At 36.2% G+C, this 1,153,433-nt stretch overlaps 1 protein-coding gene and 1 pseudogene across 1 annotated transcript; both read right to left on the bottom strand.

The window, feature by feature from the left end:
- Positions 1-188,792: 188,792 nt before the first annotated feature.
- On the bottom strand, positions 188,793-1,152,008 carry NEGR1 (neuronal growth regulator 1). Its single transcript, XM_043877871.1, has 7 exons — positions 1,151,321-1,152,008; positions 738,998-739,230; positions 584,198-584,323; positions 511,036-511,167; positions 410,467-410,587; positions 389,495-389,646; positions 188,793-192,599 (listed from the first exon to the last, which is right to left on the bottom strand). The coding sequence occupies exons 1-7, from the start codon at positions 1,151,494-1,151,496 to the stop codon at positions 192,475-192,477; spliced, it is 1,065 nt and encodes a 354-aa protein (XP_043733806.1). The 5' UTR covers positions 1,151,497-1,152,008; the 3' UTR covers positions 188,793-192,474.
- On the bottom strand, positions 1,100,554-1,102,428 carry LOC122677669 (annotated as a pseudogene).
- Positions 1,152,009-1,153,433: the final 1,425 nt, after the last annotated feature.

The following is a 1,153,433-nucleotide window of genomic DNA, read 5'->3' as shown; positions in this document are numbered from 1 at the left end:
ATCAGTCTTTTGTGTTTTTTATTATTCTCTTTATCCAGAATGCTGAACATTACTTTTAAAAAAAAAATCACACAACTTTAAAAATTAATGCCATTTGATTGTTATTTTTTAAAAAATTTATTGAAGTATAGTTGATTACCATGTTGTGTTAGTTTCAGGTGTACGGAGAAGTGAATTGTTATACACACATCCACTCTTTTTTTAGCTTCTTTCCCCATATAGGCCATTACAGAGTACTGATTAGAGTTCCCTGTGTTATGCAGTAGGTCTTTATTGGTTACCTATTCTATATATAGTCATGTGTTTGTGTTAATCCCAATCTTCCAATTTATGCCTCTCCCCCTTACCCTCTGGTAACCATAAGTTTATTTTTTACATTTATAACTCTGTTTCTGTTTTGTAGATAAGTTCATTTATAGCCTTATCTTTTTAGATTCCACATGTGAGCAATATCATATTGTATTTATCATTCTCTGACATACTTCACTGAGTATGAGAATCTCTAGGTCCATCCGTATTGTTTCAAAGCCATTTGATTGGTATTAATTTCATGACCTCCAAACCTCAAATGGATCAGTCCATCCAAAATTCCTTCTACGGATCCTGCATCAGTTTTTATCCACTCTGTTCAAACATTCATACTTTCTGTCTCTCTCCCTCTCAGTAGATAACTTTGTTTCTGACTTAATAAAAAGAACTCATTATATTAGAACTACTTCAAAGTTCTGCCACCTCACCTACAAACTTATTGCATTAAACCATTTCTTCCTTGGTTTCACATCTCTCAGTGAAATTGGAACTATGAATCTTATTTTAAAGATAGTCCTCCATGATTCCATACCCCTTCTCTTTCATCCTTGTTTGCTTATCCAACATGTTCAATTTCTTATGCCAGAGACTTGATTCCACTCTTTGACTCTTCTTTGGTCCTCATTTTTCATATTGGACAATCACTAAGACCTGTCAAAATTACTTCCTAAATATTTTTCGAATTCATCTTCTTTTCTTCATTCTATTGCTTCTGAGTTGCTGCAATAGCCTTTTTATAACCAGCCATTTGGCGTCCCATTGTACCTCAGTCCAATCTGTTCTTCATATCTCAGCCAGAGTGATTTTCCAAATGCCAACATGATCCTGTGATTTACCAGCTTAAAATCTTTCTGTGCTCCACATGCTTTTAAAATAAAGTTCAAAGTCTGTAAGGCAGTTTGCAAGTCTTCTATTACCTTGTAAACATACATGTCTTGTTTTATTTCTCACTAAGGCCTCCCACCTCACCTTGAAAACTAAACTGTGAATCACTGGAGTTTCTACAAATTTGACACTCTTGGTCTTACCCCATGGGCATTGCCCTTGCATAGTTTTGTTTTTCTTTAATCCTGTTCTTTATTCCACTTCAGGTCTCAACTTAGTACTTCCTTTATAGATTTTTAACTTGACTCATCCTGCAAGACTGAGTTAGGTATCTTTTGTGTGTGTGTGTGTGTGTGTGTGTGAACTCAGTCATGCCTGACACTTTGCTGCCTCATGGACTGTAGCCCACCAGGCTCCTCTGTCCATGCAGTTTTCCAACCAAAAATACTGGAATGGGTTGCCATTTCTCTCTCCAGGGATGGTTGGAAACATCTCTGGAATCAAACCCATGTCTCTTGTATCTCCATCATTGACACGCAGGTTTTTTTTTTTTTTACCACTAGCGTCACGTGGGAAGCCCAGATATCCCTCTTCAATTTTTCCATTGCACATTGTATTTTTACCATTTTTAATCCTTATCACACTATATTGCAATTATTTCTTTTTCTGTGCTCTTCCATACTAGACAATGAATACCTGAAATACAGGGTTTGTCTTTTTCACTAGGTTAATGCCCCATGGACTTGGCACAAAGTAGAGGCTCTGTCAACATTTGCTGACAGAAGGAATTCCAGTAGCATAGTGACATGTGCCATTGTATTTCTCTTTACTGGTTGTAGAGCAGCATGGATGATTAGAGCCACCAGTAACCAGGTAGCTGACTTGCAGAAGAAAAAGAAAGTGTGGGCAGCTCATTCATTGAAGCTTGGAAGATGTAGTCATGGCAAATTTTGAATTAACCTTCATCTAAGTATCATCTTTATTTTGGAGAGTTCTGTGGCTTCTGGTATTCCATGGCATTCATCTTTATACATGTATCTTTGTTATGAGCAGTGTAATCTTTTACAGGTATTTGGGAGACGGTTGGGGGATGGGTAGGAGAAAATAATCTCTCATTTTCAGAACCATTTCATGCCAGAAAAATTTTTAACCTCATGCTAAGATATAGAATTTGTTTTTGTGCCACATGGTTAGGCTTCATTCAACAGTGGCATTTTATCAGAAATGTATTGTCACAGATAATTTCCAGAAGGTCATTTGAAATGGATTATTCTATAGAAAAGGAATTTTTAAAACCCAGCTCTGTACTTAAAACTCTTGGATTATAGTAAGAGTGTAGTTGTTCTAATGGGACCACTTAAAATTCTATGTTGCAAATAGTGTTGCAAAAGAGAACCTGTAAGTCTCTCATAATTCTGGGTTGCACTCCTCACTGCTAGTTTGAGTTATGTTTCGGGGAGGGTATTTGACAACTGAGTAGTAATGAGGTTTAGTGTACATTTTATTTAACCTTCCATCAGGTAGCCCAATTAAAATGTTACATCTGAAAAAACACATATTTCGATTTCTGCCCAGGGATGTAATACATTAACTTATGTTTGGACATGCTTTTGCTTCATACCCTTCAATTAATGACATCTCCTAATTTATTCTCTCGGGCAGGTTAGTTCTACTTCTCAAGGCCCAATGATAATAAACCCCAAACCATGAATTTGATCCCATAAAAGATGGTTGGTATTCACTGAACAAAACATGAAAGAGAAGGTTTGCCATTATCTGCAATTTGACTAGCCCTTTTTCAATTGTGGTCAAAAAAAGCAAAAGTGAGAATGGATGGATTTTTTTTTTTTTCCAAAAACATATGTAGTTGTTGTTCAGTCACTTAGTCATGTCTGACTCTTTGCAACCCCATAGACTGCAGCACGCCAGGCTTCCTGTCCTTTACTATCTCCTGGAGTTTGCTCAAACTCATGTCCATTGAGTCAGTGATGCCATCCAACCATCTCATCCTCTGTTGACCCCATCGCCTCCTGCTTTCAGTCTTTCTCAGCATCAGGGTCTTTTTCAGTAAGTCGGCTCTTCACATCAGATGGCCAAAATATTGGAGCTTCAGTTTCAGCATTAGTCCTTCCGATGAATATTCTGTGTCGATTTCCTTTAGGATTGACTGGTTTGATCTCCTTTCTGTCCAAGGGAGTCTCAAGAGTCTTCCCCAGCACCACAGTTCAAAGGCATAAATTCTTCAGTGCTCAGCCTTTTTTATTGTCCAGCTCTCACATTCATACATGACTATTGGAAAAACCATAGCTTTGACTATACAGGCCTTTGTAAGCAAAATAATGTCTCTGCTTTTTAATACACTGTCTAGGTTTGTCATCGCTTTTCTTCCAAGGAGAAAGCATCTTTTAAGTTCATGGCTGCAGTCAGCGTCCACAGTGTTTGTTTTTTTAACATGCAAATATATGTGTATATGATTTTTATAAAATTTGATCTTTATATATGTACGAAAATGTACTCATTTTTTATACACAGCCATTTGTTTTTATGTTTTTTGAATAAATCATGTTTTTTTTATGTCAGTATATAAACAGTTTCATAATACATACAGCCTATATGTCCCACAACTGTTTAATTTGAAATTTTCAAATTAAAAAATTTCAATCCTTCACAAAAAGTGTGAGAATATACTTTATCTAGATTAATCAATTGTAGTTTGCACATTTATCTTCTCTCTTTCATTGTATAAATATGTTATATACAATCATATTTATAAAAATATACATTTTTAAAACTCAGTTGTTTGAAATCTGGTTGCAGACCTCAAGACAGTTCTCCCATAAATACTTCAGGATTTTTTTTTTTCAGGATGTATTTTTAAGCACAAAAATTTTCACTTAATAGCAACAAAGCACAATATAATTATCATACTGTAAATATTTAACATTGTTACAGTATTTCAAATATATAATCTATCTTCAGATTTTCCTAGTTGTCTCAGAATGTTCTTTTTTTGATCCAGGATCCAACCAGAAATTATGCATTGAATTTGGTTGTGTGTCTCTTTTGTTTTCTTTAAATTATTTCCTCTGCCTTTTTTTTTTTTTTTTGATAATTTATAGCATTACTATTTTTGAAGAGTTCAGGCCAGTTCTGTAGAGTGACCTTCAATTTAAATTTGCCTGAATGTTTCTTCATAATTAGTTAATATTACATAGATGGTATGATAAAATATCATTTAAGATATATGATTTAGGGAACTATATTGTGTTACTTTATCCCACTGATGATGTTAATATCCACCAAATTTCTTCATTGTAAAGGCTTTTACTTAGCTTATACTTTAGTTTATTTCCCTAAACCATATTAACCCACATCCCATGACAAACAATGAGGGCATTCAAAAGATCTGGGGAAAATCAACTTGTGAATTTAACATTCATCTCATCTCAGAAATTTGTCCTTAGACGTACCATTCAGTAATCTTATCTTGATATTGTGGTCTTTTGTCATTTTATGGCATACAGTGTCTACTCAAAAATACCTGGAAAATTTCCCTCATCAATCTGACCATTCTTAATCTCTGGTCACATAAGATATTGCTTGTATCTGTATGTATTCTTTCCAATGTTCACTAAAACTAAAGTTGATCACATGAACATTACCATTACATGAATCCTATGTATCAAATGAAAGGAGAGTAAAATAAACCTTAAAAGGTGACAAAATGTATTACAGATTATCCCCAGATGGCCCTTTCCAAAGTTAGAAAAATAAAGGATATTGGAAATCATATTGATAAAGGAAAAGAAAATTTAAAAAAAGGGAACACAGTGCAAGCAATTTGACTCCAAATTGTGAACAGCTCATCTGAATTCCAGTGGGATATTTTTCTTTTGACATTTGAACCAGTCAATTTGGGTTTAAAATTGTGGCTCCTCCCTCTTATCACTGCTTGATTCTGGACATGTTACTTAATTAAACTCCCTAAACCTCATTTTCTCACTTATTAAATGGAGATAATAATACCCCTATTGAATAATTTTATAACAGTTAGAAACATTGGATGCTCCATTTCTAATTTCCAGTAGATATTAAACAAAAGGTATCTATTATTATAACTATTACTAATGAATCTTTTTATGGTCCTTTGTAGGGTACAGACAACATTTACATCAGATGTTCTCTCATTCAATTTTTGAAAGAAAAAAATTACAGATAAGAAGTGGAGGGTCAGCAAGATTAGCAAAATTAGCAATTTGCCAAGTCACATGTTGACAAAACATTAAAACTGGAATACACACCCACATCTTTTGATATGGGAATGTATTTCTTTCACTATGTAATAAACTAAGAGGGAAGGAATAGTGCTATCTTCCTACACAAAGTTAAAATTTTATATTGGAGAGCATAGTTGATTTACAGTGATTATTAGTCTCAGATGTACAGCAAAAATGAACCAGTTATACATATAAATGTATCTATTCTTTTTCATATTCTTTTCCCATTTAGGTTATTACAGAATATTGAGCAGCATTCCCTGTGCTATACAATATTGACTATCTGTTTTAAATATAGCCTTTTTTTTTTTTTTGGCCATGCCTCATGGCTTGCGAGATCTTAGTTCCCCCACCAGGGATCGAACTTGGACCCTGGGAGTGGAAGCACAGAGTCCAAACTGCTGGACTGCCATGGAATTTCTTAGCAGTGTTCTTAAAGTCTCTAAAACAGATGAATAAATAGCATTTGCATAGTTTATGCAAACCTAATATTAATGAAAGGAAAAGTGTCAGCTCCCAATCAAAGCAAATAAACCATTAAACAGAATTGAAAGAAATAATCTTTCTTAGAAACAAAACAAGAATCTCAATATTTCCTCATAGAAGATATTTATACATGAATTTGTGTTGAGGATCAAATCACTGTTCCTTTGTTTTTTTTAAGAGCTACAAGATGGGTTTTAGGAGCATGATTATTATATGTTCTAGCACTGTTTGGCAGGAATTCATGCTTATTATAGAACAAGTTATTCTTTCTAATTGGCTTTGTGGACACTTGTTTATATACAGATGGGTTAATTTACTATGCAAATGATCAATTATATAACTATTTTAAAATGTAAATATGTGCTGGTCTATGCCTATATAAGATGGTTTATGTCTACATGATCTTTTATCTATTGGAAGACAGGTAAATAAATATATATGTAAATAAATCAAATAAATATTTACTGAGCTCCTTCTGCAGACTCTATACTGTGCTAGGCCATAGAGATTAACAGCAACAGGAAGACACAGTGATATTGCACTCAGAGTGGTTTCCGTTTGATAGAGGAAAAAAATGAATAATGAAAATATATCATGTAATCTATAAAAGAGGCTCAACAAAAGCTAGTGTGTATTATAGGTCACAAAAATAACAAACCATTATTTCCAGATTCTAGAGAATGAATTAGGACCCTGATTGCTTTTTTGCAAAGACTGGGAAAAGTCAGTGAGACTTATGCACATCAGAATAGGTTTTTTGACTCTCTGGATCACCACTGGGCTGAGCTATGGCCCTTTGGGTCTCTCCCTGCCTGTAGTTGTCTCAGCGAAGTTGCAGCTGGTGTTTTGTAGCATCAGTAGAAATGACTTCAACTCTAATCCAAGACCTTAGCCCTTCATCCAGGGACTTGTCCCCTGGTGTGGACACAGTAGAGTAGACTAATTGATGGATTGGCACAAGTTTTGGGTCTCCTTTGGGTTGCCTTTCTCATAGAATAGAGTAGGGGTAAAGGTACACCTAGAAAGTTAGACTGATGGTCAGAGGCTATCAAGATGTCTTCTGATACCTGGGCAATGATTATCTCTTCAGCGTGACCCTGATCATCTGCTTTGTTAAGTAGTCAGGATCCTAGGACTCCATATCACAGTTCTTGATAGTTTATGAAGTGTCTTAATGACTTTCTTGAGAAATCTGTATGTAGATCAGGAAGCAACAGTTAGAACTGAACATGGAACAACAGACTGGTTCTAAATAGGAAAAGGAGTACGTCAAGGCTGCATATTGTCACCTGCTTATTTAACTTATATGCAGAGTACATCATGAGAAATGCTGGGCTGGATAAAGCACAAGCTGGAATCAAGAATGCCAGGAGAAATATCAATAATCTCAGATATGCAGATGACACCACCCTTATGGCAGAAAGTGAAGAAAAACTAAAGAGCCTCTTGATGAAAGTGAAAGAGGAGAGTGAAAACGTTGGCTTAAAGCTCAACATTCATAAAACTAAGACCATGGCATCCGGTCCCATCACATCATGGCAAATAGATGGGGAAACAGTGGAAACAGCAGCAGACTTTATGTTTTTGGGCTCCAAAATCACTGCAGATGGTGACTGCAGCCATGAAATTAAAAGATGCTTACTCCTTGGAAGAAAAGTCATGACCAACCTGGACAGCATATTAAAATGCAGAGACATTACTTTGCCAACAAAGGTCCTTCTAGTCAAGGCTGTGGTTTTTCCAGTAGTCATGTATGGATGTGAGAGTTGGACTATAAAGCAAGCTGAGCACTGAAGAATTGATGCTTTTGAACTGTGGTATTGGAGAAGACTCTTTAGAGTCCCTTGGACTGCAAAGAGACCCAACCAGTTCATCCTAAAGGAAATCAGTCCTGAGTATTCATTGGAAGGACTGACGATGAAGCTGAAACTCCAATACTTTGGCCACCTGATGCAAAGAGCTGACTCATTTGAAAAGACCCGAATGCTGGGAAAAATTGAAGGTGGGAGGAGAAGGGGATGACAGAGGATGAGATGGTTGGATGGCATCACCGACTCGATGGACATGAGTTTGAGTAAGGTCTGAGAGCTGGTGATGAACAGGTAGGCCTGGAGTGCTGCAGTCGATGGGGTCTCAGAGTCAGAGACGACTGAGTGACTGAACTGAACTGAACTGAACTGAGTGCATTACTCACCATACAACACCCCTGTGATATAGACAGGTAGATTTTATCCTTCTCTGACAGAATGTGAGGCTGAGAGAACAGCAGATTTACTTAGTTTGTCCAATACCACATATAGAATAAAAACCAAAATAAGAGTAAAACCTAGCTATTCAGGCTCCAAAGTCTTTACTCTTTGCAATCCAACATATCTGCTTCATGCTGTGACACCCCAAATATTATCGTGCCCTGTTCTCTGCTTTCCTCTACTTTTCTACTCCCTTCATCTATATCCTCTTTTTCCTGCTGCTTCTTTTGTCATTCCAGTCTTTATTTCTCATTGTCTTTCTTTTCTTTCATTCCTCTCCCTCCCACTCCTGCCATCCTTTTTATTCTTCTGCTTGAAACTTATAACTAGAATGACAGTAGCTAGCTGAGGGCAGACTTCTGTCATCAAACTGCCCCACTTTGGTGATTTGAATCAGCAGGGCTGTTGATTCCAAATAAGTACATAGAAAGGATTATCATTATTGTAAAATCATAACCCAGGATATGTAGAATATCTGGGTTGGAATGGAACTTCAGTCATTTCTGACTGTTCCACTGAGCTGCTGTTCTCCTGTAGGTATGATATTTTTGCCTGTGAGGGAAAGGGGGTGACAGCTAGGATACTTTCCATAGGAAAAGAGCAAGAAAGAAGTAACATGGGTTTTTGTAAACTGACAGTTCTTGCAAAATAGTTCCCAGGGTTGTCATCTCTCTGCTCCTGTCCATTTCTGGGAGGGCCAGGTCAAAACAAGGCTGACTAGGAACATCTGTGTACGAATCAAAACCAAACTAATGTCACACATGTGACACAGGTGAACAAGAATAACTTTGACTTGTGTTCTGTCATCAGTCTTAGAAAGATTTCCTAGGAAATGGGATACTGAACAGAAAAATCATCCCAAGCACATTTCCATTCTTCATTTCTAACTATGAGGTAATGAACTTTCCATTTTCCCTGTGTATTTTGTTTCTGCCTCTTTAAAGTACTTGTTGAAATTTGTATTTGAAACTATTTTTGGAAATAACTGGAGCATGCAGTCACTTGAGTAATGTGCAGAACAGTAAGTCCCCATTTCTCTAGAGCGCCAGATTTGTCCCTTTTGGAGGCTGAAATTCAACTACCCATCTGTGCATTTGGTCCTCAGAGACCAATCAAAGCCAAAAAAGATGAAAGTCTTTCAGAGTTTTGGGCTTTTGAACATTAGAACCACTGGATCTGGAGTCAGGAAAATTCTGGATTCTGGGTCCAAGATCTGCCTTTGGTACTTTGTGACTTTGGGGAAGAAACACTCGATTTCTCTGTAGTTTTCTTGTCTGAAAAATGAAGAGACTGAATTAAGACAAAACTCTGTGATTTTAAGATATTTTAGGAATAGTCTGTGTTTTCAAAGCCCTGAGATGCCCAAGGAAAATCTAGAGGCCACTGGCTAGATGGAAATCACTTTCTGGTTTATCTCTCATTGATTTTTACAATAACATTGTAATAGAGCAGATGTTTTTGATGTTTAGTGAATGATTGATATAAATTGCCATAATAACATTGCTGTACTGTTTTCATTCCTGGTTCATTAACTGTTATTAAAGATACCACGTGACATATCTTACATGTGCTGTGATGTAATCATCCAGAGGTTGTATTCCTTCCCCCACCAAAGGATCCCCAAGCTGACCATTGGAACAGTGGAGGTGCGAAATTCATTTCCAGATCATCTCTTTAGGAGATCACAAGGTCATTGGCTCTCATCAAGAACATGGATGAGGAAAACAAGATTTCAGAATAGAGCAAGAAAGAAAGAAGCCAATTCCCACTGCTCCCTGAAGTTTAAATAGTTCCCCTGTGGTTTCAAGTTCAGTTCTGTTCTGCTTTTAATTTAAAACCATTCTCTACCAGGCAACTGATTTTTGCTAGTCTCTTGGGTGATTTTCTAAGACAGATTTCACTGTATTCTACCCCTGTGTGTGCACTTAGCTCCCATTAGCGGTAATGGGTGTTATGCATGTATAGCTCCCATTAACAATAATGGAAATTATGCGTGTGCATCCAGAGGAGAGTATGCTCCCCAATGTTGGAATTTTTTTAGGAGCAAAAGTACTCCTTTATGCAGCATTTGGCTTTTGTTTTAGGCTCTCTATTGTGGTGACGATTTGTGCTGCCGAGAATGAACACTGCGTGAAAGACTGCCAGCCTCCCCATGTGCAATCTGTACAGTATTTTTAAAACTCTTGGGTTATCATTTTTTGCGTGACTAAAACAACAGTCAGGCAAAACTTGTTAAAGAAGTAAAACAGATCCAGGTCATTTAATAAAGGATCAGGGAAGGGACTAAGTCTTTTAAAGCCAGGAATTCTGATAAGGTAATGTTAACCTGTTTCAGGATAACAAACATAGAGTAGATTTGAACAGATGGAGAAAATAATTCTTCAAAAATAACTGAATGCTATTTTTGCAGACCATAATAACATTTCTCCAGATGAACATGCTTTAACTCAGAGACAGTTTTTATCATAATACAGTGATGAAAAATGGTAGGCCAAAGGTGATATTACAAAGGGTTGTGAATCATCAGTATATTATTAATAATTTTAGGAAAAATCATGCAAAAAAGGATACTTACTTTTAATATGAAGTCAAGAATATGACTCATCTTCATTTATGATTGGAAAAATGCACTTAACACTTAAAAATGTTTTTGGATTGTCAGAGTGATGGTGTATTTATCTCTTCTGGAAGTGCCCTTTGTTGAATTCCTATATTATTGTTAACTTGTAACAGACACTGATATGTGTCTAGTTTTGGAGATCTCCTGGGCACTGCTTGGAGATGTACAAAGTCAGATCTTGTGTAAGGCTTGGGCAGTGGTGTGAGTGAAAGACACTCAGTGATGTCTGACTCTTCTGACCCCATGGACTGTCCATGGACTATCCATGGAATTCTCCAGGCTGGAATACTGGAGTGGGTAGCTGTTCCCTTCTCCAGGGGATCTTCCCAACCCAGGGATTGAACCCAGGTATCCCACATTGCAGGTGGATTCTTTACCAGCTGAGCCAAAAGGGAAGCCTGGGCTATGGGCGTGAGTTACATAAAATACATTAGAGTGTTTAAGAGCACAAACCTTGGGGAAAGATATACCAAAGTCCAAACGATGATTCTGTCACCTGGGCATTTATTTTACTTCTCTGAGCCCAAGTTTCCTCATTTGTAAAATGAGGATCATAATTCTCATCTTGTTGTGAGGATTAAATGAGATCTAAAATTGCATTAGCTGAGCTGTTATCAACCTATTTAGGGAGAGAAAACTTGACAATGCTAGAAGTCAGCACATTTCTCTAGTCAGATCATCTTAACTAGATTCTAGTTATCTCTAACCTATTTTGTATTCTACATACTAACTTTATTTTTTCACCATTTAACCAAAAATATGCCTATCTTAACCTAGCTTCTAATTAAAAAGTGAAAGTGAAGTCGCTCAGTCATGTCCGACTCTTTGCAACTCCATGGACTGTAGCCCACCAGGCTTCTCCATCCATGGGGTTTTCCAGGCAAGAGTACTGGAGTGGGTTGCCATTTCCTTCTCCAGGAGATCTCCCCACCCAGGGATAGAACCCAGGTCTCCCACATTGCAGGCAGATGCTTTACCCTCTGAGCCACCAGGGAAGCCTGCTTCTAATTTAAGGGGAAGGATAAATCTAACAACATTGTCAGGAAAAGAATACCAAATACACAAACTGCTATTTATTTCCTTTAGTCTTCATGTTAATGAAAGTCAAAAATATAAGCTCTAAACTTTTAAAGAATGTACAGCTACACAGGAACCTACATTTATTTGCTGAGAACGGTAAGGACTCATATTTTCTTTCCCTTGTTGATGCGTCACTGTGATTTTGAATGTGTGAGGAATCTGTAAACAATGAAATTCTTAATAATGCTTATACATACATACTGTTACTACGTTAAATATATTGAAATATTACATAAAAATGTAGATCTTACCCATTTATTTAGTAGATCAACTAGATGATCACTTAGCATGTTACATTGGAAGGAGAAAAAGACTATGCCTGTGACCACATACATGATACCTAATTGTCGGGAGCCGTTATGGGAGGTCCCGCCCGTGACGAGGTCATGAAGAAAATACCGGGCAGGCAAGGCCGTCCGAGACCCCATCCATGACGAGGTCACGAGGAAAATACCTGACAGGCAAGGCCGTCTAGGATAAGGGACCCTCCAGGTTGGCCTCGGCCTCTACCCTACCCTATATTCTGCCCCCTTTTCTGCTGTTGTTCTTGTTTGCCCTGCTGCGGATTCTTGTGTTGCCTGTCGAGAGCTCTCCTGCTCCTCTTTCACTGAGTGAGGACCAACTTAAAACCCTAATTAATAAATCTCCTGGATGCTGGTACCCTATGAAGGGACCAGAGATGAAGGAAATGCTTCAGTTCAAACCCTTTTGCTGGCATTCTGGCTTGTTTGATAAATGTGTGCTCTCATTGCACAAAATGCTCATGATTGTTCTAAACATCCTAAGCACAGTACACTAACAAAAGAAACTATTAAGCACAGGTCCCTCCACGGGGTGAGAAAAGCCCCACAAATATTATAGCCACATATACGCCTAATAGAAAATAGTTTAGATAGAGATTAGCTGGCAACTTCTTGCAGGTAATTAACTTTTAGACTAAGAGCCTGTTTTGTGCCATATCTGCTGTTTTTGAAATCCTTTGCATTTCTGTTCTGTAAAAAATGTAATTCTATCTAGTTCCCTTGGAGATGACACCTAATAGAAAGAAAATAGACTAACCACAAATAAGACAGGGTCGGCTACTGAAGTTGCTTAAAGTTGCACCAGGTGCAAGCCATAAATTGTCAACAGGCCTGAAAGCCAAAAGATATTATACATAGAGATTAACCATTAAAAAGGCCCTAATAGGCACAGAGCCCTTTGGGGGGTGAAGAAGCCTTATTAGAAAATACAAAAAATATTGTTTTAAAAGTGGTTATTAGATCAACATTTGATTGATGTTAATGTGCTGAGGTTGTGCAGTGGACACTATTGTTAATATGGTTAAAGATATAGTAAAATAAGAGTTTAGCCCTAGTGTAAAAACAATAAGATAATTATTAATTTTAACCAAGAGCGCTAAACAGGGGCTGCCTCACCAGAGCCACAAAGTCTTTGTGTGTTAAACTTTTTAGATAAATTTAGCTGAGAATTTCTGCAAAAAGACTGACTTTTATGTTAACAAGATTGTATGTCTATTATGTTACAACTTGCTGTACCATGAGACTGCCAATTTTCTGTTTTCTGCTAACCTCAAGGCCAGAAGATAATGTACAAAAAATCTATGGAAAAAGACTCTCATAAACAAAAATATACAGAGCACACCTGGTTTCGCGAAGGACAAGCTGATATAATGTTAAACTAAGTCTGTATGCTTATCTGCCCCTTAGAAATGTACCAACTTAGGGTATAAAGGCTACGGTGAAAAATAAAGCAACGGCCAGACTCTGCTGCATATTCCTGGTCTGGTCTCTTTCTTTCTCTCTCTCTCTCTCCCTAGCAGGCTTGGCCCTATCAAGGCTGGTCCTACGTGTCTCTCTCTCGCCGATGCCGTTCATCCTGAGGGTTCCCCTGGATCCTGCCGGGGCTGGACCCCGGCACCTAATCTCCATAAAAGTCAATTTCTCCATCTGCAAAATGAAAATAGCATGTATATTCTGTCAGGTTGTTTTGAGGAGCAAATAACATATAATTCATATAAAGCACCTACTGTGGTGCTTAATAATTTTATTTTCTCTCAGCAATGTCTTGAGGATGGAGCGATTAGCCTTAAAATGATTGCAGGTGGTGGATATCAATACCACACATTGTACTTTGGCTCCTGGGGAAATATTGGTATAGGATAAGTAATCATGTTAATAAGGATGGCTGTAGAAGATAATAAAGGATTCTATTTCATTGATTATTCAGATTTTCCCGGGGCCAGCATTGACAGCTGCAATAAGAGCATCTGTTGTTCAGTCAATCAGTTGTATCTGACTCTTTGTGACCCCATGCACGGGAGCACACCAGGCCTCCCTGTCCTGCACTGTCTCCTGGAGTTTGCTCAAACTCAAGTACATTGAGTTGGTGATGCCATCCAACCATCTCATCCTCTGTCATCCCCTTCTCCTCCTGCCCTCAATCTTTCCCAGCATCAGGGTTTTTTCCAATGAGTTGGCTCTTCTCATCAGGTGGCCAAAGTATTGGAGCTTCAGCTTCAGCATCAGTTCTTCCAATGAATATTCAGGGTTGATTTCCTTTAGGATTGACTGATTTGATCTCCTTTCTGTCCAAGGGACTCTGACGTCTTCTCCAGCACCACAGATCGAAAGCATCAATCCTTTGGCACTCAGCCTTCTTTATGGTCCAACTCTCACATCCATATATAACTCCTGGAAAAACCATAGCTTTGACTAGGTGCATCTTTGTTAGCAAAGTGATGTCTCTGCTTTTTTGATACTATCTAGGTTTGTCATAGCTTTTATTCCAAGGAGCAAGTGTCTTTTAATTTTATGGCTGCAATCACTGCCCACAGTGATTTTGGAGCCCAAGAAATTAAAGTCTGTCACTGTTTCCATTTTTTCCCCATCTATTTGCCATGAAATGATGGGACCAGATGCCATGATCAGTTTTTTGAATGGTGAGTTTCAAACCAGCTTTTTAAACCATTCTCCTCTTTCACCTTCATCAAGAGTCTCTAGTTCCTCTTCACTTTCTGCCATTAGGGTGGTGTCATCTGCATATCTGAGGTTATTGATATTTCTTGCAAGAGCATGCCTAGGTTCTTTTCAGAGTAGTCTGCCTGACTCTGAAAGGGTGGAGTTTGTCAGCAAGAGATACCAGGGCAGGAATCCTTTCTATTTTGATCTAGGACAGTTGGTGAATTACAACCTTATTGTGGGCAAGGACTACTTGGTAGAATCCCTAAGTTTTGGAAGGATTCTATGCAAATTGCATTTATTAAATAATGGCTGTGGTTCTGTGTTTTATGACATGGATATCTGTTAATCAGGAATTTTTATTAAGTCTAGATAGTGTGGGCTTTTGCAAAGTTGACAGAATCTGTCTTAAAAGTTAAAAGTAACCTCTAGAGTTTTCTCTTAAGAAATATTCAACTTATGCTTTCATTGTTTGTTTGTCCATTTATTTATTTATTGGGAACACTGACTGTAGTTTGCAGATCCCTAAAGATCAATGAACTTGAGTTTGTTACTTTTGTTTACAGGTCATTGTTTATAAGATCTGTGCATGCTGATTTGCTCAGGTTGAGACAGAGCCTTTTTAAGTAGGAATTGCTATTCCCAACACTCTCTAAACTCTTGTTGTTGTTCAGTCATGCAGTAATGTCCAACTTTTTGTGACTCCATGGACTACAACACGCCAGGCTTCCCTGTCCCTCACCATCTCTATGATCTTACCTAACTATATTTATTGTTGTTTAGTCACTAAGTTGTGTCCAACTCTTTGCAACCCCATGGACTGCAGCACTCCAAGCTCCTCTGTCTTTCACTATCTCCTGGAGTTTACTCAGATTCATGTCCATTGAGTCGGTGATGCTGTCTAACCGTCTCTAGCACTCATTTCTGCTTGTACTTAAATATGTTATATTTTTGTTTATTGTCTGTCTCCATGAGACCAGTGACTTCATCTATGGTTCTTACTGCTCTATCACCATGACCTAGATAATTTTCTGGTATGCAGTAGGTGCTCATACCAGAGCACCACTTCCTGAATGAAGCAGTTGATAAACAGCTGCCTCCTCTTAATAGCTACCTTCACCTGTATAGGTACACTGGGGAAGTGGAGAGGTTTCTATTAAGTTCTGTCTGCAAGACACTGGGAAAACATGGTACTGGGAACTGACTCAGAATGTTAGGCTGAAGAGGCACGTGTGAGCCCTACCTTTTCATGAGCTCTTTGACATGTCAATTGATTTTTCTGAGCCTTGGGTTTTGGATCTGTATGAAGTGGACGATAATAAACCTCACAAAGTTGCAGAAAAAATCAACTGTGATAATACATGCCCTATTGTTTTATGGGCTGCAAATGTTTGTTACTAGCATGGCATCATTAGAAAAAGCAAGACATTTAGCCAAACAGTTGTGCTCTGCCTATAAAAGCGATATGGATTTGGGTCAAATCTCTTTCCTTTTCTAGGTCTCAGTTCCTTCATCTGGCAAAAGAGTTGTTATTAATGATCCTGAACATCCCATCCAGCATGAAAGTCCATGTCACTAAAGACTATATTTTCCTTTTCATGTTCCTTCCTAAGGTTAGGGATTATGTAGGTGTTTCTTCAATTTCTATGAAAATACCATAAAAGAGATTTAACGTCAGGTGTTTGCTTCATTTTCTTTACCACCATTAGGCATTATCCTACTTAGAGTAACAAATTCACCATCTAACAGTTCTCGAGATTTCAGTATCTTTCGCTACGACAGCCTGCAGTGGCTACAAGGAGCACCTTTTCCCACATAGTGACTACTGTTGACGTGAGACTCAGCGCATTTGACAGAGGTGGCTTGCCGTGAAGGCAGAAAGGGTGTCGAGTTATACAGGAGTCCAGCTTTCACATTCACATTATTCTGTCTTTGGAAAACGTGCCTTCCATTCCCCACCAAATGTGAGAAAGAAAACTGCTTTGCTGTGTAGAACATTCTACTTTCAGAGACTCTCTGAGGAGATCATGACAGGCGTGGGCTGGATTTATGGGTGAGCTGTGCTTACCAGGTGGTGTCTTAGGCTGATGAATTCCATGGCTCATGTTAACACGTCGGGGCTCTCTGCACAGTGATACCCGTGCTTTCCTCCAGGAGGCAGGCATTGAGGGCCAGGGAAGCTGCTGCAATGCCCTGAGAGGCTTGATACCATGCAGAGGATGCTGTTATTAGGAAGAGAAACCATCTTTGGGTATCAACTTCTTATTTCCACCTAAGGGATATGGTACTACCTCTATACCTGTTCCAAATCCTAGTTGGAGATGTGTTTTTTTTTTTTTTTTGGCTGCACTAGTTCTTCATTGCGGTGCCTGTGGGCTTTCTCCAGTTGCTGTGAGCGCCGGCTACTCTCCAGTGGTGCCCAGGCTTATCACTGCAGTGGCTTCTCTTAAAGAGCGTGGGTTCTATGGTCCGCGGGCTTCGGTAGTTGTGATGCACGGCCTGTGGGATCCTCATTTCCGGACAAGGGATCAAATCATATCCCCTGCATTGGCAGCATATTCTTAACCACTGGACCACCAGGGAAGTCCCCTCGTTGGAGCTATTGAACACCAATTGGACGTGAAGCTATTGAATTAGCAATGAATATAGATGGAAGCTACCCAGTTGGTGTCTGGATGGGCAGTTACTCACTTAGATTTCAGTGAGATGGATGGAGTGATGGAGAAACTGCAAAGACCAATTCGAATTCAAGTACTTCATATTTTAATTAATTAAGGCTAGCCGTAATCTCATTCCAATTTATAGGTCTAACTCTTTCTCATTTCTCCCCAGAACCTGTTCTTAATTCCAACCAGTCAAATTTTATAGCCTTTAATAAGGTACATTGAATTTCTTCTGTGTTTCTGTGCTCATGTGATCTCTTTGGTCTATAGCAGTCTCTCTCTTATGCCCCCATTCAACTAATTCCTATACTTCTCTTAAGGCACAGATCCAGTGCTGCCTGCCTCTTCGACCTCACATAAATTTCCTTTTTCTGAACTATTACTGTATTTTAACTTCACTTGTTAGATTTAACTCCTTCATAGATTATATGATCCTCTGATATCAGAGCATGTTTTTGAAAAAACTTGTCACGATTTCCAATGAAATGCTAGAAATGCAGTAAGTTCAAACAAATTTTCTTATTTATTGCTTGCCAAGGTCTAAATGATTTTTAACAATTTTAAAAAAATTTTTAATTCAAATGAAAACATCTTTGATCTCCCAAAGCTGTGTCTTTCATTGATTTTGAACTCTGTTGAAAATCTGTGAAGATCCATGTAAAGAGCCTAGTACAGACCCTGGCATACGTTCAGCTTTATTATTGTCAGCTTCACTGGCTTTGTTTCCAAGGGCTCGGTTTGTGTCAACATAGACTGTGCCCCCTGCTTAGTCCCCTCTAAACATACATGCAGGCCCACACATCCTTCTCCAAGGTCTCAAGGAGAAAGGGTGGCCCTACTTCAATATCTTCAGGGTTACTATCTCCCCCCTCCCACTCCCCAGTGTAATACTTCTTTTTGATAGTCAGTATCATTTTTAGCATTTTCTGAATTTATTTTTCTCTTTAATCAATACACTAACCTCTCTCTCCAGAGAATATTCCACAATTCATGGTTGTTTACACTTAATAGTATTACAAATTATTTAACAAGCCTATTATTAATAATAACTTAAGCAATTTTAATGTATTTCTTTTTAAAATAATGGCAAGATCTTTCAATGGTTCTGTTTCATGTACTTTATAGAATGCATTCAAAGTCATTTGGTTAGATATTTTTTCCTGTATGCTTCCTAATCATTCTTAATTAATTTTAGATGTAAACAGAATGAGAAATCTTTTCTGTTTAAAGAAATGTTATTTACCACAAAAGTAGTACATGCAACAGCTGGTTGAAAAGAACCCAAAAGGAGGAATTATGACATTATAAACAGAAAGATTAATTCTCTTTTTCATTAATTTGTTTTGGTTCTTGAAACTAGTTTTCATTTCTCTTGAAGTTAATTGGAGGGTGGGAGGTAGAAGGACTAAGCTCTGTAAAGGGTGTCTGAATACTGGAGTCAGATCCGTTTGGAATTTTGGCTCTGTGTGCATGCTAAGTTGCTTCAGTTGTGTACAGCTCTTTGCGACCCCATGGACTGTAGCCCACCAGGCTCTTCTGTCCATGGGATTTTCCAGGCAAGAATACTGGTGTGGGTTGCCACGCCCTCCTCTGGGAGATATTTCTGACCCGGGGATCAAACTCACATCTCTTATGTAGCCTGCATCGGCAGGAGGGTTTTTTTTTTTTTTAATTGTTGTTGTTGTTTTTACCACTAGTGCCACCTGGGAAGCCCAGCCATTCCCTAACTAGGTGATCTTGAACAATTTAACTTCCCTGGGCCTCAGTTTTCACAAATATAGAATGGGTATAACATGAGTGCAACCTACCTTGTAAGGTTTTAATGTTTTTTAAAATCAAATAATGTTTGCAAAAGATAGCACAATGCCCTGGAATATAGTAAGCACTTACTGCAACCTTGGAGTGATCGCATCAGCTAGAAGAAAACTGCTTATTTCTTAGTTCATCAATCATTTCCTAGGCAGTTGTTTTGACTTGCTATTCTCTGTAGCTTTGAATTCGTTGGAGCCACACTAGCTATAGTACTTTGGAAATTACAGGATTGGGACTTCAATTGTTTTCCCAACGCCTGGAGTGGGGTGTTCCCTATAAAAACTGGGGAGAAATGTGAGCAGGTTTAGCCATAAATAAGATTATGCAAGAGACAATTCATGCTGTTTAGTGTATTCTCGTTTACTTTTTCTGTGTTTATGGTTGAAAACATCCATGTACCTGGGTGCACGTACAGTTAATTCTAAATTTTCATTCATTCAGTTCATAGACATAGCTTTAAGCAGAAGATGGTAACTGTAAGTTATAAAGATAAATGACAGGGGCAGTTCAGTCAAAGAGTCAGGAGGTCTAACATGGACTAACCTTTTATTCATGTATTTATTTATTCATCCAATAATTACTGAGGAACTTCATGTTCTAGGCACTGGTCTAAGTCCTTGGAATATGCATGCTCAGTCACATCAGTCATGTCCAACTCTTTATGACTTCATGGACTATAGCCCACCAGGCTCCTCATCCATGTAATTTTCCAGAAAAAATACTGCAGTGGATTGCCATGCCCTCCTCCAGGGGATCTTCCCTACTCAGGGATCAAACCTGAGTCAAACCTGAGTCTCCTGCAACTCCTGTATTGCAGGTGGATTTTTGTTTTTTTACCACTTGAGTCACCAGGAAGGTCCTTGGGATATATAAGTCAATGAAATGAAGATAGAACGTCCCACTTAAGGTCTGGAAGAATGGGGACACAGTGAAATCCTAAGCAAAGTATGAGAAGATAGATGAGTATTCAGAGGGATCTACCTTAGTCTGGAAGTCATGGAGGTCCCCTTAAAGGGAATATTATTTAAGCTGAATAGGCAATAGCAAGAGGCAATGAAGTTTGTTTCGGGGAGAGAAAATAGCCATGAAAAAGCACAGGGGGCTTGCAAGAGCATGCTGAGAATCAGGGCCTGTTAGGCAAGCTAACATTTTGTCACCCCTTAAAATGGATATTTAAAAACTGTTCATTCAATATTTATTTCTTGGGGCCAGGGAGAAATTGATTTTTCTATTACAAAAAATTATATGCAAAACACATTCACTTAGTAATTCACTTCAGCAGGGTCAAAGCAGAGTCGATATTGTGGAATTATTCAGTGAAATGTTCCCCATTTTCATCTCTTTCTTCAGTTTGTGTGTGTTTTGAATCACAGAGCTTCTTGGGAGGTGTGCTAAAAATGCAAAATTTAGATAATAAAATAAGCTACTCATCTCTGATAAACAGCACTATGCCACATATTATTTGGTTTTGGAAATTCAACTTACAGCCAACTTCTAGTTATTTTGCAGAAATATGTTTTGCAGAAATACTTATTAACTTAGTGTGTCTGGGGAACAAGAAGAATATTTTTATTTACATTTGTGGGAGCTGACTCTTTTTTTAGGAGCAACACCAGCATAAACAAGGAGTTAAAGACCCCAGTTAGCAAGCGAGTATTTCCAACATGCTCCACTGAGGTGAGTACCCCAGTAGGTCCAGCCTCTACTTAAACTCTTGGTGGCTCAGACAGTAAAGAATCTGTGTGCAATGCAGCATACCTGGGTTTGAGCCCTGGGTCGGGAAGATCCTCTGGAAGAGGAAATGGCGATCCACTCTGGTATTCTTGCATAGAAAGTTCCATGGACAGAGGAGTCTGTCAGGCTACAGTCCATGGGGTTGCAAAGAGTCAAACATGACTGAGCAACGGACACTACTTAAATTCTTAAATAAGTTAAGGATGAAACATCGAGTGCAAAGGAGAGTGTGAGACAAGACTGAAAAGGTAAGTGGGGTCCAGTTATAAAGAGCCTCGTATGACATGTGAAGAGTTTGCATTTTGTCTATAAGAAATGTGAAACCAACACAGCAAAATTTTTGGTTTAGAGATTTTTGTGTCAGTGTGAGTCAAAACATTGGAGGGAAGCAAGGCTTGATAAAGGAAGATGCGTCAGTAGACAGTTTGGATAACTGAAGTGAGAAACGATATTACATTGAACTAGGAGGTGTCAGTAGAGTGTAGGGAGTGTCTCAAAACATGAAGCATAGTTACATGAAGTCTTAGAAGAGGCATTATCAGCTGAACCTCTTGGCAGATAACAAAGCATCATCCCCTAGACTAGAGTTCAAGGGCAGGACTCCAGTCCAAGGTCACAGGGCACCAGTGGTAAGAGTGAGACGAGGCTTAATTGGCAACGGTTTGTGAACCTCCCTGATTAAGACAGGGATCCTGGCAATGGACCTGTCATGCCAAGAAGAGACTTTATTATAAGAAAAGGGGTGTGAGAAAAAGAAGAGAGATATACATAGAGAGGAGCAGTTCAGTGAGGATGTGGAATTGTGAGGCTCTTAGTCTGAGGGCCCTAATTGTCACACTTGTATATCAACAGCTACTCAGAAAGAATTTGAGAGACTAGGATGCTAATAGCTGATAATGGCATAATGTTTGACATATTCAGTCTTTGCCTCTTTCCAATTCATTTTCTGCACAGCAACTGGAATTCTTAAACAGAAACCTGATCATTCATTGCTCTGCTTAAAACACACTTCAGTGCCTTTTTGGATAAATACCGAGATCTTTCTTATGGTTTACACAACCCTGACTACTCCTAGCCCTTGTTCAACTTCTGGTTTCACTTTGAGGCATGCTCTCTCACCCTTAAGATTCAACTACCAGCGGTGGGTTTTTTTTGGTTTTTTTTTGTTTAATTCTAAACAACATTCTATTTATTTCAAGCCTCCAGACTTGCTGTGTGCAATGCTTTAAAACCCTCCTCTCCTCCTCATCTACTTTTTAAGTTCTGGTCTAAAAGCGGCTACATCAGAAAGTCCCTATTACAAAAGTCCCCTATTGTATATTCTCACGGCTTTCTCCATTTTCCTTTCATAGCCCTTATGATTGTAATCACATAATCATTTTAGAAATGTTTTACCATGTCTCTCTTCATGAGTAGACTGTAGACTCCTTGCAAAGGGAATCGTGCTTGCTTATCTATTGTAGTATATCTTGTGCCAGCAGAGTGCCTGACATATATAAGTCATCATTAAATATTCGTTGAATTAATAGTTGAATCCTTGGGTTATTTTTAAGTATCCTGGTGTTGCTGTTGTTTAGTCATTAAGTCGTGTCCACTCTTTTGCAATCTCACGGACTGGAGCCCTCCAGGCTCCTCTGTCTGTGGGATTTCTCAGACAAGAATACTGGATTGGGTTGCCATTTCCTCTTCCAGGGGATCTTCCTGACCCAGGGATCGAAGCCACATCTCTCATGTATCCTGCATTGGCAGGTGGATTCTTCATCACTGAGGCACCAGGAAAGCCTCAAGTACCCTGTAGCTATGCCTTAATTCAAAGTATTTTAAAAATTTTATTATTTTTTGAATTAAGGATAATTGCTTTTTTGAGAATTTTGAGAAAATTGAGAATTTTGTTGTTTCTCTGTCAAACATCAACAAGAATCAGCCATAGGTGGACATATGTATCCTCCCTCTTGATCCTCCCTCCCCATCCCACCCCTCGAGGTTATACAGAGCCCCTGTTTGAGTTAACTGAGATGTAGTGATAGAGCTGAAGTCATCAGTAATGGAAACAAGTATCATTGAGTAGGGATATACCTTCCTCCCATCCCTTACATTATACTGTTTAGGCATTTTCCTACTTTATAGCAGAATGTTTCTCTCATCGGGCAAAGAATAAGATAGAAAGGACAGAAATGTACCTGAGGTAGTGTTTTGAGGGAGAAGGGTGGAGGGTAGAAAAGCTAGGTCACCTCTGTTGAAACACTGGAATCCCTAAATATATTCCTAAGCAGAAGGAAGATGTTTGGTAAATATTTTGCTAACATGGATTCTTTTTTTTTTTTTTTGAGATATTAATTGAAAGTTGAGATGTTCATTTTTTTTTCTCCTTGAATTTTTGTCTTTTCTGTCCTCCACTCAAGCAGACAACACATTTCATGCATCCTTGCCACATGAAAAGTCTTTGGCAGGGTTTCCTGGCTTCTGTTTGCCCACTGAGGATAATAAAACTTGAAGAGAGCAGAAATTGGTATCTCTATGTGAAACCAAGAGAGACAGAAGGTTCGCCAAAGGAAAAAGAGCTTTCTCCAGGTCTCAGGGAGGAAAGAAGTCTGCTGGTTCTTGAACAGAGCGGACGCTCATGTCCACCCTGGAACTACCCAAGGCTGTAGCAGGGCTTCAGGGGAAATCTCCAGGTGATAAATCAGTGGGTTAGATGCCAAGCTTAGGGTCCTAGCTTTGTTAAAGAGCCCCTGCTCTGCACGTGGCATGGAAACGACACACTGGTGGACTTGATGGGATCATGTGGCTGCAGCAAAATCTAGCTGTTAGCAAATGTGATCAGAGCTTGTGATCAGTGTTCTAGTGCCCAGACCTGGAGTAAGACATTAGAACCTCAATACAAACTATCTATCTCTCAGGGGTGGGAGAAAGTCTGGAATTACCTGAAGTTGAATTTCTCACAAACACAATGTGACTTGGTTCTCAGAATAGAAATTAGATGATTTACAAACAATAATAAAATGTGGTTTTACTAATTTATCTGATTAAGATTCATACCTGCTCCAAGAAGCAAATGAACCACAATAGCAACAACAAAAGCTATGCTAGTCTTTTCTTCCTATATTGAGGGGATGGTTCATTTTTATTTAAAAATTTTTAAAAATTCTGAGTAAAATGTACAAGGTATTTCAAAGAGCTCAGCATTAACTATCTACTGCACTAACTGATCTCATCAGCAGCAGACAGCTCTTAATGGTACCTTGATGATTAAGACTTAGAAATAAAACTCAAATCTAATCCATTCTGATAGTCACATCGTGCTGCACTTGTCTGTGGGGGCATCCCTCTGATATCTGGAAGAAAAAAAGTAACACTGAGTACCAAACAACAGAGTTGATCTATTTTCAGCAAAGAGTGATTATCTCAGTGAAGCATGTATTACCTTAAATAGAGTGAGGCAGGTACAGTATGTGTTTCCCATTTTAGGAAGAAAATGCAAAGGCAATAGGTCTACTGTAAGAGGATCTTGAGGTTGGGCTGGCAACACCAGCTTTGGTGGAGAATTTATGGCAAACGAAGTGAAATTTGGAAATCAGAATGTGGACTACTTATTTTGTGCTTTGGTACTGAGACAAGATTTCTTTATGGAATCATTTTTGCTTGTGAATTATCATTCATTCCTTTTTCAACAATATTTATTGAAGGTACACTGTGGGCTAGGCTTTGGAGACACAGAAATTAACTTCAGAAAGTGATAGTACATGTGCAAGAATGATTGTGACACAAAGCATGTAATAAGTTTGAAAAAGACGGGAGAACAATACTTCCTTTCCTCTGCTCTTCTCTCTTTTTCCTTTCTCTTCTTTTTTCTTCTCTTCCCTTTACTTTCATTTCCTTTTTTAAAATCAATACTTGCATATATATTGTGTAAAAGTTTTATAAACAAGTAGGAAATACTAGGTTGACAATTTCAGCTTCTGCTGCCAACAATGCGTATGGACACTGAGGAAAAAATTTAGGGCAAAGAAAGTGGGATCTGTGAATTTATAGGGAGTAGTGTTTCCCATAAATTTGAGCAAACTCCAGGAGATGGTGTAAGGACAGGGAAGCCTGACATGCTGCAGTCCAGGGTGTCACACAGAGTCAAACACAACTTAGCAACTGAGCAACAGCAATATTTTCTAAGACAGCCAGATGTAACTTTTTTTGCGTGTAAAAAGCCACTGAAAATGGCTGACATAAGGAAAATTAAAGAAAGCAGTGCCAGTGGTGTGTTGGTGATTCTTCACATTTATGAAATATACTTGTCAGCTACTTAGGAACTTTATGAGACAGTTGTTAAACTGTTGGTAGCTTAAAACCAGCCATGATGGAAGTATTTATATCATCAGTTCAGTTCTGTTGCTCAGTCAAATCCGACTCTTTGTGACCCCATGAACCGCAGCATGCCAGGCCTCCCTGTCCTTCACCAACTCCCGGAATCCACCAAAACCCATATCCATCGAGTCAGTGATACCATACAACCGTCTCATCCTCTGGTGTCCCCTTCTCCTCTTGCCCTCAATCTTTCCCAGAATCAGGGTCTTTTCCAATGAGTCAGCGATTTGCATCAGGTGGCCAAAGTATTGGAGTTTCAGCTTCAACATCGGTCCTTCCAATGAACACCCAGGACTGATCTCCTTTAGGATGGACTGGTTGGATCTCCTTGCAGTCCAAGGGACTCTCAAGAGTCTTCTCCAACACCACAGTTCAAAAGCATCAATTCTATTTTATTATTAAAATATAGCTGATTTATTTATTTATTTATTTATTTATATTTTTATTTTTTTTAATAATAAAATAAATTAAAAAAAAAAAAAGCATCAATTCTTTGGTGCTCAGCTTTCTTTATAGTCCAACTCTCACGTCCATACATGACTACTAGAAAAATCACAGTCTTGACTAGACGGACCTTTGTTGACAAAGTAATGTCTCTGCTTTTTAATATGCTGTCTATGTTGGTTATAACTTTCCTTCCAAGGAGTAAGCATCTTTTAATTTCATAGCTGCAATCACCATCTGCAGTGATTTTGGAGCCCAGAAAAATGTCAGTCACTGTTTCCCCATCTATTTGCCATGAAATGATGGGACTGGATGCCATGATCTTAGTTTTCTGAATGTTGAGCTTTAAGCCAACTTTTTCACTCTCCTCTTTCACTTTCATCTAGAGGCTCTTTGGTTCTTCTTCACTTTCTGCCATAAGGGTTGTGTCATCTGCATATCTGAGGTTATTGATATTTACATCATAGCAAGAAGCAAATGCTACAAATCACAACTTAAACAAACAGCAGTGAATTGCTCTACCAGCCTACCAGTAGAAATGACAACTCCAAGATTTTTCCACTTTCCTAGTGGTCAAAATTATGAGTATTCTGTGTGTGAATTTTTAAAGGAGGCAATATGATAGTTGAGAATACACCAGAGACTGCAGAACTATCCATGGGTACCAGAGTAGCAGGGAACTTATGGAGCTGAAAAGAATAGAGAAGGAGGACATACTGATGATGCCCATGTAGCCCACCCACCGCTTTCTTTGATCATCAGGAATAAGCCAAAGACCATTAGATGAGTGGATAATAGTCATTTGGGGAAGGACAATTTTTCAATCCATATGTTGGCCATTGATAACATTTTCCATGGTGTTTTCTTTTTTTTTTTTTTTTTGGGATTCATGTATCTTTTATTTTTTATTTATTTATTTATTTTTTTGGTGCTAATTTCACATACTTTTTTTTTTAAAATTTTTATTAGTTGGAGGCTAATTACTTCACAACATTTCAGTGGGTTTTGTCATACATTGATATGAATCAGCCTTAGAGTTACACGTATTCTCCATCCCGATCCCCCCTCCCACCTCCCTCTCCACCCGATTCCTCTGGGTCTTCCCAGTGCACCAGGCCCGAGCACTTGTCTCATGCATCCCACCTGGGCTGGTGATCTCTTTCACCATAGATAATATACATGCTCTTCTTTCGAAACATCCCACCCTCACCTTCTCCCACAGAGTTCAAAAGTCTGTTCTGTACTTCTGTGTCTCTTTTTCTGTTTTGCATATAGGGTTATCATTACCATCTTTCTAAATTCCATATATATGTGTTAGTATGCTGTAATGTTCTTTATCTTTCTGGCTTACTTCACTCTCTGTAATGGGCTCCAGTTTCATCCATCTCATTAGAACTGATTCAAATGAATTCTTTTTAATGGCTGAGTAATATTCCTTGGTGTATATGTACCACAGCTTCCTTATCCATTCATCTGCTGATGGGCATCTAGGTTGCTTCCATGTCCTGGCTATTATAAACAGTGCTGCGATGAACATTGGGGTGCACGTGTCTCTTTCAGATCTGGTTTCCTCAGTGTGTATGCCCAGAAGTGGGATTGCTGGGTCATATGGCAGTTCTATTTCCAGTTTTTTAAGAAATCTCCACACTGTTTTCCATAGTGGCTGTGCTAGTTTGCATTCCCACCAACAGTGTAAGAGGGTTCCCTTTTCTCCACACCCTCTCCAGCATTTATTGCTTGTAGACTTTTGGATAGCAGCCATCCTGACTGGCGTGTAATGGTACCTCATTGTGGTTTTGATTTGCATTTCTCTAATAATGAGTGATGTTGAGCATCTTTTCATGTGTTTGTTAGCCATCTGTATGTCTTCTTTGGAGAAATGTCTGTTTAGTTCTTTGGCCCATTTTTGATTGGGTCATTTTCTGTTAAATAAATTTCATACTGCCATTCTGTGAGAAGACATGGTACATAAAGGTACCACTCCTTTCACCCTATTATTTTATAATGTGGACTTGACTTATATAATAGTACCTACATGAGCTCAGACAGTAAAGAATCTGCCTGCAATGCAGGATACCCAGCTTTGATCCCTGGGTGGGGAGATTCCCTGGAGAAGGGAATGGCTATCTACTCCAGTATTCTTACCTGGAAAACCCCATGGACAGAAGAGCCTGGCAGGCTACAGTCCATGGGGTCACAGTCAGACACAACTGAGCAATTAACACTTTCTTTCACTATGTTTTATTTACTTGTTTATATCTATACACTTGCATGTATGCAGACACAGTAATGATCATGTAAATGGAACAGGAAGGCACAAAAACAAAAATAAAAGTCCTAGTTTTCTAGCTTCAGTGTGATGTCTCAGTCTCATCCTGAGACTATTGACTATCTATCTATCACCATATCTACTTTTAGCATGCCACACTTGCCACAAGACTCTAGTTGTTTTTGTCTAGAAATAACAATAAAGATCAAATCAGGGACTCAACACAGAAATTTTAGTATTTTGTACGAGAGTTGGGGATACAGCATGCCGATGAAGCCAACTGAGTTACAGAGCAGAAAATACATTTTTTTAATTTTTAAAGATAAGATAATTTTATGATCTTTTTAAACAAAGTTTCTATATTAGCCCTAATATGAGATTTTTTAAAATCTAATTTCTTCTTTTTCCAGCAGTTTTAAGGTAGCATATTGTCATATCAAGCAACATTTTGTCTCATTTTTTTGTATCATTTTTATAAGTCCTTTCTTATTCTATTATTCCCTTCCTCAAGTACCTTAGAATGTATTACCCTAAACCATTCCCCGTATTAGCATTTTAGAGGATGGACTCTCTGAGAAGTAAAAATATTCTACTTTTTTTTCCTGAGAAATTATAAAGAAGGTACAGGCAGATCCTAATGCTGGGAAAGATCGAAGGTAAAAGGATATGGAGGCGGCAGAGGATGAGAGGGTTAGATAGCATCACTGACTCAGTGGACATGAATTTGAGCAAACTCCAGGCGACAGTGGAGGACAGAAGAGCCTGGTGTGCTACAGTCCACGGGGTTGCAAAGTCAGACACAACTGAGCAACTCAACAACAGCAAAGGCAGACGACATCTAATATTTTAAGTGGAATTGTTAACAGAAGACACCAGCAATAAAGGATGTCTTTGAGATTTTGCCTAAAAATAACCTTTAACTTTTTATTTCTATGGAAACTTCAGTCAGTACACATCTTTTGTATCAGATAGTTTTGGTATTGAGTTACAAATGATATATACAAATAATTATTAGCTCAATGCTATTGTATTGGTCTAAGATTTCAGTTAGAGAATGTCAGATAGTATATCTCAGTAAATGCCAAGAATCATCAGAATGTTTTCAAACTCCAAAGTTTCAAGTGGAACAATTTATGTAAGTAACACTCCCTGGTTCCACAAGACTCAACTGAAATAAACAAGAGCACATTGCATTACAACATATTTAATATTATGTTTAAAATTTTATTTAAATATTCTGTAATTCCTTTACTAATAATTCCAGAAATGTTTGGCCCATTTCTAATAGTTTTCATTTTCACATAAGATAACAACAGAGAGTTCACCATTTTTTAGCAACAGGAAATTTCGATTCAAATATCTGTTCTTTTATATACAGAATATGAATATATGAAAGGAATATATTAATATTTATGTGTGTATATTTATGTACATATCATATATCAATGCATAGTATGCCTATACTCCCAAATTGTTAATTTGTATTAATTGAGTGATTCTCCCAACATAAAGCTCCAATTACCTTATTCTTGTGACTTAGTAAATTTAACTCAAAAAGATACACAAATGTAGAATATAGTTTTGCCAAAATCTTCATGAAGTTGACCAGGCATTGAGCTTTCTGTTTTTGGCCATGATCAGAAATTTGTTCTTAAGATTTTGTGGTTTATTTTAAAGGCTTCACCACCAAAGAGATTCCCAAGAAATTAAATGCTTTCAGGTTGACCTTGTAAAATTATAATCTCTTGTTTTGCATGTCCAATTAGCATCAGACCTTGTTTAGGAGAGATGCTGCCATTTCAGGGCCTTGGGAGGTCTTGCATTCATATGTCCAGGTTCATTCATATGTCATGTCCACAAAAGACTGCTGGCCTTATTTTCAGTCTTTTGAGGCAACTTGCTCTGTTCTTTTGTACCAGTTTTCAGCATATAACTGTTCCCCCTACTCCTTCCTTTTCTATATTCGTGATGCTAGAATTCCTGACGTTTTGTTAACTATAATTCATTTTTAACTGCCTTGTGTAATATATTTTATCTCTGCTAACTATTATCCATTTGATAACCCCTCCTATTCAGTCCAAATAGAAAAATGTTTAGATAGATATGTCTGAGAAATTGACATCTGTAAGTTCATTTCCAGGATGATACATGTCTCCGAAGAGTACTGAATTGTAATGTTGTCAAAATAATTTATCTAAAGAGGATAAGCAATTTATTCTCATGGGCATAATTTTGTTTAGAAGAGATGATTCTCTTGGACAGGCCCAAGTGAGATAAGGAGGATACTGGCAATGTATTTGTTTTCTCTAAGTCTACAAATCTTGGGGAATAATTTTCCTTTATCTTTTCATACATGTTCTTAATAGGTGATTTAGAGTCTCAGTGTGAGATTGCCACTTCTTAATACAAAAGGGGTAGATGTTTATCCCTACAATAGAAAGTGAAATGATGTTTTAAAATAGGGGTTGGCAAATTGCAGACCGTGGGCCAAAATTTTGCCTGCAGGCTGTTTTTGTATGGCCTGTGAGTTAAGCATGGTTTTTACATTTTTAGACTTGTAAATACACACACACACACACATACACACAATACTATGCAACAAGGATCATATTTGGCCTACAAAACCTAAGATATTTACTATCTGGCCTTTTATAGAAAAATCTATAAACCTTCAAGTAGCTGTAATAGAATGATGATTTTTTTTCATAAATCACATAGATAATGTTTTCTTTGTGACAAGTACATGAAATTTTGTGTGTATTAACTCATTGCAATCTCAGAGGAAGCTTAAATGTATTGAGAGTTAAAGTATCATCCTCATTTTGAAGAAAACTAAAGGCAGTTAGGGTCCAGAGACTATACTTATAACCACTATACTATATGCCCTCAGAATCTGATCTGTCTTGTTTGGTTGTTATGAGGGGTGGTATGCGTGTGTGTGTATGTGTATGTGAATCCTTCATACAGATTGATACCAATCTGCAGTTAGTCAAAATAGGATGGTTATGTGATTGGCAGAACACTGTTTAAACATAGGGCAGACTGGACAAGTTTCCTTAGACATGTAAAGGGCAAAGCTACCGCACACAAATTGGCTATACACTGCAGCACTTCAGCTGGATGAGTAAGACCCTCTCACTTTCAAATGCCCATGAAATTGGCTGCCTACTAATACTACTACTTAATCTGGGTGATGACTCTTCAGGACACTCGTCTTGACAACCTTATGCTTGTTTTATACATAGTTGGTCCCTTATGACTGCTCTCTCTAGAGATTTGTGCTATGTGCCTGTCTGCCCAACATTTGAAAATACTGTAATTGTTAGCACTCGCAAAGCATCCCTCAGTGCTATTGTAGGACTGGAGAGATTAAAGGCAAATTCTAGGCTTGCCACCCCCTTTGGCAGGCTTTAGGCTTCAGGCCTGCCTGAAGCATATTCCTGCAATAGCCAGTTTGTTATTCTTTCTGGTAGCTTTTCTTCTCTTACTCTTGGTTTCTCTACCTATAAATTCAGGAAGAGTTTTTGATTTGTTATAGAAAAGAGTTTCTATCTCTATTGCAATTTTCTCCTATGCATAATCTAAGTTCTGGTCTCCTCAATTATTATTTCTTTGTTGATTTAGTTTTACTGCCTTTGGTTTTGCAGGTATCTGTTAAAATCTTTACTTGTCATTATACATTCAGTGCCTTTATAAATTTATTCCATTTATAGATTTATAGCATTATTTCAAGAGGACTTTGGGGAGGAGAGGAGAAGTAAACATATGTATAGACTCTATCATTTTGAACTAGAACCTATCAAAATTTATGTGGCAAGAAAATGCATTGGGGGATAAACTGATAGGTTTCCTTCCACTTCGTGTTTTATTACAGTTCTTCTACTATATTTTGGGAGACTACCCATCAGTCCTGGAATAATGAAAATAAGACTCCAAGAAGCAATTCTTCATTTTAAGTTAAAAAATCCAAAGTGAAAAACAGAAAACACTTGGGCAGATATATTATTTTCTTGTCCTAGATTGTGTAGGACTCCATGCAATGGGAAAGGGAAGAGAAGAGAAGCTATATGGGCTGGCATGATGTTAGCCTCAAGAGAACACCAAGCTCTGTCCATGCCAGACATCTCTGTGACTATTTCTTGCAAGATGTCAGAGACTTGTGCTACTTCTGCATGTCATCTAGTCTCCATTCCAATGAGTGGTGTGCACTGCTTAGATTGAACAGCTATTAGGATTACTTTTGGTCCCCATCGATGAGGATCACCTGTTGACAGTTGTCATCAGGGTGCTTGCTTGCCTTCCAGCAGGGTTGAATCGTTGATTTTGTTTAGACTTTAAATGACGTGGACAATGTGAATGGCCTCACTTTTGTGGCCTACCATATCTTTTAGTCAAAAAGTGGTGTTGTTCTATACACCTGGTGAGGAAATGGTTGAGATGTGTCTATTAGTCAGGAACCTGGCAGGAAATAGTTGAGACACTTAATTGGATAATTTAAGAAGAGTTTAATTACATTTATGAAGGTTTGGACAGATTTAGAAGCACCAATAAAAATAGTACTAAACCCTATGGCTAGTTACAGTAGGGCTTTATCTTTGTAGGGCCTGATGGGTCAAGGTGACAGAGTGGCTCCCAGAACCTAGAAAGGAGAGATTGTTAAAAAAATAAAAATAAAATAAAGAAATTCAGTCTTTTTCAAGCTTATTTGACTAATCTTTTTTCTCATGTAACATCTATTACCATTTTGTGGAACTTTGGAAAATACTGGTATAGATGTATTCCTGCCTAATAAGGTAAACTAAATGACTTTTCCTGACAATATTCCTAGTTTTCGGTTCTATGAAACTTTCAGAATTGAACCTGTCATCGAATAAGTTCAATTAAAAAATAGCCTTAGCTAAACTTTAATTTTCAGAGTTGCTATTCTATACTTTGTAGCTGCTCTTTATTGGAGAATAAGGAACTGTGTCACAGAATTATTCTTAATGAAGCAATTTTCTAATTTCACGTTATCTTCTGCTTTTCATATTACCTATGGTTTGCTAGAAACATGGCTTAGAGGAAAACTTAGAACATATTACTAAACACTTGGCTATTGTAGTGCTTCATATATATCAAGTTCTGAAAATATAAAACAATTTCATAAATATCTTTGAACAACAGTACTGTGTAGTATTAATAGAGAAGAATAATTCATTTTGATTTCACAGGGCATATGTCAGCACATGACTTTATGCAAAATAAATTGTTAAGTTCAAGTGGGAATTGAGGATAAAGATTTTGGCTCTTCTGACTTTTGTGACTAGATTTGAAATAAGGTGGGTAATCAATGGAGGGGTGTGTGTGTGTGTGTGTGTGTGTGTGTGTGTGTGTGTGTGTGAATCAGAGGCTCTTTGGGCAAAAATTCCACCAGTTACTTCTTCCTTAATATCTGAATTTTCTGCACACAGAGAGTTGATTTAAGATCTTTCAATATGTTTCTTTTACTGTCTGTAGTCTAAACAAGAAGTTTTATATTTTGTATTTTTCATTTCATTTTCTAGATATTAAATTACTCCTTTGCTCAGAAAGGTCATTTAAGAGGGACAGCAATATATCACTTCACTGATACTTGTCATGTAAGTAATAAATTTACTGTCCTGGGCATCTGTCAGTTTGAGGAGAATGGATTTTGTTCTTTTCTATTACTATAGAAAGTAGAACATTTATTTACCTACCCTAGTCCACAGTATGTGAAATATCTAAGATTATGTTAACTCTTTAGACCACAGGGGTGCCAGATTACATGGCAGTGATAAGATCAATTCTCTGATACATGGGTTGTGGTGAAGCATTTTCATAGAGAGAAATAATCACTGTTCAAGTGTTGGATAGAGTAATGGTTAAGAGAAATAGTGTAATGATAAATATTTAACAACCACTCTCTGGTAGGAAAGAGGAGTACTGCTAATTTCTATGATGTAAATAATGCCGTCCTGGCCACTTTCAAGTTATGAACTTGAAATCATTGAACTTGGAGTTGGGAACAGATGTGCAGTAGCCCACCATTTTATAGGGGTTCTACCTTGCAGATATTTAAAAAAATAACAAATTCAGGAACAGCAATAGTAGTGTAGTTAATTAGTGAGGAAGCAATGTATTTTTGGCTACTTATTACCTTTGTAATTAATTAGCTTGTATAATTTTGCTGCGCCCAGCGCAGCAGGTAGGGATCGAAGTGGTCAACGCACAGTTTGGAAAAAGGAAACTAGAGAGAGAATTAAAGTTTTCAAGATGGGATTGGGGGACTCAAGACCTCTAGGATCAAGAGCCCTGCTGACACATTGCTTTTATTGAGCTCTTGGTATGCAGAAAGTATCTGGTTTTTAGATAACATATGGTTCCCATGCACCCAGTCAAGTCCCAGAGTTAATGTTCTTCTTTGTACTTTTGTTATCTCCTAGTACCAAGGGCATCAAACAGCCAGGCGTAGCAGTCCTCACATGACCATCGGGAGAACAATCAGAGCGTGCTCCGGCAGCATTCTGAATTTGCTGTGACCCGGTGATCCACGGTCGACGCTATGTTCCTCCTTAGCTCAGCAAGGCATGAGGATCTCAACTAATCAGCCTGATGGACTTTTTGTTTAGATTATACTTAGTTGCTGTATCTCACTTTTATTCTTTTCCCATGATGTTCTTCTCATGGCTTAGCCAGAGAGACAGGAAGCTGACTATTAACCCCTGCGTAATTTGATTTTCACTAATGGTTGTGTTTAACAACCAACTCAGAAAAGTTTAAATATTTAACAATTGACTTCCTAAGCTAGTACAAGGTGTCTCCCATACAACACAGATAAGAGCGTGAAGTTTATCATTAGATAGCTCTGAATTTGATTCCTTGCTCCGTCACTTAAAAACTGGCCATGTGTTTGGAAGTTTACCTTCATCAGCAATTTTCTGGAAGAGTTTGAGTAAGATAGGTATTAGCTCTTCTCTAAATTTTTGGTAGAATTCAGCTGTGAAGCCATCTGGTCCTGGGCTTTTGTTTGCTGGAAGATTTCTGATTACAGTTTCGATTTCCTTGCTTGTGATGGGTCTGTTAAGATCTTCTATTTCTTCCTGGTTCAGTTTTGGAAAGTTATACTTTTCTAAGAATTTGTCCATTTCATCCAAGTTGTCCATTTTATTGGCATAGAGCTGCTGGTAGTAGTCTCTTCTGATCCTTTGTATTTCAGTGTTGTCTGTTGTGATCTCTCCATTTTCATTTCTAATTTTGTTAATTTGGTTCTTCTCCCTTTGTTTCTTAATGAGTCTTGCTAATGGTTTGTCAATTTTGTTTATTTTTTCAAAAAACCAGCTTTTAGCTTTGTTGATTTTTGCTATGGTCTCTTTAGTTTCTTTTGCATTTATTTCTGCCCTAATTTTTAAGATTTCTTTCCTTCTGCTAACTTTGGAGTTCTTCATTTCTTCCTTCTCTAATTGCTTTAGGTGTAGAGTTAGGTTATTTATTTGGCTTTTTTCTTGTTTCTTGATGTAAGCCTGTAATGCTATGAACCTACCCCTTAGCACTGCTTTTACAGTGTCCCATAGGTTTTGGGTTGTTGTGTTTTCATTTTCATTCATTTCTATACATATTTTGATTTCTTTTTTGATTTCTTCTATGATTTGTTGGTTATTCAGAAGCATGTTATTTAGCCTCCATATATTTGAATTTTTAACAATTTTTTTCCTGTAATTGAGATCTAATCTTACTGCACTGTGGTCAGAAAAGATGACTGGAATGATTTCAATTTTTTTGAATTTTCCAAGACCAGATTTATGGCCCAGGATGTGATCTATTCTGGAGAAGGTTCCGTGTGCACTTGAGAAAAAGGTGAAGTTGACTGTTTTGGGGTGAAATGTCCTATAGATATCAATTAGGTCTAGCTGGTCCATTGTGTCATTTAAGGTTTGTGTTTCCTTGTTAATTTTCTGTTTAGTTGATCTATCCATAGTTGTGAGTGGGGTATTAAAGTCTCCCACTATTATTGTGTTACTATTAATTTCCTCTTTCATACTCGTTAGCATTTGCCGTACATATTGCGGTGCTCCTATGTTGGGTGCATATATATTTATAATTGTTATATCTTCTTCTTGGATTGATCCTTTGATCATTATGTAGTGTCCTTCTTTGTCTCTTTTCACATCCTTTATTTGAAAGTCTATTTTATCTGATATGAGTATTGCAACTCCTGCTTTCTTTTGGTCTCCGTTTGCATGAAATATTTTTTTCCAGCTCTTCACTTTTAGTCTGTATGTGTCTCTTGTTTTGAGGTGGGTCTCTTGTAGACAGCATATATAGGGGTCTTGTTTTTGTATCCATTCAGCCAATCTTTGTCTTTTGGTTGGGGCATTCAACCCATTTACATTTAAGGTAATTATTGATAGGTGTGGTCCTGTTGCCATTTACTTTCCATCACCCTAATTCCAAAACCAAAGATGCCACACAAAAAGAAAACTACAGGCCAATATCACTGATGAACATAGATGCAAAAATCCTTAACAAAATTCTAGCAAACAGAATCCAACAACATATTAAAAAAATCATACACCACGACCAAGTGGGCTTTATCCCAGGAATGCAAGGATTCTTTAATATCCACAAATCAATCAATGTAATACACCACATTAACAAATTGAAAGATAAAAACCATATGATTATCTCAATAGATGCAGAGAAAGCCTTTGACAAAATTCAACACCCATTTATGATTAAAACTCTCCAGAAAGCAGGAATAGAAGGAACATACCTCAACATAATAAAAGCTATATATGACAAACCCACAGCAAGTATCACCCTCAATGGTGAAAAATTGAAAGCATTTCTCCTGAAATCAGGAACAAGACAAGGGTGCCCACTCTCACCACTACTACTCAACATAGTGTTGGAAGTTTTGGCCACAGCAATCAGAGCAGAAAAAGAAGTAAAAGGAATCCAGATAGGAAAAGAAGAAGTGAAACTCTCACTGTTTGCAGATGACATGATCCTCTACATAGAAAACCCTAAAGACTCTACCAGAAAATTACTAGAGCTAATCAATGAATATAGTAAAGTTGCAGGATATAAAATTAACACACAAAAATCCCTTGCATTCCTATATACTAACAATGAAAAAACAGAAAGAGAAATTAAGGAAACAATACCATTCACCATTGCAACAAAAAGAATAAAATACTTAGGAGTATATCTACCTAAAGAAACAAAAGTCCTATACATAGAAAACTATAAAACACTGATGAAAGAAATCAAAGAGGACACAAACAGATGGAGAAACATACCGTGTTCATGGATTGGAAGAATCAATATTGTCAAAATGGCTATTCTACCCAAAGCAATCTATAGATTCAATGCAATCCCTATCAAGCTACCAAGGGTATTTTTCACAGAACTAGAACAAATAATTTCACAATTTGTATGGAAATACAAAAAACCTCGAATAGCCAAAGTAATCTTGAGAAAGAAGAATGGAACTGGAGGAATCAAGCTGCCTGATTTCAGACTATACTACAAAGCCACAGTCATCAAGACAGTATGGTACTGGCACAAAGACAGAAATATAGACCAATGGAACAGAATAGAAAGCCCAGAGATAAATCCACGAACCTATGGACAACTTATCTTTGACAAAGGAGGTAAGGATACACAATGGAAAAAAGACAACCTCTTTAACAAGTGGTGCTGGGATAACTGGTCAACCAGTTGTAAAAGAATGAAACTAGAACACTTTCTAATACCATATACAAAAATGAACTCAAAATGGATTAAAGATCTAAATGTAAGACCAGAAACTATAAAACTCCTAGAGGAGAACATAGGCAAAACACTCTCTGACATAAATCACAGCAAGATCCTCTATGACCCACCTCCCAGAATATTGGAAATAAAAGCGAAAATAAACAAATGGGACCTAATTAAACTTAAAAGCTTTTGCACTACAAAGGAAACTATAAGTAAGGTGAAAAGACAGCCCTCAGATTGGGAGAAAATAATAGCAAATGAAGAAACAGACAAAGGATTAATCTCAAAAATATACAAGCAACTCCTGAAGCTCAATTCCAGAAAAATAAATGACCCAATCAAAAAATGGGCCAAAGAACTAAACAGACATTTCTCCAAAGAAGACATACAGATGGCTAACAAACACATGAAAAGATGCTCAACATCACTCATTATTAGAGAAATGCAAATCAAAACCACAATGAGGTACCGTTACATGCCAGTCAGGATGGCTGCTCTCCAAAAGTCTACAAGCAATAAATGCTGGAGAGGGTGTGGAGAAAAGGGAACCCTCTTACACTGTTGGTGGGAATGCAAACTAGTACAGCTGCTATGGAAAACAGTGTGGAGATTTCTTAAAAAACGAAATAGAACTGCCATATGACCCAGCAATCCCACTTCTGGGCATACACACTGAGGAAACCAGATCTGAAAGAGACACATGCACCCCAATGTTCATCGCAGCACTGTTTATAATAGCCAGGTCATGGAAGCAACCTAGATGCCCATCAGCAGATGAATGGATAAGGAAGCTGTGGTACATAAACACCAAGGAATATTACTCAGCCATTAAAAAGAATTCATTTGAATCAGTTCTAATGAGATGGATGAAACTGGAGCCCATTATACAGAGTGAAGTAAGCCAGAAAGATAAAGAACATTACAGCATACTAACACATATATATGGCATTTAGAAAGATGGTAACGATAACCCTATATGCAAAACAGAAAAAGAGACACAGAAGTACAGAACAGACTTTTGAACTCTGTGGGAGAAGGTGAGGGTGGGATGTTTCAAAAGAAGAGCATGTATATTATCTATGGTGAAAGAGATCACCAGCCCGGGTGGGATGCATGAGACAAGTGCTCGGGCCTGGTGCACTGGGAAGACCCAGAGGAATCGGGTGGAGAGGGAGGTGGGAGGGGGGATCGGGATGGAGAATACGTGTAAATCTATGGCTGATTCATGTCAATGTACGACAAAACCCACTGGAAAAATAAATAAATAAATAAAGGAGAAATTGAAAAAAAAAAAAACTGGCCATGTGAAGTTTATATTTCTTTTTAAAGTTTTAGTTTTCTCAAATGAAAGGTGTAGGGAAAGAGCGAATTAGCCAAGGTGGCAGTGATCAGGCTCTTGCCCCACGGCCTCTCATTCTCGCCCCACGTTTTGTAAATACATGGTTATGTGACAGCTGAGATCACTTATAGCACTGCACATGTGGTCTCAATGTACCTGCTTGGCCACAGGTCCCTTTTGATCTATAAACATCTTAAAGCTCCACCTGAAAAACCTTTGAGGATGTGTTGAGGCTGCATTATGGCTGTGTCTTCTGGGTCAGCCACGAGAGGAGAGACTACAGCGTGTCTGCTGCGATGACTGCTCTGCCGGTCAGGAGAGTCTAAATGTGTTTGCAGTTCCTACCACTCCTTGGAGTTTTCTTCCAGCTTCCCTGCTCACGCCTTGCCTACCGTGGGTTCAACAAACAGTGTGAACAGTGAGATACAGCGAGAAAAAAGGTAAGGGTAAAAGTTATATCTATTTTGATTAGCTGTGTATGTGTGTTAGTCACTCAATTGTGTCCGACTCTTTGCGACCCCATCGACTGTAGCCCTCCAGGCTCCTCACTCCATGCAATTCTCCAGGCAAGAATACTGGAATGGGTAGCCATTCCCTTCTCCAGGGGGTCTTTCCAACCCAGGGATCGAAGCTGGATCTCCTACGTTGCAGGCAGATTCTTTACCATCTGAGCTACCAGGGAAGCACTCAATTAGCTATTGTCAGGATTAAATAAATGGGATTTCCCCCTCCTCTGGAGAGTAAGGGATGTATAGCTAAAGATTTCATAAGGTCCTTATTAGAACTGTAATCACAAAGCTTTTTTTTTTTTAACTAAAAGAGAAAGCCATTAAGAGGAATATGCTCGACTCTACATAATGATGCAATTTGCATAATTCAAGGGAAGATAGGCAGGCTTATTTAAGAATTCAGACTATACTGTCATCACGAATGAATATTTTTCCTTGGATTGTCCGTAGTTTGGTTACAAAAGTCATTCCTTCTGCCTTTAGTAGTAAGATTGTAAAGAAAATCGTACTTCTTCGAGAGTTGACCTATGCCTGTGGTGTTTTGTGAGTTGTGTAGGCCAAAGCCTCCTTCTTGGTTCCTCCTTTATAGATTCTGTGGGAAAGTGGTGATACTTTTTCCCATTTGGTGGGATACTTACACAATACTTACACAGTTTGGGTGGCTACTTACACAGATTACCTTAGAAAGGAAGTGGGAGATTTAGGAGACAGGCGTAAATCTGAGGATAGGGAAAAGACTGAGAACTGAGTTTTAGGATCACAAAGGTTAGGAACAGTTTTATATACTGATGAAGTCACTGAATTCAGTAAATATTATGATCTTTAAACATTGTAGTCTTCTTTATTAAGAAATAATTCCACTCAACATTGTTTAATAAAAAAGATTATTTGCTTAAAATTAATAACTTCACAGAGAAGCAAATAGAACATAAAATCAGAAAAAAAAAACTCAAGGAGATATTATGAAAAGTAAATGATTAAACTACTGTAGATCATGGCTTGTCTATACCAAGACTAAAAGCTAATATCTCTTGTTTTGTTTAAGCTGTTTTTAACAAGACAGTCATTACTTACAAAAGATGAGTTTCCAGACCAGATGTGTATAATGAGAACCCTTGAAAGTCATGAAGACTCCACAGAACAAAGCAAATCTATATTTACTTGGATTACCAAAAAGTAAATCAATTACAAATGCCACTACACTAATGTCTTGAATAAAAGATAAGAAAGAACATTCAGTATTATTTCGAAGAGCTTAACAAAATTAATCAGGATTATTAAATTTTTAAGAGAAGGACATTTGCCCTTCAGCTTTCACAATAAAAACCGTCTTTCTCTAAGTTGTTAAACTTGACCATTTTTACATGAGTAGTTGGGAAATGTCAAAATTAAAAAAGTAAATGTGACATATCTGAAACAGTTTAAGGAGAGTTAACTTTAATAATGGGAAAATGTGTACAAAATGCGAAGATAAAATTAAAGGGAAAAGACACCAAATATTCTTTTTAAATATTCTAAACTGAATATGAAACATTGATTAATTAGTAACTAACAACAACAACAAAGACCCGATGAATAATTTTTAATATTTTTTTGTCCATTGGAAGCCATCTTGATGTTGTGACTTTAAACTTTAAAAAATGAAACAAGTTCTGGAATGTGAAAACCAGCTGCTGAAAAATATTAGCAATAAGTTTTCTGACTAGGCAGTTGTTATGAAAGGTGAGGACAAAGAGCTGAAAACACTCTTTAAAAACTTTAATAAGTAAGCAGAATATGTGCCTTGCCAGCTCATTTCCTTAATCTTGTCAGAGAAAAAGCTACTGTGACAGTAAGTGAAATTTTTTGACTACTTTACTATTTTGCAACAGCTATGTTTTCTTTCCAGATTCACCTCATAGAGTATATTAAACAATAGAGTATTTTAAACACATGCAACTTGTATTTTTCCCCAAGAGTTATAATATGCAAAAAGTTTATTGAAATAATTGATGAAGCTTGAGTGTGCCATTTAACTGTCTTTTGAAAACATTTTGGAATGTTTCAGTAAAACAAGTGGGAAATAGCAGCCTTTCTATTTTGAAGTATATAAAAACTATATTTTATCATCTTTTAAAAATTATTTTTAATTGAAGAATAATTACTTTACAGTATTATGTTGGTGTTTTCTTTGTGAATTGAGAGAAAATTCAGATAAAAGTTAACAGAATCTGACTTGAAAATGGCAGAGTTTAGTGATGTTAGTAAAAATTATTCTGATGGTGAGAAGCAAATAACAGCAAAAGTTTTTTTTTTCAGGAGATACAAAATTCATTAAGAGGAAGAGATAAAGTTGAAGTAAAAGTACTGAATAGGTTCTTTGATAATCTAATTAATGAAGACCTGAACTATGGGAACATAATGTGAAAGATGTTTAAGAAGGAGTATTTGCTTACATGAAGATAACACAGTAATCACAATACTTTACATGGATAGCAAACTGGGAAATGATACTGTTGATTCAAAGAAAAGTGGAGATGCTTTGAAATCCTACAGCCCATATAGAAAAGAAACTGAATAGAGTATATCCAAATTTTACAGTAATTCTAAAAAACGTATATAAAGAATGATTTTATTGATAATCTAGAAAAGTCTAATATGTAAAGCTGAAATAATTTTTTGCAACACTAAAACAATGCAATCAGTCATTCTAAACCAAATTGTTGTTGTTCAGTTGCTAATTGTTTGACTCTTTGTGACCCCCATGGACCACAGCACACCAGGCTTCCCTGTCCTTCACTATCTCCCAGAGCTTGCTCAGACTCATGTCCATAGTGTTGATGATGCCATCCAACCATCTCATCCTCTTTTGCCCCCTTTTCCTCCTGCCCTCAATCTTTCGCAGCATCAGGGTCTTTTCCAGTAAGTTGGCTCTTTGCATCAGGTGGCCAAAGTATTGGGAGCTTCAGTATCAGTCCTTCCGATGAAAATTCAGAGTTGATTTCCTTTAGGATTCATATTGTTTAAGCCATTCTCTCTGAAGTATGATATTATAGCAGCTTGAACTTGGGCCACTTTTGTGGCCGTGGTCTATATTAAACCTTCTGTAGCTCTTTTGCTTGGAGAGGAGAGCAGCCTCTGTCAAGAAATGACCTGCCTTTAAGACAATTCCGCCAAAAAACAAAAAAACAAAAAACCATAAAAATGACAACCAATATGATTGAGACATAATCATGTGCCAATTCTAAGGTTAACTGTTTTAGATGTGTCATGTCGATCCACACATACCAAGTCTTCCTGGAGGCAGCCTTCTCTGGCATGGAGGAGGAAAGTTGATTTTGATGCCTTCCTGAATTGATCATTTTGGAGTTGTTCTCCCCAGCGGTGTGTGCTCCTCTTCAAAACTCCCACTTCTGCCAGCACCATTTTTGAACACTTATTATATGCCAGGTGGTGGTCTAGGTGTTCAAAGCACATTAATAAATGAAACAGAACATTGAAAATGGAATTTGACTGGGGGTACATTTGGTAGTTGCTTTCTAAGGTTTTGTTTTTTTTTTTTAGATTTGTTGTTATTTTTAAATCTTTGCCAAGTTTGTAATTTTCCACATTCACATTCTTACTACCTTCATATTAAACTATACATTCATGATAATTCTCATACTGCCTTCTAAACAAAACATTTCTAATCTGAATGTATGATCTACATTTAGTGTAGTCATGGCCATCACTAATTTTTATGTATAAGAGAATAGTTTTTAGGCATGGATATACTTTAAATTTTTAGATTTCATAATCATGTTACACAGATATGTCATGCTCCGGAACCACTGGAGATTTGTTCTACTTAATCATCAATTAATGCTACTTGGAAGCATGCAATGATTCTGTATATTTTATTTTATCTCATGCCCCGTTGCTCACCAGTGGCCATCACTTTCAGGTTAGTGGACTCTCAGCCTTCAGGCAAAACTTAAAAATAAAAACAAAAACAACCCTGTTGGTTTGTACATTGCTCCAGGCTGATACCAGAAATGTCTGGAAAATAGCAATTTTCTTAATTGGGTTGAAAATATATATATTAGCAGACATAACATGGTTATGGTTAATTGCAAATTTATATTGCTGTTAAGGAAAAGTTTTATTCAGATTTTGAGAAAGCAGAACATATATCTAAAAGGAAAGTATTGGGGGCTACAGTGAAATTAATAAGATGGGCATAATTTTGCAGTGAAGATAATCTTGCTTAATTCCTTGTATTGCAGCTGTACATAGGTATAAAAAGTAATTAGAATTTCATATGTGAAGCCTTCTGAGGACTCTCTTCTGGGAGACTGGCTGCAGAGCTATTGATCAGGGGAAATATGTACATATATCGTGTCTTAAATTCAGCAAAAGATTTGACAAAGTGCCTCCATATTATTTTCACTAAGCTGGAAAAATGTGAGTGGAATGAGGTGTATTTGAGTGCATCTGCCCAACTATGCTGAGGTAATTTATTTGACTTATAGATGTTCAGTGATGGTTGTGGAGCTAAATTGAACCGATCTACGTTCATCTATACAGAGTGCCACAGTAGTGTACATTCTAAACCTTGTCCTGTTCAGTATGCTGATCAGATGTGTGAAGATTTCCAAGACCAACTTGTTGACCCATGTGCTTCCTCATAGTTAAATCTCACAAGTCTTTTTCAACCTTCTTGTATCTGCTGCCTCATGTGGCACTGACTACTATTTTTAGAAAATGTATCTTCAACTTCTAAGGTATCATTTTTCTAGTTTCCTGCTCAACTCTTGAGTTTTCCTCTTTCTTCTCTGAGTTCATGCCTGTTCATCTCTTAAATATTCATTCTCGCTCTTCACAACTTTACTACCCTCTGGGTGTTTTCATTCATAGCTCTTGGCTACATACTATTTATAATATGATGACTCTCAAATCTGTATCTTCAGTCTAGACCACTTTCCTGGGGATCAAAACATTATGTTCCTTCCCACTCTTGGCATATTGCCTCTTCTCACTTTAGTTAGTATCTTGAAACTGTTTGGCATGAAATATCTTAACCTCCCTTCTCCCCCCAGTCAAGTTTCTGATAATTGAAAAAAACACTGGCCCTGGACACAGAGCTGTTTTGATTTTTTTTTTTTCCCCAAATTCATCACTTGCTAGTTATACAAATCAGGGCAAAATTTTATCCTATCTGTATTAGTTTTCTATTGTTGCATAACAAATTACCACAAACTCAGTGGCTTCAAACAACTTATATAATACCACTTAACTTTTGTGGGTTTCCCCGGTGGCTCAGACAGTAAAGAATCTGCCTGTAAAAAAAAAAAAAAAAAAGAATCTGCCTGTAATGCAGGAGATCTGGTTTCAGTTCCTGGGGCGGGAAGTTCCCCTGGAGAAGGAAACGGCAACCCACTCCAGTGTTCTTGCCTGGGGAATTTCATGGACAGAGGAGCCTGATAAGCTACAGTCCATGGGGTTGCAAAGGGTCGGACACGACTGAGTGACTAATACTTTTGTGAGTCAGACATCGGGGCATGCCATAGTTGGATACTCTGGTTAAGGTGTCTCTTAAGGCTTTAATCAAGGTTTCAGCAAGGGCTAAGTTCTTATGAGATGCTCAACTGAAGTATCTGTTTCCAAGTTCACATAAAACTGTATATAATTTACTTGTATTTACATGTAAAATGGGATTAGGTATAAAATTTGAATGATTATAAGGGTTAGTAGCTCTTGTGTGTCTGACTCTTGGCAATTCCATGAACTATAACCCTCCAGGCTCCTCTGACCATAGAATTTTCCAGGCAAGAATACTGGAGTGGGTTGTCATTCCCTTCTCCAGGGTATCTTCTTGAGCTAGGGCTCAAACCTGGGTCTCTTGCATTGGAGGCAGATTCTTTACCATCTGAGCCATGAGGGAAGCTCGCGTGCTGTACCTGCATGAGCAATGCTATGTTATGTAAAATACTCTTATGCATTTTTGGCCTTCACATATTAAATAGCATTGGTGTCTCCTATTCATTGTTATTACCAGAAACACCTTCATAATTTTTAAAACACCTTTTATGGGTGATACTGTCCTATTGAAAGTCACTAGATGAGGGACTTAAAATATCATTCCGAAAAGACCCTGATGCTGGGAGGGATTGGGGGCAGGAGGAGAAGGGGACGATAGAGGATGAGATGGGTGGATGGCATCACTGACTCGATGGGCATGAGTTTGAGTAAACTCCGGGAGTTGGTGATGGACAGGGAGGCCTGGCGTGCTGCGATTCACGTGGTTGCAAAGAGTTGGACACGACTGAGGAACTGAACTGAACAAACAAATGTAAGTTTTGTGGCAAAAACTCATCAAAACACTGTACTATTCATTTACATACTCATTCAACAAATTCTTACTGAGCACCTATCTACCTGTGGAAGGCATTCTAGGTGCTATCTTGTGATGCAGTGAACAAGACAGTATCTCACCTTCTCTCAAGGAACTAATATAAACAACAGAAGGAATATTAAGAATAGATATTGATCACTTAATACTCTTCCTTGGTTTGTACCAAGACAAGTCTTTTAAATATGTGGAACTTATCAGTTACCTGAATCCTCTATTCTTTAACTCCTTGTTTGAAGTTCAGTTGAAGTTTATTAGGGAATGTTCTATGGAGAATGGACCTGTCTACTATATAGTAAGTTTTTTCAAAATATAGCCACAAACTTCCTTTTCAAGATTTTCTCCTGATTTTTGCTACATGCATTTTCTTTTCAGATTAAATTGAACCATTGACTGTTCAGTGAATAGGTCTTAAACTCTTTTACTTCTGTGCCTCCCTTTATACTATCATTGTCTAGAATGCGCCACACTGTCCTTAGTTTCGTGTGTCAAAACTGTCTTCCTCAGACTTCCCTGGTGATCCAGGGGTTAAGACTCCATGCATTAACTATAGGGGATACAGGTTTGATCTCTAGTCAGGGAAGTTCCACTTGGCAGTTGGTATAGCCTCCCCCAAAAATTGTCTTCCTCTTTTAAGGTCCTTCCATGAAGCCTTTGTTAAAAAAGATTTATCTATATTCATTTATTTATTTATGGCTGCTCTGAGTCTTCATTGCTCCACACGAGCCTTCTCCAGTTGCAGAGAGTGGGGACTACTTTCTAGTTGTGGTATGTGGTCTTCAATCGCAGTTATGTTACTACTGTTGACAGTATTCTCTTCTCTTGGTTTTGAGCTTGACATAGAGACAGATATCAGGAGGCCAAAAAAAATTTGCTAAAAATAAGAAACAAAAATCTGCCTTGTAGTATGGTTATCTGTACATTTGATTAATCTATCATTCCTACTTTATCCCCCTTTTAAGCACTTTAACAGTTGGATCTCTATTTTACTCATTTGTCAGTTTGCTTCAGAGTCAAGTACAATGTTGTATACTTATTGTTCTATTTATTTCTCAGGAAATAATTGTTAAATGTCTACTACCTGCTAGAAACTATAGGTGCTGAGGTCAAGCACTTTAGTTCTGGAATTAGAGAACCTGAATTCAAATGCTATCCCTTCTACTCACTGGCTGTGACATTGGGCAAGTTTCTCAGAATTTAAAGGTCTTGAGTTCCTTATCTGTAAAACAATGGTGACAATATGATTATGGTGGGGATGATGAGGATGGCTAATGTTCTGTGTACTGGGCCAGAATCAGGATCAAGAACTAATGTCTTTGACATCAAACTTCAACTATAAATTGATTAAATGGAGATAAATGTGCTGGTGCTTTCTGTTGCTCACGGAATGAAATTCAGTTTACTTACAATGGCCTAAAGTCAAGACCTACAAGATCTGACTCCTCCCTACCCATCCATACCATTCTGACCACTCATTTGCTTGCTTTGAGGGGACTATTTTCTGTCTTTCAAGCAAGACGAGTAACTTTCCATATTAGTCTTTCACACTGGCACATGATAGTCTCATTTCCTTGCTGACCTCAACAACACTTTCTCTCAGAAGACTTTACGAACCACTTTATCTAAAGTAGCCCTCGGCTTACCATCTCCCTCATCATCCAGTTATTCTCTCTGACCTTATGTATCTTAATAGATATTTTTTGCTATTATCTTTTTCACTTTTTCAGGGGTCTGATTGTTTTGTATTGGTGGCCTATTTCCCCTACCAGAAGGTAAGCATCATCAAGTTTGAGCCTGCTTGTGTGCTATTTGCTAATCTAGTTACAATGTCTGGCACAGTACTCAACCCAATTAGGTACTCTCAAAATAGACTTGTATGCATAAGTGAAAAAATAAACACTTTATAGGTTATTAAGAATGTTAAATGCAGAGTGTCTGGCAAAAAAAAATAGGTGATAAGTTAATGTTAGCTATTATTATCATTACTAATGGTACCAAGAAATTGTCTCCAATTTTGTACAGTTTGCAGTCTAGAGAGGAAGATACAGGTGTGTAACAAGCCAATTACAGTAATAGTGCTGCATGAATTGGGCTTTTGTGATCTGGGAAAATGTAGATATGCTTAGGAAATATTTGCTGAACTGGTGGTTTTCATTTGAATGGTCTTTAAAAACATGGCCTAAGAATGAGAACAGGATGAAAATGGAGGCTGGAGCCCATGCCAATCCTTGTAAATAGATTGAACATTTTGTTACCTTCACTAGTAACAATATACTTTTGAAGGTAGAGTATTCCAGTGTAGGGAAGGGCTATGTTATGTTTGTTAACTTTATGATCTGCTCTGTCATAATACATATCTTGGTGCAGATCATATTTATGCTTTCATGACCCTTTTCTCTCCTCCCTAGTGCATAAATCAAAGAAGTATTTGTAAGGTGCAGCCCTTCCCAAGGTTTCTTTGACCCCAAATTAAATCTATTCTAAATGAAGGAGCATCCTTGTAGCTTCAGAAGCAGACCTCTAGCCTCCCTCTTCTAACCTGTTTGTTGCTCCTCATTCTCTCATGTAAACATTTTGAGGTGGCCACTTCCCTCTTTATTACTTCCTCTGCCTATGCCCTGTAATCACTCTCCCCAATTTTAAAGTTTATACTTGAATCTTCACAAAATGTTCTGTATCTGCATCTCTTCTCCTTTTACCAACTTTCGGTAATTACAGATTTACTCTTATGAAATACATCTTCTATTAGAAAATCTTGAGAGCACAGTTGTGGAGATTAAGACTGACCTCTCAAATTTTATGACTAGAGCCAAAATGTTTCCATATTGATAAATTATAGATACAGCAATGCAGTTTCTTTTCCCACCAGGATTTTTGTTTGGGCGTGTTAAAACTGCCAAACAGTAAGAGAGAGACAACATGATCATTTTTTCTCGTTGGTTGATTTCCCACATCAGGGATATGCACTAGCAGGGGTTTCAATAAGAACATTAATTTTATTTTAAAATAAGGAAATACACAAACAAGCTCTTAGTGTTATGCAGAAAATATATTACTGTTAGGAATGGCTCTGGTGAGTCATCGCTAAGTACTTTCAGTCTGTTGATTCTGTAGATGCACAAGTTCAAAGATCAAGTAATGCCTATCAAGTTTGAGACACTAATGACAGTTACCCTTCTGATGATACTATCACTGAACTTGTTAAAAGTAGCAAAGAATCTGCCATGAGTCTTTCTGAGGGCATAACAGGACTCTGATAGGAAAACAGGGAAGGGAGACACTGGGCCTGGGCGAATGGATAATGATTGCAATTGACTCAGTTTTAGAAGGAACAAGATCAACAGCAATACTTTGCCTCTTCAGATTATCAGGCAATAGATTGCTGGTGAGTAACATTTTCAGGGAATCTCTGCCCTAGAACTTTAAAAAGAAGGTTGAAATAAAATCCCAGAAAAATTAATGCATGCTGCTAGAAGAAGAGATTTCAGGTGGTAGTGGTCATCATTTAAATAAACAATAAGGATAATAACAATTAGAACAATACATGGGAGGAGACAATACACACATAATGGCAATATAAAAACAGACAACTCCAGAGAAAATGTAGAGCTAATGATGGTAGTCAAGAATTATTTAGCACCTAGTATATGTGTTTATGCTTATATTTTAAAAAGATAATATACAAATAGCAAAGTTAAAGTTTGAAGCAAAAGCAGTCTGACTCTAGGGCTCATGCTTTTAACTACTATATTATATATTACTACATTATACTATATTGCTAAATATAGTATTTTTATTATTATTTCTTTTGCATATTGTTTTATAGCTTTCTGTGAACCTGTACTTCTGTGCATCTATCCTTTACCAGTTTGCAAGCTCCACAAGAAAAGGGAGGGACTGGGTCTGTCCAGTTTACCACTAAGTTCCCAGAAGTGCAGTGCTAGTCACAGTGGTGTCTGAAAGACATTTATTGATTGATCAGTGTCAACAAGCAAAACTGAAACAAATTAGGCACTTCTGGCTTTAAATGCTTAAGGAGGACAGGGGTTTAATACCACTGTGCATCTTTCCTTGGAAAACCTAAAATCTCCTTCATTGTCTACTATTGTGTGCCAAAATTTAAGAAAGCAAGATCGACAAGGACACTTCCAATGGCAAGCAGAAGGTGGTAGACTGAGATGAGAAAAAGGAGAGAAAAATTTTCTCAATCTTTTACTATAATGCCCATCAAGTTTCTTAAAAGACTTGGGATAGAACTATGCATGACAGAAGTTAAATATGAGAAAACACTCCCTGAATCCTAAAAATGTCTCCATCTTAATTAGAATGTTAATCATAAGAGGATGATCAAGTAGACTAAGATATGAAGTATACATTCTTTTGAATCTTAGGTCCCCACACTCTCCTCGTAAAGAGAAAGTGGAACAATGCAGGTTGATTTTTTTTTTTTTTTTTTTTTTTGTCTAAGATGGTACTGCGGGAGATCCAGAAGAAGCATATTATCCCCCAAACCTTTCAAAATCTCACTAATCTTTGGGTATGAATACAGTCAATATAGCAGTACCCAACATTTTCACTCTGTATATTATAACCCTGCTTATTTAACTTATATGTAGAGTACATCATGAGAAATGCTGAGCTGGATGAAACCCAAGCTGGAATCAAGATTGGTGGGAGAAATATCAATAACCTCAGATATGCAGATGACACAACTCTTATGGCAAGCAAAGAAGAACTAAAGAGCCTCTTGATGAAAGTGAAAGAGGAGAGTGAAAAAGTTGGCTTAAAGTTCAACATTCAGAAAACTAAGATCATGGCATCTGTTCCCATCACTTCATGGCAAATAGATGGGGAAACAGTGACTGACTTTATTTTGGGGGGCTCCAAAATCACAGCAGATGGTGACTGCAGTCATGAGATTAAGAGATGCCTACTCCCTGGAAGGAAAGTTATGACCAACCTAGACAGCATATTAAAAAGCAGAGACATCACTTTGCTGACAAAGGTCCATATAATCAAAGCTATGATTTTTCTAGTAGTCATGTATGGATGTGAGAGTTGGACTATAAAGAAAGCTGAGCACTGAAGAACTGATGTTTTTGAACTGTGGTGTTGGAGAAGACTCTTGAGAGTCCCTTGGACTGCAAGGAGATACAACTAGTCATTCCTCAAGGAAATCAGTCCTGAATATTCATTGGAAGGACTGATGCTGAAGCTGAAACTCCAATACTTTGGCCACCTGATGCGAAGAGCTGACTCACCTGAAAAGACCCTGATGCTGGGAAAGACTGAAAGTGGAAGGAGGAGGGGATGATAGAGGATGAGATGGCTGGATGACATCACCAACTCTATGGACATGAGTTTGAGTAAGCTTTGGGAGTTGGTGATGGACAGGGAAGCCTGGGGTGCTTTAGTCATAGGGTTGCAAGGAGTTGGACACGACTGAGTGACTGAACTGAACTGAAGATTTTCACTTCAAAGCTCATGCAAGAGTTCCAGTACTTTCTTTTTTTATTTATTTATTTATTTTATTTTATTTTTTAAAATTTTTAAAAGTTTTTATTAGTTGGAGGCTAATTACTTCACAGCATTGCAGTGGGTTTTGTCATACACTGACATGAATCAGCCATAGAGTTACATGTATTCCCCATCCCGATCCCCCCTCCCATCTCCCTCTCCACCCGATTCCTCTGGGTCTTCCCAGTGCACCAGGCCCGAGCACTTATCTCATGCATCCCACCTGGGCTGGTGATCTGTTTCACTATAGATAATATACATGCTGTTCTTTCGCAACATCCCACCCTCACCTATCCCACAGAGTTCAAAAGTCTGTTCTGTACTTCTGTGTCTCTTTTTCTGTTTTGCATATAGGGTTATCATTACCATCTTTCTAAATTCCATATATATGTGTTAGTATGCTGTAATGTTCTTTATCTTTCTGGCTTACTTCACTCTGTATAATGGGCTCCAGTTTCATCCATCTCATTAGAACTGATTCAAATGAATTCTTTTTAACGGCTGAGTAATATTCCATGGTGTATATGTACCACAGCTTCCTTATCCATTCATCTGCTGATGGGCATCTAGGTTGCTTCCATGTCCTGGCTATTACAAACAGTGCTGTGATGAACATTGGGGTGCACGTGTCTCTTTCAGATCTGGTTTCCTTGGTGTGTATGCCCAGAAGTGGGATTGCTGGGTCATATGGCAGTTCTATTTCCAGTTTTTTTAAGAAATCTCCACACTGTTCTCCATAGCGGCTGTACTAGTTTGCATTCCCACCAACAGTGTAAGAGGGTTCCCTTTTCTCCACACCCTCTCCAGCATTTATTGCTTGTAGACTTTTGGATAGCAGCCATCCTGACTGGCGTGTAATGGTACCTCATTGTGGTTTTGATTTGCATTTCTCTGATAATGAGTGATGTTGAGCATCTTTTCATGTGTTTGTTAGCCATCTGTATGTCTTCTTTGGAGAAATGTCTGTTTAGTTCTTTGGCCCATTTTTTGATTGGGTCATTTACTTTTCTGGAATTGAGCTTCAGGAGTTGCTTGTATATTTTTGAGATTAATCCTTTGTCTGTTTCTTCATTTGCTATTATTTTCTCCCAATCTGAGGGCTGTCTTTTCACCTTACTTATAGTTTCCTTTGTTGTGCAAAAGCTTTTAAGTTTAATTAGGTCCCATTTGTTTATTTTTGCTTTTATTTCCAATATTCTGGGAGGTGGGTCATGAGTTCCAGTACTTTCAAAGTCCCACCATTCTGCAGATATCTTTGGAAATCCAGAAGAGTTTCTTACATAAGTTCATGAATTAATATAGGCTTCTATCGTGCCATTTCATTTGTACTTCTGCTGCATTCACTCAGGACCCTCCTGATTCACCCCAGCTCTGATGCTCTTAATCTTCATGGTGCTATAAAATTTGGCAGTCTCCTGTGAGAGCAAAAAATACATATAGCATACTCAGTTGAAGCTTCCCAGGTAGCTCAGTGGTAAAGAATCCTTCTACTAATGGAGGAGACGCAGGCTCAATCCCTGGGTTGGGAAGATCCCCTGGAGGAGGAAATGACAACCCACTCCAGTATTCTTGCTGGAATACTGGAAATTGCTGGAAATTTCTTGCTGGAAATCCCATGTACAGAGGAGCCTGGTGGGCTACTCTCTAGGGGGTTGTAAAGGTTCAGATACGACTGAGTGGCTGAGAATACCCAATGCTCAGTTGGATAGTTTGAATCCTGAAATGTTAAGCTACTTAGGGAGAGATTCACTTTCTAGTTTCAAACTCATGATCCTGATCCTTTGTCTGTGTGGGGTGTATATTGCCAAAAAGGTAGCCAGATTGGGATGAGATTTCTTTATCAGCTGCCTCACTATATCTTTGCTGTCATCTGATCCTCAAACCCTGTTGTGAAATTGCCATTCCAGATTCCTTCTTCTCTGGGTATGAATTCTTTCCCAAGGTCTTTGCCAGCTTTATGTGCCATCTGGCAATCTTACTTTCTCCCTTTCCAATCTAGTCCAAAAAAACTGTCTATGTCTGTAAATCTGAATTCCTCTCATGTTGTGAGTCAACCCCCACGTAAATCAGTGAAACAAATAATGTGTAGGATGTCATCTAACTCCATAGGACAGACATGTATGACTCTAAGCCTCAGCCTGGCTGTGGCCTCATCATGTAAAATACTGTAATAGGTTTTGTTTCTATGTCCCAAGATATGTCTATCCATAGCCAGACTTTCCTTGGAGGTTATACTCACTTATTCATTGGAATCACTGTTTTGTTTGGACTGAAGAGAAGTGCTGGAAACTGTATTAGGGTTTTCCAGAGAAACAGAATCAATAGGGAATATATATATGTACATAAATATATATTCCAAATATATGCATTTATTATAAGGAATTGGATCATGCAACATGGAACCTGAAAAGTCCCAAGATCTGAAGTTAGTAAGCTGGGGACTCAGGGGAACCAATGGTATAGTTCCAGACCAAATGTAAGCAGCCTCAGGACACAGGAAAAGCAAATGTTTCAGTTTGAATTTAGGAAGAAACTGATGTCCCACCTTGAAAGCAGTCAGTTAGGAAGAGTTCCTTCCCACTCAAAGGTGAGTCAGCCTTTTCATTTTAGTCAGGCCTTCAACTTATTGGATGAAGCCCACCCACAATTAGGGAGGGGAATCTGCTTAACTCAGTCTACAAATGTTTATACTGCTCAGAAGTGCCCTCTCAGACATACCCAAGATAACGTTTGACCAAATATCTTGTCACCCCTAGATGGTCCAGTTACATTGATACCTAAAGTGAACCATCCAAGAGGTCACATGCCCTGATTCCCATTCTCAAAAAATGTGTTTCCCTACTAAATAGCTCTAGGCCCAGATATAAGGTAAACAAGTTCCCCAGAAGCTACAAAAATGGAACCTTGGGCTTTGGGGAGATGTAGAATTGAGCTGTGTCACAGGATCTCTAATATTACAAACCAAAAATAGAAGGGGGAAAAGAAAAACATGAACAAAAAGTCAACTAAAAATTCTAGTCATTAACTACCATCAAGAAAATGGGAATAGTACAGTAATAGACATTTCAGGAAGGCAGCAGCCATGGAAATGAAGATTTCCATAGAATCTAGAGGATTCTAGAGTGGAGCAGTCCTGTCTTCAGGACTGAGAATCCATTTGAGAATGTTAACAAAGTCCTGAGAATTCCCATTAATTCTTTCTTTCGCATCTTGAGAAAGTAAAATTTAGTAGCATATACTTGTGTCTTCCTTTCTCAAACTGGTTGATTGACTATATGAAACCATGGAAATGAACAAGTGTTGATTTTTTTTTTTTTTTTTCCTGAAAGCAGTTGTATTGTTAAGGTCAAAGGATATAAATGACAGAAAATGGGAACTAATAGCTATTCCAGGTGTTTTTGTATTACTTTCACACTTAACCAGGGCCATTTACCGCAACATTTATGCCACTGTGTATGGGTGAACTGAGCCTTCTTTTCTCTTTTATTTATTTATTTATTTATTTTTTCAGTGGCTTTTGTCATACATTGACATGAATCAGCAATAGATTTACACGTATTCCCCATCCCGATCCCCCCCCCACCTCCCTCTCCACCCGATTCCTCTGGGTCTTCCCAGTGCACCAGGCCCGAGCACTTGTCTCATGCATCCCACCTGGGCTGGTGATCTCTTTCACCATAGATAATATACATGCTGTTCTTTTGAAACATCCCACCCTCACCTTCTCCCACAGAGTTCAAAAGTCTGTTCTGTACTTCTGTGTCTCTTTTTCTGTTTTGCATATAGGGTTGTTGTTACCATCTTTCTAAATTCCATATATATGTGTTAGTATGCTGTAATGTTCTTTATCTTTCTGGCTTACTTCACTCTGTATAATGGGCTCCAGTTTCATCCATCTCATTAGAACTGGTTCAAATGAATTCTTTTTAATGGCTGAGTAATATTCCATGGTGTATATGTACCACAGCTTCCTTATCCATTCATCTGCTGATGGGCATCTAGGTTGCTTCCATGTCCTGGCTGATTAAAGATCTAAATGTAAGACCAGAAACTATAAAACTCCTAGAGGAGAACATAGGCAAAGCACTCTCTGACATAAACCACAGCAAGATCCTCTATGACCCACCTCCCAGAATATTGGAAATAAAAGCAAAAATAAACAAATGGGACCTAATGAAACTTAAAAGCTTTTGCACAACAAAGGAAACTATAAGTAAGGTGAAAAGACAGCCCTCAGATTGGGAGAAAATAATAGCAAATGAAGAAACAGACAAAGGATTAATCTCAAAAATATACAAGCAACTCCTGAAGCTCAATTCCAGAAAAGTAAATGACCCAATCAAAAAATGGGCCAAAGAACTAAACAGACATTTCTCCAAAGAAGACATACAGATGGCTAACAAACACATGAAAAGATGCTCAACATCACTCATTATCAGAGAAATGCAAATCAAAACCACAATGAGGTACCATTACACGCCAGTCAGGATGGCTGCTATCCAAAAGTCTACAAGCAATAAATGCTGGAGAGGGTGTGGAGAAAAGGGAACCCTCTTACACTGTTGGTGGGAATGCAAACTAGTACAGCCGCTATGGAGAACAGTGTGGAGATTTCTTAAAAAAACTGGAAATAGAACTGCCATATGACCCAGCAATCCCACTTCTGGGCATACACACCAAGGAAACCAGATCTGAAAGAGACACGTGCACCCCAATGTTCATTGCAGCACTGTTTATAATAGCCTTCTTTTCTCTTGAAGCACCACTGGTTTGCTGGCTTGACTATTTGTAAGGGAAGATGACGTTCTCATTCTAAGCAATGGGATGGAGCAAAGAACAAGCTTTCTCTGAAGGAAGGTTCTTGAAAGCTTTCATGTACTTTTCTTGCATCCCACCAGCCAGAGATTAGTAACTACACTCAACAACAAGGCAGGTACAGAAATGTAGTTTTTCTTCTGATCAGCAAAAGCACACCTTAATATCAGGAGTTTTATTACTATGAAAAGAGAATGGATACTGGAGAAAAGTGATTCTAATATTGATTTTAAAGACCAACAGGGAGTCTGAGACTATTCTCTAGGGAAATGGCATGTTTTCTACAATTAGAATAATTTCTCTCCAGTAGAGTACATTTAATAAATTCTAGAAGAGGAGAACTGAGGGATTACAGAAGAGACTGCAGCTTAGTTCATGCCACCTTTGATCTTTTCACCTCATCCATACTACCATGTCCTTAGGTTACAGAAAATGCACATGGAATATAAAACACTGTAACACCTCAAACTATGGGTAGTTTAGAAGAGACAAACTGATTTCTGATATTAAAAGGAGCAATCAAAAATTCACTTACTGTAGAAGAGAAAAGATAAATTAGAGAAATGGAATAAAACCACTGAAGATGAACAGATGTAAGAAGTGACCTGTCACTGCTATCTAAGCAACTTAAAAAAACCTTTTTAAAAAAATGTACAATGCATAAGACAAAACAAAACTTAGATGAAACAAAAACTCAAGGAAAAAATGATTCTCCACAAGAGATTCATGCTATGAGGAAATTTATATAGTATTATTAAATTAAAATGAGAAATCAGAGAAGATGACAGAAGAGAAAATGAAAATAGAAGGTGGAGGTTGCAAGCTACAGAGAACAAAGTATGGGTCAACATATATTATTTGATACTGTCAAAGATGCTGGACTAAGACTTAGAAAGTATCAGTTATTAATTTTTTATTTTTATCATGATAAATGAATGCATATAATTGAGGGTTAGAATTCTATTTCCATTTCAAATAAGACAAAAATATTTTGGGGTTTATGCATCATATATATTACTGAGGATATTATCGAGGCTATTTTCATAGTTATCCAAACAAAAACAGTTGTTTTTTCTGGTAGATTAAATTTCTTTTTCTTTTAAAAAAAAAATTCCAGTCTGAAGAGACAAATATGGAGTGAGAAAATAGCATGCAGCATTTGACATTTTGAAATTTGTTTTCTACCAATTCCATGCAAAGAATAGCCTCCTGCAATGCTGGTCTGAGATTTGGACCACAAACAAGAGCTCAGCATGGTGAAGTTAATGCCCTGTACAGACTAGACAGTTGGTAATTTGCTTCGTCTTCCTGGTAGCATTTGTTCCACCTTTTAGCTTTCCTGTTGGTTTCCTGGTGATTGTTGCAGAAGTCAGGAAAGACACATATGTATAACTTTGGTAAATGGGTAGTTTAAAATTTTCTCCTTGCATAAACTGTATTTATTTAAACTAAAACTTGGTTTGAAAAGGTATTTGTATTATGGTACATCTGTTTGTCTATATTGCTTTAATTTATGCAGTATATGTTAATTACTTTTTTCATGTGAAAATATTTTGACACTGCTGCTGCTTCTTTCTTTGACTTCTTGAATAAATTTTATCATGCGACTGGCTCTGAATTATATCTGCTGTCAATGTATAAATCCTTCAGTATTGATGTTCAGGTCTCTTGTTCCTGGACTCTTAAAGCATTTTAAGTAAACTTTAGTCAATATCACCACTATCTTTTTAATTTCTTTTTTTTTTTTTTGACCAGACCATGGGGCATGTGGAACTTCTCAGACCAGGGATCACCCCCTGCAGTGGAAGTGCAGTCTTAACCTCTGGACTACCAGGGAAGTCCTAGTCAATATTATTTTTGGTGCTTAATTCTAGATAACACCCTGTCCAGACATTTAAAATATAAATATACACACTTAAACTAATCAAATTTAGATTTATTCCTGTTCCAAGAACAAAACAAGACCTTGAGGTTTGAGCTGAGGCAGGTCATTCAACAAAACTGAATTTACCTGACCCTATCATGTGCTGTATGATGTATTTTATCTATTGCCGAAGCTGAGGTGTTTTTTATATGAAAGGAAGCATCATGTGAATTCAGAGATAACACTTTTAACCTGCTCATAAATCTTAAAATACCTAAGAAATGTACATGAGGAGGAAGATATGTATTTCTAAACTCAGGAAACAGATTTGGGAAGGTTTCATCTCTTCAATCAAATACATTTGCAAGCTTTCCAAAACCAAATGCCATAGTATAGATAGTACCCACCCCTGGAGATGAGTCTCTTTCCTGTCATTGCCCAGTATCACTTTCCTTATTACCACACATTCCTTACTACCCTTCTTTTCTAACAAAGCGTCACTCTGATGGGCTGTTTAAATGATTGAAGAGAAGATAACATGTAGTTCAGAAGGACTCTTGTTGACTAATCACTTTTCTACGCGCTATATCTTTATGGTTTCTTGAGTGGGTATTCCTGAAACATTGCATTAACAGTTGTTATTAAGAAATGTTCACATATACAATGGAAATAGTAAGCTGATGCTTGTTACTGGTTTGATATCTGGCCTATATGAAATTTAGGGGAAAAAAAAGTAGAACTGCTGTGCAGATGTTTTCTCAGGGCATATCGAAGCAGCCTTTGCTATAGCTGTGAGATTTTTTAAAAAGTATTTTCCAAGACATCTATCTCGCACAGACAAGGCCATTTTAAATTGGACTCATTAAATCATTTGTTGTCACAGCCAACAGTTGTGTGGAGGCTAGTTAACACATGAAAAATGAGCCTTTCTAACTTGTTTACTTTATATGGATGCTTCTTTTATTTCAGTTTTTTTTTCCTTTAGGTAACACATTGACTTAGGGGATCTTGTTACAGTACTGCCTGACAAAAATTAAAAATGTGAAGGCTGAAAATACTATAGACATAGCGTCCAAGTTCACATAAAATACCGGTGAAGAAGCTCCCACTGATAGTGATACCTCAGCCTATCTTCTAGTTCAAGGAAAGGAACCAATTAAAACCTCATTTACTTTGTTGAAAAGGTAACACAGAATCACTTGAGAAACATAAAATTCTTGGCAGAGGAAGAAAAAAGTAATGATTCTAAATTCATCTCTGAGTTTTTCCTTCTAGCCCTTATTCTGCCAGTTCAAGGATATTTTCAACAATATAGGCTAAAGTATCTTTGTTCATTCATTCATCCATTCACTCATTCATTCATCAATCTGCTTCTAAATGCCACAGTAAAGGGAAGCGACTCTTTACAAGTTTGTTGGCAGGTAGTGTTTTTCTTTGCTTTCCAGTATAAATTAATCTGATCTTAATTTTAGTTTATAAATATTTTCTTCTTGTTGTAGGTCAATATTTTTGGATTTTTTCATACTATTGCTTTCTTAGCTGTGACCTAGAAAATATGTTCACTTATTTTTGTTTGTTTTATTTTTCATTCAGGAATCCTTTTTATCCTCTTACTTTTATTTCCTAATAGCTTTCACTGAATGTGTTCCCAAGTCTTAAGTGAAGTGAAATGGTATTTTCTGATTATCCCTGTACAATGCTGTATATACTAGAGCTTGCAATAGGAAAATGTTAATAATGAAAAAGAAATTTGGGAATAAGTAGATGAAGAGTTGAATCTCAGTTCCAACAATTTTCCTATATATGAAATGGAGATGAACCTTTGAGGAGTTAGACTTAACATAAAACAAACATACATATAGTTCCTTACATAGCAGACTCTCAATAAATGTCTCATATATTCAAAAAATTTAAAAATACATGTATTCTTTTGGATTGTCAAATGGTATCTAATTTTATGCCCAGTATCTGCCACTGGTTCTTTCAAGTCCTTAGTTTTCTCCTGCTTGATGAGTGATTAGATTCAGCTAATTTTATGAATTTTATGCTAATATTTATATTTTAAAAAGAATTCAAATCAGTTCTCAAGTTTTAGTCAACTTAGGTTTTTGATGTAATTGCTATTGCTTGATAATTGGATCCTTACTGATATTTGAGGCAAAACTCAGTTTTAGTTCCCTTGGACTTCCAAGGTGACTCAGTGGTAAAGAATCTGCCTGCAATGCAGAAGATAGAGGTTTGATCCCTGGGTCAGGAAGATCCCTTGGAGAAGGACATGGCAACCCATTCCATTACTCTTGCCTGGGAAATCCCATGGACAGAGGGGCCTGGCAGGCTATAGTCCATGGGGTCTCAGAGTTGGACATGACTTAGCCACTGAGCTTGCATGCACAGTTCCTTACTGTGATACAGATTTTCTTTTCCAGCTGATTGATAGTAATGTTAAACATGAATCTCACAATAACACTAGTTAGAACATTCCTATAGTCTAATTTATTCATATTCATGTTTCTCTACTCTGTGGTCTCGTGGTCAGTTTGCTTTGAAGAATGATATTGCAGGAAACATATTTAACTAATCCCTCAAGTTATTGTACTTTCTTCAAATTTCCCCTCTAACTCACATATTCTATATTCGATTCAGTTAGCAGTTCCATTTATCCAAAAGTTTATCTTCCCTAACTTTCTAACCTATTTCCTGAATTTCCAAGTTTGAGCTCGGTCTCATCTGTAATCTTGTATTCATTCAGTAAATTTGTACCGAATGCTACCCTGAGTCAGGCATTATTGCACTGACTAAAAAGCAAAGAGGAAAGTTATATACTGTGGAGGGCAGAGAAAGGCCAATAATCATTGTGTAAGAAATTCAATGAAGAATCTGATTTGACATAATGATGAGGACTGTGGAGAAAATACAATGTGGCAATGGTGTAGGAAGTTGGTGGAGTGGTGTTACAGGGGCAGTTACTTCAGCTAAGATGGTCAGGAAAGACTTGTCGGAAGAGGTGAGACCAAATTAATGATAAAAGAAGAATATTACAGGCAGAAAAGCAAGTTAAAAGACCCTGAAATGAGAATGGTCTGGATACTTCTGAGGTATAGAGTGAAAGTTAGTGTGGTTGGATGAGCTGGATAGGGAGAACAAGGTAGGGGCTGATGTTGAAAAGGTAGGTAAAGGTCAGGTCATGCAGGGCCTGGTTGGGTGTGGTAAGATATTTAGATTTTTTTTTTTTTCCCTGTATAGGCAGTGAAAAGACATTCAAGTGTTTTAAGCAGCAGAGTGCATTGACCTGATTTATGCTGTGTAAAGATCATTTGAGCTATTGTATGGAGAATAGACTGGGAATTGTGAGGTTACAAGAGTTGAGACAAGGAGACTGTCTGGGACGGTGTTTTAGCAGTGAAGCGAAGTGAAAGTTGCTCAGCTGTGTCCGACTCTTTGTGACCCCATGGACTATACATGGAATTCTCCAGGCCAGAATACTGGAGTGAGTAGTCTTTCCCTTCTCCAGGGGATCTTCCCAACCCAGGGATCGAGCAGTAGTAGAGGTAAGAAAGAATGATGGCTTTGATTAGGGTTTTCAAGAATGGTGCTAGGAGAAATGGTCCAATCTGGGAGAGATTTGGAGGGCTCTACTGAAAGGACGTGTTGACATGTTGGATGTGAGAAGTGATTAAAAGAGTAGCACCTTATTAGATGTAGTACTTGAAAGATTGAAACCTACATAGCAGTTGTCACACAGTATTTAGTCATCCCTTTATATCACTTTATGCTCTCTTAAAGAGCCTCCCCTTGAAAATAGCAACCCTTCTTGTTTAACTTTGGTTCACCAATACCATTACATTTATATTATTCAGTAAGTAGTTATAGAATGAATGGAAGTCATGGAGCTACATCTAACATTATTCGATTTGACAGAATACTAGCTGCTATGTTAAAAACCATTTACAGGCCCATTGTATGGCATAAGGACAAAGGATACAACATTTTGGCAACATACTTTATAGAATGATATGATTTGCCAGATTCACACAAGCAAATGCACAGTCTAGAAATGAACTGGTGTGTTTACAGGTGAAAAACAAGTATAAAAATACTTATGAATAGATCATAAATATCTTCCTATCTGAATGCTTAAAAGTTCACACATAGATAAGATGCAGGTCCTCTTTAATTACTTAAGAGAAAATATAACTACCTTATTTCTTAAACTTTTGTTTGTGATATTAAAGATACATTTCTATCAATTAGAACACTTTTGGATAAGTTGACCTAAGCCCAAATCCAAATGGTTTCGAAGCTTGAAATGGCTCAGTCAGTTCAGTTCAGTCGCTCAGTCGTGTCCGACTCTTTGCAACCCCATGAATCACAGCACGCCAGGCCCCCCTGTCCATCACCAACTTCCGGAGTTTACCCAAACCCATGCCCATCGAGTCGGTGATGCCATCCAGCCATCTCATCCTCTGTCGTCCCCTTCTTCTCCTGCCCCCAATCCCTCCCAGCATCAGGGTCTTTTCCAATGAGTCAGCTCTTCGCATGGGGTGGCCAAAGTATTGGAGTTTCAGCTTCAGCATCAGTCCTTCCAATGAGCACCCAGGACTAATCTGCTTTAGGATGGACTGGTTGGATCTCCTCGCAGTCCAAGGGACTCTCAAGAGTCTTCTCCAACACCACAGTTCAAAAGCATCAATTTTTCGGCACTCAGCTTTCTTCACAGTCCAACTCTCACATCCATACATGACTACTGGAAAAGCCATAGCCTTGACTAGACAGACCTTTGTTGGCAAAGTAATGGCTAACCAGAACTTAAAGGATGTTACCAGGGTTCCTTTCCCTTATTTTATAGCTATATTCTTTACTGTAGCTTTAGCTTTATTCTCTAATGGTTAAAGGATGGCAGCATTAACTCAAGACCTCACATGCTCTAATTTTAAGAGACAGAGAGAGCTACCAGTGGAACAAATGTCTTAAGCCTGGCTCTCACTGGTTTAAATCTGGATCATGTGCCCAGCTCTGAACCAATCTATGTGGCATAAGAAAAGTTGTTCTTCAAGGGAACTTGGAATACTATTGGGAAGAAAGAAGAGAAAATGGCAGGCTAAAATGTAAAAAATGTCTAGCACATAGAGGAATGTTTTCTGTCAAATTTTAAGCATGTGTATGGATTCAATACATTCTTTAAAAATAAATTATATTTTGAGGTATATTAGACTTTCAGTTTCATAAATGCAAGGACCATCTGTTATTTTTGTGTCCTTGTGGCTTAACAGTGTGCCTTATGTAAAGTAGATATTCATCAACAATTTTTGAATGGGTGAGTAAACATGAGCCATCCCTTAACCTCATAGAAATCATTGCTGGACTTCTCTATTGACTTGTGTGAAAAAGCAAAATAAGAATTTCTATACATATGTATAAAATAGTTTGGAAAAAAGTACTCATACACTACCAAATTAAAGAGGAATTTGTTAGATTCAATTACAGTATCATGAAAAGATCTTTACAAGTTGAGATTTTGGCCTCTATTTTAAAATTTGGATTCTTTTTGATCTCTTTCACCTTTTGGGTATAAAATAAACACCATATTTCCTTCAGCATTTTGGAGAACTGAACTTGATAATTCTGGCAGTGCTATTTTGCTCTTTCAAGACATTCAACAGCAAGCACATATGTGTCTGACTAAATGTCACTATGCTTAGGTTTCTATAATTTGGATTTGGAGGTTGGCAAAGAGAGAAGGAAGGCAGAACTTTTTAGTTTCTTATTAACCTAACCCATGATGTTTCTTTGTTTATTTGATTCTAATGATTCCAACAGGAGTGGAAACCAAAGCTGGAGGATTGGCCTACCACGGATTAATTAATTAGTGGAAGGGCTATTTCTTGAGTGTGATGGTGGGGAATGGGTCAGAAAAGACTAATTAGACAGGCTTCAAGTTCTAGGGAACTGCTAGTAGAACAGGTGAAAATAAACTGGTGATAATTGAGAGGCTAATTATCCTCTACCTAGCAATTGGCCACCAGGTGTTCTGTAGCACATAAAAGAAGAGACTGGCAGAGCAACAGAGGCTGTTTTGTTCAGAGAAATAAGGGTGGGGGGCGATGGGGAGTAGGGAGTGGAACACGCACACAAAACCCCAGAGGATTTTTTAAATCTTTAAAATGATGTCTATTTTTTGGCATAATCTTTCTTGTTTCATTGGGTAGAAAACTGGAGCAAGGATATGTGCTGGTGTGTTGTTTTATTTGTTTTGAAAGAACTAGTGTCCTTTCTAGTCTGTGTACTCATGGAGAATTTCAGTGTTGGGTATACACATACATTTATCCTTGTAATTGAGTTTATGGTAACAATCTACATGGAGCATTTATTAGACAGAAAGTTTATTGGCATTTAGAAAGTCAAGGATTAATAATAGAATGGAAACCAACCAATCTGAATTGTTATGAGCAACTGTTTGTTTTACAACAACCAAACCTCCTCTTATTTATGCTATATTGGAATAATGAGGTCTCAGAATATCTCTAGTGGTGTGAAAGATATTATGAAGGTATCTCTTAACAGATTTTTCAGCTCTCTTTTACTGTCCTAACATGTCATTTTGTGAAAAATCATCACTTAGAAGTTAGTAACTAAACAGGACTGTCTCTGATGTAATATTTTATAGGCAGTATAAAGAGTGAATACAAGGGGTTAATCATTACCATTAAGATAGTATAACGTCCCTTTCATAAATACGTCTGTAAGTCTGAGACGGCATGACAAAAGATAGAAACTATTTTTAAATGGCAAAGGTAAAAATTAGGTTGTCTGGAGAGTTAAGCTTAGACAGACATCTTATCTAATAGCAGCTCTCATTCTGCTGTCCTCGAAGGTGTCCAAGGTTGGAGAAGGCATTGCTTCTTTGGAGCAGGGCACTTTGCTCTGAAGCAAGGACACCTCTCCCCTCAGGCTCTCAGCATTCAGTGTGGGTGGAGCTCCCTATAATGCACTGTTCTGGCCTAGGACAACTATGCTGCAGTTAAATGGCTGTTTTCAGGCCTGGGTTTTTGTTTTTGTTTTTTTTTTTTTCACCCTGCTGTTGCCATTTCCTTCAGTAGGAAGAGCAAATTAAGGGTAAGTTCAGGACTGGATTAGAATCATGGCTAGACCATGTACCAGTGTTGTGACTTTCATTAAAGACCTTAAATTCATAGACTTTTGCTTTTTCTCATCTGTAAAATGGAAGTAATGATTACTACCTTCCAGGGAACTTGTAAGGATTAAATAGAATATAAAATGTCTTTGGTTTCATTAAGTTCTGACTGGCAAAATGAACCTATCATCTAGTGTATAAACACCACAAATGTATTATATAGGGAACTGAAATACAGAGAATGTGATACAAATATTATGGAATAGCTGAAAAGCCAAACAAGGAATGGTTAGGCAACTTGGTGATTAGTATTAATAGCATCAGGAAGCAAATTCCACTCCTCTGCTGAGGGCACCATTACTACAACTCAGGGACCATGTTGGTCTTGGCAAGCCAGAACTCTAGCCAGTACATCTTCATGGGGGACATACTAACAATGAGGCTCTGAAACAGAAGAGAAGCATTCTACTTCTCCCCAGTCCCACCCTCAGTCTTCACCCTTTTCTCCCATCAGTTGAACTAAGCCAGAAGCCCCTAGACCTGCAAGCCAGCCTAAGAAATCCGTTAGCCTGTTGGACACAACTCCCCTGAGATCCACAGACAATAGAAGGTCAAAGAATGGCTCAGACAGTAATAGTCCTAGGACCGGTACCCATAGCATGTTACCTGATACATTGGTACTTAACTGAGATGTCAGTAGATCCATGTCTTTTTCCCCTGGGGTCCAGGAGTCTTGCAGTTCTCTCTATCCTCCCTCATTTCCCTACTCTGACCTTTTAAACGTCCCTTGAAACCTGGTAGAGATCAGAAAAGAGACTTCAGCCTCAGCCCAGGGTCTGCATTCTCTCTAATGCTTCTTCCTTCCTATTCTATGGATGTCTTGGAATCCATCTCTTTTCTGCCCATTTTTTTTTTCTGAGAGAAAATAGTTTATCCTTTAGATGAATGCAGGGAATGAGAATTTTCTTAAGATCTCTCACTTCATTCTCTTCAGGGGAACCTTCCAGCTTTCCAATTCGTCATCCTAAATCCAGGGAACCTGATTTACTTTAAAAGCATACATCCAAACATCATATTAGGTGCTAGAAAACCCTACCATAACATTGATGAATGTAACTCTTCCCAACAATGCCTATGACTGGATTAAAGAAGACTAATTCTTAAATAGTTGCTGAAAAATCAAGAAATGTTATTCTTGACCCCTGGCTATATTTATTGGGGTTCTCAAGGGGCAGAGTAGTAAAGAATCTGCTTGCCAATTCAGGAGACACAAGAGACACGGGTTCAATCCCGGGTTGGAAGACCACCTGGAGTAGGAAATGGCAACCCACTCCAGAACTTGCCTGGAAAATTCCATGGTCAGAGGAGCCTGGTGGGCTGCAATCCATAGCATTGCAAAGATTCAGACATGACTAAGTGTGCACAGGTGCCCCTCTCCCCACCCCCCAACATTTACTATAGAATTCTTAATGGGCTTGTATATCTAATTTACCTAACCTCAGCAAGTTTCAAAAGTGAGAGCATTGTAGGGGGATGAGGAAAATGGGAACAATACAAAAATACACATATCCTTACAGGTAAGCCTGGATTGGGTAAAGAAACAATAAACATCATTTTGAAGTGCCAAAATGAACCAAACTGTATTCCCCAATGGTCTGGATGTTGTGAATATTTATCTTGAATAAAGGAATATTAAATTGTTTTTGGCACCTTCTGGTTAAGGTGGGCATATAACTCCTTAAAGATTTTGAACCCCCCAAAATGGTTAATGATTTGACTTATTAAGAAGTAAGTCTTAGTTGTGTGACTAATTACCTACATCAGGCTACTCTGGCCTTCTTTTATGCTATTCAAATGAGGTTTCAGTTCAGTTCAGTCTCTCAGTCATGTCTGACTCTTTGCAATCCCATGAATCACAGCACGCCAGGCCCCCCTGTCCATCACCAACTCCCGGAGTTTACTCAAACTCATGCCCATCGAGTCGGTGATGCCATCCAGCCATCTCATCCTCTGTCGTCCCCTTCTTCTCCTGCCCCCAATCCCTCCTAGCATCAGGGTCTTTTCCAATGAGTCAGCTCTTCGCATGAGGTGGCCAAAGTATTGGAGTTTCAGCTTCAGCATCAGTCCTTCCAATGAGCACCCAGGACTAATCTGCTTTAGGATGGACTGGTTGGATCTCCTCGCAGTCCAAGGGACTCTCAAGAGTCTTCTCCAACACCACAGTTCAAAAGTACCAGTTTTTCGGCACTCAGCTTTCTTCACAGTCCAACTCTCACATCCATACATGACCACTGGTAAAACCATAGCCTTGACTAGACAGACCTTTGTTGGCAAAATAATGTCTCTGCTTTTTAATATACTATATCTAGGTTGTACTGCATAGCAAAGCCTGCTTTTTTTTCTTTTCTAAAAAATAAGTTGCCCCACATAGACTAATCAAAGGTTCATTACTTTTTAAAAGCTGAATGGAGGACCAGATAGCATTTGTATTATAAAATAGATTACCTTTTCCTTTTTTCTATGTGTAATATGTATGTAAAAATTAGACACTGAAGATCAGAGAAAGACTACAGTCATCTTTTTCTTTTATTGTGGAAGTCCCCATCGAAGAAGTCCCTAGACTTAGAACTAGACATTAGGAGAGGCATCTGAGGGGTAAGGAGTCATGGGGATGAAAGGTTAAAGATAAGAGAACTCTGTGTTGGGATTTTAATCCACTGGGGAAGCTGTCACAGCATAATAAGAAGAATAAGCTGCATAGGGACCATGCAGAATGCAGCTGCTAAACCACAGCCTATGACAATTTAGAAAATTCATCTTTTTTAGCCTCAAAATAAAAGCTTTTCCCACATCAGGACTGTCGGGAGAGTATGTCTTCTGTAAACTCTGCATGAAGACTGATTTAAGATTCCTGAAAGAATACAGCATATTTCATTGGGGATATATTTCTAAATTAGAATAGCTTTTTTTTTTTATAGTGTTTCATCTTGTTAACTCTTCAGTGGTTTAAGTTCTTGATTTTGTATGGCTCATGTATTCCTATTTTTTGAAATGATGCTTAGCCAAAGTCTAAACTATTTGGGAAGAAGAGTCAGCAGTAATTTGATTTAGTCAGCTCCGATAGCCAAAAGGGAAAAATAGGTGAATAAATTAGCTGAGTACTATACTAAAACATCTGGACAGGCCAAATGATCTATCACTCAGAACACCAGCACCTTTCAGAGTAGAGGGAATGGTGAGAGAGAGGGGATTGTGGATTCTAAGCCCAAGTAGTAAACTGTATAAACAATATAAACTTTCAGAAGACTGCCTCATGTTTCCAATAGGTAAGTGTTACTATTGTTGTTTGAAAGAAAAAAAATTATGCTAGTGAGAAAAAATAATTTATTGAGATATTAATTTTTGGTTGTTCTCTCTTGATTTCTTTCTTCATTTCAAATAGATAGCCAGGCCTTTTAAAAACGCAGTTCTTGGGACGTCCCTGGTGGTTCACAGAAGCATTAAGAATCTGCTTTGCAATGCAGGGAACTAAGGTTAAGTATCAGCTTTGCAATGTGAGGAACTAAGATCCCACATGCTGCAGAGCAACTAAGCCTGTATGCTACAACTAAGACCCTATATCGCAAAATAAATCAATATTTAAAATGCAGTACTTTTCCCTTCTCTTTTATTTATTCTAGTTTTATTGAGACATAATTGAAATACATCATTGCATAAAGTGTACAACATAAAGGTTTGACTTACATACGTTGCGGAAGAATCACCACAGTAAGTTTAGTTAACACCCATCATCTCATATAGATATAATAGAAAGAAATGGAAGAAAAAATTTTCTCCTTGTAATGAGAATTATTGGAGCTTCCCTGTGGCTCAGTGGTAAAGAATTCACCTGCCAATGCAAGAGATGTAGATTCGATCCCTGGGTAAGAAGATCCCCTGGAGAAGGTAATGGCAACCCACTCCAATATTCTTGCCTGGGAAGTCCCATGGACAGAGGAGCCTAGTGGGCTGCAGTCCATGTGGTCACAGAGAGACATGACTTAGTTACTAACAGCAACAAATGAGAATTCTTAGGATTAACTCTCTTAACAATTTTCATATATATCACTCACCTGTGTTAACCAAAATCATCATGTTATACATTACATTTATAGTACTTATTTATCTTATAACTGGAAGTTTGTACCTTTGGACCACTTTCCTTCAATTTCTTCTCCCCTCACCTCCACCCCAACCTTTGGTAGCTACAAATCTGCTCTATTTTTCACTGAAATTTTTTCCCCATATATAAGTGAGGTCATACATACAGTATTTGTCTGTCTGACTCATTTCACTTAGCATAATGCACTCAAGCTCCATTTATTTTGTCACAATGGCAGAATTTCCTTATTTTTTTATGGTTGAATAGTACTCTTGGGATTTCTCTGGTGGTCCAGTGGTTAAAACTCCCAAGTTCCCAATTCAGGAAACTCAAGTTTGATTTCTGGCTGGGAAATTAGATCCCATATGCTATAATGAAGACCCGACCCAGGAAAAAAAAAAAAAGGTGGGGGACGGGTAATAATATTCCCTTGAATGTTTTATCCATTCATTCATCCATCAATGGACACTTAGGTTGTTTCTATGTCTGGCCTTTTGTAAGTATTGCTGGATAGCCAGACTATCATGATTATTTACAGAACCTGAGTTAGAAGCTACTTGAAGGCAACTGCTCTGTCTTTTGTGAAAGCCTAAACTCTTTAAAGGGATTACGGAAGGGAGGAGAGGGAAGTGCATGTCTTTAAGAGAACTTAGGAGGGGCAAGTTTTTTGGTGGTAGTGACCAAAATAGCGAGAACTTTTTTGGTGGTAGTGACTCGTTCAGTGCTCATGACAGTGACGTCAAAAGGGGTAAAACCTCAGAGGGGAGGTAATTGTGGTCACCTCTGGAGCACAGGATCCTCCTGTTTCACTTAAGTTTCACACACACTGAGCTCAGCTCAGCCTTCAAATCCCGGGAGACCCTGAGGACTGAGATAGTGTGTGTCTCAACAGTGACCCTTGCTGCCAAATAACCACTTGTTGAAGGACCTTCCTGAGCCACTGATGTGATGTTGCCCAAGACCCTAGAACTTTACAAAATACTTTGAGTGGATGTGAGAGTGGGAACAATAACAAGTGAAATAAAATCCCATCCAGTGTGGTAGGATAAGGGCTTGAGAGATGGATTTAAGTGGACTTAGGGAAATGAATAAATATTGGGCTTCCCTGATGACTCAGCAGGTAAAGAATCCACCTGCAATGCAGAAGACATGGGAGGCATGGGTTCAATCCCTGGGTTAGGAAGATCCCCTGGAGGAGGAAATGGCAACCCACTCCAGCTTTCTTGCCTGGAAAACCCCACAGACAGAGCAGCTATAGTCCATGGGGTTGCAAAGAGTCAGACACGACTGAGCAATCTAAGTACAAGAACAGAGAAATAAATAAAACTTGTTATTTATCATAGTTTACCAGTTAAAATTCAGACCCATCTTATTTGGGTCTGAAAAATGAAAAATTTATCATTATGATAAAGTGATATTGTAGCCTTGCTTCTATCTGCAAACCCACCTCATTCTACCACCCTCCTTCCTTACTGCACTCTAGCCATGCTGATTAGTTCCCAGTCTGCTGTGCTCCTTTGTTATCTGGGGATCTTTGCCATTCAGCTTCCTTTTGCCTTAAAAAATGCTCGTCTAAATATTTACATGATTGGCTTTTCCTCACCTTTTAGGTCTTACCTTAAGTGCCATTTCCCAGGAGAAGTTATCCCTTAGAACCAAATAAAAAGAAACTTCTCTTACACTCACTTCTATGACAAAACAGTTACTCTCAATTACCTTCCTTTATATTCCTTCTTAGGAGTCATCATAAAGCAGATAAATAGAGGGATGGGCAGATAGACAATGTATAAGTAATCTAGGGCTGCCATACCACAGACTGAGTGGCTTAGCAGACATTCATTCTCTCATAGTTTTGGAGGCTGGAAATCCAACATCAAGTTGTTGCCAGGTTTCATCTCTTCTGAGGCTTCTCTTCCTGACTTGCAGATGGCTGCCTTCTTGCTATGTCCCAACATAGTTTTTTTGTTTGTTTTTTTCTGTGCGTCTTTGTCCTAATTTCTTTTCTTATAAGGATACTAGTCATATTGATCCAACTATATAGACTCATTTTGTCTTAACTGCCTTTTTAAAGGCCTCCAAATACAGTCACATTCTAGGGTACCAAGGGTTAGAACTTCAACATGTGAATTTTGAGGGGATACAGTTCAGTTCATAAGAGATAGATGGATAGATAGACTATCACTAGTTTTTCCTTCTGGGGAGAGACACTGGCTTGGCTGTGGGCCTAAGGGAGAGGTTTGGGGTCCTCCTACTTACATTAATCATTACTCTCCCACCTTGAGAGATACCTAGCATCTCTAACTCCTAACCCTTATGATGCTAATGGCATGAATCAACTTTCTTCTTTGAATTTTTTTTGTACCTCACTTTCCCCAAATCCTATTCAGTTACTTGGAGGAGGAAATGGCAACCCACTCTTGTATTCTTGCCTGGAGAATCTCCATGGGCAGAGGAGCCTGGCAGTCTACAGTCCATGGGGTTGCAAAGAGTCGGACATGACTGACTAAGCACATTCAGTTACTAGTCATCTACCTGCTTCTTAACTTCTAAAATATTGTTGATGTGTCTTACTTTATCATTCTGATTTTTTACAGTTTTTCCTTTCTTCACCATAATTTTTGTAGTATTTCATGATTGTATGAAGATAAGTCTACATATTCAGTGCTTCATGTTTAAAATGTGTTATGTTGTTTAGCTTTGTTTAACATGACTTTAAGGCTCTTAACTCTGGTTCCTGAATCTTGGAGAATTCCTTATTATTACTTGTGTGAAAGTTATATTATTAATGATCAATCCATTTATTTTTATAAAATTAACTACATAAGAAATTATGTAATTTATTAAAATTTCTTGGATATTATCCAGAAAATTGTAAATATTGTACCTAACATTGGCTTTAGGTACTGTGGATCTGGTGAAATTTTTATGTATAAACCTGGGTCTATATATAACAAAATTATATCACATCACATAATAACATTTAGATTCATTAAAATGATATTTGGCTCAAAGTAGATGTCAGCTTCGGTTCTCGTTTTGTGCATAGACAAAGCCTGTATGTAGTCCAACCAAATTATCAGTTTTTGTTCTCCAAACATGCCTGCACATTTCAGCCTCTGTGCTTTTGTTTAATGTACTTCCTCCTCTTAGAATGATTCATCCTTATTTGTTAAAGTCTTTTCCTTTTCAAAGCCCGCCTCAAAATCCATCATCCCTGAGGCTGTTATCTAGATATTCTGTCTCTCCTTTGAATTAGTATTTATACTTCTCTTCTGGTCCTTACTTGACTCTAGTCAAGTACTGTGGAAATTTGATTTATCTTTCTTGTTAGTCTATAAGCATCTAGGATACAGAAAAGTGACAGTGAAAGTCACTCAGTTGTGTTTGACTCTGTGCGACTCCATGGACTATACAGTCCATGGAATTCTCCAGGCCAGAATACTGGAGTGGGTAGCTGTTCCCTTCTTCAGGGGAACTTCCCAACCCAGGGATCGAACCCAAGTATCCCGCATTGTAGGCAGATTCTTTACCAGTTGAGCTACAAGGGAAGCCCAAGAATACTGGAGTGGGTAGCCTATCCCTTCTCCAGCGGATCTTCTCAACCCAGGAATCGAACTGGTGTCTCCTGCATTGCAGGTGGATTCTTTACCAACTGAGCTACCAGGGAAGCCCTTGGATACAGAAAAAGTTCTCATCAATTCTTCACGAGTACCTAATGGCACTACTTTACATTTAGTAAGAGCTCAATAAAATCTGTTGATGTAAATTGAACTCCCAAGTCACAAGAACTTGTAGTTGATAAGTGTTGGGAAATATAAACTTATTTACAGCCTTCCTTGGTAATAGCACAGATTCAGTTCCAGACCACCTCAGTAAAATGAATATTACAATAAAACAAGTCACACAAATGTTTTGGTTTCCCATTACATTTAAAAGTTCTGTTTGTACTATACTGTAGTCTGTTAATTGTGCAATAGTATTATGCCTAAAAAAACAATGCACATACCTTAATTTTAAAATACTTTGTTAAAAAAAAATGCTAGCCATCATCTGACAATGCAGCCCTGCTGCAAGTCTTCAATTTGTAAAAAATGCAAATATTTGTAAATTATAATAAAGCGAAGCACAATAAAATGAGATATGCCTGTGAATACTTATCTCTATGAAATAATTAGAAAACTAAATCTGTTGATAATACTATTATGCACCCCCCTGCTAAATTAAAACCCAAACCAAAACATTGTAAATGCAAAATCATACTTCATTTTCATATTACTTGGATAATTTGGTGATTTGTTTTTTGTTTCTTACATTTCTTAAAATAAGGAAAGTGTCTTGAAAACTGGTTGCATAGATTCATAAGCGAAAGTTTTAGAACAAATTGAATAGAGGATTAAAGACTTGTAAGTCTGTTAAGTTCAAAAGACCTAAGGAGTGTCTACAGAAAATGGAGAAGACATCTGTTTAAGAGATATTCCTGCTGAAGCAGAATTAGGAGCAGAGATCAATGGTTTAAGAAGGGAAGAGAGCAGAACTAGGCAGATGATACATCTCGCAGTTTTCCCCCAAGAGGTTTTGAGTATAAAGAAGTGGCACTACCAATGTACTAACAGCCCTTCAGGGAATCATGACGCTTCAGTGCATTGATCTGTGCCACAAAGTAGGATATTCAGAGGAGTGGAGACAGGACAGTCTCAATAATTTCAGAAGAGTTTGGCTTCCTTAAAAACAGCACACATTTCAATGTAACAAATGGTATAATTTTTCAACATTGCACAGCATTATCAAGTGATAACCAATGATTTCTTCATCTTGTTTATTCCATGGCTATGCCATCAGGGACAAAATAAGGCAAATTTCATTTTGGGCACACTATACACCAGACCAAGTAGTGATATGACGTGAGGAAACTGAGAATATAGGAAGATAGAGGAATAGGCATTGATAAAAATTAAGCACAAGGAGTAATAGGCCAGTCCTTTGTCACATTATGTTGCTCAGTCACTAAGTTGTGTCCAACTCTTTGCAGCCTCATGGACTGCAGCATGCCAGCATCCCTATCCTTCATTATCTCCCAGAATTTGCTCAGATTCATGTCCATTGAGGTGATGATGATATCTTGTCACATTATAGATTGTAATAAATATCAGCTCAATAAATGAGTAGTAGGTTAATGCCTCAAATCTGATCAATGATGATAGTATTAATTTATAGTTATCATTGATAGTTATAAGGTGATATGAAAGAAATAACACAAACCAAAATATTTTTTTCTATATCTTGGAAGTTAGCAACTCATGCTCCCTCCATAGATAGCCTGTTAAAACAGGTTATAACATCAAATAAGTCATAATTCCTCATTATGCATAAGGGAGCCTAGTACCTAGGTTGTTGTAACCTTTTGTCCAGTGTCAAAAGCTAATTAGCCTAAAGCTAAAAGTCAGGACTAGAATTCCAGCCTCCTCCTTTTTTGGTTTCACTTTTCATGCTTTTTCTACCTGCTATACTACCAAAAACAAGTCAGGGTTATTGAGCAATAGATGTAACAACTATTCTGATAATTTACCCCAAAATCACTTTGATGCATTAATTTGTCAGGACAATTTATATAATTCTTCAATTATCTGTATGTGTTGTGTTATGTATTTATCTCCAGCTAGAAAGAGTGAATTATAACCATATGCCTTCATTCAGTCACTTAACCAACATTTATTACTTCATTCCTACTATATGTTAGTTTTAGCAAAAATCTATTTTAAGTTTTCATTGATGATATCCTTAATAATAAGTATTTGATTCAAACAAATGCATCCATACAGTTTAAGGAAAAACAAATAGGTTTTATAAAGAGCTTAGCCCTGTTTTGCTTAAGATCTTTTTCATTTGGCACCCAATCTATTTTCTTCTGTATGGCCATAAAAAATTCCTTTACATCAGTCAGTCATTTGTAAACTAATGTCCTTACTTCTAGAACTATTGAGAGTATGGATTAATCATTGCATATCCATTCAGTCTCTTACATGATAAGTATGGTAGCAGAGTCATATTATTACACACAGGTTTACAGGGAAATCTTGCCTTGTTTAGCCACTAAGTCATTTCCAACTCTTGTGACCCCATAGACAGTAGCCTGCCATTCTCCTCTGTCCATGAGATTTTCCAAGCAAGAATACTAGGGTGGGTTGCCATTTCCTTCTCCAGGTAATTTTCCCAACTCAGGGATTGAACCCGTGTCTTCTGCATTGGCAGGTGAATCCTTTACCACTGAGCCCCCAGGGAAGCCCTGCACAGGATTGATCTATTATTATAGATGAGACCCTTTGGTTTTGTAAGAAAAAGTGTACTAAACATATGTTATATAAAAGTGAAGTTACCTTAATAGCTTTTTAACTTCCCTTGTGGGAACTTGGTCGTTGGGCGGTAGTATAGAGCTTTTCAAGAGCATTTGTGGTGGATTTCTTTTTATACTTTCATGATTATTAGGCAAAAGCATGTCAGGAGAATAGTAAAGCCGTGCCTTTTGCTTTCTGAGCGGGTCTCTGTAAGCAATTTAATGTGGTTCACCGAGAGAGGGTATGGTAGCTAGTCCATGTTAAGCCTAAACAAACCGCAGTAGAAATTGAAATGGTTGTTCCTGGCTCAATTCATGCCCCTGGATTAAACTGAAATATTACCCGTGTCATGTAGGGATATTGAAGAGAGTTGTAATTCTGTTGGTTTCAACTAGGTACTGCCAGCAGTAACTGCCATATGAAAAACAGTGAAAATACATCTCCTGAAGAATTATTGGTAAAAGGTGAAACTCCAACAAGGAGTGCAATTCAAAATAGCAATAAAATAAAGAATAAGGAAAATTATTTGATATCTAAAAGAGTAAAATTATGGAAAGCTGTCATCAGTGAAATTACCCTCCTCATAGAATTACAGAATTGCTTAGATTTCTTTTACTGTGTCTGTTGAGTAGGCTGAGTTTGCATTGTTTCCAGAGATACACACATTATATTATTTATTTCCCAAACTGGTAAAATTCCAGCACCATTAATAACTTTTTCCACAGACTGTCTGGTTTTATTTAGTGTGTACATATTAATGCCTTAAATTACATTTCTATAGCATATTCAATGAGCATAATAATACAATCACGGTTGCTTCAATGACCTTGAGACTGAACCTCATTTCTTTGCATGCAGAATTTTAAAAATACAGACAAGGAGGAGGCACAGGGAAGATGCATAAGTAATTGTGGATTCAAAGCATATGTTTATCTCTGGGAGTATTTGCTTCTCAAGTGTTGTTAATATTTAAATATACATTTTCTGAAAGCAGCTATTCTCTGATAATGAGAACTAACCTAAAATTTTTCAACCAACCTGAAATTTTTCTGGCTGCCAATCAGGTAGGCCCCTTTACTATGTCAGCCTCTATAATAATAATTATCAATTTGACAATCCCTTTAATCACCACAGAACTTTGCAAATATTAACCAGGAAATCTCACATGACTCCTCTGAGAAGGAACAGCTGGCTTTTCCTATAGTTGCAAAAAAGAGTGAGGGACAGGACTGAGATAGAAGTTCTAGGGCCAGAAATTACTGAAATCAACATTCTAGTATTAGCAAAGCCAGTTTTGGATTTGGATTTCCTAAAGAGGAGTGGAGTATAGAGACATGAAGATATTAAAGACTATTTAGTTAAGTATTTTCACACTTTGCCTCTGCCATGTATGTTTGTATTTTTCTAATTCATAAAGAATGAGATTATAATAAAAGTAATGTGACCAACAAAAACTCTAAAGTTGTAATCTATTTTTGTTTTTTAATCATCACAACCTAGAGTGAACCCAAAGCTCACTATTGCTCAACCCATCAGAAAATACTTGAAAAACATCTCTTCTATTGAGGACATTCCAAGAAGGAGCAATATAGATTTTATGACTACCAAGTAAACTAAGTATTATCCCTGTTATCCCTCATCTTTTTCTAGCTCTAACTTTACAATAGTAGTTTTAAAGTGAACAGATAAAAATACTTTTTGGATGGTTGGTTTTGTGCCATCTGCTGTTTTAAAAAAAAAATGAGGAAAGTATATTTTTTCAAATTATTTACATTCTACAGAACATATTTATATTGCACATTAAATATTTTATTAAAAATTAAGTCAATATATTTATATTATGAATGTAATATATACTTATGAAACAGTTAAAACTATTAATGAACACTATAAAAACCTACAAATTAAGGTTTGGTTACAATTTACTTAGGGTAGAAGAAAGAAATATTAAAAAAAAACCCAGAAAAACTATCAAGATAAGAATGGAGGAAAAAGACTGAAGAAAAGAGAGACATGACTAACATTCTGGGCAGTTATTAGTGTGCTGTCCTTCCTAGAAAATTAAATCCATAAGCTCACTGAATATTTTAGACCTGGAAGAAATGTGAGGGAGATTATCTTTTAAAATGATGTTGTCATTTAATACTGCATTTCCTGAATTCTGAGACCATGTTTCCCCTCATTTTAGCATTATTGAAATTAAATGCATCTTACAATCAAAAGTATTTTATTTTTGCTGTTGTCAGTATTTTCAAATTTCCAATAGGTACTTATCTTTGGGATTTATAAATGAAAAATCAGAGTTTGGGGAATTTTCAGAAATTCCCTTAACTATGTTATTCTGCCTTTTCTATAACATACTATTTGTATATTTTAAATAATAATCAATTACCATGATAATAAACAGTGAATCATTTTTTTGTATGATAGGATTGTATTGGGATTTTCTTATTTCAAAACAGGAAAATGCATGGTTTATTGGCATTATCAATTAAAATATTTTAATAACCCATAAATCTCTACTTGACATAGACATTTCATAATAAGACATATTTAGAACATGAAGTAATTGTTTACAATATAAAAATTATACCAAATATTTAATATTTAAAAGTTATTATTCTTAAAATGAAATTTTAAAACACAAAGCATTTCTTGCCCACTTGATAATCCTGATTTTTGTTTTGTGATAAATATTCTAGGTGTAAAAATATATTTCTGTTTTGCATTGATGTTGATCTGATTATGTTAAGAGTATGTCCAAAGTAACCTCAATTTTGTCAAGTTTCTTGTTAAGGCATAGGCTGCTTCATATAAAGGGCCTCCCAGTGTAAAGAATCCACCTGCCAATGCAGAAGACTCATGAGAAGCAGGTTTGATCCCTGGGTCAGGAAGATTCCCTGGCGTGGAAACCCACTGCAGTATTCTTGCCTGGAAAATTACATGGACAGAGGATCCTGGTGGGCTACAGTCCATGAGGTCACAATGGACACGATTGAATGGCTGAGCATGCGCACTTCATATACACAATGGAATATTACTCAGCCATTAAAAATTATACATTTGAATCAGTTCTAATCAGGTGGATGAAATTGGAGCCTATTATACAGGGTGAAGTAAGACAGAAAGGAAAACACCAATATAGTATACTAACACATATATATGGAATTTAGAAAGATGGTAATGATGACCCTATATGTGAGACAGAAAAAGAGACACAGATGTATGGAACAGTCTTCTGGACTCTGTGGGAGAAGGCGAGGGTGGGATGATCTGAGAGAATGGCATTGAAACATATATATTATCAAGTGTGAAACAGATCGCCAGTCCAGGTTTGATGCATGAGACAGGGTGCTCATGGCTGGTGCACTGGGATGACCCTGAGGGATGGGATGGGGAGGGGGGTTCAGGATGGGGAACACATGTACACCCATGGCTGATTCATATCAGTGTACGGCAAAAACCACTACAATACTGTAAAGTAATTAGCCTTCAACTAAAATAAATAAATTTTTTAAAAATAAAAAATAAAATTAAAAAGTGAAGATGCATTTTCAGCTTGTCTTGATTCTGCTGTTGAAATCGATATTGCCATTGCTAGTTCATATTTTATATCAGTTTCTCATTTTCACGTTGTAATGTTCTACAAGGATATTTGCAATTGTTGCCTCTTTTTTGTTACGGTAGTTACAAATAAGTGTACCTGTAGCAAATATCCAAGCATTACAAAATGCCAGTGAATATTATGGGGTAGTATTAGAATAGCATAACATTTGGATCTCCTAGCAAGGTCAGCACTGCTGTACAGATTCACATGGTGAAATTGCTGGTTTAAGGATTAGAGATTTGTTTTTTCTTTAAAACCACTCATAAAATTTATATTAATATACTCTGCTTATAAACTTCTTAATAATTATTTTAAAAAATGGCTCATTACGAAAGTTACCTGCAGAAAGGACCACAGACTCACATATAACATGGCAACAACTGCAAGCAAGATGGTTGCATAGTAATGTCTCTCTACTGATTGTTAAGCTTTAATAGGAGAATTATAATACTTTTCTTGTTTTCTCTATTAATTTTCCACAAGATTTCAGATTCAGAGACATATGTAAGTTTCTTGAGGAATTTCCACGTGGAAATGCTACTCTCAGCCAGACAGTAGTGATCACATGGTGGTTGCCTGTGCATTTGTAAACCTCAAAAGAACCAAAGCACCAAAATTTACAGAATGAGTGTCAGCAGCTTAGAAGAAAATTCCAGAAATAACTGTAGAACACTCTTTTAATGCTTACTCTAAACTAAATGGTTGTGGGGTAAAGTAGACAAGGGGATACATCAGAATTGTTTAACAACATTCCTGAACTGAGTTTCAAAAGTAAGATAGTTCGACATAACTGCAAATCCTTGATCTTTTATTTTTTAGGGAAAGATTTTTATTGATCTTTTTCTGTTTATATTTCGCCAAGTATTTTTATTAGATACTGTTTCTGTATTTTATAAAATATCTTTATATCATTTATTGATATGTCTGTGGTGAATTAACTGACCCTTATTTTTCATTTCCCTCTGCATCCATACACATGCCACTGTCTCATCATGGATAGAATATTTTTTCCTTACCTATTGACTTTGGTCTTTGTCATGTGACTTGTTCAGTGATAGATGAGTGGAAGTAACAATGTGATGTTTATAGGCCTTAAGAAACCTTGTGGGTTTCCATTTGCCCCTTTGTGCTCTGTTATCACCATGAGAAGAGCCTCTTTAGCTTGGTTCAGAATGAACATACAGAGAGCAGAGCTACTAGAGGCACTGTCAGCAGGAAGAGTCACCCAGTTCAGCCCAATCAAGATCAGCAAAATCACTCCAGCTGGCTTGCTGACCCATGAAAATTGAATCACTGGTACTTTATGCACTGAGTCATTTTAAAATGTAGTTGTAATGTGCCAACAGTTAACTGATTATGGCTGCCCATTTGGCACAATGGTAAAGAATTGGCTGCCAGTGTAAGAGATGTGAGTTCAGTCTGGGTCAGGAAGATCCCCTGGAGTAGGAAATGGCAACCTACTCCAGTATTCTTGCCTGAAAAATTCTATGGACAGAGGAGCCTGGTGGGTCACAAAGAGTCGGACATGACTGAGTGACTCAGCATGGCACAGCAAGGAGAATTTAGAGGGAATGTAGCTTGCAGAGTTGGAGAATTAAAACTTTTGTTATCACAGTTTCTGGAGTCAGTAAAAGATTCTCAAATTAAGATTGAGTTAATCAAATGTATGAGATTATGTATAACCTGATGATATATAACCAGACCAAACCAGGGAAGTAGACTCAAAACGTTTGTTAAGACCTCTGAAATGGTATCCAGAAAACTTGTAGTGCTGTTGATACCTCATAGGCCTGAAGTACCTGATTAAATAGAAGGAAAGAGAGAGACATGTCTAAAAAATAATTGTAAGTGTGGCTTTTGACTTGCATCAAACATATAGTTTTGAAGAAAGAACCAGTTGGAACTAACAGAAACTGAGCCTAGATGTTTAAAAAGAACTTTGGGTCTTCAAATTTCTTCAAGCAGGAGGCAGCTGAGAAAACTGCTCAACAGTCTAAAAAGAGCATGTTTCCCAAAATGTTCTTCGGAAGTGGACAATGAGAATTATGGACAGGAAAGTAGCTCTCAGGGGATGGGACCAAAGTCTGTGGATAGCAATGGACTGAGGATACACTCCCGAGGATCAAAGCTAAGACCTAAAATACAAATATTCCCCATCACAAAGTAGGGAGACTTGGAGCTTTTGATCAGTCAGATTTTCTAATGGCTATTGGAACAACGGCTGCAGTGTGACGGGCTTGTTCCTGTTTCGCCATTTGTATATTGGGCTCCTTAGGTGGGGAGTGGGAAGAAGAGGAGGGATAACTTGTTTTCTTTTAATTCATAAGTCTCTGGATTAAGAGACACTGATATAGATCTACTTTGAGCTTGATGCTATGATTAGATTAGACTTTTTGGAGTCCTTGGATAAGGGTGCTTGTGGTAGTTTGATTTATTGACCTTGATTTCTCATTTCTTGTAGCATCTGCAACCTTGTCATGCGTCATCTGAGTCTTTCCTTACTCTGACTTTGTGCTTGGCCATGTAAAATTCCCATTTGACCTCTTGTATCTCCTCTTTCACCATGAGAAGAAGTCTTCCCAGGTGTCTTTTCCTTCCATGGGAACCCTAGAATGAACGCAAGAGCAGCAGAGCCATTCCAGCCAGCCAACAGGCCTTCATGAAGGAAGCAGAGCTGCCCAACCGAGGCCATCCTCGATCAGCAGAGCTTCCTCAGTCAGTCTGCAGATCCACAAGAATGAGCAGTTAAAGCAGTGGTTGTCAGGCTTTTTCTTTAAAGGGCCAGTCAGTAAATATGTTAGGTTTTGGGTCATGTCATCTGGTTGTCTATAGTGCAAAAGCAGCCATAAACAATTCATAGCAAATGAGAGAGCTGCATTCTGATAAAACCATTTACGGACAGAAATCCATACAGTTTTTTCTTGTGTGAGATACTATTCTTCTTCTTATTTTTTTCAACTACTTAAAAACATAAAAATCATTCTTAACTTACTGGCTATTAAAAAAAATATTGCAGGTTGGATTTGGCACCAGGGCCAAAAACAGGTCACAGCAAATATTCCTAAAAATCGTTTATAGACATCTTCCTCTTGCCAGAGTTCCATTTCTTATGGTAAGTGTTCAAGTTCATCTTCCTTTTCTACTTTTTTTCTCTGCCAGATCTTAGGCCATTTTATTCCCATCAGTGAACCTCCAGTTACTTGTTATGTAAGACTACTGATATTAATATTTATTCCTTTATTTTTCTTCCATCTTTATTTTATTCTTCATCTCTAATAAGCATAAATCAAATGCTTTCCTTGAGACCTGCTCTCTCAGAAGGCCAAGAACATGGGAAAATGAACATATTTTTCATTTAGCTCAGGTATACATAATTTACTCATGCTGATAGTATTACCTCTTAATGTTATTAGAAAATTCTTGAAAACAATATTGTGAGATAAAACTAAACGTTTTTTAAAAAGTGGCATTTCATAAAGATAAGAATAAACTTGGGCTGAACTTGAGTCCATCCTATCTTAGAGACAGAAAGAAATGACTAACTGATGTGTCATAGTTAAATGCAATCACAACCCAGAATTTTTAAGTGTGATTCAGCACTGCTAGTATTTCCACCTCCATTTCAGTAGATACTGACACTTAAACTGGAGTTTACTGTGACAAATACAGAAAGCACAGTTAGGTTACTAACATCTGCACTCGTTCAAATAAATGTGCTCACCAAAGTCCCTAATTTCCTTTAAAGGGGTAAAGAAGCCTAATAACTGGATTTCATCACTGACAGGGATGGAACTGGGTATCATTTGTCAAGGACAGTTTATAACATATCCTTCAGTACCTAAAGCAGTTTGACATGCTAGTGGTATTTCAGACTGTGGGATACATTTCTAGTCTAAAATCCAAATAAAATGAAGAAGGACAAAGTCAAGCATTCCTTTCATCATTTTCTTTTCTTCTTGACTTCCTTCATAATATTTTAATCTGAAGTTTTTCTGTTTGTTTGTTTTTGCAATTTTCTAGGGCAAAGATATGGATCAGAACATCAACCCTATAATGGCTAAGATTGATTAATTTTGATAGAACTTCAGAGGGAGAGAAAAGAAAGGAAAGGAGAAGGAGAAACAGAGAAAGGGGTAAGGGAGAGGAGATAAAGCCAGAGAGAGAGAGGGAGAGCAGAGGAAAAGGAGAAAGGAAACAGGGAAGAGGGAGGGGTAGGAAGCAAGGAAGAAAGTAGAACCTACATTAGAGAATAAGGGCAATTTTCCCTACAATCTCCCAGACACAGAGGAAATAGGGAGCTGTCACAGTTCCTGCCTAGTAGAAAAGACTTAATTAAAAAATTTAAAACTGCTGAAATTGCTGTTTCAACATTAACAGCACTTTTGAATTTTAAATACAACCCTTTTATCCTTACCTCAGAAAATCTGGAAAAGAGATACAATTTTGAAAGTTCAAACAGGAAAACATCTCAAAGATTGGGGTCTAAAACCTTAAGGGCAGGGGTAGCATAATGATTCATCTTACATCTTAACTTTCACCTATTGATCTACTCGGAGTGATGTGCAGAGAAAAAGTCCAATGCCATTTCTGGGTGTGGTAGACATGAGATTCACCTTTCAGATCACTCTTCAAGAAGGATTTGTTGCCCCAGCTGCTGGATGAGCAGTCAGCTGACAGCTCCCAGCATTCAACTACTTCAGGGGTCGCCTCAGCTGCAGAGAATCACGTTGACCAAAGCCATGTCCTTCTGAAGGCAGCATGCGTCCTGCGGTCAATCATGGTGAGGATACAAAGGTCCAGCCATTTTGACCCATAGCAGAACAACTCTATGATGTCTAAGGCTTGGCAGGCATTCATCAGTCCCATTTCTTCCTCCACCTTCCATGGGGTTGATCCCTAATGAATTTCCTAGATCCTATTCTCTCTCTCTCAGTGTCTCCTTCCAGAGAGTTCAGCTTGCAGACCTTGGTGCAGGGAAATTGATTTGTAATTGATTTGTGATGTCTGCCATGACAAGGATAATCATTGCTGTTGAGGAAGAAAGGTATTCTTTAAGCCTCAAGCCATCAGGGCAGAAGAATTAGTAGTGTTCTGGCCCTGAGAGTAACATCAAAGGGAAGACTGGAATCTTGTGGGAGAAAAAACACCAGAAAGAGTCAATGATTTATTCATAAAGTGTTTATTGATATCAGCTGTATACCAGGTAGAATCCAATAATGCACACAAACAATTAAAATATAATTTAATAGACACTGCCTAGAGCTCCTTAAAGGGGCTGTGGAAGCCTAGAAAGCAAAGCGGACTTTGCTGAAAGAGGTTGGGGAAAAGAAATGACACATATTTTCCTACCATAGGAAGAACACAACAGGGCTCCTCGGATGTCGAAGGTGGAATATACACAGGCAGAGAGGCAGGAAGCATGGAGTGTGCTTGGGGAATGGCAAGTAGTTTAGCATGGTGAAGTGTAGTGTGAGCAGAGCTTGGAAAGTGGATCAGGTGGGGAGGCAGGACATAAGACTAGAACATCTGGTTATTGCAGTTGGGGAGGGTCTACTTTGCCTTGCTTGGGAATTTGGACTTAATCCAGCAGCCAATGGGCACTTTTGGAAAGGAAGCTGATTCTGTTATGTGTTTGCTAATGTCTTGGACAGATGTTAGGCTTTACTTGTGCTGTTCTGGACTCTGATATTGCTGTCCTCTGGATTAATGTACACCTCTGGGGGCCCTTTAAAGAGGGTGTTTCAGGTGTACCTCATTTAGGAAAGGCATTCCTCAGAACAACTAGAGAGAGAATCGCTGTTTCTCTCTGGGCTTCTCTTAGTCTGGGACCTGAATGTTAATGAGGTTTAATATATTTGAAGCTACTACAGCATCCAGGGTATTAGGCAGGGCAGGAAGAGGGACTTTGACCTGAAGAGGCAGACCAGGAAGTGGGAGAGGGACCACAAACTAAAGATGAAATATGTAAAATTATAAAATATGACTCTTGAATCAAATTTCTGAATTAACATCCTTTCTGTTTTCTGGAAGCTTTGGGGAAATTGTGTGTAAAAGAGTGTGTCTGGGCTGGACTAGAGGTATCTCCCTGGTGTGCCAGCAAGTGGAATTAGGAAACACCCTGCTGGAAGTCCTCCAACTGCTCTGGGCAGGCTGTCTCCTTAACTGTAATAGGATGCTCAGGGACACAAACAGATGTCCAGCCACAATCCTGGATTTGTCTGGGTCTCAGGAGCCACATATGAAATCTATAAACTCATCCACAATTAGAGTTCATTACAGATACAGCCGAAAAACCTAGGGAGGGGCTAGATGTTCAGGACAGTGGGAGGGAGAGGGGATGGCTCATGGAGCAGACTCTCAGGAAATATGCATGCAGGAGAATCACCAGGATCCTTGGCAGAAACAACTCATAAGTGTAAGGTAAAGGATAAGCTGACCAGCAGGGCTAAACGTGCAAAGAAGCAGTTGTTCCAGTACTGCAGGAAATTGTACTTGAAATTCTTCTCACAACACTGACTCCTAGAGGAACATATGCTCCTGGAAAGAAGGGGCTAGACAGTAAGATAGACAAGATTATCACTCAAGTAATTTTGCCATGAAACTTCATCAAATAGAACTGGACCTGGAAAGGAGTAGCTATCACTCCCAGCTAGAGAGAAAAATGTAGTCCAGAGACTGGGAGGCAGGGAGTGAAGGAACTCACCAGTGTCATCAGAGAGAAGATAAGGTTTTAATCTATGATAGAGGCTTGACAGTGAAAAGTGAGGGAAATGTAGGTGATAACATTAATAGGATACTGCAGCAGCAAATGTGAAGAATGAGTGAGGTAGAGGACCTAACAGTGCCTCTGTGACTGTTTAGGAAGAAAATGATATGAGAATTTAGTGAGAGATGCCGGTAAAAGATCAGAAGAAGAAAAGTGAGAAAAAGATGAGTTTTATTTGGGGAAAGTTTTTATATGTTGGAGCATGTTGCTTGATTGTCCGATATGGTATCTGGATGGGAAAAACACCCAGCAGTTAGGTAACATGGATTACGAACTTTTAAAAGAAGTGGCAGGTGAAGAATTAATACTGGAGATGGTTAAAAATAGAAGACTGGATTATACCATATTTAAGGAATAATTTGAGGCATGTACAAATAGAAGACTGGATTATACCATATTTAAGGAATAATTTGAGGCATGTACAAAATGCATGGCAAAAAATTTACAGGGGGAAAGAGACGGAGATTCAGGAATATAGTAAGTCTTCTACATATGAACAAGTTCTGTTCTGAGAGTGCTTTCATAAGTCCAACAAAGTTAGCCTAGGTACCCAACTAACACAATTGGCTATATAGTATTATACGGTAATAGGTTTAGAATACTTTTCATACAGATGATACAGAAAAGGCAACCACAAAAAATAAAAGTTTTAAAATCTTATCATACCTTGAAAAGTACAGTAGTACAATACAATAATTGGCATGCAGGAGTTGACATCAAGTGAACAGGCAAGAAGAGTTACTGACTAGACGAGGGAGAGGAAGTGGGAGATGGTAGAGCTGAAGGAATAAGAGACAGAGGCCTGATGTTGATGGAAGGCATATTTGCATCTTTGAAAGTTCTCAACTTGAGCGTTTGTATGTAGGGGACTTACTATAATTATTTTGTGGAAAATTGGGAGATTAGTTAGCCTGAGATACACTATATTAGAAAGAGGAAACGGTAAGGGAGAGGTCACCTCTGTGGGATCAGATGGTCACACAGTAAGACACTGTGGCCTGTGACGCTGTTGACCTGTCATCACACAGCTGGGGAGGTTCTCCCAGGCAGCAGGAGTATAATATGCAACACTGGACAGGTCTGAGTAGTTTGACAAAACATTGTACAGGAGATGTTATCATGTATTCCCATGACTAAGAAATTCCTGCTATTCAGGATCTGCAATTCAACCATTTCTAAAATATCAAGTTTCAGAAATTTTGCAGCAGTTGGGGAACTCAAGTGGCCACCTAGTGAGGACTTTAGTGCTTTATCAAGAACTCTCTCGACATGGTCATCAGGTCTCCAACTACCTAGTACTATTTAGAAAGAGCTGTATGTTGGAGCATGCTGCTTTCCCAAAATTATTCTTTGATTTAGATATATTTCTTGAAGAGAAGAATCAGCTACCTCTCCTTTGTCACCCTTTCCAAATCCTGTCTGGGATATGCCAAGCTTTAGGGGAATACTTAAAAGTTTCAGCTCATGCTTGTGCTCTCTTCACCACCCCCATACCCCACCCGAATCCTCCTTTTCTGGGTGAGCTCCAGGAACCCTAGTTACTCCATACAAAACAATGCCAAAATTGGGTAGAGCACCGAAGAATCACATTCTGCCTCTCTCTAAAGAAGGGTAGATTTTTTTTTTTTTCCTTCAGAACTAAGGAATAAACCAATGCCACATTTTTCTTGTTTTATCATGCACAAACAAGGAGAAAAACAGGATTTACTGAAGAAGAACATGTAAATATTTGTTATTTATAATGTGGAAAACTAAGTTAAACAAGCAAAAACAATTTTGGCTCTTGTAGCCTCTCAGTAACATTCACTTTTCTTGCAAATGATGTTTAACTGAGATCTGGTTTTCAAACTGCACAAAAGCAGAATTAATTAATATTTTCCTTTTTATTATGTCTTTGTTTTCAAACATGAATGAGACATTTGAGTCTATTAAAAACTAAAAATGTAAATGTTATTATTAGCATAGACTAAGCAAAACTGAAACTCTTTTATAAAAGATGCTACTTAAAGATGCAAGAGAGGAAAAAAAAAAAAAAAAAAAAGATGCAAGAGAGTTGCCTGATGAAAATCAATCAAAATAAGTCCAGAAGTATTTCTTCTACTTGAGGGAAAAAAAAAAAATGTAATTGGTAATTACAAAGCTAGAATACAAGAGAATAGCTACTCTAAATAGTTGATTAAAGTTCAGTGAGTTTCTCTGTTGTGTTTTGAAAAAAAAAAAGTGACTATTTAGTAGGTAAAGGAGAAGACCTCCTGAGATAACAAATGGAATTAGGTAAAGACGTTTTCTCATTTATGTCAGAGCGAGGAACAGTCTCATCTCCTAGTCACTTACATTACAAATGATTTTCATTTAAAAATGAACTGAACTTACTATTTGCAAAGATTTCATGTTTTAAATAAGTGTTTTCTTTCCCAGTGATCACTTACTTTTTGTTTTCAGCTCATTAATTGAAGGCACAATGAAATGAATTCTTAGAAATTCTCTGATATCATTTCTTATGATACTTTAAGGCACAACACTCAATTGGCTTTCCTAATATTTCCTTTCATTTGTCCATTTCTCCTACAAATATTTACTGAGCACCCACAATGTTTGAGGTACTATGTTCAGAACTCTAAACAACCCCTGCCCCACCATTATAATTTTGCTTTCTGCAAAGAGTTGAGATTGAAAACATTTTCCTCTCATAATAATGTAAGAATATAACTTCTTTTTATCTCTCTTCATGCTGAAATTTTTTTGGCATAAACATATTTTCACTTTTGACAAAAGAAAATAAGTTTAATTCTCACCACTGATAAATCTAAAGGCAGGTTTTTCAGTTCTTGTCTTAAGTTTGATTATCATTTGCTTTGCCTTGCGGGGTGCTCAGCACTCAAAAGGGTATATTCATGTCTTCCTTTTCTTCTCACTGCCCTTTACACTGTTCTGATTGCTTTCCTTCCTACAACCCTTAGCAAAGAATTCTTATCTGGCTAAATACTAGCAAGTGATTTTACTGGCAAACATTGACCCAGGGTCTAGTTACATATGTTTTAATGTGAAAAAAAATAGACATATATTTCTCCAGCAAAGGTGGGTTAACTGGGTATCAGTAGAGAATTGCAATTTAGGGTCTAAAGCCACAGCAAGCCAGGTGTAAGTACCTGCAGGGCAAAAGAAGGGGAACTCTTTTAAAGAGGCGAAAAAAGGTCGGGAAGACTGTAGTAAACAGAGTCCCTGGCTTTTCATTGGCTGAGTATTTGCCAAGAAATAAGTCTTTTCTTCTTGTTGTTGGCTCTGCTATTGTCCCAGGCTGCGGGAAAGCCCTCTTCTTGTTGCCCAACTGCACTTTGTTGAAATTTCTGTTCATTAATTTCACATGTTAATTTCTTTAGTCTATATATTAGAAATTCACAATAGCCATGGCAGAGATCACCTTAATCATGGCCTTTGGGGGCCACTGCATGCATGTTAAGTCTCTCAGTCGTGTCCGACTCTTTGCGACCCTATAGACTGTAGCCCTCCAGGCTCCTCTGTCCATGGGATTTTCCAGGTAATAATACTGGAGTGTGTTGCCATTTCCTCCTCCAGGGAATCTTTCCAGCCCAAGCGATCGAATCCGCATCTCTGAGACCTCCTGCATTAGCGGGCGGGTTCTTGACTACTAGCGCCACCTTGGGGCCACTAGAGACCACCAAATGCATATATCAGTTTTAACTGAGAGAAAAACTAAATTAATCACGTTTGAAAGGGAAATCAACCAACCATACCAACAAACTAAGTAGCCAATTTTAGGGAGCCTGGAAACTCAACTGTATATGGCATCACAGATAATGAATAGGAGGGACATGAAGAGGGAGTGAATTGGAGAAGATAGCCAGTGCCTTCTTGTAATTAGATTTTGCACAGCAGTAGTAAGAACGCTTTGTTCATTCCTTGATAAAGTTGCAACTGAGCCAGGCTGAAATTTTGTATGAATGGAGGTGTGTGGGAGTGTGCAGTTTCAGTGGACTTTGTAGCAAATTCCTCACCCTCAGTTTCTTTATATCCATTTTCCTCCCATCCTCCCTCCCTCTCTTTCCTTCCTCTTTCCTTCTTCTCATTTACTAATAGGATCATATTATTCCTACTTTATGGAGACGAAAATCTCTCCATCAGGCTCTTTCCAGGTCTTAGATATTAATAATCTTATCCTGAAAATATGTCAAAGAGATGAGTTTGGTGGTTAAAAAGCATGAGTACTAAAAAAAAAAAAAAAGCATGAGTACTAAAATCAATGGACTAGGTTCAAGTCTTCATCGCTTGCTATCTGTGTGGCCTTTTGCAAATTACTTATCCTCTGTAAATCTCAGTTTCCTTCTCTGTAAAATCCAAATAATAGTAGTTACTATAGAGGTTTGTTCTGAGAGTTAAAAATGATAAAAAGTAGCACTGACCATATTATAAGACTTACATGTTATAATATGTTTTTAATGTGTTTTAAACATCTTTGAATGAAGAGCTATGACATGTGGCACATGAGTACTGTAAAAAGCACCTTAGAAATGGAAGCCAGGCATAAGTAGAAAGGGCTTTTCTGCCATTTATTGTTTGCAGGGTGCATGACTTATTTATCACTGTGTTCCACAATATCAAGCACTATTTCTAAAACAATAGTGGGCATTCAGTGTTAGTTCAGTAAATGAGTAAATGAATGAATGGATAATCTAGAGAACGAAAATAAGTTTCATTCTTCTGTTCCAAATCTGATTAATTTGTAGGACCAGAAAGAATTAATAGGGAAATTAGCTTGGCTGCACCAGTCAATCTGCCAGACATGTACAGGGAACAGTTGCATGAGTGCTTACTGATGCACTGACCCCGGCCTTGGCCCTTAATCTAGTAAAGAAGAGAAATAAGAAGTTGGAATTGAGGAGATGGTAGTTCCTTCTGTGTTCACTTGCTCTTAATTAGAAGAGACAAGTAATCTTACCACATTCATCTTGGAAGGATTGGCATCAGAGAAAGTCTATGTTGCTAACAATCTAAAGCCCAATTTTGTAAACCATGAGCAGTTTCTCTCTTAGTTCTTTCATGCTCAGAGAAGCAGATGATCCTTCCACTTTAACTCTTCCCATTATGTTTTTAGCTTGTATTTCATTTAGATACTAGAGCATTCAATTTGCTATTTGACAGGTTTGCTCCATTAAGCTAGATCAGGTTTATCAGCAAAGGTTTTTAAAAATAACAACAGACTCCATTATAGAGACTCTGAGTCACAGTTCTCAGCAAGCCACCAAATATTTGTATTTTTGGAAGGTCCACAGGTGATTTTGAAGTATAGCTTAGTTGAGAACTATTAGTATTTTAAATGATTTTGTTAACTTATATTTGAATTATGGTTTCAGATATTTTCATCTTTAGAGCCTTAGTTTCCACATCTTTAAAATAACATTCTAAAGTTACTGTAATAATCAGAAATAGTACTAAGTATTAATCATTAATATTTGTGTCTTTAAAGAGATAATCTAAGGAAGATATTCTAAGTCTGTAAGAATTTGAGGAATTTGGAAAAATATAATATTAACAATATCAATAGTCTTTTAAATTTATAAAATACTACTAGTTTACACACAATGGTTATGGAATTAGGTACTATGATGGACTTACTTCCTTGGACTAACCAGAAAATAAATTTTGATTTAATTCTCATCACTAAAAATATTCTTATAATCTAATGGTCTATTCTACTTAAGAAAATTTAGTGCACATAATTGGATCAATTTCAATAATTCCAATACCACAGCATCATCATTCAGAACCAAAAAATTGTCATTGGATAGCAGTATAAGCATTGCTTATTGAAGAAAGCTAGGATGCAGCATTCAGACACTCAGGACCTATCAGGGAGGTTGTTTTGATACTTTTTGTTTGGTTCTTTGTTTTTAGTATGAATGAATGTTAAATGCGCCAGCTTCCCAGGTGGCACAGTGGTAAAGAATCCTCCTGCCAATGAAGGATATGCAAGAGATGCTGATTGAATCCTTGGGTCAGGAAGATCCCCTGAAGTAGGAAATGGCAATCACTCCAGTATTCTTGCCTGGAAAATTCCATGGATAGAGGATCCTGGTGGGCTACAGTCCATGTGGTCGCAAACACTTGGACATGACTGAGCAACTGAGCACACGTACTCTTAAGTTCATTTCTAATTTCTTCACGCCTTTGTTTTATTGTTTAGTTGCTAAGTTGTGTCTGACTCTGTGTGATCCCGTGGGCTGCAGTATGCCAGGATCCCTTGTCCTTCACTGTCTCCTGGAGTTTGCTCAGATTCATGTTCATTGAGTCAGTGATGATATCTAACCATCTCATCCTCCGTTGCCGTCTTCTCCTTTTGCCTTCAATCTTTCCTATAGGATCAGGGTCTTTTCCAGTGAGTCAGCTTTTTGCATCAGGTGGCCAAAATATTGGAATTTCAGCTTCAGCATCAGTCCTTCCAATGAATATTCAAGGTTAATTTCCTTTAAAATTGAAGGAGATAAAACTGGTTTTATCTCCTTGCAGACCAAGGAACTCTGAAGAGTTTTTTCCAGCATTACTGTTTGAAAGCATCAATTCTTTGGAGCTCAGCCTTCTTTATGATTCAGCTCTCACATCTGTACATGACTACTGGAAAAAACATAGCTTTGACTATACAGACGTTTGTTGGCAAAGTGATGTCTTTGCTTTTTAATACACTGTCTAGATTTGTCATAGCTTTTCTTCCAAGGAGCAAGCCATCTTTTAACTGCAGTATTTTGGAGCTCAAGAAAATAGAATCTGTCACTGCTTCCACTTTTCCCCCTTCTATTTGTGATGAAGTGATCGGACCAAATGCCATGGTCTTAGATGCCCTTCCAATACTATAGTTTTTTGAATGTTGAGTTTTAACCCAGCCTTTTCACTCTCTTCTTTGATACAAATCAAGAAGCTCTTTAGTTCTTCTTCAGTGTCAGCCATTAGAGTGGTATCATCTGCATAACTGAGGTTGTTGATATTCCTCCTGGCAGTTTTGATTCCAGCTTGTGATTCACCCAGTCTGGACTTTCTCATGATGTATTCTGCATGTAAGCTAAATAAACAGGGTGACAGTATACAACCTTGTTATACTCCTTTCCCAATTTTGAACTAATCAGTTGTTCCATGTCCACTTCTAACTGTTGTTTGTTGACCCATTTGCAGGTTTCTCAGGAGACAGATAAAGGTGGTTTGGTATTTCCACACTGTTTGTTTGTGCAGCTTTTCAACAGTCAAAGGCTTTATCATAATCAATGAAGCAGAAGTAGATGTTTTTTGGAATTCCCTTGCTTTCTATATGACCAAATGAATGTTGGAAATTTGGTCTCTGGTTCCTCTCCTTTTTCTAAACCAAACTTCCACATCTGGAAGTTCTTGGTTCACATACTGTTGAAGCCTAGCTTGAAGGATTTTAAGCATTACCTTGCTAGCGTGTGAAATGAGTGCAACTGTGTGGTAGTTTGAACATTCTTTGGCATTGTCTTTCTTTGGGATTGGAATGAAAACTGACCTTTTCCAGTCCTATGGCCACTGCTGAGTTTTCCAAATTTGCTGGCATACTGAGTGCAGCACTTTCACAGCATCATATTTTAGGACTTGAAATAGCTCAACTGGAATTCTACCTCCACTACCTTTGTAGTAACGCTTTCTAAGGCCCACTTGACTTCACACTCCTGGAAGTATCTGACATAAGAGGTCAGTGAGTATATGTTGAATGAATATTTGTTGTAAGTAAATCCAGCTAAATAAATAGTACATATAATGAATGATCATCATGCTGTTTTCATAAACAGAGTTGACTAATAGTAGAAATACTTGGGGACTTCCCTGGCAGTTCAGTGGTTAAGATTCTTCACTTTCACTGCATGCAGCATGAGGCTCAATCCCTAATTGGGTAACTAGAATCCCACATGCCACACTGCATGGCCAATAAGTAAAATAAATAAATACAAATAGAAATACTCTATTCAAAACTTTCCAAGTGAATTTAGCAGAAGGAGAATTACTGAAATATCTTATATTTTTCTTCAACATTGTTGAATAACACTGCTCGAGTTTTAAAACTCTTAACACATATCATCTGTTTTGATGATATTTGCTGTGTGCTTAGTCACTCAGTCATATCTGACTCTTTGCAACCCCATTGACGGTGGCCTTCCAGGCTCCTCTGTCCATGGGGATTCTCCAGGCAAGAATACTAGAGTGGGTTGCCATGCCCTCCTCTAGAGGATCTTCCCAACCCAGAGATCAAACCCAGGTCTCCCACATTGCAGGCAGATTCTTTACCAGCTGAACTACCAGGGAAGCCCTTTATGATATTTAATGTCACACAAATATGGAAGACCTATTATAATAGAATTTTTTGAGCATGGAAAGATATTCTAAAGTTGTGCCATTCTTTCTTTTTGTAGAATGCTGCCAGCTTTCGGCTCAATAGAAAGAGGGGAAATTGAGTTGATTCCTTATTTTTAGCCTCCATTAGATGATTGTAATTCGTTATTTGCTAGGTTACCTGAGGGTATACTTCATCAAGTGTGATGCATTAGCATGCAGCTGCTTTGTCCAAGTCTCCTGAGATCCAGGCTTTCTCAGCCTACCACTCCTCCCCAAATCTCCCCACTGCCTCCCAAAGAAGTAGTGTGTCAATATTTTGCTCTTATTGATAGCCACACAATTCACGTTTCACTTGTTTCCTTAAACTTTTTTCATTATGTGATTGTATCTGCTGGCTTAGCCCTTTCATGCTAGCCATTTATTTTGCCCCCAAGCATCTGGCCTTTAAAAAAAACCAATGCATCTTGCTGGCTTATTGAATAAGAGATATATTGCTGTGCTTATAGTCAGGAATGACTGTGCTTACACACCAAGGCTTACTAAAGTACCTCAGCTTCCTTAAGACTGTGTTAATTCTCATAATGACCTGACAAATTTCCTAATCATTATATGATTATTTTTCTTATACTGCATTCAAAAATAAGTTAGACTTGATATTGGTTCTAAAACTAAAGACTTTGATACCCCCAAATACTGTAATACACTACTGAGACCGTGAATTTTCAGATGCAAAGTTACCTTGTACAATGATGATGTGATAATCCTTGTAAACAAAGCAAAAACAATACATGTAAAGTATCTCATTTTCAGGAAGATTTGAGTCTGTCTTATATCATATTTTCATCCACAAACTAAAGGTTAATGACTTAGAAAGCATTCTACTACAATGTGAGTTCATTATTTATAAGACAATTATAGATAAAGAGAAAAAGGCAATTTTATGTAGCTAACCTAGAGGACTTGCTTTAAATTCAGACAATGAGTAGAAAATGTGTAATGTTTGATACTTATCAATGCATTTTTTAAATGTTATTTTACCTGGGTATTAGAGATACATTTTTTGATGACTAAAAATTCTAGGTAAAAGTTGTTCTACTTCAAAGGTGGGAATAGAATTCATAACTTTGATGTTATGAAAACATTGACTATAAATTTTTCATATGGTAACATATCCAGGGATTGGTACCAGGCTAAATAGCAACAACACAGGGAGAAACAGATAGGCACACATTAAGCAAACTTTTTAAAAGGGTTGGGCATCAGAGTGAAAGCGCTAAAGGTCAATTAGCTATTAGTAGGATGTGATACCCCAGTAGTACTTTAGTGCCCTAATAAGAGCATACTGTAGCATTTATCACAATACATGGTAGAGATTTATGTACCTATCTTCCCCATTAAAGTGTCAGCTCATTCTGTGGATTGGACTATAATGTCCATTGTTGTATCTGCAGCACCTAATCCAGTGCCTGGCACAGGGCAGGTTTATTTTAATTTTTAAATTAGTGAATTCATTATGTGTTAATAACTTAATTACTAATAAATATAACAAAAACTAAAACATAATAACATTAATGTATAACAGTGTTAAGAGAGAAATAAATTAAGAACCTAACTATTTGGAGATGTGTGAAGCTTGTATTCTGATCAAATCCTTCAAAAGGTTTAACAGTTCCCTTGGTATTTTGCTATAGGGATTTATAAAAGGGCAAGGCTCTTAATCTCAAGGTTTCAAATCCTAAAATCTATTTAGTTGTTTTTAGGATTAACTTTTAAGTAGCTACTTAAAACAATGATGCTACTTTTTATATCAGTCAGGATCAGGTTTGGCTGCCAGTAACCAAGACCTCACCTCCCAGCACCTACCCCGGCCACAAAAGTGCCTGAATGTAAACCACTTTCTGTCATGTAAACTCTGCTATGTGCATAGGAGAGTGCTAAGACACTTCAGTTGTTTCTGATTCTTTGTGACTGTATGGACTGTAGCCCTCCAGAATCCTCTGTCCAAGGGATTCTCCAGGCAAGAATACTGGAGAGTAGGTTACCATGCCCTCCTCCAGGGGATCTTCCTGACCCAAGGATCACACCCAAATCTCTTATGTCTCCTACATTGGCAGGAGGGTTCTATACCAGTAAAACTTACCAACAATTCATCCAAACCTTAGCTCCATTTTCAAGAGACCTAAGTTCTTTCTCTCTTGCTGTTTTACCATTTTAAATATCTTAACTATCATTTAAAGTGACTGACCAAATCAGTGATTATATTTACATTCCAGCAAGCAGGAAGGAAACGAAGCCTAGAAGGGCCCATTCTTTCCTTTAAGGAGACTTCTTGGAATTTGCACACACATTTCTGTGTGTCTCATTGGCTGGGTTCTCTATTAATGAGGGGGAGGCTTAGCTACATATTGAAAGGCAACTAGCTGTTCTTGTGACATGGTAAAGAAAAAACAGAACAAAATGTATGTCTGTGGTTTAAAAAAAAACAAAAAAACATATAAACAATATAGAAGGATAAATGTGCAGAGTTGAAATTTCCCTCTCACTTAATGAAATGTGTCATTGTAGTCTGCTTAAACTTTTTTGAACACCCTCTTTTCATAAATGTTCCTCATTATTATCCTCATTTTTCTAAAGAGGAAAAGAACAAACCTATATTTAATAGTTTTTCTTTCATCCAGAGTACAGATATGTGAATTAGGCTACACCAATTGGAAGCATCCGTGTGATGCTTTGGTTTGGAGCTGAGTTATATGGGGGAGGACATAGAGCTCAGGGCACTCCTTAACTGGAGCAGATTATGGTAGAGACGTCACGATTTTGGAAGCAATAGCTGTGGCCGCAGCTTCCTGTTTCAGCCAGGTCTCCTGCATTGTGGACAGATTCTTTACCAGCTGAACCACAAGGAAAGCCTGAGAATACTGGAGTGGGTAGCCCTTCTCCAGCAGATCTTCCTGACCCAGGAATCGAACCAGGGTCTCCTGCATTACAGGCAGATTCCTTACTAACTGAGCTATGAGGGAAGCCCGGGGTCCCTGACTGGCATTGCAATCACATGTCAGTGTTTTTTCACATGTGATTCTGAGAGCGTGGTTCTGGAGCTGGCAGCCAGGGGCAGCTTTTTGATTCAGTAGTGCCTTGGCTGTGACAGAAGCAATGCTCCATTAGTGGACCGATGCTGTGGTGTGTATCTGAGTCTTTTATGGATCCTCAGCCTAAGGGCAATGTCTTCAGCTTCTGCAGAAATGCTTTCAGCTTGAGAAACTAACATTCTTACAGAATTGAAGCTCCCTGGACTTCTTCCTAATAAGAATCTCCTCTATTTTATATACAACCCACTTACTCCCTGATTAAGATAATCACTACCCTGAATTTGGTATTTATCACTCCTTTGTGTTTACATTTTTTAATCAATGTATATCTCCTTAATTATACAATGCTGTTGTTTAGTTGCCAAGTCTTGTCTGACTCTTTTGCAACCCCATGGGCCAGTTCTCTCTGTCCATGGGATTTCCCAGGCAAGAGTACTGGAGTGGGTTACCATTTCATCCTCCAGGGGATCTTCCTGACTGAGGGATGGAATTTGGGTCTCCTGAATTGGCAGATGGATTCTTTACCACTGAGTCACCAGGGAAGGCCTAATTATATACTACTATATTATTTTATGTGAATATATTTACATATGAATGACAGCATTCTTCAAGTATTCTTCTGTAGCTTTATCCTCCTCACATTATGTTCATGAGATTGATCTGTTAATTCATTCATTTTCACTACTGTGTAGAATTATATAGATCTAACATAATACATTTATCATTCTTCAGTCAATGTAAAAATTAGCTTTTTCTGTTTTAAATAATCCTGTTAAGAGTTTACATTTTGAAAAAAAAAAGCATATGTCCCCTTGTGTTCACAATGACATGGACATGTTTATTTAGGGTGTAAACCTAGGGACAGATTTACTGGGTTAGAGTGGTTCTATCTTTATTAGTTACTGTCACATTTTTCTTCAGAGTGGTGGTATGGATTTACATTTCTACCAATAGTATATAAATGTTGGCTTTTATCCACACTTTTGTCAACACAATATTTTCAGGGTTCTTAATTTTTGCTAATATGGTAGGTGTGAAAATTTTATTTTACTCATAATTGGCATTTTCCTATCACTGAGATAAATCATCTTTTAATAGACTTATTGGCCATTTGAGGTAAACCCTTGGTAAATTATCCATTTTTATCCTTTTCTCATATTTTTATTGAGCTGATGTGTAGGGGTGTTCTTTTTTCTTTATCCTGGGTAATAATGCTTTCTTAGTTATATGTGTTGAGAGTATCTTTTTTTCCCCAAGTCTGAGATTTGCCTTTTCAAATGATCACTTTTGACTAATAGACATTTTAAAAATGGTAACATTATTGAATTTACCAATATCATTTTTGTGGTTTTGTGTCTTGTTTTAAAAAAAGTTTCTCTATCAAAGTCATAAAAATATTCCCCACATTAACCTGTAAAACTTTTGTAATTTTGCCTCTCACATTAAAGTGGTGTATCAATTGGTATATACAGGAAAACAGAACCACTCAGAATGATGTAGAATGAGGAATTTTCTTTAGGGACTTGAACTTCTGTCACTGTGGAATTTGGTAAAATAGTCTTATTTCCATTGGCTCTTCTGCATCTGGTGCTGAGCCTGAAGTCAAAGGGCAGATTGGAATGATAAATGTGAAATGGTCAGAGCAAGAAAACGAACTGTGTGAAACAAACTGGAACCTACCTTAGTTTCTCACCGGACAGCTTTGGCCTCTCCCATTTTTTAAGCCACCAACCTTCTAGCTGAGGATAACCTGCAGGAAGGGCTGGCTGCCACTCTTGTCAAGGAGCTACAATAGCATAGGACCTGGGATGTAGAAAATGTAAAAGAAGATATCCTATTGGAACTCAAGGAACTATGAAACTCAGCTACTCTTCTATGCCAACAGATTTAGCCAGAAGATTGCAAAAATGTGTAGGAGCTGCAAGAGAGCCTGCCTTACATTAACCTTCAGAGTAAGCATGGCTTCTGTTGTCTTCCTCCTGTCACATCTCAAGCAAACTTCTCTGGTGGCCAAACCTAACCACCAAAAATCTATAGGAAAAGAATTCTAGAAAACGTAGCCAAGTTAATGCTACAAAGTCATACACAGAATTTATTGTATGTATTCTATGGAGTAGTAATTAAAATTCACTTTGTTCCATGTGGATAATTCCAGCCCCACTTATCAAATACCCCATTCTATCCTCCTCTGATTTACAATGCCACTTTTGTACCATATTACATTGCACTATATAGTGTGTTCTGGAACATTTGTTTTGTTTCATTGCTGTTTGTTGATTTCTGTGCTACTGCCTTTTTGCATGCCAAGTTGCTTCAGCTGTGTCCGACTCTTTGCGACCCCATGGACTGTAGCTCACCAGGCTCCTCTGTCCACGTTGCCATACCCTCCTTCAGGGGACCACCTTGTTAATATGACTTTATTGTAAGTATTGATATCAATGGTAAAATAAGTCCCACAATCTTGTTTTATTTTCATTAAGAATATTTTGCTTCATCTGACCCTTTGCTCTTATATGAAATGCTAGAATCTCTTTGGCATTTTGACTACACTTGCTTTAAGTTTAGATATTAATTTGACATCCTCATGATATTGAGTTATTATATGTATAAATATGATATAGCTCTAAAAATATCTAGTCTTCTTTCAGTGCTTTCAGTAAAGTTTTATAATTTTTTAAGATCATGCACACATTTATTCCTAAATACTTTTTAATGGGGCTTTCCAGGTGGTGCAGTGGTAAAGAATTCACCTACCAATACAAGAGATGCAGAAGACAAAGGTTCAGTTCCCAGGTTGGGAAGATCCTCTGCAGAAGGAAATGGCAACCCACTCTGGTATTCTTGGCTAGAAAATTCCATAGACAGCAGAATCTGGCGGGCTACCAGTCCATGGGGTCACAAAGGGTCAGACACGACTGAGCATGCACGCCCTTTTTAATGCTGTTGTTGAAATAGTGTCAGTTTTTAAAAATTGTTTATTTAAAATATTTATTCATGACCTATAGAAATCAGTTGATTTTTGCTTAATTAGAAACTTCTCTGAACTTTTATTAAGTCTAATAATTTGCCTGTAGATTTTCTTGTGTTTTCTACAGATACAACTAAATAGTTGAAGTGTTAGTCACTGAGATGTGTCTGACTCTACAACACCGTGAACTGTAGCTCACCGGTCTCCTCTGTCCATGAAATTCTCCAGGCAAGCACACTGGAGTGGGTAGCCATTCCCTCCACCAGGGTATGTTTCTGACCCAGGGACTGAACCCGAGTCTCCCACATTGCAGGCAGATTCTTTTTTTTTTTTTTTTTTTTAACGTTTCTTTTTTTTTTTTTAATTTTTTATTAGTTGGAGGCTAATTACTTCACAACATTTCGGTGGGTTTTGTCATACATTGACACGAATCAGCCATAGATTCACACCCACTCCCCATCCCGATCCCCCCTCCCACCTCCCCCCCCACCCGACTCCCCCGGGTCCTCCCAGTGCACCAGGCCCAAGCACCCGTCTCATGTATCCCACCTGGGCTGGGGATCTGTTTCACCATAGATAGTATACATGCTGTTCTTTTGAAATATCCCACCCTCACATTCTCCCACATAGTTCAATAGTCTGTTCTGTATTTCTGTGTCTCTTTTTCTGTTTTGCATATAGGGTTATCATTACCATCTTTCTAAATGCCATATATATGCGTTAGTATGCTGTAATGTTCTTTATCTTTCTGGCTTACTTCACTCTGTATAAGGGGCTCCAGTTTCATCCATCTCATTAGGACTGGTTCAAATGAATTCTTTTTAATGGCTGAGTAATATTCCATGGTGTATATGTACCACAGCTTCCTTATCCATTCATCTGCTGATGGGCATCTAGGTTGCTTCCATGTCCTGGCTATTATAAACAGTGCTGCGATGAACATTGGGGTGCATGTGTCTCTTTCAGATCTGGTTTCCTCAGTGTGTATGCCCAGAAGTGGGATTGCTGGGTCATATGGCAGTTCTATTTCCAGTTTTTTAAGAAATCTCCACACTGTTTTCCATAGCGGCTACTCCTAGATGAGAACATAGGCAAAACACTCTCCGACATAAATCACAGCAAGATCCTCTATGACCCACCTCCCAGAATATTGGAAATAAAAGCAAAAATAAACAAATGGGACCTAATGAAACTTAAAAGCTTTTGCACTACAAAGGAAACTATAAGTAAGGTGAAAAGACAGCCCTCAGATTGGGAGAAAATAATAGCAAAAGAAGAAACAGACAAAGGATTAATCTCAAAAATATACAAGCAACTCCTGAAGCTCAATTCCAGAAAAATAAATGACCCAATTCAAAAATGGGCCAAAGAACTAAACAGGCATTTCTCCAAAGAAGACATACAGATGGCCAACAAACACATGAAAAGATGCTCAACATCACTCATTATTAGAGAAATGCAAATCAAAACCACAATGAGGTACCATTACACGCCAGTCAGGATGGCTGCTATCCAAAAGTCTACAAGCAATAAATGCTGGAGAGGGTGTGGAGAAAAGGGAACCCTCTTGCAGGCAGATTCTTTACCGTCTGAGACACCAGGGAAGCCTACATATATAACTAACATGTCTGCAAATAAAGGCTGTCTTTGTTCTTTAAATTATTACTCTTATAATAAAAATAAATTATAATAAATACATTTATACTATATGAGATCTATTTCATATAACATATAATATAAAAAAATACTATTCTTATAGTTTTAGATAACCCAGATTTCAGGCATAATGTAAAATAAAAGTTTCTTGATGTTTACATGAAAGTTTGACAAGAGCTGGCTTTGTATTTACACAAGACTCACCTGTTGTCACAACTGACAAATCCTATTTGTAGTCTATCTGTATAATTGCTTAATGTTTTTGTAAAAAATGCTATCTTAATGTAATATAATATTTTGCTTATGCAAGAAAATTTTTTAAAAATCACAGATATTTATACTTTGAACAATTGTCATTTTTGCAGCTATAAAACTTTACATTTATAAAATATATTTTCTCATAATAAATATACTTTTTTGATGAATTTTGTATCACATATGTCTTTGAGATAAGAAACATTTTATAATTTACAATAGTGTTTATTTCTATTACACCTACTGAAAGTATTACATAGACATGGAAATCAGTAATATTTGCTAGTTTGCAAATGTCACATTATTTGCTACTATAAATACTATATATTTTATAAAACCTATATGTTATTTGAAATTTGAACTTTTTAAATTGTTCATGGTTCACATAGTACTTCCTTTTAAGTCTTAAAGCATAGCTTTGAAAATGTGGCATGTTGACCCTCTTTGTATCTAGAGATGCAATTAAAAATAATGGCCCAAATATTCAAGTAATAGCAAGTGTTGGCAATACGACATTGAGGCTATTCATTTGACCTTCTTTTCTGGCTTGCAGGCTTGCGGTTTGTTTTTAAATGGATGGCATGTTAAAGATCTGCAGACATGTCATTTTTTTCCCTGACAATTAGTGAGATATAGAAGGAGAAAACTTTTCTGAAGAAAGATTCCAGCTAGTTCACTACCCGCAGATCAATAACATCGAGTGTTCCAATAATGTAAATATGCTCTAAGACTATCTCTAGGGGTTGGAGAGAGATCAGCTTTGTATAAACAGATGTTTTATTAGATGAGTAGACAATAGATGAAGAAAAAAACATGCTATGGTTCTTCATGGAGTGTTTCTGGAGTTTGGAAATGATTTTCTGATATAATCAACTAAAAGATAAGACACTTTAGTTAAGTATGCTATAATTTGTAACCCTAGAAAAGATTCTAATTTTAAACATCCTCTAATCTCAATTTCCCCACTCCAATATTCTTGCCTGGAAAATTCCAGGGGAAGAGGAGCCTGGTGGGCTACAGTCCATGGGGCCACAGAAAGTCAGACATGACTGAACAACTGAGCACACACACAATCTCAATTTAAAAGTGAAAGAAATTTTCTCTGATCATCCATGTTAAGTGCTCTGCTTTTTAATTTCATTGTATCTTTTCTTTTGTAGAGTTTAATATGTTTTTAATTGGAAAGAAATATGATTTTTTTGGTTTAATTTCTAATCACCTGGATAATTGCTAGCTTTATGAGAGAGAAAATACATCCATCATTCTCATTAATGTAATCCAGAAGCTTGTGTGGTGGTTGCTTAATAAATATAACTAACTATTAATGAATAAATGATGAAGTAAACATATTTCTTGAGAAAGAAATATTATCTAACTGCCTTCAATTGCAACAGCTCAGAATTTGGGGCTAACATAGGTACAAAAGCAATTTCTTGGATGGATATTGGGTATCTCATCAAAAGAAATACTGAGACAAAAATCAGAGCCACTTTAGGAGCCTAGAATGTAGAAATTAATGGACTGTTTCCCAAAGGCACTGTTGTCAAAATAAGTTGAGCATTTTCAGTTTTCGTGTCACTTTGAACTAGATTAAGAATCTAGGGCAAGAATAGGAAAAAAAAAATGCTTTCTTGAGAAATGCAGAGAATCAAAGAGAAATTCATCCTGTCTCTCTCTGTCTCTGCCACCCTCCTTTTTCCTCCTTTCAGTCTTGTATATTTACTCACACTATTGACTTTTTCCCTACTTTAATTATTTCTTTTTTGAATTATTGTTTGCCAAAATTTCCTTTCAACCTGAAAGATTGCTTTTAGTTTTTATTTTAGATCAGGTTTGCCAGTAACAAATTCCCTCAGTTTTGTTTTTGTGGGACTGGTCGTTATTTTAGTTTCATTTTGTAACTATAATTTTGCTAGATCTAGAATTCTTGATTGACTGGTTTTTCCCCAAGTACTTTAAATATACTGTTACACTTCTTTCTAGTTTTAACTGTTTTTGAGGAAGAATGCAGTCTTTAATTATATTGTTATTCCCCTATATATGAGTTATTTTTCTGCTTTCAAGATTTACTTTTGTCGTTATTTTTGAGCAGTTTGACTATAATGTGTCTAGGTATAGATCTTTTTGTGTTTATTATTCTTGGAATTCACTTGGGGTTCACAAGTGAACTGAAACTAGTACTCCTGAAACTAGTACATTATTAAAACAAGTACTCCTGAAATTAGTAAGTTATTAAAGCAAGATGGAAGCATACAAAGTTAACCTACAAAAGTTATTCATTTTCCTATATACCAGCAGTGAAAAAATGGAATTTGCAATTCAAGGCATAGTACTAGTTACATTAGCATCCCCCAAAATAAAACCAGTATAAGTCTAAAAAATGTACAAGATCTATGTACAGAAAAACTATAAAACTCTGATAAAAAAAAACCAAAGGAGAAGTAAATAAATGGAGAGATATTTCATGTTCATGGATAGCAACACTGGTTGAGATGTCAGTTCCTGATCGGATCTAGAGATTCAATGCAACCTCAATCATAATCCTTGTGGGACATTTTATGGATATTTATAAACTCATTTTAAAATTTATGTGGAGAGGTAAAATACCTGAAAGAACCAACAAAAGGTTGAAGAAGAAGAGCACAATTGGAGAACTGATACTATCCCACTCTATAATTGTAAGGGAAAAATCTTTCTCCTTATTCATTTCTCATCAATTCTTCTGATAACATATGTGTGGGAGTCTGACCCACCAAGATATTCTCCAGTTCTTTTAGATACCAACTGACTGTCCTACAGTTAAATTCAATTCTGGTACTACTTAGAGTAAGTAACATATTTCACAGACATCAAAGAAGGAGACCGAGTTCAGTCTCTGGGTTGGGCAGATGACCTGGAGAAGGGAATGGCTACCCACCCACTCCAGTATTGTTGCCTGGAGAATCCCATGGACAGAAGAGCCTGATGGGCTGCAGTCCATGGGGTCACAAAGAGTTGGAGAGGACTGAGCAAGTAATACTTTCACTTTTTTTCCCCCCATAGTTTAAGAACTCTGTCCCACAGTCTCCCCCTCCCCTCACTAACTTCAGATAGCAATTCACAAGTCTAGTTGTTTCTGACTGACCAGATGTAGATCCAGAATTTCCCATAACCCCCTCCCAAGGTTTGAAAATTTGCTAGAATAGTTCATAGAACTCAGAAAGGCAATTTATTTACTATATTACTGGTTTATTTTGAGGGGATGCAGTTCAGGAATAGACATATGAAAGAGACATATAGAATAAATTATATGGGAGGGACATGGACCTTTCATCACATTTTTGGACATGCTACCATTCAAGCTGGTTTTAGAAAAGGCAGAGGAACCAGAGATCAAATTGCCAATATCCGCTGGATCACCGAAAAAGCAAGAGAGTTCCAGAAAAACATCTATTTCTGCTTTATTGACTATGCCAAAGCCTTTGACTGTGTGGATCACAATAAACTGTGGAAAATTCTGAAGGAGATGGGAATACCAGACCACCTGACCTGCCTCTTGAGAAACCTGTATGCAGGTCAGGAAGCAACAGTTAGAACTGGACATGGAACAACAGACTTGTTCCAAATAGGAAAAGGAGTATGTCAAGGCTGTATATTGTCACCCTGCTTATTTAACTTATGCGCAGAGTATATCGTGAGAGATGCTGGGCTGAATAAAGCACAAGCTGGAATCAAGAATGCCAGGAGAAATATCAATAACCTCAGATATGCAGATGACATCACCCTTATGACAGAAAGTGAAGAGGAACTAAAAAGCCTCTTGATGAAAGTGAAAGAGGAGAGTGAAAAAGTTGGCTTAAAGCTTAACATTCAGAAAACTAATTTCATGGGCTCTGGTCCCATCACCTCATGGGAAATAGATGGGGAGACAGTGGAAACAGTGTCAGACTTTATTTTTTGAGGCTCCAAAATCACTGCAGATGGTGACTGCAGTCATGAAATTAAAAGACGCTTACTCCTTGGAAGGAAAGTTATGACCAACCTAGACAGCATATTAAAAAGCAGAGACATTACTTTGCCCACAAAGGTCCATCTGGTCAAGGCTATGGTTTTTCCAGTGGTCATGTATGGATGTGAGAGTTGGACTGTGAAGAAAGCTGAGCGCTGAATAATTGATGCTTTTGAACTGTGGTGTTGGAGAAGACTCTTGAGAGTCCCTTGGACTGCAAGGAGATCCAACCAGTCCATCCTGAAGGAGATCAGTCCTGGGTGTTCATTGGAAGGACTGATGGTGAAGCTGAAACTCCAATACTTTGGCCACCTCATGCGAAGAGCTGACTCATTGGAAAAGACCCTGGTGCTGGGAGGGATTAAGGGCAGGAGGAGAAGGGGACAACAGAAGATGAGATGGCTGGATGGCATCACGGACTCGACGGACATGAGTTTGAGTAAACTCTGGGAGTTGGTGATAGATAGGAGGCCTGGTGTGCTGCGATTCATGGGGTTGCAAAGAGTTGGACACGACTGAGTAACTGAACTGAACCTTTCTGGCACTTCCATTTGTTCAACAGCTTGGAAGTTCTCTGAAAATTGTACTTTAGGAATTTTCTGAACGCTTCATTACATAGGCATGGTTGACTAAACCATTAATTCAACCTCCAGTCTCTCCCTCATCCCTGGACTTCAATTACTTGGGGCTAAAATTTCCAGTCCTCTCATCACATGGTGGTTCCCCAGAAAGCAGCCTCCCATCCATAGAGATTTCACAAAAGTTATCTCATTGATATAAACTCATGTATGGTAAAATGGTCTTATGAATAACAAAATACATTCCTTCCCCTTTTTTGCTCTTATAACTTAGGAAATTTCAGATTTTAGGAGCTCTAGTATAGAAATTCCAGCTGAGCTATTTAACACCCTAAAAATGATGCCATTGAAGTGTTGCACTCAATATGTCAACAAACTTGGAAAACTCAGCAATGGTCCCAGAACTGGAAAACATCAGTTTTCATTACAATCCCAAAGAAAGACAATGCCAAAGAATGTTCAAGTCCCTGTACAATTGTGCTCATTTCACACGCGAGCAAGGTAATCCTCAAAATCCTTCAAGCTAGGCTTCATCAATATGTGAACTGAGAAAGTCCAGCTGTATTATCTGGATTTAGAAAAGGCAGAGAAACCAGAGATCAAATTGACAACATCGCTTGGATCATAGAAAAAGCAAGGGGATTTCAGAAAAAAAAAAAAAAAAACAACTGCTTCCTTGACTATGCCAGAGCCTTTGACTGGGTGGATCACAACAGACTGTGGAAAATTTTTAGAGAGATGGGAGTACCAGAGTACCTGACCTGCTTCTTTAGAAACCTATGTATGAAGGTCAAGAAGCAACAGTTAGAACTGGACATGGAAGAATAGATTGGTTCAAAATTGGGAAAGGAGTATGTCAAGGCTGTATATTGTCACCCTGCTTATTTAACTTATATGCAGCGAAATGCCAGGCTGGATGAAGTACAAGCTGGAATCAAGATTGCCAGGATAAATATCAACAACTTCAGATATGCAGATGACACCAACCTTATGGCAGAAACGAAGAGGAACTAAAGAGCCTCTTGAAGAAGGTGAAAGAGGAGAGTGAAAAAGCTGGCTTGAAACTCAATATTCAAAAAACTAAAATCATAACATTTTGTCCTATCACTTCATGGCAAATAGATGGGGAAAGTGTTTCTACTTTTTTAATTTTCTTGAGCTTCAAAATCACTGTAGACTGTGACTGAAATTAAAAGATGCTTGCTCCTTGGAAGAAAAGCTATGACAAACCTAGACATTGTATTAAAAAGCAGAGATATCACTTTGTTGACAAAGGTCTGTCTAGTCAAAGCTATGGTTTTTCTAGCAGTCACATATGGATGTGAGAGCTGGACCATAAAGAAGGCTGAGTGTTGAAGAATTGATGCTTTAGAATTGATGCTGGAGAAGATACTTGAGAGTCCCTTGGACTGCAAGGAGATCAAATCAGTCAATCCTAAAGGAAATCGACCCGGAATATTCATTGGAAGGACAGACTAAAGCTGAAATTCCAATACTCTTGGCCACTTAATGCAAAGAACTGACTCATTGGGGAAGACTCTGATGCTGTGAAAAGACTGAAGGCAGGAGGAGAAGGGAGCAACAGAGGACAAGATGGTTGGATGGCATCACTGACTCAATGGACATGAATTTGAGCAAACTCCAGAAGATAGTGAAGGGTAGGAAAGCCTGGCATTCTGTAGTCCATGGGTTCACAAAGGATTGGACATGATTTAGTGCCTGAACAACAACACCAAGGACAGAAATGGGAATGAAGGCCAAATATACATTTATTATTATAAATCACAATATTATAAAGATTAACTATAAAACTGCAGTAACTAAGACAGTGTGGTATTGGTGAAAGTACAGATTAATCAATGGAACAGACTAGAGAACCAAGTTGTTGACCAACCCAAATATAGCAAACTGAGTTTTGACAAAGGGACAAAGACAATCAATTGGAGAAAAGATATTCTCTTCAACAAATGTTACTGGAATGATTCAACATCACATACAAATATGAACCCAGACACTTTTCACAAAAATTATTTAAAAATTCATCATAGACCTAAATGTAAAGCACAAAACTAAAACACTCCCAGGAGATAGTATAGGAGAAAATCTAGATGACCTTGTATGGAGGTGATGGCATTTTAGAGAAACCACCAAAAGCATTATCTATAAAAATAATAATTGATAACCTGAACTTCATTAAAATTAAAAGTGTGTGCTTTACAAAAGGATACTATCAGGAGAATGAGGAGATGGGACACAGCATGGGAGAAAATAGCTTCAAAAATATATCTGATAAAGATCTTTTGTACAAAACATGTAAGGAACTCAATAATAAGAAAATTAGAAATTTGACAAAAGACCTGAGCAAACACTTCATCAAAGAAGATATACAAATGGAAAATAAGTGTATGGAAAGATATTCCATACCATATATCATTATTGTGATGAAATAAAATTAATATTTTATGGCAATACAGAAAAATTTAAATGTGAAATTTTCTCTGCCCATTTGGGCCTCCTTCTTCCTCTTTAGTGTCTATTGTGAATCTGCATTAACCTGACCTCCTTAGGAGGTAACGATTCCTTCTTAATTGTAAAAGTTTGCTTTGTACATGGCGATTTGGATTGTGTGAACTGTCAGTACATTGTGTTTTGATGTAAAACCTCTTATGTCATAAACATTTTTAATTGTACTTTGACCTCCGATGGGTGGAACAGTTCTCAGAGCTTTCTGAAAGACTGTCTCCTGTGTTACAGTCCTCAAGTTGACGTCAATAAAATTTTCCTTCATTCCTAGGTTGACTATTGATTAATTTTTCATCAACATGAGACATGCAAATCAAAACAATGAAATACCACTACATGTTGATTAGAAAGGCCAAAATCCAAAGGACAACAATACAAATGCTGACAAGGATTTAGTATTTATCTGAAAGAGATGAAAGTATGTCCACATGCAAAGTCACACATGGATGTTTTTAGCATTTTTATTCATCTTTGGCAAAACAGTAACACCCTCTGTTTATTCTTTAAGTCGTTTTCTCCTAAGATTGCTCAGGATTTGATCTTTATTCAGAAGCCATTTTCTTTATTCTAGTATTGTTTGTCATCTGAAGGCACTGTACAATTTCAAAACTACTAATTCCTGGATCATTTTTGTTTAATGATCCTTCTCTCTTTCCAATCACAGTTTACTGCAAAAAACGAAGTAACCAGGTAGTACTTTCAACATTCTACCATGAAATCTTTTTAGCTAGATCACCTGGTAAATTAGATACATTTTGTACTTTCCACATTAGCGTAAGCAACAACATTACCACACTTTCTACTGTTAATACTAGAGACCTTTGTCCTTTGATTTCCAATAAAAGCTTTATTATCACCTAAGTTCTCACAATAGCCTCCTGAAAACCATCATACATCTGATACAGTTTATTTAAGGCATTTTATATTTTTACTAATACTCTATTCAAAGATCCTTGCCTCTCCATCCAAATACTAAAATTAGTATTTGCTATCTAGTGTCATATAACAAGTTGTTCCATAATTTAACAGCTTAAAAACAGCATCAAATATATAAACATTGCTGTATTTTTCAACCAACATTTACACAGAGATTCAAATTGGATCTCTGAGACAGTGTCATCCTACAACTGAAAGATAATATTTAAATCGCCTCTGAGGCAGCTGGATTAACTTTAGTCAGAGAAATATGTATACAGTGGATTATTTCTAGATATATTTTGTCCAACTCTATTCATAGGAAGCAGGTTAAAGAAATGAGCAAAGTATAATGTGTATGTTTTTAAGCATAGAAGCTATAAATGAAAGAGAGATTTCATAACTGCAAATGAACTTTTTCAAACTGATAAGTTGTCTATTCTGTTAACATGGATATTAAGTGATTTGCTGATTGAATCTTATTTATATTTATATTACTATTCATATTATATTGCTTTCAGCTGAACAGATGAAAGGAAAGTAAGACTATAAGAAATAGTCTGTTGTTCACTAGAAGAAAAAACAGGAGTTCAACATAGCTTTTGTAATTTTGAATTTGGGTGTGATGAGTGAGGGTAACCATGGGACCGGAGGAAAATGAAATCTCTTAGAAATTGCTTGATATTTTTAGTAATATAAATGATATGCAACTAATTTAATTAAACTTAGAATCATAACAGACCCTATTGAAGAGCTAGTGGAATGCTTTTCTTTTGTGTATCTCCTTACTGCTGAAATGTAGTACATTAAAATGAATAAGAACAATAGATAGATTCAACTGATCAAATCTGCAACTCCATCTGATCAAATGAGAAGATTTTAATTAAAACTGGACTTCATTCAAAAAGGACTATTGTAACAAACTATAATTAAGTTGATTTTTCATAGTGCATAGGTCATACATTCATTTTTTAACTTTAATTCTCCTAGTGTTATATTTTTACCTTTAATATTTCTGTTTGTATATTCATAACTAATTATGAATTTTCTATTTTTCCATATGAGGCATTATTCACTTACTTCAGTGATGATCTGTCTAGAGATATTCCATGTTTAAAACTTTTATAGATCTTTCCTTCCTTCATCATTCTCGTTTTTAGTCACACCAATAAATAAGTAACCACTTCTTGCAGAAATTCTGTTATATAACTTTATGCGTAGATATAAAGCAAATGTCAGTGCATTGTATTTCTGTTTTCTTTAATCAAAATTAAAAATGATTAACTAAAAATATAAAAATAGCATAATTGAGAATGAGCAGTACATACACACAACATAATACATGCTGCATATGGAGCTGTTTGAAATACAGAGGACAGTATCTGATATGTATGCATTCACTGCAAGCATTTATGCCTAAGATGTCCCATCACATTCTTATCGAATGACAATGCAGTTGGTTCAAACAAAGACTGATAATTAAAACAGTTTTGTCCAAAGACATACATGAAATAATAATAGCTCTTGGTGACTGGCTAGGTCGAAGGTTAGAACTCCACTATCTCACAAAGGAAACTGCTGTTTATTCTTTCCTTTCGTCTATTCTCATGCTCTTTTTAAAAGCCTGAGGCCAAAGAAAAACCTTTTTATAGCTGTTTTTATTTAATAACTCTGAGTCTTTAATTACTTAAATTTTGAGTCTATAAAATAATATTTATAAAATATATGTATATCATATAATACATGTATGTACTCATTTAATGGTTTTAAGAAAAGAATATTGTCATTTGCTTGGTAATCTCTTATACATGCTCTTAGACACCAATCAGTTTCTTTCAACAATGTTCTGAATTTTGTATTTGTTATTCTCTTCCTTTCCTTTAGTTTTACTATATATTTGTATATTTATACAATACACAATAATGTTTACTTTTTCTTGCCCTTCATATTATAACATAATCATTCTTTGTAAATTTCCTTAAAGCTGACTTCTTTTCCTGCTTAAATTTATGTTTCTAAGATTTATTTATGTTTCAGCATGTAGCAATAGCTTATTGCAGATAGATTCTTTACAGTCTGAGCCACTGGTAAAGAATCTGCCTGCAATGGAGAAGACCCAAGTTTGCTCCCTGGGTTGGAAGGATCCTCCTGGAGAAGGGAAAGGCAACCCGATCCAGTATTCTTGCCTAGAGAATGCCATGGACAGAGGAGCCTGGTGGGCAATAGTCCATGGGGTCACAAAGAGTTGGAAACTACTGAGTGAATAGCACACCTTCATAAAATACTTTTGGGCTTCCTTGGTGTTTCAGACCATAAAGAATCTGCCACAATACAGGAGATCTGGGTTTGATCCTTGGGTCAAGATCACCTGGAAAAAGGAACTGGCAACCCACTCCAGTATTCTTGCCTGGGAAATCTCATGGACAGAGGAGTCGGGTGGGCTACAGTCCATGAAAAGATTCGGACACGACTGAAGCAACTAACACTTACTTACTTACTAATAATTTATTTTCTCTGCTGCATACCCTTCTAGCATGAGTATATCAAAATTTATTGTAATTTTACTCCAATGGGTATTTTGTTTATTTACAATTTTCTTCTATTACAAATAATGTTGCTGTATATTCTTGAACAGTTCCCCTGACACGTGTCCATTAAGTTTCTTTAGGATATACATGTATGTGAAATTGTTGCATTATAGAAAATAATACAACAAAATAAGAATAAAATAATGCTGTATTATTTTCTAAAGTGGCTGCACTTTTTAACTTTTGGATATATGTTGGGTAAGAAATGTCAAATCACTAGAGATTTAATTTCTGTTTTCCTGATTGTTAATAAGGTTGAGTATGTTTTATGTTTATTGACTGTTAAGGTTTCTTCTTCTGTATCATGCCTCTTCAAGTCCCTTTTTTTTATGCTTGTCTTTTTCTTTTCCTCAATGATTTAAAAATAGTATATTCTACATACAATTTTTTATTTTTTATTATCATCTGTCATTTGAATTTTTATTCTCTTCATAGTAATTTTCTTAAAAGTTTTCATTTTCATTTAGCTAAAATTATTCTTTGCCTTACAAACATGTTTTCTTTAAGAAACCCATTTTTACCCCCAAATCAATTTTTTTAATATTGTTTTCTCAAATTTTACTTTTACTTTTCATATTTAGGGCTTTAATTGTGTGAAATTAATTGTTGCTTTTATGTGGGACAGAAGAGAAACTTGTTTTTTTTTCCTTATACACAGATTTACCACAGCACTATTGAATGAATAATCTATTCTTTCCTACTGATGTACAGAAATAATTCTATCATACTCAAGTTTATGTAATTACGAGTTGATTTTTAGTTCTTTGTTGTGTTCAATCAGTAATTTTCTATTCCCGAGTGCAGTAAAATGTTTTAAATACTATAAATTTATAGTAAATCTTAACATGCAGAGAAATAAATATCCCTGTTATCTTTGAGTGTCTGTATCATATTTAGCTATTTATTTTTCATATATAATATAAAATAACTAGTTAAAGTCTATACAAGGAGTTATGAATGTGATTAAAATAGTATTGACTCCTTGGGTTAATGTGAAGAAAATTAATCTGTGTGATATTGAGTCTCCCATTTATGAACACAGCGTGGTTACCATTTAGACATTGCATTTCATATTTTTAAGTATTATAGGTATAGCAGTCCTAAATGTTTATGTACATAATAGAACTTCAAAATTAATGAATCAAAAATTACTAGAACTAAATTACTAGAGCTAAAGCTAAACTAATTTTCCTAGAACTAAAATTACTAAACTAAATTATTTTAGAACTAAACTAAAAATTACTAGAACAAAATACATGAACCAAAAAGTACTAGAAATAATTAGTTTACTAGAACTAAACTAACTAAAGTCCACAGTTATAGTTGAAGATATCAATACCCCTCTCTCAAATTGATACAGCAAATTGATACAAAATATTGTTAAGGATAGAGAAGATTTGAACAACACTTTCTGGTGGCTCAGACGGCAAAGAATCCACCTGCAATGCAGGAGACCTGGGTTCGATCCCTGGGTTGGGAAGATTCCCTGGAGGAGGGCATGGCAACCCACTTCAGCATTCTTGCCTGGAGAATCTCCATGGACAGAGGAGCCTGGTGGGCTACAGTCCATGGGGTGGCAAAGAGTCAGACACAACTGAGTGACTAAGCACAGCACATCAACTAATGTGACATATTTTTCATCTTTATTGGACCATAAAACAAATGTCAATAAATTTTCAAAATATTCAAATCATTCAAATATATTTTCTGACTACAATGAAATTAAATTTAAAATAAATAATAGTAATATCTTTGGAAAATTCCTCCATATTTGAAAATTGAATAACACACATACAATGGGTCAAAATAGAAATAATTTTGAACTGAATAACAATGAAGACAATGTATCTGAATTGGTTGAGATTTCACTGAACAGTCAGTCAGTCAGTTCAGTTGCTCAGTTGTGTCAAACTCTTTGCAACCCCATGAACTACAGCATGCCAGGCCTCCCTGTCCATCACCAACTCCTGGAGTCCACCCAAACCCATGTCCATTGAGTCAGTGATGTCATCCAACCATGTCATCCTCTGTTGTCCCCTTCTCCTCCCACCATCAAACTTTCCCAGCATCAGGGTCTTTTTCAATGAGTCAACTCTTCACATGAGGTGGCCAAAGTATTGGAGTTTCAGCTTCACCATCAGTCCTTCCATGAACACCCAGGACTCTCCTTTAGGATGGACTGGTTGGATCTCCTTGCAGTCCAAGGGACTCTCAAGAGTCTTCTCCAACACCACAGTTCAAAAGCATCAATTCTTTGGCGCTCAGCTTTCTTCACAGTCCAACTCTCAAATCCATACATAACCACTGGAAAAACCATAGCCTTGACTAGACAGACCTTTGTTGGCAAAGTAATGTCTCTGCTTTTTAATATGCCATCTAGGTTGGTCATAACTTTCCTTCCAAGGAGTAAGCATCTTTTAATTTCATGGCTGCAATCACCATCTGCAGTGATTTTGGAGCCCAAAAAATAAAGTTTGACACTGTTTCCACTGTTTCCCCATCTATTTCCCATGAGGTGATGGGACCAGATGCCATGATCTTAGTTTTCTGAATGTTGAGCTTTAAGCCAACTTTTTCACTCTCCTCTTTCACTTTCATCAAGATGCTCTTTAGTTCTTCTTCACTTTCTGCCATTAGGGTGGTGTCATCTGCATATCTGAAATGACTGATATTTCTCCAGGCAATCTTGATTCCAGCTTGTGCTTCCTCCTGTCCAGCATTTCTCACGATGTACTCAGCATATAAGTTAAATAAGTAGGGTGACAATATACAGCCTTGACGTGCTCCTTTTCCTATTTGGAACCAGTCTGTTGTCCCATGTCCAGTTCTAACTGTTGCTTCCTGACCTGCATACAGGTTTCTCAAGAGGCAGGTCAGGCGGTCTGGTATTCCCATCTCCTTCAGAATTTTCCACAGTTTATTGTGATCCACACAGTCAAAGGCTTTGGCATAGTCAATAAAGCAGAAATAGATGTTTTTCTGGAACTCTCTTGCTTTTTCGGTGATCCAGCGGATATTGGCAATTTGATCTCTGGTTCCTCTGCCTTTTCTAAAACCAGCTTGAACATCTGGAAGCTCATGGTTCACATATTGCTGAAGCCTGGCTTGGAGAATTTTAAGCATTACTTTACTAGTGTGTGAGATGAGTGCAATTGTGCAGTAGTTTGAGCATTCTTTGGCATTGCCTTTCTTTGGGATTGCAATGAAAACTGACCTTTTCCAGTCCTGTGGCCACTGCTGAGTTTTCCAAATTGGCTGGCATATTGAGTGCAGCACTTTCACAGCATCATCTTTCAGGATTTGAAATAGCTCAACTGGAATTCCATCACCTCCACTAGCTTTGTTTGTAGTGATGCTTTCTAAGTCCCACTTGACTTCACATTCCAGGATGTTTGGCTCTAGGTGAGTGATCACACCATCGTGATTATCTGGGTCATGAAGATCTTTTTTGTACAGTTCTTCTTTGTATTCTTGCCACCCCTTCTTAATATCTTCTGCTTCTGTTAGGTCCATGCCATTTCTGTCCTTTATCGAACCCATGTTTGCATGAAATGTTCCCTTGCTGTCTCTAGTCTTTCCCATTCTATTGTTTTCTTCTATTTCTTTGCACTGATCACTGAGGAAGGCTTTCTTATCTCTCTGTGCTGTATTTAAGGGTAAATTTACAGCATTAAACCTAAAGCTATAAAAATTGTAGAAGAAAGAAACACAGAACTCTTGTATGCTTGACTTAGGTAAAGATTTCTGAGCCCATGCCACCAAAATTTGATACATAATATATAAAATGACAAATCAGTAAATAGGGCTTCATCCAAATTAAAAATCTGATCTTAAAGACACTGCTTAGAATGTAAAGAAAATTCATAGACTGGGAGAAAATATTTTCAAATCAGATAGCTCATAAGGGACTATATCTAGAATATATAGACTGTATCAAAACTCCAAACTTTCTGGAGATTCCTCAAAAAACCAAAAATAGAACTACTATATTAGCCAGCAATTCTCCACCTGGGCATATATTAAAGAAAATGAAGACACTAATTCAAAAAAATACATGACCTCTGTGTTTATGGCAGTATTATATATAAAAGCCAAGAAATGGCAGCAAACTAAATGTCCACCACAGATGAATGCATATAGACATGTAGCATGCACGCACATGCACATGAACACACACACACACACACACACAGATTGGAATATCATTTAGTCACAAAAAAGAGTGGAAAAGACCTTGATGCTGGGAAAGATTGAAGACAGGAGAAGGGAATGAGATGGTTGGATGGTATCATTGACTCAACGGATATGAGTTTGAGCAAACACTGGGAGATAGTGAAGGACAGGGAAGCCTGGTGTGCTGCAATTCATGGGGTCGCAAAGAGTCAGACACGTCTGAGTGACTGAACAACAACATAAAAAAGAAGGAAATTTTGCCATCTGCAGCAACATGGATGGACCTGGAGGGTAGTATGCTTAGTAAAATAAGTTAGATAGAGTAATTCAAATACTGTAATCACTTATACACAGAAACTAAAAAGTAAAACAAATGAATGAATGTAACAGAACAGAGACTGACTCACAGATATAGGGGATAAATTAGCGGCTACCCGCAAGGTAGGGACTTAACAAGTACAGACTGTAAGGTGTGCTCACTCACTCAGTCATGTTCAATTCTTTGAGACCTTGTGGACTGTACTCTGCCAGGCTCTTCTGTCCAGGGGATTTTCCCGGCAAGAATACTGGAGTGTATTGCCATTTCCTTTGCCAGGGATCTTCCCAACCCATGAACTGAATCCTCAGCTCCTGCATTGCAGGCAGATTCTTAAACACTGAACCAACAGGGAAACACAAGCTACTATGTATAAAATAAGTAAGATATAAGAATATATTGTACAGCAAAAAGAATACAGCCTCTATTTATAATAACTTTAAAGAGTATAATCTATAAAATATTAAATCACTGCTTTGTATACCTGAAACTAATATTATATTGTAAATCAACTATACTTTAATAAAAACCAAAAAACAGCTCCAAAAATATGGACAAAAATTTAAATAGATACTTCAAAGAACATACAGATGAGAAATACAAGGAAACATCATAATCAGTGGTTATATTCCTACACACATTTTAAAATAGCTAATGTGAGGTCTGACCATGTTGATCCTTGGCAAGATTCCCAAGCATCTGGGATATTCATAACTTTACTGCTTGAAGTAACAATTACTGAAAAAATATGTTAATATCTATCATTCTAATCAGGATTTTTTTATGTGTTTTTCTGTTTTATACAATATTATGTTATTTGGTACATTTACATTTAAATTTCTTATGTAATGTTATATTTTTCTTTTCTAATGAATCTTATCTGAAGGCCTATTTTATCTGATATTAATTGCTATATCAGCTTTTAAAAATTGGTGTTTGCAAAAAAAGAAAACTACAGGCCAATATCACTGATGAACATAGATGCAAAAATCCTTAACAAAATTCTAGCAAACAGAATCCAACAACATATTAAAAAAATCATACACCACGACCAAGTGGGCTTTATCCCAGGAATGCAAGGATTCTTTAATATCCGCAAATCAATCAATGTAATACACCACATTAACAAATTGAAAGATAAAAACCATATGATTATCTCAATAGATGCAGAGAAAGCCTTTGACAAAATTCAACACCCATTCATGATTAAAACTCTCCAGAAAGCAGGAATAGAAGGAACATACCTCAACATAATAAAAGCTATATATGACAAACCCACAGCAAGTATCACCCTCAATGGTGAAAAATTGAAAGCATTTCCCCTGAAATCAGGAACAAGACAAGGGTGCCCACTCTCACCACTACTATTCAACATAGTGTTGGAAGTTTTGGCCAAAGCAATCAGAGCAGAAAAAGAAGTAAAAGGAATCCAGATAGGAAAAGAAGAAGTGAAACTCTCACTGTTTGCAGACGACATGATCCTCTACATAGAAAACCCTAAAGACTCTTCCAGAAAATTACTAGAGCTAATCAATGAATATAGTAAAGTTGCAGGATATGAAAGTAACACACAAAAATCCCTTGCATTCCTATATACTAACAATGAAAAAACAGAAAGAGAAATTAAGGAAACAATACCATTCACCATTGCAACAAAAAGAATAAAATACTTAGGAATATATCTACCTAAAGAAACAAAAGACCTATACATAGAAAACTATAAAACACTGATGAAAGAAATCAAAGAGGACACAAACAGATGGAGAAACATACCATGCTCATGGATTGGAAGAATCAATATTGTCAAAATGGCTATTCTACCCAAAGCAATCTATAGATTCAATGCAATCCCTATCAAGCTACCAACGGTATTTTTCACAGAACTAGAACAAATAATTTCACAATTTGTATGGAAATACAAAAAACCTCGAATAGCCAAAGTAATCTTGAGAAAGAAGAATGGAACTGGAGGAATCAACCTGCCTGACTTCAGACTCTACTACAAAGCCACAGTCATCAAGACAGTATGGTACTGGCACAAAGACAGAAATATAGATCAATGGAACAGAATAGAAAGCCCAGAGATAAATCCACGAACCTATGGACACCTTATCTTTGACAAAGGAGGCAAGGATACACAATGGAAAAAAGACAACCTCTTTAACAAGTGGTGCTGGGAAAGCTGGTCAACCACTTGTAAAAGAATGAAACTAGAACACTTTCTAACACCATACACAAAAATAAACTCAAAATGGATTAAAGAGCTAAATGTAAGACCAGAAACTATAAAACTCCTAGAGGAGAACATAGGCAAAACACTCTCCAACATAAATCACAGCAAGATCCTCTATGACCCACCTCCTAGAATATTGGAAATAAAAGCAAAACTAAACAAATGGGACCTAATGAAACTTAAAAGCTTTTGCACTGCAAAGGAAACTATAAGTAAGGTGAAAAGACAGCCCTCAGATTGGGAGAAAATAATAGCAAATGAAACAGAAAAAGGATTAATCTCAAAAATATACAAGCAACTCTTGAAGCTCAATTCCAGAAAAATAAATGACCCAATCAAAAAATGGGCCAAAGAACTAAACAGACATTTCTCCAAAGAAGACATACAGATGGCTAACAAACACATGAAAAGATGCTCAACATCACTCATTATCAGAGAAATGCAAATCAAAACCACAATGAGGTACCATTACACGCCAGTCAGGATGGCTGCTATCCAAAAGTCTACAAGCAATAAATGCTGGAGAGGGTGTGGAGAAAAGGGAACCCTCTTACACTGTTGGTGGGAATGCAAACTAGTACAGCCGCTATGGAAAACAGTGTGGAGATTTCTTAAAAAACTGGAAATAGAACTGCCATATGAACCAGCAATCCCACTTCTGGGCATACACACTGAGGAAACCAGATCTGAAAGAGACACGTGCACCCCAGTGTTCATCGCAGCACTGTTTATAATAGCCAGGACATGGAAGCAACCTAGATGCCCATCAGCAGATGAATGGATAAAGAAGCTGTGCTACATATACACCATGGAATATTACTCAGCCGTTAAAAAGAATTCATTTGAATCAGTCGTAATGAAATGGATGAAACTGGAGCCCATTATACAGAGTGAAGTAAGCCAGAAAGATAAAGAACATTACAGCATACTAACACATATATATGGAATTTAGAAAGATGGTAACGACAACCGTATATGCAAAACAGAAAAAGAGACACAGAAGTACAGAACAGACTTTTGAACTCTGTGGGAGAAGGTGAGGGTGGGATGTTGGGAAAGAACAGCATGTATATTATCTATGGTGAAACAGGTCACCAGCCCAGGTTGGATGCATGAGACAAGTGCTCGAACCTGGTGCACTGGGAAGACCCAGAGGAATCGGGTGGAGAGGGAGGGGGGAGGGGGGATAGGGATGGGGAATACGTGTAAATCTATTGCTGATTCATGTCAATGTATGACAAAACCGACTGAAAAAAATAAATAAATAAATTAAAAAAAAAATAAATAAATAAAAAATAAAAATTGGTGTTTGCTTTGTATTTGTAAACTTTTTCTTTGAGCATGTATATATTCTAGATTTGGGATGTACTTCTTGTAGATAAAATAAAGCAGAATTTTAAAATATGACTATAAAATTCTCATCTTTTTATGTTAACATTTAATCAACTTTCGGTTTTGGTAATCAATGATTTTAACTTCTAACATCTTATTTTACATTTTTCATTGTTCTGTTTCTATATTGTTTCTCCATTCTTGCCTTAAAATGAATTTATATTTTTCTCCTATCAGTTACTTTTCTATACTAGATTTTAAGTTATACATTCATATTTTCCATGATTAGTTTAGAAAATTTTAGCATGTAGAATTAGCTTATTGAAATTGGCATATGATAAATATTTTCATTCTGATTTCAAACAGTACGAGTTTTATAGGACACTTTTAAGTGGCCCAGATGGTAAGGAAACTGCCTTCAATGCAGGAGACCTGCGTTCCATCCCTGGGTCAAGAAGATCGCCTAGAGAAAGGAGTGGCAACCCATTCTAATATTCTTTTTTTTTTTTTTTTATTCCTGGAAGCTGTAAATACATCACATGGCAAAGAGGGATTAAGTCTTCAGATGGAGTTAAGGTTGGTTATTTCATATCAGATGGTTTTTCATACTTTTTGTCATACCATGAACCAGACTATTTTAGATTTGGAAAAAATAATTACCTCTCCAATTGGTTTCAAAATGTTTTGAGGGTCACAGAAGGAAGACTTGATAGACTTTTATTTTAGGATTGGGACTGGGGCAAAGGTTCCTGTGTGCTGGCCTGGATTTCTGTGATTTGAACTTGCTGGTGCCAAAGGAAGGAACAAATGGGCTTTCTTATCATCTTGTCCAGTTTTGGGACATACGGGGAAAAGAGACTGGTGGGGCTTTAAAGTAGTGGGCAGTCAAGCATCAAAAATAGTCAAACTCTGTGTTACAATTTATTCCTGATATTTGACTGATGACTAAAATATGCCGTTTCATTTAATTGAATTTGACCTCCACTAAGTAAGACATTAAGAAGCTTTATGAGGCCTGTAGCCTGAAACTGGTAACAGTGTTGGAAGTTATGTTGAATACTTTGTTCAAGAGCCCAGGATTGTATATTCTAAGAATTGAAATGGGTGTCTGGGTCACTGTCAATCATGCTTGGAATCTCTGGAGGGGATAAGTGATATCTTAGTGAGGCCTTGTACTATGGTCTTAGCACAGGCAGGGACATTTATGACCTTGATCTATATTTTGCATGTATGTGAAATAAGAGATACCTAAAGTCCTTTCTTCCAAAGGCAAATCTTGAATAAGGAATTGTTGCTGTTGTCGACTGGATGAGACTCAGAAGTTGGTAAAATTGTACAAATGAGGCAGACTGTTGGCCAGGGTATCCTATGTTAAGATGGCTGACTGACATTCAGCTGGTTTTGCTGACTCTTGGTTCCTTTCTGGATGTAGAACATGAAGTTAAAGGATAAAAAGCAGCACCTCTCCCACAATCTCGATCTCATGTGCGGTGGCTCTTCTATCCCTCTTATGTAAACTCCCTTTGGTGCTCACTTTTGATACCAAAGAGCTCCTTGGAAGTCTAAAGGGTGAAGAAGAAGTTGACTTCTTCTGTCATTGTGTCATTTGGCAAGGGATTGAGGACAGGACAATACTTTCTCCTCCCACCCTCTCTCTCACTCTTAAAGGTGTGATAAACCTTCCTTCTTGTAGAAGGAAGACTTCTATGTCTCTGCTGAGTTCATGGGGTACTTGTTTCCATGGCCCAGTGCATTATGGGCAGCTGGGTATGAAGCTTCCTGAGGTCCTGAAAGCTGCCATAGACTCAGGTCCTGAAGAGCCTCTGCTTTCAGGAGAACTCAGCGTGCAGCCACTTTAATGGATATGATATATTGCCAGTAACGGCAATTTCTTGTACCAGAAGCCAGTGGGCAACTTATGAGCATCATGGTTGGAATAGGGACTCTAAGAAGAATGAAAGGAGGATGCTAGAGCCCCTAGAATGAAGGAGTCTTTGGGGTACACTAATGGAAGTGTCTATTATATTGTAATTTGGACAGATCCTAGAGCCTTTTGTTGTAGGATGTTCTATTTATAGTGAGCTGATTTGTGTGTAACAGTAAGATCTGTAAATGAGGAATATGTTGTCTCCAGAACCCCAAGCATAAAAGATCTTAACTTTGCTTTAACATCATGGGTACTGAGAAGGTCCATAGCTATTTCTTGATAGTGTCAGAGGTGGAGCAGCTCTAAATTTATCAAATAATTTTCAGAAATTTAACTAAAGTTGGGAGGACTTGTAATATGTATGGAACAATGGCCCATGTTATTTTTTGTGAACTCCTTGGTGAGTATTTATATGTTCTGAATTAATGTATCAAATGAATCTCCTTGGAGAAGGATGTTATCAGTGTGATGACATAACCTGTATTCCTGGAGAAAGTTGGATACAGCTAAGATTGTACCTGCAAAGATTATGTACAATCACAAGGATGTTGAGGTAGCCCATGAGTAACCAGATAAGATACAGTATTGTGTCCCTTAGAAGATGAAAGCAAATTGCATTTGAGGGGTTATTGAAGTAGACACTGGAAATGTTAGCCAAATATTACTGCAAATTATTTGCCACTTGCTGGTTGGATGGGGTCAGTACTTTTGATAATACTGGGTATGAGGGATGCTTAATTGGTGTGACTACAGCATTAACGTTACATTAATCCACTATGAGGTGCCATTCACTCTGCAGGTTTAAAAGCAGGGCTGTTAATAGGGAAACAGTGGCAATACTCACCCCTTCTCTAAGTAGGTTTTTTGTAATGGGTTTCAATCCTTGAAGCCCCTATTTTAATTTATATTGGGCTGTATGAACTATTTTATCTTGGGGAAAGGTCCTTAGGGTCTCATTTTATCAAGCCAATTTTAAGTGCCAAAGACTTAATTTAATTTTAATTTATTGCTCATTGATTCAGAGCAGCCATGACCACTATGGGATACTTTAGAAAATTGGGCACAATGACTATAGGGAATAGAGGCAAAGTAGTTCTAGTGGCTAAGGTAAGGCATACCTGTTTATCCTCTATTTTATGTTCAGTAACTCCCATAATATTGTAGGGGTACCTTGTTTAAATTTAGTGGGGTCTCTAGGAATAACTTTAATTTCAGTCTCCATAATGATGAAGGCCACAAAGTTTTGCCAATTGATTAATTTCAGCAGATATTAAAGTTAATTTAGAACCTGTTATGGGGCAAAATGCAAATTGGCACCCTTTTATCTTTTTCATGCATAAATCCTTTTAGTGAAATTGGGGTTTTCAATTGGGACAGATTTTGAACCTCTGTTTTCATTTTTTTCACCCTATATTCAGGTTTTTTATCTTGCCTTTTTTGATGGCTACTAGTTGTATATATTTCAGCAAGGAGAGGGGTGTCCTCTCTACACTTCTCATATTTCCAGAGAGCCCATGGGGTCACAAAGAGTTGGACATGACTGAGCAACTGAATTGAACTTCCAGAGAGCCTCAAATCAATATTGTTCGAGTTAGGAAACTTCACCAATGTTAAGTCAGTGGCTGTTCCACAGGGATGCTGTGCTCCTTATATCCCTGAGGATCAGGATCTTTATTGAGACAGAAGCATAACTAGTAGGCAGTAACAGTGGTATGCTGTAAGATCCTAGTGAGCCATGTTGGGCTTCCCAGGTGATGCCTGGGAAGAATCCACCTGCCAATGCAGGTGATGCAGATTTGATCCCTGGGTTGGGAAGATTCCTTGGAGTAGGAAATGGCAACCCATTCCAGTATTCTTGCCTGGAAAATCCCTTGGACAGAGGAGCCTGGTAGGCTAAGTTCATGGGATTGCAAAGAGTTGGACATGACTAAGTGACTGAGGACACCACAGCACAGTGAGGCATTTACTTTTAGTAGTATAACCTCAGCATGCTACACTGTAATTGTTCTTCTACATGAGCCATCGTCCAGTGGGCTTACATAGTGCACAGGGCATCAGTCTTTCCCCTGAACATTCTATAGGAAGAAAGTGAAGTCGCTCAGTTGTTTCCAGCTCTTTGTGACCCCATGAACTGTAGCCTACCAGGCTCCTTAGTCCATGAGATTTTCCAGGCAAGAAAACTGGAGTGGGTTGCCATTTCCTTCTCCAGGAGATCTTCCTGACCCAGGAATTGAACCCAGGTCTCCCACATTGTAGGCAGACGCTTTACCATCTGAGCCACCAGGGAAGTCTGAACATTCTATAGAAAGGGACAAATGCCTGGTTGATGAGCTTCCCTGGTGGGGCAGCAGTAAAGAATCCATCTGTTGATGCAGGTTCGATTCCTGGGATGAGATTCCTGGGTTGGTCCTGTCTCTAAGCAAAAACTTCCAAATTAGGTTTGTATAGTGCATTGAGAGTTTGTGTCTTCCCAAAATTCATGTGTTAAAGCCCCAACCCTCATTTGTGACTATATTTAGAAATAAGGCATTTATAGGAGCTAATTAAGATTAAATGAGGTCATGAAGGTGGAGCCCTGATCCCAAAGATTGGTGTCCTTATAAAGAGCTACTGCAGAGCTTACTTTCTCTCTCTCTCTCTCCTCAAGCGAGGACGCAGTGAAAAGATAGCCATCTGCAGTCCAGGAACCAAATTGGCTGGCACATTGATCTTGGACTTCCCATACTCCAGAACTGTGAAAAATAAATTTCTGTTGCTTAAGTCTGTGGCATTTTGTTATGGCAGCTTGATCTAACTGAGCCAATTGGTTAAATCTAAACAGAGGCTTAGTAGGATTTTATAAGTGCAGCGCAAACCAGCACAGCTTCAAGCATAAACTTGCCAGCATCGCTATAAGCAATATAAACACTCACCCCAGATTTAGTTCAGATGTTGAGACTGATGATGCCACATATGCCCCCAAGAAGATGTGAATCAGTTTATCACTTACATGATGAGACTTTCTGAAGAGAGCAGAGTACGCTCTGAGGATGATCTAAAAATGTCCCAAAGGAGCAGAGAAAAAAAAGACTGACTAGGCTTTTATTGTGAATAAGGGCTGGAGCTGCATAGTTTGAACTTCATGCTGATACCAAAGGAGAGCATTATCTGGGCTTTCTTAGCTTACACAGATGTGGGACTTGAAAGCCGTTAACAGACAAACATAAAGAAGAGAGTCAGACTCTTTCTTACTGATGTTTTAATCATCTAATTCTTGCCTTATTTTCTCTTTCTGCTGGTTTGAGCTTTGTTTTTATTTCTCTTGCTTGGGGTTCATGGAGCTTCTAAGGTCTGTATATTTGATGTTTTTGTCAGTTCAGGACCGTCTTGGCCATTATGTCTTCCAGTATTGCTGCTGCCTCATTCTCTCCTCTCATTCTGAAACTCAGTATTGTCACACATTAGACTCTTCACATCTTCTAACCTCCCTTTCACATTTCTAATCATGTTATCCATGCATCGCCCATACTATCTGATGATCACTATTCAAACTCAGTTATATCTACTTTCCTGTAAATATATTGATTTTTTAATGTAACAAATATAGTTTCCTTTTGTAGAAATTTTATTACTTTAAACCTAATTAGTCACCTTTCAAAGTTTCATTGCCAATCTTTGCCTTTCAATACCTTTCATTTATTTAGACTCTGATAATTATAGTATCAGAACTCTTTCTAGGTATTTTGCAATGTGACTTTATCACCTGTCTCTCACTCATAGTACTTTGTCTTCTTTCCACGTTTGACTGTGAACTTATATGTTTTGGAAGTTTATCTGTGAAAATCTTTTGAGTTCTAGGAGGAAAATGGGGTTTCTCTAGAGTACACTAGAATTTGCTTCTTCCAGGAACCTGGGGTATTAATCTAGGGTTACTATATTAAATTCTTCACATGAAATTTTTTTGGTTCATGTAGTATGAATTTTTGTGCCAAATCCACTTTGAGGAAATGTTTTGGGGTTAGGAATTCTCAAATAAGATATTTTCCCCTGACTATTTAGTATCAAAATTCAAGGCAAACAACTTTTCTTACAGTATTCTTGAGTAAGGATTGATTTATTTTAACTTCACTCCTGTAATGAAGTAGCAGACCCACAGGCTTTGTTTACTGTTCTCAAGGCTCCCAGTGGCCTTAAAGATTACAGTTTAAGTTCATCTCATTCATCAAATGACCTCAAGACAAAAGTTGAATAAAGTACTCAGAAAGTTATCTTGGTTATGTTGACTGGAAAAAAGAAAGCATAATATGAGAGATGTGAGTTGTTTATAGTCCTTGGGGCAAGAGACATCCTTGGGGCAAGTCTCTTGGGGCAAGAGAAGGATTATAGCCCAGGAGAGAAAATCTCAGATAACTCTAAGGTACTGATTCCAAAGAGGCAAGGAGAAAAGCAGTATTATATGTTAGTGAAGGGGGCATACCTGGAGTCAAGGACACATTTTCACAGAGGCTTGCTGCTAGTCATGAAGAACAGATATCATCATTAATGATTTTAATGTTTTTCTAGATATGAGAGGATGCAAGAATTTGGGTTCATAAAATCTTCTCCTGAAAATATCTATCTGAAAGATCTGTTCTGCCAGTTTTTCCCAGAGCACAGAGTGCCTCATTCCTGATCTCTACCCTGAACTCCTTTCAGGGTACATTGAAGATCAGTGAATGCAGTGGCTAGTGAGTTAATCCTTATAGAGACAGATGGCAGGTGCCATTTTTAGTTGGCAGTTCCTTCCTTTGCTTCATTTTTGGTACAATTGTACTTAATGCTCTTTTAAGTTTATTTAAGTGAATTTAAGTGAATTTTAAGTGAATTTTTTGATGTTCAGTTGTTTTGAGTGGAATCATCAGTCACTATGCTTCATTTACTTTGCATTTTTATGAGTATTGTTATTATTATTTGCAGTTCTCATAAACAACATCAAGAAGCCGTTTTGAGTGAATGAGCTTTTTATTTTATTTATTTTTTTTTGTGAATGAACTTTTTAAAACCCTGGCTATGTTAATTTGGGCCTTCTTTTTGCTTATAAACTATTCTTTAGGAGGGAGAAGATCTGGTTCTAAGTGTCTGGGAAATGATTCTTACAGAATGCACATGTGGTAGTTAGTTTTTGTTATTTTTAAAAATTCACTTTAACAGTTGATTTTAGACATATTCTACTACATTCTACTACATTAAAAAGTGATGATTGTTTCTTTAAAAATGAAGTACTCTTCACCTTCAGTATTTCATATTTATGGAATTGTTTTTGTTTGAGATGTAAATGGATAATAGGATGTTCTTCTCCTTATCACAGAAGATGCAGTGATATAGAAACTTAATCTCATAGAGTCTATGTACATGTAAAAAAATATATCATATATGGAGGCTATTATGTTGAGAAAAAGCAATAAATATGCCCTCTCCTCTCACATTTATGTCTTTTGTAATGCCCTCATACAACGATGCTGGGCTTGGTCATATCAGAGTTTTGGTCAATGATACAGTTGCCAAAGTGAAGCAGAAAGAGATTTGACATGTATATGGACCTCTGCATGGAGGCTTTTCCTCTTAGAATTCTCCCTTCTGGAACTTAGGATCCATTGTATAAATTAGTCCTAGCTCTCCTGCTGGAGAGAGGTCTTGTGATGAAGCCCAGGAGGATGCAATATCACATGAAGTGCTGACAACAATGACAGTAACTGAGTTGACTGGAGTAGTCAACTCCAAGGACCAAATAAGTAATAAGAAAAGCATCCTTGAACTTTCTAGCCCAACTTGTCTAGTTGAACGCAACCTCGGAGTGACTGCAGTGGACCCATATTGAGCAGAAAAATAATCCAGTCAACTTCAGAAGCATGAAAATCATACATTCCTGTTGTTCTAAGTCATTAACCTTTGAAATGGCTTGTTATTCTAGCAAAAACAGATACAAAACAACATGTAAGATGTTTAATTCAGACCTGTTTACTGGCAAATCTTGGTTTCCCCTATAAAAGTATTACACTAGAAGCCAAAATCAGTATGTATTTCCTTCATTCTATAGCATACTCTTTATTTCCAAAGTACTTGCAAATCTTTATTAAAGTACTCATTTAAGACCTTTCACATGCCATTGCTCTTTCACTGAAACACCTTATTTGGAATGAAATCATTTGGAAGAACTCAAATAATTCTATTATTACTTTGATTTATTTTAAGTGAAATGCTACGTAAATGTTTGCTTTAACTTCTAAGAGCCATTGTTATAGGATTTATAGTCTATATTGATTAATAATTCTAGGCTGTGTTTCATGTCCTTTAATGAAATTTTGACCTTATTTGCTCTTAAAAATATCTCTGCTCTCAAAAGTTGTAATTCTGTTGAATGGTTTCTCAGATGCTTGAGGAGTCATACTGGGCAATATTGGCTGTACTTCACAGTGTGCAACATTATATTGTATGTATGTTTTACTATTGAGTGATTCTATTTTGTAGTCTTGCTAGTACCATCATATAATTAAATTGTAAGCTCATGTGGTACAAAGGTCAGACACATTAAATGTACAAAAGCAAATGCTATGTGTATTTAGGATTCTACTTTTTGGACACACACTGAAATCAGCATAAGAAAAGAAACAAATCATGCATGTTACAGTTGAAATTTCTAGTTTTTGGAATAAGGTCTCACAGTGTGCATGCTAAGTTGCTTCAGTGGTGTCCAACTCCGTGTGACCCTATGGACTGTAGCCAGCCAGACTCCTCTGTCCATGGGATGCTCCCGGCAAGAATAATGGAGTGGATTGCCATTCTCTTCTCCAGGGGATCTTCCCATCCCAAAGACGGAGCCCACACCTCCTATGGTTCTTGCATTGCAGGTGTATTCTTTACTGCTGAGCTCTACCAGGAAGCCCAAGGTTTTGCAGCATACTGTTGTAAAAAAACCTACAGAAATTCTTTTCAAATATGCCTCCATTTACTTGGAATACTCATCGAGAACACACATTCCTATTCTTGCTAGATATTTTTAACCTGGTTATGAATAAGACTGATCACTCTAGTTATTGGTTGCTTTTTTTCTTCTTAACAATTTCTCTTTTAAAATACATGTTGATTTTTGCTTTGTGGCTGCTTTCACAGTTGAAATATACTACAACTTTCTTTCTGATGACCATAAATTTGGAAGATTGTAGCTGGCCTATTCTTTGTATTTTAGTTTTTGATTAAGTGGGCCCAATAATTTCAAACTGTTTCTAAAAGTGTTTTTTAAACTTCAAGGGAACACGTTTGCATTACTAACTCTATTTATTCGATTTTACCCTTTGCCATGAAGATTCAATGGAAATAAAGGATTATTCAGTCTTGGGCAGTACTATTATTTCAGAGACCACCAGGATATTAATATAAATAATTCTTAGTAAAATAGTGTTTCAGTTATTCTTTGAGAACATTCTGGATTATATTTAAATAGGGCAGGTACTAATTTGATAAGATAACTAAATCATTCATCTGTTGCCTTTTAGCAATATAGAATAGCATTTAGATGTTATTTATCCATTTATTTAGAATGTGAGAATTACCTTAGAGTAGATACATATCTTAAAGCTTCATTTCTTTGCCTGATAATTGATATCTTCTATCATTGGTCTTTCTAACTGATGAGTCCATAAAGAGGCTTCCTGATGTTAAATTCTATATCTATATCCATATATGTGTTTATTTGTAAGGAGTGTCCAAAGTTTTTATCAGTTTCTCAGAACTTCATAATTGCAAAAATGTTATGAACTTGATTATTTATCTCAGGCTTTCCAACCGTGGGGCTTCCCTGGTGGCTCAGACGGTAAAGAATCTGCCAGCAATGCAGAATTCGATTCCCGGGTTGGGAAGATCCCCTAGAGAAGGCCATGGCAACACATTCCAGTATTCTTGCCTGGAGAATCCCCATGGACAGAGTCTGGCAGGCTACAGTCCATGGTGTCACAGAGTCAGACATGATTGAGTGACTAAGCGCATCCATCTCAGGCTTTCCCACCTAGATGGGGACACTTTCTCTGATGAAGCATGTAATTTCTTTATATTCTCAGAGTAAGTGTAAATATGTTTCATATTGTTTTCTTTCACAATTTATGGTTTTAGTCCTTAGTATCAATGAGAAAAAAAATCAAATTATAATATTCCAGTCTTTCAAATAATTAAAAATAACTATTTTGATTATTCTTATTTGTACTTAGATAATTTGTAAATGATAAAAACAGAATTGCACAAAGTTGTTCATAATATTTCTTTATGTTTTTAAAACTAAACTACAACATTGTCGTAGTCAAAGCTGCATGATACTGGCACAAAAACAGAAACATAAATCAATGGAACAGAAATGAGAGCTCAGAAATGAATTAATACTTATATGCTTGTTTAATCTATGACAAAGGAAGTGAGTCTATACACTGGGAAAAAGACTGCATCTTCAATAAATGGAGTTGGGAAAACTGGACAGCTACATGCAAAAGAACCAAACTGGTTTACCTTCTCATACCACATGCAAAAATAAACTCAAAATGGTTTTAAGACTTAAATGTAAAACCTGAAGTCATAAGAATCCTAGAAGAATACATGGACTGTAAACTCTTCAACATCCCCCTTAGCAATATTTATCAGGATGTATCTCCTCAGGTAAGTAAAGCAAAAGCAAAAATAAACAAATGGGACTATATCAAACTAAAAAGCTTTTGTGCAGCAAAGGAATCTATCAAAAAATGAAAAGGCCACCTACTGAATGGGAGAACATTTTTACAAACCATGTGTCTGATAAAGGGTTAATATTCAAACTGTACAACAAACTCAGAAAACTAAAACAAACAACCTGATTAAAAAATGAGTAGAGGACCTGAAAAGGCATTTTTCCAAAGAAGACATATTCTGACCAACAGACACATGAAAAAATGCCCAATCTTACTAATTATCAGGGAAATGCAAACCAAAACCACAATGACATATTACTTCACACCTTTCAGAATGACTCTTATCAGGAAGACAACAAATAATAAGTGTTGTTGAGGATGTGAAGGAAAGAGAATCCTGGTGCAATGTTGGTGGGAATGTAAATTGGTACAGCCACTATGGAAAACAGTATGGAGATTCCTCTAAAAATTAAAAATAGAACTACCATATGGTCTAGCAATTCTTCTGGGTATTTTTCCAAACAAAACAAAAACACTAATTTGTAAAGATACGGGCTCACCTATCTTCATAGCAGCACTATTTACAATAGCCAAGATATGGAAACAATCTATGTGTTCATTGATAGATGAATGGATGAAGAAGATGTGTTATTTGTATATGAACACACACACATACATAGGCTTCCATGGTGACTCAGTGTAGAGAAACTGCCTGCCAGTGCAGGGATGCAGGTTTTGACCCCTGGGTCAGGAGGATCCCCTGGAGAAGGAAATGGCAATCTACTCTAGTATTCTTGCCTGGGAAATCTCATGGATAGAGGAGCCTGGTGGGCTACAGCCCACAGGGTCACAAAGAGTCAGACATGATTTAGTGACTAACCAACAGCAACAACACACAGTGGAATATTACTCAGGCATAAAAATGAAATCTTGCCATTTGTGACAACACTGATGAACTTAAAGGTTATTATGCTAGATGAAATGTCAAGCAGAGAAAGACAAGTACTGATGACTTAATTTTTACATGGAATCTAAAAAACAAAACAGAAGAACAAGCAACAAAAGAGAAACAGATTCATAGATACAAAGAAAAGTGGTTTCCAAAGGAAAGAGGGGTGAGAAGGTGATTGAAATAGGTGTGAGCGATTAAGAGGTACAAGATCCCAATTAAAAAATAAATAGTTAACAGAATGAAATGTACAGCCTGGTGAATAGAGTAAATAATACTGCAATATTTTTGTATGGTGACAGATGGTAACTAGACTTACCATGGTGTTCATTTTGTAATGTGTAGGAATATCAAATCATGTTGTGTACCTGGAACTAAATTACATTATTGGTCAATTATACTTCATTTTTAAAATATTTCTTTAGCTTTTTCTATGTCCATAAGATTTGTAGTGATGTTCTTTTTTTGTCTAAGCTCCTAATATTTTTTACTTGATAACTTTTATTTTTCTTAATTATTCTCATCAAGTTTTAATCAATTTTATTAGACTTTTTCAACAAATCAACATTTGGCTTTATCGATCTTTTCTATTTTCTATAAACATTGTTATATTTCTGATGTCTTTAATATTATATTTTTCTATTATCTTTGTGCTTAATTTGTTCTTATTTAAACTTTTTGAGCTAGAGAATTAGATCATTGATTTTTAGGCCTTTTAAAAATTCATTTTAAAAAATAAAAAAAAATGCATTTTAAGGCTACAAATATTCCTATAAGAATAGTTTAATCTATATACTAGAAGCCTTGATCTTTCATATTTTTATTATTATCAGTTATCATACTGTGTGCTTCATTATAAATGAAGTTTAAAAACAGGCATGAGTTATCAATCAGTATTTTAGAAGTCAGAATGATCATTTAACTTTGGGAAAGATGGCATGGTAATGATTGAGAATCATCTGTGTGGCATTTCTGGGGTTCAGTTCAGTTCAGTCTCTCAGTCGTATCTGACTCTGCGATTCCATAGACTGCAGCACACCAGGCCTCTCTGTCCACTGCCAGCTCCCACAGTTTATTCAAACTCATGTCCTTTGAGTCAGTGACACCATCCAACCATTTCATCCTCTGTCATCCCCTTCTCCTCCTGCCTTCAATCTTTCCCAGCATCAGGGTCTTTTCCAATGAGTCAGTCCTTTGCATCAGGTGGCCAAATTATTGAAGTTTCAGCTTCAGCATCAGTCCTTCCAATGATTATTCAGGACTGATTTCCTTTAGGATGGACTGATTGGATCTTCTTGTATTCCAAGGGACTCTCAAGAGTCTTCTCCAACACCACAGTTCAAAACCATCAATTCTTCAGCACTCAGTTTTCTTTATAGTTCAACTCTCACATCCATACATGACTACTGGAAAAACCATAGCCTTGACTAGACAGACCTTTGTTGGTAAAGTAATGTCTCTGCATTTTAATATGCTATCTAGGTTGGTCAGAGCTCTTCTTCCAGGGAGCAAGCGTCTTTTAATTTCATGGCTGTAGTCATCATCTGCAGTGATATTAGAGCCAAAAAAAATAAAGTCTGTCACTGTTTCCACTGTTTCCCCATCTATTTGCCATGAAGTGATGGGACCAGATGCCATGATCTTATTTTTCTGAATGTTGAGTTTTAAGCCATATGCTCTATTTCTTGACCTGATTAATGAGTCTATGGAAATATACACTTTGTAACAATTTCTTGAACTGTGTTCTTATGATTTGCTTATTTTAAAAAATCTGTATTACTTCAATAAAATGTCTTTTAATATTAAAAATAAAATATTACCCTAAGTAACATTTTATGTTGTTAAGACTTTAAAATGCAGTTTTGAAAATATCATTAGCTTTTATTGCAGAAGGAGCTACTATGTAAATAAAAAAATCTTAAATGAATTAAATTCAACACACAAAAAATTAAAGTTATCCAATTTCAAAAAATATCTAATTAAAAAGATCAAAATGATTTCAACTTTCACTCTCCATGAATGCTTATACATGTAGCTTAATGTTCCACTCAAAGAATTTGTCAACTTTTCCATATAGAATGGTTTCATGTGATTAATTTCCAGATAAAGAAATATTAGAAAGTCAAGTAATTAAGCTTTATCTAAGGCAAAATTGGTAATTAAGTATACTTGAAGTTGTCATAGTTTAACTATTTTGGCATTATTCAGAATATTAGTAAAAAATATATTGTTAGTTGCAGAAATATATCAATACCACATTATCATTGGTCTGCCGCATTTTCCCTGTTAGTGTTAGGGCTTAGAGATACATGGTTGCACTTGATCTTTCAGTTATCATGTTTCATTGAATATATGATTTAATGAACAAAGGCTAATAAAAGAGGTTGTGTTTGTTTTGGTAAATGACAAAATATTTTAACTTTCTCATGCTTCCTGACATAGTGTCTTACCATTAATTATAATCTCCAGATTTTATTATGCTTTCCACTCCTTCCCCCAGCAATCTTCTACTTATCCTCTAGCCTTTTCCCTTATATCTCACTTCTTTTTTTTTTTTTTTTTATATCTCACTTCTTCAGCTAACCCCACCTCTGTATTACAGAGTACATTAATCCCCTGTGTGTACACACCCCTAGCAATCTTCACCCTTACTTTCTAATGGGCATTTCACCTGTTTTTATTAGTTCAGTGTGAACTCTCTTCCTGGATTTTGAATTTCCCAAGGACTGAGACCACAGCTGTGTTGCGCACCAGCTCTTATTTTAGTGTCTAGTAAAGTATGTGTGTTTGTCATTGTTTAGTTATTAAACAACATGGCTCATGTCGAACCCTTTGCGATCCCATGGACTGTAGTCTGCCAGGCTCCTAGTGCATGGGATTTCCCAGGCAAGAATACTGGAGTGGGTTGCCATTTCTTTTCCAGGGGATCTTCCTGACCCAGGGATCAAATTTGCATCTCCTGCATTGGCAGATGGATTCTTTACCAGGGAAACTCAGTAGAATATGTATCTCATAGTAAATTTCAGTAAAATTTGTTTTGAATGGATGGATTAAATGTGGATGTCCTAAATAGAATAGTATTATTGTAGATACTGTTTTCTGATTCTGTCAGATTTTGGTTCTTCTGGAGGATCTAGAGAATTTGGAATAGACATTACTGATTTTTTGTTTTGCTTTTTTTATCTTGAAGAGGCTTGAAGCAGCTATTGTAATGTTCAACCATTTTGGGACTTATGAAAATACAAGGAGATCCAACCAGTCCATCCTAAAGGAGATCAGTCCTGGGTGTTCATTGGAAGGACTGATGCTGAAGCTGAAACTCCCATACTTTGGCCATCTGATGCAAAGAACTGACTCATTGGAAAAGACCCTGATGCTGGGAAAGATTGAAGGCAGGAGAAGGGGATGACAGAGGATGAGATGCTTGGATGGCATCGCTGACTTGATGGGCATGAGTTTGAGCAAGTTCCAGGTATTGCTGATGGATAGGGAAGCCTGGCGTGCTGCAGTCCACAGCGTCGCAGAGAGTCAGACATGACTAAGCAACTGAACTGAAAATACACAAGTATTCTTATTATCTTTCTATTTCTTCTATGATATTCAAAACTGGGGGGGGGAGTAACTTCTACTATCTTGGTCATAGAGGGCTAGGAGTAGGAAAAGAAAAAGGAAAAGAAAATGACAGGAAAATTGTTTGCTCACATGGAGAAAATCTTTAGGAAGAGAATCTCAAGCCCTTCCATGGAACCCAGTGTCTCTCTCCTGTAAGATTAAGGTCATTATTTGATGGGAAATATTTGGAACCTTAGTCAACATATTCATTACCTGTACATGATTTGCTTTTGAGCTACAAATGTAAATTTAATATCCTGTTTAAAACAAACAAACAAACAAAAAACAAGGATGATACAGACAGATGCTAAACATTCAGAAAATTTAAGCCTATATTGTTTTAAAATTATTAAAAACATGAAACCATATTAGGATTGTATATACACTCATTATCCTTATCATTCTAACAAATGTGAAAATAGAGTTACTCTTATATTGAGGTATCTTCTTGAACATCAATATTTGCTACGTAGAATTACTAATGGAAATATATTTGTGAACTGTGAAGGAGATGGCTTCAAACCAAGGCTTTTTATTTTTCAGTGTAGCATTATTTATGTCAAAATCCAACACCAGTTTTAACACTTAGTGACTAAGAATATCTACAAAATACTTTTTCTAAATAATCGTTTTCCAAATGATTATTTAAATTATATTCATAAGATTATTTATGGCTGACAGGTAATACAAGGAGGTATTTTAGAGTTAACCCACAAATAATTTAATATCAACAAGATCTTGATTTTATGCAATAATGAAGGGAAATTTTGGCAAAGATGTTATAAAGGAGAAGATAAAAAATCCCTAACATGTTTAATCTTAGAATACACATAGTACTTTTGAATATTGATTTCCATCATAATCTTTCAAAAATAGTAATTGTTATAGACTAGATCTGAGGAAATATCTGAATAATCACCAATATGTGAACAAAAAGAAAGTGAAAGTCGATCAGTCATGTCTGACTATTTGTGACCCCAAGGACTATACAGTCCATGGACTTCTCCAGGCCAGAATCCTGGAGTGGGTAACCTTTCCCTTCTCCAGGGGATCTTCCCAACTCAGGGATTGAACCTAGGTCTCCTGCATTGCAGGTGGATTCTTTACCAGCTGAATCACAAGGGAAGCCCAAGAATACTGGACTGGATAACCTATCGCTTCTCCAGTAGATATTCCTGACCCAGGAATCAAACCAGGGTCTCTGGCATTGCAGGCAAATTCTTTACCAGCTGAACTATCAGGGAAGCCATCATGTGAACAAAAGTTACAGATAATTAATTTTTAAAAAATATTTACCTGGAAATGTTGGAAGTATAGAGACATAATCTGCCAAACCTTGAAATATATGTTGTGACATTATATGTCTTTCTCATAAAATGTCTTAGCTTTTGTTATTGATGTTTGTTTTCCTTTATCAATAGATACTTTCTATGTCTCTTGTCTCTGAGCTGGATGTACAGAGAACACAAAAATGTCTTTTCCAATCTGGGACAGCTTCTCACTATATGTCAGGAAAGGGAAGGAAAAGAAAATATCAACTGAATACTGTACAGGATGTGTTTAAAGAGTTGACAGAAAATCTTGTCTTATATAGACTACATTTCCTATAAAATTAAAATCAAGACTATATCTAGATCTACTTCTTTCAAAATTCTTTATTGAGTGTTTTATAGTGTAACATCTGATTGGAAAAAAGTTATATCCGATTCCTGTAGTATTTCTGAAAGACAATCTCAATCTTTGTTGTTGTTCAGTCCTTCAGTCATGTCCAACTCTTTGTGACTCATGGACTGCATCACGCCAGGCTTCCCTGTCCTTCACCATCTCCCAGTGCTTGCTCAATCTCATTTCCATTGAGTCAGTGATGCCATCCAATCATCTTGTCCTCTGTAGTAGCCTATTCCTGCCTTCAATGTTTCTCAGCATCAGGGTCTTTTCTAAAGAGTCAGCTGTTTGCATCAGGTGGCCAAAGTATTGGAGCTTCAGCATCAGAATTTCTAATGAATATTCAGGTTTGATTTCCTTTAGGATTGACTGGTTTGAGCTCCTTGCAGTTCAACAGACTCTCAGGAATCTTCTCCAACATCACAGTTCAAAAGCATCAATTCTTTGGCACTCAGCTTTCTTTATGGTCCAACTCTTACATCCATACAGGACTATTGGAAAACCATAGCTTTGACTAGACTGACTTTGTTGGCAATGTAATGTCTCTGCTTTTTAATATGCTGCTAGGTTTGTCATAGCTTTTCTTCCAAGGAGCAAGTGTCTTTTAATTTCATGGCTGCAGTCACCATCTGCAGTGATTTTGGAGCCCAAGAAAATAGTGTCTCTCACTGTTTCCTTTGTTTCCCCATCTATTTGCTATGAAGTGATGGGACCAGATGCCATGATCTTAGTTTTTTGAAAGCTGAATTGTAAGCCAGCTTTTTCACTCTTCTCTTTCACATGAACTTCATCAGGAGGCTCTTTAGCTCCTCTTTGCATTCTGCCGTAAGGGTGGTATTGTCTGCATATATGATGTTATTGATATTTCTCCCAACAATCTTGATTCCAGCTTGTGCTTCACCCAGCCTGGCATTCCACATGATGTACTCTGCATCGAAGTTAAATAAGCAGAGTGACAATATGCAGCCTTGGAGTACTCCTTTCCCAATTTTGAACCAATCTGTTGTTCCATGTCTGGTTCAAACTGTTGTTTCTTAACCTGCATACAGGTTTATCAGGAGGCAGGTAAGTACAGTGGTCTGGTATTCCCATCTCTTTAAGAATTTTCCACATTTTGCTGTGATCCACACAGTCAAAGTCTATAGCATAGTCAATGAAGCAGAAGTTGATATTTTTTTGAATTCTCTTGCTTTTTCTATCATGCAGTGGATGTTGGCAATTTGATCCCTGGTTCCTCTACCTTTCTAAATCCAGCTTGAACATCTGGAAGCTCTTGGTTCACATACTGTTGGAGCCTTGCTTGGAGAATTTTGAGCTTTATTTTGCTGGCATGTGAAATGAGTGCAGTGGGTGGTAGTTTGAGCATTCTTTTGGATTGCCTTTCTTTGGGGTTGGAATGAAAACTGACCTTTTCCAGTCCTGTGGCCGCTGCTGAGTTTCCCAAATTTGCTGGTATATTGAGTGCAGACTTTCACAGCATCATCTCTTAGGATTAGGAATAGCTCAACTGAAATTTCATAACCTCCACTAGCTTTGTTTGTAGTGATGCTTCCTAAGGCACACTTGACTTCTCATTCCAAGATGTCTGGTTTTAGGAGAATGATTAGACCATCATGGTCATCTGGGTCATGAAGATCTTTTTTGTATAGTTCTTCTGTGTATTCTTGCCACCTCTTTTTAATATCTTCTGCTTCTGTTAGATTCATGTTGTTTTTGTCCTTTATTGTGCCCATCTTTGCATGAAATGTTCCCTTGATATCTCTAATTTTCTTGAAGAGATCTCTAGTCTTTCCCATTCTGTTGTTTTCCTCTATTTCTTTGCACTGATCACTGAGGAAGGCTTTCTTTTTTTTTTTTTTTTTTTTTTTTTTTTTTTTTTTTTTTTTTTTTTTGAGGAAGGCTTTCTTATCTCTCCTTGCTATTCTTTGGAACTCTGTGTTCAGTTGGATATTTCTTTCCTTTTCTCCTTTGCCTTTGGCTTCTCTTTTTTCAGCTATTTATAAGGCCTCCTCAGATAACAATTTTACCTTTTTTCATTTTTTCCCCTTGGGGATGGGCTTTTCCTTTCCCCTTGGATGTGAGATATCCTTTTCTTGCTAGGTTCCAACATTCTCCTGTCAATGGTTGTTCAGCAACTAGTTGTGGTCTTGCTGTTCTCACAGGAGAAAATGAGTGTACATCCTTCTACTTCATTGTCTTGTGAGGGTGTAATCATAATCTTTTGTATTATACTTTTTATAGGATTTTGTGGAACAGATAGTTTCACTCTGTATCTAGCTAAGTACAAAGACCTTTGCTATATTATGAATACTAATTTTTATAGAAACAAAAAGTGACTTTGATAATTTGCTATGATAAGACAGTGTAATTGGATATGCCCAATTTGACTTCAGATAGGGTATAGTTAGAGAGGTATGAAAGTAGTGAGTATGATGAAGTCCATCTTCTGATGATAATCTTGATTCTAACCATCTAACATGAGCAGAATGCTACCTTAGAACTTGAATATTTCCTATATGAGAAGAAGGTACCATTCAAAATTGCAAAATGTTGCTTTCTCATTTTCAAAATGCATGCTCTTAAAGACTTTCAACATCTTTTATTCTTCTGAATCTGGAAGATAGCCAGAAGTTGGCTGGACGTTATCTTTAAACAAACATATGAATAATGCCAGAAAATGTTAATTAACGTACCTGCCAATACTTGACTCTAAATTTTATTTACCTACTAAAATTTGTATTCAAAACTGCTTTATGTGTTAGTATGCTGTAATGTTCTTTATCTTTCTGGCTTACTTCACTCTGTATAAGGGGCTCCAGTTTCATCCATCTCATTAGGACTGATTCAAATGAATTCTTTTTAACGGCTGAGTAATATTCTATGGTGTATATGTACCACAGCTTCCTTATCCATTCATCTGCTGATGGGCATCTAGGTTGCTTCCATGTCCTGGCTATTATAAACAGCATACTAACACATATATATGGAATTTAGAAAGATGGTAACGATAACCCTATATGCAAAACGGAAAAATAGACACAGAAATACAGAACAGACTTTTGAACTCTGTGGGAGAATGTGAGGGTGGGATATTTCAAAAGAACAGCATGTATACTATTTATGGTAAAATAGATCACCAGCCCAGGTGGGATGCATGAGACAAGTGCTCGGGCCTGGTGCACTGGGAAGACCCAGAGGAATCGGGTGGAGAGGGAGGTGGGAGGGGGATTGGGATGGGGAATACGTGTAAATCTGTGGCTGATTCATATCAATGTATGACAAAAAAAAAAAAAAACTGCTTTATGAGCTATAGTTTAAAATAAGCAATAGCAGCAAAAGCAAAGAAACTGAAGATGGTAAAATTTTAATGTGCCATTTAGAAAATTAGCTTTTAAATAGGATAAACCTCTACATACTCATCACCCAGCTCTAACAATTTTGCCAATTTTGTTTCAGTTATTCTCTCACTGTCTTTTTAAACTGAAATATTTTAAAGAAAATCTCGAAAGACATTATTTTACCTGTAAACAGTTCAATATGCATGTTAAATTGATAAGGACTTTTATTTTTAACATAGCATTCACCAAGGCAAACCATTCAACATCACATTAATCGAAATCTATGCCCCCAACCACTAATGCCGAGGAAGTTGAAGTCAAATGGTTCTATGAAGACCTAAAAGACCTTCTATAACTAACATCAAAAATGTGTCTTTTTCATCATAAAGGATTGGAATGCAAAAGTAGAAAGTCAAGAGATACTTGGAGTAACAGGCAAATTTGGTCATGGAGTACAAAATTAAGCAGGGCAAAGTCTAACAGAGTTTTGCCAAGAGAACACACTAGTCATAGCAAACACTCTATTTCAACAACACAAGAGATGACTCAACAAATGGATATCACCAATGGTCAATACTGAAATCAGATTGATTATATTCTTTGCAGCTGAAGATGGAGAAGCTCTATACAGTCAGCTGCACAAGACCAACAGCTGATTGTGGCTCAGATCATGTGTCCCTTATTGCAAAATTCAGACTTAAATTGAAAAAAGCAGGGAAAACCACTTGGTCTTTCAGATATGAACTAAATCAAATCCCTTATGATTATACAGTAGAAGTGACAAATCTATTCAAAGAATTAGATCTAATGACAGAGTTCCTGAAGAATTATGGAGGGTGGCAGTGAGGAAAAACATCTCAAAGAAAAGAAATGCAAGAAGGCAAAATGGTTGTCTCAGGAGGCCCTACAAATAGCTGAGAAAAGAACAGAAGCATAAGGCAAAAGATAAAGAGAAAGATATAGCCAACTGAATACAGAGTTCTAGAAAATAGTAAGGAGAGATAAGAAAGCCTTCTTAAGTGAACAATGCAAAGAAATAGAGGAAAACAATAGAATGGAAAAGACTAGAGATCTCTTCAAGAAAATTAGAGATACTAAGGGAACATCTCATGCAAAGATGGGCACAATAAAGGACAGAAATGGTATGGACCTAACAGAGGCAGAAGATACTAAGAAGAGGTGGCAAGAATACACAGAACTGTACAAAAAAGATCTTGATGACCCAGAAAACCATGATGGTGTGATCACTCACCTAGAGCCAGACATCCTGGAGAGCAAAGTCAAGTGGAGGCATCACTGCGAACAAAGTTAATGGAGGTGATGGAATTGTATCTAGGCTATTTAAAATGATGCTGTGTAAGTGCTGCACTCAATATGCCAGCAAATTTGGAAAACTCAGAAGTGGCCCCAGGATCGAATAAAGTCAGTTTTCATTCCAATCCCAAAGAAAGGCAATGCCAAAAAATGTTCAAACTACCATACAATTGCACTCATTTCATATGCTAGCAAAGTAATGCTCAAAATCCTTCAAAACGAGTCTTCAACAGTATGTGATCCATATGGATCATAGGAAAAGGGGATTCCAAAAATACTTCTGCTTCATTGATATGCTGAAGTCTTTGACTGTGTGGATCACAACAAACTGTGAAAAAATTTTAGGGAGATGGGAATGCCAGACCACCTTACCTGCCTCCTGAGAAATCTGTATGCAGGTCAAGAAGCAACAGTTAAAACCTTTTGTGGAACAATGGACTGGTTCAAAATTGGGAAAGGATTGTCAAGGTTGTTTATTGTCATGCAAAATGCCAGGCTGGATGACTCACAAGCTGAAATCAAGTTTGCTGGGAGAAATATCAACAACTTCAGATATGCAAATGGTACCACCCTAATTGCAGAAAGCAAAGAGCAACTAAAGAACTTCTTGATGAGGGTGAAAGAGGAGAGTGAAAAAGCTAGTTTAAAACTCAACATTCAAAAAACGAAGATCATGGCATCCGCTCCCTTCACTTCTTGGCAAATAAATGGGGAAACAATGGAAATGGTAACAGACTTTATATTCTTGGGCTCCAAAATCACTGTGAATGGTGACTTTAGCCATGTAATTAAAATGCTTGTTCCTTTGAAAGAAAGCTATGACAAACCTAGAGAACTTTGCTGACATCACTTTGCTGACAAAGGTCTATATAGTCAAAGCTATGGTTTTCCCATTAATTATGTACAAATGTGAGATTTGGACCATAAAGATGTCTGAGCGCAGAATTGATGCTTTCAAACTGTGGTGCTGGAGAAGACTCTTGAGAGTCCCTTGGACCACAAGGAGATCAAACTAGTCAATCCTAAAGGAAATCAGTCCTGAATATTCACTGGAAAGACTGATGCTGAAGCTGAAGCTCCAACACTTTGGTCACTTCTCAGAAAGAGCCACCTCATTTGAAAAGAAGGTGATGCTAAGAAAGATTGAGGGCACGAGGAGATGGAATTGACAGAGGATGAGCTGGTTGGATGGCATCACTGACTCAATAGACATGAGTCTGAGGAATCTCCCAGAGAGTTAAGAACAGGGAAGCCTGGTGTGCTGCAGTCCTTGGGGTCTCAAAAGTTAGACATGACTTAGCAACTCAACAACTTTTTTCAATTTGCATACTTTATGCAATTAAAAAGTAGTTATTTCCCCAAGTTTTAGAAAAAGTACCAAATCTTTTGAAAAAACTTTGTAAGAATAGTGCATTGAACACCTGTCTTCTTTCACTAAGATTTAGCAGTTGTTAAAATGTGGCCATATCTGCTTTGTCTGCTTCTCTCTCTTGCTCAGGAGTACTTGCACGTACTCTAGCACTTTCTTATTTTATCTTTTGAAAGCAGTTGAGAATTACCTGCAGACATCATGATACCTCATCTCTGAATAATTAACCAGAAAAGAAGAAAAGAGAAATCCTTGTTAGTTTCAGTCTTCTGCTGCTTGGGGCACAAGTTCAATCCCTGATCAGGGAACTAAGATCCTTTATGCCATGCATCAGGGCAGCCAAAAAGAAAAAGAAAAGAAACAATTCAGCTGATATCTCCTAAAAACCAAGTATTATCCCACGCAATCACAATACAATGGTCATATACAGAAAAATTTACATTAATGTAATCTGCCTATATACATACAATTTATATTCAGTATCTCTCAATTGCATGAACTCTCCATTATAGCTATTTATTTTATTATACATTAGGAGCCAATCATGGATCATACTTTGCCCTTCACCTCCCTGAATCTAGTATTTTCCCAAGTTCCTTCCCTATCCTCGCCTTTTTTGTCTTTCTTGATCCAGAAGTTTTTAAATAATTCAGGCCAATTTTTTTCACAAAACGACCCTCAATTTATGTTTGCCTCATTAGATTTCAGTTAATATTTTATTTTTTCAGCAGGAATATTACATGGATGCAGTACATCAAGAGATACATGATGTAACTTTGTTCTATTACTGATGATGTTACATTTGCTCATTTGGTTAAGGTTGTGTCCAGCAGATTTATCAATGTAATATATAAATATAATATGTGGAGTGAAACTTCAAGAATTTGTGAATATCCTATTCTTCAACAAATTCTCACTCAGTAGGACCTATCATTTATTATATTATTTTATACCCAATCTATATTCAAAATTTCTCACTTGTCTCATACATGTCTTGTTTTCTTTGAATCATGATGCAGACAAGGTTACACATTTTATTTCATTTTGATGTCTCTTAAATTTCTTTTCTTCTGTAACAGCCCACTTCCTGCTTTCCTCACACTTATTCTCTTTTCATATTTTTTACTGGGTCAGTTGCACTGTAGAGTGATCATTTCCTTGTGTCATATTCAACTTGATCTTCTGTTTCCCATATAAACTGACATACTGGTGAACTGTCAACTGGTCTTGAGGTCTGGAGACTTGATTAAATTCCATTTCTTATTTTTTAAAGGCATATACTTCATAAGTGGTGCTGATAACTTTCTATGTATCTCATAAAGGAGGAATTTTAATTTTTTATTTTCCAATGGTCTGACCAAAAAAACCACAACTCTATCCAGTGTCTAAGGGTTCCCTGCTTGTGTAGAAAATATTATCACTCTTAGGCTTAATTCACTGAGTAAGGAATGGGACAAGTTTGAAATCAATGTATTCTTGCTCATAAGCATCTTACCATAGCCTATGGCCATAAAATAAAGAGAAAACTGCCAGAAAATGTAACTACATATGCAATTTCAAGGTCAAAAGTAGAAAATCCTGAACAACAATGATCTTTGTCCTATTAAAAAATCATATTTCTTTGTCTACATGGCATTCAAAAGAGGGAGAAGACCTTCAAGAGCAGGACAAAAGGAATTCTTCAGTTGAGCATCTGTGTAACAACTAAAGCTGTACCACTTTTATATACATAGATATAATGCATTTAAAAAAAATACAGTCATTAATTTTCAGGACTAAGGGGACAAATGCTATAGGCCCCCAAAATTTTGCCTGAGTGTCTCCAATGTAAGGGGGACACATTTCTTTCTGAAAAGGACATCTGTATTCCCAAATAGTTCTGTTTGAAATGATACAATTCGATCTTATGTTTTCTTCAAACCTGTCTCTAAACTCCATAATGAGGTTCTGCTTATGTTTTCTGTGAAAACTTAGAGTAAGTTCATTTTCTCTTTTATGTGACAATCTGTAACTGATTGAAAAGCATGGCCATAGCTACTCCTACTTTTTAGATCACCCAGGGAAGCCTCACCCAGGGACCTGTCGTGACATGGACTCATACCAATATAGTGACTGGGCTAGTAGCAGTTGGCTAGGCTAAGAAGAATTCGTTTTTATCTAAAGAGGGTAGGCAGCAGGTCTCCTGCTTCAGTCAGTTGTAACCAAAGGGAAAATGTAGGCCTTATACTGCCAGATCTCTTAATTTCCAAGAAAAACAGGAAATCTGATTTGTATGAGAAATCTCTTGCTATGTAAATATTAGTATACATTCTAAAGTTTAAAGCACTGAATATTGTGCAAGCCAAATAAAACACATTTGAATGGTAAATAAAACACATTTGATTCTGCTTGTCAACTGCCAGCAATGAACTCAGTTTTAATAAGCTGACAGATATCCAGACTCCTGGGCTTCTTCCTTTGGAAGAGGTACTGTAATTTACCCATTGCCTTCATGAAGTTGAAACCAGTTATGTTATGGTGCAAAGATCGTAAGACTGTCTCTTCCATTAGTTAAAACTAGATACCACTCTTTCTCTATTTTTAAATCATTGCCTCATTTAAGTGTGGTCTGCAAGAATGGGCCTCCCCAGTGACTTGACAGTAGAGAATCCACCTGCAATGCAGGAGACCTGGGTTCAATCCCTGAGTTCCGTCCCTGGATGGGGAAGATCCCCTGGAGAAGGAAAAGGCAACCCACTCCAGTATTTTGCCTGGAGAATTCTATGTATAGAGGAGTCTGGCGGGCTTCAATCCATGGGGTTGCAGAAGAGTAGGACATGATTTAGCAGCTAACAACCACCACCACAACAGTACTCCGCAGTCGATTTTCTTCCTATTAGGCTAAAACTTTTTCGGTTTTATGGTATCTGGTTTTAAAGTTTACCTGTTCATTATTCTTAGATTCACATGGCAATTGCATGTCTTATTCTGTAAGTAAATATGTTTACGTTTGAAGCAGTAAGAGTTTGTAATAGGTAAAATCTAAACTAATGTTTTTTTTTTTAACTTTAGGAAAAAAGATTGAATGGATCACAGCAATACCACAAAGATAATTGTTACATTAACAGACCATTGGGAAGAAGCAATGCTTCTTTTTCTAAGTTCTTTAAGGAAATGGAATAAATATTTATGTAAGATAGAAGCATGTTGTTTAATTTTATATTCAACAGGATAGACTGAATTATCTTATTTAAGCTAATATCCATTAAACAGTCACTTTGCTAATGGCAACAAATGTGCAAATGTTACTTTTTTTTTTGCAAACAATGAAATACTACCAAAATAGTTATTATCTCATTAGCTAAGATGTCCAGCAGTTTTGTTTTGTGTTAAAAAAAAACTATTTCTAATTTAAGATCACTGTCCTCTGAATGCTAGTGGAAATTCTGAAAAATGAGTCCTTTTATTTTTTACATGGTTTAAAAGCAGTTTGTTTAACATCTTAAATATAGATTAATTTTAATATGGAATTAAAAGTAACATACATTTCAATAACAAAACATGATTGACACGAATTTTTAATAGATTTCTAATAGTCATTACTTTTAAGTACAAGATATATTGAAAAGAAGAAAGTCAAAAGAAAGTAGAGTCCTATGTTTCTATTTCATGTTACAAAGTCCATTTTTATTTCTGATTTTGATTGTTACATATTGAGGTTCTCCTATGTAGAGTGCATAAATATTTATGATTGTTATACCTTCTTCTTGGATTGATCCTTTCTTGGATTGATGATTATATAGTATCCTTCCTTGTCTCTTGTAACAGTATTTATTTTAAAGTCTATTTTGGACTCTGTGGGAGAAGGCGAGGGTGGGATGTTTTGAGAGAACAGCATGTATATTATCTATGGCGAAACAGATCACCAGCCCAGGTGGGATGCATGAGACAAGTGCTCGGGCCTGGTGCACTGGGAAGACCCAGAGGAATCGGGTGGAGAGGGAGGTGGGAGGGGGGATCGGGATGGGGAATACGTGTAACTCTATGGCTGATTCATATCAATGTATGGCAAAACCCACTGCAATGTTGTGAAGTAATTAGCCTCCAACTAATAAAAATAAATGAAAAAAAAAAGTCTATTTTGTCAGATATGAATATTGCTACTCCAGATTTCTTTTGATTTCCATTTACATGAAATATCTTTTTCCATTCCCTCACTTTCAGTCTGTATGTGTCACTAGGTCTGAAGTGGGTCTCTTGTAGACAGCATATGTATGGACGGGTCTTGTCTTTTGGTTGGAACATTTAATTCATTTACATTTAAGGTCATTATCGATAAATATGTTATTATTACCATTTTCTTAATTGTTTTGGGTTTGTTTTAATAGGTCTTTTTCTTCTCTTAAGTTTCCTGCCTAGAGAAGTTCCTTTAGCATTTGTTGTAAAGCTGGTTTGATGGTAGCTGAATTCTCTTCACTTTTGCTTGTCTGTAAAGCTTTTGATTTCTCTGTCAAATCTGAATGAGATTCATGTTGGTTGTAGGCTTTATACCGTATTTTCTTAAACCAATTGTCTATTGTACTTGGGTTGTTTCCCTGTCTTAGACATTGTAATTTTGATTTCTAAAGATCCATTTTAAGACAAAAATTATTCAACACTTTTATTTATAATTAAAGACATAATGAGTAAATTGTCCACTGCTCAAATCAGTCAAAGAAAATTTTCCTGAAGAATAGTTTAATGATTTCCTGGGGTTGAGGGAGAGGGAGGATGCAAAAAGCAGAGTATGTTGGCCATGCCAACACATAGGGCTGTGCTATGAAATAACTAGAAGTTCAAAATGTACCATATGTAAAAGAGCTAGTGGGAAGTTGCTATATAACACAGAAATCTCAACCCGGTGCTCTGTGACAACCTGGAGGCATGGGTTGGGGTAGGGAGTGGGAGGGGAGGTCAAGAGGGAAGGGACATATGTATACTTATGGTTGATTCATGTTGTTGGACGGCAGAACAGAACATTGTAAAGCAATTATTCTCAAATTAATTTTTAAATTCAATTTGCTTTTAATCAGAGGCATTTGTGCAAATTGATAAAATCTCATACGTTTCCAAGCATAATGACCCAGAAGTTAGGGGGCTCTGAAATTTGGGCACTGGCTAAGGTTGTCTCCAGATAAAGGAAAAACAAAAACAAAAATTATAGGTTTCCATCAAGTTCTACAATTCAGTGTTTCTGTGATATATGGAAAAATCCACAATAAGATAGGACAGAAGTTGAGTGTGGGTGTTTAGAAGCTTTTGTATCACTTTGACATTGCTGCTATTTATAAGCACGTGATCAGTAGGTTTGCTTGTTAAATCTAATTATGAAGTAATTATGCTTACTTTCTGTGTATCTTACTGCTGATTTTCACTTCATTTCTGTAATTGATTTTTATTGCATTTCACAAAGTAGTGGTGTACAATGGATTGGGTATTAAAACAAGCAAAACAAAAGATTCTTCATCACAGACAATTTGAGAAGCACTGATCTAACCACCTGGGACCTTGAGTAGTCTGTTACCCTCTGTTCAGAATCTACCCTGAAAGTGTCAGGGGTGGTCCTTCACTGAACTACTGAATGCCTGGCTTCACAAATGCCAGCACTATGGAAAAATGCTAGTTGTTAACTTTAAGTGCATGGTTTCTTCCTAATTTAATTAATGTGCATTAATTTAGGAATGAGGATGAAAATTGCCAAGTGGAATATGGAACAAAATAGATACAGGTTCAATCCAGTCACTATTACTCCTTCCTTAAACTGACATTACTCTGTAATGTCAATAGTACCGCTTCTAGGGTTGCTATGAGGATCAAGGGAGGTAAGTCATGCAAAAATACCTGGCACACAGTAGGTGTTCACCAAGAGGATACAGATTGGCCTTTTACCTTCCTTTTTACTCTCAGTATACCATGTAAAGCTGGAGGTGTTTTTTAATGAATGGCTGAAACTGACTTAAAAAATCCTGATCAAGAATTTTTTACAAATATGTGTTGATCTCTTTATGACATCTTTTTTTTTGGGGGGTGGGGGAGTCCTGTAGTTTCTTACTTTTATAAAACTTTTCTTGAGTGCCAATTGCTCTGACTAAGCAACCAAAGGAAAGATTTGAATCTGTTAGTTTTTATCTCTACCTGCTGAGCCTCATAGAAAAGCTGTGACAGAGATAAAGGGATAATATCATATGCCATTATTATTATCTCTGTCAATGAAATGATTTATAATGATCATGGGGCAAACTGTGTACTAATAATGAAGTCATTCCATACAATTTGTAAAAGCCACATATGGTGATATACCACTTCCTACTGTTTTATGTCTATTTATAACTCAGTTACCTGGTATTACTATTAAGGGAGTTGCTTTGAGATTGAACTGTAACTGAACTAAGCTGGTGACAGAAACAAAATCTGTAAAAATGTTTTTAGCTTATCCTCTCTCTGCAACTCAGTGCCCAGACCTCTCTGATTTGGACAAGTAGTTTGGTTTGTAGATTAAATATGGTATTTCCTTTAATTTTCTACTTATATGTAGAAAGCTTGTTTGTTTGTTTTATATCTGGTGCAATTAGTGACATGGCTGCATTGTTATATTCAGTCAAAGGGTAAATTAGACTCATTTAAGAAGAATATTTTTTATCTGCCTCTATGTAGCTATTTCTGAAGTGGTCATTATGGTGGGTAATGACCACAAAAGTGTTAATGTCTTCACAATACCTCACTTAATTCCTCAGTGACTCATTGAGATCTCAGTTCAGTTCAGTTCAGTCACTCAGTCATGTCCAACTTTTTGCGACCCCATAGACTGCAGCATGCCAGGCCTCCCTGTCCATCACCAGCTTCTGGAGTTTACCCAAACTCATGTCTATTGAGTCAGTGATGCCATCCAACAATCTTATCCTCTGTCATCACCTTTTTCCCTCCTTCAATCTTTCTCAGCATTAGGGTCTTTTCAAATGAGTCAGCTCTTCGCATCAGGTGGCCAAAGTATTGGAGTTTCAGCTTCAGCATCAGTCCTTCCAATGAATATTCAGGATTTATCTCCTTTAGGATGGACTGGTTGGATCTCCCTGCAGTCCAAGGGACTCTCAAGAATCTTCTCCAACACCACAGTTCAAAAGCATCGATTCTTCAGTGCTCAGCTTTCTTTATAGTCCAACTCTCACATCCATGCATGACTACTGGAAAAACCATAGCTTTGACTAGATGGACCTTTGTTGGCAAAGTAATGTCTCTGCTTTTTAATATGCTGTCCAGGTTGGTCATAACTTTCTTTCCAAGGAGTAAGCGTCTTTTAATTTCATGGCTGCAGTCATCATCTGCAGTGATTTTGGAGCCCCAAAAAATAAAGTCAGCCACTGTTGCCACTGTTTCCTCATATTTGCCATGAAGTGATGGAACCAGATGCCATGATCTTAGTTTTCTGAATGTTGAGCTTTAAGCCAACTTTTTCCCTCTCCTCTTTCACTTTCATCAAGAGGCTTTTTAGTTCCTCTTCACTTTCTGCCATAAGGGTGGTATCATCTGCATATCTGACGTTATTGATATTTCTCCTGGCAATCTTGATTCCAGCTTGTGCTTCTTCCAGCCCAGTGTTTCTCATGATGTATTCTGCATATAAGTTAAATAAGCAGGATGACAATATACAGCCTTGACGTACTCCTTTTCCTATTTGGAACTAGTCTGTTGTTCCATGTCCAGTTCTAACTGTTGCTTCCTGACCTGCATATAGGTTTCTCAAAAGTCAGGCCAGGTGGTCTGGTGTTTCCATCTCTTTCAGAATTTTCCACAGTTTATTGTGATCCACATAGTCAAAGGCTTTGGCATAGTCAGTAAAGCAGAAACAGATGTTTTTCTGGAACTCTCTTGCTTTTTCAATGATCCAGCAGATGTTGGCAATTGGATCTCTGGTTCCTCTGCCTTTCCTAAAACCAGCTTGAACATCTGGAAATTCATGGTTTACATATTGTTGAAGCCTGGCTTGGAGAATTTTGAGCATTACTTTACTAGTGTGTGAAATGAGTGCATTGAAAATCTAGGTAGCCATATTTGCAATTTCTTTTGCTTGCATTCTTTTTAGTTTAAGCACTATAATGAACACTGTGTGTGTGCTTAATTGCTCAGTTGTATGACTCTCTGTGACCATTTGGACTGTAACCTGCCAGGCTCTTCTGTCTCTGGAATTTCCCAGGCAAGAATACTGGAGTGCGTTGCCATTTCCTTCTACAGGGGATCTTCCCAACCCAGGCAGCAAACCCACATCTCCTGTGACACCTACATTGCAGAAAGATTCTTTACCCATTGAACCATCAGGGAAATCTTCTGTTAACATATTGCATGTATGTGTGTGTGCATGTGTGTTATGTGATCAGGTTGCTTGATTTTTAACAATAGTTTGATATAAAGATATATATGTATACATAAATATAAAGATATTTACTTTAAGAGTTAGATAATTGATTTTATTTTCTCTAAATTGCCTTTGTTCATAGTTACTTGATATCATATCAGAATATTTGGCATTGAAGCAATTGATAGTACAGTGTTTGAATGACATGGGAATGCACTGATAAAATATTTCTTCGAGAAAACTGGCATTAAAAATGAATGAAACCAATCATTGGTGTCCTACATTTATAGTACTGTTAGGAAATTACTCTGTATTATAAATAATACATTATGTTGCTTTGGCTTCCATAGTTGATTTGAGGGAATGCAACCAACTTTGTTATAAAAGAACACATCATTGAAGACACTACTCTCTAATTAGAAAAACACCTTCATGGAACATTATGGTATTAACAATACCAGCTAAATGATGACAAAATTACTTTTCTTTAAATTAGAATACATTAATAATTTCACGTTGTGGAATTATTTAATATATTACGTAAATGATCTATAATACTTTCAAAGTTTTTGTAGTGTCCCCTAAGAAATAGGGTGTTTAAAAATGGGCAATTTGAATGCAGAGTTCCAAAGAATAGCAAGGAGAGATAAGAAAGCCTTCCTCAGCAATCAGTGCAAAGAAATAAAGGAAAACAACAGAATGGGAAAGACTAGAGATCTCTTCAAGAAAATTAGAGAAATCAGGGGAACATTTCATGCAAAGATGGGCTCGATAAAGGACAGAAATGGTTTTGGCCCAACAGAAGCAGATGATATTAAGGTGGCAAGAAAACACAGAAGAACTGTACAAAAAAGATCTTCATGACCCAGATAATCACAATGGTGTGATCACTCACCTAGAGCCAGACGTCCTGGAATGTGAAGTCAGGTGGACCTTAGGAAGCATCACTATGAACTAAGCTAGTGGAGGTGATGGAATTCCAGTTGAGCTATTTCAAATCCTGAAAGATGATGCTGTGAAAGTGCTGCACTCAATATGTCAGCAAATCTGGAAAACTCAGCAGTGGCCACAGGACTGGAAAAGGTCAGTTTTCATTGCAATCCCAAAGAAAGACAATGCCAAAGAATGCTCAAACTACCGCAAAATTGCACTCATCTCACACACTAGTAAAATAATGCTCAAAATTCTCCAAGCCAGGCTTCAGCAATATGTGAACCGAGAACTTCCAGATGTTCAAGCTGGTTTTAGAAAAGGCAGAGGAATCAGAGATCAAATTGCCAACATCTGCTGGCACATCAAAAAAGGAAGAGAGTTCCAGTAAAACATCTGTTTCTGCTTTACTGACAATGCCAAAGCCTTTGACTATGTGGATCACAATAAACTGTGGAAAATTCTGAAAGAGATAGAAACACCAGACCACCTGGCCTGACTTTTGAGAAACCTGTATGCAGGTCAGGAAGCAACAGTTAGAACTGGACATGGAACAACAGACTAGTTCCAAATAGGAAAAGGAGTACGTCAAGGCTGTATATTGTCATCCTGCTTATTTAACTTATATGCAGAATACATCATGAGAAACACTGGGCTGGAAGAAGCACAAGCTGGAATCAAGATTGCCAGGAGAAATATCAATAACGTCAGATATGCCGATGACACAACCCTTATGGAATAAAGCAAAGAAGATCTAAAGAGCCTCTTGATGAAAGAGAAAGAGGAGAGTGAAAAAGTTGGCTTAAAGCTCAACATTCAGAAAACTAAGATCATGGCATCTGGTTCCATCACCTCATGGCAAATAGATGGGGAAACAGTGGAAACAGTGGCTGACTTTATTTTTTGGGCTCCAAAATCACTGCAGATGGTGATTGCAGCCATGAAATTAAAAGACGCTTACTCCTTGGAAAGAAAGTTATGACCAACCTGGACAGCATATTAAAAAGCAGAGACATTACTTTGCCAACAAAGGTCCATCTAGTCAAGGCTATGGTTTTTCCAGTGGTCATGTATGAATGTGAGAGTTGGACTTGAAGAAAACTGAGCACTGAAGAATCGATGCTTTTGAACTGTGGTGTTGGAGAAGATTCTTGAGAGTCCCTTGGACTGCAGGGAGATCCAACCAGTCCATCCTAAAGGAGATCAATCCTGGGTGTTCATTGGAAGGACTGATGCTGAAGCTGAAACTCCAGTACTTTGGCCACCTCATGTGAAGAGTTGACTCATTGGAAAAGACCCTAATGCTTGGAGGGATTGGGGGCAGGAGGAGAAGGGGAAGACAGAGGATGAGATGGCTGGATGGTATCACTGACTCAATGGACATGAGTTTAACTCCGGGAGTTGGTGATGGACAGGGAGGCCTCACTTGCTGTGATTCATGGGGTCACAAAGAGTTGGAGATGACTGAGCAACTGAACTGAACTGAACTGAACAAGGGGTAATGTTAATGACCTGTATCCATTATTAAAATGAATAAACAAATTTGTTAAATTTGGTAATGTGTTTTAAAATTATAACTTATTTGTTTAAGATGTGTTCTGCCACAAGCAAGGAAATGATCATAATTTGATATTAATAAATGACACTTAAAATCCTGTACACTTTTCTGGCCCAATGTGCAAAGTAATGGTCCAAACCTTTACCTGTGGTACCTTGATAGTGGTACAGGATTCTTTAATCATCTTCATAGCCAGATGGAAGCTAATTCTCATAAGGCTTACAGAATCGAAAGATTATCATCTCCCCAGGGAAAGGGCTCAGGCTTCATGTAGATATGGAAGTGGGCAGTGAGCCTGGGTCTTTCATGCTCTGGTGCAATTTCATTTAGCATTCTTACTCCCGTCAAGGGAAGCTTAACCAAGTAGGTGAGAACCTTCCAACTACAAAATTAATCCACTTCATCCTGGGCCAGTCAACCTAGGCTGAGTGGCTGCAACCAAGCTAGCCCAGAAACTCCGAAAATGGCCAGCTGCTACCATTTTTGAACTGGATGGTCATATTCCTGCTTAAGGCATTTTTAAAATTAACGTTATTTTTTAGAGCAGTTTTAGATTCACGGCAAAACTGAGAAAGTACAGAGAGTTCCTATAAGCCCTATCTTTCCCTGACCCATTCCCTGACTTTCAACTTCTCCCATTATTGAGGTCTTGTGCCACAGTGGTACATTTATTGTAATAAGTGAACCTACATTGATACATGATTATCGCGCAATGTACATAACTTACATTAAGGTTCACTATTGGTGTTGTACGTTCTGTGGATTTGGACAAATGTATGACACATATCCACCATGCAGTATCATATAGGATAGTTTCACTGCCTTAAAGATTCTCTGTATTCTGATAGTTCCTCTGTCCCTCTCCCCTAACCCTGAACAACCACTGATTCTCTTACTATCTCCAGAGCTTTGCCTTTTCCAGAATGTCATATGGTTAGAATCATAGTGTGTAAACTTTTCAGTTTGGCTTCCTTAACTTAGTAATATGCATTTCACCTCCTTCCATATCTTCGAATAGCTTGGTAGCTTATTTCCTTTCAATGATGAATACTATTTCACTGTCTGGATGTACCACAGTTTATTATCCATTCACATACTGAAGAATATCTTGGTTGCTTCCAAGTTTTGGCAATGATGAGTAAAACTGCTGTAATATTCACAGCAGGGTTTTGGGTACACTTGTTTTTAGTTCCTTCAAGTAAACACCAAAGCTCAGTTATAGATGGTATGTTAAAAATATGTTTCATTTCGTATGAAACTTCCAGAAAGTCTTCCAAAGGGTCTGTACTAATACATTCTCATCAGTAATAAATAATAAGAGTTTGTTTTTTCACATTTTTGCTGATATTTGGTTGTCAATGTGTTGCATTTTGGTCATTCTGAAAGTCATGTAGAGGTATATAATTATTTTAATGCTTAAGCATTTTTAAAGGTTAATAATCCCAAAAGTTAAAACTTCCATAAAAGAATGAGCATCTACTAAAAGATTCTGATATCTAGAAAATAAAGTGTTTTATTACAATAAAATATTTTAAATTAAAATATTTTAAAGAAAATTACTATAACTAAAGGGTGGTTGGAAAAATTACTAGAAGAAAAAGAGACTGAAAATTCTAGAAACTTATTATTATCAATATAAATCCTTTGCAAGTATTCCATTCTAGAAAAAAGGCACTTTTGGCTTTTATTCATCTGGTTGTGACCATTTGTTACCTAAATGTGTTTATCAAAAAAGTCACCATATGCAGAGAGTAAACCTTAGAAGGCTTAAGACTAAGCTTTATGACAATAATTCTAGTCTATATGAGCTTTTTTTCCCCCTTAAGATTATTGCAACCATATTGAAAATATAATTTAGCTGTGGAAATTCACAAATGTATTTTTCACAGAAATGGAACAAAATCTTTTAAAATTTTTGTAGAAACACAAAGGACCCCAAATGTCCAACAAAATCTTGAGAAAGAAAAACAGAGCTGAAGGAATCAGGTTCCCTGGCTCAGACTATAGTGCAAAGCTACAGTCATCAAAACAATGTAGTACTGGCACAAAAACAGAAATCTAGATCAATAGAACAGGATAAAAAACGCAGAAGCAAAACCATGCATTATGGTCAATTAATCTATGACAAAGGGAGCAAGAATATACAGTGGAGGGAAGACAGTCTCCTCAATAAGTGGTGCTGGGAAAACCGGAGAACTGCATGTAAAAGAGTGAAATCAGGACATTCTTTAACACCCTACACAAAAATACACACAAAATGAATTAAAGACCTAAATGTTAGACTGGATGCTATAAAATTCCTAGAGGAAAATATAGGTAGGACACTCTGACATAAATTGCAGTAATATCGTTCTGGATCCACCTCTTAGAGTAATGGAAGTAGAAGCAAAAATAAACAAATGGGACCTAACTAAATTTAAAAGCTTTTGCATAGCAAAGGAAACCATAAACAAAATGAAAAGACAGCCTATAGAATGCGAGAAAATATTTACAAACAATGAGACTGACAAGAGATTTGTCTCCAAAACTTACAAACAGCTCATGATACTTAACAGCATGAAAACACTCCAATAAAATAATAGGCAGAAGATCACAAATGGTAAGGAGCTAATTGAACTGCTTATGAAGGTGGGTTACAATAAAATTTCTATAGGTCTTATTTCAAAAGCACTGCACTTGAAGACCTAACTATGCAAATTGTACTAACATGATTGTCATTTTATACCTCATATTCTTATTAATCAAATTTGCCATGTGAAATGAAAATATATTTACTGTTTTAAGGTACTGATATAAATTGAAATTCAGTTCAGGAATAAAAGTTTAAGAAATCTTAATCGGCAACACATAATTATTAATTGACTAGTCCTTTGGCTAGAAATAAAATAAGGAAACTAGCATTTTGAACTTATTTTTTTCATTTGAGGAAAATGTTCTTATTGGGTAAATGCTATTACATTTTATAGCTTTTAAATTATTTCAGCAGGACCATTAATTGCCCTTATGATATAACAGATAGTGTGTACGACTAGCAACAGCTTATTTTGTAATGATCACATGAGAGCACTTTTTCTAAACGTTAATTTCAGTAGATATTGGTTTAATTTATCAGAATTTCCCATTATTTTATTTTTAGGTAAAGCATTAAGTTATTACTAAAACACAATGGTATCTGAATTTCTATGTATTACAGACTGAATGAGCAGACAAAAACAAAATTATATCTCATTCTAGTGAAAATGACAGCAATATTTTCTCTCTAATAGCATCCTGTAGGAGCACCAAACTGATCTGCACTCTGCTCTCTATTTGTATAGTTAATTAATCTAAAAGAAACCTTTATTAACTTGAACTTCTAAAGCCTATTTAATTATTTCAAGATCACTTTTAAGATTGAATATTATCTAGCAGAGAAAAGCAGAAGAAGCTGATGTTGGAATCTAAAATATAATCAATAAGGGCATGTATTAACATATTTCCTACTATGCAAACTCATAGTTCCATAGTTTCTCTCTCTCTCCTACTCTCTCTCACCTCTTTTCTTTCTCTCCTTTCTCTTTATATTAATATATAGATATAGAAGGGATAGAATGGCAGAAAGAGAATGAAACTGGATGCTGTATTATTTTCCTATTGTGGTTGTATCAAATTGTTTTTGTTGTTGTTCAGTTTATGTCTGACTCTTTGTGACCCCCATGGGCAGCAACACACCAGGGCCAAGCACCTCTGTCCTCCACTGTCTCCCAGAGTTTGCTCCAATTCATGTTCATTGAGTCAGTGATGCTGTCTAACCATCCCATCTTCTGTTGACCCCTTCTCCTGCCTTCAATCTTTCCCAGCGTTAGGTCTTTTCCAATGAGCTCTTCCCATTAGGTGGCCAAAGTATTGGAGCTTCAGCTTCAGTGCCAGTCCTTCCAATGAATATTCAAGGTTGATTTCCTTTAGGATTGACTGGTTGAATCTCCTTGCAGTCTAAGGGACTCTCAAGAGCCTTCTCCAGCACCATGATTCAAAAGCATCAATTCTTTGGCATTCAGCATTTATGGTCAAAATCTCACATCTGTGCATGATTAATGGGAAAACCATAGCTTTGACTATAGACTTTCGTCAGCAAAGTGATATCTCTGTTCTTTAATATGCTGCCTAGGTTTGTCATAGCTTTCCTTCCGAGGAGCAAGTATCTTTTAATTTCATGGCTGCACTCATGGTCAGAGTGATTTTGGAGCCCAAGAAAATAAGTTCTGTCACTGCTTCCACTATTTCCCCTTCTATTTGCCATGAAGTGAGGGGACTCAATGCCACAAAGTTTGTTTTTTGAATGTTGAGTTTTAAGCCAGCTTTTTCACTGTCCTTTTTCACCCTCATCAAGAGGCTCCTTAGTTCTTCTTCCCTTTCTGCTATTAGTATCAAATTTTCACCACAGTTTTAGCAGCTTAAAACAATGCAAATTTGTTTTCTTACAGTTCTGGGGCTCAGAAGACCAAAAATTTCTCACTGGGCTAAAATCAACTTATTGGCAGGGTTGCCTTCCTTTCTGGAGTCTCTCGTGGAAAAACCATTTTTTTTTTTTGACTTTTAAAAAAGCACTGAAATGAGACTAAGAAAAGGATTGAACCATTTGAATGATACTTTAATGCAATATCTTGCCTTAAAATTATACTTCTACCAAAGGTCATGATTACACAAGAGTTTGTGAAATTCATAGGTTAGATATTTGTACCATATTTCAAATTTAGAATCTTTTTAGATTTGATTCCTCAATAAAGGTTAAAATACAAGTTCCCCTATCTCAAGTTATTGATACTAGAGTGGAAATTCAGGGACCCTACTGAATCCTATTCTTCCTGCAACCTGAAATCTTCCAAATGAATGTACCTTATTGCTTGTATTCTCTGTACATGTTGACTTGAAAAGTCACACATAATGACAGCATTGCTGAAGTAGTAACCCTATCATTTTTATACAGGTTCAGCCAATAGCTTCCTGATATCAACAATAGATTCAACAGATAGAACAAGTGACTCTCCTAAAATCCTATGACCTCTGTAGAGAGTGAAAGTAATGAACGCATCACTGAAGAGAAATGGTGTAGTAGAAATAGAAGATATTTGCTATTTGTTTGACAGCTCTCAATAATAGGAAATTGATAGATTCAATACCTAAATGAATTAATTGTTGTCTATTAAATATAGTAAATATAAAGAATTATGTATAAGTGACTATTCATGTATAGATTTGATACAGATGGTTCATTCTCTGGTATATTTTAGTGAAGCATATCAGTCAGTCACATTAATGTCCTAGAATTTTTAAGATTTGTGATCTATCATTTTAAAAATAAGATGCAGGAAGATAGTATAGAGTTATGGTTAAAACAACTAACTCTGGATTCAGACCCCCTTGTTTTAAATATAGTTCCACTCATCATTCATGAATAAGTTATTTCATCTGTTTGTGCCTCAGATTCTCCACCTGCCAAATGGGCAAAATAATAGCTCTCAATATGTTATAGGCTTACTGTGAGGAATATATGAGAATTGTGTGCAATTATAGCAGATAGCTTGCCCTTGATAAATGTACAAAATCATTAACTACTATTACTTTATATAAGTTGACCTTATTGTAGATGTTTTCATCTGAAGTTATGTGATAATCAAATTCTTGCTTGAAAAAGAATTATACTTTTTTTGCAATTAAAGAACTCCAAAAAAAGATAATAGATTTGTAAGTCCTCGTTAAGCTAACATAGACTTTTAGCCTTTGCACTTCAAGAAAAAACTAGTCATTGTTTTGATTATTGGAACTGTTATGTAAAAATACTCCAAGAAATCATCAAACAGACATGTTCTAAAATTTTATTAATGAAATATGTGCATTATAAACTTTGAAATTTTCATTTTGTTAAACTTGACTTTAATGTTGAATTTAACTGTCATTTTTTATGGAATAAAAATGTAAAAAGATATTTGCTTATGTAAGTAGTGCTGTCAGTATAATCCTTCTGATGCCAGGTATAAATATTTTTAACACCTAACACTGCATCCAAGAAGGAAGTAAGATTCACTGAGGTAATAAGATTCACTGAGGTAAGATTCACTGAGGTAAGATTCTAGTGAAAACACTTTTTCAAGTAAGTGCATTTCTTGTGCCTAGTCATCACACTAGGAAATCAATGAAAGGGCAACATTTGTGTAGGGATTAGATATCAATATCTGAGTACTTCAGTGGAATGTAGAAATACTTGAAGTGGGCGAAATGGTAATTTTAGTGTGAATTATTCTCAGCTATGGAATGAGTTGTGTATGCATAGTCACTCAGTCATGTTCAACTCTTTGCAACCCCATGGACTCTAGCCTGCCAGGCTCCTCTGTTCATAAAATTCTCCAGGCAAGAATACTGGAGTGGGTTGCCATTTCTGACTCCAGGGGATCTTTCCCTTCCCAGGGATGGAACTTGTGTCTCCTGAGTTGGTAGGATTCTTTACCACTGAACCACACGAGTTATCTGGATACTATTTTTGTGCCCTACGCATTCTTTCCATATCTTTTTGATTAAGTTATAAATCTCACTCTCTCATTTACTGTAATTTTCTTTTATTGTTTTGTCAGTTTATATTTTTATCTCTTTTCTTCATAATATGATAATTATATGAAGGCAAATGTGATTAGTTCCATTGTTGTTAATAATGATTTTCTTAAAACATAGGGTAAATTAGCAGTCAGCAGATGATAAAGTCACAGAACTAATGGAATGTAGTTTGTAAAAGGAGCTCTGGTTTTTAATCTTGGTGTTTGACGATTTTGAATTATGCTGGGTTCCTCAGACTGTTCTCAGTATGGTATATATCAGTGGAGCCTGTTGTTATTGTGAAGAGAAAAAATAAATAAAATAAAGAATGTGGAAGTGAAGCTAAGACATTTTTGTTGTTGTTGTTGTTGTTAACAGTAAACCACTTTACAGAGAGTTACACTGGTCTGAACACCAGGGAAGAAGGGTAAATTATGGAGTTTTCATGATACCTCATGGGGTTGCCCATGAGTTTTTACTACAGGTTCCAAGACCACATAGCATGTTTTTCCTTAAAGTATGGCTATTATTTCTTGTCTTCACAGGCACAAAGTATTGCTTTTATCTGCTATGGTACATTTTAACCTTTGATCTGGAAGAAAAAAATAGGTTCTTTAAATTGTCCATTCTCCTGATGAAATTATGGCTGTCATCCTAAAGTTTATGTTGTCATATGTTGTCATTATTATTGGTCATTTTTAGTGACAAATGAAAAACCTTTCTATGGAAAATTCAGTAGTACTTTGAGTCAAACCAGCAAATATAATTACAGAATACTGAGACTGGAAGAAATATCATTTATATAGTATTGATTATTATAAAAATCAGAGTTGGACTAATTATGCAGTCTTGAGGAGAAAATACTCTTGATGTATGAGACTTTCAAAAAGGCTTACTTTCTGTTACTTATCTGTTATGTTTATTAAATATTTTATTTTTAACTCATTTAACTCATGAAAAAATTTCAGGCCAAAATTTTTATTTTCTTTTAGCCTAACATGTCAAATTTTACCTTGTCTACAGTGATGCTTTTCAATATTAAATAGGACTGCTTGTTCTGTGTCAGAACATGGTGTTTATAAATAATATTCTATCAATATAAAAATAGAAGACTGGCTTAATTTGTTTCATTTCTCCTTGTTCTTCTGAATATCCCTTCAGCTCCTTTCACATAAGCCTAATTATTATCTGTGGTATGTAGTAATCTCAGACTTTGAATCCTCTCTTTAGTTGTACTTTCATTTATTTACTCAACTATGCCTTCAAATGTACACTTCAACTGTAAGTTAGATATCAAATAACATTTACTTTGAATAATGCTGATTTATTGATATTTATAGGTAAAATATTTTTTTTTACATGTATTTCTGCTCTAAAACTGGTATCTTGCATGTTTCGTTGGGTTTTGTTTGGATAAATGTTCACTATAGCTAGGGTGACCATATAATTCGGATAAATTTTCACTGTAGCTTGGGTGACTATATAATTTATTGTTTACAATAAAAACTATGAGATTGAAAGGGGAAACAATAATTAGGTTGGGTCAATAGATATAAAGTGAGACTGTACCAGGAAAGCTATGTCCCATAGATCAAATCTTGTTCCATGGACCAAATCCAGGAACAGTGTTTCTGAACAGCCCACATATTAAGAATGATTTTTAAATTTTTTAATGGTTAGAAAAAAATCAAGAAAATATATTACAAAGCAAAAATTATACAGAGTAATTTGTGTACATAAATAAGGTTTTATTGAAACAGGGTCACATCAAATCATTTATCTATGGCCTATGGCTGCTCTCATACTACAATGGCAAAGTTGAATAGTTACAATGCAGCTTTTTGCCTAGAATGTTTACTGTTTGATTCTTCAGAGAAAAAGTGTACTAACCCTTGATATAGATTAATACTAACCATAGCCTGATTTGTTTCAGTAGGACAGGATCCTTATTTTTTTTTATAGTGCCCATGAAGTGGTATAGCTCAAAGAATGAAAGTGAGAGTTGCTCAGTTGTGTCCCACTCTTTGTGACCTCATGGGGATAAGTCCTTGAAATTCTCTAGGCCAGAATACCAGAGTGGGTATCCTTTGCCTTCTCCAGGGGATCTTCTCAACCCAGAGATAGAACCCAGGTCTCTGGCATTGCAGGCAGGTTCTTTACCAGCTGAGCCACAAGGGAAGCCCAAGAATACTGCAGTGTGTAGATTATCCCTTCTCCACCTGATCTTCCCAACCTAGGAAGTCCGGGGTCGCCTGCATTGCAGGTGGTTTCTTTACCAGTTGAGCTACCAGGGAATCCCTATGTATATTATTATCTGTATTATATACTGATGTTGACAATGATGTTTCTGGTGATATTTTAATCTAATCTGTAGTTTCTTAAAACTGACTTGAAACTCTGCTAGGTCACATTTTTGTCACTATCATAAAGTCTGCCGGGAGATCTTTTATTCCTTCAACAAGATACTTTTGCATGTGCTTTTTCAAGTTGTTAATTTTGATAGGAATTACAAAGTATTTTTGTCAAGAACCATATTTTGTGATTTTCAGTGACATAAAATTATTAGGTGACCATGAAAGCAGTTTTGAATGTTTGTCTGAATACTTTCTAAAGTGTGGGGTAGAGCAGTATTTTAAAATAACCTCATTCTGTCTCTTCAGTACTGAATTAGATGAGTTGCAGGAATTCTACCTCACTGTCCAGTGGGCCAGATAAATTTCTCCTTTAAAGTGAGTCATTTATATGTTGGCTAACTAACAAGACATGTGCTCTAATAGAAGTTGGCACAGTTGGTACATTTGCAGCATTACTGTCTATTAAGTTTACCTGACCTGTGTGGTTGTTGAAATTCTTCACCATCTTTCAGATCAGACTGGATCTGCCAGTTGGCATGTGTAGAATATTTTAAAGAACAACAGTTAAAAAATCATGTAGATCTAGAATTAAATTAATTAGAGAAACGACAAGCACAATAACAACAGATACATGGTCCTTGGGGGCTTCCCAGGTGGCTCAGTGCTAAAGAATCCACTGGCAAGGCAGGACCCTTTGGTTCAATCCCTGGGTCGAGAAGATCCCCTGGAGAAGGAAATGGCAACCCAATCCAGTATTCTTGCCTGGGAAATCCCATGGACAGAGGAGCCTGGAGGTCTATAGTTCATGGTGTTGCAAAGAGTCAGACATGACTGAGCAACTAAACAGCAGCAGAAGCTTAATGTCCTTGTACTTTTCATTCAGGGACTAGATGTCCAAATGTTAACTTTCATGAAATATGGTACAGTTAGCAAATGGTGGTCAGTGTGAACTGGAAGCTTATTAGGAATGAGATCTGAATTAATATTCTCCTGGCACCAAAAATGTGCCATTCATACCTTTTCATTTGTAACACTAATTACATACAATAATTCTAGGTTTTAGTTTTTAAAAGAACCCTTCATGTATAGGGTACTGTAGAACTATTCAGTTCATATGTCAGCCCTAATTAAAACTTACCTCAGAATTCATTAAAATCGGGCTCAACTGTTTACCATCTCTTACAGCAGTGTACTGTGAGATGAAAAACACTGCACCTTCAATTTTTTCCCTTTTCAGTTTTTGTTGTCTAATTAATAGAAACCATTAATTTGAAGGGATGAATTAAAAATGGAATGAATAGTATAGGCTTTGTGTAATTTTCTAAAGGTTTTATGTACCATAATCAATGTTAAAAAAAAATGCTTATTGCAGATGTCCTGAGCTGACAGACTATATATTTAGAATCATTAAGTCTGTGGTAACTAGTAAAAATAAAATGTATAATGAGGATAAAATTAAATGGATGATAGAATTCAAGCTTTAATGAGTCAAAGGAAAAAAAAAAAAAAAAAAAACCCTGACTCTAGTTCCCAAGTTCATGTTAGTCAAAGGAAATAAAACTCTTCACTTTTTCATATTTAGCAAGACAAATTACTGAATTAAGATGCTCTAAAATTTTATCCAAGTTGTAATGTGATAGAAATTTGTTGAAGTGGTTCTAGGAGACATTATAAATATATATATATTAAAGAATACTGACTCTTTTGTTATTCTGAGAAAAATAAAGAGAAAATATAACTCGCTGAGTAGCTGAGAAAGAAAACATGTTTTCCATGAAGGCAGAAGCATGAAAAGTACTGGGTCTTCACATCAATACCAAAGAGGTTTTCCCTGCATTCCAGAAGAATGCAAGGAGCTGTTTACAGACAAAAGCCCCGCTTGTATGGGTGTATATGATTATATTCTTTGCAGCCAAAGATGGAGAAGCTCTATACAGTCAGCAAAAACAAGACCGGGAGCTGACTGTGGCTCAGATCATGAACTCCTTATTGCCAAATTCAGACTTAAACTGAAGAAAGTAGGGAAAACCACTAGACCATTCCAGTCTGACCTAAATCAAATCCCTTATGACTACACAGTGGAAGTGAGAAATAGATTTAAGGGTCTAGATCTGATAGACAGAGAGTCTGATGAACTATGGGCGGAGGTTCATGACATTGTACAGAAGAGAGGGATCAAGACCATCCCCAAGGAAAAGAAATGCAAAAAGTCAAAATGGTTGTCTAAGGAGGCCTTACAAATAGCTGTGAAATGAAGAGAAGTGAAAGTCAAAGGAGAAAAGGAAAGATATTCCCATTTGAATGCAGAGTTCCAAAGAATAGCCAGGAGAGATAAGAAAGCCTCCCTCAGTGATCAATGCAAAGAAATAGAGGAAAACAACAGAATGGGAAAGACTAGAGATCTCTTCAAGAAAATTAGAGATACCAAGGGAACATTTCATGCAAAGATGGTTTCGATAAAGGACAGAAATGGTATGGACCTAACAGAAGCAGAAGATATTAAGAAGAGGTGGCAAGAATACACAGAAGAACTGTACAAAAAAAGATCTTCATGACCCAGATAATCACAATGGTGTGATTACTCACTTAGAGCCAGACATCTGGAATGTGAAGTCAAATGGGCCTTAGAAAGCATCACTATGAACTAAGCTAGTGGAGGTGATGGAATTCCAGTTGAGCTATTTCAAATCCTGAAAGATGATGCCGTGAAAAGTGCTGCACTCAATATGCCAGCAAATCTGGAAAACTCGGCAGTGGCCTCAGGACTGGAAAAGGTCAGTTTTCATTCCAATCCCTAAGAAAGGCAATGCCAAAGAATGCTCAAACTACCGCAAAATTGCACTCATCTCACACACTAGTAAAATAATGCTCAAAATTCTCCAAGCTAGGCTTCAGCAATATGTGAACCGAGAACTTCCAGATGTTCAAGCTGGTTTTAGAAAAGGAAGAGGAACCAGAGATCAAATTGCCAGCATCCACTGGATCATTGAAAAAGCAAGAGAGTTCCAGAAAAACATCTGCTCCTGCTTTACTGACTATTCCAAAGCCTTCGACTGTGTGGATCACAATAAACTGTGGAAAATTCTGAAACAGATGGAAACACCAGACCACCTGGCCTGACTTTTGAGAAACCTATATGCAGGTCAGGAAGCAACAGTTAGAACTGGACATGGGACAACAGACTGGTTCCAAATAGGAAAAGGAGTACATCAAGGCTGTATATTGTCACCCTGCTTATTTAACTTTTATGCACAGTACATCATGAGAAATGCTAGGCTGGAGGAAGCCCAAGCTGGAATCAAGATTGCCAGGAGAAATATCAATAACGTCAGATATGCAGATGACACCACCCTTATGGCAGAAAGTGAAGAGGAACTAAAAAGCCTCTTGATGAAAGTGAAAGAGGAGAGGGAAAAAGTTGGCTTAAAGCTTAACATTCAGAAAACTAAGATCATGACATCCAGTCCCACCACTTCATGGCAAATAGATGGGGAGACAGTGGAAACAGTGTCAGACTTTATTTTTTTTGGCTCCAAAATCACTGCGGATGGTGACTGCAGCCATGAAATTAAAAGATGCTTACTCCTTGGAAGGAAAGTTATGACCAACCTCGACAGCTTATTAAAAAGCAGAGACATTACTTTGCCAACAAAGGTCCGTCTGGTCAAGGCTATGGTTTTTCCAGTGGTCATGTATGAATGTGAGAGTTGGACTGTGAAGAAAACTGAGCTCCAAAAAATTGATGCTTTTGAACTACGGTGTTGGAGAAGACTCTTGAGAGTCCCTTGGACTGCAAGGAGATCCAACCAGTCCATCCTAAAGGAGATCAGTACTGGGTGTTCACTGGAAGGACTGATGCTGAAGCTGAAACTCCAGTACTTTGGCCACCTCATGCGAAGAGTTGACTCATTGGAAAAGACCCTGATGCTGGGAGGGATTGGGGGCAGGAGGAGAAGGTGGAGACAGAGGATGAGATGGCTAGATGGCATCACGGACTCGATGGGCATGAGTTTGAGTAAACTCTGGGAGTTGGTGATGGACAGGGAAGCCTGGCGTGCTGCGATTCGTGGGTTGGCAAAGAGTCAGACACGACTGGGCGACTGAACTGAACTGATATAGTTATAGACTGGGGTGTCTGATACAAACATCATTTATGGCTCATAGTTCTGGAGATTGAAAAGTCTTAAAGTGCTGAGATCTCGCTGCCTTCTGGTTCACAGGCTGTATTTTTCTTGCTGTGTCTTCTCTTATCAGAAGGGGCAAGACAGCTCTCTGTGGTTTCTTTAGTAGGGTATGTACTTGTGTGCTAAGTCATTTTAGTCATACCCGACTCTTTGTGACCCTATGGACTGTAGCCTGCCAGGCTCCTATGTCCATGGGATCCTCCAGGCAATGATACTGGACTGTGTTGCAGTGCCCTCCTCCAGGGGATCTTCCCTACCCAGGGATCAAACCAGCATCTCTTATGCATCTCCTGCATTTGCAGGGGAGTTCTTTACCACTAGCGCTGCATGGGAAGCTCAATGTATCTCCTTTATCAAAGTTCCACTCCCATGATCTAATCACCTCTCAAAGGCCTCACATAATACGATCATACTGGGGATAAGGATTTCAGCTCAATATGAATTGTGAAGGGACAGACTCTTTCAGTCTATAACAAGGTGTCAATAACCTTGAAAGTGATTCACAATGAAATCTAGCCTTAGCTTTACACAGGTTATCTACTAGATATTAAAACTAATGATGATGAAAGTAACATATTAATTAGAGGTGAAAGCTAGAGGTAATTGTCTGTTATTATTTTTCAAGAGCTAAGTTGCTTCAGTTGTGTCTGACTCTTTGCAACCCTATGGACCAAAGCCCGCCTGGTTCCTCTGTCCAGAGGCTTCTCCAGGCAAGAGTACTGGAATGGGCTGCCATTTCCTATTCCAGGGGATCTTCCCATTGCAGGGATCAAACCTGTGTCTCTTAAGTCTCCTTCATTGGCAAGCAGTTCTCTACCATTAGTGCCACCTGGGAAGCCTAGGCAAATGTTACTACTTGTTGATTTGTCCTAGAAGCCCCCATCAAGGAATTTTTAGAGATATTTAGGCTGGTCGTACTTTAATTCCTGCTCACAAGGTAAACACTACTTGCTTTCAGGGTCTCCCAGTAAGCTCATATTTTTATCCCTGTCATGAATTGTAGCTGAACTACTAAAAGGAGCTAGAATCTATAGTGCTCTAATAGGAAAACCTATCTTGGAAATAACACCCTGCAGCCTTTTTCCTCATTCCAAGATTATTCCTGGGACTTCTGCATGAAAAAATTCCACACACTAGTCATTCATACATAAATTAAAAAGATAATTTGACTTAATGAATTTGTACTTTCACCAAAGAATAACTCATACTGTGTTGTAAACATGTTTCTTCTAAGGCTTAAATATTTCATTAGGGACAGTTGATCACAGTGGTATTATGATTTATTAGTTGATTTCTTAAAAATTCATAAGAATGCATTCATACTCTCTTCTACTCCCCTGAGTCTTGAACAACTCCCCGGATTAGTGTGGGTATACAACAATGAAAACTGGCTTTCACAAACTAAGAATATAGTGGGGAAGACAGACAAGAAGGAGATTCAAGGTACATGATTCTAAAACCAAGCCAAAGAAAGGGCCGAATGAGTTTTTTTATTACTTCAAAACTATACTACTTGTGTTGTATTTTTCAGTTTTAAAAATCAAGCTATTACTATTAGAGAAAAAGTTTGCAGAATAGGAATCCTCAGGAACATTACAATGTATTTCACAGAAGTTCTAAGACTTTCTTGTCATCATTGTCTTTCTATCAGGAAACTTTAAAACAAAAGAAAACAAAAAAATTTACCCTCCAAACTGTAACAATCCTTTAAACTGAATAGTTATTGCAGAAATCAGCTGACTGCTTACCAAATTGGTTTCCTTTCTGCTGAGTCCTCAACTAGACTTCATTCCTAAGCCTTGCCTAAAGTTGGGTAGGGCCACATGACTGACATCTGGCTCACTGGCCCATAGATTGTGAATGGAAATGATATATCCTACTTCCAGGCCTGGATCAAGAAATCAAATAAAATGAAGAAAGCACAGAAATTTGGGAGTTTAAAGGGATGGGGAAAAAGCTGCCATTATACTTGCAAAAATAGGAAATTAAATTGAAATAGCTTTGGACAATCTAATGGCCTATGATAGATATCAGATTAAGAATGTGGCCTTCTCACTAAAGTAGAAATCAGACTTCCAAATCTTCTGCAGCCCCAGTGGAGGGCCTGATCTCACATCAACCTGGCTATAGTGATCAGGGATTTTTCAAAGGATGGAGGAAGGAACCAGGGGAAAAATGGATAAAGGAGATGTTCCCAGAAATTAAACTCCAAGCCTCATCAGGCAAAGTGCACCTCCTCATGTGTATGAGTTGTTCAAAATGTCTGCTTTGCAGGGATTCATAAGTTCTTGCCTTTAGCTTCTAAGGCAAGGATTTGTATTAATATTTTGTATTAATTTTTAAAATTAATATCACTAAAAGATACTAGATGTCAAGCTGAATGAAATGACTGGGTAGGACTTTAGGAGAGTAGAAGCTAAAGGCAAAGGAGAAAAGGAAAGATATACCCAACTGAATGCAGAGTTCCATAGAAAAGCAAGGAGAGATAAGATAGCCATCCTCACAGATCAATGCAAAGAAATAGAGGAAAACGATAGAATGGGAAAGACTAGAGATCTCTTCAAGAAAATTAGAGATACCAAGGGAACATTTCATGCAAAGATGGGCACAATAAAGGACAGAAATTGTATGGACCTAACAGAAGCAGATATTAAGACGTGGCAAGATTACACAGAACTATACAAAAAAGATCTTCATAACCCAGATAACCATGATGGTGTGATCACTCATCTAGAGCCAGACATCCTGGAATGTGAAGTCAAGTGGGCCTTAGGAAGCATCACTATGAACAAAGCTAGCGGAGGTGATGGAATTTCAGTTGAACTACTAAAAGATGATGCTGTGAAAGTGCTGCACTCAAAATGCCAGCAAATTTGGAAATCACAGGACTGGAAAAGGTCTGTTTTCATTCCAATCCCAAAGAAAAGCAATGCCAAAGAATGTTCAAACTACCACACAATTGCACTCATCTCACACCCTAGCAAAGTAATTCCACAAATTCTCCAAGCCATGCTTCCACAGAATGTGAACTGTGAATTCCAGATGTTCAGGCTGTATTTAGAAAAGGCAGAAGAGCCAGAGATCAAATTGCCAGCAATCGCTGGATCATAGAAAAAGCAAGAGAATTCCAGAAAAGTATCTATTTCTGCTTTATTGATTACACCAAAGCTTTTGACTGTGTAGATCACAACAAACTGTGGAAAATTCTTCAAGAAATGGGAATACCAGACCACCTTACCTGCTTCCTGGGAAATCTGTATGCAGGTCAAGAAGGATCATTTAGAACAGGAAACAGAACAACAGACTAGTTCCAAATTGGGAAAGGAATATGTCAAGGCTGTATATTGTCACCCTGTTTGTTTAGCTTATATGCAGAGTACATTATATGAAATGCTGGGCTGGATGAAGCACAAGCAGAATCAAGACTGCCAGGAGAAATATCAATAACCTCAGATATGTGAATGACACAACCCTTATGGCAGAAAGTGAGGAAGAACTAAAGAGCCTCTTGATGAAAGTGAAAGAGGAGAGTGAAAAAGCTGGCTTAAAGCTCAATACTCAAAAAACTAAGATCATGGCATCTGGTCCCATCACTTCATGGGAAATAGCTGGGGAAACAGTGGAAACAGTGACAGGCTTTATTTTCTTGGGCTCCAAAATCACTCCAGATGATGACTGCAGCCGTGAAATTAAAAGACACTTGCTCCTTGGAAGAAAAGCTATGACCAACCTAGGCAGCAAATTAAAAAGCAGAGACATTATTACTTTGCCAACAAAGGTCCTTTTAGTCAAAGTTATGGTTTTTCCAGTAGTCATGAATAGATGTGAGAGCTGGACTATAAAGAAAGCTGAGTGCTGAAGAATTGATGCTTTTGAACTGTGGTGTTAGGGAAGACTCTTGAGAGTCCCTTGGACTGAAAGGTGATCCAACCAGTCGATCCTAAAGGAAATAAGTCCTAAATATTCATTGGAAGGACTGGTGCTAAGCTGAAACTGCAATACTTTGGCCACATGATGCGAAGAACTGACTCACTGGAAAAGACCCTGATGCTGGGAAAGAGTGAAGGCAGGAGGAGAAGGGGACAACAGAGAATGAGATGGTTGGATGGCATCACCGACTCAATGGACATGGGTTTGGGTGAACTCCGGGAGTTGGTGAAGGACAGGGAAACCTGGTGTACTGCAGTCCATAGAGTCACAAAGAGTCTGACACAACTGAGCGACTGAACTGAACTGACAAATTCTTGCCGTGGTTACTATTTTCTTTTTCTGAATGGAAAATTTTATGTATTTATTCACTACCTTAGTAAAGTGGGTATGTATATGGTCTGGGAGTTTAAGATGGAAATATGTTGTTTTATATTCATAAGAGCCACATTTGAATTTAATGGACAGCTTTTGTCTTAATATCACTAGAAGATACTAGATGTAAAACTGAATGCAATGACTGTATAGGACTTTAGGAGAGTGGATGAATTAGTTCTATATGTGGGAGCAAAAGGGAAAATGGATATTAGTGACCAACAGAGGAGATTGTGGCAGAGACTGGCTAAGTTTAAAAAATCAGTTTCCCATTTTCCTTTGGTACTGGTTTTTCAACTCAGCTGGAAGTCTGAGTGCTGGCTGATGCAATGTAGATATGATTTATGTCATGTCTAAGCCTATCTCATAAAAACTCCCTGTATACTCCTCCACACTTTCTCTCCTTTGCCTGGAAGCTGGATATTGAATGCTAAGCAGCCAACTAAAATGGACTGGAATGGGTGAATTTAACTCAGATGACCATTATACCTACTACTGTGAGTAAGAATCCCTTAGAAGAAATAGAGTAGATATCAAAGTCAACGAGTCTGAAATGCAGAACTTGGTTGCAGTCTCAAAAAGGACACAAAGATCTCTGCTTGTTTCCAAGGCAATCCATTCAATATCACAGTAATTCAAGTCTATGCCCTGACCACTAATGCTGAAGAGGCTGAAGTTGAACAGTTCTCTGAAGACCTACAAGACCTTCTAGAACTAACACCCCCAAAAGATGTCCTTTTTATAATAGGGAACTGGAATGCAAAAGTAGGAAGCCAAATACCTGGAGTAACAAGCATGTTTGGCCTTGGAGTACAATATGAAGCAGGGCAAATGCTAATAGAGTTTTGCCAAGAGAATGCACTGGTCATAGCATACACCCTCTTCCAACAACACAAGAGAAGACTCTACACATGGACATCACCGAATGGTCAATACCAAAATCTGATTATACTCCTTGCAGCCAAAGATGGAGAAGTTCTATTCAGTCAGCAAAAACAGGACTAGGAACTGACTGTGACTGAAATCATGCACCCTTATTGCCAAATTCAGACTTAAAGAAGTAGAGAAAACCACTAGACCATTCAGATATGACCTAAATCAAATCCCTTATGATTATACAGTGGAAGTGAGAAGTAGACTCAAGGGATTAGATCTGATAGTCAGGGTGCCTGAAGAACTATGGACGGATGTTCATGACATTGTATAGGAGACAGGGATCAAGGCAATCTCCAAGAAAAAGAAATGCAAAAAAGCAAAATGGTTGTCTGAGGAGGCCTTACAAATAGCTGAGAAAAGAAGAGAAGCTAAAGGCATAGGAGGAAAGGAAAGATATACCTAAGTGAATGCAGAGTTCCAAAGAGTAATGAGGAGAGATAAGAAAGCCTTCCTCAGTGATCAGTGCAAAGAAATAGAGGAAAACAATAGAATGGCAAAGACTAGAGATCTTGTCAAGAAAATTAGAGAGACCAAGGGAACATTTCATGCAAAGATGGGCACAATAAAGGACAGAAATTGTATGAACATAACAGAAGCAGAAGATACTAAGAAGAGGTAGCAAGAATACACAGAACTATACAAAAAAGATCTTCATGACCCAGATAACCATGATGGTGTGATCACTCATCTAGAGCCAGACATCCTGGAATGTGAAGTCAAGTGGGCCTTAGGAAGCATCACTACAAACAAAGCTAGTGGAGGTGAAGGAATTCCAGTTGAACTACTTTGGGTCCTAAAAGATGATGCTGTGAAAGTGCTGCGCTCAACATGCCAGCAAATTTGGAAAACAGCACTGGCCACGGAACTGGAAAATATCAGTTTTCATTCCAATCTCAAAGAAAGGCAATGCCAAAGAATGCTCGAACTGCCACACAATTGTACTCATCTTACATGCTGGTATAGTAATGCTCAAAATTCTCCAAGCCAGGCTTCAACAGTAACATTAATTTCAACATTAAATTAATGGAGACTCATTTACTTATTCTGGGTGGAGAATTGGTGGTCAAAATTAAGATGGTGATTTAAGCTACATATCAATAAAAATATTTTGAAAGTGGCAGATTTATAAAATATAAACAGAGAAAAATATTTCAAATACTTGAGAAATAATCATTTGTGTATGTTTTATGGACTCTACTTGCCAACAAAGGTCCATCTAGTCAAAGCTATGGTTTTTCCAGCAGTCATGTATGGATGTGAGAGTTGGACTATAAAGAAAGCTGAGTGCTGAAGAACTGATGCTTTTGAACTGTCGTGTTGGAGAAGACTCTTGAGAGTCCCTTGGACTGCAAGGAGATTCAACCAGTTCATCCTAAAGAAGATTAGTCCTGAGTGTTCATTAGAAGGACTGATGTTGAAGGTGAAACTCCAATACTTTGGCCACCTGATGCGAAGAGCTGACTCATTTGAAAAGACCATGATGCTGAGAAAGATTGAGGGCAGGAGGAGAAAGGTATAACAGAGGATGAGATGGTAGGATGGCATCACTGACTCGATGGGCATGAGTTTGAGTAAACTCTGTGAGTTGGTGATGGACTGGGAGGCCTGGCATGCTGCAGTCCATGGGGTCATAAAGAGTTGGACATGACTAAGCGACTAAACTAAGTAAAGTTGAATGTGGAAGATCGTGTAAGCTTCATCAGCTGGTCCTTGAATACCTCCATGGAAGAAAGTACCTGTCACCTCAGGTGTGCTGTTACATACTTGGCTTTGGCATAAATGAAAAGTAAACTTCAGTTGAGATAAGAGACTGAGATCTTAACTTTTCTCTGTTATATAAGTTGGTGTGGTGGTGGTTTAGTCGCTATGTCGTATCTGACTCTTGCAACCCCATGGACTGTAGTGTGCCAGGCTCCTCTGTCCATGGGATTCTCCAGGCAAGAATACTGGAGTGGGTTGCCATTATATAAGTTAGGGCATCTAAAAAAAGATACCAGTCGAGATAGATAACTTTTAAAAATCCCGCTGAAAATAGTAATTTTTAAGATTAAGAAATCTAGCATAGTGTATTGCTGATTTTAATTGAAATTGTTTGAAAGCCAAGGGAGTTAATTTTATATATTCTGGTGGAAATATTTTGTATGAATTTCTGGAAGCTAAGAGAACATGAGGTGGCAAAGTCGCAATATTATACACAAGGTTGACCATGTATATATTTGCAAATCCTTCAGTGGAGAGAATAATCCCAATTAGAAACATCAAGCCAAATAAAATGAGTCTTTGGCCAGGGTTAAAATTGGTAAGTTTTTAGAGAAAATAGAGGGAAAGTTGGGAAACACATTCTTTCATGAAAAGAATGCCAATATTTGTTAAAGTTCAGCTTTAGAACTGTCACCACCTCAACTTTCAGCTGGAATTCTGGCCTGGAAAGAAATCAGTGTAGACTTTGGGACAGCGGTTCATACCTTGATGTATTGCTCTCACACTCCTTCCAGTTGAAAGGGCCTCTGTTATAGCAGAAAATATGGTGGCTAAGTGGTAAAGAACCTGCCTGCCAATTAAAGAGACACAAGTTCAATTCCTGGGTCAAGATGATCCCCTGGAGAAGGAAATGGCAAACCACTCCAGTATTCTTGCCTGGGAAATCCCATGGACAGAGGAGACTGGTGGGCTGCAGCCATGGGCTCACAAAGAGTTAGACATGGCTTAGCAACTAAACAACAACAACATACATATTCATACTTCTTTTTTAGTAACGTTCACAGCACAGAAGAGTAAATAGTACTGATTCTTATTTCTATAATCCTGAATCTCTGCTATGTACATATATTTATTTAATAAGCATCTATTGAACATCTATTATGTGTCAGACACTGCTTCTAAATATTAGAGATATAGTGAAAAAAACATAAAAATTTCTCTGTCAAAATGAAGCATACTCTGTTGGGAAAGACAAAAAGTAAAAAAAAAGATAAATGAGTAAATTACATAGTGACAGTTACAAGTGCTAAAAGAGAAAATTAAAACAAACTGGGATACAAATAATTATGATGGAAATTACATGTTTATAAAGAGTAAGATTTCTCTGAAAAGGTGAAGCTGAGGAATGGCCTAAAGGAAAGTGTCTTCCCTGGTGGCTCACAGAGTAAAGAACCTACCTGTGATGCAGAAGACCCAGGTTCAATCCCTGGGTTGGAAGGATCCCCTGGAGAAGGAACTGGCAACACACTCCAGTACTCTTGCCTGGAGAATTCCGTGGACAGAGGAACCTGGCAGGCTACAATTCATGGAATCACAGAGTTAGACACGACTGAGTGACTTTCACTTTTCTTTTCTTTTTTTTTTTTCCTACTAAAGAAAAGTATGGATCAATCCATGCTTATCTGCAGCGAAGTTCATTCCAAGTGGAAGGAAGAGCACATGTGGATACTGGAAATGGGAGCATGTTGGGCTATTTGAAAAACCGTATGAAGGCGAGTATGACTGGAGTTGAATGAACATGGGTATGAGTTATAGGGAATTATAGCATAGGGAAAACGAAATATTGGATAACATAGGACTTTGAGATTCATAGCAAAAATTTTGGCTCTACTCAGTGATATGGAGAAATATGAGAGGTATGAGAGGGTTTTTAGCAGATCTGACAGGCTTGCTATGATTCCAATGTTGAAATAGAGTGAAGAAGCCTAGACTAGAATCAGCGTGACCAGTTCAAAGCCTATTATGCAAATCCAGGCAAGCAACAATGTGGCTGAGACCAGGGTAGTGAAGAGAAGTCATCATGTTCTAGATGTATTTTGAAGTTAGAGTTGACAGGACTTAATGATGAATCAGATGTGGAGTCTAAGAGAGAGATGTCAAAGATGACTTGAAATTTTAGGGTTCAAACAGCTGAAAGAATGGAATTCCATTTCCTGAGATGAGGATGACAGCAGGAGGGTCTAGTTTATAGGGAAATATGCAAAGATCAGATTTAACACCTTTAAGTGTGGATGTTTCCTTGACCATTACAAGTGGAGCTGCTGAGTGTGTGGTTGGGTACATCAGTCTTGAGTTTGGTGCTCACTTTTCAGCTAGAGATACAGATATGGAGCAGCATACAGAGATGGCTTAAAGCTGAGAGATTGAATAATATCTCCTAGGGATTGAGTGAAGCAGAAAAAGAAGCTGTTTGAAGAATGTACCCTCATTTGGAAGAAAAGGAGGAATCTGAAAAGGAGTAGCTAAAAAGGAGACAAATAGACACGTGGTTTTATGGAAGCTGAATATTGAAAATACTTTTAAAAATATTTTTTTAAAAAGGAATAAGCAGGCTTCCCTGATAGCTCAGTTGGCAAAGAATCTGCCTGTAATGCAGGACACCCCGGTTCGATTCCTGGGTCGGGAAGATCGCCTGGAGAAGGGATAGGCTACCCACTCCAGTGTTCTTGGGCTTCCCTTGTGGCTCAGCTGGTAAAGAATCCATCTGCCATGTGGGAGACCTGGGTTCGGTACCTGTGTTGGGAAGATTCCCTGGAGAAGGGAAAGGCTACCCACTCAGTATTCTGGCTTGGAGAATTCCATGGACAGTCCATGGGATCACAAAAAGTCGGACACCGACTGAGTGACTTTCACTTTCTTCAAGCGATATACTAACCAGGTCAAGTAAGACAAGGACTGAGAAATTACATTTGGATTTAGCAACATGAAGATCACTTATGACAGAGTTTTACTGAGGTGTAGGAACAGAAACCTCACTACAGTGAATTCAACAGGGATGGGAAGAAAGAAATGGTGGGTGGCAGTGAGTGTCAGATTTGCGTTTGATGTGTATAAGTGGCAATGTTTTGCATTTGATGTATATAAGTGGCAATGTTTTGGCCGTAAATTAAAATGAATTTTACTATTTTGATATACATTGCTCTAAATGAGGAATCAATCTCATATTTATCAAAATTGTATTGCAGTTTACAGTCAGCACAGCATTGCCATATTGCAAGATCAAACTTCAATGTCAGCTCTTCTGGGAAGTCTTTTCTGCCTCCTGCATACAGTTAATTGCTGTGTGTCCAGTGCTCTCCAAACACATCATAAACATATTTGCAGTGTTTGTGTTGTGATGTTATGTTACAAACTTTGTAGAATTTGTGTTCTAATCATTTTGGATCTCTTTCACTCTATTGTGATCCTTCATCCTTATACAGTAACACTGTTTTGGTGAAAGTATGCGCTCACTAAATGTGTGGTGAATAAAAGAATATCACATTTTAAGTTAGAATACTCAGTCCACTTGATGCAAAGAGCCAACTCCTTGGAAAAGACTGATGCTGGGAAAGATTGAGGTCAGGAAGAGAATGGCGGGGGCAGAGGATTGATAGTTGGATGGCATCACTGACTCAGTAGACATGAATTTGATACAGGAGACAGTAAAGGACAGGGAAGCCTGATGTGCTGCAGTTCATGGGGTCCCAAAGAGTCAGACACAACTGAGTGACTGAATAACAATAACTGATTGTTAAGGAATATAGGTAGATACTGGAGCCTTAATCACTTTCCCCAACATTTAAAGCCCATTGCATTAGGAAAATAATGACACCTATTTCTCTGACTATAGCCCCTCATTGTCCCTTTTGTTATTAAATAAAGAACCTACAAAATAATTAGCCATGAATGTGCTATCCAACTAATTACTGTGCTTTTACTTTTTTGTTGTTTTTTTTTTCAGATTGATAATTTTTGACTCTTTTTTTTCTCATTGTAACAGTATTCAAATTATTAATGTAGAAATTTCATAGATAACAGAATCTTGGTAAAGTTTCTTCTCTGGGACAGAAATCTGGAATTCAGTTTATAGGCTTTCTGAAGATTTCCATATCTTCAGAGCTTACCTGTGCTAAAACTAACATTACTATAATTTCAATATAAAAGGGAGACAGGCTGATCTGATTTGGAATACTGGGATGTCTGCAAAGCTACATTCCCAAGGGTGATTAGGTTTGATATTTATTTTTAATATGACTCATTTACAGCCTGTTCACACACATGATCCTGTTTGATGCATTGAATTAAGAGTACAAGAAAAATGCATATTAAAGCTAAAATATTAGGAGTGGGGGAATAGACTGGGAGTTTGGGATTGACATGTACACACTGCATATTTAAAATAGATAACCAACAAGGACCTACTGTGTAGCACAGGGAACTCTACTCAACACTCTGTAATAATATAAATGGGGAAAGAATTTGAAAAAGAGTATATATATATATAAAACTGAACCACTTTGCTATATACCTGTAAATAACACAACATTGTTAATCAACCCTACTCCAATATAAAATAAAAATATTAAAAAAACCCTGAAATATTAAATGTGATAATAAAATATTTTATACTTCTCTACATTTAAAATATGTAATTGTCATGGAAGCCAAACTATTACTAAGAAAACCATTACTTGAACTAAAGGTTCAAGATAAAATGCTAATTCTATTCTAAATAACAGTAGACATATTTTGAGTGAGAGAGATTTTTGCCTATTTGTTTTGATTGTTGTTTTTACTAAGGAAACTTTAAGCAAAGTCATGGCTTGCAAATTTTTCCCATACTAGGGAACATTGAGAAAAGGAAAGTTATCTCTATTTATCTCTATACTGAAGTATCTTATTTATCTATATACACTGTTTTGCCAAGAGAACACACTGGTCATAGCAAACAGCTTCTTCCTGCAAAATGAGAGATGACTCTACACATGGATATCACCAGATAGTCAATACCGAAATGATATTGATTATATTCTTTGCAGCCAAAGGTGGGAAAGCTCTATACAGTCAGCAAAAAAAAAGACCAGGAGATGATTGTGGCTCAGACCATGAACTCCTTTTTGCAAAATTCAGAATTAGGTCATTCTGAAAATGACCTAAAATGAATTAGGTCATTCAGGTATGACCTAAATCAAATACCTTATGATTACACAGTGGAAGTGAAAAATAGATTCAAAGGATTAGATCTGATAGAGTGCCTGCAGAACTATGGACAGAGGTTCAGGACATTGTACAGGAGACAGTGATCGAGACCATCCCTAAGAAAAATAAACTCAAAAAGGCAAAATGGTTGTCATAGGAGGCCTTCCAAATAGCCGAGAAAAGAAGAGAAGCTAAAGGCAAAGGAGGAAAGGAAAGATATACCCGAGTGAATGCAGAGTTCCAAAGAATAGCAAGGAGAGATAAGAAAGCCTTCCTCAGTGATCAGTGCAAAGAAATAGAGGAAAATGATAGAATGTGAAAGACTAGCGATCTCTTCAAAAAAATTAGAGATATCAGGGGAATATTTCATGCAAAGATGGGCTCGATAAAGGACAGAAATGGTATGGACCTAAGAGAAGCAGAAGATATTAAGAAGAGGTGGCAAGATTACACAGAACCATACAAAAAAGATCTTCATGACCCAGATAACCATGATGGTGTGATCACTCAGCTAGAACCAGACATCCTGGAATGTGAAGTCAAGTGGGCCTTAGGAAGCATGACTATGAACAAAATTAGTGGAGGTGATGGAATTCCGGTTGAGCTATTTCAAATCCTAAAAGATGATGCTGTGAAAGGGCTGCACTCAGTATGCCAGCAAATTTGGAAAACTGAGCAGTGGCCACAGGACTGTAAAAGATCAGTTTTCATTCCAATCCCAAAGAAAGGCAATGCCAAAGAATGTTCAAACTTCTACACAGTTGCACTCATCTCATACACTAGCAAAGTAATGCTCAAAATTCTCCAAGCCAGGCTTCAAATTTTATGTTTGAAGTTCAAAGTTTATGAATAGTGAACTATTCAAAGTTCACTATTCAAAGTTTATGAATAGTGAACTTCCAGATGTTCAGGCTGTATTTAGAAAGGGCAGAGGAACCAGAGATAAATTGCCAACATCTGTTAAATCATTAAAAAAGCATGAGAAAACCAGAAAAACATCTATTTCTGCTTTTTTTATTACACCAAAGCCTTTGACTGTGTAGGTCATAACAAACTGTGGAAAATTCTTAAAGAGATTGGAATACCAGACCAACTTACCTGCGTCCTGAGAAATCTGTATGCAGGTCAAGAAGCAACAGTTAGAATCAGACATGGAACAATAGACTAGTTCCAAATTGGGAAAGGAGTATGTCAAGGCTGTATATTGTCACCCTGCTTATTTAACTTACATGAAGAGTACATCATGCACAATGCTGGGCTAGGTGAAACACAAGCTGGAATCAAGATTGCCAAGAGAAATATCAATAACCTCAGATACACAGATGACACCTCCCTTATGGCAGAAAGTGAAGAGGAACTAAAGAGCCTCTTGAAAGAGAAAGAGGAGAGTAAAAAAGCTGGCTTAAAACTCAACATTCTAAAAAAGAAGAACATATCATCCAGTCCTATCACTTCATGGCAAATAGATGGGGAAACAATGGGAACAGTGACAGACTTTATGTTTTTGGGCTCCAAAATCACTACAGATGGTGACTGCAGCCATAAAATTAAAAGATGCTTGCTGCTTGGAAGAAAAGCTATGACCAACCTAGACAGCATATTAAAAGTAGAGATATTTGCCAACAAAGGTCTGTCTAATCAAACTACTGGTTTTCTAGTAGTCATGTATGTATGTAACAGCTGGACTATAAAGAAAGCTGAGCACCAAAGAATTGATGCTTTTGAACTGTGGTGTCAGAGAAGACTCCTGAGAGTCCCTTGGACTGCAAGGAAATCAAACCAGTCGATGCTAAAGGAAATCAGTCCTGAATGTCCCTTGGAAGGACTGATGTTGAAGCTGAAACTCCAATACTTTGGCCACCTGATGTGAAGAACTGACTCATTAGAAAAGACCCTGAGGCTGGGAAAGATTGAGGGCGGGAGGAGAAGGGGATGACTGAGGGTGAGATGGTTGGACGGCATCATCGTCTCAATGGACATGAGTTTGAACAAAGTCCAGGAGATAGTGAAGGAGAGGGAAGCCTTTGGTGCTGCAGTCCATGGGGCTGCAAACAGTCAGACTTGACTGAGGGACTGAACAACAGCAACAACATATCTATCTATACAAATCTATCTCCCCAAATTTAATTTATTATTATTTATGAATTAAGCTTAAAATTCACATCAACTCCACTACTCAAGACTACATCAAATAAAATAGAAAATCTGATAAATTCTTCAATATATTCATTATAATAAGTCAAAGAATTTGGTATAGAAGAATCTAAATATGTAGGAATTTTGAACTATTTTCTTAGATAATAGTTAAAATAGAAAATCTCCACTAAATTAGCTTGACAGCAAATATATATCTTTCACGTACAAGTTTTTACAAACTCATCTGCTTAAAGCATATGTAATGGCTTTTTTCATATATTGGCTAGATAGTATCTAAGCATTCTATCACTTGGAAATGTCTTCTACAAATGAATGTTAGTGAAAGAAAGGGCCCCTCCTCCTGCTTCTAAAATTCAAGTGAAAGGACACAGTTCTTGATTATATAAACTTAGGTTTGGTCAACTGTCCTAGATTTGGATCTTGGGGAAATGAAGCAGATATGAGAATATTTGGGCATTACTCAGAGTAGCAGTAGTAGAGCTGAGACTCCAAAAGAGATGACAGATGTCCATGAAAATGGCATTCTTACCTGTAGAATGACCTTACCTGTGTGCTTGGCTATCTATTCGCTGCATTTTTTTGTTGCATTTCCTGTATTGACGTCATCCTGTTCTCCAGGTTTTCCATCATTCTGAGAGTTATTCAAGAGTGTATGAATTCCTTTTCTGCTCAAACTAGCCAATCTGTTTCTGCTGTTTGCAACCAAGACTGATAGACTATGACATGTGACTATACTGGTATCGCAGACATGAAATATTGAGACTCCTTAAAATAAAGTTTTATTTACATTTGAAAAATGTTTTTCAGTTTTTCTGAAAGCCTTAAATTAAAAGAATTAAATTCACAGGCCTTTGGGGATTTTTTCAAACATCACCAAAATCTTATTCCTGAGAATTATAGAAGATCTGACTCTTTATTTTACTGTGACTATTTACAAAGTGGGAACATATTCAAATTCAGATTTTATTTTATTACTAAGCAATTTCTTATGAGAAATCTCTATTAACTCTCCAAGTCACAGAGCAATGGATGTTTTATCTCTTTCATTATGTGTGATGAAATAGTCATATTTTCTTCAGAAAACAGTATAATACCCAAAATCTATTATAGATGAATGTCAATTAAACTTTTAAAGAAATAAGAGAAATGACAATTGCAAAATACAAAATAGAAATCTTTATTTGCCTCACTGTATTTAGTAATTATAAATGTGGAAACTGAAGTCATATTGCAAAGAAAAGGCATTGTTCACATAGATCTGGGCAGCAGTAAGTACATACACACACACACACACACACACACACACACACACACACACACACACACACACACACACACACACACACACACACACACACACACACACACACACGGTCTTTCTTTGGGAACATTTCCCTATTATTTTTCAGAACAGAAAATACATTGTTAATTTTTCTCTCTCTCTCCCTCCCTCCTCCCTTGCTTCTTACTCCCTCTGTCCTTCTCTTCCTCCTCTTTTCCCTCTTCTTTTTCTTCTCCTTCTTTCTCTTTTCAAATTTAAGGTGAGATTGGCTTCCTAGAGAAAGCATTAGAGAAACAGAGACCTTTTGCCGCAGTTTGGTGGTTGTCTTCTAAACATCCAGATTAACTCTATCAGTTAATTCCTTTTAAAAATCTCTTCAAAGGTTATGTAATCACACTTTCTTGTAGAATGAATGCCTGAAAGATGGGTGTCATGTGAACATTTTGAGTTATCTGACAAAAGTTAAATAAATGTCTTCTTATTCTAAACTAAGTTGATTTTTAACATATCCATAACCAACAGATGCTAGATTCTTGAAATGACGCTAGCCTGAGATACTAGCTGAGTACCTCAATGTAAAAATGGAGGTCATTATATAAATTCTTGTGTTACTTGGTGAAAGATATATTTCACATATTAAACCATAAAAGTTTTATTAATATATTGTTACAATTGAATTATGAGAGAATAGAAATTTGTGAACATACATGCAAGTTTGTCTGTCTACAAATTGGAAATACACATTTCCAGGAAAAAAATTATTCCAAGTTGAAAAAATAAACGCAGTCTTTCTCCTTGTCAACATTTAAAATTATTAGATAGTAAGACTTTTGAAAGCATAATAAACTAGTTACATAGTATCAACAGGAAAAATGTATTTCCAAAAATAAATTTTATTCCAAAAAAGATCTGTTTTTCTCCATATCAGCAATTGAAGCAGGTGCCACCTTCTGATTAATTAAATCACAAGATGTTACTTATGCGAAAATCTTAGCAAATGAAACTTAAACTGTTGTCATTTCTTCTTCGTTTTTTGAATTATCCAGAACACCACATGGCTGGCTTGGAAGCTTATTTTCCAGATCACTGACAGCAATGTGATTTTGTGTTTGTATGTGTGAGTATGTGCTTTGTTTTGCAAGACATCAGCTTGAAGCAGTTTCAAATCTCTGGCAACAATTTCTTAAGGAGTATGTCATAAATGAGCTATTGACCGCATTTTTTGCCAGGTCACTTGTCAAATGTGTAGTAGGGAGATGTCAAGTTTCAGGGCAACTGCAACCTACATTTATGAGACTACTTAGAAAACAATGTAAGAGTTCTATGGATTCTGTTAGGTGCAATCAAGAAAATTGCTCTTTTTATTAGCATATTCCAGTCTGTAAAGAATATTGCTTAAGTCCTTTTTCTAAAATAAGGTCCCCAAATTTTCTCAGGAAATTCCATGTGCTTGGAGTATTTGCTTAAGCACAATTCAAACCTGCAGGAAGTTGAAGTATGCTGCGTTTAGTGTAAAGTTAACTTTTTTGAATGTAAAAAAGTCAAAATTAATGAAGAGACTAACAAATTCAAAGTTCCACTGAGGAACATCATGATGCTTTTAGCAATTCACTTGAAATGAAGGAGGAAAACCACCTCCTTTAGCATTTTAAAGCTTTGAAAGCCTAATGAACCATGTTACCTCCTGTAGCTTCTACCAAACCAAAATTTGCAAGGACTAGGTTCATTAGCAGTAAGTGGAAGCAGACCATTCAGTTCATCAATGGTGTCTTGCAATGTTTTCAACATTACTGTTGTATTTGGTTGAAGAGAAATTTCCATCTTAACTGTTACTTCATTCTCCTTATTTTTCATAAAAATTCCTGTTATTCCAAGAATCAAATGCTCCTCCCTCCAAATGATAAAAAACTTCTTCTTTTAACAAATGTTCAAAATATATTCATTTTTCAGCAAGGTAGATTATTGAAGAATGTCATCCTTGTTATATTTTAATTGTTTATTTCTCCTATATGTCTCAAACAGTTGGGTATTGGTTTGTGATTAAGGAAGAAAATGAGTAATTAGAATATAAAAAATGTAAAATATTAGATATAGATAATGTGGTTTTCTCTGAATCATTACAATAGAGGTTATATTATCAAACCTTAAAATACCGGCAGTTCATTTAATTCATGTGCTTTTTAAAACTTTTGCATCTCATTATTTTAGGGGAAAAGCTGTGTGCATGAAAAACCCAGGCACTACTTAGCAAACACCCTTGCAGTTTACCAGGTTTTTGTTTCTATGGGGACTCCACCTTTCACTGCATTTGAACAATTTTACAAGTTGGTAGCTCAAATGGTAAAGAATATGCCTGTGAGGAAGGAGACCAGGGTTTGATCCTTGGGTTGGGAAGTTTCTCTGGAGGAGGGAATGGCAATCCACTCCAGTATTCTTGCCCGGAGAATTCCATGGACAGAGAGGGCTGGCAGGCTACAGTCCATAGGGTCGCAAAGAGTCAGACACGACTGAGTGACTAACACAATGATAGCAAGGCAAAGTATATCTTGTCAACCAACACATAAATAAGTTCTATTGGTTAAGGTTACAATTTAATTCTTCTCTTTACTCTGGAAGAATCCAGTTTTGCCTCTATAAATGTATTAATTTCAATATTCTTGATCTGTAAATGTTCCTGTTCTTTGGATTGTCCTTTTATCTGGTTGTAACATCTTGAAAGTGATAGTCGCTCAGTCATGTCTGACTCTTTGCAACCCCATGGACTATAGCCTGTCAGGTTCCTCTGTCCATGCCATTCTCCAGGCAAGAATACTGGAGTAGGTTGCATTCCCTTCTCCACATTGTCCTGACCCAGGGATGGAACCCAGATTTCATGCATCCTTCATTAATAAATTGATGTGTTCATTTTACATGTATGTGAAAGCTTTGCTTTCTATTTTTTCAGACTAGAGTGACATTTACAGAATTTGCATTATATTTCTATTTTGACAACAAAATACAAGTGTATTCCTTAGGTTGTATATAGTTTAATTTCTAAAATTAGAATCTTTCTCTCATTCTCCTGCCCCAGCACAAACAGATGTGCATATAATTAGTATTTTGGCATAAATTGGCTCAAACAACATCGCTTAAGATTAAAATCAGTATTCTATTGTGTATTTTAAAAAATGTGTGTATATATTCTACTCACCATTTCTCTAAGAATTCTGTTGATTGCAGATGCCTGAGGAATAGTCAGTGGGTTATTCAAAACTTGGTAGGCTTTTGAAAAATGCTATATAAAAAAGATACATATGCTTATGACAAGAGCTTCCATTTGGTGTGATGGGCCTAATATTATCAAGGGCTATGTGTGCAAAGACAGTTGCACACCCAAATTTTAGATGAGATGTATAATGTGATTCATCTTTAAACCACATAACCTCTGGAGGCTTTGGAAAATAAAAGGATGGCATTAAAGAGAAAAAAATATCTACATGTAAACAAAGTTACTTGTATATAAATATAAATATACATATATTTGTTTGTAAAGCTAGTAATGTGGTCATATTTATTTCTAAGGAGGCTCATGGACATTGAAACAAATTGGGAGTATTCTGCATTGCACATTTGGTTCAAATCTGCCACTTAGTAGAAGCATAACCTTCAGCAAGTAACTTAAAATCTCTGAATCTTGTTTCATCATCAATGAGACAATGATAATGTTTTAAAGTACATTTAATGTCTGCTAAAGTACTTTGCCATGGTAAAATTCAAAATATAGATAGCTATGACACTTCAGGAGTAATTCTAGCTGACACGTCTGTCTCTGAGGTGAGCAGAAATGAGTAGAATTCTTAGACTGAAGGCCTTGGGAGAGTCATGATGGTCTTAGGAGAACTGTGGGAGGAGCTTTTAGGTAGAAAACTGAAAACAATTCCTTCTTTCTTCCTTTCCAGGAAGAATGCAAAGTATTCATTTCATTCATTTGCCAGTTGTTGTTTTCTTTTTCTACTATACATGTCAATTTCTAAAATTTTTCCATAAATCTGGGATTATTAGGAAAAAGTGCATATGAGTATGAAGGTGTATGCTTCTTGGGAAGTTCAGGGTGAGTACACTGACACTCTGGTGCTTGAATCAAATTACATTGTCTTGAATGAATTATTCTTGGATTTTTCTCTTAAAATTTTTAAATTTCTGCCTGCCAGGCAAAAGTAAGTAATTATCTTCCAAGTAGCTGGATGTCATTTTGAAGTATCTGTGTTTTGACCTCTGATATTCAGAGAAAAAAATAGTTCTGCTTCACATGCTAGCTTTTAGAGTCTGAGACTTAATACTTATGTTTCCATTTGATTATTTGCAGAATAGAAATTACAAAGGGAGAAATAATGAGCCAGAGGGAAAATAAGATGTTTATTTGTGCATGTTTTTGGTTTTGAAAAGGGAAAGAGATTTGGTAGATATGGTTTTCCCAGAATGGCAATGACACCCATACTTCAAAATAGCTTAATCATCAAGTGTAAATCATTTTCACAGTTTGTTATTTTATCGACCACATTGTTCCCTTTTATTTGGAAGATGAGTATAAATGGACAGATTTGGAAAAGAGAGATTAAATCATTCATTTGGAGTGGCCCTCGTTTTACACAAATGTTACAGCTGTTACAAACTATGGGCTTTCAGTCAAATCACATTTTGTTTGGAAAGCAAGGTATTTTTACTGAAATCATATCTGAATGCCTTGAAATGGAATATATACTCCTTGTTTTACACCCAGCGATCTCATGAAATTGTACTCTCTGCCTAACTTCTATAGGCATTTCCATTTTCAGATGTTTAGTTTGTAAAACCAACAAGATTTCATCATCAGTCTCTGTTGCTTACCGTGATGCATTTTAGGAGGTTAAAGTTCTAAATAATTGATAATAAAATCTTACCAGAAAATTTCTTCTTCAGGCTAGATGTAGTTCAGCTTGTTAGACCTTTGGGGAATCAGTAACAGAGGGAAAGGCTACAAAGTGGATCATTTTTAAATTGTAGCATCTAACATTTTCATCTTGTGTTGCTTTGGAGTATCTGAAAGATGTGACTATGGTACAGTGGAAGCAACAGAAAATGAAGAAGGGAATAGCAGAAATATGTTTACTATTTCTTCCCTTTTCCCTCAAATTAGTAGAATTTTCAAATGAGTCAAGTACATATTTTAATTGATAAACTGACTTTATATTCACCTATTGGAAACAGTACAACATATTTTACATCAGATTATGAAATATGGATGTTTTACTAAAAGACAGGAAGAGCTTGTTCCAGTCTTTAAAGTAAATACATATTCAAAGGATCTTAAGGCATACCATTTATTCATATTCATATCTATTGAAATACTGTACATCCACATACTTCAATAAATAGTTAAAAACCTGACCTCTTTTTAAATCATTTCTGAATTTCAAAAAACAATTTTTATTGAAAAGATTAAATAGATAACTTTCGGCTGTGTCACAAAGCTAAGCACAATGGATAAATTAACAGTTATTCAGTAAATTTAATCAATATAGATAATTGGCTTTGATAAATTTCTCAGAGTTTTCTGAGTTCACACACTGGGGTATTTATATATATCTTGTCCTGAATTATCTGGTAATTTTCTCAGTTCTCCAGTCTACTTTCTAGATATAGCTTAAATGTTATGATGAAGCATTAATTTTTCAGCTAAGTTTGAACTCCCCAACAGTGGCTTTAAGTTTGATATTCTCTCTCTCTCTCAAATCTTGTGTGTCCCCGCCATAACACAATACTGTAGTTTGGGCAGTACTTTTCATTATATAATTGCTGCATAATAGTAACTCAATGGTGTAACAGGACTTATGTTTCAAATGGGATCATTGTAAATAAAACATAATTACACCAGTTGCAGTTAAAAGAATGCAAGTGAATTAAGTCGACTACCCTAATATTCTGGCTCTTCCCTCCCTCCCATCCTCTCCTTTCTTCTTCCCTCCTTCCTTCTTTTCCTTTCTTGCTTTTTTTCTTTTCCCTTTACTTTTTTCCCCTTTCAGTCTTTTTTCTTTCTTTCTACTCTACTTTCTCAACTGCTCTTTTTCTTTTTTCTTTCTTTGAAAAAAATTCAGGGGCAACAAAAAGAGTCCCACAAATCGAACCTGTAGAAATATAATGCTGAAATGAATAGCTAGAAAAATTCTTACAGATCAAAAGATAAATCAGTTTCATAAAACTGCTATTTTGAAATTGCAACAATCTTGTACAATCAGGACTGATAAAATGGAGTAATCAGACATTTCAAATGTCCATAAATGTAAAATCATCTACTTGAACATTATATGCAATACATTCACACAAAAAAGCAAATACTGTAGCCTTATTTGAACAATATTGAACTCATAAATACTCATGATTTCACTCTGTCCAGGGGCCTAACAACTAGGAATGCTGCTTGATACAGAAAAACATAGTGAATACCTCCTCTATTTAAAAATGTCACTCAAGAAAGTCTCTTCTAACATAAAGGCAAATACATATAGCTACAGAGCTATGACTGTACTTCTGTCACATTCTATGGGAAAAACACCAGACTCCACAAATTCGGAATCATGACAACACTTTGAACTAATTATTTGGTTCATCCATAGTTTATACCTCAATTTACCTCACATTTACCCTACAAACCTTACAAAGAGGAGGTATTTTTACTCTAGGAAAGCGATCACTGTATAATATGCATTCTTGATCTGTTTCTTTCTCCCAAACAATGGTACTGATGGTTAACACTTCTGTGGTAGCACCACTATTTCTAGTAAGTAGATTATTATGGAGTGTGCCACTTTAAAGCTGCAATACACACAAAAAATATTTTGTAGTTTACTCACCAGTTCCACAAAAAGATTTTGAAAAGCAAATCAATAATAATCAAAGTTAAAATGTCATATGTGGTTTTTGTAAAAACCTTTCTTAGTGTATTAGTCAAAATAACATAATAAATTATTACAGTAAATTTAATAGCATTAGGCCATATAATTGTCATTTTGTTGTATATATATGCCTCCTCATTTAGGATTCACATTTCTAATTAAAATAGATTTATGGTGTACTTTGGGACAAAATTTTACTTACATTTTACTTATCTACATTAGCTATCTTAAATGTATACAACCTCTGTGAAATATCTTCTTTCTAACTATATTAGCAGGTGTTGTTATAACTTGCAAAAGGGAACTATTTGCAAAAATTTCTCTAGGGATACTAAAATTGGTAACTTTATCGAACTTGCAAATGGCTTTCAAGGCTATGGTCTGTCTTTAGTGAAGAGTAAAACCATCAAACTATTCTTGTAATATAATACTTGTAGAATAACAGCATTTTCCTTCAAAAATGTAGTTTTCATTCTTTGTGATAGAAATAATTTAATATCCATGATAATTTAGCAATTAATTTAAGATATTCTTCATCATTGATGGCTTGTCTTCATTTGAACACATCTTACATATATCATGTAAAAAATAAAGCATGATAATTTTTTTTTCATTTTAGCTTTGCTTGTTTAAGCAGATATGGCTATAGAGAAAGATTTAACCACAGAATTAGTTATTTCAGGGATTGATCTGCTGCATACTAGGATCGAATATTTGTTATAATATATTTTGGAGCATTTTTGTACAACATGTATGCCAAACTATCAACTGAGTAATGTTTTCAGCTGGAAAATATGCAAAATGCTCCTGTCCACAGGAACACTATATCTAGCATACCAACTTATTTGCCACAGAACCAAATTAATTTTGAATGCTTACCATCTCATTTAATGTTAGGTAATTGGACTTTGTGTCCTTTCTGACAAACCACCTTAAAAATTTTAGCCTATAATAGTGAAAGGAAAAGATGCTGTATTGCCAGACAATTTTGGATGGACTGTGCTATCATTTTAAAGAGAATTATTTCCCAAAGTGGATCTAACATTTAGCTACAACTAAAGAAATCATACGGTGAATTTACCTGTACTGTATTTGTTAAATTGTTTTCATCACAAAGCTGAGCTATCGTGGGGCAAAATTCTCAAAACCTATTGGTAATGAAGGAAGAGATTTTTACAGTTTGATAGCTCCTTTGTTCTTTAGAGACAGGATATAGTTAGTATTAACTTTATCATGGTGTGGTTTATTTTTGCTTTCAAGCTGTAGAATTTGGCAAAAACATTTTATTAGTTGGAGACGAAGAGAAAATTATTTTATGAAGGCACACCCATGCTGAACTTACAGGAAAGAGAAGCAGAGCTGCACAGCCATTTATATTACAAGGATCATTCCTGAAACCTGAATATCATGCGAGCAGAAAAATCTAGATATGTTATATTTTGAAGAAATGATCTGAAGGCAATATTATTTGCTTTTTTATCAAAAAAAGAAAAAAAAAACGCATCTTTGTAAATGTGGGTTGACTCTTATTGAAACAGGGAAATGAATGCTTGTATTGCAGCCTTAAAGAATCACATATTCACTGCAATATTCGTTTTTTTGTAAACTACAGCCTGCAACCTAGCAGACCATGACTGAATGCTTTTGAAAAGTTGTAGATTACAAACATGAAATCACAATTAATATCCTCTAAAAGTAATTTCAGAGCTTTCACGTCTTAAAAAAAGGACAATGTGTACTGCTTCACAAGGTAATGTAGCTAATCAAAAAAAGAGTAGAATTAAAGTATTTACATAATGAGCAATTCTACAGAAGGCGATCATCCCCGTGTAAGCACTGCTGATTATATCCCACGCTGCTTTTAACAAACTGTACCAGATTGGATCCAGCCATCAGCACTTTCAGAGAATCCTTAAAAGCCTTTTATGGGTCTTTATATTTATTGTAGAATGGCATTCTTCAGGTGGAATAAGCTGGTGAAAGAGGACAGTGTCAACACAAGGTGCCAGCAGGAGAAAAGAACGTCAGCGCTCCCGGTAATTCCATACTGGGCTGTACTTGGAGCTGGAAAGAAACGGAGAAGAATAAATCAAAATCTCATTTGTGTCTTTCAAGATCTTAACAATAATCAAAGAGCAGCTGGGTGTTCTGGGGAAAAAACTAGCACTGGAGTCGGATTTTAGATTCACATCTGGTTCTGAGGTATGACAATGTGTGGCCTATTCGACTGACCTCTCTGATCTTCAAGATCAGAACAAAAGAACAAGAACAAAATGGAAATAATATAATCCACCTGGCAGGACTGCAGCGAGAATTTGAGATGAAACACATGCAGCACATTGCATTAGACTGGACGTAAGTACTCAGCAAAATCAGCTAACGTGATTTCTCCTCTATGCATTGTAACTACTTCTCATAGTGGACAATATTCATTTATGTATACATTTTAACTTTGTTTTTATTGAGATATAGTTGAACTATAACAGTGTGTAAGTCTAAGGTGTACAACAGTGTGGATTTGATACACTTGTATATTGCAAATGATCACCACCATAGCGGTAGCTGACACTTCTATCATGTCACATAATAATCATTTTTGGGACTTCTCTGGTGGTCTAGTGGTTAAGAATCCACCTTCCAGTGCAGGAAACATGGATTTGATCCCTGGTCCAGGAAGATCCCACATGCCACAGGATAGCTAAGCCCATGAGCCACAGCTACTGACTCCGTTCTCTGGAGCCCTTGAGCCGCAACTCGTGAAGCCCAGGAGTCCTAGAGCCTGCGCTCCACAGCAAAAGGAGCCACCGCAATGAGAAGCCCACTCAATGCAACAGGAAAGGAGCCCCCGTTCACCCAACTAGAGGAAGCCTATGCACAGCAACTAAGACCCCTGAAGCCAAAAATAAATAAGTAAACAAAATCTTTTTAAAGTACTATCATAAAAATAAAGAATACTGTTAAACAAAAAAAAAAAAAATGATCATTTTGTGGGAACAATTTAGATCTAGCCTCTTAGCAACTTTGAAGGTTATAGCACAGTATTATTGTCTACAGTCACTATGTTGTACATTAGATCTACAGAACTTATTTGTCTACTGATTGTAAGTTTATACCCTTATACAACAATCTCTGCAATTTCCCCAGCTTCCAGACTCTGGTAACACTAGTTTACTCTGTGCTTTTACAAGTTCTGCTTGCTTTATTGGATTCCACATCTAAGTGATATTTTATATATATATATATATGGTTTGGTTTAGTCACTAAGTCATGTCCAACTCTAGCAAGCCCATGGACTGTACCTGCCAGGCTTCTCTGTTCCTAGGGTTTTCCAGGCAAGAATACTGGAGTGGATTGTCATTTCCTTCTCCAGGGGATTTTCCCAACCCAGAGATTGAACCTGGGTCTCCTGCACTGCACGCAGATTGTTTACTGACTGAGATACCAGGGATAGGTACACACACACACACACACACACACATATAATATTATAATTATAATTATTATATTATATATAATTATAAAATTATATTAATATAACATATATAATATATATATATATATAAATACACACACACACATATTTGTGGGTCTTTTTTATTGCCCAGATGCTATACTAAATGCTGAAAAAACAAAGAGATTTTCTCTTCCAAGACCTTTTTTTTTTTTGGTGAGGAAAGATATCAAACAATTATAATACAATCTTAGGAATATTAGAACTGCATGGGCAAACTGCAGTGACACAGAAAACTGTGTATTTAAAATTGCCTGGGCAAGGGGAAGATGATTTAACAGATAGTTTTACCAAAGGGAACCATCATCTGAGTAGAGAAAACAATATTTTCAAAGGCATGAGGAAAGGCAAGATCACGGCATGTATTCTAGTCTCTAAAAGTAGATTAGTGTTGCTGGACTGTGAAGTTTGAGGCCTGGAGTGGAGAAAATTGAAACGGAACTCTAGGCAGATAGAATGAACTTGACTGGATTGAAAAAAAATGTTTAGCTTTTTATACCGAAGGAGAGCTTGAAGAATTTGGAGCTGTTGCATTGTATGACTATATTTATATATTGGAAAAATCACAATCTTATACACAGAAACTCCTGTGGGTACCTGGCTAACAGTTATGTTGAATTTTCACTGAGAGATTGCACCTAGTGATTCACCAAGCTTGGGATACTGTGGGAGTCTACTAAATGGATTCCACTTTGTTTTACAAGAGGACAGTTGCCTCTTTGAATGTGAATTATGTTGTGTTCCAGAAACTGAATGTCTCAGGCATGTTCAGCTATGCTTGAGACTGATTCTCATTTACCGTAAGAAAAATAATAGTAATAATAAAACAACTCCACCAATGTATTTTTAACTACCTCTTCTTAAAGAAACCTGGATTTCAAGTACTGTTTTCTAGTAGGAAATGAATAATGTAATGAAAGAATATTGTTTCACCCCCAAATTCAAAAATTCAAATCTGGAAGCTCTTTTAGTCACACTGAGTTTGAATTGCCAGCAGCTAGTTTTTAATGGAACTTTCACCAATGCCTATATTTTCATGTTACAAGAAGAATAAATTGTGTTGTTTATAACTCTAAGAAATTAGAGGAGATAGAAGATGCCTTGACCCCTGCCAGTGGGGAGTTTTCTTAAAAATACAATTGTTTCCATGTAAGTGAGATTCAAGGGCTAAAACTACTACACTTTAGTAAACATGTAGCAAAATCAACTATTTATGTTTCTCTTTGCATCACAAATGAGTTTTAAACAATGAGAAGATGATGAAGAAAATAAGTCTATTGTTGAACAGATAGCTTTTCAAGTTTTGATATGTAAGAAGTCTAATTTAAAACCATGAAACTACTTAAATTATTTTTTCTTATTCAGAACTTAGAATGACGTTGTATTTTTTAAAACATAAATAAATATTTAATTGGCCTGTTACCTTCTCAGTGACATCTATTTCATAGTTATTGTTGCTGTTTTTTAGGAATCTTGAGTGCAATAAAACCAGTATAATAATAAAGGACTAATAATTAGCAAAGCACATAAAATCATATCATAAATAAGAAACAGATCTTAAAAGCCAAGCACACAAAGCAAAGATAATATTTTTATTATCATGACAAATTAAATAGTACATTAATTGAGTAGAATAAAAAGAACTCTCAAAACTCCTTATTCAACCCTTAAAATGCATTTTGGGGCAATCTTTCCTGAATCCCCTCTCCTTTTTCAACAAGCTGAACAGATTACCCTATTGTGTTATGAGGTCACAATACATATTCCTTTTCATAAAACTATGATATTGCATTACAGATATTTGTATGCATATCTATTTCTTTCACCAGACTATAAACTCTCCTAGGGCATGTTTTGTTTATCTTACTATTTCCAGATACAAAGTCTGGTAAGTTCTGGTACATAGTGGGTACTCAAGAAATATCTATTGAATGAACAATTCAATTAAATAAATAAATAGGTAGGTTAGAGTCTTCCCTGATAGCTCAGTTGGTAAAGAATCTGCTTGCAATGGAGGAGACCCTGGTTCAATTCCTGGGTTGGGAAAATCCACTAGAGAAGGGGTAGGCTACCCACTCCAGTATTCTTGGACTTCCCTTGTGGCTCAGCTGGTAAAGAATCCACCTGCAATGTGGGAGACCTGGATTCGATCCCTGGGTTGGGAAGATCCCCTGGAGAAGGGAAAGGCTAACCTCTCCAGTATTCTGGCCTGGAGAATTCCATGGGTCACAAAGAGTCAGACACAATTGAGTGATTTTTCACTTTCATTTTCAAAAGGAATATATGTCTCTCCTACAAAATAAAATCTTTTTTTGTGAAGCAAGCAAGCCACTTGTCTGTAAGTTAGAGGATTTACCATATACTTTCATTCATTCAGCAAGTATTTATTGAACTAGGTACTAAGGACTGTATTAAGTACTGGAAACACAACATATAATAATGTGGGTAAGGTGGCACAGTGCTAAACATATGCCTGCCAATGCAGGAAACACAGGAGATGCAGATTTGATTCCTGAGTCAGGAAGATCCCCTGGAGTAGTAAATGACAACCCATTCCAATGTTCTAGCCTGGAGAATCCCATGGACAGAAGAGCCTGGGGGTGGGGGGCTCTAATCCATGAGGTCATGTAGAGTTGGACTTGACTGATTACTCATGTACACGTACATATGATTCTTTTATTACTCAATTTCATATATCTCCAAATATGCTCTTTTTATCATATACCTTGCACGTGTGTGTGCTCAGTCAATTCCGCTTAACTCTTTGTGACCCCATGGACTATAGCCCACCAGGCTCCTCTGTCCATGGGGTTCTCTAGGCAGGAGAAAGCTGGCTTACAGCTCAACATTCAAAAAACGAAGATCATGGCATCTAGTCCCATCACTACCTGGCAAATAGATGGGAAAACAATGGAAACAGTGACAGACTTTATTTTCTTTGGCTTCAAAGTCACTGCAGTGACTGCAGCCATGAAATTAAAAGACACTTGCTCCTTGGAAGAAAAGCTGTGACAAACTTAGACAGCATTTTAAAAAGCAGAAACATCACTTTGCCAGCAAAGGTCCATAAAGTCAAAGCTACTGGCTTTCCAGTAGTCATGTACGGATGTGAGAATTGGACCATAAAGAAGGCTGAGTGCCAAAGAAATGATGCTTTTGAACTGTGGTGTTGGAGAAGACTCTTGAGAGTCCCTTGGACTGCAAGGAGATCAAATCAGTCAATCCTTAAGGCGATCAACCCTGAATATTCACTGGAAGGACTGATGCTGAAGCTGAAGTGCCAATACTTTGGCCATCCAATGCGAAGAGCCCATTCACTGGAAAAGACCCTGATGCTGGGAAAGACTGAAGGCAGGAGGAGAAGGGGACGACAGAGGACAAGATGGTTGGATGGCATTACGGACTCAATGGATGTGAGTTTCAGCAAGCTCCAGGAGACAGTAAAGAACAGGGAAGCCTGGCGAGCTGTAGTTCACGGGGTTGCAAAGAGTCGGACAGGATTGAACAACTGAACAACAACAAGGGAGATAGATCATGAGGTAGATGATAGGGGAAAATCACGTATCAAACAAACTTTGTAGCATCATCCTCTTGCAGCAAAAGACAGAGTATAGGTGAACCTGGGTCCCCAGATATGGTCTTGAATTTAGAGACATCCATCTTTGCTCTGTGATGGTCAGATCTGCTGTATGTTCCTGCCATCTTTTTAGTCGCCTTTGAGTATCATACTGCTACCCATCCTAAGTAACATTAGGAGGGGAACGGCATCTGATCACAGGTGTAGTTGGGCTATAGTGAGAGTTTGTTTTCCTTCTGAGTGATATGAGAATCCACAACACAGTTACATGCAGAGGGATTAGCTGAGATTTTTAAAATATAGCCTTGACTGTTCTGTGGACAGTAGATTGTACCAGCATAAGCAAGAGTAGGAACCTAACGTTAGTCCCAGACCTTCACGGGTTTCCATTGCCTGTTGAGAAAAGCCAAAGTTGTATAGCTCAGTATTCAGGGATGTCTAGATATTTGGTTCCAGTCAACTTATCCAGACTCATATACACTCTTAGCTTCAGGCACATGAGATATTTTTCTAAACAGTCTTCCCTGTCACTTGCACATACCATATCCTTAAGCCTAAAAGGCCTTACTTCCTATTCTCCTTAGCCACTTATCAAAGTCCTATTCTTCTGTAAAAATGTAAACTAAACCTCCCCCATAAAGCCCACCTAATCTAATAACAATTTTTAATCTTCTACCTGATTTCATAACTACTTCCATTTTTACTTATGTGTGTGCTCAGTCACTTCAGTTGTGTCTGACTCTTTGCAACCCTATGGATTAGAGCCCACCAGGCTCCTCCATCCATGGGATTCTCCAAGCAAGAATATTGGAGTGGGTTGCCATTCCCTTCTAATGGGAATCTTCCTGACCCAGGGATCGAACTCGCTTCTCTTATGTCTGCTGCAATGGCAGATGTGTTCTTTACCTCTAGCACCACCTGGGAAGCCCTTTACAACAAGGGGGAATGTTCCATAATTTCATTATGCTTATAGACCTGTAGAAAAGAAAGATACACATATATTTCTACATATATATAATTTATTTTTATAATAAAGATATGTGTATCTTTCTCTTCTTTTGGACTATAAGCATAATGAAATTATGGAACATTCCTTCTTGTCATGTGTGCATTTTTATCTTATACCAAATGTGTTTAAAAGGTGTATATTAAATTGAACATGGGGAAATATTCTTAAAAATATGATTTGTCTAATTTAATACAATTTTGATAAAATACCCTATTTTAATAGTTGTTGCTATGATGTCTTACTTTTAAGGCAAAGTGTAGAAGGAAGAAACTCTTCTGTTTTTTTCGTATACCTGTTTAATTGTCTTTGATTTCAAGGAGAAGAATAAGGAAAGAAGATATTTAAATCAAGAAAGAAAAGAGAAAGACAAGGGAAGGAAAAGGAAGAAGAAAAAAGGGTGAAGTTTTAAAATAAAGAGAGAGAATGAGAATACACAGCCCTTGAACAATGTGTTTGATGCTTTCAAGTTTGCCATTTTATTTAAGCAAAAGAAGAGAAAGAAGGAATGAAATGGGGTACATCAAGGATGCTACTTTGGTGTCATTTAATAATCAAAATTTAAAACAAACAATAGAAAAGACTTCCTACTTTCTTAGTAAAGCTAAAGACATTCTAGTTTTAAAATATAATGTGCATAATACATGGACTGTATATCCAGAGGACTTTGGTTCAAAGTCTAGCTCCACCTCTTTCTAACGAGAGTAACTTGGGCATGTTTCTTAGCTGTGCTTAGTTTAGCATCCTCGTTAGCAAATAAGGATTGGTATTGATAGTATCTCAAAAGTGAAGATTAAATGTGTTGATACACTTAAAACATCCAGTACAATATCTAACACAGGTTAAACACTCCCTCAAGTATTATCTAAGCACTATTAATTTGCTCATTCATTTAGCAAGTTGAGCATGTGCTATGTGTGACACATTCTCTGAATCAATGAACAAAACAGAAGTGGCTCCTGTCCCCATAGAGCTTTCTCTTTAGCTTGAGTTGTTTTCCATGGAACAAGGCTGTTTTTCTTCATTCCTCACCTATACTTGGTTAAATCAATGTTTCTCTGGTTTTACAAAGTTGTCCTCCATTTTATCTTACAAAAATATTTATTTTCTTTATTATCTTTACTTCTTTCAGAGGACTTGGATGCCAATTACTGCAAGATAATTGGCTGTTTCTTCTCTTAGCAGGCTCCTTGAAGGCAGAGAGTATGACCTTTTTCCATTTCTTCTTTTTCTCTATCTTTTCTCAAGAGTAACAGTGTGGCACATGTCCTTGGGAGTGGTTTCATGGCTCATCTAATGCTGAGCTTGGTGACAGAAGGGCTTTGAGGCATGAAGCAGAGTGTGTGGGCTATGTGGAGGGTCCATGCCTTTGGGATTTCTCCCAGTTGCCAACAGGAAGATCCAATCTGGGCTTTAATACATATCTTACATCTTGTCTAATTATGATTATCACTCCCAATTACTTACAGCTGCTGCATATTATTTTCAGTCTTGGCAGTTTTCCCTTGTATTGCTCCAGTTTTTATTTTTAGGCAAAAGCAAATGTAACTGTGAAATATTTAGTTTGGTATAATACCAATTACTTGCCTAGGCAATTTCCTTAAATTACTGAAGCTTTAACTAAACTAACTTTGAGTCATATTTTTAAGATTCTTGTTGCAATCTTAGGTAGAGTTATTTAGCTACGTTAACTTTGCTTCCATAAGAAAAATCTGGCCTCAAATTGCATTTTACTGAAACCTTATACTTTAATGGAAAGTGAATGATTTACACCTAAATTAGATTTTAAATAATAGAGAGTGATTCAAAAGAGTGCATATTAGTTTACTGAGAAATTATGCAACACTGATTCAGTCTAAATGTAGTGCAACTCCGTTTCATACTGTGGGAGTAGCTTGCTTGAAAGATAGTTTAATCCTTTCTTTAGCAATATCCACCCCTTAACACCATCAGCAGGTGTCAGGGATAACATATCAGAAGCTCAGATCACACCAAAATTTTTTACACCTGCCTAAATACTGGGTGGCGATTTGGGGATGAGAGGAGCACTGAGATATGCTTTACAACCGGATGTACAACTTTTGATTACAGTGTCTGGATGAATCAGACAAGTCTCAGCATCAGCGACATCATCTAATTATTCCTTTCTGAGATATTTCTCTCTTAAGCCCACACCCTAACAGAGGATGTATTGCTTTAAAGACACAGCACAAACCATGTCTTATCAGGAACCATGCCTTATCTCACACCTATGGAACAGCTATTTCTGTGTAGGGGAGGGCTCTGTTTGTGTCATTACAGCATGTTCCCATACTGGGACCCTCCAAAATCTTCCTTCCTTAGGCTTGGACTTGAGTAATGCTTGAGAAGCATAGCTGTCATGCAGTAGGGCTACCAATGTAGAGATTTTCAGATGTTTTTACTCAACACACCTTTTTTGTGCCATACACTGTTTCCTGAAATACAGAGAAATAAACATAGCATAATGCACTTTTCAAGCAGCTCTCAGTCCTGCAGAGTAAGGCTTAATTTGTGAGTTCTTACCACAGCTAGGGCTTCCCCGATGGCTCAGACAGTGAAGAATCCATCTGCAGTACAAGAGACCCAGTTCCATCCCTGGGTCTGGAAGATCCCCTGGCAAAGGGGAGTGGCTACCCACTCCAATACTCTTGCCTGGAGAATTCCATGGACAGAGAAGCCTGGTGGGCTATAGTGCATGGGGTTGTAAAGAATCAGACATGACTAACACTTTCACTTTCACTTCACCATAGCTATAGCTCCACTCATACTTAGAGGACAGAAAGACTTGGATAACTGACTTTGAGTTCCTGTCAGTCAGCCTTTTTTATTTTCTTTAGAAGGAATCAGGCTAACAAGGGCACATCGGTGCACTTCTTTTTTCAAATAAGAGACCTAAAGTTATAGAGAATCTGTATTTACATACATATCCTAATTGAGCTTCCCTCTAGTCAAGGCTATGGTTTTTCCAGTGATCATGTATGGATGTGAGAGTTGGACTGTGAAGAAAGCTGAGCGCAGAAGAATTGATGCTTTTGAACTGTGGTGTTGGAGAAGACTCTTGAGAGTCCCTTGGACTGCAAGGAGATCCAACCAGTCCATCCTAAAGGAGATCAGTCCTGTGTATTCATTGGAAGGACTGATGCTGAAGCTGAAACTCCAATACTTTGGCCACCTCTTGCTAAGAGTTGACTCATTGGAAAAGACCCTGATGCTGGGAGGGATTGGGGGCAGGAGGAGAAGGGGACAACAGAGGATGAGATGGCTGGATGGCATCACTGACTTGATGGACATGAGTTTGAGTAAACTCTGGGCATTGGTGATGGACAGGGAGGCCTGGCGTGCTGTGATTCATGGGGTCGCAAAGAGTCGGACACGACTGAGCGACTGAACTGACTGACTGACTGAGTAGGAACTGAACTTCCCTTGTAGCTCAATTGGTGAAGAATCTGCCAGCAATGCCGGAGACCCGGGTTTGATTCCTGAGCTAGGTAGATCTCCTGCAGAAGAAAATGGCAACCCACTCCAATATTCTTGCCTGGAGAATCCCATGGACAGAGGAGCCTGGTGGGCTACAGTCCAAGGGGTCCCAAGAGTTGGATATAACTTAGCAACTAAACCACCACCTAACATTTAATTTTTTTTACTTTTTCACTTGGTTAAAAACCAAATGCCTACCTTCTGGAAATTCTGACTTTTTTTTTTTTTTTTTACAAACCAAGCTTTCACAAGCATGAAAATATAAAATAATTATTTTCACAAAAAGTATCTCCATTTTGTGTTGTAAACAATGAGCAGAATGGCTAGAGAAATCACCCGATTCCTTTCTTTTTTCTGACTCGTGGAATTTCCCTGCCAGCTTGTTCTTAGCAACTACTAAGCTATTTCGCTGGCAAACCACTGTTCCCACTGTTCTTGAATCCGTTTTTGCTTACTAAATAGCGATTTTACCAAAGTCCACAGTATACAATCCTGTTTACTCAGCATCAACCTACATTAGTAATTTTAAATATATGTTTGTCTCTGTATTATCTATATTCAGAAATCTGCCTATTTGTAGATACAGTCTTTTTTCCTGCAAATAGACAGATGAAACTCTCCATTTGGGTGAAAGAGAGTAAGTAGCCACCCAAATAGAAATAAATTCTGTCCTCGTTTTTCTGTCTTTCATAGTCATTGAAAAAATATTTCAGCCTGTATTGTTCATCATTATCTTCTAACTATGTTAGATATTTTTATTTTTAGCAAATCATCAGTGATGTACCTGAATCTAAAGTAGCTTCATTTTAAAGTCTGTTGCCAATAGAGGTAATTCTGTATAACCTGAAATGGTTCTTTGAACTTGGTCAAAGTCCAGTTGTTTATTCCACCTTGGTTTGCAAATGGGTTTCTTTATTGTCATTACATAGTCTCTGTGTGTGTGGGAGTGTGTATATGTGTTTTAAAATCTGGTTTTGTTGTGTAAAATACATATGTAAACATAAAATACAAGCTGCCTTGACTCTCGAGTTTAGTTTGGCCCTTTAAAGCATCATCTAGCTGCAGAAAGAAGGTTTTACAGAAATAAAAATAGAAACCCAGCTGTGTTCTTAAGGTCACTAATAGTCACTACCGTCAGCTGAATCATCACTGTGACATTGCTAGCGTGGTAAAAAATGGGTGAAATTGCAAACTGGTAAACATTTTCACAAACTGAAGGAGTTGGTAAGACCAAATATGTGTGGCTATGTGGGTGTGAAATTATTTAAGCTTTTATGTGTTTAAACTTGAAGATTTAATGATTGAATTATCTTATTAAGTTTTTTTTCACCTTTTCTGTTAGGAAGCTTATCCTAAATGGCTTCTTTTCTATTATTCTGTAACATGGTTCTTTCAACATTCAGGATAAAGAATTTCATAAGGTTAGATTACTTTTTCCATTTTTTGGAATCTTCCATGTACCTTCCACTTTTTCTTAGCTTTTCAAATGCAATAAAGACCAGTGATTATCTGGCTGTGTAGTTCTGATTTACTTAAATTGTTCCACTTGTTATGCTCCAGATTGACTTTCAGTTATTCTCAATGATTCTCTAATCATTGCCAGTATATTTTGGCTACTTAAAAAACCTTAATAAAATCCAAATGCCTCTGTATGGAACTCAAAAGCTTCTGTAAACTTCTCCAAAGCTACCTTTCCAGTCCTATTGCTGGCTGCTCTCTGACATGGCAGGCACACTAGGCAGGAAGGTTCTTTATTCGCAGGATGTTGCCCAGGCCTTTGCTTCATTTGCAGATTTGTTCACACTCTGCCTTCATCTGGGATGGGCTTTTGCACCTCTATATGTTGAAATAGTACCCATCTTCCATTGTGCATCTCAAATGCATTTGGCTTACAAAGTTAGAATCTGTTGGAACTCTAGGGAATACTGGGGATCATTTATTTAGTGCAAACCTTCACTTCCATAGATGAAGAGGAGAGGCTGGTAAAGATTGAATGATGTTTTTAAGTTAGAGGCAAAAATAAGACTAGAATTCAAGTATGCTGAATCTCTATGCTTCCATTCCCTTGTGGTATTATTGAATTGCTGAATTACTACCTAACTCTAGCTGGAATTTTCTGCCAGTTCCTCTTTTCTCTCATAGCCATTTGTTTTTACTTATACTTTATCCCCCTTGTGTTCATCTCCTTAAACAGAGACTAAGTTTCTTAAAAACAGTGGTAATATTTAATTTACTTTTTATTATTCCTCAGATTTGATTAAGTGATTGGCACTGTCAAAATATTTATTAAGAGAACTATAGATAAATAATTTTAATTTCTGCAGCTTAATAAGGTTTTACTATGAAGCTCAAGAGCACTATAGGGAAGGTGATATCATCAAGCAATAATGCAGGATTTGGAAACATTGGCTACCATCATAAAGGAAGGTTGGTTCTAGCTTAGAGAAATGAAGAATCATGTATTCTTTGATGTCTTTGAAGACATCATACCTTAAACATACATAAATACACACACATGCACATGCACACACACACAAACTCCAAGAGAACTATTAAAGAATCCCTCTTGTGACTTTTACTTGAATTTCTTAGTAAAGAAATGGAGAACATATTTGTAACCATCAAGCACATGAACTAGCTTTAGCACCTCTGTGCCTCAGTTTCCCCCAGCTGAACAGAGGGGATAAAAGTATCTTCCTTATAGTGTTGCCAACTAGGTAAAGTACTTAACTAGTGCAAATTTAATTGTTAATTAAATGGTAGCTTTTAAGATGCATTGGTATTTATACAAGACATACCAATGTAAGCCTTGACCCAAGAAGAAATACCTAGTTGTTGGAAGGAGGTCATGTGTGCCTCAAAGTCCTGTACATTTGAAACAATAACAATCATACCAACAATACGCTCCTTCTTTAGTACCTCTAAGGGTACAGATCAGAGAATTCACTCAATATACAGACAATGCTTGAGTACCTATAAATACTTATTGAGCACTCTCACTGACTCAATGGACATGAGTTTGAATACGCTCCAGAAGTTGGTGATGGACAGGGAAGCCTGGCGTGCTGCTGTCCACGGGGTCACAAAAAGTTGGACATGACTGAGCGACTGAACTGACTGAACTGAGCACTTACTATGCCCAATGCACTGTTCTGTGTGTTGGGTCACAATCTTCATATATAATTCCTCACAATCTGCTAAGTAGATCACAATACTCTGAACTAACTGTACCCTGGAACCCCCTGGGCTGCAATCCTTCTACTTGGCATCACCTTCTTCTACTTCCTCGCAGTTTTCCAGCCTCTGTTTGACACAACTTTCCTTCTCTTTAAGAACCCAGTTCCAGGGTTACCTCTGTGATAATGTACTTGACCTTTTAACCATTACTTGATTTCTCTCTTGAGATCTCTAAAATTCAAACTCCTCTTTCCTGAACTTGCTCACAGATTTGCCTCATCACCTAGACTGGGTTCCTAAAGGACAAGGATCATGTTTTGTTCATCTCTCTTTACTTCTTTTTTTTTTTTTTTTTTTCCTTCCACAGTGGCTAACAGTGACCTCACCTAATAAGGACTTAATAAATAATTGTTCTTTTTCTCTCCACATGACATAAATTTGCAGTATATTTGTTTCACTCACCTTTTGTGTCTTGCCCTACATCTTCTCATTACCTTTTATTTTAGCTGCTGATATGCAGATGATCCCACCCTAATGGCAGAAGGCCAAGAAGAACTAAAAAGCCCCTTACTGAAGGTGAGAGAGGTGAAAGAAATAGCTGACTTAAAAGTCAACATTCATTTTACTCATTCCATACATCTCCCCCTCCCCCTCCTCCCTTCCTTTCATGCCCATTAGTTTGTTCTCTATGTCTGTTTATCCACTGCTGCCCTGAAATTAAATTTGTCCATGCCATTTTTTAGATTCCATATATATGCATCAGTATCAGTTCAGTTCAGTTCAGTCACTCAGTCGTGGCCGACTCTGCGACCCCATGAATCGCAGCACGGCAGGACTCCCTGTCCATCACCAACTCCCGGAGTTTACTCAAACTCATGCCCATCGAGTTGGTGATGCCATCCAGCCATCTCATCCCTGTCACCCCCTTCTCCTTTTTCCCCCAATCCCTCCCAGCATCAGGGTCTTTTCCAATGAGTCAAGTCTTCTCATGAGGTGGCCAAAGTATTGGAGTTTCAGCTTCAGCATCAGTCCTTCTAATGAACACTCAGGACTTATCTCCTTCAGGATGGACTGGTTGGATCTCCTTGCAGTCCAAGGGACTCTCAAGACTCTGCATCAGCATAAGATATTTCTATTTCTATTTCTGATTTCACTCTATATAATAGGCTCTAGGTTCTTATTGATGTATGACAGAAAACCACAAAATTCTGTAAGGCAATTATCCTTCAAATAAAAAAAATAAAAAGTCAACATTAAAAAAAAACTAAGATCATGGCATCTGGTCCCATAACTTCATGGCAAATGGATGGGGAAAAAATGGAAACAGTGGCAGATTTTATTTTCCTAGGCTCTAAAATCACTGAAGATGGTGACTGCAGCCATGAAATTAAAAGACACTTGCTCTTTGGAAGAAAAGCTATGATAAACCTAGACAGTGTATTAAAAAGCAGAGACATCACTTTGCCAACAAAGGTCCGTATAGTTAAAGCTATGGTTTTTCCAGTAGTCATGTATTGATGTGAGAGTTGGACCATAAAAAAGGCTAAGAACTGAAGAACAGATGCTTTTGAGCTGTGGTGCTGGAGAAGACTCTTGAAAGTCTTTTGAACAGCAAGGAGATCAAACCAGTCAATCCTAAGGGAAATCAGTCCTTAATATTCATTGGAAGGACTGATGCTGAAGCTGAAGCTCCGATACTTTGGTCACCTGATATAAAGAGCCGATTCGTTGGAAAATACCCTGATGCTGAGAATGACTGATGGCAGGAGGAGAAGGGGACGACAGAGGCTGAGATGTTTGGATGGCAGCACTGACTCAATGGCCACGAGACTGAGCAAACTCCGGGAGACAGTGAAAGACAGGGAAGCCTAGTGTGCGGCAGTCCATGGGGTCGCAAAGAGTCAAATACGACTTAGCGACTGAAAGACAATAGCCCTGGCATAATCACTTAAAGCCACCTGCTCATTTTGTCCGTCCCCAGACAAAGATAACACTCTTCTGTGAAGAAGAGAAGAGTAACTTCTATACAGCATACTAATACTGTACTTCATATTCCCCCACAGTGCACGGTGTTTTGCATGTGGTAAATATGCAATAAATTAATTTTGGATAAATAAGTTGATTGAAAGTAATCAATTATCCTATCTCGTTGCTTCCACTTTTCTTAGCTCCTGGTAGTTGAGCTGCACCACTTTTATGAGGTTGGCAATAATTTTATTATTAGGCAAATATCCTGAATAATGAAAAAATAGTCTTAAAATCTTAATTAAGTCTGATTTTTTTTCTCATAGATTTTATCCTAAGAATATTATACCCACTGTTTTTTACACTACCATCATTTTGGTTTCTGTTACACTGGCAACAATGCCTAATGAAAGTTCTGTCTCCCATTGTATTTCTTAAATATTTTAAAGCACTTATGGTATTTATATTTTTATTATGACTTCAACTATTAACTATTCCTCTACCTACAACATCAAAATGCTCTTTTCTCGAGTCTCCAGCTTGTCTTACATTTTCTGCCTAAGTTGATCCAAGTTCTAAAATGGAAAAATGGGATGTATACAATTTCTATGAAAGGAAATTAAGAACAGACTCACAAAAATCACATACTAGGGAATTCTAGTCCAATGGACGGTCCAGCAAAGGATGAACAGAAAAAAAGAAGAACACATTTGCATCGTGATTCAGCAATGAACATATACTGCAAACTGAATTCATATTGATTTTAAAGAATGATTAGTAATTTTCTTTCTCAAAATAAAGAAAAGATACTGATCATAATTTCTCTGGACACTAATCAAGATTTTTTTTAAAGGGGGGGGATCTTTTCCAACTATTACATCAGAACACCTCACTCTGCCTCACTTTTTAGACATTGCAACTTACTATTTGAAAGGATTTTTGACTGAAACTGAAATAAGGCTTCCTGGAACTGTATTGATAAGTTTTGCAGGCTATTAGCTAAGTTTGTATCCACAGTTCCTTTGACCACAAACTAGTTGAAGTCTTGTTATTTTTTAAGACAAAGCCTTTACTTAAGAGATTCTTCAAATTTAGGAGTATTTTCAACTATCCTTAACCTAAATATATACACTTAAACCTCAAACTGGAAAATTAATCTTAGATATGTCAGAAAATGAATAATTTAGGAATAACTAACTTTTAGAAAAGTAATCATATTATTTATTCAACAAATGCTTATTTAGCACCTCCTCTGTGATAGTCATTGTGCTCAGTTGTTGAATATACAAAGATGAACAAGATTTAATCCTAGGCTCTGAGGAATTTAAAGTCAAGTAGAAACAAAATATTCTACTCTAAAAGAATAAGGATAATTTTCACCAAATCAGATTTTTTAGAATCCCAGGGTTAAAAGAACTTAGGGACTCTATTAGCTTTTGTCAACATATAATCAAATCAGAAAATCCAGTTACAGAAAGACATTTTAGGGTTATGCCACTTTAAAGCCAGAAGAATCTGAGGCCTAGAGAGCTACACAGAGAATTAACGCAAGTCTCTAGATACTGAGTTAGGTGTCCTTTCCAGAACATTGCACTGCCCACATTTATTTATTTAGTATCTTGTTCCAGGCTTTTACAACTCTCACTTGATTATTAATATTGAATGTATCAAATGCAACCTTAAAATGTTTCTAAATAAAATATGATAAAATAATTTTATAGTCTAGTAAATTATATAACAGTTACACAGCACTTTAGTTATGTCAACCAATAAGATACAGAATGAGTTTGTTCTACACATGTGTTAACAATGGTACAATTATTTTGAAATATTAAGTGTTTGATCTAATTTCCGAGATCTGTAGTCAACATATGCTTTGTTTGCATCTCTCATTATGTGCTCAACTTAGACTTCTTTTTTTCATCCATCAAGCATGTGAAGTTCATAGTATTTCTTTTCTGCTTTTTTCTTTTGCCTTGAATTAACATATTTTATTGGCAAAAACAAATCACTTGGCCAAATCTAACTTCAAAGTGGGTGCAGTCTTCCCAAACTCTTAGAAGAAAGATACTCAAAATATTTGATTGTCAAAATATTCAAAATATTTGATAATCAAAATATTTCCTAATGATTACAGCAGTGCACCCTTGTGGTCAACAAATATTTGGTTCATTCTTCTTATCCCATGCTAAATATTCCAACTCTTCCTATTAACTGTTATTAGTCAAAAGTGATAAATTTCCCATGCATCCTTCTTTTTTACCCCAGTTTTACTGAGAAATAATTGATATGTATCACTGTATATATTTAAGATATACAGCATGATGGTTTGATTTACATATATTGTAAAATTATCACTATATGTTTCAGCAAACATCCATCTTTTCATACAGATACAATAAAAAGAAAAGGATAAAAGAATGGGGGGGGAACCTTTTCCTTATAATGAGAATTCTTAGGATTGACTCTCAACCACTTTCATACAGAGCATACAGTAGAATTAGCTACAGTCATCATGTTGTACATTATACCCCTAGCACTTATTTATCTTATAACTGACCATCCTTTTCCAATTCCTCTTTTCCTCACTCTCTGCCTCTGGTAACCAGAAGAGTAAGGCCTCTTTTTCTATGAGTTTAGTTTTATTCTTTCTTTTTTTTTTTTTTAAGATTCCACATATAAGTGAGATCATAGTGTTCTTATAGTGACTTATTTCACTTAGCATAATGCCTCCAAGGTCCATCCATGTTGTCACAAATGATAAGACTTACTCATTTTTAAAGTTTGAATGGTGTTTTATATGTATGAATATACACCACAACTTCTTTATTTGAACACTTAGATTGTCCCCATGTCTTGGCTGTTGTAAATGATGCTACTGTGAACATGGGGATGTAGATATCTTTTTGATTTAATGTTCTCATTACTTTGGATTTATTCCCAGAAGTGGAATTTCTGGGTCATATGGTCATCCTATTTTTAAGTTTTGAGGATCTTCCACAGTGACTGTTATTAATTTACAATCCCACTAACAGTTTACAAGGATTTCCTTTTCTCCACATCCATGCTGCTGCTGCTGCTGCTAAGTCACTTCAGTCGTGTCTGACTGTGCAACCTCATAGACGGCAGCCCACCAGGCTCCCCCGTCCCTGGGATTCTCCAGGCAAGAACACTGGAGTGGGTTTGCCATTTCCTTCTCTAATGCATGAAAGTGAAAAGTGAAAGTGAAGTCGCTCAGTCATGTCTAACTCTTCGCGACCCCGTGGACCACAGCCTACCAGGCTCCTCCATCCATGGGATTTTCCAGGCAAGAGGACTGGAGTGGGGTGCCATTGCCGTCTCCACCACATCCACACTAGCATCTGTTATCTCATCTTTTTGATGATGGTCCACCAGGTATAAGGTGATATATCATTGTGGTTCAAATTTACATTTCTCTGATGACTAGTGACATTGAGCATTTTTCATGTTCTTCTTGGCCTTTCAAATATCTTCTTTGGGGAAATGTCTTTTCAGTTCCTTTTTAAAGTGGATTATTTATGAGGTATGCACCACTATTATCATACTGAAGAATCTAACTCTTATATATTTACCATTACCAGCGAGATTTACGCTAACTTTTTGTGTTTTTATGATGTTAATTAATGTTCTTTTACTTCCACTCAAAGAATTCCCTCTAGCATTTCTAGTGAAACAGGTCTAGTGGTAATAAACTCTCTCAGGTTTTGCTTGTTCAGAAAAGTCTTTATCCCTCCTTCATTTATGAAGGACAGCTTCACTGGGTACAGATTTCTTGGCTGACAGTTATTTTCTTTCAATATTTTGAATATGTCATCTCAGTCTCTCCTGGTCTGAAAGTTTCTAAGATATCTGCCAATAATGTTATCCCGTAATATTTTATATAATTTCTTTTCCCTTCTATATAATTTCTCTTTCCTCTTGCTTCTCTTAAAGTCTTTACATTGCCTTTGACTTCTAAAAATTTAATTATACCTAGTGAGCTCAATTTGGGTTCAACATATTAATATTTGGGATACTTTAGGCTTCATGGATCTGGGTCCATTTTTCTTTACAGGTTTGGGAACTTTTCAGCCATCATTGCTTTTAGTATACATTCCTGTCCCTTTCTCTTTCTCTCCTCTTTCTGGATTTCCCATAATGTGAATATTGTTTCTTTTCACTGTGTCTCATAATTCCTGTAGGCTTCCTTCACTATTTTTTCATTCTTTTCCTTCTTTTTGCTCCTTTGAATAATTAATTTCCAATGTCCTATTCCCTAGGCTGCTGATTCTTTCCTCTGCATGGTTGGGTCTACTTTTGACACTTTATATTGAATTCTTCAGTTCAGCTATTTCATCTTTCAACTCTAAGATATCTATTTTTATGTTTGTTTTGATATTTCCTTGTCAAACTTATTTTGTTCATGCATTGTTTTTCTGATTTTGTTCTGCTTTCTGTCTGTGTTTTCTTACAGTTCACTTAACTCCCCTAAGGGTTATTCTGAATACCAAATGGTTTGGATTTTTATTAATTGCTTTTAGTGTTGTCATATTTAGCTGGATTTTTCATGATTCTTGATTTCTTACATTAGTATCTGTGAATCTGAGTAATGGAGTTACTCTTCACACTTTACAGATTTGTTTTGGCAGAGACAATTTTTCACCAATCAACTTTTCTGGGTTTCTAGATATGTCTGCTGGTAATGTCTTTGAACAGGTGGGTTCTACTTTTTGGGTTTATTTTGGGTGAGACAACATGTAGAACTTTGAGGATGGGGGTTGTGGAGTATACCACTGGTTGGGAACATAAGGATAGGATTGCTGGCTTGGTCCCCTACCCAAGAGATGCTGTAGGATGGGCTATGAGGTTGCCTGACTAGATGGTCAGAAGTGGGTACTATATTTAGTAATAGATGGGGCTTTGAATTAGCTCTTCTGTCCTGGCTAGTACAACCTGTGGTTTGGGGAGCCTGATCAGGACTGAGTGCACACTGAATTCCCTGGGCAGTGAGGCCACCTGTTTTGCTCTGCACACGGGGGAAGTCATGGGTTGTGTTATCTGTTCAAGTGTCACTGTACAGAGGATTCTATGTATAGTTGGGTGGACTCTGTAGCTTTGGATTCTGTGTGGACTCTGTGCTCTGGTTAGCTTCTCTAGTCAGGCAGATGGAAAGCTGTCTTCGGTGATGAGCAGGTTATAAGTTATATTTCCTGCCAAGCTCAGCAGGAAAAGCAGTTCTAAAACGAGTAAGCTCTTTGTTGTCTTAACTCGAGCTGAGCTGGCCCCCACCCCCAAGTTCCCTGGCTGGTCAGGGCCACTGGCTTTGCTCTGCAAACTGCTGGCTCTGCCTGCCATTTTCTTGGCTTGAACACTGCCAGGCTACACAATTTTCAGGTGTTTTCGCCAGCCCTTCTGGTCAGGCATAGCCAAATGTCTTGATTCATCAGATTCTTAAAGATACACATAAAATCAGAAAATTATTCAGAACATCTTTGTATAAAATGCAGGGTTTTGGTTTATTTTTTCAAATGAAAGACCAACTTCAGTTTCTTATTTGTTTTGGAGTCAGGACTAGGAGACTTGAAAATCTGAAAAGGGGTTAAAGTAACAGTAGATTACTAGAGAGTAAAACTTCATTTAAAAATGGTTAATGTGTTAATTTGATTTTATTGCAATAACATTTCTCCACCTTCCTAGTATACCAATAGTTAAAGAGTAATTGCTAAAGAAATCAGAAAGACACATTTTAAAAATGCCTGTGTTCTGCTATACACTTTCCATTTCACACTAAATATAATTATGATCACAATTAATGAGAAAATTTAGCATCATTCTAATGGTCAAAATGAATTTCTAAAATTCCCTGTAAGTTTATGTGTAGGACTGAAATAAAGCAACCATAAAGTCATTTCCTTTCCTGTGTGTATTTAGAAACATATCTTATTAGAATAAAGTTTGGGCTACATAATTGCACTTGGGTGTATTTTTTTAATCTTAAACTTAAAAAGACGGATGATTATTTTCTCCATCAAAAAGAGAAAAGATATTAAATGTGAATCTCTCATCGTTACACTTTTTCCTGAAGATAAAGAGATATAAAAAGAACACAACAATCACTGTGCATGTTCCTACTAATCTTACCAGAATCTCCTCCTATATTAAACTATTTCTTGTCTATCCTATTTAAACTGTTCTTCTGATATGCTTCACATTTGACCAAGATGATCCTTTGTTAATGTTTAAGCATTATGGCAGCTACCAGCTGAAAAAGAGTAATAGAACAGCTTTTCCCACATGTGTGAATTAGGAACAAGAAACTCACCAACAATACAAATAGAGTTTTTCATTAAGCAGCATGCCTGTTTATTACAGAGCAACAATAATAAAATTTTTGGATTTCAATTTAACATTGAAAACAAATCCCAATTCCCCAGTCTCTTTGATGCAGCTGGCTGCACTATGCATAATGTCTGATATACAATAGTGGTGTCTATTGTTACAGAACTGGCTTATTTGTGTATTGAAAGCTTCATTCAAATTTGTATGGTTAAGAATGTTCAATGAAATGCACAAATTGGCTAGTTCAATATCTCTCAATTTGTCATAACGGTTTTTATGTGAGTGTTTTCCTTCCTTACAACAACCATAATGCCCTTTTTATTTCATTGGGAACAAGGTGACAGTTCCTGTGAAATTTCACAGTCCAATGCTAGAAACAGGGCCCCCGGGTCAAGCTCAAAGTCACTTAAAGGAGTATGAAAACCATCTCAGACTAGATCTGGGCTTAGCAGCTATAGGAAAAAAAAAAAAAAAAAAACCCATAGAAAGTTTTACTATGTTGTTTTCTGACAATGAAATGAAATATAAAATGGACCTACTATGAAAAGGGTTTTGAAAGTGAAAGGGAGTGATTGGGAAGATGCAAGGTAGCATTGGAAAAGATACTGAAGCTTAAGCAATGTTGGGGGAAGGAGTCATCCATCTAGGGAGACCCCATGATTGAAAACATCAGCATAAAGACAAACATACTCTGTTTGGAGTTCCGAAATACATCTCTTCTTATTGGAAATTTTGAGTCCCTTTCTATCCCTAGGTATGTTCACTAAATTATACGAATCTAGTAATTCCAATTATCCTTTGAATATCCATCCTAAAATGTATTTTACATTGTTGAATTGCATTTCATTTTTAAGTTACAGAAATCTTGAGTCTGTAAATATGGTTTGAACTCTAGGTCACTGAATCATTTAGAAATATATTCAAAAAGCTATTTTAAAACAAGGGAAATGACTAAACCCTAGAAGAAAAAGTTGAATGTCACTATTTAAGTGCTAATTAGAGACATGTTTAATTGCATGATGTTCATTTGAAGATATTACCTTTTCATCACTTCACTGGTAGGTAGAGATCATTGGTCCTTTTCCAGCTGGTTACACATGATGCTGGAAAAACTAGACTCTTCTATTTGACATAGGTAACTAACTATTTTAATTCTTGAGGTGATGTATTTCCAGTGTTAATTACAGACCAGATGAACAATCGCATTATAATTATCAAACATTTGAGCCAGGCATGTAAAGGACTGCCCAGGGTATTAACTTTTAAAAAATATTTTTTCACTTCATTTACTTTTCTTACTACATAATTATGACCCTTCCTTTTCTTTTGCAAAGTAAATTGCTTTTACAAAATTTTTAGTATAAACAATTAAGACCTTCAACAAAATACTGAAGTACTGTGAACTTCAATTTGCTGTCTGTAGGATGGGGTTATTAATATCCATGGGTCATTGTGAGTGTTAGAGGAGATAACTCCTTGTCATATGTAAATCAGTTTATAAAAGCAATTTTGTTCCAGGGCATAATTCTCAGATGTTGATAATTGGGTCTTTAAAGGAAAGAAATCCCTCTTAAATAGGTTGTCATTTGTTAAACAAAGAATCAGACACGACTGAATGACTGAACTGAACTGAACTGAAACAAAGAATGGTATGTCTTCAGGTGACCAACCAACTCAATTCTGGCCATAAGCTGAATTGTAATGCCCCTAAACTAATTTATTCAGGTAAAATAACATTCTTTTCGCTTGGAGGCTCAGTTTTATCTATTAGTAATTGATGTGGTAAGAGATCTGACTTCTACAAGGGTCTTTTATCATTTATTCATGCATACATTTATGATTCATTTAGGAAATATTTGTTTAGTATCCATTTTGCACAGAACTGCCTGGGTGTCACAGGTACCCCCCAATCTTCCAAGATTCCCATCCTCTGGGTGATCAAACACTAATCTTGATACGTCTGTGAAAGGATTTTTGCAGATGTAATTAAAGTCCCAAGTTGGTTGACCAAGTTGGTTGGAGATGATCTGAGTGGGCCTAACCTAGTCTCATGCAGCAGAAAGGAAGTCAGAGACTAAAATCTTGAGGGGGATTTGACTTGCTATTGCTGGCTTGAGGATGGAGGGGCCCATGTGTTAAGAAATACAAGTGATCTTTAGAAGCAGAGGGTAGCCTTTTTCCAACAGCCAACAAGGAAATGAGAACTCAGGAATAAAGTCACAAGGAACTGGATTCTGACAACAACCTGAATAAACCTGAAAGTGGATTCTTCCCTGGAGCATTATAGACACCTTGTATTCAGCCCTTTGAGATTATACATAGCGAACCCAGTTGAGCCATATTATAGTACAGTAGTACAGAACACAACTGTGAGCGAATACATTTATGTTGCTTTTTTAAAAACCACTATATACATGAAGATGGGGGAAAAGTGGAAACAGTGGCAGATTTTATATTGTTGGGTTCCAAAATCACTGTGGATGGTAACCGCAGCCACAAAATTAAAAAACTCTTGCTTCCCTTAAAAAAAAACTATGACAAACCTAGACAGCATAATAAAAAACAGAGATATCACTTTGTCAACAAAGGTCCATCTAGTCAAAGCTATGGTCTTTCTAGTAGTCATGTATGGATGTGAGAGCTGGACCATAAAGAAAGCTGAGCACTGAAGAATTGATGCTTTTGAACTGTGATGCTGCAGAAGACTCTTGAATGTCCTTTGAACAGCAAGGAGAACAAACCAGTCAATCCTAAAGGAAATCAATTCTGAATATTCACTGGACGGACTGATGGTGAAGCTGAAGCTCCAATACTTTGTCCACCTGATCAGAAGAGCTGACTCATTGGAAAAGACCCTGATGCTGGGAAAGACTGAAGGCGGTAGGAGAAGGGCAGCAGAGGGTGAGATGGTTGGATGGCATCATCGACTCAATGGACATGAGGTTGAGCCAACTCTGGGAGAGGGTGAAGGTCAGGGAAGCCTGGTGTGCCGCAGTCCACGGGGCTGCAGAGTTGGACATGACTTGTGACTAAACAGCAACAATATACATGACAATTGTTGCATAACAAGAGAAAAAGGTAGCAATCATTGATCTCCTTACATACTGTGACATATCACATAAACTATTGAAAGCAATGCAAGGGTTAATTAAAGAGGCAAAACGGAAAAACCAAAAGACATATCAAGGTGAAATGACTGAGCATTAAATAAGCGGCACCTTTAATAAGTGCTCTTAGTTCCAAGAAGAGTGTTTCACAGTGGCATGGATTGTTTTGAATTCTTCCTGGAGCAGGGTGCACAAAAAGCATGGAAGTTTTGGCAGGGAAGAATTTCTCTTACAATTTCCAATAAATCTCTCTTTGGACCTATTTGTCTATCTTTCATTCAAGTTTTTGTTTAGATGACATTCTATAATCCGATGTCTGTTCATGTTTCCTACAAAGCTTTCTTCACCTTTGCAAACGATAAAAACAAAGCCTCCAATCAGAGACTCCAGGGGTCAGTACTATTCCATTGAGTTGAAAGGAAATAATCATGAGCCACTTATAAATCCAAGATTACTCCAATTCCATGCTGAGCCCTGAATGAGATAATATGTACATATATGCAATCTCTATTCAGAGTGCAGCAAGAAAGCTTGACCAGAAGCCCTGGGTGCACTTCCCCACACTTTTAAAATATCAAATGCCTTAATCTGAACACTTACCAGTTAATAACTAATCCTAGTAAACACACAACCATGCTCATTTTCTAACTCCTTTGTGGTCAAATAATGAATACGGATGATACAGAAAACAGACACCATGGCAAATTTGGACAAATAGAATTTAGAGACAGTGACAGCTTAGTCAAGCATAATGCTCACAAAACATAAAATAAAAATCAGGACCAAAAACCATCAAATATTCCCCAGAGGCTTATGATTTCATGACAGAGTCTGCCTCTAGAGTTCTTTGGCTTAATGGGACATCCTCTTTTTCCTAGTAGTCACACTCCTATAGCAAAGATGTTTGGACTATAGCAGTCACTATTTACAGTAGCTGTTGGTGCTGCAAGAATAAGTAAGTACATAAGTAAGTGAATAAATGTGTAGAAGATAAAGAGTAGAGTCCTGGGTTCATCTTATCTCCCCAAGGTTGCAATCTAATTGTGTTTCCAGTGGGGGGAAAGGTACACACACACATTTTCATAAACAAACAAACAAACATTTTTTTTACATACTAAAAGTAAAGTCAACATACTTTTTTACTTGTACCATCTCTCCATTTAAACTGCTATTTGCTACTTATCATGCATGAATAGAAGAATATATAGAATGAAGAAAGGGTGGATTTTTGTTGTTCCTGTCATGTAAAGTTCCAGCAAATAAGTTCCACCGAGGAAAGAATAAATGTAGAAATAACCTAAATCTTTTTATGTAGATGAGGTGAAAAAACAGCCTCTTTTAGAATTGCTTCTTTAGATTATAATAGCAATTTATGTTAAAAGTCACTATGACAAATCGGCCCATAATTTATTTTAAGAAGTCAAACTAGCAAGATCAAGTGTACTGTAGGTGGTATTTCATCTTACCATATTAAAACAGTCTTGCCAAATGTAAAAGATAATCTCAACTGCTGTGTTCTGTAAGCAAGCAGAAAATTATGTAAATCTGATTTCCTTACTATGCATTTGCTATCTCTTTAAAGCTTACTAAATCATATCCAGATTTGTAAACACAAAAGCACTGGATCCAAGATACATTTGCTTGTCAAACACTCAGAGTGAAAAAAGGTATTTTGCAGGGTGTAATTGAAAAATTCCTATCTATTTTCAAAAGCTAACAAATCAACGGTTGTGTGAGATTAAAAAAAAATACAAAACATCACCTCTTAACTTATTATGGGCTTAATTGCTTCCTCATAATGGAGTGTGACAATGTGATTGCAATAAAAATAGCACCTGCTTTGAAAATCCCATATCAAAGAGATGCCAGCGGGGAGCAGGAAGCCCACATAGCAGCCATGTTCTTCTTCATCTACTCCTTAGTTTGTTCTGCTTCTTATCTATCTCCTTTAAGCCTATTCAGACTCACTGCCTGAATAACAGATGTTTATTGTTAGCACCCTTAAAATGTCTGCACCTAGATGCTCTGTACTGAGATTTCAAAGACACAGAAGTACATGCAACTAGTTGGGTCCAAACTCAGGGTCCTTATAGTCACAGAAGCCCCTGCGCGGCCAGTCTGCTCTCTGTGTGAGAGAAGTCAAAGACTGTGAGCCAGACTGCACAAGCATCTTGTGTCAATAACCCTGCCAAAAAAAATGGACTGTTCTCATTCTTCAATCGATCTAAAGAAGAAAAATCTTTGATATTAAGGTTAATGGGTTAAGTTCATTCCTATTATGGATTTACATTTATTTGCACTAACATAGCTTAATCTTTTCATAAATATATATCAAATCCTATATTCTTTCACTGGTAATTTCTTACTTCGTGTTTAGAGCAAGGGAAGAGATTCTTTACATTTTCTATGACAAGCTGACCCAGGACTAGGTCAATAGTTGCTAAGTTGTTTCCAACTGTTGCGACCCCAGGGGCTGTGGCCTACCAGACTCCTCTCTTCATGGGATTTCCCAGGTGAGAAATACTAGAGTTGTATTGCCGTTTCCTTCTCTAGGGGATCTTCCTGACCCAGGGACCAAACCTGTCTCTCCTGCATTTCAGGCAGATTCTTTACCATACTGGGCCACCAGGGAAGCCCTCAATAGGTTTAAAGACATTTAAATTACTAGCTATGATTCACTCAGTAGAAATGCATAGTATTCCATGCATCCTTTAAAAATGAGAATAATAAAAACAAACTCCAGTTCCTGGAATACAGTAGATAGTTTAATGTTTGTTGAGTAATTCAGTAAGCAAACAAAGATAAACTGTGGTTCTGTATTAATGAATTGTGTCAACTGTAAAATAAATTAATACTCCATTCTAACTGTAACACTCTAGAATTTTAAGCGATAGACATTCAGTGATGTCAAGAGATTAAAGAAAGTGTTTTGTACTTTTGTATGGTATAAGCCATACAAAGAGAATGGCCAACAAAGACAGTAGGATAAATAATAGTAAGAGATGTGCTTAACGGGAATTATGCAGCCATATATAACACACAGATAGACTGACAATGGGCTTTCTTGTGACTCAGCTGATAAAGATTCCACCTACAATGCAGGAGACCTGGGTTTGGTCCCTGGGTTGGGAAGATCCCCTGGAGACGGGAAAGGTGACCCACTCCAGCATTCTGGCCTAGAGAATTCCATGGACTATATATTCCATGGGGTCACAAAGAGTCAGACAGAATTGAGCAACACACACACAACTCATATATACCAATGACTTAGAGACACACGTAGACACTTATTGAAAGGTCAAAGGGACATGGAGAAATATTATTATGAGTAGAGAGGGGATAGCTACAGCATATACGTTTATAGGCTAATGCTCTGAAAGACTGCAAGTGCCCTCTTGTATATTCACAGCTTAAGATATGAATGGCAACACCAGCTTTTGGTGCTTGCCCTTTTGGCTAGATGACATTAAACTAGGTGCATAATTAACCTGCAAGCTGAAGGTTTTCACACCTGCTGTAAAGGCAGTCTGTGTTCAGTCCCATCCTAAATAACATATGTGCAGTAACAGTGTTCAAACCAAAGCTTCACAGAAATAAGACTTGCCTTTATCCATAAAACAACTGTCAGAGTAAGGCACTGAAAGTAAGCTTTAATAATTTCAAATGCTGAGGCCATATTGTCAGTGAAATACACAGCTAAAGAAGGAATAATTTGCATAGTTGGGTATCTCTGGGACTTGGAAGAAAATAATACCTACTATGTTTAAATATTGTTCTAAAAATGTCACAGATATAAAATTATTTAATCTTCCCAATAGTTTATATTTTTCCCATTTCCTAGATAGGGAAGACTGATCCACATAAGCATTGGAGATCTGTTTTAACATAGTGTGTGTAATTTTTAAGGTCTTTGCTCTTAGCCATTTTACTCACTGCCCCTCAGATATATAAGCCCAAAATATAAAAGTTAAAAATTTCAGAGTGAGCTTTGCCATTAAAAATGAGCAAACAAAACTACCTTCAGAGTTTTTCTAAGAAAAAAAAAAAAAGGATACTTAAAAATCTTTGTCACATACATGCAGTAAAGCCTTTTTAAGACTTCTCTTTACATATCAGTATGAAGTAAGGAAAAACCTTGGTATGACCAACACATAATTTTTTGGTTCTATGATTCAGAGGTAACATCTGGGTAGTTTTAGAATTTTTTTCACAAACCGCATTGACTAGAATGATTGATATTCGCAAGCGTAGCCATGCTATTTCCAATGAACTTAGATTCACTGAACAATCTATGTCTAAAGAAGGAAAAAACTACCACCCAATATTTAAATGAATTATTTTCCAAGTCAGGAATATACATCACTATGTTCCATAGCAGTTTTTATTGTTGTTAAGGTAAATTTAAGACCAAAAAAGAACTTAAAAACATGCAAAGTCTAAATAGCATTTCATTTTCAATTCAAATGCTCAGTGGATTGCGTCCTTATCCTTATTGACAATGAAATCCTTATCAATGAAAGATGGGCTGAGTAAAACTTCTTTCTGTTAGTCACTTGAGCCAAATCACACAGAGCCTGTGGCCTCTGAGACAATCTGTCTAGAAAGCCATCCATGGGAGGTTTTCTCCATCTGTTAGGTCCACTGTGCTGTGCATACCATTTTGCTCTCACTTTGGGAGCTCTCTGGCCACTCCCTGACCTATCCATACTTCATTATCCTTCAGCCAGACAAATGGTAGCAGTTGTAACATCTTAATAGGGATGACATACTAAGGTATGGTTGAAAAGCCTTTCTATTTAAAACACACAAACACACACTGTTTTGTAGTGCTTAAAACTTTCCCAAAATATTCTTCCCATGGAAACTTTGTCTTTTCTTTCAGCTCAAAGTGATTCTGTAAGAGAAATATTGAAGAGACTTACAGAGGACGAGATTGTTGGATGGCATCACTGACTCAATGGACATGAGTTTGAGTAAACTCTGGGAGTTGGCGATGGACAGGGAGGCCCGGTGTGCTGCAGTCCATGGGGTCGCAAAGAGTCGGACATGACTGAGTGACTGAATTGAAGTGAACTGAACTGAACTGATTTTGTTCTCAAGTGAAAAGATCCTCGTGGGTTACACTTACTTATTTATTAAGGATTCACTGGGAGAATAATTTATACTTAACTATTCCACAAAATGTGTTGCATGCTTACAAGGTTCAAGGCCCTTTGCCAGCCCTGGTTTTGGTCTCTCTTCAGGGAATGCTAATTGCCTGGAAGGGCAGGTAAAGCAAAGGCACAAGTAAATGTGATACAAGTGCCAAATCTCACCTCTCCTGAAACTTCAGGGCCACTGTTTATGACCAGTACTGCAGTATCAAGGGGAGACAGTGGCCTTCTGTTCCATTTGGGCAACTCATTTCTGAACAATGAAAATTTTCTATCAATCTTTAGCCATTGGAGCTTCTGATGCATTATTCAAGGTCTTCCCAGGTGGCACTAGTGGTAAAGAACCTGACTGCCAATGCAGATTAGATGTAACAGACGTGGTTTTGATCCCTGGGTTGGGAAGATCCCCTGGAGGAGGGCATGGCAACCCACTCCAGTAGTTCTGCCTGAAGAATCTTATGGACAGAGGAGCTTGGAGGACTATAGTCCATAGGGTTGAACAGAATCAGACTGAAGCAACTTAGCATGCATGGATGCATGCCTGATTCAAAGATATTTTCTTTCTGTTTTTGACTCTATGGTCTCATTTGGACCTCAGCTCCTTTCCTAACCTGGCTCCTTTTCCTGGGTTTTGCCTTAATAACTTCTTCTGCAGCTCTCTGCTCTTTGATCTTGGGTCTCAGCTGGGTGCCTTTTTTTCTTGTTGATATTTAAAATTAAATTTCATGTTTTAGATTTTTTTTCCAATGGAATTGAAAAGTTTGCAGTTAAAGTAGACATGCTGCATTTTCACTTTAAATCTTTTAGATTATCCAGATATGCCAAAGTTTATAGCACAGAATTGCTTATAAAACATCCAAATTTTAACTCAGTAACACAGAAAGTGTATAACTCACACATTTTAATAAACTTTCATGAATGGTGTATTTTGTGCCTTTCTTATAGCTGTGAGTCTTCATATAAGAATAAAATAGGATCACTTTTTTTTTTTTTTTTGTAATCAGGCAATAGGTACATATTCCCTGAATTGTTTGCATGATAAGTCACTTCAGTTGTGTCTGACTCTTTGCAACTCTATCAACTGTAGCCTGCCAGGTTCCTCTGTCCATGGAATTTCCCAGGCAACAATACTGCAGTGGGTTGCCGTTTCCTTCTCCAGGGATCTCCCCCACCCAGGGACTGAACCCACATGTCTTATATCTCCTTCCTTGGAAGATGGGTTCTTTACCATTGATGCTACCTGGCATTGTTTAAATGTACTCAAAACCCACGGATGCTGATTTCAAAGAAAATAAAATGTATGTGAAAACATGATGCAGCTATAAATCATGAATGGAGAAGGAAATGGCAACCCACTCCAGTATTCTTGCCTAGAGAATCCCCTGGACAGAGGAGCCTGGTGGGCTGCCCTCTACGGGGTTGCACAGAGTTGGACATGACTGCAGCGACTTAGCAGCAGCAGCAGCAGCAGCATGAATCATGAATCCAGTTTACTTAATGTTAAAGTACACAAAAATTCAGTTTGAATAAAGTGAACAGTGGCTATAAGCTTCCCCCTTTTTTTTTTAGCGAAACATGCACTAATAAAAGAAGAAATGAAAAATGTCTACCCAAGACCCTGCTATAGGACATTGGTGGTCATTGCTTCTAATATTTCATCCGGTGACTATAAAATGCCAGCTCTAAAACCAGGCTTGCAGTTAGCTTGTCTGGATTAGAAAACTCTCTTGTCTTTTAAATCTTTCAAAGTTTTCTTCAGGTTAAAATCAAATCAGGCATTCTTTTTTACCTAACAACTCGTATTACACCATATCAGAAATAATTTTAGGGATGAAGGCTAATTTGAAGCCCTAAAAACAGAGTTAATCATTTTGAATTGTACTCAGAAAAAATAAAACAGCTTATAGAAATTCCATACTTCTGTTTTGGAGGTATTTTATCTGAAGGGAAGAGGATTGATATTTCTTCTCTTTCACTCATTCACCCATTTATCCAATTAATCATCCATCCATTCATTCATCCTTTCATTCAACAGACATTTGTTAATTACCTACAATTATTCCAGTACAACTTAAGCACTAGGGATTCAGCAGTGAACAAACAAATTTCTTGCTATCAGGGAATTTACATGTGGATAGGGAAAGAGAGAACAATTGTCAGATGGTGGTGACAGTGTTAAGAAGATAGGATAAGGGAATAGAAAGTGAATGGAAGGGAAGGGTGATATTTTATGTATGACCAGGAATTTGGAGATTTTGGACCAGAGATTTGAATAAAGTAACAATATGGGCCATTAAAATATTTGAGGGAAAATTGTATTAAACAGAGGGACCAATTAGCCCTAATGCCCCAAGGTAGGCAGATACTTGGTGTTTTTAAAAACAGCAGTGTCAGAATGGCTGGAGCACAGTAGGAGAGTCCAGTGAGAGGGTGATTGCAAGAGATAAGGTTATAGAATTAGGAAACATATTATACAGGGAACTTTGGATTTTATTTTTAGTGAGATAGGAAACTATTACAGGAGTGACAAGTTCTAAATATATCAGTCAGGCTGTTTGTGGGAGAGAGTAGATTGAGATGAGGCAATGTGGGAAGCTAGAGAGATGAATTAGGAGTCCATAGTAATAGTCCAAGTGAGGCATATGTTTTAGCAGTTGCTTTTAAGAAATCTTCAAAGTGGACACCAATCACTGTGCCTCACACTGCCCAAAATCTTCTCTGTGTAATAAAGAAATATGGCTCCTGGCACCCAGGGTGCATGGCAGACAGAGAGATTGTCTTTCTCTGCAAGCTTAAACACTTGTTGTTACTGGTAATAATCATGGCAGTCTCTATATTCCAAAACAACTTCATAGGCAAATAGAAACCACTGAAAATATGTTTTAGTAAAAATTATTTTCAGTGAAATATCTTTTTAAAAATTGAAGTCATATTGAGGTTGTTGAATCAGTAATGAGACAGTAAGTTAGAAATAAGTCCTGTTTTAATGACTGGTCAAAGAATCAGCCTGCAATGTGAGAGACCTGGATTCTATCCCTGGGGTGAGAAGATCTCCTGCAGAAGGGAAAGTCTACCCACTCCAGTGTTCTGGCCTGGAGAATGCCATGGATTGTATAGTCCATGGGGTTGCAAAGAGTCGGACGTGACTGAGCGAGTTTTACTTTCACTTTTCAGGCAAGTATATAGAGACAGGAAGAATGGTGTTTGCTTAGGGCTGAGAAGGATGGGAGGTACGTATAGGGGGGTGATAGCTAGAGGTACAGGGTTTCTATTATGAGTGCTAAAGATATCCTAAAATTGATTGTGGTGATAGGGGCACAACTCTGTGGACACATTCAGTTGGCTCTTGCACAATATGGGTTTGAATTGTATGGGTGAGCTTATACACAGATTTTTGTTCAATCAGTACTGTATGACGTGTGGTTGGTTGACTCTGGATGCAGAGCCAGGGATTCAAAGGACCAATTATAAATTTCTATTCAAATTTTTAGTTGGGTGGGGATTTGCCATCCTAATCCCTACATTGTTTAAGGACCAACTGTACTAAAAACATAAAACTGTACATTTTTTTAAAGTATAATTATTTTTAATAGTTTATCTAAAAGCTCATATCTCAAATAAAACTGTACACTTTTAATAGGTGAATTGTATGCTATGAGTTATATCTTAATAAAATTGTTGTCCAAAAGATGATGATACAACTGATGGAGTCTCATCTATATAAAACAATGGATACATAATTCATGTTAATTTTTTTAAAAGCTAATGTATCAGTGAGTTAAGAAATTAATGTGATTTTGTGCTAAATTTCTTGAGGATGTTTACAAATTATCTGTCCACTTTGTATTTGGGAATGGTTATGCTCATCTATGTATTTTATATTCTCTTTTTGGGAAAATTGGGGAGAAGGACAAGTCAGACTGAACATGAACTCTTTGGAAAGAAAAAAGTATCATTAACCGTTAGTTGACTACCATTTATCGTTAGGCTTCCCAGGTGGCACAGTGCTAAAGAATCCTCCTGTCAGTGCAGGAGACACAGGATTCAATCCCTGGGTCAGGAAGATCCCCTGGAGTAGGAAATGGCAACCTACTCCAGTATGCTTGCCTGAGAAATTCTATGGAGAGAGGAGCCTGGTGGGCAGGTTATAGTCCATGGGACCGTAAAGAGTTGGACTGAGTAGGCACATACTGTATACATACATACATACTGTATTTATCAGTAATTAACTACCTCAAGGAAATTAACTGCCTGAATTTGTGTTTGTGTTAGATATGCCTAGAAGGTATCCTTAGTGCTCATGGTAAATTTCAGGCAAGGAGTGCTCTCCAAGTCAGGCATTGAGAAAGAGAAGTAGGATTTTTTTTTAAGTCAGGAAAGGCGATCTATAATGAACATATTCTTCCTGAAGCAACACTGCCTTTCAGAGGCTTCTTAAGAATTCTCACTACTGGCAATAAACTTTTATCTAGAGATACTTTCTCATAGGACCTGCATGATCTGATGGACTTGGTTCTTTCATCTACTTCTATTACCAAAAGCTGCCAATCCATGGTTCAAACCAGCTGCCTACCAAATTATGTCTGTTGAGAGTTTCAACAGTAATATTGTAAGATCAATCTAGGTAAGCTGTTTGGATAGATTTGAGGATGCACAAATACAGTTTATAAGCCCCGAGTCAAAGGCTGCTGAGCTGAGTGGTGTACAAATGAAAAAAATAACAGGTGTTCTTAGACCTGTTATTATGCTTAAGTTTTGTACCAAGAATTACTGGATCTAATGCAGAGGTAATTAGAACTGCTTCTTTGAAAAGTACATCTGTACTTACATCCCAACTCCTAGAATATTTCCCTATTGTGAAGCATTTCTATCAGATTATAATGATACTTCAAATGTAAAGAATCCTAGCACCCTTTGTGGTGCTGAAAAATTACTTTGCATATTAATAAACTCGCTAAACAGACATAATTGCTTTCTTATCCCAAAGAAAAGGAGGATGAGGAACTACTTTTAGGGAAATAAACTAAAGGGTTTGTTGTTGTTTTGTTTCATGTTGAAAAAGCACCTAGGCACAATAGTATTTTGTACTGGTTTGGAGCAACAGACAAAACATGGCCCTGGATTAGGGTGCTATGATGAATTGGTTTCAATCCAAGCTCATAATTCTAATTGCCAATGGAGCCTAGACATCTTGTAGAGACTGTCATAAGTGAAATGGGGCCAGGTACTCTTGAGAGAGCATCTTGTCCCCCTGGATGCTATTATGGCTGGAACCTGAATATGCTGATGCAGAATATGGGCAGGTGTCCCTGGCTAGTGATGATGCATGGAAACCTGGGCTGTTTTTGTTATGCCCACAGAAGAGTAGGCTGGAGAGGCAGGAACACAGGTGGATAGGTGCTTACTTATGTATCTAGCTAGACTATGTTTCTTTTTGTCCTGCCCTAACCAGCAAATAGCTAGATGTTCACTATTCATAGCCTCAAATTCACACTAAAAGTAAAGTTCCCCTACAGACTTTCTCAAGTGAACAAATCCCCAATTTCCATTTTCTGGAAACTTTACTCCTGATTCCATTTTCTATCACTGCTTTTATTCTTCTCCAAATCACTTCAATTAATCATGTCTTTCAAGGACTGTACAGGGCTATAATTGATTTTGAGTAGGGCTCTGTATATTAGAAGATCAGCTCATTTTACAGAAGCAAAAAATTGAGAAAGGGTGGTAGGAAAAGTAACTTTGGAGGAAGGAGCGGACGTGTAAAGTATGACTATAATTTATTGGTTGGGTTTTGAGGACTTGAAAGGAATTTCATTATGTTACCTTTTCTCTCAATAAATTGTAAAATCCACTTAATACTCCACTCAACACAGATGCCATATGCTTACCTTACCAAGCTTCATTAAAGGTCCTAAGTAGGACGTTAACTGAGAGAGTCTTACTTCTCCTTGTATATGTCCTCAGCACCTCTGTTCATTCCTTGGAAATTTAGTGTTTCCTGCATTGTTCTGTTCCCTGGTTTGTTAGCCTATTGGGAATTGGTGTCATGTGTCATCTATCACTGTTTCACCTACACTACCCATCACCTTGTCATATCCCAGTAGGTACTAAATATTTTTGAGTGACTGAGTGCCAAAATATATTGCACCTTATTCTACAAGTAAATTAATACATTTTGTTAGCTGATAAACACAACCGCTGATTTACTGTGAAGTGAGAAATACTGAATTATCAGTAAATTCTCATGAGCATTACTGGTCCTGGTGTAATTCTGGACTAATTGCCAACAACCAGAACCTGTGATTAAGCAATAGAGTGGTTGCTATTTGGTGAATATGACTCTATTTGGATTAGAGATCTATTTCTAAAATATATTTATTTCCATCACACAAAAATACAGCTGGTCTCTGATATATGAAAAAAAAATCTATAAAAATTTACATGTTGAGATCAATTCTTACTACTTTTTAAAAATGCAATTGTTACAAGCCTCTTAGATAAGGATTTTATTCAGAAAAGGATACTAAGGAGTCCTTTAGACCCTTACCATTTCAGGGTGGTTTGGGTACCAATAGGAATCAACATGACCTGGAGTTGCTGGGAAGGTAGATCTCAAATCTTACTGTGTCTGAATTTGACTGGCCCTACAATCTCAATCAGCCTAGTTAATGCAGGTAAGCAGCTTAGTGAGGTTTTGAATGTTAGTGCTTCCATATGAGCAGAATCATGGAAACATACTGGTCACCTGGAAACCTACTGGTCACCTATCTTCTGAAATGGGAGAAAGCAGTCAGTTAAGAGATAGCATTTATAGTGTGCTCATTGTGTGGAGAGGTTTAGGTGAGGCTCTTCAGGTCATCACTAATGAATGCTTCTTGGAAGACATGTTTCTAGGTACCTCTAGTCAAATATAGGAGACATAGGTCCAAAATCATTATCATACACATGAGGCCATAATATACTTTTTCCTGGCAAAATGCGCAGCACTGTCTGGAACTGTGGTCAACCACATGACCGATGTGCTGTGTGATCAACAGTTATTCAGAAGTGATGTGAGGATAAGAGCTATTTTGAAATCAGTGTGGCGAAGGACAGAAAAGCATGGGAATAAGGACACACAATCATATATTTACACACAGTCTGGGGTGGTGATTGTATTACTGGCCCCAGTCCTTTAGCCCTCCCAGTACCTATACCCTTTGCCATCTACTTTTCAGAGCCTCCCACTGTGGGTAGTATGTACCCCTGTCTCTCATGACTTTGGTTCAGCTATGAGACTTACTGTAGTCAATGACCTGAGAGAAATGACAATGTGTCAGTTCTGACTCTCAGCATCAAAAAGAACTTAGTGAACTCTGATGAGCACAAGTGCATGAACTGAGGCTGGGGAGATGAGCAGAGGTCAGAGCAATAGTAATAGAACTGGATTTTACTTTTAGTGATCACAGTTCTTTTTTTTTTTTAAAGATTCCCATTCTGCTCAATAGCATAGGTATCTGAATGCATATTATTACCTGTACTAGATTTTTAGCTCCTTGAAGATCAGAATCTATATTATCTATTACTGAATACTTCCATGGAAGCACAAGGTATTTGGTAAATATGCCAAGAGGTAACTCAAATTGTTACATGTGTTAATAAATTACCAAGAACACAAACATAGACAAGCATTTACAAAAAGGACAATCCAATCAGAGAGGAAAAATACTGCAAAATTACAAAAGACTGTTTTATCCTGCCCAAATCTTTTGTACTTTCTGATCCTTGAAGATGGGAATCTAAATTATACAACACTATAGATTCTCCATACTTAGCACATGATTGACATTTGGTAAGTATGTCAAATGGTAACCAAAATGAGTACATGTATGTCAGTATTTTTAAAAATTGCTGACTATTATATCCTATAAAAGAAACTGAATCATTAAAAACTATAGGTGTTCATTTACCATGTTAGGAAACACATTTCCATTATTTACCTTGAAAAAAATCACTTGTATACAAATACATTAGCAAATATTAATTCCTCTTGTTATATGAACATTCAAATATGAAATATTTGAAAATACTTTGTTTGAAATCACTTTTATAAAAAAACTGGATATTATATGCTTCTTTTTATCTTCTCTAAGCAACATGGGAAAAATTTGCTGTTATTAAAAGTTAGACATTTTAACCTCATATGGTACAAACATAGCAGCCTTTTAAAATTGCAGGGGCTGTAAACCAGGGTAATGGGAATTAGCCATGGTTAGAAAAGCTTGAGACAAAAAGGTGAGGCAGTTCCAAGACAACACCAAGAATCCTTCTCCTGGTCATTGTTTTGGTAGAAAGTTATAACTGACTCCTATCTTTTGTCAGACACAGTTGAGGGTTACTGTAAACAGTTATCTTCCTACATGTTAAAGGGTCTGAGCTTTCAGAGAAAATCCTATGTTCCTTTTCCCTGCCTCTGTTCAGGACCCTACTGTGTTCAGGTTAACCTGTCCTCTGTACACTCAAGGTCAGTCAGCGTGGGAGACGGGAGGACAGAGGGCGGAACTGATGACTTCTGCCACCAGGTGGGTATTTGTTTGCCTTGAACTTCCTGGTTGGATCCAGGGACAGGGTCCTGAAAGCTGGCAATTTTACTTTCTGTGTCCTTTCTTTACAGCTCTGTAAATTCCTAAGAGTTATTTATTTATGCATCCAATATTTACTGGGTGTTTATTCACCCTTGAAATCCTTTGTAAGCCTCTTCTTTATGAGGAAGACTTCACCAACCACACAAGATCTCAGAGATCCTTTCCTCCCCACAACTGTCCCAGCCTTTATTTCCTGTATTACTTATTTGGTACTTAAAAAGGCATTGCCTTCAAATGCCTTCTATTTTAAGTTAATATTAAAACCTTTCATTAGATCCACTTTTGTTAATTATATCTATCCAATTGAAATGTTTCTGAGGGGCAGAGACAGTTTCTCATCTATCTTTGTGTGCCCACAGCACTTAATGCAAAATAGCCCTCAGAGTATATTTGTTGATCAAATTCTTGAATGAATAAATGAATGAATGAGAGGCTTCATGAGCATCATTCATTAATTTTTTCATTACATTTTATAGTGCCTGTTCTTGTGAAGCTTGTATTCTCATTGGAAAAAGCTCACTTTTTGTTTTCCTTGGAAATATTTCATCTAATTCTAATGATATTTTTGTAATTGTTGAGAAACATACATTAGTTTATTTTTTTCCAGTGGACTTAGTAATGTTTATTTGATGTTTACAGTTTATAGAAGATGGTAATCTATAGCCAATACTTGATCAACTGATGTACACAGTTTCTAGGTTTTTTCATTAGCACTTTCAACTGTTTTGGAGGATAAAAGTGAATAATTTCAATTTCTGTTGTAAAGAATTGTTGTTGTAAAGTTGATAGAGAGATGAGAAGCCTAGCCCTATTGATTTATGAGATCCTTGAGCATCACCTGGGAACATCATTTATGCATTTGATTCTTGAATCAATAATTATCAGTAACTTGAGAATGTTGTATCATATTTAAAGATTCTCAACATCAGGTGTGGAATATAACATCTTATTCTTTCTCTTGTGTCATTACTAAGTTTAATTATAGGAACATCAACCCCCCAAATCAAAAGTTTTCAACTTCTTACACATTTCAAGATATGGAGATTGCTATAATCAGAGAATGTGAGGACAAATTTCCTATCATTTCTAGGCTTATTTTTCAAAGGTTCTGCTGTACAATTTACTTAATAGTTGCAACTACTCAACTCTGCCGATAGAACTCAAATACTTTAATAGACAACATAAAAATCAATGAGTATGCCTATGTTCCAATAAAATTTTAATTTTACTTGATTTTCAAGTATCATGGGACTTTTGCTTTTTAAAAACCATTTAAAAATCTAAAAACCCTGTTTGGCTTAAGGACCATACAAAAACACGTGACGGGTAGCCTGGCTGCCTATTTATTCATTTACATGTTATCTGTGGCTACTTTTGAGCTACAACTGCAGCAGAATTGAATATTTTTAAGAGAGACCATAAGGCCCACAAGCCAAAACTCTTCACTATCTGGCCCTTCAAAAAAAGTTTGTGGTTCCTGGTTTAGACAGTCATATATTTTCATCAAAAAGCAATGTGCATTCAAATGATATGCTGTGTAAAGTACAATATAAAACACTCTTTTTGCTCAAAAGGAACAAACATCATAACTGAGTAATACTTATGAATTCAAAAAATATGTCTTGAGCAGCTACCGTGTGCTGAACGCTATTTTAAGCATCAGAAATAGTACAACCCAGACGGTAAGTGAAGAGAATCTCTGCCCTTCGTGGAGTCTACATTTTTGCACTGTACACATACAACGCATAAATGTAACATACAGGCAAAATCATTCTCACAAACGCTTCTGGTTTCTGAGAAAAATTAGAAGTGATAGTAGCAGTACCAACATCCCCCTTATAAGGTTATCCAGGCTTGATGCTACCAGCCCGCCCATTTAAACTCTAGCTGGGGTTAATGACTTATCATGAGGAAAAGCTAAAACTTGTCTTCTCAGAAACTACAATACGTCAAGGAGAAAGTACAAACATAAAGTTAAGACACAGGTTAAATATGTATATTTTTTAATTGGCTTAAACTACCAAACCATCTTAAAGCAAAGATTGTAGACAATGGGATGATACAATTAGAGAAATCTGGAATTCTCTATGGAACTCTGGTTCAAAATTGGGAAAGGAGTATGTCAAGGTGGTATATTATTATCACCTTGCTTATTTAACTTACATGCAGACTAAATCATGTGAAATGCAGGCTAGATGAATCATGAGCTAGAATCAAGATTACTGGGACATATATAAACAGCCTCAGATATGCAGATGATTCCAGTCTGATGGAAGAAAGAGAAGGGGAACTAAAAAGCCTCTTGATGAAGGTGAAAGAGAAGAATGGAAAAAGCTGTCTTAAAACTCAACATTCAAAAGCTAAGATCATGGCATCTGGTCCTATCACTTCATAGCAAGTAGAAGGGGAAAAAGTGGAAGGAGTGACAGATTTTATTTTCTTGGGCTCCAAAATCACTGCGAATGGTGACTGCAGTCATAAAATTCAAAGACACTTGCTCCTTGGAAGGAAAGCTATGACAAACTGAGGCAGCATGTTAAAAAGCAGAGACATGACTTTGCTGACAATGGTCCGTATAAGTCAAAGCTATGGTTTTTCCAGTAGTCATGTATAGATGTAAGAGTTGGACCATAATGGAGGCTTAGCACCCAAGAACTGATATTTTCAAACTGTGGTGCTGGAGAAGACTCTTGAGAGTCCCTTGGACTGCAAAGAAATCAAACCAGTCAATGCTAAAGGAAATCAATCCTGCATATTCACTGGAAGGACTGATGCTAAAGCTAAAGCTCCAATACTTTGGCCACCTGATGTGAAGAGCCAACTCACTAGAAAAGACTCTGATGCTGGGAAAGATTGAAGGCAAAAGAAGAGGGCAGCAGAGGATGAGATGGTTAGATGGCATCAGCAACTCAATGGGCATGAATTTGAGCAGACTCCAGGAGATAGTGAAAGACAGGGAAACCTGGCAGGCTGCAGACCATGGGGTTGCTCGCAAAGAGTCAGACACGACTTAGCGACTGAACAACAGTAAAATGGAACTCTGGAAATAAAGATCTCTACATATTGTTGCATTTGAAGTTAGTTGCATTAGTTAGAGATAAAGACATCTGTAACGTTAGTTAGAGATAAAGACATCTTTAAAGTTATGTCTTTAGAGAAGAAGGTTGGATGTATCATAAAAAAACTGAACTAGAAATGATGACTGGACACAGGGTAAATGATCTGCTTGGGGTCTGACACAATGACTCCCGAGTGTTCTGACTTTAGAAAAGTTCTCAAAACAAGAAACTTCAATCTAAACTGAGGAGGTTTGAGAGGAATTCAATTTATGAAACTGGGAAAAGAAGACCTGGAAAATGTATATGGCTTTGTAGAAAAACAGAAAACCCCAATATGCTTATTCTTATGTTCTCTCAAGTGGTTGACTTCTTGAAGTGGATCTGTGGGAGAGCAAATAGGCAAGTCTGATGTAGCAGTCATGGTTATGTGACTTTCTGGACATATGTCCCAAGGACACTGGAATAAAATTTCTATTCGATGTGATTCTGTGGTGCAAATCCTCTGTCATTGAACTTCCTAGATTTCTGTTGTAAGAATTGGAAATGGATGATAAAAGAAGAAAATAGGCCATATCAATCTTTATCTTCAAATTGTCTGTTATATTTCTACATTGTTGTTAGATTATCCTTTGTAAGGTCTTATCAAAGTAGCACTAAAAGGAACGGTATTATTGTTTTAAAATAGCCAAGACCAATAAGAATATCAAATTTGAATCATGTTATTGTAAAGAGTTGTAAGTATAGAAGTCTTTATGTGGCCTTTAGGGCATCTATGACCACATTAGAGGATATTTTTCTCTTTATCAAAGCCATTGCTGTCTCATTTGAGATGAACTCATTGGAAATCATTCCACAGAAAACCGTGAGGAAGAAGAAATAGGAGCCATTTCAAATCAGTTGTGTATCAAATAGATTTGTTTAGTTTGTTTTGAGACAAATGTCTCAGGAAAACAGACCTGGGGAGGTTTTCTGTTGTTTTAGAATGAAAAAGCTATATTTTCTTAAATGTCATCAAATAGAGAGTTGTTTCACCAAATCAGGAGACAAGCCTCTACAATGTGCCCATGATTTTGAGAAAGTAAAACGAATTATTTTTGACAAGATTGACTTTTAAGAATTGCACACAATATTATTAAGAAGGGGACATAATTCAAAACTGACATGGTTTACATGAATTATGTCACTATGACCAATTTAAGTGACTACAAATTTAGTTGAAATACTTAGATTTTAATTAATGATGACAATATTAGGCTCTTGTATGTTCATAATGGAATCTGGTGATTCATATTCCTTTATACTCTCGATATAAACTTATAATTGAAATAGATCAGAAATTTGCATAAATTGTGTAGTGTGATAAATTGTCACAAAGGAAATATATCTATTTATTTCATCCAGATCAGAATGCACTCCTGAGGCTGCCCTGTTCCCCTTATAGTAACTGAGCAAATTTCTAAGAGTAATCACTGTGTTGATTTCCTACTGTGGCAATATTTTAACTTTAAATAAGTGGAATCAAACAACATATACTCTTTTGTGTCTGATATTTTCATTCAGTGTTATGTTTGTAACACTCATGATGTTGTGTGTAGCTGCGGTTCACTTATTCTCATTGCTCATCTTATATATTCATTCTATTGTATAAATATATCACAGAATTTATTCTGCTGATGGACATTTGTGTTGTTTCTAGATTTGGGCTGTTATGAATAATACAACTTTACACATTCTTATATATAACTTTTGGTGAACATATGTCTTCATTTCTGTAGGTATACCTAGATATGGAATTGCTAGGTCATAGGGTAGTAATATGATTTTGTAATTTGATTTTGTCTAACAGTTTTCCCAAATGCCTGTCTGTCCCATTTTTACACTCTAATCCAAGGGTCTAAAAATGCAGTTTGATCCTAGCCAACCACTGTATTTTTTTGTCTTTTTCATTTTAGTCATCTTGATGGGTCTGGAGAGGTTTTAAATTGTAATTTTAATTTACATTTGCCTGATGACTAATGCCATTGAATTTTTTTTTATACATTTATTGACTATTTGGATATGCTCTTTTGTGCATATTCATATTTTTAAACCCATTTCTTTATTTCATAGTCTGCCTTAATCTTAGTGTTTATAGGAACTTTTGATACTTTCAAGATTTAAGTCCTTTCTTGGCTATGTGTATTATAAATACCTCTACAAAACTCTAGTTTGCCATTTTACTTTTTCTGATTGTCTTGCATCATATTATTGAATAGAGAAATTGCCACTTTTTAACATTATCTTCAGTTATTATTTTTCTTTTACTCCCTTGTTATAGTAAAACACACTGTATATCTGAGTTTTATGAAGCCCTGGATAGACAGATCTATTTAATCAACAGCTTCAAGCTTTGTCTGTATTACAAAATCCCATTTAGGAATTTTGTCCCAAAGGTATAATTTAAAAAATCAGGCTGTAAATATGTTTACCTTTTTGATCATCAAATTAATTTCATCCTAGTGTTTAGTTTGAAATTAATTATGTTCATATTTAATATATGATCTTTTTCTATTCAAAATATAAATAAATGTTCAAAAAGACTTGAAGATCATTGAAAATAAAAGTTATGCCAGTCTATTGGTTTTATGACTATGGATATCTCCTACTAAGTCTTTCTGTTATAACCTCTTCAGCCACTATATGTGACTCCTCGAAGCCTGTTATATTTTGTACTATCGTCCTGACTAATGTCCCTGCAGAGCCTGTTCCACTTCTATCTACCCTTTTACCTATTTCCAGAGATATCTTTATACATGTACATTGACATAAAACACTTCTTGGGTCAAAACACTGTATAAAATTCAAGCCCCTTGGTCTAGCACATGAGATCATGAATAAGACTGTCTCTTCTCCAATCACCTGTCTTTACATACAGTTCCTTGAACAGCCACAGGATAGCACCCTTCTGCACTTAGAATGACTGTGTGGTGCTCAGTCACTTGCTTGCCTGGTGACTGAACTGGTGAAGAATCCCACCTGCAGTGAAGGAGACCTGGTTTCAATCCCTGGTTTGGGAAGATCCCCTGGGGAAGGGAAAGGCTACCCACTCCAGTATTCTGGCCTGGAGAATGCCATGGACTGTAGCCTACTAGGCTCCTCTGTCCATGGGGATTTTCCAAGTAAGAATACTGGAGTGGGTTGTCATGCCTTCCTCCAGGGGATCTTCCCAGCACAGGGATCCAGCCCAGGTCTCTCGCATTGCAGGCGGATTCTTTACCGTCTGAATCACCAGGGAAGAATGAATTTACCCCTGTTTTTTTCTACCTGCCAGACTCTGATTCTTTAAACCTCTGTCCCTGTACATCTGAAAAGCCTTTCCCTGACCTTCCTAAACATAACTGTGCTCCTCAAATGTTTGAATATAATCCATACTTATCTTTCTGCTTATACAATCTTTTTCTCTTCCACAGAAACTGGGAAGTTTCAGGCAGAGACAAATATCTTACTCATTTTTGTGTCCATAGTGCCTAGAATGGGCCTAATAAAGTGTCCTGTATAAATTTATTGAGTAAATAAATTTACCATTCTTTCCTGTAAATTTCTTTTCCTTTCCAAAATACTTCAAGAATATCAATAAAATTATATCCCAGAAATTATATCTCCTACAATAAGGAATAATTAAAAAGTAAAGAATACAGCTACATACTTGGCTTCCCTGATAGCTCAGTTGGTAAAGAATCTGCCTGCAATGCAGGAGATCTGGTTCAATTCCTGGGTAGGGAAGATCCCCTAGAGAAGGGATCGGCTATCTATTCCAGTATTCTTGGGCTTCCCTTGTGGCTCAGCTGGTAAAGGAAACACCTGCAATGCAGGAGGCCTGAGTTCGATCTCTGGGTTGGGAAGATACCCTGTAGAAGGGAAAGGCTACCTACTCCAGTGTTCTGTCCTGGAGAATTCCATGGACTGTGTAGTCCTTGGGGTCGCAAAGAGTTGGACAGGACTGAGCCACTTTCACTTTCACTGGAAGAAGAAAGTCTTGAATAAGTTTGCATTTTTGATACTTTCACAGAGCTGAATGATAACCTTATGGTAAAGAATAAAATGACCCAAAAAAGAACAGCATAAACTTTTTTCTTTTGTTCACTTAGCCAAGAGAAGCCTTATTTACTGGTTGTTGAAAGTTACTTAAAAGTGTTAGTATTTGGTTAGTGTTGAAAGATAAGTGTTGAAAGGATAGAAGTGAGGATTAACAAAGTTTAGAAGAAAGAGATGGCTTACAGTACCTCCTGAGGAAAAAAAGGCATTATTCCTTGTGCCCTGTCAGATAAGGGAGGTCCTTGGTAAGAAGTGGCTGAGAGAGATTAGAGAAGCTGATATAACATTCCAGAAGCAGCAAACTCTGAGACCAATGGCAGCGCAAGGTCTCCCAGGGGATGTAGGGCAGGCTTACAGCAAACACAGTCTGACAAAAACACAAAGAAGGTCAAGGCATTCCCCAACTTAGATATTATTTATACAATTGGCTCCAACTGTACCACAGTAAACTTTCTAAATTACACCAGGAAGAGTTTTCTGGAATCTTTGATTACAGTGACAACTGCATAATAGAAGGATATAGGATAGAAATCTCATTACCTCCCATTTTCTCCATTCAAGAGGCTTATAATGTGGTTTGAGGCTATGTCTTTGTCAAATTTATTTGAGTTGTCAAAGAGAATGTGAGATTGTCACAGAGACAGTCTGAAAGTATAATGCTCTCATACTTAGTCTGCCTACTATTCATGGGCAGATGTCATGTTATAATCCACATCACAAGAGATGTAGATGTTAGATACTTCATACAATCAGTAGCTCTTCTCAACTCTACAAACTCTAATCTGATCACAGCAGAATTCACTATTGCTATATCAAGACTGGGAGAGGTATGAAAAAGAATTAATTCAAAAATTTAATCATCTATGTGGACACTTCACTGTTTCACTGTGTAAGCTAGCCTGATGAGGAATTGCTAATGTCAGTTAGTCTGACACTATTTACATTGACTAAACTATATTCAGTGGTAATATGTTTAAAGGTGTGAACAATCATTATTATGGAAAAATAAAGTAAACCTTCATTCAAGGCTGTTACTTGCATTTACTGATTTTTCAAATCTGAGCATCAAAACCACCTCTGAATTTTTAACTTGGAAGACAGGCCTTGTTGGTAGTATTAATTTCAAGTTAGGCTCTATGCAATGACAGAACTATTACTCAATTTTAAGGATTAAATTTAAGAGCTAAGTTTTAAGTTCAACTACTAAAGTATGGGCTATCATCACTCAATTAGCAGCTTCAAGTTTATAGCACAACTCCATGTACATTATATCACCTAATTCTCATAAGCTTTTAGGCAAGCATTATTGTTTCTCCTACTTTACAGATGGTGGAATTGAGGCTGAGCAAGAGCCACTAATGTGCTCAAGATGAGAGTCATTCAGTGGACTCAAGACTCAAGCTCCTATCTCTGAACTCTAAATCTTCAGCCCCATTATTGAACACAGTAGTCTCAGCCTGGACTGTCTTTTTGCTTTGCATTCTTGTTGATTAATATAAACCTGGAATTTAATTGTTTTTAAATGAATAAATTTATATTTGCTGTTTATTTTCAAATTTTTTAGGAACTCATTGGAATTTTATATACATTATTATTTTTTACCAGCAAGATATCTTTCTGTCATGAATTCAGAGCAGAGCAAAATCTATGGCATATCAAGGTAGGATGTGATATATTATTTAAATCATAAATACTGTGCATCAGTGGTCCTCAACATTTAAGGCACAAGGGATGGGTTTTGTAAAAGACAATTTTTTCCACAGACTGTGGTAGGAGGATGGTTTTGGGATGATTCAACTGCAGTACACTTATTGTGCACTTTATTTCTATTATTATTACATTGTGATAATGTGGTAATGTGAGCAATGAGGAGCAGCTGTAAATATAGATGAAGCTTCTTTTGCTCACCCACCACTCACCTCCTGCTCTGCAGTCTGGTTCCTAACAGGCCGTGGACTGGTACCAGTCTGTGGCCCAGGGTTTGGGGACCCCTGCTGTACATAACCAAAATATGAAAAACATTTTCTCAAGAGAGATTATTAATATACAATTCTAAAAGTCGATTTAATATGAGTAATGATTATCTTTGGTTGTTGAAAATGTCAGTGACTCTTATGTTTCTCTATTATCTAGATAATCTCTAATGACTATGTAATATGTATAGTATTAATAAAATATATGTTTTAAAAGAAAGCATGTGACTTCTGCATGGTCTTCGATGTGTTTTAAATCTTTGACCTGATCTAACCTCTAGTGTATTGGCCTTCATAGAAAAATCCAATTCTCATCTCCTCTTCTCCAAATCAGGAGTTACCGTTCATTTCTTAGTCAGTTATAACAACTTAGTATTTGGAAGATGTCCCTTCAAACACTAAAGTAATTCAGATCTCCCTCAGGTAGGTCAGATTGCCTTGATCAAGATGGGACTTTAAAAGCAGAAGTTCTTAAATTGTTCTAGAACTCTTCTAACAAAAGTCTGAGTTTCTTTTCTTTAGGCAAGTGTACAGGGGAAGAAAATGACCTCCAAAGAGAACCATTGTACAACCTTACTATTGATCTTGAGGCCAATACTATGCAGATAGAATAGCCAGTGTTCTGTTGTCCTTAAGCAGATCGTGTGAAAACTATGCTACTAGGTTAATAGAAGCAATCATTTAAAGTTCCTTTGAAAAAGGATATTTTAAATCTGATTATGACCATTAAAAGATTCAATAGTCCTATTCTATATTCTAGTACATAATGTTGAAAAACAGATGAGTTCTAAGTGTGATTTTATTTTTAAACATGTAATCTTCACTAGACTGTGAATTCTTTCAGGGAAGGGTCCATATCTCATATACATTTACACCTACACCCTTTCCCGCAGCATCAGTAGGGGCTCAAAATTATCAGTTGAATAAGGTGAATATTAATTGCATTTGAATATCATAAGACAGTCTTCCATATTATACTGCAAATTGTTGTAATTTTGCTGTGGAGAAAAATAGTAGTCCCTGATACCTGACCTGCCTCTTGAGAAACCTGTATGCAGGTCAGGAAGCAACAGTTAGAACTGGACATGGAACAACAGACTGGTTCCATATAGGAAAAGGAGTATGTCAAGGCTGTATATTGTCACCCTGCTTATTTAACTTATATGCAGAGTACACCATGAGAAACGCTGGGCTGGAAGAAGTACAAGCTGGAATCAAGATTGCCGGGAGAAATATCAATAACCTCAGATATGCAGATGACACCACCCTTATGGCAGAAAGTGAAGAGGAACTAAAAAGCCTCTTGATGAAAGTGAAAGAGGAGAGTGAAAAAGTTGGCTTAAAGCTTAACATTCAGAAAACTAAGATCATGGCATCTGGTCCCATCACCTCATGGGAAATAAATGGGAAGACAGTGGAAACAGTGTCAGACTTTATTTTTTTGGGCTCCAAAATCCCTGCAGATGGTGATTGCAGCCATGAAATTAAAAGACGCTTACTCCTTGGAAGGAAAGTTATGACCAACCTAGATAGCATATTAAAAAGCAGAGACATTACTTTGCCAACAAAGGTCTGTCTGGTCAAGGCTATGGTTTTTCCAGTGGTCATGTATGGATGTGAAAGTTGGACTGTGAAGAAAGCTGAGTGCTGAAAAATTGATGCTTTTGAACTGTGGTGTTGGAGAAGACTCTTGAGAGTCTCTTGGACTGCAAGGAGATCCAACCAGTCCATCTTAAAGGAGACAAGTCCTGGGTGTTCATTGGAAGGACTGATGTTGAAGCTGAAACTCCAATACTTTGGCCATCTCATGCAAAGAGTTGACTCATTGGAAAAGACCCTGATGCAGGAAGGGATTGGAGGCAGGAGGAGAAGGGGACGACAGAGGATGAGATGGCTGGATGGCATCACCGACTCGATGGACATGAGTTTGAGTAAACTCCAGGAGTTGGTGATGGACAGGGAGGCCTGGCACGCTGCGATTCATGGGGTCACAAAGAGTCGGACACAACTGAGCGTCTGAACTGAACTGATACCTGATGAATTGTTCTAGTTTATAAACCAATCCCAATATACGCACACATTCACAAAGGCTCATGATTAGCATGAAACTCTTTATTTTATTCTTTTAAGTACCTATTCAATTGGCTTATTTTCACACCATTAGATTTTCCTACTGCAGAGATGCAAAGATAATCCTCAGTGAAGTCACTACACATGAAACTCCATGAAATGTCTTTAGCTTTTACTTCAACAAGCATTTTTGTTAAAGTAGCAATCCACATTGCTATAAGGTTTGAAAATAATTTCATTTATAACTAAAATGTGACATTTCTCAGTTAATGGTCCAGATAGAAGCAGGGATTTCCACAGGGGCAAGATAAAATAATTGTCACTAGACATACTCAGAGTAGGAGAAAATATTTTTTAAAGGCATGATTCACTGGGGAAACACGGTCTTGTGTTATCATTAAATCCATGCCTCTGTCTCAAAGTTGTTTAGGGTTCACAACTGTCCCTTCAGTACTGATTTTGAAGCCCATTTTGACTGACATGCCCCCATGCCTATTTCCTGACCATCAGATCACATTAACACTGCCTACTATTTATCAAATTATGAAGTTTCAGAGAAATGAAGGTAGTTATTAGTGAGAAAAACTGGCATCTATTCATTTAAAATAACTAAGAAAACTGCATAAAAAGTGATTGCAGGAAATATACAACAAATAATAGTGCTAGTTCCAACAGTGTCACTTGTACTAACAACCTTTATAAAAATACCTATAGCAGATTTATTTCAGTAGCATAAACACTGAAGAGTCCTTTGACTTCCAAGAAGATGAAATAATATGTAGGTCATGAATACATAAGTTTTATTTCTATAACCGAAAGTATTTCACCACTTCAAGAAGTATTTATGAGACAAATTACTGGAATAGTACAGAATTAAATTTGGTTTTATATAGCATCTTTCATACCTCAAGTTTTATATAGCATCTTTCATACCTCTGTACTTTTTGAAAGTACAGAAATGCAGTGACAATTGGAAACTGAAGAAGCCATTATGCATTTAAGGGCAGATGATATAGGCTTGGATTCAGAGACGTGCTTTATGGATTCAGGGAACAGGATATTCTTCCACTCATTCTTTATAAGTTCTGTGTCATCTTTATGTTTTACCTGAACTGCAATCAAGGACATGCAGTGGGGCTTTAGTGCAATAGCTCCTTTAATCATAAAGTAAACTGTCCCTAGGTTGTAGGGACAGGGTTGCATATAATATTATATAGCTTTTATTATAAGACTTGAATTTCTCAAACCACTGACCCTCTAATGAGTAAGCACCCTGACATAGAATACTCTGGAAAATGCCATCCAGTCTCCAGGATATAAATAAACTTAGATTTAATTTCATAGGAAGATGATAGGGACTGGACCAAGTTTTTATTCCAAGATGGTGAAGAAATGGAAAAGTTGGGGACAAATTGGTTTTTCATATGGTGGAATTCAACTTATACCAGGCTGGAGAAAGGTCTGAAAGCAAAAAAAAAAAAAAAACCAAAAACAAACACCTGCAGCTTTTTCAATAAGATGTGGGGAAAAGAAATATAAACAAGTGTTATTGCCCTTCATGATATTTTATGTGGCAGAACAGTTTGTAACTGGAAAGTATTGTTCATGTCAGAGAGAAATTCCCAGGGAAATGAAAAGCTAATAAGGATCAGCATGAAATCTGGAATTGTTCTAAGCAGATTGTTCACTGACAGGGAACATTACTAAATGGAGAGAGCCCCACACTCAGCAGTGAAAAGGTTAGAAATCAGAATTGTTCACAGAAGAAATAACCTCTGCCCTTTTCCTTTACTCTAAATTAAGCCACAATTATGCTTCAAATGTTAGTTTCACATTGACCCACAAAAACTGGTGGCCGACTGCCCCACTATTTTGCTTTTCTTCCCCCCTTCTCTTCAGCCTTTTAATTCATGAGTTCACTTTTTTATATTTTAACTTAAATCTTATTCTGTCGACTTGATTTCTCCATTTCTCAAGGATATTCATAGTCTTAATTTATTCCTGACTACTTTTAACAGCAACTTTTTCTCCGTTAGTATCAAACGACATACTACACATAATTTTCACTAACTTTAAGAATTCCTGTGCATTTTTGTGTTTAAGAAAGCCTTACTAGAAAGGATTTCCTGCTTTCCTTTTCTTTAGAACTTTTGATACTGTGGCTACTGTCATTAATTCTGGATTCAACTTCCTTTCTTCTATTTGATTCAGCTCCCTGTCTCATTATTTGATGGGAAGAGTCTTCAACATCTATAATATCTTCCAAATAGATACTTTTCAAGGTATCATTTCTACTCTCTGACATTTTCTCATGTTTTGACATTCGCTTACATCACTTATTTGAAACACTTTAATTTTTTGCATATGGGTCCTTTACCATTTACCCAAATATCCAGCTTTCCCTCTGGAATCTCTTTTATTTACCTTCCACTCCTACAGTTCAGTTCAGTTCAGTTCAGTCATTCAGTCGTGTCCAATTCTTTGCGACCCCATGAACCGCAGCACGCCAGGCCTCCCTGTCCATCATCAACTCCCAGAGTCCACCCAAACCCATGTCCATTGAGTCAGTGATGCCATCCAACCATCTCATCCTCTGTCATCCCCTTCTCCTCCTGCCCTCAATATTTCCCAGCGTCAGGGTCTTTTCCAATGAGTCAGCTCTTCACATCAGGTGGCCAAAGTATTGGAGTTTCAGCTTCAACATCAGTCTTACCAATGAACATTCAGGAATGATCTCCTTTAGGTTGGACTGGTTGGATCTCCTTGCAGTCCAAGGGACTCTCAAGAGTCTTCTCCAACACCACAGTTCAAAAGCATCAATTCTTCTGTGCTCAGCTTTCTTTATAGTCCAACTCTCACAGTATGGATCCTAAAACTCTAAACTCTAAGCTGCGTAGAAATCACTCAAGAGGAGCATTGAAAGAAAGAAAGAGCATAACATTTATGATCAGAAGACCTAGCTTCAGGTTTTGGCTCTGCCACTTACTGTGCAAGCTTGAATAAATCACTCCTCTCTATTTTCTTGTCTAGAAGATGAAGGTACTCATACCATCTGCCCTTCTTATACCCCAGAGTGAACTGGGGGATCAAAGGTGATAAAAAATGCAGTGAGGCTTTGTAAACCACTGCAGTGCACACTGGATGTGTCATCTTGTTCAGTATCCTTTCAGGGCATCACCCCTATCCTCTCATAGCTTGTGGTTTTAGTAGGGATGGCTCTAGCCTCCTTCAGCCATGCTTAGGAGTAGGCATGCTTCCAGGTTTGGCCAATCAGATCACAGGCCAATTGCATTAGGGATAGGCACAGATGCAAGTTTAGGGGTAGGCACAGATACAATTGAAGCGCCAATACTTTGACCATCTAATGTAAAGAGCCAGTTCATCAGAAAAGACCCTGATGCTGGGAAAGATTGAGGGCAGGAGGAGAAGGATGAGATGGTTGGACGGCATCACCGACTTTGAGTTTAAGAATCACTTGAGTTTAAGCAAACTCCAAGAGATAGTGAAGGACAGGGAAGCCTAGCATGCTACAGCCTATGGGGTCACAAAGAGTCAGACAGGACTTAGTGACTGAACAACAGCACCCACAGAGGCAAGTGAGGCAGTAAGACTATCTGCCAAAAACTTATTATAAGTATCAAATAGTTGGGAGTGACTTATTGAGTGAGTCCAATGATGGCATTCTGAAGTAGCTATCCATTATTTTGTATGATGTAGATTCCATGAACAGTTTTCCATCTTATTGCAAAGACAAGTTTTTCAGTATTTTCTACAAGTCCAGAAGAAACACAGTGTTCATCCCAGAGAATCAATAGGGCTGAGACTGAGAAACTCTGCCCGAGAGCCTAGTATCTATTTCTTGGTCTATAATACATCTTTCCTTTCACTACTGAGTTTCTCAGTAAATATTAATTGAAAGACTAAATGACTGAATAAATACATGTGGGTGAACAGATGGAAAGCTAATATCATTGAGAGCTTGTTCAAGTTTGTCCAGTTAGCTTTTAACAAAGGTGGTACTTGAGTTAAGATCTTCTATCAAGCTGGTGCTTTTATTTGCATTTTCTTTGTTATCTTTTCACATCTCTAAATAATAGTTCTTAATTTATGACTTGTCATTGTCAAATCATAAACTTATTTTCTTATTTTTTTTCTATTTTCTGTGACTCATAAACCCAAACACATGAAACCCAAAGACATACATATAGTATGTGTATGCTTCTCTGATTGATAATGAAGTATTTTGTGTTGCTCCACAGAAGTGCTGTTTGGTTCAGAATTTCAAAATACAGATATTTCTCAGTTTACAATGGGATTATGTTCTGGTAAACCCGTCATAATCTGAAAACATTGTAAATTGAAAATGCGTCCAATGCATCTAACCTATAGAACATCATAGCTTAGCCTAACCTATTTTAAATATGCTTGGAACACTTACATTAGCCTGTGGTTGGGCAAAATCATCTAACACAAAACCTATTTTGTAGTAAAACATTGAATATCTCATATAATTTGTCAAACACAGCACCAAAAGTGAAAAATAGGATGGCTGTATGGATACAGAATGGTTGTCAAGTGTACTGGTTGTTTACCTTTGTGATGGTGTGGCTGACTGTGAGTTGTGGCTCAGCCACTGCCCAGCATCATGAGAGAGTGTGCACTGCATATCCTGAGCCCAGGAAAAATCAAAAGTCAGAATTTGAAGTATGGTTTCTACAGAACGCATATCCCTTTTGCACCATTGTAAAATCAAAGAAATCTTTCAATTGAACCATTGTGTAAGTCAAGGATTGAATGTATGGAGAAAGTTTCCTTAGTTATAAGAAGCACTTTTTCAACAGACATGTACCTTTGTAATTCTTAGAAAATGGCACTAAAAATATCATCATGCAGTGTAGCCAAAACTAAAAATTGGAGCCAAATTAGAAGACTTCTAAGATCTCTTAGACATTTAAAAATATGGTTAAATGCTTATTCAAGTATGGTACAGAAAGATCTATCTTGAGGAACTCTCAGAAAAATCTGAGCGCAAAAGAGAATCATGGCTAGGTTTGAGTAAGGGTGCTTAGTATACGGAAGGCTCTGACTGGCGGCCCTGTTTTGTTGAGAGGGCAGGTAGAGGGCATGTCTTCCTGCATCATGAGGCACCCACAGATGTGCTCCAATGATGAGGGCCTTGACTGTTTTGGAAAATGGTGAAAGTGTTAATTCCTTAGTTGTGTCAGACTCTGTGACTCCATGGACTGTAGCCCACCAGGCTCCTCTATCCATGGTATTCACCAGGCAAAAATACTAGAGTGGGTAGCCACTCCCTTCTCCAGGGAATCTTCCCCACCCAGGGATTGAACCCAGGTCTCTTGCATTGCAGACAGATTCTTTACCATCTGAGCCAAGGTGGTGGATGTGCCTTAATCATTTCTTTTTTCCCACAATGGCTGGCTCACGGCAAGTCTTCCTAACATGTTTGTTGGATAGTTCCTAGACTGCTATTACACAAAACTGCCAAACTTTGAAAGGAATGAGACTTATGGTACTGAGGAATATGGTAAAAAAAGGGTGGTAACGTGTTCTTTGGTGCTGGTTGTAGTTAGTTGTGTATATTATAAGAAATCTGTGGAGAATCTCAGAATTTCCTTTGCCCCTGAAGGTCTTCTGTTCGGGCAACCTCCTCAGAACTAGGTAAAGAAGGATGTTTGGTCACTCTGTCTTGCCTCCCTGACTGGTTTTTATGGGAAGCACTAAGACCTTCTTCTGGTTTCTAAGAATTCTTATACCTCTCACTTCCTTTTTCTCTCTTCATACAGTCACTGAGTCCTGGGATTCTGCATTCACGAAGCCTCACAAATACGTTTTCCCTCCTTCCACTCTCTTGTTCTAAGTCCTCCTGACTTTTCCCCACTGCCTGGATGCCAGAACAATATCTGTAATGTACCACCCCATCACACCACTCTTTGCTCATGGGCTTTCAATGATGCTTCAGTGCCCAAAAGATGAAGTTAAGATCCAAAGAACAGGGTCAGCCTCAAACTTCAATTTCCAGTATTTGGTTCTCAGTTTTTCTCTAATGTGAAGTCTGTTACACAAATGTGTACACTCATGACACCCAAATTCACTTTTAATTTTTTCAGTCATTTATCACATGTTTATAGTCCTTGTAAGATCCAGGAATTGTACTAGGTCCTAGGGAAAACAGACAGGGGCTCTATCCTTACATAGATTGTTGTCTAGCAAGTTTTTGTTTTTTTAATTGCAGATTTAGTGAAAGAATTGGCATTTTATACATGCATACTTGGATCTGACTTTATATATACTGTTTTCTTTAGTTTTCATACAACTATGTGAAAAAGGCCCTCGTTATTTTTCCTATTTAATAAGAAATGTAACTAAGGGTAACTAAAAAAGCTACATCACTACTCAAAATCACACAAAGCACATATATACATATTTTATCTTATGTCTGTCTTACTACAAGCTCATGTCTTTTTCCTTGCACCAAACTGCTACTCCGAGGAGCTCATTTTTCATCCCTAGATGTTGTTAGACTTTTGCCTAAGCTGGATGCAAATCCAACTGGTCCACTAAAGTGCAGATTAATATCTGTCTACTCTATAATGTCTTCCCTGAGAGTCATGTGGTTGGTCTCTCAACTCCCATAAACTCTTATTATCTGTACCAGACCTTTGCCATTAGATTAAAGATTGTCTTGCTTCAGTCTAAATCTAGACATGGTGTAGGCTGTTAGTTACCCTCACTGAGCTGTTTATTTTACAATAGCCTCTATAGTGCTTACATACCATAGTAGGTTTTAATTAAATATATTTTTGATTGTCAAACTGCCTTGTCATGTTCTACATAATTCAAATCAGATTGTCACTTTTCTGCCCAATTTTGATATGGCTTTAACCATACTAGTATGCCATAAGTATCTTGAAAGTGTGGCTATATCTTTATTAACTTTGGTGAACTCAGTTCCTATCATGGGGTCTAGTACGCATGACACAGAATAGGTATTCCTTAAATGGATGAATGACTGAATTAGGGGCTCTGATGTCCCAGGTAACAAGGGACATATTTTCTAGGTCTTTCTCCAAATATTAATCAAATGCAACTTTGACATGAACTTATATTGGATCCAGAACTTGGTCATTTGTTAGCTAAATGACTTTAACTTTTTCTTTAAAGGCTCTCATGCCTCAGTATCTCCCAGTTCCCATCAGTCCCATATGTCTCTGACAAAGTTATCTCTCCTCTGCCTCTTGGATCATGTCATCCCATTTCTCAAAACTCTCCCCTGACACACAAAACTAAACCAAGTTACAAACTGCAAGCTTCAAGTTCTTTATCAGTTCTGGCTATTTTTTTCCTTGTCTTGTTTATCTCTTTTCGTTGCTTTAGGCATCTTCTTCTTTTAAGCAAAAATTAAATTCTCCCCCTTCCATCTTTTAGTTGATATTTTGTTATTATTCCAACTTGCTGATACCTTTTCTTCAAATTACAGCCATTCTTAATTTTAAAAGACGACCTCTGAGTTTTTCTCTTCCATAAAGTCTTCTCTGACCCGCCTCTAAGAAAAGAAAAAAAAAGTCCCTCTTTATATACCAAGTTCACTTCTCAGATCATTCACTAATATGAGATTAGAGTGATCTTATGCCTCAATTTTCTTTTTTTCTCATATGAAGCTGTATAGTGAAATTTTATAGCTCCAGTTTATGTCACTTTCTCACTCCATATATTTCAGAGTTTCTGCTGTCCATCAAATTGTGCTGGCATTTAAAGCCTCTGATGAGCTAGTCCAATTGATCCAATATCATACCAGCCATGCTACTATCCTGGAAAAGTTTTCTTACCTCTATTTCTTTGCTGTTAATAAATCCTTTTTCCAAGAATTCTTCCTTTGCCTCATGTCCGCATATCCAAATCCTGCCAATCCAACAACACACAGGCCAAACCCTTTCATGGGGCTTACCCTAACCACTTCCAGTTAGATGCCCCCCGCCCAACCCAAGCACTAAACTGACTCCCTACTAAACTTATTTCTTTGTACAATTTATCATATTCGTATTGTATATGAATTACTCATGCATGTGTCTTTTTCTACATGCTCCCATGCCTATAATGTCCATACTATTCTCAGGTAGTAATTTCTTTATCCTTTGGACATCAGTTTAATCATCACTTTCTCATAATCCTAAAATCTGAACAGGACAAATACCGGAATTAGTCATTAATAGCGCTATGTACTTGTTCTTGGCACTTGTCACTGTTGAAATTTACTCTCAATTGTATGATTGTTTCATTAATGTCCGCTTCTCTCTTTGCATAAAACAATAAAACATAAAGCAATATATCTTTTGCCCTGTTAATGTATATACTTTGAACCAGGTACAGTATTTAGGTTGTAGCAGTGATTTAATTAGTATTAGTTGACTAAACGAATAAGGGACACATCTTTTATTGCAGGCTGAGATGATGTTTCCTAGCAAGAATAATATATTAAAGTGATTTGTCTATTAAGCAATACCTACAACATTTCTGAGTTGGGCAGCGTCATTGAATGGACCAAGCACAAGTACTGGAACTAGACTGCTTTAGTTCTTTTAAATATCATTCGTGGGACCATTGGCAGCAAGGATTGGGCTAAGGTAAGACCAGAGTCAGGGCACAGAATTTAAGTATGTCCTCACATCTCAGAGAGTAAACTGTTGTTGTTTTGTTGCTAATTCATGTCCAACTCTTTCGTGACCCTATAGACTGCAGCCTGCCACGCTCCTCTGTCCGTGAGATTTCAAAGGCGAGACTACTGGTATGTGTTGCCATTTCCTTCTCCAGGGGATCTCCCCAAGCCATGTCTCCTGCATTGGTAGGCAAGTTCTTTACCATTAGTGCCACCCTGGTGGGTAGGACTTCTCAGTAGATATTAGCTTTATTACCCATTGTTACCAAGTCTAAAGTAGACCTGAGGTGGAGGGCATAGGGTAGGTTTGGATGGCCTGAAGGGAATATGTTGAAGTTACCTGGAGAAAGAAGTCAAAAGGCACTTCAGATAGTTGGAAGAAATATATAGACACCAGGCATAAGGGAAGGAGGGGCAGAAAAATGCCAGAAACAAACTTATTTGCTTACTTCACAATTTGCTTAGGCCTGAACAATTTATACTAACAGTAAAAAAAAAAAATTGGTGTTCTGTTTTTTTTTGCTTAATTCTAGGTGTATAATTTTTCAACACTTGTTCCACATTGTTGCCAAATAATTTTATTTTTTCTTGAGGCTGACTGGTATCTGATCCTGAAGTAAACCTATCTTGACTTTCTCATGGATGATGAACTTTCCACTCATGGCTTTCTTGTCTTGCTGATAGAAAAAGTGCTGCTTTATTTTCAATCAATGGGTGTTCATCTGATGTTATTTATTTACAATATCAAGGGTAAAACATCTTAATGTATAAAAATGTAATCATTATTCTCAAAAAACGGCAGCTATTCAAAGTCTGACTAAATTAATAAAAATATCATATATTTTTTCTGTGAGTCTATCATGTCACAAAGTTTCCCCCCACCAGAATCATGCCTAATGCATACTTTTTAAAAGAAAGATCACTTCTAAATGATTGTTCTTAAGATTTGCATAATTAGCTAAACTAAATTAACATCCTGAACCTGGTCATGATTGCCAAATGTGAAGGCCTTACTTCCATTTTTGTTGAAGAAGTTTGAATTAATTTATTCTCTTATAAAACTTGTATGCATAATCAGTTTCTAATTTGAATAAGCAAACTGGCCCACAAAATTCTGCAAATTACTCTAATAAGTTCTCTTGGTATTTCTCACAGAAGGCTGAACAAATGTTGATAGAGGGACACACTGTTTGCTTATGACTAATCTTCCCATCTGATATAAAAATGTCACAAATGAATTTCAGACACATATCCAATGTCAAATATCCATAAGATAGTCCAGGAAAGAGGTAATCTTCATTTAGGACTGATGAAAGAAGATGGGTTTTTAGTGTGAGAGAAACAGATTATTGGGGTACAGAATGGGGAGAGCATAGAAGTGTGGAGGGAGTGTTGAAGGAGGATTTACATTCAGAAATACTTAAAGATACTGGGGGGATATATAAAGATACTGAGGGTATGGGAAAATTATGGAGGTTTGGATGGACATATACACACTGCTATATTTAAAATGGATAACCAACAAGGACTTACTGTCTAGCAGAGGCAACTCTGCTCAGTGTTATGTGGCAGCCTGGATGGGAGGGGATTTTGACGGAGAATGAATACATGTACATGTATGGCTGAATCCCTTTGCTATCCACTGAAATTATCACAACATTGTTAATCAGCTATACTCCAATACAAAATAAAAAGTTTAAGAGAAATATAAAGATATCATTGAGTCAGCTGAGCCAATGCCATCTTCTCTATAAATGTCCTGTAATAAGCATTATTATAGACTTTATATAACTTATCTCATTTAGTCTTCATAGGCCCGTTAGCCTGTGAGAAATAGGATCTTAAAGAGGTCAAATAACACCCCAAGTTGCCACAGTGGCAGAGCAAGAGGCAAGATGGGCTTTGAAACCTGGGTTGTCTCATTACTGATTTTAGCCACCAAATCATACATGAATTTGACTACATTAAACTATTCTTTTTTAAACTAGCTGTATGAGAACAGTTAGCATTATTAGAGTAATAATTGCATATAAGAACTTTAAATAAAATCCATTTGTAAGTGAAATCATTGACATAATCTAATGCATTGGGGAATGGGATGGGAATACTCAGTGCTATTAATCTGAAACCTGTAACTGTTTCTTAAATCAGAATGGCCTAAATCTGTAGTTAGGTATTCCTTTTATCCTTCTTCAGGATAGGACAACTCTTTTTAAGATCAAGTGAAGATTCAATAGCTGGTATTTGAGAAATTCAACATAACACTTTCAGAAGAAGAGCCTTTCATGAAGTGTGCCAGTTAGAGAACAATGGAGATGCAAAGAGAAAAATCGAGCACTAATAGGTGCTCTTAAGGTAATTCTTTTTTGTAGTGCAAAGCAGGTCTTAGAAAGCAGGGCCTTGCCCAGCAGGACAGCCCCTTACCTGTCTGGTGACTGTGAGCACTGGGCCCAACATAGAAAAGTGAAAGTTAAACTGAAGTCGCTCAGTCATGTTGACTCTTCTGTGGCCCCATGTACTATAGCCTACCAGGCTCCTCTGTCCATGGGATTTTCCAGGCAAAAATACTGGAGTGGGTTGCCATTTCCTTCTCCAGGAGATCTTCCTGACCCAGGGATTGAACCTGGGTCTCCCACATTGTAGGCAGACACTTTACCTTCTGAGCCACCAGGGAAGTCCTAAACATAGAAGATACTTCACATGATTTTTACCACGGGAGTGTAGTGAGAAAGGCTTTTGTATTAAAAGCCAGAAATTACACTCACATTATAGTTAGATGAAACATTAAGCCATGATGAAGACCATAACCCAACAATTCTTTCCTCAGAGAATACAAGGAGCACTTTTCATCTTTTGGGCACAATTTATTTAAGAACAATCAGCTAGTTGATGAACAAAATTTCATTTATCATTGCTAGTCTCAAAAGTCCATTCATGATGGCAAAATTGAGATTTACAAAGATATGTGCACATGTACCTGTTGTTTGTATGCACACATAAGTGTGTGTGTGTTTATAGTAACATTAGATAAAATGTAAGTAATATATAAGGAAGTCAGAGGGAAAGCCATGGTAAGAAAATAAGATGAAGTTGAATGTGTGCATGCTGTGAGGATTTATGTGGTTCATTTGTCCTTTTACTTAATACACAGTTATTGAGTGTCTCTTATGTACTTAACACTCTTCTAGACATTAGGAAATTTGCAGTGAACAATGAAGATAAGAAAATCTGCCCTCATGTAAATTACAGTGCAGTTTGGATGGGAGTGGGAAGGATGGATAAACATAATACCTCTGTAAATTATACACATTATATGTCAAAAGTTGACAAAAGCTATGGAGCAAATTGAAGCAGTGAAAAGGAGACTGGGGAATGATGGGAGAGGGGCATGCCATTTTAACAGAATGGTATTGTAGTGGTTAGGGAGATAACACTATTTTCTAGTTTCTCTTCTCCCAGGAACATGCTAAGATTTCCCCACGCCAGTGAATTTTGACATGATCATGTCACCCACTTTGTCCAATAAAATGTGAACAGAAATTGTACACTGTATTTGAACAGAAATCTTTTTAAAAAGTTCATGGTTCTCCAAGTTTTTGTTCTCCTACTCTATCAATCACTGACTTATTGGTAGAGGTTCCTGAATCCAGGGGTAAGAAGACAGGAAGCAGTGCCCTCTGTTAACACTGATGTTCATGAAATGTGAGCAAGAAACAGTCAGACTTGATGGTTATTTGTCATGGTACTATTACCACCCATCTGAGATGCACAGGTGGTCAGAGTCAATTTTAAATAGTTGCTAGAAACAGTCTGGGCTTGCCTGGTGGCTCAGATGGTAAAGAATCTGCCTGCAATGCAGGAGACCTAGGTTTGATCCCTGGGTTGGGAAGATCCCCTCGAGGAGGGCATGGCGACCCACTCTAGTATTCTTGCCTGGAGAATCCCCACGGACTCTGGCGGGCTATAGGCCATGGATTCCTAAAGAGTTGGACATAACTGAGCAACCAAGCACAGAACCAGGCTGCCAAGTTGTTATCCAGGCTACCAGCAGGCAATGTTAAATGATGGGGTTTAGCAGGGGTCCATAAATCCTGCTAAACCAAATCTGATCTGCCGCCTGTTTTGTAAGACTTTGGAGTTAAGAATAATTTTGGCATTTTGTAAGTAGTTTTAAAAAAATCAAAAGATACATTCTATTTTGTGAACCATAAAATATATAGAATTTGTATTTTAGTGTCGATAAATAAAATTTTGTTGGAACACAGACATACTCATTCATAATGCGTTGTTTATGGCTGCTTTCCTGCCATAACTGCAGAGTTGAGTAGCTGTGATAGGGCTGAATACTTGAACTGAGATTGAAAATCCTAAAATATTACTGGACTCTTTACAGAAAGTCTTTGCTGAACCTTATAACATCACATGGCTCATATTATTGCTCAGAAAATGTAGACTGCTTTTCCTGGGCATAAGACTCCTAATGCATGAAACTTTTTCTAAAGATTCTTTTACAGAATATGAGAAACACAGTTAACAAATTCACTAGGCGAGTTACTTATCTGCATTTCTTTTTGTAGTGAAAGTAAACTCATAGTTCATTAAAAGCAATTCTACATTGAGATGAAATGAGGTAGCTACATATTTTGTACAAGGCTCTGTGCTAGACTCTTGGCCTAACCCTGACAGAATTTATAATCTAATTAGAGAGAAAAGGCTCCAAAGAATACTGAAACTAAATAGATGGAGCTATACTAGATGAATTGTAAAGCCAGGAATCCAAGGGAGAATTGATCACTCAGAAGTGGTGCATGTCTTTATGCAGAAAGTCAGAGTTAGACTCTTCTCTTTCCTGGGCTGCTGTTGCTTTTAAACCCCATCTGCTGTCAAGACATCTGCAAAGGCTCTATGTAGTTAATAAAAGTAGATTAGAGTCAAGTTTTCCTCTTCTGTAAACAGCTTGCTTATCCAGTCTCTTCATAAAAGAAATAAAACAAAACAAAGCAAAGTGAAATAGAATCTCCTATCAAAGTTGACCTAGTATTGTATCATCAAGTCAGGGTTGCAAAACTACCACATGTTACTATTACCAGATCACATATGACTAGTACCACATATTATTCTGATTGTGTTTAAGTATACCTCACAATGATTTAAGAAATATGACAAATTTGTTGGATTAGGAAAGACTGCAATGGCTATGGTAAGTTTAAAAAGGAGAGCAAGATAAACTAAAAATAAAGATTACTAAAGAATATGCACCAAAGGAAAGGGCTAAGGAAAAGATAAAATCCAGAGAATAATGCCTAATCAAATTATAGCTTTATCCTCATTAGTGCCATCCCCATTTTGATTTAACACTGCTGAATTAACTAAACCAATATATTTTTAAAAAGCTGTCAGAAATGGGAAATGAAAGATTAAGTTTTTATTTTAGAGCTTTCTTCATAGTAGAGTGCAGAAAATGAAGAGCACTTCTGTGAACTGATTTGTCTGGAAAAATACACTTTCCAGAATCAAGTAAAAACATCCTACTCCATCTTGTGTATACTGTTAACTAGAGAGCAATTCACACTGCATGGTCTTGGTGTTGAGGAAAGTCTACAAGATGGAATCTAATATAAAATACTAACAAGTGAAACCTGATCTCTAACGGCTGAAACACCAACAAAGGTAGAGCTCTGCAGCAGAAAATGGAGCTTGGCTGTTGATTCACTCTTCAGAAAACCCATGTCAACCCAGAATTCAAGACAAAGCACTTCAGATCCTTCCTTCATTGAGAAAGGACCATTCTGGGAAAGCTTATATGCCATTTGAAACACAGAATTTGTACCATTTATTTCAGTAAAGATCTCAAATTCCTGCATCTCTTGCAATGTGACTACAAATATTGTACATATAATGGAAAAAGAATGAAAAAAAATTTTGATGAGAAGAGTAGCCATAAAAACAAAATATTTTTTGAGTTTTACTCTGGGCCAGTCACTGCAATAGTTTCTGAAGAAACAGCAATGAATAGGACAGGCTCTAACCTCATGGAGCTTTCAATTCTTCCTGGGTGGCTATTGACACCTTCTCTAAGTTATCTGTTTAATCATTTTTGGAACAGAATGGAGCATAAAACTGGTCCCCTGTGTTTGTGGTCAATATTGAAGCAGTTATGATCTGGGTACTGTATCTACTCTAGTCTTCTGTATCTCATTTTAAAAAGTACATGTGCCGATTTACAGAAAAGGCATGATAATCTTTTTGAAAACAATGATGGTACTAGGGCCACAGCCTTTTTAAAACTGAATATTCATAAACTCATTAAGTTATATACAGGACTCAACTTTGAACACTGATCCTACTCATTTCATTACTAGTTCCTTCAAGTCTAGCTTTCTTACTTGTGGGAGGGAGAGCTGCATCAGTGGATAAGTAAACTGGGGTTGTACACTAAAGAGAATATCTACTTAATGGAGATACATTGGAGGACTCTGCTCACATTAATGGCATGACTACAGCTGTGTTTTAGGCCAAATAAATGACCACAGGGCACAGAATGGCTTGGAATAGAAAGAGAGCAATATTAGGAAATTATTCATCATTCATGTGGCAAATAATAGGTACTTGAATGAGGGTGTACATACAAAGGATATTAAGGAAAAAACTATTATCATGACCCACTTTACCAAACTGATATTAGAGATAAGCATTTCAAGTGTTGTCTAATGGTTAATAGTACAGCCTCTAGAGATGGACAGGTTCATGTGCTATTCCTACTTGCTCCACTTCTTAGCTGTATGACCACTTAAGCTCATTGAATTCCAACCTCTTCATATCCAAAATGGTGATAATAATATGTAAGTAACAGGGGCACTGAATAGAGATATGATGACTTGTGTGAAACAGTTAATGGTGCTTAGCACACAGTATGAAGCCTTAGTAAAAGAAGTAATAGTTGTAGTAACAGTACTACTAAAATGCTTATTGCTGCATATAATCAATGTTCAGAATTTAAAGCATATGTTTACTTTTTCTAATTCATTCATTCAACAGACATTTCTTTTTTTTTTAAAAATTAATTAATTAATTTATTTTTTCAGTGGGTTTTGTCATACATTGACACGAACCAGCAATAGATTTACACGTATTCCCCATCCTGATCCCCCCTCCCACCCCCCTCTCCACCTGATTCCTCTGGGTCTTCCCAGTGCACCAGGCCCGAGCACTTGTCTCATGCATCCCACCTGGGCTGGTGACCTGTTTCACCATGGATAATATACATGCTGTTCTTTCGCAACATCCCACCCTTATCTTCTCCCACAGAGTTCAAAAGTCTGTTTTGTACTTCTGTGTCTCTTTTTCTGTTTTGCATATAGGGTTGTCATTACCATCTTTCTAAATTCCATATATATGTGTTAGTATGCTGTAATGTTCTTTATCTTTCTGGCTTACTTCACTCTGTATAATGGGCTCCAGTTTCATCCATCTCATTAGAACTGGTTCAAATGAATTCTTTTTAACAGCTGAGTAATATTCCATGGTGTATATGTTCAACAGACATTTCTTGACCACTGACTTTATGTCAGACCCTTCCTTCTCTGGTCCCTGGGGACACATTTACTTAACCAAAACACTCCCAAATTCCTATCCTCTTGGAGCTTACATTCCAGTGGGAGCAGATAGATTATAGAACAGAAACATTATAAATAATTAACTTATAAATAGAATATGGTATGTGTACTATGAAAACAATAGAGCATGATAAGTGAGATGGAGTGTTCAAGAAAGTGTAGCCAATCTATATACCTGGCCAGAGTTGACCTCAGTGAGCAGGTGGTAATTAAAGAAAGATTTGAAAGGCAAGAGGGAAAGAGTTACATGATATCATGATGTCTGGGAGAATAATGTCACAAGTAGAGGGAATATAAGCCCTGAAGTGGGGCTGTCTGATGTGTAATAAGGACAGCAAGGAAGCCGGTGTACATGGAGCAGAGTAAGCCAAGCGAACTGGTTGGGAGATCACCTGTGAAGATAACTGTGTGGTGAGAACCCACAGCAGCCCAGGGGCCACGTTTCCACCACTGCTTACTAAAGCTGGAGGAGGAGAGTCTAAATCAAGTCTGTGGAGTGGTGTAAAGATTCAGATAACCCTTCACCCAAGATTGTTCAACTCTTGGTGTAAACTGCGGGTTGTTGCCCTTAAGCCAGCTCTTAAACCTGGGAAGCTTTCTCTTATAACTTTAACAGATTTTTATTTTATAGGTCATAAGTCAGATAGTCCTTGTTCATTGTCAACATTTATGTGGCAATGCTACAAAATACGTATTCATAAAGTATTACTTATAAGATTAATAAATAAAAGGAAAATAGATAAAACTGATCTTTGTCTTCTCAGAAGTCATACATTTTGGCACAAAGCTTGAGACTGAATTGTTTCACTAGGTTATTATTGCTATTGTTATTTGTTCAGTCGCTGAGTCATGTCTGACTCTTTGCGACCCCATGGACTATAGCCCACCAGACTCTTCTGTCCACGGGATTCTCTAGGCAAAAACATTGGAGTGGGTTGCCATTTTCTTCTCCAGGGGATCTTCCCAACCTAGGGATTGAACCCGGGTCTCCCACATTGCAGGCAGATTCTTTACCGACTAAGCCACCAGGGAAGCCCCTTCACTAGGTTAGTAAGTTAAATTTAGAACTAAAATATGAATGAATCCTGAGGTACAAGAGAAGTATTTAAGGTACAAGAGAAGTACATTTTAGGTCTGTTAGTTTGCTAAAGAAGGCGTCATGGTATAAAAATGGAAAACAAGGTAATAAATGAATACCCAGAGCATAATCTGCATTGCACTTGTTTTCTGTCATTTGTGGTTGTATTTTAGAGTCAAATTTCAATAATGCTTTGGTAATGGTATGCTAAAGGATGCCTTCATTTTTCACTGTCATATTTTAGAAAGTAAGAGGTTTCTAATATGAAAGGAAATTTTAAATAGTGAACTAATTATTTTAATTTGATAAAATTTTTCTCATTTGCATTTTTGACAATTATTTATGACTACTATGGATAATTAGGGGTTGTGTATTTTCCAAAATACTGTAAACAGCATTACAGACATTAGCTGAACCATTAATTTCAACAGAGTCTGAAACACTTTATACTTTTGACCTTTTATAAAATATTCTGTTTGAAAAAAAAATGCTTGTCAAAATTATAGTTATCTGTCCAATAGATATCTGGCATTGTAAACAAACGCTCGACTTGCATATAGCATGGTAAATCTAAGTATTTGGTAACCATTGATAACTGTCCTCATAAATCATACTTCACTAGTTTTGCACATTTGAAAATGAGTCATATAGTACACTGTAAATAATAAGTTGTTGTTACCTTCTAGTGAAAATCCTGTGCTTTTCAGCAAATTTACTATCACTCCTCTTCATGTATCTAAGGATGAAAAACTTAGTTTCTTGTTCCACAGATGAGAACACAAAATAAATTCCATATATACAAATAGATAATCACTTGCTTTTTCTTTATAATCAAATTAAATGATTTGGGAGGAAAAATGGTGTGTGTATATATATATATATAAAATAAGATGACAATTTTGATGTTTCATTGATTGTTTCCATTTATTATGTTAGCTTAGACCATGGACTATGTCTAACCCTTACTATTAATGCACTTTCTTTTTCATAGATGAGTTTTCCATGTCTGATGAATCCATTAATGTTAAAAGTCTTACTCCCAAAATTGAGCAAACACATTTCCTAAGACTTTATCAATCTTGCCATGGAACAGATGAGCAAAAAGCTGACTTGAATTGATAAAAAGTATCCCAAATCATTAGCTAATAATGATGGAGCCTGTAAAGTACAGAATCTCTGGAGAAAGGAATTGACTTGCCTTATATGAATCATATTTTTATCTGCATTTCAATACTGCTTAAATATGTACTTCATTACAGGGCACAACTGAAATAGAAGGGCACCTGCTAAGTCAGAGCCATAAAACAGATCTACAGCCTGCTGGCATGTGAAATTTCTCTAATTTATATTTTTTATGAAACTACCCTCACATTATGTGGTTGGCAGCATAAATAATAAAGCATGTTACTTAAGCAATTTTACATTTACTGTATTAGTAAGTAAATGCAATGGCCACCCTTATTCTCAAACAATAAAAACTATCCAGCCTTTTCATGAAAGATGATTGCAATTTCCATTGGCCTGTATATGCAATAAAAAACCATAACTCATCAAAATTTTAGCTATTTTCTCTTAAGATAGAAGAGTATTTTGCTTGAACATTGAACGTGATATTAAATATTCATGAAATGAATAGAGTTAAAGTCCTAAGTAAAACTCAAATTCTTTTCAACTAGATTGGAATTCTTTTTTGAACCAGGTAAAAACTGTCACTGACCTGAAGAACTGTTCAAAAACACCATAAAGAGATTGTATAATATGTTCAAAGTGTTATAGTTATTTGGGATTGATTTTTCTGAAAAGCCTATTCCTCCTCTGAAATTGATTCATGATAACAGCCTCCATTTGGGTCAAACAGTATTTAACCGCTTGTAAATTTTAATTAAATGATTTGTCACTTTGAACACATAGTTTGTCATCTTGCAACTAAACGATGTGTCTTTATCAGAAAATGACTCAGGGGGAAGACATTCATCTAATATGTCACTTGGACACCCATTAAGATAATTTGGTTGTTGCATGGGGATAAAGTTGAAGATTTGTAAAATAGAGTGCACCAGTTTTAGTAAGCAGGATCACTTTGTAAACTATGAAAAAAACATAATTTGCTCTGTAATTAAATTCTAATAAGTACTTTATTCTTGGTCATTTTTCATTAGTAGATGTTTAAATTTCTGAGAAGAGAAAATTCTCCAGTTGAATCTAGTATCTACAGCAAAATACAGGCTGCACATGAAAAGCAATAAGCTGAATTAGAATTATCTGAGGGGAAAAGTACTTTCATCAGAAGCATTTACATCCCTGTGGACCCATCTGAGACCTCATCTAAAGCTTGGATAATATGGTCACAGACAGCCTGGGACAGAGTGAAAGGGACGACTGAGGTATTATTGAGGAAATAGCAGAGGTCATGAAATCTTAAGCTAAAGAAGTCTATATTCGGTAGAAAGGAAGGTATTAAAATATATTAATTTTTGTGTCCAAAAGTTATTAAAAAGTTAGCATGTGTATATTTGAGTGCTAAAGTTGAGTATGTGAGGGTCACCAATCCCTGCATATTACAGTGCTCTCAGTCCTTTTTCGCACTGATTCAGTGGTGACTATATGTTGTTAATAATACCCAACAAGGAACAGATATGTCTGTCAAAATTACAAAGTATGTTCATACATAAATTTATTTTTAAAATGAAAAGTCAAGTTTTTTTAGACCTTTTAGATTCTCGGAAGGTCCTGAAGGGCATAATGATATCACAAGCTTGTATGAAATAAAGAGAAATGGACTTTACATGGAATATCTTTTTCCAACTAAAGTCTAAGTTCCTTAAAGTCGAAGACCAAGTATTAAATGTCCATATTTCCCATCAGGATCTGTACAGTCCATGGAATTCTCCAGGCCAGAATACAGGAGTGGGTAGCTGTTCTCTTCTCCAGGGGATCTTCCCAACCCAGGGATCGAATCCAGGTCTCCTACATTGCGGGTGGATTCTTTACCAGCTGAGCCACCAGGGAAGCCCAAGAATACTGGAGTGGATAGCCCATCCCTTCTCTAGCAGATCTTCCCAAACCAGGAATCAAACTGGAGTCTCCTGCATTGCAGGTGGATTCTTTATCAACCAAGCTACCAAGGAAGCCCATATGCTCACAGTGTATCAAAATCATCTGGGAACTTTTAAAAAACCTGGTGTCTAGACCCTATAAATGCATTTTCCATAAGTGGAACTTCCTTTGTTTTGGAGTATGGGACAAAGCATTGGTATTTTTATTTTCTAATGTTTAGCCAGGGTTAAGAAGCAGTGGTTGAGCAGCAGTGCTCAAGTAATGTGTAATGAATGGAACTATCCTCATAAAAGATTGAGAAAGGTCTGTTTCTGTTAGTAGAATTAGTGATCTCATAATCGTGTACATTTAAAATTTAGCACCATCATGAATTCCTCTCTCTTCCTAATATCCTTTAATCTTTCCTCATCCCACCACTATCAACCCACTCAACTGTTTTTTCCTCTTTGATTTCCTTTTTCTCTCTCCTCATTTTGCTTCAGATATTCAGGCACATTACTATTTGCTATAACAAAAGAATTCCTCCAGCTAATGCTGTATTTTCTGTCTCTCACATATCTTTTAATTCTATTCATAAATGTTAGATAAATCTTTATAATTACAACTCTCATCATTATGAGCTTCCCTGGTAACTCAGTTGGTAAAGAATCTACCTGCAATGCAGGAGACCCCGGTTTGATTCCTGGGTCAGGAAGATCCACTGGAAAAGGGATAGGCTACCCACTCCAGTTTTCTTGGGCTTCCCTTGTGGTTCAGCTGGTAAAGAGTCTGCCTGCAATGCAGGAGATCTGGGTTCAATCCCTGGGTTGGGAAGATTGCCTGGAGAAGGGAAAGGCTAACCACTCGAGTATTCTGGCCTAGAGAATTCCATGGATGTCCATGGGGTTGCAAAGAGTCAGACACGACTGACTTTCACTTTCACTATTTTCTCATCATTATGCCACTGTTCAAGTACCTCTGATAACTCCAGCTGAAACCATCAAACCTTACATAGTTTACTAGTTATACTAATGTCATGTAACTATTCCATTGTCCTTATTAGCAAAGATTCTTGACCAATACATAAATGAAATTTCTTGCTCATGATAGTGACTGTCTGGGAATCTTCAACTCTTCAATAAAAAGTATCAATAGTTTATACCCTAAGACTTCTTGAACTCCTCATCTCAAAACCCTCACAGTTCTTTCCTAGCTATGCTCACCAGTCCTAAACTACCATACTGTGATCCTTATACAATCCTAACCAAATCCTACATGGAATGACCTACCTTAGAACAAATGTCAAGTGCTCAGTAAAACTTGACTCTCCCCCTCCCACCCCAGACACTACCAATTTCATGAAATAGTTTCCTCAGTTACCTAGATGAGGCAACAAACTCAACAAACTCAGTCTTTTATCAGAACATTGTGTTAGTGACATTTGGGAAGCCAGGGCCTGATAGCTCCTCAGTCCCAGCAGAACAGCGTCCCAGCATTCCTTCTCAGCCGGGCATTCCAGACCTTGAAGAAACTAAACCCCAGCTATCTTTCTGACCTTATATCTTACTGCTCTTTTACCTTCTTTATGTTCCAGACCATGTGGGCAAACATGCACTCTCTGCAAACATAATCCTTCTTCATGTCTGACTCTTTGTGACTCTATGGACTATAGCCTGCCAGTCTCCTTTGTTCATGAGATTTCCCAGTCTAGAATACTGGAGTGGGTAGCCATTTCCTTCCCCAGTGGATCTTCCTGACCCAGGGATGGAATCTGTGTCACCTGCATTGGCAGGCAAATTCTTTACCATTGCACTGGGAAGCCATGACCCTTCTCATTACCTGCTATTCCTTGATACCAAAAATCCTCCCTCAGTTTAGTTTTCACTAGAACTTTTGTGGAAAGCTTACAACACTTAAACAATTAGGATTAGATAATCTCTATGGTTGCTTTAACTTCTTTTAATTTAAGATCTATCTTTGAGTCTGTGCCAACAGAAATATAAGGAGTGAAAGACAGAAGGGACACTGGCTATTAGAATGGAATGACTTTGATTAATGACAAGATGTCTATGACAAAATCACCTGACAAGCTACTATTTTTCCCCTAATTTATAGATATTTACAAATTTGAGCTTTCACTTTACCTTTCCCTCCACTGTTTGTTGGTGAATTTGCCTAAATGTAGCCTCTGTATCTCAATATATAATCTTTTGATTCTTTACCCTTAAAGATTCTGATTGTGGTATGAAAGATGAAATCCAACTGGTCTAGTAAGCTGTGTATTTCATAAAGATATATTGATTCTTTCTTAGTTTTCCAAGATATTTTACAGATTTGAAAATTGAAAGCAACTGGATTTATCTGCAGCCCTATTATCTTCCTAAGTCATAGAACCTAAATAATCTATAGAAGTTCCTTTGGTTTCTATTTATTTAGAAAGTATAGGGCACCAGAAACCTCTCCTTATATTGTATGGGAGGTGGTGGTAGAAAAAAGTGATTTTTGTTTCATTCTGAATCATGAAAAAAGAATATATATATATATTTTCCAAGTGAGAATTCAGACCCAGGTATCACTTAAACATCCATTCAAAAAAAGAAGTAATTATAATACAAAAAAAGGTAGAAATGAAATAAAAGTGTAAATGTGGAAAACATATTCATGTTTTGAAGTGAAAAATTAAAACAAAGACTAAAATTGTGGTGAGCTTTATTTGGGACAGTGGGAACAGAGAAAACAGATGAGATTTTTCCAGAATTAAATAAGTATATGTGTACCAAGACTGAAAGTGCCTGTTGAGCACCTGACAAGATAAATGAAATTAAATACGTACTCAGACACTGTATAACATTATAATGAACCTGTAAAGGACAATAATAAGGAACCTATCTTAAAAGCTACAGAAATAGAAGATAGATTACCTACAAAGGAGCAACAGTTAGACTGACAACAAGTTTCTCATTAGCAACTAATAGACATCAGAAGATAATGAATGACAGCTTCAAAGAACTGAAGGTAAAACCAAACTTAAACACAAAAAGCCCATCAACTCAAAATTAGACACCCAGTAAAACAACCAGGAGAAAAAGGGTTAATACTAGGCCTGCAACTCTCATTCTCTACTGGGGACCTGGTTGAGTGTGGAAAGTTGGAAGTGAGTGATCTTCAATTATTGTCCTTCCTTATGAACGTGCTAATGAACTTGGCTAGACCTCTCAGCAGGATGACAATGGTGTTTATTACAGGTAGGGACATCATGGGCTCAGTGGACATGAGTTTGAGCAACCTGAAGACAGTGAAGGACAGGGAAGGCCAGTGGGCTGCAGTCAATGGGGTCACAGAGTCAGACACGACTGAGTGCGAACCACAGATCGGGAGTCTTTACTTAGAAAGTGTTTTTTGTAGGATGTACTTGGAATAACTAGATTGCTTATTGTAAGTGAACCTGGGCTTTATGGATTATGGAGCACAACTTGCTGGAGAATAGGGGCAGTCATCTAAGTTTTCCTCTATTTGTATAACTATTAGGGTATAAAACAAAGTACTCCAAATCCGTAATGGATTCTTTTGAGAACAATTTTGCATATATTGTGCAACACTATTCTATCTGAAATGAAAACATATCCTGAAATAGAGAAAGGAACATTTTTGGTAACTGAGTAAGTTGGTTTTGAGTTCCTATAAGAAATGAATGTTTTGCCCGAGCCTATTGCTTGCCCATATCCTTTGAATCATTAATAAAATACAGTGCTGGGTAAGAGCTATATAATGTGTATGAATGTTCTTTGACAATTCAACCCCAGGGGTGAACACAGCTATCATTTAAAAATCCTGAACAAATTTTCAAGCATACCCAGGGTAAGAAAGCTTGCTACCCACAGACTCACACTGAAAGAACAAAAGAATGTACTTTAGCAAAAAGACAAGTTAACTGAGAAGGATGATGGTGTGAAAGAATAGTGGCAAACATAGAAAGTGGTATATTTTAGTAAAGTTAACTGTTGAGAATGAGAACATAATAAAACTAGTTAGTATATGTTCATGCATGTGTGTGTGTATGTGTTTGTGTGATTAAATGGCAAAATAAAAATTAAAAACTGCACTAGGAAGAATGAGAGAGGAGACTAAACCATACTATTTCTTGTCTTGCTTGGGAAAAAATTACTGAATAAATTTGAGCAAATTAGAAAAGCTTAACTCAGCATATTAAAATGTAAGAGGAATCACTAAAAGAATGGAAATATGATATACAAATGTATAACTTCCAACTCAACAGAGAAAAAAATGTAAAAAAAAAAAAAAATAAGAGGTTGCATAAGGAGAAAGAAAGAACACGTAAAATTTAGAAAAACAAATTTCCCCAAATGTATTTTGTATGGGTTCGTAAAAATATAGTTGACAAAAATACCCCACATCAGTCATAATGGCCATCATCAAAAAGTCTACAAACAATAAATGGTAGAGAGGGTAAGGAGTAAAGGGACCTCTCTTGCATTGCTAGTGGGAATGTAAATTAATACAGTCACTATGGAAGATGGTATGGAGATTCCTTTAAAAACTAGGAATAAAACCACCACATGACCCAGCAATCCCACTACTTGGCACATACCCTGAAGAAACCAAAATTGAAAAAGACACATGTACTCTAATATTCATTGCAGAACTATTTATAATAGCTTGAACATGGGAGCAACCTAGATGTCCATCGACAGATGAATGGATAAAGAAGCTGTGGTACATGTATACAATGGAATACTGCTCAGTCATAAAAAGGAATGCATTTGAGTCAGTTCTAATGAGGTGGATAAACCTAGAGCCTATTATACAGAGTGAAGTAAGTAAGAGAGATAAAAATATCGTATACTGACACATGTATATGGAATCTAGAAAGAGGGTACTGATGGATTTATTTTCAGGACAGCAGTGGAGACATAGGCATAGAGAACAGATATATGGACATGGGGTGGGGGAGGAGCAAGAGGGCGAGTTGTATGGAGAGTAACATGGAAACTGACATTACCATATGCAAAATAGACAGCCAATGGGAATTTGCTGTACGGCTAAGGACACTCAAACAGGGGCTCTGTGACAATCTAGCAGGGTGGGATGGGGAGGGAGATGGGAGGGAGGATCGAGAAGGAGGGGACATGGGTGTACCTATGGCTGACTCTCGTAGATGTTTGACAGAACAACAAAAATTCTGCAATTCTCCTTCAATTAAAAAATAAATTAAGTGGCAAAACAAAAAAAAATACAGTTGATAAAGGTACATCCTAAACTCAGGATGAGGGGAGTGCAGGAGAATAGGACAAAGTGAACTTCAAATCTACCACATAAAGAGATCTGAAGCGAATAACAGTAAGCATTAGCTTTATTAAGCCTGATTGGTGTGTACATGGATTTTTATATTAATCCCTATACTTTTCTGAATAATTAATGATTTATGTTTTTAAATAATGAAAGTATATTACTTTTAACTATGGCTATTAATCATTTCATAAATGTGATTTGAAACTCATTGAGTAGATAGGCTCTTCTTCAAAGTAGTTAAGAGAAAGTTTGAAAAATATTCTAAATTTGTGTTATCAAACAAAGTTTTTCCAAATAGGGAATATGAAGAACTCATTACAATCAATCTGAGATTTTTGTGACAAGCATAGAATGTACTTGCTATATTTGTATACTAACAATGTATAATTTTGTGTATCATTTTTGGGTATATAATAAATATTCTGAATGATATTTCCTCATATACACTATTGCTCAAAATTATAGAAGTTAAAACAATGACAACAAACACTATAGCATTACTTTAGTATGTCTGAGTACAACTTTAAAATTTAGATGTAACATTAGAGATTTCAATTATTTGCTTTAGCAGGAGTAAAACATTCTTAACAACATCTTATTTAAAAAATACTATTATTCTTAATTGGGTCTGAAAAATAAATCTTAGGCTAAAATGTAAAATACAAGATGTTATCACCAAACTCAATTAACCATTTACATCCTCCCTTCCTTTCTGATAAACATTTGATATTATCTAATTTATTCAATGTATATTCTAATAATTTAGCATTACATTTTATTCCCACCGTTTTCCTCTAGAGACTATAATATCTTCAATTATTCTTTATTTCCTTCATGTTCACTTGTTCAAGTATTTAGGCTTTAATTTATGAGATTCCATTCAGAATCTCATAGTAATATGCATTTGGTGTTCATAAAACCTGATTTCTCCTTTGAGAATTTTCTTGGAGTTTGGAGCTCTGTTTTTCTCAAGTTCTCTTTAAAATATATTTTTCTTTAAAGAATATTTAAACATCTCAGATATGTCTCACGCTTTATATAATTTCTTATAATTTTTTTCCTTTATCAACCTGGTCTACTTAGAGAACATGTGAATTACTTGTTTTGTTTATACTTGAATGGCAGGGGAAAAAGGAGAAAGACCATACTGGTATTTGATAGCATTAATAGATTGTGGAGTCCATTCTTGTCTCCTCTCTCTTTCCTAAACTGAATTGTAGCTCATGACAAGTAAAAAAACAAAAAAGCAAACAAAAATATAACCACTCATATTTTATTAGGTATGTGGTTAAGGAATTTAACCTCACCCAACAACAGATCTGTCCTTTGCTTCTGGCTTCTGAGAAGAACCTTCAATCCCTTGGATTGGCATGCCTGATAGGAAGCTCTTTGTTTGGCTGGGGGTCTTGGAGTAGCCAGATAGTAACAAAGTGGCATGAAAGCTTTGACCGTCAAAATGCAACTTAGGGTGGGGGCTTTGTTTCACACGGTATCAGCTCCATCTTCTGAAGGGCTGGATCCCTAATGTGGGCAGTCAACTGTGTCTACATGATGGAGTTCTATGAAAGGCTTTGACACCAAGAGCTGGGTAAGTTTCCTCGGTTGATGATACCCAGTGCATATTGTCACAAATCAATACCAGGAAAGTAACTCGGTCTTGATTGCATGGGGAGAGGACAATAGAAGCTCCATGTTTGAAACTTTACTTGGACTCTGCCCTATGGTTTTCCCTTGACTGATTTTAATGTGTATCTTTTAGCTGTAATGAACAGTAATCATGAGTACAACAGCTTTCAGTGAGTTTTGTGAGCCCTTCTAGTGAATTATTAACATTAACACTAAGGGTGGTTTTGGGAACCCACTGAACTAATAATAGGTAAAATATTAATACATATTCTCACATGCAATTATAACTTTCTTTCATCATGGTATGTCAATAATGAATAAGTATTGTTGAGTATCATTTTGATATTTACACTGAGAAGACTACTCTCCATGAGTCAGTTTTAACACTAACCAAAGCTATTGGTGAGCATTTCTTATATTAATAAATTGCTTAACCTATGCAGTTTTAAAGCTTTTTTTTTTTTTAAAAAAGGCTGCCTTGCTTGCTATTGATAATACGAGGTAACTGGCAGATATTTCCAAGACTGCTATGGTGTGTGTTTTAGCAGCAAATTTTGTTGACTTTCACTGAAAATCCATCCTTAGGGCAGAAAATTTGGCAGATGCTTTTGTTCAGCAGGTTTCTTGACAACCACATATGAAAAGCTATTTTTTGCCTTTCACAGGGTCTGGTCAAAGGCTGAGGTTTGCTTTTGGTGACATTACGTTAATTGTCTCCCTAGAGGCTGCCAGAACGCTGAAGGCAAGTTAGCATTTCCTGCCTCCTGACTCCTCTGAGTCCATGCTTCTTGCCTACTCACTGCACTGTTTATGCCTGCAGCATGGCTGGCTGCCACCTCCCTGGTTTGCTGGGATTTCCTCTTTCACCCTTTCTTATGCCTGTCTACTGAATTTATGGGAGAAAGTGTCTAGTTCCTTTAGCCTAGTTAGCTGCAGTTGATGTTAGATGGGCAGGGCAGTGGTTTTAGGAAGAATCAGGCTTAGTAGGAAGTGAAGACCTTGCTTGAAACTCCATGACCCTTCTGCTTGAGGCATTTTGTTTTCCTTTAGTAGATTACAGTGCTTCGGTGCTTTGTTATACTTATTTTCAGTATACATTTTGGGTTTTGATCTCATTTGTCTCACTGAGAGACTGAAGAGATATCTCCCAAATCAGACAACAATATTTCACTCTGGGAAGTGGTTTTAATTTTTACGCACAAGGTTAAAGATCAAAACATCTAGGGAGCCCGAGGACATGAGGATTTTTTATTTTATTTTTTTAAATCACAATGATCTTGTACTTCTCTTGAATCATTTTTATCAGCGTTTTCTCTTCAAATAAGTAGAGGACTGTCTCTGTTGAACTGGGGTGTTTTATCATAGGTTCCTCACAAGAAAAACCTATGCTTTTATTTTTGTCCCACTTTACTTTGTTCTCTAGGAATTGACCTCTCTCGTACTGATTTTTTTTTTTTTTTGCTATTAAAAAGCACTCACTGTAGCAAATTCAAGACATGTGTATGTGTGTGTGCATGTGTATATACATACACACATGTGTGTGTGTATGTGTATATATATATATATACATGGCATAAAAATGCTCTGACCCTTCTAAAGAAGGTAAAGGCTAAGCATATCATTTTCCTAAGTAAAGTCCTTCAAAATTCCCAATAGCAAGGGAAAAATTTCAAATTACTTAGCATGGCATTTAAAGTATCTCATGATCTGATCTCATGAAAAATAGTTCACAAAGATTATTTGTGAATACACTGACACTGTTCACTCTCACATAAAACACTTCTAGTGGTAAATGGATTGAGCCCTTAAAAAGGATTTAATTGCCTTCGCAGTGTCTGTCTCTTTCTCCTTGTCCACAGTAAGTTGATATTTATTGGGAAATTGTACTCTTCTTCCAATCATGGTTTGGATAGGATTAATCTATCACTTGACTTAATATATCAGCATATCTTATTCCTCTGGACATAGTAAATCGTTAATGAACCACTTTGGGTCACAGAGTGAAAGCAGTTCCCAGAATACACGATTTAGGAACAACGAGAAGAAATCACTTTTTTTTTTGCCCCATATTTTTTTTTTTTGGTATTATGTGAGAATGGGAAGTCTGTAACTTGTGTATCATTTTGCTACGATAGAGAGAAGTAGAGTTGCTGATTGTTAGTGGAGATGCCTGATGATGAAGCTGATATCATGAATGATAGAGAGACAAAGGGGAAAATAAATTCTCAGTGATACTTAATGAGCAGCTAGATCAGATCTTCCCTGAAGCCAACCCTCTTATATTTTTTCAAGCTTTATTGTAATATAATTGATATATAACATTGTGTGAGTTTAAGGTGTAGAGTGTATTGATCTGATACACTTACATGTTGCAAAATGATTACCACCATAAATCAAACATTATCTGAAGCTAGTTTCATTTATCATTTCAGTTATATGAATCAGTATGTTTTTTTCATTAAGCCATTTTAGATTTTTTTGTGACACTAAAATACAGCAATTCAGTCCTAAAAACCAATGCTTAAAACATATAAAATGTGAAATTTAATGGTAAAAATTTCTTTTTTAAAAAAATATTTTCCCATATAAACTAGGTAGAGAAGATCATTTCACTTGCTATTGTAAAAATAATCTAGATCAAGGAAACTGACTGGGCTTTTCGAGTTTCCAAATCTTAACTCTACTTATCCTAGGGGCTGATTAGCTGTGCCGGTGGTTGAATCTGCTCTAATAACTTTCATTATGCTTTGTCAGTGGTCCTGGATTAGCTTCCTACTGTCTTTTTCTTGCCTGCTCTTTTCACCTGCTGCATCTCTCTTACTCACTTATGCACTACAGCAAAACTCTGACATGGGATGGAAAAACCAATCAGAAAAACAGCATTCCATTTTAGCTGATTGGATGTAATCCAGATAAACTCACTATCCAGTAGAATTAATCAGTAAAAAAAAAAAAAATTATAAAAGTATGTCTCACTTGCTTGTTTTCTCTTCCAGACAAGCTAAATATTTAACAGAAATCCAGGTGTTATTTACTCACTTTTATTAGGTCCTTTTGACACCCAATCCTACCTTGTGATGGGCAATTAAGGTAAATATATGCTATAGAAGAAAACTTTGCTTCTGGGAAACTATTTTCACACCAATCCCAGTCCAATTGAGTTATGACTTAAAAATCTTTAGTTATAGGTAGTAGATATATTTTTAACTATTTGAATTCTCTGAAAGAATCAGAAACCCTGACTGGTAAGGGATCTTTTTTCCCTGCCAGTATACAATCAATATTATCATTGGTGGTGTTATCTACAGTGGTGTTGCTGCTTAAAGTATCCTAATATCTCTGTGATTGCTTGCATGTACATAAACTACGGGCTTCCCTGAAGGCTCAGATGGTAAAGAGTCTACCTGCAATTGCAGGAGACCTGGGTTCAATCCCTTTGTTGGGAAGATCCTCTGGAGAAGAAAATGGCAATTCATTCCAGTATTCTTGCCTGGAGAATTCCACGGACAAGGAGCCTGGCAGGCTACAGTCAGTCCTTGGCATCACAAAGAGTCGGACATAACTGAGCGACTAAAACACACCAATAAACTACAATACACAATTGTTTAGCATGCTTTGACTATCTGCACTTCCTTTACATGATTTATTTAAAAAATTATACTTCGCTATGAAATTTTCAAGGACAGCTCATGTAACATTTTCATGATTTTGAAACAGTGAAAATTAGGTAATTAGAATGGCTGAAAACAGTGAAGTTAATAGACTACAGTTTAGTCAATGCATATAACTACATATAACTACAGTGGCTATATACCCTAACTCCTATTATTAATAACAGTGTGTGTGTGCGTGTGTGTTACTTGCTCAGTTGTGTCTGACTCTTTGCGGCCCCGTGGACTGTAGCCCATCAGTTTCCTCCGTACATGGGATTTCCCAGGCAAGAATACTGGATGGGTTGCCATATCCTGCTCCATTTAACAATAATAGTATTAACATTAATAACTAATACCTACTGAGTGTTTACTAGGAGTTCCCAGGTGGCTCAGTGGTAAAGAATCTGCCTGCCAATTCAGGAGACATGAGTTTGATCCCTGGGTCAGGAAGAGCTCCTGGAATAGGAAATGGCAACCCACACCAGTATTTTTGCCTGCGAAATCCCATGGACAGAGGAGCCAGGCAGGCTACCATACGTGGGGTCAGAAAGAGTCAGACACAGCTGAGCGACGGAGCAAACACGCACACATGGTGTTTACCATGTCAGGCACTGTTCTGAGTTCTACATAGGGAATGATTCACTTAAACACCAAAGCAATTCTGTTATTCACAATATTACTTTGGCAATATTACAAATGGAAATATTATCCATTTTACAGATGAAAAAAACTGAGGCCACAGAGGTAAAGTAACATGCATAAGGTTTTAAGATAATCAGTATTAAAACTGCAAATCCTCATCTCTTTTACTTTATGCTGTTCTTCCCTTCCTCTTTTTTCTTTTTCCCTTTTTCCTTCTCTCTCTCTTTCTTAAATAGCATGTATTACCTTCTAATAAACTATAAAATTTACTTATATATTTTTTGTCTTCCTCTGCTAGAAGGGGAGCTCCATGAGGCCATGGAATCTGTTTGTTTACTGCTATACCCCAGACTTGGAACAGTGATGGCACACAGCAGATGAGCATGCATATTTGTTGAATGAATGAATCTATAGCACCAGCATTAAAATACAGGGTGTACACATCAGAGTCCTTGTCTTTATCCCCAACACTATGCTGGCTCAGGAGATAAAACAATAACATGTGAATCCTGGCTACATCAGAAACTGTGTTTAGCATATTATATCTCTAATCTCTAATTCTCTCAAAGAACCCTTAAAAGTAGGAATACTTATTCTTAGTTTAGAATTAATGAAATAACATCTCAGAGAGTCAAATAACTGACCTAAAAGTCCTATGACTAATAAAGATTGGAGCTTAAGTCTGATTTGCTTTTTTTTTTTTAACTTCTTTTAGGCTTCTTCTGTTAAACTCTAATTTTTTGTTTTATATAATAACAATGACTAATGCTTACTAAGAGATAAGCATTATTAAAACTGTTTTGCATGCTTATTTCATGTAATAAATGTCATTTCATAACTCCATGAGGTAGACTTTATTATTAAACCTTCATCAAGTAAAGAAATGGATGTAGCATTTGTGTGAGGTCACAAGCTGGTGAATGAGGAAAGCATTTCAGAAAGTCCCAAGCCAGGCCACCATATTCTTCCAATAGAAGTTGCCCCAGAAACTGGTGCAGGGGGTGCCCAGTCAGGGCTGTCACTTGAAAAAAAATGGGATAAAATATGTGATGAATTTAGCATCTATAGACAAATACTTTTGCAAACTGTAATCCTTTCTCTTTACTATAATCATGCTCCATGCAATGATATTTTTGGAACTAAATCATTTGGATAATTGTAACTCTTTCTTGTTTTTGTACACATATATTCAGTATATGTAGATGTCACTTTGTTTTTGCCTTTCCAAAATGTCAAAAATTTAAAAATGAATTGCATCTACCAAGTATCAAAATAAAATAAACCTTTTGAGTTGACTGGTGTTCCTTGGCATGTGATCTTATATGAATAGTCTGTAGATATTTAGATGTTTCTACCAGTGAACATTTTAGTAAACCATCTTTCGACTTCAGTAGCTATAAGTTTACTTTCTATGTCTGTGAGTCTGCTTCTGACTTCACACTGTACTACAAAGCTAGAGTGATCAAAACAGTGTGGTACTGGGAAAAAGAAATCAGAAATATAGACCAATGGAATCAGATAGAAAACCCAGAAATAAACTTATGCCCCATGGCTAATTAATCTATGACAAAGGAGGCAAGACTATGCAATGGTGGAAAGATGGTCTCCTTATTAAATAGTGTGGAGAAAAAAGGATAGCTAAATTAGAACATAAAAGCCTCTTGATGAAAGTGAAAGAGGAGAGTGAAAAAGTTGGCTTAAAGCTCAACATTCAGAAAACTAAGATCATGGCATCTGGTCCCATCACTTCATGGCAAATAGATGGGGAAACAGTGGAAACAGTGACAGACTTTATTTTTTGGGCTCCAAAATCACTGCAGATGGTGATTGTAGCCATGAAATTAAAAGATGCTTATTCCTTGGAAGGAAAGTTATGACCAACCTGGACAGCATATTAAAAAGCAGAGACATTACTTTGCCAACAAAGGTCCATCTAGTCAAGGCTATGGTTTTTCCAGTGGCCATGTATGGATGTGAGAGTTGGACTGTGAAGAAAGCTGGGCATTGAAAAATTGATGCTTTTGAACTGTGGTGTTGGGGAAGACTCTTGAGAGTCCCTTGGACTGCAAGGAGATCCAACCAGTCCATCCTAAAGGAGACAAGTTCTGGGTGTTCATTGGAAGGACTGATGCTGAAGCTGAAACTCCAGTAGTTTGGCCACCTCATGCAAAGAGTTGACTCATTGGAAAAGACCCTGATGCTGGGAGGGGTTGGGGGCAGGAGAAGAAGGGGACGAAAGAGGATGAGATGGATGGGTGGCATTACCGACTCTATGGGCATGAGTTTGAGTAAACTCCAGGAGTTGGTGATGGACAGGGAGGCCTGGCGTGCTGTGGTTCATGGGGTTGCAGAGTCAGACACAACTGAGAGACTGAACTGAACTGAACTGAAATTAGAACATTCTTTAATACCATACACAAAAATAGATTAAAGGTCTAAATGCAAGACTGTATATTATAAAACTCTAAGAGGAAAACAGGCAGGACACTCTTTGACATGTATCATAGAAAGTTCTTTTTGGATCTGTCTCCTGGACTAATGGAAATAAAAGCAAAAATAAACAAATGGGACCTAATTAAACTTAAAAGCTTTTGGACAGCACAAGAAACCATAGAACAAAAAGACAACATATGGAATGGGAGAAAATACCTGGAAATAATGAAACTGACAATGGGTTAATCTCCAAAATACATAAATAACTCATACACAGCTCAATATAAAAAAACAAACAACCTAAACAAAAATGGGCAGAAGACCTAAATAAACATTTTTCCAAAGAAAACATATAGATGGACAAAAGGCCCATAAAAAGGCGCTCAACATTGCTAATTGTTAGAGAAATGAAAATAAAAACTACAGTGAAATATCACCGCACACCAGTCAGAATTACCATCATCAAAAAGTCTACAAATAATAAACGTTGGAGAGGGTGTGAAGAAAAGGGAACCCTCCTGCCCTGTTGATGGGAATGTAAATTGGTACAACCACAATGGAGAACAGTATGGAGTTTCCTTAAAAAACTAAAAATAGAGCTACCATATGATACTGCAATCTTACTTCTGGACATATATCTGGAGAAAAACATAATTCTGAAAGATACATGCATCCCAATATACATAACAGCACTATTTACAATAAAGATATGGAAGCAGTCTAAATGTCCATCTACAGATGAATGGATAAAAAAGATGTGGTAAATATATATGATGGAATTATTACTCAGCCATAAAAAGAATGAAATAATGTAATTTGCAACAACATGCATGGATCTAGAGATTAGACAATGTGAGGTATGTCAGAGAAAGACATATCATATGATATCACTTATATGTGGAATCTAAAAAAATGATGGAAATGGACACGTTGCTTGTATGTTCTTTTTAAATAAAACTTCTTTGTAAACTTTATTGTTAAGAGATGATATAGAATCTTAGGTACTGATTTGCTTGATCCTCCTTTCCCCAATTTTTTCCTCCTAAGTATTTATTTGAGACACTGCTTTTATAAATATAAAATTTTATTTAAACTGTTTGCATTTATTTAAACTGTTGCATTTCATTTGCTTGTCAGGTGAGGTATGGTCTTTAGTCATCTTGTAGGTAAAGTTATATTCATGCCTTTGGTTGAAAATTTGTTAATGTGCCTTTTGTTCCTCTCCTTTATTTTCTGAACTTTATTTGTCTCACTCTTCTGTACCTTTATTTTCTGGATACTTGCCTAATTGTAAAGACCAGAAGCCTAATTTCTGTAGCAAATTATAAACCACTGAGCATTAGAACTAATGTACCATCTCATTTCCAGCACTAGGTCTTTTGATACTGATGAAACACTGGATCAACAGCAATGAAGATTAAACCCCCACTTATTTTCTAAAGCGCCATTAGCTCTTCATACTGATACCTCTATACACTAAATAGCCAAAACCAGAAACAAACCCACACCACAAATAGCTGTTCATCTTCATTGTTGCCAAAGTGGAAACACATTAATATTAAACAACTAGTTTAGGAAACAGTAGGAAGAAGGTATTTTGGGCTGAGTCGCTGAGAAACATCTTGCAAATACAGAATTTTTTTTTTTTTTAACATGAGAGGAAAAAAAAGCACCTGCCACAGCTCATTTTTTTTTTTGTTGTTAAACAAAATGAAAAAAAAAACATTAAGTGGTAGGAAACAGTGAAGAAATATATTTACTTAATTCACAAAGTCTCTTATGATTAAAAAAATCTTTATACTTGTCAAGAAAATAACCACTATTTTGAACAAACTCCACTATCAAATGTTGTGACTGAGAAATTTTTATGTTCTGCCTTTTCATTTAACATTTTCATTTCTTCAGTTTTCCTTGGAATTGGTGCCAGTAGAGGTTTTTGAGATTACGTATTATGAGATAAAAATGTTTTCATCTCTATCATTTTCAAGCCACAAATTGCAAGCCTCTAAACTGGACACAATAAGTAGAAGCTGTGTTTATCAAGATTTTCTCACTACTTACACCACATCTGTGCTTCCCTGAGTCCTTCTGGGTGTAACTGTTATTAATTCATTGATTCATGTAGGCATTAATTCAACAAGTAATTGTCAGCTAATAATTGACTATATGCCATCTGCTCTAGATACTGAGTATAAAGTTGTGGGGGAAAAAGCACTGCTGTGATGAAGTTTACATTCTAGTTGAGGAGGGAAAAGGCAATTAAAGAATGCAAAAATTATTTAATATAAGTGAGTAAAGAAATAAATTAATCAGGGAAGGGAAACTGAGAGTGGTAGGGTGGGATGCAATTAGAAAGAGGGTGGTCAGGGTAACTTTTCAGGGTAGGGCACCTGGTGGTTCAGATGGTAAGGAATGTGCATGCAATGCATGAGACCCAGGTTTGATCTCTGGGTTGGGGTGATCCCCGGGAGAAGGGAATGGCTACCCACTCCAGTATTCTTGCCTGGAGAATTCCATGGACAGAGGAGCCTGGACGGCTACAGTCCACGGGGTTGCAATGAGTCAGAGACAACTGAGTGACTAACACTTTCACTTTCAACATTAACTTTTTAGGGCAGGGCACACCAAGTGGGTGAGCAAAAACCTGAAGTCAGCGAGAGGTCATGTGGATGTCTGGAAGAAGTGCATTCTGGGTAAGGAAGAGCCAGCGTCAAGCCCATGAGATAGAGTCTGCCTGGCATGGACGTTCTAGCACTGTCACAGAGGTCAGTCTGGCTGAAAAACATTGACCAAAGGAGGGAGAATTAGGAAGTGAAGTCAGAGTAATGGCAGAGTGTCAAATCATGTAAGGTTATGTTATAGGGTTTTGAGCTTTTATTCCAAGTGCAAGAGACACCTATGGACAATTTTGAGAAAAAAAAAAAAAATGAGATGACACGGTTTATCATTTAAATGTTGGCATTAAATCTTACTCTCTAGAGATGACTGGACTCCAATGAGGCATTTATTTGTATATACACATATGTAGATCTATGTATATGAATGTATGAAACCTTTAAGGCAGGCATGGCTCATAGGCTTTATCTTCAGTGCCAAATCTCATCTCCTGGTAATGGCTGCCAGGTGTGCTATGATAAGAAAGAGTCTAAGACCATGTTCATGCTCAGAAGGAAGGAGTCCCATGATTGTGAGAGGAGGCAGGGGAGTTTGATGTATGGTATGTTCCATCTCTGTTCAAAGGCAATTGTCATTAATGGATTTTAAATAGCTAACACTCTTTCTTTTGGTTTAAAACACATAACGTAAGTGAAAGTACTCAGCATTTTAATAGTAATTTCCACAATAGCAGTATCTAAAGAGGTCTTTAAATGGCACTTTCACTAAGAATTTCCTTCACCTAGATTTCTATTCCTTAGAACTAAAGAGCAAAAATATATAGGTCATTTTCTATGCTCTGATAAATAACTGGTATGCTCTTGGGGAGTATAAACTTGAAAACCATATGGGATTTTAAGATAAACTGATCAACTATTTTCATATTCTTCTTAATAGGACTTGAATTTTGAGCCTTGACTGAGAACTAGCTTTGCTGACATCAACCCTCCATTCTATTTCAACTTTTCAACTAGGCTTTATGTACACCAATTTTCATGGCATTTTGAGCAATCTTAAAGTACTCCATTTGGGCACATGGATAAAATACCAGCTAGATGCTACCTTCTAATATTATTGGGATACTTTTCCCCTTCACATAATGTTATATTTTTCATCCTCAGGGTCAACTAACTTTATTTATTGCTACTCCCTGTAACCATTAAATATATAAGAATCTCCATATGCATCTGTATAAAATAAAGCTTTGAAATTATTTCTTCAAAATAGAGATCATTTGCATTTAGCAGGCAGTGCAAATTTATCTTTCTGTATAATTCTGCTACATCTTAAAAAGGCAATATCATAAATGAGATTATCCCTTCAGAAAGCAATCTCAGGCTAAAATAAATCAAGATATGGAAACCTTACAAATGGCCTTTAATATATTGGATATTACCAGAAAGTGTGTGCAACTCAAATGTTCTAAGACAACAATTTATTGCTGAATTCTCAATGTAGGTTTTTATTTAAAAAATATATTATCAGTCTCTATCCAATAGTACTAATAATTTCTCATCTTTTCATAGCCAGGCAAATCAGCACAGCATTGTACAAATTGAAATTTCTATCCTCTTTACAAGGATGGAGAAATTGAGGCCTAAAGAAGATGACTGATACTCCAAACGACACAATGAACAGCAAAGACAAGAAACTACATCTAACTAAGAACTCTTTTCATGATAGTACGCTGAACTGAGCCAAACTCTTCTTACATGAAACTCTCTCCAACTTTCATGAGAAATCAAACAAAACACAATAAACTTTTAATATTTGGAGGTGATAACTGGACTTTTTTTTTTTTTTTTTTTTTACCAGTGTAAAGATTGTACAGAGTGTTTACTAACAGGAGATATAAAAATTACTAATTAAATAACTGCCCATAACTGCCCAAGATTGAGGTTATTCCTGTGAGATGCTGCTGCTGCTGCTGTCACTTCAGTCGTGTCCGACTCTGCGACCCCATAGATGGTGGCCCACCAGGCTCCTTCATCCCTCGGATTCTCCAGGCAAGAGTACTGGAGTGGGTTGCCATTTCCTTCTCCACAAACATAGCCTACTAGGCACAAAGCAGGTTTTGCCCTGTTAGTCTCTGGAATCTTTCTATTGCTAATTCAGCTTCTACTTTAGAAAGTTGGTTTTTAATGGAATCTCTTTCTTACGTTGTGTGAGTCCCACATAGACATTTCAGAGCTCAGGGTCTTTTTTTTTTTTTTTTTTCCTGAATGCAAACCAAGTAAGAGTTGGAGATAAAATCATGTATGCTAATTTATGTAAGGTATTTAGCACAGTTCCTGGCAACACTAACAAGTCAACAAATGCCATTAATAATATTAACGATTCTTGGCATTTCCTCATAGTTCAGTTGGTAAAGAATCCACCTGCAATGCAGGAGACCCTGGTTCGATTCCTGGGTCGGGAAGATCCCCTGGAGAAGGGAAGGGCTACTGACTCCAGTATTCTGCCCTGGAGAATTCTATGGATTGCATAGTCCATGGGCTCGCAAAGAGTTGGACACGGCTGAGCAACTTTCACTTTAAATTGTAATTAACAATGCTATTATTCCACTTTTTATTATGTAAAATCGTATAGTCTCTTATATCTTTAGATATTTCTACCCCATGATGCTCTATGCAACAGTCTTGAGATATTGGTCAGGTAAAAGACTATTTTGACTTGATTGTCCAAAACAGCAAAGTAATTTAGGAGTTAGAAAGGCATTTGCCATTTCTACTCCATAAAGAGACAGAAAAATGAAGAAGAAACAGAGTAAGGAGACATTTTTGCACCTCTTATGTGGTTGAAAAATGAAAGATCTATCTTAAAAATATCCAGTCTTTCCCTTATAAGACCACATCACATTTTCAGGAATTAATCCCTAGGAATCTTTGTGAGAGCCCAGCAGAGCAGAATCTGGAATGTTCTTGATGAAATAGTCCTACGTTGTAATGCTTTGTCTAATGCCACAGTAGCTTCTGAAGCTTTACACCCTTCTTGAGAAGGGAATGGCAACCCACTCCAGTACTCTTGCCTGGAAAATCCCACTGACGGAGAAGCCTGTAGGCTATAGTCCATGGGGTCGCAAAGAGTCTACTGAGCAACTTCACTTTCACTTTCTACTTACTAAGGGCTTCCCTGATAGCTCAGCTGGTAAAGAATCCGCCTGCAATGCAGAAGACCCAGGTTCTGATTCCTGGGTTGGGAAGATCCCCTGGAGAAGGGATAGGCTACCCACTTCAGTATTCTGGCCTGGAGAATTCCACGGACTGTACACAAAGAGTCGGACAAGACTGAGTCAAAATCACTTCACTTTTCACTTACTAAGGGACTACTTTCTTTCCTTATATCCTCACTGCTGTCTTCCAGGCTGATGGTTTTATTTTATTTTATTTCAGGCTTATGGTTTTATTATAATTTCTGTAGCTGCTCAAAAGCTCTCTCCTGATATTTATTTTCTTCTCTGAACCCTTTTAGGTTGTAGCCTTTCTGATTATGTTATTCCCAGAGTTTCATGCCTTTTGCTCATTGTTATTTTAAATTACACAAGTCACTTACTTGCTTGTAATCCAGGTCTTTCAAATCCTTTTGAATTTGCACACTCTGTTCCATAGTATTTGCCCTTATTTTTGTAACATTAGCCAAACTGACTAATATAAAAGCTGCCCAGATGATTCAAAATGAAAATAATGAGCTAGCTGAGGAGTAAATAATACTTACAAATGACAAAGTTTTGCTCAAAAACTTTGTTGATGGTGTAAGTAGTTTGTTGATATCCTAGCATCCAGCAAAACAAATAAATAAAAATATAATATTTTGATAAAAATTAGCAAAAAGCAAATGAAATTTTCCTTGAAATTTAAGGGGTTATATTTCCTTATTAATTTTCTTTACAGTGTAATAAATTTTCAGCAATCAAATTCTATTTGAAATATACATTTTCTAAAAACATGCTAATAATGTGGTAAATAGAACAGATTAGCTTACTTGGCATTTTTTTCCAACAACCTTCTGATGTGTTTTCTTGTACTGCAGAAGCTGGAAAGCTAAAAATGACATTCTCTGACTCTGTTGAAATTAGGTTTTAAGACGTGATTTATATTCCAATAATCAAATGTATATGTTCAAGACTTAAATTCAGAACTAATTTAACAGAGGGGGAGGAAGGAGGATGTGAGTCCCTTTTGCTCCTGAGAAACTCAATAGGAATGATGTGGTTCTGGAGTTCACAGTGCTAGCTACTCCCAGCTGACCTCAAAATTCTAATTAAGGCAGGATTTTTTCCAGAGGCAATAGTTTTGTGATGGACTCGCTGAATTCTCCAGCTTCCTGACCTTTGCTAGTGTAGTAGTTTCCTTGGTGGAAAGGTATACAGTGTTCTGGCAGCCAATCCTGGAGGCCAGCCTAGAGCCTATTACTGCAGCCCTCTCAATCTTGTCAACCTAATTCCCTGTAAAAGTCACTTTCAGCTGATGAGTCTAGAGTGCTTTTTACAATAGAACTCTCAGTTATTCAAATCTGAGTTCTTGAAATTAGGATTTGAAGTATTGAATGTTCTTGAATTTTCTCCAAAGTTACCATTTCATTCCTCAAGAGTCCACTTGTTTTCCTAACACTGACATAACTTTCTACCTACACTGTCATTCACTAACTCACAGAAACAGATTCTTTATCAATTATTGGCTGAATTAACTCAATATTTTTATTTTTTTGGCCACTATGCACCATGACTACTTCTATCCCTTCTTCTATTATAAGTGGATTTCCCCTGAATTTAAACAAAAAACCATTCAGATAATCCATCCTAAATTCCTATCTTTGTTTCTTGTAACTAGAAAGATTATATCATTAAACAATTTTTAAAATTACAGAGTGTTTTCAACCACAAAAATCATGAATGTTTCCATGTTCAGTTGCTCAGTCATGTCTGACTCGTTGTGACCCTATGGACTGTAGCCTGTTAAGCTCCTTTGTCCATGGGATTCTCCAGGCTAGAATACTGGAGTGGGTTGCCATGCCCTCCTCCAGGGGATCTTCCCACCCCAGGCATTGAATTTGGTCTGCTGCGTCTTCTGCATTGTAGGTGGATTCTTTATCGCTGAGCCACCGGAAAACCCCACAAAGATCATACTGTATAATAATAATAAAAAAAATAGGTTGTAAAATTTGTAGACAAGTGGATCTAGATGTGAAAACTAGCTCCACCATTTTACTTACTATTAGTAAGACTTGAGAATAGTTATTCAACTTTTTTAAGTTTGTTTCCTGAGATTAAAATGTTTCATAGAGTCCTTACAAATATTAAATGAGAAACATATGCACATGAACATAGCATATGTTTTTCCTATTGAAGAATTACTACTTCTCCATTGTATGTAGCTTTGTTTATAGAAGTATTCAAGATAACTAGGTTCTACAATATAAGCCAAAGGAGGTATTTCCTTTGTCTGTCTCAGGCTACATAAGGAATGGGTCTAGTGACCTAAGTTCAGTGAATCAGGAGCTCCTTCTGAGATTTTAAATCCCCCAGGGAGACTGGAGGTTATTAAAAAGATCAAGGTAGTAGCAGTGCAGCCCTGCCCAGATAGCTTCATGCTGAGTTTCTAATTTCCTAATTCTTGGCTTTCAAGCATTTCGCGCTCCTGGTCTATTCTCAGGCCTGTTAGCCCAGTCTCTTGCTGATGCTGTTAGCTTGTAAAATGTCTGTTCAGTAAATTACCTTTTATTTAAGTTTGTCATAGTTCGTTTCTGTTGTTTCCTATAAAGAATACTGATTGAGAGAGCATTAATTTTCTTTTCCATAAAAGATGAAACTAAGCCACAGAATGATTGTGTTACTAATCCAAGGTCACAAAGCTAATAAGTAGTAAAACTATGATTAAAAGCAGTCTTTCAGAATGCAAAACTCTAGTAAAAGCTGTTTTTCTGCTTAAACAGAGCTGTCTTACTAAATCTGAATTTGTCTAACTGCTTTTATTTCCCTGGAGTATACCCAGGATGCTCTCATTAAAGCCAATTTGAGTTACTTTAAAATAGGAAAGCAGAAAACAAAAGCCCATAAAGTTGTAAAGGAGGAAGATTTCCTATATTGCTTTCAATTCATCATATATTGGCACCAAAATGTGATAAAGCTTAAATGATTGCACTTGCTGGAGAGAAAAAAAAACAGCTCTTCACCTTCAAATAAAGCAATAACCTTGTGTTAATCCATGATTTAAACTGAATCACATTATCACTTAGGTACTAATCTATATAACCCACTTAAAATGTATGACACCTGCTATGCATTGTTCTTTATATTATAAAGTAATCTTAGAAAAGTCAGTGTGATGTCTATTACAAATACTGATAAATTTCTTGTTCTTAAATAATGATATATTATTTTCTAAATGATTCTTTTGTAGAACTTGTGTTTTGTTTACACCAAAATCGTATGATATCCAACCAAAGGTGACAATGGCTATTATGTATATGTTTCAATTTTAAAGTACAAATTTAGAACATTTGCTACCAACTTAACTGAAATTGAAATTTCATTATTCTTATTAAAATAGTGTTCATGACAGTAGGATACAATGAGCATGACCAGTGACATTCTTCAAAAAAACAAAACAAAAACAATGAGATGCATAGCGTGCCCTAGATGAACATTGTTTCTCCAACTTTTCATTGATCTATAAAACAGCATTTATAGATATGTGATGTAACTCTCCATTAGCCTCAACCAGTCTAGGTAATGTAATTTGTAATTCCTCTTGTGTGTGACTGGTTTAGGAAGGGACTTGTGACAGCTCTGACAATGACTGAATCAGCACTTCGCAACGACATGTGAAGGGAAGACAGTCATGGGATTTGGAGGAATATTTCCCCAGTGATGAAAGGAAACACACAAGAAGCAATGGTTCCTTTTCTTCCTTTGGACATGGATATGTTTGCATGGAAAGCTTGTAATTGCAGCAGCCAGCCTGTGATGATAAGGGCCATTAATCCCAACACAGAACAGAATTAACGGAAAGACCTCGAGCCACTGAACTAATTCTAGAGTTGCTTTTTGTTATATGAAATAATGTTTCCTCACTGTTTAAGGAACTTTAACTTGGAATTTTCTTTTGCATACAGCCCAAAGAATCTTAACCAAATGTATAGCAAGTATTTCATGGAAGATCTCAGCACATTGACTGGCTCATAGCAAGTGTTCAACTATTATTCCTTAAATAAAAAATGAATACAAGGAGGTTAATGCTATCTAGTACTTAAAGACATGAGGAAACTTTAATAAATCCATTATTTTTGGGGGGGTTACAGATAATAATAGTGACTACAAGGAAATAATGGATACAAAGTAAGTAGTATGATGGGGAAGAAGACAAGAAAAAGCATATTTTAGAACCTCTAGTGACCACCTTGGGCTTCCCTGGTGGCTCAGAGTTTAAAGCGTCTGCCTCCAATGCCGGAGACCCGGGTTTGATCGATCCCTGGGTTAGGAAGATCCCCTGGAGGAGGAAATGGTAACCCACTCCAGTACTCTTGCCTGGAGAATCCCATGGACTGAGGAGCCTGGTAGGCTGCAGTCCATGGGGTTGCAAAGAGTCAGACACGACTGAAAGACTTCACTTAGTGACCACTTCGGGCCTTGACCCTTTTCTCTTGAAGTGAAAACATGAACTCACAGAAGAGTGTTTTTTTCTCACCCTCTGTCCTAGTGTGGATGTCATTCAATATGTTCATGGCAAAAATCAACCCTCCACATTTCTAGCCTATAGGCACCATACTAGCAAATTTTCATTCCCAAAGGGCTATAGTTTCAGAATGGGAGAAAAAAAAAAAAAAAAAGGACAGCCACCAAATGTATAAAATATAAAATAAAACAGAAGAATGTATTTATTGGTTTTTCCTTCTATTAGCATTCTAGGAGAGAGACACTTGTCTCTTGAAGACTTGTTTAGTTTGTATTTAGAAAAAATACAAACTAAAACGCAAGAAAGAGTTTCAGATGAGGAAGGGAGAGAGAAACTGTGTGCCTCTGAAAGTGTCCCTGAGGCATTTTCCTTCTAATGGAATGTTCTAAACCATTTACAATAGTGTCAGTACCTCTGGAAAATGATCAATTAAACCTTTACTGAAAAAACACAAAGTCTTTTCTCCATCCTCATTATCAACACCTCATAATCAGCCAAGCCTTTGATCTTAAAAGTTTCAAGTATCCATAACAATTCAGGGCCCTGATCTTTCTCCTGTTTATCCAACTCCTTGACTCCTAAATCAGCAATTTTCCCTTCTTTTCTCTAAACAGTATTCTTTTGCCACTTTCTTCCCCATATGCACTTACAGTTTGTACACTTAATTTAATACCAAAATATTTACTGGAAATGAGCAAGACACAAAACTGATTTTGTAAGATAAGAGAATATATGAAGCTTTGACCCCATTTTTGAAGATCTCAGAATCAAGTTTAGGACACAGATACTAAAGTAGTTTGAATATCAAACATACTGTGACAAATAACAAAAATCTTAAAGCAACAAAAATAGAAGTCACTGGCCTCCCACTGTAGTCTAAATGTAAAGTGCCTCACTATGTTTAGGAAAGAATTCACCATCTTTCTTATAAAAATTGTTCTCCATTGTGATGACTGTTTCTACTAGCAGTTTCACAGTTAGGCTCATCACTCATGCTTGAAAGATGGATATTCTTTGCATTTTTCTCAGAATCATGCTCCCCATCTAGCCATTCACCACATTCTGTTCATTTATCTTTTGAAGTGTATCTTTTATCCTTCTGTCCTATGGTCATTACTGCCTCCCTAGTCCAAAATTGGATCACTTCATACCTATATTCCTGAAATTTCCTAGTAGATGTCTATGGACCAGACCCAGGCCTTCCCTCTTCTAAACTATTCTGTGTATTTCAAAGAACCACAGAATTCAAAAAGAGAAAGACACACTACCATCCAATGCAAAAACCTCTACAAATTAATTTAGAAATATAGATGAAAAGCCATCCACTTCCTTAATAGTTACTGATGCAAACATAATTCCTGGAAATATTTATCATTTAATTATATATTATTTTAATTGACAAATAAATGTTATTTATATTGCTAGGTCTATACTGTATTTGCTTTATTTTTCTCCCTTCTATCCTAGTTTTGCTTACTTGTAATATAAAACTCTACTGGCTGTTGAAGAAAGTTGCTTTGTCTCTTTGAGTCCTATTTTTGGAAAATTTATAGATACACACTGTTCCCATAATTGGGCTTGATATAAATTTTAGGCCTCACCATTTTGATTATTCTCCTGTTTGTACTTTATAATTGTCAGCATTATTTAAAATGGGGAAGGGATCCAGAAATAAAGAGACTACTTTGGAATTTCTTTATATAGAGTTTCAGTCATTCTACTTATCTCACCAATTCAAGAATTTTAAAGATCTCGAGTTCTTATTTCTTCAAAGCACAACTACTTGGATCTACTTAACTTTTGAGGCCATTTAGAATCTGTGTTCTCTTTCTAGCCCAACAAATTCATCTTCATTTTTCTACAAAACATCTCCTGCTTTAGCTAAACTGGGATGCTCAAGTTAGCATTCCCTTTCATTCACTCATACGTCCAAACCACTCCTGATTGTTATCTTTTTGCTTGAAATGACTTTTCTCCTCTCGACTCATCTTAATCTTCTCTTCCTTTGAAACTCAGTTCCAACTCTGTAGTGTGAAATCTGGAATCACACACAGAGAAGTTTCGACTCTGCCTTTGGGTCCTGGGAGGAGATCTCTAGGCCTCTGGAATGCCCTGCCTGATGGAAGTATCTTTGTTTGCCTGAGGGCTTTGGCCACTACCAGATAATCTAGAAACATGATGTATGACCTGGACTTTGAGGCCACATTTTTTTCAGTTCTGACCTCTGGAAAAACTGATGATTAAAGGTGGCTTGACCTTTGTGAAGGGCTGGAGACCAAAAGTTAGTCAACGTGGGCAGGGTGTAGTTAAGTCCTAATAAAAGCTCACTTGACCAACACTCAAGTGAGCTTCCCTAGTTGCCAATACTCTGTGTGTGTCCTTGCACATCATGGCCAGAAGAGGTAAAACCATCTGTGCTCTGCAAAGAGAAGATGTCCAGAAACTGTGTATTTGGATCCCTCCTAGATTCTGCACTATGTATTTCTTCTTTTGGCTTATTTTCTGTATACTGTCTCTGTATTAACCATAAGCATAATAGCTTTCAATGAGTACTTGAGTCTCTCTAGTGCATTATCATACCCAAGGATGAAGGTGGGGATCCTTGAATTCATAGCCAGTTGGTTTGAAGTGAAGGTGGTCCTGGGGATCCACAAACTTATGGCTTATGTCTGAAGTGAGGGCAGTTTTGCAGGGACTATTTCCTCAAACTATACAGCTGGTTAAACTCATTGCACAGATCCACTTCTTCCTTGAAGCATCCTCTAAGTCCAGTCTCCCTCACTGATACCCTATTCTTCTAATTATCTACAGTAGTATATACTGAGTATCATTGTTAGTTAGGTAATAAGCAGATATGATAATCAAGGGTTTGGATTTGGGGAACCAATAAAATTTAGTAATCCAGTAACTTCAAAAATAAGGGGGAAGTACAAGAAGGGAAGAAAAAACTATCTATATAATGCTATGTAAAGGTGAAAGAAAAATAAGAGGGTAGTGATGCCAGCAAGATGATATTAGCATTTTCCTAAGGAACAACTGCAATAAAGAAACAGTTCAACAGTTCTATTAACATTTAATGAGCACATGGTAGACACTGAAAATGTGCCACCAACTCTCCAATAATGAATACCTGATAAAAATAACTGATAATATGAAAGTAACTGATAATTATTCCAACATTCTGTTTTTTGATAGAAAATTATTCTAGATGCTGCCTCTGGTTGGTAGTTTACTCCTTTATTATAATTTTTCTTATTTCCTTTTCCTACATAAGATGCCAGTGGTCAATGAGGGGTTCCTGTCCAGTTTAACAGAAAGGGACAATTCTAAGTGATATATCATATTCCAAGATAGACAGAAAGAGTAGTGATGAACGACATATAAGTAAAGCAATATGGAAATAGGGCATCAGAAACCAGAAGGAAGAGTGGACTTAAAGGGCCAGAAATGGGCTCCATGGGCATCTGCAATTAGTTTGGGAATGGTAGTCATGGAAACTTAGAAAAAAGTTCTGAAATCAGAAATGATGATGAGTTGCTTCTTGGTTTGAGTACAACAGTGGGTCGTGAAAGAGGGGGTAGAAAGAATGAAGATACTTATTGCCTAGAAGTGTGATATCCTTTCTTTGTATAACACATCTTTCTTTCCTGGTTTTACTTTTACTTCTTAGAGAACTGTAAGGGGGACAGAATTCACATTTCCTTGGGCTGGGATTATGAGAGACTGTATTCTTTTATTTTCATCCCAATATAATGCCTTTCAGAGAGAAAAACATCTCAAATAGGCATCCTGGAGGGTCCTGAAGGACCCTAAATTGGGACAATTCTGTAAAAACAGAATGTTTGATTATCTGCTCGTTCTGTTCAAATAACACTACAGGTCCTGGCTGAGCTAGGGAGATATGCAGTAGATCAGTAACAAGGCAAGAATTCATTATTTACCTGCTAGAGTCCAATGATAACCTACCAACAGAATAAATGTGTAAATCCCTACTTTATAAGCAGTCACCGCATTCCACTAGACCCTTTTCTAGATAGTTAAACCACCTGCAACTTTGCTAACATCTACCCTCTATACTGGAAAATTGATCAATCAAAACAAGGCATTCAATTTCGATGTGCTTAATTTGGTTTCTATTTGAAGCATTAGCTTTTATGAATTAGATAAGCAGAGCCCAGTGTGTCCAGTTTCAGAATACTATCTATCTCCAAATACTAGAAAGAATTGGGGGAAAAGCTTATTAATGTTGACATTTCCAACAAGAAATGCATATTTAGTTGAAGTGATGTTAGCTAATACTTTACATACTGGGCTGGTAAATATTAATCAATTGGCAGATGGTGCTATTCTTGGGTAAAGAGAAACCATTCTTTCTGAATGAAAGAGACACATTTATTCAGCAAACAACATATATCTTTATGATATTTTTATTCATATAATTTTCTGAAATAATACCATATGCTATCATAAATAAATATGGGAATATCAGGGCTTACCCTGCAGACTGTTTGAAATATATATTTCTCCTTTCAGAAGAAAAACTTATGCTTATTTCATAGTTTAAATTTTTTCCAAATATGCTTTTCTTAAGACAATTTGAGAACCTTTTTGAAACTGAGGGCTTTTAATTTCTTTATTGAGATCAGATGAATAAATTACTTTCACTTAATTGAGGTAAATGATTCCCTAGGCTAGAACTGGTTTGTTGTTTCTCTAAATTTTGGTGGTTTAAGAACTCATAGTTTGTTTTGCTTTAAATATATAATCTCCACTGTTTTAAAAGCTAAATAGAAAAGATGAAGAAAAATACATAATTGTAAAATATACAGATGTAAATACATTCCTCTTATAGAAAGATGAACATAGATCAAACAAAATACCTCAGGTAAAATAAAACACTGTTTTCTATGAATAGAATATCCTTTTCCATTTGTTAATATCTGTTTCTTTCAGAATAGAATGTTAAATTGTATAATTTCTATATTTCATTCAGAATAGGAGCTAAGTGAGATAGAATTCATCTCATATCTTTTTATATTACAGAAATAAATATATGCTGAGTTAACACTTATGAGCTAATAGCCTCCATTGCCCCTAACACAGTATTAAAAACTCAGATGAGTTTAGTAATAATTATTGAAATGAATATTGCTTCTATAATTCTGATCTTGGGCCTGACTAATAAAATGTACAAAGAGAACAACAGGGACTGTCTCACAGCTGAGAGGTAATGGTCATCTAGTATCCCATTTCCTGGGCATGGTTTAGCAGTTCTCTGCATGTGTCATGATGAAGTTCATTGCACTCAAAATCACAGCAATGTAAAACATGTCTTTGTCTCTCTCAAACACTTCCTTTTGGGTTAGGACATATCCTGCAGTAAGATACCGTGATGGACTAGTTGACTTCCCAGGGTCTTTTAATCTATGAAGTGAAAATTAATATCCTTTCATCAGACAAGGCTGGTATCCAATTATCAGTGGAGCAGGTGTTGTGCTTTTCTGCTGGGTATAAAGAAAAGGGATGCATACATCATGCTTCAGGAGGTGTACCAATATAAGCAGGATATTGACACTCTGCTGTGCTGCTATCCTGAAGGTAAACTGCTCGAGTGGGCAGCAACCTCCTACAGTCCCTCCAAATATCAAAAATGAAAAGCACAGCTATGAAAGGTCCAGGTTTGGCTCTGTTCATCAGTATATTATGGGAATGTAACTCATGCAGCTGCTCTGGGTACCTGCTGTCTGCCAGATCCCCTTGCTTCCGTTTCTTCTGCCCACTGGGTATAGCCAGTCATTTCCAAAAGGTAATTTGCAGTCGATGATGCAATCTGCCAAACCCAATCAATGTGCATACTCATGACCACTCATAAGATTATTTGCCTTAATCATGGGAGACCTCGAGGTGATTACTCCACCACAGGGAATATATTCAGTGGAGATAGTCATGGGGGGTGCCCACTATCCAGCTGCCTGCCAGGTCTCTTGACTTCCATTATTTTCCAATTTTGGATGCAGCCAGTTCTAGCCAAAGTCACTTCAAAGGCAAATCCATTTGCTATCAGTAAGAAACCCTCCACTGACAACTGACTTTTGAGGCAGGAGGATAAATACAAAGACCTTGAGGACACTTCAGGATTCAGGCTTTTTTGTTTTCTCTTTCTCTTTTTTAAAATTAATGTTAGTTTTCAGCAAGAGTTTATTCTATGTAGCAAAATAAAATTTCCTTAACAGAATAGTCTTCTAAAAATCAAGTCTTTTGTTGGAATTTATTGGATTTGTGCTACCTTTCCATATGTTTAAATCAGTCTGACTTGTTTTTTGTACTCATAAAATTATTTTTAAAAAGTGAACTGGATCATCATATTTCAACACATACACAGGGATTTTGACTTATAGACCTTGGAAGTATATAATGACTTAGTACAGAGAAGGCAAAGATTTATCACGTGTGTTACTATTCTCCTTTCTCACTTCACACATTATTATATACGTGTAATATAATGTGTATATAATATAATGTATATATTCACACACACACCTATGGCACTATCATAGGCACTAAGAATGGAACAGAAAACAAACAAGACAATGTTCCTGCCTTCATGATGCATGCTTATATTCTAGTGGGGACAGAAACATTGGTTCCCTTATCCAGCCTTATTTCTTCTTGAGCCTGACAGAACCATGGCATCCTTCCCAACATTTGCTCCAGATGGTTACTACCAATCAGTGAGAAGACCCAGGCAGAAAGAGACCTAGTAGTCATCTCTATCTAGTGCAGTGATAGAGAAAAAGCTCAACCACAAAACAAAGTTTACACTTCTTTACACAGAAACACCTGAACCAAAATATTTAAGCCATAATGAATGCTAAATCAACATATGGGCCACTGATTATTTAACCAAAACTTCTTCTCAACACTAAATTTTACTAAACTGCTGAATAATGTGATTCTGTTTATTGACTTAAACTTCAATTTTACAAATATAAAGTGCTTATTTGTTAACAGATTGTAATAAATAACAGAAATGTTCATGAACCAAAAAAAAATAATAATAATATAATGCCAAAACAGTCAATTGTACAAAAAGAAATTTGTACAAATTGTACAAAAAAGAAATTGCACAATTTCTTCTGTACCTATAAATATATTTCAGAAAACTGATCTGTGATTAACTTTTAACTTACCATATCATATATTAATATGGCTACAGCTGTATTATATATATTATTTTCAATGACATATTAGTGATTTTTTAAGTTATTAATCAAGTATAGTTGGTTTATAATGTTGTGTTAGTTTCAAGTATATAGCAAAGTGGTTCAGTTATACATATACATATATTCATTCTTTTTCAGATTCTTTTCCCATATTAGTTATTACAGAATATTGAGTAGAGTTCCCTGTGCTATACAAGATGTCCTTGTTGATTATCTATTTCATATATAGTAGTGAAAGTGAAAGTGATAGTCACTAAGTCATGTCTGACTCTTTGCGACCCCACGGACTGTAGCCTGCCAGGTTCCCCAGGCCATGTATGTTAATCCCAAATTCCTAATTTATCCCTGATAATTCAATGAATAAAATAAACTTTAACCTTATGATGAAGTAAATATTTTCAACAAGATAATGTATTTGCCATCACCTCATGGCAAATAGATGGGGAAACAGTGGAAACAGTGGCTGACTTTATTTTTCTGTGCTCCAAAATCACTGTAGATGGTGACTGCAGCCATGAAATTAAAAGACACTTACTCCTTGGAAGGAAAGTTATGACCAACCTAGACAGCATATTGAAAAGCAGAGACATTACTTTGACAACAAAGGTCCATCTAGTCAAGGCTATGGTTTTTCCAGTGGTCATGTATGGATGTGAGAGTTGGACTATAAAGAAAGCTGAGGGCTCAAGTATTGATGCTTTGAACTGTGGTGTTGGAGAAGACTCTTGAGAGTCCCTTGGACTGCAAGGAGATCCAACCAGTCCATCCTAAAGGAAATCAGCCCTGAATATTCATTGGAAGGATTAATGCTGAAGCTGAAACTCCAATACTTTGGCCACCTGATGCGAAATGCTGACTCATTTGAAAAGACCCTGATGCTGGGAAGGGTTGAGGGCAGGAAGAGAAGGGAACGGCAGAGGATGAGATGATTGGATGGCATCACTGACTCAATGGACATGGGTTTGGGTGAACTCTGGGAGTTGGTGACGGACAGGGAGGCCTGGTGTGCAGTGGTTCATGGGGTCGCAAAGAGTCGGACACGACTGAGTGACTGAACTGAACTGAATGTAATTTGAGGTCTAAATGATACCACTGTCTAGAATATTGCTGCAGATCTCAACTACCAGTTTTCTGGGTTGTCAAATAGATTTGCTCTGAATTGAGAAATATTAAACCTAGGTTTTATCACTCAATTCTGCTTCTAATATCTGCATGACACCAAACAAGTCATTTAGTCTTGAGAAATCTTACCTTATCTATCTATAAAATGGAAATTAGGTGATCTCTATGGGCACTTTACAACTGAAAAAAACAATGCTTCTGTGTTAATATGTCTACTTCTTGGTAATATGTCAAAAAATGCCAGAATATACAACATGAGATTGAAAAGACAACATTCACAAAAATATAAATAGTAAAAAACATCATGAAATGTAAGTAGAGATGAGGAAAAAATATATAGGGACCATTTACATATCTGCCCTCTATAGATTTAATAACAGCTATTGTAAATCACACAAAACCCTTTGTTAGAATAAAACACCTTAATTACTTACTTATATGTTAAAGTTAAATATAAATCAGTATCTTGCCACATGTACGAAGTTCTATCAACTTGTTTTTCCCACTTTCAGAGGGCAAAATACATTGAAATAATAAACAAAAAAGTAAATGTGATTCTATTTAAATTTCAGGGGTTTTTTGTTTGTAAATTTGAAAATATAATTAGATATGACCTATGGTTATTCAGTCAGAAGCCAAATCTTTTGGAAAAGAAAGATACACTTGGACCTGAAGGTTGTAAGGTTGCGTGTACACATAATTCTCTCAAGCCTTGACATGTCTCCTTAGGCACAGTTTTAGTCAGTAAAACTCTCTTGGATTGAAACAAGGTTACAATGCTCTCCAAATCTAGGGCTGACTCCTGGGATTGGCTTGATGACTTTGCCTATCCATGCTACAAAGAACTTTTGGAGTGTGACTTGGGAAGAGGCAGTAAAATGAAGACAAGACATTCTGCGCAGACACCTTAACTGCACTCCATAGCACATTCAGCCTAATAAACTATGCAAAGCTAGGTGATTGGCTAATACAAAAGGAAGCGTAACATTCTATGCTTAAGTGAGGTTAGGAAATCCTGAATTAAACAATTTACTAGGTTTGTTCATTGCAGGCTTTTTTTTTTTTTTTCCCCCAGCATCTCTAGTGTGTTTAATCTATAACCCAAATCTTCAAGACAATGACCTAGTACCCAGAATCTCCAAATCTATTTGGCCAATAGAAACATTTTGTCTCAAAATATGCTGGAGGACTAGTATTTGTGGCCAAGTAGATAAATTTCCTTCTATCTTCAAAAGCCTTTGTTTCACTGTTACACATCACAGGCATTGCATTTAATTGTTCATCAGAGGCTCAACTAAACAAAGTGGAAAGAATTTAGTTTTCAAGAGCTCTGAGACTTCCACAGAAGTTCCACAGAGTTGAAGCATTATTTTTACTTACTGATTCTATGTATATCCCTGTCAGGATATTTTAAAATAAATCATGCTTCTCTGGGTGTGTTGAGATGAGCTGAATCAAAGAGAGAGATATCCTTTTGCTAATGTTCTCATGGTCACAAAATATCAGCATCTGTGTTTCCACCAAGATGATTAGTGAAAGACACACAGAGCCAATATTAAATATAACTTATATGAATAGCCTTGTAGTGTAAATAAACACATAGTAAGGCATATCTTTCTCCTTTTTCATGCAAACTTAAGTTGGACAAGTTCTATATGAGCACTTTAGAAAAAAGAAACTTCAAAGAAAACATCCATTTTAGAGTTTTATATTTTAGTATATACAGTATAATTACATGCTGTAGACATGGGTGGGTAACTTATAAATTGAATTTTGCAGATTTTCTCTCAAAATAGAAATATTTCTTCCATTTTGTAGAATCAAATGTTACATCTTAAAGATAACTGTCAATTATATGAAAATAAATATTTTCTGATAAGAAATGTGTTCTGTTAAAAATATTAAATGTAAAAATAGTTCTTACTGCCCCCTTCATATTTTTTAAGTAAAGCAATATAAAAGTATTTAACATGATGCTTTACTAAAAAATCCACCTGCAATGCAGGAGACCTTGGTTTGATTCCTGGGTCAGGAAGATCTGCTGGAGAAGGGATAGGCTACCCACTCCAGTATTCTTGGGCTTCCCTTGTGGCTCAGCTGGTAAAGAATACACCCGCAATGCGGGAGACCTGGGTTCGATCCCTGGGTTGAAAAGATCCCCTGGAGAAGGGAAAGGCTACCCACTCCAGTATTCTGGTCTAGAGAATTACATGAACTATTTAGTCCATGAGGTCCCAAGGAGCTGGATAAAACAGTGTGACTTTCATTCACTTTCTTTCTTTTATTAAAAAAAGTAAAAATAAAAACATATTATTTGTAATAGCTGGACTGTATTTAAGGAAAAATAATCTCTACTTTTTAGTGTCTATTTTTGCATTGTTTTTAATGGTATTCAGCTGAATGCAGTATATGCAAGGACTGAACAACAGTGACACGAAATTTGTATTTTGTTTGCTCAGAGAAAAACTATTAAGTATTAAGCCAAGTAACACTTGGAAACAAATACTAACAGAAATGTTAAAATTGTGTACATAAAATATGTTACAGGGATAAAACACAAAAGGAACTATGGTTATTAAAAAACTAACAGTTTTGTTGTATATATAGCATGGATAAGAAATACCACAAATACATAGCAAACTAATAAATATGACATTAATTTCTCCGAGAGGAGTTGCATTATCTTATAAGTAGACTTCATGTAATAACTCAAAATATTAAAGTCTGAGATTTGTGTGTGTGTGTGTGTGTGTGTGTAAACGGAGCATGTTTAGTTCACTAGTTTGTTAACTATATTTTCATACCTATTTTCTGTCTGACTGATGCAGAAATCTGTTCCCATCTCTACCTCCCAAAAAGTGAGCTTATATGGAAAAGTACCCAGAGTGGTTTTTATCTTGGCGAATCAGCCATTACTTAGAGTCTGGCTTTTAGTTTTTTAAGACCGGAGATCTATTTTTTCTATATTCTCTGTTAGAATTGGGTGAAGGAAACTTGCTGCATAAATTTAGAAGAAGCTGAAGAATATATGTCATCTAAATGTATATTAAAAACTGTGTTTGATCAGATCTTTCTCCTGAAAGCAAACCAACATTACCACTGATATTTACCTTTATTAAGAACATTAGAGCTTATATCTTTTTTATAAAAATATCTCAAAGCCCTAATAGGGATATATTTTAATCTTAATTTTATAGAAGAAACTGAGGCTCAGAGAAATTATGATCAAACAGGTAGTAAATCACAAAGTCAAATTCAAACTGAGGTCTTAGCTTATTTTGATACAGTGTTTCCTGAGATATGTATGAATCCCTTTTAAAGCAGTAATATGATCTTGTGGACATGAGACTATGTGCATAGATCTGGAATTTTTAAAGCTTGTTCATTATTCACCGTAAACAGAATGTATCTTGCAACATATTTTGATGATTATTATTAGGAAAAGGAAAGGATAATCATTAAAAAAAAAAAGATAAAATTTCAGAATTCTCATAGAATTTGTGAGCCTTTAACAGCATGGGTGAGAATCTCAGTTGAGAAACTGGTGTATTTTTAAGATCACAGGATTTTGAGTCAGATAAAGCCTGACAACAAATGGCTTGCTCACTTCTTAACTCTTCCAACTTCAGTTTCTTCTGTAACTTGGGATGAAAATATACACTCTTAGGGTTGTCATGAAGGTTATCTGAGAAAATATATTATATATTTAAAATTATTTAATACAGTGTCCACCACAGTGTAAATGCTTAATAAATGATAATGACTGTGGTTTGGGTTTTCACCTCAGTGCTGTCCCCACTAAGTTATGCTAACCTTCTTCCTGGTTATCATGATGTTCCTCATCAAATTCAACCCCAGAAGTCCATTGTTCTCTAGGAGGTAAAGCCAGGTGCATTTGTCTGCCAAAAACAACAACAAACTCTTCTGTACAGGACTTAGATGGACAGTAAAGGGTTTTGTTTCAATGATTCCCTTGGAAGCCTACCAATCCCCACCCTACATTCTTTAATTAGACAGGTTAGGATCTACAAACTGTTTATAAGACAGTCAAAGGCCTATAACCCTTCTTTGTTGTAGGTAATGTTTAAGCCTGTGCTCTTTACTCTTGGAAGGCAGACATATTTCTAAGTTTTTGAAGTAGCACTTAATTTTGGTTTATGTGTACTACTTACTATGAAAAATATCTGGATGAAAAATGTGTAAAGTCCTCTAATCCACAGCTCCTATCTGGTGTTACAGGTATGGCTGAGACAGGGAAAGGCAACAGGAAAAGTGCAAAGGGAGAAAATGGGAAAGTGATGTGAAATCTCCCTTAAGAAGGTAAAAGGTATCCTACTTTTATCTACTCCAAGGAGCTTTCTGTCACTCCATCCCAATCTAGCAGGCTTTGAAAGGGTCATTTCTCTCTAGTTAAATGAGCCCAGTGGAAATTTTTACATTTGCATGCACAAGACCCATGGTTATGCAATTTGCCAGAGTGATGGACAAGTTAGATGGACTTGCCAGTCTTGGGAATTTCAATTAGTAGCCTGATCGTATGGGAATTTGTAGAACTGCTTTCTTTCACTTGAGATTAGTTTCAGGGCTTCTGACCTGGGCTAGAGACTTATGTCTGAGCTGAATATTCCTCATTCTAAATTCCTGGGCTCAGTGTAGATATTTCAGAATAAACTGTATTCACAAAAGTGCTAAAAAAAAAAAAAAAAGTGCTATGCATGCACCTTACTGGGAAATAGTCAATTTAACTAAGCTTATAAAGAACACTAAGGCAATTTCACAGCTGATTTAGATCTATAAACCTTTTATACACTTTTTACAGGAAAGTCATCAAATTTAAGAGTTGGTAGCAAACTTTAAGATCATCTGGCCAGTCACTCCATTCTACAGTCTATATTCCCAGGAGAATGGAAGTTCCTTGAGGACAAGAACCACAACTTATTAATCAATATTTTGAATGAGTTGAGACACACCTAAAATCCTAAACTAGTGAAGAACTTGATTTCAGGTTTTTGGTTTTTTTTTTTTTTTTTTTGATAACTAACAATGACCTAATCACTGTGTCATTTTGCCTATTTCTTAGTCTCGAACAAATGAAATATTGAATGCAAATAGATAGTGTGATATGGTGTGCTTCAGTAACCAAGCTATATTTTTCATTTTTCAATTGGCAGTGGGTATGGGCAACAATTTCGTATGTTGCTATTAAGTCTGTAGAAGCAACCTTTGTTCAAGGGGTTAGCACAAATCACACTCTGTTTAATATTACTGTAGGAGACAAGAAGATGATAAAAAATGTCAACAAAAATCAGTAGTACATGAAAAGGACACCTGTGAGTCTTCAGGAGCGACTATAGCACAGAGATGCCACCTAGTGACTGCATTCTTCTGGCTCTAAAAAACACACATTCGTTAGCATGAAGAATGAGATTTGTGTATATTTCAGGTCACCTTTAAGTACATTATAGTACAAAATACCTATTCATAATTATCTCTGCTCTGTCAAATGCAGAAGATAAATAGAGTAATGCTCTTCAAGAAAACAAAAAAAAAAATGTGTAAGATGTTTATACAAGCTTTCTGCTCCTCATGCATGCATATATCCTCATAAATAAATCCCACACACAGAATTATTAACACATAACATGATGAAAAGGATAGTAGACTTTCCTGTCTTCACTATTATATTTTAGTATTATCGCCTAAGATTATTATTGTTTTTAGTTTATCACACTGTGTGAAAGTCGCTCAGTCATGTCCAACTCTTTTTGACTCCATGGATTGTAGTCCATGGAATTCTCTAGGCCAGAATACTGGAGTGGGCAGCATTTCCCTTCTCCAGGTGATCTTCCCAACCCAGGGATCAAACCCAGGTCTCCCACATTGCAAGAAGATTCTTTACCAGCTGAGTCACAAGGGAAGCCCATCACACTGTATAGCACATGACAGATACTTGATAAAGGGCTCTGAATGAGTGAATGAATTAATGAATAGATAACTAAATGAGTCTTAAATAAGAAATTTCAAGAGAGACATTACCTTGCAAAATTGTACAGGAAAGATTATCCTATCTAGATGACCAGGAGTAAGACATATATCTATCTGGATAGGGTATAGTCTCATTTTGAAATCTGAGAGAAATCTGCAAACCAAAGATCTCTGGTGATTCAAGTTGAAGAGAGTGGCAGAAGAAGAAGTAAAACCAGAGACAGGACATAAAAAGGGCAATAAATGAAATATGAGGATGGCTAAGATGTACCCTGATTTCTTCTTGGCAGCGGAAATAATTTCTAATAAAATGTTCTTATTCAAGATTTGGGTCTAGTCAAATTACTGTTATGAATTGTAAAGTGGCTATGTAAGATGCTTCTGTCTTCCTTTCTCTATATCTCTTTTCTCTCCCTCTCTTTCACACACACACACACAATGCTTTTTTAAAGTCATGCCATTAGTAAAAGCACAGGCTCTTATGTTTATATGTATGGTTGCCTCACAATTGTAATGTCCTGCTGAACTGATTGGTGCTACTCTGGTAAAAAATTCTGGACCATAAAGAAGGCAGAGTGCTAAAGAATTGATGCCTTTGAACTGTGATGCTGGAGAAGACTCCTGAGAGTCCCTTGCACAGCAAAGAGATCAAACCAGTCAATCTTAAGGGAAATCAACCCTGAATATTTGTTGGAGGGACTGATGCTGAAGCTGAAACTCTTGTATTTTGGTTATCTGATGAGAACAGCTGACTCATTGGAAAAGTTCCTGATTCTGGGAAAGATTGAGGGCAGAAGGAGAAGAGGGCGACAGAGAATGAGATGGATGGATGACATCACTGATGCAATGAACATGAAGTTGGGCAAACTTTGGGAGATGGGAAGGACAGAGAGGCGTGGCGTGCTTCAGTCTATGGGGTTGCAAAGAGTCAGACACGTCTGGGCAACTGAACAATACAACAACAACACTCTGATAGAATTGAAAGCAATAGTAAATGCAATGAAATTTCAGAATTGGAAAGATTTTGATTGCCTAATTGCATGATCAGAGGTAGCGAGCCCTATAACATCCATGAACCAGTTAGTGGTAGTTTGAAAAACACTAACATTATCTCTCTTCCAAATCCATAAGCCATAAGATGTGATATGAAAGAATGGCATTTATTTTGTTTGTCTGTTTGTTTAGATGAGCAAAAGACAGTTGGAATATTTCAGGAAGAAAACTAATTGATGTATTACTTGAAAAAAATGCCCAAACAGGGGCTTCTCAATCTATAATGGCTCAGATTCGTGATCATTATCAAGGAGCCAATCAGCAGATAATTGGGCTTGTTAGATGGTTATGACAATGGGGTGGGGATATAAATAAAAATTTTAACATTATGTAGGAAAATGCCTTACAAAAAATACTGAATTTTTGGGTCTTTGGGTAAATTATTTAACTTCCCTAAATTTCAAACTCCTTACCTGTAAAATGTTAATATAAATAATTCACATATCACAAGATTATTCTGAGAAGTAGATGCTTGTTGAAAATACATTTTAAAGTTGTAATTCACTTTGAAATATGAGTTATATTTATCGCCATCTTCAAACAAGCACAAAACAGCGTTGTCTATTTGCAAAGTCTCTATTTAGGCTAATTAAGGTAAATAATGGAGAAAAGATCCAAAATCAAATACTATAGCTGATTTGGTGATTAGGCAGAGGCCTGGCATCTGGATCCCTAGATTACTGATTTATGTGCCAATAGAAACATTCTTTTGCCTAATCATATTCATTCAATGTGCATAGCTAATTTTGAAATTTGCATCATTAGACATAAATTATTTAGGATTAAATAGGCAGCTCCTTTTAAAACACAAATAGGAAGGTGCATACTGAAGTTGTCATTAAGACTGTCACACCAGCATGCACTGGTTTAACAGACATACTAATAATAACTGGCTGAAATTTGTTCATTTCAGGCTATAGGCATTGTCCTAGATTCTTAATAGAGTGAGATGCTCTGGGCTAGGAGGCCGGATGGAGGATACAGGTGTTCTACAGGAGCTAAGGGGCTTCCCTGGTGGCTCAGTAGTAAAGAACCCTCCTGTCATTGCAGGGGACGTGGCTTGGATCCCTGGGTCATGAAGATCCCCGGGTCATGAAGATCCCCTGGAGAAGGGAATGGCTACCCACTCCAATGTTCTTGCCTTGGAGAATCCCATGGTCAGAGGAGCCTGGCAGGCTATAATCCATGAGGTCACAAATGAGTTGGACACTGGTTAGTGACAAACAATAGGAGTCAAACAGGCAGTAAAGTGTTGTTTCTCCCAAGGTGATAGAGAAAATCAGAAATTAGAGAGTTTACCTTCCAAGCAATTTTACCCTATTCTGCTAAATGCAAAATCTCCATTAAAACAGTTTTTTTTTTTTCCTTTTCAGTTTCCTTTTAGTATTTCAGAATTAAAGTCATCTTAAAATATATGCATGCATACTTTGGAAGACCTACAGACAAACATTTGCTTGTTGGCGTTTATAGAATTTTGCATCCAAGAACAAAGGAATTGTTTCCTACATGTATTATTGAGAGACTAATCACTTATTGCACCAAAAGTCATTAACTCCAATTGTTTCAAGACTTACTAGTACTTTCGATTCTTTCCTGTATAGATTCTTTCTCTAATTGACCAGAGAGTCAGTTGGGATTTATCTCTGATGTTAAGATCTTTTAGTCTTCTTTTTATGAGTGTGTATGTATATGTACAATATCAGTTCATTAGTTTTATAAAATAATTGTAATGATGCTGACAATAATGTGGTCTGACAAATATAATCTTAATATATACTTTTATCTCTTCTATGAAGAAATGGTTTATTAAAAACTTTTAATATAAAAATCAGTGTTCAAATAATTTTCAAAAATTCAATATTCAAAAAAATTTCAAAAACTCATTACCTGAATATTGGAAAAATCCAAGGAAGTTGGCAGTTTCTGAGGAAAAATATTAGATGCAGAAAAAAGGAGTTATTTGATCACCTGATGTGGGAGGTATAATAATGACCTCCCTCTGATGACTATGGACTTCTCTAGTGGCTTAGTGGTAAAGAATGGTAAAGAATCCATCTGCCATTGCAGGAGACATGAGTTCGATCCCTGGGTCAGGAACATCCCCTGGAGAAGGAAATGGCAATCCACTACAGTATTCTTGTCTGGGAAATCCCATGGACAGAGGAGCCTGGCAGGTTATAGTCTATGAGGTCACAAAGAGCTGGACACAATTTAGGGACTAAACAATAACAGCAACAATGATGACTACATTCTAATTTCTGGAACCTATGAAGTTATTACATTCATGGAAAAGGAGATTTAAGATGGCAGATGGGATTATGGTTGTGAATCAACTGACTTTAAAATAGGGAGATTATTCTGGTTTATCTGAGTAGGTTCAATGTAATTGCGGGAGTCCTTAAATGGCAACCCACTCCAGTATTCTTGCCTGGAGAATCCCAAGGATGGAGGAGCCTGGTAGGCTACAGTCCATGGGGTCGCAACAAGTTGGACACAACTGAGCGACTTCACTTTCACTTTCACTTTATATGTGAGAGTGAGGCAGAAGAGTCAATGTTACAGTGATGTAATATGAGAAACTTGAATGGCCATTGTTGTCTTTGAAGATGGAAGAGGAACATAAGTAATGGTACATGGTCCCTAGAAGCTGGAAAAAGCAAGAAAACAATTCTCCCATAAAGTGTCCAGACTACAATCCTGCTGATATTTTGATTTTAGCTGTGTGTCTGCTCAGTCATGTCCGACTCTTTGCAACTCCATGGGCTGTATCCCTCCATGCTCCTCTGTCCATGGTATTCTCCAGGCAAGAATACTGGAGTGGGTTTTCATTTCCTTCTCCAGGAGATCTTCCCAACCCAGGGATCGAACCTGCATCTCGAGTCTCCTGCATCTCCTGCATTGGCAAGCGGATTATTTACCACCGTGCCACCTGGGAAGCTTCATTTCAAAGTTCTGACCTCCAGAACTATAATATATTTGTGTTGTTTTAAGCTCTTATGTTTGTGATAATTTGTTAAAGCACCAGCAGGAAACTATTATGCTTTGGAAATTATTCATTTATTCATCCAACAATCACAAGGCTTCTAATTGTAAGACACTGCCATATTCATGTCGGAGAAGGCAATGGCACCCCGCTCCAGTACCCTTGCCTGGAAAATCCCATGAATGGAGGAGCCTGGTGGGCTGCAGTCCACGGGGTCGCTAAGAGTCGCACATGACTGAGCAACTTCACTTTCACTTTTCACTGTCCTGCATTGGAGAAGGAAATGGCAACCCACTCCAGTGTTCTTGCCTGGAGAATCCCAGGGATGGCGGAGCCTGGTGGGCTCCTGTCTATGAGGTCACACAGAGTCGGACAGACTGAAGTGACTTAGCAGCAGCAGCCATATTCATGTAACCAGGGTTTGGCCAGTAGTGTGGCCTTTGCAGGCTTCTGTTTTCTTTCTTTCCACTGGTAAACAGGAGGGACTAAATGAAGAATAGATTTTCCCTTTTTTACAGGAATATTGTGAGGAAATTCTACTTTTCATCAGTGTTTGGTTTTCTCCATTTTTTAGCATATATTATGGGAACTCTCTCCTAATATAAATCTGGGGTCTACACTAGACTTGGAATAATTCATGCCTATTCCTTCTGAGATTTAAAATATAAATATAACTTTCAATTCTTCTAAGCATCCATCTTGCTATAATCTTTATTGCATAAACTCACCGATTCATGTACACATTCATGCAATAAATTTTACTGCTCCAATTACTCAGATACTGTAGGTAAAAAGATTAAACAAACACACAAAAGCTGGTCTCCTTCTGTAAAGGTTCTTGTGACCCATAAGTATGAGACACATATCTCCAAATATAATGCAAAGCATTAAGTGCTTTTATGATTATGATAAAACTCCTTAAGTTTTTATAAGTACAGTGTACTAATATGTACTTTGCAAATACTAAACAGGAACTCATATTCATAAGTCTACATTATTTTATGTATATAAAGTAGAAGTGGTTATCATCAGTAATCTTAATACTTTGGCTATGTATCCATTGTTTGATTTAAAGACTTATTAGTACACGAGGTGTTTGACTTTGTGGTATTGATTTGTATGCTTAGTGGTGCTTTAATTTGAACCCAGAGTAAGTAAAAGGACCAATAACCTAAAGTGACATTTTGAGACAGAACTGAATATATATTAAGGAAGAAAAGGTTGAATAAATAGTTAGAGCAGAAAGTGGAGAATACCCTACTCTCTTCATCTTTAAAAAGAAGAGCATCATATTCTAAATTGCATCATAGATTTTCTGCTATAGTTTTATCTGGAAATTAATCAACTAATTATGAATAATTATAATTAATATCTGAATTCATTACACTCAGGCATATTAATTAGAATTTGAAATTTATTCTGAGCGATCTTAAATTCCTTACATGCTAACAATCAGAGAATAATGAAAGCTTGATTGTTTCAAATTAGAAAAAATACCTCATAAACCTTAAAATAAATTTTCAAATAATAGCACAAGTTTGAGAGCTATCTTGCAGTAACTCATCCTCTGCTTGTAGAGACGTGTTTGTACCCAGCCATTTTCCTAAGAGATGGCACCAAACTTGTAACTAGGGACTGTGCTTCCACACACTTTGCTTGATGTGTCCTCACCTCCATTCTTACTTTCCTACTTTCACAGAATTATATTTGCAAAATACCCAGTGATATCATTCCCACTTAAAACATTGAATCCTTTCCCAAATAAGATAGAGTCCAAACCATTTGGTATGATATTTGGGTTATTTTCACTATCTTGGCTGGTGTCTCCACCATCTGTATAAGACATCTGTATGTCTTTGCTTGACCATCTCCTTGCCCTCCAAGTCTAAGCAGTAATCAAACCTTGATAAATTTTCCTTCTAAGCAACTTTTGACTAGATTGCATTCTTTCCTTGTTATCACAGTCGTCCTCTACCAGGCTCTCATCATCTCTCCCCTGATGCTATACAATAACATTTCCTGATGCCAGTTTTGCTCATATCAATTCATCCTTTTCCCTAACCTTCGGAGTTACTAGGAAGTCTAGCAAACTGCCTCACGTCTTAGGTCAAAGAGACCAAACTTCCTGTCTACATCCCAAGTCCCATTATACTCTCTGCTGCTCAATTTGCACTCCAGAAGCTACCAGGAATCTCTCTCGATGACACTGTGCTGTTTTATACATGCCTCTATTCCTCTGCCCAAGCTGAGCTGTCTAGAATGGCTTTCAACTTTACCTCTCTGTTAAAACTAGCAGAAAGCCTTTTCTGACTTCCTTAGGCAGGAACAGAGTTTCTATAGTCCTTTGCACATATATCTGTTAGGGTACATACTGTGTAATGTTAATTTCTTCTTCTTTCCTTCTTCTCATTATTTTGAATGTGAGATTCTTGACAGACAAGCAGTGGGACGATCAATTTTGCATCTCTAATACACAGTAAGGTATCTGACACATTCAGGTGCTCTATTACCATTTTCCGGGGGATTGACAGAAACTTCACAAGCTGGTTTACTTTTCCAACTTCTGCCAGTATCTTCTCTTTTCTTAGCCCTATGGATCACATGTAATTTTGTTGTCCATCCATCCATGGGTAGTCAGATATATGCTATTTTTTAGGCATTGAGATTTTTAAAGTTTTCTGTTTAGTAAATAATGGATAAATTACCCACCCTTTTCTATCATATAATTACTTGATTTTTGAGTATTTTCACCCATCTCTATTCCTGAATGTATTTTACCGAAGCACATTACTATTTTATACTTATGATACTCTATAACCAGTTGGGATACATATAGATTTCTAAACATTCACTCTTTCATCCATTTCATGAGGAAAGATAAGCCCAGAAAGGTGGACATTTTTATTTTCTATCGTATAACTGGATGATGTAATTTAAAACTGGTTTAATATCCTTTCTCAATTACCATAGGAAGTGTTACCATAAAAAGTATTTTTAGGAACCTTTAATATCTGTAGACTGATACAAGAGAGTGAGTTTGGGTAGTAAATTACAGCTGACATTAAAATTTTAGTTTTAATTTTACTATCTACTCTTTAGATAAGTTAAAAAATGTAAAAGTTACTTATGACCTAATGTAAACCAAAAGGTGTTATAAAGTTAGTGACGAAAAAATCTCCTAACTTTTGTATGTAATTTTTGGTTCAAATGTTTTGTTGAGTGTTTTGGTTCAATATTTTCATTGAAACAATTTGGCATACATGAAAACCTGCTAAGTACCAGGCACAGTAGTAGATTATAAAGATATAGAAATCAAATGAGATTTTACCCTCACTTTTCTACATTTTCTTTTCTACACTTTTTTCTACCCCCATTCTTTACCAGCCATGCCTAATCTATGAAGATCCTGTTCATATATATAATGATTTCATCCAGGTAAAATTGTCTGCTTGCTTCTATAGACAGAGATTATGGAATATATTACCTTAGATAATGATTAGTTACACATATGCCTGTCTCCTTAATAGATTACAAGCCCCTTTAAGAGAATAACCTTATGCTCCCAGCATCAGTGTATGATATACAGTTGTTGCTCAACAAACATTTGTTCAATGATGAATAATATCCTTCAGAGGAAGACAGGAAACAGGCTTCCTGGAATAAACTGAATAAAAAGCATTTTTCTTTTAAAACACCCAGAATGTTAACAAAGTTGAAAAATTATTTGCAAAGTAGATATTAGGAATTATTCCATTTAAAGTAGAATTTCTTTATATAATACGGTATCTTCTGGTGAATTTAACTGATTCTATGTACAAAGACTACATTCTGTTTTTCAAAACAAATTCTGTTGTTTAAAGTGAGACACACATAGTTGATCATCAAATATTCGGTATTTTAATTTTGGTTTTTGTCATGTACTTGCTGAATGATCTTGAGTAAAATAATCATCTTCTTTCAGAAATGGAACTAGGCTTGCATGGACTTAAAAATGATCTTAAAATGCTGACAAATACAGTAGACAGTTTTAAACAGTGACGTTTTAATCAAGTGCAACTGAAGGGTCAGAATTGACTTTTTGCTTGTTTCTAGATATGGAAAACTCATATTTTTAAAAGACACTTTCATTTGTCTAAAGATTTATGAATAAAGCCATTTACTATGAAATACAATGGAATGGCCTTAAAATTAATTTACAAAGCAATTTTAATTGATGACTTTTAAAGATTATTTCTAGGGACAAAGGATAAATGTTAGTTGGGACATCTTGTAATGCATTAACAAACCCCAAATTCTGTCTATAGATTAAAAAATGTTGGCAGAATTAACTTTGTGTGTGTGTGTGTGTCTAAGTGAAGCCAAATAAATGCTGGCTTGGTTGGACTTTTCACTTCTGGAATAATCACTTTGATGCTATGTGCTTGTGTCCTAAGTTGCTTCAGTCACGTCCAACTCTTTGCAACCCTGTGGACCACAGCCCACCAGGCTCCCCTGTCCGTGGGGTTCTGCAAGCAAGATTATTGGAGTGGGGGCCATGCTTTCCTCCAGAGGATCTGCCCTATGTTATACGGGTAGTTAAAACCTAGGAGTGTAAAACCTAGATTTTGTGAATTTGATTCTAGGAAAGGAATTTCAGCCTTGATTTGTTGGGCTCAAGGTTACAATAGAGCTCACTTGTGTAATGTTCTCAGACAGACTTCACTAGCAAACAAATAGAAAATTTTAAGCATATTATTTGTCTTATTCAAGGTAGACAGACTTCAGCCTTAATCTCATTTCCATCCTTTAAGAAAAAAAAAGTCAAATATAAATATTAAAATACTATTATTAAATTAATAGTATTATATTAAAATATTAAAAGTGATCACAAAATGTAATTTAAAAAAACTGCATGGAAATGGTTAAATTGCTTTGATAGGGCACAGTAGTTATTGGCCTAATGGTTGTTGTTCAGTCGCTAAGTCATGTCTGACTCTTTGCAAACCCACGGACTGCAGCACACTAGACCTCCCTGTCCCTCACCATCTCTTAGAGTTTGCTCAAAGGTAGGCATTTTTAAACTTGATGGCCATTACTTAGAATAATGTAGGATCCAGCACAGCAATTTCGATAAAAATAAGTTTTCAAATTCACTGCTTATCTCATTCATCACAAAATGTCCCTTACCTTTCAAACTTAAGAGACTCTGAGAGTGATCAAAGAAGAGTTTTCTTTTGTTCTTATTACTTACTATATTTCATGGCCTTTTCTTGAATAATGATGTTAATAATTCAATTTTCATTCCTTTCAATTGAAACAGATTCTGACTTGTCAAGAATATATAAAAATATAAATTATGACTTCAAGACCTTCATTTCTTTATAACTTATGGGTATAAATGATATAAATCCACTTTCTCCAATAATTTTCAATGTGTCTAGTATTGTCATAACTATATCCACTTTATCTTTACTTTAACTCTCTGTCAGTAATATTACAAAATATGAAATCTGTCTGGACTTATTTAACATTCTCTTTTTCCACTTACGTAGAAACAATAAATGGACTAGTTTGAAAAAATCTACTATTTCTTATCTTTGTGAGATTTCATGTACTATTTTTATTTGGATAATGTGTTTTTAAAGCTTTGCTTTAAATGACTGGGACTTTTAACAGTTTGGTGATATTCACAGGGTAAATTATTTTCCCATCTACCTTTAATGATCTTTTGCTTAGAGTTATATATTGTCAAGTTTTTCATCTTCTTTTTTTTTTTTGCACCTTTCAGAACAGACTGCACATACTTTTACAAGGTTTTGTTTATCATTTATACCACTCTTTAAGTCTTGCTATAACTACATGTTCAAATCCCTAACTAAACTGTTCTCTGGAGGCCTTTAGCCAATTCACAAATAATGAAGGATGAGTTTCTTTGAAACTTGTACTTATTTCTCTACCCTTCAATTCAATTCAATGTGTATTTAATATTCTTTCTACAATAATATTTATAATATTCTTTTAAAAAAGCTTATGTTATCTTCTTCAAAGGTTGCAGTGCTAAGGAATTCAATTTTAAACTATTTTTCATGTATTCACGATTTTGGAATATTAATCCTAGCAATGAATAGACCAATTTGGGGTCAATGGACATTTAACCATTTGAATGACTGTTGCTTCAGGCATTCTATAAGCAGTGCAAATAAATATAAGGTCTCAGAGTATTGGAGATTATATAATCTAGTAAAGTAATGCTCAAAATTCTCCAAGGCAGGCTTCAGCAATACGTGAACCGAAAACTTCCAGATGTTCAAGCTGGTTTTAGAAAAGGCAGAGGAACCAGAGATCAAATTGCCAACATCTACTGGATCATTGAAAAAGCAGGAGAGTTCCAGAAAAATATCTATTTCTGCTTTATTGACTATGCCAAAGCCTTTGACTGTGTGGATCACAATAAACTGTGGAAAATTCTTCAAGATATGGGAATACCAGACCACCTGACCTGCCTCATGAGAAACCTGTATGCAGGTCAGGAAGCAATAGTTAGAACTGGACATGGAACAACAGACTGGTTCCAAATAGGGAAAGGAGTACGTAAAGGCTGTATATTGTCACCCTGCTTATTTAACTTATATGCACAGTACATCATGAGAAACGCTAGGCTGGATGAAGCACAAGCTGGAATCAAGATTGCTGGGAGAAATATCAATAACCTCAGATATGCAGATGACATCACCCTTATGGCAGGAAGTGAAGAGGAACTAAAAAGCCTCTTGATGAAAGTGAAAGAGGAGAGTGAAAAAGTTGGCTTAAAGCTTAACATTCAGAAAACTAAGATCATGGCATCTGGTCCCATCATTTCATGGGAAATAGATGGGGAGACAGTGGAAACAGTGTCAGACTTCATTTTTCTGGGCTCCAAAATCACTGCAGATGGTGACTGCAGCCATGAAATTAAAAGATGCTTACTCCTTGGAAGAAACGTTATGACCAACCTAGATAGCATATTAAAAAGCAGAGACATTACTTTGCCAACAGAGGTCCGTCTGGTCAAGGCTATGGGTTTTCCAGTGGTCATGTATGGATGTGAGAGTTGGACTGTGAAGAAAGCTGACCGCCAAAAAATTGATGCTTTTGAACTGTGGTGTTGGAGAAGACTCCTGAGAGTCCCTTGGACTGCAAGGAGATCCAACCAGTCCATCCTAAAGGAGACAAGTCCTGGGTGTTCATTGGAAGGATTGATGCTGAAGCTGAAACTCCAGTACTTTTGCCACCTCATGTGAAGAGTTGACTCATTGGAAAAGACCCTGATGCTGGGAGGGATTGGGGGCAGGAGGAGAAGGGGGAGACAGAGGATGAGATGGCTGGATGGCATCACCAACTCGATGGGCGTGAGTTTGAGTAAACTCCGGGAGTTGGTGATGGACAGGGAGGCCTGGAGTGCTGCGATTCATGGGGTCACAGAGTCGGACATGACTGAGTGACTGAACTGAATCTATCAATGTGTATTTATGCCATAATATGTATATTTTATTCACATATATGCTACACACACACACACACACACACACACATATATAAACATTTTTCCTCAAAATTTACTCAATTTTCATAATAGCTCTATGCAGTGGGTAATATTATTACCCTAACCCATCCCATTTACAAATGAAAAATCTGAGGCAGAGGGAGGTTAAGTAACCTGATTACATTTATATAGCTAAAAGGTAGCAGAGCTAGGATTCAAACCTAGGCAGTTGGTTCCGAAGTCTTGTTCTTAGCTGTTATGCTCCTCATTGTTTGAAGAAATATGAATCTTTGTAGAGGTAAAAGTAATTTTTTTGTTTGCTTTATGATGTGAAGTTTTTGTAAGATTTCCTACTACTGAAAGGCACTTTCTTTCAATGATTTCTTGATAAGATGGCCCACTGAAAAAGAGTATTTTTATACTTATCTTCAATAAAACTTTCTCCAAAACCACAAAGTTAGTGAATACTATGAAATGAATGCCACCAGACACTACTTCTTAAACTACTTTGCATTCTACTCTTTTTTATTTGAATAGATAAGAAAGGTAATATATCCTTTTTTTTTTAATTTTTTTAATTTATTATTTATTTATTTATTTTTTATTAGTTGGAGGCTAATTACTTCACAACATTTCAGTGGGTTTTGTCATACATTGATATGAATCAGCCATAGATTTACACGTATTCCCCATCCTGATCCCCCCCTCCCACCTCCCTCTCCACCTGATTCCTCTGGGTCTTCCCAGTGCACCAGGCCCGAGCACTTGTCTCATGCTTTTAATGTATGAAGTCTTTATTCAATAATTCAGGCAATGCCTAGGAAGGAAAATAAGTACTTATCTAATCTCCACTTCAGTCATCTAGGTGATATAGAAACACAGAAATAATTTAATATCCTCTTTAAAACTGATTGAGAAAAAGAGATCAAAAATTTACTAATAAGATTAGTAACTCTAAGTTCTCATATGAACCTAAGATTATGTAACTCTGTGAAGCCCATAAGTATTAATAGCAATCAGACTTAGTGAGTTTTTTATGTTAAGAGAAAAATCATATTCAAATCACTGAGAATTCTAATTATATTATCATGACCTTCAAACTTAGGAGGCTATTAACTCTATCTGTAAAATGAAAAAATGTTATTAATCATATAACTTAAAACTTGTATGGATCAACTATAAAATAATTTAAAGTAGACTACTCAAGTAAGGTTCAGTTTGAGAGGTTATAAAAATCTATTTTATAATTTGACCAGAAAGTGTTATATTATGAGATTCTTTAAATACATAATCATAGACTTGCTCGAAATTGTTTCATTTGGGGGGTGGGGGTAATTTATAATCATCTAAAGTAATTTTAAGCATTTTTTGATTGATTACAATTTGAGAAAGAATTTTTTTTTTAATTTCTAAAACACTCAGTTTCTCAGATCAGCAAATCCTGTTTTAGACTAAAATTTAGAGCCATTTCTGGAATGAGAGGAGAAACAACTATTTAACCAACTTATACCTCTTTATGGATCGGCAGCATCAACAAATCCTTTAACTCAGCAGTTACAAGAAATCCCTATGAACTTTTCAAAGTTAAATAACTTTAGCAATTCCACTTTTTTCTTTAAATAGCCAGCAGCCAACATTCAAAATGAACAGCTAAATTCCTATATAACAAGATAAAGTTTGTTTCTCATATCAGTAGCTTTTATCTTGATTTCATGTCACCCAGAAATGTTCTCAGCCGAAAACAATGCTTAAAAACACATTTATAACAATAGTCTATCTTTTCAGACTGAGTATTTGTGGTTGAATTGGGAACTATCCGAAAATTAAAGACAACAACTGAAATAATTCCTTGGAGTTGACAGTTTCAAGAGACCAAATCTTCCACTACAATATTCCATGAGTGAAAGTATGTTTCCCCCAGCTATTGTTTCCTTCAGAGGCACTAAATATTGTTCTGTTTCATAATGATTTTATAATAATGAAATACCAGACCAAAGTAAATAGTTTCTTAATAGCTATTTCTTACTTGGAAAGCCTTGTAAACTCTCTACAGCTGTTTGCAAAGATATCACAGAAGCTAATCACCTTGTAACTATTCCACAATGTGACACAGATTTACTGCACAAGCCCTAAAGAATAAAGTAAAAGATGTTAGCCTCAAATCAGGGTCAGATCACAAATCCAAAGGGAGGACAAACCACAGATAGACGAGGACAAGTAACAGACATTAGAGCAGTGCCGCAAGCATGCGGCCCATATTCAACTCAGTTTATTTCTATGACAATGCAGAGGTCTTGTTTAATGGAGAAAGTACCCAGACATACTTTGTGAATGTATGTGGATACTGACCTGGACTTGTGACAGGACTAGAGGTAGTAGGCTCAATAATTTCTACAAAAAGGGAAAAGGAAAGAAAAGAAAAACATTTTGTGTGTTATTTACAAAGAAGACAAACACTCATGAGACAATCAACAGTCATGCAACATATACACAGGTGGTCTTTTATTTGAAGACTTCCCTGACCATGGAAACCATTAAACAAAATCCAGTCTCTGAGGGATACACAGCACCTCATCACTGTCTTTGATCTTTCATTTTGAGCCAACATTTAGGAGTCATTCTCACATTCTAACCTATAGCATCTGGTTTTACTGTGATAAGTTAAGAGCCTGTGCTCAGAGTTCTCAAGCAACAGTTTTCAAGGCTTCCTTCTGGAAAAAATAGCAAAACTTACATGGAGAATGCCTTCTTCTGAGAGAGCTGATGCCAGCTCCTATAATCATTCAATCATGTGTTTCTTCTTAATATGTACTAAAATTAAATCATAGGTAAATCTCAGATATTCTCAAAATGACTTTTTGAAGTAAAGCTGATATTTTACAAGCATATCTATAGAATTTGGCTACTTGGAGAACCCGCTATCTCTGTCTGTGTAAAAAAAAAAAAAAACACATACACACATACCACATACATATACACAAACATGTACATGTTTTGAATGACCTAAAATATATTTGCAAGTCCAAAAGACATTGCTGGCTATAGTTTATGCATAGTTAAAGGGCAACTTTGTCTTTGATGTATAAATATAATTTTCCAGTAACTATCTAACAAATAATAAATACCATGTCATATATATTTATGGCATATATTTAAATCATGTTTTTTTTTTTTTTTTGCCATTCCATGCTGCTAATAGAGTGTTAGTTCCCTGACCAGGGATTGAATCCAGGCCCTTGGCAGTGAGAATGCAGAGTCCTAACCACTGGACATCTAGGGAATTCCCTAAATCAGGTATGTATTTTTATTTAAGATTTACATTTTAACTTATCTTTTAATAGGATTGCTTATTTTTCAAGTGTTAAACGATATTCGCTGAAAAATTCCATGAACAGAGGAACCTGGTGGGCTACAATTCATAGAGTTGAAAAGATTCATACACGACTGAGTGACTGAGCCTAATAAAAATAACAGTAGTCATTCAAATAGCATCACTGACTATCCTAAAGAATATGAACAATTTTTCATGAGCTGGTTTGAGTAATAAAACTTCAGTTTAGCAAGCATTATGAAATGGAGCTTCTAAAACACATTTCTGAGTGTCAATTATTTGAGAGGCAAAGTGTCTGTGTCCCAGTCTACAAAGCTGATTCTCTGAAGAGAGACATTCTCAAGCGGCCAAATAGCAGATGTTGTTGTTATTATTACGTGCCTACTCTTTGCAACTCCGTGGACTGCAGTACTCCAGGCCACCCTGTCCCTCATTATCTCTCAGAGTTTGCCCAAGTTCATGTCAGTGATGCTATCCAACCATCTCATCCTCTGATGTCCTCTTCTCTTTTTCCCTTCAATCTTTCTCAGCCTCAGGGGCTTTTCCAATAAGTTGGCTTTTTGGTTCGCATCAGGTGGCCAAAGTATTGGAGCTTCAGCTTTAGCATCAGTCCTTCCAATGAGTATTCAGAGTTGATTTCTGTTAGGATTGACTGGGTTATCACCTTGCTATCCGAGGGACTCTCGAGTCTTCTCCAGCACCACAATTAACCAGATAACAAGTTACAATTAAAAATTCAATAGTCTAGCCATCCATCTGGCCGTGTGATTTGGTATTGCTGAGAAGTGAAAACTTATTAAGTCAGTTCTGCATAACCTTACTTAAAAATGTAGAAGTTTTTCTATTTTCCTTTTTCAAGGACAGCAATTAATATTTCAATTCTTTCCATGTGTTAAGCAATATTCTAGGAGCTGGGATTACAGTAGCTAATTAAACAGTTAAAAATGCCTGGTCTCATAGAGCCTATGGGTTGTATAATGTAGGGCTTTGAAATATTAAAGTATTCAATCCTTATGTCAAAATTCAATTAATTATAGAACATTAAAATTTGAAATACAAAATCATAGAGAAATACTGCTCTCTTTTAGAAACTATTCTTTTGTTAGGCTGGCATAAACCCTCAAATATTTTTATGCTCTTTTACTTTTAAATTTGAAAAAAAAAAAACTCTTTCAAAAGTAATGAAAACTTACATTAAACTTAGTTTAATGCTATATATTAAATCTAATTAATATATGCTAGGACTGTGTATGAAAATAAAAGGATTTTATAATCAAAAGAAATGAAAGCAAAAAATGACTTGAAAGGTAAAAGCTTAATTGGAATATTTATTCATGGGAAAACTAAATGCAGTAGGACAGTGAACAGAGTTTTGTATGTTCAGTAATTTGGACATTTGAACTTCAATTTCTTCAACTGTTTGGCTTCCATTGTTTTGAATTCCTAATGCTGATTTGAGAGTTCATTGAAAAAGATGGCGTGGCATGCAACTACAACTTCATTTCAGTGCAAGAATGGTAGAAACAAATAGCTATCCCATTGAACCAAGCTCTTCATTGTGCTTGCTTATGTAAAGCAAAATTGCTTATGTAAAGCCACATTGTCTCATAGAAAGGGCTTTTAAAAGAATACAGGAATTTAGTGCATGAAAAATTATGTTGCACACAGGATCCACTTCATAATTTTAGTTTCACAGTCAAAGCAAGCCATTTTTTCCCCACATAAGCAAGGACATAGTAGAATCCCTCCTGAGGTAATTTTATATAAAACAAGAATTGGGACTAGAGAAGTTGGTTAGTTGGAGATTCAGATTATAAAAAGCCAGAGGTCACACAAGGGCATGAAGGGAGAAATCATGGTGAATACAGTCAAAGCACCCAGACTGGAAAAAGCTGTTGCTGAGGGTGTGGGCAATGAATGAATCTCAGCTAGACTCCTTGACCTTGATACAGTTGGGTGAGTTAAATAGGATCAGGTAAAACTGGGATCAGATCTCAAACCTGTTAATATTCAGCTGCATGACGGTGAGCAAGTTAATGAACTTCTCCAATCCCCCAGTGTCCTCATTTATTGAATTAATATAATAGCTCCTACTTTGTAGGTATATTGGTAGGATTAAAGATATTTTATACAAACAACCAAGTGAGAGTGAGTAGCAGCAGTAGTTTTTGTTATTAATTATAGAAGTGAAAGGAAAAATTAGTATTTAAATCAATGAAGAAAAAATAAAGAGTGTTGGGATTTGGGGAGAATTTAACTTTACCAAGTAGAAGGAAAGATGGCAGAACATCATGAATAACTGAAACTATATAGATAACAAAATTCCACCAGAACATGGGCATTAATTTTTTTCCAATTTAAAGGTGAATATACTATGCTGCAGGGTAATTATTTAGGAGTCACACTGACTCCTGGAACAGAACTACAGAATATAAAGCACTTTTAACAGTTCTAACTTAGGTAAGAATAGAAATTTATAGATCAAGATCTTACAATTTTTGTGAAAGACAAATGCACTTTAATTTTTAAATGGGACTTTTATCCCAAATTGTAGCCATATATTATTAACATAAATTTTAAAATTTCCCCCTTATAACTCCAAACAAATTAGAATCATAATATTTTATTACCAGACCCAGGGATTGAACCTGAGTCTCCTATGTTGCAGGCCAGCTCTTTACCATCTGAGCCAGTAGGGAAGTTCCCTTAGAAAATACAGTCTGGGTAATAGTTGAAGCTGACTAGATCCAAATCTACTATAAATTGTATTATATTCTTTAAATATCAATTCAATTTATTTTTAAATTTATTTATTTTAATTGGAAGCTAATTACTTTACAATATTGTGGTGGTTTTTGCCATACATTCACAAGAATCAGCCATATCAATTCAATTTTTTATAACCTACTTTTTTAACAGCTCTTATAACAATGCAATTATTATTAGTAATTATAAGAATAGTTATATTGTTATAATTATAATAATACAATAATTATATTATTAATATTATTACAATACTTTGGCCACCTGATATGAAGAGCTGACTCATTAGAAAGGACACTGGTGCTGGGAAAGACTGAGGCAAAAGGAGAAGAGGGTGGCAGAGGATGAGATGATTAGATAGCATCACTGTCTCAATGGATGTGAATTTGAGCTAACTGAAGGAGATAGCGGAGGACAGAGGAGTCTGGCGTGCTGCAGTCCATGGGGTCACAAAGAGTCAGACACGACTTAGTGACTGAGCAACAACAAAAATTATTATATTAGTTACACTTGATGACATACATTGAACTCATTATATACCAGGTACAGTCCCCTATATGAACTCATTTCCTTCTCCTAACAATGCTGTAAGTTACATACTATTATTAATTCCCTTCCTATAAATGAGATAACGGAACACAGAGAGGTTAACTATCTTGCTGGTAGTCTCAGCCAATAAGGAGTAGTGATGGGAGGGATGCAATGCTAGAATATCTTAGCATTTCTTACCTTCCAGAATAAATAAACTTCCCAGTTTTATTATGTCTATCATTACCTAAATGGGATATTCTACGCAACTGGATAATCTTACAACTCTTCACTAATACTAGCTTTCTCAATATTATAGTCTTTCTATTTTAGGTACCCAATAAATGAATGACTTCTGCAACCAAAAATGAAAGAGAGCAAATTTAATGTTAATTTCTGGAAGCTTCTATAATAGAGGACTTTGCATAGAGAAAAGGGTTTATAACGCATGATTTTCCAATCTTGTTCTCATATTCCAAGCCCATACCAAATATAGTTGTTTGCGTCTGTATAAACTTTGATGCCATAGAAGGACAAATCTCCAAATAGCTTAGAGGAGGTTATCATAACTAGATTACACAATCAAATAAGAATCTTGAACTTGTAAACTCCCGCTCTGCCAGCATAGTAGTTTGACCAGAGACTGCTTAGCTTTCAAGAACTTTGGTTATTTTTATAAGGATCAAATTTGAGCTGTAGTTCTGTCGTCTTAGTAATCAACTTGTAAGCCATGAAATATTCTTCAGGAGGCGCCGAGTGGGCTCTCCTGATGAACAACAGTAAGGTTTTCAGTGCGACTTTCTTATGTGTCTCATTATGTGGAGAATCAGAGTGAGCGCTCCAGGGTTAATGACAGAATATATCATCCTGGGCAATTGCATTTCCTGTAGGGAATGGTCTCAGCAAAGAGATGATTTTAATTGTACATAAAACAGAGGTGAAGAGAAGTTCACAAGACAGACATTTTCAACAGTTATGTGGAAAAATGAGGTGTCATGTAAAACAAGATTTTACTTCGTTAGTAAATGCGATTTTGGCCATGACAGGAGAAAATGCTGTTATATTAAAACAAAGTATTGAGGACATAGAGTGGTGTTATAAGAAGGAGCCATTTGTAATGACCCTTTCTATAGACCCCATTAATTACTGTTTTACAACTCTGCATGCACAATATATTAGAATTATCCAATATCAAACCCCTTCATTCATATGTATTTTGGAAGGTCATATTTGGTTTGGGGGTTGTTATTTTATCTTTTTGTTATTATATAGCCCTAATGTGTATGAGCTATGTTTCAGACTGTTGAGTGATAACATGCTTGTGTGTTGAGACAAGGCATAAATTAATCTTTTTGGTTGTCATGGTTTCATTTGAAAACTCTGACTCCCAATCATTGTGGAGTGGAAGTAATGTCATTTCCACAGTAGAAATGAAGAAGATGCTGCCCTGAACCAGAGTTAATGCTGATGGGAGCCACAGAAGACAGACTGTGACCTACCTGGATATTGAAGTCAGGAAAGGCAACCCTTCTCTTTTACCTTTATGGAAAGGCCCATAAAGAGTATGTCAGGCGTCTTAGGGCACTGGAATACCAGAGACTCTGTGCAAAGAGGTCAATTTAGATATTACACTTTTGCCTCTGGGAAGGAATGCATGACAACTGTTCTGGTTGTCTGAAGACTTAGGTTCCATCCCATCTGCCAACCTTAGGTGTGTGATTCTAACCCAAGCTCTGGCTTTTTACTTTTTTGATATATAATTAAGAAGTTATAATATTGGTTCATATACTTCCCTGAGTTATTTTGGTTCCCATTATATGGTGGTCGTTTAAAAGGTGTTTTAGCACAGTGGTTGATAACAGAGGTTCTGGGGGAAGCCTACCTAGGACCAAATCTTGAATCCAATATTTAAAATGCTATTCCCCCTCAGTAAGTTTGCACATTTAATAAAATGGAGATAACAATAGTGTCTACCATTTAATACTGTAGTGAGGGTAAATATTAGAGATAATGCATACAAATCACTTAACATAGTGACTGCTGGGAAAACAAGTAATTGTGGATCTCTAACAGTTAATCTATTTTTTAAATGAAACAATGGTAAATGACCTTTAAAACCATTAGTGCACTATCAATACTTTATATTATTATAAGTGACTATCATATAATTTAACCTTAAAAGTATTTTTCCCTGAAGAAAATCACATCTTTTAATTAAAAAAAATTTAAAGTATTTTCAAATGCTTAAAAGGGAAAGCCTACATGTTAACATTAGCTGCAGTCAACTACCAAGAATTCTTTGTAAGTTTACAAAGGCACACGATTATTCAGCATTTTTTTTTTCATTTGTTTTCTGAGAGGAAGCTTGTGCCTAGTGGAAGGAATTTGCTACATGCAGCTATTGTTTGCAGACATTTGAGTGTATATGTGTGTGTGGCAAAGTGAAGGAATTTACAGAGATGTAAAAATTAGAGGGTTGCTTTATCTGCATGTGTGTATACCTCTGGGATCCATTTGAAAACAAAGTCCTATGTTCAAAATGAAACAAACAAACAAACAAAAACAAACCCACGTCTGTTAGTCATTCTGGCAAATGTCCTGAGGCAGTAGAAATGTTGCTATACTTAACCTTGGCTAAAACTACCTCTTTGGCTATAAAAATATCCTCTCAGTCGACCTAAAGCCAGTTCTGATATGAGTGAGGAAAACGTTTTCTGTAGTAACAAAGGGGCATTAACAACAAACGGTGCGTTCCCGTGCTTAAAAATATTAATACAATCACTTTCTAGAAATACAGTTGCTCCAACATATTTCTCTAGTGGATGAGGTTTTGAGAGGAGAATTTTGGAAAAATTTTGGCCCATGCTTTGGATTACCATGGATTGACATGGTTGTTTCAGAATTCTTCCAACAAACCACCAGATTTTAGTAATTGTAACATTGACTCCAAAGGCCATTGAAAAACAGTATTAGTGAATATTTCATACAGTAATCTGATGATGAAGACTGTGTAACTTTCATCATTATGTAGACAATCTTTAAAAAGAATCTGATGAGAGTGTGGTGTTATTCCTGAAGCATACCTCTCAATATCAAAGAAGAATAAATGTCTCAGCTTTCAGCAAACACACTTGGTTTTCTCTCTCTTTCAAATCAGAATAAAAATCAGAACAAAAAGGAAATAGAGAGAAGGATACAACAAGGATCCAAAAGAGGAGTATTAACCACTGATATATTTATAAAAGTCCACTGTATTGATATTGCACAAGGAAAAGCGGGGCCTAGACACCTGGTAATTAATATTTGGACTATTCATTGTCTTAAGCCTACAAAATCCCAGTTACTTTCAAGAACTGAATTGCAAGCTGTGTGCTTTTTCCAATTCCCCCCCATATATGACTGGGCAGAGGAATGGCTTTTAGTGACTGCCTTTAGATTTTTGTTGGCACAGGGCTCCCCAAGGAGTTGGCGAATTTCCAGATGCTTTGTCATACCCATCTCATTGCATTAGTACATCACTCACCAGTGTGACACGTTGTATCTAAAGGGTAGCTTGATGAATTGAAATCAACACTATTACTAAAATAGCCGTGTAAAGCATGCCTTTCATATGACTGGAGTCAGAGAGAAACGAACTCAAATCTCCACCGCATACTAGCTACAAGATCTTTCACAAGTTAACGATCATGGGTAAGATGGGTTTTTCATGTTGAATAACTAAGATAAGACACTTAACAAATTATAGTAGGGCAAAACCCAGCTTTGCATCCTTCCTCTCTGATCGAGGGCAAAAATTTCTGATATCATAGAAATAAGATCTTAATCTCTAGTTATTCTTAGACTCTACTTAAACAATATACTTGTGAACAACCAAGTCATAAAGAAAAATTGAAAAGTAGTCATTAAAAGTCAGCTTGAGGATGCTGGTAAATGTCCTTCAAGTGCTGGCTCCACCGAAGACATGTTAAATGAGTCCACCTGTTGGCCAGTGTGAAATGGCCTACAATTGCAAACTCCTTGACAAAGAAGGATGTGATGGGATATCTCTCACAGGCAGTAAAGTGAGTTCACACTTGCATCCAGCTTCTATGAGCCAGGTGAGTTGAAGGACAGGTTCAACATAAACAGGAGGAACAGAATAGGCTGGCAGAATATAAGTTACTATGGCCCTCCCAACACTCTGTTTGAATCCATGTGGCAACAATACAGCTTTTTGGGATTCCAATGCTAGCAGAAAGCCAGGCCTGCCAAGGAGCAGCTATGCTATTGGCTCAGCTTCAGAAAAATACAAAAGGCCAAGGGTAGAGCTTCGAGAGGTGACTACAGAGGCTTTCTTAGAGAAGAGCTGCCTGATATTGCTGCACTGACAAATCAGGTTATTATGAAGTTATTCATATCTTTTCAACACAAATTTTGAGGATATTCTATTTTTCAGACATTATGCTATGTGTGTTGATACAGTGGTGACTAAGACAAAGTCCCTTCTCTGGAAACTATATTGCAAGCAAGACTGGCAATAAATAAACAATAAAATAATTACATAATTTACAGTGTGCTAACAACCCTGGTGCTGGGAGGGATTGGGGGCAGGAGGAGAAGGGGATGACAGAGGATGAGATGGCTGGATGGTATCCCCGACTCGATGCACATGAGTTTGAGTAAACTCTGGGAGCTGGTGATGGACAGGGAGGCCTGGTGTGCTGTGATTCATGGGGTCGCAAAGAGTCGGACACGACTGAGCAACTAAACTGACTGAACAACCCTGGAAAATAAATACAGGGTACTTCAGGAGCATGTAGCAGGGGAATCTATCTTGTAACTATGATATCCACTTAGGGAAAACCTCCCTGAGATCCAATACACTAAACTTCAGTGTCTGTATTTGAATGATGTACTTGTTCAGGTGGGTGACAGACAGCAGAAGGAGATGTCGCATGGGTTCATTGCTGGTGTGAGTCTGCTACCATCAATTTTAGCTACAGCACAGTCTTTGTTGGGCAGTGCTCTTGAGAATATGAGATGCTGAGAGGACATGACATGCTGTGCCTTTGAGTAGCAAGGTCCCAAGTAAATGATTCCACTTAGAAGCAACGGACGTTACAGCCTGAAGAGACCTTAGAGGCTGTTCTGATCCCTCCTGTTCATCTAACATATGGGGAAAACGAGGCCCAGACCAAAACAGAAAGTATACAACAGCGATGGAATTAGAGGCTCAGTGCTTTTACTCCCAATCCAGTGATAATGACGAACACAGAAACCTTCACAGGGCTCTACTCAGCAACATTAGTCTAAAAATGAAAAATCAAAAGGAGTAAAGTCTCTTTAGTAATGTGCCAGGCCAGGTGGTATCATACTTTCACTTCTGTCATTAAAATTTGGTCCTGATCATTCCACGTGGCAAGGAGAACAAGCAAGTGAAGATCAAGGACCCCATAACAATTTTACTTTGTGTGAAAGTCTGACCCAACAAAGTCCAGAGCACATTTAACTTTGGAAAAATTTTTCTTTCTGTCTTAAATTGACTTGGAAAAGTGCAAAGGCATACAGCAGATTTCCTCTGATTCACAATGAGGTTTGTGTCAATAAACCATCATAAATAAAATGATGAAAATATAATAAATAAAACAATGCATTTTTAATTACACTTCATCTATTGGAAACATCAAAGCTTAGCATTGCCTACCTTAAATATGCTCAGAACGCTTAAACTAGCTTACAGTTGAGTGAAACCATCTAACACAAAGCATATTTTATAATAAAAGTATTGAACATCTTATGCAATTAAGTAAATACTGTACTGAAAATGAAAAGCAAAATGGTCACTTGAGCATGGAATTCGTGTAAGGGTAATAGTTGTTTACCCCTGTGACTGTTGCACTGACTGGAAGCTTTGATTTGTTGTCACTGCTCAACATCATACTACACTACATACCACAAATTGCTAGTCCTGGAAAAGATCAAAATTTAAAATTTAAAGTACAATTTCTACTGAACATGTTTTACTTTTGCACCTTTATAAAGTAAAAAAATTAGGGCAAATCATTAGAAGTTTGGGACTGTCTGTATGTGTATATACAATAGAGTATATGGTGTATATACATGTGTATGTATATATACACACACACACACACACACATATAAAGTACATATATATGTATGCACACACAAGTTAAGCTATTAACATTTTATTAGGCTTTCAGCCTTATATGGAGTCAAAGCAGTTGTTTCAGCATTATTTTTGCTCACCATAGCTGTATGTGAGAAAGAGAGTTATAAAGGGAAACTGTCAGAAAACAACATTTTCTATATGTTGCCTGGTCAAATTAAATAACCTCTCATCTTTCCTCAAACTTGTAGGCTCTCCTTTCCCTTTCTGTTCACTAAATGTTCCTGCCACTTGCTGAATGAAATAGTATATGTTTTAAGTGACTATTTCATGTTCATTTGTATAAATTATTTGAATAGTGTATTTTTGCCAAATTAACATACCTTTGCATCAAAAGTGCCTAGAGGCAACGGGTAAGAAAAAAAGAAAACCTGTGCTGGAAGTTGGGAAACCTGAGTTCAGGTAGTGTCATTTCCTAGTGCAGTCATTTTGGAAATGTCATAATTTGTTTGAACTTCATTTCATCACTTAGAAAAATGAGGAAAGTATCTTATAGTGGTAACATTGAGTAAATTACTTTTTTTAGGCTTCAGTTTACCAGCCATGAAATTAAAAGACACTTGCTCCTTGGAAGAAAAGTTATGACCAACCTAGACAGCATATTAAAAAACAGAGACATTACTTTGCCAACAAAGGCCCATCTAGTCAAAGCAATGGTTTTTCCAGTAGTAATGTCTGGATGTGAGAGTTGGACTGTAAAGAAAGCTGAACACTGAAGAATTGATTCTTTTGAACTGTGGTGTTGGAGAAGACTCTTGAGAGTCCCTTGGAATGCAAGGAGATCCAACCAGTCCATCCTAAAGGAGATCAGTCCTGGGTGTTCATTGCAAGGACTGATGTTGAAGCTGAAACTCTAAAACTTTGGCCACCTGATGCAAAGAGCTGACTCATTTGAAAAGACCCTGATGCTGGGAAAGATTGAAGGTGGGAGGAGAGGGGGACGACAGAGAATGAGATGGCTGGATGGCATCACCAACTCAATGGACATGAGTTTCAGTAAACTCCGGGAGTTGGTGATGGACAGGGAGGCCTGGCGTGCTGCAGTCCATGGGGTCGCAAATAGTCAGACACGACTGAGCGACTGAACTGAACTGAACTGAACCATCCAGCTATAGAATGGGGAAAAAAACACTTGCCTTATAAGACGACAGTAAAAATTAAGCAATTTCTGTAAGGATTTTAGCATAGTGCCTGGTATGTAATAGAGATAAAAAAAGTTAGTAATTATTATTAACATAATGTAAATAGACTACATACACATTCTTTTTATGTATTATAATTATGATTCTCGTCTATTTAATGACAGACCAGGATAGAAGATTGTTGGAGAGGTGGGTAGGAAGCAGTCTGAGTAGCTGTGCTTGGTAGTAGCAAATAGTTTATAATTCTATTGAGATCCAACTTACTTTATAGGAATATAGCAAAGTATACTGAAAAGAAGGTAGAGTTGGGAATCTGTCCTGGCTCTGTGATGAACTCTGAAGCCCTGGGCAACTTATCTAAGCTCTGAAGGACTATTTCTTTAATCACATTGTTTAACATAGAGCCGAGAGAGAGAGAGAGAGACAGAGAGGGAGAACATGTCAGTTGCCACAATGTTAGTTGGGATCAGAACCGAGATGAAAAGTCAGTGTTCCTGACTGCCAGGTAAGCTCTCCTGCTTTACCAACTGATTGGCTGCTGATTCCATCTGAAGCATTTCACTCATTGGTTCATGCTCAAAGATTTTTAATTATTGTTAATTAATAATAGCCTATAACACAGCATAGCCAAATGCTATGCTAGATGTCAGAGACACAACAGTATGCAGAGAGAGACAGTGTCTCTGTCTTGATAAAGCCTAGTCTATTATAAGAGGGAGGAATGGTTTATGGAGTGGGTGTCTCATGCTGAATTTACAGAACCTGAGCATAAAACCACAGATCAGGATCTGTTTGTCTGCCTCTGACCAGTCCATAGAAGGAACAAGGGGTATTTTGTTCTTATCAGGAAGAGGCATACTACATACGGCCCTCTGTTTTTTATTAATAGGAGTTTCACTTTGAGTTTTGTTGGCTTCCTTGGCAACGGCCGAAAAGATTTTATGGGAAAATAATCTCTCCTGAACTGTCCCAGCTTAGAAGTGATTAGACTGCTTTGAAAGTTAATGCCCTTTGCTGATTTCAAAGTTTCATATATTCCTTTAAATCTCATTTTTTTTTTTTTTTTTGGATAGTCCACTGCCTTCTGTATCTCTTTCTGTCTCTCTGTCACTATATATCTTACCGTATTTTTTTTTTAATTAAAAAATTTTTTTTAGCCATGCTGTGTGGCATGAGGGATCTTTGTTCTCTGGCCAGAGATTGAACCTGTACCCACTGCATTCTGAGCTTGGAGTCTTAACCACTGGAAATCCCTCTCCCACCATATTCTTGCCTTAACTTTTTTGCCTTTGTCTTTTAACTGTATGTGGGCTGTGACACTTTTGTAGAAATGATTCATCTTGTGATAAATCTCCCCAGATTTCCATTTCCTATAGATTTGATGAGCTACATGAATCAGGACGCCCTAACAGCTGCCTTTATAGGAAGAACCAACCTTGTTGAGAGAAACTTAGGACACTTACAAAGAAGTGAAGCATAATTTGACAGTTGACAAGGATGGAGTCTCTCTCTACAACTCCTCCCTTGTATATACTTCTGCATTTTAGGTCCGAATTAACTATGTGATTTTGGCATCACTTGCTTCATTCTTCCCTGTAAATTAGCAATCTGCCTACAATAAGTCCCTACATGAGAACGAGTTCTGTTCTGAGAGCACGTTCGTAAGTACAAATTGTTCCTAAATCCAGCAGAGTTAGCCTACGTACCCAACTAACACAAATGGCTATGTAGGTCTTTCCTGTAATAGGTTTATGATACTTTTCACAAAATAATACACAAAAGCAAACACAAAATATAAACATTTTTAATCTTATAGTACAATACCTTGAAAAGTACAGTAGTACAGTACAATAGCTGGCATTGAGAAGCTGGCATCGAGTGAAGAGGCAAGAAGAGTTATTGACTGGAGGACGGAGAGGAGATGGGAGATGGTGGAGATGAAGCATCATCAGTAATAGGAGCTGGAGGTTAAAGCTGCACTTTCACTCACATCTGACATTGATGGAAGGCATGTTTGCATCTTTGAGAGTTTGCAACTTGAAGGTTCATATGTAGGGAACTTACTGTATACTGTATCCATGATAGAATTCAACTCAAAGATATTATAATGTTAAGGATTAAATGGCTATATCTGTGAAGAGGAATCTGGTCTGATAAGCATATAAGAGGTATACTACCAAAATGAAATGTAATCTTTTATTTACGATTTCAAAAAATTTTAACACAGCAGCTCTAAGTCACTAGAGTCCCTACCAAATTATTTAACCTGGTTTAGTTGTCATTAGTATAATGATGAACAATACTCATTCACTAAATAAAGGATAAAATAAGATTTTGACCATGAAGAATCAAATCACTTGATATTTTTGTTAATTAATTCATCTATTTATTCAAAAGCTAAGTACCTACTATGTGTGATATATTATGCATTGAGGATACAAAAGTAATTAAGACACACACACTTTCAATTGGGGCAAAATAATTAAAATAAAATTGATATAACATAAACATAAAATGTAAATTGTCACCAAATAAAGAGGTCAAATGTGTTTTCAAAGGTTGTGATTTTAGAAGCATATATGTATTGATTACATGCCAGGCAATAGTCTAAATGCTTTAAACATGTAAATTCATTTATTCATCCCAATAGTCCAGAGAGGTGGATACCATTATAATCCCCGTTACTAAAGAGAAGGAAATTATGCCTAGATAAATTGAGTCACCTGTCTAAGGTGACACAGAAAGGAAGTGGCCTAGCTAAAAACCAGAGTGTCTGGACTCACTAGAGCCTGAGCCCTTAGCAGTTAAGCCTCAGAAGATTTTACAGTTCACAGATGCTGTTGGTTAAAGGGTAGCTCTCCGGACTTAAGGAACACGTGTAATTTGAGTTAAGATCTACATCACCAACTATCAGTTTTCTATATAAAGAAATGCCCTATTTGCTGGTGTCTCTGTAAATCATTTCAAGCTAAGGGCTAATAGGACTACAAATTTAGATAGATCAGAATGAAGTGAAAAACTACAGTGAAGTTGGCAAACTGGTTTGACACACAAATCACTGTTAAAATTGTCTGTATTTTATTTTTTAAAATTTCTATTATGGCCAATAACTGTGTCTACAGCTTCCTTTTCTTCCGGAATGTTTTGATGTTTTGGATGCTTTTATACAGCTAAAGTAAGAGGTGGAAAATCCTTTATGAATAGCTTCTATTCTTCTAATTTAAGTTTCTTTGTTTGAATCTTTCTGTTACTGACAATTCAATGCAACAGTCCTTTTCCTTGTCTGACACTGTCCATCTAATTTATTCATTTGTCAAGAGACAGAGACAATAGATCGGGAAGTATTTGTTTGTGGATAATTAATTGGAAGTGAGGGCACAAGTGTTTTGCAGTTTAGCAAAATAACTGGAGTGGAAAGAGGGTGGACTGTTTCTGCCACTCACAGTCTATTCTGGTCTCTTTCCTATTTGGGAAAAGGCATTCCAAAAACTGGACTACTAGCTCTGCAGCTTTAATATCTCCTGCAGAAGAATCAAAGCAAGAATGATCCACCATAGAAAGAGAAGATAAAGTGAGAGATATTTAGAGATGTACAAAACATTTTAAAGTAAACACAAGAGACTAATGTATAGGATATTCTTCTGCATCAGTGCGATCCAAACAGAAGCGTAGACGGCATGCACATCTTAGACTGCTAGTCCAGCAGGAGAAAGGAGAGGAACAATGAAGAGAACTGCTTTGCTAGTCCTGCTACAGCCAATGGCACCTGTGATGGCCACCTTCAAGATGACTTCCAATGACCCTGATCTTGATACTCACATGTCTGTACCAGAGCTGGTGTGTTTGACCAATAGCCTGAGGCAGAAGTGATAGTATGTCACTTTGCTCTACATCAAAAAAGCCAACACAACTTCTGTCTTGAGTGCTTCACCCACTGCCCACCTTTCTGATTAATAGTTTGGGAAAAGGCCAGCTACAAACAGCTAAAAGGCCATGTGGAAGTGACTGAGGTCTCCTACCAACAACACTCTGAATGCTCTTGAAAAAAAATCCTCTAGACTCATCAAACCTCAGATGACTACAACCTCAGTTGTCAACTGGACTGCTCCCTCATGAAAGACCTGCGCTAGAACCAGCTAGCTAAACCACTCCTGGAATTCTGATCTACAGACACTAAGATAACAAAAGTTTGTTGTTTTAAGCCAATAAGTTAGAGATAATTTATTGTGTAGCAAAATAGCACCAGAACAGTCCCATCAGCTCTCTTCTTGACATGGGGCCAGTTCTGCTGCCTCGTGAGCCTTTCCATAGCTGGTGCATATCTGAGAAGGCACATGCCTGCTTCTCAGGGCATAACACTTCTCTGAGACACTTTCACACTAAATTCACTCCATGCAGCCATCCAATGCAAGGGTTTGTAAAAATGGATTTCCTAGGGGTTGAGCCCCCAAGGTCGAAACTGTGCCCTCCATATTTATCAGCTTTCAGAAAAGAGAAGACAAAATTCTGTCAGGCGTTGGACTCCAATCTGGATTTGACTTCAGCTTCTTGTCACTGTTTCAAAGACATCTTACATTCTTGGATATTCTTGACGTTTGAATCATGTGTCAAGATGTTGTTGATTCTGGTGATGGCAAAGTTTCATCTCATATGCATAGCAGATTGTTAAGACATGCCGAGGCTGTGGTGCTCCTTTCCATTCTGCTGCTCCCAATTTTATTGTCACTTCAGAAATAAACTGCAACATATAAAGGAGCCCTGAGAAGGCGGCTTTAAGAGCCCTGGGGTAGAGCTAAAAGCAGCTCCCTTGATTTTATGTTTGAGCCATCTGGTGCTTACATCAGCTACCACTTGTTTTCAAATATATATTATTTGCGACTTTGTGGAGCTGAATAACATGAGCCCCTTTGGTAGAGCAAATATTGTCAACGTACAGTGATTTAAATAAAAGAAGGAGTTAGTCATTTCATATGAGTCTGTGTGGAGAGAAGTTGATAGCTTCCCCATACAAAGAATAAGAGAATTTTTATACAAGAGAAATGTCTAGAACAGCCGCCTCCTAAACACCAGGAAAATAGACTAAGCATTTTCAGAGAAACCGTCTGTGTCTTGAGTGAAGGCTTGCATTTATTGAGTGTTTGTTTTATCTGAGACATTGTGCTAAATACTACAAATGCTTCATCTAATCTAGAATAAATTAGGCAGTGCTGCGGTAATAAGTAATTTTAAAATCTCAAGGAATTAGAATAATATTTAGTGCCTTGCTACATGCATATCTATATTTCCCTCAGAGATCAGGATAACTGTCATGTTATTTTACTGCTTGGAAAGAACAAATGTTCTCCTTGGTTAGCTTGAGAGGGAAAGAGAACACAGTTTTGGTTCTTCTCTGATTTGATATATAAGCCCCATATATGGTTGCTCAAAATCTCATTGGTTCAAACAAATCACATAATCTTGCCTAAATATTCCCTATGCCTAGAAGTAGAACGGAATCAGATCTAGGTTCTTCTGCTAGAATATTCCTGCTAAAATATTTCTTTTAACAGACACTACATATGTGCAGAAACCAGGACACAGAGGTAAAGTGATTTTTCATGGTCATTTACCTAACAAGTGGTTTGGGCCTATTAAAACTAAAAGTTCATGCTCTTGAGTACTATATATGGAGGAGAAAATTCCTGGCTTACAACAACACTAACTGAAGGGAGGTGGATGGTCATAATGCATCTATTCTGTCTGCATAATATTCTTTCATGGATTCTTTCAGATATTTATTCTGTATCCCCTAAGTGAATGACAACAGGGACCATCTCAGAATTTGACCACCACTGAAAGCTCAAGTTCCTAGTGTAGCGCCAGGCACATAGCAAGTGTTCAGTAAATTTTGGTTGAAATCTATCAAACGGATGTCTTATTTGTGACATGAATTACATAGTACCATATAAACCAGAATCCAGAAAGGACATTTGATTCTGCTTTAGGAATGATAAGGAAGTTTCTAATGATCTACATTTCCTTCCTTATTTATATAGTAACATAGTAAGTTTAAAGTATATTATAAATTGCCCACTCCTCCATAAATTTAGCAGCATTGTAGGATAATCCCTTCAACTGTCAAAGGTCAAATGGTAGAGTGGTCAGTTAGTCTTTGAGGTTTTTTTTTTTTTGGCTTCTCCATCCTTTATCACCAACCATATGCTATTTGGAGCTCTCAAGTTTAGCATATATTCACTTATCCACTTATGATCATTTTCAACTTCTCTTCATTGCCATATTACCTTTTCAATCTTTCACAGATTTTTTTTCTTCATCACTCATGCTACTCCATAAATGGCAAAGTTGAAACTCGCTGGTTCTTGTTGTGTTACGTCCTTAAGACCTTCTTCTTCTCCTAGGTCCTGGAGTGTCCATTTCCTAGAAACACCATTACCTCAAGAGACCTCTCCAGGTTCTAACTCACACCTGCTCCACAGGATCCTGAAGGTGACACTTATTTTTGCCTCTAACCCATTTTTTCTCTGTCTACTGTTGTGGGCCTGACTTTTCTTGAATTCAGCCCTTCATGCAGGAACACTGTGACCACAGGTATAAAACATCCACATGAGATGTATCCTGAGATACATGTCTCCCAAATTCTTACTTCCTTTGCAAAACATTGCATATTCATGGTCAATTACTCCTCTAGCTCCTGAGAATACAGCCTAGACTAGTGTTCACAGGATATCTCCTGACATCCACTTTCAGCTCCTTATCCAAATCACTTAGTAGGAGAGACTGGACCATACTTTTCCATGGATTAGAAAAGCTACTTGTAGTATTGAGAGTAACAATCAGCTTGTGGGCAAAGATTTAGGGAAATTGTTCCCTTTCTAGCATCTTGAAATATAACACCTGGGCAAGCTATGAAGTCAGCCCTACCTACATAATCACCATTTTAAGTGTATAATACATCTCTCTGAATGTAACTTAGAACACCTACATCATGGACATTATGCTGTTGCAGACGCCAGCATCATAAAAAAAATTTACTATACCATAGCATGGGACTCTACATTTTACATCCTAAAGGAGAATTTTTATAGATATTATTTATAAGTACTTAATGAAATAACATTGCAAACTCCATATGGATTGCCAATGGAATTTCTCCTACCTTAAAACAAATGTGTAAGCATTACTCTTTTATCATATGCAAGCTTTATTGTTTCACAATCGGGAAGATCCCCTAGAGAAGATCATGGCAACCCACTCCAATATTCTTGCCTGGAGAATTCTAAGGACAGAGGAGCCTGGCAGGCTATGGGCATAGGGTCTCAAAGAGTCGGACATGACTTAGCATGCATTCTTTCACAGTAATTTTCTTAAAAAAATGTAAACCTTGAAATTTCTGAAAATAAACCAGATTTCATTACAGACAATAATGAAGGAAAAATCAGTTGTGATTTTATTTATTTGAGGGAATTTTAATTGTCTGCTCTATTTCCAGATGAATGAGAACAAGAACTTAAGAGATACATTGCATGAGAGACCACTTGCATACGTGAGTATTTCAAAGGCATATGCAGACTGCCATATACATATATGCACAAACTGAAGTTCACAGTATATAAGTATGTACACAAAGAATATTCAGATATACTATTGTGTAATATAAAGAAAAAAAAAAAAGCTCTAGAAATCAAGAGGTCTGAAGTCTTATCCTTTCCTGTGCTTATTCATGTTTAAAATTCTAGACAAATCCCATTTTTTAATGGGCTATAGAATGAAAAATTTAAATCAGGGCAGAGAACAAGTATGTGAGTTTCCATATTCCCACAATACTAGTCACCACTTAGCGATCAGGGCATTCATTTCTGCTGGCCAGAATGGCAGTCTCAAAATCCTTTTCGGTACTAGGCTCCAGGCAGTTCCTCCAACTGACTTGAATTTACATCAGATACAAAGTTCATTGGTCATCTGGTCAAATGACCTTAAAGCTTCCTTTTGTAGCTAATTTTTAAAAGTATATTTTCTTTCATTCCAAAAGGATTTGCAGCCTGAAAAGAACTCATTTACATTCACGTGCAAAATAAGTGCAAAAATAAGTGCACTTATTTTTGCAAAATAAGTGCAAAAAGTATGAAAATTTCTGTACCTTTAATCACAGATATATATACTTTTTTCCCCCTCTTCCTCTTTCTTCTCCTTTTTATCCTTTTTTCTTCTTCTCAATTCCCTTCCTTCTTCTCTTCTCCCTTCCTCCTCCTCCCGGTTTCCTTCTCCTTCTTCTTAAATTACATTGAATATAAATAGGCAAAAATATATTTTGTTTATATTCTCCAGAAAATTTCACAACTGAAACTTTCCAATTCCTTTACAACATAGAAAATTGGCATTGTCAGGAAAAGATGTTTCTTTGTACTTGACCTAAATACAGAGACATACACTATATTTCTATTCTTGACATTTTATAACACAGATTTCATTTATTTACATTCTATATTTTCTGCAAAAGAATAAAGTTAGCTTGTAAAATATACATATACTTATGCAATTTCCTACTTTTTTCTTTTTTCCATATTATTAAACTTCCACTGAGTATGCACCATCCAGAAATGATATTACATTTTGAACTACATTCCTCCCATAGAACACCTTTCCTACCAGTGTATATCATTGCATCTTATGTTTTATACTTATCCTCTTTTTAAGTGACCAGTCTCATCTGTACATTTTCTTATGTCCTTAAATAATGAGGCTATTTCCAGAATTTCAGAATTAGTAATTAATTGCCTAGGCTGGAATCCATCTGATATCAAAGTATTAGTGCCTGAATTAATTTTCAACTTATAACTGTTTTCATTTACACCTACTTCCTTGGTAGTTATTTAAGGCAATTTCATCTTCAGTCTGTGGCTTGTATGTTAATGTACTTCATTTTAATGAACCCACTTTAAGCTGTAGAAGTAGGCCAGGCACTATCAGCATGTGTCATTAGAGCAGAAATCTGACTCATAGATAAGCCTTTCAGATGAAAAGGTTTAAAAGCAATGGTACAATGGAGATATTTTTAAGTCATAGCTGAGACATAAGTCATCTGAAATATATTGCTGTAACAGTTTCTATCCTTTTCTAGGAATACAGACAAGGATTCACATCTGTTTGTGCATAATTTTTGAAATTTTTACCTGAGAATTTGGTTGTACACAAAGCCAACATGCAAAAAAAAAAAAAAAAAGAAAGTTAATAGCTGATGGCTTTCAAAATAACTTATGTTGTTATATTATTGAACTCAAAATTGAGTGTGTAGATACATCCCAGTGTCTTTATATTATTAACATATTCCTAATAATTACATTTAATTAGGTACAGAATTCCTGTCCTTATTTATTATATTTCCTTTGGTTAGTATCAAATATCTTCATCATAGAACATTTAAAAGATTTAAAAGTAATATTTAATTGTAAATTTGGCTTGCAGAAAAGGACTTATATTGCAACAATCAAATCAGATCCTAAATGAAGGTTCATTGCTCTAATGAATACTTTTGCAAATAAAAATAATTTTGTTGTTTGACTTTTATCTTAAAGCCTTTCAGAAAAACTGGGCCTTAATGAAGTATAAATGAGACACACGTCAATCAAGAGCTAATTGTGGGTCATACTATTTTGCTAATTAGACAATATTAAGTTGCTAATTAGAGACAATATTTTTTAAAAAAATGAAATACTAATATAAAAATCAAACAATCTTATTACTCTCTTAGTATACGTCAACTAGCAGAGGCCATTTAATTATCAGGGGGTGTTCTTCAGCTTCCAAGATACAGAGTTTCTGTTTTAAGGAAGAATGAGTCACTTAATTGTTCAAAAGGTGAAGAGTTTGCAGTCAGAAAATCATCTGTTACATTGGGATTTTTCACTGTCTACATCCTATTATTGCCCCCAAGTTCCAAGAAATTCAGGATAGAGTATTAAATCTCTATTCTGGGACAGTACTTTTTCACAGAGCCCTACGCTCTTCTTTTTCCTGGTAAAAAGATTTAGACAACCTACGAGAAAAGCTTGAGGCTGAATTTCTTAATTCTCTTAATTAGGGGATCACTTTGAGCATCAAGCTCCTGAATTTTTTCTCCTCTGGATTTCATTAGCCAGGTTACAGAACCAAAGATGCCTTGCATGTAGAGCCTGCTAGAAGGTTGAAATGAGAGCAGTTCGGGTATTTAAAGAGGAAGTTTCAGCGCAACAAACCCAGGAAATCAAGATCTCTAAGCTCAAGATCTTTTCAGTTATCACCAGTGAAAAACAAGTACCCCAAAGTACTCAACAGTTTTGCTTTTCTCCATTCCTCCTCTAAGGGCAACTCTTTCAAAGGATTCATTTTCTTCTGATAGATGGGGAGCAGCCACTTGGAACTGAATTTGAGAAAGCATTACTAGCCTTGGAAGTAATGAATTGAGAAGCTGTAGTTATGGCTGCTCTGATCTCCGCTTAGTCCTAAATTAGAGATCACATATATTTTACATCATATCCCAGTTTAAATAGCTAGTCATTCTCAGATGTCTCTAAGCAAATAGGTATTTCTTACATGCCAATCATGACTGATTGGTAGTGGGTATTTGGAGGCTGCAATTAGCTAAGTAGCAAAAAAGATCAAGGCTGATTAGCAATGTCTGCCAGGGGAGAGAAGGGGAACGATGTCTGTGTGTCATGCCACCCTCCCTGCCTTAGACAGAGAAAGAGAATTTTCTTTCTGAGTCTTGGTTCATAATGTTATCTGAAGCATAAGCATAGTATTTTTAGAATGTCTGTGTGTATGTGTAGTCAGTCATTTCCCACCCTTTGCGACCCCCTGGATTATAGCCCCCAGGCTCCTGTCCATAGGATTATACAGACAAGAATCTTGGAATGAGTTGCCATTTCCCTCTTCAGGGGATCTTCCCAACCCAAGGATCCAACTCACATCTCCTGTGGCCTCTGCATTGGCAGGCAGATTCTTCACCACTGAGCCACCTGGGAAGCCCTTTAGAATGTTTACTATTTGAAAAGATATATAGCTAAAGGTGCCATATATATGTTCACTGCCTAAAGGAAGGAGAAAATTAACCTGCTACTCTAAATAGTGACCAGGAATGAAAATTTGATGACTCCAGCTAAGTATACACAAAACACAGAAACAGCCTGTCAATGTTCAAAGTTTAATATTTTGTCAAATTCTATTTCTTTCATAGGTTATTTAAGAAAGTGAAGTTAGCAAAGATTCATTGAAAGAAGATAAATATTCTTTGGTAAGACTGTTTGCACTCTATCTTTGAACAGATAAAAATCTCTTCTAGTGTTCCTTTGTTGCTCTTTGTAACCCTATGGATTGGAAATATCTTCAAGTGTCCTTCACCCTCACTGGGGTATTCATAACACATAGGTTTGAGGAAAAGATCCTTGAGAAATTCTTCCAAGTTTCTGTTTAGGTTTCTATCTGATAATGTTCTTAAATAGCAGCCTGTATATTTAGTAAAAGGTATTTTCTATAGTGTTATATAATGAATAGAGATCATCTTATACTTGATATAACTAGATTATAAAAGATGGTACAAAGTCCTGAACTTGACATACCTATCTAGATAATACTTAAAAAAAATTATTGGAGTATAGTTGCTTTGCAATGTTGTGTTATTTTCTGCTGCAACAGAAAAACAAGGCAAATAAGCTATATATATATATACATATTTCCCCTATTTTTTGGATTTCCTTCTCATTGAAGTCACCACAGAACATTGAATAGAGTTCCCTGTGCTATACAGTAAGTTTTCATTCGTTATCTATTTTAGACATAGTAGTATATATATATTTGTCAATCCCAATTCACCTCGCCCGCTCCTCCCCTCCTGGCGTCTATACGTCTGTTCTCTGCTGCTGCTGCCACTGCTAAGTCGCTTCAGTCGTATCCGACTCTGTGCGACCCCATAGACGGCAGCCCACCAGGCTTCCCTGTCCCTGGGATTCTCCAGGCAAGAGTACTGGAGTGGGTTGCCATTGCCTTCTCTGATACATTTGTTCTCGAGAAAATATTATTTAATGTACTATAAGCTATCAGTTGCTAAACCTCTTCTCTTTAAATGAAAATAAAATAGTTTTTAGGTGAATTCTGAGAGCCAGATTCATCACAACTTAATGCACAAGAGCAGTCTCTACATGGCACTGAAAACGGGTTTCCCTGACAGATTTTAGCATTTGAAGCATAGAACTCATATTTCCATGTAACATGTCTGAAATTCTTATATGTCTGAGACAATGTACTTATTACCCAGTCAAAAGATTGGCTAGACAGAAAGTCGGAAGCGTGTGCTGAAGAGAGAGGTGCACATAGCTCTATCAGTGAATGGAAACAAATTTCTTTACTATGTGAAAAATTGAAACAATATGACCATTATGTCAAATTAAATTTCCTGGCTTACTCGGCAATTTCAGAAGCATTTATCATGATAATGTATGAATCCCGTTGCACATATTGTCTTAGATATATATGCAATTCTAAGAAAAAGAATCTATGTACAACAAGTTACTGTTCTATCCTCTCGGTGACAATGTTTTGAAATGAATTTTTATATATTTTCTACTTACACACACAAGTTAATAAACACATACTCATACTCACACAATTCCACTCAGGGAAGCTGAAACCGAAAGGAAAAGAGAGGGAAACTCGTATTCCCAAAGTGAAAACCATGAAGGGGAGGAGTATATATTCTGTTTTGAAGTGACACATAAATATTCAATTAACCTATTTCTCCTGTCTTTTTTATGACTACATATGGTGACAAATCTTCCTAATAAGAAGGGTCACAGAACAACAGATGTGTAAAATAGAGAACTGAAAATACCTCAACAGATGTATAATTTTTATTTTGCATGAAATGATTAGGAATGTGGAAAGCACATTTGGCAAAGGATGAGAAACCCTTAAATTAGGAAGTCTGTGAGTTGGAATGGCTTTAGAAATATTTTATAGTTGGATTTGAAGAATTCAGGAAAGACTTTCCTCCACTACAGGCACCCACATACTATAAAGCCTAATAGCTTGCAGTTAAAAAATTAGTCCCTTAAGGAAGGTATAGTTTATCTTTCACATATCTTTATGGAAAATGCAAATGCCTTTGGGAAGGCTTATCTGAGCAACACCACCTAGAGAAATGGCGCAAAATAACTGGTTGAGGTAGGAAAGCAGGAGAGTAAATCCTGGGTTGGTATTGGTGAGAGCTTGGAATTGCTGATTTTTGAGTATGGTAAAGCTTGGGAAAGTTGATTCTATTCCAGATAAATGCTGGCTGGAGGTAGTGTGGGAGAGAGGGAATGGCAGGTTCAAATTGCTATGAAAATTACATTAGAGACTTGGGGAAAATAAATCAATGTGAGGAAGAAAGCAAATACTAACAAAATATTTCTAGTGTTTCTAATTGCTTAATTCCATTGGGTAAATAAATTTGTTCATCATTTTTAATAAGGCAAAGTCTTTATTTTGACATACTTTTTAAACTTTTAATTTTAGATGTATAGAGGGGTCATATAACAGAGAGTCCCCATATACTTTTCACCTACCTGCCTCTAAATTTAAAATCGTATGCAATTATCAGATAGTTATTAAATATCAATTATAAATAATAAAATTATCAATCAGTTCTGTTCATTTTCTCAGTCATGTCTGACTCTTTGCGACCAAATGGACTGCAGCATGCCAGGCTTCCCTGTCCATCACCAACTCTGGGAGCCTGCTGAAAATCATGTCCATCAAGTTGGTGATGCCACCCAACCATCTCATCCTCTGTCGTCCCCTTCTCCTCCTACCTTCAATCTTTCCCAGCATCAGGGTCGTTTCAAATGAGTCATTTCTTTGCAACAGGTGTCCAAATTACTGCAGTTTCAGCTTCAGCATCAGTCCTTCCAATGAATATTCAGGACTGATTTCCTTTAGGATTGCCTGGTTTGATCTCCTTGCAGTCCAAGGGATTCTCAAGAGCCTTCTCTGACATCACAGTTCAAAAGCATCAATTCTTCAGTGCTCAACTTTCTTTATAGCGCAACTCTCACATCATACATGATTACTGGAAAAACCATAGCTTTGACTAGATGGACCTTTGCCAGCAAAGTAATGTCCCTGCTTTCTAATATTCTGTCTAAGTTGATCATAACTTTTCTTCCAAGGAGCAAGCATCTTTTAATTTCATGGCTGCAGTCACCATCTTCAGTGACTTTGGAACCCAGGAAAATAAAGTCTGTCAATGTTTCCATTGTTTCCCCACCTATTTGCCATGAAGTGATGGAACCAGATTCCATGATCTTTGTCTTTCGAATGTTGAATTTTAAGCCAACTTTTTCATTCTCCTCTTTCAATTTCATCAAAAGGCTCTTTAGTCTCTTTAGTTCTTCTTCTCTTTCTGCAATAAGGGTGGTGTCCTCTGCATATCTGAGGTTATTGATATTTCTCCTGGAAATCTTGATTCCAGCTTGGGCTTCATCCAGCCCAGCACTGAAAATGATGTACTCTGCATATAAGTTAAATAAGCGGGGTGACAATATTCAACCTTGATGTACACCTTTCCAGATTTGGAACCAGTCTGTTGTTCCATGTCCAGTTCTAACTGTTGCTTCCTGACCTGCATACAGATTTCTCAGGAGGCAGGTCAGGTGGTCTGGTATTCCCATCTCCTTAAGAAATTTCCAGAGTTTGTTGTGATCCACACAGTCAAAGGCTTTGGCATAGTCAATAAAGCAGAAGTGGATGTTTTTCTGGAACTCCCTTGCTTTTTCAATAATCCAGCAGATGTTGGCAGTTTGATCTCTGGTTCCTCTGCCTTTTCTAAATCCAGCTTGAACATCTGGAAGTTCATGGTTTACGTACTGTTGAAGACTGGTTTGGAGATTTTGTAGGAAATAGGAAGTCAAGAAATATCTGGAGTAACAGGAAATTTTGGCCTTGGAGTACAGAATGTCCTTGTGCAGCAGGACAAAGGTTAAAATAATTTTGTCAACAGAATGCCCTGATCATAGCAAACACACTCTTCCAACTACACAAGAGAAGACTCAACACATGGACGTCACCAGATGATCAATATCAAAGTCAGATTGATTATATTCTTTGCAGCCAAAGATGGTAAAGCTCTATATAGTCAGCAAAAAAAAAAAAAAAAAATGACTGGGAGCTGACTGTGACTCAGATCATGAACTCCTTGTTGCCAATTTCAGATTTAAATTGAAGAAAGTAGGGAAAATCACTGGACCATTCAGGTATGACCTAAATCAAATGCCTTACAATTATACGGTGGAAGTAACAATTAGATTGAAGGGATTCGATATGATGGACAGAGTGCCTGAAGAACTGTGGATGGAGGTTCGTGACAATGCACAGGAAGCAGTGATCAAGACCATCCCCAAGAAAAAGAAATGCAAAAAGGTAAAATGGTTGTCTGAGGAGGCCTTACAAATAGCTGTGAAAAGAAGAGAAGCAAAAGGCAAAGGAGAAAAGGAAAGATATACCCATTTGAATGCAGAGTTCCAAAGAATAGCAGGAAGAGATAAGAAAGCCTTCCTCAGCGATCAATGCAAAGAATAGAGGAAAACAATAGAATGGGAAAGGCTAGAAATCTCTTCAAGAAATTAGAGATACCAAGGGAACATTTCATGCAAAGTTGGGTCCAATATAGGACAGAAATGGTATCAACTCAACAGAAGCAGAAGATATTAAGAAGAGATGTCAAGAATACACAGAACTATATAAAAAAAAACCTTCATGACCCAGATAACCATGATAGTGTGATCACTCACCTAGAGACAGACATTCTGGAATACGTAGTCAAGTGGGCCTTAGGAAGCATCACTTTAAACAAAGCTAGTGGAGGTGATGGAATTCCAGTTGAGCTATTTCAAATCCTAAAAGATGATGCTGTGAAAGTGCTGTATTCAATATGCCAGCAAATTTGGAAAGCTCAGGAGTGGCCACAGGACTGGAAAAGGTCAGTTTTCATTCGAATTCCAAAGAAAGGCAATGCCAAAGAATGCTCAAACTACTGCACAATTGCACTCATCTCACACACTAGTAAAGTAATGTTCAAAATTCTCTAAGCCATGCTTCAACAGTACATGAACCATGAACTTCCAGATGTTCAAGCTGGATTTAGAAAAGGCAGAGGAACCAGAGAACAAATTGACAACATTTGCTGGATAATCAAAAATCGAGAGAGTTCCAGAAAAGCATCTATTTCTGCTTTATTGACTACGCCAAAGCCTTTGGCTGTGTGGATCACGACAAACTGTGGAAACTTCTTAAAGAGATGGGAACACTGGACAACCTGACCTGCTTCCTGAGATGTCTGTGTGCAGGTGAAGAAGCAACAGTTAGAACTGGACATGAAACAACAGACTGATTCCAAATTGGGAAAGGAGTATGTCAATGCTGTATTTTGTCACCCTGCTTATTTAATTTACATGCAGAGTACATCATGTGCAATGCTGGGCTGGATGAAGCACAAGCTGGAATCAAGATTGCGTGGAGAAATATCAACAACCTCAGATATGCAGATGACACCACATGTATGGCAGAAAGTGAAGAAGAACTAAAGAGTCTCTTGATGAAAATGAAAGAGGAAAGTGAAAAAGTTGGCTTAAAACTCAGCATTCAGCAAACAAAGATCATGGCATCTGGTCCCATCACTTCATAGCAAATAGATGGAGAAACAATGGAAACAGAGATTTTATTTTCCTGGGCTCCAAAATCACTGCAGATGATGATTGAAGCCACAAAATTAAAAGACACTTGCTCCTTGGAAGAAAAGTTATGATTAACCTAGACAGCATATTAGAAAGCAGGGGCATTACTTTGCCAACAACAGTCTGTCTAGTCAAAGCTATGGTTTTTCCGGTAGTCATGTATGGATGTGAGAGTTGGAATATAAAGAAGGCTGAGTGCCAAAGAATTGATGCTTTGAACTGTGGTGTTGGGAGAAGACTCTTGACAGTCCCTTGGACAGCAAAGAGATCCAATTAGTCCACCCTAAAGGAAATCAGTCCTGAATATTCTTTGTAACAACTGATGCTAAAGGTGAAACTCCAATACTTTGGCCACCTGATGTGAAGAACTGACTCATTCGCAAAGACCCTGATGCTGGGCAAGATTGAAGGTGAGAGGAGAAGGGGACGACAGAGAATTAGATGGTTGGATGGCATCACCAACTCAATGGACATGAGTCTGAGTAAGCTCCAGGAGTTGGTGATTTACAGGTAAGCCTGGCGTGCTGCAGTCTGTAGGGTGGCAATTAGTCAGATTTGACCAAGGGACTGAACTGAACTAAACCTAACTTGCTAGTGTGTGAGATGAGTGCAACTGTATGGTAGTTTGAACCTTCTTTGGCATTGCCTTTCTTTGGGATTGGAATGAAAACTGACCTTTTCCAGTCCTGTGGCCATTGCTGAGTTTTCCAAATTTGCTGACATATTGAGTGCAGCAGTTTGACAGCATCATCTTTAAAGATGTGAAATAGCTAAACTGGAATTCCATCACCTCCACTAGCTTTGTTCATAGTGATTCTATGAACAAAATTATCAATACTTGGATATTAACAATGGTATAATATCATTAAGTAAGCTATAGATTATATCCAGATTTTCCCAGTTTTCCCACTAATATCCTTTTTCTTACAAGATCCAATCCAAGGTGCCCTATTGCATTTTCTTCTCTTGTGTCTTTGGCCTCCTCCAATTGCGATATGCATTTGGTTCTTTTTTTTTTCTTTTTTTAATCTTTACACTCAGACTTACTGATTGATATGTTTTGCAGGATGTTCGTCAATTTAGATTTATATATTTGGGGCAGAATACCACAGAACTGATATGCCCTTCTTTTCCTATCATATTGGGGGAGTATTTTATCAATATGTCTTCTTACTGGTTAACTATAGTTGTTTAATATGACAGGTTCTATGATGTTTCTCCAATGTAAAGTTACTATTTTTCCTTTTTATACTCCATTCTTTTGCTGTAAGTCACTCCAAGGATGGAACCCAGGTCTTCCTCATAACAGGCAGATTCTTTTCCATCTGAGCTACCAGGGATTCCCTTGTAGCAAAGGGGAGAAGAATTAAACTCTACTTCTAAAGGGGGGAGTATCAAAGAATTTGTGGACATATGTTATAATCACCACAGTAATTGGTGGGAAATATTTTGAGGATATACAGATATCTTCTTTCTTTTTTAAAATTTCCCCTTATTTTAACATCCATACCAGCAACAATTACTACTATGGTGCTCTGACAGTGGTATTGTATTTCTCTCATTCTTAAATTTATTAACTGGAATTCTTCTGTAAGGGAGGATTACTCCTTCCCCTTCATTTATGTATTAAATCATTTATTTTATAAGTATGAATAATGGATACTAATTTTATTCTTTTAGTTATAGCTCAGTACTATCAACATTTATTTTGTAGCTCAAAATTATTCCAGTTTTTGTCATGTTATTCAACGTCACTCATCTTTTTAAAAAATTCACTTCCTTATATCTTGGCATCACAAAATGTTCCAGGCTCACCTTGCATTTTACCTGCCCAGTCCTAGAATCAGCCGTTTTTCCAAGGATGCCTGCTCTCTTTTATTGGAGAACGGTAATAGGAACCTAGATCTGGGTGCTATCGATACATGTGCTTGCCACTAAAGTGGTATCACTGCTCTAGGCATCTCAGAAAGCAGTACTAGGGGATATATATCTGTATTTCTTTCTGTATCTATTTCTGTGTGTACTAAAATCAAAATAAGTTCATATTGGTATCTCCAACTCCAACAAACTACCACATAGTTAATTCTAGCATTTTGTTTGTGCTTATTTGTAATTCCTTTCTTAGATAATGTGAAAGCTGACTCTAGTCTAATATTTTTAATTACTTGTTCAACCCTAGTATATGTGTAATATTAGTTTTAGAATTCCTAACCACAATCTCATGAGAAATAAATTTACCAGCTTGAGTCAGTTCATCTTTATCTTTAGCCTGACAGTATCAAATCAAAAGATAATTTTATGAAGTTCCTCAGATCAGCTCCTTTCCTCCTCATGTGTTTCAGTGTGGTTATATGATTCATTTGTTACACAGTTAGATTCATTTGTCATAGTCTGTGTTCTATCTTGGGTTTTCTCAACATCCTGTTTGATTTTCTAAATTTGCATGCAATAAGTTCACTTTTTATGGTATATACTTTTATGGGCTTTGACAAAAACATAGTCATATATCCGCTATCCTAATACCATCCAGAATAGTTCCATCATCACAAAAGTTCCCAGCGAAGTATTCTGAAACCAACAAAAAAATAACACATCAAGTTTTTTATCAAATTCCTAGGATATGTATTTGAAGTTCTTGCCAGGTTGAACTGTTATTGGCTCTGGATAGACCCTACTGTTTGCAGTGGATTTATTACTCAGGAAACACCATCAAATGTGTACACATTTCCATGCGACTATCTTCTATCTCCAAAACAGTACATATTACCATCCTGGCAAAAAAACTTCAGGGATTCCAAATGTTAAGTGTGTGTGTATGTGTGTGTGTATGTGTGTGTGTGTATGTGTGTGTGTGTATGTGTGTGTATATATATACATATATGTCTTTAAAGATTCCCAAGTTCTCTTTAAACCTGCATTTTCAACCTTGGATTCTACCCCTCCCTCTTTGCCAACTCTTTGCAACCTGATGGACTGTGGCCTTCCAGACTCCTCTGTCCATGGAATTAACCAGGCAAGAATACTGGAGTGGGTTGCCACTCAGTGGTATTCTATTAAGTGGTTCTCAAAGTGTTGTCTGGAGACCAATGTATCACTTTCATTTGAAGTCCGGTGTTCACAGTTAACAACTACAGTTACTGTAGAAAGCTATTGTTCTAGTACAAAGAAGATGCAGTGATGATGAAGAGGACAGTGATAATAACTATATTTGGAATCCTTATTTATAAAGAATTTTGTGTGCATATTTGCAAAAGAACTTTTACATGCAATTTTATAAAGAACTTTCATATGTAATTTACAGTGATCCTGAGAGATATTAAGGGAACCTATTATTATAATATTCACTTAAAGGTGAGGCAATTGAGTCTCAGAGATTATCTCCAGGCTAAATAGCTGAGAAATAGCAGAACTAGGACTTAAACCCAGATCTTCTTTTTCAAATTTCTTTCCCTTCCCATTATCTATGTTGAAGCCCTTCACTTCTATCAGTAAGGAGAAGTAATAAAATTAATATTCCCTATACATGATTTTAATATGTTCCAGGCATTGTATAGTTTTCCACCATAGAGCTAATCTAATTTACTGTCGTTCTTTCAATTCTGTAAGGTAAATACAACCAGATGAGAACACTAGGACTTTGAGAGGCAGAACAATTTTCCCAGAGTCACCCATCAGTTATCAATCCCAAGTTGTTTGAGCACGGATTCCAGCTTTTGTCCACTAGACTACATTGGATTTCTGTTGAGATGATTAGAAGTACCTTTAGCTCTCAGACCCAACATTTTGTGTCTCACATTGGACAAGCCAAGACTCTTATAGCTGCTAATCTGAGGATGGATTTGATGCTATATAAAAGAGTGAGCTAGATATTCATTCTCTTCTCTGAAGTAGGAAAGATTCTCCTGACTGCCTTCTAGTCTGATAAAGCCTGGACCTAAGGGGAAAATTCTCAATAGCTTTAAAAAAGAGTGTAGTTTTTGCTAACTGGATAGAACTGAGTTTGAGTTAGGCTCTACTTTACACTAGCTGAATGGAGTTAGACAAGTTATTTAATATCTCTGAACCTCAATTTTATGGTTTGCAAAATAGAGAAACTATGTTATTATGCTGTAGTAAGGCATAAATAACACACCATCCATAAAGTCCTTAACACAGGCTGTCCATCGTCAAAGCCATCAGCTGTGAGAGCAGGCAACTCAATTTCACTAAGCCCTTTCTTGAGAGCCCCCCTTTCTTCATAGTCAGTAAAGTGGTTGAACGAATGTAAGAAGTTTCCCATGAACCCAGTTAAAACAAACTTCTGACACAGGTCAATGTTTGTGTTAATTTTGAGTCAGCATTTATATTCTAGTCCTTCCTACAGCCAGTATGACTATATATCCTGGTTTGCCTGGGACAATCCTTAGATAATATTTAGTAGGAACATTTTTACTCTAAAAAGTTTTCCAAATTAGATGATAAAACATATGGTCACATTACTTAAAAGGGTTTTTTTTTTTTTTTTTAAATTCTATACTCACCAGTTCCAATGTCATTTACTCTCTGGGGATAAACAAAAGAGACTTTCTTAACTGGATAAAATTATGTGCTCAATTGAATTCATAAAATACCAACCTTGAGTCAAATTTGAGTGATAACTCTAAACATTTAGTTTAATGAAAATAGCTATTAAAAACAAACAGTCATTTGATAAAATGTTTAGGATCCCAAATTTTGATATTGTTATTTCTCCAACTTTTGTGTCCAAAGAGCTAAAGGCAACTACAAGTCCTGAAAGCACAGATCACCAGGGTACTGTTTGGCCAATCACGTGGAGTTCTAGAGTTTTCAGATGCACAGATGGCTTAGGTGTCATTTTAGTATCTGTTCTGCCTACATCAAAATGAGGGGAAAAAGTGACAAAGTATTCTTTTTATGTCTTTCTTTCATGAATATGCATAAATATAGCATTCATGAATCACTGAGACGTAGGAGACTGTTAAATTGCATTTTTGCTAGAATTTAAAAAAACATATGATTAACCATACTTTTGACTCTGAGTAATTACACTTCCTTATTTAGAGGTCATTTTTTTGAATCTGTTCCACTACTAGCTTGTGGGCTGAAGTGAAATGAAGGCATAAAGTTACATTAATGATGAATTATTAAAGCTCTTTTTATTCCCTTGTGACTAAAAAGCTTTCTAGTTACAATGTAGGTGCCAAAGATTTGAGTCAGATTATCATGATTAAATCACATAGATTATCTGGCAAAATAATATTAATAAAATATAATACTTTTTAAATAATTATAAGTAATCATCATAACAAACTTTCTCATAGATCTTAGTCTGCTTTATCTTTTCTGTTGTTATGTTGACATCCATTAGAAAGAATGAATTTTCCCTAGAATACAGAGCAATCTTATTTCCTTCTTTTAAAATACTGCATATAAATCTTCAGATTTACCTTGCTATTTTTCTTGGTTCTAGATCAAGGATAGTAAATATATTACAGCACTTACAATTATACCCATTACATACATGAGAATATTAATAGTCTGTTTTTTATTTTCCCATACACACCTCACAGTCGTTTTCCTCTCAAGTGTTCAAGACAGACACTCCTAAGTAAGCAGCAAAAGAATCCACGTGAAATATAAACACCTTCCCTAGTATACTAGTATAGATTTCCTGAGGCACAAGGCAGAATGTGACCTTCGAGTTCTTACCTTTGAAAATTTCTGTAGATAATTATATGATTATTTTGCTCACTTTTTGTTCTGTAGTTGAGGGGTTTCATTCTTCTTCCCTTTAAATTACTTGTATAGGTTTCATGGCACTGATCTGGCCATCTTTTGCTTTTTCATCTTATGCTGTGCTAACAATCTTAAAATCTCAGTGACTCTGACAAGAAGATTTATTTCTTCCTCCTGTGATTTGTTGACTGTAAGTCAATGGCAACTCTAATTCTTCTCCATGTGTCTTCTTCATCTTAGTGCCAGGTTCAAGGAATAGCTCTCACTTGGCTCATGACCTACTCATGGCAGAGGGCCTGGATAGAACTATTAATAGTACTTGGGGCTTCTGTGCATACAGGGGGTACACAAATTCTGCTATTTCATTGGCCAAAGCAAGTCACATAACCACTTGATATCAATGGGAGGGAAACTTGCACATCATTTAGAAATGGTAGAGATGTGTAATCCTATTGTCAGGTGGGAAGAGAATATTTGTAAAAAAAAAAAAATCAGAGAATCTCTTACAGGCATATATTTCTTTGTTTGCTGTTTATTTTTAAAGAGCTATTGCTCTATCAACATATTGGGACAGGAAGAAATAGGACTGCCTTCAATTTAAGTGCAGTAAGAGAAGATTCCAAGTTTCTTGCTGACTCTGGGAGAAACTTAATCTCCTGGAAAGACATATCTATGGCTTTTGCCTAAGAGATGGCAAATAACTTGATCAGTATATGAACCCAAGTTATGGTTGATTTTTTCCCTCAATGTTTTTATGCTGCTTTGCATCTGGACTCTATGAGCTAGATCAAAGAAAGCCCACAGAGCATTTTTTGCAGAATAATGTCCTAAATGCCCACGTAATTTTAATTACAGACCCAGCTTAAATGGATAATTTAAAATATGCTCCAATCACACAGAAGGAGAGTAAATTATCTTCTATTATTTACTGAAAGAGCTAGAAAGTCAAGTAAATGGTTGCTAGGCCTTTTGCTATCGCTCGGAGAAACAGAAAAAATTAAAAAATTGTAAAACCACAAGCCTGGAAGAGCATGAGAGTTTTTTGTTGTTGTTACATTTTTTTAACAGGGGAAAGTTTGAAACAAGCAGAGGCAAAGAATTTTACTGAGAACACTTGTCTTTCTAGTGTAAAGGAGAGAGATGACTTTAATCAATAATTTTTAGCATTTGAGAGCTGGCAGCAGTGGCTGAAAGACGGAAAGGATCACAGAGCTGAGTGAAAGTTTGGGGAACTTGTCCCAGCAGGTTGACATGAGATGACTTGAAAATGATACACTGCTGGTGTCCTTTGTCCTGACTATAGGTGACAGATAGCTTTGATACAAAACAGGCATACTGATCAGAAAAAAACAAAACTCAAAACAACCAAAACCAACCTTCCAATCTATCATTTCAAAGTAAAGAAGTATTTATTCTCGCAGGGGAAAGATGAAGGGCAAAGGCACTCTGTATTTATTAAAAATCTGTACCCTTGTTACACAAAGTTTTGGTATTATCTGGGAGCTTTTAGAAATGTAGAGTTTTAGGCCCCAGCTTAGACCCACTGAGTTAGAATCTACATTTTATCAAGATTCCTAGGTGATTTGCATGAACTTGAAAGTTCAAGAACTGCCCTAGGATGACTGGCTCCTTGCTAGGGCCTATATGTACATCATCCAACACAATTGTCAAACAGTCATAACCTTTGTTTCCAAAATTTAAGAATTAATGAACTTGGTATCAGGTCTCATAAATTCTACAAAATTGTATGGGTACACTCAGTAGCTCAGTTGTATCTGACTCTTTTTGACCCCATAAGACTGTAACCCGCCAGGCTCCTCTGTCCATGGAATTCTCCAGGCAAGAATACTAGAGTGGGTTGCCATTTCCTTCTCCAGGGGATCTTCCCAACCCAAGGATTGAACCTGCATTGTGTGCATCTCCTGGGGCTTTCCAGGTGGCTCAGTGGCAAAGAATCTACCTGCCAATGCAGGAGATGCAGGTTTGATCCCTGGGTGGGGAAGATCACTTGGAGAAGGAAATGGCAACCCACTCCTATATTCTTGCCTGGGAATTTCCATGAACTGAGAACCCTGGCAGGCTACAGTATATGGGGCTGCAAAAAAGCCGGACAGGACTTAGCGACTAAACAATAACAGTAACAAAGCCATATACACAATAACTAATGAATCCACCAGTTTTTATTTCCCCCTCTGTCATCTTCATTTGCTTTCATTTTTTTTCCTCTGACAACAGAGAAAAAGAAAAGTTTTGTTTCTTTAACACTTCAGTTTTCTACAATTCAAAACCCAGTGCCCCCTCTATTTATCTCCCTGTCCTCCCTTAGTGCTCACAGGTAAAAGGATGTACTCTAGACACTGAAGGGAAAAAAAAAAATGAAAAATTTAATCAAATTTCTCTTTTGCAGTAAAATTTTATGAATAACTATGTTTTTTTTTTGATTCCAGAACCAATAATTTTCATAAAACAGCCAAGGCAACAAATAATGTGTGGATATGTTAGGCTATTTATAACTATGTCCCACAAGAATAAAACTGGAACTCGCAGATCATATAATCATTGACTGATAGCTAGAAAGGGATTTAGAGATAATCTTATCCCACAACCTGAAACCATAAGGTGACTTTCCAAGCTCTCCTGCTGCAGGGCTCTGGTTAAAATCTAGGTCTTCTGATTCTCACTGTGGGGTTCATCCATTTCTACTATATAGTATTTATTACTTCTAAGGATATACTAAGAGTACCTGTCAATTAGAAATCATTAGAGAATCAAATAAATCTTGCATAGTATTTTCAGGTGAAGAACCAATACTGAGATTCTCTCCTTGTACCAGTCAACAGTCCATTTATTGAGAAGTAACCAGGTAGAATAAAATACTAGTAAAAAAAACATTCCTTGATGACTCCTGGGAGGAAGCCATGCCCCCACTTCTTTGAGCCTTTGTGTGAATTCCAGCCAGAAACAGGGCTGGATTAGATTCCCACTGAGATACTACTTGATTTAATCCTTGGCTTGGGGTTTCCAGAGAAGGCATATTCAAAAGAAAAGGAAAAAAATATTAAACAGCTGGAGTTTGCGTGCTTGTGCATGCTTCTATGTATACATATAATAGGTTAAGCCTAACTAAGATTTTTAAGATTCAAGCCATTTCTTGTATACAGACTTCTCTCAGCTCTTAGTGGTTTTCAGTAATAAACTATTTGCTTAGCAAGGAAAATAAGTATTTCTCCCTGTGATTGCCAATGTGGTATTGGTGTCTGTGCAGAGCATATTTCCCCATCAAGAACTTAGGTCCTCTAAATAGGACGGAGCAACAAGTATTGGCATTCAGACAAGGAACAGGCCGAGAGTGCCAGTTGACTATTCAGCTTCATCACCAGGTACGTAGAGAGAAAAAAGAGACGGCACATAAGCTTGAGGGAAGCTTATGATGGAAAATGAATATGATGGATGAAGTAGAAGTTGAAGATACTGAAAAAGACAGAATACTACTAGGGGCCATGACAGGGCAGATTAGCTGGAGAAGAGGGGTTCTTGGCAACAGTTTGGGTGTTGTCAAAGACTTGTTATGGGGGATGGATAGAAAGTGGTTTAGGAAATGTCAGGAAAGTGGACTCTGGAAACAACAGTAAACGGCAAGTTTAGAGGGACCAGGAAAACACCTGCACCTGCCTTCTTGCCAGTGAAGAGCCCTGCCTTCAAAACACCTGCAACCCAGTCAGAAGCCAGGTAATCTCCAGTCCTGCCTGCAGAAGGGAACCCCACTTTGTCTTTCCTAAGACTCACCAGTCTACTGCACAGCAAGACTGATCCCAGATGGAGCAAGAGATGTCTATATCCCTTCTTGACTCTTTTTACCCCCTGTAGGTACCATATCACCATATTGCAGGCCATCTGGAAAGATCAGAGTAGCCATGGACTCAACCTCCTATATTTGATGTTATGGGAGGTGGAATGCACAATCATGATCTCCCTGGGCTAAGGAAATGTTTAGTGATGCCTTGTTGTTAATATCCTAAAACTGTGGTTAAGCCCACAACTTTCTCTTTTAAATCAGATTTATAATTATAAATGTAAAATAATCAATCTACTATTACATAAAACCTTTTTAACTGATACTGACACAGAAGTAGATCATACAGTACATGAACAAAGGATTAAGCATTAGGGGTCTAGAAAATGCTTTCTGATTCCTTGAGGACAATATGAGACTAAAATAAAGAAAGGAAAATGTCTCATTTTTGTTTAGAGAAGTGCCGACCAATAAACATTATTTTCTTTGCTTTTTGTTGTGTTTTCTTCACCCTTCTGTCCCTACTTCTGTTATATTCCCCAACTAACAACTTGAGATAAATTTTATCAGGTATTGCAGAGTTCTGTGCAGTTTCAAAATGTATTTTTTATTTAGATTTTGCTATGAATGTAGTAGCTGAATATTAGAAAAATGACTTGAGGTAAGATTGCTCTAAAAATATATTTCCCAGAAAAGACAGAAATGATACAGGAATTGATAAGCATTTGCTATTACCTATACTTTAACCCAATCATCTGTGATTTTTTTTAGTTACTTATGTTTTCAGTAGTGATTGTTTATATGTAGCTGCTTTTCTGCTTTCTTGATGCTCAGAATAAAATTCAGGTGAACTGCAACTGTTCCACCACTGCTTGATTTTCACATAATGGAGACACACAGGAATTCACAGTTTTCTGTGCTATTCATTCTAGATTTCATATTATAATTGATGTCTGTCACTGTTCACTGACAGTAAAGTATATCAGCATATGCAGTGTATATTAATTCAAAGATTCATCAAATGATAGCATTTCCATCCCATCCATTCAATCACACTGTGTATCAAGAGAAAATGCACTTTAAAAAATTATTTTTAATTAGAGGATAATTACTTTACAATATTGTGATGGCTTCAGCCATACATCAACATGAATTGGCCAGGCGTTTTTGTTTGTTGTCAGTTAGATTACTGATTTCTTTGATTGCTTTAGAGAAATCATCTTATTAACCTGTTTATGAGATGAGCAGATTAGAAGCCTCTTCAGGCTTCCTTGACAGGGAATATGCATTCTACAGCTGAGACTTCAAACCCCTCAGTATGCTGAGCTCTACTGGAGAATAATTTCTGCTAAATGTTTAGCCTTTATACCACTGATTCTATTCTTTTACCCATAAATGATTGTCTAGAACCCAAGGAGAAAACTAGGAGAGCAGGAACAAGGCTGGGCTTTCAGGAGTCCCTGAGGAGCTTAGAATCATTCACATATTCCAGGTGAGCAAATTCAGAAATAAGTAATTTGTTCATTGTTAGTCAAATACTTATTGAGGTTACTGAGTGGTGAATCCAGTGCTAGAAATAAGCTTTCCAATGGTAAATTAAAAATATATAAGTAGGAATGTGAATGAACACCCCAAAATAAAAGTGTAAAAATATGGTTTTATGTATGTGTGAGTGTATACAAATATACATAGTATGTTATATATATATTGCATGTATTATATGTCTACATATGTGCACACATCTATGTATATGTACATGTACTATATTTTAGAATTACATTCATATGTGTGTATGTGTTTATGCATATATATGTACATTTTATATATATATACACACATAATGTTTCTTAGAGGCAAGAGGAGTTTGTTATCTCTTGTCAAAGATACTGCATACATTTTAGGATTTGAGATAAATAACTAAATTACTTCACAGAAGAAAGGAACTAAGAAAGAAAAATTAATTGGTGGTGAAAGGGGGGGCTGAAAGAAAAAAAGGAAAGGAGAAAGAGAGAATGTGAGCCAGTACAGCTTGGAAGAAGGAAGAAAAAAAAAATTATATTTGAGTAATTAGCATGTGGTTTAGTGCATTTCAGAGAGGAATACAGAGATTTATTATTGTTTTTGTGGGAATGAATAATTTGATAACTTTCCCACATTCTTAAGACAATTTTCAACAATGATCTAGATGATCATTTCAAGGTTTTTAAAGTCATAATTATTTATTTAAATTCAAAACAAGATAACCCAGTTTTATTGGGGTTGCACATGGTTCCTGCCCTCTCTGAGTGTAGAGTTGCGATAACAAATATCTGGTGTTCAGATTTTATTTGGGTTACTTTGAGAGAGAACTGCAAAGTGTCACATTGGCCAGAGTAGACAGAAAGCATCATTCCATGTGAAGTCTTTGAGGAATTTTCTTCCCAGATGAGCTATAAGCTGGTGACTTGAACCTGTTTCATGTGACCCTCAAATAGTCCAGACACACGTGTTTCTCACCGATGCGGTCATTCCATCCTCCCTGTTCTTGCTTAAGCACAGGCTGTTTCTTCTCCAGCAGTGGTAGTTATAGTGTAGCAACTACTAATTTTTACAAAGCAAGGTTCCAGCTTCGTAACTGCCACTAATTATTTCTGTGACTCTGGACTATTTACTTAATCTCTTCATGCCTTAGTTTTCTGAAAAACTAGGAAAGAAAAAGTTCCTATGCGAGAAAGTTTTAAGGATCAGAAAAAGTGTTTTTAAGCATTTACTATCATTTGGACAATGCTATGTTCTGTTGTTTTCCATCATCTGTTGACACACACAGGAGCTTTCCAAGGGCAGACATGTTTTAAAGAGACTCTGGAAGAGAACATTTTAGTAGTTTTTCTGTCTTTTAAAACAAGAAGCTGCTTCTCATTTGTTATTATTATAGGTTTAGATTAAACAATTTTTTTTTTTTTGGCTGTGCTGCGTGGCATACAGGACTGTGCTTCCCTGACAAGGGAGGGGACCTGGGCCTCCTGCAGTGGGAAGGACGCCCAGAGTCTTAATCACTTGTCTGTCTGGGAAGTCTTTTGGGTTGGATTTTTTATGCAAGATCTTTTCTTTGACAAGTGGCACATAGCTACATTTGTATCTCAATGCTACTGATACTCTCGCAGAACTTGATGTTTATCCTCCCTGCCTAAGACTATGCATAACTCATTGGGGGTTTAAATATACCTTTTTTTCCTACTAGCCTTTATAAATCAACCTGAGTCATGTATGGGTCAGTATGGTTTTACAAGTAATAAAATTACCTACGTTTACAAATTGGAAAGTGACATAAACTACTACCCAGTAGTTATCTTTCAGGTAACAGATACTGTATGAAATCTTTGTATTGTAAATACTTTTCTTACTTGTAAATGCATATGTTCAGTTGTCAAATTATTTTATGTTGCACAGTAAAATTTTTCTTTAATAGGACATATAAACTTTGTTTATGTTGGGTACTTATTATTACTACTTTAAAAAAGTTCTGAATATGACTGTATTTCATATATCTTTTTCTTTTTAATGCATAAAGGCATAATGATTAAATTTTATAGAACAAATCATTGTACTCCCAAGGGAAAACTAGCTAACATGTTCATAAGAGTTAACAAATTGAAAGACTCGAGTTAATAAAGCATTTCCTTTATAGCTAATGGCTTAGTCCAAAGTTTTTGTAATTGTTGTAATAGTTGTCGTGCTTGTGTGGTTTTTGCTTACTGTTTCACATTCATGGAAAAAGACAATTTCCTGATGTCTACTGATTCTTGGTATGTTAGCTAATTGCCAGATTAAACTGATGATGTGTCAAGAAATAAAATTAATTTTCATTTTGAACCTTGAATTAAACAAACTTATTAATGACTGAAGAGTTCATATACCATGTGAAAATTCCTATTAGAAGTGGGATATGTTTTAGCCTAAAATAGCATTTTACTATGAGTTCCTTTTTGGTCATGAATATATTTTGGGACTGACTTGTCTAGAGTTTTCTGAAAGTCAAGATGGATGAACTACCATGTGTTTAGTTACTTCACAAAGCATATTTAGGAAAGAAGCCATCACATTATTTAATCAATATGACTATTCTCATAATTCCCTGGAGCACAAATACATCTATTGTTAATCAGAGTCTGAGTCAGCGTCATGAATTTACCATTTTAAAAAATAAATAGTTGTTTTCTATATGATTAACCAAATTGATTTTGTTATGATTTAGGTCAAACACAATAATTGACCAAAACATACAAGAGTAATAGCAACCAAAACAATAAAAATATTTCAGAATCTGATATTTGAGATGATTATACACAAAGCTGATACTTTCAAAGTACACTTCTTAGAACATTCATTTTTCAAAAGTCAAGGGCATGAAACTGCTACAAACTAAGATGCCTTGCCTCTTATTGCTGTTGAGTCACTAAGTCGTGTCTGACTCCTTTGTGACCCCATGGACTGAAGCGACTGAGCTTGGCACGCCATGGACCCCAGCCCACCAGGCTCCTCTGTCCATGGGATTTCCCAGGATTTCCTAATAGGGAATACTGGAATGGGTTGCCATTTCCTTCTCCATGGGATCTTTGCGACCCAGGATTGAACCCGAGTCTCCTGCTTGGCAGGCAGATTCTTTACCATTGAGCCACCCTGGAAGCCTATGCCTTGCCTACATCGTGGCTAATTCTTGTTCGATCTCCAGTACAAACCTGGAGTGGGGCAGGGCTGACAGACAACTTTTGTACCGCAAATCAATACCATATTTAGTCCACATTTTGGAGCTTTTCAATTTTTCAAACTAATGCTGAGCATCAGCTCTTGTCCCTATATTAGAACACTGATGATTCCGGGTTTATATAGGCTTTATTTAGCTGTTGAGATTTGTTCTTTAGAATTTACAACTCTAACAAGCCATCTAAGCATTTGTGACCTCTCTGATCTCATTCCTTATTCTTAATCACAACTACTAAAAGTGCCCGTTAGGCTTGTGACTTACAGCAAGTCTAAACAAAGGCAGAAAGCAGGCTGTTGAGGTTCTGGGAAATTTTAATTGCTCCTAGGGAAGAGAATAAGTACACAACAGTAATACAAGGCTCTGTTCAGACCAAGACCACTTCACCATCATTGCTATTTCAAAGGGCTTCTTTGTCTGAGGAGAGCACAAGCTCATAACACACAATTATCTTCAGGATTCTGAACAGGAGATAACATGCTAAATACCAGTACCCTGCACATTAATTCCTTTCTCACTATCAAGAAAAGCAAAGCATCTGGTGCTGCTAATTGCTGGGCATTTTATACCACTGCAAACTCTTGCTTAAGCATCGATTTGCAGCATAGGCACCAGACATGTACACTTGAGGTCCAGAGGCTCTCTGTAGCAGACATACATGTTCATTTAAATACATCTATGTGTTCAAGTTTATTTCACAAATGTGTAAGTATATTATTAACCGACTGGGAGTCATTGCTATGGAAACGGCACCAGTGAATAAATGCCGGACTGTACCTCTCATTGTGCTAGATCCGAATACATGAATAGATATGGCACCTTGCTTCTGGTTCGTTATATCTACAAAGGGACCCCTAGAAGGGTAATCAATGAAAACTTGAAAAAGGATGACCATTTAGATTGGTTTGATAATATTATCTTAAAAGTAATTTTTAGTTCCTGGATGACTAGCAAAGAAAGTAGCCCTGGAAGAAACTAGGACTAAAGGAATCTTCCAGAGACTAAGTTCTCATAGCAGAAAAGGGTTTTATAGACAATCCTCATTTGCTGGAAGCGTCTCCTTCCCACATAGAAAGTTACAGAGTGGCTCTACCTCTTGTTTAGGAAATTTGTGGGTTTGCTTAAATGGGTATGAGGTATTGTGTGTTAGGAATAGAAGTAGTATGAGGTTGAAATTAGGAAGTTTACACAACCAGCAAAAAGATGTATAAGGAATAAAATATGAGTTTATCTTTGTATGTCACCTCAGAGGGCAATAAAGAGAGTGCTATCTAGAAATAAACAGCTATCTCTATGGAAGTGAGACCCAAGTAGATTGTAATTACATGAATGGACAGATCTCAGACATCTGGGTGCTCATGCTCCACATCTCCTGAGGGCAATCTGAAATGTTAAAAGATTTAGTCAAGGCTTCTGCAGCTATCTCCTCCAGTCAAATATATCCAGAGGTGTGAGATGCACTATTAAATCAGAAAACTTGTCAGCCCAATCTGCTTTTATCGGCCTCGTCTGTATCTGCCCTATGTCTCACTGTCTCTCCTGGGTAAAGGAGTAGGAGCCACAGCAAAGAGCAAAATCTCCACACACGGGCCTGAGCTACTTTTACTTTAGGTTTCTTCATGATGGACTTCCAGGTAAAAAGGTCAGCTACAATAATCAGAGGAAACTACTTAGTTTATTGAAACTTTCAAAACTAAATATATTCATTTAATTTCACTCCATTTCATGAATGAGGAGAGTGAATTTCACAGACATGGGGTAATTCGCTCAAAGTCACAAATCAAGGAAGTAGCTAACCCAGGAAAAGAAGCAACCTTTTCTAAATCCCAGGCTGGATTTCTGATGTAGACTTTAAGATCTGATTTTGTTGGGGCAGCAATGGGTTGAACTAAAAAACAAACTGTATTTTCCAGGTTTCCTTATAAATAGAGTGGTTGTGCAAAGAAGCACATGTAGAACTTCCGGAAAAGTTCCTCAAAAGATAGCAGATTCAGCCACTCTATTCCCTTCCCTTCTTATTTGGAACATAGTTGCGCTGCTGGAGTGATATCTGCCTTCTTGTGCAAATGAGGTAACAAGAATATACCAGGGAGAGGTAGAAGGATGATAATTTGGTCCCTGTTTACACTGTAGTGCCAACATCATGGGCTAGTTTACTTAACTCTAGACTTTCAGTCACACAAGCAAAACAAGCCGATGACACTATTTATTAGGCATCTCTTACTTGCAATTTAACTTAAAACTAAACTTAATCCCATACATACATGTGCTCACATAACACACTAATTAAAGTTTCTGAGTCTAATGCATGATACTATGAATGCATGTTATCTTAAGTTAGGATTCTGATTACTACTGTACAAATTATGCCTAACAGAGTAGGCATATTCCATTGTACAATTAATCCTATCCTTGAGGCAATGTTTGTAGAGAGAATCAGGTGATGAGGCTTCTGAACTGGGATATGCCATCAACTCTCAGGGAAATGCTGGACTCATTATTGGGCATCAATTTCCCTAACCCAAATATTAGGGATTAGATAAAATAATAAGATGACCTTTTTAGGACTCTTACAGCCTTTATAGCTAGGATTCAACAACTAAATATTTTCCCTTCCCCTTGTCTTAATCTGTGGTTCCATTTTAAGGAAACTATAGGTTAAATGGACTTTTGTGAACCTATCTGGGAAATAGTATTTCTTACCTTGGGAATTTATACATACTGTATACATACTGAATGTATACATACTGAAGTCTTCTCGTCTCCTTTTTGCCTCATTCTTCAGACTACATAGAAATTTCTTCAGAAAGTCATGCTGACCCTTAAGTATCATATGTGTCTGATAACATGTTTATATCTATCACAGATGATATGTTTCTTGAAGACTGGGGATGTGTCTGCCTTACTATCATTGTATCCTAGCAATTAATGCACATCAGGCACAGAGTATATATTTAACAATGAAAAGGTGAATAAATATTGTTTCTGTAGAAAAAGGATATTTTGATTTTTATAAAGTGGACTAATAAAGCAGTACTTTCCAATGAAACTTGGTATATTTTGGTGTAGAGACAGTTTGGCTATAGTGTTTATGATGTACATATACAAAAAATTGAAACATTTTCATAGAACCAGGTTGTAGATAAATTTGCTAAGTATATACAGGTTCTGCCTGGATTAGTCTTAGACTTTTATAGGAATATTGCACAATATCTGATGTGGTTGAACTGAGGTAGGACAACTCATGCACGTGGCTTACAATGGCAACTTTCCTAAAATAAAAGGGGTAGGAAAAGCTCATTTAATTTTTTTTATTTGAGAGTATTTGTTTACTCTTATAAGGTCCCTAAATAATCTGATGTGGAAATAAGCAATAAGATAACTGTCTGGACTTGGACTGAATTGCCTGGGCTATGCCTTCATCTCACTTGCAGAACTGAAAATGAGGGAAATCAGGTTGCCCTTTGAGAGTTAAATTATGAAAGGAACAGATCAGAACAGGTATATGCAAAATTACCTTTTTAAGACAAAAGATTATGCAGCAAATAGAACTTGACAAAAACCTGATTGAATATATTAACACATCTAAACAAAAAATGTATTACTCTAAAGGGAAGGAAGTAGAGATCTAGGATTTGCTCAGTTGCCTGCCTAGGCAAAGGAAAGTCACAGAGGTCATCTGAGATTGGAGGTTGGGGGAAGGGTTTGGAGATGGATGGGATGTCTGTACCGCTCAGAGAAAAGGGAGCAGAGTTGTTGAACTTCATGCATATTTTCTCCCATTGGTAAAATTATCATTTTTTGTGAGATGAATGAAGCAATGTTGATTTTAGACTAATGCCATTTACTATTTGATTTATTTATCTCCCCTTGTTCTGATTCTATGCTCAGCAAACAACCTGCTGATGGTGATTTACTGTCCTGTGTAGGTCTGGCTACAGGGAGAGAATGGTTGATATTACAGACTTTAAGTATTTTGTGTTCTCAGACAGTGGTTCCTCATGAAGAGTTAATAGAATAACTTCTGATTATGATGTGGTTTTTATTTTCTTTTAAGTGGAGGGTAGTTGCTTTACGATGTTATGTTGGTTTCTGCCATACAACAAGGTGAATCAGCCCTAATCTCCTCCATCCCGAGCCTCCTTCCCCCTTCCCATCCCACCCCTGTGGGTGCTACCTGTGTTATATAGCAGCTTCCCACTAGTTATCCCTTTTACACATTGATAATGTATATATGTCATAGCTACTATCTCAATTCATCCTATCATCTCTTTCCTCCACTGTGTCCACAAGTCTGTTCTCTACATCTGCATTTCCATTCCTTCCCTGAAAATAGGTTCATCAGTACTATTTTTCTAGATTCCACATATATGCATTAACATGATATTTGTTTTTCTATTTCTGACTTCACTCTGTGTAAATAGGTCTGAGTTTCATCTACCTCATTACAGCTGACTCAAATTCATTCTTTTCTATGGCTGAGTAATATTCCATTGTATATACATATCATATCTTATTTATCCACTCATCTGTTGATGGACATGATATGACTTCTATTGTAGCTTCATTTTAGGAACAAAGTGAGTTGATCATGCTGATATGAACATTGCAATCCCAGTCAAACTCTTTTGTAAATTTATGAACCAGTGTTCAGGGGTCTACTCAGAATATGTGTCATGGTCTCCTATACTTTTTTAATGAGTCCCTCACAGTCTACTAAATCCTAGGCAGTGAACTAGAAAGACTCTCTACACCTTCAAAACAGAAGTCCAGGATTTAGATTATGGTGAACTAAATAAGCCATTCTCAGGTCTAACCAGACATCCTCTGGAGCTTGTGACTTAATGATATGTGGTCCATGGACTAGTAGCATTAACATCTCTGGAAACTTGAAGAAATTCAGAACCTCAGCCTCTTCTCTAGAATCACTGAATCAGTCTGCATTTTACCAAAGTCCTCAGTATATCTGTGTGCACATACAATTTAAGAAGTGCTACTTTCAAGGATACATCCACCATTTTAATCTATTTCTAGAGGTTACTGGGAGACATTCCTTCAGGGGTATTTCCCATTACCACGTGTTTTTTTGAGAATGGCAAGGATGTAAGGCCACAGTAAAGAATAAAGAATAAGCACTCTTTATTCAGGCCACTTCTTGTAGGATGAGGTAATGTCTCATTCTGAGCAGGCTTGTTTACTAGCAACTGTAAAACACTTGGTTCCTGAAGCTCAGTGTTCTTGTCTTTAAACAGAGGCCACAGCATGTACTAGCATCCATGTAGGTCATCCATGTTGCTCCTCTGGGAATTTGTGGCTCAGAGAATGAATGCAAGCATGCTGACTCTGGCTACTGTTTTTGCTGCAAGGAATAAAGTCTTACATCTCTGACCCAGGAGTCTTGTGTCTTCTGCCAGCGTCCATGATACTGTGGCAAGTTAACATTAGCTTATAAGTAGAGTAAAATTGCAGACCTTTCATAGTTGATGACACAGATTTCTCTGACCACTCCCTGACCCCCATTTTTTTTTAGCACAGTTGCAAAAAAGTGAAGTGCTAAGAGAACTGAATTCTTATCCAAGTTCTACTATTAACTAGGCATGGTTACTAGTTATGCCAAAGAATAGTTATTGCCTCTCGTCTCTAGAATGATTTCTTCATGAATAAAATAAAAGGGGGGGGTGCAGATAAAGTAGTTGATGCTAGTTTGTAGATCATTAGTTCCTCTGGGCAGGGTCCACATCATAATCTTTTTGTGATCAATATCTGCAGTAAGAATCAGCACATTTCTTTGATTATTGATGATATTGATAAATATATGCTCTATTTTGGCCACAAGGACTTGAGAAACAGTTTTTCTCTCTTAACTTCATTAAGTTTACTCCATTGTATTTTCAGTGTATTCATTGTAAGTTCAGTGTATTTTCCTTACCCACTCTAATTCTACATTAAGGGTGGTGTCCATGTTCTGTGCACACATGGTGCCTAACTTGGCAAAAATAATTGATTTTTTACTGGACTGAAAATACATGAATTGTTTAGATTCAGCTTAAGGTTGATAATTTTCAGGTCCCTATTCACTTGGGCTGATGACTTCTTTTGAAATGATGACCTCTTTTGGAGAACAACTATTTGTTCAACATACAATATGAAATTCTTCTGAGTCTAAACCCATAAATATGGTGATCTCCAAGGAATAGACAATAATAGGAGAATTTAGAACACTAGCATAGATTGCCTGCACTACCCCCAACTTCAGAGCCCTGCACTCAACACAGTGCTAATTGGTCTGCAGAGATGGAGGGGATACATTCATGCTAAGGAAGGAGCTGGTTGTATACACAATTTAAACTGATGGAGAGGCTGGTAACATATCCTCCAACATTGAAAAGCCAATCACTTCTGTCTCCAATTAAAACTGTAAAGAAGTAGTTGCAAGGTATCAGCCTCAACAGGAAAGAAGGCAGTGCTCTATCATGGGAAATCTGTGAACCCTGAGGGGACAGACAACCCCATAATGGTATTGTCTTTCCAACTAAATCCAGTATTTCAGATCTCCTTGAGGTAAATGCTGTTTGACAGAGAGAACAAAGATGATAGTAAATAAAAGATTGATGCCATCAGTATTCAAACTCTTTTTACCAAAATCATTTTTTAAGGTAGATAACAAAATTCGCTAGGCTGGAAGCCTACTAAATTTTTGAGCTGTTTGTTTTGCCAAAGAAGCCACACACCTGGTCTACTACTATAGTTTTTAACTCTTAAAGTGAGTTCTCTGTCCTCAGTCTGCATCAGCTAGTCAGCCTGTGAAAAGGAAGTCTGGTTTCTTCTCACTAGCAGTATCAGATCATTGCTACAGATAAGTGGCTGCTGTGGCTTTCCCTTCATCCTCTTCTCAGAAAGAGTATCATTACAGTGTTCTAGTTTACATGCCATATTGGACTTGTGTGTCTCAGAAAACATCTGTTTTAATCTCAAGGTTGTCTGACCACATCATGTCACATTCAGGCTGACAGAGAGGACCATGTATCATTCAGAGATCCGAGACCTCAGCTGGAGTCAGCATACAATGGAAGACTGTTCTTCTACCTTTGATATTAGTAGACGTAGGAAGAAGGGCATGATTGGATATTTGGGTCACAAAGAGATTGATGCTGGTAAAAACTGCTAGTTGTCCCTCATTATCCATTGTATCTTTTTCCTATAAGAAAAGAAAAATATTTTTTTGGGGGGGGTGGGGAGGGGGCAGAACATTCAGTTGTTACTAACAAAGAATACTATACTAAATGAAATAAGCCAGACAGAAACAAACACACAAAAAAATGATATAATCTTATGTATATGTGGAATTGAAAAAATAAAACAACATAGAAGCAGAGAGTAGAATGGAGGTTACTGAGGGCAGGGAGGCGGGGGATATAGGAAGATGCTGGCCAAAGGGTACAAAGTCATAGTTATATAAGGTGAATGTCCAGAGATCTACTGCACAGCATGATGACTGTGGTTAGTAATCCTGTGTCAAACACTGAAAACTTGCTACGAGAGTAGATTTCAGGTTCTCTCCTCACACAAACAAAAAATGGTCACTGTGTGAGATAAAGATCTAATAATTTAGATTGTAGTAATCGTTTTACTATATATATATATATATAAATCATCATTTTATATACCTTATATATTTTTTTATTAAAAATGTAAAAAAAAAAACAAAACACCACTTTTACATCCAAAAACATGTAAGCAGTGTGCACAGACTTGGGTAAGCATTTATAAATGAAAAGAGGGAGTTCTTCTCCTTTCCTCTATCCTTCCTACAGTCTGAAGTACCAACATGATGCTGTGAATTGGAAGGGATACCTCACACCACCAAGTAACTTGGGAATGGATGCTATGAAGCAGAACAAGCAAGGAGTCTATGTCCTGGATATTATGATGCTATTCTAGTCCTGGACTGTCTATTGCAGGCTTCCATGTGAGAGAGAAATAAAATAGTATTTTAAGTCATTATTTTAGGTTTTGTCACTCACAACTGTTTCTAATTCTAACCAGCACAGATGCTTTAGAAACATAATCTAGCAAGTTATTTACAGATTTAAAAATTTTGTGTTAGTTCTTTACAAGTTTCGTGGGATTTTAATACTAACGGACCAAAATTGATGCTAGATTTTAGACTATTGCCCTTCTGATGGAAGGTTTCAACATAATTTTAGGGTGAAGTAGAGGATAGATAAAACAATTTGCTTTTGTTTTGAGACCTTTGTTTCAGGCATTTCAATTTCAAAGGTCATTTTAAATAACAAGTGTCAGGATTTTACTGCTTTAAAGGATCACCTATGACTTTTGGCATGGCTACGCAGCCTATGGCATATGGCTCCAACCATCAACAAGCTATCAACAATACTGGAGAAACAACTAAGCCCCTGTGAAGTAACAAACATAAACAAGACCTAACTGCCTGCCTGTATGATGGTCCTTTAGAATGGGCAAGTTATAAACAATACACACAATGATGATCATGAAGAAATCAATATTAGGTGACTTTTACTCTAGCTCTATTACACACACATACAAACACACATGTATTGCTATAAGAGTTATTGTGGTACATTACAATAGGTTCCAATTTTTTGTTTGTTTTTCATCTAGGTTGTAATTAGCCCAGTTTCCAGCCTGAAAGTATTCTCCATCTAAAGTTGCCACTTTCCTGCACTTTCCTCTATCAAAAGCAACAGTAACAACAAAAATGTAGTGTTTTTTTAAAAAACTGTTAAAAGTTACACCCATCTCTCATTGTGGAGAAGGCAATGGCAACCCACTCCAGTACTCTTGCCTGGAAAATCCCATGGACAGAGGAGCCTGGTGGGCTGCAGTCCATGGGGTCGCTAAGAGTCGGACATGACTGAGTGACTTCACTTTCACTTTTCACTTTCATTCATTGGAGAAGGAAATAGCAATCCACTCCAGTGTTCTTGCCTGGAGAAACGCAGGGACGGGGGAGCCTGGTGGGCTGCCATCTAAGGGGTCACACAGGGTTGGACACAACTAAAGCGACTTAGCAGCAGCAACAGCATCTCACATTGAATTTGACTACTGTAAATGAGGAAAGATAGTAAAGTTGACATTTATATTTGAAGATAATGATTCTGAGTCACCATCAGCAGAATATATGCTTGAAGCTATTCTACTTTTTCCAGTGGCTTGATACTGAGTCTCTAAAGGCCATCATTATCATACCTAGACATAGCTCTGCATTACTTTTTGCCTCTCCTCATTCTCTAATAGAGCTTAGATACTAAATCTGATCTCATACCAGCCATACTGACAAAAGATGCTATATTCTGTCCTAACATGTTTCTTTCTCCATATTTTTACCCTCTAGCTATTAGGAGAGTGTGGTATACACAGGCATTTATATTTACTTGCTGATTAATAGTGGGGCTGGATTTGTGCTGAACTACACCAGGTTCTGAGTACTGAAAAAGTGATGCTTTTGAACTGCAGTGTTGGAGAAGACTCTTGAGATCCAACTGCAAGGAGATCCAACCAGTCCATCCTAAAGGAGATCAGTCCTGGGTGCTCATTGGAAGAACTGATGCTGAAGTTGAAACTCCAATACTTTGGCCACCTCATGCGAAGAGTTGATTCATTGGAAAAGACCCTGATGCTGGGAGAGATTGGGGGCGGGAGGAGAAGGGGACGACAGAGGATGAGATGGCTGGATGGCATCACCGACTCTAAGGACATGAATTTGAGTAAACTCCGGGAGTTGGTGATGGACAGGGAGGCCTGGCATGCTGCAATTCATGGGGTTGCAAAGAGTCAGACACGACTGAGCGGCTGAACTGAACTGAACTGACACCAGGTTTATACCCTAATGAATTACAAGATGGTAAACTGGGACTAGAGATATAGGTTATTAAAAAGTAAAGCAAAACCAAACCAAACATGTAAGGAAAAGCAAATGCAAGTTATCCCAGAGGGCCTAACTCTTCTTTTGTGTGGGACTGGAGAAAGTACAAACTATGCCAAATATTTCACGGAATAGAACAGACATCACTAAATCTGTAAAACTATCTTTATGAGCCTTTTTTCAGGACATGGAAATAATTTTTATTGTTTAGCTGTTAGCTGTTACCATGACATTACTAGTCAAGTGATTCTGCAATCAGAAGACAGGGTGTTATAAATGTATATAGGAAAGTTGTCTACGGGTTACTTCAGGGGTGAGAGTATTTAAATTTATCACAGTATTCAATGATAAAGATTTTGCTCCAAAATATCTTTGGAGAGATTTTTTTTTGCAACATCCTGTATAACTGGAATGAAAAAGAGATTAGACTGAACAATTATAGTATGCATTATTGAATAGGTTAAGAGTGTACTAGAAAAAAGAAAGGTTAGAGAAGTATGTATTAGAAAAAGGTTAAACATCTCATTAAATGGTTCAGTACTAATTATTTTACTATTTGATCAGCATAATAGATCAACGGAGTGAAGTAATTGCTCTTCCTTTAAATAAATTGGCACATTTTATATTATGATTTTCTAGAAACACATGAGGAAGTGATAAATAAGTAGTATACATGTCTGAGGAGTGCCAAAAGTGGCAGAGGGATTGATAGTCAGACCAAACATTGTCTTTATCCTAGCAACTGAGGTGGTTTCACAGGCATGATGAGATATCTAAAGAACCAAAGTATCACTATATTCCAGTTAATACATATTAAATAATTTAAATAAATTATTATAAATAAAAAATTAAAATTTTATTTTAAATAAAAAATAAATATTATTTAGTATTTATATTATTATTATTATTTAGTATTTATATTACTCACATTTTAAAAGCTATCAGAAGAATATGAAAAAAACGTTTTTGGCTGATGACACTTTTATGACAGACTAAAGCAGATAGCCTTAGCTTACAAGGCCATTCACAAGTTAGCATCCATCTCTCTTTCTATCCTCATGTCTGTCTACTTTACCTCTAATTATCCTCTGTGCTTCAGTCATATGGGATTTCTTTTATTCATTCATATTTATCATTCTCTCTCTTAGCTCTGGAAACTGACCATACTGTTTGGTAATTTCTTGTGTCCCTAACTCCCCTTCAAAAAGAGCAGTCTTCAAAAGGTTGAGAATCAATAGGAGTCTTGCTAGCTCACCTTTGTATTTCCAATCAGCACAGGAAGATTAGGCATTTAGCTGGTCAATAGATTAATAAATGAATAAACAGTCAAGCTTTAAAATTATGGCATTACTGGTTAATCTTCTATCCCAAAGTATGCAACTTACAAACTATAGTGTGTGTGTGCGTTAGCTGCTCGGTCGTGTCTGACTCTTTGCAGCACCATGGACTGTAGCCCTCCAGGTTCCTCCATCCATGGGGTTTTCCAGACAAGAATACTGGAGTGGGTTGCCATTTCCTTCTCCAGGGGATCTTCCCAACCCAAGGATCTTGATTTAAATAGGTATCAATGAGGAAACAAACACAAAAAAATAAGATTTTTTTTTTTTTTTTTTTTCTTTTTAGTGGGAGTGCTGACAATGGAAGGGAAATGATTCCACCTACTTCAAAGCAACTTAAAATATGTACTCCTTCTCCCCTGACTCTGGCCAGATTGGAGGAAAGGTAACATTGGATCTGGAACCTATTGTGATGTTAACACAAGACACTGAACTTTTTTATGACAGGGTAATATATTTTTTCCCTCTGGCTTCACAGGATTAAAACATTATAAGATAAGCATTTCCTGAGGACTCACAACTTTGGATTAAAACGTTGCTTAAATGCTACTGTGGGATAAGAAAAATGCATAGTAACAGAGTCCATTTTAAGAGGAAATGCATTACTACAGTGTGGCAAATGTAAACAAGAAATGCTGCATGTGTGGATATAGACATACATGCATGAGCTTGTCATAGACAGAATCCCATTGTATCAGGGTCACTATATGGATTTGGAGATTCTGAATCAAATAATTGCCACTTCACAGTAAAGTTAAGGAAGTTATAGATACAATGAGGGGGGCTGAAGTAAAATAGGAGGAAAAGGAGGGCAATTAATGTAAGAATCCCTATCATGGACCAAGTGCTTTACACATATCTTATTTAATATAAGAAAGAGGAATCCCTCAATATCTTTTGGCTATTGGTTCCAGGACTCCTCACAGATACCAAAAGCCACAGATGCTCAAGTCCCTAATAGAAAATACTATAGTACTTGTGTATGGGGCTTCCCTGGTAGTTCAGCGGTAAAGAATCTGCCTGCCAATGCAAGAGATTTAGGTTTGATCCTTGGGTCAGAAAGATCACCTGGAGAAGGAAATGGCAACCCACTCCAGTATTCTTGCCTGGGAAATCCCATGGACAGAGGAGCCTGGTGGACTACAGCCCATGGAATCTCAAAGAGCAGGACATGACTTAACAACTAAATAAGTACTTGGATATAATCTACATACAACTTCCTGTATACTTTAAATCATCTCTGAAGCACTTGCAATACCTAACACAATGTAAATATTATGCAAACAGTTGCTGGTAGCATGACAACTTCAAGTTTTGCTTTTTTGGAACTTTCTGGAATTTTAAAAAAACACAAATTTTCAATTCATGGTTGGTTGAGTCCATGGATATAGAGCCCATAAATATAGATGGCTGATAGTACTTCCTCCTCCATATAAGCAAGGTATAACTAACTTCATTTTGCAGGGTTAAACTGAAGATCAGAGAGCTTATGTAATTTGCCTAGAATAACACTATTTGCATATGGAGAAGCCAAGTTTTCCTTTATGTCCACTGAGGTAGATAGTGTCACACTGAAACTGCCTTCTACCAGGTCATGAGAGTCAACTGTTATTTTTGAAAGACTTTTGCTAGCAGTTTATTAAACATGGACATTGTTATTATATCAAAAACAGATGTAGTAACTACTGAAAACATTATTTCAAAAGTATTTTAGTACAGTTTTACTATTATCTATGATTTTAAGGTTTTTACCTTATATCTCTAATATAAAAATATTACATCATGGTGTCATTCTGTAGATATTTTTTCCAACCCTGTATTCAGTAACATCCCTTGGTACCTTAAAATCTGCCACAATGAGACCAATGACACCATGGAGATTTGTCAAGTGATCCAAATTAGGGTTTGAGTTATTTTTTGTTGTTGATGGTCTAGACCTAAGAAAAATGATGGATAAATGTTAAAGGATATTTAACATTAAAATGTATGTCATGTCTGTAGCCATTAAATTGTAAATAGTGCAAAAAATATTAACAGAATTTTCTTTTAGGATTCAAAAATTATTACCTATTTTAACAAATGAGTTACTTTTACTGTATTATCATAAATAAAAATACCAACCCATTTCTATGTCAGAATAATACTTAGAATATTATGATAATGCAGCTCCATTTGTTAGATCATGATTAAATTGCAGCCATAGGCTGGCTACATACATGAGATTTTGGCAAAAAATATGAAAGCATTCTATGAGAAGAAATTGATTATATGGGATTTACAATAAAATGCATTCCATAATTTATTACTATTTGTAAATTTTGTGATGTAAATTCATTTCAGCTACCAGTGTGAACTAAATATTTAAATAGTGAAGCCACCAAAGTATTAGGCAATAAGCCTGAATAGAAACATGGGGAAGTTTTTGCAAGGTAACAAATGAAATCTATTGTATAATTATAAGTATGTAAAATAAATACATAAAGATAAGAAGGTTTATGTAGAACTAAAAGGAGTTTTGTGAGTAGGGGAGATGATATACAACTTGTATACAGTATAAAGAGGTAGATATGCGAAACAGAAATGCATAACAAAAGTCTGTTACGCCCTAGAAGAATATCTGTAATGTTTCTTAATTCCAATCATGAATATTTTAGAAAGGAAGGGTAGGAAGTGATGTCACAGAATACAATCTTATGAAGAAGGCTCCTTTGTTACCACCACAGTAAACAAGTTTGTTTTTTAATTTCTGCTCCTAGAATTATAAAACGCAATGTAATATTTCTTTCTCCAATAGCAGATTATTGTATCACCTTATTTTTTCATCATTAATTTCCACTTCCCCTAAATTTTAGCACACATACTGGTGAGTTTAGTACAAAATGTCATCTTTTCAAAGTCAGTAGAAACTCCTTGGGAAAAGCAAAGTTTCTCCAAATCAAAACAAACATAAAAACAAATAAAATATCCTTTGGGTAGTTCATTTTGTGACTAAGAATATTTTTAAAAATATGCCTGTCTTTTCTCAGGAATGTATGAGAAAATCTTCCTGTAAATTTCAAGCACAACCAAGTTGCTTCCCAAATTGGCCATCTGCACTCCAGGGCTAGAGCTGAAAGTGCACAGAATTGCCTGAGTAATTCGATTGCAGGCAGAATCGATGCGAGTGTGAATGCTGGCCTGGTCAAAGGTTGGCCCTTAGGCTGCAACTTAAATCAATTTGGGGTAAGCTAAGTTTGATTACATTTTCGGTGATGAAGCTTTCAAAAGCAATTTTGAGCTTGCCTATTCAGAGGCTGTTTGGTTCTATCTTGAACCTATATTTCTGATTAGAGAAGCATCTATCATCTATCTATCTATCTATCTATCTATCTATCTGTCTATCTATCTTCTCTGGAGATGATTAAGTTCCAAAGTTGAGGAACAATGAGAGAAAAAGAAAAAGGAAAAAAAGAGGAAATGATTCAGAGACTAAACAAAACAAAAAAACAGCAGATGAGAGCCTATCACTAATAATATATGAATCAGTAGTAGTTTATTTTATTTGTTTAAAAATTTATATAAGACTAAGAGGGAGAAAGACTCAGGGAGCTTGCTAACAGGAAAAATAATTATATATGGAAGATTATTATGATAATGATATGTGACAGTCTAATATTTTGCCTTATGAGACTTATTCTTTCAGGTGCTGCTGGCAGGAGGAATGTGGGGAAAATAGAGGTGGTTTGAAGTATGTAGCTAAATGGGTGTAAGAAAGGATGTCAAATATGCACTCCAACAGTCAATGTGCTAGCTTGAGAGAAACAAACCCTTTCAATTTATCATTTTCCAGCAGAGTCACGCCTGCAGAGTTGTTGTGCAACCATAGCTTATGCAACTCTCCCTAGAAACATGTTTACTCAATTAAATAGTTTGATTATAGATCTTATCAACATTTGGGTAAGCATGTTATTACATCATAAACTATAGTGCTCCAAGAAGTTATGATTTCTTTTTTTTAGAAAATATAAATTTCTCCACAGGTATGACCACTCATTCTTAAAACATAGGCTATTATCCTGCCAGTTTTAGGAAAATATGTTGCTACATCTTGTTTTATGAAGTATTTTAGAAAACTTGTAATTCCTCCTAAGTGGACTGAGTGGTGATTCTAATGGTTCTTTGACAAGAATTATGATCTGCCTTACTAATTACGCTGTTCCACATATGCACTAACTGGATTGATTTTAAAAAAAATTGGAAAAAAAATTCTACCTATTGAAAATATCTGGCCATGCCAGAAATGAAATAACATTTGCATACCAGGCAGTCTTGCTTGATTTATTAAAATCTTACTTAAATATATACTGGACAGATACCTAATTTGTGTCTTGGGAGACAAATCCCAATTGAATAATATTTATAAGGAAGGAAATCCAGCCTATGCTGAATAGACACATTCAATGAGGACATGTGATTTCCAGTCCCTTCTTTAGCAGTTTTATGGCTACTAAAACAGAATTTACAGTTCTTTAGAGAAAGGGTGGCCCATTGAAATATCATTGCTTGCACAATTAATTCTTCCTCTTTTTTTCCTTTATCTGGAGCATCAAAAAGAAAGAAAAAAAAAAAAAGCTAATTTACTTTCCTTTTCTTTTTGGTGACTCTATTAATTATGCTTCACATTGCCTGAGGAGAAATGATGTTTCATAATAATAGCACTAGGCACCTCATAATTACCATTTTCTTCACACCTATCCCTGGATCTTATATTTGGGGCCCTATTTACATTTTTCAGATACAGAAATCACAGGCCAGAAGTGGAGGTGGGAGAGCAGCTCAGACGGGCACCATTAGATCAGCCTTCAAATCTAGTCACAGCTTCAGGGAAAACAGGGAAGATATTCTCTAAGACACATCTTAGAAATAACAGGAGAGGAAATCTCTCACAGGACCTCTGTCAGAGAAAGACTAGCAAAGGCTTTACTGAAGGTGGGGCTGCTAATATATTTTCTTTAGGCTGGAAATGTTGGCATGTTCTCATTTTTACAAAGTCTTAATAGCGACAACTCCCATATATACACAGGGTCACATTTTGACCTAAGTTGTTATAGGGTTAGAGCTTTGTGAAATAAAATAGCAAGCAAGGAGGTCTAGTCTCATGCCTTTTCACAGGTTATTGGCCAACAGAATTGAAACTGTGAACATAAAGGAAATTTCCCTGGAGAGTGAAATTCTTTGTACAGATGACAAAATAATTAGACCAGCAGTGCCATTAGCTAAACTTTATGGAAACTCACCAAAGAGCAAAGCACATTAAAGTACAATTTTTTTCTGTCAATAAAAAATAATTTCAAATTCAATGACAAAAAATTGTAGAGAAGGGAAAAATATTGTATTTCTACTTCAAGAAGTAAGCACAACTGTTTTTAACAACAATCCATAAATACTTCTTTTTAAAAACATATAGATTTCTTAGAATCTTAAAGCATTACAGATGAAAGAGAATTTAGAGATTAGATATTCTATTGCCCCATCTTTAAATGATGAAGCTGAGGCCAGAGAATTAAGTGTTTTGCCTAAGAACCCGTCCAAGTAAGGGCCAGACCCTAAATTCTCTGCCTCTTAGGCTAGAACTCCTAATAAAAATTTGTGGTTACAGTTGAAACACTTTTTGATCTTTTTGGTACCTACTTTCCACAAGCCTGCTACATTTCAAGGCTGATCACTGACAGCAAATACCAAAGCTCCCTTCACATTTTGGTGTTTACTGACCCTTTGTCAGCTATAGGGAAGTATATGATGTTTCAGTAGCTTGAGGAGGCAGCTGTCAAACTGCCTCTTAACCTGAGAGGAACAAATCGGTAGAGTAATTTTGTATCAACCTGATCACTTTTTTTTTTTATATCATTACAAATGAACACTTATATGCATGGCTGATTTAATTAATAATTCTAATAAAAAAGATGTTATCATAGCAATATACATAGCACATTAATAAATTAAAAAAAAAAAAAAACTAGTGAAGTGCTTGGATATTCAGTGAGATCAAGTTACAGAGTTATTGAGGTTATATAGATCCAAACTTCTATAGGTTTACTTTTCAATGTTTGGATTATATAATCGAGAGGAAAGAAAAGCAAATTAGCATTTAATGACCACTGGCTCTGGATTAGGTTCTGTATATACCATTTTACATATCCTATCTCAATAAATCATCCCAATAACCCTATAAGGAAAAGTGATTTTCCCTATTTTATAGGTGAGACAGCTGAGGTTCAGAGACTGAGTTTGAGAGAACTGTCCAGCATCCTGCATGGAGGATTCTGGTTTCAACTTAGATCTGTTTGATTCCAAAGTTTTTGGTAGATGGCCTAGAGAGTGGAAAGAACATGGGCACAAGAGTAGAAAAAAGTAAGTTCTAGATCTCCTGTGACAACATACGACTTTGGGTTCTCAGTCACCTTCTTTGGGGCCCAGTCCACTCACATACAAGGTAAAAGGACTAAGTAGACTGGAAGTTTTCAAACCTAATTTTCTTAAATTCTACACCTTTTTGACAGGCCTCTGGGTTACTGTGCAGTGTAATATGAAAGAAAAGAAAAAGATTTTGGAAAGATTTTTCAGATTTATCTCCAAATCAACTAAATGAATTCCAATTTTGTCTTTGTTATATATTACACTCCAGTATTTCTGCCTGAAGAATCCCCGTGGACAGAGGAGCCTGGCAGACTGCAGTCGAAGCGGTCACAAAGAGTCAGGCACAACTGAGCAATTAAGCATACACACATATTAATTGTTTGCATAAGGTTTTAGTTTGGGAAAGGAAAGAGTCCATTGCTTTAAAAAGTTTGAAAAAGTTGACTACCTAATAACCTCAGCTCTGTTAGCATCTGTATTTGGTTCTCATTAGCAGCAATTTGGGGTTTCCCTGATAGCTCAGTGGTAAAGAATCCGCCTGCAATGCAGGAGACCCTGGTTCGATTCCTGGGTTTGGAAGATCCCCTGGACAAGGGATAGGCTACCCACTCCAGTATTTTTGGGCTTCCCGGTGGCTCAAATGGTAAAGAATCTGCCTGCAATGTGGGAGACCTGGGTTCGATCCCTGGGTAGGGAAGATCCCCTGAAGGAGGGCATGTCAGCCCACTCCAATATTCTTACCTGGAGAATTCCCATGGACAGAGGAGCCTGGTGGGCTACAGTCTATGGGGTCACAAAGAGTCAGACACGACTGAGTGACTGAGCACAGCACAGTGAGAGAGTCACTTCCTAGGGAGGTTGATAAGAAGTCTAGGGGTCCCCGAGGAGAGAGAGGTCTGGAATAAATACTCAAGGAGGAAGAAAGGACAAACTTTTTACGTTTTTTCCCTCTACATTCCTTAGGATTATAAAACAATGATGGATCCTGCCTGAGGACAGTCTCTGGGTTAAACCTTCTGGCTAATCCTGTTATCTTAAAATGTAAATTATGGGAGTAGGTCTGGTGAGGTCTTTACAACCTCCAGACATTCTTTGGATTCATTGGAGAGTATATAACTCCATTGCTAGCACTAGCAAGGGGGTACTCTTTCTACCCCTTCTGATGCCTATGTCAGAAGCTTTCTCATCTCCTTTATACTTTAATAAAACTTTATCACACAAAAGCTCTGAGTGATCAAGCCTTGTCTCTGGCCCCAGATTGAATTCTTCTTCTCCAGAGGCCAAGAATCCCATCATCTTTTCGTGGGTTCAGCAACAACTTTTCAACAGCACAAGCAATTTGAGGATCTGGCTCATCACAGCATTCAATGGTTGCTGTAACTACTTCAGTTAGTTAATATACATTTCACTTTGTCCAAACTGTCCATGATACACTGGTGCATGCCCAAAGGTCTTTGATATTTAGCACTCTCCAAAATCACCTGGCATTCTCAAATATGCTCAAGGATATTTTGAACAGGCCAAAGGTCAAGGAACTTTTACTGTTGACTGACAGTTTTGTGGATGTTCTGTACAGGATCAAATGTCCTATAAGCCTTCACAGTGTAGGATACCATCGTTCAAGTGTGGCGATCAATGTCCATTTTGTGTCTAAGCTTCTTGAGAATACACAGGATACAGGTATAAGATAAGAAAGCCTTCCTCAGTGATCAGTGCAAAGAAATAAGAGGAAGACAACAGAATGGGAAAGACTAGAGATCTCTTCAAGAATATGAGAGATACCAAGGGAACATATCATGCAAAGACGGGCACAATAAAGAACAGAAATGGTATGGACCTAACAGAAGCAGAAGATATTAAGAGGTGGCAAGACCACACAGAACTATGCAAAAAGATCTTCACAATCCAGAAAATCACGATGGTGTGATCACTCACCTAGAGCCAGACATCCTGGAATGTGAAGTCAAATGGGCCTTATGAAGCATCACTACGAACAAAGCTAGTGGAGGTGACGGAATTCCAGTTGAGCTATTTCAAATCTTAAAAGATGATGCTATGAAAGTGCTGCACTTAATATGTCAACAAATTTGGAAAACTCAGCAGTGGCCACAGAACTGGAAAAGGTTAGTTTTCATTCTAATCCAAAAGAAAAGCAATGCCAAAGAATGCTCCCACTACCGCATAATCACACTCATCTCACACATTAGCAAAGTAATGCTCAAAATTCTCCAAGCCAGGCTTCAATAGTATGTGAATTGGGAACTTCCAGATGCTCAAACTAGATTTAGAAAAGGCGGAGGAAAAAGAGATCAAACTGCCAAGGTCCACTGGATCATCAAAAAAGCAAAAGAGTTCCAGAAAAACCTCTGCATCTGCTTTATTGACTATGCCAAAGCCTTTTACTGTGTGGATCACAACAAACTGTGGAAGATTCTTAAAGAGGTGGGAATACCAGACCACCTGACCTGCCTCCTGAGAAATCTGTATGCAGGTCAATAAGCAGCAGTTAGAACTGGACATGGAACAACAGACTGGTTCCAAATTGGGAAAGGTGTACGTCAAGGCTGTATATTGTCTCTCTGCTTATTTAACTTATATGGAGGGTACATAATTGAAATGCCAGGCTGGATGAAGCACAAGCTGGAATCAAGATTGCTGGGAGAAATCTCAGTAACCTCAGATATGCAGATGACACCACCCTTATGGAAGAAAGTGAAGAAGAACTAAAGAGCCTCTTGATGAAAGTGAAAGAGGAGAGTGAAAAAGTTGGCTTAAAACTCAACATTCAGAAAATGAAATCATGGCATCCAGTCCCATCACTTCATGGCAAAGAGATGGGGAAACAATGGAAACAGTGACAGATTTTATCTTTTTAGGCTCCAAAATCACTGCAGGTGGTGACTGCAGACATGCAATTAAAAGACGCTTACTCCTTGGAAGAAAAGCTATGACCAACCTAGACAGCATATTAAAAAGCAGAGACATTTTTTTGCCAACAGAGGTCCATCTAGCCAAAGCTATGGTTTTTCCAATAGTCATGTATAGATGTGAGTTGGACTATAAAGAACACTGAGTGCTGAAGATTGATGCTTTTGAACTGTGGTGTTGGAGAAAACTCTTGAAAGTCCCTTGGACTGCAAGGAGATCCAATCTGTCAATCCTAAAGGAAATCAGTCCTGAATATTCTTTGGAAGGACTGATGCTAAAAGTGAAACTCCAATACTTTGGCCACCCGATGCGAAGAACTGACTCATTTGAAAAGACTCTAATGCTGGGAAAGAGTGAAGGCGGGAGGAGAAAGGGATGACAGAGAATGAAATGGTTGGATGGCATCACCAACTCCATGGACATATGTTTGAGTAAGCTCCAGGAGTTGGTGATGGACAGGGAAGCCTGGTGTGCTGCAGTCCATGGGGTTGCAAAGAGTCGGACATGACTGAGCGACTGAATTGAACTGAAAGGTATAAGATCAGGGAGCATAAATTCCTCTGGCTTCACTCATACTCTGGTTCGTTGAATTTGTATATATCCACTACTTGTATGATGATTATGAATGCATGTATATTTCACTTTCGTTGAATTTCATCTAATAGGCCAATTTAGCTATATCAGAATCTACCTATATCCTCAAGCCTAATTTTTTGTCAAATACTTATTACTAGAGCATCCAGGAAAGGGTTGCTATTAACATCATAAAGCTGTGAGGATAAAGCAAGTTTACTCACATAGCATGTTATCTTTAATAACCACCAAGTCTAAATTTATTACTGCCTCTTTCAACCAAAATGAAAACCCTATCTCTTTTAAGTTGCAGGAGGGGAGATCAATTTCAATATAAAATATGAGTCATTCAGATTTGTGGGTTTACCTTTCACATGGAACCAAGGTTCATTATAACAGGCAAAAGTAACAGCTCATACAGTTTCTTAGTGGCATGTGGGGACATTTGAAGCAAGCAGAGAGCTGAAATATTACTTACAAGGGCACAGCTGGTTCCATATTCAACAAATCAGTCAAAAAATAAAGTTTGCCTACATCAGTCAGATCTAAACAGGGAAAACCTCTTATGCTACACACATTCTTACTTGCTCCAATAGTCTCTCCCATTTTCCCTTTGGATAACAGTTACTGACTTTTTTTTTTATTATTTCAAAGAGGAGGTATCATCAAATTAAATAGACTTGGAAGAAATAGTCTCTAAAATGAGAGATTTTTCAGAAAGTTAAATAGTACTTGATCGTAAAAGCATTTAAAATTGGACTTTGTTATTGTCTCCAAAGGGTTGCTAAGAGAGGAAAAGACAGTTTTGATGACTCCTTTGAATATCTGATGTGTAATATTTCAGAGGCAATAACTTTGTTATCTGAGTAAATGCATGTACATGTACATGTGTGCTTCCACGCCCCCCCCCCCCCACACATGCATACAATTAAGGAAGGAGAGAGGTCTCTATAGCAACATTAGGACCTATATTCTAGCAAAATATTTGACACCACACTTTAAGAAACATAGTAAAAAGTGGTTTGGCAATCATATGTTGTAACAACATTTATTTTTATCTGAGACTGTAAGAGAAGATTTTGTTAATATTAAAGCTTGAGTTGTTCCAAACATTTTCACATATCAGGTCTCATGTGAAGACTATTAAACCAAAGCTATGTAAATGTTGGACTATAAAGAAAGCTGAATGCCAAAGAATTGATGCTTTTGAACTGTGGTGTTGGAGAAGACTCTTGAGAGTCCCTTGGACAGCAAGGAGATCAAACCAGTCCATACTAAATGAAATCAGTCCTGAATATTCACTGGAAGGACTGATGCTGAAGCTGAAACTCCAGTACTTTGGCTACCTCATGCGAAGAGCTGACTCATTTGAAAAGATCCTGATGCTGGGAAAGATTGAGGGCAGGAGGAGAAGGGGATGACAGAGGATGAGATGGTTGGATGGCATCACTGACTCAATGGACATGGATTTGGGTAGACTCTGGCAGTTGGTGATGGATAGGGAGGCCTGGCGTGCTGTGGTTCATGGGGTTGCAAAGAGTCAGACGTGACTGAGCGACTGAACTGATGTAAATATGAAGCACATTGTTTATATAGATTTCTTCCTTCTTAACTATCTTTCCTTATTTCCCTTTAGATTGTGAGTCTTTTAATACATGTCCTATAATCAAAGCAGGAAACAAAGTATATACATGTTCTACTTATGAAAATGACTTTTATTGGTTATGAGATTACTAATCCAATGATGATGTACATTTGATAAATTAGACCCATAGATGGCAGGATGGGACCATCATGTTCATATTCTTTAAGGAGCAGACCTAGAGGAAGCATCTCCTTTGGTTGCTCATGTTCAGTGAGCAAAACACACACACACACACACACACACACAATTAAAAGTAATAATAAAATCCCCATAATTCTGAATCCCCAACTTTTTACTTAATAAGGAATTTTGCTGTGAATAGTTGACATGCTGTCATCCATCATTAAGTTTGTTAAAGCACTGTTCCCTGAGGCTGATCTACAGTGATCTGCAGAATATTCTCTTTTTCACTCTCACACTCTTTCTGTCTCTTTCTCTACCTCTCTCTCACAAAGACTTTTTATAATGCAGACATATTTCAGAAACTTCTGGACAGGTAATCTAGAGAATGAGGGATTCATTGTATACTAGCTCTCCTATAGTTTTTTCACTATAAATTTTACTTTCCTCTTACTTGAGGAAATATTTACTCTCCACCTGAAGTAATTCTATTGATGAAATTACTGACATCTCAGCTTAAAATTACAGCTCCTCTTGCAATTACAGTCTAGAGCCTATAGGCCATGGTAAGCTAAAGAATTTAAGTTGACTTCATATTAAATCAAAGCTGTTTATTGCTTCTTGGGGACCAAAGAAAGATGTGAGAAAAGAGGCCAAGAAAATAGAATGAGGGAAGCTTGAAAAAAAGCAAGAAGCCTGTTGAGTATCATTCACCAAAGCCGGGGGTGCTGCATCTTTGCAGGTCGGGGAGTTGTTGATATACACCAGACTGCTGGGCCTATTGATCAGAAAAAGATCTCACAACAGGCCAGCTGCTGAGGCATTAAGGCAGAGAGATCATCAGCTACACCAGGCCAGAGAAAATCTGAAAATCTGTGTTCTTCCTTTTAGAGCCTAGCCTATAGAAACAGTAGTTTATTGCACATGTTTTTACTCATCTTTTCACTCTATGTGGCCTTTATGTGAAATTTTATTTACTCCCATACTGGAAACTACCATGTCCATGCTGGTACTTCCAAATCATATCTCTATTCTAGACTTAAGTACAGCTACCCACTGCACATTGCCTCCAACTGACGATGTCTAAAATTAAACATATTTCTCTCTTTCAATATTCACCTTCTCCCCCGATATAAAAAGGTTAATCCTCCTCTTACATTCTAGCCTGGTTAATGATACCCAAACTAAACTTAGGGAGTTATCTGGATTTTCACAATTCCATTCCTATTGCCTTCAGGTTTGGTCATTAACTCCTCTGTCCTAATTATCTCTGTCATCCCTGTAACTCTTTTTGTGCAATTATCCTTCTTGTAAGTCTAATACGTAGGTTTAGCCCTCCACATTGTCTAAGAAAGTATTTCAGAAATTAAATGTTCATGTCCATCCTTTATTACAGTGATTCAATGGCTCTCCAAAACTAGAAGGATAAAGTCCAAACTCACCTTCAGGCCCTTTCTGTCCTAAGTCTACCACCTTGTCCAGCCTCATCTCTCAACACTCTCCTCTTCCCTTTACTCTAACCGTAGTAAACTACTTTCGTTTCCTCAGATGTATCAGATTGCTTCACGCTGCTTTGCCTTTACATGAGCTGTTCCATACAGGAGTATTTTTCTCCCTCCCATTCTCACACCCAGGCTCAACCCAATCACATCCTTGTCTCAAGGGTTTTCTCTATAAATTGCCCTGAGTCATTAAGACTGAGTGTCTCATTCTTTCATTTGTGACGCTGTACATTGTGCTTATGATCGTTGTTGAATGAACTCTACAAAGTTCTGCCTCTGAAAATATGACAGTGGTGGATAAAATAATATTTTGAAGTTGTAACTTAGTTGTAATTCATACAGTGATATTACCTACTCTAGATGACAGTCCTTTCATGGTCCTCAAAATAGATTAAGAGCCTCTTCTCTGCCCTTGTTCTCTGCTGTTGACTATACTGCACTAGTTATCTGCTTCTGTACCTCTCCTCTTATTCATCTGAGGACTCTTTGAGGATGAAGTTCACATTCTATGAATACTCTTCTTTTCAACGTCTAGCACAGTGCTTCATATATTGTGGGCAGTCTATATATGTGATGGATGACTATTGCTACTGATAAAATGTCAGAGTCTCATAATAGAACAATTGCTTTACTTCTGTCTTTATGCTTTAAATCTAGATGTCTGAACTTCTATGCTGCAAACATCATATTTAATCTGGAATTAGTCCTACAAAGTCTGGTTCACATACTGAGCAAAGGATGAAGTTAAGTTATAGCTAGAGTTGAGACATTATATCAAATTTGGATGCCTTCTCCCTTGATTGCCAATGACAACTTACTACCTAACCCCTCAGTAAAGTACGGGTCAATCAGTCATCAAATAAGCTCAGCCATCTATATATATAGTTTTTGAAAGCAATTGAACTGAGTGTTCTTGGGGGGTGTGCTATAATAACAATGGCTAACATATAATACATGCATCATCCCATTTTATTTTTATCCTGAAGTGGGAGCTATCTAGGAGTCATGCACAGATGCGAGAGTTGGACCATAAAGAAAGCTGAGTGCCGAAGAATTGATGCTTTTGAACTGTGGTGCTGGAGAAGACTCTTGAGAGTCCTTGGACAGCAAGGAGATCAAACCAGTCAATCCTAAAGGAAATCAACCCTGAATACTCATTGGAAGGACTGATGCTAAAGCTGAGGTTCTAGTACTCTGGCCACCTCATGCAAAGAGTCAACTCATTGGAAAAGACCCTGATGGTGGGGAAGATTGAAGGCAGAAGGAGAAGAGGGCAACAGAGGATGAGATGATTGGATGGCATCACTGATTCAGTGGATATGAACTTGGGCAAACTCTGGGAGATGGTGAGGAACAGAGAGGCCTGGCATGCTGCAGTCCATGGGGTCATAAAGAGTGGACATGACTTGGTGACTGAACAACAATGAAGTGGGAGCTATTATTGCCCTTACTTTACAAATGAATTAACTGAAGCTCTGGCATTTACTCAGGGCTTCCCTGGTGGCTTAGATGGTAAAGTGTCTGCCTGCAATGCAGGAGACCCGGGTTCGATCCCTGGGTCAGGAAGATCCCCTGGAGAAGGGAATGGCAACCCACTCCAGCATTCTTGGCTGGAAAATCCCATGGTCGGAGGAGCCTGATAGGTTACAGTCCATGGGGTCTCAAAGAGTCGGACACGACTAAGCGACCACTTTCACTTCACTTTCAGTTTGGTATTTACTCAAGATTATATAACTATATGTGATGAAACTGTGGTTCAAATTATGACCTGCTTGACTCCCATTATGTGTGAAACATAGATACACAAACATTTACACACAAAAAAGTGCTACATTCCTTTTTGGTGGTCTTAGTTATGTTGACTTTTCCTTCTTGATGACCTGGAAAATGTAGGTTATTACACATAAGAAGTAGATTTTAATAGAATTAGGATTTATTCTAAATAGTTTTGGATAGGGACCTGATTCTCAGTGACTCAATATAGTGTTTGCTATGCATAAGCACTATGAAGGGAAACTCACATTTTTTATTAACTCTCTTTGAGCATATTAATATTCATGGATACAAATAATAATAATATGAATTTCTCTATTCATGGCTTGTTCCATATATCATTATTTACACAAATGGCAGGCTCTTTGGAGTCTAATTCCTTTCTCCTAGATTGGAAGATGAGCAGTTTGTTTTTACACACTTCCTTGACTATAAGAAGGGCTAATATTCAATAACAGATTTAAAAAAAAAATTAACAGGTCATGGGCCCAACATTAGATCAACTTAGGACCAACCACTTATCTTGGATCACTTTAGAGGTTGAAGGCTCTCCCATCCACTGACCTTATGAAGATATGACAGGAATTCTTATCAAGGAACAACCAGCTTCACATGAACTTTAAAAAAGCTGTCTTTCTCTACATAGTTTGAAGATTCGTAGTGCCTGTGTTGGAGAACTGTACCATTCCAAGGAGTTTTAAAATCCCGTAAAAATGTGTGTTCAAATGTCTCTGAGTCTCATTTTTAAAAATATTTCTGCCAAACATTAACCTCATTCATCTTTCATAAATTTAAATTTTATATCTGGTGTATATTGCCCATTTCTAACCATTTGTTAAAATAGTTTTTATATATTTAAGAATAGCACCCTAAATTACTACAATTCATTAAAAAAAAAAAGCTAAGAAAGGCAAACATGTTACATGTAGAGGTTTACCTTTCAATAATATGTTGCAAATGATACAATTTATCTCCATACTGGTTTTATGTATATCACAGTGAGAGACAGTGAAACATAGATGTTAAAACCTGGGACTCTGAAACCAGACTGTTGATCAGGTTTCTGCTTTGTCACTTATTAGCCATTTGACTTTGACCAAGCTTTTAATTTCCCTTCATTTTAATTTCCTCATCTGTAAGAAGAGAATTTTAGAATTTACCTTTTTGGTAGTGTGAGAATTAAAAGAACAAATTCATATAAAGATATTGGAACAAATTCATTTAAAGATATTGTCTGATTTACAGTAAGCTCACAATAAGTATTACCATCACTGTAATATTCCTTTATATAGCTGGAGATTATAATACACATTGTACAGCTAAATCTCAGTCTATTCATTCATTTATTAATTGTCTATTCAATCACTGTTTAATTAACTTATTCACTAATAAGTTGTCTCTGTGAATATCAGACATAGTTTAATATTGTCTGTGAAATATTAGACACTGTGCTTAGTGATACTGTTCCTTGGGTTCTCAAGGCAAGAACACTGAAGTGGTTTGCCATTCCCTTCTCCAGTGGACCACATATGAGAAGGCAAAATGATAGGATACTGAAAGAGGAACTCCCTAGGTTGGTAGGTACCCAATATGCTACTGGAGATCAGTGGAGAAATAACTCCAGAAAGAATGAAGGGATGGAGCCAAAGCAAAAACAACACCCAGTTGTGGATGGGACTGGTGATAGAAGCAAGGTCGGATGCTGTAAAGAGCACTATTGCATAGGAACATGGAATTTTAGGGCCATGAATCAAGGCAAATTGGAAGTGGTCAAACAGGAGATGGCAAGAGTGATGTCGACATTCTAGGAATCAGTGAACTAAAATGGACTGGAATGGGTGAATTTAACTCAGATGGCCATTATATCTACTACTGTGGACAGGAATCCCTTAGAAGAAATGGAGTAGCCATCATAGTCAACAAAAGAGTCCGAAATGCAGTACTTGGATGCAATCTCAAAAACGACAGAATGATCTCTGTTTCCAAGGCAAACCATTCAATATCACGGTAATCCAAGCCTATGCTCCAACTAGTAATGCTGAAGAAGCCGAAGTTGAACAGTTTTATGAAGACCTACAAGACCTTTTAGAACTAACACACAAAAAAGATGTCCTTTTCATTATAGGGGACTGGAATTCACAAGTAGGAAGTCGAGAAACACCTGGAGTAACAGGCAAATTTGGCCTTGGTGTACGGAATGAAGCAGGGCAAAGGCTAATAGAATTTTGCCAAGAGAAAGCACTGGTCATAGCAAACACCCTCTTCCAACAACACAAGAGAAGACTCTACACATGGACATCACCAGATGGTCAACACCGAAATCAGATTGTTATATTCTTTGCAGCCAAAGATGGAGAAGCTCTATACAGTCAGCAAAAACAAGACCAGGAGCTGACTGTGGCTCAGATCATGAACTCCTTATTGCCAAATTCAGACTTAAGCTGAAGAAAGTAGGGAAAACCACTAGATCATTCAGGTATGACCTAAATCAAATCCCTTATGACTATACAGTGGAAGTGAGAAATAGATTTAAGGGACTAGAACTGATAGACAAAGAGCCTGATGAAGTTTGGACGGAGGTTCGTGACATTGTACAGGAGACAAGGATCAAGACCATCCCCATGGAAAAGAAATGCAAAAAGGCAAAATGGTTGTCTGAGGAGGCCTTACAAATAGCTGTGAAAAGAGGAGAAGCAAAAGCAAAGGAGAAAAGGAAAGATATTCCCATTTGAATGCAGAATTCCAAAGAATAGCCAGGAGAGATATGAAAGCCTTTCTCAGTGATCCATGCAAAGAAATAGAGGAAAACAACAGAATGGGAAAGACTAGAGATCTCTTCTAAAAAATTAGAGATATCAAGGGAATATTTCAGGCAAAGATGGGTTCGATAAAGGACAGAAATGGTATGGATCTAACAGAAGCAGAAGATATTAAGAGGTGGCAAGAATACACAGAAGAACTGTACAAAAAAGATCTTCATGACCCAGATAATCACAATGGTATGATCACTCACCTAGAGCCAGACATCCTGGAATGTGAAGTCAAGTGGGTCTTAGAAAGCATCACTATGAACAAAGCTAGTGGATGTGATGGAATTCCAGTCGAGCTATTTCAAATCCTGAAAGATGATGCTGTGAAAGTGCTGCACTCAATATGCCAGCAAATTTGGAAAACTCAGCAGTGGCCACAGGACTGGAAAAGGTCAGTTTTCATTCCAATCCCTAAGAAAGGCAGTCCCAAAGAATGCTCAAACTACCACACAATTGCACTCATATCACACGCTAGTAAAGTAATGCTCAAAATTCTCCAAGCCAAGCTTCAGCAATACATAAACCATGAACTTCCAGATGTTCTAGCTGGTTTTAGAAAAGACAGAGGAACCAGAGATCCAGTTGCCAATATTGGCTGGATCATCGAAAAAGCAAGAGAGTTCCAGAAAAACATCTATTTCTGCTTTATTGACTATGCCAAAGCCTTCGACTGGGTGGATCAATAAACTGGAAAATTCTGAAAGAGATGGGAATACTAGACCACCTGACCCACCTCTTGAGAAACCTGTATGCAGGTCAGGAAGCAACAGTTAGAACTGGACATGGAACAACAGACTGGTTCCAAATAGGAAAAGGAGCACGTCAAGGCTGTATATCGTCACCCTGCTTATTTAACTTGTATGCAGAGTAGATCATGAGAAATGCTGGGCTGGAAGAAGCACGAGCTGGAATCAAGATTGCCGGGAGAAATATCAGTAACCTCAGATATGCAGATGACACCACCTTTATGGCAGAAAGTGAAGAGGAATTTCACTTGATGAAAAGCCTCTTGATGAAAGTGAAAGAGGAGAGTGAAAAAGTTGACTTAAAGCTTAACATTCAGAAAACTAAGATCATGGCATCTGGTCCCATCACCTCATGGGAAATAGATGGGGAGACAGTGGAAACAGTGTCAGACTTTATTTTTTTTGGCTCCAAAATCACTGTGGATGGTGACTGCAGCCATGAAATTAAAAGATGCTTACTCCTTGGAAGGAAAGTTATGACCAACATAGACAGCATATTAAAAAGCAGAGACATTACTTTGCCAACAAAGGTCCATCTGGTCAAGGCTATGGTTTTTCCAGTGGTCATGTATGGATGTGAGAGTTGGACTGTGAAGAAAGCTGAGCACCGAAAAATTGATGCTTTTGAACTGTGGTGTTGGAGAAGACTCTTGAGAGTCCCTTGGACTGCAAAGAGATCCAACCAGTCCATCCTAAAGGAGATCAGTCCTGGGTGTTCATTGGAAGGACTGATGCTGAAGCTGAAACTCCAGTACTTTGGCCACCTCATGCGAAGAGTTGACTCATTGGAAAAGACCCTGATTCTCGGAGGGATTAAGGGCAGGAAGAGAAGGGGGCGACAGAGGATGAGATGGCTGGATGGCCTCAGCAACTCGATGGGCATGAGTTTGAGTAAACTCCGGGAGTTGGTGATGGACAGGGAGGCCTGGCGTGCTGTGATTCATGAGGTCACAAAGGGTCGGACACGACTGAGCAACTGAACTAAACTGAACTGTGCTTAGTGATATGGGAGAATTAATCAGATATTGATTCTGTCTTCTCAACAAACATAATTTGGTAGAGAGATACAAACTATACAAAAATAATTATTGTAAAAAATAGAAACTCAGTGCAATAAGAGTTTCAAGTGAGGTCACACAAGAGTTTTGAATATACAGACATTTCTTCAAACTTCTAGGGGTGTGTTCAAAATTATAGACAAAATTTGCATACTATGTCTTTCTTAATGAATTTCAATCAAATTATTCTAGTTATCCTTAGCACTTCTATACACAGAAAGTCAGCAACAAAGGAAGATCATCAGAGTCCATTCTGAAGATCCCACGTTTAGAAGCCTTTTCAGCAGTGCATTATATCCAGTTGACTGTGCTAAGGTTGCCAGAGTAAAACAAACAAATAAATGACATTTGTTTCTAATTTGTTACATTCATTAATGCCTCAGTTTTGAAAATCAGAGTGTGGTTTAGAAATTTAAGTAGCAAAAATTAATGTGTTATTAAGCCTTAAATTTTTCTTTACTTGGTTTAATTCATTTACTCTTTCAGGTTCTTGAATATTTAAACAATTTAAAATATTAATAACATTACAAAAGAAGTATCAATATTTACATTAACTTGGAATTCAAACTGCTCTATAATATTTGCAATGTTATTATTCATAATTACACTAAGTAAATAATCTTCATGGAAGAAACTTAAGCAAGTATATTATACTTTGACTATTTTGTGGCAAGCAATGCTTTTCTTTCAGAGTAGGAGGTACTAAGAAATATTTTATAATATTAAACTGAAATAATAAATGATGTGATGTTTTAAAAGTGTATATAGGACAAATCACCTTAAATTATTATTTTCTATTAACAACCAACTGATATATTTTATTTAACAATAGAGATTCTTAAATCTTGGTAATTCAGAGTTCATAAATCATGAAACTTGTTATTTAATATTTTTAAGTAGTAGGAGCATTATATATCCCATTTCTCATTTCTGCAAAATAGAAACAATCATGTCTGTGACAAACTCATAATATTTGCCTTTTTCAGAGATAGCTTACTATCAAAGGATGACAGCATACATATACATATGTCAGGCTACCATAAAAACATAAACTATCAAAGATAAGAATGGTTTAGATAACTGTACAACTAAAAAGACAGCATATTCTCTGGAGTCTTCTTTGAACATTTTGAGTAAAATTCCACTTCAAAATCAGGAATATTCTATGGTTATAACAACTCTTGAACAACAGCTTCTAAAAAGTACTAAAACTAATTGAAAATGTTAAAATATAATGCTCTCCTTTCCCCTAATCCTTGTGTTTGGTCTTCTTTTTTTTCATTACTGTTCCTTAGGAACTAAGATACATTAGAACTAAAGTACCTATTTAAGTAAAACCTCAAGTTCTTTTTCAAAATACAGTTTTGAGTAAAAACATTACATATATGGATAAAATATTTTGTCCATCATCATTTACTCACTATTACATCATTTATTCACTATTATACCTTGGTCATGGTGAAATTCTATTTCAAAATATCTAGAGAAAGTCAATCAAGAGTAAATTCAGTCCAGATTAATCTATGCTTAAATATAACGCATTTTTGAAAGCAAAACAAAACAAAAACTAAATTCCACCAACCAGCCATCATCAGTCAGAAGACATCTTTAGTGGATCCTATTATTTATGTAACATTCTCCTTCTCTCAGACCAAAAATATTTTTCTAAGCACATATGTAATTCTATAGGGATTATCAAATTCTCCAACATCCAGGTTATTTTGGGGCCAAATTTCCTCTGTGTAAGGAACACGTCACATCAGGCTGAGCTCCCAGACAGGAGCCAGAAGGCCCTGGGAGCACTTTGGTAATTCTGTGTTACTTACGGTTGAGAGGCAGGCTCGCGTTGGTCGTGCCCAGCTTGTTGACAGCCACACAAGTGTAGTTGCCGAAGTGCTCCTGTGTTACATTGGTGACAGTAAGAATGGATCTTGTGCTGAAATTTTGAATGATAATTCCTTGTTGGCCATTGAAGAGCCTAAAAGACAAAATAAACTCTAGGTAAATATGTGTTGCGAATACCATTTTCATTTTTATCTTAGATGGGGTTGTCATGGCAACCCATGGACAGTTTTGCCCATGCTGCTGTTAGCATATAGCATGATAATAGTGTAATTATATTTTCCTTACAGTAGTGGATGCCGGGGAAGGGAAACTGTATGACAGTGGCAGACTCTTCCTATGGGATTATCTGTGCTGGATAACAAACCAGACTTAGATATCCACATGTCCTGCTCATACACTGATTTGCATTTTAGAAAATGAAACACATTACAGCAATGTCATCTCAACTGTTACAGCCAAGGAAAAATAAAAGGGATTAAATATTAAAAATTAAGTAAACGCAAACTCCTGATTTCTAAAAAGTTGACTAGAACATATCTGCGTACTAAGTTGCTTCAGTTGTGTCTGACTCTCTGCCATCCTATGGACTGTAGCCCACCAAGCTCCTCTGTCCATAGGATTCTCCAGAGAAGAATACTGGAGTGGATTGTCATGCCATCCGCCGGGGAATCTTCCTGACTGAGGAATCGAACCCAAGTCTCTCATGTTTCCTGCATTGGCAGGGGCGGGTTCTTTAACACTAGCGCCACCTGGTGAGGCCTAGGCTATTTCAAATGATAATTTTAGATAACTTTCATGAAAGTTAATCCTATGGTTGTGGTAGGATGGTTCTGAGTCCAGACTCAACACTTTACTGCTACTTCGTAGGTACAACCCAAATAGATGACTTGCTAAATCTACAAAAAGAAAAAAAAAAGCTAAATATAATATTGAGGGTAATATTTAAAGTTGAGTCCTATCTTTGGTTGGTTTCCCAGGAGGCTCAGTGGTAAAGAATCTGCTTCCCAAACAGAAGAGGCTGGTTCAAACCCTGGGTCAGGAAGATCCCCTGGAGAAGGAAATAACAGCCCACTCCAGTATTCTTGCCTAGACAAATCCTGTGGACAAAGGAGCCTGGCAGGCTACAGCCCACGGGGTCACAGAGTCGGACATGACTTAGTGATTAGGCAGCAGCAGCAGCAGCCTATCTGTGCCACATTTTAGTAATGTGCCTAATAAAGTCCTTTAACCTTTCTAGACCTCAATATAGGATTCAATCTTACCTGATTCCACCCTGAATGCTCAACTTTCCTTCTCCACACTTACCAGTAGAGGCCCTTACTTTCAGATAGGCTGGCATAGTTCTACCATTTTCAATGCTTCACATGATTGCTTCTGCTTCACTCTTTTCCTGAATCTTTCTCCAGTGGTCACCATCCCCTTTTATCTCTCACAGCCAGATCTCTCCATCCTCATGTAAGCCTGATCTGTGTCCTATCTCTCCTACTCTACTGCTCCCTAAATGACTTTCCTCTCTCTGTATCTCTTTCTCTTACCGTGCATATCACTCTCCAAATTGTTGTAGAATTTATAAAGTCAAAACCACAATATTGCATTGTTCTCTCTAGCAGTTTCTATAAGTTTACCCAAATAAACTGAATTGCTTTAAATTTCTCAAAAGGCAAGGCCATATGGACATACTTTATGTTTGAATTCTACATAGCACGTAATAGTGGTATCTTAGGTGAATAATACATAGTTCATATGTCAATAGGGCTTCCCTGGTGGTTAAGATGGTGAAGAATCTGCCTGCAATGCAGGAGACCTGGGTTTGATCCCTGGGTTGGGAAGATCCCCTGGAGGAGGGAATGGCAAACCACTCCAGTATTCTTGCCAGGAGAACTCCACAGACAGAGGAGCCTGGTGGGCTATATAGACCATGGGGTTGCAGAGAGTTGGACATGACTGTGACTAACACTCTCAACGTATGTCAATGGAGGTTGAATGACATCCCCACAACACAGGGATCACTAAGTCCCCTTCAGTGGCCCCTTTAAGAATGTTTCTCTCTATGAAATCTGCTATAATGAGAAGCCAACCAAATAATAAATTCTCCCTAAATATGAAATTTGCTATAATGAGAAGCCAACCAAATAATAACTTCTCCCTAACTAACCCCAAAATTTATTGTGAAAGAAAGTGCTAATCATAACATGGGCTACAGAAGTCCTTAGCTCAAACGGCTTGTTAATTTTTCTTCTTTAATGTGTTCAAGTCTTAGTATTAAGTATTTCTTTAATCACAAAGATGCTAATAATTGACATTCCCCTGAGAGTTTAGGTTGAACTCCTTTGCATTATATTATGTGACTTGCATCTGAATTTAGATAAAATATACTATAGTTAAATGAAGATTAAAATAAGCAACCATGCTTGATTACTCTGGGAATTACTTATATTTCCTGTCATAGCTGAATTTGGCTTATCCAAAATTCAAATTTTAATCAGATTAATAAAATTTTTAGTTTAATAAGTATTGAAAAAATTTCACTTGACCTATAAACCTAATGACCTCCAATTCTGACACAAGAAAATATGGCATAAAATATCTAGGACATGGAAATTTTAAACATCTATATCATGGGGCTTCCCTAGTAGCTCAGGTGGTAAGGAATCCGCCTGCAATGCAGGTGACCTTGGTTTGATTCCTGGGTTGGGAAGATCCACTGGAGACGGGATAGGCTACCCACTCGAGTATTCTTGGACTTCCCTGGTGGCTTAGCTGGTAAAGAATCTGCCTGCAATGTGAGAGACTTGGGTTCGATCCCTGGGTTGGGAAGATCCCCTGGAGAAGGGAAAGGCTACCCACTCAAGTATTCTGGCTGGAGAATTCCATGGACTATATAGTCCATGGGGTCACAAAGAGTTGGACACAACTAAGCAACTTTACTGAGACTGATACTTCTCAATATAGTATCATATTGCAAATCTATCAATATTTATGATAAAATCCTACAGTGATTCCTACATATTTTTCTGCATCACACCAGTAAATTTACTTTTAGACAATAGTATATGGTATGTATAAAAATCCACAGTTTCATTGTCCTTCATTATAGCAGATTTCAAGCTTTAGCATGATGGCTTAAATCAAATTGTGTGTGCATGCTCAGTCATGTTCAACAATTTGCGGCCCTATGAATTGTAGCCTACCAGGCTCCTCTGTCTATAGGATTCACCATGCAAGAAACTGGAGTGGTTGCCATTTCCTCCTTGAGGGGATCTTCCTGACCCAGGGACTGAACCCACCTTTCCCATATCTTCTGCACTGGCAGGTGGATTCTTTCACAACTGAACCACCCAGGATTAGGGAAGCCCGTGTCTAATAGCTTCCCTGGTGGCTCAGCAGTAAAGAATCTGCCTGCCAATGTAGGAGATACAGGTTTGATCCCTGGATCAAGGAAGATCCCCTGGAAGAAATGGAAACCCACTCCAGTATTCTTGCCTGGGAAATCCCAAGGACAGAAGAGCCTGGAAGGCTACAGTCCTTGGGGTCACAAAAGAGTCGGACATGACTTAGAGACTAAACAACATCAAAATGATAAACACCAATACAGTATACTAACGCATATATATGGAATTTAGAAAGATGGTAACAATAACCCTATATGCAAGACAGAAAAGGAGACACAGATGTATAGAACAGACTTTTGGACTCTGTGGGAGAAGGTGAGGGTGGGATGATCTGAGAGAACAGCATTGAAACATGTATATTATCAAGTGTGAAACAGATCACCAGCCCAGGTTGGATGCATGAGACAAGTGCTCGGGGCTGGTGCACTGGGAAGACCCAGAGAGAAGGGATGGGGAGGGAGATGGGAGGGGGGATCAGGATGGGGAACACATGTAAATCCATGGCTGATTCATATCAATGTATGGCAAAAAACCACTACAATATTGTAAAATAATTAGCCTCCAACTAATAAAAATAATTGGGGGAAAAAATGTTATGGCTGCATCCTCCAGAGGACTCAGCAACTCCTTAGACTACTAACTCCCTTTGGTGTCCCATCTACCAAAACCAAGACTCATTTTGCTGCTGAAGAATTGAGAAGAGATTTGTTCGAGTCTTCATTTGGCTAGACTCTGGAGAGAAAATCCCAAGGGGGTATACTCCGTTACTTCATGGCACTGTTTGCTTATGTTCCTTATGGCTGTTCTTCTGAGCTGGGTTCCAACTCTCTGCCCTTTGATGTATCTGAAGGCAAAGCCCCAGATGTTGCTAAACCATGCAGTGACTCCACACTCTGTGTGTGCAGGCCCATTTTTGGCCCCTAGCCAGCAGTGTTATGTGCGTTCTTAACCAGAGTGGCACATTAGTGGCACTAGCAGTAGCAGCTCCTTCTGCTCTGACCAGCCTGGCAGGTGCTTATGGCCAATAAAAAAGAAAAGCATCTTCCCTGGGGGGATTTTCTTCCCCAAGAGGAAGCTATCTCTGAGATAACTGGAAAAGTCCAAAGCCTACTTTCTTCTATACCGGGGAGTTTTAGAAGTACTGACTGCTCACGCATCATTGAAGAACCAGTCTTTGCCTGGTAGATGACTGGGGAACTCTTTCCAAAGCTGACCTGGAGGGAGAGTGACTTCTGAGATGGGATATATCTCTGGAGCATATATTTCTATGATTTTCCTACAGTTATCTGGAGATAGTGGTAGAGAAAGCTTTCTCAGCTATTTAAATCAATTCTAAAAATTACTATACAAATGAGTTCTATGCTGGGTGATTAGGGTCTAAGCTGAACAACACATTATTACTGAAGCTTTTTCAAAAAGAATCATATATATTCATATGTATATGAATATATCAGTTATTAATACTTATTATTAATAGATACAAAAAATGAACTATGCGTAGAAGTCCCATCACAAGTAACCCTAATGTAATTTCACTGCTTGACTGAAAATAAGAAAAGAGATCTTTATGATGAGTTTTTTAATGAAACAGGCTTCTTCTAATATGTTTAAATATAATTATATTTTCTAGAAAAAGAGTCATTCTTTTTATATCAAACATACATTTGACAAATTGAATTGCTGTTCTGTGTTAAAAAAAAGCCCTTAGTTGGCTTCAAGCATGTGCCATGAGCCTGTTCACAGAATGATCCTGGACCCACTGGATTTTTCATATTTATTCTAGATTTGTTTGAATCCAGACTTCTTTATTTGCATCAGTGATATGAAATCTGAAAGTGGCAACTCAAGAAATAGTTCACAACACAATTTGCAGTGAAACCAGAGAACAACAACAACAACAAAAAACTAGAATGTTGCCTTTTCAGGAGTTCATTCTCTTTTCCTAGATACTTAACCCTTTCAAGTTCTAAGAGAATGGTTCTTATACTTAGCTTATAGAATGAGAGATGTTTTATTATAATCCCTCCACTCAAAAACAAAAAAACCAAACTCTACTACGTTAGGAATTAAATATGACATTCCTTAGCATATGGTGCCTGCTTGGAAATGCCTGAACTTTTTTTTATTGTTTTTGCATTTTTACTATTCATTGGGCCCCGTGGACATAAGATTCTTCTACTACTGTGGACTCTGAGTTCCTCTACCTTATGCTACCTCTAGGAGTTTGTTCCAAACCACTGTGATCTGCATCCCCCCACTGCCAAATTCATATATTGAAATCCTAAGTCCCAAAGACAATGGTATTAGTAGGTGGGTCTTTGGGAGGAACTTAAAAGTGGTGAAGGTAGAACCTTCATGGTTGAGATCAGTACTTCATAAAAGAGACTTCAGAGAAATCCCTACCTGTTTCTGCCATGTGAAGATGCAATGAGAAGTATGACACCCAGAAAGGGATCCTCACCCAATCACGCTGGCACCCTGATCTTGGACTCTCAGCCTCCAGCACTGTGAGATAAATTTCTTTGGTTTATAAGCTACCAAGTCTGTGGTATTTTGTTGTCGCAGCTCAAATGGACTGAGACACATACTGAGGACCACTGCCCTCCTTCTTCTTTCTTCTGTCTTTTGTTAATATCTCATATATCTGTGAACTGAAGGCTATTTGCTTTGCCAGCAGATTCTGGCTTCCCTCAGAGCTCAGTTGGTAAAGAGTCTGCTTGCAATGCAGGAGACTCCAGCTTGATTCCTGGATTGGGAAGAGCCCTTGGAAAAGGGAAAGGCTACCCACTCCAGCATGCTAGCCTGGAGAATTCCATGGACTGTATAGTCCATGGGTTCAGACACAACTGAGTAATGTTCATTTCACTTCACTTCACTTCTGCCAACTCATAACTGACACAGCCTGACCAATTAACTAGTTCTGAATTAGAACAGTTCTTCATATTTTCAGTGTCAGTCAGAAGCAGCACATGGAAAGCATATTAACAACTATGGTACTTCTCTTTTCAGTACATGAAACGTTAAGAAACTTTATAATAATAACCTCTTTTAAACAGTATCTATCTGGGATAGCCAGAAGAACCCAGAGCAACATCACAACAGCAAAACTGGCCATCTAGCCATTAGCACTGATTGTTAAAGTTGCAAAAATAAATGGGACACCTCATTCATTTAAAATATAAATCCAGCCTCACTACAAATTTTGGGACTATAATTTTTATTTGCCTTTCCAGGTCAGGAGTAACAATAGATATTTCTAGAGAAGCAAGCTTTTGTTGAGAAAGATTGAAGGCAGGAGGAGAAGGGGATGACAGATGATGAAATGGTTGGATGGCATCACTGACTAAATGGACATGAGTTTGAGTAAACTCTGAAAGTTGGTGATGGACAGGGAGATCTGGCGTGTTGCAATCCAAGGGGTTGCAAAGAGTTGGACATGACTGAGCGACTGAACTGAACTGAACTGAAGCTTTCAGGTGCAAATAGTCACAGGAAAACTCCATTGTTAGTATAGGAACCATATATGAGTGTGTCAGATAACAACAATTAAATTATTAAAATAACTTGCAAAAAAATAAAAAAAAACAACTTTCAATAGGAATGGGAGAGGTGTTCTTAAATGATAATAGATCTTTTATCAGACTAGAATTACAAAAGAATATGATAATAATACGGCTTCCTTGGTGGCTCAGATGGTAAAGAATCTTCCTGAAATGCAGGAGACCTGGGTTCGATTTCTGGGTTGGGAAGATCCCTTGGAGAAGGGCATGGATACCCCCTCTGTTATTCTTGCCTGGAGAATTCCATGGACATAGGAGCCTGGCTTGCTATAGTCCATGGGGTCATAAAGAGTCAGACATGACTGAGTGACTATACACACACGCACGCACACACACACACACACACACATACCTGATAATAATATATCAAGTTATATAACTGGATAAGATGAATACAGGCTTACTAACTGGTATTTGGGTGATAGCATAGGAAATTTGGAAGGTGGTTGGGGAAAACAAGCAGCCCTGGAATCATAAGAGTTATATTTACAAAGAAAAGGAACATTACTTCCAGAAATTGATTTCAGGCTTGTGGAGTTCCAAGTCATAGTATGAACTAAAAGTACAGTTCAGAAAAACAGCTTTAGAGAAAGTCACGGGTGATGGTAAACACTCTGGTATGGTATTAGTGGAAATAAAAGATTAATTTTGTCATCAAATGACTATTAACTATCTCCTATGCTTGAGGCACTGATTTAGGAACCAAAAAGAAATAGACAAATATAATACTAGTAGCATCTAAAGGGTTTTAGCTACATCTGAAAATCTGAAAATGACACTGAGATGGCATATGGGTCCTTGTACAACACATCTTATAATGACACCTTCAATGTTAAAGTTTCAGCTTAAATATGTATATCTGGCTCTGAATTCATGACTATTTCTGTCTTTTCAGTGTGAGCAGGAATGGTTTATGAATGTGGAAAATAATAGCCATTCTCAACACATTTATGACAGAAGTTAATCTCAGAAACTTCAACATTATACAAAAACTTTTAGTGTTAAGAGTGTGGGAAACTGACATTTAGGCATTTTCAAAAGTATGATCAACAAATCTTCATAGTCATCCTATGAGGTAAGCATTATTAGTCCTATTTTGCAGATGACAAAAAAGAACAATTTAGAAAAAAATAAATAATTTTATTTTCCACCATTTGATAAGTGAAAGTGAAAGTTGCTCAGTCACCTCTGACTCTTTGTGACCCCATGGACTATACAGTCCATGGAATTCTCCAGGCCAGAATCCTGGAGTGGGTAGCCTTTCCATTCTCTAGGGGATCTTCCCAACCCAAGGATCGAACCCAGGTCTACCTAATTGCAGGCGGATTCTTTACCAGCTGAGCCATAAAGGAAGTCCAAGAATACTGGAGTGGGTAGCCTATCCCTTCTCCAGTAGATCTTCCTGACCCAGGAATTGAACCTGCGTCTCCTGCATTGCAGGCAGATTCTTTACCAACTGAGCTATCAGGGAAGCCCATTTGATAAGTTGTAGAACCAAAATTAAAATCTGGGTCTTCTGATTATTGGTATCCTCCCAAAGTAGCAACTGATATTTTGAAACCACCGATGGAAATCAGGATATTGTATTTGAATTTGGAGAGACAAGTCAGAAATCATGGGTTGTTGAAGGAAATCAAGTTAAAACAAGGAATAAAACTAATGGTGCTAAATAACCAAGTTTTCATGTGGCATTCATACCAAGAAAGCCAGGTTCAATCCATGAGGTAAAACAAGTGGGGTAGACAGTCAAACAAAAATGTAGGGTTTGGTTCAGATAGCTGTCCGGTGATTTCTCTGGCAGTTTAGATAAGCTAAAGGCCTCTTAACTATCTATTATGGGCTTAATTATGCACAGCAAGGCCACCCCTTACATCAGGTGTCTTTAGCCTCCAGTGGAGTCAGCCTTTCAGGCTACTCAAGGTCCCAAGATGAGAAGCATGAAATCTGCTTTCACCTCCCTCCTCAGGTCACCTTCCTTCACACACACATACCTCTTGAGTATCAATTATTGCTTGTTTTTTTTTTCCCCTAGCTTCACTAAATATTTTGGTGGTAGTAAATCTCTCCCCATAGTGTACATGCATGCTGTATCAAGACTGACAGAAAAAAAAAAAAAAACCCAGAATCTAGAAGATTAACAAGAAAGCAATATATTTAAGCCCAGAATTGTCTCTAAAGTCTGAATTTTAGTGATGCTCTGAAGTTACTGTGTTCTCTCTGACTTGATCAAATCATCATCATAACATCAAATACATCTCTTTGTAAGTTATATATCTGTGTGGCTTTTGATTGTGTTCCACATTCCCCATTAGAGTATAATTCCATTCAGGCAAGGATCCTGGCTGGTTTTGTTATTCATCATATTCTAAGTATGTAACAGAGTGCTGGGCATTTAATAATTATACAGTAAATGTGTGCTTGACTGAGTGAATTGTTTTTACATTTTTTAGTGTTCATCTATGAAATGGGAAAAATGAAGCCAATTTCAAAGTGTTAATAAAAGAATATTTTCAAACATACAAAATGCAATATTATACACATATATGCACATATATATCAAACACAGTAAGCACTGGATATATGATAGGTGTCATTATTGTTCAATGATAGAGTCTGTTTCTTAGAACAGATACATTTCCTCTCAGATGGCAGAAAAATATTAAATATTGAGCACACAGGAAATTATTTTTAAAGAAAAGATCTAGGAGAGTGACTGAAAGGATCATGGCATCATGATTTCAAGATATGCCAAACTCAGTATCAATTATATGCACATTAACAACCTCATCTAGGCTTTTCACAGATGTGCAGGGTAGATAAAAAAAAAAGTAAAAAGAGGGAGGAGAGGAACTGCTAGAAACCAGAGAGACATGAAAATTTATGTGAACATGCTACTATAGCAACCTATTGGTTTACTGTATTGCTTGGCACTCAAGGCTCAAAAATAATGTATCATTTATTCCCAGGAACAGACTGGAGGATATCATGCATCACTGTCTTAGCCCCAAGGGGTTTCTATCTTTAGTTGCATATTTGAATAAATTAATATTATTATAATATATTAGGACATTTTAATGATTTTAGACTTTATTAGGCTATTTAAAATGTATGTTTTGTTTATTTCATCAATTTTAATGAAATTAATAATTTTAGATCAGAGACCTTTGGGCTGCCTTCCTTGTGACAGTTTGATTTGCACAGGAATGATATTGTCTTTTAACCCTATACCAAATAAACAAAGGCTACAGTGCAGACGTCAATATTTCCCTGACTGCAGTCAGTCTTGCATCCCTGACAGCCTGGCCTGTGTCTAGATTTCTCTTCTCTGCTTCAACTGTTTCTCTAATATCAACGTGCTTATGATTTTAATGTCAAATTTCATCCTACAATATACCAACACAACCACTTTGCAGAGACTGAGTTGACAAGAAGAAATCCTGGGAAATCAGAATTGAGCAACAGAAACTAGCTTCCTTTCTGTAATCACACATTGGGTTTACAGTGTTCCACACTCTAAGGTGATGATACATTTCTATGAATAGTCTCTTATCAATTTGAAGATGTATCAAGACTAGAATGGCTCTACTTTATCATTATGAAAAGGCCACAACTCATTCTCACAACAGAGGTTGTTGCAAACACCCTGTTAGATGTTGTGAGCATGATGGTTAACACTCCAGAACTCTTACTCCCTGGTAGATTATATTAGGAGGAGAGATGGGCAAGTAAAAAGGTTGAGTATGGTTTAAAAGAGTATTTCAGGGAGGCTTCCTGGGTGACTCACTGGTAACAAATCCACCTGGCAGTGCAGGAGACATAGGTTCAAACTCTGATCCAGGAAGACCCCGCATGCCGCAGAGCAACAAAGTCTGTGCACCATGACTCTCGAGCCTCTGTTCTAGAGCCCAGGACTGCAGTTCGTGAGCCCACACGCTGCAACTACTGAAGCCTGCACATCCTAAAGCCCATGTTCTGCAACAAAATAAGCCACTGCAATGAGCAACCTGTGCCTCACAACTAGAGGGTAGCCTAGACTCACCTCAACTAGAGAAAGCCTGGGCAACAAAGAGACACAGAACAGCCAAAAATAAATAAATAAATAAATAATGAATTCTGTAAGAGTTTTGAAAAAGTACTCTGATAGAGGTGAGCAAATGCGAGTACATCTGGAGAGTTTCCTCTTTTAGCACAAAAGTCTCAGGGTAGTTTTCTGAGAGAAGGTGACATCTGAATTAAGACAAAAGGACTAGTGGAAGGCAGAGGTACCTGTCAAAGGTAGCCAGGGTGTGTGTGTGTGTGTGTGTGGCTTATAAGCAGAACAGCCAACATATGAAGAGGCTTGAAAGACAGAGATCCTATCACAGTTTGGTAATTGAATATTTCAGGATGGATAAACCCCTATTCTGAGACAGCAGAATGGCCAGATTCACAGCGAGAGAGGTCCACAGGGGCTCAAACGTGAAGGTCTCCCATGCGTGCTGGACTCTTAGGACTTTATTCTAGGGGCAGTCAGGAATCACTGAAGGATTCCAGGACAAGGTGATAAGGCCAAGTATTCACTTTGGAAATATCACTATGCATTTTAAGAACACAACCAAAACCCTGCTTGCTCGTGGACCGTGTATCCAGTATTAACACCTGCATTCAGTATGCTTCCCAAGCAGACTCGGCACTCAGAATTCTTCCAAATCTCTTTTCCTGTGTTCCTACTGCTACTGCTAAATCACTTCAGTCATGTCCAACTCTGTGCGACCCCATCCCTGGGATTCTCCAGGCAAGAACACTGGAGTGGGTTGCCATTTCCTTCTCCAATGTATAAAAGTGAAAAGTGAAAGTGAAGTCGCTCAGTCATGTCCGACTCTTCGCGACCCCATGGACTGCAGCCTACCAGGCTCCTCCATCCATGAGATTTTCCAGGCAAGAGTACTGGAGTGGGGTGCCATTGCCTTCTCCGTTCCTGTGTTCCTAATCTCAGCTAATAACTTAGCATTCAACTTTGTTATTGAGACAGAAAACTTGGAATTAGCTTCAAATTGTCCTTTTCTTGTATCTAATCAGACACTGAAATACACAAATACTACATTTTCTCTCTCTTGCTTTTAAACTGCACAACAATACCCCAGTTTAAACCATATTTTATATCTTTCCCATCCATTCTTCCCAACTGATTCCAGAAATGTTCTGTGACAATGAATAGTAGATCATTTTACTACTCTTGAAAAGGCCCCAAATGGCTTATGGAATCAAGCCCAAATGTCTTACGATATTTAAGATCCCTCAAGTCTTGCCCTAAGGGTCCTTTCTAAACCTACCTCCTATTACATACACCAGATTTCACGTCCTGTATCCTGAGGCATAACAAACTCTCCACACAATGCTCATATGAATTGACTGTATTCTTTCCTTGCTTATGATTATTTTCAACTCCTTGCAATATTTGGAAATTCTAGTCATTCTTTGTTTTCCAGCACAAAAACTACCTTCCCCACCCTCTGGAAGCATTTGTTAATGCTCTGATTTGAGTTGAATTGACCGTTGCTGTGCACTTTTAAGGAATTGACTTAGGATTCTCTTAGGATTTTCTTGGTACTTACTTCATTTTGGTGATTTTTATGACAGGTCACAAATTGCAAGTCAGGAGATGCAAACTAGAGTTAGTCCACTTTCAACCTTGTTTGACTGGCCCAAAGTTTTCAATATAATATGTCCTTATGTCTTACCCAGACATGTGCTCTCCAGATCCCAATATTTGTTTCAGATATTTACCCTTTATCAACTTGGCCTTGAATGACTAAGTCATCACAGGGGTGATGAAATTGTATTGATAAGACTTTGGTTGTAAAAAGGAGTGAAATATCATCAGAATGAAATTAATATACTAATAAAAATAAGCAAATACATAATAATGAGATAATATTAGAAATTCAAGTTTTTTCAATGTGGGAACTTATTCCTTTTTCAGATTTCACAAATTACCTCACAGATAAGTGCCTGATGCAAAGAAAGAAAATCTCAGGTAGGCAGAGAAGATCATTTTTAATGTGGGGTGGTAATGAAATTTATGGCCTGTCTAGATGATCCAGTACCCTTCTAAATCAAAATATGTAATGACTGACTCATAGTAACAGCCTTGCAAATGAGAGGACAAGAGGGGTGATGGGCAGGGTATGTGTGTGTGTGTGTGTGTGTATCTGGAGAATTATAATTCTAGACCCCTCTGAATAATCAAATTGTGGTATAAAATCTAGAAGAGGGATATCTTGACATGAGAGTCAGGAAATTAGGGGGGTGGTTGTTTTGATTTTAAGGTCACTTTATTGAGGTATAATCAACGTATATAAAATTCTACATATTTTATATATACTACTCAATGAGTTTGGATAACCTCAGTATAAAGTGAAACCATCAATATAAAGGCCATAAATATATTCATCAACCTTCCAAGTTTTCCTTGAAATTAGATTTTTACTTCCCATTCTTCAATTCCCTTCACAAGTCATTTTACCTTTATGAGATTGTATTTTTCTTAGGTATAATCTAGTTAGAATTATGCAAGGAATGAGTAACATAATATGCAGTGATTATATGTGATGTAAGACTTCAAAGTCAGCATATAGGATAAAAGTTGCATGCCATTAAAACTGTTCTTGCATGTGCGTTCAGTCGCTCAGCTATGTCCAACTCTCTGTGACCCCATGGACTGTAGCCCTCCAGGTTCCTCTGTCCATGGAATTCTAAGGCAAGAATGGGTTGTCACTGACAATTCCATAAACTTCCTTATTTTAAATTAACACACTTCACAAGAGTCTCCAAAATGGAAGGCAAGCCCTTCAGGGTGAGTACAGTGATCTCTTAGAGTATGAGAAAAAGATAATAAAATGTCCATTTAAGCTTCATTTATATCTCATCTCCTAAATTTTATCTGTTTTAGCTCATTTAATGTATGCAATACACTAGTTCAGAAATGCATGTACATAATTTACAAATAAGTGTGCATATTTAGGTAATTTTGCCAAGTTTTAAATTTCACTCATAGGGATACGTATTCTAAAACAGTTGTGAAATACTGTTTTACATCATTCTCCATTGTTGAGCACTAGATGAAATAGTTGGTTTTTGTTTTAGAACCATGTTATATTATGTACACATTTTCCACCTGAAAATCTCACTGAGAATAGAGAGATAATCACACTATCAGAGGAAATAGAAATGAAGACTGATCGAAGGAGTAGCAGGAATATGTCTCCCACTGCATGTCTTTCTGAAACATATATTGAGTGGAGTACCGAGTCCATGCCATTTAATTTGTTACTATTATATATTTATCTCTTTCTTTTACCTTTTCTGCCTCTCAAGTAGCACCCAAAGCTTAAAGAGTTGATTCTATCATAAGTGAAATGCAAAAATGTCCTTCTTTTGCTAAATTACCATAAATCAAAATGCTTTGAAAATCATGAAAGTGAAAGTGAAAAGTGAAGTCACTCAGTCGTGTCCGACTCTTTGCGATCCCATGGACTGTAGCCTACCAGGCTCCTCCCTCCATGGGATTCTCCAGGCAAAAATACTGGAGTGGGTTTCTATTTCCTTCTCCAGGGGATCTTCCCGACTCAGGGATCGAACCCAACTCTCCTGCATTGCAGGCAGACACTTTAACCTCTGAGCCACTGGGGAAGTCCTTGAAAATCATAGTGTTATACAAATGTGATGTATGTATTCATAACTTTGACACACACAAATTACATGAAAAACAGCAAAGAAAAAAAGGATCAATGAAGACACAGAGAAATATTTTATCTCACTTTTCTGGTTCCCTTGAAAATAAAAGAAAGGAAGAAGACCCTCCTTCTTATATTCCTTCATCAAAATGAATAACTCAAATGAAATTTTTGGCCTGTCTAGATGATCCAGTAGTAAGTAATCTAGAATAGGAAAAAGGAGAGGAATCCTTTTCCTCTTCATTATGATTTCTCAAGTTCACCTCACCTCTGTAAAGCCAACAGTAAAAAAAAAAAATCATCATTCCCTAAAGTGAAAACCTTACCTGATTGAAAAAGGTCATCATACTTCTGTGTAATGTGAACCCGGCATACTCCACCTGGCTGATTTTAGGCATTTTCCTATCCATTAAGTGGTAAGTGAATACATTGTGTAACATGTGCATGCATGTTTTATGCACATAGATAATAAATCCTTTAAACCAGGCAATAAGGTACTGCTCATCATATTCCCTTTGAAGTAGTGGTGTGAGCTGAACAAATTACAGGATTCTGAAGTGAGAGGTATGCTGACATGGATATTTGTAGTAAAGGATGGCAAAAATTCATAGACTAAATTTGATATCCATTGCTTAAAAAGTCAAAATATTATAAGTTCTCATCATCAAATATATTCAATTGTAGTTACACATTTGCTGTTTAACAGATATATTGATCATTTTAATTTTTTACTGCATATTTGTTTTCCATTCAGGGATGCAATTTTTATTTATCTTATTTGTAACTTTTGTATCTTTATCTTAAATTATGATAGATTATTAGGAAAGAAACCTTGTTGAGAATAAAGAATTCTAAAAACCATAGCCACATGGGACATTGCTTAAAAATAGGCAGTGAATAAAGCATGCATCATTCTAAAACACTGGAGCAGTTAAACTTTTCATACAAAATAAGAAGGCAAGTCTTTCTAAATTTTGGGCCTGGATTTGAGGATCGCTAAAAATCAATAGGAGGTAATCCAAATAAGTAGACAAATAACAAAATTCTTATGTAAGTCAAGATGGTATTATCATCTCCATAAAATGATATAAAATCTGTTTTTGTAACCTATTTAAATCTTAGGCTATTAAAATTTAGTTTATGTTTTTAGTCTTAATCCTAAGTGAATGTACTATTCTCAAGCCATAGATTAACTTAATTTCATATCATCAAAAACATTATTGACTTAACTTAAAGTGTCCTTTCACTACAGATAAGGAGTGTATTTCTTCTTATCAATCTTCTCTGCAAAAACCACCACAATATTGCAAAGTAATTAGCCTCCAACTATAATAAATTAGTTAAAAAAAGTTTAAATTTTTAGTTCTATGTATAATCAAAGTCTGAACTCTATATCTCCCAACACTTAATAGAGTAAAATTTAGCCTACTAGAATTGTTCCTGCCAGGTATGCTGAAAGTGACTATAGTGTTAAAAAAACGACCATTTTATGTGTGCTAAGTCACTTCAATCATGTCCAACTCTTTGAGACCCCATGCACTGTAACCCTCCAGGCTCCTCTGTCCATGGGATTCTCTAGGCAAGAATACTGGAATGAGTTGCTGGGCCCTCCTGCAGTGGATCTTAGCAAATCAGCGATCAAATCCACATCCTTTATGTATCCTGCATTAGCAGGTAGGTTCTTTACCACTAGCACCACTTGGGAAGCCCGGACTACTTTATACAAAGAAATAATATCTTTGTAACAAATATATAACTTTAGTCATTGCTATAATGGCTAATATTTCCAATGTATAAAGGTCAAATGACTAATATTTCCAATGTATAAACAATTACATCATTCATAAGGGAGACAGTGTGACAGACATCTTTGAAGATGGCATCTGATGGTTCTCACCTCTTAATAGTTATGTTCCCCTGTAATCTCTCCCTCTTTGAATAGCGTCACCTTTTGTAACCAATAATATATTGCAGAAATGACAGAGACTTCTCAGACTAGGTCATGAACAGCTTCTATGGTGTCGTCTTGAATCACTAGTTCTGGGGAAAGTCAACTGTCTTGTTATAAAGACGTCAAGCAGCCCTATTTAGAGATCTATTATAGTGATTAATAGACACCTTCTGTCAGTAATGGTTGCTTCCCTGGTGGCTCAGTGGTAAAGAATTCACTTGCCAAGGCAGGAGACTTGGGTTTGATCCCCGGGTTGGGAAGATTCCTTGGAGAAGGAAATGACGACCCATTCCATTATTCTTGCTTGGGAAATCCCACGAACAGAGGAATCTGGTGGGCTGCAGTCCATGGGGTTGCGAGAGAGTTGGACAAGACAGTGACTAAACAACCTGTCAATAAGAGGCACCAGTCTGTGGGGCGTGGGAGTGAGCTGTCTTAGAAGCTGATCCTCCAGCCCTAGTCAAGCCTTCAGAGGACCAGCACCAGGTGGCATTTGACGGGAACCAGTGAGAGACCCTGAGCCATACCCCACTAACTGCTCCTGGATTCCTGACCCAGACATACTGAGAGAACAACAGCTTACTGTTTGAAGTTGCTAAATTTTGGGTTGTTACTTAGCAACAGAAAACTAATAAGGGCAATGTAAACAAACGACAGAACATAGGTTGAGAGGCTGACAAAAGTAAAATGTGTCCTGACAGCATCTTTTATGTGAGTGCTCTTAGACAAGTTAAGTTTCTTATGTTTCAGTTTCATCATCAGTAAACTGAAGATAATAAATCATACCTCACAGAGGTCTGAAAAATAATTAGATAGAATTTAAAGGTCCAGGAAAGTAAGTTATCCTTGGTAATGTTTCCTCCTTGTCTATAAATTATGCTTAATTTTGCAGAGTCTTTGTTTTTTTTTTTTTTTTAAGTTTTCAAGCAGATTGTTAGTGCACAGAAGAGGATTTTACAGGATGTGGTACAACTATAGGCAAAGATAAGATTAGAGATGATCAGGTATTTCCTCCTATTTGTTTGTGTTTATTTGCTCATATTTATCTGAATGAAAATCTGGCTTTGAAAATCTTGACCTAAGCAAGATCAATTTTTATAAACATCTCTTAAAGTACATGGGCTTTCCAGGTGGTGCCAGGGGCAGAGAATCCCCCTGCCTATGCAGGAGCTGCCAGAGACACGAGTTTGATTCCTGGGACAGGAAGATCCCCTAAAGTAGGAAATGCAACCTACCCCAGTATTCTTGCCTGGAAAATTCCATGGACAGAGGAACCTGGTGGGCTATGGGTAGCAGAGAGTTGGGCACAGCTGAGCATGTACGCACAAAAGTATATGAAGAGAGTAAGTTATTTCTGAATATTTTTCTGTAAGCCTCAAGTATAAAAGGAAATAAAACTAAGAAAATAAAACTTCTCCAGATCTTGTAAAAACTCTGCTCTGTTCCAAGAGAGTCTCTGACAGCCTCATGCTCCTGTTAACAACCTCGAGGTCAAGAAAACAACCTGAAAACATGCTGTATATGTTTCTTTTCTGTCTAGTTATCTTGACTCCATTATTTCTGTGTCTTTGACTAAACCAGTTGAGAAAGTATAAGCGAGTGTTTCTATGTGCAGTCTTATTTTGCTAACTGATAAGTTACCTGAAATGCTTTTATCCTGGCATTTAACATTGACACTTCAAATTATTTTTGATAGATCCTGAGGTCCCATGATTATACTATGTGTCACAGTATAGAGGTTAAATCCATGAACTCCGTCTGAATATTTGCAAGACTTCTTGGGTTCAAATTCCAGCTCTGTCATTAACTATAGACTTATGCAAAGTATTTATTATAAATACACTGTGCTTTGATTTCTCTTCAGCAAAAAGTAAGAATAAAAATATTATCTTTCTTATAGGTTTTCTTGTGAAAATAAAATGGGTTAATGTTAAACAGCTAGTGCTTATCACATAGATAGCTTTTCATTTTGATAAAATAAATATTTAAAATATCCTGGACCCTGAAGGTAGCATGGTGGATGCACTTAGTGAGTGTAACAACAATCATTCAACAAGCAGAAGTTTTCTTTCTCTCACTCCCTAAATATATTCAAATTTGCTTTTTTGTAATTTTGAGAAGATAGATTTATATATTCTAGTGGTATTTGAGAATTTGGATATTTCTTCAAATACAACTCTAACAAATGATAAATGTATACTTCATTCTTAAATAAAATATGTATTTGCCTTTGAAAGTGCATTTGATTTTCACAGCTGCTAGATTTTTTTCTGTGAATGAGTGTATTAGGGAAGGGCTCTGATTGGGGAGAATTAATCAACTTTTTTTAGCAGTGGTTCTAAACTCCTTTGAAATGTTATAGTCCATCTCCCCACTTGGGAAAAACAAAAAAACAGTGAAACCACGACTGCAGACACCACTTGGCTCTTTTCTGTCTTTGTATAGGCCAAGCAAGTGGGGTGAGGATTGTTGTAGTCTTCTTGACAATGGTCACTGAATTTAGGAAAGTGGAAGAGAGAGATATAGCACACACAAAAAAAATAGTAGAAATAAAATGGACTTTAACAAAGGAGTTCTCACTTGTGCTACTAAGAATAATCCTGCTCATTAACCTTTCAGAAAGGCATGACACAGTTTCAAAAGTGAATTTGAAAGATATGTAAAATAATTTAAGCCACTTTTTAAAAAGTGTGCTTTGTGGAGAACCAGGGATGGGGGAAGGAGTTACAAGGACATCCTAATGGAAGGGGGGCTCTGAGTAGATAGAACTGGGACTCCATTCACCCCTACTTTCACAGATGTTACTTAGTGGGCTTTCAAATAGGGCTATATTTGAACAAAGGGTTTCATAATTTTCAAAGGATTGAGAACCATGCTTCTAGATGTTCACCAATCATCACAAACTGAAAACTTCTTAACCTGGAAATCTGAGGAAGGTTATATTGCCAGATATATAATCTTGTAGGGTTGGGATGAGGGTGACCACAGATGAGTTTATCTAATTTTAGGTATATAAAAATATAGGGGAGCTTCCAAAAGCCACCAAGATTTCAAATTAATAAAAGCATTAATTAATTAGCAAAAAGAATTAGAAATTAAGTAGCCCAAATTGTAGAAGAGGTTGCATATAAAATAACTGCAAAAAAAATTTTAGTTGAATCCACTATCAGTTATCCAAAACAAATGAGATAGTTATGGGGATACCTTTTATTGTTTTATTGTTAAGGCTGATGTTAAAGGAGAATATTTCCCATAAAACCTCTTTTGATTACAGTTTAAGAAACAAAGTACCTACTCATGTCACATCCATTTTCATCCATGTGGCAACATCTAAGTTCTTATGTGATTTCACCTGTTTTCTGTTCAGATGCTTAGCTGTAATTAGTTACGAGACATGACACTTAATAAACCCCATACGTTTATGTTGAACAGTATGGGATTGCCAATATTTAGCCTTTTTGACTGAAAAAAAAGTGTAAATTTCATATGGTCCAAGCTAACATTTTCTAGAATACATTCCCTCCTTAATTTTGAAGCCATTATATACACATATATATAATAGAGGATATCCTCTCCTCTGTATTACATCTTCCATTACATCTTCCATTTAATCCACAGGGGTCCCATTCTTCTTTGTTGGCTTGATAAGAACAGGTGAAGAGGTCTGAATGAGCCCACTGGTTGAAAGTAAAGAGAAAGTCCTTAAGTCCTGTCTCCTCTTGTTCAACAGCTCTTGCTAAGGCTTTCAGAAGCACCTCAAGGGGACAATCACATAGAGCTGATGTTAGAGTAGCCCTAAAATTCCCTTCGTTAGTCCTTCAACCATGCAATTTATCCCTCTACAGTCCCTTTAGTGATAGAATACCTGAAATGCCATATTCTGTAAAAACAAAATGTTAAAGTGTCTTGAGGGAGCGGGAGGCAGGTAAAAGGGTTAGGCTGATCAAGGAAGCCAGGCAGAGTCAGCAGCTCTGATTGCTTTTGGAGTGCTCTCATGGAAGCTGGGCCCAAGTCCTTTAAGAGCTGGTTTATTTCCTAAGTAAACATGGTTTCCAGAAAGAGCAATGGTGTGCTGGCTCCGAAGGGAGGGGAAGAAATGAAAGGCATCAGTGATGGGGAATTTGCTGGCATTTCTGAGATCACATAAACCAAAGTGGACATTTCTTCTGGATGCTATTAGCTACTCATCCCTCCCACGTGGGCCTCTTTGTGCTCCAGAGAAGGCTGCTAAGAATCATTCAAGCCAGATAAAGGAACTGCTTAAAGTAAATATCTGAAACACAAACCCATTAGCTCAAAGTGCTTGAAACAGAGTAATAATCACAGAGTCCTTACTTCTTCTCCCCTTTGTACCATTCAAAGGCCGGAGGCGGCACACCTGCACCTTCGCATCTTATCAATCCACTGCGTCCGGGGGCCACGGTGCCAGATTTAATTTCCTGAATTGTAGGAGCAACTGAAAAAGAAACAAAGAAAGAAAGAAACGGGCGGGTTAGTTAAAATAATCTTCAACAGAAATATAGCACACATATTTTTATTCCTTCTATATTCAAAGCAATCTTATGCCTGATAGACCAATGCATCACATTTTCAGTGTTTTATGCTTCTCATATGAGACCAGTTATTTTCAGCTTCATTTTTCACGTTGGACAAATAGACAAATGTTCCTAGGGAGTGCAGAGTAAATGCAATACATTTTGGCCTTGCTTCCTATTGGAAAAATGGTATTGTTGAGGGGAACACTTCATCTGTACTCCAGTCAAACTACACTTTAATAATAGCTCTCATTCTCTGAGTGACGGCTGGGAGCCAGTCATGGTGGCTCCGTGCTTTATGTTCATGATTTCCTCACAGTAATGCTCTAAGCTAAACGGTATTATCCTCATTTTGCAAATGTGAGAACTGAAACTCAGAGAGGTTAAATATTTGTCTGAGGTCACACAGCTACTTAGCTGCAGAGTTTGGATTTCATGTCAGGCATGTTGACTCAAAGTCTGAGCTCTTCCTATTCTATGTTTTTCCTTACGCCCTATCATGTTAGTGCTTTTTTAAAATGTGTTTCCTTCTACCTGGAATGCTATTCTTCCCCATTTCCACAGATTCAAGGCCCAAATTTTGGGGTCACCATCTCCTTACTCTTCCTTATTGCTCTGGCAGGAAATAGCTCTCCTTTGTTCAGAATAATTTCTCTAAATCTCTCATAACATACACTTTGTGTCTTGTAATGATGGATACACCAGGCTTCCTTGTCAGCTGCCTAAAGGCAGGATAAATATCTGATTTATCTCTGCTTATTCAGAGGTCAAAGAACAGTGTCTGGCACAAAATGATGCTTAAAAATAGCATAGGAGAAGGGAGTGGCTACTCACTCCAGTATTCTTGCCTGGAGAATTCTGTGGACAGAGGAGACTGGCAGACTTACAGTCCATGGGTTCACAAACAGACAGACACGACTGAGGGACTAACATATACATATGTGTATATATGTTTGTTTGTATGTATGTATATGTAGATATGCACATATATATTGGCTTTATTTTTCTGTGAGAACCCTGAATAATAAATGGAGCCAAAGGATGGAAGATTAGATGGGAACTTGAGGGCAATTTTGAGGACTTGATTTCTACTCTGAATGAGATGGTGAACTACTACACAGGGAGGACATAATCTGGCTTTTCTTTTAAAAGTATCACATCACTCAAGCTGCTGTGTTGAGAAAAGATTATCATGAGGCCAGGATAAAAGCGGCTACAGTGAGTAAGGCAAGTGATGTTCGCAGCTCAGACTACGGTGGTAGCACCTGAGGTAGTGGAAAGTTACTGGCTTTGAGGTATGTTGTGAAGTTGGAGCCAACAGGATTTTTTGAGAGATGTAAAAAAAAAAAAGAGGGTGATTTTGTTTGGCTTAGGTAGAGGTTAGAAATACCCATTGACTGAGATGGGTTCAAAAGTTAAGTAGATGAGTTTAGGAGTTGTACCCATAAGCCATTTTATTTAAAATATTTTCACTGCCTTTAAAATTATCCTATTTTTAAATCCTCCTAAATCTGCTCACTCATTTTTACTTCCCCATTACTGGCAATCACTGATTTTTTACTTTTATTAATAGTTTTGCCTTTTTCAGAATGTTATGTAGTTGGGGTCATATAACATGTTTCATATGTTTCATATTGGCTTGATACTGACTTCTTTCCTTAGTAATATGCTTTATTTAAATTTATTTAAGTTTCCTCCATGTCTTTTCGTTTCATTTTAGCACTGAATAATATTTCACTGTCTGTATGTACCACAGTTTATTTATCCATCCACCTGCTAAAGAATTTCTTGATTGCTTTAAGCATTGGCAATCACATGGAAAGTCACTAAACATCCATTTTTCTGTGTGGATGTAAGTTTTTGACTCCTTTGGGTAAATACCAAGAAGTAAAATTGATAGATTATAGGATAAGAGTATGTTTAGTTTTGTAAGAAACTTACAAACTGCCTTCCAAAGTTTGCATACCTATCAACTATGTATGAGAATTCCTGTTGTTCCATGTTCTCATCAGCATTTGGAGTTAGTGTTTCAGATTTTGTTCATTCTAATAGGTTTGTAGTGGTATCTCTATTTTAATTTGCACTTTACTAATGACATAATGTGAAGTGTATTTTCATGTGCTTGTTTGTCATCTATACATCTTCTTTGGTCCATTTTTTAATTGAATTGTTTATACTATTTATATTGAGTTTTAAGTATTCTTTATATATTATGGATAACAGTCTCTTATCAGATGCATCTTTTGCAAGTATTTTTCTCAGTCTGTGGCTTGTCTTTTCATTATCTTGATAATGTGATTCACAGAGCCAGAAATTCTAATCAATTTATCAACTGTTTTTTTTCCATGAATTATGCCTTTGGTATCTAAAAAGTCATCACCAATTGCAAGGTCATCTAGATTTTTCCTATTTTATTTTTCCCATTTTGTATGCCTCTATTTTTCCATAAATATTTTCTTTTCTACCAGTCTACATTTAGCATAGTACGTATTTCAAATAACACTATGAAAAAAAGTTCAATATAACAGGAACCTGGAATATGCAAATACTAATTCATTCAGACAAAAGACTTGACTAAGTGTGCACCTTGGATATATTTTAAGTTTCTTTAGAAAGCAATAAAAAGGTACAGAGTTTAATGATTTTTCAATATGTAGTGAATATAAAAACTGTAAACACTCTTCCAACAGAACATTGCCTTTCCTTTTAAAAATACCTGAGCAGATTAATCATTTTCTGTTAAGGGTGATTCTTTACTTTGAATTTATAGCACCTCTATTTCTCTGTGGTATTTTTAATTTTAATAGTAAGCTCAATTAGAAAGATATTTGCAAAGAAATATTTTTATAGATGTTTTGCTAATAACTAGGTGAAAAATAATTTTGAGATGTATGAATAAGAAAATGAAAGAATATACATAAGCACATTTATATATACACAAATACAAACACATACATACTCTCTAATTCAACATGAAGAACCATTTAATAAGTTTTAACTTTGTTAGGTAAAGATGCACATCCCCCCTCATCAGGCAATAACAATACAAAAGATATCTACAAATAAAAACTCACTTATTGTCAATTATTATGACACTGTTTTGCTTGTAAGAGATATAGGTAAGATTGTATTTTCACTCTGTTCTCACAGACTTTCATGTATTTCTCTCTCTGTCACACTATGAGGCCATAATCTTTTATGATATCCAACTATTATTGAAGATGAAATAACATATGCAACAGGAGATCCATCACAAGTTTCTATTGAAAACCTAGCTAGTTTAATTACTCCCTTGTCTGTCAAGGGGGCCATGACTCATTACAAACAAAACCATGAAATCCGGAACATGGCCTGAAAACCCAGGCATAATGAACCTAAATAAAAATCTAATTTGTCATTAAAAGCCTTTTATGCAGTACAGTGTGCACATGGTTTAACACTTGGTAAACATACAAGTTAAAGGGACACAATCATGTTGTCTAGAGGGTTCACGGGTGCTGAAATGGATACTAAAAAACAGAAAGATACTAATATGACATATGGAAGCCTAGATAAAGAATGAAATAGGAATTAACACTGTGAGTAAGAAAAGGTCCTCAGAGTGTTTTATGTGTTAGAGAATTAAAGGGCCATGGGGTGTAAGTAATCAATATGGAAAGGGAAGCTCAAATACATTTCATTTTGAGGCTAAAATTATAAGCTTGAACTTAAGAACTGTACTGATTTTTCTTTGGGACATGAATGAACCCTTATGCATATTATTCTGCCTTTTTTGAAAATGACTGTACAAGAGGAAGTAGATCCATCCCTTTATTTATTCTTCATTCCTTCATCAAATCAACAGGTACTTTTTATTGAAGACTACATTAATAAAAAACATAACATCCCTGGTCTCATAAGACTAAGATTCTTGAGTTTGTATGTATGCATACATGTACACAAATGTGCAAACAGTAAATAAATAAACAGTAAGGGAGTGATACAAACTAAGATGGAAATTGAGCAAGATGAAAGAAAAAGGAATGCAAGGTGGGTTATTTTATGTGGTGGAGTTACAGAGCTACTTATTGATAAGGCAGAGAATTTGAGCAGAGAATTAAATGATGTGAGGAAAGAAATCATGTGGTTTTCTATAGAAAATTATTAAAATAAAAGAAGAAAACTCAAAGACCCTGAGGGGAAATCACCAAGGTAGAAACATGCTTAACAGGTTTGAGGAGCGGCAAAACAGTCAATGTGACTTGAGCAGATTAAGTGAGCCGAAGAATCCAGAAGAGAAGGTTGGATAGGCAGCTGGAACTCAAATTCAGAGGGTCTGGTAGCTGATGGTAAAGCCTTTGAAATTTATTCTAAGAAGATGAGGTTGTGGAGATTTTGAGCAGATGTATGACATGAGTTGATTAACATTTTATACAGATTTTTGGCCACTGTGTGGAACATGGTCTGCAGAGAGGCAGAAGAGGAAACTGGCAGAATGGCTAGAAGCCTGTTGTAGTAATCTTTAGGATGATGAGAAAATCATTGGCCAAGCTATAGAAAAGGCAGGAATTGAGAGAAAATTTAATTAAATAGATCATTGGTCACATTGGACTTGAGTCAACTCATTTTAGTTAACTGGCAGTGAGAAGACATGTTTAGTGAAATTCCAAGTTTACACCATTCTGAATCCTATTGCTTTGTATAAATAAGAGTTCTGTGGCCACTGAAATGTCTAATCAAACCCAATAGTTTTCTTTTCTAGAGCATATCTAAGAGACTGTGATGCTCATGTATTCCTTATGAATCTCACAGTATGGAGCTTTTCCAAATGTATGAGACCACAGAATTACAGAGCATTTTATACTGAGTTCTTGAGGGCCAAAAATTATGTAGGGAATATTCTGGATATTTTGGACCATTGGAGAAGGTCTAGTCCACATCTTCTGTTATGTGTATCTCAGAGACTGTGATGCTCATGTATTCCTTGTGAATCTCACAGTATGGAGCGTTCCCAAATTTATGAGACCACAGAATTACAGAGCATTTTATACCGAGTTCTTGAGGGCCAAAAATTTTGTAGGGCATATTCTGGATATTTTAGACCATTGGAGAAGGTCTATTCCACACCTTCTGTTATGTGATACATGACTTTTCAAGTCAGCAGTCATCACTGCTTTAACTTCTGCATGCTCATGAGCTATAAGGGACTAATGAGTTTTATGTATTTATTTGCATCAGAAGGATATGGCCATTTTTTTTTTTTTGCCAGAAATATATATCTCACAACAATTATGGTTAATTACATCTCTAACTGGAGCTATAACAGTGAATTTTATGTGTGCTGGGTAAAGTTGTACAAAGCACTCAGTTTCCCCTGAAATGGTCCATGTTTTAGGAAATCATCTTGGGCTCCTCCTAGAAAAGACAATCAAATGATAAAACCTGAGTAGTTGCTCCCAGAGCTTTTCTTTCCCCATCATATCGTTTTGTTCTGTGAATTTTGGTCCTGGAATAGAAGTAGGAGTAGGAGTGTAAACATGTGCATATACAAGCATTTTTATTTCTGGAACTGTTTTTTCTTTTTTTTTTCTTTCTATGGAGATCTTTTTGTTGTTGTTGCTATTCTAGTCAAATGTAACTTTTAATTACACCACAGCGGCAAAGAAGGTGATTACTTGGATTCCTCGAATTCATGAGTACAGTGACATCCTCTGGATTCCTTTGCAATTCTGAAATTAGGCATCCTACCCTTGTATCAAATTGTATATGGCTATAAATTGAAGCAATTGTATAGGGGACAAAAAATTCAGTTTTGGATGAATGTTATTAGACAAATGCAGGGAACAGCAAAGAACAGATGTTCAGGAAGACCAGCAGTGAAAGGGTCAAGAAGGGATATTTAACACCTGTGTGATTAGATGCTCATAGAAAAGGAGTCTTCCCTTCTCATTTACTCAGTGGGATATTTCCTATCATTGTTTAGCCAGTCATTTCAGGATGAAGATAATTAAAGGTTCTTTACCCAAAACTCCAGGCTCTGCAGGTGCAAGCAACAGAACCTCTGCACTTGGCACCCAACAAGCCTAATCAAGATTCAGGCTTTCTTAGTTACATGATAATAGCCACAGAGACCTTCTTCCCCTCTTGCCATCCTGATCGGGAAGTTTGGTTTTGTACAAAGTCTTACTATAAAAAATGAGTGAATCAGAGAGTTACTTTAATAGCCTTAGTGAAGTGAGTTAGCTACAGTGAAACTTTAGAACTTCAAAGGCGTTTGATCACCACCCTGCCTCCTCAAAATGATGGACAATGATAAAGGTGCCATGATAAATAATTAAAACAATAAAGAAGAATGAGGGGTAGTAATAAGAAGTGAATCATGAAGAAATCCATCCTAGAGGAGCTACATAGGAAAACACTGTGGCAAATAAGCATGTTGACCTTGGTCTAGATTCTGAACTTTGTCAGCTACACTATGGCAAACTTGGTCAAAGGGACAGTTTCTGAGAAAAATAAAATAAGGTTTCTAGCATCTACCAGAGAACACATGATGTAAAAGATGTACTTGCTTAATATACTACTGCTACAAATGAGGATGATGATAGTTGAAGACTTTCTTTCCTGAAGATAAGATGCAACTCAGGGTAGGAAACCTGAAAATCTTTCTAAGGTTTCCATAGATCTCACAGAAATGGATCACAAGGTCAATAAACTCTTTCAATGAAGTACACATGTCCTTATTTCAATGACTAATTTGATTTTAAAGAAAGCTAAGAACTCCATGTTATTACTAAGAGAAAATTTTTAAATATTTATCTAATTGGACTTTTAAAAAATCAAAATACTGTAATATAGATATAGTCTTCATGACTCATGGCATAAAGAATTTTCACATTGAATTACACCTCTGGTAAACTCTCACAGAGAATGAAAATAATCCAATGTATAAGGTATTTCCTGCTTCCTCAAGACCTTAAGCATTTACACAGTGGCAACATACTGTAGTATTAATAAAAAGGCCCACTTTGTCTTCATAAAAGACACCACATTTTGTCAAGCAAAAGTGGTTCTAATATTCACCATCTGAGTTAGTTAACACTTCTAAACTCCAGTTTTTGCATCTGAAAAGTAAATAGTGCCTACTTCATAGGATTGCTCTATAGGCAAACACTTCATGGAACATGCTTATAATGCTCTGTGCTGAGTTAGAAGTCAATAAAACCTGTCTATTATTAAACAGGAATTATTGCAAATGAATAGGGTATCACAGCTGTATTCCCTTTAAGAGCACAGAATTGTGATAAATCAGATATGGATAGAAAGGAAACTGAGTTTTCTTTTTTTAAAATCATTGTCTTGGTACAGCAAGCATGTGATTAATTCAAAGATAAACTTGTACATCAAGTTTACTCTCCACATCAAGTCCATCAATATCTTGTTTGTTTTTTTTTTTTTACTGTAGTTGTTGCTGCTGCTAAGTTGCTTCAGTCGTGTCCGGCTCTGTGCGACCCCATAGATGGCAGCCCATCAGGCTCTGCCGTCCCTGGGATTCTCCAGGTAAGAACACTGGAGTGGGTTGCCATTTCCTTCTCCCAAGGGCAAATTCTTTGTTAACATATATATAGTAGATGTAGTCTCCTATCTCACTGACCAAGAAGTAAGAGGCTTGATTCAACAGTGTGACAGAACATCAAAAGTGCATGGAACACATAGGTGTCCCTTCTAGAAAGATGTGCAATTGTGGCAGTATGTCATGTGTTAGGGCATATACAAGATCAATATACTAATTCAGTTAAGCAAATGATGAGATCATTGTCTCTTTCAAAAGAATGACAATGATAATAATTTTGCATGTAAACTAAACTTCAGTATTTAATATTCATTATGACAGTGTACTAAGCTGTGCTCTCTAATTCCCTTATGTTCACACAGATGTGTAAAAAGTAAAATATTTTATTTAAAAATTCAGAACTAAGATACATGACTGTGTATTAAGTCAGATTTAAGGGGCATTGGTGAAGGTCTAGAACTGGTCCCCTACACTCCCCCAAAAAATCTGTGCATTGTTTGAAATTACAACATAAGGGATTATTTTTCTAAACTCAAGATTTAACTCTATTATAACATTTAATCATTTTAAGGCAGTTAAATATACTTAACTTTTCATTAGTCACATATATTGTGGTGTGAATGATCTGATATAGTGTTGATTATGAATGTGCATCTGTGAGAAGCCATTTAAGGATGGACAGTTATGTTATTTATGACTCATGAAGAAGTAGATAAAAGAACAGGAAAGAAAGGGTTATATAATGAGGAGTTTGCTTGTGATTAGGCAGAATTCATTCATATCATGCTTTGGCAAAGGTCAGCACTACTGAAATTACAGCTTGAAGTAGCTGATCCCTTGTAGTCAGCAATGCTCACTCCAGTGATGCATCCACTGTAAAATATGTCTGAGATTTATTGGGCCACCAGCTGTATCAATAGGAATTAAATGGTTCATTGTTTTCCTAGCTGTTCACCAAACTTTCTTTCTTTAGACTTTATTCATGATTTGCTCTCTTCTCTGTTGTCAGTAATGGTGAGTTATAGCAGTATGTGATTGATTTGGGTACACTGAACAAGTCTGCAAGAATTTTGAAGTGGGATTCTCCAAAGGCATCTTGATTCTTAGCACATATGATCTTGTAACAAAAGTTTCCCATCAGTGCAAATGTTCAAATTTTTAAACATTTGAATATGTTCTTTACATATTGAAGCTATTGTAAGTTTGCTGCTGCTGCTGCTAAGTCGCTTCAGTCAACTGATATAAAAATTACTTTTTAATGAATCCCTCCAAAGAATGATTAGAATAATTGAGATGATTTCTTTAGATTACCTGTAAAATATGAAAATATCCTTGGCATTATTTTTCTGATGGGGAAATTTTTCTAGTTATATTAATCAGTTAAAATAAGTTGTTTACATTTCAATTATGTTTATTGTGATGCTTTAAGTCATGGTACACTTTTAAAGATTAATATTGATCTCTCAAAATGTGAATAAGCTAAACATATATAAATTTAACATTTTTGCAATCAATCAATATAAAAAAAATGATAGCAATAAAGATATAATCTGTAATAGATGGGGATAACATTGATGGAATCTTTCCATAGGCTAATTTTTAATCTGTTGATATTTCTCTCTGGCCTCAGGGCCAGCTTCCTCTGAAAGTACCTTAGTTGACTGAATGGTTTATTATTTCTTCTTGTTTCTGTGGCCTTCAATAATCTTAAAATAGCACCTTTAAAAAGTTGATTAAAATTCAGTTATTAAAATTGTTTAATTCTGAGAAATGAATAATTCATATTGCTAATATATTCTAAGGAATTACTTTCCAAACACACTGTCTTGGAGGGAATGAAAAGAAAACCTTTGAGTAGCTAGAAAAAAGGGAGGGGATTAAAGAAAAAGTGTTAAGATTTACATTACAGAAATCTAGTTGTAAACTACCCATTTTTCCCTGCCTACTGCTCTCAAATGCATGAAGTCTAGCAAGACTACAGGAAATAAGTTAAATTAATGACATTTTCTACACCTATAGGCACAGATTCTCTAGTAAGAAGGGGAACATTAAACTGAATTGCTTCTACCTTTCCATTTACCTTGAGGTGTCAATCAGCTGTACTCTCAGACCTGTATCCTGGAAGCTGTCCTGTTACAGTATTTCTACATGGTTCAAACAGCAAAGCAACAGAAGTCATACTTATGAAATGGACATGCTTTATCCAGACTTGCCATGGACTTTGAACAAGGAGGACAAAAATCCAGCAAGAAGTGATACTAGTTTTAGAATTGAGAGGTAATTTTTCTTCCTATCTGAAAAACACTGTCTTGGACACTTCTATTTATGGATAATGAAAGCTAAATCAGAGCAAACACAGTAGGTAGCTAGGACCAAAAGAAAAAGGAGACATAAAGTGGGAGAGACATTTCACTACAAATATTGTGTCTTAAAGAAATTGAAAGATGTGGGAAGGAGGGATGGTAGAAAAACTGTAATTTTAAGAAACAATAGCAAAGGTTTATTTGAGACTAAGAATGTTTTAAAAGGGGGAAAAAAGTCATCCTTCCTGAAATGATTAAATAAAATGTGGTTTGAGAATACTCTGTTTAACAGCAAAAGTAATTTGACAACTGATGGGTTTGTCAAGAAAGGAGAAGTCTGACTAACAAATAAATTCCATGTCAGCACAACACCAGCACATGAATAAATTATTAACGAAATGTTTAGGCTCTTTCCTCTTCTGCTCAGAAATAAAAATAAATATGTGCAGCTGATACCATCCTTATAATCTCAATCTTATTTAGTGCCCCTTAAGTCAAAATCACTAGATTCCTTGCTCTTTACTGCTCTCATCCTGCGAAACTTATCTATGCATTTGATGAACAGTTACTATTACCAGTTCATCAATGTCATTACAAAACATTTTCAAGTCTTGAGAGACTCAATAATATTGTAGGTTCTTCCTTTAAAATGCATTTTATCACTCTCACTGAAGAACTATGGATGGAGGTTCATAATATTGTACAAGAGGCAGTGATTAAAACCATCCACAAGAAAAGGAAATGCAAAAAGGCAATACGGTTGTCTGAGTATTCCTTAAAAATAGCTGAGAAAAGAGAAGCAAAAGGCAAAGGAGAAAAAGAAAGATATATCCATCTAAATGTAGAGTTCCAAAGAATAGCAAGAAGACATAAGAAAGCCTTCCTCAGTGATCAATGCAAAGAAATGGAGGAAGACAATAAAAAAGACTAGAGATCTCTTCAAGAAAATTAGAGATACCAAGGGAATATTTCATGCAAAGACTGGCTCAATAAAGGACAGAAATGGTATGGACTTAACAGAAGCAGGAGATATTAAGAAAAGGTAGCAAGAATACACAGAACTATACAAAAAAGATCTTAATGACCCAGAAAACCATGATGGTTTGAACACTCACTTAGACCCAGACATCTGGAATGTGAAGTCAAGTGGCCTTAGGAGGCACCACTACAAACAAAGCAAGTGGAGATGGTGGAATTCCAGCTGAGCTATTTCAAATTCTAAAAGATGATGCTGTTAAACTGATGCACTCAATATGACAGCAAATTTGGAAAACTCAGCAGTGGCCACAGGACTGGAAAAGTTAGTTTTTATTCCAATCCCAAAGAAAAGAAAAGCCAAACAATGTTCAACTACCACACAACTGAACTCGTCTCACACACTAGCAAACTAACGCTAAAAATTCTCCGAGCTAGGCTTCAATGGTATGTGAACCAAGAACTCCCAGATGTTCAAGCTGGTTTTAGAAAAGGTAGAGGAACCACAGAACCAATTGCCAACATCCCTTGGATCATTGAAAAAGCAAGAGAATTCCAGAAGAACATCTACTTCTGTTTCATTGACTACACTAAAGCCTTTGACTGTATGGATCACAACAAACTGTGGAAAATTCTTAAAGAGATGGGAATACCAGATCACCTTACCTGCCTCCTGATAAACCTGTATTCAGGTCAAGAAGCAACAGTTAGAACTGGACATGGAACAAAAGACTGGTTCCAAATTGGGAGAGGAGTACATCAAGGATGTATATTGTCACCCTACTTATTTAGCATACATGCAGAGTACATCATGCAAAATGACAGGCTGGATGAAGCACAAGTGGGAATCAAGATTGCTGGGAGAAATATCAATAACCTCAGATATGCAGATGACACCACCCTTACAGGAGAAAGCAAAGAGGAACTAAGAGCCTCTTGATGAAAGTGATAGAGGAGAGTAAAAAAATTGGCTTAAAACTCAACAATCAGAAGACTTAGATCATGGCATCCAGTCCCCTCACTTCATGGCAAATAGCATGGGAAACAGTGACAGACTTTATTTTCTCAGGCTCTGAAATCATTGCAGATGGTGACTGCAGCCATGAAATTAAAAGATGCTTGCTTCTTGGAAAAACTATGACCAACCTAGACAGCATATTAAAAAGCAGAGGTATTATTTTGCAGACAAAGGTCTGTATAGTCTAAGCTATGGTTTTTCAAGTAGTCATGTATGGATGTGAGAGTTGGACTATAAAGAAAGCTTAGCACTGAAGAACTGATGCTTTTAACTGTGGTGTTGGAGAAGACTCTTGAGAGTCCCTGGGACTGCAAGGAGATCAAACCAATAAATCCTAAAGGAAATTAACCCCGAATATTTATTGGGAGGACTGATGCTGAAGCTGAAGCTCCAATACTTTGACCACCTGATGGGAAGAATTGACTCATTAGAAAAGATCCTGATGCTTGGAAAGATAGAAGGCAGGAGGAGAAGGGGACGACGGAAGATGAGAGGTTGGACTGCATCACGGACTGGATGGACATGAGTTTGAGAAAGCTCCAGGAACCAGTGATGGACAGGGAAGGCTGATGTGCTGCAGTCCATAGGGTTGCAAAGAGTCGGACACGACTGAGCGACTGAACTGATCACTCCTCATCAACCATAACTATTAATATCACGGTTAACGTCACACTACTACAAGCTAAGTGTGTTGTTGTTCCAGAATCATGTCCGACTCTTTTTGACCCAATGGATTGAAGCCTACCAGGCTCCTCTTTTCATGAGATTTCCTAGGCAAGAATACTGGAGTGGATTGCCATTTCCTTCTTCAAAAGATCTTCCCAACTCAGGGATTGAATCTGAGTCTCCTGTTTGGCAGGCAGATTCTTTACCGCTGATCCACCAGGGAGGCCAACAACCTAAGTTTACCTCTTGCTGAATATACTGCAAGTATCCCAGCTGGCCCTGTTTCTGCCCTTGCTCTCCCATAGGCCATTCTCTATATAACTTATGTTTTTTTGTCACTTTATCCTTAGTTAGAGGGGCTTCCCACATGGTGCGAGTGGTAAAGAACCCACCTGCCAATGCAGGAGACATAAGATACGTGGGTTTGGTGCCTGGGTCAGGAAGACCCCCTGGAGGAGGACATGGCAACCCACTCCAATTTTTTGCCTGGAAAGTTCTACGGACAGGGGAACCTGGTGGGCTACAGTCCATAGAGTCACAGAGAGTCAGACATGACTGAAGTGACTTAGAATGCAGGCACTCATACTTACTTAGATGAATATTCATATACATATATATAATGTACACTATATTAATCATCAGTTCAGTTCAGTCGCTCAGTCGTGTCCGACTCTTTGCGACCCCATGAATTGCAGCATGCCAGGCCTCCCTGTCAATCACCAACTGCTGGAGTTTACTCAAATTCATGTCCATCGAGTCAGTGATGCCATCCAGCCATCTATATAATAATAAATGCATGTTGGATATATTTATTATATATTGTATACAAATATATTACATTTATTAATATGTAATCAAATTTAATATACTCCTTAGAGTTTTAGATATGATTTGGAACAAAGTATCTGAAATTAAATGGTTAACTTTAGCATTTTATTTATATATACTATATAATATCACATGTAGCATTATATGTGGAGTTCCCAGGTGGTTCAGTGGTAAAGAATCTGCCTGCAATGTAGGAGCTGCAGAATCCATCCCTGGATCAGGAAGATCCCCTGGAGGAGGGCATGGCAATCCACTCTAGTATTTTTGCCTAGAGAATCCCAAGGACAGAGGAGCCTGTTGGTCCATAGTTCATGGGGTCACATTGAGTCGGACACAACTGGAGCAACTTAGCACAAATGTAGCACTGTAACTCTACAGAATACTATATAACTCAGCATTAAAATACTGTACCTGGAAAGCATAGCTCTAGAAAAAATTCGAGCGGTATTTGTCTATGGCTTTCACCAATGTATGGGACTCAGAAAGCCTTCACAGATAGCCTATAGTCTTAAGCCATGTTTCAGTTGCTATTGCCACAATAATACTGTGTAACAGATCACTATTTATCTTGGTGACATATAATAGTCAACATCTATTTCTCACATGTTTACTCTGTCATATCAGTAATGCCCATTAGTCAAAACAGTCACATGGTCAAGCACATCATCAATAGGTCTGGGAAATATTATTGTATCTACATTTGGATTGGGATGGAAGTCAACTTTGCCAAGGAACAACCTAGACTTTTGTAGGTAGAATTTTCTTTTCTTTTTGGCTGTGCTGCATGGCTTATGGGATCTTAGTTCCCCCTCCATCATACTGGGGCTCTCCACAGTGAAAGTCTTAACCACTGGACTGCCAGGGAATTCTGAAGAATTTTCTACAGCCATTTGTGCTCAACGTTTCTTCCATTCTGAAGCCAAAGTGAGTTCTATGGGTCTGCCTTGAATAGGAAAGTTTGTTTTATCTGAGGCATCCAAAACAAATTATAGATTTGAGAGTAAGCTATTGTGAAGAATGTCTGACTGAGGATATACCATAGAGGACAGAGGTACCACGGAAACCAAGAGAACAGTTAATGCTGCCCAAACCAAGTACTGTGGAAAGCTAGCTTGTCAGGAAGGTGTTATTAAAACACCCTGGAAAGGCTGGTGAGGACTCATCTTAGGAAGACTCCACATCTCTTCAGCTACTACAAATGCAATGCATTTGAAAAAGGTGGGAGGTTTTGCTATCTTCATGTATCATCTATTGACTTAATATTTCTTCTTGAGTTATTGTCTGTTCTGTTAATCATTTATTTACTCCATGCTATTGGTCTTGATGAAAGTGAAAGAGGAGAGTGAAAAAGTTGGCTTAAAGCTCAACATTCAGAAAACTAAGATCATGGCATCTGGTCCCATCACCTCATGGGAAATAGATGGGGAGACAGTGGAAACAGTGGCAGACTTTAATTTTTGGGGCTCCAAAATCACTGTGGATGGTGACTGCAGCCATGAAATTAAAAGACGCTTCTTTGGAAGGAACGTTATGACCAACCTAGATAGCATATTAAAAAGCAGAGACGTTATTTTGCCAACAAAGGTCCATCTGGTCAACGCTATGGTTTTTCCAGTAGTCAAGTATGGATGTGAGAGTTGGACTGTGAAGAAAGCTGAGCGCCAAAAAATTGATGCTTTTGAACTGTGGTGTTGGAGAAGACTCTTGAGAGTCCCTTGAACTTCAAGGAGATCCAACCAATCCATCCTACAGGAGATCAGTCCTGGGTGTTCATTGGAAGGACTGATGCTGAAGCTGAAACTCCAATACTTTGGCCACCTCATGCAAAGAGTTGACTCATTGGAAAAGACCCTGATGCTGGGAGGGATTGGGGGCAGGAGGAGAAGGGGATGACAGAGGATGAGATGACTGGATGGCATCACCAACTCAATGGGCATGAGTTTGAGTAAACTCCGGGAGTTGGTGATGGACAGGGAGGCCTGGCGTGCTGTGATTCATGGGGTCGCAAAGAGTCGGACACGACTGAGCAACTGAACTGAACTGATCGGTCAAGAATGGACTTCCCAGCTGGCTCAGTGGTAAAAGGATCCACCTACCAATGGAGGAGACACCAGTTCAGTCCCTGGGGTGGGAAGATCCCCTGGAGAAGGGAATGACAACCCACTGCAGAATTCTTGCCTGGGAAGTTCAATGAACAGAGGAGCCTGCCGGGTTACAGACCATGGAATTGCAAAGAGTCGGACACGACTGAGCACAGCACACGGGTCAAGAACAGATTAAAGTGATTCTTGCCTTAGAGAAGCTCAGGGCTCCAGTGGAATTAAAAATGTCCAATAATGTGTCATAATCTTCTGTGTTTCTTTAAACCCAGTGTAGAGGACATAGTGGACACTTTAAAAATGCTGATTGAATAAATGAATGTGATGCATGATACCTTCTATAAAATACTATAATGCTATGATCTTGCTATAATTTACCCTCCAGGCTTTTTCAATGCAATACAGTTAACTCCAATGAATTAGATTCAGTGTTAATGGGTTTATTATGTTCATGTAATATATAAATGATACTTAAGTACATTTATGTTGTATTGGCAAATATTGACATTAGCACCATTTATTAACAATGTATACTTCTTTTATGAGTGTTTTTTTTTTAATTTAGTCATATTTGAAGGATAATTGCTTTAGAGTAGTGTGTTGTTTATACTTCTTAAGGAATTTTTTAATAAAGAATTTTGTTGAGTCAGGATGTGAAAATAACAGAATTTGGGGCATATTTCACCTAAAATGTAATCTAAAGCTAAAAATGCATCTGAAAAAGTTATGTTTTAGAAATACAGGGCTGTATGTTGGTCAAATAAATGGATATGTTTTCCAAGGAAATAAGTGTTTATTTTGACTAGAAATCTTTGTTGTTAGTTGGTCAGAAATTGCAGGATATGATATAAACTAGAAAGGTGATCTGTATATACTTGGAATATTAGAAGCAATTTATGTGCTTATATATAAAAGAAGCAGAAACAATGTGAGAAGGAATATGCTGTTTCTGTTATCATTTTGGTTAAATGCTTGCTTTAGGATTTCTGCCTGAATTTGATTTCAGCATTATTTTTTAATAAATGGAAATTCATAGTAGGAGGTGAGTATGACTATAATGTAAAAAGAGTAAAGACGTGTCACGACAATGCTCTCCATTGGGTCTGTTATCTTCAGCCTCTTTCCAGTGTGGTCCACTGTGTGCCCCATGACATAACAGTCCATTATGGTTTTATGTCCTCCTTACTGAAGCAGTCCTATGAGGTCGTCTACTAATAGCATCAAATAACTATTTCAGTGTGGTTTTGTGCATGTATTTATACGTGTGTACTAGCTCTGTTTCTTCCAAAATGGAATTAAGCCTGTTTTTGGTAACTAAACCAAATGTTTCCAGGGTGTGTTTTAAATACACTATTCATAAAAACCATCCATGGCTGATTCAGGTCAATGTATGACAAAACCCACTACAATACTGTAAAGTAATTAGCCTGCAACTAATAAAAATAAATGGAAAAAAATAAAAAAAAAACAAAAATGGTAAACAATATACAGACTATACTGGCATTCATTTAGCTATAGAAAATATGTGAAACACTAGGTAGAACAGGTTTTGTCTTCTTACATTTTAATGAGCTTTGGGATTTTCATGCATATTAGTTATGTTGCCTAATTACTCATTATAATTCTAATGTGCATTTTATATTTAATTACAATGCTTATAAAGATTTGGTATGGACAGTAAATCATTATAACTAGCATGTGCATAATGATTATGAACTGAATTTATTAACTTTTATACCAGCACACAGTGTTGGTAACTTTCAGTTTCACCTTGGTGATTAACCACATTGTCTGATTAAACAAATATTTGTGTGGAATTAATTGTAAATGTCAAAACCAGTGTCTACTCTTTTGCCTTTTGCCAATTTTCATCAAATTTTATTTTTAGCTTCTTCTGTAGCTTATTTAATTACTAGACAAGCTAATTTCAAAATATTACTGTATTACTAATTTTCTTAATTATTTAAAAGGTTACAAACTTGTTGAGACATTTCAACAGGAAGCTCAATGTCAGATGATTGCAGGTTTTCTGCTAGTGTAGGCAAAGTTAAGTGTTTTTCTTAGATGTTAGATTATTTATATCCTAAGTATAAAGGGATACAATTAAAAAATTATATCTTATTAAGAATAGCTGGCTTTTATCAACAAGCATTTCTTTTCCCATTTTACACAATGCATTTCCACAAGTAAATGTTAACTTCTTGTCAAATAACTGAGAATTAGAAAGGAAAAAAAAATTCTTTTAAAATTTGCATTCACTTATGGGGAAAAAAGAATAACTAGAAGTTGAATGTGAATTAGACAATAAGTTTGTCAGATGAGGTCTTTAATTATTTTAATCCAGATAGTCTTATTCCTGACCCAGGTACTATTTATCTTCAGCAAACAAAGGAGGGTACAAAAGACAAAGATAATTTAGGATCCTAGCTTATGTTTAGTTACTAGTTATGGGATGGTAGGCAAATATTGCAAAATTTAAAAATTTTAATCCCCACCTGTGTAATACAGGTGTGGTACCATCTATCATACCTCAAAGACTTGTTATAACAATTCAATGAGACACTGTATACAAGGAACAAGGATAAAGAAAGCCTGGCATATAATGAACAGCTGAAAATGTGAGGTGCTTTCACACAAATACTATTGCCATCCTTATTCAAAGTGGTTTTTTATTTTTCAGAGCAATTTAAGCAGCTAACATTCATCTTATGCAAATCCTCCAGTATGATCTATGATTTACTAATCAATGGGATATGTGCACACATACACATATAATTATGTATCCATATACGTATTACATATTTATTTGTATATTATAGGTACAGGATATATGTATATATTTGCATAAATGTTTTATTAAAAACCACTAACTTGCCATTAGTTGATCACTGAGGAAATATACATATATATAATCTCCTATGCCATTCCATTGTTTACCATATACTTGAACTCCTAGTTCAATTTTTGTCTTACTCTGAAGAAAACCATCATCAATAGACTTGTATGAGACTTATTTATGCATGCTATTGGATTATATTATTGAATTTCTATGATATGAGTATCATAGCTTTAATAGTAAAGCCATCATATTTAACTATTACATTACTTTGTACAAATTCTATTAGAAAATTATGTAGAAATATACATACATATATATATATATATAGCTGTACAGGGAGGGGCAGTGACTGCAGGCTGCAGTCCATGGGGTCACAAAGAGACATGACTTAGCAACTGACCAACAACAAAATAGTAATATGGCATATTATTATTATAGAATCACTATCAAAATAGTAATACGATTAGCTAATAATGTTATACTTTGTGGCATAACTGCATAAATCATTTAAATTATTTCTACCAAGATAAAATTCTAAAAATTTTTTTGAAAATTAATGTGCAAAATTATACATTGTTTGTGGTGATTTATAGATACACAGATGACGCCACCCTATGGCAGAAAGTGAAGAAGAACTAAAGAGTCTCTTGATGAAAGTGAAAGACTAGAGTGAAAAAGTTGGTTTAAAACTCAACATTTAGAAAACTAAGATCATGGCATCTGATCCCATCACTTCATGGGAAATAGATGGGGAAACAATGCAAACAGTGACAGACTTTATTTTTGGGGGGTCTAAAATCACTGCAGATGGTGACTGCAGCCATGAAATTAAAAGATGCTTGCTCCTTGGAAGAAAAGCTATGACCAACCTAGATAGCATATTAAAAAGCAGAGACATTACTTTGTCGACAAAGGTCCATCTAGTCAAAGCTATGGTTTTTCCAGTAGTCGTGTATGGGTGTGAGAGTTGGACTGTAAAGAAAGCTGAGCACCAAAGAATTGATGCTTTTGAACTGTGGTGTTGGAGAAGACTCTTGAGAGTCCCTTGGACTGCAAGGAGATCCAATCAGTCCTTCCTAAAGAAAATCAATCCTGAATATTCACTGGAAGGACTGATACTGAAGCTGAAACTCCAATACTTTGGCTACCTAATGCAAAGAACTGACTCACTGGAAAAGACCCTGATACTGGGAAAGACTGAAAGCAGGAGGAGAAGGGGATGACAGAGGATGAGATGGTTGGATGGCATCACCGACGTGATGGACATGAGTTTGAGTAGGTTCCAGGAGTTGATGATGGGCAGGGAAACCGGGCATGCTGCAGTCCATGAGGTTGCAAAGAGTCAGACATGACTGACTGAACTGAACTGTGGTGATTTATATACAGCAGTACAAGAGTAAATTAAAATATTATTGTTTGTTTATCCATTTCTTTGTCCATCCATGCATTTGATCCAACATGTCCAATCCTACTATTGTCATAACCAAACAGTCTGTACCTTTTCCATACTTGGAGCTCCCTGTTATCAGCAGATGCTCGGAAGTCTTTGTCATCTCTTCAGTAATTAACTAGTACCATCTCCTGACAGTCATGGAGCTTATGTTTACACTTTTTAACTTTCAGTGAGTGATTTCAAAGGCCTATTACTTGTACTGGTGGTAAATTTCCTGTTGGTGCAAAATTAAATTTTGTTTGATTATATTGTGGGTAGGGTGGACTGAGTGAGTGAGCAAGTGAAAGTCACTCAGTTGTATTTAACTCTTTTCGAACCCATGGACTATAGAGTCCATGGAAATCTCCAGGCTAGAATACTGGAGTAGGTAGGCTATCCCTCCTCCAGTGGATCTTCCTGACCCAGGAATCGAGCCAGGGTCTCCTGCATTGCAGGTGGATCCTTTACCTGCTGAGCTATCAGGGAAGACCAGGGTGGCCTGGGGAAGTCTGAATCTAAAAGTATGAAAATTGGCTGTTCACTTTAGTAGTCAAGGACTAAACTACAATAGTTTCCACAAAAATGGATAGTCCTGAGGGAAGAAATTAACTGAATTTGAGAGCTGTTCAGAAAGATTCATTTTCATGGAAAGTCAAGAATATAGGAAGGGTTTTAATTTACTATATTTGGCTTCTCTCAACACCCTTGCTCACTCCCACCCAAAGAAGGAATGCCTGGTGTTTGCAAGTATAGGTAAGGAATGGCCATGTACAAAATTGACCATTTCTTTCTCTTTAGTCTGGGACTACTAATTCTCAACAGGACATAAGCATTATGCTCAGTGACTCCATGGAGGAGTTTTAAAAAAGCAGGCAGCCCACGTTGGGCAGCCTGTGGTTTTCTAGTTTTGTCTATAATTGGTAGATAGATACGTTCACTCTTCATGAGTATTACAGTCTGGTGCACTGCACCGGAATCCTTAAGAGACAGACAAGGAGAAGGGTTTAGGGAACAAAATTAGCATTCAGAGATAGAGTTTTTTGGAGGGCCCAGGTTTGGACTTGGAGTTACAGGTACTCTGTGGTTTATTTTTATAGTCCTGTGACTATCTTTTCACAGCTATTTGTAAGGCCTCCTCAGACAACCATTTTGGTTTTTTGCATTTCTTTTTCTTGGGGATGGTCTTAATCCCTGTCTACTGTACAATGTCATGAACCTCCGTCCATAGTTCATCAGGCACTCTGTCTATCAGATCTAGCCCCTTAAATCTATTTCTCACTTCCACTGTATAGTCATATGGGATTTGATTTAGGTCATATTTGAATGGTCTAGTGGTTTCCCCCACTTTCTTCAATTTAAGTCTGAATTTGACAATAAGGAGTTCATGATCTGAGCCACAGTCAGCTCCCGGTCTTGTTATTGATGACTGTATAGAGTTTCTCCATCTTAGGCTACAAAGAATATAATCAATCTGATTTGGGGATTGACCAACTGGTGATGTCCATGTGTAGAGTCTTCTCTTGTGTTGTTGGAAGAGGGTGTTTGCTATGACCAGTGTGTTCCCTTGGCAGAATTCTATTAGCCTTTGCCCTGCTTCATTCTGTACTCCAAGACCAAATTTGCCTGTTACTCCAGGTGTTTCTTAACTTCCTACTTTTGCATTCCAGTCCCCTATAATGAAAAAGACATCTTAGACATCTTTTTGGGGTGTTAGTTCTAGGTCTTGTAGGTATTCAAAGAACCATTCAACTTCAGCTTCTTCAGTGTTACTGGTCAGGGCATACACTTGGATTACCGTGATATCAAATGGTTTGCCTTGGAAATGAACAGAGATCATTCTGTCGTTTTTGAGATTGCATCCAAGTACTGCATTTCAGACTCTTTTGTTGACTATCATGGCTACTCCATTTCTTCTAAGGGAATCCTGCCCACAGTAGTAGATAAAATGGTCATCTGAGTTAAATTCACCCATTCCAGTCCATCTTAGCTCGCTGATTCCTAGAATGTTGATGTTCACTCTTGCCATCTCTTTCTTTTTTTGGGCTCCAAATATACTGCAGATGGTGATTGAAGCCATGAACTTAAAAGACGCTTACTCCTTGGAAGGAAAGTTATGACTAACCTAGACAACATATTTAAAAGCAGAGACATTACTTTGCCAACAAAGGTCTGTCTAGTCAAGGCTATGGTTTTTCCAGTAGTCATGTATGGATGTGAGAGTTGGACTATAAAGAAAGCTGAGCACCAAAGAATTGATGTTTTTGAACTGTGGTGTTGGAGAAGACTCTTGAGAGTCCCTTGGACTGCAAGGAGATCCAACCAGTCCACCCTAAAAGAGATCAGTCCTGGGTGTTCACTGGAAGGACAGATGTTGAAGCTGAAACTTCAATACTTTGGCCACCTGATGTGAAGAGCTGACTCATTTGAAAAGACCCTAATGCTGGGAAAGATTGAGGGCAGGAGGAAAAGGGGATGACAGAAGATGAGATGGTTGGATGACATCACCAACTCAAAGGACAGATGGACAGGGAGGCCTGGCATGCTGTGGTTCATGGGGTCGCAAAGGTTCGACATGACTGAGCAACTGAACTGAACTGAACTGAACTGTCTTTGAACTGCTCTGACCAAGAATGCAGCTTTAAGTCTTAGATGTGAGCCATATAGAATTTTCACATTAGCTTGTGGGTGTTTGTCCTGGCTCTTTGTCCTGGGAAAATGACTTTTATGATATAGGTGATCAGCAAAACTAACAGGAGTGGCCTGAGCAAGCAGATGGGCCATGCCCGATCTTAAGCAAAGAACAGGTGGGCCCAGTGAGTGGTCTCAACAAAACTCTGGAACAATAAGCCAGGCCAAATATGGCAAACATAAGCAGCATGAGGGTGCCTTGCAGGCACCAGCCAAGCTGCCTTTAATGTGTAGGCTGCGAAAGCTTTACTTGGAACTCTACAGGCACACATAGTCTGGTAATGCAGATGCGGTGGGAATCATCCACATTTCTATTGTGTTTCTCAGCCAGGGCTGCAGGATGAAAGCCCAGAACCCTTTAACAGCACAGATCCTGAGCTCCCAAGTAGGTAGAAACTGCTAGTTCAAATGCAGTTTGGTTTCTCTTTTAGGATTTGAATTTGTATCAGGACTCAGAGAAGATTCTGAACGGATTAACCTTAGAAACATGAGGTTTGTCCAAAGGCTCTGAAGAGTCATTTCTCATCATTGTGGTGCCAAGTTTGGTCTGGACTTATTAATGAAACAAGCTCAGGAAATAGCTTTTGATCCCTAAAATTGTGACTTTATTCACAGAAGAGCCTTTGATTTTACTAATAAATGAAAAAAGATTAAGGACCCTTATTATAAGGAGAACATTCCATCTTCTTGGATGGTGGTAAAGAAACAATTCAATAATATTGCTGCAGATTCAAACAATAACAAAGGCAGTTTTTAAACCACCTGGGCAGAAATAAGGAATCAGGTTTGTTCAGAAACTTTGGGAAGAAATGGTAAGATAAAAAACATCTGTTTCAGTCATGACTGAGGTGCAATGGACAAATTAGAACAGAAAAAAAGAATCCAGACTAATTCAATTGCATAAAAGGGAGAAGCTACCAGTAAACAGTTGAAATCTTAGCAGCAGTCCAGATAGATATTAAGGGGAACATGGCATATTAAAAACCTGAAGATGGTAATATATAGGGGAAAAAAGAATACAAGTTTCAACTATATAGGTTTCAACTGCTTCCAATCTGGGTATCTGAACAGGGATATATGCATTAGTTACTTACTAGTTCAAAACAAAACAAGCAACCCTATCCCCCACGGAAAAGAAAACATGAAAATGAAACAAGCTATGGCTTTGGTTGCAGGGTGAATCTAATTTTGGAGGAGAGACAGAGGATGAGAGAGAAGTGTCAAGAACACATTGTAGCAATCAAGGTGGAGGTACAGAAGTGGAGTAACAGTAACAGAGATGCAAGATAAGGAAGGATCGGGGAGAATTATTTAAGAGGTAAAATGAATAGGGCTGGTTATAGGTTGAATATGAGGGAGAGGAAGATGGGGATGTTAAAAATTACTCTCAGGTTTTTGGCTAGCACAACTGGATGGATGATCATGGCAGTGGAAAATAATGTAGTAGTTGATGATAGAAGGTGGCTGTGAATCCTAATTCAATCTGGGAATATACTATTCTGGGATACATTCTTGAGACATACAAGAGTTAATATCAAATGAAGAGATAGGTAGAAATATCTAGAGTCCAGAGGAGAAGGCTAGCCCAGATTATGAATGAGTCACCTACACAAAGGTATTAACTGACGTCATAGGTAGCCATGAGACTGAGGATTGAGAGATTAAAAAAAAAAAAAAAGAAAATCTGGTGTCTCCTATTTTGTTATTATGCACTACAAGAATCCCTCATATTGTCTAAATCATGCTGCTCATGTGGTATCTTGATTACCAATAAATATATTAAGTTTTTGCCCCAGGAGAAATAACATTGCACAAAAGAAGAGAATGTTAAAAAAAAAAAAAAAGCAAACACTCAAAGACAAACTAATGCAAAGATGAAATCATTGGTATCTCAAAAGTGTTCTTAATCTTTCTCAGGTATACACAACAATCTACATTATACAAATATAGATACACTTTTCATACCTTTTAAATATTTTCTGAATAGAAATACTTAGAGGGGTAGTATTAGGGAAAATCTAGAAATAAATATTTTGTTGAAAATATATTACAACAAGTTCTGAGAAAGAATATTGTTGACCTTGTCAAATGATAAAGTAAATAATAGAAGGAATAAAAATTTCAAGACATAAAGAAAATAATTGCTATCTCTGTTTTCAGGGAAATTAATCATCTAAAAGTTTTCTATTAATACATGTATTTCATACCTTCTTAGTCTTTTTTAAATCATTTCACTTTTTAAGTCTTTTCATTTTTATTATCAAAATGGTGGAAATATTTCTTTGAAAGACAAAGATAATTAGGCTTCCATGTGATGAGTAAAACTGTGAAAGATTAGCATTACTATCAGGGTGAGATTTATCATGGAATGGTAGATTGAGAATTAGTACTGAAACTTTACCATCAAAAACAAGTTTCTCCATTTTGAGGGAAGATTTCATAAGACCCTGTCAGATTCCAATGTTTTCTAAGAGACATTTTCAAACAATTTTTTCCAGATATACATTGTATATTTGTATTCAACTTTATAGAATACCTGTACTATTTTCAGCTGACTAAACCATTTGACATTTTTAAAAGATTTGTGAAATACTTTTTATAAATGAATGTTATTCAATGGAAACTTTAGTAACTACCATAAAATATGTGTTCCATTTAGCAAAAGCGAGATGATATTTATAAATGTGCTTGGAGCTCATTAGAGAAATCTTTCCCCATCAGCCCAAAACTACTATTTCTATAATAGTAGTCCAGTTCTTTGAAGTCAGGAAAAGAACTGGAGCTAATGCAGATCCTTACAAGTCTTTATGTGGGGAACAGGAATAGGGTGAATAAGGAAAAATGTATTGTATGAAATGTATGGTGTGAAAAGCACCAACAGATTTGTTCTATGTCTCCTTTCTTATTACAGATAGGGGAAAAAATCAGGTTTAACAATGTTTCCCATAGCCATAATACAGTGTATGAAGCTCCACACAAACTGTTGATGTGAACTGCTTTGATAGACTTTGACTGGCCTCCTATTATATGCATGTCTAAACAATCCAAATATACCAGGATGTTATTAAGTACCACTGAACTTCAAGTTTTCTTAGAAACAAATATTTATTGAATAACCTATATGCCCTATAACTTCAGGGAGTTTACTGATGAATAAAATACATTTCTTTCATGTCAAAGATTTACACTTTCCCTATTGTTTGATTATTTGCCAAATTATATATGGTCACCCAAAAGTAAAATCCTAATATAAAATCAAAGGAGTACTTAGTTTAATCAAGAGGGACTTTAGAGTAAATATCTTTAGGTATGTAAATTGGTATTATGTAATTTGATTTCTATGCATAGCAAGGTAGTGACAATAGAAAAGAAGTCTAAATGTTCACTATTTATAAAAATTATGTAATATATATATATATATAACTTTTATATGCTATGTAATTATAGTCATAATAAAGGTAGAAGAGAAAAGCAGTCCAACTGATGTTATTATAGTTAATTTACAAAGTATATCTTACTCTAGGAGAATAAAAGAAGGAAAAGAAAGGGAAGAAGGTGGACAGGATAACGGGAAAGAGGAAGAAAAGGATGATGCATCTGAGTAATAGGGTTAGTAGAGACGTGCAGAGCTCACTTAACCCATGTTACTGTCTCAAGGCATCATAAACCCAATCTTTCCTCATTCACAGAGTCCCTAGCCAAATACTAATCATAAAAAATGAATATAAATTAAGCATATGCTATATGTCAGAAACAGCAAATTCCTTAAAGACCCTCTTCTTTAAGAACCACGAATGTCTGGTGCTATTTTTATCTTAAAGATGAAAAAGCTGAAGTTAGAGACAAGTTACCATTCCAAGTTCACTTAGCTGACAAATTAGACTTGAATCCAGATCAGTCTCACTTAGAAATGCTCATTATACAGATAAACACAGATTATTCCACATGCAGTTTGGTCTGTTTAACTAATTTCAGCATGAGAGAATATTCTTTTCATCTCAACTAACATACTACCTCTTCTTTGAAGCCCAACTAAATCCTTCCAGACGGACTTTCTCCATCCTTCTGGTGTGTTCTTCTCTAATTGATCACTTGAGACCTGTTAGCATGGCAGACAGTATAATCCTGAAATGGTTTTCAATTCTGTATGAGTCTTTGAGCCATGTTCTCTAGCTTTGATAATACTGTTAACTCACTGGTTAAATGGGAATAAAACCTTCCTCTTCGAATGTTGTAAAAATTAGATCATGAAAATAAAGCATTTAACAAGTGTCACGTTCAAAAAAGAAATTTAAAAACAAGAATTTCCATTTGATGCTTGATTCTCCAAGTAGGACATGAGTTACATGGTGATAAGAACACAGCCATTCTTTATATACTCAAAATTAACCAAAGAATCCAGCACATCTGAGCAGAGAAAGTTAAAATTTGTCCCCATGAAGACAAGGTACATGACAAAAGCTATCATGGACTGAGTATTTATTCTATGCCAGTAACTATTCTTAATGAAAGTGAAAGAAGAGAGTGAAAAAGCTGGCTTAAAACCCAACATTCAGAAAACTAAGATCATGGCATCCAGTCTCCTTACCTCATGGCAAATAGATGGGGAAACAATGGAAACAATGACAGACTTTCTTTTCTTGGGCTTCAAAATCACTGCAGATGCTGACTGCAGCCACAAAATAAAAAGACACTTGCTCCTTGGAAGAAAAGCTATGACAAACCTAGACAGTGTATTAAAAGCCAGAGACATTACTTTACCAACAAATGTCCCTATAGTCTAAACTATGGTTTTTCCAGTAGTCATGTGTGGATGTGAGAGCTGGACCATAAAGAAAGCTGAGGGCCAAAGAATTGATATTTTTGAACTGTGATGTTGGAGAAGACTCTTGAGAATCCCTTGGACTGCAAGCAGATCAAACCAGTCAATCTTAAAGGAAATCAATCCTGAATATTCATTGAGAGGACTGATGCTGAAACTGAAGCTCTAATACTTTGGCCACCTGAAGCAAAGAACTGACTCATTAGAAAAGACCCTGATGCTGGAAAAGATTGAAGGCAGAGGGAGAAGGGGATGACGGAGGATAAAATGGTTTGATGACATCCAGTCCATCCAGTGACTGGATGGACATGAGATTGAGCAAGATTTGGGAGTTGGTGATGCACAGGGAAGCCTGGCATGCTGTAGTCCATGGGGTTGCAAAGAGTTGGACACAACTGAGTGACTGAACTGAACTGAACTGAGGAAGTAATTCTAAGCACTTTTCATGTGCTAACTCCTTTAATTTTCACAATGATTCTATAAGTATTCTTATGATTTACATTTCACAATGGTATCTGGGATCGAGCACTTAAGCTCTACTGTCTTGCTGATGGTAAACCTTTGCATTTACCCTTCCTATTCTTAGAAAGTGCCATTATGAGCATACTGTGGCTTTTCCCATGCTTCACATGTGGCCATAATCCTAGCTGTTACTACTTTCTGGATTCTTTAAGAATCTCTTATTTCCATACATTCAGAATCTTTTACTGAATGATATCTAAGTGTCTACTGAGGGAAATGACTTAGCCGTACACATATTCATTTCACCTGGTACAAGGGGAAGGAATAAAGTAAAGACACAATTGAGGATCAATCTATTCCCCAAACTGACACCTCACACGAAGCATCTGTGCCAAAGAAAACGCACCTTCACTTTCTCAGCCATGTGCGCCGGTGCTCAGAGTACTACAGGAGAAGATGGGCAAGTGCACCATCTTTGCAAAGAAGGTGTCTGTGTATTTGATGATGAGTATATGTGCAGGGGAGGGCTTCCTAGGTGGAGTCCATGGTAAAGAATACATCTGCCAATACAGGAGACATAAGAGATGCATGTTCAATCCCTGGGTGATGAAGATTCCTTGGAGGAAGGCATGGCAATCCACTCTACTATTCTTGTCTGGAAAATCCCATGGACAGAGGAGTGTGGTGGGCTAAGGTCCATAGGGTTGCAAAGAGTCAGAAATGACTGAAGCGACTTGACTCACACAGCATATACATGCAGGGGAAAAGAAACAGGGCTCAAAGCATGTTTCCTATGCCCAGTTAGAGGCTTTGTCAGCTAAGTGAGTTTATGCTTTACAATTTTCATCAGCAATAAAACTTTGCGATTACTGAGCATTTTCACAATTCTTTAAGGTGAAGAATTGGCTTAATAAAGACCTTTTTCAAAACAAAGGTTCATGTTCTTATTTCTTTTGTTGTTCTTGCTGAAGACATCTTGTCAATATTTTCTCAGTATCAATGTTTCTGGTGGTGTGTGGGTTAGAGTGTATGGTGGTCTGGCAGTATGGTAGAAGAGTGTGTGTGTGTGTGTAGGCAATTGGACATTATTGTATTAACATTGTTTTTTTCAGAAAAAATATGGCACTGCTGGTGAAGGGAGAAATCAGAATCACCACCATTACTCACTTGTGTTTGGGCTCCAGGCCCAACAAGTATGTGTCATTAACACACCTGAGGACCAGAGGCGCATGGATGGAGGCATACATTTCATCTAGTGTCTTCATGATGTATTAGTAGAGGAGTGGAGGAATGGGATGGGAGAACACAAAACCAATCAGACTATCCAAAGAGAAAAATCAGGTCACTCATCTTAACCCACATTTCCTCATCTCAGTCCTAAATTTGCTACTCTTTCTGCAAACAAACATCCATGGATTAAGGCAGAACTGCACCGTTCCTTTTCTGGACATCTCAATTCCAGACTTATAATTACCTGCCCTCACAAGTCATATTTTCATTATCACAATTATGGGCCTACTATGTGGCCTTTATTATAGTTCTCCAAGAGCAAGCAATGTTTGTAATGGGAGTGAACTTCTGTTCAGTCGAAAGTTTCCAGTGCAAGAGCAGAGCATGTGTTAAATGCAGTTCAGTGTGGGATTCTCTCTTGGCTGACTTGTGACCACACTGCTATCACAATGAGAGTGAAATCCTTGGCTGTGGAGAGAGCTGTGTGGCATGCGGGATTTGGCTCTGAAGTGACTGTAACCTTCCTAAAACATAGAGCTCCTTTGAAACTGAAATAAAGCTCTTGGCTTCAAGATACATTGCAGAGGAGATGTCTTGGAGTGTCAAAATGAATTATTCCCCTTTACACCCTTCCCCATTCACCCCTAGTGATTCAAGCCAGGAAAACAACATAAATGGAGTATCCTGGCTCCTATTAATGGTAGGAAGTTATTTGCTTAACAAAAGTGACAGAACATGATAAGTAGTTGCTAAATTTTCAGTCTTTGGAATTGAATATTCTCACCAATCTAAATTTCTCCCAGGGAGTCAATCACTTGAAAAATAAACTTCTTCATTAATGATTTATTATTAGAGAATATTATTTCGAGAACTGAATATATAAGAGCTTACATATTCAACCTCAGGTTGGAAAGTTAATAAGTCATTTACTATTTACTAAAAATTAAAAGAGCTTCTGACTACTACACAATGTCTAGTCACTCTAACTTGGAGTGGCCATATATCTGCTTTATTAATGGACTGAAACAAATGGGTGAAAACAGATATTATTATCATTTCTTTTTACATTAGCAATACTTAAGAGAACTGCATACATAGTTAAAAGCTCCATGGATACTTAGGGGGTGAATGGTGGATGACTCCTTACCAATGGATAATTAACCAAAACTTCTTAAACAAAGATATTCCCCCAAAATCTTTGTAGAAAACCAGCTGCTAATTCTGCTGGTGTTGATTTTGCAGAACTCACACAACAAAGTATGTAAATCCTCTAACTCAGATTGTGTTTCTGAGGACACTGCTCATTATGACTGTATAATAAATGGGACGGCACAAGTCACCATTAGCACAGAACAGATTGTTTGGGGAGCAAAGACAGCAGCTGTCACAGCTTGACAGCTTTCTTGTTAGTGAATCAGCTTTACTGACAGCCTATTTGATTGAAAACCACTGTTCACTGACAGTGTGTTATAGCTGATATACATATGTATCTCATGAAAAATGAGACAGTTGCTGAATACCCATGAAAGGTTGAGAAGCTACAGCTCTATGAACCATATTAAAAAAGAATGAATTTCTTCTAAAGCAGGTCTATCAGTATATGAAAACATTTTGCTTATGGAAAAGCAGACACCAATAAAAGAGCATGTGAAAGCATAACAGGTGACCCAGCGGAAGGTTTCCTATGCGTTGTTTAAATCAGTCTTCCTGTCATAGGAATTTTATTTGCAACCAAATGAGGCCAATGGGAAAACACACCTTTGGAAGACACACACTCATTCCACTTCTTAAGTCTTATGACTGTCACAGAAAAATGTTGGGGGTCGGAGGTGTCCCTGCCAAGGTTTGAACTCGAGGTAGAAGAACCGTGAACAGAGCAGGGATGACATCAGTAAGCAGAACCAGTCATCTATAATGCAGGCAAGTGTGGCGTGTGCTACTGAGCACAGGCTTGACAATATATTTCAGTGCTGAGAAGTCTCTGTTTCAGCCATGCAGGGCCTCTGCATGAGTAGAAATATGGAGATAAGAATAGTTCAGATATTCTGGGGTTATTTGGAATGTGACAAGAATGACATCTTCCTGGAACACGAAGCACCAGATTCACTCATTTGGACTTTTCTGTGAGGTTCACTAATTTATGTTCCCCAAGCTCTTACTGAGAATGATCCATATGCTTGGGGCCTTAGGTAGTACGGCGAGTTAATACATTTACCTGAGAGCTTGGTCCAAGTTCCCATTTGTCATCATCACATAATTTGGCAGAGTTGCTGGCCTCTATACAAATGAAAGACAGGATCCGAATAACCAACATGCCTGAGGGTCAGGGGAACAGCGCAGCTACACTCAGACATTGACTGGGGTAGGCTGGCAGGGCTGTGCCTCTCACTGCTGGCAAACCCCACTGCTCTTGGTACAGGTGCTGCTAACGATGAGTGGAATCATGGCCCAAAAATAACTGCTTGAGTCAATGGTCAAGTGTTTAAACCATGAAATAAATCATAAAACTGATCATGTTTAAAAAAGAAGGATCAGTTCAGTTCAGTCGCTCAGTCATGTCCAACTCTTTGCGACCCCATGAACCGCAGCACCCCAGGCCTCCCTGTCCATCACCAACTCCCAGAGTCCACCGAATCCCATGTCCATTGAGTCGGTGATGCCATCCAACCATCTCATCCTCTGTCGTCTCCTTCTCCTGCCCTCAATCTTTCTCAGCATCAGGGTCTTTTCAAATGAGTCAGCTCTTCGCATCAGGTGGCCAAAGTATTGGAGTTTCAGCTTCAACATCAGTCCTTGCAATGAACACCCAAGACTGACCTCCTTTAGGATGGAGTATAATTTGGTTAGTGTGAGAAAGAAAGAGAAGGGAGAGAGCGAGAAAAAACAGAGGGAAAAGGAGCCTTCCCTGGCATTCCAGTGGTTAGGACTCTACACTTTCAAAGCAGGGGGCCATGAGTTCAATTCTGACTGGGGAACTAAAAAAACCCACATGCTTCAGAGCATGGCCAAAAAGTGAAAAAAGAAAAAAAAAAAAGAATGACAAACATCTGTATATAAATGAAATAGTTTTTAAATGGTAGTGAGTCACAAAGCAATTAGGGAATCATGTTTTTTGTTATTGTTTTGTTTAATTTGCCCCTTAATTCAACCATTCCCTAGATACATTAGAACCAATGAAATATACTGTTCTTGCTTGAGTATTTAGCATGTGGTAGGAAATCTATAAATGGTTATTATAGCTTAACATAGGCAATATATAAATATCTGTTCTATAAAAGATGACTGTGTTTCTCCCTCATCTCTTTTTATATTTCTTTTTCTGAGAGCCTGTGGCAGCAAGAGTCCTAAATGGATAGAGTCACTGTTTTATCCAGGATTAGACTTGGGAGGAGCATTGGGATTTTAAGGTGGGGCTAAACTATATATTTATAAGTATAAATATAAAACACCAAAATCAGATTGATTGTATTCTTTGCAGCCAAAGATGGAGAAGCTGTATATAGTCAGCAAAAACAAGACCGGGAGCTGACTGTGGCGCAGATCATGAACTCCTTATTGCCAAATTCAGACTTAAGCTGAAGAAAGTAGGGAAAACCACTAGACCATTCAGGTATGACCTAAGTCAAACCCCTTATGACTATACAGTGGAAGTGAGAAATAGATTTAAGGGACTAGATCTGATAGACAGAGAGCCTGATGAACTATGGATGGAGGTTCGTGACATTGTACAGGAGACAGGGATCAAGACCATCCCCATGGAAAAGAAATGCAAAAAGGTAAAATGGTTGTCTGAGGAGGGCTTACAAATAGCTGTGAAAAGAAGAGAAGCAAAAAGCAAAGGAGAAAAGGAAAGATATTCCCATTTGAATGCAGAGTTCCAAAGAATAGCCAGGAGAGATAAGAAAGCCTTCCTCAGCGACCAATGCAAAGAAATAGAGGAAAACAACAGAATGGGAAAGACTAGAGAGCTCTTCAAGAAAATTAGAGATACCAAGGGAATATTTCATGCAAAGATGGGCTCAATAAAGGACAGAAATGGTATGGACCTAACAGAAGCAGAAGATATTAAGAAGAGGTGGCAAGAATACACAGAAGAACTATACAAAAAAGATCTTCATGACCCAGATAATCACAATGGTGTGATCACTCACCTAGAGCCAGACATCTTGGAATGTGAAGTCAACTGGGCCTTAGAAAGCATCACTATGAACAAAGCTAGTGGATGTGATGGAATTCCAGTTGAGCTATTTCAAATCCTGAAAGATGATGCTGTGAAAGTGCTGCACTCAATATGCCAGCAAATTTGGAAAACTCAGCAGTGGCTACAGGGCTGGAAAAGGTCAGTTTTCATTCCAATCCCTAAGAAAGGCAATCCTAAAGAATGCTCAAACCACCGCACAATTGCACTCATCTCGAATGCTCAAAATTTTCCAAACCAGGTTTCAGCAACACATGAACCATGAACTTCCAGATGTTCAAGCTGGTTTTTGAAAAGACAGAGGAACCAGAGATCAAATTGCCAATATTCGCTGGATCATGGAAAAAGCAAGAGAGTTCCAGAAAAACATCTATTTCTGCTTTATTGACTATGCCAAAGCCTTCGACTGTGTGGATCACAATAAACTGTGGAAAATTCTGAAGGAGATGGGAATACCAGTCCACCTGACTTGCCTCTTGAGAAACCTGTATGCAGGTCAGGAAGCAATAGTTAGAACTGGACATGGAACAATAGACTGGTTCCAAATAGGAAAAGGAGTATGTCAAGGCTGTATATTGTCACCCTGCTTATTTAACTTATATGCAGAGTAGATCATGAGAAATGCTGGGCTGGAAGAAGCACAAGCTGGAATCAAGCTTGCTGGGAGAAATATCAATCACCTCAGATATGCAGATGACATCACCCTTATTGCAGAAAGTGAAGAGGAACTAAAAAGCCTCTTGATGAAAGTGAAAGAGGAGAGTGAAAAAATTGGCTTAAAGCTTAACATTCAGAAAACTAAGATCATGGCATCTGGTCCCATCACCTCATGGGAAATAGATGGGGAGACAGTGGAAACAGTGGCTGACTTTATTTTTTTTGGCTCCAAAATCACTGTGGATGGTGACTGCAGCCATGAAATTAAAAGATGCTTACTCCTTGGAAGGAAAGTTATGACCAACATAGACAGCATATTAAAAAGCAGAGACATTACTTTGCCAGCAAAGGTCCGTCTGGTCAAGGCTATGGGTTTTCCAGTGGTCATGTATGGGTGTGAGAGTTGGCCTGTGAAGAAAGCTGAGCACCAAAAAATTGATGCTTTTGAACTGTGGTGTAGGAGAAGACTCTTGAGAGTCCCTTGGACTGCAAAGAGATCTAACCAGTCCATCCTGAAGGAGATAAATCCTAAGTGTTCATTGGAAGGACTGATGCTGAAATTGAAACTCCAGTACTTTGGCCACCTCATGCGAAGTGCTGACTCATTGGAAAAGACCCTGATGCTGGGAGGGATTGGGGGCAGGAGAAGGGGACGACAGAGGATGAGATGGCTGGATGGCATCACCGACTCGATGGGCATGAGTTTGAGTAAACTCCGGGAGTTTGTGATGGACAGGGAGGCCCGGTGTGCTGTGATTCACGGGGTCGCAAAGAGTTGGACATGACTGAGCAACTGAACTGAACTGACTGAAAAATACATTCTGAAGTGAATAAGAAAGTCAAAAATAAAGAAGGAACACAAAAGAGACCAGATAAAGGAGTAAAACTGTGAAAACTTGGTATTATAAACCCCTTGAAATGGAAATAGTTGCTATTCTCTTTCCGGCAACCAGATCAGCCTAAAGAAGTAGGCAGCTTTTTGTTTAGTAAAACACAAGGTGATGTGAAACACACATACTTCCCAATATTTGCCCTTGCCTTCCCCTACTTGACCTGAAGTTCCTCCATTTCTCTCCATGTCAGCATTTTCAACAAGTCTATAGAATAAAACTGCCAAGGTACTTTTGAGCCAGAAGAGACTTTATGTTTCAGATCACATGGCTTTTGTGTGATGACATTGGTGTTGGTGGTATAGTGATTTTAGGAGTACCTTAGGCTAGAAAAAAAAAAAATGGACCATTGAGAAACTGGTGGTTAAAATTGGGACTTTATTGCAAGCAGCAAAAGTTGCACTGGATGCATATTTCATTGACTTTTCAATTGTATGGGGCTAAACCTCCTTGATAAAATACATCATCCTGTTATGTTATCTCTAAATTCTTAAGACACTACTCTTAGGAAGCAGGAGACGTTGAGGAGAGAATCAATATTTAGGAAAGAAAAGGGAGACTATTGCTCTTCTTAAACCGCTTCTACTCCAATCATGATCCAAGCACCAATGTACATGCATGTGGGTGGTTGCTGCAATTTGTAAAATTTAAGCTTCTTCAAATTCTGGCTCAGAAATATTGTAATTTTCCTAAATCTGATCCAGACTCATTTAGTGGTAAATAGAATGCCTTCAGGACTGGTATTTGATATGATTTGGAATCATAAACAGTCAGTAGAAATCATTAATTAGCTTTCTTCATGGATTTTGCAAAAACTGAATCAAATTTAAATGAACAATAAACAATTGATGACTGATTTTATTACTTACAGAAATTATAATATGTTTCCTGTGGAAAAACATTAATCTGCCACAGGGAAGCAAGCACAGAGTAATGGAGCATTCTTTTCTTGCCCAGTTTCGAGCTTCTTCTATGTGGCAGAAGCATAGAGCTTCATCTCTGTGACAATGGCAGAGATCCTAACAGCCTGGGGAAGCTCCATTTTACCACTGGGAACAAAAGCCAAAACCACTACAATGGCCCTCATCCTCACATATGTCCACCCCTGCGACTCTCTGTCTTCTAGTCTGTGACTGATCTCATTTCTCTCCAGCTGTACTGGTCCTCAGGCTTCCAGATTTTCACTGGGGCTGGAATGCTCTTCCCTTCATACCTACCTGGCCCACCTTCCTTCAAGTTCCTGCTCAAATGTCACTTTCTCAAGGAGGCCTACATGAAAAGTACCATCAAAAACATAATTCCCAACCCTCAATCTCCCTTTGCCTTTTCTACTTTTAAATTTTTTCCATAATGGTATTATTTTCTAATACATAAATTACCTTTGTCATTTTTCTGTTAAAGTCAATTGCTTGTTGTTTGTCTTCTGCTAAAGTGAAAGTTTCATGAAGCCAGGTTCTACTGTATCTACTTTTTAATCTCAAGAATCTAAGACACTGCCTGACATGTAATCAGTGTTGAATACATAGCTGTGGAATAAATAGGTGTGAATTCTTGAGGAAGGTTCTTGAAATATATGCCTCAATTTCTACATCTTTTAAATGGAAATGCTATCTAATGTGGTGAGGATTAAGTGGGAGAGGTATCAAAGTGTTTATCATCAAGATTGGTACAACACTTCTAAAACATAACATCCTTATTATTAACATGAAAAGGATCTCGTACGTCCTCTTGTGTTATTTCCAGTACAAGTGACCCTTTTCCCGGGACTTATTCTGGTGTGTGTTCAGATACTGTAAAAGAGGAATTCTGAAGTACGCTAGAAAGAACTAATTTTTCCCCTTTACGCAACTTCCCTCTTTAGTCATTTTCCCACTGGCTTTTCCTACCAGCTGCTCTCACACCATTTATACATTTAGACAATTCTATATCTCATGCAATTTTGCTACCTTACAGGCTATATTAAGACATCTTCTGATGCATCCTACCCCTCAACCCGAATTAGGAACCGACCCATGTAGTAAGCCAGGTTTGCAGCCCGCCCCTTCAGCATTGCTTTTTTTGTTTCAAGCAGAAATCTTAGATTATGTTCCAGTTTGGGGTTATTTTTAGAGAATCCACACATTTTCTGACTTTTGAAAAATGCAAGCACTCAGAGTGCTTTGCACACAGTATGCACGGAATGCACATCTTTTGAACAGTAGGTAAATCAAACTCTCTGGCATATTTTGAGTATAATATCTCAATATAGTAAATATTCAGGACAGCAGTGTCTCCTCAAAAACTTTAATCCTGGAATGCAGAAAGAGATATAAACATTTAATAATAGTGTCACATACTGGTTGTATTTACATCAGTATAGTTTTAGGAATACGACATATTCTTGAATTAGGTGGCTTTTCTCATTCCCAAAGCAGCAGCCTATAGTAGTCCCTTAATACTTATTTTTATAATTGTGACAAATGGGTGAAATAAATCATTACCTTAGGATGTTTTATGTCTTTTAAATATTCAATAGCACCATTTTTGAAGCCCATGGTAAGATTTAATTTCTTTTAGAGGAAATGACTAAGCTGAAGTGTCTGGACATTTGAAGAATAGACCGGAAGTAAGAGGCTAACATTTATCTCTACATTGTCTGGAGTTCTTTGTCAAATTAGATAGAACAGGAAAAATGGGTATTAAATTTCAATCAGGGTTAATCAGCAGACACACTCTGGGCTGGTGAAAAGTTGAGTAATGATTGGGAAGTTCCATATTTAATCATTGGTTGGCTGCTTTGCCCTGCATAGGTCATGCACTTTTGGCAGGTATTTTTAGATTATAACAATCTTAGGAAAGAAAACTTAGTTTTCAGAATGTTATCCTATTCCTCTAATACCGTTCCCCCTACCTTAGAGAAGTGTAATTAGCATTGACACTTTGTGCCCAAATATGCAGTATTTTGGTCGATGAATACTATAAACTCTTTAAACATCTTCAACTATGTGTGTGTTTACATATGTGTGTGTGTGTATCTATATATATATATGAATGATATAAACTAATTTTTAAGAGGTGAAATAGGAGATAGGTCTCAGGATGAGAAGCTGCAGCCAGTGTCCTGCTGACATTTTGAGATGATTGACCAAAGAACCTAAAAAACTACCCCCATAATAAGCAACCTAAGCCATTTTTATTGTGCATAATTCACTCCTAGATCACCACATGTACTTTGCTTCTAACAAATGCTGTCTCTGCTTCACAGTCTTGGCCTCTCTGCTGAATTCTTTCTTCAAACAAGATAAGGACCAAGATCCTTCTCCTAAGTCATTCTACCTGGAATCAGAGGCATTTAGTTGTCTTTTCTGTTATCTCCTAAGTGTTTAGCGGGCTTCCCAGGTAGCTCAGTGGTAAAAGAATCTGCCTGCCAAGCAGGAAACCCAGGGAGATCCCCTGAAGGAGGGAATGGCAACCCTCTCCAGTATTCTTGCCAGGATAATCCCATGGACAGAGGAGCCTGGCAGGCTACAGCCCACTGGGTCGCAAAGAGTCGGACACTACTAAACAACTGAATACACATGCACTCACACAAGTGTTAAGTGAATCCAAATTGGTAGATTGCTCTGAACTAGCATACTGTCTCTTGGATCAGGAGCATTTCCCAGGAATTTAACTCAAATACAACTCATCTGAACTCTCACTACTTAAGAAAATCTGCAAGAAATACCCAGAAATTAACTGATTTTTTCTGAGAACTATAGAACGTGACAATTAAGACTGATCTTACATAGGACCTAACACATTGGGTTCATCCTGGCTCCTCCAAGTTAGAACATGTACCAGAGAACAAACCTAGTACCTTGTATGAGTACTAGGTATCTGAAAAATAGCTACTCTATACATGCTTAGAAATACATATATTATTTCAAATTAAAGCATAGCTAAGTCTGTTTCTCTTTGACTAGACGCAAAAATCTAAGTCTCAGAGAGAAAATGGAGCAGTGTGCTACATTCATGCTGAGTAGAATCTCCTGGGACTTTACAACAGAAATATAGAAAGAGTGTGAATGAAACCAAAAAAGAACAACTTTTAAACTATTGAATTAATGTTTCTAACTTAAAATATTGTCCCTCCAATATATTAATCTTTCTACTAATTATTATTACAGATACAGACCTTGAGTGAATATGATAAGCAACTAGTTAGCTATGGATATGGTATTTCACTTTAAGGAAAAAACAAACTTCACAGAACATAAAGAAAGTTGAGCACCAAAGAATTAATACTTTAGAATTATTGTGCTAGAGATGACTCCTGAGAGTCCCTTGGACAGCATGGAGGTCAAACCAGTCAATGCTAAAGGAAATCAACCCTAAATATTCTTTGGAAGAATTGAAACTGAAGCTAAAGTTCCAATACTTTGGCCACCTGATGCAAAGAGCCAACTCATTGGAAAAGACACTGATGCTGGGAAAGGTTGAGGGCAAGAGGAGAACAGAGTGACAGAGCATGAGATGGTTGGATGGCATCATTGACTCAATGGACATGAGTTTAAGCAAACTTCAGGAGGTAGTGAAGGACAGGGAAGCCTGGCGTGCTGCAGTCCATAGGGTTGCAAAGAGTCAGGCATGACTTAATAACTGGACAACAACAATCTTCATGTTTAGAATGTGTTGACTCTAGTTATGTCATATTGCTTTATTTAAAAATATATGCCAAAGGAGCTCAATTCCAGAAAAATAAATGACCCAATCAAAAAATGGGCCAGAGAACTAAACAGACATTTCTCCAAAGAAGACATACAGATGGCTAACAAACACATGAAAAGGTGCTCAACATCACTCATTATCAGAGAAATGCAAATCAAAACCACAATGAGGTACCATTACACACCAGTCAGGATGGCTGCTATCCAAAAGTCTACAAGCAATAAATGCTGGAGAGGTTGTGGAGAAAAGGGAACCCTCTTACACTGTTGGTGGGAATGCAAACTAGTACAGCCACTATGGAAAACAGTGTGGAGATTCCTTAAAAAACTGGAAATAGAACTGCCATATGACCCAGCAATCCCATTTCTGGGCATACACACTGAGGAAACCAGATCTGAAAGAGACACGTGCACCCCAATGTTCATCGCAGCACTGTTTATAATAGCCAGGACATGGAAGCAACCTAGATGCCCATCAGCAGATGAATGGATAAGGAAGCTGTGGTACATATACACCATGGAATTTTACTCAGCCGTCAAAAAGAATTCATTTGAACCAGTCCTAATGAGATGGATGAAACTGGAGCCCCTTATACAGAGTGAAGTAAGCCAGAAAGATAAAGAACATTACAGCATACTAACACATATATATGGAATTTAGAAAGATGGTAACGATAACCCTATATGCAAAACAGAAAAAGAGACACAGAAGTACAGAACAGACTTTTGAACTCTGTGGGAGAAGGTGAGGGTGGGATGTTTTAAAAGAACAGCATGTATACTATCTATGGTGAAACAGATCACCAGCCCAGGTGGGATGCATGAGACAAGTGCTCCGGCCTGGTGCACTGGGAAGACCCAGAGGAATCGGGTGGAGAGGGAGATGGGAGGGGGGATCGGGATGGGGAATAAGTGTAAATCTATGGCTGATTCATATCAATGTATGACAAAACCCACTGAAATGTTGTGAAGTAATTAGCCTCCAACTAATAAAAAAATTAAAAAAAAAAAAATATATGCCAAAGGAATAAGCTTCTTACTCTGATAAAAGGAAAACCAACAATTCTCTATATTAAACCACATATATTCAAAACTCTTTTGACTCAAGCCCAGTCATTCTGCATATGCTATATCCCAAGCCCCAAGTCTAAGTTATAGGAAAGTTTCTTTTCTCACCATTTTCTGTCTTTGGGAACAAGTTGGGTCTCCTAATTCATTTGGTGGGGTTTGTAAGTGCTTACTGGCAGATATCATTATTTTCTATCTCAGGGAATGACCAACCTTATAAAACATTCAGAAGTTTGATCAACAAAAGTTTAGTGGAAGCTACAGATTTGCATTGGCCTCATCCTTGGTGTGGAAAGAGAGCCATATATTTTCCCAACATTCTTAATTATGTGATTATTGGTGAAGAAATAGTCATTTGCTCACAATAAACATTTGAGATCACATATAAGTACATGGGTATGGAAGTTCCTCTGGAGAAGGAAATGGCAATCCACTCCAGTATTCTTGCCTGGGAAATCCTATGGACAGTGGAGCCTGGTTGGCTACAGTTCATAGGGTCACAAAAGAGTCGGACACAACTTAGCAACTAAAAAACAATTAGTACTTTGGTTCTGTGCTAATAGATGAACTACCTATGAGCCATTTTCCTCTTTACTTTCTTCTCCCTCCTGACAAACTGCTGTGATCATTCAGCGACTCATGTGTGAGCTTTTGTCCATTTGTTAGTTTCCCTCCATTAGTGATGGATTTATACTTAGTCCTCTGCACTTTCTTCTTTATTCTGCTTTACAGATAAGTTACTACATGCAGTTTTGGGTGAAAGAGAACCAAAGAATAAGAACTGAATGAATGATCTTAGCTTTATTAGCACAATACACTGACTTATGGCTGTCACTTCATACGAACAAAAGTCAAACAGGTGGTTTGTGACAGTTTCTACACTTAAACTGTGCATATGAGCATGTTACTGATATGCCCTCATGGAAGTCAAATTATGCCATGGCTACTTCCAATACTACCCATAAAAGCATAAACAGCAAGGAAAATAGGTAAAATATATATGGGGAAAAGCAATGCAAGACACCTTCAATTTTAATGAAAAATAATATTTAATATATCCTACTCATTTTTCTTGAGCTAGAAAAATATATAGTCAACTAGCACTGTCCCCATTCACAGTTGTTTATAACTTTCTTAAAATAATGCTTTGGGAGCTAAAATACCTTATAAATCATCCTGACCAAGAAACAATTTTGTTCAGAAAATTCAATTTAAAACAAACAAACAAAAAAACCCCAGCAGTTTCTGAATTACCTGACCACAGGGAAGAAGAAGCAATTTAACTATCTAAAAAATGTATATGAAGGGAAACACATTTTTGTTAATATTAGTATGGCTGAGAAAACAAAGAACTTGAGTGTCAGATATGGGAAGGTAAAATCCAGTAATTTTGAAAATGTTAAGAGTGTTCATGTTCATTTGGTCCTGTCTTCTCATTTTAAAGATGAGGAAACTGAGTTTCAGAGAAGTTAAATGATTCATTCAAGGAACAAGCATAGCATTACAATTCTCTGCTTGATGATGTTTTCAGTCCTGTAAAATTGCTCAGAGAGCATTCGACTGGGAATGATGAGGCCTAAATTCTATTTCTGGCTTTTTGAACAAGATGATACCCTAAGCAAGGCACTTAACTGCCCAGTTCCCTCATGCAGAAACTGCATAGTTGGGCTAGAACAACTCCAGAAATCTCTTCCAACTCTGAAGAGCCATGATTCAATGACAGAAATTGCTAGATGGTTTCTCTTTCTTTTAGTTTGTTTTTCCATGAGCCTTTAACGGTGCCCTGACCACAGTTCTTCCTGTCGATTACTCATAGGGCTGGATATAGAAACTTTTACTTGTCTTTTCTAAACACTAGTTAAATGTGTTTTCTCATCATCTCAACTGAAATTGAATATTTCTTTTCTCGTCCACAGTTTCTTAATTTTACCACTTTCCATTTAGCTATTTGGGCTTCGATGGTGGCTCAGATGGTAGTTAATTAGATATATATATAAAGTCCAAGAAGCACGTAAGACATGTTCAATTCTACTTTTAATCAATGGAAATTAAAATTAGATGCTACACTTTACCCTATCCAATGTGAAATTATTAGGAAATGGTAGCTGTATGTGCAGAAACACAAAATTTTCATATTCTGAGAGAATAATTGTAAGATGGTATGGCTTTTTCAGAAGGGAATTTGGCAACAAATATCAGAGGGTTAAAATGAATATCATATGACTGAAGAAATCCAATTAAAAGAATTTATCCTAAAGACATAAAAAATGTACAAAAGAGCAGTGTACAGGGATTATCATCATAGCATTATTAAATTAGCAAATTAAAAAAAACTTATAAAACAAAAAACTCTTTAAAATTTTGGTACACCTATATAAGATCCATTCTTACCATTAAAAACATGTTCATAAAAATTGATTAATCACTTAGGAAAAGGATAAAACTTTAAAATGGGAAGGACACAAAATTATACATACAAAAATGTAGGGAAACATAAAATCCAAAAATTTAACAGTGATTGTTTTTAAATGAATATTCTTTCTCTTCTTATTCTCCTATTTGTAAAATTCAGAAAAGCCAGATATTTACATTTTCCCTGGAAGGGTTTCCTAGCCTAGTCAGCTTGAACACAGTATGAATACTAGTTGAGAACTCAGAAGTCTGTGACTTCTCTCTTATGTCTCCTATAAGTGAGCTGAAGTGAACTTCCCTGACCTTCAGTCTTCACATTTCCGAAATGATGTGATTGGAAAGGATGATTTCTTTTATATTCCTAATATATATTTGTTCTATAAGTTCATTCAATACTCAACTTATGAAAGTGAAAGGAAGCAGCATACTCTTGTAAACAAAGCATGAAACAAAAATAAATACACATAAAAAGATACAATGAGGAGTTGGTGATAATAGAGAATATTTTATTCTTAAATCTGACACTTCAGAGGTCTAAATCTTCCAAAAAAAGTAAATGAATGGATGGATGGCAGAAAAAAAGCTTATTTCTCCCTTCTTCACTTAGTGGTGGAAAGTTCTAAGTGATCGAATCAGCCCATATGGAAATGCTGGGCTGTTCAACAGAACTTTCACTGACCCTTGGAGCAGGAGCCCTGATTGCCGGTTCCTGTCTGGTTTGAACTGGAAGCTGCAGCTCACACTATTTATGGTGTAATGACTCCATACAGATGGGGAAATCAGATCAAGTGGAATCAGAACTTTGGGTTCTAATTAGATCCAGCTGTTCCATGGAAACTGAATCTCTATGCCCTAAAACTAGTAAGCACAAGTTTCACATTTTAAAGAGCATTTTGAACCTGTGAAGATATAAATGCAGAAATAACAAATTTTGAAATCTTGACCATGTCTGTCTTATTATAAACAGATCTTGTATTTTTACTGCCATTAATGAGAACAGGTTGTTTTTCCTACTGTTTGCTTCTGAGAGTAGGCACTACTTTTCTTTTCACCTTTTGATATTTCAAGAAAAGTTTCTACCAATGAGGCCTTATTCTTTGAGTTGTACTGTTCTGACTTTTGATTAAAATAAATATAATGTAATTACACATTCATTAAAATAGAGTTGTGATTTTTGGTGTAAAATGAAAATTAAAAAAAAACAAATTTAGAAGTAAAAATATCAGCTATTCCCAACTCTATGGAGATTCTAATTTTGTTTTCTAATAACTTGAGACACCAGTTTTTTTAATATCTTTATTTTAGAGAATAGAATAGCAATTAGATAACAAATGACTCTGTACTTTGAGGGAAATTGTAGCAGTGTTTTAATAATATATTCTTACCTCAATCTTAAAAATAATTTTCAGAAAGTAATAAACAAACCAAAACTCGTAACTCTGTGGCAAAAATACCTTTTTTTTTTAACTGATGTATGCCACCTGTTAGAATATTGATTGTACCTGGTAAGAATTCAAAAATATTTCTTGAATGAATAAGGAAATTAAATTCAAATATATAATTATTTTTGATTAATGAATTAAATGTGAGATATAAGTGTATTTATCATATCAAAGAATAAACATTGACCTACATGTGGTTATTAAGCTTATACTAAGCTCCACTTTGGAGAAGGAAATGGCAGCCCACTCCAGTATGCTTGCCTGGGAAATCCCGTGCACTGAGGAGCCTGATGGGCTACAGTCCATGAGGTTGCAAAGAGTCAGACACGACTGTGAAACTAAACAACAACAACAACAACAAAAGCTCTAGTTGCTTTCAGAACGTTTGTAAAATGGAGTGGTAATAACAATGAATTTGGGGGAAAAATTATCTGAGTTCAATTCAGATCAGCATATTACTTGTATGACCTTGAGAAAGTTACCAAATCTTCTGAATCCACATTGCTTTTCTGTAGTATATATCATAATACCCAACACACAGATTGCTTTGAGGTCTGAATAAGAAATAAGTAGATTCAATAAATGGTATCATATTAAGTTACTACTCATTTTACATGCCTATCAAATCTCTGCTTTTTTTCTTCACTCTCTTCCTTTGTTTTAACACTTACCATCTCCTCTAATTGAAATACAATTCATTCTATCCAGAAAGCTCAAATGTGTTTTCTCTATGAATTTTTTTCTGACTCCCCCAGTCAGATGGGACTTCTGTATCTTTGTCATAGCATTTGTCACATTCTCTCCTGCACATTTTAAACTTGCAGATGAATCAGTATATCCTGTGCATTACTATATTTAATAACAATAGCAACAATAGTAACAACAGTAATTAATATCAATTGAACATTTACTAGGTGCTGAGCACTGTGCTGAGTGTTTAAGTGTTTTATACTTTATCCTATTTAATCCTCACAATTTTATATAAGGTGCTATTATTATTTATTTCAACTTTCTGTGTTGAAATTTCAGTTACCCAACAAAACCTATAAATTCCCTGAGTGCACCTACTATATTCTAGGAATTATATCAAATGCTTTACACATGTTCTTCTGCTTAAAGAATGTACCTATTTCATGATGTAGGATTTATCCATATTTTGCAAATAGGGAAATTGATCCTCAAAAAAGTTAAATAACATACCCAAGATCACATAACCTGTAAATTAACAGTTAAGATTAAAAATTATGATATATCCAATTCCAACTCTAAAACCCCATCCTTCTTTTACCCAACAAATAGCAGTCTTCTTTCTGCCAAATACTCAATAAATACTTCTTTTGAAAAACTATTTCTTCTCACACATGTGATCATTCATTTTTTTTATTATGTCATAACATAAAACTGTATCTTTCTTTATCCAGTGTTGGGCGTCTTTGGTAAAAAAAAACAAACAGAAAAATTGATTAGTCTTTTCAGTTTATAATCTGAATGAAATGTTTTCAGGTAAATTTCACATTTTTCTCATTTTCTAATATAGGATTCAATAAACTACGGTCAAATCCCAGTCATCTGATTATGTTTATAAATAAAGTTTTATTGAAACATAGCATACCCATCTGTTTATATATTATCTGTGGCTGCTTGAACATTATAATATCAGAGTAGAATAGTTGTTGCAATAGAGACCATAGGATCCACATTGCTAAAAATATTTACTATTGCCCCATTGTAGAAAAAGTTTGCCGGTTTCTGTCCTATGTCATCATGAGGTTTTATCTCACGGTCTTATCTTTAGCGAATTATTTCCTTCTCTATGAACTCAGTATTTTAAACCATTTTGGAAAAAGTAGACATTCATTATCTCATGACTCACTCCCTACCACCTCAAAGTAGATTTAAGGTCTTGGGGCCAAGTCTTAGAATTCAAAGTTCTGTCTTCAGTATTTCAAATGCAATGTATAACCAATATCAATGCTAAAAATAATTTTATTTCATCATTTTTTTCTGTTTTTAAAATCTTAAATATTTTTAAGCTCATAATTTATTGTAATCTCAATAAAGGCTAAAGAATAAAGAGAGAAAATGGTGACTTCCTATAGATAGACAGTCTGTGAATCTGCAACTCTTAATTCTCCTTTTAAGCTGTAGTCTGATTCAACTATAACATTTGTCTGGATATTATGAAGGCATATTGTATACATATATTAATACATAGTTGGACTTTCCCTGTGGCTCAGCAGTTAACAATCCACCTGCAATGCAGGAGAGGCAGGAGATTTGGGTTCGATCCTTGGGTCAGGAAGATTCCCTGGAAGAGGAAATAACAATCCATTCCAGTGTCCCTGCCAGGAAAATCCATGGACAGAGAAGCCTGGCAGGCTACAGTCCATAGCATCACGAATAGCTGGACATGACTCATATACAGTGAATATGAATAACTTTAACATATTTCAGAAGAAACTAAAATTCATATGCAATAAATTTTTTTTTCTGAAACTAAACGGGGTTACATTGAAACTTTAAATGCTTTCCATTTCAGAAATCCCTATCCAACTAGATGTACTAAATAGAAACTCTTTTCCCACTTCATACCCTTTTCTGTACGCCTATTATTTTATAATAGATTGAAGCCTTTTATTTTTAATTTATTATGTATTTTTCATTTGATTGAACAGCCTTACCTGATTGCTATTTGTTATTGTACTGGTCTAGCTGTACTTACATAATAAGTGATTTTATTAAAAGTAGGCATTTATCACTGAAAAGACAATGTCATCCCATGCCAAGAATGTTACTATTGCTTTCTTGATGATCCCAGCTGCTGCTTCTGCTGCTGCTGGCATGATCAGGTGCTGTGCCATGATGTTACATTCTATTCATTATCATGACCATTTCAAGGTAGATATTAATATTTTAATTTGAGTGATGGCAAACTGCAGCTGTGAGATCTTTGGTAAATTGTCCAAGCTCACAGCTAAAACATGGCAAAGTTACATTTAAAACCCATGGCTATAGGCTCCAAAATCTTATTTTTCTCCCATACATGACACCTCAAATAATCCCATTTGTTCCTGGACAGCAGCCATTATATAAATATGGCTATGTATTATTTAGCACTTAAATAAGATGAGCTATCAAGACTTGAAAAGACATGGAGCAAACTTAAATACATATTGCTAAGTGAAGGAAGCCAGTCTGAAAAGACTACATATGGTATGATTTTGACTATAAGACATTCTGGATAAAGCAAAATTATGTCGAGTATAAAAAGATCAGTAGGTTTCAAGGGAAGGGGGAAAAGGGTGAATAAATGGAACATAGGGTATTTTTAAGGCAGTGAAACTATTCTATGTTATACTGTATGTGTAGATACATGACATTACATATTTGTCAAAACCCACAATATGTACAATATCAAACTGTAGACCCTAATGTAAACTATAGATTTAGTTAGTGTTAATGTATCAATATCGGTTCAATTGAAACAAGAGTTCCACTAATGCAAGATGTTAATAATAGAGCAAATTAGTGGTTGGAGAGGTGGACGGAATATATGGGACTACGTTTTCTGCACAATTTCCTCAAAACTAACATTGGCTCTAAAAAACAAATTCTAGGACTCCCAGTTTACAGTTCTGCATATAAGAATCTTGGAAGTATCTACTTGGTCCTAAAAATAAGTAAAAAGCTGAGCAAAGTGAAAAATCAAAAACTCTTCTTGGAACTTAAGAAAGGGGAGGATACAGAGCAAACCACTGCACATAATATTGTCAAGACAGGTGAATACAGGGAAATGTGGCTTAGGTGAGCAGAAACTGATCAGAGAACCCGTGTTGGAGAAAGAAAATCTGAACTGTAGTTGGTGAATTTCTGGAGGCTCCTCCATGGGGAAAGCTCTGAGGGAGAGGACTTAAAGGGACCTCTTTAGTATCATAAGATTTACCTCTAGCTGGTTACCAGATTCCCACAGTAACTGCCTCAGAAAAATGCCTGCATGCTTCCAGCAAGGGAAGGGGAAAAGGAACCATTTTGAAATAGAGGATATACCAAGAGAATCTTTGAAATACAAAAAAACAAGAGAACAAAGACTAAGAAAAACAGAACAGAATCTTGAGAAAAACTGAACAGAATATTCTGCCAGAATATTGTAACATCTTTGTTATAACTACAAAGATGTAACATATGCATAAAGGAAATAGAAAGAGAAAAAAAGAAGGAAACAGACAAAATGTCTGAAGCAATAATAATCAGACTTTCTCAAATGAATGTCAGGCACCAAACCACAGATCCAGGTAACTCAGAGAACACGAAGTATGATAAAAGCAAAGAAACAAAACAAAAACCCATATAAGCATATCATTTTCAAATTATAGAAGACAAAACACAAATAAAAAATACTGAAAGAAGCCAAAGGGGAAAAAACACCTTACCTACAGAGGAATAAACACAAGAATTACAACTGAATTATCCTAAGAAACCACACAAGCCAGAAGTGAGCAGAGTGAAATATTTAAAATGTTAAGAGAAAAAAAAAAAGGCAACCTAAAATTCTGTACTCTGTGAAATTATCCATCAAAAGTAAAGGAGAAATAGGAACTTCCCTGGTAGTTCAATAGTTGGGACCTCAGCTTCCAATGCTGGGAATGCAGTTTTGATCTCTGGTTGGGGAGATAAGATCCAACATGCCTTGTGGACAAAAAACCAAACATAAAACAGAAGCAGTATTTTAACAAATTCAATACAGACTTTAAAATAGTCCACATTAAAAAAAAAATGAGAAATAAAAACTTTCCCAGACCAAAAAAAAAAAAAATAGAAGGAATCCAGAAAGACATTAACACAGGCAAGAAACTCAGATCTATAAAAGGAAAGAAAGAACACCAAGGAAGGAATAAGTGAAAATAAAATAAAAACTGATTTTTGTTTTATTTTATTCTTAAGTGAGCTAAGAGATACCAGTTTGTTCAAAAATATTGCAACGATGTACTTAATTATTTAAGCTTATATATTACATATGTGTGTGTATTTGTAAGTATGTATGATTTATATATAAGCAAAATGAATGCCAACATTGTACAAGGGATGGGAGAGAGGAATTATTATTTTGTTATTATAAGGCATTCACACTATCTGTGAAGTGACATGATTTTTTTTTAAAGTTGACTTGAATTAGCTGAAAATGTGTATTGCAAGCTATAGGACAACCATTAAAAAAAAGTAAGAGAAAAGTGTAACTGAAGTGCTAAGGAAGGAATGAAAAATGGAATCACATAAAATGATCAATTAAAACCACTAAAAGCAGAAAAAGTAGAAGATAAAAATAAGAACAAAGAACAAGGGCAATAAATAGAAAATAATAACAAAATTGACAGATATTAATTCAACTATATCAATGATCACCTTGAATGTCAATGGTCTAAATACACCAATTAAAAGAGATCATCAGAATGGATCATGGAACATTGACTCTTTTACTACTAAGAGAAAGCCACCTTAAATACAAAGGCAAATATAGATTAAAAGTAAATGAATGTAGACAAATATATCATTATCATTTGGCAAATATATCATTATATATTTTGATTAGTGGCAACACTAACCAAAAGAAAGCAGAAGCAAGTGTATAAATTTAGGGAAACTTCAAAGTAAAGAAAGTTATTAGGGATAAAGAAGGATATCACATAATGATAAAGGAGTCAATTACCCAAGAATACATAACAATGTTTTTATGGTTGAGCCTTAAAATGAGACAAAGACAGATAGACCTGTAAGGAGAAATAGATACATCCACTATTGTAGTTGGAAACTTCAACACTTCTATCTCAGAAATGGACAGATCCAGTAGAAAAACAGAAGACAATACTAATAGTTGAACTCAACAATACTATCAATCAACTTCATATAACTGACAGCAGAATATCATCATGACACTATAAAATACTTCATCTAACAACAGCAGAATTCAAAATTTCCTCAAGGCCACATGAAAGATTTACCAGGATATAACACATTCTGTGGCATAAAATGAACCTTAACAAGTTTAACAGAAATCATACAATGTGCACTCTTAGACTACACTGTAATTAAACTAGAAATCAATAATAGAAGTACAACTGAATAATTTCCAGATAGATGGAGATTAAACAACACACTTCTAAATAATATACATGGGTCAAAATATTTCAAGAGAAATTTTAAAATATTTTGAAGTGGAAAAAAAATACAACTTATCAAAATCTGTGGAATGCAGCAAAATCAGTATTTAAAGGAAATGCATAGCAATGAATGTATCTATTAGAAAAGAAGATCTAAAATCAATAACCTAGTCTCCATGCTAGGAAATGAGGAAAAGAAGAGCGAATTGAATCTAAAACTATCAGAATACAGAAAAAATAAGAATTATAGCAGAAATCAATGAAATTACAAATAGGAAACCAGTAGAAAAAAAGCAATGGAACCAAAACTGGCGTTTTCAAAAATATCAATATCACCAATAAACCTCTAGTCAATCTAATAAAAAAGAACACATAAAATACTAATATCAGAAATCAAAGAGCTAATATCACCCTCTCACCATAGAAATTTAAAAGATAATAAAGGAATACTGTGTGCAACTCTATGACTATAAATTTGATAATCCAGAAACAGACCAGTTTCTTGAAAGACACAATCTGACAAAGCTCACATAGAAAGAAGTAAATAATCTGAATAGGCCTATATTTATTAAATCAATTGAATCTACAATTAGTTACATTCCAAAAGAGAATGCAATAGGCCCAAATGGTTTTACTGGTAAATTCTACCAAACATTTAAGGAATGAATTGTACTAATTATCTACAATCGCTTTCAAAGAATGTAAGCAAAGGCAATACTTCCTAACTTATCTTATATGGCCCTAATATCCAAATCAAATGATAACTTTACAAGAAAAACTTTACAGACCAATACTCCTCATGAATGTTGGTATAAAAATCTTCCCCCAAAGCTAGTAATTTAAGTTAAAAAATGTGTACAAAGAATTATACACCATAATCAAGCTGGATTTATTTAAGATAGGCAAGACTGGCTCAACATTCAAAAGTCAGTCAATGTGATCCATGACATCAACAGATTGAGTAAGAAAAGGGAAAGTGAAGTCGCCCAGTTGTGTCCGATTCTTAGCGACCCCATGGACTGTAGCCTACCAGGCTCCTCTGTCCATGGGGTTTTCCAGGCAAGAGTACTGGAGTGGGGTGCCATTGCCTTCTCCCAAGAAAAATCATACAATGATACAAAAGAAGGAAAAAATGTGAACCCACTCAGGTTAAAAGTAAATAAATAAACTCTCAGTAAATGAGAAATAGAAGGGAATTGTTTCAACTTGATAAATACTATCTACAAAAGTCCTACAGCTAACATCATGCTTCAATGTTGAGAAATTTGCAGTTTTTACACCAAGATCAGGCACAAGGCAAAACTGCTCTCTTGCAATACTCCTTTCAACATCACATTAGACTTCCTTGCCAATACAATAAAGCAAGTAAAGGAAATAAAAAGTATACAAGTTGGGAAGAAAGAAATCTTTCTTTCAAAGCTGATGATTATGTAGAAAATCCAAAAGAAACAAATAAGAGGTTGTTGGATAGAATGTTAATATAGAAAAAGCAATTGTTTTCCTTTATACCAACAATGAACAAATAGAATTTGAAATTACAAACCCTATACCATTTACATTAGCACCTCCCCAAATGAAATACCTCAGTATAAATCTAATAAAATATATACAAGATCTAGATGAGGAAAACTACAAAACTCTGATGAATAAACTCAAATAACTATATAAATGGAGAGATATTTCATATTCATGGATAGGAGGACTCAACACTAGAAAGATGTCAGATCTTTTCAACTTTATCTATTAATTCAGTGTAATCCAATAAAAAACCAAACATGCTATTTTATGGATATCAACAATATGATTCTAAAATTTATATGAATAGACAAATGACTCAGAATAGTCATTGTAATAGTGAAACACAAGAATAAAGTTGGAGGACTGATACTACCAGACTTTAAGACATAAGATGACCGTAGTCAATATAGTGGGTATTAGCTAAAGAATAAACAAATAGATCAATGGAACAGAGAGCCAATATTAGACCCCATAACTACAGTCCACTGATCTTTAATAAAGGTACAATGACAGAACAATGAGGCAAAGATAGTCTTTTCAACAAAGAGTACTAGAACAACTGGACATCTACACGCTGAAAGATGACACAGACCTTATACTCTTTCCCAGCATCAGGGTCTTTTCCAGTGAGTCAGTTCTTTGCATTGAGTGGCCAAAGTATTGGAGTGTCAGCCTCAGCATCAGACCTTCCAATGAATATTAAGGACTGATTTCCTTTAGGATTGACTGGTTCGATCTCCTAGCAGTCCACAGGACTCTCAAGAGTTTTCTCCAACATCACAGTTCAAGAGTCTTCTCCCCACTACAGTTCAAAAGCATCAATTCTTCAGCACTCAGCTTTCTTTATAGTCCAACTCTCACATCTATACATGACTACTAGAGAAACCATAGCTTTGACTAGATGGACCTTTGTGGCAAAGTAACGTCTCTGCTTTCATATAGTATGCAAAGTCTTCATGCTGTATGATTTCAATGACATGTCATTTTGGAAAGGGCAAAACTAAGGAGACAATATAGAAACATCAGTGGTTTCCAGGTGTGAGTAGAGATGAGTATATGCAACAGAGGCTTTTTATAACAGTGAAAATATTTGTATGATGTTATAATGATGGATATATGTTATATGTTTGTCCAAACCCACAGAATATATAACACCAAGAGTGAGCCTTAAAGTACATTATGGAGTATGGGTGATTATTATGTGTTAATGTAAAATTCATCCTTGGTAAAAAAAATGTTCTATGCTGGTGGGTAATGTTGATCATGGTGAAGAAATTCATGTATTTCAGGCAGGGGTATATGAGAAATCTCTGTACCTCCCTCTCAATTTTGTTGTAAACGTAAAATTTCTCTAAAAAATAAAGTCCTTGGAAAAATAAAGTATACAAAAGAATAAAATAAATAAACCATAAATACAGTTATGACTTCACTCACAATTATCTCCACTCCTCTGCCCATTATCTGATTTTGAAAGAGCATACTCTGTTACCCTGAACATATTCAGTGGTGTGGAAAGACAGTGCCAGCTATGAGATAGGATGCAAGATTTACTGTGGGTTAATATCAAATAGGTCAAGTGATAGATAATTTCTGAACTCATTCCAACAGAAATGACAAGTGATACTTTTAAGGCAAGTAGATATATTCTAAGCATAAATAAAGTTTTGACATTATGAGGTGCTGCTTTTCAATGAATACATAAATTTGGGAGGGGACTTTCTAACACATGAATTCAATGATAGAATACTATTTTCCCCCTGAAAAAAAATTCAGTAGCTAAATGGTGATGAACAAATACAGCACATTTTATACTGTGAGATTCAGTGCTGAAGTTACAGGAAAATTGCCCATCACAGCTGATCTATATACATTTAAATCTACATGTTTGTCAAATTAATTTTCAGCTCTGTTTCTGGCTACATTCAATTGAAACTCCTCCTATGGAGTCAAAACTACATACTTTTAATTCTGCTCAGCGGAGGATTTATTGGACTTGTGTTCATTTATTCAAGAAGCATTTATGAAGTATCTTCATTTCAGCAGAGTCCAGAACTAATTGCTGAAGTGGGAGGTTAAAAAGAAATTACAGTGATGTTCTAAATCATTAAGAGGCTTACAAAAAGTTGAAGAGCCATCTCAAGCAAAGGGAATGATAGCATGTTATGGCTCTGTGTATTGATGTATCTGATGTAGAAAAATGATCGGGTCAAATGTACTAAACAGGCAGGAATTCCATGAAAATAATACCAGCTATAGTCTAAAGTCCTAAGATAGACTTCAAAGAATAGATTCCTTGACTGAGAATTGTAGAGTACCATTTACACAAATATATTTGCATCCAACCCCTTCATGGATCATGGTGAAAGGGCTTGCATAACTCAGTGAAGCTATGAGCCATGCTGCACAGAGCCACCCAAGATGAGTGGGTCATAATGAAGAGTTCTGGCAACACATGATCCACTGGAGGAATGAACGGCAAAACACTCCAGTATTGCTGTCATGAGAATCCCATGAACATGAACAGTATAGAAAGGTAAAAGATATGACACCAGAAGATGAGCCCCCCAGCTCAGGTACAGATATAAAATAAACATTTTGTACAGGTAACAAACAGAATAGTTGTATCACAAAGCAGTCTTCTCAGTTATCAGGATGTATCTGGTTATATTCTTAGGGAAGGTTTTGACCTGAATTTTCCAAATAATTGCAACATGTCTCTCTAACTCACTTATTAACACACAAAATCGGTGACTCCATATTGGCCCCAAGGTCATGATATTTCAACATGGACGTCTAATAATATTGTTCACTTCAAAAAAATAGCTAGGATTTGTTACATGGAATATAGAAAGATGGAAGAGTATTGAGCAAGGAACCCCATGGGCAACTGTAGCTTGATAAAGGAGATCTGAAACAGCAGTCCACAAAGAATATCTTGAAATAGCTTTACACTCAGACAGTGAATCACAATAGTATAAAGAACTAGTGAATTCTTTAAAAGGCAAACAAAACCTCATGTTTCTTCACAGGAATCATCTCAGGGAATGGACTCGAACAATGGTTCAAAGTGATTTTATCTTGACCTTTGTAAAAACTGTAATAAGTGTTGGGAAAAAAGTCTGAAGATCAAGAATAAAATAGAATTCTTCGCTAAACATCTGTCCTTTGGTGAATCAAATACTCACATTACCTCAAAACATTACATTAATAGGCACTGGTAGCATTAATATGTATACTGATTTATTTATTGTTTAAAACTACTATAAAACCAAGTCATAAGTCATAAAAGATGCCTGAAGTACTGTTACTATATTTAGAAAGAAATATTCAGTTTTGCTCTCATGAGAAATGTTCAACACTGAAGAAACAAATTTAGAAACAAAAAAATCTTTCAGGAAAGATGATTTTAATAATGGCAAAGATAAAAAAAGAAGGTGACATTAGGCCTTCTGGCAAGAGAAGGGAGCAGATAGCAACAAGTAAGGACACAAGCTTACAAAGAGAAGGCTGGAGACACTGGGTGTGAATTTTACATATGCCAGCCTTGATGGTGTGATGTTTCCTGTGACTCCCGTCCTTTAGTAATAAATAATAAGGGGGAAGTTTGTTACAACAAACTATTTGGAATGCTTAACAAGTACTTTCACAATAGAGGAAAGAATTATTGCTTTCAACGTCTGTAGCTAGATTTAGACCTGGATTAATAACTATAACAGCAGAGCTGAAAACCTTATACTTTCTTGTGTAATATAACATTAACCCAGAAACAGATTCATTCACTTGTCCAATGTCCCAGGGCTAGACATTCTCTACTAAATGTCTAATCTTTTCAGTCACAATTCAACTGTCATTTTCTTCCATAGGCCCCTGCACAACCCTATCCAAAGCATAACTGCTTCTTGCTTTTATGCATCATAATATCATATGTGCAGTTGTACTGAACTGCAAGTTCTCTTTATATGTTTTACTTCATTTTAGAGGGTCAGCTCCTTGGAGGCAGGAAGTTTTCATTTATCATCAGACTCATGATATTTAGCATTGTGCTTGATGTATAGAGATTGCCCTACATTTAGGGTTTCTGTTCATTTTTTAAGGGAAAATGAGTATGTGATTAAATTCTTAATTAAATGAACTACTTTCTGGTACCTACTTGCTTTATGATTTATTCATTAATTTGGCAATAATTATCATCTTACATGGGCAGGAATAAGTTACATTTCTTTCTTTTCTTTTTTTTCTTTTTGCACCAAAGAATTCAGAAACCTGCATTTTCAAGTCTCTGCCAAATATTTTTGTAAATGTGCCAGACTTTTCAGTCATTTAATATGGACCATGTTAAAGAGCTGCTGAATTGTTTATTACAGCAAATACTGGCTACTGCACTTCTATCTCATATATATATATATATGATTACTTTTTTGCTGGGTAGAACAATCTTAAGGATTCTAACTATATGTAGGGCTACTTAATAATTAAATAAAATACTAACAATAAACATTTTGAAAATATAAAACAGTTTTCTACAAGGTTATACATTTATTTTATCCATTTTCAAAGAACTCTGGTAAGCTAAAAATCTTTAGAGAACTATGGGTTTATGGATATACTCTACTTTGGTAAGTTACATACTTGTCAGTTATTGTGAAAGTATTGTAGGACACAAAATTATTACTCAAGTGAATTATTCAGCAAAACCAAAATGTGAAGTAAGAAGTCTCACATCTGAAAGTTTAAATTATCATTTTGTATCACAACTGTACAGGTTATAAATCTTCCTTTTTATGTTTATTTTTTTTTAATAGAAGACTTGAACCAGCCTGATGAATGGCAGGTAGTGACTTCATAGAAATGTTACTGAGTCCAAGCTTGCTCTGCTCAACACACAACAGGCTAATGAATCCGAGAGACAAGCTGTTGAGGTAAAAAATATGACTTTACTCTGAAAGCTGGCTCACTGAGAATACGGCAGACTAATGTCTCAAAGTAGCCGTCTTGTCAGTGTCTGTATGCTAGGTTCTTTTATAAAACCACTTGGTGAGGAACTAAAGTAAAAAAGCAGAATAGAGTGGGAGATGTAGTATGGAAGTAAAGTAAAAAGGGTCTTCAATCTTGGAAAACATCTCCAGGAAAGGCAATCCCTTGGAAGGGACGTGTTAATCTCTTCTTTTTTGTAGTCATTCACAGGTGGGCAAGGTCAGATTATCTCCTTGTGAGCTAAACAAAGGCACTATAGTTTAACAGTTAGGCAGAGGGACAAGGTCTTCCGAGACAGGCCATTATGTATGACTGCAATAACAAAAACAATGAAAAGCAAGTCAAAGAAACAGTTCCAACATAGAGTCAGAATTGGCTTCTGCTTGCTACGGAGAGATCACTGGACTTGGTTTTGGAGGGCCTTTATTGGTGTTCAACTGTCTTACTTATGCTAGCGCAAGTTCGTGAGCCTGCCAAAACACTGGAGTTTGGAACACAGAAATGTTTATTGCAGAGCCATGTGAGGAGACCAGTGACTCACGCTGTAAAATACCCACCACTACCAGAAGGGTTTCAGGAAAGACATTTTAAAAGCCAGGTGAGGGAAGGGGATCCAGGTTTGTGACCATCTCGTGCACAATTCTCTGATCGACTGATGGTGAGGTAACAGGTTGGTGTGATTATCCACCACCATTAACATTACCAGTCATGATAATGACACTACCATCTGTGTGATAACAGTGATGGGGTTGTTTGCTCAGCCCTGTCTGACTCTTTGCAACCCCATGAGCTGTAGCCAGCCACACTCTTCTGTCTATGGAATTCTCAAGGCAAGAATACTGGAGTGGGTTGCCATTCCCTTCTCCAGGGGATCTCGCTGACTCACAGATCAAACCCGGCTCTCTTTCATTGCAGGCAGAGTCTTTACTGTGTGAGGCACTTAGGCTCTATAAAACCTGGGCTTATTGATGCTCATGGTCATCAAGTAGTTAATATCTTCTATTTGGTGAGAGGTTTCAACATTTGTAAAACAAGTCAGAAAATATGCATCAAATACTGTTGTCTAGGTACTTCAGAGCTGAGCTAAAGCAGAAGCTATGGGGGAAGGGCCTGTCCTGGGAAGGCCCTATAGGACCCTGCTCATTACTCTTAGTGCCCATTTGACCCGATTCAAGTTCTTCACTTCTTGAATTCAGTTTATAAACAGCCAAAGAAAAAATTTAATCCTCAGCATTTTTGAGTAGGGCAACTATAAACAGGTGGTACAAAGTCACCCATCAAAGTGAACAAATGGGCTTAAAATCCAGTCTGTTTTTCAACAACCAAATCATGAGTCCTAGAGTAGGCTTCATCTGTCCAGAGGAAAGAAGGTATTTTTCTTTCCAAAGTTTCCTTCTGTATACCCAATCTTGTACCATCAAGGCTACAACTGACCAGACAAGGAGCTCTTTTTTCTAATTGATTTATGTTGCCATATAGGCTAGGTGAAACCCAGCTTATAAAAAAAAAAAAAAAACAGAAACTGCAGCTATTGAATCCTACACATAGGGAAAATACTACCCATTTTAAAGACTTCTGGCTTTTTATTTGTTTTTAAAATTGAAGAAGTAGGGAAAACCACTAGACCATTCAGGTATGACCTAAATCAAATCCTTACGATTATAAAGTAGAAGTGACAAATAGATTCACGGGATTAGATCTCTTAAACAGAGTGCCTGAAGAACTATGGACAGAGGTTCATGACATTGTACAGGAGGCAGGGATCAAGACCATCCCCAAGAAAAAGAAATGCAAAAAGGGAAAATAGTTGTCTGTGGAGGCCTTACAAATATCTGTGAATAGAAGAGAAGCAAAAGGCAAAGAAGAGAAAAGATATACCCATTTGAATGCAGAGTTCCAAAGACTAGCAAGGAGAGATAAGAAAGCCTTCCTCAGTGATCAGTGCAAAGAAACGGAGGAAAATAATAGAATGGGAAAGACTAAAGATCTCTTCAAGAAAATTAGAGATACCAAGGGAATATTTCATGCAAAGATGGGCTCAATAAAAGACAGAAATGATATGGACCTAACAGAAGCAGAAGATATTAAGAAGAGGTGGCAAGAATACACAGAAGAACTGTACAAAAAAGATCTTCATGACCCAGATAATCACGATGGTGTGATCACTCACCTAGAGCCAGACATCCTGGAATGTGAAATCAAGTGGACCTTAGGAAGCATCACTTTAAGCAAAGCCCGTGTAGGTGATGGAATTCCAGTTGAGCTATTTCAAATCCTAAAAGATGATGCTGTAAAAGTGCTGCACTCAATATGCCAGCAAATTTGGAAAACTCAGCAGTGGTCACAGGACTGGAAAAGGTCACTGTTCATTCCAATCCCAAAGAAAGGCAATGCCAAAGAATGCTCAAACTACTGCACAATTGCACTCATCTCACACACTAGTAAAGTAATGCTCAAAATTCTCCAAGCTAGGCTTTAACAGTATGTGAACCATGAACTTCTAGATATTCAAGCTGGTTTTAGAAAAGGCAGAGGAATCAGAGATCAAATTGCCAACATCCATTGGATCATCAAAAAAGCAAGAGAATTCCAGAAAAACATCTACTTCTGCTTTACTGACTATACCAAAGTTTTGTCTGTGTGGACCACAACAAACTGTTTAAAATTCTTAAAAAATGGGAATACCAGACCACCTGACTGCCTCTTGAGAATATGTATGCAGGTCAAGAAGCAATGGTTAGAACTGAACACGAACAACAGACTGGTTCCAAATAGGGAAAGGAGTAAGTCAAGGCTGTATATTGTCACCCTGTTTATTTAACTTATATGAAGAGTACATCATGAGAAAAGCTGGGCTGGAAGAAGCACAAGCTGGAATCAAGACTGCCAGGAGAAACATCAATCACCTCAGATATGCAGATGACACCACCCTATGGCAGAAAGCAAAGAAGAACTAAAGAGCCTCTTGATGAAAGTGAAAGAGGAGAGTGAAAATGTTGGCTTAAAACTCAACATTCCGAAAACTAAGATCACAGCATCCGGTCCCATCACTTCATGGCAAATAGATGGGGAAACAGTGGAAACAGTGGCTGACTTTATTTTTTTGGGCTCCAAAATCACTGCGGATGGTGACTGTAGCCAAGAAATTACAAGATGCTTGCACCTTGGAAGAAATGTTATGACCAACCTAGACAGCATATTAAAAAGCAGAGACATTACTTTGCCACAAAGGTCCATCTAGTTAAAGCTATGGTTTTTCCAGTAGTCATGTACAGATGTAAGAGTTGGATTAGAAAGAAAGCTGAGTGCTGAGGAATTGATGCTTTTGAACTGTGGTGTTGGAGAAGACTGTTGAGAGTCCCTTGGACTAAAGGAGAACCAACCAGTCCATTCTAAAGGAAATCAGTTCTGAATTCTTTGGAAGGACTGATGCTGAATCTAAAACTCCAATACTTTGGCCAACTGAAGTGAAGAATTGACTCACTAGAAAAGACCCTTATGCTGGGAAAGATTGAAGGCAGGAGGAGAAAGGGTCGACAGAGGATGAGATGGTTGGATGGCATATGACTCAATGGACATGAGTTTGAGTAAACTCTGGGAGTTGGTGATGACAGGGAGGTCTGGTGTGCTGCAGTCCATGGGGTCCCAAGGAGTCAGATAGGACTGAGCCACTGAACTGAACTTTTTTTTCTTTTTATAATGCATGTTATAGCAACTGGCCTTCCCAGGTGGCGCTAGTGGTAAACAATCCACCTGCCAATGCAGGAGATGCAAGAGATGAGAGTTTGATCCCTGGATCGGGAAGATCCTCTGGAGTAGGGAATGGCAATCTGCTCCAGTATCCTTGCCTGGAAAATTCCACAGACAGAGGAACCTGGCTGGCTACAGGGTCTGCACAGTCAGACACAACTGAGTGACTGAGCACAACAACATAACAATGAGATCAACAAATTATGGACCAACTAATTATGCTATCAACTTACATCATATAATGTAAATAAAACAGTATTCTATACCTAGTGCAAACATTTTTTTTTTCATTCTGTAAACCACTGAATGAATTTTACTAGACATAGTTACACAAAGGATAGATAAGTGAAAACATAATAGAAATTATTAACATTTATTGGCCATCTACCATACCACACCAAAGGCTTCCCTGGTGGCTCAGTTGGTAAAGAATCTGCCTGCAATGCAGGGGACCATCTGCAATGCAAGAGACCCAGGTTTGATCCCTGGGTGGTGAAGATCCCCTGGAGAAGGAAATGGCAACACACTGCAGTTTTCTTGCCTGGGAAATTCCATGGACAGAGGAGCCTGCTGGGTGATATACTGACAGTATACTGACTGGTCACTTCCATTTCAGAATGAATGAAAATGAAGCTGTAACACATGCTACCTTTTATTGTCAAAATAAGAGTCTATGTTATTTCACACTTGATAATATACATGTTTCGATGCTGTTCTCTCAGATCATCCCACCCTCGCCTTCTCCCATAGAGTCCAAGAGTCTGTTCTATACATCTGTGTCTCTTTATCTGTCTTGCATATAGCGCTATTGTTACCATCTTTCTAAATTCCATATATATGCGTTAGTATACTGTATTAGTGTTTATCTTTCTGGCTTACTTCACTCTGTATAATGGGCTCCAGTTTTATCCATCTCATTAGAACTGATTCAAATGTATTCTTTTTAATGGCCAAGTAATATTCTGTTGTGTATATGTACCATAGATTTCTTATCCATTTATCTGCTGATGGGCATCTAGGTTGCTTCCATGTCCTGGCTATTATAAACAGTGCTGCGATGAACATTGGGGTACACCATGGCTGATTCATGTCAATGTATGGTTAAAACCATTACAATACTGTAAAGTAATTAGCCTCCAACTAATAAAAATAAAAGGAAAAAAAAATTCTATGTTAGTTCGAGAACTCCAGTGCATTTTTCTCTTAATGTAAAGTTGACCTCTTTTTTTGTTTTTTTTTTAACTTGCATTTGCCATGTTTCCTATTTACATCCAACATTTTCAAAAACTACTTCTTGTCTTAGATTCCCCCATCCACATTGTAAGTTTATTCTATGCAGAAAATTCTTTTCTTAAAATACAACACTTGGGTTTTGTCTGTTGAGTCAAAGCAAGTGGGATGAAAAAATACAGTCCTACTATATTAGCTGTTCTAGAAGTAGTTCTTTAATTAATTACCTCCATGATTGCCAGAAAGCCCACTTCTGAAATTGGCATATAATGTTTCTGAACTTGGAGAAGACAGATCCTATCCTTGTATTTGTTATTTCATTGCTTTCTACTTTAATCTTATTTTGTCTAATATTTTAATATTCTTATATTTCCTTTTAATTTTCCAATTTGCTACTGCTCCCTTTTCTCACTGTTATTATAATTTTATCAAGCTCTTCATATTTTCATATGTATATATGTTCATAAAATATATCCCATATATATATACGTTGATAAAATATACCCCATTCCCATGGAAATTTAGAAGAGAAGAGAAATATATGCTTGCAAATTTGTTATTTTTCGCTAAAATAAATGATATAAATCAATTAAATTTGCTATTGAATATAATTTACAATGAGACTGTATGAGAATTCACTAATTTTCTTTTTCTCACTAACAATCCAAAACTTGCCTTCTGTTATTTGGCCTCTTAAGGGGAAAAAAAAAGATCATATCTCCCTGGCAAGGTTAAGGTATATTGTACAAAATATTTCTTTGTGTTTCTGACACTCTCTTTCCCTTGATCTGTTTAAGTCGATCATATTATTGCAGCAGAATAGCAACCAGAATAGTAGCCTGCCATTTGGACTTACTTTATCTAGAAAAATGTAAGTTTCTAGGATAGATAACCTTTAATAAGAAGGTATAAACACACATATTCTCTCAAATCTTTCTTTTGAATGACTATCCAAATGTGGAAATGACTTAAATCCAGTAAGATCAGACTAAAGTAAAATAACTGTCAAAAGGTTAGATCAGCAAAAGAAAATTTAATAACAGCATATCAAATATTTACCAAAATTATTTGCAAAGTTAAATCATTCATGAAAATATATTAAACACTTTAAAACAGGCTAACTTTCAAGTGACATACGGGGGATACTTAAGAAGTAAAAGTACAATCTTCTATAATAAAACTAATTTCTCTAAAACTATAGTTTCCTTTACACACAATTTTCACTCATCTTGGCTATTTGGGGACAAAAATGCATATGACTTTAGTTCAGTTTTTAGGTTCAGTGTGCTTCCTACTAACTTTAAATTATAGGGAACTAGTAGGGTTTCTGCAAACACAACAGAGGTATAAGTTAAATAGGGGGTAATGAGCAGGGCTACAATATGCCAGAGAGATTTCTACCAAGTCTGTGCTATATTCATACAATAAGCATGCATTAAATCTTTCAATATGATAAATATGTTATAGATACAGGGATACAACAAGAATTTTGGCTTTCAGGGACTCATATTAAACTTTGCTTGAACACTTACAGTGAGTGATATAGTACCCACTCACAGTACACAGTTCGTTCCAATGTTGGACAGCTTTAAATTTAAAAAAAAAAAAAAAAAAACAAATTTTCCTTTAAATTGAACTCCATTGTTCTTCATTAAATACTCACCCGTTAGTTCTGATTCTTTTTCTTGGAACTACACAGATGTTTATTCTTCTTGTCATTGAGTAGAACTTCATATATTTGGAGAGTAATTATAGCTTTCTAAATCTTTGTTTCTCTGGACAGAATATTCCCAGTTATGTCATTTGCAGCTGATAGACCAGTTGCTCCAGACCACTGAACTTAGTTATCTTCTAAGGTATGCATTTTATTTTCTTTCGAAGTTCTTTGGGGTCCCTCATGCCTACAAGGTAGAGTCCAAATTCTAATACAGAGCTCATTCATTCCTTAAAGTATTAAATGTCTATTTGTCAAATTTTCTGTTGTACATTTGAGAATCAGTGGTAAACTAAAGAGAACCCCTGTCTTCAGGATGTTATCAGTTCAGTCACCAGTTTCATCTCCTCTTTGTTCACATTAAACACTAACACTGTTCCTCAATGTCAATGCATGAATTAATGCCTCAGAGAACCTGATTACCTAAACCTCAGTCAATCAAGTACAATATTTACAATCTAGTTCTAAACAATGGTCTGACCTTTTGTATGATTTTTTTTTTTAATAGGTAAAAAAATCTTTAGGATTTTGAAGACCATTCCTGACAATACTCATTTGCATTAGAGCATTGGTCTGAAACCCAGGGCTTGTTTATGGAAGCTACCTACTAAGAAAGCCTTTTGAAGGGGCCTCTGTTTGTCTACCTTTGATTGCAAAGTGTGGAAAAGAAAATCCACCATGGAAATAGAATAGTCAGTTATTTTAGAAGCCAAAGCATAGGCACTCAATCAGCATTAAAAATGAAATGCAATAACATCCACTCTGGGTCTGTTACTGCAGACCTTTTATTTTGATTGGGGCACAGAATAGGGAGTGTTTATCTTTGGAAATGCCATTGAAGCCTTTCACAGCCATGAGCACTGCTTCCACTGTGAAATATTTCAACCTAAACTGCAATTTTGTTGGGATTTACTACAAATCCTTCATCTAGCAATATACCTACTCAGTAGTAAAAGCTCACTCTCCTTTTGTTCTGTAAATTTATGCCAAAGTATAGTTCTTGTTATTACTTTAGAGGTTTAACATACCAGAAAAAGTTCTACAGACAGGGTTGAAAAACTTTTGCATTTCACCATTTTTTATAGCGTAATTTGGAATCATTTTTAAGTTGCATTGTAAACCACATTCCAATCCAAGATTTATTTTGCTAGTGAAGCCATTCTATTATTTCCCAACTATCAGAGCCTACAGAAAAATGTCTCATGACCTCATATTTAACAAACAAATTTCTAGTATTCTGAAGGCAACTGTCCACAGGTTTTGACAAATATTTGGTAAGGTATCAACATTTCTAATATTATTACAATGTACTTTTCTATAGGGAAATATTAATTATTATGTCTGGTCATAAATGGAAGTCTATAAGGCAAACGAAACTAGAGCAGACTATGCAGAGAAGGCAGGGGGCTTCACCAATATTGTGTTCCCTAAAAGAAAAGATGAAAACCATATACTGAGTACATAGAATGTTACCAAGTGCTGAAATGAAATAATTTATTCCTTGGAAGGTTTAAGGCTAGAATTACAAAGGTTTAGTTTTCAATGTTACTGTTTTCAGTTGAAAGCATATTCAGAATGTTTTGAGTGATGCAATGCAAACTGCCACAGTGACAGAAAAAGCTGGTTTCCAAGACATGATAATGAATTAAGCTCTTTTATGTAGCTATGCAATAAAACTGAAGTCTGTGAAATACACATAAGTGAGAATGTGAATAATAATTGCAGAAACATGGTGCCAGATAGAAAAATCAGTGGTGCAGTTTGATGACATGTAGACAGAGCCCTGAATGGGGTCAGGAGATCTGGATTCTAGCTCAAATTTTATGCCTTGATGTCTTGTGGAGAGCTGTCAAAATGGGAAAAATGCAGTACTAAAGAATTATTAGAAAGATCCTAAAGAAAATCTATCATTACATAATTTTGAGAGGAAGCCAGAACAAGGTGTCCCAACAGTGTACTGCTGAATAAAAGTTTTACTAAAACTCATCCTTTACTTTTGAATCTGTTGTAGCAAAATGATGAAAGGTACAGCCTCCCATATAGGCTCCCCAAACAAACTGGGTTCAAATCCCTCTTTACACTCATTAGTTTTATGACTCTGGGCAAGCTGCTTAACCTCTCCTATAATTAATTTTCACACTTGTAAAATAAGCATCATAGTAGATTGCAAGGCTTAGAACAATATTTGACATGGTTTAGGCACTATATGTTTTCATTGTTATTGTATTATCAATACAAATATCATTAATCTACATGGAAGTATCAATAGATTTTATATAATCCAAGTGTTTATCCCTTATCTTTTTTTGCTTAAGTATCCAACATTTTTTACTTTTTTAAAATTTATTTATTTTTAATATATGCTAGACACTAACAGTTAAAAATCACTATTTTAGTCAGTGCTAGCAAAATATTTCTTTGTGATAAGAAAACCTTGTTTTTTCAATTGAAATATTGTTGATGTACAATATTATATAAGTTACAAGTGTACAATATACTGATTTATAATCTTTGAAGTTTATATTCCATTTAAAATTAAAATATTGGCTATACGCCCTGTGTTATACAATATTTCCTTGTAGCTTATTTTATTTTATATATGATAGTTTGGACCTCTTAAACCCACTACTCCTGTATTGCCCCTTCCTTCTTCCCTTAAGAAAATCTTTTCTAGTGTGTTTCATCTGGACATGTTTGAACAGCTATCAAGGGTATCACAGAAGTTCATTCAGCTGGTAAATTGCCCATTACTCTTTCTCTTCTTTCTCATGGGAGAAGAAAGCATCCTTATTTGATCAAAAAACACTGAAACTGTTTCACTCTCCTTTTATTAGAGAAAGATCCAAGTAATTAAAGCCTGTGCAATCCCCAGAGTAGCAGTGGAAGCAGCCATCGAAAACTAGTATGTTATTTTTTGTGACTCTTGGCTGACAGAAGAGGAAAGAGCCCAGTGCTCTTTAGCGCAATCAAGAGGGTGCAGGATTAAATATGCTAAAGTTAGGGCTCATTGTCAGATAGCTATTCTTTTTTTAATTGATAGAATGTTTGCCTTTGAGAGTTAAATGTCATTAAAGAGGTTACCAGCTCTGGAAATAGCAGTTCCACATTCTCACTAATGGAAAATAAAACTTGACTAAAAGGTCTTATATTCTCTTTCTTCCATGGGGCCTAGAACCCATCATTTACCGAGATCCTGGAAACATGAGTCATCTGGAAGACACCTGGAATTTCCTACAGACTTAGGAAAAGGCCAAAAATAAGTATGCCTTGTTTAGAAGAGTTGGTGTTTTCCCAAGGAAAAGAGGAAAGTTTTCCAGAGAGGGAGATTTGTGATTATAGGTGTGCATATGAGGATGGAAAGCCAGGCCAGGAATGAAGAGAATGTTTCTGAGAGCAGTCTGCTTTTGTGAGACATTTTAGGTCACATATATTGTCTGTGTTGTTCTCATCTAACATAGCATTGCTGATTTTGGGTTTGCTTGTTCTACCGGTTATTTATTGAGAGAAGCTTGTTAAAATCCTCCAGATAATTGTGGATTGCTTCTTAATTGCACTGGTTTTTTTTTCTTTATATATTTAGGTGCTGTTATTGAGTGCATGCAGATTTAAAATTTTGATATACATCTAGTGGTAAAGCCCTTTACTCTTGTGAAATGTTCTTTATTTCTAATAAGGCATTCTATTTTATTTATTAAAATTATTAATTAATTAATTTTTGGTTGCATTGGGTTTTCGTGGCTGTGTGTGGGCTTTTGCCAGTTATGGTGCATGGGATTCTCATTGTGGTAGCTTCTCTTGTTGTGGAGATGGTCTCTAGGGTACTCCTGCTTCGGTAGTTGTGGCATGTGGACTCTAGAACGCAGCCTCAGTTTAGTTGCCCTGTGGCACGTGGGTTCTTCCTGGACCAAGGACTGAACCCACGTTCTCTGCATTGGCAGGTATATACTTAGCCACTGGACCCCTAGGGAAGTCCGAGCCTTCTTATTTTAAAATTTGATTTGTTTTCCATCAGTAAAGTTACACAAGCTTTTATTTTACATCACGTTTCTCGGTTTACTTTTTTATCATTTTGCATTCAATGCTAAAATCTTTATATTTAAGGCAAGTCTAAACAACCTTAGTCTTTTAATCAAAGCATACATTGATTTACTTTTAAGGAAATATTTTAGTATATATCCGCTGTCTTAATATTTGTTTTGTCTATTTAAGTCCCATTTTATCTTCTTTCTTTCTTCCTTTAGAGTATTTGTATTATTTTACTTTTCTTCTATCAAGTTTTTAGTTCAGGATATTTACTCTGTTTTTGGTGGCTTTTCTAGATACTAAAATATACAGCCTTGTATTGTTGCATTCTAATGTAAATGATTACTTTTATCATTTTTACCTAAAAACTAGAACGTATGGCACTTTAGTCTTGTTAATCTGCCATCTTTTGTTTTGTTGCCATCATGCATTTTAATTCTAGGCATTATTTTTAATATTCTAAAATATTATTAATATTTGTACCTTCAATATTCATTTCTATGTACTGTAAATTTACTCTTCCCATCCCTTCATGTATTTCTGTATTACCATCTCTGATCACTTTTCTTTTGTCTCTGAACTTTTTTTTTTAGATTTTTTTTTTAAATGTTCAATTTTGAATAGTATTTTTTTGGTATACAATTCTAGTTTGGTTTTTGTCCAGCATTTACAGTTATTTGACTAAGATCACTTATAGCCCATTTTTTTTAATTGAAAAATTATCTGTTAATCTTATTGATGCCCTTTTGAAGATTATTAACTTTGTTTTTTTGGTCCCCCTGTCTTCAGAAATTTGTCTATGATGTTCTTAGCACAGAAGTCTTTGTATTAGCCACTCTTGTGGTTCATACTTTTTTCAAATTGTGATTTCACAATTTTCATCAGTTTTGAAAAAATCTTAGCAACTAAGTTTATCAAATATTTCTTCTAGTCTGTTATTTCTGTCTTCTCATGAAATTACTATTATTCATGTATAAATGATATTACGTCTACTGTGATTCAAATTCTTCTCTGCACCTCTGTCTTATTTCTCTCTGGGTTTGCTTTGAATATTTGCTATTATCTTCTAATACATTAATATTCTCTTCCTCTATGTTTGGCATGTTATTTAACCCATCTGTTGATTTCTTACTTTATCTTATCTTTAATTTTTAGAATTTCAACTTGATATTTTCCACTGATTAAATAAGCTGAAAAGATGTTCCATCATTTCATCTATTGTTTTGAGATTATCCATCATAATTACCTTATAATCACTGTCTGCTACTTCAGCTTCTGGAATATTTGTGGGTATATATTATCTACTTTTATTTTAGCTTTAGGTTCTTTTAAACTTTATTTTTTATACTGGAGTATAGTTGGTTAACAATGTTGTGATAGTTTCAGGTGAAGAGAAAAGGGACTCAGCCATGCGAATACATGTATCCATCCTCCCTCAAACTCCGCTCCCATTCAAGCTGTCATATAACATCGAGTATATTTCCCTGTGCTATACAGTAGGACCTTGTTGGTTATCCATTTAAAATATATCAATGAGCACATGTGATCCCCAAATCCCTTACTATTCCTTCCCCTCATTCTTCTCCCCTGGCAATTCTGTTATATATTTTTAATCTCTAGAGTTTTACTATCTGTACAATCTTTCATATGCTGTTTTCCTTGAATGCTCTACATTGTATATTAAAAATTACACAGACTTTAGATGTTATCTTCCTCCAGGGGGAAAAAAAATCACCTTTGTCCTAGATAAAATAGGAAAGGGAACTGGTTGTATAATCAAATGTAACTGATCTCAATTAGGTTTGGGTTGAGGTGTTTTAAAACCTCCATATATCTCTAGTTGGCCCTCATTCTATGGCTTTTTGTTCAGTTCAGTTCAGTCACTCAGTTGTGTCTGACTCTTTGCGACCCCATGGACTGAAGCATGCCAAGCTTCCCTGTCCATCACCAATGGAGCCCTTTTGAAGTACAAGATAAAAGTTGGGGCACTTACCAGGGCACTTCCTACTGATAGTTTTGAAATATCAAATCTTTCTCCTTAGTATAGACAGATTTGTGAAAAATTACACCCTGGTTTTTTTTTTTGTTTTTTTTTTTTTGAGGCCTCCTGTTTAGTTTCTTAAATTTTGGTCCTGTTCATCTTGGTGGTGATGGTTTAGTCACTAAGTTGTGCCCAACTTTTGAGACCTATGGACTGTAGCCTGTCAGGCTCCTCTATACAGTGCCATATTGTAGGTGCTTAAGAATATTTTTTATATCCATAAATAAATGAAAGTGAAATACTGATGTCAATAATGCCAATCAGTGTTCTATTCTTCACAATCTCTCAGAACATTTCAATGGGAAGTTTGCTGTGATTACCCAGCAGAGGGATAGAATATTATGTTTTGCCAAACACAGGTTTTAAAATAGTACATGTGGTAAGTGCTTTGACAAAGGCTTATTATTATCACTTTTATTTTTAATACAGGCTTATTCCTCAAGACAAAGCTAAACTGACGCCAGAAAAACAAATCATTGGTATCAGTAAATTATATAATAAAACTATAGATCATTAATGAGCTAGAATGAGGGTATGCTAAATTGGAATTTTTATTGCTCATCACCGCACGATTAATTGAATAGCAAGACATTGTGGGGGTTGAACCTAACAAATGCCACTTAGTAACTGTGTCTACTAGCATGTCAAGGACATCAACTTCTTAGCATACTAATGAATATCTTTGTAAAAAGTTAACCAGGCATTGAGATGCAGACATGAGAATCCAAATACTTTAGCCTCTGTCCACATTTTAACATTCACTATGTTTAATACCTTCACTGTGTCAGGTACTGAGAATATAAATACAACTTGGTTCCTGCCTTTATGGAGCTTGTAATCTATTATGATGTATGGGCCTGTGCTTGCTCAGTTGTTCTGATTCTTTACAATCCCATGGACTGTAACCTGCCAGGCTCCTCTGTCCGTGGAATTTTCCAGGCATGAATACTGGAATGGGTTGCTATTTCCTACTCCAGGGGATCTTCCCAACCCAAGGATCAAACCTTTGTCTATTGTGTTTCTTACACTGAGAAGTGGATTCTTTACAACTGGTACCATTTGAGAAGCCCCATGATCTATTAGGAAAGAAAGCTATATAAACAAATACACTAATAAAGCACTATAGCGTGTAGGATAGTTCACTCATCAGTGTCAGTCTCCTAAAAATTGGGATCATTCTTTTTCATAAGAGAAAACATTATTTCCTGTAAACACTGACGATGAGCTATACGAGAAAGGTGGAAAGACTCAGTGCATTTATAGACTTAATATTTTGTTATAATTATAACGGTATAAAGCAGGTTTTACTTGACTTCTGACAATATGTGAAACAGCCAAATCAGTGCTTACAGTAATTGCACAGAGACAATATCCACAACCCCCACCCCACCCCCCAAAAAAGAAATGCCAGAAGGCAAGGTGCTTGTTGGAGGAGGCTATACAAATAGCTGAGGAAAGAAGAGAAGCAGAAGGCAAGGGAAAATAAAGGAAAGACACACCCAACTGAATGCAGAATTCCAGAGAATAACAAGGAGAGATAAGAAGGCCTTTCTTAAATGAACAATTCAAAGAAACAGAGGAAAACAATAGAGTGAGAAAGACTAGAGGCCTCTTCAAGAAAAATTGGAGATATCAAGGGAAATTTTCATGCAAAGATGGGCAAAATAAAGGAGAGAAACAGCAAGGACCTAACAGAAGCAGAAGAGATTAAGAGGTGGCAAGGATACACAGAAGAATTATATATGAAAAGTCTTAATGACCCAGATAACCATGATAATGTTTAGTCACTCACCTAGAGCCAGACATCCTGTAGTGTGAAGTCAAATGTGCCTTAGGAAGCGTTGCTACGAACAAAGCTAGTGGAAGTAACAGACTTCCCTCTGAACTATTGCAAATCCTAAAAAATAATGATGTGAAAGTGCCACACTCAATATGTCAGCAAATTTGGAAAACTCAATAGTGGCATAGGACTGGAAAAGGTCAGTTTTTCATTCCAATCCCAAAGAAGGTCAATGCCACACAGTGTTCAAACTACTGTACAGTTGTGCTCATTTCACAAGCTAGGAAGGTTTTACTCACAATCCTTCAAGCTAGGCTTCAGCAGTATATGAACCAAGAATTTCCAGATGTACAAGTTGGGTTTTGAAAAAGAGAGACACCAGAGATCAAATTCCCAACATCCTTTGGATCATGGAGAAAGGAAGGAAGTTTCAGAAAAGCATCAGCCTCAGCTTTATTCACTATGCTAAAACCTTTGACTGTATGCATCATAACAAACCATGGGAAATTCTTAAAGACATGGGAGTATGGGAGTATCAGATCATATTACCCATCTCCTGAGAAACCTAATAGTGGGAAAAGGAGCAACAGTTATAAGCAGACATGGAACAACACATTAATTCAAAATTGGGAAAAGAGTATGATAAAGATGTATATTGTCACCCTGTTTATTTAACTTCTATGAAAAGTATATCATGCAAAATACCATGCTGGATGAATCACAGGCTGGAATCAAGATTTCTGGGAGAAATATTAACAACCTCAGATATGCAGATGATACCACACTAATGGCAGAAAGTGAAGAGGAACTAAAGAGCCACTAAATGAGGGTGAAAGAGGAGGGTGAGGAAACTGGCTAAAAAGTCAACATTCGTAAAACTAAGATCATGGCATCTGGTCCCATCACTTCATAGCAAATAGATGGGGAAACAGTGGAAACAGTGACAGACTTTGTTTTGGGGCTCCAAAATCACTGCAGATGGTGACTGTAACCATGAAATTAAAAGACACTTGCTCCTTGAAAGAAAAGTTATGACCAACCTAGATAGCATATTAAAAAGCAGAGACATTACTTTGTCAGCAAAAGTCCATCTAGTCAAAGCTATGGTTTTTCCAGTAGTTATGTATTGATGTGAGAGTTGGACTATAAAGAAAGCTGAGCAATGAAGAACTGATGCTTTTGAACTGTGGTGTTGGAGAAGACTCTTCACAGTCCCTTGGACTATAAGGAGATCCAACCAGTCCATTCTAAAGGAAATCAATCCTGAATATTCACTGGAAGGACTGATCCTGAAGCTGAAACTCCAATACTTTGGCTGCCTGATGTGAAGAACTGACTCATTTGAAAAAACCCTGATACTGGGGAAGATTGAAGGCAGGAGGAGAAGGGGACGGCAGAGGATGAGATGGTTGGATGGCATCACTGACTCAATGGACATGAGTTTGAGTAGACTCCGGGAGTTGGTGATGGACAGGGAGGCTTGATGTGCTGCAGTCCATGGCGTTGCAACAAGTCAGATATGACTGAGCGACTGAACTGAACTGAAAGTGTTAGGAACACATTTTTTGCACCTTACTTGTTATCATTTATATAATTAAATATTAATATCAATGTTATATTGGTCTCAGAATGCCATTGTTGGTACTTAATATGAAAAAACAATCTCTTAACATTTTCTCTCTTAACACCAAAAAAGGAAGTTTTGGAAAATGCATTTGTTTCTCAAAAAGCATTTGCTTATAAGAAATAGCATCATTTGTTTCTTCTGTTTTAAAATGTATGGAGATCTAGACACGCCCTTCAATGTTGTTAATAAAGAATGTTTCCAGAGATTATCTAGATGTATAACTTCTTCTCACCTGTTGGAAACATCCATATAAAATTGACATTCACTACTATTTTAAATAGGTTGAAATACTGTAACTACTGCATTCTCTAATTTTTCTTCTTCAGAAAGATCTTGAAAATTACAAATGATCATTAGATCAATATATCAAATGAGTAGTATAATCTCTAATCAGGATATGTTGGTACTTCTTACACATTTACTATTGAATTCAGTTGAAGTTATTTTTCCAGTTACTCTACTCAACTTTTATTTATCTAAGATGATTAAGTATTTTTTTCTCATACTGTGCATATTTTATATTGCTTTGTATATCTAATGAGTCTGTGCAATGAATCTTTGTATAATTTCATTGGCTCAACCGATCTGCAGATTCTAGAGGCTATAAATGGAGGGCATACACAGAGAGACACATATAAATACACTGATCGCTATAATTTGTAATGTGTATTGTTCAGACTAGCCTGATCAATGAGTTCAAGAGTAGGAATTATAATGATAATCATGAAATGAGAACTAACTTACTGAATAGATAAGATTTCCTTAAATGAACCAAACATATACACACACGGTTCTTTCCATTACATTCTTCAGTGTAACTCAAATGTAAATTTACCAGGTCTTCTCTGATCATGCTACACATGATTTCTCTCAGTCACTTTCCTTCATTCTTATCTTATCTAATGCTTACCTTTTCCTTTTTTTCTTCATAGCACTTATCATCACCTGCCATATTATATGTATGTTTTCATTCAAGAGAATGTAAGGACTTAAAACTTGTCAGTTTTTATCCTTAGTGACACCAGCAGTACTTGTAACATTCTAACATTAAGTACCATTTAAAAACTGAATATAGGCCAGTTATCTTATATATATTACACAGCATTCTGAGATACAATATTCAAAGTATGTACAGTTAAAAATAGGAAACTCAGTTAAGTAACTCTTTTGGTACAGAGTTAGGTATCTTTTAACTCAGGTGTGGTGTGACACCAGACCTATCACCTATTCTGCATATGCATCTTCTGGATTCCACAGGTACCCAGGAGTCCCTTCACAGAAACATCCATGACATTTGAGAATAGTAGAGAGAATAATTCCCATTCACCACTAATGCAGCAACTAAAGATTATTTATAGCTGGTAAGAAAATTAAATATCCTATAACCTCCTTATCACATTTTCTCTAAGCTCCAAGTTCCAATGAGGTACAGTCAATGCAAATATAGTGACTGCACAATGAAATGATTGCTTTATGACAAGGGGAAAAAAAAAAAAAAAAAACAAGGAAGGGAGGGTGACCCTCCATGAAGTAGGGTATTTCTTTTCTATCAGTACTTTTTTTTTTAATCCTCGCTGAGTGCTTTGCTTGGTACAAGTCTCCCAGCCAGCGGTATCTACTGCCTTGCTAACCAAAATTTCCTTTTAATGTAACCAAAAGGGTACATCACAGGACTTTTATGATTATTCCTTTCTTACAAAATACAGCTATCTGATAAAATAGATGAAAAGGTAAAATAATTCTACTCACTAAGTCCCCCTTGTAAATCATGAAAGGAAGAAAGGGAGAAATACATTTAAAAGAATTCTAAGGAAAAGAATATTCCTAGAAAACAGCTGTTAGAATGTAAATTATAAATGCCATGACTGGCAAGTACCAAGCACATTACAATTATAAAGCTCACTTTGCAGATTTTCACTGCTGAGAGTGTAAATAGCAGTTCAAACTTAGGCTCTTCAATCAGAAAGATCACACTCCCCATTATGCAGTGTATGATCATGTGTGAGTCTTAAGCTCTGAGAACATCATCTCCTTCATTTGTAAAATGGAGATAGTAATATCGACTCCCTTAGACTGTTGAGAAGATTAAATGAGATAATATAAGTAAATGCTCAGCTCAGGGCTGGTACATTGTCAGTCCTTCATAATGGCAGTCATTATTCTGCCCCCATGTGTTTGTAGGGCAGCCCTCTGTTTCAATTTCTATCCTCCATAATTCACTGATGGTGACAGGAGCCATTTGTTCCCACAATCTGGTCCCCGGATAGGATAAAATCGTAACTCACCACCACCCAGGCAGCATTATCTTTACTGCATGCTTTTTAATGATTAACAATCAATTACAATATCATCCTTTAAATCCAATCCATAGCACTGTCAAATGATTATGTACTATAATTAAATTAATGATATTGAACTTTAATTTTAGTTGCATGGCTGCTTTTATTTGATGTCTGCTGTACTTTCATTGAGTGAACACTGGGTTCTGGTGTGAAGTTATCATATTTATTTTACAGCCAGAAAAGAGCAAACCCTTTAATTTAAAAAGATAACTGCAAATAGAAATATTTCCACATGAGCCCATTTGGAGTTACGCATTTGCTATTCATTAATTTAGGATTTGACAATTTAACATAAATTAAAATAAAAGCCTGTTTCACGGAGCATGTGTCTCATTCCTCACTGTCTCAGCATGACCACGCTGATTCTAGCATTTAGTAATGTCCTTAAACATAATTTACAAATGAAGAAGTAAGTGGAACTGGAGTAATGCATATATAACTTGCAGCATATCTTCCTACGACATTAAAATCTTGTTAATCTGAGACTCAAGTTGTGAAGGAAGAATCAAAGTTATCAAGCATAAATCAGCATTTGCCTTATAAAATGTAATAGAAAAATGCTAATAAGATTTACTGGTAACAGGAAATTGGATTATAACTTATCTATTTAAGTCAATTTGAAAATCGGCCTCAAAACTAGTGTCCTGATATGGACTGAGCATCAGATTCTATTACATTTTTTTTTCTCAAAGATACACAGTGCAGATACACAGTGATAGATTTATAAAACACAGTAATAAAAGGAAAAGAATAAGCACACCTCTCAAACAATTTATGCAAACAAGTAATACAAAATGTATGCATTATTACATTCATACTATGAGGAAAGAAAGGTAACTGGCTGTTTATGTCTATTTAGAGGTAATCAAAAGGGGATAGAGGTAATTTAAACCACATACTTTTCTTATGTGTATTTGGAACACTGAGAAGCTATGATATATGGTAAAATTAATATTCATATTAAAAGCTATTCTCTTTACTATATTACATTGAAGCTTAGCACCTATTTCATTAGTCAGTTACATAGTGTGGTAAGAATCTGATTTATTTTAAAGCAAAATTGCTATAATGCAAGAACTAATGAAGTGCTTATTCAAAATTTATTTAAAATGCTTAACTTCGGACACATTCTAAGTGACTGATCATCAGCAAATTTAGTAATATCCCCTTACAAACTGCTTGTAAAGTCTGCCAGAGCAAGTCTAGTGAAACACCCATAATAAATAATTCAATTGCATATGAATATTCATTGGAAGGACTGATGTTTGAAGCTGAAACTCCAATATTTTGGCCACCTGATGCAAAGAGATGACTAATTTGAAAACTCTGATGCTGGAAAAGATTGAGAGCAGGAGGAGAAGGGGATGACAGAGGATGAGATGGTTGGATGGCACCACCGACTCAATGGACATGGGTTTGGGTGAACTCTGGGAGATGGTGACAGACAGGGAGGCCTCTCGTGCTGCGGTTCATGGGGTCGCAAAGAGTTGGACACGACTGAGCGACTGAACTGGAATAAGACTCATGTGTGGAAATTTCCTTCCATTTTGAACAGGCCATCAAGAATGTGCCATTTTTGTCTTCGTTATTAAACATTTCATTCAACAGTTATTTATTGGGTGTCAGGCACAGCAATAGGACAGAACAGAAATCAGCCCTCTAGTAGGACAGCAGAAAAGGAAGTCTTCAAGATGGTATGGTCAAACACTCAGAGTTAAGAAACCATGGTGAATTCAGGAAACTGTATGTACCTCTGAATGGGTGGGACATCATACTGTAATAAGAAAAATAAGGAATGGAGAATCTGGAAGGATACTGAGCAAACAGGCAGAGGCTAGATCCAAGAGAAAATAGCTTGCCACATCAATGGACTGACAGGAAAGTCACAGAAGGTTTTAAACAGGATAGTGACAGTATGTGATTTGTGTTTTGTAAAGATTACTCTGAACGTTACACACAGGAGCTTGGAAATCAAACAGACTTGGATTTGAATTTCTGTTGTAATCTTTGCCTATTACTTTGTTTCTGGTATCTCTAATCTATTTGATGCTCTATTTATCTTTCCTTCCATCCACACCATAATGTCTAAATTATAATGATGCTATATTCCCAATTTTTTCCTCTTTAGAACTGTCTTGAGTTTTCTTGTCTTCTTGCTCCTCCGTGTCAGTTCTAGAATGTTTTCCAAGTTTAAAAAATCTGTTAGGATCTTGATTTAATTTATAAATTAATCTGGAAACAATTAACATGTTCAGTATATTTACAATATTGAGTTTTCAGATCAAAACATACAACATACTTCTCTATTCAAGTTTCTTAAATTCATCTTAATAAAGTTTTCAGTTTTTCCATAAAGGTTTACATCTTTTCTATAATATATATATATATATATATGTATATATATTTATATACACTTACAATATTAAATAAATTCATAAAAATAAATAATTTCTGATTCTAGGTAGATTATTCAGTATCACTGCTAAAATCTATTATTATCTAAATAATTTTAATGTAGATTATTTTGGCTTACAATATAAACATGGTATCATTCACAAATAAAAATAGGTTTTTTTTTAAGTTCTTAAATCTTTTTTTCTTTGTCTTTTTGTACTGCTAGTGTAAGAATCTATACTAAAATGTTGAGTATGGGTGCTAATTGTCAAGTCTTTTTCCTGATCTGAGATGGAAAGCATAAAATTTCTCAATATTAAGTAAGATGCTTCAGGTAGAAATTTTGTACATGCCTCATATCAGGCTAACTAAGCCTCCTTCTCTTCATAGTGTACTAATACTGTGTATGATAAATATATGCTGAATTTTATAATTTTTCTTGAATATACTAAAAGTATCTTATTACCATGTTTCCCATATATTTCAATAATACTAAAAAAATTATTAGTCATTGTTTTTGTATTGACTATTGTCTACTTCCTCAATTCTCTGTAACATGTCCTTATGAAATTATACTTTATATCTTTTTGACATTCATATAATATTCTTTATATCATTTTCTTAAATTCTATCTTTTCATATATCAGAATAGTATTCCCTATAATTTCTCCAGAACACTTGTTTTCCAATTCATCAATTCTCTCTTTAGCTACAGCTAACCCATTTTTCTGGTTGTGATTTTTTTTCATTTTGTTTATTCTAATTTTCATATCTGTAAGTTTTTTAAGATTTTCATTCACAATTGCATGTTCTTTATTGATGTTCAAACTTCATTCTTATTTAAATTTATATTTCTGAAATTCAGTATCAAAAGTTTTTGTAAGTTTTGTAAGTTTTGTAAATAATACCTTTCCTTTCTGTGTTGCTGATTTTCATTCATAGCTCATTGTTTCCCTGCAAGTTATGTCATTTTTGGCTCTGAGATTTTCATTTTAATTGGTACTTTCCCTATAGAAACTTTTTAAGGACTGGAATGAAATTGCACAATTTCCTGAGACAATTTTTGTTTTTGTGTTTAATTTTAATTTTCCATTTTTGTTTTTTGAGAGCTTTCTATGGACTCTACTTATTTTGGATCAGAGTAAATTCAATTATCCATTTTTAGTGTAAAACAACCCTGAATACTTATTGGAAGGACTGATGTTAAAGCTGAAATTCAATGCTTTGGCCACCTGATGAGAAGAGCCCACACATTGGAAAAGATCCTAATGCTGGGAAAGATTGAGAGCAGGAGGAGAGTGGGGCAACTGAAGATAAGATGGTTGGATGGCATCACCGACTGATGGACATGAATTTGAGCAAACTACAGGAGTAGGTGAAGGGCAGAAAAGCCTGGTGTGCTGCAGTCCATGGGGTTGCAAAGGGTCAGGCATGGCTTAGAGACCGAACAACAACAAAACGCATTTATGGAAGAGGGGTGTTATTAATGTGAATGTGCCAAAAAAGACCCAGTTTTTGTGTTGAGTCTCTTAACATTGGCAAGTTAAAACCAGATTCCACACCTCCAGGGAGCAGCTGGTCAGGGCTCCTTGCCTGATGGAACAGTATTTTGTGGTACTTTCAGGCTTCCAATTTGTGTTTCTTGTATTAACTCAAGCTTTGCTATGCTAAAAAAGGCATATTGTAATGTTCATATAGTTTCCTTTTAAGAGTACAATTAATCATATTAGCTATTATAATTCATGTTTTCAATTGGTTTTCTTTTTTTGTGTGTGAGAATTCACACGTTAATGTTATGGATTTCTCCTCATTTTATTAAATGTGGAAGAGATTTGCATTCATACTCCCTGCATTTATTTTTATTGGGGTTTACTTATAGCCTTTAACAATATTACTTATGTTTCTTGGAGTATTAAAATTGAATAATTAAGTGTTTTTATTTTCTTTGATATATGTAAGCTAACATTTACCATGCTCTCTCTGTGTGTCCCCTGCTTGTCCAACCACGCTGCTGTCCATTCTTCCATTTACCTCAATGTCTCTGTCAATGTTAGTTATTTAAAGAGTATAATTTGAGCTTCAAACGCCAACCTTTTGGGTTCAATTTCTTTATTTATACAATATAGATTTAAATACAAAACTTTTTTGGAGGAATTTATGAAATCTTGCTTATACCAAGTATTTGGAGTTATATCTAAACTTAGCTAGTTTCAAAAAGTATTGCCACTAATTTGATTCTATTGGTTTTCTATCATTAAACCACTAATGTTAATCTGGCAATTGCAAACTAGACAGGCCTGTGGAGGGCATATATGTTGAGATCTTGCATAGTAATAATACCTTCCTGCTGTTATCACACATTAATGATTGGTCCTCACATAACAACACTATGAGCATTGTTCTATTAGCAGTAGTTATTTAGTATTGAGAGGAGAAATCTGAAGATAGTTTAAATTTTTTTTAACTTTTCTGTAGTTTTTAAAGAAGACTAAATCATTTTATATCTCAGATGACTGAAAAAAGACTTTTAATGGGATAGATCTTGGAATGTGGGCTATATAAAGTTGCATTCTCAGTGCTGCTTTCAATTCTTAAATTGTTTCAATTATTTGTTTGAATATTGCTTCTTTAGATGTTCTTGTCTCATCCTAGAAACACATATAATTGTTAACTTAGATACAGAGTCTTCCAAATCATTCATCTTCTCTTATATATTTTTTATTTCTTTGTCATTTTCATCTATATTTTGGAAAACTTTATCTTTCAGTTTTACCACTGATGCAGCCATCCCTAAATAATATACTGTTTTGTTTAATTATTTTTGAACTTTATATCAACAACTTCATGCTATACATATTTTCTATTTTAAACTTATTATTATAATTTTAGATACATTCAGACTGATTCATGTAGATATACTTATTTTCACTTCTGTATAGATGTCTGTTATATCTCAATTTAGTGTTGATAAACATTTGGGTTTTTAAAATTTGTTGCTACTATAAAAAATTCTCTACAAATATTCTTGTACATATTGTCTGGTTAATTTGTGCACCTATGCAGAAAACATATCTCAGAGAGAAATTACCAGGGCTCAGAGTATGCACATGTTTGACTTCACCAGGTGATATAAAATTGCTTCCCAAAGCAATTATTATTTCAATTTATAGTTTCCTCAACAGTACTCAAGAGTTCCTTTAGTGTTATACTGTCACAAAACATGATATTTTAAGATTTATATTGCTGCTAATTTGTTTATATGGAATAAGTGATTATGATTTTAATTTGCATTTCCATTTTAATAAAAATAAGCTTGCATAATTGCACATCTCTATGTATTTACAATCCACTAGACTTTCAACTTCTGTGAAATGCCTATCTTGTATCTTTTTATATTATAAGATTTTTTGGCTCTTTTCCAATATATGTTCTTTATATTTTCTGTATATCTAATCTTTGTTGGCTTTATGTATTTCAAAACCTTCCTCAGTTTGTGGTTTTTCTTATTGCTCTCTTTCACAAACAGTATTAATTTTAATGTGATATATGTCATGTCTTTTTAGTTTTTATCTTCCTGTTTAGTTTAAGGATGCTGTCCCTACCAAGGTCCAGAAAACAGTCTCTTACATTGTCTTTTAGAAGTTTTTGATGATTTGCCTTTCACAACTACATCCTCAATTTATCTGAAAGCGATTTTATGTGGTGAAGTAAAGTTTCACTCCCTTTTGTCTTTTATTTATGAAAAGTAATTGTTCCAAATCATTTATTAATGATTTGTTTTTACCTTACTGATCTACAAAATCTTCTTTTTGATATATCAGGATTCTATACATGCATGGATCTGTTTTGGGGCTCCCTGTTCTGCCATAGTTATATATTTGTCAACCACTGCACTAACATCTCACTTCTAACTTATCATGTAGTTATACAATACATTTTGACATCGAGTAGTGTATATACCCAATTTGGTTTTTTCTTTTGATGTTTCTTGTACTATCAATATACATTTCAGAAATAGCTTGTCAAATTTAATGAAGAAAACATGTTAAATTTTTTCACTTGATTGCTAATGTATCTCTATTTTGAGAGTAACAACATCTCTAAATATCCCTGGGTATGTTATATCTTTCAATTTAATTAATTCTTTTTTAATCTATTTAAATAATATATTGTATATATTATTATCACTCAGTTGTGTCCAGCTCTTTGTGACCCCATGGACTATGCAGTCCAAGGAATTCTCTAGGCCAGAATACTGGAGTGGGTAGCCTTTCCCTTCCCCTGGGGATCATCCCAACCTGGGATAGAACCCAGGTCTCCCGCATTGCAGGCAGATTCTTAACCAGCTGAGCCACAAGGGAAGCCCTTTGTATACATAGATATGTGCATATATCCATATCCATATCCACATATATCCAATGTAAGTGCATAATACACTTACATTTTGTTGATATTCTAAATATTATTATTTTTCTCAATTGGATTTGCTTTTTTGCTGAAACATAACAATATACCTTAATTTGGTATATTGATTTTATATCTAGTAATCATGACAAACTCTTATTCTATTAATTTAACTATAAATTCTTCTGGTTTTTGTACATGGATAATCACATCATCTTGGAATAATGGCAGTTTTACTTCTCCTTTTTCAAATAATTTTACTCCTAATTTTTTCTTGCTCTTATTATCCTGGCTTGGCTAGGAAAAATAATGAAAGGAATCATTCTTGTCTAAGTGGATTTTAAAGGAAATGTGTTTACATTTCATTCATGTGCATGATACTTGGGTTTTCCTGGTGGCTTGGATGATAAAGAATCAGCCAGCAATGCAGGAGACCTGGGTTTGATCCCTGGGTTGGGAAGATCCCATGGTTGTGTTGGGAGAATGGAATGGCTACCCACTCCAGCATTCTTGCCTGGAGAATTCCATGAACATAGAAGGCTGGTGTACTAGAGTCCACTTGCTCTAGTTTTTTGTTGATGTATTCAGTTCAGTTCAGTTGAATCGCTCAGTCGTTTCTGACTCTTTGCAACCCCATGGATGACTTCCCTGTCCATTGACAATTCCTGGAGCTTGCTCAAACTCATTGAGTCAGTGATACCATTCAATCATCTCATATTCTGTTGCATCCTTCTCCTCCTACCTTCAATCTTTCCCAGCATCAGGGTCTTTTCCAATGAATCAGCTCTTCACATCAGGTGGCCAAAGTATTGTAGGCTCAGCTTCAGCATCAGTCCTTCCAATGAATATTCAGAGTTGATTACCTTTAGGATTGACTGCTTTCATCTCCTTGCTGTCCAAGCCACTCCAGTCTTCTCCAGCACCACAACTCAGAAGTATCAATTCTTCAGCGCTCAGCCCTCTTTATGGTCCAACCCTCACAGCCATACATGACTACTGGAAAAACTATGGCTTTGACTACATGGAACTTTGTCAGCAAAATGATGCCTCTGCTTTTTACTGTGCTGTCTAGTTTTGTCATAGCTTTTCTTCCAGGGAGCAAGCTTTAATTTTGTGGCTGTAGTCACCATCCACAGTGATTTTTAACCCAAAGTACTAAAATCTGCCAGTTTTCACTTTGCCCTATCTATTTGCCATGAAGTGATAGTACTGGATGCCATCACTCAAGTTTTTTTTTTTTTAATGTTGAGTTTTAAGCCAGCTTTATCGCCTTCCTCTTTCAGCTTCATCAAGAGGCTCTTTAGTTCCTCTTCACTTTCTGCCATTAGAGTGGTGTCATCTGCATATCTGACGTTGCCGCTATTTCTCCCTGCAATTTTGATTCTAGTTTATGAGTCATCCAGCCCAGCATTTCACATGAGGTACTCTGCATATAAGTTAAATATGCAGGCAGACAATATACAGCTTTGACATACTCCTTTCCCAATTTTGAACCAGTTCATTTTTCTATGAACAGTTCTAACTGTTGCTTCTTGATCTGCATGTAGATTTCTCAGGAGGCAGATAAGGTGATCTGGTATTACTATCTCTTTATGAATTTTCTGCAGTTTGTTGTGATCCACAAAAAGGCTTTAGCATAGTCAGTAAAACAGAATTAAATGTTCTTCTGGACCTCCCTTGCTTTTTCTATGATCAAACAGATGTTTGCAATTTGATCTCTAGTTCCTCTGCCTTTTCTAAATCCAGCTTGTACATCTAGAAGTTCTCGGTTCCTGTATTGCTGAAGCCTGGGTTGAAGGATTTTGAACATAACCTTACTAGCATGTGAAATGAGCACAAGTGTTAAGATAGTTTAAACACTCTTTAGCATTGCCTTTCTTTGGGATTGAAATGAAAACTGACCTTTTCCCAAATTGTGGCCACTGCTGAGCTTTCCAAATTTGCTGACATAGTGAGTGGAGCACTTTCACAGCATCATCTTTTAGGGTTTTAAATCTTCCAACTGGAATTCTATTACTTACATTTTATTTTATTGTTTGTTTCTCTGCTGATGACTTGCTTTCTCATTTGTGCACTATATTTTTGATTGAAAACTCATGTTAAACAGACCTTATGAAAAAATTTTGAGCTTTGTATTTAAAATATGTTCTACAGAGTGCATTAGTTTTTCTTCTGTCAGACACCTAAGGGGCCAATCTCCATAGAACCACTTTAAACTGAATTTTCTACTTAGCATATCTTAGACTTTACAGGGAATATGAATGTAATCCTAAATCTAGACGAGGGAACATTGCAATTGGGAATTCCTAGAGAATGATTTGCTTTCCTATGGCCACCTGTCCCTCACCCCATCTCCCTGTATCAAGACAGGGATTGGCATAGAACAGTGAGTTTTTGTGTTCTGTTTTATCCGAGTATGTTACCCATTCATTGCCTCACATTTATGGAAGAGGGGTGTTATTAACGTGAGTTTCTGTGCCAAAAAAGACCCAGTTTTTGTGTTGAGTCTCTTAACATTGGCAAGTTAAAACCAGATTCCACACCTCCAGGGAGAAGCTGGTCAGGGCTCCTTGCCTGATGGAATAGTATTTTGTGGTACTTTCAGGCTTCAATTTGTGTTTGTTATATTGACTCAAGCTTTGCTATGCTAAAAAAGGCATATTGTAATGTTCATATAGTTCCTTGCAATTTCTTATGTTCAGTACTGGGAGGGGTTTTTCTCTGTATCTAGTATAGTTTTGATGGTAGGAAATAACAGGTCACCAGCTTTCATGAGCTTTCTCTGCATCACAATTGGTCATTTTTCTAATGTACCTTATTGGTGTTTTTCTTCTCCTTTCATCTCAGCCTATTTTCTATGGTTTGTGATGTTATTTTGTGGAGGAAATACCTTATTTCGTATATGAAGTGTGTTTAGTAAGTTTTCAAACATTTTCTCCCTATTGCTATAGCCAATTATTTAAATAACATATTCATTCAAGTTTTTTTTAAAGTGTGCTCTTTTTTTTCTTATTTTGGAGCATATTTGTATATTTACAGTTCCTCTGAACATCCCATTTCTTACTGTGTAGAGTTCTGATTTGAATTGATGCTTCCTAGCACAGAGGTATGCAATGTAAATATCCCAACCCTGTCTCCCTGATTGGATGCATTTCTTAAGTCAATGTGTAGAACATGTCCATGGTCACAGCTAGCATCTCCTGTCCTGCGTCTAGCAGGATGAATCAATTACAATTTACAGGATCAACCTGAGTTCCTCTCCGACATTTTATCCCTGAGAGTATAATACTTGGAAACTATGGAAAGCTACAGGCCCCATTGTCTGCTTTTAGTACTCTTGTCATCTTTTTATTCCTAAATACAAAATTTTAAATTCTAAAAACATAGCCCATAATGTGCAGTGGGCCAGTGGATGAAGGAAAGCAGGTTGAGAACAAGGGAATAATATTCTGACTACCTTCAAAACTGCAGCCATACACAGAGAGGAGAACTCCAGTTTTGGCTGGAAATTTCTGAGCCAGAGAGTAGAAGCTCAGGGAGGAGACTTAAGTTCTCTGGTTTCTTTCAAGATGGTATAGTTGTTTCTTCCATGAGGCAAAGTGAAGTATACCATTGTGTGTGTGCGTGTGTTCTAACTTTCTGAGCTCTATACTTTGTAGACATGCCTACTCAATACTGGCTTGGGGCCAGAATTAAGTTTTGGAGGTTTTCCGACAGTTGTTCCATCTTCTATGCCTCCAAAAGTTCTATGCCTCCATATGTAAGGGAAGTTCATATCAGAGGTTGATGGCCAGATGCTATTTTGAATTTGGTTGTGTTTTCTGAGCAAAATCATATGAAGCCTCAAAGGCATGATATTTATAATTTTTTTTGGTACCATGACTGACAAAATTTGCAAATATAGATTCAGTAGGCTATGCCTCACTTTGTAGGAAGGAAAGATTCATTATCTCCTTACTCTTCTCAGGAATCTTTTAATCATTTCTTCTGGTTATATTTTTAAAGAATTATATGAGGCAAAAATATTAGTCTGTACAGAAGATTTGAGCTCAAATCTTTGATGATACCAGTCAGAGGGGGCCATTCTTTGTTTAGTCACTAAGTCATGTCTGACTCTTTTGTGACTCCCTGGACTACAGCTCTCCAGGTTCCTCTGTCCATGAGATTTCCCAGACAAGAATCCTGGAGTAGCCATTACCTTCTGCAAGAAGAGGCTAAGCTATGATAACGAATAGACCCAAATATGCAATAAGTCAGTGAAAAGGAAGGTTATTTCTCATTCACCTAATAATTCATAATGTTTCAGATCAATAAAAGGCTATTAGTGAAATGAGATAATGAGGTACGGGTATTTTTTGGTATAAAATCACTCAGAGGCTCAAGAAAATGATAGCTTTCTTCTTGCCAATCTTTAGCTTTCAAGATCACCCTGGTGGTTACTATTCCAACTAGCCAGGAAGGGTAACATGCATAGAACGCCACCTGGGCAGTTGTAGGTCAGGCCTGGAAGCGACCCAGGTCATTTCTGCTCACTTTTCATTCACTGGAACTCAGTCACAGAGCCAGAACGAACCCTTAAACAAGTTAGTCCCTGCAGTCCAAGACTGATGGGGGAGAAAGGTGAGCTGTTCCGGAAGAAGATAAAAATAGGCTTTGATAAACAACTAGAGATTTCTGCCTGATTGGACTATCTTGAAAATCCCATCAGGACATTGAATTCTTAGAGTTATGCAACTTGACTCCCCCAAAGCCACAGATGATCAGATTCAGCTCTTTTTGTTGGGCTGTGCAGAACAGTTCATGGGAGGCTTTAGCAAGGACTGCATCTGCATATGAATTGCACTGAGCTTCAAAGTCCTTTCAACATCCACAGAGAAAAATAGAACAGTTTGCAAAACCAATATGCTCGCAAATGTGAAACAGCATTAACAAACGTAGCATTTGTGAACTTCAGCTAATTACTGGTACACTTCCTCCATCCTGTCATGTAAATGTACACTAGCTGCTTGAACCAAATGCAGAAACTCTTTGAACATCTGCTCTAGGCTACAGAATGCTGATTTGTTTAGGCTAGGTCAAAGTACAATTTATTAAAGAAAAGAATTATATGCATTAAGCTAACATGTCTCACTGTATTATTTAAAATCTAGAAATATTATCCAAATCCCTAGTACTAATTCTGCAACAACTGGGGAGTGTGTATAAGATAGAAATTACCACCAAACTACTTTTTAAGTTTTTTTTTTTTAAGTGTTAGGGTTTTTTTTTTTTTTTTTTTTCCTTTTTATTAGTTGGAGGCTAATTACTTTACAATACTATAGTGTTTTTTGCCATACATTGACATGAATCAGCCATGGATTTACATGTGTTCCCCATCCTGAACCCCCCTCCTACCTCCCTCCCCATCCCATCCCTCTGGGTCATCCCAGTGCACAAGCCCTGAGCACTTTTCTCATGCATCCAACCTGGACTGGCGATCTGTTTCACACTTGATAATATACATGTTTTGATGCTGTTCTCTCATATCATCCCACCCTCGCCTTCTCCCATAGAGTCCAAAAGTCTGTTCTGTACATCTATGTCTCTTTTTCTATCTTGCCTATAGGGTTATCATTACCATCTTTTTAAATTCCATATATATGCGTTAGTATACCATATTGGTGTTTATATTTCTGGCTTACTTCACTCTGTATAACGGGCTCCAGTTTTATTCATCTCATTAGAACTGATTCAAATGTATTCTTTTTAATGGCTGAGTAATATTCCATTGTGTATATGTACCACAGATTTCTTATGCTCCCAGAATATTGGAAATAAAAACAAAAATAAACAAATGGGACCTAATTAAACTTAAAAGCTTTTGCACAACAAAGGAGACTATACGCAAGGTGAAAAGACAGCCTTCAGAATGGGAGAAAATAATAGCAAATGAAGAAACAGACAAAGGATTAATCTCAAAAATACACAAGCAACTCCTGCAGCTCAATTCCAGAAAAATAAATGACCCAATCAAAAAAAATGGGTCAAAGATCTAAATAGACATTTCTCCAAAGAAGACATACAGATGGCTAACAAACACACGAAAAGATGCTCAACATCACTCATTATCAGAGAAATGCAAATCAAAACCTCAATGAGGTACCATTGCACACCAGTCAGAAAGGCTGCTATCCAAAAGTCTACAAGCAATAAACGCTGGAGAGGGTGTGGAGAAAAGGGAACCCTCTTACACTGTTGGTGGGAATGCAAACTAGTACAGCCACTATGGAGAACAGTGTGGAGATTCTTTTTAAGTTTTTGATAAACTGAATGAACTATGACCTCACAGCAATAAGAACTGAATAGTGAATCTTAAGCCTGGAAGATACAGAGTATTCTAAATAGAACTCTATCATCTTTCATTTTACCTATAAAAACTGTAACTGTTTCATGCCTCCTCACAATGGGCATTTTTTGGGGGGGTTATTTTGGGTAGTTTTTGCATTTACCTTTACTAGGTAGAGCAAGCAGACAGGTTGCTGAGACTTCATTACATTCGCTATTAAAATCTCTTCTTTCATACAATACATGAACAAACTTATTTTGAGTGCAGCATCATTCCCAAGGATTATTTATTGTGATTGCTTTATCTATTCACTGAGAATCTTAATAGTCTTGGTTCTTTATTTCAGTGACAGCCATTCTGACAGGTAGCACCTGTGCATATTCTGGTTATTCAAACCATTTTCTCCTTGTCCACAGTGATCTTGCTTCCTTACCCTTCAGATGAGACTATCTTTCTCAAAGTCTCTGGTGTTTACACAGTTTACTGAAAATAATTAAATTTTATTTTTGATTTACATGGAAGCAGGCTGGTATAATGAAATAGCCTCAGACCTAGAATCAGGATTTATTTCAAGATTCCATTTTGAGTAGATCATTCCAACTCTATGACCTAATTTCAAAAGTTACCCAAGCATACATCCATAAGACAAAATAACTTGGGTTTATTTTACAATTACTATCTGGAATTTCATGTGTGCTTGTTTTATATTTATTTTATGTATGTATTAAACCTATAGATCTGCATCACCAGATAATATGTTAGATATTGAGATTAAAAATAATATAATAAACCTTTTTATGCCTTAACTTAGCTCAAGTGTGTGCTAAGTCGTTTCAGTCATGTCTGAGCCTTTGATACCCTGTTGATCATAGCCTGCCAGGCTCCTCTGTCCATGGAATTCTCAAGGCAAGAATACTGGAGTGGATTGCTATGCCCTCCTCCAAGGGATCTTCCTGACCCAGGGATCAGGCTTGTATCTCTTATGTCTCCTGTATCGGCAGGCGGGTTCTTTACCACTGCACCACCTGGGAAGCCCAACTTTCCTCATTGTCTCCACTTAATAGTTGAGAAGCTGACACACACACAGCTTGATGATTTGACCAAGCTTCATAGCAGCAGAGCTGGAATTCAAAGCCAGGGTGAGCAGCTGTAGAGCCTGTCCTCGGAACCACTGTATACTGCCTTAAGCATGAAAGGGGAGTCTCACTCTTTAAAGAGCTCACAGGCCACAGGTGAAAGCTAACATGTGAACCGTTAGGGTAATGTGATGCATGCCATATATTAACACTAATGCATACAATGTAGAAGCTCGTTTGCTTCGGGCTAGTCACACTACTGTTTTAAGAGTATTATGACACAATCCTTAGAGCAAATCTTCAAAGTGGGTATAACTATCCCCCGTTTGTGTGTGTGTGTGTGTGTGTGTGTGTGTGAGTTTTAATGTAAGAAAACTGAGTCTATGAGAGTTTGATTAATTTTCCCGATACTGTATTGGTCTGAGCTGGGATTAGAAATCATATTTGCCTGATTTCACATCCTGTTTTTGTTACCATCTGTCACACTCCACTGCACACACAGCAACCCTAGTTTGAAATTCTCTGAAATTTATTTCTCCATTGTTGTTGTACTTATTCTTTCCATGAAATTACAATTTTAAAGAAATAAATAGGTTGCCCAAATTTGCTAACAATGAAAGAACAAAATCATCATCCTTAATAACTGCTCAAAGAATTCACAAACCAAAACAACAGGATTATTTAGAATGGTTTTACACTGCAGTCAAAAAACTGCAAAGTCAAACAACTTGAAACCTTTGCTTCCTGTCTGCTGGCAGTTGAATCCATGCTGTTCCTAATAAATTTAGATACTTGTGTCAGAGAAAGGAAAGTGAAAGTCACTCAGTCCTGTTTGACTTTGCGACCACATGGACTAGTTCTTGAGGCCAGATTACTGGAGTGCGTAGCTTTTCCCCTTCTCCAGTAGATCTTCCCAATCCAGGAATTGAACGAGGGTCTCCTGCATCACAGGAGGATTTTTTTTACCTGACCTGCCTCCTGAGAAATATCTATGCAGGTCAAGAAGCAACAGTTAGAACAGAACATGGAACAACAGACAGGCTCTGAATCGGGAAGGGAGCACATTAATGCTGTATATTGTTACCCTGCTTATTTAAATCAAATGCAGAGTACATCATGAGAAATGCTGGACTGGAGGAAGCACAAGCTGGAATCAAGATTTCCGGGAGAAATATCAATCACCTCAGATATGCAGATGACACCACCCTTATGGCAGAAAGTGAAGAAGAACTAAAGAGCCTCTTGATGAAAGTGAAAGAGGAGAGTGAAAAAGTTGGCTTAAAGCTCAACATTCAAAAAACTAAGATCATGGCATCTGGTCCCATCACTTCATGGGAAATAGATGGGGAAATACGGAAACAGTGGCAGACTTTATTTTGGGGGGGCTCCAAAATGACTGCAGATGGTGACTTTAGCCATGAAATTAAAAGACACTTGCTCCTTGAAAGAAAAGTTATAACCAACATAGAGAGCACATTAAGAAGCAGAGACATTACTTTGCCAACAAAGGTCCATCTAGTCAAAGCTATGGCTTTTCCAGTAGTCGTGTATGGATGTGAGGGTTGGACTATAAAGAAAGCTGAGCACCAAAGAATTGATGCTTTTGAACTGTGGTATTGGAGAAGATTCTTGAGAGTCCCTTGGACTACCAGGAGATCAAACCAGCACATCCTAAAGGAAATCAATCATGAATATTCATTGGAAGGACTGATGCTGAAGCTAAAATTCCAATACTTTGGCCACCTGATGTGAAGAACTGACTCATTTGAAAAGATCCTGATGCTGGGAAAGATTGAAGGCGGGAGGAGAAGGGGATGACAGAGGATGAAATGGTTGGATGGCATCACTGACTCAATGGACATGAGCTTGAGTAAGCTCTGGGAGTTGGTGATGGACAGGGAAGCCTGGCGTGCTGTAGTCCACTGGGTCGCAGAGAGTCAGACACGACTTAGCAACTGAACTGAACTGAACACAAAGCACGCACACATGTGCAATAGCAGACACAGACAAGAATTCTTGTGAAGTTCAATTATGATGATACAGAAAAGATTCAAGAAGATTAATTCTGTGTTGCTCTCAAGTGTTCAGTTACAAAGAATTCAGTTCCATTAATTACCTTGCTTGATATATATGCTTACTGAGAAAGTTTGCTGATAAAGTTGGACTTAAATACAGGTTTATAAGCTGGATGTTTGTGCAAGGTTTCAAGTTCCAAGATCAGTTTGAAAAATACACTCAGAAGGAGCCACCTTGCAATTCTCAGATTTTGACCCTTGGGCAGCTTACTAGAGCATGGATCTGGATGAGAACACTATTACAGAAGCATAAACACACACAAGTGTGTGACACATATTAATATTTGGTATTTGTTTTTTTGACTTTACCACTTTTCTTCAGTTTGACATGGAATCATTTTCAACCTAAAACATTTTCAACCTGTTAGAAACTGCCTTCTTACTGATAGTTGATGGTCAGTCTCTGACAGTCAACCTCTATTATATCTAATATTTGACATATATCTTTTTTTCTAAAAGGATAAATGCTACTTTAGGAAGAACCAAAAATAAACACAACAAACAGTGATTGTCATTGAGCACAAATGTTTGGTCATGTACTAAAGCAACAAAATCATTCCATCTCTCACTTTTAGGAAAAAAACAACTAGGAATAATAAAAAATTGGACATCTGGTCACTGAAGATGCATTTTGACTTTCTATGAACAACTGGGTCAATGATCACTCATAGACCCTTAACACTAAAGACCCTTTCAAAACCTCAATAAAAGTATTGAAGAATAGATTAGAGTTAAATTGGGTAGCAGATGTATTAAGTAAAAATATCTTTGCACCCTAGTCATTAACTGAATTGTAAGTCTTAGATTTAAAACAAAGGACCAATTATGTTGCCCTCAATAGAAGAAATCATGTATTCCATAGCTGTATGTTTAATAACACAGTTTTGCTTCAAATGAGGGATTATATTAACCATAGAATTAAATCTGTAATTGTTAAACCATGAAAGTCCCAAGGTGAAAAGATTTAATTTGTAGATATTTATGTTGTTCAATTGAGAAAAATCCTTTATTTAAAAATATGTTTTCTGAGTGATTATCATATATTTCTAATATTCTGTGTTCAATATCTATAGGGATTTTCCTTCAAATTTCTTAGCTCTTCACATCTTTCTTAGATGCAGTTGTTGTTCTCAGTGATATCGTTTTCATTCTCTCCTTTGTCCTTGCCATGACCAAACAGAAGTCTTTCAAGTACAACCCATGTATGTAGGAAATAAAAATATTTAAATATGTTTCTTTAATATTCAGATATATCTCTGAATAGTTTTATTACCTTGAAGTTATTCTTCTTTGATTGTGAAGCACTGGATCTATGTTTGCCTATGAAAATTCATGAACTTGCATTGAATCTGGCCCTGCTTCCTCTACATTACCCACCCCTCCCTTCTTTCTGTTTCCCTTTCTGGTCTCCTCCAGCTCATGGCAGCCTGACAGATCAAGCAGAGCCATGCTCCCTAATTCCTATGGAGTTAAGCAAATGCTTTTGCTTTTGTCAGGGAGACCACCCTTTCCTTTATTTACTTTTTTTGGAAAGAAAGAAAGTCTCACAGTCATGTCTGACTCTTTGCAACACCATGGACTATGCAGTCCATGGAATTCTCTAGATCAGAACACTGGAGTGGGTAGCCTTTCCCTTTTCCAGGGGATCTTCCCAACCCAGGGATTTTTTTTTTTTTTTTCGTACCTTTTTTGAGTACCTATCAAGTTCAGTTTTATCCTTCAGACATCATCAAGGCCAAGGCCTCTTGGAAGCTTTCATTGATATCCAAAGGCATCTTTCTGATAGCCTTGACTAGCACATTATGAATGGTTTATCAAAACACTTGCCACAGTTTATTACAACTTCATGTTTCTTTTGTCTTTATCCTCTCCTAGATACTGAACTGACTGAAGACTCATACCCCTGGCCCTAAGACCTTGATAGTGTCATAGTAACCAATAAGTAAATAGGAAAATAAATACATAGATACATGTAGATTTACTCAAGTGCTTCATTACTCTATAAATGTCATATGTACTAGTACTTCATTTAGAAGAAAACAATATGTGTTTTTATGTCCTGAGTTGTTCTAGGTGTTAATTAGCTTATCAAGAAATTTAAAAACAGGAGAGTAGTTTAAATTATAAGCCATGTGAAAGATGAAAAAAAGGGAAAGTTAAGGTAGGGGCACAAAATGGAACAGAAACAAAAGCTTAGGTGATAATTGTGAATACAAATAATGCTCATTTTTCTTCTGGTCCCATGATAGTTAGTATTGTTGTCCAATTCCAACTCTAAATGCTGAGTTTTTCTCTGTATTTAAAGCATATATTTGTCACCTGCCATTTCTTCTAGTTTTATACAGGACATGTATATCTAACTTGCCCAAAGTTTTGGAAAAAACTTTACAAACAGCCTAAGAATTTGGTCATTTCCTCAGAATCCTCTTCCTCTTCTTATCACTCCCTGGTGGCCCCTCATTTCAGGCTTTGATACAATTGTACTAAGTTATACTAATTGGTACATTCTATTCCACATGTTTGGAGCTAGTTATATTGGAAGATAAAGTGCACATTTGCATAAATGAATATGTATCAGATGCAAAATAATGCACAAATATGTGCCTGCGATTTACTGGATAAAGTCTTAGTTCATAGTGCATTCAAAAATACCTTTACCATTTGACCACAGGAAGAATTACTGAATTCTATTTTACTGGATATTATGTGTGCAAAATAATTTCTGATTCCAAATACAATGATCAATATATAAATCTTACTGACATGAGTGAAAACTGAAATAATGTCCACATATCTTTTTACCTTACACTAGTTGACTCTATATTTTTTCTGGTTAATTAACATCTTCTTTTATCCATGTCTTTTTCTTCTTAAAAATCAGGATGCTATTAATAATTTTAATCTCATTGAACTTCAATTTTCTTATCTGTAAAAAATGAAATTAAGCTTTTTTTCTGGGTGAAAGCGCTATATAAGTGGCAATCTATTGAATCCTCGGAAAATTTTGGTTAAAAAAATGGTATCAGAAAAAAGTTAGTCTTATTGTCCCAGGAGAAAAATATATATAATTTTGGAACAAACCTAATATCTCTTTCCTGTATTGTCTAATATAATAATGCACTTTGTTAATGCTAATCTTTAAAAGAGTTCACCTGTCAACTATTTTTTGAGTGCCTCCTATAAACCTGATGCTGCTCTATGTGACAGGAACCTATCATTGTAGAAAGGAAAGGAAAATCCCTTATGACACAGAGCTTACATTCTAGAGTAAATTTATGTAAAGAGAGAGATATATTTTTTCAGTTGTTAACAGTAGGCCAGCCACTGTGATAGGTGCTGTATGTACATCGTATCATCTCATTTAATTTTTACCCAAACCTTGAAAATTGTCTATTATTGCCCCAATTTACAGAATTGGAAATTGAGACTCAGAAAGGTAAAGTGGTTTCCCAAGATCTCAAAGTTCAGTAAATTATATAACAAGGGTTCAAATAAGTTATACCTGACTATAAGGCCTGCATTTCTAAAAGTGTGTGTGTGTGTTTAGTCACTCAGTAATATTTGACTCTTTGGAACACTATGGAGCCTGCCAGGCTCCTCTGTCCATGGGATTTTTTCCAGCAAGAATACTGGAGTGGATTGCCATTTCCTCCTCCAGAGGATCTTCCCCACTGAGGGGTCAAACAGGCCTCTCCCATGTTTCCTGCATTACAGGCAGATTCTTTACCTCTGAGTCACTGGGGAAGCTCTAAAAGAGTTACTCTTAATTGGAAAAGTACATACAAATAAAGTGGAGAATAAACAACTTGTCACAAGATCAGAGAACCCTGCCCTTTTTATCAGCAGTATTCATTTTGAAGGGCTAGGTTTTGCAGGATTTCCTGATGTCTAACATCTGCGATTCTGCTTCCCTATGGAGATCTTGATTAGTCTACGATATAATCTACATTTTCCAGATTCTAGATTTGACTTCCATGAATCAGCTTTACCTATTTTTTAGACCCTGGTCTCTCATTTCCTGTTTATCGAAATTTAATTGAATCCATGGGCTTTATGGATATTCATTTTTCCACTTTTAATTAACAATAAACTTATGGAACTAGTATCCTCTAGGCCACTTCCAGGGTTGGGATGCAAATGCAGATAAAACAGAGAATCTGTCCAAATTGAATCCACTAGCTTCCTTTGGCTTAGCTAATCGACTGGTTCACATTTTTTTCTTTCTTCTTATGTGTATGTGTATCTCTTAAGGTCTATTTATGATAAATGTCATGATTTCTTTTGAGTTTTTTTTTTTCAATTTGATGAGAAATATGCATACATAGTTACATATTTTACATAGTTACATATGTAATACATATGTTGTTGTTTAGTCACTAAGTTGTATCTGACTTTTTGCAATTCCATGGACTCTAGCCCGCCACTCCCCTCTGTCTGTGGGATTTCCCAGGCAAGAATACTGGAGTGGGTTGCCATTTCCTTCTCCAGGGTATGTTCTCGACCCAGGGATTGAACCCACATCTCCTGCATTGGCAGGTGGATTCTTTACCACTGAGCCACATGGGAAGTCCAAGACATAGAAGTATGTACATATATATTTCTTATCCAATTGTGTGTAGATGTGTGTATATACATACATAAGCAAATATAAAAAATGTACATATTCATATATTTATTATAGCTATAGTATAAGTCATGAATATACTATATTCATATACAAATGGATAAAAGAATATACAGAGAAAAACAGGAGAATAATCATCTATAAAATCTTCCTACCCAGAAACAAAGTTATGTATAAAATCTTACAAGTTTAATAAATAACTCAAAATGAACTTATATGTAAGTAAATAAATTTATTCTTTAAATATCTGTAAATAACTCAAAATAAATGTGCTTATTTGATCAACAAACTAGTCCAATCTATACACAATAAGTTAAATATACTAATTATTTCATTAAAGTGTTGTTTAATCAATAGAAATCCACAGGAGAGTGCTATGGGTACAAAGTATGTGGTGAATATTATTTACTGTAGGTATAAGAAATATACATGTGCCTATATGTAATGAATGAGGCAGATGTATTACATAAACACTAACATATTACATATTTCTAAATTACAGGGAACATAAATCTCTTCCTCAAAGTGACTTCTGCATAACTGAATGTACTGGAGCTTATGAAAATTTATTACGTTTCATCTTGAACCTCATTTGGGAACAGGGACAAAGTTTCTCTTCAAGTTATTCACAAAGCTACTGCAATTTTATATGCACAATCAATATTGATTAATAACCATGAAAAGAGGGCTGCCTTGAACCTGGTATAATTCTATCTTCAGGGAATCTTTAGATTATCAGGGGACACAAAGTTTCATGCTGGCTACAGAGCACTGTGCTCAATTTTGGGCTTTGACAAACGGAAGTTTGTTCAGTAGGTTTTGGCTAATTTCCTTTGGGAAATCAGTAAAATCCATGGACGGTGCTCAGTTTCTGACTTCGAAAGGGGTGAATTCACAAAATTAATACTTTTCAAATTTCCTCAAAACCAGAAACATACACACTTACATTCACACACCTACAAGGCTAGATATCACTGGTATACATGTGACACAATTATTCCAAATTAAGGCAAAACTTAGGGCATGACCAGAAATCTGACCAAACATACATAAAATATTTATTCAAGAGATGTAAATTTAACTGATCAGTCAGTATTCAGTTCTTCATGGCACATTTAAGAAAATGTTAGCTATCAAAGGTATAATTTGAGAAGCAACAGTAAACATTGAATGTTTAAATCTATGTAAAAAGTCCTATTTTTGAGTTCATTTTCTTAATATTTTTTAATATTATGTTGGTACCAATATTTCCACTTACGATTATACTTCAACTGAAATCAGTTCTTATAAAACACAGTCTGTATTACAGCTATAATAAACACATCCTTAAGTCTTTTTTTTTTTTTACTTTCCCCTTTTTTCCTTCTGATTTTCCTTCTCAAGTTAAACTTGGTTAACAACGCTTTCTTTTCTGTTTTTAGATGTCTGAAACCCTACAAAAGCCACTGAAGCACCCTTTTGAACTGATGGAATGTCTCGAGGCTATGCTTCAAACTTTCCTCCTCCCATTTTGTGTTGGAAGGCAATCTTCCAGGGGTCTCCTGCATTTCTGCACATCTTGTGAGCAGAGGCCCTGACAGCTTTTGTTCCTGACAATCTTTTCAAGAATGTTTGTATGGCGAATAGTCTTGGAAGATAGAAGTGGTTCTCTCCATGAAGCAAAGGGCAGGTTTGTTTATGGTCCAGTATGATAAAGATAATTTCTCCCTCTGTGGCAAAGGCTGGTTTGCTTGCCGCCATTATATATGAAAAAAATTGAGTTTCTAAGCCCAAGGATACCTCAGCTATGACATAAACCTACTGTGTGTATAGATTTCTCTTAACCTTCATCATATCACCTTGCAGTAATTGGGACTTGGGGAACGGACGTAAGAAAATGACAATACTCTGGCTATTGCTATTTCTGTGAGTAATAAATTGCCCTTTGTCTCTGTCTTCTGTCAGCATTTGTGAAACTGGCAGATCCCTTACAGTTCTTGACATCTGTCTCCCTAATTTCTGTCCTGCTTTATATAAGGATGCTTTTCTCCCCAGAAATCCTTCAGATGATAACTCATTGGTCGGTCTTTCTCTCAATTCAATTTCTCTCCATATTTCTGCATCCTTACCTGAACTGTTTCAGTCTAAAGTACCAACTTGTCCAGCATAAAAAACAAAAACAAACAAGAATCAAATTAAATAATAAGTGACAATGAACTAAAGTCAGAGAGGTAAAAAGCACAGAAACAAAAGTGTGAACACACACACAAGTGGATTATACATGGAGTACAGACCCATGTAGATCCATTTGGTAGCTTGTTTTCAACTGTATCCCCGTGGGAGACCTCACTGTAGACATACACTAATTCTAGGAGTTGAGAGTTGTCAGGCTGGGTGTCTTGCTCGTTTGACAGACTGACTCTGCTTCCTCTTTTCTTAGGACTCACTGCTAAAAGTATTACCTCCTTTCAGTCTTACTTTTCACCTCTTTTTCTCACTCCCCCCAACAATAAAATCTGTAGACTCATATTCAGATAAGCATGGCTAGTGATAAAATAATCAGAAATTTTTATTTGAGTGAATGATATTTATTAACTCTTATTTTAGAGAGTTCCAGAATGGTGAGTAGTAACTCACTGCAACAAGAGTCCTAAGATTCAATGGAAATTGATCATAAATGCATATTTCCAGGCCATATTCCCTAAAGATTTTGATTCAGTAGGCCTGGTAGGACACAGATTTTCCATTTCTAGTAACCTTTTGGGTGACTCTTCTGAAGTTTGTCTCAGAATATTATATAAGAAACTCTGCTCTAGGAACTGCCTCCTTCTGGCATTACGCACATTTGCCCAGTTGTTGTTCAGTCACTCAGTCATGTCCAACTGTTTGCCACTCCATGCCAGGCTTCTCTGTCCCTCACCGTCTCCCAGAGTTTGCTCAAACTCATGTCCATTGAGTAGGTGATGCTATCCAACCATCTCATCCTCTGTCATCCCCTTCTCTTGCATTCAACCTTTCCCAGCATCAGGGTCTTTTTCAATGAGTCAATACCAAATGTATAGCTTAGCCACTGACAAATGTTAGTTGGTGGCAATAATTTGCCCTGGCAATATTCAACTACTGAGTGTGTTTTGATAGATTCTTTTTGACCCATAAAATTGAGATTAAATATATGAAAAATGCTTAATGTTAGCATCTGGGGATGTATTTGGAAAAATTTCTTCTGATCTATGGTACAAATCTATGTATTCATTATTAACATTGGCTGTATAGAGAAAGATTTATAAATGTGAGGAAAAAAATTGGAAGTTGTAGCTTGAAAACACTTCTAGTAAAAAACTATTATCCCCCAAATACTCAATTTGAATAAGTCAAACAATGTGAACAATTTTGAGAGAAAGACTAAGGGAGTATCTTTGAAAAGTAAAAACTATTGCAGTCACTACTGTTGAGATCACAATATATGAAATAAGCTATTAGTGAAAAAATGTCTGTCATCAGTGTTTTGAAATGCATTTAGAGAAAGGGTGTAGCATAATGACATTGATTGTTCTGCAAGTATCACTTAATATTCTAACTTCCTAATAATGATGTTAATATAAAAATTATTTCTTTTCATTTTCTCAATATTGCCCAAGCCAAATAGAATTAAATACTCAAATGATAGGAGCATCATAGTAACAGTTTTTCTCTTTAAGCATAAAACAGCACGCTTCTGGAATTCCACACTTAAATTTAGTCAGAATACATTCCAAGTGAGACCCAGGAGAATGAAGACAACCCCATGAGTCTAGGATGCTTCAGAAATAAGGATACCACAGTTCAGGATTGGGATGATATTGAAAACATTGCCATCTACACTTTAAATTGAATTATTGTAGGATTACTTGGGGCAATTAATGTTACTAAAACAATTCAATCAATATTCTAACAGGCAAACATTTGCACTGCCAATAGGTTCTATTTATCAATAGACTTCCTCTTAAAAAATAGCAACATAAACTTCAGACAGTATTTTCCAGGTGTTTAATCTTCCCTTTGAAATTTTTTAATAAAAGGTGATGGGACTTACAGTTTACGACAATTTTCACTTTTTTCACATCTGGGAATGACACATCATTTTCTGCACTGCATTCATATTCTCCAGCCTGGTCCCTTGTAATTCCATAGATGTCCAAATATTGTCCGTTTTCAAATGGTTTCGCTACATGAGAAAAATTTAAAAAAGTACAGCGTGTTTAATTGTAGCTGCCTGAGGCTTCATTCAAATAAAACAACAATCACAAGTCTTCCTATTAGATATTGCTGACAAAATAATTCCAAATGAAACTGGGGAATTATTAAACCTTTTGTTCTCTTATGTTCAGAGGTAAAGTCAGAGAAAAAAGCAGAAACTGAACAAGGGATACTAAAACAACTGTTTCCCCAGAACAGGATATACATGTGTTCTTTTTAATTGATTGTGGTCTCCTAACCTCCTCACACATCAAATCAAGCTCTGCACATTTCTGTAATTGAGTTCAACAACCTCCTAGCAGTGTAGATGAAATTCAGTAATATGACTTGGTACATATTGACTTTTATATAGTGTAAGCTAGCAACTTGACATCTAACCTAACTAAATGTTACTTTTCTTTTGGGGAAATCTCACACTCATTCACAAGGTTTCAAGCTAGATGGCTTAATAAAGTATGGAGGTGTATTAAAACATTGCCATATTTCAGTGTTCATACTTATTAAGGTTTCAAAGGAAGGTACACTATATATAACCCACTAGTGCGTGCATGCTAAGTTGCTTCAGTTGTGTCCAATTCTGACTCTTTGCAACCCTATGGACTGAAGGCTCCTCTGTCCATGGGATTCTCCAGGCAAGAATACTGGAGCTGGTTGCCATGCTGTCCTCTAGGGGATCTCCCCGACCCAGGGACTGAACCCTCATGTCTCCTGCTTTGGCAGGTGGGTTCTTTACCACCAGCGGCATCTGGGAAGCCCTATAAACCACCTAATAAATCTAAAAAAAAAAAACAAAAAACACTACAAATCTCAAACTGAGTTAAGTGGCTATAATACAAACTGAATTTTCTTAAAAAATATATTTATTTGTTGGGTGTGCCAGGGCTTAGCTTTAGCATGTGGGGATCTAGTTTCCTGACCAGGGATGGAATCTTGGTACCCTGCCTTGGGAGCATGGAGACTTACCCACTGCACCTCCAGGGAAGTTCCCACACTGAATCATTTTTCTTTTACAATATTCCAGGGAAAACATTTTATTTGACTAAAAATGACAGATTAAAAATATAGAACCATAATCACAGGTGAAAGAATATTCCCAAATGAGTGGGATTTGGGGAGAAAAAAAGGCTCCTTTCTGAAATAACAGAATTTTTATTTATTACTTTGAAAGTAAAGAATCACCAGGCAGGAAGGCTCCTGATTATTAGAGACACAACAGGGGAAGAATGGGCCTATGCTATTTTCAGGAGGAGGAACTTCAAATATAATATTTATATCATTTAATTTTTTTTTCCCCTGTAGGTTCCCTCATCCACCAGTTGCTGCACTGTTGCCTTCTAGGTAACTGTGACTTTGCTAATTGAAATCTGCAGTGTTTAGAATATATGATTAAGTCATTTCTCTGTTTATCTGGCCAATCACAACTTGTAGGTAGAGGACAGTTATACTTCTGAGATGACAGTCAGTTAATAAGCTATTGCAGGTATACAGAGGAGAGCTTATAAAAGAAGCAATTGTCTTCAAATTCACATGTTTAAAATCTGATTTTATAATAATTTCTTTGCTCAACCTAGTTCCTTTATCTGACTCCAATTCACTAATGTAATATTGATTTTCTATTGTTTCCTTCTGTTTCTCTTATTTTTCACCTATACAATGAAGATAATCTAGGCTTAAATGTGTCTGTAAAAACTATTGCAATATAGAGAGGACACAATCTTTATTCACATCTAAGAACTTTAAAATATAACAAATTATGAATGGGGATATTAAACAGAAATTAAAGTATGGCGAAAGTTGATATCCTATATCGGAATTAAATAATCTCATTGGGCAGTATAAAATGAAGCCAATCACAAGTGAAAAGGTAAAATATTGTGAAAACTGGTAAAAGCAAACTTTATAAGGGTTAAACCTATTTTCAATAGGAGTGGGATGGAAAGGGAGATGAGAGGGTGGTTTAAGAGGGAGGGGACATCTGTATACCTAAGGCTGATTCATGGTAAAGTTAGACATGCTGCTGCTGCTGCTAAGCCACTTCAGTCGTGTCCGGCTCTGTGCGACCCCATAGACGGCGGCCCACCAGGCTCGGCCATCCCTGGGATTCTCCAGGCAAGAACACTGGAGTGGGATGCCATTTCCTTCTCCAATGTTAGACATAAACCAGCACAATTCTGTAAAGCAATCATCCTTCAATCAAATAATAAATATATTAATTTTTTTTTAAATGACTGGGAATGAGACAGAAAACTTCATAGGACCAAAGAAATAGAAAGGTGCAACAAACTATAATTGTGTAGAACAGCATAAAATTAGTCAATTTGTGTTATAATGTGATTTTATAGTATATTATAGAGTATATAATGTATATTATATACATAGATACATATACATCATAATAATGATATAGCTTTTTAGTAATGAATACTGTTCAAAAAAATGTTACATGGGAAATTCCCTGGTGGTCCCGTGGTTAGTATTCCAACTCCACCTTTCCACTGTAGGGGCATACATCCCATCCCTGGATAGGGAAATAAGATCCCACTAGCTGTGTAGTGTGGCCAAAAAAACAACAAGAAATGCGTATCTGAAAATGTTACATGCATATTTCCATTTTGTGTACTGATAAAATTTTCAGAAGTGTTACCCCTAAAATGCATGTTTTTGATAAATAAATCATTAAATATGATGTGTATTAGTGTATGCTATTGTTTAAAGAAATACATTAGATTTGTATGCCTATGAGGAATAAAATATCATAAAAAAGGGAAAAATAGGTTTCAGAAATATAAAAAGAACTATTTTTTTCTCTCCTAAATGGTTAAATGGCATATTTTGAAAGATTGACAGCAACTAAAGAAATTGTGTGATAAAATTTCACCAATATCAAAACCACTACCTCATTCAACTCTATAGAGAACACCATTTACAGCTATTGAATATTTGTTCGTAGAGTTCACTGTATAATCTATGCATCTAGAGTCAAGGTTCCTTCTCCAACCTCATCAGGGAACAATGTATTTACAACTACCAGAATTATCAAAAGATATGTATGCATTGCATAAATCAATCCCTATAGAGCCAGTGAATGGGTGACACTGCCAATACTAGCTATCGATAAGATGACACTATAAAAAGAAGCATAAATGTATGGCCAACATCATAATTTTCCTCACTAGATTCCTGAGACTTTATCCATACCCTTAATTCCATTTACTATGCGTCAGCTCTTCGCAAAGGTGTGCTCTAAGTATTCTCTGTTTCTATCTTGAACTCATCTTGCTCTTTTCTCAGTCTAATCGAGCCATGCTTGAATTCCAGATTTGAAACTGGGAGTTGTTTTGCCTAGAATTTATACCCTGGAGTATACTGGTTGTCAATAATTTGCTTGGTTGTCTCCTTGGCTTTTGTTATCCTCAGTTTTCCTGAGTCATAATTCTTTACCTTAGTTTTAGACTCAAACTTGTCCTTAGATACTTGTCAGGGTTTCCCTGTGTTTCCATCACTCTCCTAGCAAGGTGAGAGAATTTGGCATAGTACACTGAAATGCAAAGATTAACATTTCAGTTCATGCAATCTAACTCAATTTTTCCCACAAATGGAGGGGAAAGACCAAGGCCGAAGGGATATAGTGACTTGGAATCCTTACCACTGCCAAGATTTCACAATGTTTATGATGTTGACGTACTATCCTAGGGTACTCATTATAAATCTGAAGATGTATTAAAAATGGTGGAGTATTTTTATTTCTTAGGGTACTAATTATAAATATTAGTGAGATATAAACTATTTTGACTTCTTCTGCTTATGGGTTTTACCATTCATCATGAGTGCAAACAACAATTCCTGTTTTGTTATCTCTGTTTTCCTAGCTCTAGCATAGTACTTGAAACAGTATACACTTGGTAAATATTTATTGAATAAGTAAATGCATATATTGATGAAAGAATTAATAAAGTCCTATAAAGGTAGTGCACAAAGAATCTAAAGTAAATGCCCATATTCAAAGAAGTTGTCAGTTTTCTTTTGGTTGAGAGGAAGGGAACGAACTTTAAAGAGTTATCATTTTTACTGACTTCTTGACAGGACAGTGATGGCGGTGGTGAGAACAGACTGTGTAGCTATCATAGATCCTTTTTTAAAATTATAAAGTCTAACAAAAACTTTAAATACACTATTGAAGAAAAAAAGCTAAGTATTGCCTGTAATCTAAACAATAGTTTTCTTTTGTGTTTAATGTCTTCTAGACATGTGTAGACGCTTCTCCAGAAAATAGAGAACTGAAGAAATTCCACAAGCTTTCAGTCATGCCACTATTGCTACCCTCTTCAAAGGGAAAGCTGAAAAATAGGATGCAGCTATGCTTTATAATTTCACTCTCATACTGATTTCTGATAAGAATCTGGCCAGAAAGTGTTCTATATTGGCCACTAAATGATATCTAGATTTGGCTATATGATTCGGAAAAGCATGTGAAAATTATTAGTAACAACATCATATTTCTACAAAGTGCTAATATGTTTGCAAAAAACATTTGAAAAAATAACTCTCTTTTCCCTTCATTTCTAGAACACTGTGTGTGTGCTCCGTTCGATTCTTTCAGTTCAGTTCAGTTCAGTTCAGTCGCTCAGTCGTGTCCCACTCTTTGTGACCCCATGAACCGCAGCACGCCAGGCCTCCCTGTGTATCACCAACTCTCGGAGTTTACTCAAACTCATGTCCATCGAGTAGGTGATGCCATCCATCCATCTCATCCTCTGTGGTCCCCTTCTCCTCCTGCCCCCGATCCCTCCCAGCATCAGGGTCTTTTCCAGTGAGTCAACTCTTCACATGAGGGTCCCTTCATTTCTAGTACACTGTGTGTGTGCTCAGTTCGATTCTTTAGTGGTATCCAGTTCTTTGCTGCCCTATGTGCTATATCCTGCCAGGCTTCTCTGTCCATGGGATTCTCCAGAGAAGAATACTGGAGTGGGTTCCCATGCCCTCCTCCAGGGGATCTTCTGCACCCAGGGATCAAACCCCTGTCTCTTATGTCTGCTGCATTGGCACGTAGGTTCTTTACCACTCAGGCCACCTGGGAAGCCCTTCTAGCACATTATCCTTCACTGATTTTCCTCTCGTCTCTCTAACTTTTTCACTTTTTCAAAATCCTTCAAATCTCCCAAATATTGCTTCTGTCCTATGACCTCCTTTTTTCCTCATTCAGCACATTTTTCAAAATTCAAGGGATCTTGTTTATTAATTTTCATTTCATTATTATCTACATACTGATTAGTATCTGACTGATATATTTAATTTATATCTGTATCCTGAATCTTGGGCACAGTTATTCAGCTGGACATGTCCCTTAGGATGTCTCATATCAAAGATGTCTCGCATCTCAGAATCAAACCACCAAAACTAAACTTATGTTTCCTGCCATACTTGAAACTCCCCCTGAGTTCCAAGTCTCAGTGAGTGATCTGATTATCATCCAGTTGCTCAAGCCACAAATCTTGGCATTAACTTTGACAGCACCTTTTGTCTTAGTTCATAAGCCATCAGTCACTGTGTCCTGTCAATTTTACCTCCTAAATAAATTTTCAAACCTCTCCTAGTAGCCCCTATGTCTCAGTTACTTATCTCTGAATGCAGACACTCAGATGTGCCATTGACTGCATAGTGCTTTGCAGAGTCATTTCAGTCATTTCCCAAAACTCTTGCTCAGAAACAGTCAACCCATTGTTCAAGGCTGCCCTGCAGGAATATTATTTTTTAGGGTCTCACAGCCATTTATTACTACTCTGCAACTGAATTTGAAAACACTCTTTGAATGCTTCACTTACATTTATGATTGTAATCATTTTCTGTCATCCTTGTCTACCAGCATATTTGTGCAAGTATCTCCTCTATGCATTTTACCATATTGAGTGGTTAGGGATGTGGGTTCTAGAACTAGTCTATATGGCTTCAAATGTCAGCTCTGTCATTTACAAGCTCTATGACCTGATACAAGGTATTTGATCAATAGTTTACTCCAATATGATGTGCGAGGATAATAATAGAAACTGCCTCATAGGTATGGTTGTTGTGAGGATTAAGAGGGTTAATGCAAGTAAAGTGTTTAAAACACTGATACATCATAGGAAATATATATATATATACATATACATACATATATATGCACAAACTACTAATATGTAATATTATAATATTATATATACATATTAGCACTCTGCAGAACTATAATGAAAAAAGGAATGGGAAATAGTAAAAATTAAAATTATTAACATAGGAATACAAAATATCTCAAATGAAATATTGATTGAAATTAATTGGAAGTCTAGATACTGAGAAAAAACTTTATTAAACTTTAAAGTATTTATCCAAGCATTTTGAGGTATTTATCTAAACTGAAGCAGATGGAGAAAAGAGTACAGATAACCAAACAAATCTTTAAACCAACAGAGCCTCAGTGATATATGGAAAATATAAATTTCTCTCATATGTGGATAACTGAGCCCCCTAAAGGGGATAGAAAAAATATTTGAAGAAATAAAAGGGGTATTTTTTTTTCCAAATTTGACACATACAATAAAACTTCAGATAAATGAAGTTAATAATCTCCAATCAGGATAAACACAAATAAATTTCACTCAAAAGCACAATATAATTAACTTGCTGAAAACCAAAGAGAAAGAGAAAATTTAAAAAGCATCCAGAGACAAAATAAACATTACATGTCAAGAAACAGAAATAAATATTTGCTGCACTTGTCTGAAGTTCATAAGGCAGAAGACAGTGGAAGACCACAAAAATGAATAAAATTCTAGTATCAGTCCTGTAAGCTTCGATCTGAAGAAGCTAGAAGAACAAATGAAACCTAAATTAAATAGACTTGTGGAAATAATAAAAAGCAGAAATCAGTAAAATTAAAAACAGACAGTCAATAGAGAAAATCAATGAAACCAAAAGTCAGTCTTTTAAAAGATCACTGAAGTGGAAAAAGCTTGGCCAGGCTGATAAAAAATAGAAAGATAACACAAATTATCAATATCAGAGGTGAAAGAGAGGATATTGCTATAGTCATAAGAAAAACTGAATAGCTACTAAACAAATATGAAGAAAAGCTCCCTAACATTTAACTCAAGAATTTAGATTATATGGAAAAATTGCTGGAAAGACACAAATCTCAAAACTGACTTAGAAGAAATAGAAAATCTCAATATTCAATATATATTCAATTATAATAAATTAAAAGTGAAAGTCACTCAGTCATGTCTGACTCTTTGTGACCCCATGGGCTATACAGTCCATGGACTTCTCCAGGCCATTCCCTTTTCCAGGGGATCTTCCCAACCTAGGGATTGAACCCAGGTCTCCCTCATCACAGGCAGAGTTTTTACCAGCTGAGCCACCAGGGGAGGCCTAAGATATTCAATTTATAACTTAAAAGTTTCCACATAGAAAACTCCAGAATCATGTTTAGTAAAAATTTAAAGAGAAATACTGCCAGATTTATTCAAAGTCTTTCTGAAAATGGAGGAGAAGGAGAATTCCCCACATCATTTTGTAAGGCTTACATTACCTCAGTATCAAAATTAATGACAACAAAAGAGAAAAAAACATAAATGTAAGCACAAAAATCTTTTAACAAAATCTTAGTAAACAAACCCAGTGACATATAAAAATAATATTATACCATTATCAAGTATGGTTTATCCCAGAATTGAAAGGGTGGTGATACAACTGAAATGTCAAACAATCTAATTTGCTTTATCAAGAACAACAACAATCTACATTAACTCTAAATGCAGGTAAATCATTGAAAACATTCAACATTCATTCAAGATAATGTTTCAGAAAACTGAGAAATGAAGGAAACTTCTCAACGTGACAAAAACTACTGTGAAAACCTTACATCTAACCTCATACTTAATGATGTAAATGTTAATGTTTTCCCCCTAAAATGAGGGTCAAGGCAAAGTTGTCCACTCTGACCTGAAGCTCATATCTTATATATAAATTAAGTCAACAATCATCATTGACTTTAATGTGAGTCATAAAGTTATAAATATTCTAGGAGAAAACAAGAGAAAAAATATGTTTTGGGCTGAAGTTTCTTAGATATGACACCTAAAGCACAAGATATATAAGAAGATATGGATAAATTGGATTTCATTAAAATTAAACAAAACTTTGCTTTATAAAACATACCATTAATTAAATAGAAAGTCAAGCCATATAACAGGATAAAACTTTCTGAATCATATTGGACAAAGGACTTATATCAAGCATACATAAGGAACTCTCAAAGCTTAATAAAAATATACAACTTAATAAAGAAATGAACAAAAGATTTAAATAGATGTCTTTTTTTTTTAAAGAAAATCAATTATTAAATAGATATGTCAAAAGGTGATAAACATCAGTGCTCAGTCGTTTCAGTCATGTCCAACTCTTTTTGACCCCATGGACTGTAGCCCACCAGGCTCTTCTGTCCATGGGACTTTCCTGGCAAGAACTAGAGAGGGTTGCCATGCCCTCCTCCAGGGGATATCCCCGACTCAGAGACTGAACCTGCATCACCTACTTCTCCTCTGTCGCAGGCAGATTCTTTACCACTGAACCACCAGGGAAGTTCCAATAAACATCATTAATCATTATGAAAGTTAGGAAAATCAAAACCAAAATGAGATTCCATTGTATATGTATTAAGATGGGAAACACATACACACACAAACACACACACCAAACAACACTAATTAGTGCTGGTAGAAAGCAGAGTACTTGGAGCTCATCTATATTACTGGAAGAATGTGAAATGACACAGTCCCTTTGAAAGTTTGTCAGTTTCTTATAAAATTAAGCATGCATTTACCATGTTACCTAACAATTCAATTTTACTCCTAGAGAAATTTACATTTACATTTACACAGAAACCTGTATACAATGTTTATGTTGACTTTATCGGCATTTACTAAAAATGAAACAACCCAATGGTCCTTCAAATAGTGAATGAAGAAACAAATTGTGGTACATCCCTATAATGCAATAACATCTGTCAACAAAATTATAAAAATAATTTTACTGACAGATGTTATTGCATATATATATATATATATATATATATATATATAAAACATGGATTAATCTCAAATACATTTTACTAAATGAAAGAAAATAGACCCAAAAGGCTACATGTATGAGTTCATTTGTATAATATTCCATATAACTGTAGATGTGAAGAATAGATCAGTTTTTGACAGGGGTTGGAGATGGAAAAGCTGGTTGACTATAGAAGAACATCATGAAGGAATTTCTTAGAGTGCTTTAACTTTTTGTATCTTGACTGTGGTGAGAAGTATTTGTTAAAACCCATAGAATTTTATGATACCTGAGAGTGGTTATTTACTTTGTGTAAATTAATAGACAAAGCATATTGATATGTAATATACAGTTACATACTCAATAAAATGACCCAAGTAAAAAAGACAATGCCAAATGTTGGTGATGAATGTGGCCTATAACACAGCTCAGTTCTAAGGAAAACACTGAAATATTCTTTCCCAATCCTTTTAGTCCTATAGGGAAGGGGAGTTTTAGGAGTATCCGTCAGTTCACGGTGAACATATTTTAGAAGTTCTGCAGCAGTGATGTGAATTACAACTCACTCTGCTATCTGTTGCCTTAGGATTTCAGCTGAAGGTTTCTTTTAGCATCCTATTACATTAGCTTTGTGACCTAAGGCCCTTTGTGAATAATACACTCTGTACTCCAGGGTCTGGCTAGAGAATGGAAGTTTGATTTCTATTATCACAAGTTCACATAGAGAAATAACATTCATAAGGGATTACTTGAAGGGAATTCATTTATTTCTTCAGATGTTTAATTTTTTCTTCTTTTCAGAAAAAGCCAGCATATTAGAAGACTGTCCCCTTTCATTATTTTATTACAGTTTCTATTAAAATTTCCTTTCTCAAACTTTGCTTTAGTGTTATCATACCAGTCTTTGAAGGCCATTATAAGAATGACCATATGAAATTTTTCATTATAGTTTTATCAGAAAAGTTACTGAGGTCCTACTGCTGTAACTGATGTGTCCACTTACTGAAGACCCATGGGAGAAATTCACTGTGTATCTTAGTACCAGGAAACGCTCTTACTTTTGACATTGGAATTTGCTTTGATATTATGATACATGATTGTATACATTGTTTTTTCCCCTCTTCCTTCTTTTTTATAGGCCACTACATAATTTAAAACCAAGATAAAGGAAACTATATTTTTGATTTCTCTATACCTAGCATGTTTTGAGGATCATTAAGTAATAATATGTGAACATCACAAATAAGAATATAAAGGTGACGATTTTTGAAAAAAGCTGTATTACACATAAATAAGCATAACTGTATTAAAATAAATAAATTAGATGGTTTTATAATGGATATTACTATAGAACCTTTGGATCTTACTTTGTTACAAGCAAAAATATTTGCTGAGCAGACAGAAAAAAAAGCAGCATGGTGCCTAACAGGAATGTTGCAATAATTATGACACCATCTTGAGGTCATCAGATAACTTTCAAATAATTAATCATGTTGAGGCTTTTAAAAGTCATTTAGCATCTTGAGGAAATAGACATATGACAATAGTTAATTCTAAATGTGTTTGTATCAATACTATAAACCTGCAGTAATCAAAACTGCATGGTATTAGTATAAAAAGACATATGGATCAATGGAACAGAATAGAGAGCCCAGAAATAAACTCACACACCTACAGTCAATTAATCTTTGACAAAGGCTACAAGAACATAACAATGGAGAAAAGACATTCTCTTCAGTAAGTGGTTTTGGGAAAGCTGGACATCTACATGTACGTCAGTCAAGCTAGAACACACCCTCACGACACACAAAAAAATTAACTAACTCCAAATGGCTTAAAGATTAAATATAAGACATGACACGAAAAAATTCCTAGAAGAGAATATAGGCAAACATTCTCTGACATAGAGATTGTCTGACATAGATTCCACCAAGGTTTTCTTAAGTCAGTCTTCCAAGGCAACAGAAATTAAAGCGAAAATAAAGAAAAGGGCCTAAATCAGAATTATAAGCTTTTGTACAGCAAAGGGAATCATAAACCAAATGAAAAGACAGCTTACAAAATGTGAGAAAATATTTGCAAATGAAGCAACCAAGAAGGGCTTAATTTCCAAAGTCTACAAACAGCTCATACAATTCAGCAACAAAACAAACAATCCAACTGAACCATGGACAGAAGACTTAAACAGACATTTCTAAAGGAAACACTAATGACCAATAGGCACTTGAAAAGATGCTCAACATTGCCAAATATTAGAGAAATGCTAATCAAAAGAGAAGACTCTACACAGGACATCACCAGATGGTCAATACCGAAATCAGATTGACTATGTTCTTTGCAGTCAAAGATGGAGAAGCTCTATACAGTCAGCAAAAAGATCAGGGGCTGACTGTGGCTCAGATCATGAAATCCTTATTGCCAAATTCAGACATAAATTGAAGAAAGTAGGGACCATTCAGGTATGACTTACATCAAATTCCTTACGATTATACAGTGGAAGTGACAAATAGATTCAAGGGATTAGGTCTTATAGACAGAGTGCCTGAAGAACTATGGACAGAGGTTTATGACACTGTACAGGAGGCAGGGATCAAGACCATCCCCAAGAAAGAGAAATGTAAAAAAGCAAAATTGCTGTCTGAGAAGGCCTTACAAATAGCTGTGAAAAGAAGAAAAAAGAAAAGTATAAGGAAAGAAGGAAAGATAAACCCATTTGAATACAGAGTTCCAAAGAATAGCAAGGAGAGATAAGAAAGCCTTCCTCAGTGATCAGTGCAAGGACATGGAGGAAAACAATAGAATGAGAAAGACTAGAGATCTCTTCAAGAAAATTAGAGATACCAAGGGAACATATCATACAAAGATGGGCTCAATAAAGGACAGGAATGGTATGGACCTAATAAAAGCAGAAGATATTAAGAAGAGGTGGCAAGAATACAGAGAAGAACTTTACAAAAAATATCTTCACAACACAAATAATCATGATGGTATGATCACTCACCTAGAGACAGACATCCTAGAATGTGAAGTCAAGTGGGCCTTAGGAAGCATCACTATGAACAAAGCTAGTGGAGATGATGAAATTCCAGTTGAACTATTTCAAATCTTAAAAGATGATGCTGTGAAAGTGCTGCACTCAATATGCCAGCAAATTTGGAAAACTCAACAGTGGCCACAGGACTGGAAAAGATCAGTGTTCATTCCAATCCCAAAGAAAGGCAATGCCAAAGAATGCTCAAACTACCGCACAATTGCACTCATCTCACACACTAGTAAAGTAATGCTCAAAATTCTCCAAGCCAGGCTTCAACAATATGTGAACCATGAACTTCCAAATATTCAAGCTGGATTTAGAAAAGGCAGAGGAACCAGAGATCAAATTGCCAACATCTGTTGGATCATCGAAAAAGCAAGAGAGTTCCAGAAAAATGCCTATTTTTGTTTTATTGACTATGCCAAAGCCTTTGACTGTGTGGATCACAACAAACTGTTTAAAATTCTTAAAGAGATGGGAATACCATACCACCTGACCTGCCTCCTGAGAAATCTGTATGCAGGTCAGGAAGAAACAGTTAGAACTGGACATGGAACAACACATTGGTTCTAAATAGGGAAAGGAGTACATCAAGGCTGTATATTGTCACCCTGCTTATTTAACTTATATGCAGAGTACATCATGAGAAATGCTGGGCTTGGAGAAGCACAAGCTGGAATCAAGATCACCAGGAAAAATATCAATAACCTCATATATGCAGATGACACCACCCTTATTGCAGAAAGTGAAGAAGAACTAAAGAACTTCTTGATTGAAAGTGAAAGGAGAGTTAAAAAGTTGGCTTAAAACGTAGATCATCTGGTCCCATTATTTCATGGCAAATAGATGGGGAAAAGGTGGGAGCAGTGACAGAATTTATTTTCCTGGGCTCCAAAATCACTGCAGATGGTGACTACAGCCATGTAATTAAAAGATGCTTGCACCTTGGAAGAAAATTTATGACAGACCTAGATAGCATATTAAAAATCAGAGACATTACTTTGCCAACAAAGGCCTGTATAGTCAAAGCTACGATTTTTCCAGTCGTCATGCATGGATGTGGGAGTTGGACTATAAAGAAAGCTGAGCACTGAAGAATTGATGCTTTTGAACTGTGGTGTTGGAGAAGACTCTTGAGAGTCCCTTGGACTGCAAGGAGATCCAATCAATCCATCCTAAAGGAAATCAGTTCTGAATATTCACTGGAAGGACTGATGCTGAAGCTGAAATTCCAAAACTTTGGCCACCTGATGCAAAGAACTGACTCATTTGAAAAGACTCTGATGCTGGGAAAGATTGAAGGTGGGAGGAGAAAGGGTCAACAGAGGATGAGATGATTGGATGGACTCACTGATTCAATGGACATGAATTTGAGTAAACTCTAGGAATTGGTGATGGACAGGGAGGCCTGGCGTGATGCAGTCCATGGGGTCGCAAAGAGTCGGACATGACTGAGTGAGTGTACTGAAATGAATCAAAATTATAATGAGCTACCACCTTACCTAGGTCTGGATTGGCCATCATTAAAAAGTCTACAAGTAACAAAAGCTGAAGAGAATGTGGAGAAAAAGGAACCCTCCTACTGTGTTGGTGGGAATGTAAGTTGGTATAGGCACTATGGACAACAGTGTAGAAGTTCTTCAGAAAACTAAAATATAGAATTACTATGACCCAGTAATCTTACTCCTGAGCATATATTTGGAGAACATTCTAATTCAAAAAGATATATGCACTCTGTTGTTCATAGCAGTACTACTTAGAAAAGTCAAACATGGAAGTAATCTAAATGTCCATTGACAAATGAATGGGTGAAGAAGATATGGTATATACAAATGGCTACTCAGCCACAAAAAGAATGAAATAATGCCATTTGCAGTGAGATGGATGGATCTAGAGATTATCATACAAACTGAAGTCAGGCAAAGAAAGAGAAATATCATATGATATTACTTCTATGTGGACTCTAAAATATGACACAAATTAACTGATTTATGAAAGAGAAAGAGACTCACAGACATAGATAACGAATTTATGGTTATCAAAATGGAAAGAGGATGTGGAAAGGACATAATGGGAGTTTGGGATTAGTAGTTAAACACTACTATATAAAAACAGGTAAACAACAAGGTCCTACTTTATAGCATGAGGAACTATATTCAATATAACAAACCATAAAGGAAAAGAATATGAAAAATGATATATACATATATATGCATGACTGAACCACTTTCCTGTGCATCAAAAACTAACACAACACTATAAATCCACTATACTTAATAATAATTATAGGAAAAAATAAATAAATATGTTCATATGGATGTCCTTGTTAGAAAAAAAGAAAGATTATATAACAATAATAGGTAAAAATACAATGTGGACTTCAGAGTAGATTTACTGGGTTTCATTTGATCTTGAGTAATGGTTTTAACCTCTCTTGGGTCAGTTTCCCTAGATAAACGAAGAAGACAATAAGTATTTCATAGAGTCATTATGAGCATTGACTAAGAGAAAATGCATAAAGTCCTGTGCAAAATTGCAATAAAATTAAAACAATTTTTTATTGATAAAAATATTAATAAAAATAAGATTAAAATTATGACACATCATTTAATGCCTATGGTGTTTGTATTTAAGAGGTAAGTATTCTATTGTGTGAACTCATAACTTAATTTTTTTCTTCTACCCAAAACTTACAGACTTCCTATTTGGCTGAGTGGTAAAGAATCTGCCTGCCAATGCAAGAGATTCAGGTTCAATCCCTGGGTCAGGAAGATCCCCTGAAGGAGGAAGTGGCAACCCACTCAGTATTCTTGCCGGGAAAATGCCATGGACAGAGGAACCCGGTGGGCTATAGTCAATGGGGTCGCAGAGTCAGACACGACTGCACACACACACACACACACACACACACACACACACACAAACACACACACAATAAGCTTACAGAGCTGAAAAGGCAGTTTAAAGTGGAAGACACAACACATATGCCTATTCCTGTAAGGTAGAGATCATATTGACTCAATACAGCCCAAGCAGATCCTTTCTAACTGCCATCTCACATTTTGGGTTTTGTGACTATTTTTCTGGCCTCTACGTTTGGTGGTCTGAGGCTCATTTTCCCCAGAAAGTAAGAGATTCAGTTTTCAAAGGCAAGTTTAGTCATTGTTTTTCCTTTCAAAATTCAAATCACAAAAAGAGAAGCAAAATAACATATTGTACATGATTCTAGGGAAGAATTACCCCTCCTCCTTCACCCTACCTGCCTCTAACACACACACCTTCTTCAAGAAGGATAAATTATGGAATGAAAGTGCCTGCAAAGGAACAGGCTGTTACTGTTTATATGGCTGTTTGCCGCTAGGTTCTGTTCTGACCAGGCGGAATCTATTACTAGCAATGCATTATTTACTGTCTTTCTGAATGGAGCCATCTGTTATTGGTCTGCACCATGTGAAACCTCTATTATGTTCCATTTGAAAGTATTATAAGTTACCTGAAAGCACTAGTCTATATATACTGTAGCTTAATAAAACTATCTTTTCCAAATAACAACAGTTGCAGTTATAGAAGGTTCAGCTGGGTCTTGAAAAATATTGTTTACATTTCTACTATGCCTATAACTCACTCAATGGCTTTACATGTCTCTGTATATTTGTTGCTTATTTTTGCATCTGAAAAATAGGAATTGCTTTGTTCCTAGTATTACTTTTGTTAAGTAAACCTCAGTCTTGTCTTCTCTCTTATGTAAAACAGCCTAGTGCCTCTGGAGATCTGTAGAGCTAATCCTAATTTTGTGCCATATCTCTCCTGTGTGCCTATATATTTTTCATAATTTTCATTAAGTTAAAAGATTCAATCTACCAGTATTTTTTTAAAGTTGCACCTAATATCTAAAATGCTTTGGTTTCAGAAAGAAATCTAAATACTTCAATAGATGCTTTTTGACTAACATCACAGAATATTATGGACTAAACTGTTAACTCCCAAAATTCGTATGTGGTAGTATTATATTAATCACCTTCTCCACCCAGTGCTTCAGAATGTAGATAAGGTTTTAAAAGAAACTCTGTCAATGAAGTTAAAATGAAATCATTAGAGTGGACCATAAACCAGTATGACTTGTGTCTTTATAAAAAGAGGAGCGGACATTTGGATACAGAGATGTGCAAAGGGATGACAAGTAGCAGACATATAGAAAAGTTGACTCTATAAGCCAAGGAGAGAGGCTTGAAACAGATTTCCTCATGAATCTCAGAAGGAAGAACTTTACCAACATTTTGATCTTGAATTTTTAGCTTCAAAACTGAGAATGTAAACATCTTTTAAGCCGCCCAGTAGGGTATTTTGTTATGGCAGCTTTAATAAACTAATACAAATAGTATATATGTAGTGGTAAATGACAAATCTTGTCTCTTAGAATACATTATTTGTATTTAAAATGCTAGAAATTTGATACATTGCCTTCGACTCTATTGTATTTTTTAACAAATTCCAACTATTTGTTTCCAGTATTTATCTCCAAACATCAAGTAAATTATTGCAAGTTGTATGTAAGAACCAGTCATTTTTTATAATGCATTCACTTTTTCTGTTTACATAACACTTTTAACATGTAAAAGAAACCAAAGTAGCTGTGATCTTTTCATTATTTCATGTTCGTATCATTTATATTTTTCTGTCTCTATTCTTATAACCAATTTTCTTCTCAGTAAATGAAGTATCTCTTTCTATATGCTTAAGAGTCTGCCTATGTGTACCAATCCCTTGATCCCTCCCTCTTACAGAACTTCAGCCAAATTGAAAGGAAAAAACCCACATTTTCTGTAAAAATACTATTTACCTCATTGTTGAAGCTAGTGCTATGAAAAGGAATAAACTAAGAGTTTAAGTTATAAGTTTTATGGAAGAGAATTTGAGAAAATAAAATTGTGCCACTCTCTGCAGAAAGTTTTAAAAAATTCTTTATGTTTTTATCCCTTAACATGTTAAGCCTTCAGTTTCTGCAAAAGCCTTTGGATTAGCCCTTTTTGAACATGAGCCAATACATGAAGCTCAATGAAAAAGTTCTACTCTTAACTCCCTACTCTCTTTACAGGCAGTAATTTAGCAAGTTCTGGCTTATTAACATATATTAATTGTTCATTACATTTGTTACATTATAGAATGAAAGATAGCTGATTGAAAGAAAAATAGAATGAAGTAAAAATGAATGTACAAAGTAATAAATTGCCTAGCCTTTCTAGCGGAGAAGGCAATGGAAACCCACTCCAGTACTCTTGCTTGGAAAATCCTGTGGACTGAGGAGCCTGGTAGGCTGCAGTCCATGGGGTCGCTAAGGATAGGACACGACTGAAGGACTTCACTTTCACTTTTCACTTTCACGCATTGGAGAAGGAAATGGCAACCCACGCCAGGGTTCTTGCCTGTAGAATCCCAGGGACGGGGGAGCCTGATGGGCTGCCGTCTATGGGGTCGCACAGAGTTGGACACGACTGAAGCAACTTAGCAGCAGTAGCCTTTCAAGAGTTTGACCATCAGTGCAATTGCCACCCCCTGCAAGGAGATCCAACCAGTCCATCTAAAAGGAGATCAGTCCTGGGTGTTCACTGGAAGGACTGATGCTGAAGCTGAAACTCCAATACTTTGACCACCTCATGTGAAGAGTTGACTCATTGGAAAAGACCCTGATGCTGGGAGGGATTGGGGGCAGGAGGAGAAGGGACGACAGAGGATGAGATGGCTGGATGGCATCACCAACTCGATGGGCATGGGTTTGGGTAGACTCCAGAAGTTGGTGATGGACAGGGAGTCCTGGCGTGCTGCAATTCATGGGGTCGCAAAGAGTCCAACACAACTGAGTGACTGAACTGAACTTAACTGATACATTTAACATATTGTTAACTTCTTGGTGAATCCGAAACTAATATCTAAAAATAGAGGCAAAACAATTGTTGCCATCAACTTCTGGTGACCTCAAGCTAGCAATGATGGAAAAACCTCCCATCACCATTGCATTCCTATATCTTTCAAATATTTCTGGACAGATTATATAAGCCCCAGTATTCTGAATCTTCAAGACCAAAGTGATAAAGGAAAATAATTTAGAGTACTTAGAATTCAAAATTTTCTAGTTCTATCAAATATAATTTCATACATCCATAAAAGATCATGTGCTCAACATGATGGCTAAATGTCACATAGTGTTCATTCACTACGAAAAAGAAAGCTCAACTGAAAAGGCAGTTGTGATATATGTATATAGTAGAATACAATCATTTTTATTTTGATTATTTGATATTACTAAATGGTGAGAAAAGGAAATAAGAAAATGACAACCATATCGAATGAGAAAAAAATCAGAAATGATATTTAATAACAAAGTTTTTAAACAAATAATTCAACTGTTTCCATTGTACAATATTGTGACCATGTATAGAGAAATATATTGTGATATAAAATAGGTAATGAGGGCTTCTCTGGTGGCTTAGTGGTAAAAATCTACCTGCCACTGTAGGAGACATGGGTTTGATGCCTGATCTGGGAAGATGCTACACGCTGTGGGACAACTAAGTCTGTATACCACAGCTACTGAGCCAGTGTTCTAGAGATCAGGAGCCACAACTCCCGAAGCCCATGTGACATAGAGCCTGTGCTCCACAACAAGAGAAACCATTGTAATGAGAAGCTCGTGCACCACAACTAGAGAGTAGCCGCTGCTCGCAGCAACTAGAGACAAGCCTGCAAGACCCAGCACAGCCAGAAATAAATAAGCATTAAAAAAAACCAGGTGATATAATATACTGATTCAATTTCAAGAGAACAGCATCGAAACATGTATATTACCTAGGGTGAAACAGATCACCAGCCCAGGCTGGATGCATGAGACAAGTGCTCGGGCCTGGTGCACTGGGAAGACCCAGAGGAATCGGGTGGAGAGGGAGGTGGGAGTGGGGATCGGGATGGGGAATACATGTAAATCCATGGCTGATTCATGTCAATGTATGACAAAAACCACTACAATATTGTAATTAGCCTCCAACTAATAAAAGTAAATGGAAAAAAAAAAGTGGTATAATATATTGATACCATGAATGACATCTTTATGCAACAGGAAGGAAAAAAATAAAAAAAACTGTTCAAAACTGTAAGTGCTTGTGTCTATATAAGCTAAATCAGAGAGCAGAAGGCAAATGATTGACGTATATGCATGGCTGAGACGATACAATGGGCATCAAAAGCTTTGCTGGTTATCAACTATGTTCACTGCTGGCTTTCTTGGTACCTAAAATTACTTATCATTATTAATTATTCTTTTAATTGAAGGCATTTTCCCCTAGAAATACTTGTTTAAAATGTAAATACATTAACTGAGAAGCAACACATGTGAACCTATTAGTGCCTATTTTTTTAATAGGCCTAAAGTCAAATCTTGGCTCTACCACTCTGTGAGCCTAAGTTGGACCTCATTTCAACAGCCGTGATTTTTGTCTTTGATAAATACATGATAGGATTCCCTGGTGGCTCAGTGGTAAAGAATCTGTCAACTAATGAAGGATACACAGGTTCAATCCCTGAGTTGGGAAGACCCCCTGGAGAATGAAATGGCAACCCATTCCAGTATTCTTGTCTGGGAAATCCCGTGGACAGAGGAGCCTGGTGAACTGTAGTCTCTGGGTTACTTTGATGTAACTTAGCAACTAAATAACAACAACAAATATGTTATGCCAAAGCCACTATTCAGGAGTAAAGAGAATAATGGACAAAATTAAGTAGAACCAGGTTTTTTCTTATGTGGGCCTGTAGACAGATGCTTTGGTACTTTGCAAACTTCTACTTGCATCATGATTTGCCATGGCAAATCATGGCAAATCATGGCATGTTAACACCATTATTCACAATCCTTGCTTCCTCTGGAATTTTTTCCTACAGATACTTTTACTAGAAACTATGAGGTCAAAAGTCATTTCTCCAGAGAACACATCGGCTAGCATTGCAATATCTTTTCAAATACAATAGTGAAAACAAGTCAGATTAGATAAAATGTTAATTTATTTATAGCATGACAGAGGGAAAATCAGAGATGCAACGTTTGCATGTTTAAACACAAATATCAATCATGCCAGAGATTTGAGAGAGCAAATTTATTTTCAGATTTATGATTTATTTCCAGGTTATGAAAAATATTTAACTCAAAAATCACATATGCTTGACAGTTTTCGTTTGCTGAAGATTTCTGATATTGACACCATTTTTCTGTTTTAAAACTTATAAAAGTTGATTCCCCTGCCCTTTAGTCTTAAATCGTACCCTGGGGAAAACATGTCTAAATCAATGATGGAGGTCACTTGCAGAAATACTCAACTAGTTCTTTAGAATGCTTTTAAAGGAAAATGTAGGTGGCATTCAGTCATTCAGTAAACACATCAATAAAACATTCTGGGACAGTCATTACATTTAAGAAATGGGAATGTGAGACAAGGCAACATAGCTACTGCTGCTATTCCCGCTGGATTTTTAATCTACCAAGGTATGAAAAATGAAAGAAAAAAAGTAAATGCAGAAGATAATGTAAGGTAATTATACATGGTGGACAGAGAATTAAAATAGAGCACACTTTCTGAAATTTGGCACTTCTAATATTTTGGCCTATGTAATTCTTTGTGTGGGAGGGTGCTGTCTTTTACACTGTGGGATGTTTAGGAAATCCTTGACCTCTACCCACTAGATTCCAGTATGGTCTTATACCTATCTCAAAAAATCCCCCACCCATTTCCAAATGCCTCTTGAGGAGATGTATTTTCCCCCCAGTTGAGAATCAATGAAGTAAAGTAATATGATGGAGAGTGATTGCCTTGTCACTGAAAGAGTGACATTTGATGGTCACAAAAGGCCATTTAAGCTGAGTCCTTAATGTCATGGAGGAGTTATCCATGTAAAGACAAGAGAGAGAATGACAGAATCAAAGGGGACAATTAGTGTCATAGCTCCCAGGCAGGAGCGAGAATGGCAGGTTTGAGGGACTGAAAGGAGGCCAATAAAAGAACAGAACCATGAGATGAGAGTGGAGAAAAGAAGTCAGTTCATATATGGGTTTTTGCCAGGTAAGGAGTTTTTCATTTTATTCTAAGTATAATGAGATGCCACTGGAGGAAGTTTTCAACCAAGAAGTAATACTACTTGACTTATGTTTTAAAACAGTCACTCCTGCTTCTGTCTGGAGAATGAATTGAGGCACCGTGAGTAGAAGAAGGAAGACTAATTAGTAGGCAATAAATGTAGAAACTGTGAGATGATGATGGTCTCAATTATCTGCAAATTTAAATTCTCCCTCAGTAAGCATGATCAGCATTTATACATTTTACATATTGATTTTCTTCCTTTCTCCTTCTCTTGTGCATAGGCATCTCTTCTCTTTCCTATGCTTTGCAATATGTTTTCCTATTTTCATAAATATGATAAATCATTATTTTTTCCTCAATCATTTATACAACTTTTTAAAGTTAATTCACTTATTTATTGAATAAAATTGAGTTGAATTAAGGGATTTAAGAAACAGCATATTATCCCTGTCATTAGTTTTCACTGAATATAATGCTTTATATAATAATATATTATGTCCAAATTTTTATTTCCTATAATCAGAAAGATCTTTTAGAATTTTTCTCATATTGTCTATGACAGGAAGGAATAATAGGAGTAAGTGGCCATTAAAGTGGGTAGATGTGTTCTTTTTTTTTAAGCTGTGGGAGTCTTTTTAAAACTGCTTGATTTCTTCAATTATCTATAAAATACAGGAACTATATATTTTGCCTCATGTAGTATGAATTAGAAGAAAAAAATGGCCACGTAATGCATATTTTGTTTTATTTTTAACATTTTTATTCAGATATAGCAGTCATATAATAAACTGCATTCAGTTCAGTTCAGTTACTCAGTTGTGTCTGACACTTTGTGACCCCATGAACCACAGCACGCCAGGCCTCCCTGTCCATCACCAACTCCCGGAGCTTGCTCAAACTCATGTCCATCGAGTTGGTGATGCCATCCAACCATCTCATCCTCTGTCATACCTTTCTCCTCCTGTCTGCAATCTTTCCCAGCACCAGGGTCTTTTCCAATGAAAACTGCCCTCACTGAGAAACAATTTGCAAGTTTTAAGATATAAATTAAAAAAAATTAAAAAATAAAGAAAAATAAGATATAAATGCATGCATTAAACCATTACCTCAGTCAAGATAATGAGTATATCCATTACCTTCAAAAGTGGCCCCATGTACCTTTGTAGTCCTTCCCCCCTGCTCTCCCATGTATGTCCACATCCCAGGAATACTGCGTTTCATGTACACTAGTTTATACTTAGTGTTTTATATGAATAGAATCATACTCTTTCCTGCACAGTTCTTCAAAAAATATGCTGTCTTTCTTATCTTTGCTCTTCTTTTTAAACTGTCCATTTACCTAAATGCTATTAAGATTTTCCTTTCACTGCATTTTAGCCATTTGTTGGTGGTGTTCATTGTTGTAAGGTTTTTTCATCTTCCTTGGGCTTGAATATTATTGAACACTTTTGGTCTCTGAGTGTGATCTAATAGAAAGATATTTGGTCTTTCCCCCCTGTTCCTTGAACAAAGCTCCCAAACCCTTGGAATTTCCCAAGGGATTAAAGGTGCTAGGAATGTCTTTTGTTCCCAGCAATGGAGTGACTTTTGGTATACCCCTTAGATTTCTTTAGGATGGAAGCTGGTCACCAGAAAGACCAAACAATGGTTAAAAAATTGGAACTTTCAGTCTCACCTCTCAACTACCAGAAAGGGAACTAGGATGGAGATTGAGCTAATGGTCAATTGCCAGTGATTTAATCAGCCATGCCTACATAATGAAACTTTCATGAAATACCCTAAATGATGGGGTTCAGAAAGCTTCCAGATCAGTGGACACATCTGTGTTCTGGGAGGGTCGTGTACCTCAACTCCATGGGGTCAAATGCTCCTGTGTTCAGCACCCTTCTGGGTACCTCTTCATCTGGCTGTTCATTTGTATCCTCTATAATAAACCATAACCATAAGTAAAGTTGCCTCCTAAGTTTTGTTAGTTGATCTGAATCTGAGGAGGGGGTCATAGGAATCTCGAACTTATAGCCAGTCATTCAGAAGCACAGGTTTCCTGGGATTTGTAATTGATGCCTGAAGTGGAGGGAAGTCATTCAGGACTGAACCCACTTGTGGGATAAAATGCTAACTTCTGATAGCGTCAGGATTGAGAACTGTCACAGAACTGGTGGTCTTAGAAAGACCACACTTATTTGGTGTCAGAAGGGAAAACATTTCACTGAGTTTATAGTTTGGAAAGCTTTCCATCATGAAGTCCTTAATTTCTTGACATTTTTCCCTCTTTTCTAATACTTATCACTCTTTCCTTTGGGGACCCCACTTACAAAGAGATTAGGCTGTTTGCAGTTATTCCAAAGCCTATTTATCCTATTAATTTTTAAAATTAACTTGGTTTCATTTTGGATGGTTTCTATGACTATATATTAAAGTTTATCAATATTTTGTGCCATCTAGCCTACCTTTATTTGCATCTAGTATATTTGTGTACCATATAGTGTAGTTTCCATTTGTAGAAGTTCATTTAGGGTCTTTTAAAAATATAGAGAAATGGATGGATAAGTAGATAAATATAAAAATACATAGATAGGGATACAGATATATTCTGTGTCTTTAACATTTTAGACATATGAAATACAGGTGTTAAAAACTGTTTAACACTTTGTCTGGTAATTCCAACATCTGTGTCAATTCTGGATCAGTTTTGATTAATTGATTTATCTCCTTCTTATGGGTCACATTTTTTCTAATTCTTTGCATGCCTAGCAATTTTACTATTGGATAGCATTCATTGTTAATTTTACTTTTCTGATTGTTGGATACTTTTGTATTCCTATAAATATTCTTGAGCTTGGATGTATTTTGTAGGTGGGACCAGCACAGTGCTTGGTCTGGGTTTGATTATTCCCCACCACACCAAGGTACAGTTGCCTTTCATCCCTGTTGGTGATTCTTTGTATAGCCTCAGGTAGTTTTCTTCCTGTGTATATGTTAGTGTACAGATACTCAAGGAAGATGCTTGCAGATCTCTAAACCGTTCTCCCTTCATCTTCCTCTCTATCCCTCCCCTTCTTACCTTTCTAGCTCTCTTTGGAATTCTGTCCTGTGGAGATAACCATCGTGTTCTCCCAGGACTTTTGGCTTCAGCTTTGCCCCTCAGTGAGTCCACCAGGCTCTGCTTGAGTCTCACCTCTCTGCACCACAGCCTGGTTCCCTCTCAAAGCAGTAACGAACTGGGCAACTAGACAGCTTTTCTTCTGCATTTTCTTTCTGAGCAATCATCATTCTTAATTCCCGAGTGTCCAATCTCTTCCAAACTTCTCTTTCCCATATTTTGCCAACTTTTTGGTGTATCAGCAGGAGATGAAATCTGATCTCTATTACTTTTTGCCTTGAAATGGAAGTCACAATATTTTCAAACCATCCTTAGATGGCTCACAGTGGATACCAACAAATTATAAAGGCTACATTTTAATATGTGCCAGACTTTACACTTGATCTTCTAGGTATACAAGTATCTATACCAGGTCTTTCATGTACACTGTATTTTCTTTGCATGACCCTCTTCTCACTACTTATTCCATCCATTTCTATTTGATGAGAAGTTTTATGTTACCCACCTGGGATTCCCTGGTGGCTCAGCTAGTAAAGAATCCGCCTGAAATGCAGGAGACGTGGGTTCCATCCCTGGGTTGGGAAGATCCCTTGGAGGAGGGAATGGCTACCCACTCCAGTATTCTGGCCTGGAGAATTCCGTGGACTGTATAGTCCATGGGGTTGCAAAGCGTCAGATATGATTGAGTTACTTTCACTTTCACTTTCTTTATAGTTATAGATTCCTCACTTTAATACTTCTTTGTGTATAGCCTGAGGATTTAAATTCCATCCAAAATGACGAAGTTTAAAGGGATGTGTTAGCTGCAATATTAACCATCAATTAATTCAGTGGCCTTTTTAGTTTTCTACTTGATTTTGTTTTATGAACATGTGGTTGCATCGTAAGTGAAGAAAATATCCTGAACTTAAATATCAATCATTTTCTATTTTAAGTAACTATATCTCAAAATTAAGAACAAACAAAACAGACAAACACAATGCTAGTTATCTCAGAATCTCTGGAGAATTCATTACCAGAGTCCACTATTGCAAATCTCTATAGGCTGGGATTTTATTGTTATTGCTATCATTGTTTTTGAAAATACTCTGAGGGATCTAAACTTGCCATCCTTTCTTCCTTTTTTTTTATATACTTCATAATCCATCTTGGATTATGGCACAGTTTCTAGTACACATTTTGAAGCTTGAATAGGATAATATGATATGTTAAATGAGGTCCGTACTGTTGCTGCTCTTCAAAGATACAAGAATTAACTTTATTTGCTCAGGATCTCTCTGTCTGCTTCTGTTTTTGTCTCTGTCTCTCTCTGTACTTCTGTGTGTGTGTGTATTTATATATATACTTGTTCTTATGTCTGTCAGTAGCATGACTGAAAAATATTAACAAAACTGCTACCTTCAACAAGTGAAGTTGTGCTGAAGGATTGACCAAAGATAGTTTCTCATTACTGATGTTTGGAAAGGACGTTGAATGACAAATTACTGCTGTTGAGTTATTGGAGTTAGTATTTACAAAACTTTGAGAGTGCTTACATGACTCTTAAATTTAAGTACAGCTGTTACTGTCAAATATTATCTACAATGTTTTGGTCTGTGAAATCTAGATTGCCTTTTTTTAACCTTTTGCAAGTAATAAAGTATGGATTTTTTCCCCATAGAGTTCTGGTATGAATAGGAGAAAGAAATTATGAGAGATTTTTCTGATTTTGCTTTGCTCATCCCACTAATACAATGAGTTGTTGCTCTACTGGTTACCATGTCCACCATTCTTTTCTTTCACAGAGACAGAAACTTGGTTTAAACTAGTTAAACAAACAAACAAAAAAAAGTTTTACTGCTTTAGGTAATGAAGAGTTCAAAGTTAAGGGCTAGTATCAAGAACGCAGACATTTGACATCAAAAGTCAGAACACATGGCCACCTAAGAGACTTCCTTCCAAGAAGTGACTTCTATAACCAAAAGAGAAAGAAGAAATACTTGGCATACAAATGTAGCAAATATCTACACAAGACATGATGCCATAAAACTCCTAGAAGAGAGAATAGGCAAAACATTTTCTGATATAAATTGTATCAGTGGTTTCTTAGGTCAGTCTCCCAAGACAACAGAATTAAAAACAAAAATAAACAAGTGGGACCTAATAAAATTTATAAGTTTTTACAGAGCAAAGGGATCATAAAAATACGAAAGACAACTCACAGATGAGAGAAAACATTTGTGAGTGATGCAGCAGACAAAGGCTTAATCTCCAAAATATACAAACAGGTCACACAGCTCAACAACAACACAAAAAACAACCAATCAAAAATGGGCAGACAACCTTAATAGACATTTTCCACAGAAGACATACAGATGGGCAGGAGGCATATGAATAGCTGCTCAATGTCACTAATTATTAGAAAAATGCAAATCAAAACAACAGTGAGATGTTACCTCATACTACTCAGAATGGTCACCATCAAAAATTCTACAAACAACAAATGCCAGAGAGAGCACAGAGAAAAGGGAGCCCTCCTGCATTGTCGATGGGAATATAAACTGGTGTAGCCACTACGGAAAACAGTGTGGAGGTTCTTCAGAAAACTAACAAATAGAATTACCATATGATCCAACAATCTGACTCCTGGGCATCTGCCCAGACAAAACTATAATTCAAAAATATATATGAACCCCTATGTTCATAGCAGCACTATTCACAATTGCCAAAACATAGAAACAACCTAAATATCCATGGACAGATGAATGGATGAAGACGTGCTACATGTAGACAACTGAATATTCCTCAGCCATAAAAATAGCAAGTAATGCCATCTGCAGCAAAATGGATACAAATAGAGATTATCATATAAAGTGAAGTAAATCAGAAGGAGAAAGACAAATATAATATTACATATGTGGAATCTAAAATATGGCACAAATAAACCTATTTATAAAACAAAAACAGATTCACAGATATAGAGGACAGCATTCTGGTAGCCAAGGGAGAGGAAGATGAGGGAAGGAAGGATCTTGGGATTAGCCTATATAAACTATTATATATAGGATAGATAAACCACAAGGTCATACTGTATAGTACAGGGAACGATATTCAATATCCTGAGATAAACATGCTTCAGAAGGTACATAAGCATAAAAAAAAACAGCATGATTAAAAGAACAGTCAGATTTTTGGTCTGTGGTAAAACATTACACCTGGGTTTCCCAGGTGGCACTAGTGGTAAAGAACCCTCCTGCCAATGCAGGAGACACAAGAGATGCAGGTTCAATTTCTGGGAAGAGAAGATCCCCTGGAAGAGGGCATGGTAACCCACTCCAGTATTCTTGCCTGAAGAATTCCATGGACAGAGGCATCTGGAGGGCTACAGTCCATAGGGTGCCAAAGAGTCAGACACAACTGAAGCAAATTAGTATGGCATGGTATAAACCATTACATGTACTAGGCATTCATAAAATGAACTACTCAGGGAAGATTTTGAGAGAAAAGCAAGACTCACGCAGTCTGAAAGAAAGGAGTTGCTTTCATGGAAAGCATTTCCTATTAGTGACAAGGGAAACAGGTTCAGAGGCAAGAATGATTTCATTGCAAATGTGTGGGATCCAGTCCTAAGTCTGTTTTTTGAACAGAATGTTGGTTTATGTTAAATAATAGTGGGAAATGCTCTGAGAGCTGCTGGTGAGGTATGAAGCTTTATCAGTATAAAAAGTTAGGAAGAAACTGCACAAACAAGGGATAAAATTAGAAAGAGGCACTGCTATATTTAAAATATAAATATATTTAAAAGATAACCAACAAGGACTTACTGTATAACATAGGGAACCCTGCTAAATACTCTGCAACAACCTAAATGGGGAAAGAATTTGAAAAAGAATAGATACACGTATATGTATAACTGAATCACTTTGCTGTACACCTTGAAGTAACATTGTTAATCAATTGTACTCCAATATAAAATAAAAATAAAAATAAAAAAAGAGATGCACCAGAGTAGGGCAAAGTGTAACAAAGCAGAGAGCCATGAACCTGAACCATCTGGTATGAGGAGCAGTGTATTGAAACCATGAATCAAGCAGCACTTAAGCTCATGCTTGAATCCCAAAGAGCAGAGTAAAAGTTCTTTGTCTGAGCAGGAAAATCATGACTCAGAGGGTCTAGTGAGATAGGAGACACTGAATGAAGTGGGTTGCTTAGATAGGCAAAGACCCAAGGAGCCAGTGGAAAGCAGAACGTTGCTTCATTTCATTTCAACTCAGCAAATATACAACCAGACTCTAGAAGTAAGATGTGTGCAAAAAACTGGAGATGTAGAGGGATGAAACAACAGAATTGGGGTCCCGGCAGAATGCATTAGAAAGATGAGGTAACAAAAATAGGACTGGCCTTGTTGCTGAGAAAAGTACTGTTGAATTTTTGTTTATTTATTCCTCTTTTAAAACTAGAACTGAATCTTGGATGTATATAAGATGGAGACCACAGACATAACACATTATACAGTTCTATATTCTGATTTTCTATCTTTTCTTACATGCTCTTAACCTACCTTTTAATATTCTTGCAAATTTTTTTTTTTTTTTTTTACCAGAATTAACAATGCTGCTTTCTCTTCCTGATTTTAAAGGAGGCTTTGCTGGCTGTGTGATTTTAGGCAACTTATTCAACCTCTCTGAACTTCATTCTACTCTTCTGTTAAAATGAAAACAAATAATGTTTGCATTTTAGAGTTCTGAAGATTAAATTATATAAAATATATCCCAGTAAATCGCACAAAGCTACATGAAACAGGCTCCTTTATCCAAGTTTTCTTCAGTTCTTCACGACTTTCTTTCTTTTTCCTTTTTCTCACTCCATGTACTGAAAGATGTTGGAGCTAAGAAAAGCAGTAAGTTGAAAAATCAAGTTATTCTTTTCATAGTGATATTCTACCCTGAGAAATTTCTGACAGGAGGAGAAGGATCATGGAGCTGGGAGCCAGGCATTTTCCGTGATACTGATTAAGAGTCAGTATCCTGCCCAATCTTTTTAAAAGAAGAAATGTAAAATCTTTGCAATAGCCTAAAACTTAGTGATCTGGCCTGCTCTGGGTTCTCTCGGGTCTGATTTTCTCACCGTTCTCTCCTGTGTTCCCTCTCCTCCCGCCACAGTGGCCTCCCCACCTCTTTTGTACCGGGGATGTTACACTGGCTGCTGCCCCTGCTGGGCATGGTCCTTCCACCAGTAGCTGTGAGGATAACTTCCTGTTCATCTTCACATCGTTGTTCAAATGTCACCTTCTCAGTGAGGCTACTCTGACACCCATATTTAATTTGCAAAATCATCTTTCCTGTTTCAGCCTTCCAAATCCTTTCTACTGGGCTGAAATTTTTATCCCATCTAATCTAATCATCTAATATATTATGTGATTTATTATTTATTAATTATAGTCCATCTTCCTTACTGAAATAAAAGCTCTACAAAGACAGAAGCTTTTGTCTGTTTTGTTCAATGCCTTATCCTAAGTCCTGGCACATGTTAGGCTCTTAGTAAATACTTACTGACTTAGTAAGGGTTGTATTTTTAAGATAAATATGAAACATATACATTAGTAACTTAATAAAAAGTATTAAGAGATCTAGTTTTAGTGAGAAAATAATTAATTACAGATTTTTGATTGGAAGACAATACTTATGAGAGAGTTCAAAACTAACTTTGAAATGAAATCAGGTAAAAGTCAAAGCGATTTCAAATGAAAAAACCTCTGCTAAATATTTTAATTAAATGGGGAGCAGAAAGAGGAATTTGGCGACAGGTACAAACTCTTAATGCAAAAGAGCATGTAAGGACTCTAAAAAATGGTTTCTACAATAAAGGGAAACAAACAATCCAAAGTGATTTATTAGAAAAATAACTGCATGGGTACAGGATATTACAAATAAATATTATTTTGTCCAGTAAGGGGATAGTGACGATCAGAACATCACAGGGAGGGTAGAAATGTTTATTTCTCATTTTAATCAAAGAAAGAGTTCACAATATCAATAGCACAGAATCAAGAAATAATTTGGAAGAAGAGATAAAATTCAGGAAATCTAAAAATAGATCATTTCTAACTTGCAATTCATGAGATCATAGTAGTGATGACCATGATAAAACACACACACAGAAAAACACAAAATGGTTACAGCAAAACTTATAGCCTTCTTTTTTGAACCAAGTTCTATGAAAGACAAGTTTTCAGTCATGCATATGACACATCTCATTATCATACAGTTTCCTTGTATATATATGGTGGTAGTTTAGTCGCTAAATCATGTCCAGCTCTTGTGACCCCATGGAGGTTCAGAAAACAAGAAAAGAATGTTGTGGGATTTTGTCCTTACATAGCATAGTGACTACAGCAATTTAATGAAGAAAAACCAAGGATATTACTCTTATTAACAAGACAATATAAGTCTGGAAGGTTAAGTGTACATGATGCATTTTCTGTGGTATATTCGATAACGTTTCCTCATTTTTTAAACCAACATATGTCATATTTTGTAGAATAAAACTACAACTCAGAAATCAACTTTGAGTGCTGTCCTTCAGGGAGGTCCCTCTATTCAGAGTGGCACTTTTGCCAAATGGCCATCACTGCATGATTACTACGTGATGGTGCAATTTAGCTCTCCTAATGAACACTTAGGGTGAGGACCACTCACTCTGATACCTCAAATCATACTTTCCTAACCCTTGTGGCATCATTTTTTTTAAAGCAGAGAGAATGTAATGAGATATATTTTAAAAGAAAGTATTGCTAACTAGAGGTAACTCTTTTGGTAAAACAATATAAGAGGAAAGGGATAACGTCCTCGGTACAGACTACAGAGACAAGAGTTCCCTTTCTGTTTGTACAAATTTCACTTAAAAGGCATGTTGCTTCTTTTTTGGCTCCCACCAGTGGAGCAGACAAAATTACTTATGCCTAAAATGATGGGTACTGTTATACTCTACTCCAGGAAAAGATACAAGACTGACATGTTACTTTCATATATGGCATCTCTTTAAGACCAATGCTTTACTAGCACATAACCATTACACAAAGCTGGTATAAAACTGTTGGGATTTAACTTTAACAGATAAGCAAAGGGAAGAGAAAGGGGTGAATAAATAAGTTTGATCACCCATTAGAATTCTAATTATACTTTTACTGGGGAGATATTAATATTAATTGATTTAAATAGAAGCCACCAGTTTTCATGTGACATTGGTGCTTATCAGCAATGATAATGTATTTATATTTTACAAGCAAATATTAATTAAAAATATCTGGATTTTGTATCAGGGACCAAGGCACAGCCAATATGTTAACAATTACTGCTTTTAATTTCTTAGTGCCACATTATTGGGGTCTCATAGGTGGCTTAGTGATAAAAAATTCTTCCTGCCAATGCAGTAGACACAGGAGACATGGGTTTGATCACTGGGTAAGAAGGATCCCCTGGAGGCGGAAATGGTGACCCATTCCAGTATTCTGCCTAGAAAATTCCATGGACAGAGGAGCCTGGCAGGCTACACTCCATGGGGTTGCAAAGAGGTGGACATGACTGAGCACACATGCACCCCACATTACTGAGTGCCTTTTTTTTTTTTTGCTAGCTACCATGATATATACTGGGAATATAAAGCATAATAAAATTGCTTACCTAATTAATATGCTATTATTTTTCTGTAAATGCATATATTGTTTAGTCTTTAGCCTAATACTTGGTAATTTTGAAGAGGAATTGGAAGGGGATCTTTAATGCCATATGTTTTCATCAAAAAGTAAAAATATAACCATCAAATACAGAAGACTGCATTTCCTAGATTTTATTAAAGGTATTGGCATTGGCATTGGTAAAATGCCGTGTCTCGCAAGTTTCCATCAAAGCTTTATGAGAACACAGTGCCTTTAGAAGAAATCAAATTTACCTCTTTGATACTTTGCAAAGATTTGTCAATTTATTATTACTAAAATATGAATTTATAAGAATAATACATAAATACTGAAGAATATGACTTTTCTTTTTATCCCTATTGTGCCAGAAAGCATAGGGCAAATCAGAGACTGAAGCATTGCACAAAATGTGTTTTAGGGGGTGGATAAGAGACCTCAAAACAACTTCCATCAGTAAAAATCCATTTTACAGGAAGTTTTCTTGAATGCGATTTCTCATTTGCAGATCAGCTTGGGAGATAGTAGATTAAGCAGAAGGAACATGTTTCCATATTCTTCGATTTCCTGGATCCTTTTATACGCTAACATGCTTTGTGAAGACAGGAGGGCTCAGTTTTTCTCAACTCAATTTGGTCACAGGACAGTGCTTTTTGTGTCCCCCTATAGATCGTCTATTGGAATTATTCTTCCAAAGAAAGCACTTTGGAAAGCTACAGTGTGCTGATTAATTTCAGTGATTAGATTGAGATTTAAACGGCAAGTGTATCTACATTTTAATACTCCAACATCTGATGTACTGGTTCTTCTTTGGAAGGAAAAACACTGTAGAAATGATAAGAATCAAGGAGGGTTCCAAGGGTGGCGATGCTCGGATTGTATTTGTGCTAACATTTTGCAGATGTGCATTTTAGCATCTGAGAGGCAACATTCCTCCAGTGAGCCTGAATTATTTAGATTAGCCAAATGAAAAGGAACACTTCCTTAGGAATTTTGGTCTATTTTCTAACTGCAGTTTACCCTGTTTGAGATATTCTCTCATTCACCACCATGCCTCCAGTTTGTTAAAATTGTAAATGTCACCTGCCCAGATTGAGTGGAAGTTAGTAAAGTTGATCTGATGTATTATTTATATTCCAGCTTCATATCACACTTTTGGCTGAAGAGCCCAAGGCTCTAAGAACTTTTCAATAAAGCAAAAATGATGGAAGTTAGTATAAGAGTAGAAAACCTAGGATAAAGATAGTACAAATAAGAGAGTTATGGAGCTAAATACTGACAAAGTATTCAGAGTTCATTTATTAAAATGGAAGAATATGAAAACAATAGTAATATAATAACATACCAAAATCAAGTGGCATAGAATTAGATGTGTTTTCTAACTGTATGCATAGTATCAATTTCAAAAGAAGAGAACACATCAATAACAGCCTCTTACAAACAAGAATCTTGAGATGTCATGTGCACCCCCCCAACCCCCATCATGGACAACGTACTTATTCATTTCCAAACACTATGTGGAAAATTCCCAAATTGGAAAATGCTGAATCTTTCAGCATTATTAATATCCAGAAAATCTGGTTAATTTTAATACTTTTTGTATTTTTATGAAAATCACATAAATGAGCCTAGATTTTCTCACATCATTGAGAACAATCAATTCATGATTGGAATCTAGGAAGAGGGGGAATGATGAAGTCTAAACATTGTTTAGGACAATAAGGATGGCCCAGAGTACAGAATGTTTCCCTTGTGGCTCAGCTGGTAAAGAATCCACCTGCAGTGCGGGAGACCTGGGTTCAATCCCTGGATTGGGAAGATCTCCTGGAGAAGCGAAAGGCGACCCACTCCAGTATTCTGGCCTGGAGAATTCCATGGACTGCATAGTTCAGTTCAGTTCAGTTCAGTCACTCAGTGGTGTCCGACTCTTTGCAACCCCATGAACCTCAGCATGCCAGGCCTCCCTGTTCATCACCAATTCCCAGAGCTTACTAAACCTCATTCCATTCAGTCGGTGATGCCATTCAACCATCTCATCCTCTGTCGTCCCCTTCTCCTCCCACCTTCAATCTTTCCCAGCACCGGGGTCTTTTCAAATGAGTCAGCTCTTCACATCAGGTGGCCAAACTATTGGAGTTTCAGCTTCGGTATCAGAATATTCAGGACTGATTTCCTTTAGGATGGATTGGTTGAATCTCCTTGCAGTCCAAGGGACTCTCAAGAGTCTTCTCCAACACCACAGTTCAAAAGGATCAATTCTTTGGTGCTTAGCTTTCTTTATAGTCCAACTCTCACATCCACACATGACTATTGGAAAAACCATAGCTTTAACTAGACGGACCTTTGTTGGCAAAGTAATGTCTCTGCTTTTTAATATGCTGTCTAGGTTGGTCATAACTTTTCTTCTAAGGAGCAAGTGTCTTTTAATTTCATGGCTGTAGTCACCATCTGCAGTGATTTTGGAGCCCCCCAAAATAAAATCTGTCACTTTTTCCACTGTTTCCCTATTTATTTGCCATGAAGTGATGAGACCAGATGCCATAATCTTAGTTTTCTGAATGCTGAGTTTTAAGCCAACTTTTTCACTCTCCTCTTGCAATTTCATCAAGAGGCTCTGTATAGTTCATGGGGTCACAAAGAATTGGACACCAGTGAGTGACTTTCACTTTCAGAGTACAAAATAACTTGGAGAAGGATTTGATCTTCCTCTCAAGTTCAAAATTTTGTTTAAAAAAATTGGATTGGACTTGACTGGGAATTATTAACTAAATGAGCAAAAGATATAAAATGGTTTATTTATAGAATTGGAGCTCTGATTCTAGATGGCCTCCATTCAAGTTATTTCTCTATCTCTTCCTAGTAGGGTGACTTTAGGCAAGCTATTTAACCACTTAATCAATATCCTTATCTTTAAAATGGATGTAATAATAGTATCTACCTCTCAGAATTAGAATATATTAACTTATTTTACATAAGATGCTGGAAATACTGCCTAGCATACAGTAATAACTCAACAAATAATTATTATTATTTTGATTTTATAAGCAACAAGTTCCCCACAGTCTTGCCATCAGTGTCTTTGATAAGTTTAAATGCCTTCTCTTCATGGACATCTCTTCAGTCACCTAAAGTGATTCTTCCCTCCACTTGGGAGTTATAATCATTTTCCTAAGTCCCTACCCTCAGCATCTTTAAGTTTAAACGACATCCTTTCTACCTGGGAAACATTTTTTCCTCTTTAGTTATATCATGCTAACTCTTAAGTTATCTTCACTAGATGTGGCCTATTTCTTGATTTTCAGTTACCATTTACCTTGACATTTTCACATGGATGCCCTATGAACACCTTTAACTCAGCATGAATTTTTCCCATTTCTTGATTCCCTGATTCATCCACTACAATGCTGCCAGATTTAGTATTCACCTTTCAATACACACTTCAAATAGAACCTCCTTTACAAAGCTAAGTGCTCCAGTTAAATTTTATCAGTACTCCACTCTTCATTTGAATTTCATCCTTATTTGTGGTTATTTTTACTATATATCAAATTAATCACCACTAATAAAAGCTGTTGAGGGCTAAAAACTATAATTTTCAAAGTACTTAAAAAATGACAGGGTGAACAAAAAATTTGATATTTAATGAACGGTTGCTAAGTTGGATGGTGAATGTAAAGGGAATCATTACCTTTTAAAATGGTAAATGGTAAATGAAATGGAGTGATTGCATGATTTATACAAAAACATACAGGAACATAGTACAATTACAGTCATTGGAATAAAAAAAAAGAACATAATTTCTAATAAGTATGATAAGAATGGTCAACATAAATATTTATATACACATTTTAACTAATGTATACACATAAAGTTAAACATATAAAATGTTAACACACAAGATTATTTATGCAAATACATAGTGAAATATGTATAATATATAAATATATTTTTGCTTAGTATTTCAGATATGCCATTACCTGTGCTATTTATGTAATGACAGTATTAGAGGGCAACAAATGAAGATGACTCATTCTAGAATAATATCATGTGCTCAAGGTCATTTGAGAAAAATTATTTTTAAATTGTTCCATATGAATCAAAGGGCTAGGAGGAACTGAGAAAGTCATCTGCTTTATACCTATGCCTCAGGGTTGAAAGTTTTTACATTCTGTTGAAATGATTGATTAATATTCAGAAAAAGAGAATATCCATAGAATTTCTGACCATGTGCTGCATAATCTCCTTAGATTGCTACTGTTCCAATATTTTCATCATTCTCAGTGCAAAAGATCAAAATTAGCAGGTGCATTGATCAAAACCAATCTGATTATTTATCTCATTTAAAAAATAAGGGAAAATATCTTTTAATGTTTGAAATTATATCAAATTTTTGGCTATTTCCTGTTATTGCATATAATACTATACATTATAGGATTAGATTTTTCTACTTTTATTTATTTGTTGAAAATATTTTGATGAATTTTATGTCCAAAGCAGAATTTGGGTTTTGACATTTCAAGACCTTGTCAAATTGTATTTATGTGTATGTGTATATATATTTATAAAAAACATTTTTCTTCTTTTTATGCATTAATTCAGAGATTATGAAGATGTAAGCAATACATTTGGCTTTAAAAGTTGATTCACCATTAAATTATCATTCAAAATGTACTTTTTCTTTCTAAGGTTCAGCAGCAACACTGGAGAAAATCATAATGTCGTCAATAACCAGTAACTGGCAAATGGCTTTGTAATTGGAACAGAGCATAGTTTCTACAAAAGTTATATTTCCTATCTGATCCTCTCAGTGCTGTGCAAGTTGTGAAGTCATATGATGTTTGCCTCTAGGACATAGAATGGAATCAGGAAGATCCTCTTAGATATAGTTTCCACAGGAGATTAATTTACAACACAGAATCTCCTCTGTAGTCCGTCCTTTGGGTTAATGACTTCTGCTATCTGGAATAAGAGAACTAAATATTTGCTGAAAAACTTGATGCATTTTTAGACATGCAGGAGAAAAATGTACACATCTATCTGCCTTTTTCATGATTAAGAAATGCAAAATTCTGCAATTCTATTCCAACCAAACTAAAATTGCCAAGTGGTATTTAACATCATGAATGCACATTTTGGATGAGCTCTGTAAGAGAAGTGAGAGAGGAAACTTGAGGATGCAATGCAATAAAGTTGGGTCCTTCCTAAAATTGTTCTTCAATATCTGGATGAGAAGAAATCAGAAACTATTCATGCATGTTTCAAGCAAAAAAAAAAAAAAAAGTGAAAAATCCAGTCTTTCAGCTATAATAAACTCCAAGCAAAAGTAGAGATGCAACCTGAATTTAAAATAAACCCTTTAGATTTTTCAACTTATGAAAAAGGAAATGAAACCAGCTCAACCATATTATATCCCAAAATGTCTGTTAAAATGTGACCTTTTACTCAACTAGCTTTTCAATAATTCTAGAATTACAAATTCTGATCTTGATTTTTATATATATTTCATATTCCAACACTTCTTGGATGGAGGTAAGAAAATAACCTTTGTCCTTGGAGAGGAATGCTAATGCTGGCTGAAGGCCTAGATTTTAGTTTGTTCCATCCCTTAAAATGTAGATAAAGGTGTAGAAATGATATGTTACAGTGACAAATAATGAAATGAAGAATTTAATGAAGTACATTGGAGAATGCTCTCACTATGCAAGTTGGTCATTTATCTTGCCATCATTTTTAAGAATTTTTCGGTATAAACATAACAAATGAAACAGAGAGTAAAACATATTTTATATTTTTTTACATTTTCTTCCTTCAGGCAAAGAAAGGGAATAAAAGGAGCTAATTTTTTTTAAGTGCTGTTTATCATGAAGGTAAAATTTAGATTCAACAGCTTACCATTCATCCATAGGTAACACCCCCTCTTTCTTTCTGACCCATTTATGGGATCTCTCTGATTCAGGTTTATACGCTACCTGGCTGGCAAGGTTTATAGTCCCTTGAGGCAGCCATGCCTCTGCCTCCAAGTGAGAGCTTGCTACTTATATCAGATGACTTTCTATCTATCTGCATAGCCATGGAGGGAGCAGGCCTTGTTGAAGTAATAGTTTTATCATCCATTTTCCTGCTTCTCTCTGGGTTACTATTATCTCATCTATTTTCCCCGGATGTGGACCTCTAGAACACCTGCTGACTTCACTTGCCCTCTATGTGAAGCCTTTTATGAACCTCGATTTTTTTTTTCCAGTTACTGATATTACACAGAATTACATGACATAAGCTCACTGCTTTCATTATTTAATTTAAATTATTACCTGTCTATTTATTATTAGAGACTAAAGAAAGCCCAGGGAGAACTTAACAAAAAACAGTCCAGAAACTAAAAAAAAACACAAAACCCTCTTAAACCATTCTCATTCATTCAAAAGGCTGGCTGTTTCCCTCATATCCTACCTTTGTGCAATTGCACCTTTGTTCCAATGAACTCTAGAAGCATCTCAAATAAAAGTTTATTTTTCTTTCCTAACCTTCCCAAAATCAGGAAATTGATTCATTCACTCAATAAAAAAAGCTATTGGGCACAAATTAAGATCTAGGTGACAGAAGTATCATAGTGAACCACAAAGATAAAAAGCATTACCTTCATAGAGTCAATAGATTTTTGTCTTTTTGCTCCCAAATCTCTATAGAGTAAATCATCATAAAGCACACAATTCAACTTATGTTGCTTCATTGTCCACAGAACTTACTGGTTTTCCGTTTTTACCAAATAAAACATAAAGACCCAAACCCTACCATTTGCCCTAAGCATCCTCATGGTGTACCCCAAATACTCCTTGCATGCTAAAACTTAAACACTCAGATATTTCTTCCTCTCCTATGACCCATGGGGGGCGGGGGTGGATATTACAATCCTCAGATACCTCATGATGCCGGAAATAAATTTGTCCTTTCTCAGTATGCTCTCTCTCATGTATCATTTCCTTGAATTTGATTCATATTTCTCTTAGGGAATTTACATCATTTGTTTCTATAATATAGATATGTATAGCCTTAATCTTCCCAACACATAAACTTTCAAATGTAGTTAATATGGTTTTTCAATTTTTTCAACCATTCTTCACATTTGAGCCTCTAATAGAGCATGAAATATAGATAGTTCTTAATAAACTGTGAATGAATTACTCCCCCATTGCTATGTAATATCTGTATATTCTTTAAGTTTACTTCTCTAAGACCATACATGAAATTTAGATATAGAGATTAAAATAAGTATGATTCAATAGAGTGATATATAAAAGTAAATGGAATTAAAAAACTAGCTTGCATGAAAGACATGAAGCCTAATTTCCCTCAAGAATAACCTACATCCTAGGAACAAGGTTGGGACCTAAGGAAAAAAAAAAAACATGAGCTTATTCATGCAACAAAGATGCTTCCTAGGACAATAATGGAAGAGCTTGTCTGCTGTATACAAGAAAATTAAATAAATGCTTGAGTGACTGACACTTTGATGGAGTAAAGATTTAATTTAAAAAATATATCATTCAACATTGTCTCCAGCAAATCTCAGGGGACCACATCTTTTGTTTCATTTGCAACCAGGAGACAGGCACATTTTAATATTATCCTTGCATTACCTTCATAACAAATGATGGGGATGTTTTAAATAATAAGTCTACAGTCAAGTTAAGCCATTGGACATTTCAGAGTTGACAAGTGAAAATTTATTTTCAGGAATTATTTTGTAAAATTACTGCTTTACTTCAGCATGAGTCAGTGTACTAATTTACTATGTCCCAGTTAGGCACTGAACCGCTTGATTTCATCTTTCACTAAATTTCAGGACATTCATTACTTCTCTAAGGAAAAGACACCAGAATTCTTGTGACCCTTGTGGGTCCTTTCGGCTTCAACAACTGTACTTGCAGAACATGGTGCAAAATTACACTAAGATGAGGGTTCAGAAAATAGCTTAAAACCTTCCTAACGATATGGTGCTCTGTGCACTGATAAGCGTTGCAAAAATAATGCCAATGCCAGTGAATATTACCACATTTGTGTTCCTCATCTTTGGTACTACTCATCAATCTGTTTTTAAGTCATGAGATAGATCCTTCCTCATTTAGCCCCAACACTCCCATTCCTTTCTATTTCAAAAGTAAATGATCTGGGCTTTAATTTTTCCAGGTTCATCTTCCTGGGAAAACTTATTCATCTCTCCAAATATCCGTTCATCCTTCCTGTAAGTATTTGCTGAATACCTACCACATGCATTGATTTTTAATAAAAACTATGGAGGATCAACGAAGAAGGCAATGGCAACCCACTCCAGTACTCTTGCCTGGAAAATACATGAACGGAGGAGCCTGGTAGGCTGCAGTCCGTGGAGTCACTAAGAGTCGGGCACGACTAAGTGACTTCACTTTCACTTTTCACTTTCATGCATTGGAGAAGGCAATGGCAACCCACTCCAGTATTCTTGCCTAGAGAATCCCAGGGACAGAGGAGCCTGGTGGGCTGCCCTCTTGGGGTTGCACAGAGTCGGACACGACTGAAACGACTTAGCAGCAACAGCAGCATGGAGGATCAAAAATAAGTAATGCATAGTTATATTTCTTCAGGAGGGTAAGATGTAGTTGAATGTACTTACAAAATAACTTTTACAGAGATTCATATAGTATATGCAAACTAGGCAATTGCATTCCTCTGGTTTAGTCACTAAGATTTTGATTTGGAAAATTAATAGTTTAGCTGTCATTGATTTCTTAGACTTAAGAACAACTGAAATTTTCATAACCAGATCAATCTTTTTGTTAACAAAGAATTTTAAATTTACCTAATGTGTAATACGAAATTGAACATGCTGAATATCAAAATGTCTTTCAAACATAGTATTATTAAAAATAATGTTCCCTATGTTCCAAATAGAACCTTACTTATAGATTCCCTTTAAAAGGTTTGAATTGTTCTCTCAAGCGCCCTTCTCAGGCTGTAACAACCTCCAACACTATCTTCAATGGGTCATATCTTTCCCAGGTGTTGTTGTCCTTGCAGATCAGCCGACAGCTGCAAGGCTCTGTTGCTTTTCTGAGCCTCTTTCTGCCTAAATACTGGGTATCATGCTTGAGTTTCTCATTTAGCTAATTGGCACTTAGGTCTTATGAATTGAATTGTCCTCCCTCAGTCAGATAATTGAAGCAGTGTACTCTAAGCTCCTCTTCACTCAAGCATCATCTCTACACTGGAAATTGAAGATAAAATAACTCTATCCTTTCTGTCAAGAATTGGCTATATGATCTGCCTTGCAATTAATCAGCCCTCCCTTCTGGTTAATTCTGCTATCCTTTTCCACCGATGGCCTAAATAACTTTAGAATTATTTTAAAAAACTAGTGCTGATACAGTTCTACATCTGGGGAGCCAAAGTTGTCAACTGAGCCTGGGCAGATGACATTTGGACATGATTATTATTAGTTTAAGCCTCAGATATTAACATAAAGAATAAAAGCATGGATCATATAATTATAGACCTTAGGTTCCAAGTCCTAACTCTGTTCTTCAGCCTTAATTTCTCCTTTATAATTATTAAATGGTATAAAGATATAAAGTGCTTGACAAATATACTACATAGTGAGTGTTCCATAAATATTAGCAATATTGGGCCATGTAAATTGAAAACACGTAAGTCAATATCAACACTGTTTATTCCTATTCATGACAGACAGTTTTAGGTTGTGCAACATCTGCTCATCTTTCAGGTCCATTTTTTAAAACAGGGATTAGAAAACTTTTTCAATAAACAGCAAGAGGGTAATTATTTTAGATTTTGTGGGGCATATTGTCTCTATTGCAAACACTCAATTGTGTTGTAATAGCATGAAAGGAGCCAAGAACATTATATTCCAATGAAAATTTATTTACAAATATAGGAGGATGGATTTATTCATGAAGCTAAGCTCTATACAATTTGTGGATTACTATGACTGAACGTTTGTGTCCCCACAAATTCAAATGTTAAAGCTTAATCCCTAATGTGATGGTATCTGCAAGTAAGGCCTTTGATTGACGAAGGTGGAGCTGTCATAAATGGGATTAGTGCCCTTACAAAAGAGACACCATACAAAACCAAAAACACTATCCATGAAACAAATAATTGATAATAATTAAAATTAAAAATGTCTTCTCTGCAAAAGACAATGTCAAGAGAATCAGAAAACGAGTCACAAGTAGGGAGAAAATATTTGCAAAAGAAAAATCTAATAAAGAATTGTTATTGAAAATATACAGAGAATTCTTGAAATTAATAATAAAAACAAAACCAACAACCAAACTAAAAAGTAGGCCAAACACCTGCACAGACACTTCACCAAACAAGATATACAGATAAACATAGGAAAAGATGTCCTACATATACTATCAAGAAAATGCAAGTTGAAACAACAATGAAATACCACTATACCCCTATTACAATGTCCAATATTTGGAATGTTGCCACCACCTAACGCTGATAAGGATGCAGAGTAACACAAACTTTCATATACTGTTGATAGGAATACAAAATGATACAACCATTTTGGAAGACAGATTGGTAGTTTCTTACAAAATTAAAAATATTTTACCATATGATCCAGCAATTGTGTCCCTTGGTATTTACTCAGAAAAGATGAAAACTTGTGTCTGTACCAAAACCTGCATATGGATGCTTATGGCAGCTTTATTCATAATTGCCAAACTTAAAAGCAACAAAGATGTTCCTCACTAGGGGAATAAATAAACTGTGGTACATCCAAACAATGAAATATTATTCAGTGCTATAATGAAATGAGCTATCAAGTCATGAAAAGACATGAAGGCATCTAAAATGCATATTACTGTGTGAAGAAGCCAATCTGAAAAGACCACATATTGAATCACTTCAACTGCAAGAAATGCTGGAAAAGGCAAAAATTATAGCAACAGTGATTGTCAGGGATGCAAGGAGGGTAAATTAATGAGTTGCCAGAACACAGAGAATTTTCAGGCAAGTGAAAATTCTCCCTATGATATTACAATGATAACTATATATCATTATGCATTTGTCTAATTCCATAGAAGGTACAACATCAAGACTGAACCCTAAAGTAAGCTATGGGGTTTGGGTGGTTATGATGTCAATGTAGGTTCATCCTTGGTAACAAATGTATAATATTAATGACCACTATGACAAGTGATGGGGTATATGGGAAAATCTCTGTATCTTTCTCTCAGTTTTGCTGTGAAACTAATACTGCTCTAAAAAAATTAATTATTTAAAAACACTTAAAGAGACCACAGAGAGCTCTTTCTCTCTTTGCTGCCACATGGGAACAAAGCAGAAAGACAACACTAGCTCTCAATTAGATACAGAATCTGCCTGGGCCCTGATCTTGAACTTCCTACCCTCTCAAACTGTAAGAAATAAATGTCTGTTGTTTAAGTAACCCAGCCTATGGTATTTTTGTTATAGTAACCCAAGTGGACAAAGACATTGACTCTGTTCTAAATCACAGGAAGACTTTCACACAAGTCTCCAACCCACATTCTCTCTGGCATATTGTCCCTAGACCCAACTAGTAAAATGACAAACACCTGTCCATGATAAAGTTTTATTAGAGAAATGAGAACATGTAAATTTTTTTTCAAAAGATAATATTAAGTTAAAGAGATTCCATTTATACCAACTGTCCTTTCTTCTCTTTTTGTGTTAAAACATTTACCTGAGAAATTGATAGTAATAGATGATACAAATTATTTTAAAATAATTTTATCTGATTACATAATAAGATGATTCTATTAATACCAACACCACCACTGTTGGTCAAACAACAGAATTTGCATGGGCAAAAAAAATAGTGCACAATTATTTCAATTTTAAAAGAAAACACTTCATTATTACATTCTAGAATTATATTTCAAAATTTTCAAGAATTTTAAGAAATTTTAGTCCAAGCCTTAACCCATGTATGTACTGATACTCTGTCATACCTCATATATTCCAAAAAAGCAAGATGTCCTCTTTGAACATTCCTAATCTCACTAACTCAATGAAAACTTCTTTTATTTTTCAACTCTAAATAGAGAACACTCTTTATATAAAAGTAAATTCTAGAATGTAGACAGCTTTTTGTACAACCTCCAGAATCACACATAAACAGTTGAAAGTCTTATCCATGTAATAGTCTTTTGGTATTTGAAAACTTCTCTTTTCCACAAAATAAAATATAACAAAAGGAAACAAAAAACCATGTTCTCCACTTACCAAGTAGTTTTCCCAATTCTTTTGTTTTCTTTCAATCTCTAACACCTATTTCTTATCCTCACTTTTAATCGATGACTTTCCTTTGTAATTTCATTGATAAAATACAAAGAATCATATGAGAAATAGTATAGACTTTGATCATTACATATACATGCTTATTAGCATTTGTATCTCTATAATCATTATATTGAAAAATTTAATATTTCATTCAAGATGATAAATTAAGATTGTTATTAAAGAAGAGCTATAAAATGTTCATGAATAGGTGACTGAATCTTGAAAACTTCTCCCTATTTACTCCATAAATTCCCGTGGTTTTATTTTTGTTTGAAGAACTTTTCAAAACATTCACATTTATTTACACGGAAGAATAACAGTCAAAAATGAACTAAGTCATCTTGAAAAATTTCAGGGGATAATTATTATACGACAGTCAAGGAATGCTATAAAACAGGGGCCCCAACCTCTGGAATTTAAGCCTGATGATATGAGGTGGAACTGATGTAATAGAAATAAAGTACACAAAAAAATGTGATGCTTGAGTCATCTTGTAACCATCCCCCTACCTTGATCTGTGGAAACTTCGTCTTCCACAAAACCAGCCCCGGAAGTCAAAATGATTGGGGGCTGTTGCTATAAATCCATTTTAATAAAACCTTTGGCAAAAGTTGAGGGCCGAGGAGAAGGGGGCATCAAGAGGACTGGATCATTGGATGGCATCACTGACTCAACAGACATGAGTTTGAGCAAACTCTTGGAGATGCTGAAAGACACGGAAGCCTGGTATGTTGCAGTCCCTGGGGTTGCAGAGCTGAACACAACTTGACAACTGAACAACTAAATTCAAGGAGAGATGATTATACTTTTATGGAAGAGAATCATCTGTTCAGAATAAAGTGTTACTCCTCAGATCAATAGAGAAAGAATAAATTGTTACATAACACCAGGGAAGCTGGTTCACCATATAGAGGAAATCATTGTTGGGACCCTTACCTTATACTATGTATAAATGTTTTGATAGATTAAATGCTTAAATATGACATATAAAATGTGACACATAAAAAGCATACCAGAGTATATTTATGATCTAAAAAACAACAAAAACTATAAAGTAAGAAATTAATGGTTTAGCCATATTGAAATTATGAACTTTAAACAAAAGAAAACTGAGGGAAAATTAAGATACACTTGACAGACTAGGAGCATTATTTTAAAATGTTGGTGATAAACAAGGAATTTTAAATAAAAATGTTTAAGTAAAATTAATGGAGACTGGGAAAAATTATTCAAAATGTCTAAGACAAACAAGGAATCAATATCAATAATATACAAAGAATATCATTAAATCATCAGTTAAAATGACTAAAATTAAAAACTGAGAAGTAGTCGTATCAAAAGAAAATCCTCAAAGTAGAAAATCTGAATAATTAATATAATGTATAAATAGATGCTCAAATTCACTTGTAACCAGATAAATTCAAATAAAATGAGAAATCACATCTGTGAAACTTTGCAAAAATCACAAAGCTTCTTAATGAGAAGTTTTGGAAGGATATTTGGGAATGGAAACTTTAAGTATTGACATTTACATAAATTTAAAGTCTCAGAATAATTCTATATGCTTTATAAGAAAATATTCACACTCATGAATTTATAGTAAACACATTAGAATGAGTGGGATAAGGCAGGAGAGGGAAAGGGGATTGAGAATAAAAGATATAAAATAAAAGTAAATAAAAGAGGTTACACGTGGACCAATGACAATATGTTGTGAAATGGAAAATAACTATTAAATCAGCATTATGTATGCAGTTCTAAAAATTAAATAACAATAACAACAATATAGAGTTTAATTATACTTGAATCAAACTCTAAATGGGCTTTAAATTTACACTTGAATTAAACCTTAAGTGGGCTCCCTCCAGTGGTGGCTCAGATAGTAAAGAATCTGCCTGCAATTCAGTAGACCAGGGTTCAATCCCTGGGTCAGGAAGATCCCCTGGAGAAGGGAATGGCTGGCTACCCACTCCTTTGGCTGGAGAATTCCATGGACAGAGGAGCCTGGTGGGCTACAGTCCATGGCGTTGCAAAGATTGGACATGCCTGTGTGGCTAACAAACTTTAAATATTCCAAGAATTTCAATTGTAAAATGTGAAATTAAGTTTTTTAAAAGAAAGCAAATGACAACAATTTGCAGTAAAAAAAAGTCTGAACTGTTCCCTAACAAATAAGAAACAGATTTATTATGAATTGTAGAACAACATTTTAAAGAACCAGTGTATTCCATGAAAATCCATTATCAAGAGCAGCTTGAAGAAAAAAAGAATGTTACTTTAAATATGTTGTATTTTCTGAATTGACTCAGTCATCTGTGAGCTCAACTCTAGTCATCTGAAAGTAAGTGTTACCAAGAGAGTCCTTGCAAGAGATACGGTTGTACATCCAAATTCAGATGAAAAGGAAGATGCGGTCCTTGATTTCCAACAGTGAATGATTTTAGAGACCAGGGAAGGGATGAAGCAGAGAATTAATGAAGAAACTGAGGATGGGGAAATAGGAAAATATCTGAGTTGACTAAAAGGGGCAATCAAATTAACTTAGCTATTAACAGGAAGGATAGCTAACATCTAAGATTGAAGATTTATCATAATCAAGAAAAAATGATGTCTTTGAGGAAAGAAACGAGTACACTAAAAGTGATTTTACCATGGCAGAGTTGAAGTTCAAACCAAGAGAAACAGGGACACAGCAAGGAAACTGCTGAACCATGACTGCTGTTGGTCATGTATTTGCTTGAAATTTAGCATAACACTTTGTGGCAGGGTTTACATTAACATTTACTTAATGAATACGTAGAGTAATTAAATTCATTGTTTAGGACTACAAGCTAAAGCTTACCTGGAGGAAATAGTGGGATTTCTAACGGAAGATAGAAAACCTAAGCAGACTGCATCAGTTTATCTGAAGTATTCTTTGTCTGAGATTATCTGGTTATACTTGAAAGCTATTAAATATCTTACAATTTATTTTTTTTTAAGCAAAGACGTGCCAATTATCTTTAATTGCTCATTATCTAACTCCTGAGCTGACTAGCATACCAAAAAAAAAAAAAAGGTCCTCTTAACTCTCCCTGGAAGTTAACTTCCAAATTCACAGATAAATCTTTTTTCTCTGCTCAATCAGTTCTGTTACAATATTCACATAATATCACTTTACTTGAAATGTAAATATCTCTCTCTCAATATATATTTACATATAGTTCTGTATTTATATATTATTAACATTTCCAAATGAAATCCATAGATGTTTTCTGCAGTACGAATCTCCTTTTAATTATATAGCAGATTCCCTCTCTAAAATGCCTTTCAGTCTGCCTGGGTATTAGCCATTAAAAATGGAATATTGCTTGTCTCAATTACATAAAAAGCTTATCTGATTCTAAAGGTCACTGAAGTTTCCAACCCTCTTCTGAAAATAAAGGATATAGCTAGCTAGTGTAAATGATTCAGTTACATTACTGGCTTTCAAATGACAATTTAATTGAGTGTAGGAGGGAGTCTATCTTCCTTAAGACTATTTCCTCTAGTGAGTAGTAAAATGCACCAGCTTTTTACCATATAAAGGGGCAATTGACTTAGTGACAAATAGACACACTTGAAGAGAGCTATTCTGATGTCATGTATATAAAACTCATTAAAAAAAAAGTCAATTCTTTTCTTTGTAGATATTAATATTTACCAGAAAGGTTCAGATGCTTTAACTAGGCAGATCAGTCAGTCAATCTTCTTCCATTAAATCCAGCTTAGTATAGCACATAGAATCAATTTAAAACTCATATAAATATGTGTTGAAATCACTTAATGTCATTTCTGAGTGTAAACAGAGGTGTGGGGAAATTTTGTTTCAATATCTTTATGTAATAACAGAAACCATTTAATATAAGAAGTGGGATGAGTTTATTTCTTAATTTTGCAAAATTACTTAAAATTTTTTTTCATTCATACCCCACCCTTAACCCTGAATTTTTACATTTAAGTTTTATTAAGAAAATCTAGGTTACAAAGTTTCAGGGGAAGAAACAGAGAGAGTTGGGGAAATTAAAACTACTTCTGAGCATTTAAGTCCTTTCAAATCCAATTTTATGGGAAACAATAAGTCTGCTAGTATTTTACTTATATTCATTGAAGACTTTGGAAATGCTTTCATGTTGATTATTTCGTCTTGTCATCGAAACAATTCAGTTGGGCAAATGTAAATTTCTTATTCTGATATAAGAAGATTTAATTCTAAAGAGGTTAAGCAGCTTACTCAGTGAGCTTGGCATAAGAGCAGAGCTTTGAGAGAAGACAATTCTTTTTGACTCCCAGTCCAGTGCTCTTTCTATTTTTCTTATTTCACTTTACCGAATTTCTGATAGTATATAATTAACTTTTAAGGAGAGTCATTCTCTCCAATGTTACTGTTAAAGTTTCTTGATAATTGTTTATGTTATTTTACAATGTAATTCCCTTTGGGCAAATGTGAAGCTCATTCCTGATGAAAAATACAAGTAAGTTAGCACTAAATCATTGAGGAAATATATGTATCTTTACTCTCAATCTTTTAATTAAATGTTAGACTGCTATCTTTTGTTGTATATTTTAAAAACTGCCAGTCTCCATGTAAATGGAGAACTGTTACATATTGAGACCTTCTCAATGATGTGTGATATCTATACCCTGGAAAAAAATAGATGAAAAGTTCAAAGACTATGCCCTTTGATTTTGTATGTTTATTTATTTGAGTGGGTTTATTAGTTTTTAGTTGACTAATCCCAATAAAATGCCTTTTTTGCCCTTATAAAGTTTTATTATCATTTTCAGAAAGAATACCCAGGGACTCTTTGGTTCTTACATGATGGTATAATTTAGAGCAAATGAAATGAAAGAAACACAATTTCACTTTGGTAAGAAAAATGGATAGTGCCTTGGAAGCTCTAATGAAGGGAGTGAGTTGTATAAAGGACCATAATATACTTATGATTCACAAAAGAGGAGAAAAAAAAATAATTTAGAGACTAATCAAGGAGAATTATTTGAAGAAAAATAGAATCAAATATTGCACAAGAAGAAAAGAGCCAAACTTGAAGCAAAGTCTCACCAGAAATATTATAAGAAGTTCATATTGCTATTGTCTTTTTTTTTTTTTTGAAAACTGATAAAGAGTTTTACTTAAAAAGGATGTTTTTACTATGTATCAAAATAAACTGATATGACCAACAAGTAACCAAAACCTTGTTTATAACAATAAAATCTGGAATGAAGTACTCTGTTGCAATTTAGAGGGGCATATTTATTTAAAAGATGGACTTCCCTGGTGGCTCTGTGGTAAAGAATCTGCCTGTCAATGCAAGAGACTCAGGTTCAATCTCTGGGTTGGGAAGATTCCCCAGAGAAGGAAATGACAACCCATTCCAGTATTCTTGCCTGGGAAATCCTGTAGACAGACGGGCCTGACAGGCAAAGTCCACAGAGTTGCAAAAAGTTGGACACAACTTAGTGACTGAGCGTGAGCAAGAGATTTAATTAAGAAAACAGTTCTTTCCCTTGAACTATTATGGTGATATCATAATTATTCACTGAATCCTCATTGGCTAATTTCATCTTAAACACTGAATATGATATTATCTCAAGGAAAAAATAATTTATATGGCAAATATATAACAATGGTGTCTCTTACTATTTCATTTAATTTTTCTAAATCTCAGTTTGTGAGTAAAATTGACATGACAACACATCTTTTGGGGGGTTGTTATAAAAACATATAGTACACCTAAAACATTTAGCATAGTATCTGGCATGATGTACATACTAAAGAAAGAAAAGCTATTTACATTTTTAAGCTCTTGTCTTAGATACCTTATCTTTGACTGCTACCTGGGGCATCAAACTTTAGTTCGTATTTTATGTTCCTTGATAAAGTAGGCAGCTCCATCTTGATGCTACCTGGAGTCTCTACCTTTTATTCACATTTCCTATTCTTGGATGAGACTGGTATATTCATCTTGATTCAGTTACTCTGTTTCTTCTTGGGAAGAAACTTTCTGCCTCAGATCTAGCTCCATATCATAGAACCTGATCAGATAATTTCAACTTTACTTTTAAAATTTCTAAAGAACCAATTCAGTCCAATATCTAGAAAAAAACAACTGGCTGTGTTGGAAATTTTTCTCCTCCAGTATTTAAATGCTGTATCTCTTTATTAAGTTAGACCACTGTAAAGTAACAACTGCATTACTCTTTCCTTCCCAAATGACTGCTTTCAGTGGTCTAAGTCATGTACGACTTTTTGCAACCCCATGGACTGCAGCCCTCCAGGCTCTTTTGTCCTCCACTATCTCCCTGAGTTTGCTCAAATTCATGTCTATTGAGTTGGTGATGGTCTCTAACAATCTCATCTTCTGCTACCCTCTTCTCCTTTTGCCTTCAATCTTTCCCAGCATTAGGGTCTTTTCCAATGAGTCAGCTCTTCACATCAGGCAGCCATGTGTTGGAGCTTCTCTTTAACATTTACCAAGGATTAATATAGAAACAGTCATTAGAGCCTTGTGTATTGTTTAGTGTCCTTTATTGACAGACACTACTGACACATGTAAAAATTACTCTGAAACCTCACAAAAGAAATCAATCTCACCTGATGCAATGTTTTGCTCCCATCTTTGGACAAAAAATTTTACATACATCATCGTGTTACTCTTTTTGCCCTGTGTGCTAATAAGCTCAAATTTTAGATTTGAGCTGATATATGTTTTCCCAGAAAGCATATCTATTACTTAATTTCTGTCTTTCATATTTTGTTAAGATAGTTTGGTTTGATTGCCTGTCAAAGTTTTCTTTAGTCCGATCATGATTCTGTGTTTGTGTACACACATGTATGTGAATTTCACATATTTGCATTTTAGGATAATGTAATGAGACAGAATTTGTATGCCCTATTTTTGGAACTTAGCTTGTAACTGGATTCACAAAATCAAAGAAATTTGGAGCAGGAAATACAATAAAGATTCTCCTGTACCTCTATTTTAGGGGTGAGAAAGTTGTGTTCTTAAGTAGTTAAGCGACTTGCCCAAGATGCCATAATAAGGTAACAGGGTTTAAATTTATGACTTTCTTGTTTTTCACTTAGCATAATATCTTGCTCTTAAAAAGATATCCTATCAAATAAGAATACAGTACAATGTTTGGGGTAAACTTGCCATTCCCTGTTTTGTGGTTTTCATTTTCTTGTTCAGCCACATCCCCCAGCACAGTGTAATAATCAATGTGATTAAGAAATTCAGTGATTTCAGGTTTCTCTCCTCTTCAGTAAGAGATGAACTCTTGGCGAAGGTTAGTAATAAGCATCCCAAGATCTGTTATTTTAATCTGCCATTTCAAATTTATTTATACAGTTTACTTATTTCATCTCTGAAGTATAGACATAGTGCTTATGATAGTTTAGATTGCCGTGTAATTTGAACGCATCAAGAAATGTATTTGACTCCTACAATAGTGAGTGAACAACATTTAACACAATGAATCCCTGTTAAGGGCAGAAGAGGCAGTACTGAGGATGCCTCTGAAGATCAATACTATTAAATCACACATTTTCCCATTGTTTGGCTTCCCAGGTCCCAGACAGAGGCCTTATTGATTTTACTTGACAATATTTTTTTCCCCCACTGTTTGCTTCTTGGGCTTTCTCTACCCATTGGATGTTGATCAAACAGCAACTTTTGTCTCACTACGCAGGAGTTATTCAGCCCAGAGATGCTTCTATGCCTGTCAGTCAGTGAAGTTCCACAGGCCTTCTGGGCAAATGTGCCAGCTCCCAGGTCTCTTTCCAAGAAAGAAATCCTGCCTCATTCAAAAGTAGCCACATAAATTGGCTCAGAACTACATTCTTCCTGGAGAAAAGTCCAGAGAAGCTTTTTTTTTTTTTCTATCAATAGTACAATGCAGTCAAAGATGTAATCCTTCCAAATTCTGTAATAAAAATGATTCTTGGTATAGATATGGAGGAAGTTGAAAGTAACATACAAGAACACGATAATGTGAAATTTTAAAACTCAGAGACTGAAGGGAATTTAGTGGTCAACAGGTTCACTGGTTGGCTGAAATCTGGCAAAATAAAAGGAAAAAAAATGAACATATTTGAAGAATTAGTTGAAGAAGAAATGGAGACATAGACCTCTACTGGAATTATATAATACCTGGAAAGCACTAACCATGAAATCAAATCTTGGCCTTTTAAAGATGCAGCTGCAGCTATCTACATTCAGGGTGATACTGAGAAGAAAACCTGTACTAAAAATAGGAGATGGAATCCTTTTATAATGTACAGCGGGGTTCAATAAACTTCTCGTGTAAAAGGATCAGGTAGTAAATATTTTCAGATGCAGAACAAAGGGTCTCTGTTACAACAAGTCAACTGCTTTGCAACATGAAAGAAGCCATAGATGATGTGCCTGCATTCCAATAAAACTTCATTTGCAGAAACAGGGAGCAGAAGAAATTCTCCCCACAGGCTGTAGGGTGTTGATTCTTAATCCACAGTAAATACACAGTTTCAGTTTACTGACTAGATAGACAGAGAAGAGCATTTAATGTAAGACTATCAAATATCTGTTTTTACAGCGGATGATCTTTTATACTAAATGTTCATCCTGTCTTTATCAGCATTAATAAATCATTTTAATGAAATAATGGTGACACCAAATGTGTGTATATATTATATACTGTTGTTTAGTCAATAAAGCGTGTCTGACTATTTTACAACCCCATGGACTATAGTCCACAAGGCTCCTCTGTCCAGGGGATTTCCCAGGCAAGAATACTGGAGTGGGTTGCTATTTCCTTTTCCATATAATATATATATCAAATATATATCATATATAAACATTAAATAAAATGTCATTTACTATCATTTAGCATCACCATTACCTCATTAAAATGTGTGTATATACATTAAATAGCAGTTTATCATTTTAATGTATATATATATATATAATTTATATGTGTGTGTATATATACACAAACACATGAAACAAAATTGTCACTTGGCCTCATTTTTATTATATAAAAATAAGTAGGACATACATTTACAATAAAAGAAAAAAGGTGCTATGTAAAAGTAAATAGTTAAAAATAGGTGTGTATATATGTGCATATATATGCATGTGAATATATATACATATATGTGTTTCTCTCTGTTTCTCTGGAGAACTCTGGATAGTACACTGGTCTTTTAGTAAAATACTATGATATCAATTGTTAGTGAATCCTTTCACTTTCATAAATGCCAGAGTTCACTTAGACAGCCTTCTGGATAAGAGATTATGAAGTCTTTATTCCTGTAATAGGGAGTTTACTCCCTAATAGTGTCTCAATTCAATTTTATGATAGCTGTCATCGTGGTTCCAAAATACTTTGCCCATTTTGAGATGAACTTCTTTCTATAATAATAAGCCCAATAGCCAGAAATTCTAATTTTACTATTAGCATCTCCAAGTAGTCAGTAATTTACATCATATGTCCTCCTTTATTGATAAATTGAGTACGAATTCTAACTCTGAAACACACTACCTGTATTCCTTGGGAAAATTACTAAATGCTAAGTTCCAGTTTCTCTAGCACAAAAATTCAAATAATACTGCCTACAATATCGAGACTATTTTTGAGGTTCAATTAAGTAAATGAATATAAATTGTCTGGCAGATAATAAGTGCTCATAAAGGATACTTTATGTCATTATTGTTGCCAGTGATAATAGGAGAAATCAAGTCATTGTCCAAAGTCATCGGAAGTAATTTTTAGGTTTTATCATTCATTCAAAGATTTTTTTAGGCATCTATCACATGTCAAGCACAATGAAGAATCAGACAGAAGTAGATTTAGCTCTTACAGATCTTATTATACCCTAACAAAGGTAAAAGATGGTGTTGTTTGTATCAACATGAATCTTCAAAAGTTAGCCAAGTCTGTGGGTTTGCTCATCTCTGGAGTCTTTTGCCCATGTCTGAATACTCCCCAAATGATAATATATATCCCTATCAGTATTCATAGAGCTACATATTGCCTTTTCAACATTTACTGTTGGGAATCACTGATTCTAATACTGTCTTCTGCCTGTGGATTGTTCTCAAGATTCCTCCTCTGATTATCTAATGATCATATGTGCATCCTTGCTTGTATTCTGAGGATGGGTTGCTCCTATATTTAGTAGGTCACTAACTCCTTTCCTGAGTAGATTTCAAAATTTGTGAATGTCTGAGAGGTATAAATGAAAAAAAAATAATTTAAAAATAATGAAATTGAAAGGCAGTGCATAAGAAAGCTGATGTTGAAAGACACTCCGAATTGCATATCTTAATCTAAGCATGTTTGATGTTTAGTCTAGACATCATGATTAAAGATGATTATGTCAGGGCCTTAACAAGCGTTAACATGTGTCCTTCTTCTCTTTAGTGGGGTTTGGAGAAATCACATCCTATTCAACCCCCTTACATCTCATTACCCCACCATCTGTAGGAAAAAATCCTAGAGAGGATTCATTTGCATATTGAAGCCAAGTAAAGGTTGAAATCCAATTCTATTACCAAACTACCTGAGATGGAATTTTAATTCCACTTCAACCCTGTTAGATTATACTCTTAGAGTATGCATGGGCTCTACGTACCACAGAAGCAGCATTTGAGAATTTCAACACAAATTTGAGAATCTAAAAATTGCACTAAGCATATCACATAAAAGTTTCATTTTTATATTACAGGCACAAATTATTTAAGTATTTTTCTTATTCACAATGAGCTAGTATACCTATTACTATATAAATCAGATTCAACAAGTGTGTAGACAGAAGCTTTTTTTTTTCTACCCGGAAACTATATCAAATCACTTTCTTCTTTCTTGATTTAACTCTACGTATCCAACATATGCCCTATAACATTTCAAAATTTTGATAGGAACAGTTGGCAATATGTGATAGCCGCAGAGCAAGAACAGAACACCTGGGAAGAGACAGGCTGACTTTTCTGAAGACTGTACCTCCTGTTACAGACCACAGGGGAAAAAAAAGGATGGTGATTCCTTTGAGCAATAAACTTCCAGGTGATATTTCCAGGCTGGTGCCAGTCAGGGCAGCAGATGACTGGGGTGATGAATTGAGCATAAAGCACACACAATTTCAGGGCAAAGCAATGGAACAGAACTAAGAGATATAGCATGCTATAAAAAGAGAAGAATAGAAGCTTTCCTGAAAGAGCTGGTACTGAGGAGCTTTGTGTCCCATGTAAGTGACAGGAACACTCCAGTGAGAAGGTTGAGGAGAAGGAGCTTGGAAGCAGCACACAATACCCACCTGAGGGCTTTCAGCTCCTCATGCACTTTGTATCAGTTCAGCAGAAGCCTCTGTATCATGAGTTTAAGAACAAAACATAAAAGATAAGGGGGTATCACTTTTATGTGTTTGCGTGCTAAGTCACTTCAGTTGTGTCCAACTCTGTGACCCTATGAACTGTAACCCATCAGGCTCCTCTGTCCAAGAGATCCTCCGGGCATGAATACTGGAGTGGGTTGCCATGCCCTCCTTCAGGGGATCTTTCTGACCCAGGGATCAAACCCGAGTCTTTTATGTCTCTTGCATTGGCAGGTGGGTTCTTTAGAAGTGATTCCATCACTTTTTTTTTTTTTTTTAACATATATTGTTGCTGCTATTTGTTTTTTGATCAACTGGGGCTGAAATGTTCTGCAGTTACTACTGCTTATGGTACTTTTAAAATAAGCATTGAAAAGAAATCCTCCTGTGAGTTGGAAGAGACAGCACAGATGAACAAAATTAGCCATGCACTTATAACTGCTTGAATCCATATGATCGGAGCCTTAAGTTTGTTATATTATTCTCTTTCTCTTAAAAATGCACCCCTCTCCTGAACTTTACACAACAGTCCAGCAAACATCCCACTTCTCCTTCCCTCAACACAACAAAATTTCTTGAAAGAGACAAGCTTTCTCTACTTGTTCACCATCTTCCACCTACATCTGCTGTTTAACAAACTCAGTCTGACTCCTGTTCCACAATGTCACTGAAATGGCTTTTTTCAAAGTCAAAAATAATCTCCATATTGCCAATGCAATAGAAACTTTTCTATATCATATCCTACCTCTCGTTACTTTTCAATTCACTAAATCTGTTTCTAATTACCAAAACAATCTCATCTCTGAGATATATCCTCCTAGGTCTTCATCTATCACACTAGCAATTCTAAGTTTCTTTTGCTCTCCTGTTGTCCAAATCCTCAGACATTGGTTGTGGACCTTCTGTGTGTGTTTTCTCTCCCCAGGATAAACTTATTCATAATCATGACTTTAAGTCTCATTCTGGTCCTGGCCTTGTCTTTGGGATCAGGTCTCACAGATCCCATTATTCACTTACATTTCCATTTGAATGCTTGATATGTCTTATAATTTAGCATGGCCAAAATAGAAATCTCATTTTTTTTCTGAAAAATATTTCTCTCCCAGTTTTGAGACAGGAAATAAAGGAGAAGGCCACAACTACTAGATAAATGAATAAGGGATGCAGCTGTTAGGATGTGATAAAAACTGACTAGAACTGACTGAAGCCAAGGTGGTTTCTAGAACAGTCCAGTCACTGACCTTTAGCTCATAATACTTTCATTAGTGTACTAAAAATCACTCCCCCTTATAACATGACAGTTCTGAGAATGACCACAAAAGGTCAAAATGTGGGCACAGGCCCAATCCTTTCCCAAAATAGCAGAAATAGTCCACCCACTCATTAGCATATAACACTACTCAGCCCAATATCCCCATACCCTGGGATCCCTCTCATTTTCTGAGAAGGTTCACATTCTGCTTATGGAGTGCATATCTCTCTAAATAAAACTAATTTTAATGTTTTCTTTTGGCTCTCTCTTGAATTTTTTTCCTGCAGGAAACCAAGGACTTTCACTTGGTGGCCTGTCCCAGGAACTTGTGTGGGTCCCAGGACATGATGAGATCATTTTGTCGTTGCTGTCTTTTCACCCCGCTCTCTTGTAACAGTTAGTCTCATTTCAGTCAACAACAAGCTCATTTTTCACATTGATAAAGCCAGAAAACTAAGAGGCATTCCCCATCTCCCATCTCTCAGTCTTTTGCTTTTACCTTGTGTAATCTGGGATCCACCCATGACTCTTCATATCTACTGCCATCACCCTTGTTAAAGTCAACATCATCTCCCACTTCAACTATGATGGTGGTTTCCTAAATGGTTTCTCTACTATGCTTCAAGCGAACATGAAAGTATTAGTGGCTCAACTAACACTCTTGTGTCCAACTCTTTGGGACCCCATGGACTGTACCCCACTAGGCTCTTCTGTGCATGGGATTCTCTAGGCAAGAATACTGGAGCAACTCATTTCCTACACAGCACCAAAAACATCTTCTAAATACTAAGATCAAATCGTGTCTCTTTTGTACTCCAAAGGTCCCGTGAATTTCTTTGTTATTCGGGAGGCAGCAGGGGGAAGACAACAAAAAAACAAATCTGATCTCAACATGGCCTACAAACCCTAGTTGATCTGATGACCGTTCTCATCTTATCTTCTCCAGCCTCACCTTAAGCCCTCTTTTCTCTTCGCCCTTTTTCAGCTTGTTTCAGGCCCATAAATTTTAGTTTGCCAAACACTCAATTATTTCCTGCCGACAAAACTTTACAAATGCTGTTATCTCAAATCAGAATGCACAGCACTGCTTCACATAGCAGCCTTCCTTCCTTTAACTTCAAGGCTTGGGTTAAAAGATAACTTATTCATTGTCTTGAGTTAACGTGAATTGTAATTGCTTCCGTCTCCACCAATATCTCTTCCAACAAAACTGTAAACTTCTTGAAGGTAGTAGCTGTATTTCATCTTCTTACATCTATTTACTCAACATTTAGCAAACTCTCTGACACTAAGGGCACATTGGTGATTTTTTTAAGAAAATAGATGTAAAATAGTTATTCATAATATAAGCTTTATATAAGGGGTGGGCGGTTACTGAAGAAATTATTTTTTGCAACATATCTAAGATAGACTGAAGGCTTCAGAATCTGAATGTATTTGGACTCTGATGAAATTAAGAGTCTCTCTGTTTTTTTAACACATGAAAGACATCCAAGAAAAATTTATCCTAACAATAAGACTTATTGATTACTATAGACAGCCCAGTCTAGTGGGAATAGTCAGGAGGTGGCTATGAAGAGTTGTTAGCTTTCACATTTTTGCCTGCTGATCACTTTTCAGTGAGCAACTGTGTTTATATACATCTGAAAAATTTTAAAGTGCCAACTAAGACTTTATCTGAAAGGTAAACATTCCTTTATACTTAGCACACTTTAATAAATCAATCTGTAAATTAACTATATGCCTTAGGTTTATATGGTGAATGAATAGCAATGTTCATATGACTTTCCGCAAATCAATGAAATGGCTCCCAACAAACCATCCAGTTTTTACTGAGTCCAACACAAAGTTGAGAGGCCATTTTCTCTTTACAGATGTGTGTTCAAAATCTGCAACTATTCCTTGTCATGTCACAAAAGGAAAAACAGAATATACTTCCATGAAATACTTGGTTGTAATCAAGTCCACTGAGAGTCTTGCTTTGAGAGTTCTCTTCTTTTCTTCAGCTGGTTCTTTTGTCCTGTAATTGAATTGAATTTTCTGCTCGCCCCATTCCTTCCAGACAGCTTCTCATTTGAGGGCTTTGAAGATGTATTGCACTAATATATCGTCAGAATGACAATGCTATGGTGATGCATGGGTGTAATACATCTTCAGAGCTTCAGCACTGTCCAGAAACAATACAGCTCATACTGGATTAAATTCAAATCTAATCCAAAGGGAAACATTAAAATAAAAAAATAGCTAACAATGAAGGTGAAAAAAAAAACCCTAAATAAAAAGTTATTTTAATGAATTCCATATTCTTGTATATTTGATGGCATGTTTTCAAGACTTTAGTATAGCCTATTATGAATTTGTAAATTTATGCAAGAGTATACTCTATAAATATCTGAGGATTACAACAAAACACAGTCTTAGACAAAAAATATACAACAAATCTAGTTTTTTTAAGTCTCAATCTCTCAGGCAAAGTTTACAAGGTTTACATGCAGTAAGTGTTGCATTTTGCTTCTTCTGTCAGTCTGGAAAATTAGTCCCTGAACATTTCATGAGACATTTACATTATGCATTACACTAGGAAGCATTTCATGAATGTTGAGCCTCCTCCCTTAGTACAAAATTCCCTTTGCAATATTTTCATAGAGGGTGAACATACAGCTTCTGATAGAAAATATTCCATAATTTTTGGAAACTTTAATAGGTTGAAATGGGGTTGCATAGTAAACTAGGATTAGAGAATTTATAGACAATAGTAATACAGAAATACAGAGCACCATAATCCATGGTCTCATGGTCACCATATCCTCATTTCCTTAACCTTGCTTTGTTAGGTCAGTAATCACACAGAAATTTCAGAGAGACTTGCTCCTTTACTGTGAAAACAACACCTTGGAAATCTAAAGCCATGTGAAAGATGTGAAAGACTCTTATTTTGTTCTGTAATTTTACAGATTTTTTTTTTCCTACAGCACAGAATGCAACTAAAGAAAACAGATCTACCCCTCCTCCAATACACTGTTTCTTGTCCTACTCTTTCATCACCCTCTATTTATTAGAATCTGAATAAATAATTCAAACTTTTGTTTCTTAAGGTCACCCTGGTTGTTTCTCAGTAAATAATCCTTCTTCTACTTTCTATGTAGGAAACCCTAAACATAAAATAACATCTCACTAGCTTAGAAATGCAATCATTACAATGCATTGATCTGATTTCTTCACAGTATTTATTATTTCTATCATCTGTCCTCAAGTAACTTTTAGGTAAAGATGAATGGTAAAATAAATTTTAATAACGATAGTTAAGAATTTGGCACTCTTAATTTTGTATTCTTTTAAACTTTATCTGTAGCATCTCCTGTGGTATAACCATCATCATCATCACCATCTTCATTTTGCAGATGAAGAAACAGAGACACAGAAAACTTAAGAAATTTGCCCAGGTTAACACACACAATGAATGGTAGAGTAAGCAGGGACTTGAAGCCAAGTAGTGCAAGTACTAACTATGTCCTCTTAAGCACTTTGCTATATTCCTCTTTAAATAAGAGTCTGATAATTACAAAATACTATCAGCTTTTTCTATAACCTCTTTGGGTAATAATCTATTCACAAAGGTTATAAGTGGAAATAATTATTACTCTAACGTTAATTTTAAAACATTGGTTAATATGAGTTTATTAATCATGAAAAGTCTTTGGCCACCTCATGTGAAGAGTTGACTCATTGAAGAAGACCCTGATGCTGGGAGGGATTGGGGGCAGGAGGAGAAGGGGACGTCAGAGGATGAGATGGCTGGATGGCATCACTGACTCGATGGGCATGAATTTGAGTAAACTCCAGGAGTTGGTGATGGACAGGGAGGCCTGGCGTGCTGCGATTCATGGGGTTGCAGAGTCGGACACGACTGAGCGACTGAACTGAACTGAAAATATTATATCATTTAACAGATATTTATTGACTGTCTACTATGTAACTATATTTACCTGAATCATGGGTCTTAAAGAGAGCACACAAAAGTTGAAAGAAATAAAAATTGCTCACCATAGTTTTATTGATCTATCATAACTAAAGTGATCCTAATTTTCTACCAATGATGATTACTGTCAATTTTGGTCAAACTAATAAAATAATATTATTTTTAAACAAGCTGGAGTTTAATTAAGATTCGACAGCAAAATTTTAATTTTGAATAAAGAAAAATGGATACTCTGCTCTTTTACACTAGCAGTCATAACTCCTTTAATAAAAATTTATTACAAACCAACAATATGCTCATCTACAACTGTCATAGACAGAATAGGCCTTGATTTTTTTAAAGTCTTTATTTAATATATTTTTCTTATATATATTTTAATAATAACCCAGGAATAGCACTAAAATTCTAATAGGCCTTGTTTGTATAAAATGTAATCTTGGTGGCTATGATCTTACATTTATGGGAAAGTAAAAAGAAATTGTATCTTCACTGACTGTCAGGGTTCAAATGATCATCACAACCTGGGTTCAAATAAAAATTATGCTCCTTTCCTCATGAATATGGTACATGAAGTTATAATACTTCTTCACATTAAAGCAATTAATAGGTGTGTTAATCTAACATATGTTGTAACAGTACCTGGGACATACTAAGTGCTCAATAAAAATTAAGTATTAGTTAGGCTCATTTTATGCTTTCACAATACCGACTGCTGCTCTTTCATTTCTCATATGATCTATTGTGGTATTTTTAATGACATTTTTACCCATGGAGTCCCACTTTAGAATGAATTAGCATGTAGTTTACAACCAAAGTAAAAGTTGCATTTTCTAAGATGATAACTTTAAATGAGCCCCTAACTTGTTTAGATATAACATGTAATACTTTTCTGTAATACATGTAACATGACATTGAAATCACTTGGGAAAAAAAGATGAGGAAAATCTAATTCCTAAAATATAAACAGTCTAATGCAAATCATTATCCCTATATTCAGACCACTACAGAGACCTAATCTAGAGTGGTATTATTTTGTTTCCCCTAATGTGCCTGCTCTCTCAGAAAATCAAGTTTCATTTAAAAAGAAAAAAAGGATCTTTTATGAAATGCTTTAAAATGCTTGGTGGGTTCCTGTTTTCTACTTTATATGGGTAAGCATTTTCCTCTGAAAATAATGGATTATTTTTATATTGATTCATCATATCATCAGGCTCATTGTTTAGCCTTATATTTGTCTTAAAATACTGAAATCGTTCTTGCCTTCTATATTCAAATAGCAGGCATTAACAGTTCTGAATACAAACAGTTCTGAATAGTCCACTACTAACTGGATGGAAAAGTAGAGGGGACTCTGGAAACAGACAAATGAAAGTTAAAATTATAAAGAAAACTCTCAGAACAAAGAGGCGATTTTAATTGTATATATATAAATTATTGGTGTACAGTCTTATGATAAAAGTTTAACTTGCCATCATTATGTAGATTTATTCATTACACAACTATCCACTATGTAAAGCCATTACAGAAATTCACAAAAGCCCCACATAGAGTGCAACTCTACAATGGAACTACAACCATAGTTTATAACGTGAAGATCTGGTATTGTTGAAATGTCATCACCATAAATTGCTGGTTTTACTGAATTTTTTCTTCCTAATATTAAAGAGCAAAGTGCAATATCAGGATTGTAAACCTGAAAAAAGGCTCTTAAAGAATTATAGTGTTTAGAGGACAGACTGCCACATGCAGCTTCTAAATCATATCATTCTTGGTGATGTTCCAGCACTCAAGCATCTAAAAAAAGTCTTTCTTTTATAAAAGGGGAAGACAGTGGAATCAAGAGCACTAATGTTTAGTGTCTGTGATAACTTGAACTATTATCAGAATTATTTTAAACAATAGATTTCAGCAGTGTTCTTAGCTTTTAGATAAAAATTTTTATTTTTTTCAGTCTATTTTTCATATAATTAGTAATTACCATTTTCTATTTTTTGATTATATTTAATTATCTTTAAAGATGATGAGAAGTTTAATGTGCTAAACTTGCATGCTATGCAGTTTAGTATAAGTATCTCTTTTAAAATATCTAACGCAGGGGTCAGCAATCTTTTTTCTTAAACGCAGAGAATAGATGGTTTAGGCTTTGTGGGCCATGTGGTTTCTATGGTAGTTACTCAACTCTACTGTTGGAGTAAGAAAACAGCCACGAACAACATGTGAGGCTGTGAGTGCGGCTGCGGTCCCAATAACTTCATTTACAGAAACACGCAGTAGGCCAGTTTGCAGGGAGCTTCCCTGGTGGCTTAGTAGTAAAAAATCTACCGGCAAGTGCAGGAGACCCGGATCTGATCCTTGGGTTGATAAGAGTCCCTGGGGAGAGAAATGGCAGCCCACTCCAGTATCCTTGACTGGGAAATCGCATGGACAGAGGAGTTTTGCGGGCTACACTCCTTGGGATCAAAAAAGTCAGATACAAGTTAACGAGTAAATAACAAAAACAGGCCAGTTTGGCCCATAGGTCTTAGGTTACTGAAAAATGTTCATTCTGTTTACCCTGAAACAGCTCTCATAAAATTAAAAAAAAAATCCTAAAAACCTTTTAGTTAGGAAAAATGTATTTTATTCTTGATTAACAGTTTATGTTATTTAACTTATAGCTGACGTAAACCCATAGCATATTTATAGAAAGCATGGAAAATACTACTTACTTTTTATTTTCCAAAGTTTTTATACTTTACTCCATGTGATTTTCAAATATTGTCTTATGGACATTTTAAGACTACTTGATGTTAAATAATGACTGATCTGTTTTTATTAAAATCAATATTCTATCCAAAGTAAAAATATCCTTCAAGAATGAAGGCAAAATCAAGGTATTCTCAGATGAAGGTTATTAAGAGAATTTGTCCCCAATGGACTTACCATCAATAAATAAATAAATAAATAATGTATATAGGAAGTTGTCTAAATAGAAATGAAGGAAATGAATATCAGGAAGGAAGAACAATGGTAAAAGTAGAAAGACAGATAAATACAAAATATTTTCCTTCTCTTTAGTGTTCTAATATGTTTGACAGGTGAAACAAAAACTATGACATTGTCTGATGTGGTTCTCATGATGTGTAGAAAATATTTAAGATAAGTATATTAGAAAAGTGGGAGAGCAAATGGAGGTAAGATTTCTATACTTCACTGGAACTAGTAAAATATGAATACCTTCATATTATGATTTTATATATATATATGATATAGTTCATAGAGAACTACTAAAAAAATTATGTCAAGAGACATACCCCAAAACACTATACCTACAACAATGAGGAATTCTAAAAGTGCTCAAGTTAACACATACAAAGACTAGAAAAAGAAAACAGAGGGGGAAAAAAAAGGAGGGAGGGACAAACAGAAAACAAAAAGAAAAAAGATATTAGACATAAGTCCAAGCAAATCAATAATTAAATGGAAATAAACTAAATATACCAATAAAATATGGAGATTGTCAGAGTGGATAAAAAACTTGACTCATCTATATGATGTCTACAAAAGGCTTACTTAAAATATAATAACATATGTGGACTGAAAATAAAAGAATGGAAAAAATCAATATTGTTGTTAGCAGAATAATAGCAAGATTTTTACAGCCAAAAAAATGAAACAACCAAAATACTCTATAATACATTTATGGTTAAACAAATTGGATACATTCATATAACAAAACACTACTCAGCAACAAAGAGAAACAAACTATTGAGGTATATGCCACAACTCCAATAATAAACCTCAAGAATGAAAAGGCCAGTTTCAAAATGTCACACACAATTATTTCATTTGCATAACTTTCTATAAATGATAAAATTAAAGAGATGAAAAATGGATTAGTTGGGGCTAGGGATAGTGGATGATAAAAGGAGTAGACTTGACTCTAAAAGGATACCATAAAGTAAATCTTTGTGTGAGGGAACAGTTCCGTATGTTGATTGTGATGGTGGTTTCATAAATCAACTCAACTCATATGATAAACCTACATGCACACATTGTACTAAATACCCATTCTTAGTTTTGCTGTCATTCTACAGTTATATCCAATGTAACAATGGGAGGAAGTGGGTTAAGGATAGGTGGAAACCCAATGCACTGTCACAACTTCCCAAGAGCTTATAATTATTTCAAAATAAAAAGTGGGAAAAAAGCATCTCATACTCATTTGGGGCAATTTATTTATATACTCTGAGTTCCATGTTCATCCACACAATGAAGATAATGATACCCATCTCACAGTTCAGTTTTGAGGCTTTAATGAAAGAACTATAGTGAATCCTAAAGGAAATCAAACCTGACTATTCATTGGAAGGACTGATGCTGAAGCTTCAATACTTTGGCCACCTGATGCAAACAGCTGACTCATTGGAAAAGACCCTGATGCTGGAAAAGATTTAAGGTAAAAGGAAAAGTGGACAGCACAGGATGAGATGATTATATAGCATCACCAGTTCAATGAACATGAATTTGAGCAAACTCCAGGAGATAGTGCAGGACAGAGGAGCCTGGCATGCTGTAGTACATGGAGTTGCCAATAGTCGGACACAACTTAGCAACTGAGCAACAACAGCAATGCAAGTAATTCTTAGTTTTCCTAGAGTACATAAAGTAATGAATTCATGGTAGTTGAACCATTGTTTTGCTGTTGAACCATATTAACCAAAATAACTTTGGTGACACTGCTGTTTACATTAATGGAGTTAAAGTTTTGAATGTAATTCAAACATGTTGATGAGGGGTTTCCCATACCTCTGTCAACTATAAATTGGTACTTGCCAAGGGCATTTGCCATCTGCCCCTGTGAGGATTGAATCCTGTGCTGATGCAGCTGTTGACCTTACACATACCCCAAAGGGAGTTCAGGGTAGAGAAATGAGGCAATTTGTGCTCCAGAAAAATTGGTGGAACAGATACTTGTAGGAACTGATTTTGAGTCCAATCCTTGTAGCTCCTCATATCTGGAAAAACATTAAACCCCTTCATAGTGACATCAGCTCCTCATGACTAACACAAAACCTTTTGTAAGATAAGTGCTTGATTGCAGTGAACTCTCCCTTCACCAAAATCTTATATATTGACCTTCCCCTTCCACCTCTTTAGAGAAGTATCTCAGAGCTATCTGAGGTGTTGTCTCCCAGGCTGAACTCCTCATTTTGCCTCAAATAAATCTTAACTGGCTATTCTCACCTTGTGCATCTTTTTTTAACACCACCAAGCAATTATCCAATACCAGCTGGATGTTCTACATTTCAACTCAATTCTGACTCTACCCAGAAAGAGCATTGGATTTCACAGATGAAGAGCTCAGGAAGACAAGACTGCCCTGTCCCCGACCCTCAACAAATGTCAGTAGCAATTTCAGGTTATCACCTGTGCTTGAAACTGAACAGGACTCTGTGGAGCCCTCACTGCTATAAAGCCCCTCTGCATACTCCATTTCTTATTTATAGGAAAAGGTTTTGGTCTCCTAGGTCTTTTCTGGGTTCCAAAAAGCAAATTCATGCAGTTACTAATTAGGTTAGTGAGAGGATGCAGAAGCCTAGGAAAGGTAGTCAAGAAACAATAGTCAGGTGATAAAATCCTAGTTTCTCCTCAAGAACAGGTAGTTTAGATGGTAAAGAACCTGGCTGCAATGCAAGATATCCAGGTTCAATTCCTGCGTCAGAAAGATCCCCTGGAGAAGGTAATGGCTACCCACTCCCGTATTCTTGCCTGGGAAATCCCATGGACAGAGGACCCTGGTGGGCTATAGTCCATGGTGTTGCAAAGAGTAGAACTTGACTGAGCAAGGAATATATATAACAATCCAATATATATCTCAGAAACTAATTCCCACCCTTCCCAGAAAGAGGATGGTGATTACATACTCACCATAAGCACACAGAGCCCAGACTGGTTGGAACCAGAAGACTGATGATTGAGTGTCCTGAAACACCACTTCGTTACCTCACCAGCAACCTATCAGGAGAAAATCAGGCTCCCTACAGCCCTCACTCATTTTTAAATGTTGTCTTTAAAAACCCTTCTCTGAAAACCATCAGGGATTTCAGGTGCTTTTGAGCATGAGCTGTCTATTCTCCTTGCTTGGTGTGCTTCATTAATGCTATCCTTTCCTTCACTGCAACCTGTTGTTAGCAAATTGTCTTTGCTATATAGCAGGTGAGTTATCTCAAGTTCATTCAGTAACATGCTTTGGATCAGGAATCTATAAATTAGAGGTTTCAAAGACTCTGTCTTTGGGTTTGACTAATTTGCTAGAGTAGCTCACAGCTCTCCAAGAAACATTTTTTTCTTTTCTTTTTTTACTAGATTACTGGTTTATTACAAAAGGACATAACTCAGAAACATCCAGATGAAACAGATACATAGGGAAAAGTATGAGGAAAAGATGAGGGGAGAAGCTTCCATGCTCTCTGAATGTACCACTCTTCCTGAATTTCCCCATGTACATGGATCTAGGAACTCTCCAAACTCTGTCCTTTTGCATTTTATCTGCCTGCAATGCAGGAGACCTGGGTCCGACCCCTGGGTTGGGAAGGTCCTCTGGAGAAGGGAATGGCAATCTACTCCAGTATTCTTGTCTGGATAACCCCATAGACAGAGGAGCCTGGCGGGCTACAGTCCATGGGGCTGCAAAGAGTTGGACATGACTGAGTGACTAACACACATGAGGGTATAATTGCACCGGCATGGTTGATTAAATTATTGGCCATTGAGGATTAATTCAACCTCCAGCCTCTCTTCCCACTTCAAAAGTCAGTGTAGTGGGACTGAAAATCCCAACCCTTCAATCACATAGTTGATTCTCCTGACAATAAATCTAAGGTGTGGCCCCCAAATCAGCTTATTAGCATAACAAAAACACCTTTATAGCTTACTCTTCTGATGTGAAATTCCAAGATTTTTAGGAGTTCGGTACCAGAAATGGCATGAAGGTCAAATACATATCTCTTATAAATCATAGTACCATAGAGGTGCAGCCATATTGAAGGCATAAGGAAAATAAAGGGCTGATTCATATTTAGAGATATGTTTATGGGTTTATATCTGGGGGATAGAGGTAATGGAGATATCAGACAGCAAATACTTGCTTGTGTCCCAACCGTGTCATCTCTTCAAATTTTAATTTTTACTTCTAAGAAGTCATGTGGGAACAAGAGCAGAGAGTGGCATCTATTACCTCTGCAGTACTTACAGAGCTCTTACTTTGAGCAGGTTCTGTGCCAAGCCATGGGATACAAAGGCCAATTGACTTTGTTTCTGGACAGGAGTCTCTGTCCCACAGGACCACAGACAAAACCAAAAGCTACAATTCAGAGAATTAGTCCTGCATGAGTGGTGGCATAAGGAACCATGAGACCATGGAGAAAGAAGCACCCAATTTTTCCTGGGCTGCTTAGAAACAGTTAAAAGTTGAAGGAGGAGCAAGTTTGACAATTATATAGTGGGACAAAAGATATTCCTAATAGAAAATAGTAATATGGGAAGTTCCCTGTCAGTCCAGTGATTGGGACTTGGTACTTTCACTGCTATGGTCCAGGATTTAATCCCTGGTCAGAAGATCCCACAAGCTAGCCAAAAAAAAAAAAGTAGTAAAACAAAATTTTAACCTTGACTAATTGGATCAATAGCTTACCTCCATAGCTAAGTTATTCACGTCTTATTTGCTCTTTATTCTTCTATTACTGAGTTTCTGGCTCATTATGTCACTGAATTGCTACGATGATCACCAAACTACCTAACCCAAATATCTGATCTTATTTGACCTGATTGATACTGTTCACCACTCACTGCTCCAGGAAATTTTTCCTCTTTTGGCTTCTTGTAATCATGACTTTCTGATTCTATTCTTACACCTCTGACCACTTGTTTGTGGTTTCCTTTATAAGTGCTCTGTAACAAGGACCTGACAAATACAAAAGGAGAGAAAAAACATAACAGAACAAAGGAACAGTCTTTATCTTGAATTAGGCAATACTCTTACCGCCTATGGAAAATTAGGAGGAGATCATTCTTTCAAAAGGCACTAGTCATATAGAAATTAGAAGAAAAAGAGTTTGAGATACACAGCCCAGCATTTAGCTCAAATTTCAGCTTCAGAGCTAAGAGAATATCTTTACTAGATTATAAACATCACCAGGGTAAAGTAAGAATATCTCTGGAGATTCCAGTTATCAAAGAATAGGAAAGAACTGGGAAACAGAGATTAAGATAAATAGCAATGAGTGAGTGGGAATTTGACAAAGGCTTTCAGAATGCTTCCATATTTGTTATATATAAACTATTATTTTAAAATTTGGCTTCTTAAGTTTCTCTATTTTTTCTGACTGGATCTAGATTTATCAATTCAATAATGTGTGATTAAGAATTTTATTTTGTCTTTCTAGACAAAGGCTTTCAGAATGCTTCCATATTTGTTATATATAAACTATTATTTTAAAATTTGGCTTTTTAAGTTTCTCTATTTTTTCTGACTGGATCTAGATTTATCAATTCAATGATGTGTGATTAAGAATTTTATTTTGTCTTTCTATTCAAAATCAAGTGCCTTGTGTAAACTTGCCTATGTTCTCTCGAAGTTTTAAGTGAGTTTTGCTTCATGGTATTACAGCATTTGAGAGCATTCAAGAACTGTAAAAAGAGATCCCTCAATTTCAGAAGCAGGCTTGGATATCCTGTACCTTCAGATATTCCTGAGACGTTACAACTTTACTTGTTTAATCCCAGGTGGATACAACTAGACTCTAGTCATGAGGAAACAGGGGTCAAACTCAACATGAGAAATATTCTGTTTTTTTTTAAAAAAAAGAAAAGAAAAATGTCAAGGAAGACCAAGAATGACCAAGGAATTAGTCCCCAGGCTAAAGAGGACTAAAGTGATATGATAACTGAATACAACATTTGGATTCTGTACTAAAAGAAAAAGAATTCTCTAAAGGACACTATTTGATCAGTTGACAAAACTGAAATATGGATAGTAATCAGATAAAAGTAAAATGCCAACATTCAAGGTGCAAAAGTTAAAAATTGCATTATGGTTATGCAATAAAATGTTCTTCAGAAATGAACACTGATATAAATAGGGAGAAAAGGGCTTGATGTTTGCAAGGTGTTCTCAAATAATTCAATGAAAAAAGTATTTCTGCATACCCCACACACAGAAAATGTTGACGTGAAGAGGGAAAATGACAGATGAAACAGTAAAGGACAGAGGGTAGACTGCATTATTTCTGTTAACACTTTATTTTTCTTACTGTATTTTTTTAATTTTAGTGAAGTATAGTTGATTTATAATATTGTGCTGAATTCCTGTTGTACAACAAAGTGATTTAGTTGTACATGTATATATACATATATATGTATATATTCTTTTTCATATTCTTTTCCATTATGATTTATCACAGGATATTGAATATAGCTCCCTGTGCTATACAGTAGGATACTGTTTATCCATCTTATATATAATAGTTTACATCTGCTAATCCCAAACATTTTAAATATGAATTTGAAATAAATTTCAACATATAGAAAGAAAAAAAATAGAAAGGAAGAAATACTGACTATAAGTAACTCTAAGGAAGCTCATAAGTCCAGAAACTTTTCAGGAAAGGTATTTTGGGGCTGGTACACTAAGTTGTTTGAACTAACAAGTGGAATGGCAACTTCAATTGTTCAGGCAGTGTCTGTGGTTTAGTTGAATCCACAACCCACTTTTCCACAGATAAGGAGGAAGCTCTGTGGAGCTGCCTTCCAGTCATCAGTCATTTTTCTTTTTAATGATTTTAAAAACAGAATAGACCATAAATGAATTGGTAAGAATTACTAAAAGTACTGGTAGAATAAACAAATCATACATGTACAAAAATTAGTCATTGTTTTTCATATTGACAGGAAATCTATCTATATCTACTTTTAACACTAAACACTATTCACATGGTGATGGTTGTTTGAGACACATTTTCTTTTGTGATACAGAAAAAGGACAGAGGAGAATGTGCAAAATATTGATTACCTTAAATTAAAAAATAGATTAATGAAGTTTATAATTTTGCTTTCAAATATAAATATATAAATTGAAGAAAGGTAATAGAATGATGACATGTTACTTAAAGCAGAAACTCCATGTTGCTGAGCATTGGAATTTAGATTATTAATAAATTACAGTTTGCAATTATTGGAAGCATTTATAAAAATATCAGCTATGTGTAGCTATTCATTAAATAACAGTTAATAGTTATGCTAATTTTACCCATCTGCTCTGTATGGTAGGATCAGAAAAACTATGTACAGTTTAACTTATAACCCAATCTGTCTTCTTTTGGCTTCAAAATGTTATCCATTATCATTATTCTAATAACTTCACTAACCAACATTCATGGTATTTAATTAAACTAAAATATATCCAAGCACTTACAAAAAGAATATGCATAATAATAAGTACCACAAAGAAGAGTTAAATCCAAAATATTAATCTTAAATTGTATGAATGTGGAGATTATGTGCTTCATTCTTAGAAAAATTATATTTTCATATCAGATTTAAATCCGGGAAGATGATTAAGAATCAGCCTTACATTTGCATATCACCTTATACTTTTTAAAGCACATTTATAAGTATTATCTTTTTTGAGTCTCACAACAGCCAGAGATTTTTATCATTCGATTTTTGGAAAGTAGGAGACCAGCTAACTGAGGCTAAGAGATTTGCACTAGGATTTACTGAATTGATGAATAAGGAAGGTGAGATTGGAGCACATGTATTCTAATTGCTAGTCCTGGGATTGTCTCACACTCCATGGAGAGTCCTTCCACTAATTCAGGGCTCACATATCAATTCTATGATTCTTAGCCACTCTAGAGAGGAAAACGTTGGCAGTCAAGAGCACACTCACGCTTCAGAAATATTACAGGGGCCGTAATGCATATTATATAAGCATATATTGCTGTTATATTGATTTTTTCTCACATTAATAGTAATACTAAATGTATGATGTGAGGAAGTCTCATTAGAACTACTGCCTAAATGAGGGAATTGAAAGACACTTAAGGATAAGTGAAATTAAAGAAAGCATTAGCAGATAGAAGAGATGTTCTAATTGTACTTTTTCTACATCTCTATAAAATATGTCTTTCTGATCCCTTTAAAAGAGATTTCTTCATACTAGCCTTGTTCAGGTTATTTCTACCCCAAATACAAAACAAATAAAAATCAGATTTTGTCTATCTGAAATGTGGTGGGGTCCTATTCACGAAAAGTACCACTCTTACTTCCATGGTACATTTAAAGCTATATTATTCAAATATTTAGATTTTATACAAACAGATGACTTGCTTAGAGTTGTTCTGTGAAAATAGACTTGTTTTGATGATGTTTATCCCTAGCTTCCTAAAACTGACAATCTCTTTAGAAGGATGTGCCTTGTATCAAGAGCACAAGACACTAATAAGCATGTTATATCCCTTATCTCACCTAGCTCTGTGATCTTTTACAAGTTACTTCACTCTTAGGTTTTTAGATCCCTCATCAGTCAAAATTTATTGTTAACTGCCAAATCCTTGATTCTGAACTACAGTTTGAAATTAGACTCAGCAACCTCATAATTTGTATAATTTCATTCTCCCCTGATTACCTCAGCAGTTCACACTGGCCTATTAACATGTGAATGCCGACTGAATAAAAGCCTTACACATTTAAATGAAGATATCTCTCTTGTGACATTTTCCATTTGAGCCTTTTGTCTATTGATGTGTGATTATCCAGTATACTACCCTGAAAGTAACCTTGCCTAGGCATCGAGAGACCTAGGTTCTACTCTGGACTGTGACAGAAAATGTTCATTTAACTTTTGTGAACTGCAGACATTTGGGTATAAAAAATAAGTATAAAAATATGCATCCTGTCTACTTCGTGAAAAAGATATGAAAAATTAGTGGTCGCTTAAGTTTTGAACAAGTGAGTTTGCAGAATGATATGAACAGCAGGAACAACACTGATACACTTCTGTTTTACCTGATGGAGAGATGTGCCGCCAAGAAATGGAAGGCTCTGGTTTCCCAGTGGCCAGACAAGTAAGGGTGACATTGGTTCCTTCATTGATGGTCATATCGCTTGAGATGTCATAAATCTTCGGAGGAACTGAAATGGCAAAACATGCAGTGGTCAGAAAAAAATATGTATATATATATATATATCAGTCTGTTGAACTACATATGATTAGCTCCATGTTATGCAAACAAACTGCAGTGGTGAGATGAACTTATGGGTCAGGATCATCACCTAAACAATAGATTCTCTAGATCTTCAAGATTATCCCAGAGGTTTTTTTTTTTTTTTTTTTTTTTTTGGTTTTTGATTGGTTTTCAATTTCTCTAGTATTTAACTATGAAATATATTAGGATAAATTAAATATTTAATAATGAAAGTTTATATGTTGTTTAAATGTTATTGTGAATACTTTGTACTAAGTAAACTAGAATATAGTCATCTGTCTGTTCCATCTACATACTTCACTATAATGATGGTTTTCCAGTTGAAACGATTAAAGAAAAATGGAAATCTAGAAGAAATTTAAAATAGCAGGACAGCTATGCCTATATGCTGATTTATGAACTAAGTGAGGTAAAACATAGAATTAGGATATATGTTTTCAAGTTCACAAAGGCAATTGAGTCCTCAATTTTCTCATCTGCCAAAGAGCAGGACTGGATTTTCTGATCATTTATGTTCTAAGAAACACAGATTCTAAGGGCTGTGAAAGAATGTCCAATACGTATTTCCTCGTCAGCAATGAATGGAAATTGGTTGAAACAAGTCTCTTTATGTTGAGATTTCTTGGAACATGTGTTATGACCTGTTGCTCTGTAGGTCTATGAGAGTGAAAAGGGAAATAACTGTGATGCGTTTTATTTTCCCTGAGGTATCAACCTATGGAAACTTTTATATCAGAGGAGGTGACACAAGTAGTGACCCAGGATAAACTTTGGGAGTGTTGGATAGAAAAATACCTAAATTAACTTCAGGAGTGTCGGTATTCTCTCAAACAGCAAATGATCACATTTAATCCTTAAACAGTATGGATATGTCCTCTGCAGACTAGCTGTCTTATCTCAGCCTGAGTTCTTCATCTGAAAGCTGGAGGTTATATTAGTACAAACCCCATGTAGCTGCTGTGAGAATTAATAAGTTAACATATGTTAAAGGATTTAGAAAAGTTCCTAGAATTGCTGTTAGATATTATTATTATGAGCTTTAAAATACATATTTGGTATTTGAACTTAATTTCACTACTGCTCTTTCCCATGCTTTAAAATTTGTCTCCGAACTTTACCACTTTGATGGTATACATGAGTGCCCTGTACCAGTTTTGGTTTCTACATAAAAATTAAAGTATGTTGAAGCTTCAGGTCAAAGCTAAATAAATGGCAATTCAATATATTGATCACTATTATAAAAACGTACTATTGTATTGGATATTTTCTCATTGTTCCATTCTTAGGGTTTCATTTGGCAAGAGATGTGTTTTCGTAGCTATTTTGAAAACCAGTATCTATAATCTGTCATGGGGATAAATTAAATTGCTCATACTTTGAATATAATCTTTGATTTTTTTAATGGAACCCAAACTCTGCTACAAGAAAATCTGGGAGGATTTGATTACAAACACAATGGATTTGACTATATGTAACTGGTGATATGATTGAGGAAAAGGTTTATTCTTAAGTGATACACTGCTGTAACTGTTTCTAAATGACATACTTTAATTGGCATTTAAAACATATTATGATTAAATTCTTCAGTGAGCTCGTCTCAAGCAAATAAGCAAAAACTAAAAACGATTCCAAACAGAAGACTCTTTTTAGCTTAACTGAAACAGAACAGAAATAAAGATATTAAAATACCTTAGGAAGAAAGTAGAGAAAAATGTGTAAGATTTACTGGTGAACTGAAGATTTAATAAAATTATAGCATTAAACAAAAAATATCCTTTGGATAGACGGATGTAGGTATTGATTTAATATAGTAAACTATGATATACATGGGTATATACACATACATGTGTGTGTATGTATGTGTATATATATATGTATATGTAAATACATATATACCAATGTCTACTATTAAACAAAGAAGAAGTTATGTGATACTTTCCTTCTTTATGTAGCACAGTGGTATCAGTTTAGTCTGACTAGTTTATTTATTTCAAACATAAGACTAATTCAACTTTGGACAGAGGTATAAATATTTAAGAGAAGTTATGGAGTGCCATAAGACATGCATTCTAGCCTCTAAATTAAATGATTTTCTCAAATTTTATCTGATCTTAAAATAGTTTGTTTTCATTTTTACACATGTACTTAAAGTGGTAAACATAAGTAGTGGTAAACTAATATTAAGCACAATATTTGACTTCACAGAAAAACAGCCAAATCCCTTAGCAATAAACTTAGATTTAACATTTAACTATGGGAAATTCTGTGGTGGGTGAATACTATTGAATTCCAGGTGTGACATGTCAGTCCAGTGATTGCAACCACCTCCTGGGGCCTCATAATTCTGGATATGCTATGGTAAAGAAACATCTGGAAAGAGGATGCTAGTAAGAGAAAATCCCTCTGGCAAGGCTCTTCTCCCCCAAATGCATCACCTGTTGGCAACAGATGTTGTGTGTAGAGAGAGCCAATGAAAATCCTCACATGCACTGTAGCTTGTGGAGGCAAAAGCAGGTGTTCCTTTGCTGAACATTCAGTCGTTGCATATTCAGTTCAAGACTTCAAACTTTTACTGAGAATTAGGGAGGGAATTATTCTGGACTCACAGGAAATATAAAAATTTCCTAACATAATCCTTCACCTCAAGAAACTTAAAATTTAAATAGGGAGGCAGATAGATAAGTAGTTAAGAGAAGACAAATATTTACCATGTTTTTCTTTCTCATTTTACATGAGGAACACATGTCTAAACAGGTATGCCTTCAGGGTTCAAAATCATCAGAGATTAATTTTGTGTTCATTTCTTTTAAAGCAAACCATGAAGGATAGTTTATACACAAAGTTATTCATTGTGGTGTTATTTATAATAAAAAAGAACTATTAATAACCTCAACATAAGACAAAGAAATAGAGATATTGGTTAGCTCTGCCTCCAAAATAAGATGTGTTACTGAGGAAGGGTTTGGGATGAATCTAGGGACCATTGGAATAAGATATAAAGGAAGAGAAAGGTGATGTTTCTACTCTGGGTGGCAGGAACAGAAAAGAATGGTGATGTTTCAGACGTCGTAAGACCATCTGGGTTCGGATAACAGTTTGTGTATAAATGGCACATGTGCACATCTAGGAAGAACTCCACTGAACTTTCTAAATGACAAAGCATTATGTCTTGTATGTCCAATAGCATAGAAAAAAGTATAATGAGTTAAAATGACTATTCTAGACATCTACTTCTCTTCTATATATCTCAAAATCCTTCAACATTTTTATTTATAAATGTAACTTAAAAATCAATTGTTTAAAAAAAGCATGTTCAATCAGTTTAATAATTTTAAGTCACTAAATAACTACATCTTAATGAGTATTTCAGGTTGCTGTAGAATTATTAATAGTTAAATACTTATGATCTGAACCATAGCAATAAAGGAGTAAGCTTTCCATTTAAATATACACTTGTTTAACTTTCAGGAAATTATGATTATAACCTTAAAATTGCTATACATTTAAAGGAATCACTATTATACCTTTGAATTAATAACCTACTCTGCCTTTAATTAATCATTCACAGGATTCAATTTCAACTACTGTTTACTGCCCTGTTCTCAACTTCTATTCAGTTGATGCCATGGTGGGAGAAGATGATCTATATATATTTAGATGCATTTATAGGTTTAAATCCATTAAGTGTTAGTTGCTCAGTTGTGTCTGACTCTTTGCAGCTCCATGGACTGTAGCCACCAGGCTCCTCTGTCCATGGAGTTTTCCAGGCAAGAATAAGGTTAGCCATTCTCTTCTCCAGGGGATCTTCCTGACCCAGAGATAGAACCTGGGTATCCTGCATTGAGGGGGATTCTTTACCATCTGAGCCACCAGGGAAGCCCTATTTGATTCATTACAATAATTCAAATCTCTTACTTGTCTCACTTTCATCAAAAATTACGCTATATGACCTGCCCCAACTGCCTTCTCCACTTGAAACCATCTATCAGTGTCCTTAGACAGGGTATAGAGTATCATCAGTAAGGAAAATCTTAGAATACATACCTAAACCAAATGCTAATGATTTCCGCACAACCAAGCCACTTGGGATTATTCCCTACTATTTGAACTATGAGAGGCAATTGAGTTTTTGAGTGTCCTCCTGGTTGCTTTTTAAAACTTTTTTAAACTTGTACATAATTTCTAAACTGTATTAAAAAAAAAAGGTTTTTGTTTGTTTAATGAGCAGCCTTCACAGATTTAACTTACATTTCTTCCAGCAGCTCATCTTGTAGTCTGGAACATGGTCATTAAAATTTTGAGAAGTCAAAATAAGGGTGACAAATCTGTACATCACAGGAATCATATGAGCACACTGTTTTATTTTGTATGAAAAGTCTGTGCAGGGACTGTGGCCAGGACCCTGGTGTGAGGAAGTCAGAATGCAGGAGCCTAGCAGTGTCCATGTGCTCCAGCCTGCTTACTAACAGGATGGAAGCTGGTGGGAAATACTTTTTTAAAGTCCACACAGATGATTTTCAGAAATAATAAACAGAGTTCCCATCTATAGTAAGTTGCATGAGATGTGAGGTTGTGTCACACGTAACAGTGAAAGTCCCTAGAGAATATATTTGATGGTGATCTTGCGTACATATGTGCTAAGTCCTTCAGTCACGTCTGACTCTTTTTGACCCCATGGACTGTAGTGCCACCAGGCTTCTCTGTCCATGTGATTCTCCAGGCAAGAACGCTGGAGTGGGTCGCTATGCCCTCCTCCAGGGGATCTTCCTAATCAGGGATAGAACCCATATCTCTTACGTCTCCTGCATTGGCACACGGGTTCTTTTCCACTAGCACCACCTGGGAAGGCTGATGGCTATCCTAACTTTAAATAAATGCAAGACAAGTGTTATTTGGATCTAGACAGTTGCACTAGCTCACTAGAATCAATTGAATGCTTCATCAAGTTTTTAAGTTGTAAGAGTCCATGAAAGACCACAGTACATACAAATCCATTAGGAGAGCTTCTTTAGGCTACCAGGGCCAAATGGTGAATGAAGTGTGTATTTAATCTGCCCCACAAACACTGAAAGATTGTGGAAAAACATCAGTTGAGTACTTATCATAGCAACAGTCTGGGCACAAAAATCACATGCTCCCAAAGTCAGGGTGTACAAAGCAAAGCAGTGATTTATAAGCAGGTGGACTAGGTGTCTTCCCATTCAATCTCTGAAGCTATAGGCTCATTACTAAAACCCTATACATCTAATCAAATTACGCATACAATCACTAGAACTATTTTCCAAATGGTCAAAGTATTCATCTTAAAGGAAGATAGATTTTTCTGGGTATGTGCTTGTTGAAATAAACAGTTTGCACTCAAAAAATACTGCTCCTTCTCACTCCCCCTCCTCTTATAGTTTCTTCTTTATTCTTTGCAGTTTATTATTGGTATTTATTTCTTTATTTATTACTTGTCTTCTCTTCACAGAACATAAGTAAAGACCTTGGGACCTTGTTTACTTTATTCAACAGCCTATTACAAACATCTAGAAAAGAGCCTGACACATACGGGATACTCAACAATATTTGTTTTGTTGTTTTTATACGCTGAGCTAATATTTCTTTGGCTTCATAATGATGCTTTCCCATATAATTTCATACCATTGCAAGTATGATATAATATATATTCTGAGAATATAGTGAAAATGTAATTATAGTGCCAAGGGTCCTATGTGACTTTTTTCAAGGATTCTCTGAGATCGGGGATTCAATACTTCTTTTAACTTATATAAAAGCATGGTAGTTCCCTACTGTATTGCCTACTAGCGGTTTTGCCATGCAAGCCAAGAAAAATAATTGAACAATAATCATCAATTTATTTTCAACAGAATGAACTGCCACATCTTAAGCAGGAGTATGTATTTTGTTTAGTGCATTTTTTTTTCCACTTGAGAAGCTATGTAAATTTAAGGTCAAAAGTATTTGACTTGAAGCTGTGTACATATTATTTCTGTTTTTTTACCCTCTCCATAGGCTTGGAGTCTGAGTTAGTTCGAATAAACTATATCTCTGAAGATTTTCCAAACTGCTTGAGTCAACAAGCTAGACATAACTATAAATCTTCGGAGAATTGGCTTTTTTTGCACTCCCATATCTGGTAATGGCTGGCAATATCAAAAGAACAGTCTTTCTTTCCCTAGGCTGGCACTTCCCTTTTCAGTCTTGGCCAGCCCCCAGAAAGTGAAAGCAGATCTTCGTTACATAACAAACCTCCTGTAAAAGGTGCTGTTCTCAAACTGAGAGAAGAAATTGTTTCATGATTTTTTACCCCCTAAATTGGCTTGCTGGTGGGTGCTTGATGGCTTCCTGGCCTGCATCTAACTGGCAATATTGTTTTCTCCAGCTCATAGACTACAAACTGACTTTTTATAGTTTGTGACATTTCTGAGATTTCTATGGTTTCTCCTCTCATCCCATCACTGATAGGAGGACAATAATAGCTAAGTGTGACTTGTAAATGCAAACTTGCCAGATTTGTGATTTACCCACTGATGGAATATGCCAGAACTTCTTTGGGGGGCAAAGAACATGTTTGAAAAATAAAAATAAAATGAGTCTTTCAGACTGCAGTTCAAACTGAACCATGTTACTTAACTTAGTGTTTCTCCTTTTTTATCAAACCTATGTATAAAATTTTCTCAATCTACCGTGTCCTTCAGGGGATGAGCTACATAAAATTTTAGAACAGGCAAGTGACCTATTTTAATCCACTCATACATTCATTCAACAAGTATTCATCGAGAACCACTTTGACTTAGGGAGATTAATCTTAGGGAGTCTATGTCTAAAGAGTTAGAAAGATCTAACACTATTAATTATAATATGGAGTAATAAACCCTATAAAGTAGATTCTATACAGCAAGGTGTTTGGGAAACAAGAGTAGTAAATCAAACTCTGCCTGTGGAGTCAGAATTGGAGGGGATACTGATCTTAAGAAAGGCTTTACAAAACAGATGACATTTGAGTGAAAACAGATAACATTTGATGGTTAAAAACAGTGGTGTCCTATGTTTCAGGATGGTCTGGTAAGATTTTTAGAATCCTGGAGAGGGGAGGGCACAACTCACATGATCCTAGGCTGATGGTTTGGAGTGAGCTTCAAACTTTACAGATTTTGGCAACTGATTTACAAGATACCAACAACTTATCTCGATAAGAAGAGATGATGATTTAATAGCTTGCACTCAGATGGGAAGGTGCTGTGAGTAATTTTTCCCCCACTGTGTTATTGGTTCATGTCACAGGGATCAAGATAATCAACAATAAAAAGAAGAAAGTGATCATCTGAAAATGATAAACCCTACAGGATATGGAATTATGGAAAACATCAAAGTGGAAATGTCTTCCTTCTCTCTTTCCTTTCACTCCATCTTTGCTTGACTACCTAATATGTGGGTTATAAGTAAGTAATCTCTAAATTTTAAGACAGATTTTCTTGTTGAGGAAAGCCATCAGTGTTTGCTAGGTAGATTTTCAGTGGCAAATCTCTCTCTCTATATGTATATATATTTAATATGTATATATATATATGATATGTGTAGATAATATATATCAATAATATATTATAATTATCAAATAATTGTTAAACATAATCATAATTATAATTATTATAATAATATATTTACATATTATAGATTATATATACATACATGTATGTAAATACACATATATGCACATATGTTATATTAAGACAGCTTAGCCTACCTGATAATTAAAGGTGATAAAAGAATAAAGAAAGGTCATTGGTTTAGAAAGGATAGGTTTTGTTAGCTTAATATTTAAAGATTTCAGATTTTTCAGTTGAAGGCAAGTACCTCACCTGCTGAATAAACATTTTTAAAGAAGAAAGATAACATTGCTATACAAGATTTTTAATATTTTAGACATAAAGATTTTATTTTTGCTTCATTTTGGCTAGAGGATCAAGAGCTGGCCTCTACACAAGAGTGTTTATACACCAGAGTTCAAATCCCTGCTGTACCTCAGGCTAGCTTCAGCTTCACTTCCTGGGATGGTTCAAAGATATAAAATATTACTTAAAATCAGGACCGTAATAGCAGCTGCTCCCTCAGGCAGCAGCAGCAGGAAGGCTGGAGCACACTCACTGCAGTGCTGTATATCACAGGGAACCTACAATGCCTTTGTAACTCACTCTTCTCCCCAGTAGAAAATAGATTCAAAATACCTAGGAAGAATATCACAACTGAAAAGCCTTACAGCACACAAATGGAGGTATCCATTCCTGAGGAAGATTTCTTAAGAAACCAACTGTATATCTTTAAAATCTTCAGTGATGATGACATTTTATTAAGAATTAATAATGAGCTTTTTTTCCTGGAAACAATTTGGCAGTATACTTTAAGAACTTTAAAGAATCCAACCCAGTGAGCCAATGATTTCTGTTCCAGGAATTTCTGTTAAGGAAAGCAGGTACCTCCCTCCTGTATAGTCGCTATTCACATAAACCTGGTGGCCAGCTTCCTCGCTCTGTTTAAAAATGTGCCAGCAAATGCCCTCTGGAATGGCCCGGGTGAACTTTTCTCGCCTCGTCTTTGGCAGTGAACTATTCTCTACATAAACCAGAGGAATCAGCCCAGCTGTGTCATGCTAGAACCCAGCTGTCTTCTTTGCAAATATTTCCCATAGTGAAAAGCTTGCTTTAGCATTTTTTGAAACGCCAGAGAGTCCAATGTCTATCCTTGGACTCATAGAGTTATATTGAAACACCTGGCTCTGGATTTCATGAGGTAAATCCATTCCAGTTCAATATGAGTTCTTTTTGTGAGGCTCAGGTTTCCATAATTGTGTTTTAGTAGACTTTTATATCTAAAGCCTGTTATGCTGTTTCCTGCATTTGCAGAAAAGATGTGTCTTGTCGGTGCAATCAGAAAAAAAAAAACCAAAAAAGAAAAAAAACGGCTTCTCTGAAGTACTTTGGTTTCTCTGTTGTCTGTACATAATATGTATTTTCCTAATTATAAAGGTGCGTGCTCTGTTACTTCAGTTTGTCTGACTCTAGCGACCCCATGGACCTCCCCTGTCCATGGGATTCTCCAGGCAAGAATACTGGAGTGAGCTACCATTTCCCTCTGCAAACCATGCCTCTTCTGTTTCTTGTATTGGCAGGTGGGTTCTTAACCACTAGCACCAAATTAGAGGTAGTCCACACTTATTTAAACGAATGTGGAAAAAAATAAGAATGAGGAAGAAAAACCGCATATCATCTATTAGGTTGAAACATCTAAAATTTTGCCTTTTGGTAGGTTAAAAAAAAAAGTGCATGTGCACACCGGAAAGCACCAGTCTAAAGAAGGCAGATACCACTCAAAATTTTCTTTTAGAAATGGAAGTGCAGGTTTGTCATACTTTTAGATATGAGCTATTTTATTATTATTTTGTACCACACATTCATCAAAGTAAGTGTGGACTTACCTTAACACGAACTCAAATGGCACCATTCTGGGATTTAGGAAACTTTGCAGCTTACTGAAGACACTTGGTCATCATGTACTGGAAAATTATAATGTAGAAATCTACATGGTCTATGACAATAAACAGTGCCTGCAGGTTTATGTGTATACAAAATCCTCACCATCCACTGCAAGCCTTTTATAGTCTTAATGCAGTCATAGAGTCACAATTTGCTATCAATGCCTTGCATTCTGGCAAGCCTCTAGACTGTTCATTTGACTTGAAAAACTCATTTTCACATTACACTGCTTGATTTCTCATAAAAGCTGTGCATTATCGCACTAATGTGTGGTTGCTCACCTGTCATGGAATAACTATGATGACATCTCCAGAATGACTAGAGTGTCGCCTTAGGAAATATTCTGAGAACAGATCTTATTCAGAAATTTAAATAATAAAATCATGATTCACTTTGATACTTTGCTCCTCCCCAAATTATATACTTTTAAATCATCATGTTTCTTCATCTGCTTTTCTCAAAGAGAATGTTTTATTTGTGCTTATAATGTAACAACCAAATGTTGTGTAATTATATGCCAAGATATCTCAGTGCAGTCCTATGGTTATATGCACAGATTCTCTCTAAAATTGGGTTAAAAGGTAATTTGCTATGTTGCTGGCCCCTAGATCATTAGTCACAGTGGCCTAAGTGCATTCTCTTATAATTCAATATCAAAGAAATTGCTTTTGTAGCATTAACTATATTATATTCAAAATTGTATAAATTATTGAAATACTCTGCCTATTGCCAAGATATAAGACAGTTCACATGGAAAAAGTTCCATTTTAAATTATTCATTGGAAAAAAGTCAGTCTCTTGCCAGAAACTGTTTTATACTGGGGCTAGCTTTTGGGACTTACATTTAAATATGAATCACAAGAACTCTGGAAATTTCAGATACTCATAATTCTTCTGGCTTTGAAACTGTAGTTGTCTCTTTAACTCAATCATTTCCATCAAGTAGAGTAAATATTGTATAATGTCTTGTATCTAGTTGCTATTCTAATGAACATTTTCATCAGTCGTAGGGAAAGTCTTCATATATAATTCCTTATAAATCATGATAAAACAATATAAAAAATCCATATAAATAGTGAAATTTGTTGGCCTACATCACTATTTTTGAGCAGAATATATAAACTGTATAATCAATGAGCTATATATGAATATATACATGCATGTGTATTTGTCATATAGTTGATAAATGTTAGATTGGATTGTGTGTATTTTGTAACATAATTATGTAACTTCGCTAATGATAGAATGTGGTAGTAAAGGGGAAAATCTAATTGTAAGACACACAATTACATTACAAAATACATATAAACATACATATACACATATTCAGTTTATGTATATTTTTCCTACAGATTTCTGGAGAACTCATATGAAGAGAGGAACTATTTCATATATTCTCTGAGTACCCTAAAGGATCATACTTAATACACAGTAACTGTTCAGAAGATATTGAATGTTTTTACCAGTTCTAAATGCCTTGGCTTACCGGGTTGCTCAGTGGTAAAGAATCTATCTGCCAAGGCAGGAGACCTGGGTTCGATTCCTGGGTTGGGAAGATCCCCTGGAGAAGGAAATAGCAACCTACGATAGTATCCTTGCCTGGGAAATCCCATGGACAGAGGAGCCTGGTGGACTACATACAGTTCATGGGGTTGCAAAGAGTTGGACATGACTCATCGACAAAGCATAGCACACAGCAAACATTCCTCATTGTAGAGTAGCTTTTCTGGGTAGGTTGAATAGCATAGTGGATAAAGGGAATTCTATGAATGTATTGAGTGTATATAGAATTCTAGAGTCTTTTGACAGCTGTTAATGATAGTTTAAACAATAGAATGGAGAAGCATGGACAAGAAGCCTTCACTTCCAGGAAGAATACTACCAGTGTTGGTGGGCAGATTCAAGTATGAAGGAAGAATGTTAGAGGAAGGCATGAGGATCTGTGTCTGGGTCTTTCCTTTCCTCAATTTTCAACATCTTGGATGTATATTGATAAAACCATATCAGGGGTTATCGCTTAGTCATAGTCACTGCAATTTAAGAGTGACACATTGATACGTCATTTTCAATTAGAGGTTGGTCAGAATGGTAAAGTGCCCAGACCCTATAAAAAGTGAAAACTGTTAGTCACTCAGACCAGGGATCAAACTGAGGTCTCTTGCATTTCAAGCAGGTTCCTTAACATCTGAGACACCAGGGCAACCCTATAATATTATATTATTATAATTATATTAATTATAATGTATAAATATAATATAATAATTATAAATATAATGCACATAATATTTATGAATTCAATATACATAAATACACATTATATAAATACAATAATATTAATATAATTATAGCAATATTAGGTTGGTGCAAAAGTAATTGCAGTTTTGCACTGTTGAATTTTGCTGTTTTATATTGGAACACATTCTTAAATAAATGTTATGTTACACATCATTTTAATGCCCATTTCTTGCTCTATGTATTTTTTCTAATAACTTATTACTTGCTGCTTGTTTTAAATTTATTTTAGATTACAGAATTGATGTTAGAGAAAAAGGAAATTTGAGTGATTTTCTTATTCAAATTCAAAATGGGTCCTAAAGAAGTGGAGACAACTTGAAACATCAACAACACATTTGGGCCAGGAACTGCCAACAAAGGTACAGTTCAGTGGTGGTTCCAAGAAGTTTTGCAAAATAGACGAGAGCCTTGAATATGAGGAGCACAGTGGTTGGCCATCGAAAGTTGACAACAACCAACTAAGAGTAATCATTAAAGTTGATCCTCTTACAGTTACATGAGAAGTTGCCAATGAACTGAACATCAACCATTCTATGGTCATTTGGCATTTGAAGCAAATTGGAAAGGTGAAAGATCTCAATAAGTGAGTGTCTCATGAGCTGATCAAAAAAGAAAAAAAAAAAAACACGTTGTTTTGATGTGTCTTCTCTTTTTCTACATGACAACAATGAACCATTTATCAATTGTGCTATGAAAAGTGGACAGCTGACACTGGTGATGTCCAGCTTAGTGGTTGGATTGAGAAGAAGCACCAAAGCACTTCTCAAAGCCAGACTTGTAATAAAAAAAGGGTCCTGGTCACTATTTGGTGGTCTGCTGCTGGCCTGATCCACTATATCTTTCTGAATCCCAGAGAAATCATTATATCTGAGAAGTATATTCAGCAAAATGAATGCCCAAATGCATGCCACATAACCAATGCTTCAAAAGTTGAACTAATTGGGCTACAAAGTTTTACCTCAAGTGCCATATTCACTTGACCTCTCACCAAATGACTACCACTTCTTAAAGCATCTCAACAACATTTTGCAAGGAAAATGCTTCTGCAACTGGCAGGATGCAGATAATGCTTTCCAAGTATTCACTGAATCCTGAAGCATGGATTTTTATGCTACAGAAATAAACAAACTTATTTCTTGTTGGCAAAAATGTGTTGATTGTAATGGTTACTATTTTGTTTAATAAATATGTGTTTGAGCCCAGTTAAAATGATTTAAAATTCATGGTCCAAAACAGCAATTATGTTTGCACCAACCATCAGTTCAGTTCAGTTCAGTCACTCAGTTGTGTCTGACTCTTTGCAACCCCATGGACTGCAGCACGCCAGGATTCCCTGTCCATCACCAACTCCTGGAGTTTACTCAGACTCGTGTCCATCGAGTCAGTGACACCATCCAAGCATCTCATCCTCTGTCATCCCCGTCTCATCCTGCCTTCAATCTTTCCCAGCATGAAGGTCTTTTCCAATGAGTCAGCTCTTTGCATCAGGTGGCCAAAGGATCAGAATTTCAGCTTCAGCATCAGTCCTTCCAGTGAATATTAAGGTCTGATTTCCTTTAGGATAGACTGGTTGGATCTCCTTGCAGTCCAAGGAACTCTCAAGAGTCTTCTCCAACACCACATTCCAAAAGCACCAATTCTTCAGCACTCAGCTTTCTTTATAGTAAAACTCTCACATCCATACATGACTACTGGAAAAACCACAGCTTTGACTAGATAGACTTTTGTTGGCAAAGTAATGTTTCTGCTTTTTAATATACTGTCTAGGTTGGTCATAACTTTTCTTCCAAGGAGCAAGCGTCTTTTAATTTCATGGCCACAATCACTATCTGCAGTGATTTTAGAGCCCCCCCCCAACCAAAAATAAAGTCTCTCACTGTTTTCACTGTTTCCCCATCTATTTGCCATGAAGTGATGGGACCAGATGGCATGATCTCTCTTGATTTTTCGATGATCCAATGGTTGTCGGCAATTTGATCTCTGGTTCAAAATGCACCAACCTTAATAACTTATAAAGACACAGCTGTAGGAGCTAGGGATGTTTACATAAAGGTAAGGAATGGAAAGAAGGAAAAAAATTTGACTGGATTTGTGGATTTATTCTAGGTTGTTCTTGTGGACAGAAGAGTGTAACTTTCAGGTCATTACAGTGAAGTATCCTAACCAAGAATGACCTTACAATGAAAGAGAATAGTTATAAGACTATAAACTCCCAGTCACCAAAAGATTCTTAGAGAATATGGAAAATCAGTAGGCGTAGACAAGGGATTACTACATTTGGGTGAATTCTTGTGTCAACATGCTCTAAGGATTTTCAAGTGCTGTGTTCTTTGACTTTATGTTGCACTGTATATGTGTACGTGTGTGCTCAGTCACTTCAGCTGTGTCTGACTCTTTGTGACCCCATGGACTGTAGCCTGCCAGGCTCTTCTGTCCATGGGATTTTCCAGGCAAGAATACTGGAGTAGACTGCCATTCTATCCTCCAGGGGATCATTCCCAACCCAGGGATCAAACCCACATTTCCTGCATCTAGTGGATTGAAGGTGGAATTTTACCTCTGAGCCACTGAGGAAATCTATACATTTGTACATGAAGAAACACATCCAAGTAAAAGACTGTGAACACAGTAAAGAACCTGGGCAAATGATTATTTATTATGTTTCCCCTGAGTGTTTACTTCCCTGGTGGTTCAGATGGTAAAGAGTCTGTGGGCAGTGCAGGAGACCCAGGTTCCATCCCTAGATCGGGAAGATCCCCTGGAGAAGGAAATGGCAACCCGCTCCCGTATTCTTGCCTGGAAAATCCTCCTCCTGGAAGGAGGAGCCTGGCAGGCTACAGTTCATGGGGTCGGACACAACTGAGCAACTTCCCTCACTGAATGTTCACAAGATAATGGGACAAAATAAGTTCTTGTTGAATTCCATGAATGCAAAGAATAGCTGAATAACATCTTTGACTCGATGGACATGAGTTTGAGCAAGCTCCGGGAGTTGGTGATGGACAGGGAAGCCTGGGGTGTTGCAGTCTATGGGATCACAGAGAGTTGGGCATGACTGAGCAAATGAACTGAACTGAAGGAAAAAAAGGAGAGAGAGAGACTATTCTCTGCTATTTGAAAATTCCATTGATCAATTTTATATTTGCCTTTTTCACCATAATACAAAGAATGCATCAAGTGCTTTTACCTAAGCAAATTTTTGTGAGTTTGTGTGCATCACGGCAGTCACAGTGTAAGCATCCGAATCAATGTGTTAGTATAAACAGATGGAAATATGCTTCTTGGTTGATGAGTAACATAAGAGTCCTTCTCATCCTATTTCACCAAACACTTAAGCCCACACACTTTCTGCCCTGGTTTCTCTTTTTTTTGCCACATTTATCTCTGAATTGTTTTTAATCTCCAGAGATGGGATGACCACCTGCCTTTCAAACATATTGCAAAAACAGCAGTGATTATGGCTGATTTTTGCTAGTTCATTATTTTATCAAAGAAAACATGTACCGTGTGACAGCAGAGTCACCAGCTGATGAGAAGATTTATTATGTGTGTAACGTTCTGCTTTTGGTAGGGAGTCAGCAGAACTGTGTTATGGCTGTAATATCAAACTGTTTCTATCAGGCTGAGAGCTGTAATACTCAAATGGTAACTTAAGGAACTGAGTGTGTGCCTGCTACTGAATGGTAGTTTTTAAAAAAGAAAGATTAAAAAAATTTATTAAAGAAAAAGCAAACTTTTGTAGTAAAGAACAGACATATGATCTGTTCCTCTCTGGGTGTAGCAAAGCTGCTAGTTGATCAACAAATCCATGTTCTCGTCTTGGCCCATGACTAGATTCTGTTTCTCAGAATCCTTTGGGTTGCTTAGGACTGAGTTTTAAGCAGCAGAATGTGAGCAGACATGATGTGTGCTACTTCTAGGCTTGCACCCTCAAAAAATTCCCATGGATGATCCTCCATGTAATTTCCCGCTACACAGCTTGATACACATGACCTTGGAAATTGGAGATCACATATTGAAGATGGTAGAAATACAGATTAGAGGAGAACAAGTTTTTAGAGAATGTGGTCTGCCTATAGAAACAAATTATTTCGATGTCCTATGAGTAACAAATAAAAACTATGTCCAGACAGTGTTATAGAAGAGATCAACCTATATCTAAGGAATTCTAATCTCTATACCTTATAACCCACTCAAAAGAAGATTAAAGAAACAAAATGCAAGGAAATAATTATCTTATAAGCCTATTCCTGAAAACAAAAGGAAGAAAATACCACCAATTCATTTTATGAAGCTAATATAACATGATATTAAATATGGACATGAACTGTACAAGAAATGTAATTTCACTTATGAACATAGAACATTTTAAATTAAAATATTGAATCTACCAAGCGAATCCAGAAATGTATACATAAAAAAGCTTGCCTTGTTCCAAGAGAATACTGTTCAAAAATGTATCAACTTAATACTTCACAGAAATAGACTGAAAATGTATACATGATATGTCAGTAGAAATAGAGAACAAATTATATAAGAAAAATAATATAATTTATAACAAAAAAGTTACAAACTAGGAACAGAAACATTCTTGTACAATATGACTGAAAGGGTCTACCAAAAATTCACAAATGATTATCTTTAATTGTGAAGTGCTATAGACATCTTTCATTAAAACTGAAATATGATAAAGAAACTCATTTTTATTATTTCTATTTTACATTATACTGGAGTTCCTAGCCAGTTTAGTAAGATTAGGAAATAAGCTAGAAGTGTAGGTATTGGAAACAAAGACCCAAAAGAGTCACTAACCATATATAATATAATGGCCTTTATAGAATATTCAGAAGAAGTTATATATATTGAAATGGATGAGAATTCAGTTCAACTACAAAAAAATGCTAATTCTTCCCACAATAAATTGCAAATTTGATACAATCATATATTAAAACTTCTACTTTTATTCACATAATTCAATAAGATGAACCTATTATTAATATTGAAAGGTAAAGAATGAAAAGTAGCCAAGATAATCTTGACTAAGAAAAAATAAAGAGAGGAATTTATTCCATCATACTCTCAGGAGAAGTTATAAAACTCTGGCAGAAAAAAACAGACCAGAATGATACTGATACAAGCAAAGCGTATAACATGCACAGAGCACACATAGAAGTTTTGAATATGATAACAGAGATTATAGCTCAGAGAAAAAGAACATGCCATTTAACCAGAGGTACTAGGACAATGGCTACATTAGAAAAAACATAAAACAGATTTTGACCTCATATTATGCACAAAAGTAAGATGGACAGCCTAAATATTAAAGCCTAAATATTAAGATCTAAATATGTAAATCTTTAGAATTATATATATTGAATTTGGAAAGGAGTAAGACATAAAAGACCTCAGACATGCAGATGACAATATCCTTATGTCAGAAAGTGAAGAAGAAGTAAAGAGGCCCTTGATGAAATGAAAGAGGAGAGTGAAAAATTTGGCTTAAATATCAGCATTCAGAAAATGAAGATCATGGCATCTGGGCCCCTCACTTTGTGGCAAATAGATAGATGGGGAAACAATGGAAACAGTGACAGATTTTATTTGAGGGGGGGGGGCTCCAAAATCACTGCTGATGGTGACTGCAGCCACAAAATTAAAAAAACACTTGCTCCTTGGAAGAAAAGATATGACCAACCTAGACAGCCTATTAAAAAACAGAGAAATTACTTTGCTAACAAAGGTCCACCTAATCAAAGCTATGGTTTTTCCAGTAGTCATGTATGGATGTAAGAGTTGGGCTATAAAGAAAGCTGAGCACTGAAGAATTGATGCTATTGAACTGTGGTGTTGGAGAAGACTCTTGAGAGAGTCCATCCTAAAGAAAATCAGTCCTGGGTGTTCACTGGAAGGACTGATGCTGAAGTTGAAACTCCAATCCTCTGGCAACCTGATGCAAAGAACTGACTCACTGGAAAAACCTCTGATGCTAGGAAAGATTGAAGGCAGGAGGAGAACGGGACGACAGAGGATGAGATGGTTGGGTTGCATCACTGACTCAACAGACAGCAGTTTGTGCAAGCTTCAGGAGTTTGTGATGGACAGGAAAGGTTGGCATGCTGCAGTTCACAGAGCTGCAAAGAGTCAGACATGACTGACTGACTGAACCGAACTGAAGACATAAAAACATACCTACTTATGCAAATGTTAGACATCATAAAACATTCAAGCGAAGCCACAAATCTGTAGAAGGTACTATAATGAATGTAAGCACATAAAAAATATTGATATCCTGATACATAAAAATTTTCAACAGTTTAATAAGTAAAAAAAAGAAATTAAAGACAAAGAACAGACTAACAAAATGGATAAAGATACAAAGAGAAAATTCATAAAAGAATAAACTTGAAAGTTTAATTATTTGACAAGAAGTAGAAATTCATTAATAGTTAGGAAGCTTTCAATTGAAACAATATAATTTCAAATCCATAATGCTGATAGAGTTTGAAAAATTAGAAAATACCAAGGTGATGTGAATGTCAGAAATTGAAATATCATACAATGATGAAATCAGTATAAATCTATAAATAATGTGAAAATAGCTAAAACTAAAAATCCACATACATCCATATAATTTCATTTCTAAGCACTGTATATGTGGAACCTAGTTTCTGTAAAGTGTAGTCCTTCATCACCTGGGAGTTTTTTACAAATGCAGAATCTCAGGTGCATTCATGTCTACTAATCAAAAGCTAGAGTTTAATGAGATCTCTAGGTAATTTATAAGTATATTAAAGTTTGAGACTCACTGCCCCAGACAAGAGTACTGGTTCTCAAAAATTGGATGCACATTAGAATCATCTGGGATGTTCTTAAAACACTCCAATGCATGGGTCCTACTACAGAAAACTAAATATATTCAAAAGCTTCCCAGATGATTTCATTGTGCATCCATGGCTGAGAACCTGTTTGTTAGAAAAAAAATCTCACATATGCACAGGGAAGTTTATCAAAGATCAGATAGTTTGAAACAGCAAAAACCTGGATAAATTTTGGATTTATGAACTGTTAGGTTATACGGTAGTAGCCTCAACTGCAGACAAAATATTTAATGGGGTCTTGGTGGCTCAGATGGTAAAGAATCCACTTGCAATGCAGGAGACCCCAGTTCGATTTTCTCCAGGAAGATCCCCTGGAGAAGGGAATGGCAACCCACTCCACTCTTGCCTGGAGATTTCCATGGACAGAGGAGCCTGGAAGTCCATGGATCACAAAGAGTCAGACATGACTAAGAGACTAACACTTTTACTTCACTTTTCTTTTTATGCGTATCAATATCAGCTACAACTTAAAAAAAAAGAGAAAACAGGTTGCATGCAAGAAATAATAATAATCAGTGGTGGAAGAACAGGCAAAGTGATCAATCAACTGAGCAGAATAGAGAGTCAGAAACAGACCCACATAAATAAAGTCAACTGGTCTCTGACAAAGAAGCAAAGATAATACAATGGTGCAATGACAGTCTTTTCAAAAAATTTTCCTGGAATGCCTGGACAATATGAAAAAATGAATCTAAACAAAGACTTTATGCTCTTCACAAAAATTAACTGAAAGGACTTATAAACATAAGTGCAAAATGCAGAACTATAAAACTCCTAGAAGGTAACATAGAAAATCTAGGTGACCTTCCGTACAACAATAACTCTTTAGATGTAACACCAAAGGCATAATCCATGAAAGATACAATTGATAAGGTGGATTTTATTGAAATTAAAAACATCTGTTCTGCAAAAGACCATGTCAAGAGAATCAGAATACATGCCACAGACTGGGAAGATATACGTGTCAAAGACATATCTGATAAAAACTATTACCCAAGATATACAAATAATCCTTAAAATTCAAAAATAAGTAAATAACCTGATTAAAAAAAAATGTACTGAAGACTTTAACAGACACCTCACCAAAGAAGATATGGATAAAAGGTACTCTTTGCTCAGTTGTGTCCAGCTCTTTATGTCCCTATGGACTGTAGCCTGCAGGGTCCTCTGTCTATTATATTTCCCAGTCAAGAATACTGGAGAAGGCTGCCATTTCCTCCTCCAGGGGTTCTTCCTGACACAGGGATCAAACCCACATCTCCTGACTCTCCTGTATTGGCAGGGAATGTCTTTATCACTGAACCATCTGGGAAGCCCCAAAGAAGATAAATAGATGACAATAATCAAGTGAAAATATGTTTCACATTATTATTACTTTTACTGTGACTCCAAAACTGCTCTAAAAAACAAAGTCTTAAAATATAAATTATATGTATTGATCCCACATATTTCAAAAGTGATAAATGTTCAAAAGAAAAAAAGACAACTGGGAGTCAGTATGCAGTATGAACGTATGATGCTATTTTTGAAAATGCTTAAACTATACAGAATATTCTGTAAATTATTATGATTAAGTATATACAATAAAAATGCACAAAAACATTAGGAAGATATACACTAAGAGTAAATACAAAGAGGAATCATGAACGGGGACTAGGAGTGAATGCTTAATTTCATATATTATTTCAACTTTATAAGTGAAGTAAATCAATATTATCAGATGGTTAATTCAATGTATTGGCATATGGAAATTGATACATTTTAGTTCAGTTCAGTTCAGTTCAGTCACTCAGTCATGTCTGACTCTTTGTGACACCATGAACCACAGCACACCAGGCCTCCCTGTCCATCACCAACTGCCAGAGTCTACCCAAACCCATGTCCACTGAGTCGGTGATACCATCCAACCATCTCATTCTCTGTCATCCCCTTCTCCTCCTTCTCTCAATCTTTCCCAGCATCAGGGTCTATTCCAATGAGTCAACTCTCCGCATTGGGTGGCCAAAGTATTGGAGTTTCAGCTTCACCATCAGTCCTTCCAATGAATATTCAGGACCGATTTCCTTTAGGATGGACTGGTTGGCTCTTCTTGCAGTCCAAGGGACTTTCAAGAGTCTTCTCCAACACCACAGTTCAAAAGCATCAATTCTTTGGTGCTCAGCTTTCTTTATGGTCCAACTCTCACATCCAGACATGACTACTGGAAAAACCATAGCCTTGACTGGATAGACCTTTGTGGACATAGTAATGTCTCTGCTTTTTAATATGCTGTCTAGGTTGGGCATAAATTTCCTTCCAAGGAGTAAGCGTCTTTAAATTCATGGCTGCAATCACCAACTACAGTGATTTTGGAGCCCATAAAAATTAAGTCTGTCACTGTTTCCACTGTTTCCCCATCTATTTGCCATGAAGTGATGGGACCAGATGCCATGATTTTAGTTTTCTGAATATTGAGCTTTAGGCCAACTTTTTCACTCTCTTTCACTTTCATCAAGAGGCTCTTTAGTTCTTCGTGTCTTTCTGCCATAAGGGTGGTGTCGTCTGCATATCTGAGCTGATTGATATTTTTCCCAACAATCTTGCTTCCAGCTTGTACTTTCTCCAGCCCAGCATTTCTCATGATGTACTCTGCATATAAGTTAAATAAGCAGGGTGACAATATACAGCCTTGACATACTCCTTTTCCTATTTAGAACCATTCTGTTGTTTCATATACAGTTCTAAGTGTTTCTTCCTGACCTGGATACAGGTTTCTCAAGAGGCAGGTCAGGTGGTCTGGTAATTCCCATCTCTTTAAGAAGCTTCCACAGTTTATTGTGATCCACACAGTCAAAGGATTTAGCATAGTTAATAAAGCAGAAATAGATATTTTTCTGGAACTCTCTTGCTTTTTCAATGATCCATCGGATGTTGGCAATTTGATCTCTGGTTCCTCTGCCTTTTCTAAAACCAGTTTGAACATCTAGAAGTTCACGGTTCATGTATTGCTGAAGCCTGACTTGGAGAATTTTGAGCATTACTTTACTAGGGTGTGAGATGAGTGCAATTGTGCAGTAGTTTGAGTATTCTTTGGGACTGCCTTTCTTTGGGATTGGAATGAAAACTGACCTTTTCCAGTCCTATGGCCACTGCTGAGTTTTTCAAATTTGCTGGCATATTGAGTGCAGCACTTTCACAGCATCATCTTTCAGGATTTGAAATAGCTCAACTGGAATTCCATCACCTCCCCTAACTTTGTTTGTAATCACTAATGTTATGATAAAATTGAGATCCTTAAAACCAGAAAAATTAATATAAACAAATATGTATATATTTATCAGTTCAGTTCTGTTCAGTTCCTCAGTTATGTCTGACTCTGCAACCCAATGAACTGAAGCACACCAGGCTTCCCTGTCCATCACCAACTCCAGGATTTTACTCAAACTCATGTCCATCCAATCAGTGATGTCATCCAACCATCTCATCCTCTGTCGTCCCCTTCTCCTCTTGCCTTCAATCTTTCCCAGCATTAGGGTCTTTTCCAATAAGTCAGTTCTTTGCATCAGGTGGCCAAATCACTGAGTTTCAGCATCAGTCCTTCCAGTGAATATTCATTATTGGTTTCCTTTAGAATTGACAAGTTGGATCTCCTTGCAGTTCAAGGGATTCTCAAGTGTCTTCTCCAACACCACAGATCAAAAGCATCAATTCTTCAGTGTTCAGCTTTCTTTATAGTCCAACTCTTACATCCATAGATGACTACTGGAAAAACCATAGCTTTGATTACATGGACCTTTGTTAGCAAAGTAAAGTCTCTGCTTTTTAATATGTTGTCTAGGTTAGTGATAGCTTTTCTTCCAAGGAGGAAGCGTCTTTTTATTTCATGGCTGCAGTAACCATCTGCAGTGATTTTGGAGTCCAAGAAAATAAAGTCTGTTACTGTTTCCATTCTTTCCCCATTTATTTGCCATGAAGTGATGGGACCAGATGCTATGATCTTAGTTTTCAGCATATGGAGTTTTTTTTTTTTTTTTTTTTTTTAGTTTGAAATTTGCATTTATTCACACTGAGTAAACATAATTGAAAGTATTACTTCCTCCTCTCTTCTCTTATCCCCTTCTGCTGTGTCCCTGGATGCTTTACTAGCTTTATTAGGTCATCTCTAGCTTTTGTTTTATTGTTGGGTTTTTTTTTTTTTAATTTTTATTTATTTATTTATTTATTTTTGGTCATACATTGATATAAATCAGCCATAGATTTACACGTATTCCCCATCCCGATCCCCCCTCCCACCTCCCTCTCCACCCGATTCCTCTGGGTCTTCCCAGTGCACCAGGCCCGAGCACTTGTCTCATGCATCCCACCTGGGCTGGTGATCTGTTTCACCATAGATAGTATATATGCTGTTCTTCTGAAATATCCCACCCTCATATTCTCCCACAGAGTTCAAAAGTCTGTTCTGTATTTCTGTGTCTCTTTTTCTATTTTGCATAAAGGGTTGTCGTTACCATCTTTCTAAATTCCATATATATGTGTTAGTATGCTGTAATGTTCTTTATCTTTCTGGCTTACTTCACTCTGTATAAGGGGCTCCAGTTTCATCCATCTCATTAGGACTGATTCAAATGAATTCTTTTTAACGGCTGAGTAATATTCCATGGTGTATATGTACCACAGCTTCCTTATCCATTCATCTGCTGATGGGCATCTAGGTTGCTTCCATGTCCTGGCTATTATAAACAGTGCTGCGATGAACATTGGGGTGCACGTGTCTCTTTCAGACCTGGTTTCCTCAGTGTGTATGCCCAGAAGTGGGATTGCTGGGTCATATGGCAGTTCTATTTCCAGTTTTTTAAGAAGTCTCCACACTGTTTTCCATAGTGGCTGTACTAGTTTGCATTCCCACCAACAGTGTAAGAGGGTTCCCTTTTCTCCACACCCTCTCCAGCATTTATTGCTTATGGAGTTTTAAGCCAAGATTTTCACTCTCCTCTTTCACTTTCATCAAGAAACTCTTATATTTATTTATATATAAACATAAATAAAATCAATGAAAAAATATTAGTTAACTTTTTTTCATTATATTTCCAATAAATTCTGTGATGTGCATGACCAAACATCAGGGCAATGGATTGACACAGAGATCATTAAAAAGATAAACTTTCTGCAAATTATTGGCCAACTCAAATTCCATGTCCTTCCAGAAGGAAGCAGTGTTCCATTTAATGGTGTACTGTGAAAGAAAGAACAGCTGTAATTTAGACCAGACCATATTCGGAAATCATTTCAAAAGTCTCGGTCAGTCCCAGAGAAATGGTGCATTTCTGCCTGCACATGTTGGCCTAAGATAACCCAATGTTTGATCATGAAAATCTAGCCTTTGCAGTAATGCTGATGCTCACCTAGTTCTCCTGACTGCATTTTAATACAGTTCTCAACTCTAATTGCATTCAGCCAGCCTGAATTCTCATTCAGTCTCTTGCCCTGGCCATCACACACACTCACACAACTCTATGTGAATAGATGACTTCTGTGTGCTACCTACCCTTGTTTCAGGAGGCATTATGGATCCTGGACTGTTTCAGCCTGTGCTGAGTGAGTCCTATTATTTACATCTCTCCTTGGGAGGCGTGGAATGCACTTTTGAGAAGAAGACACTCTTCTAATGTACAGCATTCTCATCAATCATCTTTATTTTCCCCCTTAATTTTGGAGGTAAGGATAAAGATATTGCTCTTTTCAACCCAGCCAAAAACAATTTTGATTTTGTATTTTTCATCATGTTTAGAAAATCTAGAAAATGGAGTGAAATGAAAAGCCAGAAGAGAAGTTTGAGCAATCCAGATGCAGCGTAACCTGGGGTAATCCAGTTGCTTGTTTTAACACAGTGAAGAGTGGCACATAATTAGTTGGAAACTTTTTTCAAAATGAATTCCAAGGTGAAAAATACTTTACTTATTTTATCCATCGGAAAGTTGGTAAATACCTATCATGTACAAGGCACTGTCCTGTTTTAAACAAGGCAGATGTCATACCCCATCACCTCCTAGTCAGCCAGGGACCTTGCAAGTACAAAGACATGCAGCACAAAGGGAGGAAGTAAATTGCTCAGAACCAACTGATAAGATACCAATTAAGTTCTGGAAGAATTGAGGAGTGCTTTTGCTTCGAGTGCTAGGAGAGATGTTTTAAAAGCCCTAGGTTTTATACATGGGCCTGATAATGATTAGTAGGGACTAAAGCGTACTGACCATGGGCCAGTAATTTTTACAAAAGACACTCATATCATTGGCACTCATTAAATATTTGTCAGATGGTGGGGAAAAAAGGTTGATATTACTAATGAGAGGGGACTTTAGACAAGCCAGCATTGTTTGCAGAAAGACAGATGGGAATCCTAAAGGAGAGAAGGAAATATTTCCTGAATACTTAATATGAGTAAAATGTTGTGCTATGTACTTATTATCCATTTCTTAATTTATTTCTTAAAGCCATGTTATGGATTAGAAATTATTAAGCTAATCATTAATTATGCAAATCTGAAAACAATTATTAATCATAAATCTCAGAGCACACAGATAATAAGTGACAAGACTGGGTTTTCCTCAGCGTTTTATATACGAAATCATGCTGCCTGCTACATAAGGATTGAAGTCATGCTAATAGGATTCAAATTTAAAATGTCCTATATTCAGTTTAAGGTCAGGCACTCTGGAGTTAGGCTGCCTAGAAACTCTGCTACTCACTATGTGTATAACATAGTACCAACAATATAAATCCTATTATCTTTGATTTCTTCTTAAAAAATTGGAATAATTATTTAACCTATGCAATACTTTTATAAGAATACATTAGATAATATACTTACAGAACTAGAACATTACCTGGTATAAATTATACATTTGATAAATGTTATCTCTGTAGAACTTAAATTCTTGCATTGAATAGCTGCAGCAGTCATGTTCCGGTTTGTTTGTTTGGTTTTTTTTTTAATTTCAAAATGATTCTGAAAGTTCATATTTCTCTCAATTTATTTGCTTTTATTTCCTTCTCATAACCCTGCTGGGCACTGACTCCTTATCTATGATTAGGTAGCCTGCACCATAAACTTTGTCATACATTTTCTATTTGAGCAGATCATCATGGAATAGTTTTAGAAAAAAAAAAACAACAGGGATTATTTTGTTTAACCAGAATCTCTATAGTATCTAGTTACAGAATGCATTCAGATATAAATTGTTTTCTTTCATTACATATCATTCCTTGTCATAAAAGAAGGAAAAGCATCTCTAATATTGGTCAACTGATGGCCAATGTTAAAGGACACAAAGAGACAAACATTCTCACCTTCCAGACCCAGGAGCTCTCTCTCCATATAAAGTTAACGGAGCACAGCTGGGTGGGAGGGAGTGCTGTAGAGAAGCCAGGCCTCTGAAGCTCTGGCTGGCTTTTGATATCACCACTGACTCCAGCCCATTTACAAGGCAGACCTGAGGAAACTGAATGTGCCCACAATCCAATGTTACACAGAGACTGAAAAACATACAAAAGTAATTATTGTCAGAGAGAACATTCATGGTGACGAATCATCTTCAATGAGAAACAAAAGATGCACAAGGGATCTTTTTAAAAAGAAACTTGTACTAAAGAGTAAGGGAAAGGTTATAAAAAAAAAGAAACATGAGAAGGAAAGCTAAGCCACTGTATGGAAAATACAGGATAAAATAGCATGCAATAAAAGAATAGGCTATATGATAACTAATATTGATTACACATTCACTTTGTGCACAGACACTCTTATAAACACCTCTACATATTAAAGAATTCCACTCTCACAATATTTATGTGAGGCATTACTACTTTCATTTTGTTAATGGGGTTGAGACAAGTTCATTAACTTGCTCAAATCACTTGACTGCTAACTGGGAATCTAGGATTCAAACTGAGCTGATCTGACTCAAACCTAATTGTTGCCTCTAAGGCTATCCAGGAGGAAAAGGAAACAAAGAGTTTTATAAAACAAACCCTTCCCTTAAAGGGAAGCATACTGCATAGAGAAACCTCAGCAGCTCTCAGAGGAGAAAAGTCTTGGTCTTGGTACTCTGCCCTCATAATCCTTTCCAGCCTCCTATTTCATGAGTGTAGCCATGAATGCATTCATGACAGGGATGAAGGCACAACTGCAGCTAATACATGCAGACATTTACCACGATGCAAATTAAATCTGTAGCCTCATGCGTAGACTGTGAGTGTAGGGAGAGCTGTCTTACACTGATCTGTGTTCTTAAGCAGAGCTGTGGTATTTTGTAAGTGCTCAAAAATCCTAGTTGGCTCTACTCCCCATCTCTTTTCTTTATCTCTGTAACAGACAATTCATATCCTTATATTCACTTTTAGTCAAAATTACTTCCTTCCCACATGTAATCCTCTGTGCCCATATGCTCTGCCTTCTTCGTTTTTAACAGAGGTGTCTCTCTGTTCCTGGGCAGACTCAACCCTCCGCTGAGTGCCAAACCTATTCACTTCAACTACTCAAGGGATTAATTTCATTAAGTCTCCTGTCCTCTCCTATATCGTCCTGCATTTCACCTTGTTTGGGTCATTTCTGTAACATGTGTTGAGATTTATGCAATCTTTATAAAAATAGAACAGAAAAACAACCAAAAAAACTCTTAAGCCCTCTTCCCCCTCCAAATACAACATTATTTCTATTGTGCATGCCTGCTAAGTCTCTTCAGTCGTATCTGACTGTTTGTGACCCTATGGACTGTAGCCCACCAGGCTTCTCTGCCCAAGGGATTCTCCAGGCAAGAATACTGAAGTGGGTTGCCATCTCCTCCTCAAGGGGACCTTCCTGACCCAGGAAATTGAACCTGCACACCCATCAGAATGGTGTCCATGCTCATGCTCCCAGTTACCTTACTATCCTCCTCTCTTGATTTCACTCTCATTAGACTTCTGGCAGCATCACTCCTCTACATTACCCTCTCTTTCATTACTCCATGATAACACATATGCTGTTTAATCCAGTGATCAGTTCTCAGTCTTGGTTTTACTTGGTCTGTTACCCAACTTTTGACCTAGTTGCTCATCTCCCTCCTTTTGAAGCCCTTTCTTCACTTTGCTTTCAGCATCTTGTGTTCTGGTTTTTCTCCCTCACTGGTCTCTCTCCCAGTCAGCTCTGCAGGTCGTCCCTATCTCACTGGACCTCTGATGTTAGAGCATCTCAGGGGTAGATCTTTGAGCTTCTCTATCTCCACTGCTCCTTTAGTGATCCCATGAAATTTCACAGTTTTAGTTACCATGTCAAAAGTAGACACCCATGCCTAAAATATGGACACAGATCTCCCCCAGAGCTGAACTGCAGACATAGACATAACTGCCTGCTTGTCATCTACACTTGGTTGGCTAACATACACTCATCCTTAACGTTTCTAATGAGAACTATTGCTATCCTCACTCACACAATCTCTGCTGTCAGCTTTCTTTATCTCAATTAATGATAGCTAGTGTTTCCAATTTGCTCAAACCAGAATCCTTAAAGTCAGCTTAGATTCTCTTTCTCCCATACTACATATCCACTAGCAACAAATCTCTTTGATTTTGCCTTCAGAGCCTCTTGACTGCTCTTCCTGTTACCATTCTTGTCATCTGTAATCAATTCTCAATGTAGATGCCACAGTTATTCTAATAAATCAGATTTCATTGCTAGTCTGCTCAAAACGTCCTAATGGTATTCCATCTGTGGTGCAGTGAATTGTGTTACTAGTCAAAATATAGATTATTCTGGTGAGAGCTCAGAAAGAAAAGAGAAGAGTTATACAGAAGCTTCTATCATCTCAGAGAATACATATATCATCATGAACAAAATACTAGTAGAGATGTGAACATTAAGGATGCTTCTGATAAAGTCTCATCTGGAAATAAGGAACATGTTATTGGAAATTGAAGAAGACAGGCAATGACTAAGAGTAAGATTGGATTGTCAGAAGGTAGAACATGTAAGCTATGATATTGGATATTTAGCAGAGAAGGTTTCTAAGCAAAGTGTTGAGGGCATGGATATGTTCTTCTGAAGCAAGAGATGAAGTGAAAAGGAACAGTTAAGCAAAAAGGAATGAGAAATTAAAGATTTGGAAAATGTTCAGCCTATCTTGAAAAAGCAGAATATCTGTTCTGGAGGGAACACCAAGCATACAGGCCCAGAGGACAAGGCTCTTCCTCCTTTTTCAGAGTCTGAGGCTACATTTTCACAGAGTTAGTCAGGCCACTGGCTCATCTCAAAGAGCCCAAGGGATGAGACAGAAGCCAAGAGCTGGAGTGACACTGCCACCCCAGTGGGACCAGACTGTAGAGTGCACAGAAGATTATTCTCGAAGCCTTAACATACAATAGAATTTGCCTAGATAAATTTTAGATATGCTTGGGTCCTGTTACCCCTTCTCTGTAAGTTCTTCCTTTTGGAGTGAGAATACCTATGCCTGTCTCACTATTGTATTTCAAAAACACACTATTGCTTATATGGTTTCTTAAGTTTTCATAGCTAGAGGGGAATTACGTTTAAGGATGAACCATATCAGAAGTTTCATCAATAATTTAGATAATATTTAGAGGAGACTTCAGATTTGGAACTGATTCTGAAATGAGTTCAGACATTAGGGTAGTTGTGATCAGATGCATGTATTCACATGTGAGAAGGATTTGAATTTGGAGGATGAATGGAAGACAGGTCACTGAAGTCTGTCCCCACAAAATTCATATGTTGGAGCCCTAATCCTCAGTGTAACTGTACTTGGAGATAAAGAGGTAAGGTTACATGAGGTCCTAAGGGTGGGACTATAATCTGACCAAACTGCTGACCTGATCAGTGGAAGAGACACTGGAGCTCCTCTAGAAAGAGACACAGAAGTGCATTGCACAGAGGAAAGACTGTGAGGACACAGCAGGAAAGCAGGTGTACACAAGTCAGAAAGAGCGTTCTCACCAGAAACCAACCCTGATGGTACCTTGATATTGGGTGTCCATCCTCCAGAAGAGTGAGAAAACCAACATCCATGGTTGTTAAACATCCATGAATGTTTAAATCATTCAATGTGTGGTATTTCACTATGGTACCTAGCAAACCATCACATTCAGAGAAAAACGTCAAATCCTTTCAGTCACTGACAATGGCCTTTCTCTCCTCTTTCCATTACTTTTCTAATATCATATATTACTCTTTACCACTCTGCTCCAGCTCCACTAGTTACTAGCTCCTTGCTTTCAGGCATTCCCCTGCTTCAGGGACTATAACTTGCTATCCATGTATCTGGAGTCTTCCTTCAGATATATACAGACTTTTCTCCTGTTCCTCTTTGAAATTTTTGGTCAAATGTCAACTTGTCATTTTTTCCTAATCATTCTATTTACAAGTTTAGCTTTCTACTTTCCTGTTACACATTCTATTTACAAGCTTAACTTTCTGCCTTTCCTCTATAGAACTTATGCTGCTGCTGCTGCTGAGTTACCTCAGTCAAGTCTGACTCTTTCCGACCCCATGGACTGTAGACTACAGGCTCCTCTGTCCATGAATTCTCCAGACAAGAAAACTGGAGTGGGTTGTCATGCCCTCCTCCAGGTGATCTTCCCGACCCAGGGATCGAACTCACATCTCTTACCTCTCCTGCATTGGCAGGTGGGATCTTTACCACTAATACCACCTGGGAAGCCCACAGAACTTATACCTTCTATTAATAACATACTGTATTAATCCTTAAGCATTTTGCTTGTTGTCTTCTGCCTGTAAAACAAAAGTTCCATGTTAACAGGGATTTTTATCAATCTTTGTCTTTGTTCAATCTTCAGATTTTTTCACTTAGTAGATGCTCAATAAGCCTTTATTAAATTAATTGAAATATATTTAGATTTAGATTTTCTTTTCTGATAGAGGATAATTGCATTCATCTTTATATTCCGAATGTCTACAGGGTGAATATAAAATAGTATACTTTATATTTTATTAAATATTAAATAGGGCTTCCCTGGTGGTTCAGATGGTAAAGAATCTGCCTGCAATGCAGGAGACTTGGGTTCAATCCTTGAGGGTCAGGAAGATCCCCTGGAGGAGGGCATGGCAGTCCACTCCAGTATTCTTGCCTGGAGAATCCCATGGACAGAGGAGCCTGGTGGGCTACAGTCTATAGGATCACACATGACTGAAGTGACTTAGCAAAGCAGACACACATATAAAATAGAAATAAAATAAAGTAATAATTCAGACATCAGTCTTGAATAAACGTGTAAACATTTGATGAGTTTAGAGATGGTTTCAGGAATCTAAAATCATAATCCTACCATTTTCATCAATTCTGATATTTATATAAACATATCTATGCAATATTTGGAAATGATTACTAAGAATACAACACTTACTTTAGACTGTGTTTGTGCTTATTTATTCATGTTTATAAACTTGATACTAAATAGCAATCACATGTCCTGTTGCCAATCTTCCCAACCACTGTGAATGTAACAAGGTGAATTAATCAGTAAGAATATGTGTAATATATTTAATATTTCTAAGAGATAAGCTTAGAAATATTAACTTGGTTCCAAATTGGGAAAAGAGGACATCAAGGCTGTATATTGTCATCCTGATTATTTAAGTTTTACAAAGACTTCATCACACAATATGCTGGGCTGGATGTAGCATGAGTTGGAATCAAGATTGCCGGGAGAAATATCAATAACTTCAGATAAGCAGATGATATCACCCTCATGGCAGAAAGCAAAGATGAACTAAAAAGCCTCTTGATGAAAGTGAAAGAGAAGAGTGAAAAAGCTGGCTTAAAACTGAACATTCATAAACAAAGATCATGAATCTAGTCCTATCACTTCATGACAAATAGACAGGGAAACAATGGAAACAGTGAGAGACTTTATTTTCTTGGGCTCCAAAATCACTGCAGATGGTTACTGTAGCCATGAAATTAAAAGACAGTTTTTCCTTGGTACAAGAGCTATGACCAACCTAGACAGCATTTAAAAAGCAGAGACATTACTCTGCCAACAAAGGTCTGTCTAGTTAAAGCGATGGTCCTTCCAGTGGTCATGTACAGATGTGAGAGTTGGACCATAAAGAAAGCTGAGTGCTGAGGAACTGATGCTTTTGAACTGTGGTATTGGAGAAGACTCTTGAGAGTCCCTTGGACTGCAAGGAGATCCAACCTGTCAATCCTAAAGGAAATCAGTCTTGAATATTCATTGGAAGGACTGATGCTGAAGCTGAAATTCCAATCCTTTGACCACCTGATGCAAGGAACTGACTCATTAGAAAAGACCCTGACGCTGGGAGAGATTGAAGGCAGGAGGAGAAGGGGATGACAGAGGATGAAATGGTTGGATGGCATCACTGACTCAACAGACATGAGTTTGAGCAAGCTCTGAGGATTGTTGATGGATAGGAAAGCTTGGCGTGCTGCAGTCCATGGGGTTACAAAGACTGCGACACAACTGAGTGACTGAAAGGAACTGAAATGAAATGAGAGATCAGCTGGCCATGGTCCAGTTGCTGGCCTCACAGCACAATGTAAATAAAGTATATGTTCATATGTAAATACCAACAAATCTAGTTTCATGTGTGTAATCACAGAGATGGCTTTAAATTCCTTATGAATATCACTCTCAATGATAATAACACACTAGCATAGTTTTAGAGATAATTGGAATGTTGTATTTAGCTAGAGATTTCATTGCAAGCTCATTATAGTTTGCAAACAATATTTACAATTTCTCATGTTTCTCTTTGTATAAAATGCTTAACTACTTGTCTGCTGTAATGTATACTAGGAAGAGAACTGAAATCCATTTGCACCTGGTTTATTTAAATGACACATTTTTATTCATTTCCTCAGAGATAGGCATTGGAAAGGCAAACAGAAATTAAGTGGTTAATGAAAAAAATAATGGCTATAGAAAATTTGCTTTTGCAAACCTCTCAAGCTCTCTTTATCAAAATAAAACTGATTGAAAATAATCTCAAAACAATATAAGGCTTTAAATACATTACGTTTTTTGTAGCAATTTTGTATATAAAATATCTGCCATCCATTTACCAAGAAATTCCCATTATATTTCTGAAATTAAGGAATATCCAATTTAATAACCTCAGTTTGAGGACAGACAATAAATAATTAAGGATATGTCATGAAAATTCACATCACAATAAACAAGGTCTTTGTTATCCCCACTCAGAGAGTGTTAGTTCCCTGGCCTAAGCCTTTTAATCAGTCGCTGTTTCAGTCTGGCCAAGAAGAAAATATTCAGTCTGGCCAAGAAGAAAATATTCAGTCTGGCCAAGATGATGTTCAGATTTTTAAGAAAATACATTACAAAACATTCACAAATCTAACTCCTGAAGCTAAGCCCCATCTGAATTTAAAAAATCTTAAAGTTCTTTCTTTCATAAAGTTGGAATCTCTATGATTTAGAGCTTAAAATGGTAAAAAAAAAAGTAAAGCCTTATAGTAATACAGATTTTTAATACTGTAATATAAGAAGTATCAAATGAATGTGTAGATATATGCAATGTAAGAAATAATTACAACTCAAAATTCTTTGGGGAATACCATCCCCCTTCCTCCACCCCCCCCCAAAAAAAAACCCAGCAGATATTTTCCTCGTTGCATATATAGCCTCCTTGTGCCTTGTGTCAGAACCAGAAACTGTTAGAAAATTGCTGTAATAGTAACATAAACAATAGTTCATACTGATGAAGAATTTGTTATTTTTCCAGAACTGTGGTAAGGATTTTATATACATTAGCTGTTTAAATCCTCACAGCAGCCCCATAAGGTGATATTCTTATCATCCCTATTTAACAGACGTTAAGTAAAGAATGAGTGGTTGAATAATCTGCCAAAGTTATGAGACAAGCAAATGACAGAGCTAGGCTCATATTTAGATCCGTTTTGGCACTAAAATCTTTGCTCATGATCACCATTCTTTAATGCCAGTGTACCACACAAATTTAAGTAATACCCAGATACATCTATTTTTGAAATCAATACTCTATGAAAGGTTTTGAAGTTACTAGAAAGCATATAATATTAAATTTTGTGTAATTTTGCACCAAAATATGGCTAATAAAGACCTTTGATTTAAAATGCAAATTTTGAGCATTTATACACAGAAAGACTAAATATTTTCTGGACTGAGTAATAAAATACAACTCAAACAACAATAACAGCAGAATATCTAGTAAAAAGACTGACTAGAAATGGCTGTAAGTAGATGTCACAATGCACAAAGTAGAGATAATAAGAGTAATATCACATTACATATCTAATTATTTAATTAATTCTTTATGAAGATGAACCAAAGTTAATAGAAGTTTTTCATGTTTAACTGCATATAATGCCTTATGTGATTATTTTTTGATGGTACAGATTTAGTCCAAATTTGTGTTTTTTCTTATATTAAAGTCTGAGATAACAAGCTATTTCAAAACATTTGACATTAACATTTCAAACAAGGACAGTTAACTGAGCTTTAGATAAACAGTTAGAAATGAGAGGTGATAAACCAGGTGAGCAGTTTTTCTTAATAATGCCTTTTCCTATTTCCTACCCAAGCAACTTTCACAGTATAGAAACTGATCTGCAACTAAAGAGGAAAGCAGTGGGTACTACAGGAACTCTTGAGATTTCTAAAGAGGTCCTTTTTTTCCATTATGATAAATATAAAAATTTAAGGAGATGAGACAGGTCATATCTTGTTATGCTGTACTCCAAAATATCCTACACTCTGCTTCACACACATAGATTATTCTTTAAAATATTTTAAAAATATTATTTATACACACTAAACAGAAAATATCTGAGGCAGACGATTATAAGAAAAGATGTTGATCTCTAATGTACAAAACTGCAAATGACATACAACTCTTTTTTTAATTTTTATTAGTTGGAGGCTAATTACTTTACAATATTGTAGTGGTTTTTGCCATACATTGATATGGATTTAGATGTATTTCCCATCCTGATCCCCCCTCCTGCCTCCCTCCCCATCCCATCCCTCTGGGTCTTCCCAGTGCACCAGCCCTGAGCACTTGTCTCATGCATCCAACCTGGGCTGGTGATCTGTTTCACCCTTGATAGTATACTTGTTTCAATGCTATTCTCTCAGAACATCCCACCCTCGCCTTCCCCCAGAGAGTCCCAAAGTCTGTTCTGTATATCTGTGTCTCTTTTTCTGTTTTGCATGTAGGGTTATCATTACCATCTTTTAAAATTCCATATATATGTGTTAGTATACTGTATTGGTCTTTATCTTTCTGGCTTACTTCACTCCGTATAACGGGCTCCAGTTTCATCCATCTCATTAGGACTGATTCAAATGAATTACTTTTAATGGCTGAGTAATATTCCATAGTGTATATGTACCACAGCTTCCTTATCCATTCATCTGCTGATGGGCATCTAGGTTGCTTCCATGTCCTGGTTATTATAAACAGTGCTGTGATGAACATTGGGGTGCACGTGTCTCTTTCAGATCTGGTTTCCTCGGTGTGTATGCCCAAAAGTGGGATTGCTGGGTCATATGGCAGTTCTATTTCCAGTTTTTAAAGGAATCTCCACACTGTTCATAGTGGCTGTACTAGTTTGCATTCCCACCAACAGTGTAAGAGGGTTCCCTTTTCTCCACACCCTCTCCAGCATTTATTGCTTGTAGACTTTTGGAGAGCAGCCATCCTGACTGGCGTGTAATGGTACCTCATGTGGTTTTGATTTGCATTTCTCTGATAATGAGTGATGTTGAGCATCTTTTCATGTGTTTGTTAGCCATCTGTATGTCTTCTTTGGAGAAATGTCTGTTTAGTTCTTTGGCCCATTTTTTGATTGGGTCATTTATTTTTCTGGAATTGAGCTGCAGGAGTTGCTTGTATATTTTTGAGATTAATCCTTTGTCTGTTTCTTCATTTGCTATTATTTTCTCCCATTCTGAAGGCTGTTTTTTCACCTTGTGTATAGTCTCCTTTGTTGTGCAAAAGCTTTTAAGTTTAATTAGGTCTCATTTGTTTATTTTTGCTTTTATTTCCAATATTCTGGGAGGTGGGTCATGTCCTGCTATGATTTATGTCAGAGTGTTTTGCCTATGTTCTCCTCTAGGAGTTTTATAGTTTCTGGTCTTACATTTATATCTTTAATCCATTTTGATTTGCAGACAACATGATCCTCTACATGGAAAACCCTAAAGCCTCTACCAGAAATTTACTAGAGCTAATCAATGAATACAGTAATGTTGCAGGATATAAAATTAACACAGAGAAATCCCTTGCATTCCTATACACTAACAATGAGAAAACAGAAAGAGAAATTAAGGAAACAATACCATTCACCATTGCGACAAAAAGAATAAAATACTTAGGAGTAAATCTACCTAGAGAAATGAATGACCTATATATAGAAAACTATAAAACACTGATGAAAGAAATCAAAGAGGACACAAACAGATGGAGAAATGTACTGTGTTCATGGATTGGAAGAATCAATATTGTGAAAATGACTATACTACTCAAAGCAATCTATAGATTCAATGCAATCCCTATCAAGCTACCAACGGTATTCTTCACAGAACTAGAACAAATAATTTCACAATTTGTATGGAAATGCAAAAAACCTCGAATAGCCAAAGCAATTTTGAGAAAGAAGAATGGAACTGGAGGAATCAACCTGCCTGACTTTAGGCTCTACTACAAAGCCACAGTCATCAAGATGGTATGATACTGGCACAAAGACAGAAATATAGATCAATGGAACAAAATAGAAAGCCCAGAGATAAATCCACGTACCTATGGACACCTTATCTTCGACAAAGGAGGCAAGAATATATAATGGAAAAAAGACAACCTCTTTAACAAGTGGTGCTGGGAAAACCAGTCAACTACTTGTAAAAGAATGAAACTAGAACACTTTCTAACACCATAGATATAGAACTTTTTACTGGGAAGAGTAAAACACCAACCTTCACAAACATCATCACTAATTACCATAAAGTTAAAACTCAGAAAAGGGAAAAACACTCTAAAATTACCTAAAATGAGGACTTAAAGCCAAATCAAAGGAGATGAAATACATGTGCCAAGATTTTTCTTTTAAATCAATGCATATTAAATTGGCTCAAAGCAAATAAAAATGACAACAACAATACCTGTCTCTCTGTAGCTTGTTTTCTATATATGGCCATCTGTCACTGGCTAGCAAAACCCTAATACAAGAGCATAGATGTGTCTTTTTGCCATATACATGATTAGATCCTTAACAGCATTGTGATTGAAGAGTATCCCTTTAAAGATCCCCACCTATTGCTTATTAAACATACATATCCATGTGTGTAAAAGCAGAAATGGGACTGACAAGATACGTGATGGATTCACAGGAAAGAAAAATGGCTATGCCTCCATTCATTGCTTGTTTCCAATTTATTGGTATTGCAGAAGCCTGTGGGCCCTCATGGAAAGCCGTGCTTTGTGAGGTTTTGATTAACCTGTATCATCATACTTCTCCAATCATCATTATAAAAGGTGGTTAAGTAAAGGGTCAAAATAGCCTTTGCTCTCATCTTTAGAAATTTATTGCCATGGAAATTCAGCTTGCTATCTCATCTATCTCACTTCTCAAAGAGTGATTTAAGTGCCACCCACATGATGCAACAGTAAACTAAATTGCCATAATTATTCATTCATTCATTCACAAACAATTCTTGTGAATCAACTATTTCTCAGACTCTGTCCTAGGAATTAAGGTTATTAAGATAAATGAAGTATGTATACCCCCAAATCCTTGCAGTGTATTGAATCTAGATAATTAAAGAATACTGATTAAACATCTAAACTTTAAAAATTATTCTCTTTATCCAAGGTATTCATAGAAATAATGAATACAGATAAATAGAAATTTATCAACCATTCCTCTGTGTTTCTAGTGGCATCACTGTTATATGCAGCATATGACTTTCTGCTAAAAGGAAGCTGAAATGTCCAATTTGGTACTGAGAAGTGTGTGTATAGAAGCTCAACACTCTAAAGGACTTCAGTGTGGCTTGGGTTACAGATACAAAAACATAATACGTGCCTTCTCAAAGTTGTTTACTCTTGTGTGATCCTAAAACACTTGTAGTTTGGGGAAAATTGCTTTAAGTAAGTGCACATTTTATTTATTATAAAATAAAGAAGAAACATATTGTTTTGTATGGAGGGAAACTAAAACCATCTCGGACAAATCACTTTTATGAATTAGTTTGTATACAAAGATTTTCCAAAGGGTTTTGTCAGTGAGCTATAATGGTTGATCCAAATGAAGTTGATTATGAGCCATGGGCTGCTTTATGTGAGAGGAAGTAATACATTTTCTTTTTTTTGTTGTTTTTTTTTATTTTTAGTAATACATTTTCATTTATCAACTTAGTAATCTGCACAATTGACAGTTATTAAAACTCTGACTTAATTGGTAATGGCAGACAGAGGAGCAGCTTTTGGGGGACAAAAGAGGACTCCTGCCCTGAGGTTGAGTTTCTTTGTATTTTAGGGTTTAATGACAGTTTTTCTTCTCATTTTCAATTAGAAAAAAATCACATCCAATGATACTGTGATGTTACTTTTTAATCATAGTTTTTCCTCTACACAGAGAATGGAATTAACAGCATGGTGTGCTTCCCCTCCGTGATCTCCAGTCTATGCTTGAGCCACTCAACTTATAGTTAATTTTGCAATTTTCCAGTCAGGTAATCTAATCACTACCATGGATAGAACTGAAACAGTATTAAAGCCATATAAAAAATACAGTATTGAAATGCATTAACGGCTTTTTAATGACTTTACTGAAATTATTATACAAGCAATATTTATAAGACATCAACTTTGTTAACCCTTGTTTATTAAGGTATGTATTTGTCAAACTTGCTTAAAATTCCTAGGCCTAGAGACATGCCTAGGCCTAGATATCAACAAAACTTCCATTGGTATTCTGGTCATTTTTCACAACAGTTACATTAGCAAAAGTCTCTGAAATACCTTAATAGGTATGAACTTAAGGAGTCAGTACAGAAGGTAGATCATATTTATTTATCCCTTAAATCTTTCAGGGAACTGTATTATCTCTGTGAAGAAGTACTAAAGACAAATACTATATTAATGATTACTTACTATCTCCTAGGCACAGTGCCATATGTTGAAAGCAACCTCTAAGGGAATATTATTACCATTAATTAATGAAGGAATTAAAGCTTAGAAAATTCATGTTCCTTATCTCCAATGACAAAGCTGCTTTCCCCACTGACTGAAATATTTCTTTTCAATGGAGGTTCCTTCTTGTCATTCATATCCAGACACTAATATCACCTCCTTGGAGAGGCCTTCCCTGACCACTTTATTAAAAAGTAATTGCATATCCTCAGCCCAAATCAGGGGCTATCTCCTTACTTTATTTATTTACTTTTTCTTTGTAGTACAGTACTTATAATTTGAAATTATACCATTCATTCATTTATTCTTTCACTCTTCCTTTCATTCACTCATTGTATGTTCTTTCTCCCTTCTCCACCCTGTTACTAGAATGTAAGCCTGTGAAAAGACAACTCCTCGCTGACTCAATGGATTTGAATTTGAGCAAATTCTGGGACAAAGGAAAGGACAGGGAGCCTGGAATACTGCAGTCCATAGGATCGCAAAGAGCTGGACATGATTTAGTGACTGAACAACAACAACAATGTATTAATTGTTGCTTTGCTGCATTTTAAACAGCTTTTTAAGTGTTTAGTACTTAGTAGCCGCTAAGTTAATATTTGTTGAATAAATATGTGCATGTATGAATGAAAATAATAGCACTGGAAGGCAAATCCAGGTTTTTTGATTCAATATCCAATGTTCTTGTCACACTGCCTTGAGATATTCTTAATTCAAAAATTCAGATCAAATCTCTTCCTTGCATGTGCATTGGAAACAATTCTTCAGCCCAACGTGGTCCTGGTAAAATCCGTCATCAGTCCTCTCCCTCCTCTTTTCCGACATGTCAGCTTCTCTTTCCATTTAAGTCAGCCAGTGATCTGATCTCCAATAAACTGGATCATGCTTAGAGGTTGTAAAGGGTTTACCATATTCCATCTTGAATTTCGCTACTTTTCCACTATCAATCAACATCCCCCTAATGTCTTTAATTTGCCTTTTACTCAAATTGGGTTTCCAAGTGCATCAGTGAGATTGATTCCTTTCAAACATTCTTAATCCCCTCACCCTGATTGTTTTTCATCACATTCCTCTAGGAAAGTCATAATACCCAGTAAGATCCAAATATTTGCCTAGCTATTTGCCATCTGGTCTGAATTCAAATTCATAACCACAAAATTCAAATGAGAATTTAATGATATGTGTCATCCTATTTCACTTCCTTAGCATCCTGTTTTCCCTGTGCTCAACAATTGCTCACCTTCTTTTCCCTCAGATTTCCAGTATTATTCTCCTCCCTCTACACCTCTCCTCTGACTACTCAAATTATATGCTTTTACTGAAAAATTTGTTTCCTACACATAATTAGGAAATCTTTCCTTTTCTCACACCAAAATCTATTGATTTGCATCTACACTCATACTATATGCCTTCTTGACTATTACCATGAATAAAATATCCCTGATTCTATCAAAGCCCAGCCCTACAAATTGTGCCTCTATTACATCATTTATGGCTTCACAAAAACTTTCTTCTCCAAATCATGTGATTTTTAAATTAATAGTATAATTTCCTAATTTCTAGAGGATCATCTTTTGATACCTGCTATTTTTTTAAAAAAGATAAAAACTGTCTTGACCCCTTCCATCTCTCCCCCATTCCCTTGAGTTTGGAGTAAACCATCTTGAAAAGTTTTCTATAATTGCATTCTCTCCTTAACCCACTCCAATTAGGGTTTTGCTTCCACCACGCTAGCAGAGACTCTACATCTGAAGATGACCAATGGCCTCTATGTACCGTGCTCTCCCGATTTCTCTTCAAGTAAAGAGTCCCTGTGCAGCTGCCAGTGGGGGATGCTGAGCAGACTGCATCCAGCTGTCAGCTTCTACATAGCTGGCATCAGCTGCGGAGACAGGCCTGTTCCAAACAGCTGAGATTCAATGCCTGAGCAAGGTAGGAATATAGAGTCCCAGCCATTTCACTGACATGGGATAATTTTGGTGGTCATTTTAGCTCTCAAATTTCCCCTCCAGTTTGGCCTAAGCTTTTAGCAGTCATCACAGTTTGACATATTCCTCTGCCAAGTCCTGCTTCCTTGTGCCTTTCTCTCACAGGTGTTTTCCCCTAAAAACCATCTTACATTCCAAAGGCAGCATCTGCATGCAGAGAATGTAACTTGTGACAGTCAGTACCAGGAGCAATTGGAGATGGCAGTCTGGAGGGCGGGGTTTGGTGTTTGGAACTGAATAAAATGCCACGTGGCATCGCTAGTACAAGGGGGCACACAAATGGCACCTGGGACAAAGTGGTCGTCTAGCTGAAACTTTCACTTCTGGAAATATGGTGAAGAATAAGGGTATATGGACAGAAGGACATATACTAGCAGATGATATCACTATTGTTGTCAAAATGTATGGAAAAAATAACATGTAAAAATAACAGGGTTTCATAGCTACTACTAAATTCCACAGTTGCTCTATAGTCATACTGCCCAACTCAATAAGCCATTGGCATGTACAATTATTGTGAACTTGAAATCTGGTTAGACCAAACTGAGATGTGCTATATGTACAAAAACCACACCCGATTATAAATACTCATTACAAACAAAATGTAAACTATCTCATTGTTTTTATGCTAATATTTTGGATTTTTTATAATAAAGGCAATGCATTGTGGCTAGTTCCATCTGGGTTCTTTGTTTTACTTTTTCAAATGTGATGAATAAAAATATTTGAAAGTGCCTATGTGGCTCATACTTTATTTCTATTGTACAGCACTGCTCTACAGGGGAAAAAAAAGAGTTGAGATTGAGTTGAAAGATAGATCATCCATCACAAAATGGAAACAACCATCACCAGGTGGAAGTCGAACACTTGGGATGGAGCATGAGCAGGACCAGGAGACATGAGCAAATACTTCAGAACCTCATGGTGTCCGTCACTGTTGTAACAGCTCCCTTCCTCTGCCCACATCAGGGAGAAGTATGACCACTTCATAGAGGGCAAAAAAGTCCCCATTTGGGATATAGAAAGGTTGTCTTTGTATGTGAATGAAAAACATACAGTGACTACACTGCAGACTTTGAATACTTGCGGTACCCTTAAAAGACAGTCTGAGAAAGTTCTCTCCTTTAGTGTAGGTCTCAGGCAGTGCTATATGCTGTCTGCTTCACGTGGAAAGAGAAGTTGCCCTGGAAAGAGGTTAAGAGGTGGCCTATGCAAATAGCCTGGAAGCAAAAGACTGGAATATTATAGACAAGGAGGGATGAAGCAGAGGCACATAGATGGACCTATACAACTGAGCACAAAGTGAGAAAAACTTTGTACCACATCTTAAAATCCGCTAGAGAACATATGCAATGGAAGAGGCACTAGACAACAAAGTAGAGATAATAATCTGGCTAAGTAGATAAAATGAGTCGTGTGCCATTTGCCACACAAGTGCTGGCACAATGGATGTATAAACAAAGTGATCATGAAGGCAAATATGAACATATTACACATGGGTCCAAGAGCATCAGATTCCACTCATCAAAGTTAAATAGCTACAGTTGCTGATGTGACCAACTGCCCACAGTGGAGACCAATGCTGAGCCCTGGATATAGCACTATTTCTTGAGACTTGCCACTTAATGGCAAGTTGACTATGTTGTTTTCCCTGCATCCTGGAAGGACCAGTGATTTGTCATCATGGGACTAGGCATCCATTCTCCATAGAGATTTGCCTTTCATGCTGTGAGGGCCTTAGCCAGCCCCACTATTCAAAGGTTGTCAGTGTATTTGAGCCACTGTCATGGATTCCCACTGGACTTCCCAGGTGCTGCTAGTGCTAAAGAACCCACCTGCCAATGCAGGAGACATAAGAGATGCAGGTTGGATCCCTGGGTTGGGAAGATCCCCTGAGGGAGGACATAGTAACTCACTCCAGTATTCTTTCCTGGAGAATCCTACTGACAGAGAAACCTAATGGGCTATGGTCCACAGGGTCGCAAAGAGTCAGACATGACTGAAACAACTTAGCACACACACACACACATGGAATCCCACTGACCAGGCTTCCCCTTTTACAGCTAAGGAGGTGCATGACTCGGCAGATGGCCACCAGATCCACTGGTTGAACCAGACAGTTCACCCAGACTGCCGACCTTATGATATGTCAGAACAGCCTTCTGAGGAAACAGCTGAAGTGCCAAGTAGGAGGCACTATTCTGAGGAGAGGAGGCACCATCCTCCAGTAATGCAGGACATGAATTGTTCTTTATAATTGTGCTGTGTCACTGAGGGGAAGAATATTTAGGTGCAGGAGTCAAAGGAGGGGAATCCCTTGACCTTAATCTAGCTCTGTGTAGGCATGATAACTCCCCCTTGAGCACTAAAACACTTGCCTCAGATTCAGACTCAAGTATCACAGGTTTAAACAGTAATGGGGGATTCCCTCCAGATTCCAGATTTCTGAGTCATTGCTTTCTCCAGGATCAAACACTTCTTTACAGGATGATAATAGTGAGTACATCCATTCTCTTCTGAAGAAAACCAAATCCCCACTAAATAGGGTACAATCCAGCCCCAAATCTAAACAAAATGACCACAAAATTCATCCTTGATTGAGTATGGTTTGTTCCTGCATATCTGCAATAGCCTTTCTCTCATTCTGGGTAGAAGCAAGTATAACAGGAAATAGAAGTTGAAAGGTAGAGAAACTCTAAATATTTGGGGAATTTTAACTTTTTTCACATAAAGAAGAAATCAAACTGCATTTGTATGATGACCGTTGCTGCCAAAACATATCAGAAACGAACTCAAAGCCTTTTATATATTTTTTTCTCCAGTCTCTGCACACTTCCTTTTTTTTTTCTTTTTACTTCCCTGTGTCTCAAGCCCGAATCTATAAGCTAAGGACAGGTTTCCTAAATTTCAAGAAACTTACAGCCTTGAGCAAGAGTTTGTAGCCAGTGTTTCGTTTCTTCTTCCATATTTCCAGAATCTTTATTTCCTTAGGAAAAGTCTGCACAGATAAAGTGTTGAGAAAACAGTAGCGATGATAGCAGATTTACCACCTGCCCATTTACTGCCTGTAGATTTATGGCCAACTGAGCCTATTTTGCCATCTGGGTCAAAGTCATATTTTCACTGGAAATATTTTGGTAAGTTATTGCTAGCATTTTTTTTACATGCAGGTGGTGATCACACAGGTTTTATGGCACTTTCACAACGGCACATCTGACTGAAGTGCACAGAAGCTGATCTTTTGTGAATGCCTACAGAAGTGATTCGATGAAATGGAATGCACTGTATTCATTACATGTATCAGCATGGGAGGGATTCCTTTAACATGAAATGTAATCTGAGAAAGGTACCAAGTCATGTTCCCTGGTTGTCTCCAGAGATATAGATTTTGGTGCTTAGGGAAAAACAGTTGGCCACTCATGGATGTTGAGGCTACTGTCAGGTATACAAAGAGAATTTCAGAGTTTCTGGTGGGTATCTGTTAATTTTGACATTTTAGCCTTTGTAATTTAATCTTTTAACACTTCTATTGTTGGGAAAAAATGCTGCAGTCTGGTATTTTGCTTTTTGGGAGTTTTTGTTATTTTTAGAGACACATTGTAAGGGCCAGACACAATTATATAAGAGCTGTAGGAGAATGGAAAAAAATGGATTCATAATAAGGAGACCTGGATTCTAATATGAGTTCTATAAACTGAAAGTATTATACTCTCACCTAGCTTGCTCCTTGGAAGCAAAGCTATGACAAACCTAGATATTATATTAAAAAGCAGAGACATCACTTTGCCAACAAAGGTCCATATAGTCAATGCTGTAGTTTTTTTAGTAGTCATGTACATATGTGAGAATTTGACCCTAAAGAAGGCTGAATACAGAATAATTGATGATTTAGAATTTTGATGCTGGAGAAGACTCCTGAGAGTCCCTTGGACAAGACTGAGATCAAACCAATCAGTCCTAAAGGAAACCAATCCTGAATATTCACGGGAAGGACTGATGCTAAAGCTGAAGTGCCAATCCTTTGGCCACCTGATGCAAAGAGCCACCTCATTAGAAAAGACCCTGATGCTGGTAAAGATTGAAGGCAGAAGGAGAAGTGGACAACAGAGGATGAGATAGTTGGGTGGCATCTCTGATTTAATGGGCATGAGATTGAGCAAACTCCAGGAGATAGTGAAGAACAGGGAAGCCTGGCATGTTTCAGTCCATGGGGTTGCAAAGAGCCAGACATGTCTGAGTGACTGAACAACAACAACACTTCTGTGTAACCATCATCTGAAAGAAGATACAGAACATTTCTATCACCCCAGAATATTTCAGTTCAATTCAGTCACTTGGTCATGCCTGATTCTTTGTGACCCCGTGGACTGCAGCATGCCAGGCTTCCTTGTCCAATACCAACTCCCGGAGCTTACTCAAACTCATGTCTGTAGAGTTAGTGATGCCATCTAACCATCTCATTCTCTATCCTCCACTTCTCCTCTTGCCTTCAATCTTTCCCAGCATCAGGGTCTTTTCCAATGAGTCAGTTCTTCGCATCAGGTGGCCACAGTATTGGAGTTTCAGTGTCAACATCAGTCTTTCCAATGAACACCCAGGACTGATCTCCTTTAAGATGGACTGGTTGGATCTCCTTGCAGCCCAAGGAACTCTCAAGAGTCTTCTCCAACACCACAGTTCAAAAGCATCAATTCTTTGGCACTCAGCTTTCTTTATAGTACAACTCTCACACCCATACATGACTACTAGAAAAACCATAGCTTTGACTACATGGACCTTTGTTGGCAAAGTAATGTCTTTGCTTTTTAATATGCTGTCTGGGTTGGTCATATCTTTTCTTCCAAGGAGCAAGCATCTTTTAATTTTGTGGCTGCAGTCACCATCTGCGGTGATTTTGGAGCCCAAGAAAATAAAGTCTGTCACTGTTTCCATTGTATCCCCATCTATTTGCCATGAAGTGATGGAACCGTTTGCCATGATCTTCATTTTCTGAATGTTGAGTTTTAAGCCAACTTTTTCACTCTCCTCTTTCACTTTCATCAAGAGGCTCTTTAGTTCTTCTTCTCTTTCTGCCATAAGGGTGGTGTCATCTGCATATCTGAGGTTATTGATATTTCTCCCAGCAATCTTGATTTCAGCTTGTGCTTCATCCAGCCCTGGGTTTCTCATGATGTACTCTGCATGTAAGTTTAATAAGCAGGGTGACAATATACAGCCTTGACATACTCTTTTCCCTATTTTATACCAGTCTGTTTTTCCATGTCCAGTTCTAACTGTTGCTTCTTTACCTGCATACAGATTTCAGAGAAGGCAGGTCAGATGGTCTGATATTCCCGTCTCTTGACGAATTTTCCACAGTTTGTTGTGGTCCACACAATCAAAGGCTTTCGTATAGTCAATAAAGCAGAAGTAGATGTTTTTCTGGAACTCTCTTGCTTTTTCAATGATCCAAAGGATGTTGACAATTTGATCTCTGGTTCCTTTCCCTTCTCTATATCCAGTTTGAACAACTGGAAGTTCCCGGTTCACATACTGTTGCAGCCAGGCTTGGAGAATTTTGAGGATTACTTGCTGGCATGTGAGATGAGTGCAATTCTGTGGTAGTTTGAGCATTCTTCGGCATTGCCTTTCTTTCTTGCCCATTTCCTGTATACTCCTGACGCTGTCCACACTCATAAGCTGCAACTTTATAACTTATGTTATTATAGATTAGTTTTGAAAATTATTTTTACTTCAGATAAATGGAATCATCTAGTTTCTTTTACTCTGTATAATGTCTCTATATTTTTCCATGCTGCATGAATCATTTGCTTGTTCTGTAATATTGCTGAGTAGTATTCCAATCATAAGTATACAACATCTTGTTTATCTGTTCTCCTGTTTATGGATATTTGGATTATTTTCAATTTTTGACTTTTATGAGTTAGGTTGTTATGGACATTCATGTATATGTCTTTTGTGAACATACATTTTCATTTCTCCTGAGTACATGCTGAGTTGTGGAATTTCTGCCAAGCAGAAATCTTATGTGTGTTTAACTTTGGTTAATCTGTGTGTGTGTGTGTGTGTGTGTGTGTATGAGTGTGTGTGTGTGTTAATGTAATGGTTTATGTATGTTTAACTTCATAAGAAACTGCCAAAACAGCTTTCCAAAATGGTGATACCATATTTTACTCTCAGCAGCAGTTCTATTGGCCCTACATCTTCACCAGCACCTGGTATTATAAGTCTTTTTTAGTCTTTCTAGTGGGTATGAAATAGCATATAATTATTTTGATTTGCATTTTCTAGATGACTGATGCGGCTGAGTTTCTTCTCATTGTAAACCACATAGAACTTAGACATGGCTTAAATCTCCTTCAAAAACAGTCTAATTTTTGTTTCTTCTTCTGTTTTCCCATGGTATTTTATAACTCACCTATGTAGCTTTTAAAACAACATATGCTTTAGTTCTAACTGCAAACATTTTATTTCAAAAGATCTGAATTAAATGCCTAGGAATATAATTCTGATTCACAAATGAACCACTGAATTATGCTCCAGGTATATGACAGTTTTTTTTTTTAACACTATTAACCTATTTATTAGATTATAAAAAGGCAATATACATTGATTAAGATCATAGACCTTAAAATAAAGATGAGATATTGAATCCTAGTTCCCATTTACTGTCTGTGTGCTTTTGGACAAGTTATATAGTTGAAATCACCTTCCTAATATAAAAATTGAGGGTAATTACACTGCTTAACCCAGAGAGTTGTGAAGAGAATCAAATGTGATAACAAATATAAAATGGTTACCATTTTTCCAAATTCATAATTAACACTCAATGCTAGTTAGAGAGAAGGAGAAAACTCTGAAAATATTGTGAAGAAGGAGCTAAAGAAGTCAGAACACCTAATGTTAGTACATTGATATTAATATAGCCCATTTACTACTACTGTTTAAGCTAATCATTTCAGATAATCTTCCAAAAAGTTTTTCTTACTTTGTTTCACCTTTCTTTCACCCACAGAATATTTGTGGGTTGAAACATTGTATCATATCTTGGCATTCTCAATTTTTATGCAGGGTGGATGTACTAAATGTGCTTCTGACAAGCTGTTTACTTTACCAAGGCAAGTTTTCATGAATGACCTCTTATTTTTTTCCCCTAAATTATCTTTTTCTGTCTGATGTTCCAAACTAAAATTGGTTAGTTCTTGTTTCTAGATTATCCCTATGTTCTCTGCAGCACTATCTATAATAGCCAGGAATGGAAGTAACCTAAATGCTGATTGACAGATGAATGGATAAAGAAGATATGGTACAAATGTATAATGGAATATTACTCACCCATGAAAAGGACTGAAACTAGGTCATTTGTAGTGATTTGGATGGACCTAGAGTCTGTCACACAGAGTGAAAACAGTTAACTTTGTTTAAAAATAGGATCTTTAGCGAGATACTGCTTTTAAGCTTATATTTTTCACAGATCAGTTTCTACTATTGGCTTTTCTCCTTTCCTCTTTTGACATATAGGACACTCATTGCGAAATCCATTCTGTATGAATGCTCAGTAAATATTCAATAATTATTAGAAGTGCAAAGAAGCTTTTATTTTCTATTTTATATATTCAAAACTGGAGCAGTGAGGAAAAAGAAATAATTTTCCTTGAGAAACACAATGCCTTTTAGTAGTCAAAGGTGGAAACAGTTCCAACTTTACCTGTGATGGGTAAAGTTTCATAGGCTGCAGAAAATCTTCACAAGGATGACTAGCTTTCCATTTCCCGAGTAAATTAAAGGGTCTACACCCTTTACCAACAGTTATTTTGTCATGCAACCCTGTTAAATCAATGAAGAGGCAGAAAGACTCTATAGATAATCTTCATTATCTATAATGAATGATAATGAAATAATTCTTCATTTTCTGATGCCATAGAGGTTTCCCCATATTTTGTGACTTAGTGTTTTCCTGGTAAATGTCAACATAGAGAGAGAGAAAGAGCAAAGACTAGCACCAATACTTGATGAATCATTCTCATCAGTCTCATATATATCTTTTGTTTTTGTTTACAGTTTATCAAGCTGAAAACACAGAAATCAAGAACAAATGACAACATAGAACTTGTCTCTAAAAGATTTGTCTCCAGAGTTAGACTATTGGAAAATAAAAACAAGTAACACAAAATTTTTACTTTTTATTTTTTCCAAACTATGTTCTTTCTTTGGATCAGAAGTGTTAAGTATCTATACCTAGAGATCAGCATGCATTAAACAAACCAAAACCAGCATTAGATAGTCAAGATTTTTTCTTTATTTACACTGACCCAGATAAAGATACAAATTCTATGCCAATGGAAAATATGCAAAAAAGAAAAGGAGCATAAAACCAAGTTTAAGATCAAGTCAAAACTTCAGCAAATAAATACTCCATTTCTGACAATTTCTAGAAGAATTTAACAATTCCTTTCTAACATATCTAAAATCTCAGATTCATATAAAGGGCAGAATTTACTTTTAAAGTCAGAGGAACATTCAAACTATGAAGTTACACCATTATAAATACCATGTAATATGGACTATAATAAAAATATAAACTAAATATTTTGGAATAATTGGAATGGAATAACTAATTGGTCATTATTACTCTGTATTATAATTCTTCTCTTACTCTGAGCAAGGCTGTGTTTGTGTGTGTTCAATGTGTTTAATTCACTTTTCTGTTTATTGTTAGTACTCAGTAAATGCTTAATGATATTTTTGGTCCTGAATTAGTTCTATTTTTTCACTCCTTCATATGGAAGGCAAGGATAGGAATAGAAGACAAAGAAAAGGGACATAATAAAGAGAAAAGAGCAGTAGTGTTTTGGGTCCCCAAGAGAACACAGAACAACACCCTGTCGCTTTTACATAGGCTCCTGACCTTTTCTTTTTCTCTTACTCCAAAAGATAGGTTTTCTTTCCCTTCCTCTTTCTTTTTTCTTTTCAATTGTTCAACTATACAAACCACACAGCTCCCCACAATTCCACTCTGTCTTTTCACTCTTCTAATGAGTATGTTGGTCATGTCTGTAGGTTACAAGTCCACATTGCTTCATATTTCCCAGTAGCCTATGCCTATTACCATCAGAGGCCAAATTCTTGAGATTCTAACTTTCTAGCAAAGTACACCTGCTGTCCTGCACTCCACAGGAGCTGCTGTTTGTTCTGATTCTGTGTCATTATTTATTGCCTGCAGTGTGAGCCGTGCTCCTTCAAGGAAAAAAGGTTTGGCTTATGTTTTCCTCCCAATCAATGCACAATGAATACTACAGACAGCTGAGCGATGAGATGTGACTGAGGCCTGAAAGTCAAGGGCCTGTGTGTGTGTTTCAAGGCAGGTTCCACTTACAGAGAGGGAGGGGAGAAACATGATCACATTTGAAAATTGTATGACATAAGTCTAGTTTATCCCTCCTTTCTCATCTCACAGTCTATTGCTATTATCTGTAGTCTGAATCCAAATTAACTTGGAAACAAGCCTTCAATGTACTTTGTGATTAGAAAAAAAATTCTTGAGTTTGGAGGATACAGAAGTTTGTTTGGATCTGGTCATTGTGTGAAATAAAACTGAATTCAATTAGAATTAAATCCCCACAGGTTTTTATTGTCATATAATAAGTTCCTTTTTGTTTTCTTTTTTCTAGTGAAAAATTAAACTGAACTATTAATTTCTTTTTAGGTTGAACAGCTACTGGATCCAGCATATCTCTGGCATCACCAAGCAGTAAGTAAGACTCTGTTACATTGCAGCAGTACTCCAAATCTCAGTGCAATAAGCTCATATCAACTTGATGAGGCAGACAGCTACTCTTTTTCAGAGATATCACACTCCAATTATTTCTGGCAAGGGGTTCTGATATATAATCATAGTTGCTGCCTACATTTCTGTGATGCCTCAGCTCTAGATTTCAAATTTCCAAACAATATTTTGGAAACGTTGGTCTCTCGACCTCGTCTACCCCATAATTGGGTGTTCATTTCCACCAAACAGTGATGACAAAAGTGTTATGGCTCAAATGCGTGGGTTTTCCCTAGACTCATATATTGAAATTCTAACCTCCAATGTGAGAGCATTAGGAGGTGGTACTTCCTGGGAGATAATTAGGTCATGAGAGTAGATCACTCAAGAATAGAATTAGTGCCCTTACAAAAAGAGATAGGAGAGAATTTGCTTATTTTCTCTCTAGCTCTCTGCTTTGTTCACATGAGGATATAATGAGAAAGAGGGCTTACCAGGTGGCGCTAGTGGTAAAGAACCTGCCTGCCAATGTAGGAAACATAAGAGATGTGGGTTCGATCCCTGGGTGGGATCCCTGGAGGAGGGCAAGACAACCCACTCCAATATTATTGACTGGAAAATCCTCATGGACAGAGTTTCCTGGCAGGCTACAAATCCATAGGGTTTCAAAGAGTTGGACACAACTGAAGTGATTTCTCATGCATGTACATAATGAGAACATTATGTACATAATGATCTACAAAGAAGAGAGCTCTCACTAGAATCTGACCTTGTTGGAACCCTGATCTCTGACTTCCAGCCTCCAGAGCTACTAGACATATGTTCCTGTGGTTTGTAAGCCACCTAGCCTGTAGTATTCTATTATAGCAACCTGAGCTAAGGAACAAAGATTTCTTTCTTCTTTAACCAGTAGGGAAAAATCTTTGCTTTGTTAACTTCTCTTTCCAAGAAGGGAAATTTCAGTCTAGTTTTGGGATCCAAAGTAAAATGCATATTCCCATTTTTGATATTGCAACAAAATCTTTCCCAAGGCAGTAGGGTCAAAGAAATGTCAGGCTCTGACTTTTATTAGTGGGATCTCTGCTTTCCCTAGTAATCCCACTTATAGCTTATCCAGCATTATACCAAATTTCCTTACTAAATGGGGACTTTTCTTTCAGAAACCTTATTTATTTTTTCCTCTAGTCTAATCTTCTTTAAGGACATCTCTGTGTGTGTTAGTTGCTATGTCATGTCCAACTCTTTGCAACCAAATGGACTGTAGCCTGCCAGGCTCCTCTATCCATGGGATTCTCTGGTTTATACAAATCAACCTCAGTTGTGGGCTAAATTCAAATTCCCTTCACAGGAATATGGACTCCTTTTAGATCATAGCATATAACTGAACATATCTGTCAGGGTCTGCAAACATTTCAAGACACACAAAGCCTTGTGAGGGCATAGTGGAGTGTTATCTAAGTTTTATCTATGATGTATCTATTTATTATTTCATTAATTCATATAACAGACATTTACTGAATATCTATTGGGCATCAGGCATTGCTCTAGACTAAGAACTGAAAAGCTTTTTTCTATAAAGGACCTGATAGTAAATATTGTTGGTGTTGTGGGTCATAAAGTCTGTTGCAACTATTCTATTTTGATAATTATAGCACAAGAACAGCCATAGAGAAACTTAATAGGAGTGGCTATATTCAGTAGGACATAAAGGGGTTTAAGGAACATTTATATGAGAAGGATTGAAATGTCGTTCCATTAGGATACTCCTCTATTCCACATTGATATTCTCTCTGCGCTGCTACTAAGTTACCTCTTAATTGTTATAATTCAGTCATTCACCCTGCACTGTGTGCAGACTTACCATTTATTATGGAAAAACCATTGTATGAGTCAAATTCCTGCCTTTAAAAGGTCACACCATAATTGCAAATCATAGGCAACATTTGAACCCAAGTGTTCTAGAGATATTTTACCTTATTAAATTAGGAAATATTTCTTAAGCCTGACTCCACACTTTTCAAAGCAGCCTTAAACATGAGCCCATTCCATGGACTCATGAAGATAAAACACATAGTAGCCTTCTTTGATTTGATAGGCCATATATAAAAAGATAATGAGAGAGATGGTATTCCATTTTTAGGAAAGTGTTTAAGCTTAGTCAGTGGCTGCTATGATAAGACACTGGAATCATGTTCTCTAGAAGGCTAAACCTTCAAATCACCAGGTTCTCAGTTACCAGCCCTGTCACTAGACTAAAAAGAAAAAAGAAAGAAAGAAAGAGAGGAAGTGACAGTGATTCAGTCATGTCTGAGCAACCCCATGGACTATAGCCTGCCTGTCATACTCCACTTTCCATGGAATTCTCCAGGCAAGAATACTGGAGTAGGTAGCTGTTCCCTCCTCCAGGAGATCTTCCCAACTCAGAAATCAAACCAGGGTCTTCCACATTGCAGGCAGATTCCTTTCCATCTGAGCCACCTGGGAAGCCCTGATGTCACTAGATCAAAGACACTTTCAAAAGATCAAAGGGCTAGTAAGATATGATTTCTACCACTAAGGAGCTTTGGCAAGGGTGGTGGGGGGAGACAATTACAAATAAAGCATTGTTCATGAAAATTCTTCTATCCTGGAGCCTTACATGCTAGTCATCATATTTCTCATCTTCAGATACCTGGCATATTGCTAACCTTATGCTCTGTTTTGAAGTTAAGCATTTAGAGAAGAGATTTATTAAATAATTTTTCACTGAGAACTTACTGGGAGTCAAAATTTTGGGGGCATATGGAGTTTTCTCATGTGAGTGGGACCTCTGGTTTGAAGGGAGTAACATGTGCCCATTAGAATGTGCTTTATATATACTAAAAAAAAGAATGTGTTTTATAAGACATTGAAAAGGGAACGATTCTAAGTTGCTGAACAGGAAATAACAAAAGGAATAGAGGGCTTTAGGAAAATGGGCTGAAATAAATATTTATGATGAATAAAAAAAATGGTAGAGATGAGAGTGAGAAAAATCTATTGAGCACCCTTGCAACTATCACCAGACTGGGTGGATGTGGTAGTAATGGAAAAGGAGAGGAGGACCGAAGCTGAAAGATGGTTCAAAGGAGGCGATGACAGGATGCAATGACAGATTGAACACTAGGTTTGAATGAGAGGGAAGAGTAAAAGAGAGTCTGGAAAAATGGTGATACCAGTGACAGAATCAACACAGCACGGCGAACTGACAGCCAGATGATCAAAGTGACATACCACTTGTGCCATGTGTCTGAAAGCTCTTCATCAGAGATACAAAGCTGAAAGGAAAGTTGTCTCTAGATTATTCTTGCTCAGGCATCTATGGGTAAATGATGAACTTGACAAAAAGAAGTCCTCTAAGGCACTGGCTGATGCGACCCCATGTGTCAAACCAAATTAAAGGCCCACAGGGTGAGGGTCAGCTCTGATGTCTATACAATTTAGAACTGCAAATAGACATCACATTCTCCTTGTGAAGTTTCATCCAGGTCACCTATAAACCATAATAAAACATCAAATAACAATGCTTGGTAGGCCTTCAATAAAGATCTGTTGAACCGGACTGAGGCTACAGGGGTTAAAAACAAGTCAGTGGGGATGAGGTATAACTCTTTTAACACAAGCACCTTGAGCGCAGAGCAGAGAAAGCACAGCTTGAATAAATCACAAGGCCAATGCCCACTTAGGCAAAATGGGCTGGCATCTTTTGAAACTCAGGTGTTAAACACATTGCAATGACTCCTCGGAGAATTTCAATCAAGGAAGCCTATCACATCTGGAATTTGTTTTCTCTTTTTACTCTACCTACATGCTTGGCTTTGAGTAAGTGGTTTTGACTACAAACAACACATTAAAAAAACATGTAGCATTATTGAATAACTGGGCATCTATATATTTGTGAATTCAAAGTGAAACGAACGAGTCATTCCTTTGGGATCTGAGGTCATACTGCCGCATGTGGATAAAACATGTGGTTAAACATGTTCAGAGACATGACACAGAGGGATCGTCTTTTCATGACTTCAACCAGTAAAGAGAAATTTTCTGTTTTCCTTGACATAGGCTACTATTTTTGAGATCATCATAAAGTAGAATTTTTGTTATTTACTATGTATTTATTCACAGGAATATAACTCAAACACTGTAGAAACTTTCTTTTTAACCTGAGAGAAAGACTCTCTGGGTCTGGCAGTGACAAGGCATTGAAACTTTTCTTTGTAATAAGAAAATAAATTAGATCTTGTAAAATTCTGAGTCAGACCCTTTTGTTTTCTGAAGACAAATACCATTAACTGCTATCAATGGTTCCTTCTCTGGAGTTAGAAAGAGAAAATTATACACTGTGAGAGAAAAGAAAATTTATTTCTCCATGGTTGGTCAAGCCTAGAATTCTCTACAGCGAGAATCTTTCTGGAAGAAGCCAGTGTTTTTATGAGCTGGAGGCAATGAGAAGAAAGCAGAGCTGCATACCAAACAAATGGCAAATGCCATTTTGAACTGGTGGTTCTAGCCTGCTGGTACTTGGTGTGATTCCCGGTTCTGCCTATGGCAATATATAAAGCTGGGTTCATCTTTCAGCATTTGACTTGGGCTTACTGCTGCACTATACCTCGTGTTATAAAATGCTGCACCAAATTTATACTGACTTCTCTGCCGAGTAGGTTGAAGAAATTTGGTTCCAAGTACCACTCTTAATATATTTAATTATTTTGACAAATTGTTTTAGAACTTCATGTGCATTTCCCTTTAGATCCATAGCATTCTCACTGCCCCATAAGTATAGCATTTAAACTAGGACATTTCCAATTAGTCTGCATCTTTATGAATAACTTGCCTTGTTCTGCCTAAATTATTCAGCTTAAAGTTGTTTCTGAAATCATAGATTCTTTTTAAATTAATTACACAACAGTGCCAAACACAGGACCCAGCATATGGCAGGCACTTAATAAATGTTTGTTGAATAAATAAATGAGCTTTGCTTCAGTTCTGGATTTTGGCCTATCTTTTTATAATGTTAACCAAATAAACTGGCTTGTGTTGGAATGTGAAGACATTTCCATGGATATTGGAATTTGCTTCAAAAAACTTGCCTTGATTCATGATTTAAAGATTTGAATTGAAAGTAAGGAGAAATTTATATCTAGATCTTCATTAACAGACAATTGCTTAACTTTTTCCCTTCTGAGAGGAACAAGCCCTGGGCATAAAGTCAAAACTGCACAGAAAATACCAGCCCTCATCATTGCTACATTGCTAGTAAAGAGATTTGTTATCTCTGGAACCTTAATAATATGGATACTTACAAAAAATGCTGTTTTAAGACTTTTAGGAGGTAACATGTATGTAATATGTATCCATTGCTGCATAAACTACACTCAAAATTTAGTGGCTTATTTATTTCTGCTCACAAGTTTATAAAACATCTGAGCAGATCTGCTGATTTAGGCTGGACTTGACAGGTCTCATCAAGAGTTTCTCAGGGTCTTTGCCTGGCAGCTGGCTAACTTCTGTCTAGGGTGCTGAGGATAATGGGGCCATGCATTTTCATTAGTGTTTTCTCATGGTGTGGTAGAGGTTTCAAGACAGAGAACAAATCAATGCCCTGAGTCCACTTGAAACCAAAGCTCAGAAATGGCATAAAATGTTACTTCTGCCACATTCCATTGGTCAAAGCAAGTAACAAGGGCGACCAGCCAAGATTCAAGGATTGGGAAAACAGCTCTATCTCTTAAAGCAAAGAGCTACAAAATCACACTGCAAACGGGCAAGGACAGTCAAGAACTGTGGCCATTTTTGCAATCCGCCACAACACAAAAAATTGTTGCCACAGTACCTGCATATATGTGTTTAATCAATGACATTTATTGCTATAATTAACCTACAACCTAAGCTTCCTTGTTAGTCCTTTTCTTTCACTCTCACCTCATCCTTTTATGTGTTCAACTTCATGATTTTGACCAAAGAGGTCGGATGATTATGAAAACCACCTTGCTTATACCCTCTGTCGTTCCCCCAAACTAACCAATTCAAGAAGCAATATAGGGCAATCTCTACCCACAAGGAATGACTCTTGTAGTTTTTTTAATCCTTCATTTTCTGAATCTTCCAATTCACAGTCGAAGCTAAGAGATGTCTAATGCCATAATAATGGTCTCTAGAGTTAGACTACTTTGTTTTGGAACAATGTGACCTTGAGTGGATTAGTTTATCTCTTAATTCTGAAATGGAGTTACTGAGAAGTTTAAATGAGATTTTATACAAATATCTGTACCTGATATATAGTGAGCCTGGAGTGTGTGTGTGGCTGAATGTGTGTTACATTTAATAATTTATTTCAGTAAGGTATAAAATTATGAATCAAGTCTCTCAGATAATTAACAGAAAACAAGGCAAAGTTTCCTTTGGGTGGCTGGCTAGGCTCACATATTTTCTCAACACTGCCTTCAGTTCCTAACCTCTTTATGAAGTTTTATTGTTCACAATGTTCTATTTTCATTTCCTTATAAAACTCTTTACTCTGATGGATTCATAGAAATGTGTTAACTGTACAAATTAGATAGCAATTATATATGTGTGTGTGTGTGTGTGTGTGTGTGTGTGTATGCATTGGTAACACAAGGAACTTTGAGAAATGATTATTTCTCAAGAGTAATGAAATAAATCATTAACCAAGATTATTGTAAGTCAATCCTCAGCATAGGCACAGTTTTGGAAAACGATGCAAGCTCATCAAACATTATTTCTTATAGTGTATATCAAGACTACCTAAGAAAAAAATCAAGACTACTGAGATTCAGTTTTTTTAAAAATGAGGAAAAGTCCTACTTGAAAAAGCTTATTACTCTAATCTAACAATATTGCACTTATATTTTTGCCAACGGTTTAGTATACATTAATATACAACATTTTCATATATAGTACTCCTTGCTGTTGTTAAACAAAGGGCAGGAAAAAAATCTAACCAATGCCTGATTCCTTCTGTGTCATACATTATTACCTACTACTGAGATGGTAATCTGAGGAAAAGATTATGGTAAAATCAGACTCGATGATTAAATCCCCTGCCAAGGAACATAGCTATATTTAGCAACATTTCTAAGAAAGAAAGGAAGGAAGGGAAGGAAAAAAGGAGGGAGAAAAACAGAAATATATGTTGTACCTCATAGTATGCAGCAAAATTTGAATTCTACCAAATGCACCCGTGTATGGGTATGCTAAATAAAGAGCTGCCTGATCCAGGGTTTTCTGTGGTTATGAAACCCCATCCTTTTATTTTCCATCCTCCACCAAAATTAACAACTCTGCTTTGGAACTGCTATGATGAATATCTGATAAAAAGGGTATAAATAATACTAAATTCATTTATAGAAGGACTTATACATGTCTGACACTCACTACTCTGGATATGTCAGCTATATTCTTCTTCTTCTTCACAATAATCTAGCAAAATAGACATTATTCCAATTTTACATAGAGGAAATAGTCACAGTTGGCCAGCTGATAAGAGTAGGACCTAGATTCAAATACAAGTTTCTCTCAGTCAAGATCTCATGCTCTTATTATAAAAATACTTAAACACTGACATTATATTTCTCTTCAGACTCTATTCACTTGAAATTCATTCATTATCATTTTCAGAACATTCCCTCATGTTTGTTGTTCTCCTGTTAACTCTCCGCATTACATTTAATAATTTACATTCTTTAATAATAGGCCCCTGATTAAGCATGGCACTATACTAATCCTATATTTTCCACAGTTTATTGTGATCCACACAATCAAAGGCTTTGGCATAGTCAATAAAGCAGAAATATATGTTTTTATGGAACTCTCTTGCCTTTTCCATGATCCAGCAGATGTTGGCAATTTGATCTCTGGTTCCTCTGTCTTATCTAAAACCAGCTTGAACATCTTGAAGTTCTCGGTTCATGTATTGCTGAAGCCTGGCTTGGAGAATTTTGAGCATTACTTTACTAGTGTGTGAGATGAGTGCAATTGTGCGGTAGTTTGAGCATTCTTTGGCATTGCCTTTCTTTGGATTTGGAATGAAAACTGACCTTTTCCAGTCCTGTGGCCACTGCTCAGTTTTCCAAATTTGCTGTCATTGAGTGCAGTACTTTCACAGAATCATCTTTCAGGATTTGAAATAGCTCAACTGGAATTCCATCACCTCCACTAGCTTTGTTCATAGTGATGCTTTCTAAGGCCCACTTGACTTCACATTCCAGGATGGCTGGCTCTAGGTGAGTGATCACACCATCGGGATTATCTGGGTTGTGAAGATCTCTTTTGTACAGTTCTTCTGTGCATTCTTGCCACCTCTTCTTAATATCTTCTGCTTCTGTTAGGTCTGTATCATTTCTGTCCTTTATTGAGCCCATCTTTGCATGAAATGTTCCCTTGGTATCTTTAATTTTCTTGAAGAGATCTCTAGTCTTTCCCATTCTGTTGTTTTCCTCTATTTCTTTGCATTGATTGCTGAGGAAGGCTTTCTTAAACTGTGGAAAATTCTGAAAGAGATGGGAATAACAGACCACCTGACCTACCTCTTGAGAAACCTATATGCAGATCAGGAAGCAACAGTTAGAACTGGACATGGAACAACATACTGGTTCTAAATAGGAAAAGGAGTACATCAAGGCTGTATATTGTCATCCTGCTTATTTAACTTATATGAAGAGTACATCATGAGAAACGCTGGGCTGGAAGAAGCACAAGCTGGAATCAAGATTGCTGGGAGAAATACCAATAACCTCAGATATGCAGATGACACCACCCTTATGGCAGAAAGTGAAGAGGAACTAAAAAGCCTCTTGATGAAAGTGAAAGAGGAGAGTGAAAAAGTTGGCTCAAAGCTCAACATTCAGAAAACTAAGATCAGGGCATCTGGTCCCATCACTTCATGGGAAATAGATGGGGAAATAGAGGAAACAGTGCCAGACTTTAATTTTTGGGGCTCCAAACTCACTGCAGATTGTGATTGCAGCCATGAAATTAAAAGACACTTGCTCCTTGGAAGGAAAGTTATGACTGACCTGGATGGCATATTGAAAAGCAGAGACATTACTTTGCCAACAAAGGTCCATCTGTCAAGGCTATGGTTATTCCAGTGGTCATGTATGGATGTGAGAGTTGGACTGTGAAGAAAGCTGACCGCCAAAAAATGATGCTTTTGAACTGTGGTGTTGGAGAAGACTCTTGAGAGTGCCTTGAACTGCAAGGAGATCCAACCAGTTCATCCTAAAGGAGATCAGTCCTGCGTGTTCATTGGAAGGACTGATGCTGAAGCTGAAACTCCAATACTTTGGCCACCTCATGTGAAGAGTTGACTCATTGGAAAAGACCCTGATTCTGGGAGAGATTGGGAGAGGAGGAGAAAGGGATGACAGAGGATGAGATGACTAGATGGCATCACCGACTCGATGGACATGAGTTTGAGTAAATTCCGGGAGTTCGTGATGGACAGGCAGGCCCGGCGTGCTGCAATTCATGGGGTCACAAAGAATCAGACACGACTGAGCGACTGAACTGAACTGAACTGAATCCTATATTAATAAACAAAGAGTAGATAGCTGTATATTTCCTACAGGAAATGTTCTTTAAATATTCTTGAATATACAATTACAATCCCCCCTCCTCCCACCACTGGCACAACCTTAATGACCATCCATTTAAAACAGTAAAGCAAGGTTCATGAAATAGATACTGAGCTATTGTTAGTCACTCACAATTGGACACTCATCTAATTATAAAAATACTGAAATATACAATCTAGTTGTTTCATTTCTTTTCTGGATAAATCAGGAGAAAGGACATTTTAAAGTAAGATGAATTTGGATTCTCCCTGTTGTTCTAAGCATATTAATTTCAGAAAAGACCATTACATAAGACAGGATTTATTTTTCGAAACATTTTATAATCCCTGGATAATATCCCATTTGTTCACATGATGCATTTATGGGAAAATATGATCTTATTTTTCCATTTTTGATGCTCTAGTGATTTTTTAAAATCTAAAATAGCATATATTTAATATATGCATTTTGAAAAGTTACCTTTTCAACAATCATAATTACATGCTTTTGAGAAAAATACCTGCTTTACAAGAAAATGAATTCAGGCAACATGAATAACCCAGAGCTTATACACTAAGGGGAAATAGTAACATTCTACCACATAGGTAAAATGCATCATAAATTATTTTTTAAATATAACCTTAGGGCTTCCCATGTGGTTCTAGAAAGAACTGACCTGCCAATGCAGGAGACCCTAGTTCAGCCAGATCCCCTGGAGAAGGAAATGGCAACCCGCTCCAGTATTCTTGCCTGGAGAAGTCCAAGGACAGAGAAGGCTGGTGGGCTACAGTCCATGGGGTGGCAAAGAGTCAGACATGACTGAGCAGCTACACTATAGGAAAGCACATGATTTTATATATTTTGGGAGTCACGTGCTCTTTTGGAAATTAGTTTAACACTATGGATGAACTCTTTTAGCCAAAAACAAACAAACAAAAAAAACAACCCTGTATTTATGAATGTATACAAAATCATTATTTAGGTCAAATAAAGAACTTCTAGTTTTGATGAAAGTAAAATCATTGCTATGTTAGGATCATGAGAATTCCATTGGGAAGCATGTAGGTCATAATAGAAGGTTATATCTAGCTTACTAATGAGATACACAGGAAATATAAAAGCATATTTTGAGTCTTTGGCAGTGAGTGTGAAGTGTTTTGTTTCATTCAGAGCAGTCTTGAACTCTGTTAAACATCTTCATAAATGATCTGCAGTTGGTTGTTAATGACAGTAATTAAATTCTTAGATGAGAGAGGATATTAAGCAATGATACATCATATAATAGTACAAAAGTCTAGAAAAAATGGTTTGAAATTAATCAAATGAGATTTAATCTTGAATTGCAGAGGCCAGTATTTGATTAAAAAATAGATTCAATAAAAGTTGAAGGAAAATTAAAAATTAGTTTCAATAAATAGCTATTTCCAATAGTTAATATAAAGTTGATTTGATAGCCTATAATGGGCTTTAAGAAAATGCAAGCTGTTTTTAAAATAGAAATGATTTAAAAATTTTTCATAGTAGTCATCACTGAAATTTCCAGTGGCGGTATGATCACAATGGGAAAGCTGAAAAGTTGTGGACAACTTGTGCTATAACAGAAGCTTTATGATTATCAGACACCTATGCAATAAAAGGAATAAGGAGTCCCATGAAGAATCCTTGGAAAAGAAGACTGAGAAAGAAGTACAGCTGGATGAAAAGACATCAGATTTGTTGTGATAATTTTCTACAAACTCAGCAAAAGAATCAAACTTTCCTAAACAAGTGATAAAAATTAAAATCATGGAAAACAAATCAAAATAAACAAAAAGATATGGCACTTAGAACAGTTCTAATTCTGATAAAATCGGCTGTTTCTTCATTAGCAGAACTGAACATATCATTTGTAAATATTCCAGAGGATTTTTTTTTCAATCAGGACATTGATACTCTTCTCTCTGATAGAACTTTCACCCTTCTGCCAAGACTCAAGTTATGTTTTTGGACAAAATATATTCACAAAGGGTTCTTCAGAGTACTTCTTCCACAATAGTCTTAGAGCCTTCACATTATTATTCTTTGAAAAAGATACTGAAACTTGAGTTACATAATTACAGCTTAAGAAAATAAGTCCTCTATTTTGAGGTTCTTAGCAGTGACTTTTTTTTTTTCTTACTAGTAATAAAATAATGGCGACATAACATAGCTGCAGGTGATGATGTAAAATAGATACCAAACAAGAATACAATAAGGCTTTTCCATTTTTAGAAATTGTGATTATATACATTATCTCCAGAGCAGATTTCTCTTTTTCTGTAACTATAATTCCTGGAAGTGTTGTCTTACAGAAGGATTATAGAAGTGGGCTCAGTTTGAGTTTCTCTTTCATGCCTGATTTAAGTGAATCAGGAAACACTGCACATTAACATCTGTAAGATTATGCACAGTGAGTAAAATATACTTCAACTGCTGCACACACCATCCATACACTAAAATGTTCAGAATCATCATGTCATTAGACTATGTTGAAAACCACTATTTTTCATATATCCCCAAATAACTCTTACTTAATCTCTAGAAATTTTTTTAAAACATAAAAATATTTCTAATAAGTAAATTCACTCTGTTATTTTGGATTCATTGAAGAAAGAGACTGAGTCATTTTTCAATGACTTTAACATATGTCTGTGGCATTTCAGGTATGAAAACAAAATCTTTATTCTCTTTCTCCATTTTTTTTTATCTTGAAAAATAAATGATCTTATATACCTAGCTTAATTTTTACTTATAAATATAGATATCACTCTATTAAATAAAGGTTATGATATCACAGTAATCATAACCTATAAAATTACAGTGGCTGAATGACCACATTGGGATATTTGGAATGCTACTGATCAGTCTGGGCCACAATAGAATCTGTGATGGTTAGTTTTATGTCTCAAATTGGCTGGGCCACAGTGCCCAGATATTTGGTCAAACATTGTTCTAGATGTTTCCATGACGGTGTTTTGGAATAAGATTAACATTTAAATTGGTTGACTTTGACTAAAACAGATTGCTGTCCATAATGTGGATGGGCCTCCTTTAATCCTTTAAAGGTCTGAATAGAACAAAAGACTAATGTCCCTCAGCAAGAGGGAAATCTATAAGCAGATGGCTTATAGACTTGAACTTAAACAGAAACTTTTTCCTGGATCACCACTTTGCTGGCTTACTCTGCAAATTTGGGGTTGGCCAGCCTCTATACTTGTATGAGCTAGTTCCTTAAAAGAAATCTCTCTGTATATACATCCTATTAGTTCTGTTTCTCTGAAGAACCTTGACTAATACAACATGCATGACCATCAGGTATCCACTCAGAAGAAGGCACAAAAGATCGCAAGAAGAATCTTTGCAAAGAGGATTATATAAAATATAAATGCCTCTCCAGCTTCCATATAAAACTAATGCCTTCAAATATAAATTTATTTTATTAATTTATTTTCAAGAGAAATGGGGTTCCTTATGGGAAAGGGGGCTGCTACTTTCTATGATTTCAGTGTTCAAGAAACTGGCTGTTTAAAGACTATGACCAAAACTCAGGTTGAGTTTACTAGTTCATTGCACACTATAGTGTCAAATCCCAGATTTGAAAGACTGGTACAGAGAAGCGCTTGTCTATGTCTAGCAACAATGATTCCCTCAGTTACTCTCCTATAGACATATTTGTACGTATTTTTGACTTGGAGACAATACAGTATCATACCACTCAGTATAACATAGTAGTCAGGAGTACCCATTCTGGAGTAACAATTTTGTCAAGTTAAGCTAACTCTCCAATTTTAAGGTTCTTTATCTGTAGTTTAACAGTATCTACTTGACAGGGTCAGTATGAGCATCATGTAAATAATACTCTTAATATAGAATGTTTCTCACTTTTAGTCTCCTTACAAGGCAAGAATTGTGTTTTATATACAATCCTAACTAACCATTGCACGGATCATCCAATGTGGTGCTTTACATCTAGTCAATTAGTCAACAACCAAAGATAATAGTAGCTACCAATTATTGTGTGTTCATGATACACCAGAAGGATTTTTTTAGAAGTCTCACAACATTCCTTCAAAGCAGGTCCTGTTATCCCCATTTTAAGATGAGGAAGCTGAGACTCTGATAGCAATAGCTTTGAAGATCATACACAGCTCCTCAACAGTAGAGTCAGCATTTAATTAAGGTCTAACTCAAAGCTATAATCAATTTGTATTGCAACTTGATATCACTGCTTATTGGATGTTTAGTAATAGGCGTTTGTTAGTTTCAAAAATCACATGGGAAGTTGCCATTGATCACAATATTCTGTCCTTTTATTTCCTTTCTATGTTGCTTGATGATCTGGTTCTGTGATACTTTGGAAGCTAAAAGTCTGGCTGTTAAGGTTTGTTATACAGTGGAACAGAGTAAAAGGGAAGATTATAAAAGTATGTTCCCTGGTGATTCTTATAAAGGGAAAAATACACTATCTATTGAGCTTAATTTTTAGATTCATCATGCTTGGACAAGATACAAACTCATTATAGGCCGTATCTATCTTTCCAGGAGGCTGAAGATAAACTGTGTGTGCTCTAAAGATTGTTTCAAACCCCCAGGTCAATGTTTATAACAAAATAAGAAACTATTAAGAAATCTCCCTAAATTTTTTTAAAAAATTGCTTTCCATTATAGCTAATAAATTTATTAATATAAACTTATTAATATAAATTCTGGAGAAATGTTCCCATTTTCATTGGTAAACATCCCTTTCAGCTTTTCATGGAACACTTTCCTGCATGCATTTTGGTTAGAGTAGAAGTGAAGATTTTATGTAAAAGGAAACCTTGTAAATGTTAATCTGGTTCTAAATATTAGTTGTAGTATATAGCAATTTTCTCCATTATCAAAATTATTTCAAATTCAAAATGTTCTATTTCTAAGATGTGCCCAACAATGTTATCATTAAATTAATGTCATTCTATATCTTAACTCAGGAAATCCTGTTATAGAGTCTATAGACAACATTTTTTGGTAACCAAAAGATCTATTACTTTCAGATACAGAATCTTATTACCAAGTTAAATATAAAATCACACTATTATAATTTGTGATATAGAAGATTACAGCACTTTTTCTAAAACCATGATAATATTGCTATTTTTTGAAATGAACTTCTTTAGGCAATATTTCTGCCTTTTTGATTTTGTAAAATTATTTTACATTTTTAAGGGAAAGTAATCATGATGTTGCCTGAAGTGTCACATCAGGTACATCCAAATGGCAAATGAATGCCATTATAGTGCCCATTAGGGAACTCACTTTGATTAAAGAGGACATCCATGCCCAAGGACAGCTGCTGTCATCAGTTTCCAGGCTGAAGTAACATCCTGCTTGTGGCAAGGGGGCAGGGAAGAGCTTGTACTATAGCTTAGAAACACGGGTTCTCCAATCTTCGGAGGGAAAATAGACTTAGGTATGGAAATAGAGCATTAAATGGAAAAGCAAACCAATGAAAACAACAAAAGAACTTGTAATTTGTTTGGGAGAATTTAAGTCCATTTCCCATTAGGTCATGAGAGGACATAAATTGGGATTATTGACTCCTGTGCATGGAAATGGAAGCAAACAGGCTGATTTTAGTAGTTACATACTAAGACAAGCCTACTAGGCAAGGGTTTGCCAAAGGCCAATTTTATATCCTTTTTCTGTTTCAAGAGTTAGAGAGCTTTATCTCAGAACAGAATAGATTCTGAAACTAAAGTCACATCCTGTTATTAAAACAGTCAATAACCATCAGGGTTAGAGAAAACAATTGTAATAATTCTAAAGACCAAAACAGAAGAAAGTAGTGAGACCCATAAACAACACTGAAGTGAAGACTTTTGAATATAAGTTTTAGTTCAGCATTAAAAAAGTTGAAATTGGCCCATTTTTACACCTCTTAGTTTTTCTAATTGAAAAGACAAGCAAGGCACATGAGATGCGTTACCTATTAGGAACAGAATCACTTCATTAATTCAATATTCCAGTGAAACCTTAAGGTCTCTAATTGACAGGAAACGTTAATTTGTGGGCACTATAGCCTGTGTTTATTGTGCTGGGATATTTAACGGCTCTCTCTCTACCTTTGCTTCAGTTTCTTCAGAAAGCCAGACTATCATTCTTTTAATTGAACTGGAGACGGAGGGAAAGAAAGGATGTCAGCCCTCTCTCACTGATGAGTGTCACATCCAATTGCCACCCTTACCAAAGGGAATGAAACTAGGTTAAGGGGACAGGTTCTGTATTTTTAAAAATTACCTGCCATGTATTTTTTCCCCAAATGTCAGGTGGTGGCCTCTATTAGAGGTAGACCATTAATCAAACTAATGAGAACGATGGATGTAACTGTTCCTTAACAAAGACATAATGCCTCAGTGGGAAAGGGGTAGAACAGCAGATTTTTATGATGTAGGCCTTTCCTCATGAACACTTGGGTTTGAGTCACACCACACATGCAAATCAGCACCTCCTGGCCCTTCCAACAGTTTCATGCTCCCTAAAGAAGAAGACTGTTTTACTGAATCAAAATCAGTTCTATCTATGGAGAAGAAAGAAAAAAAGAATCCCATTTGCTTTGCAACGGTAAGGCATTGCAAAACCATTCTCAGTGATCTAAATCTTACTAGTGATCATTCAAGTTTTGAAGATACTGCTAAGGACAGAGGAAGTTGTTTCACGGAAATAGGATCTGATCATGTGTTAACATGGGGACTTGATCTTTCTGCACATCTCTAGACCATTCTGAGTTATTCTGCCTTAATGCTAAGTCTAGAGTAGGAGAAACGGCAAGCAAATGTGGATGCTATGCTTTCAGGACTCAAAAGAAATAAGAGATTCCTCACTACACCTTTCCAACAGCTTATGGCGAGCCTAATGGAAGAAAACAGCAGGGTTGGGAGATGACGGCAGTGAGGAAAGTCAGCATTAACAGGCACTGATTTGCCTTGGTCAAGCCATGAACAAAGACTCCTTTGACCCACTGGCCATCCTGGTGAAAATCCTTGAACATACAGAGGAGAAGACACATGGTAGACCTAAGAAATGGCATTGCTCCAAGAGTTCACATTTGTAGAGAGAAATGGTTTTCAGCTTTTGAGGTTTTGGCAATGCCTATTAAAAAGTTTATTTCAATTTAAAGGTTTACTTAAACTAAAATTATTTCATGTCAATCTGAAGACAAGCTAAATAGAGGTTTCTATTAAAATTAGGAATAATATATAATGAATGAATCTTTTTTCAAAACCAATCAGTGAAATCATTAAACTTTTATGGAAATTAATCTTTATAAATAATGATTCATACAGTTTTAATTGCAGAGTATGCAGTTATAACATATTTCCCATGTTAATTTCTACATAACTATATGGTAAGAGAAAGTAGCTTAATTTTTGTCTTAACTTTTTGATAATTAATTATAGATTTTTATGTCTGGAAAAATCAGATTTCATGGTATAGAAAAACACATTGTACAAAATAGGAAGAAATAATAATCAGGCTGCTGCTGCTGCTACTGCTAAGTCACTTCAGTTGTGTCCGACTCTGTGCGACCCCCTCCCTGGGATTCTCCAGGCAAGAACACTGGAGTGGGTTGTCATTTTCTTCTTCAATGCGTAAAAGCTAGTGAATAGTTAAAATGAAAATGTATTATATTTAGAAAGTAGAATGAAGAGTGGGAGAAAGTGGGAAAAATATAAAGTCCGATGTTGTGGACTCCACAAAGACTTTTTCTGTAACCCAGGGAAAACAAGGACCCCACCTTCTTCACAGGTAACACTAAAATTAATAGTAGTATTAAACTAAGTGTTAATGAAAAATACTATCTCTTGAGCACTTACTCTGTGTTCAATGCAACAACTAAACAGTTGTTCAATGCAATTTTCACAAAAATCCTATATATATGTAATATTATCCCATCTTTAAACAAATGAGAAAACTGAGGCAGAAAGATATTAAGTTAACGCAATTCACACAGTAAAAAAACAGTAGAGCCAGATTCAAACCATGTAGTCTGACCGTGGGCCAGGGCTCTTATTCTCTCTGCTATGGATCTGGGAGTCAGAAATGTTGTTTCCCCCTTCTCTGCTCTAGGGATGTCCTTAGAAGTTGAGTGAATGAAAGGCAAGTGTCCACTGTGAGCGAACCAAAATTCTTCTCATAGTGAAGTGTTTAAATTGGATTGCTTTTCTCACACCAAGTACCATGGAGTACTGCTAGTCACATCTCCCTGAAAGAATAAGAGCTCTTAACTACTTGTACATGATTATCTGTGTTGGTCCTCAGAGCTTAAAACACACTCACACACACACTCACACACACACACACACACACACATGCATGCATACATGGTTATAGAAGTAAAAAGACTGCTGATATGTTTTTCTGGAATGCGTTTTCTGGGACAAGAAAAGTAAGCAAAGAGTAAAGTCAGTCATTGTCCACTTTACACTTTCTTTCATGTCTCTCTTATGTTTGGGTGACATTGCACCCCACAACCCTAAGGAACAATTTTATACATATATCTTTCTTGTATTTCACTTTTCTTTACCACCATCTACCTTCAAATACCTCATCCAATGTTTCTTTCTTAGACTGTACCTTTCTCTCAGAAATAATCTTCTCTTCCTTCTATGCGTATTACACTCCCCTTCACCAGTTTTGCCAAGCAAAGCCCCTTATCCCTCAGTATGGACTTCTAAATCAGTAACACCAAGGTGTGAACATTTTACCACAGTGGGAAATAAGGGCTCAACACCTTTGGTATTGAGATCAACTGGACTCTTCCTGAGAATTTGTTAACTGTAGTGCAAAATAAAGGCCTACACAGCCCTGCTAGGAAACTCTTCTGCTCCATGTATAAATCAGAATTCCTGCTAAGTGAATCTGTATAAATTACTGTTACATGTCATTTATCTTATTTATTTTGGAGTAGAATAATAGGGAATCATTTCTAATACTCATGCATTTGATTTTATAATGCTTTTTTTCATGGTAACATAACAAAGACAGCAATGCAGTAGGAAACAGTGGGTGCAATATCATTCACTAAGATACTCTAATAAAACTGCAGGGCGTAGAGTGAATGTTAACTGGTTTTCTATCTTGGAGTGCCATAGTTGACTATAAAGATTCTAACCTTATCTTATAAAATTTTGTCAGTAAAATAGAATTAAAAATAAGTCCAATCCTAGAGCATTCAAGCCTGAGATTTCTCTGAGTGCTAAAGTCACTTCTGATTCAGAGTTTAGGAGAAGTTGTCTCTTGGACTATATGACATCAGGTTATCCATCCCTGGTGGCTTCAAGATGAGTAGCTATTTCCTGTGGACATTTGAAAGTGCTGAGTCGGGTTGTGTGATTAGAGAAGGGATTTTTCCTAACAGATAGCTTTGGCTATCTACATGACAGCGAAGCAACATTTTGGCAGGAAACAACATGAACACAGCAGGATAACTGGTTTGAACAAAATGTTTTTATGCAATGTGTTACAGGGGAATTGGTTTGCATGTTGACAGTACTGCCCACCATTAAGCCCCAACTTTTTTCCCAACCAAATGAGTTTTTTCCTCTTACTATTTGACTAATATTAATACATAGTATATCTATTTTCTAAACAATCTAATAAACAGTTTTGATGGCTTATATCGAACCAGCTTTTTAAGCATAGCCAGCAAGAGGTATGCTGAGAAATACAGATTTCTTAAAGAGCACTTTATTTTTAATTATCATTTTAATTACATTTAGACAGATACTTCTTGTATCAAGAAATAGACAAAACCCCGTAATTTGTATATTTCTGAATTCATTCAGCAATTTTGCCAGGCTCCAACTATGAGAAAGGTGCTGTTCATCATCACAGCATGTGGATCTTGTTTACTAAAAGAGGTTAGATGCAGGCACATTTAAACACAACGTATATTAGAGAAATATAAGCAAAGTAATATGGTAGCTCAGCAGAAGAAGAGATTACTTCCAGTGGAGAGGAAAAAGAAAATCATTATAGGAAAAGTGGCATTTGAGGTGGATTTAAAAGTAAGCTTTTCTAAAAAAAAAAAAAAAAAAAACTTACTTGTTTATTCATTTTTATATTTATTTAGTGTACTATAAAACTTAATAAGAAAGGAGACTAGATTTAAGCTGTGTGGATTCATTCTCTGGTCCTACTTCTTAACAGTTTTGTGACTTTAGTCAAATCATATAATCATTAACCTTACTTGTAAAATGAAGATGAAATTAGTTCCTTTCTAACAGGGTTCTTGGAAGAATATACATTCTTAGTATGCATGTATCTGCAAAACAGCAGAGGGAAGTAAGTATAAGGTGCAGAAGCTTTGGAATTGGACAATTCTGTATTTGAATCAACTACTGATCACTATTACTAAACTTTTCAACCTCTTTGCAACAAATTTTGCATCTTTTAAATGGGTATAATAATCCTACTTCATTAATTGTTGTAGAGAGCAAATACCAGGCACAGTTTTCATAAAACATAGGCACAGCATCAATGTTAGGTAACGATAATGGTAAGAGGTGACATTAGAAAGAGACAACAGGGCTGGGTTTTGCTGGGCCATGCAATCCAGATAACATTAGCTAGTTCAGTGCTATAGACCAGAGTTCACAACCATCAGCCTTCCATATCCAACAAGAGGTGTGTATTAGAACTACTGACACATATATAGCTGTATTTTGTTTGGTATACACAGTGACTTAAAAATTAGGAAATTCTATATTCTTTCCAGAAAGAAAAAATTCAAAAATAAGCCTGAAATCCAATAGAAAAGCAATCAGCTGGAATTAAGTTCCGTCTGTGACTTATTTGGAGCCTATGTATGTCAGGGTCCCTACCAATCCTTACTGTCTTAATTCTACCCACTTGCCTCATTTTGTTACCCATGCGCCTGCCCTTTCACACACTTGAGTTTGCGACTTTTCTGGACACAACAGGCATAACTGGACAGAGTTGATTTTACTTTAACCAAGTGTTGTTTGTGCAGGTATTTTTCAGGAGGATTGAGCCAGAGTATGACTAGAGATAGCAGAGATTTCATTTGGGGGCATACTGCTAAATTAGGTATTTAAATTTAAGGACATTTTTAATTATCATGAATCATAATAAAAATCTATGTTGACCTTCAGAAATATCTGCAGATCCTAATCAGTGACAATAAACTATGAATCTGAATGACAAGGGTGGAACTGTACCTCATCATGTAATCTCAGAGTTGGCAAACAGTAGGCACTGTGGGTAGCCATTCCCTTCTCCAGAGGATCTGCTCAACCCAGGGATCAAACCTGGGTCTCCTGCATTGCAGGTAGATTCTTTACCATCTGAGCCACCAGGGAAGCCCTGGCATGTCCTCAGTAAATGCTTATTGGGCTTCCCTAATAGCTCAGTTGTGAAAGAATCCACCTGCAATGCAGGAGATTCTTGGGTCAGGAAGATCCCCTGGAGAAGGGATAGGCTAACCACTCCAGTATTCTTGGGCTTCCCTTGTGGCTCAGCTGGTAAAGAATCTGCTTGCAATGTGAGAGACCTGGATTTGATCCCTGGGTTGGGAAGATCCCCTGGAGAAGGGAAAGATTACCCACTCCAGTATTCTGGCCTGAAGAATTTCATGGACTACACATGACTGAGTGACTTTCACTTCACTTCAAATGCTGATTGAATTAAATTATAGAAAATATGAATACATTTTTATAAATTTTTAAATGTTGTCATATTTTCACAGATCTGCTCATAATTTTTCTAAAATTAAAAGGCAATAATTTCAAATAATTTCAAATCTACAACATAATGACTTCTCAGATACAACTGTATGCTTGTTAATTATTCTATGTAAAGTGATGACAAATGGGAATTTAATGTGACTTTGCTGAGTGATAATTCTAAGAATTCCAAGCTATGTTTAGAAGTCCATTAAAAGATATACATTGGTGGTAAAATTTTCATAGAGACAGCTTTGTCATTTAAAATGGAGTAGAATTCCAGCAAATTGTGTCTTTGTCTCCAGAATTTCATGAGCTATACAGTACACTGAGGATTTAATTCATTCAGAGTAGTTGAAAAGAGGCAGATATGAGGAGCTCTCACTAGAGAAAATTTAGGGCTAACTGGACATATCTTGATTTTTTGTTTGTTTGTTTCTTTCCTCTGTGCATCTGAATTTACAGGCATTCTGTTCACAATAGCCAGATCCAAGAAAGGGTCAAGAAACAGGAAGAAAGGAGACAAAGGAAGAAAGCTTTCTGTTATCACAAACCAAAATTTCTCTATAACAGCTATGGAAAGTTATCTGTTCTGCCATTGAGAGGGGATTACATTTATGATGCTGCACCCACTTCTGTTGTTAGCACTGCTGGATATCTATTTTAATATGAATGTGTTTAGTTCACAGCAAAATGGAATAATCATGAGATATGCAAAATGCATTACTAGACTTGAGATGAAACTGATAGTTTTTAGCCCTCAGTGCAAAGGGAAGAATGATTTTCAGATCATGTTGTTGATTCTGTTAGGAATTTGATTTTTACTGGGAATGCTTCCCCTGAAAATATAACATAATATTATATCTGACCACCTTTGTATATTTTCTTATGCTGCTTTGCCCTAATTTTTGTCAAACAGAAAAACTCATATCCACTCATTAAAATCCATCTCAGACCTTCCATCCTCTTTGAAACTTTCCTAATTGCTTCCTTCAAAATTAATACTTTTCACATACTTCTATTTCCACATTTAGCATTCTGAAAAGGTATTACTTCCCCCTGGGAGCTCTAGAATTACTTCCTCTAACCATAAACTCTCATAGTTTAGGTCTAAATTCTTTTGAACAGAGTGAAATAAGTCAGAAAGAGAAAGACAAATACCATATATTGACATATATAGATGGAATCTAGAAAGATGGCGTTGATGATTCTACATACAGGGCAAAGGAGACACAGATGTAAAAAACAGACTTTTGGACTCAGTTGGAGAAGGAGAAGGTGAGATGATTTGAGAGAATAGCATTGAAACATGTACATTACCATATGTAAAACAGCATTGAAACATACACATTACCATATGTATAATAGATAACAAGAGCAAGTTTGATGTATGAAGCAGGGTACCCTAAGCCAGTGTTCTGTGACAACTTGGAAGGATAGGGTGTGGGGGGGTTTCAGGATGGAGGGGACACATATTTCTTATGGCTGATTCATATTGATGTATGGCAAAAATCACCACAATATTCTAATTATCCTCAAATAAAAGTATATGAATTCATTAAAAAACATAAAATTCATTAAAAAAAAGTGTTCTGAATAAAAATGAGTTGCTAAGATTAAGTAATACACTATCTTATGTTTGCACAGTTATATAGTAGATTTACGGGGCTTCCCTCATAGCTCAGTCGGTAAAGAATCTGCTGGCAACACAGGATACCCAGGTTCGATTCCTGGGTTGGGAAGATGCCCTGAAGAAGGAAATGGCAACCCACTCCAGTATTCTTGCCTGGAGAACCCCATGGACGGTGGAGCCTGGCAGGCTACAGTCCATGGGGTCGCAAGAGTTAGACTAAACCACCACCACCATAATGGGTTTACATATAACTATCAAATAATTGTTCTGGCTATGCTTAGAATTTAAAATTTTACTTGCTTTTCAGATAATACAAAATAATTTCCAAGGTAAAAAAAAATCTAAGGTATCAAAAAAAGACTGGTAATATCCAATGTATCTTAGAACCAAGACCTAAGTACTTGTGGGATATAAGCACAAGGTCAGCTATAAGTGTTTGAGTTGACCCTTCCCTTGACCTATGAGTTTTATTGCCTATATTTAAGCTCTTGCATACTCCCTATCATTAAATACTCCCCAGAAACATCAAGTTTAGGCATGTAGAGGTTCTATAAATCACTTTCATTGCCCAAAGTCCCTTTTAAAAAATGTAACTCTGTTGTATATTTCCCCATATGCAGTCTGTCAGGTCAAACTGCAACCACTTCATTTTCTTTTGATAAACTAAAATCCCTGATCTACAGAGTTCCTTGTAAGGAAACATAGCAATTAGAAGGCAAACCAACTTTTATTCAGTCAATATGTATTTGCTGACAAATAACGTTTGTATAATCTCTGGGCTTCCCTGATGGACCTTGAGGCAACTTTACTATTTATCCACTAGTGAGGTTACCTGGAAACCCTTAATAATATTTTTTTTTTCTTTCAAAATGGAATACATACATCTGGAGCCTCTTTCAGTCCTAGGAGAAAAGCTGTTGATTTATAAAGTGTAAATAGCCAACCCAAGTCTGCAGGATGCTGCCATGGCCATTTAAATGGCCATTTAACCTCTAAAAACAAAATAAAAGGCCCTTTATAAGATATGAACATTGATATTTGGAAGATGTTGAAAAATTAATTGAAAAAATGTTTGAGACCTACAATGTATTAAATATGATGCTGTTTTTTTATTATGTTTAATTATCTCATGGCAAATAAACCATAACTTTGTATCTATGCATTTTAAGTCTTGAAAATAATAATAATACTCTCTTAAATTTGCATTATACTTCTCTTTAACGTTGTTGCTCTTGTTTAGTTGCTGAGTCATGTCTAACTCTTTTTCGACCCCATGGGTTGTAGCCTGCTAGGCTCCTTTGTCCATGGGATTCCAGGCAAGAATACTGGAGTGGATTGCCATGCCCTCCTCCAGGGGAGATTCTTTACTGCTGAGCCAATAGGGGAAGCCATCTCTTTAAGGTACTCAAAGCATTTTAGAGGACAAAGGTAATATGTATATCATCAAGAAAAAAATAATTGTTTTAATAGAATAATAGGGCGGCAACAAAGTGAAACTAATTCTGTTAGAAAATGGTTTAATTTGTGTTCCAAGAGACTTGTGTTGGAAATTTTATGCTTAAAGACATAATTAAATATGTGTTAGTTGCTCAGTTGTGTCTGACTCTTTTGGACCCCATAGGACTGTAACCCTTCAGGTTCCTCTCCCACAGAATTCTCCAGGCAAGAATACAGGGATGGGTAGCCATTCCCTTCTCCAAGGAACCATCCCAGAGACCCAGGTATCAAACCTGGGTCTCCTACATTACAGGCAGATTCTTTACTGTCTGAGCCACCAGAGACGAGCAACAATATAATTATGACCCATGATTCCAAAAAGTAAGTACTGTGTTCTAGCCTCCAGCCATACCACAGGACCCCATACCTAATCTCAAAGATGACTTTTTACAATTCTGTGTTTTGGCATTCTGCATTTGCTATACTTCTTTACTTCTTCAGTTTAGTTCAGTAGCTCAGTCATGTCTGACTCTTCACGACCCCCCATGGACTGAAGCATGCCAGGCTTCCCTGTCCATCACCAACTCCCAGAGCTTGCTCAAACTTATGTCCATTGAGTCAGTGATGCCATCCAATCATCTCATCCTCAGTTGTCCCTGTCTCCTCTCTTTACTTCTTAATTTCCACCTTTATAAGTCCCTCTAGATAACAGTAAGGATAGGGTAGAAAAAGATGGATATTTACAAAGTGTCTACATTGAAAGTGGACTGCAGCTTGCCAGGATCCTCTATCCATGAAATTCTCTAGGCAAGAATACTGGGGATCTTCCTGACTCACGGACTGAATCCCGGTTTCCTGCATTGCAGACAGATTCTTTGCCATCTGATTTCCCAGGAAAGCAGATATTAAAAATACTGACATCAAAATAATGAGTAAAATAATGCCTATTTTCAAGGAGTATTTGGTCTAGTGAAAAGACAGTTATCTACCCAATTAAGTGTTCTACCAGTTCTTTATATATATATACATATATATATGTTTATAACGAATCATTCATACAATATTGAGAGATCACAGGGGGAGAACTCTTCTTGGGGAGAGTGTCTCCCTGGGGAGACATCAGGGAAAATTTCATAAAAGAGAAAAGGGCATTCTCCCATGAGGAAGCACAAGATTTCAGATAACTGTAGTACTATTTATTATCCTTTTGGTTTATCCATTTCATCTAATAAACAAATCCTCTAAATCATCTAACAAATCCTCTAAAATGTGCCAGGTATAGTGATTAGCAAGATTTTAATCCTTGTGCAAAAGAACTCACTATCTAATATACCTCACATCATGGAAGCGTTGAGGATGTTCTAACAGTTCTGGGAGTATGCAGGAGAATACAAAGAAAGCTTTTAAAGAGTAAATGAAGCAATAGTGAGATAAACAGAATTTCAGGCTTGTAACAAATATCATCAACCTATCCATTTATCCTTTTGTCCATTTTAACATTCATAAACTGTCTATATGCTAATTGCTTTTTTGAAAATACTCTACAGATCCCCAAGTCCTAGTTCAAATGTTAGCTCCTCTAGGAGAAATTCAGAATCTAGAGGAAATCTTTAATGTAATGTAAATTATTTTACTTTTATCAGTGTTGACACCACTAGGATCTGCTGGCATATGGTTTCCATTATCATGAAATTTTTAAAGGTAGACTAATGAACAGTTTCTATGGTATAATGGAAGAAGCAGGAGTTTTGGAGTCAGAAGAGCTGGATTTGTGCAGTCCCTCCTGTATTGAGCTTGGACAACTATCAGACTTAGTTTCCTCATCTGGAAAATTGAAACAGCAAAGGAGATAGTACAGTTATAATATGTAAGCAGAAAAGTATAATAAAAAGTGGAGGTGGTTAGTGATTATCTCCCTCTAACTTTCTGAGCATAAAAGTCCAATATTGTATTTTATAATATAGAACTCAATTGATGTTAAAGAGAACACAGGTATTGAAAAATGTGCTGTGTTAGAATTCAAAAGAACTGGGTTACAATCTTGGTTCCAAAATTCTCTGTCACTTAATTTTCCTGAGTCAGGTTTCTCATCTGAAAAATATTCTGACTACTGGTTTGATCTTGGTCAGACCCCGCCCCCCTTGGTTTTATGAGAGAATGTATGTAAAATGCCATATACATTATAAACTCTGTAGAAATACATAATATTGTATTTATCTGTTGGCTCTGATAAATTAATTCTATCCAGCTAGATTTCAACAAAATATACATTATTCCTCTATCTGAGGAATATTATAAATTTTATGCTTCCCGATAATTTCTAGAGAATCTTTCCAATAAGAGAATTTTTTTAAAGTCTTGCTTTCTTATTTCATTCCTTGGAATACTAAAGAATCTCACAGGACTCCTGATCCCTTAGAATATCCTGGAGAGCATTGGGTTGGCAGCCTTCCCTTTGACTCTTTAACATCAAATGTTACGATTTGACTTTCACTTTCTTTTATTCAAATTTCCATTTTTCTAAACATATTTTTTCTAGTGTTCTGCTGAAGTGAAGATCATCAGTGGTCACTCTCTGCATCAGCAAGACCACATATTTGACTAGTCAACAGCCTAGAGAGCTATGATCCTTCAGGTCAACATATTTGACTAGTCAACAGCCTAGAGAGCTATGATTGAGATGTCCTTCTCATACACTTACCCAAAACTTGCAATGGAATACACTCTTCCTATTTTTATTCTTCTTCTTTTTTTTAATATTCCTTTTTAAAGCTCAGGACTCTATTGCTCATACTGCAGCTTCCAGTTATTCTTGGGGTAAGTTTTAAAAGGCATGATGGCTTTTACATGAGATTAAACAGGTTGCCTGCAGAGTCACACATTTATGTAGCCATCTCTGAGCTCATCATGTAAAACCTGAACTTCATGGATTTTAATGGGAAATTATTACTGTGGAGACTTGATAATTTATGTTAGTGATGGAGATTCATATTTTAAATTACCAAACTTCTCAGTGATAACTGGGGAAAAGTGAAGGCAAGAAAATGTAAAGGAATTTAGCTGATATCCAATCCCTCCCCCCTTACAGACTACCTGCATTTTTACAACAGGACATTCAAATCACAGCCACTTATGGGAAACAAAGGAAGGAACAGAACACTTTTAAATCCTAATTAGTAAATACCTTATGAATAGTCAGGCAGATGTTTATGCAGTAAGTTATATAACAGAAATAGACTTGCATAAACATAGGAAACACTATTTTATTCCATTTTTAAATGACATAATCTCCTTGTCCTAAATAACAGTGGTATTTAATTAGAAATCAGTTCTCTATTGTTGTCATTGCTATTTTTTTTTAATCACCAGCACTCTTTTCTTTCTAGTCAACTCTTGTGATGCTTGGCTCCTTATAACGTTTACCAGGAACTCTCCTAAGCACTGGCCTAGTTCTCCCTCAGCGTGCTCTGAACTCAGCAGCCAGAGAAAATCGTTTTAAAATGTTAAGTCAGATGTCACTTGGTCAAAACCCTCCACACGCTTCCCAACTCACTCAGAATACAAGCCAAAGGACTCATGGTGGCCTACAAGGCCCTACGTGATTACTCGATACCTTCGGCCCCCCCACTGGATCTCCTGCCTCTCTCTCCCTTACTCATTCTTCTCTAGCAACGTTGGCCTCTCCGCTGCTTTTAGAAGATTCCAAGCACCCTTCTATGTCAGAGCCTATGAACCTGCTACCCTCTTTCTTTAAAAGTGTTATGAGTGGCTCTGTCATGTCCTTAGTGCTTTACACAAACTCTACCTTCTTAGTGACTGGTCCCCTGATCACTCTACCTAAAAAATACCCAGCTCTTCTTCCCCTTCCTGGATGTATTTTTATTTATACAACTTCATTGCATCTAATCCAGAGGTCAGCAGACATTTCTGTAAAGGCAGACACAAGCTACATACTCTTTCTTGCAAATGTTCTACACTGGCGCTATGACACAAAACAGCCAAAGGCAAAACGGGAATGAGAGAGTATAAACTGTGTTCTGAAACTACTGTTTAGTTGATAAGTCATGCCTGGCTCTTTTGCAGCCCCATGGACTGTACCCACGAGGCTCTCTGTCCATGAGATTTCCCAGACTGGAGTGAGTTGTCATTTCCTTCTCAAGGGGGTCTTTCTGACCCAGGGATCAAACCCATGTCCCCTTGCACTGGCAGGTGGATTCTTTACCAATGAGCCACCAAGGAAGCCCTCTGAAACTATTGGGTTGGTCAAAAAGTTCATTCAGAATTTCAATCCAATACTTTATTTACAAAAACAGAAGGTAGAGCCTTTTTGGTTCACAGGTCCTAATTTGCTGACCCTCAATGTAACATATTGAATGCAGATTAATTTTTTCTTGTTTTACCTGTCATCTGTTTCTGACTACATTTTGGATGTAAACTCCATGAAGGTAAAAGTTTGCCCATGACTCTATCACCACTGCCTACAATAGTACCTAGAACCTAGGTGACATTCGATAAACTAATTGCATAAAAGCTTTTTATTTATCCATTTAAATATCAAGGTAATGGCTCACTCAAATGAAGACAGTAGAAGAGAAAGACCTCTCTCCATATCCCTGTTCCCATTTCTCTTGGAAAATAACCCGAGGACCATCTGCCATGCTCACAATGATTAATAAGGGATGCAGAGCTGCCAACAGTCTGTTTCCAGATTCCTACTGCTCTGCAAATTCTTGCAATATGCCTGAGCATTCCCTTCCAAATTCTGCCCCTCCAAGTCATACATGACCCTGTCATCATTATGGGAGCACCAGGAAGCTGATAGCCCTACAGTGTACATACTCATGTGTGACTGGGGGAGAGTGACAGAGACATTTATGGACTATCCAGGAAGGGGGAGTTTGTGAAAGGCAATATACTCTTACTTCTTTCCTTCGAGCACTTACTTCTGAAGTCACTTATTTATGTGACTTCACAAATATCTTAAGAGTTAAGAGGGATTATTGCATAACAAGTATTCTTTATATTACTGTCTCTCTATAGTGATTTCTTCAGCAGCCTATTCACAGTCTTTGTCCAGTAGATCTTACGGACCATCTGATATTCTCCAAGCATGGTGATAGGGCATTTTTTGGAACACTTTATGTTTCTAAATGTAAGATTCAAATTTACTCTGTGGCTATATTAGAATAACTCTTTAACACCAATATCTAAATAAAATAGTTTTTAAAATCACTATATTGCAATTTAAATTGTCACAGAATACAATAAGAGATAATAGACTTTTAATTTACTGTGTGTAATGCAAAGAACTAGACTGATAAAATGAATAAGTGCAAAAAGCAAAGCTATATATATTTTTGATCTGACTCTTATGAAACTACAGAGGGGTAACATTTTAGAGTCGAAAAGTCTTTAGAGATTTAAGTGATACTTCTGCTATTTCTATACAGATTAAGGAACTGTGTCCCCCAAAGGATAAACAGTCTCCCAAATCAAGGAACATCTCTTTTAAAAGTAGGGACCATATGGGCATGAAAAAATTGGAGACTATTTTTATAGAACAGTATATCTATATAATCAAATTAAAGTAGTGTAATTGGACATCCAATGAAACCAAATGGGAAAAGAGGCTGAAAAGAGGATAAATACTAGTTTAGTAGTGTTAGTCACTCAGTCATGCCTGACTGCAATCCCACGGACTGCAGCCCGCCAGGCTCCTCTGTCCATTGAATTCTCCAGGCAAGAATACTGGAGTGGATTGCCATTCTCTTCTCCAGAGGATCTTCCTGACCCAGGGATCGAACCCGGGCCTCCTGTGCTGCAGGGAGATTCATTACTGGTTCAGCTATAGGGAAGACCGTTTGAGCTACAGGGAAGACCACTAGTTTGTTAAATACTAAAAGCTAAGAAGTTACAGTCTTTTGACTATGGTTTATTTTCATCTTACATTAGGAAAATGAATGATTACCTGTAAATTCTAAAATGTTTTATGAAATCTTCATATTGAGAAGCCACAGAACCTGATGTTTCAGATCACTGATTCTGGAGCCAGCAGCTAAACTTTGAATCACAGCTTCAACACCTAATAACTGTATGCCCTTGGGGTAGTCTCCTTAGTCTCTGTGCGACTCAGCTTCTCCTCCTATAAAATGAGGATGATTGTAGTCCTACTTCCTAGAGTCATTGTAAGAACTAAATGTAAAGCACTTAGATAAGTGCCTAGCATACAGTAATCTCTATATGCTATTATTACAATCTAAGGGGGTGGCTTGCACAGCTCATTGGGAATGTTTGGGTTGCTTACAAACCTGTTCCCTCGCATCAGGAACTTTTAAGCTCCCTGCATTGGAGGTACTAGAAGACACTGAAGTGCCTACATGCATTGCAAATGACTGAGACTGGAATCAGATTTCCAGACCCTAGTTGTCCACAGACTTATTCTCTTCCCACGCTGCTCTTTCAACACCAACAAGAGCAGAAGAAATAGATCTGTCTTCATTTTTAAATTTGGCATCATTTTCACAACCCAGTAAGTAATGAGAAAGGAATAACTTTGCTAAGAAAGATGGCTAACCTTTATAAATAAACTGCTTATTTGCAAGCATAAAATGAAATTAATTTTAAATATTACAGAGGAGACATGAGTAAACTACAGTTATTAGGGCATATGCAGTCACATTAATTCAAGTTAGTGAGTAATTATCATTGCTTCCATTTTTCTTTTTAACCATTTAAGAGGTCTGACTCCATAGAGTTGAATTGAATAAACCAAATTTCACGCCACGAAAGGAGAAATCACACATTTAGATAAAGTAGACTCTGCCATAACATCATTTATAAAAATCATACCAGAAATCCTAGGACGTTGTGTAAGTTTTACACAGAGGTGACAATATGAAAAATTATTTATTTATTTAATATAAAAGGCAAAATAAATCTTAATATTTTAATTATGGGTATGTTTTCCTGATTTGCATGAAATTCATAATAATAGCTTATTTTTTTCAATATGAATAACAATCCAAAATTTTAATGTTTATTATATGCAGGTGCTCCTGTAATTATTTTTAAAAAATTATTTTCTTAACTTTTTACCATGTCCCTGCCAAATTTACTATATAAAGAAACTTGAACAAAAAGAGACACATCTAGGAAAGGGCAAAAGAGAGAATAAAACCTAGATGTGCTGACTTTACACTTAACATTCCTAAATCTTTTTATTTATATTGTTCATATTATATATATATTAATATTCTTTATATTAAGTTTCCCTTCCATCCTTATCTCTAATATGCCATTATTCATCCACTTAAAATATTAAAATGATATAATCTCTCACTTTCCCTCACTCATTTTTCCTAGATGTCTTTTACCCAAAACTGTCCTGGTCTAGTGATTTTTACAAACACAACCCTGTCTGCTTCCTGTGTTAGGTCTGAACACTGCCTGTGGTTCCTCTACTCTATTCCTATTAAAAGGTTGGTGGCTTTCTGGTCTATTCTGTGTGATTTGCTTTATATTTTAGATTATATTGCACTGAAATAAATCAGGTGACGTATCTGTGTGCTTCTCAAAGGCGGGACATACCCTTATTCATCTTTAGAGACTCAATAGATAGCACAATGCTGATCACATAATATATCCTCAAAAATTTTATTTGAATACATAGTTGAGTGAAAGAGTATACTTCTTCTTCTTCTTTTTTTCAATTAGAATTCCTATGCATGGTTATTAAGTTCCCAGAGCAGATGGATCTTCCTCAATCAGGAATACTCCCTAAGGGAGGATAACGTTGACTACTCTGGCATTCACCCAAAGTGATGATTATAAGTAATGAACAGGAAGACTGTCCATTATTAATAGGACATTAAAATATCATTTCTTAACATTTATTATGTGCTAATCACTTTATATATGTTACCTTATTCATTCCTCCCCACAACACTTTAAGGTGATATTTCTGTTCATGCTTCTATAGATGAGAAAACTGAGTCAGTAATGTCAATAAATTGCCCAAAGTCACACTACCTCACATATCTCTGAAAAGAAAGTTTGTTTATGTGAACTAAATTATATTCTGTCCCTGGTTTCTGCCTTAGTTATGGTGAGCAGCATGCACTGATGGATTGACCGCATGGTTGCCAGAAAGCTATGGCAGCAAAAGACTTACACAATTCCACAGTAACTCTGATTGACTTTACTCAGGCCAAGGGATGTGCAATTATTAAGACCATGCAGCTTATCCCTCTTGGAGGCTAGGGGCAAGCAGTTATTGGTCACAGATGCACCCTGAAAGGGAGGTATTGTTCTGTTTCCCACTTTATCTCCAGGGTCTGAAGGCTCTAGCACTGGTTAAAGCTTAGACTGAAGAATAACATGTGTATAATTTACTGGCTTTCACTACAATTTGATTACACCCAAAAATTAGAAGGTCATCAGGGGAAAACAAGAAAATAAATTTATCTTGTGACTAAAGTAATTTTTCCTGGTACATTGATGAATGTTGTATAGTAGGCAAAAAAAAAAAAAGACAGATAGAATTTTTTTATATCCTTAATTTATTGACACAAGTACCCTCCAGCTTCCAAAGCACCTTCATCTGACAGAAATTAAACAGAATTTCAAAGAAAAGGGCAACACAAGACAGGAGCTATTTCCAGTGCTGAAATAGAACAGGAACTACAATAAACAGAAAAATCCTTCTGACAAAGCATACAATAAATAAAACATCAAAAGTACAAACAGAAGAACTCAATTAAAGTAGAAAAGTTTTCAGTCTTCCCCTGAAGGACATAAATATTATTATTTATTATTTATATAGTGCTCTAGGTGCACATGGCTTTATATACCAGGCTGAATACAAACAACAAAAAACAGTGTCCTGTAGGGCTTCTGATTTAGGGACACATTGAGAACTGGGGTATTGTATGGACTATTTTATACGAAGAAAAGCAATATATTGAAAACAGTTCAGTAAGTCACTTTTTAGAAGAGAAGACACTTTAATAGGTTTTCCAATGAAGAGAAGTTCAAGGTCAGATCTGATTTGGATGTTTGCGTTACTTGAACAACTAAAAACAAGGTGAACAAAAAATGAAAGAGTAAGAGTGATAAAATATTAGTAATTAGATCTTTCCAGTGGTAGTTCCTGACTCATCATCTCCCTTATTTTCAGCATTAGTTCCCCAGTAAATCAGTCCTGAAATGTTTTTCTAGTCATGCCTGTAGTCTCAATATAGAGCATCTCCAACAAGTCTACAAACACCTAATCCACTGTATCCCTTTGGGTTTAAGATATCTTGAGTGGTTTCTGCTTCTAGTATGGAACAAAGACATATACATCTTAAAACATGTCATGTGAATAATATGGTTATGCTCCACTGTTCTTCTTTTGTGCTGAAAGCATTATTTTTAAAATGCCAACATTTAAAATATAATACAATTTTTTGAACCCAAGTTTGACATACTTTTATTTGCTCTCATATGAATATATATCCAAAAAAAAAGGTGAATAAAGAAGATTTTCCCCTTAAAGAAAGAGATGAAGAGGAGGCAAAGAGGCAAGTTAAATGCCAAGTAGTCTCTTTTGGGTTAAAAAAATCTATTTGAATAATTAAAAAATCTCTAATTGAATACTTTAAAAAATCATGAGAAGAATAGTAAAATGTCTCCTAACTAGACCATTAGCAATTATTAGAAAAAAGAATTTTGGCTTCAGAGGCAGTGTTGGAATTGTTTTTGACATTATCTTCCACAACATATCATATTCATCCATTATAATGTCAGTAAGAACAGGCTAATCAAATAATAATGAAGAGCAGATACTTTCCCAACCATTTAACTCTTTTAATATTTCAATATTCAAAAAACTGATAAAAGGCCATATCTAGCATGAATAATGTAAGCTGTACTTTAAATAATGATACAAATATCTGACCTAACAAGTTTTGTATACTTTAACTAAAATAATGGAGATATTAAACTGTTTCATCAAAATTTTTCTCCAATAGTTTGATCCTTTAAATAATCTATGCTATGTAATAACTCTCACCAATGTTGTTGATAATTTATGGTTTCATCCTGAGAGGCCAAAGTTACTTTTATGTTTAGCTTGTGATTTATGACTGACTTTATGGTCAGTAAATAATACTTATAAAAGAAAATCTAGTGTATTTTAATGACTATTGTATATTTTATAAATAAATATGTTGAGAAGAGATGGGACAATGGAATGCTCTCTGGATGCAGTGTCAGAAGATATATCAAGGTTCTACACTTACAATTACAAATTCGTTAAGTCATTTAACCTTCCCAAACTGTAGTTTCCATCTCTGAAAAATGAGAACATACTTCCTTTTTATTGTTATAATTAAATGAGGCAGGGTAAATGAAAGGTGTTTGTGAGGCACAAAGGTCATACAAATGATAAGTATCAATAATATTTTGCTTCAGAAGGAGGAAATACAAAGAGAGGTACATTTTTGCTACCCTAAAGGAGATTTATATACAAGAATGTATATAAAGCTAAACCAAAACATGTAAACCATTATGTCATATAAAAAGAGTACTTGTTTCAGGCTCAGTCATGTCCAACTCTTTCCGACCCCATGGACCAGAGCCTTCCAGGATCCTCTGTCCATGGTGTTCTCCAGGCAAGAATACTGGAGTAGGTTGCCATTTCCTTTTCCAGGAAATCTTCCCCACATGGAGATTGAACCCCCATCCCCTGCATTAGCAGGCAGATCCTTTACCACTGAGCCACCAGGGAAGCCCATAAAAAGATTATATCAGCATATAAATTCATTATTGTTATTATTATTTTGTACTGAAAATAGTTTAGGATTATTGTCAAATTTGGAAAAAGTTATATTGATTTTCTGTCAATATAATCTGCTTGACTGGCCCTTTGAATTGAACATCATTAAACAATTTGTGATCAATGTCCTCTTTCCAGTGGTACACATGAATTTTACATTATCTTCACCAATGCCATTATTTCATGTCTAAACAACAAGAAATTTAAATCTCTTTCCAATGAGTTTTTTAAATCCACTCCTTCTAACTACTTAATAGAGTATTTTTGGAAGATATTTCTGTGGGTATAACTCAAAATAACTACTAAACACAGAAATAACTGTGAACCACAAAAAATATCCCACAGCACCTCAATCAAGAGAATCCCCAACTCAATTTTCATTTTGTTGGCCACCCCAATGTCTTCTAACACAAAGGAAAGCATAGAAACACACAGTGGTCTTAATCAATTGAGGTAAAATACCTTATCTTCATGGGATTCCCCAGTTGCTCAGCAGTAAAGAATCCACCTACAATGAAGGTGATGTGGGTTCGATTCCTGGGTTGGGAAGGTCCCCTGGAGGAGGAAATGGCAACCCACTCCAGTATTCTTGCCTGGAAAATCCCATGGACAAAAGCCTGGCAGGCTACAGTCCACAGGGTTGCAAAAAAAGAAGGACCCAACTGAGTGACTAAACAACAACCTCATCTTCATAAGTTTTGTATAGATATAAATCTAGATATATGAATACATTACTACAGTCCCTCCCAAGGCCTCTAAAAAGCTCAACTTTCATGAGATTCATGGAAAATCTACTTATGTTGTCAAGAAATGTATTATGTACTTTCTACTACTATCCTAACCATATTCAACTGCTTCTAGTTCACTAAAAGCTATATCCTATTCCTGAAATTCCTTCTTCCCTAGCCTGCCTTCACTTTGCACTCCTCCTGCCTTCTTCCCTACCCTAATATACACACACACATAGTGTCTCTCTGTTTCTCTCTTTCATTCATAAACACACACACGACGATGGCAGCCTTTTTATCTAGTTCACTCCTCCTTAGTTTTCATGTTATAGCATAGACATTATTTCTCTTAGGAATATTCCCGCATCTCCAAAACTCTAGTTAGGAATTCCTCCTGAATGCTCCACATCTTTCGCCTGTTTCTGTGAAAGCAGGATCCTTCCATGTCCTATACATAGATTAATATTCAGTATCAAGTAGAGTTCCTGGATTAAAATACTTGTTATGTAAACATCTGCTGAATGAGTAAATAAGAGAAAGGATTCTAGAAGAAATTAGGTAAACTAGTTATTTAAGTCAGTTGATACAATGGTCAAAACCTTAATTATATATACAGAGAAACTGATAAATATAGGTAAGTATATTTAACTCATAAATTTATATTAATATGTGTAAAAAAATGAATAATTGTAGAATAGTAAAAAGTCCCAGGATAGAGCCTCATGGATTAAAATAAATCTTACTGGAAAACACAGCAGGCAAAAGTGAATATCTTACTACAATTCTGGAAGACAGAAAGGTTGTCGATAAGGGAAAGGCGATTAGTCTCACCTTTATTTAATGTGATGGATACTGACTGCTAGATAATGTTGACAGTGCTATATAAAGGTTTTATTTTCAGGTAATAGAATAGTGTAGAAAAGGTAGCTAAAGAGAGTAGATGTTGGAAATTTGCCTGGTTGATATATTTGTGTCAATAAAGATTAAAACATGATAGAAAAACATATGGAACATATATTCAGGTCATAAAAACAAAATTGCTCTAAAGAATAATTATTTTGATTTCCTTTTTCCTTCATTTTACTTAATAATGAGGAAAATACTATCATTTTTCTGACAATCCGTGATATGTAACAGCAGTCTTAATACATTAATGGATTTCCCAGACTTGTTTGCATAGTTCATATGAAGCATGTATTATAAATTGAGCATCTATTAGCCCTGTGAAACGTATCACCTGCTTTATTTTTAAACATAGGAATGCAATATTGACAAAAATCTGGTAAAAAGCTTACAATTTTCTTTTATTTTTAACTCTAAAAATTGTCATTAATTTTATATAGCAATATTGGACAGATCAAACTTAAAACAATCTCCTAACATTCACCTGTCCCCCTGATTAAGCAAGGTCTCCAGAAATGGTCCCCAAGGACAATATACACATAAAAGTGATTGATTAAGAAAGCAGCCAGGGAAGAGAACTTCTCAATCAGATAAGAATATCCATGGGTAAAATTATACTTAATTGTTAAATATTATAGATTATCTCAAAGATTGGGAACAAAAGATGGCTGTTTAACCACTTCTTTTTTTAATTTGTTAAACTGAAACATAGTTGAATTACAATGTTTCAGGTATACAAAAAAGTTAATACATACATATATGTATATATATATATATATACATATATACACACACACACATAGTAAAGTGAAAGTGAAGTCATTCAGTTGTGTCCGACTCTTTGCGAGCCCATGGACTGTAGCCCACCAGGCTCCTCCGTCCATGGGATTTTCCAGGCATGAATACTGGAGTGGGTTGCCATTTCCTTCTCCAGGGGATCTTCCCGACCTAGGAATTGAACCTGGGTCTCCCGCATTGCGGGCAGACACTTCACCATCTGAGCCACCAGGGAAGCCCATATGTAAATCTTTGAGGAACACACGCAGATTAGGGGAGAATGGCAGGCCTGGAAAGTACATGGACCTTCTGAGCCCTTTCCCCATACCTTGCCCTCTGCATCTCTTCCACCTGGCCGTTCCTGAGTTGAGCATACCAAAATCATTACACACAAGGATCTGCAGAACATGCACAACCATCTTCAGAACAACCATCCGTGAGAAGGAGAAAAAGACGGGAACCTATGAGAAAAGATCTTCTGTAGCTAAATATGTTAAGAACTACAACAAGACAAGTATGCTGGGCAGATCTGTGATAAATTCAAATCCCATACCCCCTGGAAAATAATTATATTACAAGTGTTCCACAGGAATAACAGTTTTGAACCAACATCAGATATCCCAGTCCAGACGTATGCCATCAGGAAGATGAACCCCTAGACTATTTGGCTTTGAAGGTCAGTGGGACTTAACTGCAGGAGCCCCACAGGACCATGGGAAATAGAGACTTCATTCTTAGAGGGCACATACAAAGTCTCATGTCCACAGGCATACAGGGTAAAAGAAATAATTTGATAGAAGCCCAGGCCAGATCTACCTGCTTGTCTTAGAGAATCTTCTGGAGGGGCCAGGGGAGCGCCTGCAGCTCATCCTGGGGACATAGACACTGATGGCAGACATACTAACGAATATTCAACCATATAAACACTGTTGATATTGGTGGCTGACATCCTGGTTCAGTGGCACAAAGACCTGCCCTACACAATAGCCTGTAGGTGACACTGTTGGGACACCTCAGGCCAAACAACTGAGTGGGGACACAGCCTCACCATCAGCAGACAGGCTGCCCGAAGACTAAAGAGCTCACAGGCACTCCTGGGCTCACCCCAGAGACACAGCCCATCCGAACAGGGACCAGAACCATCCGTCCACCAGCAGAGGCACTGGCCACTCCACCCAGAAAGCCTGAGTGAGGAAGCCTCTCCACCAGCTACATCCACCAGGGGACAGACACCAGAAGCAAAAAACCGACAATCCTGAACAGAGACTAGATCCTACCTTGGGATCAGCTGGACCCTGGCCTGGCTTAATAGCAGGCAAATACAACCTTCAGGACACCCACCTTCAAGCCTATACCCAACTGGGTCAGGAGCCAAATATCCACCCCCTCCCTATTCCAGTAATCTGAGAGGAGCTCTGGGATCCCTGGACCCTGCAGCCAGACTTTAGGAACTCTACCTGCCAGTAAACCTGTACTAACCCCAGATACTTTGGGACTTTGGGACCCTAACGCTGCCCACCAATGAACAAGCATTATCCCTTGGCCACCTAGGATTCTGCAATCAGCCACCTCTTGGTCAGGTCCCACTAAGCAGCAGTTAGCAGCATCCACACAAGGCCTAACAGACTGCCCACATAGCTAGCCTGCCACTATAGAAGGACCAACTCAGCCCTCTAAAAGTGAACCCCTAGAGCATAGAGCTTGTGTAAAGAGAGAAGAGTGCACTTCTGGGATGCACGGGATGTCTCCTACAGAGGGCCACTTATGCAAAGCTGAAAAACTTAACTAACCTATCACATACATAAAAATATAAGAACAACTTAGGCAAAATGAGGCATCAGAAGAACATATTATAGGCAAAGGAACAAGATAAAAGTCTAGAAAAAGCACCAAGTAATGTGGAGATAAGCAATCTATCCGAGAAAGAGTTCAGAGTAATGATCATAAAGATGTTCAAAGTACTCAGGAGGAGAATGGGTGTACAGCGCCAGAAGTTAGAAGCTTTTAACAGAGTTAGAGAATATAAAGAACAATCAAACAGAGATGAAGAATAACTGAAATAAAAAATATACTAGAAGGAATCAATAGAAGACTAAATAATTTAGAAGAAGTAATCAGTTAGCTGGAAGATAGAGTTAAGGGAACCACTGCCACTGAACAAAAAAGAAAAAAAAAAAATGAGGACAGTTTGAAGGAGCCTCTGGGACAGCTTCCACCCCACTAATATTTGCATTATAGCTATCTCAGAAGAAGAGAGAAAGAAAGGGCCCAAGAAAATATGTGAATAGATAATAACTGAAAATTTCTTTAACTTAGGAAATGAAATAGCCAAGTCCAGGAAACGCAGAGTTCCATACAGGAGTAACCCAAAGAGGAATACACCAAGACACATTATAATCAAAACAACAAAAATTAAAGATAGAGAACAGTAAAAGCAGCAAGGGAAAAATCAACAAATAACATACAAGGGAACTCCCATAAGGTTATCAGCTGATTTTTCAACAGAAACTCCTCAGGCCAGAAGGGAGTGGCAAAGCATAGTTAAACTGAAGAAAGGGAAAAACCTACAACCAAGAATACTCCATCCAGCAAGGCTCTCATTTAGATTTGAATCTATTGCAAATCTGCTCCCCTATTTGTCTTGTAGTTCTTTATGTCTTTAGCTATAGAAGATCTTTCTAGTAGGTTCCCGTCTTTTTCTCTTTTTCATGGATGGTTGTTCTGAAGATGGTTGTGCATGTTCTGCAGATCCTTGTGTGTAATGATTTTGGTATGCTCAACTCAGGAACGGCCAGGTGGAAGAGATGCAGAGGGCAAGGTATGGGGAAAGGGCTCAGAAGGTCCATGTACTTTCCAGGCCTGCCATTCTCCCCTAATCTGCTTGTGTTCACCTAAAAGCTTTATAGTTTTAAAAGATTAATTTAAATATAAGTAATTAAAGCAGTCCAGGGCTTCCTTTGTAGCTCAGCTGGTAAAGAATCTGCCTACAATGCAGGAGATGCTAGTTTGATTCCTTTGTCAGGAAGATCCCCTGGAGAAGTGACAAGCTACCCACTCCAGTATTCCTGGGCTTCCCTGGTGGCTCAGATGTTAAAGAATCCGGCTGCAATGTAGGAGACCTGGGTTCAATCCCTGGATTGGGAAGATCCCCTGGAGGAGGACAAGGCAACCCACTCCAGTATTCTTGCCTGGAGAATCCCCATGGACAGAAGAACCTGGTGGGCTACAGTCCATGGGGTTACAGAGTTGGACACAACTGAGGGAATAAGCACATCACAAAGTTATGTTCGGGGATTATGCAATTAATAATCAAGGAACATTCAATAGGTTTTTCCCTGAACTTTGGTGAAGGAGCAGATGTTAGTCTGAAAAAAAAAATCACTAACCATTAGAGAAAAAATCTTAAAATTAGAAATAAGTTGAAGACTTTAAAAAGCTAGCTTAAATTAGGTTTGTTGTTTATTTACACTATGTTTAAAGTTTTATCAGGAGGAGGGAGTCATTAAGTATAGCTGTCTCATATTTTTAATTCCAGAAATTGATACTGTACACCATCTTAAGGACTAGGTAATAATTTTACTATTCATTCTGTTCCACTGTGTGAAATTATGTTGGCTTAGAGCTAGGTTGAAAAAAATTAAAACACTATGAATGTGACTATTATCTGAATCTGTAAGTGCCTTTTTATTCATTCAAATCCGTGTGCTCAAATTTGAGTTCATATCACACTCATGAGATGTTTTTTAATGAATGTGCTACCCTGAAAAGGTGAATGTTCAAAACACTGCAGAAGCAAATGTGCCCAAAATGTAATAAACTAACAGATTTTGTATGTGCCTCACCTAAGCAGGGTTTTGAAAATTCACCCTGAGGGCTAGAATATTGTCTTTGTAAGAATCTCAGCTTTCATATGAACACCTGGGGATATGAGAGCTGTGAGAAACAAATCTAATGGAAGTTAAATGCTATTGCAAGGTTGCATTAAATAGAAGAGCTGTACAAAAGTTCTCCTTCGTCTTGGAGTTTTTTTCTCCACCCTATGTCAAGAATATCAAGTACTGTACTATTTATCATCAACGGCTCAGTGACTTGGGAATGCAGGGTATATCTTGTAAAGTGCTGCTTAAGTAGGTTTACAACTGTAGGTGACATGCTAAGCTGAGCCATGGAAAGATATTGTCCAAGGAATGGTCTCAGAAGTGAGTGACCTAATCATTTTAGAAGGGCTTATCTAAATCTTAGATGTCTAAAATTCCAATTGTTCTTCCAACTGTAAGTTGATAAAATATTTCAGGTAGAGATTATGTATGGACTACAATACTTTGGGATAATTTTATCTTCTCGGGGCACCTCTAATGGCACCATTTTAAGTGCCATATATATGCTCAGTTGCTCAGTTATGTCTAACTCTTTGCAACCTCATGGACTCTAGCCCACAAGGCTCCTCCATCCATGGGATTTCCCAGGCAAGAATACTGGAGTGGGTTGCCATTTCCTCCCCCAGGGTATCTTCCTGACCCAAGGATAGAACCCACATCTCCTGCATTGGCAGGTGTGTTCTTTTTCTCTTGAGTCATTGGGGAAACCTTTTAACTAACACTATTGTTTAGTCACTAGGTCATGTCCGACTCTTGTGACCCCATGGGCTGTAGCCCACCAGGCTCCTCTGACCATGGAATTCTCCAGGTAAGAATACTGGAGTGGGTTTCCATTTTCTTCTCCAGGGGATCCTCCCGACCCAGGAATTGAACCCAGGTCTGCATAAGTGACAGATATTAATATATTCTCTTGAATTAATTACTTGTCCTTTTAAACTTTATGGTTTCCCAAGACACAGTTCTGTGGATTATCCTAACAACAGACTAGTATTGTTATGCTATAGACAATAGTGCTAGTCACTAAATATTACTGTGACAATCCAGCTACAAGGGGCCCAGGAAGTACAATAAGCAGAGGCATGTGTTATGACCAGAAGTGATGTGTGTCACTTCCTGTTTGGTTGGAAACCCTGTCAAGCATGCTCTCTTTTCCCTCCAGACAGACGGGCTACTCTGTTTTCAAAATCTCTCATTCTACAATGAGAAAATCTCTTCTATTTACTATGGCAGACACAGAACAAAAAATAAAACTTGGTTATGTTAAGTCACTGAAAATTAAACATCCTATAATATTTCAGTATAATTTATTTAGCCCATTCTGACAGATATAGGCTGTATCCATTTCAAATTTCAGTAACACACTCCTGGCCATGCTGCTGAGAAGAGCAGTTTGTGGAACAAATATAGGCAACAATTTATGTTATCTAAGATTGTAATTGCAAAATAAACCAACATGGCCACAAACATCCATTCTCACTTGTTCCCACATAGTCAATGTTGTTCCTCTTATTCTACTTAATTTGTTCCTTATTCCTCTTCCTGAAAAAACCTTATGAGGTTAGTAGAAGTTGGGCTACCCTTAGGCTTTACCAATGTTTCATACTCAAAGACAACAGAACCTGTATTTTATGTTTCAGACATACTTTTTATTGCTATGCCTCTCAGTTCTTATGCATTCCTAAAGATGTAAAAGAGAAAGGACAAATAGTATGTTTTGAACATTTTGTTTGGTGCGAGAGTCACTTTACCTACATTTATAGAATAATATTTATGCTTGCAAAGTAATTTGAGTTTCAGATTTGAAAATAAATTTAGAAATGATACATTAAATATATAGAGCCCATGGCAAAACATTATATCCAAGGTTTGTTTTGCAATATAGAGCTAAAATATTTGTTGACAAGAAAAAAATAACTGCAGAATTTTTAAAAAGAGAAATTTTATTGTATCATGGGTTAGTAGAAATGTTTTGGAATAAAAACATTAGGTTAAGTTCTTATGGTAAGTCCAAAATAATATTGATTTTGACTCATTCCTAAAAGTTGATTGGCAGAAGGCTAAGAGAAGCTCAACTTTAATCAGCCAAGATGTTAAAGTCTTGGGAGAAAGGCAAGCAGAAGGAGGAACCATTGCAGCCAGAGTCATGGAAAAGAAGGGGGAGAGCTTGATTATAAAGAAGATGAGGATGCTAAAGAGGCTTAGAAGAACCAGATGCTGTTACAAAGGGTTGATTGACGGGGCAAAGTGGATAATAAGGCAAAGTGAAGATTCCTAAAAGTTAAAAAACAAAACAAAACATTATGTTAAATCCTTGATGTACAATTGTCTCACTATGTGACTGCACCAGTTAATTAGTATATATGGCTTATTTTCTTCTCTTTAAAATATAAAAAATGACATATACCTTTACTGATTCATATAGTCAGTCAGTTCAGTAGCTCAGTCGTGTCCAACTCTTTGTGACCCCATGAATAGCAGCATGCCAGGCCTCCCTGTCCATCAACAACTTCCAGAGTTTACTCAAACTCATGTCCATCGGGTCAGTGATGCCATCCAGCCATCTCATCCTCTGTCCTCCCCTTCTCCTCCTGCCCCCAATCCCTCCCAGCATCAGGGTCTTTTCCAATGAGTCAGCTCTTCCCATCAGGTGGCCAAAGTACTGGAGTTTCAGCTTCAGCATCATTTCTTCCAATGAACATGCAGGACTGATCTCCTTTAGGATGGACTGGTTGGATCTCCTTGCAGTCCAAGGGACTCTCAAGAGTCTTCTCCAACACCATGGTTCAAAAGCATCAATTTTTTGATGCTTAGCTTTCTTCACAGTCCAACTCTCACATCCATATATGACCACTGGAAAAACCATAGCCTCGACGGGATGGACCTTTGTTGGCAAAGTAATGTCTCTGCTTTTAAATATGCTATCTAGGTTGGTCATAACTTTCCTTCAAAGGAGTAAGCATCTTTTAATTTCATGGCTGCAGTCACCATCTACAGTGATTTTGGAGCCCCAAAAAACAAAGTCTGACACTGTTTCCACTGTCTCCCCATCTATTTCCCATGAGGTGATGGGACCAGATGCCATGATCTTAGTTTTTGAATGTTGAGTTTTAAGCCAACTTTTCACTCTCCTTTTTCACTTTCATCAAGAGGCTTTTTAGTTCCTCTTCACTTTCTTCCATAAGGGTAGTTATATACAAATAAAGTATATAAAGACTTGGTGTATATCTCAAACAACCTAGTATACACATGAAAATATTATCATAATTTATTGTTGTTTTGTTAATAGTTTTCTATAGTTTTCCCCTCAACTGGCTTATACCCCTGACCTCAACCAATGGAAAAATACAAAGAGGATAGGATGGGTAATATCACTGGGTAGTGATGGGTAGTGAGTCAAACTGTAGTGGGTGTTACTATAATAGTTCATATTCATCATTGCTATGGTTGAAAATGTACATTTAGTTGTGGTTGAATAGTTCACAACAAAACAAAATCTCATCTGTATGACAGAAACTCTGTTGTGTTGGGCTTTGAACATAATCCAAGACACTCAAGACAGTAGCAAAATTAGGCAATTGGAGAAATCAGAGTAAAAAAGGCATTTTTCATGCTTATTTCCTTCAAAGGATGCTCTGATTTTGTTAATTGCCTCAAAGAGTGCTTCGATTTGCTATTTTCTACAAACAGTATTCTAATCTAGTTTATCCTCTGAGTTGCAGCTGTGTTCAAGTATCCTAATAGATTTCATGCATGCTGAACTATTCTCCTACAATTAATTCACTTGGTTCTTCACGTGAATGATTCATACCTATTTAGAACTAAATTGGAAACCATTTCACTATTGCTTATAAAATCATTAAGACAGCTTTTAGATGACATTAATTTGCACTTAGATAATACCTTTCATCTAAGGATCTCAAAGCACTCTGTATGTATGGAAGTACATATGTATGGAAGTACATTTTTTAATGTAGGAAGACAGAAAAATGCAATACCATACTCAGGAATGATATGCAAAGTAGAAAATAAAATTAAAAAAATACCCTTATGTTTGAGTGTAAAACATTTATGCTGCTCATTAATTTTATGCTCTACAACCATCAATTTCTCATTTTCTCTCCTTGTCTACAAGGTTTGTGGGTCTCTGTCTTCTTTAACTACATTCTTGGTGGTCAGTCTTCTTACTTACAAGCCAACATTGTCTGATTCTTCTACCTTATGGTATGTGATCTCCATTATTAACTCTTCCTTTTATTTATGCCAACCTAATTTTATAATTAGACTATTCCAAAAAGTATTGAAAGGATGTGAATTTGCTTTCAATAAACTGGGTTGAAGCTGTCAGATCTGCTTCTTATGTATGTTAGCTTCCTAGAGGTTCAAGTGTCTTCAATTAAAAAATGGTCAACACTAGAAAATGTGGGTTTTTATTCTGTGGCAAAGCAGTATCATAACAACACAAGGAAATGTCCTAAAGATATTGATTTCAAGGAAAACATCTGGTGTCCACAGAAAATTTTTCTTTTCCATATAAAATACATATATTTTTACTAAATCACAAAGAAAAATATGAATAAATTGATATGTCTTTATAAGGACAACCTAGTAAACATTATTTTATAATGAGGTTTGAGAAAAATAAATCCTAGCCGCAATTGTTATTCTCCTCTCTGTTGTGTTTATTTGCTTTAATTGTGCTTACGCAGGTCTCTGATTCAAACAAACAAACAAACAAAAAAAAACTTCTTAAACTAAAACTCATAAGTTAGTTACAGAATAATCCTGCTTCCCTCTGTAAAAGCAGATTTTTAGTTATTCTGTGTCTTTGGAATTTAACCAATTCATGCTGTCAATAGCAACAGTAGCAGTTGATTGCACCAATTGATTTCAACTGGGCTGCTGCAAATCAGTAAGAAGTCTTCAAATAAAATAAAAAAAGGTGTGGCCCAATGCTAGGGATTACAGTTTGGTGAGCAGATGTGGGTTGAATGAAGCCCTACCTTGCTCTTACAACTAGGCATTCTGGAGCAGCTGTAAATTGAACAATTGAGCAATTTGAAAAGTTGCATGTTGCAGTCCTGGTTTAGATCCTAGAGACTTGAAAACATCTGCATATCAGAGCATATAGTTTAATTACTAAAAACACTAAGTACCAAAATTGATGAAGGATTTACCCAAACACCTGGGCTAACTAGGACCCATCTCTGGAATATAACTTTATACATTGTCCCTAGATCTCTTCCTCTTCCAAGCCACAGCACAAAGATGGAAAGATTCAATGAAACTGTATCATTCTGTATCATCATCATGAACTTGTCTTGACCCACCAAGTAAAGAAAGTTTCAGTGTCAAACAGGATATTTTTCTTAGTCTTAATCTTTCCTCTACTTGGCTCTGCTTCTCCCTTGAAGTTGGCACTATCTATGTTCTCAATTTTTTAAACTAGTGAAGATAACACATTCTGGTTTCTTTAGTGGGGGTGAGGGGTATCCTTGAGGATTTAAAAAAACATATTGGCCCTAAAATATAGCAGTTCTTAAATATAAGATAGGAGATTTTCCTTCAAGTCTAGTAGAGTTCTGAGCCACCAGGAAAGTTTTATTACAGTTCTATACTATGATAACTCGGTGATTCTAAGCTAACTAGGGCGTCCCTGGTGGCTCAGATGGTAAAGAATCTACCTGTAATTCAGGATACCTGAGTTCAATCCCAGGGTCAGGAAGAGTTCCTGGAGAAGGGAATGGCTACCCACTCCATATTCTTGCCTGGAGAATCCCATGGACAGAGAAGCCTGGTGAGTTATGGTCCATGGGTTGCAGAGAGTCAGATATGACGGAGCAAATAACACTTTTACTTCAAGATAACAAAATGAGAAACACAAATCAGTTCATTATACAGTGTTAATTAATGATAAAGATTAACATTATTTCAGAAGACAGAGTAAGTGTAGCAGTGGTTAAGAAGGATTTTAGGAGGAAGCAGGATTTGAATTAGACCTTAAAGCACATTTCTATGTGATTTTATTTTCTATTATTTGTAGAGATGACAATTCATTCACTCTTAGCTATCAATCTGAGGATCTGCAGATATGTCTGATAATTACTTGAAAAGACAATAGGAATTAGAAGTGTATTTCAGTTGGAAGGGAAAGCTGTTTGGATTGCCTGAACATAAGTAGTATGTAGGGGAATGAAAGAAACTGAAATTGCTTTCTACAGGTCATGGTATCAATATTAGAGCATTTGGGGCTCATCATGTAATCAATGGGGAATCAGTTCAGTTCAATCGCTCAGTCGTGTCTGATGCTTTGTGACCCCATGGATCGCAGCAGGCCAGGTCTCCCTGTCTATCACCAACTCCCAGAGTTTACTCAAACTCATCTCCATCGGGTCAGTGATGCCATCCAGCCATCTCATCCTCTGTCCTCCCCTTCTCCTCCTGCCCCCAATCCCTCCCAGCATCAGGGTCTTTTCCAATGAGTCAGCTCTTCCCATCAGGTGGCCAAAGTACTGGAGTTTCAGCTTCAGCATCATTTCTTCCAATGAACACGCAGGACTGATCTCCTTTAGGATGGACTGGTTGGATCTTCTTGCAGTCCAAGGGACTCTCAAGAGTGTTCTCCAACACCACAGTTCAAAAGCATCAATTCTTTGGTGCTCAGCTTTCTTCACCGTGCAACTCTCACATCCATACATGACCACTGGAAAAACCATAGCCTTGACTGGATGGACCTTTGTTGGCAAAGTAATGTCTCTGCTTTTAAATATGCTACCTAGGTTGGTCATAACTTTCCTTCCAAGGAGTAAGCGTCTTTTAATTTCATGGCTGCAGTCATCATCTGCAGTGATTTTGGAGCCCCCAAAAATAAAGTCTGACACTATTTCCACTGTTTCCCCATCTGGTCCCCATGAAGTGATGGGACCAGATGCCATGATCTTAGTTTTCTGAATGTTGAGCTTTAAGCCAACCTTTTCACACTTCTCTTTCTCTGTCATCAAGATGCTTTTTAGTTCCTCTTCACTTTATGGCATAACAGTGGTGTCATCTGCATATCTGAGGTTATTGATATTTCTCCTGGCAGTCTTGATTCCAGCTTGTGCTTCTTCCAGCCCAGCTTTTCTCATGATGTACTCTTCATATAAGTTAAATAAGCAGGGTGGCAATATACAACATTGACATACTCCTTTTCCTATTTGGAACCAGTCTATTGTTCCATGTCATGTTCTAACTGTTGCTTCCTGACCTGCATACAGGTTTCTCAAGAGGCAGGTCAGGTGGTCTGGTATTCCCATTTATTTAAGAATATTCCACAGTTTATTGTGATCCACACAGTCAAAGGCTTTGGCATAGTCAATAAAGCAGAAATAGATGTTTTTCTGAAACTCTCTTGCTTTTTCAATGATCCAGCGGATGTTGGCAATTTGATCTCTGGTTCCTCTGCAGTTTCTAAATCCAGCTTGAACATCTGGAAGTTCATGGTTCATGTATTGCTGAAGCCTGGCTTGCAGAATTTTAAGCATTACTTTACTAGCGTGTGAGATGAGTGCAATTGTGCATTAGTTTGAGCATTCTTTGGGATTGCCTTTCTTAGGGATTGGAATGAAAACTGACCTTTTCCAGTCCTGTGGCCACTGCTCAGTTTTCCAAATTTGCTGTCATATTGAGTGCAGCACTTTAACAGCATCATCTTTCTGGATTTGAAATAGCTCAACTGGAATTCCATCACTTCCACTAGCTTTGTTCGTAGTGATGCTTTCTAAGGCCCACTTGATTACACATTCTAGGATATCTGGCTCTAGGTGAGTGATCACACCATCGTGATTATCTGGGTTGTGAAGATCTTTTTTGTACAGTTCTTCTGTGTATTCCTGCCACCTCTTCTTAATATCTTCTGCTTCTATTAGGTCCATACCATTTCTGTCCTTTATTGAGCCCATCTTTGCATGAAATGTTTCCTTGGTATCTCTAATTTTCTTGAAGAGATCTCTAGTCTTTCCTAATGGAGAATAAAGCATTGCTTTTCACTTAAAACACTCTAAAATAGGAGGATGAGCAATTTAATGAGATAAATCAGACCTCTGCTTTAGAACACACATACTACCCACATATTTGGGGCCAGCCTGGAGTGAGGAGAGACCTAGAGAAAGTATATGTTATGAAAAGATTTACTTCAGAGAGGAGATGATGAACTATGGCAGCAATGAGGATGAGGGGAATTCCTTGGTGGCCTAGTGATTAGTATTCTGGGCTTTCACTGCTGTGGTCTGGGTTCAATCCTTAGTCAATGAACTGAGATGCCACAAGCTGTGTGTTGCAGCCACTCCCTTGCTCCTCCAAAACAACAAAAACAAAACAAACTAAAACATAACAACTACCCCCCAAACCAAATCAAAACAACAAACAAAAATACAAAAAAAAAAAAACAAAAAAAACAAACTGAAAAACCCCAAGTGAGGATTAAAGATGAAAGTAACATGAAACTCTTGCAATAATGACTGTTGTGGTTAAGGGGTAGAGTGTGAGGATGGTGAGTGACAAAAGAATCAAAACACTTTCAAATCCATAGCAGTAAAACAGAAGGAGACAAAAGAAAAAAAGAAAAATGTTCATGAGGGTAAGCAATAACAGCAGTTCCTTTGGAGAAAATGCCAACAGGGAACCAGACATAGCCATTTATGGCCTTAGAAGAGACAGTAACTACAATCATTACTACTGACTGTGTTAGTTTGAGAGGATTGCCATAATCAAGAATCACAAGCAAGGTAGATAAAACAACAGAAATTAACTTTCTCACAGTGCTAGAGGACAGAATTCAAAGATCAAGTGTCAGCATTTTTAATTTCCTCTGAGGCCTCCCTCCTTGGCTTGTAGATGCCGCTCTGGTATCTCTGTCTTCACATGGTCTTTCCTCTGTGTTTGTGCCTGTCCTAATCATCTTGTCTTATAAAGATACCAGTCATATGGGACTTCGACTCCATCCTCAGAATTTCACTTAACCTTAATCACCTTTTTAAAGATCCTATCTCCTGATACAGTCACATTCTGAAGTACTGTGCTTAGGACTTCAACATCTAGAATATCTGCAGGCAGGGAATTCACTCTTAATGATCAAGAAAGTAGAACAGACAATAGAGTAGAATTCTCTGTGGTTTTAGTTTGATATTTATAATTTTTACTATAATGCACATTACTTTTATAAAGCAAGAACACTAAAAGTTATTTGGAGATTATTTTTCACCTGGCAGACAGTCCATATCCAATGTAAGCATTCTGTTGAGCCTTGACAGGAATGGCATTATAAGTTTTATATTATAATTTAAGAACTCCAGGAAAAAATCCCATGGCCTGTCATGGCCTGAGTTTCATTTAGACTTTATGTAGTGATGTCATGGCAATACTTTACTGTTTTTGGTCTTCTTAAATTAGAAATGACTTTAAAATCATCCTCTTCTGATAATTTCAAACATTAGAAAAGTCTGCCCTCACTATTTTATTTATTTTCTTTTTTTGGTGGGTGGAGGGTGAAGAAAAAACAATTCTGGTCAATATCATGAGCTAATATATTCTTTAACTTGAAAAGTTTATTAGGACACATAAGTTTATATTTGCTTCCTTCATAAACTTGTTTAACAGAGATGATCCATCTCTGGACAAAGTACTTTTTATATATCTTTCCCAGTAGTAGTTCTTACACTTTGGCATAAATTATAATCTGGAAAGTGTTTTAAAATACAGATTGCAGGACTGGCACCCTGAGTTTCTTATTCATAGTCTGAAGTCAAGCTGAAAATTTCCATTTTAAAATTCTCAGTTATACTGATACTGCTGATCCAGGGACCTCTCAGTAGAAACCTCTGCTCTATAGCAATGTTTATAACTATAAAATCAAATTATGTTACTTTGAAAAAGTATTTTCCATTGTGAAAACATAAAGCTTTAATTAAATAGACTCATTAAAATAACCATTATGAATAATGAGAAATTTCTGGAAATAGTAATGAAATGCATGGCATCTTAGAAGATATGAAATTAATTGAAGTTACCACCAAGAACGAATTCAAAGGATTAATAACACTAAGTCAGTGTATATTTAAAATATTTGTTGCTTGATCATATATCACCTTGGTCTTAGCCACATTACTGTGAGGACAATGAAAAGGAATATAGGATCAATATCATATCTATCAGTGAATTACTCTAGAAAGAGAGATCCCTGGGTCAATGAAATAAATGGTTCTATCACCAGATAGCAATATATGAGATTTAGAACACAATCCTGAAAGCTTCAAGACAGCAACAAGTATAACATAAGCACATCTTATCAGTTAAGTCATCAAATAAATTATAAAAATGTGTGAAGAATGATGAGTGGTGAGCATTACCTCTTTTTCTTGTTGTCCTGGGATAAAGACTAAAGACCAAAGTGAGGATAAAAGATGTTTCTCCCTACCTCCCTCCATTCATTAATATACAATGACAACTAAAAGGAAATAGGCTGTCAGCCTTTACAAGGTCTGGTCTTTAAGAAAAGATAATTGTTTTTAAAGACTAAGGGTGTCTTCAATAAGACAAGACCTACCAGAGGGTCAGCTCAAGCCCAGCTATTTTTAGTGATGGCAATCAACCAGAGGAGACATTTATGGAAATATGGATTTTTCTAATGACCCTTACGCTGACACCATGGGTGGAGAGATAAATGCACCATGATCATTATACAATATACTCCCTTACTCAAGAGTTTAAGATCCCTGAATATGGAAAAAAAAGTTCTAATTTATCAAAAGTTAAAAAGAACTTTTTTCTCTATGACAAATCTTAACATAATTTTCTTGTTCTTTACTAAAGCATTTCACAAAAGTCTTAGAAGTGTCAAATTTTTGACATGGCATTCACAACATTTCTTTGGGCTGTATAATTTTTTTCCTCTATCATAAGACGAAATACTGAATAAAAATTCAGTTTTTTTTTTCAATTAAATTTTTTTTATTTAAAGACAAAGTATATAAAGACTAAAATTCTCTTTTATTTTCAGATGGCCCAATTTAGAAACATTAAAGAGACTAATGTAAATTTCAGCATGGAGTTATTTCTAAAACTTGCTTCAGAAATTGAAGCTTTCATATGAGTTCTACATGAAGATAAAGCTTTTCATCACAGCCAAATATATTAATTTTAGTATGGCTTGTCTTGAAATATTTCAAGATTACCAATATAGATAATAATATAAAATAAATTTCCTTTCCAGTAATATTTTTAGAAGCATATAAGTTCAAACTTCAGTATTTCATAATGGGGGAATATTTAAGGTCTTGTATTTCAAAATACACCCTGACATCAAGGTGGAAAGCTTTGAGGATATGTTTTCATAATAAAAAAATAACAAGTTTCACATACAGAAATCTTATAATCTTTCATCTTTTCATGATAGCTTTCTTAATAAAGCATACTTTTGTTCATATTTCAAAGATGAATGGCTTCGTTATGAAGTACATTTTGTACCATCCTCCTAGGGTTAACAAAATTATTCCTTTAATCCGTTTAAAGGTGTATGTCTAGAGATAAAATTGATAATGTTCCTAATTATTTACCCGAATAAATCCTTTAACAGCATATGCAGCTAGATTTGACAAAACAGATATCCTTTGTTGATTTTTCTCTTTTGCTGTTCTCTATTCAAATTTAAGACCTTTGGTTCTAGATGACTTTTTTTTTTTGGGCAATTATTTATTTTTAGCTCTTTTGAAATGATCTCCAAGCACTTTGATACAGATAGAAAACCTTATAGTTTCAATGAGAATTTTCAAAGTACTGCTTTACCCTCTGGTAAAACATTATTTTGCAGTTTCCTACCAAGATAACCTACTGCCTTCAATTCTGGCTGTATGCCTAAATATTTTTCTTTTTCCTATTCATAAATCCTTCACCGTAAAAAAGGGTAAAAGTTTCGACAGAGGCTCTATGCTTATGGCTGTTAGCATTTTCCTTACAACTTCATATCTTCTTTCCACAATAAAGAATGCATAGCAGTGCAGGGTGGGGAGTTAATATTCAATTATTAATATTGATGCATATTTAGATTTCCAGCCTAAAATTAAACTTCTGGAGTTCTATGAAAATGATAGGTAATATAAAAACAACAGAAAATACTCATAATGGCAAAAAATGGGTGGTATTCTTATAACAAGAATTTTATTTTATGGATTCACCTTTCCTTTGTATCTCACTCATATTTTTTACCTATAAAGGATTCTCAAGAGTTCTATTCAATTAGAATCCTTCCTATAGTGTAACATTTCAAGCTTTAAGAAAATGTTCTTTCTAAAAATTATTTAAATAACAGGATTCCCAAATATGCAGAGGCTTTATAAGAGGCTTTTTTGGGGGCGTGGGGGGGACAATAAGGGTTGGATGCAGAAAGGAATAAGAAAAAAAGAAAGGAGAATGATTAGAAGAACAGATAAGAAGGAGGATAATTGGAAGAGGACAATGCTTCACAGCAAATGTAGCTTTTAATAAGAATATTAAAATAATAAGACTATAGATTCTTCTATATTTATATGCTGATGACATCACCAAAAATTCAGACGTTTGTGTGCAAGTTCCCTACAGTCTTAAATCTCAGTCTAAAATAAATTGCAATTGTTAATTGTTTGGTATGGTTCACCTTAATTAGACCTTTGGATAGATTTCTACATTTACATTTTCCTAATGCCTGGAGAATCCCAGGGACGGGGGAGCCTGGTGGGCTGCCGTCTATGGGGTCGCACAGAGTCAGACACGACTAAAGCGACTTAGGAGCAGCAGCAGCAGCAACTTGTTATTATACACGTGCATTTGAAAACACTGAATACTTAAGTATAAACTTACTAATAAAGATTCTGCAAAGTGCATTTGTTTGCCAAATTTATTTTCATTTATTTACTTAAATTTGAAAAAGTACGTTTTTGCTAGAAAAAATGTATGTGGGAAAGAAAATTGGTGTAAACATTTCTTGAATATGAGTAACAGGTTGATTTTCCTCTATTGAAATAATGTGACAGACCTCAAGTGAGTTTCTGACTGTATTATTTTAGTACTAATGTGATCTTTTTGAAAGTCTTTCCCCCTCACCCAACTGCTTTTTGCTCGTGGTTTTAAGGGTTTGCACTTACTCTTGCTATTTCAGCTATATCTGTGTGCTGTGGAAGGCAGCCAGTTCTTAGAATGGCTGATAAACTAGTTGACCTCTGTAATCTACATTTTAGAGAAATACATTTCAGCTGCAGATGTTTCCAAAGGTAGAAAATCTGTGGAGAAAATTAATCTGTAACCGACAGATGTTTTCATATTAGCACAGCTTGGGAATATTCTCTTCCAAACATGTTGCCTTCCTGTGGAATTCAAGAGCGCTGTTATCTCACTTTCCTAGGCTCTTGGATCCTAAAGCATGGCACCAAGATGGACTGTCATCTAAATAAACAGATGCAAACCATCCTTTGTAGTTAGAGAGTGCAGTTTAAATCTGTTGACACTCACATTTGCTCCTTTCCATTTAATTCAGTTATTTGAATAACTGCCGATAAAATTTTCCTAAGTCCTGTGGAAGGTACAGTGAGTTGCTTATATCAAACCTCAAAGCCAGTATAAATCTTGGCAGAAGATTTCATCCTATTTGGGCATTTTATAGCATCTTAGGGAATCATTTTTCCCCTAAGGGCTTTATTATTAATGGGAACTGACCACGTGCTTTGAGGGAAGAATTGACTTCCTCAATTAGAAGACCTTTCAAGAGAGTTAACAGAGAATTTATTTTTTCATTTAGAGAAGAGAATGTTTCCCATAAGATCACTGAATCTTTCATGGCTGACTTTTCTTGCAAACACAATGTGTAAAAATTTCAGTTCCTTAAAAATTAAATAGACACTGTGAAATTTAATAAGGGACCTATTTTTAGTATTCCTGTTTTCTCACCCCCCACCCCCGCACCCTTCAGATAACAGGTTAGCTATTTCACACACCAAAAATATCGTCATCTCCAGAAAAAAAAAAAAAAAAAAAAGCATCTTGAGTTCTTCCCAAAGAGTCAGTTTCAACCTAGATCTAGAGGAGGTTACAGGAATAATTTTCACTAACATTTTCTATGTGATTATGAATATTTCCTTTGCCTTCAGAAGCTCAATTATTTCATTTGAAACCCATGGTACCTACTTCACCAGGTTATAAAGATTGAAGAAAATTTATGTAAAACACCTAGTGTATGGTAGGTACTTGAACGGATGCTTTGCGACCATTTGTTAAATGCCACAGAGCTTACTTCTGTTGGTGTGTGTTAGTTGCTTAGTCGTGTCTGACTCTTTGCAACCCCATACACCCACCAGGCCTCTCTATCCATGGAATTCTCCAGGCAAGAATGCTGGAGTAGGTTGCCATTTCCTTCTCCAAAAGGAACTATAAAAAGAAAGAAAGTGAAGTTGCTCAGTCGTGTCCGACTCTTTGCAACCCCATGGACTGCAGCCCACCAGGCTCCTCCATCCATGGAATTTTCCAGGCAACAGTACTGGAGTGGGTTGCCATTTCCTTCTCCTTACTTCTGTTTAACTCAATTCAATATATGTGAACTTATGTATAATTTCGGGTTTTTGCTGCTTGGCCCTGGAAACTTCAATCTTTCTGGGCCTCAGTTTCTTCTATGTAGACAACATTATTTCAATAAATGTGAATTATATGTATTAATGCATATCATCAATACCACTACTGTAGGATTTATTCATTACAAAAATATATCTCCTCAATTATATTCCATTTAGAGAATAAAACTGCCACCTTGATTTTATAATGATATACATTAGATGCAGTAATGAAATTATTTCTATAACTTCATCTAGATTGTAATACATGATTTACTACATAATAGTTATATACATTAAATTTCTACTGTCGTTTGATAAACTGTGACATTAGCTAATTTTGGAATTTTTGTTAACTAAATAGAAAAATAAAAGGGCTAATCTTTTTGTTCAACTAGCAGTTATATCACAGATAGCTAATTCAAAAGAGAAATTGCCATTCAATAAACTCCCCAGAAGAGATGTAGTTTGTCTAGCATAGTGATAATTACAGGTTATTTCATTAAAATGTAATTTCAGTGAAACAAAGGAGATATTCCCCTAAAGTTAAAATTTACTTAACTTGATAAACCATACAGAACAAAAACTGTTTGCTATCATTGTTAGAACCAATAAAAAATACTTAAATGAGATAAAGTTTTGAAAAGAATAAACAGAAGAGTTAACAATGGTTTAATTTCAATGATTTTCTTTACACTCCTTGATATTATTACTCTTTTGTGTTCTCAAACATAACACCATTCTGCTTTTATGCTTTAGTCAAATCAGTGAAATGAAACGGCTCAGTTTTCCCGTACCTCCTTACCATATATCTTTCCTAACACTGTCTTTGATCAGCTATGGTTTCCACCACCTTGGCTTATAAGCAGCTAATATCTTCCTTCTTATAACATTGGCTCTTTCTTTTGTTTCAAGAGTTATAATTTGCTTAATTTCTTGGAAGACAGTTGTATGAAAATTGTTAACACATTATTTTACAAGGCATCTATTATTTATTATAACTGGACCACACCTATACCTACACATATGAATTCACCCATGGTCTAAATTCATACCCTAATTGGTCACTGTTTAGTTCAGTCACTCAGTCGTGTCTGACTCTTTGCGATCCCATGGACTGCAGCATGCAAGGCTTTCCTGTCCATCACCAACTCCCGGAGTTTACTCAAACTCATGTCCATCCAGGCGGTGATGCCATCCAACCATCTCACCCTCTGTCGTCCCCTTCTCCTCCCACCTTCAATCTTTCCCAGCATCAGGGTCTTTTCCAATGTGTGAGTTCTTCGCATCAGGTGGCCAAAATATTGGAGTTACAGCTTCAACATCAATCCTTCCAATGAACACCCAGGACTGATCTCCTTTAGGATGGACTGGTTGGATCTTGTTGCAGTCCAAGGGACTCAAGAGTCTTCTCCAACACCACAGTTCAAAAGCATCAATTCTTCTGTGCTCAGCTTTCTTTATAGTCCAACTCTCACATCCATACGTGACTATTGGAAAAACCATAGGCTTGACTAGATGGATCTTTGTTGGCAAAGTAATGTCTCTGCTTTCAATATGCTGTCTAGTTTGGTCATAACTTTCCTTCCAAAGAGAAAGCATCTTTTAATTTCATGGCTGCAGTCACCATCTGCAGTGGTTTTGGAGCCCCCAAAATATACTATGCCACTGTTTCCATTGTTTCCCCATCTATTTGCAATGGTCATATCCATGTTTAAAACCATACAGCTAAAAAATAAATAAATAAAAATAAATAAATAAATAAATAAATAAAAATAATAAATAAATAAAACCATACAGCTGTGGATGGAGGAGAAGCACAGTCTACCCTCAATGTCATGGCCTTTACCAGGAGGTTTAACCAGACATATCAGCAGAAAATTGGATTAAATATTTACCGATCATGGCCCTGCCCACTAGAACAAGGCCCAGTTTGCCCTACAACCAGTTCTTCCCATCAGGAAGCTTGCACAAGCCTCTTATCCTCCCCAATAAAAGGACTGAATTTCTTATTCTGTACCTGTATCTATGGTATGTAAAAATTGGTAGTTGGCATGTGGGGAGCTAAAACTAGACATCACATTCACCACTTTCAAAAAACAAGTACACAAAGTTACATTAAAAAAAATTAAACAAGATATCTAAACTTGAAGAAAAAGTATTTAATGGTTGTTCAGAATGAGACTGGAAGGCATGTCAATAAGCAATCACATCCAATGAATCAAAGCAGTTGTCTGGTTATTGATTTAAATTCACATAAAGAATGGTTGGGCTTGTCCTTGATCTTATTTCTTCTTATAAACATTTTTCTCTATGTGTTTGAACTAGGAACATGAAAGAATCTGTAATAATTTACTGAAAGCCCCATTTGTACAAGCTAAGACCAGTGTCAAGAGATTCCTTAATCTTGTTCATAAAATTCAGAACAGTTTTTGAATCCCTCTGCCGAGGCCAAAATGGAGTTAAACTGTGGAAAGGTGAGTTTGTCTTAGCACAGATACTGGCAGTATTAGTCTAACATCTCCCCACCTGGGTGATTCTAAGGATGTCACAGAATAATGAGCACAGTAAACAATTAGCATCATCGAAGAAACAGCCCTCAAATAGTCTGTGGCATCTGTTTGTCCCCAGCTCTAAAGCTAATAAGAGCCAGGACTCTCCAAGGTACCTTCCTTTTCAGCTTCAAGTCTAATTACACTTCCTGCATTTCAAACCAGTGAGGTACTTATGGCTAGGGAGAACATCACATTATTTTTATAGTAGAACAAATTAAGGAACCCTGCACAAGTGGGCAGAATGCCAGCTTGCAATTCTCCCAGAAGACCTGACTCACAGAGCAATGTTTCCTGCAGATTTCTACTTGTTTCAATTTAAAGATTTTTTATCACAAGGAAAAAAATTTCACATTAGCTCTTTTTTAAGTTTCTGTGGTAAAACACAAATTTAGCAATGTTAAGTATAAGTGAGAGGATCTGAATGAATAAAAAAGAACGTAGTTTATATGTAAAAGCTGAAAAAAGCAATGAAATCTTCAAACTTCCTAGAAAATGGCTCACAAGCCATAAATTAATCATAGTGAACACAATTTTTTAATATGCAGAGAAACACTAGAGAAGTACTCAATATTGTAGGGAAATACTTTTCCTTGATTGTACACATTAGCATTACTATGATTTATCCAAATAGCTGGTAAAATAGTATATGCTCAACTTTAAACTTTTTTATCTGATCTTGGATTACCATGATATTTTTCATAACAAAATATGAGTCTTTATATTCAGCATGAAAACATGTAATGTTTTTTACAGAAATATCTTTATACTATAAAAATGAGTGAAATATAGGAATGCTTTTAATAAGCAGGTAGAAGACTTAGTTGAAAAGATTTATACTTAAATTGCTAATTAAATCTTGCGAAGAAGTTTCTATATCAAAAGACGACAGCTTTTTCACTTATGCACTACTGGGAACTGACTATCAACCATTAATAGTCCTTATGACAAGCCTGAACTCTAATGTTTGCAAGCTTTCAAAGGAGTTGCTAATTATACACAAAGGAGCAAAAGGTGTTGAAAACTTTACCAAAAAGGCTTAGACTAGTCCAGGGAAATTTCCTGAAGTTAAAACTGGCTAAATATGTCCTCTCTTGAGAATTATGATTCTTATTTATGCCTAAAAAGATTGGTAAATGAAAATGTTAGTGTGTACTTTAGTAGTAATAATCTAAGAATGCAAGATTTAGAGTTTATGTTGCATTTTTCTTCCATGGTATTAACAGACGTGTTCCATGAGACTGATAACTGTTTATATAGCGCCTGTCTTTGTGGACTCAGATTACATTGAAATAGCCAGGTGGCGCTAGTGGTAAAGAACATGCCTGCCAATGCAGGAAACATAAAAGAGATGCAGCTTCCATCCTGGGTTGGGAAGATCCCCTCAAAAGAAGGGAATGGCTACCCACCTTCGTATTCTTGCCTGGAGAATCCCACGGACAGAGAAGCCTGGAGAGCTACAGTTCACATGGTCACAAAGAATCAGACACAACTGAAGCAACTTGGTACACATGCAGTCTGAGTAGACTATGTATTTAGTCAAGACTTACGGGGAAAAAATGATGAAAAGAAGGGAGAGGTGGAAGCAGGAATTGGGGATGGGACAAATAAATTAGTAGTCCTTAGTTCTTCATATCTAATCAGATAAGTTATTCATTTTGGGTGGAAGACTCACCCTAATTCTTTAACATCAGTCAGCTTCTGAAATGGTATCAGAGGTCATAAGGCACACTAAACTTTTAAAACCACTCGTCCACTCCCAAACTTGCCTTAAACAGACAAAAATAGCTTTAGTGACGATAAATAAAATATAAAACTGTGTGAGGGGTATTTATAACATTTATATTTGTATACTTACTACGCTTCCCTGGAGAATAGCACAGCAACCCATTCCAGTATTCTTGCCTGGAGAATTCCATGGACAGAAGAGCCTGGCGGGCTGCAGCCCGTGGGATCGCACAGTCAGACAGGACTGACGCTACTGCGCATGCACGCATGCACTCACTGTACTTACTAAGCTTCTGAAACAGGGAAGAGAGTGATGCGAGCAAGTGAGGATGAGAACAGAGAGTAGAGACTGTGTCTACTCCTCTTGTCCCTTGCTTGTTTAGTATGTACACGTGTGTGTGTGTGTGTGTGTGTGTGTGTGTGTGTGCATGGGTTCAGTCACTCGTCGTGTCCAACTCTTCGTGACCCCATGGATTGTAGCCTGCCAAGCTCCTCTGTCCGTGGGATTTGCCAGGCGAGAATACTGGAGCAGCTTGCAACTTCCTCCTCCCCCCAGGGGATCTCTCTCACGCAGTATGGAATCCATGTCTCCCGCATTGGCAGGCAGATTCTTTACCACTGAGCCACCTGGGAAGCTGACTAAAACAAGATGCCACTTGAGGTGCAATATATTGACTTAGTGATCTAAAAGCTTAATACCTTTTTAAAAATTCAAGTACTTTTTTTTTTTTTTTTTGCTCCTTCTTTATTCTTCATCCCACACATGAAGTTTTAATAGAAGCATGTATCTAGCCCATTCCTTGTACTAGGATTTTTTTAAATAACCATTTAAAAAAAAAAAAAAAAAAACTTCTATGGTTCTTGCTTTCCAGTATTGTATTCTACAGCTTCTCTTTTTTACCTCAGGATAAGAAATATATATGTTCTCTTGGAAAACCAGGTGGAAATAAACCGTCTAATGTGGAATCTCTGCAGTCTAACTGCTATAATCCTACTGGGAGTCGTGGTTACCTGCCCTTTGTTGCTGCAATCTTGGTGCAATAGAAAGTACCAAAGCAAGCCAGGGGAGCTCAAATTGTTTGAAAGACCACGTGTATACACACCTTCAGAATCACAAGCACATGTCTGAATAGTCTGACAGTGCCATATCTAGACTCCATTTTGCCACTCTCCCAAAGTAGAAATTAGCCAACTTACTCTATCGTTTCTAATTCTGAATTATCTCTGACCAGAAAAGGAACTAAATTGGACTATAGAGAGCCCAGAACACACGATCTTTAGGTATTCTCTTGAGTTCTACAATTAGTTCCAAAATAAAACATCCTGAATAGTTCATGAACAAGAGAACATGTATTCAAATGGGAATAGAGCCCCTTTGAAAAAAACCTGTAGAAGTAATAATAATGACAATATTTCCATTTATTAAGCAGTTACCCTGTAACAAACACTATAGAAATGCTTTGGGTGCATGATGTCACTGCCCCTTCAAACAACAATGAGATGTATGAATTATCATCCTCAGTTTACACATGAAGAACATAAGACCAAAGAAGTTAAGTAACTGCTTGAATTGAACCAGCACTCAAGGATCTTGATTATGAAAGCTGGCTAACTTCTTAAAGACAAATATCTTTCATGAATAAAACATGAAAAAAAGAGAGAGAGAGAAAGAGAGTGAGGGAGGGAGGGGAAAAGGAGGGCAGAAAGGGGAAAAAAAAGAAAGAGCCTACATCAGGAAAGAGAGCATACATGATTTAGTAAAATATATAAGGAAATCTAAAAATAGTCTTCAGGCATACAGATGGCCTGATTCTGGTATTACCTATCATTTTCCCTCAATAGGACACCTTGGAAGCCGTTGGACAGGAATGACTAAGGTAATGGTATGTTTAGGCTTTAGTTTAGATCCTAATGTGTTTCCTACTTATGTGCCTCAGTTCAAGTTTTATTCATTATTGCCATCAATAATGTATGCTTACTACTTACTAGGTACAGTACTTCATACTTCCCTTTTTATGCAGGATCTTATTTTATTCTAACAACAACACATTTAGGTAATGTTATTTTTCATATTTATTCAGATATAATTTAAATATCACAGAAGTCACCATTTTGCATTACAATTGAATGTTTTTTCAGAATATTCACACCTATCATCATATTTTCATAATTACAAAAATAAACATATTATCCTTTAGCATTAACTCCCTATTCTCCCTCACTCTAGCCCTGGCAACTAGTAATCTATTTTCCAACTTTAGGGATTTGCCTATTTTAAACATTTTATATATATGAAATCCCAGTTTATGTGGTTTTAGTGTCTGGCTTCTTTCACTTAGTAAAATATTTCAAGATTCAACCATATTGTAGTATATCAGTCAGTATTTCCTTGTTTTAGCTAAATAATGTTCCATTCTATGCATTTATCATGTTTGTTTATCTCTTTATCAATTAATGGGCATTTGAGTCATTTACACGTTTTGGCTATTACCAGTGATACTGCTAAAAACATCCATGTATACACTTTTATGCAAACCTATGACTTTAGCTCTTATATCCAGTAGAATTGCTAGGTCATGTGGTAACTGTTTACTTATTTGAGTAATGGCCACTGCCTTATATTTCACACAGCTACACCATTTTACATTTTTACTAGCAATGTATGAGAATTCCAATTTCTCTACATTCTTGATAATATTTGTTATTGTTCATCATTTTTGTTATAGTCATTTTAAATTTTAAATTTTGATATTTGTGTTCTTGATGTCACGTGTAAGGAACTATTACCTAGCCTAAGGTCCTAAAGATTTACTATTATGTTTTGTTGCAATAATTTTATAGTTGTAGCTCTTACCTTTACATTTTTAATTCATTTTGAGTACATTTGGTATATAATCTGAGGTAGGCATCCAACTTCATTCTTTTGCATGTGGATATCCAGTTGTTTCATTATCATTTGTTGGAAAGGCCATTGTTTTCCCCATTGAATTATATTCCCATCCTTATCAAATCAACTGACCATAAGTGTAAGGTTTTAGTTCTATACTCTCAAATTAGATTATTGTATCCATTCCAGAATTGAGAAAATTGAGGAAATAAAGATTGAGTAACTAGCCAATATCAGAATTTAGTAAGCTGGGACTCAGAGTTGGTTGACTTTCAATGCTATGAGTCCAAACATTATGTCCTTAAGCATTGATTCTGATGCCATTTTACAGGTATCATCTGCAATGATCTCCTATTGGACTGATTCTCTTTTCAATATCATAGTTGATAAAATAGTATTTGAGTAAATCTCTGTTCAGATTTTAAGTATAGACATCTCTTTCTGTATTTTATAACTCAAAGTAACACTGCCCTTTTTTTTCTACTTCAAAAACATGAGTAAATGGAAGAACGTGATTTCCCCTGCCCTTCCATCCCCTAACACATATACCTAGTGAAAACTAAACTTAATATAACACAAAGGTCAAATAATCCAGGACAAGAAGGCAATGTTCTACATTGGATTTAAAATCCACAAGAATAGCTCTCTGATGCCAGCTGTGCAGTTAGTTAAGTTACTCGTCCCTTGATAAATCCCTCAACTGCTTTGTCCTAACTATTTTCCCCTGCAAAAGGTGAAGCCTAAAATACTAGTTTAAAATATCTCAAGTCCTTTCTATATTTATAAACCTAGTTTGAGAGGTGTTCTTTAGAGCTAGTAACAAACAAGGCCTGTAACTTTATATTTAATATATATACAAAAGGAAGAGAAACACACATGAATCCTACAGTCTTAAAGGTATTAACTCATATTTTAAAATATAGAGTGGATTTATTGCCTAGTGTGAAAGCTTGCTAATGATATAAAAAATGAAGTAATTCTACAAGTCATAAAAAGTACATAAAAACTTTAGGGTTTAAAAAAAAAATTTTAATCCAAAATTTGATCAAACTCTTTGATACTAGACCCCTAACAAATTTAAAGAATTCCAATCTAGACTAATAGGTTTAACTGCACACTCATCTAATAATCAACACTGAATTTTAAAGAAAGGTGGCACATAGCATATTTGTGAATTCAGAGGAAAAATATTTCTAATTTAGAAATTTGAAGATAATTATTTTGATTCCTTTAGAAACTCAATAAGGATTTTAGCTTACGGAGAGTATTTTTTTGAAGGAACTGATACACTTTAAGTTCTCAAATGTCACTTACTAGCGTATCATCGCTAATAGTGAAGACTCATTAAGTAGTAATGAAAAAGAGCCTGTAAATAGTGCATAATTCATTTTCATTTTCAAATATATGGCTAAAGGCACTCAATGACATTTTTAAGTCAGTCTGATTGTTGTTTTTTATATCAGTCATTAGGGAGGTTAAATGGTCTCTCTCAGTGGTATGGCTGTGAGTTTTTATTTTCTCTCCTTAATACATTTCTATGCCCACTATCTGAAAAGGATAGACATCAAAGTAGTAGATATTTTTTAAAAAATGAGAAAACTCCTATGCAGTTTACATCTGTTTATTTTTTTCCATTTAAAATTTAAATAAATTTTGGAAGCTTAAAACATATCTTGTAAAAATTGAGATCCAAATTTTAGATTCTGTGTGGGTGAAAAACAGAGCAATCTTTTACATATATGTCTAGGATTACCATGGGAAAGGTGTCCTCAAAGGTAAAAATTCATAGAAAGAAGTTCATTTTGCAACCACCTTCAGAAAACTGAGAAACCAAATCTTTGTCTCCTACATTGATATCTGCTACACAGCTGAACAAAGGTATCTGTCATTGTCTTCTGAATTATCTATCTATCTATCTATCTATCTATCTATATATATATATATATATTCAGGAATTCAGAATGTGAACCTTAGACTGAAACCTTGGAAAAGAGGTGAGCTCAGAGAATATCACTAACCTTTGAATTTCAGAGTGAGGAGGATGACCCCAGAAAAAGTATAAAGGGAGACAGGGCAAGGTGGTCTGTATGGGCTGGCCTACAGGTAGGATCAACAAACAGTAGACAGATGTTCTTAAGATACCAGACCAGGGCCAGGTGGTCAGGAAAAGATGATAGGGATTTGACCCTAAAAGATTTCTTGAGCTGGGTATTGTCACAATGGAAAGGAAACAATACTGAGGAAGAAACTATTAAGAAATATACCAAAACCTCCAACTGCTTAAAATGGTTAAAAAAGTTTCACAACTACATTTCAGCTTTCATAGTATCTGAGTATAGTCTCATTTACCAAAATTAAACTAACATTTACTATTTTATTAAATAGAATTTCTTTTATAGAAATACTTTTGATTAGTGTTAGAATGTTTTTAAGGCCATATTATTCATAGTAGGAACCACTTTATTCTGATCCCATCGTATTTCTTCTAATAGCAAGTTTGTATGAAATTTTACATATTTGCCTTTTAGTCTCATCAAGATTTTATCACATGTGAACTACTGTTTTTCTTCATCAAGTGTCCAAAATGTCAGTTTCACTGTTCAATGGTCCACTGTCACTGGTGCTAATTCTCCTCTGGCCCTGCAGTTCTCCCTATGTCCTTGCAATAGAATAGCCATTGGGTACTTCAGGTCTTTCTAAAGGGCTACAGAGAAAACACAGCTAGTGAAGAAAAACAGTTGAGTTATATACAACCAATAAAAAAACTTTGCTGATGCACTGACTGCTTAGGTAGTTTCCCATTTCTGTATTTCCAGACAAACTCTATAATATGCCAATGAGTGTGAAATCCTGTGGAAGTCCTATGAAGGTTCTCTGATGTGATATATGGCCATTTCCTCACACAGTACATAGGAGAGGCTTAAGAACTCTTGCACAGGAAGCTACAGTGGAATTATGCCATAGTTAATCACAGTAATGTGTTTAGAAGTATAATAATCTAGATTTCCCCATTAGTCTCTGTTTAGTATTTGTACAATGCATTCTTTACCCTAATCATGCAAATAAGCATGTTACTTTATTGTTATGAATTAAAATTATTTATTGCATTCACTTTATTATATTGAATTGTCCAATTATTTTTGAGGCAACTTAACAATGTAAAAATCCCTAAGCATATCTATTTAGGTTTTTGAAACAGAAATAGCTCATTTTCTTCTAATAATATTCAAATCATCTTAATTGCCTTCACTGATACATGTAATGTTTTGAATCTTAATAATTAGAGTTATTTAACTTTCAGGGTAGTCATCTATGTACTGGAAAATGAGGGCAGGGCTCCAATTAATGTGGGAAAAGAATATCTGCATGTTTTAATAACTTTTTAGAGGAAACATAAGATTTAAGCTGTAACCACAATTATAGAGGCTAAAGATAGAAAGCACATTTATTTGCTTAACTCATCTCTCAATATGTACAGAATTACTACACACAAAATGTAGGTGTTTTGTTTCATATTAATTTGTCCTGAAAAAGATACATTGAAGGGAAAAGACTTAGAGAAACAAGACTTTAGTAGATTCTAGTTGTATTAAGGCATAAAATAGAGAATAGTGAAAGAAAATATTAATACATAGCCGTCACCATCATTGCACTATCAGTTCAGTTCAGTTACTCAGTGGTGTCCAACTCTTTGAGACCCCATGAACTGCAGCATGCCAGGCCTCCCTGTCCATCACCAATTCCCAGAGTCCACCCAAACCCATGTCCCTCGAGTTAGTGATGCCATCCAACCATCTCATCCTCTGTCGTCCCCTTCTCCTCCTGCCCTCAATCTTTCCCAGCATCAGGGTATATTTCAAGGAGTCGGTTCTTCGCATCAGGTGGCCAAAGTATTGGAGTTTCAGTATCAACATCAGTCTTTCCAATGAACACCCAGGACTGATCTCCTTTAGGATGGACTGGTTGTATCTCCCTGCAGTCCAAGGGACTCTCAAGAGTCTTCTCCAACAGCACAGTTCAAAAGCATCAATTCTTTGGTGATCAGCTTTCTCTATAGTCCAACTCTCACATCCATACATGATACTGGGAAAACCATAGCCTTGACTAGATGGATCATTGTTGGCAAAGTAATATCTCTGCTTTTTAATATGCTGTCTTGGTTGATCATAACTTTCCTTCCAAGGAGTAAGTGTCTTTTAATTTCATGGCTGCAATCACCATGTGCAGTGATTTTGAAGCCCAGAAAAATAAAGTCTGACACTGTTTCCACTGTCTCCCCATCTATTTCCCATGAAGTGATGGGACCAGATGCCATGATCTTAGTTTTCTGAATGTTGAGCTTTAGGCCAACTTTTTCACTCTCCTCTTTCACTTTCATCAAGAGACTCTTTAGTTTTCCTTCACTTTCTGCCATAAGGGTGGTGTCATCTGCATATCTGAGGTTATAGATATTTCTCCCAGAAATTGTGATTCCAGCTTGTGCTTCCTCCAGCCCAGCACTTATGATGCACTCTTCATATAAGTTAAATAAGCAGGGTGACAATATACAGCCTTGACATACTCCTTTTCCTATTTGGAACCAGTCTGTTGTTCCATGTCCAGTTCAAACTGTTGCTCCCTGACCTGCATACAGGTTTCTCAAGAGGCAGATCAGGTGGTCTGGTATGCCCATCTCTTTCAGAATTTTCCACAGTTTATTGTGATCCACACAATCAAAGGGTTTGGCATAGTCAATAAAGCAGAAATAGATGTTATTCTGGAACTCTCTTGCTTTTTCGATGATCCATCGGATGTTGGCAATTTGATCTCTGGTTCCTCTGCCTTTTCTGAAACCAGCTGAACATCTGGAAGTTTACGGTTCATGTATTGCTGAAGCCTGGCATATCACTAGTAGATAAGTAGTGTTAAAGTGTTTAAAAATATCTATTTTATCTTCATATAATATGTAAGTAAATTATTTCAACACAGCTCATGTTTTAAAGTTCAATTTTTTACATTAAAATCATCTGAAGATGACATTAATCTTTGTTTTGTATATTTGTTGAGGTGTCAGTGAAGCAGTCATATGAAATTGTTCAAAACATATTATCAATGCACAAAGTTTGCAAATGAGGTTTGAATTTCAGACATAATGAGTAGAAACAAAATGATCCAAAAATAAGTATCATTTATTTCCATAGGAGCCTATCACCACTACTCCTCTGTTTTTCCTCCTCCTCCTGCTAATAGCAGGTATTATTTGTTAATTACATTAAGACAGATTGGTACTATTATTATTTTTTATTTATTATGCATCTCTCTCCACTGGAATGTAAGCTTGTGACAGCAGCTTCCTGAAGCTATTTTTTATGCTATGAAATCCCTAGCTGCTACACTACATATGCTACAAACCAAGTACTGAAACACTATTATTGAATGAACAACCAATATCATTGATTTCTAGTGTAGGCAACTGGTTACAGAAGATGAAACAATCATCATGCTGGGATTCTGGGATAAAAGTGACCTGCTAACCACAACAGGCACTGTACTATTCGATGAGTGTCATGTCAAAGACCCTTTTCCTAAAAAATGAAATGCAGTGAAGTGTAAGTCACTCAGTCATGTCTGACTGTTCGCTGCTTCATGGACTGTAGCCTGCTAGGCTCCTCTGTCCAGGCAGGAATACTGGAGTGGGTTGCCATTTCCTTCTCCAGGGGATCTTCCCCACCCAGGGATCAAACTCAGGTCTCTTGCATTGCAGGCAGATTCTCTACCATCTGAGCCACCAGGGAAGATGTAAGCTTCTCATGTTTGATTTTTAACCATAACATAACAAAAATGAGGAAAATAGAATAATTACAGTGCTTATTTTTCTTTAAAAATTATAAATATTTATATTGTTAACTTCATGCTCAAAGAAATTAAGAATGAAATGGTCTTCTTTCTCCCACTTCACAGACTTAGATTTGAAAGAGGGCAGCATAGAGGCACACACAAAGTTAAGATTAAAATGGTAATTGCAAGACTGGACATCATTGTTCCAGAGTCCGCTGTTCAAGTACTTATTTATAGATTAAAGAACATAAGTTCCGTAAATGATCAGTGTGCTTTTAAATTTAACAAATTCTAAGAATTCAAAGACAGGCATTTATTCATCCTTTCCCAAAATAATTACTTCTTAAAAATAATTTAATTTCATTTTAATTCACAAAATATTCAGAATCATTCACACTTATATGAAACCAAAATCTATTATAGCTACTTTATATGTTGCAGTTGTGCTCTATGTGATGAATTGCTTGGTCAGATATTGTCAGTTTTTTCTACTTGGAAATTCAGTGTCATTTAGATCCACCCAACTTTTGAGCTAACCACCTAATCTGTTACTTTACCTCAAAGATTAATCTACCACTTAACACAGTTTTCCTTTTCATGCTTTAACCCAATATTTGTAAGGTCATTACTACAATAGCAATAATTTTTAAAATCGTCATTGCTAACTATTATACTAGAAAACATACAAATTGTAAATTAGTTTAACAAATTTCTTTAGTATATAAGTACAATGTGCACAAGATGTTATTGTTAATTCTATAGTACACTTTCAAATATATAGTAAATTATAAAAAGTTACTACTTTTTCTAAATAAGCCCTATTTATATATTTTCATGTATACTTGTGATAATAACTTATTAGCTATGTATTGGAACAGTAAAAACTATTCTAGGCTAGGATATATCAATGAATTATTGAAATGCTATGATTAAGTCTCTTTTATTAATTTCCCATTTTTAGACTTATCTGTCTATGAAATTTCTCTTAAGCAGAGGAATTTTTTTAGATCAAATAAAAATAAAGAAACTTAATCCAAAGTATGTAAGCCTCCAGGAACCCAGTTAAAAGACCAGAAATCTAGGTTAAGTCTTCGTATTACTAGTATTTAAGCACACATTCACCTTTGTACACCAGCACAAACATCTTTTTGACTTTTGATGACACTGTGATGGTATAATTTGTTGTTGCTGTTTAGTTGCTAAGTCATGTCTGACTCTTTGCAACCCTAAGAACTGTGATCGGCCACGCTCTTCTGTCCATGTGATTTCCTAGGCAAGAATGGTGGAGCGGGTTGCCATTTCCTCCTGCAAGGGATCTGATGGTATATTACCATTTTGTAAATGCATGCTTATATCTTTAGTATGTTTACTAAAACAAATACATTTTATTTAGCTTAAAATAATTCTGTTCTCCAGAAAAATTAAAGCAGAAATTTTATTTTCAAAGCTATTTCCTATGCACTTCACTCTATAAAATATTAACCAAACTTGACATAAGATTTGTATATGATGCTAGCAGTTCAACTAAGATATTTAATATGCCAGATATCATTAGTTTTAAATCAGTCAAAGAGTACCATTGTGATCTCAATCTTTCATCTAAAGATGTCCTGGAAGTTCCATGACTAAGGTGATGTTTTAAATCATGTGACAAGAATAATCATCTATGGATTTTGGTATATACTTAAATACATTTACATTAGATGCTTTTTCTCCTTTTTTAAAGGATATTTTATATATAGATATTTATAATAAACATGTTTACATATATCATATATATGTCTATAATAATTAAAATTATTACCTTCCATTAACTAGGCAGATATAGCTTTTATGTATTTAATGTTAGTGTGCAGAAATGGATTTATAGACTTAAAATTTATATCAGTCTTATTCCTTCCCTTAATAACAATTGATTTATTACTTTTCTTCCCTATTTATATGGTACAAGAATTTATAGTGATGACTCCATGTCATCACTTTGTTATTGAAATCCTTTAGTCTATCTTTATCTAGCCAAAATGAAATCCAGTATGAAGCAGTGCCTCAGGGAACGAAAACAATTGTGATGCCATCACTAAGCAGAGCAACTGTATTTATCAGCATTATCTGAAGGGAAAAGAGGTGGCTTGGGCATATTTATTAATAATGTGATCTCAAATAGACACTACTTAATAAAATTAATTTATATTACTGATAAAGATATGTATTGTACATTATCAAACAGTATGATTAGTAACTTTCATTTGCCAATTCTACACAACTGGATAAAATTGTTCGATATTTATGGTATGATCTCCAAAAAATAATCAAATTTGCTTTATGGTACAACATAACACTATCATTCTTAAATGAAAGATAATACAATTGCCCTGGTAAGACACAAAGTCTGATAGAGTTATATAAACTTAATGCAGTAGCAATGTCCCTTAAACTTTTGAACACTGTCATTCATGGTTTATCTCTATGTCTCTTCCAATACAGGACTTGGCAAGATTAGCAGTCTCTTAAGAAAATAAGTAATGTCTGTCTCCATAAAGGTGGCTGGGAACAAATTTAGAGTTTTTCTAAGCCAATCCTTACATAAGTGCCTGCATCTTCAAGCAAACTCTCTAGGGAATAGTCACAATTATAGGAGTTTCTACTTATTTGGTATCTACCCACTCAATCTGGTGTCCAGAAAGAAGTTAAAAATCCGTTTATATAGAAGAACAAGGTTGCATGATCTCACAATCAGTAGTGTGGATTCTATTATATATCATACCTAAGATGGCAACTTGCAAGGGAGTCATTATGACATAGATATTTTATCTCAGTCCATCTCTAATATAGCCTGTGGATGGGTACTAAAGCAGTCACCTTAATTCTTTGTATAATTAGAATGCTCTTGAAGGACTGTAAAGAGTTTTTCTTCTTTAAATAGGGCACTTTTGTATAGTCTAACTGTTTTTCCTCATTTTGTAATTTTGTCTTAAGAAGAAAGATATTTGACCCAATATTTTCACTGAGATATTTGGAAAAGACTCAAAGTATCATTTATGCTATTCTTTGATGCTGTTTTTCAATTCACTTTTTAATGCTTATTTGTATGCAAACACAAAAAAGTTAACCGCTTCTTTAGAAGTTATGTTTAGCTATAGTTAATTTATTTTAAATCCATGATATCTTGATCAATAAATCATTTTTAGTGAATTAAATATAAATTTACATTTCAAATTCTAAGATTAAGTCTTTCATTTATGTTTATATATCATCCATACCAAGGAAATTCACTCTGTATTTGGAAGTTTCCTCTTATCCAGAATCTAACACTTAGAACAATGCAAATATAATCAATAAAACTCAAACTCATGAAGATTATTGAAAGTTAATAAATACTTAATATGAAGCCCATTCGTTACTAATTAATCCTTCAGTCTTGGGATGGGGCAAATAAACTTAAATTTAGCTTCTGAGTTTAGTAATATTTTGGGATTGTCTCTCTGCTCAAGAAACAGTAAGAAGGTTAACAAAAAAGAGAATACATTTAAAATAAGATTCGCTGATAATTGCTTTCCCAATAAATGAATTCATATTTGATAAGAGGTTTAACATATCTTCATAGGAAGGGAAATTTTTTAAGATACACTGTTTTAAAATTAAAGTATAATTGATTTGCAATGTTGTGTTAGTTTCAGGTATATAGTTAAAATACAGTTATAATTTAATAAAATAGCATTTTGGAGGCCCACTAGAAATACATGTCCTATTAACTCTTTCACTGACCAAACACACACACACACACACACAACTAAACAACAAAATATAGTATAAGGTGAAGTATATACTTTAAATCCTTTTTAACTTGGATTTAGGTGTTTCTAGTGCTAAACCTAATCCCTATCTCTTAACTATACTTAAATCTTACCTAGCATTCAGAAGCAATTAGTAAAGAGTCTTTGGAAGTCATTTGGAAACTGGGAAGACTCTCCATCTATTTTTACCTCTAAAATTTTCTTGCTCTTTTGCTACTGCCATCAACCCACCAGTCAACTTCATTCAGCTCTAGGAAAAAAATTACAGATCAATTATTTTCTCTTGGCTCTGTCACAGTCAGTCCTTTAACTCTCTACCTGTACTTGACTTATTTGAAAAAGTTTAAACTGAAAGTGATCAATAATATTTACAAGAGGATTTACTATTTCTAATATGTGCTCAGTCACTCAGTCATGTTTGACTCTTTGCGACCATATGTCCATAAGATTTTCCAGGCAAGCATACTGGAATGGGTTGCCATTTCCTCCTCCAGGGATCTTCCTAACCCATGGATTGAATCCACGTCTCTGGGGTCCACTGCACTGGCAAGCGGAGTCTTTACCACTGAGCCACCTGGGAAGCCACATGACTGAAAAAGAGCACTTTCATAGAGATCTTAAGTAATCTTAGGTCTGCTCTCTGTTTCCATTATTTAATCTCCACAAAAGTTGTCTAGAAGCTACATGGCTCTTACTGACAGCAATTTAATGTGGCAATATAATTGGCCAAAACATTGAATTAACTATTGTTAGAAACATCAAACAATTGATTTGCAACAGATGGAAAGTTGACAGAGAGAGAATCTGAAAAACATACAGGTTTAAGTCCCTATGAAGTAGTCCCTGGGTCTCCTCTATACACTATGCCATTGAATCTTTCCCAGCATAGCTTTCTTCCTAGTTTAATACAAACATTTCCAAAAGTTTAACCACAATTATAAGTCTGAATTATGACAATGTTCAATCAAAACACTGAACTAATTCTAGCAAATGTGTTATAATTGAAGGAACTCCAGACAAAAAGTAAAGCAGAAAGGGCAAGGACTAATAAGTTGAATATTTCACTTGTAATGAGAACTCAGCTTGATGCATAACATCCTCAGAAGGTGGTCAACTCACGTCAGTTGGCTAAAGAAAGGAGGCTCTGAGAAGTCCTCCAACTAGGAAAGAAACAAATTTTAAACTTGGGTCTACTTAACTCCTTCCATTATTATCTCTATGAGCTTTGGAAACTATTCAACTCCAGTGGGTCTAAGTGTCCTTCTCTGTAAACTAAGACAATTGACTTCTAAAACCTCTTGCATGTACAAAGTCTATTCTTTTAAAACCTGTGTAATAAATTGTCACAGTTAATAATCCCTCTGAGAAGCATCTAAATCATTACCTCTCTTGATTCCAAAGTAATGTATGTGCTATTTGTTGTTACCAAAGTAGATACAAAAGAATTTGGGGACTATTTCTTTTCTTAAATCTAAGGAAATGAGCTGGCTTATTTTTCCTTATTTCTTAAACACACATATATTCTTAAAATAGTAGGAAGTTTAACAATGTTGACAAAGGGTAAATCATTTGAAAGCACTCACTCAGGTTTTTAAACATGGATCTCCCAACAGTATTAATTGAAGTTTAAGGACACTTGCTGCTAAGATACTTGGAGAATTCCCTCTGGATTGCTTGTGAGACTTTCGAAACAATTAAGTCTTTGCTACAGTGCTCTGTGGGCACAATCCTAAAGATGAAAGATGCACTGATCAATTTACAGAGAGTACGCTTTGGAGAAGGCATTGCCGCATGCTGCCATATAGCAGGGCATATCTGCAGGAGTCTGTTTTAAATGGCTGGTAGATTTTCTTTCATAAAGTATTGCACAAAACAAGCAAAATAGAACTGGAAATAAAGGGCTGTAGAGAAATTGGGCATGATTTTGAAAATTCAATTATACATTTCTTCAAAGATGTACCCTGGAATAAAACATAGCTTTTTAATGTTCTTTGTGTTTGTTGAATGTTATTGCTTTGTTATTGTTTGGTTAATCTCACAAAACCACTTCTAAATTCAAAAGAAATTTCTTCCATCCTTCTTGCTTTCTTCTGAGTTAGGACAAGATGATAACAGTGGCTGGCACTAGTGAGTTAATTTTATAACCAAAACTGACATTCCACTCAAGTATCCACAATTTAAGAGTAATGAGGTGTCAGTTTTAACTGGAAAGGGGTTTTTATGTGATTTTAGAAGTCTTTTGAATATTTATTTTGTTCCATTTTACACAAATCTGTATAAGATTTATCTTGTTACTCCCAAATGTAAGTCTCTCTAGGCCAGATTGGGGAAATAAATTAGACTTCACAAACACTATGAATACCGAATCAATATATTAATATTGAGGATGCATTGGAAAGATTAACCACAAAAAGACATCAACTATTACATCAGAAATATTAAAAAGGCTTAATCAATGTCATCATTGTAATTATGTATGTGTGTGTTAGTCGCTCAGTCATGTCTGACTCTTTGCAACCCCACAGACTGTAGCCCACCAGGTTCCTCTGTCCATGGGAGTCTCCATGCAAGAATACTGGAGTGGATTGCCATTCCCTTCTCCAGAGGAGCTTCCCAACCCGGGGATCGAAACCTGGTCTCCTGCATTGCAGGCATATTCTTTACCATTTGAGCTACAGGGAAGTCATAAGTACTAATTATGCATAGGCTATAACAAGGGTTACTTAGATATTAGATTCAATTCATGATTAGATACAGAAAAAGGAAATAAACTAAAATAAAAATGAACAGATAGAATAGGATATTGTGTCTTGTATCTTTTAAAAAAAGCTTCTCTCCATATCACTGAGTTCTAAAAGTAACTATGCAAAAGCACACATTATAAATCAGCCAAGTAATATTCAGTGATGACTCATTTATTCAACAAATATTTAACAAGTGTCTATTGGAGACTAGACCACATGCTAGAAACTGATGATAAACTTTAAATAAGACATCCATCTCAACCTTTAAGACACTAAGAATCCAGTGGATAAATAAACAACTAAAATTAAAGTACAAACATATGAACACTAGAAAACTTTAGAAAGGCTCTTAGTCCAAACTGATTTTAGAAGTGTACGAGTAGTGAGATGAAATACTCAGATACCTTTTAGGTGCCAAGAACACTCAAAGACACAGCTGATTACGTTCATTTTACAGATGATTAAACTGGCCCTGATTGATTATATAACTTAAAACTGTCTGCTAACAATGACAATGCTAATTGTGGTAGAGTATGAATTGAAGTCCAGGAATTTGACTTGGAAATCCATTCTATTTCAGTTTTATAGCTCCACCTACCATTCTAGTCAATTAATAAATACAATTACATTCAAAGCTACATTCAATTTATCTGGCAAAATCATGAGATTATAGAGTAGGTTAAGTGACCATGCCTAAGGTTATTCTTAGAGTCTTGACTTTAAGCCAGAATTTCTTGTAGTGCATTAAAAAAAAAAAAATCCAAGTTTAGCATCACCCTAGTAAAAGACATTTCATTCTACTGGTAATCTTTCACTGAATTCTTTCTTCAGATGTAAATACATCAAATATTTTATTCAAAAAATTAAGAAAATATGTTAGTCAATTATACTTAATGTTTTTGATTAAAATATACTTTGATAACTATAAATATATTAGTTTTATCAGTGCTTAGATTGATATAGAAAATAAAGCATTTAGTAATAATTATGCATTGCAACGTTTATTAAAATATGACTAAATGGAAAACAGTCAAAAGAGATCTGGTAAGGAGGCAGATGATATCTACTTAAGACCTGGCTCTCTGCTACCTACTGTGTCTTTGATCTATAGCAAGAACTTCAACTTGCTTGCATTCAACTTTTGTATCTATAAAATGAGAATAGTTATTCCTATTTATTGATCCTCGGGGAATTGTTAATGCAATAAGATAATTGATGCAAGACACTTCTAACTTTAGGCACAAATAAAGTTAAATAGTAGACTCAAAACCTCACAAGAGCAGTCACTGTTCTGGGGACCTCAATACCTGAAAGAATTCAGACCAAGAAATCCAAAATTTCTTAGTCAAGGTGATATGGTTATTTAGTAGCAAAGTTGGAATTAGGATGTTTTTCTCTTAAGTGTACTCTCTTCATACAGTACTAGGGTTTCCCGAAATAAAAAAGTAAACTGGGAGAGACATGAAAAGGCATAGGGCCAAGCAAGTTTGGTAGAAACCAAATTGAATAGTGATAAATGTAAAGCATAAATTTTGCAGTCAGTCTTTAATTTGAGCTTAGCTCTTGTAACTCCTGTTTGTGTTGTTTTGCATAACTTGCCTAACCTACATTAGCTCTCCACCAATTTCCTTCTTCATAGAATAGGTATAATGATAACATTTTATTGCATTTTGGATTGATTAAATATAATAGATATTAAGCATTTAGCATGATATCTGACATACAGTAATCACTCAACTAGCCATAGCTAGTATCTTGGTTGCCTATGTCCACTGAAACAAGTTAGCAGAAACTTCATAGCTTAAAACAACAAAAACTTAATATTACATTTCTGTAGGTTAAAAGTTCAACACTGGGCTTAGGAGCTAAAATCAAAGTGTAGGCAGGATTGCCTTCCAGATCTAGCAGTGAATGTAAATTTTTTTTCCCCCAAATTCTAGAAACTCCTTGTATCTGTTGGTTTATAGTCTCTTCTTTTAATTAAAAGCCAGGTCCGTCTTTCACACATCATGTTGTTCTGACTTGTTTTCTATCTTTCTCTTTCAGTTATATATGTCCTTATGATTAAGTTCAGTTCAGTTCAGTCGCTCAGTTGTGTCCGACTCTTTTCGACCCCATGAATCGCAGCATGCCAGGCCTCCCTGTCCATCACCAGCTCCTGGAGTTTACTCAAACTCATGTCCATCGATTCAGTAATGCCATCCAGCCATCTCACTCTCTGTTGTCCCCTTCTCCTCCGGCCCCCAATCCCTCCCAGCATCAGGGTCTTTTCCAATGAGTCAACTCTTCACATGAGGTGGCCAAAGTATTGGAGTTTCGGCTTCAGCATCAGTCCTTCCAATGAACTCCCAGGACTGATCTCCCTTAGGATGGACTGGTTGGATCTCCTTGCGATTACATTGAACTAAATAGTTATTCCCTAGGTGTTAAGAACTTTAATTATTTCTGCAACCTTAACTCTTTTTTCCCACCAGTTCAGTTCAGTCGCTCAGTCGTGTCTGACTCTTTGCAACTCCATGGACTGTAGCATGCCAGGCTTCCCTGTCCATCATCAACTCCTGGAGCCAACTCAAACTCATGTCCATCATGTCGATGATGCCATCCAACCTTCTCCTCCCACCTTCAATCTTTCCCAGCATCAGGGTTTTCTTCCAATGAATCGGTTCAGAGTTTCAGCTTCAGCATCAGTCCTTCCAAAGAACACCTAGGACTAATCTCCTTTAGGATGGACTGGTTGGATCTCCTTGCAGTCCAAGGGACTCTCAAGAGTCTTCTCCAACACCACAGTTCAAAAGCATCAATTCTTCAGCACTCAGCTTTCTTTGCCATGAAAGATTCCAGCTCTTACCCATGAAAGGTAACATATCCATAGGTTCCAGGAATTAAGACATAGACATCTTTGCAGGCCATTATTCTAGCTACTACAGATGCTACAGTGAAAAAAAATTGCTCCTAGAGAATCATTGTACATTTACCATTCATATATAGGATTCACAGTTTTTAAACTTACATATATACATATATGTGTGTGTGTGTGTGTGTATGCAAGTATATGCATATATATACATGTACACACATATGAAGCTATATTTATAGACATGTATTTACTATTAGATTGAATAGTTTCATGTTCATTGTAATAATTTGCAATCTTACCCTTTAAGATAATTTTCTCTGACATATCTTTAGCACTAATGACAACTGTTTGATTCAGGACAATTTTCTGAAGGAAATCCAAATATAAGTTTGAATAATATTAAAGATACACTCTACACAGTAGAGTGGGTAACCTTTCCCTACTCCAGAGGATCTTCCAAACCCAGGAATCAAACCCAGGTCTCCTCTATTGCAGGCAGATTCTTTTTTTTTTTTTTTTTTTGCAGGCAGATTCTTTACCAGCTGGGCCACAAAGGAAGCCCAAGAATACTGGAGTTGGTAGCCTATCCTTTCTCAAGTAGATCTTCCTAGGAATCGAACTGCGGTCTTCTGCATTGCAGGCGGATTCTTTGCCAACTAAGCTATAGTATTCTAGCCTGGATAATTCCATGGACTACAGTCCATGGGGTTGCAAAGAGTTGGACACCACTGAGTGACTTTCACTTTCACTTTCTACACACTACTTTCAAATATTTCTAGCCTCTCATACATTTAGTAAAATATAGAAATAATCATTTTTTGCATTACATTTTCTATACTTGTTTACAATGGACAAGAAGAGAAGCCAGCATCATGTCACTTTAAACCCATATTTTTGTGTGATATACCCATGCTGTTCTTATTTTTAGATTTCTCAATCTTAGACATTAGATTTTGAAGGAATGAGAAAATATGTTAAAACTGAAAGAAGCCCCAATGCCAAATGACATGCCTTCATCAACTGATTAGAATTTTTTTCTATTCATTTTATCCTGATTTCATTTCCAATTATTTTCTTTCTAATCTTTTATAACAAAGGAAAGGATGGCACATAGACACAAAGGAAAACAAATAGAGCTGCCATTCCTGAAGTGAAGTTAATTTTATAGTCATTAACACATGGCTGCAAACCCTAGTTACACAATGTTTCCTCTGGAAAAAAAAAGAGAAAAAAAAACTGAGAAATAAGTATACCCCTTGGTGTATGCAAGACAAAAGATATTTTTCCCAGCATGTCTCTAATCCCTCAGTGGTATAACTGTGTCTTTGAAGAGTTGATCACAGTACCAACATTCTCTCCATTAACATAACAAATACTAATGTAAAACAAAGACATTCTAATTTCAACAATATGAGAAGATTGTGATATTTCTGGTTTTGAGATCAGAGTTCATGGTTAACCTAGGATTTGATTCTGAGACACCAAACCTGAATGAGAATTAACTCTTTCAGAACCAACACACACTACTACTTGCATCCTATCAGAATATACTGGCAGAGCACCCGTGAAAGACAGGACCCTGAAACTAACACAACATTGTAAACCAGCCATGTTGTTGGTGGTGGTTAGTCATTCACTCATATCCGACTCCGTCACAATACCATGATCTGTAGTTCTCCAGGCTCCTCTGTCCATGGGATTTCCCAGGCAAGAATACTGGAGTAGGTTGCCATTTCTTTCTGCAGAATATATTCCCTACCCAGGGATCAAACCCAGGTCTCCTGCATTGGCAGGTATATTCTTTACCACTGAACCATCAGAGAAGCCCAAACCAACTATAATTCAATATCAAGAATAATCCCACCATAGATATACTCCATCCATCCCTTACTTAGTCAAAATTTAGGTGATTGTTACATTAATGCACAGTCAACTTAATTTCTTTTATTTTTCTTTCTCCCTTATTTCACAGAAGAGGTAAATGAGGCACTACCTGTGCCTGTGAATGAATAAATTAGTTGAAAACACCATTTGCTCCTGAATTTCCAAAGTATGCCAGCAAAGTCATAACATCTCTATAGGCTGCTTCTCAGGAGACATGGATATACAAAAATAATATTCATAAGGAAATCTGATTATTAACAAAAAAAAAAAAAGAAACTAAACCAAGCAGATAGAAACAGGTACATGGTTTCTCATTAATTAGAACTTTTGGAAATTCATGAAAAAAAAAAAAAAAGAATCCATAGAGGTTCAGGATCTCTATATATTAAGCAAACATGTCCTTGTTATACACTGTACCATGTTTTTTATCCCCTTTCCCCCTCCAGCTTCTCAAGACTGCAGGTCATGTACTGATGATAAGCTGCAGGTCTAGGCAATGAATACCAGATGCTCTCCATCACTACCATTTATCTGAACATCCCACTATTCATATGATTTTAAGTTTGTGCTTTTACTTTCCTTTACTGTAAGGTCCCTCCATCTTTTCTATGGAAACTTATGGGTGTTAATTTATTTTTCCCATGATTTTATACAAGCAACCAAGCATGAAAGCACAACAGTACTTGATCCTATGAAAAGACACAGTGCTACTTTAGCATGGACTCAAAAGGACCACAGGAGATGGGAACTACCACGGTCAATGTAGTCTCTGTGTCTCTCCCGTTCACCATTAGTTTCTCTCCTTCTCTTTGTTTTTTACTTATAATATCAAAAAAGTAAGGAAAACCTGTGCCTCCTTTTGTGTAGTTTCACATAGAAAAACCCATGCTGACATAATTTTACTTTGAAATCAGTGCCTATTCGGTTCAGTTCAGTTCAGTCACTCAGTCGTGTCCGACTCTTTGCGACCCCATGAACCGCAGCACGCCAGGCCTCCCTGTCCATCACCAACTCCCGGAGTCCACCCAAACCCATGTCCATCAAGTCAGTGATGCCATCTAACCATCTCATCCTCTGTTGTCCCCTTCTCCTCCTGCCCTCAATCTTTCACAGCATCAGGGTCTTTTCCAATGAGTCAGCTCTTCGCATCAGGTGGCCAAAGTATTGGAGTTTCAGTGTCAACATCATTCCTTCCAATGAACACCCAGGACTGATCTCCTTCAGGATGGGCTGGTGGGATCTCCCTGCAGTCCAAGGGACTCTCAAGAGTCTTCTCCAACACCACAGTTCAAAAGCATCAATTCTTCAGTGCTCAGCTTTCTTCACAGTCCAACTCTCACATCCATACATGACCACTGGAAAAACCATAGCCTTGACTAGACGGACTTTTGTTGGCAAAGTAATATGTCTGCTTTTTAACATGTTATCTAGGTTGGTCATAACTTTCCTTCCAAGGAGTAAGCATCTTTTAATTTCATGGTTGAAATCACCATCTGCAGTGATTTTGGAGCCCAGGAAACAAAGTCAGCCACTGTTTCCACTGTTTCCCCATCATATCAACTATTTAATTTTAATTGACGGATTTATTTGCTCTTGTGTTTTTACTTTGGCTATTGGTAATGTCTACCATTTTGTACATAAAAGACTTTGGCTGCTATTAAGTTTTTTTTTTTTCCTCTAGTTGACATCTAAAGTTTTTCAAATAACATGGCCTACAATTAGTCTGTCTTTATGAAAGTTAGAGGCCAAACAATGAAATCTATTTTTCTAATTGTTGTGTTTGTCAGACTGGGAGATGATTGGTCTAAAATAAAAAGGTTAGCAAGAGTTTCATTAGTTCTAATAAGCAACATGGTTGGGTGTCATTTTAATATATTTAGGTTTGACAAGAAGCCTTTTTGTCAAATTTGAAAAATGGCTGGCTTGGCACATGCAATTTTCTATGTTGTGCTGTCATCATCTCTCCAAAATAAAAGAAATAGAAAAATAGTAAGTTAGAGAAACAGGAGGCTAATAATTATTATAAAGCTGTACAATACATCTGTTAAATATGAAGTTAGAGGGATGAAAAGGAGAAACAGGAGTTGAATCACTCATCTTTTCAACTGAATATAAATGCACCTATAGAGCTCCTGAAAGAATTTCATTACAAATAGTAATACTACTTACAACAGTTTATTGAGTACTGACTCTGTGTCCAGTACTTAACAGATTTCATCTCTTAATTCTTAAAATAAATCTAAGGTTTAAGTATCTCAATCCTGAGTTCACACAGTTCACAAGAGGCAGAGCCAAGACTCATGTTCAGGTCTATCTCAGTCTAATATTTTTCCATGGAATGACATCAAAATTCTGGAGAAGTCATTTTCTCTACAAAGCATAATGACATTAGCTGATTCATCTCAGTTACTGTTATAGCAGACAGGTAGCTAGATATGAGCAGAGAAATGGGGGCAAGGGGTTAGATGGCATGAAATCACACATCTTGTAAACAGTGGGGTCCATTAGCAGACAAACAAAAGCAGGAACCTCCAGATTGATAGGAAACCACACATTTTGGATGGTAAGTGTCCTAGAGGCAGACAAAGAAGGAGGGGGGAAGGCAGGAATCCTCTGTATCTGAATGTAACCTATTGCTAAAAATCTCTCATTACAACAAAATTGGCCTTGCAGGTTAGAAGTACCCATCAAACACTGATGCCATGACACTCCTGATCTAAGCTAAATAAGCACAAAAATCCCTCCTTCCCTTGGGAAGATGAAGCTAGAAATATCAGGGAATATGATCCATCCCCCAAATCCTCCTTCCCTAGGGAATATTCCTCCCTCTATTTGTATCCTCTTCATAACTGGCTTGCCAAGGAAATTCAAGGAAGAGCTACTCACCTGTTTGCCTGCTGTCCTGCTGAGAGCATAAATTTTGCTTAAATAAACCCTCACTTTACTTCCTTAACCTTTTTGTTTTGTCTTTGAATTATTTCTGTGATGAAGAACCTTAAATTCATCAAGAACATCTTGTAAGTATTTATTACTTCATTTTGAACATATTTATTGAGAACTATAATTAAAACACATTGCCTGTCCTCCTGTGGTTTACATTTTAGCCAGAAACACAGAAATATCAACCAATAATGGGTTATGACAGATGAGGGAAAGGGTCAAAGAGGACTCAAGATGGAGTGATTAATTCTGCTTAAAGGGAGGAAAGAGGACTCAAGTTAGAATAAAAATGTAGAGGTGTGAAACACCAAGATTCTTTAAGGGTACAGCAAGATAGTCAGGACTCCCATAGGCTAAGGGTAGACAGCCAGGACTCCCATAGGGTAAGGGTAGAAAGAGAAGAGGGGGCAGAAGAGATTGTTGCATCAGGGGGAACAGGCAGTGAAGGGTTTGCTTGCCATTCTGGCCACACTGCTTCCTAGAAAGAGAGCTTCAAACTCTACTCACTTATTTAGAAGACTGTTTTATAGTATTTAATGTTCTCATAAGTTTAATAAATGTGTAATTTTTAAAATCAAATAAAACATAAGGTTGAGAAGTGGAATATTTCCTGCCATATCAGTAAACAAAGGCTATCATACATAGCCTTTTGTCAGTGACTGCAGTCACCATGGATGCTAAGCTGGCGAGCCCAGAGGAAACTCAGGATGTGAAAACATAGGATACTGGGCCCAGGTAGGTGATATGCATATCAAAGAAATTATTTCACTGAGACCAGACTCTTGCATCTTCCCACACATAGAAAAGCACTACATTCCTTAACTTGGGATATTTGGTTTTCCTTTAATTCACAATAATCTGTTGAAGTTCAGACTACCTGCCATTTGTTGCAAAACTTCAATATAACCTGGCTCCCCTCCTCACCTCCTCAGAGCAGTTCTCTCAGGGTTACTTGGGATATTATTTCCCAGGCCTGAAGTCCTAAAAATTCCCACCAAATAAAACATAACTTTCAATGTTTCAATGCTTAGGTTGTGAATATTTTTTTAGGTCCACAAGGTGAAAAGCACAGTGAGCCTTAACAAAAACAAAGTGCCTTGTATTCTTCCTTACTAACCTTCAGGGTAATAAGCAATGACCAATTTTGGTGGCAAAGTTCAAGATGATATGGAGATCTTTAAAAAGTGCTCATTTATCGTGAAACACTGAAATTATAAAGATTATGTATAGAATCATCAGATCAAAATACAAAAACCCAGAAATATTTTAACCCCAAATAGACAGTTCTTTTCATTAGACAGTGAAAAAAGCAGAGACATTACTTTGCGGACAAAGGTCCATCTAGTCAAAGCTATGGTTTTCCAGTAGTCACGTATGGATGTGACACTTAGACTGGAAAGAAAGCTGAGTGCCAAAGAATTCATGCTTTTGAACTGTGGCGTTGGAGAAGACTCTTGACAGTGCCTTGGACTGCAAGACCAAGTCAGTCAATCCTAAAGGAAATCAGTTCTGAATTGGAAGTGTTAGGTAGTTAGAATAGGAAAAAGGGGTCCAGAATGGCAGTAGCTACAAGACAAGGAAGGGAAAAGAACATGAAAATAGAACAAAGGAAGGTCTGAGGACCAGAGTGAGGACCTCAAGTAGAACAAACAGCACCCCTGGCTTAGCCCAATTTACATAGAGCAGGCAGGAGGCGGGGAGGAGAAAAGACATATAAAAAGAGGAGCCAAAGGGCCGGGGCTCTCTCTCTTCTCTTCACGTCTTTTGGGTCAGCATGCCCTCACACCTGGAGGATGTATTTTCCTTTATTTTCTAAATAAAACTGAGCGGTAACACGGAGCTGTAACGCTGCTCTGTCTGAGAACTGTAACACTGATCTGTCCGAGAGCTGAGACATGATCAGTCTGAGTTGTGACATGCTGAGGGTTTTAACGTCCATTGCTTCAAAGTTTTGTTGTGATGAGACAGAACCAAGGAAATTACACACTCCCCTGACAGAAGGACTGATGCTGAAGCTGAAGCTCCAATACTTTGGCCACCTGATGCAAAGAACTGACTCATTGGAACCCTGATGCAGGAAAAGATTGAAGGTGGGAGGAGAAGGGGATGATAGAGGATCGGATGGTTGGAGAGTATCACCCAGTCAATGAACATGAGTTTTGAGCAAGCTCTGGGAGTTGGTGATGGACAGGAAAGCCTGGCATGCTGCAGTTCATGGGATCGCAAAGAGTTGGACATTACTGAACAACTGAACTGAACTGATTCCAAATGATAGGTCTAGGGTTTCATTCAGTCACATGCAATGTGTTCACTTTGGACTCAGTCAAAAGGATTTCATGAGTATGTATATGATGGGCAATGTTTTAATTATTTGATTGACAAGAGCAGTCCAGAAAACAGAAAAGTTGCAGGTGGATATAACATTTTCTTCTTGGTGTTTCACGTATATGCATATGCCCTCTATAGCTCTTGCTGTGCCAATGTTCTTGGTTTTATGTAGTAGTCATATAGGACTGTGGCTACTCTTGGCAAAGTGCATAGCACTGCACTTGTATCCTATGGCTACACATAAATATCACTTTATAGTGATGAGATGGAATATTAAGTACTGCAGTCAGACAAGGAGAGAACTGAAACATTATGAAGCACATGAAATCAAACTGGTATATTTAGTTTTCTTTGAACAGTAATATAACATTTTAATAACAAGTATTAACAAATAACTCTCATTCTTTCAGAAGGTGATGGGTCGGAAGTCTGGCTCCTTAACTTATTTTGAAGGGACAAAATTGGAGATCATTTTACTTCTGAGATATATAGCCCTTCCACTTAATTAATTTCATATTTTAAGCCTTAAGTATGTTCCAAAAAGTTTCTGTGAATTCAAAAGTTCCAGGCATTCATGCACACTCTCCTTTTGATCTTGATGAGGCCACACCAATTTTTTCAGCCACATGCAAATGCAAAAAGTAAGTCATATCATATTTTGGCAGCAGCCAACGTGGATAACAAACCACACTTCAGAAACCACAGATTCAGTTAGGTTGCCTTTAAGGGAGACCTCACTGCTGTGTACGGCAAAGTTAAAAGAGGAACATATCATACTGTCAAAGACAAGTGGGCTGTGTGAACTGCAAGCTCAAAAGCCTCGCAGTAATCTCAACCACATGCCAAGTCTCAGAAAGTGGGGCAGCGTCTCCTTTGGAGATGGGAAAAGCACTCCAAGGCATGCAAAACCGACAACTCTCTGTGAGAGATGGATGTGCCAGGGAATGTTGTCTGCCTTCAAAGAATTGTTCAAATGCTCGGCAAGGTGTCTTCATTAGCTAAATAAATACCTTTGAGAGCAATTTTTATTCGTCCAGAGCAGAGTTAGAGTAACTATTTCCATGACTCTTTAGGAGGTCAGGCACTTCAAGGGTAGATTTATGTTACTTAGAAAACCACATATAGCTGTTCTGTTAAAATGCTCTTTTTATAACAGAAAGCATGGTATGTCAAACCTAAAAAATTGCATTTTCTCTTTTGTGTTGTAATTCTGATATTTCATTCTTGATCAGTCAAATCCCAATTCACTAATATACTCAAAGCTTGACTCACTTCACTTCATTTCATTGTTTGCTCAGAACAGATTGTATAACAGGTAAGAAGGTCAAGATTATTGATTAAAACCTACAGCAATGAAGTATCTATTAAACCCAAGGTAACTGACAACCATGTGACTCAATCCACATGGAATTTTTCTAGATGGAGTGATTTTGACAGAAATCAGCAACATTATAAGATTGCAACAAAACAAAAATATCACTACATATATTAACATCTAGAAATTAAGATGCTCACATCTACAAGGTAAACATCTCTACTTCCACACACCCTTCTTCCATTTCCATGATAACCACACCAGTTCTCACAATCTCAATCAGGTGTGGACCATCACAACAGTTTTCCAACTGAATTTTCTTTTTCAGGATCTTACACCAAAATTTTGTTCCATTCAAATAGAAAAATTAAAAATCTGTTATTCTGCTTCTATTTCCCTCATTTTACTGAGCCTGTATTGGTCCAAAAAGATAAACCAGTCATTAATGCACCTAGCTATATTATCCCACACATTTCAATGGGAAATCATTATAGTAATGCTAGATATTGTTCAACATGATGATTGCATAAATTCATCAGCTAAACAACAGTGCCTTTTTGTGGTTAAGTTATTGATAGATGTTATCAAGTTCTCCATTGGTTGCCCTTTTCTGGCTTCTTAAAGCAAAACAATCGTAACCTATTTTAGTGTCAGGAACTTTGAGAATGGGATAAAAATGATAGTTATTCTTCCTAGGGGAAAAATATATTAAAAAAAAAAAAAAAACAAATTCCACACACACTGTCATGATTCTAAGGTTAAAGAATCCCTTGATTTACAATTTTATCACCTTGTTTTGGCCAGTTTAATGGCTACTCTTTAGGGTAAAAATGCACCTCAATAAACAAGCAAACGACAACAAATAGTCACACCATATCAGCCAAGGAAGACTGTGGCAGAGTTTGAAGAAATTTGCTATTTAAAAATCTCAAACTGATTTTGTCAATCTCCTCAATCTTTCACCATTTCTTTATCTATGGAAGACTGTTTCCACCTTTGCCAACCACCGAGATGGTGGAGCTGGGTGGATTACTCTAACGTTTCCCTATGATGACACTCATAACGTCTACTTCCTACAGTAGCTTCTTAATCCGAGGAAGCTCCCAACCGTGGCTCCCCAGGGCTCTCTGTTTAAACTCCAGGCAGCTGCTCCTCTCAGCAATGAATGGCTCCAGTCAGCAGCTGAGCACATCAATTACAGCCTCCTACAGCTGCTCCCCAAGAATCCCATTGCTTCTTACATGCTCAGATGACCTTCAACAGCATCTTGATCTCTCAGGAGCTGCACATTTGAGCATTTCTTTGTCAGCAGCACTTCTAAAGGATGTCTTATGGCAATGCCCCTAATCTGAGGAGCTGGTTCTGTTTTCAAACTGCTCATCCCCCTACCCTCACTCCACTTGATGGAACAAGACTATGTGGCATCGTACATCTAACTGCTTCTTCAGCGCTTGCTGGGTCTTGAAGCAGCTTCTCCTTTAGCTCCAAATGGTTTACTGTGCATACTAAGAGTAACTTCCAAGCAGTTTCCTATAGCTAACTATATTCTTGCCTTGTCACTCCTCAAGCCCGTCTCCCCACCAGCTGCCTCATTTCTAAAGTTGACTGTGACTCTCCACAGGAAGAAGACTACTTTCATAGTACTGTGAAATGGAATATTTCTTATCCCTTTCAGTAAACAAGGATGCCACAGTCATCAGGGATTCCAGCCTTCCAAATGTAAATTTTTGAGCCCAGGAAGAACAATAATGGCTATCCAGCATCCATTAGTCACTTGTGATAACAGCTCCTCAGGTAAGCTCCTGAGGAGCTGGGAGGATGAGAGAAAGCACTAGAGGCAGCCATCCACCACACCCACCACTCCTCAAGGAAGTAAGGATGTGAATAATCAGGAAGTAAGATTTGGCCCAGATAGCTGAGATGCATATGGATCGAATGAATTCAGTGAGCCCTGACACTTGCATCTTCCCATACATGAAAGATTGCTAAATTCCTTACTTCTAGATATCTGATTTTCCTTACTTAACAACAATCTTTTGTTGTTTATGGGCCTCCTAGGTGGCGCAAACTACCTGTCCCTTGCTGAAAACTTCTTTATAATGGACTCATCCCCCTACTTCCTCAGAAACAGTTCTCTCAGGAGATGCTGTCTCCTGGGGCTCGAAGTCCTAAAAAATTCCCACCAAATAAACATAACTCAACTTTTAGGTTTTGTGTATTTTTTCAGTCAACAGTACCCTGCATATATACCTGTTCCAGCTCCTATCTAACTTTAGGGCATTTATTTGCCATATGCCTCCTGTCAGTATTGTCCCACTGGTTTGTAAGTTCCTTGAAGGGAAAGGCTAATTTTTGTTTGTGGATCTTTGTTTTGTTTTCCTAACACCTAGAACAATGCTTAGCCAAAGGCAAAATCTTAAAGAATGTGCTTTGGTTGCATTAGACTTAGTGTCCAAAGTCAGGTAACTGGTTTACCAGAGAAGAGTCCCAAATTGCTTTTCATTAGTTTTCCCACAAGGCACAGATGAAGCTGTAAAGATTAAGGCCTGGGATATAGCTGGACAACTCATAGATCCCAGGGTAAATATACTACCACAGCTTTATAGCCTCTCTTTAGGTTATTTTTCTTAAATTTTCAGTCTGTGTAGATAATAAAAGATTACCATTTCTACTCATACCATTGTGTATTTGTAGCTGTAATATTCATTAAGGATACAACTGAAATGTTAATCATAATTACACCCAAAAGCTAATAAAGAGAAGCCCAAGGCTCACATAAATACCAGCATTTAATATTTATACACACTTTTATCTTTTCCTTCCTAATTTATCTTCCATTCTGATGATTAGTTTGAGACCCCAATATATGTGTAATTAATTTTAAAATTTATTTTTAAATTTGCTTTGTATGCTCAGGAATGATATATACATGTGTTGGGTTTATATTAATAATATATATTTTTTCAAGAATGTAAAGAGGTAATTATTATTGTATAAAATGCTTACCTATGTAGATGATAGAGCTTAAAACATGTTTCTTGAGAGCACTTACAGGTAGAAACACTTGACATCTTAGGAAAAAGATTTGTATCAGTCAGGATCCAGTCAGGAAAATAGGAACCAATATGAGTCTTTCACATAAAGGGGGTTTAATACAGGGAATTGTTTACACAAGTAATGAAGGACTAAACAGACAAAGCATATGAAGATGAGCAATTCAGAGACTTGTAACAGGAAGCCACTGATATCCCTGCTTGTAAGCAGGTATCACTACCAGATCCTAGAGGTGGGGACTGTTCATCGGGAGCTAGATCCTCAGCAGAGGACTCTCTGGCATGAGCTGGAGTCAAGGAAAAAGGCATGGGGCGACGAGACAGCAAAATAGTCTGCCTTCTCCCTTTCTTCTGTCTCATTTCTTGCCAGTGTCTTCCACTGGATCAATCCTGCCAGAGAACAAAGAAGCTTGGGAACACACCCATGGAGGCCGGGTTGGTCAGCCAATCCCATGATACAAAACATAACAAAAGAGTTACAAAGAATAGCTTTGAAACCAAATAGGCAAAAATGACTGTTACTGTCATCTTTCCTTTCATATTAGGTAGTATTTTTTTTTCTTAGTACACTTTTTTTTTCCCCTAATTACTGTAACCCAAAACCCTGCATTGGTATAAATTTATTATACCTTTTCATAGATTTTCTTCACAGAAAGGAAGAGTAATTAATTTTACAAATGTTTTACAGAATAACTTCATTGTCTAATTCTTAAATAAAAGTCACTTGAAATCAATGAGAACAATCTCAATTATATCCCAATAGAAAGGATAAAAAGAGGACAGAATCTATCTGTACATTATTAGCTCACTGGAAAAAGAAGGTAAAGTCTTTTGAATATCTACTTGAGTCAGATAATCTGAGAAATTTCTTATATGTCTAATTTATTTTAATTTTCCCAGTCATCCAAAGAGTTGGATATTACTTTTTACTTCTCAGTGAACGAAATTGAGTCTTAAAAAGACGGTGACACTTAGAACCAACTTCATATATTTTGTAAGTATCATAGCTGAACATCATCTGAGGTCAATCCAATGCATAAACCACACTAGACTACTTAGGAGGATATTGGTTTTAACTAGTTTCAAGGGGAGATATAGCCTAAATAATACTGAATGAGAAACATGAGAAGAATTTTGTCTGATTATTGGCTAACTTGTATTCTTAGGGGCCTTCACTCATTCATTCTATCATTTATTAAATATTTATTTTAGCTCAACTTACATGACAGCCCTTATTGTAATTACTGAGTAGGGCTGTCAGAGATAAGATCCCTACATTCATGGAACTTGTTACAACCTGCCACACAATGGATAATTAAAACTTGTATACATCTTTTCTACTAGTCAAGTGGTTCTCAACCTGGGGTGATTTTTTACCCCAGCAAATGTTTGCTAATATCTAGAGATACTTTGGAGTGTCACAACTAGGGCATGCTACTATGTCTTAGGTGTTGAGGCCAGTGTATAGGTCCATTCAGGCTGCCATCAGAAACTATCATAAACAGAGTGGCTTACAAACAGGAAATGATCATTTCTCATAGACTTAAACATCCAAAAGCATGACATTGGCAGATTTGGTGTCTGATGAAACCTCACCTCCTAGATAACTGTCTCTTCACTGTAACCTCATATGGTGGAAAGGGGGAGAGATTTCTTTAGGGTTTCTTTTATAAAAACACTAATCCCATTTTTGAGGGCTTCATGCTTGTGACCTAAGCACCTTCCAAAAAGCCCCTTTCTTAATGCCATAATGTTGGCCCTAGGGTTCAACATATGAATTTGGGCAGGACACAGACATTCAATACATAGCAGTCAGGCAGCCAAGGATGCTCCTAAATGTCTCACAATATACAGAAAATTTCTTTTCCTCTACCACACACACACACACACATTCATTATATGATTCAAAATGTTAACAGTGCCAAGGTTGGGAAACCCTGTTCTAGATAGATATGAAAGTATTTTCTATTTTTGAGTGTATGTGTATTAGATTCCTATTTGCTGCCAAAGCAAATTACCACAGAGTGGTTTAAAACAACACTAATTTATCCCATAATTATAGGTTAGATGTCCAATATAAATCTCTCTTAGTGAAAACTGAGGTGTTGGTAGAATTATTTTTTCCTGGAGTCTCTAATAGGCAATCCATTTCCTTTCATCTTCCAGCCTCCAGAGGGTCCTCATATTTATTTGCTCACAATCCCCTTCCTCTGTCTTTAAAGCCAGAAAGGGTGGTTGAGTATTTCTTATATTCTATCACTGTGACCCACTTCCACAGTCATATCTCCATTTGATTCTCTTCTTCTGCCTCCCTTTTTCACTTTTAAGTACTTATGTGATATCCTTGGGTCCATCTGGATAATCTAAAATAATGTCCCTATTTTAAGGTCAGCTGCTTTGTAATCTTAGTTCTCCTTTGAGTCATGGTCACCTTTGGGGACTGTTATTCTGCTTACACAAAGAAGGATACATGTGCAATTTTTAGCAAAGTTATTTGTACCTAGGAGGTATTGAACTAAAGTGAACTGCCCAAGGGATCTAAAAAAAAAAAAAAAAAATTAAACTGACTTAATCCTAGATGTCTTTTTAAAATAGACTACCTTTAAAAGGTAAGGTCCTAAGTCTAGTAAAAGAGTATACATATGTTAGCTCTGCACTGACAAAAAGTTCTTCCTCAAATCTTCAACATGCTGTTTTAAAACACATCTTCACATTCACTTGCTCAAATCAAAATCTGAAAGAATAAGTGAAATACCCGAGAGGAAATTCTAATAGTGGTATTCTTAACCCTTTAAAATGATAGCCTCTTACTTCTGTTTGGCGTTAGGAACCTTTGCCTACAATGTTAGTAGTGACTTTGTCCCATACAAAGTGTATTTGTATTCTCAAAATAACATTGCTAAGAGAATATATATATATGTGTGTGTATATATATATATATATATAGTAAAATACTGCTATCCAATTTAAATATATTTTCACTGCAACATGCAATCACTATTCTGCATTTGCAAAAACATGGGGATTAGCAGAGGATAAGGATGCTATGACCTGGAATAAAAATAAGCAACCTAAGTCATAAATGCCTAACTAATCCTTTTAATTTAAAAATTTTCCTGTTATGTCAGCATTCTTGGTGTTATGCCCTAAAGATAGCATCAATACATTAAATCACAGCTTAAGCAAAGTGATTAGCATGAAGGCAGGGAGAAAGAAGTACATACACATATACAACGAATACATTTCTGCTGAGTACCTAATATTTGTCAGGAACTGTTCTGGATATTTGGGAGTCAAAAGGGATTAAGACCCAGTCCTCACCCACAAAGAGTAACTGAGGTTCTTATTTGGGCAAATTTAGTGATTGCACGAGCATTTTGCTCATAGAAGTCTATAAAATGTAGAGGGTATGTACATTTTTCTAGAGACCAGGTCTGCAAATTTTAAAATGGGTCAATGACTGCAAAATGCTTAAGAACCATTGGTCTAGATGCAGACTGGCTTCCTCAGTGGCTCAGCAGTAAAGAATCTGCCTGCAATGCAAGAGACACAGGAGATAACTGGTTCAGTCCCTGGGTTGGGAAGAGCCCCTGGAGGAAGAAACGGCAACCCACTCCAGTATTCTTGCTGGAGAGAAGCCTGGCAGGTTACAGTCCTAGGGTGGCAAAGAGGTGGACACGACTGAGCACACATGCACTCTTAATGTGGGTTAGAACATCTGACAGCTTAGTTCAGACACATGAGCCACCTTTTCTGTGTCTATCTTCTGCTCTTACTAGGTGACGAAAGGACTGCTGAAGGAATTGGAGGGAAGTGGTGCAGGTCAGGACACAGAGTGACTTGTGGTACAGGTCAGAGAGGCATCAGATCACAGAGTGACTCGTATTCTGCACATTGAACTTTACCATTAGTCTTAATTGTGTCTCTTTAACTCTTGACACTATACATAATTAATTCTTATTGTTCTGCTACAAATCATATGATAAGCAATATCATTAGCAGATTCAAAATTTCTCCTCTGCTAAATTTTTGTCTTTATCCATCATAAAGGTTACAAGTGTCATTTCATTCAGAATGTAGTTAATAAAAACAGCAAAACCCTAATTGTCTTTGTAGTAATTTCTTGACTATACACATAACTTGGAGAAGAAAACAGTAAATTTATTTCATAGGTCAAATCCTATTGCAATAACTGTCCTAGGAGAACACAAATTATTTCACCAGACTAAGATATTATTTGCAGGGTTTCTCAAAATAAGTGGACTAGCTAAAGCTTGGTAATCTTTTATTTATAGAGAGATTTTCATACTGATGGTGTATACTGCATTGGGATTTGACATGTATTATTTACACAGTTGTTTATTTTTTTTTAGGGAAAAATAAAGATACCAAGATAGGCAACAAATGTAACTGTTCTTAATTATAACACAAAACCAAACAATTAATACCAAAAAAATAAAAATATGATCAGTCTGAGACTTCAGATACTTATCAAACTATGTGCTTCAAGAAGCAGAATGACTATCCATCAATCTCTGAAGGGACTTTCAATGGGCAGCAAATCTTGCTTAAAGGGTTATCTATTTTAAAATAGTTTCAAATTGCATTTTGAACTCTTTATTACCAAAACTGGAAATATGGCTTTACTCAATATCAAAATGAGTGATAAATTTTGTTCCTCTTAAACACACCCCATTCTCAGGTATCCTTTTAGTTAATATTTGCCAAAATGATTTAAAACTTAAAGCTTAGAAGAGAAGGACAAAGCCAGAATTGCTCCCCAACAACGCTGACTGCAAACTGTAAAACTCTTTGCTTTTCTTGTCCCACTTCTACACCCTCCCGAAAAATTATCCAAATCATGAGTAGATCAGAGGTACTGGAGTAGAACCTTCCTTGTTGGCACAATTTACTAGTAACAAAGATGCTAATTTAAATTTTGACACTGTTCCCCTTACTGTTACCAAATCACAAAATTTAGCAGTAGTTTTCATAAAATTCCTTCTATAGAAAAAAGGCATAGTTCAGTCAACAGCATGAAATATCTATCAATATTTATTTTCGCTCTTTCTCATTTCTCTCATTTACTAATGACAACATATTGAAAGTTTATAAGAAAATATTACCAAATTACTCATTTCCTCCATGTAGAATTTTGGATTTTTGCACAGTTTTGATCAATAATGTGATTTTAATACAAGATTTTATATTAAACAATATATATATGTATAAATATAACTATATACTAACTTTTGGTTAGGAATATATGACCACTACACTTAAAGAGATAATTTTTTTTTCAAAGAAAAGTACTATTTATTGAAATCTACCATCTCTTTCTGCTACTGTTTTTACCTCAACTGCAGAAAAGGCATGGCCAATAATTTTTTCTAAAGACTATAAAAGAAAACAAATATTTAGAAGAGATAAAAATGTTTATTCTGGAAGAAGTACCAATATTCAAATAAAAATTTCACTAAAAATTAGTTCAATGAATCTTATTTCTTATGAATCTTAGTAGCTACATCAATAACCTATTCAATATCAATACACTCACAAATAAAATGAAGTTATGATTTTCTGGAAGCTGGCCTGATATGCACTGCCAGGTACCATAGCATTTCTAGCCAGACTGAAATATCTGAAAAGAAAAGTGAAACAGTCTACCTGAAAAGTGCATGAATTTTAAAAGTGTATGCAAGATTTTACTGCTTTCAAAGGTCTAGCTCATATAAAGTCCATATGAGTAGACCTGAGCTTTTCTGTGCGGGTACATTTGAGTGAATATTTTGCTGAAGTCTAGATCACAAATGATGTCTGAAAGATTTGTTTTTCCCAGTTTCACAGATTAGGCATATTTTTTCTAAAATCTTTAGACCCCAAACCATTATCTTTCTGGATATCAATACTACTTAATATCTTATAGTGTGGCATGCTAAATCACCTCAGTTGTGTCCAACTCTTTCGGACCCCAGGGCCTGCAACCCCTCAGGCTCCTCTGTTCATGGGCTTCTTTGGGCAAGAATACTAGAGTGGGTTTGCCATGCCCTCCTCAGGAGATCTTCCCAACCCAGGGATGGAACCATAGTTTCATTATGTTTCCTGCATTGGCAGGCAGGTTCTTTTACCACTAGTGTCACCAGTAGCTACTATTACTACCTTATATATTAACATATTAACAGAGTAAATGTTTCTGTTAGGTAGTTAGAATAGGAAAAAGGAGTCCAGAATGGCGGTGGCTAAAAGATAAGGAAGGGAAAAGCCTGCAAAAATAGAACAAAGGAAGGTCCTAGGACCAAAGTGAGGACCTCAGCTAGAAGAAACTGTACCCCTGGCTAGCCCAATTTACATGGGGCAGGCCCAGGAGAGAGGAGGAAAAACATATAAAGGATGAGCCAAAGGGCCAGGGCTCTCTCTGTTCTTTTGTGTCTTTTGGATTGGCATGCCCTCACACTCGAGGATGTGTTTTCCTTTATTTTCTAAATAAAACTGAGCTGTAACATGGAGCTGTAACACTGATCTGTCTGAGAGCTGAAACACAGTCTGTCCGAGGGTAGTGACACGCCGAGGGCTTTAACATCCATTGCTTCAAATTTTTCTTGTGACAAGACAGACGGAGGGAATTACACACTCCCTTGACATTTCCATTGGACAAAACCCTTGGGAAATATGACAATCCTGTTAACTAATGGGGCATAAGCTCCAAAATGCTTACAAATGATTTTCTTTCTAAATTGAAAATCTGTATATTTTAGACCAACATAAAATATAAAAATGGGGGAAGTTTAGGTAAGGTTCCACTGTTACTAGTAAATCACTGTGGGAAAAATCTATAAGAACTAATACAACTTTATTTATATCATTTTTCTTATAACTGAACTTTGAGCCAGTGATTGGTATTCAGGTATTGACTAGTCTGCATTAATTTAGTGCATTTTGCCTTCCACAGGATCTTTACCATAATGTGAATTGGGGTAACATATTCCCTGGTGGTTCAGTGGTAAAAATCTCATCTGCAATACAGGAGATGTAGAATTCATGGGCTTGATTCATGGTTGGGAAGATCCCCTGGAGGAGGAAAAGGCAACTCACTCCAGTTCATGGGGCAACCTTATGGAGAAAGGAGCCTGGCAGGCTACAGTCCATGAGGTCACAAAGAGTCAGACATGAGTAAGCATGCACGAACGAATTGGGGTAAACAAAAAAATGATTTATGGTAGAATAGGTAGTAATTCCTTACAGAGGGAATGAGAATGAGTATGTACACACCTAACCCTGTAACTGTGATCTCAATTATATGATACCACTCATAACATAATTTTAGAGAGTAAATGATTAATATTTTCTCATAAGCAAATGATATATGTATACATACATATATATTATCACATATAAGGTGGTCTTATAAATTTACCTCTGTTTCAAATTGATGAAATAAAGCTATAGATCCTATATAAAAACTAAGGTCATTTTTTGGAGATTATTTTCCCCATAAAAACAAACAAACAAAAAAACCCCAAAAATGAGCTTGTAAATTCAGAGAACAGGTTGGTGGTTGGGAAGAGAAAGGCAAAACAAGTGACTGGGATTAAAAAGTACAAATTTTCAGTTCTAAAATAAATAAGTCATGGGGATATAATGTTCCACATGTTGACAATTGGAGGAGGTTATGGAAAGGACATGACAACAGGCTGACCCTAGAGCTGGACTTAGGCAATCGGAGACTCTTCTCCCTCTCCCCTGTCAGTTCTGCTCACTGTTTGCACTACTAGCAGCCATTTCAAGGACTCAACCTTAAGAAAGCAATGTGTTTTTTAGGACTGTCTGGACTGAAAACATGCCTGAACTCTCTTAAGGGCTCAATATAAACTTTTAAGATTCTTCCAAGTACGTATAGAGGTCCACTCATCTTATGATCACTCAAGACTAGCCTCATATGTAAGTTTTCTCATTTCTTAAAGCTGCCCCCTACCAACCTCAACTGGTCTCAATCTGAACTGGTCTGCCTCTTTCTCAGGTCTCTTCTTGACCTTTGTGTATGGGTACTAGTTTTGGATTTCACCAGAGGAACTCTAACTGATCTTGCTTCTCTTTCTGTGTTGGGTGCTAAAATTCTTAGAACTAAAATTTTTACCAAGCCCTAAAATATATAAAGAAATCATAGCACAAATTTTATGATTCAACCTCATATATAATTATATATCTTTTGTTTCTGATTTATCCTATTCACCTTGGTGTACTAAATACTTTTTATAAGCCATTTTTAATTCCAATCCAGTGTAAAATAGAGTGCTAATAATAAATAATATTTGAATGTGCTGTCTTTTGACATTACAAAGATTTTCTTTCAACAATGACTAAGCTAGAGGCAAGGATCTAACATGGTCATAGTTAAAGATCTTTGAGTTGAAAGAGGATGGAATTTACAACTAGGATATACATTAGAGAGTATTCTTGTAATAAATTGCTGGTGAAGAAAGAAAAGGGAAGATTGAACAGAGCAAGAATTTGAGCTGTGGTGGATGCTGTTCAGTGACTTCAGCTGCTCTAGAGCCAAAATGGTGCATCAGTTATCTAACTGGACAGAAGACAGAAGTTTTTATAACCCCTGCTTTAATGAGTCATCAGTCATTGCTGCTCCAGGTAGAACTTAATCTTTCCTCTCTATGTTGTTCTTCAGTCTCTAACTCATGTCTGACTTTTTGTGACCCCATGAACTGCCACACGCCAAGCTTCCCTGTCTCTCGCTCCTGGAGTTTGCTCAAGTTCATGACCACTGAGTATGTGACACTGTCCAACCATCTCATTCTCTGCTGCTCCTCTCTCCTTTTGCTTTCAATATTTCCCAGCATCAGGGTCTCTTCCAATGAATCAGCTCTTCAAATCAAGTGGCCAAAGTATTAGAGCTTCAGCATCGGTCCTTCCAATGAATATTCAGAGTTGATTTCTTTAGGATTGACTAATTTGATCTCCTTGCAATCCAAGGGATTCTCAAGAGTCTTCTCCAGCACTGCAATGCAAAAGCATTAGTTCTTTGGCACTCAGCCTTTTTTATGGTCCAACTCTCACACCTGTACATGACTACTAGAAAAATCATAGCTTTGACTATACAGACCTTTGTTGGCAAAGTGATGTCTCTGCATTTTAATATGCTGTCTAGGTTTGTCACAGCTTTCCTTCCAAGGAGCAAATGTCTTTCAATTTCATGGCTGCAGTCACCATCTGCAGTGATTTTGGAGTACAAGAAAATAAAATCTGTCACCATTTCCACTGTTTCCTCATCTATTTGCCAGAAAGTGATGGGACTGGATGCTATGATCTTAGTTTTTTGAATATTGTGTTCTAATCCAATGTTCTCACTCTCCTCTCTCACCCCATCAAGAGGCTCTTTAGTTCCTCTTCAGTTTCTGCCATTAGCATGGTATCATCTGCATATCTGAAGTTGCTGATATTTCTCTCCTCAGTCTTGATTCCAGCTTGTGATTCAACCAGCCAAGCATTTCACATGATTTACTCTGCATATAAATTAAAAATTCAGGGTGACAATATACAGCGTTGTACTCCTTTTCCAATTTCGAACCAGTCAGTTATTCTGTGTCTGGTTCTAAGTGCTGCTTCTTGACCTGCATATAGGTTTCTCAGGAGATGGGTAAGGTGGTCTGGTATTCCCATCTCTTTATTAATTTTTCAATTGATTGTTGTGATCCACACAGTCAAAGGCTTTAGTGTAGACAGAGAAGCAGAAGTAGATTTTTTTTTTCTGGAATTCCCTTGCTTTTTCTATGATCCAACAGATAATGGCAATTTGATCTCTGGTACCTCTGCCTTTTCTAAATCCAGCTTGTACATCTGAAGATTTCAGTTCACATACTGTTGAAGCCAAGATTGAAGGATTTTGAGCATAACATTACTAGCATGTGAAATGTGTGCAATTGTACAACAGTTTGAACATTCTTTGACATTGTCCTTCTTTAGGACTGGAATTAAAACTGACCTTTTCCAGTTCTGTGAGACATTATTTTGCTTACATGTTTGAGTGCTGGTCAAAACTCCTTCTACTCTGCCTAGAGAAAACCTAGAGTATATCTCCCTGAAAGGGCACAGGTTGAATGATAAATGTTCCATATACTCTGTGTGTGTGAATGCGTGTGTGTCTTAAAACAATACACATTTGTTATTTCCATTTCTATCCTAGAATGTTTTAACTGCTCAGAGTCTCACAAGGCAGCAGTCAGGGTGTTGGCTGGAACTGTTGTATATATATTCACGTGTTATACAATATCTTTAGGTGCCTTATTTTGGGCTGTATACAACCTAGATTCTAGATGCTGACTTTAGTAGAAACCATTGTGTTATATGGGTTTCCCTGGTGGCTCAGAAAGTAATGAATCCAACCACAGTGCAAGAGACTTGGGTTTGATCCCTGGGTCAGAAGATCCCCTGGAGGAGGGCATGGCGACCCACTGCTGTATTCTTGCCTGGAGAATTCCACGGACAGAGGAACCAGGCGGACTGCAGTCTATGCGGTGGGAAAGAGTTGGACATGATTGAGCAACTAACACTAACTGTGTTCTATATTTGAATTTTTAAATGTTTGAACATTTAAATTTTATGTTATCATGACAGTATTGTGATAGAGATCTCCCTTCATAATAAGTATTCAAGTCATATCTATTCTATACTCATGAACAATAAAGACTGCTGTTAGTAAATGCTATACCAAATGGTTTGAAATGCTGGACAAATAGGTAACTTGATTTAATCGCATTAAATATGGACAATGAAAAATTTATTTTCTTACTACATCTATCAGCCAATTTCCATCCCTATGAAGCAAAACTCCAATATACCACATTCTTCAAATTCCATGAGTACATACATACATAGATACATACATACATACACACCTCAGTTGGTGAAAGAAAACATGGAGATAACTAAAGCACTAAAGTGAAAGTGTTAGTCACTCAGTTGTGTCTGACTCTATGAGACCCCACCAGGTTCCTCTGTCCATGGGATTCCCCAGGCAAGAATCCATGAGTGGGTTGCCATTACCTTTTCCAGGGGATCTTTCCAACCCAGGGATTGAACCTGGGTCTCCTGCATTGTAGGCAGATTCTTTGCCATCTGAGCCATCAGGGAAGTCCCAGATAAAATATACTTAGTAGAATAAGTACTAGAAGGTGCTACTATGTAAAAATTACTTTGCATAGTTCTCAATACAAGTGTTATACATTGTGTTATGATTTGTTTTTCATTTTTTTAACTTAAATAACTATTTTTCTTTCAAATCAAAAGCAAATAACCACAGTGGATTTTTTCCCCTGTCATTTGTCTTTTTGGTTTGGATTAGGATTGACCTCAAGATTTTCTGATCTGAGTCCACTTTCTTCAAATGAGAAAACTAAAGTTTAGAGAGTCTTTCAAGAGCAATTATACGTTTGGAATCCAGGTTTTCCAACTCCTATTCCAGTGTCTTTTCTCCCCCATTATTCCATTTATTGATATTAAAATCTCTGAGAAAACAATAATACCAACAAATATCCCATGCACAGTCTGTGTTGACAAGATATCCTTTTTATTATCCCCTTTCTAAAATGACTTTTAAAAAATAGCTCCCTTGAGTACATAGCTTCAACAATTAAAGATGAGCTTTGTTTTTACCAGCCAAGGTGTGTTTGACATCAGTGATTAACAAATAGCCTTCTCTTACTTGTTAATATTTCCTTACCTTGGTCACCCAAGGCTTGACAAATTATTAGGCAAAGAGCATACACTTTAAAACTATCCAAATACATCTGAGTATCAGACAACCTAACAAATTTAGAGACTGAAGAAATGTGCACATCAGTTTATTTCTGTTTACAGTGAAGAAATGTAACTTAAGTAGGGTTTGACTTTTTGTGACATTTATTTAGTTCTTGAAATTGACTGACAAGCCTATTAATTTGTTCCTTGAACTTTATTAATGTAATTGGAAAACTGCCCACATGTCAATCAACTTCTAATAAGTAATTAGGTTCATAAATACTGTAAAATTATTAGCTTTTAATTTGACCCATCCACATATGTCAAAACAGTAACACTAATTTTATTCTTCTAGAGGAACAAAATATAGTGATAAAAATTCAGTAAGTGCATTTGTAAAATGCTCCTCCTAAAATAGTGCTCAAAAGTTTACAATGGCCAGCAAAAAATAGTGCTGAAATAAGGCATGTAACAATTTCAATACTACTGAACAATATATGTAATGTAAAATTATGAAGAAATTCTATGAAAATTGAGCATTTGTATTAGCAGGGCATATACATGTATATATATATAAATATAAATTTTGCAACCAGAACATACATATTTATAGTCTGGTCAAAATGTGGGCCTAATATGGGATAAGAGAGAATGAAGAAAAGGAAGGAGAGATTTTTTAGTGTTCAGAAATATATCATTTAAATACACAAGAAGTAAAATATCTATATCTTAAGTGATTCAAATATTACTGTCAAAGTGTACTTTCCCTCATATTATAAATTATTTTTTATAGTGTTTGAACTAGAAACTCAAGTCAAAAGGCACTGAACAAAACAAGAGAACAGGAATAGGTGTGGATAACTGAAGAAATGTGCCTTTGACTTGTAACTTCATGTCATTTTTTGAAACTGGAAAAACCACTGCCCTCTGGAATATCCAGATAATTTTTGGATACAAATTGACTTTGGTGAAAATTTTATTTTCTCATATGCTTTTAAATAAAAAAAAAACACCAAAAAGTCTTCAAAGATCTGTAATAAGAAAAACCACTGAGGAAATTCACTGACTTACCCTTCAGTGTATAATTTTCTTGTTAAAGCTAATTGTTTGATAAGTTTAATCATCACAAAGTTGAACTATTTACTAATAACTGAAGCTGTGCTTGAATCCACTTTTACCCTTATGTGATAAAATAGTAAAGTTGTAGAATAACAATCTTTTCTGAATGTAAGCCATGTAACTTAAATATTTACTGTTGATTTTTGAAGGGTAAACTAAAAAATAATACCAGTAACTTGCTCATTCAGCTTTTCTGATAGGAGTAAAACAGGCATTCACTGGCACTACATTATCATATAATTTGTTATTAGTTTTACTTAGAAATACTGCAATATCATTTTCAGTTCCATAGTATTCTATTTTTATGCACCCAGCACATGATTAATCTATATGGCACAAAGAAACAATGCAAAAGGCAAAAATATACATTTTTAATTTTACTAGCATTTTAATTACATTTTCCATGAAAAGTAATGTGTTGAGGGTAAATATGCTCTTACATTTTAGCATGCAAGCTAAAGAAAATAATTTGCTGATTCTGTTTATATTTGGAGATTGTAAGTTAGCTATGATTTATGATCTACTGGATGTAAATCAAAAATAAAACATTGTGAACCATATTTTTTCAGTTACTCTATATTTAATTAAAGTAATTCTAGAAGGGTGCTTCTCTTCATTGCAACTTGAATCAAAGTAAAAAGAAGCTGAATTGAGACAAAGTGTTGGAAAGCTTGAGGATTACTTTTAAAAAGTTACTATTCATATTGCAAAAAGTTCTAATATTTTAATGTAGCCATCACAGGTTATCAAAAATTTATTGTAATGTATCAATCATGTATTCTCAAAAATTTATTGAAGGGGTGACTCATAGGAAGAAACAAAATGAATCGTATACAAAAGAATCATAATGTGGTGTTAATGGATAATTTTTTACCTCGGTAAGTAGGGATTTGTATGCCTGTAATAGCCATTATACTTAATGGAATCTAAGAACATAAATCCCTGAAAACAGTGACAACATATCTTTCAACATTGTCAGTTACCTCTCAGTCATTCTGATATCTAAATACCAAATATTTCTAAGCATAGACCTCCACAATATAGCAGAATGGAAATGAGTACCTTGCACAGTTAGATGCACCTGCATTGTTCTTGGTGTATGTTGAGTCTGAACAGAACACGTGTACGGGCCATCATCTGTCACGTCTACATTCTGTATCTGGAGGCTGTAGTCCCTTTTATTCAATGTTGAAATTGAAACTCGAGGATCCACTGACCACTTATCACCTCCCGCAAAAATAATACTTGACCGATTGAGCCAGGCACCCTTTGAAGCTCCATCTTCCAAATAACACCTGCAAATTACCAGAGATAGAACATTATTAATCAAAATGAAAATGAGAGACATTATCTTTGTTCTGAGTGTATTTCCATATGCTGAATTATGGCACTGCTGCAAATGCAAACATCAGACATAAACACAGGAGACATGAACACACTGGTACATTTTTCATCCTCAAAACAAATATGAAACAATACCTTCGCACAGTATGTTTAATTTAAATCAAAGCCAGTCAAAATCTTCTTTTATTCAGTCTGGAGGACAAGTAAACTTAAATAAGGTTAAATTAGTTCAAATAACAATTTCAACATTAAAACACATTTCTTTCTTTGAAATTATAAGAAGTAGCATAGGTTCATTAGCTAGCCTGATTTAACCTAATCCATTTCTGTATATACTGTACCAGATGTATAAAACACAAAATGGTACCATATATAAGTTTATTTATTTTTTTGTTTTTTTATGTTTATTTTTAAAATTATCTGCATTTGCAGAGCAGTAGACTTGTACACCGAAACTATAAACTGCATTTTACTAATAATATTCCTGCTGCAATTAAATATAGCAAGGCTAATATAATACTTTTAGTAGTAAATTCTTGCCATCTTTTCAATAAACTGATCAATAGTTTTTCCAGAAAGCACTATTTTATCCAACAATACTTACAGAGCACCTACTATTCAAGGGACATTGCCTTTGCTCTCCAAAACTTTTAGTCTACTAAGGAAGACAACTAATTAAATCAACCAATTACTAATTAAGTCAACCAATGAATAAAGCACAGAAAGAATATTTTTATTAAATCAGATGCAAGACACATGAGAAACAAAAGAGGGGTGCTTGACATAGAAAGGTTGTTGCGAGTATAGAAAATGCCCAAGAGAAGGAGATGAATAGTGGAAGATGTGATGTTCTAGACAGAGGTGCAATATGTGGATAATACCAGGGAAAGGTGAGAGAGGAGAACCAAGCATTTCAAGCAAGTAGAAAGCCTGGAATATAGGCTAGGAGGGATGAGAGATAAAATTGAAAAGGTATACTAGACGTAAGTGATAATAGCAAGCATGATGGCTATTAGTAGATTTTAAGGCTAAATCTGAAGTCATTTATTCAGAGTTGTAATTCTGTAACAAAATTCAAAAATATAGCTTTGCATCCACCAGACATCAGGCATGCCAAGATTTGAAACAGAAGGCTGTGGTCACGTATCAGTGATTTTGCTGAGGCCTGGAATTTTAATTTTATCTTGAAAACACTGTGGTACAAATTAAAGACTGGTTCTCTCAAATGAGTACAAAGCACAGCTACAGAATCAAAATACACAGACAAGGAAATGGTTTGACAGCATCTCTACAGAACACCTTAGGAGATTGAAGGCAGCATTTTGAGAGTGGTACAAAATTGCAAGTTGAAAGCAACAGGGTAGACTACTGCCAACTGTATCAAACTAATCAGTGGGTGAAAAAATAAGAAACAAGATACATTGCTGAATCTACTTTGCAGTCAGCTTCACCATCTACAGAATGCAAACTAGTAGAAGTCATAAAGGTCACTGTTAATTAAAAAGCTTTTCCTGATGTATTTAATGAAGAAAATAAAACCCATTTTAATGACATAATTAAATAATTATAGTGTATTGTCATTCTTAATAATATGCTGAAAGAAGCTACAGGGGAGAGTTTTCATTTCACAAGATCACACGTGTACTGGTATGAGTAGAACATGGGACTACCTCTACAAGGATTGTGATAATTCCAATGTCTACATTTAATATGTGGGTTCACCAAGTGTTTATTGTGTGGCCTTTGCATTTGTGGCCTTCAAACTTTATCATATGTAGTGTTCCTAACAACACTGGGAGGTATAGATTGCTATGCTCAATTCATCATCAGAATATAAATAGAATTTTGGGCTTAAATGACTTGTCCAAGCCACATTGTTAGTGGGTGGCAAAGTTGAATTTGCAATCAAGTCTTGTATCTTCACATTCAATGTCCTTTTCACTGTAATGAAGATCAAAGGCTTTTAAAATAGATTTCAGATATGGGAAGATGATTAGCATGTTGCAGAAATTATTGCAAGTAATTTCTTATTTACTGAATGTGACCAACTGCTTAACCTGTCCTATTCTAAAGGAAGCAGAAAATTAATTATTAATGGATATTTTACCATGAAAGTCTGATTTAGAACACTCCGTCTGGTATTTTCCTTTCCCTAGAGACAGCAGCAGTTTTACCTTTATTTGGGGGTGGGGGTATCAAGAAGACTACAAAAAGTAACTGGTATTTAGATATTAGAGGTTTCATAGAACTGATCAGAGTTATAATTCTTACTCATAGTATAAGCACTGCTCCTCTGCTGTGGCATGTCAGGGATATTCATATAAGAATAAACTCTAACTTCTTCAATGAGAAAAACATGAAAAAAAAAGGATCCTTTATGTCTCCTTGGCTAAGATAATTATAGTACATAAATTTTATTGACTCCAATCCAAAATTTTTCAAAACATATATTAGGAAGACCCTTTAATGAGACTCATGGGAAGAAAGCTGGTGTATCATTTCCTTGGATTTCTGTAGAACTATGTCAGATCACTGAGGTAGAACCTAAATACCTCAAATTGACATATATGGAATTTAACAAATTGGGAACAGCAACACTTAGGCATGACTTTCTATTTTATAAAATTATTAGATATTTACAGAGACTATAAGAAGATGAGATGTTTGGATGTCATCACCAACTCAATGGACATGAGTTTTAATAAGCGCCATGAGTTGGTGATGGACAGGGAAGCCTGGTGTGCTGTGGTCCATGGGGTCGCAAAGAGTCAGACATGACTCAGCAACTGAACTGAACTGAAGGTCAACTATAAGATGATCATGTAAAATGTATTACATAGGCATATACATATATGTCTCCTATCTCGCTCCTCTTTGTTCTCCACATCCACCCTATTTTTTTCCATTTATACAAAGAAATGCTGCTTGATATGTGTATGCTCTATTAAGAAGAAATTCTGGAAAGAAAAAAAGAGTTTAGGGTATGACAGAGGGTAATGGGAGGGCACAAGAAGGACAGAAGTGGTGAAAATTAAGTTTTGTACTCTTTAGGCACCAAACTTTTTTTTTCCCTTTGGTTGAAGAACTCTAGTGATCTAAAGATATAATCTGTTGGAATCCTGACTCATGCAGAATTTATAATTCAGCAAGTAGGATAAATTACATTCATGACTTGCCATCATGAAGATTAGGAAGAGAAAATATAGTAATTAAATGGTTCTTATAATGGATTATTATAATTATCTGAAGGTTTCTGGCTTCTGCCATTGACACCATTCTCCCCACAACAAACAGAATGAACTTCAGAATTTAAACCAAATCACCAACAATTCCTGGAATCAAGGCTGCTTGGAGAAATATCAATAACTTCAGATAGACAAATGACACCATCCTTATGGCAGAAAACAAAGAGAAAGTAAAGAACTTCTTGATGAAAATGGGAGAGGAGAGTGAAAAACCTGGCTTAAAACCCAACATACAAAAAACTAAGATCATGGCATCTGGTCCCATCACTTCATGGCAAATAGATGGGAAAACAATGGGAACAGTGACAGACTTTATTTTCTAGGCTCCAAAATCGCTGCAGATGGTGACTCAGTTCAGTCACTCAGTCATGTCCAACTCTTTGCGACCCCATGGACTGCAGCATGGCCAAGCTTCCCTGTCCATCACCAACCCCCAGAGCTTACTCAAACTCATGTCCATTCAGTTAGTGATGCCATTCAACCATCTCATGCTCTGTCATCCCCTTCTCTTCCTGCCTTCAATCTTTCCCAGCATCAGGGTCTCTTCCAATGAGTCAGTTCTTCATATCAGGTGGTCAGAATGCTGGAGTTTCAGTTTCAGCATCAGTCCTTCCAATGAATATTCAGGACTGACTTCCTTTAGCATGGACTGGTTGGATCTCCTTGTAGTCCAAGAGACTCTCAAAAGTCTTCTTCCAACACTGCAGTTGAAAGGCATTAACTCTTCAGTGGTCAGCTTTCTTTATAGTCCACCTCTCCCATCCATACATGACCACTGGAAAAACCATAGCCTTGACTAGATGGACCTTTGTTGACAAACTAATATCTCTGCTTTTTAATATGCTATCTAGGTAGGTCATAATTTTCCTTCCAAGGAGTAAGCATCCTTTAATTTCATGACTGCAATCACCATCTGCAGTGAGTTTGGAGCCCAGAAAAATAAAGTCAGCAACTGTTTCCACTGTTTCCCAATCTATTTGCCATGAAGTGATGGGACTGGATGCCATGATCTTAGTTTTCTGAATGTTGAGCTTTAAGCCAACTTTTTCACTCTCCTCTTTCACTTTCATCAAGAGGCTCTTTAGTTCTTCTTCACTTTCTGCCATAAGGGTGGTATTATCTGCATATCTGAGGTTATTGATATTTCTCCCAGCAAACTTGATTCCAGCTTGTCCTTCATCCAGCCCAGCGTTTCTCATGATGTACTCTGCATATAAATTAAATAAGCAGGGTGACATATGCAGCATTGACATACTCCTTTTCCTATTTGGAACCAGTCTGTTGTCCCATGTCCAGTTCAAACTGTTGCTCCCTGACCTGCATACAGGTTTCTCAAGAGGCAGGTCAGGTGGTCTGGTATTCCCATCTCTTTCAGAATTTTCCACACTTTGTTGTGATCCACACAGTCAAAGGCTTTGGCATAGTTAATAAAGCAGAAATGCGTGTTTTTCTGGAACTCTCCTGCTTTCTTGATGATCCAGCAGATGTTGGTAATTTGATCTCTGGTTCCTCTGCCTTTTCTAAAACCAGCTTGAATATCTGGAAGTTCACGGTTCACATATTGCTGAAGCCTAGCTTGGAGAATTTTAAGCATCACTTTACTAGCATGTGAGATGAATGCATTTGTGCGGTGATTTGAGCATTCTTTGGGATTGCCTTTCTTAGTGATTGGAGTTAAAACTGACCTTTTCCAGTTCTGTGGCCACTGCTGGGTTTTCCAAATTTGCTGGCATATTGAGTGCAGCACTTTAACAGCATCATCTTTCAGGATTTGAAATAGCTCAACTAGAATTCCATCACCTCCACTAGCTTTGTTCATAGTGATACTTCCTAAGGCCCACTTGACTTCACATTCCAGGATGGCTGGCTCTAGGTGAGTGATCATACCATCATGATTATCTGGCTCGTGAAGATCTTTTTTGTACAGTTCTTCTGTGTATTCTTGCCACCTTTTATTAACATCTCTGCTTCTGTTAGATCCATACCATTTCTGTCCTTTTGAGCCCATCTTTGCATGAAATGTTCCCTTGATATTTCCAATTTTCTTAAAGAGATCTCTAGTCTTTCCCATTATATTGTTTTCCTCTATTTCTTTGCATTGATCGCTAAGGAAGACTTTCTTAGCTCTCCTTGCTATTCTTTGGAACTCTGCATTCAAATGGGTATATCTTTAATTTTCTCCTTTGCTTTTCCCTTCCCTTCTTTTCACAGCTATTTGTAAGGCCTCCTCAGACAGCCATTTTGCTTTTTTGCATTTCTTTTCCTTGGGGATGGTCTTGATTCCTGTCTACTGTACAATGTCAGGAACCTCTGTCCACAGTTCATCAGGCACTCTGTCTATCAGATGTAGTTCCTTAAATCTATTTCTGACTTCCACTGTACAATCATAAGGGATTTGATTTAGGTCATATCTGAATGGTCTAGTGGTTTTCCCCACTTTCTTCAATTTCAGTCTGAATTTGGCAATAAGAGATTCATGATCTGAGCCACAGTCAGCTCCCAGTCTTGCTTTTGCTGACTGTATAGAGCTTCTACATCTTTGGCTGCAAAGAATATAATCAATCTGATTTCAGCATCAACCATCTGGTGATGTCCATGTGTAGAGTCTTCTCTTATGTTGTTGGAAGAGGGTGTTCCCTATGACCAGTGCATTCTCTTGGCAGAACTCTATTAGCCTTTGCCCTGCTTCATACTGTACTCCAAGGCCAAATGTGCCTGTTATTACAGGTGTTTCTTGACTTCCTATTTTTGCATTCCAGTCCCCTATAATGAAAAGGACATCTTTCTGGGGTGTTAGTTCTAGAAGGTTGTAGGTCTTCATAGAAATGTCAACTTCAGCTTCTTCAGCGTTCCTGGTTGGGGCATAGGCTTGGATTACCGTGATATTGAATGGTTTACCTTGGAAACGAACAGAGATCATTCTGTCGTTTTTGAGATTGCATCCAAGTACTGCATTTTGGTCTCTTTTGTTGACTATGATGGCTGCTCCATTTCTTCTAAGAGATTCTTGCCCACAGTGGTAGATATAATGGTCATCTGAGTTAAATTCACCCATTCCAGTCCATCTTAGTTTGCTGATTGCTATAATGTCGATGTTCATGATTGTCATCTCCTGTTTGACCACTTCGAATTTGCCTTGATTCATGGCCCTAACATTCCAGTTTCCTATGCAGTATTGCTCTTTACAGCATTGAACCTTGCTTCTATCACCAGTCCCATCCACAACTGGGTATTGTTTTTGCTTTGGCTCCATCCCTTCATTCTTTCTGGAGTTATTTCTCCACTGGTCTCCAATAGCATATTGGGCACCTACCGACCTGGGGAGTTCATCTTTCATTGTCCTATCTTTTTGCCTTTGCATACTGTTCATGGGCCATACTGTTCATGTTCACGGCCAGAATACTGAAGTGGTTTGCCATTCCCTTCTCCAGTGGACCATTCTGTCAGACCTCTTTACCATGACCCGACCATCTTGGGTGGCCCCACAGGCACAGCTTAGTTTCATTGAGTTAGACAAGGCTGTGGTCCGTGTGATCAGATTGGCTTGTTGTCTGTGATTGTGTTTTCAGTCTGTCTGCTCTCTGATGCCCTATCTCAGTGCCTATCGTCTTACTTGGGTTTCTCTTACCTTGGATATGGGGTATCTCTTCAGGGCTGCTGCAGCAAAGCTCAGCCACTGCCCCTTACCTGGTGGGGTAGCTCCTCTTGGCCGCACCTATTTACTGGGTTATTATTTTCTGTCTCTCCCTGCTAAAAGTAAGATCCAGGAACTGTCCATTTAGCCACTTCTATATATTCTAAGGCCCTATACATAATGGACAATAAATATAAATACTTGTTGAGTGGATGAATGAGGGCAAAAATTAACATACTTTTAGAAGAAGAAATAATATCGTAAAGTGTATCAAAATTTCCAAAGTGCAATCTGGTTCGGCAAGAAAAGTCATGGACATATTAACTGTGACACTAAATAATTAAACAGAGATATTTGTGGCACAAACAATAACTGTTGTAAAACACAGAGGAAGGCCTAAGCAATCAAGTGTTTGGTGGGGAACTAAACTCAGCATTGAGTGAACAGAGTAAAGTGGTTGGTGGGGGTTAGAGGTCGGTTCATAACTACTTGAACTAAAAAAGATCCACAGTGTTTGTCTCTGTACTTGAGGAACCACTTCAGGCCAGTAAATATTCTGCTTAGTATGTACTGGGCACTTTGTTAGGCACTTTACATTCCATATTCTGTTTAATCCTCACATAAATTATGAGCCAGACACTAGTATCTTCATTTTATCTACAAAGACATGAAGATACTGGGAAATTGTAACTAGAACAAAGCCGATCAGCCTGTACTCTTAACCACAGTGATAGACTATTCTATTCATTCTTAGAGTCAGACTGCAGCAAGGGTGATGGGTTCTTCTGTTTCAGACGGAGGGATTAATATGTGAGGGAGAAGTTGGTAAAACAAAGATGATCAAATCATTAATAGGGGAAAGATGAAGCAACAATTCTAAGGTTACAAACTTGGATCATTTTTCATCTCTGGACTTCCAAATAGAACATTTTAACAACTAGTGATCTAAGATCCCTTTGAAGTCTAGACAATGAAATAATATGAATAAAAATGCTTAGCAATGAAGATATCCTTTAATTGCGTATGACATGGATTTTCTTGAGAGTTTTTTCTTTTTTGCTCCACTTAAAAAATCTGCTAAACTACCCACTGTATAGGGACATGAGTGAAGCAGTTCTAAAACTACCCTCCTCAACATAAGCTGTGCTCACACCAAGACAATCATCATGACAAATACTTTTAAATTTTTAGTCAGTCATCTGGATGTTTTATATACACAGTTCCAAACATCTGGTTGTTGAAAAATGTATGGAAAATAACTTTAATAGTTCATTTTGTTCAAGATTGTTTAAACATAAACTTAATATAGTTAATACTTTTCTAATAAAACTGACGTTGCTGCATCTGAACTCTTTTAAGGAATTCCTTTGTAAATGGTATTAGTACGTGTTGTGTTGTGCTGCGCTGCTCAGTCATGTCCAACTCTTTGAGACACTATGGACTGCTTCCTGCCAGGCTCCTTTGTCCATGGGAATTCTCCAGGCAAGAATACTGGAGTGGGTCATTTCCTCCTCCACCGGGGAATCTTCCCAACCTGGAGATTAAACCCCTGTCTCCTGTGTCTCCTTCATTGGCAGGCAGATTCTTTACCATCGTGTCACCCAGTAAACCCATTAGTACACATTAGTCAAGTTCTTATTTGGGGGGGTATAAAGTCCCACTTGGTGAGGTGCTATTCGAACAAAATGATGTTGGAATTATCCTAATAGACTCTGTGACACTATCTCCTGTGTGATTAAATCTGAAAGGTAGACATCAGAGAGCTTAGTAGAAATGAGCATATTTGGGTTATTTACTTTTTTAAGTTGATTAAGAAATTAAGCCTGTGACTGCCAAAGGATGATTTTTTTTTTCCTTTCATATCTCTAATTCCCTGTAACACGTTCCCCAAACATAAGCCTTAGCACTGCTTCCAGCACCCTACACAGCAGGATTTATTCAACTCAATGGAAAAAGACCAGCGTGTCTCAAGACATGTTGATTAATGAAAGCTCCTATTAAAGGTACTAATTAATAAAAGAAAAGTACAATTTCCCTTGGATTCAAAGTTAAATTGTGTGCAAATGATATTCCTGTGAAGGAATTGGCCAGCTACCTTCACAGCTGTCTTCACTGTATCACAAAGTTCTATATTTGACAGAAGAATGTTCAAAAGCACACAGAAAAAATAAAAAATTCAGAAGCTCATAGAACCTCCACGCTAATTTTGCATACAAAAAGAGCTTTGATATCCTGGTTTCAAGCCGAAAATGAGGTAAGGAGAGCAAAGCAGAGATTAAACAGAACAGAACAAATTCTATCTCCTCACCCACTTGCCTTTGTTTTTAAAGTGTTCTCTTATTAACCTATTTCCTGCCAGTTATTCCTTAGATAGTGTAATAGATATGGATATAGGTATGAATAAGCATACAGATATAAATATACACATATATTTATATAAGTATTTGTAAGTCATACAATTACATAATGTGCAATATTCCCTAGAAAATAATATTGTATATAATATTATGATTGATGATATTTTGAGTTAACTTTTAATACTTCTGTGGCAGAAGGTACTCTGGTGCAGAAACACTCATTATCTTTTTGTTTTGGCAGGTGTAGGGCATGTGTGACTTTGTCAAGAGAAATCCACACACAAACACACACACACACACACACACACACACACACACACACAAAAGAGAAATCCACAGAATTAGCAATCTGTCCCAAGATCTTTTTTATTAAGTGAAGCACTCACCCTTACAGATGGTGAAAAGTATATTTTAAAATATATTTAAAGAGATTTCTAAGTGAGAAATATACTTGTGGAGGAAACAATTCAATATTATTGTGTAGACAATAATAATATACTACTACCATTATGCTTACTCCTTGGAAGGAAAGGTATGACCAACCTAGACAGCATATTACAAAGCAGAGACATTACTTTGCCAACAAAGGTCCATCTAGTCAAGGCCATGGTTTTTTCAGTGGTCATGTATGGATGTGAGAGTTGGACGGTGAAGAAAGCTGAGGGCTGAAGAATTGATGCTTTTGAACTGTGGTGTTGGAGAAGACTTGAGAGTCCATTGGACTGCAAGGAGATCCAACCAGTCCATCCTAAAGGAGATCAGTCCTGGGTGTTCATTGGAAGGACTGATGCTGAAGCTGAAACTCCAATACTCCGGCCACCTCACGCGAAGAGTTGACTCATTGGAAAAGACCCTGATGCTGGGAGGGATTGGGGGCAGGAGGAGAAGGGGACGACAGAGGATGAGATGGCTGGATGGCATCACCGACTCGATGGGCATGAGTTTGAGTAGACTCCGGGAATTGGTGATGGACAGGGAGGCCTGGAGTGCTGCCATTCATGGGGTCGCAAAGAGTTGAACACGACTGAGCGGCTGAACTGAACTGAACCATTATGATCTGTCAGATACTGTTCTAAGCACATTATATCTACTTCTCTTTCAATCTTTACAACATCCATTGTGATAGGTATCATCAAGTACTATCATTTCGTCCATTTTTAGAGAGAAGGACATGAGGTACAAATAAGCCATGTAAGTTACTAATGACATGCTTATTGAAATTTGTAATGCATGGCATTACCTTTATTATGACATAATTTTATTTAACCTCCAGGCATAAACATATAATATTAATGACATACATACATTTATTTTTAGAATGGGAATTATGTCATGTTAAGTATATTTTAATTTTTAAATATTATATTTTTACCAAAAAAACACAAATAATATTGATTTCTTATTTTGTGAAAGAAAAACAACTTCCTATATATTTTATTCTAGCACTTCTTTGAAATAATAAAGCTATTTTAAAAATGTCTTGGATAAGAGATTGAAAATATGAGCTACTATCTAATTATAACACCAAATTCTCAAACATACATATTTTTAATATTGTAAGTCAGAGAAAAGAATACTGAAATTAATGAATGTTTAAAAAAAGGTTTTCTTTGTTTTCTCATACATTCTATACCTAATTCCTAAAAGATGTGAACTTTAATAATGATCAAGCAATGGCATAAATGCATACATTTAAGTCTTAATTTAATGCACAATTTAAAGTAAGTCTGCATTTTAAAAAACATATATATATATATTTAAGAACATATATATATACATATATATATACTTGTATATGCAAAACTCAACATTTTAAATGCCTAGGAGATCATCGAATATTGGTTTTGTATTAATCTGTAAATTCCAAACACTGAAATCACTCATTTTAATTTGTAATTAAACCATATTTTCCATAATACTATGAATTGCTTTATCCTTTTTCTCTACATTGTCTCATTAAAGTCAAGCTTCCATGTTAGCCTGTCTGACTATGTTTAGAAGAGGCAATGACAAGGGAGTTTTATATTTAGGATGTTTCAATACATTATTTATAAACCACTCAACATATGAATTAAGATTCATTCAGTAAAATAGGCATGGATAGAGTAATACTGACTAAAGTAAAAAAAAGTCTTAGTGCAACATAATGACTTTTTTGGACTATTACTAAAAATATAATTATGATCAGCTTGTCTTATTAATAATAATAAATTCTATTTTCTGAATGAAATGATGATTAGGTCAAGTGATATGGAAAATACTTTTATATATGATCTCATTTAACACAAAAACATTTTGAGAGGGAGGAAGGTCTTATTACTTCAACATTAAAAGTGGTCATTCATCAAAGTATGATGGATAAAAGAGGCAAAGCATGTAGAAAGGATAAGGCGTTACATATTTGAGAAGTTAAAGACTAGCTTTGTTCAAAGCTGATAGAAGAATCAATAATCAGATTGGGAACTTTTTTTCTTTTGTTTCTACTTTTTAGATTTTGAATTCAACTAAACCAGCTTGCTTTCTCCCACATGGACCTACGTGTGAGATATTTGGGTCTGGAAGGGCTTCAGGAGTTTTGCTAACTGGCAGGTGCTCTGAACCACTGTGGGGAGAATTCGGTCTGCAGAGCTATCTCCCTGGCAGCTGCTTCCTGGATAAGTTGGACTTTCACCTCAGGAGCTATAAAAGGAATGAACACTACATTCAGAATGCAGGCAGGAGGTGTTTAAAATAGCAACATCAGAGAAGGAGAATGCAGTCAGGTCCAGAGAAGTGCCAGAGATAAAGCTCTAGGGTCCAGGCAAATCTTTCTCTACCATCTTCTTAGGGATGGAGCCACATACAGACACCTCACTCTTAAAACAAGGGGGAAAAAAAAAAAAAACACACATGGAACTCTGTACCCAAAGCAATATAAGCAATCCTAGTGCCTTCCACCAAACATCTACTTCTTTCCATTAAACATCTTTGTGTTTAAATCATTTGGAAAGCATTCTATTTGCATATAAATACAGATGATAAAATAAGAAACATAACAAATGGATATACAGAAATGTTACAAACTCAACTGTTTTGTCAAACTAAGTATATGCCACTTTACAGCATCAATAAAAGCAAAAATAATTATTCTGTCTTTGCTTATGTTGACCTTTAAACTTTCTACTGGTCACTGATGGAGTTTTCTTCTTGCCTTTTTTTTTTAATAAAAGATATTCTGTGCACGAATTTTATTTTATGAATAAGAATGAGTACATAGCACAATTAATTAAAACCAGCCTTGCAATCATTAACTAAAGTAGCCATTAATCCATATTTATCTGTCCTCTCGAGAAAATTGACTAAGTCATATTTCAATATGAGGTATGTCTTAAAATACAAATTAGGGAATGTATCTCAGAGGGAAAGTAGTGTAGGTTTTCTTTTTTTAATCTGCTTCCTGCAAACAAATTTAAACTATGTTTTCTCAGAATTTGTTAAAAGTTAAAAATAATCTCAAGTTGGAGTTTTTGTTAGATCACAGGGACACATTATATGTCCATGAGAAGCAGCATAGCAGAGTGATCAATTATAGTTATTGTGTGTGTGTGTGTGTGTGTGTGTGTGTGTGTGTGTGTGTGTGTGTGTCCGGTGCGCATGCTCATTCAAATCTGATTCTTTGTGACCCTATGGACTGAGCAGCCTGTGTGTGTGTGTGTGTTTGTGTGTGTGTGTCCGGTGCGCATGCTCATTCAAATCTGATTCTTTGTGACCCTATGGACTGAGCAGCCTGCCAGGCTCCTCTGTCCATGGAACTTTCCAGGCAAGAATATTGGATTGGGTTGCGATTTCATACTCCAGGGAATCTTTCAGACCCAGGACGGAACTCGTGTCTCTACGTTTCCTGCATTGGCAGGCAGATTCTTTACCAATGTTGGAGTCCAAATGCTAGCTTTCTTGTGTACTAGCAGTGGGACGTAGGGCAAATTAATGTGCCTTAGTTTTCTCATCTATAAATTTGGGTTTTTAGATTTTTTGACAAGATTGTCTAAAATTATTTGACAAGATTGTTAGGATGTTTGTTAAATGTACCTGGTAAGTGTGTAATTAAGGGCAATTATTCATCCATCGCCTTCCTACAGTTAAGTTGATGTTTAAAACAAAACAAGCTACCACCATCCTCAATGACCAAAATCCCTTATGCTGTGAAGTATAATTTAAAAGGAATAAAAAAGAGGCATTCGGAATTTTGGCTTGATAGAGCAAAATGTTACTTATCTACATTGTCATAACCTGGGGCTGGTTCATGAGAAATAATTTTTACATAAATGAAGGTTATACCTTAAAGTACTCCTATTTTACTTCCTTGAACTTCCAAACAAGCTTTTCCTTTTTTTGTATTTCCTCATGTTATAGGCAGAACATGTTAAGAAAAGGAGAGCTTCTGTGTTATTACCTTTTTTAAAAGTTATATTGAAACTTAAAACTTATGTTTTAGATATCAACCCCCTGGTTTATTAGCAATTACTTTGGGCAAGTAAACTCAACTCAAAAGTAACTATTAAAGCGTTACTCACATATTTGCAAAATTGAGATAGCACCACTTATACTAAGTAATTCCTATTTTGGTAAAAGATTAAATGAGACTGTGCACAGGAGATAGATTTATAAAGTTTTAAGGCAAAATATGTATATGAATACTTTGTAATTATTATGAGGTTTTATGAGTTAATTTCCCTCATAACTCTAGGACATGGTTATGCATCTCTGTTTGCAGATTGCATGAGTACAACGATCTTCCCAAACTCAGGATGATGAAGTAAAGGTGAGCAATTGCTTTCTTTTTGCTTTTATGATCCATAAAATGATTTTCTACATTATGTAAAGTATTGCATGCTTTTAAAATGTCAACTAAATTTTTTATCATAAGCTAAGGTCTTTGCAAAAATTATAATTTCTGATTACTATAAACATGGGTATATTAAAATAAAAATGTTAATCCTCACTTTAAATGTGTTAATTCTCACTTTTAAATGCATCCAAGAATCTACATAACAGTGATACCAGTAATTTTAAAAAAATAAAAAAAGAACAAGCTCTATCTTTTAAAAAATGCTAATTGTTTCTCTTTCTCCTCAAACTCATATTTTTAATCCACTTTTGCCATATAATTTGGTCCTAATCTAATTTTAAAAATTAAAATCTATTATTGATACCTTTTATGTAAATTGGCTATAAAAATTCTTGTGACTGTAAGGATCTAAGTAAAAAATATTATGGAGGAATTTATTTTTACAATCATTCAGTTCAGTTCAGTTCAATCACTCAGTCATGTCTGACTCTGTGACCCCATGGACTGCAGCATGCCAGGCCTCCCTGTCCATCACCAACTCTGGAAGCCTACTCAAATTCATATCCTTCGCGTCAGTGATGCCATCCAACCATCTCATCCTCTGTTATCCCCTTCTCCTGCCTTCAATCTTTCCCAGCATCAGGGTCTTTTTCAATGAGTCAGTTCTTTGCATTAGGTGGCCAAAGCATTGGAGTTTCAGCTTCAACATCAGTCCTTCCAATGAATATTTAGGACTGATTTCCTTTAGGATGGACTATTTGGCTCTCCTTGCTAGTCCAAGGGACTCTCAAGAGTCTTCTCCAACACCACAGTTCAAAAGCATCACTTCTTTGGTGCTCAGCTTTCTTTATAGTCCAACTCTCACATCCATACATGACTACTGGAAAAACCATAGCTTTAACTAGACGGACCTTTGTTGGCAAACTAATGTCTGTGCTTTTTAATATGCTGTCTAGGTTGGTCATAACTTTCTTCCAAGGAGCAAGTGTCTTTTAATTTCATGGCTGCAGTCACCATCTGCAGTCATTAATAGTGTACAGTTGAACAAGTTATATGTAATACATTTTGATAAATACTGAATTTTTTTTATTTTACATAATTAATCATGGATATCTTAATGAGTTGGTTTTATCTATAGATACAGAGATAAACTTTCTTACACAAATGAGGATACTATTTACTGTACATGAAAGAGAGTATAGTTTCAATTCTGGGAAATCTTGTTTTCTTAAATAAAACTATGAGATGGAAAGAATCCTGTTATAGTGATGCCACTCCATTTTTTTTAACTCCATCTGAGTGATATGATTATAATAATCTATCATCAAAAACACTACCAAATCGGTATCTTTTATAACTCTATTATACATTCATATAGGTGTTCATGAAGGTGTGTTAAAAGCAAATTGGAAACTGCCAAAATTGTAATAGAATTTAGCAGACTAGAATTATTGTATCAACATTGACACCAGTGTTTTATTTTTACCATATTATTTACATTGGAGTATAGTTGATTAACAATGTCGTGTTAGTTTCAGATGTACAGCAGTGATTCAGTTATACGTGTACATATACACGTTCTTTATTAGATTATCTTCCCATATAGTTTATATAAAATATTGAGTAAAACTTCCTGTGCTAGACAGTAGGTCCTTGTTGACCATCAATTCCATATAAAGTAGTGTGTATATGTCAATCCCAAACTCCTAATTAATCTGCTCCCAACCTTTGCCCTTTGCTATCCATGAGTTTATTTTCAAAGTCTCTGAGTCTATTTCTGCTTTGCAACCAACTCGTCAGTATCACCTTATTAAATTCCACATATAAGTGACATACTATGATATTTGTCTTTGTCTGACTTACTTCACTTACTGTGACAATCTGTAGGTCCACCCGTGTTGCAGCAAATGGCATTATTTCACTTTTATGAGAATAATATTCCATTGTATACACACACAACACATTTTCTTTATCCATTCTTCTTACAATAGACATTTAGGTTGCTTCCATGTCTTGCCTGTTGTAAACAGTGCTGCAGTATACACTGGTGTGCGTGTATCTTTTCAAGTTACTGTTTTATCCAGATATACACCTAGGAGTGGGGTTTCTAGATCACATGGTAACTGTTTTTAGTTTTTCAAGGAACCTCAATACTGTTCTCTATGGTGGTTATACTGATTTACACTTCCAGCAACAATGTAGGAGGGGGCCCCTTTCTCCATACCATCTCCAGCATTTATTGTTTGCAGACTTTTTGATGATGGCCATTCTGACTGGTGTGAGGTGATTCTTCAATGTAGTTTTGATTTGCATTTCTCTAATAATTAGTGATGTTAAGCATCTTTTTCATGGGGTTTTGGCCATCTTTATGTCTTTTTTGTATAAATATCTATTTAGATCTTCTGCTCATTTTTTGATTGGATTGTTTGTATTTTTGATACTGAGTTGCATGAGCTGTTTGTATATATTGAGATTTATCCTTTGTCGGTTGTATTATCTGCAAATATTTTCTCTCAAGCTGTGATCTCTCTGTTTTGTTTATGGTTTCATTTGCAGTACAAAAGCTTATTTAGGTCTTACTTACTGTTTTTATTTTCATTATTGTAAGAAGTGTATCAAAAAATAAACTGCTATGATTTATGTTAAAGAATGTTCTTCCTATGTTTTCTTCTGAGAGTTTTATAGCATCCAGTCATACATTTAGGTCTTTAATTCACTTTGAGTTTATTCTTTGTGTTTGGTGTTAAGAGAACATTCTACTTTCATCATTTTACAAGTAGCTGTCCAGTTTTTCCAGCACCACTTATTGAAAATACTATCTTTCTCTAATGTATGTTGTTCCCTCCTCTGTTGCAGATTAATTGACCAAGGATGTGTGGATTTGATTCTGGACTTTCTATCCTGTTCCATTGCTCTAAGTCTGTCTTTGTACCAGTACCATACTGTTTTATTGTTGCTTTGTAGTGAGACTCCCAGGGACAAGGGAGCCTGGTGGGCTGCCATCTATGGGGTTGCACTTAGCAGCAGCAGTAGAGTCTGAAGTCAGGGAGCCTGATTCTTCCAGCTCCATTCTTCTTTCTCAAGATTGTAGAAAAGAGTGCAGAAATTAGATCGTGTAAAGCTTTATGGCCCATTACATAAGAATTTGCATTTTGTTCCAAAGACAGTGAGGTACCTTATAGCCAAGAAGAGAGTAGGTAGTTCCTAGAGTTAGGATAGTTATGGGTTGAGAGGTGTTTTATAATAAATCTCTTTTTGGAACCTTCCTATACTGTTGGTGGAAACGTCATTTGGCATAGCCACTATGGAAAACAATATGGAGGTTCCTCAGAAAATAAAAACTGAGTTACCTAATGATCAAGCAATCCCACTTCCAGTTATATAAAACTCTAATTTGAAAAGATACATGCATCTCGATGTTCACTGCATCACTACTTACAATAACCCAACACATGGAAGCAAACTAAATGTCCATCAATAGATGAATCAATAAAGGAAATGTGGTACATATACACAATGGAATGTTATGTATGCTCACTCAGTTGTGTTCAACACTTTGTGACCCTGTGGACTACAGCCTGTCAGGCTCCTGTGTCCTTGGAATTCTCCAGGCAAGAATACTAGAGTGGATTGCCATTTCCTCCTCCAGGGGATCTTCCTGACCCAGGGATCGAACCCAAATCTCTTGCATCTCCTGCGTGGGCAGGTGGATTCACTACCACTGTGCCACCTAGGAAGCCCAGTGGAATGTTACTCAGCCATAAAAAAGAATGAAATAATGTCATTTCAGCAACATGCTTGGATCAAGAGAACACCAATATTTTATAGTCTCTTTGTTTCATTTCCTTTAGTTTTTATACTTTGAACTATGCTTCATGATATGATTGTGTATGTTTGAGAGATTTAGCAAAAGATGAGTGCAAAAGCAAGAGGTAGGAATTGGAAAGAATTCTCTTAGATCTATACTCTCTGGCAGGCCAATTTTCGGTAAGAGCACATATGAAAATTTAAGTCAAAAATTTATTTTAAAAAATTATATATTCCTATAAGGGCTTTTAAAGTAATCGTATAGCCTAAGGACATTTATATCATAGTTTGAAACTTTTTGATACTTGGCATGCTATATTTTGTATATTTTCCCACTATTAAACCGTTTAACTACTTATTTAAAGCTATCAGCATAATTTCCTCTAACTTTTCTCCTTTTCAACCCTCAGCTTCTATCTGCCTATGTATAGGAAAAATAGATAACTGAATCTATGTAAGAACTATTAGAATATTAGTTTACAGATTGCCTGTAGTGCCCTGAAGATATTCTTCATGAAGAACATGGACTTGTTGAATAATTGCTTAAACAGTCTCACTTCTTTCTATTTCAAGTGTAGGCTTAAAGTTGCTAGAAATCTGAGGCCAGCTACATTAAAAGTATCTATTTATCAGTAAATTAAAAATAATTAACTAGTCTCTTAAAACCACTGATAAGAATATCTTAATTTGCTAAATGTTCTGAGTGCAATTATTTATTTATTTATTTTTTTTGGTTTACTCAACACTAAAACACACTTGAAAAAATTTAGCCAATACCTATGTATTTTAAATATGTATTGTTAGTCTCTTCAGTTTATTTTCCTTCTCAGAACTCTAAAATACTTTATCTTTTCTCCATGACCAGTTCTTTTATTATTGTTAAATCTTTGCTGCTTCAAGACGTATCTGTGTGCTTCAAAAGCTGTTTTTGTGCATGTGTGTGCTGTGAAAGAAGGGAGGGAAGAGACATATTCATTGTAAAATGCATAAGAAATGAAAATGAATATTTATAATTTCAAGAATAGTAAAGGATAGCCAAATCTGAATATGTAACCAACATATAATTTATATTATTTTCATTTGAGTGCTTTCTTTACAGAAAGTACCAGAACCTCTACAAATATTAATCCTTCTCTTGCTAGAGGATCCATCTAGTAGTATCATCTGATGGACAGCTGACCCTGTTATACCTCAGTGCCTGGCTGGCTCAGGAGAGCAAGTGCCTCCAAGGAATCTAAATTCAAAAAAAAAAAAAAAAAAGGAATCTAAATTCCACTGTGATTTAGGAAAAGCTGAAATTTCAGCCATGGCTTTCTCCTTACGAGATTGCTACATATTTTCCTAACTCCATGACTGTATCATCTCCCAAGGTCAGAACTCTTGTGATATTAGTCACTACTTCCTTGAGTCACTATAAAAATCAAATGTGAAGAGTAAAGAAGAAAGCCATCACTATAATGTTCGCTAAAAACAGATGAACTGAAATATGGGGAAAATATTTATCAATGGTTTCTCTAAGGTAAATTTATGTTGAATTCAGAACAACATGGGGTTGAATCACAGTTATTGATGCTGACGAGCCTTAGGAGTCTGGGGACTGCTTAATTTTTCTAAGCTTTCACATTTCATTCTTTAAAATGGGGATAGTAATATGCAATTGAAGAAGGTATTTTGTGAAGATTAATTGAAATGTCCCATGTGACAAGACTTAAACACCTCACCTTAGATGCCATTTCTTGAAAAACCCTCTGTGACGTCTGCTCCATGCCCCTAGACAGTTTTAAGGGACCTTTCCTAAAGCTTGCATTGCCTCCAGTGCATTAACTATCTTGCTTTATTACCCTGCACTGTAAAATCCCTTGCTTGATTATATCACCCCTGCTAAACTGTCAAAGATCTGACTGACTTATTCACTATGATGACCAGTAACAAGCACAATGTCTATTACTGGTTCTTACCTGTAGAATCCCACAGACAGAGGAGCCTGGCAGGCTACAGTCCATAGGGTTGCACAGAATTGGACACGATTTCTGTGACTTAGCATGCATGCTTGCAGCACTATTACACAGTGTGTAAAAAAGCATATGTGTATGTATCAAATAATATAATAACTGAAATAAGAGACTGTGCAAATGTTCTATAAAAGAGAAGAAATCACATCCTTCTGCATATACCAAAAGGGTACAAATAGTCCAGAGTAGGTTTAGTATTAGTACAAGAAGAAGCACTGGCATTCACCCAATTCCCACTGTACTTTAGAGCTTTTGCTGCTGATTATTCTAAACTGAGACACACACACAAATCTCTGGATTTCCTCTATGGTTTCAAAATGGAATATATCATTTGGAACAAACAGGAATGCCCACTGTCTATCAAGTTTGTTTTGACCTACCTGTGTAGGTAAAAATACAGTGATACTATAGGTAAAAGTATGGTGATACTATATATATCACTTAGTGAGGCCAACTTCTAGCTTTGATGAAAGTAGAACAAACTCCTATTTGTCTCAGAAAAACAAATGGAAGCTACTCACAATCACAGTATTTTTTTTTTTTTTCCTTAAATTTCTGGAACATGAGAAAAATGCTCAAGGGCTGGGTTAAGTAGATAGTAAGGTAAAGGCATAAAGAAAACTAAATAAATGAAAAAATCTTTGGTGAAAAACCTTGCTCATTTGGTCCTGATTTGATCGGAACGATATGATATTTTTAATTGTTGTTCTTACACATATAAAGATATGTTTTTAAATTTTTATTTGATGATCTACAACATAGTCATTATCCATATTTATGTTCTTCCTCCAGTAAGCCTTTCATTTCTCAGAAAAAGATAAATATGTCACTCACGGTCCTTAAATGTATCTGCATTTTTGTGCAAACACACTAGCAATTGCTTTTAGTATAATTTGTAGTTAACATAATAAATATTTGGGGAACATAATTAAATGTAATAAATACACGGTCATGATAAATTAGAGTAGAACATGAAGAAGAATGAAAACTGAGTGCTTTCTAAAATTAGAAATTTAAAGCTTGGGACCCCCTATAATTTTAAGGGTTACTACATTTTAAATTCCTTTTTATTATTTTATCCTCAAAGACTCTGTCTTATTCTTGAAATGGTTTCTATGTAAGACACTTCTTAAGCGTTTACTCTACAATTCTCTACCTTAAGCCATTAATCTCTCACGTAAAGCTGTCAAAATCTTTTATGAAAATCGAACTATACTATATCCACATTTCTTTTCTTTCACAGTGCATTACTTTCAAGCATCCCAGCAAGTTAGTTAAGCACAAACTGCCTTGTAAGAATCATGTTAGGAATACAGCCACGCTGTCCTTACCGCCTCTTCTGTTGCTAACATTTCACAGTTGTCTCTGCAGTCAATATTGACCATACAGGACTATTGTTCCCTGGCTTGCTTGTCTCCTGAGCTCCTTAGTTCACCACAACTCAGTTCTTATTCAAAAGGACTTCATGGATGTCATACCATATTTACACATGAATCTTTTTTCTCTCTAATTGGACTCTAATTATGAGCTTTTGAAAGAAGCTAATATATCTTTCTTTCTGTTTTCTTTAAAATACCAGTTTATCATAAGTATGTTTTCAGGATTTCAAATCAACACTGCACAATTCTTTAAAGGCCTACCTTATATTTTATGTACTTATTACAAAATAAAAAAAAAAAGATGGATTGTAAAACAAATATAGGACTCTATGGAGAGCTAATAGATTTCAAAGTGACATTTTACGGAGTTACATATAGTGAATGGATTTAATTTCCTTTGAAACACACGAGTCCAATAATTAAAGGAAACTATTTTTGGCAAAGTATACTTCTGATTTTTGCCAAACTCCAAATAGTCTTATAAATAATGAGAAACATTTGTCTTTCATCTAGAGCAATGACTGAAAGTCATCATTATCTAACAGATGTTCAGTGACCCATGTGAAATAAGGTGGTCATCCCAATCAGCTATAATGGGCAGGCAGCTATGGCAGGCAAATCACCAATATAACCACCGATTAAATTCCACTTTGTATTTGAACAGAAATCAAGGTGAAACTGAGATATACCTGTCTAATGTTACTGAGAAATAACCACACTTCAAAATGAATTCAAGATTTTTATTTCGAGATAGTCTGAGTCAAGTTCCATTTCAATTTCTTCAATAAAGTAAAAGACAAAACAAAAATTCCTTGCTTAAAATAAGCTTATGATCAGCAATGGAGGATATGCAAAATATTTATACCAGGACAGATGTGATAGAAGTGCTCTAAGACACTTAATGGTTTATAGAACTTTAAGAGAGTTGCAATGATATTTCACTGCATTAGAAGAATTAGGAAAACTACCTAGGGATATAGAAGTTTGAGACAGTTCTTTATAGACAGGAATCTTTTAGAGAGTTAGAAAAGGGGATGAATCCGCATTGTCAACAGAACAGTTCTTGGTGTGAGAGAACAAGAGAAGCACAGGAGAGAAGTACAAAATAGGAAATGAGTTTTAGTGGAGCATGCAATCTGATACGATTGAATAGGAGTGTATGAGAAAAATGGGGAATAAAGTTCCAAAATTCATCTGGAGGTGAATGATAGATGATTTCAGATGCTGACCAGTGAATTTTGGAACAATTTCAGTAGTTAGTAAAGATGTTTTAGAGTAGATAAGGGATATCCTTGAAGGAGTTAGAGAGGAGGACTTATTATTATTATTATTATTATATCATATTAACTGGTTAGTAAGCTAAGTGATTTCATATGTTCTATGCATTATAATTCTCATAATAACCCTCTGAAATATATATTATTATCCCTTTTTATACTGAAAAAATAGGCTTCAGAGCTATTAATAATTTTCCCAAGGGAGGAGAATCAGAAGTATTTTAAATGTTCTACCTTCAGTCATTTAATCTATTTTCCACAGGAAGTTATTAAGCTCCCCACTTGTTTTCAGGGATGCTTTTTGACAAGGGATGCTGAGTTGGAAATATATGGTCCAGAAATTCTAGAAATTCCCAGAACAGCATGGAGACACAGGGATAAACAGATCATAAAGATATACTGTGATGAGTAATATAATGCACATAGGTAAAATGTCCAAAGAGAATTAAAAAAAGGAAAGCATAAATCCTTGTGTAGTCTGAACTGAGATGAGGATTCTTAAGGCAGGCAGAATATTTAGTTAGAAGCTATGATCTTAGCCTGAAGTTGTGACAGTCTTGATTGACTTGTCAATAAAGAAAATTCAAAGGAAAAGATGGATGGGGGTCACAGTTGAGGTAGAAATTTTGGTCTTGACAGAGATGAGAGATCAAGTTAAAAAAAAAAAGAAAAAAAATAGAACAAACTTATGGCATTCTTTCTAACGCTGTGCATTTATATATCTCAAAAAAATACAAATACTATTAAATCTAGGGAAATTAGAATAAAGACTTGGCTTGAGAGCAGAGGTAATAATTTCTTTCTTTAAGATATTGCATTTGAGGCACTGTTGGCATCACCAAGAGGAGATGGTCAATACATAATTATAAATGCAGTAATTGGGAAAGAGGCACACTTAGAGTTTCTTTTTTTTTTTACAATTTATGTGAGTATGATCATGCTGCTGGTAGTGGTGATGGTTTAGCTGCAAAGTCATGTCCAGTTCACGTGGCCCCATGGACTGTAGCCTGCCAGGCTCTGCTGTCCATGGAATTTTCCAATCAATAATACTGGAGTGAGTTGCAATTTCCTTCTCCAGGGGATCTTCCCAACCCAGGGATCAAACTCACGTCTCCTGCATTGAAGGCAGATTCTTTACCCCTGAGCCACCTATGGGAATAGGTGAGGAACTGAAAGGACAGGAACTTGGAGATACTGAATATTGTAGTATTGAGAACAGTAGGAAAAAACATATTCAAACATGAAAGCCAAGGAAAGTTTTACCAAGAAGGGGTATTTTTTGTTTTTTAATTTTCTAACATTATGAAGAAGTCAAAAGACGGACTGAAAAATATATCATGACCTAGATGATCATTTCTCAGTCGCATTACTGAGAGAAGCTTCAGTGAAGAGGTGATGATGCAAAGATGTAAGCCTTCCAGAAGGTTTTATTGGAGAGAAGGAGAATCAACAGAAAACTATAGTTTCATCAGTATTCAATCATATTCTTTTTATAAGAACTAGATGCATGCAAACTGGGAATTTTTAATAGCATTCCCAATCTTCCTCCATTTCAATCTCACTGAATTTTGATGTTCCTAAATATTCATCCTTTAGTTTACTACTTATATACAAAAGGCTTTAATTAGAGGTAAAGCTGACCAAATAGATGATCTTGTGCATCCCTTGAAACCGGAAATCACAAACTCCCCATCTGGCCATTGTCCAACTAGTAGGCATCACTTAATTGCCAGCAATTTTATTTTAAAAAAATGTATTCAAAGTCTGTCTTCAGGCAACTAACATTTTTGTTTTAAAGCTTCTTTAGCATCTAATAAATATTCCTATTCTCAAAGTAATATAATTTCCATATCTTTTATTTCTATCTCATTTAACTAATTTGGATAATTGTAAGTACATGGATTTAGGACCAGCATATGACACTGTTTCATACTCATTTAGGATCTCAAAAGATAATAATGGTTAGATTGTTTGTCTTCTCCTCTTTATATTTTCAATTATTGTGTGCAGAGGGGTATTTTTAATCATTAAATTCTTACATTTCTCCCCATTTCTTACTGAAATAAAACATAGATACTTTATAGTCAGCTATATGGGTATATTTGAAGAACAAAGACAAATCAAGGAGGGAATAACTTACTTTTTTTTAAGAAAAAGGGCTTTCACATAAATTGATTTACTGCATACTGATTATCATGAGTCCAACTTTTCCATCTTCCTGAGACACCATACAATACAGTTCATAAATATAGGCTTTGAAAAGTTTATTTTATCAACAATGTATGACAAAACCCACTGAAATGTTGTGAAGTAATCAGCCTCCAACTAATAAAAAAATAAAAAAATAAAAAAAAAAAGAAAAGTTTATTTTAAAGTTGTTTGGATATAAGCCTAAATAACATGGAAGACTCTTATAAAACCTCACTGACTTAAGCAATTACTGGGATAATTCAAATAGATAATAACTTCAGAACTAAAGAGAATTAAATTGAGGATGAGGGAAGTGTGGGAATAATTATCATTTTTGACGATCTATGCTTTTCTCACTTCCAGAAAGGAAATTGGAGGAACAAAGATATTAGAAACAAAAATCCATATATGCACATTTCTGAAAATACACAGTGCAAGATACAATCAATTCTAATAAAAAGTATTGCAATCTTATGTTTGTCAATCATAGATAGTAGATGATCAAGTGACGATCACAATCTTTTCATCATTAGTGATATTCTTAACACTAATCAAATATTCAAAAGTACTTTATAAAGTTGCTGCTGTTGCTATATTTTACAGAATAAGATGAGTCTTAAGGAAATTAATAGTCCAAAATTAAAAACTAGAAATAGTAAGAGCAGGGATTTGAACTCAAGGTCCAACTGATTCCAAATTCCTCGCCCTTTCCACCAGACTCTCCAGAATAATACAAACTGTAATTTTCTAAAGAATCTTTCAGTTTACCTATATGTCACTGAGCAGCTCTTTTGACCTAATATGTTACAGGAAATTGCCTAAATGTGGCCAGGAAATTAAAAAAAAAAAAAAAAGAACTTTTTGTTAGGCCATGGTCAGATTTTGCCTGGGCCCAAGAGCATAGTAACAAAAGAGGAGGGGCGGGGGTGGGGGTGGTGGCGGGGGAAAAAACTATTGTATTGAAAGTAATTGCTCTTACAGATTAGTGGATAATATCTTGAAAATTAACATTGCTATTTCCTTAGCCTATAGATACAAATGGGAGTGAACTCGGGGCTTTGGAATCATCTGACACAACAGACTGCTAACTCCCTAAAGGCAGCCTTGACCAAAGGTTAAATAGACTCCCCAACAAAACAAAGGAAGAAAGAGTGGAATGGTTCTATTCACTTATACACTTGTATCTTACATAGACTTCCAAACTTTTTGTTTGCTCACTTGTTGTTACTCCAGAAAGCATGTTAAAAAGCAGAAACATTACTTTGCCAACAAAGGTCCATCTAGTCAAAGATATGGTTTTTCCAGTGGTCATGTATGGATGTGAGAGTTGGGCTATAAAGAAAGCTGAGCACTGAAGAATTGATGCTTTTGAACTGTGGTGTTGGAGAAGACTCTTGAGAGTCCCCTGGACAGCAAGGAGATCCAGCCAGTCCATCCTAAAAGAGATCAGTCCTGGGTGTTCACTGGAAGGGCTGATGCTAAAGCTGAAACTCCAACATTCAGGCCACCTGATGAGAAGTGACTCATTTGAAAAGATCCTGATGCTTGGAAAGATTGAAGGTAGGAGGAGAAGGGGACAGCAGAGGATGAGATGGTTGGATGGCATCACTGACTCAATGGACATGAGTTTGAGTAAACTCCGTGAGTTGGTGATGGACAGGAAGTCCTGGCATGCTTCAGTCCATGGGGTCACAAAGAGTCAGAGACGACTGAGCGACTGAGTTGATACTCCAGGGGCCATAAACACAGTCCAGGTCTTTACTCTTCCAAATGAACCAGTAAAGGTCATTTGAGAGTTGCTTTAGATCAGTTGTCTGCTTTAGCAGTTTAGCAATGGAAATTACTAGAATCATGTTTGTTAAACTATCCAAACCTCAGTTAAATGTCAGCAATAGCACACACCATGATACACATCTTTGATGTGAGTCCCTTTTGTTTTTTGTGGCTGAGAGCATGAAATTTAGTTTCTACAGATACATCAGTTTTAGTTAACTGTGCTATTGCCTAGGAAAGAAAGGGCTTATAAAAAAAATCATACTTAGGTATGTTCACCTATTGTCTATACAGGACACTTGCTCTATTTCAATAAATGAAGACGTGCTAAAGACAGCATTAATGTCCATTTCTTTTCATTTGAGTTTACCAGGAAACCAAGTATATCACAAGAATATAAGTACATATTTTAAGAAGGCAGTGCTAACATTGAGTAGTTTGTGCCAACAAATGATATGTCAACAAATTGATCTTTTATTTTCTGATTTATTTCCATACTGAATATGGCTTGAAAATATAAACTTGATTGCCAGCTTCTTGAGAATAAGGGTTTTCTTGCTGCCAATATATTAAAAGAGCCTAGCACAGTGTCTGACATCTACCCAGTGCTCAGCAATTATTGCACAGGTTACTAATTGAATAAATCTTCTTTCAGCATAATTATCAATGACATAAATTACCAATATATCATGGACTTCCCTGGTGGCTCAGTGGCAAAAAGTCTGCCTGCCAGTGCAGGAGACACAGGAGATGCAGGTTTGATCCCTGGGTTGGGAAGATCCCCTGGAGAAGAAAATGGCAATCACTCCAGTATTCTTTCCTAGGAAATCCCATGGACAGAGGAGGCCTGGTGGACTAGCTTCCATGGGGTCCCCAAGAGTAGGGCATAACTTAAAGATTAAACAAAAACAATCCATATATCATATCAAAGTTTATTAAAGGGTCTGAAAAACACATCACCAACCTTAAGTAATAATGGTGAAGGAGCATCCTCTTACAAAATTAAATTTGCAACTTTCAGTTTCTCTTTTAAGCATATTTATGGCTAAAGCTGCAGATTCTCTAAGGGTGGTGAAGAACTCTTTCTATACATCAAAAAAATAATAAGAAATAAGTAACTTGATTAGTAAAAATTTGCTTTAACAGTCAACATAAAAAAGGGAAATCAATGTTTTTTTTTAACACTGATACTTCAAAAGCTATACAGGCTTTGTGAAATTATCTGTCAGTACATGTCAGGTACATCAGCAGGAAATATCCCTGTTTTACCTTCTGTGCATCTTAATGGTCAGCAAAGTTTACTTGGTCTAAATTCTCACTGCAGAGCCTCTGAGATTTGTAGTAACACAGCCTAGGAAAAAGAGCTTGAAAATAAAACCTGAAGACCTGGACTATGGTTTTTATTCTGCTACCAACTGCTTATAAGGACTTGGTCTCTGAAAACCTCATTTGCCTTATCTATGAAGCAAAATAAGCATTTTCCAAAATGGGTTACATGGAACTATTTGTGTACATAAAAACTAATTAAAATAAGCGGGTTTCCTTATCACAGGGACTCTCAGAGCATTTAGTATATTAATATCAATAAGGGCTCTGCCATAGAGGTAATCCATAGGTATTCCAAAACTGATTTGTCTCTGAACATGGTATTCAAGATTAATCTTGTGAATTAGTGTTCCTCAGAGAGCAGAAAGGATGCTAGGCTGAAAGCCATGCCTATATCCTAGTGCATACCTCAGTGAGTTTCGCTTTGTCCACTCCGGCTCATTTTGAGGCTTAGTCTATAGTACAGAAAACTGAACACAAAGTAGCCACAGTACAGGATTAAATTCAAGGGTAAGCAAGATATCATCAGATTATTTGCTCTACTTGGGTAATCTGAGTCTCTAAAACCCAGCTTTATAAGCACTAAAGTTACATAAACCAATTCTTGGTGGAGAATTTCACACAATACAAAAATGGACTGAAACAAATAGATATAAAATCAGAGTTTTATGGGTAAACACAAATCAATACACAGTGATTCATGATCAGTGAAAATAACACTGTTGAAGACATATAGCAAGAGAATGCTTCCTTTTTTTTTTTTTCAGTTAGAGGAATAAAGCCTATACTAATTAATCTCTTTGTAAAACAGTGTATTATATGTGGCCAAATATTTCTCAATAATCACTCAAACAATAATTACAATTTACATGTCAATTGGATTTTGGAAACAATTCAACACACCCACCTATATTCACTGGTACTATAAAATTGTTTAACATAGACCAAATGTTCATATGAATAAAAACTTACTGCTAGCAAATCAATAAGGCCCCCTGCCATTAGAGAACCTACAGAGTATCCTTACCATTTTACCACCATTTGAGGCACTTTTATTTAATTAATTATTCTAAAATTCTACATTGATTATGCAGTTTTGTGCTTAATATCATCAAATAGCTCTTCATTGCCACAGATTCAAGTTCAAAGGCATTATTCTAGAATTAAAGATATTTTATAATATGACCTCTAACTACTTTCTGGGCTCCCCTAGCAGCTCAGTTGCTAAAGAATCTGCCTGAAATGCAGAGACCTGGGTTCAATCCCTGAGTCAGGAAGATACCCTGGAGAAAGAAATGGCAACTCACTCCAGTACTCTTGCCTGGAGAATTCCAGGGACAGAGGAGCCTGGCAGGCTATAGTTCATGGAATCACAAAGAGTGCAAATAACTTTCACTTTTCACTTTCAACTACTTTCCAGATATTTCATCTACAACCTTACAATATGACTGGTAATAGACTTTTTTTTCTGTCTTTCATGAATATTTTTTTTAAATTGAGCCATTAATGATAATTTTTTCTAAAATATCCACATTGTATTTATCATATTTTAGAACCTCATCCATCCTGTAATGTCTATTATAAATTTCTTCTTTCAAGTTCTCCTGTATCATTCTAAATTAATAAGGTTTTCACAGAAGTGCATGCAATTAGTATAGGTCATGAAGGACCTTTTTAACATTTTCTGTTTGTCTACATCTCCTGAGTATAACTGTAGCATTTTCATGACAAAATTGTGAGGTGAAATTCAATGCCTCTAGCCTTCCCTTTTTATTGTATTTTCCCACTTAGGGATATCATTTCCTTTAGCACCTACATCTTCTAACTTTCTAATCCCTCTCCCCAAAATGAGAGATAACAGGTTTCAAGATGTATATTTATTCACATCTGTATGTTAACTTAACCAGACATTTTCACATTTAAGCCTAACTTTTAACTGGAAAATGAAACTTTTGTCTCCCCATAAATCAGTCCAGACAAAAGCTATGAAATAATGGAGATAAAGAAATGACTAAAAGGAGACTTTCTTATAGTCCAGGGAATCACATTACTCCCAAGACTGTCTGATATAACACTGATTCATCACTTTCAAAATTTTGATGAGTAGAGTACTTAGTCTCAAAAGCGTCAGGGGCATCAACTCACAGAATATTAATCTCCCTTTAGTCCTACACTACCACTGCAAGATCTAATTAATCTTTTGGGACCAAGCTTTTTGGTCATAATGTTGTCATCTATATGAAATTTTCCTTAATTCCTCCCAGACAGATTAAATGGATCCTTTATTGATATTATTTCAGTATTTTTTGTCTGCAAAGGACAAATGACTGCTGATTTTTCCCCCTCTGCCTGATCTAATGTGTTTGCATTCATCTGTTATTATGTTTATAACATGACAATTTACACATCTAGTCAAGATCTCTCCCATGAATTCCAGACCTCTGGAACCATCTGATTAAAAAAAAAAAAAAAATGAACTAATCATTCTTCCAAATCCTATATCTCTTCACCCCTTCACTATTTTTCAAGCTAGTAACACAACCCACCAGGTTAAACAATATATATATATTTTTTACTCCTAGTCTATACTGAACTGGGGAATTTCAAATTTCAGTCAAACTTTTACAATATCTTTTTCCACAATGTTCCTTAATGTTTGAAGATACGAGTTAGGTAAGTTATTTTATAAACATGTATGGCAAAGAATTTTAAATACAATATTAACACATGGTCATGCTAAATATAATTTTCTGTGTCTTTGGAGTCTGATCTATTTTTAGTCTAAATAAACCTAATTTGGTCTTTTCTGGTGGCTCAGACAGTAAAGGATCTGACTGCAATATGAGAGACCCAGGCTCAATCCCTGAGTTGGGAAGATCCCTTGGAGTATTCTAGTATTCTTGCCTAGAAAGTCCCATGGACAGAGCAGCCTGTCAGGCTACAGTCCATGGGGTCACAAAGAGTCAGACATGACTGAACAACTAATGCTAACATTAAAACCTAATATTTAAGTTTGTCATCCTCTTCTTAACATTGGTATTTCTTAATGGCTTAATTACCAGTGGTTTATTTTTCAAGTTTTCACAGAGTTTTTAAGACTCATACCTATTTCTTCATATCTGATTCTTATTTTAACTATTTTCATGACAACATCCCATTAAGTGACCTAAGACATTATTTCTGACTGATACTTTGTGAAATGAAAACCTTTACACATAGGAAAACATTTTTTCCCCAATAGTTTCCACAGATAATTTGAGTAAATAAATAAAAACCACAAGGCAGGATATAATCAAAAGATGAAAATTCAGTTCAGATTATATTACATATTTTCTCTATCAGCTATGTCAAAAATTATACATCATAGAAATGATATCAAGGTAAATTCACTTAGATAATCTTTGATCCCCTAAATCTCAAACTAAGAACTTTTATGGGTAGGCACTAAGGCAAATATGTATTCACTCGGAAAGGTGTCAACAGATGATATTAGCATTAGTGTATGGTACACTTTTAGGTCAACAAGATTGACAAACTATCTAAAAAACAGTTTATAGAGTATTTGTCATGTTTATATAAATGTTAACACCTCACACACCTCTTTTAATCAAATTAACTCATTGAAATTTATTGACCACCTACTATGTAAAAGACATGGGGGCTTGACCTATGAAACTTCTTGTGAAATTGTTTCTTGAATAAAAATGTTCTTCTAGTGATCCTACTAAAAATAAGATTACTAGCTTCTTTGTGCTTTGTTTTATATTCTAAGGTCAAAGTTACAAGAAGACATCTGTTAATAAAGTAGGTCCTTATAGGTTTATTGCCACACAAATTTGTATCTGATAAAAAGCAACTACATATAATTTTACAAGGGTGTTACACTGTCTAGAAAATTATCATAGCATAAAATGAAAATGTAAGTTACCTTTATTTCCTATTAAAGTAGAATTTTTAATGGCCAGAACAGGTCTCAAATTAATTATTTTACTATTATAGGGCTTTTATTTCTTGTATCCATCCTAAACTCTGTCCAACATTCCCATGAACATTGGTGGCTCATTAGGACACTTAGAGTTAATCTGCTGGGCTAAACATTTGTTCCATCATTAAGGTCTATTTTTCCCAGACTTAGAAATAAGCAGGAATCTAATTTGGATAATTTTATTGCCTAGGTCATAGTAGTAAATTCAGCTCAGTCTGGAAACAGTTCTTAGAAAATTACCTTTTATTAAATGTACTATGTATTTTGTGGAAAGCAAAAAAAAAAAAAAAAAAAAAAAAAAATCCATTGAGACAAGATTCCTTGAATGCCAGAATACAAAATAAAATTGTGTTCATTTTCCTCAGGCATCATTTAGCATAATATTAACTCCATAGCTTGTATAATTTGATGACTCTTAACTTTCCCATAAACAAATTATGATAATGCCCATATATCAGACTTAGCAGAAACAGAAGAAGATTTTATCATATTGTCACAGTGCCTAAGCAGTTCCTTGGTGATATTTTAGGCTCACTGAGAAGCATCACTCACTTATTGCTATACGCTGGAAATGTGTGTCTTCCCCAAATTCATATGTTGAAATCTAATCCCCCATGTGAAGGCATTAGAAGGTAGGTGCTTTGGGAGGTGAGATTAGAGTGCAGATAAGTGAGACTCAGATCCAGAGAGCTCACTTTCCCCTTCTGCCTTGGGAGGGCACAATAAATAGATGGCTGTCTATGAACTAGCAAGCAAACTAACAAAGACCCTCATGTGACACCAAATCTGGAAGTGCCCTCGTCCTGGATTTCCCAATCTCCAGCACTATGAGAAATGGATCTTTGCTTTTTGTAAGCCATCCAGTCTATGGTATTTTTGTTATAGCAGTCCAAACAGATGAAACAACTTATGAAGTTCATCCATTTGAACTAAACTTAAGTTATGAGTGAGCAGAGGTTATGCTCAAATCCCTAACTGCCCATCATTTAGCACTTTCATTCCCAAAGTTTGTGTCTAATTCCAAATCAAGAATTTTCTCTGCCTATTTCTTGAAGTAGAATGTTTGAATCATCTCTGATACAGGTTTTATTGACCATTGCTTGTCCCTGGCTTGATAACAGAGCTACAAAGTTAATTTCTATGTTTATGGGCAATGTTGTTTGTCTACTATGTAAAATGCTAAGAGGATTTAAATTAGAGGCCTTCCTATGAGAAGTGATTTTGGAGTCAGTAGATAGGGGATTTAGCCCCTAGCACTGTCATTTATTATTTCTAGTCACTTAACATACTTGGAAGTTTGTATGACTAAATGAGATGTTTATAAATAAAAATATTTGGTAAACTGCAAAGAACTTTGCAAAGATAACATCCTTATTAAAAAAAAAAAAAAAAGGTGTATAACAGCAGAGATCTGGAATCAAATAGGCCTCCGTTGGAATTCCATTTTGACATTTACTGCTGGGGTGGTGCTAGTGGTAACCCGCCTGCCAATGCAGGAGACAAAGAGAGACGTGGATTCAATCCCTGGGTCATGACTGGAGGAAGGTATGGCAACCCACTCCAGTATTCTTTCCTGGAAAATCCCCATGGACAGAGGAGCTCCATAGTCCATTGGGTTGCAAAAAGTCTAACACAACTGAAGCAACTTAGCACATACGCATTGATATGTGAGCTGAGAAAAATCACAAACTTATCTGAGCTCCAATTTTTTTCACTTGTAAAACTGGGATAATAAATCTGACAACAGTTTTTATAAGAATTAATAAAATAATCTTAAACTTGAGGGTAATATCTAAATATGCTATTTTTATTAATAGTAATATTTTTATTCATCTTAAGAATCCTTGGGAATGGGGGAAAATGACAGACAAATTCTACTATTGGCAAGTAAAAGTAAGGCTTTCATGAAAAAAAAATCCAATACAATCTTTAAAAGTGATGAATGTCAAAATGTCAGATAAGACAGGAGGAAAAGGATCTATTATTACAACCTATTTCCTAAAGACAATAGTCCAATGCACATTTGCCAACACTAAAGGTCAATACAGTCATGGGCATCATTTAAAAGGTTATAGGAAACAAATCAGAAAACATGATTTCCTTTTGGTTTTACACAGATATGTCAGGGGATGATGGTAAAGGGAAGTGTATAATTATTGTGACAAAAATCCACAGCATTTGCTTTTACATATTCTCCCTTTAAAAATGATTTCTTGCTTTATTAAACTACCATTTTACTTGCTCACATGTAAAATGAGTGGGAATGAACTTTTACAAAGGAAATTAAACCCTCTTGATCTAGCATGGTCAGTGGTCAGATTGTATAAGTGGGGAATTAGCCTGCAATCATTGGTATAATGGTATCACTTTATAATGAAAATCTGTCCTAGCTGGCTCTATTCAATATACTTAAAAATCCTTTAGAAATTAAGATGCACCTATTTCTTAGATAATGATATGCTAAAGCATATCTTATTATTGCATTTACAAATGCTAATTTAGGAGAATAAAAAGTGTTTCCCATTGATTTCCCTCAAAGAATACACCATTAAAAAAAATCTTGGACTTTTACTCCATTCCTTCTAAGTTTTTCATGTATTTTTCTGGAAGTACATCTTTCATTTTTCTTCCTCTCACCTTAAAATCTGGCTACATTAATGACAGTGGTTCTCAAGCCTGGATGGGTATTAGAATCACCTTTGTAGTATTTTAAACACCACCAACAAAAATATTCTAATCATTTAAAATTTTTTTTTAATTCCTATTTTTTTTTTAAGTATAAATAATCATTCCTTGTTCTAAAACCACCAATATCACTCCTCCAAGAAATTGGGAACTAATTTTTGCATATCTTTCCAGAAAGTATATAAATGAGAATATTTTATATCTATTTAAGACTTTTTGTTAACATAAATAAGATCATCCTATACATAATATACTATAAATAGATTGCTTACCTTTACAATATACCTAACATATCTTTCCATAATGCATACATGTAGATATAGCTTCTTTCTTTTCAGTGTTTGAAGAGTCACCCAGAAACTATAGGAAGAGCCCTAGACGATTCATGACCCGGAGTCAGGGGTGTACTAAAGAAAAAGCAGCCACTAGCTCTGAGAGGTCATCAGCATTCATTTTGTTTTACAGAGAGAGGGCAGAACACTGTTAACCTTCATGTCTTTTAGGTGGAATAAATAGATATTTTGCTTATCCAATGCTGATAAATAGCCTTTGAATGCTAAGAATGTAGATACAGCTAAAGCATAAATTCATACAAGTGCAACTGCTACATCAAAGGTTATATGAACCTTCATTTTGCCACATTGCTTTCTGAAATGTCATGTTAATTAATACTCCCACCATCCCTGTGGGATTTTTTATTTTATAAAATAAAATATACATTTTATGACTATTTATATTGAATACACATATTCATTTCTTAAAAGCTCCCAAAGATAACCTTATTGATTAAACATATTTAGAGTCACTTCCTCATTTTTGAACCATACATTTGTTAGACAAGCATGACTTGTAAAAACGTATCACCAGAATTTGTTCTGAAGTAAATATGAACTGAGATCCAAAAAATAATATATTGTGAATCTTTCTGTTAATTTGTACAGCAATGTTGCTCAGGAATTATGGTTCTACATTACATCAGACTCCATTCTACATGAAGAATATTGAACATCAACATTATTAGGGGTGTTACTCTTTTCTAGCCTCAAAACATATCTTGAGTTGAAAGTTCAAGTTGCACAAAGATCATACCTGAAAATGTTTAAGTAAGATCAATCATAATGCCATTATTATTTCCATGCTTATCACCTTCATCTTATACTTGTAGCTGATGGTATTTTCCAAAGATAACAAAAATAGTAGTTTCTTATACCCAACATGTTCTTCTTCTGCATTAAGACCCTGATCAAATAGTGGAATCTAAGTTCCCTTCTCTCAAATCTTGCTGAGCCTTAGTGATTAGCTTACTAACAGAATGTGATAGAATCATGAAACAAGAAATTCAAGGCTAGATCAAAGAAAGCCATATGGGTTCTGCTTTGTTCTTTTGTAGTGCTCACTCTTCAGATTATTCTTCTTAGATTTTTCTTTCTTGGAATTCAGTTGCCAGGGAAAGGCCATTATAGATAACCTGGCCAACAGTTCTACCTAAGCCCAGTATTTGACTCCTACAACAGAGGTACCAAGCATATGAATGAAGAGTTTTCAGTCTTCCAAGTCACTCCCAGATATTCAATTCTTCCCAGATGAGGTCTCAACCATTTCTGAGAAGACACAAGCCAACCCCACTCTGCCCTGCATGAGCTCATGATCCACAGAAATTGTCGGCAAAATTAAGTTGTTACTATTTTATGCCACTATGTTTGGGGTGGTTTGTTACACAGTAATAGATAGCTATGTCACTTACAGAGTGTTTTACATTTGAAAAATAAAAAGAATATTTAACTTTTTCATTTACATATAATCATATGAAAACAAAAGAAAATACTCTCCATAGTATATTTAGTGATTGAGAGTTCATGAAAGAGAGTTCCATGCTCACCCTAAGGAAATACCGGATACAGTGCAGTGGTCAATATTAGTTGTCTATCCATTAGCCCTATATGGTGATCAGTAATTGGTCTAAACCACACAGGGTTCTATTCCTTCGGCTAGTTGTTAGTTTAGCCATGGACTTGTATCCTTTAACTTCTGTACAAGTTCTGGACAATAAAACCAGATTAAGAACCATTTGAGAAGTTCTGGGAAATGATTTCCTTCCCTGATACAGTAATCAAGGGCCACACAGAGAATTATTTCCTGTTCTAATAATCACTGTCTTTGTGCTTAATATTTGCTATATGAAGACTTGAGATTTAATGTTGGAAACAATGCTGGCTGTCTTGTGAATGTAAAGCTAGAGCCAAGGGAAATATAAAAATTCTGAACCAAATCAAATGTATGACAGTATTGATCCACTAAACAAAACCTAGAATCATGTACAGTCAAACCTCCCTATCACTGGATCCCCTAGACACAGGGCCAACTTTACTATGCAATTTTAAAGGAACTTAAGTGCCTGCAGGTTTTTATATCTCAGGGAAGTCTGGGAATTAATTCCCTGCACATACCAAGGGACTACTCTATTTCCAGTCTTAAACAAGACAATATATGTCTATAAAGTTCAATTAGATTTAGGGGGGTTTTGTCACCTGCAGCTTAATGTATTATAAATGCAACACAGGGTTTAGACAAAGTTACCCTCTACAGATGGATACTTAGGCAGTTCTTCATAACTTATGATGTGAATGATATACTGGATTTGTATAACACACATTTTAAATACTTCCTGTGGGTTTCCAAAATGAATTGCAGAACTGCCCCAACCCTCAACAAATTTTTGTTTCTTTTGGAGAAACATTTTAGTCTGAAAGATCCTTTGAAAAAATGCTTTGGAGTCTCCTTCTTAAACTTCTCAAGGATGTTTGATTTTCCTTAAGCTTCTCCTGACTGATTATATATCCTGGACCTAGGATCTCTGCTTTGCATGGAAGTTTGTGAAGATTAAGGTAATATACTTTATTTGCTCATGGAAAAGGGCTAAGGAAAGCCTGAGTTGTTCATCTACCCGTTATTTCTTGCAATTTAGGATTTTACATATTATTTCCCATGTTGGAATATAATGGTTCATTTTTAATTAAGCATGTATGATCTTCCTAATAGAACCCACTAATTTAAACTAGCATTTAGAATGTTACATTTGGGAAATGAATATTGAACTCAAATCCCAATCACCTGAAAAATGTTTGAGAGGCTACTCTTTCTCCTCGCCTTAGGCAATAGCATCATTTGATCCTGGTAACAAAGATAATAAAAATGCCAGTATTCATCCAGCATATTTAAAGAGTAAGAGGTTACAAATGCATCAGTGTTTTTCTGGGCTTGTGTGGTATACCATGTGATAAAATGGCCAATCTAGAAATAATTATATCTTTTGCTTTATTCATTAATTCAGTAACCATGTGCAAAATCTTGATGTAGAATGCTAACATCTACGCCATCATTTGATCAATAACCACCCTAATTCATTCAACTAATATTTCATATTTGTAGAATCTAGAAATAATTTACAGGCTTAAATTTTTAAAATATGGGTTCTTTTTAGTTCTGTATGGCTCAGGAGCGGCCGAGAGGAGATAACCCACATCCAACATCAGGAGCAGTGGCCGTGAGGTGATACCACACGTCCAAGGTAAGGAGCAGTGGCCGCACTTTGATGGAGCAGCCATGAAGAAATACCCCACAACAAAGGTAAGAGAAACCCAAGTAAGACGGTAGGCGCTGAGAGAGGATATCAGAGGGCAGACAGTCTGAAACCAAAATCACAGAAAAGTAGCCAATTTGATCACACGGACCACAGCCTTGTCTAACTCAATGAAACTAAGCCATGCTGTGTGGGGCCAACCAAGATGGACGGGTCATGGTGGAGAGGTCTGACAGAATGTGGTCCACTGGAGAAAGCAAACCACTTCAGTATTCTGGCCTTGAGAACGCCATGAACAGTATGAAGAGGCAAAAAGATAGGACACTGAAAGATGAACTCCCCAGGTCGGTAGGTGCCCAATATGCTGGAGATTGGAGGAGAAATAACTCCAAAAGAATGAAGGGATGGAGCCAAAGCAAAAACAATACCCAGTTGTGGATGTGACTGGTAGTAGAAGTAAGGTCTGATGCTGTAAAGAGCAATATTGCATAGGAACCTGGGATGTTGGGTCCATGCATCAAGGAAAATTGGAAGTGGTCAAACAGGAGATGGCAGAGAGAACGTCAACATTTTAGGAATCAGCGAACTAAGATGAACTAAATGGGTGAATTTAACTCAGATGACCATTATATCTACTACTGTGGGCAAGAATCCCTTAGAAGAAATGGAGCAGCCATCATAGTCAACAAAAGAGTCTGAAATGCATTACTTGGATGCAGTCTCAAAAATGACAGAAACATCTCTGTTTATTTCCAAGGCAAATCATTCAAAATCACGGTAATCCAAGTCTATGCCCTGACCAGTAAGGCTGAAGAAGCTGAAGTTAAACAGTTCTAGAAACACCTACAAGAACTTTTAGAACTAACACCCAAAAAAGATGTTGTTTCCATTATAGGGGACTGGAATGCAAAAGTAGGAAACAAGGAAACAAGTGGAGTAACAGGCACATTTGGCCTTGGAGTACAGAATGAAGCAGGGCAAAGGCTAATAGAGTTTTGCCAAGAGAACGCACTGGATAGCAAACACCCTCTTCCAACAACACAAGAGAAGACTACACATGGACCTCACCAGATGGCCAAAATCAAAATCAAATTGATTATATTCTTTGCAGCCAAAGATGGAGAAGCTCTATACAGTCAGCAAAAACAAGACTGGGAGCTGACTGTGGCTCAGATCATGAACTCCTTATTGCCAAATTCAGACTGAAATTGAAGATAGTAGGGAAAACCACTAGACCATTCAAGCATGACATAAATCAAATTCCTTATGATTATACAGTGGAAGTGAGAAATAGATTTAAGGAACTAGATCTGATAGACAGAGTGCCTGATGAACTATGGACGGAGGTTTGGGACATTGTACAGGAGACAAGGATCAAGACCATCCCCAAGAAAAAGAAATGCAAAAAAGCAAAATTGCTGTCTGATGAGGCCTTACAAATAGCTATGAAAAGAAGAGAAGTGAAGAGCAAAGGAGAAAAGTAAAGATATACCCATTTGAATGCAGAGTTCCAAAGAATAGCAAGGAGAGATAAGGAAGCCTTCCTTAGCGATCAATGCAAAGAAATAGAGGAAAACAATAGAATAGGAAAGACCAGAGACCTCTTCAAGAAAATTAGAAATACCAAGGGACCATTTCATGCAAAGATGGGCTCAATAAAGGACAGAAATGGTAGGAACCTGACAGAAGCAGAATATTAACAGGTGGCAAGAATACACAGAAGAACTGTATACAAAAGAACTTCATGACCCAGATAATCATGATGGTGTAATCACTCACTTAGAGCTAGACATCCTGAAATGTGAAGTCAGGTGGGCCTTAGGAAGCATCACTACAAACAAAGCTAGTGGAGGTGATAGAATTCCAATTGAGCTATTTCAAATCCTAAAAGATGATGCTGTGAAAATGCTGCACTCAATATGCCAGCAAATTTGGAAACCTCAGCAGTGGCCACAGGACTGGAAAAGGTCAGTTTTCATTCCAATCCCAAAGAAAGGCAATGCCAAAGAATACTCAAACTACTGCACAATAGCAGTCATCTCACACACTAGTAAAGTAATGCTCAAAATTCTCCAAGCCAGGCTTCAGCAATATGTGAACCGTGAACTTCAGATGTTCAAGCTGGTTTTAGAAAAGCAGAGGAACCAGAGCTCAAATTGCCAACATCTGCTGGATCATCAAACAACAGGAGAGTTCCAGAAAAACATGCATTTCTGCTTTATTGACTATGCCAAAGCCTTTGACTGTGTAGATCACAATAAACTGTGGAAAATTCTGAAAGAGATGGGAATACCAAACCACCCGACCTGCCTCTTGAGAAACCTGTATGCAGGTCAGGAAGCACAGTTAGAACTGGACATGGACCAACAGACTGGTTCCAAATAGGAAAAGGAGTATGTCAAGGCTGTATATTGTCACCCTGCTTATTTAACTTATATGCAGAGTACATCATGAGAAACACTGGGCTGGAGGAAGCACAAACTGGAATCAAGATTGCCGGGAGAAATATCAATAACCTCAAATATGCAGATGACACCACCCTTATGGTAGAAAGTGAAGAAGAACTAAAGAGCCTCTTGATGAAAGTGGAAGAGGAGAAAGAGAAAGTTGGCTTAAAGCTCAACATTCAGAAAACTAAGATCATGGCATCCAGTCTCATCACTTCATAGGAAATAGATAGGGAAACAGTGGAAACAGTGGCTGACTTTATTTTTCTGAGCTCCAAAATCACTGCGGATGGTGATTGCAGCCATGAAATTAAAAGACGCTTGCTCCTTGGAAGGAAAGTTGTGACCAATCTAGACAGCATATTAAAAACCAGAGACATTACTTTGCCAACAAAGGTCTGTCTAGTCAAGGCTATGGTTTTCCCAGTAGTCATGAGAGTCGGACTGTAAGAAAGCTGAGCACCAAAGAATTGATGCTTTTGAACTGTGGTGTTGGAGAAGACTCTTGAGAGTTCCTTGGACTACAAGGAGATCCAACCAGTCTATTCTGAAGGAGATCAGTCCTGGGTGTTCATTCGAAGGATTGATGTTGAAGCTGAAACTCCAATACTTTGGCCACCTGATGCGAAGAGCTGACTCATTTGAAAAGACCCTGATGGTGGGAAAGACTGAAGGCAGGCGGAGAAGTGGACAACAGAGGATGAAATGGTTGGATGGTATCAGCAACTCAATGGACATGAGTTTGGTTAAACTCCGGGAGTCTGTGGTAGACAGGAACCCTGGCATGCTGCGGTTCATGGGGTCGCACAGTTGGACAGATTGAGCATCTGAACTGAATTGAAGTACAATTCATGATCCTTAGCATTTCATCAAACATAGATCCTTCTAATTTCATTGTAACACAGCTATCTCTTCATATGACAGCTAGCTAATCTGACAAACTTAATTCAGTTTATGGTTTTTAGCTAACACATGTCCTTTGTCCAAAGTATCACCTTTCTTTTAATACGTGCATGAAACACAAAATTTTCCATACCTTGAGAAAAATATGGAATATGCCTTCGTGTTCTTTCAACCAGACTTGAGTAGAGGATTGCTTATGCCTACCATGCATATTTTAGGTATAGTTTCCTGAATAACTGATGGTAGTTGTTTGCAACATTCCTCAAAAGCAGGTTTTAAAATGTCTTACACTTGATTTTCCAAGTGTTTTTTCAAGTAATAAACTTATTACCAACCCATAAAAAAGAATCAAATGGCCTTTTAAAGAGTTAAAGTGTACATAAGATATCACATACTGAGTTTTCAGAGGAACAAAGAAATCGCTTGTAGTATGCTGAAAATCAATGCCTCAAGCACATCAGCAGGCAAGTCAAAAACTCCTGCAGGTGATGACAACCATTGCAGATGGTAACTTTTCCCCTCTGATTTTCTGCTCTGTCGCATAGGAACAGATATTAAAGGAGTTTAAAAGCAATATAGGGTTTGAGACCATATAAAAATGATTGATCAAGCCTAAAAGGGAAAAAAATAAGCAGCTTTTAAAATTCTTTGTAATATTTAACATGCTCACAACGTGGAGGAAGGGTGCAAGTCAATTTTATTATAATTTTATATTCAATAGGCTAAATATGGGCTCCACCAGCTGGGTTGTTAATACAGGTCAAGGGATAATTAGCTGGATTTGTTTCAGTTTTAGAAAACTTAAATGAGCTCTGAGCACGTTCAAGACCCGAAAGAAACAAAGATTTCTTCACTGATGTAATATGTTCTGACAAAAACATGAGAGCAGAGAGTACAGGATTATTACACTAAGATGCACTTATGAAAAAATAATGAATGGAGAACTGATATTATACTTGCAAAATTCAACTAAATGCCACAACTATAAAATAAATGGATTATGATGGTGGGTATGCTGGGTATTCCTACTCATGGTAAGCATGTAGGGAAAGAAAATAGAGAAATTCAACCCAACCATCATCCAAAGGCACCAATAATTTTCTTCTATGGTATTTCAGACAATGGTGCATATGTATATGTCACCACAGGCCTTTGTGGGGAAGGAAAAACTAAGATTGGATTTTTTAAAGAAATATGATATTATTTAACTTGGAAATCTTTTTATGGACAAGTTAAATAACTGGAGATCATACTTTATGATAATTTTTAAACATAAATCAATTATAAATTATAAAACAATCAGAAGATGAATCTATTTTGATTAAACATAAAATAAATTTTAAAAAATTCCATATTATTAAAAACTCTGGTTAAATTTTGTTTAATTCCAAAAGAAAAGAAAATAAAGTAAAATAGAATAAAATAATGCATCCAGGGAATAGGACTAGTCAGTACTTGTCCTTCATTTAAATGTTTTACTTTAAATGCAAATAATCCATAAGTACTATATTACTTCATAAAGTGAATGAAGCAAATATATGATGGTAAATTATATTATCTTCTTAATAAACATATGACTGGAGGATAAGTGGTTGCAAAGTGCTATGCCAAATGCTTATAGTCAGTGTTCTCTAAATTACTTCGTAACTTTGTTTTTTAAAGACTCATGTTCTGAAATGGCAACCCATTTTGTAGTAATGTATGGTGATTAATCACATAGAACACTTGCAATATAGCCAGACCACACCTTTCTGTAACTATGGAGAATAGCATGGTGGAAGCCAAGCAAATTTCTCAGATTGTCATGTTTTAAACAAATATGCCTTAAAGAATATCACTTTCATGCTCAGCCTGCTATCAAATCACTTCAACTATCTGTTTCTCTAACACCTCCAAAACTTTAACAACTTTCCCTCTAGAAGTTAAATTTGTGTAATTATAAGAAAATGTACAAGTAGTGCTGGGAAGATGAAACAGGAAAATGTCACTTAGACTTTCCATTCCAATCCTTCACTGCAGCAAAAACTTCTCAATCAATTCCCTCGATTGGTATGAGACACAATCCTCCAATGATATACATAAATGATGGATTTAAATGGTAAACAATAAATTCTCAAGTTGATATGAAAAATTTGAAAAGTTCCTTGGCATATCAGGTTTTCTGTGGTCAGTGAACGAGTTAAAGCAATAGTACATTCTTTCATAGATGTGTATTTATTTAAATATTTATTGAACACCTACTATGACTGATTTTAGACATTGGGGGTACAACAGTGAATAGAATACCTACATATCTTCTGGAACTGAAAATCAACTCATCAATTCCCAATTTTCATTAGAGGGGGAATAACCCTTAATAAGCTTAACAACACTGTTAGGAAGAGAGATTTACCAAATTTTGCATAGAAAACATTTTACAAAGTATACTGCTAAAAAAGATTAAAAGGTCTAAAAAGTTTTATTATTTTTTCAGAAAAGTAGGTTGCTGCTGCTGCTGCTGCTAAGTCACTTCAGTCGTGACCGACTCTGTGCGATCCCATAGACGGCAGCCCACCAGGCTCCTCCGTCCATGGGATTTTCCAGGCAAGAGTACTGGAGTGGGTTGCCATTGCCTTCTCCGGGAAAGGTAGGTTACCCCTCCATAAATGTGCTCTGATATTTTCTAATTGGAAACAATTAGGTTGCATTATATAAATCTACAAATACTCTCACAATGACAAACTTTTTTTTTGGAATTGGAGTAGGGGGCAAGAGATAAATTGACCAGAGACCCTGTTGTAGGTGGTGATGTTTTTCTCAGGGAAAAATGTTTCCTGAAATACACATGTCATGCTGTTTCAAAATGGTGTATTCTACCATAGGGGAAAGTGGCTTCCTGGTAAAATGTTTTGCATGACCATACTGAGTGAGTGGAGGTCACACATCACAGACAATACTTACAGGTGGTATATGTACATCATCATGTTCTACCAATTGAAATTCCTCAGTCAAACTGTCAAATAGGTCTTCCCTGCACTTCATATAGTGCTTCCTTGCCCTTTCATTAAAAGATTTGGTGAGCTCTGAAAGAAGCATCAGGCAGGACCATGACCAAGCAACAAGCTCAATCACCTTCTCAGTCATGACTGTCCCATGAAGCACATTATTCCTTGCTGCCATACTTTTCTCACTGTATTTCAACACTTACTATTGAAGTGGGGACAAATAGAATAAGAAATGTGAGTATTCCATATGAATTCTTAGATGATTAGGAAGTTCTAGGCCCATGAAACAAGAACAGGACTAAATGACACTAAGGATACACTGCAAGTCAGTTGCCTGCTGGAAGCCCACAGGTGTTTCCTTCTTGAGGAGCAGTGCACCAAAAGTCAGAATAAGCCTCTTTCAAACAAGATGAAGATACTCTTTTGAGCAGCTAGGTAGTTTTCTGCGTCTGCTTTGTCTCATGCATAAAGATATTATGCATTCCATTTTAATTCACTGCATTCATTTGTTCTTTCAACATACATTTGAGTGGCAGTCATTCTATTTAGGTACTGAAAATGCAGCTGAGAATATACACTGGTGATATTTGCTTTTACAAACTGATGGACCATTAAAGAAGCAATCATAACAAGGTACCATGGGCTAGGGTAGGTGCAGCTTAGATTACTATGGGAACCCACAGCTGATTCACAGGGCCTACTTTAGGTTCTTAGAAGGGACAACACAGCAGAAGTGGTATTAAAGGGAACAGACTCTAGAGTATGCCTGCATGGGAACAGAGCCTCTAGCTCCGCCATTGTAGCAAGGTGAAGAGCATTCCCCACAAAGTCAATTTCATTAGAAACCTCAGAATGCAACCTTATTTGGAAATAGAATCTCTGCTGATGTAATTAGCTAAGGATCTTGAGATGATTCTTCCTGTACATGGTGGGGGAGTAGTGGGCACCTAAAACTAATAACTGGTGTCCTTATAAGGAAAGAACACAGAGAAGCACACAGGAAAAGCCCTGTGAAGGAGGGGCAGAGATTGGATGCTGCCTCAAGCCAAGGAATGCTTACAGCTACCAGATCTGGAATAGGCAAGAATGGATTCTTTCCTATAAACCTCAGAGGTAGGTTGGAGCTATCAGTACTTAGACTTTGGACGTTCAGCCTCCAGAACTCTGATATTAATAGAATATTACATTTCTGTTTTTTTTCAAGAAACTCAGTCTGTGGTACTTTGTTATGGCAACCCTAGGAAATGAATACAATCATGCTGTCCTGGTTTGCTCTTGGGCAAGCTATGCAACTTTATTGTCTCTTATTTCCTTCTTTGTACAGTTGAGATATTAATACCAAACTCACAGGGTTGCTATATGAATTATATGAGATTATGCCTGTGAAATATTTAGTGAACAATTTTGTCAGACACAGAATAAATAGTTAATGTTAGTACTTATATCTACTATGAAAATCCTAGGTAGATAATGAAAAGAAAGTGTTAAAAAATATAAAACATTTTGATTATAAATGACCACATCCAAAATGATAATTGTTTTATGTTTGTATTTTTTTCCAGTTATTCATGACATACTTCATGGTCTTTAATATTAAAATATTTACTTTTATTGTCAAATTACAAAATAAATTTGTCAGTCTTCAATCAAAATATGTTCATGCTAAAGAAAAATTCAAACTCTGTCCTTAATGTTGCCCCAATCTTTCATTTTTATCAGAATATTTTCAAATATGTTTGTTAACTCCAAGCCTGCTTCCTTCTATGAATATAGTTTTCCCCTCTTCATGTAGGAATAGCACTGATCCAATAAACCTACTGTAAGGGTGTATATTGTCACCCTGCTTATTTAACTTATATGAAGAGTACATTATGAGAAACGCTGGGCTGGAAGAAGCACAAGCTGGAATCAAGATTGCCGGGAGAAATATCAATAACCTCAGATATGCAGATGACACTACCACCCTTATGGCAGAAAGTGAAGAGGAACTAAAAAGCCTCATGATGAAAGTGAAAGAGGAGAGTGAAAAAGTTGACTTAAAGCTCAACATTCAAAAAACTAAGATCATGGCATATGGTCCCATCACTTCATGGGAAATAGATGGGGAAACAGTGGAAACAGTGTCAGACTTTATGTTTTGGGGCTCTAAAATCACTGCAGATGGTGATTGCAGCCATGAAATTAAAAGACACTTACTCCTTGCAAGGAAAGTTATGACCAACCTAGATAGCACATTAAAAAGCAGAGACATTACTTTACCAACAAAGGTCCGTCTAGTCAAGGCTATGGTTTTTCCAGTGGTCACGTATCGATATGAGAGTTGGACTATAGAGAAAGCTGAGCACCGAAGAATTGATGCTTTTGAACTGTGGTGTTGGAGAAGACTCTTTGAGAGTCCCTTGGACTGCAAGGAGATCCAACCAGTCCATCCTAAAGGAGATCAGTCCTGGATATTCATTGGAAGGACTGATGCTGAAGCTGAAACTCCAATACTCTGGCCACCTCATGCGAAGAGCTGACTCATTGGAAAAGACCCTGATGCTGGGAGGGATTGGGGGTGGGAGAAGGGCATGACAGAGGGTGAGATGGCTGGTTGGCATCACCGACTCGATGGACATGAGTTTGAGTAAGCTCCCGGAGTTGGTGATGCACAGGGAGGCCTGGCGTGCTGTGATTCATAGGGTCGCATAGAGTCGGACACGACTGAGAGACTGAACTGAACTGAAGAGTGTGAAAAGTGAAGTCGCTCAGTCGTGTCCGACTCTTTCCTACCATGCTCCTCCGTCCATGGGATTTTCTAGGCAAGAGTACTGGAGTGCATTGCCATTTCCTTCTCCAGGGGATCATAAGACCCAGGGATGGAACCCGGGTCTCCCGCATTGTAGGCAGATGCTTTACCACCTGTGCCAGCAGGGAAGTCTACTGTAAGAAAGTACTCACATTTCAGTATAATTCTCTTGAGATTATTTTAAGGAAAATAATAGAGTAAATGACAGAAATGAACTATCCACTGCAGAACAATTTATCATGGAGTGTTGCATATCACTGTCTGAGAAAGATTCAGTGTAGTAATCACTTGGAATAGTGATAATGCATAATTGTATGCTAGTCATAAATTAGAGGTGAATGGCAGTTTCAGCTAATGAGTGCCAAATAGCAGTGCAGACACTGTAGTGATTAGAGAAGATGTGGTTATGAATGCATTTATTACTAGTTGTTACAAAGCTTTTCATATTATAAATGGCAGGTATATAAATAGACACCTAGATATTATGTCAGAATACTGTATCTATAAAGTAAGATATAGATATATAAGTGAGATAAATGTAAAACAGAAGAAACTAAAAAATAAATCCTCTGCTTATACACCCTTTATATCACATTAAATTAATTTTATATCACTTTAGGAAAATTTGAGCATACCTAACTTCCACTACATTTTGTTTCTTTCCTTTTACAATTTATATTTTATTTGTGCTGCTTTTCTGATGTATATAAAGGGTCACTCTACATTTGCTGGTGGTATTTGTCTCTCTAGAGAAGATTTCAAAATCTTGCATAACAGCTACAATTTTATTTTCTGCTCCATAGATACTATATATTTAACCAGTCCCTATTTACTATAGGATGCTATGAAATTTCCACTTATTTTGATATAGTAGAAATCAAAGTTAATTTATGAGGTAGAACTAAATACAGATTATATCAGTAATAATATTTCTTCCCAAGTTGGCTTTTCACTTTAAGATATACACTGTACATTTTATTGTTGCCTTTGGTTGGAAAATAGAAATGCAGTAAACACATTTTTAAACTGTAGGATTAATAGTGATGTTTAAGGTTTCCCTCTCCTAAGTCTCATCTTAAGTCTCCTAAGTCTCAAGAGTTATGATAAGATCCATTTTCAGAAATGAGCAAAGAGATGAATACATATAGAATGGTATAGGAAAGGGTACCATTTAAAAATATAAATTATGTAATTTTCCCTCAAATTATAATAAAATGAGAACATGCACAAAGATTTTAATTATTCTTAAAATCATTTTAGCTTGAATTTTTGTTATAGTCCTTACATTGTTTTTTATAAACTGCCTTAATATTAGATTTCTCTGAGTAGGTTTGGTTATTATTTGGACAAAAATAAATAGGCATGTGACAAAGTGAAAATTTGGGTTTACTGAGAAAGCTTTTATTTCTGAGAATTATCTTTATATATTTTCAAGAAATCAATTGTTGGCATAAAAGCTATCACATCTTAATGATTTTCTCCCAAATGCATGTTTGCAGTTCTTTTAATTAAAATAAAATTCAAGTGTATTTTGGTGAATCCAATATTTCTCTGCTCAAAAAAATATTTTTTATATATATATAAAATATATATATATATTTATATTCATAGTAGTACTTCAGGTCTCCAGTCCTACATGTAAAAGACTTGTAAAACACTAAAACAATGAGTAACATGCTGAACAGATTGAGAAATCAATAATTCTTCCAAGACTGGAATAAAGGTGAGGACAGAGAGGAAACTGTTGCCCCCAAGATTAGAGAGACAGATGGGAGAATACTAGGAGTCACAGTTTACCAGAGCTGATATTCGCAAGTGGAAATGACTGCCATGGTTTGAAAACTTCAACTATAACTGATAATTTTCTAGAGGCTTGGTGCAGAAAATTAAAAATTTCATGAGTACCCAGTAATAGAGAGGCCCCCATGCTTTTGTGAGCTGTATCTTCAGGAGCCTAGCCAGAGTCTCATAATAACATTGGGGAGAGGAAAAAAAAAAGCTATTGTAATTCTAATGGGAGCAGAAAAGGAACCATTTTGAAATACACTAGAGCACTCTGGTCTTCCTAAGACATTATGCCCTCGGGAGAAATTGTCTAACCAGAGTCTAACTTCCTGGGATGTTATTAAAGCCTAAGTAATCTGGGGAAGGAAAACACTAAACTCTGCCAGCCTAAGCTTTCCCAAAAGAAAAGGGAAATAATTCCAGCCACTCTGTATCCTTCTATGTGGAAGAGAATAAATATCTAACTCCATACTATTTCAGATATACTGTCCCACATAATTGGAGAGGTGGAGGTGGAGAAGGGAGACATGGAGAAGCACTGGTAAAGTTCAAAGTCCAGAGTCACAGATTCCCTAAAAACCAAGACTTAATTTTTGGACTATAGAACACTCTCCTGTCCCCTCCCCCCCCACACCTGCCTTATCACCACATTACTAAAAGCCAATTTAGAGCACTCCCATTTACCCAGTACATCATATCAGGGTACCAAGAGAAAATTATAAGAAATAATAAGATAAAAAAACCCACAAATATACAATTTGAAGAGACAAAACAATATTCATATTCATGTACAGCAGGAATGCTGGAATTATCAGACAAGGAATCTAAAACAATGATTAATATGCTAAGGACTTTAATGCATAAAATAGACAGCATATAGTAATAGATGCATACCATTAAGGGAGATATGAAAATCTTAAGAAAGAACCAAATGGAAATGGCAGAAAAAAAAAAATGTGACAGAAATAAAGAATGCCTTGATGGGCTCATGAGTGGATTAGCAGACTGGAATGGTGAAAGAAAGAATGTCTGGGCTTGAAGATATTTCAATAGATGCTCCAAAAACTGAAAAGCAAAAGGAACAAAAACTGATAAAACCTGAAAAGAATATCCAAATAACTGTGGGACCAACACAAAGGTTTCTCCAAACTAATGTAAGACACTAAACCCTGTGGTTTTTTGTCACATATCTAGGAAGTTCAGAGAACACCGGGCAAAATAATGCCAAAAAAGGACATCTTAGCATTTCATTTTAAAACTACAGAAAATCAAAAATGAAGGAAAAATTCTGAAAGAAGTCTGTGGGTGGAGGAAGGAGAGGAAGAGCTAACTTTAAAGTGAAGAAAATTACCAGGGGCAAAGAGGGGAATCATATAATGATAAAAGAGTCAATTCTCCAAGAACATAATATAATTCTTAACATGTATCTATCTATCTAATATAATAACTATCTAATATCTATCATATCTAATAACAGAGTGACAAACAACACAAAGCAAAAACTGATAGAAGTTCGAGGAGAAACAGATGGTCCCACTATTGCAGTTGGAGACTTCAACACCCTCTTTCAGAAACTGAAAGTTCTAGAAGGTAGAAAAGCATTCAGGAGGCAGCTGAAATCAACAGTATCATAAATCAACTGGATATAATTAATAGCTATAGACTACTTCCCTAGCAAAAGCAGAACACACATTCTTCACAAGCTTACATGGAACATTTACTAATATATACCACATTCTATACCATAAAGCACACTTTATCACATTTAAAAGAATAGGAACCATACAGAAAAACAATGGCATTAAACTAGAAATTAATAACAAAAAGATAATTGGAAAGTCCCCAAATATGCAGAGATTTTTTTTTTAAATGCTTTTAAGTAGCATATGAGTCAAAAAAAAAAAAAGAAAAGTTTAAAAGTATTTTGAACTAAACTAAAATGAAAATACAACTTATCAAAAATATGTGAGATGAAGTAGAAGCAGTGTGCCTTAAGAGAAATTTAGAATATTGAGTGCATATATTGGAAAAAAAGACATATCTAAAAGCAGTAATCTATATTTTCACCTTTGTTGTTGTTGTTTAGTCTCTAAGCTGTGTCCAACTCTTTCACCTTAGGAAACTAGTAAAAGATCAAGTTAAACACAAAGCAAGAAATGAAATAATACAATTTAGAGCAAAAATAACTGAAAGTCAAAGCAGGGAATTAATAGGAAAGTCAATAAAACTAAAACATGGTTCTTTTAAAAGACCAAGGAAATTCATAAGTATTTATCCAAGCTAACCAAGAAAAGGAGAAAGAAAACAAGCTACTAATATCAGAAATAAAAAAAGTCCAACACTAAAGATCCTATGATCATTAACAGAAAAATTAGGAAATTCTACAAAAAATTCTTTGCTCACAAATTTCATAACGTAGATATCAAATTGACCAATTACTCAAAAGACACAATCTAAAAAAATGTACAAAGGAAGAAACAGACAAATCCTGTATATACCAGTATCTGAATGGACATGTATCTATTAAAAATATGAATCAATAATTAACATTTCCCCAAAATTAAAGCATCAGGCTCAGATGAATTCACCGATGAATTCTAACAAACCTTTAAGGCCTAAGTTATAACATTTCTTTACAATCTCAGAAGATAGAAGTAAAGGCAGTATTTCCTAACTCATTCTATGAGTTATCCTAGTACTAGCATTACACTAATGCTGAAACCAGGCAAAGACACTGAAAGAAAAGAGAGTCCTCATGGGGTGGCAAAAAGTCAGACACAAGTGAGCAACATTCACTTTCACTTTTCAACAGTATCTCTCATGAATATAGAAGCAAAAGTCCTCAACAAAATATTAGCAGATTGAATCCAATGATGCACAAAAATAATTAAACCATGACCAAGTAGGATTTATCCCAGGTATGACAGGCTAGTTTAACAATCAACGATCAATTAATATAATCCAGTACATCCAGAAGTTAAAAAAGAAAAGCCATATGATCTTATCAATAGATGTAGAAAAGATATTTGACAAAATCCCACATACATTCATTATAAAAACTCTTAGCAAAATAGGAATAGAGAACTTCCTCAACAGAAATATAACTACAAAACTCCCTCCAGATAACATCATATTAAATGTGAGAAATACAAAGCTTTCCCCTAGAATCAGAAATAAGACATGGTTGTCCCCTCTTACCACTGTTCTTTCAACATTGTACCAGATGCCCTAACTAATGCAATAAGACAAGAAAATATAAGATATATAGTTTGGGAAAGAAAAAATAAAGTTGCCTTTGCTTGCAGGTGACATGTCATTTAAGTAGAAAATCCAAAAGTATTAATAAAGGAACTCCTAGAACTAATAGATGATGATAGCAAGTTAACAGAATACAAGGTTAATATAAAAATTTAATTTTTTTCCTATATACTAACAATGAACATGTGGAATTTGAAATGAAAAATGTAATACCATTTATATACATGCTTCAAAAAATGAAGTAATGAATGCAAATCCTATGAAATATGTATAAATTCTATATGAGAACTATAAAACTCTGATAAAAGAAAGAAAATAAGAACCAAATCAATGGATAGATATTTCATTTTCATGGATAGGGAGACTCAACATGGTCAAGATGTCAGTTCTTCCAAACTTGTTCTATATTCAATACAATCTCAATCAAAATATCAGAAAATTACTTAGCATATGTGAGAAAGAAAGTGATTCTAAAGTTAACATAGAGAAGCAAAATATCCAGAATAGTCAACATAATATTGAAGGGGAAGCTCAAAATTGAAAGACAGACATTATCTGACTTTATCTTATGTTATAGACATTATCTGTACTAAAGCTACAATAATCAAGAAATTATGGTATTGATAAAAGAATAGAAAAATAATATATCAATGAAATTTTTCACAGAAATAGATACATATATAGTTAGTTGATTTTTAACAAAGGAGCAGAACAATACAATGGAATAAAGATAGTTTTTTGAAAAATCATATTTTACAGACCACTTTCAGTGTTTAGACATAGATCGAGAAACTTCATATTATCTGATTTAATTTTCATCATAATTACATAAGATTGGAACTGGAACCAGGCCAGCCACAGGCGTATTCTCAAGTAGATCACTTCTAGGAAAAACCATTAGTTACTCAGTCCTGTCCAACTCTTTGAGACCCTATGGACTGTAGCCTGCTAGGCTCCTCATTCCATGGAATTCTCCAGGCAAGAATACTGGAGTGGGTAGCCATTCCCTTCTCAAGGGGATCTTAACCCAGGAATCAAATTTGGGTCTCCTGCATTGCAGCCAGATTCTTTACCATCTGAGCCATCAGGGAAGCCCAGGAAAGAATCATATGAAAATATAACACCAAGAAGTTGCTAAGTACTTACTTAGAACATTACTATGGACCCTGATGGTATTTGTACCATATCTGAAGTCTTCGTATTATTTCCATGGTACCTAGAATACTATATTTTATATCTTTTTCTAAGATTAAAATTATTTACCTAATGCCACACACCTATTGAGTGATAAAGTCTATGATTCAAACCCAGGTCCATCTGACTCTGAAACTGATCTTTTCAGCTCTACTGTTTTTGCTCTACTGGAGCAAAACTCTACTTTTGCTCCACTGTTTCCTAGAATTATATTGAATACTTCTCATTGGACTGCATATAGAAGGAAACATTTTTAAATAATCAAAACAAAATCTGGCCCCTCAAAGATGTGTTTTGTATCCTAATTCCTGGAATCTGGTAATATCACCTTATTTGGAAAAAAAAAAAAAAAAAGAAAGTTATTTGCAGATATATTTAAGTTAGAGACTTTGAGATGTGAAGATCCTACTGCATTGTCCAGTGAGTGAAGTGAAAGTCACTCAGTCGTGTCTGACTCTTTGTGACCCCATGGTTTATATAGTCCATGGAATTCTCAAGGCCAGGATATTGGAGTGAGTAGCCTTTTCCTTCTCCAAGGGATCTTCCCAACCCACGGATCGAACCCAGGTCTCCTGCATTGCAGGTGATTCTTTACCAGCTGAGCTACAAGGGAAACTCTTGGATTGTCCAAGTAGGCCGTAAATCCACTGAGGAGTATTAGGATAAGAGACACACGGAGGTATTTCACAGACAGAAGAGGAGGAGATGGAGGCAATGGAGGTAAAGATTGAAGTGATGCTTCCAGAAACCAAGGTATACCTGGAATAACCAAGAGCTAGAAGAGGCGAGGGACAGAATCTCCCCCTTGAGCCTTGAGAGGAAGCATAACCCCATGTTACATTGACTTTGGACTTCTGGTTTCCAAGCTGCAAGAGAATAAATTTGTGTTGTTTTAAGACACTGAGTTTGGAAACTAATACAGATTTTAATTTTAATTCAGACCTCACTGGGATTTTTAATCTAGCATGCAAAAACAGAACAAAGATTTACTTTTAACATGTTTAAAGAATGTTTGAAAGTTATTTGGGAATATAAAATGAATGACTGATGATTATATCTTTTCCTCAGTATTCAGGAAAAAGAACACCAGGAGATGATAAAAATGATGCCAAATGCATGAAATATGAATGAAACAATTTGAAATTTTATTTGAAACTATATGCACAGAACATAAGAATAGGGCATTTCAGACTTTAAGGGTGTCCCAAAGAGACTGAATGGACCTAGTTTTGATGTTTTGCCTATGGCTTCCTGTGCCTGCTACTTTTAACAGGATGATTTCCTTTTCTCTCCATTCTTCCCCTCCTTTTCTTCCCTCTCTTAAGTTTTATTTATTTTTTTTTTCTGAGCAGCTTTTCATGCTGTATTTCCAACTGATTTATTTATTCATGTGCAAAAGAAATTTTACCACAAGAATTTAATGTTTTACAGAATGCAGTCAAGGAAGTAGATTGCTTAGCAAAACCATCATATCTACTCACCTAGAGTTATTTATCTTCTCACTGCAGACACTCACATCACTGCCTCAGTAATCTAGTCTAAAGAATGGCCCATGAACATTAACCACATTAACTCAAGAAATTCATAACTATTGATTCTGACATGCCAATTTTCTCTATAAAATAGTTCAGTATCTGTTTGACATAAAGGAGGCTTGAGATTTTCCTATCTTGATAAGAGTTCAGCCAAATTAGTTAGACCCTGATTAATAACATTTATTCTTATCTGAGTAAATAAAATAAAAAAAAATCATATTTCTACACTTTGAGGATATTAAATGAATCTCTATACAGTTTTAAAACTTCAATTTAAATTTAGGTTTTATTCCTTTGAGCTGTTTATAGATCACTAAATTTAACTATTTTGATAGAAGAATTGTTCAAAATAAAAATATTCCACAAATTGATCATGTATAAAATTATAATTAAACATGATGTTTCCTAGCTTTGCCTAGAGCACTAATGATATAACTATTAAAAATTAATGAAAATAATAGTCATATGTCCAATCAGCTACCAATATTTAAAATTTAAAGGCAAGATATTTCTAAACTTTATAAAATTAATGATTATTTTCATTTTAAAATCAGTGTTATCCAATGAGGTATTAATTCTTTTTACAAATACCTACATCTGAATATATTTAATCAACATCAGAGACTAGCATCTCTTGTTTTTTCCATAAATATGACAGAAAAATACAGGTGATTGATTAGAAGATGTTTAACTTATCATGATGTTCCACCTTGTTTTATTCAAATTCCCACCGAAATTAATGGAAATTTTAAGTAGCTCGATAATAACAAAAGATTTAGAATGAACGTTTTCCTCTTTATGCCAGTGCTTTCTTCACTAATATACTTAAATGTTCATTTTGGCATTCACAGAAAAGACTTCATGCTAATAGGAGTGTAGTGGAAAACTTAACCTTGGGATTGTCTTCAGTCACAGTTCTCACTTTCAGAAAGATTTATCTCTACAATATGCATGCCAAATCACTTACTGAACAAGAATTACAAATGTCAAAGAGGAATTCAGACTTCCCCTAAGAATCACCTAAAGAAGAAGTCCAAATGCATTTCTATGGCAAAGAAGAATATAGTCACCATAATTTCAGGTAGAAAAACAATGTAAATACATTTTCTTAGGTGCATGGGCCTTGATAGTGGCTATGTTCTTTCTGGTCATGTCTTCTCATTTCTTTTTGCTTTCTTATATTTATTTTTGCATTATTCATAGTCCTCTAAAATTGTGTCTAACATACACAGGCTATTTTAGGACCTTAAAAATACTGCAACTTAAAAAGGTACAGATAATTAGAATGAGAAGGATGTGATATTGTGGAATAGGAGCAGTATTACGGAATCAACCTGAATCACTATCACTTCCATTAACTGCTATTTTGACCCATTTTTCATGCAAAATTTGGAAATCAGCCACCTTTTAAAAGTTATCTACACTTACAGGAGCTTCTTCATATTCACAATGGAACCAGCATAGGCATAATCTAGGAACCAACACAGGCATAATCTAGTATTAGATAAATTTCCACAGTCTTCCATAAAATTTATCTCATGAAGAAGAAAATAGGCCTGACTCTGAATCTGAACTATTTTTCACTGTTTTGAACTGAGTCCTAATTGCAGGACCCTCTTCCCTGATAGCTCAGATAGTAAAGAATCTGCCTGCAATGTGGGAGACTGGATTCTATCCCTGGGTTGGGAAGATCCCCTGGAGAAGGGAATGGCAACCCACTCCAGCATTCTTGCCTGGAGAATCCCATAAACAGAGGAGCCTGTGAGCTATGGTTCATCGGATTGCAAAGAGTCAGACACGACTGAGTGACAGACATACACATATTAGCCTTGTGACTGGAGGTAAGTCCCTTCATTTCTCTTGCTTAGTTTCTTTTCTACAAAACAAAGGCTTTAGTTAAGATAGCTCATCTCCAAGACCCCCTCCAGTACAAAATTTTTAATTATTAGATTTCTTTTAGCATGCAACCAAATTTAACTATCATTTTGAGAAGAAAATATCAATAAATTTAATAACTCAATATTTGGAAAGAAAAAGGTACATATTTCCAGTGTCTCCCAAGTTCTGTGCTTGGCATGCAACAGATTCTCGACAAATACCTTCTTAACAAATCAAGTCCCCATTAGTTTACCAGTATTGGGCTCTGTACAGTTAGCAAAAACAATACTGGGAACTGACTGGGCTCAGATCATAAACTCCTTATTGCAAAATTCAGACTTAAATTGAAGAAAGTAGGGAAAACCACTAGATACTTCAGGTATGACCTAAATCAAATCCCTTATGATTATACAGTGAAAGTGATAAATAGATTCAAGGGATTAGATCTTATAGAGTACCTGAAGAATTATGAACAGAGGTTCATAACATTGTACAGGAGGCAGTGATCAAAATCATCCCCAAGAAAAAGAATTGCAAAAAGGCAAAATAGTTGTCTGAGGAGGCCTTACAAATAGCTGAGAAAAGAACAGAAACTAAAGGCAAAGGAGAAAAGGAAAGAAATACCCATTTGAATGCAGAGTTCCAAAGAACAGCAAGGAGAGATAAGAAAGCCTTCCTTAGTGATCTATGCAAAGAAATAGAGGAAAACAATAGAATGGGAAAGACCAGAGATCTCTTCAAGAAAATTAGAGATACCAAGGGAACATTTCATGCAAAGATGGGCTCAATAAAGGACAGAAATGGTAGGGACCTAACAGAGGCAGAATATTAAGAAGAGGTGGCAAGAATACACATAAAAAAGAACTTCATGACCCAGATAATCATGATGGTGTAATCACTCACCTAGAGCAGACATCCTGGAATGGGAAGTAGTCAAGTGGGTCTTAGGAACCACCACCACAAACAAAGTTAGTGGAGGTGATGGAATTCCAGTTAAGCTATTTCAAATCCTAAAAGATGATGTTGTTAAAGTATATCTTATACTCAGTATGTATGGATGTGAGAGTTGGACTATAAAGAAAGTTGAACGCTGAAGAATTGATGCTTTTGAACTGTGGTGTTGGAGAAGACTCTTGAAAGTTCCTTGGACTGCAAAGAGATGCAACCAGTTAATCCTAAAGGAAATTGGTCTTGAATATTAATTGGAAGGACTGATGCTGAAGCTGAAATTCCAATATATGGCCAAATGATACGAAGAAATGACTCATTGGAAAAGACTCTGATGCTGGGAAAGATTGAAGGCATGAGGAGAAGGAGACGACAGAGGATGAGATGGTTGGATGGCACCATTGAACCAATGGACATGAGTTTGAGTAAGCTCTGGGAGTTGGTGATGGACAGGGAAGCCTGGGGTGCTGCAGTCCATGGGGTCACAGAGTCAGACACCTTCTGAACTGAACTCAATATCCAGCAAATTTGGAAAACTCAGCAGTGGCCAAAGGACTGGAAAAGGTCAGTTTTCATTCCAATCTCAAAGAAAGGCAATGCAGAAGAATGTTCCAACTACTGCACAGTTGCACTCATCTCACATGCTAGCAAAGTAATGCTCAAGATTCTCCAAGCTAAGCTTCAACAGTATGTGAACTGAGAACTTCCAGATGTTCAAGTTGGATTCAGAAAAAGTAGAGGAACCAGAGATCAAATTGCCAACATCCCTTGGATCATCAAAAAAGCAACAGAATTCTAGAAAAACATCTTCTTCTGCTCTATTGACAATGCCAAAGCCTTTGACTATGTGGATCACAACAAACTGTGGAATTCTTAGAGATGGGAATACCAGACCACCTTACCTGCCTCCTGAGAAATCTGTATGCAGGTCAAGAAGCAACAGTTAGAACCAGACTGGCAACAATGGATTGGTTCCAAATCGGGAAAGGAGTACATCAAGGCTGTATACTGTCGCCCTGCTGGATGAAGCACAAGCTGGAATCAAGTTTGCAGGGAGAAATATCAATAACCTCAGATATGCAGATGACACCACCCTTATGGCAGAATGCAAAGAGGAACTAAATAGCCTCTTGATGAAAGTGAAAGAGGAGAGTGAAAAATCTGGCTTAAAACTCAGCACTCGAAAAATGAAGACCATGGCATTTGGTCTCATCACTTCATAGCAAATAGATAGGGAAACAATGGAAACAGTGACAGACTTTGTTTTCTTGGACTCCCAAAATCACTGCAGATGGTGACTGCAGCCATGAATATAAAAGATGCCTGCTCCTTGGAAGAAAAGCTATGACCAACCTAGACAGCATATTAAAAAGCAGAGACATTACTTTGCCAACAAAGTCAGTCTAGTCAAGGCTATGGTTTTTCCAGTAGTCATGTATGGATGTGAGAGATGAACCATAAAGAAAGCTGAAAGCCAAAGAATTGATGCTTTTGAACTGTAGTGCTGGAGAAGAGTCTTGAGAATCCCTTGGATAGCAAGGAGATCCAGTCAATCCTAAAGGAAATCAGTTCTGAATTTTCATTGGAAGGACTGATGTGGAAAGTTCTAATACTTTGGCCACCTGATGAGAACTGACTCATTGGAAAAGACCCTGATGCTGGGAAAGATTGAGGCAGGAGGAGAAAGGGGCAATAAAGTATGAGATGGTTGGATGGCATCATTGACTCAATGGACATGAGTTTGTGCTAGTTCCGGTAGTTGGTGATGGACAAGGAAGCCTTGCAAGCTGCAGTCCATGGGGTTGCAAAGATTTGGACATGACTGTTAAACTGAACTGATTGACTGATTGGGCTCTATAATTACATTTTTTCATTTTGAAAATGGAACAGTTTAGATATATGACTCATGCTGCCACTGCTGCTGTTTAGTTACTAAACATTCAGTGACCCTACGGACTGTGGCCTGCCAGGTTCCTCTGTCTGTGGAATTCCCAGGCAAGATACTGGAGTGGGTTGCCATTTCCTTCTCCATGAGATCTTCCCAACCCAAGGATCTAACCTACATCTCCTGATTGGCAGGCAGAATCTTTACTATTGTGCCACCTGGTAAGCCTATATGACTTATAAGCATAAAAACAAAATGAATTAATCTAAAACTCCCAAAAGGGAAAGTGTGTTTTCTTGAGTTTTGTGTTTTTTTTTTCTTCATGTTAAGAACTCACATCACTACATCATAACCTTTAAACAGCTATGAGATTCTACGCAAACATAGGTCATTGATGCAATGCAGAGCCCATAAGCTTATGTAATATGTACATGGACCAAGAGATAAAAGAATAATGAGGCAGGTGCCTTTGACACTTCTCCAAAATTTCAGTTTTATTGTTTTATGATTTACTGGAAGAGTTCCTGTGAATATGCACACTTGGAATACACCGGATCCAACCTGCGAATTTCCATTTCATTTATTTTTAACACCTGATAAGTGAATCTGATTGAGGGAGCCTGGCTGGTCTCCAGCTGTAAGAGCTGGAGGAGTGCTTTTGAGTGATTTCAACTATAGACAATTATTTCTCTTTCAAGTATTCGGGATTTAGTACAGTTTTTTAAAAAGTTACTTTTACAACAAAATGCTTTTGCAGTTTGTAAGTAAAATAAATAGACATTTTACTGTGCAATTTTATTTTTACAACTTGCTTTTGTCTTTGCAATAGGACTTTTGGAGCACAAATCTCTCTTTCCAAACATTTATCTCACTGCCTTTAAAAGCAACAGATATGTTTTGAGTAAAATGTCAGCAGAAAAAAAAAAAAGTCAGTATATTTGTCAATGAATTTAATTGCAGAGTTTGCACATACAAACCCTTTAAAAACAGAAACAACTTTTAATTTAGACAGTGCTGTGCCTTATTGTCTATTTATTTCACCCACTGGAGATTTTTCAAAGCAAATTAAATCTGGAAAATGTATATAATGATTATAGAATGCTATACAGTATAAAGAATAAAACTAGAAAATCCTTGTTTGTTCATGGACTTCAAAGATTGTAAAATATTAGAGATGTTATTTGCTACTGCTGAGATGTAGTCACTCCCTGAAATAAATCTAGGGACCTTCATAATGGTCAAAGAGTATACTTTACAAGTGAATTTTCTAGCTGATTATTTTAAAGACTAAATCTAGACAACCTTCATTTTTTAAAGCTAAGTATATATATATACTTATATATATACTTATATTGTATATTGTATTGTGTGTATACACACACAATACACAATATATTGTGTATTGTATTGTGTGTATATATATATATTGTATTGTGTGTATATATATTGTATTGTGTGTATATATATTGTATTGTGTGTATATATATATATAGTATATTGTATTGTATTGTGTGTGTATATATATATATATATTGTATTGTGTATATATATTGTATTGTGTGTGTATATATATATATACATGATGTATATATATATATATACATACATATATATATATATATTGTATTGTGTGTATATATATATACACATGATGTATATATATATTGTGTATATATATTGTATTGTGTGTATATATATATACATGATGTATATATATATACATTTAATCACATATCATATTGCATGATTTTGCTGTCTTATCATTACCAAAAATTTCATAAGAATATTTTTCTTTCCAAAAACCATAATAGACAAAATACTAGGGAAAATAATGACAAGATAGAAGTCAAAAAAAGGAATCTCAAGGAATAGAACAAAGAGAAAAACAAAAGCAGAAGAAAGAAAACTCTAGCATCCTTAAAAGATACAATTCAATAGCCAATTTCACTATCTACCTGAATAAATTTAATTGCAAATAGTGTCTCCTCAGTTGCCACTGCTGTTGTCTCAGTAAGATGGGGCAGGTATGAGTGATGAGTTACCAACAGCACAATCCAAGTGAGCTGCCTATGCTTATTGGTGGTGAGCATCTTTGAAATTACTAACCCTATATTTTCAAAAGTGTGCTTAACACAGGATGAAATCTTCTTAGAGCCTTTTATATGAACTCTACCATTTAAGAAATAGGAGCTTTTTGTTTCATAATCAAAGGTCTCTTCATAATGGTAAGAGAGATGTTCGGTTCAGTTCAGTCACTCAGTCATGTCCGACTCTTTGCGACCCCATGAATCGCAGCACGCCAGGCCTCCCTGTCCATCACCAACTCCCAGAGTCTACCCAAACCCATGTCCATTTAGTTGGTGATGCCATCCAGGCATCTCATCCTCTGTCATCCCGTTCTCCTCCTGCCCCCAATCCTTCCCAGCATTAGGGTCTTTTCCAATGAGTCAACTCTTCGCATGAGGTGGCCAAAGAATTGGAGTTTCAGCTTTAACATCAGTCCTTCCAATGAACACCCAGGACTGATCTCCTTTAGGATGGACTGGTTGGATCTTCTTGCAGTCCAAAGGATCTCTCAAGAGTCTTCTCCAACACCACAAGAGAGACATAGGTCCTACCAAGCACTGTAACTTGAGTGCTGCCTGAAACATGTGAGATTCAGCAACAAACATCACTTAGTTTAAATATGGAGAGTGTTCTGTCCTCTTTGAGTGAACATGAGTCATATGCAAATTTTCAATAATGTGGTCTGCTCTTTTGATATGCAAAGACCATTTCTTTGAGTCAAGGTCCTAAAGTTTATATCTTCACTTCCTGTATGTATTTCTCAGGTTCTAAAAACATTCCCATGTTTTTTCCCTTGGACCTTGTGATTTCCTATAAGGAGCACTAAAGATAGAATGGAAGTATTGAGCTAAAATTGCCATATAACAACTACCAAACTCAACTCAAGAAGTGGTTTCCACAAATTATAAAACAGAGATGAGAGCTATTCCAACTGTGAAACATTCCAGAAGTTGTGAGAATTAAATAAGATGATCAACCTAAAAGCATCTTGACATTTTCAAATGGGGGCTTGAGATTCTAGACTGAAGGTGCTTATATCTAAAATTTCTCCCACAACAAGTACAATATCAAAGAATAACCCATGAGGACAAAGACAAAAATAGATATGACGATAGATGAGGAAACTTTTTAGATGATGAAAAACTCATGGATGACTGGCCAAAAACTTAGTGTATAAGGCTGAAAACCAAGTTCCTTTTGAGGTTATGACCAAAAAGAAGCAAACCAATCTGAGTCACAGAGCCTTAGGAGGCCTAGAAAATCAGAGGCACCAGCTCATTTACAAAGTGTGAGTGAGAATCAGAGCTGAATAAAAAGATATCTGATTCAAATTTGGCATAACTGAGACAAATTTCTACCATATACTTCCAGGGAAAATACACCAGAGACTCTAAATACAGTGACCCTATGCCCAATAGTGGATAAAACTTCATAATGAATATAGGGGTAAACATTATTTAAACAATGAAATGCATAGCTTCTATCACTGTGCATCTATGTGCATCTATGAGAAAGCTGGAAGACAGGCTCTCATCCCACATCCACACCGCCCACCCCCCCACCCCCCACAACCTCCCCACACACAGGAAGAAGATAGGAAGATTTTCTTTGAAGTAAACTTTGGCTCATATCCCAAAGACATAATCAGGATATACTGATATTTGGAAAAGACCCTGATGCTGGGAAAGACATAAGGCAAAAGGAAAACGGGCGTGACAGAATATGAAATGGTTAGATAGCATCATTGACTCAAAGAATATGAATCTGAGCAAACTCTGGGAGATTATGGACAGAGGAGCCTGGCATGCTGTAAACCCTGGGGTCACAAAGAGTCAGACACTACTTAGGCAACTGAACAAAACAAAAGAAACAACTGGATTATATACACTTAATTCTTCAACAGTGAAGCCTACTAGTCCTACACACATTTCTACCAGTCAGTTGCCTAGAATTTCTTTCATAATTAAACAGAAAGGATCATCGAGCACTTGAGAAAAACAAATGAACTTAACAAAATAAACACTCCAAAAAGAAGTTGATGCAATAAGCAGAACATTCAACAAAAAAAAAAAGAAAGGAAAAAAAATAACACATCACTAATGGTTTCAGAGAAGTGAAAGAGGATACTGCAGCCACAGAGAACAAAGAATAGAATTACTGGATGAAAACAATAAGTACACAAGAAAAAAATAGAACATCTACAATGTTTTTAGAAAGCCTTCAGGTAACTTGAAATATAGGTGTAAAACTATTATGCAAGTATAAATAAAGACTTTTATCAGTTTTTTAAAATATGTAAATGAAAAAGTGTGATCACAGTATATTCTGTAGTTCAGGTATAAACAATCAGTATCAGTTCAGTTCAGTTCAGCCGCTCAGTTGTGTCCAACACTTTGTGACCCCATGGACCACAGCACACCAGGCCTCCCTGTCCATCACCAACTCCTGGAGTTTACCCAAACTCAAGTCCATCGAGTCGGTGATGCCATCAAACCATCTCATCTTCTGTTGTCCCCTTCTCCTCCTGCCGTCAATCTTCCCCAGCATCAGGGTCTTTTCAAATGAGTCAGCTCTTCCCATCAGGTGGCCAAAGAAATGGAATTTCAGCTTCAACATTAGTCGTTCCAATGAATATTCAAGACTGATCTCCTTTAGGATGGGCTGATTGAACCTCCTTACAGTCCGAGGGACTCTCAAGAGTCTTCTCCAACACCACAGTTCAAAAGCATCAATTCTTCGGCCCTCAGCTTTCTTTATAGTCCAACTCTCACATGACTATTGGAAAAACCATAGCCTTGAAGGGACCTGTGTTGGCAAAGTAATGTCTCTGCTTTTTAATATGCTGTCTAGGTTGGTCATAACTTTCCTTCCAAGGAGTATGCGTCTTTTAATTTCATGGCTGCAATCACCATCTGCAGTGAGTTTGGAGCCCCCAAAAATAAAGTCAGCTGCTGTTTCCACTGTTTCCTCATCTATTTGCCATGAAGTGATGGGACCAGATGCCATGATCTTAGTTTTTTGAATGTTGAGCTTTAAGCCAACTTTTTCACTCTCCTCTTTCACTTTCATCAAGAGGATCTTTAATTCTTCTTCACTTTCTGCCATAAGGGTGGTGTCATCTGCATATCTGAGGTGATTGATATTTCTCCCAGCAATCTTGATTCCAGCTTGTGCTTCTTCCAGCCCAGCGTTTCTCATGAAGTACTCTGCATATAAGTTAAATAAGCAGAGTGACAATATACAGCCTTGATGTATTCCTTTTCCTATTTGGAACCAGTCTGTTGTTCCATGTCCAGTTCTAACTGTTGCTTCCTGACCTGCATACAGATTTCTCAAGAGGCAGGTCAGGTGGTCTGGTTTTCCCATCTCTTTCAATCTGTATAGTAATGCTATTCTGGTCAATGATTATTCATATGACTTCAAAATGCAATACAGTTTTAAGAGAGACAAAGGAGTAGGAAAACACATACAAGTGGGGAGGGGACAAGACAGCTTAATTTTCACCTTCCAAATTTATAACTCATTAGAACTGGCTCAAATTGAAAACTTCCCAAATAATAAAACATATATAGATTGAATATTTAGAAAAATGGAAATACATGCTGTAAGATACAACCACAAGAGTTATAAAGAATTGCTCGTGAAGAGCCAGATGTCATAGTGGGAAGCACTGTATTACTCTTTGACGTTTAAACTATAAATCTATATTACTTTGATAAAAATTAAAATCCAATGAAAAACACAAGAAAAATTCAAATGTATATCTTTACTAGGTGACAACTCAGTGTCAATGAAGGCTCTTTTTCTCATGCACAGAATAGTCATTCAATGAACAAAAAGTATTGTTTTTCCATGTGCTAGGATCTATTCTAGCCAATAGAGGAAAATAACAATATCTAAGGAGTATTCCATAAGATGTTATACCTATATTATATCACTTAACTCTTTCAACAATAAGTCAAAATTAATCTGCATATTTTACATATATGCAGATATTGTGGAAAACCCCTACACAAACACATATACATGCATACACAGTTGTACACAAAATGTGGCAAAGCTGCAGTATAAACATATTGAGTCTGCTTTCAAAGACCCTTTATCATAACCAGTCCCCACCTTCAGCCTTTCAGTGTCTTGTTTTCACTTATCAAATGTTTAACTCCAAGCTCTTTAGCATATCATATACTATAATCCAAAGTTCAACTCCAATATCACACATGACAGTTTGATTATAAATAAACTCATGACTCCAACTGCCTAATGTGTTCACCATTTCCTTCTTCATACACTTAGCCCTTTTAATTAGTCTTTACTGAGCATCATAACTCAATGCTCCTGTTTTCCCACGTCATTCCCTCTGCCTAAAATATTCTCCTATCCTACTTTATTCATTTCAGTTCACTACAGTCCCTCAGTCATGTCCGACTCTTTCTGACCCCATGGACTGCAGCACTCCAGGCTTCCCTGTCCATCACCAACTCCAGGAGCTTACTCAAACTCATGTGCATGAAGCTGGTGATGCCATCTAACCATCTCATCCTCTGTCTTCCCCTTCTCCTCCCACCTTCAATCTTTCCCAGTATGATGGCCTTTTCCAATGAGTCAGTTCTTTGCATCAGGTGGCTAAAGTATTGGAGTTTTTGCTTCAGCATCAATCCTTCCCATGAATATTCAGGACTGATTTCTTTAGGATTGACTGGCTGGATCTCCTTGCTGTCCAAGGGACTCTCAAGATTCTTTTCCAACACCACAGTTCAAAATCATCAATTCTTCAGCATTCAGCTTTCTTTATAGTCCAACTCTCACATCCATACTTGACTATTGGAAAAACCATAGCTTTGACTAGACGGACCTTTGTTGGCAAAGTAATGTCTCTGCTTTTTAATATGCTGTCTAAGTTGATCATAGCTTTTCTTCCAAGGAGTAAACATATTTTAATCCTATTTTATTGGCACTCTCCTTTTCATTATTTATAATACAGCCTATGTGTGATCCCCTTCTAGAAGTTTTCTCAAACTCTGAGCCTGAGTTACATGTCCCTCTTCTGTGCTTTCATAAAAACAGTATCTTAATCTCTCTCACCTCTTACACACCAGATGCTTAATACTTTTTCTGAGAGAATTTGTTATATTAATTACTGTACCTCAGGAGCTACTGTGGAAAACAAACAATGCGCTCCACTGTAAACAACTTATAATCTAATAGTAGAGATAGAAAAATTACATGGAGAGCTATAATTGGAGACAAATATTGAGAGTTACTGTGAGAAATGGGCAACATTTTTGAGGGTTTGGGGAGAAGCGATATCTCAGAGTTTATTGCATGAGGAAGCCTTGGTTAGTCTGATAATGTAATCAAAACAGGATGAAATGTCCAGTGAATGAAAGAAGAAGGTCTTAAGCAATGCCAGCAGAAAACAGTCTCTTTTCAGGGAAGAAGTTTAGTTCAATGAATGTGTTGGGTGGAAAGTTTAGTTTCAGAGTTTAGAGAAACTTGAATGGTAGGAATAGGACTTGCTATTTGAAGAAGTGTTTGACACATGTATAGTTGATGGGAATGGAGTTAGTGGTGAAAATGAAACTGATGAAAAAGGTATTTATGAAAGTATCATGACATACAAGTGAAGAGAAACAAAGGAGGGTTATGGAAGACCTATTAGGTGATAGGCTCCACATGGTTTAGTGGGAACTATAATGGAAGTAAGAGGGCGATGTCACTATGGATCTGAGATTTTGAATCTTAGTTTCTGAAGAATGTAGGACTACAAAGAGAGTTAGGTCTTATATCTGGTTTCCCCAACATTTTCCAGTCAGTAGAAAGTAAGATCATCTACTGAGATGTGGGACAGTGAAAGAGGCTAGACGTGTCATGGATCACAGTGAAACATAACGAAACCTGCCATGCAGTTTATATTTATGATGTGAGCTATTTAAGGATTTTACATACACACCTTGATTAGAACCATCCTACTCTCATTGAGAATAATGAATCACATATGTTAGCACTGCATAACATTGTGGAGGTACCAATATTCAATTACCCTGGAATTTGTACATGTAATGAATGATTACTGTCCCATACACAAGTAATTTGTAACATTGCAACTATCTGGGTCTTTCATTTTATAGAAGAAATAAGAATGTCAAGATATACGATTTTAAAAATATAATAGTAAATTAAAATCTAATTTTTAAAAATGAAGTATTTCTTCCTTTAGGCTTTACAAATTCAAACTCGATTCCAGCTATAAATATGGGCTTGCTTGAACCTGAAAACATCCAAGTTCAATTTTAAACCCATGTGAATTTACATGATTCTTGGTTTTCCAAGAAACTTTCAGCATATCACAATGAACCTCTCATTAATCCCCACTGATTCCTGGCTCACAGAGTCAGATTCCTTTCCCCCAACTGGTATTTGGCACAGCACAGAAAACACAGCACCTTGATAGCTCAGGGAAGCCAGTCTAAAATTCTAACATTTTTTAGTTTTAGTTCATTTCTCTCTACACAAAAGAACTTTATTTTTTTTTTTTTTAATTTTGAAATGCCTGTGTCCTGTTTTCTACTTGCTTTCCCAGGTGCATAAAGTTAGCAGCTGTACCTATTATTTCCTTCAAACAACTCCTCAATACTTATTGCATTGCATACAGTAGGGGTTCAATAAATGTGGACTGATTAACATGAAGTAGACTGCACAGTGTTTAGATATATTTAAAATTCCAAGTAGATTCAGATACTCAAACAGAGGGACAAGCAAAGCAAAATTATTTAATTGAATTGGGTTCAATTAGAGAGTGCCTGCCACAAAGATTAATTAAGTAGGATATCAACAAGTACAAATGAAGTATAATTCACAAAAGTCTATTTCTAAGGGGAGAAATCCTTGAAGGGCTAAACATTCAAGATCAAGAAAATACTAAGCCTCCTTCTATCAGCACAGATGGAAAGATAAGTGCATTCAACCTCACATATGCACAATTCACTGAATATTTCTCCTCCAGGAACTCTCTTTGCTGTTTATGTGACTTTGGATCATTGTTGTTCTTATTAATCCAATACATAAAACAAAATCCCTAAATATGCCAGATGGCTTTGATAATTTTAAAATAATAACTGTACTCTTAAAATGATGTTTAATAGTTTAACCATAGAGAAAATAACATGATCATAATCATTTGTTAATCATTAAGATCACTTTGTAATTGAAATCATTTTACTTATTGTAGACAATATGTGCAACAGCTAAGAAATATACTGATTCAAGATTAAACTTCAAATTATTAAAACTATTAATCATTGTAAAACTTAATAGTTAAACAGCAATTTCACATATATACATTGATGAAGATATAAATACTTGTACACAGTGATATATGGAAGATGAAATAATGGAAAACACATTTATTTTTCCATGAGAAAAATCAGATTGATAAGTTATTTTTTTAATCTACTGGCAAAGACAAATAAAATGGGATTTTTAACTGATAGTTTACTCCTTTGGGCCATGTATAAGTGGTTTGGGATTTGTAGAGCAGAGTATAATGCACCACCTTCCAAAAATCTCAGCATCCTCCATAAGGCTGGATTTGAGTTCACTTTGTTGTGCTGCTCAGTCGTGTCTGATTCTTTTCGACCCCACGGACTGAAGCACACCAGGCTTCACTGTCATTCACCATCTCCCGGAGCTTGCTCGAACTCTTGTCCATAGAGTCGGTGATGTCATCCAAGCATCTCCTCCTCTTTTGTCCCCTTCTCTTCCTGCCTTCACTCTTTCACAGCATCAGGGTCTTTTCAAATGAGTTGGCTCTTCACATTTGGTGGCCAAATTATTGGAGCTTCAGCATCAGTCTTTCTAATGAATATTCAGGATTGATTTCCTTTAGGATTGACTGGTTTGATCTCCTTGCAGTACAAAGGACTCTCAAGAGTCTTCTCCAAAACCACAGTTCAAAAGCATCAATTCTTCTGTGCTTAGCCTTCTTAATGGTCCAAAACTCACATCCGTACATGACTACTGGAAAACCATAGCTTGACTATATGGACCTTTGTAGGCAAAGTAATGTATCATCTGCTTCTGTGTGTGTGTGTGTGTGTGTGTATCTGCTTTTTAATATGCTGTCTAGGTTTGTCATAGCTTATCTTCCAAGGAGCAAGCGTCTTTTAATTTCATGGCTGCAGTAACTGATTTTGGAGCCCCAAAATAAAAAGTCTGTCACTGTTTCCATTTTTCCCCATATATCTGCCATGAAGTGATGTGACTGGATGCCATGATTTTAGTTTTTAGAATGTTGATTTTTAAGCCAGCTTTTTCACTCTTTTCTTTCACTTTCATCAAGTTAGCTTTACTTTCATGAGTTAGTTTTACTTTCAGTAAATAGAATCAGATACAATTTACCCCTAACTGCTCTTGTCAAGCCTTTAAGAGTTCAGACAGCTTTGAGGTCAAGTACAGCCTCAGAAAGAAAAGACGTACAAAGAACAAATGACTGTGAGCCTCACACTCAGAGACTGGACAAAGGGATATAAGTATATACAAGCAGTGCACAGGTATTCACAAACAGGAAATCAACTGAGCCCAAGAGTAAGTATGTCTTCAGACAAGAAACACTGGAGTAAAGTTCACTTTTTTCATAATTGATCAGTTTCATTTTTCTATCCATAACTTTAAAATACACTCCACACATTTTTTTCAACTGAAAATGGCTCTTTTTTCAAATGATTTGTGATTTAAAACATTCATGAAATTCTGAGTCACAGAATCACAATGTCAAAGGAATGGCAAGGCTTTCATTAATCCAAGGATGATAAAATGTGTCTCTTTGAAACATTTTGTGCATTACATCCTGTGATATAAATCTAGCCCTGAGTAAAAGCTTTGAGAAGTCAGTTTGCCATTTCAGTTATCTCTTTACCACCTTTGGTTCTCCCCCTTTTTCCCTTTATACAGTTTCCTGCCTACCCATAGCTACCTGATTCCAACTTCTGCTGGTTCTACAACTTAGCCATCACCTACTGTAAGCAATTCCCTCAGCTTCTTCTACTTGACAAAATAGTTATTTTGTTGAAATAACTTTTATTATTCATTTTTTTCCACTTCTAAAACTAACATATGTCTATCATGGAAAATTTGGAAACTACAGAAAAATATTTAAATTTGCATAATGTTATGCCTGATGCTGGGAAAGACTGAAGGCAGGAGCAAATGGGGACAACAGAGGATGAGATGGTTGGATGTCATCTCTGACTCAGTGGACATGGGTTTGAGCAAACTCTAGGTGATAGTGAAGAGCAGGGAAGCCTGGCATTCTGCAGTCCTTAAGGTCGCAAAGAATCAGATCTGACTGAGTGACTGAACACAACAACAATGCAAGGTCTGGAATTAGATTACTTTTGTAAGAGTTCTGAAGGCCTTGGTCAAATAAGTTAACCCCTCTCAGTCTCAGCTGGATGATCCATAAAATTTGGCACATGAAGTCCTCTCTCATAAAGCTGTGGTAAGGAATAATTGAAAGAATCCATGTAAAGTGCATGTAAGAACTCCTGGCATACAGTAAGAGCCAAGTAAATGTCCAATACTATTTTTCAGAGAAATTCTGATATTCTAATAGCAACATAAATATTTTTAATCACAAGGCCTGTATTCTAGGTCTGTTCACTGGTTTCCAACTGTGTAAATGTAAGTATGCTTTCAATAGCATTAATGATATAAAAATAATAGCTAATACATACAGAGTGTTTACTGTGAGTCAAGCATTTTTGTAAGCCCTTTACCTATATGATAACCAAATTAATCCTTGTAACAATCAGAGGTGATAAGTACTATTATTATCCCCAATTTACACATGAGGAATTTGACCCACAGCCAGGCTAATCACCCAGTAAGCAAGCTTGTAAGTGGCAACAGAATACCAGACTTTGAACCAGGCAGTCTGTTTCCAGGATCTGGGTTCTGAATTTTCACATCACTTTTCATTAATCACTGTGAGCTTTAGATTCCTCTTTTATGTAATAAAATAATGATCTCCCTCTTTTAGGTGAAATTATAATCATAATTTCATATTATGATTATAATCAGAATAAAAAATAGCATAAATCATAAGAATTTGTGAAGTATCACATATATTAAAGTGTTTTAAATTTTGTAAACATATGAAGATGGGATCTATTTCCCTTGAACTTTCTCCCTTCATTTTACCTTCAAGTCATGAAAATCTTACCCTGTAATTCTATATAATAAAAATATTCAAAGCGCTGTGGTAAGCACTTTAGTTGTTAATGTTCATTTAATATCCATAGGAGTATAGGGAGAGATTAAATTATTTAACCAAGGTTCAACCATAGATAAATCTCAGAATCAAGATTTAGAGGTGGGCAGCAAACACTGGCGTCTACATAGCTGTATTTTGTTTTACAGTTTCTATGGGAAATGAGGAGAGTATATTCATGCCCTAGATTTTCATGTAATAGCTTTCAAAATGTGTGGATAAATATATTAAATTACACATATATAGTTTTATGGTCTGTAGAAATGGTAACCATATAGTAATGCATAGAAAAGAAGCAAAAGTACTTTATCTCATTGAATCCATTAAGAATTCTATTTATTTTACATCAGTGGCTCCCCAGACTATCTAGGAAATTAGGGTATTTGATAGACTTGTTTATTCAGTCTCTAATTGGTAGACAACTTACATTGCTTCACCTTACTTGGAAGTGCATTATACTTGATGAAATAATTTTCTCCAACCACCAGGGTTTCTCATGTTTGAAATGAGGATAACTTTGCTCATGAGAAGGAAATTGGAAAAGAGAGCATTTGAAATATGCTAGCTGAGAAAATATATAAGAAAATACTGTAAAAGGGAAAGGCAAAATCTTTAGTATACATGAAACTGAAAATGCTTATATATATTTATATTTATTTGTTCTCCAATCTCATCTGGACAGACATAGCTAATTAAATTTGGTTTTGGTGTGTGAGAATTCTACATGTGGTAGAATAATTGTTTTTATCATTTCATAAAGTATATCTTAGCTACTAAAAACATTTAAACCTCTAAATCCAAGATATTTATCACTAGCCTAAAATTGGGCTTTAGGCCTTCACCACAGCTGGTCATTAATCTACCAGATATGTTCTACAGAATAGTGCATTATGAGACTTTAAGAGAAACATTTGTCTTGCCTGAGCAACTGTTTAAAAGTTTTCTTCTCCAGTATCTTGGACTCTACAACTAAGGCATCCTGCCACATGTGGCCTGGTCCTATGGACCCTCCTTCCTCTCTATACCCTTTGGCAACTTTACTGCTTACCTATTTGGTCCTTCTCATAGCTCTCCACATACCTTCTTGTTTTCCTCCCAGAACACATGCCATGAAGTGATTGAAATTTAAGACACAGGCAGAGAGGCTCATGAGCTTATTCATTAAATACAAGTAGTATAGAAAGAAGATTGATGTTTCAAACTAATTCCTAAGTGTCTGGTCTCCCTGTGACACCTATGGGAGATCCTCTCTTGACATCCTGATCTACCATAGGCAGCTTCACCGGGCTGTACCAGACCTGTAGATTTCCAGAGCCCTCTCTCTCAGTGTCTTTGAAGTGTTGCTTTGTAGTAATTCCCCTGACAGAGATTTCTCAGAGTCCTTCTGTCCTTTGACTCTGCCTGAATGCAAACTTCTTGAGAGCAAAAAGGTGATGATACATTTGCAACAGGGAACTGCAGAAATGCAAGATCATTATAACAAACTATAAAAGTAAAAATTTTCTATGTCTACCTTAATGCTGATATTCTGAGAGAGAAACACTTAACTCGAGACCTCAGTGCATTAAAAGCAGGGCTTTGAGTGTTTTGTGAACAAAAGATTTCCAGGAAGCAGCACTGCTTTACTGTCTCTGGAATTAAACTGCTTGAAAAGTTACTATCTTGCTTTTTTAACAAGATGGCCTCATCAGCCACACTAGAATTCCTAAAGAGTTAATGTCCAGTTCTCGCCCAGACCTACTTAATCCTGTATGCTCTATAACACTTACTGAATCTAGATAAAAGAAACAAGATGTAAGAATAGCATCAGTCAGTCAGTTCAGTCGCTCAGTTGTGTCCAACTCTTTGCGACCCCATGAATCACAGCACGCCAGGCCTCCCTGCCCATCACCAACTCCCGGAGTCTACCCAAACCCATGTCCATCGAGTCAGTGATGCCATCCAGCCGTCTCATCCTCTGTTGTCCCCTTCTCCTCCTGCCCCCAGTCCTTCCCAGCATTAGGGTCTTTTCCAAAGAACCCCATAAACAGTATGAAAAGGAATAGCATAGGTGAATAGAATAGGTGAAAGAACTACTCAAGGGTTTCAATCAAGGCCTGGTGGCAGCTTCATGTCTGGCAAACAAAGAGAGGAGATAAAGAGACAGGCAGGAGAGAGAGTGGAAAGCATCAGCTACCAGGGAGAAATACAAACCACTTATACAGTGGAAAGGGTAGGCAAAGGGGGAGGCCGTACAGAAATATGACTAAATAATGTCGACCAAATAGTACACTGCTGAGCAAAAAAAATGAAAGGAGCAGACACAAAATACAGGACACTGACCCTCGCAATCACTACAGCTGGAACATGAATGCACCTAGTGATGTTCAATGATCCAATTTATTTGACTGCACAGGGATAGAGCACGTTGGAGGAGATGGCCTGAAAGCACATCCCCCACAGCATTTCAGCTACCATTGAGCAGGAGGAAAATAAACACCCCATTGCGACAGAAAAGGGAAAATTATATCCGTTCATGCCAGGGGAAAGTCTTTGGAATAGTATGATGAATTGAAGAAATCAGGAGATTTTTATAAAATCTGCTTTATTTTCTGAGTTTCCTTTTATTTCCTTTTCTATACAATTAACTCATTGAAAAGATGTGGGTGTGTGTTAAATCATCAGTTTTGCCATACAGCATTGGAATGAATAGCCCTTCATAAGGGATGTGTTGGGGGCTGTTTTGAACATCATTTAGAAATTCATCACCAGCTCTGAAGTATCTCATGAAGAAAGATACTGTGTCTTGTTCTCAAGACCATTCCAAGGCTATAGGTGAACATGGAGGAAAGAAGCCTCTGGCTCTTGTGACCGCTGTCTTGTTTACACCGAGAAGAGTTTTCCAGGCTGCTGACACACCGTGGCAGTCATACACCTGTCACTTGCATTTTGGGTTACTGAATTCCCTACAAGAGATGGGTCATCCCCGTCAAACACACAAACACAAAGAACAGAGACCGGAGACATCGAATAAAGGAAGAAGAAAAAATAAGGTGTCCTGGGGATGATCTGAAGAGTAAGGAAATGGAAAGAGAGAGCATAGAATTATAAACATTGCAGGTGAGGAAAAATATAAAATGGAAGTATAGAAAGGGAGGAGGGAGCTAAAGCTAAAGAGGGAGCAGAGTGTTGATCTGAATATATGTATAGATTTTACAATAGTCCTCATGCAAAGAAAGTCTATTGCAAACACAGTTGGAGAGGGAGAGGGTGGGATGAATTTGAGAATAGCACGGAAACATATACATTACCATATGTAAAGTAGATAGCAAGAAGGAATTTGCTGTGTTACACAGGGAGTTCAACCCAGTGCTCTGTGACAACCTATAGGGTGGGACAGGGTGGGGCAGGCTGGGAAAAGGGAGGGTTTCAGAAGGGAGGCAGGGGACATATGTATACCTGTGGCTGATTCATGTTGATGTATATGGCAGAGGCCAACACAACACTGTAAAGCAATTACCCTCCAATGAACAACAACAACAACAAAGTTAACAACAACAAAAAAGAGAAATACATGGCCAGAGAAAGGGAAATCAGATAATAAAATGACTATGATAATGTAGTTGAACATACATGATTTGGAATGCAAGAAAATTTACATATCCATGTCTTAATCCCTTATTATCAATGAAATCACATCAGTCATCTCTTTGTGCTAACCTTGCCTGCCCTCTTTGAAGATCTTGGTTTGACTCTCTTGGGGGTAATGTAACATATCAAGGAACTAATCCTGGTATAAATTGATTTGGGAGATTGAAACAGACTATTGAGGGAAAGGAAATGAGATAGAGTTGACAGGAGGGCTGAGAGGAGCTACTCCACATTCAAGGTCAGGAGAGGTGGCCATGAGAAGATACCCCCTCGTCCAAGGTAAGGAGCAGCGGCTGCGCTTTGCTGGAGCAGCCGTGAAGAGATACCCCACGTCCAAGGTAAGAGAAACCCAAGTAAGATGGTAGGTGTTCCGAGAGGGCATCAGAGGGCAGACACACTAAAATCATAATCACAGAAAACTAGCCAATCTGATCACAGGACCACAGTCGTGTCTAACACAATGAAACTAAGCCATGCCATTTGGGGCCACCTAAGACGGATGGGTCATGGTGGAGAGGTCTGCAAGAATGTGGTCACTGGAGAAGGGAATGGCAAACCACTTCAGTATTCTTGCCTTGAGAACCCCATGAACAGTATGAAAAGGCAAAATTATAGGATACTGAAAGAGGAACTCCCCAGCTCAGTAGGTGCCCAATATGCTACTGGAGATCGGTGGAGAAATAACTCCAGAAAGAATGAAGGGATGGAGCCAAAGCAAAAACAACACCCTGCTGTGGATGGGACTGGTGATAGAAGCAAGGTCCGACGCTGTAAAGAGCAATACTGCATAGGAACCTGAAATGTTAGGTCCATGAATCAAGGCAAATTGGAAGTGGTCAAACAGGAGATGACAAGAGTGAATGTCGACATTCTAGGAATCAGCAAACTAAAATGGACTGGAATGGGTGAATTTAACTCAGATGACAATTATATCTACTACTGTGGGCAGGAATCCCTTAGAAGAAATGGAGTAGCCATCATGGTCAACAAGAGCGTCCGAAATGCAGTACTTGGAGGCAATCTCAAAAACGACAGAATGATCTCTGTTCTTTACAAAGGCAAACCATTCAATATCACAGTAATCCAAGTCTATGCCCTGATCAGTAATGCTGAAGAAGCTGAAGTTGAACGGTTCTATGAAGACCTATGGGATCTTTTAGAACTAACACCCAAAAAGGATGTCCTTTTCATTATAGGGGACTGGAATGCAAAAGTAGAAAGTCAAGAAACACCTGGAGTAACAGGAAAAATTTGGCCTTGGAGTACGGAATGAAGCAGGGCAAGAGAATGCACTGGTCATAGCAAACACCTTCTTCCAACAACACAAGAGAAGACTCTACACATGGACATCACCAGAGGTCAACACTGACATCAGATTGATTATATTCTTTGCAGCCAAAGATGGAGAAGCTCTATACAGTCAGCAAAAGCAAGACTGGGAGCTGACTGTGGCTCAGATCATGAACTCCTTATTGCCAAATTCAGACTTAAACTGAAGAGAGTAGGGAAAACCACTAGATCATTCAGGTATGACCTAAATCAAATCCCTTATGACTATACAGTGGAAGTGAGAAATAGATTTAAGGGACTAGATCTTATAGACAGAGAGCCTGATGAACTATGGACGGAGGTTCGTGACACTGTATAGGAGACAGGGATCAAGACCATCCCCAAGGAAAAGAAATGCAAAAAGGCAAAATGGTTCTCTGAGGAGGCCTTACAAATAGCTGTGAAATGAAGAGAGGCAAAAAGCAAAGGATAAAAGGAAAGATATTCCCATTTGAATGCAGAGTTCCAAAGAATAGCCAGGAGAGATAAGAAAGCCTTCCTCAGCAACCAATGCAAAGAAATAGAGGAAAACAACAGAATTGGAAAGACTAGAGAGCTCTTCAAGAAAATCAGAGATATCAAGGGAACATTTCCGGCAAAGATGGGTTCGATAAAGGACTGAAATAGTATGGACCTAACAGAAGCATAAGATATTAAGAAGAGATAGCAAGAATACACAGAAGGACTGTACAAAAGAGATCTTCATGACCCAGATAATCACAATGGTGTGATCACTGACCTAGAGCTAGACATCCTGGAATCTGAAGTCAAGTGGGCCTTAGAAAGCATCACTATGAACAAAGCTAGTGGATGTGATGGAATTCCAGTTGAGCTATTTCAAATCCTGAAATATGATGCTGTGAAAGTGCTGCACTCAATATGCCAGCAAATTTGGAAAACTCAGCAGTGGCCACAGGACTGGAAAAGGTCAGTTTTCATTCCAATCCCTAAGAAAGGCAATGCCAAAGAATGCTCAAACTACCACACAATTGCACTCATCTCACACGCTAGTAAAGTAATGCTCAAAATTCTCCTAGCCAATCTTCAGCAATACGTCAGCCAAGAACTTCCAGATGTTCAAGCTGGTTTTAGAAAAGGCCGAAGAGCCAGAGATCAAATAGCCAATATCCACTGGATCATCGAAAAAGCAAGAGAGTTCCAGAATAACATCTATTTCTGCTTTATTGACTACACCAGAGCCTTCGACTGTGTGGATCACAATAAACTGTGGAAAATTCTGAAAGAGATGGGAATAGCAAACCACCGGACCTGCCTCTTGAGAAACCTGTATGCAGGTCAGGAAGCAACAGTTAGAACTGGACATGGAACAACAGACTGGTTCCAAATAGGAAAAGGAGTATGTCAAGGCTGTATATTGTCACCCTGCTTATTTAACTTATATGCAGAGTACATCATGAGAAACGCTGGGCTGGAAGAAGCACAAGCTGGAATCAAGATTGCCGGGAGAAATATCAATAACCTCACATATGCAGTGACACCACCCTTATGGCAGAGAGTGAAGAGGAACTCAAAAGCCTTTTGATGAAACGAAAGAGGAGAGTGAAAAAGTTGGCTTAAAGCTCAACATTCAGAAAACTAAGATCATGGCATCTGGTCCCATCACCTCATGGGAAATAGATGGGGAGACAGTGGAAACAGTGTCAGACTTCATTTTTTTTTGGCTCCAAAATCACTGCGGATGGTGACTGCAGCCATGAAATTAAAAGGTACTTACTCTTTGGAAGGAAAGTTATGACCAACTTAGATAGCATATTAAAAAGCAGAGACATTACTTTGCCAACAAAGGTCCGTCTGGTCAAGGCTATGGTTTTTCCAGTGGTCATGTATGGATGTGAGAGTTGGACTGTGAAGAAAGCTGAGCACCAAAGAATTGATGCTTTTGAACTGTGGTGTTGGAGAAGACTCTTGAGAGTCCCTTGGACTGCAAGGAGATCCAACCAGTTCATCCTAAAGGAGATCAGTCTTGGTGTTCATTGGAAGGACTGATGTTGAAGCTGGAACTCCAGTACTTTGGCCACCTCATGTGAAGAGTTGACTCATTGGAAAAGACCCTGATGTTGGGAGGGATTGGGGGCAGGAGGAGAAGGGGATGACAGAGGATGAGATGGCTGGATGGCATCACCGACTCGATGGGCATGAGTTTGAGTAAACTCCGGAAGTTGGTGATGGACTGGGAGACCTGGCCTGCTGCGATTAATGGGGTCACAAAGAGTTGGACACAACTGAGCGACTGAACTGAACTGACTGGCACAGCAGAAGTAAACATTAAAAGGGAGGTGAAGTCCCTAAAATACACTGTCATCCTGTGCCCTGTGACTCTTAAGGAGGAGGGACTAAAAATGTGGAATGTAGATTCGTGATGTTGACGCATTGCAATTTATCAGACTAGGTGGGAAAGGTTTTCTTGAGTACTGAGGAAAACACTGGGGAGAAACACAAGACTAAGGAGAGAGAGTATTGTTACAAAGATTTTTTCATCTCAAGCATCCGAATTATTTTGTTTCTCTGGGACTACCAAGGGACATGAACAGAAAAATCTAAATGCTTGGGAGTAGGTGTTGAAAAAGAATGGAAAAGTAGAATGAAAAGATATAAAATGCTGAAGACCTGTTTTACCATCTAAACAAATTTGCCTAAGTCAATCCTGCAGGAATGTACACAGAGGTGATATGAGTCCCAAAGTACATGTAAACCTAAACACATGTTTACCAGCTTTCCTCTCCCACAGATGTTCAATGAGAACAAAATGAATTAGATCAACATTTTAAAAATGCATCCAGTAGCTATTTGCCCAGGGAAAGAAGACAAGTGGCTATTTCAAAAGCTGATGTACCAGGTCAGAATACTCGATATATGATAAAAATTAATGAGCCAGTAAGTGATCCAGCTGCAGATCTGATCAATCTAGCAACTGCAGTTTGTGTTGCCTAAGTAGAGCAAATGAGTAATGGCATTTTATGGCATGAGCTTATATAATTGAAAATGTTATTAATGATTCTAATCCATCTTTAAAAATGACCCAAGTTCATTAAAAAAAATTCCTGCCAGCCTGCTTGTTCTTTAAATTTTGCGAAGATAAAACCTATAGCTGACCATAGATTGAATCAATAAGCACGTTACTGAAATCACTACAAATTATTTCTATCAAATTGCATTGATCAGTATATTTCTAACAAAGTTAAAAAGCAAAAGTCTCCATTTTTCTTTTATAAAATGTAAATTTTATAGGAATAAAGAAGACTTTGGGTTCATTTTCTATCATAGTTTTCGCATTTGTGACTCTCTCAACCAAAGCTCTTTGTCAAGATTTTCTCATTTATATAACATTGCAATGGTAGTTTTCCAATCACTTATCATATGTAAATTCTAATGTAGTTCTAACTCTCTTGGCTGTTTTATCTGCACCTTGTTGATCTCTGATATATGTCTTAAGATGAAATTCTCTAACTTGGACCATATGCAATAAGGATGCATCATTTGATATGAAGTCATTATGTCATTTTACTAGTAAATATTTTTCTTTGTGCACAAAACACTTTTGCTATTAACTATTGAAGTGCAGCAGAAAATTGTCTTCAGCATCTGCAGTGCTGTTTTCCTCACAGAATCCAAATGGTTGAAATACAAAAGTTTCAACAGTTTCATCTACAAACAGCAGGTCGGATTTATGAAAGTTGTTGGTCTTACGTAGAGAAGTTGAATTCCATCTGTGACAGCTATCTGATCCCCTAGAATGCTTTAAGTGTGCTGAAACACCTCAGTAGTTTTATATTCTTCAATAGCATCATTATTTAATATCTGTAAACAAAACACAGCTCTCTCTACAGTATAGCTACCATTTTATTTCGATTTTTGTAAATGGTAGTTATAATTGAGAGTTGCATATTTTGTTACTCTTTCCATAGTCCCAGCCTCTGCTCTCAGTCAGCTTTATAAGGGACATCTTAAGACCTAACGTTAATATCAGTTATGATTTGCTGGGGAAATTGTGGGTCATAGCCATAAAATTCATGCCCATAAATACATTTATATATTTGATTTACATAGTTTTGAATAACAGTATGGGTTCCTGTCATTTATCACTGGAAAAATGATGATAATTTAGTGAAATTATAAAATTTCACTAATTTGTCTCTCTTTTAAAAAAAGTCCTGGGCTACTGAACCCATAATCAAAATTACTGATGCCTTCAAACTGTGGTGCTGGAGAAGACTTTTGAGAGTCCTTTGGACAGAAAGATCAATCCAGTCAATCCTAAAGAAAATCAACTCTGTATATTCATTGGAAGGACTGGTATTGAAGCTAAAGCTCCAATATTTTGGACACCTGATACAAAGAGACAGCTCGTTGGAAAAGGCCCTGATACTAGGAAAGACTGAAGGCAGGAAGAGGGGAGGACAGAGGATGAGATGATTGGATGGCATCACCCACTCAATGGACATGAGTTTGAGCAAATTCCAGAAGATGGTGAAGGACAGGGAAGTCTGGTGTGCTGAAGTCCATGGCATCTCAAAGAGTCAGACACAACTGAGCAACTGAACAGCAGCAACCAAACCCATGGATAATATTACTAAGTTTGAAAAATACATAATATGAATTTTTTCTGGCTACATCTTTAATATCTCCTCATTGTTCAGTAGTTCAGTCATGTCCGAATGAATTAGTATGTCCTAATTTTCATCAAAACACTCAGTTAATTCCTGGGCCTCTGTTCTTGTCTCTCTGCATTTTGTTTCTGAGAGCGCTCAACCCACAAACACTATTTCTTAAGTAATGACTCTCCTATTCTGTATCTCCAAGTTCATATTCATATATATAATTAATGACTAGATAGTCACAGAAATCTCAAATACAGTGTTCAAAACTGAACAATCTTCCCTATACCAATGCTGATCATTTCCTTGTATTCTGTACCTTTGAAAATGATATCCTATAATCCAAGACAGAAACCTAAGTGTTACCTAGATGTCTATATTGTATTTATTCCCTAACCTGTCTCATAGAATACAAGTCCCTTAGCTAAAGTGGTCCTAGATTCTTGTCTGTACAATTGCAGTAAACTCCTAACTGACTTCCTCACCTCCATTCTTCTCTTGAAATCTAACTTCAGGTCTTCTATTACACTTAGCCCAAGTAGCAAATTACCCCTTCCTTAACACCTCTTATATGATAGAGCTTCTATTTTTAGAATCACATATTTTAGCATCATCTGTTCCAATCTCTGCCCTTGCCACTATTTCCTTCCCTTTCTCTATTCCCTCTCACCAAAAACAATTGTTCCCTTTATGGAAGTCACAGAAAATACATTTATTTCATAAATAGGTCACATTTCACACCTCTGTGCATTGGTTAATGTTGCTCCTCAAATCCTTTTAGCTTTTCTCATTTCATGAATATTAATTGGTCCACAGAGCTTCTATCACTCAGCTTCAACTCAGCTGGGAAGACTTTCTTACTCTCTGTACTCTCATGGCAACTTATATTGAATTCTATCAAAATGCATTTCTGTACACTCTCATTTATATTTTCCTGTCAGATTAACTTACTACTTTGTTAGGTATTTGAAAACAAGAACCAAGTATTACCTAATTTTAATTCCAAATGTAACATATTCTAGGCCTTCTTAGAATGTCAGCAAAGACAGAAGTGAGTGTATGTCACCACTAAATACATAATATGTTAGCAACATCAATGGCATAAGCGTAATTTTTGAAGAATGATATTAATATTATTGAGAGGGTAACAGGCAGGAAGGCCAGGGGTCTACAAACAGAGGAATTAGGCTGCAAGTGTTAGATGTTTTTTATCTCGCTCAAATAGCAGGAGGAAACAAACTACAAGTGTTAAATTCTTTTCCCCTTTGCTAAACAAATTTAAAAAGAGGTTTCTTTTAAAATTCTAGGTTGCCATAATGACACCTGGTTACACCTGAACTTAACTTTGCTCAAACCTAGAGCTAACCAATATGTTTTTCTTATGGAAATGTTTGTCTTCAGTTCAGTTCAGTCGCTCCACATGTCAGACTCTGTCACACCGTGGACTGTAGCATGCAGGGCCTCCCTGTCCATCACCAACTCTCACTTACTCAAACTCATGACCATTGAGTTTGTGATGCCATCCAACCATCTAATCCTGTTGCCCCCTTCTCCTCCTGCCTTCAACCTTTCCCAGCATCAGGGTCTTTTCAAATGAGTCAGTTCTTCCATCAAGTGGCCAAATTATTGGAGTTTCAGCTTCAACATCAGTCCTTCCAATGAATATTCAGGAATGATTTCCTTTCAGACGGACTGGTTGGGTCTCCTTGCAGTCCAAGGGACTCTCAAGGGTCTTCTCCAACACCACAGTTCAAAAGCATCAACTCTTTGGTGCTCAGCTTTCTTTATGGTCCAAATCTCACATCCATACATGACTGCTAGAAAAACCATAGCTTTGACGAGACAGACCTTTGTTGGCAAAGTAATGTCTCTGGTTTTTGATATGCTGTCTAGGTTGGTCATAACTTTTCTTCGAAGGAGCAAGCATCTTTTAATTCCATGGCTGCAGTCACCATCTGCAGTGATTTTGGAGCCCAAAAAAATAAAGTCAGCCACTGTTTCCACTGTTTCCCCATCTATTTGCCATGAAGTGATGGGGCCAGATGCCATGATCTTTGTTTTCTGAATGTTGAGCTTTAAGCCAACTTTTTCATTCTCTTTCACTTTCATCAAGGTGCTCTTTAGTTCTTCTTCACTGTCTGCCATAATGGTGGTGTCATCTGCATATGTGAGGTTATTGATATTTCTCCTGGCAATCTTGATTCCAGCTTGTGTTTCATCCAGTCCAGCATTTTGTATGATGTACTCTGCATATAAGTTAAATAAACAGGGTGACAATATACAGCCTTGACGTACTCCTTTCCTGATTTGGAACCAGTCTGTTGTTCTATGTCTAGTTCTAACTGTTGCTTCTTGACCTGCCTACAGATTTCTCAGGAGGCAGGAAAGGTTGTCTGTATTCACATCTCTTTAAGAATTTTCTACAGTTTGTTGTGATCCACACAGTCAAAGGTTTTGACATAGTCAATAAAGCAGAAGTAGATGCTTTTCTGGAACTCTCTTGCTTTTTCAATGATCCAGCGGATGTTGGCAATTTGATCTCTGATTCCTCTGCCTTTTCTAAATCCAGTTTGAACATCTGGAATTTCATGGTTCACGTACTGTTGAAGCCTGGCTTGGAGAATTTTGAGCATTACCTTGCTAGCATGTGAGATGAGTGCAATTGTGCAGTAGTTTGAGCATTCTTTGGCATTGCCTTTCTTTGGGATTGGAATGAAAACTGACCTTTTCCAGTCCTGTGGCCACTGCTGAGTTTTCCAAATTTGCTGGCACATGAGTGCAGCACTTTAACAGCATCATCTTTCAGGATTTGAAATAGCTCAACTGAAAGTTCATAACCTCTACTAGCTTTGTTCATAGTGATGCTTCCTAAGGCCCACTTGACTTCACATTCCAGGATGTCTGGCTCTAGGTGAGTGGTCACACCATCGTGATTATCTGGATCATGAAGATCTTTTTGTATAGTTGTTCTGTGTATTCTTGCCAGGTCTTAATATCTTCTGCTTTTGCTAGGTCCATACTATTTCTGTCCTTTATTGTGCCCATCTTTACATGAAATATTTGTCTTAAGCAATGTTAACAAACTTTGTATTTACCCTAGACCCTGTCTTTAAGTTGGTTCTGCCTAAGACTCAGAATCTACTTGACAAACCAGTATGTTTTACTCATGCAAATGTTCTCTTAAGCTATTTGAGAATGCTAATGAGCCTGTATTTGCTTGGAAAACTGCCTTTCTTCAAGATTCATGTCAATCATTTTATGGCCCAGGACAACTCACCTTATGCCAGTGTTATCTCAAAATGCATGTTATGTGTGAGGGGCCTGGTGCCCGTCTCTGAGTTTTGATGTCTCAAAGTTCCTTTCTCTAGTTAGCAGACTTCAAGTAGCTATATAATATCAAGTTAAAGACTAGCGGGGAGAACTCTTTCTGCCCACTTCTGATGTCTATGTCAGAAACATTCTCTATCACTTTCATACTTTAATCAAATTTTATTACACAAAATCTCTGAGTGATCAAGCCTCATCACTGGCTCCGGATTGAATTCCTCTCCTCTGGAGGCCAAGAATCCCGGCATTCTTCAGAGCTCAGTAACAATATTTCATTATGATTAATACTATTTATAGCATATATATGTGTATATCTTATGTTTGCTATCAGAAACTGAATTATCAGAAATGTTTTCAGTTCAGTTCAGTTGCTCAGTCATGTCCGACTCTTTGCGACCCCATGAATCGCAGCACAGCAGGCCTCCCTGTCCATCACCAGCTCCTGGAGTTTACTCAAACCCATGTCCAACGAGTCGGTGATGCCATCCAGCCATTTCATCCTCTGTCATTCCCTTCTCCTCCTGCCCCCAATCCCTCCCAGCATCAGGGTCTTTTCCAATGAGTCAACTCTTTGCATGAGGTGACCAAAGTACTGGAGTTTCAGCTTCAGCATCAGTCCTTCCAATGAACACCCAGGACTGATGTCCTTTAGGATGGACTGGTTGGATCTCTGTGCAGCCCAAGGGACTCTCAAGAGTAGGAATATATAAAAATATAAAAGGGAAAAATTAGACTTTAAATATAAGTTACTTTAAGACTTCAACCTTGCACCAATAAAATTTCTTAAATATTTGAAAGAATCACTAATGCATACTATCCCTTAAGGTATCCATAATTACCTGTCTAAAACAGCAATATCCAATGAAAATATAATGGGAGTCACATATGTCATTTAAAATTTTCTAGTGGCTACTTTAATAAAACAGTAAAACAAAACCAGGTAAAATTAATTTTAATATATTTTATTTAGTTCAGTATATCAAAAATATCATTTCAGTATGTAATCAATGCAAAATCATGCAAGAGTTATACAAACAGTTTCTCTAATAAATCTTCAACTTCTGATGTGACTTTTATAGTTACTATTGTACATAGTTTATTCTATGAAGAAAACTGCTCAGCAGATCACTTCAAGGCTCAATTTGGCATGGCTTACTTTGGCAGTTCATACTCTTCTCAGTCGAGGATTCAGTCTTCATGTCTTCCTTAGTCATGGACCTAAATAACTTCTAAATTATTAGAATGTTACATATTTCCTTAACTGTCTAAGAGGACTTGGCAGGCAGCAAACTAATTATTTTAAGCAAGGGAACATGATATAATGGGCACAGAAGAGAGAGAGGAGTTATAGGGGGCAATTTCTGGTTCGAGTTGACCACTGATAGGCAATGTAGGTCAGCAATTTACTCTCTCTGTGATTCAATCTAAACATGACTAATCTTGGAAAAAGAATATCTCATTTATTTACTTGACAAAAATTTACTTGTAAAGATAATATGATCTGCAAGACTCAGATCCATGAAAAACCAAATGTTGTGAAAATTAACTTTATACATAAAAATAAAACTAAGTATAGATACTATCTGCTTATTTGAAAATGGAAGATGGATAACACTTAAGAAATGATTTTAATAGTAATAATGATAATGGGAAAGATTGAAGATGGGAGGAGAAAGGGATGACAGAGGATGAGATGGTTGGATGGCATCACCGACTTGATGGACATGAGTTTGAGTATGCTCCTGGAGTTGGTGATGGACAGGGAGGCCTGGCATGCTGCAGTCCATGGGGTCGCAAAGAGTCGGACACAACTGAGTGACTGAACTGAACTGAATAATGATAACAGCCACATGCTAATTATTTTCTGTGTGCCACAAAATGTGATCAATGCATTACCTGACAATCTTCAGAGGTACACTAGAAAGCAGGAATTATTATTATATCCTTTATAAAGATGAATAAACTAAGAGAGAATAAAGAATTTCCTCCATGTCATGAAGTTATCAAGTGGCAGATCTGATACAACTAAAAACTAACTCCAATGCCATGATCTTAACCACAGTTATTATCTATGAAAGATACCCAAAGACATTTAGAGCATTTCCCAAATCTACATTTCTCAACTGTTCTTTTCTATCCGGGCATGTCCAATTTAGCCACTAATATGTCTCATTATAATTTCTCCATTCTTCCTACCACTTACAATGTGAAAAAGTCTTGTCTTTATATCCTCAAGAGCTAACAGAACATTCAGCATGATTCTGTAATTAAAGAAATGTATGAACAAATGAATGAATGAGGCCTACAATTGAAGTGTATCAATTACCTCTAAAAAATGGCAATCTTCAGTCTGCTATTGTATTATTCAAATGAATGAGACAGTACCCATTTCTTCTAGAATTGTGAGCCTAAAAGGCCATAGACATTAAATATGATGTATAAAACTCAAAAAACTCACATGCCTGTATACCTTATTTGTTCTAGGATCTGAACATCCTCTCACTTGTTCAGAGCCAAGAAGTTGAACAGCACAAGATTATTGGTATTACTATAAGACTTTGGTGGGTGGGTAGTGCGTCACTGTTTATTGGCTTCCACTTGGCACACTTGGACGAAAAGACTTAATAAATTCCCCACGTCACACAAACCTAGACCGAGTGTTCATTTCAATGTTCAGTACCTAAAATCATGGGACTGCTCTGTGAATTTCCTGTTATGACAGTGTCAGGGCTCCTTAGAAACAGACAGTATCATGACTCATTTCTTTCACCCTTACCTCGAATTCTATAGCAGCATCAGTAGCAGACACTTAACCCTTCCCGACAGGTGTCAGTACGCCAGGAGTTACAGCAGAAGAATATGGGATTTAAGGAAATCCTAAACTCCCTGGTGGCGCAGATGGTAAAAGCGTCTGCTTGCAATGTGGGAAATCCGGTTTTGATCCCTGGGTCAGGAAGATCCCCTGGGAAAGGAAATGATAATCCACTCCAGTATCCTTGCCTGGAGAATCCCATGGATGGAAGAGCCTCGTAGGCTACAGTTCATGGGGTCACAAAGAGTCAGACACGACTGAGTGACTTCACTTTCACTTAAACTGCCTGTATTACAAAAGTAGCAACTTCCCTACTTAAGGAATTCTCCCAAAATAGATAACATTTTCTAAAAGAAGACTATCTAAAGTCAAACCTAATTCACGATCTCAAATCAAACCTAAGCAATGAATCCCAGGAATGCCTTTACCTGCAGAGAAAACCTTCCAAGGTAGTAACCAAGTCATATCTGGATCAGATTTAAGAGGCTGCATTCATCCATGGTTCAAAAGGCTAAGCATAGACATTAGAAGCTTCAACCGGATAACCATCTTTGGGTAGTCCAGTTCAATTCTGTTTAGTGGTGAACCTGATGGCTTAAAACCTCTGTACAGATTATGAAGGAAATCTGCAAACACAATCTCATGCCTTTTGATTACACAATGAATAACACTGCTTTCTACACATGCCTAGGGAAACACTGTCACAGAAAAATATTTTGGAAAAAATCAGGATACAGGCATATATATTAGAGAAATACTAATAGGCCAAATAAACATGGATGTAAAGAGTAGTTGAAATTCTTACATGTTTAATTTTTTTCCCATTACATCTTCACTGTACTAAATAAACTAGAATTAATTTATTTAGAGTGTATCACTATAGATCTTAGATGCTTTTGATTCTTTTCCTTCATCCTCCTTTATCATTCAGGCCTGAAACATTTTCAAAAAATGCTAAAAAGATACCACTGGTGCTTTCTATGTGTGCATAATTATGGTAAAAAAAAACCAAAACCCTGAACTCATTTTTTTAATGCTACAAGAAATCAACGTTTACTTTTTTTGATTATTTCATGAGTCACCGATTATAACTCAGTCTTAATATTCTAAAATTTTCAAAATAAAATTATTGAATTTTTAAAAACAATTTTTAATGTCATTCATGAAGTTATAAAAAAAAATCTCTTTGCTTTTCCTAGTAGTTTGCTTTGTTAAAAATGTTAAATGATTTGACATTATTTTAGAGAATAAATTTCCTTTATAATTGGAAATATCTATGTATGTAAATCTGTTAACTTTGCAATTGCAAGAAGAGTTGGGGATACCAATTAACTTGATGGAAAAATAATACATTACTCACTGGAAATTGCATTGGAATGACTATTTTCTATATAGTCTTTTGTAGACATTGTCTACCTTTGAATGTATAATAAAATGGAATAACAATGACAACACTATAAAAATATGAGTTTACTTAAAAATCAAGCCAAGATGCTCAAATTTTATAAAATATGATATATATATATATACATATATATGGCCCACTTGCAGTCAAACATAACTGTAAGAAGTCACAAAATTATCTTTGCTGAAAGAACTTAGGATCATGCTATCCTACTACAATAGATCGCCACTAATTTTTCTGTTTGTTTATTTGTGCCTATTATTTCCCCATTCATTATTAGCTTTTTTCTAAACCCCACATCTGATCAATTTCATCATTTCAACAGATGACTTCTCTTTCTACAACTTGGAGAAAAAAAATCAAAGTCACCAAGGTGGATACTTTTACAATCTGTCTTTCTAAGCACTTCAACAATATAATTTTTTGCTCAATTTTCCTTTCAGGGAAACCATCCTTAAAGTCTACTTTCTCAATATATGATCTTGATTTCCTTCCTTCTCATTGTCTTTCATCAATCCTCACCTCTGAGAAATCTTTAATCTTTCATTTTTTACCAAGTACCAGGAACTAAAAAAGGATCAAAAGCCATAACAATAAATAAGATGATCTTTCCTTTCAAAGAGCTCCCTTTCATTGTTCTAAGCACCTCTCACTTTTGACCCATACACTTTGAGTAAAATGTGTTCTAAATGTACTAAAGATCTCTGAAATGATTTCTTTTCCAGTTTTGTTTTTCCCTGATCTGCTTTTAAACATGTTCCTTCCTTTATTTCTATAAAACTTATTTTGAAAAATTCCTTTTCTTTCCAACCACATTCTGCTTACTATAACCCAACAAAAGGAAGTATGCTCCATTTTTTTCCCAATCTGTTTCTAAACAATAGGATTACACAGCATTAATGTCACAGCTATTTGATATCTCTTATCACTAAATATCCAGCCTTCATCCCCATCATCAGCTTCAGTTTCATAACTCAAATGACTTGTTGAATAACTGCCATTATCTATAATTTGACATAGATTAAATCAATGTTCTCATTTTACCCCTAAAATTATATGGGCTGAAGGAGAGCATAATTTGTCAATCCAAGATACTCCTCTTTGACATAAGGATTATTTTAGGCTGCTTATTTTTAAGAAACACCAGACAAAGGAGAAGCTCTGTAAACCTAATAGAGGTTACCCTTTTGTAAATAACATTTACAAGTAGTACTTTCCATGTGTTTTAAGTATTTTGTCAGTTTTATTATTATTATTATTGTACTATTTGCTATCTATTTCAAGTTTGCAGGAAAGCTTGAACATTTGTGGAAAAACACTAAAGCTTTATTTTCCTTTTACAAATCTTCATTTACAGGGGCGTTTTCTTCTGTAATAGGAAAAAGAGAATGACTAAATCACTAGAACCTTACCAATGGAGAAGGTTCCTACCTAAGCATGTATAACAACCTCATACTTGTTCACCATGTTTTTCCCCACAGTTTCCCCAAACTGGTTCCCCATTATCCATATCTTTCACCTCCATATGTTTGGCACTAGTGGTAAAGAATGTACCTGCCAATGCAGGGGACGTGGGTTCAATCCCTGAGTCGGAACGATCCCCTGGAAAAGGAAATGACCACTACTCCAGGATTAATTTTCTTTAATTGAAGGGTAATTGCTTTACAATATTGCGTTAGTTTCTGCCATACATCACCATGAATCAACCATAGGTATACATATGTCCCCTCCCTCTTGAAACAGTCCATGGGGTCACAAGAGTACAATACAATTTAGCAACTAAACAACAATAAAAACAGCATATTTTAAAATTTCTGTCTTTCTCCCATTAACCTATCTTTTACTAAAGGGAGGTCTCAGCCAAAAACCTAGAAAGGTAGAAGGGAAATTACTTTTCCACCTCAACAGTTCTCTCTAGGTCTGTATATGTCAAAAACAAACAAACAAAAAAATTATCCTACTCACCCAGCCTCAAAATTTTGAAGTTCTCCTGATTCCTACCAAGAAACCAGTTAGATAACAAACTTTGTTGTTTTATTTTTGTGTTTATCTTTTGTACTTAGGATCTCAGCACTTCATGCTTAGCTTAATCTAAAATTCTAACTTATCCTGTTTTTTTTTTATACCTCTAATATCTTCTCTCATATTATGAATCTTCTATCTGCTGATAGATTAATAGTCATAGACCATCAATCAGGTGACTACAAGTTCAAAGGCTTCTATCGATCTATGGAGTCAAAATGTGTAATGGAATAAAGTCCAAATTCCTTAAGAGGTTATATCAGGCTCCACACGATCTAGTTTCAAATTGCTTTTCCAAGTCTAAATCCCACAATACCTCCTCATTTTTCCTCCTAAAATGTAGACTGCAGTTAATCACATCTGCATTCCAAACTGTAAATATTTTGTTTAAAGTCAGGTCTCAATTACCGTGCAATGCCCTTCTCATCAAGTGTCCAAGAACAAATCTTATCCATCATTTAAATTCATATCCTTTCCCCATGAAGCATCATTACTTCATGGTGAGTTAATCTACTATTAACACTATTTAAAATTTTTCAGTAGTGCTTATAATTGTATGTCCCATAGTATACATCTTTGGAAAAAGTCCAATGTACTTTTCTCTTGTGAATTTCCTGAGGATAGAAACCACATGATTATTGTTTTTCCCTGAGAATTCATTATAATATCTTGTACACATTAAGGATCCAATGAACGTTCACTGAATTTTTTAAATAACATGGCATCAGAATTCATATATTAATAATTTATACCTATGTTCCTTACATTTTCTTTTTACATGCATAAATTATTTAGTAGCATTCAATAAATGTTTTACATCTATTAGATATTTTGTCATCATAATCTCTAACATTTTGCCAATAATGTTTCAAAATTGACATAAGGTTTGACACTGTACTAACCCTACCTGTAACTGCTATTGCTCTTTGGTCACTAAGTCCTGTCCTACACTTTGTGACCCTACGGACTGTAGCCTGCCAGGGTCCCCTGTCCATGAGATTTCCCAGGCAAGAATACTAGATTGTCATTTCCTTCTCCAGGAATATTCTCTACCTAGGGATCAGTCCCATGTGTCTTCTGCATTGCAGGTGGAATCTTTACCTTGAGCCACCAGGAAAATCCTACCTATAGTCATACCAAGTATAATTAACTCTTTAAGGTTTTGCACTAACATTTCTTAACATGTATAGATTTATTTTTAGTTTCTAAAAGTTAATAATTCTAAAATTAGTTCTTAATTTTCCCTATTCAAGAAGAAACTTTTGAAGGAGTTACAATTGTGAATGGTAAGGCTGAGTCTTGACATAAGGGAAAAACACCAGAACTTTTAAATCAACAACCTGTGTTTTCAATATACTTAAATCCCCTAAATTTTTCTGAACTTTTGTTATGTATGACTAGCATTACTACTATCTCAAAGGTTTTTGTGAAGGTTAAACAAAATTTTGCATATAAAGTGTTTCCATGAATGGTGACATGCAATTCAATAATTGATGTATATTTTTATACATTAATTTTATTTTATTCCCCATCTTTTAGACAGGCTGTTTCAATGAGAATAATTTTACATATACCTGAATAATAATTCAGGTCATAAAAATTAAATTTCAGAGAATACCCTGAAAATCTTTTCTTACCCATTTCTTCTGGTTTTATCATTTAAGTAAAGCCCCCATTTATATAGTGAAATATTATAGTATGCAAGGACAGAAACAAGCAAGAGCTATCACAGTAACTACGAGGTCACTTGTAACTTTGTGAATTATTGTAATTAATAAAGGTCAGTTTTTAAGGGGACGCAATCTCTGTGAAAATTGATCAGATCTTCAGTGATTGAGTTTTCAGTTTCTTATTCCTGTTGCTACTACCCTAGGACAGGCTCTCATCATCTCCAATCTTGGCCATTGACAACTCCTATCTCTTCCCATTATTGTCAGATTTACCTATCTAACCCAAAGTCTTCACCTGACTCTCTACTGCTTAGGAAATTCACATAGCTTCCTACTTTCACCAAAATAAAATCCAAAGTTGCAGGAATAGAATTCAATACCTTTCATAACAGAATTCTAATCTACCATTCCAGTCTTACAATGCTATTGTTTATCTCACACACAGTACACTAAAGCAAAATAAAAGATTTATTTTTGCACTTTTTACATTCATGTTATTTTTTTTTCTCCCTACAATGCTTGTCCTGGCCCCTACTCCTTTTCCTATATAGGTTCTTACTTATATATATTACATATTATGTCTTAAGAATATGTTATATATATAAAATGTATAAATTTACACATAAGTTTATATAAATTATAATCATGTGTGTACATATTATATACAAATACATTTTTATTTAGCATAAACACTGCAATTATAATAATTCAGGTACATGAGTTTCTTTTCCATTAGATCATGAGCCATGTGACGTATATATTTTAGCATAGCATCTGGCCTATATTAAATGATCAATAGTTTTCTTAAATTTGTGAATATGAGATTGAATTAGTTGCCTTCTATTTCATCATCTGTGAAACACACAAACACCAGGCTTTATACTGGTTCTCAGTACTGCCTCATTGATATGTTTCAGTTTCTAAGACGTACATTCTGAGAACCAATTATCTTGACTTCACAGAATTATAGGAATGAAAAAGAATACAATAATGTCCAACCCAGGCTTCAATGAGGCCATCATTACCTAGGAAATATCTTATATTTTAAAGAGTTCAACTTGGAATAGGATTTTATAACTTTCCCCTTTCACTCAACCCTTTCATGTTTATTAATGTCCACTATTAGTTTTTGCAGACAGTCTTGAGATTATTTCTCAAGGTAATTGATGCATTATTGTGTTTTTTCTCCATTTTTTTTCCTGTCTTAAGAAGATAACATAACACCAGAAGATTTTAAGGACGTTAATCACAATATGCAAGGACTTTAACAGATGGCGCTTGGCTTCAGAACTAACGGTAGGTTTAGTCACTAAGTCATGTCAGACACTTGTGACGCCATGGACTGCAGTCTGCCAGGATCCTCTGTCCATGGGATTTCCCAGGTGATAATACTGGAGTGAGTTGCCATTTCCTTCTCCAGGGGATCTTCCTGACCCAAGGAGTGAACTCGGGTCTCCTGCATTGCAGGCAAACTCCACTCACTGAGCCACCAGGGAAACCCTCAGAACTAAAGTTCATCTATTTACAAGCATCTATTTTCATTCAGGTTTATTAATTTTGTCTTCTTAAAAATATTAAAATACACTATTTCTTATTCCCAAGATTCCAAGGTATTTGCATTTTGACCAACATATTTTTTTTTCCTCTTGATCTGCTTGGTCTTGGCTTTCCATCAGTCACTTTTGATCATTGAAATATGTACCTTTCACTTAATTTACAGAATACTAATGACACTTATTGAGCTTTTATAGCATCACTCTTAAGACTTTCCCCTTGATGGGGTATAGTATTTTGATTATTTTGTAATCAGTTAATCTGCTTTAAATTTCACTGTGTTCACTGTTGTCATTTTTTTTTCTCTCAAGACACCTGGACCTCTGTTTTGAGTTGGTCACCATATTGGGAACTGAACATCCATCATCTTATTTATACTAAGATTGATGCTAAATCCAAGGCTCATGAAAGCTAAGCAAAATAATCAAGGGTCTAGGTATACACTCAAATCTGACATCAAATTCTATTTTTAGATCCCTAGCTTACTCTGAAAACTGGAATATCATGGTGATGGCTGTTCTAGAAAAGTCATGATTTGTGACCATTTTAATAAATGTCCTTATTTCTTAATTTTGAACTTTGGGTAAAGGTAATAAGTATGCCCATAATTAAAATGAATTCTATTTATTGAATACTCACTATGTGCTAAGCATATTACTCATATAATCATAATTTTTTTTCATTTTTAAAGACTTTACTGATTTTTTCTACAATATTGCTTCCATTTTATAACTTTGATTTTTTGACCCAGAGGCATCTGTGATATTAGCTCCCCAACCAGAAATCTCCCCTCCTGTACTAGAAGTCAAAGTGTTAACCACTAAACTGCCAGGGAAACCCCATAATTACACTATCTCCATTTTACAGATGAGAAAATAGATTTGGAGGGAAATGTCCAAAAAAACTTTGTGCAGTCTAAGCTTTAATAACTTTGACAGTATAAACAGTTGTTGTTGATTAGTCGCCAAGTCATATCCACCTCTTTTGTGACTTCATGGACAATGGCCTGTCAGGATCCTCTGTCCATGGGATTTCTGAGGCAAGAATACTGGAGTGTGTTGCCATTTCCTTTTCCAGGGGATCTTCCTGACCCAGGGATCTAACCTGTGTTTCCTGCATTGGCAGGTTAATTCTTCACCACTGAGCACCCAGGGAAGCCCTAGTATAAACATTATACCCTACAAAAAACATAATTTGAAAGTTTATTTAAATTTCTTTTGAATGCCTAGTTTTACAAATTTAATAATACGTTAATTTTTCTGTGTTTTCGTCAATTATTTACCACCTATATCAGAGGAATGCATTTCTTTTCAACACGTGTCATGCTCTTAAAAGAAACATTAATTTTTTCTTTAGTCTTATGTCACAGACCCTCCTTCTTTTAAATAGTATACAACAATGAACCAATGAGCGATTCACTAACCTATCCTCAGGTAAGGGTGCTTTGGAGCATCCTTTGTTTATTTTAGTGTATAATTTCCACCATTCAGTCTCTATGCTTAGAGTAACTACTCAAAATAAGCATCACCAGGATCTTACTGAAATGCAGAATCTCAGGCTTCACACTAGACCCATTACATCAGAATCTGCATTTTAGCAAGCTTACCAGGTGATTTGCATACACACAGATATTGAGGAGCACTCATTTAGGCATCAAATTTGATGCATAATTACAGACCCACAACGAGTTAGTATACTGGAGTTGCCACAGAGAAAAAAAGTGCTGAATATTAAAATATAAACATTATCATCAGACACTATCCAAGAAAGGCAAAAGGAAACAAAATGATAGGTGGGCAACTAGGTATTCGTCAAGTCCTTTGAAACTCAGAGGGCACCATAAATACTGCAGGCACTGCTAAACATAGTAGTTACAACGAACCAGCCCATCAGTGGGTCAGGACTTCAGAGAATTGAAGAGAATGAAATGATTACTGACCAAAAGCTATACCAAGAATGCCTCTCTACAGAAGCTAGCCTACAGTGAATATACTCGAGATTTACTTTCAAGTCTCATTCCAAGTAAACTATGCTAAATAGCATGTGAATTTACACCATGAAATTAAAAGACGGTTGCTCCTTGGAAGAAAAGCTATGACCAACCTAGATAGCATATTAAAAAGCAGAGATATTACTTTACTAACAAAGGTCCATCTAGTCAAAGCTATGGTTTTTCCAGTAGTCATGTATGGGTGTGAGTTGGACTATAAAGAAAGTTGAGCGCTGAAGAATTGATGCTTTTGAACTGTGGTGTTGGAGAAGACTCTTGAGAGTCCCTTGGAGTGCAAGGAGATCCAACTAGTCCATCCTAAAGTAAATCAGTTCTGAATATTCACTGGAAGGACTGACATTGAAGCTGAAAGTTCAATACTTTGACCACGTGATGTGAAGAACTGACTCACTGAAAAAGACCTTGATGCTGGAAAAGATTGAAAGCAGGAGGAGAAGGGGATGACAGAGGATGAGATGGTTGGATGGCATCACTGATGCGAAGGACATGAGTTTGAGTAGGCTTTGGGAGTTGGTGATGGACAGGGAAGCCTGGCGTGCTGCAGTCCATGGGGTCACAAAGAGTCAGACACGACTGAGCGACTGAACTGAACTGATAAATTTATATATACATACATACATATATATATATATATATACACACACACACACACATATATATAAAATTGTGGTATTAATCAAATTCCAGCCTTCTGGTGTTTGTTGTTTGTTGACACTGATTCTCAAAGTTTAATACAAGCAGTTCTTTGATCATATGCAAAAATCCTTAAATTGCTTTAGAGAAAAATATCTTTGGCATGGACTTAAACTCATTTCTTTCCTGCCTTTAAATTGTGCTATGATGCAACAGGAGCAGAAAACAACTTGGGAATCTGGGAATGTAGTCACTTTACTAGTTATTATTATTTTAATAAAGTTTCATATCAATGGTAGGAGATTTGTTATAAAATCAGAAAAATAGAAAATTTAAAGTACAGCAAGGTGATAGCTTTTGCCTTTTTTCCGATTACATATTTTTCTCTATAGTTTCCCCCACTGAATTCCTAATAGCCCCCTAATTATAGAGAATGAGTAAAGCATAACTCAGCAATGCTACTTGGAAAAATAAAAAGATAATTCTAATGTCAACTGATTAATAAGAGCTGTTCAATGCCTGGTCCAGGAGAACAACATGATAGAATCTCAAGGAACACATGGTCCAGTGGAGTGATAAATTGATCATTAGAGAACAAGAAAGAATAGCATATAGGTATTTGGTAGAACTTTATTATGTGGCCTATAGACTAAATGTTCAACAACAATTTAAAGAATTGGGTGGAGGAGTGTTGGAATAATACAACCATATTGCATGAGGAAATGATATTTAAAAATTTATTCACATTGCTAATCAATAATGTCATATGGATTGTCTACTCTTAAATGTAAATCAATACTAACTTTCAAAAATGCAGTTCAGCAATTCATTAATTATTCTTTACAAATTGAACTGAAGAGTTGACCACAGATCTTTCACAGTTTCCTTAAATCAATGCAAGGACACATCAAATGTAAAATGCTCCATGCCCCTAAGTTTACTCAAAATAATTGCTGCTAATGGGCTACAATTTAAATAGCACATGAATAAAAACATTTTGAGAGGTTACACCTGTTATTAACCTGTAAAGTGACTTGAAAGTAGCACTTAAAACTAAGCAACAGTCAGATGGACACTTTAAAGGTTAGCAAATCACAACTGGAATACAGATTTATAGAAAAGCTTGAAAGAAATTCAAGTCTGTGTTTAGATAGCGGCTCTTTTACAAACTTTCTGATACAGGAATAACCTAAAATACTTCTTCAAATGATTAAAGTATTTTTTTAGCCTTGATGTCCTTAAACCTGTCTGAAATGTTGAACTTGCAAGTTAGCCTTTACAACTCTGATTCAGCTGTGCCCTGCCTGATGCAATACAGACATTTATGGGATGCTTTGTAAATTTCAACATTTTGTTGTGAAACTCAAGCTGAAGCAATACATCAAGATTCAGCCTTCCAGCAAACATTCAATGTTACTCTCAAGGGATTTGGCAGACTTTAAAGACAGAGTTAAATAAGCAAAGAGGAAATACTGGTGGGAGGGTAACACAAAAAAGAGGAGAAGGATGGCAGCACAAAAGTTAAGACATTAAAATAAAAAGCTACTCTTTGGGTATTTTTAAGAAAAATTGGGAATTTGCAAATCAAAAAAGCCATGAAGGAAAGCATGAAGTTATTGGATGACCAGATTAAATTTTGTTTTTTGATCATATTAATTGAAGTTGGTTACATTAGTAGATTTTCTTTATTGTGTTGGGCTTATGCAAACAACCATGATACAAGAAAATGATACAAAATCTTACACAGGAACATCAATTTGAAGGAATATATACTGCATTACTTTTATAATACTATAACACATAATTTACATTGTTATAGCACTATTTAGTCAACTTAGTACCACAGACTTATAGTTCATTTACAGCAGACATTTTTCATGTAGTAAGGGAGAAATTAATAGATAAGTGACTCAGAAATTAATGGGTAGAAAACAAAAGGTGCACTTTCCTCCCAATTCTTTTATCTTGCATGATCAACATCTCTTATTAGTTGAGGAGGAAACAAGTTTAGAGAAAACAGGTAACTTAGTGTTTTTGCTCTACTAAATATTATAGATGGGGTGGCTTAAGCAACAGAAATTTATTTATCTTAATTCTGAGGTTAGAAAGCCTGAGATCAGGATGCCAGCACAGTTATGTCCTGGTGACAGCTCTCTGGGTTTGCAGACAGTTGTTTTGCTGTGTTTTCACATGACAGAGAGAAAGAGGGAGCAACGTCTCTCTTGCTCTTCTTATAAAGACACTTATCTCATAATAGCTCCACTTTTATAATTTAATTACCTCCCAAAAGTCTCAGTTCCACATATCATCATACTAGGGATTAGTGTTTTAGTGTTTCAACACATGAAGTTCTGGGAGACACAAATATTCAGTCCTATCAACAGAGGTCAGTAAACTTCCCATAACAACCAACTAGTTTAAGTCACAATTTCATTTGTCTCTTTTCTTTTCCCTTTGCCCACTTTACCATGTATGTATGTGTGTGTGTGTGTGTGAGTATACAAAAAAATCAAGAATTAAACTACTAAGGTAAATGTATGTATGACTCTAAGTCATAAATACAAATCCTAATTGATGAGATACTTATTTGGTATTAGGAGCAACTTTCACCTATATAATATTTCTTCTTACAAGTATTAAAGAAAACAGTAAAGTATCAAAGTGTTAATAATTATTTTATTATTTATAAAAAGCAAGCATTCATGTTTTATAATTAAACACATTTAGATTTGTATGTATTTGAAATTTAGAAAAGCTTATTTTTAAAACTTGGATCCAAATTGCTATAAAGAATTTTAGTTGAGTTATACTAAATACATGGTATAAAAGTGTCTTTTTTTTTTTTTTTTTAATAAATATGTGTTAGTCACTCAGTCATGTCTAACTCTTTGCAACCCCATGGACTGTAGCCTGCCAGGCTCCTCTGTCCGTGGAATTCTCCAGGCAAGAATACTGGAGAAGGGAGCCATTCCCTTCTCCAGGGCATCTTCCACACCCATGAATCGAACCCAGGTCTCCTGCACTGCAGGCAAATTAGCATCTGAGCCACCAGGAAGCGGCTAAGTGGTAAGTCAATCATCTGTAAACTGTTTCCAATGACTTCAATATTTGAAAATATTCAGCAACAGACTATCATGCACAGATTTAGGAAAGAATATTCAGCAAAAGGAACCCCTTAGAAAAATAAACTATATAATTTTACCTATATTTTGATTCAATTTATCTTTTAATTCTTCAAAAAGTATTAGTAACCCAAACAGTAATTCTCAAATAAACCTGTCAGTGGCCAACCTTTTCCAATAATATTTCACTCACTTTACAGGACAGATTTTTTAATCAAAAAAGTAAGAAAGATGTAAATTCCTACGAAAAGAAAAATTCATGAGAGGCTACTAGGTGTGCCATTGCCATGTCTGTCATTTAATTGTGGCATTTATTTAATTTCAAACCCTCTTCAGCGTAACTCACATATATTTGAAATAAAATATGCAAATAAATTCAGTCTCTGGAGAAGGGTAAATTCAACCGTGAAGCAGAATAGATTTCCATTTTCCTAATGCACTTTGGCACTTCTCTGTGTCCACTTACATTAGCCTATGAAAGTATTCCAGCTCTGTCAGCCCCCAAGAATGTGTTAAAATGACATGGTAAATTTAGAGTTCTGAGCGTAAATAAGCCTTGTGTTAAAAAAGGCCTTCCAGACCACGTAGTTAAAGCAGAAACATTCCATGCATTTTAAATGCCTATAATCATAATTCTCCACCACAAAATGTAATATATGTTCTATCAGAATAATTATTTCCCTGTATAAGTACCAGTGCCACTAAAGCAATTGACTTGTTCACGTTCTCTCCTGGTCAGTACATAGCCTAATGTTGGTGAGGGTGTTAGGAAGGGAAGAGAATGCTCCATTCAGGTCTATTATATTTGGACATTAAGCACACAGTGATTAGTCCTAACTGTACAATCTGATGAGGAAGAATATTACAATTAATACAGAATAAAAATATTTTCAAAATTTCCACTAAAAAGAATCACACTGTACTGTGTTTAGTCACGTCTGACTCTGCAACCCCAAGAACTGTAGCCCACCGGGTCCCTCTGTCCATGGATTTCTCCAAGCAAGAATACTGGAGTGGGTTGCCATGCCTTCCTCCAGGGGATCTTCATAACTCAGGAATCGAACCTGGGACTCACACATTCCAGGCAGATTCTTTACCATCTGAGCCACCAGGGAAGCCCAAGAATATTGGAGTGGGTCGCCTATCCCTTCTCCAGGGGAACTTCCAGACCCAGGAATTCAACCGAGGTCTCCTGCTTTGCAGGTAGATTCTTTACCACCTGAGAAAGCCGTAAAGAGAATAATACTAGTAACTAAAATAACATGGAGGTGAGTCTCCATTTCTAAGGTACTGGCATGACTTACTGGGGGAAAAACTATTCAAAATAATGTGGTTTGCAAAGACAAGGTTAGACTGTCTTTAGCAAGTTTCTTTGACCCAGTGTCAAATCGTCTCTGCAGCATTCTTACCTTCCTTACGGAGCACAGTGGGGATAAGCACATTGTTAACTGTTTTTTGATGAGAGTGTAAAATGAGAGATCAAGGTCAAAGTTAATGGTACACATTTTTGTTTGTTTTTGTATGTGTCAATAAGTCTATATTTAACTGCATATGTGTTTATGTTAGTGAGGTCTATTTTTTTTTTCTTTTCAGAGGTCAAAAATCTCCATCTAAAATAATTGCTTCTTTTCATGAGAAAAGGAGAGTAAACATTAACATTGGGGCAATTAAAATGAGAAGGGGTCATTTAGATACCTCAATTTATCCTAGAAGGAAACATGCTGATAAGAATTCGCTTGCAATCATAAATGTCTTTGGGCTCATTTTTTAGATTGACTATTTCCTTCATAACTTCTCATATGTTTCTCCCTGTTTAGAGGTGTTTTCTTTCTTTCTTTCTTTTTTTTCTTTTCTTTTTTTTTTTTTTTTTGTTAATTAGTATCTCAGAATGAATGGAGGCATTAAATCCATTTAAAACTTTTTCTGTAAGTCAAAAGGATAAAAACAAAAGAAGTTTTCTTCTTTCTTAGCTAAACTGACCACTTTTCTGGGTCAGGCTCACTGTGAGCTGGGTTGACTGGCAGAAGGGGAAGCCAGGGTGCTCCTGAAGAAGGTCACTTTTCTCCACCAGCTGTGACTTTTTTCTGCCACTGCTATGCTCTTACCCACTGTCCTATGGCCAAATTTGAATAAATGGATATAAGAAGCCAAGTACTGCAGCCAGTACAGAAAGAAGAGAACCAAAACTATAGCTTTATACATAAAACTGAGCTAGGTAAAATCATTTACTCATTTATTTTCTTATACTCAAAAACTAAATGTTTCCAGTCTGGAAATTTAAAGAAAACCTAATTTCACTCCACAAAAATAAACTCTGATGATAAAGGTGAATTTCTATCATTTACTAATTTTAGCTATTTCATTAAGCATATTACTATTTTACCGAAGACTTGACTCTTACAATTTGTTTCTCAAAGAAAATATGTTAAGTGACCCATCATGTATTTGAGGTAATAATGAGGCACATGAGGACTGAGGAAAAGTGAAGGTTAGCATATGGATCCTTATGTAATACTCTAATATTAATTTCATTGAAATTCAAAATTAAAATATTTTTTCTCCATATTTTTTCTTTTTAAAATCATTCTCTTTTTAAATGTAGGGTTTTTGGCTTGGGCACAACCTCAAGATAAAAAATTCATCGTACAATGGTGGTGGTTTAGTCACTAAGTTGGGTCCAACTCTTGCAATCCCATGGACTGTAGCCCACCAGGCTCCTCTGTCCATGGGATTTCCCAAGCAAGAATACTGCAGGGGGTTGCCATTTCCATCTCCAGGGGATCTTCATGACTCAGGGATCAAACCTAAGTCTCCTGCACTGCAGGTGAATTCTTTACTACTAAGCCACCAGGAAAACCCTCATTGGACAAAGTAGCCCACAAAGACCCTACACGACAATCTACAAACATACAAGTAGCATCCTAAAGCTACTAGGGCAAGTAATATTCCATGATACTTTCCATGCATCCTAAGGAGTTATCCAATCAGGACATCCAGGTTTGCCTCCCAGCATGGCTCCGTATTCACTCATGCTGTATTTAACTGGCCATTACAGGCTGAAATAGTACCAGGAATCATGTGTTATTCATATATTTGGCCCCAAACACCTGGCAACACTGACATATTATAGATACTTGTGTTCTCAAAGAATGAATAAAATCCAGGGTAGATATTTGTAACTTTAGCAACATAGCTCAAAATGGAGGTCAGACAGTTATTTTAGGCTAGTTAAATCTGGGAAGTAGAAAAAAAAAAATTCTTAGCTATTAAAAGCACAGACTGGAATGTACAATAAAAACAATTCTAGCTGTCAAAAACTTACATGGAGGAAATGACAGGTAGAGAATACATTGGCAAAAAAGAGACTAAAATAATTTGACTGAAAAGTAAGTCCCCTCTGCCACTGTCCAGCCAGCTTGTCAGTTTAATTTGCAATTGGAGAAAAGGAAGGGAGATGAGTCAAAACAGGTGTTTGTGTTTTTCTCTTTTTAATGGGGGAAAATCAAGTGAAAGCATGGCTCTATCAGCTGTGAAGAGCTGCTGACACCTGTGGTTGCCACATCCCATGCCTGTGAGATAGGTCAGAAGCAGCTAAAGACAGCTGAGAAAATGAGGTGAGGACACAAGCAGGTGAAGCAAGTCACAAGAAAAATGGTGTTGGATAAAAACAGAAGAAAAAGAACAAAAGGTACCCATAAAATGTCCAATTTCAAAATGCCCATTTTTATCTTTGTTTTTCTAATTAGTACAAAATCATACTCTTTCTTTTTCCTCCTTCTGTTCACTAAAGAAAATGTGATGAAAATGGATAAAAATAAATTTTTTGGCCTTATGTGCTGTATACAACTTTACATACCTGCCAGGCTCAACTAAAACACTGCAACATTCCGTGCTTGCTATTTATATTTCTTTTTCCTCCCTCATTTCCCTACCTTCTCACCCACACCAGCTCAGTAAAAATAAAAGATCTATTCTCTGTGAGCAGAAACACGTGGAACTCAAGGGAATTTTGACTTTAGCTACAGCTCCGAGGGGTCATGTGGGCACAGGTATAGGGGGATGGGAGCATTTGCTAGCTGATGGAAGTCTGGAAGAGGACTGGGTAGGTGGGAATGATTTTTTGGTGGGGGGGGGGGGGGAGGGGGGGTGGGGAGTGCATATGCACTTATCATGACCACAGTTAGATTTTAAAGGTAGTTTCAAAGTTACACATAGCAACTCATGATAAAATGTGTCCTAACCTTCATCAGTATCTTCATTTTGTGATAATTTTGTTCTAAAAGAAGACCTAGAAATAGGACTTTAGTGCAACTGACTGTGGAAAATGTAAGAGTGATACCATGAAAATGACTGATTTAGGCTAAAGAATAAAGGAAGACAAGAAAATTAAGTATGTATTTAAAATGAAAATTCCATTCAAGTTCTTGCTTTTTGATTATCAAATATAGCACCCTCTGCATGATTTTGGTCATGACAATGAAGACCAATTTGTGCACCATGGGGGCAGATGAACACTGAGACTCTTCCCAGAAAGAGGGTTGAGGGAGAATATAAGAATTCAATGGATATTACTGGGCTCAGCATGTCTGAGAAATTCATTACTAGCAAGTGCCTGAGTAAGATGCAGTTGGTATTTGAATGTTTCATAAAATCAGTGGGTGAGCTGATATCTTTGGGAAAGGGAAGTTTAGGGTTTGAAAGAACAGCCTTTCAATGTTATACAATAACATTCACATAGGAATAATGACTTAGTAGATGAAACCCTGCCAGATACTAGATAGGGAACTTGGAAGGTTCACAAATATATAAGTTAACCTGCCTAATGGAAATATTTCCTAATACACAGTGAAGTAGATCACAGACAGCAACCATAGAATGAGCAAGATACCAATGAGACACTAGGAATTAACAGGTCATAATACTTGCCCTCAAAAAGCTTATAAAATTCTGTAAAGCAATTATCCTTCAATTAAAAAAAAGTAAATTAAAAAGAAAAAAAATTGCAAAAAAAAAAAAAAAAGCTTATATTCCTAAGAAAAGGCACACAAATAATTTATTAAACTACATCACAGTCACTGAAAATAACAAATAATAGTGTGAAATGGGAACATAATTGAATGGTGTTAAATCTAGTTTTTGACTTTGGGGGTTAGAGAAGCCTTCCAGAACTGGTGATATCTCAGTGGAATTTTGAACAATGAGTTGTAGTTAGCTGCCAATAAGAACAATATGCAGTATGGCACAGAGGCAAGCCAACAAAGATACGTAAAGTGTGCAGGGACCTATCAAAATCTAAGTGGTGAGGGAGCATAAAGTGCTTAAGTGCACAGCAGTGGTTGTGGTGATTGAGATGGAAAGCGGGCATGTGCAAGGCTGCGGAGAGTCTTGTGTTGTGTCAAAGAGCTAGGAGTTACCTTGAAAGCAAGAAAAAGCTCTTTGTTAAAGTACATCCCTCTGGTGTAATATGGATGGTGTATTTTCCAAGCTGTAGACAGGTAGTCCAATTAGAATAAATACAGTACGAGATTAAGGCAGTATTTGAGACTCTAAGGCTTAAATTTCAAGTTTATATATAAAACATGAACATATTGAATAGTCTAGTCTTAAAATCAGCCATAAAAAATAATCCATGAATTTTTTTGGAGAGTCAAGTAATACTCATCTCAGTACTTCTTAGTTTTCATAATTGTTTTTCTACAAAAAAAGTAAACTGTTGAAATCTAAATAGAATTGTAACTGTAAACAATCTCAAACACTCTAATTTACTATTTTTTTGACAAAATATTTTATTAATGCATAATTATTAATGATAGGGACTTCATGGAATATTATACTCTGGTGATTATGAGCACTTCGAGAATGGAAAGACTAGTTTTGATGCCACTGAAGACTTACTCCTAAAAATCTGGTTGTCAGACTGTCATGTTCATGAAAAATTTTTTAAACATTCACTAGTCTGACATTTGACATTTAATTTAAAAAAAAATTCAAGCAGCTGAAAACCTAAGCATTATTAATCTCACATGAATTATGATTAATAGGTAGGTGTTTACCTAAGAAGTCATTTAAGAAAGTGCGTGGGAAGAATAGTAGTTCCAAGAGAAGCTCTATGTTAAAAAAAAAAAAGCAGCTCTATAGTTAAACTTGGGCATTGTAGGGTTTTAAGTGAGTCACAAGCACATTAGCATCTTAAAGGCTCTGAGGAACACCAAAAGGGAAAAGAAACTGTCTTTTTTGCACTGGGCATTTCCAAAGTTTCTTTAGCCATAAAACTTATTTTATTTTAAAGTGATAAGTATCATCTTCATAGTACTATTCCTTATTGAGTGCTTACTTTTTACTAAGAATTTTGCCAGACAAACATTATCTTGGGTAATAATCCTGTTGTTTATGGTTTGTTATGCGTGTGTGTGCTCAGGCGTGTCTGACTCTTTGTGACCCCATGGACTGTAGCCCACCAGGCTCCTCTGTCCATGGGACTGTCCAGGCAAGAAAACTGGAGTTGGTTGCAATTTGATACACCAGGGGATCCTCCCAACCCAGGAATTGAACCCATGTCTTTTGTGTCTCCTTCATACCTCTGCTCAAATGAGGAATCTAAGGCCCATGTAAGGAACTATTTTGAAGTCCCACAACTGGCAGAACAGGGAGTAAACCTAGGACTGTTGAGTTCCACAAGCTATACATTTAGACAAGTCTCACATAATACTATGTTACTTACAAAGAATTTTTGTTCTTTTAACTCACTTGAAAACTGCTTTCTGAGAGAGCTTATGTAACATTTCTTAGTTACATTGTTAATATTTTACTACTAATCTCACTTAAAAATTCAAGTTATTTAATGTTTTTCTAAGTTATAGTCAACATATATTCTTGTATATGTTATAATATATAATGGTTATTTAAATATTTATGAAATCTTTAAAATACTGAACTTTCATTAGGTATATTAAAATATTTATATACCAAGATTTAGTTTAAAATATGTTCAAATAATTCCATACTAATATATTCTTATATACTAACATATTGTATTCTCATTAAACCAGTGTAGCTATTGGGCATTTCAAGGTAGTTTTTCCACTTTATTATGATGCATCCATCAAGTCAGAAACACTGTGTATATGTTCATTGCAAAATAATTTCTAAAAATCATTCACAGCTTTAATATGAGGAGAAATGCAACAATTAAGAGGTCTCTGAAATATGTCAAATGAAGATATTCTTTCATAAAGCAATGCACCACCAAAAGAACAGGCACTTGGTTGTCATTAAAAGTATATTTCAGGATATTTTCCACACTGTTGTTTTCTAAGGATCTATTTTAAGAAACACATTTCTTAAAGACTTCAAGTTTCTTAAAGACTATATTCCATGTAATAACACAGCTAACATCATATTTGTTCCAATTACTGTCAACATCCAGGAAACATATTTTAGAAAGACACACTAATATGAGTTAAACTATAAAATAGAATTTTAAAAAGAAAATTCAATACTTTAGAAAAAAAGAACTCCTTGAATTTGTCATAGAAACCTATATAGAAGAAACACAATGAATGAAAGAACTTATCACAGTTGTGATGCTTTTATAAGCATAAGTGAAATTAGTTACTGTCTTGCTGTGTATATTTTTTTAAATCTAAAGACAAATACATTGATGTAATAAAATTCTACAGTCACAAAAAATGCAGGTTTTGTTGTCTTATGGACTTGCATATCCATTTGCTCTATTCTACCAAATTTATTATGTAGGTAAAATCTTTAAGTCATTTACAACCTTCTCCTTCAGATTTTTACCATTGAGAAAATGTTAATGTTGTTTAGCCTAATTTGCTAGTAGCTCCAGTGTCCATAACCAAAACAGTCACAAAGAATATCAGAGTGAAAACAGGTCCCCAAAATTATCTAGTCAGTTCTAAATATGAATACAGTACTAAGGTGACATTTTGTTTGGTCCAAAGAGAAATGAGAAGAGCAAAAATAGTGCAGTGACTTTTACATAAAGTTAATTTTTTCAATTTAAGATCTTGTCCTTCATTCTGAATTCACGTCATTTTACACTTCTGTGTTTCAATGCCCTTTATTTATTAAAGTTCTTGTTGTATCACTGACAGATTTGAATATAATCTTTGAGGAACAATAACCCAAATGAGACCAGGAGATTAAACTCAATGTAATTTATGTAAAATGCAAAAAAAAAAAAAAAGTGCAGGAAGTAATTAACATTTGTTACCTACCATCCTTAACAACAACAACAAAATAATGTCTAATGAAATCATTTGGAAAAACCTGTGATAGAAATATCATATTCCTATTTTACAAACAGAAACTGAGATTTAGAAAAGTTACTTCTTTCAAGGTGGAACAATCATGAGTAACAGAAACAGATTAGAAATTTAGGTCTGTATGCCTCTGGAGCCTGTGCTCTTCTTTACACTTCTGCTTCCCCAAACAAAAAGGACCAGAAAACCATTAAAGATTTGATAGAATAGTCAATAAGTTGGAAAACTGAAGATCCTGGAGTGCTCACACTCATCATGTCCAACTCTTTGAGACCCTATGGAAACAGCCCACGAGGTTCCTGTGCCCATGAGGATTCTCCACACAAGGATATTGCAGTGGGTTGTCATTCCTTTCTCCAGGGGATCTTCCCAACACATGGACAGAACCTGCATCTCTTGTGTCTCCTGCATTGGCAGGCAGATTCTTCACCACTAGCGCCACCTGGGAAGCCTTGAAGTACCTGGAATTTCTCCCCAAATACTTGGGAATGAAGGTAGAAGAACTGGGCCCAAGATACTTTCCTCTTAATATTGAGATCTGCTTTCAGGCTCAGGGAAAATACTAACCTGTAATCCTGGAAGAAGGTGTTCAACAATTTATAAAAGCCCACCTTCCAAGAGCACTGGTGCTTAGATTAACTCCACCCTTACCTTAGAGCCCAAGTGTTTACTGAATTGCATTTCATATGTAGTCATTACAATGCCACATGGCTTTTAAGCTTTCCAGACATTCTGGTTTGTAACCAGTTAATTACAAACTCAGATTATTTTTGTTTTATACCTGAGCACAGTTATTTATTTGAATTTAGTTTTTTTGGAAGCCTTTGAGGATGATATGCATTTGGATTTATTTATTCTAGATTTTTATAACTCTTATAGTCACTTAAATTTATTCTATGTAATTTGATACAAGATATGTATTGAGTGAATATGGTATACAATGCAGTGTGAATATTTCATGTAAATATAATATACATGTAATACTCATATGCATACGCTTCAAGGAGTTAAAGTATAACACGAGTAGATGAAAAACTAGAATAAAAGTAGACTATGTTAGTTGACATGAAGCAAGCTGAATGTTATAGAAAATCAAAAGAGGGAGAGATTTTGTGACCTTGTTAAGGGCAAGGGCTAAGTTTAACTCTATGTACATTTTTGCAATTTGCAGTATTTATCTTTGATGTGACATTTGCTATTATTTCTTTACAAAATTAATGATAAGATGAGCTTCTTAAAAACAGAGAATATATATTATTACTTTCTGACCTGGCAAACAGCCTAGTAATGTTAGGGGAAGCACACTGATTGAAACCGCCCACCCTGGCCAGGCACCATAGTAACCATTTGCATGAGTTGTTTTATGGCAGGAGATCCTGATAAGGAATACGGAACTAATAGGCCACCACCAGCCGGAAGAGTTCGGGAAAGATCGAGAGGAGACACTACCTGTCCGTCCACTTCCCAGAATCCCTCTCGCTAGCATCCATCTTGGCTGAGCGATGCGTGCGCCACCAGGAAAGACTCTGAATTAGAATGATTGGCCAAAGACCATCCGGAAACTAATCCCATCACCATAAAACCCAAGACTGAGAGCCACGCGGCAGAGCAGTTCTCCTGGGTTCCCTTACCCTCCTGCTCTCCACCCGGGTGCCCTTTCCCAATAAAATCTCTTGCTTTGTCAGCATGTGTCTCCTCGGACAATTCATTTCCGAGTGTTAGACAAGAGCCCAGTTTCGGGCCCTGGAAGGGGTCCCCCTTCCTGCAACAGTAATGTTTACCAACCAGGGATATTTGTTTAATAGATGAATGAAATAAAAATAAATGAATGATCAGTTTGTGTGTGCAAAACTCAAATGAACTTTTAAATGATTCTAACACTTTTGCCATTGGGTAATCCCAGAGCTATCACTCAAGCTGGTTTTATTCTGCAAATTATGAGCTTTTCTTAAGACAGATGTAGTGGGTCTTATAAATCTGTTACAAGCTAATGATTTTCTTTTGCAGAAAATTGATTTTCTTTTAACTGGTCATAGTTGAAGAAAGAATCTTCTGAAATTACTTAAAAAAATTTTTTTAATAGCAAAACAAAAATAATCAGTTCCAATTACACTGATTTAAAGGAAAATGATTCTTTAAAATAGTTTTATGACTAGTCCCGAAGAGGTGAAGTGGTTTTTCTCAAAGTAGCACATGGGAATTTGAAAGAACTTAGTTTTTTTTTTAAATTTCTAAAACTATAATTATCTACAAAGTGTACCACCAGTATGAGAATGAAAACCTCACAACAACAGAGACATTTATTTCACTCTTGGTATCTGAGAGCCTAGAATATTGTCTGCTTCCCTAAATGCACTGAGTAAATATTTCTTAAATTAGTGAAAAAAACTGATGAAGGAATGAGAGGTGTAGAGCCAATGGTGCATTTTTAAAAATATATTCCAGATGAAAAGGGGTTACTATTTTTTAAAATTATGAACAAATAGTTATGAAAAGTTTGCTATGTGCCTGGTACTATTCTGAAAGCTAGAAATAGAGCAGTGAACAAAATACATAACGCCAAGCCTTTACTGAATTTATAGTCTATTGAGAGCAGGGAAAAAAAAATACACAGAGGTTCTCAACTCTGGGTAGAGAGTTTTTAAGCTACCAATGTCTAAAATGTCTCCTCCTACCCCACCAAGAAGATTCATATATATAGAATGTCTCAGGTAATTCTGGTATGTGGGGTAATTCATGATTCTTGATACATCTCAGGTAATTCTGATGGTCAGCTAGGGTAAAGACATCTATAATAAACAGAAATAAAATACAATGCCAAGTAATAAGTGCCATGAGGCAAAACAGAAGTCAAGGGAGAAAAATGCTAAGTGCTGCTAGAAAGCCATGTATGTATTGAAGGAGAACATTTCGGGAACACGGAACACTAAAGAAAGTCAGTATGGCTGGAATGAAGCAGAAAGAAGGATGGTGAATTTCCCCCCGCCCCAAAGGGATAGTCAGGGGCCACAACGAGGATTTTATACTTCATTTAGGTGTAATGAAAGAACAATGGAGGAATCCTAGTGAAGAATAACATTATCTAACATTGATTTCAAAAACATCTGTTAAGCTGCTCTGCAGAGAGTATGCTATAGAAGAGAAAGGGTATAAACAGCAAGACAGGTCAGGAAGTTCAAGAGGTGACAGTGGCTTTGGAGAGGATGGTTGCACTGGAAATAATGAAATATGATTCCATATGTATTTTGATGTTAGAAATGAGTACATCTTCATGTTTGTGATGTGAAGAAAAAGGAGAATAGTCAAGTATGATCCCAGGGTTTTTCGTTCAAGCAATGAAGTGGATAGCAGTATTATGCTTTTAACTCTTGGAACTCCTTCTTATGTATTTTCACCTAACTGAAAAAAAAAAATGGGTCTTAGTGTCTCATAACAGAATGGTAAAACAATCTATTCAAGATTCTCTTTAACATGTATATGTAGTCCTAATCATAAGGACACAGCATATATTCATAAGTATATGCACAGCTATAAAACACTCTAAAGAGCCTTTTCTTGTTCCGTGCTAGAAAACAGTGACAGGAAAAAAAAAAAGACAAAGTCAGTAGTTTGCTCTAAGGCAGCTCTACCATATTCTAGTTTCATCAATATGAAGCTGAAATGCTTTAAGAGTAATAAAAACTAGGAAGAACAAATAAAATGAAAGTATTAAAGACAGACATGAATTCTTGATCAGGTCAGTGAATAAATTTCAAGCCAGTTAGAAGCTTTGAGATAGTAATGGCATGTTTAAATTGTCTGTGTATTAATTCTGAAGTTGCCACTTCTTTTTTGATAAAAAGTGAATAATGGTTGGGCTCCAATACTGTGCCTAATTTGCCATACAATATCACATTTCCTTATTTTGTTCCCTGCATCACTGCAAAGTTGAAGCTATACATTTTAACCTAAAATCATTCACAGTGTCATTGACAGCTTATGTTTCATCACATCTGTTCTGTTTTTAAAAGCATTCCTCACTTAATACTTTTTAACATAATAGTCTTTATGAAAATAACATTAATTACCAATTATTATGTGGCTAATGATGAGCCAAGGGTTTCACATATTCAAGTTATAATAAAAAGCACTAATGCTGAAAAAAAGAGATATTAACATTCCTATTTTTCAGATGAAGAAACTATGGGCCTACATAAATTTTAAAAATTGGCTAGGACACTAAAGTTTCCTATGGATTCTAAGATTTTAATTTCATATACTACATTTTTTAAAGTATTCTTTTTCAAAAAATTTTTAAAAAATAAAGTATCCCTTTGTTTCTGGCAATAAAGCATAACAGATTTTAAGAAAAACAGTCTTGATATAGATCACCTAAAATTATTACATGTGTGGTTGAGATGATAGAAAATTCAGGGAAAGAAAATATTCAGAGGCCAAAATTATAAGAATATCTGGAGAAAGAAAAGTAAATCCTAAAAATTCTCCTAAGAAGCATAGTGTAGATCTCTCAAGCTAATCTGGAAGGCAACAGATAAAACCTGGAACCTAGAAAATGTGGCAGATTGAAAAAATTAAGTTCCCATAATACCAGACTTCTAAAAAGCAATACTGGGTAAGTTAAACAGGAAAACCCCTCTCCCCCTAGGAAAAAACTATAGTAGGCATACTTGCTAAATTGGGCCTTAATAAATTGACCAACAAAAACTATTACACTAGTTAAAAATAAACACAGCCTGGCTTTATGCCATTTACAAGAAAATGCTTAAAACATAAGTACACTGTAAGATAAAGTTAAAGGACAGAAAAAGATGTCAGGCAAATTCTAAACGAACAGACAAAAAATATCTGATATAGTTATTTTAATTTCAAAGTAAATCAAGAGAAAAAATAGTGTAACAAATCAACACACAAAAAAGAGCTAATGAAAGTCACTACAAGCTGATTTAAGGTTCAATTCAGCAGACAGAAAAACTGCTTAAAACTTCTTAATTTTAGATGGACTTGTAAGACAGCTACAAAATATTTAAGCAAAAAATTGACACTGTCTCTAGAATAAAATGACAAATATATCATTATAATGGCAGGTGTTAACAACTCTTTTGGTAATTATCAGATCATGCAGACTAAAAGAAAAAAATAGGAAAGTACACAGAAGATGTGAACAAATTAAGTAATGAGACTGACATGATGGTCATAAATGAACTGGGTTCACAATACTTGAAAGAATACAATTTTCGAAGAACTCTTGAAATGTTTACAAATATTAAATGCATACTAAAAAGCTGAAAATTTCATAATGACTATCCTATGATTACAATAATATTTAGAAATGAAAACTAGAAAGTTTCATTTTTAAGAACCTTATTTGTTGAAAATTTAATAAATTCTAAGAATTTACGAGTGAAAGAAAAATCATAATCATTATTTTAAAAAACTCAATACCACAATTAAATATACTATGTTATCAAAACTTGAGGAACATACATACCCAGCATAGAGAAAAAACTATAAACATAAATTATTTATATTTTGTCAGAAGACTGAAAATTAATGCATGAAGCATTTAAATTTATGCCAGAAAAAGAACAAGAGAACAAAGGAGGTGAAAACACGAAATTGATTTTGAAAACAGCAGAAATAATATGAGTAAACCAAATACAGAAATAATCATAACTTCCAAATAATTAAATGTTGATTCAGAAAATTAAGAAAAATAACAAATATCTAACAACATAAATAATAAGAGAGAAGTAATAAAAACAATAATACAAATGAAAAGGGGAGAACAATTATAGGTGTGATAGAAATTAATTGGCAAAAAAATATGTTGGAAAATGTTAAGTCAATGTATTTAAGAACCTAGGCAAAATGCTAAGTGTTGGAAATATTTACTCAAAAAACTTACTCAATAATTAGAACTTTTATAATATTCATGTAATTATTAAGCAAACAAACCACTGGTTAAAAAAAAAAAAAAATCATTCCCTAAAGACCATCAGGCTCAGGTTTTACTGGAAAATTCTTCCAGTTATTTGAAAAGCTGATAATCTAATGTAAATTCTTTCAAAGACTAGAAGTAAAGAAAAGACTCTATTTTCATTCACTGGTACAACTATGCATTGGATACCAAAACCATGCAAACAAACTCTCAGACTACAAAATTACAACCAAATTTCATAATGCATGCACACATGCATACTAAGTCACTTCAGTCGTGTCCAACTCTTTGCAATACCATGGGCTGTAGCCTGCCAGGCTCCTCTGTCCATGGGATTCTTTTGGCAAGAATACTGGAGTGGGTTGCCATGCCCTTCTCCAGAGAATCTTCCTGGCCTAGGAATTGAAACTGCATCCCTTACATCTCCTGATTGGCAAGTGGATTCTTTATACTACCAGCGCCACCTGGGAAGCCCAAATTTCATAAATATGAAAATAAGTGTTCAAAAGTAAACTGAAACTAACAGTTTGTAAAAAAGAATCATGCCTTCTGACCACATTGTTATTTGAGGATTTGATTATTTTTGATAATAGATTTTTTTCTTTATTTTTAATTGAAGGATACTTGCTTTATATTATTGTGTTGGTTTCTACCAAACATCAACATGAAACAGCCATAGATTTACCGATGTCATCTCGCACTTGAACATCCGTCCCTCCTCCCTCCCCGCTAGGTTGTTACTAAGTCTCATATCCCAGTGGATGACAATACAGTCAATAAAATTCATATCTATTTGTTTAAAACCTTCAAAAACTGAAAAAAAGCTTAAATGTGTAAAGTTTAATAGTATTGTCAGTAATGAAAGGTTAATAGTACTGTCAATAATGAAAAACTGAATTATTTCCTTTATAACTTGACACAAATGTTTGCTACAATCAAATCTTTTTTTAAAATCTAACAAAAATTTTAGCCAGTACAATGTGACAAGAGAAATAAGAAGTATACATTGTTAAAGAAGTATCCAAATTATCATTATTCATAGAGATGAGTATCTACATGGAGGTATCAGAAGAATTTAACAATTTGTAATTAAATTTGATAATTACTTCCCAAGGTTGCTGTTTATAAAAATCAACATAATAGAAAAAATTGCATTTTTACATACTAGTGGTAAATTTTTGAATTATTTAACTTTAAAAAGATAAACAACAAAATTGCAGGGTATCTAAGGATAAATTTGACAAGACAACATTTAAAAATTAACATGTTAAGTGTTTTGAAAAAAGCAAAGATAAGAAATTCACTGAATTTTAAAAATTCTTAAGATATAACAATTTCTAAGGTCTTTGAATTTTATTGTTTTTTAAAGTTACCAAAGACTTGTGATATAGAACAATGGAAAGACTCAAACAGTAAGAATAAAATATTTACATATCCTACTTCTTTCTAAGTCATCACATTTCAGTCCAATGAATGTCCCAAGTAATAAAAACACCTGAAGTATAAAATATGTACGTATCCAAATCATTTTAATTAAAGAGTATTCCATTCTCTCCATTCATTGCATTTCAGTGTCATCTTCGTCATTTCTGTGACAGAAGTTTTTGAAAAGAAACTGACATAACTCCTAACTTCTCTGTTGGATTTTTACTGTCATTGGATTTTTATTTACTGTTAATGGATTTTTACTGTTACCGTGGTGGCAATGGCAGTGGTGGCACTGGAACCTGAGCAGACCCCTTGACACTTTCTGATTCAAATTAAGCCCAAACCCTTTACACAAATAAAATTACCTCATTTTAATTGCTTATGTATCTGTAACCACTTAGCTAAGTGTTTACAGTTTCTCCCCACACCTATTTGCTGGATGAATCCTGAAAGCTAATTTATCAAGGGGGTATTAAAAAGGCTTAGTGCTTTAAAATGCAGATGCAAATTCCCCTATATAGAGAGGCCAATAGGCCTGTTTTTGTGTAAATGAGAGTTTTGCTGCTAAATCTCCCATAATGAGATTAAAAAAATATCTTGTAAATTAAAGCAAGGGATTTTTAAAGTTAATATAATGCTTCCCTGCTAGAATACATTCCATGTTTAAAACATTTTAATGAAAAAAATCTTAACAAACAACACAAGAATAATAATTACTGAAATAACAAATTAAAGAGTTGAGCTACATAAAGGCTTTTGTATTCACTGGGGATCAATAAAAATTAAACTGAAAGAGAAAACACTTTAATAAACTAACAAAATAACATAGTGGGAGTATAAGGGACTAGTAAATGTCATTATATTTTATTATGTTCTTCTATCAAATTATGCCATAGTGCTGCCTTGATACACTATGTCGTTTAAACAAAAGTAATCATAGTCATAGACAATGACAGTGAACTCAACTGCTTAAAACTAGGGTACATATCACTTACTTCATCATATTAAGAAAAACCTTTAAAAGTACCATATAAACTATTTCAAAATAAAATCACCTTTTATAACTCAGCTATTACACAAGTTATTGTCTCTTAACTCATGGAATCACCCTTGAAAAATTTAGAATAAAATGTTTGACTTACACAGGTAATTTCTCATGCACAGTCATCTAGTTACATGACTTATTACTGAAGAACATATTAGAAATTATTTGAGAAAAATTTTATGCACTAAAGATTTTAAGCATCACATCATTCACTTTTTTCTACATCTAAAATAAAAAGTGAAAAGTCTGTAGTGTATATTATACATCTTCTTATGTTTCTGTGTTAGTTGAAGCAAGAGATGTAGCTTTTACTTTTGTTTACTGAATTTTAAAGGGGATTCTTCCTGTTAAACTTGTATGCAGGTCAGGAAGCAACAGTTAGAACTGGACATGGACCAACAGACTGGTTCCAAATAGGAAAAGGAGTACGTCAAGGCTGTATATTGTCACCCTGCTTATTTAACTTATATGCACAGTACATCATGAGAAATGCTGGGCTGGAAGAAGCACAAGCTGGAATCAAGATTGCCGGGAGAAATAGCAATAACCTCGGATATGCAGATGACACCACCCTTATGGCAGAAAGTGAAGAGGAACTAAAAAGCCTCTTGATGAAAGTGAAAGAGGAGAGTGAAAAAGTTGGCTTAAAGCTGAACATTCAGAAAACTAAGATCATGGCATCTGGTCCCATCACCTCATGGGAAATAGATGGGGAGACAGTGGAAACAGTGGCTGACTTTATTTTGGGGGGCTCCAAAATCACTGCAGATGGTGACTGCAGCCATGAAATTAAAAGATGCTTACTCCTTGGAAGGAAAGTTATGACCAACCTAGATAGCATATTCAAAAGAAGAGACATTCCTTTGCCAACAAAGGTCCGTCTAGTCAAGGTTATGGTTTTTCCAGTGGTCACGTATGGATGTGAGAGTTGGACTGTGAAGAAAGCTGAGCACCGAAAAATTGATGCTTTTGAACTGTAGTGTTAGAGAAGACTCTTGAGAGTCCCTTGAACTGCAAGGAGATCCAACCAGTCCATCCTAAAGGAGATCAGTCCTGGGTGTTCATTGGAAGGACTGATGTTGAAGCTGAAACTCCAATACTTTGGCCACCTCATGTGAAGAGTTGACTCATTGGAAAAGACCCTGATGCTGGGAGGGATTGGGGGCAGGAGAAGAAGAGGGGGACAGAGGATGAGATGGCTGGATGGCATCACCGACTCAATGGACATGAGTTTGAGTAAACTCCGGGTGTTGGTGATGGACAGTGAGGCCTGGCGTGCTGCCCTTAATGGGGTCGCAAAGAATCGGACATGACTGAGTGACTGAACTGAACTTCCTGTTACAAATTATGATGAGCTATTAAATAAAATAAATAAAAATCCTTGGTAAACAGTGTCAAAAAAGTTGCAGCATTTTTTAGCATAAATTATATGCTCTAGGAAAAATTATGTATCCACTGTTCCATTTTATTAGGCAATGCAAACAAAATGCTATTTTGCAAAGTTCTTAATGAGCAAATTTCCAAATAATTTTCCTCAGGTTGTTATAATTGTCACATAAAGATGTAAAAAGCCTTTCCCAGAATGTTTGCACAGCCACGTTATACTTAGTCAAGGTTATCACTATATTCAGCTCCGTATTTACTGTCAAAAGAAAGGTTCAATCATTATCATGAAATGTAAGAATGCTTCAAGCTCCCTAAACTTGACAATTGCTAATCTTTGAAACCTTTCTTTACACAAAACTTGACAGCTATAAGCTCACCTCTTGAAAAAGACAATATACATTGATGTATTAGAATGGTACATTCAGATTTCTGAGCATAACATGCACATTAGCATAATATAATTTCTCTTGCCTTTAGGGTAGCCAATCAGATTGCAAATGCACCTATTCATAGAGCTCTTGAAATGATTTGCCACTTGGGAGTTACAGTGAAACAATCAAATTTCACTTTCCCACAGATGATTTATGGTCCAAAAATCAAGAAAGTCTATTAAACTTTTAAGGAACACTTTCTAGTCTACACACCAAAACATGACTCATAAAACATATTGCTAAGTTTTATGTCTCATGTAGTATAACCTTCTCATTGACCCTATCAAAAAAAAAAAAAAAAAAGGCCAGACACTGCTTAAACTCCATGTATTTACAAGTTTAAAAATAGGGAGGTCTATAGAGATACTCAAATGTGCAGATGACACCAACTTTATGGCAGAAATGAAGAGTTCCAGAAAAATATCTATTTCTGCTTTATTGGCTATGCCAAAGCCTTTGACTGTATGGATCAAAATAAACTGGAAAATTCTGAAAGAGATGGGAATACCAGACCATCTGACCTGCTTCTTGAGAAACGTGTATGCAAGACAGGAAGCAACGTTAGAACTGGACAGGGAACAACAAACTGATTCCAAATAGGAAAAGGAGTACATCAATGCTGTATATTGTCACCCTGCTTATTTAACTTATTTTCACAGTACATCATGAGAAATGCTGGGCTGGATGAAGCACAAGCTGGAATAAATATTGCTGGGAGAAATATCAATAACCTCAGATATGCAGATGACACCACCCTTATGGCAGGAAGTGAAGAAGAACTAAAGAGCCTCTTGATGAAAGTGAAAGAGGAGAGTGAAAAAGTTGGCTTAAAGCTCAATTCAAAAAACTAAGATCATGGCATCACTTCATGGCAAATAGATGGGGAGACAATGGAAACAGTGTCAGACTTTATTTTTGGGGGCTCCAAAATCACTGCAGATGGGGATTGCAGCCATGAAATTAGAAGACGCTTACTCCTTGGAAGGAAAGTTATGACCAACCTAGACAGCATATTAACAAGCAGAGACATTACTTTGCCAACAAAGGTCTGTCTAGTCAAGGCTATGGGTTTTCCAGTGATCATGTATGGATGTGAGAGTTGGACTGTAACAAAAGCTGAGTGCCGAAGAATTGATGCTTTTGAACTGTGGTGTTGGAGAAGACTCTTGAGAGTCCCTTGGACTGCAAGGAGATCCAACCAGTCCATCCTAAAGGAGATCAGTCCTGGGTGTTCATTGGAGGTACTGATGCTGACACTGAAACTCCAAATCTTTGGCCACCTGATGCGAAGAGCTGACTTATTTGAAAAGACCCTTGTGCTGGGAAGGATTGAGGGCAGGAGGAGAAGAGGATGACAGAGGATGAGATGGTTGGATGGCATCACCGACACAATGGACATGGGTTTGGTTGGACTCTGGGAGTTGGTGATGGATAGGGAGGCCTGGAATGCTACAGTTCATGGGGTCTCAAAGAGTTGAACATGACTGAGCGACTGAACTGGAACTGGATACAGATACTGGGGGCTTCCCAGGTGGCACTAGTGGTAAAGAATCTGCCTGCAGAAGACTTAACTGTGGGTTTGGTCCCTGGGTCAGGATGATCCTATGGAAGAAGGCATGGCAACCCAGTCTAGTATTCTGGAGAATCCCATGGACTGAGGAGCCTGGTGGGCTACAGTCCATAGAATCACAGAGTTGGACACAACTGAAGCAACTTAGCACACATACAGATACTGAAGTTTATACTGAACCCAAATTATCTCAGAATGTTCTTACCATATTGAAGACCAGGTATTTCCAAAGTGCCTAATTAGTCACATAAAACTTATTCACAAAACGGTTTTTAACTAGCTCCATACTACTGTATCATGGTTTTTAAAGTCCTTATTAAGGAATACAGTAATTTATTGAATGAGTTAGTAAATAACTCTCTAGAGAGAACATCTCTAAGTTTCCAGGCATTGTGCTAATCCCTGGAAATCAAAAGTTAACAAGATATTATCAAACCTCTGAATTCACCATCAATCTCAAACCAGTATATAGCACTAAGACAGAAAAAGTACCTGAGGGAGATAAACAAGCTCAGGTTTAAAATGAGAAAATAAAGCAAAGCTCTAATTTCTGTGATCTACCTAGAATCATACACTGAATTCTGATTTTCATTTAGCAGCATTTAATAATATTACCGATACAAAGAAGGGTAATTTTGTCTTTCTTTGTAGTTTCTACCAAAAACATTTCCAGAAGTGACATAATTCAGATAGTTCGCTGGATCAACTAAAGTGCTACCCCGTTCTACCTGTGAAGTTGTTCTCATTTAACTGATTTATTATTAAGAATTGAAAGATGGGAAGGAAATGAGAATACAACATTTTGTCTGGTTGCTTTAGCAGTCATTTTCCAGCTCTAGTAAATGGATTGTTAATTCAAAAATTGCAAGAGTTTCAATGTTTATTTCCCTTATTAAACCACGAGCTCTTTGAAGGCAAGAACTGTGTCTTATATCCCTAATTACGGCCTGATGCTCAACAAAATGTGTAAAGAAATGAATTAAATAAAATGAAAGGTGCAAAAGAATTGAGCAATCATAAAAATCAAATGTTAAGAATATTAAATAGCATAAATACCTCTAAAATGTTTGGGGACAAAGACAATTGAGTCCAATGACTGGTTAAAGAAGATATCAACCAACTATTTGAATTCATATGCAAAGATTGAATCTTAAAGTTCACAGACAAACACTGAAAAATATAGAATAGACTAGTGAAAAAGAGAAAGGGAACAAAATAAGAAAGACATCTACTTAGAGATGGAAAGAAGAAAAGAGAAAGGAATAGGGGCAACTTCAGCACTGCTTTGTGTGCTGATCAAGATACAAGAAAAAGCAAGTAAGGGGATGGCTAGTTAGCAACTAGAATGGCTGTGTGAGTAGGCAACTCTGGGTCATTAAATCTGTGGCACTCATAGAATGGATCATTAACACTCTATCAAGTATCATGTGCCCATAACAGAGTCATTTTGATGTATTTTTTGACAAATAATTCTGCCTTCTATAAGCTTATTTCATTAGAAAATATGTTTTTTTTTTTTCATAGAAAACAATGTGCCAAGTTAAAAAAAAATCAAATTTTATACTTTGTGCTTCAAAAGATATATGCAACAGAATGGAAGAAAAAGTAGTGTTTGAATAGTATGGGATAATTCTAAAACTGAAACCTATTTCCAGAAATCCTCACAATTGTGCAGAAATTGTGCTTATGCATTATCTAATTAAGGGGATAATAATATCTTAAAGAGAAATAAGTCAGAACATGAAAAAATAGTAACCCAATTCAGTCTTTATGCCTTATCTAATTTGGAAATTGAAGTAGGTCTATGGACAAAAAGTATGTGAAAAAATATATTTGTATTGAAAAATGTAAACCTGTTATAAAAATTGTTACTGATTTCTTTCTCCCATCTAAAATATGTCTTAAGAAATGTTAAAAAGGAGATGAAATGTAGAGAAATGCATAAAGTTTTGCAAACAGGTTGTAAAAAATACGAAGCCAGTCCTCGTATAGCTGCAAAATATGTCAAATCAGCATTCTCTATTGTTCACTTAGCACAAGTGAAAATCCGGATTGCAAAATTCTTACAGGTCAGGTCACAACTAGGAATACTACTGAACTACTATCATCTGTTTAAGGTTTAAGAAACATAGAAAAGTCTATGGGGGAGGCATATTCAAGACAGAATACCACACACCACTATGTGTTGTGTAAGAGTAGCATGAGAAGAAATGCAATTTTATAATTTAGAACTTATAATAGTATATGATGTAAGGTTATACTTACTCATGGAGTAATAAGAGTAAGTCTATCAATTATACAAGTAAGATAAACAACCCTGGCTCTTCCTAAATGTAATAATTATGCTGATAAAAACTAAAGATACTTTTTTTCAAAGAAGAAAACTGAAACCACGTGAGAACACTAACTCAACCAAATGTAATTAGAGTTAATGAAATTGTCACATCATTGGGTTAACACTCCATACCTTGGAAAGAATGACAAATATTTTAACGTTCACTGTAATCATACAACAATAGTGTCTGAGAATTCTACACACTTTCCTGGGAAGGAAGACACTGACCTTCAGACATAGGAAGAACACCAAAAGAAGAAAAGAGACATTTGAGGTAGTACTCTTAAAACAACCATATTTTATGCACTATTTCTTAAAATTGTCTTAAAGTTTTCTATTGCATGCTTGTTTTCTATTGTTTACATGGACCTTTAACCACCCTAAAAGGTTTTCCTATTTAATCACTAGGATAATCAGTTCTTTGAGAAGCAGGAGAAAGAAAAATGGCAGCTTGAGGCTGCCTTGAAATTAAATCTCCGCTGGGCCCTTAAGCCCCTGCCTAGAACAGGTAGTTCACTTCGGTTTGCCATGGTTATTGAAAGACCGCCCCCATAAAAACCATCTTTGATTTAAAGCAGTGGTTTAAAAATTGTTTCAGGAGCTCCCTGGTGGTCCAATGGTTAAGAATCCACCTTGTAATGCAGGGGACATGGTTTGATCCCTGGCCTGGGAACTAAGACCCCACATGCCGAGGAGCAACTAAGACTGAGCACCACAACTCCTGATCCCCTACGCGACAGAGATGCTATGCCGTAACCAGAGTCCATGTGCTGCAATGCAAGAGCCTGCCTGACACAACGAAGGTCCCACAAGCCGCACTTAAGATTCAATACAGCCAAATAAAAATTTTAAAAATCATGTTTCAAGAAATTCAAAGTCTCCATGGAGTTACTTTAAGAGCCACTTGTTATAAGGAAACTGTGGCAGTAAGATGAATTTTAGGCCAAGAAGCCAAACAGAGAGGTGTCCTTTATATTCAACCCTACTTTATTCAGGAGCTATTCCACTTGTAATTGTATTGGATATTGAAATTCAACTTAAGATTTTGCTTGAAAATGAAATGCTTTTCTGCCTTAAACACTGTCATTAGAATTACCTCCTTAAAATCGACTTCCAAAAATGACAAGTTAAGGGCAGGAAAATATATTCACATTGTCACTAGCTTCACAGTTACTGAGTAGCAAAATGGGAAAGACTTAAATCTAAGAGTGTCACAAAGTATTGCCAAATATTATAGACAGGAAGAGGGGAAGAGATTGTAAAACCTGTCCTGTGAAATCTGTCCTTTCAGCTGAGAACATTGAGATCCCGACAGGTACCGGGACCAGTTTACATGAGTCAGAAACCCTGTAGAATACAAAAATAACCAGAAAAGGGCAGATGAGATCTAAAGGGAGGAGGGCTGAGGCTAATGCAAGGATATGGTATGGAAGAACTGCCTCAGCATGTCGTGTTTTCCACCACTGGCAATGTTCAATATGAGAAAAAGGAGCATTGTTCATGAAGTGTCTACCATGTGGTAAACACTTTACACTCATTAAAAAAACAAACAAACAAAAAAAAAACCCTTAATTCAAGGAGATAGATACTACTTTCTCCAATTTTACAGATAAGAAAATGAATTTTTTGATAAACTAACTTACCCAAATTCACAGAGTTAAAAGCATAGCAAAGCTGGAAAACAGAATCAAGTTTGTCTGACTACAAAACACTTGCCTCGTCGCATTAACAAGAAGCATCCTGCTAATAAATCCCATTAATACAGAAAAGACTATTCATTGAGTATGTTTCTATAACTGATTCAATTATTTTAAGATAACTGGCTTTGACAACTTAAAAACCCTTAAAATCCGGATTCTGTGAGTATGGGTTAATCTAGGGCAAGCCAGACTAAGAATTCTAAATAACTGAGATGCAAATAAAGAAGACTGGAAACTTGTGAACAGGGAAAGCAAGAACCACGGAGAACTTAGAGAATAAGGACTACGGTGGGAAGCTGAAAGGAACATTTGCCAACTTTGAAATTATACTTGTTTGTCCTTGCTTATAGTTTCTCTAACCTTGCAATGGCAGAGAGAAAGCTAGCGATAAAGCACTTCAGGTAAATTCTTCAGCTTTTCTGTACTCTCCTCAGCATTAATGAGTCATTTACAGACTCTAAGTTACATACTGTAAAATAGGACACTGGGACACAATTTCATAGTTCACTTTAATCAGTTTCCTTTCAGTTTTCACACATAGAATGATGAGGCCATTTCACACACATAAAGTGTTTTCACAAAATTTTATTATTCACAGAGTAATATTTAGCATCTGAATATATTCTTTTAAAAAAGCATCCTGGTTATTTAAAATCCATCTTCATTAAATAAATTTGAGCAAAAGCAGAGACTATGAAATCTGACCATATGGACTAGAATCTTGGCTTAAACACTTCCTAACTGTATGGCCTTGAAGAGATGACCTAAACACTCTCAGATTCAATTCAATCATTTACAAAATGGTACTACTAATAGAACCTTCCTTATACATTTGTTACAAGTATTAAAAACTTTAATAACTCGAAGTATTTAGACTGGAGCCTGACATAGAAATTGCTATATAAGTGTTAGCTATTATTATTTTAAAAGATATTCTTAAGAATTATATCTGAGTTTCCAGAAATAAAAATGTAATATAAAGTTTCCACAGTTAAACTTTTACCCACAGAATCAAAATTTTATTACAATGTACTAGATAAGTTCAAATAATAATGGGAAGAACATTTCTAAAGGCCCCAAATTAAACTTCAGGCTTTGCCACTATTATAAATTAATATATTTACTTAACTTAAGCAACTATGAAATCTGTTAATATATGTATGGAATATGCCTGGCATGATAAAAAGGACTGTACTATTTCAGTAATCACATATTTTATTGAAGAGCCTTTGGGCTATTTTAATATTCAAATCAGTTGAATATTTAGCAGTAATAATGTAAGATTAATATTTGTACAGGCACTTGCTCCTTTAACAGCAGACATTACAGTCAAGCTATTACCCTGCAATAATGGAAAGATTTTTTAAAGCTCTGTCAAAAGGGAGGCTTTTACAGGTTAGAATTTTATTCTGAAACTATGTATTTCCATAAATGATGCCATTTCTTAAAGTATGAAACATTAATCCTCAACTTTCACACCATTTCATTTTCCAGTAAATTCGTACACCTTGAATTTTAACCACATTAACAGAGGCAGTCAACTTATGATCAATTGTCTAGTTTTAATCATTTAATTGATTCTAAGAAATGCTCCAAATACTTGAGACATCAATAGTATAAGACATTTAACTAGGTATATCAACAAAATTGTTTTAACCATTTTTATATTTTATCCATCTTTTGCCATATGTATATCGCCTAGTAAAAGCACAGATCTACATGATTTCCTTTTCAAATATTTCATAATATCAATATAATACTCCAGGCAGTGTTTTTCAGAGGGATTACTACATGTCCCTGAAGGGGATAAAGCCACTTGGATTCACACTTTAAAATATGCCCTAAAGTGTGCTATAATCATCTAGTAACACAAATCTGCTATGATTTATTGCTTAATTTTATTTTTTTAACTTTAAATAAGAAAAGCAACAAAATAATCTTTTGCTCAAGAATGTAAATCCCAGTTACTTGCATGTGTTTCAGGAAGGAGGGAAAATAACCAAACAACATTATTTTGTTTTTTCCCTTTTTATAATGAAAATAACATTAGCAGTCATGTGGCAGAGGCATCCTGAGCACAGGCAGAATGAAATGATAGAGTTTTTGTCTTTTTCATTTTGTTTTTATATAAAGTTAGCTTCAGAATACTCTTATTTGAAAACATTTGGCCAGTTACAATACATGGCAGTTGTAGCAAAAAGTACACAGGTGCGTTACTTTCTTGTATTACTTTTTTATTTCTTTAGCCCTTGGAAAACACCAGAAGGGGGTTCTATTGTGCATGCAGGTGTGATCACCTACTGTGGAGTATAAATTGTATCTCTTTTTAGATGAGCAGGAAAGGAAAGGGAAGCATGCTGTTGAGTATTTATTTCCTGGATTGTCACTAATTAACTCAGGTCAATTTTGGAAAAATCACAACCTCTATATATCTGTTTTTCTCTTCTGGTAAACATATTACATTTCCTTCTTATCCACAAAACTTTATTTTGTGACACTTTATTAAACAGAATGTCAGACAGACAGAGGAGGCAAGAAGTATTTCTTCATAATGAGCCGGAATGTTCGTGGACGAGTGCTACTACGTCCCTGACTCAAAAGACCTTTCCTGGATCTTACTGTGGAATGACACGAAGGAATCATGGATAGCTGATGACAGTCTATAAATGATTTTCACATCTGGTAATGTGAAAGGACTGAGACATATCCCCCATGATTTCATTGGATTAAGGATCATTTCCCCTGGTTTATAGATATATACAAGGCTCAAGAAGCTTGACTGTGTTTCTTAAAATAGTTAATACATCATGGAGTTCAGACACAAAAGCCTATTCGTTTAGAATTTATGTCTAGAGTTATTTCTACACATCGTGACTTAGAAGTGAGCATGGATGGGTATGAGGCAGGAAGCCAGTGGTACCACTAGGAAAGTAGACTCAGAAAGAAAATATTTAAAGGGTTGACACATTCTATAAAGATAAAAATCACGACCATGAATTGATAAAGTCTATGAACCAGATCTGCTTGGCATGTTATTATTCCATTAAATCTTCACTGTGTGTGTATGCTCAGTTGCTCAGTCTTGTCCAACTCTTTGCAGCCCCATGGACTGTAGCCTGCCAGGCTGCTTTGCCTATGGAATCTTCCAGGCAAGAATACTGGAGTGGTTTGCCATTCCCTACCCCAGGAGCTCTTCCCAACCCAGGGATTGAACCCAAGTCTCTTGGCAGATTCTTTATGAGCTTAGATTCTTTTACAATGCACCTTTACTTACGAGAAAACAGACCAGAAAGTTAAAATAATCTGTGAAAACTCATCTGATCCTTGCTTAGGAGAATTTTTAGCTTTCCCAGTCTTTGCAGGTGGCGCAGTGGTGAAGAGTTCAGCTGCAATGCAGGAGACTCACGAGATGCAGGTTTGATCCCTAGGTTGGGAAGATCCCTGGAGAAGGAAATGGCAACCCTCTCCAGCATACTTCTTGGGAAATCCCATAGAGGAGCTTGGTGGTGGGCTACAGTCCATGGGGCAGCAAAGGACATGACTGAGCGACTAAGACCAGCACGCATCTCTCAGGAGAGTTATGCCCTTGGCCCCACTCATTGTTTTACACTAGTTTCACGGATCACAGATGGGAATTCAGGAATAACTTTAAATGTAAGCAATTGCACATTTATGAATAACTTCAAATGTAAGCCATTGCATCATAGTTGAAAATCTTTAAGGTACATGATTCAAAAGTTGTTTTCCCAAATACTATAAATGTTTGAATCTTTCAAATACCATGAAAAGAATTCACAATTAGTAAACTGGTACTCTGATTTAGTACATTTCAGTGAGCCCAGATGTAAAGCTGTTAGAAATGTATATAGTAAACTTTCTTCCTAGTCTGATTATTTAGATATTCCATATAAAGTATTTATTTATATGGAAGTGAATTTAGTCTTCAAATGCAAGATCTCTACAGAAACGTGTGTGAAGCATTCCCAATAAGCATTTAACACTTCTGAATTTCACAAATTATTATATAGTTCTGTGTCTTCTAATGTTATGGTGTAGCAAAAAATGCACACATAACATATTAGGTCACAGTTAAAAGCTGTATTAAATTACACAAATTGAAAATTAAATATTTATTTAAAAATTGTATCATGTTATGCTATTAGGATATGCAAAAGGAATATATATATGAGTATATATATATATTTCTAAATTGTTTCTCTCAACTTTAAAGCAAAAATTAAAGATTCTGTAAATAAGGCCAAATAATTGCAAATAAGCAGCACACTTAATTCTCTCTTTTGCTTATTAAAAAGACCAGCTATAATTAAGTGTATATTAATTTAAAGTATATAGCACCAAAGTAGAGGAAAACATAGTAAAATGAGAGCTTTCTAAAATGGATGATGTAAGTAATATTTTTTTACTTGCTAAGAAAATTACTAATTTTTCAGACACACATCAGATCTATTTGATGGTACAAAGGTGATGGTAATGCTAGTTTGTGTTCTGGCTACTACAGTGTCTTGCCGTTTCAACGCCTTTATGACAAACAATTTGTATCTGGATATTTATTTTAAATGCGTAGTTTTTAAATCAACTCTGATAAGCATAAAATCCAGGAAACAATGAGACTGACTCAAGCACAAAAGATCTGAATAAAATATGGGCATAGAAAGATATTTAATAGAAAGAAATTCAAAACGTAGTTTAAGACCACCTGATACATTTTCACTTTGGATGACACACATATTATTTCATTTTTATATATACTACAATATGTAACAATATAACACAAAGTGAAATCCCAGGATATAATGTTTACCAGGTTATTTGCTCCCTGAGCCAACTATAATGAACAAAGCACTGGTTTTGGAGTTTGATTCCTACTCAAAGTTGCTGCCACCTGCTGGTAGTATTCCCTTATTATACAAAGGCTAAAAGTTTCTTTTGCTAAATATTTTCTAGCTTTAGTAATTCTTTGCAATTTTCTAAATACTATGTTTTCCCATGTCAGACCTTAGCAAAGGTGTCACATAACCGGTAAGTAGTGCATTAAGGTTTAAAAGGTTTAAAGTATGAATCTAAATGAAGCTGTCAATGCTTTCTAAGTGGCTTCCCTCTTAGAAAAACCTTTAAATAAGTCTGCTGCATCCACTGAATTTCTGTAGTGATAAATAAGGATGAGCTAGCTCTCATGCACTGGCAAGGATAAATACCCATGATGAAGTATTAAATAACAGGTTGCAAAGCATTATATGCATAAATAACATTATTATATTTAATTAAATAACAAATCATAGGTTAATATGTTTAAGCTGAGATTGGAGCTGGATCTATTCCCAGGGGAAGTTTATATCCCTTCCACTAAACCATGATGCTTCAATAAAAAGTAGTCTTCAATGTCAAAGGAACTACTCTGTATGTTAGGAGATTCAGTTCTACATTGGGTTCTGCCTTCCACCAGTTAATGTACAAGAACAGTAAATTTAAAAAAAATATATCATTTATATAATCATCTGAAAATCATTTCTGCTCAAAACACATTGGTGTACAAAGATGAAAGAGATCATCTCTGTCTCCAAAAGCATGTAATCTTTCTAAAATAATCACTTCATTGATGAGCACTGGTGAACTGAAGTAAAGCCTTCAAACATCTTTGTGTTCCAAGAAACATTAGAAAAATACAGGAAAGACATTATTACCAATATTCTGTGATTCAACATATTTTAATAAAATAAAGAGATTCCAATGTAACACCAAACAGAAGGCACTGCCTACCAGTGCAGATATGGCTATGTTCTTGAGGGAGGATAAGGAGAACATTTACATCTAATAATCATGTGAACCAGAGTGTGATATATTCTTTAATATGAATAGAAACAAAACAAATTGTGAGTACTTGAAAGGGAAATTTTCGTTAAGAATGAAGGCAGTAGAATCTGACCTAAACTTTGAAAAATTGTTAGGATCTTATCAGGTAACTACGTAGGGAAAGATCATCTCAGGCAAACAGAACACAATGAAAGAACGCATGGAGGTGAAATAGATTGTGAAAAATTCAGAAAACATCAAGTCATGCAATGTGATTAGAGTCTAGTACATGTTAAGATACTAAACTAAAATACATTTAGTATATGTAGATGATAACAGTGATTGTCTGATGTTGAAGGAATGTGAATATTATGCTAAGGAAGGTAATTTCTTTCCTCTAAATTTGGAGAAGCCATTCAGGTTTCTAAGCAGGTAAGGTACATGGGCCTTTCTTCATTTCGGAGAGAACAATATGTAAGCAAGATAAAGGATGCATTAATGGATATGGCGTGGCTATTGTAGATGTCCAGACAGAAGATCAAGCTAGAAATAACGGGAAAATAAAAGAAACTGAGATATTTATAAGACTATAAAATGAAGAATTCCGTTTCATCAGGCATCAAAAATTTTCCAACATTAATCTATTCTTCATTTAACAATAAGAACCCAGTTAAATGTTCAAGGAAAAAAAGAAAAAAAAACAGAATCCTTTGTGTTCCTGGACACCAGATCAATACTGTGATCAAGAAGACAAAAAGGATTTTGGATTTTCTACTGTGCAGAATCCCTGAAGGATATAAGGCATGATAGAGAAACTCAGCAACTTGATGATATGCTATCAAGTAATAAATACACAAGGACTATCTTTTTGTATTAAGTACAAAACACCAATAGCATGTCAAGAACGTGGAGAGAAGATCTTCAGATACACAGAAATATGGAATTATTTTATGATCAAAGGAGTCACAAGACATTCAGTTTTTACTTATATTAGTAATCATTGGTAATTCTGGTAAATATTTAAGAGGTCCTGATGAAATAAAATGCTGGTTGTAGGCATTTAACTCAGAAAAGATTTCCTATATATCCTGAGGTAAAGAAAGTATTCAATACACACAGCTGCAAAGCATAATTGCTAGACACATAAGCAGATGAAAAAAATAAGATATTAAGACATAAAAAATCTTCCATAATTTTATTTCCTGATAAACTACTGAATATTTTCACACTTAATTGTCTACTACATATAGATTGTATACTACATACTATAACTGTCAAATCCAAAATCATATGTAACTCCTTGCTGGCAAAGACTTTGTCAAAATCTTCCTCTGAATTCCACACTCACACAGCTCACAAAGTGCTGGAGGATAGTTCAAGCCTGATAAACATTTCTTGAATTAGAGAAAGAAAATTCTCAGATGAATCTGAAATAGACAAGAGCATCACAGTAGCCTAGAATCACATAGAATGAACCATTCTACAGAATAGTTCCCTAGGAGGACTGCATTCACAGTGCACAGAGCCAGCACTTAAGCACCACTTAAATAAAAACACCTTCTTGAATGAATTGGCAACAATAGACCTTGAGTATAAAATGGAAATGGAATAGATGCTGATTATGATGAATTTGTCAGCTGCTAACCCTCAGCAGTTAAATTGGCAAGTTCAGTAAGAGCACTGACAAAAAAATCAGAGAACAAGTCCATCAACCCTGAACCTTCTCAAAAGGAAAGCAATTGTGTGGTGTGTGTGTGTGTGTGTGTGTGTGTGTGTGTGTGTGTGTGTGTGTGTGTGTGTGTGTGTGTGTGCATACACATGCAAGAAAGAAGACTAATGATTATTACAAGGTTCATGTGACTAAGTATGTGCAGATTATAATGAATACAAAAGAAAACTCCAATTGAAGTTATGAAAAACAGCACTTTAAATTTGGTGAAGTTGAATCCAACTCAAACAACACCTCGTAACTATTCCCAGGACATTATTTTCAGAATCTTCAACATTCCCCTCACCACTAAAGACCATGAGTTAAGGTAAAAACAAAACAGTCTCATCCCTCTCTGATTGTAACAGTTTAATAATCTGGTTTCTGTTTAGGTTCATTCAAATGTCAACATGCTTCAAGCAGTCAATGGTACATACTTCAGTGTTCTAACTGAAATTTGTTTCAAAAAAGGCATTTTCCTGAGAATACCAATTTCCCTACAGATAACATAGCACCTTTTTAATCAAAAAGTTAAATTAAGCATAAAATAATTGAAAATAAACCATATGCATACCAGGTTAGCTTTGGCCATCAAATCTTTGTTTTCTACTTGTTTGCAAGCAAGAAATTCTACCACTTTCTTGTAATCAATTGAATGCCAATCTTACCACCCCAATCATGTGTCCTTAATTTTCTGTTTATATCCCTTTAGCTACTCTAGAGCACAATTTGCAAGGATTTAGAAGGCTTCTTCACATGTTTAATATTCAGTTAGTATATACCTGTTTTATTTTGCTCTCTTTATTACAAATATTAACGATTTTAATGTTTCTTCTTTTTACATCAGTTTAACCCATGTCTTTTTCTTCTGCTTTTCTTTTGTCCTTGAAAATTGTCAGTCAGTCAGTTCATTTCAGCTGCTCAGTCATATCCGATTCTTTGTGACCCCATGGACTGCAGCATGCCAGGCTTCCCTGTCCTTCACCATCCTCCCAGAGCCTGCTCAAACTCATGTCCATCTAGTCGATGATGCCATCCAACCATCTCATCCTCTGTCGTCCCCTCTTCCTCCTGCCTTCAATTGTTCCCAGCATCAGAGTCTTTTCCAATGAGTCAGTTCTTCACATCGGGTGGTCAAAGTATTGGAACTTCAGCTCCAATTTACAAAATTGTAAATTCCCTTAAAACAGGATGTTTTCCCTCTCAAATTGTTTGCATATTCAAAGACTGAGGACTAAACCATGAATGAAAAGGCACTCTGATGTTCCAAACTGAGATGCTAAGCCATCTTTGTGCTATTGCTTTCAAGCAGCAATCAACTAATGGTTGATGTTGTAGACACTGGGAGAGGGTTTTATGTGTGTGTGTGTGTGTGAAAGAAATGCTTGCAGGTTTATGGGCATGAATCTCTTCACTTCATGTAAGGTGAAAGGGCCTTCAACACTCACAGTGAATGGAGTCTTAGAGCCACAGATACAAAGGAAATATATTGCATTTCCTATATTCCTCAAATAGCAGAAGCTGCTAAAGTGACCAGCTAAGGAATTTCTAACACATCTGGAGGTTGTCAGAACAAAGGGGCATAAGTACATCAATTGAACCATTTGTAGACCATGATGAAGATAAACAAACAAACAAAAAAAAAAAACAGCCTGGGAAAACTTAGAGGTGTTCTAACTTAAGATACTGCTTCTTGGGTCATGGTGAGCCTAAAGGAACTATAGAAAGAGAGACAAAGTCAAAAGCTATGACATTGCTAGTAGTCATGTAAGGATGTGAGAGCTGGACCATAAAGAAGACTGAGTGCTAAAGAACCGATGCTTCCAAATTGTGATGGTGAATCTCTTGAGAATTCTTTGGACTGCAAGGATATCAAACCAAGCAATCCTAATGGATCAACCCCAAATAATCATTGGAAAGACTGGTGCTGAAGTTGAAGCTCCAACACTTTGGCCACTGATGCAAAGAGCCAACTCATTGGAAAAAACCTTGATGCTGGGAAAGATTGAAGGCAGGAGGAGAAGGGAACAATAGAGGATGAAATGGTTAGATAATATCACCGATGCAATGGGCATGAATTTGAGCAAATTCCAGGAGACAAAGAAAGGAAGCCTCGTGTGCGGTAGTCCATGGGGTCGCAAATTGCGCAACACCACTTAAGTGAACAACAAGTCAATTCATAAGAATTCAGCAAGAGAATGTATATCCTGCATAAGAGGGAATATCTGTGGATATTCTCAGTGCAGATATATTCAAGGCAAACATTCAAGAAACTATTAGTTTTGAAGATCTGCCAAGCACAGAGAACACTGATATCAGAACATAACAGCACAAGGCAAAAAGCAATTTCTTTACTTCATATCTCTTCTCAGCCTATCATCTCTCTCATCAATTCTGGAAAGTTCAGAAATCACATAAGCACTAGAGTAGGAAATAGAGAAATCAAAGTCACTTGGAAATACTGTCTCTCCTTCCCAGAACAGACTACAACTTCAAGACACCTCTAAACTAAGGGAATAAGATTTGGAATTGTATCAATTACATTTGCCTAGGAATAGTAGACACATTAGCTCCTAACATGCACATGATTTCTGAATATATATGACCAGGACACTTTTTTTTTTCTTTAAATCATCTTGAGAATTCAAAGGATCTATCCTAAGTATCAGCCAACATGCCTGTTTCATACAGTAGATTCAAACATGAGAAACACAGATGGAGATGAAACTGTTTTTCAAAGCTGCACTCTACAGTTCTACATTTTCAAAGCATATCCAGTTATGTACATATGAATCTGCACTTATTTTGCTTTTGGAAAACCTACTAGATCATGTATCCCTAAGGACAAGTAGTAGCTATCTAGTCCAGTCCATTATCTACCGTGGTTTAGGCAACTACTCGGCAGTCTGCAAGTGAGCACGTGCACATGTGAGCTCAGTCACTGAGTCATGTCAGATTCATTACAGCTATATGGACCGTGGTCTGCCAGGCTCCTCTATTCATGGGATTATCCCGGTAAGAATACTGGAACGGGTTGCCGTGTCCTCCTTCAGGGGATTTTACCAACCTAGAGGTCTAACTGGAGGCTCCTGAGCCTCTTGCACTGTCAGGCAGATTAATTTTACCACCGAGCCATCTGGGAAGCCCCTGCAAGTGAGCACAGGTGTCCCAAATTCACTCTTGTTCTCTCTTCACAATTTTTTTTTCCTCCTGTAATTAGGAATCTCTGGATTATTTCATATTCCCTTTTTTCCTATTCTAGCCTTTTCAGTACATTTGTATATCATTTATTTTTATCAAATCTGTTTAAAATAACTAGCATTGCTTTAGCTTCCCTGACTGAGCCATGACTGATAGACTTACTAACTCTGGCTTACATATTAATTGAATATATTAATATAAATATTGGAGGATAAAGTTGAAATAAATGTACAGCATTTTCTTAAATAATATTAAGTGACTTAAGCATGAATATTAAAGATCAATTTAACTCATACTTAAAAAAAAGTAAAAGTTATGTTAAACATAGAATTTCCTAAAAAAAACTTTATATTCTATAGCAAAATGTAGCATAATTGTGTTGACACTGCTAATAACCATACTATTAGGTATATGCAATTATATAATACTTGAAGACTTTTACCTTTTCAACATTATTTTGACCTCATTCATCATGACACAACTTGAATTAAAATTCTGCAACATTAAAATTTCCTACTCTCTGAAATCTCAAGGGGTCAAAAGTATATATACCAATGACAACTCAAAGGTACATCCTAGTATAAGAAAAAAGTATTATGGGAGAAAATCTTTAACATTACATCAAATAATCTATTTAAAACTAGAAGTAAACAAGTTTGATAAGTCAGTGTCTATCTTCTTATCTACTTGTAGGGCATCTAAATTCACCACATTTCATAAGTTTCACTCCAAATGTGGTATTGGAGAAGACTCTTGAGACTCCCTTGGACTGCAAGGAGATCCAACCAGTCAGTCCTAAAGGAAACAAGTCCTAAATATTAATTGTAAGGACTGATGCTGAAGCTGAAACTCCAATACTTGGGCCACCTGATGTGAAGAACTGACTCATTTGAAAAGACCCTGATGCTGGGAAAGAATGAAGACAGGAGGAGAAGGGGACGACAGAGGATGAGATGGTTGGATGGCATCACTGACTCAATGGACATCAGTTTCAGCAACCTCTGGGAGTTGGTGATGGACAGGGAAGCCTGGCGTGCTGCAGTCCATGGGGTTGCAAACAGTTGGACACGACTGAGCAACTGAACTGATCATTTGACAATAGGTCAAATTCAATATCCAAAACAGGAGATCTTGAAAAGAACAGTGTAGAAGAGATTAAAAAGAAATATAGGTAATTTTATACATCTCTCTACATATTTATGTGATATAAAAATATGTCATATTGTCTTAAAAAAACATGAATCCAGATATATTTTGAAGGAATGTGAGGGAATATTTCATCAGATATTGTGAATTACTTTGGTAAATGAACGAAATGTTCAAATCTGAAAATAAGATACATAAGAAAGAAAAGCATCATAGAAAATACAGTAATCTAAATAGAGCAAATGGAGCCAGAATGATTCAAAGTGTCTTAAGAGAGGAAGAGTGGGAAAAATAACCCTATGTTTCTGATTGTCAAACAAGTCATTCACCACAAAGCTCATTCCCACATATATAATTACCAGACCTAGTCCAAAGAAATATAAATGTCCTGTTACAAATAAAAGGTAAAGTTTGAGAGTAAGTAAATACTGAAATGTATGAAAGTTAATTTGACACTTTAAGGATATAATAATGAAAACTAAATATTTTGAAGATTCAGTAAGAGGAATAAAGCAAAGAGAACAAAGAAAGAACTGAGAAAGTGTACACATTTATAATTTTAAGATTTTTTTTTTTTTTTTAGGAAATTGACTATGCCAAAGCCTTTTGACTGTGTGGATCATAATAAACTGTGGAAAATTCTGAAAGAGATGGGAATACCAGACCACCTGACCTATCTTTTGAGAAACCTGTATGCAGGTCAGGAAACAACAGTTAGAACTGGATATGGAACAACAGACTGGTCCCAAATAGGAAAAGAAGTACATCAAGGCTGTATATTGTCACCCTGCTTATTTAACTTACATGCAGAGCACTTCATGAGAAATGCTTGGCTGGAGGAAGTGCAAGCTGGAATCAAGATTGCTGGGAGAAATATCAATAACCTCAGATATGCAGATGACATCACCCTTATGGCAGAAAGCAAAAAAGAAGTAAAGAACCGCCTGATGAAAGTGAAAGAGGAGAGTGAAAAAGCTGGCTTAAAGCTCAACATTCAGAAAACTAAGATCATGGCATCCAGTCCCATCACTTCATGGCAAATAGATAGGGAAACAGTGGAAACAGTGGATGACTTTATTTTTTTGGACTCCAAAATCACTGCAGATGGTGATTGTTGCCATGAAATTAAAAGATGTGTACCCCTTTGAAGGAAAATTATGACCAACCTAGACATTATATTAAAAACCAGAGACATTACTTTGTCAACAAAGGTTCATCCAGTCAAGGCTATGGTTTTTACAGTGGTCATGTATGGATGTGAGATTTGGACTCTAAAGAAAGCTGAGCACCGAAGAATTGATGCTTTTGAACTGTGGTGTTGGAGAAGACTCTTGAGAGTCCCGTGGACTGCAAAGAGATCCAACCAGTCCATCCTAAAGGAGATCAGTCCTGGGTGTTCATTGGAAGGACTGATGTTGAAGCTGAAAGTCCAATACTTTGGCCACCTGATGTGAAGAGCTGCCTCATTGGAAAAGAAAGACCCTGATGCTGGGAAAGATTGAGGGCAGGAGGAGTGGGGACAACAGAGGAGGAGATGGCTGGATGGCATCACCAACTCAGTGGACATGGGTTTGGGTGGACTCTGGGAGTTGGTGAGGCACAGAGAGTCCTGGTGTGCTGTGGTTCATAGGGTCGCAAAGAGTTGGACAAGACTGAGTGACTGAACTGAACTGATATAAGGAAAAAGAAATTCAGAAAGAGATAATTCTTCAGTTCAGCGACATTGAGTTCAGGTCACTGCAGTCTTTCAAAATAAATTATAGGTTCTAGGTTATAGCCAAAAAAATGACCTGATGCAGCAGGAGTCTATTTTAGAATATATTAAATCAGGCAAATGACTCAATTTAGTAAGCAGTGAATAAAGTAATCTTTATTTGTTTAAAGATTAAACATTAAACATTTAAAGAAAAAAATAAAGAAAAAATTCAAAGTAGAATAGGATATGAGCCTTTTTCCAATGGTAATTGGGTGTTTTTGCAGAACTTTTATGGAGTTCTGTGTATATCATATGTATATTACTCTCTATTTTAACAGGATGAACACAGTTAAAAAATAATAGATTTAGAGAAAGGAAAAATTAATTAAAAAAAATCCCAGAAAGAAAGAAAATAAATTCTAATAAAATACTCAGAATATCTACAATAAGAAAAAAGAAAATTATAACAGGCAAAAATATTGAGATGCTATATTATGGACTAGTTGGGATGGGGTCTGTGACCTATAAACATCTAATTCTTTTTATATCTATCATTTTTGAACTGGCAGAATGGTATAAAGATTGTATAAAAAAATTAAATGCTCTCCCATGCCTACCATAAAAAAAGATCAGATTACTTTAATTTGACCAGTCTTGTATTTTTGGTTTCTGTCCAAGTTCATTTTAAAGATTAGTTTTGTGTTTTCTCTATTTTTTTTTAATGTCAGTATTCTGTTCTTAGCCTTTCAAATATCTACTCAACCATTTTAGTAAGGATTTCAAACACAGAGAGAAAGAATAAGATTTAATATGATGAAATCAGTTCAGTTCAGTCGCTCAGTCTTGTCCAACTCGTTGCGACCCCATGGGCCACAGCACACCAGGCCTCCCTGTCCATCACCAACTCCCAGAGTTTACTAAAACTCATCTCCACTGAGTCAATGATGCCATCCAACCATCACATTCTCTGTCGTCCCCTTTTCCTCCTGCTCTCAATCTTTCCCAGCATCAAAGTGTTTTCAAATGAATCAGCTCTTTGCATCAGGTGGCCAAAGTACTGGAGTTTCAACTTCAACATCAATCCTTCCAATGAACACCCAGGACTGATCTCCTTTAGGATGGACTGCTTGGATCTCCTTGCAGTCCAAGGGACTCTCAAGAGTCTTCTCTTAACACCACAGTTCAAAAGCATTAATTCTTCGGTGCTCAGCTTTCATTACAATACAACTCTCACATCCATACATGGCTACTGGAAAAAGGATAGCTTTGACAAGACGGACTTTTGTTGGCAAAGTAATGTCTCTGCTTTTTAATATGCTGTCTATGTTGGTCATAATTTTCCTTCCTAGGAGTAAGCGTCTTTTAATTTCATGACTGAAGTCATCATCTGCAGTGATTTTGGAGCCCCAAAAAAGAAGGCTGCCACTGTTTCCACTGTTTCCCCATCTATTTGCCATGATGTGATGGAACTGGATGCCATGATCTTAGTTTTCTGAATGTTGAGCTTTAAGCCAGGTTTTTGACTTTCCTCTTTCACTTTCATCAAGAGGCTCTTTAGTTCTTCTTCACTTTCTGCCATAAGAGTGGTGTCATCTGCATATCTGAGGTTATTGGTATTTCTGGTAGAAATCTTGATTCCAGCTTGTGCCTCCACCAGCCCAACGTTTCTCATGATGTACTCTGCATATAAGTTAAATAAGCAGGGTTACAGTATACAGCCTTGACATATTCTTTTCCTGATTTGGAACCAGTCTGTTGTTCCATGTCCAGTTCTAACTGTTGCTTCCTGACCTGTATACAGATTTCTCAGGAATCAGGTCAGGTGGTCTGTTATTCCCATCTCTTTCAGAATTTTCCACAGTTTATTATGATCCACACAGTCAAAGGCTTTGGCAAGTCAATAAAGCAGAAATAGATGTTTTTCTGGAACTCTTTTGATTTTTCAATGATCCAACGGGGGTTGGCAATTTGATCTCTGGTTCCTCTGACTATTCTAACACCAGCTTAAACATTTGGAAGTTCACGGTTCACATATTGCTGAAGCCTGGCTTGGAGAATTTTGAGCATTACTTTGCTAGTGTGTGAGATGAGTGCTATTGTGCAGTATTATGAGCATTCTTTGGCATTGCCTTTCTTTGAGATTGGAATGAAAACTGACCTTTTCCAGTCCTGTGGCCACTGCTATGTTTTCCAGATTTGCTGGTATATTGAGTGGAGCTCCTTCACAGCAGCATCTTTTAGGATTTGAAATAGCTCAACTAGTCTTGTTCATAGTGATGCTTCCTAAGGCCCACTTGACTTCACATTCTAGGATGTATGGCTCTAGATGAGTGATCACACCATCATGATCATCTGTGTCGTGATGATCTTTTTAGTATAGTTCTTCTGTGTATTCTTGTCACCTCTTCTTACTATCTTCTGCTTCTGTTAGGTCCATACCATTTCTGTCCTTTATTGAGCCCATGACTGTGGCACAGCTGTGTGGTTCTGGCCGAGAGGTGATACCATACATCAAAGGTTAGTAGTGGCGGCTATGAGGAGATACCCCACATCCAAGGTAAGATAAACCCTAGTAAGATGATAGCCACTGAGAGAGGGCATCAGAGGGCAGTCAGACTGAAGCCACAATCACAGAAACTAACCAGTCTAATCACATGGAACACAGCCTTGTCTAACTCAATGAAACTAAGCCAGAAAATGTAGGGCCACCCAAGACAGACAGGACTTAGTGGAGTTCTGCAAATGTGGTCCACTGGAGAAGGGAATGGCAAACCACTTTAGTATTCTTGCCTTGAGAACCCCATGAACAGTATGAAAAGGCAGATAGGACACTGAAAGATGAACTCCCCAGGTTGGTAGCTGCCCAATATGCTAGCAGAGAAGTTCAGTTCAGTTCAGTCACTCAGTTGTGTCCAACTCTTTGTGACCCCATGACCGCAGCACGCCAGGCCTCCCTGTCCATTGCCAACTCCCAGAGTCCACCCAAATCCATGTTCATAGAGTTGGTGATGCCATCCAACCATCTCATCCTCTGTCGTCCCCTTCTCCTTCTGTTATCAATCATTCCCAGCATCAAGGTCTTTTCAAATGCATCAGGTGGCCAAAGTATTGGCCAAAGTATTGGCGTTTCAGATTCAACACCAGGCCCTCCAATGAGCACCCAGGACTGATCTCCTTTAGAATGGACTGGTTGGATCTCCTTGCATTCCAAGGGACCCTCAAGAGTCTTCTCCAATACCACAGTTCAAAAGCATCAATTCTTGGGCACTCAGCCTTCTTTATAGTCCAACTCTCACATCCATACATGACTACTGGAAAAACCATAGCCTTAGCTAGACGGATGTTTGTTGGCAAAGTAATGTCTCTGCTTGTTAATATGCTGTCTAGGTTGATCATAATTTTCCTTCCAAGGAGCAAGCATCTTTTAATTTCATGGCTGCAACCACCATCTGCAGCAAAATGTGAACCGTCAACTTCCAGATGCTCAAGCTGGTTTTAGAAAAGGCAGAGGAACCAGAGATCAAATAGCCAACATCTGCTGGATGACTGAAAAAGCAAGAGAGTTCCAGAACAACATCTATTTCTGCTTTATTTACTATGTCTAAGCCTTTGACTGTGTGGATCACAATAAACTGTGGAAAATTCTGAAAGAGATGGGAATACCAGACCACCTGACCTGCTTCTTGAGAAACCTGTATGCAGGTCAGGACGCAACAGTTAGAACTGGACATGGAACAACAGACTGGTTCCAAATAGGAAAAGGAGTACATCAAAGCTGTATATTGTCACCCTGCTTATTTAACTTATATACAGAGTACATCGTGAGAAATGCTTGGCTGGAGGAAGCACAAGCTGGAATCAAGATTATTTGGAGAAATATCAATAACCTCAGATATGCAGATGACACCCTATGGCAGAAATTGAAGAAGAACTAAAGAGCCTCTTGATGAAAGTGAAAGAGGAGAGTGAAAAAGCTGGCTTAAAGCTCAACATTCAGAAAACTAAGATCATGGCATCTGGTCCCACCACATCATGGCAAATAGATGGGGAAACAGTGGCTACTAGAGAAGGGTGGAGAAATAGCTCCAGAAAGAAAGAAGAGACGGAGCCAAAGCAAAGACAAGAGCCTGTTGTGGATATGACTGGTGATAGAAGCAAGGTCTGATGCTGTAAAGAGCAATAATGCTAGAACTTGAAATGTTAGGTCCCTGAATCAAGGAAAATTGGAAGTGGTCAAACAGGAGATGGCAAGAGTGAACGTTGACATTGTAGGAATCAGCGAACTAAAATGGACTGGAATGGGTGAATTTAACTCCGATGACCATTATATCTACTACCATAGGCAAGAATCCCTTAGAAGAAATGGAATAGCCATCATAGTCAACAGAAGAGTTTGAAATGCAGTACTTGGATGCAGTCTCAAATGACAGAATGATCTCTGTTCATTTCCAAGGCAAATCATTCAATATCATGGTAATCCAAGTCTATGCCCCTACCACTAACTGAAAAGCTGAAGTTGAATGGCTCTATGAAGACCTACAAGATGTTCCAGAATTAACACCCCCCAAAAAATTCCTTTTCATTATAGGGGACTGGAATACAAAAGTAGGAAATCAAGAAACACCTGGAATAATAGGCAAATTTGGCCTTGAAGTACAGTATGAAGCAGGGCAAAGGCTAATAGTTTTGCCAAGAGGACACACTGGTAATAGCAAACACCCTCTTCCAACAACACAAGAGAAGACTCTACACATGGACATCACCAGATGGTCAACACCCAAATCAGACTGATTATATTCTTTGCAGCCAAAGATGGAGAAGCTCTATACAGCCAGAAAAAACAAGACTGGAAGCTGATTGTGGCTCAGATCATGAACTCCTTATTGCCAAATTCAGACTTAAATAGAAGATAGTAGGGAAAACTACTAGAGCATTCAGGTATGACCTAAATAAAGACTTAAGATTATACAGTGGAAGTGAGAAATAAATTTAAGAGACTAGATCTGATAGAGTTCCTGATGAACTATGGATGGAGGTCATGACATTATACAGGAGACAGGGATCAAGATCATCCCCAAGAAAAAGAAATGCAAAAAAGCAAAATGGCTGTCTCTGGAGGCCTTACAAATATCTGTGAGAGGAGAAGCAAAAAGCAAAGGAGAAAAAGAAAGATATACCCATTTGAATACAGAGTTTCAAAGAATAGCAAGCAGAGATAAGAAAGCCTTCCTCAGTGATTAGTGCAAAGAAATAGAGGAAAACAATAGAATGGGAAAGACTAGAGATCTCTTCAAGAAAATTAGAAATACCAAGGGAACAGTTCATGCAAAATGGGCTCTATATAATGAGATAAATAAAATTAAATTCCTAGATAACAATATTTATATCTAAGTACCCATTGTAACCCAGTATACATGTCAATCAAAAAGAGGAGGAGAAATAAGAGTTAAAATCTAAAGGAAGGTCATTCAATTATAATTAATGATTATGATAGATGATCCTGTTTGCTAAAAGTGTACCTCATCCATGATTTTTAAATAGCATGTATTGTATGTTAAAGAAATATACACATTTTAACATAAATAAACTAGTAATATCATGCATAATTCAGATACCAATAAATGAAATTTCATAAATTATCAGTAACACACTAGAACTAAAAAAAAAAAAAAAAAAAAAAAAGCTTTTTTTCTGTTACCCAACTGCAGTGGGACAGATATGTCATCTTTAAAGTAAAGTATTAGTCAGAAAGCTAGTTCTCTTCTGCCTTTACCATATTCTTGGACAACTAAACAGCCTTAAATATCCAAAAAAGAACATCCAGAGTAGTCCTTCTCCCAGTACGACCCTTAAACCTTCTGCTCCAAATCATATAGGCTGCACTTTCACTTCAGTAATGTAGCCAGAAAAGTAAATAGAAATGAGCAAGAAATGGTAGGTTGTGCAATTTATTAATGAAATACATAGGACAATGAAATAGAAAATAATTTGGGGGCCCAATTTAGATAGAGTGGTTATTAAGATTTATCTGACAGTTAAATTCAGAATGGGAGATGAAAGTGAACCAATCTCAGGAAGAATGTGAAGACATTTACTCAAGGCTAAGGAAATATTAACAGTAAATGCAAAGATAGAGTTTCATGATCACAGGTGGTAGCGTGGCTTGTTGATCAGAAACTAAATTTTTCCATGGTTCTAAATGAAATGAATCAACCATGTCAAATTGTAGACTGGAAAGTTGTCTGCATATATTTTTGATCTGGATGTAGGGCACCACAGCACAGAGCAGGTAGCCTCAGGCTCATTCCTCTGTGTTCCCACCATCATTGTGCACATGGCTAATGTGTATCTCTTTAACCAAGGAGTAGGCTAAGTATGGACATGTCAGTTCCCCACTAAAAAATGAAGATTTGTGTAAGAACCATCACTTCGTCATCACTAAGCAGGCTAAATATAGATATGTCAATTCCCTGCTAAAAAATGAATCTCTGTGGGTAAGAACCATCTCTTAGTCATCTCTGTATGCTAATTCTTAGTATACTGCACTGCATTCATAAAAACTGAAATGTTGTATTACATTTTATTGCACTCCATAAATTAACTAAAAGTCCAGAATGGTAGAATCTTTCATAACAGCAAGTTTAGCAAGTGCTAAAACTATATATATATAGCTAATGTGGAAGAAAGTGCTTAACATTTTTTGCTTCTGCATTAGGTAAGAAGACTTCTTTTTAAATGGCAAACCACTCCAGTATCCTTGCCTGGAATATCCCATGGACCAAGGAGCCTCGTAGGCTGTAGTCCATGGGGTTGCAAAGAGTCAGGCCCAACTGAGTGACTGGTAGAGATAAATAGTTGAGCATTTTTTCATTGTTAATAGCAAAACATGGCACCCGATATTTGATAAAAATAAATTTAATTTACATCATAATATTTGATTCTGTTAAAGCATTACTGCTGACTTATGGACACAGCAGGAGCAGGAGAGAGTGGGATGAATCGAGAAAGTAGCACTGAAATGTATATATTACCATATGTAAAATAGATAGCTAATGGGAAGCTGCTGCATAACACAGGGAGCTCAACCTGGTGCTCTGTGACAACCTAGAGAGGCGAGATAGGGTGGAACGTGGGAGAGAGGTTCAAGAGGGAGAGAATACGTGTATACCTACAGCTAACTCATGTTATCAGCTTCCCAGGTAGCACTAGTGATAAAGAATTGGCCTGCCAATAGAGGAGACATAAGAGATGTGGGTTTGATCCCTGGGTCAGGAAGATCCCCTGGAGGAGGAAATGGCAACCCACTCCAATATTCTTGCCAGGTTAATCCCATGGACTTATCTGTCCCATGGACTTATCTTTTCATATTCATGCCCTTGGATAGCTCCTCCCCTCATTAAAGACAGCTGTTATCAACTGTCTACCACATAAAAAACTACATGTGACTTCAGAGACTGGGTCACAAAAGACATTCTGACTTCTATCCTGTGTTCTCATGAATTATTTACTCTGGCAGAAGTTAGTGTCTTGAGGACACTCCAGGAGCAGTATGAAAAGGTTCACATAGAAAAGAACTGAAATCTCCTTCCAAGAGCCAGCACCAATTCACCAGCCATGTAAGAGAGCCATATTGGAATCAGATCCTTCAGTCCAATCAAGCCTTCAGATCTCATTTTAAATAATTAAACCTATGATACTATAAATATGTTCAAATTTAAACAATAGGTTGCCTTCATTTGGCATGAAACTTTTTTTCTAGTTAATAAAGAAAATAGAAGAAATCCATCATTTTTTGACACTTGGTTCATAAACCTGAGGAGCTTGTTCATGGATCCTTGTCTTATATTCTGGAGTTATCCTCTCCCTAATCCCCAAATAGGCTAAACTTCTACCCCATTAAACTACCCACAATCCTTAAAATCTCACAGGTACTTTCCAATTTTTGCCTTTGCATATGACATTCTCTATGCATTTTAGGCCCAGTCCTTATGTGAATGGCTAATAGTAACTCATTAATCATTAAATTTTATAGAACAAATAGTTAGTGTTTAATATATAGCAAGAATGGTGAAAAGAGGTCTGAGGCCATAAATTTTGATGAAGCATATTACATTTTTCCATCATGGAAATAAATATACAGTACAATCAAAGTTTCTCTCATGAGAAGACAACTTGATATAAAATGGATGCATTTGTACTTTGGATTTTTTCAACAAAAATCTTCAAGCATTATATTTCCAAACAAAGTAAGACATGCATCTTTTAGACTGACCTTGAAGATTCTATGAACCCTAGAAAGAATCTAGCTTGTTTGTGGTTTGCAGCAAGACTGTCAGTGACTGTATCTCGGAAGGAGAAGGTGATGACGGCAGATGAAATGGTTAGACAGCATCACAGACTCAATGGATATGAATTTGAGCAAACTCCAGGAAATACTGAAGGATAGGGAAGCCTGGAATGCTGCAATCCATGGGGTCACCAAGAGTCAGATACAATTTAGCAACTGAACAGCAACATATCCACAAAATTATTGGCAGTTCTATCACTATGTATTGCTTTTTATAGCAGTGAAGAACACTGGCTATTTTCTAGATCCCCTTTTGAAAATAACAAGGCCCACTGACATGCTTGGAAGGTGAAAAGTTTCTTTGCCAAAGAAAACTTAGCTTGGAAGAAAAGGCCTGGTAACTTGAGCACAGTAGGAGCACCTGTGAGGCTTGGCAACATCCATGGCTTTGCTGCCTTGGTGAAGAAAGGAACCCCGCGCCACACTGAAGCTCACTGCTTTCTGTGTTGGCATATACTGGCGATAAAATACTGCCAGCAAAGCTGAGAGGATTTTTGTCTACTGTCCTAAGAGTTTTCAACTTCTCCAGAGCAAGGGTCTTGAATCACTGCCTTTTAAAGAAATCTGTCAAAAAGGTGAAAAGAGAATACAAAGTTCATCTCACTACACAGAAGTTTGCCAACTTTTCAGAGCATGTGTTCCAAAGCCCTTGATTGAATTTTGAATAAAAAAAAGTTCAAGAGAAAGAAAGTTTATCCTCAGAACAATTTTATAGAGCTTCTTGGTGGCTTGACTGATTTACAGGTATTTCTGGTTGTAAGAATGAATAAACTTTCTCCTGTTTGGACCTGTGACAGCAATCTTAAACCACAAATGACATAAATCACACACTTTTGTCCCACTTAATTTGAAGAGAAATCTGGAGGTTCACAGTTACATGAGCCAAATGCCATAAAAAGAACTCTTTCAGGGTTGATAGTGCCAAATGTTGCCAAATTCTTTCAGGAAAATATATTTAGACCCCTGGAGTCACAAGAGAACTCTCAATTTGCCTAAAACAGCTTTAAAATTAAGCACAGACTGAATTAATTCTGATACTGACATTAAAGAAGCACTGGTCAAATCTGACCCCAACAACTTGGGCACTTGCATTCAAATAAAGGATTTGGGGGAAACTTTGTGGTTTTCATAGAAATTAGCTAACACCTCATGCACAGAACTGAATATGGGGAGCCTGCTTCTTTTTGGTATCACTGGTGGCATTCACAGCATTTCCAATAAAAAGGACAACCTCAAATGATGTCAAAGATCACGTGTACCTATGTTTCATACATACACACGATACACAAATTCTCATTCAAGCAGCAGGAAAATTAATTTTGAGACGGCCTCTTCAATAAATGGTGCTGGGAAGACTGGACAGATACATGTAAAAGAATGAAATTATAACACTTCCTAACACCATACACAAAGATAAACTCAAATTGGATTAAAAACCTAAATGTAAGACCAGAAACTATAAAACTCTTAGAGGAAAACATAGGCAGAACACTCAATGATATAAATCAAAGTAAGATCCTCTATGACCCACTTCCTAGAGTAACGGAAATAAAAACAAAAGTAAACAAGTGGGACCTTATTAAACTTAAAAGCTTTTGCACAGCAAAGGAAATGATAAGCAAGGTGAAAAGACAACCCTCAAAATGGGAAAATAATAGCAAATGAAACAACTGACAAAAGATTAATTTCCAAAATGTAAAAGCAGTTCATACAACTCAATACCAGGAAATCAAACAACCCAAACAAAAAATGAGAAAATGACCTAAACAGACATTTTTCCAAAGAAGACATACAGATGGCTAACAAACAAATGAAAAGATGCTCAACATAGCTCATTATTAGAGAAATGCAAATCAAAACCACAATGAGATATCACTTCACACTGGTCAGAATGGCCATCATCAAAAAGTCTACAAATAATAAGTGCTGGAGAAGGTGTGGAGAAAAGGGAATGCTCTTGCACTGTTGGTGGGAATGTAAACTGATACAGCCACTATGGACGATGGTATGGAGATTCCTTAAAAAACTAAGAATAAAACCACTATATGACCCAGCAATCCCACTCTTAGGCATATACCCTGAGGAAACCAGGGTTGAAAAAGACACATGTATCCCATTGTTCATTGCAGCACTATTTATAATAGCTAGAACATAGAAGCAACCTAGATGTCCATTGACAGATGAATGGATAAAGAATTTGTGGTACATATTCACAATGGAATATTACTCAGCCATAAAAAGGAGCACATTTGAGTCAGTTCTGATGAGGTGTATGAATCTAGAACCTATTATACAGTGAAGTGAGTCAGAAAGAGGTGTATGAATCTAGAACCTATTATACAGTGAAGTGAGTCAGAAAGAGGTGTATGAATCTAGAACCTATTATACAGTGAAGTGAGTCAGAAAGAGAAAGATAAATATCATATTCTAATGCACATATACAGAATCTAGAAAAATGGTTCTGAAGAATTTATTTATAGGGCAACAATGGAGAAACAGACACAGGGAATAGACTTACAGACATGGGAAGAGGGAAGGAGAGGGTGAGATGTATGGAAAGAGTAACATGGAAACTTACATTACTATAGGTAAAATAGATAGCCAATGGGAATTTGCTATATGGCTCAGGAAACTCAAACAGGGTCTCTGTATCAACCTAGAGGGGTGGGATGGGGAGGCAGATGGGAGGGAGGTTCAAAAGGGAAGGGATATGTGTATACCTATGGCTGATTCATGTTGAGGTTTGACAGAAAACAACAAAATTCTGTAAAGCAATTATCCTTCAATAAAAAAAAATTAAAACAATTAATAAACACAACAGGTTACTGACAAAAAGGTAGATGTGTAAATAAATAGAGAATAGGCAGTATTGGAGATTTTTTTTAAAAAGAAAATTAATTTTGAACAGAGTTAATTTTAATTTGTCTGAGTTCTATTTCTTGTTCTTTCTTATAGAATTGGCCCATTCACTTTTGCATAAAAATAACAACATTCTGTGAATTGCCTAACATGGTGTATGGATAAGACATATGCTAACTTTTATGAATAATGTTGTGCTTATGTTATATCTGCATTTTTCCAGTTTAGGGCCTCCACTGGATTCAATAGATTCTTAATGGATTTGGTAACCATACTAATTAAGAGCCATGAATTTCACCTCTTAGGCAGAGCTTGCTTTGAGTTTCCTAGACCAAGTCAGCAGCATTGCCACTCTCTGTATTCCCACCACACTCTGTTCCTACTTTGTGCTGATCAAGTTTTATTGCAATTTTTGTTTTATTTTATGTCACTGGATTGTGATATTATTCAGGACAGGAAATATATATTCAGTATACATATTAATTAGTATGCCCTTACAAATGATAGGTGCTGACAAAATATTTTATGAGTGAATAAATGCAATGAACACAGTTTTTATTTACTTTTTAAAATTATTTTTCTAGGAGCCTATGTTTATAGGAAAAATGACTATATGTGGGAAGATATGTCCTTCTTCATTGTTAGTAAAGGGAATTGATCTCTAACTGGTGAAGGCCAATCATACATGAATGAATTATATGCAAAAGTTTTTCTTTTTCTTTAGTACCAAATAAGCCATCAACTGTAAATTGTAAAAAAAAAAAAAAATACTTTACAGTATATATGGAATTTAGAAAGATGGTAACAATGACCCTATATGTGAGACAGCAAAAGAGACACAGATATAAAGAACAGAATTTTGGACTCTGAGCTAGAAGGTGAGGGTGGGATGATTTGAGAGAATAGCATTGAAATATGTATATTATCATATGTGAAATAGATCACCAGTACAAGTTTGATGCATGAAAAGACGACACTCAAAGCCAGTGCACTGGGACAACCCAGAGGGATGTGATGGGGCAGAGGTAGAAGAGGGGTTCAGGATGGGGGATACATCTACACCCATGTCTGATTCATGTCAACGTATGGCAAAAACCACCACAATATTGTAATTAGCCTCCAATTAAAATAAATATATAAAATTAAAATAAATATATATATATATATATATATACTTTACAGTATATTGAAATCAGAATAGTTTATGCTAGGAAAAATAACAATTAAGCCCATTTAATTTAAATTTAAAACCTATGTAATATGAAAATTTTATAAAATCACCATTTAAGTTTTCACAACACAAAATTGTGCTTGGTTCTAGATCCGATTCAACTGATCCATTTGTAAGACTTAAATGTCAAAAATCAGGGTAAGGTAATTAACATTAAACTCAAAGGCAACATATCACCAGTCAAATTCTAGCTTTAATTCAGTTTAGCTGTTCAGTAATGTCCTACTCTTTGTGACCCCATGGACTGCAGCACACCAGGCTTCCCTGTCCATTACTAACTCCCAGAGATTGCACAAACTCATGTCCATCAAGTCGGTGATGCCATCCAACCATTTCAACCTCTGTCATCCCCTTCTCCTTCTGCCTTTAATTTTTCCCAGTATTAGGGTCTTTTCCAATGAGTCAGTTCTTCACATCAGGTGGACAAAATATTAGAGTTTCAGCTTCAGCATCAGTCCTTCCAATGAATACTCAGTACGCATTTATTTTAGGATTCACTGGTTGCAGACCAAAGGAACTCTCAAGAGTCTTCTCCAACACCACAGTTCAAAAGCATCAATTCTTCAGCTTTTAGCTTTCTTTATAGTCCAAATCTCACATCTATACATGACTACTGGAAAAACAATAGCTTTGAATAGATGGACCTTTGTCAGCAATGTAATGTCTCTGCTTTTCAATAAACTGTCTAGTCTGGTCATAGCTTTTCTTCCAAGAAGCAAACATCTTTTAATTTCATGGCTGCAATCACCACCTGCAGTGATTTTGGAGCCCCCCCAAAATAAAGTCTCTCACTGTTTCCATTGGTTCTCCATTTATCTGACATGAAGTCATGGGACCAAATACCATGATCTTAATTTTCTAAATGTTGAGCTTAAGAAAACTTTTTCACTCTCCTCTTTCACTTTTATCAAGAGCTCTTTAGTTCTTCTTCACTTTCTGCCATAAGGGTGCTGTCATCTGTGTATCTAAAGTTATTGATATTTCTCCAGGCATTCTTGATTACAGCTTGTGTGTCATCCAGCCTGGCATTTCTCATGACATACTCTGCATATAAGTTAAATATACAGCCTTGACGTACTCCTTTCTCTATTTGGAACCAGTCTGCTGTTCTATGTCCAGTTCTAACTGTTGCTCCCTGACCTGCATACAGGTTTCTCAAGAGGCAGGTCAGGTGGTCTGGTATTCCCGTCTCTTTCAGAATTTTCCGCAGTCTGCTGTGACCCACACAGTCAAAGGCTTTGGTGTAGTCAATGATGCAAAAGTAGGTGTTTTTCTGGAACTCTCTTGCTTTTTCAATGATCCAATAGATGTTGGCAATTTGATCTCTCGTTCCTCTGTCTTTTCTAAATCCAGCTTGAACATCTGGAAGTTCACGTACTGTTGAAGCCCGGCTTGGAGAATTTTGAGCATTACTTTGCTAGCGTGTGAGATGAGTGCAATTGTGTGGTAGTTTGAGCATTCTTTGGAATTGCCTTTCTTAGGGATTGGAATGAAAACTGACCATTTCCAGTTCTGTGGCCACTGCTGTGTGTTCCAGATTTGCTGGCATACTGAGTGCAGCACTTTCACAGCATCATCTTTTAGGATTTGAAATAGCTCAACTGGAATTCCATCACCTCCACTAGCTTTGTTCATAGAGATGCTTCCTAAGGCCGACTTGACTTCATATTCCAGGATGTCTGGCTTTCGGTGAGTGATCACACCATGGTGGTTAACTGGGTCATGAAGATCTTTTTTGTATAGTTCTTCTGTTTATTCTTGCCACCTCTTCTTAATATCTTCTGCTTCTGCTTCTGAATAACATTTCTGTCCTTTATTGTGCCCATCTTTGCATGAAATGTTCCCTTGGTATCTCTAATTTTCTTGAAGAGATCTCTAGTCTTTCCCATTCTATTGTTTTCCTCTATTCTTTGCATTGATCACTGAGAAAGGCTTTCTTATGTCTCCCTGCTATTCTTTGAACTCTGCATTCAAGTCGTACTCCTTTGCCTTTAGCTGCTTTTCTTTACTCAGCTATTTGTAGGACCTCGTCAGACAACCATTTTGCCTTTTTGCATTTTTTTTTTTTTCTTGGAAATGGTCTTGATCCCTGCCTCCTGTACAATGTCACAAACCTCAGTCTATAGTTCTTCAGGCACTCGGTCTATCAGATCTAATCCCTTGAATCTATTTCTCACTTACACTGTATAATCATAAGGGATTTGATTTAGGTCATACCTGAATGGTCTAGTGCTTTTCCCTACTATCTTCAATTTAAGTCTGAATTTGGCAACATGGGGTTCATGATCTGAGCCACAATCAGCTTCCAGTCTTGGTTTTGCTGGCAGTATAGCACTTCTCCATCTTTGGCTACAAAGAATATAATCAATCTGCTTTTGGTATTGACAATCTGGCAATGTCCATGTGTAGAGTCTTCTCTTGTGTGGTCGGAAGAGGGCGTTTGCTATGACCTGTGCATCCTCTTGGCAAAACTCTATTATCCCTTGATCTGCTTCAAGGCCAAATTTTCCTGTTACTCCAAGTAGCTCTTGACTTCCTACTTTTGCATTCCAGTTCCCTATAATGAAGAGGACATCTTTTTAGTTGTCCTCTTGTTAGTTCCATAAGCTATTTTAAGTCTTCATAAAACCATTCAATTTCAGCTTATTCAGCATTACTTGTTGGAGCATAGAATTGGATTACTGATACTGAATTGTTTGCCTAGGAAAGGAACAGAGATCATTCTGTCGTTTTTGAGATAGCATTCAAGTACTGCATTTTGGACTCATTTTTTTACTATGATGTTGACTATGAGTTCCATAAAAACATCTATTTCTGCTTTTTGAATATGCCAAATTCTTTGACTGTGTGGATCACAACAAACTGTGGCTTAAAGAGATGGGAATACCAGACCACCTGACCTGCCTCTGGAGAGATCTATATGCAGCTCAAGAAGCAACAGTTAGAACTGGACATGGAGCAATAGACTGGTTGCAAATCAGGAAAGGAGTATGTCAAGGATGTATATTGTCACCTTGTTTATTTAACTTATATGCACAGTACATCATGAGAAATGCCAGATTGGATAAAGCACAAGCTGAAATCAAGATTGCTGGAAGAAATATCAATAACTTCAGATATGCAGATGACACTACCCTAATGGCAGAAAGCAAAAAAGAACTAAAGAGCCTCTTGATGAAAGTGAAAGAAGAGAGTGAAATAGTGCTTAAAACTCAGCATTCAGAAAACTAAGATCATGGCATCCTTTCCCATCACTTCATGGAAAGTAGATGGGTAAACAATGGAAACAGTGACCGACTTTATTTTGGGGGGCTCCAAAATCACTGCATCTGGTGACTGTAGCCATGAAATTAAAAGACACTTGCTCCTTAGAAGAAAAGTTATGACCCACCTAGACAGTATACTAAAAAGGAGAGACATTACTTGTCCGTCTAGTCAAAGCTATGGTTTGTCCAATAGTCATGTGTGGATGTGAGAGTTGGACTATAAAGAAAGCTGAGCACAGAAGAATTGATGCTTTTGAACTGTGGTGTTGGAGAAGACTCTTGAGTGTCCCTTGGGCTGCAAGGAGGTCCAACCAGTCTGTCCTAAAGGATATCAGTCCTGGGTGTTCATTGGAAGGACTGATGTTGAAGCTGAAACTCCAATACTTTGGGCACCTGATGCGAAGGACTGACTCATTTGAGAAGACCCTGATGCTGGGAAAGATTGAAGGCGGGAGGTGAAGGGGACAAAAAAGGATGAGATGGTTGGATATCATCACTGACTCAATGGATATGAGTTTGAGTAAACTCTTGGAGCTGGTGATAGATAGGGAGGCCTGGTGTGCTGTAGTCCATGGGGTCTCAAAGAGTCGGACAGACTAAGCGACTGAACTGAACTGAGTTTCAGTCCATTTTAATTCACTGATTCCTAAAATGCTGATGTTCACTCTTGCCATCTTAGCCATCACTCTTGCCATCCAGTTTGACCACTTCCAATTTCCCTTGATTCATGGACCTATCATTCCAGGTTCCTATGCAATATTGCTCTTTATAGGATCGGACTTTACTTCCATCACCTGTCACATTCAAAACTGGGTGCTGTTTTTGCTTTGGATCCATCTCTTCATTCTTTCTGTAGTTATTTCTCCACTCTTCTCCAGTAGCATATTGGGTACCTACCAACCTGGGGAGTTCTTCTTTCAGTGTCATATCTTTTTGTCTTTTTGTTTTTCTAACCTAGCGCAAAGTAAGTCAGAGATTTTTCATACTGAACCAGAAAACCTTCAGTGAGTAGGAACGTAACTTAGGAATTCCCTTTTGCTGACCAAATGAGTGAGGCATTTGACCCTCTGCATATTCACATCTGTAGCTATTTCATAGCCTTATCCATCTGCTTGTGTTTTTCATTTTTATTTTGGCTTTTTTGAACCTTTCCTGAACTTTCAATCTTAGGAAACAGATTCTTTAGAATAGTTTATTATTTTACTTGCCTGGCTCAGTTGTACAAACTAAGGTGCATGATTTCAAACAATTAAATTTTGAAGTGAATTTTATTTTTCAAAATGCTCCCAAACACATTTAATTAATATCTACAAATATCATGGTTCCCTATTTATATATAACTGTTTTGATGATAGATTTCTTCTGTAAAGTTAGTTTTCCAATCTCTGCTAACCAGATGGTATTCATCATAAACACAATATTCCATTGTTAATATGCTGTGGGATTTCAACCAATGTTTGAATTCCCATCTATGCCATCTAAACAATAAAAATACCATCTTTGAATACATCATCTTCCTTATTCATACATCAAATAAAAACTTCTCCCTAAGATCCATGTTTTTAAAAGCACTCTCTCTACATTAGGTCTGAATTCTAATTCTAATCGCTAATTACCCCTAGAGATCAAAGAAATGGTATTTCATTTGCAAATACATTCAATTTATGAAGGCTATAGTACTCAAGTAATAATATTAACACATATAGTGCTTCTCATCTTCAAAGCCTATCTCTGAATATTAAGTAATTAGCAAGATTACACATTCAATAGGTGACATGTGAACCACAGACTTCTCTATAAAATTATGGTTGTGGCAAACTGTGTACATATTCATTGCACATAATAAATACCACAAATTTGTATCTCTATTAGTCATTATAAATGTCTGCTCAAGTTTACTATTATAAGAATAGTTACTGAAGATAAAGGTGAAGTTTACATTATTTTTGTCTTTAATGATATGCAGGTCTTTTGAACAAGGTGTTTATACTTAGCTTCAATAAACACAAGTAAATCTTTACCCTGCATTGGCATTTTTTCCCTCTTTACTGTGATTCTGTTGACCCATTCTAGAACTCTGCTTTTTAAGCACTTTCCCTTGATTTTTTGGAGATAAAAATGTAATATTAAAAAAAAATTAATGACAAAATGGAGGAAATGAAATATACCTGAATATTCAGATACATACATTATGTCTTGATTTCAACATTCAGAAACACCAAATGCTATTTTTTGACAACTTTATGTGAAAAAAGGGTGGTTTCTATTCTCAAATATGTTAAATGTTTATACTGAGAGAGTCAATTCCTAGGCATGTTGATAAGAAGTCCCTGAGGAGGAGAAACAGGTCTAGTGCTCTCAAGGAGGAGATAGGCGTCTGGAATTCTCAAGGAGGAGGAAAGGACAGACATCTTTTTTTTCTCTACATTCCTTAGTCTTAGTCACATAAAACATGTTTTTCTTTAGCCTGGAACTCATGATTACACAACAAATAACTCTGTTTAAACTCTGTACTGAGGATTATATTACAACAATGTATCCTGCTTGAGGACAGTTTTTCCTTCTTGGAAACCTTCTAGCTCATCTTGTTATCTTAAAATGTAAATTATGGGAGTGGGTCTAGTAAGATCTTTACAACTTGAGACATTCTTTTGATTTATTATAATAACTAAATAAAAAATGTATATAACTCCCTTGTAATACTAACAAGTGGGGACACTCTCTGTCCCCCTTCTGATGTCTATATCAGAAGCTTTCTCTGTTCCTTTTTACACTTTTTTTTTTTTTCCTTTTTACACTTTAATAAAACTCTGAGACAGAAAAGCTCTTGAGTGATCAAGCCTGATCCCTGGTCCTGAAGCTTAATCTTCTTTGGAAATCTTGAATCTGACATCATTCACTGTAAGCTATCAATACCAAATAATGTTAATATATATATATTTTTAATCAATAAGGATGTTTTGGGAAAATATATAGTTTGGACAAAACCTTTTTTGTAAAATAAAATTCACATTATACATGCTATCTGTACAACCCAATTACTTAGCCCGTTGGAAAGCATAAAAAAACAAAAATGGAAGCTCAACATACTGAGAAATATGGCTTCTAATACCAGGTCTGAAAATAACTAGCTCTGTTACTTTGATTATTATTATTATTTTTTAATCTTTCTGGCTTCCAGTTGCATCATTATTAAAATTCCAGAGTTAATCCCATGATATTTTAATTTGAATGTGTATTTTTCTTCATTTCCTATTTATTATTATTACTACATCAGTAAGTCAGTAAGCTCTGTGAAAGATATGAGTATATATTATGTGGGATTTGAGTTCCAAAAGGATAAGTTAAGTATAATGGGTCAATAACACTTCTTAATGTTTTGATTTTAGCTAATAAACTATTCCTCTTGAGGATTAGTCAATTTTTCTCTTGTGAGGGTCTTGCTTGATTCAAAGGAGAGACTGAGTGAAGAGACCTTAATTTTGCACATGCCTGAAATAGAATGAGAAATTTACTATTCATTTATTGAATTTTTTTTTTTTCTTTTTCCAGGCAATTCAAAGGAGGGTTACTTTGTTAATGACCACAAAGAGGATAAAAGGGAGATTCTTGGCTGGGCCTGGATAAGCATATGAGAACAGTTTTTCTTCAAAACTTCTCAGTGTTAGTGATTTTCCAGACACTGTGCTGGAAATTGAAATTAGAATAATCTATCTAGTCAGTGAAGTCCCTGCTGGAATTATAACTTTAGATGTTTATCAAAGTGATAAGAATATCATTAGATTCTCATTGTTACTATTTTAAGAAATATTATCTTCACAGATCTATGTCCTTTGATTACATTTAAAATGTAGAACAGTAGCCACTAATTAATTTTATTGAATCAGTTCCTTTTCATTACACATAACAGTGTTTTAAATAAAAATAGGGTGCAAAAGTTAACTTTTGTTTTGAAGTCTTTTTGAACCCTATTTTCTCTACTTGCTCACTAATATGTCAAATAATTTACCTTCTATTTACTTTGTTTCTGAACCATTTTTTCTGATTCCACACAGGTAAATTGCACAAGTTCTTTCGTGTCCATGAACTACTGTTCCTTTAGTTAACATTCTTTGTCAAGACTCTCTGTCGTTCGAGCCAGCCCTCTCTGCTTTGTGCTAGCATAGCCCTTGATACATTTTCTATCTCAGCAATAGTCACTCTTTAAAGACCCTCCCGCATACACCTCCTCTGCTGAAACTTCCTGAAAAGGGCAGCAGTGCCTTATTAGTTTTCTAAGTATCTGGTAATATTACTGGTACATAAAATTATTTTGGGGATGAAGGATGAATAGATGGATAATATAACGAACTGCAAAACTTGCTTACCATAGTCTAAATTTTAGTATAAAAAGGAAATCCTTGTTATGTTCATGGTTATGAAATTTAGATCATGCATTACTGGGATACATTTAAATTCAACTACATATTTTTAAAAACATTTTAAACAAATGTTTTCTACACCTTAGATTGGCACAAGTAATATTCTGTACTAGTCCGCATAACTGGATTCTACAGAAACATTCAAATGCCCATATTTTCCTTAGGCAATAGTTTCAAATAAGCCCATTTGATGCTAATAGTAAAGAATCAGCCTGTCAACGAAGCAGATGCCAGAACATGAGTCTGAACCCTGGGTCTGGAAGTTCCTCTGGAGTAGGAAATGGCTACTCATGTCAGTATTCTTGCCTGGAGAATTTCAAGGACAGAGGAGCCTGGCAGGCCACAGACCATGGAGTCGCAGAGTCTGACACGACTAAGCATGCACACAAATATGTTATCACAATTCCCTTAGCTTAGGATCTGGCCGAAGATAAAGATTTCTTCATTCTTCACTCTCTACCCCTATGTGTAAAGTCTGCTGGACCTAAGAAATAGGAGTTATCTTCCTCAGTTCTGCACAACTCAAGAGGAGACATCCACAAAACCTGCCCCAACATCCACTGTTAATCAGTTTGGTCTGCTGCAACAATGCCAGGTAGCTTAAACAACAGAAATGCATTTTCTTACAGTTTTGGAGACTGAAAGTCCAAGATCAAGGTGCCAGCAGGATCAGCATCTAGAGGGCTCTCTCCTTGGCTCTCAGAGAGCGGCCTTCTTACTGCGTCCTCACACACCAGAAAGAAAAAGAGTTCTACTACCTCTTCCTCCTCTTATAAGGGCACCAAGCCTATGGAATTAAGACCTCTTAACAACCTCATTTAACCTCAATTATCTGAACTGATCTCCTAAAGTTCCTATCTCCAAATACAATAACATTGGGGATCTTTGGGTTGGCAGCTGGGGCTTCAACATAAATATTAGGGGACACAATCAGTCTGTAACATACACACTCTGATGTTCTCATGCATTTCCTTTTCTGTTATTTCCTGACTTAACTGAATACACCTGAACATAATATACCTAACAAGACACACCTTTTAGTTCAGAGAATACATTTGCCTTTGGGCTTCAGATCTGGGTATTCTTTTCACATGGAAATTTCACCATCCCAATACAAGATGAATTTTTGCATATAATATGACTCATTCTGGTAATTTGGAATGAAATGAAGAAACCATCACAAATGGAGCTAATAAACTTTTTGCATTTGAAAGTGCCAAAAGTAGAGGAACTTGGCGAAGAGTATCACAAGAAAGACTTCCTTTATAATCTCTAACATTATAACGCAAAGCATCCTTGGTTAGATTCTATGATGTCTGGAATGCTATCTGATTATCAGCAAGTTGAAGGGTTTCAGTCTGCCGATTGTGTCAAAGATTTCTGGAAATTCAAGTGGTCTCTGAAGAAACACAGCAGTGAAGTTGGTAATATAGTAGGGAGTTAAAGAAAGATGTAAATAGTTTAGTTGATGTCTAGATTGTTCCATGTGTTCCTTTTAAACAACAAATACTAGGCTCCATGTTATCATTCCAGTATTATCTTGATGAGCTAGGAATCTGCTACAGCTGTCCTTTTAAGTGTTTTGTTATTAGGTAGGCAAATATTTCATTTATGCAAGGTTAGCTTTACACTGCAGTGGCATTGCTCTGGAAAAAAAAATCAATATGTATTTTAAATTACACATATAATTGTTTTGTGTTTTGGTGCCTAATTCCTCTCCTTGAAATCCATGAAAAACATTAAAATGTTCAAATTGTTTCCTTTAATTCCTTTTATGCACTTTTGTGGGAGGAATTAACCTCCACACTCTAAAATGATTGTATGTGTAATATTAAAAATGGAACATCTCATTTCCTTTTTATTTCTGTTGTGGGGATTGTAAACACCAGAGGTATCTAATGAAGACCTTACTTTTACAACATCACAGAATGAAAAAGGCACATCGGAAATACAACTAGAAGCTTGTCTTTCAGATTCGTCCCCAGACCTAGTGAACATATTGATTCCCTCCCCCCCATTTTTCTTGTTGTCTTTATCTTACTTCAAACTTCTAGTGAATTTAATGTGATAAGGTGTCAAAGCAGCTGCATAGAGGCCAGCAGCTAGCTACAACTTGAGTCTGCTTTATTAGAGTCTTTGATTATCTAGTTGTAAGCCTGGGGGTAAGGATTATGTGCATCTAAAGTCAGTAATTTCTGTCTATAATCCAAGTCCACAAAAAATAGTCTAATGACCACTAACACTACAGACCCTCCATCTTTTCTTTTTTTTTACACCCTTTCTCCTGTAGACCATTAATTCTTTGGGGGTTAGGAGCGTAAAAATTTCTTTGCCTCAAAAAAAAAAAAAAAAAAAATTTCTTTGCCTCACCAGGCCCAGTTGTTGCTTATCAGATCCAGACACTCTTTCAAATGAAACCTGATTTACTCATTTCACTTATAAATAATAATTACTTAAAGTTTAAAATATTTCCTTTTGTAGTATTGTTGACTTTATCCAATATACAATTATACACATATGGACAATCTTGCCAACAATTTTTTTTTACAATAATACACAATTTTTAATACATAACTTGAGTACATAATAATATATACAAGTATTAATAGCAAAGCTAAGTAGACTGGTTTCCTCCCTTTTAAATTTCCAGCTTTATAAAGCACACGGAACTCTAATCAATGCTCTGTGGTGACAAAGAGGGGGTAGATGTATATGTGTATAGTGTGTGTTAGTTGCTCAGTCATTTCTGACTTTTTGCAACCCCATGGACTGTAGCCTACCAGCTTTCTCTGTCCATGGGATTCTCCAGGCAAGAATACTAGAGTCAGTTGCCATGCCCCACTTCCCCCACCCGGGGGCATCCCCGACCCACGAATTGAACCCAAGTCTCTCACGTGTCCTGCATTGGCAGGTGGGTTCCCTACGACTCGTGACACCTGGGGAGCCTATAAACATCAGTGTGTGTGTGTGTGTGTGTGTGTGTGTATGTATATATATATATATATGTATATGTATATATATATATATATATATCTGATTCACTTTGCTATACAGAAACTAACACAACATTGCAAAGGAACTAAACTCCAATAAAAATAATAAATAAATAAATAAATAAAATTCTAGCTTTAGTTTATTGAAGATTGAACTATCCATGAATATTCATTCAACAAATGTGTTTCAATAATTATAAATTCAAGTACTTCTAATACATTTGTACGCATGCATGTTAAATCTTAAAACACTTTTTTCCTAATGGATATTTTACAGACATAAATCAAATAGCAAAAATCACATCTGGAGAACAAAACATTCCTGCTTGACTTGCAACTTTTGTTTTACACAACACCAGTGTCCCTTCCATTGACAGGGCCTGAAGCATTTCAGGTTTAAACACTATTTAGACAGAAACTCAGACTTTAAAGATTCCATCTTGCAGTCCTGACAAAGTAATTGGCTGGAAAAATTATAATAAAATTTTCATAAAGTTCACATTCATGAAGTGACAAAAATTGCTTTTAGGAAATTACGATATTAATAATTTACACTCATGTCAATAGCATTTCCAAAATAACTCAAGCTCTCTACCTTGAAAATTATGAATCTACTTTGATTTTTCTCCCACACACAGACAGTTAAACACAACGAGAGACATTGAGATCTAGATACAGATTATTCATTTAAGAAGATAGCTTCTTGTTTAATTAGAGATTTATCATTTTAACTAGCTGTACTATTGCTCTGAATTAGTTTTCGAGGGTTTGCAGAATTAAAGATGGTAAAAATTGATGAACCTTAACTGTATTTCCCCCCGAAGGGTACAAACTTTTATTACATTTCAGATGCAAAACACAATTAGCCTCTAACCTAACCATGTTAATCTCCTTGAGTTAAGCTTATGTGTTTCTGCTTGTCTAGAAACTTTTAATGAAAGATCTATGTCTTTCACAGACAATTTTAATAACCTCTTTATTTGCATCTCTGCCCTTGTTTAGAGGAGTTAATACAATAAGCTCCCAGATTATAGAACACTCTTTTAAAATTGAGGATAAATAAAATTCTGTAATGTTCAGTTGGAGCAGCACTCAGCAGGAAATGGACATCAATAATAAACATTCTTCAAGTTCCAAAAGTTTCCATGTAATTAACTAAGAGGAGTACATTAGTGTCATCTATTGTGTTCCACTCTGTAAATTCGACTCCTGGTATTAAGCAAGACCATTTTGATAAGACTGAATATGAAAAATTCATTTATTTTATTGATAAATATTCCTTTAAAGGTGATTTTTTTCCTCAACAACAAAACTGTTGCAACCTATCCTAACATTTTCTGCAGCAAACTCTCAAATGCTCGCCTACTCCCAAACTATATTTTCTGCTGTGCAAAGGTTGTGGTTGGGTAAATATATCCTGTCTCTAAATGGGAAATAAATGGTCACTTTTGGATTTCCTCACTCTGGGTTAGAATCTATGGCATAGTCACTCCTTACCTCCAATGAAATGTTTGATATCTATTGTGGGCATTCTAGTTTTATCTTGTAGGAAGGATTTAGGTTAGATGAATAAAGAAAGAGAGTAAAAAGAAAATCAACATCCTCCATTTACATGCTAAACTAAAGAGGTAAGAGTTGTTTTCTATGGTCCAAAATTAGCTAAAATATAAGAATACAGTAACCTGATTAACCTCTCTCTGTACTGATAGTTTACCACAATGACATCTGTTTTGTTACCAATGGTGTACAATTACTTCCTCAAAATATAATGGAGAAATTGGGCACTGAAAAATGGGTTTATTTTGGATATTTAATGGGAATTTTCTCCAGAAATACAACACATAGAATTTTGAAATTTAAAATCAATACAATAACATCTTCTGACAAATAGCATCACTTTTTTTTCCCAGTCACTGAACAAGGAAATGCCCATACATAGAGGTTGTGCCTAATTCAACATCCTACACTTAGCACAGTGTCTATCTTATGAAGATGAAGACCATCCATAAAGATTTATTGAATGAAGACTGAATACATGAAAAACATAAATTTCAAAAAAGATTTCAGAAATTTCAGCCTCATCCAAATAATTTATCTACAATTATGTCTACTATTGGTATAAATTTTCTTGCCTCATGGAGATTCTTAATGTTCTACAGTCAACAAAATCATATTCTACAAGGAAGAGCCACATGACTTTGACACCAAATTATGAGCAATGCTGACTTTATTGGGCTCCTTTCTCAGATTATTTCAGGATTCTTATAATGGACTCATTGCCTGCAGTTTCCTCCTCGCTCAATCCTTCAGTTCAGTTCAGTTCAGTCACTCAGTCATGTCCAACTCTTTGTGACCCCATGAATCGCAGCATGCCAGGCCTCCCTGTCCATCACCAACTCCCGGAGTCTACCCAAACCCATGTCCATAGAGTTGGTGATGCCATCCAACCATCTCATCCTCTGTCGTCCCCTTCTCCTCCCGCCTTCAATCTTTCCCAGCATCAGGGTCTTTTCAAATGAGTCAGCTCTTCACATCAGGTGGTCAAAGTATTGGAATTTCAGCTCAATCCTTAACCCTAGGCTATTTCCCCCATTGCTACTTGAGATAATTTTCTGCAACATGGTTTCATTCTTACCTTTCCCTAATAACAGTTTTGAAATAGCTGGGATACCACTGCTTCAGAAATAAAGTCCAAGCTACACAGTGCATTCATGGCAAATAGATGGGGAAACAGTGACAGACTTTAATTTTTTGGGCTCCAAAATCTCTGCAGATGGTGACTGCAGCCATGAAATTAAAGACACTTGTTCCTTGGAAGGAAAGTTATTATCAACCTAGACAGCATATTAAAAAGCAGAGACATCACTTTGCCAACAAACATCTGTCTAGTCAAGGCTGTGGTTTTTCCAGTAGTCACGTATGGATGTAAGAGTTGGACTATAAAGAAAGCTAAGCACCGAAGAATTGATGCTTTTGAACTGTGGTGTTTGAGAAGACTCTTGAGAGTCCCTTGGACTGCAAAGAGATCCAACCAGTTCATCCTAGAGGAAATCAATCCTGAATATTAATTGGAAGGAGTGATGTTGAAGCTGAAACTCCAATACTTTGGCCATCTGATGTGAAGAGCTGACCCATCTGAAAAGACCTTGATGCTGGGAAACATTGAAGGCAGGAGGAGAAGGGGACGACAGAGGATGAGATGGTTGGACAGCATCACCGACTCAATGGACATGAGTTTGAGTGGACTCTGGGAGTTGGTGATGGACAGGGAGGCCTGGCGTGCTGCAGTCCGTGGGGTCACAGAGTCAGACAGACTGAGTGACTGAACTGAAATGAACTGAATACAATACATTATTCAAGATCTTTCCTGAATGGGTCTGAACTTAATTTCTTGAACTACAACTCTAAACAAAATATACTTACAGTCTGCACATAGGAGTGTTATTAAGAATTACAAATTTACCTTTCTCTCAGCCTTAGTTTGGGCTTCCCTGGTGGCTCAGATGATCTAAGTCTACACTCAGGTTTGATCCCTGAGTCAGGAAGATCCCCTGGAGAAGGGAATTGCTATCCACTCCAGTAATCTTGACTGGGAAATCCAATGAACAGAGGAGCCTGACAGGCTACTTGGTTGGCAAAGAGTCAGACACAACTGAACAACTAACACTTTCAGTCTTAGTTTGTTTCCTTTGCCCACAAAATATTCCTCCATTTCCAACCCTCAATATTCAATTGTCAAACTCAGCTCCAATATCACCCACTCTTTGAAGGTTTCCAGAATCATTCAGGCAGAATTATTCACTCCCTATTCTATGATATGATAATATTTACTATGTATTTCTGTGACAAGACTGACCATATTCAATAATAGTATTTGTTAGGTGCTATAACTTGTCCTACATGCATTTATATCTCTCTGTCTTCTGAGAGGAAAAAAGACTCCCCTTATTCATCTTTAAATTCCTAGCTTCTAGAATAGTGTGAAGATGAAGATGAGTTCAATAAATATAAACAGAGCATGAAATAAAGAGGTCACAAAGGACTTTGGGGACACACGCTTTGCCTAGTGACTAGACTGATGGACTCCCAAAAGACATGTACAGCTTCCTGTAGTCTTTTGTTGCCAGTGTCAGAGAAAGAGAGCTCTGCAGGTGTCTCAGTAGCCTCTTGCTGGCAAATCACTTTTGAGTACAAAGTAAATGCAGATAGACTGCTCCTCTAATACCTGGGGCAGAAGCCAACGTGTCAACTGAGCCGACCATAGTGGCCTCTGCCTGTCAAACCTCAAGTGGGTATGTTTTCCCAAGATAGCTTGCATTGAAGGAGAAACTAGGGGCCTGCTCAAGGACTCTTATTAACCAATTTTATTTTATTTTACTTTCCATGACCACTTTATTGTGTAATATGGTATGTTTTATTTATTTTAATTTTTATTGTATATTGGAGTATAGTTGATTAACCTTGTGTTAGTTTCAGGTGAATAACAAAGTGATTCAGTTATATATGTGTATGTATCTACCTTAAAAGGGTGTCCACTTTCAGAGAGAATTTATCTCCAACTCTTTTCTTTATTCATTTGGAAGGACACACATGAGTATGTAAACTGAGTGAAATGATATCAATCAATGGTACTAAAAAATGCGAGGGAAGGCAAAGAAGGAAGTCCGTCCTATATGTTGAACTTTTGAGCCACTAGGGACTTGTCCCAGGTCAAAAGTGATAAATGACAGAGCCTGAATCCAAACCCGTCTCATATATATTAAAGCCACTTTTATTCCCAGCACATTATGAATCTAGGGTGTAGTTTCTATTATAAATGTAACTGTGTAGACTTAAAATGCAGATGAAACATTTTAGGAGCTCATAAAACCATATGACATGCCATCCTAAAATGAGCATCAGGGGTTCTCCAACATGTATTGGGTTGGCCACAAAGTTCATTCAGTTTTTTCTCTAACATGTCATGGAAAAACCCAAACAAACTTTTTTGGCCAACAACTGCATATGTGCGCAAATTGAAACATGACTGTTGGCCCTCAATGCAGTCAGTCAGTCAGTCAGTCAGTTCAGTTACTCAGTCATGTCCAACTCTTTGCAACCCCATGAATCGCAGCACGCCAGGCCTCCCTGTCCATCACCAACTCCCGGAGTTTACTCAAACTCATGTCCGAGTCAGTGATGCCATCCAGCCATCTCATCCTCTGACGTCCCCTTCTCCTCCTGCACCTGATCCCTCCCTCAGGGTCTTTTCCAATGAGTCAACTCTTCCCATGAGGTGGCCAAAGTATTGGAGTTTCAGCTTCAACATCAGTACCTCCAATGAACACCCAGGACTGATCTCCTTTAGGATGAACTGGTTGGATCTCCTTGCAGTCCAAGGGACTCTCAAGAGTCTTCTCCAACATCACAATTCAAAAGCATCAATCCTTCGGCGCTCAGCTTTCTTCACAGTCCAACTCTCACATCCATACATGACCACTGGAATAACCATAGCCTTGACTAGACGGACCTTTGTTGGCAACGTAATGTCTCTGCTTTATAATATGCTATCTAGGTTGGTCATAACTTTCCTTCCAAGGAGTAAACATCTTTTAATTTCATGGCAGCAGTCACCATCTGCAGTGATTTTGGAGCCCAAAAAATTAAAGTCTGACACTGTTTCCACTGTTTCCCCATCTATTTGACATGAAGTGATGGGACCAGATGCCATGATCTTAGTTTTTTGAATGTTGAGCTTTAAGCCAACTTTTTCACTCTCCTCTTTCCCTTTCATCAAGAGGCTTTTTAGTTCCTCTTCACTTTCTGCCATAAGGGTGGTGTCATCTGCATATCTGAGGTTATTGATATTTCTCCCAGCAATCTTGATTCCAGCTTGTGCTTCTTCCAGCCCAGCATTTCTCATGATGTACTCTGCATATAAGTTAAATAAGCAGGGTGACAATATACAGCCTTGACATACTCATTTTCCTATATGGAACCAGTCTGTTGTTTCATGTCCAGTTCTAACTGTTGCTTCCTGACCTGCATATAGGTTTCTCAATGTAGTAACCAGCTATAAAGCCAAGATTTTAGTGTTGATTACATGGCTATGTGCTCCTCCTAAGACTTATAACCAAAAATCTCCCTCTAAGATGCGTTCTGCCATATATTAGATATAATGTAGTTTTTGACAACTACCATCCTATAAAATAATACATAGTGATGAGATGCCTTTATAGACCCAATTTCAGCTTAAAGAACAATTCAAAAGTTTTGTTTATAAATTTTCCTACACTGGATCAAAAAAATATCTAAAAGTTACAAAAAAATTAAAATAAGAAAAAAATCCTCCTTTCTTAAATTTGTTTTACTCAAAACTGTGCTATCCAAGAGGACAAGGCTTTAAGTCGGATGCAGAGAAGTGATGGATAATTAATTAAGTCTGTGTCATTTATTCTGAAGAAAGAGAGTCCTTTATCACAAATTGTATTGCCTTTCCAGGTTCTCAGAAAGAACATTTTCACTTTGCCTTTTTCTCTTCAGTTATTAAAAATAAGCCCTCCAAACACAGAAACTGGACACAGTTACCTAAAGGAAAGAAGCCCTCTAATCCTCTCTCCAGGCATGTAGAGGAGTTAAGGCTCCTTTACCTCTAAGGCTTTGTTAGTGCCCCAATAACTGAAGCAAGATAAACTCTGACTGAACAAGCAATATGTTGACAGTGTTTGTGCAAAAGCTCCTGTGGCTCGGCCAGCTGGGATCAAACCAGAGCGCAGAGGCCCTGAGTGCCATGGCTTCGTTATGCTGGCCCCATTCTTTCATCAGAGGTGTCCGAATACAGTCAATCTTCCCTAGTTTAAATTTCTGCCCAGAATGGGCTTTTAATGGAATTTGTGTTTCTAAAGAATATGCTTTCCAAAAAAGCCTCCAAAATGTACACTGTATCCCTTAATCATCTCAGATGAGAATCATCATTCTTATTTTTACTATTGTCACTAACCCTAATTGCTCCTTCAACACTGCACAGTATTTTTCTATTCTTCATTCTGTATTATTCTTACAGCAATCGTATGAGGCAGAGAAGGTCTGTTTTCTTGTTTTCTTTCAATAAATGAGCAAACTAAGAAACAGAAAGTGTACATCATTCATTCTAGGGTCATGACATTTACTTGCAGTGTCTGAATTATGAATTATCATTAATTTCAGATCTTGTTTATTAATAGTATTGTTATTAGAATGCACATAACTGTAGATCAAATATCAAACATCTGGGGAAATCAAACTATAAGCATCCCAAGATAACCACTATTATTTTATTGATAGTATATATAGGTCTGCATGCATGCTCAAACGTGTCTGACTCTTTGCAACCCCACGGACTGTAGCCAGCCAGGCTTCTCTGTCAGTAGAATTTTTCAGACAAGCATATTGGAAACTGAAAGTGTTAGTTGCTCTGTCTTGTCCAACTCTTTGTGACCCCATGGACTGTAGGCTGCCATGCTCCTCTGTCCATGGAATTTTCTAGGCAAGAATATTAGAGTGGATTGCCATTCCCTTCTCTGGAAGATCTTTCCAACCCAGGGGATTGAACCTGGGTCTCCTGCATTGCCGGTAGATTCTTTACCCCTGTGCCACCTGGGTGGTACAGAACTTGCCTGTCAATGCAGGAGATATAAGAGATATGGGTTCTATCCCTAGGTTGGGAAGATCACCTGGAGAAGTGCATGGCAACCCACCCCAGTATTCTTGCCTGAAGAATCCCATGGATAGAGGAGCCTTCCAGGCCACAGGGTTGCAAAGAGTCAGGCACTACTGAAGCAACTTAGCACATACACAAGCGTGCACACACACACACACACATTATATATATATATATATATATATATATACACACACATATATATGTATATTTTTTATATACATACACAGTAAAAGCAGGCTTATAAATATGTGTAATAATACAAGATTGCAAACTATTTTTTTCATCTTTTATGGGACATCATATTTACATTTTGTGCACTTGACCTATTATTTTCTAAGGATAAATTAGAAGATGTGTAACTTTTGGGTCAAAGAGGGGGCAAAGTTGTAAGGACCCTATTAAGTCTGTTGACCCAGTTAAATCACCCAATTCCTCCTTAAAACTTTATAGTTCCTTGGAAATCATTACCCAACTGCACCAACAGTTTAGTGACTGGCCATAAATACGGTGACTCGGATTTGTTTCATCACAATACCATATCTACCTAACCATTTCCTAGCCACAGATTTTGAAATGAAACACTGGCACTGCTCATCATCTACCCAAACTTCAAACAGACAAAAAGAATCAACCTGCAGAGACTGCTTTGGGAGCTGAACACCTTCTCCATTTTCCTACTCAGAACCATCCCCAAAAGTAGAAGGAAAACCTTGAATTGCAGTAATGGCAGTTAGAAAGACTCTGACCATGGTTCAGCTTTGGCTGAATTAAAAAATAAAACCAAGCATGAAACATTTAGTATAGTTAGAGCATTTAGTATAGTCAAATCAAAGGATGTTCATCTTTCTATTAATATTTATATAAGTGAAATGTCACGAGTAATAATTTCCATTTTGTGCCTAGCAATGCTCTGAGTGTTTTATCTACATTATCTCATGTAATGTACACAACAGCCCCATGAAGTGCTATTTCTAATTGTCATTTTGCCCATAAGCAAAATTAGGCTTAGAGAGATTAAGTGACTTCTCAAGTAACATTAAGTTAAAAAGTGACAGAGCCAGGAATACATATCAAGGCAGCCAGACACCAGAGTCCATACATTTCACCAACTTGCAGCAGAAAATATGTATTTATTTAATTCTCCTTCACTTATAATAAATGTATTCCTTTAAGTATTAGAATATATAGAAAAGTGTACAATGCTTATAAGGTATTTACTACTTGTCAGAAGTTTTTATAATACTTTGTGAGTCACTTTTAAAGCACTACATATTCCAGCTTTACAAATGAGATTCAGGCACAGAGAATAACTTTCCTCAAGGTCTTAACCAAAAAATGGTGGAGATGGGATTCAAATCCAGACAGCTTGGCCTAGATCCAAGGTATTAACTTCTAAACTCAATTACTAAACTGCTTATCATTAACATTCATTTCAATTTAAACATTTTCCATCAGCAAAATAATTGTGTAAAATGAGGTCTGAATACATGGAATGAGTCCGACACCCATGGAGGCTTGCAAACAAGACCAGCTTTTAACTTTTTAGTGTAAAAAGATAAAGAATAATGATTGACTGGATTGATAATGGATTGATTTTTTTCACCTCAAAATTCATGTTGAAGTCCTAACCCCCTGTGTGACTGTATTTGAAGACAGGACCTTTAAGGAGGTAATTAAGGTTAAATAAAGTTATAAGGGTGGGGCCCCTAATCTAATAGGACTGGGTGGCCTTCTAAGAAGAGAGACATCAAGGATATGTATGCACAAAACAAAGGCCATGCAAGATGTAGTGAGCTGATATTTGTCTGCAAGCTGAGAGGCCTCAGAAGAAACCAATCCTGCTGGCACCTTGATTTTGGAGCTTCCAGTCTTCAGAACTGGGAGAAAACATGTTTCTGTTATTTAAATAGTCTTTGTTATGGCAGCCCCAGCTGACTAAGATATTCACCAAAATCTAATATAAATCTGTTAAGTAAAGAACAGGTGGGGGTGGGGGAGAATGTTCTAAAAAGAATTTTAAAATTAGATGGAACGTTAGTGAAACATTTCCAGAGCAGGGGAGGATATGTTTTAGGCCTTCAACACCCTTTGAAAATGTTGCCAAAAATTCCCAATATGATCACACAGGCATTCATTTACCCTACACTTAGTTCATGCTAGATGTTTCACACCTGGTTAGTGCCGTAAAGAACTACCTTTTTAGTTGCAGCAACACTGGTGACAAAATAGCAAGTTCTGCAAACAAGAGAAAGATCAAATTGATTTGTAAACCAAATTATATACCTTTTAATTTTAAGATCCTAACTTAACTCATGAATCTTTCATACTTGGTAATATCCTGTACATTAGAGATTTAAATTTTGTTGTGGTGTAACAGTATCTGTATATGTTCAATTTCCATTACTCTTAATGAGTGTTCTGCTCAAACTGGTTTGTAAAAAGTTGACAGTGTGAAATGCATTCTGATTTTATGTAAAGATGAGATTCATCTTGCCATACCTCAAGCTCCATACAGAAGATAAAATGCATATTTTAACACCATAACCATTTCTTACTACAGGAAAAAATTGACTAGATGTCTCCTCCAATTTTAAGCAGTACAACTTATTCAATTTATAAAACTTTGAAGATAAGGTACCATAATTTACAGATAATTTACTTGCTCTAAATCCTTCTTGAACTGTGGTTTTACACTGAGTGATTTCCCTAATCTGTGCTTGAGTTTGTCAATTTTGTTGTCCACTCCAACAAGAGGCATATCAGTGATGCATAATAATATCAGGTTTGTGGATCTGAATAGACATGACATTCTAGGGAAGAAAAAAAAATCAAACTGTTCTTAAAAGATAGCATTTGAATTAAATTGTTTACAACTTTTATTCTATTTAAGGCATGGGAATAAATAGCTGATATCCTTTTTAAATTTGGTTGAACTGGATATAATACCCATTGATACTGAAGTTTGTATTCATTATAAAATATCTGATGGACACTTTCCTACTAGAAAGTATCAAAGTACAGTTCTTGTTCCTTTACATCTTTTGCAGGGGCTTTGACATTAAGCTGTGAAATGCTTATGGACACGTTTTTCTTTAGCACCATACCACACAAGAAAACTAGCACTACAGAAGAGAATCATGTCTTTTTAGTAATCTCACAAAATACAATTAGTGCTTCACTGACTATAGTTCAGTACACTCTATCATGTCAGTGGATACATAGGTGGGAAAGAGAAGGAAGAAATGGATAGTTTATAAATTTTAGCATGCACAATTCTACTTTAATGCTTTAAAAAGGTTGCATAAGATACCACAACTTCCTGAAGTAAAATACAACTTTATATAATTGGAAGCTATTTTAACAGAAGAGTACCTTTGTAAGTAGGTTGAAAATATTTTACCTGAGTTAATAACTGTTGATAGTTATCATTAGCAATTATATAATAATTTTATCAAATGACTCATCTCCAAATACCACCTCGGAATTATCTTTGAGAAATTGGATAGATAAAAACACATATTGATACTGAAATAATAAATGTAATGTAACATGTTTATTGAAAGTATTATATAAACTTAATAGGAAGAAAATCTAAGGATATATTAAACTAGTAATATATTAGTCAACTAACATCTGGCAAAATTATTATTTTTCTTAGATTAAGCACTGTGTTTTATGGTTAATATCTTGGTTAACAGAGGAATCTTCAGATTGTAATTAACAACTAAATAATTAAGCTAAAATGTCCTTTTATTGTATATCTTTTAAATTAATGACAGTGTCTAAAACTACTGTTTGTTATAAGAAGGAATCTTAAGGTAGTTTACATCATATTGTGTATACCTGTCATCAGTCTACTTCTATTATCTGCCAAATGAAGACCCTCCTCTCTCCATCTGACTCCTGCCATGCACACTATCTCTGCCTTCTTTTCTTTCTCTCTTTATTCGATATGCCTTTCAAGTATTCTGTACTGAAACAGCACTCTAGAGTACAAAAAAATGGTATCCTATTAAAAGAGTTTGTTTTGTATCTGTAATTGAGGTCTACTGTGTGAACACTAAAACTACTGTAGAAAGGAAATTTGAGTACTCCACTGATTCTACTTATTAGAAAACCTGTGGACCCTGATGATCTAGTCATTTCAGAACTGCATGATATGTTACTTGGCAGTCCGTCAGGGTAATTCTCCTTCTTTATGGCATAGCAAAACTCAGAAGATAAAATCAAATATGTGTCTTTATATTTTAGTTCTATTAAAATAGGTTGTATTCATTTTTCACATTGTCATGTGTGACTCTTGTTAGTAATGTAATGATTTACTTATATCATAATTTATAACCCAGGATAATTTTAAGATTATTTTAATTTCATGGAAAATTAAAATTTATTTAGCTTTTAAAATATATGTTGCAAAATTCCATAGACCTTGAAAGCTGATTCTCAGATTACTATTTTTTTTTATAGTGTACAGAGAAAAGTAGATTGGTTGCATTAATTAAATTGGCTTTGAGCTTTATAGAAGTCTCCAGTAACTTCTTTTTAATTATAGCTTAATGCTTCTTTCTTGCACTTGCAAAATTGAAATTTCTCTCCTAATGGCTGTTTCTTGTACTTGTTCTCTCTTTTCCCAAAAGGGAAATAAGATTCTCCTTTGAAGTTATGTCAATATTAGATATCAGTGGTAACTTGGTCAAGAAAGTTTTCACATTTAATATTGTAATTTCCTATGTTTCAGTTTTATAGATTTGTTTAGCAGAAGTTTTGGATATAATTTTATTTTTTTATTTTTTTTTTTTGGATATAATTTTAAAAAGAAAGCTATGTTTATGAAGTAAAAAGTCTGAATATTTATATAAAAACATAAAATATGAGATATTTTACATTAAGCTTTATACCAGTACAACATAAAACCTCAGACTAATGCTAATGTAAGGAAACACTGCTACTAGTAACCCACGATAAAATCAAAGACAAAATATAACTCAAAATACAAACACATTCAACTAAACTTTTAGTTGCTTGATCGTGTTATTTGCTACGTACTAAGGATATTGCCTGCATGCATGTTGAGTTACTTCAGTCACGTCTGACTCTTTGTGACCCCAAGGACTGTAGCCCACCAGCTCCCTCTGTCCGTGGGATTCTCCAGGCAAGAATACTGGAGCAGGTTGTCATGCCCTCCTCCAGAGGATCTTTTCAACCCAGGGATCAAACCCGTATCTCTTACATCTCCTGCGTTGGCAGGTGGGTTCTTTACCACTAGCGCCACCTGGAAGCCCTTAAGCAATCTTAAAAATTAAAATTTCTAAAAGCAAGTTATACATACATATGTGTGTGTGTGTGTGTACCCATATATATACTTGCAATGAAGGTATACAATGTAAAAGTTTATGCCACTTCCAGCTTGTAAAATCCTTCCTTTAATTTTATATAAACTTGTCCAACCTTGGCAGTTTCTAAGAACCTGAATGTCAAAACCCAACTAATAACTGTTTTACATTTATGTAGCCTCCTATGAGTAAGTAGAGCATTGTTTTTAACAACCAGAGCACAGAACCCAGAGTTTTAAAGTTCTTTGAATAAGAGAACTCTCTTATTTAGTACTCTCTTATAATGCTACAACTTTTCTTCTAAAATTTCTATCAAAACCAAATACACATGTCCTTGTATATATTTTCCAACTGAACAACATACTCATTTTAATCACAATACCACTAGAAACAACTAGCCCAATTTAACTCAATACATATACACTTCCCTTTCAATGATCATATTTTAGCTCTCAATGACCTAAGACTGTAAGTCAATGTGTGTATGTGTGCTCAGTCACGGGCAACTCTTTGAGACCCCATGGACTGTAGTTCACCAGGGTCCTCTTCCATGGGATTCCCCAGGCAAGAATACTAGAGGGGGCTGTCATTTCCTATTCCAGGGGATCTTCCTTACCCGGGGATCAAACTCAAGTCTCTTGCATCTCCTGCATTGACACATGGACTCTACCACTGTGCCACCTGTAAAGCCCTATAAATTAATGTAGTTCAGTTTAAAAACAAACAAACAAATAAAAACTGCATTAGGCATTCTTTTGACCCACTTCTCAGCATCTCCATTAGAGACTATTAAATACACCTGCTGCTTATGATGATTCCTGGTAAGGTATTCTTCTTCCTCAACTCAAGACTGGTTGCCAGGAGGGAAGGATGGGGGAGGAATAGTTAGGGAGTTTGAGATCGATATGTACATACTACTATTTAAAATGGACCTCCAACAAAATACAGCATATAGAACTCTGCTCAATGATATGTGGCAGCCTGGATGTGGCAGGGCAGTTTGGGGGAGAAGGGATACAGGTATAGGTATGGCTGAGTCCTTTTGCTGCCAACCTGAAATTATCACAACATTGGTTAATCTGCTATGAAAGTGAAAAGTTAAAGTGTTAGTTGCTCAGTCAAATCTGACTCTTTGTGATTCCATGGACTGTAGCCCACCAGGCTCATCTGTCCATGGAATTCTCCAGGCAAGAATACTGGAGTGGGTAGCCATTCCCTTCTCAAGGGGATCTTCCTGACTCAGGGACTGAACCTGGGTCTCCTGCATTGCAGCCACTAGGGAAGCCCAATACTCAAATATTAAAAATAATAATAATAATAAAAAGACAAACTCTTATTGTCTTGATTCTTCTCTTTTTCTCGCCCCACTTTTGTACTATGTCTGATTAGTCTCCTATTCCTTTTGTATCTACCACTGAAATATCCTTCTAAAAGGTCTTTCCCTATTTTCACAATCACTTCCCTAGATAGAAATTCTAATGTTTTCTCTATAACTAGTGTTTTAAAGGGTCTTCTTGACATCAATTTCTTTACTCCCTAATTTACTCTCCCAATCCTCCTCTGCACTACAAGCTTTCTGAAACAAATTTAAACATCATGATTTCTTGCTTACAGAACTTCTGATGGCTCTGGTGGATTTTAGAATAAAGTCCAGACTCCTCAACCTTTCTTATATTTTTGTCAGTTTCTTCCAAGAACATTTGGAGAAAGCCCCTCTATATGAATATATTCTGCTTTCTTTAACTTCAGTTTCTTAGCATTGAAACAGACTTCCTTCCTTCCAAATATAGTGAATTTCTATTTCCTAAAATTCAGCTGTAATATAACACCTTTATATTGTAAGACACCCCAACATATCAGTCAGAATTCATTATATCTTTTGTAATCACACTGTATTTTGTTTTTATACATCTCTCAAATATACCTTTAGCAGTAGAATAAATTGTCTTCACCCCAAGATATTTAGGAACCAGATCAGTTTTAATCATCACTGAATTCCCAATACCTAGAATAGTGACCAAAACATGGAAGATTAAATAAAAAAAAACATTTATCATGCCAGGATACAACTCTTTAAATATTCACAATATGCAATTTACAAATAAAGTTTATTTGCACACAAACCAGTATCAATCACTTGGGAAAACAACTGCACAAATAAAATGCAAGAGAAATGAAACTAAATTTATTTTGCATACAATCCTTCCCTCAGAATAAAAACTAAGGAAAATAAAGGGATTTATCTAGCTTCTAAAGCTCCTGGATTTGGATTCACTGGGTCAAACAAAGGCTGTCTTCACTTAGTGTTTTCCAATTTAGAGTTGCTTATCCTTTGGGTTTTCCAATGTGTGGATCTGACCCCTAGTTTATAGAAAAGATAATTCCCTTTCGTTATTGTTCATTAATAGCAGTATTGTTATTGTTAACAGAATGACTTGTCAGTGTACTCTCACTGAAATATTGCTAAGCAATTGATGAAGGCATATGACTAAATTCTTCCTCCATATACAATGACCACAAAATATGTCCATCTTGTATTTTATAGCCTGGGTAAAGAGAAAACATTTATGTATTTCATTTGTAAATTTTGGTCAGTTTGCTGTCCCGGTTAGGTTTCTCAAGGAGTAGACTTCTATATAGGGACTTGAAAATAGAATATTTATTAGGGGATGCTCCTAGAATTAAATACCTAAAGGTGGGAGACAGGACTGAACAGAGGGACAATCTGATCAACGATGCAGTCCAAAGAAAGACTTCAACCAACTCTATGTGGTACTCTGAAGATGTGACAGGCTTTCATAGTCATTTCCATTTGGATCAAGGACACCTGGCCTTTATATGCTCTGTGATGATCAATTATTGGATGCAGACTTTCTAGAAAAATATATGACCTTGAGCAAGGCAGGTTTTGTTTTGTTTTTTAATTCCTGAAACTAATCTGGGTGGTACATCAATCACAGTTAAATTTTTATTTGTTTTCATTCTGTACTTGCTTTTCTATTATCCACATATCTATCTTAAAGCATTAAGGTAAGATAAGAAAAAGTCTAAAACTAAAACATTTAGCAATATTATAAGAACTTTGCTATTATAATTATTACAAGAGTTATACAATTTGATACATTAATTTAAAGTGACATTTAAATCTTTGTAGCACACTCATTTTATGTTCAATGTGACACACATGGATTCATTGTTAAATTTCTACAAAATAAATTAGTTCATAGTCAACTTAAAAAAAATGGGTTAAAAACTGAAGCATTTCTAAGTTACAACTCAGTAAGAGATGTCCTTAATATTCATTAAAGTGTCACTGTAATAAAACAAAATATTGTCTTTTTCATTAAAAAAATAAGTGACATACAAAAGCAAAATGGAACACTATAGACTATCAGTTGATTTTATGTGATACTGAACCAAAGAGAGGTGAACTAATATAACAAAATGACAAATAATACTTGATAATGGAATACAACACTTTAAAATGAGGAGGCTGAAATGTGGAAGATTAAGCACAAGAAGCAGCATATTAAGACAATATCAGTTCAGTTGCTCAGTCGTGTCCGACTCTGCAACTGCAGCATGCCAGGCTTCCAACTTCCTACTCTAACTCATGTCCATCGTGTCGGCGATGGCATCCAACCATCTCATCCTGTGTCGTCCCCTTCTCCTCCTGCCTTCAATCTTTCCCAGCATCAGGGTCTCTTCCAATGAATCTGTTCTTCGCATCAGTTGGCCAAAGTATTGGAGTTTTCAGCTTCAACATCAGTCCTTCCAAAGAGTATTCAGGATTGATTTCCTTTGGGATTGACTGGTTGGATCTCCTTGCAGTCCAAGAGACTCTCAAGAGTCTTTTCCAACACCACAGTTCAAAAGCACGATTCTTTCGTGCTTAGCTTTCTTTATAGTCCAACTCTCACATCCATACATGACTACTGGAAAAACGATAGCTTTGACTAAGACCAACCTTTGTCAGTAAAGTAATGTCTCTTACTTTTAATATGCTGAATAGGTTGGTCATAGCTTTTCTCCCAAGGAGCATCTTTTAATTTCATGGCTGCAGTCACCATCTGCAGTGATTTTGAAGCCCCCCAAAATAAAGTCTCGCATTGTTTCCATTGTTTCCCCATCTCTTTGCTATGATGTGATGGGACCAGATCCCATGACGTTAGTTTTTTGAATGTTGAGTTTTAAGCCAGCTTTTTCACTCTCCTCTTTCACTTTGATCAAGAGGCTCTTTAGTTCATCTTCACTTTCTGCCATAAGGGAACATCACATTTCCTCAATTTTAAGATGTGACTTTCCACATTATATCACCCCTGAAATTAGGATTGAATTTAGAATTAATAGAGGGTCATTTAATTGGATTTTTTTCTTTCCTAGTGACAAAAAATAGTATGTCTTATAACAGAGATCATCCTGGATTTGATGAAATATGGTATGGGTTTCAAAACTGATAAATGTGAAAATAATTGAATAAGTCTGATAAATTTATAAATTACTCTGATTTATAGTCCTGAGGTTTATATGGTGGTCAGTTGACTGTAACACAAGATATGGTGATGGTGGTTAGTTGCTAAGCAGTGCCCAACACTTTTGCGACCCTATGGACTATAGCCCACCAGGCTCCTCTGTCCATGGGAATTCCCAGGCAAGAATACTAGAGTGGCTGCTATTCCTTCTTCAGGAGATCCTCCCAACCTGGGGATTGAACCCATCTCTAGCATTGACAGGGAGATTCTTTACCACTGCCAATTCTGTGGATTCTTTCTCCACATCCTTCACCACCAGCAAAGCCCAAATCAAGATAAAGTTTTTCATATAAGAATTGCTATGAAATAATTGTTAGGCTTTCAGGATGCCTTAGATAAAGTTATATGGTTCAATTATACTATCATTAACATTAGTCTTTACCATTATATTTTATGTGCAGATATATCACATATATTGTCAGGAAGGGAAAAAGTATATCTGTCTACTATTGCTCTAGTTTTAGAAGGCATTCTCTGTCATTCTTCCTGCTGGGTCTTGACAGTGAAAAGGAATGTCTCATAATGCCTATTCAAAATTGTGAATAAGAATAGATTTTATTTATTTTTATCTTACTCTATGTTTTTCAAACACATCTTAGCTATAATATGGTATTCACAAAAGATAGGATTATTATTCTTATATTACACAACTCAAAAAATAATGCATTCTCCATTTTTGGCCTTACTGTAATATGTTTTATTATGAATTGATGATTTTATGACTTCAAACAAATCTCTTTATTTAAAGTCTCACTTCTGCACCCTTAAATTACTCCCCATCGCCCTCCGACCCCCCACATGCATACCGGTAACCACTAGTTTGTTCTATATATCTGTTGAGTCTGTTCTTTTTTGTTATATTCATAGGTTTGTTGTATTTTTTAGATTCCACATAGAAGTGATATCATACAGTACTTGTCATTCTCTGACTTATTTCACTTAGCATAATGCCCTCCAAGTCCATCTATGTTGCTGCATATGCAAACTTTTGTTATTTTTTTAAATAACTGATTAGTATTCCGTTGTGTATGTGTTGGTGTGTGTGTACAAGAGCTTCTTTATCCCTTAATCTATTGATAGACACTTAGGTGGCTCCCACATCCTCACAGTTGTAAATGCTGCTATTATGAACACTGGGGTGCACATACCTTTTCCAACTAGTATTTTTGTTGTTTTGGATATATAGGCAGCAGTGGAATTGCTGGGTCATATAGTAGTTCTGTTTTTCTCTTTCTGAGAAACCTCCATACTGTCTTTCACAATGGCTACATCAATCTACATTCCCACCAACATTGTACAAGAGTTCCCTTTTCTCCACATCCTCGCAACATTTGTTATTTGTGTTCTTCTTGATGATAGGCATTCTGACAGGTGTGAGGTGATATCCCATTGTGGTTCTGATTTGCATTTTCCTGATGATTAGTGATGCTGAGCATCTTTTCACATGCCTGTTGGCCATCTACATTTCCTCTTTGGAAAAATGTTTATTCAATTCTTCTGCTCATTTTTTAATCAGGTTGTTTGTTTTTTTCCATGTTGAGTTGTATGAGTTGTTTAAATATGTTAGAATATTAATCCCTTATCTGTCGTATCATTTGCAAATATTTTCTCCCATTCAGCGGGTTGTCTTTTCATTTTGTCAATGGTTTCCTTTGCTGTGCAAAAGCTTTTAAGTTTAATCGGGTTCCATTTGTCTATTTTTGCTTTTATTTCCTTTACTTTAGAGGATAGATCCTCCCCACCAAAAAAAAAAAAAAAAATGCTGTGATTTATGTGAAAGAGTGGGCTGCTTATGTTTTCTTCTAGGAATTTCACATTATCTGATCTTAATATTTAGATCTTTAATCCATTTTTAGTTTATTTTTGTATATGGTTTTAATGAATGTTCTACTTTCATTCTTTTACATTCTTTGTTTTTTCTTCTTAATATTTCTAATTTAAATAAGTGAGAATTCTTTTCAGAGTCAGATATACATTATATATATTTACCTGACATTTCTAAATTCAAATTTAAGAACAAAATATGGACAATGATTGAGCTTAAAATATTACAGTTTTAATTAATTTAATCCCCAACAGATATGACATTTGAACTATGGAATAAAACGAGTTAAAATTTTCTCTGAAAATTACGTTTAAACAATTTTAGATATTTTTAAAACATAATATTTCAAGCTACCAAACATTTAGAAGAAGCTTAATAAATATTTATTCATACAAGTTAGAAACCCACCATATTAGCATTAAAATTGATAATAATCTAGACAGCAAAGAAGTGGTACAGTTTTGATGAATTTTTCAAGGAAGTTTGGTTTCACTCTGTTATACCAAAGAGCATGCTTACCTATAGTGTTATAGCAAATAGGCAACTCAGTCTAATGAGGGAGACTAGTTTTCTCTAAAGTCTGTGTTACAAAAAAAGCTTAAGACAACTGTCCTCTAAACATGACACAAAGTGACAACTGAGATTATAGAAGATTTTATACTGGAATTATAACAATTATTATGTAAACAATAGCTTCTCCCTCCATTCCACACTAAGACTCTGAGCTTTCAGGCACAGTTAAAAAAAAAAAAATCATTTCAGCAGTGTCAAGCTGTGAAGCATCTAGAGCTCATCTGCATATCCTAATTTTCATCCAAATTTTTATGGTGCTGACCATCTGGATGAATGAATGCTACAGATGACTACCCAGGTCCTTTCAACAGAAGCTAAAGTTACGCCTGCTGCTATGGAAAAATATATTTTGGTTGATCCTTAGGAAGTCAATTTGTCAACATGCTGAAAAGTGGAAATGTGCCTGGGTATGTTTCTGTATAGAATTTCTCTTCTACATATTAATTTATGTTTCTATAAACTTTATAAATAAGACTTCAGTTCCTGATTACTGGTAAGGAGATTCAAAAAACTAAGATTGGAGTCAGAGTACAGTACTTGGGTTTAAGTCAAATTTTAACATTTTTCCTGTTTTTTGTTTGTTTGGTGTGTGTGTGTACATGTGTGTGTGAGAGAGAGAAAAAAACTCTTAACTCTCTAAACTCAAGGATGTTCATCTTTTCATAGGGATAATAATATGTAGTTGACAAATTGTTATAACATTTGAATCAAACAAAATAAGGAAGACAAAGCAGTTGTTTGTTTATAAAGACTAATAACAGTGAAATGAATTTGTAAGGCTGATTGAGAAACAGAGAAGGCCAACCTAGAATCAGAAAGTCATAGAAGAAAACATAGAGAAACAGATTTTTGACATTAATCTTGGCAATGATTATTTTTTGATATTATACTGAAAGCACAAGCAATAAAAGCAAAAATCAACAAGTGAAATTATATCAAAGAAAAACTACAATCTAGAAAGAAAGGATCAGCAGACTGAATTGGCAATCTACAGAACAGAAGAAAATACTTGCAAATCATAGATCATATCAGGTGTTAATACCCAAAATATGGACTTCCCAGCTGGCTCAGTGGTAAAAAATGTGCCTGCCAAGCAGGAGACACCTGCCATGCAGGAGACATGGGTTTGATCTGGGTCAGGAAGATCTACTGGAGAAGGAAATGGCAACCCTCTCCAGTATTGTTGCCTGGGAAATCCTATGGACAGAGGAACCTGGGGGCTATAGTTCATAGAGTTGCAAAGAGTTGGATATGACAGCAACTAAGAAGCAGCAACATCCAAAATATATGGAGAACTCATACAATTCAATAGCAAAAAAGCAAAATAAAACAAAGCAAAACAGGCAGAGAATCTGAAAAGACATTTTTCCAAAGAAGATACACAGAAGACCAACAGGTACCTGAAAAAAAGCTCAGCATTACTACCCTTCAGAAAAATGCAAATCCAAACCACAATGAGATATCACCTCACACCTGTTAGAATGACTGTTATAATAAAGATAAGAGATAAGTGCTGGAGAAGATGTGAAGGGAGCCCTTGTGCACTGTTAGTACAACTACAGTAGAAAACAATATGGAGGTTCCTTGGGAGGTTAAAAATAGAACTACCACAGGATCCAGCAATCCTACTTCTGGGTATATATCTAAAGGATATGAAATTACTACCTCAAAGAGATAGCTTTACTTCCATGTTCTCTGCAACGTTACCTACTATAACCAAGACATGGCTATTCATCCACTGATGGATGATAAATTTAAGAAATGTACCATACCATACACAGAGACACCCTCACAATGGAAGGCTATTCAACGATAAAAAGAAGGAAATCCTGACATTTGCAACCACATGGATGGACCCTGAGCACACTGTGTTGAGTGAAATAAGTTAAAGAAAGACAATATTGTATGGTCTCACTTATATATGGAATGAAAAAACAGCCAAACTCATAGAAATGGAGTAGAATGGCAGTTTGAGGAGTGGAAGAAATTCAGAGATATTGTCCAAGGCTACAAATTTCCAGTTAGAAGATGAATATGCTCTGAGGATCTAATATTCAGCATTGCAACTATAGTTAACACTTTACAGTTGACCGTTGAGTAACTTGGTGATTAGGGGCACTGACTCCATGTGCAGTAGGAAATCTGAATAGCACTTTTACAATATGCCCCCCACGTCTGAGGTTCTTCACCTGCAATTCAACTAACAGGATCACGTGGTACTATCAGTTCAGTTCAGTCACTCAGCTGTGTCCAACCCTTTGTCACCCCATGGACTGCAACACGTCAGGCTTCCTTGTCCATCACCAACACCTGAAACTTTCTCAACTCATGTCCATCCAGTCGGTGAGGCCATACAACCATCTAATCCTCTGCCGTCCCCTTCTCCTCCTGCCTTCAATCTTTCTCAGCATCTCTAATCAGTGAGTTCTTTGCATCAGGTGGCCAAAATATTGGAGTTTCAGCTTCAGCATCAGTCTTTCCAATGAATATTCAGGAATGATTTCCTTTAGGATTGACTGGTTTGATATCCTTGCTGTCCAAGGACTCTAAAGAGTCTTCTCCAACACCACAGTTCAAAAGCATCAATTCTTCAGCACTCAACTTTCTTTATGGTCCAACTCTCACATCCCTACATGACAACTGGAAAAACCATAGCTTTGACTAGAGGAAGCTTTGTTAGCAAAGTCATGTCTCTGCTTTTTAATATGCTGTCTAGGTTGGTCATAGATTTTCTTCCAAGGAAAAAGCATCTTTTAACTTCATGGCTGCAGTCACCATCTGCAGTGATTGTGGAGCCCAAGAAAATGAAGTCTCTCACTGTTTCCCCATCTGTTTGCCATGAAGTGATGGGACTGGATGCCATGATCTCAGTTTTTTGAATGCTGAGTTTTAAGTCAGTTTTTCACTCTCCTCTTTCACTTTCATCAAGAGGCTCTTTAGCTCCTCTTTGCATTCTGCCATAAGGGTGGTGTCATTTGTGTATCTGAGGTCACTGATATTTTTCCCAGCAATCTTGATTCCAGCTTGTACTTCATCCATTTTGTCATTTTACATGAAGTAATCTGCACATTAGTTAAATAAGTAGGATGACAATATACAGCCTTGATGTACTCCTTTCCCAATTTGGAACAGGTTCCTTATTCCATGTCTGGTTTAAACTGTTGCTTCTTGACATGCATACAGATTTCTCAGGAGGCAGGTAAGCTGGTCTGGTATTCCCATCTCTTTAAGAATTTTCCACAGCTTGTTGTGATCCACACAGTCAAAGGCTTTAACATAGTCAATGAAGCAAAAGTAGATTTTTTTTTTTTCCTGAAATTCTCTTGCTTTAACGATGATCCAACAGACGTTTGCAATTTGATCTCTGGTTCCTCTACATTTTCTATATCTAGCTTGAACATGTGGAAGTTCTTGGTTCACGTACTGTTGAAGCCTAGCTTGGAGAATTTTCAGCATTACTTTGCTAGCGTGTGAGATGAGTGCAACTGTGCAGTAGTTTGAACATTCTTCAGCATTGCCTTTCTTAGGGATTGGAATGAAAACTGACCTTTTCCAGTCCTGTGGCCGCTACTGAGTTTTCCAAATTTGCTGGCATATAGCATGAAGCACTTTCACAGCACCATCTTTTAGAACATGAAATAGCTCAGCTGGAATTCCATCACCTCCACTAACTTTGCCCACTTGACTTCACACTTTAGGAAGCTTGGCTTTAGGTGAGTGATCACACCATCCTGGTTATATGGGTCAATACAATCTTTTCTGTATAGTCCTTTTGTGTATTCTCCCCACCTCTTTTTAATATCTTAGTGCTATAGTTCATATTTATTGAAAAATTATTCACATATGAATGGACTTGCATGATTCAAACTTGTGTCTTTCAAAGACCAACTGTATTATATACCTGAAAGTTACTAAGAGACTAGGTCTTAAATATTCTCACCAAAATATGTAATTATGTGCAGCAATGACATGTTAATAAACCTTATTTTGTAATCATTTTGCAATATATACATATGTGTGTGTGCATGTGTAGCAAATCATCACTTTTTACACTTTAAATGTACATAAAATCATGTTACTTATATCTCAATAAAGCTGAGAGGAAAAAGAAAATAGAGAAGGACAAATAAATGTCCAGTGAAAAGCAGAACACAAACTAAAATTAAGCATATTTAAAATCATAAACAACTGTTGGAACTAACTTATTCAAATACATATAAAAATTCAGAAGAACTAAACAACATTCTAGACAAATAAGTTATCAAATTTGACTTATGAAAAAGAAAATCTGACTATCCTTAGTACTGTCAAATAATATAAATATGATGAAGAAATCCAAATAGACTTTTAAAAAAACTGCAGGATTTTACTTAATCAGGAAAATACAAATTAAAAAGCTGTTTCTCTACAGATGTTAATATCTTATAACTTCAAATAATAATAAGGACTTGAAGTAATGGAAACACTGATAATGGTAAAAGTATGTTTGTGCAAGCAATTTTCAGAGGAAATTCTATTAATACTTAGTAACATGAAACAGGTACCTATTATCCTGTTTCAAGGCAGCAACTTTACTTGTAGACAACCTCCCTGGAGGAAATCTTGTACATGATTACCAGGGGACATGAGACAGAATGTCTTGCTGCAGTACTGTATATAAGATCAACATAGTACAACTTTAACAGTCTTTCAGTCAGAGAATAGACAATTAACCTGATGTTTATTCATTCAATTCAATATTATACAGCAATCAAACCACATTATCATATTAACATGGGCAAGTTTCAAAAATAGCACATTGACTAAAAGAGTAGGTTGAGAAAATATGCATACCTCATTATGCCATTTCTCTACATTTTCAATATAAAAAACATCCACACACACTGTTTTGTATATAATTCACATCAACTTCTAGATAGTTACTTTTGTATGTATCTTTATCTACAGGATATAAAGCAAGTAAGATAAATACTAACATTGTTAAATCTTAGATTACGTGTCTGTCATATTATGACTACTATTCTGCTTGATTAAATGGTTATGTAATTTAAAAGAAAAGCAATTTGTATAAGAAAAATATAAGAATGGCCATAAGAATCATTCATTGATGAATACTTTATATGAAGTAAGAGAATGTAAATCATAATATGAAGCTTACTCCTAGTATACAGTTGTAGCCTCTAAATTTAATTTCCTCCTAGAAGTAAATAAGATTCCTCTGATAAATGGCTCATTCCAAGGTCCAAGTCAAAAAATGTACAAAATGATCTTACCATATAATTTTGTATGAGAATGTAGGTTAACACAATAGAGTATGGGGACCATGTGATAAAAAGGCAAGATCCTTCCAGTTATTACATACAATAGTGAGTTAGATGGTGAACAAAAGTCATTGGAACACATTTTAAAAATTATGTTTGTTTTTTTTTAAGAAGTTTTAATAAAACTTCTTATTTATTGAAACTTCCAAGAAATATGATTTTATCCCTCAATTCTCCCTCATCCAAATCCCTGAATAATGCTCCAAAAAGGTAAGGAATTAGCAAACCTAATCTGACACACACTAAACTATATCTTCCAATCTAGATCTTATAAGTAATTTTGTTAGAACTCCATTTACATTAGATTTTGTTTGCTTGCTTAATTTTTCAATTGGTTAAAAACATATTTATTGGGCCATGCATCTATCAGTATGTTTTTGCTAAGGTTCCATGAATAAAATATCATTCTCAAGGAAGGCAGCAGACTCTTCACCTGCAACCCATCATATCAAGAATAATGACAAAGTGGAAGTATCTTTAGACCAAAAGAGCAGCTTAAATGCTTTCCAAACTATTTCAATTGCCACCATGGTAGCCTCTTTATTGCACCAGTGAAAGCTTAAATTTAAAAAGTGATTTACAGATATTAAAAGCTCTACTAGGTTTGGAATACTGACAGCAACAACAAAAATGGGATACCCAGAGAAAGCTATACATCACTGGATCATTTAGTTTCAAAATAAGCTCATTCAAGAACAGTTCAGTTCAGTCGCTCAGTCGTGTCCAACTCTTTGCAACCCCTTGAACCACATCATGGCAGGCCTCCCTGTCCATCACCAACTCCCGGAGTCCACCCAAACCCACAGCCATCGAGTTGGTGATGCCATCCAACCACCTCATCCTCTGTCGTCCCCTTCTCCTCCTGCCCTCAATCTTTCCCAGAATCAGGCTCTTTTCAAATGAGTCAGCTCTTCTCATTAGGTGGCCAAATACTGGAGTTTCGGCTTCAACATCAGTCCTTCCAGTGAACACCCAGGACTGATCTCCTTTAGGATGGACAAGTTGGATCTCCTTGCAGTCCAAGGGACTCTGAAGAGTCTTCTCCAACACCACAGTTCAAAAGCATCAATTCTTTGGCACTCAGCTTTCTTCACAGTCCAACTCTCAAATCCATACATGACCACTGGAAAAACCATAGCCTTGACTAGACAGACCTTTGTTGGCAAAGTAATATCTCTGCTTTTGAATATGTTATCTAGGTTGGTCATAACTTTCCTTCCAAGGAGCAAGCATCTTTTAATTTCATGGCTGCAGCCACCATCTGCAGTGATTTTGGAACCCAGAAAAATAAAGTCAGCCACTGTGTCCACTGTTTCCCCATCTATTTGCCATGAAGTGATGGGACCAGATGCCATAACCTTAGTTTTCTGAATGTTGAGCTTTAAGCCAACTTTTTCACTCTCCTCTTTCACTTTCATCAAGAGGCTCTTTAGTTCTTCCTCACTTTCTGCCACAAGGGTGGTGTCATCTGCATATCTGAGGTTATTGACATTTCTCCGGGCAATTTTGATTCCAGCTTGTGCTTCCTCCAGCCCAGCATTTCTCATGATGTATTCTGCATATAAGTTAAATAAGCAGGGTGACAATATACAGTCTTGATGTACTCCTTTTCCTATTTGGGACCAGTCAGTTTTTCCATGTACAGTTCCAACTGTTGCTTCCTGACCTGCATACAGGTTTCTCAGGAGGCAGGTCAGGTGATCTGGTATTCCCATCTCTTTCAGATTTTCCACAGTTTATTGTGATCAATACAGTCCAAACTTTGGCATAGTCAATAAAGCAGAAATAGACGTTTTTCTGGAACTCTCTTGGTTTTTTGGTGACCCAGTGGATGTTGGCAATTCGATCTCTGGCTTCTCTGCCTTTTCTAAATCCAGCTTGAACATCTGGAAGTTCATGGTTCGTGTATTGCTGAAGCCTGGCTTGGAGAATTTTGAGCATTACTTTGCTAGCATTTGAGATGAGTGCAATTGTGCAGTAGGTTGAGCATTCTTTGGAATTGCCTTTCTCTGGGACTGTAATGAAAACGGACCTTTTCCAGTCCTGTGGCCACTGCTGAGTTTTCCAAATTTGCTGGCATATTGAGTGCAGCACTTTCACAGCATCATCTTTCAGGATTTGAAATAACTCAACTGGAATTCCATCACCTCCACTAGCTTTGTTCGTAGTGATGCTTTCTAAGGCCCACTTGACTTCACATTCCAGGATGTCTGGCTCTAGGTGAGTGATCACACCATCGTGATTATCTGGGTTGTGAAGATCTTTTTTGTACAGTTCTTCTATGTATTCTTGCCACCTCCTCTTAATATCTTCTGCTTCTGTTAGGTCTATACCATTTCTGTCCTTTATCGAGCCCATCTTTGCATGAAATGTTCCCTTGGTATATCTAATTTTCTTGAAGAGATCTCTAGTTTTTCCCATTCTGTTGTTTTCCTCTATTTCTTTGCATTGATTGCTGAGGAAGGCTTTCTTATCTCCCCTTGCTATTCTTTGGAACTCTGCATTTAAATGGGAATATCTTTCCTTTTCTCCTCTGCTTTTCCCTTCCCTTCTTTTCACAGCTATTTGTAAGGCCTCATCAGACAGCCAGTTTGCTTTTTTTGCATTTCTTTTTCTTGGGGATGGTCTTGATCCCTGTCTCCTGTACAATGTCTGGAACCTCCATCCATAGTTCATCAGGCACTCTGTCTGTCAGATTTAGTCCCTTAAATCGATTTCTCACTTCCACTGTAGTCACAAGGGATTTGATTTAGGTCATACCTGAATGGTCTAGTGGTTTTCTCCACTTTCTTCAATTTAAGTCTGAATTTTGCAACAAGGAGTTCATGATCTGAGCCACACTCAGCTCCCAGTCTTGTTATTGCTGACTGTATAGAGCTTCTCCATCTTTGGCTGCAAAGAATATAATCAACCTGATTTCAGCATTGACCACCTGGTGATGTCCATGTGTAGAGTCTTCTCTTATATTGTTGGAAGAGAGTGTTTGCTATGACCAGTGTGTTCTCTTGGCATAACTCTATTAGCCTTTGCCCTGCTTAATTCTGTACTCCAAGGCCAAATTTTCCTGTTACTCCAGGTGTTTCTTACTTACTACTTTTGCATTCCAGTCCCCTATTACGAAAAGGACATCTTTTTTGAGTGTTAGTTCTAGAAGGTCTTGTAGATCTTCATAGAACTGTTCAACTTCAGCTTCTTTAGTGTTACTGGTCAGGGCATAGACTTGGATTATGGTGATATTGAATGGTTTGCCTTGGAAACGAACAGAGATCATTCTGTCGTTTTTGAGATTGCATCCAAGTACTGCATTTCGGACTCTTTTGTTGACTATGATGGCTATGCCATTTCTTCTAAGGGAGTCCAGTCCACAGTAGTAGATATAATGGTCATCTGAGTTAAATTTACCCATTTCAGTCCATCTTAATTCAGTGATTCCTAGAATGTCAATATTCACTCTTGTCATCTCCTGTTTGACCACTTCTAATTTACTTTGATTCATGGACCTAACATTCCAGGTTTCTATGCAATATTGCTCTTTACAGCCTCGAACCCTGCTTCCATCAACAATCCCATTCACAACTGGGTGTTGTTTTTGCTTTGGCTTCATCCCTTCATCCTTTTGGAGTATTTCTCCACTGATCTCCAGTAGCATATTGGGCACCTACCGACCTGGGGAGTTCATCTTTCAGTGTCCTATCTTTTTGCCTTTTCATACTGTTCATGGGATTCTCAAGGCAAGAATACTGAAGTGGTTTGCCATTCCCTTCTCCACTGGACCACATTTTGTCACATTCAAGCACATCCTTGGCCTAAACCCCCACCTCCCTTCATAGTCAGAGACTATCTTTAAATTTTTCTTAAGTTTATAGTTTAAACTGAAAATCCAGACTCAAAAGAGTGGGTCAAAAAGAGAGAGAGAAAAAAAAAGTTTCTACTAATTAGCAAACTCTGCCTTTGGAAATCTAGTTTGTCCAAGGTTCAGCCTTCAAGAGTAAATTCAATCCTCCTTTAGGGTACAATCCATTTCAGTGAACCCCATAAACACTGACTGAATCAATGGGTTTAGCAGGATGGGTTTAACTAACATAGTCAGTTATTATATATTATCACTATAAATATCCAATGCATTCTAAGTCAATACACATAGAATTTAGAGTTAACTTTATTCTCATTCCAGTGACAACATAGATTTTACCCAAGCCCTATAATCTTAATAAAAACAGAAATGGTTAAAGAAATCCACCCACCCATTTGTGTTTTGGAAAATGACTGATATAATGAACTGTTGTTCAGTCACTATGTTGTGTCCAACTCTTTGCGACCTCATGGACTGCAGCATGCCAGGCTTCCCTGCCCTTTACCATTTCCAAGAGTTTCTCAAACTCATGTCCATTGAGTCCATAATGCCATCCAACCATCTCATACTCTATGGTCCTTTTCTTCTGCCCCCAATCTTTCCCAGTATCAGGTTCTTTTCCAATGAGTTGGCTCCTCGCATCAGATGGCCAAAGTATTGGGAGCTTCAGCTTCAGCATCAGTCCTTCCAATGAATATTCATGGTTGACTTCCTTTAGGGTTGACTGGTTTGATCTCCATGATGTCCAAGGGACTCTCAAGAGTATTCTCCAGCACCACAATTTGAAAGCATCAGTTCTTTGGTACTCAGTCTTCATTATGGTCCATCTCTCACATCCACACGTGACTACTGGAAAAACCATAGCTTTGACTATAGAGACCTTTGTTGGCAAAGTGACGTCTCTGCTTCTTAATATGCTGTCCAGGTTTGTCATAGCTTTTCTTTCAAGGAGCAAGCATCTGATTTCATGGCTGCAATCAAGATTTTGGAGCCCAAGAAAATAAAATTTGCCACTATTACCACTGTACACACTACTATATTTAAAATGTCTAACCAACAAGGTCCTACTGTATAGCACAGAGAACTCTGCTCAATGTTATGTGGCAGACTGGAAGGGAGTGGAGTTTGAGGGAGAATGGGTACACATATATGAATGGCTGAGCCCCTTCACCGTTCACTTGAAACTAACACAACATTGTTAATCAGTTATACCCCAATACAAGATAAAAAGTTTTTTAAAGGTGGTTGACTAGTTTCCCAGCACCACTTACTAAAGAGATTATCTTTTCTCCATTGTATATTTTTGCCTCCTTTGTCATAGTTAAGGTGTCCATAGCTGCGTGGATTTATCTCTGGCCTTTCTATTTTGTTCCATTGATCCTTATTTCTGTCTTTGTGCCAGTACCATACTGTCTTGACAACTGTAGCTTTGTAGTATAGTCTGAATTCAGGCAGGGTGATTCCTCCAGTTCCCTTCTTATTTCTTAGAATTGCTGGCTCTTTAAGGTTCTTTCATATCTCCATACAAATTGTGAAATTATTTTTTTCTAGCTCTGTGAAAAATACCATTGTTAGCTTGATAGGGACTGCATTGAATCTATAGATTGCTTTGGGTTGTATACTCATTTTCAATCTATTGATTCTTCCAATCCATGAACATGGTATATTTATGAAACTAGAACACTTTCTAACACCATACACAAAAATAAACTCAAAATGGTTTAAAGATCTAAATGTAAGACCAGAAACTATAAAACTCTTATAGGAAAACATAGGCAAAACATTCTCTGACATAAATCACAGCAGCATCCTCTCTGACCCACCTCCCAGAGTAATAGAAATAGAAGTAAAAATAAACAAATGGGACCTAATTAAACTTAAAAGGTTTTGCACAACAGAGGAAACTATAAGCAAGGTGAAAAGACAGTCTTCAGAATGGGAGAAAAAAATAGCAAATGAAGGAATTGACAAAGAGCTAATCTCAAAAATACACAAGCTGCTCATGCAGCTCAATACCAGAACAATAAACGATCCAATCAAAAAAATGCACCAAAGAACTAAACAGACATTTCTCCAAAGACATACAGATGGCTAACAAAATGCTCAACATCACTCATTATCAGAGAAATGCAAATCAAAACCACAATGAGGTACCATCTCATGCCGGTCAGAATGGCTGCTATCAAAAAGTCTACAAACAATAAATGATGGAGGGGGTGTGGAGAAAAGAAAACCCTCTTACACTGTTGATGGGAATGCAAATTAGTACAGCCATTACAGAGAACAGTGTGGAGATTCCTTTAAAAAACTGGAAATAGAACTGCCATGCTGCTGCCATATGACCCAGCAATCCCATTGCTGGGCATACACACTGAGGAAACCAGAATTGAAAGAGACACATGTACCCCAATGTTCACCGCAGCACTGTTTACAACAGCTAAAACATGGAAGCAACCTAGATGTCCATTGGCAGACAAATAGATGAGAAAGTTGTGGTATATATACACAATGGAATGTTACTCAGCTATTAAAAAGAATATATTTGAATCAGTTCTAGTGAGGTGGATGAAACTGGAGCCTAATATCAGAGTGAAATAAGTCAGAAAGAAAAACACTAATACAGTATATTAACGCATATATATGGAATTTAAAGATGGTAATGATGATCCTATATGTGAGACAGCAAAAGAGACACAGATATAAAGAACAGACTTTTGGACTCTGTAGGAGAAGGCAAGGGTGGGATGACTTGAGAGAATAGCCTTGAAACATGTATATTACCATATGTGAAATAGATGACCAGTCCAAGTCTGAAGCATGAAACAGAGAACTCAAAGCCAGTGCACTGGGACAACCCAGACGATGGGATGGGGAGGGAGGTGGTAGGAGGGGTTTGGGATGAGGGACACATGTACACACCCGTGGCTGAGTCATGTCAATGTATGGCAAAACCCACCATAATATTGTAAAGGAATTAACCTCCAATTAAAATAAAATAATTCATTTAAAAAAATAGGCCATTGAACTTACATAAAGAGTTAAAAGAGAAAAGAAAGAAACATTCTTTCCTACATAGCTTAGATAAGACTTACGGCTGCTCCCTTTTCACTTGTGGCAACGGTCAGACAGAACTCAAATTCTTTTTCTTTGCCTCATTAATGACTAGCTGAACTGTTTTGTCTCCACCAATCAATCAGAATAAAATGCTTGTTATCAGACTTTCCCCCACACTATTGGACTTTGGCCTGCCCTCAACCCTAAGCATAAAACTCCAGAGAACAAGCTGGACGTGTGCGCGCAGTTGCTTCAGTTGTGTCCAACTCTTTGAGACCTTATGGCTTGTAGCCCACCAGGCTCCTCTGTCCATGGGATTCTCCAGGCAAGAATACTGGAGTGGGGGATCCTCCTGATTCAGCAATCACACCCGTGTCTCCTGCATCTTCTGTATTGCAGGTGGGTTCTTTATCCACTGAACCACCTGGGAAGCCCTGAGAACAGGCTGACTTGAGGGTAAAACACTCATTGATCTGCTGTCCAATCACAGGACCCTCATTTATCCCATTTCCGGACATGTGCTTCTTTCTAGCTTTGTTGATTCCTCCCTAATAAAGAAAAGCCCTTTTCTGAGTAATTTTTGACATGCTTGCAGATCTCCTGGTCAGAGCATATAGCAAAAGTCCTCATCCCCCTATTGCAATAGTGCCTTTTATTCTTCTTACAACAGTTCTGAACAAAGCCTCTCTTTGCCTAAGTCTTGATAAGATTTTTATTTGACCCTGTGGAGGAAACTACTGGTTTCCCCCCAGTATTCATTCTCCTCCTTTTCTACAAAGACCTTTGAATTCTTAACTTTGAAATATGATCTATGTTTCCTAGGATCCCTTGCAATTAAATGTAGTCATAAACAAAGCCCAGCCAATGACAGGTGAGCACAACTGGCATTCAACTTTCAGAAACCTCAACAACTATGAATAAAGGGAAGTGTGCGCTTTTTTCATACTCTTTTCATATGATTTTTCATCCTGATAATGAAACATGAATACGATGTCTGTGACTGGAGCAACCATGTAGGACAATGAGATATCAGTCGTGTTAAGGAAGGTGGATCAACATAGAATGAGCTACTGTTTGGGGTGCAGGAGGCGGGGCAAGTATTATCACTTTCAGGCAGATCTAACGTTAACTGAAGCACAACCCTTTAGCTCTCCTTTTCTCCACAGAAAACCTCTACAAAATGCTAGAAAAAAAGTATTCAAACCCTTGCCACATCAGGGTAAATCTCCCTACTGCATAATTATTTTTAGAACTGTTCTTTTTCAAATCAAGCACAAAGAATTGGAAGTGAAATTACTAGAAACGAACAATGGACAGTCCCTAGAAATTAGAATACATCATCTATTGATTTAAGCCTCTTTTTACAGCCTTTCTGTATTACAGTGTAGTAAATAATTAGAAATAATCAGAACTCAGTGTATATGTGGAACAACTAAAGACAACCCTGCTGAAAACATGCATATTCCTTGCTTATTAGCTTAGAAATAACAATGTCTTGGTTCAAAAAAGTATAATCCTGAGATCCCCATCCATTAGACAGTAGTCTTTTCATGCATGATCAACTATGAGCATAAATTTAGCACTCCTTAATTTAACCCAAAGAGTTATCCAAGTCACAGGAAAAGTCAAATGCAGCAGAGATGTTGAAGGTAATTTCTCAGTATGCCAAGATCAAAACCAGAAAAAGCATCTGTAGCATTGCAACATCTCAGAGAGTTACTTTACATAAGGACACAAAACGACTGAAAGTAATCTGAACATCACTGATTCCTTTCAACCCTTTGCCTTTGAGGTTAAAGTCCCATTAAAATTCATACATGGTTCTTTAGAAAGCATATGCACACAAAAATATACACACATACACATAAAAATATAAACTTGAAAACCAGAGGTTCTATGGATCTATTTTTGCCTTTGGATATGTGTTCACAAATTTCACCGGTATTGGTTGAAAGAATTTGTATTTAAGTGTGAAAATTCACTGTCAGTGTAAATTAAAATACATAAATAGTTATTTATATAATTTATTACCACAGGTTATTAAGTACATATAGAATAATATTAATTTTATTTCCCTTTCATGACAGATCTCTTGTTTTTGAATTACTAATCATAAGTAATGAATAAAAAATTAGAAGAATAAGTGAATGATACTATTTAGATCACAAACATATGAACATATTTAATAGCTCTACATCAAAGATTACCTTTGAAAGTGAAAGTCGCTCAGTCATGTCCAACTCTTTGCAACCCCATGGACTATACAGCCCATGGACTTCTCCAGGCCAGAATACTGGAGCGAATAGCCTTTCCCTTCTCCAGGGGATCTTCCCAGCCCAGGGATCAAAGCCAGGTCTCCCACATTGCAGGTGGATACTTTACCAGCTGAGCCACAGGGAAGCCCCAAGGTTACCTTTAACCTTATATATATCCCCAGATTAAATTAGTGCCACATGTAATATTCACATGTCTATGACTAAATAATACAAATTCAAGTTAAAAATGACAGTAATTTCAGCATTCCTAATACTCATTAAGCTAACTTAAGAATATACCTCCTAATTGATTTTTAAGTAATATGTAGTTGCTTGATAATCAGAGTTTACTTTTTTTACTTTCATAAGAAACTCTACAACATCACATCAGTTCTAATTTTCAGTATATCTCACCTAATTAGTATACTAATGGGAAAAGAAATATACCAATTAAGTCATTGTCCCAGTTATCAAAATTCTATAGGAAAATATTATGCTAATTGGTAATCATTTTTTCCTTGCATTTTAAAAATAAAAAGCACTATCAGTTTTAGAGATAAATCAGAACTACTTACAAATATTAGTACAAGAGCAAAAAAATAATTAACTACAGAGAAGTCCATATTTTTTCTTAAGAATTATATAACTAAAATAATGCCAGTCACTAAAATAAACACACATTTTCATTTATTTCACATTCAGTATTAAGTCAACACAAATGTAAATGGATGGACCATGTGTGAATTACTTCAAAATAATCAAAATTTGAGCCAGTTAATTTATTTTTGGACTCAGAGCAATTAAAAAAGCAAAAGAAAGATCTAAATACACCTCTCCAACTTTCCACCTGCATAAAAGAGAATCACAAAGTCTGCTTTGAATATCCATGTATTAAAAAGTGATCTGTGACAAGTTTCAAAATGAAATTGTTTTATTCATTCATTTTAATCATATCCATTTATATCTATTCATATATGTATATATATTTATCTTAAACTTTATATATTAAAAATTAGAGATTATTCAATAAGAAACATGTTTTTTTCTTTTTTTTAATTTCATCTAACCTTTTAGATGTCTAATAGGATCCAAAATTGTATTGGTCTATTTGAAGAAATATCTCCCAACAATTACTATGGTTTCTTTCACCAAATGGAGAAGTGTTAGCTATCTTGAGTCAATAGCCCTCAGCTAATTTATAGAAACCTACTGTTAAGAGTGCTTCTTTTTTTTTTTAACAATGTATACAATCTATTACATGTTGATGCTGTATTATCAGACTTTTGCAACTGAGCTTTGATGTTATAAATACATCCCTTTGATATCCTTGTAGAGTTTACATTAGGTTTTTTTTTTAATATAAATAAAGTATTCAATATCATGATGCAGTGAAAGTAGCCTTTTATTTTGATAACTTTTAGTATTTCAAATGTTTAAATACAAATATTCAGATAGTTTCTTATTGAGATACTCATTCTAGAAGTATGCTTTCAAAACTTATCTCATTAAGCCTTCAAAACTTAAACACTTTTTTCAGACTCTCAGATACCATAGAAGATTCATTCATTCATGCATTTGTAAAACATAGTTTTCTAGGTACTGTGGATAATAAGAAAGCTTAATATGTGTCTTGATAACAATAATTTCACATTTAATGAATTAAGCATGCATTAATCATATACATTAAGCACACAATGAATTAAGCACTAAGCACTACTCTGAGATAAGTCAAGTGTTATGAAAATGAAGAAGGGTCATGTGATGGTTAGGAGTTGTGGTTCTAGAATTACACACTTAAGAGTTATATTCTGATCTAGCTATCCACCAGCTATGGGTTGCAAATTCCTTACTTGTGAAATAAGAATAACAATAAGAATCATTTCACAGTGTTGTTGCACCTTTTAGATTGTTGCAAGGTTTCAATGAAATGAAAAGAAGAAAAAAAAAAAGAATGCTTAGCACAGAGGCTCATACAAAGAAAGCACTCAATACATGATACTTAATAATCTTATAATGAAATTTCCTTACAGGAATCAAGGAAGGCTTCCTAGAAGTTCTAGTAGATAATCTGGTCTCTAGCAATTAGCATTATGCCTGAAATGAAAGAATGAATGAGTGTAGAGAACTCTGAGAGAGATAATATTTTAGTATTTCAACTAAAGAATCTGCCTGCAATGCCGGAGACCCTGGTTCAATTCCTGGATCTGGAAGATCCCCTGGAGAAGAGAAAGGCTACCCACTCCAGTATTCTGGCCTGGAGAATTCCATGGACTGCAGAGTCCACGGCGTTGCAAAGAGTCAGACACGACTGAGCAACTTTCACTTTCACTATGTGAGAAAGAACAGAAATATGAAAGAGCAGGTTCAATGACACAATGAATATTTTCACGAGGCAATATCATATAGATGAAAAAATACAACGCACTGTGAACAGGTTAGAACTGTTCAGACACTTCCAATAGTACTGTTCAGAAAAATAAACCTTGGGCTCAATTTAGAAGTGACATGGAGGTCTCTCCTAGAAGTCATAAAGAGAAAGCAGAGTCTTAAATTCAGGACATTCTGAGAAACCAAGTAAATTAATACTGTAACATGCTATCTTCAAGCCTCCTCCTAAATGAAAGCAGAAAATAAAGTTATCTCTAGAATAGGGTAAGAGGAGCTAGATGAGGTTTCCTTACCTCTACACACCATGCAAGTATCTCTCCCACTGCATCCAAGATTATCTAATTACTCTATAAAGTTTTAAAACTGAAAGGATCTTCAGAAACCATACTGTCCCAAACCACACAAAACTTTGTTACTGCTCTTTATAAATTCTCTTCATTACACTTACCCATTTTGAAGTTATATATCTGCATAATTACCTGATTAATCTCTGTCTCTCCCCCTACTACGGTAAGACCATCATGAGAGTAGGTAATACGCTTTTTTGTTCGCACCATTGTTTCTCAAGAAACAAGTTTTTAAGCAATGGGACTAGCATAGAGGTAGAGCAAGGAGGGAGAAGGAAAGAGACCCTTAATATTGGAGACTGACAGCTATAACCATGCAGTGTTCAGTAACTAGTGATTCTTTAGAAGATGATGATAAAGAATGGTATTAAAGTGAGAAGAGATAATAATGTTATTGTAACTCAGATGTAATTTTATGAATATGTCAACTTATGTACAAGAAGTTACTTATTTCTTATGTCCATATAAGAACCTGCATTCTGTCTAAAGATATTTGCTGTTCTTTTCAACCAAAATTCCACCTTGAAGATGGAAACCAGGGTATTATCTGAGGACACACAAAAAGAAAAGCTGTCCAAAAAGAAAACCTTCAATTTATGTTAGTCTTTCTACCACAACACAGCAGCAAGTATTTTATTTTCTCAACAATACTTCTTCCTGGAGTATTCATTGAAAGGAAAGGATACTAATAATAAACATAAAAATTTTATGCTTACAAAACAACGAAAAATGAAAAAATTATATCAAAGAATAATTTTCTTTAGCTTTCTTGCTATGCTGTTATATAAAATATCTCTTCAGTATTTTCTTAATCATTTTTTGTATCAATTTCAAGCTTAAATTCCATTTTTCAAGGCCAATAGAAATGGCATCCAAAATCAAGCTATAACCTAAATATTTAACTGTACACTTCAATACTAGAATATGAAATTATGGACTGTATGTCTAACTGTTGGTGAATAAATGGTCATTTGCTTCAGTATAACAATTGATTTTTCCAAAACACACAAAAAAATGCTCTGAGTTCCTCGTGAATTAAATCAATTAAAATACTAATTGACCATGATCTAAAAATCTTAAGTTAATATTTCTGTATTAGAGAGACAAGCTGCATATGCTAATTCTCCCAATGGTTTATATGAATAATTAAAATATTTAGTATGAATTTATAATACACAAGACAAATTTAGAGTAAAAGAGTCTGTGTGTTTGTATTAGTCGCTTAGCCATGTCCCACTCTTTGCAATTCTATGGACTGTATCCCTCCAAGCTCTTCTGTTCATGAAATTTCCCAGGGAAGAATAGTGGAGTGAATGGCCATTCCCTTCTCCAGGGGATCTTCTCAACCCAGGGATCAAACTCAGGTCTCCTGCACTACAGGCAGAGTCTGTGCTTGTACTTAAAAGCTAAATTAAAAAAAAAAAAATAGATATCCAAAAAGAAATCTCAATCATATTTGATAAAGAAAAATATTCTCCAATTTTACTTTAATAATAGTGAGCTTTTGTTAATTGTCTGCTAGCAATTAACTGCTGTTAATTGTCTGTTCCCTCCTTTATCATTAGCATTATTTTTAGGGAGAGAGTATCTTTCAATGGTTTATATATTTTTAAAAATATATCTTTAGAGTAGTTTTAGGTTCACAGAAAAACTGAGTGGAAAATATAGAGTTCCCTAATACTATTTGCTCTCATACAGTCATAGCCAAAGCCCATAATTTACATTGGGATTCACTCTTGGTGTTATATATTCTAAGGTTTTAAACAAAAGTATAACTACACGTGTCTACCATTTTTAGTATCATGCAAAATACTTTCACTGACCTTAAAATTTTCTACATTCTGTCTATTCATTTCTCCTTCTTTGCAGTCCCCTGGCAACCACTGATCTTTTTATTATCTCCATGGTTTTGTCTTTTCCAGAATGTAATATAGCTAGAATCAAATACACTATGTAGACTTTTCAGCATTATTTTAACTGTCTATTGAGAAATTCACCCATCCTAGTTTTCAGCCTTGGAGTATAGAAAGGATTGACTTTTACATTCAGTCCCAGAGATGGCTCATGAGGTTTTAAGCCTATGTGTCCATCATATGTCCCAGCCACAGATGCACAGGTATACATACTTCTACCTATGAACATAACTCCCTTCTCAGGACTTCACTTAAATCTTATCTCATCATTGAGACTTTCCATGTACACTCCACCTAAAATTATAAAAGCTACTTCTCATAATCCTTAGGCTCTTTTCTTCATTATCAATTGTAATTATCATTAATTAAGATAATATATATCTTAATTTTTGTCTGTTTTCCTATACTAGAAAGTGAATTTTTGTCTAGTTTATTCATACCTATATTCCATATTACTGCCTAGAATGTTTTGCATAATAATAATGTATTCATTAAAGGAATAAAATATTTGCAAAAAAAAGTTTAATACAAATCTATTAACATTTTTGAAGGCATTACATCATTTAAAATTTCTAAATTGGTGACCAATTAATTATGCATGTCTTAAAAGAAATTCATATTGAATTGTTTGAACAGAAAAAGAAATGAAAAACTGATAATTTGTTACCTAAAATATATTAAAAATTCAAGTTACCAAGATCATAAAGTAAAAATTCAGTCACAATTAAGAATGATAGGAAATGATTATAAAAGTAAGCATTAAATTTAGTGAAACCAACACAAATGTTTTAGGGTCAAGACCTTTTGTGGAGTGGTCAGACAGATGTACAGCTCAAAATGAAAAAGTAAAACACTTGTGAGTTGAGCAGATTTTGAGTTCAGGTTTCTATAGATAAAGCTGGATTTAGGAAGATGGTTGTCTCAAGAGGTAAAAAAGAGCAGGAGATTATGACTGATTATTTTATTTTAGCAAGACTGCTTCAATAAAGATGATACATTTCATTGAAATGAATTTGATGCATAATTATAAATATTTGCACATATACACAGATATAAGTTTCTACATAGACAGAGAGATAAAATGATTAACATTTGTTATATTTTCAGGGAGGGTTTAGTCTTACAGAAAAAGTCGGCATTATTTGTAGTTTCAGCTTTGAGAGTGTTTTAACAATTCTCCTGTGTATTAACTTTGGTCTAGGTATGCACTAGAATACTTCTTATCAGAACCAGTTATTAAAAGACTGCTTACTTTGTAGTTTCAGTTTTGAAAAAGTTTTAAATTATTTTCTTTTATTACCCTCAGTTACTATTGTCAGTCCAAGTATTATGCTGCATGTTTCTTTGTTCTCTTAGCCAATTTTTTTTTCTGAGCTAAATTGTCTTTTGCTTGCTTCCATATTCCTCACTATCTAACAATACTGACTGCTTTACAAATAATACAATCAAGAAATAAACGAAACTACAAATACTAATATTCTTCCTTCACATTTTATTTTACCCAACAAATTAGATTCCTACAAATAAGAATTCAGACTAAGGACTTTTAATTAATGCTGAATGCTTACAAGAGCAACAGTAGTCATTTCTCATAAACCACCTACTAAAAGTGTGTTCTCATTTCTATGACATTTATGGTCATTTTTATATTAAAATAAAAGTATTTGAGTGACCAGTTATGGTACTCACTCGACTTGATGACCAGCTTGTGGCATCATCAACTCATGGCCATGAATTTCAGTAAGCTCTGGGAGTTGGTGATGGACAGAGAAGACTAGAGTGTTGCAGTCCATGGGGTCGCAAAAAGTTGGACACGACTAAGCAACTGAACTGAACTGAACCTACCAGTTAGGAGTTGTATCACAGAATCATTTACAATTATTGTCAACACTATCAGCTAACATGCTGTCTCCAGGAGGCGAATAATATAATCTCTTTGGAAGAACATAAACAGACTATTCTAGACTAGCCTTGCCTGGATTTGTAAAGGCATAAATGGCATTCCACTCACTGTTTGCAATATTTGTTGTTTTGCTGTTTTCTAGAAATTTCTATTAAGTATCCCTAATATACTTTATAAGACTAAAAATGAGAGAAGAAGAGAGAGGAAAAGAAAAAGAGACACTGATTCTTTCCTATATCATTCTTGTTGTTTAGAACATTCAATACCCAACTATATTCATAACTTGAACAAATATTTTGTTTACTACATGGACTCAGATAACCTGCCATTGCTATCATTCTCTGTGCTGCAAAAATATTTCACTAACAAGTAATGTTGTAACTTCTGATTACTTGTCTTCCTTTAAAATTAGGGTTGTTCAGGTCAATTTGATACTTTCTTGAATCTTGAATTTTTTGATAGGAATATTTAAAGTTATGGGAGCCATTTTTGGTATAAGATGATATTACATTTATTATTAGCACATCTTTTTTTTTTTTTTTTCCTAATCTTTATCAGGCATCCTGTTGTCTAGTGAATTTGTCAAAATTATTACAGATTGCAAGTTGATGAGGCAAAGAGAATAGGTGACTCAGGGACACAAATTCAAACATCTCCAGTGACTTTCAGGGAGTTTTTACAGGCAAAATTTGGAGTGAGGGCTGTGGTGTGTATGACTTCTGATTGTCTGGTGATGAGATAATAGTAGGTGTCCCAGGAATCTTGTGCTCAGACTGAAGTTACCATCCTCCACCAAGGTGGGGACCTCAGTTCCTGAAGATCTCAAAGACACATTGTTATGTATAACAATTGTTATGTATAACAACAGGACCCTGCCCCATTGCTGAAGTACTGCTTCTAGACTGTTCTTTGTTTCTACATTCTCTTAACTTCCCTAATTAGAAAGTGTTTCAATCTGCCCTTTGGAATGCAGGGAAAGTCAGGAGGCTTGAAGCCTTTTTTCCATAAACAAAAACCTGGGGACATAAAAAGACATTTGTACTCAGGAAGGCCTCATAGTGTCCTATTCTGTTTCAATCCCATCTATCGTAACACTGTAACTTTTATTTTGATACAGATTTAATAACTTAAATATAATTATTAAAAATTCTGTGACAACACAAACAAGTTGTCATTCAGTACAGTAAATTACACTGTGATAAAAAAAAACATGGCTAGGATTTAGGAAATATGGGTTGTAATTATCTCATTATATTTCAATTGTAGGACTAGCTCTGTGGTTGTTTGTATGATTCACCAGATTGCATTCATCTGTGAAATACATGGCCAAGATAAATCCTAATGATCTCAAAATCCTATGACTCTACAAGTAAAATATTTTGGCTTTACCTCAGTATATTAAAAGTCATACGCACATTGCAGGTCTTATATTCAAAAATTTCAATAAGAATTAAAATGTTGTTAAGAAATGACACTAGAATATTAACTGATAAGAACTACATTTGAAGAGACAATCAGTACAAATTTATAAGAGCATTTTTGCTTAATATGGAAATGATGTCCTTTATGGAAGAATAAACAGAATGAATGACTGAAGAGAATATCTGTGAATATCTGTGTTAAAAATTCTAGCTGTTCTTCAAATTCTGAAGTTTGGTTTTGATTATTCCAAAACTCGGTTTGGAATCATTTCTCTAACTTTGTAGACTCAGAATTTTCTTCTATAGAATGAGATTTCTTGGATAGCCTGAAGCCTTACTTAATGGCTAATTAAGTTAATTTGGGAAATACCATTGGCAGATGAAATCAGGAAACATGAGAGTGACTTGTTATTGTGGTTCCTAGTTCAGTAGCTAAGAGCATCACTGTGAACCTGTTAGAAACAAATTCTCAGCAAATTCTTAGATCTCACCCCCCACCTACAGAAATCAGAAACTCTGGGAGAATAAAGCAATAATCTGGCTCACCAACATCTTCAATGATTCTGTTGGGGCTTCCCAGGTGGCTCAATGGTAAAGAATCTGCCTGTCAATGCAGGAGACACAGTTTGATTGGAGGAAATGGGAACCCACTCCAGTATTTTTGCCTGGAAAATCCCATGGACAGAGAAACCTGGAGGACTTCAGTTCATGGGATCCAAAGAGTCTGACATGACTGAGTACACACGCAAGTATATACACAGTGATTCTGTTGGGACAAACACTGACAGCCTCCATAGTAAACAGTTACATGTGTTATCCTGAATAGGAGGTCCTGGTAAGGAACTCAGAACTAACAAGTTACCACCAGCCAGAAGCATTTAGGGAAAGTCAAAAAGAGAGAGGAGACCTTGCTCTGTATGTTCTACCAACCTTCCAGAATCTTCCTTGCTAAAATCTATCTTGGCTGATCAATACATGTGCCACCAGCAAGGACTCTGAGTCAGAATGATCAGCTAGAGACAACCTAGAAACTAAGCCCATCAGCATAAAACCCGAGGCTGCGAGCCACATGGCACAGTGGTCCTCCTGCATTCCCTTAACCGTCTGCTCTCCGCCTGGATGTCACTTCCCAAAGTACCTTTATTTGTCAACACGTTGTCTCCTCGGACAATTCATTTCCAAGTGTTAGACAAGAGCACACTCTCAGGTCCTGGAAGGAGTCCTCCTTCCAGCAAACTTTAAGATTAATTTGCTTAAACATGCTAAACTTTAAGAATTACTGACTTTAGGTTATCAGTGGGCTGGCATTATGAATGATGAAGAAAAAACAGCTACTTACATGGTGTATTTCATGTATGTTAGACCTTAATTGCGGGCTTCTGTGATGGCTCAGACTGTAAAGCATCTGCCTGCAGTGCAGTAGACCTGGGTTGAATCCCTGGGTAGGCAAGATCTCATCAAGAAGAAAATGGCAACCCACTCCAGTATTCTTGCCTGGAGAATCCCATGGACAGAGGAGCCTGGTGGACTACAGTCCATGGGTAACAAAGTCGGACATGACTGAGAAACTACCACACACAGACCTAATTAATCTCTAATATATCTGAAATACATCATCTAAGTTATATCCTGGAAAACAAATTTTAGGTGAGCAGCCAGCAGGCACTAAGTGAACCAGATGAACACAAATCTGCCTTAAACAGGAGTTCAATTGTGTTACTGCCACTCCACCCATTAAGAAAAAGGAACAAGGATATTAGAATAATAATAGAATACATTGCTGGTCCCATACCTTAAATCTTAGCTTTGAGTTTAAATTCTATTTTAAATATGCTGACTTCAAGAAATTTAATTTTGTTTTGTTTTTTAAGAAAAACTGAAACATACAATTATCATTTAAGAATTTAAAACAATATATAATGTAACTCTAAAAATGCTTTATGAAGAGGCAACATTTACAAAGTCATGCTTGTCAAACTTTAATGAATCACCTGAAAACCTTAAAACATTCAAATATTGACTCATTAGACCTGGGTTGGGCTTAGATTCTGAATTTCTAACAAGCTCCTAGAGGATGTCCCTGCTGTTGTTCCATGAATGTTTGTCTAGAAAGTATAAAGAGATGCAGTGGCCTACTCTGGAGTCAGATTGGAACCACCAGCTACCACTTATAACAGTGTGAGTTTAAGCCAGTTATGAAAGTTTTCTAGGCGCCATCTCTAAAATGCAGATAGGAATATCCTCTATATTTTAAATTAAGAAATGCTTATCTTTTAAGATAGTCAAAGTAACTTAGTCTGACACACAAGCTAATACTAATCTTTAGCTTTTAATATTTAGACCAAGAAGTTACCTATCACTACAAAATATATGTCATTTTCAAGCATGACTTCAAGAGACTAATTCATGTAAGTAATGCATAAATATTGCATTTGAACCAGTAAATCCTAAAGAAAAAAAGGATAATTACTAAATTTGTAGAATAATAGAGTTTTATTCTTTATGAAATACAGTTTGAGTCCTAGCTCAAATTACATACTCTTAGTGCTTATATCTGTCTCCATCAATGACATCCTAATAAATTATACATAAACCTTTTTCCTGGATAGTCTTTTTTCTTTCTAAACTCCATCTCGTTAGTTATAGTCTATGTCCACTTGGGGCACTTTAAATAATTTCTTGCCCTGAAGACAGAAGATTAAATTATGGGCTATTAAATATATGTAACTAATTAGTTCAGTGATTAATTTCAAATTTAGTTGAGGTAAGAAATCCTGAATCATACCCAACTTCAGGGATTTGTGGTTTAGATTCTCCTAATTTCTTAAATAGAAAATGATTACTATTATATTTTATAAGCCTGTTCATCATGTAAGTAGTCAAACTGGAAATTAAAGTTGGAAGTTAGGAATCTGCCAGATGACGAACAGCTTACCATTAGATTTTTAACTTCTATCAAAAAATTGGACAAAAATCTAAAATCATTACTCCAAACTACTAACTCACATTTTCCTATTTAGAGGCTAGAAGTGTATTTCTCTCTTTAAGTATATGTACAAGCAGGAATCCCTAGAGATTTACTGACTTCCGCAGGATGTTGCCACTTAAGAGTCCTTTAGCTATATTATCTTCATATAAATGGAATAACCTGAGGCAAAAAGTTTATCAAAGAGTAATTATATATCAGTGTCTGGAGCCAGTGAGAATCAAAAGAGGAGATCTAAAATATGCCAACTTCAGAGAAGTATTCTTATGTTTTTCTCTCTCTTAAAAAATAGGCGCTTCTACCATGGAAATAAAAGATAATGTAGTAAAGGTTTATTTTGTAATTAATATGCACGGGAATTTACACAGTTAATTTACATTCACATTTACAGGAATTACCTCTAACCTAACATATTGACAGAAGAGACTCTTTAATTTTATGAGTCCAAGAAACCTATCTAAGTGCCTAATTTTTTTCCCCATTGCCTTTAATTAAAATAACACTAGAATCATCTACCTGATAATTTGGATATATATTTTTTTTAACAGGAAGCAAGTATGCTCACTGAACACATTTGCTAAGCTTGCCTAACAACAACTTTAGATTCATGAAAATTAAAATGAGCACATTCTCAGTGGGCAATAGGCCCACTTACAGGGAGTCGGAACACTTGCTTACTTGCCTTCTCTCTGGGTAAACCTGAGAGCTGTCGGGCTTTGGGTAAGTCGTCTAACCCTCCGGGCCTTGTTTTCACATCGAAAAAATAAGGGACTGCACTAATAGCCAAGATTCATCAAGATCATATTTCATGAAATGCCACAGTATCCCTGAAAAAATTTGGGGGATTCTCTTGCAGATATTTTAATAACTTTCAGTATCCAAAAGACATAATACCCAGATATGAAGCTTTCTGGAAAAACATGTATCATCACTTGCCTGTGATACATGAAAATATTTCATATTTTTGGACAATCTTTCTCTCCTCAAAATTATAAATGATGATTTCAATCAGTCTTTTTTCCATCTTTCTAAAAATCTAGAGAAGTTACACTAGGGACAGGGACAAAGCTACAGACTGCTCAATAAAAGAATATGACACGCTTAAATATTTAAAATTATATTCTCTCAGATATACTAGGGCATCTAGTTGTCATACATATTACAAATATATGATGATGGCGAAGCTGATTATATCACAGATTTCCTACTTGCCAGGTTCTGATTATATCATAGATTTCCTACTTACCAGGTTCTGCCTTCCTTTTTTCTTCCATCTGTTCTTTCCTCCCTTCCTGACTCTTCTCCCTCTTTCCCTCCTCCCTCTTTCCTTCCTTCTTTCCTTTCTTCATTTGTATAAGACTCTGAGCTTGCTGTCTTCAGGTTCATAACAACCCCAAAAGAAAAATAGAAATTAATAAGTAATTACAGTAATAAACCAGACATTTGGATAATACAGTTGTATGCAAGTCTCATGGGAGTACAAAGCAGGGAGAAATAGATTTTGCTTGACTGGAAAGTCAGGAGGATTCCAGAGGCTTTATCTTAGCTTAACCATCTTAGTTCTAAAGAATAAGCAAACTAATTATGTTAGTTGGCTAGGGCTATCATAACAAAATACCATAGACTGGATAGTCTAACAGTAGTAATCTATTTTCTTAAGTTCTAGAGGCTGGGACATACAAGATCAATGTACTGTCAAGGTAGGTTTTATTCTGAGGCCACTTTTCTTGGCTTCTAGGTGGCTGCTATCTTATCAAGTGCTCTTGTGACCTCTTGTGTGCCAGAGGAGAAATAATAGGAGAGGGAGGCAGAAACAGGGTGCTTTTCTGTCTCTTATTATAAGGATACCAACTCTACTGAATTGGGGCTTCACCTCCATGACCTTATTTAACCTTAATCACCAGAGCTTTCCTGATGGCTTTCAGTTCCGTTCAGTCGCTCAGTCGTGTCCGACTCTTTGCGACCCCATGAATCGCAGCATGCCAGGCCTCCCTGTCCATCACCAACTCCCGGAGTTTACTCAAACTCATGTCCATCGAGTCGGTGATGCCATCCAGCCATCTCATCCTCTGTTGTCCTCTTCTCCTTCTCCCCCCAATCCCTCCCAGCATCAGGGTCTTTTTCAATGAGTCAACTCTTCGCATGAGGTGGCCAAACTACTGGAGTTTCAGCTTCAGCATCAGTCCTTCCAATGAACACCCAGGACTGATCTCCTTTAGGATGGACTGGTTGGATCTCCTTGCAGTCCAAGGGACTCTCAAGAGTCTTCTCCAACACCACAGTTCAAAAGCATCAACTTTTTGGTGGTCAGCTATCTTCACCTGGTAGCTTAGATGCTAAAGAATCTGGCGGAAATGCGAGAGACCCAGGTTTGATCCCTGTGTCAGGAAGATCCCCTAGAGAAGGGAATGGCTACCCACTCCCATATTCTTGCCTGGAGAATTCCACAGACAGAGGAGCCTGGTGGGCTACAGTCTATGAAGTCAAAAAGAGTCAGACATGACTGAGCATCTAAGACTTTCAGTTTTCATGTTCACCTCCTATAGGCCCTGTATCCAAATATGGTCACCCTGGGGATTCTGGTCTCAAAATATTGAGAAGACATACACATTCGGTCCATAACACCAAGAAGCAGATGAGCTTTGTGTCATTCCAGTTGAGTGATGGAGAGGTAAGGGTTCTATGTCCCAGGTAATACAAACAGTTCATCACAATAGGATTCAGGTCTGGAAGTGTCAGGAAAAAGACAGGAAGGGTAGAGACGAGCCTGGAATACCCTCCTTAGCAGGAAGAGGGCATCCTGAGACAACTTTTATGAGAGCTGGATGACTACAAGCACGTTTCAGTCTAGTCCATACTCTCTCTCTTCCAATCAGTGAGAGTTTCTGACACAATGTGCTCCACTTCCTGTGAACAACACACTGCGAGGTACCGGTAAAACACGGAAGTCTTACATGAACCGGAAATACATCTATTTCTTGTATTACACAGTGAGGTTTTATTCTGAAAGAAATTTGCCTTAAAACCTATGTTGTCAAACTTACATTACCATATGTAAAGGAGATAGGGGATCTGTATCAACCTAGAGGGGTGGGGTGGAGGAGATGGGAGGGAGGTTCAAAACGGAGGGGATAAATGTATACCTATGGCTGATTCATGCTGAGGTTTGAGAGAAAACAACAAAATTCTGTAAAGCAATTATCCTTCAATAAATAAATAAATAAGTTAAAAAAAACTATGTTGTCATACAATTTTACCTAGAAAAGTTTTACTTAATACAAAGGACCCAAACAACAAGTGAAATGCAATTATGCTTCTCATTCCCAGTCCTAAATGAACACATTAGAGACACATTCTTTCTGTCTGCTTTACAACAAAATGTACAGTTTCCACAAATTCTTATCATTACTATAAGCCTTTAATTTTTCTTTGCATATTTTAAAAACATTCTACCTATTACAAAAGTTCCTTAAAATGAGAGACTCAACTGTTAAGGCAAAATATAAAATATTTTAGGGAAATGAGTGTAACAATTTCACATTATTTAATATTTTCCCTTAGCAAACTTGTGCAACCAGCTTCTGACCCTTTAGAGATTTGGGAAAGAATATATGTACAAGCCATATTAAAATTCATCAGTTGCTTACAAATGTGTAAAAGCAAGATTATTCTGTGGCTATTATGTATTTCTGATGTCAGGGACTTATTATTCCAAATGCAAACTATATTTACATATCAAAACCTAATGAGATATGAGAATATTCTAACATGGTATTATGAGGTACTGTGCTTTTCTACCTAAAAAGATGTTTATAAAATAGTGAGGCTCATTTAGGCCATTACTTGTAAATCAGCATTTTACTAAAACCACAGCTGGGATAGATCAAATTTATAAATCTTGTCAGTAAATATTCTCAATTTAATGTTCTGATTTCCTAATGAGCTCTTTGCAACAGAAAAGGTTAGATAATTATCATGCTGGTGTTCAACCAGCATACATCCTAACATTTCTGGGAGAATGAACATCTATCTTCAAAACAGAAGGAAAATCATAGAAATGATTAATTCATCTCTTATAAAGATATGAACAATTTAACAAACTTTGTAAAACTTTGTTGCTTAAAAATCAGTAACAATGAAATATCCAGGTATAAATGTTTAGACTAATTTCTTCCCTTTTTCTTATAACTTAATGACTAACAGTGTCATTTATTAAATAAGAGATCAGACACAGCCTCACATAATTTAAAATAGTATGTCTGGTACACTGCTGGCATTTACAAATAGGAAAAACTGACTTGAAAAACAATCTCAAAAATAAGCCCATAATTACAAATATGGAAAGGGTAGGCTACCCACACCAATATTCTTGGGCTTCCCTTGAAGCTCAGCTGGTAAAGAATCCACCTGAAATGCGGGAGACCTGGGTTTGATTCCAGGGTTGGGAAGATCTGGAGAAGGGAAACACTACCCACTCCAGTATTCTGGCCTGGAGAATTCCATGGACTGTATAGTCCATGGGGTGACAAAGAGTTGGACACAACTGAAAGACTTTCACTTTACTTATGAAGTAAAGTGCCAGAGAAGTGTGAGAAATTATATAAGAGAAAATAATGACAGGAAAACTAATCTATGTTTTGTAGGGGTCTGTAAAGAAAAGTCTAAGATTCCAGGGATTAACAGGCATTAATCAGAGAAATGGTACCAGGCAGAGGGAATAGCTTGGTGCAAAGGCCCTGAGGTAAGTCAAAAATGAGGTTTCTACTCTTTCTACCTAAGTGAAATATTTAATGAGCACAGATGCTATAGCAGCCCAGCTGATCTGCCTCCTGAGAAACCTGTATGCAGGTCAAAAAGCAACAGTTAGAACTGGACATAGAACAACAGACTGGTTTCAAATCAGGAAAGGATTATGTCAAGCCTGTAATGTGTCACCCTGCTTATTTAACTTATATGCAGAATACATCATGCAAAATGTCAGGCTGGATGAAGCACAAGTTGGAATTAAGACTGCTGGGAGAAATATCAATAACCTCAGATAAGCAGATGACACCACACTTATGGCACAAAGTGAAGAAAAACTAAAGAGTCTCTTGATGACAGTGAAAGAGGAGAGTGAAAAAGTTGGTTTAAAACTCAACATTCAGAAACCTAAGATCATGGCATCTGGTCCCATCACTTCATGGCAAATAGATGGGTAACAATGGAAACAATGATAGACTTTATTTTGGGGGGCTCCAAACTTACTGCAGATGGTGACTGCAGCCATGAAATTAAAAGACACTTGCTCCTTGGAAGAAAAGTTATGACCAACCTAGACAGCATATTAAACAGCAGAGACATTACTTTGCCAACAAAGGTCCATCTAGTCAAAGCTATCCTTTTTCCAGTAGCCATGTATGGATGTGAGAGTTGGACTAGATAGAAAGCTGAGCACCGAAGAATTGATGCTTTTCAACTGTGGTGCTGGAGAAGACTCTTGAGAATCCCTTGGACTGCAAGGAGATCCAACCAGTCCATTCTAAAGGAGATCAATACTGACTATTCATTGGAAGGACTGAGGCTGAAGCTGAAACTCCAAAATTTTGGCCACCTGATGCGAAGGACTGACTCACTTGAAAAGACCCTGATGCTGGGAAAGATTGAGGGCAGGAGGAGAAGGGGACGACAGAGGATGAGATGGTTGGATGGCATCCCCGACTCAGTGAATACGAGTTTGAGTAGGTTCCAGTTTTGGTGATGGTTAGGGAGGACTGGCATGTTGCAGACCTTGGGGCTGAGTCGGACACGACTGAGTGACTGAACTGAACTGAATTGAATTCCATATCCCAATTAAAAGATTGCTTCTGAAAACAATTTTTAATAATGTAAGTTTTTTTTAAACAAAAACTATTTATATCATGAAGTGAAGTGAAAGTCACTCAGTCCTGTCTGATTCTTTGTGATCGCATGGACCATAGCCTGCCATGTTCTTCTGTCCATGGGATTTTTCACGCAAGAATACCAGAGTGGGTTGCCACTTCCTCCTTCAGGGGATCTTCCCAACCCAGGGATCGAAGTCAGGTCTCCTGCTTTGCAGGCAGATCCTTTACCATCTGAGCCACCAGGGAAGCCCATTTATTTCATATTGGCACTTAATCTTGAAACTACTCTGATCCAAATAACTCAACCATCTAGTATAGGAAACAAGACTCCTCCCCAAACAACCGCAATGCTTTCTCCTAGCTGTATCCTCACCTTCCTTGTAAAATATCTATCTACGCCACAGGCATTTGATTGTCTGGTTTTAGTTAAATGTTTAGCACTCACTCCAAATACTTAATCTTCTGCTTATTTTAGCATCTATTTTTTTGGACGGCTATCTGCACCTCTCCCTCTTTTTCTTCATGTCCTAACAGAACTGAAAAATGTTTTCCCTTAGCCTTCACACACATATATACTAGTTGAACTTAAGTAACTGCATTAAGTAACTAACTCCAGGAACTATTCTTCCTAACAATCACAGAATTATCCCCCATTTTCACCTCAAATTTTCTTCCATGAATTGCTCAACAATCATTCAAATTCACTTTATTCAAGTTAATGCTGAGTACTTTGACATTTTGGCAAACTATAATGGGCTTCTAAAAAGAACTTGGAATTTTGTTTTCTCTTCTGACTCAACACTTGAAAATTAAGTGAACCAAACAAATAGAGCTCAATATTCAATAATAATTTCTTTATAAAGATCACCATCTCATTGCAAATAATTTTGAAAGGCAATAATATTTAAATAAAGCTGATGTTAGGAAAGTTATCAATTTTAGCAGAAAATATAAATGTAATAATTATATAAAGTGGACTAAAAAAATAAGTGAATTGTTAAAACTAGTAAAATATTTGGCTTCCCAGGCAGCGCGGTTAGTAAAGAATCTGGATGCCAATTCAAGAGATGCAGGAGACCTGGGTTGATCCCTGGGTTGGGAAGATCCCCTGGAGAAGAAAATGGCAAACCACTTTAGTATTCTTGCCTGGGAAATCCCATGGACAGAGGAACCTAGTGGGATATCTATGTCCTAAAATATCAGAATGCATAAAGGTAAATAGTTAGTGCATCATAGCTCCCAAAATGTTATATATGAACATCATAAAACTTCATCTGGTGAGTTCCCTTTTTAATACAACATGTTGTAGTATTCTTCAAACCACTAGAATATACAAAAAAGATTATTCTACCTGTGATGACATCTGAAAGTTAAAATGTACCAATTAAAAATAATAAAGTTGTGTTATCGAAACATGAATATGAAATAGCACATCTAATTTTTCTAGCTGCTTTTTTATATTATCTATATAAATCCCCATTAAAATTCACATTTTAGGATATATATACATATTAATGGGCAATGGATTAAAATACCATATTTCAAAGACTTCAATAATAATTGATATATTTACTTTGCACTCAAACATGAATATTAATTTGAACATCTAAAAGAAAATCTGTTATCTACTCCTTAGAGTATATAGCTATGCTTTTCTTACTTTATCATTAATTTCCTGATTGGTATTTTTTTAAGAAAAATTATACAACTTGTAAGAGTATACATCTTTTACTATAGAAATCAAGCAAAGACTTAGGAACACTTCTGCTAACTGATTAATATGGTAAATTTCCCTTTTTCTTACTTACCCCTTATAATAAAAATCTGTGTTTAGATCAAGTTCTGTCCTTTTGTATTTACAAAATGCCATTTTAGCATATTGATTGTTCTGTGTGTGCTCAGTCCACTTCAGTCATGTCCAGCTCTTTGAGACACCATGGGCTGTAGCCGGCCAGGCTCCTCTGTCCATGGGATTTTGCTGTCCAGAATACAGGATTGGGTTGCCATTCCCTCCTCCAGGGGATCTTCTAGATCCAAGGATTTAACCCATGTCTCCTGCATCTCCTGTACTGCAGGCAGATCACATTTCTCAAAGTCAGGGCATCTCTTCTTCCTAGCATATTTTACATTATGCTTTTGTTTAAATTAGACCTTACAAAGAAACTTAGATATTTTATACAGTTGGCATTTCAGTTTTTCTTAAACATTTAATAGGTTGCAAAACTTTGAAATTTACCAAGTCCAGAACAGCTGCCATTTTGATATGAAGCCTTAACCCCAGCCAACACTGGGTTATGGATGTCTGCTGCTGCTGATGCTGCTAAGTCGCTTCAGTTGTTGCAGACTCTGTGCGACCCCATGGACGGCAGTCCACCAGGCTCCCCTGTCCCTGGGGTTCTCCAGGCAAGAACACTGGAGTGGGTTGCCATTTCCTTCTCCAATGCATGAAAGTGAAAAGTGAAAGTGAAGTCGCTCAGTCATGTCCGACTCTTCGAGACCCCATGGACTGTAGCCTACCAGGCTCCTCCATCCATGGGATTTTCCAAGCAGGAGTTCTGGAGTGGGTTGCCATTGCCTTCTCCCTATGAATGTCTAGTAAGGTTTATTTGTAATGAAAACAAATTGCTTTCCAAGTTAGGCATGAACGTGTTTCTTTTCAATCCTTTCTTCTACCTCTTATCTGCCTTCTCCATTCCCACATTTAATATTAATAGCCAAAATAATAGATTAAAAATGTCTTTTTCTTTAAGCTCTGATCCAAAGTATTGGGTACATGATTCTTAAAGTATGACTAAGCATCTTGTTAAGACTTTCACGAAGCTTTAAATCCAGTATGTAGTACTTTTCTTTTCTCCATGGATCACATTTCTTTACACTTCAAATACAAGTTTTAAATGATCAATTTTCCAATTAAGTTTGAAGAAAAACCAAATAATTAGAAATGATGTTTGATGTTTCAAGGTAAACCTGAACTTCATTTCATTTTAAATGTTCTTAAAATAGCAAATGCTTCATTTAGCTCTTTTTTTTTTTTTTGGCTTATGAAGACCTCATACCTAGAGTAAACAAAAACTTGATCAGATAAGATAATAAAGCAAAGAATTATTTTCAGTATATAAAAAAAATCTCAACATAGAATTTAGCTATATGAATAACTGGCTAATTAATTAGACAATTTAGTGAAATTTGGTTAGAATCATTCAAAAACTACTGTCAAGCTCCGTCCAACTTTACTTTCACATTAAATGGAGTCAAAACAAATGTAGCCTAATATAAAACTCCACATTAAAGAATAGTTTTTATATAGATCAGAAATTCATAAGTACAGTCACTGAAAAGTCTATTAATTACTCTTTCTGGTATATTTACAGTTTAATTCATTAGAAAAATAGTACATCCATTATTATTCAGATTTTCTGAATTTTCAGAAAATTCAGATCTTCTTTTGCCTCCAAAAGTCCATCATACTGAGTAGATATTTTAAGACTTTTTATTTTAAATTTCCAGGCAAAATAAATTTTATAAAGGCTTGCAAAGATTGTTTGGTTTTAACTTTTATTTTCTTTTAAAGTCCTACTAACTTTGTTTGTTTTTGACTGCTCCTTATGGCGTGCAGGATCTTAGTTCTCCAACCATGGATCAAATCTGTACTCCCTGTTTTGGAAGCATGGAGTCATGAAGTCTTAGCCATTGAACCACCAGGGAAATTCCTTAAAGTCCTACTGACTTTTGAGAGGTGATTATTTTATTTTATTCTAACTATATGGAGGTTATTTTATTTTATTCTAACTTTATGGAGGACATACAAAATTGTAATATATGTAAAGTGTACAACATGATGGCTTGATATATGCATTGTGAAAGGAATTCCTCAAGTGAGTTAATTAACATATCTATTATCTGAGAGGTGATATTGTATAATAGTTAAAAAAGTTTCCTGAGGTTTGGTTTGAAACCACCACCATCATCACTATCTACTAGTTAAGAGATACTTGAAAGTTATTTAAACTAACTGTCTCAGTAAGTTGGTGGCTATAGAAGTACCCTATTTCTTAGGGTTATTGTAAAGACAGTAACAGACAAGAAACAGCTGTATGTTTGACACCCACACAAAGTACAAATGTTAACTATCATTTCCAGACTGTCTAGATTCCTTGACAGTATATACTGTCAAAGGAAAATCATCAGGCTTTTTCTGCCCTGCTTCTTTACCTTCTATAACAGAACTCTGGGGCTTCCAGGGTTCAGTTTTACCCATCAATTTCTGCTTTAAGACAAAGAGATATTTAATCCCTAACAGAAAATCAACTGTGCCTTGGTATGAGTTCAAAAATTTTACCACTGAATGGAAATTTTGAAGTTTTCTTCAGCCACCAAGCCTTCCCACGTCATGCTTTATGAAAGGCCTAGGAAGTGGGAAGAATCTTACATGTTTTTTGTTCAGAGAATAGCAGGAGAATCAGGGAATTTCACAAAGACCCAAGAATGCCTTGCCTGAAAGGTTTATGAAATTGAACAAGCTACTTTGCATATAATATTGGTTTAGTGAGTTGATTTATTTTTAGGGAATAAACACCCCATGCTTTCAGAGAGATCTCTGAGATCATTAAACTGATCTTAAAAATGATCAAAGGAATCAAGAATGTAAGTATTTTGCTTAATACTCCCATAAGTCTTTCTATGTTCAGTTCAGTTTAGTTCAGTCGCTCAGTCCTATCTGACTCTTTGCAACCCCGTGAACTAGGCCTCCCTGTCCATCACCAACTCCCGGAATCCACGCAAACCCACTTCCATTGAGTTGGTGATGCCATCCAACCATCTCATCCTCTGTCGTCCCCTTCTCCTCCTGCCCTCAATCTTTCCCAGCAGGTCTTGCCAATGAGTCAGCTCTTTGCATCAGGTAGCCAAAGTATTGGAGTTTCAGCTTCAACATCAGTCCTTCCAATGAACACCCAGGACTGATTTCCTTTAGGATGGACTGGTTGGATCTCCTTGCAGTCCAAGGGACCCTCAAGAGTCTTCTCCAACACCACAGTTCAAAAGCATTGATTCTTCAGGGCTCAGCTTTCTTTCTAGTCCAACTCTCACATCCATATATGACCACTGGGAAAACCATAGCTTGACTAGACTGACCTTTGTGGGCAAAATAATGTCTCTGCTTTTAAATATGCTGTCTAGGTTTAGGCTCCAGGATTAAAAACTCTAATTATAGCCCTTCTCTCAGTTTTTGTCTGTGTTAAGGGTCAAATGTGACCTCCAAGTTTTAAATGCTACCACACACCCACCATCATGCAAAATGGTAAAGTGATTTTTTAACAAGAACAAGAATGTAAAACATCTACCCTCAGAAAATCTATGACCATGACAAATCAAACAACTGTAGACCTGGGTTTATCATGTCTCCAGACCATAATGATTTATTTTCTAGCTTAGGGTGAATAATAATCAAAGTGAGGAACAAAGAACTAATCAACACAACTCCTATGCCTGTAGGAAACACTACAAGAATCAGCCATCCTCTCCTGGCTCAATGTTAAACAATACAGGGGTCAGGTCCACTTACTGTGATATATATATGCGTGTGTGGGCATGTGTGTGTGTGTGCTGGCTTAGAAATATTTATTCGCTGGATATGAAACAGACTGTTCACCAAGGATTACTTCAACACTCTTACAATTTTGTGCCTCCTAATCCCAAGTTATCATTACACAGTTCTAGCCAACGCCAATCAGTCATTCACTCTGCAATACTTATATTAAAATCACTAAGCCAAAAACCTCCTAATAGCCTTTCTGATTTTCCTAATAGGGATATCTACTAAGAATCTAGGGATGTGATGTTCGCCTTTGCTTTATCAGCAAGCTTTTCTAGTAGCATTTGGGAAGTCTACAACAAATAATATCTAATAATAACAGTTAAGTTGTAAGTAAACAGAGTTACATTATAAGTTCTATTCAGATTGGGGCTCATTATAACAAAAATTATTTCAAGTCACAGGATAATTCATTTATTTTTCTCTGCAAATCTAACAGCAACTTTTCTTTCTTTTCTTTCTTTTGACCAAACTTTACATTTGTGTTAAAATTCAGCTTCTGTGGGTAAATGGCCTTTTTCTTTAAAAGTACACAACAAAACAAAAATTTTAAAAATAAACTTAGCAAAACAAAAAACTTCTAACTTTCCTTAAATTTACTAATGTTTCATTTTGAAATTGGCTATAATGCAAGATACGGAATTTTAAATCTTATAATTATTCTCAATTCTTTCAAATTGTTATAAGCCATTTCAGTAAAGTTTCACAGGATAATTTTTAAGAATTTGGGACTATTTTGAGGAATGAATTTAATGCAATTTTCTTTTGTTCCTTATCATTTCTCATTGATAGATTTTAGAATTCCTTGGTGAGTAAAGATGATTTTGTATCAAATAATATATATTTTTCCCAACCTTGTACAAATTAATTGTATACTTTGCTATGCTCAGTCACTTTTGTTGTGTCAAACTCTTTGCAATTCCATGGACTGTAAACTGCCACCCTCCTCTGTCCATGGGATTTTCCAGGCAAGAATACTTGAGTAGGTTGCCACTTTCTCCTCCAGACTTAAACATGGGTGAGATGTTAAGGAGGCTTCCCTGGTGGCTCAGACCATAAAGAGTCTGCCTGCAATGCAGGAGACCTGGGCTCAATCCCTCGGTTGGGAAGAGCCCCTGGAGAAGGGAATGGCTACCTACTCCAGTATTCTGGCCTAGAGAATTCCATGGTTTGAGATGTTAAAAAGAATATGTCCTGTTCACTAACTAAGAATTAAAAAATTGCTTGAGGCTGATTTTTTCTTAAATGGAAAATGGAAAAAGTGTAATTGTTTCAAGGAAATAAATAAGCATATTTGTAAACAGATAGAGCCTTAGCCCTGCTAATTTCTTAGCTGGATGATATAAAAACATCATAAAATAAATAAGACTCTTTTACACTTGTGAATTTTCATCTTTAGCAATACACAATAAATGACATCATTCACACTGGGTCTGGTAAGTAAACTTCATGAAAACTTTTTGCCTCACAGGTTTAATACTACACAAAATGACTTGACCTTTCATATACATTATAACTTTGATTTGCTCACCAGTTTACTTCTTACTAATGTAGTTATTAGCATCTAAGCTGTTTTATATCTGATAAAATAAAATTTTGATGTTACCTTTAAATATGATACAAGCAAATTTATTTTTGTCCTGTACAAACAGAAGAGAAAATATTTTTAATTGATACAATTTTAAGTAAATAAAAATTCAAATATCTTTCAATCTTCAAAGATCTTAAGTGGCAAATGTTCTTACATTTAATATTATATGACCACTGAAATATGAAAAAGTAATAGTGCTCTTGGCATTGCCAACACAGAATAAAATAAAATTGTTTTATTTTTGGCATTATAGTATTTAAATTTCAGTCTTCTAAGAACTAAAATAACTCTTTAAAATGCACTTACATCACTCTGTATAATAGGGTCTAGGTTCATCCACCTCATGAGGACCGACTCAAATGTATTCCGTTTTATGGCTGAGTAATATTCCATTATATATATGCACCACAGCTTCTTCATCCATTCATCTGTTGATGGACATCTAGGTCACTTCCATGTCCTAGCTATTGCAAATACTAACACATATATAGGGAATCTAAAAAAACAAATGGTACTGATGAACCTATTTGAAAGCAGCAATGGAGACACAGACATTGAGAACAAAATTATGGACATGGCTGCTGGGGAATCAAGGAGAAGGTGGGAGGCATGGAGAGAATAACATGGAAACAACATTGCAATAGGTAAAATAGATAGCCAGTGGGAATTTGCTGTATGCCTCAGGGAACTCAAACTTGGGTTCGGTAACAACCTAGAGGGGTGGGATGGGGAAGGAGGTGGGAGGGATGTTCAAGTGGGAGGGGAAATGGGTAAACCCATGGTTGATTCACGTTGATGTTTGGTAGAAAATAATGCAATACTATAAAACAATTACCTTTCAATTAAAAATAAATAAATTTTAAAAATGCACTTATATGGTCTCTCTGATTGATTCTCTATTTCTGGGCATAAAGAGAAAAATTTGAAACTATAGTTATCACTAAGGCCCTGAGAGTGTAGCTAAAAATCAAATCAATACTTAATTTTAAAACACTCACATGGAAAGTTTTAGAAATATAACGTAAATATCCCATGCTAGTCTCCGCAGAGCAAACCACATACATGAATGTTCTTGTTTTCACTTAAAATTGATTTTTATCTGATTTCAGTACTTTCTTGCTCTTATTGCAAATTATCAAAATTATTTATTGCATATTCCTTTTATTGCACATTATCACAATCACCCCAAACCATTAACTCATTGGGTATCTGCTCATAAAAAAGAGCAGCACAAGATACACTTAACCATGTGTTCACTCAGTATATTGCAGGGTTCAAAGTTTTGGCACTTTTTTAGTATATATTTAGATTTTAACATCAGTTTTAAGTGGAATTCAATGATATATCCCAATCCAGTTGTGGGGGTATGGCCTGGTTTCCATCGTTTACCCATATAAACAGTTCTAAATTATTTATTTATAAATCATTTGGTGAGTTTTTCAAGATATGAAATTTCATCTACTGAGGACAAAATGAGCTAAGACTTAAAGGGCAAGTTTCTGCAGTTATATTCATACTGCCTGTTTTTATTCATCAGCTTGGGCTGCCATAACAGAATTTTATTTTCTCACAGTTCTAGTGTCCATGATCAAGGTGCCACCAGATTCAGTTTCTGATGAGAAATCTTTTCCTGGACACTTTATTGTGGTGTCTTCATATGTCCTTTCCTTTATGTACCTGCAAAGAGAGCTCCATGGTCTCTTGCTCTTTTATAAGACATCATCATCAGACCAGTGTTCCTCTCTTATAAGATCTCACAAAATCTCATAGTCTCATCTGATCCTAACTGGCTCTCAATGAGAGGTCCCTCCTGGAAACATGGATCTTAATTGGACAACTCATCCCATCACAGTGCTCAGGGACAACAAATGCAGTTGACTCTGCCTTTCTCTCTCCTCTCTTATAAAACATCCTAAAGAATAATGATCAGTAGAAGGCAACTGGGTACTTGAGTTCCAACAAAAACAATAATCAAAATAAAAATCTGAGATCTGTAAAGATGAAAATTTATTGCATAATAAAATATATAATGAATAATTCTTCATCAGGAAAAGATGTGTTGCCCTGTAAAAGTTTTCTCAACATTTATCATAAAAAAAAAAAAAAAAAACTTAACAAGAAGAATACAAATTAGTTGCTGGGTGATCAATTTTGAATGTAATAACTGTATTAAACTAAGTTTAGCTCTTTCAAAATCTAAATTACTAAGTCCCTACTCTTACTTTAGGGTGAAGATTTGAACTAAATAAAATAAACTTAAGGAAACTGAATTTGCCAAGATTTCAAGACACTTTTAAGGATTTTTCATTTCAAGAATTAATAGGAAAATAAAAATATGGAGTTTGTTTAAAAATTCAAAGAGAATCCGCAAATCAATCAACGTAATACACCACATTAACAAATTGAAAGATAAAAACCATATGATTATCTCAATAGATGCAGAGAAAGCCTTTGACAAAATTCAACACTCATTTATGATTAAAACTCTCCAAAAAGCAGGAATAGAAGGAACATACCTCAACATTATAAAAGCCATATATGACAAACCCACAGCAAGCATCACCCTCAATGGTGAAAAATTGAAAGCATTCCCCCTGAAATCAGGAACAAGACAAGGGTGCCCACTGTCACCACTACTGTTCAACATAGTGTTGGAAGTTTTGGCCACAGCAATCAGAGCAGAAAAAGAAGTAAAAGGAATCCAGATAGGAAAAGAAGAAGTGAAACTCTCACTGTTTGCAGATGACATGATCCTCTACATAGAAAACCCTAAAGACTCTACCAGAAAATTACTAGAACTAATCAATGAATATAGTAAAGTTGCAGGATATAAAATTAACACACAGAAATCCCTTGCATTCCTATATACTAACAATGAAAAAACAGAAAGAGAAATTAAGGAAACAATACCATTCACCATTGCAACAAAAAGAATAAAATACTTAGGAGTATATCTACCTAAAGAAACAAAAGACCTATACATAGAAAACTATAAAACACTGATGAAAGAAATCAAAGAGGACACAAACAGATGGAGAAACATACCGTGTTCATGGATTGGAAGAATCAATATTGTCAAAATGGCTATTCTACCCAAAGCAATCTATAGATTCAATGCAATCCCTATCAAGCTACCAACGGTATTTTTCACAGAACTAGACCAAAGAATTTCACAATTTGTATGGAAATACAAAAAACCTCGAATAGCCAAAGTAATCTTGAGAAAGAAGAATGGAACTGGAGGAATCAACCTGCCTGACTTCAGACTCTACTACAAAGCCACAGTCATCAAGACAGTATGGTACTGGCACAAAGACAGAAATATAGATCAATGGAACAGAATAGAAAGCCCAGAGATAAATCCACGAACCTATGGACACCTTATCTTTGACAAAGGAGGCAAGGATATACAATGGAAAAAAGACAACCTCTTTAACAAGTGGTGCTGGGATAACTGGTCAACCACTTGTAAAAGAATGAAACTAGAACACTTTCTAACACCATACACAAAAATAAACTCAAAATGGATTAAAGATCTAAATGTAAGACCAGAAACTATAAAACTCCTAGAGGAGAACATAGGCAAAACACTCTCTGACATAAATCACAGCAAGATCCTCTATGACCCACCTCCCAGAATATTGGAAATAAAAGCAAAACTAAACAAATGGGATCTAATGAAACTTAAAAGCTTTTGCACTACAAAGGAAACTATAAGTAAGGTGAAAAGACAGCCGTCAGATTGGGAGAAAATAATAGCAAATGAAGAAACAGACAAAGGATTAATCTCAAAAATATACAAGCAACTCCTGAAGCTCAATTCCAGAAAAATAAATGACCCAATCAAAAAATGGGCCAAAGAACTAAACAGACATTTCTCCAAAGAAGACATACAGATGGCTAACAAACACATGAAAAGGTGCTCAACATCACTCATTATTAGAGAAATGCAAATCAAAACCACAATGAGGTACCATTACACGCCAGTCAGGATGGCTGCTATCCAAAAGACTACAAGCAATAAATGCTGGAGAGGGTGTGGAGAAAAGGGAACCCTCTTACACTGTTGGTGGGAATGCAAACTAGTACAGCCACTATGGAAAACAGTGTGGAGATTCCTTAAAAAACTGGAAATAGAACTGCCATATGACCCAGCAATCCCACTTTTGGGCATACACACTGAGGAAACCAGATCTGAAAGAGACACGTGCACCCCAATGTTCATCGCAGCACTGTTTATAATAGCCAGGACATGGAAGCAACCTAGATGCCCATCAGCAGATGAATGGATAAGGAAGCTGTGGTACATATACACCATGGAATTTTACTCAGCTGTCAAAAAGAATTCATTTGAATCAGTCCTAATGAGATGGATGAAACTGGAGCCCATTATACAGAGTGAAGTAAGCCAGAAAGATAAAGAACATTACAGCATACTAACACATATATATGGAATTTAGAAAGATGGTAATGATAACCCTATATGCAAAACAGAAAAAGAGACACAGAAATACAGAACAGACTTTTGAACTCTGTGGGAGAATGTGAGGGTGGGATGTTTCAAAAGAACAGCATGTATACTATCTATGGTGAAACAGATCACCAGCCCAGGTGGGATGCATGAGACAAGTGCTCGGGCCTGGTGCACTGGGAAGACCCAGAGGAGTCGGGTGAAGAGGGAGGTGGGAGGGGGGATCGGGATGGGGAATAAGTGTAAATCTATGGCTGATTCATATCAATGTATGACAAAACCCACTGAAATGTTGTGAAGTAATTAGCCTCCAACTAATAAAAAAATTAAAAAAAAAAAAAAAAAATTCAAAGAGAAAGTGAGATGCTTAATCCAGAATGATGAACCACATTGAGAGCTTTGTTTCCGATTCTTCTAGACAGCGCACACATATTCCCTCAAACACAGCAAAGAACTGGCACTGCTGACTGACAATTTTACCTAAGGAGACTGAGGCACTCCTAATATAGACACATTAAAATAAATGCCAAAGTCAAATTAGGAATGGTTACAATTTTCGTAGTTGATTTTCAATCTGTTTTTGCATTAATTGACTTCTTGAGGTTTAAACAACACTACATTGAATCTTTAAAGACATTGCTGCTGCTGCTGCTAAGTCACTTCAGTCGTGTCCGACCCTGTGTGACCCCACAGACAGCAGCCCACCAGGTTCCCCCGTCCTTGGGATTCTCCAGGCAAGAACACTGAAGTAGGTTGCTATTTCCTTCTCCAATGCATGAAAATGAAAGTGAAGTCGCTCAGCTGTGTCCGACTCTTAGTGACCCCGTGGACTGTACCCCACCAGGCTCCTCCATCCATGGGATTTTCCAGGCAACAATACTGGAGTGGGTTGCCATTTCCTACATCTCCAATATTCATCTATCCATCCATTCCTTCATTTCTTGATCAGTTGCTCAGTCGTATCTGACTCTTTGCGACCCCATGGACTGCAGTACTCCAGGCTTCCCTGTCCTTCACTATCTCCTGGAGTTTGCTCAAACTCATGTCCATTGAATTGGTGATGCCATCCAACCATGTCACCCTCTGTCGTTCCCTTCTCCTCCTGCCTTCAATCTTTCTGAGCAACAGGGTCTTTTTAAATGAGTCAGCTCTTTGCATCAGTGGCCACTGTTAAGTTTTCTAAATTTGTTGGCATATTGAATGAATCATTTTTAACAACATCATCTTTTAGGATTTGAAAATACTCAGCTGGAATTCATCACCTCCACTAGTTTTGTTCATAGTGATGCTTCCTAAGGCCCACTTGACTTCACACTCCAGGATATCTGGCTTTGTGTGAGTGATCACAAGATCATGGTTATCTGAGTAATTAGGATCTTTTTTGTATAGTTTTTCTGTGTATTCTTGCCACCACTTCTTAATATCTTCTGCTTCTGTTAGGTCCATACCATTTCTGTCCTTCTTATGTCAATCTTTGCGTGAAATATTCCCTTGGTATCTCTAATTTTCTTGAAGAGATCTCTAGTCTTTCCCATTCTATTGTTTCCTCTATTCCTTTGCATTGTTCACTTAGGAAGGCTCTCTTATCTCTCCTTGATATTCTTTGGAATTTTGCATTCAGATGGGTATATCTTTCCATTTCTATATTTCCTTCATCTCTTATCTAATCCTAAATTCCTGTGCTGACGTTATGTCTCTAATAAGTAGTATTTGATCACTAGAGGACACAGGCAGGAGAAATGTATTACTCTATAGAAAACTAAAGACACACTTCTGTTTCTCAACAACTCTCAATGAAGTGTTCTTTACAAAGAACCAAAAAGCCAATTTAAGAAAGAAGCATACTTATAAAAATTTTTATTAGTATGATGAAAAAAAATGTGTGTAAGTAATATTATGAGTTAGATGACATAGCTGGTATTTCAATCTGCCACCTATCCAGACAATTCAGTTGTGCTCTAAAAAATTCAGAAGCCTTACAGTAAGAAGTCTCCATGGTCTTTATGAGTGTGACCTTCAAAATTAAAATGCTAAATTGAGAAAAGTGCCAATTTGCATAAATATTGCAGCCTTGCTATTTTAAAAGAAACTCAGGCAATATCTTATGCTATAACTGTGACCTTGCACCCATAAAATGGGAGAAAAGAACATTTAGGTTCAATGAAATACTCCACATTTGGAAGATACTAAAAAGAGCTTGGGTCGGTAAACATGCTAGCAATATAACTCTGCTAATGAGGCTATAACTGAAAAGCTTTTAAAGTGAGGCTTTCATGAGCTTAATCCTCACCAAAGCAAACTGCGGTGTCACATCTCATTATGTGACAAAGAAATAAAATATCACATACTAACATATACATATATATGCACAGACATATATATATTTACATCTATATTTTAATGGAATGAATATATTTATGTTTACTCACATAGTAACTTTACCTAATTACTGCTCATGTTATTGCTGAAGCAGTAATATGGAAAGTAAAATGAACTTCCATCTCAATAAGCACCAGAAATATTTGATGCAAGCCACTTCAGCAGCAGACTTACTATATGAAATCATTTTAAAAGAAAAAATTTCTGCATCTGCTAAATGGCAACTGTTTTCAATCAAAGCAAAGTCAATAGATGGGGGAAAAGGTGCATAACATAAGCAACCACCCTTTAACTCTTTCTTTTCTTACTGTGCAATGTTCACCACCACCTCCAACTCTGTTTTTATTTTAACATATATGCTTTCGTTTCCCTATTAAAAGTGCTTTTTTTTTAAAATATACAACATCACACCATGTCTTTTTTATCTGCCACTGAGTGAAATGATGTTGTCTAAAGCAGCTCTGTTGATCACTTCACTTGGCTAGTAAGGTATTAAAACTTATGAGCATGTTTCTCATTTTGTACTGTGTCCCACAGCATCTAGGTAAAGATTGAATAAAGAGTGAATGAAGAAAATTTAAAAATACACAGCATTCATTTCTCCTTGGGGCCAACCCTCCTTTCCTATTATAGTATGCTGACAGGGCATATTAAATAATTTTAAAAATCACTAGGGAATCGATATACAGTTTTATATTCTATTTCCCACCAGTTCCTTTATGCTTTATTTATGGCAAAGTCTGCCCCTGCTCATGGATGAGATATCTAGCATGCTTCATGACTTTCCTGCTCACTCATAGATAACAGGCAGTCACTGGGTCACCATCTCAATTTGCTAAGAATGTCAAGTCCAAAATATTAATCAAGACTCTCAACTTGATTTAGTGTTAAGTAACCTCCTCCCTTGACCCAGACCTGCTTCAAGCTGGAATATCTGCAGTGGCACAGGAGAGAATGGTTAGTATCTTCCTATTTTTCAGGATTAGAGTTTTCTTCTTTCCTTCAGTCTTCCTGCCATCTCCTGAGAACTGTTGTCTTACTCAGTCCTGGGAGGGAGACAGGGTGTGGGGAAGAGTGACTATGAAACAGAGCAATTCTAAGGGGAACACTTCTTAGGTCAGTTTACTCTCTCTAGATCTAGCAGATGATTACAAGTCAACAGGGAATGGTGCTTTAAAGAAGAAATTGCGAATCTTTTTTTTTATTAAGGTATATCAGGAATATTTTTCAAAAAGTGATACATTTGATTTTAAGTTGTGAACATATGTGTGTTTTCGGAGAGGACTAAGGACTTTGAAACTCATGCTACGTTCTAAGAATTGGCATGTGGGCCCCTTCTTTCCTCTGGGGCTTCCTTTCTTCGTTCCTTCCTTTCTATAAACCACATCCATATGCTTCTTGGGATTTTCTGGATTTGTTCTTTCCAGGGATAACATACAGTTTTGAGTACAGAATCACTATAAATTTTGTTTTTTATTCACATAGCAGCCTAAATAATGACTCCCTCAAAGATGCCCATATCTAAGACCCCAGAACCCGAGAATATGTAACCTCATATGGCAAAGATGACTTTGCACTCTTAGGTAAAGAAGTTTGGTGTTGAGAGATTACCTTGTACTATATGATTGGTCCTAAAGTAATTAAAGTCAGCAAAGAGCCAACGCATTGGAAAAGACTCTGATGCTGGGAAAGACTGAGGGCAGGAGGAGTAGGGGGCAATAGAGAATGAGATGGTTGGATAGCATCACCGACTCAATAGACATATGAGTTTGAGCAAACTCTGGGAGACAGTGAAGGACAGGGAAGCCTGACAGGCTGCAGTCCAGGGGGTCACAAAGAGCTGGACATGACTTAGCAACTAAATAACAACAACAATGTAATTAAAAGGGTCCTTATAAGAAGGAGGCAGGAAGGTCAGAGTCTGAGAAAGAGATGTAACCATGGAAGCAGAGGCCAGAATGATGCCATTATTGGCTTTGATGATGGAAGAGGATCACAAGTCAAGGTATAAGGGTAACCTATAGAACTGGAGTCCCCAAATTCTGAGCTGTGGACTGGTACCTCCTGTCAGATTAGCAGCAACATTAGATAAAAATGTACAATAAATGTAATGTGACTGAATCATCCCCAAACCACCCCCTACCCCTAGTGCTTGGAAAAATTATCTTCTACGAAATCAGTCCCTGGTGTCAAAAGGCTTGGGGACCATTGCTATAGAAGGTGGAAAAGGCAAATATGACTAGATCCTACCCTTGTGCCTCCTGAAGGAATACAACCTTGCTGTTAACTTCATTTTAGCTACCTGAGACTTATTATGGGCTTCTGATTTTTAAAATGGTAAAATAAGACATTTGTGTTGTTTAAGTTACTATTTTTGTGGTAATATGGTACAACAACAGTAGGATATTAATACATCTTTTTTTTACCATTTTCTTGTGCAGTTTTCATATATGCAACTCATCTGATAAAATCCTTTAGGAACCTTGAATTGCTATTTCTTAATCATTCCATTTAGTTTTATAAAAATGAAAATACTTTCTTTTTTCTGCCCTTGTACCTAAATTGCTTAACACAGTATTAAATTCACTTTTCTAATTATGAAAACAAATTGTTGTTGGTAAACAAGCACATCTCTCTGTAAGCATGTAACTCAATAAGTGGAAACAAAAAATTCTGGACAGAGAAAGTAGTCCTTGGCCTCAGTCATTATGTTCTTAAAAATGAATGAAGACAGACTCCCATTCCCACAAAGAATGGTTTAAATGGAGCTTTAAGACTTTTTTTCTTACTATAAATAAATAATAATAAAGGATAAAATTGTATCTCTCTCTCTTTCTCTCTCTCTTTATATATATGTATATATATAAAACTTCTCATCATAATGCCTCCACAGTAAATTCAATATTTCCCATTTCTAACCTATTCTCTGAACTACAGATGGAACCATGTCTGACTTTGTGTCATCTCCATCCTTAAATTCTGCATGTAGCCTATTTCGTTTGAGGATAAAGACTGAATCGTTTGGTCTAGGCAAACAGAAATTGTTAAGATGTGGTCTTTCCTTCACATTTAGTCTACCTGTGGTCTTTCTCCTCCCTTTCCAACATTGTATGCTTCAGCCTTACTGAATTTCTTGAGCTTTCTAGATCTACTTATCTTACCTTTTATCCTAAAGATTTCTCTGACTAATGTTTTACCCACAACTGAGACTACCTTGTGTTCCTGCTGGTGTAGCTCTATGATTATGAAGTCTCCATCAGCCTGGATAGCACAGTCTTGCCAACTAGAGTAGTCTGTGAATGAAAATGCAAAACTTTGTTTTGTAAAATTAATGGGACTTGGTAGTATCTGTTACTGAATCTAGCTTGTCCTAAAGTGTGTGGTATTAAAAAGAGTCAGAGTTAATGATAAACACAGTGTTTAATGAAAGAAAGTGACACTCAGTGTTGAATGTTTTGAAAATGATGGTTGGGAAGAGGACAGAACATATGTTTGCATTTTGAAGTTACCGTCAATACTTAAGAGAACAATTTCAACACAAGATAGAAATCTGACTACAAGGAATAAGTGATGAAAAAAATTTGGCAGAAGATATAGATTATTTACCAAGAGTGTTTTGAAGTGAATGAAAAACTAACAGAAAGATCAAATAAATAAAAGGTAGGGATCAGCAAGGCTTGCCAAAATCTTCCCTAGGATGTGAAAAACTTGAAGATATTTTTAAGCATGGGCATGGTGGTTTAGTCACTAAGTCGTGTCTGACTCTTACAATCCCATGGATTGTAATTTTTAAAGCATATATAAATATAATTACATAGATAATGATAGCAAAAGAAGATTAGGGTATGAATAAAGGGAAGAGACAGGAAAAAGAAGGAGGAAGGATGGAGGTGGATGTTGCATAGCCAAGAAAGGAGAAATGATCTTAATCTTAGCAGAGTTACTTTCATAAATGAGACAAAAGGGCAGGGTTAAGTTTACTGAGAGCAGAAGATTTTTGGAAACATTTAATATAAACAAAATGGAAGGTTTATACGAGATACTAGATGACAGGGAAAACCTAGTTACAACCAAGATGAATATGAATTTACCCTCAAAAATTAGAATCTACATTTATTCTTTTGAGCAGGAAAAAAATATTAGATTATAACTTTTCTAAAGTTAATGCATTCATTTGAAGAAAAAGTAAAGAACTGTTAGGATAAGTACTAGCTGACATATTGACTTTAACTCTAAAGAAACAATAACAGCAATGTTAAACATTTAAGAAAGGCAGCAACAGCACAGAGTAAAAATATTCATCATTTGTAAGCAACATCAAAGTTATTAGACAAAAGGAATGAAAGTTTCATCTCAGTGGCAGATTTGAAATTTAACAGTTAACTTTTCCTGCTATTCTATTTTGTAGATGCCTTGGAACACTCAAATTCAATTTGAGGAAGCAGTGACCCAGGAACATGCAATGTGAAATTTTCACTGTCCACTTCTCCAAAGTTCTTTGTTCACAGGCATGCCTCATTATGTTGGAAAAGTTCAGTAGATATTGCTAACTATGTTAGTTTAAATTATGTATTTTAAATTTAAGATATCTGATCTCAATCCTGGTTATGGAATGGGGAGGCGAGGAGAGGAAAAAAAAATTGACTTGAATAATAAGAGTTTTGATTTCTAGGATGATTGGATTTAGCCTCTAAAATGACAGGTTATAAATTTATTCCCATTGCCTTGAATGGAATACTAAAATAAAAATATGACTCAGGAAGACAGTAACACATTTAGAATAAGAAACTCATCAACCTTTTCAACAAAGAAAAATTGAATGGCTCAGAACAATGGTAATTTAGAGATAAATTTACTACTTTGGAATTCTAAACTCTGGATAAATCTTTAGACACAATTGTGAATGAAGTATCATTAGGATTCAATATTTTCAGTGTTCCCTCTCTATCAAAATCAGAAGTGTCATTAAAACATAGATAAATACAGATTTAAATATATGAAACTTTCCTGTTTCCTATCATAATATCAGAAAGAGATATTCAGTTGCTTTGTAACAATCCAAGAATATTCAAATTCTAAAAGGTTCAAGGTTGATTTATAGAGCTTCTTTAAGAAACCATTTATTCTTTAAGAAACCATTTATTCAGATAAGAAAATTTGTCTTCTTCTTAAGTCTATATACAATGATTTGAATGAAATATCATTAAGGTGGGAAATAATCACACATCTTCTTAAAAGTAAGTTACAGTAAATCAGCTGATTACAAAACTGCTTTGCAGTTATAACATAGGAAGAAAACTAACTTATATTAAGAATGTTAAAAAGTTCATTATATGAAATTACAACACTAAAGATTTGTGAAACCATACTTATAAATAGAATAATCTATTTCAGAAACTTCGTAAGTCCTACATACATTTCAGCATATTCAACTGCTAAAGAACAAGGAAAAAATTGTATTGAGCAATATGAAAAAAATAGTCTGGGAAAATTATGATAGATGCATAAATGTAATTTTTCAGAAACTTTTTACATTAAATTTTAAAATATGCTAAACACTTTTACCTACTTAAAGCCAAAGTTTCATGTTTCCTTTGGCTGGGTTTCTAGTCTCATTTCAAAGACCAACTTAATTTAGCAGTTTTTAGGCAAAAAGATGTCATATCCATTGTGCTTTGGACTTAAAAATTGTTTTCTTATTCTGAGCATCTCTAAAATTAGTCTTTATTCTCTAAAGCTATTTTGCTTTACTTATTTAAGCACATCATTGTATTAATAGAATCCTCAATCACACGCATGTGTGTATATATATATATATATACAGTTAGTACATTTTGTTTTATGTGTATCATTTTTATTTAAATCTAGACTACATTGGTCTGAGCCTACATTGGTCTGAGCCCTTTTTTAATTTCAACTCTTTTCTGACATCTATGGTTCAGTCTGCAAAATACGTCTAATAAAGGCTAATATTTTTTTAATGTGCAGGCAGGGATTTCTAGAAAAAAGAACAATTTTCAGTAAAGATCAAGATTTAGAGGGGGACTATAAAATTTACAGCCAAATAATTTTTAAGACGTCTTAATGAATGATGAAAACAACTGAATATTTTTTAAAGTGACCTTTTATTTCCTGTTCATGCACTCATACAACCATAACATCACATAATTGTGACACAGAGATTCAGAAAGATTTTTTCTCAATTTTACAATAATCATTGTGTTCATTGTTTAAGTGAATATTTTAATACTTTGAACTGTTAACATTCTCTCTTAAGTTCATTAGAGGCATTCTCGGTGAGTTCTTCCTTCTAGTTGCTTTTTTATACATTTTGTGTCATAATCATTTGAGTACCTTCAGAAGTATACCATTACACTGACAAATACAACATATAAGCAATATGATTTATCATTCTGGGACTAGATAAATAGTACAATATTTATACTTTAGAACATAAGACTAGAATCTGGGAATATATCAAAACAACTCAATATGATTCATTTCTAACATAAAATTTTAGCAAAAGGAATACTTCATACCAATTCAATGATAAGGCATGTTTATAAGAAGAAATAAGCGATAATTCAGACAAAATGTTTTATGTGATTCAAGAGTATATGCAGGGTTATTTGGCAAGGTAAGCATACTTACAATAAATTAGAGCTAAAATGCACTTTAGAATATTATAAACTTCTTCGGAATTCAGAAGATGTCCAAAGTCTCAAAATGCTAGTTTTATAGTCATGCCCAACTCTTTGCCTATGCATGTGGGACACACATACAAGAAGTCTGATGATAATACCAAAGAATGATCAAACTACTGCACAATTGTACTCATTTCACATGCTAGTAAAGTAATGCTCAAAATTCTCCATGCCAGGCTTCAACAGTATATGAACCGTGAACTTCCAGATGTTCAAGCTGGTTTTAGAAAATGCAGAGGAACCAGAGATCAAATTGCCAACATCCACTGGATCATCGAAAAAGCAAGAGAGTTCCAGAAAAACATCTACTTTTGCTTTATTGACTATGCCAAAGCCTTTGACTGTGTGGATCATCACAAACTGTGGAAAATTCTGAAAGAGATGGGAATACCAGACCATCTGACCTGCCTCCTTAGAAATCTGTATGCAGGTCAGGAAGCAACAGTTAGAACTGGACATGGAACAAAAGATGAGTTTCAAATAGGAAAAGGAGTATGTCAAGGCTGTATATTGTCACCCTACTTATTTAACTTATATGTAGAGTACATCATGAGAAATGCTGGGCCGGAGGAAGCATAAGCTGGAATCAAGATTGCTGGGAGAAATACCAATAACCTCAGATATGCAGATGACACCACCCTTAAGGCAGAAAGTGAAGAACTAAACAGCCTTTTGATGAAAGTGAAAGAGGAAAATGAAAAAGTTGGCTTAAAGCTCAACATTCAGAAAACTAAGATTATGGCATCTGGTCCTATCTCTTCATGGCAGCCATGGTGACTGCAGCCATTAAATTAAAAGGCACTTACCCCCTGGAAGGAAAGTTATGACCAAACTAGATAGCATATTAAAAAGCAGAGACATTATTTTGCCAACAAAGGTCCATCTAGTCAAGGCTATGGTTTTTCCACTAGTCATGTATGGCTGTGAGAGTTGGACTGTGAAGAAAGCTGAACACTGAAGAATTGATGCTTTGAACTGTGGTTTTGTAGAAGACTCTTGAGAGTCCCTTGGACTGAAAGAGATCCAACCAGTCCATCCCAAAGGAGATCAGTTTTGGGTGTTCACTGGAAGGACTGATGTAGCTGAAACTCCAGTACTTTGGCCACCTGATGCAAACAGCTAACTCATTTAAAAAGACCCTGATGCTGGGAAAGATTGAGGGCAGGAGGAGAAAGGGTCGACAGAGGATTAGATGTTTGGATGGCATGACCAACTCAGTGGACATGAGTTTGGGTAAACTCTAGGAGTTTTTGATGGACTGGCATGCTGCAGTCCATGGGGTCGCAAAGAGTCGGACACGACTGAGCAACTGGACTGAACTGAACTGAATAGCACTATGTCACTGTGTTTTATCTGAATCTTTCATTTCATTCCAGGGAGGACTGAGGTTACTGGTTCAGAGGAAAAGAAGAAAGAATCATCAATAAAAATGTTTTATCTAAAGTTCAACATGTGTTAAGTACAACAGACTCATACCTTATACTTTCTCTTATAACACCTATAGAAATGAGTATATTGATGAAACTTTTCTGGAAAATTGTCTACAGAAACTAATTAACATTCAATTTATTCCCTATAATCTTCTTGAGAAAAAAATATATATAATCACTGTTTCTCTTGGAGATTTTTTTTTATCTTCCCAAAGTACAAATGCTATTACTATTTCTATCTCTCTATTTGCTTCAGAAATTTAATTGTTCTTAGTAAAAAGGAAGCAACTTTAGAATGTCTTTAATTCCTCCCTAAAATAAGAAACCACTATAAGAAATTTAAAAATTACTGATAGTGGTCAGCTCCTGATGTAAACAACCTACCCAAAGTTTATATTGGGAAAGAACATATTTATTTTCTTCTTTTTAGTCAAGAAAATGTGATTATTAGGACCACTGAAAAAAATTTGAAGTGGTTTATGCCTTTATGTAAAAGCCTACTTATGTTACTAGAAATTCTTAACTGTAATTTAAAAACCTTTCTCTTTTCCATTTTTTTTCTGTCAAGCTTATAGATGATGGCAGAATGAAATTATTGATATTATTGCTTAGAAACCCACAATATGGAACTTCTATTGTTCATACTGATAAGAATGCAAAGGTTTAAAAATGAATACTTTTAGAATGTGTCCATTTCCTGGTCAGAGAAACTTGAAGTAAGGCAACTATAAAACTCTAAAAGATTAATTTTTAGTTTGATATGAGGACAAAAAGGAGTTTTACACATATAATTTCCACCATCACTTTAATATTCATGCATATAAAAATATTCAATGTACAAGAACCTTGCTTCCTATGATGAGAAAGATATACATGCCTGCCTTGTGACACTTAGGAATAATTCTTTTAATTGCAGATGTACAGTCATTAAAATAGATGGGGAAAAATGGAAACAGTGGCAGATGTTATTTTCTTGGGCTCGAAAATCACTGCAGACAGTGACTGCAGCCACAAAATTAAAAGATGCTTGTTCCTTGGAAGAAAAGCTATGACAAAGCTAGAGAGCATAATAAAAAGCAGAGACACACTTTGCCAACAAAGGCCCATACACGCAAAGCTACGGTTTTTCCAGTAGTCATATACAGATTCAAGAGTTGGATCATAAAGAAGGCTGAACACCGAAGAATTGATGCTTTCAAACCGTGGTGCTGGAGAAGACTCTTGAGAGTCCCTTGGACTGAAAGGAGATCAAACCACTCTATCCTAAAGGAAATAAACCCTGAATACTCATTAGAAGAACTGATGCTGAAGCTGAAACTCCAATACTTTGGCCACCTGATGCAAAGAACTGACTCACTGGAAAAGACCCTGATGCTGAGAAAGATTGAAGGCAGGAGGAGAAGGGGATGACAGAGAATGATATGTTTTGATGACATCATCAACTTGATGGACATGAGTTTGAGCAAGCTCTGGGAGTAGTGATGGACAGGGAAGCCTGGCATGCTGCAGTCCATGGTGTGGCAAAGAAACAGACAGGACTGAGCAACTGAACTGAACTGAACTGACTCATTGGAAGGACTGATCCTGAAGCTGAAACTCCAATACTTTGGCCACCTGATGTGAAGAGCTGACCCATTGGAAAAGACTCTGATGCTGGGAAAGATCGTGAGCAGGAGGAGAAGGGGGCAATAGGGAATGAAGTGGTTGGATGGTATCATCAGCTCCATGGAGATGAGTCTGACCAAACTCTGGGAGATGGTGAAGGACAGGAAGCCTGGTATGCTGCAGTCCATAAGGTTGCAGAATCAGACACAATTCAGTGACCGAACAACAACAGTCACTAGAATGAACGCATTTGATAAACTGATAAGTCTAAAGTAAAAAAAAAAATAACAAAGGGATGAAAAAGTAAGAAAAAAATCTATCAGACTTGTTTACTTTTTATTTATTATGGTAGCCATGGTAATTAACTGCTCTCTATGGGAGGAAGTGATTTTCCAGCATTAGCCATTTTTGATGCTGAACTATTTTTAAAATTCAGTTTGTGCACAATTTAAAAATATTGTAAACCAGAAACAGTTTTTTTCTCTAATCAAAAGTTATATAATCAGCATTTAATTACTTCTAAGAAAATTTCTATTAATTTTGAAACTTAAGGATACTGTTAAACCTATGAACAAACATACTTAGAAATAGGACACGCTTGCAAAATGTATAGATCCCAAAATACTCAGTTTTCACAACTTTCCACTCTGTTTTGACTTTACATTACTGATATTAGAGCCATGATTTTTCAGCAAATTATGTTAATTCCAATAATTTATTATTAATTGATGAAAAACTATTTTCATAATCAATATACAATTAGCAATAACATAGGTATTATCTTTGGAAAACAAATGGAAACACAATATATGAATCAGTTATTCTATCCTATTGTATGCATAATTTGGTTCTTTGTATTTTGTTCTGACTTACTGAATAGGAGCTAATGGTAGTGACAGAAATCTGATAGTTTTAGAGAGCAACATACAGATTATTCAGGATCCCGTGTATACTGTACATGAGTTGCCTGACTTTGGGCTTTTATTCTAATTTTCTAAGTTTTAGCTTCCTTATTTGTACTGTATTGTGAGGATTAAGTCAGGTAACCCTTGAAAAAGAGGTAGCAGAGTATGTCACTGAAACTAAAGAATATTAGCTATTATAATCATTACATGAATTCTGGCTTCTCATTCAAGGTTTTATAAAAGTTAACTATTTGGCTTCATTTCTTCTCTCCCTTCTTAAAACAGTATAATATGAATTTAATAGCATGAGAAAAATGATTAATTTATATAATTAAAGCAACATGCATAAAATATCATTATTAAGTCAATTTGCTTCAAATTTTAATAAGTATTAGGCAAAGTATCAGATACAGTATGATACGAAAAGATGAATAAGATATAACACGGATATACAAAGACATTGGAATTGAATGGTAGCAAACAGATAAAAAACATCTCAAAAGATTAATAATGAATATAAAAACCCTCATTTTTTTTTGTAATCCATTATGTGGAAGTTTTCATAACTTGAAGTCATGAAAACTTTTTGTTTCATAAAAACCCCTTATGGACATGAGTAAAAGAGCTAATGATTTTTCGAAGGAACGTCTGAGAGTCATGCAAAGAAAATTGCAGAGAATGATAAGGATTATTGTCAAATATCCTGATATGCTTGTGGCACATACATATATCCCTGTGTTTCCTAAAAGAGATAAGCAACAGAAAAGTAATCTACTTTCTTGATCATCTCTCATGTGCTAAGTTGTTTTCACTTTGGTGATCATCACATCATAGTAGTTCTGTAAGAGAAATTATTTTACAGAAAAGGAAATGGGGCTCAGAGTTGTTAATATGAAGAAGGCCACAGAATGGCTAAGCAGCAGAGTGAGATTTTTAATTCACTTCTGATTTATTGTACATTACATGGTATATGTATAACACAAGGTAGTCTATTTAATTTCTCCATTTTCATTCTTCAACTTGAACATTTGTAAAATAGAACTAATTCTTCAAAATTTTCATTTATGTTTGGAATATTGAAGTTCTTAGTCATATTGTTTTTATTTTTTTCTACCTTTTTGACTTATTTGTCTCATAATTATCTGAAAATTCTGAGTGATAGAATCCTGTCTTCAGTACATCTTCATTACAGATTTTATCATCAGTATATTTTCCATAATTCACCAAAAATTTTCCACATGTTCACTGTTTTCATGTTTCATTTTCTAAAATCCTGTTTTTTCTTCTACATTCCCACAAAGTTTTCTAATAATCAGCTGCTTCTGAGTCGATGTATTATTTGTTTGGCTTGGATAATATATATATATTAATATTTTGTTTTTTCCCTGTACTAAGGGAAATACCTAAGTCTAAGGACTTACGGACCTATGGTATGCACTTAACAGAAATAGAAGATATTAAGAAGAGGTGTCAAGAATACACAGAAGAACTATACAAAAAAGATCTCAGTGACTCATATAACCACGATGGTGTGATCACTCACCTAGAGTCAGACACCCTGGAGTGTGAAGTCAAGTGGGCCTTAGGAAGCATCACTACAAACAAAGTTAGTGGAGGTGATGAAATTTCAGTTGAGCTATTTCACATCCTAAAAGATGATGCTAAAGTTATGTTAAAGTGTTGCACTCAATACGCCAGCAAATTTGGAAAATTCAGCAGTGGTCAAAGGACTGGAAAAGGTCAGCTTTCTCCAAGCCCAAAGAAAGGCAATGCCAAAGAATGTTCAACCTATCACACAATTGCACTCATCTCACATTCTAGCAAAGTAATGCTCAAAATTCTTCAAGCCAAGCTTCAATAATATGTGAACTGAGAACTTCCAGATGTTTGAGCTGGATTAAAAGGCAGAGGAACCAGAGATCAAATTGCCAACATCTGTTGGATCATCAAAAAAGCAAAAGAGTTCCAGAAAAACATCTACTTCTATTTTATTGACTATACCAAAGCCTTTGACTGTGTGGATCACAACAAAGTGTGGAAAATTCTTAAAGAGATGGGAATACCAGGCCACCTTAGCTGCCTCCTGAGAAATCTGTATGCAGGTCAAGAAGCAACAGTTAGAACCGGACATGGAACAACAGACTGGTTCCAAATTAGGAAAGGAATGCATCAAGGCTGTATATTGTCATCCTGCTTATTTAACTTATATTCAGAGTATATCATGTGAAATGCCAGGCTGGATGAAGCACAAGCTAGAATCAAGGTTGCTGGGAGAAATGTCAGTAACTTCAGGTATGCAGATGACACCACCCTTATGGCAGAAAGCAAAGAGGAACTAAAGGGCCTCTTGATGAAAGCGAAAGAGAAGAGTGAAAATGCTGGCTTAAAACTCAACATTCAAAAGACAAAGATCATGACATCTGGTCCCATCACTTCATGAAAAATAGATGGGGAAATGGTGGAAACAGTGACAGACTTTATTTTCTTGTGCTCCAAAATCACTGCAGATGATGACTGCAACCATGAAATTAAAAGACACTTGTTTCTTGTAAGAAAAGATATGACAAAACCTAGACAGCATATTAAAAAGCAGAGACATTATTTGCCAACAAAGGTCCATCTAGTCAAAGCTATCGTTTTTGCAGTAGTCATGTACAGATATGATAGTTGGACCATAAAGAATTGAGTGCTGAAGAATTGATGTTTTTGAACTGTGGTGTTGGAGAAGACTCTTGAGAGTCTCTTGGACTGCAAGGAGATCAAACCAGTCAATCCTAAAGGAAATCAGTCCTGACTATCCATTGGAAGGACTGATGCTGATGCTGAAGCTCCAATACTTTAGCCACCTGATTGCAAAGAACTGACTCATTGGAAAAGACCCTGATGCTGGGAAAGACTGAGAGCAGGATAAGACAGGGACAATAGAGGATGACATGGTTAGATGGCATCACCAACTGGATGGACATGAGTTTGAGCAAGCTCCGGGAGCTGGTGACGGACAGGAAAGCCTGGCATGCAGCACTCCATGGAGTCGCAAAGAGTCAGACATGACTGAGCCACTGAACTGAACTGAATGCCCATTGATTCAAAGAGCAATGAATATGACTCTTGGTCATAAACACAGAGGGAGATAACTTTTTCTTACTGGAAAATAATTTCCCCAAAATTTCCATCTCTAAGGATAATAAATTCTGGGGCTCTAATGTACAGCTTGTGACTATAATTAACAGTACCATATTATATATTTGAAAGTTGCCAGAAGAGACTATAAATACTACCACCACCAAAACAAAAATTAACAATGTGCATGGATGGAGATTTTTGTTATCTTACTGTGGTATGTAACCTTATCAATATGTACATACCTTATCAATATGGACACACCTTATCAATCTTAGCACCACCAAAACAAAAATTAACTATGTGCATGGATGGAGATTTTTGTTATCTTACTGTGGTATGTAACCTTATCAATATGTACATACCTTATCAATATATACACATGTCAAATCATTGCTTTGGACACCTTAAACTTTCATATTTTTTGTGTCAATAACATATCAATAAACCTGAAGAAGACACTATTTTCATCTTAAAAGGAGACACTATTGCATTAAATAATTTAAAATCTAAACTAGGAGAGTGGCAATGGTGATGAAAAAAGAATGCAGTAGATATAAAAGGTAATACCAACAAAATACCTATATGTGAATATGGAGTAACAAGGGTTTTACCACCTGGGTTCACTGGTGGGAATCAAATTTTGTCATTCTTAGAAGCAATGTCTAACTTTTCATTCAAATGAGCAAAGGGCTTTTGAAGTCAGAATAGCATCCAGATAACATTTATTTTGTAAGGACTAATCTATATGCAGAGATGATTTTGAGGACTGTTTTGTTAATAATAAAGTAGGAATGACATCCATACATGAATTGACATACATAGTAAAGGGACATGTTGAGTGATGAACAACAGAGGGAAAAAAATTATCTGGATTGAAAGGGGGTGGAGAGAAGATAGAGAGTAGTCTGCAGGTTATTAAAGAGAATGGGTCTACTCCTTCTTCCTAGGAGCAAGAAATAGCAGTGTGCAACATCCCAACCATTGAAGAATACCTCTCAATCTCAATTTGCTGCTGATTACACAGCCTGTTTCCACCCTCCATGCCTGTTTTCTTTCTCCTCTACCTGAAAAAGCCCGTCAACTAGGGGTGGCTTATTGGAAAAGATGTGAAGGTTTTGGATCTCAGCTTTGAGGAGTACTTCTGGTGGATACAGGTAATATATTTATACCCTTGATTTCTCCTCTTCAGACTTAAATGGTGTCCCCACTGAAAATACTTTTCTCACCCCTGACTTCCCTACTCACCACCACCTTTAGCAAAAGTATAGTTGGTAATCTAGGATCGTGTCTTAAATAGGTTTTCTGTGAGGAAATTGGAGTTTTTCCAAAATTTCTCCCTCCTACTTTGAGGTGTTGCCTTTCAATTTTTCCTTTTCTTCAAGTTCCTTCTTTTAAGCATCAACTCCATGGCCAACCTACCAAAATTTTCTTTAGTTTTTCTTTCTCTTTGGCAACAAGCTCTCTGAGGCAATGACTCAGAATGAGTCTGATATATTTCACTTAGTGTTTTGGATTTTAATGTATTTATTCTTCAGCAGTCTGGAAAGTCAGTATTGTATACTCAGTCCTGCCACACGACACATCTAGGAAAAATGAGCCCTGGGGAGACAGAATCAAGAATGCCAGCCTAGACAGAGAGAAGTACAGAGAGCTGCTAGATCCAAGAGTTTCATGGACTAGGATATGGATTTATTATTACTAGCACTATTTGAACCAATGGCCTAAGTCATCGTGCCACATGAGGCTCTGCATCAGGGACTGAGCTTTGGAGTTGGTGAAAGAAGAAAAACTGGGCTTATAGCAAACCTAGTTGAGTGGTGTCTCAACATCACAAGTTCAGATAAAGTGGAGAAGGTAAATAAAGTTTATTTGTTGCATATATGAGTTGATGGACTAAGATCTACAGTTACTGTTCTTGGTGAGTGGAGTTATGGATGGTAATGGTGTTTATAGGAAAAAATATGGTATGTGTGGACTGAGAAAAGGGAGAATATTAGAAGCAATGTCAGACAAAAAAGAAAATAGTAAGGAGAAAAGTAGGTAAGAACATGAGAGTAAAGCTAAGAAATTGTACTACTTTAGTACCTCAAATTACTTTTTTCTAAACAAATTCAGACTTCAATCTTTCCCTACTTAATCCAGGATTTCCTGTAGAATTTGTCCTCTCAAAGTTGGGTGGCTTTCATTTTCTTCAAATATTGTCAAGCTATCAGTGTCTCAGCCAGGATAACTTCACATAATATTTAAAACTAAATTTAACTCAGCACCACACAGACTGACTTATCAATTAGGGCTCTACTGCTATTGTATCATGCTTATACATTTACCATATGAACTATATCCACTATTTTTTTAATGTACAAACATCTAATCCTAAAACAATGTAAGATGTACCTTTATGCTTGAAAAGTTCAGAACTAACTTATTAAAGGTGATGGTTAATTTTATGTATAAATCTGGCTGGTCACACTGGCCATATATTAGATCAAATAATATTCTAGAATTTTCTGTGAAGGTTTTTTTTTTTAGATAAGATTAACATTTAAATCAACAGTGTGACTGTGCTTCATCCAACAGGTGGAGGCCTTAATAGAGCAAAGAACAAGAAGGATGCTGCCTGAAAACTGCCCCTGAACTCAAACTGAAATTTTTCTTTGGGCTTATCCTGTGGATTTGGGACTTCTTAACCCTTCTTATTTGCAATATGGCACAGTTCCCATTACTTCAAATGGGAAGTAATATAGGTGCAGAAAACAGTCATGTAGTCCATTGCAGAGCTCCATGCCTCCAAATACATCAAACCATTAGCCTTCAGAGACCCATGCCCAAACTGAACACCTAAACAGAATGAAGTCAACTCCAGGCCTCAGCGTGCTTCATCTTCCCGCACAGTCCTTCAGTCTTCCCAATTGCCACCACCGTCTACTCTGTATACCTCCAATCAGGCTATAAGACACATTTATGTATATACGTGTGTGTGTGTGTGTGTGTGTGTGTGTGTGTGTGTGTGTGTGCTTGGTCTTGTCTTTTGTGACCCCATGGATTGTAGATTACCAGGCTCCTCTGTCCATGGGATTCTCCAGGCAAGAACACTGGAATGGGTTGCCATTCCCTTCTCCAGGGGATCTTCCTGGCCCTTATTCTACTTATCTTACTTTCCTCCATCTTCAGGTACAGAAGCACATATTCCTTAGGAGTAGACTGATCACACAGAAGAATCACACTTCTAGTTTATCAAACATGTCCTTTATCAGCAAAAAGAAGCTACTCTACTGATGAAAAGCTTGAAATTTTGGCCAAGCTGAGTCTTACAAGGAGACGTAGTATCATATATGTCACTATTGCTTTTGATAGCAAAGTAGGATCAGTAGAATCTTGAAAACCTGGCTTTCCAGACCTGGAAGCTCCTTTCATGTTGTAAAAGATAGAGACCTGAACTACCTTTGGTTCAGATTTTTGCTTTGTTAAACTTCCTGGAGTGAATCTTTTAGTTATGTCAGTGAAAAGCAAAAGGACAAACTCAGGAATGTAAGTCCTTGAGCAGCTGGGATCAATGCGCTGATTTTGGCCTTTTCTATTTTTACATGCTTTTTCATTAAGCATATAGAATAATGCCACACAGTCCTGGGTTGAGATGAATATCTCCCTGAAAAGAATAAGAATTCCCACCATAATTCACAGATCAAAAATTAGACATGGAGATATCCTAAATGGACCCAAGGAAATGTAGCTGGTATTAGATTTCATAGTGATATCTAACAGCAAGTTTTAAGTTTATTCATGTTATAGCTCTCTTCTATTCCTCCAATTGTATGGAAAGTTTTGTTCAAAGTTTCAGCCTGGTCTCAACAAAGTGGGTCTCTAATCTTGTCAAGAACACAGGGATAGTAGCAGCGGATACAGGGCATATTACTTGTGCCACTAAATCTGGAACTAGCAATGGCTTCTGAACAGAACAGACATGAGCAGATTACAATCTGACAAAGGAGGTTAAACACCTGGGTCTCAAATGGGAACAGTACCTGAAAAGTGTGTACATTGGGAGTAGGGGAGGATGGTAGTTTTAACTGACTTATCTGAGAAGGCTTGAGGCCTTTAGTCAGTATGTCAGGGATGGCAGTATGTCTGCCATATACAGGAAGCACCCCAGGTGAAAATGCATTGAATGACCCCAGTCAAGTATGGGGTACCCACTAAAGAAAGGAAACTTCAAATACGGAGTGCTGAGGGTGCAGGTTTTACCTCTTGACCCTTCTGCCACGCTATCCTGATGGTGAGACGGTGGTAAGAATGTTCTGATAACACACATGTAAGAGCCATGAAGTCAAGAGAATAAGTAGGATTCACCTAGTAATAGGACTTCACTTAAGAAAATCTGGATTATATTTAAACTTTAGATATTTTTATGTTAAATATATTTTATTCTAATATAGAACCTAAATTTAAAATTACACATGGTTTTCTCTGAAGATCCAGTGGTTCATAATCCACCTATCAATGAAGAGGACACAGTTTCAATCCCTGGTCCAGGAAGATTCCACCAGCTGCAGAATAACTAAGCCCACTGACCTCAACTAGAGAGAGCCTGCACATAGCAGTGAACACCCAGCATGGCCAAAAATAAATTAATTAATTAACCAGTTATTTTTTTTTAACAAAAAATAAAATTAAGCAAAACTTGATCAGCCTCTTAAAAACAGAAGGTGCATGTTAAGTCAGCAAGGAAACAATCCTGGATAGTATTATAATATGATTCTCCATTTGAAGATTCAATAGAAGGATAATATATATTTTTAATCTCCAAATAAGCACAGTAATAAAAGTCTCATTCTGGGGAGTGCAATAGAGGGAAATGTTGGTGTAAGACTATTTTTTTTTATCACATTCTGCACTTTTTAATTTTTTTTCAATTTGTGCACATTAAACATCATTTAGAAGGAAAGTAAAGTCATCAACTCTGAGTTAAAAATGTACCTATCTATCCATCAAATCTCTTTGAAAAGTAACTATGATCTTTAAAGTAGCAAATGAATTAGTCATGGCATTTTAAAAGAATTGCTTCGCAAAGCACAGATTCCTTTGAATTGTGAGTAATAACATCCAATTTACAGTCTCAGATTTAGCAATTTGGAATTCCTTAAAGTTATATGCAACCTAAGTGATTTAGCTAGATAATCATTAGCTCATTTTTGTACACAGAAAATAATCGATAAATATTTGTTGAATAAAAATAGCCCAAAGTAGTTTTAACCATAGTTAATTTAATCCCTGCCTCATGAAAATAAAATATCCCAACATTATGCTATCCTAGCATCACACAGGAGTGTGCACACACACACACAAACACACACAAAGAGATTTAGTCAAAAATGCATTAACAATAAGAAGTTATTTTAATTAGTTTGCTTTAAGTGGAGTATTTACATGGACTTTCAAATAACAGCTTAATACTTAAAAACACATTTACATTATATAAGTTGATAGAGATTAACATTTAAATGCCAAAATGACTAGTTTGTGAAAATGTTTATTTTTGTTATTTATTTCCACTTATTTCTTTAGGAACAATCAGCTAGAACAAAAATATCCTACTATATCTACAATCATAGGAGAGATTAATAAAGCTTTTCCACTGATCCTAAAAATAAAAATATTAATTGAAATGTTTTAATAAAATAGTTCACTCATTGCCATATATCTGTATACATATATACATATACATATATTAGTACCACATACCTCTAAGAACCTAGACAGCATATTAAGAAGCAGAGACATTACTTTGCCAACAAAGGTCTGTCTAGTCAAAGCTATCATTGTTCCAGTAGCCATGTATGGATGTGAGAGTTGGCTATAAAGAAAGCTGAGCACCAAAGAACTGATGCTTTGAACTGTGGTGTTAGAGAAGACTCTTGAAAGTCTCTTGGACTGCAAGGAGATCGAACCAATCTATCCTCAAGGAAATCAGTCCTGACTATTCATTGGAAGGACTGATGTTGAAGCTGAAACTCCAATAATTTGGCCACCTGATGCAAAGAACTGACTTATTGGAAAAGACCCTGATGCTGGGAAAGATTGAAGGCAGGAGAAGAAGGGGATGACAGAGGATGAGATGGTTGGATGGCGTCACTGACTGGATGGACATGAGTTTGAGTAAGCTCCGGGAATTGGTGATGGACAGGAAAGGCTGGTGTGCTATGGGATCACAAACAATTGGACAAAACTGAGCAGCTGAACTGAATCTCTAAGAATGCATTTCACCTGAGATTATTATTGGTGCTTCAAAAACTCAAGTAAATGCTTATGTAGTTTTCTGCATCCTTTGACTCAAAACACAGGTGATAGTGTTTTAAACCATGCTGAATTTAATTTATTTCTTCCATCTTCTTAACTTTATATCTACTTGGTGATTTTTACTAACAAACATTAAAAACTCAGTGGAACAATTCATTCCCATTCTTTTCACAGATCTAAAACAACTTATATATATGGTTTTTAAAGTTACGTCTAATTAGATCAGTTATTTTTATAAGATCTAGAGATGCTTATTCCTGGCTACTTTTTGTCCTCAATGATCTCCAAACAAAAGGGTTTATTTAGTGTTTATTTTTTCATTTTATTATTCATATTAGCAGTGCGAACATAGAGTATTAACATATACAAGACTTGAGCAAGACTGACAAAAATTTATGTGCTTTAATCTGCCAGCATTCTAGGCACAAAGAAAACATCTACAAAGACCTGTCTAATGTTCTCTGGAAGGAAAAAAGAAAAAGAAAATACCAGTGTCTGGACACCACCTCTGCGGTATGACAGGAGTTTGGGACAGCTTGTCCACTTGCACATGCAATGTTCCTTACAGTGCTAATATTTCAGGAATTTTCCTCTGTTCCTTAATCCCGCAAAGTCAGAAATATACTCCCTAATGAAAAATAAATATCTGTTTTGGGTTTGTGGGCAGATTGTTTCAGAGAGTGGACACCTGCTAGTTTAACATTCTTTGTATAGGCCAGACTATAAGCAGAGGGATGTTCACTTGCCTCAAGGTATTTTTGATTCTCAAATGCCACCTGCTCCAGAAACTGCAGCCAAGTGTTATCTAAGAGAAGAGGCATAAAGTATGGCAAAAAATCCTGTGACGATAGTGGACTATCTAAACACTGCAGCTACTCACTCTAGAAATTCACCTGCATAGCCTTGCTAGCAGTGAAAGGAAAGCAAGTCATGGAGCATAGCTGAGATTCTCTTTAAGCAGTAAACCATATTTCCCCTCCTAATTTTCAAACCAGATACAGTTTTGGAGGGCCCAGACTTAATTACTCTCTGTGTCCCCAGACTCATTTCCCTATAGCTCTAAGGTTAGTGGCTTATGCTGAAGATCATACAAGTTTCATTAAGGAGAATATAGCAGAGTCTTGTAAATCCACTTTGTAAGGTTGAACTGTAAAACTCTGACCTTGAAATCACTCTATTTGTGGGCAAATCCTGACTCAGCCACTTACAAACTGGAATGGATCCAGTTGGCTTCTTTGGTCTTTCTTTTAATCTCCTTTTTGTACCATTCTGCATGACAATGGATATAGAGTTCAGAATATTTTCCATACTTCCTTGCAGCTGAGACTCCAACAGGGACTTAGGTTCTGTCACTCAGAATTAGAAAGTGGAAAGAGAGGTGGCAGGTCATACTGTGCTCACTTTAATAGTAAGGATCTAGAAGAAAGGCAAAGCCAAAGAATGCTCAAACTACCGCACAACTGCACTCATCTCATACGCTAGTAAGTAATGCTCAAAATTCTCCAAGCCAGGCTTCAGCAATACATGAACTATGAACTTCCAAATGTTCAAGCTGGCTTTAGAAAAGGCAGAGGAACCAGAGATCAAATTGCCAATATCCGCTGGATCATCGAAAAAGCAAGAGAGTTTCAGAAAAACATCTATTTCTGCTTTATTGACTATGCCAAAGGCTTTGACTGTATGGATCACAATAAACCGTGGAAAATTCTGAAGGAGATGAGAATACCAGGCCACCTGACCTGCCTCTTGAGAAACCTGTAGGCAGGTCAGGAAGCAACAGTTAGAACTGGACATGGAACAACAGACTGGTTCCAAATAGGAAAAGGAGTATGTCAAAGCTGTATATTGTCACCCTGCTTATTTAACTTATATGCAGAGTACATCATGAGAAATGCTGGGCTGGAGGAAGCACAAGCTGGAATCAAGATTGCCGGGAGAAATATCAATAACCTCAGATATGCAGATGACACCACCCTTAAGGCAGAAAGTGAAGAAGAACTAAAGAGCCTCTTGATGATAGTGAAAGAAGAGAGTGAAAAAGTTGGCTTAAAGCTCAACATTCAGAAAACTAAGATCATGGCATCCAGCTCCATCACTTCACGGCAAATAGATGGGGAAACGACAGAAAAAGTGGCTGACTTTATTTTTTTGGCTCCAAAATCACTGCAGATGGTGACTGCAGCCATGAAATTAAAAGACATTTACTCCTTGGAAGGAAAGTTATGACCAAACTAGACAGCATATTAAAAAGCAGAGACATTACTTTGTCAACAAAGGTCCTCTAGTCAAGGCTATGTTTTTTCCAGTGCTCATGTGTGGATGTGAGAGCTGGACTATAAGGAAAGCTGAGTGCTGAAGAATTGATGCTTTTGAACTGCGGTGTTGGAGAAGACTCTTGAGAGTCCCGTGGACTGCAAGGAGATCCAACCAGTCCATCCTAAAGGAGATCAGTCCTGGGTGTTCATTAGAAGGACTGATGTCAAAGTTGAAACTCCAATACTTTGGCCACCTGATGTGAAGAGTTGACTTATTTGAAAAGACCCTGATGCTGGGAAAGATTGAGGTCAGGAGGAGAAGGGGACGACAGAGGATGAGATGGCTGGATGGCATCACCGACTCAATGGACATGGGTTTGGGTGGACTCTGGGAGTTGGTGATAGACAGGGAGGCCTGGTGTGCTGCAGTTTATGGGGTCGCAAAGAGTCAGACACGACTGAGCGGCTGAACTGAGCTGAACTGAGCAGGTATTTTCTGGCTTACATGACAATTCTGATAGTGGCCAGAGTGCTATGTTCCCGGAGCTCCCTACTTCCTAATTGTGGCAAAGTAGCAGTTCTACAATGTTCCCTAGGGATCGTCACTGGAAGCCTAACCTAGAGCCTGATTCTCTAGCCTTTCTGACAATGTAAGCATCCAATTTCCTAAATTAGATCTCTTTTGTTTAAAATGACTGTAGGAATTTCTCTTGGCTAAACTCTTATAGAAATATATATATTTCTATATATATATAATATATAATACTATATAATATAATACTATTATATACACATAAATCATAATTTGTATAAATTAATTACATGTATATACAATATACAGGTAATATAAACAGTAAAGAATCTGCTTGCAGTGTGGGAGATTCGGGTTTGATCTGTGTTGGGACGATCCCCTGGAGAAGGGAATGGCTACCCACTCCATTATTCTTGCCTGGAAAATCCCACAAACAGTGGAGCCTTGTGGGTGACAGTTCATGGGGCTGCAAAGAGCAGGACAGGACTGAGCAACTAATGCTTCACTTCAACTTCATTTCATTATATATACATATGTTACACATACACACACACAGATATGTATTTATATTTTGGGAGCTATTTCTAAGCAAATTTTAAATAAACATTGTTATGATGCTTAGGCATTTTACTTCTTAAGCAACTTTCATAAAATTTAGGCCTATTATATATATATATATATATATATATATATATATATATATATATATAAAAAGAATCTTAAATTTTCTGAATCTTACTGAAATTGTTTAGTTCCTAGAGTATATCCTAAGATCTTTAAATTTATCATTATAGCTAATCTATTTAGATTTTTAACCAGTCTTAAAAAATAATTAAGGTTATTTTATTTTCATCTAATGATCTTGTCCATCAGGTTTAATATTTAAAATACTGACATTTCTTACATGATAGCTGTTTTGGATATTAAGCTAGATATTGGTAGTTTGAAAATATTTAATCCTCAGTTGGAAAATAAATGTTAATTTATAAATTAAAGAACTATAGTAAGTTGATTAGGATTTATTTCATTCTAGAATATGATATGTTACATAAGCTAAGAGAGTAAGCAATAAATTACAGTGTGATATGGTAAATGCAATTATAAATGTTTGAGCAAATTGTTCTAGGAGCAGATGAGGTTTGTTTTTTTTCCCCCAACAAATGGGTTGTGGAAGACGTTATCAAAATGAGTAAAAAATGGGTCTTGAAGGATGAACAGAAATTTAGCACATGAAGAAGCCATGAGTATAAATGTCAATTTAAATAAGGAAAATGACATTACACACTGTAACTTCATAGTGCAGTGAAGGCAAAACAAACGGAAACAGGTAAACATCAAGTAAATTTAATGCTCTCCGCAAGCCCTAGGTTTCCTGAAATAAAAATATAATAATCTTTTTTTTTTTTGGTTTTGGTAAAAATAAAACTGGTCTTATTTTGTTAAATAGGCAAAAATTGACAAAAGCTTATTAGTAAAGGTATTTAGATTAAAAATTATAGTATCTTTATAGACTGTCTGTTAAGAAATGATGAAGTCACACATCCATCCCCAAAATAATATATATGGAAAGATTAATGATTTGATTACCCCAATATTTTAAAAAAGCAGGGTGGAGTGGTTATGAGGATAAAAAAGCAGTCTAAATTAGAGGAAAACCATGTTATTGTGTGATACAAAAACTGATCAGGTTATCATATTGGAATAAATTATATGGCAAAAGATAGGTAGTAATTGTATTGTTGTGAATATCAAAATATCTTAGTAATTTTCCAGTGAGGGATTATTTTATCCTTCCTACCATCTCCAACCCCTCAAAAAGGACATTTGGCAATGTCTGGATATATTCTGGATTGTCACAACAAGGAACTGATCTTAGTACGTGATGGGTAGAGGACTTGAATCCCACTGAGTATCCTACAATGCCCAGGACAGTACTCCACACAAAATTGGCATTTTTTAACCAGCTCAAAATGTCAAATATGAGAAACACTGAAATATCTTTAAAGAGGGCTTTTCATAGTGAATTTGCAGACCATTGTCTCATTTGGTCATCACCTAAAATGGCTGCATAAGCTGGAGGATGATAGCTTCACTTATTTGGGTCTCATGATGAGTTTAAAATAATCATGTATAAATGAATAAATAAGAAGAATGACTTCAATGGATATTACATCTCAAGCTATAACCTGAAAAAATGAGAAACTTTTGGGATACATGCAGTTTTAATCACATTTAGGCTTTCTCATAGCTAGCCTACTGTCAGAGTAGTGCTTATGACAACACATGGAGTCTAAGTTGGCCACTCTTTTGAAAACATGAAATTTTGAAAATATTGAGACTGTGTCATATATTTGAAAGCTGTTAACAGAGAAAATCTTAAAAGTTCTCATTGCAAAAATAAATAATTATAACTGTGAGCTGATAGATGTTAACGAAACTTATTGTGGCAATCATTTTGTAATATACACATGTATATTTTGAATTATCATGTTATACACCTTAAACTAATACATTATCATGTATCAAGTATATCTCAATAAAGCTATCAGCAAAAACAAAAATAAAAAAGCTACAGCTGATATATTTAGTGGTGAAATATTGAATACTCTCCGTCTGAGGTGCCAGTGCAAAGCTATGGAAGAAGAGCTATGATTTATTTTCAACAAATGAGGCTATAACTTATGTATATCTATATGGGAGGAAAAAATCCACAAACTTTACTTCTAACTTACATCATACATAAAAATTAATGAAAGATGATTCATAAATATGAGTGCAAAATTAAGATAATCAAGCATATAAAATACATCATGGGGGAATATTTTCATGAATTTAAAGTAAGCAAAGGTTTCCTAAACAGGGTACAAAGTAAAAAACCATAACAAAATAAAAATATAATTGGACTTCTTTGAAATTAAGAACTTTAGTTAATTAAAATTATCAGTAGGAGACTGAAAAGACAAGTCATACATTAGGATAACACTTTCATTATCTATCTATCTACCAAAGGGGTTATATCTAGGATGTATAAAGAATTAGCACAAATCAAGTAAGACAAAAATAAATAAAGAATAGTCAAAAGGCTTGAACAAGTAGCATACCAAAGAAACTGACCAAATGGCCAATAAGCATTGAAAAGATAGTCAATACAATTATTCATCAGGGAAAGCCACTTAAAATCACAATACACTATATGATACATTTACCAGAAAGTCTAAAATTAAAAAAACTGAAAATACCAAGTGTTGGGAAAGATGTAGAATAACTAGAACTCTCCTATGATTATTGGTAGAAGTGTAACTTTTGAAAACTATTAAAATTTTAGCTATTACAGCTAACCATATACCTACTCTATGATTTAGCAATTGTACTTCGAGTATATGACCAAGAAAGATGAGTATATATGTCCAACAAAGCACAAGAACAAGAATATCCATACCTTTATTCATTACAGAAGAAAGCTAGAAACAACTCAAATGGTCATTATCAAGAGAATGGCATACTAATCTGTTGCATATCCCTATAACGGAAAACAAACCAGCAATTTAAAAGCAATGAATAACTGATAAACACGACAACATGTGTGAATCCCACAGATATTTTGTTCCAAGTAAAATGAATTGATGTTAACAGAAGTCAGAAGAGTGATTACCCCTGGTGGGTGGATAAGGAGCAGGAAAGAACTTTCTAATGTAATAGAAATGTTTTATATCTTGATCAAGATGATGGTTATTCAGAGGAATCATATGTACAAAGTAATTGAGCTGTACACTTCATATTTGTACACTTTCTTATTATATCTATTTTAGACATAATTTAAAAGATGATAAACTTTAAAAAAGAAAATACCATGTATAAATACTGTAAAATGAATATTTGAAAAAGGTTAAACATTTTTTTTTCACATCCAAAAAGTATTTTGACAGCACTGCAAAAAGGAGGTCAATCTGCAAAATATATTTTATGAATAGAAAGAGTGATGTGTAAGCAATTTAACAATATAACTGAAAAGATAGGGATCTGTAATGGTACCATGTATCCTGTAAATAAACTCAACAATTAAGGATGAAATTAGCCACCCAGTACAAATATCCTTTTAATGTTTTATATATATGTGCATAATTTAACACTTCTTAAGATGCTCATTTAACAAAAGCTATTTTTTAAAGATGAAATTAAGGTCTATTAGAAATTCATTCCATTTTTCCTTATCCTTTGCAATTTGCAGTGAACCATGCATCATTCTGAAGCTGCACAATTTTAAATAGTTTTGTTGTTCACTTTAACACACAGTGTTGTCATATAAAATTTTGTTTTAAAAAATGATCAGTAATGAAGGTAACTACACTTGATGAAACATAAATCACTGGGGAAGAATAGAACAAATTTTTGCATATTTATATATACCATGATTATATTTAAACTTCAAATTTGGGGCTTTTCAATGAAGTAATTTTTCTTTCATATTGCACTTAGTCATTTTCTTACATTTGTCGTGTACTTTTAATGTAAACAACTTTCATTATAAACTGCTACAATTTATAATGCTAACTCTTTGTCCCATTTAAAACTGCATAAATTTAGGTTTGTTAATATATCTAAAATTCTACTATTATATTGTGATACATCTTTTACATTGACATTTGAAACACATAAACACACACATACTCATCCACAAAACACCCACACCGACACCCACACATATCAAAAAGCAAAGGTCAACTTTATCAAATATCAAAATTTTATCTATTTTTAAAAATTGCTGAACACTTTCAAAAACTGCATGGAATTCCTAAGAAGTGAGTCTAGATTAGGATTATGAAGTAGGCAAAAATGTAAGGATACAGAAAGCAAAATATGTTGGCAGGTGAAGTAGGAGGGACTTTATCATATTCTCACTCTTTTTTTCCAGAAAAATGATTATTATCCAGATACTTCTTCAAAATCCACTAAAATAAATAAATAGGAATAACAAGAGTTTATGATCATTAAACAAAACCATTACTAAAAATATCATTACTATACTATACTAACATAAACAATTTATAACTACTTTAACTTTTTGTGGGGCAATGCAGACTAATTTTAAGGTTTCTATGAAAAATAATTTTCTAGTATTTTTATGTAAATATTGTTTACCTAGACAAAACACTGAATATCAAACTGCATTCCAAAAAGGAAGTTAACTTTAAAGTATGAATAATTATTTTCTTTAGGAAGAATTTGTAATTATTATTGATCCCATTACAAGAACATATTTCCTATGTTTGTTAAAGAAGAAAAAAACAAAAACTCCCTAAGTAAGCTCCTAACTGGATTTGCTACAAATATATCAGAACATGTTGTCTTCATCTATTTCCAGAAAACATTAAAACGCAGACTTCAACAAGCTGTTCTCATTTATAATACAGTGCATTTGTAGTGCTGGCAAACGGGAAATCCCAGAATGGGTGAATAAACAGGAAGCTTCAGCTAGCATTAACAATCCCACAGATCCCTGTTTGTAAAGAAATAGCCTTCGCAAGAACATGCACAAACGCGCAGTGTCAGATTTGGTAGAAAACTTGTGAATTTTTTTACTAATTCACTTGGTAAACTTTTTCATATACCTAAACATACACAAGTTTGTGACTTTGGACATGTTTATGAAGATCATATATACTTATGTACATATATGTGTGTGTGTGTGAGTGTGTGTGTATGTATGTGTGTATGCATGCTAAGTCACTTCAGTCATGTTCAACTCTTTGTGACGCTATGGACTGAGCCTGCCAAGCTCCTCTATCCATGCGTTTCTCCAGGCAAGAATAATTGGAGTGGGTTGCCATGCCCTCCTCTATGGGATCTTCCCAACCCAGGGATCCAACTTGCATCTCCTGCAGTTCCTGCATTGGATTCTTTACCACTGAGCCCCAGGGAAGGCCATGTGTGTGTGTGTGTGTGTGTGTGTGTGTGTATTATATATATATGAGATTCTGTATGTATGACTGCATATTTACATGATAGTATATAGTTATGCGGACACAAACACTGTATTCTACGTACATATGTACCATACATATGATTTAACAGCAGTTCTTAGGACTTGCGCAGTAAGTTCTTTACAGAAACTATCAGCGTGACATGAATAGGAGTGAAACTATGTTGGACAGGGTGGTCCACTTTACCACTGAAGTAAGTTTTAGGGATCGTTATATTTAAAAATTTTTATGAATATCAGAAAGTATTTCCAGTAGCAAATGTCACTACTCCTTAACATGCTGGAATGCAATTCGTCTCCATAATTCTATAACCACTTTAACACAAAACAGTGAGGTCCAGTAGCAGTTAAACTGTGATTCGTCTAAAATAATTTTCAAAATACAAAATAAAACAACTCTGTATTTCATAATGATGACTAACAGGTTGTAGACATATTCTAAACATGTCAAAATAATGTAAGATATACTTTGAGAACACATAACACTTCCTGGAATATACTCTTTTATTTTTTTATTTTTTGGAATATACTCCTTTAAAAAGCTTTGTTAATTGTCTTACATCATCTGAAGTAAGTCTCATGGCAGAATTTTATTTGGGAGCTCTATTCAATCTTCATGCAAAATTCCTAAACTGATAAGCACCTCTTTAATTATAACCATAGACCCAAATATTGTTTTAATTGCTTCTATCCCTTACTGTTAATTTCCATGCATTTTTGCTACAGTGAGAGAATATTTTATTTCACAAATCAAATTTGGTCATGTAAGTAAAAAATTCAAGAATAAAATAATTCCAATAGAATTTTAACTTTATATTATACAATCCCGACATTATGTTAGTATAACTCATGTAGGTATATACAAGTAGAAAGATAAAATTCCCCTAGAAACATGTGAGCAAACACAGAAATATCTTTTGCTTAATATCACACAGTGTAAAGTGCTTTAAAAATGCTCTAAGATTATAGCAAACATAAATTCTAACTAGAGGTGGACATTTACATGGAGATAAAGGCAAATGCTTTAGGTATAGATGAAGAACTCAGCAGTAAACAATATATTACATTTCTAAATGTTTACGAAGGAAAGTAAAATTTAGGAAATACAAAGCTTCTTTCAGCTTTCAAGCAATAGAAAAAATCCTTCAGAGGGGTGTGATGTAGGTGAGGAAATGGTATCCCTTTTGTAGTCTCAGCCTAATAAATTAGTCTTAATTATGACCAACCTAAACAGCATATTAAAAAGCAGAGACATTAACTTTGTCAACAAAGGTCCGTCTAGTCAAGGCTATGGTTTTTCCAGTGGTCATGTATGGATGTGAGGGTTGGACTATAAAGAAAGCTGAGCACCAAAGAATTGATGTTTTTGAACTGTGGTGTTGATGACTCTTGAGAATCCCTTGGACAGCAAGGAGATCCAACCAGTCCATCCTAAAGGAGATCTAGGCTTCTCTGGTAGCTCACGAGGTAATGCGTTCTATCTAAAGGAGATCAGTCCTGGGTGTTCATTGGAAGGACTGATGTTGAAGCTGAAACTCCAATACTTTGGCCACCTGATGCGAAGAGCTGACTCATTTGAAAAGACCCTGATACTTGGAAAGATTGAGGGCAGGAGGAGAAGGGGATGACAGAGGATAAGATGGTTGGATGGCATCACCAATTCAATGGACATGGGATTTGGTGGACTCCAGGAGTTGGTGATGGACAGGGAGGCCTGGCGTGCTGTGGTTCATGGGGTCACAAAGAGTCAGACAGACTGAACTGAACTGAACTGAACTGAAATATGAAAAAATCATTACCTAAAAGGAGGAGGTAACATTGTTTCATGTAATTAGTTTAAAAGATAGGATTCAAAAGATGCTTTGTTACAACAACTAGATTTATGATTATGAGCATTTGAGTACCTATAAAAACACAAGGAGAAGATGCATTTATTTGGCATTTTCCACACATGTAAAATTACAGAAGTCAAAGACAGCCACTGGCCCAGGGGGGTGATTCAGCTTCAGTTAGTACTGGTACTGCTTCAGTCACTGCAAGAAACAGATGTTCTTTTAAAGTTATGTATAAATCATCTTTTTTGAAGCTAGATTTATCATTGATATGTTTATATAATATGAGCTGTAATGTTTAAGGAATTGGAAAGAGACTGAAAATACAGTTCTCCCTTCAATTGTAGAAGCTGCTGGCTTGTAAATCTCTTGCCTTAAGGTTTGTTGATGATCAATAGTGAGAAAATAAGAAAATAGAGAATTTCTGAGCCATAACCAATGAGGTTTTTTGCTCTCCCATAATCTCTGTAACCCTCCCAACTCTTAAACCAATGTACAGTGTGTAAAAACAGTGCGCTCTCCATGCTAACTGCATATTCAAGATAAGTTCTCTTGTCTTTTCTTGTTATGGCCATTCTAATTTCCCTGCTTGCTCCCAAAGAACTCTGAGGAACTCCATTAATGAGAATTAAAAAAAAAAAAAAAAAAAAAAAGCTCAGAACAAGATGTAAGTGTTTAGAATCGGAGTACAAAAAACATACAAGCAAAACAAAATAGCAAAAACAACTCCAGGGAAGAAAAGCTATGACCAATCTAGACAGCATATTAAAAAGCAGAGACATCACTTTGCTCACAAAGGTCCATCTAGTCAAAGCTATGGTTTTTCCAGTAGTCATGTATGGATGTGAGAGTTGGACTATAAAGAAAGCTGAGTGCCGAAGAATTGATGCTTTTCAACTGTGGTGTTGGAGAAGACTCTTGAGATTCCCTTGGACTGCAAGAAGATCCAACCAATCAATCCCAAAGGAAATCAGTCTTGAATGTTCATTGGAGGGGCTGATGCTGAAGTTGAAACTCCAATACTTTGGCCACCTGATGTGAAGAACTGACTCATTGGAAAAGACCCTGATGCTGGGAAAGACTGAAGGTGGGAGGAGAAGGGCACAACAGAGGATGAGATGGTTGGATGGCATCACCTACTGGATGGACATGAGTTTGAGTAGGCTCTGGGAGGAATTGGTGATGAATAGGGAAGCCTGGCTTGTTGCAGTACATGGGGTCACAGAGTCAGACATGACTGAGCGACTGAACTGAACTTATGAAAAATTCATTACTAAAAGGAGGAGGTAACATATTGTCTCATGTAATTGATTTCAAAGATAGAATTCAGAAGATGCTTTGTTATAACAACTAGATTTATGGTTGTGAGCACTTGAATACCTATAAAAGCACAAGGGGAAGATGAATTTATTTGGTATTTTCTAAAAATGTAAAATTACAGAAGCGAAAGACAACCATTGGCCCAACGGGGTGATTTAGCCTCGGTTAGTATTGGTACTGCTTCAGCCACAATAAGAAATAGATGACTTTTAAAGCTATGTATAAATCATCTTTTTTGAAACTAGAAATTTATCATTGGTATAGTTTATATAATGTGAGATATAATGTTTGAAGAATTGGAAAGATAACGAAAACATACTTTTCCCTTCAACTGTAGAAGCTGCTGTCTTGCAAATCTCTTGCCTTAAGGTTTGTTGATAATTAATAGTGAGAAAATAAGAAAATAGAGAATTTTTGAGCCATAACCAATGAAGTTTTTTTTTGTCTCCCATAATCTCTGTAACTCTGTAAGTATGTAATCTCCATAGTCTCTGCAGTCCATGGGGCCACAAAGAGTCAGACACAACTGAGCAACTGAACTGAACTGATAAAAAAATCATTACCTAAAAGGAGGAGGTAAAATATTGTTTCATGTAATTATTTAAAAGATAGAATTCAAAAGATGCTTTGTTATAACAACTAGGAATTCCTGAGAATTCTTTTTAAAGAAAAATTTTTTAAAAAGTTCAGAACAAAATTTAAGTTTTTAGAATTGGGGTATATAAAACATACTATCAAGGGTGAAACAGACCACCAGCCCAGGTTGGATGCATGAGACAAGTGCTCAGGGCTGGTGCACTGGGAAGACCCAGAGAGATGGGATGGGGAGGGAGGCGGGAGGGGGGATTGGGATGGGGAACACATGTAAATCCATGGCTGATTCATGTCAATGTATGGCAAAAACCACTACAATATTGTTAAGTAATTAGCCTCCAACTAATAAAAATAAATGAAAAAAAAAACATACAAACAAAATAGCAAAACAGCAGCAAAACTTTGAGCAATATGATGATGAATAAAATTACTTGGAAACTCAATAATACATAGAAACATTTAAGCAGAAATTAAAGAGCAAATGGCTCACAGAATTGGGATTAATTTAACTAAAATGATCCTCTTCCCTAGTGGTTCAGACGGTAAACAGTCTACCTGCAATGCAGGAGACCCAGGTTTAATCCCTGTGATGGGAAGATACCCTGGAGAAGGAAATGGCAACCCACTTCAGTGTTCTTGCCTGGAGAATTCCATGGACACCGGAGCCTGGTTGCCTACAATCCATGGGATCACAAAGAGTCAGACAGGACTGAGTGACTAACACACACTTCTAACCAAAATGAATTTGATTGCCAATATGGATGTACAACATTACAAGAAATCTAATTCCATTGTTTATACTCTGTTATATTAATAACTGCCTTTAAGTAAGTTTGTGATGGAAATGATATGTGTTAGCTCACTCTTGGCACTGAATATTTTTCATTTATAGAATTAGACTGGATTTTACAACAAAATCATTGATAAATATGTGAGGTATGATGTTGAATTCTGAGCTAACATTTTCACTGATAAAAATATTGGTACAGATAATTTCATTTCAAAGAACAAAATCACCTGAATGATCAAGGGACTATTCATTATTAATAATTTCATTATTGTATAACATATAAGTCACATTTTAGAATAAGTACCAATTTTCCACTTAAAAATATTATACTTTTCAATATCAATAATGATAACATGTTTGATTAAAGTCAGAAGTTACTCTAAATTACTTATTAGTTGATACATTTCACTCAATAACTTGTAATCCAGAAACAACCTTAGTAAACAAACTGTTAGGATGAAAGAAGTGACATATGTATACAGTCACTATTGCTAAATGTATTACTGTGATGATTTTTCATTCAAATTTCCTACTATATCTACCTAACAAAACACAAAGAGAGATTATTATACAAGCTATGTAAAAAGCCTTCCTTCTTTAATGAAAAACTGAATGTCCCAAATAAAACTCTACATGAGCACATAAGCTGAGGCATATGTATTTTCATTATTGTTCAGTCACTAAGCCATGTCTGACTCTGTGACCTCATGGACTACAGCATGCCAAGCTTCCCTGTCCTTCACCATTTCCCGGAGTTGTGTTCAGACTCAGTGCTGGTGATGCCATCCAACCATATCCTCTGTCGTCCCCTTCTTCTCCTGCTTTCAACCTTTCCCAGCCTCAGGGTCTTTTCCAATGAGTCAGCCGTTTGCATCAGATGGCCAAAGTATTGGATTTGACTTCAGAATTAGTTCTTTCAATGAATATTCAGGATTGATTTCCTTTAGGACTGACTGACTAGTTTGATCTCCTTGCTTTCCAAGGGACTCTCAAGAGTCTTCCCCAGCACCACAATTCGAAGGCATCAATTTTTTGGTGCTCAGCCTTCTTTATGGTCCAACTCACAATCTGTTCATGACTACAGGAAAAACCATAGCTTTGACTATACAAACCTTTGTAGGCAAAGTGATGTCTCTGCCTTTTAATATGCTGTCTAGGTTTGTCATAGCTTTTCTTCCAAGAAGCACCTGTCTTTTAATTTGTGACTGCTATTACTTTCACTTTTTTAAGATTGAATTTTATTTTATCTTTAAGTTTGTTCACAGCCTCTATAGTAATAATAGAATAACACAATTTTCATAGCACTGTAATTACCGTAGGATGCCAAGAGTTGGACTATTATATAGAGGACAATATAAAATGCCCTTTATTTTATATGCAATTAAAAATTTAAATTTGGTCCATAAATTACATGGTAGTGATATATGAACTACATACACCTACTGTCTATAAGTTATTGGCAAATAAGATTATTATGAAATTCAGCATTAAAATAAAACAGCAGTTTATTTTATGAAAATTGCAAGGAAATATTACTGCCAGTATGGATATAAGTAGAACACAAAAAGAATATTAAATAGATCAAATATAGTAGCTAATGCTTGGTGGTGGTGGTTTATTCGCTAAGTCATGTCCGACTCTTGTGACCTCATGGACTGTGGCCCGCCAGGCTTCTCTGTCCATAGGATTTTCCAGGTAAGAATACTGGAGTGGATAGCCATTTCCTTCTCCAACCCAGGAATTTTCCCGACCCAGGAATCAAACCCGGGTCTCCTGCATTGCAGGCAGATTCTTTACCAACAGTTATGAGGGAAACTAATGCTTATTGTATTCAAATTATCTATGAAGTAATGTAATGCAATAATGAGACCTATGTTTCTTTTGAAAGTTTCATATTTCTCACCCCAAATCGAGAAATTTCAACTGCTAGAACTGGTGAAAGTGTGTGAAAGCCCTTTAACATAATTGAAAGAGATCAATACTTTTTCTCCCTAGGACAAAAAATTAAAAAACAAACAAGTGAAGTGATATGACAATGGTCATACAGCTGGTGACACAGATGAGAGTAGATTGTGGTGTCTAAACTTTTAATTCAAAATTTTACTACATTTCGGTGTTCCTCACAGACAGCTTTCCCAACACTGAAGTAAATTTGCCTTATGATAGCAAGAGTACTAAATCCTAAACAAAAATTGGAGGACTACTAGTGATAGTCTACTAGGCAATGTGATTTCCTCCTGAAAGTCATCACAAAATACAATTGCATGTGCACTTATTAGAGAGATAGCAAAAGAGGGAGAGTGACAGAAGCATTTTGGAGTAAAAAGGTACTGGTGGGGAAGAGATTTTTGTATTACTTTCTCCGTATTATCTATTTCTCGATGTTTACAAATTCTAGGAACACGATCTTCAAAACCAAACTACAATTTTAAAACTACAGCCACAAAACTTTGAAACATCATTATTTTTTATTTGTCAATTTTTTAAATATAAAAAAATATTATTTTAAAACTATCTCTGTTAGCTATACTGAATACATAACTGAATCTTAATGAATATATGTTGTTTTATTAATGTCTGATTAAGTCTTCACTACTAAAATTAACTGCCAGAAAGAGTCCTGTGTTTTCAGCTTCAGTCACTTTCCACGATACATAAATTTAACATTATAGGGTAAAAGTCCACATGCTTAGAAACAACATCATGTAATGGCACAGACCTAGAGCCAGAGACAAGGTTCTTCTTCTATAATATGTTATTAATGACTTCTAGGGAGTTGGGCTAGTCTTTTACCTTGCCTGAGCCTGCTATTTCTTCTGTAAAATGACTGCAGTGTCAAGAACTGTCAAAGGTCAAAGATTTTATCCTATTTGAAAGTTAATATGTCAGCATTCCACACTTAAGACTGACAGTAGACTCTTGGATCAGAGACAAGAACCTTATTACTCAATACAAGCTTCAGATTCTCATCAATTCCCTTCCATCCCAGGAACCAAGGAGGTGATGCTGAATGGCTTAGATGGATACTATAAAGTAGGCTTATGTCACAGTGGAGGATTTCTGAATTTAGAAAAAACCCAATTCTATAAGAGGGTTTCAGCAAGCCTCTTCAACACTTTCCCAAGAGGGAGATCTTATTTTGATTAAAGTAAACTCAAAACAATCCATTTTTTTGCCACGGAGGGAGATAATATCTCTTTCTTCTAAGTTTGTTTCAGAAACATCCTTGAAAAGATAGTCAAGGACAAAAGTTGTCACACAATGTACAGAAATACCATGAAAAATTGCCTCCCAACAGGTAATAACACCATCCCTGTGAGCCAGTCTATATGAATACTGGCACTCACAAATGCAAAAACTGAAATTTGTTATATGTTATTAGTTATTACCACTAGAAATTTTCTAAAAATATTTAGCTTTTGTATAATGAAATGCTGAAAATTAAAAACTTCTTAAGTTGGCATTATAGTCTAATTTGTTAATTAACGCCCATTGAGGCCTACCACTTTACACATATGCATTTTATATGTAAAATAAATTAACAAAGAAGCAGCCAACTGCCTTTAGTGCCCTCAAGCCTTTGATAAAACATCTTTGGGAAGACACACAGTTCATCACAATCTGAGAATATTTAACTCTCAATGTTTCTCTTTCTAAAACTAAAGGGAAATAAACACAAACATATATTTACAATCCTCTACCATCCCCTCCAAAATCTAAACAAGAAAGTAGAAGTAAACAACATTATTTCTAACTGGTTAAAGGAAAACAAAACACAAAACAAAATCACTGCTAAACATTAATTAGAAAAGTATTTTAGGAAGAAAGTAAATGGTATGAGAATATATATTCAAATGAATATTAATAACTTCATTTAAAGATACTGACCTTTCACAGGCTTACCCTCTGAGCCACCAGGGAAGCCCAGAGAATCTTAAAGAACTGCTTAATCTAAACTTTGAATTATCTGGATAAAAATCTTATCTCCCTTTGATGATAACATTAAGTAAAGCATGAAATATTTCTCATTAGCTGCAGGATATAGGTTGTTAAAAGCTCAAGGAGTGTAAAAACATAAGCTAAGGTAGCATTATACAATATAATCACATTGGATCATGATAAAGCATTACATTAAGGGTTTATGATGGTGTTAAATCACTTTAAGACTAACACATATTCACAAGAACAGGTGTAGAACATTTGGGCAATCAAGACAGAAAATATTAAAGTACACCAATAAATCATGAAATCTGTATATCTGAAAAATAAATCACTGCCCCATGTGTGAAGGATAATAAACAGAGGTGCCACAACATAAACATAACTAACAGTAACAATTTGAAATTGACAGAATAATAGAAAATATTCCTAAATTGCATGAAATGATTTTTATACATATGAATACATATGGAGGCCATTTAAAAGTGACCATGCACGTTAACTGAAATCATTTCAGAAATTCTATACATTTTTAAGTAAAGTCATTTTAGAAAATGCAACAAACATTTTCTATTAAATTGCTCTGGTTTAAGAATGCTTAATCCTTTTAAATGATATTGTTAAATTTCTTGAATAAGGCTAAAATTTCTGAAGCCATATTTATATTGTTTGATTGATACATAGTCACTCAAGAAAAATGCCTTTGTTTTTCTATATTTAGTCATGCTAACAGCAGTACATCCTAGAGCAAAAAAGAATAAATCATATTCAGTCAACATTTAAGTTATCAGCTCAGTTCAGTCCCTCAGTCGTGTCCGACTCTTTGTGACCCCATGAACCGCAGCACGCCAGGCCTCCCTGTCTATCACCAGCTCTCGGAGTTCACCTAAACCCATGTCCATCGAGTTGGTGATGCCATCCAACCATCTCATCCTCTGTCGTCACCTTCACCTCCTGCCCTCAATCTTTCCCAGCATCCGGGTCTTTTCAAATGAGTCAGTTCTTTGCATCAGGCCAAAGTACTGGAGTTTCAGCTTCAGCATCAGTCCTTCCAATGAACACTCAGGACTGATCTGCTTTAGGATGGACTGGTTGGATCTCCTTGCAGTCCAAGGGATTCTCAAGAGTCTTCTCCAACACCACAGTTCAAAAGCATTTAAGTTATACTTATTTATTAATAGGTACACAATTTTGTTAATTGCTTTGTATACCAAAATCAGTGAAAGTGAATCACAAACAGTGACTGAGAAAGAAACATAGAGCAAAGACTTTTGACCAAGTAGTAATAATAAGTGATCTGAAGGTTAAAGGGGAAGAGTTTCCTAAGAGATCAAAGTAATAAAATGCTGCAGGGTAAGCAAGTAGGAAGGCATTTGAAGGTCCAATTTATTTCCAGGGTTTGGAGTAGAATCAAATTGCCAGGTTTAAGAATGAAATGAATGGAAATAAATAGTGTTTATTACGCTCTTAGTTAATAGCATATCTATTCCACTTGTAATTGTTCAGAAGAAATAGCTTAGAGTCGTCCTTCATTCCTTCTTTTACTCTCATACTTCATATCCAGTTTATCAGAAAATACTGCTAACTCTGCCTTCAAAATATATTGAGAATATAACCCCTTTCACTGAGTTGTTAGTACCCGAACCAATTTACCATTACCTCTTGCTGGGATTATGACAATAGTTTGAAATTCGGTACCCTGCTTAGACAGCTTCACACCTAGTCTCTTCTTACTCCTATTGTCATAATGGTCCTGTTAAAAACATAGCCCTGTTATTGGAAGCCCTCTGCTCAAACTCCCTAATGCTCCTCGCTTCATTTTGAAATGTAGTACACTTTTGAAATGACACTTCTTTAATTAATATGATACCACTATTCATGAACTTTACTATTAACACAGGGCAGCTTATAACTCCAGTGAGTGAGGAGAAGAGAAATCACCAAACCTCAGCTGATTTTATAGCAATCAAGAACAAAAATAACATGTAAATTATGTTCTAAAAGACAGTTGCCACCTTCCATGTAAGGCACTTATGCTGTAAAATTAAAAGATGATTATTTTAAAATTTGAAACAGAATCTAAAGTGTATAGTGCAAGGGCCAGAGGATTACAAAGATCTATTGGTAAAGTAAAAACTAGCCAATAGTGGAAGAGAGCTAACAATTTTTCTTTTATTAAACAGTCATGGAGTCTTCAAGTTGTTTTTGAGATTTTATTTATTTGAAGTAAAGATATCTGTTCAGCTAGTTTTAAGATTTCTTTTCTTGAAAAACTACAAGACTTTTTAAAAATAGCTTTAACAATATGTACATATCATTCTTTTAAAATTAAAAAATTAGTTTGTCATGACTATATTCATTTACAAAGACTCATAAACAGAGTTATTAATCAATCCATACTTTTAAATTAAATAGCTTGTCACTTTTGTAGATATGCAGGAAAAAATCCATCATAAATTTGATTAGCTTTAAATATATAGCTCCTACAGTCTAAATTACTACTTGGAAGCCAAATCTTTTGATATGAATTAATAAATACAAAATTCTTTTCATATCTGAAAAATGTACCTTTTGATGTTAAATTGTGCATTTCATAGTGAGAATAAAAATGCAATGAGAAATGCCTTTTTTTCCCACAAAAATTTCTTCTTTCACGAAGGTAAGCTAATGAGACAAAACAAAGTAAAATTTTTTATACTATATAGTCAAATACTATTTTCCAGCTCTTTGAGATATAATTGTCACATACCATTGTGTAAGTTTAAGGGGTCCTACATGTTGATTTGACACAGTTATATAAATTAAAATGAGTACAACCATAAAGGTAGTTTACACCACTATTTCTACCATATCTCATAGCTACCATTTTTTTTTTTTTTTTTGGTGGTGAGAATATTTAACATGCCAAAAGGCAAAAAACAAAAAAAGAGCAAAAGTGGAATAAGGAACAAATAAGACAAAAAAATAAAATAAATGAAAGCAAGATCATGGGACCTAAATGTAACTATACTGATAATCACATTAAATAGAAAATGTTCTCAACATCCCAATTAAAAGGCAGATTGTCAAACTGGATAAAAAAAAGCAAGGACCTATTCTATATAGCCAGGAAGAAATATACTATAAATATAAAGGCATAAATAAGTTAAAAGTCAAAGATGGGCTAACATACTCTACACAAGACTAATCAGAAGGAAGTTGGGATGATTATACAAATAACAGAACAACAACAACAACCAAAAAAAAAAAACCTTACTTCAGAGCAAAGAATATATACGGAGATAAAGAAGGTGAGCTCATAATTATAAGAGGTAAATAAATCAAGAGGACAAAACCCTAAATTATTTTCACCTAATAACAAAGTTTCAAAATACATAAAGTCATGTTCTAAAACTGAAAGAATAAATGGCAAATCCACAGTTAAAGTTACAGGTTTCTTAAATATCTATACTTAATAGAATAAGAAAAAGCATCATCTATGATATTAAACACTTTAACATCATCAATGAACTTATGTAATTTTATATTTATAGAATACTCTACCAGACAGCAGCATGGTATACATTCTCTTCAAGTGCCAGTGAAACATGTATCAAGATAGGCTTTATTCTGAGTCATAAAAAATTGTCTCAATAGATTTTTTAAAAATTCAAGTCATAGACAATATGTTCTCTTTCCATAGTGAAATTAAATTGCAATTTAAAAAAAAAAATAAATTTTTCTGGAAATTTCCCCAAACTAGAAACTAGATAAATACTTCTAAATAACTCATGAGTCAAAAAAAGAAAAATAAGAAATGTGTGGCATGCTGTTGAACAGTATTCAGGGGAATTTTATAGCACTATAGACCTAGATGGGCTTCCTTGGTAACTCAGCTGGTAAAGAATCTGCCTGCAATGCAGGAGACCCCGGTTTCATTCCTGGGTCAAGAAGATCTGCTGGAGAAGGGATGGGCTCCCCACTCAAGTATTCTTGGGCTTTCCTGGTGGCTCAGTTAGTAAAGAATTTGCCTGCAATGTGGGAGACCTGGGTTTGGTCCCTGAGTTGGGAAGAATCTCTGGAGAAGGGAAAAGCTACCCATTCCAGGATTTTAGCCTGGAGATTTCCAAGGACTGTATAGCCCATGGGGTCACAAAGAGTCGGACATGACTGAGTGACTTTCACTTTCACTTTCATAGGCCTACATTGGAAGTAAAACAGGTCTCAATTCAGTAACATCAGCCTACCTCTTAAGAAATTTTAAAAGAAGGGAAAGACACAATCTTTTATTGTAAATGTTACACAAGGAAATTCAGATTATTCTTAATATGAAATAAAACATAAAATTAAAGAAAACAGAAATATAAGCTCTAGTCTTCTTTTTCAATTCCTTATTTCACTGCAATTGAGTTTTGGGGGATTTTTGTAATGCTTATTTCTGATCATAAAGGTTTGATATTGATAAATTATCTAACAAGTGACCTAAATTCAAATTTTGTTTAAATATGTATTGGTAAAAAAGAATACTCAAAACTTAACATCCTAAACACACATGCACAAACAAACATCCATACACACACAGTGTGACGTAAGCAATTCTTCAGGCTCCAGAGGCACATGCACCACGTCCCTTGCCACAGTACTAAGAATTTTAGCCAATGATGTGAACAAATTCTAAGACTTAAGTATGTGATGAAGCACATCAGACAATAAAGCAGCCCTAGCTGATGTGGAGTTTTTTTTTTATTAGAAAAATATAAAATACTAAATTACATATTTTATAAAGTGACTTAGAAATATTCATATTTTTGAAGTTCCAAAAATTATATATAAATGGGAGAATTATATGATGCCAGAAACAGAATTTAAAGCCATATTTTTACATCTGAAGTATAGCTGATAACACAATATTAATTTCTGGCATACATCATATGATTCAATATTTTTATAGGTTGTACTTAATATAAAATTATTATAAAATAATGCCTATATTTCCCTGTGTTATACAATATATCCTTGTTGCTTATCTATCTTATACATAGTAGGTTGTATCTCTGAGTCCCACACTCCCACCTGTGAGAGTGGGCATCCTTGCCTCATTCCTGATTTTAGAGGAAAATACCGAGCAGGCTTTTAACTGTGGCTTTGTCATAAATGGCATTTATTATGTTGAGATATATTCCCTCTATACTTACTTTTATGAGTTAATTCTTTTAAATCACAAATTGGGTGTTGAGTTTTTTCAAATGCTTTTTCTGCATCTATTGAGATAATCTTATGATTGATTTTTTTTATTGAAGCACAGTTGATTTACAATGTTGTACCAGTTTCAGGTGTACATCAAACTGATTCATGTATACATGCATCATGATACATGTATATCTGTGTTTTCAGACTCTTTTCCTTTATTGGTTATTATAAAATATTGAGTACAGTCCCCTGTACTATACAATAGGTCCTTGTTGGTTATCTACTTAATATATAGCAGTGTATATATGTTAATCCAAAACTCCTAATTTATCCCTCCCTCTGCTTTCCCCTTTGGTAACCAAAAGTTTGTTTTCTGTGTCTGTGGGTCTATTTCTGTTTTGTATATAAGTTCATTTGTATCTCTTTTTTTTATTCCACATACAAGCAATATCATATGAAAAATCAAAATACATATAGAGGAACAATTGGATTATTAAGTGATTTATAACCAACATTAATAAAAGATATAAATACAATATAATTTTCAAGCTGCTTAAGGAAAATATCTATGACCCTTGAATTCTAGACCCATCTGAACTGTCACTGAAGAGATCCATTTGAACTTCACTGTCAATGAAGACATTTTCTGATACAACAGAATGTTCTTCATATATTGTTGCTCAATGTACTTGGGTAGAAAAGAAAGAAATATACAAAACTCAGAAGGGAGTAGGGTGAAAATATCAACAGTAAGCATAAAAAAAATGATTTTAGTAAATCTCAATATGCGCCACAATAATTTCCAGTGGTGAGTTAAAACTATAGAATTAAGACAATATAGAATAACATCAAAGGTTACATGTGAGGCAAATAAATACTTAAGCATTCTGAATCCTGGAAAGTTTAGGCGGAGGATAAAGCTACAAACAACTTTTGTGTATTGTCAAATTGAATATATTTGTTAAAATCCAAATACAAATATTATAAGAACAGAAATATGCACAATTTAAAAGTGGTATCATGGGGAAAGGAATATGAATTGCAACCATCAGACTGAATGCACAACAACAAAATAAAATATATCTAAAAGAAGGAAGCAAGGAAGGAAGGAAAGGAGGGAGGGAGGGTGAGAGAAAAGGAGGGAGGAATGAATAAAGAGAAATATCCTGGAAAATATATTCATACAATACTATAAAGCAGATAACATGAATGAATTAGAGCAATATTTTAGACATGAATAAGTCACCAAAATGGCATGTTAGTGGGAAAAAAAGGAAATGGCCAAAATATAGATAATGTATGGTACAATCTCCCATAGGTAAAGAATCTGCCTGCATGCAGGAACCTCAGTAAATGCAAGTTCAATCCTTGGGTCGGGAAGATCCTCTAGAGAGGGCCATGGCCATCCAGTTCAGTATTCTTGCCTGGAGAATTCCATGAACAGAGGAACCTGGCGGACTATAGTCATGGACTCACAAAGAGTTGAACATGACTGAAGTGACTTAGTATGCATGCATGGTACAATTTATGCATTTTAAATATATTAAAAAGTTATTATTATTATATACAGCATAAAAATGGAGGTATAGATACATGCCAACTTCACTTTGCTTATGACATAAGGTTAGGAGAAAAGAAAATTATCAGAGTGAAAAATTCTGAGTTTGATCTGTAATACTCTATTTTTCATGTTTTTCTTGCTGTAATATGCTATTCTTTTAAAAATAAAAGATACAAAATAAGCAGTGTCAGCAGTTGTTATATCCTTTTGGGAGGTAGAGTGTTATGTTATTCTTTATACTTTATTTATTCTTCATTTATTTTTAAACATAAAATATTTTAATCTGAGGCAGTAGAGCTTAAACATTACAAAAATTTCAAAAGCATGGAAGAAGTTATAAAACAGGAGTATTTATTTCCTTAGACCATGTTTCTATTATATATTGTAAATAATTTCAATTAAATTATTCCTTCTCCATCTACAATGTATCCTTTGACAATAGCCAGGTTTGGGCTAAAATTTTCTCTATCCTGTTTTGGATGTTTAGTACTGGTAACTACAGCTGATCTTACAATTTCCTTTGTTCTTGGAGTCTAGCCAATAGGCAAGTTTACCACCTCATTGTTGCTTGCTAGTCTCCAGAAGCATCATATTGTTAAATTATATCCAATAATCAAGAATTAAATGATCAAATAATTTTGAAAGAGACCTTTAGTTCTAATAAACTGAACCACAGAGAAAAACTGGTTGTGAAGGGAGAATCTGATTTCTGAATCTGTGTCACCGTATCAGTTCCCCAGCCTCTGTTTCTTCTTTTGTCTGTACTCTGCACTTCAAATGACTTCAGACAATTTCATATTTATAAAAAAAACAATAGAAGAGGAAATAATTAAGGAACACTTTTGAGAGATACTAGAAGATTTTCATTTACTGAAAAATTTTCTATATTTTATTTAAAATGTATATTATTGCTTAAAAATAACAAACATGTTCTTGTTTAAGTTAGATAAGATAGATATTTGAAGTGAATTTTGCTTTCATGAAATTCACATATTCTGTAGTAAAGGGAAAGACTTTAATAGCAATATAGTATTAGAAATAAGTAGAAATTGGGCAAAGACAAGTTTTGGGTCAGATTCTATCTTGATTCCAAAAAGACACTTATATTTTTAGTAATTTATTTTTAAAGGCAGATTAAATATATTTGCTTCAGGAAATCTAGTTTTATACCAAGTAACATGAACAATATAAAAACCACTTTTTTTAGACAGTTATTTTGAATATAAATTATAAATTATCTTTCATGTGAACTAAATTAATTGTTAATTTTTTAATGAAATAATGCATTCAATTCACTGTATTCAATGAAATACATAAAAAATAATAACCAATTATTTCTGGGGCATCATCAATTAGATACATTATTAATAAATATTATGGTTAGATATGAAAGGAAATTTCCACCTTGTCATTCTTTCAGTATAATTTTCCAAGCAAGATATATTTAGATTTGAAAGGAAGTTAAAATTATTTATTTTTTTCAATAGAGATATCTTGAACATCTAACATGTGCCAGATAATTTTCTGTTTTATATGGTTATAAAGATTAAAGATGTAGACACTACAATTATACTCACCAACATCATATGAATGCCATGTAATATAATAAGCACTAACACAGAAGTACTCAACATTCAGAAAACTAAGATCATGGCATCCGGCCCCATCACTTCATGGCAAATAGATGGGGAAATAAGTATATGGGGTCGCAAAGAGTCAGACACAACTGAGCCGCTGAAAAACAGCAACACAGAAGTAAGCAGAAACTACCTGGGAGCACATTAAATTAAGAATATCATGTTAGAAAAGGGGAGAAAGGGGGATGTCCCAGGGAAAAAGACTCATGTGTATAATTCATATGTAATCCATATGGTCAATTCAAGAAACCACCAAGTAGCTCACTAGTACAGACAGACTGACCGTGAATACCAAAGATACAACTGGAAACACATGGACTAATCCATGGACATGGCTTATTTCTGAAGTAAGCAAGTTTCTGTACCTGTCATGTCTAAGGAATTACAAAATTATAAATGCTAAGTTTTATCGAGACATTTTAGTATTGATATGACATGAATTTACACTACGGAATTAGATTAAAAGATAGAAACATATCACACCTTCAATAAAGAGGATTGCACACTCATCCTTATGGTATGCATTATTTTGAACTTATTTGGCAGTTGGTTACTAAAATTTGAATAATTTATTCTCTTATTACAATACTCCACAATCAACGGGATTGCTACTAAATTTATTGAGACCTTTTATTGAACTTTATTTTAACAAATCAACAATAATAATATTGGTCAACAGTGACAGCTTAATTAAAGCAATATATTTTTCTAGGATTTGACTAGTGGAACTCTTTGTTTAAATGATGGTAACTACACCTCTTTGACAAAGTCTACAGGCCCTTAATAAAGTGTTTTTTTTTTTTTTTTAATGAACTTGGAATCATACACACTCCCTTGGGTTGAATTGCCACAAAAGAAGGATTTTCCCTTAATCCACTGTGTCCCTTGGTTTATGGCTGTCTAGCATGGCAGGGGTTTAGCAAAAATAAATCTCTGTAACAGTCAAACAATGACAGTTACTAGAAGTGAAAAACTAGAAGTTTTTACTCAGTGCTATCAAGGTAATAATTAACTATAGCAAAAAGAAAAAGCATGATAATAAAAAAGTCAGAAGCTAATAAAGAAAGGGAATGAAGTAACTTCATGCACACCATACCCATGCAATCATCATAAATATACTGATAGAGAAGCTATCTCTTTAACAAAGCAACTCTGTATCAGAGAATAAAACAGCAGAAACTGGAGAGGATCGGTAGATCATTTTTCATTCTACTTCATCAGACTCTAACTCCATGCCCTCCTAACCACAGAGATAATTCATACTTAGATTTCATAATTTAATGCTTTATTAGGGAGGTTTCCCTTGGTCAAAGTGTGATTTAAAAAAAAATATACAAAGCAACAGGTAATTCTGAACCAGAAAGCATGGAAATAAAATACTACTGATATTCCACGTAAGTAAGCCAATTTTCATATTTTAAACATAATTTTAGGATACAACGAAGTTATTGCTACCAGAACAACTGTCCCACAAACAATGTGATGTGAATGATTCAACATAAAAGATAGTTTTCCACTACCACAGTCACTTTAGACAGGCAATAAAATAAATTGAAAATTAAACATAATAATCTGATTGATTGAGATAGGAGAGAGCAAGATAAAAGGAGAGAATACATATCGCTTTATGGTTTAAAAATACTTTCATATATTTTCTCATTTAAGCAACAAATTACTCTGTTGAATGTCTATTATCTTCCAAGGAACATTATGTACACAATATCATTTAATCCTAACTGCAACAGTCACTCAAATGCTAAATCTGGCTTAAACATGTCTTTTTTTTTTTTTTTTTTCAGTTCCTGGTCCAATCATCTTTATGTGAAAACATATCCCTTTAGCTAAAATGCACAATACTTAGAAAGGAGAGTATCCAAAATCTCCTGTTAGACATTTCTTGCTAGCATGTTCCAATTAGTTGCATTATCTGATGAGTGATTCAAAATCTCTGAATGTGTGTGAGCATGTTTGTGTGGCATCTGTGTCTGTGCTGCAAGCAGTCAGAAATAGTAACTGAAGACAGACAGACAGAGCACTAGCAAATGGAGAATGAATGGGCAACAGGTGATGGAGATGGCTGGGGGTGGTTAGACTCATTGGAGGTAAGAGATATGTTTGTCATCTGCTGTGTTGCTTTATTTGCACATCTGGTACAATGACTGGCAATGAGTGCTTCATAAATATGTTTCATGATTGATAGAGATTTAGAACAAAGGTCGCCTCAGGAGATAACATTTCACAAGTTTTGCTATTCCTGTACCATCAACAACGAGACTTCACATATGACATTGTGGTTTTAATTTTGTTTAGCCTTTAGATGGGGAAACAATGGAAACAGTGACAGACTTTACTTTCTTGGGCTCCAAAATCACTGTCAATGGTGACTGAAGCCATGAAATTAAAAGAAGCTTGCTCCTTGGAAGAAAAGCCATGACAAACCTAGACAGTATATTAAAAACCAGAGACATTACTTTGCCAACAAAGGTCTGTTTGGTCAAAGTTATGGTTCTTCCAGTAGTCATGTATGGATGTGAGAGTTGCACCATAAAGAAGGCTGAGGGCTGGAGAGTTGATATTTTTGAACTGTGGTGTTAGAAAACACTCTTGAGAGTCTCTTGGACTGCAAGGAGATCAAACCAGTCAATTCTAAAGGAAATCAGTCCTTAATATTCATTGTAAGGACTGATGCTGAAGCTGAAGCTCCAATACTTCTGGCCTTCAGATGCGAAGAGTCGACTCGTAGGAAAATACCCTGATGCTGGTAAAGACTGAAGGCAGGAGAAGGGGATGAGAGAGGACAAGATGGCAGCATGGCATTACTGACATGATGGAAATGGACATGAGTTTGAGCAAGCTCCTGGACAGGGAAGCCTGGCATGCTGGTGAAGGACAGGGAAGCCTGGCATGCTGGTGAAGGACAGGGAAGCCTGGCATGCTGCAGTCCAGGGGTCATAAAGAGTCAGAAATGACTGAGCAACTGCACAACAAGCCTTTAGTAATAAATAAATAACTGATTCTCTTTATGTATCTTAGCTTTTCCTCACTCTTCAGGTAATCAAACACAGGAAACCTTTTGGTTTTGTTCAATGCATAGCACAGAACCTAACACATAGGAAGTGTTTAGTGAGTGAGATAGTAAAAAGCACATGAACAAACACAATCTGAATAACATGAGGATGAAGTATTAAAATAACTCTCATTATCCAGGAATAAATTATCCTTCATTATCAATTAGTTAATGGCAAAGGGGACAAAAAATTGCGAACCATCATTCACCCATGATCATAACCATTTATTTACAAACAGCTTTTCAGAGAGGCAGTATTTGAATTTGTTAAGATCACAGCAAACTCTGAAATTTGGTGATGGACAGGGAAGCCTGGTGTGCTGCAGTCCATGGGGTCACAAAGAGTTGGACACGACTGAAATGACTGACTGAAGATCACAGACTCCAGAGACACATCTTGTGGGAATGTGTCCATGTCTTATGTGCCTCCATTTCTCTTGCCTAAAATGGGGATTATAATAGTGTCTATTATAGGATTAAATTATTATTATGAAGGATTTATGTTTATCCAAATAAATAAATACTTAATCATACTGCATAGAAAATAATGTAGTGTATTTCCAAAAAGTTCAAAGTACAGAGTTCCACTTGTTGAGCTATTAATCTTCAAGTGGTAAGCAATAAACTTCAAACAGTTGACATAAATTAACAAAAAATAAAGCTAATTATGGATAACATTGCTGTGAACCTTATTATATTCTTCAGATTTTTGGAAATGTTTAGTGAAGTAGACTTTAGCCTAAATAAACATCACTCCAACTCAAATTTAGTAATATACAAACATCAAGTTGAAAGATAACACAGTATTTAATAATTTGAGGATTAAAGTGAAAATAAAAAAAACAAAACTTCTATAGTGGCTTCTATTGTCTTTAATTTTAGATTTTTCAAACTACTTATGAAGTAGATTATTTTCATCATATATGTAAGTATCCATAAATATACATATTTTAAAAATGTGTATAGTTTACTTATTAATTCAGTAGATATGTACAGAAAACTTACCATGCACCTGTAAAATAGAAAACGTTCTCTCAGCATTTGTTGAATACACTTTGGAAGACTTTACTGTGTCAGATAATGATACAATGAGAATATCTGTCATCATGTAATTGTTCTTTGTGATAAAAGGATAGTGGCTAGGTGATGTGTAAACCAGGAAGTAAGTAAAAGTAAACTAGGTTTAACTACACAATGGGCTTCCCTTGTGGCTTAGCTGGTAAAGAATTCGCCTGTAATGTGGGAGACCTGGGTTTGATCCCTGGGTTAGGAAGATCCCCTGGAGAAGGGAAAGGCTACCCACTCCAGTATTTTTGGCTTGGAAAATTCCATGGACTGTATAGTCCATGGGGTCGCAAAGCGTCAGACACAATTGAGCGACTTTCACTTTCAGGTTTAACTACATCAGTCTAGTGATTAACATTCAGATAGTTAGATGAAATATTTTTACCATTGACATGAAAGAGGGAAATTTTATAGAAGTTTGATGAAACTGTGAAAAACTGCATAAATTCCATCATTTTGCTAAAATATTGGGGTATAAGTGTTCTGATAAAAATATTGAAAGCTTCCTTCTGTTTTGTTTTTGTTTTTTTTTTTAATAAACCTTACCTCCAACATGGAAGCCCACAATCAGATGGTTTCACTGTTGAACTATATCAAACATATTAAGAATCAATGCCAATTCTCAAAATCTCCCCCAAAATTGAAAATTAGGGAACACTTCTTAACTCATTTTATGAAGACAAAATTATCCTGATACCAAAGATGCTACAGAAAAAGAAAACTAAATGTCCAAATATCTGATGAACATAAATGTAAAAATCCTCAGTAAATTTTAGCAAAATACACAAATAGCTCATACAACTCAATATTGAAAAAACAACTCAATCCAAAAAATGGACAGAAGATCTAAATAGACATTTTTCCAAAGAAGATATACAAATAGCCAACAGGTGTATGAAAAGATGCTCCACAATGCTGTTCGAGAAATGCAAATCAAAACCATAATGCAGTAACATGTTACACTGGTTAGAATTTACGTCATCAAAAAGTCTAGATATAATAAATGCTAGAGAGGATGTGGAGGAAAGGAAAAACTCCTACGTGCTGGTGAGAATGTAAACCGTTGCCACCATTATGGAAAAGAGCAGTGAGTTTCCTTGAAAAGCTAAAAATAGAGCTGCCATATGATCCAGCAATCCCACTCCTGGGTATATATCTGGAAAAACAAAAACTCCAATTTGAAAAGATATGTAAATCCCAATGTTCACAGCAGCACTACTTAAAATAGCCAAGATGTGGAAACAACCCAAGTGTCCACTAATGGATACTTGGCTTAAGAAAATATGATATATATATAATGGGTAACACTCAGTTATAAAAAAAGAATGAAATATTACCACTTGCAACACACAGATGGACCTAAGAGTATATTCAACTTAGAAAAGTAAGTCAGACAGAAAAAGCCAAATAATATATGATATCACTTATCTGTGGAATCTAAAAATAAAACAACTCTATATACAAATGACTCTATATACAAAATGGAAACAGACTCACAGACATATACAACAAACATATGGTTAACAAAGGTGAAGTGGGGAGGATAAATTTGAAGTATGGAATTAACAGAGATATTCCTTAAAAGAAGGCGCATAAATGGTCAAAAGGCTAATCAAAAAAAGAAAAAGAAAAGTAACAGGGATTTGTGGAGAAATTAAAACTTTTGCACACTGTTGCTGAGAATGTTAAATAATGCAGCTGTTATGGCAGCTCCTCAAAAAATTAAAAATAGGATTACTATAGGTTTAGCAATCCCACTTCTTGGTATATATCCAAAAGAAATGAAATCCAGACCTCAAAGAGATATACACTCTCCTATGTTCATCACATTATTCTTAATGGTGAAAATTTGGAAACAACTGAAGTGCCCATCAATGGATAAATAAATTGTGTATGTGTATATACAATAAAATAAGCAATATTATTCAGACTTAGAAAAGAAGGAAATTCTGCAATGTGGGACAACATGGATGAACCTAGAGGACATTATGCTAAGTGAAATAAGCCAGTTGCAGAAAACTGAGTGCTACATGAGTTCACTTATTAGCTAAAGATAGCTAAAACAGGCAAACACCACAGAAACACAGAATAGAATGGTGGATGTTGGGGACTGGGAGGAGGGGGAACAGGAAATTGCTGTTCATTGGGTATAAAGTTTCAATTGTATAAAATGAATAAGTTTCAGAGATCTGTTCTACAACATGGTAACTATAATTAACAACACTGTATCATACATTTTGCTTTCCAAATGGCTCAGTAGTAAAGAATTAGCCTCCCAATGCAGGGGCCACAGGAGACATTGGTTCAATCCCTGGGTCAGGAAGTTCCACTGGAGTAGAAAATGGCAACCCACTCTGGTATTCTTGCCTGGAAAATCCCATGGCAAAAGGACCTGATGGGCAACAGTCCATATGGTCGCAAAGAGTTGGACATGTCTGACCACGCACACATTGTACATTTCAAAATCAAGTAAAAGAGTAGATTCCCATATTTTGTATTTGTAACACAATAAAAATCAATTTCTAAGTGTTGGGAAAAAAATTGTCAGAGCTGAGGAGTCCTGTAATTATTCTCTTTTCTGCTTCAATTCTAAACTACTTGTTAAAAAACAAGGCAAACAAAAAGGCAGGTGTACATAGAAATATTTTTAAAGTTGATAACGGAGAAACTGACTTACATATGCCAGCAACTATGCTTACTAAATCTGAACCCCAAGATGATAGATTTATACAAACATATTTCTCTGGCCATGTACTCGCAAATACTTTTTCCATATTCACCAATCAAGACAGTCAAGTTACCCCTAAGGTAGCACGAGTGAGAAGGTGAGGACAGGATATAGATACATAAATTGATCTACCTTCATACTGGAGAAAATGTCGTGAGAGGGGAATAAGGAGTCACTGTGGCCAAAGAAAACCAAAACTATACTGAATATTCCTAATAAAATAAAAATAATTTTAGATTTTTAAATTATTTTAATTTGCAAAAATTATACCACAGCTAGCCCTTGAACAAGTGGGGCATAGGGGGCACTGATCTTTCATGCAGTCAAAAATCCAAATATGTGGGAGGAGTTGGCCTCCTGCATCTGTGGATTCAACCAACTGCTAATGTATAGCACAGTGGCATTACCATTAAAAAAATCCACCTATATGTTCATCTGTTAAAGCCCATGGAGTTCAAGGGGTAACTCTAGCCAATTGTTTTTATAATTAACTTTTTGTAGGATTTGCATCTCATGATTAAGTAGCCACTTTTTATGATTTAAAAAAAAAAAACTATCCTTTAAAGCAGCCATTTTTTCTACCCAACAGTGAATACATTAAAAATAATTATGAAAAGCAATAGAAAAATCTTTTCCTAGATACACAGTTTATTCACTATTACTGGTGTTTTAGTATTCAATTACACTGTGAATTGATGTCACTCTAGTTTTATTTCAAGAAAATGTACTGACAACAAAGGAAATGTTTTTAAATGTACATACATATTAATTTAGTACTTTTCAATTGGAGAAGGATCTGTCAGAATGACTTGGGACTTTCTTAATGCCCATTTCTCTTTTGATAGGAGAAGTGTTGGATCCCTTAGGTTTTGGAGTAGAATTTTTTTTAAAAGAAAATCACTGCTGAAAGTGGAAAGATATCAGAGAAATAAGTGCATAATCAACCCTGAGTTGAATGTTCCAAACATACATGGTCTTTCTACTTATTCTAAATTATGCAAATCTTATATGACTTGCATGCAACCCAAATTCCATTTCATTCATTCTGTTTTTCCTAAAAAATATAAGATTGAATAGATAGGAATATGCTCGACTATGAGGCTACATGTGGTGATACAAAGGTGAGTGAAAGGACCTAATCAATTAATATCATATTTTTAATATTATTTGCATTTGAAGTATTTAGTACTAGTGCAAAGAAGATATAATCACAAAACTACAAGAGATCTTGTTAAAATGGATGAGTAATGAATCACCTATACGTGCATATAAACTATAATTACTATGGGATATGAATTGGAAATTCAGCACATAGAATGCATAAGTGCATGGAGCACACACTTTTACAATCAGATACCCACATATTACCCATGTGAAAGAAGAAAAACAAAAACAGTTTAGAGTTTTAACAAAATTGGTGCTACTTGATAGTCCACCATTTACAAACAAACTGCGTAGACCTGAACACCTTTCCACAGATAGCTTCTCACCTCTCTGATAATATACACATTTTACAGATGAAAATATCACTGAAGAGGGGTTTGTTGATCTCTACACTTCAGAAGGAAAAGCATGTGTCTTCTTTTTAAATATCATCTGCTGGGGGGAGGAGCTAAGATGGCGGAGGAATAGGATGGGGAAACCACTTTCTCCCCTACAAATTCATCAAAAGAACATTTGAACGCTGAGCAAACTCCCCAAAACAACCTTTAATCACTAGCAGAGGACATCAGGCACCCAGAAAGCAGCCCATTGTCTTTGAAAGGAGGTAGGACAAAATATAAAAGATAAAAAGAGAGACAAAAGAGCTAGGGACGGAGACCCTTCCTGGGAAGGGAGTCGTAATAGAGGAAGTTTCCAAACACCAGGAAACCCTCTCACTGGTGGGTCTGGGGGAAGTTTTTGAATCTCGGAGGGCAACCTAACTGGGAGGAAAAATAAATAAAACCCACAGATTACATGCCTAAAAGCAACTCCCAGCAGAAAAGTACCCCAGACGCTCGCATTGACAGTGCTTAGGGTAAGCACCTGGCCTGAATGCCCTGACGGCAATCGGAGGGAGCTAACGTGAGATAGCAGCTTAAGCTGTGGGATAGCAGAGAGAGAGAGAGAGAAAATTAACCCGCGAAAAGCGCTAACCAAACACACTGCCTGCCCATGCGCAGAACAAAGGAAGGACTGAGCAATTCCAGAGAAGAGCTAGCTGGGCCCATTCCCCACCAGCGGCAGGAGGCAGGGGGGAGGGGAAAGGGGCAAACTCGGCCCCAGAGATGGCATCCCCTACCAAACGGCAAACAGGCTTCCACTTTCTAACCAAAGACTTCGTGAGATCCTGGATGGTTGACATCCGCCTGGAGGGTCGGGGCTAGAGACCAGCTCCCCAGAACAGACACAAGGTGCACCGGACCTGCGCGCGGGGAAACTGAGGCTGGGACCTCGGAGGGGAGAAGGCGCACCGCACCCGGGGAGAGTGCGCTCATCAAGTTCCTGGCTGCCTGAGCTGCTTGTGTGGGGAAGGCACAAAATGCAGGCACAAAACGCAGGCCTAATCGAGTCTGCGCTTTTGTGGAGTACCGGAAAACTGGAACCGCACGCAACTCAGGGCCCACTTCCTGGAGAGCAGCCTGGAGCCTGAGCAGTGTGGACCGGGAAAGCACACGCCGCGAGCGGGGGCAAACCCAGTATGGCGGGAACACTGCGAGTGCTCCCCACACAGGCCAGTGACATTTGTCTGCAGTGCCCCTACCTCCCCGCAGCGCGACTGAATAAGTGAACCTAAACCAAAGACCACCTCCACCCGCTTGTGTCAGGGCGGAAATTAGACACTGCAGAGACCTGCAAACAGAAGCCAAATAAAGGGAACTGCGTCAGAAGTGACCGGTGCAACAGATTAAAATCCCTGTAGTTAACACGGACTACACCGGAAGGGGCCTATAGATATCGAGAAGTGTAAGCTGGAACGAGGAGCTATCTGAAACTGAACTGAACCCACACTGCCCGCAACAGCTCCAGAGAAATTCCTAGATACATTTTTACTACTTTTTTTTAATTTAAAAAAAAAGATATTTTTTCTTTTTTTCTTTTTTTTCCTTTTTCTCTTTTATTTTCTTTTAAAATTCCCTATTACTCCTCTATTACTCCTTAATTTTCATTTTCATATATTACTATATTTTTAATTAAAAAATTTTTTATTTTTTCTTTTATTTTCTTTTAAACTCCTCTATTACTCCTCTATTACTCCTTAATTTTCATTTTCATTTCACTATAACCTTGCCAAAAAAAAGATCCTATTTTTAAAGCAAACTTCATATATATTTCTTAAATTTTTTGTGTTTTTGTTTTTAATATTGTATTTTTAAGAGTCTAACCTCTACTCTAGATTTTTAATCTTTGTTTTTCAGTATTTGACATCAATTTTGGACATTTAAGAATCCAATATTCAGTACCCATTTTTACTCAGGAGTGTGATGATTACTCTCTCCCCCTTTTGTCTCTCCTTTTTCTCCCCAAGATCACCTCTATTTTGTCCCTCCCCCTTCTCTTCTCAGTCCAATTCTGTGAATCTCTGTGGGTGTTCTGGGCTATGGAGAACACTCTGGGAACAGACAACTGCGTAGATCTGTCTCTCTCCTCTTGAGTCCCCCCTTTTCTCCTCCTGCTCATCTCTATCTCCCTCCTTCCTCTCCTCTTCTTCATGTAACTCTGTGAACCTCTCTGGATGTCCCTCACTGTGGAGAATCTTTTCATCAGTGCTGTATAGTTGGAGAAGCCTTGAGGCTACTGGAAGAATAAGACTGAAATCCAGAGGCAGGAGTCTTAAGCCCAAAACCTGAGAACACCAGAAAACTCCTGATTACAGGGAATATTAAGTAATAAGAGATCATCCAAAAGCCTCCATACCTACACTGAAACCAACCACCACCCAAAGGCCAATAAGTTCCAGAGAAAGACATACCACGCAAATTCTCCAGCAACACAGGAACATAGCCCTGAGCGTCAACATACAGGCTACCCAAAGTCACACCAAACATATAGACCTATCTCAAAACTCACTACTGGACATTCCATTGCACTCCAGAGAGAAGAAATCCAGTTCCACACACTAGAACACCGACACAAGCTTCCCTAACCAGGAAACCTTGACAAGCCAATCGTCCAGCCCCACCCACTGGGAGAAACCTCCACAATAAAAAGGAACCACAGACCACCAGAATACAGAAAGACCACTCCAAACACAGCAATCTAAACAAGATGAAAAGGCACAGAACTACCCAGCAGGTAAAGGAACATGAAAAATGCCCACCAAGCCAAACAAAAGAGGAGGAGATAGGGAATCTACCTGAAAAAGAATTTAGAATAATGATAATAAAAATGGTCCAAAATCTTGAAAACAAAATGCAGGTACAGATAAATAGCCTGGAGACAAGGATTGAGAAGATGCAAGAAATGTTTAACAAGGACCTAGAAGAAATAAAAAAGAGTTAATTAAAAATGAATAGTGCAATAAAGGAGATCAAAAACACTCTGGAGGGAACCAACAGTAGAATAACGGAGGCAGAAGATAGGATAAGTGAGGTAGAAGATAAAATGGTGGAAATAAATGAAGCAGAGAGGGAAAAAGAAAAAAGAATCAAAAGAAATGAGGACAACCTCAGGGACTCTGGGACAATGTGAAACGCCCCAACATTCGAATCATAGGAGTCCCAGAAGAAGAAGACAAAAAGAAAGGCCATGAGAAAATACTTGAGGAGATAATAGGTGAAAACTTCCCTAAAATGGGGAAGGAAATAGTCACACAAGTCCAAGAAACCCACAGAGTCCTAAACAGGATAAACCCAAGGCGAAACACCCCAAGACACATATTAGTCAAATTAACAAAGATCAAACACAAAGAACAAATATTAAAAGCAGCAAGGGAGAAACAACAAATAACACACAAGGGGATTCCCATAAGGATAACAGCTGATCTATCAATAGAAACTCTTCAGGCCAGAAGGGAATGACAGGACATACTTAAAAATAATGAAAGAGAATAACCTACAACCCAGATTACTGTGCCCAGTAAGGATCTCATTCAGATATGAAGGAAAATTCAAAAGCTTTACAGACTAGCAAAAGCTGAGCGAATTCAGCACCATCAAACCAGCTCCTCTACAAATGCTAAAGGATCTTCCCTAGACAGGAAACACAGAAAGGTTGTATAAATGTGAACCCAAAACAACAAAGTAAATGGCAACGGGACCATACCTATCAATAATTACCTTAAATGTAAATGGATTGAATGCCCCAACCAAAAGACAAAGACTGGCTGAATGGATACAAAAACAAGACCCCTATATATGCTGTCTACAAGAGACCCACCTCAAAACAACGGACACATACAGACTGAAAGTGAAGGGCTGGAAAAAATATTTCATGCGAACGGAGACCAAAAGAAAGCAGGAGTCGCAATACTCATATCAGATAAAATAGACTTTCAAATAAAGGCTGTGAAAAGAGACAAAGAAGGACACTACATAATGATCAAAGGATCAATCCAAGAAGAAGATATAACACTTATAAATATATATGCACCCAACATAGGAGCACCGCAATATGTACAGCAAACGCTAACGAGTATGAAAGAGGAAATTAATAGTAACACAATAATAGTGGCAGACTTTAATACCCCACTCACACCTATGGATAGATCAACTAAACAGAAAATTAACAAGGAAACACAAACTTTAAATGACACAATGGACCAGCTAGACCTAATTGATATCTATAGGACATTTCACCCCAAAAAAATCAACTTCACCTTTTTCTCAAGTGCACATGGAAACTTCTCCAGAATAGATCACATCCTGGGCCATAAATCTAGCCTTTGTAAATTAAAAAATAATTGAAATCATTCCAGTCATCTTTTCTGACTACAATGCAATAAGATTAGATCTCAATTACAGGAAAAAAACTATTAAAAATTCCAACATATGGAGGCTAAATAACGTGCTTCTGAATAACCAACAAATCATAGAAGAAATCAAATAGAAATCAAAATATGCATTGAAACGAATGAAAATGAAAACTAAACAACCCAAAACATAAGGGACACTGTAAAAGCCGTGCTAAGGGGAAGGTTCATAGCATTAAAGGCTTACCTCAAGAAACAAGAAAAAAGTCAAATAAATAACCTAACTCTACACCTAAAGCAACCAGAGATGGAAGAAATGAAGAACCCCAGGGTTAGTAGAAGGAAAGAAATCTTAAAAATTAAGGCAGAAATAAATGCAAAAGAAATAAAAGAGACCATAGCAAAAATCAACAAAGCTAAAAGCTGGCTTTTTGAAAAAATAAACAAAATTGAGAAACCATTAGCAAGAATCATTAAGAAATAAAGGGAGAAGAACCAAATCAACAAAATTAGAAATGAAAATGGAGAGATCACAACAGACAACACTGAAATACAAAGGATCATAAGAGACTACTACCAGCAGCTCTATGCCACTAAAATGGACAACTTGGAAGAAATGGACAAATTCTTAGAAAAGTATAACTTTCCAAAACTGAACCAAGAAGAAATAGAAGATCTTAACAGACCCATCACAAGCAAGGAAATCGAAACTGTAATCAGAAATCTTCCAGCAAACAAAAGCCCAGGACCAGATGGCTTCACAGCTGAATTCTACCAAAAATTTAGAGAAGAGCTAACACCTATTTTACTCAAACTCTTCCAGAAAATTGCAGAAGGTAAACTTCCAAATTCATTATATGAGGCCACCATCACCCTAATTCCAAAACCAGACAAGGATGCCACAAAAAAAGAAAACTACAGGCCAATATCACTGATGAAAATAGATGCAAAAATCCTTAACAAAATTCTAGAAAACAGAATTCAATAACATATTAAAAAGATCATACATCATGACCAAGTGGGCTTTATCCCAGGAATGCAAGAATTCTTTAATATCTTCAAATAAATCAATAAATACACATTAACAAATTGAAAGATAAAAACCATATGAGTATCTCAATAGACGCAGAAAAAGCCTTTGACAAAATTCAACATCCATTTGTGATAAAACCTCTCCAGAAAGCAGGAATAGAAGGAACATACCTCAACATAATAAAAGCTATATATGACAAACCCACAGCAAACATTATCCTCAATGGTGAAAAATTGAAAGCATTTCCTCTAAAATCAGGAACAAGACAAGGGTGCCCAGTCTCACCACTACTATTCAACATAGTTTTGGAAGTGTTGGCCACAGCAATCAGAGCAGAAAAAGAAGTAAAAGGAATCCAGATAGGAAAAGAAGAAGTGAAACTTTTGCTGTTTGCAGATGTCATGATCCTCTCCATAGAAAACCCTAAAGACTCTACAGAAAATTACTAGAGCTAATCAATGAATATAGTAAAGTTGCAGGATATAAAATTAACACACAGAAATCCCTTGCATTCCTACACACTAACAATGAGAAAACAGAGAAATTAAGGAAACAATACCATTCACCATTGCAACAAAAAGAATAAAATACTGGTGCACTGGGATGACCCAGAGGGATGGGACGGGGAGGGATGTGGGAGGGGGCGTCAGGATGGGGAACACATGCAAATCCATGGCTGATTCATGTCAATATATGGCAAAAACCACTACAATATTGTAAAGTAATTAGCCTCCAACTAATAAAAATAATTGGGAAAAAAATAAAATATCATCTGCTTCTTTGACTTCTCCTCTATACTCCTCAGAACCTATACCATTTTTTTCTGATTCTGTATGATTTTTCTTATCTTAGAAAATTACAAGGCAAGACTTGATCCCGGCCCTTCATTCAAATCTAGATATGCTGCTCAATACCCAGGCTTTGACTGTCCTACTATATATTTTGCATATTTGTTTATGTGTTTTTAAAATGAACCATCATAAGAGCGCATGAGAGTCATTCAATCGTCAATTTTAGTAAAAAACTATGTAACTCACAATAATGAATCTGGAATGAGTATAAAATGCCTATTTATCTGGGATAAGATAATACTAATACATAAAGTGTTCTGGGTAGTAAGTAGAAAGACACGCTCAAAAACATTAATCCTTAGATTCAGCTTCTTAAAATTTACATGTGTTTGTGTTCCTCTGACTTACTAAGGTATGCCCATGTAGTTTTATGTTTATTCCAGATACATTAATCATTGAGAGTTCATTTCAAATAAATCAAGTTGTTGAACAGCAATTTTGTTGGCTGTGAACACTAAACAAAATGACAGAAAACAGAATTTCGAGGTGATAAGAGAGGTTTTTTCTTTTCTCTTTTTGGTCATTCAGCAGCCATGTACAAACCTGAAGTTGAGCACACACACAGGTGAGCACACATACAACATGCTTTTCTAAAATATATGTTGTTTTTGTGTGCTACATGAAGTGGTGTATTTTGATATTAAGTTTTGCTGTGCTAGGCTGGTAAAAATTGCTTTTTTCCCTTGCCATAGATAAATGAGCATTTGGTGGTACAGGCCCATCTCAGAGGACATCAATATCTAAGAACAATTTTGTTTTGACTTTGTATTTTTCTGTGTGATCCCTTTCTAATCTTTATTCTGCCCTTTATTATTTTCCTTTTTTCCCCTTATTCAGTATTATCATAAAATAACACTCCTAAATATCACCCTGTTTCTTCTTTTGAAGGATTTTCTCTTTGGTAGTTGTCAGTCCAATTAGGGCTTACTTCTACCAATTTCACCTACTTTTCAAATATAGTTTTATTTCTACTTACATACAAAAAAGTTTTATCTGCCTGACTCATCATTCTGGAATAAAATTACTTTCATCTTTCTGAGAGAATCAATTCCTAGGTAGGTTGATAAGAAGTCCAGGGTCCCTGAAGAGGAGAAAGGGGTCCAGAGTCCTTGAGAAGGAGAAAGGGGTCTGGGGCTCTCAAGCAGAAAAGTACAAACATTTTTTTCTACATTGCTTTGTCTTAGTCAATATAACAATGTATCTTGCTTGAGGACATGTTTCTCCTTAACAAGAAGGTTTTCTGACTAATCTTGTTATCTTAAGACAAATGTTGTGGGAGTAGGTCTTGTAAGACCTTTCTATTTTTAGTTCTAATTTTGTTAATTTAAGATGTATGTTGTGGAAGTGGGTCTGGTAAAAGTATATAAGGTCTTGATAAAACTAGCAAGTGGGGACACTCTCAGTCCCCCTTCTGATGTGTATGTCAGAAGCTTTCTCTGGCCCTTTTCTTACTTTAATAAAACTCTACTACACAAAAGCTCTTGAGTAATCATGAGTCCCTGGTCCTGAAGCTAAATCATCTTTGGAGATCATGAGTCTGACACCATTCACTGTAAGCTATCATTTCTTTGCAAGTTGAAGGACATTACTCAGAATTCTCAGATTTTCTTCTTTTTCTTGGTGGTAGTGATTTTATCATTTTTGTTGTTGTTGTTGTTGGCTGTGGTGGTGGGAAGCGGGGTAAGATGTCTTCACCAAACTACATTGTAATTCAAGGCAGAGCAAATTCTTTGACTGTGTCAACAGCAATGCTGTACTGCAAATCTGTTTTAATTTGCCATTTTAACACTAGTGGGTAGGTGGCATATGTGAACATAGCGGGTGTAATTTTGTGTGAATTCACAGGATTCAGAGGCTGCGTTTATAAGCAGAATGCATTTAGGATTTGGGAAGAATAGGGATTTCCTACTAAATGACGCTGTGCAATTTCTTTCAATTCCACAGGACTCAGCATACTCTCTTCATTGACCTACACTTTTAATTAATGTACATTGATTATGGCTGGCTTTGATAATCTCACTTACTGTTAGAAACAGCAAAATGTGTGTGTTTTTTGTGTATTCTAGTATTTGCATGCATAACACACACTGTTATTTTATTTTAAAATTGCACAGTTAGAAATATATGTGCTCATAAAAAGGTATCTTCATTGATATAATATTTCCTAAAGGATTTATGAAATTTTCTAAATCAAATACAGAAAGTTCTTAAAATCTTCAGGAGTTCTGTGCCATACACTTTTTATATACTAAATTTAAAATTAACATTGAGAAGTTATATATATTAATATACAGCCTTGTTCAGAAATAGTAAAACACCAGCTAATCTTACCTAGAAAGTTAGTACTTTGAATCTGTCAATAACTAATATCCTTGTATAATAACTATAATACAAGTTTATAACTTGAATATCAGATTGACATCCAAAAAGCCTGTCACACATATCTTTGTGTTGTTCTCTTCATATATCACTACTCTAAATCCTCTCATAATTTGCCTAGTAGCAATTCATTTTTATGGACATTAAAGTCCCAAAACTGAGTGTCTTAGAGAAGACTTTGCAGAATTCTTCCGTCTCTCATTTACTATTCTTTAGTATTAATTTAAATCATCACCAGTCTTGACACCTGTCATGAAGCACAAGCCTTTCAAGCGACAAAGCTACTATGAATTTGTAACTGACATGCATTGATTTGAGAGGAAAAGCCACTCACTGCTTATTTTAAAAAAGAATGTGTAATAAAGGAGGCAACCTGGCTGAGAATTCCTCTTAAGAATGTGAAATCTGGGGGACTGTGGTAGGAATTTTTGCTTCCACAATGAGTAAATATAACCACTGCAAAACTTAACTGAAATGCATTTGAAGAGGACAGATCTAATAACTATTTGATGACTGCCAAGCAAGACAAAACTAAATGAGTTTACATGGCTCCTTAGCAAATGTCAAAGACAATATGTCAAATTTTATTAAGTCTATTTGAAATCTTAAATTTTGTAACTGAGGTATTTTTGGTGGTGTTTGGCTAGTAGTCACTTTATAAAATGAGTGATTTTGTAACATGGTTGATTAGAGTCTTATGAAAAACCTGAATTTCTACAGTCATAATTGACCAGAAACTGTAACAAGGTTAGATTCTGTGTTGATTTTTTTGGATTCTAAAATATGAACACTCATATTAATGTTTACACTATAAAAAGGCTCTAACAGTTGTATAAACTCAAAATGGTAATTTTAATTATTTTCTCATAATTTCCACAATGTCATTCTGCAACTTGAACAACAAAGTGTAATAATAACACAAAGCTTATATAATTACCATCTTCCTAACTCATCTGCCTTTTTGTTGCTTGATTTATATCTTGGTTCATCAACAACACCTTAGCAAGGATCATTTTTTTTTAATAAATAGAATAAAAATAAAATAAATACTGTTGGCTGTTTACTCGCTAAGTCATGTCGACTCTTTGAGACTCATGGAGTGTAGCCTGCCAGGCTCCTCTGTCCATGGGATTTCCCAGGCAAGAATACTGGAGTGGGGTGCCATTTCCTTCTCCAGGGGATCTCCCCAATCCAGGGATTGAACCTGCCTCTCCTGTGTTGGCAGGCAGATTCTGTACCACTGAGCCACAAAACTAAAACAACAACAATAAACACTAGCCAACTAAACAGACAAACCCTACTCTCATAACTTCATATTTTAACAAATTCAGAGATGGGACTTCCCTGGAGGTCCAGGGGTTAAGATTGCCCCTGCAGAGCACATGGATTCAATCCATGGCTGGGGAACTAATATTTCAAATGCTACACAGGGAGCATTATGTCAGAGAAGTAATTTGTTGAAAGAAAAACAAACAAAAACAACCCCCTGAAATAATGATCAAAGGTTTGTACAACAATTCTCTCATTATCTATTACTTAGTGCATAAACACTTTCTTCTGATGGTATATATTTATCTGCTCATTTATTTAATAAATACACATTTAATTAATAAATACTAATTTAATGTCTCTAATGTATTAGGCATTATGCTAGCCAATGGATATATAATTGTTGAAAAAAGAAAATTCTCCTGAAGGAATTTACAGCTCAAAATGTTGCTGGATAGATAAATCAGAAAAGACAATGCAATAGTGTATAAAATTATATGTACTCATATATATACACACATGCTTAGAAAGGCATCATACTTGGTCAAATATTAAAGACATTTCATAAATTAAACACTTTAAAAAATAACACTTACTAACATTATTATTATACAATGTTTACTTGAAACTACAGTCAATACAATAAGACAAGAGAAACAAAGGAAAGATATAATGATTATTTAAAAAATAAACAGTATTGCCAACATTTCAAACAAATATAGAAAATATTTCTATGAGCTCAGAAAGGTTTGATTGCTTTAATAAGGCAAAAATCAGACAAATCATAAAAACTTTATGACTATTACTACCTCACAAGAATGTCATTATATAACAATAACTAGGTCAATCCATTTGGAATACATAATAACCCCCAGAATGCATACGCTTAATAAAAAAGCAAAAATTTTATACACAAAAATTCACAGAATCAGAAGAAAATTTATATAGTAATTATCAAAGCAGCTGGTTTGAGAAAAGGCAGAGGAACCAGAGATCAAATTGCCAACATCCACTGGGTCATCAAAAAAGCAAGAGAGTTCCAGAAAAACATCTATTTCTGCTTTATTGACTACGCCAAAACAAAGCCTTTGACTGTGTGGATCACAATAAACTGTGGAAAATTCTTCAAGAGATGGGAATACCACCACCTGAACTGCCTCCTGAGAAATCTGTATGCAGGTCAAGAAGAAACAGATAGAACTCGACATGGAACTACAGACTGGTTCCAAATAGGGAAAGGAGTACATCAAGGCTGTATACTGTCACCCTGCCTATTTAACTTATATGCAGAGTACATCTTGAGAAATGCTGGGCTGGATGAAGCACAAGCTGGAATCAAGACTGCTGGGAGAAATATCAATAGCCTCAGATATGCAGGTGACACCACCCTTATGGCAGAAAGCAAAGAACTAAAGAGCCACTTGATGAAAGTGAAAGAGGAGAGTGAAAAAGTTGGCTTAAAGCTCAACATTCAGAAAACTAAGATCATAGCATCCAGTCCCACCACTTCATGGCAAATAGATAGGGAAACAGTGGAAACAGTGGCTGACTTTATTTTTGGGGGGGCTCTGAAATCACTGCAGATGGTGACTACAGCCATGAAATTAAAATACACTTACACCTTGGAAGGAAAGTTATAACCAACCTAGAACAGCATGTTAAAAATCAGACACATTGCTTTGCCAAAAAAGGTCTGTCTCTTCAAGGCTATGGTTTTTCCAGTGGTCATGTATGGATGAAAGAGTTGGACTATAAAGAAAGCAGAGCACTGTAGAATTGATGCTTTTGAACTGTGATTTTGGAGAAGACTTTTGAGAGTCCCTTGGACTGCAAGGAGATCCAACCAGTCCATCCTAAAGGAGATCAGTCCTGAGTGTTCATTGGAAAGACTGATGTTGAAGCTGAAACTTCAATACTTGCGCCACCTGATGCGAAGGACTTACTCATTTGAAAAGACCCTGATGCTGGGAAAGATTGAAGGCGGGAGGAGAAGGGGACGACATAAGATGAGATGGTTGGATGGGATCACCAACTCAATGGACATGAGTTTGGTTAAACTCCGGGAGTCGGTGATGGACAGGGAGACCTGGCGTGCTGTGGTCCATGGAGTTGCAAAGAGTTGGACAGGACTGAGTGACTGAACTGAACTGAACTACCAAAGTAGCAGATATTAACATGTTTCTCTCAATATTGACATCATGTTGGAAAAAAAATATAGGTATAAAATATTTTAAAAACACAATCAATAACATAAATTTAATGGACATGAATAAAATATATGGAGAATATTCATCCTTCTCAAGCTTATATAAGGCAATTACCAAAATGTCTAAATACTGAGACTTAAGTATTGACTGATCTAAAGAAATGGCTAAGAATTACCTTCTATGACCACAATTGAAATGGCTTTGAAAAAATAAATAACAAAAACAATAGAATTATACATTAATTAAATAATTGATGTATAATCATAGCATAAATCATAATGGGATTTTTCAAAGACTTAGAATTGAATGACAACAAACATACTACATCTCAGTTGCTAAGGAATGGAGTGAAAATTGTGTTAAAAGGGACATATGCATGTTTAAACAAATATATTTGAAAAGAAGACAGGTATAAATAAGCTACTATCCAATTTAAGAGGTGAGGAATCAAAATTATCTACATAAGGAAACTAGGAGAGGAAAAGTGAAACTATAAAAAAAATAAATACTGAAATTGGGAGCAAATAGACAGTAGAGCAGATCAATGATGCCACAGGATAATCTAGATAAAGTATAAACAGTTTCTCAGATTGTGGACAGAGGTACTGTAGTACCTGGATATATCTGGGCTGAGAAGATTGGTATATGAATTTGGTTGTTTTTGATTTTTAGCAAGAGTTGAGCATGTATATATATCAACAACTATGAAGCAATAAAGAGGGAGAAGTTTAAGACACAGGAGTGAACCTTTTAAGGGATGAGGTATAGTCCCTGAGAATCCAGGAATTTGTTTCACCCAAATTCACTGATACTCAAATCAAGGCCAAATAATTTTTTTCTGACTTCGAGTCTAAGTTGCTGAATTCAGTCCTTCCAGACCTCTAACAGAATTCGTTATCAAGGTAACTCAGAAAGCTGTACTTCTTTCAGGTCACATTGGGACTATTTGAATTTCAAGAGAAGAAGCATAACAAATACTCTCATACTGGGAAAGAGACTAGGAATGTCCAAACCAAGCAAACACTGAACAGTCTGAAAAGTGTTTGAGTTGTTTCAAACATCAACAAAATATTAGTGATTGTGAATGTCATGAAAAAGCTACTTCACTCAGAATATGAGTGCGTAAATAGAACTTTATAATGCTATCTCAGAGTCACATCCTAAGATGGTACATTAGGTTAATATTTTTTACATATGACTCACAGGACAAACCTCAGTCCTGCTGTTTTGGCAGTTATTAGATGTCTACAGGTCACTGGGTACATTAATACATTAATAAATTATCCTTCAGAATGAATGTCAGCATGCCATATTCTAACAGAATAGATGAAAGATGAGACTATTATTAGAGGAATGGCTATTAATAACTTTATTTTTGGACATAATAATAAATACAAAATATAATGTACACAATGATAAATATTAAAGAAAAAATGTGTCCCCTAAAGGAAAAAAATACATGATAGAGTAAATAACAATCCTTAAATGACCTTTGTGATTTAAAATTAGTGTTTCTTTTATTATTTTAACTCTACTTTTTCTCCAATCATTTAAAACAGTTTCATAATGTACCAGTAATTCATAATCCCAATTATACCATGAGTACTTTCTAATTGTTCTAACCTTTCCATCATTGCAAAAACCACTATGACTCTTATTCCAGTAGTGATTCCAAGAGCATCTCTTCTCAGTAATAAAAATGTTCACTTCAAATGTTAGCAGTTAAGGGACACTGAAAAATTAACTATCGACTTCAGTGAAAGAAGCCCATCTTTCATAATATTTCCAAAGCACAATTTAAGGGAAGAAATGTCATGAACAGCCAAATCACGTAACCCAGTGGCCTAGTCAATTATCCTAAGAACAATCAGATTTCCATTTTGAAATAATTAACGTTTTAGCAAGGATAGTATCTCTTTATAGCAGGTTATTTTATCATAATTCAAATTTTTCAAAAATTATCTATTAACCACATTGTGATTCACATAAGACCTGGGCATTTTCACCTACTGAGATTATTAATTGAAAATTAAATATTTGTCTTCATTGTTCCTTTATATAAAATAGCTAATGTATCTGCTAAGCCAGGAATAATTTATTCTACTATTTGCAGAGCCAGCTCAGGTTTTCAAGTTCTTTACAGGAATAATGATGTGCTAAGTAAGAGCATAGAACTTGGACAGATTATTTAACCTAAGCCTCAGTTTTCTCATCTGTAAAATGGGAATATTAAGTACTTCACAGATAATATATAAGATCATGAAAGTAATATAACATCGGTGCCTGATACACAGAAAATGTTCAATAGTGGGTAAGCTATTAAGAGGAAACATCAAAAATTAAATTGACAGTCAAGATGTAGCAAAAGTGAGAAAGCAGGTGTAAATGAAGTGTCACATTTGATTTATTCAAGAAATAGGGAGCAAAATTAGGAAATATGCTTTGGATACTTCTCCATTTCACACTTCAGGTCTTCTAGGTATGCCTGGCCATTTTCCTATACCTTAGATACTTAACTAAAAAGTTCTCATAGGGACAAAAAAAAACTGAATGGGGATACAAGAACTAACGTTTTACCAATACATTGCAGATATCAGCTTCATGCCAAGACTACATGTCAACTGTCATTGACACATGCACAATCCTTGCCTCAACATATAACTTTTGTTATATTTTCTTCCTGCAAGGTTATTTTCACATTCTCCCCAAAATAAACCAAGACAACCAAATCAAGCCAGGCCAAACTAAGCGATCAAAGCAAAGCAAATGAAACAAACAAACACCTTTGTAGGAAGCTCATTAGGTTGAGGCATAAGAGTGATCCTGTTTATAAAGGAGGTAGGAGGTTCACATGTAAGAAAACTGTCTGAATGATAACACTCGAAAAACATCAGCTACCCATATGCTTCCCTGATGGCTCAGTGGTAAAGAACCTGCCTGTCAATGCAGGAGATGAGGATTCAATCAATGGGTCAGGAAGATCCCTTGGAGAAGAAAATGGCAATCCACTCCAGTATTCTTGCTTGGGAAATCCCATGGATAGAGGAGCCTGGGGTCATAAAAGAGTCAGATACAATTTAGTGATGAAACAACAACAATTACCCTTATAAAAAGAACAGTAATCAACTGGGAGGAAGATATTCTATAACAAATGGCGAATTAATATAGGAGTAAAGGTTCTGGAAACTTTCACAGATTTTATATATTCTAGTTTCATGTTTTCAATCATGTTTTATTGTTTTATACTTTATATACTGAATAATATTTCAGAGCTGTTGCAAATCTACAATTTATATAAAAATCAGTCTTTAGAATTTAGCACTAATTTGGGATTTAGGAGTCAAGAAGAGTATCTAGTACTGTTTTTAAAAGGTTTTAAAAGAATTACTTAACATAGGTCTTGAATAAGAACTAAATAAAACTATTTTGTTTTGCAAGCAGTAGAAAAAAACACCATCTCTGTAGATAAATTATTTTATCTTTTAAATGTACTTTGCTAATAAGCAAAATATTCTTCCTCTTCTACAGTGAGAAATTGATTTTACTTGATAGCATTATAGTATGTCTATGGCAAATTTCACATACAGGAACTATGTCTTTAATCAATGCAAAAGTTCAATTTGTATTGCTTTTTTTGTTGTCATTAATGTCACAACCATAATATTTTATTTATTTACATTTTTTACAAAGGTTCTACAATATTTCTAGAATGGTCCTCCTTCACTTCATAAATTCTATCCAATACAAATCAGTTAGCACCATTACTAGACTACAACAAGTGGAAGAGAATAAAGTTACACAAATGAATAAACACAAATAGTAAAAAAGTTGGCTTAAAGCTCAACATTTAAAAAACTAAGATCACGGCATCTGGTCCCATCACTTCATGGCAAATAAATGCGGAAACAGTGGAAACAGTGATAGATTTTATTTTCTTGGGGTCCAAAATCACTGCAGATGGTGACTGCAGCCATGAAATTAAAAGATGCTTGGTCCTTGGAAGAAAAACCATGACAAACCTAGACAGCATATTAAAATGCACAGACATTACTTTGCAAACAAAGGTCCGTATAGTCAAAGCTATGGTTTTTCCAGTAGTCGTGTATGGATGTAAGAGTAGGATCTCCAAAGAATTGATGCTTTTGAATTGTGGTGTTGGAGTAGATTCTTGAGAGTCCCTTGGACTGCAAAAAGATCAAACCAGTCAATCCTAAAGGAAATCAATCCTGAATATTCATTGAAAGGACTGATGCTAAAGCCGAAGCTCCAATATTTTGGTCACCTGATGCAAAGAGTTGATTCATTGCAAAAGACTCTTATGCTGGGAAATATTGAAGGAAGCAGGAGAAGGAGATGACAGAGGATAAGATGGTTGGATGGCATCACTGACTCAATGGACATGAGTTTGAATAAGCTCTGGGAGATGGTGATGGACAAGAAATCCTGGCGTGCTGCAGCCCAGGGGGTTGCAAAGAGTCGGACATGACTAAGTGACTGAAGAACAACAACAATGACAAAAATGTTTTTCTTTTCTAATTCTTAACATAAAAATTTTGTTTTTTGTTATTGTCTTGCTTTTTCAATTTTTTGATAACAAAGACATTATTGCAATTCATTTGATGTAAAATTCCCTACTCTTTCAGATTACTTGTTCTACTCCAACTAATACAGAGCACATGTGGGTTCTTTCTTTTTTTTAATGTTATATTGGACGCTAATAGAAACGCTTCACACTTTCAAAATATAAAGACATTTTTTGCATGTTTTGACTCTGAGTATATTTCTTATACACAGATACATATGTAAGTTTAATTGGGGTGCTCTTTAGAACTGGGTGCTTAGAGCTGGGTGCATGATTGTAAAATTGCTATGCTTATCATGAAGATAATACAATATTCATTAAGTTTTAGGAAGGCCAGGTGAAACATTCTATCTGATGTGAGCATGTCAGCTGAGCTACCATGATGAGGACACTGAAAAAATGAATTTGGGGGCCCTATCACAGCTACCATTTGCTATGAATCCAAGACGGCACCATCCCATCATGTGGGAGTAAGAACGAAGTCATTCATCAGCTCTAAAGTACATGCTATTTGATGCCCTTTGAAGACTTTTCCATTCTCCTTACAGACCAAGAACAGAAGGCAACCTGATAAATAAAGTTATCATTGCTACATATCTTCTTAAACAAAGCTACACACACAATGATCTGTCCAAGTGTACAGAAAATAGCCGTTGTCAGAAAAAACATCTGGCAGTATTTGCTTCAGCATATCTCCTGCATTTTCACCATGTGATTCACAGAAGTCCTAGCAGATAGAGCAAAGGCTTCCCAAACCAGAATGTAGGCCTATATAGGAAAAAAAAAAAGACACGTGAAGATTAGCCTTGGAAGGGCTTAGAAGTTCTGGAATGGTCTTTCTGAGGCCCATATGAAAAGCTCTATACTCGAGCCAGGCATTCTTTGCCACCTGAGAGAGAATAAGCTGTCATCTGTGAAAGATGGGCACTTAAAATCTTTGAGGTGTTGGCTCAAGGTCAAAAGACATCCTGAGGAAACATTCTATGAATATAACACTCTGTAATATCGGCAGGATGTAAAGTGTATTAGATGATGTAGTACAGGAACCAGGGTATTCTGTGGAAATTGTACCCTTCAGTGGAGCTCTCAGATGCAGGCGTAGTACTTGCCTGGTTGCCCTAAGGGGCAGGCCAGGTAGCACCTCGCTACTGGGCGAGAAAGCGCTGGGCCTAAGGATGGTGCACGGCCTTTCCTGTGGCCCCACGGCCCTGCTCCCTCCCCAGCTACGCACAGCACACGCAGTGATCCCTGCTCCTCTTCCCCCTTTCTCTTTTTGCCCCTGCATGGTGCGCCCGCTTCTAAAATTTTGGATTCAATTTTAAATCAGATAGAATGAAACAGAACTGTTCCCACAGAAATAACAATGAAGCCTTTTTGCTAGATCACTACATTCCAGATTTGTGTAGTAAACTGAGCTATTATATGAAAATGAATAATAAAAACTGTGATCTACAGTATACATTGGTTGATCAAGTTTCCTAAGGTCATTACTTTGGTTGCATTTAAAAATATAATGACCAGAATTGAAATGAGATGCTGCTCTGTGTGTGTGTTTTATCATAAATACTCTGTGGTATAAATTGTCTAAAAATCCAGGTGATAATGAAGATACCTTAGAGGATCTAATTCAAGATGTTAAACTAAAGCTGAAATGAAATCAAACACAGGTGTAAGGTCCTTAAGAGGCTGAATAATACATCTGCCAATGCGGCAGGTGGTGAGCACTTTGGCTAGATAATGTGAAATTAGTATAATAGATCCTAAATGTCTACTAAAGGTTAGACAGCATTTTCCTCAGTCCTAGTAGATGTCTATTGCCATTCCAGTTTTGATACTTTGGTTTAAAAATCTACTTAGGTTATATTCTCAGCTGTAAACTTTTATTTCCAGCAGAGAATCAGAGTATTTATGTTACAAATTGTCTTTCCAACAGTCTCCTCACTTTTCTGTAACCTCTATCCTTCACAAGTGAGAAGAAACTCTTATCTCTAAGAAAATGATAGGCCAAACCATATAGGTTTTGGTTGATTAAACACAACACCTTGAATATCACTCAGAGGTAAAACAAGCACTGCAAAGCACAGGTGCAATATTGGGTTCAAATTCGTAAAGTAAATGGGTCACTGAGTTCTGCACAAAACCTCCCCATGGTCTTCAAGGACAACTCCAAGTTTAAAGTATTACAGGATTTCAGTAAGAAGGACAACTGCTGGCTAACTTCAAATGTTAAATACTGCAAGTAATGTCACATACCCATTCTCCACAAACTAACTACTTCTTTCTGTCTCTACAAATTTAAAAAACACAGAGGAATGCAGTTTTGCTTAGGCATTACATATCTCAATATTCTTTGTGCCTGATGTCATACATTTCATTTGAATATAATCTATTATTAAATGCTATGATTCTTTTCTAAGCACTACTGGATATTTTAAGGGGACATTATGATTCATATTTAAATGAGATACTGTCCGAAAGACTGTGTCAGAAGGACATAGATGGGCAAACATACAAATCTTATGGCTAGAAGAACATTTGGAGCATTATGTTTTATATATTAATTTAGCCATTGAATATAAATCATAAATTCACAGACTATATGCATACTATAAATGAACATAAAACCAAGGTATATTATGGCTTCAAAAAGAATTTCCTGTCTCTTTGACACCATGATAATGTGTATTCTTCGTTAAATTAAATAGGTTTTATACAATTTGTTCATTAAATATGTATTTTTGAAAATGTGCCTTCATATGTTTATAACGATTCATTTATGAATGAATAAACAAAGTTTCTGCAAGCAATGTCTCACTTTCCTCCAAAAGATAAGTGGATTTTCAGAAGCTGGCTGAGCTCATTAGATAGCAGTACTGAGTGTGAAACTATCAAGGTTTCATTCCTTTTTCCAGCTCAAACAGCTGCTACCATCTCTGAAGAAGCAGGTGTTGACGCGTGAACAATATTAGCACTAAAAAGAACAGGCCATTTGAAGATGACTCTTCTCACTGGAATATTATATCAAAATACTTTTAAATTCCCTAAAGTGCCCAGGTGAACAGGCAAATTAAACTTTAAAAAGTCTAAGAATATCTCAATAGTTTCATTAGTTCTCCTTCCCCTTATCAATCCAATATACAATTATATGAAATATAACTTTTAAAAAAGAATATTACATTGCAGGGATTTTACTTTTTATATGACTCAATATGAAAATATTTTTAAATAAAAAATTGGTTTCAATAGCAGAAGTACCAGAGAAAAAGAAGAAATAAGTCAAATGGTCCAAACATTAAAATCCAAATTTTGAACTTTAAAATAAACTCAATTCCAATAATAAATATATACATTATATTATGATAATGTCATGTCATTGAAAACATTAACAAAAGAGATTCCACTTGTGTTATTTTTCCAGAAAGGTCATTAGAAAGCATTTTATATAAATGGAGCATTCTCAGAATGTTAAAAAGTATATTAACAAAACATTATTTTTGAGACTAGAATTTAAGACTATATGTATTACATGTGTGCTCAGTCTTGTGCAGATCTTTGTGACCTCATGGACTATGGCCTGCCAGGATCCTCTGTCCATAGAATATTCCAGGCAAGAATACTGGAGAGGGTTGCTATTTTCTACTCCAGGGGATCTCTCCTACATGAAGGTAGAACAATGCCACATAGAAGTGTGAAAATAAGGCTAAGAGTTGGGTTTTTCTATTTGCCATCAGTCCTTTGGTACTTAGGGAAATATAGATAAACACAGGACACTGAAACTATTATTTAAGTGGCTCCATAACAAGAATCTACTCATGTTTCATGGCAGATTGAATTCTGTGAAAGAAGAGAATTATTGTGCTTAGCACAGTTCAATTAGGTAGATACTTTTATTCCATACTTACTGACTAAGTCACAAGTTGTTATACCTTGAGCAGTTGTTTCCAGAACTCCAGGGTTTGAATAAAAAGAATTACTGCCAAAGAGACCTGAAGCCCTGGGAGTTTCTTCACCATAGTCTGGGACAGATTTTGAAAAATGATGGACTTGTATCTATGCTTTGTGAAGAGGCCACCTCTGCAATAGCAGAAAAGCTATTAAGTTGTGGCTCTCAGATTGGTTTGAGGATGGACCTCTCTAGCAACCTTTGTGGAAGTTTGGGTCTAAATTCTTAGGTATGTGATGGCTTGAAATATTTCTAGGGATAGAAGTAAGCTTGTCCTTGTCCCCAGATGAATGGATCTCAATCAGAATTTTTGCTCCCCAGGGGCATTTAGCAATGTCCAGAAACATTTTTGATTGCTATGGCTTGGAATGATGCTACTGGATTCTAGGTAATGTATACTACCAAATATCCTACCAGGCATAGGGTGGCTACTCATTAAAGAATACCCAACCCAAAATGTCCATATTATAGCTGCTGTGAAACTCAGGCCTATATGCAGGCCAGGTATTATGCCTCTCTCTGTTTTCTACTTTCTCTGCATGTCCTGTTGTTCCCTCAACTAGTGCTAAAAATTACAGTTTAAGCTTAGTTGTGCTATCAAAAATTATCGAAAAGTTAATAGTCACAGCCAGCTTTAAAGTATTTAATTCAGTCAAATTAAGCTATATATTAATTGAATGCATGAGGAAATGACAGGAGAAACAAAGAACATTGCTCCAGTGCACCAAACCAAGAGCTATCCCACCATCGGTGAAAACTGCTGCGCTCAGCACCGACGTCTTACGTAACATGGGGAGCAAACACAGCAACACAACCAAGACAATGGGAAGTCAGAGTAGAACATGAGATTTGCTCTTAGAAGCACATGAAATAAGCTCCAGGATACATCAGAAATCACCAGGAGTCATGTGGAAATATTTATACCGAGGAGACTTATATACTAATGATTTGGGTATAAGAGTCATCTTGATTTCATTACATGACCTCATGTAGACTGCAAAAGCTAGAACCACTTAAATGACACTTCATTCAAAAACCAATTCTTACAAATCTGTATCTATAATACCATAAACAATGTCTGAGCCTTAGGAATACAACAGTATAAAAAGAAAAAGGACTGCTTTCTTGATGGCAACATTAAAAAGTAACTGCAATAATATATACCTAAGTATATCAAAAGGAGAAGAGGCAACAGAGGATGAGATGGCTAGATAGCATCACTGACTCAATGGACGCAAGTTTGAACAAATTTTGAGAGATAGTGGATGACAGAGAAGCCTGGAGTACTACAGTCCATGGGTGTTTAAAGAGTCAGACATGACTTAGTGACTGAACAGCAACAAGAAAGTATATAATTAAAATATCATTAGTGAAAATTGCATATTTTTGAGAGAGATAGTTTTCTGTTAAGATGGGAAAGCTATATCCTAGACAATTTTCTGAGTAATGTTACAGATTGCTGGTGTTTAGGAAATACAGATTTATATTATCTCTCATTTATTATGCCTTCCTGAAATAAAATAATAAAATTTTATAAAAGCCAGCTTTTTCTTGGGAAAAGGATGAGAAAAACATTGTGAAAGTCACCAAAAATGTTGTAATACACTAATTCATCAGTACTCTATAATGGTGCCATCCTATGCTACTAGTTTCCTGGATTATATTTATTTTACAATAAGCAGAGTAAGATGATTACATATATTGCATAGTCATTAAATTGCCAGTTTATCCTTGTAACAGATACTCATATTCTTCCTGCTTTCCATATAAGGAAACTCAGCATACACAACCTGCCTACGGTCAGCTTTTTGGTAAGCAATGGGGCCTAGATCCTAACCTTACCTTCAAGAGAGCAGACCTTTTTCTTTTTTACACTCTTACACTGCTAACCTCTGACAGGAAGTTAAGCATTTGCAGTAAAGCCTTTGGTTAATAACCATATGTTTTAAAAGAATTCTTGATATTATTTTATACTTATTTTTCTTTGATCTGGTTTCTTTCTACCATGCCCTAGACCACAAACACACAAATATGATTAGAAAGGATTAATAACTGAAAATAGTCAAGTTAGAAATGTGAACAACATATAAACTGAACCAAGATACGAGAATGTTGTATTAGAACAATTTAATTGCTAAGCTAGGCTTGGAGTAGAGCTGAACCACTTTGATTTATTAAGTTATCTGAAGGTGTCTCTTTACAAAAGCCAAGTCAAAACTCAGACATGAGTTTTGTCTTTCTCTGAAACAATGTCAAGGCAAATGATACACTATTCTCCTTGGGTCAAATATGCACATATATATGTTTCTTTTTTTCAATTATTAACATAAGAAAATAGAAATAAAGTGTGTTGTTTGATTACTGCAACATGGGTCATATTTTCTATGAGAATATGGGAAATGAACAACTGCATAAACAGAACAACAATACATCATAGACAGCATTTTCTTGTAAATACAGGTTCACGCTTGGCATTCAGATATACCACAGGACTAAATACAAGAGGACTGTAAAACAATTCTAACTTACATAAATCTTCAGATAAATATATTTTAAAAATTAAGTCAAGATCATTTAAAATTTAAGAGCCACAGGGCAGATGTGAAGGTAGGCATCATCAGGTTTGGCAAGTGTGCAGAATTAAGTGTCCCTGGAGTCTGGCATGGAGCCTATTATTACCTTCAAGCTGCAGCTCATGTTGAACTGCTGCCCTGAGAGCCCAAATGACCCTCTAGAAGACCTAATGCATTTCTAAAAGAATGTAACTTACATTCAACACATAACTCGTTGACTTGAAAACTCTTTTCTTTTTGTGAGTGTCATAGAAGCAGGGATATCCTTGAGTCGTCTGAGGCCAAGTAATGCTACTGTTTGTCATCCCTACTTATTGGCTCCATCTGCTGTCTTCACTCTTAAGACTAACTTTCTCAAAAGCTGTCTCACAAACATCTGAAGTCAACTCTGGTATTTCCCCAATATTCCATTTTGTATTTTGTGTGCCCACCAGGCTCCGCTGTCCACGGGGATTCTCCAGGCAAGAATATTGGAATGGGTCACCATGCCCTCCGTCAGGGGATCTTCCCAACCCAGGGACAGAATCTAGGTTTCCCGCATTGCAGGTGAATTCTTTACAAGCTGAACTATGAAAGAAGTCCCTTTAAATGACATTCAGTCCTTTTCAACTTCCAAATGTTTATCATTTCGCTCCTACAAATACTTTAAGCTCAACCTGAAAATCTCATGAAATCAGTGCTATTTAAATAGTTTCTTTGCTTTACCCCCCCCCTTATTTTTTTCTGTACAGTACCTAATGTTTACAATTGTCTAGATTATCAGGGTCTCAAATATTTACATTCACAGATATCTATTCTTGTTTTGCTATTTCCTCCATTTTTTCTCACTTCTTTTTCCATAACAGAAAGATAATCAAGGTAGGAGGAAACAAATAAAGTGTATCTATTTGGGATTTTTGACTAGTGCAATGGTTAGGCTAGTAGATATAACACTGAAAATCTTACAGAAAAAAGGAAGGTTTTTAAATTAAAACATCATTTGCTTATGGCACGTTAATAACTCCCCAGTTAAAAATAAATAAAATGGTTTTTTCTCTGTTTTTAAAATCTGACACAGTAATTTTTTTGAGGTTAACTAAGTATAACCATTTTCTCTTCCATAGAATTGTTGGAGCAGGAGTTAAAAGCTCCAACACAGTTCATACTAGCTTTATTATTATTGGTATTATATTAAACAATGATTTATCAGAATACCTGCTGGGAAATAACTATTAACAAATAAAAGTACTGAAAAGAGGAATAGCAAAAGATCAACAACAGTTGTACCCAACTATTATATGGAATGCAGCATTAAAATTTTTAATTAGAAAGGTCACTCTCATTCAGAAAAGTTTTGTGGTGAAGCATAATTTGTTACACAGAACACACACTGGTTAGGTAGAGGAAAACAATGGGTCAAAAAAATCTTACATATATTAATTAATAATAAGATATTCATAAAAACAAGTGAGAGAGTACAGATATATATATACACAGATTGCCATCAGGAGTTGGAAAACCAGTGATTTTGCTACATCTATGACACCAGGTTTCCTAAATCATTAGTTCAATACCACACCTAGGGAATTCTGGAGAGGCTGAAGCACTCCAAATTTCCTTTAGGTGTTATTTTTTCCTGTACCTGCATCAGTTCAAGAAGAGTTTCCTACTCTGTTTTCTTTAATTGCCACACTCTTCTCTAGGCAACTGTCCTTTCTTCTACCCCTTCCATTCTTCTAAGCAATTGCCTCTTCCTTACCAAGTCTGACTTCTTGAAAGCTGGAAATAGATCTTGTAACAAGATGTGATGTTATCCCTGGCATCTAAATAAATATTTATGGAACTGGTAGCAGCACTCTGTGTGTTGAATAAAATATATCCTTTAATTTGGGAAGTATCCTCCCCACTGTTTTCCATCTTTAGTGCTGTTATCTTGGGAGACAGGTAGCAAGAGGGAAAGGAGGACTATGGGTAATTTCTAAATATGCGTCTCATGGACGACAACTATCACATTAACTTGTGATTAGGTATGAGTGAATAAATGATATTCCTGCTTGGTTAACTACTATCTTAACTTTTTCGATTTCCAGTGTCAGGAATTCAAATTGAACTACTTTAGAAGTAAAGAGTTTATATGATTAGGAAAGAAAATGATATAAAGTTGACTAAATTAGAGATCAGGCACTTTCTGTCTACTTTCTCTCCTTTTCATCATTCTCTTAAACAAGAAATCTCAAAACAGAGATTTTTCTTTAAATTTGGAGCCAGTGAAGCTTTGGGCACATATTTTTCATTTAATCACTAAAAAGCAAAAGGACTTTTACTGCCAAGAATCAGGCTGAAAAGATAAAATCCCAGATTAAAAAACAAAAAAAAGTTTGGTTCAAATGACTGTCTCCTGAATTAATTTTTATGGCCAAAAATGATTAAGTGCTATGCCTGACCAACCCTAGGTTAGACCCTAATGTCTTAGAAAGCCCCTGAGGGTACATGGGTGAGATTTTATAAACTCATGGCCACTACCACTCAGAAAATACTGCTAACTGCTAGCTTGAGGTATGAAGCAATTGTTAAAAACAAGGAGATACTATTCCAATAATGAGAAAGAAATTCTGCCTGGCCAGATTACAATGTCCTACCATATTAACTGTATGACAGACAAAACCTCCTTCTAATCTTTTATTTGACTAAGATTCCCTTAGGCTCCACTCTTTATAAAGAGACATGAAAACATCATAAAATAAATATTAAAAAAAAAATTGCTCAGCTATTTTATAATACAGAGAAGGTAAATTAAAAAAATCAAGAAACATAATTTTTAAATTATTGAAATATGCATAAATAAGTACTTGATAATTGAATATTTTCACACATTATTACAGTATTTGCAGAGTAAAAATTTTTTAGTAAATCAAATAAATAATTGTTAAATGGGACATATGGTGGTATATAATATATGATAATTTGTATAAATTTTAATGATCAAATTAGTATATCTAAAGCAAAAGAGAAAATGCAAATGATATTTGTCTTTCTAGTGCTTTTTATTGACACTGTAAAAAAAATGTTTTTTAGTCACTCAAGTCACCTCTGACTCTTCTGCTACCCCATGGACTGTAGCTCGCCAGGTTCCTCTGTCAATGGAATTCTCCAGGCAAGAATATTGGAGTGGGTAGCCATTCCCTTCTCCAAGGGATCTTCTGGACCCAGGGATAGAATCCAGGTCTCCTGCATTGCAGGCATTCATTACTGTCTGAGCCACTATGTCTAGTGCTTCTTATTGATATTGTAAAACTGCTCTCTAATTTCTGGTTTCTTGCATCTTTTCAACAAAAACTTTTGTTTGCTCAAGACAGTTTATTTTAACTGAGCTTTCTTTAGGATGTGGAATTTGAATTAAACTTGAAAGAGTTTCACTTAACATCCTTCTAATAAATTTTAAGGATTATATATTACTCTTACTTTAGAATCAACTGATTTCCTTCAAATGAATATGTCACTCTGATTGGTTTATATAAAATAATCTCATTAACTGTTCCAAACTTACAGGTGAAACTTTTCACAAATTTTGCAGTAACTTATGTTCCAGAAATAGAAAAGCAAGGCCATTATTTAGAAGGCATTTACATTAAGTCTTGGAGAGCAATTGGTGAAGTGGAAGAAAAGACAGTTTCTTCTTTTCTTTCTTGTTCACTTCTCTTTTCTCTCTGTCTAAATACAACCACAAGTATGTACACATGAGTAATTTTGAAGGGAGGAAAATGAAGATAGTTTCTTTTGGACCTGAATAGCGTGGCTGCCAAAAAAAAAAAAGTTAACATTGATTTAGGTAGAATTAGTGGGAATATCTTTTTAGTAAAGCACTCTGCTCTAGTAGACACCCACTCCAGTACTCTTGCCTGGAAAATCCCATGGATAGAGGAGCCTGGTAGGCTCCGCGGTCCATGGGGTCGCGAAGAGCCGGACACGACTGAACGACTTCACTTTCACTTTTCACTTTCATGCATTGGAGAAGGAGATGGCAACCCACTCCAGCGTTCTTGCCTGGAGAACCCAGGGACAGGGGAGCCTGGTGGGCTGCCGTCTATGGGGTCAGACATGACTGAGGCGACTTAGCAGCAGCAGCAGCAGCAGCTCCAAATAGAAGCAGCCATGGAGGTGACGTCAGTCTACAGAAACTGTGAGGTAGGGAAAGTAGCTACACATTTGGTGAAGGTTTGGAAAATTTATCAAATGTAGAGTTGCTGAGATAATTAGGGTGAAACTGAGAATAATGGAAGATGTAAAAGAGAAAGGAGAGGATAAATCAATAATTGCTGTATTTAAAAAAAAAATCTAGGGTAAGAAAAATACATTAAACTTATTTTCCACAATAAAATATCAGGGTAATTAGTAAGAAGTTGTAAGGACTCATATAGTCATACATATTCAGCAGTTATGAAGAAAATTTAATAAGTGTTGTTAAACAAAATTCTTATAATGTTTATATCAGGAAATTGTTAAATGTAAATCAGACCTTTAAAAATGATACTTATTTTTGAATCAGCTTTAGATAACTTTTTCCCTGAATATCAGCAAAGTGCAATTTTCTGGATACTCTATTAAAGTATGCTTTACTGAACTTTACAAAGACTTTAAATGTCCTTGATAAACATTTTATTATGTTATATATTAATTTAATAATACATATACTTTGTAGAGCACTTCAATTCCTATTTTTAAGAAAATTATTTGTTCTAAGGTATTTTACCTCAGGTCTAGATTCAGTGAGTAGTCTTATAACCTAGGAATTAAGTATATTATCTCTACTGAGTTCTTCTTTATGGTTTTTAATATGATTTCTGCTTCTGACCTTTTATAAGATTCAACAGGTTAATGAAGTATAAACTCTCCAATGGCTATCTTTATCCAAATAGTTCTTTTTTTTTCTGCAAAATTTTTATTTTCTTTTTATGTAATCCAAAATTTATGCCAAGCTCTCCATTAAATAGATCTATACTAATGAGGCTTTGCTTCTGACCCTTTGTTTTTAACACAGAATTATTTCTGACACTTCTTAATCCTCAAGAATCTTTTCCAAATTTAGTGAACTTTAACAAATGTCAGTTAAAGGTTCACTGACAAATTAGAGGTGAATAGAAAGACAAATGAATGACTTAACACACAAATGTTCAGTAGAAGAGGAATATGAGGTATCTCTTGAGACTATCATGCTGGAAAATAACGAAAGTGTAGAACCATTCAGCTTATAATTAATCAGAGAATTCAAATCTACATTTCCTTATACATTACATAAATTATTTTATTTAGACACAAACAAAATCCCCTTATTTGTATCTATTTTAAAAACTTTACTGTGAAATTTGTCCTAATAGATTATAAAACCTCCAGGCATTAGCAATCTTCCCCCTGCCTAAGCAATCTTAGGTAGTTCTGAGCTACTCCAAAGCATTCAGAGGCTCACACTACCTATTATTCAAATATGTTTTGACTTTTAAGGAATGAATGTTTAATATACATCTTTGCTGTATTTCAGGACTTGCCTTAACTATAACCTTTATAAGATTTTTCTTGAACATGCTACTTGAAATGTCAAACACTCATTTTCCCCTGATTTACTTCACAGAATTTATTACCGTCTAAAACACTGTATGTTTTATTCACTTATTTCTCTATTGTCTGCCTCCCTATAGCTAGAATGTAAGCTTCATGAGGACAGGGTATTGGGCTGCTGTGATCTCTACAGCAACACCAGTGTCTATCCCATGGTTAATTTAAGTCACTCAGTCGTGTCTGACTCTTTGCAACCCTGTGGACTGTAGCCCACCAGGCTCCTCCGTCCATGGGATTCTCCAGGCAAGAATACTGGAGTGGGTTGCCACTTCCTTCTCCAGGGGATCTTCCCAACCCAGGGATCGAACCCAGGTCTCCCGCATTGCAGGCAGACGCTTTAACACCTGACCACAGGGAACCCCGGTGGTCAAAAATGAAATGTAGAATGAACAGGTAAATGCATATTTTATCACTCTTGAAACTCAGAAACTTTTAGGGATTGCTAAACCAGGCAAGGGGCTTCCCAGGTGGCCCTAGGGGTGAAGAACCCACCTGCAGAAATCTTAAGGGACATGGGTTCAATCTGTGGGTTGGGACGATCCCCTGGAGAAGGAAATGGTAACCCACTCCAGTATTCTTGCTTGGAGAATCCTGTAGACAGAAGAGCCTAACGGGCTACAGTCCGTGGGGTCGCAGAGTCGGACACACTGAAGCAACATAGCACAAGCACAAACCAGGAAAACACTTTCTTTTTTCCATTTTTTTAAAAAAATTATTTATTTATTTTAATTGGAGGCTAATTACTTTACAATATCGTAGTGGCTTTTGCCATACATTGACATGAATCTGTGAGTCCTTGCAAGCCCTATGTTTCTTTTCAATGAGCAAAGGGGAAAAAAAAAAAAAAAAAACTGCAGTTGTTTACAATTCTACATTTAAGTGCTCAAATTGGCTAATTGGTCATATTTATTGCTTGCCATAGTTTTACATATCAGAGGTCACATCTCCTCTGATGTCTTTGGTTATGCATCCCCATTGTCTTTGAGTTTCCATCAAGAGATTTCTTATGGGATAAAATATGAGATATAAGTTTTTTCAGGTCTAATCACCAATTGTTATACAGGAACCCTACTGGCATGGTGGTGAAGTGTGGTGGGAAAAGGAAGGACTTAGTATTCCTTGTGACTGAGTCTCAGTATTGTAATGAGCCTGTGCCCCTGGCTTGTGACCTTAACAAGTACTTCTCATTCCCCTGCTCCCCCTACCCACCCTTAGATGAAACAGGAAGACTGCAGGGATTGGAGTTGGATATTCCCACTTCTGCAAGTCAGGTAGGCTCTGGTAAAATGCTTCCCATTGAGGGAGAACAGTTTTTCAGTAATGACTACTTTTCCCTTCCTGTCAGAAGGATGAGGGGCTATGTCTCTAAACTAATTTAATGTAGAAAAATTTTAAAAAAAAAAGAAAAAGAATAAGTGTCCATTCAAGAATTTTCTAATTGCTACAAATAATACTCCATTTATAAGAATTGCAATATAATGATATTAGAATCCTATATTTCTCTAAATCTGGGTGTATATACTGAGGACCAAAAATCCTCATGTGATTCATGGGTACAAGAACACACAAAAGTTTTCCTTTTCCCTTTCTGGTATCTACTGAAGATTCTATCAAAGAAATATTGAGTAAGGTCAAGTTCAAAAGCTGTGGAAATGTAGAAATAGCATTGGTATTTAAATGTTTTTCTATTAGAAACAGGCAATGATACTTAATCTTAGGCTCCTGAAGTTTAAATGAAGTTAATCTGCTGTTATTTAAAATAATTTCTGATTCTATCTAAGTATTGTTTTTATTTTTGCCATAGATAATTATTATAATTCATTCTTGACAAATACTACTGATACACTTACAGAAGGTTTAAAAGTAAGCTTTTAATGAAAACATCAACACTTGAATGTTGCCCAACTTCTATTTACCATCTCCTTTAGAATTCCAAAAAAATATTGAGAAAATTTGATATATTTCTAAGAACCTTCATAGGAACACTAATGTGCTTCTTGAAGTTTTATAGGAAATATCAAATATTGACTGAGCGGCTTTCACTTCACTTCACCTCATGAGAAATGCAAGTGTCTGGAACTCAATTAGTGCAAAGATATTTTGGTCCTACTTACTTAAGTGCATTTATTGTAAACTACACTGGTCTTTCCAAATGACGTTATAAGTTTGCATCCAAATATACATGGATCAAAAGGTCAGGATGTTATATTATATAAAAATTTCAAAAGATGGAAAAGAAAATTTTAACACAACTTTGAACCTCTATTTTATTGCACTACATGATGCAAGAAAGGCAGTGTGGGGTAGTGAAAAAATAAAGCACAGAATTAGAAGGCAAGAGTTCACTAAGTTTTTGCACATTCTTCAGACTTTTTGAGATTTGATTTGTGATGTGAGGGAAATATTTTCTACCAGTAAGAACTGTGTAGATTAGGTCTAGACATGGTGCATCTGTAATTGCTTTATAAATTAAAAAGTTATTTTAAGCATAATGGATCACTGTAATTATTAGATGTGCTTGCCATCAATAAAAAATGAATACAGTCTGAGTGGATTCAGACAATGCTCACCAATTGAATGATCACAAAAAAAAAAAAAAAAGAAAGAAAATGACCAGAAACTAGCCATTATCCAAAACTAACCACAGAGAAGCGAAATGGTATCTAAGTCACCACTGGCCTCCTGATTCCAGTCAATGTTCTGTCGCTCCTGTCCTTGCCTTTATTTATGACAATGGTAAGTTTGATAGTCTAAATGGGCTTTCAGATGTAGTTTCCAAAAGTCATCTAAAAGGAAAAATGTTCACTTTTCCTCTTTCAAACTGTCTAAAATTGCTACTAATGTGATAGCATCATGACTGGTTGGAGTTCTCTAGGAAATAGTCCATCACACTAAAGTGTTGAGATAAAATATGTTGGAGATTAAAACTATGCATTAGTTTCAAATAAATGTTTACACTGGAGGTAAACTTAGGAATCATATGTGAATACAAATGCTGATATTTAGTACCTATAAGAAAAATTATTGACTTTAATTTTGAGAAATATTACAGAATCAAGGCATTGAAAATTAGAATTATAGCTATTTTTCTCTAAATGGATTTTTACACTTTTTAAATTGAGATTCCGTACACTTCATATCTTATACCAACTTAGCATTGAGGCAAGGCACTGTGAATACAACTATTGCAAGCCATTGCTTTGAATGTATCCATGTAACCCTCATGTACATAAGAACAGAGAAGTGAAGATTTATGAACACTGTATGATATTTTGCAGGCCTTTAGAAGACAGTTAAAAATCACGAGATGACTAAATATTTTAGGAAGATTTTCTAAGTATATACATTGCACTAGTACTGAAGTACATATTAAGTATTCTATCTTAGAAATTAATTGGAAAATTTATATAAATATATTCACAAACTAATACAATTTTGCCACTGACTTTTTTTACACAATTCTAACAGTGGTACATAGAATTCTATATAGAATTTTGTCCCTTGCTTTTTCACCTCATAGGATATCGCAAACATTTCCTATGACTATGTAACTTTTCATAACTATTTTTAAATGTCCATATCAATTATATTAAATAATATTCATTTGTTCAAAGCATTTAAAGAACAGCTACTATGCTCTAAGCACTGTGCCAAGCACAAGGGATACATAATACTAAGAACTTTATATCACTGTACTCAAACTCTGTTGGGAAGAAAGACATTAAATAATTAAAATACAAGGCAGTGGATGTGATAATATTACATAGAATCATGAGAATCAGAAAAGGGATACCCAAACTAAGTCTAGCTCCAGAAAGATGTCAAATTCATACAGCTAACTGTTAAAGGGTGAGATGAAGTTAGTCAGTCAAAATTAAAGTATTAATGAGTATCTCCAGGCAAAGGAGACACAGACAAACACACTGGCTTAAGAAAAACAGCCTGGAATTCCGCAAAAAAAGAATAAACACTTTAGGATGGCTAGAACATAAAATAAATGGTGAGAAATGAGCTTGAGTTTGTAAGCAGTGACAGTCACTGAAAGCCTACACGTCTTATAAGTCAGGAAAGTTCACTGAGATTTTAAGCAGGAGAATAAGATGGCCAAATCCAAATATATCATATAATGGCTACATAATAGGAGCTAGATTTACATGAAGCAAGGAGTCAAATTTAGAAACAGTTAAAGTCCATTTCAAGATGAATTCAATGAAATTTCTGCATATAAAATTAAATGACTAAAGAAATGATTATATTATCACCTTTGTAATATTGAAAAGTAATATTCATTGAGGATCTATCAATTGTCAGACACTGCTTGAAGTGCTTTAGCTATAAGGTCGTGTTTAACCTAATGAGCTGAGTACTGCTGTTACTCCTACATCACAAATGAATAAACTAGGTTATGGAGCAGGTATGGAACAGGCAGAGTCAAGAATCAAAACCAGGCACGTGTGATGTAATATGATGAGTAAGAAAACAGAGCAAGGATAATGCCTAGTTTCTAGTTAAATTTCCTAGAATATAATGCCTCAAACTGAGGTGGAGAAGCAATGAGAAAAGCTCATTTTAATGTATACCACAATTCAACCATTTTCCTATTGGACATTTATTTATTTCTAATATTTTATTCTAAGCAATGTTGTACTGGATCTCAGTGAATATATACACTTGTATATTTTGAATTATTTCTTATAGAAACCAATGTATGTATTTTTAATCTTTATACCAATAATATATGAAAGTAATAATTTCTTCAAAAAGCTTACTCATATTGGCTATTATTTTTCTTCCTAAAATGTTAATAGTCTTACCTTCTGGATGAAAAAATAACCCTCCTCCCCAAAATAACAGCAACACTATTTAAATCTAATTATAGAACATATCCTTTTTTTCCGTTTCTTTCCCTAAGCCTCTTTAAAAGGTCAGTGCATCCACAGATTAATTTTACAATCACTAGAGGACACCTACATCACATGCAGTGCAAGGAGGGCCAGTAAGGTCTTTGCTGAGAAGTGCACGATGACAATGAGATAAACCTTAGCTTGTTCCTTCTTAGATCCTAACTAGGGGTTTTGAAAAAGGCATACCTTTCTAGAAGCTCAAGATCTTAAAAATTAAAAAGGATAGTATTAACTAATTTCTTAGAAGCCTTTAAAAGGGAAGTTTTTTCAAAGACATGCATGCAATTTATATAATACAGTGAAATTGGCAGTCAAGGATATTGCATAAATATTTTTTTTTCTATTCTGTTTTTGTTCATTTTTTAGTGGGAGGCATTTAGACACAGAGAAACAGTTTGTCAAGTTTAATCAAAATAATTATCACTATTTTCTATACTCTTTTATCCTCAGCAGTTAATTTTTATTTAAAAAAATCACAGATGTTGAATTTGTGATCAATAGTCAATTGTATTTTGTGAACTTTACAGTCAGTCCCTAAAGACGGTGTATTCCATCAGCTGATCCACTTCTCTGAACCCCATATGGGCTGGCATGCAGAATCCAATTAGTTTCCTCTCAGTGGCACCTTGTCACAGCACCTCCCTTGCTCTCTCCCGATTCCTCTTGATAGCTGGTATGAACAAGCAGGCTAAATCAGGATCCCGATGACTCACAGAGAATTGAGACCCTGTACAGCTCTTCTTCCTTACATTATATCTAGGAATGTTGCAGTACTTCTTTTTCTCCCATGTGTTAGGAGATTCCCTCTAAAAATTATCTGCTCGTTAGATGTGTTGGTTACATTTTTATCATCCTGCTAGGTACTGCACAGAATTTACTCAGACACTTGATAAAACAGACCAAAGAATGTTGGCAAAATGCTTTAGATATAGACTGGAATGCACTAGCACTAATTATTATTATTATCATCATTATTATGATCTCGATTGCATTAACTCAAAAGTTAAAAAATGAAAAATTTACACTCTAATGATGCATGGTGTGAGTTAAAAGCACTTAGTATTTGAAATGACTGATTCACTACATAAAATATATCAAGAATGAGATGAAAAAGTGCTCATTAATAGGACTGAAAAGGTACATCTTCCATTACGTACTGATCTACCTCAAAAAGCGAGTGTAAGTGTGAGTCTTCAATGAAATGGTATGCAGGTAATTTAGTGACTTAAATTATGGGCACTATTAAGTAAATAAAGTAAGGTATAATTTCTGTATGTATTTATATCTGTGTTTGTAAGTATATAAAACACATTACTCAGCTTCTCATGTGACTCACTGGTAAAGAATCCACCTGCCAATGCAAGAGACACAGGAAATGCGAGTTTGATCCCCTGGGTTGAGAAGATCCGCTGGAGAAGGAAATGGCAACCCACTCCAGTATTCTTACCTGCAGAATCCTATGGACAGAGGAGCCTAGCGGGCTACAGTCCATGGGGTCGCAAAGTGTTGGACACAACTAAGCACGTACACAAAGCAAAAGACATTATTATATATGTGTTACTGCTGGGAAAGCGATGGTTTGTACAGTTTTATTTCCAGCACCTATTACAGGACTTGACATTTATTGATTTAATCAAGTAAAGAATAATAGAAAGGCACACTAATAGGGACTGTAAGATGTTTACATGAAATTGTTTTCTGGCCAATAATCTTGATTTATTGCATATGTATAACATTTACATGAAATGATCTGTTACTACGTGCAGATCTACTACTATGTGCATACTATCTATCACTATGTACCATTTAAAGTCTTTACCAGGATAACCAACACGATATAAAATATAATCTAATTAAAATTAAAAATCTATTCACTGTTATCACTGCGATGATATATACTGTTTCAAGGTAAGTTTTTATTTTACAGAAGTTAATAATGAGCAAATAAATGTATGTACATATATGAGTGTTGATCTTCCACGTCACCGCAAAAGTAATGTCAAAGAGGTGTAAAAGAAGGACAAAAGCCCAAATACTCCTTTTAAAACTATCCTCAGGGACTGATACATTTTCCTCCTCCTGGGAACAACTGCTGGCTCTACTCCCCATGTTGTTAATCACTGTGCTATCTTTATTTATTTCTGAACATTTGAATGATCTATTTACTGTCCCTTTCGAGCCTCTCCAGCCACTCATTCTTTTCTTTCTAATCAAACACGCAGAATTTATTAGAAACAGCATTCTTTTAGATCAACAATACCCTAAAAAAGTCAAACCCAGTAATTTTTTGTAGATGTGTTTGTAGTATTTGAGGCAATTACATATTTTAGGATTTTATCTGCTCTTAATTTCTGCTCCTATATTATTGGTCTCAATAAGTCAACTCTTTCTACAGTCACACTTTGCCATGGAACTTTGCAGGACACTTCCACTGTGGGCATGCCTTACTTCCTTGTGACTAGAAGATTGGGCTTGCACTGATCAATAAAATGAGGTTGATGATGGGCTAGTTCTAGACTTTAAAATGCTTTCAGTGTTTTTATTTACCCATTAGCACTTTTGACATAAGTAAAAAATAAAAATAAAAAAGATCATGTCCAGGTTACTCTTGTTCTCAGGAGGACAGTGAGAGGAACATGAGCCAGAGTCACTGCACAGAAAACCACAACTCTGGGAAACAGCTAAGCTGAAAACAGAACAAAGGTTCTGAATAGATCAACACACTCCTCAGTCACAAATTAAAAGCAGTCCTGTAGATTTTTAGCCTCATTATATATTTATTCTTGACTACCACTGAGTTCCTGCAATTATTTTCTACACTGCATATTTGTGAACATAACTAACCAATACAGGATAGTTAGAAGCAAAATGCCTGTGAAATGCTCAGAACAATGCTATTATGTGCTCAATAAATACTGATTTATTATTCAGCTATTTTCATTTTTTTCAGAATACCGAGAACACAGTTTACAAAGAAGGTGCAAAACATTTTATAAAAGTAAATGGATAAAAAATTATGGAAATTACTTCAGCATGAAAGGTCAGATACTTCATTCTATTTTCCAGTCAAAGTAAGAGTCTTCTCCAACACCATAGTTCAAAAGCCATCAATTGTTTGGCGCTCAGCTTTCTAAGCTGAGCTTTAATAAGGCGCTCAGGTTTTAGTCCAACTCTTACATCCATACATGACTACTGGAAAAACCATAGCTTTGACTAGATGGACCTCTGTTGGTAAAGTAATCTCTATTGGTAAAGTAATATGCTTTCTAGGTTTGTCATAGCTTTTCTTCCAAGGAGCAAGTATGTTTTAATTTCAAGGCTGCAGTCACCATCTGAAGTGATTTTGGAGTCCCCCAAAATAAAGTCTCTCACTGCTTCCACTGTTTCCCCATCTATTTGCCATGAAGTGATGGGACCAGATGCTATGATCTTAGTTTTCTGAATCTTGAGCTTTAAGCCAACTTTTTCACTCTCCTCTTTCACTTTCATCAAGAGGCCCTTTAGTTCTTCTTCGCTTTCTGCCATAAGGGTGGTGTCATCTGCAAATCTGATGTTATTATTTCTCCTAGCAATCTTGATTCCAGCTTGTGCTTCATCCAGCCTGGAATTTCTCATGATGTACTCTGCATATAAGTTAATTAAGGAGGGTGACAATATACAGCCTTGACACAATCCTTTCCTGATTTGAAACCAGTCTGTTGTTCCATGTTGAGTACAAACTGTTGCTTTTTGACCTGCATACGGATTTCTCAGGAGGCAGCTAAGGTGTTCTGGTATTCCCATCTCTTTATGTGTTTCGCACAGTTTGTTGTGATCTACATAGTCAAAGACTTTGGCATAGTCAAAAAAAAAAGTAGATGTTTTTCTGGAACTCTCTTGTTTTTTTGATGATCCAGCTGATGTTGGCAATTTGATCTCTGGTTCCTCTGCCTTTTCTAAATACAGCTTGAACATCTCGAAGTTCATGGTTCATGTGCTGTTGAAGCCTGGCTTGGAGAATTTTAAGCACTACTTTACTTGTGTGTGAGATGTATAAATGTATACATACATATATGTATACATATTTAATTAATGTATACAGCTTTTTTTAAAAAAGGAAAGGATGAAAAGGGGGACTTGCTTTGCAGTCTAGAAGAATTGTCACACTGCTTGTGGCACTATATTTTCCTTAAAATGGAAACAAAGCATTTTTTATATTAATGTACATAAGAAAACTCAGGCACACAAAGGACAGTGACATGCAGAATTCATACGATAAATACTAAAAACAAGACCAAAATCTAGGTTTCCTCCTCCAAATTTGGTACTACTGGCATAATTATTACAAAAGTAGGTCCCCTTCCTCCAGTATACTAACTTTCTGAGAATACAAAGTGAAATATTCCATTAGACCATTTTATTGTGGTGGGGATTTGGGCACCTCAAAACTCCCTTTAAGATATTCTGCTTCAGAGAGTATGGTTGATAGACAATTTCTAGCTGTGCATCTTCAGATCCACCATAGTGTTTATGCCAAGGTCAAGCATTCTGAGCTATTTCAAATCCTAAAAGATGATGCTATTAAAGTGCTGCACTGAATATGCCAGCAAAAATGGAAAACTCAGTAGTGGCCACAGGACTGGAAAAGGTCAGTTTTCACTGCAATGCCAAAGAAGGGCATTGCCAAAGAATGTTCAAACTACCACATATTGCACTCATTTCACATGCTACAAGGTAATGCTCAAAACCCTCAGCTAGGCTTCCACAGTAAGTGAACTGAGAACTTTTCAAGATGTTCAAGTTGGATTTAGAAAAGGCAGAGGAGCCAGAGATCAAATTGCCAACATCTCCTAGATCATCAAAGAAGCAAGAGAATTCCAGAACAACACTTACTTCTGCTTGACTAACTATGCTAAAGCCTTTGACCATGCAGATCACAATAAACTGTGGAAGATTCTTAGAGATGGGAATACCAGACCATCTTACCTGCCTCCTGAGAAACCTGTACGCAGGTCAAGAAGCAACAGTTAGAACCAAACATGGAACAACAGACTGGTTCCAAATCTGGAAAGGAGTGTGTTAAGGCGGTATGTTGTCACCCTGTTTATTTAATATATGCAGATTACATCATGAGAAATGCCAGGCTGGATGAAGCGCAAGCTGGAATCAAGGTTGCTGGGAGAAAAATCAATTAATATCAGGTAAACAGATGACATCACCCTTATGGCAGAAAGCAAAGAGGAACTAATGAGCCTCTTGACAGAGTTGAAACAGGAGAGTAAAAAAGCTGGCTTAAAACTCAACATTCAAAAAACAAAGATCATGCCATCCCATTCTATTACTTCATGGCAAATCACTGGGGAAACAACAGAAATAGTGACAGACTTTATTTTGGGGGGCCCCCAAATCACTGCAGATGGTGACTACAGCCATGAAATTAAAAGACACTTGCTCCTTGGAAGAAAAGCTATGACCTACCTAGACAGCATATTAAAAAGCTGAGACATTTACTTTGCCAACAATGGTCTGAACAATTAAAGCCATGGTTTTTCCAGTAGTCATGTATGAATGTGAAAGTTGGACCATAAAGAAGGCTGAGCACTGAAGAATTGATGCTTTAAATCTGTGGTTGTTGGAGATGACTCTTGGGAATCTCTTGCACTGCAAGGAGATCCATCCAGTCCATCCTAAAAGAAATCAGTCCTGAATATTCATTGGAAGGACTGATACTGAAGCTGAAGCTCCAATACTTTGGCCACCTGATGCAAAGAATGACTCATTGGAGATGACCTTGATGCTGGGAAAGACTGAAGGCAGGAGGAGAAGAGGATGTCAGAGGATGAGATGGTTGGATGGCATCACCGACTCAATGAACATGAACTTGAACAAATTCCAAGACATGGTGAAGGGTAGATAAGCCTGGCATGCTGCAGTTCATGGGGTTGCAAAGAGTCGGATATGACTGAGCGACTGAACAACAAAAGCATGTTGCGTTTCTTACAGTTAATGACAAAGCACAGGGACATTAGAATTAAATTATTTCTTACTGTTGGGAGTCCCTCCAGACTCTGCTTAGGGACTTAACATCAGCAAGGCCAAGATGTCTCAGAACTGTGCCACATTCTGAGACTCTACTTCCTCAATCCTTGTTCCATCCATTTCCCCTTCCACAGGTGTCAGGCCCAGGTTAGTGTCTGCAGGTTCTGTCTGTCTACTTCTACCTTATCCCATTTGCCCTTCTCAAGTGTTCTGTCTACAGGTATCACACATCCAATCTTGGGTTGATGACTACATCTCAGAGAACCTAACATGACACACTTTAAATAAATAATTCAAACACTGTTGATCACCAACTGTGTTTTAAATACCAGATGCTGAGTACTAGGTCAGCAAGTAAGAAAAACTGTCTTAACTAATGGGGTTTAAAGTTTAGTATCAGCAGCAATTATTTGCATCACCTTCAGTACAATTTGCTAAATCCTACAACCCAGAGGTCTAAAAAATGCATAAAAATTTGAGGAGATGTTATTTCTTCTGCCAGAGGAGAAGCTATAAAAGCTTTCACAAATGAACTGACATTTGAAATTGGCCTTCAAGTACAAATAATATTTCCTAAATGGAAAATAGTTATGGGGAAGGAGGCTGGAAGAGGACATTCCTGAGTAGCAGTATCAGCATGAATACAGATAAAGCCGTGTGAAAGCACATGACATGTTTAAAGGGATATCCAACAACTTTAACTTATCGTTGAGCTATAATGAAAAACCACATACAAGATGCTTCCAAGGACAAAATTTTACTGATTTACTTCCTTTATATTTTTTTCTTAGTTGTCAAGAGATATATGTTCCTTCTCTCTGTAGAACTGGTTAAGAAAAGAACCTCAGGCTTTAGGGAGAGGGCAGTTTTGTGCCACAGATTTTGGAAGGAGCTTTGAGGGGAAAGCAGAGTTTCACAGGCAGCAAGCGCAAATAAAAGAAGCTATAAGGGAGTGCATTCAGTATGAAGATTTATCTCTGTGCTTAATTGGGTCAGTAGCAGCAACAGTAACACCACTGGCAACAGAGAGGCTGTTTTCACTGCAGGACACAGAGGATGGCTGCAAGAAGCCAAAAGAAAGACATTTAGTAAAGGAGATGCCAAACAATGTGCCAGAGAACTGAGGAAAAAGTACAGGATAAGAGAGCTCAAGAAAGGATACCTTTGGTGAACTCCAAGACAGAGCATGACAAATTAAAGCTTTGTAAAGGAAATCACTCGTGAGAGAAAGAATAATGGTTAGGTCCTGAATAACTAGAGTTTGAGCTTCATGCCATGCACTAAAGATGACAGAAGAAAAAGATGGGAAGGACATTAGAGACACTAGATAACAGGCTTGGAACAGCAGCCATTGGCTTTCCTGGCTAAGAGTTTTGATTTTCTCTTAATGTGATTTAAGCATAGCAAAATCCACATGAGTTACACAACATTAGCTCATATTAATAATATCATACTTTTACAAACTTGTATCAAGCAAACTCCAGCAAGTATGTTCAATGTCTGATTGATCTTTTTGAACAAGCTGGTCCTTGTACCAGTCTGTCGTTTGGTCACTAAGAAGTGTTCGATTCTTTTGTGACCCCATGGATTGTTGCCCACCAAGATGCCCAGTCCACGGGCTTTCCCAGGAAAGAATATTGGAGTGGGTTGTCATTTCCTCCTCCAGGGGATTTTCCTGACCCAGGGATCGAACCCACATCTCCTGCATTGGCAGGTGGATTCTTTACCACTGAGCCACCTGGGAAGCCCTTACACTAATTACTAAGCTCTGAATCCGGGCTAAGCAATTCCACCTAGTTTGTCAATTCAGGCAGTTATTTAGCTTATCTGTAGTCTCTTCACCTGCACAAGTGTATAAAAACAATGCTTACTTCAGGGTTATTCTGAGAATTAAATGAGATGACACATGAAAAAGGGCTTAGCTCAGTCATAGCATACAGGATATTCTCAAAAAAACCTAGCTTAATTTGTCTTTGCCATGTCATTTAACCTTTCCAAACCCCAAATACCTTATTTTTAAAGTGAGGATAACAACACTAGTTTTAAATGTTGTAAGGATTAAAGACAATGAGTACAAAGCAATTACCATGGTGCCTGGCACATGGTATGGTTTTAATTCTTTTTTTTTTCCTCCCTTCTCTGTTAATCTTCATGCTCTTAATTATTACTAATATTATTATTATTTTGCCATTTATTAGACAAAGCTATCCAATTATCAAAGGAAAATAGAGCTGAAATTACTCACTTCTGTAGTGATATTTCCCTTTGCATTAAAGAACTATAGGCACAAGGAAGACTGCATGATAGTTTAACAAAACATGGTACAATCCAAGAGCCGAACTCTCCAAAGTAATCAATCAGATATGGATATACCTTTCGTGACCGACTTCATGAACTCAGCAATTACTTGCTCAGGGTCTGAGAATTTAGAAACAATAAGAGCTGCCGTTTCCCAGGAGAGCTGTAGAAAGGCTAAGAGAAAAGCAGGAGGAAAACTGCATAAATGGAAATGATATTCACCGAGATGTTTCCATGCCTTAAACAGGGCTCTCCAACATCACCAGGATATTTCCAACATGAGGTTACCAACATGAGAGGAAACTAGAGGAGAAAAATATTAAAATCTAACTTGATATTTTATTACATCAAAATCTGAGATGAAATGCAGTATCTGGTGAGAATTATTCTTAAACTACTATTTAGATGTTTCTTAATATATTACCCAGCTTTATAATAAACACAGACATGTGGAAGACCCATATTTATGATAAATCCTCCTCCATCCAAAGAAACTGAGATGAATCATAAAACCTTCCAATCACGGGCTGACTTAAAGTCTACACATACATGAACTACAATCACCCAAATAGGCAAAAAATAATTGCTCTATGTTGGCATTGTACGTTTTCATTTGATCTGATATAATGTGAAGTATAAAAGATTATATATAATGAGGCTTTAGATTTAAAAAATTACTGAATTTGCTAAACAGTAGTTGCAATCTTCAAGATCATCAGAAATGATTAATTATTACTCATTCTGTAACTTGTCAAGCCAGAAATATATCTTAGGAGACAGAACAGTAGACCTATCTCCATTCAGTGAAGCATCTGATAGGAATTGTTCTTTTCACATCTAACTTGAAAGATCTTATCTAACCAAAGTTTAGATCATTCTGCTGCCTTTGAGTTGCCCCAATGTACTAAAGTTAACTTGCTATTTTTCCAACTTCCTACCCGATTTTCAAAAAAATAACAAAAATCAAGTTCTATCATGTTTCTCTCTACTCATAGAAATTTGCTAGTTGCTTCTCAAGAAAGCATGTGATACATGAATACCCATTGCTATTTTCCTCTTATTTTGTTCTCCTCCCTACTCAATCTACGTAGCTTTTATTGGACAGTTCAGTTCAGTGCTTAGTAATGTCCGACTCTGTGACCCCATTGACTGCAGTACGCCAGGCCTTCCTGTCTAACAACAACTTCCGGAGTTTACTCAAATTCATGTGCATTGAGTCGGTGATGCCATCCAACCATCTCATCCTCTATTGTCCCCTTCTCCTCCTGCCTTCAATCTTTCCCAGCATTAGGATCTTTTCCAATGAGTCAGTTCTTTGCATCAGGTGGTCAAAGTATTGGATATTCAGCTTCAGCATCAGTCCTCCCAATAAATTATCAGGACTGATTTCCTTTAGGATAGGCTGGTTGGATCTCCTTGCAGGCCAAGGGACTCTCAAGAGTCTTCTCCAACACCACAGTTCTAAAGCATCAATTCTTCAGCACTCAGCTTTCTTTATAGTCCAACTCTCACATCCATACATGACCACTGGAAAGATGATACCTTTGACTAGATGGACTTTAGTTGGCAAAGTAATGTCTCTGCTTTTTAATATGCTGTCTAGGTTGGTCATAAATTTTCTTCCAAGGAGCAAGGGTCTTTTAATTTCATTGCTGTAGTCACCATCTGCAGTGATTTTGGAGCCCCCAAAAATAAAGTCTCTCACTATTTCCTCATCTATTTCCGATGAAGTGATGGGACTGGAAGCCATGATCTTAGTTTTCTGAATGTTGAGTTTTAAGACAGCATTTTCACTCTCCTCTTTCACTTTCATCAAGTGGCTCTTTAGTTCTTCTTCTCTTTCTGCCATAAGGGTGGTGTTATCTGCACATCTGACGTTATTGCTATTTCTCTTGGCATTATTGATTCCAGCTTGTGTTTCATCCAGCCTAGCATTTCTCATGATGTACTCTGCATATCATTTAAATAAGCAGGGTGACAATAAACAGCCTTGACTTACTCCTTTCCCTATTTGGAACCAGTCTGTTGTTCGATGTCTGGTTCTAACTGTTGCTTCTTGACCTGCATATAGATTTCTCAGGAGGCAGGCCTAGTGGTCTGCTATTCCTCTCTCTTTAAGTATTTTCCACAATTTGTTGTGATCCACACAGTCAAAGAGTTTGGGATAGTCAATAAAGCAGAAGTAGATGTCTTTCTGGAACTCTCATGCTTTTTTGATGATCCAACGGATGTTGGCAATTTGATCTCTGGTTCCACTGCTTATTCTGAATCCAGCTTGAACATCTGGAAGTTCACAGTTCCCTGTTGAAGTACTGTTGAAGCCTGGCTTGGATAATTTTGAGCATTGCTTGCTAGTGTGTGAGATGAATCCAATTGTGTGGTAGTTCAAGCATTCTTTGGGATTGGAATGAATACTGACCTTTTCCAGTCCTATGGCCACTGCTGAGTTTCCCAAATTTGCTAGCATATTGAGTGCAGCACTTTCACAGCATCATCTTTATGAACAAAGATCATTCTGTCATTTTTTGAGATTGCATCCAAGTACTGCATTTCAGACTCTTGTTGACTATGATGGCTACTCCATTTCTTCTAAGGGATTCTTGCCCACAGTAGGAGATGTAATGCTCATCTTAGTTAAATTCACCCATTCTAGTCCATTTTAGTTCGCTGATTCCTAAAAGGTCGACATTCACTCTTGCCATCTGTTTGACCACTTCCAATTTGCCTTGATTCATGGACCTAACATACCAGGTTCCCATGAAGCATTGCTCTTAACAATATCAGACTTTACTTTCATCACCAGTCACATCCACAAATGGGTGTTGTTTTTGCTTTGGCTCTGTCTCTTCATTCTTTCTGGAGTTATTTCTCCACTGATCTCTAGTACACAGTTTGTATCATTAAGGACAGTTTATCTTGGACATCACATTCATTCCTGACTAAGGTAATGTATATATCCTAAATCATTCCGGAGAGGCAGCAATAGGAAAAAAGTGGACTGGGCCATATGACTCCTCAGTGCTAATATCTCAGTTCAGCCACTAATTAGACACAGAACTGACAGAAGCTGATATAATATGTTATTATGATGCATTTTAATGTTTTCCTAAGGCTGTTCCACTTGATTTATATAAATTCAAGAAACTGAAAAATCTAATTAATGTTAAAATACGGTCTTAATCTGAAACTTCCGAACTCTCAATGCATTACTCTTAGAATTGTGCTCTATTCTATCGTAAGAATCTACTTCCTTATCTTTAAAATAGAAATGATAAAATCTCATAGGTTTCTTTGAGAACTCAATGAGATAGTACATTTAGAAAAATGTTGAAAATGTAAAAATAAATGTTCTACAAGACTGTCATCAGTCTTGCCCTTTATGAGATCTTCACTGGCCACTAGAGGAAAATGATATCCATATTGGGTTTTATTGCTGTTATTTCTTTCTTGCAGGTAAAATGCTTGCCAATTTTCTTCTTCAACAGGAAATATAAAAATCAAGGTCAAATTTCTCTTGTTTTGCTGAGTCAAAGGAAATCATTGTTGTAGTCCAATGGTCTGAACTCAGGATGTTGTCATTTTGGTGACCAATTTCAATGCGCTAAAAATACATTTTCTCCTTTTACTAGAAAGGAGGTGTTCTGGTTCCCAGTGTCTTTCTTTTTAGCCAGGCAGGGCTTTCTTTATTTTAGGTTTATCCTCATCCATCACAATTGAGAGTTCTACAGAACTCAGCCTTTAATAACAAAATTTCTTAACTTACAAAAGTTTATCAGCAAGTTCTACCATTGTTGATCACCCAAGGGACCTTTATTTATGTTTAATTTGTATTAAATGTTTTTTTTTCTAGAAAACAGTTATTGAAATAATATGGGTGAGGTCTTAACATAGTATTCAAAACATGTCAAGTATTCAATTTGTTGAAGCATATTTGTTGAAACTTAATTTGAAACTTATTTGATTTGATCAATTATACCAAAGAGTTGGCCTTATGAATTACTCGAATGCTACACAAAATAGTTAACAAGTGATAGTACAACCTAGTCTGGTTTTGCTATATTTTCTTGAATTTAGACAATAACATTTTGAGTTTCTTCTACTTTTTAATTCTTTATTAAATGTCCAAGACAAAAGAATTACAAACATTATTTTTATGAACATTCCATGTAACACCTAATTGAAGTTAGTATATTTTAAAGGACTAACAATAATAGCAACAAACATTTGAACCACAGGCCAGGTAGAGTGGAAAGGGCTTTGCACATGCATGATCTTATTTAATCTTCACCCAAACCCTCCTGGGTTAGGTACTTTTCAAACTCCTATTTTGAATAGGTATCTGAGACTTAAAGAAATTAAGTGGTGGTAGAATCACTATTCAAATCCAGGCATATCTTGCTGTTGTAAAAAGTCATAATTACCATGATAGACTTTGTTAATTACATATATGCTTCATGCATTGTTCTTTCTGACCTCTCCACTCTGGTCAATTTAGCCAATGCATAAGGGAGAGTTTAGTGCTATCAAGCATATTTAAATAATTCTAAGCCTTAGGACAATTTTGGTTCTTTAAGCCAAAGAAATGTTAAATTGATGTTAAATGCTGATCACTGTACTCTCATGAGATGAATATGAAGGGACTCATACTAGCTACCCTATGCCATTCTCTAGCTTTGTCTTTGCTTGAAAATGGCATAATTAAGTTTCAAAGCTAAACTATTTCAGAAAGATGAATCATTCAAACGGTTCAGTTTTATCAGTAAATTATAAATGTATAGAGATCAAGAAGCTTGGAATTTTTCTCAATAACTACAGGCACAACTTTCTCTTTCAATGTGACCACCAATGTCATATCTCTTTTTAAATCTTCACATGCTCTATATTTAATAAGTTACCTGCCTGAAGGTAACTCCCCCTATGGAATTGACATTGTTTAATTCTTGGCTACAGTTTCTTGATTGGAAGAAAATGAATAATATTCTTCCTCTTAGTACCTGTACTTCTAAAAATGAGTTTTTAGTGACTTTCCTTTAAAGTCAATGATGTCTATTTCTCCTGAATATCTGAGATAGAGTTGGCAGCCTTCTGAGTCCTATATGTTATTATTACTTCTCATGGGATGTTTGCAAACTTTACATTATTTGCACGATTCATGAAAATCTAAAGGAATAGCTGTTTCCCTATTATATTGAGTTATTACCCTTCTGCTTCATAGTGATATTAATATGGACGTATAATTTTCTGAGCGTTATACTTCTAATATTATAAATAGAATTAAATTATTATTTTTATTTTATTAAACACTAGTCAAGTGAGAATTGGCATTTAATTTTTGAATGATTTATTGACAGTTCTGGATAGCATTTAAAAGCAAAACAATAAATGAATTAAAAGTTTATATGATGACTCAGTAACTATACAACAGATCATTTGATGTGATTCCCTTAAAATTTCCAATACTCATACAGGGTCCAGTATGCATAATATTCTCCTAATAATCTATCCCTCCAAATGATTTATAAAACATTAGTAAGTATGTACACAGATCATTAGAGTGTGAACTGATCCTCTCTCCATAAAATATTAGGTTCATGTTGATCATGTCATCATTCTTATGTGGTCAAAATTTCCACGAATAATTTCTAAAGCAAAGTTAATTTTTACAATTGTGAGGCATTATCTGACTGATTACATTAAAACCAGAAACACACACACAGAAGAGAAAGTTACAGTATCTAAGTTTACTTCGACTGCTTTGTTTTAACAAGCACACAAAAATCTAACATGCATGCTTAGACTTCAGGATGCATACTTCATAGTAAAAAACATCCATTTGGCATATGTATACAACACAATAAGTAACTCCCTAGTGGGGGCTTTTTTTTTTTTTAACAGATTCTTGAATCCCTTTTTCTCTTATTTATCCTTATGGAAATCACATACATATTATCAATTTATGAATACACTTTATCAAAGTACATATCAAGCCTAGCTTTAAACTGTAATTGAAAATGGGGCAGCATGCAACCTAAATAGAGCCTTGCAGGAAAGGATAACTTTTTTAGGCCATTCATCTCAACTATATCTCTGTTATAGAGCCACAGAGGATAAGAAAGCAGGGTGTGTTGGTCAAGCACTTAAAATGACTTTCAGCATTAGCTGGCAGTACCACTATCCCCTTCCATAGATCAACGTTCAGAAACAAATGCCTACTCCCTTCAGTGACTCAGGTAATCCTCCCTGGAGATCTTCCTGTTATAGTTATTGTTTTATCTCATTTGAAATTATAGTGTTTGCTTATTGTATTTTAAGAAGATTCATTTATAAAATAGTTTTGGAACATTACAAACATTTTATTTAAATGGGTGACTCAAGCATGTTAGTTTAAATTAAACCACATGCTTGGGATATTCATGGAGCTATGTAAGGACTATATTTTATGAAAATGCAGGGTGCTGAGCAGCAAAATTTAATCTGGAGGGCACTTGTCCTCAGTCATGCGAGACAAGATGTATTAGCCATGAATGGATTGCAGCAGTGCTACTTGCGTTTCTTTAATTTTCTAAACCAAGATTGTAAAAAGAATCAGTGGCATTGAATCCCACTGGCTATGGTGAAAAGGCACTGCTCAGAGATAAAGAACAATTTATCTTCTGCTTTAAAAGAGAGCAGTTTTGGCAGACAGTAAAATACATCACAGTATAATATACTCTAGGAAGAACATTACAAAATACGGATTTTTTCCCTTAAAATTTTAGGAGTGATGATTCAGTATACTTTCCTAAATAAAAAGCAAATGATAGTGTTAATTGCAAATTATAAATATTAAAAATGTAAATTACAGTCTAGGAGGGCATATGCATATGTCTTTACAAGACATATGCTTAGCAATGATTCAGTAAGAAGAATAATATTTCACTTATGCAACTAAAATACTAATTAAGTTTCAAATATTCTATGTATTACCACTATTAAATCAAATTAGGTAATGCCAAATTAGAATGGTGTTTTTTTTTCTTTTAGCTATTACTTTGACTTATCAGGTTACAGTTTATGAATTATGCCTGTGTGTATGACTTAGTACTAAGTCATTTTAGTCCAAGCCTTTGCGACCCCATGGACTGTAGCCCACCAGGCTCCTCTGTCCATGGATTCTCCAGGCAAGAATACTGTAGTATGTTGCCACTTCCTCCTCCAGGGGATCTTCCCGACCCAGGGATAGAACTCACATCTCTCACATCTTCTGAATTGGTAGGCACCTTACACCAGCGCCACCTGGGAATTAAAGGGTTTAACAAACCTACATTTTTTCTTTATAACTGCCTGGGTATTCTAGCATTGAATGCTAGGATAGTTTCCCCTCAGTTTCAATTCCTGATATTTATTTCCATGTATAAAGTTATTGATGATTATGTCTCTCTTGTTTATTATTTTTATCCAGTACCTCAGCAATACTTAACACATTTTTCATGTAAAAGAACATCAATTTCTAGGTTACGATTTTTGATCTCTGTGAAGAGAGACAAATACTTTTCTAAAGTCATATTATAGAACAAGTAAGTGATGGAATCATTCACTAAGTATACACTTAACCTTTTTGTGCCTAAAATAAAAGAAGCAAACACCTCCATCAGACAAAAGAATTTTCATTCTTGTCTGATTTTTCAGGCAATTGAATATGTAGAGCTTTTGGTATGTCTGTGTCACCAAGGTAATCTTATATTAGGATGAATTATAATTTAAAAAAACAGGAATTTTGCCTATCGTTGCAATAATTTCATACAGACTAATCAAGAAAGTCCAGTATATAAAAAAATCTGATAATCCAACATAATGTAACAGCAAGTATCAAATAGGCACACACTTCTTAATATCACTTTAGTGTTGGTGTTCTTGTGACTCAAAATGGAATATACAGGAACTATATTATTCTATTATTTCTTCTAAGCACCCATATTGCTGAGATTATTGGGCAGGAAAGAATTGCACACATAAAATCCTTACAAAAGAAAAATACATTTTAAGGTCAGAATTATAATTTAATTATCTTTCTAACTTAGTATCAGGAACATGATTTTTTCATGTAATACTCCTTTATTCCTAGATGATACTGTATTCTTTGTTGTAGAAGATTATAGGTATACTTTGTTAAATAGTTCATTTTTAATCACATACGGATATACCCCAGGTCAAATTATAACCCTAAAAACATCTGCAATACAGCATTTTAACTCTTTGGGACTTAGCCCTATACATCAACTCCCAGAGTTTACCATCATAATATAAAGTCATCCTCAGGGAATACAAAATCTAGGAAGATACAAAATGTATGGATGCTATTGGTCTAGGGTAGCATTTCATTACTTTAATTCAATTAATAAAATCCCTATACAACATAAAAATAATACATAAAGTAAACTTTTTAATATTCTTATAAATATTTGAAAAGAGTATAAAATTGGAAAATCCATTAAAATCACCAGGAAATGCAATCCATCATGAAATTATAGCAGAAACTATTTGAACACAATAAGTGGCATTAATATTTGTCCAAATGTTTATCTCTCTCATAATTTCCCCATATGTATGAAAACAGGGACCTATTTCTTTCCTAGAAGAAGATAAACGTTACAGAGCTACAAGTCTTGCTCTCCTTTGTAAATATATATATCAGAATGATAAAGGGAAGAGGGCTGATATTTCCGTTAGCTTGTTTCATAAAAAGTACTAAACCACAGGATGAAACTAATGAGAAGTTTTTATTTTAGTGGTAGCATGCTGTTCTAATTAAATATGTTATATCTAACTTTGAGAATCCAGAGAAGTGAAATTTTTATCAGGAAGTATTTCCTGTTAAGAGTCAAAGTTCAGAGGCAACATGTTCTGAGAAGTTGCCAAGATTTGCAAGCTAGTTCTCTCAAAAACATGAAACAATTATATGACTTTGAACTAGTCTGCGACCAGGCACATATATACATTTGGTTTCCCAAGGGGATAGTAAACAGGGAAATGAACCATGTTCCACAACCTCACAGTAAAGACAGTCTTCTTCAGCACAGAGGAGACTACCGGTATCATAAAAGCTTCTGATAAACGTGAAATTCTGGTCAGGATTGGGGGGAAGCTCACTGTGCCTTTCACACAGGGCATTTTTGAATTTCTCTTTGTGTATCCCTGTTTTTCTGAAGATCCTGGTTTTGTAACTATATGTCATGTGAATGGCAAAAAAAGAGATTCTCAAAGTTTCTAATTTGATCTTCATGTTTAACAGATGCTTCATTGGCCTCATGAAAGGCCAGACATATGGGGCCCAAATAAGGACAATGGCTGCTGCCTAATCTGTTTTATGGCATGAGATCCACAGACACACTGTGCATGCACAGTACATTGTATCTTAAAAATTAAAAGGACTCCTCTCTCATGCATATATCTGTTGGCACCCTTCTGTCAATCATATCACAGTCTTATTGTGACAATAAGGCACAGAGATTTATCAAGGATAATCACATAGCACTTTATTCAATACCCACATTCACTCACTGTAATAGGTTGTTCAGTCACTAAGTTATGTCTGACTCTTTGAGATCCCATGAGCTGGAGAATTCCAGGCTTCACTGTCCTTCACTATCTCCAGGAGTTTGCTCAAACTCAGGTCCATTGAGTCGGTGATGCCATCCAACCACCTCATCCTCTGCTGTCCCTTTCTCCTCCTGCCTTCAATCTTTCCCAACATCAGGGTCTTCACTGATGGTCTTCTACCTTCTCCTTTCCCAGCATCAGAGTCAGTTCTTTGCATCAGTGGCCAAAATACTGGAGCTGGAGCTTTAGCATCAACCCTTACAATAAATCTTCCGGGTCGAGTTCATGGTTTGATCTCCTTGCTCTCCAAGGGACTCTCAAGAGTCTTCTCCAGCACCACAATTAGAAAGCCTCAACTCTTTGGTGCTTAGTTTTTTTTTTATGGTTCGACTCTAATTATTACTTCTGGAAAAACCATAGCTTTGACTATATGGGCCTTTATCGACAAAGTGATATCTCTGCTTTTTAATATTTTGTCTACTTTTGTCATAGTTTTTCTTCCAAGGAGCAAGTATATTTTAATTTCATGGCTGTAGTCACCTTCGACAGTGATTTTGGAGCCCAAGAAAGTAAAATCCGTCACTGTTTCCATTTTTTCCTCATATATTTGCCATGAAGTGATGGGACCAGATGCCATGATATTTGTTTTTTGAACGCTGAATTTTAAGCTAGCTTTTTCACTCTCCTCTCTAACCTTCATCAAGAGGCTCTTTAGCTCCTCACAACTTTCAGTCATTAGAGTGATATCATCTGCATATCTGAGGTTGTTGATATTTCTCCCAGAAATCTTGATTCCAGCTTGTGAGTCATTCAGCCTAGCATTTCACATGATGCTCTCTGCATAGAAGTTAAAGAAGCAGATAGTGTACTTACTTGATGTACTCCTTTCCCAGTTTTGAACCAGCCCTTTGTTTCATGGCTAATTCTAACCATTGCTTCCTGTCCTGTATACAGATTTCTCAGGATACCAGTAAGGTGGTCTGGTATTCCCATCTCTTAAAGAATTTTCCACAGTTTGCTGTGATCCACACAGGCAAAGTCTTCGGTGTAATCAATAATGGCTTAATTGAAGGAGACTCATAATCGTGACATACCACACAACCATCACCAAAGTACTTTAGAAAAGTGAGTATATCACTTTGAGGGTGAAGAGTTACTGTTCCTGGTGCTTATTCAACATTTCCTAATAACTGCACATTTTACACATTCCTAATTTCCAGTACACAGTTCAGATAAATTATTTTCCTAGGGAGTGGTAAATTTAAACTGCTTCTACATTTTTAGTTGCTAAGCATAAATTCTTTTAAACACCTATGCTAATTTTAATTAAAATTATTCTTCTAGGATGTAATAAAAATTTTTGTTATGTAATATAATTTGTTCATTTTTAAACTAGCAACCTGACCACCTCCCCCCCCCCAAAAAAAAACCTCATAAAATTTAAAACTTGGAGAGAAAAATGAGGTGTTTTTTATAAAAGTATGAAAAGAACTCAAGTATTTTATGGTGTATTTCTGAAAAGCCCTATAAGATATAGACAGTGAACTTTTTTGGGAGGTGGGGGAAATGCATCATGATATCCAAAGATCATATTCAATATGAAATTCCTAGAAATTCAAAATGAATTAGCCATGACTAGAGCCTTTTATCTATAGATTGAGTAACAATGCATATCTTATTGTGGGCAATAATTCTAAGGTAGTATATACTGTGTCTTAAAAATCAAAACAAAGGATAATTTTTCTCTCTGTTGGTGTGATGGTGGTGATTCAAATTGAAGGAAAACTGAGAGCAGTTACATAGGCATAACCCAAAGATATTTCCAATATTAGCTTTCCGGAAATCTGTGTCTTCTTCCTCACTCTGGTTCACCAGCTCCCTGCCTCCTTCTTCCTCCAAATGAGCTAAGTTGGGTGGAGCAATGCATGCCTGTTCTTAGTCGCTCAGTCATGTCTGAGTTTCTGTGACCCAGTGGACTGTAGCCCACCAGGCCCCTCTGTCCATGGGATTCTCCAGGCAAGCACAGTGGACTGGCTAGCCATTCCCTTCTCTGGGAGATCTTCCTGACCCAGGAATCGACCCAGGTCTCCTGCTTTGCAAGCAGATTCTTTACCATCCGAGACACCAGGAAGAACACTAAAAGCAATTTACAATTTTAAAAAATGATGTTATGACAATGAAGAAAGTATTTGGAAAAGGTTAAGGCTTCCCTGGTGGCTCAGTTGGTAAAGAATCTGCCTGCAATGTGGGAGACCTGAGTTCAGTCCCTGGGTTGGGAAGATCCCCTGGAGAAGGGCATGGCAACCCACACCAGTGTTCTTGCCTGGAGAATCCCCATGGACAGAGGAGCCTGGTGGGCTACAGTCCGTGGGGTTGCAAAGAGTCAGACACGACTGAGAGACTAAGCACAACAGTACCACAGGAAATTCTTAATAATGCTCTATTTGTTTCAAGTTTGAACTTCATTTTAACATTTATTTATTTTTGCCTTAATACATGCTGAGTGAGATACTGACTATTTCTTTGTGAAAATTATGGAGAAAATGCAATTTTGTACTTACAAAAATAATCACTGAAGGAGAGAAAATGACATAAGTGTAACTATAATAAAAGAATTTCTGGCAAATTGAGATAATAAGACATAGTCTCACAAGAAGTCATTTTAATAATTGAGATTAAAATTAAATTTTTAATATCCTTTCCTCCTTTCCCTGTGTTCCATATAATAGAGGCAAGTAGATTTTAGACAACATGTATTTCAGGATAATTAAACAAAGAACTTAGTTTCAAATTTCTATCTCGGTAGAATATTATAAGATTTCCTTAGACTATGTAGTTAAAATTATCTGAAAATTTTAATGATATTACCTCAGTCACAGAAATTGAGGAAAGTACAAAAAGCTATGTAATATGAGTCCTTTTTGTTCTACCAACAGTTAATGTTTTATTGCTCTTGCTCTCAAAATATGGTGATGAGACAAGAGAATAAGTGTTCAAATTAATTTTAGCAATTATAGTACTAAAAATGCTAGTCAAAGATTAGAAAATCTTATTTTTCAGTATTAAAAAAGCAAAAGCAAAAAATTGCGTAAAACACCTTAATTTATTCCATCTTATTTTGCAAAGTGGCATGATTGAAAATAAAACCTTAACCAGCAGAAGTTCTACTTTAACCACTGTACTTTTAGATTTCAAAACAGTATATTTTACTTTAGACACCTTACAGTGTCTTTGACAAAAGACGTAGATTCTTGTAGACTGATGATTAAATATTTTAAAATGAGCTTTTTAAAAGCAATTGCTCATAAACTGGCTAAATATATACAGCTAATAACCTGCCACTTAATCCAGCAGCACGTCAGTGCATGGTCCAACACTTGGCGACATAAGCTTCTAAATGCTGAAACTTTCCCTACTCTCATCTATAGGAAAAAATATCTTCTACATGATATTCCAACAGGGAAAAGCACTTATATGCCCAACTTATAGATCTAAGAATAAAAGATCACAACAAAGGAGTAATGAAGATATTTTGCTTAAAAGCAGAAAAAGACACCTCTACATTTGCTAAGAGTCTATGATCTAAAAGACAAAATAAGGTTTTTCCAAAGCTACAGATTGAGCCAATTTAGATTATTCACATCAAAAGCAGATTTTGATGAAACTAGTTAAAATTCAGTTCAGTATTTATATTTACATTTTTTGGTAAAGTGTCAGGACCACTGCACTGCACAACTCCATCAGGGCCATTCGTAAGATATTCAATTTGAATAGTAATCCCGGAACTGTTCAAAAAGGTGCCTGAGTAACAAGCACAGAATTCATAACTAATAAATGTTTATTAAATGAAATGGTTTTTTTAAGACATTTCAGGAGTAACCAAGCCCTAATGGCAAACTGGAGCTTCCCTGGTGGCTCAGACAATTAAGAATCTGCCTGCAATGCAAGAGACCACAATCTGAACCCTCGGTCAAGAAGATCCCCTGGAGAAGGGAATGGCTACCCACTCCAGTATCCTTGCCTGGAGAATTCCATGGACAAAGGAGCCTGGCAGACTATGATCCATAGGGTTACAAAAAGTCAGATACGACTGAGTGACTTTCACTTCCAATGGCAAATTAATATTTTTCTCAAAAATTTCAAGCAAAATAAGACAAAACTTTCTCTCAATGACCATAATGTATCATTGTTCTCGATTGTTCAAAGATCTCCTATGATTGGTAGGGAAATGAGCCAGAAAATGTCCCCACCAGTTCTCAGCTTCTTGAGCTGAAAAACCACCTCTGCTTTTGAGTTGACTGCCCATAATAAAGGTCACGTTTTTCAGTCTTCTGCATTGCCAGGGGCATACATACTTCTGTTGTAAAGATTGGAGGTAGAGGAAATGGAAAGGACAATCGGTTTGGCAAAATGGGAGAATGTATGGATTTTTCTTTTCCTGTCCTCTTTCCCAACGATTGGAACAATACTGTGATATTGGTACTGGAGAGACGGTAGGCCATGAGGTCTCTTTGGGGATAAAGAAGATGTAAACTCTAACAATACGTAAAGAGCCTGGTTCCGTGACACTCAGTAACACCACACTAACAGTGAACCATCTACCTCTGGAAATTAACGTGTAACAGAAATCAGTTGCTATCTTGTTTTAATAAGTGTCATTTAGTGCTTTCTCTCAGTTGTAGCCAAAGCTACTCCTGATATAGAAGTGAATACTCAATTTGATTTTTCTTAAAAATATGTTTTCCAGCTTATCATTTTCTTCTTTTATCTTTTTTCTACTTCATGTTTTTGACTAGAAGAACAATTAGAAAAAGTTAAATAGATCATACAAGCTTAGAAAACAATTTGATAAATCTGGAGAGGTTGCTGGCCAGAACATGAAGAGGAGGTGACAAATGACATTGTTACCCTAGGCTTAAACAGAAATGCAATATAAACTAAAAAATTAAAAAGCACCCCAACTATTTGGAAGATAAGGCAACTGAGGATTTTGACAATAATGTAAAATAGATTATTATTTTGTGTTATAATCTTTCAATTTTTCAATAAAGAATGAGTTTGGAGTCTATTTTATTTTAAAGTGAAGTCGTTCAGTCATGTCTGACTCTTTGCGACTCTATGGACTGTAGCCCGCCAGGATCCTCCATCAGTGGGATTTTCCAGGCAAGAGTACTGTAGTGGGTTGCCATTTCCTTCTCCAGGGGATCTTCCCAACCCAGGGATCAAACCTGGGTCTCCCACATTGTAGGCAGATACTTTACTATCTGAGCCACTGGGGATATTCCAATAATTTTAAGTTTCTTATAATTGTAAGATGGACCCTTTCTTTATGCATTACCAGTGATAAAAATTCTCCCTATGTGCTATTATAAAATGACTTAAAATAGTTACATTTTATATATGATGGTTAATATTAGCTCTATAAAATTTGAATTTTTTTTTCATTTAGTCCAAAAGATCTGCCAATGTTTACTGCCTTCATTTGATGTGAAAATGTCATACAATTATGTTACAAATATTTCAGAAACAACAACACATCTTCAATTAATTGTATCTTCTCTTGTTAGGTCCTATAAGGTCCTTGCTTACAGCTTTGAAAAAAAATGCATTAATTTCTCCACTAATATCAAATTTATACCTTTTTTTCTTTTTTCATGTCTTCTGTGAACAGAATACTCATGAGTTTAACATCACTAGTTCAATATTTGAAAACATTTTAAATGGTAACTAAACTACACCCTTGTACTCTTAAGAATGCATATAACTCAAATGAAGTGACAAAAATAAGGATAGCTTAGATGAGGTTTGTACATGCACAAGCAAGGACAACTATGCCCTTACTACTGCCTGACTGAACCACAAGTGTAAGATTCATGGATCTTAAGAAGCATCATTATTTTAAAGACGTTAAAATGTGGGAGGGGTGGGGGGAATGCCTAAAAATCAATTAAATGCAGTATATGTATTTTCTGACTAGTCATTTTATGCTTAAAAGTTGATTAAATTCATCTTAATGAAACATCTGATTTTAATGACAAGTATAAGAAATTAAAATAGGAATGGTCATGATCACCAAATCCCTCAAGCTTAGTATGACTGGCTTAATTTTACTAGAGAGTCATATAGAGAAAATGTTAGGATAAGAATAAAAATGTTAGAATGCTAAAACTGCATATAACAAAGCTATATGGTGATGCCTTTATGACAACCTGAATTATGTAAATGACTGCATAATGTTTTTCTTGCCTATAATCATAAAGATCATTCAATAGGTTCCTTGTAAAGATCTTTAGATCTTCTAAGCTTTCCATTTGATGAGAAAAAAAAATTCATCATTTCCTATGCCCCATCATTTTTTTTCTTCAGCACATAGGCTTCAAATAAGATCAAAATTGATTTCAAGAATGAAAGAATCTTTAGAGATAAGCCATAAGTCAATAAATGCTAACCAATCCAGCCATTTCAGTCAATAGTCATCATATCAGTAGAAGAACCTCTGTGTTTTTCAGCTACCTAAGCAGTGATGTGTGAAAAGTCAAGAATGCTGAGATTTTAAGGGGGGAAAACTGTTGATTCTTGCTATTTCTCACAACACTGTGGCTCGCTCACAGTTCACAGCATGTGAAACAATACAATCTGTTTTTCATATATCCAGACTAATTACATGCTGACTTCTTTCCAGTATTGTTCCAGTTTGTGTTAAAAGGCCAAAAAAAAAAAAAAAAAACCAAAAATGTAAAAATAATCAGAATAGTGTCAATGAGCTATGTGATGTGTATATACATATATGCTGATTTCACTTCTACTCCAAAGCTCTTACATATACATAACAATTAAGAGTCTTACATTTACTTTCAAATGAGAATAAAATATTATGGAATTAAAGATGTTACTAGGTTATAGTCATTGATTCTTATTAGTGAAAAACACCAAAAATATTTTCAGTCTCTCTTTTACAACTTGTCATGGAAGATTTAGTCAAGTTTTCAGAACCACAGGGACATATAACAATGCTTAAAAATAAAATTATATGCCCTTGTGGAATACAATATAAAACAATAAGCAAACATGAAATTGTTTTGATGACAGTCATAGCTAAGTGCTTGAAGTATGAATAACTCTATTATATTGCAAATGTAGAATTTTTCTAACACAAGATCAGATTAGAAAGACAATAAAAATAAATGATTTTATTTAGGAAAAAACAGTCACTAAATTTCAAGGCTAATATGTAGTTTGAAAGTTATTTTTAAATAAAATACTGATGCTCAATTTACAGTGACAAGGTACTTCTAATTTTATCTTCTCATCCAACCCACATATTGGTATTAGAAGGTCTCATTCTACAGTCATTCCCTACTTGTATTTTCAGGTATCAGAAAACCAGATTGGTTTGACACTTTCTTAAGAGTCAGAAGAGTGAGGGACTGACTCTCTGACCTTCATCCACATAAAGGTTGCCTTGAACATAATACTGGACAAATACTAGAAGTGCAGATTCAAGCCTAGTTATATGTGCATTAAATTGGAATCAGAACTTGAATTGTGTTAATCTTCTAATATTCTTTACAGTCACAATCCTTTGTTATTTTTAAACAAAGTTTCATACTCAGGAGTGAGATGTGACAGGTGATTTTTGTTAAAAAACAAAAACACAAACCTCCATCCATTCACTGGGTTGGTTTTCCAAATATATGCAAATGCTGTCTTACTGAATGTGTGCTATGAGCCAGACCTGATGCTAGAGCTCGTGGAGACACAGAGGCAAATGAGGTGTCTCTACTCTCATGGGCACATGGTTTAATAGGAAAAACAAAGAGACATAAAACCAACTCTAATGCAATGTGATGTGATAAATGTTACACCAGAAGTATGGTTAAATATAATGTGAGCACAGATGGCATGATTAATTCTGTGGAGGAGGAAGGTCAGGCAATCTTGTGAGTGTGTATGAGAAATGCTATTTTTAAAAGCATCAAATACACATTGTTACCAGATGATTATACTTGAGTTTTGGCACAGACCTATTTCTGAAAAATGTGACATAAGAAGAAAACACAAATAATTTATGAAAATATTTTAGCCAATAGGAATACTGACTATTCAAGAAATGGCAGCATCCTAACCTTCACTGCACACAAGTACCCAGTGATACTAATTTTGTATGGGGTGTTAAAATGCCTCATAATTAGATGCTGCTATGTACATGACTTGCTATCTCTCTACATCTATAATCTTGAATTATTTAATGTCCACATCTTCCAATGAACTAACCTTGATATCTTATTCTGTTCTCACTCCATGAGTTGGTTTTTTTTTTTTTTTTTTTTTCGGTATACAAAGATGAGCAAAGAATTAGAGATCAAAGAGGCTGAGTCCTCATAATTGAGACAATCATTAAAAGAGAGAGAAGAATTATTCATGTTACATTTTATGAAATTATATCTTAGCTTCATTTTCATTCAAGAGGGCATAATACAATAGCTGGTGTTTTAAAGTTACTTATCTTTATTTTGTCATCAGTGCAGAGAACCTAAAAAAATTGCTTCTGAGTTTGTCTTACTTTTATTCATTTGATGGTCTCAATACATGTATCTCATTAGTCCTTCTTCCTGATTATATATGATGTCTTCACCATTTCAAAGTACTTATTTGTTGCTGTTCAGTCTCTAAATTGTATCCAATTCTTTGCAACCCCATGCGCTGCAGCAGTCAGACGTCCCTGTCCTTCACTATCTCTTGGAGTCCGCTTAAACTTATGTCCATTGAGTCAGTACTCAAGGAGATATGGATTGGATCAGGGGTAAAAATGGACAAACACTGTGTCTATGAACCATCTGGAATGAGATCATTCCAAAAAAGGGGACGCCAGGACAGAGAAAGAACATGTAGTACAGACGTGGAGGGTATTGTGTACACTCTCACAGAGAGGTCTTTGGTCTTTCTACTTCAGATAAAAATTGCAGTCATTTTTTGAAACAGAAAAAAATGGAAACAGATAAGCAGGTTATTTAAGACTTAGAAAAACTTTGGTGGATAAAACAAAAACAGTTAACAAAGCTTTATAAAACCAAATCATAGCAAACTAAGCTTATTAAGAATCCATTTATATTAAATAATGATATACATATTATGCATAGCACTTTAACAATATTTTACAAATATGTGAAATCCAAGTTCAACAAAATGTTAATTTTATACTATGGAAAGGTGACTGTTGAGAAAATGTTGAGATGTAATATATTTGATATGCCCTTCTGTTCAGTGTCTATGTTCATCTCTTGAAAAATATTTATTGAATTACTGTCAATTAAAATCTCTTGGATTAAAAAAACAATTTATTGGAAAACATAGCTAATAACTTTTTAACCAATAATTTACACATGTCTATATTTTAGAAAAATATTTATCCTCATGATCTAATATACGTAACAGAACAAGTGAACAAAGAATCCCCTTCATAAAAATACTGCTCAGTAATTTTATTGACTATGCTGTTGAGTAAAATCTGAAGATTCAATAATACAAAAGAACAGAAAATAGAACTATAAGAAACTAGACATAATTCCATTTGATTTTAAGAATAATTTTTCAGATCTGGGAAAAAGTTGACATCTCTACCCTTTATCCATAAACTAGAGGTCCTAACTGTGACGTGGGACTATAATCTATACTAAATAATTTAGCATATTTAGTGATACTATCAATAGAATGGAAAGGAAATAATTATATACATATAGAACTTGGCAAACTATGAAATGGTGATATAAATTTTCAAATATTAGTCTCTGTGATCTTAACTTTAAAAATACAGATAAACCAGAAAAAGTACACTTCAAGTTTATGTCAACATATTTCTGTTACATTGTGATAAGATTTGTTATTAACTCTCTGAATAGAAAGAAATAGAATTTTTTAATTTTACATTTAAGTTATTCACACAAGTAATGAAATAGAGTTACACATTTTTGGCTCTCCACAGAAATATGCAGATATTTTTTCTTCCTGTATAATTTTTATGTAGAAGGACCTTAGAATTTCTAATAAAGCTCTTTTAGGAAGATAAGAATTGGTATCTTTTCATTGATAGAAATATTAAATAGATTATAGTTAAAGAGCATTATCTATGAAATATGGTTTAATTAAGCAATGAGAAAATATTTTTTCATTACAGTCTATACCAGTCTCCTGAGTATAGACCTTGAGTCAAAGAGAAATATATCATTATTTTCTTTTGAAAATGATATAATAATTTAAAGCGTTTTTCTAGTTAGGCTATTTTACATGTTTATATTCTAACAAAGTGCTAGCTATTTTATATTTAATGCCACTAGAAAATAATCTGATATGTATGATTACAAGATGCAAAATTAAGCAGTCAAGCTGTCTTATTTTGACAAAGTATATTGCAAGAATTTTAAAAACAATGGGTGATTCATCAGTTAAAAATAGCACATTAGCAAAAACAAACAAAAAAAACCAGTTAAGTACTTGTCACCTCTTCCTCCACAACACAATTATTAATGTAGCAATTTCTAAAGTTTTTGATAACTTTAGCTTTCCATTGATTTCATAGTGATATAAAATCTAATGGGGGAAAAAGATGCACTTATTCTGTAGTAACTGGGCAGTTTTATTTCTGGGTGGTTTGAGGAGATAAACTTCTTCAATACTAAAACAGACTAAGGAATCCTTTTTTTCAATCATTTTTCTAAGTAAATATAGAATACATAGACTGAAGTTAAAAGCAAATTCTTAATCTGCCTGTCTCAGTTTGCTTACCTATGAAAGGACAACAGTAGTACTGACTTGGTAGACTATTAAAAGGAATCAATGTGGGAATGCAAACTAGTACAGCCACTATGGAAAACAGTGTGGAGATTCCTTAAAAAACTGGAAATAGAACTGCCATATGACCCAGCAATACCACTTCTGGGCATACACACTGAGGAAACCAGATCTGAAAGAGACACATGCACCCCAATGTTCATCGCAGCACTGTTTATAATAGCCGGGACATGGAAGCAACCTAGATGCCCATCAGGAGATGAATGGATAAGGAAGCTGTGGTACATATACACCATGGAATTTTACTCAGCCGTCAAAAAGAATTCATTTGAACCAGTCCTAATGAGATGGATGAAACTGGAGCCCCTTATACAGAGTGAAGTAAGCCAGAAAGACAAAGAACATTACAGCATACTAACACATATATATGGAATTTAGAAAGATGGTAACGATAACCCTATATGCAAAACAGAAAAAGAGACACAGAAATACAGAACAGACTTTTGAACTCTGTGGGAGAAGGTGAGGGTGGGATGTTTCAAAAGAACAGCATGTATACTATCTATGGTGAAACAGATCACCAGCCAAGGTGGGATGCATGAGACAAGTGCTCCGGCCTGGTGCACTGGGAAGACCCAGAGGAATCGGGTGGAGAGGGAGATGGGAGGGGGGATCGGGATGGGGAATAAGTGTAAATCTATGGCTGATGCATATCAATGTATGACAAAACCCACTGAAATGTTGTGAAGTAATTAGCCTCCAACTAATAAAAAAATAAAAAAAAAAATAAAAAAAAAAAAGGAATCAATGTACTTTATAGTACCAGGGTCTATAGATCAGATACATACTGTGTATTCAGTAAATGGTAGCTATAAATATATAACAATTATTATGTCAGCACATTTCCTTGTACTAATCAAACAACAGAAATACAGTACTCACTGAAATGCATTTGATCTTTTAGGCCCATTATTCACTTTAATATAATAAGGTTTAGGTGATGAAGGAACAAAGTAGATTTTGGAAGATGTCCCTACAATAACAAAAAAGGTTAATTTTTATTCTTTAGTGCAGCAGTTCTCTCAAACTGGTCTACAAACACTTGTGTGTGCTTAGTCATTCAGTCATGTCCAACTCCTGGTGACCCCATGGACTGTAGCCTGCCAGGCTCCTCTGTCCATGGGATTCTCCAGGCAGGAATACTGGAGTGGGTTGGCATTTCCTTCTCCAGGGGATCTTCCTGACACTGGGATTGAACCCGGGTCTCCTGCATTTCAGGCAGATTCTTTACCATCTGAGCCATAAGGGAAGCATACAGACACCTGGGTGTCCCCAGATGTCACCTATTCTATCAGTAAAAAAATTTTTATAATAATTATGAGACACTGCTTGCCTTTTACATTATGTTGACATTCGCAAATACATTGCAAAAGCAACAGTGGGTAAAACCCTTGGAATTTTAGCAATCAACTCAGGCATGCTGTGTATCACTGGGTTGAAAAGAATACTAAAACCTTAAGCATATATGTTTTCAATAGTCAAGAAAATGAAATGGAAGGTATGTATAAAGTACTTTTTATGAATTTCACGTTACAGTGGTTGTCTCAAAAAGAGTATTTGTGTGATTGTTTGAGATGCAAGCTGAATTAGTCACATTTTTCATGGTGCATCACTTTTTACTTAAAGGAATAACTGATGGACTAAAATCAAGATTATACTAAGTTAGGGTTTTGGCAAACATTTGGTTGGAAATAAATCACTGTCCTTATAACAGTTTTTGTTATAAGGATGAAAACCAGCAAAACTTAAAACTTCTGACATCTTGATTCTGTCATCATAATCCTGAGGGCTTTCTAGCTCACACAGTAATGCTTAGATTATACTGGTGGCAATATTAATAAATATAATTCTTTTTCTTATATTTTCTAATGTAACTGTAGACTAATTGAACCAACTGATCAATGCATGACCTTACAAATGCAAGCATGGGTTAGTATATAGTCAAAGTACAGGCTAAACCAATGAATTTTAATGTAATAGAGTAGAAAAATTTATTGATATGGTTTGAGATTTCACATTGCAATTAATCATTTACTACTTGTTGAGTTTTGGGGGACTATAAAAGAAGAATATCAACATTCTCTGGAAAAAACTATTACTGTAGTTATCCTTTATGAACTCTGTAATTTGTTAAAGCAAGATTTTCTTTCTATACTCAATCAAATATAATACCCTCACAGACTAAATGCAGATTCAAAATGAGAATCCAGCTGTCTTCTACAAAGGCAGACAATAGTTATTAAGAGCATTAAAAGTGTAAGACAGAGCCACTTATCTCATTAAAATAATATATGTATATATATTGTTTTATAATAATATGTTTTATACAGTATTAATATGCAATGGATTCATTTTTTATTTACAAATGAATAGATGTTATTTTTTTAATTTATCAATTTTAATTTCTAATAAGATAAATATAGACACAGCCCAAATACACATTATCTCTTTGGTGTCTTAGGTAAGTTTTGCATGAAAGTGATTAGAATGAACAGCTAATTTTCTGAAAAAACTGGTATACTACAAACAATATCATATCGAATTTTGCAGCAAGGTCACAGAGCCCTTTTTCCTTTAAAAACAATTTTTAATTTTATTGAATGAATATTTTTTGGCTAAACAATACTTCCAAAGTTTTTTTGTCTTTTGTCATATTGTGCTTTGAAATAATTTTCTTCTCAATACTTATATCCAGGATGGCAGATGGCTCATAGGTTAGGTGCCTAAAATGGACAGGACCAAATTAACACATTTGGCTGGAACTTATCTCAGGAAGCCAAGCTTGGTGGTGGGCAGCTGGACACCAAATTTATCAAAAAACCAACAACAATTGAAGCCAAGATTAACCTCTAAAGGCACAAATGTTCAATGTCCAAAGAGAGTCTTATAATCCAGATCACTACTGAACATTCACCTTTCATTATCATTCACATTCTGAGTATTTAATTGTTTATAAACTTTTCTGCCTTTTTTTTTTTCTAGGCAGGTAGAAAAATAAGGTGATAATCAAAACAGTGTTCACATGAAAATTGTGCAGAATTGATAAATATAAAATTATGAAAGATCAAATAAAAATTTTGAAAGTCTTTTCACTCATACAAACAATGAATATGACATAGAAAGAGTTGTGGCCATGAATAAGATAAAGAAAAATATAAAATATTCACATTTCCTGAAATTTAAAACATTTTAATGTTATTAAGACTTACAAAGTCACAGTTTTAAAAGTATAAAGGAAAGAGGCTTTAAAAGAGAGGCCATGTTTTGTGTCAGGTGTATGATGGAGACTAAGTACCCTCATGGAACAGTCAGAAAAGACTACGTAAGACAAGGCAATTGAGGCAGGAAATCAGGAAGGCAGTAGTGCAGTGGGTAGCAGGAAGGGTAAGAGGGAATTCAAGGTGAATAAGCACAGCCAAGGGCATGAAAAGAACAATTCTATGGAGAGGAATAAATCTTGCATCTTTCTGATCACACTATTGAAAAGTTCAGTGATGTATAAAAATTCTAAAGCTATTAATTGCAGTCAAATGTTGAGATTCTTTTCTGGAAATTTAATTGGGGACCAGAAGATAGGATGGGCATATTGTAGAAGCAAGGTGTAATTCACAAGAATGAAGGAAGACAAATTCAGTATTTATGGAGCCAGATATATTTTTGTCTTGTTGATTTTTATGAAACGTTTGCAAAACTGACTCAGGCTTACCATATGCTTAGAAGATCGTTTTGCTGTTATTGTTTTTGTTCTTCCAACAAAATAATACACATGGATCTGACATGGTGATAAATTATGCAGTGTATAAAAAGCCTTAACAAAAAGTTTCATACTAGGAATTGTGAAGACACTTATGAACATAATTCACAAAAGAAATACATCTACTTATAAACATACCTCTGGTTAGTATCAACTATTAAATCACCTTCCTAGGAGAAAGTATCCAGGTATATTATATTACAGGGAAAAAGGGTACATTGAAAATGAATTATTTCAAACACCAATAAATGTGGTTAATCTAGAAATTAAGTATATTGTTCATACAATGGCATACTTTGGTGAATTTTTAAAAAAATGTTTAAACTTGGACTTTCTTGGTCCAGTGGTTAAGAATCTCCCTGACAATGCAGGGGACATGAGTTCAATCCCTGGTCTAGGAAGATTCCACATGCCTTCGAGCAACTAAGTTTGTGCATCATCACTACTGAGCCCATCCTCTATATCCTGGGAGTGGCAACTAATGAGCCCTCGTCCGGCAACTAGCGAAGCCTGTGTGTCTAGAGCCTGTGCTCTGCAACTAGAGAAAACACTGCAATATGAAACCTGGGCACTTCAAAAAAGAGTAGACTCTGCTTGCTACAACTAGAGAAAGCCTATGTGCAGCAACAAAGACCCAGCACATCCAACAATAAATTTTTTTTCATAAATATTTAAATTTTATATTATAAATGTTAGCTTTCAAGAGATAATTATTTCCTGTGTGCATGGTAAGTCACTTTAGTTACATCCAACTCTGTGACCCTATGGACTGTAGCCCTCCTGGCTCTCTTGTCCATAGGGATTCTCCAGGCAAGAAGACTGGAGTGGGTTGCCATACTGTCCTCCAGGGGATCCTCCCCACCCAGGGATCAAACCTGAATCTCTTATGTCTCCTGCACTGGCAGGTGGGTTCTTTACCACTAGTTTCATCTGTAATACGTAATTGCAAAGAACGTGTAGTACAGCAAGCTTTCACAAATCTACCACATAAAGAACTATCCCTGTCATCACAGAGAGGGAATGCAGTTATAATGACCAGCTGAATTCACATATGCCTATAAACACAAATGTCAGGACTAAGGATGGCATTCTCTCTGCCACAAAGCTGGTTTTCTGCATACATGAGGTCCTCCAACCTCACACTCACAGAGTACTCTTTCTTACCTCTAATATGGCCCTCATCGTAGTAGCTGAAGTTGTCTGACTACACGTTCACACTGCAATGTCTGTGAGGGTAGCTTTCAGACCTGCATTAGCAGTAGGTATTCAACAGCTTCTTATTGAATGTATAAGCGCTGTTGCCAGGACCATAAAATCATTGAGAAACAATATCTCCAAGCAAACAGAATTTGTCCATCTTGGACTTCTTGCCATAGATAATAAACTATTACAGGGATGGTTTGAACATCTTCTATGTTCTTAATAAAATTGATATTTATTAGAATTGCCATATTATAGAAATTTTATATCTAATCTCTCATATATAACAATAGTGATATGTATTAATTTATTTTATAGTACCAAGACAAACTTGATATTTTGTAAATACTTTCTTTACAAACTGAAATTAATTTAAGCAATAGTATTCTGGGTTTTGGCTCCCTTGGTGGTTCAGTGGCAAAGAATTCTCTTACAATGTTGCAGAGAAGATCCCCTGGAGAAGAAAGTGGCAACTCACTCCAGTATTCTTGCCTGTGAAATCCCTTAGACAGAGGAACCTGACAGAGAAACCTGACAACAACTGAACAGTAATAACACATTCTGGATTATATATGGATTCTATGGGAAAAAATATTAGTTGATACAAAGTTATCTGTTTATATCTACTATACTATTTATTATATGTCACTCTTATCTATGAATGAATCAAAATATAAGAATAGAAATATTTAAATTTATATGAAAAGGATCCTGCATATGGCTAAAACACTACCAACCTCACACTTGACTTTGTTGTAATTATATTAATGCTGACAAACAGTGTATAAACTTAACAAATGGTCATTGATTTTAAAGTTGAAAAGTTGATTGAACAATTATTTTGAGGACAGTTAAGAGATCATCAGTCTATCATGTCTATAACTTTTAACATATTATTTCTTTTGATTGTACAACTAGAAATGACATTGATGATAGTTACCTACACTCCCTTGCTCTAAAGACAAATTGCTTTTATGATTTCTTCATGTTATATCCATTCGTCTAAATACTTTTAGGTCCAAAATTCCTTTGAATACATTATTACTGAAACCATTCTGTCTACATAGCTTCATATTTAGTCCAGTTCTCATGTTAATATTAATTGTCACTTTAACTGTCTACCGTTTGATTTTACTAATAAACTCATACTGTTGTAAAATATGTGACAGCTCTCAATACTTACTTATCATTTCCTAGTAAATCTCAGAGTAAATGAATACAATAAATCCTTTGGAAAAAATAATTATCTTAAGAGAAGAAGAAACTCAGTACTCTACAGTTTGTGCTGAGTCATTCAGTTGTGTCTGACTCATTGCGACCCCATGGACTGTAGCCCACCAGGCTCCTCTTTCCATGGGGATTCTCCAGGCAAGAATACTGGAGTAGGTTGCCATTTCCCCTTACACTCTTTAGTTTAAATAAATAGAATTCAAACAACAGAAAAGTTTATGTACAAAATAGGCTTTTTTAGGAATAAAGGTAATATAATAAAATCACAGGATTTAAGAAATTAAAGATTTCTGATAGGTCAGTTGGTAAAGAATCTGCCTGCAGTGCAGGAGACCACAGTTCGATTCCTGGGTCAGGAAGATACACTGGAGAAGGGATAGGCTACCCACTCCAGTACTCTTAGGCTTCCCTTCTGGCTCAGCTGGTAAAGAATCTGCCTGCAATGCTGGAGACCTGGGTTTAATCCCTGGGTTGGGAAGATCCCCTAAAGGAGGGAAAGCTAGCCACTCCAATATTCTGGTCTGGAAAATTCCATGGACTGTATAGTCCATGGGGTCACAAAGAGTTGGACAGGACTGAGCAACTTTCACTTCACTTTTTCAGCGTGGCATTTTCCAGATTCTCCTGTAGAACTTGTTACTGGATGTGATTAAGCATTAATTTAATAAGACAAGACTTGATAAAATATGGTTGCTATATGAAAGAAAGCTACATGGCTCAAAATAGCCTAGAGTTAAAACTCTCCTCCAGGTCCTCCCCACCATTCTATACAGAATAAAGAACTTTCTCCCCTGAAGAAAGGAATGGACATTAAGATTGATTATGTTCAGTTCCCAGCCAATCCCAGTCTCCAGCTGGTCTCAGGAACTCCTTGCCCCAATTGTTGAAAGCTAACTAATCAAAATTAATCATGAGGAAAAAGAGACCCCCTCAAAATGATGTATCTCCACATATATATGTTTTCTATACATACTCTCTTCTTGACTTAGCGCAGCAGCCCAATAATCTGATTGCTGCCCCTTCTCGCCTCATTAAAGGTGATCTGTTCCTGTAAAGTGCTGGTCTCGTTCTTTTTCGGAACTTCGCCTTCTCTAACTCCCTTACCTTACACTAACCATAACATACAATGCCACCTTAGAAACTAACCTTGAACATCAGTGTACTAAGTACCATAAAAATTCTGAAGTGTTAGATTTTATTTAAACGAAGTCTTCTTTATTTGATCACTGAGACCTTTCTCATCATGTATATTAAAGTCTAGCTTAAAAAATAAATAAATAAATAAAGTCTAGTTTTCCAAAGCACCATTTGTGATACAAAGATTTAGTCTGCAGTGGTTCTAAACCATGGCCTCAGAACATCTGACACTCCTCCTGTTTGGAGGAGTCCCCATACCTTGAATCTAGTGGCTCATTACCAGCGGGCTTATTTGTCCAGTAAAGTAAGGCACAGTGATCTCTGTGACTTATGACGTTAAGTCCTAAAGGCCACACAGCTTCATCCTGGCTCAAACACATGCACTTGAGAAGTTCCTCTCAGATCTCAAATTCTAGGTTCTAAGAACCCTAAATAGAAATCTTGCATCTGTGTATTTTAGTCAACAATCTCATCTGTCCCCAACTCTTGAGTCATCCCAGGCTACATGTTAGACATATGAGTAAAGATGCCCTAGATTAGCTCTGTCCAAGAGAACATTCTGTGATGATAGAAATGTCATATATATACACACTGGCCAAGGGGTCATCACTAGCCACATGAACATTTAAAATATGGCTACTGAACATTTAAAATATGGCTGGTATGACTGAAGAACTAAATAATTAATTATATTTAGTTAATGTAAATTTTAATATAAATGGTGGCTACTCCATTCGAAAATGGGCAGATAATTCTAGCCCCTAGCCATTTGCATCACCCTCTGCAGCTTCCCAGAGATCACAGGGCAAAGACAAGTCATCTTGCTTTATCTTGTCCAAGTTCATGAGCTACAAATCCTATGAGCATTTTTGTGTTACTCTGCAAAGTTTGGAGTAATTTGCCATGCAGCAATAGATAACTGAAATGGAATTCCAACCTCTTAAGTATTAGAGAAAAACTGAGGTCCAAAAATTACACTTTACACAACATTTTGTTATTGGATTCTGGAAAAAGGATATAATACAGGAAAGAGTAAATCCTACCAGGAATGGACTCTTTTAAGAGTTATCAAACGTGGAGACCTGAAAGACTATGATGAGTGACAGTTCTCTTCTACTTAATGGACTCCTGAAATGTGGTATATGAGTGTCCAGAAGAATGACTATCATTCCATCAGTCAAATACAGGTCCGGCCTATTGTATATTATCTTCCCTTAAAATCGAAAATTTTGAATTAAAACTACTTCCACAGAAATTATAACACTAAATAGCAAGTGATACATAGTCGCTAAATATTAACAAAAGACATCACAATAATCCTGATACTCCTCTCCCACTCCTCAAAAGAAATGTTACGATCAGTTTACCATTTAAGCTTTCAATCCAGTTTATTAAGTGAAATATCTTTTTTTCGTTTCTGATGCATTCAGTATATAACTTAAAAGTATCAGAGAATAAATTAGCAACACAAATAAGCAACATCCCCATCTCTCAGCAGCCTGACAGCTTTGTTATGGTTTACATTCCCCAAGGAAAATCTCAGCACCAAGATATTGATTTGCGCCACTGCACTTTTCTGACTAATTATTATCAATGCAGTCTCTCCAGTTAATCAGTTCATTCTCACAGTAAGAGTAGCCTTCAGTTTAAATTCATTATGCTGATAAATGACAACATTACAGCTGCATGACAATTGCCTTAATTAAAAAAATTTTTTTTACAAAGATTAGAGGACTGTTGCATGCTTAAATATACCAGATTGACTGCTAAAGTTTCTGTCTCCCAAGAACTCAAGGTTTCACTGATGTATGCATCCAACATTTCTGTCTAAGTTTTAAAAAGTAGGTTCCTCTTTAATAACATGTATCTTGAGAATCATGTCAGTAAGAATGACCCTGTAAAGAAATCTGGTCAGGAAATATGTCAAATTCATTGACCTCTTTTCCTAATGTACGGTTAGGTTATTTTAGAGGTAACGAAAGGAGGTGGGAAAGTGGAGGATGCTATTTAACATGGGGTCAAAAAAATTCTCTGAAAAAGTGCCTTAAGTATCTGCAAGAAGAGTTCCAGCAGGAGATACAGAAATACAAATACACTGAAGTATGTGCTCTTTAGGTGTAATATTTTATGCAATTCTCATAATTTCCCCATGAGGTGAAAAGTGAAAGTGTTAATTGCTCTGTCATGTCTGACGTTTTGTGACCCCACAGACTGTTGCCCACCAGGATCCTCTGTCCAACTGGTTCTCCAGGTATGAATACTGGAGTGGGTAGCCAGTTCCTTCTCCAGGGGATTTTCCAACCCAGGGATCGAACCTGGGTCTCCTGCATTGCAATCAGATTCTTTATCAACTATGCTACCAGGGAAGCCCCATGAGGTAATTCCTATTAAAATAGGTGAAAAGTGAAAGTTGCTCAGTCGTGACTGACACTTTGTGACCCCATGGATTATACAGTTCATGGAATTCTCCAGACCAGAATACTGGAGTGGGTTGCCATTCCCTTCTCCAGGGGATCTTCCCAACAAAGGGATCGAACCCAGATTTCCGGCATTGCAGGCAGATTCTTTTCCAGCTGAGCCACCATAGGTAGGTCCTATTAAAAGTAAAATCATTCTTTCTGTATGAATAAATCCAACCTTACAAAACTAAGTAATTTGCAACCTCACTGAGGTTATACAGTGTATTACAATTTGAAGTAAAAGATTTTTTTTTTACAGAGCTCATTGTATTCACTGCAAAAAGATGTTTCCTCTGATACTTGAAACAGAGAAAAAGAGACAGACAGAGATGAAGATAGATATGGAGAGAGAGACAAAAACTCAAGTACACTTGAAATTTACTTGATAATTTATTTCCATCTAAAGACAGTTTATTTCTAGGTTTAACATGATATATCCAAGATGAGTTAAGTAAACATTACGCAGAGACATGAGTGATTATAATAACTATTGCCATGATTTATGTTACAGACTATTAATTTTTTCCAGTGGCTTTAAAAATGATGCCTTTCAATTTATTTTGGAATGTTTTTCAGTAGTTTTCTCTAATAGTTTTGAATAAGGGATTGAATGAAAACATCTGAACATAAAGGAAAGACCTGATTACAAAGCTGAATTTTATGGCCCTGTGTTTTTCCATCAGACAACGGAAATCTAACAGATGTGCATTGAATAAGTGAATGTCCATGCTTTTATACACATGCTGGGCTGTAGTGCCTGAGGCCTTCAAGCAGTATCTATATCATATAGAAAAAAAAAAAAACATTTTATAATTAAAAACAATAGTCTTTGTACTGTTATTACTTATGAGCAAAAAAAAAAGAATAATATTCTTGTTAATGCTTCTGTCAAGAAAAATTTTAAGTATTTTAACATATTTTGCATACTAAGTAAATAAATTGGTAATGCACTTTAGAAAGTATTCTAAAAATGATTCAAAAAGAACACATCTGGGCTTTGATTAAGACAATTTTAAAATATCTTTAAAATTATGTATGCTAAAATTACAGGTTCAGTACTATTATAACTGCCACATACCATGTATATATTTCTTCATATAATTCTTACAATAGTCTTGTGGAAATGTCTATTATTATTTACAGATGAATGAACTGAGGAACAGAGAAGTAACTTATTAAAGATTTCCTTGGGAATAAATGACAGAACTTAATGTGAACTCAGGACTGCCTGACTCAAGTAACTGTAAATTATTATTCAAAATGCAGTGTCCATTTCTCATCAGAGTTGAACTAAATGAGATAAATTTATAGTGTTAGCTATAAATAATAATATATAAAGTTACCTTATGATTGTCAAAACTAGAATGTACATCAAACTATTTCATTTAAATGAATTCTACACTAGTATATTTGAAAAGTACCTTGTTAGTATTTTATTTTAAAAAAAATAAAAATCAATTTTAATATATATATATAAAATAGCTTCTCATCTTATCATATACTGACTGAATAAAAGAAACTATTCACCAAAATTCCCCTAACATATCCTGTGTTTTGCAGATTATTCCTATGAATAGAAACAGAGACTGAAAAATAAGGAAAAAACATAGTTAAGAAATTAAGACTATTTCTAAATATTTGCCATTTATAAATATACATATTAGATATATGTTCAGTATCACTAACAGGTATCTAGTATGTATGTATGTATGTATGTGTATATATATATATACACACACACACACACATATATATATATATATATATAGTTAAATGTGTATTTTACTATACATTTTACTAAGGGGCTCTATCTGAATTAACTACTACTGTTTTACTGACTACACCAAAGCCTTTAACTGTGGATCATAACAATCCGAGGAAAATTCTTCAAGAGATGGGAATACCAGACTACTTGACTTACCTCCTGAGAAATCTGCACGCAGGTCAAGAAGCAGCAGTTAGAACTGGACGTGGAACAACAGACTGGTTCCAAATCAGGAAAGGAGTACATCAAGGTTGTATAATGTTACCCTGTTTATTTAACTTATATGCAGAATGCCAGGCTGGATGAAGCACAAGCTGGAATCAAGATTGCCGGGAGAAATATCAATAACCTGAGATATGCAGATGACACCACCCTTATGGCAGAAAGTGAAGAAGAGCTAAAGACCCTCTTGATGAAAGTGAAAGAGGAGAGTGAAAAAGTTGGCTTAAAACTCAACATTCAGAAAACTAAGATCATGGCATCTGGTCCCATCACTTCATGGCAAATAGATGGGGAAACCATGGAAACAGTGACTGACTTTTATTTTTTGGACTCCAAAATAACTGCAGATGGTGACTGCAGCCATGAAATTTAAAGACACTTGCTCCTTGGGAGAAAAGCTGTGACCAGCCTAGACAGCATATTAAAAAGCAGAGATATTGCTTTGTCAACAAAGGTCCATCTAGTCAAAGCTATGGTTTTTCCAGTAGTCCTGTAAAGATGTGAGAATTGGACTATAAAGAAAGCTGAGTGCCGAAGAACTGATGCTTTTGAACTGTGGTGTTGGAGAAGACTGAAGAATCCCTTGGACTGCAAGGAGATCCAACAGTCAATACTAACGGAAATTAGTCCTGAATATTCACTGGAAGGACTGATACTGAAGCTAGAAACTCCAATACTTTGGCCACCTGACGTGAAGAACCGACTCTCTGAAAAGACCCTGATGCTGGGAAAGATTGAAGGTGAGAGGAGAAGGGGGCAACAGAGAATGAAATGTGGGATTGCATCACCAACTTGATAGACAGGAGTTTGAACAAGCTCCAGGAGTTGGTGACGGACAGGGAACCCAAGCGTGCTGTAGTCCATGAAGTCGCAAAGAGTTGGACATGACTCAGCTGATCTTGGTTAGTAATTTTTATTTCTTTAAGCCTGGTCATTTCATGTCATTACTTATTGTATGACATAGAGAAGAAAATCAATTCTTGGGCAGGGCAATTACTCTTCCCAATAATTAGGCTCAAATTTAACCCAAATTAACTTCCAGTTTTGACTTAAAATGATTGATATTTGTTGATTTTGAAAGAGCATATGTTTTTGAGGATTTACAGAATTATATTAAGGTGAGCTTATAGGAAGGAATTGACTTAGGAAGGAAAATACATTTTAGAATAAAAGACTTAGGAAGACAAATTTTAGAAAAAAAATACTTAACTTATGGCTTAAACATATTATAGTCAAAGTAGCCACAAATATTGTCAGAGTGGAAGTCAAAGGAGAGAGCAAGTCTTCAAAATATCTAATGGCTTAATCAGGATCTAAACTTTTATGGAAGTGGGTATTTATGTTATGTATCCTTAAAATATACTACAAATTATGAATTTTTTAAATTATTCAAAAGGCAACTATTTTTAGAAGCAGAAAATTGTAGACATAGCTCAAATGTCATTTTACTATCATAGATCTTTTTAAAAATAAGAACATCAGGAATAAATGACTATAAAAATGAGAGATCAAGCAAAAACCTTAAGTATCAAAAAGTTACATATGACACATGTGCCCTCTTTGTGTTCAAAATCAATACTTCACAGAAGACATATACCTGCTTTCTGAGCCATTAATGTCATCAAGGCATAGACTGTAGTGAATATTTAGAGAATAATGATCTTCTCAATGGCAAATGTTATAACCTTAAATTCCTAATTATCTAGGGAAAGTTTACATTTGACTCCTTATATAAATTCATACATTCAGAAATTCTCAAGTTTCATTAGATTGATTGACCTTTGGTCATAACTAGCTATATTTATTAGTTATATACAACTATCAAAAATAAATAATTATGTTCACAATATACTCTTTAAATATTTATTTCTTGGTAAAATGATGGTATTCCCATTCATAATGGCTTTTGAAATTAAAAAAAGGAAGTGCTTCAGAAACTAAATGACTTTTTTCATGTATATTTACTTTTATATTTCTGAGCTCTATATTTATAACAAAACAAAGTACTGTTTCTGTTACACTTCTATAACTTTAAAAATAGTACAAATAACTGTAAGGGCTTAATTATTATAATAATTTAACAGGAAAATTGACTATCCATTCCATTTTCAAAGAACAGCTACCAAATGGATCTCCTTCAGAGAAAAATAGGACCTGCATGCCTACAAAGCATTTGATTACAACACACTATAGTTAAATCACAAATTTAAGAATAATCATGACCTAAATGAGAAGACAATATTGAAAACAGTCTGGACTTTGGAATCAGAGCTGGGACAGGCACTGCTGTGTTTGATGGTTTTCAAACCTTGGACAAGTGAATTAATTTTCTTAGAACTTAGTTTCCATCTCCAAAATGAGAATGATAAAAGCTTACCCCATGGAAAAAAGTGGGAGAGTGAGAATCAATGTTATAAAACACAGTGTCTAATAAATAATAAGCACTTAATAAGTGGTAGAGGAAGTTGTTTAAATTGAATCATTCTGACTGTTATTCCCAGAGTTCTCTATGGATGAGAAGTGCTTGCTAGGAAAATACCTCCAAAACAGACAGATTGAGCCAAAAGGTAATGTCCATTCTGATGATGAAGCCATGAAGGAAAAGTTTGGGAAGAGATTGCTTTGCACGAAATAAGAAGAATCATTTTGCTCCCAAGAGGGAAGGATCAGGAAAACCAGGATTGGTATTACAAAGCTGGAGACTATATAGGGAAACAGGCATTGACACTGTCTTGGAGTGATGAGGCTTAAAAAGAAAAATTTACAATACTGAGACTGTGAATGTTTATATTATATTTGTAGTGTTTGGCTTTGCTTAGATCCTTCCTTTACCATAACAAACCTTTTGCTTAAATAGGGTTTTACCTTGTGGAAATCAAGAAAGAGACACTGGTTGATGTGGTATGGATAAGTGATTGCATATCTGCAAACAAGCATGAGTGAGCTTTAAAAAAATCACTGTGAATTCACAAAGTATTGGAAAAGGTTTGATTTCCTAGGATGTGTACCCATAGTCTTAGCCAGTGATAATCAGAGCACGATGAGTAAGAGTCCAGACAATGGAGCCACACTTCCTGACTTAAGAATATTGCCCTCTCCTAAAGATGTTCTCTTCATTATGGGGGACTGGAATGCAAAAGTAGGAAGTCAAGAAACACCTGGAGTAACAGGCATATTTGGCCTTGGAGTACAGAATGAAGCAGAGCAAAGGCTAATAGAGAATGCAAGAGAATGCACTGGTCATATCAAACACCCTCTTCCAACAACACAAGAGAAGACTTTACACATAACATCACCAGATCGTCAATATTGATATCAGATTGATTATATTCTTTGCAGCCAAAGATGGAGAAGCTCTATACAGCCAGTAAAAACAAGACCGGGAGCTGACTGTGGTTCAGATCATGAACTTCTTATTGCCAAATTCAGACTTAAATTGAAGAAAGTAGGGAAAATCACTAGACCAGTTAGGTATGACCGAAATAAAATCCCTTATGATTGTACAGTGGAAGTGAGAAATAGACTCAAGGGATTAAATCTGATAGACAAAGTGCCTGAAAACCTATGGACAGAGGCTCATGACATTGTACAGGAGGCAGAGATCAAGACCATTCCCAAGAAAAAGAAATGCAAAAAGGCAAAATAATTGTCTGAGGAAGTCTTACAAATAGCAGTGAAAAGAAGAGAAGCTCAAGGCAAAGGAGAAAAGGAAAGATATACCCATTTGAATGCAGAGCTCCAAAGAATAGCAAGGAGAGATAAGAAAGAGTTCCTCTTCCTCAGTGATCAGTGCAAAGAAATAGAGGAAAACAATAGAATGGGAAAGACTAGAGATCTCTTCAAGAAAACTAGAGATACCAAGGGAACATTTCATGCAAACATGGGCACAATAAAGGACAGAAATGGTATGGACCTAACCAAAGCAGAAGATATTAAGAAGTGGCAAGAACACACAGAAGAAATGTACAAAAAAGATCTTCATGATCCAGATAATCACAATGGTATAGTCACTCACCTAGAGCCAGACATCTTGGAATGCGAAGTCAAGTGAGCCTTAGGAAACATCACTATGAACAAAGCTAGTAGAGGTGATGGAATTCCAGTTGAAATATTTCAAATCCTAAAAGATGATGCTGTGAAAGTGCTGCACTCAATATGCCAGCAAATTTGGAAAACTCAGCAGTGGCCACAGGACTGGAAAAAAGTTAGTTTTCATTCCAATGTCAAAGAAAAGTCATGCCAAAGAATGCTCAAACTACTGCACAATTGCACTCATCTCACACATTACACTAGTAAGGTAATGCTCAAAATTCTCCAAGCCAGGCTTCAACAGTACGTGAACTGTGAACTTCCAGATGTTCAAGCTGGATTTAGAAAAGGCAGAGCAACCAGAGATCAAAGTGCCAACATCCTCTGGATCATCGAGAAAGCAAGAGAGTTCCAGAAAAACATCAATTTCTGCTTTACTGACTACGCAAAGACTTTGATTGTGTGGATCACAATATACTTTGGAAAATTCTTCAAGAGATGGGAATACCAGACCACCTGACCTGCCTCCTGAGAAATCTGTATGCAGGTCAGGAAGCAATAGCTAGAACTGGACATGGAACAGACTGGTTTCAAATCCAGAAAGGAGTACATCAAGGCTATATAACGTCACCCTGTTTATTTAACTTATATGCAGAGTACATCATGAGAAATGCTGTGCTGGATAAAGCAAAAGCTGGAATGAAGATTGCCGGGAGAAATAATAATGTCAGATATGCAGATGACACCACCCTTATGGCAGAAAGGGAAGAAGAACTAAAGAGTCTCTTGATGAAAGTGAAAGAGGAGAGTGAAAAAGTTGGCTTAAAACTCAACATTTAGAAAACTATGATCTTGGCATCTGGTCCCATCACTTGATGGCAAATAAATAGGGAAACAGTGGAAACAGTGACCGACTTTATTTTTTGGGCTCCAAAAAACTGCAGGTGGTGACTGCAGCCATGAAATTTAAAGACACTTGCTCCTTGAAAGAAAAGTATAACCAACCTAGACAGCATATTAAAAAGCAGAGACATTACTTTGCCAACAAAGGTCCACCTAGTCAAAGTTATGTTTTTTCCAGTAGTCATGTATGCATGTGAGTGTTGGACTATAAAGAAAACTGAGCGCCAAAGAATTAGTGCTTTTGAACTATGGTGTTGGAGAAGACTCTTGCAAGTCACTTGGACAGCAAGTAGGTCAAACTAGTCCATCCTAAAGGAAATCAGTCATGAATATTTGGATATTCTTTGGAAGGACTGATACTGATGTTGAAACTCTAATACGTTAGCCACCTGATGCGAAGAACTGACTGATTGGAAAAGACCCTGATGCTGGAAAAGACTGAAGGCAGGAGGAAAAGGGGACAACAGAGGGTGAGATTGGTCGATGGCATCACCAACTCAATGACCATGAGTTTCGGTAAACTCCGGGAGTTGGTGATGGACAGGTAGTTCTGGCATGCTGCAGTTCATGGGGTCGTAAAGAGTCAGGCATGACTGAGCGACTAAACTGAACTGAACTATTGTTATGTCCTTGGGCAAATTACTTACTTTCTTTATTGTAATTTTTATAACAGTATCTACTGACAATTTTGTAGGCATTACATGAGTTAATAGAAGCAATGCTTTTAGAACAATGCCTGGCATATACAAAGAATTTTAAATATAGCTTACTGCTATTATGGGGAAAACTGCAGTCAACCTTCTTTCAGTAGCTATAATTGTGAGTTACATAAAAATCTTAAACGTCCTGATAAGGAAGTATTGAGACACCTATGACCAAAGGTGATCAGAAACTTGAACAGTAAAGTTCCCATGTCTTTATTCAGCTGTATTTCTTTGAGAGAAATGAAATCCAAAATTCTAATGCTGTGGCATTTCAATAAATTTTGCTTCTCACAATTTAGGTTATTAAGGTAGAGGTTATAATTAGGGGACAGAAGATACAATAAGGGAATTACTACCAAAATTCACACTGCTGAATATACAGCTCTCACTATATTGTTTAAATGTCTATTCAAAAAAAAAATTCAAAGAAGGATCTGAATAGTATTCATTTTTAATTTATCCTATTCCACCTCTCTCTTCTCAAAGAATAAATCTTGAGGCTTACATTTCCATATGTGTAGTTCATTAAATCACCAATTTTAATTTTTTTAAAACATTACCAGAATAGTCTTCCCAACTTCACTAGTAGAAAAGCCGATAATTTGTTTTATTTTAATTGATGCAGTCTTTTTAAAGACCTTTTATTAAAATGTTTCTCACAAACTGGGGAGAAACTTTTATACCAGTAAGAGAAAAATCCTTATAACAAAACTGAAAAAAAAAAAAAAAAGAGAGAGAGAGAATTTGGCAATGTAACTGTGATAAACTCCAAAGTTCCTGGTTTCCAATTCTTTTCAAGTATACTCTAAAGTAGTACTCAATGCTTTCAGAAAGAATACCAGATCCAGTCATTCTTAAAATGATACATAACAGCATTAACACTGCTCCTTTAACTTCTGTGTGCACACATGTACACTAACATAGCTCAAACATAAATCTTACTTTTCATATAAACAGAGATTAAGATTAAATATTATATATGACACCATTTTTTTTTTGAAACAAGATAACTAGTACCAAAGAAAGCAGAAAACACAAGTTAGTAATTAAAGAATCAGTAACCCCTTTTTTAACTTCAAAGAGCTTCAAACAATATTTTAAAGATTTTTATATATAAGCTAACATATAGCCTATTTTTCTTTTATGAGAGAAATGTACAAACAGTACCCTTATTATACCCCTGCAAATAGGGCATTTCCTTAGAGAAGGGGCACATTCCCAGCATACTACCAGATGACCACAAGGAATGAATACAATAGAAACTTCTTTGCCCATAGACACTTTACATGTTCTTTCATCTTGCAGCCTTCTCAACTGTTATTCCAATGACAGACCTGAAACATCTGTTGGAATACACTTCATATTCTTTTCCACAAAAAAGTTCTTATATAATGTAGGGTCAATTTCTTTAAGACAGTTTTTGAAGATGCTGAAGGCACATCTTCAAAACGGTATCAATCAGTTCTCTTGCTTGTAAAGGTATCTGTGTTTTTTGCTTAATAATATCATGCTCCTGTTTATTAATTACATTGGCCTTTAAAAGCTTATCCAGGATAGGAAGCACACACATCAACCGTTGAGAGAGCCATTCTGTTCTCTGAAGTAATGGCAAATCATCTGATGCTGTTTCTTCAGTTTGTCTTTCATTTTGTCTTTGTCTGTCTCTTCCTCTTTTTCTTCTTCTCTTTTTTCATCTTCAGCAATAAGAAGTGCTGACACAATATCATTAACTGTTTTTTAACTTTCTCCAGTTGTTAGGATTTTACTCTGAACTGTCCGCTTTACCAGTCTTCTACTAAAGTCTATTTTCAAGGCAGTTTTAACCACAGTTAAATTCATCATGACTACATCATCTGAAGAACGTTCTCCAGGTCCAAAACAAACAATCGGTGGATCAGCATTTTTATCTCCAGGAGTATTTGAAGTTGACAATAGCTGTTCAAGAAGATAAGGATATCTAGCTTGAATCTCATCAACAAACTCCTGCCCTTTTGTGCGTATCAAGAACTCACACCTTGGAAACCACTTGGAGTGTTCTCCCCATGGGTCATCTCCAGATTCCCAACATCTTAAGCCACCATCACAACAAAAGTACTTGACATCATCATTGTGACCTACATAATAGAAACCAGCATTTGCAAGCTGCTCAGGCTGAACTGGTACAGTAGATGGCCAGCACATAAATGTTCTCAGTCAAGCTGCATGTGTCTGCATGCTCAAATTTGGAATGTTGAACCTCAGCATTTCCAGAGAATTTCCAAAAATGGACAGTTGGGGGAAAGTCTCCAGTGCTCTAGCATAGCATCATTCTTTGGTTCCCAGCTATTTAGCATCTCACCACAGGCAAAGCAGGCTACCCTATCTCCAGGTCCTATGTAATAAAAGCCAGCTCTTGCTAATTCTGATGGTGACATAAAGGTTAATGGCCACATTTGGTTAAGTAAGAAATCTCGCTCCTTCATTACTCATGGCATAACTGTAGGAGTTAGTCCTCAATGGGGAAAAGTCTTCAACTGCTCTAGAAGTAATAGAGTTTGGTGCAAGGTTGGAATAAGAACCACTGAATGAGCTACTATGTCCCAAAGTGGATGATAATGAATGAGTAAAACTGTTTCTCATTGAAGAAGAAGCATTTTTAGAAGTGGATTCCAGATTAGTAACACAAACTAGATTTTGAATAAAGCTACAGCTAGGATACAGTTGTTTATGCTTCTCAATAGGATTGTCTCCTTGTTTCCAGTTATCCAGCATCAGGCCACAACAGAAGCATTTGACCTTGTTATTCACACGAGTGTTAATAAAAACCAGCATGAGCAAGACTCCTTTCTGAGACAGGAGCACCAGTGGGGAAAGCTGAACATGTAGACATTCGGTAGAGTTCACATGAAAAGTCATATGTCACTTTTTGTTTGTTGCCAATTGTCCAATTTGACAAGATTGTGCTACTTTCCATCACACTATAAATTTTTCGATACGAGGGATCCGGGACATATCTTTGGAAGGTAGTTTTGTACATGAGTGATTTTACTTTTGACAGCTAAAATCCTTTACATGAAATTTTTCTTCTGCCCATAGAATTTTGACATGAATAATATCACTCATACTACAGTGGGCTTCCTTGGTGGCTCAAAAAGTAGAGAATCTGCAGCAATGTGGGAGACCCGAGTTGGATCCTTGGGTCGGGAAATCCCCCTGGAGAAGGGAATGGTGACTCACTCCAGCATTATTCTTGGAGAATTCCATGGACAGGGGAGCCTGGTGAGCTACAGTCCATGGGGGTCACAAAGAGACATGACTTAGCAACTAACACACACATACATGCTATAGTAATGCTTAAGCAAGGTGATCCTGGAATCTATAGTATTAACTCTTATTGATATTTTTACAGTTAGATAATTACACAGAGATGTGAACATATGTCAATCAACATGTTAATTGTAAATGTTAGTTTAGTTATCAAGAATCAACTCTATTACCTAATATCTTTAAATAGGTCAGAATTATATAAGTTTCATATTTTTCCAAAATAAATGCTCCAAATCTCCACAAAGGTAGCATTTATCAATTGAGAATTTTTCATCTTTATTACAAAAGCAATGCTCAAGTCTGAAACAAGTAAAATTATAGTATGGAATATACACTTAAACTGTTAACTCCTTTAGTTTATATTTATGTTAATCAATATATCATTTTATTCAGGTTTTTTTTTTCAGTTGATTTTTAAAGAGACCTAATGATCACAGTTTTTAATGTATTCTAAAATGCCTGTAAATGAAAATTCGTATAGAGAATTAGCTTCTGATTTCAAAGACATTTTCCCAAATAAGAAAATCTGCTCCAAAATGTAATGCAAATTACATTTCTAAATTCCACATTTTTCTAAGACATTCTGCTTTTATCAAAAAGCAGATTTTGTACAATGAATTGTACATTGTGTAATTTTTTCTAGTCATTCCCTTTAAGAAGTTAGTAAAATGAACAATCAATTCACATGATCTTTACACAATTGCTCAGTACATTAGAATATATAGTATAGTTAATCACTAGTTCAGTGGGAGTTCTTTGATTGCAGAGGACTTAACTGTTTAAGTAACCACACTGAGGAGGACACATGGCAGATTTCACTGCTGGAAATATCACATGAATCATTTGATATCACACGAATCAAATTAATTCTAGCAAAGCAAGCAGTCCAAAGTTCAAATTAAAAGTTAAAATCTGCTCTTTAAGAATAGAATTACCTATATCCCTTGCAAATTCTCTTTAGCTAATGATACATCTGATTTCAAAAATTACTTATAACTAACACCTAACTTTCAAAAACTTATAGTGCTGATTGGTACAAATAACACTTATGAAAATACCTGTATAACCTTGTTTCTAAAAACTGATTAGCTGATATAAGGTAATCCCAGATATGTTTCGAATGTATTTCACAAGTCCTCTAATATAGAAATCAATTATGGTGTTCTTCATTACAAACAAAAAGATACACTTGTTGAATTAATATAAACAAAGAAAAAATGGCCTTTAGCTAGTCCTTGAATTTCAGATTTCTCTCTAAAATATTTCCCTTAGCTAGTCACTCTCCATCTTTTTGTCTTACGAATCCAAAGAAGTGAATTGGCCTTATTCATTATTTCTCTAATTTGTCAAGGTTAATTTGAATTCTAATCTCATGGTATCCAAGATTCCATCAACTGTGTCCAACTTCCTGCTGTCCAAAACTTAATAATCAGTCCTCTTGTTTTAGTCTCCCAAGTATTATGAAATAATACTGATCCTGGAACTACATTCTGTCTTTTAAAATTCAATATAACTTTGTGCTGAACATTAGGTTGTTCGTAAGTAGATAACATTAAACTATTCTAATAAGATGTTCACTTTGCTAATAATCATTAGTATTTCTAAAAGTTTTTTGTTGTAATTTCTAATGGTCTTGGTAAGGGGCTTCCCTGATAGCTCAGCTGGTAAAGAATCTGCCTGCAACGCGGGAGACCTGGGTTTGATCCCGGGTTGGCAAGGTCCCCCTGGAGAAGGGAAAGGCTAGCCACTCCAGTATTCTGGCCTGGAGAATTCCATGGACTGTATTATAGGGTCACAGAGTTGGATATGACTAAGTGACTTTCACTTTCACTAATGGTCATGGTATAATTCCAAAGGTGACCAAGAGGGTTTATATCAGAGATACAAACTCTATCCAGAATAACAAAGTGAGTTTATGATTAACAAATGCATGAAACTTGTTGCCTAGAGAAGCAACCAAGGAGAACTGAACAAAGAGCTAGACTGTCACTGTATTTATATCAATTACATATCTGTTCCTTAAACAAACTCTTGAAGACTGCCCTGCCAGCAATTCCCATAGCTTCTTTTCACATTTCCCTTTCTATCTTTCTTTCCTTTTGTGAAATGATTTTTCTTTCCCTTTAATATCTACTAAAATATTGACTCCACTATAAATTCTTTTTGATCAAGAGAAAAAGTTATGAATCAACATTGCTTGGATGTGAGTCCCTGCTGTACTATTTAAGATCTGCAACAAGTAAATAACCTCATTTTGCTTCTCGTCCCTCTCCTTTAGCATGAGGATAATCGTAGTACCTATCTCAGGATTGTTTGGAAGATTACATGAGCTACCATAGGAAAAGAACTTACAAATATGGCAAGCGCTGCTTGAGTGTTTGCAATTATTATTCTGTTTACAATTATTGATGTTATGTGAGAGCTTGTTCACCTTGACAGAATTTATCATGTTTCTTCCAAATTACTTCATATCTATTTCAGAATGCACAACATTGTAATAAGTTTTGTTTTTAATTTGTGTGGTTCCCATGTACTATGAACAACCAGAGATCAGGAGTCAGGTCACATGAATCATATGATCTTCTGGACATAGATGGTTGTTAATTAACTTTTAGGAAGAATGGGAACTAAAAGGAAAGAAGGAATAAATAAAGTAGAGATTTGTAAGGGAAGTAAGGTCTTGGTCTTGCTTTATAGCATAAGTTTGGTAAAGTCCTCATATGATTCACTAATACACAGACTCGCTCAAACAGAGTCAGAAGGAATCTAATAATTAACACTGGTTCGTAAACTGCCTGCATCTGGATCATATGGAAGATGGGCATTTTAAAAACTACAAACAAGACATGCTCACAAGATCTCTTAGAGTGGCCTTAGAGTTTACATTTTAACAAGTTTCAAGGTAATTCCAATGCACAGTCAGGCACATAAACCATGTCCATGGTGGTGGTGGTAGTTTAGTCACTCAGTCGTGTCTGACTTTGGTGACCCCATGGACTGTAGCCCACCAGGCTCCTCTGTCCTGGGATTTCCCAGACAAAAGTACTGGAGTGGGTAGCCATTTCCTTTTCTGGGGGATCTTGCTGACCCAGGGATTGAACCCAGGTCTCCTGCATTTGTGCCAACAGAGCCACTGGGGAAGCCTGAGCCATGTCTATGCTACATTTTAATCCATTCAAGTAAGGATAGTTGGCTTCCTTGGAGAAAAGGTGACAGAGAAAAGTCTCTTTAGAGAGCTATGTTACCAACTATTACCATGATCCTAATTGTGTCATAGCCTGGCCTTGAAAAACAATGTCCATAAACGCATGTACTGGGATAGACTTTTAAGTAATACTTTTTCCCCTCAAAGTAACAGAAAATAATTTCAATTGTGTTTTTTTGTGGTTGTTGTTATTGTTGCTTTAACTTTTATCAACTTTTTTTTTGGTATATATGAAAGGATAAATAATATACAGTCCATTCTGTGGAGCTGGACAAGACAGAAGCAAGGAGAAAGGAGATAACTAAACACTATAGACTATTATTCATCCTTATATACCTATGAATAGCATCCTGTTACCATACAAGTATGAAGTTATCTAATCTCCTCAGAGTCTATATTTTTTGTACCCTCTAAGAAAACAACAGATGGACATGAGGCATCTGAAAGGCAGGAAGATCAAAGTGAACTAAAAGGTGTGCACAGTAATGTCTTGAAAAATAGCCAGCTGGCTATACAGCCAGCTTCTCATTTCTCAATCCAGATAGTTACAAAGTAAAGATATCTTTGTCACACGTTGGTTTTAACCAAATTTTAGTAAGCATTTATAATATGACTACAAACAGAATAATGTAGGCAATTCTGAGGTATAGAGAAATGTAATGTAACTTCCATCCTTAAGGAATTAAAAATCTACAAAGAGATACTGACACATACTTGAGTATATATCAAGATGCAGTCCCTGTTAAAAGTAAAATATAAAAACTGAGATAGTTTTCAGGAGGGAATAGCAATGTGTTATGGTAGCTTTGAGCAGGAAAATTTTTACAAAGGAAATTGTGTTTCTTTCTGGCCTAGAAGAATTTGAGGACTTCCCTGGCAGTCCAGAGGTTAAGAGCCCATACTTCTACTGCAAGGTTCGATCCCTGGTCAGGGAACTAAGATTCTCCATGCCTCTCAGTGCAGCCTAAAAAAAAGAGAGAGAGAGAGAGAGAGAGAGAGAGAGAGAGAATGCATTGAATATGAAGAGAATAGAGAAAGGATAGAAGGAGAAAGGTATCACTATAGATTTCAGCAGAAAACTGAGCTAAGGAACAGAAATGGGAACGTGTAGCCATTTGGGGGGTATATCAACATATACTGTGGTAGAATATTGAGTGTCTGTGAAGGCTGGTATGTCTTTGAAGACACAATGGGAGGGTAGCAAGGAGATAGAAAAATACAATCAGATTTGTAAAAGTATTTGTTTAAAATTTATGAAGTATTAACCATGAATAAAATAGAACTATTTTTTATTTTTAGGAGGAAGGAACGAAAAATCAGAGACACCTGAAGGTGAGAAGTATGGTACTTTGCATAGCAAAGAGAATTACGTTTTGATAATAGAAAATAAAAAATAATGAGAGAGGTGAATAAGATTGAGTTCTGACAAGTCCTGTATTAACTTCATTGATAAGATAAAGCCACTGTAGGTTCTGTGCACAAAGTAACATGATTAATTATGTGTTGAGACAACTAAGAACTGGTAATAATCTTAAGCAAAACATATTTATGAAGGTTCATCTTTTAAAGTGAGATTATGGAGATCTAAAAAACCAAATGTGAAGACTTTGAACTAAACACAATTCTAAAATACCTATGCTAATATCTAGTCCAAAATTCGAAAGGATCAATGATTGGTTATCCTTTGTGTACTCAGTCATACATGTAATTATACTTTACCATTTCAATATTAATCCTGATTATGGAACACTTCTTTCTGAAAAGGTGTTCTTTATGCTATATCAGGAATGAGAGGGCAAAAGGGTATTAACAAGTTTATCTTTGGGTTCTCTTTCCATTGAGATCCTCAGAAGTCTGAACAAGTCACTTTCAGTTTTCCTGGGCATTTTCTAATATGAGAAGATTCATTTTTCTAATACTTCAGAATACAATTTTAGTTTCCATGTGCAAAATAATCTACAGAGCTTTCTGTTATGAAGAAAGAGCTATTAAGACTCAAGTGAACTATGTTCTATGCAGTTAAGGATTCTAACCCAGGGTTAAATTATACTGTTCTAATTCTAGTTTCAGTTTGATCAGGAGAGTAAAAAAATGCTTTCTATACTACGCTAATTTTTCTAATAAAACAAACATTCCTGGTTTTAATTAGAAAATGCAAAATTTCAACCTTTAATATTCATATTTTCTTTATTATTTAATGTATCATCTTACATAAATTTTTCTAGTGTTTTCACAAATTATGAAGGTTAAAATTGGGTATGATCATAACAACATACAGATTCATCTGAGTCCTATGCCACACTAGTAACTAAAGTATTTTTGAATAAAAGAACCACTGGTATCACACTTGTGTGCTGTCATGTCTGCCTCTTTGCGACTCCATGGACTATAGGCCACCCGGCTGCTCTGTCCATGGAATTTTCCAGGCAAGAATAATTAAGTGGGTTACCATTTCCTACTCCAATAAAAGACATACAGGATTGTTTTTAAAAAGTCATAACACACACTTAATTTTTCACAGATAAGACTCATATATGAAAACCAAAGTAAATTTCAGAATTGTAAAAACTATTTAAAATAAGTGTGATTTTTATTGTTTGCTATGGGAGTCAAGCTTCCTCTAAATACTGAGCTGCTCTATTACATGTGATGATTTGTTTACAGGTGCAGTGATCTGATGAGGACTCTTAAACCAGAGAATTTAAAATCAGTATCAATTAGATATAAATCAGACTAAAACTGCTGATTTGTATATATTAAGAATATTATAAAATGGAAGGCATTGTTACTTAGTTTCCAATTATTAAAAGTGTGAAGGACAACTGTCTATAACTTTCTCATGCTAAACCCTTTCTTTCCAGAGAATTTTATTAGGGAAACTGAGTGGTGTAGAGAAATTTGTAAGACCTAGAGATGTATGTTCTCCTTTTGGTTTTGCTATACATTAGCCACATGGACTTAGGCAAGTTATATATCAATAATACATATGTGTAGTGAAGTCAATAACTTCCTTATGTGGTGTTGCTCTAAGCAATAAATGAGATAATTTAGTAAAGTTCCAGTACACAGCAGGTACTCAATAACTGTTCTCCTTACTTCCTTCTCTCCACCTTGAAGACCATGTTGCATTTTTTGTTTCCTACCTAAAATTAGTTGTTATTTAAATATCTGCAAATCTGTTGTTCAAGTGCTCAATCGTGCCTAACTCTTTGTGACCCCATGGACTGCAGCACCCCAGGCCTCACTGTCCCTCACAATCTCTCTGAGTTTGCCCAAGTTCACGTCCATTGAGTTGGTGATGCCATCCAACCATCTCATCCTCTACTGCCCTCTTCTCCTTTTGCCTTCCATCCTTCCCAGTACCAGGGTCTTTTCTAATGAATTGGCTGTTTACATCAGGTGGACAAAGTATTATACAAATCTACAGCTGGTTAATTTCCATCAGGTGCTCTGACAAAGGTCAAATCATTAGCTTTACTATGCAACCCATTCAGTAAGGTCTCTATAAGGAATCCCTCATAACTTCTTCCTTCATCATACAGCATCCATTTCTTTGGTACTGTGGTAAATGTTAACAGTACTAAGAAGGATAGCATATGGTTCCTGCCCTTAAGAATCTCAGCTTCTAGTAGGAGAGACAGACATGGAAACAATTAAAACACACTTAAATAAGTGATCATTAAAATGCATGCAAAGTTTAAGCCATCTTTTAATTTTACAGTGTACTCTTTAAACCATGCAAAATATCCATATCTAATTGATTCAGTAAATATTTGCTTATTACCTGCTATGTGCTAGGCTGATGGAATTTTTAAAAAATAGTCTCTATAAGGACACAACATTCGGGGACCACAATGAAAGTCGAGCTATATGTGACTCAGGAATGTCAGTATGGTGTTCCTGAGACACTGGTGTCATCTTCCATTTGTCACTGGAGATGCAGCAATGTGACTTAGGATAAAGACTTCTGCATTTAATCGGGAATAATGACTCATGGGCATCAGTGTTTCTTCCTTCATACAGGCTTCAAAAATAGCCTCATTTTGGTACAAGTCAGTAAGGTACTTGTCTTCCCCAAACTTACACAAAATGCAAAGAGTGAATAAGAGAAATATAAAGTACTGAAATTGGATAGGATAAAACCTGTGGAGCAGAAGCACTATCCTGTGTACTTCACATCACAGAGCCTAGCGATCATTTCAGATTGAGTTATAGGAAAAAAGGCATTTCGCAGTAAGATATCTACCCTAAAAGGTTTGCGTTACATTCAAAACCACTGTGAGAAATCTTACCTCACATGGTCTTTCAGATCTAGGAAATGGCTTTTCCAAAAAGATTATCCTATTTCTCAACTAAGAAAAAAAGCAAAGAAAAAGTGAAAGATGACAATGTCAGCCAATCATTCTTTTGTATGGAAACTCATTTCTGACATGAGAACAATGTACTCCTAATCTCATTCCTTTTCCAAGATCAACAAAATTTTATCCCAAGCATGTTAAGTTGCTTCAGTAGTGTACGACTCTTTGAGACCATATGCACCGTAGCCTTCCAGGCTCCTCTGCCCACGGGATTGTCCAGGCAAGAATACTAGAGTGGGTTGCTGTGCCCTCCTCCAGCAGATCTTCCTGCTCAAGGATTGAACTTGTGTCTCTTATGTTTCCTTCATTGACAAGCAGGTTCTTTACTTCTAGCACCCCCTGGGAAGCCCATCCCAAAGTACAACAAATTGCAAATGAAAGCAATCAACTCTCTGCACTCAGGAAAATCAGATATTATTCTTATCTGCTTATTTTCTCTGTACTTTTTTGTTTGTTTAGCTTGAGTTTAGAAAAAGTGAAAGTGAGTGAAGTCGCTCAGTCATGTCTGGCTCTTTGAGATCCTGTGGACTGTAGCCTACCAGGCTCCTCTGTCCATGGGATTTTCCAGGCCAGAATACTGGAGTGGGTTGCCATTTCCTTCTCCAGGGGATCTTCCTGACCCAGGGATCAAACCTGGGTCTCCCGCATTGCAGGGAGACGCTTTACCCTCTGAACCACCACGGAAGCCCAAAGCTTTAGAAATAAACAATCTTTTAAGTTTTCAACATAATGATTTATCGACCACTTTCTTTTTTTTTACTTATGTTGATCACATAAATTTCTATTGCTTTGAGTGGCCAAAAACTGCTCTGAAACCAGAATCTGCAAAGGCAATCTGAAGAAAAGCAATGAAATTTCATTCCACAGAAATGCAAAGTTCCTCAAATAATAAACATATATTAAAGGAGGAAATATTAGAATTAGGAATAGAATTTACCTAAAAATTGCCCCATTATCTTCCACTATTTTGTGCTCCAAAGGGATATATATATATATATAAAAAAGTTATAACTGACTTTTGTTCTCAGTTAATAAAAGAAACAAAACATCTAATGAGAAAAGTCTGACTGTTTCCCACCATAATATGCATAAATTCAACATGGGAAGAATGGAAATGGAAACTGAACCATGGTAATTTTATAGAGATATTTGCTTTTTTTAATATAAGAAAATGTCTAAAACATGGTATTTTGTTTTAGAAACTAGTATTTGTTGCTATACTTATACAGTCATTCCAAATATAACTCTATAAAGGAGGATTTCCCCTGTTTGTTTTAACAGAAGAAAAAAAAATTAGTCCTAGGGATTAAATGAATTACTTAAATTCAAATCACAAATAGGACCAGAACCCAGATCTTTAGATACTCATTTTCCCTTTCCACCAAAGTTGTAAGTAGGCTAATTGAGCACTGATTAATTAATTCCATGTGAGAACTTTGGAACAAATATATATAATATATATATGTGTGTGTGTGTGTGTGTGTGTGTATAACAAATATTTATGTATATAACAAATATATATGTATATAACCAATATATATATAAAATAAACATAATAAACATATATATATATATATATATATATATATATATATATTTGTTCTAATGTTCTCACTTCTTTTGAACTCTGAGAATGTGGCACAGCTTCTTATCTTCTACGAAATTCATGAAACAGGGCACACAAATGCTTTTCTTGCTACATACTAACTCTGACCAGTGCCTAAAAGCTGCCAAGATGTGTCACAAGTCTGAAGCTGTGCCTTGGTTTATAATCAGCAGGCAATATCTGCACAATCACTTTAGAGTGATAGCCTGTGTGTGGGCTTCTTAAGCGGCACTAAAGGTAAAGAACCCTCACACCATTGCAGAGACAAAAGAGACGTGGGTTTGACCCCTCGGTGGGGAAGACCCCCTAGAGGAAAGAAAGCATGGCAACCCACTCCTGTATTCTGGCCTAAAGAACCCCCATGGACAGAAGAGCCTGGTGGGCTACAGTCTGTAGGATTGCAAAGAGTCAGACATAACTGAAGCGACAGCACACGGCACATGTGTTTCAGACAGTTTAAATCCTCGAAGTATTTTTTTTTCTTGAGCTGATATTTTACTCAGAAATCATTCAAATTTAAAATCACTTTCATCATAAAATGAAATCTATGACTGCATAGATCTATTTTGACCTTAGATTTTAGATTAATAATCTGTATAGAACTACTGAACAATTAATGAGTAAGGACTAATCAATATAATAATCCTTAAACTTGCAAGATAAATCTATCCAATGCATGTTATTAAACGATCTTGAATTTTTTTTTACCATATTTTAGAATTAGAAATGTGTCATTGCATATGTTACTCTTCTACATATTTTAGGTCTTTAAATACAAGAATGAAAAAGATATCAAGGGGGAGTTAAATCCAAACTTAGTGAATCCTAATATCCTCTATATCCAGAATATCCAAAATGAAACAACTCCATTATACAGACAGTATGACATAGAAGTGGTTAATAATTCAAACTCTGGAGCAAGACTTGGATTCTATCTCTATCACCAGATTCTGAATGAGGACACACTACTTAGCCTCATTTTACTTTAGGTTCTGTATCCATTAATGTGTTTAATTACAATAACTACTTAAGAGAGTTATTGTGAGAGTTTACGAAGATGATACAACATCAGGAAACCCTCAGAACAGTACTCAAAATATAGCAAGCATTTGTGTTGATATTAATTATTACTTAAAGAAGAAACTTCCCTGGTAACTCTAGACTTCCCTGGTGGCTCAAATGGTAAAGTGTCTGCCTACAATGCGGGAGACCGGGGTTCAATCCCTGGGTCGGGAAGATCTCCTGGAGAAGGAAATGGCAACCCACTCCCGTATTCTTGCCTGGAAAATCCCATGGACAGAGGAGCCTGGTAGGCTACAGTCCATGGGGTTGCAAAGAGTCAGACATGACTGAGTGACTTCTTTTATTTCACTTTAAAGAAGAAAACATTTTTGTCTGCAGTGAGCTCTTACAGTTGGGGCTCTTCTTTTTATTTTTATTACTATCATTTTGTATTTCCTTTCAAAAGTTAACTGCGGATGAGAGAAACAATGATGTGACTTATAAGGTACATCCTTAATATCAAGGTGATGACAAATAAAATAATGGTGAACTTATTATGTTGTCAGCATCACAGACTACACTTGATGCCATGTGTGTTTGCTAGTAACTCAGTCGTGTCTGACTGTTTGTGACCCCCTGTGCTGTAGCCTGCCAGGCTCCTTTATCCACAGAATTCTCTGGGCAAGAATACTGGAGTAGCTAGCCATTCCCTTCTCCAGGGAATATTCCGCACCCAGAGATCAAACCTGGGTCTCCTGCATTACAGGCAGATTCTTCACCACTGAGCCACCAGAGAAGCCCATCACTTTGTCATATACTTGATGTTACATAGGTTATTATTCTTTATATGTCACATATTTATTATTCAAAGTAAATTACAAATTGAATGTCTTACTTCTTGATATTATTTATTATAAAACAAGCACTTTCCACATGTTTCTAGTTGCACTAAAATGAATTGAGGTGCTAAAAGTATGATTTGTGATGGAAAATGTTAAACTACAATGAATTGGTTAATAGTCATATGCTAAAAATGAAATATATTATATACAAACACATAAACATATATGTATATATTTCACTTATTTTCCCTATTAGATTTTAAGTACCATGATGTCAGAAATCAAAGCTGTCCTGTTTGTGCTATCTCCAGGGCTGAGTGGCACACAGTTATTCAAGTAAGTATCTTTGGATTTATCTTACATCTAAATGATAAGTAAAAGCTTTCATTCATTCATTCAATAGCTCTTTATTGGGTCTTGATGGATTCAGTAATCTCTGATACCAAGAGCTAATAATTTACCCATGACATTTTATATAAAATATATTTAAAGTAATAGTAACTTCTAACACTTATCAGGAACTTATGTGCCAGATTATGTTAGTAGATCAACATAACATTCTTTAATTTAATCCCCACCACAAAGCTATGAAATACTTTATTTCTACTTGTATAATGAGAAAAAATCAAAGCATAGACAGGTTAACTGTATTGCCCAAGGTTACTAAATTAGTAAATGATAAAGCTGAAATTCTAACTCTGTCTCATTTCTGACATGCCTTACACAACTGCAAAGAGTTATAGCTACAGATAAAGAGGGCACTAGCTCTGCCTGGAAGTGAATTAAATAATTTAACTGTAAATATTCCTGTAGCATATTGTTATTAAGTTCCCAGCATATAATGTTATGTTTCTATAAAGTAATATATGTCTAGAAAGACAAAGACTGCTTTATATTAATATTGTATTTGAAAACCATTATATAATATGATTAGTGAAAGTCATGCTAATAATACTCATATAATTCATGCTATTATAACAGACAAATGAGTGAACTATAAATTAAATGTATTGATAAATAACTTTTGCCCTTATTTTTCATTATTTATGTATCTTAAAATAATTTTCAATAACATGTTGTATATCTCTGTATGACTCTGATAATATTTACAATAATGTAGAATGATTCAGTTGTATTAATGAAAATAGGCCATGTAAATCATATCAAATTATTTGTATACCATAAAGGTATACTTCTTGTCTCAACTAAAATCACTGAACATGTCATTACAAACACTAACCATACAAAGGTTACTTCAATTCTTTAAAAGGTAAGTCTTAGATAGGCATATGAATAAGTTTTGATATTAATATAATGGGGGGAAATAGTATCTATCTTATATGGCTATTCTGAGGGCTAAATAGGAAATAATCTAGAATGTTAAGAAAGGTTTATGTGTCTGTTTTCACTATCAGATTTGGGGGCTGAGTCTGTCAGAGTCACATTTCTGCGTTACTATCCATCATGTTTGCTACTATGACTAAGTAGAGTTGTTTTTCCAATAAAAAAGTACAAAAACAAAACCACAACTTGACTACAATTATAACAATGTAGGAAAATGAGGTCTGTTATGTATATAAACTTACTGAATTATATCCACTATAAATATTAACTCATTATCTGATTATATGCATTAAGAATCTCAAATATTATATCACTTGTAGAATTGCTTTGTCACTCCACACTATTTCTAAAAATAAGCATATTAATTTCTGTATTATGTGAAGTCTGGATAAATATATTTGTGTTATTAGTATATGTTTGATCACAGTTTTTAAGTTTGAATTGGAAATTAAATTCTCTTTGTTTTAGGTTAATAGGAGATTTATAGGGAAAGCTAGATTTATCCTTTCAGATTTACCTAAGTATAGCTTCTTAATCTGATTTTCCAGTACACCATGTTTAGTCTCAGATCCCAAGTTAATTCTGTGTTCCTCATTAATAATATATTTTATTCAACATTCTTGCTTTGTTTTGGTAACAACATGTGGTAGAAAAATTTTTACATATACATGTGAGTTACTCATTATTCATATTTAAAATATATATACCAGGATGCAAGGGAGGGTTACTGCATCAAGGCTGCTACAAATGACTTAGCTTTTCAGTTATTAATTTTGAGACATACACTTTTTTATAACTTATCCTCTCTGACATTTTGATATCTTATTTTCACTATTCAAGAGAATAAGAAATTTTAGATCTGTTAATTTCTATAATCTTATTCGATCTGCTCTACATGGGATGATAAATGATTCAGTAATTTTCTACCCAACAGTATGAATTTACACATATTTTTAACTTTGCTTAATATATTATGCATGAAAGCAAAACATTGCTTATGCATCTTCTATCTTGTATAGCCAAAGTTACTAGCGGGAAATTGTAAATAAAGTTAATTCTTATTATTCATGATGTTTTTATATTTAATTAAGTTGCTGCAACCAAATGAATCAGCAAATAGTGAACCACTGCTTATGGGGGAAATACAAGGTTAGGTTCATGGGGACCTTTGGCCACAGAATTTTTATCACCCAATAAATACATAACCTTTTTTGTGTGTGTGTTTCTGATTAAAGATCCTTTAGCATCTAAGGCATTAACACTCACAACCTTAACATGAGTTGAACCCTCATTAACGCATTGAATTCTCAGCCAACAGCCCTATAACTCATGCCTGAATGAAATTGCCTAAGGCATGCATTTTCTCCATAAGATACATCACAGTGTTTTCTACAAGGAATATGTAAGAACACTTCAGCATTATGCTTGGGGGCCATTTTAAATAGTGAAATCAAGAACAAAAATGATGGAGAAGATGAGACCATAAATAGACTGCAAAATTGTTTACAGTATGAAAGCTGAAACAGAAAGACAGAACATCATCTCTTTTGACCTCACCTGGGAATGTGTACAAATTTTTTGTTAATCTGCACTTGTGTGCGAATGACTGTGAAGTGCCCTGAGTATCACTCTGGGGGCTACAAATAAAGAGAATCTTCAAATATGGAATAATATTTGCAGATAAAATAGTAAGGATCAATTCTATGTTGTCTTAATTTCCATGCTGGTCATTAAGTCTGATAAAGCTTTCTAATTGGTTGAGGAATGATTAGAATGAATAGATTCTAAATAATGTATTAAGTAAATGAGCTAAAATTTATTAAAGAAATCCACAGGACAAAACGACTTATAATGATACTCCTACTGGAACAGTATGAGTTACGTAAGCAAAGAAAATTCCTCTATGTCACAAGTTCTAGTAAGCTTATGAGTCAATGAGTGATGTAGCACCAATAATAATTCCTAACAGAGGGCATCACATTTTCATGTAGTATGGCATAAAATTATATTTTAATAAATTAGATTTTGCAAATACAGTATTCAAATACATCAGTTATTAAATCATACTATTTCAAAAGAGCATAGAAGAATTCTATTGGCTATAAGAAAATAAAATTGATATTCATTTAGAAGATCTGAATATCAATTTTAAGTATAGGAGAAATACATATAGATGAGATAAATATTTTAACTTGGCATTAAATTCTCTGCATATCTAGTGATGAAATATGATAGCAAGATTTCATTAAACAAAATTGCTAAGTAAATATTCTATTAATCAAAGCAACTCTAAATTCTAGACTGCTAGTATGTTTCTGGAAGTAAGTTTTATAACTTTCTCTCTCAACCTGTTTCAGAAAATTATTGACAGAAACTATATATTATTAAAAATGAAATACCAGATGAAAGTAAATTAGTAGTTTATACAAATGAAACACAAGTTTCAAAATAAGAAATCAAAATATTAATAATCAACTACTCAACTAAATACTTATCAGTATTTGTCAGAAAGTGCTTGCTCCCTTAAAATATTTAAATCCCATTTTTACAGTTAGATGAATTACAGTTATCTTATAGAAAGTGTTTCATCCCATTCAATGAAATAAATTTGACTTTATCTGCCCACTGGCTGTTTGCAATAACCTCTGGTGGCTCAGATGGTAAAGAATCTGCCTGCAATGCAGGAGGCCCAGGTTCTTTTTCTGGGTTGGGAAGATCCTTTAGAGAAGGGAATGGTAAACTGCTCCAGTATTCTTGCCTGGAGAATCTGATGGACAGAGGAACCTGGAAGGCTACAGTCCATGGGGTCACAAAGAGTCAAATATGACTGATTAACACTTAAAAACTAACAATCCAACTTCCAGTCATTTGCTTTTTCTTTCCATCTTGATTTTTCCAAAAATATAATCTTGACCAGATCATCCTGATGCTTGGAATAATTCAGAGACAACAATTAAATCCAAACAATTGCCAGTCTTAAAGATCCCTTTATGACAGTGTCCTTGTCTAGTTTTCAAACCTCACTTCTTGCCATGCCTCCTTCACACGTTATACCCTAATAATAATGTAATAACTTTAATTGACCCCAAATTGTGCTATTATTTTACATCTCCATTCCCTGCATCTCTATCTTAGAATCCTTTTCCCTTTAGCCTACCTAAAGAATTCTTACTTATTTAAAACTCAGCTCCAGCGTTGCCTTCTCTATGAAGCTTTGCCTGTTTGCTTTGAGAAATAGGTTGATCATTTTTTACTTTAGAGCTTTTCATATCCACATGGTGCCGCCTTTATCAAATACGAACAGATTTTCAAAAGACTTAGAGTGTTATTATTTACTAATATTCTTTAGTTTGCATTTTTATTTTGTAACCCAAATATTAGCACAAAGCTCATCACAAAGTAAGTGGTCAATAAATGTTCACTGAATGACAAAATGAAATTCAAAAGACCCTTTGTCCACTGCATATTCACTGTCCATTTGTTTTAATACAAAACATAATAGTATTTTAATAATTCTCCATGCAGTAAAGATTCATCAATAATAAGAAAATGGAGAAATATTTTCATTATACATATTAGCAAAAACCACATTAAGAGGATTAAAAGTATTAGGCATTTTTTGAGAAATTCATAAATATCACTAACTGAACTTAGCTTTATTTTTATCTTAGATTCAAATACCATATACTTTCAAAAAGACCGGAAGTATTGTGTAAGTGTAGAAATTAAATGCAATAAAATATAGGGCAGATAACAGCTAACAAAGAATGCTTTTATCAGCTAGGCACTCTTATAAGCACTTTAGCTATATTGATTCATTTAATCTTCATGGCATGAAATTACACAGGTGCTAGTTTCTCCATCCTCACTACAAACAAATTAAAATGAAGACAGAGAAATTAAAAATAAATAAAACAAAACACTTGCCCCAAATTACTCAGCCAGTGGGTGTATGAGCCAGAATCAAATTCAATTGTCCCACTCTGAGCTTATGCTCTTAATCACTACTTGACACTCTCTCTGGTTCAGGTGGGAAAAAAAAGATGCAGTAGATGTCACTAGACCATTTACTATGAAAGAACAGTTTGATTTGATCATTAAATTACAGTCTACATTTTCCTTGACTCATTGCAAATGCAAATGCGTGTTGGTTATCAAAATCTTACTTTGAAACAAATACATTACATATAATTCTACAAAAACAATTCTATAGTACAGGGACATGTATGGTTATCTTAATAAATACTATTTCTTGATTAATTGAATAAAAGTTTTAAAATAGCTTTAGTATCATTTTATTTTTTGAGAAAAGAAAGCATATTTAGGTGATTTGCTCATTGTCAGAGTAAACAACTTTGGATGGAAATTTAGATGTTTAAATTGAGTTTCAGTGAATATTTTTATTTCTGTAAGTAATTAAGCTAAAATTACCCAAATTCTTTAGTTCAGATATTATAACTTACTGTAAGGAATAAGTTTGAAGTATCTAGAGCTATGAATACGGGCTTCCCCAGTGGCTCAGACAGTAAAAAAAAATCTGCCTGCAGTGCAGGAGACCTGGATTCAATCCCTGGGGTCAAGAAGATTCCCTGGAGGAGGTAATGGCAACCCACTTCAGTATTCTTGCTTAGAGAATTCCATGGACAGAGGGTCCTGGCAGACTATATTCCATGGAGTCTCAAGGAGTCTGATATGACTGAGCAACTAACACACAAAAACACAAGAGCTATGAAAAGACTGTACACCTATTAAACTTTCTCTCAAATATCCATTCATTCAGTCAACAAATTTTTACTGCATACTTTGCATCAGATGCCTTTTTAAGTGCCAGGCATAGAGCAGCAAGCAAATTAAATAAAACCCCTCCCCTTATGAGCTTATACCCTACATCCAACAGTAAACAAATAAATATATAAAAAATATGTCAAGTGGTGATAAGCACTAGTCACAAAAGTATAATCTTTGATTAAAAGACAGAAGGGGGTAAGGGAGCAAGCCATGGGGATGACGAGGGAAACAATGCTTCAAGACTGAGTAACATGTACAAAGGTCTTTAGGCAAGAGCATGGTTAGCTAGGAAGGCAAAAATAAGAGGCAGAGTAGTAGGAGATGAAATCAAATAAATTGCAGGCAGATCATACAGGGCCTTCAGAGTCATTTTAAGGTCTTTGGATTGTACATCTGATGAGAGAGTAATTAGAAGAGTATGAGAAGTGGATTGACATTTTCTGACTTACCCTTTCATAAAGGATTGCTTGACATTTTGCGGCTGTGTTGAGAAAAGACTGTTGGAGGGTCAGGGTAGAAGAGCGGTAGCAAGGCGAGCAGTCGGATGGCAGATACTGCAGGTTTTAGGCAAATGGAGATAACTGCTGAAAACCCTGTCACACACAGTCTACACAAAAATAGTCATAAATGCATTTCTCTTGTTCTATTTAATTTACAAGCGTAAGTCTTTTATGGCTCTTCCAAATAAGGCATTTCTTGAATATTATTTAACCCATGATAAATGATAAAACTTTTCATCCCATGTATTATTAACAAAATTTTTGCCTAAGGACTAACAAAAAGAGAGTCAGCAAGACATGGTACAAAAACACTATAAACTTTGCAGTCAAACACGCTGAAAACCAGTCTCTTCCACTTCCTAGTTCTGTGGATGTCAACAAATTAATTTATCCCTCTTATCTTTGCTCTCTAAACCTATAAAATGTGTGCAATCCATTCTCAAATTTAATTAAAAGTTTATTATGTGCTAGGCCCTGTGATACATGTGGAGTAAACCTGGGTAACCTCTGGTCCTTGCTCTATAGAAGTCTAATGAGTGAGACTCGCATTGGGTAAATATATCCCCAAATAACTATATAATTTAATAAATATAGTTAAAAACACACAGAACACGTTGTGAAAAGAGAAAAAAGCAAAATTAATGATACTATAAATAATGGACATTGAATACTTTACACGTGCTGGTCTATAACTTTGTTTCATGAATGGAAACAAATATTTTAAATAACGTTCAAAGAGGATCAAAGAGCCTCTATAACTGGAGAGGTTCTCTCATTCTGAATCTGTTCTAACACACACACACAAACTGAATAAATAAAAGTTCCTAATAAATATCTCAGAAAATTTCATCTTCCCAAGGATAGCATATGAATTTGTTTATATAGCAATAAGAAAACCTAATGATTTGAGCAATTTTTAAGATATCTATGTATTCATAAAATATTTAATGAGCCTTTCTAAAAATATTCCTCATAATTTTGTTAAAATTTCTAGAGATAAAAAAATAAATATCTGTTGAATAAATTAATGAGTGACTGGTCTAGTATTTAAAGTCACAGGGTAATAAAAATTGATAGATTAGTGACTTTTATAGAAGAAACAATCATATTTTAAATGAATATATTTATTAAATATATAATAATGTCCTTAATGCATTCTATATTATATTTTTGATCATTTATTAAAGGGATAAATGTATGAGCATGGGAAATAACCTCACAGAAAGTAATTATTTTTCTGTTTAAAAAACATGCTAATTATTTGTCTTAACAAATAAATATGTTAGGGCAAAAAGAAACACAATCTAATTGTATATACATTTACATGCATTTTTGTGTTAACATACTACTTTTATCGAATATGAATAATTATCTGTGAACATTGGTTGAGAGATTAATGTGAGCATGGAACAGTAAATAAAACTTAACATTTATATTGCAGTTTAAATTGAGTTTAAATAGGGAAAAAGAGAAAGGAGAAATATAGTTTCAGGCAAAGAAGTACTGGTTAAAAAAAGAACAATAAAGAAATAATACACCATATTTCCTAGGGAAAAAAGTCAGATTCATTTTAATATCAGGTTTCTTTTTCTTAGAAGTACTCCAGATCTTCCATTCAGTACTTGGGAGATGTGCATGGATGTCAGAAATGACAAAATCTACTTTTTACTACTTGAGTCTGTTAATCTTATGTGTCAACATGGCTGGGATATGGTGTCTAGCTATTTGGTTAAAGCCAGTTGGAGTTGACTATGAAGGTACTTTTCAAGTGTGATTGGTATTTAAATCAGTAGACTCAGTAAAGTAGATGACCCTCCATAAAGTGAGTGGGCCTCATCCAATTGTTTGAAAGTATTAAGAACAAAGACTGCATTTTTCCAAAGGAATTCTCCTCAAGACTGCTACACTGGTAGGTACAGATCAATAGATAAACTGATGGATACACTCACACAAGATATACACATATGTACAGGATATATATATATATATATATATATAGTTCATTTCAGTTCAGTTCAGTCGCTCAGTCATGTCTGATTCTTTATGACCCCATGAATCACAGCACACCAGGCCTCCCTGTCCATCACCAACTCCCAGAATTTACTAAAACTCATGTCCATCGAGACAGTGATGCCATCCAGCCATCTCATCCTCTGTCATCCCCTACTCCTCCTGCCCCCAGTCCCTCCCAGCATCAGGGTATTTTCCAATAAGTCAACTCTTCACATGAGGTGGCCAAAGTACTGGAGTTTCAGCTTCAAAATCAGTCCTTCAAATGAACACCCAGGACTGATCTCCTTTAGGATGGACCAGTTGGATCTCCTTGCAGTCCAAGGGACTCTCAAGAGTCTTCTCCAACACCACAGTTCAAAAGCATCAATTCTTCAGCACTCAGCTTTCTTCACAGTCCAACTCTCACATCCATACATGACCACTGGAAAAACCATAGTCTTAACCAGATGGACCTTTGTTGGCAAAGTAATGTCTCTGCTTTTTAATATGCTATCTAGGTTGGTCATAACTTTCCTTCCAAGGAGTAAGCGTCTTTTAATTTCATGGCTGCAGTTACCATCCGCAGTGATTTTGGAGCCCCAAAAAATAAAGTCTGACACTGTTTCCCCATCTATTTCCCATGAAGTGATGGAACCAGATACCATGATCTTAGTTTTCCAGACATTGAGCTTTAAGCCAACTTTTTCACTCTCCTCTTTCACTTTCATCAAGAGGCTTTTTAGTTCCTCTTCACTTTCTGCCATAAGGGTGGTGTCGTCTGCATTTCTGAGGTGATTGATATTTCTCCCGGCAATCTTGATTCCAGCTTGTGCTTCCTCCAGCCCAGCGTTTCTCATGATGTACTCTGCATATAAATTAAATAAGCAGGGTGGCAATATACAGCCTTGATGTACTCCTTTTCCTATTTGGAACCAGTCTGTTGGTCCACGCCCAGGTCTAACTGTTGCTTCCTGACCTGCATACAGGTTTCTCAAGAGGCAGGTCAGGTGGTCTGGTATTCCCATCTCTTTCAGAATTTTCCACAGTTTATTGTGATCCACACAGTCAAAGTCTTTGGCATAGTCAATAAAGCAGAAATAGATGTTCTTCTGGAACTCTCTTGCTTTTTCAATGATCCAGCGGATGTTGGCAATTTGATCTCTGGTTCCTCTGCCTTTTTTAAAACCACCTTGAACATCTGGAAGTTCACGGTTCACGTATTGCTGAAGCCTGGCTTGGAGAATTTTGAGCATTACTTACTAGCATGTGAGATGAGTGCAATTGTGCGGTAGTTTGAGCATTCTTTGGGATTGCCTTTCTTTGGGATTGGAATACACACACACACACACACACACATATTCCATTGATTCTATTTTTCTGGAGAACTCAGACTAATATGCTACCTTTGAATTTCAACTAATTATTTTTCTCTCTACTTAGGGAGAAGAAAAGGATTTTTACATCAACATATACACAGATATTGTGACATTCAGCAAAAGAGAAATGATAGTTTGTTAAAATAAATAATTGGTAATTTAACAGTTATTTTGCTTAATTAGCGACAATGAAATACAAATCCATACTTTCAAGTAATAAATAATCAAACCTAAAAGAAATATACAAAAGAAGCCAATGAAGACTATTTTATTATTTGCCATTGTGTCTACAGACACAGCATGTGTGTGTGTTAGTTACTCAATTGTGCTCAACTCTTTGCGATTCCAAGGACGGTAGCCTGCCAAGCTCCTCTGTCCATGGAATCCTCCAGGCAAGAATACTGGAGTGGATTTTCACTCCCTTCTCCAGGAGATCTTTCTGACCCAGGGATCGAACCTGGGTCTCCTGCACTGCCGACAGATTCTTTACCATCTGAGCCACGAGGGAAGCCAACTTTCTTGTTTGCCATTGTGTCTACAGAAACAGCATATACAACGTAAAACATTATTTAATAATCTTAGGATCCTGTAATACCTTCATACATTAGAAAGTTTTAATAAGAGAATGATACATTTAACTATGAAATTCCTTCCTTTTGTCCATTTTTATTAGGACTTTTATACTGACTATATGTACTACTTTTGGCATAATTAAAGTCTCAGTCACTGAAATACTTTTAAAGTAATATGGGAAACCAAGAAGAATGTGATTTTCTCTGCCAGCAGCAATCTGCAATAGGACCATATCTACAGAGCCTAAACAGCTCACTCCCACTGGGAAATAGCAACTTCCCCATTATGGAGATGGCATTATTTTTCAAGATGATCTGTTCCATGTACTGCCACCCAGCATGCTATCCATAACTCTCCAGATAAATTGAAGGGACTAAAAGATTGATGAAGTCATGAATTATTTTCTTGTAGGGAACCCCAGCAGAATTCACCAGAGGATTTCTCATGCCTATGTGAAGATCCTTTGGCAAAATAGAAAAAGTATGGAAAGAGTAATGAGACATTAAAATCGACTCCTATTTACTAGAAATTCTCTTGTGAATGCATACAAGAAAGAGCAGGCTAGGAACATATTATAACTTGCAAGGTCGTAATGTATCTTAAAAGGGGCATATTATGTATTGCTGACCACTATGTCTTTTCTTTATCAGTTTCACATAGATTTTTTTGAAGCAAGGGATCATTTTAAACAAAAGAAGCTTTATGCAGCATGCAGATCTTATTTGTCCTATGAATTACATGTCATAAAAATCAGATTAGCAATCTATTAATACACACTTGCCAAATATCTATTTTACAAAAATATATTTTCAAAAGCAACACAATAAAAGACAAAAATATATACTACTTATATATTTAATTATATCCTTACAACGAAACATTTCTCTCATCATATTTCTTCAAAACAATTTTCCTTTGTACTAAAGGATACAGTCCAGGAAAACATTAAATTTCTTCCTCAAAAAGATGACTGACTATAGAAAAAAGTTTTATTTAGAAAAATTTCAGCACTTTTTTTTTTGCAGACATCATGATATTTTGGCTACAAATAATTGACTATATAAAAGCACACTTTCACATTAGGCATATCTTATTTAAATCCATTTCTGAATTTTTACATAAAAATATGTACAATCTTGCCTCTTAGGTTTTATCAGTGAATTTATTAAAAAATCCTGTTACCACTGTGGTCTTACATCAGGGTTATCTCAGGGCTCAAAAACCACTTCAAACATTAGTGTGCCAAGCCCTACTATCATGATTTGAATTTGATAAACTCCAGTCCTACTTAGAATTCTAATTTATATCTGTAACACGTATGTTGATTTCTTTTCCTCCACAATTAAGAATTAAGTTCTCTTACTTTACAATTCCTATGTAAAGTGGACTCTACAGTTTTTACATTTCGTTGTTGTTCAGTCACTAAGTCATGTCCGATTCTTTGTGATCCCATGGACTGCAGCACTCCAAGCTTCCCTGTCCTTCACTATCTCTTAGAGTTAGCTCAAAATCACGTCTATTGAGTAGGTGATGCCATCGAACCATCTCATCTCATCCAATCATCTAATCCTTTATCTTAATTTTTTTTTTTTTTTCAGACAGGAGGCACTGTTGTGTGTGTGAGAGAGAGAAGGAGGGGGAGGATGGTTTTTAATTAAAAAAACAGTATTTCTTTAGGCACTCCAGATTAATCAGGATGAGGGCTCATTTGAGGGTCTGCAGGTATAGTTCCATAAGTAGTATATGATCTATGCTACATAGTATACAGATTTATAGATCTAGTAGTATATGCTATATCCTCCCACCACCCAGTTCAGACCTCTGATTACAAAATGGTCACATTTAAGACAAGGTGGCATTTTCTAAGACTAGAATGTAATTAAATTGCTAAGGGACATTGAACACTGAAATGGTGATGCCTACTTAAGAGGGATACACATTAGCAGGTTGTTTTATTGTTGCTATTGAGTTTATTTGCCATTTTCATTAAAAAAACCCTTTTACCTCAAGCAATAGTTTGACAAGTGTAAATACTATAGAAATTTCATGTAGTTGGGTGAGTTGGCTCATATAGGTCCAAAAATGTGGAGCTTTTTTCAAATCATCTGATAATGTAGGGGCAGAATTTATACTGAATTCATTGGACAGTGTTAAGATATGGGGTAATAATTCATCCATCATTTCTTCCTCATTGTTGACAAAGCATCTCTAATAGTAGAATTCAATTCTATCTCTTTTGAAAATTCTTTAAGAATGGAAAAGTTCATGTTGGGATGCTTTGTGCACTCTCTAGGAAATCCTTCCATTTCATTAGGCTAGATGCCCAGAAGTTTAGGCATAAAGTAATACAGTGAATTTCAGATCAAGTCACAGAATCAGGATACTTTTATGGAGTGACAATAAGTCTGAACAGGATTAAATAATAAATCAACACTCATCTTCACTTCAGGCTTCCCTGGTGGCTCAGACGGTAAAGAATCCACCTGCAATGCAGGGGACCCAGGTTCCATCTCTGGGTCAGGAAGATCCCCTGGAGGAGGGCAAGGCAACTCCTGTATTCTTGCCTAGAAAATCCCATGAACAGAGGAGCCTCGCAGGCTACAGGCAGTCCATGGGGTCTCAAGGAGGCGTACACTACTGAGTTACTAAGCACACATGCATGCATCTTCACTCAATATAAAATTCTTCCTGCCATATCTTGGGACACAGCTAAGTATGAATCTTTTCCAATCAATTACAGAAGAGAGCATGGAGATATAGAAAAACAAGCCAGGAATAAGTGTTATATAGGAAGTACTCATACAGGAATAAATAAGTGTTCACATAGGAGGAGCTAAAAACTAGAACATTTGTGTTGCAGTAATGAAAATAAGAAAGTGTAACCGATTTTTAAGTCATTCTTAACTAAGTATATATAAGAAAAAAGGTACAGGAAAAGTTTAATCCAACACATACATTTTTAATCAAAATCTGTAAAAATAATTTTTGGATATCAGGATACTGATAACAGAGTCAATAATAATCCAAAAAATCATAATTGAATGTGTGCCAACTCCAGATATTGAAGTGGAAATTTCAAGAAATTGGGACTTGTCTTGGATACATTGTTGGAAGAAAAAGGAATCAACAAAGAGAAACTCAGCTGAAGTTGAGACAGGTATTAATGTACTCTATCTCACATATGATGCTTAAAATTTGCTCATTTAAGAATGTCTACTATAATTATCAAAATGCACATTAATTTTAAAACATTAAACTTTCACAGAAATATAATGACTATTTATTACTTTTCTGGAAACTAAATAATAGCTTAAAATCATATGAAGAGCAATCTGGAAATTTGTATTTTGTATTTTATATAGTGATCACACAATAACATGATCTGCAATAAGCAAAGTTAAGTTGTTTGACCCACTCTTAAATATAAATAACAGAAACTGTAATGTTATCACTAGGAAATATATATTATATAAAACAATACACAGCATTTGTTTTGTTTACACCTAAACTATCACCAAAACATTAAGGCTTGGTAGCTTGCAGTTTGGGTTAACAATTGAGCAGGCATTATACCTACTGAATTGATTTTCACCTTTCCCACTGAAGAGTGTTCACCAGATGATAATTAGTATCTGCTAAGTGCTCTTCAAATTAACATGATATCATCAAGAAATACCAGAAAAGTGTTGACATAACGCTCACCCAGCTGAACATTGCAAACAAGTCTGTCTTCACTGCCATTCACTGTAAATTTTAACACTTCACCAGCCAGCCAGATCCTCTCCCTTTATCCCACTCTCAACAGCAGAGAACAGAAATTTCTCTTTTGTTTATGTAATTTATCTAGTTTAAATCAATGAGGAGCTAGAAAATACACATTTAACATTAAAATTGAATTAAATTACCCTAACAATTTAACTTCAATACTTCATTATACATATGAGCCATAATTTGCTTCCTAACATTTATTTTATTACTGCAGTTCACAGAAGGAAAAGAAATTCAATGATTTAAAATGCATATAAAAATTAGAATATATATTCTGTGTGTAAACAAAATTATTAGTTTTATCTACTGTTTTAATCAAATATTGATTAGAGATATAATACAACTGAAACATTTGATATAACATTTGAATACAACATTATAGATACAACATTTCAACCTATACTAAAGGATAAATAAAACAAAAATGGGAACATGCAAATAAAATCTAGGTAAAAAAGCAGTTAACAAAATATATTCTACAGTTATTTTGCCCACTAAGGACATTTGACAATATGTAGGGACCTTATTGGTTGTTATAACTCAGGGGGTTGTGTGCTACTGGTACAAGTGGACAGAGGTCTCAGATACTGCTAAACATCTTCAACATACAGGCTAGCCCCCACAATGAAGAACTAACTAGACCAAAACATCATCAGTGCCTACCTAGACTGAGGAATTCACGTGGGTTTCAACATTCACTGGCCCCCCAGCCCCACCCCTGGACCACTGTTCTTATCAATATTATCAAGAAAAAAGAGAGTACACAAAGGAAAAAGAGATTAAGTAAGTTGCTCACTCAATCATGTCCAACTATTTGCCACCCTATGGACGATAGACTGCAAGGCTCCTCTGTCCATGGGATTTTCCATGCAAGAATACTTGAGTGGGTTGCCATTTCCTACTCCAGGGGATCTTCTCAACCCAGGGACTGAACCCATATATCTTGAATCTCCTGCTTGGGCAGGTAGATTCTTTACCACTAGTGCCACCTGGGAACCCCCCACCAAAAAAAAAAATAATTTCACATAAACAAGCCATTGGCATTTATGAAATAAAATTAGTAATTACCATTAAGTCCACAGGGTATTATGACAGAAGTACTATATGTACCATAAGTTTGTAATGAATGTGATACAAATATATAGAATCTAAATAATTTGTTATTTTGGAACTCCACCTTAAAAGAAAAGAATAATGAATACTGAGAAACTACCTATAATTGGAAAATAATCTATTAAATTCTAAAAGTACTAACATTTTTGTGCATTAAAATAAACACTTCACTTTTTAGTTTCATAAAACAATAAGAGGCAGGATATCTCATTTTAGTTTGTTTACTTTATAGCAACATGACCTTGGTAATTTGATTTCTTTTATAATTCTCCCCACATTGAGCCTTTCTGAGGATCACAAGAAACAAAGAGAAAATTATGCAAGTTCTTTTAAAAATGTATCTCCATATAAAATATGAAAATGTTTTTTCTGCTGACATCCAAGATCTTTATTGTTATATATTTTTATAGTTTGTGTTTTCCTATTTTAAATCATGTGATCTGAACAATGACAAGACTACATATGTATATAAATGGTGTATGACTACACCTAAGCAAGCCAGAGTTTCCAGTGTAGGATATGTCAACATTTACCATGTATATCAGATCAGCAATTGAAAACTGTATTAAAAACAAAAAGCAATGAATAGTAATCAGTTCAATTCAATTCAATTCAGTGCAGTATACTTAATTAAGGCAGTATGCTAGGTGCTGAGGATACAACTGGGAAAAAGCCAGCTTCCTAAAGAAATGGTTAACAGATGAGGAAGTAGTTATGAGTCTAGATAGCACTTTAGAGTCCTCTTCATACTACTATTCTCTTCTCTTTTCCTTTTATACATTGACGTGTTATTTGTTCCTCAAATCCCTTTTTTCTTATACACATTCAGTCACATTGTGACTGACTGTGATAACTAAAGATATGCTTCATGACATCAAAGAATCAACTAAACCATGGTAGTGGATTCTAGTATTTAAAGGCTGTCTCTCAAAGCCAGAGGGAGAGTTTTATCTCATCTGTAATGAGAGGAGAAAATGCAATTATTTTATTATATTCCACAGCAACACAGGAAAGTTTTCCAACATACCAAACTTAGCATAGAAAGGAAGCTTATACACAGAAAACATACATCTCTTTATAGTCTTCTAAAGAGTAAGTATCCTGTCTATTTAATTGATCCTTATAAGAACACAATCATGGGTAAGTCAAATAAATGTCTACTGATAATAATGAGATGCAAATAAAACTATTCTTGTATGTGGTTTTTCCCTTAGGCAAAACTGCAGTGGGGGGAGAAAAAAACCACATATAAGAATAGCATTGCCTGCAATGTGGGAGACCCAGGTTCGACCCCTGGGTTGGGAAGATGCCCCGGAGAAGGAAATGGTAACCCACTCCAGTATTCTTACCTGGAGAGTTCCATGAACAGAAAAGCCTACTGGGCTACACTCCATAGTGTCAAGAGTCAGACAGGACTGAACGACTTCACTGTATGTGATTTTCCCTTAAGGCAAGATTGCAAAGCAAGTAAAGTTTATCTTTTCTCAGAGATGTCACCTCTTTTATTGTTCTTACTCTTCAGTTCTTAGTAGTTAGTAATTGTTTGAATTTTTACCTTGTGATTTTTGCAGTTGTAGATTTGTTTCTTTAAAGTTAAAGCAATAACAGTAATAATAACAAATTTCATCAGTGGCTTACTATATCCTTCACTGCATCATGTGCTTTATGTAATTTCCTTTTATCCTCACAGAAATTCTGTGAAGTATAGATTAATCCCCACTTTATAGATGGGCTTCCCTGATGGCTTACTTGGTAAAGAATCTGCTTGCAAAGTGGGAGACCTGGCTTCAATCCCTGGGTTGGGAAGAACCCTGGAAAAGGGAACTACCCACTCCAGTATTCTGGCCTGGAGAATTCCAGGGACTATAAAGTCCATGGGGTTGCAAAGAGTCTGTATAGTCCATGGGGTTGCAAAGAGTCAAACAGGAGAGGGACTTTCATTTTCACTTTATAGATAGCATGGCTTTGAAATGTTAAGTGAATTGCTTGAATACACAACTAGAAAGTAAATAAGATGGCTATGGAAACATATAACTTTTTCTTTACTACCATTTTACACATTTACTAGTTATCATTTAAATCCACAACCAACGTGGAGACTAGTATTGTGATTCTGACACCTAAGATAATGTGCTTAAAATATTCTAAGTTTGATCACTTTTTAAGATAAAATTTAATAGGCAACTCTTCTAATGTATATGTTTCCCAAACGTTATACGGAACAGTGATCTGAAGACTGTATGTGTGTGCTCAGTCACACACACAGAGTCAGTGTCCGACTCTTTGCAGCGCTATGAACTGTAGCCTATCATGTTGCTCTGTCCATGGGATTCTCCAGGCAAGAATACTGGAATGGTTTTCCAGGGGATCTTCCTGACCCAGGGACTGAATCTGCATCTCCTATCTCCTGCATTGGCAGGCTGGATTCTTTTACCACTGAGCCACTTGGGAAGCCCCAATCTGAAGAGGTATTTAGGGGAAAAAAAAAAATCCAAGATAAAATGTTTTTGATAAAGCTACATGTTTGGTAAAATAGACATTTTGACATGGTCATGTTAATGAACAACAACATCATCTTGTCAAATATTGAGAAGTCCTGCAATTTAAAAATCTTTCTAAAAATTAATTTTTTGACAACAAAACAGCAAGTATGACTGCTGCTTAAAGTCCCACACTATCTTTCTGTATCCCACTTGCTGCTCAGCCTCTCAGTCATGTTTGACTCTTTGAGACCCCACGGACTGCAGCACTCCAGGCTCCCCTCTCCTTCCCATAAGGCTCTAATTAAGATGACTGTACTTTCAGTTTATCATTCCTCAAAGTGGAATGAGAATTTACAGACATTTATGAAGCATTCTGAATATAGAATGCATCTAGATTTTAATTGTCTACAAATCTATTACTTACTCTACCTATATCTATTTTTACCAATAGTCTTTGCTGAGTATTTTCAGAAACCATTTCATATTTTGACTCTGCTAATCTCAGAATTAAAACTCACAGGAAGAAACTTCCATGTATATATTAAAGAGAATTTGCATGCTACAGACACCAGTTAGAATTTCTTAGAAGAAATAAAGTGTTGATCAAACACAGGTCAGCTGAAATAGTTTATTTTGTAGTAATAATGTATAGATCAGTTTTCCCCATAACAACACTGGAGGAATGCTGATCAGAGTGATCAGTCCTTCATTTTATTATTGGAAATTACCTATACAAATTGGAAGTTTATTTCTCCAAAGGAAATATTCCTTTTTTACGTGTAAGTAGATTGCTGTTTTTGTTGTTTTTTTTTCCCCTTAATTAATAAGGGAAAATCCACTGTCAAAGTTAAATATATGCTTAATAAAAACAAACTTAAATAATATACATTTTTTAAGCTTGTGATGCATGTATCTAGTCAAAAAAACAAACAAACAAAAATGACAAAGAACAAACACTTGTATAATTAATGTTCTCTTTACTTGAATAGCCTGTTCTATCTTTCTCAAACTACTGCTACCCAGCCACTTCTTTCTGTAAAGTATTATCTTCTGACCTTCTTCTCTCAAATTAATTGAAGCAATAAGATAATTTCTCCATTGCGCAATTGGCTAAAGAATAGTATTAAAAGTAATTTATCATCTCTTGTTGCCTTCTTCTTTTGGGGTACAGACTGAAGGAAAGAAGGCATCAAAGAGAAAAAGAAAAGAGAGAGAATGATAATGACAATAGTGTAATAGTGGGAAAAGATTAGGTCATTTCACTTCATTACTTTTTCCAAATTTTCTTTTCATTATGTGGTTTCGTTTCTTCTTAGAAGTGTCCATTACTTACTCCACACATAATTTTTTTCAGTGGGAACAGGTAAAAACTAGTGGGGAATAGATCAAAATAGGAAATAGTAGCCTCTGGATTAGAGACATCACTAAGCCAGTTATGAAAGGTACATTCAATATGGAGGCCAAAATGAAATGTTCTAGAGTCCCTTTAAATTAAAATAAAATCTGCATCATGGAGTAATTTATATCTATGCAATCAATAATAAGAAGAAAGTATATTGAACAAGAATTCAGACTGAATTTCTGCCCAAGTTTTGATATTTCAAAGAAACAATTATCATTCATAACCAAAAAGAAGTCTTTAAACATCTAAACCTGTTTATTCATTTGTAAAATTGGAATTTTAACAATTGTCCTACTTTTTTTTTTTTCTTTATTAGTTGGAGGCTAATTACTTCACAACATTTCAGTGGGTTTTGTCATACATTGATATGAATCAGCCATAGAGTTACATATATTCCCCATCCCGATCCCTCCTCCCACCTCCCTCTCCACCCGATTCCTCTGGGTCTTCCCAGTGCACCAGGCCCGAGCACTTGTCTCATGCATCCAACCTGGGCTGGTGATCTGTTTCACTATAGATAATATGCATGATGTTCTTTCAAAACATCCCACCCTCACCTTCTCCCACAGAGTTCAAAAGTCTGTTCTGTACTTCTGTGTCTCTTTTTCTGTTTTGCATATAGGGTTATCATTACCATCTTTCTAAATTCCGTATATATGTGTTAGTATGCTGTACTGTTCTTTATCTTTCTGGCTTACTTCACTCTGTATAATGGGCTCCAGTTTCATCCATCTCATTAGAACTGATTCAAATGAATTCTTTTTAACGGCTGAGTAATATTCCATGGTGTATATGTACCACAGCTTCCTTATCCATTCATCTGCTGATGGACATCTAGGTTGCTTCCATGTCCTGGCTATTGTAAACAGTGCTGTGATGAACATTGGGGTGCACGTGTCTCTTTCAGATCTGGTTTCCTCAGTGTATATGCCCAGAAGTGGTATTGCTGGGTCAAATGGCAGTTCTATTTCCAGTTTTTTAAGAAATCTCATCAATGTATGACAAAACCCACTGGAAAAAAAAAATAATAATAAAAAAAAAAAGAAAAAAAAAGAAAAAAAAAGAATATATAGATACAGTCATATAAATATATGACTGAATCACTTTGCTGTGTACTTGAAATTAGCACAAGATTGTAAATTAACTATATTTCAATTAAACAAGAACAAACAAACAAAAAAAAAGAAATCTCCACACTGTTTTCCATAGTGTGTCCTACTTCCTTAATAAATGTTGCAATATTTAAATAAGAAAACATATGAGCAATATTTTAATATATAATTATTACTTGGTAATATGAAATAAATGCATAAATTTTAATTCAAAATTTATAATATATAATCATACCTTGATTTCTCCTTTAATGAATTTTGTTAATAAATAACCAGAGACTCTATTTTGAAGGCTTTTGAATGTGTAAATATTAATACTAAAATAATTAAATATATTTTAACAATGATGACATAGTTGTTATTTTATTTTATTTAACCAAATATCAAAATTCTTATTTTTAGGTGGTGTTACTTGAAAAAATAATAACACACTGATTAATTCCTGAGATGATCTTTGGTGAGATTATTTTCCATCCATGTTATTGTATCATTATAATGCTACTGACATCAATATTTTCTGGGAGTACAATAGTAATATTAAGATTGAAGGCAGGAGGAGAAGAGGACACCAGAGGATGAGATGGTTGGATGGCATCACTGACTCGATGGACATGAGTTTGAGCAAGCTCCAAGTTGGTGATGGACATGGAAGCCTGGCATGCTGCAGTCCATGGGGCTGCAAAGAGTCAGACACAACTGAACTAAACTGAACAGTAATATTTACAAGGCAAACATGTCCCCCATCTCACAAAATTTCTGGTGATTTGTATAACAGTAAAATGAACACTAAGAAACAGAAATGTGGATACATATCCACCTTAACCTATACTCCAAGAGGGACTTGTATATAAAATATGTTAATTAGTATAAACTATAATAAATTCACAAATTAAAAATGCATATGTATCTCATAAGTAGATATACCCAAAAACCAAACATGCAAAAGACTCTATTATGATAAACTAGTTTTTTGTAGATTGATTTACTCATTTCACAAATATTTTCCCACTCACCAAGCCACTCAGTGCCCCAGAGAATACAAGGGCAAGTAAGGTAAAAACTCTTTCTTCTCAAGGCCTATAGTGGGATAGAGGTATCTTATACGCATAAAAATAATTAAAATGCAAAGAAAGAACTGCTTATGTTCCTCAAACATATTTTATTAAGTTTAACAATAATGCAAAATAATTATGTGGTCTTACAAAATTGTGAAGTAAATCTGTAAATATGTACATGTATAGGTATTTGGGTATATAAAGATGAAGATATATATACCTCCATGTGTTTAAATTTTGTTTTTTTAATTTGAGCAATTAATAAAGATTACTGAAAAAACAGCATTAGCTACATTTAGAAAATGAATAGAACTTGGAAATTATTGAAAAGCCATTTTGGAAAATCAACTGATGAGGAAAAGAAAGCCCCATAAAAGATGAGACCATAGCAAGAAGACCTACCTAAAATAAAGAATAAGTAATGAAATTAGTCCCTAAAGTATGCTGGAGCATATAGAAGTAAGCACATTACCAGAGGATCTTCATTTTGGCTGCTGTCAGCTAATCCCCTAAATTAATGAAAGTCTATTGCTAACGATATTTATAAAAATTATAATAGCTAAAATTTATTGTTTACTTTGTATCAGGAATGATGACAAGGAGTTTGCAAAGCTTATCTCATAACCTGTAGGTTGAATATTATCATTAAATAATTTTATTGAGCAGTAACTAATCTTAATCAGTTTCCTGATCCAGTTGTTTTTTCAAATGATTTAAAGAAGTATGACACTGTTTTTAAGATTCCAACCTAAATGCATATGTGTGTGTGTGTGTGTGTGTGTGTTCAGTCTCTGGGTGTGGTCTGATTCTTTGTGATCCCATGGACTGTAGTCCCTCAGGGTCCTCTGTCCATGTGATTTCCCAGGCAAGAATACTGGTGTGGGTTGCCATTTACCCCTCCAGGACATCTTCCCGACCCAGGTATCGAGCTAGCGAACTCCTGTCTCCTGTGTCTTCTGCATTGCAGGTAGATTCTTTACCTACTGAGCTGTCAATGAAGCCCAAGTGCACATGTATTTGTAGCTGGAAGTAAAAAAAAAAAAAAGATGATGAGGATATTAAAAAGGTTTAAATAAATTTGAAAAATTTCTTTTCTTGTATAGGAGAAGAAAAGTGAATCGAGATTTTAATGTCAGTTCAGTCACTCAGTTATGTCCGACTCTTTGCAACCCCATGGACTACAGCAGACCAGGCTTCCCTTTTCATCACCAACTCCCGGAGCTTGCTCAAACTCATGTCCGTCCATTCAGTGATGCCATCCAACCATGTCATACTCTGTTGTCCCCTTCTTCCCCGCCTTCAATCTTTCCCAGTGTCAATGTCTTTCCAGTGAGTCAGTCACATCAGGTGGCCAAAGGATTGGAGCTTCAGCTTTAGCATCAGTCCTTCTAATGAATATTCAGGACTGATTTCCTTTAGGATTGACTGTTTTGATCTCCTTGCAGTCCAAGGGACTCTCAAGAGTCTTCTCCAGCATCACAGTTCAAAAGCATCAATTCTTTGGCACTCAGTTTTCTTTATCATCCAACTCTCACATTCATACATGACTACTGGAAAACCTGTAGCTTTGACTAGAGAGACCTTTGTTGGCAAAGTAATGTCTCTGCTTTTTAATATGCTGGAAGTCCCTTAATTTTAATGCAAATGAAGAAAATTAACAATAATTTACATTTTAGTGATTTCCTCATATAAAATCATGCAAATTGTATGCTATGTGAAGCCAGGTGATATAGAACAGACTAGATATTGTCTGCCAGAAATCAAATGATTATACATGTCAAATATGATGAGATTTTTTTAGAATGCCCAGGAAGTCAGAAAATCAGTTCACCAATTATTGAGATTAGAGAGAAGAGTCATACTTTCCATTGGGGGTAGAAAGTTCAAATTAATTCATAAAATTAAGTGGCTAAAGCATGGAAATGCTATTTTAATGAAGAATTATTTGCAAAAGAATATCAAATATTGTTTGTTCTAACAGAGGATCAAACAGAGGAACAGGTGATAATTACCAAGTGTTCCTTACATAAAATACTATTCCAACCAAGAAAATGATTAATTCAGGTATACTGAGAAAAGTGTAGGATTTTAGAAGAAACATTTAATGATGACAAGATGGTTTTGATGCCTGCAGAAGCAACTGTCAGGAAGAAAATACATTTCTCATGGACATTCAGAATACGTCAAAAACTGACAATAAGTTTATGGGAAAATCCATGTAAAATAGTATTAAAGAGAGGACAGTATGAAGGCAAAGCATCTCAAATGAAGGAAAAAATGAGTGGGAAATAGAAACAAGATGAATGATAGTCATCACATGTTCAGAATAAGTCTACTTTTTCAAGGCATCAAAAGGATGCCTTGGATTAAAAGTAAGTGAGCCTCAGGAGGTATTAGGTAACAAATAGAACACCAGAAGCATAGTATAACATGCAACAATTTCTTTAACTAGATAGTCCTGGCCATTAGTTACAGCTATAATGTTAAAGGAAGGGTGAGAAAGAGAGGAAGGAAAGACACTGACCTTGAGTCCCAACTGTGTGCTAAATACTGCTTTGGGCACATTCCAATGAATTATTACTAGGATTCAGAAATATATAGGAGTAGCTGTAAGTATTTCTATTTTACAGACAAGAAAACTGAGTCTCATAAAACCCAAGTAACATCCCTGTGACCATAGAACTAATAGTCGGTGAAGTAAAAAGTCAAACATAACTTGTTTACACAATACTATTTGAGGATACAGACTGAACTACAACATAAATTCAATAGCCAAGACCTTATCTCTTATATCACTGTATTCTCAAAGAAAGCATCTAGCATAAGCCAAGGACTCAATAAATATATGTTGAAAAACTGGTGAATGAATGTCTGAAAAAAAACATGCTTCTATAGGGGAAAAAAAAATGAACGGATAAAACACAAAAGAAATTCCTGAAAGAACAAAGGAAAATGAAAAAATCAATTCAAGTATCCTAGAAATTAGTAAACATATTCTATACGAATTACAAAATACAAAGTTCTTGAAGAATTTTCAACAATAGAAGTGAATGACTGCTATGTAAGATAGTTGTAGTCTTTTGCAAAGGCAAAATAGATAACGATATACTGTAATGTGAAATTTACAAAACAAGTAAAATGTAGAAGAATACAGAATTCAGAGGAGGAGGAGGAGTTAGAATTGGGTTATAGAGGGTTGAAAATTTTCTTGAATGATTGTGATAAAAACAGGACTTTATATTGGGAGAACTTTAGACAGCTGAAAAACAAGTCATCATAAAATACATTATCCTCTTGGGGGATAAAATCTATAGAAAATGGATATGTAAACACATCTCAGAAGATTCTTAAATTACCCAGCATCAGATAAAAAAAGTTTTCATTCAATTAGGCTATAAACTCTATATACTCCTACCAGCCATCAGAAAAAGGCAAACTATCTAATTCCAATGTTTCACTTTATTCAACTGTAATTAAACATAAAACTTTATAACAAATTACTGACATGTTTAATGAATTTGGTATAAGTGCATCTTTTATTCATCCTTAATTTTTTTTTAATCTTCCCATCTTGGGAAATAGTGCTCAACACTCTAGGCTGCCTAATACTTTTCAAAGGAGGGTTATAATTCAACTTGATTCAGCTGTTTAGTTATACCAGAATTAGCATTCAAAAGACTAATTTGGGGATGTGGAATACTACAGCAAGTAACAACTTCTTTTCCTTTCTGTTAAGGACTACAGTATACAAAAAGCTCCAAGAAATATTATGGTTTTAAAAAAATAAGCAAGGGCTTTGGAGACACACATGTCTAAAATCAAACCCTGGTTATGCCATTTACTAGCTGTGTTAAAGCTCAGAAAGATATTCATCTTCTTTGAGTTGTTTTCTCCACTTAGAAAGGAGAAAAATTGTAGGTTGTTGCAAAGATCTGAGGATGTAACAAATGCATAATGCCTAACTACAGATGACATTCAAAAGCTGTTCATTTTTTTTATTGTATTATAAATACCTTGTAATCATCATGGATAAAATCATTTGGGGATGAGAGGGTTTTTTCCCCCCAGAATATTTACAGTTTTAAGAATTCACTATTTTCCAACTACTAGTTCCCTTCTCCAGGGGATCTTTCCGACTCAGGGATCAAATCTGAGTCTCCCACATTGCAGGCAGATTCTTTACCATCTGTGCCACCAAGGAAGCCCTCTAAATAGTTATGACTATATGATATAGTCTAAGACTTACTCTCATCTAAAATAATCTAACAGTCTTCATCAAATACATAACACACATTCTTGATTATTTTTAAATGATTGTCAACTTAGTTACTAAAATGCAGCTGGTCCTTAATGGTGTTTAATAAGCATTAAAGCCCAGTAAGCAATAAATTTATCAATTGTTTTTATATCTTTTTAGGGAGAGACACACAATAATCAAGTCATGAGGCTTGGAATAAAAGTCCTAGATTTGAATTCTGATTCAGTCACTACCTGTTCTATCTGAGGCAAGTTACATTGCTTTTTTAAGCCTGAATTTACTTGGCTATAAAGCTGGAAAAGCAATACCTTATTGCATATTGTCGTGAAACTATGTCATAGACAGTAGGTACTCAATACATGTTAGATGAATCTGAATCATGATGTTGATGGCTTCGTCATGATTATGAACTTAAATCTTGCTGTTGTGCATTTGGCAAATGTGCAGAATTAGAGCAAGCATTCATATTTTCTGAGCTTCTACTGAATATATTGTCTATGAATAAAAATAGCAATACAGACAGAGTGTTCTTGCCCATAGACTCTGTCTGAACTACACTGCTTTAGCATAACATAGATGCCCTAAGAAACGATAAGTGCATGTCTAATCCTGAATAATTATTTGCTGCCTTATCCAGAATACACAGCTATTTTTTTATTCTAACCCTCTTATCGACAATTCCAATGTTGTCACCAGTCATCACCTCTTCCATTCTAAACTCTGTCACAAATGTTCATCTTCACCCTCTAAACTCATCCACTGCCATCTCATTGTATTTTCTAATCCCTCTTATTTCTTCTTTTCTGTCTCTTCTCGTTTTTCCTTCTGTCCTTGATGTTTCATGTGAATACCCAATTACAGGGATCTCTTACTTCTGGTAAGTGAATCAAATCACCATCAGTTTGTTGAGCATAAAATTTGGGGTTTTGCTACTGTTGAGTTATCCGGGTCTGCACCCTATAGATAAAACCTTTTATAGAGTATTTCTACTTCCAGATTTGGAGTCTTCTGACTTGGTCATTGGGCTCAGCAACAACAAATACGAGTATGCCCATTAGAGAGGATCTTTAAAACATAAAATGTCAAGATTTAGCTAAACTACTCTATGCTATCGCTGCCCATGTGTCCAGCCTGCGTAACTAAGTGGGCACTAATTGGCCAAAGAGACCCTGAGCTGACACTTGTCGCTCTGGCCAGTGCGTGTCCTAGATAAGCTGAGAAGACTCACAGGCAAATGTAAGTTCCTGACATTTTCTCAGCAGTCCCTGTGACCAACATTCTCCCCTGCCTCCCGACCTGTGCCTTCCCTTTAGATAAAATCTAATTCTTTTTGGTTGGAATTGACCAATCTGTCCCTCACCCGGGAACCCTAAATCATCCCACCCAGGAACCACAATAAAGTCACGTGCCCCCGGTCCTGCTGCTCTCTCGACAGGCATCCTGCCTTGACCTCCTTGTGCAGCCCCTAGAGGTGTGCAGTCTACTTCCTCTAAGCCCTGTGAGTAAAAACTTCTTTATTTCAAATTTCCCTGCAGTCTTCTGCTGACCCAACGCTCAGCTCACTATCTGATACCACAGGGTTTCACTTAAGCATTATTTAACAATATCACAACAAAAATATATCTTCAATGGATACTATACAGTGATTTCACAAATGACTGGTAAAATGATTTAAATGAGGAAAATATGCCCATATCAATAAGTACTGCCAACAAATTTCAGACTGAGACTAGAAGAACAAAAGCAGAATAAAATCGTCAGGTGATGTAAGTGTGCTTACTAAAAGGCAGATAATATGCTAGCATTTTACATGCATTACCTCATATGATCCATGTTGTTCTGCCAGGGAGGTGCAAACTAAAGGCATTTGTTCAAGGTCACATAGCCAGGAAATAGAGAAGTAGATATTCAAACTCTCATTCTTCCCATTCTGGACACCTCAAAGCATGACAGGTTTCAATGCAACTAAACAATTATGATAAAAGACAAACTCTGTGGATAAGCTACACTAACTCTTTGTATCTATTATTTCATATAAGCGATGTGTGAACAAGAAAAGTGATAAATGACATATACTGAAGAAGACAAGTAAGCAGTTAACTCAACGACTTATATATAATTTCTTTTTGTGAACATATTCTCCCCATATTAGCCTCTACCCAACTGCAGGCCAAGGTAATGTGCTAATCTGTCTTTTAAAATAAACATAAATGGACTAGTAACATCGAAGGAAGATATATACTTAGTGTAAAGTATTTTTTCAGAACTTCAATAGACACAGTGTGTGTATATGTATGTGTATATATATATATATATACACATATATATATATCACTTCATCATGGGAAGGGTATAAATTTAGGATTATTCTGATTATTTAATAAACTATATGAAATAAAATTGATTCCTTTTTTTGCAATTATTCCATGTAGGATAATACAGGCTGAACTTTATGTATCCCACTGATCTGAAGTCTTAGGTTCTGATTAGAAGTCACTTATATATCATAAGATACTTTCTTCCTGCCCTTTCTTCCTCTCCCTTTTCCTTCAGCTCTCCTTCAATTCTTCCACTCCCCATTCAGATTTTGAGAACTAACAATGTGCCAGCACTATGTTAAGTAATACAGATGTCACTTTCTATTTAGCTGGTCAGTTACCAAGACATTAATTTGAAAATAAGTTATTTACAAATCAGATATATCTAAATATGATCTCCTATAAGAAATATCATAACATTAGGAAAACTTTATGATCCCTTTGATTTATTTATGCAATATTTTGAAACAATAGTATGTGATATAATTGGAGAGAACTACAGAAAATACTCTCCTGACTTCTGATTATAGCTCATATGATCACAGTATCTCTTAAATCCTTATAGTATCTTTTAACTTAGTTGCATGAGAGGAAAGGGGGTTTCTGAAGACAACAGAACAAACACATTTTTCCCCCAGTGCCCTTTAAATCATCCAAAATCTTTCAATACTTTATGGCAGTATCTATAGTTTTAAATAAGCCCAATCTTGTAGCATGAATATGGGCACTGGACCTGTGTCCAAAGGATAGTGAAATTCAGTGAAAAATAATTTAGTTCTGGACGAAAAAGGGTTATAAACATCCTCCTTAAATTGAACAAATTACCAGCTATCCAGAAAGTATAATGCATTGGCTTCTCTTCAAAAGAGCAACACTAACGCTAGCAACACTGCCAAATTCCTCCTTTCCTATATTCCCCTTTTCCTAGAGAAAGTGATTAAAAGACCAAATTTCATGCCAGCTGGATGCTTAAGAGCGTCAAAGGTCTTCTGTTAGGATTCAGAACTTGATATGGCTTAGAAAACACTATGCTAATAGATAACCTTCTCAACATTATAAATCAAAGCCATATGACCACATTAAAATTCTATCAGCTAGTATCAATACACTGTGGCTTATAAAGTACAGTTGACCTACCTCTGGGAGATAGTCAGAATGATACAAAAGTTAAGCTCTAGCTTGGGGAGTGTAGCTACTTTTCACAATTGAGATTATTCATTCTCAACAAATAGCCAATTCTCTCTACCTCTGTATCTTTATTGATTTTATTTAATTGAGACCTTAGGAGAAAGGAAGAGGAGACTCCATGAGTTGAGGCAGGAAAAGAAAATATGTTAGAAGGTTACAATGGACATTTTGCTACTTTGAATTATTCCTGTCATCTGCTAATTATAATTGCAAAGAGTAATAGCCTTCCTATAAAATTTAAAATCGTAGATCTTCTGAAAACTATTAAATGCATCTCAATAATCTTAAATCTGTACCTTACAATTGCATTACAAACTTTTTCTGATGAAACCTACAGTAAGAAATACACCCAAAATCTTGACAGAGTACAAACACACAAACATAAAAAATACAAGTTTAATCAAATAATACTTACCTTTACTATGTATAATGCTTTCTACCCTATTTTAGTACAATTTATTTTAAAAAATAACTTTAGTAGCTAATACATTTTCTTCAAGGCTCACTAATAGCTTGTATCCTGCAATTTAAAGACACTGAATGATTCCAATGTGTGTGTCTCAATCCAATAGGACTTCTGCAGGCATTATTTAAAGACAGAGACCATTGATAAATGGAGTCAATAAAAAGTACTCAATCATGATAAGCACACAGATCTATTGTAGCAATAAAGATACAATTATTAAAATTTGAAATAATTAATAATCTAAAGGACACATACATTTAATCTTTTGCTTATCCTTCCAAAGATTCATTAATTTAAAATATAGGGGAAGTTGGCTTGATATAGGCAAGGTTCAATATTAAGGCCCTAGAAATGGATGAACAGCAGTCATAAAGCTTACAAACCCAGGTGTTTTGCCAATCAAATTTAACACAGTATAAAAGAAAAATACTTGAACAAAACATCAAAAAACTTCTATTATTAAATTTCTCCAATATCCTATGAATTGTCATATTTTAGATATGGTGTACTAATTAATTAGTGTACTGCCAGACTCCTCTGACCATGGGGATTCTCCAGGCAAGAATACTGTAGTGGGTTGCCATGGGATCTTCCTAGTGCAGGTATCAAACTCAGGTCTCCCACATTGCAGGAGGATTCTTTACCAGCGAAGTCACTAGGGATGTCCAACAATGCTGGAGTGGGTAGCCTATCCCTTCTCCATGGGATCTTTCTGACCCAGGAATCGAGCCAGGGTCTCACCTGTTGCAGACAGATTCTTTATCAACTGAGCTACCAGGGAAGTCCAATTAAAATCCAATTTGCTAATGACAGTGCTTATGTAGAAAAATCCTGGATTTTACTCTCTTAATAGCCTGGGAAGTTTGGTTCCATTGTTGAATTTGAAACACATAAAATTTCTGACAAAAAAGCATGTGATCCCATTTAAAAATTCTTCTACAAAAGCAAGAAAGCAGGCAATAGGGTGCTCCAAAAAAAAGAGCAATACATTTTATTTTCTCTTATACATAGACATGTCCATGGCAATCTGTAATGGATCAACAAAGCTTTAAGAACAATGAAATGCAGAAATGAGTCAAGTCCAACTTCTGTCCCAACTCAGGAAAATCCTCTCTAGAGCATCCTTTAGAGATGACTATTAAGAAATCAACACTGCATATTCATTGGAAGAACTAATGCTGAAGCAAATGCTCTAATACTTTGGCCACTTGATGTAAAGAGGTGACTCACTGGAAAAGACCCTAATGCTGGGAAAGATTGAAGGCAGGAGGAGAAAGGGGTGAAAGAGAAAGAGATGGTTGGATAGCATCACCGACTCAATGGACATGAGTTTGCATAAACTCTAGGAGATAGTGAAGGGCAGGGAAGCCTGAAGTGTTGCAGTTCATGGGGTTGCAAAGAGTTGGTACAACGTAGCAACTGAATAACAGCATTATTTATGGTTTAAAGTTACCATCTTTCCTGCAAAAGTGTGGATAAAGGCAGCAAAAGTAGGACTTTATGATGACTGCTGTGTATATTGGAGCCAGACATTTATGTAATATCTTTTAGAAAGATATTATTTTGAAGCATGTAAGGGCAAGGCCACTGCATCATCTAATACTCTGTTAAACGAGAGAGTTGAAAAAAAGAAATACCAACAAATAAAGCTTCCCGTAGCTCTTCCATGTTAGAAATATGTTGTCTATAATGTTTTATTGTATGTATGACATTTTGAACAGGATATGGTAGAAAGGTGATCTGATTTCTAACCAAAAGTTTCAAATGGCTCGAGAGGCTTATTTCTACAGTGGTTACATGCACTGTTATGATCATACACTTCATATATTTCATAAGAAATTGGAAACTTTGATTTGCTTTTCAGGTATTAAGCTACAAAAAAGAAAGGTCTTTAATTCCTATTGATTTCAATAGTCAACACTGTAGGAATTAGTTCAACATTTTGATCACATATCCACAAACAGAGTTTAGCCCTGGTTCTCTTTTTGCTCAGTCAAAAAAAAAAAAAAAAAAAAAAAGATACAGTATTATTGATTCTTCCCAATTTATATTCATCAACTATTTTTCCCATTCATAGCATTGCTATATTATTTATACTTTAATTATTTAACATTATATTTAATTTAAAATGTATATAATTGGTTCATTGTATTCACCATAATCTGGGTGTGGACAATACCCCAAGTATCCATCTTTCTTTTTTGTAATATGCTCCAGTGTTATTATGGTTCTATTCTTGCCTCTTTAAACAACAATTACATCCAGTGCTAGGAAGCAAATATTTATGTTACCATGAGCAATATTCAATATAGTTAAAAATCGCTAAAACTCTTACTTTTCAACACATATTAATCAGGGTTCTATCAGAAGAATGTAAACCACTCTGAATATTTAAAACTTAGAGGGTTTAATACAGAGAACTGACTGCAAAGATGATGGAAAAGTTGAGAAGAATAGGTGATGGTAAGACAACCCGACAGTTAGAACGTTAGGAAGCCACTACTACTCTTAGGATGGAAGAAGAAATGGGTGAAGCCATATACAGAAGCCCAAGTTGGTTATCCAGTGGAAACTGGAGCAAAGAGGTTCCAATGGGAGATGGAGACACTGCTGAACACTGCCCAAAGCAATGTAGGAGGGGAGAAACACCTTGGCCTCTCACTCATCATGTACTCCCTTCTCCCAAAACTACCAACCACTGGACAACCACAGTCTGAAAACAGCTGACATGAAGAACGAGGGAATACAGCCTGGGGATTAGATTCATTGTCTATCTCCAATAGCAGAGCATAGCAGAAGGATAAAAGTTGGATCTGGTCAATAAGGCCCAGAACTGTCACTTACAGGATGTGAGTAATTCTTCAAACATTTTGCAACTCAGGTATTTCAGAATTAACTTAGTTCATGGAGCTATTTAATTGTAAATTCAACTATTTAAAACAAGTATTTCATTAACATGCTTGTGCTCAAAGATTTATACAACCACATGGGTTAATTAGTTCTTCTGGACTAAAAAGACTAGAAAAAAACAAATCCATCTCGAAAATTTTAAAATGCTATGTTGTTCTTTAATATAATGAATGATTATGTATTAATGTATCAAGTAGTGCCTCATGCTAATACAACAGTTCTACATATCACTACAGGTAACATTGTAGCATTTTATTCCATATTTTGGAGCATATTTTTCCAAAATGACTTAGCATGACCTCAGAGAAAATGAGAAAAACCTCAGAATTTAAAAAAAAAAATTGTTCAATAACACTAAACTATTCAATAAGCATATAGGTTTTAAAATAATGCCTTAATGTTATAAATTGCAAATGCCTGTAGAGTTGAACAGTATATTTGGAACACATAAATAGGTAGGAATGACTCAACAGATGAGTTTGAAGAGACTCTACCATTGAAGACACTCTTCAATGATATTCAAAAAGTACAGTATAATCGAGGTATATTGTTATTGACAATTCTGCATTCTTATACATCATTTACTTTCTTGTATCCAATAGCATGCATTTCAAAACAAAACTAATTCAATGTAGTCTAATCAAAAGGCAAATGAATTGAGCAAAGTCTGAGAAGTAATAAATACTTGTGATATACATTTATAAATCTACTCGTAAAAGTTTTGTGATTTCCAATGGAAATGGCTTCTGTGTAAATGCACTCTATGTTCTGTGATTGACGCAAAAGTCTTTCGCCCTACTGTAATATCATTATTAGGATCTCATATAACTTTCACTGAAATCTATTGCATTAAAATGACAAAGTTATGTTCAACTTTGCTAACGTAAAAGAAGATATCACATTTAAGAAAAGAATCTCCCTTCCTTTGATTAAAGGATGACAAGTAGAGAATAGGATATTTTGAATTCATATCAGGATGGCAGCTTAAAATGTACAAAATTCATAGACGAGTTGAAGTAGAAACAGATGAAAGAACTTGCTTAAAAATGACATGTCTTTTTAAAAACTGGGAGGATATGAATGAGGTTGTTCCTTGTATTATCTCAAAAGAATATTAAATGTTTTTGGGCATGTCGACATAACTGTATTTGTTAATAAGGTAAGAATAAAGTGACTGATTCACATTAAAGCAGCTGCAAAGCTACAAAAAAAAAGTCATCTGAAATTTATGTATTAAGCTAGAGCAGAGTTATGTTCCCCTTGATTTTCTAGATCTAGAAACACTGGGTGCTAATGCATGACCAGTGTGGTTCTGGAATGTCCTGTTCTTTGCTACATCACCTGATGAAACATCAACTTAGAGCTTCCAGGTACTACAAAATACAATTTGAAGGCTAGAGAAAAAGTTCATTTCTCCATATACAGATTAACAAGTTCTATTAAGTATAAAATATCAATAAGTAGTAAATGTGGTAGCAATCTAATATCTAGTATCTCATAATTTAGTGAAAATGTTAATTTGTATTGGTAGCAAATTACAATGTGTTCCAGACATCCATGCATTTATTTAAAGTAAGGGAGGTACCAAGTGCTATTGTACTGAATAGATGCATCATTAAATACTTCAACAAGAATGTCCAAATACCTCAAGTGAATCCTTCAGAGACTTATCAGTGAATATCATTATTAGACATAAGGGACATTTTGACATTTAATATATTGCATAACTAACCTTAAGAGGCAAAGTTAAAATGATAAGAATGTTGAAATCATTAAATGGAACTTCATTATAAGTCTTCTAATCCAAACAGAGAAGGTGATTTATAGAAATAGGTATAGTTGGTGGATCACAGAATGGATTCCCTTTTGTATGATAACAAAATGTAAGAAAAGGTTTGCTTTTCTTGATTCTTTTCTCTAAAACAGACACTCTGGCATTTAGGAGATAGAAATGTATCATTTGACCTTTAAACTTCTGTTTCATTAGTGTAACCACAAGCAACAGAGTCACTGATTGACACATTTGCACTTTCAGGCCTTTAGCACTTAAAGTTATCTGATAACTGTTATGCCACTATTTGCTTTTTATGAGACACTTGGAGGAATATGTTACATTAAAAATAAAGTATAACATATAAAGCTTAATAAACAATATCACATAATTCAGTAAAGTGTACTCTTGAGTACTAGATTTCTGTACTTTGATGTGAAGGCGTGTTTGCATGAGGGAAGATTTTGTTTTGTTTTCTAATGAATTAGATAATTACACTAAATACAATTCCAAGTATTCAAAGTAGAAAACATAAACTATAACTCTGTGACATTACTTTTGATGAAAAATATCTCACCTGACTTACACTCAAATAGTCCTTAAGCTCTTCTGTACTGGTCTATGAACAGAGTAAATAAATACCAGTTGCAGGAAAAATAACTGATGCAATTTAACATTTTTTTAAGAGAGGGGTTCTTGTAACTATATATGTTAAAAGTGTTTAAAAACCTATGGTCAATGTAAAAGGATAAAAAAAATGGAATCAATCCCTAGAGGATTCTAGAATTACTGTAAACTAATTACTTTGAGTAATGCGGATCAGATTTGTTTCATATGACAAAAAAAAAAAAAGAGAAAGATTCTGTTTATTTTTTAAGAAAACTGTAATTGGTAAGAAACATTATTCAAAAGAAACAGAGATACTATTCTCTTTAAAAAGTTTAAAAGTCAAAAGTTCTCTAAACTAAGATATGACAAAATTCATGATACAGAGTATAAATGGATGAGGTAGGTGAACACAGGTAAACAAGGACTGCACCAAACCAACAAAACTGGAAAGATATTGCTGCCGCTAGTTAGAGAAGCTTCACTATTGGCAGCAGTGAGTGAACTACACATAGGTCTCCTAGAAGCAGACCCTGAGTTCAGCTATTTTAATTAGCCATAGTATTCATTAGATTCTTCTTTAAAAACAAAACACCCAAGATATACCATCAAGTGACAAGCAGTCTATCAAATCCTTTAGACTGAAAATGTTAATGCTCATTACAAATAGGCAATATGTTGCTACAATCATATAGATTGCAGTTCCCATGATATGTGTTTGCAGGCTCTAAAGACAGCACTTCATCCTTACCACTGTTGTTTAAACTTCCAAAACAAACTTAATATAAAGAATATCACCAAGGGTTTAATTTATATCCTCAGTGTGACCAGAAGTTCATCTCTTTTACCAGCAATGAAAGGTATTTTACTAAGTGACAACAAGCTGTTACTTTTTTACACATCCAGTGGCATTGTTTACAGTAGGGATATACACTCTAAACTAGTGTCTATTAGAAACTGTAATAGTATTCTACATGAATTTGGACTTATAAGCATGTTTAAGAAGGTGTAAATCGTTTACCACACCCAGATCCAAGATCATCAAATTTATAATATATTGCATATTTCAAATAAAACATAGCCCTCTCTGTTTCACCTTAAACATGCCACATACACTGGTTTTCTGCAATCTATACTTATAAGCCAACTACCACCCAGTGGAGAGAAAGGATATCTTTCAGGGAGATTCCAGGATCTATGTCAGGTGGGGGTGTCACAGGCAGATGGGAGGGTGATGGGAAATGAAGGAATAAGGGTGTTTAGTCTTGTTTAGATCTAAGCACTGCTGATCATCAATTTATATTTTCACAGTAGAAAAGACGTTACCAGACTCTTAGAGCAATGTTGTTTATAGATATAATTAGGCTACGGATGTTCATTAGTGACAAAACATTTTAATGCCCAAGCTTGGGGAAAAGAAGGGAAGAAGGAAGAGTGAGAAAAAGAAGCAAGACTCAAAATGCAAAAAGGGAGGAAAAGGGAAAGATGAGGGGATAGAGAGTAGCAGAGAGAGGCAGAGACTGTGTGTATACATGTGTGAGTGACAATGTGTGGAACAGTGAAGGAGCGAGCGGGGGCCTTTTTAGAGAGTAAAAGAGAATCTGAACGTGAAAGTGGGTTGTTAGGGAGAGTATGGAAGTGCCAGCATGTATGAGAATGTGAAACAGAGAATATGTGAGGGAGTGTGGTTATGAAAAAGAGATTTGTGAGGGTGAGAAAATGGAACTGTAAGGGGTTAGAGGGAGCACACATGTGTGTGTGACAGGGATGGGAAACAATATGGGGAAAGAGACGGGAAATGTGAGTCAAAAGAGAGAGAGAAGTCAAGCTCGCAGAACAGGGATATTAAGGGGAAAGAAAAACGAAGGATGGAGAAAGGTAAAGAATGGAGGAAAGTGTGTTAAATAAAAGGATCAAAAATTAGAGTGGTGGAGATGAAAATGAAAACATGAGGTGAAAAAAGAATGGGAGGAAAAACAGAAAAGCAATAAAAAGAGGTAATGGATGGAAAAGAGTAAGAAGGAGGGGAATTGGAAAAAAAATAAAAACAAAACGAAGGAAGGGAAAAAAGGGGGGCGGGGGGACAAAGCGATAAGAGGAAAGAAAGAAAACTGAAAAGGGAGAAATTGAGCCTAAGTGTCCAAGAGAGGGAAATACATGGGAGCAGGGAGCCAGCAGTTGGAAAAAGTCGTTAGGTTACAGCAAAATAGAAACAAACCTGATAAACTTGTCAGACTCTCCAAGAGTACCCCAGGACAGTAAAACAGAGACCTTGTGAACTGAGTTTCCAAGTGGCACCGGCCCCTCCTAAACCTCCCACTTCACTCATCTCAGGGCTACTTGGCGTTCCGGCAAAGTGCTTAAGCATCACCAGTTCTGTTTGCCACCTGCCCGGGAGGAAAGGGGCCAGGGCTCCAGGCAGAATCAGCACCCGGACTTCCTGAAATGCGGTCTTTTGCGAGTGATCACCACCAGCCTCTTGACTTGGTCTAAAAAGACCGCAAGAAAGGTGGAGAGACAGACAGACAGACGGAGACAAGTACGAAAAGCACGACGTTCCTCCTACCTAAGCACCGCCGTGTCCCCTTTTCTGACCATCATGTTGTCCACAGCCGCCCAGGGGAAGTCCACACTTGTTCCAGCCGGGAGGCAGGAGGGTAGCAGGCAGCACAGGCTGAGGAGCACCGCCGCCAGCCACTGGTTCGAGCAACAAGCACCCTGCACCAACAGCATCATGTCCATCCCTGCTAGGGCTGCTCACTCTCCAGCAGCTTTCAGCTCGCACTCCCCCACCCCCTGGTGCTGGCGAGTCTTCCCAGGAACCAGGCGGCGCGCCACAGGATTTTTTTTTTTTTCCCTTCTTCTTTTTTCCCCCCTTTCCTCTTCTTCTTTTTTTTATTCTTTTTAATTTGGTGGGTGGGTGGGTTTCTTTTCTTTCTCCCCCCCACCTAGTTGTTGGGTGTTGTTTCTCTCTTTTTTGCCTCCCCTCCTCCTCTTTGCTCTCCCTCCCTCCCTCCCCTCCCACCCCCTAGCACCACTCTACACCTCCTCTCGGTTGCTTTTGGCCGAGTCCGGAGTGTGTCTAATTCTCCGGCGGCTCGCGCACTATCTAGCGAGGAGTGGAGCGCGCCGGCGAGTGAGGGAGGAGGCGCGGCGACGGCGGAGGCAGGGCGATCGGCGGCGGAGGCTGCAAGAGCGGCAGCAACAGCAGCCGAAGCAGCGCGGAGCGCAGCGGCGGCCGGCGGCCCCCGGGCTCGCGCGCGTTGCCAAGCGGCCGTTTCCTTAGCAACCCCGCCCGGGGACTGAGGATGCAGCAGGGAGGGGGAAATGAAGTTGCGGGGGGGGGTGGGGGGGGGGAGGCAGAAAGAAAACGGAAAAAAAAAAAAAAATCGGGAAGAGGTATATTATTATTACACAAACTGAGAGGGAAAAAAAGAGAGAGAGACATCGGAGACAGAACGCTTCCCTTCCTGTCGTACGCCACTAGAGTGATGCTTTGCTAGAAAAGTCTCCGCGTCGGGGCTGAGGTGAAGAGAGCAGAGCGGTGCTTTGCTTTCCCTCACCGGTGTGTTTTACCTCTTGAGGCACCGTAACTTTTAAGTCCTCCAAGTTGTGGTAGGCGCCATCATGACGCCAGGGACTGTGAGGTTCTGTTGTTTATTTTTTTTTTTCCCATCTTGCCCGAGCGACCGCCCAATAGTTGACTCTTTACCTCTTTTCGGAAATAGGTAGGGACGGTGGCGGGGGATACTGTTTTTTTTCTTTAATTTTATTTTGAGGGGACAGGAGGGTGGGGGTGCTTGCAAAGCCTAGGGTAGAGCAGCTGGCGTGTCTATTGGGTCAGTCGCTAAGGACGGGAAGGCGGTCCCCCTCCACCCCCGACCCCATGCATGTTGACACTAAATTGTGTGTGTGTGTGTGTGTGTGTGTGCGGAGAGTGCGCGGATCTGTGTGTGTAGTAAGCGCGTTCCTGTAATGCGCGCGAACCGTACACATGGGGGCCTGTGCGCGTGCGGCACGCAGGCGCGCTGGGAGGGACAGGGTGGGTCTTGACGGGATGGAGTCGGGAAGAGACTGCAATCAAGTATTTTAATTGTGTACAGCCAGGCAGTCCTGTTATGTAAGAGGGAGCTTAACCCATTTGAGCGTATCAGGCGGAATGATCAGCGCATTCGAATCTAGGTAGGGCAAAGTTACGGGGTTTAACGAGTCACAGGTTTATATCATTTAACAGCCTCTAAGCGGGGTTGGACAGGCTTCCGACTCCGGGCGGGCAGAGCGGTTACCCTCTCTTCCTCTGCCGCCGCATCCCCTTAGCCGCTTGCCCCGCCGCTGCGAGCCGCGGTCCAGGACAGAGGCACACTGGGGGTGCTGGGCATGGGGCCACCCCCTACCCTTTTTTACTTCTTCCCTTCTTGAACTCCTGTCCAGGCTGGCGATCCTTTAGCTATTCTGGGCCATTTGCAGATCAATGCGAGAACCGAGGCTAGAGTCAATAGCAGTTACGCCAATCAATCTTGTTCAGAGAGGAGTTTGGGAAGCAGGACAGGGAAGTGAAAAAGAGAAACAAGTAATTAAAAAATATGGTTACCCCTCCCCTTCCTCCAGCCCTATCCCTCGCCGTAAGCAGTCTTTGAAGATTTTCTTCGCCTGGCCCCAGCCCTTCCTCCCTTGGAGGA

Source organism: Cervus elaphus, chromosome 20 (genome assembly GCF_910594005.1).
Source record: "Cervus elaphus chromosome 20, mCerEla1.1, whole genome shotgun sequence".
NCBI lineage: Eukaryota > Metazoa > Chordata > Mammalia > Artiodactyla > Cervidae > Cervus > Cervus elaphus.
Note: the sequence above shows the minus strand (reverse complement) of the source record. Positions and strands in the feature narration are given on the sequence as shown.

Excerpts from the sequence above, each read along its gene's own strand:
- NEGR1 (XM_043877871.1), bottom strand. The coding sequence starts at position 1,151,496 with ATGGACATGATGCTGTTGGTGCAGGGTGCTTGTTGCTCGAACCAGTGG. Across the intron at positions 739,231-1,151,320 it reads GGGGACACGGCGGTGCTTAG|GTGTTATTTGGAAGATGGAG; the intron begins GTAGGAGGAACG and ends GGTAATTTGCAG. Across the intron at positions 511,168-584,197 it reads GCGGCACATCTCTCCATCAG|CGAAACCATTTGAAAACGGA; the intron begins GTAAAACAGAAG and ends TTTCTCATGTAG.